The sequence below is a fragment of the Ambystoma mexicanum genome, chromosome 2q (assembly GCF_040938575.1).
Source record: "Ambystoma mexicanum isolate Mex_15411 chromosome 2q, UKY_AmexF1_1, whole genome shotgun sequence".
NCBI lineage: Eukaryota > Metazoa > Chordata > Amphibia > Caudata > Ambystomatidae > Ambystoma > Ambystoma mexicanum.
Window position 1 is genome coordinate 1175235525 of NC_090924.1, and position 1153433 is coordinate 1176388957.

General features: G+C 47.1%; 1 protein-coding gene and 2 pseudogenes across 3 annotated transcripts; all 3 read right to left on the reverse strand.

The window, feature by feature from the left end:
- Positions 1–34912: 34912 nt before the first annotated feature.
- LOC138568843 (sulfotransferase 2A1-like) lies at positions 34913–36225 on the reverse strand (annotated as a pseudogene).
- An 18222-nt stretch (positions 36226–54447) lies between these two features.
- CASD1 (CAS1 domain containing 1) lies at positions 54448–950272 on the reverse strand. Of its 3 annotated transcripts, none has more exons than XM_069648572.1 (18): positions 949053–950272; positions 841689–841785; positions 814277–814397; positions 762384–762428; positions 702287–702349; positions 666936–666980; positions 585631–585754; positions 539010–539224; positions 537217–537642; positions 531149–531238; positions 479902–480021; positions 399426–399582; positions 320388–320467; positions 270143–270244; positions 225972–226112; positions 161400–161477; positions 146460–146552; positions 54448–55310 (listed from the first exon to the last, which is right to left on the reverse strand). In XM_069648572.1, the coding sequence occupies exons 1-18, from the start codon at positions 949582–949584 to the stop codon at positions 55044–55046; spliced, it is 2796 nt and encodes a 931-aa protein (XP_069504673.1). In that variant the 5' UTR covers positions 949585–950272; the 3' UTR covers positions 54448–55043. The 3 variants fall into 3 exon arrangements, with proteins under 3 accessions (XP_069504673.1, XP_069504674.1, XP_069504675.1); XM_069648574.1 differs by lacking the exon at positions 54448–55310 and adding an exon at positions 118350–118430 and having other exon boundaries at positions 949053–949717; XM_069648573.1 differs by lacking the exon at positions 702287–702349 and having other exon boundaries at positions 54903–55310; positions 949053–949717.
- Positions 618707–619142, reverse strand: LOC138569071 (GTP-binding nuclear protein Ran pseudogene; annotated as a pseudogene).
- Positions 950273–1153433: the final 203161 nt, after the last annotated feature.

The following is a 1153433-nucleotide window of genomic DNA, read 5'->3' on the forward strand; positions in this document are numbered from 1 at the left end:
TGATGGTACCTCCCTTGCTTCTGTCCCAATGAAGCATCAAACTGCTCCTCTGGAAGTGGTAATCCAGGACACCCATAAAGAAACAATGTCATTTGATCTCATCACCGGTTTATAGTCATAATATCGACTCCAAAAATGTCGAAAGTCATAAAATTGAAGAAAAAAAAAAAAAACAAATTTCTTTTTTGATATGTTTTTTATTCGAAATGGGGGGTCCCCCCTAACCCCCCTTTTTTATTTTTACCTTTTATTTTTACATGCTGAACCCCAAAAAAATATATAAATTAAAAAATAAAGAATTCGATTTTTTTTTCAACTTTTTTTTCCGAATTTGATGTAATTCGACATTTTATTTCCGATATTACGACTGACCACCCTCATCACCACCCCACAGTTCGGTATTCTGGGCATTCCTTGGTTGAGACAACACAATCCATTGATCAATTGGTGGACTGGACAGGTTACTTTTGAGTCTGAGATATGCCAACATTACTGCCTAACGGAACCTGAGGCACTCTCCTCTCCTGCCAGTATTCTTGGGGCTATGGCCACTTCCCATATAGAAGCAGTAGTCCAAACTGTTATCACAACACACAGTGTGAGGGCTGTAATGGCTGGTCTCCCCACTGTGTATCATGATTTCCTAGCGGTTTTTGACAAGGTCACGGCAGAGGGTTTGCCACTGCATAGACCTTATGACTGCCCCATTGATCTAGTCCCTGATGCATTGATACCAAAGGGCATAATATATTACTTATCCCAATCAGAGGAACAAGCCCTAAAGGAATTCATCCAGCAAGCTTTACGATTAGGCCACATACGGCCCTCCTGTTCTCCGGCTGCTAGTCCCACCTATTTTGTGCCCAAAAAAGGAGACCTACGTCCTTGTGTGGATTACAGACGGTTGAATGCTATTACCATAAAGAACAGGTATCCCATTCCCCTCATCTCCACGCTACTAGACAGGTTGACACGCGCATCTATATTTACCAAATTAGACCTTCGGGGGGCGTACAACCTGGTCCGCATGCGTCATGGAGACGAGTGGAAAACGGCGTTCTGTACCCGACAAGGCCTGTTCGAGTATACTGTAATTCCTTTCGGCCTAGGCAACGTCCCTGCTACATTCCAACGCTTTATCAATGAAGTGTTCAGTGACATCCTTGACATATACGTAGTGGTCTATTTGGATCACATCCGGATATTCTCACCCTCCTTGGAGGAAGATATTGTCCATGTTAGAGAAGTATTGTCTCGCCTCAAGAAAAATGCCCTGTTAGCTAAACCTGAAAAATGTTTTTTCATACGAAGGAGGTGGACTTCCTGGGTTTCCATATAACGCCCGGAGGCCTGTCCATGAACCTGTCAAAGTTCCGTGCTATCACAGAGTGGCCTGCCCCGACCAACCTCAAACAGTTACAATCATTTCTCGGTTTTGCTAATTTTTACCGGCGTTTTATCGCTGGTTTCTCCTCCATTGTGTCCCCGCTAACCGCCATGACCAGTCCTCTTGTCGCGTTTTGTTGGACCTCGGAGCATCAAAAAGCCTTTGAAGCACTTAAATCCAGGTTCATCACCGCTCCTGTGCTTCAACACCCTGACACGGAACGCCTGTTTGTCTTGGAAGCAGATGCTTCTTCCTTTGCATTAGGTGCAGTGCTTTCTCAGCCTTGTCCGGCCACAGGACATCTACATCCTGTAGCTTATCACTCGTGGAAGTTCACATCGTCCGAATCCCACTACACGGTTACTGAAAAAGAATTACTGGCCATAAAAGTGTTACGCTCACCTAGCTCCCACAGGGGCGTTGGTCGGACCGGACAGCTGCGGTCTCCACCCACGTGATGCGTAGCGCAGCGATGACTGACTGGATCTGCCCTCCTAATCTTGTCTCCTTAACCCGTAGAAATATTCTCCTGCAAGTGGAGAGATGGATTTAGCCACTTGTGGATTCAAGTGAAGGCACCCCCACAGTCCTCCCCAACGAATCCCCTCCGAAATGCCCTCACAGCAATCTCACCTTATATTCTTGAAAGATGAGCTCTCCATCCTGCGTGGATTTGCAGGGGCGCGTCGATTCCAGTTACTTCACTGGTTTGAAGGCTCGGGAGAGTTCCGGAGAGTATTGACTCTGAGGTTCCTGGTGAGGACCAGTAAGTATTAAATTCATAGAGTTCAATATGTCCGATGTTCACTCTTGATCCCCCCTTCCTTTCTTGTCCTGCAGCTGGCTCATGAAAAGATGCTCTTGTGGCAGCTGGTGGCGCTCAGGTAAGAGTCTGTATTACCCGGCGCTGTCCGGTAAATGTTGCACGTGGAAAACGTGTTGTTTTGTCTCTCTTTACAGATGCGGCACGTGAAAATATGGAGAGTCACAAAAGGATTCCTCCGGTGGTAAATCAGGTAAGTCTATGGTGGTAAGAATTATATTTGTTGGTTCCCTCGGCTCACCTTGTGGTTTTCTTTTGTCTCCTAGGTGCCGAAGTTCGGCGAAGAAATGATGGAGGCAGCGCCGACCCAAAGGATGCTGTGAAGACTGGTGAGCATGGCGCGGCGCTGCAGCTGGAGGTGCGGCGCGTGCAGAAATGATGTTCTTTACAGGTCCGGAGACGAGATGGATCCAGAATCAGGTGTGGAATAGAAATAAGTTTGTTTTCTAACCTTGTCCATTTCTTTCCTCTTTGTTTTAGGAGCTCCGGATTCGAGGCGGGCGTGGCAGAAGACTGGATGCAGGCTGCAGGCACGGTGAGTATTACGCTGCTGGATGCAGAATAACGCGAAGCGTGTGTTGCTGGTCGGGCGTGGTTTAAATAGCCTCAAAAGTAGTCCCAGGTAAGAAGTCCCTAGAACCACACCCGAGTAAAAAATAGTCCCTGTAGAAAAATAGTCCCTTTCAGGCTTCATGTTGGATTGGAGTCATTTGCAGCATGGTCTGCCTGAGGTAAGTAATGACTATGAGCCTGGCGCCTTAGGTGCCAGGACTGATTCCTACTATGAGCCTGGCGCCTAAGGCGCCAGGACTGAACCCAGATAGCCCCTAGCAGGGGCTGCTGAGGTTTTACTAAATGTCTAGATGCCTGCTCCCGGGGCTGATGGGCTTGGTCCGGATGCCTGGGGGTAGGCATGACAGCACCCCCCACCCCCAAGGCCCCTCCTAAAGTTGTTCTTCCCCTGGGCCCTGGTTTGTCTGGGAAGTTCCGATGGATCTTTTCACCAACCGAGGTGCATGGACGTGGTCACTAGGTTCCCATGACCTTTCTTGTGGTCCGTAGCCCTTCCAATCGATTAAATAAAAAAGTTTTGATTTAACCATCTTGGAGTCCAGGATATTTTTTACCTCCAATTCATGTTCTCCATCTATCAAGATGGGGTTGGGTGGTTTGGTTAATCTTGTTCCTGGTTGAACTGGTTTTAAAAGTGAAACATGACAGACAGGATGAATGCGCATATTAGAGGGTAATTCCAATTTGACGGCTACCGGGTTGATAATGGACTTAATAGCGTAAGGTCCCTAATATCTAGGGTTAAAAGTCTGAGTTCCCTTCAGATGTATGTGTTTTGTAGCCAGCCAAACTTGATCCCCAATCTGGTATTGTGGAGTTTCACTTCTATGTTGATCAGCATTTTTCTTATATTTCTCTTTTGCTTGTTTCAAATGGTCTGTTGCCTCTTTAAAGGCGTGTGTAATAGTAGAATGCAAATGACTAACTGCAGGCATTTCTAAATGAGGCGAATCTAGTTCTGAGGTTCGAGGGTGATGTCCATATATGGTATAAAGGGGCTTTGTCCGGTTCCTGAATGTACAGAGTTATTGCATGCATACTCGGAAATCCATAAAATATCTTTCCAATTACTTTCGGTCTGGTGTAGCATGCAAAGTAGGTACTGTTCAAGGGTCTGGTTGGTCCTCTCTGTCTGACCATCGGTCTGGGGATGGTGACTGGTTGATAACCTCACGTCGATTTGCGCCAGTTGGCAACATTTCTTCCAAAAACGTGAAATGAATTGACCACCTCGGTCAGAGACCAATACGGAAGGAAATCTGTGTATTCCAACAATGTTTTCGAGGAACTCCTTGGCAAGAATTGAGGCAGAAGGTAATCCCTTTAGAGGAATAAAGTGGGCCATCATGGAAAAAAGATCCACAATAACTAGAATGGTGTTAAATACATTACATGGAGGTAGATCTGTAATAAAGTCTAATGATAAGGTGTGCCATAGTGTAGGTGGAATATCCAAAGGTTGTAAGAGGCCAGCTGGTTTTTTCTTCTGACTTTTGTTTTGGGTGCAAATGCCGCAAGACATTACAAATGACTTTACGTCTTTTCGCCAGGTGGGCCACCAGAATTGTCTCTTAATTTTAGCTTCAGCTTTTGCGATACCGGAGTGTCCTTCCATCAGGGTGTCATGATAATTGGAGATGACTAGTTCTTGTAGTTCCTTGTGAGGTAGAAATAGTCGCCCTTGATAATAAGGTAGGTCATTGATGGCTGAGTAGTCCGAGCCTTTCTTCACCCAGTCCTGCAGGGCTGTTGGATCGAAGAGTTGTTGGATCTTTACTTGAATATCCTCGAGTGTCTGTAGAGTGGTTATGCCAAGAATTCTTTGTTCTGCAATTATAGGTTCGCATATGCTTCTCCCATCCCTATTCGGGATAAGGCATCTGCCTTGCCATTTTTACAACCTGGTCGATAAGTGATCACGAAATCGAACTCGGCAAAGAACAATGCCCATCGAAGTTGACGCAACGATTGGGCCTTGGCTGTTTTTAAATACTGCAAGTTCCGGTGATCAGTGATTACCGTAATGGTATGCCTGGCACCAAGAAGATAATGCTGCCAAGCATTGAAGGCGGATTTGATGGCTAATAATTCTTTATCGGTAACCGCATAGTTTAACTCGTGTGCCGAGAACTTTCTGGACCAAAATGCTACTGGGTGAAGTTGACTGGTTTTAGGATCCTTCTGGGACAGGACAACTCCCATGGCTAAACTGGATGCATCAGTTTCAACTATGTATGGAAGTTCGGGGCGTGGATGCTTTAAGACAGGTGCAGACGTGAATTTCACTTTCAGCTCTTGGAAGGCCTTTTCAGCTTCTTCGGTCCACAAGAAGCGTTTGTTTTTTCGCAAATGTGCTGTGATAGGGTGTACAACATGTGAGAAATCCGGAATGAATCTGCGGTAGAAATTAACAAATCCGAGCATGCTTTGTACCCCTTTAACTGAACTGGGTGATGGCCACTTAAGGATTGCATTCACCTTTCGAGAGCCCATTCGGACTCCTTTTGGAGTCAGGATAAATCCAAGGAATTCAACGTAGCATGAAAAACGCATTTTTCCAATTTTGCATATAACTTGTGCTGGCGTAGTTTCTCAAGGACTGCACGAAAGTGCCTCACATGGTCTGATTCTGAAGAGGAGTACACTAGAATATCATCTATGTATACAAAAACACAGACGTCAATGAGTTCACGAAGGACATCGTTCATAAAATACTGGAAGGCTGCTGGTGCATTGCATAACCCGAAGGGCATCACCTGGTATTCAAATAACTGTAACGCTCACCTGATTCCCACGGAGGCGCTGATCCCGGCTGGGCTGCTATCGTTTCTTCAATTGAGAAGCGTATAGCTCGGACGACTTTCAGGACTGGGCTTCCTCTGATCGAATGTCTGACTTGCAGGGTATGTTTTCTGCAGGTGGAAGAAAAAGGGTTAATCACCGTTTGATGGGATTCCTTCTCCCACCAATCGCCAGTTTCTCCCACAGCCTAGCTTTCTACTTGTCTCGGCGAGCTCTCACCTTAGGCGTATAAATGCTGAGTTCTCCATCCTGCGTCTGGTGCAGGGGTGCGTGGATTCCAGTTACGTCACTGGATGAGTTCAGTGTTGAGGCTCAAGTCTTTTGCGGCCTTAGTTGTGGCACTGGTGCTGGGATGCCGAAGAGCGATGCCGCCGTTACTGCACGAGCGGATGCTTGTAAGTATACTGTAGTCTTTAGGCTTTAAAAGATGGGCACCTCAATAATGTTCCTTTTCCTTTGTTTCAGGCCTCGGGTTGCTGTGGGCGTAGTTTTCCGTTGCCGCTGCACGTGCCGATGCACGCAAGTATAATGTTCGTTGGCCGCTTTTAATGGCACCTCTAATAATGTCCTTTTTCTAGTTTTCAGGTGCCGGGATGCTGCGGGCTTTATATCCGTTGCCACTGCACGTGCCGATGCACGTAAGTATAATGATCGTTGGCCGCTTTTAATGGCACCTCTAATAATGTCCTTTTTCTAGTTTTCAGGTGCCGGGATGCTGCGGTTGATGCAGCCGCTTCTGCGCGTGCAAAAACTGGTAAGTTTAGATGAATGCGACTGCCTTCACCCGAACCCCTTTTTAATTATGTCCTTTGCCTTTCAGGTGCAGAGAAGCTGCCGAAGAGAAGGCCGCGGTTAGCTCCGTTACAATCATGGATGGATCAGGTAAGCGGGCGCGGCTGCGAGCGAGTTGCACTTTTCTAACCTTATGTTTATTCTTTGCAGGTTTTGCCGGTGACTGGATTCCGGGATCTGGTAAGTATTGTTCTGTGTCTTTCTTCATCCACAGGTTGCTGCGCGGAAGCCGAAGATGACTCTGGACCTGGAATGCAGGAGCCGACTCGGTGAGCGTCCTGCTGCTGCTGCAGAATAACGCGAAGCACGTGTTTTCCATCGGGCGTGGTTTAAATAGCAGAGAAGTGCTTCCAGTGTATGTTCTTCCACCGGTTCCACCCAGGTAAGAAAAGAGTTCCTGAATGGAGGGAATAGTTCCTCCCAGCCCTGATGGCTGGGGACTTCAACCAGACTGGATTGTTCTGGGTAAATATGCAGCTTGGTCTGCCTCAGGTAAGTCCACCCAAGCATTATTACACTGTTTATCAATATGAGCCCGGCGCCTATGGCGCCGGGACTGAAACCCTTCATGAGCCTGGCGCCAAAGGCGCCAGGACACGGTGCAAAGGGCCCCTGTAGGGGTCTGCTGGGTCCGGAGTAGTGGAAAACGGGTCTGCTTCCGAGGGCGCTGGGCCAGTCCTGGCTCCTCGGGAGTAGCGCCCATGACAATAACTCGTACTTAGTGGGAAAAGCAGTCTTCCATTCGTCGCCTTTCTTTACACGTACCAGATGATATGCCCTCGGAGATCTAATTTAGTGTAGATGCAAGCGTCCTTTACTTGGTCTAGTAATTCGGGGATCAGAGGCAATGGGTATCGGTTCTTAACCGTGATCTGATTTAATGCGCGGTAGTCTATGCGCGTTCTGAGGTCACCTTCCTTTTTAGGCACGAAGAACAAAGCTGAAGATGCAGGGGACTTGGATGGACGAATGAAGCCATTAGCAAGGTATTGGTCCAAGTATTGTCGTAGGTGAAGGTTTTCGGGTTCCGTAAGGGCATAGATCCTACTACATGGAGGTTGTGCACCGGGTATGAGATCAATTTGACAATCGTATGATCTGTGAGGTGGTAGGGTGTTTGCCTGTTCCTTTTGGAAAACATCCTGGGATTCATGATATTCCTGAGGTAACTGAACGACTGGAGTAGCGACTGTGGCCTGGTCTTGGTTGAAGGGTTTTTTCGGGTAACAAGTATGTGCACAATCCGGGAAGGTTATTCTCTTCTCTTGCCAATCAATGCAAGGATTATGTGTTTCCAACCAAGGTATCCCCAGTATTATTTGGAACTGCGGGGCTTTGATTAAATCAAACAATAGTCTCTCAATGCCCATCCTGACCCAATAGTGTCATCTCTGCGGGGGAATGAGTTACAGGCCCAGAGGCAATTTCAGTTCCATCGACTGTGGTGATGACATCCGAAGTGGTCTTTTTGCAGAGAGATAGATTCATCCTAGAAGCCAACTCGTGGTCCACATAGTTTACTATGGCCCCGCTATCCATGTATGCCCTCACTGCGTGCATACGTGATGGCTGCCTTGGATCTATAAGGACCATTGGTATGATGAAGTGTGAGGTCTGAGTATCCTTCTTCAAGCTCGGCAAGCGGACCTCTACGCTTGTCGGGCGTGGTCGTTATCCGAATCAGGCTCCGTTTGATTTTTATCAGCAACTCATACTACTCTTTTAGATGTTTTTATAGAGCAATTCCGTAGAAAATGTCCTGAGGCCCCACAGTACAGACAATTGCATCTGCCGTCTAATTTCTCTTTACTTTTGAGTTAAGGGTATCATGACCCCCCCCCGATCTGCATCGGTTCTGAAACATCTGTTGCTTTGAGGGTAACATTGGGTTTAACCAATACCCGATTCTCGAACTTAGCTCGATCAGCCCTTCTATTCTGAAGTCGTGGTCTAACTGGACCACTAAGTCTATATATTCTGCACAATCCTGAGGTGGGTTCACAACTTGGGCCAAAACGTCTGAGTTCACCCCGAAGTCCACGATGAAATAATGTAATTCGTTTTACCTCTGGTCATCCGGTTTCCACCACTAACCTATTAAAAGTGGCGATATAGGTTAGTAGATCCTGGTTACCTTGTCGTAATGATAAAAGTTCGTTATCCAGGGCCTGTCCCTGTGAATGTCTGGCAAATAGTCTTTCCATGCTCGATTGAAAACCTTGAAAATCCCGAAGAAGAGGGTCATCCTGGTTAACTAATGGAATTGACCAATCCGCTGCGCTGCCACCAAGATATGATAGTACAAAGGCTACTTTGGTTTGGTCGTTCGGAAAAGCTCCAGGTCTGCATAAAAAGTGCAAACGGCATTGGTTCATAAACACGCCAAACTTTTTTGGGTCTCCAGCAAAACGTTCGGGTGGAGCTAAAGGAATGCTCCCTGGTAGAACCACTTGCACAGGATTGCTTGATGAAACAGGAGTTGGATTCCCCCCGAATCCAGGTAATGGTGTTTGCCCAGCTTGGTTTTGCAGTAATTGGTCTAGCAAGATCATCAGTGCGCTCCTTTGACGCAATCAGTTCTCTCCTGAGGGCATTAGTCTCTTGGCGCGCGGAGTGCAATTCTGCCCTAAGTTACCCTAACCATTGGGCTAGTTGGTCGGTTTCTGAGGTTTCCAAAACGCCCGGTGGGGATTTGTAGATAGGACCCGGACAGCTGCGGTCTCCACCCACGTGATGCGTAGTGCAGCGATGACTGACTGGATCTGCCCTCCTAATCTTGTCTGCTTAACCCGTAGAAATATTCTCCTGCAAGTGGAGAGATGGATTTAGCCACTTGTGGATTCAAGTGATGGCACCCCCACAGTCCTCCCCAACTAATCACCTCCGAAATGCACTCACAGCAATCTCACCTTATATTCTTGAAAGATGAGCTCTCCATCCTGCGTGGATTTGCAGGGGTGCGTCGATTCCAGTTACTTCACTGGTTTGAAGGCTCGGGAGAGTTCCGGAGAGTATTGGCTCTGTGGTTCCTGGTGAGGACCAGTAAGTATTAAGTTCATAGAGTTCAATATGTCCGATGTTCACTCTTGTTCCCCCCTTCCTTTCTTGTCTTGCAGCAGGCTCGTGAAAAGATGCTCTTGTGGCAGCTGGTGGCGCTCAGGTAAGAGTCTGCATTACCCGGCGCTGTCCGGTAGATGTTGCACATGGAAAACGTGTTTTGTCTCTCTTTACAGATGCGGCACGTGAAAATATGGAGAGTCACAAAAGGATGCCTCCGGTGGTAAATCAGGTAAGTCTATGGTGGTAAGAATTATATTTGTTGGTTCCCTCGGCTCACCTTGTGGTTTTCTTTTGTCTCCTAGGTGCCGAAGTTCGGCGAAGAAATGATGGAAGCAGCGCCGACCCGAAGGATGCTGTGAATACTGGTGAGTATGGCGCGGCGATGCAGCGCGTGCAGAAATGATGTTCTTTACAGGTCCGGAGACGAGATGGATCTAGAATCAGGTGTGGAATAGAAATAAATTTGTTTTCTTTCTTTCCTCTTTGTTTTAGGAGCTCCGGATTCGAGGTGGGCGTGGCAGAAGACTGGATGCAGGCTGCAGGCACGGTGTGCGTTACGCTGCTGGATGCAGAATAACGCGAAGCGCGTGTTGCTGGTTGGGCGTGGTTTAAATAGCCTCAAAAGTAGTCCCAGCTAAGAAGTTGCTAGAACCACACCCGAGTAAAAAATAGTCCCTTTCAGGCTTCATGTTGGATTGGAGTCATTTGCAGCATGGTCTGCCTGAGGTAAGTAATGACTTAGGCGCCAGGACTGATTTCTACTATGAGCCTGGCGCCGAAGGCGCCAGGACTGAACCCAGATAGCCCCTAGCCCGGGCTGCTGAGGTTTTACTAAATGTCTATATGCCTGCTCCCGGGGCTGATGGGCTTGGTCCGGATGCCTTGGGGTAGGCATCATGACAAAAAGACGCACTACAGACATGGCAACACCATTTTATAGGGGCTAAACATCAGACCGTGGTGTATACAGATCATAAGAACCTACAAGATTTGGCCTCCCTTAAGTGCGTGAACAGCAGACAGGTACGCTGGCACCGATTTTTTGCAGCATCCAATTTTGTGGTGAAACATAGGCTGGGTACAACCCACGGCAAGGCGGATGCGCTTTCCCGTTCTCCGGGAGGGATTCCCTAACTTTGTTTCCTGACACACTACTAGGTAAGGGTCATTTTGTCTGTATCTGCACTCCATCCCCTCCCATGCTATCCACCATCCGGCAGTGGGTTTCACAACATCCACACGCATTGGCAGAATGGGATTTGGTACTTCAGGATCGATTACCGTTCATTCAAGGAAAACTGTTTCTTCCCACAAGTGATGTACGGAATCAGGCGCTTGCTTGGTCCCATGATGCCGCCATCAATGGACACCGTGGACAACGTCGCACCTTGGAACTATTGAAACATTGGTGCTGGTGGCCATCGATGAGGCGCGACGTGAAGAGCTATGTAAACACCTGTTCTATAAGTGCACAATGCAAATCACACCAGGGCCGTCCACTAGGTCTACACCAGCCTTTGTCTATTCCCCCCAAACCTTGGCATACGGTTTCCATGGATCTGGTCACAGATCTACCCCGCAGACAGGGTTATGACAGTATATGGGTAGTCGTTGATTCCTACACTAAGATTCCTACACTAAGATGGCCCATTTTATACGGGTATACCGTCAGCTCCTACACTGGCCCAGTTGTTCTTCAAGTCAGTCTTTTGTCTCTTCAGTCTGCCACAAGTCATAGTATCAGATCGCGGCTCGCAATTCAGATCCCGTTTTTGGCAAGCCCTCACTAAATTTCTTGGTATTGATGCCCGCTTCTCCTCAGCATACCACCCGGAAAGTGATGGGCAGACGGAGAGAGTGAATCAGGCCCTAGAACAATACTTACGTTGCCTAACCCTCCAGTATCAAGACACCTGGCTGAATCTACTCCATCTTGCTGAGTTTGCATATAACAATTCCCGGCATTCATCCACAGGCTTTCTCCCTTCTATTCACTGTACGGACAACATCCCCAAACCCTTCCTCTCCCAGATTTCGCTTCTTCTGCTACCCCTGCTGCTAATGCCTGCGCCCGCGACCTTGTCTTGGTTCATGCCCAGACCCCTGTCCAATTACGTGAAGCCCAGGTTACTATGAAGGCAAATGCGGACAGGAAACGGGTGGCAGCCACTGACTATCATGTGGGTGATCGCGTTTGGTTATCGACTCGCCATTTCTGGCTGCCGCAAATTGCTTCCTCGATTTGTTGGCCCTTACAGGGTTGCCAAAGTCCTGAACCCTGTGGCCTTGCAACTCTCGATTCCCTGTACATGGTGGATACACCCGGTTTTCCATACCTCCCCGCTCAAGCCTTACCTTGCCCCTACTTGTGTCATCACGCCCCCTTCCCCTGTCTCTGTGTCCTCTCCTGATGTTTTTGAGGTCAGTGCCATTTTGGGTTCCTGTATTAGCAGGGGTCGGCTGCAGTATCTTGTGGACTGGTTGGGTTACGGTCCTGAGGATCGTTCTTGGGTCCCTTCCCGGGATGTCCATGCCCCGGAACTGGTTGCACGTTTCGGTCGGGATCACCCTTCCAGCCCACGGGGTCGTGGGCCTTTAGGGGCGGGCTCTGTCACGTCTCCCAGTACACACCCTGCTAGGCATTCTACAGTTACACCAATCAGCCCGCACCTACCTGGCACAGCAGTCACCTTCCATCAGGGCGCTCGGAACTCACAAGCTCGCACACAGAAGCGGTGACATTCTGCCAGACCAAGGAGAGCACTGGTTGGCATTCCCAGAGTTTTCCAACCCTCCCTTCGTTGGCAACTGCCATGGAAACTCCAGCATGTTCTACGCCGCCGCCTGGGTACACGGAGATTCACGCGCCACGTGATATGACTTTTCATCTTGTATCACATGACTTTCTACACGCTTCCGTGATGCGTATCACGTGACTGCATCTAGCAGTTAAAGGCATCGGAAGCCACGGAAGCAGTGCTTCACAGCTGCTTCTCGTAAGGACTGTTTTGTTTATCATTGGATTACTGGGTACTACGACCACGGACTACTGCACGGATTGCTTCTTCTTCTCCCTGCATCCATCACCATTGCTTTGGACTTTTGTTGTTGTTTCTACTGGCTTTCGACCTCGGACCTGCTTACCGGGCTGCATATCGGATCATCCTTTGAATGAAACTTTTGGCTCTTGAAATCCACTGGCTTTTGATCTCGTTTTGTACACTGGACTGCTGCGAATTACTTCTTGTGCAATTCATCTTGGCCCAGGTGTTATTCTGTTACCCAAGCCTCATTGGATACCCGACTCACTGACTCTGCTGTTGATCCCCTGCTGTTCATCATCCCATTAAGGCTCTTGATTACATTACACTTAGTGGTCAGGGGGTCCTTCCGGCGTTCCTGGTTCCAGATTGACGGCTCACTATACCTGTGGCCTCAAAGATTGCACAGGCAGTGATTGGTTTTTCTGCCTGTGTGGTACTTGGGGACGGAGGTATTTATTAATCTGCACGACCATCAAGATCAGAACACTGCTAGAGGCTACAGCGACCCAGGCTCATCTCCTGCTCTACAGCAACAGCGCCGCTGCATACCCTCTCTGCTCAGCAGCAGCAACGTGAGTTGCTGTGCACTGCCACGGCTTGTGGGAGAGACTATATGGCAATAAGGCAGGGCAATAATACTATTTTTTAAAAAACAACACTCGGCTGCCCTGGTTGCAAGGTCTATTAAGCCCATCTGTCACTGCCTCGCCGTCAGCTGGAGAGTGGCTCACAGGCAGTTAGAGGTGGCCTGGGTAACTGGGGAGTGGAGGGCGTATCCAGATAGTATCCCCTAATACAGAATTCATGACTAGGGGATCAGCTGTTGCATGATTCAACAATCCAGTTAATATACGCTAGATAAATTAAAAAAGTATCCAAAATTCAAGATTAGTGGCAACAACTCATGTTTTCCCAAGGAAAATCATAATTGCCTCCTTTCATTTGCAATGAGCATTTCTAAATTGCTGAAAGTCGTACTTTAAGCATTTATCTCAGTGGCAACTGGTTGCTTAGAATGACAATTTAATGGGGGAGTCCCACATGTTGGGGGTTTGAAAGGACAGCGTTTGCCAGGATTGGCATTTTAGCTTGTAAAGTAGCAGCCCGTTTTATTGTAGTACTCCAATAATTGTTACATTGTATAATGGATAAACTGGATGGAAGTCCATTAGCATTGGTGAAAGGTACATTGGGGCAGTTGGGGTTTCAACCAGCATTAAGGCCAAACCAGATTGCCTCGTATCCTGGAAGCCCATTGCCGTAGCAAGTTTGCAGCTTGTCGTGTTGACAACCAACACTAAGGAGGCTGCCGTCATCTCAAAGGCCCTTCTAGTTTCCCTATACAACACCCCTCTCCCACACCTGCAGGGCAGAGAGGGGGAGGATGGCAAAGCAGACATACCAGTCGTTGTTGGATCCCGATTGCTTCATAAAGCATTAATATGATCACAAACTCATAAGTGATTACATTCGGTCTCTACTCCCACCTGTTTTGGATTTCAAAGGCACAGTACACTACAGACCAGGACTCTTGATACTGCGCCAGGATGCAGCGCACAATCAAAATACTTCTATTTTTATTTATTATTAATTCAATTTGAGAAGGCACCCAAACTGTCTCACACCCACCTTTACAAATACCCCGGGTCACAATGGACCATGAACCAGGCTGGTGTGTAATAATACAATATTTGTTTATTTTTAGATTTCAATGAAAATCACACAAATTTAATATGGAGCAGCAATCACCAGTGTGGTGATAATTACACTGTAAAATGAAAGAACACACTTAGTTTGACCTTCTAACATCAGATATATAATGCACAAGTGAATACAGGCAAGATAATTTTTTGGAGGTGTTTTCTGATACCACGACAGTTAGTATTTCCCCCTGCAACGCTCGCTCAAACCCCTGTTAACCGAATTGTGTGTGGGTAGAAAGGAGCAGCAAGGAGCCAGGGATACTAGGCAACAAACATAATGCAAATCCGACCTTCCTGTTAGGGAGAATTCTCTGTTAAGGCTCATTTCCCAAACCTAGTGAGTCCCCCAGCAGCTTTGCTGGATTTTTGGGGTTATTTTTTTCTCCTGCTAAGAGTGAGACTCTTTTTCTCCCACTCTTAGGCATGATTTGAGTATGTCCTTTGACTATGAATGTGTTTTATGGGCTATGGGGTCTTTTACTGCATAGGGCTTCATGTGTTTTTGGTATGTGTGTTACACAGCACCCTCAGTGCAGTAACACAGGGAGTGTCATAGTGACCCCCAAACATAGACTCCATAGCCTGGGACTGACTACTGTCTCCCAGGGCATGTAAAGTCACCATTGGCTTTACTAGTCTCAAATTGTGAACAGAACCAGTACAAACCATCATATTGTGGAAGTACTGGTAGGGGTAATTCGATTGCCCCTGGGTCTGTTTTCCAAGGGGGCACTGTCCAGTCCCCGCTTGTCGAGTTTCTGGCTGGTGGCAGTGGATGCCACGCGAAATATTCCACCGGAATATTTCCTATGGGATTTTCCCATTCATCTTAAACGCACCACTTTTTGGTGCAATGTTAAAGATACCGCTGGGTTATTTATTTAATATTTATTCCCCGGTTGGGTCTTGTTGCCAGGACTCGGTTTTAAAATGGCGTTTGTGTTCGCCTCTGAAACTTTAACCCAAGTCGAGCCCTTTGTTGCACTTTTTGGCGGGCTTCTCCACAGAAGCCCTCCATATGGTGCCACTCTGTCTGGGGTCTACAGGATATGTGGGAGGGATTAGGCACCCTGGACTGAGTTGCCTTGGCAACTCAAGTCGCACTCTTGTGTGATTGGCCCAGTGTTGAGCCGGCCGGCTCACCACTTAGAATATTTGAGTGACAGCTAGGCTGTTGAATGGGGATTTTTCTGCATAAAAGCAGGGCTTTGTAGACTGGAACTTCAGAAGTCGCCACAGGACCTGAAGAATCTAAAGAGGGGAGAAGCTGAGCCATCAACAACGACACCACCAGTGGAGCCCTGCTGTACGAACTTCACCACTTCCCCGACGACAGAGGAGATCTTCCAGGAGAGTCTTCTTCCCTTTCAGCTGGTGGGACCAACCAGTTCGCCTTTTTCGCCTTCCTGGAACGTCTCGTGGTCGAATCGCCCATGCCAAGCACCCCGGCGGCCGGAAAGCCATGCTTCACCACTACCGCAAAAAAAAGGGTCGTACCTTTTAATCGGGAAACTCTGCGGCTAGTTTCTTCCCTGGCAGTGCAACGACCTCCAGCTTTCTTCCTCGTCAAGATCTTCTCTTCCTCTGGTTGAAGGCACGACTTGCACTTGCTGCCAGGAACAACTGCCACCGCTGGAGCTTTCTCACCATTTCAGGTACTGTGTCCCACCTGGTCTCCCTTGCAACAGATTGTCCAAGGTGTCTCGTAAATCCTTGACTTTCTAACTGGGTTGACCTCAGACCTGCTAACTTTGCCATTCTGAAATGATCCAACCTCTTTTTTACTTTTCTGCAAAGACTTTAAGTGCATTCCCTCTGTGTGATCTTGGGCACATTCCGCCTTGCTCTCTCCAAGAGTAGGTCTGGCCTATGAACTTTTTGCTCTATAGTAGGCCAAGCCTTTCTTGACTTGCTGTGGTTTCTTAAAAGTGTTGGTACTGTCGTATTTTCCTACTCTGCCTTTTCTCTCCCTTTTTAAACAAATTATTGGAGTGCCATCTACAGTTACACGCTCACCTCTGTTTTGCTAAATAAGTTATTGGAGTGCCATCTACAGTTACACGCTCACCTCTGTTTTGCTAAATAAGTGGTGTCTTAACCTAGACTTGTCGAATAATTAACTAGGGAGGTGTATATACTTATAGTGACTGTGTTTGAACTTACTTGATATATTAGTGCCAGTTTATTTTCATAAGTGTGTTTTTAAATAAATAATTATATACTTTTATACCAAAGCTCTGGTCAGTGTTCTACTGTATCTTTAGCCTTATTGTGTATACTCTATATACTGCCTAACTCTTCTTGAGAGAAGTCTGACTGCTCAGCCACAGCTACCAGGTAAATCTAGGTGGTGCAGACTGCTACCAATTGGGCTTACTGCTTACTCCTGTAGTCTTAAACATTTTGCAGTGGTCCCTAAGGGAACTGCACAGATTTCTGCCTAACACTTCCCCCTCTGAATGGGAGGCAAAATTGGATTGAAAACCTTTGAAAATTGAGCAAAATAGCACTCGGAATTGCTAAATACTTATTTTACATGTACGGCTGAATGAATGAGGTAGAAAGGAGTATAGCAGTATCAGTGAGGCAAGAACACTAGCAAACTCCAAGGCAATGTACTAACAACAGAAAATCGACTTGGGAAGGAAAAACACAGTGCAGCCAAATCACATGTGGAGAAATTGCATTTCATCATTTTCACGGGTTTAAAATGACAAAATAGCTTGAAAAATGGGTTAAACAGACAAAATCGGAATACAGTTTTGATGCTAAGGGACAAATGCACATCGCAGGTATCATATAAAAGTTAAAGGGTATCTCTGAATGAATGGCAGGATGAGATTCTTAACGGGAAAGGAAAAATCGGTTTTCAAAGTAAAAGCAGTTGCACAGGGGAAATCGGTTTGGAAAGGAAATACGTTTTTACTGAGACTAGATTTTTGTGGCTAGAAAAGATGGACGCAGCCCGTGCAGTCTCAACCCCCTCAAGCCGGGTGCACCTTTATGGGGGAATTAATTAATTTATTCAAAATAGTACTTACACAAGGACTGAAATGAGTTGGAGAGAATGGCGCTAACACTTGGAGATCACTACAGATTTTCCTAAAAACAAGGTACACAGAGGGTTCTGACAGTTTAAGGATTTTTGCTAGTGCATTTATCGTATCTCTATAGGATTGGACATACTACAAGGTAACAAAGCAAGGGATGCAGTTTGTGGTTGCTGGGGAAGGGAAATACTCACAACAAGCACTTGAATGGAGTAGCTTGGACAGCGGACCGAGTTACTGAACAGCGAGGCAAGGTCTGGTCACTGCACACAGCGGCGGCCTCTCCTAGAAGGGGACGGATGGGCCTAGTCTGGTCACTGGACAGGGAGGTGGATTAGCTGGGCACGCAGGTAGCAGGGCAAAAATCGGTCTGGTTACAGGATACTCCCAAAAGGGGTACCACAGCTTTTCCACTTTCTCCCTGAATTATTGGGATTTTTGTGGGGTTTTTCTAAATCAGTGTTTCTGCTTGAATAGGGTCAGCAATCTCTGGCCTGGCAGTGGAATCTGGAATCTTGCAGAGTGAATCTGGAATGTCTGAATGCGCCACACCTGGAAAAGTTAGAAGAGAGTCCAGAGCTCCCAATGCTTCCCCCTTATATAAGGAGCATGACATCAGAGGATTTTACTATGGGGCTGACTCAAGCTAGACACACATCTTAACATCGGATAGGTCAGCCTATTTATGTCGCCTCCTTCCTGGAAGCAGATTGGACTGAAGGATGTGACTCCGTTTTACGATGGGTGTTTTTACAATGCGCTTTGCTCTACCAAAGGCACTTTTGCCAAAAGCAGTTATGGAACAAAACACTCATTTACAAATGTCATCATCAGGAAACCTATAAGGGCAGACTACACATCTCACAAGACACATGCTGATCCGAATTCCAAAACGGTACGATGTTGTTTAGTCATTCTGGTAATTTTTCGCCATTCCCACGGAAAATAGTTCACCTAAAATTCTACCATTTTATATATGTATACATAACGCTGGTCATGTTCTCAGTAATTTTCAAAGTTGTACCATGTATGTTTCCTAAGAATTCACATTTTCCTGGGGTTTGCGTCTCCAACATGCTAGAAAAACCTACAATGTCTTATTTTAATGGTGGAAAAATTACATTTAAATGGTCACAATTTCACATTAATATGTCTTTTGGTTACTGAAATAAAATGACAAACTGCATAGTCTCTGAAATCAACTGGGCTGGCTTTGTGTTCCAAATATGGGCATTCCTTTCCAGGCCACTGCCAAATGTCAGGCTCTGGTCAGTTTAGCCCAGTGTTGTCATGGATTCTCCTTTGAAGCCCTTCAGCTTGAGTTGAGGGGAGGTGTCACCAGGAATTCACACCTATGTTTCCTGGCAGTACTCTGTTTCATGCTGGAGCAGTGCTGCTTTGTCTGACGAGAGTGCAAGATGCTTCCCCTTGGCCCATTCATAGTTTCCAGGGGGCTCGTCCACATCGGGGAAGATTATCCTGTTCCCAGGAAAGGCATGGCCCTTTGAAGCCACGGCTGGCAAACCTGTTTTGCTGGCTTCACAGTAATTTTATTTTTCTTTCCCTTAACCAAAAAGCAAGTATTTTAGAAATAAATATCGGGTATATCTTTAAGGTTCTAGTGAAGGGTTTCTTTGTGTTATTTTGTTGCAAAAAGTAAAGTGGTTTCTGTACGGCTTGGAGTGAAGTTCTCTGCTCTTTCACAGATTTTGTCTGACACAACATGCCAATCAGTGAGGAATGCCCCCATTTGCTGGTGTACAACATGAATATGGGTGTACATGAATGTGTCTTACTGGAACCAAACTGGTTAATGTTGAAAAGATGAAAAGAGCATCAGTGCGCAGTCATTTTAAACGCAGACCATTTTCTTTTTCAGTGGGAAGTTTTGAGCTGGCAGCAGAGCAGCGCTGCCTTTTATTTTGCTTATATAGCGCGCCTAACCCAGGGGTAACTGGGCGCATTTCTTGGATACATAGTTACAGTATACATAATATGAAACAATATACAACAGGGTACAGTCCCAAGAAAGAAACATTTACAGTGAGTTATACAATTTACAATATAATTCAATTTACAGTACGGTGCACAGAATATACAGATGCACCAAGGGTCTGGTGTATGAGCAGAATTAATTCGGACAGGGGTCATAGATCTGATGTCATGTCGGTGGGTGGTAAAGGGTGGTTCAGAAGTGAGGCAGCATGGTCAGTTAGACTGGGAGAAGAGACGTTTTTATCGTCTTCCGAAATGAGAGGAAAACTGGGTCAGTTCTGAGTACTGCGGGTAGTTTGTTCCAAGTTTTGGCTGCGAGTACTGGAAAACTGGAACCCCCTGGTTTCGAAAGTTTAAATGTAGGCATGTTTAGGCAGTGAGCGTGGTTAGCTCCGATGGGTCTGAAAGATTATTTTCTGGAGAACTTGTTTATAGGGTACTTGGCGGCTGAGTTGTATTTTTTTATTTTTTTATTTTTGGGGGGCTGAGTTGTTGAGGCACTTGTGTGTGATCATCAGTGTTCTGAAGGTTATCCTGTCTTGAATACAGAGCCAACTGGCATTAAGGCGGGTTTGAGAGAAGCGATTAGAAAAAGGAATGTTGAGGGCTGCTTGCAGGGCATTGTTTTGCATTACTTGTAACTTGTGCATGTAACGCTCACCTGATTCCCGCAGAGGCGCCGGTCTTGACTGGGTGAATGCCGTATCTTCAAAGGTGATGTGTAACACACGGTTGGCTCTTTGGGCTGGACCTCTGTGCACTGTATGTCTGACTCGAAGAGTAAGATGTCTGCAGATAGAAAATATGGGATTAATGAACTGGGGTTATTAGGTGCCTCTCTCCTCTTCCCTTTCTCTTCTCCTGTAGAACCCCAAAGGTTAACGCCCTCACCTTAGGTAAGTGAACGCCGAGCTCTCCATCTGCCTCGGGGCAGGGTGCCGTAACCAGTTTCTTCACTGGATAAGGGTGCAGGCCTCTTGACCTCAGAGGACTGCTATCCGTCGTTAATAGCACGAACGGTAAGTTCTGGGCACTTCAAATGTCTTAAAAGTCTTTTGTAATGATATCCCTTTTTTTGCAGGGTTCCGGCGATGGCGGATTGATGAGAGTTGAGGATAGAACCCGCGTGAGGAATAGAAGCGCCTGGAAGCACGTAAGTAAGCGCTTGTAGCCTGCTTCACGATGCGCACTAACTGTCCCTTTTATCTTGCAGGTACAAGTTCGGACCTTTAGAGAAGCTGAAGGGTGCTGGAGTACCCACTGGATTCGGCTTGGAAGGCGTAATGGCACGTGAGTAATAAAGTTGCCCAATGTCTTTAAACGCACCTTCTATTGTCTTTCAGATGCGGGATGCAGCGCCGAAGGCCTCCGGAGCGTGTGAAGAGCTGGTAAGCTTTTGTCTTTCAGATACTGGAATGCAGTGCGAAGACCTCCGGAGCATGCGAAGAGTAGGTAAGCCTTTGTCTTTCAGATGCCGGAATGCAGCGCGAGGCGTTGGTGACAGCCGATGGACCAGGTAAGAGACGCGCTGCCACTGAAAACCGTAGTGCTAACCTGTTCTTTCCTTGTATTTACAGGTGCTGCTGAAGACTGGATCCAGGATGGTAAGCCTTTGTTCCCTTAGGCCCAGGATCAGAAGCAGAAGACACGCTGAGCGGTCTGCTGCAGAGAATGCAGAATAACGCAAAGCAAGATCCATCCATCGGGTGTGGTTTAAATAGCCTGCTGTAGTGCTTAGGTGTCTCCTTCCACAGCCACGCCTAGGTAAGAAAAGAGTTCCTGCTTTCTAGAAGAGTTCCAGTGTTCTGAACCTAGGGAGTGGCTCCTGCCCCACCCAACAGAAAAAGTAGTCCCAAACAGAAGCGGATCAGGGGCTCAACTGGCAGGTAAGTAAGCAGCATGGTCTGCTGCAGGTAAGTCCACCCAAGCATTATGAGCCCGGCGCTCCCAGCGCTGGGACTGGGCATCTTTATGAGCCTGGTGCCACTGGCGCCAGGACAGGGTCCAAAAGGTCCCAATTGGGACTGGCTGGCAATCAGACCCGGGGTTATGGGTCTGCTTCCAAGGGAGTCGGGCAAGTCCTGATCTTTTGGAAGCAGAGATCATGACAGTACCCCCCCTCAAGGCCCCTCCCAAACCGGGCTTCTCCGGGGGTTTGGGCTTGTTAGGAAATGTTCGATGAAATCTTTTGATTAGACGAGGCGCGTGGACATATTCTGCAGGTTCCCAGGATCTTTCTTGGGGACCGTAGCCTTTCCAGTCAATCAGGTAAAATAGTTTTGATTTGGAGATCTTGGAATCCAGGATGCTTTTGACTTCAAACTCGAGTTCTCCGTCAACTAGAATAGGTTTTGGAGATTTAGTTAGTCGGGTTTGAGGTTGCACGGGTTTTAATAGAGAGACGTGGAAGACCGGATGTATCTTCATGTGAGGGGGCAAGTCCAACTTGACCGCTACTGGATTTACTATGGCAGTGATGGAATAGGGACCAAGATATCTTTGGTTGAATGTGCGTGGTCCTTTTAGAGGTAGATATTTGGTGGATAACCAGACTTGATCTCCTACTTGATACTGGGGGGCTTCCTTCCGATGTTGGTCAGCGCCTTTCTTGTATTGTTCTTTAGCCCTTTGAAGGTGAGAAACGGCTTCCTTAAAGGCTTGGGTGATTGTAGAATGCAGGTGGTCTACTGCTGGTGTTCCAAGATCTTGGAGTGGATCCAACTCCGAGGTTCGAGGGTGACTACTGTATAAAAGAAAAAACAGGGTCTTCCCAGTTCCCGAGTGGACAGAGTTATTGTAGGCATATTCGGCTATCCAAAGGATATCTTTCCAAGTTTTTTCAGTTTGTTGTAGCATGCAGCGCAAATACTGTTCCAGAGTTTGATTGGTCCTCTTGGTTTGTCCGTCGGTTTGAGGGTGGTGGCTGGTCGAAAGTCTCACATCAATTTGAGCCGACCGACAGCAATTTTGCAAAAATGAGAAATAAATTGACTCCCTCGATCCGAAATTAGAACTGAAGGAAAACCATGCAGTCGGACGATGTTTTCGAGAAATTCTCGGGCCAGAGTTGCTGCTGTTGGTAAGCCTTTGAGTGGAATGAAATGTGCCATCTTGGAGAATAGGTCCACGATTACTAGGATCGTATTGTATCCGGAGCATGGAGGTAGATCGGTGATGAAGTCCATAGAAAGCGTATGCCAAGGGCGAGGTGGGATGTCAATAGGGCGTAAGAGGCCGGCTGGTTTTTCCTTTTGACTCTTGTTTTGGGCGCATACTCCACAGGGCATTATAAAGTCTCTGATATCTTTTTTCCAAGACGGCCACCAGAAGTAGCGCTTGATCTTTTCCGAGGTTTTGGCCATACCGGGATGTCCTTCCATTAAGGAATCGTGATAACAAGAGATTACCTTTTTCTGTAAATCTGTGCTGGGCAGGTATAACCGTTCTTGGAAATATAATAGGTTGTCCTTCACCGTAAAGTCCTTTCCCTGCAGATGCCAATTCTGTATGTCTGCTGGAGTTACCAGTAGCCTGGCTTTATCCTTAACTTCCTCTATGGATTGTGTGGCGATTACACCCAGAATTCTTTGTTCGGGAATGATAGGTACATGTTTAGGATTGATCAAATGTTCTTCCACTCCCATCCGAGAAAGGGCATCAACTTTACCGTTTTTTGTACCAGGTCGATAGGTGATTATGAAGTCAAACTCGGCAAAGAATAGTGCCCAACGGAGTTGCCTAGAGGGTTGAGCTTTTGCGGTTTTCAAATATTGCAGGTTTCGGTGATCTGTAATCACAGTAACGGTGTGTCGGGCCCCCAGAAGATAATGCCGCCAAGCCTTGAAGGCGGACTTGATAGCTAGAAGTTCCTTATCAGTAATAGTGTAATTGATTTCAGGAGGCGAGAATTTGCGGGACCAAAATGCCACGGGATGCAACTGATTGGTGACTGGGTCCTTTTGTGATAGAACTGCCCCCATGGCAAGGATCGAAGCATCAGTTTCAACGATGTAGGGGAGTTCTGGGCGAGGATGTTTTAAGATCGGTGCAGAGATAAATCTAGTCTTCAAATCCTTGAAAGCTTGTTCCGCCTCGGTAGACCATTCAAAACGTTTGTTTTTCTTTAACAAGGCGGTGATGGGCTGGACTATTCGAGAGAATTCAGGGATAAACCTGCGTTAAAAGTTAGCAAAGCCTAACATGCTTTGAACACCTTTTACAGAGGATGGCGATGGCCATTTGAGAATTGCATCGACCTTCTTTGAATCCATACGCACTCCGCTAGGTGATAATATGAATCCCAAGAATTCAACTTCAGTCACGTTGAAAACACATTTTTCCAACTTAGCGAAAAGTTTGTGTTGACGCAATCTCTCAAGGACCATTTTCACGTGTTTCCGATGTTCAGTTTCCCATGAAGAATAATCAAGGATGTCGTCAATGTAAACAACAACACACACATCTATGAGCTCTCTGAGGACATCGTTCATAAAATATTGAAAGGCGGCCGGGGCATTGCAAAGTCCGAAGGGCATGACCTGATATTCAAATAGCCCATACTTGGTGCGGAAGGCCGTCTTCCATTCATCGCCCTCTTTTACTCGTACCAAGTGGTAGGCTCCTCTAAGATCTAGCTTGGTATATATGCATGCTTTTCTGACTTGGTCCAGGAGTTCAGGGATCAAAGGTAACGGATATCTATTCTTAACGGTGATCTGGTTCGGGGCGCGATAATCTATACAAGTTCTAAGGTCCCCTTCTTTTTTTGGAACGAAGAACAAAGCTGAGGAAGCAGGGGACTTGGAAGGACGAATAAACCCATTCGCTAGGTATTGATCCAGGTATTGTCGGAGGTGAAGATTCTCAGGCTCGGTGAGGGCGTAAATTCTACTACAAGGAGGAGTAGATCCAGGTATCGGGTCTATCTGGCAGTCATAAGACCTATGAGGAGGAAGAGAGTTAGCCTGATCCTTCCGGAAAACATCTTGGAATTCAAGGTATTCAGGAGGTAGCTGGGGAACCTCCGAGGAAATTGCTGCCAGTGCAACAACAGGTCGAGGGTGACAAGTAGAGACACATTCTGGAAACGGAACCGTTCTTGCTCGCCAATCGATTTGAGGGTTGTGCTTTTCTAACCAAGGAATTCCTAGAATAATCTGGAACTGAGGGGCCTTGATCACATCGAACACGGTCTTCTTATGGTGTCCATCTTGACTTATTAGCGTCACTTCTTGGGTGGTATGCGTTACTGGTCCGGAGGCTATCTCCGTACCATCCACCGTAGTAATGACGTCCTTTACAGCCTTTGGACAAAGAGTCAGATTCATCCTCAAAACCATTTCATGATCCACATAATTGCCGATGGCACCGCTGTCGACGTAAGCTTCAATCGCATGTAATCGATCCGGATGTTCAGGGCTAATGAGGACCATAGGTATCACGAAACGCGAGGTCACGGAACTGGTTTTAACGCTCGGCAAGAGGACCTCTATTTTTGTTGGGCGAGGTCGTTTCCCTGCTCAGAATTTGTGACCCTGGTAACTGCAGCTCCTACTGCCTTCTTGGCTGGTTTCACCGGACAGTCTCGAAGAAAGTGCCCCGAGTTTCCGCAATAGAGGCATAATTGCAACTGTTTTCTCCTTTCCCGCTCCTTTTGTGTTAGTGGTCCTTTCAGGCCCCCTATTTGCATGGGTTCCCCAGAGTCTACTCCTTTGGTAGGAGTTGGTGATTTGGAAAATACTCGAGCATCAAACTTGGAACGATCGGCCTTCCTGTTCTGCAGTCTGTGGTCAATTTGAACGACTAAGTCGATATAGTCCGAACAGTCTTGCGGGGGATTCACTACTTGGGCTAACACATCTTTGAGCTCTCCACGTAGACCTCTATAAAACAGCGTAATCCTTTTGTCCTCAGGCCATCGAGTTTCCACAATCAGTCTGTTGAAAGACGCAATATAAGCCAAAAGGTCTTGATTACCCTGTCGCAATGAAAGGAGCTCATTGTCCAAGGCCTGCCCCTGTGAATGTCTTGCAAACAGTTTTTCCATACTGAGCTGAAAAGCTTGGAAATCATGGAGAACCGGATCATCATGATTAACTAGAGGGATCGACCAGTCTGCCGTATTGCCACTAAGGTACGAAAGCACGAAAGCTACCTTAGCTTGATCAGTTGGAAAGGCTGCTGGCCGGCATAAGAAGTGCAACCGGCACTGATTAAGAAATACTGCAAACCTCTTTGGGTCACCAGAGAATCGTTCGGGCGGAGCCAGAGGTACATTCCCAGGTAAGTTGATCTGCACTGGGTTCGTAGAGGATGTTGAAGGAAGATTTGCCCCTGATGCGGGTAACGGAGTTTGTCCGGCTTGTGACTGTAGCAATTGTCTAGCGAGATCGTCTGTTCGCTCCTTGGAAATAATCAGTTCCCTTCTTAGAGCATTCGTTTCCTGATGGGCTGCATGCACTTCTGCTCTTAGTTCCCCAAGTAACTGGGCTAGCTGGTCGGTATCCGAGGTTTCCATAGCGCCTGGGTGGGAGTTTTGCGTATGGCTTTGCGTTCTGTAACGCTCACCTGATTCCCGCAGAGGCGCCGGTCTTGACTGGGTGAATGCCGTATCTTCAAAGGTGATGTGTAACACACGGTTGGCTCTTTGGGCTGGACCTCTGTGCACTGTATGTCTGACTCGAAGAGTAAGATGTCTGCAGATAGAAAATATGGGATTAATGAACTGGGGTTATTAGGTGCCTCTCTCCTCTTCCCTTTCTCTTCTCCTGTAGAACCCCAAAGGTTAACGCCCTCACCTTAGGTAAGTGAACGCCGAGCTCTCCATCTGCCTCGGGGCAGGGTGCCGTAACCAGTTTCTTCACTGGATAAGGGTGCAGGCCTCTTGACCTCAGAGGACTGCTATCCGTCGTTAACAGCACGAACGGTAAGTTCTGGGCACTTCAAATGTCTTAAAAGTCTTTTGTAATGATATCCCTTTTTTTGCAGGGTTCCGGCGATGGCGGATGGCGGGCTGATGAGAGTTGAGGATAGAACCCGCGTGAGGAATAGAAGCGCCTGGAAGCACGTAAGTAAGCGCTTGTAGCCTGCTTCACGATGCGCACTAACTGTCCCTTTTATCTTGCAGGTACAAGTTCGGACCTTTAGAGAAGCTGAAGGGTGCTGGAGTACCCACTGGATTCGGCTTGGAAGGCGTAATGGCACGTGAGTAATAAAGTTGCCCAATGTCTTTAAACGCACCTTCTTTTGTCTTTCAGATGCGGGATGCAGCGCCGAAGGCCTCCGGAGCGTGTGAAGAGCTGGTAAGCTTTTGTCTTTCAGATACCGGAATGCAGTGCGAAGACCTCCGGAGCATGCGAAGAGTAGGTAAGCCTTTGTCTTTCAGATGCCGGAATGCAGCGCGAGGCGTTGGTGACAGTCGATGGACCAGGTAAGAGACGCGCTGCCACTGAAGACCGTAGTGCTAACCTGTTCTTTCTTTGTATTTACAGGTGCTGCTGAAGACTGGATCCAGGATGGTAAGCCTTTGTTCCCTTAGGCCCAGGATCAGAAGCATAAGACACGATGAGCGTTCTGCTGCAGAGAATGCAGAATAACGCAAAGCAAGATCCATCCATCGGGTGTGGTTTAAAAAGCCTCCTGTAGTGCTTAGGTGTCTCCTTCCACAGCCACGCCTAGGTAAGAAAAGAGTTCCTGCTTTCTAGAAGAGTTCCAGTGTTCTGAACCTAGGGAGTGGCTCCTGCCCCACCCAACAGAAAAGGTAGTCCCAAACAGAAGCGGATCAGGGGCTCAACTGGCAGGTAAGTAAGCAGCATGGTCTGCTGCAGGTAAGTCCACCCAAGCATTATGAGCCCGGCGCTCCCAGCGCTGGGACTGGGCATCTTTATGAGCCTGGTGCCACTGGCGCCAGGACAGGGTCCAAAAGGTCCCAATTGGGACTGGCTGGCAATCGGAACCGGGGTTATGGGTCTGCTTCCAAGGGAGTCGGGTAAGTCCTGATCTTTTGGAAGCAGAGATCATGACAGTGCATGTTTCTCTTACTGGTGCCTAAGTATAAAGTGTTGCAATAGTCCACCTTGGCCATTATAAGGGCTCTTGCTAGTGTGAGGCAGCTGTCTGTGTTTAGTTGGTGCACATAAGGAAAACACTGGCAGCCATTCTCAGGGTGTTCCAAGTTCCATCTCGCCCCATATGTGCTTGGTAAAAACAGTACAGCCATTATTTTGGTGACTGCAAAACACAGTTTTGGTGAAAGGCAATGGTGCTCAAAAGAGCCAGCTCAGCCATTCGGCTGGTAACTGCAGAAAATACAGTTTGTTGATGTAGGGGAGTTCTGCTGGGCTGATCAATCAACCCCACACACCCATCCTACCCACTCATTCACTGCTGAACTCTATCCTCTTTATCTGTAATCCTACCACACATGCTACCCCCTTCTCTCTAATCCCACCCTTAATAGCACCATCCATCTTACCCTCTTATCCTTCCACTCACTTTTTACACTCTCCTCCTTGCACCAAGGTGCCTATAAATGCAAAATGCAAACAGCATCAGTAAACAGCAAAACTATTGGCATTGCCAATACTTGTATTTACAAACATTAAGATACGGTTTGCTTGTTTTAGCATCTTTGGTTGTTTTCAACTTTACCGTGTGCTTGGTTGTCACAAACTGAGGTGGTAGGTGGCCCAAAACCCTTTCTGGCGAAAAGAGCATGTATGCTCACACACTAAGTGAGGAACCAGACCTACACACACTAGCCTAGGGAACAAACCTAAGCTTCATATTAACATTACTGCAACAGTAAATCTTTAAAATGACATTAAGATGTGAATAATTGCGTACAGTAAAGAGAACTTCTAAGCGCTGGATTTCTACATTTAACTATATATGGTCTTCTATAAATAAGGATATTACAACAATTCTACTACCAAGTCTTTGGATAAAAAGTGCTTCTGCTTTATTCTCAAATAGACCTGAATACATGCACAATCTGCTTAATGCTTTTTACCCATCGTTAAGAGCAATTTATCTCTAGTTTTACCTTTACAATACCTTGTGAATCAATTTCAAAAGTAGTTGAGTTTCCCCATCCAGGAGGCTTGGTCTGGCAACTCTGTCAAGATGTGGATCCCAGGCATGCTTGGCATAGAGACCCAAGCTACTCTTCACTGATGACGCCCAATGAGGCCGAACATGTCTGGTGATGCTTGTGGTCTTGTGCAGAAGGGATGTGACCTAGCAGTTCAGGTTGGACTTCCCCTTTTGCGGTGGGATCAAGCCGGATATGCATATGGTCTTTTCAATTCTGTAATGGCTTGTCAGGCTGATGAACTATGGTCTGGAGGGTTGGCAAGAGCTGTACCAGTGGTTATGATTGATTCAAACCTTTCCACCTTCATTTTTTGATTTTGCTATTATTTCCAATACTGGCAGGAAAAAAAAGACAAAAAGCAATAACCGCTTGCCTAATGCTAAACTGTTTATGACAAGAAAAGTGTTTCCCCATTTACCAAAGCATAGTCAGCTTTGGTGACAATTGCCTTTTCAGGAATATACTTTAAATTGTGAGTAGGCTAATGCAAAAGGAAACAAGCTACAGTGTAGTGACTACTGTGCTCTAAGTTGTGGGATGTTGTCTATGGGAAGGGAACGGTCCCGACAACGATACGGTGCAGCATTCTCCATTGGATTAGCAATAGAAAATGCATGAAAGAGCGAGGCATAAATTGCAAACTTTGCCTGCTTTGTGCCAGGAGACAATCCACGTTTAGTTATATTTGTTACTAACCGATGATCAGAAGATCTGCAATCTAGTGTCCTCTCGAGGTAGCATTTTTAAATGACATTAAATTGTAAAGAGGCATGTCATGGTTCTACATTCATGGAAAAAACAGGCACAAGGATCTCTTGGTTAACTTGGACACTAAAAGGTTTTGATGTTTAAGCACGTACAAATTAGGAATGGTGCAAGCAAAGGGCCTGGATCTTAACACAGAGTGCAATAGTCAAAGCCACGAGAAACCCTGTTTTCCATGAAATATTTGATATGTGTAAATACACAGCAGCGGAAAGCATGATGTTAAAATTCTAATCAGGATGTGGATTCCTCACCCGTGGGAAGAGCCTTCTGAAACTATTACAATGCTTTTTCATTAAAGAATTGGATAAAGAATATACAGAAAACCATGAATTGAGATGTGTACTTAGTACAGAAGAACAAGTTAACTACCACCTGGTAACGATCTTTCGACTGGATGTTCCTCCAACGTATTCCTCATCTTTGACATGTGTTGTCCAGCTCCGGCTGCTTCAGAAAACTTTTTCGTCAGAGGGCACCCTGCGTTGATGGCGTCTAGTCAATGTCAGTCGAAGGCCTCCGTCGAGGGTGACGTCATCAGAGGTTATATATAGCACTCACGGCGCCCGTTGGCCTCAGTTCTATTTTTCCTCTCCTCGTGCAGCATGACAGTACTCAGCCTTGGTGGAACGAAAGCTGTAATAGCATGGGAAATTCTACAGAGGGGTAGGTTGGGAGGGTGATTAAAACGCTCAAGGAACATCCAGTCGAAAGAATGTTAACAGTTGTCAAGTAACATATTCCTCATCTTTGACAGACTCCCAAAGCAGTATCCATGATTGGAGGAGGGAGTAGAATTTGTATGGGCGGAATAAAGTACTGCCTTACCAAAAGCGACAAACGTGTATTGAGGACCACGTTTCAGCATCACATATGTTCTTAAAAGGGACATCTCTGTGAAGGGGTGTCAATGTAGCCATGCCTCTGGTGGAATGAGCACATAAACCCTAAGGAAGGTCTTTGCCTGCCAGTCTGTAGCATTTAGATATGGCTAGAATGATCCATCTAGAAAAGGTCTGTTTGGTAAGAGCCTGTCCCAGTTTGTGTCCTGCATACCCTACAAAGAGCTGGTCGTCCACTCTCAACTTTGACATTCTGGCGATGTAAATGTTTAACGCTCTTCTAGGATCCAGCATATGGAGCCTCTCCTCTTCCTTACCAGGATGAGGTGGAGGATAGAAAGCCGTTAGTAGGATTTTCTGACTTAAATGTGGATAATGGTAAAGAGTGGCTTGGAATTAAGTGCCTGCAACTCGCTCACTATACGTGCTGATGTTATAGCAACCAATAGTATTGTCTTAAAGGTTAAAAACCTTAACGGACTTGTGTGCAAAGGTGCAAATGCGGCACACTTCAGACATTTTAAAACCAGGTTGAGGTCCCAAACCGGAACCTGAAAAGGAGATGGAGGGGATCAATTAGGATCATGTGTTTGACAAACCTTTGCAACCTACTGATTACATGAGGAACAACAGGGACTGGAGGAAATGCATACAGTAGTGGGAACTCCCAGTTCACCACGAACGCGTCTCGTAGAGCTCCTCTCGGAGGACATTCCTTTGAGCAGTACTGCAGTACTGCTCGCACTTCCGGTTGGCACCAGTCACGAACAGATCTACCTGAGGGGGTCCCCAAAGGGTGAAGATCTCTTGAAGGACTTCTGAGCTAGTTCCCACTTGTCAGAGACTTGCTCAGAACATCCGACGCCGTGTTCTCCTCTCCGGCCAGGTGAACCGTCGACAGGGAGATTCCTTTTAAAATAGCCCAGTAGCAGAGCTGCATTGCCTCTATGCACAGAGGTGTTGACCCTACACCACCTCTCTTGTTGAAATAGTGCATGGCCAATGTGTTGTCCGTCATTATCAGGACATTCTTTCCCCTTACGGAGGGCAGGAAAGTCATCATCGCTAGTCTGATTGCTCTCAACTACAAAAGATTGCTGTGTAGTTTGGAATCGGATGGAGACCAACGACCGCTGAGGCGCCCGTCACTACAGTTATCTCCGGCCATGGTTGCCAAAAGGGTTATCCCTTCAGAATATTCTCCTTGCAGGCCCACCACAAAAGTTCCTGTGAGACTCTGGTTGGAATCTGAAGGCGGTCAGACAACTTTCCTGAGAATTGTGACCATTGTGTTCTTAGAGCACATTGAAGGGATCTCATCCTCAGGTGGCCCTCCGGCCACAGAAAAATGCAGGATGCCATGAGGCTGAGCAACCTCAAAGATTCGAAGGACGGAAGACTCTGGGCACTAAATTTAGTTACCATCTGAAGAATGCCTCGAGCCCTCACCTCGGGTGGCAAGCTCTTCCCAAGGAAGTATCTAGCACAGCTCTGATGTATTGGAGCTTTTAGGAAGGTATCATATGGGACTTCTTGTAATTGAGGGAGAAGCCCAGTCTGGAAAGTGGTAGGTAACATTGAGATGATCCAGGACTTGCCGGGAGAACGCACCCTGATCAGCCAATCATCTAGGTAGGGGTAGACATGAATCACCCCCTCGCCCCCTCCTGAAACTTGCTGCCACCACTGCCATTAGTTTGTGAAAACCCTTGGGGCTGAGGTCACCCCAAATGGCAGGACTCGAAATTGAAAGTGCAAGGCGCCAACTGCAAACCTCAGGTATTTCCTGCGCTTGAGATGAATTGGCACATGAAAATAGGCATCCTGAAGGTCCAGTGACATCAACCAATCCTGGAGTTGGAGGGCCTGAAGGATCTGAGAAAGAGTGACCATCTTGAATTTGTCTTTCCTGAGGAACATTTTCAAGTATCTCAAGTCCAAGATGGGTCTCAGTCCTCTGTCCTTTTTGGGAATAAAAAAATATGGGGAATACCAACCCTTGTTCCTCTCCGCCACAGGCACCGGTTCTATAGCGCCTTTCTCTAGCAGGGTTAACATTTCCTGCACAAAGAGCAGATCAGTGTTTCCCTGGTGGATTGTCCTGGGGCTTCTTTAGAAAAGGAAGGCAGTAACCGTGGGCTATTGTTTCCAGAGCCCAAGCATTGGCAGTAATGTCACACCATTCTTCCAGATGCTGAGATAGCCTGTCCCCCACTGGAGTGTGACCTCAGAGTGGTTTTGAAGCAGCAGTTGCGGCGGCTGATGGTACAGAGGCTGCTGTGTGAGTTGGGTTGGCATCTCTAACTCGTCCACCACAAGGACATTTTCTTTGGCCTCTATAACTGGCCATTCCTCTCGCCCTTCCAAGAGAGGAGTAGTAGTGAAAAAGTTCACCCCTATAAAGTTGTCTGCTAGCACGAAAAGGGAGAGGTTGTGTAACAGCGGCGCTGAAAGTCTTGGCAGCCGCCTTCGAGGTCTGCAACTACTCAAGGCTCTTGTCAGTCTAGTTGGTAAAAAAATTAGACCCGTCCAAAGGCATGTTGAGAAGCCCAGCCTGCACAAGGTGCAAAACCCGACATTCGCAACCACACAAATCTGTGCATCACAGTGCTGATACCCATGGACCTGCTGATGCTATCTGCAGAGTGCAATCCAGATTGAAGGGACTCGCACATGGCTTCCTTGCCGTCCTCAACTATAGCTAGGAAGCCGTCCCTTTCCTCCCCTTCGGAATATGCTCTGCCGCCATAGAAATTCAATACCACAGAGTATACGAACATTTCGCAAGGGCACAAGTGGAGCTGGCAGATTTCAATGCCATGCTCCTGCAGTAATTACCTTTCGCGCCCATCCATCTACGCACTTATCATCCCTATCAGGAGGATGGTAGGGTACGCTGCCTGTTTTGAGGTAGCCGTAGCTGCCTGGACCACCAGACTCTCGGGAGTGGGGTGTTTGGATAGGTAGCCGGGGTCGCTACTGGAGGGGCAGTATTTCTTTGTGACACTTTTGTCAACTGCCAGATTGGTTTCTGGAGTTTCCCAATTCCTGGTCACTTTTTTTGGAAGCGCCACATCGAAAGACCAGACTGGTTCAGTGGCTGGACCCTTGTCCAGAATGTCCGTTAGATCATCCTGATCATAAGGTACTGGAGGTCTAGACCAACCCAAGTATTCAACAACCTTAGACATGAGTTGTCTGTATGAGGAGTCTGCATGCTCCCCGGGTTCTGGCCTACCGAAATCCAATTTAGGAGAGGTGTCAATACCACTAGCATTGGGCAAACTGTCAAAGATCTTGCATGCGACTCTCCTCACAAATAATGCACTCAGGCACATTTGGGGTGCCATACTGGAGTCCAAAAGGGGCATCTTCCTCATCCAAATGCCCTTCCTCCTCAAAGATGGAAGTCAGAGTCTTGAAAAAATGCTTTTTCAAGAGAGGAGTACATATCTTCTCTGGTTTAGAACCCAGCGGCTTCAACATTGTCAAATGAGTCAACTTGGTCTTAGCCAGTGCCTTTTTCGGAGGAACATTAGGCAGCAATGGCTGAGCCAGTAAAACTGGCACAGCCAGCGTAGGCAATGTTGGCCATGATGTCGACACTGGCATCGATTGTATCGTTGCCCTAATAGGGGTCGAGGACCCGATGGGTGTCATACGCACCAACAGCTTCAACGGCTTTGAGGACTTCGAAGGCGTCGACTACTTTGATCTCTCCCCACGTCTTGAGTGATCCTTCGATTTCTTCTTTGATCGAGGCCTTGAGCACTCTCTATGGGGATCACACCGTTCACCCGGGCTTGAGGGCGTGCACGTTTTCGGCCGAGGCCTCTCCTTCCCGGCTTCCACAGAAGGTTCGGTCAAAGCATGACCCTGTTTCTCAAATATTTTGAGAATTTCCACACAGAAAGCTTCCCATTCTGCAAGAGTCGACTTTTTAGACTGGCATGCCACTCTCTCGGGGGAACCGTTGGATGAAGACGTCGGTGAAGGCGACCGGTGGTGCCTTCTCCGCGACCCCTTTGAAGAAGACGATGAGTGGCAGGAGCCACTCCTAGACCTAGAATGCTTGGCTGCCCTCCTCCTAGGCGAGTCGTCTCGTGACTCATCGGTCAAAGGCCTAGCAGGTCTGGACTTCGGGGGTTTGGAAACTTTGCCTACCTGAAGCTTTCCGTTTCGTTCCCTCAAGGCCTTTCCGTCATGGACTGACACTTGGAACACAAAGTTGTATCGTGGCCCTCTCCGAGGTACCACAGCCAGATTCGATGCCGGCCGGTTATGGACATCTTCGATCTAGAGTCTTTACATTTTTTGAAACCAGACAGTGAAGTCGACAGTGTAGATGACAAAGACATATCGAGTTTGAGAAAAAACACTGAGATATACTTTTACAAGTACAGGGCGTGCCGAGTTTCTCACGAAGCAAACGCGTTTGTGGAAAAACAGAACTGAGGCCAACGGGAGCTGTGCGTGCTATATATAACCTCCAATGACGTCCCCCTCGACAGAGGCCTTTGAGGGACATTGACTCGATGCCATCACGCAGGGCGCACACTGCCAAAAAAGGTTTCCGAAGCAGCCTAAGCTGGACAACACATGTCAAAGATGAGGAATATGTTGGAGGACACAATCTGTTTGAAAATTAAGTTTTACGCAAGTACAGCTAAATGCCAGATTTGGTGTGTGATGAATGTTTACAATTCTTTATTTGGTAATTATACACATTTTGGGGTATTTCTACAAATGCAAAGAGAACTGCGATTGACCTGGTCTTTTAGGTCTGGGCACAAACTACATTTGTCTTCTGGCATGTAGAGGTGAACTTTAGGGATGCTCTGGCAGAATCTTTGATGGTCGAATTATCTGAAGAGCTGATAGTTGTCTTTCATGGGCACGCTGATAGCCACTATCAGGATAAACTAATAGGAAATGTGTGTTACACTCAATCGTGGACAGTTTCCATACCACGGGGTCCCTCCTCAATCATTCTTATCCCAGAGGAAGATCCAAACGAAACCCTTAATCTTTTCTTGGTAAACATGGTCAAAGTGCTCTGCCTGGCTCAAAGTCAAATAATTCTTCCAGTCACCTGAGACAACTTTGCGCAAGAAAAGGCTCTTGCACTGGTCAAAGTAATTTCCTAAAAGACCAAAGTTGGCCATTATGTTCTCCTTCATGTTTTTGAAGAGGGAATGTTTGGTCACCAAATCAATGGTTTCATCATCCAAATCCTGCCCTAGGAACTTACAAATCTTCACAACACCACCTCCTAAATTCTGCATGAGATCTTCACAGCAGAGCAACAGGAAGTTGCTTTGGCCATTTAATTCTATCCAACCCCTGGCATGATCAAACAAGGAGCCGGAAAGAAAATCGCCTTTCCGGAAGAGCTCAAGTAATTGCTCGAAGCTCTTTGGGTCTTTATGAAAGATGGTCATCTGAGCAAAGTAGTAGAGCGAGTCAAGGACATCGTTTGAGTTTCGTACTGTGTAAATAACCTCTGCTTTTGAGCGAAGCAGGGATCGGGGGAAGATGCTATTGGCCAAATGACTGGTCATGAATTGAGGTCTTTGGGAGCTGGTTTTTAGCCACTCTGCCTCGTCTGTGGTCTTGATCCAGGGAGAACGCTCCCAATTCGGGACAGTCTTGCTCCATGATGGGTCTTGCGTGAAACGGATTAGACTCAAGATTTCTGTTAACCAAGTTGAACCTGATTTTTGGGTATGTTACATTAAAGACCTCGTCATGCACTTGAAACTCATTTTCGGTAAAGTTGAGATCATTTACACTACTTGTCAAGCAATGAAACAGGATCCCTTTGTAGGTAAAGTAATCATAGCTATGGTACATCTCAGGGGATGAGTCTCTCTGCAGTGCCGGATATGTGTGAGCCCTTAGGACAATGGGAAACCGCTTATCGATTACACAATATCCACGGGACGTTAAGTGGATTCATGTCTACTCCGACATCAGTGACCCACTCTTACATTTTCTTGTAGACCAATTCTTGGTGGAACTTTTTTTGGTGCCTTTCACCACTTCAAGGTTGTCTTTGGAGAGTCACAAACAACCATAAATCCAGTCCTGCAGGACCAAGCCACTAATGACATTGAGGAGATGGATCAGATTCTCCTGTCGAGACAAGAGGTCCTTGTTAGATGAGAGCATTATTGGTAGACTCTGCCACAGTTACAGAAGGTGGTAGGCCAGAATTCCTGTTGGGCCACATCTACGCTATTAAGATCACATGAGATTGTTTCAATTTGTAAAGCACGTTCGCAATTGCTTCACAGAATTAGGGATCACATAAAGCATCTGTGTCCAGGGTTATTTAGGAGCAAAGCACCCAACAATCAATCATTTCCGAGTCCGCTTTATGAGGCATAAAGATGGCACTTCTTGTTCGGAAAGATTTCTCTTTTGGGCTTCTTTCCCTTCATATTCTATGGACCCCCAAACCTTTTGCGGTTTGTTTTTGAACTGTCCTCATAGTTTACAGTTAAGTGAAGCATTTAGCTTCACGTCACTGGCTTTTTGCACATTTATTATGGGGAAACTGACTAGTCCTTCAGACTTATGTTTCCCTTTTGTCTTTTTCCTTTTTACCTTCTGTGGTAACTTTTGAATATTATACACAGCATCTTACAATGGGATACTTTTGTGTCACCCTAGACTCTTACCTATGGGATTTTTGGTTACTTTTAAATGTGCCTAAAGACATGCTAGCAGCAACATATACCTTTTTACAATTTTTGTTATATTTGTAGTTGCCACAATCACGTTTGGCTACTAACAGTGGCTAGTGTACAGAGTCGGCCATGCCACGAGAATTTTTGCTTGTTCTTTTGCCATTTTGTTGTTTTGGCCTTTCATCCTGGCATGTCAGGGCAGGAAATCCCTAATATGGTCATGTATTTGCCCTAGAAATCTTCTGCTGTCACGGGTTAGTGCATTCCAGTTGTGTGTGGGCCCAGAAAGTGGGTTGGGACTCTGTGGTGCCAATCACAAACTAGTGCCAGTGAGTCTGGTGTGCATCCATGAAAGAAACCCACAGTGCTCCCTGACTGGACCACTGCTGGCTGAGTGAGTGGTGTAGACCATTGCTATTGGAGGGCTGCGTTTGATCACTCACCTGAATTTAGGATAAGAAGAGGAGTCCTGCAGCCAATAATTCTGTGTAGATGTGTAGCCGACTGAAGACCAGAGGACGACTTCTGAAAAGGCCTGGTGACCTTTCCCTGCAACTGTCCTGGTGAGGACCTGCTGGACTACCTGATCTCAGAAGGCCCACATCGGTGCTTTGTCCCTTGGACTGGTGGGACCAATCAGTCTCGATGTCTTCTCATGATCCTGCAGCCAGAACCTTTGGAATCGTCCCTGGACCACCCGGTGGAACGACTAGCTCTGAATTGTTCTATGCCAGAAGTGTTGCCGTTCTGCGCTTTCGTCTGGAACTTCGGTGGCCGCCAGCTCGTCCTACAAATCGCCTTCCTGCCAAGTTGCAGCTTCCCACTATCAAGGGATCCTGTCCTGGAAGTCAGCTGTTTGCGACTGAAGCGCCTCCTGCTGTCGTCCGTGTGCGGTAATGTTGCTGGAACTGCCCATCCCCCCTCTGGTTGAATGTCCTGAAGAGCCCTGCACCAGTGCCTGCTGCATTTATTCTTCAGAAAGGGTTGCACTCTGCTCCTGAACTCGACAGGAATCTTCCTTGCACCTGCAGCTGCTGGTTATCTTCTACTGGGATCCAACAGCGGGGAAAACTACCTTCAGCGACCCCCATTCCACCTGCCAAGTCACTTGGGAAAAGCAGAGTAGGGGCGGTGAGTAAACAATACTTACAGCTGCCCTCATTTTCCCAATTCTAAAAGAACTTTGATTTATTCCATTAATTCACTTTATAAACGTTTTGTTAAAAGGCGATAGTGATAGAAAAAGTATCTTACTAGAAATATCCTTGTGAAGTCTTTTGGAGCATTACCCATCACCACAAGAACTCTTCTTGCCTTTGACCCTCTTCTAAAGGACTTTTGGGCAGAAGGCCCCATTCAATTTAGCAGTTGGACTTATAAAGTCAAGGCTTCTATTCTTGTGCACTGGTTTTCTCATTGCATAACTACTTACTTTCCTTTCAGGTGTTCAGGTGAATTGTGTGCATTTCTATAACCAAAGGTGACTGTATATTTATTTTGTACTTAAGAGTGTTGTGTGATAAGTTAACATGCTGGATTCATTTTTTATAGTGTTCTTGGACCTATAATTAATATATTATTTTTGTACTACCTGTCTCAGTAGAATCATTGTGTATTTCACTGTGTGGACTCATTGTGGACCGCTGATCGATCTCACCTCTCCCGAGACTAATCCTTGACCACTCTTCACGCGTACTTTGATTGGGTTTGGCTAACCTCTCAGGGTTCCCCAGTTCACTATACCTAGGGCGGCCTTCTGATATCTGTCCACCAGAAATCCATTTGAACACTTCTTATTGTGTTCTGTGGCAAATAAAAATAGTTTTAGAAATGCAACACCCACTTGTCTGATAATCTGTTGTATTATGGGAGTTGAAAACTCGTACATAGGGGGCTGTTGGGGGGGCTCGAGTACTGAAAGCAATGGCTCAGTGCAAGGCAACCAGGAAGTTTTGGTCCTGAATATTTGAGAACCACCATTCCAACTTTTAAAGTTAGAACATTCACATTGTATTGGTTGTTAGCACAATCCCTGGTATGGATGGAAGGCCTTGAGAGCAAAGTAAATGGTTTAGAGCTCTAAGCCATGCAATTTCCACCTCTTCAAACTCAACCTTTGGAGAACCTGAAGGCTCCACGTGGTAGTTGCACAGCTGGTGGGACTGAGGTTCCATTGGACTATCAAATGCAGCTACATGCACCTCATGTGCAACCTGGCATAAGGAACAACATGAGGTGTGAAGATATTGTGGGAAGACGCTCAAAATGAAGAGGTGGTGCACTTGAAGTTTGCTGTTCCGAAGTTCAAATGGAGAGCTTGAATTCTGGGCTGTGGATTTAAAATTAATAGTTACTCACCGTAGTGACTAACGTACTTAGGCCATAGTCCCCTTTCCTCCATAATGCATGGGCGTCCCTCGATAGGGACGGGAGACAGAACCTTTTTCACCAGAAAAAAATATCTTCCCCATTAAATTTAGAGGCACACAAGGGTGCAGCCCTGGGAGCATGCACTCCACTGACTGCGCCCACCGGCGCCACCCCTCGGTCACCATTAACGCGTCGACAATATTTAACATTGCCTAATGACACCAGCATAATTAGGGGGGAGGGGGTGGTGGGACGTATGGAGGAAAGGGGATTATGGACTAAGAGTATGTCAGTCACTACGGTGAGTAACTATTAATTACTTTTACATCCTGTCCCTTTTCCTCCATACTGCATGGGCGATTACAACAATGTAACCCTAGGGGGGAGAGAAGACCCTCCTTAAGAAAACAGATTCCTTAGAACCGCCTGTCCGAAAGCTGCGTCTGACTTGGAGCTGACGTACAAACAGTGATGCTTACAGAAAGCCGAAGGGGTGGCCCAGGTGGCCGCCCTGCTGATGACCGACCACAGGACCTGCCGTTGGAATTCAATGGCCGTGGCTTTGGCCCTGACCACATGGGTGTGCATGTTAGCTGGAAGTGGCTTGTGCTGCCCCTCGTAGGCCTCCTTGATGGCCGAAACCATCCACGGTGCAATCAAGGCCTTGGATGCCTGATAACCGGAGCTCGACCCCCCGAGGGTGACAAACAGTGCATTCGACTTGCAAAGCCCTTGGTCCAGTCCAGATAGAATTTCAGAGCACGTCTAACATCAAGACAGTGCAAAACCCTCTGAGCCTTGTCCTTATGGTCGGCAAAAAACATAGGCAATACTATTTCCTCGTTTAGATGGAAAGTGGAGGGTACCTTAGGTAGGAACGCTGGGTGTGTCCTCAGGACTACCTTATACTTGTGAAAGGTAGTATAGGGCTCTGAAGCCACCAGAGCCTGACTCTCTCTGACTCTCCGAGGCAGAGGTGCAACCCGCTAACAGGGATGTTTTAATGGTGACCAGCCAGATGTCCGTGGATGCCATTGACTCGAACGGCTTGTGCGCCAAGGTGCCCAATACCACATTGAGGTCCCACACGGGATGTTTTTTTTGGATGGGTGCGTAGAGTCTGGAGAGGCCCGTCAAATGTCTCTTGACTATCGGGTTGGAAGAGGAGGAGAAGACCTTCTCCTCCGGATTTATGTACGCCCCTATAGCTGCCAAATATGTGCGGCATTTGTCCACCTGCACGCCTGAGTGAGCCAAGTGAGCAGAGAAGGTGAGTACATCATCCAACCTGCACTTTTCAGGGGAGCGCATGCTACATTTAAAGGGGACGTTTTTTTTCTGGTGAAAAAATTTCCGTCTCCCGTACCTAGCGAGGGACGCCCATGCAGTATGGAGGAAAGGGGACGGGACGTAAGAGTATGTGGTCTTGATTTGTGTCCCACATTTGACCCATGTACATTAGGGACTGATTAAAATCAGTGAGGACATGTTGAAGGTGAGTCATAAGCCAAAGAAAACACTACACTACACTAAACACTACACTATATGTTTTGTGCGGAGTACAAGACTCATTTGAGTCGAAGCATGAATGTGCCAAACATCTCGTATGGTTAAATGTGTATCCCATCTTGACGAGCGGTGCCAAAGCTTCCATCACCTTTGTGAACATGCAGGTTAATATGTAGCCCAAAGGCAGTACCTTGGATTGGTAATTTTCCTGACCATTGTTAACTGTAGAAGAACTAGTTACTCTTACCTTGTAACGTTCTTTCGATGGGATGTTCCTCCGACGTATTCCTTATCTTAGATATAAATCCTTCAGCTTTGCTGGCCTCGGAAAAATTTTTTTTTTTTTTTTTTCGCCAGAGGGCGCTGCGCGTCGATGATCGCCGAGTCGATGACCCTCGACGGCCTCCGTGCCGACGTCGACGTCATCCTGCCTATAAAGGCCGCGCGCAGCGTCCGTTGCTCAGTTCCGTTTTGTAGTCCCCAGTAATGTTTTTGGATTAGACTAATCACCTTGAAGGAGCATAGGCTGCAAACCCACAGGAAGTCATACTGCGGGGATGGATGGGAGGGTCGATAAGGAATACGTCGGAGGAACATCCCATCGAAAGAACGTTACAAGGTAAGAGTAACTAGTTCTTCGAAGGGATTGTGTCCTCCGACGTATTCCTTATCTTAGATAGACTCCCATAGCAGTGGTATTGTGACTGGAGGCGGGAGTAATAAAAGTTATGTTACCCTTCCAGAATGGACAGAGTGTAACACAGCCTTGCCGAATCTAGTTTCTTGACTAGAGGAGGAATCCAGGCTATAGAATTTGGTAAATGTATGTGCGGACGACCATGTGGCAGCCGCACATATATCTCGAATTGGCACCCCTCTTTGAAGGGCTGAGGATGTTGCGATACCCCTGGTAGAATGAGCCCTTAGATTTTGAGGAGGCTCCTTTCCTGCCAATTTGTAGCATTCCAGAATGGCTAAAATAATCCATCTGGAGATGGTTTGTTTTGTTATTGGAAGGCCCAACTTATGTCCTGCATAACCTACAAAGAGTTGGTCTGCTTGTCTGATCTTAGCCAATCTGCTGATATAGAAGCTCAAGGCTCGCTTAGGGTCCAGCCTGTGCAGTCTCTCTTCCTCCTTCCCCGGATGAGGAGGAGGGTAGAAAGAAGGTAATATAATCTTCTGAGTGATGTGAAACTCCGAGACTACCTTCGGGAGGAAGTTAGGCTTCACCTGAAGAACAACTTTGTCCTTGTAAAAGATTGTATGTGGAGGTTTACACGATAAGGCTTGCAACTCGCTAACCCTTCTAGCAGATGTCAATGCTATTAGCAAAACAGTTTTGAGGGTGAGAAGCTTCAATGAACAAGAGTGTAGTGGTTCAAAAGGGGCACCCTTTAGGAAGTTTAAAATTAGGTTTAAATCCCATAAGGGAACTTGAAAAGGTTTCGGGGGATAAACATTAGTTAATCCTTTTAGGTATTGTATTACCAATGGAATTTTGAAGTATGAAGGCTCCTCTGCAGTGCGCTTAAAGATTGATAGCGCTGCGAGATAGCCCTTAATTGTGCCAACCTGTAGGCCTGAATTAGCCAGGTAAAGTAAGAATGACAACACCATAGGTGTACCACAAGAAAAGGGTTCAATATTCTTTTCTCTGCACCAGCTGCAAAATTTGTTCCAACGGCAGCGGTATAGAGTTTTAGTTGCCGGCCTTCTGGCCGAAAGCAACACCTCCATAACATCATCCGGAAGGTCCCAATCCTTGTACCTCAACCTTTCAGACACCAAGCGTGAAGGTTGAGGGTCTTGATGGCTGGATGGAGAACCTGACCTTCCTTCTGCGAGAGAAGATCCTCTCTGTATGGCAGTCGAATTGGAGGGCAGATGGACATGTCTAGAAGGTCCGGGTACCACGTTCTCCTGGCCCAATCCGGGGCAATTAGGATCATGGTCTTCCGAAACCTTCTCAACCTCCTGATCATTTGAGGAATGACAGGGACCGGAGGGAACGCGTACAGAAGTGGGAACTCCCAGTCCACTACGAACGCATCTCCTAGAGCTCCTCTCGGGGGAAATTCCCTTGAACAAAATCTGTCGCACTTCCTGTTGATACTGGTGGCGAACAGATCCACTTGAGGGGTTCCCCAAAGGGCGAAGATCTCTTGAAGGACTTCCTGAGCTATCTCCCACTCGTGAGAGACTGTGCTCTGCCTGCTCAGAGCGTCCGCTGTCAAGTTCTTCTCTCCGGCTAGGTGAATTGCCGATAGAGAGATTCCTTCCTGAATTGCCCAAAACCAGAGCTGCATCGCCTCTCTGCACAGTGGTAGTGAGCCTACGCCTCCTCTTTTGTTGAGGTAGTGCATGGCCACTGTATTGTCCGTCATTATTAGGACGTTTCTTCCCCGTACAGACGGCAGAAAAGCCTTCAGCGCTAGTCTGATGGCTCTCAGCTCCAACAGGTTGATATGTAGTCTGGACTCCGATGGAGACCAACGACCGCTGATGGTCAAGTCGTTGGCGTGAGCTCCCCACCCCGTGAGTGAGGCATCCGTGACTACTGTTATCTCCGGCCATGGTTGCCAAAACATTTCTCCTTTCAGGATGTTCTCCCGACAGGCCCACCACTGAAGGTCTCGGGCTACTTTGACCGGGATCCGAAGGAGATCTGTCATCCTTCCTGAGAACTGTGACCACTGAGTTCTCAGTGCCCACTGGAGGGATCTCATTCTCAGGCGAGCCTCCGGCACGAGGAATATGCAGGATGCCATGAGGCCTAGCAACCTCAGAAAGTCGTAGGCTGGGAGATATTGGGCATTCTGAAATCTGATGACCATCTGCAGAATATCTCGAGCCCTCACCTCTGGTGGCAAGGCTTTTCCCAGGGAAGTGTCCAGGACTGCTCCAATGAATTGGAGTCTCTGTGATGGTATCATCTGTGACTTCTTTAAATTGAGGGAGAAGCCCAGCTTGTGAAGGAAGTGGCAAACATAATCTAGTTGTCTCTGAGCCTGTTCCGAAGATACAGCTCTGATCAACCAATCGTCTAGGTAAGGGTAGACATGAATCCCTTCCCTCCTTAGACTTGCAGCCACAACCGACATTAGCTTGGTAAAGACCCTCGGGGCGGAGGTTAGCCCAAATGGCAGAACTCGAAATTGATAATGAGAGCTGCCAATTGCGAACCTCAGGTATCTCCTGTGCCTGGGATGGATCGGCACATGGAAATAAGCGTCCTGGAGGTCTAGAGATACCAACCAGTCCTGAAGCTGGAGGGCCTGAAGGATCTGAGAGAGAGTCACCATCTTGAACTTGTCCTTTCGGAGGAATTTGTTCAATTCCCGTAAGTCTAAGATGGGTCTCAGTCCTCCGTCCTTCTTCGGTATTATGAAGTAGGGGGAGTACCAACCCTTGTTCCTTTCCGCTACAGGTACCAGTTCTATGGCACCTTTCTCTAGCAGGTCTAAAACCTCCTGCAAGAGGAGCGGATCTGGAAGCTTCAAAGGGTTGTTCCCCGGTGGATGACTCTGAGGGATATGTAGGAAGGGCAGGCAGTAACCTTGGGCTACTGTCTCCAGAGCCCAAGCATCTGACGTAATAGCCTGCCATTCCGTCAGATGGTGAGTTAACCTGCCCCCTACTGGTGTTCTGTGAGGGGAGACCTCAGAGTGGTTTTGAAGCGGCTGATGCAGTTGCCGAAGGTAAAGTGGCTCCTGCTCCTGCGGGTGCGGCTTTCTTTCCCCTACCCCGTCCACCACGGGTAAATCTTCCTTGGCCTCTTTGAGCCGGTCGTCCCCTGCCCCTTCCATATGAGGAATAGTAACGAAAGGACCGTCCTCTCCACGATGATCCCGAAGGACGAAAGGTATTCTGACGGATAGCAGCTCCCAATGACTTGGCTGCTGCCTTGGACGTTTGCAGTTTCTCCAAACTGTCATCCGCCTTCTTTCCAAAGAGGGTAGAACCGTCAAAGGGCATATTCAAAAGCCTGGTCTGCACGTCAGAGGCAAAACCAGACTTCCTCAACCACGCATGCCTGCGGATTGTGGTACTTGCCGCCATGGCCCTGCTGATACTGTCAGCAGAATCTAGGCCAGTTTGTAGGGTCTCGCACATCGCATCTTTACCATCCCTGATGATGTTTAAAAATGCGTCCCTTTCCTCTCCTTCTTGGAGGCAGTCAGCCGCTGATGAAGCGCACTCCCAAAGGGTGTGGCTGAACCTAGCGAGCGTACAGGTCGCGTTAATAGACTTTAACGCCATGCTACAGGCAGAAAAAACCTTCTTAGCCATGGCATCATATTTTTTGTCATCCCTATCCTGCGGAGCAGTGGGGTATGCAGATGTGCTGCCTGATGAGGTTGCAGCCTGTACAACCAAGCTCTCAGGAGTAGGGTGTTTTGACAAATATTCAGGGTCAGAACTAGCCACCCTGTATTTTGTTGACAGTTTTTTATTTACTGCCGGGATAATTTCTGGCGTTTCCCAGTTTGTCAAAATCCTTCTCTGTAGAGCAGAGTGAAATGGAACCACAGGATCCTCCTGTGGGCCCTTGTCCAGTATGTCAGTGAGATCATCCTGCTGAAAGGCAGGAGAAGGTGCAGACCAACCCATAAATTCTATGATTCTAGACATCAGAGCTCTATATGGAGTCTCCGCATGTTCTCCTGGGTCTGGTTTGATAAATTCTGCTTCAGGAGAAGTGTCCAAGCCACTAGCTTCCTGAAGTGCATCCTGAAGATTTTTTAATCTTCCTTCCTCAGAGGCGAAAGTCTCTGGCTCTGGTGATGTGGTCCTCTGTAAATCAATATCTTGGTCTGAATCCTCCCTTTCCTCAAAAATCGAGGTTAAAGGGGGATACATTGGTTTTTGGAATGGTATAAACCCCATTTCCAATGCAGAAGGAGCCATCATCACAGGCCTTGAAAACGTCGATGTCGTCGACACCGACGTGAAAGTACTCGAAGGCGCCGTGAAAAGCGTCGAGAAATGTGTACTAGGCCTCGAAGAACTCGAAAGGATCGGAGTCTTGCTCGAGAACGACGTCGACGTTCTCGGCGTCGAGTCGGAGGTCTTTTGTCTAACCGTTGGCTGTGGAGTAGCCGTGGTTCTTTCCTTCACCGGCGTCGATATCGGCGTCGACGTCGGCGTCGACTCGATCGACTGATGCGCCGATGAATCCTTCGACAACGGCGTCGATGGCGCCGACCTCTGTTTCGAAGGAGTTTTCGACGATGGCGTCGATGATGCTTTATCTCCCGATGGCTCGAGGCGCTTTCGGGTTGACTTTTCCGCCGGGTACTGCGACTCGCGGCGTTTAGATTTTTTGGGTTTTTTACCCGGGGTATCACCCTCAGCTGTCTTCGAGGGGGACGAGGCCGCTTTCTCGAAGACGCTTAGCATCTTTTTCCTGAATTCCTCCCACTCAGCTTGCGAGCTGCGTTTTGTGGGGCAATGAACTCTCTCAGGAGAACTCGACGAAGATGACGAAGGGGATCTCCTACGTCTCTTCTTCGAGTGTCTCGATGTCGACGAGTGGTGGGAGCCACTTCGTGATCTAGATCGAGAGTGTTTTTTATGGTGAGGAGACGAACGTCTCGACTCTACCGAAGAAGCTTTCGAGGAAGTTAAAGTTGACCTACCTCTCTCGAGCTTCCCCCTACGCTCCTTCAAGGCTTTCGCCGTCATGGAAAGGCATTCCTCACACTCCGAACTCTGGTGCGTGATTCCCAGACACCACAAACAGACCCTGTGAGGGTCCGTCAACGACATTTTCTTCCCGCAGTCTCGGCACTTTTTGAAACCGGACCGAGGGGTCGTCGGGTCGGAGGAGGATGCCATCGATATCGAGGTAAATAGTAGTTATTATATACGTTATCTTGACGAGAACTGAGCAACGGTGTTCCGAGGCACAACGAAGCGCGGAAAAACGGAACTGAGCAACGGACGCTGCGCGCGGCCTTTATAGGCAGGATGACGTCGACGTCGGCACGGAGGCCGTCGAGGGTCATCGACTCGGCGATCATCGACGCGCAGCGCCCTCTGGCGAAAAAAAAAAAAAAAAAATTTTTCCGAGGCCAGCAAAGCTGAAGGATTTATATCTAAGATAAGGAATACGTCGGAGGACACAATCCCTTCGAAAGGAGGATATTTAAAAATGTGCATTAAAACCTCCTGCAGTTATAGGGTGCATAGCTAACTACTCTAAATGAATGAGCCCTGAATCTGTGTGGGAGTGTCGATCGTAAACCTCTCCTTCAGAGGAAAGACATTTAAATAGGAAAGGTTGAAAACGGCTCTGTCTTTATCTGTAACAGCAATTCCCGTTCAACCCTATTAAACATGATAAGCAATTCCCTTTCATCCCTATTAAACATGATAAGGGGCAAGGGTAAAGTTCAAGGGGTAGGTACCCTGTACTATCAGAGGTTTTAGCCGATGACTTCCGAGATTTCTCAACACCGACTATAATTGCTTGAGCTGATGGGAGTTGCAAGGTAAAATATCTGTGCAGGTTGCCTACATCTTGTACAAATGTGCCTGCCCTGAAAAAGGAAACCATGTTAGAGAGGGTCATGCTGCAACACCATTGCTACCTTTGGCATTGTACGGCCAGCATATTGACACAGAACTGGTCTTCTTGCTATGCAGAGTGCAGTGGTTCTCTATTCTAAGCTGATCTATAGGCTCCAAAGGAACGTCTGGAGATACTCTGATGTATGCCTTCAGAGTGTGGTCGGTTCGCTAGACAAATTACTGTAAAGGCTAGTGTTAAAATATGGGGGCTATTCCTCGGGTATGCTCCTGCTTTTAGGTCTTGGAAGAACCTTAGTACAACTGCTGGTTATTAGGATTATGGATCAGCCGGACACAGTGAATTATAAACACACATTTATTTCTTCTTCCGTTACAGCAGCCCCAGACCTCTGCAGCCAAGTCTTAACTGACTTCCATTCCAAACATAAAAATCTCAAAAGAATCCAAGTGACATGGCTTGTGCTCCATTGTGGAATGCAACCAGGTTCACAATGCTACATCATGTGACCAGATATGTAATAACTATATACACTTCACATGGCTATGTACAGTTCCTACTCAATATGCATATATGGGATACATTACTCACCGTAAAAGTAATGGCTAAAGTCTTTTTACTCCCTCCATGAATGCCTTAATGACAGGTACTTTCCACCAGGACACCTTGCTTTAAGAAGGGGTGTTTGCGGATAGAGCCGCTACGTAAACCTTGGAGTTAAATACTAGCCTGGAGTAAGTGGCGCATGTAATGAAGAATGTGTGATGGAGTACATTTGATTGGGTTTACATTTTTTGACTAACACCACATTACAAATCTTTTCCATTTGTTAAAATAACAGTGTCTGGTGTTTGGTTTTAGTACCTCCTTGAGCATTTCCATGCTCCTTTGAGGTAGTTTTAAATGGCCAAATTCTATGACTTCAGGAGCTTAGCTACCAAATCCATAGACTGAGGGTGTGGGTGGAACGTTGTCCTTCTGTGCTGTGTGAGCATGTTGGAGGGGCATGGGAGTTTCATTGGATCACATATATTGCCAGTTTGCGCAGATGTGTAAACCAAGGTTGTCTCGCCCACAGAGGGCTAAGATTAGTTTCACTTGTTCCATGTGTATCTTGTTCACTAACCTGCTCAGTAGCGGTGTAGGGGGAAAAGCGTAGGCAAGTTTTCCCTGACCACTTCATCCACAGGGCGTTCCCCTTGGAACGGTGTTGGGGAAACCTGGATGCAAAGTCTGGGCATTGCATTTTTTCGCTTGTGGCGAACAAGTCTAAATGGGGGTAACCCCATAGGGAGAAGATATTTATTTAAGATGTTTCTGTCGAGCTGCCACTGGTGATCTTCGGGTAGAGGATCTCTGTTTAATAAGTCTGCCAGAGAATTGAGTTCCCTGGAACATGTTGCAACTTTAGGAACATGCCACGCTTGAGTGCCCACTTCCACATTTTTTGTGCTAGCCTGGACAGACTTGGAGAGTGTGTGCCGGTATAGGACGATTTTACCGTAAACAAATGGTCGCAATGACCAAAAGTTCTAAAAATGCTAGCACCAAAGGTCCGAACACCAAAAGTTCGAACCTTTGGTGGTATCATTGTAAAAAAAAAAAACGGGGCTATGGGGGTGTCCTCCGCATCGCCCTGCTCACTACACTTCATTGCCACCCCCGCAGCCTTCCATTAAAAAAAACAAAAAAAAAAAAAAGCAAAAGGACACTGGTACCGGTTCACGATCATGGAAGTGAAAGGGAACTGGCGCTGTAGGAACCCAGCGTGAAGATGAAAGTAAGTGGGGTTTGTTTGGGGTGGGGGTGGGGTGTGCTGAGGGTGTGGGTGGAGGGGTGTTATGGGTGTGTTGTGTGTGTGTGGGTGTGAGTATTTGTGTGTTCGCATGAGAAAGGTGCAAACTTTTGGTAGTTCGTACCTTTCTCATGCGAATGTTTCACCCACAGTAGTTTCACCCGCGGGCAAATCACTTCGATTCTGTGTGCCCCCCTGCTTGTTCATGTAAAACATGACAGTGGTGCTGTCCGTGAGGACTTGTACTGTCTGATCGGACAAGTGCACTTGGAAAGCTTGCAGGGGTTTGAGCACTGCTAGCAGCCCCAACAGGTTTATGTGGTTTTTGGGCTGCAGTCCGAGTCCACAGGCCATACGCTGAGTGGTGAAGGTAATGGGCTCCTCACCTGGTGAAAGATGCATCTGTTGCGACAATTGACTGCACTATAGAGTTGTGAAAAGTTTTTCCCTTCAATAGATTGTCCTTTGTCCACCAGCATAGAGCTTGAACTAGGGTTAGCGAAACAACCACTAGATCGTCCCACTGACCACTTGCCTGAGACAATTGTTTCGCTAACCACTCTTGCATTAGGTGCAGTAGTCCGTGCGGAACCAGGTAAATGGATGATGACATCCCGAGCAAGCGCATTGCTTTGCGTATGGTTATTTGGCGACAGGCTAGATACTGAGTTATTTGCAGTAGTATGTTTTGCACTCTTTCATTTGATGAAAAGACTAGACCCTCTTCTGTCTTTATGACAGCTCCTAAGAACTGTTTTGTCTTGTTTGGAACGAGACTTGATTTTTTCTCATTGATTTTAATCCCAATTGGAACAGAAAATTGATTGTTCTCTGGGTGTTTTGCTTGCAAATTTGGGGGGATTCTCCTGTTATCAGCCAGTCGTCCAGAAAAGGGTACACTGGGATTGATTCTCTCCGTAGATGCACTGTCACTATCGCTAGTACCTTGGTGAACACCCTTGGAGCGGAGGCTTTGCCGAAGGGTAACACCTTGAATTGGTAGTGTTGGCTCGCTCTTTTGAACCGCAAGAATTTTCTGTGTGCTGGGAAAATTGAAATATGGAAGTGTAATGATCACTACAAACCGTTTCCGGCAATACATCAGTCTTCAGGCATTGCAACACAGAAAGCGTAGAGTCTCCTACCTGGTAATAGATGAATGACCAAATCGTAGCTCCAATGGTGTTCCAGGTTTCACAAAAAAGGATGAAAAGATATATCCCAGTAGAACATAGGAATCCCCCTGGCATCTCCTTCGGAGCCCAGTTAAGTACTTGGCGACCGTGGGAAAACCAGGGAAACCCTCATGGGGGAGAAAACCCTATGAAGAGCTGCTGGGGAGCGTTGGTAAAGGCGAGGCAGACAGGAGGAAACCTCGGGTTCCGATTATAACGTTATGTGTTGGTTAAATGCTGGAGAGGTATAAGGGTGAAAACACAAGGTTCAATTGAAAGATGAGAAAACTACACAATGAGGAATGATGGTGAGATTAGGAAAACAGAATTACCATTCAAACATCTATACAGGGAGTTTAGTAGTTGAGGAACCCTGGGAACCGAGTCCGTTCAAGAACTATTCCTTTGTATGAAACGGGAAGTTCTGGAAGCAACATATAAAGAATTTAAGAATCAAAGAAGGTCGGATGGCAAGGGTCGGAGTGTATGAGTGTATGAGAAAGGAATCTACCTTCAAGGGGAGCACGAAATAAAGTCGATATTAGTCGTGTACTGTGGGGGCGTGGCTGAATGGTTACCAATACGATACCCTCGATCCGATCATATTCCGGATTCTAAGAATGAACAGATGCATTAATAGGAAGAAAACATGGTACGGATAGAAGGAAGGAGGAAACAATGAGATGTAAAGACTGAACTAGCTATACTCACTGAGCGTCCGTATACTCCTATGAGAGTAGCAACGCACCGGTATCCAGGACTTCCCGGCTGATATGCCGGAGAGAGATCGACTTCCGCATCCTGCGTGGCTCGAGGCAGGGAAACAACTAGACCGTTGCTAGGGCTGACGCGGCCATAAACCGGTGCGGCCATCTTGGAATAGGTAGAAGAGGAATGATTCGTCCTCACGAACATTACAGGAAGTTGGTACCTTTCATATCCAAGGATGCCATGTAGTCCCCCTGTTTCAGCAGAGGGATTACTTCCTGTAGCATTATGCAGAATATTTGTGGCTTGACATAGGTGTCTGCAGGTTGCAAGTCTAGGACAGGGCGCCTGGTGGTTTGCCGGGCTGTTTTCTATGGCACCCTTTAGTAGAGTGCTTTGACCTCTTCCACCAGGATTTATTGTTCTTCCTGTGAAGACTGTCTTTGTCTTGGCGGGTGCTTGGCTTGTGTTTGAATTAGCTCTATACAATACCCCTCCATCCCCTGCCACGGAGAGAAGTACCCACTTATCTGACGTGATTCCCTCCCATGCGTGGGCAAAGTGTGAAATACGACCTCCTACCCGAGTGGCATGGGACGGAACCTGTAGCGGGTGGTCATTGCTTCAGAGCGGATGAGCCCCCTCATGAGGAGGAGGATCTGTTCCTACTTCTAGACCTTCTTTGGCCTCTTCGAAAACCCTTTTGGGAGGACTGCCCTTGTGAAGAACCCCAGGATGAACTTTGCCCACCCTGGTTGTAGTTTGGTCCTCTAAACCGGCGTGAGTTTGAGCCTTCTCTCTGCCCAAAGGGTTTGTTAGTGATCTGTCCCAGGGTTTTGAGGGTATCATATTCCTCCTTTGTGCTTTTAAGTGCATCCTCAACTGCTTTGCCAAATAATGCGTTGGGCTCAATGGGCATGTTTAAGAGGGTAGCCTGGGTCTACAGTTTGAAACCAGACTGACAGAGCCATGTGTGGCGTTTGATCAGTGTGCTTTCCGCCACGATTCTCCCCGCATTGTCTGCTGCGGCCAGGTTATTTTTGAGGATACAGCTTGCTACCCGTTTCCCCTCAGCGATGGTGTGAGAGAGTTGTGTTTTTAGGGGCTCTGGGACTGAGTTTTTTTGTTGTGCGATCACGTCCCTCTTGTGGCAATTGTAGCTGGCCAATAGCGTGGTATTATTAGCCATCCTTGTTTGATAGGCAGCCGAGCAAGCTACATTCCTGCCCAGGGTGTAGATTTTCTTACTCTCCTTCTCAGGAGGGGCTTCGGCAGAGACCAGAGGGGTTCCCGCTCTCTTTCTTGTGGTGGTGACTACTAGAGAGTTGGGCTTTAGCTGGCCCCTAATGTAAAAGAAGTTTGAGGGGGCTGGTCTAAACATCTTTTCAATGCATGGGTTGACTGCCCGTGTCAGATTGGACGTAAGCAGAGAGGGCTGAATACGCCCCTGGACAGATTGAAGCAAGGGGATAAACTGTGCTGCAGATTTTTTATTCCCAAGGATGTCCTCCACAAAGTCTTTATCGACCTGGACTTCCTGGGTATCCAGCTTAAAGTGCTCTGCAGCCTTTAGGAGTAGTTCATTATATTGCAGTTGATTGTCTACTGGGGAGTCAGCCACTGGTGGGTCGGCTTCGTCTGGGGATTGGATGATGTATAAGTCATCATAATATTGGTCTAAGTCTCCTGTGTCACCTTGGTCCTCTGGGTTTGTTTAGGAGCCAGGATCTTGTGAGCCTTGAGTGTTATAACAATATGTGTCCGGACCCATGTCCTGATATGACGAGGTGGTAGCTTGCGTGGTGACCAGGCAGGCTTTTTTGGCTGTGGGCTGTATGTTTACTGCCCCACTCTGCGGGAGCCCCTGAAGGTTAAAGTTGTGGGGTGTTAGTCAAAGAAGCTTATAAAACTTGACATTCTCCTCATGACCCTGTCGATTTGTTCTGGGGTCAATTGAGAAGAGCTTGGCAACACAGAGGGAGCAGGAGTAGGTGGAGCAGGTGGAGGTTCTAGGACAGGTGTCTGCTTATGATGCCTAGCCCCTGAAAGAGTGCCCTCTGGGGTAGTGTAATTCCTACTTCGCGTGGCCTGTGACTTTTTAACCGGGGGCGTCGAAGATATGGAGTTTTTCGACGTTCTGGCCTTCAGTAGGATGTCGGGAACGTGTTTTAAAATTAATTCGCTTAATTTCGAGCTTTTTCCCTGAGGCCGTCGACAGGCCTTTTGATGCCCAGTCGCCGGAACTCGAGGGCTTCCCAGATTTAGTAATGGTGTCAGAAATTGACCTGTCATGTGGTGATCGCAACCGTAATGGCCCAGAGGACAGGGAATGTTCATACCATCCCCCTCGACACTATGTGTGGATTATCGGTCGATGACGTGGTCGACTTCCGGCCATCGGGGATGTGCTTGGTGTGGTGTGAACTGGTAGTGCTTGAGCAGCCAGGTGTCGCCCCCGTAGCAGAACCGCTGGCCTGCATGTTGGGGTCATGGGCTCGCACGCAGGAATCCGATGGTCGAGGCCCATTGGCAAACGTTTGTGGAGACGGGAGTCGCTGTCGTCGATGGATGGTCTTGTCCTTGAAGCCGTTGACAGAGATCTTGCGGTCAACAATTGTCAAAAGGTCAGAAAGAAATACCAAGATTAAACTTTTACTAAGTAATGGCGTCAGCAAAGAAGGAACTTGCGATATGCATTGGACTACGATGTCAGAGAAAAACAATCTGAGGGACCTCGATGTGTGAAGGACCATGGCTACAGTGGACGTCGCACTAGGGATAGTATTACTGGCATGCCCGGTCGACGTCCCTTTTCAAGTGTCGAAAACAAAAAATGTAATACTCTGCGACTATCACTAGATGTTGGCGTATGCATAGCATGTGATCTACGCAGATCCACAAGCCTCAGAAATAACATTTCATACTATAACACCAGTGTTAGGCCTGGAAGGTACCTCAGAGAACACACTAGATTCTCCTATACTGTGATGTAGTAAAGGATTCTGTGAATCCTTACCATATGGTTACTTACAGGGAATGGGTGATCTTACTGAGGTGACAGGGAAGATAGAGGTTTACTTATCTTTTTTCCTGAATACATCTAAAACCTTTCCTGAATACATCTACGTCCTTAGTCTGTGGCCACTGAAATAACTCTTTCGAATGACCTAACCACTTGAGAACAGATCTGAAAGAAAACGTGTCACACAACACAGTGGTGCCGTAAATTCTCAGGTCCCAAATACAAAAAGCAGCACAGCATCCTAACATCGTGGCACTTGGTTACACAAGGGAGAAAAAAAGATGACAAAAAGTGATTGTGATAAACTGGAAGCTGAATCGATGCTCCTTTCCAGTCCATGCAGAGAAATGAATAGGCAGTTCGTGCTTTGAGGATGCACAAGGCAACTCCTATGGTATACTACTGCACGTGACTTGGCAAAGTTATTTTGCATCATGCTCCAAGAACCATCTCCTTTTGTTGGACCAGACCGGCAATCATGGAGAAACAGGGACATGAAGTAGGAGCACATTAAAGTGTTTTAAAAAGTGTACCTTTGTTTCAGTTGCTAAAAAAATAGAACACAATAATTTGATCCTCGCTATGTCACCATATAAAAATGTGGATACCACTTTTCGTATTACACTGACAAAAACATCCTGTGTTTATCTTCCCAACACTTTGACCATGTGACTTGTGACCATTAATAACTACAATGACGTTAAAACAGGATTATAACACACAGAAGTCTTTTATTCATACTGCAGTTCACAAACATACATGCACACATACCTACATTTTCAACCTCGCGTTCTAGAACCTTAATCAATAAACAAGTTAAATAAACCTTAAATTACAATAATGCCCTAATTATCATAAAAATAGAAATATTACATTTATATGCCTTAACGGCTAGGAAAACACTTACGATTGCACACCCAGTCTGCATTCAGTATATGCCTCAAGATTTTCCCCAATGATATATACAGCTAAAATCTGTCCGTCTTTAAATATATTAGAAAATATCCCCCACCACAACGGTAAACTATTTGTAGATGAAATGTGTTGCCATCATACATACTTTGAAAGAAAACATTTGTAAACTGTAATATACTGTACCCAGTAGAAAACAAGAAGTCTTGTTGTCTTAAAAAGCTCTCACTGTTCATGAATTCCTTGAAGAAACATCTCCATCTGACATATTTACAAATATAGTATATACAAGTTCAATAGTCTTCATATGGCTGATCGCGTGTGATTTGTTGTAGAATACACTGTTTCGTTGCATGTGTTCTGTAAAGCTGCCTTGATAGTTTGGGCTGGTTTTCCTAAGATTTCAATTTTTCTTGAATTGATGACAACAGAAGCAGTAAAGACAAAAATCCAGCTATGCCAAGCAGTCTCTTAATAAGAGCAGAGGTTTCCTTTGGAACCACAATTTGTGCAAGATCATTGGTGATGTGAGAAATTTCATGTGCTGCACACACAAAAATGAAAGTACTGACGATAATGTTCAACATGGGATTTCCGGGAATCAGCACCAAGATCCCCTTTGTGTCCGCTGCTAGCCATATATGATATTGGCAAATAAACAACTGGAATAAAAAACATATGTTTATTAACCTGATACAACAATCATCAAAACAATATAAATAGTTATGTTCAAATGGATTTATAATAATTCAAGATAGTGTGGCTACATAATGTGCTAACATTTGATATTCCCTGAACATAACTCCCAATCCTATCTCTAATCACTTCTGACTAAGATGATCTGGAAAAGCAAGCAAAATAATAATGAATTAACCTTTGACAACATATCTATTTACATCAACAAGGTTTATAACTAGTAAACCTCTGTCATATCAACAAACCAGGGGAACATTTTAGAAGTTGCAAATATAAAGGCCTACTGGAAAATTCATGAAAGTACCTTTTTTCTTATTGGGTTCATTTTACCCGCTGTGGTAGATTGTGTATTTTAGTCAAGTCTCCCACCTTTCTTTAAATGTGCAAATATCCGACTCGAATACAGGTTTGAACAAAACAAGAAATAGTTTGATTTGGTTCAAGTCATTTCATTTAGGCCTCCCTAGAGATGGTTTGCAAGCATAATTGAGCAGAGATTCAACACATATGCAGCATGAACAGGCCTAATCCATTTCAATCCAACACTTCACCATGGTTTGAAAGGGGTTAAAGCTTCTTTGAACAATCGATATATTGAATTGAATCTATTGAGGAAACTATTGATTTGAACTGCGTCGATTCAGCTTGGCACAGGTTAGAGAAAGTTAAAGAAGACAACATTACTTTTGAGCAATGTTCTGTGATGACATGATGGGTTTTGCAGTGCAGTAAAAACTGTTGGTAATTCTGTTACCACCAACTTCTTTAATGGTAATGGAATTACTGCCAACTTTATTGCACCTGCAAATTCCATGTTTGGCGTTAGTCTAGGGGATGCTTGTGGTCAAGTGCTGGAGGTGTATCCACTTTAATGCCAAATAGTCGAGGAATTTCGACAAGCAGAATTACCACGATATTTCATTCAACATTCCCATGGGGCAATATGGACTCTGAAAATGGGGACGAACACAGCTTTTACCACTTAAAGATAACTGCCAGATCGTTTGCCGTAATGGTAAACGAGTTTGTCAGCATTTATGCCAGAAATACCACAAAACTGTAATGAGCCCCATTTCTGTTTTCTTTCAATGAAAACAAATGAAATCAAAAGTAAACCAAAATAAACCGTTTTCCAAAAAAGAAAATGATTTAACTACAAATTATTATGGATTATGAGAAATCAGGTATTAGATGAAGCACAAAGACTAGAGGGTTAATCTTTCAATTCTCAAAACATGTTGCGAGTACGTGAGCAGCTCTGCTTGTTGTTCTGTGCTCCTCTGGGCTTGTTTGATGCTGTTCTCAACAATGCAGATGTTTGCTTGTTGAGACCCTTGCCTCCTGTAATGCTATTCTTGTCACTGCAGAGCTGCGAGCAGAGTGTGGCGGTAGTATGAGCGTATTCAGCTAACAGTGCTGCTTGGCTATCAATGCCAATGCCACCTCTGCGAATGTGTAGGGAAATATTTTAGCTGGTAGCGGTTGTCGGTGTTTGGGAGATTGTGATCGACAACCGTGTTGTAGTAACAACAGTGTACACGTTTGTGCGTGTTTAGGAGTTCAGGGAGGTGCAGAATTCCTGGCTGTTTTCTCAGAAGGTTTTCACAGCATTGTGTCCGTTTAGGGCTTTTGTCACTGGGCAGGCTGGTTTGGAGCTAGCAATGAAACAGTGACATATGTCCCAAGAATCAGGAAGGTATTGAATCACTGAAAAACGAAGAACTGTTTTTATAGATAACTGCAAAATACCTGTTTCCAGAATAAAAAGATGTAATCTGAACTAAAAATATGTAAAGCTCTACTTGAGCCAACTTGGAGGTTTTCAATCACAAAACAATGGCTTAAATAACACTTACCTCTTTTTCCTTAAAATATCAAAATAAATTAAAAGGATAAAAAGCAGAACAAATTAAATACAAAATAAGACATTATATTTTCAGAAAACCGTTTAACAGATCAGCGGGGAAGATTAAATAAAATGCTACTTAATTTTAAATAAATGAACGGAAGGCAGAAAAGGCCTACTGTGATGAACATTCTGAAATTAAGTGCACTGAGTCAAAAACGAGCCACTGCCTGATGCAACGTAATGACTGAGCACTGGCTCAATGAACCAACCCCCAATTTCCCTTCTTTCATATCAAAATAAAGTAAACCAAAATAACACGTTTTTATTCAAATAAACAGATTCAACTACAAAAATGAAGTTAATGTTTTCAACTAGATGGAGATTTTGAGCAAGCATAGCTTTGGAATGCAGCACACGAGGCACGTAGGTCTGTCTCTCTGCTCTTCCTCCACGCAGCAAATAAGGGCCCTATTGCTTCATTTACTTAGCCAACAATACCTCAGAAGTCAGTATGGCTATAGTGTTTTATTCAAGCAGAGTTGAACCCTCGAGAGTGGCTCAAATCATCAAGCCATTTTGAGCTTCAGATCGAAATTGTTTGAATGGTTCAAGGCGATTCGAACACCCATTGTTTAGATAGGCCAGAGTCGGTACACTGATCCATACTGTGACATACGAAAATAACAACGAGAACAAGGTCTGGACCTCCTTGACCTCTCATGTTTCTGACTGTTAACCAATGAATCCAGATACATTAGCGACATCTCTCACATATCCAGGATGCGGCCCTGAAAGGGATGATTCCCCGTCCCCACAGGTGAGAAACAAATAGCATTTGTTCCCTATTTTATTGCATTCGTTTGGCGAGAACATGGCTGTAAAACAGAAGGCTGGGCGCGAAAGGAGGCAAGATGAAATCTGGAGGAGATCAAGTGCATGGGAGAATTTGAGAGTAGTGTGATAAGTGGGACACATGCCCTTAGAAGAGAAGGATCTTCAATTTCTTCTTAAAGTGAATGAGGGCTCTAGTCCTTTTAGGGGTTCTTGCTGCTCATCTTTTATGTTCTAGTCCTAAATGATGTTGTCTTTGCCACCACACATCTCTCTTTACTTTTCAGGTGACCCCCACCCTTTCCTAAACACCAGATTCTGTCCTTTTTCCTTTTCGAGGGTCCCAGAACTACCTGTCTCCTTCATGCGCCCTCTCCCTGCAGTCTCGTATGGGCAGCAATGGCCATTGGAATCACACTGAATCGTCTCTTCACATTTCCCCTCTTCCAGACACCTCTTACAGTACTTTGTGTCCTTCACACTTACCTGCACCTCCTATGCAGGTCCTTCTCCTGCTCATCTGTTGCCTCAGGTGCTGCCTTTAACCCCTATTGCTCCCTCCTGCCTGCGTGGAATTGATCCTCCACTATTCTTTTCCTATTCAGACTCTTGCATGCACCCAATGTAGTAGGTGCACTCTTTACACTTCACTTCCATTTAACTAGAAGTGGTGAAGAAGAATGTGGCAGATCGGATGACATTTGGTAGGCAGTTTTAGAGCCCAGAGGCATAGCAGGTGTGGATGGAGATTGTAAGTTCATGCATCGTTTCAACCCGTTTTTTAATGTGAGATTTCATTATACTAGAATACTGTTATCTCTTTCTACTAACAGCCTTTTATTTCAACTCCATTCATTTCTATTATGCGCTGTCGAAGTATGACTTTGACAATGCTCATTTATGTTTGTATTGTGTTATCTGACATGCAAGGACTAGAAATCCATTGCATCCAGTGCTGTGCTTGCAACACACAAAAACGGGTTATGGAGCACGATCTAGTACACAGCAGTTTGAGACAGTTACTCATAAAGCCACTAACGCTGTCCCTAAGCAGAAGCACACCCTATCCCTATCAGGGGGTTCTGTCCATATGGAGACGGTGACGCGCTGCCTATCTAGAAGAAAAGGGGGAGAAGAATGAACAGTATGCAACCAATTTGCCATCAAAGTTCATTTGCTAAAAACCCACATATATGGTAACCCATGACAAACAATGTCCCCGTCTCAATTTGCTCGTGAGATAAAAATTGCTGAGGGGAATTTCCTATTTATTTATTAACCAACAGAGCAATATGTTATCAGGGCATATGTGCTGGGTTCCTGTGGATATCTAAAATATCCTGCAACTATGCAGGGCTAGAGCAAGGTCCATAATGCTCCAAACAGGTATCATATCTTTACAAAGTATGTATCCTGTGAGTGGATATTGTGAGAAGAGAAAGCCAACCGATTTCGAGGACTATGGCAGCTGATGTCAGCAGGGATGCGGGTGGGCTCTACTGTGGTTGTGAAAGCTGTCGAGATAGATTGCGGTTCCTTATAAGTTAATTGGCGATCCCCAGAGAACCAATTTACACAGAACAAAAAGGTGTCTGGTGAAAACTTCACTAGACCTGAGGTCACCAAATTATGAAGAGAAAACTACCTAGTATCTTCATTCACTTTATCATAGGTAGTGTACTCATCACGGAGCAACAATAATTACCTTGTGCTAGTTTACAAAGTTGTGCAAAGTATCTTAATTAGAGTTTGTTTCTTCAAGTAAATAAGCAGAAGCCTCTAGCGCTGATGCATTTCGGGCCGAGTTTTTTCTTTAGGGCGAGTTCTACAATAGCAATATCAAATAAACACAAGTTTAGAAAGGAGCTGGCTATATCAACAGGATAGCTACATCATATTTGACGCATGGATATAAAAAAACAAAGCAATAAGACAAAATGAAAAAGAGAAAAAAGGAGGAGGAGCCTCGTAGTACCTGCGATCTTGCGAAGTCAAGAAGAAATGAGCATACACAGGGTAATTTCATAATCCATTTTTGTGCAAAGAGTGAGTGTATATGTAAAGCTAGTGTCATTCGCATGCGCATTACCTCTGTTCCATGGATTTGTGGAGGAGGAGAAACGTGAGAACCAGAAAAGTTATGTGCTGGTCCGGATGATAGGTCAGAGGCTTTTGCGTGTTGCCTGCAGGATGCGATGGCAACAATGATTAAGTATGAATGTCCGGTTTACAGCAGTTAGATTTTCGCTTGAAGTAAGGGATTAAGAAGCCTCAGAGTTTTGTGAGAAACCTGAAGGTGTCTCCCTGATCAGTCCCCAGGGATCTGTCCTCCAGGTGGCCAGGACATGTCCATCACTATTGGATCCAGTTCCTGGGTGTGGACCAGTGAGGGAGGATCACCTAGGTGGGTGGTCCTCAGGGGGGTGGAAGTGGGACACCGAGAGGTGAGACGCGGCAACCCCCTTCTTCTAACACCTTTTCCCCATCCTGCTATATAGGATACCCAAACTCTACTCCTGTCCCCTTTTCTGACACAACACTTTCGCACAGTACAAAAGACAGAGGACTAACACCAGAGCCATTTACCTGACATGTCCCAACACAAGGGTCAGGCAGAGACAGGCAATTGACCAGAACCATGCACACCCGATGGCCCTTTCCCTTCCCCACAGGGATAAAACATGGAGCATGCGAGCACAAGACGAGCAAGGCAGACTGCACGACAAGAGCTAAGTCAGCACGGCAGTTCAAGAGGAGGAGAAATATGGCACGAACCGAGAGGATGACAAGGAGAGAAGTGACCTTGCCCTTTCCAAACCAGGCCCTTGAAACCCCCACCGAAAGAATTGTAAGACCGCGAACAGCAGCACGTGTGTTGCAGCAGATGTCAACAGTACACAGAGCATGCCTACGCTGATAAGCAGGACAGAGGAAACGCCTGCTGCAGGGTACCGGCCGTGACTCACGATACATGGAAAGCCAAGCGGTTTATCACAGCCAGTGAGTCGAGGGGAGAACTGATAAGAAGCCAAACATTGTTGAATGAAAGACGCAATGTGGCAAATTAAGAAAAGTACAAATAAATGTAAAAACGAGAGGGTAAAACCAGCCACAGAGGAGTCCGGCACCAGGTGGGTGCTCACTCGAGAAACTCTGGGCGCACTCCCTAGACGAGAAGAACATAATGGCGGTCTTCAGTTACTCCCCCTCCCTTTTCAACTAGATAACATGTGAGATAAATAAGATCTGGCCCATTCTTAGCACAGGATCATGCCCTCTGCCTTCCCCTTTCTTTGCACTTAAGCGTAGACAAAACATCAGGGACAGACTGGTGCAAAACCTCTGCATGAGATCCAGCAGGCCAGTGACAATCATGGCCGGCAAACCCTGTGGGGTCCAGCAGGCCCCTAATAAGCCATACACCATATGGACAGTGTTCAGTGTGTGCCCAGAGTAACGCAGCACGAGCGTGGACATTGGGTGGAAAACACCATGACAGCAAAAACACTTCTCTAATTGCAATAGTGCAGGGGTAGTATACCTCATCACATGTCCCTGCAATCTTCGCTATGTAGAGATGACCAATCGAAAAGAGACTAATCAAGCACAAACCCTGTCTCAGAAATGCTAAACTTACAGCCCCCCGTGGTATCCCACTTTCAAGAAATGGACCATACCTCAGACGAGTTTCAATGGGCAGTTTTGGAAAAACTGCACCCTCCGGGCGGGGTACGGGGATGGAAGAAGGGAGCAACAATGGATTTTCCGGCTGAATATACGTCTAATGGCCTAAATGAAGCCATTCAGTGGCATGACCTAGCAGTCTTACAATGTTAGGCGAGTCCACAAATGGGTCGACTTTTTTGCATATTTCTTTCCTCCCCCTATGGAATCAATCAGAATCTATCAATTGTCTCTATGAGGTGCCGAAAAACCCTTAAATAACATGCATCCCCTCACCCCTACGCCCGCATAAGCTCCATATGCCCAGGACAGACATCGCACAAGGGCATTCAATGCGCACTTCTCCAGTCCAAGATGCCTGGCCCCAGAGAGGCAACTTCTGTAGTGATCTTGAGGCTCCGCACAAACCATGTAGACAAATGAGCCGCTGCGTGTTGAAAGCGCACAGCGATTTATTTTCAATGCGCTGCCGGCGGATCCACATCGAGTAGACGAGATTGCTTGCCACAGGTAAGATTATGCATCTTTTGCTGCCGGACATTCATACTTACACATTGTTGCCATCCCCTCCTGCAGGCAAAACGCAAAAGCCCTGGAACCGTCATCCAGGCCAGGACATGACTTTTCTGGTCCTCACGTTTCTCCTCCTCCACAAATCCACGGAACTGAGGTAATGCGCATGCGAATGACACTAAATTAGTCTAGTTCACTAACAGAATAACAATATTCAACACATGATGAATGCCAGTAAACGCCCAGTAAATGGGAGGTGTTTTTAAGAGGGACACAGTACATACCTGTTGGGAGCTGTTTTTTAGTGTCTGCAATTATGACATATTCCTTGCTGCAAAGCCTGTAATAATATTAACTGTTTGGTAGCCACTTAAAACCTATTCCCTTTGAAGATATAGCTGACTTGGCTTTATCTTTGTCCCCCTTCTCCCTAGGATACAGCCTAGTCCTAAAATATGGATGCTCTGTCGGTTTGCTTCCAAGGCGAGCATGTTGCCGCTCAGCTATCCTCCAGCTGCCATATCCACTAAAAGCTCACAGGATATGTACTTTGTAAAGATTTGATACATGTTTGGTAAACAGGTGTTTTGAGCATTATAGACATTGCTCTCGTCCTGCATAGTTGCAGGATATTTTAGCTGGCCACAGGAACCCGGCACATATGCCCCGGTAACATATTGCTCTGTTGGTTAATAAATAAATAGGAAATTCCCCTGAGCAATGTTCATCTCACAAGCGAATTGAGACAGGGAAAATGTTTCCATGTCATGGGTTATGACATTTGTGGGTTTTTAGAAAATTAACTTTGATGACAAATTGGTTGCGTACTGTTAAGTAGGGCCAGCCTTCTCCCCCTTTACTTTTAGATAGGTGCATCACTGTCTCCCTAGTGACAGAACCCCCTGATAGGGACAGAATGTGCTTCTGCTTAGCGAAAGCGTTAGTGGCTTTATGAGTAACTCTGGCTCAAACGGCTGTGTACTAGATACTCCATAACGCCTTTACATGCGTTATAAGATGATGGGATATAACGGAGGAATGAATTTGTTGTCCTACTAAAGATTTGAAATTCAGTCCCCGACTGTTGTTTTGTCCAGTTCTGTCCTGACACTTCACTAACCTACATTCTAGCTGAGCCTCAGTGACAAGTACTATGGCAACTAATATGATGTGAACCTTGCCTACTCCATTGCAATGTCACAGAAGGAATCAGAATGCTACTTGGATAGTTTGTAGGACTTTCAGTTCTATGTAGAGACTCCCAGCAGGGAATACGGTGGTCCTGCCATGTAATCATTACATAGATTCTCTTCAGCCACCACCAACCAAACTCAGGCTGTTCTTCTCGCTTCCAGGCTGCCACCCATGGGCCAGGAGCTTCGATGCTGACACCCCAGCAAGAGCCCAAACCCAGCACCCAAGGACTCTGGAGCAGTCAGACCCCTCCAGCAAGTTACAGCACAGGAGCCTTGAGAATGGTAGCATAGAGTGGGCCCATTCAACAGAGGGTGTTCTTGGGCTTGTATGTGCCCATCGTGGTAGGCTGCCTTGTTTATTAAACAAATCGGAGGATGCGCATACAGCGTGCAACATTATCCCTGCAATCTCCGAGTGAATTTAAGTTGATGGCTGCCATTTCATCATAAACTCTCCAGGAATATAAGGGCGGTAGAGACAAACTGATAAACCGTAGAAAATGAAAGTACCATGATATTCACAGTTACTGAGTACCAAGAAATATCAATGGATATAAAGGATTAAAATGCCCCAAACTGATCCTCGTCCCAAGTTCCTGTACAGATGCTTGCAAAGAAGAAATTATTTACCTCTTAGTAATGTTCTTTCTGATGAATGTTACCACCATGGATTCCTCATCTATGATAATCATATCCCAGCGCAGTTGCTTTTTTGGAAACTTTCCATCCACCAGGCTGTGCAGCGCGGCTCTGCGTCAACTCTGTCCAATGCCTCTATGTACCCTGCACGCCATACAGACCTTAGGGGCCAGTATAAATTGAGGCGCTGCGCACGTGATCTCCGTTCTACACATTTTTCTTTTCACTCGGATGGTGGGGGACCATAGAACCTATGGTTTATTAACTATCCGTGCTGAGGAGCAGGTAAAGAGGAATGCATGGGAGGAAAATTATCAGAAAGAACATCATTTGTTGTTCTAATAGAGTCTTTCCCCCCAGATTCTTCATCTATGATAGACTCCCAAAGCAGTAAGTAAATTTGGAAGATGGAGGAAGCAAGGGCACCACCTAAACCAGAATAGTGTGGAGAACGATCCTATCAAAATAGGCATCCTTGCCAGCAAGGGAATCCAAACAGTATTGCTTCGCAAACATCTGCAAAGATGCACCCCCATGTTGCAGCTTGGCAGAAGTACAGGACAGGGAATCCTCTGTGCAGGGCAGATGTGGCAGCCACTCCTCTGGGAGAACGGGCACAGAGACTTTCAGGCACATGCTTTCCAGCCAGATCGAAGCATTCCAATATGCAGATAATGATCCACCTTGACAGTGCCTGTTTGGTCACAACCCTGCCCGCATCAACCCAGCCCCAGCGAAACCCACAAAAACCTTGTCATAGTTCCTAGTCTCTCTCGTTTGAGAGACATAGAACCTAAGGGCCTGCACCCGTTCCAGCCAATGGAATCATTCCTCTGCCTTGGAAGGGTGAGGCAGAGGAAACAACACAGGAAGATTGATCTTCTGAGAGAGATGGACATTCAAGACCACTTTGGCAAAAAGGGGGCCGCACACTGAAAATCATCTTCTCTTTGAAAAAAACGAATAGGGAAGCAAAACACAACACCTGGAGCTCACTCACCCGTCTCGCAGAAGGAAAAACACCTTAAGGGTGAATAATCTAATAGAAGAGGAATGGAGGGGCTCAAACAAGCACCCAAATAAAAAAAAAAAGAACCACAAACTGGCAGGGAGAAAACTGGTTACACAAACCCCGCAAGAATGGCATAACAATGGGGATTGTGACAAATGAGTCCTGTTATCCGGGGACCTCGTAACATACCGAAATAGAGGCGAGGAAACTATTAACAGTGCCAATCTGCAGGCCCGCCTGAGCCCAAGCCTGCATAAAATCCAACACAGGGGGGAAAAAGGACAGGATTAAGGATCCAGGTCTCTCTCCCGGCACTAAGTCAAAAATGTATGCCACTTTCAGGCACAAGTCGACTTTGTAGCGGGGCCGCAGTCTGACTGGAGATCAAGGACTTTGTCCACAAGTCACACTCCTTTTATCTCAGTCACTCAGTAGCCAAGCAGGAAGGTTCAAGGCGGAGCGGAAGACCCGTCCCTCAGAATGGCAGAGCAGGTCGACTCTCCTCAGAAAGCGCTAGTGAGGGCAGATGAACATGTCCAGCAAATCCAGATACCATGTACTCCGGCCCAGTCTGTGGCGATCAGGATCATTGTGCTTCTGAACAGGCGCAATCTCCTGAGAACTAGCAGAATGACGGGGATCAGCGAGAACACAGGACTAGGAAACATTCTGGAGCAGAAAAACTCAAACTTCCTGTTGACACTGGAAGTGGTGATGTCCACTTGAGGAGTTCCCCAAAGGAAGAAGATCTCCTCCAGAACACCCTGACAGAGCTCCCACTCGTGGGAGGATGAAGTCTGTCTGTTTAAGGCATTTGCTGTGATATTCTCTTGTCTGGCCAGATGAGCCACCATCCGAGAGACACCGCTCTCCAGAGCCCAGAACCACAATCGCATTACTTCTCTGCACAGAGACAAGGACCCTACACCACCTTGCTTGTTGGGGTAATGCATGGCCACTGTGCTGTGCATCAGGATCAGCACACTCTTGCGTTTCACAGAGGAGAGGAAAGCGACCAGGGCCAGTCTGATGGCCCTCAACTCCAGCAAGTTGATGTATTCGAGATTCTGCGGGACACCACAAACCGCTCACCGTTAGGTCTGAAAGGTGAGCCCCCCAATCAGTCAGAGATGCATCCGTGACCACCGTCACAAGGCGCTAAGGTTGGTGAAAGGCGCCTTTATTTTTTTATTTTATTGTTTAAAGCGTGGACGTAGCTTGAGAGCAGAAGAGCGCTATACAGAGTGTGGGTAGCAAGCGTTTGGGCTGGCATTTCTTTTAACAGTAGTGCAGTACTGTGAAGACTGTGTGTCAGTAGGTGCGTCCATTGGATGTACCTTGCCTTTCAGCAGGTTGTCTTGCACAGCCCACTACGCAAGATCCTGAGCCACCTGGTCTGAGATCCGCAAAGGGTCTGATATATGGCCCTGAAACTACGACCATTGGCAATGGAGAAAACACTGAAGCAATCTCATGCGCAGCCTCACCTCTGCAACCTACTGGGGCACCATATAACCTATGGTTTATCAGCTATCCGTCCTGAGGGGCAGGTAAAGAGGGCAAGGATGAATCCATGGGAGGAAAATTTTCAGAAAGAACATCATTTGTTGTTCTAATAGATTCTTTCCCCCCAGATTCTGCATCTATAATAGACTCCCAAAGCAGTAACTAAATTTGGAAGATGGAGGAAGCAAGGACACCACCTAAACCAGAATACTCTGGAGAACGATCCTATCAAAACAGGCATCCTTGACAGCAAGGGAATACAAGCAGTATTGCTTCGCAAACATCTGCAAAGATGCCCCCCCCACGTTGCAGCTTGGCAGATGTACAGGGCAGGGAATCCTCTGTGCGGGGCAGATGTGGCAGCCACTCCTCTGGGAGATGCAGGAGGCCATGAGGCCCAGAAGGTGCAGGAAGGTAGAGTCCAAGACTTGTCACCGAGATTGGAGGACATTGACCATCCGAAAGATGTTCGTCACTCAATCCTCAGCCGGGAAGGACCTGCCCAGGTGAGTATTCAAGACCGCACTGATAAATCGGAAGGACTGACTCAGCAAAACCTAAGACTTTTTGAAGTTCAGGGAAAAGCCCAGGCTGTGCAATAGAGTGCACGTGTGAGTAGCTGCTCTGTTAGGGAGAATTCTCTTCTAAGGCTAATTTCCATTACCTATAGAGTCCCCCAGCAGCTTTGCTGGATTTGAAGGGTTTATTTTTTTCTTCTGCTAAGAGCGAGACCCTTTTTTCCCACTCTTAGACAGATTGCTAGTGTGTGTTTTGGGCTATCTTGTGTGCTTATGGTCTACGGGTTTTTTCTCACCCTCATTGGAATCATCTTTTTAACATGTGTGTTACACAGCACCCTCAGTGCAGTACCACAGGGATGTTGTAGCGACCACCAAACAGACTCCATACCCTGGGACTGACTACTGTCTCCCAGGGCATGTAAAGTCCCCATTGACTTTACTAGTCAATAATTATGAACTAAACCAGTACAACCCATCTTACTATAGAAGTACTGGAAAGGGTTAATAGTTTTTCCCTAGTGTTCATTTTCGAGGGGGTACCGCACAGTCCCTCGCTCCAAAGTTTCTGGCTGGTGGCAGTGGTTACTACCGTAAATATTTGACCGCAAATATTTTGCTTTGGGATTTTCCCATTGTTCAAGGCTACCACTTTTACTGACAGCCTCTAACATACGGCCGGTTTATTTTAATATTAACTTTACTCTGGTAGGTTTTTATTGCCAGAACTTTAATAATATTTCTTTCTTGTGTCTTTCTCTGAAATCCTAACCCAGGTCGGGGATCCTTTGTTCATCCTTTTGGCGGGCTTCTGCACAGAAGCCCTCCTTTCAGCGCCACGGAGTCTGGGGTAGACAGGATGTGTGGGAGGGGGAATAGGCACCCTGGGCAGGGTTACCTAGGCAACCCAAATCACACTCTGCCCCGATAGACTGGGGGATTATCCCGCCAGGATAGCCACCCCACTGTGTGAATGACAGCTAGAGTGTATGAATGGGGGTCTTGCTGCATAAAAGCAGGGTCCTGAGGACTGGAGGACAAGATGTCACCACTGGAACTAAGAAGCCGAAGAGGAGAGAAGCCAAAGAAATCTGCAATAACTGAACCACTGGTGAAGCCCTGCTGCAGATCCTCACCACTTTTCTCCAACAACTCGAGAAGATCTTTACCTGCAAGAGTCTTCTTCCCTTGAGCTGGTGGGGTCAACCAGTTCGCCAATCGCCTTCCAGGACCTGCCTTGGTCGAATCGCCAATGCCAAGCACTAGGAGACCGGATAGCCAGGCACCCATCCACCACAACCGCGATTTAAAGGAGCGTAGCTTTTATTCCGTTTTGGCAGCACCGCGGCTGGTTTCATCCCTGGGCAGTGCAGTAACTCGAACCTTCCTTCACGACGAGAGCCTCTCTTCCTCTGCTGGATCTCCCGAACTGCAGGAACTACCGCCACCGCAGGAGCCTCTTCCACTTTCAAAGTACATTGTTCCGCCAGGCCTCCCTTTTCGTTGGGTATTGCTAAAGGTGTTTTAAATCCTTTACTTACCTTCTGGGATGGCCGCCTTTTCGGCTAACATTATCTTTCTACGTCCTGCAACCGCCTTTTCAATCGTTTAACAAAGACTTGACTGCAGCTACTAGAACATTTTGAACCTAGGCACTTTGCCTTGTACCACTGACTCTGGCACAAGCCTCTTGACTCTGGCTAAATCTGTTACAACTGCCTTCTCTAGATTGTTTCTCTCCAAGAAATGTGTTGGTACACCTAAAACTCTTATAACCACCTTTCCTTCCCTTCCCTTCCCTAACCACCTTTCCTTCCCTTCCCTTCCCTTTTATTTATTGCTGAAGTGCCATTTTGCTTGGTTTTTACCAGAGTACTGTTGATGCTAAAGTGCTGCCTTGCTTAACTTGTTGACAATCCACTTGGGAAGTTTTGCTGGTGTGTTTTAGGAGTCCAAACATGTATAACTTGTTCTTTCCCTCCCTCTTAAGAAATTGTCAGAGTGCCATTTCTGCTTATTTATCACTGTGCCGTTTTGCTCAGTTTTCACTCTTGCTCAAACTTGTCTACAATTTAAATAGGGAGTTGTGTATACTTTTCCTGACTGTTTTAACTTACTTTAAGAATAGTGATTTGTGTGTGAACATCAGAGTGTGTAAAATAAATATATATATTCTTTTTGATACAAAGCGTTGGTCAGTGTTTCCTTGTCCCATAGTATTGTAGTCCTATTGTGTAAACACTGAATACTGCTCATCTCCCTCTTGAGATAAGTCTTGTGGAAACAGAAAAATTGATATGAGGCCGGGAAGCCCAAAGGAAACACACCAACACAGGTTACAAAGGACATACAAAGCGCTTTATTCAAAGTTACAATTACCAAAAGTCAATTGACATACGGATAGCTATTCGGCCCTCAGAGTAACAGGATGAACCATCAACGGTAGTTCGCCGTGTTGGTGTGAGAGAGCGTATATTGGGATACACAGGTTTTTATACTTTTTATCCAGCCTTGGTCAACCCCCTCACGGGTTAACCATTCTTTGGACCAGGCCTAGGGTTCGTTGCCAGGTCAATCCCATAATGTATGCAATTTGATCAGTTCCGCTGATACAGTTGTTCATTTACACATAGGTCAGGGATAGGACAAGGTCTCAGTTCGCGACCCCAACAAGTGGCCTGCGGGCATATTACTTATTCATGTGTGCGGAGGTCACAACGGCCAGAATCCCACTCGAAATGTCATTCGGCCTCCATTTTGTTGTTCAGGGTGACTTCCACACTGCAAGAGTACCTAAAATGGCGGCTTAATCCAAGATGGCGATTTGCACAATACATTAAGGTCAAGACCTTGCCACGGAATCTATGTACACAATGTTTGTAGACAACTTGGCGTAGGCCAACATACATTCAAACAATGCGATAGGAGGTACAATATTATTTCGATTTCCACAGTCTGACTGCTTAGCCACAGCTACCAACTAAATCTTTGTGGTACAGACTGATACCAAAGGGAATTTATTGCATATACCTGTAGTCTTAATCTTCTGTAGTGCTCCCTAAGGGAACTGCACAGGATTCTGCCTAACATGCTCCAACACTAGATCTGGGGAGAGAGCTCAGACAAGCCAGTCGCCCAGGTACGGAAAGACATGAATGTTCTCCCTCCTAAGGCGAGCCTCTACCACTGCCAGCTTGGTGTAGCTTGCCAAAAATCCTGACAGCCGAAGAAAGCCCAAACAACAGGACCTTGAACTGGTAATGGTGTTGACCTACCACGAACCTCAGGTACTTCCTGTGCTTTCGATCATCAGTAAGGACGTAGGCATCAAACTCGTTCGCATATCCGCCTCAGACTACGCCTTGCATCTGCAACGTCACTGCAGGGCGTTAACTGCCTCTCTCTCCTACCTCGTGTCCCAGCCTGCCACACGCTTTACCTATGCATTCATTATCGACCACTATCAAGTGTAGCATTGCTTCCTGAATGCCATTTGTTTGCTGTTCACTTATACTCCCCTATATGGTGCTACCCATTGCCTGCAAAGTCATTATAACACGTAGCTCTGCTTGCTGAATGCCATTTGTTTGTTGTTCACCTATGCTCCCCTATCTGGTGCTACCTATTGCCTTGCATAGTCATCATTACTGCCTGCGGTTCTGACCCACACACACACCATGCTACTTAAATACTCAAACAAGGACCTCACCCCTCCTACTCACTCTCTACACATTCTTGGCATCCACAACTCCCACCAAACCAACTTGCACGCAACCACCACCTTATTACACTACTCTTGCTCTCCCATCACACACACCATGTCCACTTGTACTACTACGCAACAGCCTGACTACTCCCACTCAGCCACCACATGCTTACTGTCATGCTCCAGCACAGCTAGCAGATGCAATAGACTCAGAGCCCAAACTCAACCTCTAGAGCGCAGCTGTTTTCCTACACCCACGGCAGGCAGAAATTCTTGATTAGGCTCCTGCTTCGTCCACAGGCTCACCATCCACATCAAACACCCTATCGTACCAAACCCTACTCACACTCATCTAAGTCAACCTCTCATTCCGAGTACACCCTCCATACCAGACCCAGCCACTTTCAACACAACCACAGAGACCAAAACCACTCCCACACCACATATAAAATGTGCCCTCCTAAATGTGCGCTCCCTCCCAGCCCATGCCTTAGAAATACACAATCTCCTATCCAATCACAACCTTGACCTACTAGCCATCACAGAAACCTGGCTGCATGAAGCTTCAGGCTCTGCCGACACCCTTGCGCTCCCACCAGGTTATACTATCCTTAGACAAGACAGACTAGCCCGCTTAGGAGCCGGAGTAGCCCTCATCTTCAAAGACACCCTCCCGCACAGACTTATCAGTCATCCATCGGATAGTAACTCAGACATTTTGTCTGCCAAGCTGGCACTGTCTCCTAATAGCACTATCAACATCCACATTATTTACTGCACCCCAGGTCTCCCTTCAGACTTTCAGGGACACTTTATACACCTACTCAGCAATAATATCAAAAGCTCCACCAAGACTCTACTACTTGGAGACCTAAACCTATGGTTCATTGATACCAAAGACAAAGCTTCTGCTTCCCTCGCCAAGGAACTCAATGACTTAGGTTTCTCACAAAAAGTCTTGAGCCCCACGCACTCCAAAGGCCGTACCCTGGACTGGGTTGCGGACCATAACTGCCTCACCACTATCACCTCCAATACGGCCATGCCATGGACTGATCATAGCTGTATTGAATTCTCCATACCAATCACCACAAGCTCTAAAACCCTCACCCCTGCCCCCTCAGCACAGGTCAGAAGCTCTAAGAAACTCACCAAGGATAACCTTCGCCCATACCTGAACATCCCCGCACTAGCCCCCCCTTCCTCCAACGATCCTAACACACTAGCAGACACTTACAAAGAAATTCTCACTAAAGCCATCAACTTTATGGCGCCACTTATGTAAAAACGAAAAAAAGTCCCTGCACACCAACTCCTGGTACACTGAAGAACTGAAGTTCCTTCGCTCCAGCAAAAGGGTTGCACTAAAAAATTGGCAAAATGACGCCAGCGACAATGCCAAAAACTGTTTTAATACGATCTCCAGCCAATACAAAGCAGCCATCACTAAAGCTAAAGCCGACTCCTTCAATTTTCGCATCTCAAATGCCAACTCACAATCGAAGGAAATCTTTTTTTTTTAATTTATTTTATTTGTATATGGTTTAAAGAAAAAAACTTTTACAAAGTTATACAGAAGAGAAATAAAACAATGAACAGAACTATACTTTAACATACTAGCTAAACCAAAATGTCAATACTAAAATAATCATTTAAATAGATTTCAAATAAAACCCAAACAAGATTTCCAGTACATTACATACATACAATAAAACAGATCAGAATACTGAACTTATTTCTGCCAAGTGCAAACATTCGATTATAACACTCTCCATCCATCAAGCTATAAAGCTTTGCTTAATGGGAGGAGTTTAAACAAGAGCACACTCTGACTTGAGGAACCGAACAACAGCCAATTCCAATAAGATTTTGCTATCAAATAGCATAAGTTTCCATAGCAAGTCAAGATCTACATTTGAAGCATCTGGAACAAATCGTTCGAAATAGTGTGCTCTAATTTGAGACACGGCAGAGCAATCAATCAACAGATGTTTCAACATCTCCTTGGCCTCTCCATCCCTGCAATATCTACATAGGAATGTAGGTGCCAAGGTCTTAGTTCGTGCTGAAATCATTTCTCCAGTTAAAAGCACATTAAAACGAAATCTTATAAATGAATTTCTCCAACCTCTCTGTGGGAAGGAATTTAAATAAGGCTCCGGTGAGCCCATACATTTATAGTGAGACACCATATGACCGTACAATTTATATTGGATTAATTTATAGATTGTGCTTTCCCAATCATAATTTTGGAGCAATAGCTCAACTCTTTTAGGGTTAAATAACAAAGTGCTCATCGATGCCCCTGCACAAGTCAATAATTTCTTACACATTTCCACTAGTTTTTTCATAAATACTGATTTAGAAGTACCTTGTATGAGCATACCGGACAGATCACAATACAAATGAATTCCAGTATTGCTTAAAAGGTTTCGAAATAATAACAGACATTTCCATTCAACAATGCTTTGTAAAAATTGCAAACCAAATTCATAACGTAAGGCCACTACGGGAATGCATTTCGGAAGACAGTCATTTTACGTAAAATATTCGCTTCCAATTTAGTCGGATCTATCTTGCCATTTATAAAAGGAAATTCCATACCATATGAAACTTTAGGGATGGTTTTTGATTTATAATATCTTAACAACGGATGGCAAGAAAAAACACCAAATTTGAGGTTGATTATGCTTAATAATACAAGCTTTAGCTTTCATCGTATAATGATTTTGCACTAAAGTGCCAGTTGGTGTATCACTTACAAAAAATCCTAAGTATATCATGGTATGTTTAATTCCAAGCTTAGTCTCAACTATAAACCAGTTCTTTTGAGGCTGCTTTTGATTTTGGGTAAAGCGCAAAACATTTGATTTTAAAGCATTAACCACTAAGCCATTTAAGGTCATATAGACTACAAAAGCGGTTAGCAGACGTTGAAGCCCCAAAGGAGCCCTGTCGAATAATAGGTAGTCATCTGCGTGGAAGCACCAACACTTTTTTTGACCCTCAAGGGAGGGTTGAACAAAAGCGGCATTCTGCAAGCATGTAACTATATGAGAAGTGTACAAATTGTACAGTGTGGGCGCAAAAATGCAACCCTGCCTTAATCCATTAAATGTTTTAATTGGAGAAGAAAGAAGGCCTTCGTTGTTTAATTGAATTTGAACACTCGAGGCTTCGTATAGATGTATCAATATCGCCAAGAGCTCTGGGGGCAGACTTAAGAAATCATGGGTTATGCCAATTCTGAAAAAACCAGGGCTGTCAGTTGATATGCCAAATAACTATCGACCCATTACTAATACAGCGTTTTTACTTAAGATTCTTGACCGTGTGGCCTACATACAAATTGCAGAGCACCTAAAGGCCCATCCTATCCTAAACGACCATCAGTCCGGATTTCAGGTTGGATACGGCACTGAAACTGCGCTACCCAAACTCAAATCCAAACTGATGGCCCGTATGGATAATAGGGAAGCATCTCTGCGTATGCTGCTTGATCTTTCCGCGTCTTTCGACCTGGTGGATCATGATATCATGGCCACCAGGTTGTGCGAAGTGGCCAACTTTTCACCATTTGCCTTTAAATGGGTCCTGTCATTTCTCTATAATCGAGACAGTAGAGTCTTCTGTGGCCATGCTGAATCTGAACCTATTTTAACATCTTGTGGCGTTCCACAGGGTGCCTGCACTTCTCCCTGTTTTTACAATACATTTACAGCTCCTCTATTTGCAATGCTCGATTATGAGAATATAATATTTACCAACTATGCGGATGACACGTAATGTGTCATTCCGCTCTCTGGTTGCCACAGTGAAGACGAACTGGCCGTTCATAGAGTTTTTACTTTAATTGAAACTTGGATGGTCCATAACAAGTTAGCACTGAACAAATCAAAAACCGAACAACTTGTCATAGGCTCACCACACACCATTAATAAAATGGGGCCACAGTATATGAACTTCCAGCTGGGAGAAGAATCTATTAAACCCCTAAAAAAAGTGAAAACCCTTGGAGTGACCTTTGATCAACATATGACCATGAAACAGCATGTCAGTAGTCTTGTATCGTCATGTGCATATTACATTAAACTGTTAGCACATTTAAGGCCTTTGATATCACAGGAGAATGCAGAGACTATTGCAAGAGCAATAGTAGGTTCAAAAATAGACTACTGCTCTAGCTTACTCATGGGTATCAATAAGTCCGACTGTAATAGGCTGCAGGTATGTCAAAATGGGGCTATTAGAGCCGTCATGAAACTCAAATATAGAGACCATGTTACGTTGGCAAGACGTGAGTTACATTGGCTGCCCGTGGCCTCTAGATTTCTATTTCGAACTCTGATTATCATACACAAGTGAAGATCTGGAAACATGCCTGGATATCTACAGATGTTATCCATAAGAAATAATGTGAGAACATTAAGGTCAATTAATCTGCACTTTCTATCTGAACCAAAATGTCACACTGTCAGAGTAGCCAATTCAGCCTTTGCTTTCAATGGTCCAAGGGCTTGGAATGCTCTTCCCTTAGAGATGAGATCCATTGACTCTCCAGAATCATTTAAGAAGAGATTAAAGACCTATCTTTTCAACTAAATGACCCTGAGACGCTTATAAAACATCTTCTTTGCAGTGGCATTGCCTCATGGACTCTCCTTTTTGTTATCTGTTATTATTGTCATATAGTGCCCTCACGCCTTCGGGTTCATGGCCGCGCTATACAAATGTATTAAAGTAAAGTAAACTAGTAGAGCCAATTTACTCCAAAGTCTTGCTCGGTCCACCAGATCAAAAGCTAAAGATAAGTCCATACTTGCTAAATACACAGGAGTAGCTCCCCTTTTCCAACCCATTTCCTGGAGGAGTGTTATGAGAAGGCCTCCCGCCAAGCAACCCATCTTTTTTCTAAAGCCAAATTGGGCTGATGAGTCTAACAGTGCAATTGGCCTGTAATTTAAAGGTAAAGCTCTATCCCCATTTTTGTAAATGGGAACGATGAAAGACATATTCCATGATTGCGGAATAGACTTTGTGCAACCTACGTCTTGAAAAAGAATAGAGCCTTAGACCAAGTATCCGGATCACCTTTCAGCAAAGCATTTGATAAATCATTTGAGCCCGCCGCCCTAGACGGACTGGACAAAACCATTCTCTACCGAATCTCAGCAATTGAGAAATTGCACTTCCACTGAACAGTGTAGAGAGAACTTGGAACTCGAAAATCTTGGCCTCTGCTTGCGTACAAGTCAGTAAAATGCCCCACCCAAACCTGTTCGTTAATAGGGTTAAGACCACCATCGACATTTTTTAATGATCTACACGAAGGATTTTCACTAGCCGAACTGTTGTATCATATTTGTGAACATGAGGTTTCATAACCTGAGTTTTGCGTGGGAACTTTGTGGATTTATCTAAGATTTTTAAGTAGTGTCTTACCTGCTTATGCGTAAGCGTCGCTTGTTTTTCTTCATACGTTGTTGCAGCATGATCTTTGCGAAAAAGGACATTACATGCTTGAACATTTCCAGAGTGCCATATGATCCTGTTCTGACCGTGGTTCAAAACCAGATCTCTGGACATAAAGACTGGATTAACAATTTGTCTATAAAAAATCAGGTCAAACTCAAGCATCCTATGGTCCCTCATCAGCGTTGTACATATACCAAAGTTTTCCACTAGATGACATATAGATATAATCTATTGCGGAGGACCTAACCCCCGATGACCAACTTACATATGTCCCTTCCTTCCGCAACTTCTGATGTAATGATCTCAGACCCCAAACTTTAAAAAACATATTCCACACCATTGCATCATATTTTTTATCCACCAGGCGAGATGACGGGTGGATGTTCGCACAAAACTACACCCCTACCATATTTGTCAGCACCACAAAAGGGCCCTCTACGTCCTCAATCAAAAGCTTCATATTTGTGTTTAGATCACCCATAACCAAAAATTAGACACCTGGATATTTAGCTAAACAATTCTCCATAATTATTTACATTTTTATGATAAGAACGTAAAGATCCCACCCTGAAGACCATTATATGTTCCATATCAGAAGATAAGACACACATACATTGCCATCGACTCTCAACAGAGCACCCAAAGCATATGGTGGTTCTGTATAGGCTTCGATCAAATGTATACCATAGCTCAGCTTAATGGCTATAAGCAGGCCTCCAGATGGCCGACCTTTTGGAACCTTGTTGGCTAAGAGATGGGACACCTTCAAATCCGTCAAAATGTGCTGCACTCATCATCCAAGTTTCCTGTATACATAGGAAATTTTTAGAGCTTAACTTACAGCACAAATCGAGGGATGAAGTTAAATACGAATTCCTTGTTAATTCCAGCATAATATTGATAAAATATTTTCTGAAACTAAAATTGCTGTTTTAGTGTTTGGAGCTTTGAGATCGAGTCTCGCAAACTTAGTGCTAACCATCTCCAACTCGTTTCCTGCTCTAGAAGACTCTTTTTGCCTTGTCTTTGATACGACCCCCCGGGATATAAAGGTCAAGAAAGATTGTTTTCAATGACACCTTCTTCTTGTTGCAAGCCATCCCCAAAAACTAGCAGATCAAAACCCCTTCTATTAAATTGGTCCAATTCGGCTAGCACCTTTTGAAACACCGACTGGGAGTGGAAGACAATCCTCACATGGTCGAAACAGTAAGGGTGAATACAATCTACCCTCTTAATATCAGCAAAGGCCAAATTTGCCAAAGATGTAATATCATTGATAAGAGTTAAAGGGATAGTCCAGTAAAAAAATGTATTTAATAGATAGGCAATATAAAAAAAATAATACTAGCACTATTTTTTTTTAAACTTCCTATGGAAAATTTTGAGCGATTCAAGCTCAAAATTTGCAAAATCAAGCACATGGGCGCATCCATTTTGTGAAATGGATGCCCGCCTGTGCTGGCTTTTGCGGCACTAATGAAGGAAAAGCCAGCCAGCTGTAGTAAACAAAAGCTACTGCTAGGTGGCTTTTCCTTCATTGGTGCCGGGACTCGGAGGACGCGGACCGGAGACCAGAGCAGGAAAGCTGCAGCTGAATCTCGGTAAGTGCTATTTATTTAAAAAAAAAAATAAGCACTAGCTGCGTTTTTTTTTCTAAGTTTTCCGGGCTGGAGGAGCCTAGAAAACTTAGAAATAAAACTGCAGCTTTAAAAACGTTGTATTTATGTTTGTGGTCACTTTAGAAGCGACCGCAAACATAAATACAACGTTGTGTTTGAAAACGCTGCGGTTTTTCTTTCCAAGTTTCTCAGGCTCCTCCGGCTCGGAGGAGCCTGAGAAACTCGGAAAGAAAAACCGCAGCATTTTCAAACACAACCGCGTTGTGTTTATGCCTGCCGTGGCTATCACTTTGGGTCTCCGGTGCTCCCCCAGGGGGGCACCGGAGACCCAAAGTGAAAGCCAAGGCGGGCAGAAACACAACACGGTTGTGTTTACATGCCGCAGTGTTTCTCTCTACAGCCGATTTCCCATTTGGGGCTCTTGGGCTCCCCACGGGGAGCCCGAGAGCCCCAAATGGGGAAGCAGATTTAGGCAGAAACACAACCGTGTTGTGTTTCTGCCTGCCTTGGCTTTCACTTTGGGTCTCAAGATTCGTCAGATCCACTCGTGGGGGACTTGCTGCTTGCTTCCCTTTTGGATCAGATCCAATTTCTATCAACGTACGTTTATGGGTCATTTCATCTGAAAGGGAGTTAGTAGGGATAGCGTAAACTCCACCATCACATATATATTTATCAACAGAGGTCACCGATACTTCCGGCTCCACAGACTGCAATTTCTCAGTTTCCTCTCTAATGAAATTTCTCCAAGTATGTTTGGCAAATTTTTTCCGTTGATTGTATACAGAAGCGGGCAAGCTTTTTTTTTTTAATAATATTTCTTATTTTTAGGACATTTTTCTTTTTTTGAGTTGAGGCGCCCTCATTTCCCCCAAAGACATTTTTTATCTGAGGTTGAGGCTCAGGTAAAATAAATTCCTGAGGAGGAATGGTCAGGGAGGCAGAGCTAATATCTTTAATCTCTACTTTATTATCAATATTCTTATCTAAAGGAAAGCCTAAAGTTATCAAGCTAGTTGCCAGCTTCGTTGGGAACGATTCCAGTAAATTGGAACTAATTTTGGATCGAGTTAATTGACGCTCTGTGAGAATTCTCAATTCCATGAGACCAGTTAAGTGAACTTTCAACTCTTGTAAAATTTGCGATAGTATCCCAACAATATCAGATTTCTGTCAAAAATGCTCTGGTTCATGGAGATTCAAGATCTCATGAAGGTGTTGGTCCGCGTGAGCGGTAAAAAAATCAGGTGGAGTATCCAAGAAAGAAACTGCCGGCAATACGGAAGCATCTTTCTTTGGTATATTACCAAAAAGACAAGAGCTGGAGGCTTCATCATGCTGCAATTGCGCATTACCTCCGATTGAAAGCATCGAAGAATGCGCCATTGCCTCGGCATCCAATAATGAGTCACTTGGTTCCGGGGGGGACAGAGGCAAAGGCATGTTCATTGCCATCTGAAGTGTATTTTTTACTGGAGTGAAAACCAAGGGGGTCGACGAAATGTTGTCGTACATTCTCACCCCCTGTACTTTTGAGCTTCTCGTTGCAGGTCCTGTCAGGCTAGTTCGGGTATAAACGTATTCAATGCTATTTCGTCTCCTAGACATGGTAGCACATATGTTAACTAATTAAACCAGAGGGAGAAACCCTTCAATCAGTTCAGCGCTTAGGTATAATTATAAACAGAGCGCATACCTCAATTAATTTAGCCCAGAGCAGAGGAAATTAGTAAGAACTCTTACTTGCTACCACTGTTCTTAGAATGAGCTATCAGCTAACGCAGATACAGAATTAAATCGTTGATTTTTAACTAGCCATACCAAGAACACTGGTTACAGCAAAAGCAACACAATCAATAAACCATCAGAAATACCTCAAATTCAAAAAGAAGAGGAAATCCCCATGCTTGAGCCCTGCAGCCCCCGCCAGCGCAACTTACGGAAGGCCCCCTGCCCTCTGCCACCAGCCCAACAGGCGTAACAGGCAGGCACTTCTGGCGGGCACTTCCGCTCGGGGAAATCTTCACCATCTTCAATGAGCTCATCTCTCCTTCCAACACCCCAGACGAGATCGTCAAAGACAAAGCCTGGTGTGCCAGTCTTCAATCTGCCATGTTAAATAAAAAATCAGGATCACTGCAAAGCCCTACCTCATCACCCAGAGCTCAAGCAAACAGACTCCACTCCCTCCTCAACTAATACCACCAAACCAGTCTTCTCCTTCAGTGATATCACTGACATAGAAGTGTCATCAAACTCCTCAAAAACCTAAAACCTTCTATGTGCAAATATGACATATGTCCACCTAAGCTCATCAAGAACTGTGCCGACCTTCTCGCTCCACTCCAGGCAGCCTTTATTAATGCCTCTTTTAGAACAGGCATCATCCCTGCAAGCCTAAAAGAGGCCTGGGTTCGCCCCCTTGTAAAAAAGCCTACTCTAGACCCTTTACAGCCAAATAACTACCAACCCATAACCACTGTGCCTTTCCTCCTTAAAATTTTGGATAAAGCAGCCTTAGCCAGATCCAACACTTCCTGGAAGCTCACTCTATCCTCGGAACCAGGCAATCCGGCTTCCGCAAAGGACACAGCACCGAAACAGCCTTGGTGGACCTAAAAAACCAGATCACCCAAATCATGGACAAGGGCAAGCCAGCCCTATTGTTATTCCTAGACCTCTCGGCCGCTTTCGATCTGGTGGACCACAAGACCCTCACTTCACACCTCATCCACTCAGCTAACTTCTCCAAAGAAGCAGCACTCTGGGTCACCTCCTTCTTGAAAGGTAGGGCGATGAAGGTATTTTCTAACATAGCCAACGCAGCCCCACCACCAACCACTGTGGAGTACCGTAGGGCTCTTGCACAGCACCCACACTTTACAACTTGTTCACGGAGCCCCTCTTCGACAAGTTTGACACATTTGGTATAGCATATACTAACTACGCTGACGATACTCAGGTACTCCTAATACTCTCCGGTTCTTACAACAAAGATGCCGAAGCACTACACCTAATTTACACCACCATCCAGGCCCGGATGGCATTCAACGGCCTCTGGCTCAATGGGGATGTTAGGCAGAAACCTGTGCAGTTCCCTTATGGACCACTGCAAAAAGTTTAGGACTACAGGAGTAAGCAGTAAACCCAATTGGTAGCAGTCTGCACCACCCAGATTTACCTGGTAGCTGTGGCTGAGCAGTCAGACTTCTCTCAGGAAGAGTTGGGCAGTATATAGAGTATACACAATAGGGCTAAAGATACAGTAGAACAAGCAAACACTGACCAGAGCTTTGGTATAAAAGTGTATAATGATTTATTTACAAACACACTTATGAAAATACACTGGCACTAATATATCAAGCAAGTTCAAACACAGTCACTATAAGTATATACACCTCCCTAGTTAATTATTCGACAAGTCTAAGTTAAGACACCACTTATTTAGCAAAACAGAGGTGAGCGTGTAACCGTAGATGGTACTCCAATAATTTGTTTAAAAAGGGAGAGAAAAGGCAGAGTAGGAAAATAACACAATACCAACACTTTTGAAACCACAGCAAGTCAATAAAGGCAGGGTCTACTGTAGAGCAAAAAGTTAATAGGCCAGGCCCACTCTTGGAGAGAGCAAGGCGGAATGTGCCCAAGATCACAGAGTGGAAATGCACTCAAAGTCTTTGCAGAAAAGCAAAAAGAGGTTGGATCAGTTCAGAAAGGCAAAGTTAGCAGGTCTGAGGTCAACCCAGTTAGAAAGTCAAGGATTTACGGGACACCTTGGACAATCTGTTGCAAGGGAGACCAGGCGGGACACAGTACCTGAAATGGTGCGAAAGCTCCAGCGGTGGTTGTGGTGGTACTGGCAGCGGGTGCAAGTCGTGGCTTCGACCAGGGGAAGAGATGATCTCGATGAGGAAGAAAGCTGGATGTCGTTGCACTGCCAGGGAAGAAACCAGCTGCAGAGTTCCCGATTAAAAGGTACGACCCTTTTATTTGCGGTAGTGGTGAAACGTGGCTATCCGGCCGCCGGGGTGCTTGGCACGGGCGATTCGACCACGAGACGTCCAGGAAGGCGAAAAAGGTGAACTGGTTGGTCCCACCAGCTCAACGGGAAGAAGACTCTCCTGGAAGAAGATCTCCTCTGTTGTCGGGGAAGTGGTGAGTTCGTACAGCAGGGCTCCACAGGTGGTGTCGTCGTTGTAGATGGCTCAGCTTCTCCCCTCGTCAGATTCTTTAGGTCCTGCGATTTCTGAAGTTCCAGTCCCTAAAGCCCTGCTTTTATGCAGCAATATCCCCATTCAACAGCCAAGCTGTCACTCAAACATGCTAAGTGGTGAGCCGGGCAGCTCACCACAGGGCCAATCACACAAGAGTGCGACTTGAGTTGCCAAGGCAACTCAGCCCAGGGTGCCTAATCCCCCTCCCACACATCATGTAGACCCCAGACAGAGTGGCACCATTTGGAGGGCTTCTGTGGAGAAGCCCGCCAAAAAGTGGAACAAAGGGCTCGACTTGGGTTAGAGTTTCAGAGGCGAACACAAACGCCATTTTAAAACCGAGTCCTGGCAAAAAGACCCAACCGGGGAATAAATATTAAATAAATAACCCGGCAGTATCTTTAACATTGCACCAAAAAGTGGTGCGTTTAAAATCAATGGGAAAATCCCATGGGAAATATTCCGGTGGAATATTTCGCGTGGTATCCACTGCCACCAGCCAGACGATTTCCCCCTTGGAAAACAGACCCAGGGGCAACCGAATTACCCCTACCAGTACTTCCACAATATGATGGTTTGAACTGGTTCTGTTCACAATTTTAGACTAGTAAAGCCAATGGTGACTTTACATGCCCTGGGAGACAGTAGTCAGTCCCAGGGTATGGAGTCTATGTTTGGGGGTCACTATGACACCCCTGTGTTACTGCACTGAAGGTGCTGTGTAACACACATACCAAAAACACATGAAGCCCTATGGAGTAAAAGACCCCATAGCCCATAAAACACATTCACAGTCAAAGGACATACTGAAATCATGCCGAAGAGTGGGAGAAAAAGAGTCTCACTCTTAGCAGGAGAAAAAAATAAACCCTAAAAATCCAGCAAAGCTGCTGGGGGACGCACTAGGTTTGGGAAATTAGCCATAACAGAGAATTCTCCCTAACAGGGGAGAAGACCGAAATCATCATATTAGGTCAAAAAAACCACACTAGCTAAACTCGACAAGCTGTATTCTAACTTCATCATTGATAACACAATCATCCCAGTCTCTACATCCGTGAAGACCTTAGGGGTATACATTGACTAACCCTATTCATGACCAGACAGGTCAGGACCATCACTTCGGTACCTGCACACACCACGAAGCTCATAAATGCCATAAAACCATACCTATCAAAGCCTAACTGCCTATCAATAGCCAGAGCAACTATTGGGGTCAAATTAGTCTATTGCAATGTCCTTCTAACAGGTACATCTGGAAAAAAACGAAACCGACTCCAAATCACACAGAACGCCGCGCTACAAGCAGCATTAAGCATCCCCAAAAGGGAGCATATCTCCCAGGCCAGAAAGGCAGCCCACTGGCTCCTGGTTAAAGAGCGCATCACTTTCAAAATCCTCACCCTCACTCACAAATGCCTCACTCGCACAGTGCCTTCATACCTGTCAGACACTATAGCTAAATCCACCTCAACACGACCTACTAGAACTCACTACACAAACCAATTTCACACCCCACGCATCAACAGGGCTAAAGCTGGTGAGCTAGGCTTGCCCCACATTGCCGCCAAATTATGGAACGCACTAACCAGATATCAGAGCAGAAAACACGCTCCTTGCCTTTAGAAAAAAAAAAAACCTTAAAACCTCTCTTCACCTAATCCATAATTTTCCATTCTCTCTCACATGCCTGTACTGTAATCTGCAACTGTCTAATCTTCTGTAACAAGTGCCACGATGCCCCCGGGCTGTTGCACGCTTTACAAATCTGAATAAATAAATATGGGTCCAGGAAAACCAACCAGTCGTGCAGATCGAGGGCTTGTAGAATCTGGGCTAGAGTCACCACCTTGAACTTGTCACTGCATAGGAACAAGTACAGAAGCTGCAGATCCAGGAAGAAGCCCGCCCTCCTTCGGCACCATAAAATAGGCGCAGTACTACCCCTGTCCTCGTTCTGAGCATGGAACTAACTCGATTGCTGTTTTCGACAGAAGCAGACCACCATCCTCCAGTAGAATGGGGTCTGGAAACGAAAGGGTGGGGATGTGGAAGAATGGAAGGCTATATCCCTGCTGGATGCCCTTTAAGGCCCAATAGTTGGATGTGGTATTCAGCCATTCCGGGCTGAACAAGCAAAGCCTCCACCCACCTTGGTGCCAAGGGGTGAAACAGGGAGCAGCGGCTGTTGCAACACCCCCCTTGCTGGGCACCCCTTCCTCTGCCTCTGGCCATTCCTTGTTCCCGGGGCAGACTGAACACGCCTCCTCTGGGCAAAGGCAAAAAATCCCCTGCCAAACGACGACGGCTGTGCGGAAGGCTATTTCACCTTTAGCTCCAAAGACTTGGCAGTTGCTTTGGAAGTCTGAACCTTCATCCTTAGATTCAAAAAAATTGTGGCCGTTAAACGGCATATCCAATAGCCTGGTCTGGCTGCCAGCCTCAAACCCTGACGTCCTGAGCCACGAGTAGCACCTGACCACTGTGCTAGTGGCCATGGCCTTTCCCACACAGTCTGCTGTATCCAATCCTGACTACTCCTTGCTGTCAGAGACAATGGACCGGAAGCTGTCCCTCGCATCTCCTGCTGGGACATACTCAGCCACATTGGCCACTGTCATCCAAAGGCTGAAGAACAACTTCGCCATGGCGCGAGAGACATTTACAGCAAAACAGCTTGAGGCAAACACCTTCTTGCCCCATTTTTAGAACCGCTTACTTTCCCTGAAGGTAGAAGTCTTCAGGCTAGCCATTGTGGCCTGAACCACCAAGCTCTCAGGCGAATCAAGTGATGAAAAAAAGACTGGGTTCAATAGAGTAGGACAGTGTTTCCTTGCAGATCCATGTCCACTTCCGAAACAGAGTCTGGTTTCTCCCACACCTCCAATACGGGTGCCTCCACTGCCACATTAAAGTACAGGTGCATTTCTTTCTTGGTGGTATCGTCCAGAATATCGCAATTTGTGCTGAACCTCAGACCTGGACAGAGCAGATGGCCCCAGAGTACTGCCCACAAGAGCCATCAAGCGCTGGACGGTGGAGTGAGGCCTTCCTGGGGTAGGAGCTTGCAAAAAGTCTATCTGCCGGGAGGTTTCAAGACCACTGGCTCCCCTGCAGGTCCTCAGCCAGGCCCAGCAGGTCCTCACCTTCCACGTGAACTTTTTCCGGGATATCCCTCACCTCCCCAGAACCTATAGGTTCAAGCCCAAAAGAGACCTATTGCCCTCCTCGTCATAGATGCCATACATCCTTGGCATGAAGGCGTCGCTTGGCAGTGGGATGTATTCTCGTGGAGCCACACTGTCCATCGAGGCCTCGGCTCCCGAAGGAGGGAGCTGTTGGCGCCGATAAGACACCTGTCTCACGCTGGTCAAGGGGCTGGTCAAGGCCTGAGCCGTAGTCATGCGGAAGCTTCCCACAGAGGGTACCTTGCAAATTGCAAAAGCAGTGGAACCCTGCAGCTCTGTAGCCAGAGCTAACGGCGCATTTGTCTGGCTACAGGCAAAGAGGACAGAGCCTTGGTGAAGATATCCAACATCTTCATGCAGACGCTCTCCCATTCCTCTGGCATTTAGGACTGGGTAGGAAAAGGAACCTGCACTGGGGACTCAAGGGATTCCCTGGAGCGGTGGCTCTTCGTCAAAGACTAACGTCGGTATGAGGACTCACTCAGGGAGCGGGACCTCGTCCAATGCTGCTGCTTTGTGTCCTTTTCCTTTCGCAGAGTTGTTTGCTCCTCAGAGTGTTGTTCCGCGCTGTGCGTCCTCGATCAAGACCGCAGAGCCTCACCCTTCACCTAAGAAACATACATAAATCTAGTGTGGACATCTCACGGCTTGAAGCCCGAGTCCTTGGACAGAGTAGGCATGGCGTATTAGAAAAAATAGGCAAGCTTGACAAGCGTGTTCTGATCAGCGGACAGAGTGCATGGGAAAAAAGAACTGAGGTCACAGCTCACACCGCCACTATATAGAGTGGCGCCGAGGTCCTATCTGGAGCAGGGTGCATATAGCCTTTGGACGGAGCAGATGCAGAGCCACTATATACACTGGCCCCAATGTCATATCTGGAGCGGGGTGCATAGAGGCTTCGACTGAGACACCGGTTTCTAGAGGCAGCTGCACTGGGATAGGGATATCATAAATGAGGAATGGGTGGGAGGAAAGAATCAATCAAAGTCCCATCAGCCATGCACTAAAAAAGTAGCTTAAGGCTTACCTTTGGTAGGTGCTGGAAGGATGTTTATCTTGGGGGATGTATCGGGACTCTGGCACCCTGCAGGCTCTCGGCCAACCCTAGCAAATCCCTACCTTCCTTGTAAAAATCCTCTCTCAGGGAAATGAATCCTCCCTGGATCCCAGTGGTTCAAATCCAAAGAGCACCTGGTCACCCTTGTAGATGTCGTACATCCTGGACCTAAAGGAGTTCATGGGTAGAGGAGCGTACTCATGAGGTGCCTCCGTGATCATGGCACTGAGAGACTGGGGCCCGTAGGCAAGGTCCAACAGCGCTGCAAGACTATGGCGAGCAATGCCTCCAGGCCAGAGCCCGTAGGCGTGCATGAGTGGTCCCCAAGGGGACCTTGCCTGTTGCAGAAGACGCAGTGGGGCCTGTCAGCACCGTGGCCAAAGTCATCTGTTCCTTGGCAGAGAGGACAACCATCTTTTGGCAAAAAGCCTCCCATTTCTCTTGGGTGTAAGATTGGCTAGAAATGGCATCCTTCTCTGGGGAACCCTTGGAGCAGTGGCTTCTATCTTGGAATTAGAAGAGTGTCGATGGAAGGACTCACTCGGCGAGCGTGACCTCTTACCATGATGCAACCTCTCCTGCGCCATGTGAACTAGACCGAGAGCACAGAGTCTCACCCTTCACCTTATGGATGAAAATTAAGAGTTTTGCTGCCCGTATCTGGAGGGCCGTTGGGTGCACGGACTCGCACAAACTGCAATCCTGGGTATCGTGCTCCTCGCCCAAGCAAAATAAACAGATCCAGTTCCGATCTGAGACTGGCATCTGGTCTCCGCAATCCACGCACGACTTGAAGTTAGATACCTTTGATGGAGCAGACATGGCCCATGAGAAAAAACGTGAAAAGTGTGTTCCGATTAGCGAAAAAGGGTGCAGAAAAAAGGAACTGAGATCATGAGGTGCGGCACCTCAATAAATACTGGCCCCGACATCATGTCTGGTGCGGGAAGCATAGAGGTGTTGGATGTAACAGATGCATAGCCCCCTAGTGGCCGAGAGATTTTGGAAGAGCAGCTATGCTATAATAATAATGAGGAATCCGTGGGAGGAAAGAATCCATTAGAAACTTCTCTCTTGCGACACAGCTCGGATCCGGAGGTCAGCAGATGTTCCAGACTTTGCCACACGTCCCAGTTGGTGCTGATTTCTTTATTTTGGCTTCTTCAGCACCCTTCTAAATAGCAAAACTTTGACCATGAGATTCTTATTTTTAAAGGAAATAATATTATTGTCCCGATCGTTCGGGCATGTGTTTTTCAGTATATGGTGATCGATCGTAAAAAACTTTCCTATGAATCTTACCTTGGTTTTCCTCACTTTTACACATGCAAAAACAAGGAGTCGGGCGTGGCCATCTTGTAATCTTATCCGTGGATTGATCGCCCTAAGTTCGAGTGCCCCTGCAGCACTAAATCATATCCTCCGCCCCTGAAGCTGACATCACTCGAGGCTTACACCCCTTTTCACAAAGCCAATGCATGTCTCCTGTCAATCTCCTCGAGGTGCAAACTATTGACGGGTCTCCATGGAAATGGCCGGACGCCTCTTTCCTCAATAAGTATAAACAGACCCCTTCTCATCAGATAACATCAAAGTTGCTTTTTCAATCGTTTCAGTTTTTCTTTTTTTTGATTGCCTGTGACTCATTTCTGCTCTGTTCAGCTACTGTCTTAGCACAAAGCCCATGCGAACAGATACTTGGACTAGCATTACTATTGATTTAAATTGTTACTTGCGTTTTATTTATTATTTTTTTATTGTTGAAATTTAATCAAATAATTGATTTTTACAACGTCTTCAGTTTTCTTTTGTGCCCAATTTTGTCTTTCTTTCTAATGGGAATTTATCTCTTTGGAAAACATGTAGTGTTGCTGGTGGTAAAAGAAAAGCAGTAGAAGAAAAGTCTTAGTTAATTTCGTTTCGTTTAAGCTCTAGTTTTTCCATTAGCTGTTGAAGGATCTTAAAGGTCGCTAGTTGCCATGATGTTCTATCTCTGCTGATCATCCTTGCCCACCATATATCTTCATCGATCGGTGATGATTGTCGAAGAAGATATTTCATGTAAGGAAGCTGTATCTCCGTCGTACCTGGGCAAGACAGTAATAGGTGGCAAATAGTCTCCTTGTCCTTATCACAGAATCTACAGATGTTAGTCAACAACAGACCTCTAATATGGCGTATTTCGTTGGAGTCAAGAAGATTCAATCTCGCTCTCATTATGAGATTTTGTGCTGATCGACTAGGGAATTTTTTAATGTAGTTCAGAAGCGAATTTAATTTCTTCCATGTCGGAGGCAAATGGGATGTGAGTTTGTTACTATTTGCTGCAGTTTGGGTATGGATCCAGTCCATCTTTTTTGATTATCCTTTTTGGGTTTCAGATCAGGTCATCTTGTGAGCACTCTATAGTTTTTAGTAGCACTAGATTTTCATTTTTCCATAGGTTAAGCATTTTGCATTTTGAAACTTGGATTTCATTAAGCACTAGACCGTGAAGAAAGGAACAGTTTGGAAGAACGCATTTCCTGTAGAGCATAATTGTATTACAGTCAACAGTGCCCTGGAGAGAGAGCAAACTCAGTTCTCGTCGGATCATTGCAACAGGAGTTGAGTTTGGCAAGCGAAAGGCTGTCCTCCAAAAATAAGCCTCCAATTTGGGCCAGAGTGCTTTGGGTAGGCAGGGCATGGCCTCAGAACCATAGGTCACAGTAGGAACCACCTTTAATTTGTACAAATTTGAGAGTGGGATGGTAGAAGATTTGCCAAATTTTCTGTCTATGGCTTTCCCTTTTGTAGCCAGACTTCGGATTTTTGCTAAAATAGCTTTTTGCATGGCCAGACCTTTTGTTGAGTTGTCTAAGGCCACGGCCAGGTATTTAAACCTCTCAACTTTCTCTATTGTGGTGTTGTCTAGTGACCAGTTGAATTTTTCCTGCTTCTTGGTCGGGTGTTCCATAACCATTATTTTTGTCTTCTCGATGTTAATTTCTAGGTTGTTTTCTATGGAGAATGTGTGTAGATTGGCGAGTTGGCGCTGTAGACCTATGGTGATCAGATGAAGTAGGATAAGATCATCTGCGTATAATAGTCTACTGATGTTCGTTTGCGCGAGTTTGGGTGGAAATTATCTAATAAATTCCTCTGTATATTAGTAGTCCCCCATATAAGCAAGAAAAAGGCCCGGGGCAAACGGGGACCCCTGTTTAACACCTCTTTTTGTCTCGATTTGGACAGATAAGGATCCTTGTTGGTTTAAACGCACATTGATATTGGTGTCTGTGTGTAGAGCTTTAATTGGGTTGATGATGACATCATTTGGACAGTCCCAGGCTACCAGTTTCTCCCAGAGTCCCCTACGATTGACTCTGTCGAAGGCCTGGGAAAAGTCTATAAATGCAGTGAATAGTCTAGGGCTACCCTCTTTCACCTTGCTTTTTAAGATGGTTAGCAGGAAGATGTTAATCGTGGTTCCTATTGTTTTTTTAAAGCCTGTTTGGAAGTTGTCATTACATGTCGCTGGAGAGGCCCAGATTTGGAATTTTTTCAACAGTAGTGATCCGAAGACTTTTCCTATTGGGTCCAATAAGGCAATTGGACGATAGTTTGTAGGGTCTTGTTTTTCTCCTTTTTTGTATATGGGAACTACTATTGCAGATAGCCATGAAGGAGGGACAGATTGGGAATCCGCACATCTAATAAAGACAGATCTTATGAATGTTGCCCATTGATCCGGGTAAGGATTTAAGTCAAAATTGGTGATACCGTCAAGGCCTGGTGCCCATGACTTTAATTTTTTCAAAGGATGGTTTGTATATCGTCTAGATCGTCCAATTTTGTCCATCGTTGGATCCGGTTTGGGCCTTTTGGGCCGTCCATGGTCGTCTGCAAAGAGGTACACTCAAATGGGTTGGCAGTAGGCAGTTGAAAGAGTGAGCTAAAATGTAATGGCCAAATTGCTTCGCTAATGCTTTTCGTGATTTCCAATCCGTTAGGTGAAGATGATTTGTTCAGCAGCGACCAAAATTCCCTGGCATTGTTGGAGCAAATTGTTTTCAATATGGCTTCCGCATCTTGTTGGTGTAGCTTCCATCTGTGCGATCTCACCCACGCTTCGTATTTTCTAGTGGCATCTTGGGTGGCTAGCTTTCCTTCTGCCATAGGAAGGCTTGCTGCGCTTCTTTTTGCTTTCCAGAAATCGCATTGTTTCTGAACCAAAAGTATGTCGTACGAGTAGATGGTCGTTCATAAGCTGTCGTTCTGTTTTCTCCTTGGCATTCTGTATGGCATCAACAGGGGACCGTAATCAACGGCGTTTATGGTGGATACATGTCCTGGTTTTTTGTAATGGTTCTTAAGATCTCTGATGCTGTGTGCTGTAAAACACAATCTGGTTCCCTGAGGGTTTTGCTCCAACCCGACTATCATCCTGTCATGATTGGAGTGGGGTGACTTCCAAGTAGTCAGCAGGATGTTGTTATCACTGGATACTGTGTGGAGGACATCGAAGGAGGTTGTTGAAGACAAAATGGGCTCAGAGACGAAGATGTAATCAATAGTTTTCCATTAAGCCAAGTTGGTAGGTGGTTGTTGTTTTTATATACCGTGTCAAGATTGTATAATTTTGAGTTCATCAGATTAAGCCAATTTTCACCACGTTGTTCAGCGGGCGATGTTTTCTTTGAATTTCTCTGATTACAGAGGGCGTTCAGGTCCCCACATATTAAGATGTGATAGGTATTGTGGATGGACCGTACTTCGTCAATCGTGTTCTCGATTAGTTCCAGGAATTTCTTTTGGTCAATTGCCACAGGGTTCCAATATACATTGTAATTGCTATGGATATAGGCTGTTGATGAACACCTTCTGGTAAAAGTTGCGACCAGGTTAGCAGAAGGCTAACAGAGTAGTTGGAGACGAGAATGCCAGATACTGAGAGGCCTTTGTCCATTCGGCATGCAGTAAGCAAACCCGAGGAGGGCCGACCTACAGGACCTTTTCAAGCCGGGGCCTGGAAAAGTTTGTATCCGTCGAGCGACGGGTTTTTGGTCAGCCAGGTTTCTTGGAGGCAAAGAAGGTCGTAGGAGCCCAAATTAACATCACTAAGCGAGGTTAGGTGCATATAGCTCCAGGTGTTCTAGGAACCTAACCTAAGCTTGAGAGGAGCGCTCTTTTGTACAGCCGTCGAGTCTACAAGAGGGCTCCTGTTCATGGGCTGCTATGTTGATAGCTGCGTTGCAAGTGCTTTAGGAAGCTACGCCCAAAAGCTGGAAGAGGTTGGGTTATTGGTATGGGGTGCTGAGGGGCCACCTTTCTCAGATTGAATAATTTTAGTAATCTTCCTGTTACTGTCTTGTTCTTTACGAAAGTTGATTTTAGCTTCAGTGTCCTCTTTGTTTGAATCTACGAGTCCTACCTTAGATGGTATTGAGGTGTCCTGAGATAGGAGTTGGTTCTTAATGAAAAGCTCACTTTTGGACTATGGCAAAGCTTTGTTGAGGATGATCGGTAGGACTTTCTATGTTTGTGAGGAGTTATGTTAGGGGCACGTTGGGTTTGTGATTGGCGACCGTTTTCACTTTTTTCGTTCCTTGTTTCGTGTAGGTTTGAGGCTTTTAGAGTTTTCGTGCTCAGAGGACTCCCTCTGTAGGCATAGGTGATATTCTAAACTTAGGAAATCTCTATCTCGGTCAATCAATGTATTTTTGACTCTTCTTGAAAGAATGTGAAGATAACGTATCGCCCTTCCATGGTAGTGACTTGATTCAACTATCCACAAATCATCTGAGTTAATTTGAGTAAGCTTTGGTATGAGATGAATCAGAACCAGGGTTCTTCCTCTGTTTAGTATGACTTCATCTCGGTTTTCTTTAGTTTGTTCCAGTTTGAGAATCCATTTCCTAGGTGGTTTCTCAAACTTTGTTGGTTTTTGGTATATGTTCATCTTAGATCTGTAGTGCCGAACTGCGTGAGTTTTGTTTTGTCTGGGAGAGTCCACCCGTCGATAGTTTCCTGATGTAGATTGGCGAGGGTGTCTGGGAGGGGAAAGTAAGCCCGAAGCGTTGAGGCGATCTGTCGATTAAAGCCTACGCTCTTCCGGCCGTGGTTTAAGTTTATTTGACCCATCCTTGGAACTCTGTTTTATAGGGAGGTTGTTGGTGTTTTTAGGCACTGTTTTAACTCTGGCTGGTATTGAGGCTTTGATTTTCTTCCTGCGCTCCTCTAAGGTCATAAAGGGCGATTGATTTCCTTCTTCCTCTAGCCTACTGATGACCGAGGGATCATTGGTATATGGTCCCAGTAGGGGGGATCTGCTTGAATCATCATAGAGCCGAGCGGATGAACCCATGGGGGCTACCACTTCTGAGTGTTCTGTGAGGTTCACCAGGTCTGTATTTGACAAAAAATCCTCTGTTATTGGTGAGTTCTTCGTTTTTTGTTTCGTAGGAGTGTCATGGGGGCTCAAGAGGTCACCGTCCTGTTGGGATAGTTGGGTTTGAGAAATGTGGTGTGACGTGGGTGACAAAGCTGGCTTGCATACAGAACAAATTGTTTTTTTGAAGAGGACTTTTGGTCTGGGAATTTCCAGATTCGGTAAAGGGTGAGTATGTTTAAGCTTTGCGGATTCGAAGACTGAGTAGGATCGGTCTGTCAGTTCTAGTGGCTCTTTATTTCGATTTTCTTCTTCGTCTACTACTAGAAGAATGTTGGTAGCAGACCCATCAGTATTTCGAGTAGGCAGCGGTTGGACTTTTTTGGAAGCCGGTTTGGTTATCACAGGGGAGATGGTTTTGTATGAATGACTGGAGGTCAGATAAATAAGTGGCGATGGAATGATGGCCGGGACTACCTTCACGTTTGTGGAATCGCGTTTCTCTAAATGATTCAAGGCAGTTTCTATTGCCTGGAGGCGTGAGGATATGGCGACCATATTTGCACGTGGCATATTGTTTTTCTTCCTCTTGGGCCATGATGTGGCCTTCTAAAAAAATAAGGTTTGTATGAATCATGGCCTGTAGAGTTGTTTTGTCCTTTAATGTGTCATACAGTGATTCGTATAGTTTAGTGAAGGGAGCCAGAGCTATCTTAAGTGTGTATGAAAGTAGGTCTGGCTTCTTTGAAGATGTTGAAGACTTTTGGTTTGGGCCATGCGTAGGAGTAGAAGGGATAGAAAAGCCTGATTTGTCAGAGCGGGAGTCATGGTCTTGGTACGATTTCCTCCCGTCTCTGGGATCCAGAGCGGATTAATTTTGGAGGACATTTTGCTGAGGTTGAGATTGTTGGTCAAGCTCAGTTTGGTGTGCTCTCATCTTTTTAGTACAAAGGTCTGAAGTTGGCTCCGTTTTATTCAGCAACTCATAGGGGCTTGGTGGTGAAGGCAGAGTAGTTTTGTGCGACCACTTGCTGCCGACTATGATCAGAACCCGAGCGGGCATCAAGCTCTATAATTTGTGTCTGCTCTTTGCTTGATATGGGTGGAGAAATTCTCGGTAGAGATGGTGAAGAGTTTGAGGGTAGAGGCTGACATAAGTTTTGGCCAAGAACAAAATCAAATCAGTAGATATGAAGCTTGAGTTTGCTTGATCAGATGCAATTTGTTCGTCCAGGATGTTGGTAGGCAGAATTGTGTTTTCTATGGAAGGAGAGCTAAATTCAGAGGAGACTGGCGTGATCTTTGGTGCCTCAGCGGTTCTTCTTTGCTTGTTTAATGATTGTAAATCGAGGACTGCATCAAGCAATTCTGCGTCCATGAGTTCTCTTAGTGAGCCAGTGCACCTGGACCTTTGTTGCTTTTTTTTGAAGAAATTTGCCAAGGTTGACATAGGAGAAAGTACAGACCCTAAAGTCTTGGCATACAAGGGTTTTCCTTTGTTTACAGGCTGGCTGTTTTGATCTTGCTAACTGTCTTTGTGTACTGAGGGTGTAGGCAGAATTTTGCTTGTCTGCTTTATGTCTGGAGCCCTTTCTCTTTTAGAGATGTATGTCCAGCGCTGGGCGAGGGAGTTTCCTTGGGTTTGGCGTTCCTTTGTTGTCCAATGCTTGCAGCTGCTGAGCACCAGGGGGGCGTAGCTCAGACTCTGCAGAAAGATTGCGTAACCTTTGTTCTGATGACATTTCGAGAGACGGGCCATCCATGTGTGCGCTATCCGGGCAGAGCGGCGGCTCCACAAGATCGTCCCGCTCCTGGAGCGAAGCCGGAGGCTGGGAGTCCCCGCACTGCGCGTGGGCAAGGACCCGAACCACGCGGAGATTTAAGGTAGCAGCATGGTCCAGAGTCTCCCGTGACCCCAGGCACACCCCCGGCACCAATCTCCTCTGCTCTCCTGCTGAACTCCGGCACGCCTCTGCGAGAGGGAGGGGGAGCTGGGAGTCCCACGATCCTGACGATGCTACTCGTCTTTTTCCGTGCCGCGCTCTTCGAGGGGCAGCTCAAACTCGACCCCACGGTCGTCGGAGCACACCCGCCCTACTGCAGACTCAGCGCCCCCCCCACGCCGGGGAAAGCCGGTAAGCGAGCAGGAGGGAGCCCAGCGAGCGGGGCCGCAGGGCTCCGTTTAGCATTTTCCTCATCATTTATTTGTTGTGAAGGTCATTTAGAGGCCTGTGGTATGTTTGCCAATGTACCTGGCGTTCTCGGGAGCACCATTGGATATTGGCCAAAGTCTTGATCCAAGAGAGTATATGGGCAGCTTGGAGCCTTTCTTTCCTGGTTTTTTCCCAAAAGTTTTGGGGGGTTTTGCAGCGCTTGACGTCATCTCAGCAGGGTCGAGAGTTTCAGTTTGAAGAAGTTTGTCTAAATGCGGGCAGGGGCGCAAACTTCGTAAGCGCCCGTTTTCATCTTCATGCGGAGACAGGGGGAGGCAGTCATCCCAGTCACGACAGAATGACTGCACGACTGCCACTCTCCGCGTCGCGGTCTGCTAGGGAGATGTAGGTGCGTCAGTAACTCCTCCTCCAGTAAGGAATGGACAGGGTGGACAGACTCAGCAGGGTAAGGTTCTCTGCACGACTGCCACTCTCCAACACTCCGTTATATTTAAAAATTTGTCGTACAATAATGGCAGCAATACAGCCCTACCAGTACGAGCCTGAGTATTCCGAGGAGGAAGTAATTGAAAGAGAAAGGTGTGGAAACAATGGGTAATCGAACGACAGTTGGGAGGATGATCCCCCGGAGCATGATCCTGGTCACATTGAAGACGTTTCCACCTGGTGTACCTGCAATCGCTGCAAGGCTATGCCAACCGAGGTGGAGAACTGCTGCTGCAAAGAAAATTCTGGATGCTTGGCCTACATATCAGAAGATGACACACCTCTGCTAAGCATTACCGAGCTGCATGACTTCAAGGAAGCCTGCCTCACAAGGTCCGTGTAGAGGATTACGATGGTGCTTATGCTCGAACTTCGCCCTCGCAATCCAAGTAACGAGTAAGTGTACTATAGGTGTGATTTCAATTTTGACTACTGAGACGAATAATATTTCATGTTTGTACCCTACATTGTTGTCACTTTGATCGATCACTGACGAATGAATTTAGTCTTCAAATTGGATATATTTCTCTTTCTTTTTGCAAAGCGCAGTGTTCATCACTTACGTTTGTTTCACTTTCAACTAAGAAACAATATTTCTCTGTGGCCCAAACCGTTATGGATTGAATGGGTGTTCACTCTTGCAATGTGTCTAGACTCCTAAGCCCAAGTTCATTTATCAATAAAGTGACATTTGTAAGGGCAACTATGTCATAGAATTCAGGATGCATTTTCAAGTAAGGCTGGAACACTTACAGTATGTATGTTTCTCTTCCACAGGTGGTACAGGCGAGTGGCCTACCGTTCATTTACACGGTGGCTTGATGGGAGGCTTGGATTCCGCTTTCGACAAGTAATACCTGCCTGTGTCGTTGGGGCCATTCGCCCAAAATTCCCCAGTGACAGCGGCGAAGTACACGGGATTTTCGCACACTGTGCTGCAACCTCAAGTATACTATTTGTAGTTTGTGTGTGGAATCAACATTACCAAACTAAATAAAATACAAATGAGCATATACAAATACTGGTTTAAATTTTTCAGTGAATCAAGAACACGCTCACTTGTTTCTGAGGGACATGAAATAATGGTTGATGCCTTTTTGTGCTCACATCGCCCGCAACAAGCCATCCCCCCTCCATTATACCCCACACCAGTACTGGGTGGGTGGGAACGACCAAGGTGCCAAACACCATGTACACTTCAAAATCTATCTTCTGCACAGTGACCATTGTTCTCATGGCCTCCCCAAACTCAGTTTCTCCAGATTCCCCTCTGCAAGACCCTGCCTTTGCAATCCAGATAAGTGTTTCTCCCTTCAGCAGTGTTCCAGGCCTTTTACGCTCGCCACATGCCCATCCACACCCCCCCCCCCCCCTCCAGTATCAATGTACCAGCATCACTGATGACATCATGAATAGGGTGCACATTGTAGCATTGCATAGGTGAGGGGCTGTGAGGTTTCCTCTTGTTTCCCCTTTGTATAGAGTTTGGTAGGTGTGCTTGGTGTGAGTGGGAGGTTTTCTACTTTTGGTTGGTGTGGCCTTAACTTTGTAATACAGACTACTGAGATTGGCCCAAGGCAAGGTGGAGTTTCTCAATAGGAGCTCTGATTGGCTAGAGAGGACAGCAAGACTACAATGAACTTTCTAAACTGACACTCTGCCTTTCATCGTCGTAGCCCCATCTGAGAGTATGTGTATTGTAGTTGCTCCTGCTGAAGCTTTGGGCCTTGTGGATCTAAACTGTCAGGTGCCTAGCAGTCGAGCAGCTACTCTTTGGGGGTTTCCAGGAGAGGTGTCGGGACTGTCAGAAGAAACACTCTGAAGATTGGAAATCCTGAAGTAACGTTTGAAGATCATACTAAGATAAGTGACTTGCTTTTGGTTTATAAGCGATTTTCATGAATCATTATTTTAAGAAAACTAAGACTTTGGTATTGACAATTTATCTGCATTGTTTCAAAGAGCGTGTATTTGCTCATTTGCTTCGGTTAAGTGTGCGCGAGGATTGTGTTTGTGTGCTCTGCAAGTGCGAGGCCTCGCGCTGTGATGTGTTATCTTCAACGCATGCGTACAGACTACTCTGCAGCGTGTACTCATTTGCGCATGCGTGAACTCTTCAGCGTGTGTGTGTAGACATTTAGCTACGTGTTTTCTTCAGCGCGTGTGCGCGGAAACTGTTGCTATGTGTTTTCTACTGCACGTGTGCGCGGTCTGCAAAAATTACGTGATTTCTTCAGCACGTCTGCGCGGTAATTGTTGCTACGTGTTTAATCTGCAAAAACTGCATATTTTCTTCAGCGCATGTATGCGGAAGCTGTTGCTATGTGTTTTCTACTGCGAGTGCGTCCGTTCTGCAAAAGCTACGTGTTTCCTTCAGCACGTGTGCGAGTTTGGTGTTCAAAGTATAGACGGATCCAATTCTAAAAGCTGAACATTAACTGGAACTATGTAAAGTTTAAAAAGCAAGAGTCAAGATTAAAAAGGAGTGCTGGAAATGTCAAGAAGTTACTGATAATTTCAAAAGACTCAAGAAAGAGGTAGAAAGAATTTCAGTATCCTGCTCTCAGTAAATTATTACAGTCTTCTCTGAGATGTTTTAGGAGAAGAACCAGGTACGATTTTTTATTCTTTAGTTAAGGATTGAACGCTCTTAACTTTGATAATAAGTGAGTAATGAGGGAATCTGTGTTTATGTATTTACTGCAGGTTAGGCATCAGCTAGTCTTGCTTGACGTCGCCAACATGGTGTTTTTTATGTTATCCCCTTCCCCCTCCCCCCCTAAGCAATACAATCTAGTTCTTAGTGTTACACTTCGGGGGGATTGTCGGGGGTTCAGTAGCTTCCGCGAACGCAGGAATACTCTCAGCCTGACAGGGGCCTACGGAAAAGTTGATACTATATGGAAAACAAGCTGATAATTGGCCGCCGTCTCTCCTTTGCTCTTGGCATAAGTGAGTCTGCTGGGCTCATCTCTGCGGTGTGAATGTCAGGGCAAGGGAGCACACATCTTTCTAACTAAAACAAACAACATGATCTGATAATGCAGAAATAAAAGGCACACAAAATCTAGCATGAATAGGTCTTTTCTGGTCGCATGAGCTAATATATTGGCATTCTGACCTTTACCCAGTGCCGACCCCAAAGGTTTGATTTGCCATCTGGCCCGCTTGGGTCCTCATAAGATAGACGTTTATTGTTCTTTGGGAAAATATATTGCCACACAGGATTAGGGCTGTGTTGGGGGTCCGTGAGTGATCGGGGCGTATGAGGGTAGGATGGGTATCACCATAAAAGGAACTGGGGGGTGGGAGATGGGGAGCGCCGGACTGTCGGGGTACCATTGTTTACATGGCCTCCCCAGACCCAGTGTCTCCAAGCTCCCCTCTTCAAGACCCCACCCCGGCAATCCACATACGTGTATCCCTTCTGCAGTGTTCCAGGCCTTTTCTGCTAGCCCAGACTCCCCTCTGTAAGACTGTGCAACAAACACGTCACACATTCACATGCACACCCTCTTTTCTAATCCTATATAAACACCTTGACATTCAACCGGAGAACATCTCTATGCTCAGTAAGGTATCTGTTCGTCATGCAACTTGTTCCCCGGATAGTTGCTCCCCTGCTTGCTGAATCGACTTGTTTGTTTGTCCAGGTAAGGGTGGTAGGTCACTGAATTTCCTTCTCTATATTCATCTACTGCCGATCTCAATTTGTTTTACTATTCTCACCAATTGTACCGGCCATTGTAATGTTAATTTAGCCCAATGACTTCACCATTGTCTAATGTTTCAAGTATTTTCATCTCGAAAACTACCACATTGGATCTTTGTCCATTGCAATAGAAGAACAAGTTACTTACCAACTGGTAACGTTCTTTCGATTGGATGTTCCTCCAACGTATTCCTCATCTTAGATGTATTCCATTCAGCTTTGCTGCTCTTCGGAAATGTTTTCGGCAGAGGGCGCCGTGCGTCGATGTCGTCGAGTCGATGTTCCCTCGAAGGCCTCCGTCGAGGGTGACGTCATCGGGTGTATAACTAGCATGCGCGGCGCCCGTTGGCTTGAAATGGGTGAGGAGATTCCCTCCTGAATTGCCCAATACCAGAGCTGCATTGCCTCTCTGCACAGAGGTAGTGACCCCACACTTCCTCTTTTGTTTAGATAATGCATGGCCACTGTGTTGTCCGTCATTATCAGGACATTCTTTCCCCCGACAGATGGCAGGAAGGCCTTCAGCGCTAGTCTGATTGCCTCAGCTCTAAAAGGTTGATGTGTAGTTTGGACTCCAATGGAGACTAACGACCGTTGATTGTCAAATCGTTGGCATGAGCTCCCCATCCCAAGAGTGAGGTGTCCGTCACTACTGCGATCTCCGGCCATGGTTGCCAAAAAGGTTTTCCTTTTAGGATGTTCTCTGTACAGGTCCACCATAGAAGATCTTGTCTGACCTTGTTCGGAATCTGAAGAAGATCCATCATTTGACCCGAGAACTGGGACCAATGAGTCTTTAAAGCCCATTGAAGGGATCTCATCCTCAAGCGTGCCTCTGGCACCAGGAAGATGCAGGATGCCATGAGGCCGAGCAACCTAAAAAAGTCATAAGCCTGGTTTTTTCTGTGTTTGAGTAAATCGCCACATGAAAATAAGCATCATGGAGGTCCAATGACACCAACCAGTCCTGAAGTTGAAGGGCCTGAAGGATCTGAGAAAGGGTAACCATCTTGAACTTGTCCTTCCTGAGGAACTTGTTCAAGTTTCTTAAGTCCAAGATGGGTCTCAGTCCTCTGTCCATTTTGGGGATCAAAAAATACGGGGAGTACCATCCCTTGTTCCTCTCCACTGCAGGTACTGGTTCTATAGCACCTTTCTCCAGCAGGGTTGAAACATCCTGCTGTAGGAGCGGGTTTGAAGACTTCAACGGGTGTCTCCCTGGTGGATTGCTTTGAGGTTGCTTTAGAAAGGGAAGGCAGTAGCCTTGGGCTATTATTTCTAGAGACCAAACATCTGAAGTAATGGCTCGCCATTCTTGCAGATGCTGTGACAGCCTGCCTCCTACAGGTGTTTTGTGATGCAAGTCCTCAAAGTGGTTTTGTGGCGGATGTTGCAGCCGCTGATGGCAGAGAGGCTGCAGCTGGAGTCGGCTTAGCACGTTTCCCTCGTCCACCGCGAGCAGCCTTTTTCTGGCCCCTTTGACTGGCCATTCCTCTCGCCTTTCCATTTGAGGGGATCGTCCCCTCCATGACTGTCCTTGCGCACGAAAAGGCTGAGGTTGCCTAATAGCAGCTCCTAAAGATTTGGCAGCTGCTTTTGAGGTCTGCAACCTCTCAAGGCTCTCGTCAGCCTTGTTGCCAAAAAGGTGAGACCCGTCAAAAGGCATGTTCAGAAGGCAGTTCTGTACGTCCGGTGCAAAACCCGACTTCCGTAACCACGCAAATCTGCTCATTACCGTGCTAGTACCCATGGACCTGCTTACACTATCCGCAGTGTCCAATCCAGATTGAAGGGATTCTTGCATGGCTTCCTTTCCATCTCTAACGTTGGCTAGGAAACCTTCCCTTTCTTCCCCTTCTGGTATGTGCTCCGCCGCCATTGCGATGCACTCCCACAGAGTGTATGAACATTTTGCCAAGGCACATGTGGAGTTGCCAGATTTTAATGCCATGCTCCCAGCTGAAAATACCTTCCGTGCCCAACCAACCACACGGTTATCGTCCCTGTCTGGAGGGATAGAAGGGTACGCAAGTTTGTTGGAAGCTGTGGCTGCCTGTATGACCAGACTCTCTGGAGTTGGATGTTTGACAGATAAGCGGGGTCGCTACTGGCCGGGCGGTATTTTGATGCGAGGGACTTATTTACTGGAGGAATAGAATCCAGAGCTTCCCCAATTCTTGGCCACCCAGTTTTGCAAGGCTACATGAAAGGGTAGTACTGGGTCTTCAGTGGGACCATGGTCCAATACGTCTGTTAAATCATCCTGGACGAATTGGGCTGGTGGGTCTAGCCCATCCCAAGTAATCTACCACTTTGTTCATTAACTGATGGTATGATGGACTGGCATGTTCTCCTGGATCTGGTCTACCAAAGTCATTCTCAGGAGATGTGTCAATGCCACTTGCATTGTGTAAAGACTCCACCAAATCCCTCATTCTGCTTTCCTCTGAGAACAAGCATTCTGGGACATCTGGGGTGCCATATTGAACCCAAAAAGTACATTTTCCTCATCAGATCTCGAGGTCAGGGATTTGAAAAACTCCTTCCTAGGAAGAGGCTTGAAAACCTTCTCTGGGAGAGGAGGAGGAAGAGGTGTAGTACCAGGCTCTGAGGAAATTACATGTTTTGTAACCTTCTCCTCCTCTTTTTCTGGCTTCCCTGGCTTGGCTGGAGCCTTTGGCGCCAAGGGTTTCGGCGTTGAGGTCAATTAAAGGCGTTGACGACATAGTGGTCGTCGACATGGTCTGCTTCGAGGCGGTCTTCAATGATTTTCCCTTCTAGGTGTGGGTGACCTCGAACGGTCGACTCGAGCGTTTTTCGCTCGGCGTCCTGGAAGGTTCCCTATCCTTCCTTTTACGATCACCCGGGTTCGAGGGCGCGCGAGTGTCAGAGCGATGACGCTCCCAGCCGGCTTCCTAAGAAGGCGCGGACCGAGGCTTCGCCTTCTCAAACACCTCCATCATTTTGACCCTGAATGCTTCCCACTCTTCGGAAGATGAATGTTTCGTGGGGCATTTCATCCTTTTCGGAGACTCGTCTAACGACGAGGTGGAGGGAGACCTGTGGTGTTGTTTATATGAATTTTTTTATGAAGACGATGAGCGATGAGATTCGCTTCGGGACCTAGATCGATGCCTTTTGCGTCGAGGAGATTTCTCCTCATGGGGTCTCGACTCGACGCTAGAGGCTTTTCGATCGGTTTTTCGACCTACCTTTAGCTTAGCTCTCCTTTCTCGCAAGGCCTTCCCCGTCATCGCCTGACACTTCGAACAGGCCTCCACATCGTGGCCTTCTCCGAGGCACCACAAACACTCACGGTGTGGGTCCGTGATCGACATTGTTGAGCCGCACGACTTGCACTTTTTGAATCCCGATCTCGGGGTCATGGTCGGCGTCGATGACGAGGACATATTTCTTCTTTGTATATAACTTCACAGAACTCGAGGTGCGCCGAATGTCCGAAGAAACGTATACTGCGGAAAAACGGAACTGAGGCCAATGGGTGCCGCGCATGCTACTTATACACCCGATGACATCACCCTCGACGGAGGCCTTCGAGGGACCATCGACTCGAAGACATCGACACACGGCGCCCTCTGCCGAAAAAATGTCCAAAGAGCAGCAAAGCTGTATGGAATACATCTAAGATGAGGAATACGTTGAAGGACACAATCCACTCGAATTTAATATTTTATGGGACATGTCTGTAAGCATGCTCCCTTTTGATGCATGAAAGCACATGCAACGGACGAGCAACACGTTACCAATAGCGGTATACCAATCATATCTGTAAGACAGTTACCGCCATGTTCATTCGACAAAGCTAAACAGGTTTCCCTTTTTTTTTTTAAACTAATATTGCATAGAAAGCTGTAATACAAACACATCAATCACTGGCATACAGTAATTTTTGGGAATTATTTATATAGAGGTCTAAAAGACAATTGAAGAATGCCGGCCTGTTTGGTACTCAGTTGCCCTTCTAAGAGCCATTCAAAAAGTCCGGGCATGGTCCTGCATACATTCCCGAAGGATATTGATTTAATAAGAGAATGGGTTAAATACTGTGGTTTTCGGGTGGACGAGACTTAAAGTAGAGCCCAGCCTGTCTTGACAGATGTGTTGGCCAATCCATTCCGCATCTGAAGTCGACACTTTACCCACGATATGTACGACCAATTCGCGTACACTAAGAATGGCCGACCCCAAATTCATCATAAATTGCTTGCACATGCAATTCCAATCAAATTTATGCACATGATGCCTCCGGTGAGTCCTGCGTGATGAAATAGCTGTGTTTGTTGTTATGTCAGACGATGGACTGCATAAATAAGTACTCTTAATGGTCTCTCTATCAAAATCTGATAGGGTACTGAAATGGTAGCTTTCAGTGTATATTTAATTAAAAAGTGTCTTACTAAGGTTTCCATTGCTATAGGACAGTATTGAATTTTTACTATACTAGATTTCACCATTGTGCCCCTTAAAGGTTGCATTGTGTTTTCATAATCGGTTGCTTGACTTGTTACTTTTTTGGCAAAGAGCATAGTGATGAATGCACAGACCCTCACAAGTGAAGAAACCACCGACATGTCCAGTGTCCCAATGGTGAGTCCTACTGGCATGCACAAAGTGATATTCTCGAGCGTTGGATCTGCCCACACATCTAATACAACTAAGTTTTTCCCTTGGCCCACTTTATGACAATGCTCGGAAAATGAAGTAACAAGATTCAGCATCAGTTTAATTTCCAGAGTCATCAAGTTTCGCTTGCCTATCAAGTAGTTTTATTATACTTGTCCTTTACGAAAATGTGTTATGCTTGCAATTTAAAATGAAATGAAAAGTAACACAAAGTGGCATTTATGTGTGTCCCTCTATATTTACAATTGTTTGAATCTCATTGTCACAGTTCCATTTAGCTGTTTTCACCCTTACTAAAACAAGTACTGTGTTACAGGTGGATGCTGGCACTTCAGCCACAATCACTTCATCATTTTCAACTGGTCCAGAGTATGAGGTATGCGTACTTCCTCCGTAATGCAGAATACATTACAAAAAGTTTGAGGGCAACATTACAATCAGTATGTTTGGCCCGGTGATCATTGATGAAGCACATGTGTCATATCTGAAGGTTATGAGGTGCAATGTGAAAGGTATATTATGACTGTTTACGAGGGTATGTCCATACGAATGTTCTCTTAGTGTTGCAAGAACAGACCGGTTCTTACTCATTTAATAATACTTTGTGTTTAAGTGCAAAGTGCGATGAAGGATTCTAATTTTCAGTACAATACACTTTTCCTTTTTTTTTTAATGACTATTCTGTTCAAGGAATGTACACAAGATGTTGAAGGAGGCACATGGACCAGAGGTAAACATAACCTAATATTGAATACTATTGGACATCACATTGCATGTGGAATACATTTTAATGTTGTCATTTTTCCGATTCAATTAAGTTGGCTCTGTTTGTAGATATGTACAGATGTTGGTTTGCGATTAAATGAAATGTGCTGGATCTACACCATATAAAAACACATTTTTTTTCAGCTTGCTGCTGCGGTGGAAAAAAGACAATGCCACGGTTCCCAAGAAAAAAAAAGAAAACAAGGGTAAAGAACAAACAATTTTGCTATGTAAAACTTTTTAAGCTGTTGATTATTTTATGTAATGTTTTTGTATATGAAGTGTTATCTGTTGTATGTGTGCTATACATGTTTCTCCACACATCTTTTAGAGGTCCAGAAGGAAACGAAGTATAAAGACACAGACAACCAATGAAACAAAAGATGTTGCTTGCCTACTACTATTTGGGACGCAGCGCGGTCCAGTCATTAAGAAGACTTGTGATGCTTATGCCCAATGGCTTGAAACTGAATGTAATGCGACCGGCGATCCGTGCAAAGTGTCCATGGACCATTGCTACCAAGTGAGAACTCAGCAAGATGAGACTGAATAACAATGAAGATGCATTACAATGCCTCGCAGACCACTTGACACAATCTACACCCTCCAAAAATGCTCCACCAAAGAAACTTCGATTAGATCGGTTTCTCCAATTTGCATGAAAATATCACAACCTGAAATAACAGAGGCGGAAGCTTCAACAGAACTGACCGAGGAGCTTGCTAAAGATCTCGACTTCAGTTTCCCAAGTTCTTTCGATATGTCAACCACAGCCGAATCAAAAACCACATTAAGGCCGAAGATTGGCTGATAAAGGTACCAAAATACATTGTATTTGACAGCTGCCTGCTAGAGATTGTACAGATGCTGTAATGAGTCCATGCATTTAGGGAGAACATATGCGGGCAGCCATTGGTGAATGTATCTCGTGTATTACAAGGCACAAACCTGAAAATCCAAGCCAGCTGTGTCCACCTCCATAGTACATTTTCATGGTCCGTTCAACCGATGCTGGGAAAAGTGCCAGCTGGAAATCTACGTTCAGCAGCTTTACTTTTCAGCGGGTCTACTTTCAGTAAAATTTCCTGTTTCTGTCAATTTGTGGGAGATGAGTTCCTTGCTAAAAACCCAGTACTTCAAATATCAAAGGGAATTCTTATTCCCTACCATTAGTGAAAACTGGAAAGTTGAACAGATGTCAATCGAAAGCACATTCTCTGGCAAACGTTTCTGGCTTGCTGGCAACGGACAGTGTGACAGCCCAGGAATTTCAGCAAATTACTGCACATTCCACTTTCAAGACATAGAAAGTAAAAGAAATTGTGAATTTGCAGATAGTGCAGGTGTCCGAATGTACATCTTCTGTGGCCATGGAGAAACGTGGTTTCATCAAATCCGTCGAATTTCTTCAAATCGAGGGGGATGCTGATAGCCACTGGCAGGCATGTTTTGATAGCCAAAGCTATGCGAGAGCAGTTTCCACACATTCGTCATCAATTCGGTGTATGGCACGTTGCCAAATCAGTCAATAAAAAAATTACAGCGGCTGGTAGAAAAAATTGTTCTGAAGAAATCTTAAAGTGATGTCAGTGTGATGCCGGAAATGCATCGGAGGGACAGGGCCTCCATATCCTTGCCCTTTACTGCCTTTTTATCGTGTGTTCTGTTGTATTTTCCGCGCAGGAGTTCTTGTGGGACTCCTGGCGGTGCAGCTCTCTCTCTTTTGGTTTGGTGAACAGACCCATAGGATACCCTTACGGCACCCATGGGTGGGGGTACAACCCTGTGCCCCTAGTGTATGTTTTGGGCACCTGTGGGTGGCCCGCAGAGCAGGGTATGGGCTGGTGGCAGCTCCATGCTGAATTTGACAGGTGCTCTGGGTGTCCTCCATTTTGGGATACCCAGGCCCTGCCATTGGAATCAGTTGATTCCTGGTAGGAAACAAGATGGCCCCTGTGGCCTCTTGCTTTCTATGACCCATTACCTTGTTTTCCCAAAGTCCTGGGAAGCCCTGACTCTGTCCCTTCCCCCTGACTGGCTGTTGGGTGTAAGTTCCATATATGGTGTTGTTGTGAAGTCCAGTTCAGACTGACAGGAGCCTTCCCAGTGACTGTATGATGTGGGTAAGCCCTGTGGGTGGGACCTGGGTGAATGGAGTGTGTGACCAATATGCACTTCTTGTTGTGGTTGTCTGGTTTCTGGTATGAGAGACAAATTCTGAGATAGCCCTGCCCGAAACTGGCCTGAATGCAGTGTGTAGTGTTGAATGGCTGGGTACTTGTCCCAATCCACATTCCTTGTTGTGAGTGTCTGAGAGGGAGGAGGATGGTTTGAATGCACTGTGTGCCTGATTGGCTGACTGACTGCATGAATGCCCTTCTGTATGATTGGCTGCTGAGTGTGACCCAACATTGTGGATGAGAGGCAGAATAGTATATCTGGGGACCTCTCACCACTGGAAATTGTTCAGAAGCTGTGTCTACACTTGAAGAGTAACTGGAACTGCTGATCCTCGACGCCCAGCTGGAAGAAGAAGACTTGCATTTGCTTCGACCGATCTGAAAGCCACCGAATCCGTCGAAGACTGATCCGAGAGAGGACCTGGTAAGGCGCCCTCTTCTCGTGCTCCGAGGGACCATCGAGCACCACTAAACTTCGCCAAAGCTCCCTGGAAGTCAGACCCTCGAAAGGCTGCCGCCCCGAGAAGGGACCGCTGAGGAGAACGAAGCAAAGCACCCGGACTTCGCCGCTGTCGAAGTCCATTGCCGTCGACCAGGGTTTGCAGGTTTGTGTAACCGCTGGAGGCCCATCGAAGTTGTGTTGCCCAGACGCGGGGACACCGTGCCGCCGATGACCGGAGCCGCCCGCTCCTTTGCCTAAGAACATACGAATCGAAGGACTCCCTTGTCCGCGCCGTCGACCACTTTATCCCGTCGGAGAAAGTCGAGGACGACCAACGCTCCGAGGAGAATCCGCCGGTGGGTTTCCCGCCACCTCACGACCACAAAGACTGACGACTCGACACCCTTGCTGGGCCACAGTTCTTTACACTCTTTGCGGTCCAGAACTATCATCACCGAGGTGCCCCGCACACCTCTTCCTTGCAGGACGCCAACGCTCCGCCGTCGACTAGAACCGCTCGGATTGAAGCTGCCGCCTCATCGACCCTGTTCACCGTCGGACGTTCGACGACCCGTGACTCCTGCTTTAAAGGGAGGGCACTCAAGAACGGTTGTCGATTCCCTGACGCGGAACGCCAAGTTCACCTTCCTCGACGCCTCTCGACGATCTGTGACTCCCGCATTAAAGGGGGTCACTCAAGAAGGATCTGTCGACGCCTCTTCGAAGAACTCTACTCAACCGGGTACATTGGGGGGTAAAAACATTATAGGAGGAAATAAGACTATTGAACAATATATGGACTGGGCTTGTGCTATATATCTTATTTTACAGGTTGCCCAGGTGGGGGGATCTCCACACAGAACTGTCTCTAGGTAACGGGGCCAGTATTCTGCCAATTGTGTCAACCATCTTGCTTTCCCTCCTCTCTCTATTGGATGGTTTCCTCTTTATTGATCTGTGTGACATTTTTACATGATAGTTGATGCACTTTAATGAGATCTAATATTGGTGGTACCACCTTAGAATTGTAGATATTTACCATTGTTGATTTTCCTGAGCACAAAGTGAGTTATTGTGATAGTGTACATAACCTTTGAATATTGATTATATAAAGACTGTGTTTTCAGTAATACAGTGTGTAGACTTTCCTTTGTGGGGGCGTGGGGACTACACTGTACTTAAGAACCAGCCTGCACCACCTCCCGAGAAGCTAGGCCTTGATTGCTCGTCCATTGCTACCATAATAGAGAATCTTGGCTGGGGTGCTCTGTCCTCTCGTCTACCATTTAGAGAGCGGAAGTACAGACACCCCCCTCCAGTCTTTACACTGGTGGCAGCGGTGGGATGCTTATGGTTTTAAGAATCAGTGTATAACCGTGCCACTTACAAAATATCTGCACTTTATTAAATTAAGGTTTGGTTGTGTACAAAATAACTGCATTACAAGCAATGGAGTCTAATGCAAATGGTAAATTGACTAGGATGAGCTTAGAGGCTCTCCAGAGTGCTTGTGAAGCCAGGGAGTTAGACTTTGTGGATAAGTCTAGGGCTGAGCTGATAGCTGCCCTGGTGGACTACCAGACTGATGGTGAAACTATTGATGGGGGAGGAGGGGTGCAACCAATGAGGACTCTGCCCCTGGGGGTTCTACTGAATCTGTTTCTGGGAATGCCACCATTCCTGCTGCCTCTGTTCTGAACCCCAGCAATTCCTTGGAGCTTGAGTTATTAAGAATATCACAAGCTGGAAATAGATGCTGAGTTTAAGAAGGAGGAGTTGGCTCAACAAGTGGAGCTCAAGAATAGGGATCTTGAAATCAAAAATAAGGACCTTGAACTCAAGAACCAGGACACTGAATGTCAGAGAATCCAGCTAGAGAAAGCTAGAGTGGAGACTTCAGCGAAACCCAGTGAGAGTGTCAGGTCCCCAGCAACTAAATTTATGAAAGATTTGATTGGTGTGTTTGTGGAGGGTTCTGATATCCTCCAATGGATTAAAGCGTTTGAAATGGCTTGTGCAATTCATGATGTTGACAAAAGAGATTGGGCTAAGTGTTTGTTAAGCAGAGTGCCTCAGACTGGGTATGACTGTATTCTGAAGCTGAGTGTGGAAGACAGGGGTCAGTATGAGTGTATGAAGTCTGTTTAATTGCCAAGTTTGGCAAGACACCTACCCAATACCTTAAAAGGTTCAGGGATTTTAAGAAAAAAGAGAGAATGTGTCTTGGGTTGACTGGGTGAGTGCTGCGCACATGAACATGATGGGGTGGATTGATGGTTACAAGGTGAAAACTTTTGTTGAATTGTCCCACCTGTTTTTTGAGCATTTTTCCGTTCACCGGAGCTGTTCACCGGAGCTGCGCCAGTATGTTACTGACCATAACATTTTGGATCCCTTTAAGCTGGCTAGGCTGGCTGACAAGTGGGTCTCCCACCGGGTGTCCCCTAAGGACTCCAGTGGGAAGGACAAGGACATGGAAAAGGGGGCCTCTCAGAAAGCTGAGGAGACCCAAAAATCTAGTGGGGAGAAGTCATCTGTGGGTGGGACTAAGAGTAGTGGTCCACCTGCTGCAAAGCAGGCTCCCGGTGGTTCCAGTACCATACCCCGCACTCCCTGCACTTGTTGGGATTGTGGGGCTCTGGATCACAAGAGGGGTGACTCCAAGTATAAAGGTAAGGCACTTGGAGTACAGGCTGTCAGCCTGACCTACCCTTACCCCATGTCTGAGGTGGAGGCCACTGTCCTCCCCTCCTCTACAGGGATCACATTTGGTGCTCCTGTAGAGATTTCCAAAGTGTCCCTTGGGGCCTGGGACCAGTACGCGGAAGTACTGGCGACTATCCCACAGAACACCCATAGATTTTTGAGAAGTGTCCTCCTGAATGGCCAGCCTTCTACTGGTTTGAGAGACACTGGGGCAAGCATGACAGTGGTGGACAGGACCCTGCTCAAGCCAGAGGACTATGTAGGTGCTCCTCCGAGAACCACCAGGTTAGCTGGTGGGCCTCCCAAATTATCGCCTGTAGCCTTAGTCACACCCGTAATTGGAGACAAGACGGCAAAGCTTCCTGTCCTGTTCAAGACAATGTCCCTGCTAACATTCTGTTAGGTAATGATCTAGTAGAGTTGGGATTGATCTCGGATGGTCTTCCCATGACTGCGGCTGCGGTCACTAGGTCACAGGTGACCCCGGGTCTGGCTGTGAGTGAGATGCCCGAGCCAAAGGCGCGGCCTAAGGCAAGACGAAGGAAGAACAAGAAGGCCAACTCTGTGGAGGGAGCTCCTTCTCTTTCTGCTGTTCCTACAGCACCCATTGGGATCCATGCTCCGGACGGGCTGGGTCCAGTGGTAAACCCCGTCTCAACTCCTGTGGGAGAAGAGCCAGAAGACTCTCCTGTGGGAGAGGTTCTCAACCCGGAGGATCATCCCGATCTTCAATGCTTGTTAGCTGAAGGGGGACCCTCCCGGGCAGACTTCAGTAAAGGACAGAGAGAGTGCCACTCTCTCGAGGGTCTGAGCGAACAGGCCCTGTCCCAGGCACAAGGGGAAGTGCCTAGGACATTCCGGATTTATTGGGAGGGTGAGCTCCTTGTTAGTGAGCCCACTAAGCCTGAACCTGGTGCCCTCAAGAGGTTGGTGGTACCCCAGGTTCTCAGGCCCTTCCTACTGCAGTTAGCGCATGAGGTGCCCTTGGCTGGTCATCTTGGTACCAAGAAGACTAAGCAGAGGCTCTCTGCCCATTTCTACTGGCCTCGGATGGGAGTAGAAGTGGAGTCCCACTGCAGGACCTGCCCGACTTGCAAGATGTCTGGCAAGACTGGAGGCAGTGTCATTGCCCCACTGCAGCCATTGCCAGTGGTTGGCACACCATTTGAGAGGGTGGGCATCGACATTGTCGGTCCCCTGGACCCTCCCACTTCATGTGGACATCGGTTCATCCTGGTTTTGGTAGATCATGCCACCAGGTACCCTGATGCTATAACCCTTCGGACTGCAACTGCCAAGGTGGTTACCAGGGCTCTCCTGGGCATTTTCACCCGTGTTGGATTCCCCAAGGAGGATGTCTCTGACCGAGGATCCAACTTCATGTCTAGTTACATGAAGACCATGTGGAAAGAGTGCGGAGTAACCTATAAATTCTCCACCTCTTACCACCCCCAGACCAATGGTCTGGTTGAGAGATTTAATAAAACTCTCAAGGGCATGATAGGTGCTTTGGAAGAGCCCCTAAGGAGGAAATAGGATCTCCTCCTGCCATGCCTGCTGTTTGCTTACAGAGAGGTACCTCAAGAGGGTGTTGGTTTCAGCCCCTTTGAGTTACTCTTTGGACATCCCGTGAGGGGGCCCCTTGCCTTGATCAGAGAAGGTTTGGAAGCCACCCCTCCAGGTCCCGCCAAGCAAGTGGGGGACTATGTGTTAGGCCTCAGACGGAGCATGACACAGATGATGGGTCAGGCAACAGCGAATCTCAAGGCCAGCCAGGAATTGAACAAATACTGGCATGACCTTAAAGCATCGCAAGTGGATTGGACTCCGGGACAGGAGGTCCTCGTGATGGAGCCTACCAAGCCTCGGGCATTGGCAGATAAATGGACTGGACCCTTCAGGATAATCTCCAAGATGGACAAGGTCAATTATCTAGTTGACATGGGAATCCCAGGGGTAGCCCCTCAGGTATTCCATGTTAATCGGCTCAAGCTTTTCCCCAGGCGAGCAGAAGTCTCATGTCTCTTGCTAGCTTCAGAGCAAGAAGAGGATGAGAGTGAGCCCCTTCCTGATTTGCTGTATAGCAACCCTCAGGATGGCTCAGTGGAGGGAGTGCATCTCTCTCCAGATTTGACAACAGAGCAGCAGAGGGCCTGCAGGACTTTGCTCCAGCAGTATGCCTCTCTGTTTTCGCTGACGCCAGGCCTTACACCGTGGTGTAAGCACGAGATTGATACTGGTGACAGTGTGCCTGTCAAAAGCAGGAGTATGTCAGAAACTGTTAAGAACCACATCCAGGCTGAGGTCGCCAAGATGTTGGATCTGGGCGTTATTGAACCCTCAACCAGTCCCTGGTCCAGTCCCGTGGTCCTTGTCCCCAAAGCAAGTTCCCAGCAGGTACCAAGGATTGGAGGTTCGGTGTGGACTACCGAGGAGTCAATGTCGTCACCAAAACTGACGCGCACCCATTGCCCAGGGCTGATGAGCTTGTGGACACCATAGGTGCTGCCAAATTTGTGAGCACCTTTGACCTCAGGCTATTGGCAAATAGCTCTGATGGACTATAACAAGGAAAAGACAGAGTTCTCAACACCAGAGGGACTCTACCGGTTTAGGGTCATGCCTTTTGGGTTGAAGAATGCCCCTGCCACCTTCCAGAAATTGGTCAATCATGCTCTCAGTGGGCTGGAAGCCTTTTGTGTGGCTTTTTTAGATGGCATTGCCGTCTACAGTTCCACTTGGGAAGAGCATTTGACACATCTGGGTAGGGTGTTTCAGGCCTTGAAAAGGGCTAACCTCACTATCAAGGCCACCAAGTGCCAGATAGCTCAGGGGAAAGTCACATATCTTGGTCATGAGGTAGGAGGGGGTCAAATCCAACCTCTCCCCAGTAAGGTACAGGATGTGCAGGACTGGGAGACTCCCACTACTCAAACCCAGGTGAGAGCCTTTTTGGGCCTCACTGGGTATTATCGCAATTTCATGGCGGACTCTGGAACCATAGCTACACCACTGACAGCTCTGACTTCCCCCAAAACAACCTAGGAAGGTTAATTGGACGGAGGACTGTCAGAGGGCCTTTGATGGCTTGAAAGAAAGTCTGTGTAGGGCACCTGTGTTGTGTGCGCCTGACTACAGCCAACCCTTTATCGTCCAGACGGATGCCTGCGACACCAGAATTGGAGTGGTCTTGTCCCAGTTAGATGACAAAGGGAGGGAACATCCTATCATCTTTATCAGTAGACAACTCAAGGGTAGAGAACTTAGGTGGGCTACTGTTGAGAAAGAGTGTTTCAGTATAGTTTGGAGCCTTAGGCGTTTTAGGGCCTACCTTACGGGGTCTACCTTCAAGGTCCAAACAGATCATAAGCCCCTGAAGTGGCTTATGCAGATGAAGGGTGACAACCCGAAACTGCTCAGGTGGTCCATTAGCCAGCAAGGGCTGGACTTCACCATAGAGCACAGACCAGGGAAGAGTCACGATAATGCAGATGGCCTTTCAGGAAGGTATGTTGACCGTCTGGACGAGGGTGTCTATCCCGTGGAAGATTAGGCACCCTCCACCTCAGTGTCTGGGGGGGGGGGGGTGGCGACTGATGCTGGAAATGCATCGGAGGCACAGGGCCTCCGTATCCTTGTCCTTTACTGCCTTTTTATCGTGTGTTCTGTCGTATTTTACACGCAGGAGTTCATGTGGGACTCCTGGCGGTGCAGCTCTCTCTCTTTTGGTTTGGTGAACAGACCCATGGGATACCATTACGGCACCCATGGGTGGGGGTACAACCCTGTTCCCCTAGTGTATGTTTTTCGGCACCTGTGGGTGGCCCGCAGAGCAGGGTATGGGCTGGTGGCAGCTCCATGCTGAATTTGACAGGTGCTCTGGGTGTCCTCCATTTTGGGATACCCAGGCCCTGCCATTGGAATCAGTTGATTCCTGAAAGGAAACAAGATGGCCCCTGTGGCCTCTTGCTTTCTATTACCTATTACCTTGTTTTCCCAAAGTCCTGGGAAGCCCCGACTCTGTCCCTTCCCCCTGACTGGCTGTTGGGTGGAAGTTTCATATATGGTGGTGTTGTGAAGTCCAGTCCAGACTGACTGGAGCCTTCCCAGTGACTGTATGTTGTGGGTACGCCCTGTGGGTGGGACCTGGGTGAATGGAGTGTGTGACCAATATGCACTTCTTGTTGTGGTTGTCTGGTTTCTGGTATGAGAGACAAAGACTGAGATAGCCCTGCCCGAAACTGGCCTGAATGCAGTGTGTAGTGTTGAATGGCTGGGTATTCCTTGTTGTGAGTGTCTGAGAGGGAAGAGGATGGCCTGAATGCACTGTGTGCCTGATTGGCTGACTGACTGCATGAATGCCCTTCTGTATGATTGGCTGCTGAGTGTGACCCAGCAGTGTGGATGAGAGATAGAATAGTATATCTGGGGACCTCTCACCACTGGAAATTGTTCAGAAACTGTGTCTACACTTGAAGACTAACTGGAACTGCTGGTCCTCGACGCCCAGCCGGAAGAAGACGACTTGCTGTTGCATTTTCTTTGACCGATCTGAAAGCTGCTGAATCCGTCAAAGACTGATCTGAGTGAGGACCTGGTAAGGCACCCTCTTCCCGTGCTCCGAGGGACCATCGAGCACCGCTAAACTTCGCCGAAGCTCCCTGGAAGTCAGACCCTCGAAAGGCTGCCGAGACGGGACCGCTGAGGAGAACAAAGCAAAGCACCCGGACTTCGCCGCTGCCGAAGTCCATTGCCGTTGACCAGGGTTCACAGGTTTGTGTAACCGCTGGAGGCCCGTCGATGTTGTGTTGCCCAGACGCGAGGACCGCTGGACGCCATGCCGCCGACGACCGGAGCCGCCCGCTCCTTTGCCTAAGAACATTTGAATCGAAGGACTCCCTTGTCCGTGCCGTCGACCACTTTATCCAGCCGGAGAAAGTCGAGGACAACCAACGCACCGAGGAGAATCCGCCTGTGGGTTTCCCGCCACCTCACGACCACAAAGACTTCCGACGACTCGACGCCCTTGCCTGGCCGCAGTTCTTTACACTGTTTGCGGTCCAGAACTATCGTCACCGAGGTTCCCCGCACGCCTCTTCCTTGCAGGACGCCAACGCTTCGTCGTCGACGAGCACCGCTCGGATCGAAGCTGCCGCCTCATCGACGCCGTTCTACCCTGTTCACCGTCGGATGTTCGACAACCCATGACTCCTGCTTTAAAGGGAGGGCACTCAAGTACGGTTGTCGATTCCCCGACGACGAACGCCAAGTTCACCTTCCTCGACACCTCATTGGGGGGGGTTAAAACATTATAGGAGGGAATAAGACTATTGAACAATATATGGACTGGGCTTGTGCTATATATCTTATTTTACAGGTTGCCCAGGTGGGGGGGGATCTCCACACAGAACTGTGTCTAGGTAACGGGGACACTATTCTGCCAATTGTGTCAACCATTTTGCTTTCCCTCCTCTCTCTATTGGATGGTTTCCTCTTTATTGATCTGTGTGACATTTTTACATGATAGTTGATGCACTTTAATGAGATCTAATATTGGTGGTACCACCTTAGAATTGTAGATATTTACCATTGTTGATTTTCCTGAGCACAAAGGGAGATATTTTGATAGTGTACATAACCTTTGAAATATTGATTATATAAAGACTGTTTGCAGTAATACAGTGTGTGGACATTCCTTTGTGGGGGCGTGGGGACTACACTGTACTTAAGATCCAGCCTGCATCACCTCCCGAGAAGCTAGGCCTTGATTGCTCGTCCATTGCTACCATAATAGAGAATCTTGGCTGGGGTCTTCTGTGCCTCTCCTCTACCATATAGAGAGTAGAAGTACAGACACCCCCCTCCAGTCTTTACAGTCAGTCTATCAGCAACCATCTTTGGTGGAGCTCCAGAATTTGTGATGGGTCTGTAGAAATTCTACTTGAGAAATGGCATTCATTGATGCACCATTGTTCCAACGTACACTCATGGACAGAAAACCAACATTTTCACAAATGTGCACATGGACCTTTATCTGAGGAGCAGACAAGAAAAAAAAGAAGTGGTTGGTGCCATGTTCGCCTCCACACAAAGTTTGAGAAGATTGTGTACGATAAAACGCTTTCCAGAGACATGAAGGGACTCACCGAATTTTGTCATACTGGAGATTTGGAGGAGTTCCACAATATGTGCCTAAAATACAGGCCCAAAAGGTTGCATTTCGGCATAGACGGTATGGAGGCGAGAACAAGACTAGCTGTACTTGCGCACAGCGAGAACTTTGGGAGGGAACAAGTGAAAACTGCAGGACATTTCGGGATGAATCGTTTCCTCAGGGCCTTCACAAAACGAAGCAAACAATGGGTGGTTAAGCATATATACCAGGATCTGGAATTTGAATTTGTGAAAGATTTGACATTGAATGTGTTGGCCATGCATACTCATGGAATCAATCGAGATTTTGTTCCTAGGAGACATAAAATGCCACAAAACATTTCAAATTAGCCCTGTCCATCTAAAGAGGAACTTGTAGAAAAGTTGACCTCCCTATATAAATAATTAGTAGCGGTCTTCACAATCTGCTCACAGTAACATTTTCAATATGTTCTCCAATGATTGTACATTGTACATCAACAATATAATGCTATTACACTAAATTTCAATGCTACAAAAAATATTAAAAATTATTTAATTAGGCAGATTAAATTTGGTGTATGTTTCATTAATGTATTTCATTCACCTTCATCGATATTTATGTTCCTCGAACGACAAGACACATGTCTCTGATTGCGATACGGGTTATATATTGAAAATGGAATTGCACCAGCACATCAGTGCTGCACTGGCCATTTCGGTTGCTGAAATAATGATGGGCAAATTGGATATTAGCCATCAGTCAATGGGACACTGAGACTTGGTGTCTGTCAAACCCTTAATTCTTGACCCAAACCACATACACATATGCAGTGCTTGGCACTGGCACCGAAAGCCTATGGTGGGTAAGATTTTCATAGTAATGATCAATCGACTGACCTGTGTCCACCCCTTAAATTCCATAACATTCTGCCTTAGCAGTTTTAAAAAAATGTTTAAACACCCCTGCGATTAGGACCCTTTTTACTCTCTCTGATACAATGTCAGTATTTTGATGTGTGAGTTTTTTGGGTTTCTCCATAGCTCTACAAAGCACACCATTGTGTCCAAAATATCACTTTCAACAAAAGTCTGAACATTTTGGCAATTAGTGCCTGCTGGGTTTCTACAGTGTGTGACTCAGTGTTTTGTTTTGCATGCGCCCCTCCTTGTATCCTTACCTTGTGTTTTTCACAGCCCCCTCCAACAACATTCCTCTTCTTCCCTCTGCCTACCAACTAGCTGGTGCTCTCTGTCTATCCTATCTTGTTTAACTGTTTCTCTATCGACTACCCTGCTCTCCTCACTAAATTTGGTAGGAAGAAGTTTACAAAGAACTGCTTGGTCTTTAACCCCGGTCTCCCTATCGCTGATACCTATACCTGTGCTACGTCCAGGCAAACCCTCGGCAACATACTCTTTGTCATTCCCTCGCCACACCTCTGGACTCTACATATGGTCTCTGTCATCTCTCCTTTCTCTTCTTCTCACATTAATGGTGGCACCTGGTGGAAGGCCATCTTGGCAAGGTCATCATGTATTTTTACTTACTGCCTCTTAATTCAGAAGTCTCCTAGTTAAAGTCTCCTCCTTGGAGAATTTAACATCCAACTGGATACTTTGTGTACTTCGTCCGGACACACAGAATACTGCTCTCCTGAACATCCCTTAGTACTTTCCAACCTTCATTCCTTCACTCAATGTATCTTCATTTCATTAGATCGCTACTCTGCCTTTGACATGGTGAACCCTACCATCCTTTTCAACCTTCTCCATGATAACCGGGTTATCACTGATCATGCCCTGGCTTGGCTGAATTCTTTCCTCTCCGATCGACCCTCCCTGTCCTCCTTCTACTCAATCTCTATCTGCTTTTTCTCCCCCTATGCCCTGCTGATCTGCTCACTGAAACTGTGTCGGCTGCCAGGATACCGTCTGACCCGGCTACCCTTTCATCTTGAGGCCAGTCCCCCAACCCGCCAGTTGCCCACCTGCACTGCTGCCCGGACAATACTTGCACTCAGAGACTGTTTCTGTATCCCTAGAGCGCCCTAACAGCAATTGAGACATGTTGTCTGCACTTTTTATTTATTGGTTTCCTTTATTGTTTGGGACTGTTTATCCTATGCACTCCACTGGCCCCATCAACCTTTCCCACAGCATTTTTACCCTTGCCCCCCCCCCTTCATTTAGCGCTTTTGCAATATCAATGTCACCTGGGCTAGTAAGATCTTTGTCTCAGTCTTGCCTCTGTCTCCCCTCCCTTGCCTCATCGCGCCTTGATGCACTTGTGCGTTATAAATGCTATATCATATCATCATATGATATCGTTGTCTGTTTTTTTACAGACACAAAAGGAATCCTAGGTTACACAAGGCTTTTAGTGTCTTGTAGTATCAGATGTACTTACCTTCAGTGTAACTGTGGTCAATAACTAATTTGAAGTCATGGTTTCTCCTGCTCTGTGAAAAGAAAAGCAACTGTCAATGATTATTACACCCAAAGGTGCAACTCTCCTCGAATGACAGTTAAACAGAATACAATTCATTGTTCTATACCAATTCATAGTTCTATACTGTGCCTATTATAGACTATGTGATTTCTTTGCTGAGCTTCACGGTACAAAGGATAGAGTCTAGCAAAGCAGATTTCGAAAACTGATCTGCCGCGAAGGGCACACCCTGCTGCAATAGTGGGAACCAATTCTTCATCGCCTCAGTCCCCTTCCTGACTTGCTACGGCCTTCCCAAGAAGATAAGCTTTTCGCTTGACTTTCGCGACTGCGTGACTTCGCGCACTAATGCAATGTTCAGCACAAGGCTACAGACTTCTCAGGTCCGTGTTTCAAATTTAGGCGAAAGAACAATAAAATTGGCCATCACTCATCCGCGCTTAACCTATGCACACAGACTGCCGATTGAGACAAGGCACAGTAGGATCATAACTACAACTATCCAGGTATGGGCAAGCAATGTGACATGTCTCACCTGAACCTAGACAGGGTTGCGTCAGGTGGGATAGATAGTGTGAATGTTCCATGTTACGCTCAGAACCTAAAGAGAACAAACTTCTTGTCAAAGAAGCAAAGGAATAGGTTCCAGGATTTCACAAGGTTAACTTTATTCCGAAATTAAATAATAATCAACAAAGGTAGATGCTGTTCGTGAACGCTGAGACTCCAGATCTAATGCTTTTGCCTATGGAAAGGCCACAACGTCGTGATTGACATCACATATAGGTTCATAACCCGCACTAGTGATGGTTGAGACAGTATTCAAGATCGCGCGGCATTGGTGGATGCCAACAATTAGTTTATTTTTCTTGTGTTTTTCGAATGCCATGTGCACCTGCTGTGCTCAGTGCTCCATGGAGTGAAGGTCACTTTGTGGGATGATGCTTGTGGTGAAAAGAAATGCATCAGCTCACACTGCGGCATCTTCTCCGGTATGTTTTAATATTGTGGCTTTAATTCTCAAAAACGAAACCTACCAAACATAAGCACAAGCTTCAATTGTTATGTGACCTTGGACCGAAGGGAGCAATCGCCCGGCTAGAAGGACAGAAGCTGTGGAATACCCGCAAAAATTATACCATTTACTATTATGAAAATTGGAACATTTAGTTTCTATTTATGCAAATCGTTGCTCAGAGCGGACACTGCGCATTACGCCAAGAGAATGGAACAACCAAACATAATGTAAATTGAACTTTACATACTATTTTAGCGATGGAAAAAAGGGGAAATTGTTCTTTTTGCATATTGGAGAATTTAGCGACGTGCAAAAATGGCATTTTGATGTAAAAAGTGAACAGAATATGTTCCGTATACCGCGCCATATTTGAAATACTGAGTGAGTAACTAGCGGTTTATTTATAAGTCTACTAATAATTGTTATTGGTGTTTTGGTTAAGTCGGGATGAGTAAGGTATGTGATTTTTGAACTGTATTCATTATTGACATTGTTAAGGGTTGTTCGTTGGAGCATATTGTGACGATTACTCAGACGAGACAAAAAGCACAACCTGTATATGCAGGCTAGTGATATCTAAACCACTTCGTCCCATGAAATATCAGGGTGTGCAATCAAGGTCACTTTATCCATACCTTTGGGAGCTATACCGACTTCTCAGCGCTAACTGGTACAGAATTACAACATAAATTGGAATAAAGAACGGATACTAAAATATATTGTTATTCTGTTATTTAGAGAGATATATTGTACCACTCTGCGAATGCCTTAGTTTCCAGCTGCCGTGGGATGGCTTTTTCAACCAGCAATGGCAGATATGCCTAACCGCATTATTCAGCATCACCATAATGTGGGATGATAGACAGGGACCTATATGCCCTTTGGCGGCACCAGCGACAAGGATCAACCTGTCATCGTTTACGGTGTAGCAAGAATCTGATGCGTCAAATCCACATCTTCTCCTGAAAGGAACACCATGTGCGTCATTTTAAACTTTTGCCACTCGAGCCTAAGGACACAGAAGTATTGGTGGTTCATCGCAATCAGTGGATCTCAATGTGGTTTTTGGAGCGTTCTTTGATAAATAAAAGCACTTGCAAAATTGCACATGAATGATGTTTTCTGTAAAGTTATTGGTAGCAAATTCGATTTGGGACACGCTGTGAGAGTGCGTTTATCTTCCGTGTTCTGTGTCAACCTACGTTATTATGTGGGTGATGACTGGGAGCGTTTGGCTATGCTGCCCACCAACGTCATGAAAATAGGTGGAGCATATTGTTTGGAATAGTGATGTCAGCTTCAGGGGCAGGCGATATGATTAAGTGCTGCAGGGGCACTTGAACGTACGGCGATCGATCCACGGATAAGATTAGCACAAGATGGCCGTGTCAGACTGCTTGTTTTTGCATGAACAAAGGTGATGAAAACCAGATGCATGGGAAAGCTTTTTATGATCGATCACTGTATGCTGAAAAACACATGCCCGAACGATCGGGACAATAATATTTTTGAGCCCACTATCCCTTTAAGGGTTTTAGGTCGAAAAAACGTGCAAGCTTTACACCGAGTTTACTGGTGGTCCTGAGGGAGACACTGGTTACACGTTGTGGGTGTCCTTGAAGGGAAACGTATGTTTGCAGGAAGGGCAAACGTAGAACGTAGTAAGAAAGACGACAAGACGGGAAGTTGAAAGGGAGAAGTGAATGGAGACATTCTCCAAGTAGGGATACAATATGTAATTCCACCCACTTTGCCTTCTCCCGAAGCCTTTTGGAATCTGTCAAGAAGGATCAGAAGTCTTGACTGCTGGAACTTCGACGAGCTATGCTGGATCTGTTGATAGAGTGTCAAAAGTAGCGATAGCGAAAAGTTGCTTTAGCAATAATAACTTATCCCAAATGACAAAGTCATTATAGCGAGGAACACTGATGGTGGAAAAAAACAATCTGAGGACCCTGACACATGAAGGACCATGGGCACAGTGCATGTCACAGTAGGGATAGTATTACAGACATGCCCTGTCGATGACATGCAATACTCTGCATCAACCACTAGATGTCGGCCTATGCAAAGCATGTGATTCTAGACCGATCCACAAGCCTCTGAAATTTATATATATGTTCTTGTTTTATTTGTACAAAAAAGAAATTTCTATTTCCACAACAAGACATTTTTTAGAGTAATATCACCCCATTCCTCAGTAACTCTCCTTTCAAGAACTATTCGTATATGCACCACCAGAAAAAAAAGATTGGAAGAGATATGAGGGTTGGAGAAGAACAAGTTACTTCTTACCTTGTAACGTTCTTTCGACGGGATGTTCCTCCGACGTATTCCTCATCTTAGATATCTCGTTCCAGCTCTGCTGGCCTCGGAAAATGATTTCTCTCTAGAGGGCGCTGCGCGTCGACATCCTCCTAGTCGATGTTCCTCGACAGCCGCCGTATCGACGTCGACGTCATCCTGCCTATAAAGGCCGCGCGCAGCGTCCGTTGCTCAGTTCCGTTTTGTAGCCCACAATAATACTTTCTGGACTAAACTAATCACCCTGAAGGAGCGTAAGCTGCAACAACAAGGGAAGTAGAACTGCGGGGATGGATGGGAGGGTCGATGAGGAATACGTCGGAGGAACATCCCGTCGAAAGAACGTTACAAGGTAAGAAGTAACTTGTTCTTCGAAGGGATTGTGTCCTCCGACGTATTCCTCATCTTAGATAGGCTCCCATAGCAGTATTCTATTATCGGAGGAGGGAGTACTGACTTCACGCTGTCTTCTATTGATGAATAGAATGCAGTACAGCCCTTCCAAACCTAGTCTCTTGACTGGAGGAGGAATCCAAATTGTAAAAATGTGTAAAGGTATGGACAGACGACCATGTAGCGGCAGCACAGATGTCTTTAACCGGCACGCCTCTTTTGAGGGCCGATGAAGCTGCAATACCTCTGGTCGAATGAGCCCTACGGTTTTGAGGGGGCTCTTTCCCTGCCAGTTTATAACATTCCAGAATGGCTAGAATGATCCATCTGGAAATGGTCTGCTTAGTTATTGGTAACCCCAGCTTGTGACCTGCGGAACCTACAAACAGCTGGTCTGACTGTCTTATCCTGGCTAGTCTACTGAGGTAAAAACTTAAAGCCCTCCTAGGGTCTAGCCTGTGTAACCTCTCTTCCTCTTTCCCCGGGTGAGAAGGAGGATAGAAAGATGGTAGGGTAATCTTCTGAGTGATATGGAATTCAGAAACCACCTTTGGGAGGAAATTAGGCTTCACTTGCAGGACAACTTTGTCTTTGTGAAATATTGTGTGAGGGGGTTTACAAGAAAGAGCTTGTAATTCGCTCACCCTTCTAGCAGATGTAAGTGCTATTAATAAAACAGTTTTAAGGGTAAGGAATCTTAACGAACAAGAATGGAGAGGTTCGAAAGGTGTGCCCATCAGGAAAGTTAGTACTAAGTTTAAATCCCATAGGGGAACTTGGAATGGTCTTGGGGGATAAACTTTGGTTAACCCCTTTAGAAACTGTATTACCAAGGGTAATTTGAAATAGGATGGTTCTTCCGCAGTACTCTTAAAGATGGATAGCGCTGCGAGATAGCCCTTAATGGTGTCAACTTGAAGGCCTGAATTTGCCAAATATAGTAGGAAGGACAAAACCATTGGAGTACCACATGAAAAAGGGTCGATATTCTGTTCTCTACACCAGCTGCAAAATCTGTTCCAACGGCAGCGGTATAAAGACTTTGTTGCTGGTCTCCTTGCCGAAAGCAACACCTCCATAACATCATCAGGGAGGTCCCAATCCTTGTACCTCAGCCTTTCAGAAGCCAAGCGTGAAGGTTGAGGGTTTTGATGTCTGGATGGAGAACCTGACCTCCCTTCTGTGAGAGTAGGTTCTCTCTGAGTGGAAGTCGAATTGGAGGGCAGATGGACAAGTCTAGAAGGTCCGGGTACCACGTTCTCCTGGCCCAATCCGGGGCAATTAGGATCATGGTTCTCCGGAATCTTCTCAACCTCCTGATCATTTGAGGAATGACAGGGACCGGTGGGAACGCGTACAGAAGCGGAAACCCCAGTCCACTATGAACGCGTCTCCCAGAGCTCCTCTCGGGGGAAATTCCCTTGAGCAGAACAGGTCGCATTTCCTGTTTAGGCTGGTGGCGAACAGATCTACCTGAGGGGTTCCCCAAAGGGCGAAGATCTCTTGAAGGACTTCCTGAGCTAGCTCCCACTCGTGGGAGACTGTGTTCTGCCTGCTCAGAGCGTCCGCTGTCAAGTTCTTCTCTCCGGCAAGGTGAACTGCCGATAGAGAGATTCCTTCTTGGATTGCCCAAAACCAGAGCTGCATCGCCTCTCTGCACAGGGTTAGTGATCCTACGCCTCCTCTTTTGTTGAGGTAATGCATGGCCACCGTGTTGTCCGTCATTATCAGGACGTTCTTCCCTTGTACAGCTGGCAGGAAAGCCTTCAACGCAAGTCTGATGGCTCTCAGCTCTAACAGGTTGATATGTAGTCTGGACTCCGATGGAGACCAATGACCGCTGATGGTCAAGTCGTTGGCGTGGGCTCCCCACCCCGTGAGTGAGGCATCCGTGACTACTGTTATCTCCGGCCAGGGTTGCCAAAACTGTTCTCCTTTCAGAATGTTCTCCTGACAGGCCCACCACTGAAGGTCTCGAGCCACCCTGCCGGGAACCTGAAGAAGATCTGTCATTCTCCCTGAGAATTGTGACCACTGAGTCCTCAGTGCCCACTGGAGGGATCTCATTCTCAGGCGAGCCTCTGGCACTAGGAAAATGCAGGATGCCATGAGGCCTAGCAACCTCAAAAAGTCAAAGGCTGGGAGACGTTGGGCATGTTGGAACTTGGTAACCATCTGTAGAATATCTTGAGCCCTCACCTCTGGCGGCAAGGCTTTTCCCAGGGAAGTGTCCAGGATCGCTCCTATGAACTGGAGTCTCTGCGATGGTATCATTTGTGACTTCTTTAAATTGAGGGAAAAGCCCAGTCTGTGAAGGAAGTGACACACGTGATTTAGCTGGATCTGAGCTTGTTCCGAAGAAACAGTCCTGATCAACCAATCGTCCAGGTAGGGGTAGACGTGAATCCCTTCCCTCCTTAGACTTGCAGCCACTACCGACATTAACTTGGTGAAGACCCTCGGGGCGGAGGTCAGCCCAAATGGCAGCACTCGAAATTGATAGTGAGAGTTGACAATTGCGAACCTCAGGTATTTCCTGTGTTTGAGATGGATAGGCACATGGAAATAAGCGTCCTGAAGGTCCAGAGATACCAACCAGTCCTGGAACTGAAGGGCCTGGAGGATCTGAGAAAGAGTAACCATCTTGAATTTGTCTTTTCTGAGGAATTTGTTCAATTCTCGCAAGTCCAAGATGGGTCTCAGTCCTCCGTCTTTCTTTGGAATGAGAAAGTAAGGGGAGTACCAGCCCTTGTTCCTCTCCGCTACAGGTACCGGTTCTATGCCACCTTTCTCTAGCAGGTCCAAAATTTCCTGCAAGAGGAGCGGATCTGGAGCTTTCTGAGAGCTGATCCCCGGTGGATGACTCTGAGGTATACGTAGGAAAGGCAGGCAGTAACCTTGGGCAACTGTTTCCAATGCCCAAGCATCTGACGTGATAGCCTGCCATACCGCCAGATGTTGAGTCAACCTGCCTCCTACAGGTGTCCTGCGAGGGAAGTCCTCAGAGTGGTTTTGGGGCGGCTGATGCAGATGCCGATGGTAAAGAGGCACCTGCTGTTGCTGCGGCTTTTGAATATCTACCCCGTCCACCTCGGGTAGTTCTTCTTTGTCCCCTTTGAGCCGGTCGTCCTCTACCTCTTCCGAAGGCGGAGTAGAAGCGAAAGGACTTGCCCCTCGCAGAGGTTCCTGTGGGAAGAAAGGGAGTCTGACGGATTGCAGCTCCTAGGGATTTTGCTGCTGCTTTTGAAGTTTACAGTTTCTCTAAACCGTCATCCGCCTTTTTCCCGAACAAAGAAGAGCCATCGAATGGCATGTTCAAGAGCCTGGCTTGCACATCTGGGGCAAAACCAGACTTTCTCAACCAAGCGAATCTCCTGGTTGATGTACTTGCCGCCATTGCTCTGCTAATACTGTCAGCCGAATCAATGTCCGTCTGGAGGGATTCGCACATAGCGTCTTTACCGTCCTGTATAATATTCAGGAACGCATCCCTTTCTTCTCCCTCCGGGATGCAGTCAGCCGCTGTAGAAGTACACTCCCAAAGTGTATGGCTGAACCTAGCAAGGGTGCAAGTAGCATTAACAGATTTTAACGCCATTCTACATGCCGAAAAAACTTTCTTTGCCATAGCATCATATTTTTTATCGTCCTGTCCTGTGGGACGGTAGGGTAAGCAGTCTTGACATCAGTAGAAGATGCTGCCTGTACCACCAGACTTTCTGGGGATGGGTGTTTTGACCAAAACTCCGGGTCTGTAGAAGATACCCTGTATTTTGTAGACAGTTTTTTATTTACTGCTGGTACGACATCTGGGGTTTCCCAGTTTGTCATGATCTTCCTCTGAAGAGCTTTATGAAAGGGCACTACAGGATCCTCCTGTGGGCCTTTGTCAAGAATATCCATGAGGTCATCTTGTTGGAAAGATTGTGAAGGTGCAGACCACCCCATGAACTCTGTGATCCTGGCCATTAAGGCTCTATAGGGGGTTTCAGCATGCTCCCCCGGGTCTGGCCTAGCAAACTCCACCTCAGGGGAAGTGTCTAACCCACTTGCCTCATGTAAGGAATCATGAAGATCCTTTAACCTGCGTTCTTCAGAGGAAAATTCCTCTCTAATTGGGGTTACAGGTCCCAGCAACTCAAATGTGTCTTCCTGTTCAGACAATTCACCCTCTTCCAAAATTGAGGACATAGTTCTCAATTGTTCTGAACTCATAAAGGGAGTAAATCCCATTTCCAAGGCAGAGGGTGCCGAACTTGTCATTATCGGCCTCGAAAACGTCGATGTCATCGACGCCGACGTCGAAGGCTTCGAGCGTGGCGTCGAAAACAAAGGCGGAGGCCTCGAAGACCTCGACAGAATTGGAATTCTACTCGACAATCTCGAAGCCATCGACGTCGAGGACCTGGGGATAGTCACTGGGTGTGTCGTAACCGTGACTTTTCTTGGCGTCGACGCCGGTGTCGAAGCTGGCGTCGAGTCGACAGACCCGTGTGTCGAAGGTCCCTTCGACAATGGCGTTGAAGACATCGACCTCGGCGTCGACGGAACCCTCGTCGACGGAACCTTCGAGGAAGGTTTGGAGGTCATAGTCTTACTCGAGGGTTCGAGACGCGCTCGAGAGGTTTCCTTCGCCGGGTACTGCGACTCGCGGCATTTTTGACCTTCGGGTCTTTCGACCAGAGCATCGCTCTCGGCAGTCTTCGAGGGGGTCGAGGCCGCTTTCTCGAAGACGCTCATCATATTTTTGCGGAATTCCTCCCATTCAGCCCGGGAACTATGTTTCGTGGGGCAAGGGATTCTTTTTGGCGAAACAGAGGAAGACGGAGAAGGGGATCTTCGACGTCTCCTCTTCGAGTGCTTCGATCTCGAGGAGTGATGAGACCCACTCCGAGACCTGGAGCGCGAACGTTGATGAGGAGACGAGTGTCTCGACTTCGTCGACGAAGAAGCTTTAAAAGTCTTACCTTTCTCCAGCTTCCCCCTACGCTCCTTCACTCCCAAACACCACAGACGAACTCTGTGAGGGTCAGTCAACGACATCTTTTTCCCACAATCTCGGCATTTTTTGAAGCCAGATCGAGGAGTTGTCGGTTCCGACGAGGAAGCCATCGAGTACGGATCGAATGACTCGAGGTAAATAGGATTAATCTGACTAAGAACTGAGCAACGGTATTCGGAGGCACTGAGTAAGCGCGGAAAAACGGAACTGAGCATCGGACGCTGCGCGCGGCCTTTATAGGCAGGATGACGTCGACGTCGATACGGCAGCTGTCGAGGGACATCGACTCGGAGGACGTCGACGCGCAGCGCCCTCTAGAGAGAAAAAATTTTCCGAGGCCAGCAGAGCTGGAAGGAGATATCTAAGATGAGGAATACGTCGGAGGACACAATCCCTTCGAAATACTTGATCTGGAGACCTTTTGAAAACAAAGCCGCTAAGTATCCTTTGACTGAGCTACCTGAAGGCCTGACAAGGCCAGTGACAGAAGGAAGTCCATCACTGCAATGGTGAGGCAAGAGATGGGGTCAATTGTGCATTCCCTGCAACTTGCCTCAAATCTTCTCCACCTGCAAGCATACAGAGGATCTTGTTGAAGGTCTGAGTGAAGCCAGTGGCACCTAGAGTACTTTCTCAGAGAGGTCCCAGTCATCATACCTCATCCACTAAAAAACCACGCATGTAGGTTGAGGGATTCTGGGCTCGGGTGGAGTACCCGACCTTTCGAATGAGATAGGAGATCCGGCCGACAAGGCAGCTGGTGGGGTCGGCGGGTGGCCAAGTCGAGAAGCTCCAAGTACTGCGTTATCACCCAGTCCGGGGCGATATAGATCAGGGTTGCTCAGAAACTCCTTAACATCTGAGAACCCATGGAATGACGGGAATCCGAGGGAAGGCAAAGTGGGGGTCGAAGACGCACTCCCCCAGGAATGCAAGTGACAGGAGTAGGTGCGGCAGTAAAGTCATTAATGAATACTTGAGCGGATCTGTTGGCTTTTAATGATTTAATCCAGTTGGTGCAAGATGTGGAGAAGTTGGCTGTAGAGGTGAGTTGGGAGCAGAGAGTTTGGTAGTCTACCAAGTCAAATGATGCAGAGAGTGCCAGCATCATCAGAAGGGCAGGTTTGCCAGTGTCCTTGATGGCGTTGAGCTGAATTTTCAGGTCTATAAGGTAGTTTCTGTTCCGTGCTTGGGCGAAAGACTGATTGGCGGGCACCCAAAATAATGTTCTCCTCAAGGTAATGTTGAACCCGAATGTAGGCTACGCGATACAGCATCTTCAGGAGGTAGGGTACCATTGTAATAGCACAATAGTTTGTAGGTACGGAGGGGTTGAAGGCAAGCTTCTTGAGCAGCGGCAGGACCCACGCTTCCTTTAGGGAGGTTGGCACTGAATTGGAGGCAAAGGAAGCATTAATGATGGCAGAGATTAATGGAATGTGTGTCTCGGCACAGTCTTTGATAATCGGGGCTATGCAGGTGTCACCTTTCCAACGAGAGGGTTTGAGACGGTTGATGGGACTGAGAAAGAAAGTTGAAAGGGGCGCAAATGTGGGTCGGTAAAGCACTGGGGGCTGTGGGTGGTAGTGGTTTTGCTAGCACGGCTTGTTGTTCGGAAAAGATTTTTTCTTTGCAGGAGTCAATTTTCCCAGTGAAGGCGTCTTGGATTTTGTTGCACCAGGTGCTGTCAGGTCTGGTAGGGGATGGGAGGGAGCCTTTAACTCCCGGAGGATTATGAATAGTTCCCGGGAGTTGGAGTTGGATTTGGCGTTACTGATCCTGGAGTTGTTGCTGCTAGATTTTTTCAGTGTCGATTTCCCTTCTATAGGCTTTGGCGAGGAAGGTGAAGCTTTGGATGTGGGTGTGGGTTTTTTACTCCATGATAGCTCGGAGGCACGCTTTTTGGCACAAGCTTCGAAGATCTCACGCGTTTATATTTAGTGTAGGTTTGGCTTTCTGTTGTTTGAGTGGGGCAAGGGTGTCAACTGCCTGGGCGATGGTGGTGTTGTAGATTTTGACCAGTGCTGCTGGGGCCGTCACAGAGGTTGTGGGGGTGAGAACGAGGGTATCAAGTAGAGGGTCGAGGTTGTTGTTGTTGAGATTTCTAGTGCAGTGGGCCAGGCCTTCTGATCTTGAAGTGTGAACCGGACTGGGGCGTTCATATGGGAGGTGGAGGGATGTCGAAGGCAATGGTGTGGTGGTCAGACTATGGGCAAGGAGAGTTGACAGGGTTGGTGAGGTTGCAATTGAGGTTTCTGATCCAGTCGAGGGTGCGGCCTTGATTGTGGGTGGGCTTGAGGGATTGCTGCATGAAGCCAGCTTGGTTGAGTGAAGTGGCTACGCTGGTGGCAAGGGTGTCCGAGTGATCATTGAGGCCTAGGTTGAGGTCCCCAAGAATTAAGATTTTTGAGTTGGGCTTAATGGAGGAGTTGATGCTTTGAAGTAGGTTGACCTCGAAGGAGAGGATGGGGCCAGGAGAGCGGTAGATGAGGAGGATGGTGATGGAATTGGTGGGGGACGTGGAGAGCTTGGCGAGTAGGGATTTGCAAATGGGGATTGAGTTCCAGTCGTGGCTCTGATGGCGAGGGTAGTTTTAAAAATGAGAGCAATGCCACCTCCTTTTTTGGGGGATCTATCGCATTTTAGGATGGCGTAGCCCTGAGGAATGGCGATGGAAGGGGCTGGGCCTGCAGCAGGGTTTAGCCAAGTTTCAGTTATAGCAAGTAGGTCAAGGTTGTTTGAGGTTATGAGGTCATGGATTTCAGAAGCGCGAGCTGGGACTCATCTGGCATTGCTCAAGGTGCAGTTGATGGGCTGGTGGACTTGCACATTTGCGTTGGACGGGTTGGCTTAGAAGCGTAATGTGGAAAACGTGTGGTTAGCTGGGTGAATAGACTCAGGAACCTATTCCTAGTGAGTATCAGTGGGGGCGTAGTGATGGCGGAACCGGGGGATGCAGGTTCATTGGGGCATTGTCAGCGTTTCTGCGTTGGACCGAGTGGCTGAGGAGGGTGCTGTGGAAAGCGGGGGTTGAGCCAGGTGCGTAGACTGAGGAACCTATTCCTAGTGAGTATTGTTGGGGGCATAGCAATGGCAGGACTGGAGGAGTCAGGTTGACTGAGGCATTGTCGGAGGGCGCCGAAGCATGTGCCGGTGGATCAGCGTGGTATGGGAAGGGTGGGTGTGGTCCAAGTGTAGCAGGCGTCCCTGGAAGCTGGCTGAACTTGCGTGGAAGGGGACGTGATGGCTCTAGAATTGCCAGATCAAGCTGTGGTTGTTGCAAGTCCACGGTGATGCGTTCTGTGGCTGGAATCGGGTGGGGGACGGGGGGTTGTGGGTACAGAATTCGGCTGGGAATGCGAAGCGAAGTACGTGGCTGTTGTGTTCTGCGGCAGCATTGCATGGCGCCTAACATCTGCGGCACTCAATACTGCGCCCTTGCCCTGTGCAGGCTTTTTCGGTGAGGGATTGGCAGGGTTTAAGGTGAAGCAGAGTCAGACGGCAATGCGTAGTACGTGGTGGACGTGGATCGAGCAGCGTGCTCTGCAGACCTGTACCACTCAACATCACACCCTTGGCCTGCGACCCCGACGTCATGCGTGGCGCATAGAGGCAACTGCACTGATCAATGCTTTTTTTTCAGCTTACGCCATAAAACGGTCACACAAAACAATCAAGATATTCAAAAATACACAATCGAGCTACCGTAGGACTAAAAACCATGTACAATGTATATGAATAAAATAAAATCATATAAAATGTTGTAAAATATCAGTACATAACAATTTGGCTTACACCCATGACCTAATTAGGGACAACCCACTAGAACCAAAAAATTGACTAGTAGAATGAGAATGCCGTGCACAACCATATTTGATACCCGATTTGATGTAGAATACAGACCCTGTATCAGAGATGATTATATCCCCAGTGACAAGGCCTGAGGGAATTTGCAGTAAACACTCACTGTGGGGTTGTGTAAAAGTCATAGAAAAGAAAGTGGATTGTGGCATCCTGTATGTAACTGTACCATTGTAGGCCCCATCGGCCCCTTACTGATGGTTACAAACATTTCTCCTGAGTGACACGGCCTGCTCGATGTAATGTGAAAAGGCAAAGACCACAAGATCGTCAACCGTGCTTTTGGGCAGTGGTAAGGCCTCATGTAGGTGTCTAATATTATATTGCAGCAAAGGAGGCCTATGGTCTATTTTCCTAAGAGCCAGATAACGGGCAGATAAACAAGAAATGCTCAGTTGATTCCCTGTCCGATGTACAGGCAGGGCAAGTTTCATGTGCAGCCGTATGCCATTTAAATAATAATGTATTGAGGGTCAACATGTGTTGGAAAGGAGCTAGTGCTTTGGCTAGCGCCTCCCTGCCCCGCTCAAGCGCTTTACAATTAGGCAAGACTTCTCTAAGCACTATGAAAGCTTTTTTCATGCAAAAATAATTACACACAGGCGTGGCCAGTCACTAAATATAGATAGTTAGTATTTAAAATATAAGGTGCAAATAAATTAGTTGAAAACACGTGCAAATGTTATTCTGTGTAGTTTTAAAATTAAATCTCAAAGCAGGCTCTCTGCCAAAAAGGATTGTGGCCGGCGCTAAAAATGGATCGCAGAGCTCATGCGGTGTTGCGTCACAGAGGCTAAGGCTTGCAGAGAGCACGAAGTGGCTGAGCAGCTGTTTCTGTCAATCAAAACCCCATGCAGACTAAGAATAGCAGAATGTATGTGCTCATGCACACAATGCAACAATATGTAAAAATAAGGGTTTTATGTAGAAATTACTGGACCAGATCAAATATAATTATGTTGAATGAAGTGTTGAGATTATGGCAGGAAGATGTGTTTATCCCTTCGATCTGCTGATCTCTTCCTTCTCACCGTCCTCCCTGCCCGCTCCTTTCAGCTCCTAGCCCCTCTACACTGGAACTCCCTACCTCTCTCCATCCGCTCCATCCCCACCTTTTCCTCCTTCCGTTCTTCCTTGAAATGTTTCCTTCTCCATTCCCCTCCCCGATACCCTTACCCCCCTCATCTCTCTCCCTCTTCCCTCACTTCTTCCCCTAGTTACCTCTCCCTACCCACTCCTTTTTTTCCCCCCTCTACCTTAGCTCTCCATCCTTACCTCTTCATCCTAACAACCTCTCTGTTCCCTCCTCCTTCTCTTCCTCACCCCCCCTCCTTCCCTTACTTACCCTCACAGGTTAATCGCCCTAACTACTGTTTTATTGGTTTGATTCATGTCTTGTAAATTGCTTCTACTGTTATACATTTCTATGTATCTTGTTGTTATAATGTTAAGCGCTTTGGATTAAAGCGCTATATAAGCACAATAAATACAATACAATGTAAGAATGTTTATAACATAGCAAATTATGCTAAACAAGAGTGGAAATGTATTCCTGCATATGCAGCATAATGTTATGTAGCTTGTCCCAAACGGAACCCAGCCATGCCAGAAGGAAAAACTGAGGCATCTCTTGTATGGCAAGAATGACAATTTTGGAGGAGCTCTGCCGGCATCCAGTAACCAAGTCAAGAGTATTTGTTAGGCAGAATCCTGTGCAGTTCCCTTGGGGAACACTGTAAAAAGATTAAGACTACATGAGTAAGCAGTAAACCCAATTGGTAGCAGTCTGTACCACCCAGATTTACCTGGTAGCTGTGGCTGTGTAGTCATACTTCTCTCAAGAAGAGTTAGGCAGCATACAGGGGATACACAATAGGGTTAAAACCACAGTATAACAAGCAAACACTGACCAGAGCTTTGTATCAAAAGTATATAATTATTTATTTAAACACACACTTTAGAAAATACACTAGCACTATCAAAGCAAGTTCAAAACACAATCAGAAAAGAATACACACCTCCCTTAAGAATTATTAGACAATTCTAAGTCAAAACACCACTTTATGTCAAAACAGGTGTGAGCGCGTAACTTAGATGGTACTCCAATAATTAAGTAAAAGGGAGAGAAAAAGGCAGGTCATGAAAATCAAACAGTTCCCAACACTTTTAAAGGAACAAAAGAAATTAGTGAAGGCAGAGTCTACTGTAGAGCCAAAGTTCATAGGCCAGGACTACTTTAAATGGAGCAAGGTGAAATGTGCCCAAGATCACACAGTTGCGAAATGCATTCAAGTCTTTGTAGAAATGTTCAAAAGAGGTTGGGGTGGTTCAAAAGATAAAGTTAGAAGGTCTAGGGGCCAACCCAGTTGGAAAGCCAAGGCCTTAAGGGTCACCTTGGGTAAACCGAAGAAAGGGAGGCCAGGTGTAACACAGTACCTTTAAAGTTGAGGAAGCTCCAGCGGTGGCAGTTGTTCCTGGCAGCGGGTGCAGTTTGTTTTGACCAGGGGAAGAGAGGATCTCATTGAGGAGGAAACTTGGAGTTGTTGCACTGCCCAGGGAAGAAACCAGCCGCGGAGATCGTCGGTTAAAAGGTGCACTCCTGGTATTCGCGGTCACAGTGGTGCAGCTTGGCTATCCGGCCGCCGGGGTGCTTGGCACGGGCGATTCGACCAAGAGACGTCCTGGAAGGCGAAATGTCGAACTGGTTGATCCCACCAGCTCAGAGGAAGACGACACTTTCAGCAGAAGATCTTCTCTTCTCGTCGGGAAAGTGGCGAGGTCGTTGCAGCAGGGCTCCACCAGTGGTGTCGTCGTTGCAGATGGCCCAGCTTCTCCCCTCTTCCGATTCTTAGTTCCTGACGCGATTTCTGAAGTTCCAGTCCCAAAAGCCCTGCTTTTATGCAGAAAAACCCCCATTCAACAGCCTAGCTGTCACTCAAACATGCTAAGTGGTGATCAGGGCGGCTCACCACTGGCCCAATCAGAACAGAGTGTGACTTGGGTTGCTAAGGTAACGCAGTCCAGGGTGCCAATTCCCCCACCCACACATCCTGTGGAACCCAGACAGAGTGGCACCAGTTGGAGGGCCAAAAAAGTGGAACAAAGGGCCCGACCTTGGTTGGAGTTAGAGACGGACACAAACGTCATTTTAGAAAAGAGTTCTGGCAAAAAGACCCAACCGGTGATTTAATATTAAATAAATAAACCAGCGGTATCTTTAACATTGCAACAAAAAGTGGTGCGTTTAAAATCAATGGGAAAATCCCATAGGAAATATTCCGGTGGAATATTTTGCGTGGTAACCACTGCCACCAGCCAGAAACTCGACAAGGGGGGACTGGACAGTGCCCCCTTGAAAACCGACCCGGGGGCAATCGAATTAACCCCTTCCAGTACTTCCGCAATATGATGATTTGTACTGGTTCTGTTCACAATTTTGGACTAGTAAAGTCAATGGTGACTTTACATACCCTGGGAGACAGTAGTCAGTCCCAGGGTATGGAGTCTATGTTTGGGGGTCACCATGACACCCCTGTGTTACTGCACTGAGGGTGCTGTGTCACACATACACAAAAAACAGATACCCTATGGAGTAAAAGACCCCATAGCCCATAAGCACACAAACAGTCAGAGACATACCTCAAATCATGCCTAAGAGTAGGAGGAAAAGAGTCTCACTCTTAGCAGGAGAAAAAAACAACCCCCAAAAATCACTAGGTTTGGGAAATTAGACTTATGAGAGAATTCTCCCTAACAGTACCTAAGCCCCAGGCTGAGCACCAGTCTTCAGGACCTGGGAGCCAACCACAGAAGACAGAATGCTGGTCGGAATTGGCAGAAGACCGGAAATGGCAGAGTCCTCTGCAATTTTCCCCAATCCTCATGATCTGTAAAGATTAAAGTGTGTTATCTCTTGCAAGATAGACTCATGACCTCAATTCCCTAGAGGGATGTATTTACTCTGGTTTAAGCGTGATCATGGGTCCCCTGTATTTAAGGGCCGCCTCTGTAAGTTGGGGTTTGCTTTCAGTGGTGGCGACCCAAAGTGTTACTTAGTTTCTTGCCCCTGTACTTTGCGAAGCCCAGGGCAGTCAGCCACACCCAATTATAGTGATCAGACCACTAAATCAAAAGACCCATGTATCCTGAGCGACTTTAGTAGAAGCCATTTTAAAAGAAATCCTTTCTGCTCACTGGAGCAGGGCGTGGCTCCAGAACGACAGGAGTGGCTCCAGAACGACAGGCATGGGGACTTCGTAACAGCGGGAAACTCAAGTGAACAACGGCCACGTGAGTATACTCTTACAAGTGATAACAATATGGGAACATGTATGTATGGTATTATGGTGAGGTGAAAGATATTATGGTGATGTACAAGGTCAATGGAATAGGACTTAGTGATGTATTATGGCATAGGACTTTTGGTGATGTAGTATTGGTGATGAAGTATAAAATAGGACTGTTGATGATAAAGATTGGATAGGATGGATTGGATTGGATTGCAGGTAATGTGTTACAGCGTAGATTGTATAAGAGATGGGTTATGTATTGAAATTGTCACGTATTTCTGTTTTTCTACTTTTTATAATGGAAAGGGAACCCCAGCATATAAAGGACCGAGATGAAAGGGATGCCCAGCTTTTAATGACTGGGAGGTAAAGGATCCTCAGCCATAACAGGATTGAGAAGGTAGTACAACACATTCTTCTGATGACGATAAAAGCAATAAGTTGTACTACGTAGTGGCTCGGTATAAGGAAAGGGCCTGGATGGCAGTCAATTATTTTTTGTATATTTTCTCTTGCTGTCTTTTGTGGTAAAAAAGGAAGGAAGGTGGATGAGAAGTGGTGTGTGTGTGTGTGTATGTGTGAAATCAAAGTGGAAATGTGTGAAATCAAAGTGGAAAGGAGGGGTAGTGGGTTGATCTGTATCTTTGTATAAAAAGCTGAAGCATGCATAGCAATAGGGTTTAAGTGAAACATTAGGACGCGCGCAACATTATGGAGGAAGAATCTCAAATAATATACATGCATAGGGTTCTGCGACTCTATTGTGACAGAATAAATAAACAATTGATGGTAGAAACAAAGGAAGGGGGGACGTCATGCTCCTGGCCAAAGCAGGGCTCCAATAACAGAAACATGCTAGAAAAAATGTCCATCTTTATAGCAGCAAAATATGAAGGCACCATGTCCCAAAAAAGAGAAGAGATTCTAGATCTCTGGTAATTAGTTGAGGATATGGAAGATCAGGAAGGCGAAAAAGAGATCCAATGTAAGAGGATATACTCCATAACGCCTAAACCTGCATTAGGGTAAACAAAAAAAAAGTCTATAAGCCTCCAAAGGTAGATAGTGTGTCAACAGGATGATCAGGATTAGCAACTAAGGGGGGGGGGGGGGGCTGTTGCACCTCCATATAACCGATCCACAAGCTCTAATATGTCCGTAGCATTGGTGTACCCAAAGGGTACACAAGTAGACATACAGCGAGTTAAGAGCATTGCAGGAAAGGTTGGTCAGGTTACAAACACCTGAAGAAGTATCACCAGAAATAAGGGTAGCAGTGCAGAAACCAGGGAATTGGAAGTGAGGGTATTTGTTTAGGTTTAACCTTGGGGCTATAAGAGATTTTTGGGCTGAAAAATATGATGGGCAGAGGGTATGGACGGCCCTGGGACAAGAAGTAGAACAAGCAAGGGAAAATGGAGGGGAAGATCAAGGTGGCAGAAACAATGAAGAGGCAGGGCAAGAAAAAGATCAAGGAGAGGAGGCAGTGAGAAACCCCTCCCTGCCACAAGAGGCAGTGGGGAGGGACAGACCAAGAAATAGATCAGATTTAATCATGGTAGTTCAAGATCAGAAGAATACTAAAGGGCTAGAAAAAAATAGATATGCAGATGCCTCGAATACATAAAGGAGTAGGGATAATGCAGTATGTGCCATGGCATCAAATGGACAAAAATAATTTTATTAAAGCTCTACCCCAGCTTATAGACGGAGCTAGTAAATGAATCTATGAATTTGAAAAACCAACAGCAGGTGTAGCCTTAGCAGTAGGAGACTTTAAGAGTTTACTGGTCACCATAGATGGGGACCAGGCTGTGGACATATGGGCAAGGGCTGGGGTAAGTCTTGCAGATAATGAAGATGATGGAGCATCCATTGATGAGGTAAGGGCAAGGGTATGGGATACCCTTGACTTACATTCTTTGATGCAGTGCACAATGGGTGATGAGGAGGACCCAGTTAGGTTTATTCTTAAGTTACAGGAAATGTGGAGAGTTCAGACAGTACCATTTTTCTATTTTATTGTAAAGAGAGGACTACCAAAAGAGGTCCAGAAGGCACTAGATAAAATTGTGGGTATTGAAGCCAAAGGGTGGGCAGAGATACAAAGTATAATAGTCCACAATTGTAAGCGAATCAAGGAGCAGGACAGGGAGACAGCCCAGAAGCGGCAAATTGAAGAGGCAAAACGACTGAAAAAGAAACTAAATAAGGTTGTCGTTCAAGCACCAGTGAAGGTACCGGCTCAGGGGGAAAGGACATGAGATACTCAATAAATTGGGAATGCCACAACTGCAGCACTATGGGGTGAAGGAGTTCAGGGACAATGGGGTGGATGGGGACAATACCCTGACCAACAATGGCAGTATGAAGGAGCATGGTTTATAGTGATTTTTTCGACAAGCAAAGTTTCTAAATACAACACAAAAGCATCGGAAAAAAAAGCTTTTAATGCATTTTTTTACATTCTTTTTTTAAAGGAGGTAGGGGGGTTCCCCCCAAACGCCCGATTTTCTTTTTAAAACAAACTTTTTTTTCTATACGAAACTAAAATAAAACCCAATTCATTCCAAATTCTTTTTTTCTAAACTTTGTATTCGAAACTTTTGTATGTAGAAACTATTTTTTCGAAAATATAACAGGATACCAAGGAGCACCAAGTATTGCATCTTGTCTTTTGAGAATCGAAAGGGGACATCGACATGGGAGTGCCTGTAACACTATCCCTACGTGACGTGGAGTGTAGTGTACTCAAGATCCCTCACGCGTTGAGGGCCCTCAGATTGTATTTTTCTGCCGTGAGGGAGCCGTATAACTATTGTGAGCGAGTACAGAAAAGAGAGAAAATGGTAATACGTCTATGTTCCTTCCATCCGAGTGGGGAGGAAGGGTAGGCACATGTGAATCTAAGCAGATACAACCATCAGAAATGCTTTTACGGTAAATAATGCATATCTTCTGATGTTTGTTAATCTGCTTAGAATCACATGCTGTGCATAGGCTAGCAAGCAGTACCCGGAGTTGGAGGTGGGTTGTGAGAAGGAACAGTAGTGAAAACATGTCTTAGTACTGCCTGTCCCACCTGAGAATTAGACCTAGAATGAGTGTCTAGGCAATAATGTTTTGTAAAGGTGTGTACAGAACTCCAGGGTGCCGCTTTGCAAATGGACTCAAGGGGAACATTTGCAATGAATGCTATGGAAGCCCCAGTGCCTCGAGTAGAATGTGCTCTAGGCTTGAAGGGCAAATCTCTCTTAGCAAGACTATAGCAGAGTGTGATGCATTTAACAATCCATCTACAGATAGTTGATTTGGGGACAGCGTCTCCTTCTCTACCTGCCGCCACTGAAACGAAAAACTAATTAGTCTTTCTTAGTGGTCGAGTTCTATCCATGTAGAACATGACAGCTCTGTGTACATCCAGTGTGTGCAGGGTTCTTTCTTCAAAGCTTAAAGGATTTTGAAAGAACATTGGTAGTTCTATAGACTAGTTCACATGGAACTTAGAAATAAACTGTTACAAAGGGATCTAGGACTAAGAGCGCTTGCAGTTCACTTACTCTCCTAATGGAGGTAATAGCTATTAAAAAAGCAGTCTTATAGGTGAGATCTTTAAGACTTGCTTTGTGCAAAGGCAACACAGAGAAGGGGGTCACCGACTGCTCTCCAACGATCAACCGAGCGACAATCTCACATACAAAATTAACTGGGAAAGAGACATGCAAGAGCCACTAACAGGAATGGAACCAAATAACGGCACATGCACACAGCACCTCCAGATGCACTACGATAAAGGAATCCGCTTACAAACTATGCTTCAGATGGTATATGTCCCCGAACCACCTTCATAAAATCACAAAGTCATACTCACCAAACTGCTGGAGGAACTGCGGTGAGAAGGGAGACCTATTCCATATGTGGTGGACATGCCCTAAAGCCGTGGCCTATTGGAAGGAAATACTAAGCCACATAAAGGACAATTCTGGGGTTGAACTGCCGAGATCTCGAAAACAATTCTCTTAGGAGTCGACATAGAAGGTAAATACGTAATGTCAGGAACGCCAGCCAGGCTTATTACTCACCTGTTATCAGCAGCAAGGATGACCCTTGCACAAAACTGGAAAAACAAAGAGGGCCCGACCTCAGCATGGTGGTAGATCAAGCTCTGGGGAGTAATGGCTATAGAGAAGATGTGTGCTCTCAGTACTGGAAAATATCTAAAATTCTTAACTATCTGGAAAACCCATTCCATGAACAGGTGTGGGACAAAGAAGCTCAATTCTTCAAACCCCGCCTACTCCAGAACACGCAGGTCATCTGAGACCTACCAGACGTAAAGACGCAGGGACTCAAACGTCAGGATAAGATCCTAAATCTACTGAACTCTATAACGTAAAATAGTGGTTAAAGCGAACTTCTACGAACTGTAGGAAATTAACACAAGTAAGACGCAGAACCCAAATAATAATTGATGGCAAATGTTATGTTGCATTTACCTGTATGCCTTCAATCCAAAAATAAACTTGGTTTAAAAAAAAAAAAAGACTTGCTTTGTGCATGGGCTGAAAAGGAGCCCCCATAAGCCTAGTCAACACCACGTTTAGGTCCCATCCGGGAGCCGGGTTAGAAACGGGAGAGTGAATTATTTTCACTCCCTCCATGAGAGCTTTAATAACTGTTATCTTCCACCATGAAACTTTCTGTTAGGGCGTAGTGTAGGCTGAAAGACCAGGCCTGAGTCAAGTAGATGAGTTAGGTACAAAACAATGTGTGTGGGAGAGCAGTTAATCAGGTTAATGCTCTTTGAGTTGCCCCAGATGACAAACTGTTTCCATTTACTGGAATAACAATATCTAGTGTTCAGTTTTCTTGCCTCCCTGAGAATGTCCATACATCTGAGGGAGCAGCAGGTGCCCAATCTCTATGACCTCAGGAGCCAGGCCGCTAAATTCAATGTCTGCGGGCATGGGTGAAGAGTCTCCCCTCTGTCTTGAGACAACATTTTGTACAGGCAAGGCAGTTTGACTGGAGGCGATAGGGACAGCTCCATCAGATGAGCGAACCAGGGTCGGCGGGCCCGCATGGGGGCCACTAGTATCTTCGTGACTGGTTCCTGGTGCATCTTGTGCACTATCTAGTGAGAAGGGGAGTCGGGGGGGATGGTGGGTGTGGGGTAGCGTAAACAAATTTCCCTTCCCATGTTATCCAGAGTCTGTTCCGCTTGGAACGGTTCTGGGGGTACCTGGAGGCGTAATGTTGGCATTCAGCATTCTCCAGAGTTGCGAACAAATCGGTCTCTTGGAAGCCCCATTCTGCGAAAACGTTGGAGACGATGTCTCTGTGTAATCACCTTTTGTACTCCATGGGCAACGGGAAATCTCTGCTGAGTACGCCTGCTAGAAGATGGAGTTCCCCTAGAACATGTTGTGATAACAGGAACATGTTGCGTTTGAGAGCCCACTTCCAAATGTTCTGGGACAGTTTGGACAGCCATGGAGAGTGAGTGCCCCCTTGTTTGTTCAGGTAGTACATGGCCGTGGTACTGTCTGTGAGGATCAGGACCATCTTCCCCTGCAGTTGTGCCTTGAACACTGCCAACAGTTCCAACCGGTTTATGTGGTTGGATGCTATGTCTGACGACCAAACTGTGTGTTGTCTGTTGGAGTAGGTGAGCTCTCGACCCTGTGACAGACGTGTCTGTAGTTAGAGTGGCTTCCACTGCGGGGGTGGTGAAGGATTTCCCCTTCAAGAGGTTATCCCTCGACCACCATTGCAGCGAAAGAACGAGGGCTGGTGAGACAACCACTAGATTGTCCCACTGTCCGCTGGACTGACACCACTGGCTGTTGAGCCACTCCTGCATTAGGCGCAAGGGCAAGCCCACGTGAGGTACCAAGTAGATATATGACGCCATCATTCCTAGCAGTTGGATAGCCTTGCGTACCGTCACATCTCGACTGGCTACATACTGAGGGATTTGAAACAACATGTTTTGAACCCTCTCATTGGAGGGGAAGACGAGGCCGTCCTTTGTTCGAATTAGAGCCCCTAGGAACTGTTTGACCTGACTGGGGTGTACGCTGGATTTTTTTCTCGTTGATATAGAATCCCAGACTGAATAAAATATCTATCGTCTTTTGGGTATTTGACAGACATGTTTTGTAAGAGTCCCCTGTTATGAGCCAGTCGTCGAGGTAAGGATAGACCGGGATGGATTGCCTGCGCAGATGTGCTGCTGCCATCGCTAGTACCTTTGTAAATACCCTTGGTGCAGATGTTATGCCGAAGGGTAGTGCCTTGAACTGATAATGCTTGTCTTGTATCATAAATCTGAGGTATTTTCTGTGCACTGGTAACATTGAAATATGAAAGCATGCATCTTTCATGTCCAGTGTTGCCATGTAATAACCCCTGAGATAGCAGGGGAATTACTTCCTGCAGAGTGACCATGCAGAAGTTTTGTGGCTTTACAAATTTGTTCGCTGGGCGTAGATCGAAAACAGGGCGCATGGTTAGATCCTTTTTGGATACAAGGATGTACACTGAATAAATACCTTCTTTTACCTGTGACGACTTCTATGGCTCCTTTTTCTTGTAGTGTCTCGACTTCCTGAAGGAAAATACGAAGATGGTCTGGTGTCAGTCTTGCTCGGTGAGGTCTGAATGTTGGGACCGGTTGAACTCTATAAAGTACCCGTGGGCCTCGGTCTTTAGCACCCACTGGTCTGTAGTTATCCCCTCCCATGCCTGAAGGAACGATGATAGCCGTCCCCCGACCGGGGAGGCATGAGAGGGGACCCGTATCTTCGGTAATTTTGAACCTGAGGCCGGGGAGCCTCTAAGGCATGGGTGCACAACATATGGCCCGCAGGCCAGTTGCGGCCCACCATGCCTTTTTGTCTGGCCCGCGAGGCACAAAGACTTTCCTAATGGAGGGCGGCCGATGCTGCTTAAGGGCCACACTCCATTAGGAAAGTCTACCGGGCCGGACAAAACACTGGCCCTCATTGGCTCAGGGCACACGCACCACGTGGCTCCTACTAGTCACGTAGTGCGTGTGTGCTGCACCAATGGAGGGCCAACACTACGGCTGGCGTGGCCAGTAAGGCTTCATGCCGGAAGGCATTTCAGCTTTGCCACGCCCATGCCAGCCGTAGTGCCGGAGACGTAGCCAGCGTTCCAGCTAGCCTGCCGTCCAGCACGTCCAGTAAGTGGTATGTTTGTGTGTCGGGTCTGTTCTGCTGTATGTTTGTGCTGTGTTCGAGATGCGGGTGGGGTGTTGGGTGTGCATGAATGTTTGTTTTTGTATGTTGGTGTTGTGTTCGATGCGATGCGGGGGTGGGAGGGGTGTAGGGTGTACATGAATGTTTGTTTCTGTATGTTTGTGTTGTGTATGTTGAGATGCAGGAGAGTCGGATGTGCATGAATGTTTATTTTTGTATGTTTGTGCAGTGTTTGAGATGCGGGGGTGGGAGGGTGTCGGGTGTGCATGAATATTTGTTTTTGTATGTTTGTGTTGAGTTTGTTGCGATGCAGGGGTGGGGCGGTGTCGGGTGTACATGAATGTTTGTTTTTGTATGTTTGTGTTGTGCATGTTGAGATGCGAGGGTGGGTGGGTGTCGAGTGTGCATGAATGTTTGTTTTTGTATGTTTGTGCAGTGTTTGAGATGCAGGGGTGGGGAATGTCGGGTGTGCATGAATGTTTGTTTTGGAGTGTAAGTGCGGTGTATGTTGAGATGCAGGGTCTGTATGGGTGCATGCATGCTAGTTTGCATGCTGAGTTGAGGGGTGGGGGGGTCGGGTCTATATGGGTGCATATTTGAGAGTTTGTGTGCTGAGTTGGGGGGGCGCGGGTTTTGGGTCTGTATGGGTGCATGTTTGGGAGTTTGTATGCTGAGTTGGGGGGTTGGGGGTTTTGGGTCTGTATGGGTGCATGTTTGAGAGTTTGTATGCTGAGTTGGGGGGTTCATGTCTGTATGGGTGCATGTTTGAGAGTTTTTATGCTGAGTTGGGGGTGTGGGGTTTGGGGCATCGTGTTTGGTTGGGGGTGGGAGCCATGGGGCATAGTGTTTGGTTGGGGGTGAGGCACATGGGGCATAGTGTTTGCTTGAGGGGTGGGGGCCATGGGGCATAGTGTTTGGTTGAGGGGTGGGAGCCATTGGGCATAGTGTTTGGTTGAGGGCGGGAGCTATGGGGCATAGTGTTTGCTTGAGGGGTGGGGGCCATGGGGCATATTGTTTGGTTGGGGGTGAGGGGCCATGGGGCATAATGTTTGGCTGGGGGTTGGAGCCATGGGGCATAGTGTTTGGTTGGGGATGAGGGACATGGGGCATAGTGTTTGGTTGGGGCTGGGAGCCATGGGGCATAGTGTTTGGTTGGGGGTGAGGGACATGGGGCATAGTGTTTGCTTGATGGGTGGGGGCCATGGGGCATAGTGTTTGGTTGGGGGTGGGGGCCATGGGGCATAGTGTTTGGTTGGGGGTGAGGGGGCTATGGGGCATAGTGTTTGGTTGGGGTCAGGGGGCTATGGGGCATAGTGTTTGGTTGGGGGTCAGGGGGCCATGGGGCATAGTGTTTGGTTGGGGGTGAGGGGACCATGGGGCATAGTGTTTGGTTGGGGGTGAGGGGACCATGGGGCATAGTGTTTGGTTGGGGGTGAGGGACATGGGGCATAGTGTTTGGTTGGGGGTGGGAGCCATGGGGCATAGTGTTGCACTCCAAGAATGAACCCAATATTAAAACTAAAACAGGCACAGTTAGGAGATGTACATTCTTTGCTTTTTGAGGAAACCTGACTCAACGAAGGCCATACTCCTCTTCGGCAATTCAAAGAGCAAACTATAGCAGTCCAAGATAATGGAATGTCCAATCAAGGGTCAATAAAATATAATTTATTTCTATTTAGTTATTGTATATCGTCTGTTTAATAAAATGATATATAACAATGGAAAATGTGTAGTACAAAATGTAAGTTTGAAATACAAATAAAAATCGTTAATCCTCAAAAACATTCTTTTTCCATGTGTTTAATACAATTTGGGGGTTGAAAAAACCTCCTGCCGCGTCCCGCCTACCACCCCGCCCACATTAGCCATCATGTAAGGTACTTTCGGCCCTCTGTCAACATCAGTTCTGCACCCCTGCTCTAAGGGGTAGAGTTCCGGCCCCTTCCTTTCCCACGATGCTGACCCCTTTGAGGATACGGGGTGGTGTATCCGCTGGTTCCCTGTGGAGAATTCCAATTGTTTCCCGAGGAGTATTGTTGTTGAGGGAAGCGTTGGCCACGAAAAAGCCCTCTGGACCCAGATCCTTGTCTTGTAGTGGGTCTCTGTGTAATTTGGTCTAATGTTTTAGGGTGTCATGCTCCTTTTTTGCGGTCGAAGGCCACGTCAAACGCTTTCCCAAACAGGGGTCTCAGGTAATATTATCCCCACCAAAAATATAACTGTATATATGGTCGTCGGGAAAGGCCATAGGTGATATTTTTTAGTGGGGATAATATTAGGGGTTTTTGTGAGCGGGATTTGCAGGGGGGTCCCAGGTCCTTTTAAAATAATGCAGGGGTTTCGGGGTGTCCCCCCGCAGGTTCCATGCCTTAATATCGCCGCAGAAATATGGCGATATTTTTGCATGCCAATATTTTTGCAAGGATATTAACACATGGAACACAAACAGGTTGGATTCTTCCACTGGTTTATTTAAAAGTGATGCTTGCGTCGCTGGCTTGAATCCAGAGTTCGGTAGCCACGCATGTCTCTTCAGGAGTGTGCCCTGAGCCAGGGATCGACCAGCCGTCTCGGCAGAATCCAAAGTGTTCTTAAGTATGCTTTGGTTCACTTGTCTGCCCACAGTGACAGTGGTCAGGAGACGAGTACATAGAGGTTCGGGAACCTCCTGTATGTCTTCTTGTAGTAAGGCCCACTGAGCATCGGCGTAGCTGGCCGACAAGGTATTATTGTTGGCAATACATGTTGAAAACGCTGCTGCGACCGTGACCCTCTTCCCAAGGGCGTAAAGTCTTTTTCTTCCTTATCAGGGGGTGCTTCGCCGGTTGACAAAGGGACCCCTGCCCTCTTTCTTGTAGTAGTCACCACCAGAGAGTCTGGGGTGGAGTGACCTCTGATATACATAGGGTCTGAGGGAGAAGGATGAAAGAGTTTTTCTATTATTGGGTTAACAACTCTAGTGAGAGCAGGTGTTGATAAGGAGGGAGCCAGACGTAGTTGCTCTCCCACTCCTCCTCCCCTTTCCTACATCGTCTGTGCACTTGCACGATCTGAACGTACCATGCCTTGAAGATCATCTATTTTTCCTGTCTCCCATCCTTGCACGTTTGCACCTCGATGCATTTGGAAACACTGCAGAATCGTTGTCAGACCTATTTGCTGCTATGTATACTGTTATTTGTATTATATGCACTCACTCTTCCTGTGCAGACTTGTATCATATTGAAATTCAAGGGCGCTGAATGACTGTTTTTCCCCTTGCCCCACCAGATCCCTGAGCGCTTTGTAACACTTGCCAGTGTATAGGCGCTTTACAAATAAACATTACCATACCATCTAAAACAGCATAATTAAAAAAATGATTATCCTTAATTGAATTAGTGTAAGACGATTATTTTTTCACGAGCACACCAAACAGCCTTTCAGCCAAAAATGTAATATCAATATTAACCCCCAGGGTAAAAGGAAGGCACCAATTTTTCCTTACACTTAAAATTAACAAGTCCAGTTTGAGACACTGCCTTAGTGTAAGATAACAACAGGCAAGAGTTTATTAAAAAATACAGGTTATCAAGGAAGGTGTATGGTACACCCTAAGCTCTTTTGGTTAAAATTCCAGAGACCAGAAGTTCCCAGGGCCCCAAAAACAAGAATCCTATTGTAAGCAGGGGATCCTCTTGAGTCACTGCTGTTTCTTCCACTAGATCTATGTTCAAGAGGCATGACTGGCAGGCTCAGTCCCTTTCGCTTGAATTCAAATTGAACCGTAGCTGTGCGTCATCTTCACAGATCAGATTTTTCAAAAGAGCACAAAAACATACATGTACCTACTTTTCATTATGTAACAAAAATATAAGTACCTCTCTCCTTAAAGTTATTTCAAGAACAACACTGTGCAGTAAGATCATGTAGTGCCATTGTTATAACATGTATAGCTTGTACTTACTTCCAAAGAAATTTTGCCAAACCAGGCAAAAAATGTACTGTACACAGAGCGTGCATATCCAGGAATATTTCGGATAAGGACAAAAGCTAAAATCTACAAAGGAAACAAAACATGTGTTCAGTAATTGTAAACTATTCAGGAACCCCTCATAGCATGTTAGAGAAATTACTATGAACTTAATCATACAGCACACATTATATGATCTAGTCTACAAATCAGAGTGTCCAGGAAGATGACAGGCAAATGGCTTTGTATGAAAACTATACATAAATGTGCACACTAATACTTTCTTGCCATACACACACCCAAATTGCATTGCATGCTCACATACCAGCATGTTTGTCAAATAATGTAGTCATTTCAAAACATTGCAAATCAAAGTGGTTTAAAACTTGACAGTTGTAATGCTGAATTTAGTAAAATGTACTTACTGTTTCCAATTTGGTCAACATTCAAGGCAATGAAAGGTTTTCAAAACAAAGTACACAAAACTAGCAAGTGTGCCACCACTGCTCAGCATAACCTCAACACATGCCTATAAACTTGTAGAAAAGCGTCCTTTTCGTGAGGATAGCTCAGGTGCAAAGCGTTCACCTTGGAAGCAAGAGGACGCGGTGCAATATAGGTTCAATCCCTGGGTCCGCACTTAGAAACCTTTGGGTATTAAGCACGTTATAAATGACCAATTATAATTATAACTTCCAACGGATTCCTGCCAACCCTTCCAATCAAGTCTGTCCATCAGCATGGCTGCTATTGATCGATGGGTCAAAAATTTTGAAACCAAGTCGAAAAGTCTCCTGAGATGCCGATGTTCAACTGGACCAGTAAGGAAGGGATCAGATGATGCACAAAATGGTATGCGACGTTAAGGATGTACTAACTAACTTCTTTCAAATTAGAAAATGCTATAAAAAAAAAGCAACCACCCAGAACAACTTCAACCGTTTCTCTGCTTTTTGCCTCTCCTCTGCCATCTTGTTTTATCTTCAGCAGTCGCTGAGGCAAGCTTGCTATTGCGTGCATTATCTTTGTGAAGAATCGTGGCGCAGAATTTAGACCAAATGGGATGACGTTGTATTGGAAAGGTTTCCCCCTAATTGAAAATCTGAGGTATTGTCGCTGATGACTGCAAATTGGTACATGCAGATAAGCGTCCTTCAGGTCCAGGGCACATAGCCATTCTGCCTCGCATAGAGATTCTCCAATCTGAGCCGTAGTCAGCATCTTAAATTTTTCTAGGGGTTCAAAGGTTGAGGAACGATGGGTTTATAGCGAAGATCCTGGAATAAAATCCATTGACCCTGCATTGCACAGGAACTGTTTCCACCGCTTGGGATTCCATCGAGCTCTGGACTTCCTTAAGAAGATATGTATGAGCGGGAGGGATGCTGGGAAAGGAAAAGATACAAGGAGACTCAAACTTTTGGAAACAAAAATGTGCAGAGAGACTCTGCTGCCTACATGAGATTCGTAGACCTGGAAAAGAATATCATGGTTTCTTTGGCTCTGAGGCTGATGCAGAGGAGGTGGGTGTCTAAAAACCTTGAGGGTTAGTTCTCTGATGCTTCCGTCTTTAGGTATTAGGCAATCTAACAGGCTGCTAAATTCTTCTTTTGGAAGCCTCTAAAATCCCAGATCTTGATGCGACTTCTTGTCTGGGTTGAGTTTGTGAAAACACCTTTGAAACCAGCATGGTAAGAATAGCTGACGATCTAGCGGTGTGTGTGCTGGTCTTTTTCTTGGTCAGTTCATCAGCTGACGAATGAAAGATCATCTCCTTCAAAAAGGAAGATCTAAAATCCTATCTTGTAAATTATTGGTGAATTTAGTGGCATTCATCCTGGCAGACCTTCGCATTTTCACCCCTATACACATGCCTCAACTGGCCGTGTCTATATGCACTAAAAGCGATTCTAGAAAATTTTGTGAGACCATCTTCACCTCAATTAGGCAGGATTTGAAAGCTGCTTGTCGGTCAACTGGAAGATCCTGGGTAAACTCAGAAATCTCCACCCAAAGCCATTGATTAGCAACTGCCATAAATGTATCTGCATTAGCTTGATGTAAATGTAATGATGAATTTAGGTAAATATCTCTCCCAAAAGCTTATCCTCTTTGTTGAGAATGACTAAAGATGTAGCCGCTTGACTCGATGAGCCAGCAGTAGCAGTTTTGGTATAAAGGGAAGCCGCAGCCTCTTCCAAACAATGTGGTTGTGGGTGTGAGGCCAGCAGAGGCCCTTCTGTGCCCAATTGTCTATACTGGTCATTCTATTTTCTATTTACCAAATGGTAAGAATGTGGCTTCAGACATCTTTTTTGACACTTTGAAAACATCCTTCTGTAAGGGAATGCCTGACCTGGAAGATGTTTGTAGAGCTAGAACCTCTGCTAAAACTCCTGCGTCTGGTTGCTCTTGTGGAGTGGAGTGCGTGTGTGAAAATTAGCTAAATAACATGGCGCTGGTGCATGGCCATTTTGGACATTCACCTCCATTACCGCAATGAAAGCCTATGTTTTCTTGGGCTCAGTAAGCAAACGTGAATTCTCAAAGGTTGCAAGGTCACATAATGATGTCAGATGAGCTAACTGTGGAGGAAAGTTGTTGTATTGTCTGCTGAAGGACGAGCTAAGAAGGGAGTGAGAGCTTTGCAGGTGCAGTGATAAGGGGTGCTGGGAACGGAGACGAGGGAGAGAAGCTGGGATTTTACACTTGTGGCTGGATTTTTCCACTCATTGCTTCCAAAGCTTGTTGTCTGCCCTTCGCCCAAGGGTAGTATGGTAACCATGAAGGGGCGGGGATTTTCCCAATAAAGAGTAAAGGTATTCCTCAGGGAAGACGGAGAGAATTGGACCCCGGGTGATGCAGTGTCGCTGAGAGGGAGGATGCTCCGCTCAAGACCCCTCTAGCACGAGTGATCTCTCTGCCTACCTGCTCTGGGACAAATCAGTGTTGAGGTTGGCCGAGATGAAGGTCTCTTCTGCAACCATACTAACGGTGAAGCTCTTTTTCTAGGTTCATGTATAATCGACTAGATGTTATGCTTTAGTTAGGTGTATGCGTATAATGTGTGTGAATAAAGGGCCTATTACGATACATTTACCTTCTTCTAAACCAGTAGTCTAAGTGTGATATATTGCCTCCCTGAGTCCAAGAACTTTTTTGGGTCCGTGCAGGAAAGGGCGGAAGTCTAAGGCCCCCGTGTGTGACCAAAAAAGCAAAACATGGAGGTATGGACGACCCTAAAAAATCTGCCAATCCCACCAGCCTATCATCAAAAAGCTTTGGCAGAGGAAGGGCAATCAGTTTCCTCCTTTTCGTCATTGTTGTCATGCTTCTTGTTCGGCAACTTTGAAGCAGATTGATATTGTGGATTCTGTCTCTTGGGCATCTCTTTAGGGATGTTGTCCGCACTGCCAGAAGGTCCAGCTTCAATATTTTGCGCGTTCCTGGCCACCACAAATGTTGGGAGTGGAGGCAATGGTGGAAGAGGTGGTTGACTAGTTAGCGGAGTCAGCAGTGGCAGGCCCTGTGGTTGTTGAAATTCTTGTGGAAGAACCTTTTTAAAAGTCCTTTTAGAACAGCTGCTATATGAGGTGACAACATCAACAAGCCTGACCTTCTTAGTTCCGGAAACTTCTCAAGACCTTCCACTTCTCCTCTTCCTTCGCTCTCCCTCTACTCTGCTAACCTAGCCCTCTGCTCCCTCCATCTCTCCTTACAGCTTTCTGACTGGCCGCCTTGTGTACCTCATAATCTCACGGGTCCTGGGCTCCCCCTCCAGTCCTCTCTTGCACTTGCCTCATGGCCTTACTCCCTCCCACCTTCACTGCACTTAGAATAACCCTAGAGAATGGCTCTCAATTCACTTACCCCAGTCTCCACCGACTGGGTGCACTAGGTCCTCCCCCGCCCTGTGACCCTCTAAGCACTTGCACAACCCAAATGCAATGTGCCTGATGATCGTCTGTCTGTTCTCCCTTGTCTTCCCCTTAATTGCACTGGTAAAAATACAGAATCGCTGTTAGGCCTATTAGCTGTGTCTCAATTGTTATTTGTATTAAAGCACTTACTTTTCCTGTACAGACTATTATCGTTTCAGAATTTCAAGTGTTCTGAGTGACTGTTTTTCCGCTTGTTCCCACCCTCCTTGAGCGCTTCAAACACTTTTATGTGTATAGGCGCTATATAAATAAAACATACAATAAAGTAGAGAAATCTCTATTAAAAACAAATCCTCGCATGCTGGTAAAGTTTGTACTGAAGAGCCGGGAGATCCTGATGACTGTGTCCTTGATGTGCTTGGAACCTAAGGGCCTTGTCTGGGATGCTGCATCCATGGCTCGGAATACCTGAGAGCACTAGATGTAGTTGGGTATGACAGGGAATGTCACCACTAGACAATTCTACCCTTGCCAGTGGCTCACTTGCCGTTTTCGTTTGTGAACATGATGTTCCCTCCACCAAACTATTCAAATGCAGTCTTTAACCCTCTGTAGCCCTTTCCAATGGGGAGGAGGTCACAGAAGATGGTTTCATGTCAGGAGATGCTGAGCAGACAGGAGCAGCTACGGGCATTGCCACCATTTTATGTACCTCAGACTGCAGTGGCAAACTTTTGAGTACGAAGGGGGGCAGTGTACGGCATGACACTCTTAAGAGGAGTTCTTACTGGACCCACAGTAACGTACCGGTTCTCTTTTGAACCTCAGAGCTAGCTCTGGTAGACTTGGAGCCCTCAGCTAAAGAGCTGCTAGTCTTGCGTAGATGCGCCCCCTCGGGCCAAGAATAGACAGAGCCAGCCGGCCCATCGGACGAACGTCCAGTAGTGGAGCTTTTACGCCCCTCGGTACTTGGCCTGGTAGGATCCATGGACCCCTCTGTGCGAGCACCGGTAGCTGCTTGAGCCTCAGGCTTTGTACCGGTATTAGAATCTTTCCGACCCCTCCCAGTCAGAGAACTCCAAGGGAAGAGGCGTCCCCCGCCCCCTTCTAAGGAATCATTGAAATAAAGGTTCACTTACCTTGTCACAGGTTTTTCGATGTGCACATTTTTTCAGGTGGTCCAGTGGCAACTTTGAGAGTATTTCTTGCCACCTTGCGAGCCGGTTGTTAAAGAGACCTTGGAGTCAACGCATCACACGTAAAACACAAATCTCACCTACGGTCGGGGCCCAAGCACTGTAAGAAGAGTGAATAGGCATCCGAGGTGGGAAAAGGAGTGCCACACAACGCACCCCTCCCGAAGCCAGAGGTACCCGACATGCGCCAGGAGTGCCAAAGGCTGTGGTAAAATAAAAGAAAAAAGTAAGTGGAAATCTCATGAAAGAAAAAAGGGAGTGTGCAGCAAAAATACGCTGATGCCGTGCAGACGTCTGTTCGTGTTGTGCAGAAAAAGGGACTGTGGTGTGGTGTTGTGGAGCGGGGAAGGGTGAGCGGTCATGGCTATTCTCGCACCTAAATTAAAATTTAAATGGGGGGGTGCATTCTTTTGTGGTGCAAAAGGCGCCGGTCCCGTCTAGTATGGAGGATGGGGGACGGAACTTAGGAATAAGAGGTTCTTCTCATGGATTCCTTTCTCCCACAGATTCCTCATCTATGACAGACTCCCATAGCAGTACATGAATCTCGAGGAGGGAGGAGGACCTAAAACAGAAATCTCGGAGGACTGCCGTACCTGGAACGGGCATCCAGACCCAAAGGGTAACTCAAGTAATGAGGCCCATGTTGCTGCCTGGCAATTGTTCAGAATGGGGACTCCCCTATCTGCAGGGCAGAGGTGGCTGCCACCTGTCCGGTAGAATTAGCAGAAACCCTCAGGAACATCTTTACTAGCCAGATCATAGCATTCAAAGATGGAGAGAATGATCCAGTATGACAGGGCCTGTTTGGCCACAACCTTGCTAGCACGTCCACAAGCATAACCAACAAAAAAGCTGGTAATCTGTGCCGACGTCCCTTCTCTGTGAAACATAGTAGCTGAGAGCTTGCCCCAGGTCCAATGGAACCGCACTTCTGCCTTGGAAGAATGGGGCAGAGGAAAAAACACAGGTAGATGAATATTCTGAGAGAGATGGAAATCCAATACCATTTTTGGAAAAAAAGGAGTGTCTCACTCTCAAACGTCACCTTCTCTTTGTAGAAAACCAAATAGGGAGTTTGAACAGAATGCCTGGAGATCCCTCACCCTTCTAGCAGGAAGTGATGACAACCAGGAAAAAAACAGTAAGGTTAAGCAACCTAATAGGACAATGATGAATGGGCTCAAACGGATCACCCATAAGGAATGTCAAAATGTAATTGAAATCCCACGCCGGAACCAGTGGCGCAACACAAACTTTGGGGACCCCCCCCGCCTGAAAGCCCTGCTGAGGAGAGTGCCCCCCCCGCTGGGCATGGGGCCTTCCACACAGTCAGTGGCCGGAACCATAAATTAGTGTGTAGGAAACTGGTTGCACAAACCCTGCCAGAACTTCCTAAAACTGTGGGGATTGTGAAGACGAGCCCTGTGCCAGGGACATCTTCAAAGAATTGCAGCGTGGTACTCTGACTGGGACACAGGCAGCAACAAAGCAAGAATAAGAAATAAGGGACAGGTTAAAGGGTCCAGATTCCTCTCCCAGCACCAATCTGAAAATGCATGCCACCTGCAGGCATGAATAGACTTGGATACAGGCCTCCGAGCTGAAGGGCATTGTCGACAAGTCACACTCCTTGTATCTCAGTCTCTCAGTAGCCAAGCACGGATGTTCAGGCTTTTGAGGTTCGGACAGAGCATTCGTCCTGACTGGGAGAGCAGATCCATTCTTCGTGGAAGGTGCTAGGGAGGGCAGATGGACATGTCCAGCAACTCTCTGTTCCACGTCCTCTGGCCCATTCAGGGGCAATCGCAATCAACGTGGACCCGAAACGACGTAGCCTCCTGAAAACCAGGACGACAGGGATTGGTGGGAACACAAAGGAGGTTTAGCGTCCATTCAACCGTCAGTGCGTCACCCACAGCTCCTGGTCGAAATTCCCTGGTACAAAAAAACGTGCACTTCCTGTTAACACTGGAAGTGAATAGATCGACTTGAGGAGTTCCTCAGCAGGAGAAAACTTCCTCTAAAGCTTCCAGACAGAGCTCCCTCTTGTCAGAGGCCAAAGTCTGTCTGCTCAAGGCATCCACTCTGCCATTCTACCTTGCGGCAAGATGGGGAGCCATCAGAGAGAGAGAGTTCTCCAGAGCAAAGAACCACAGTCACATTGCTTCTCTGCATAGAAGCAAGAAACACACATCACCTCTGTTGTTCAGGTAGTGGATGGTCACTGTGTGTTGTCAGTCAGGATTAGCACAGTTTTGCTCAGCACAGAGGAGAAGGAGGCAAACAGACCCAGCTGGATTGTTCTCAGCTCAAGCAAGTTGCTGTACCCTCAAGACTCTGAGGGAGACCACAGTCGGCTTCCCTCAGGATCTGACAAGTGTGCGCCTCAACGGGTAGGGGATACGTTGGTGACCACCGCCACCTGTGGCCAGTTGACGAAACAATGGACCTTTCAGTAGGTGGTATCTCAGGGTCCACCATGAAAGGTCTTGAGCAACTTGGCCTGACACCTGTAGCAGATTGGACATATGACCCTGAAATTGAGACCACTGCCAACAAAGGAGCCACTGAAGCGGCCTCATGAACAGCTGGGCTTCCGGAACCACCAGAATGCAGGAGAGAGGCTGAGACAGGAACTTATCCCTGTGATTGCAGGACATGGACCCTCAGACATTTGCCACTCGGTCCTCTGGCGGGAATGCCCTACCCAGGCAAGTGTCCAAGACCACCCCGATGAAATAGAGGGATTGGGACAGTGAAAGGCAGGACTTTTTGTACATCAGGGAAAAACCCAGGCTGTATGATAGGCTGCACGTGTGGAACAGATGTGCCGATGTCTGTCCGAGAAGTGAGCTCGGATAAACCAGTCCTCCAGGTAGAGAAATTGTCATGATGCCTACACCCGGGCATCCGGACCCAGCCCAGCAGCCTCGGGAGCAGGCATCCAGACATTTATTGAGACCCCAGCAGCCCCGGCTGGGGCCTATCTGGGTTCAGTCCTGGCGCCTATACTTACCTCCTGCAGACCATGCTGCAAATGAATCAAAGCCCACGTGAGGCCTGGATGGGACTATTTTATTCCAGGGACTATTTTGTACTCTGGTGTGGTTCTGGGGAACTTCTTACCTGGGACTAATTTGCAGGCTATTTAAACCACGCCCGAACAGCAGCCCATGCTTCGCGTTATTCTGCACTTCAGCAGCGTGACGCTCACCGTGCCTGCAGCATCCAGTCCTCTGTCACGCCCGCCTCGAACCTGGACACCATCCTAGAAGAAAGAGAAATAAGAGCAAGAACTTACCTTTTAATCTTCATCTGTTCCCGAATTCGTCGCACTTCAGAATTGGAAAAGACACGTCGGAAATAAAAGCATTGCATCGCTAGCAGGCGCACCGCGCCATACTTACCAGTCTGCATCTCCACGGTTCAGCGCTGCAGCCATCTTTTCATCACTGCAGCCGTGGAACCTGGAAGGGACAAAGAACAATGTGAGCTGGGTGCTAACAAAGACAATCAAAGCAACCATATTCTACTCACCAGAGTTACCGTTCCCCTAGGCTTCTTTCATCGGCGTTCCACCTCTTTAACGCCGCACCTGTGGGAGGAAAGAACACTTTTTAAAGACATTTATTTCGCTTTTACCGGACAACGCTGGGTAATACAGACTCTTACCCACGCGCAACCTGCAGCACTTCAGGTGAACTCTTCTCGGATTAAGCGGCAATACAAAAGGGATAAAAACGAGTGAATAACAGACAATTGAACTCTATAGACATTATACTTACTGCTCCTTGCCATTTACCACGGAGTCCAACACGTCTGGAACTCGCGCTCGGTGCAGGATGGAGAGCTCATCATTACAAACAATAAGGTGAGCCAACATAAGGGGAATATCGGGGTGCATAGAGGGAACGAATTAAACGAGTGTTTCCTTGCATCCACTGGGTGGCTAATTCCCCTCCTCCTGCTTTTAGGAAACTACTTTTACGAATCAAGCAGACAAAGCTAGGGAGGCCGGTCCAGTCAGCCGTCTCTGCACTACGAATAACGCTGGTGGAGACCTTAGCAGTCCAGTTCCGATCGACGCCCCCGTGGGAATCAGGTGAGCGTTACAGAAATACATGAATATCCTCCCTCCTAAGGTGACCAGCTTGCAACGCCAGCAGCTTGGTGAAAAGCCTGAGTGCAGAAGAAAAATCGCAGGACTCTGAACTGATAGTGATGTTGACCCACAATTAACCTCTTGTACTTCCTGTGCTCGAGATGAATGGGCAAGTGGGGGTAGGCATCGTGAAGGTTCAGTGACAGCAACCAGTCCTGCAGATCGAGGACTCAGAAGCTCTGGGCTAGAGTTACCATTATAAATTTGTCCTTTTACAGGTAGAAATTCAGAAGCCTTAAATCTACAAATGGTTCCAATCTCCCATCTTTCTTCGACACCAAAAAATAAGTTGAATACCACCCATTGCCTTGTTCTGAGCATGGCACCTGCTCCATCACGTTCTTATAGAGAAGCGGACGGACTTCCTCCAAGTGGATGGGGTCCAGAGGCAAGGTGGGGGAGAGAGCACATTGGTCCCGAGGGCACAAAAGAGAGGGAGGCAGTATCCTTGCTGAACAACCTGTTGGGCCAAGCATCGGACGTGGCACAAGCATTTTATGCAAAACAGGATAATTCTCCCTCCCAAAAGGGACTTGTGGCAGAATTCCTCACAGAGGGTTTACACCCTGGGAGGCTGAGGGGACAATGGTAGCTGCTGCTTGATCTCTAGTGGCACCTCTGCCCCTTCGCCAACACCTTGGGAGGACTGGAACCTCATTGTCGGCCGCGGCCCAAAACAGGTACTGCCCATCATAGCCAGTGGCCTTGCCTGAACATCCTGTACAAATCCGGATGTCCTCATCCATGAATGACCCTGCACCACCGTACTCGTTGCCACAGAGCAACCCACGCAGTCAGGAGTGTCTAGGCCGGACTGCAGTCTTCTCCCCATTGCCATAATACCCTGCACCCAGGTGACCCTCCCTTGCATGGTGAAATTGTTTCATTGAAAGATGTTTCAACGAAAAATTTTAATTGAAATATTTTTTCATCAGAAAAATCTTTCACTGAATTTTTATAAATCTAAAATATATGTATATATGTTTGGGTGGGGTAAAGGGTTACATTTGGAAAACGTGTTTTGGGGGACCCCCCAATAAAAAAGAAATATTCGGGAATGTTTGGGGTGTTTTAAAGTGCAGAAAACACAGCTTTGGGGGGGCCCCGAATAAAAAGAAAAGAATTCGGAAAATTTGGTGTACAGATTTCCTGTGAATAGTGTCATTAATCTACATTATGTGAAAAAGTTTTCAATGAAAAATTTTCGGTGAAACATCTTTCAAGGAAACATTTTTCACTGAAAAGACATGTAACCCCCTTGCATATCCACCCCCAGGGACGGGATCCAAAACCAATGGCCTTTCCCTGGCACACTGAGTAGAGCATGTTGGGGAAACAGAAGTGAGGGCGCCCTCCAGTTCCTCACACTAGTTGACTTTAGGACTTTTTAATTTCTAACCTGGAGAGAGCGAGACCTTTTTTCCCACTCATGTATTTTTTTCTGTGATTTGGGGTCTCTGTGTTTCTTTTGACTTTGGAGTCTGACAAACTCCATAGGCATCATCTTTGCATTGTGTCACACAGCACCTTCAGATTTCCCAAAGGTTTAAATACCTTCTCTTGGATAAACTGCTGTTTCCAAGAGCAGTGAAGTGAAATTGACTTGCCTTACATTGTTGTAACTTTCTAGAGCCAGCACACAATATCTTACAATAGGGAGCTGGAGGGGTTACTTAGTATCCCCTTTGTCTAGTTTCTCATGTAACATTTTTAGGTTACCCCTTTCTACAATGAATGGCTGGTGGCAGTGGTTTACTTTGTCCTACCATTGTGTGTTTTTACCACGGGCTGCAATTGCAGCTGTAGTAAGACACCCATGGGTGCCCATTTTGTTAAAAAGCACCAGTCTTCTTTTTTCACCATTTCCTGTTGGAAAGGTCCTTCCTGAGATTTACTCTGCGTGGCAAACCAGGTTTGGTCCCTTTGTTCGTCTTTTGTCTTTGGCAGGATTCACTGGTGAAGCCCACCTCTGGCTCCAGAGTGTCTGGCAGGGGCAGGAAGTGAGGGAGGTGCCCAAAACACACTGTGCTTAATCCCCTTGGTTACAGGAATGCACCCAAAGGTGATTGGCCGGCTGGCTGTCCTTGGAGGACAGCCACCCTGCTGTGTGATTGACAGCTAGGCTGCAAATGAATGGGAGAAACCTGCATAAAAGGCGAGGCTTTTGGCTTGGAAGGCAGAGTCGACCACTGGATGAAGGAATCCGAAAAAGAACTTGGAAGAGGCGCCTGCTGCAACTCCTGGACCGTTGGTTTTCCCGGTGAAGCCCTGCTGCGGTGCTGAAACTCCAAATTCGCCAAGACTAGAGAGGCCCAGCAAGGACGACTTCTCCCCTTGGGTTGGTGGGACCAATCAACCCCAAAGTGACGTCGTCAGGACATCCTCTCGGAGCTGTACTTCCATTGCTGCTGCAGGAACTGAGGAACCAGGGAGAGGAACACCAGACAGAGTGCATCAGTTAGTCAGACCCAAGCTTAAGGAAGATCCCCCGACTCCCTTGAAGCAGGACTGACCAAGCCTGAGCCACCTCAACAGAGTGCTGGACCTCAGATGCAAGGAAAGTCTAGAGTGGTATCCGAGAGACCACAGTGGTGCTATTTGCTATAGACGTGAGGAGCTGAAAGCGCAAAGTGCCACTGAATTGAAGTTTGCCCATTGCTGCCGACGACCTTCAAATTGTAGTGCAGGAGTCTCCAGACGTCGTCCTCCTTGTCTCCACGACTGAGGCCCAGGAACAACAGGATCTGCAGAGCTACACAGTAACAGAAGCTAGCTGGAACCCTTTCTTCTAACCAAAGGTATTTTAAAGTTAAGAGGACTTACCTCTTGTTGTGTAGCCTTACTTGTTCTTAGTTAAGACTTGTCTTGGTTGCCATTGCAGAGTTGTTTACAGCTTTGCCCCTCACAAGCCTCACAGCTTGTGGCCCTTCAAGTGAATCTTATTTCTACAAACTTTTCCAAGAACATTGTGCAAGATTTTTACTTACCTAGAAGAAGATCTTCAGTTCCCCTAGACTTTGCTCAACTAACATTGGCTTCCTGGCTCCCCGAGATACTCTTCTTACCTCTGACTTTGTGCTTTTGCCTTTCCCTCAGGAAAGGGTTAATTTACTTTGCACTGGAGGGTTAAAAAGTGCTTACCAGTTTATGAATTCCCCAATCTAACCTTTGCTCCAAACTCAGTATTGCTCCAAATGTACCAGTGATGCATCAATGTCCACAGTGTCCTAGCTATTTAAGTCACCTCAGGGTGTAAGAAGTGTCTGTGTGCCATCCCAAATGGGTATCATCTGATTTAGAGAAACAGAGTGTGTTTGAAATATATTTTAAGTGTTACATGTTTTGCTCCCTTCTGAAGCAGGCTCATATAACTGACTGTGAAATAAATTAATAATTATTTTATCAAGAAACCTTGAGTCTAAGAGTTTATTTGAATAATTCTAATTGTGGAACACTGTGTCACAAACTTACAGCTCACATTGACCCCTCTTGAGATAAGCCTTGCTGCGCAGCCACACTACCAACCTGTATAGAACAGACTTATACCAAAGGTTGGGTTCCCTATTGCAAGGAGGACAAGGCTGGTGCAGTCTCCCACAGAGTACTGCATACAATCTTGCCTAACAGTCATCCTCGGTGCCGAAGAGGAGGGCGGTCCTGGCATGGCTCTGGGAGTTCTAATCACTCTTGTGGTCCAGGCCCAAGCCCGTAGGCATGTGGGAGTGTTCCATTATGGGTTCCTCGCTGGTTTGGGGAAACACGGTGCGTCCCGTTGGATCCAGTAGCGCCGTTTTTGCAGAAGTCTTGTCGAAAATGTCAACCATCTTCAATCGGAAGGTCTCCCATCCCTCCTGTGTGGCGGGTTAGGTGGGAAACCGTACCTGTACGTCGCATACGGGGAGTCTCTGGAGAGAGGACTTCTTCCTCAAGGTTTAAGAAAAAGAATGATGAGAAGAACTGCCAGGGGAATGGATATCTCTTGCGTTGCTTCTTCTCGTCTTCCTTTGCGGGCAGCCTATCCAAACAGGCACTCAAAACTGCACGATCTCGACAGGGACCGCGTGCCTTCAACAGACACCTTGTGGAGGTAGGTGAAAAGTTTAGCAGCCCTTTCCCAGAGGGCCTTGGGTTGCATGGACTGACACAAACCACAATCGTTGACATTGTGACGCTCCCCTAAGCAATTAAAAAACAGATGCAATGGGTATCCGACACCGACATCTGCAATCCATGCAAGGTTTAAATTCCAAGGCCTTACCAGGGTTGGGCATTCTTTACTCTAATAAAGTAGCATGTCCCCGAAGTGTACAAGTGAGCAGTAAAAAGGAACTAAGGTCATGGGGTGCATGCCTTGATATATAAGGACCCCAACATCATGTCTAGCAGGGGGTGCATAGAGGCTTCAGGCGGAGGTGACAGAGCTGCGCTGCGCTCCCAGTGGGTAGGCTATCATAAATGAGGAATCCGTGGGAGGAAGGAATCCATTAGCATGCGTGGACATCAAGTCATTTCAATATGCATGAGTGACAAGCATTATATTGTTACAATGCAGGTAGAGTTGTATAACAGGAAACCAAGTGACCATAATCCTGCAAAAATAAAGTAGACTGCTCCTGGCTCTCAATTATCTGAAATGACGACCATGGCCTAACTTCTCCTTGTGGAGCTATACTCAATTCAAGTAATCTGATTATTACTACGTTGCCCACTGGCACTTATGTTGCTTCTCCTGCCTCTTTGCCTGTGGTGCAGCATTCCCTGTGCCCCATGGAGCAGCAGACAGGCAGGAGTTAGCACCAGCTATTTCTGAAGGGTCTTTGCGTCCTGAGGGCACGCATTCCAAACAATGGTTGTCTGCTAACCTTTGACAAGCTTGAGATGGTCTTTCTGTCCCTGCAGGATCACCACCTTTGGCAGATAGTGGGCACACTGGCTAATTGATTTTTCCCTCCATTTGATGTTTCCTCAGGCTCACACACTTCAATGAGTGGGGTGCCAGAGTGGATGGATGTCTTTTCTGGGCTGTGGCTGAAGGTTTAGCTGCTCCCCATACAGCATCTTTAGTTCACCTCATTGCCAAAATGTGCTATGTTGCAGGCAGAGATGACTTGTAAGCTGCAACTTTCATGTAATGCTGTTGGTATTCAGTACCAACATAGAAGGTACAGATGTACAGGTTACATGTACAGACCACAGATTACAGATACAGGTCTGTGGACTGACCTCAACGGCTGCTCTTAGAACCTTCCCTTTGAGAACCCAGTCCCGTTTGGTTCTCCGAGCTCTCATGATGCAGTAGAAGGGAATTTTAAGTTACAGATGTTACTTGCTACTCACCTTACAGATGTTTTTCACACATCATACCAATCACTGAGTTATACGGTCAACATCATGCAAGAGTTCTTTCTCTTTTGCCTCTTAGACAGGGGTAGGTGTGTATCTGCGGTTTCATTCTTTGGCGCTTTCACTCTGAATACAAGACTATCTTCTGCAAAACCTGCTTAGTAACTGTGTATTTTTCAGCCACATTAAAATGTACTTGTGCAGGTAAGTGCATTGTCAGGTGAATCATGACCAATGTTAGTAGTACTTTGAGTTTCATATTGTAAAACTAGACAAGTGTTTATTCAAAGAAGCAAGGAAGTGCATTATAAAGTAATCCACAGTTTAAGCAAAACACATTGGTAGTTACCTGCACCACAGAGACTGAAGGATGCATCTCATTACATTCATTTTTGTTTCTGCAGCTACTTGCCCATATAGAGTAGGTCTGAAACACAAATTAGCATACATTAGCCTATGAAACAAGTGCAATTAAATATGTTGCACATGTTTAAATCAAAGAACAACAAATCAGATTGGGTACTCCATAAATATACAAGAACAATGGTCTAGAATACCAAAATGATCAAAATAGCAAGTAAAATGTGGTACAGTACTTTGTTAGGACTAAAATTAACTTTGACATCCGTTTGGTTTGCAATACTTGGTAACGTCAGAACATTGAGAAAATTACAAGTTACTCACCGTAGTGACTAACATACTTGTTAGTCCCCTTTCCTTCTACTGCATAGGGGTCCCTTCCTAGGGACTGGAGACGGAACCTTTTTCACCAGAAAAACCTTCCCCTTTAAATTTAGAGGCGCGCAGGGGGTGCGCCCCCGGGAGAATGCGCTACCCTGACTCCGCCCACCGGGACCACTCCTCAGTCCCCATTGACGCGTCAACACTATTTAACATTGCCTAATGCCACCAGTATTATTAGGGGGGAGGATGGTGGGATGTATGGAGGAAAGGGGACTAAAAGTATGTTAGTCACTACGGTGAGTAACTTGTAATTACTCTTACGTCCCGCCCCCTTTCCTCCATACTGCATGGGCGATTACAACTGAATGTAGCCACAGGGTGGAGAGGAGACCCTCCTTAAGCAAACATGTTCCTTAGAACCGCCTGTCCGAAGGCCGCGTCCGACTTAGAGCCGGCGTCCACACAGTAATGCTTACAAAAAGCTTAGGACTTTCCACGGAACCTGCCTCTGGAATGCGATGGCCGTAGCCTTGTCTCTGACCGCGTGAGCGTGCATGTTGGCTGGCAGCAGCTTGTGCTGCCCCCCATAGGCCTCCTTGATGGCCGCAACCATCCCCTAGGCAATAGAAGCCTTGGATGCCTCATAACCGGGTCTGGAGCACCCAAAGGTGACAAACAGACTTGTGGAAGCCCTTGGTCCAATCCAGATAGAATTTCAGAGCGCGTCTGACATCCAGACAGTGCAGGACTCTCTGAGCCTCATCTTTGGGGTCAGCAAAGAATGTAGGTAAAACGATTTCCTCGTTCATATGGATGGCGGAGGGTACCTTAGGTAGGACCGCCGGGTGAGTCCACAGGACCACCTTATCCCTGTGGAAAGTGGTATAGGGTTTTGATGCCACCAGAGCCTGGATCTCGCTAACTCTGCAGATGTTTCTTGACTATCGGGTTGGAAGAGGAGAAGACATCCTCCTCTGAATTTCTGTAGGCCCCTATGGCTGCCAGATAGGTGCGACATGTGTCCACCTGTATGCGTGAGCTGCGCCGAGAAGGAGAGCACATTGTCCAGCGTGCATGTCAGGGGGTCGATTTCCTTCGAGACTGCCCAGTGACCGAACCTGCTGCATTTATTCTTATATTGGCTCCTGGTGGCCTTGCTCCTAGCGCCCTAGATGGTCTCCAGGTTAGCCCGTGATATGCTCAGGTGCTTGAGGGTGATCTGCTCAGGAACCACGCTGCGAGGGCTAACTTCTGAGGAGCGGGGTGGAGAACCCTGCCCCCTTGCTGGGACAGGTGGTGTGCTGGACCCAGCGGAAGGTGAATGGGTGGCCTGTCCGTGAGGCTGAGCAACTCGTAGAACCACGGTCTCGCCAGCCACCAATGAGCTATCAAGATGATGCTGAGGAGACAAGCTTCCTTTATCTTGCCGAGTACCCTGGGGATCAGGAGTGTGGGAGGAAAGGCATAGGCTGTTATGTCTTCCCATTGAATCTGCAAAGCGCCGCCCACGGCAACGGGGCCCCAGCCCTGCCAAGACATGAACTGATGGCACTTCCTGTTCTTCCAGGAGGAAAATAGATCCACCTGAGGATGGCCCCATGTGTTGAGGACCACTTGCAGCACCTTGTCGTTCCATTGTCCACTCCCACTCTGCTGAGCCTGTCTGCTTCCAAGTTGGCCTCCCCAGGAGGTAGATGGCCGTGAGGTAGATTATGTTTTCCGGGGCCCATTCCCACATGCGGACCACTAGGTTGCACAGAGGGGGGGGGCCTGGTACCCCCCTGCTTGTTGACATAGTACATGCTGGTGGAGTTGTCGGTCTGGATCAGGATGGTCCTGCCCCCAATGAGCGGAAGGAAGGCTCTGAGGGCTAGCTAGATGGCCCTGAGCTCCAACCAGTTGATATTTGACTCCTGCTCCTGCCGGGTCCAGACTCTGGACGCTGTGGCTGTCCAGAGTGGCTCCCCAGTCCTCTAAGGGGGGAGTCCGTAGTGATGGTGACCTGCGGGGGCAGCTGCCGGAAGAGCTTTCCCATCTGCAGGTTGCAGTCCCTGGACAACCACGTGAGGTCCGAGTGGAGAGAACCCGCAACCCCTTCAGGAGTTCCCTAAGGTTCCCGGGTATATTTTATGAAGACGGGCTGGTGTGTTGTGCCAGCCGAGTAAAATCATATACCATGCTTCTTGTAACCGAGATGCTTTTGCCAGCTAGGGGATCTTCCTCCACAACCTCTCCCATTCTTCCCCTCCGATCTCCCTCCCAAGGACCCGCTCCCATCTCCGCATATACGGCCACTGTTTCCTAGCATTTGCGTTGTCCAATATCCTATAGAGGTTCGATATTAGCCCCTTGATCCCATCGTTAGATAGGAGGAATTTTTCAAACTGGGTTGTTTCCCTGGTCGCTGCCACCCTGTTCCTGGGGTGTAACACCCAATGCCTTATTTGTGCATACCCAAGTCTTTCTTCTTTCTTCACTGTAAATTCACTTTTTCAGTCCTCAAAGGAGAGTATTCCCTCCCCTCAGAACATGTCCCCCAGATTCCTGCACCTCCCGTCTTGCCATTGCTTGAATGCCCCCTTTTCCAGCCCAGGTGTGTAGTCCCCATTGTTGAATATAGGTGTGAAAGACGACGGGAAGGTCGTTATCCCCTTGGTTCCCACCAGTTTATCCCAGTTGTCTACTACTAGTTAAGTTATGGTGTTCTCGTACAGGTGCTTTGGACTGTGTTGTTTCGGTAGCCATAGCACTTCTGCCAAATTCTGATGTGCTACCACTCTGTCCATCTTCACCCATTGCTTTTCTTGGGTGCCCTCCCCTCCTGAAGCCATACGCTAATTACCCATAGCTGCCTGGCCTCGTAGTACGCTGGAAGTTCCGTAGCACCAGCCCTCCCTCCCGTCTGGGTGCCATCAACAGGTGCCTACTGACCCTCACTCGCTTTCCCTCCCATAGGAACTCATTACTCAGGACCCTTAGTTCCCTGAAAAAACTTGTTGGTATCGCCTGGAATAGATGCAGCAGTCGTGGGAGCATAATCATTTTGACTGCGGCCAACCGTCCCAACCATGAGACCCTGAGGTTTCTCCACCTATGAAAATCCTGTTTGATATCCTTCAGTAGTGGCGGATAGTTGGCCGTGTACCAGCCCGCGAGGGTCGCCATGATCCTCACTCCCAGATACCGAATATCGAGTGCTTGCCTCAAGGTTTCGCGTTCCCTTGCACTTAGGGTTAGGTTTAAGATTTCGGATTTGCCGAAGTTAACCTTCAGGCCTGAAACCTCCCCGAACTCCTCCAGCAGAGCTCTACTTGCCCGGATAGAGTCAATTGGCGTTGTCAGGGTGAGCAGCATATCGTTGGCAAACGCTGCCACCTTCTGACGTTCCCCCCCTGAATGGGATGCCCCGTATCCCATCTGCCTCCCTTATAGCCTGAAGGAGGGGTTCCAAATAAATTGCATATGGCATTGGGGACAACAGGAAACCTTGTTTCGTGCCCCTTCTGAGCCTAAAGGGTCTCGACATCGCCCCATTCACCGCCACCCTCATTGACGTTGCTTGGTAATTGGCCTGAACCATTGTCAAGAATTCCCCCCCAAGGCCCATTTTCTGGATTACCCGGAACAAGCAGGACCACTCCACGCGGCCGGATGCTTTTTCTGCATCTAACGCTAGTGTCCATTTTCTGTGCCTTTTCCACCAGGTGGGCCACGCGCCGTATGTTGTCCGCTGTCTGCCTGCCTCTAATGAAAACTGCCTGGTACTGGTGGATCAAGTCCGGGAGATAGTTCTCAAGTCTGTATGCCAAGATCTTTGTGTAGATCTTGGCATCAACATTTACCAATGCAATGGGCCTGTAGGATGTTCTCTCCTCTGGGTCCTTGATGGCCTTAAGGATAAGGGTCAGCCTGGCCTCCTCCATGGATGAGGTTATCCTGCCTGTCGACCTGAAGAAACGCCAAGTGCGGGGTTAGTTCAGCTAGGCACGTTTTATAGAAGGCTGCGGTGTTGCCGTCCGGCAACGGAGCCTTATTAGACGGCAAATTTACTGATCACGCTCCTTACTCCGTCCTGCGTGATCTCCCGGTTAAGAGCCTCCCGTGCCTCCCTCCCAATTTTTTGCAGCTGTACTCTTTCTAAGAACTCCTCCTGTAGGTAGGCCTGAGGATTTTGTGATGCGTAAAGGGAATCATATTACTCAGCCAATGCTTCCTCGATGTCCCCCGACCGTGTAACCCGCTCTCCTATCCCTGTTTTCCGAGCTGTGATCAGGTTATTTGACCTCGCCCCCCTCAGTAGGCGCGCTAGTAGTGCATCCGCCTTATATGCCTTAGCGTAATATTTTTGGCGGTTGGTTAGCAGTGCCCCTTCAGCCTTTTTGGTTCGGAGGACTTCTAATTGCCCTAGTGCTCGCCTATACTTGCTCATGGCGCAGGGTTGTTCCCACCTTTTGTCTTGCTGCCTCTACCTCTGCCTCAAGCTGCGCCTCCAGCGCCTTCAGCTGCTTTACCTCTGTGCCGTTGATGCTATCAGTTCCCCCCTGAGCGTGGCCTTGAACCCATCCCATCTTATATCTTCTCTCGCGTCCCCCCTCTTGTTGTTCTCGAAGAAGCTCTTGATCTTCTCCTCCATTTCCCCTCTGATTACCGGGTCCCTAAGTAGAAACTTTGGGTATTTCCATCCCCACAGCCCTCTTTCCTTGCGCCCTAGATCTAAGTGGATGGATACCGTCTTATGGTCTGCAATCCCTATAGGGCCTGTTTTAACCTTGTGGATCCTGCCCACCAGACCCGCTGAAACCCAGATATAGTCGATTCTCGACTGTGACCCGTGGACTCCTGATAGGAATGTGTAGCCCTCCTCGTCCCCCTTCAGCTCCTGCCATGCGTCCCGTAATCCCGCCCTCCCGATCCTGTCCCTTAGTTCTGCTGACATCACTGCCCCCCTCCCCCAACCTGTCCTGCTCCCTATCCCAGGCTAGTATGAGGACCCCTATCAAGATTATGTGGCCCCATGCTTTCTCTTCTAGTACCCCCGGGACACGCCGCAGAAACTGCTCCTGGCCGGAGTTCGGGGCACACACCACTGCTATGGTGTAGAGGAGATCCTGGTGCATCCCCCTGACTATAATATACCTCCCCTCTTTGTCCAGTAGGGCTTCAGTGACTCTGAAGTCGACTGTGTTTTTAATTGCCAGGGTCACTCCCCCGTTTTGCTCTTTCCGGAGGCGTGTATGTTCTGGTCGAACCCCCGCAGTTTCAACCACCCCTGGTCCTTGTACAAGAGGTGCGTTTCCTGTAGTCCCAGCACGTCCGGCCCCTCTTTCCTCGTGAATGCTCCAGTTTCTTCCTCATAAGGGGGGGTATTGAGCCCCCTAACATTATGTGCTAGCCACTTGAATAGATATGAATCTGTTCTTGCCCCAAGCTTGCCGGTTACCTCCTTTCACTCTCTCCTTTATAAGTTGCCCCCGCATCCTCCCACCTTTCCTTGCCTGGCCTCCCCTCCCCCCAATCTCCCACTCTACCCCTCTCCCTCCTCCCTCTCTTCCCCTGGAAGAGCACACCCTTCCTGCTCTCTCTCCTCTCCTTCCTCGGGCATTCCCGCCCTTCCTGATTGCAAATGGTTGCTCCTCCCATGCTCCATTGTCCCCTGTTCTTGCTGCCTGGACAACGGCCTCCTTTTGTACGTACCTAGTGAAGGCTGCTAGTATGCCCCTCCGTCTCTCTGCTGGGCCTTTGACAATTCTCCCTACCCTATGTACGCGGTCCAATTCAATCCCATCTGGAGTCTTCTCCTCCAGGATCTCAACAAAGATTGTCTGTATTTCCGATTTCAGGTCCTTCTCCGAGACCGATTCCGGCAGCATTTTCACTCTTATGTTGATCCTTCGCGATCCATTTTCTCCATCTGAATTTCCAAATTCTGAGTGGCTACATCAAGTCTCTCAATGGCTTCACTTGGCCGCTGTTTCCTTGTCCACTTGTTGTAGGCCCTTTTATACTAGATCCGTCCTCTCCCCCAATTGTTCTATGTCCTGTCTGATCCCCCCTAGAGCCTCATTCACATCTGATCTCATGAGCTGAAATTGGTCCTAGAATGTTTTGGCTAAACTAGTCTGTAGTACGTGCATTTCGCCCAGGAAGTCCTGCTTCAACATCGGTGGCGATCCCTCCATGCCCCCAGGGGGTGTTGCATTCCAGGCTGCACTTGGTCCCTTCCCTAGTGTCTTGTGTGGGCCACATTGCGTGGAGGGCGCCTGGGGCGTCGCTCGGGACCTGGGCAGTCTTTCCCCCCCATTCCCTTTGGCCTTCGTGGTCATGGTTCTCCCGGCCTGCGTGCCTGGGTGGGCCCTTGTCGCGCCTCTGGGGCCTCTGAAGATACGTGCTAAGATCTTTCCTATATGGGTCTCCGCACCTTCCCTCAGTTCTCCCCCCTTTTCAGAGGGTTTGCGCCCTGCTGTATTCGTCCTTCTGCCGCTTGCTGCCTGGCGCCTCGCTTCGGTGTCTGGGTTATTCAAGCCAGGTCTTCTGGGCAGCCCCCTCCGGCTTGTTCTGTGCCTCCAACCAGCCCCGTCTTCCCCTCTAGTCGGGGCTGCCGCCTCCCCTCTCCTTAAGTTCCAGCTCGTAGAGTGCCCAGGTGCTGATTTTGTTGGTAGTTACTCACCCAGTTGGAGTGTGCGGGCTCAGGCTATGATTATGCGAGAGGGGACCCCATGTTCCGGGTCCAGCCTCCCTCCCTTCCCGCCCGCTCCTCGGGGGCCTCCCTCCAAAGCCCGTTGGAGCCACTACTGGCCTGCTTGTTTGTTCGTAGGGAGGCGGCTTCCCCAGCCCCTCGTGGGGATTACCCCCTCTCTGGTCAGGTGTTCTCCCACCTCCACGTGAGCTCCCGGGGGTCCCCCACTCACTGTCGTCCTCTGCCACTCCCCCCGGAGCCTCCAGCCCTGCTTCTTCTTTGCTCCCGGGGGGTGGGAGTTGACTCGCTCCTCCGTAAGTCTGGTGTGTGCTGGCGGGCCAGATCTCACCACTCCTCCTCACGACCAGAGCCGGCATGGTGCTCCGGGCGGGCTGGAGAACGCGGGGGGACACGCGTTGTTTGCTGTGTCACCCACTCCAACTCTCCACCTGCCGCCGTTGGGGAGGCTTCCTTTTTGTCCGTACTGGAGTGCAGGCTGTATGGTAGGACGCCAGCCCAGGTTCGGGAGAGAACCACCGGCCCGTCCACACCGTGCCGGCGGCCGCCCCCAAATCACTTCTGGGAAAATCAATCACAGACACTGCCTGGCCTTCTGTCCGTGCTCGTCTGCTCCAGAGGTGCGGGCCGATCTCTATCGCTGCTCCTGGGGTTTGGAGGGCCGTGCAGTTCGCTCCTCTCCCTGGCTGCCTCCCGCTCCTCGGGCTGCAGGGCTCCCTCCTCCCTGGGATAAGACGCTGTTTTCACACTGCGCCTTGTTCATTTTCCTCCTTCAGTTCTCTTCTCTAATATCCCCCCTCTCCTGCCTTCCTTAGTGATGTCATTTCACCCGGTTTCTCTCTCTGCCACCCCCCAGGCAGAACCCATTGTGCAGCTTTCCAAAGTACGCTCGGCCTTCTCAGATCTGCTGCCCTTCAGACCTTCCTCTGTTCTGCCGCTTTCCACGGACCACTCTGTTTTCTCAGCTCACTACTTCAGCAGCATTACAGTCTTCTTCTCTGCAATTCCTGGCTGCAGTCTGTGGTCTGTTATATGTGCCCATCAACCCACCTCAGCATTGTTGTGACTGCTATATGTTGGAGCATCCTTCTCTTCTCTACAGACACTCATTGTCTGCTGAATCCTGCATTGTCTTCTACTCTGAGCCGACAGCTGCACCTTGATATCTGGGAGGTTTTCTGCCAAAAATAAGCTTTTTCCCCACTAAGCTGCCCATGTGAGAGTTTGTTTTGCCTATCCTGTTATCCTTCAGGTGGGCATTGTTGCCTCTAACAGAAATAGGCCATTTCTCTTTGAAAGTTGTAAGACAGCCAAGGATAAGACCCAAGGCCCAAGGGAGACAGCACTGAAAGGGCACTTCAGACACCTCTACTAAGGAATCCGGTGAGCCGATGGCCAATGTTCATGAGACTCACATCCTGAGCAGACTCCTCTTCGGTCTGGCATTTGTGCCAAGACTGCAAAGTCAATATAATGTCTGAAGGTGAGACCAGGTAGGAGGTATGCAAGACATGCACAAGTTTTAAACTAGGCTAACAGAACCTGGATAAAACAACATTATGTACATCTTTAAATGCAATGCCCTACCAGGAAATCATGGTGTGAGATATTCAGAAGAATCTAATTGCTGTCATCATAGAATATACCAACTAGCAACGGGTTAATAAAACTTCAGGACATTTCTAAAACTGAACAAGCTTGTAGGTTTAAAACAGGTTTGCGGACCAACATCACCAGGAGAGGCAAAAATATAGCATTAAAAAATTGAAATCTGGTTGGGTTTATATCTAGTCATTCACAGTCCTGGAAAGAACTGAGGCTTAACATTTAATGAAACAAGAACGAACTCTGGGATGCTATATGGTTATCTAAATAAATCTACACAATCTTTTCTTACGCTTGTTTACACAGCAACTAAACACTCTTAACAGAATGTTCATCATCCCTTCCCGCTATATATATTGTTGATAACCACCTACCTATCATTTAAGATGGATTGAGTGATACAGTTGAAGAATACAGTTTAATTTACTTTTTTCCAATTAATGAAATATTGTAAAAATGAATGCCGCCATCATGAGGTTGTTCCTGGAAGCATGAGGCTGGATTAAACATCACCGACAATATTTCCTTATGAAGAGTTTTTGTAAGCCAAAGATTCCCCAGAAGACTAACCTCCCAAAAAAAAGTTATTTACTTCTTGTGATGTTCTTTCTGATGGATGTTTCTCCCAGGTATTCCTTATTTATGATATTCTATCGCAGCACAGCTGCTATTCAGAAACTTTTTCTGACACCAGAGGGCGCAGAGCGGCTCTGCCAAACGCCCCTAAACGCCTGCACGGGACATTACGTTGGGGAAAGTATATCTAGAGGCTCTATGCCCTATGACCTTAGTTCCACACTTTTCCCCTAACTCTCGGATGATTAGAGACAGCAGAACGAAAGGTGCACTAGCTATTCGCAAAGTGGGGCAGGTTGGGAGGGCGATCAGAAATCTGTGGGAGGAACATCCATCAGAAAGAACATTACTGAGTGTTTGGAAAAATCTCTCGGTTTGCAACTTTACGTCTTTAGTTCCTATGGACCCCCATTCTTTTTGCTCAGTTTTTAAACCTGTTTGGACAGTTTAAAGTGAAGTAAAGCCTTCAGCTTCACTTTGCTTCCCTTGGCTTTTGCTCTTTATTATGGGGAATCTGATCAGTTCTTCACACTATCAGTACTGAGAAACTATGTTTCCCATTTGAACTCTTGTACTTTTTAACATTGCACACAACACCTTACAGTGCAGTGCAATGGGGATACCTTTTTTTTTTTTTTTTTAATCACTCTCACTTTTTACACATGGGACTTTTGGTTACTTTTATATGTGCCTAAGAACAAACTGGTGGCAGCAAATAGCAAATACAGTTTTACCCTTTTGCAATATGTTTTGTGTGCACAGTCGCGTGGCTAGTGCCCTAAAATGGCTGTGCCATGAGATTTTCGCTTGCTTCTTTGGCCACATTGTTGTTTGGCATTCTTCCTGCTTTGCCAGGTCAGTAAACTACTTATAGGCCATGCACCTGCCCGGAAAAGCTGCTGCTTTTGCGAGCTAGTGATGCCTTTGTGTGTGTCCAGTCCTACTCCACATCTATGGCACCAGAAAGTGGAGGTGTGGGGCAAATGAGAAACCGGTAGTTGCCCCTGATTAGATAACTACTGGCTGTTTGAATGGTGCAAATCCTGATCATTGGTGGGCTTGGACTTTGGATAAGAAGAGGACCTCTGCAGCCATTTCTTCAGATAGTCGTTGGCGCCAAGAATCCCTTGAAGAAGAACATCCTGCTGAAGATACAAAGAGGACTCCTGAAGAAGCTATGCATCCCTTCCTGTGTCCAGCCGAATGATTACCTGATCGTCGAAGACCCTGAGCGGTGCTTTAGCACTTGGACTAGTGGGGCCAACTAGCCTTGATGCCTTTTCAAGGATCCTGCCCGCCTGAGCATCCAGTAGTGTCCGTGGACTGCCCGGTTGCCTGACCAGCTCTCTCATGGGCTACCTCCCCAGAAGCGTCACCGTTCCACATTCAAGACCGGACTTTCGTGGTCGCAAGCTGTGACACAAGTCTCCTTTCTCCCCGAATTTCAGCGTGCCAAGGGAATACTGTCCTGGAGCAGCTTCTGTGACAGCGACTGGGAGGATACCCATCGTCGCATGTATGCTTAGACCGTTGCTGGAACTCCCCTTTCTCCAAACTGTTTAGTGTTCTGAGGAGGTCTGCATCAATTTTTCTTGCATTTCTTCATCAACAAGTGTTGCATCTTGCAGCTGCACCAGACCATAAGAATCCTCAAACCAGCAACTCCTGGGCACCTCTCAACGGTTAAGTTAGAATATTTTCTTGTGATCTCGTTCCATCATTTACTGCATCTAATCTACCTACCTGCTTTGTTCAATAGGAGATTTGAACCTATGGTGAATGTATATATTTGTATCAGAGTATTGTGCGATAATAGTACATGTTAGATTCATTTTTCAGTGTGTTCAGAAGGCCTATAATAAATAACATGTTTTATACTTGCTATCTATATTGAGTTATTGTGTGCCGTATTGTATGGACCCATTGATGGCTCCTGACCCCTCTCACTCTCCCGAGAATAAGCCTAGGCTGCTCGCCATTGCTACCTTGACTGGGTTTTGGCTAACCTCTCAGAGTTCCCTGTTCATTATAACTATCGTGGCGTCCTAAAATCTGTCCACAAGGCAAGATTCTAGAAATCCATCTCAACACTGAGAGGTAATTAATTTGTTCTACTAATGGATTCCTTTCTCCAACGCATTCCTCATCTATGATAGGCTCCCATAGCAGTACATGGATCAGGAAGAGTGAAAGAGGACAACACCTAAATCAAAAAAACTCTGGAAGATCGCCCTGCCAGAGCGGTTGTCCTACCCTGAAAGGGAATCCAAGTAGTAATGTTTGGCAGAGAGGCCCACATAGCCGCTTGACAAACGTCCAAGGCATGGACCGCTGCATGGCATAGATGGCGCACAGATCCAGACCTCAATAACATATGAATGAAAGTGTGGGGAAAAGCTTGAATGGACATTTAAACAGACATACCGAGCCAAGAATGGTATACGCAGTTTTGGTTATAAAGAGAAACTGTAAAACACATAAGAAATCCTAGCAAGGGAAAGGTACCAGGTAACTGAAGCTACAAAAGAAGTCCTGGCAGGGGAGTATACCAGGCAATTAGCTAATCTACAAGAAATGTTGAAGAAAATCAGTGTTTGTTAGACAAAGAGGAAATCTGTGTTAAAGAAAGATTGCTATAGAACTTGTGGCCAAACAGGAGTATTGTGAAACAAGGAGAGAGAAAAGAACTGTTAGTATAGAGACATTCTATGTCAAGACAGGAGGCGAGAATGGGCATGTTTCTTACCTTTAACTCCATTTCTCCAGCATTGTTATCTTTCATAGATCCACGTGCTATGAACAATTCCCTGTCGTCAGGCTGGGAATCCTCGGTTAACCTTTACAATAGTAAATATAGAAAACTTTTCAGGCTTTTGTTTTGTATCCCATTTCCCTCCTTTTTGGTGTCCACCAATGGGACGTCGAGTATGTAGCTCCTCTCCTGCAGCCTCCCTTCAGATTCTACCCAGTACATTCTGGGTTTTGAGTATCTGAGGGAGGTTTTTTACCGTAGGGGATCGCCGGAGGGCGCATGTGAATCTATGAAAGATACCAATGCTGGAAAAATGGATTTACAGGTAAGAAACGTACCCCTTCTCCAGCATTGGATCTTTCATAGATTCACATGCTATGAACAGATTTCAAAGCAGTATGAACTTAGATGGTGGTAGGAAAAACGGCAAAAATAAGCCTACCTTATTTGAACAGATGCTGCAGGACTGCTTTTCCTGTGTTTGAATCAGCAGCGTGCCATCCCTCAAAGCAGTAATGCCTAGTAAAGGTGTGTGGCACTGCCCAGGTTGCTGCTTGACAAATGCCTTTGAGGTGGGAAGGCGTAGGTGAAGAGACAGGTCCACAGGAATGAGAACACGTTCCCCATCGACGCTTGCTCCTGCTGGCAAATTGTGCACATTTCGTGTTCTGCTTCGTTGCAAACTAATCGACTTTTGGACACCCCCATTGAGCAAGTATGTGTTGGAGCTGTTTGTCGCATAGCTCCCACTCGTGGCACTGGCTGGCTGCTCTGCTGAGGCGCTCTGCCACCTCCTTGTTTAGCGTTGGGAGGTGAAACGCTTGTAGCATTATCCCGTTGGCAATGGCCCAGTGCCAAATCTTTTGTTGCCCAGTATGGGGACTTGAAAACGGCATCCTATAGTGATGTTGTTCCTCTTTGTCCACCACTGAAGTTGGTGCTCGAGTTTTGGTGTGATTTGTAGTTTGTCGTCCCATGACCATGTGATCTGGGAGCATCTGCTGGCAAGGAACTCTTGTAGAGGACGCATGTTTAACCCGTAGTGTGGTATGAGGGGAATCCAGGAGGCCATGGTTCTCAGAAGCCGGATGCACGTTCTGACTGATAACCATTTTCCTGGTTTGAAAAGGAGTATTTGCGACTTGAGTGTTTGTATTCTGTCCTTGGAGGGGCGAACTAGGGCTTTGTATGTTGTGTAGTGAGCTCCCAGAAAAAACAGGCTTTTGGAAAGCAACAGAGAATTTTTCTTAAAGTTTATCTTGAATACTAGCTGCTGCAGAAAGAGCTTTGTTGCAGCAATGGATGCGTGTGCCCCCACCATTGCTTGTGCTCGCACTAGTCAATCGTCCTGATACGGATAGACATGATGGCCTCCTTTTCGAAGGGCTGCCGCTATTGGTGCAAGGCATTTTGTAAAGGTTTGCGGTGCTGACTAATCTGAATGGGAGCACTTTGAATTGATAGTGCTGGCCTGCTATCGCAAAATGTAGGTACTTTTGATGTGGAAATACGTCTTTTAGGTCTAAAGACGCAGGGAAATCATGTGCCTGTACTGCGCGTATGACTTGTTGTAGCATGACCATTTTGAAGCGTTGCTCCTTGATAAATATGTTTTGTTTGTGCAGACCTAGTATAGGGCACCACTTTGTCTGGCTTCTGCACCACAAATTAACGAGAATAAACCCATTTTCCTTTTTGCTGTTTTGGTATTTTTTGTATGGAGTTTTTTTGCGAACATTTGTTTTATTTCTTGTTTGAGCACCTTTAAATGCGGTGTGGAGGTTTTAAAGGTGGGATATTTGGTGGGTGCTTGTTGAATTCTAACAGGTGGCCGAATGTGACTACCTGTAATACCCATTTGTCCCTTGTTATTTGTCGCCACTGATGTAGATGGTGTGATTTTCCCCCTATCGGTGCTGTTTGGGTTACGCATTCAGGCCTGAGGCTTCGCTCTACCCCTCCGAGAGCCAGAGGATCCTCTCCGCTGCTGCTGCCCTCTGTATTCCGTTGGTATACCTGGGAGGATTTTGTTTGCCTGTGAATACTGCGAGGTTCTCCAATATTGTCTGGCTCCTCTGGCGTTTCCCGAGGAGGTTGACCTTCCCGCTGCTCCCAGAAACGTATGAAAAGTATGTTTGGTTTGAAGAATGGTGAGAGAGCGGACAGTGTCCGTGCCAGTTTTAATAGTCTTCAGTGCCTCATCGATTTTGGGGCCAAACAGACGCCCACCTTCGAATGGCATGTCTAAAACTTTGTGTTGCACATCCGGTCTAAAATCTGTGCAATGTAGCCACTCTGGTCTTCGCAGCACTAACCCGTGGTTGATCTGTTTAAAACCTGTTTTGGCTAGATCCACCACAATATTGGTATTATGGTTTGCGGCTTCCTCTCCTTTCTTTAAAATGGCAAGTGCTTCGGTGTGTTTTGGCTCCAGTAAGTGCTCTAGAATAGGCGCTAACCTGTGCCACATCTCACTGTCATACCTGGACATAATTACTAGTGCGTTGGCCGCTTTCACTGTAGGGGCACCCACCGTGAGCACCTTTTTGCCCAGTGCGTCAATTTTGCGGCTTTCGGCCTCTGGTGGTACCGTACACTTACGTGCTTGGGTGTGTGATTTCCTGCTTGCTGCTGCTGAGATGACAGATTACGGCAAAGGTTGTGATGCGAGACACTTACTGGTAGTGTCTAGCGCTTTGAACTTTACTCAGCCTACCTTTAAAAGCTGGATCAGTGAAAGGGTGTCTCATGGTACAGAGCCCCTCTTCCCACACATGGTCAAGAATTGGGATTGCCACTACTGATTTTCTTCTTTTGTTCACATGGTCGAACAAAAAACATTATTTTTTCTCCTCTGAGGGGATGAGGACGAGTTCTTGGCTTGCATTTGCGATTAGTGTGTGGAATGCGCCAATCTCATCGGGTGGCGATGGCTTCGGGGCCTTATCGTCCATATCCCACTGGACGTCCTGTTGAGGAGATCCAGTGGAAGTGGTGGAGGCTGTATCTTGTCTGTATTGGTGAGTTCCCCTTGCTCTCTGCAGCGTATCTGCACTGTGTAAACGTCTTTATCCCTTGATGTGCGCGGTTTCCTGGGGCTGCGATGGTATGGGGAGAGCAACCGCTTGTTGCGTTTCCGTTTCTTGTCCACTTTTCGCAGAGGTGATCCCGTTCTTTGAGTCTGTTGGCGCTGCAGTGTGGGTGTTACCCTTGGTGTCCCCGGATGCCCATGTGGCGCTGGAGGAGGCTGTTTGGGAACCTGTGGTGTAGTTGTGAGTCTGGTGTCTAGTTGACTAAGCAGGTTCTGAAGGGTGGACAGAACTTGAACGAAAGCAGTGACTGTGGATTGAGAAGCGGTTCTTGTGGCTGGGCTAGTGGAATATTCCTCAGCTGCCTGGAAGACGCGGTGAGCTCAGCGGTGGAGCAGTTTTTGAAGGCTTTTCCATTATTATGGAGTCGGAGTAGACTGGTGATGCTGCATGCTGTGCCTCAAACTCAGAATCCACTTGGTACTGTAGGATGTCTTCAGGCATGACCTGCGAGTATGTAATTGGAGAGACTGCAGTGATTGCCTAGAGCTGTATATGTTCTTTCTCTCCTGATTGGTGTTGTGGCACCTGGTGGGCTGGTTCCCCATTGTGAGCCTGGCCGCCCGATTCTCCTCCCTGTCTTGTTTGCTGCTGTGGCGAGGCATACTCCCCACTTTTAGCAAGATTCTTTTTCCATGTGCTGACCAGTATTTCTCTCTATCCGTGGTTGACTTGCTATTTTCCGAGCGCTTCTTGTCTGTGGACGAGCGGTCCGTGGATGAGTGTTTGCCCATCGAGGACTGTTACGCCGTGTCGAGAGTTGGCCTGTCGACGCGCGGTTGTCCGCCGTTGAGTGCTTTGTTGAAGAGTGTTTGCTCGTTGTTGAGTGGTGTTGTGATGAATGCTTTTCCGTCGTTAAGCGGTGATCTGATGAATGCTTTTCCGTCGTCGAGCTCAAGCCCCTTTGCAGGTGCCGTCGTCGACCATCTCTCTGTCTATAAACTCCTTTTCGACAGCTGTGCCGTCCGTGAGTGTGGAGTCGTTGATTGTACATTTGCAGCGGTGATAAATCCGAAGGTTGGGCCGTCGCTTCTGCTATTGATGACAGCGGTGCTTGGCTTTTTGCTGAGATTCGTTTAATTACCAATTAAGGTGTTTTTGATGGCCTTTCTTTCCGATTTAGCCAACTCTGCAATTTCTGCATTTGAACACTTTCTTTTCCAGCTCTTACCATGTACTAAAACAATCTCATTTTATAAAACTGACTTGCAAAGTACACAAATCACATTTCCAAACCTGACAATTTTTAAAACCAAAATATTACAGAAGGGCGTTACGCAAAATGGGAATGATTCTAGCTACATTCTCTCCATCAACAAGGGAAGTATGTAAGTACCAGCATACCAATCGATGTGATTTAATCTAGGTATGTCTTTTGTACTTTTAAGCTTTAGATACTTCCAAAACATTGGCTTGTGAAATTGTCATTCATAAACGTGCAGAAAAACCTTTGACTTTTATGCAAAAAGTTGTTTGTGTCAAACAAACAGACCTTAAAATATGCTTGCCCAATGCCTACACCATCTGGTCCGCTCTCCCCTGTCTACCACTCCTTCGACTCAAATGGCCTACATAAGAAGATCAAGTCATGAGCTAAACCATGCCACCAGCATGCAAGAAGGCAAACCTCGCTGAAGACAGCACAGTAATGCAAGATATATATGATTTGACCAGGATCACTGTATTGTCTGCTGGCAAAGCCAGGATACAGCATGAACACTTTGGTTCCACAGTCTTTTATTCACCTTTTGGACTAATAATTTATGCTCATCTTTGGGGGGGATTGCCTAAGTTTTAGAACGTCCCATCTGAACAAACCAATTTCTAGACCTTCACTATACGAATGACATGTTCGTTTTTATAGCAACCCCTATCTGATGCAGGAGCATTGCTGATAATAGCACCTCTTATGTTGCAAAACCAAGTACATATGCAGGTAGGTTTATAAACTTCAGACATAGGAAAGGTTCAGCCAGCCTTGCTAGAATGTGCTCTTCTAATCTTTCATATGAATACACATCTCTGCAATGCGTGCTTAACACACTGAGCTAACGTCTGAACCATTATGGCACTCAATTTATCAATATGGATTTCAACTTTGGCTATTGCACATGATCAACATAATTCCCACAAGAAGGAAAGAATGCTACAGAAGTTGTGCAGTACGGAACACACAAACTATGTATTCCACAGTGAACACAGAAAGCATTACATGATTAATTATTGATCAAGACAGAATGTACTTGTCAAAACAGACAGGGAATAGGTTTAGCGCCTCAGCAGCATGCCCTAAAATCTCATGGCGTGTGCTATTTAATTCAGGTGAACAATGGAATCTTACTTTAGATCAGGCAGCCTTGTGGGTCCCCCACCCCAAGGTGGGGGCCCTGGGAAAGTGCCCCTTTTGCCCTCCCATAAAGACGTCTCTGGGGGTGAGGGCCTACATTTAGCCAGCATACCAGGCGTCTTTTTCTGTCTTTTAGCCTTTTAGTGCTGAATGTTTTACACATTTTACACTGTTCTGCAGAGTGGTGAGGGTGAAAGCAATGAATGCATTGTTCATGCCTGTCCCCCTCAAAAAAGTTTTTAAAGGCACAGCTAGTGCAGGTTTTAGAGAGGGATTTCTTCCCTTCCATATTTTCTCCCCTTCTTACTTATCGGACAAAAGAATAATGTCCTTAAGTTTTGAAGAGATGAAGTTGAGAAATGAAGTTCTCTCAACAGAAACACACAAGGACTCCTTCCAGCATGACATGCAGTTAGAATCTGAAGGGAGGCTGTAGGGGAGGAGCTACAAACTCTATGTCCCATTGTTGGACACCAAAAGCACTTAAAGGAGGGAAATGGGATACAAAACAAACACCTGAAAAGTTTTCTATATTTACTCATGTAAATGTTCACCGAGGATTCCCAGCCTGACGACGGGAAATTGTTCATAGCATGTGAATCTATGAAACATCTAATGCTGGAGGATTATGCTTCAACTTCTTTAATCAACTCTTTAGCAGTTTCAACATTTCTAGTAGAAAAGAAAAACAAGTTGCATGTTCTTTATTTTAATTTTTTTTAAATAAAAAGAGGTAATGGCCTCCCGCAGCGACTGCATGTTAGCCCCATCCTCCAGCCGAACTGTGTTATTCGCCACAACCCTGAACCGAAACGCCATCGTGGGTTTTCCAGAATCGCAACCAATAGAGAGTCCTCGGACAAAGTCCTGTCCAAATATTGGGGACCGATAAACCAGTGAAAATGTTCCCTGCCCGTGAACAGATAGTCTATTCTGGAATATGAATCATGGATCCCCGAGTAATGCGAATACCCCATCCTCACCCCATGTGACTCCCGCCAGATTTCCACCAAGTCCAACCTCTCTATCACCCGATGTAACTCTGCCCGTGTCTGCACCTTCGTGGCACCTTCCCTCCCTAACTGTCCGATCTAGATCTGGGTCTAGAACGCAATGAAAGTCTCCCGAAATGTACTGCCTAGTTAGATAGCCCCCTGGCAATGCTATCACTGAAGGGAAGTAACTCCCCCATCATCCACATTGGGTGCATACAAACAGACTACACAGATTTCCTGCCCGTCCAGGTGCCCTATCATTGCAATTATCCTCCCCTCAGTATCCCCCATAGTCCATTCCACCTGTAGGGGAGTTACTGGGGCCCCCAAATCAACACTCCCCTTGCAAAAGTTGAGTAGGAGGAACCAAACACTGTGCCTCCACATTTGGTTTCCAATGCTTTCAAATTCCCCCCTCCCCCCGCAAGTGAGTCTCCTGCAATAACGCCACCTGTATGGCATGTCGCCGCAGATATTGCCCCACCCGTAACCTCTTACCTTTACTTTCACGTGCCTATTTGGCGCCAGCACAATTACAATTGTGTCTGCGCCCCTCCTCCATGCTTCTTTCACCTTACCTCACGGCATCCGTTCCCCAACCTAGCCCTCCTTTATGACCCGTAGCATTGCAGGGAACAGTGATGTAGTGTAGGTGCATTTCTCACAACCTGCGGCAGACAGAGTCAAATGATCTCCACTGCTTCTGGACCTCCTGTGTAAAGTCCGGAAAGATTGACATCTTGGCATCCAGAACATCGAAATGACCAGCCCTGCATGCTTCCTTCAGGACTGTGTCCCTGTCCCTAAAGTTCAGTAGCTTGGCTTTAGTCGACCTAGGTGCCCCCCCCCCAGCAGAGGTGGTCTGCCCGGTACCCAATGTGCTCTCTCTACTGTAAACAACGTTGAAAGACCTTTGATGCACAACGTGTCCACATATAGCTTTTCCACATATAGCTCCAGGCTTGGCCCCTCCTCTTGCTCCAGGACCCCTACCAGGTGAATATTATTATATTGAGATCTACCTTCAGAGTCCTCTGCTTTGGCTTCTAGCCCTCTCGTCACTCCGATCAGGCCCTGGCACCTGATTATTTAGTGTAGCTAGTTCATCCTCCAGGGTGCTCACCTGTTGCTTACTTTTCGGAGCTCCGATTTCACCAATGACACATCAATTCCCATCTCCTGTATCTTCCCCTCCAGGGATATCCTAGACTTCTGGATCTCCACCATTAGCCCCTCCAGGGTGACCCCTCCATTTGCATCCGTGCCTCCCCCATGGCCTCACCTTTTCCTCCTGCCGATTTACTCAACTTCCCTCTAGAGGCGGCATAGTGATCTATATGTTGAAGTCCCTTCACCATGGTTATTTCCGTTGCCGATTGTCGAGTGTCAATTAGTGTCAATTATGTAGCCGATGAGTAGCCCCCGGTATGCTCCTGTGTTTTGGGCTTGGGATTCCCAATCCCCTACAGGGTCTACCCCCTGTTGACTGGCTCCGCTTACAGTGGTTTGGTTTTTGAGTTAAAATATGCTTTGTTTCCTGTGAAACCTAGGGGCCTCACCCAGCCCAGGTTGGGCGGGATCCTGTGGGATGTTTTTATCCATGCATCCAAGCCCTACCACCAAAACTGTGCATTACTGGCATTGAAAACATCATAATGGCCAGAGCTCCCCAGAAAATGCACAGGAAAATCCCATTTCGCCTATATTGTGAGCTCAGAGAGGCAATGCTGATTGCCAAAAGCAAACCCATAACTGTTGGGAATTCCTTTTTCTTGAATGTCAAATATGGCAAAATCATGGGTACAGAATTACTTTACTGCAGAAACACACCAATGCCATGTCCTGAACATGGACAATATACTCCATGTAATATCACTTGCTGAAATGAATCAATCTAAAAAAAATCCCAAGGATGGATGCAGTAACCACAAAATCCTGAGGGTGGCGCTAGCGGTCTAAACTCTGACAGGAGAGCTGTCTTGCAAAACTGTCTAGTGCAAAGAAAGGGGTCTTATTTCATTAAAAGTTCAAAGGGGTTGCCTGTCCTGAGAACTCTTGACACTTCAGAACTCAACACAAGAAGCCAGGAAATCACAGGGTTCTGTTAATTAAATGCAAAGTGGCTCCCTGGCCTCCTGATCTCAGCTTCCCAGAGACCACACAATGGCCCCTCTCCTCTGAAAGGAATATGTTGATTTTTACTGTTTCCTGTCAACAAAGGCCTGCCTGCCCAGAGGACACATGTGACTGACCCACCCAAGTCTTGGAGGCGGACTCCAACACTCTGAGAACTGACTTGAAAGCAAAATATATATTTTACAAAAACACTGATAACTCTTTGTAATCAAATGACAGAAATGTATAACCTTGAGAGCCTTAATTTAGAAAATGTACCTTCAATTCAAGCCCAAACTCCAATTTGTGTGATGTTCTGGGGCAAAACCCCGCTAATTGTTAATATTACAGACACTGTGTTTAAGTTAGACAAATGAAAATTTACTGGAGTATGTATGGACAGGCCGTGTACATGTGTACAAATCTGGAGAAAAATCTGATGTTGCAAAACCACTAAAAAGGTGCAAATATTGCCATTTCTGAATGCAAGCCCCCAGGAAGAGCAAAGTTTGAACAGGGGATACCTCCTGTGATATGTGAGGGGTGCATGTAATTTTAAACAAATGTTTACCTGTGCAAATATGTCTTTTTATATTCAAATATAGATTGTGTGCAATTTGACAGGGGAGTGTCCTCTCTGCAAGCCATAAAATGACATCGCTCTGACTCACAGTTCCTTCCCCAATCAAGTGAGAAATGGAAATTTGACCAATGGCAAGTGGAGAGGGGTAGGGTCTAGTGATGCTGCACACACACCCACATTCTAAACAGATAAAAGCAGATAGTGCAAGCCAAATAGACATTCATTTTCCACTTGCAGCTGGAAGCTCTGCCAAAATTCCATACCTTACCTCCATCAAACCTTCAGAGAGCCAAACTAGAGACTTCAATCTATCCAGAACTAGAGACCCAGACCAGACCAGCAGAGCAGAGCTGATCCAGACCACTGTTGGCAGAACCAGAGAGCTGACCCAGATCACTGTGAAGTGCCGAGACCGAGACCGGAGTCAAGTCCAAAACCTGACCAGATCCGTGGCGAGGCATATTTCTAAATATATTGTGAGTACATAGTAGAACTGTGCAGAACCAACCTCTTAGTTAAAATAATATAATTCAATCTATTTAATCAAAGTAGAACTGCCTGCTAACTGTCACCTGTCATTTTCTAGTTGCTAGCTGTCACTTGTCTTTTTGAACTTTAAAATTTCAAATCTGAAAAACGACCTTCACAAAATCGCTCATATCTCCGCGACCGTTTGTCTTAGAGACTTGCAGTAACTTTCATCTGGAAGCTGAGATCCTAGGCTTTCATAGGACCTCAGAACGAGCCCTTGTAGTTCTTCTGTAATAGCGCCCGGCGCATTCGCAAATTTTGCCGCGATTTGAAAATTTCTCCACTTGCAAAAAGATAGCTGCTTTTGCTTTCCTCTGAAAAAAATCGTTTGCCTCATAATAACTATCCCTGCATCACTGCTAGAGTGAGCCTGAGCTAATATTAACTAGATACCACTCACCTGAACCTCTAGAGGGAATTAAAAGCATTTTAGCATATTTTTTTCTTCATTGCCAGCACATACAAAAGCATTTTGGGCCTGTGTTTTCAACTTCTGTAGTCTAAGTTGCTGGGTGAACTGAATTACATTTGAATTGCATTTCTGAGAATTGTGTGCCTTTCTTCCCTTTCCTTGCATTGCATAAAAGGAGGAGGGGATTGCCAGAGAAAAGTGATTACATTGTTTTGTTGAACGCATATTGAGTATTTTCTGTACTGCATTTTCATTCCACCTTGCATCCATTTGAAACCATAAAGTATTGTTGCTATCTTATCCATCCTATAACCACTCATCATTGATTATAAAGAAGTGTGCTAGTGCCAGACTATCCATGATTGATTACTGATCAGATTAAGTGTGATATTCAATTATTAATTTATTATAAAGCGTGATATATATATATATCTATTGTTTAAATTATCAAATAAATCTTTAACTTGCAAAACAGAACTACTTCTTGGCTCAGTGGGGTCAGGAGGATTCCAAGAGAGGGGTGTTATATAGGGGTAGTCATCCAGAACGCATGAACTGGACATAAAGATATATCAATAAGGGTTTTCATTCAGTATTCTAGACTAGGCGTTGACTTGGCTGTAGTGCTGAATTGAATCCTCTTACAAATTGGGGGCTCGTGCCGGACGTTTGGGTTAGATCTATCACTTGTGCAGATTAATACAGCGTGCCAGCTGACCAGATACACATATCCGGTCGGATCACCACGCTGTGTTACGCTGTAAAGCACTCCTCAAAGGAACGCTCTTAGGAAAAGGTCTGTTTTGCAAAAAAAATAATAAAATACAAACTTCTGTAAGTCAGGACAGAGACCAATCTCTAGAATGACGACCTTAGTAGACATGAAAATAGCCAGATAGCACCTCTTACATAAACTATTTGTGAGAGGTGAATGGACTGAACAGGGCCAGGATGCCTGGTTTCAGGCCATCACGCGACAGGTCACTGAAACAGGGTCAGACCTATGGAGAGATCAGGGTCCATTACATGTGGCCCTGAGTGAACTATATATGGCTCCTAAAGCCAAAGATGAACACAATAAGATTGCCAGGATAGCAGCATACCTGTACCTATATATGGGAGACATGCAGGATAAATGCACTGAAAGCCAAGATCTGGCAAATAGGCAACAGATGGCAGTAGAGAAGGTCCAATCTGACCTGGTCTCTTCTGAGCAGAGGCTGCAGGGGAGCCAGGAGTCAGAAAATGAGAGTAGACAGCACATCATTAAAATAAAGAGGGATATGGACATCCTGCAACAGGAAAAGGCTGACCAGGATACCAGATTTCTGGCCTTGCAGAAGGAGTACCAAGAAGGTTTGGACTCCCTACTGCAGAGCCAGAAAAAGCTGGAGCAACAGTTAGACTTCGATAGGGCATGTGCTGAGCAGGTAGTCACCCTGCAAAGCCACCTAGATAGGGAGAAGGCAGAGAGCAACAAACTAATTCTGAAAGACCTGGATATCCAGGCAGAGTTTGATCAGGAGCGCCAAAAAGCTGGTGCCTTTCAACGGCAGAGGGACGACCTGGCAGCACAGATGCAGGCTCTCAGTCAGGAAAGAGACACTTTAGGCCAGGAAGTCTGCCACTTAAAAAAGGAAATTGAAGAAAATCACCTGGCCCTCCAGGGGCTGGGTGACCTCCAAAAAGAAAACCAGAACTTGGTAGAGCACACCAGAAGGGTGGAAGATGCTCTAGCAAGAAAGGAGCAGGCCAATAGGGACACAGCTCAGGAGGTAACCCTCCTGCAGCAAAGACTGGCCCAGTGCTCCAGGACCAATCAGGAAACACAGAGAGAGAATGAGGCTCTCTGCCAGCGCAATGATAGACTCCAACAACAGGTTGCGATGCAGGAGAGACTGATAGTCTAGTAAGGCCTTAACTGAGGAACTGAAGGCGCAGGCTCTTGCATTGCAACAGGGAGCAGGGGCGGATAGAGATGAGGTTCGCTGGGAAAGAGAAACTCCTGAGCATAACCCCAGGAGCCCTAGTACCAGAGGCCTTTATCTCTCTCGGTCCCTGGACTCTGCCACCCCCATGTCCCCTGGCGCACATGAGCACAGGGCCACAGGGATGGCAGATTACTATCCAGCCAGAAGCATGGGGCTCATAGGCCAGTACCACCCAGGAATGGAGGGGCGGGCATCCGGGTAGGGGCACCCCAGCACAGTGCAATTTAATGGGGAACCCCAGGAGAGTAGGCCCATTAAGGGCATCCTAAAAACCTCTGCCCAGTTAGGTCAGTGGGGGGGGTACCCATCAAATCCTGGCAGCAAGGAGGAATCTGAAGACTCCTCTGAACTGCGCAGGACACAGGAGACCAGGACCCACATTCTGCCAGCCATTCCCAGGCTCGCAGAATCCGGGAAAACCTGGAAGAGCAGACAGGAACCTCTGGGAGCAGTGCCTCTGAGTCAGAGGATGAATGGACAAGGGTTACCCGAACCAAAAAGGCCAATAAGGCAAAAATGGCCTTGCTTAAGGACCCCTTAAAGCAGATTAAGGCGATCAGGAGCGTCATCACGCCTTACCATAAGAACGCTAAGTATTCTGTTTGGGAGCACTTAGAGTTGTTTGAGCAAATGATGGAGACTTTCCATTTGAAGGACAGCCAAAGCTGTATTCAATATGTAAAGTGGACCTTCTCCCCGGAATACTCCAGTTTCTTTGCGGGGCTGGAGGACCAAAATCATTTAAGATGGTCCACCTATAAGGCGGCCATCTTGAAACACTTTTCTGTTCACAGAAATCCTCAAGAGGCTTGCAAGGCAGCCTACAATTTGCAATGTGGGGAGGATCAGGCCCCACAAGAATTTGTGCAAGAACTGAAACGTGCTTTTGCGCAGACCACCAGAAGGGTGCGCACAGACAGTAGAGAATTCATTAATACATTTTTTCATGCCTTGCCCAAATACATAATGACCCAGCCCGTGAGGGATTTTCACGAGAAAAGATCTTTAGACTGGGTCATTGAACAGGCTACCCGGATCTATGAGGTGCAGAAACCGGTAGATAGCAAAAGTAATGCCCAGAAAAACCCCAAAGCCAACAGCACCCCTGCTGCTGCCAAGGTGGCAGAGGTAAAGGTCACCCCCGTTTTGGATTTGGAGATGGGGGGGCCTAAAAACCTACCTGCACCTAATAATGCTAGGCCCAGGAGGTCCTCGGGTCAGTCACAGACAGGGAGCCAAGGAGGCAGCCCCACAAATGGGGTCCCTCGCTCTCCTGATTATGTAAGTCCCCGTTACAAGGGAAATCGACCCATCCTGGGTTATGTGTGGACTCCTCCAGCCCAAGGGGGGGATCCAGCCAAGCACCTAACCCAGGGAACTTCCCTCCTAACTTCCCACAGGAGGGCAGAAATTCTCCAAACCCTGGGCAGAACTTTTTCCCCAGGTATCCACCCAATTTCCAGCCCCAAAATCCTCCACCCTTCTTTCCCCAATTCCCTGAGCCCAGACAACCTAATCCTGGAGAGGGGAGGCCAAGGGTGGAGGGGTACCCAAATCTTCCCAACCCGGGGTATTACCAGAGGAGGGACAGCTACCCTTCCCGGGATCAGCCCAGGGGGGAAAACAGGGCCCCGTATCAGCCTGAGCGGGTTTCCCAGTTAGAGCGCCAGGTTCAAAACATGGCGCGGGATCTGGGTCACATACTGAGGGCTCAGCAGAACCCTCAGATGGGCGTGCCGGCGCAGAACGCACCCAACTCTGGACCTGGTGCTCCAGAACAATGACGGGGGCAGCACCCCGATAACACACCGGTTCCCAGGGAGGAGGCACAAGGGGAAGGGGGGTGTAAAGCCTTGGAGGAAGCTTCCTTCCTCACTTGTAAACAGCCCCTGGAAACCCAGGAACCGGAAACAAAATCTCTTGCCCCGGAAAGTCTGCCTCCTAAGGAGCAGAGGGGGGTAGGAGAAACAAAAGACCCAAACAGACTCAGTTTGAGGAGGAGTTACAGATCTTCCAATTTGAGGGAGAGGGATCCTCCGAGGATCCTGGGAAAAGGATCTTCTCCTTCAGAGAGGGGGGGGGGAACTCCACCCAAAGAAAAATGGGTCCCTAGGGATGCAAATCCAGACTGGGGAGATGTGGAGACTGAGCTACCGCCGCCCACCATCTCATCCCAGAACCAACAGCAAGAAAATCCCCTGGTTCAAACCCATCCTGGTGACTGCCTCCAAAAAGGGGGGGGCGGCCCAGAACCGGAGCCAGGGGAACCCACAATGGCTCTGATCTCCAGTTGCCAACTTTTTCTTTCAGATTCCCAAGGCTCTCCACAGAATTCTGCCCAAATTTCTTCTCTTGCAATGTCCAAAACCAGATAATTAGCCCACCAGTTGTCCAAAAATGTACATTATCTGTGCCCCCTTGAGGAGAAGGAGGGAAGATACTATGCCCCGGTACAAGTACAGGGACAGGGTACAATTTTGGCACTGGTGGACACTGGATCTCAAGCTACCCTTCTGTCCAGAAGGGCCTTTGATGAACTGAATGCAGGAAGGGGAGGGAATTACCGAATTCCTCTCACCTCTCTTCCTGGACAACTCCAGAACTTTGACGGGAAGGAAATTCCCGTCGAGGGGACTGCAGACTTGGACATTAAGATCGGGCGACACAAGGTGAAACACCCGGTCATAGTAGTGACCCCAGAGGGCACCCCTTGTTTACTAGGGAATGGCCTCCTGAGAAGGTTGTCACCCCTAATAGATTGCGTAAACAAGGTCCTCTGGACTCAGACTAGCCGACCAATAAAATTAAACGGCACCTGCCACATGGTTGAACAAAAATCTGACCAAGTAGAATTTCACTTCCAGAACAACCAAATTCCAGACGTGACAGTAATAGCAGTAGGACAACAGACTGATGATGGGGGGTCCTCTCTATTTCTGAAAATCAACCTTCCTCCCAGTTTAAAGTGGTATTCCACGCTGGAAGGAAACACTCTGAAATTCTATACTAATCCACAATCAGAAACTCCCACTCCAATAGTCCAGAAAGATGTGAAATCAGCTCAAAGCCTGGCTGATATTCAGCAAATTGGAGAGCATCCCTGTTCAGTTAAATGATGGGAAGGACTATGTTCTCGCTCGAGTGTGTGTGAACAACGGTAAGAGCTTCATCAGCGAAGCCATGTTTCGCCAACTCCCAAAAGATCCAGCCATTCCCACCTTCAAACTGATAGACAAATGGGAAATGGACCTGGAAGCACCTAATTCCAAACATCTCCTGCCAAGCAGGTGTATGCTGAAAATCTCCATTGGCAACAAGAGCATAGTCCATAATTGTTGGGTCGTGCGAGACGTCACTGCCGCCTTTTACTTAGGCAGTGACATTCTCAATCGCTTTGCCATTAGTTTGGACCTAATAAACTTCAAAGCTTGGTCCCGATTAGCGGATAATCCCATGGGCTTTGATGATCCAGAAAAAGCATTTAGGTCAGCTCAATTGCTACCTTATGCAGTTGAAATTCAGATCTTTGAGGAAGTCACCATCCCAGAAAGGACCCGACAATTCTCCCTGGAAGTGAAAGTTAAAAGAGGACAATATTTGCAAAACCCTGATGCTTATATACATCTAAATGCTTCTCTCCAACAGCAAGGGTTGGGGGTAATCCCAACTCCATTAGTCAACATAGAACATGACACCATTCCAATAGAGGTGGATAACAGCGACTTAAAGAGTATTACTCTAGCCGCAGGCACCATTATTGGAATGGCGGTTGATGACCGACATTTTTCCATAGATTTAGGTAATGAACTGTTAGGGCCAATCCCCAAGGACTGCGTGGACAGTGACAGTGAGGACAATACAACACCAGACAGGATTTTTACCCGGCATGGGGGGGAACTTCCTGATGTACACTTCTTGCCCTTATGGTAAGGAAGATGTGACTTGTGACTTCCGGAGGGATGAGGTGATTTTCCAGGTCCATGAGGGCTGCCTTTCCCACCTGAAGCCTCCAGTCCAAATCAGCACTCTGACCAGGGACTTCTCCACCCAGCTGGAGGAGGCCGCGGAGATAGCCAAACCAGAAGTCTTTCCAGGCTTCAGGCAGATGGTGGAAGAGAGAGTCAACCTAGCTGACGCCTGTGTGACTCTGGAACAAAAGCAAAAGTTGAAACAAGTTTTCTTGGATTTCCAAGATCTCTTTCCGGTAGACTCATATGACTGTGGCCGCACCGACATCCACACAACAACAATCCCCACGGACCCTGGCATGACTCCTGTGTTTGTGAAGCAATATCGCTTGCCTCTCGCATCAATGGAGTCCCTTACTGAAATAATTAAGAACCTTGAGTCCAGGGGAATAATCCGTCCAGTCCACAGCACCTTCAATAATCCGGTGCTGGAAATATTGAAGCCAAACGGCCAGTGGAGACTCTGTGCTGACCTCAGGGAGCTCAACAAACGGGTCCATACTTCCCGATGGCCTCTGCCCTACATTGACCAAGGGCTGGCCCAGATCCAGGGGTCACAGGTATTCACAGCAATAGACCTGACCAATGGATACTGGACCGTGCCTGTCAGTAGGGAGGACCAATACAAGCTGGCTTTTACCTTTGGGGGCCAGCAGTATACATGGACCCGGACTCCCTTCGGATACCTCAACTCCGGCAATGAATTCAACATTTTTCTACACAAGGCCATGCCCGACTTGGGTGCAAGGGGTAACCTGGCTTATGTAGATGATGTCCTCATCAAAAGTTCATCTGTGGAGGAACACATAGCGGAGATCCGTTATGTTCTGACACAGTTGAGGGCCGCCGGAGCAAAACTTTCCTTTCAGAAAGCACAGTGGTGTAGAACCCGTGTTAATTTCTTGGGGCATGAGATTACTCCTCAGGGTCTCTGTCCCCAGGAAAAGAAAGTGGAAGCACTTCAGAAACTGAAAGACCCCACAACTCTGCGGGAACTAAGGAGCCTCCTTGGACTGACTAATTACAGCAGAAAGTTCATTGAGGGCTACGCAGAGATCACCAGACCCCTGATTCATCTCCTGAAAAGGGGGGTCAAGTGGGAATGGGGTCCAGAACAAGCCGAGGCAGTAAGACAACTCAAGAGAAGCCTCTCACAAGCGCCTTGCCTAGCTTACCCTGTCAGAAACAAGGAGTTCTTCCTGGAGACAGGGTTCTCTAATACGTGCTTGACGGCAGTATTATACCAAAAGCATGACAAGGTCAATAAAGTAATCTCCTATGCGAGCAAAACTTTATCCTCTGTGGAGGAAAAATTCAACGATTGTGAGAAGGCACTCCTGGCAATGGTGTGGGCATTGAAGAATTACCGCCCGTTTATCCAGGGGGAACACATCATAGTGGAGACTCCACACCAGCCTCTGCAATATCTCCAAAGTGACAGAATCCGGGCCGGAAATGTGAGTAATTCCCGAATTACTTCTTGGATTCTGTCAATGCAAGGCTTTCCTGTAGAGGTCAGATATGGCCAAAACAAGAAGAGTCCCCTCGCGCAAGGTCTGGCTGACTTGCACGATTGTGCCAGAGAAAACTGTCTCGAGGACGAAAGTCTAAAAATCAAGGACAACATGGAGGCATACCTTAATTCCCCACACAAAGTCTTTGAAGAGGACAAGTGTGAGGGAATGCCCACTGTCTATGTGGATGGATGCTCTTACCATGTTGACAACCACGGGGAGAAAGAACTGGTGGCCGGCGTAGGGAATGCATGGGTGAATGAGTCCCCAGAACTCTCCGCTGGATACAAAATTGGTCCCCGAAGTAGTCAGGTGGCAGAATTGATGGCTGTGCATCAGGCCATCCTCACTGCTGTCCAGCATCACCTCAACGAACTGGTCATAATCACAGATTCGGATTATGTACGGAACGGGTTCGTGGAGCACCTGGTCAATTGGAAAACCAGAGGCATGTTATGTGCTAACAACAAACCCTTGAAACATGGGAAGTTGATCCAAAACATTGATGATCTGGTCACCTCGAAAGGAATGACCATCTATTGGAAGAAGATCAAGGGTCATTCCAAAGTAGAGGGACCAGACAAAACTGGAAATGACTTAGCTGATCAGCTGGCCAAAACCGGGGCCATCCAAGGGGATCTAATTGAGATTGAGTCCCTGTTGGGGGAAATCCAGGTCACTGCTATCACTAGGTCCCAGACAAATGCTCACAACGACCTTCCAATTGCACAATGGAGTAAGGAGACCCCTGATGCTGATTTGATTACCGCTCAGAAGGGGGATCCAATAATTGGTAAATTTTACCAACACATTGAGGACCCTGAGAACTTTCCCCTGACGGATACCGATTACACTGGGAAAGAGGACCTAAGGGTGTTGATGAAATGTCCAAAAATGTTCCGAATCCAAGACGGTTTGTTGATAAGGAAATCCAAAGCTGGCCACGATCAGTGGGTGGTTCCTACCTCATTCCAAAGCCTGATGTTAAGTCACGCCAATGATGCGGCCACCGCCGGTCATAGGGGGTTTCACACAACACTGGAAATCTTAAGAGAGGTTGCATACTAGCCACACATGGGGCAGGACCTCGACCAATACTTGAAGGGGTGTCTTGTGTGTGCACAATTTCAGCCATCATCCCTCACGCACCGTGCACCTCTCCAAAAAAGGGGGATGACACTGCCATGGTCAGATTTACAAATCGACTTTGTAGGCCCTGTGATTCGCCCTGCTAGGGGGAATAAGTACATGTTGACTGTGACATGCTTGTTTACCAAGTGGGTGGAATGTCTCCCAGCCCCAAACTGCAAGGCAGAAACGGCAGCTGCCTTGATGATTAACCACATCTTTTCCCGTTTTGGTCTACCTCAAAGGATTGAGTCAGACAGGGGTAGCCACTTCACCAGTGAAGTAATGGCAAAGATGTGGGAGATACTGGGGGTCAAAAGGAAGTTGCATATTGCTTATAGACCAGCTTCTTCTGGGGCAGTAGAGAGATATAACCGGACAATTGTGAGCATATTAAAGAAGTTTGTGGCAGATTCTGGGCCAAGTTGGGATATCCGATTACCTCTGGTCCTAATGGCCATCAGATCTACCCCTTCATCTGCAACCAAAATGTCACCATTTGAGTTGATGACTGGGCGCAAGATGGTGCTTCCGCAGCATTTGCTCTACAGGACCCAAGAGCAGACACTGATAAATGCCTCCACTACTCATGAGTATGTGGAGAATTTAAGGAAACACCTTCAACATGCTTTTGCTTATGCTCAGCGGAATCTAGAAAGATCGGCTGATAGCATGAAGACCCATTATGACCTGAAAACTTCCAGGAAGGAATATCAGGTGGGAGACCGGGTCTATCTATACAACTTCCAAAGGAACCAGGCCAAGCAGCGCAAATTTTTGCCTACATGGAAGGGACCCTTTGAGATCATCGACAAGATCTCCCCTGTGGCCTACAAAATCCACATCCCCAAAGGTCCTTTGGCAGCGGGGGAAGACAAGTGGGTCCACATAAACCAGTTGAAATGTTGCCATCCCAGGCACGCTCTGCAACAACTGGAGGAATCCTCTGGAATCCTAGCGGGTACTGTCTCAGACTAATTCAGTTCCAATCATAAAACATACCACATCTAGTCTCTAAAATACTGTGATTTGCATGAAACTGTCTCTTAGTTATACTGTTTTTTTTTTTCTTCAAAATAAGAATGTAATGTTTCGTTATGATGAAATGCATATGCTGCCCCACTATCTCAACAGTGGTGGAAACACGTCTATGAGTAGGTATTGCCGCTCTTCCTTTGTCGTCCTAGGAGAAAGAAAACCTGGAGACGGGCCAAGGAGGACGATCCGGAGACCGGGAGCAGAGACGCAATGGGCCGGGGGTACCGCCCAATATTCCCATCAGGACCGGCGAGGAGAACCGATCGATCAGTACCGGATGGAGGAAAAGATGCTGAACTGTGCCATCTACCGGAAGAAGATGAGAACTACATCCCAGATCTTGCGGGTCCCACCAGTGAAGGATCAGATGGCCACCGCAAGAAGGGGGGCTTGTGGGATGTTTTTATCCATGCATCCAAGCCCTACCACCAAAACTGTGCATTACTGGCATTGAAAACATCATAATGGCCAGAGCTCCCCAGAAAATGCACAGGAAAATCCCATTTCGCCTATATTGTGAGCTCAGAGAGGCAATGCTGATTGCCAAAAGCAAACCCATAACTGTTGGGAATTCCTTTTTCTTGAATGTCAAATATGGCAAAATCATGGGTACAGAATTACTTTACTGCAGAAACACACCAATGCCATGTCCTGAACATGGACAATATACTCCATGTAATATCACTTGCTGAAATGAATCAATCTAAAAAAAATCCCAAGGATGGATGCAGTAACCACAAAATCCTGAGGGTGGCGCTAGCGGTCTAAACTCTGACAGGAGAGCTGTCTTGCAAAACTGTCTAGTGCAAAGAAAGGGGTCTTATTTCATTAAAAGTTCAAAGGGGTTGCCTGTCCTGAGAACTCTTGACACTTCAGAACTCAACACAAGAAGCCAGGAAATCACAGGGTTCTGTTAATTAAATGCAAAGTGGCTCCCTGGCCTCCTGATCTCAGCTTCCCAGAGACCACACAATGGCCCCTCTCCTCTGAAAGGAATATGTTGATTTTTACTGTTTCCTGTCAACAAAGGCCTGCCTGCCCAGAGGACACATGTGACTGACCCACCCAAGTCTTGGAGGCGGACTCCAACACTCTGAGAACTGACTTGAAAGCAAAATATATATTTTACAAAAACACTGATAACTCTTTGTAATCAAATGACAGAAATGTATAACCTTGAGAGCCTTAATTTAGAAAATGTACCTTCAATTCAAGCCCAAACTCCAATTTGTGTGATGTTCTGGGGCAAAACCCCGCTAATTGTTAATATTACAGACACTGTGTTTAAGTTAGACAAATGAAAATTTACTGGAGTATGTATGGACAGGCCGTGTACATGTGTACAAATCTGGAGAAAAATCTGATGTTGCAAAACCACTAAAAAGGTGCAAATATTGCCATTTCTGAATGCAAGCCCCCAGGAAGAGCAAAGTTTGAACAGGGGATACCTCCTGTGATATGTGAGGGGTGCATGTAATTTTAAACAAATGTTTACCTGTGCAAATATGTCTTTTTATATTCAAATATAGATTGTGTGCAATTTGACAGGGGAGTGTCCTCTCTGCAAGCCATAAAATGACATCGCTCTGACTCACAGTTCCTTCCCCAATCAAGTGAGAAATGGAAATTTGACCAATGGCAAGTGGAGAGGGGTAGGGTCTAGTGATGCTGCACACACACCCACATTCTAAACAGATAAAAGCAGATAGTGCAAGCCAAATAGACATTCATTTTCCACTTGCAGCTGGAAGCTCTGCCAAAATTCCATACCTTACCTCCATCAAACCTTCAGAGAGCCAAACTAGAGACTTCAATCTATCCAGAACTAGAGACCCAGACCAGACCAGCAGAGCAGAGCTGATCCAGACCACTGTTGGCAGAACCAGAGAGCTGACCCAGATCACTGTGAAGTGCCGAGACCGAGACCGGAGTCCAGTCCAAAACCTGACCAGATCCGTGGCGAGGCATATTTCTAAATATATTGTGAGTACATAGTAGAACTGTGCAGAACCAACCTCTTAGTTAAAATAATATAATTCAATCTATTTAATCAAAGTAGAACTGCCTGCTAACTGTCACCTGTCATTTTCTAGTTGCTAGCTGTCACTTGTCTTTTTGAACTTTAAAATTTCAAATCTGAAAAACGACCTTCACAAAATCGCTCATATCTCCGCGACCGTTTGTCTTAGAGACTTGCAGTAACTTTCATCTGGAAGCTGAGATCCTAGGCTTTCATAGGACCCCAAATCGATATTGATAGCCCTTGTAGTTCTTCTGTAATAGCGCCCAGCGCATTCGCGAATTTTGCCGCAATTTGAAAATTTCTCCACTTGCAAAAAGATAGCTGCTTTTGCTTTCCTCTGAAAAAAATCGTTTGCCTCATAAAAACTATCCCTGCATCACTACTAGAGTGAGCCTGAGCTAATATTAACTAGATACCACTCACCTGAACCTCTAGAGGGAATTAAAAGCATTTTAGCATATTTTTTTCTTCATTGCCAGCACATATAAAAGCATTTTGGGCCTGTGTTTTCAACTTCTGTAGTCTAAGTTGCTGGGTGAACTGAATTACATTTGAATTGCATTTCTGAGAATTGTGTGCCTTTCTTCCCTTTCCTTGCATTGCATAAAAGGAGGAGGGGATTGCCAGAGAAAAGTGATTACATTGTTTTGTTGAACACATATTGAGTATTTTTTGTACTGCATTTTCATTCCACCTTGCATCCATTTGAAACCATAAAGTATTGTTGCTATCTTATCCATCCTATAACCACTCATCATTGATTATAAAGAAGTGTGCTAGTGCCAGACTATCCATTATTGATTACTGATCAGATTAAGTGTGATATTCAATTATTAATTTATTATAAAGCGTGATATATATATCTATTGTTTAAATTATCAAATAAACCTTTAACTTGCAAAACAGAACTACTTCTTGGCTCAGTGGGGTCAAGAGGATTCCAAGAGAGGGGTGTTATATAGGGGTAGTCATCCAGAACGCATGAACTGGACATAAAGATATATCAATAAGGGTTTTCATTCAGTATTCTAGACTAGGCGTTGACTTGGCTGTAGTGCTGAATTGAATCCTCTTACAATCCCATAGATAACCGTCCTGAGATCACACCCATCTATAAAATGGTCCTCCGAAAACCCACAGCACTCTTTCTCTTCCCTCGCTCCTTTAATCCACACCTTTGCTCATACTCGTCCTGTCTCACCAGTGCCTGGTCCTGCTGAGCTCCTCTGTGGGTCCCTCGGGGCTCCGACCGAAGCTATGCATCTATCCCTACACCACACAGTGTCTCCACTCACCAGATGCCTCAAAAGACTGTTGTCTGCCTGGACTCCCGTCTCCTATATGTCACCTCCTGTTCTCGTCACTCCCTTATAGTCTGGAGGGTGTCCCCTGGTGCAGCCCTGTCCATAAATGCCAAGTTGTTCCCCTTTGGGTACTATCCCAGCTGCAGGGACTTTCACCAGAGTTAGAATGTCCAAGCTTGCAGCCCTCGTCCCTCTCTGCTCTGGGAACCTTCCTCACAGGGTTCTATTCCGTCTACGTGCTCAGGCTCCCATTACCGTCTTCCTCACGGTCGCCATCCTGGAGCGTACTCACATATCTTTTATTCATAGAGCTGATTTATAATCAACTTTTCAATATGTTATCATACATATAAAAATAAAATTATGATTCACAATATTTGACTTGTCTACACATAATAAGTAAAAATTAAGAACTTCATTTAAGTATTTAAACATTTAGCAACGAATTAATTATCTTCCATTGATCATCTGTTAGGAGAGAAGTATATACATCTTTATTTCACATTATTCCTAATTTAAACAGTAGAGTACAGTCTAATTAGATAGATCACTATCTTTCATTATTGCAGCCCATTTTGTTTCAGAAAATTCAAAATTGAGTAACCTAATGTTTTACTTTCTGCGTGAAACAGTCTTAACCATAATTCATCTTTGGTTAATGGTCTAATATTATTAAAATTATCTTTCAGATAATATATTCTAAAATCAAGCAATATCTTACATTCTACCATTAAAGGTTTCAATGATTTGTTTTTTGGAAACAGAATCGGCACACGTTCTTTTCTTCAGGTATGAGTTTCCAATGGCATCTTATTTCATTAGTATACCATAGATTTAATTGGAATCTCATAAACTCTGTTCTGTAAAATAAGCTTGGAGATTTTGTCAAGTAAGATGGAAGTTCGCCATATTTTTTCAGGGCGAATGGATTTGACTGAAAGTCTTTATATGACATTCACTGTTCCCTGGTCTTCATCCAATCAATCTGCCATATCTTCATTTTTGCTTTATCAGGATTGCTCATTAGGAGATTGTTCATTATATCAGCTTCTTGTAAGATTGTTTGTACAGAGTACCACCATTGACTGATACTTTTCTGTGACTATGTTTGCATATAATTCGCTAATATTGATAGCAAATATTTTGATTGTCTCATTATTAAGCATTTTCGATATAATGCACATTTCCTCCATTCATACATACCTGATGTGTATTCATCAACTATTGGAAGCACTTGTTTCTGGAGGTATCATGATCTCAATGTATGACCTTTCCCAGCCCATCCAAATTGTACTACTTCAGACTTTAGTGTATTTATGGTCCGACAGTTTTTTTGTGCATAGCAGTTTAAAGCATTTAGTAGTAACTCTAGTCCTCGCAGAGTTTTTGATATTAAGACCAAATCATCCGCGTAAAGTAGCCTCTTTATCAGAGTTTCACCAAGTTTCGTAGAATCTGAGATAACATCCTTAAGACTCTGCCCCACATCGGAGATGCAAAATTAAATATTAAATAAGGAAGGAGCAAAAGTACAACCTTGTTTCAATCCTTTTGTGGTGTTTATCGGGCTAGTCAGTAGGCCAGCTGTATATAAGCGACTTTGAACTGAGGTTCCATTATGCAGTTGATGTATATAATTTATGAGAAACTCAGGACATCGTGCATCAAGCAATTTCTTTATTAAAAGTTCTCTGGGTAGTCGAATGCCATGCTGAAGTCTATAAAGGAAATATATAACTGTTGTTTGTTTTGTGATTCATTAGCCTTTAAGATGTTAATAACTAGTATGTTCATATCAGTCCTTATTCCTGCTATAAATCCTGTTTGAAAGGGATCTCTCAATTTTTTTCTGAGTTAGCCAAAGGATGAACTCCTTCAGCAATAAACCTGAGAAGATGTTTCCTGGTGCGTCCAGTAAAGAAATTGGTCTGTAAGCTGCAGGGTCCGACCTATCACCTTTTTTAAATATAGGTATTATTATAGAGGTCCTCCATTTGGATGGCATCATTCCGATCTGGAGAATCCTGTTAAAGATCACAACGAGAATATCAGCCCATAACTCAGGATTTGATTTCAAGATCACATTGGATAAGCCGTCAGGCCCTGGTGCTTCGAGATAAGCTTAATCCACAAATAGATTCTACAATATCGCTCTATTTCCGAGTGAAGTTCCATTAATAGATGATTTAGGTTGGACAAACGGGAAGGAAAACGCGACTGATACAGACTCTCATAATACTGCACCCATCGTAATTCTGGAAATGCATTGATTTGCATGGCAGCTTGACTTTTATTTGAAGCTTTATTCAATAATTGCCATATTCCAGAAGAAGATTTGATGCATCATTTTTTCACCATCTTTCTGGGTAGGTATTTCCTTGCTCTTGTCCAATTCCTGTACTCACATTTTATGTGCCTTATTGTCATTTGATTAGCTACAGAGAATGTTTTTCTTAAGGTTTTAATTTCTCTTTTTAGCTGGTTCTTTCTAGCCTTTAGCTGTATATCAAATACATGAGTATGCTTGAATGTGACTATTGTCAGTCATCTTGGATTCACTGAAAGATTGCATAGCTGTTATGTAAATATCATTGTCATTCTTGTCCTCACAAGCTTGCTTTTTTAGCTTAGATTGCAGCTTTATTAATGTCTCTGTTGTCCAATTTATCCTAGATCTTCCAATATTTACCACGGTCATGCCTAGATTTTTGATTTCACACATATCACTGGATAAACGGGGCCAATACATGTTTGGCATAGCTGGTTGTGATCACTGTGAATGCTATAATTTATATCCAACCTATCACATTGAGCCATAAACCTGTAGTCACAGTAGATAAAGTCTATTGTGGCTTCTTGAGTTCCTCTCTGCCATATCGATTTTGTGGGAATATCTCCAGGGAGGGTCCCATTCAACATTACAAAGGATCTTTCTTTCATGATGTAATTCCATCTATTTTTAACAGTTTGTTCAGGGCCATTTTCAGTCTTCAAAAGATGAAGATTCAAGTCACCCATAATTAGGGTACATGTTACATTTGAGTCGAATGCAATAGCTTCTAATGCAACCTCAATTTGCTCATAAAAAGCATTTTCATCTAAACTTGCACGCCCCCAGTATATATTTACTAAGGCAATCACCAAATGTTCTTTGGTAATCCTCACCAGTTCAACATGGCTACTTAAAGATAACAATGCTTCTGATTTGAGGCCTCTGGATTTGTTACTGCCACTAGAAGTCCTGCCATCGGTCTCCTATGAATTGGAATTTTAGCAGGTATTATGTTTATATCGTGATCACCCCAGATTGGTAAGATAGTCAACCACGATTCTTGAATGACCACAATATCATTGTTTCTGAATTTAATAAGTGCTGATGGCCTCTAGTGTTCCATAACACCAAGCAGTATTTCTCATTCTCTCAGGATTGTTATGCGTGAGATGACCTACTATTTTGTGGGTCTTTTACCAAATTACTTATTTGATTGTAGTTCTTCCCCTCTGATCTTTGCTGTTCTCTTAAAAAGGGATTTTTGTACCATTTTGGTGACTGCCTTTTGTGTTTTTGGTATCCTCAAACAACGTAAAACCTAGACCATTCAAGGACTCCATTTCTTTTAGCAGTACATCCATAATCACTCTTGATTTAATAAAGATATGAGCTGCTGTTAGGTCCTTATCAAGAAATGTTACTCTATCAACATCTGTAGTTGTAATATTTCTTAAATTGGGGATTTTGTGAAAAATGTTCAATATGCATGTTCTGTTTAAATCATACTGTGGAAAAGGGCTACGCCTACAGCACATTATCAACTGATAGCTATTACTACTTTGTCCAATTTTGTTTGCTCGGGTTGATTGTAGAGCTTGTCTCTATGTTATTTAACTCAACCGCGTCTGTTGGTTTCCATTTCTTCTTTCATTCAGGGGAGTATTCAATTTTCCAACCACGTCTGATGAGTTCACTCTCTGCAGTCCTGGGCCCTTCAAGGTTGGATGGTATTTGATGTGTATGAAATCCTGTTTACATGCATGCTGATTATTAAAGGTTATTTGCACTTTAAACTGGTCTGGTTTCAGCATCTGCTCTTGACTTTGAGTAATATATAATGCCATAGACTTTTGGATTTCTTCTTGCATTTCTTCACCAGTGGAAAAAGTTTGAAGATTAACTCTGTCTCTTATGAGCAAATTCATGGTTTGCACTCTGTACAGTCGACATCTGTTGTCCAGTTGTATTCTTATGTTCCATCTTTTCCATCTCTATCTCCTGTTGTCTCTTCAGCTCTGATAGACTCATTGGAACAATTTCATCAATTTGATGCCTTTCAGGATATGTACGTATAGATTTTACAAAGGGCACTACGGGACTAGCCATCTTTATCGTGGGATCTTGATTAATGGCATTACCACCTGTTAGCATTTTTTTTAATCTCTTCATCTCTTCACGCATTACCTCAATAGTTGGAATTAGGTGAAGTTCCTTGTTCGTAGTCATTTGATGATTTGTAGTCATTAATCCAGTACCTTGACTATTTTTTGCAGAGACAGAGTTAGAAGTTAATACAGAAGCATTCATTGTTTCAGGCAATTTTTGATTCGATTGAAGATGGAATACATTACTCACTGTAATCTGGTGCTTGTACCTGCTTAGATTCACATGCTATGCATAGGCCGACATCTAGTGGAAGCAGCAGAGTATTACAGTTGTTTTCGAAATTCGAAAAGGGACTGTTGTATCCAAGCAGATATATGTAGAAGCTCATATAAGATCTATGCACCTTCTCTCAGGGGAGGAAGAGTGGGCACATGTGGATCTAAGCCGATACATGCACCAGAAATACAATTACGGTGAGTAATGTATTCCTTCTGATGCTTGTGTAATCTGCTTAGATCACATGCTATGCATAGATTAGCGTGCAGTGTTATGAGAAGGTGGTGGGTTGTGAGAAGGAGTAGCGGCAAATAGATGTTTTAGAACCGCTTGTCCCACTTGTGTATCTGTCTTGGAATGTGTGTCAATGCAGTAGTGCTGAGTGAAGGTGTGAACTGAGCTCCATGTAGCTGCTTTGCAAATGCTGTCTAAGGGGACGTTAACAATAAAAGCTAAAGGAGCCCCAGTGCCCCGTACGGAGTGGGCTCTTGGTGTAGAAGGCAGTGTCTTGTTAGATAATGAATAGCACAATTGTATACATTTGACTATCCATTTGGAGATGGCTCTTTTGGAAACGCGCTCCCCTTGTCTGCCTGTAGCCATGGAGACTATCAGTTGATCAGTCTTCCTAGGCGGTTTGGTTTCATCTACGTAGTAGATAACTAGCCTCCTCAGATCTAGTCTGTAGATTTTGACGTCAGCTGAGCTAGTTGGTTTCTGAAAGAAGGCCGGAAACTCGATTGAATTGTTTACGTGGAACTTGGAAATTCATTTAGGGGCGAACCTAGGGAGAATCCGTTAAACCAATTTGTCTTTATGGATGATAAAGAAAGGGTCCTGCACTGACAAGGCTTGGAGTTTGCGGACTCTTCTTATGGAAGTAATAGCCACTAAGAAGACAGTTTTATAGGTAATGAGTTTAAAGGTAGCTTGATGAAAAGGCTCGAAGGGAGGGCCCATGAGTTTTGCTAGCACTACATTGAGATCCCAGCCTGACGGGGGATTAGAGATTGGAGGGTGTAGTCCTCTCACTCCCTAGGCTGATAAAGCTGCTAGGTGGACTCTTGAAGTAAAGACCAACCCTGAATCCAACAAGTGGATCATGTATCTTAGAATGTGTGATGGAGTACATTCTATTGGGTTGATCAGTTTAGAATCGCACCAAATTACGAATCTCTGTTTGGTTTCCAGGCTTCCTTTAAGATATCCATACACCGCTGTGGAAGATTGAGGTGTCCGAACTCTATGACTTCAGGAGCCATGCTGCCAAGTTCAAAGAGTGAGGGTGAATCGTTGCCCCCCGTGTTGAGTCAACAGGTTGACCTGGTACGGGAGCTTGATGGGATCACACATCGCCAGCTTGCGCAGATGTGGATACCACAGTTGTCTCTCCCACATAGGAGCAACTAGGATGAGTGTCATCTGATCCCTGTGTATCTTGTTCACTATTCTGCTGATTAATGGTGTCGGGGGGGGTGGGGGAAGCGTAAGCAAATCTCCCTGACCATCTCATCCATATGGCATTCCCCTTGGAGTCTGGTTTGGGGAAACTGGGTGCGAAGTCTGGGCATTGCTTGTTTTCTCTTGTAGCGAACAAGTCTAGAGAGGGGTAGCCCCATAGAGAGAAGATGTGGTCTACCACGTCCGTGTGTATTTGGCACTCGTGTTCTTCTGGCAATGGATCTCTGCTGAGAGAGTCCGCTAGAGTGTCGAGTACCCCTGGAACATGTTGGGAGGACAGGGACATACCTCATCTGAGTGCCCACTTCCATATTTTCTGAGCCAGTTTGGAAGATTTGGAGAGTGTGTAACTCCATGTTTGTTGACATAAAACATTGCAGTGGTGCTGTCTGTTAGGACTTGTACCGACTGGTTTGTCAGGTAGTTTTCAAAGGCTTGTAGTGCCTTGAAAACTGCCAATAACGCCAGTAGACTGATGTGTTTCTGTGCAGTCACTTGTGACCACAGGCCGCGTGCTGTGTGGTGAAGGTAGTGGGCCCCCCACCCGGAAAGTGACGCGTCTGTTGTGACGCCCACTTGAGCTTCCGGTTCGTGGAAGGGTTTCCCCTGGAGTAGATTTTCCCTTGACCACCAGTGTAGGTTCTGAACCAGTGTAGGCGAAACAATCACTAGATCGTCCCAATGACCACCTGCCTGAGACCATTGTTTCACCAACCATTCCTGCATTGGTTGCATGCGCAGGCGTGCGTGGGGGACCAGGTAAATGCACAATGCCATCATACCTAGCAGACGCGTTGCTTTGCGTACGCTTATCCTGAGACCGCTTGATACTGGCGTATTTGCCGAAGCATGTTTTGTACTCTTTCCATGGATGGGAAAGCTAAGGGCCTCATTACACGGATGGCGGAGAACCATGGCGCTATTAGCGCCATGGTTCATGCCGGTAAAATACCGGCACCGCCTTGGCGGAAAGGGGAATTACCGCCCCATTCCAAGGTTGGCGGGGCGGTAATTCCCCCTTCCACCATTGCCCTTCCCCATTCCCATTTTTGCCCCATATGGCTCAATGGGGATGGGGAAGGCGCTAATTACGGTACCACAAATTGCGGTACCGTAATTAGCTCCCTGGGTCCCTTTGCGGGTTGGTTTTTAACGCCTGCAAAAAGCAGGCATTAAATCCCCCAACCCGCAAAGGGACCTCGTAGTAAGGCGGTAAGGATTTACCGGTACCAGTATTTTACCGGTACCGGTAAATCCTTACCGCCATCCGTGTAATGAGGCCCTAAGCCTGTTTTTGTATCTAATACAGCTCCAAGGAACTGTTTCGATCTGTTTGGTACCAGACTTGACTTTTTCTTGTTTATTGAGAGCCCAATTGGAAGAGAAGGTCTAATTGTTCTTTGAATGTTTAGCTTGCTAAATTGGTAGGTTTCTCCTGTGATCAGCCAGTCGTCCAGGTAAGGGTACACTGGGATTGACTCCCTGTGTAGTTGCACGGCCACCACCGCCAGTACCTTGGTGGAACACCCTTGGAGCCGAGACTATCCCGAAGGGCAGCAAGCACTTTGAACTGGTAGTGCTGGTCTGCTACTTTGAATCGCAAGAATCTTCTGTGCACTGGGAACATTGAAATATGAAAATAAGCATCTTTCATGTCCGATGTTGCCATGTAATCCCACCGTTTTAACAGAGCAATCACTTCTTGTAGCATTGTCATGCAAAATCTTTTTGTGTTTTGACAATCTTGTTTGTATGGCGCAGGTCTAATAACGGACACATGGTTAGATCTTTCTTTGGAAAAAGGAAGTACGTTGAATAAATACCCTGGTTTACCTCGTTGTACGGCACAACTTCGATGGCGTCTTTGAGCAGTAGAGCCTTGACCTCCTCTACCAGGATGAGTTGTTCCTCCTGTGATGGTTTCTTCTGGCGCTGGGGGGTGGTGGTTTGATGGTATTCCATGGAGTTTTATGGAGTAACCTCCGGTCACCGTCGACAACACCCACTTGTCTCATGTTATCCCCTCCCATGCGTGGGTGAAATGTGATATTCGTCCCCCGACTGGGGAGGCATGGGAGGGGACCTTTAGCGGGGCGTCATCATTGTTTGGAGGGTGTTCCTCCACCTCTGGTGGGGGAGCCTCTCCCTTTCCGTGACACCTGCGCTGACCCCTGGGGTAACCCTGGGACGCCTGTTGGCTATTGTTCCACGAAGAACTTTGGCTCTGACTGTATCCGGTGCCTCTTTGTGCGTTTTAGCCAGGAAAACTTGGCGGATGTCATGGTGCATGCCCCCAAAACCCTGAAACCCGCAAGCCCAGCCCAGATTCTGGCTTCCTTTGGGACTTCCCAGGCCCCAGCTAGGCTCACCTGGGCTCAATCCTGGCGCCGCTGGCACCAGGCTCATGGTAAGTGTTAAATACATGGTCCATTTATTTGGCTCTGAGATGCTGAGCCCATTCAGTACAGGGTGTGGCTTGGGACTACTTTACCAGAGAGACAGGATACGATGAAGGGGACTATTTTCCTGGAACTACTTGCAAGGCTATTTAAACCGCACCTTGCAAATTGAACACGCTTCGCGTTAATCTGCACTCCTGCAGCGTAACGCTCACCGTGTCAGTTCTTGGCACCTTTCTGCCATGTCAGTCTTCTATCCATCGGCATCTGTGAAAATATAGTGACGCACCTGACTCGGCCTCTACCAGGAACTCCAGCGAGCAGTTCATCATTCTGCATCGCGCCGCATCTCGACACCGTCAGTCGGACCTTCCATCTTCTTCTTGGAAAAGCGCCGCACCTGCCGAGCAGAAAAGACAAAGCAGGTTAGTCGCACACAACAAGAAGGCTAAAATAAAGCGAACTATTAGCGCATCTCGCACAGCGCTCTACTAACCGGCAAGAATCCTGCACATCATTGTCAGGAGAGTCATCCATCATCCGAAACCCGCTTTTGTGCCGCACCTGAAAGACAAGAAAACATACATTAGATATATTGCATGCAAGGACGTAAGGCAGCTATTTCAAGGGGTTATTGGAATAGAGACTTACCTGCTTACTCCGGTCCATCCATCCACTTCAGCAACCTCCATCGGATCAGTAAAGTAACTTGATCAGGAACTACAGAGGAACCGTTCCCCTGCCAGAGAGTGTGCAGGACGGAGAGCTCACCCATATAATAGGTAAGGTGAGCCAAGGAAAGAGAAGGATAACACGGAAGGAGTTGAAAACCAAAACCAGCTCCACACAGTTGGCTAATATCTTGTTTCAACTTGCAGACGAACATCTCCTGAGGCAAGACAGAAGGGAAGACGCAAGCAGGCCTTCATTAGGCAGAACACCAGTGCAGACATCATCCTTCGCACACGAGCACGCCCCCGTGGAGACCCGGTGAGCGTGACAGCGGACTTCAGAGCATCCTCAACTGCCTTTCCAAATTAAACATTAGTCTCAACATGCATGTTGAGTAGGGTAGCTTGTGTCTCTAGTTTAAATCCAGACTGTCTAAGTCAGGCGTGACTTTTCAGGATGGTGGCCACAGCAATAACGTGTCCAGCGTTATACGCTGCATCGAAGTTGTTCTTTAGCAGGACGCCTGCTGTTGCTCTGACTTCGGCAGCCACAAGGGAGAGCTTGGACTTAAGTGGTTCTGGCGCTGATTCTGCAAGGGCCGTAACTTCATCCCACTTGGTGCAGTCGTAGCTTGTTAGTAAGGGGGAGTTATTAGCAATCCGTTCTTGGTACGCCGCCGAAGACGCTATTTTCCTTCCCATAGTATAACGTTTTTTACTCTCCTTGTCTGGAGGAGCTTCGGAGGAGGCCAAGGGAGTACCCGCTCTCTTGCGGGTAGTGGTAACTACCAGAGAGTCTGGTTTAAGTTGGCCCCTTATATACAAAGGGTCGGAAGGCGCTGGTCGGAAAAGTTTTTCGATTCTGGGGTTTTCTGCCCTGGTCTGATTAGGCATCTCTAGAGAAGGTTGAATCTTTCTCTGTACCGACTTGAGTAAGGGGATAATATGAGTAACCGGTTTCTTATCCCCCAAGGTGTCTTCTGCGAAATCCTTATTTTGTTGGACTTCCTGTGTTCCAATCCCAAAATGATCAGCCGCCATCAGGAATATGTTGTTGAATAGGGGCTGGTTGCCCACCAGGGAATCGGCTATTGGAGGGTCTTGCGGGACTGGAGAGTCCATGGTAAAGACTACAGACTCTGTCATCCTGATCGTCCCCTGTATTGATGTCGTCAATCCCGACGTCCTCATAATAAGAGTTATCCTCGTCTATGTATTCATCAACTCCTGCATCTAGGCCGTAAAGGTCAGAGGAGAGGCGAGGTGTCTTGTGGACTGGTTCATTATGCAGTGGGCACAGGTGTTGTCTTCGAGCTTGACACCTGGGTAGTGGGAGGCGTGTTTGCCACACTTTGAAGAGCCTGGGGGTGCTCTTCAAAGAAATGTGTTAGAAAGGTCATGCGCCTCATAACCCTATCTATATCCTGGGCAGACCAGTCAGCTGAACTGGGGATAATCCCTAGGCAGGTAGAGGCAGGCATGGGGGCAGAGAGAGTAGGTAACCCACTATATAACTCCTCCTCCTCTTCTAAATAGATAGGATCAGGCTGATGTGTAGGATCAAGCTCATATGTAATGTCAGGTTCATGTAGGGTAGTTGGCTGTTCCCTAGACTTGTCCCTTTTATCCCCTGTGTTCCTGTCCTTATGAGAGGAACTGGATTTGTGTTTGTCCGTATGATCTTTGCTCTTGGAAGAAGACTTTCTAGAGCTAGGGACCGTAGTAGGGACCTCCGGGACATGTTTTTTGACAGAACGGTACAATCTCGCTTCTACCCGGGTGTAGGTCGAGTCTGCACTACGGGAACGGCTTGCCCGACGTCCTTCGACGTTCCGAGGCCGGGCGAGGGGGTTTTGAGCCCGGCTTCCTTTGTCTTAGCACGCTTGTCATGAGGACCGTGAATCTGAGGATTTGCCCTTCGCCGTCGACTCTCAGCATGTGACTACACCGACATCGCAGTGGGTTGGGTGCTTGCTGTGGGGGAGTGTGGTGCCCTTGCCGCCGGGTATCATCCCCATAACAGGGCCGCCGGCCTGTCTGCTAGTGTCAGGAGATGGCACTGCGGAATGCTGGGGTTCCCAGTCACCCTCGCCACTGGATGCCCCTAAGATGTCCATGGCGGCTTTGGCCTGCAGCGCGTTATGAGCCAAACGTTTCGTCCGTCTATCCTTGAGGGTCTTGGGTTGGAGCAGCTTACAGGCCCGACAATGAGCCTCGTCATGGTCCCGATGCAAGCAAAGGTTACACACCCTGTGCTTGTCGACCCATGTGTATTTTTTATTGTGCGACGGGGAGAATTTAAAAGAAGTACGCTCCATAATGGGGGCAGGCAGCTGGGCAACTCAGGGAAAGGGTGGGAAAATACATGATGTTATGACAACCCCCCACTCTCCATACTTCCGAGGCGAGGTGGTGCTGTCAAGATCTCCGTCCGACGGTTAGTCTTGTCCTTTTCTTGAAGTCTTCAGTCGATAAAGGACAGAAAGATATACTAATCTTAAATACTTTGTAAGTTCAATGGCGTAAGCCGAAAAATGCTCTCCGCTTACATGCAACCGATTACGATGGCGGAAAAAAACAATGTGAGGGACCTCGACGCGTGAGGGATCATGGGTACAGCGGACGTCACAATAGGGATAGTATTACTGGCATGCCCTGTCGACGTCCCTTTTCAAATTTCAAAAACAACAAGTGTAATACTATGCAGCTTCCACTAGATGTCGCCCTATGCATAGCATGTGATCTAAGCAGAATACACAAGCATCAGAAATGATGTTATAGATTTACATATCTCCTTTTGCAGTTCTTGTACAATGGGATTTTTTCCCTGTATTCCAATTGTCGTAGGCTGTTCAATATTTTGTTGGTTGCCGATATTCGGTGACACAATATCTTCTTTCCTGTTGGTCATGTCAGCTTCAGAACTACTTCCTTTAGATGTTAACTAATCAGTTGTTAAACTTTTATGTTTCGTTTTTAGAAAAATTGGAGCAATTGATAGTCAGTTTGAGTGGTTTCAGAAAGATTGGAGCTATCTTTAAGGGAACTTTTATCGGTTCCATTTGACTGCCCAATGGGAGTTTTATAGGTTCTTTTTTTCTTAGCAATTTCAAGATCTATTGTATGTTCTAGAGTTTTGTTTTCCTCCAGGTGTTTCATTTTCCTTTTTTTTCCCCCTCGATTCTTCAACTTGTCTTTTTTTCAGTTTTTGGATAAATAGTACCTCTTGATTTGCTCTTGCCACTTTTGGAATTTGCAATATCTTTATTATTGTCCTCATCAGTTTCAGACACTTTGGATGCTGGATTCAGTATTTGTTTCTTGGATTTTTCTTATTTTTTCTTTATCTCACCGTTAGACTTCTTGATTCCTTTTGGTGGTTCATCACTAGGTTCATTCGTGATTATTGGCTCTGATGCCGTCTCTCTAATAGCTTGAGACTTCTGTATCTCCTGACTCTCTACCAATTGAGCTAAACTGATAAATTCATCCATCATTGACTGAGATAGAGGAGTGTCTTCCAGTTCTTGGTTTTTCGGTGTTGTATGAGCACATTACAATTTTTCTTGATTTGCTCTTCTCGTAAAATACTTTCAATCTCTGAGATATTTTGATTTAAATTAGCGATTTCAACCCTGGATTCCTCCCCTCTCAATATTACGACTTCCAATTTTTTCGATTGGGTCTTGAATTGTTGTTGAATTTCCATCAAATATTCTTTTATTGAGTCGTTAACAGCTGTTTTCAGTGCCCAGTGCTGTATCATTGATTTCAAGGTCCTTGGTGATTTCCAGTAAACGTCCCGAGTGCTGTCGGACCTCAGAGCGGATGTCCCCAAAAGGTTTCACCAAAGAACTCAAGACAAAGTTAAGTGTTATCATCGTTGATGAATTTGAATGATCATTTTGGGGATTTCTTTTTTTTATACTTCCTCCCCACACTTCCACAACCTTCTTGCTCTTTTCCACCAGTTCTATCTTGATAGTCCTTGACCATTCTTCGTTCCTCAGATAGAGCTGATATAGCATTTAATTCAAATGATGAGTCTAGATTCGGTAAGGTAAGGTATCAGAGTTCACAAGAGCTTGGTCTGACAGATCTATTGCTTGTTCCTCCTGGACCATATTCCTTGCTGGGTCTAAAGTTAGTTTTAGCCTTTTCTCTGTCATTTTGAGGAAAATAATTTAAAATGGTGTTCTTTATTGTAGTCGCCGTTAGGGTATAGTCTCTGTGTGGTGGTGTATTTTGTTTCGGTGAGTCATTTTCCGGTGAGGAAGCCTCAATATCTTTCACAACAGAGGTAAGTAGCTCGGAACCTGTTGGCAACTGTTCATCATTAGGGAATATACTTTGTCCCCCCAAAAAACTGGACTTCTCCCCAAGAGACCGTGATTTGAATATAGTCCTATTGATTGGGGGCGGGTTATAATCCCCAGAGATTGGGTTCTCTGTCTCTGGGGCTCGTAAATCTATTCCTGCCAGTGTACTCTGTAAATTATAACTTTTCATTTTGCTTGCCATAGGCTCTATATTGTGCTCACTCTCAGTAGGTTCTGTAGGTCAGTTCCGGCTCAGTTCTCCTCGGTTAAGAGTAACACTTTCTACCAGCCAATATATACGACCTTAAATCCATAATAACAATTAGATAAACATAGTCTCTCATTGAGGTGGGTCAAAGGATGAATGCCCGCAGTCCCCGCCAAAACTTTCTACCAGCCAGCATACAACCTTTATTCTATAGTAGCAGTTGCATAAATAGTCTCGTTGAGACGGGTCAAAGGCTGAGTGCCCGCAGTCCCAGTCAAAACTTTCTACCAGCCAGTATACAACCTTGATTCTATAGTAGCAGTTGCATAAACATGGTTGCTCTTTGAGACGGGTCAAAGGCTGAGTGCCTGCAGACCCCGTCAGACTAGAGACACTTCCTTTTGGATGTAATACTCCTCGCCAAGCCAAGCTGACAACACTTGTTCTTCACACCTGTTTCATTTATATGTCCATATGAGTCCTTACCGTGACTTTCCACGCTGGTTTTCCGGGTTCCTATGCTCCAAGAGTCTTTTACGGTCCTTCTGCGTCCCGTCGTCTCAAAGGACCCAAAGACCTCAAGACTCTGCCTCCCACTCTGCGGCGGGAGGAGGACTCTGAAGGATTTTGCCAAAGGAATAGAGAGAGGTCTAGCAGCACACTGGCTCCACAGGGTGAGTAGCAGGTAACAGGAAATGCCTCAAGATTCTGCCTCCGACTCTGTGCAATATCTCTCTCCCGAGGTGCTGGGTGCCTGCCCTGCCTGTTCTCCCCGGTACCACTAGTCATTGCGTGTGCCTATGTCCGTGCAGTGCCGCCGTCTCCCTCCTGTGTGCCACACAGACCTCTCCTGGTCCCTGCGTCTCACCTGCTATGGTGCGGCGGGTTGCCGCACCCTCACAGCGTTGCTCCCAGCGCTCCGAAACTCAGGATTGCGCGCCGGCGGCCATTTTGGTATCTCCTCCATCTGTTTTGGCATGGCAACTGTTCCTGGAGCCCAAAAGCGATTCTCTCTTTCTGGTCGTTACTCTCCAGTCAGGGTGAGCTCCCTGTACGTTCAGGTACCTAGTGCAGTTCCCTGCCCTGCAAACGATGCAGAAGAACAAGTTACTTCTTACCTTGTAACGTTCTTTCGATGGGATGTTCCTCCGATGTATTCCTTATCTTTGATAGATCATCTCCCAGCTTGCTGGCCTCGGAATATTTTTTTCAGTAGAGGGCGCTGCGCGTTGACGTCCCATAAGCCGACGTCCCTCGATGGCCCCTGCATCAGCGCCGACGTCATCACGCGTATAAACAGACTCGCGCAGCATCCGTTGCTCAGTTCCGTTTTGACGTTAACAGTTGTTTTACATGAATTGGTTATTGACTTTGAAGGAGCATAAGCTGCAAACACAAGGGAAGAATTACTGCGGGGATGGATGGGAGGGGTGATAAGGAATACGTCGGAGGAACATCCCATCGAAAGAACGTTAGAAGGTAAGAAGTAACTTGTTCTTTGAAGGGATTGTGTCCTCCAACGTAGTCCTCATCTTTGATAGACTCCCATAGCAGTGGTATGTAATTGGAGGTGGGAGTAAAACGCCATGTTTCCTTTTATGAATTAACCGAATGTAATACGGCTTTGCCAAACCTAGTCTCTAATCCAGGTTGTAAAATCTTGTGAAAGTATGTGCGGCCGACCATATGGCAGCCGCACATATGTCTCGAACCGGAACCCCTCTCTGGAGGGCCGAGGAGGCTGCGATACCCCTGGTTGAATGAGCCCTAAGATTTTGAGGAGGCTCTTTCCCTGCTAGTTTGTAACATTCCAGGATGGGCAAAATAATACAGGAAATGGTTTGTTTTGTTATCAGTGGTCCTAATTTGTGCCCTGAGTAAGGAACAAGTTACTTACCTGTAACTGTTGTTCTCCAGCATGGGTCTGGCATGGATTCACATGGTCATGAATATTCCCCGTCGTCAGGCTGGGAATCCTCGGTAAAGAAAAAATCAGTATCATTTTCGTTTCTGATATGTCTTTCGTAGTAGTAACCAATCACTGATCTCTGCGTCATACTGACGACAGCCAATGACTGCCCTCTACCTAAGCCCCGCCTCTGGCAGCCATCTTCAGATTTGGTAGCACGTGAAGAGGCAGTATGACCAAGTGAAGAGCCGCAGCGGGGTAGGCGGGAGGGTTCGCATGTGAATCCATGCCAGACCCATGCTGGAGAACAACAGTTACAGGTAAGTAACTTGTTCCTTCTCCAGCATGGGGCCTGGCATGGATTCACATGCTCATGAATATAAGAATAAATAGCAGTACACACATGCACAACCACGGGGGGTGGCAAAAGGTTCAACATTAAGCAATACAAAAAACTCAACATTAAGCATCTCTTACCTCCTCACCAGGCTCACCTTAAGCGAACAGGTTGTGCAGCACTGCTTGGCCGACCCTGGACTCCTCCCTGGAATCCTGATCGACGCAGTAGAACCTCGTGAAGGTGTGCGTCGACCTCCACGTAGCAGCCCTGCAGATGTCCAGCAGGGGCACACCAGATAAGAACGCCGTAGTAGCAGCGATCGCTCTGGTCGAATGGGCTCTCGGACGGCCTGGCAGCAGTCGGTTAGCCAACCGGTGGCAGTGCATGATGCAGCCGGAGAGCCATCTGGAAATAGAAGACTTCGAGAGAGCCTTCCCTTGATTCACAGGTCCAAAGTTCACGAACAGCTGTGATGTCCTCCGGAAACTCTTTGTGCGGTCCACGTAGAACTTCAGCGCTCTAGCCACATCCAGCGAGTGGAAAGTCCTCTCGGCCGGCGACGAAGGAGACGGGAAGAAAACAGGTAACACCAAGGGCTCGTTAAGATGGAAGTCCTACGGCACCCTGGGCATAAAGGAGGGGTGCGTCCTAAGCACAACCCTCGAGGCATGGAAAGTCAAGTACGGTGCTTTGCAGGATAGGGCCTGGATCTCTCCCACTCGTCGTGCGGAGGTAATGGCCACCAGGAATGCAGTCTTCCACGACACAAACTTCAGCGGTGCGGAGTGCATCAGCTCGAATGGGGGCCCCATGAGCCTGGACAGCACCACGTTAAGTTCCCACGCCGGGGCCTTCACCGGCGGAAACGACCGGAACAGTCCTTTCATAAACTCTTACCAGTCGATGGGACCACAGGGACGTCCGTCCTGTGGTTCTGGTATATCTGGAGATCGCCGCCAGATGAATCTTAATGGAGGCATGGGTTAGCCCAGCCTTTGCCAGCGATAGTAGGTACGGCAACGGCAGCACTTGAGGGGCCGTAATCCGTAGGGGGTTGATCTTCTGTGCTCGGCACCAGATAGAGAACCTCTTCCACTTATGACCGTAGCATTTGAGAGTCAAGGATGCCCTGGCCTTTGCAAGAACCTCTCTCCAATCGGCCGGTAAATTGTAGCCTCCGAACTCTAGCGCTGCAGGAGCCAAGCCTGCAGGTTCAACGACACCAGGTCGTGGTGGAAGATGGCGCCTCCTTCTCTGGAGAGAAGGTCCGCGTCTGCCGACAACTTGATGGGAGGAGACGTTGACAAGCCCAAAAGGTCCGGGAACCAGATCTGCCTCGGCCACGCTGGTGCGACGAAGATCATCCTGCGCGGGACCTCTTGAGCTGGCCGATGAGTCGAAGCAGCAACGGCAACGGAGGGAACGCATCCAGGTATAGGCCATCCCAGGGGAACGAGAACGCATCGCCCATGCTTATCGGCTGGGGAAACCTGCTGGCGAACCTTTTGCACTTCGAGTTCGTCGCTGTTGCGAACAGGTCGATTTGGGGTTTGCCCCATCGTCAGAAGAGTTGATCCACCTGATCCTGGCGCAGTTCCCACTCGTGACACGCGCGCAGCTCCCTGCTGAGTGAGTCGGCAATGGTGTTGCTTTCTCCTGCCAGGTGGAAGGGAACCAGGAACATCCCCTGGGCGACCGCCCAGTGCCACAGATCCTGTGCCTCCTTGGATAGTGCTGGGGATCTGGTGCCTCCCTGCTTCCGTATGTAAAACATTGTTGTGGTGTTGTCCGTGAAGATCCGCACCACCTTGCCCTTGAGCGACGGGAGGAACGATTTGAGAGCCCAGAACACGGCTCGGAGTTCCAGGACGTTGATGTGCAGGAGCCTCTCCTCCGGGAGCCAGAGGCCTCTTGCGTGGAGATCTCCGGTGTGGGCGCCCCAACCTTCCAGGGAGGCGTCCGTCGTCACCGTCTCCTGGTACGCCGGCGTCTGAAAGTCCTTGCCCGCCATGAGGTGCGCACGAACGCCCCACTACTGAATCGCCCGCCGGAACACCTCGTTGAGGGGACCCTGTCTTCGAAGGTGCCCGTCGCCTGCATCCAACGGGCGTCGAGAAATTCTTGAAGAGGGCGCATCCGTAGTCTGCAGAGGCGCACCAGGTAGATGCAAGAGGACATCATCCCCAGGAGGGACTTGATGGACCTCACCCTGGCCATGTCCGTGGCTAGCAGGCACTGCACCTTGCCTAGAATGGTCTTCGTCCGTTCTTCCGACGGGGCCGGCAGGTGCCTCACTGTATCGAGCTTCGCTCCCAGAAACAGGGCCACCTGCGACGGCACCAGGTGGGACTTTGGGTAGTTTATGGCGAATCCCAGGTCTGTGAGTAGCTGGACGGTCCTCTCAGTGTGTTCGACGGCGAGTTCCCTCGTCCTTGAGCGGATGAGCCAGTCGTCCAGGTAGGGGTAGACGTGAATCCCCTGCAGGCGCAGCCGCGCTGCCACTGGTGCTCGGCACTTGGTAAAGACCCTGGGGGCTGACTTCAATCCAAACGGCAGTGCTTTGAATTGGTAGTGGCGTCCCTGGACGACGAACCTGAGGAACCTTTGGTGACTTTTGAGTATGGGAACGTGGAAGTATGCATCCTCCAGGTCCAACGACGATAGAAAGTCGCCTTCCTCCAGCTGTCCCAGTACGTGCTGGAGGGTGACCATCCTGAACTTTTGTGATCTGATGTATTTGTTCAAAAGACGAAGGTCCAGGATGGGGCGCCAGCCGCCCGTCTTCTTCCTAATGAGGAAGTACCTTGAGTACACCCCGGAACCCCGGAGCCTCTTCGAGACAAGCTCGATGGCGCCTTTCCTGAGCATCGCCCGTACTTCCAACAGCAGTTGCGGGACGTGATTTTCCTTCCTGGCCACAGGTGGAACGTGAGGGCACTTCTTCAGGAATTCGATAGAGTGTCCTCTTGCCAGGGTATCCAGCACCCAACGGTCGGTGGAGATGGACTACCACACGCCAGCGAAATTCGTCAGCCGGCCTCCCACCGGGGTGCTTCGGTGGGGGCCCGAGTCCACGGCCGGTTCAGTCCTGCTTGGAGGTGGTGGCCTTGCCACCCTGGCCACCTTGCCGACGGCGGCGAGGCGCTCCCAGCTTGCTGCGACCCCTGTAGGCCTCCTGAGACGAGGAGCGTGCCGCCTGGCGGTAGGACAACGAGCCACCGCTGGATCCCTTGGAGGCACCCTGTCTGCCTCCTGAGGTCCGAAAGGGCCGTCGTTGCTGAAGGGCTCCTAGGGCGCGGGCCGTCTCCGTTTTTATGGCTTGGAGGGATTCGTCCACCGCCTTCCTGAACAAGTTGCTGCCGTCGAACGGCATGTCCAATACCCTGGTCTGGACGTCCTGACGGAAGTCGGTCGCCCGGAGCCAACCCCGTTGTCGTAGGCAAACACTGTTGCCCAGCTGGCGGAACCCGGTATCGGCAATATCGGTTGCCACCGTTACAGCATGGTCCGACGCCACCTCGCCCTCTTGCAGTATTTCCAGGGCCTCGGACCTCTTGTCGTCCGGCAGGAAGTCCAATATGGGAGCCAGCTAAACCAGAGCTCCCTGTCGTAACGGGCCACGATCGCCAGGGCGTTAGCCGCTTTGATCGTCGTCGCCGCCGACAAAATGACCCGCCGCCCCATGGCGTCCAACTTATTTCCCTCACCGTCCGGCGGGGAATTCGACGTCGAGGCTCCTGACCCCGCTGCTTTCTTCTTCGCTGCCGCCGAGACGACCGAGTCTGGCGTTGGCTGGGCCCTGAGGCACAGGGGAGCGGTTTCGGGGACCCGGTACTTCTTCTCGTACCGGTCCCGTTTGGCTGGTGCCGTGGAGGGGTTTTTGAGAACCGACATGCCCTCCTCCCAGATGTCATCAATTAGAGGCACCGTGATGACAGTCTTCCTCTTGGCCTCCCGGCGCTGATAGAGGAAACCTTCCTTTTTCTGCTCCTCGGGGCAGAGCTGGAACAAATCGGACGCTCTGGCGATCATGGCGTATAATGAGCCAATCTCGTCGGGCGGCGAGGCCCGGGAGACACGTTCCGTCGTCGTCGCCCTCAGAACCCTTCGTCGAGCCCAACGCACCGTCATCTCCCGACTCGTGGGAGGATGAGGAGGGAACTGTAGGCCTTACGGGGCGAGCGGAGGAGAGGGTTGGGTCCTCCGTTCTGAGGACTTCCCGACCGGCCAGGTTGCGGGTCCTCCGGCCTGGGCCGTGGGAATCTCGTCCTTTTCTCAGAGCATAAGGACTGGATCGCAGACAAAATGGCCGCCGAGCCATCCTGAGGCCTAGGTTCCGGCTGCGCCGGAAGGGAAGGCTGCTCTTCCTCGCCATCGTCGTCTTCCACGGTTATTTCCCGAGGATCTTCCTTACGGGATCGAACCTTCTCGAATTGGACTTTGAGGTTCCTCACGGCCTCGGTCAGTTCCTCCTCCGAGGCTGACTCCGAGCTCGAGGAGGCTACCGTGCCCCCCTCGCTTCTTCCATCATGGCGGCCACGACGATGGGCTGAAAAGAGGATTCCCTCCTTGGCGGCAGGCAAACTCTAGTCCCGGAGGCAGTCTCCGCTGGCGGGGACTCTGCCGGCTTGGCCAGAGTCGCCGTGATCGCCTCGATAGAGGCCTTTGCCTGCTGGGTAGGTGCCTTCACCACCTTAGGTGCGTCCCGGGCCTTCTCCTTCGGAGGAGGGGCGACGCCTCGCTCCCCCTCTTCCGAGATCGGACGGGGCTTCTCCAGAAGCTTACCCGGGGTCTCGGACGTCCTCTTCCCAGAACCGGAGCACTGGCTCGTGGTTGACGGTGCCGGGGAAGGTGCGCCCTGCCTGGCAAACCGAAGAGCCCGAACTTTCGGCGCTCCCAGAGCCAGCGGACTCGCAGCGCTTGGCCTGATGTTGGTCCCCCGTCGCCGCGGCGCCCGCACAGGACTTAGAAGCCCGCTCTGACCCTTTCTTCTTCTCAGCTGTTGAGCCCTTCTCCAACCAGCTGGCGAGACGGGATCGACGGTCCCTCATGGTCCGCTCCGACAAGTTCTTGCAGAGCTGGCAGTCCTTCTCTACATGAGTCTTGTCCCCATGAAGACAGTTGAAGCATCGCGAATGTTCGTCTTCCTTAAACACATTCTGCAGCCCGCATCCAGGGCAGCTGCGAAACAGCTTGGGTCCGGGCGACGAACTCGCATCCTGGGCCATCTCGAAGTAGGCCGCAAATCTTCTGGAATCCTCCAAGAAGTTGATTCGATGAAATCTTCACCCTTTAGGGGCGTAGGAAAATCCTGCAACGGGTAGCCGTTAACGGGGGTAGAAACGGTGGAGCTTGAGGCTCGATTAACCGGGAAAAATGTGAAAATTCACCTGAGAAAGCGCAAAACACGCAGTAAAAGCTCGAGAGCAAAGCACGAGGACTCCCAACACTTGAACGTGCGGTAAAAATCTGAAGATGGCTGCCAGAGGCGGGGCTTAGGTAGAGGGCAGTCATTGGCTGTGGTCAGTATGAAGCAGAGATCAGTGATTGGTTACTACTACGAAAGACAGATCAGAAACGAAACTGATACTGATTTTTTCTTTACCGAGGATTCCCAGCCTGACGACGGGGAATATTCATGAGCTTGTGAATCCATGCCAGACCCCATGCTGGAGAACCTATGAACAGTTGGTCTGCTTGCCTAATCCTAGCAAGTCTGCTGATGTAAAAGCTTAAAGCCAGCTTTGGGTCCAGCCTATGTAGCCTTTCTTCCTCTTTCCCTGGATGGGGAGGCGGATAGAATGAAGGTAAGGTAATTTTCTGAGTGATGTGGAATTCAGAAAACACCTTCGGGAGGAAATTAGGCTTCACCTGTAGGACAACTTTGTCTTTATGAAAAATTATATGAGGGGGTTTACAAGATAGAGCTTGTAATTCGCTCACCCTTATAGCAGATGTTAAAGCCACTAATAAGACAGTTTTAAGGGTGAGAAATCTTAGCGAACAAGAGTGGAGTGGTTCGAAAGGAGTACCCATCAGGAAATTTAAGACTAAATTTAAGTCCTATAAAGGAACCTGGAAAGGTCTTGGAGGGTAGACATTAGTTAATCCCTTTAGAAATTGTATTACTAAGGGTAATTTGAAATACGAAGGCTCCTCTGCATTGCGCTTGAAGATCGATAGCGCTTGATAGTGCCAACTTTAAGGCCTGAATTTGCCAAGTAGAGTAGAAAGGATAACACTGTTGGTGTACCACATGAAAGGGGGTCGATATTCTCTTCTCTACACCAGCTGCAAAATTTGTTCCAACAGCAGCGGTATAAAGACTTTGTTGCTGGCCTTCTGGCCGACAGCAACACTTCCATGATGTCATCAGGGAGGTCCCAATCCTTGTATCTCAACCTTTCAGAAGCCAGGCGTGAAGGTTGAGGGTTCTGATGTCTGGATGGAGAACCTGACCTCCCTTCTGTGAGAGAAGATTCTCCTTGAGTGGAAGACGAATTGGAGGGCAGATGGACATGTCCAGAAGGTCCGGGTACCACGTTCTCCTGGCCCAGTCTGGGGCAATTAGGATCATGGTTCTCCGGAATCTTCTCAACCTCCTGATCATTTGAGGAATGACAGGGACTGGTGGAAACGCGTACAGGAGTGGAAACTCCCAGTCCACTACGAACGCGTCCCCTAAAGCTCCTCTCGGGGGGAAATTCCCTTGAACAAAACAGATCGCACTTTATGTTGGTACTGGTGGCAAACAGATCCACTTGAGGGGTTCCCCAAAGGGCGAAGATCGCCTGAAGGACTTCCTGAGCTAGTTCCCACTCGTGGGAGACTGTGCCCTGCCTGCTCAGAGCATCCGCCGTCAAGTTCTTCTCTCTGGCTAGGTGAACTGCCGATAGATTCCTTCTTGAATTGCCATGATTGGCTGAGAAAACGTCGACGCGGACGTTAAAGGCTTCGAAGCCATCGAAAAAGGCATTGAGAAAGGTGGTAGAGGCCTCGATGAACTCGAGAGTATAGGGATTCTACTCGAGGTTGTCGACGACATTCTCGTGCTCGAGGCTCTGGGTATGGCCACTGGCTGTGAGGTGGCCGTGGGTTTATCCTTTCTCAGCGTTGACGTCAAAGACGGAGTCGACTCGACTGACCTGTGCGTCAAAGAACCCTTCGATAACGGCGTTGATGACGCCGATCTATGTGTCGAAGGGATCTTCGACGACGGCGTTGAAGACGCAAGTTTGCCTTTACTGAGGGGTTTGTGACGCTCTCGAGTGGCTTCTTTCGCCGGGTGCTGCGACTCGCGGCTTTTTGATTTTTCGGGTCTTTCACCCCGGGTATCACCCTCAGCAGTCTTCGAGGGGGTCGAGGCTGCTTTCTCGAAGAAGCTTAGCATCTTTTTCCTGAATTCCTCCCACTCAGCCTGAGAGCTATGTTTTGTGGGGTAGAAGACCCTTTTTGGGGAAACGGAAGAAGACGAGGAAGGGGATCTTTGGCGTCTCTTTTTTGAATGCTTAGATCTCGAAGAGTGATGGGAACTGCTTTGAGATCTAGAACGAGAATGTCTTTTGTGATGGCGAGGAGATGAATGTCTTGACTTCGCCGAGGAATCTTTCGAAGAAGTTTTAACTGCCTTACCTCTCTCGAGCTTCCCCTTACGCTCCTTCAAGGCTTTTGCCGTCATGGACACGCAGTCCTCGCAATCCGAACAATGGTGCTCGATTCCCAGGCACCATAAACAGTGATTTTTATTTTCTTTCCACAGTCTCGACATTTTTTGAAGCCGGACCATGGAGTCGTCAGTTCGGGTGAGGAAGCCATCGAGTACGAGTCGGTATTCACGAGGAATAATGATATATTTGACTGAAGAACTGAGCAACGAGATTCCGAGGCCCCACGAAGCGCGGAAAAACAGAACTGAGCAACGGACGCTGCGCGAGTCTATTTATACGCATGACGACGTCGGCACCGATGCAGGGGCCGTCGAGGGACGTCGACGCGCAGCGCCCTCTACTGAAAATAAATTTCCGAGGCCAGCAAGCTGGGAGATCTATCAAAGATGAGGAATACGTTGGAGGACACAATCCCTTCGAAATAGAGAATTTATGTAGGATATTCCACGACCAGACATGGGAGCTCTGAAGACTCACAGCCTCATCAGTAGCCCGCTGGCCACTCCCCCCCCCATGAAGCCCATGTTGAGAAAGACTTTAGTATGTCCAAGAAGCTTTTCAACTACAACCAAAGACACAAAAGTGACAATCGCCCAATTGCTTTGGGTATATAATGACGTCAATTCCACACACTCAATATCTTGGGGGAGACATAATCTTTAGTTTGTGCAGTTTATTGAATATTTGCAACAGAGTACCCCTATTTAAGAATGGACTGTAGGCCGTAGAGGAAGCTTCCTCAATTCATACTCTTCTAGAACCATTGCTGGTGTACGCTGGTATTGGCCCATTAACCTCTGGTGCGAAAAAGGTTAGTTTAAGGTGGCCGTTGCATATTTTTGTCACACGCAGATACGGTGCAGGGTGCTAAAAGATCCACGTTGGCTAATGTAAGTCAAAGGCCTTTCCATTTCTGGCCTTCGAGCTGTCGTAGATTCCATGCTAAACTGGTCCAATTGAGCAGCCCATTTGAAAGGGTTAGTCTCGCACTGCACCTCAATACTGGTAGTCACTGATGGCCTCGGGATAGAAATTTGAGTTGCCACTGTTGGTTGCTCCACACTGATATTTTTCTGAAGTTCGTTCCTCAGGTTGTAAATTGGAGAATTGCAACCATTTATCCAAAGTACCAAGTGGCATTTTATTCTTAGGCAAAGTTGTATCAGGTATGGGTGCAGTAGTATTCCCAACCTCTCAAACTCTTACCGACAGTATAGCAGAGTTGGTAATCTCTGCCAAAGATCCAGCATCAGTGGGCGGCTTTGGCTGCTTTTTATTAACCGAAGACATTTTCAGATGGATTCCCTTTTCTCTTTATTCTTCTGCGATTCTTTTTTTGCAGTTTTCGTGCAATTTGCAGAGATTTCATGGGTATTGCCTCTTCCAGGCTCGCAAATTCCAGCTTAATTGTGATGCTGTTCTCTTCCACAGGGGCCAAGACCAAAGGGCTGTTGATGATGGTGCCAACAGGCAGCAGTGTATTTGCCATAGTAGTATCAATCTTAGTGTTAGACTTAACTGCATAGCCACTTTTCCTCCATGGTGGTTGCGCTAAATTGTGTCATATTATTGGAGCTATTTGAGAGTATAAAATCCACTATTCTTGCCAAAATGTTCTTTATTGCCTCTGTTCCTTTGCCAATGTTGAACGTAGGCCAAACAAATTGCATCCACCATGACCACAATGGAGTTAAGTGTAGGTGCATGTTCAGATTTGTGAGGAGATATATTACTTGATGTTACTCCCGATGTATCCATACGGAGTGATGCAGCGTCATCAGCTGCCATGTTTGCAAAATGGTCCAGATCGGGAGTGGCCGAAAGATTAATATTAGGAATTTTCAAAGGTAGCTCCACATTTGTCAGGGAACCCCCAGCAAATCTCTGCACAAGTTCTAACACATATTTAGCAACAAATTATGATTGTCAATGTTTGTGGCAATTGGTGTGCTTGCTAATGCTGGAGTGCTCCCAACCAAAGCCAGCTGCGCAGTTTGGAAAAAGATGGTAATTTATTCACATTCCAAAATGGCTTTTTTAAAAAAAAAAAAAAATAAAATATTTATTGGTTTACAGTTTTCTTAAAGTTTTACCAATCACATCTTGTCATAAAAAAGAAAAATCCATTTAAATTTATAGATGGACAAATTTGTCTAAAACGATTTCCAAAAATGTAGTTAATGCATATGACCAATTAGGTCTCTCCCCTGCATACAGAGCATCCTACTAAGCTTCAGCATCTAAACCAAACAAAGCCTTTAAGTGTTTACTTAAGTACAGAGTCCTCAAGGTTCTCAATTTTGGACAAAACAAAATCAGGTGCTTGAGCGACGACTCCTCTGCGTCACGCAGTCTAGATTTTGAGTGTCGGCTTAGACCATATCTATACAGAGTAGTATTGTTATGGCGAATGTTCAACTGAAATCTCAAAAATATTTGCCAGTGCTTTACACACAGAAACCTTGTCAAGTAGGCTGGAATTAGATTGTAAGCACCTAGAATGTTTGTATTGCTGTCTGGATCCCAGAAAGGCCTCTTTTTGTTTCTGTCTCTTGCCAGTCCTGGGTCCATACCATTTTATTTTTAACATAGCATGGATTATTGGGCAAGGTTTCCTTCGAAGTACCAAGATCAGTTAGCACTAAAGGCATATTTGAGACAAGGTCTGTAATGTCCAATCCGTATAGTTTCCAGATTCAGGTGTTAAAATGGCAAACTGAGAAGGACAAGAAGGATAGATTTTATTGAAGAGTTGTAGTGTGTTCCATTTAACTCTTACGTACAGCGAAAGAAGGCCATTCTCATGGCAAATGACAGCTACTGCGACTGCGTTTGGCAGCTGTAATACTGAAGGCCAAAATATTCCTTCCAGCTGGTCCCATATGTTTCGAGGAAGACTGAGAAATGCTTCTGTGCCATATGTCAAGGTTGGAAGAGCCTTCTGGTTATAGAAGCGCACAATCGGCATGAGTGAGAATTTCCCATATTTGTGCCCTATAAGTTTGGCTTGGGCCGATAATTGGTTGACTTTTCTTTTGAGATCGTCATGCCATGGGGCTTCATTTGCATTTGCGCTAATTGTTATACCCAAGTACTTAATTGAAAGTACTGGCTTCAGAAGATGACTATCCAGAAACCAGACAAGATTTTTACTATTTTTCCGAGTTCTTCTTTTCTCTAGGATCAGTACTTCTGATTTCTTTAGGATTAATGCGCAAACCGTTGATCCACATATTTCGGACAGTTGTCAGTTTTTGTTGGTGTCCTCGCATTGTTCTGTCCAAAACAAACAAATCATCGGCATAAAACATCCAACCAAACATTTGGTTGTTAATTTCAGGTGAACATGAGGGTGTCGGGTCCTTAATATGCCAAATGTCTGAGATGAAGAAGTTAAACAAGAATGTCGCGAGAGGACAACCTTGCTTCAGGCCAGTTGAAGTTTTTATAGATTTGGATATCCATCGAAGTTCTAGTGTACAAGGCTTTAGTAGCATTTATGAGCTCTGGTGGACATCCAGCTATTGTCATCCTTAGCCATAAACGTTCTCTATTAACCTTGTCAAAAGCACTTTCAAGATCGATGCAAGCCAAATAAATGGTAAGGTCCTCTCGCAGGGTTTTCAGCTTCAACAAATTCAACAGAAATAAATGTAAATTGCACCCAATGTTATTAATAAAGCCGGTTTGCCTGTTGTCCATGGCTGGAATTCTATTGGCCCATTCTGTGAGCCGCGAAGATCTTTCCCAGGACATCCAACAAAGCTATAGGCCTGTAGTTTGTGGGGTTTGTGCGATCTCTCTTTTTAAATATCGGTATAATTATTATTTTTTTCTAGGAGTTTGGCACGTAGCCCAGAGAGGCAATTCTTTGAAATAGCTTGTGGGCGAATAAGGACCATTCTTCAGGCGCTGTTTTTAGAATAGCGTTTGTCAACCCATCAGGGCCCAGGGATCTGGATTTTCATCAGGATCAAAGTCGAGATTCCATGAAGAGCTGGTGGTGAGGGAGGGTTGTACACATGATTCCAAAAGGACTTTGCTAGCAAGACGTTTAGCGGAAGAAATGTCACGAAGGGACAATGGTAATGCCTGTGCCTCCTTAATGTGGGCCTCACCTGTTTTGTTCTGCATGTTAAGAGGGAGGTTGCAGTGGGCAAGGTAATCTTCGCCTGCTAACCCCCACCTGATGTTTTGCTCGACTATGCAGCGTGTATGAACTAGGTAACACGGCTTTTGTGCTTCTTCGTTTTTTCTTCAGAGTGTCTGTTATCTTCATTCTTGGTAAAGCCAGACAGATTTTAGCAGTGTGTACAGTGTGACAATCTCAATAAGGCAGAAATCCAGATATAAATGTCAATCAACCTTTGTCAATTCCAAAAACACTGTATTTAAAAAACTGCTCAACAGTGTCCAAGCGGCGGACCACAGCACACCACTATGCCACACCACGGTGCTCAGCGCAGGTCTGCTCTTTTTTAAAGTGAACCACAGAGTTCCTGCTCACTGTCGCCACCCACATGGGTAGAGAGTGAAGAAACACTAGTCCCAGTCCAAGTCAACAGCAGACTACTCTACCACATCACTCCGCATGTATTTTTGGGCCTACAATAAATAGAGCATAGAAACATAGTGTATTTCACTGTGTGGACTCATTGTGGACTCTTGACCCCACTCACCTCTCCTGAGACTAAGCCTTGATCACTCTCCACGCTTACCTTGATTGGGTTTCCCTGTTCACTATAAATAGGGAGGCCTCCTAAAATCTGTCTGCCAGGCCAGATTTGAGAAATCCATCTTTACAATTGGTCATCTCCCCCTCAGGGATATGCTCAGCCGCATTTGCCACAGTGGTCCATAGGCCAAGAGAGAATTTCACCAAGGTGCAAGAATCGTTCAAGGTATGAAGGGCCAGGCTGCCCGACAAACACCTTGTCCCAGTCGCCCAGTCTCTTACTCCCCCTTAAGCGAGCAGAGTGCAAGGAAAAAAGGAACTAAGGTCACTGGGGGTGGTGCCTTAAAAATATAATGGCTGCGTTGTCATGGCAAGCACAAGGTATGTAGTGGCGTGAGGCGGCGCAGACGTGGAGCTACGCTGCACCCCTTGGCGGCGGAAAAGTTTCCAAAGATCAGCTGGGCTGCTAGATGGATATCAAAGTTGAGTCATCTGTGGGAGTAAAGAATTAATTAGAAAGTGAAATCTCTCAAATGAAATCCCAAAGGTTTGCCTGCCTGTCTGAAATGCAAATTGCTTTTAAGTGCTGTTTGCAGAATCACAAAATAAAATATTCTGTTGAGCACTTACTTAAAAATCCCCCACCCAAGTTCTGTCCTATAATATTAAATGCACAACATGTAATGATATTTTTCTAAGTCCAAAAAATGTCACCTAAAAATAAAATTAAAAGCTTCCTTCACTTCTTTCGGTCACTCCCTATAAATATCTTAAATGCACATGGCATAAAAGCCCTACTTAGAAATTAGAGTTAAATGCTCCAGTGCTTAAACAGCAACAGACACCAGTCCACACTACCCTCCACCCTCTCTGATAGATTCCCAGCGACTGTTGAAGAGCCCCGGCAGATCTCAAATAGCTAGGAGAATCTGCCTGCCTGTACTCGTTCCTCCTTATATCTCTTAGATTAGCAGATCCGAAATACGGTAAAAATGCGGGTGATTGGGAGGCTTCAGCCAAATAATTGCCTCAGGCTTACTCATGAGAGTTATAAATGTCAGGGGTTGCCCTGCAAGAGTAAAATATGGGAAACAATTCCAGAGAAGGAAGAGGACTTCAATATATTTACTGCTCTTCCCTCTTGCACCTTTCATTAATACAAGTGCTAATTATTACAAGTGTTAATCTAAACCGGTATCTATTTAAAACTACAAATGTACACAGCGTTTGAATGGTTACTGGAACTGGTTAATATATTTAAATACTTACCAAAAAGGATAGTACAGAAAAAAATAATAAAATATTAGAAATATTGCTGGAGAAGAGAGGCTCTCCTTTTCCCTCAGAAAGTATTTGACGTTTCTGCAAAGCCAGATATAGAAAAGCAAACAGCATCCCATGAAAGACAGCCTGCAAAAAAAAAGGATGCATTACTTACACGTACACAGGATAATGCTTGTTTTATCTTGTTTAGATTTGATATTATACTGGGCAGACTTGAAATAATTTCCCAACACAGTCATATGAAGTGCATGCTAGAACACAAGCAAAGTATAAATAAAGTTTCAATACAAGAGAACAAAAATAATCAAGGTAGACGGAAACTATGCACTAAAAAACAGATGTATTGCCTACTGTAAGTGTGTGGAAGGAGGAGATTGACACAGGTGGTATGATTATTGGCAGAGACTTTTATTAAACAATATAAGGGTTGCAGAAACAACTGACTCCAATAATAAGAGGGGTTTCCCTGCCTCAAAATAATATTCTAAGCAGTTTGTCAGGAAAGGAAAGCCAAAATAAACAGGTCCACCATCCTGCCCAATTTCCTATTTCCAGCCCTCACACTTAGAATTCAAACTAATGTGAAAAAGAGGATTGTCTTTGGTCTCAAAGTTCTGTTCCATTTGCAAGAACAAAGTTCAAAAATTGTGCAACAAATAATCTCAAAAAAGGAAGACAACCTTAGTGCCAGGTTTTTGTGCCCTCCGATTGTTAACAAGGGTTTTTTCCTCTTTCCTTCTCCTTGAGATCCACTCGCTGGGTACCACCCCTAGGGGGACTATCGGGTAGCGGCCTCACCTCCCTGGCCTCATGGGAAGGGGTTTCCCCCCAAAGAAGCAGTGACGACATTCTGGAATTCATCACCATACCAACATTTAATCAGTTTATTTGTTACCATATGGGATACATTACTCACTGTAATCGTATTTATGGTGCTTGTATTTTCTTAGATTTATTTACATGCTCTGCATAGTCCGACATCTAGTGGAAGTCGCAGAGTATTACAAGATTTGTTTTCGAAACTCAAAAACGGATGTCGACAGGGCGTGTTAGTAATGCTATCCCTAATGTGACATGTATTGTACCCATTGTCCTTCACGCGTTGGTGTCCCTCAGATTGATTGACTCTGACATGAGGTTGCATTAAGTATAGCATGAGTACAAATGTGATAAAGGAGAAACAGTAATAACCCAGAAAACATTGATGCGCCTGCTACTCCATAAGGGGAGGAAGGGTGGGCGCATGTGAATCCAAGCAGATGCAAGCACCAGAAATACGATTACGGTGAGTAATGTATCCCTTCTGGAGCTTTTGGATCTGCTTAGATCGCATGCTCTGCATAGATTACTGAGCAGTATCTGGCGAAGGCGGTGGGAAGTGAGAAGGTACTGCACCAATGAACAAGTTACTCTCTTACCTGGTAACGTTCTTTCGATGGGATGGTCCAACAACGTATTCCATATCTATCTATGACAGTAATCACCACAGCTGTGCTGCTTCGGAAAATCTTCGGCGTCTGCGTCGATATGCCGCCCTCGAGGACCTCCTCCGACGGCCGACGTCACTGGATGTTATAAGTAGGACGCACGACACCCGTAGCCTCAGTTGTACTTTTTTCCCCAGAACGTGTGGCACCAGTCTTCTGCCAGTCTGACACACAAAGCCTTGCGGAAACGTAAGCTGCAATCGCATAAGAAATTCTGTAGCAGGGAAGGCAGGGTGGGGGCGATATGGAATACGTCGTCGGACCATCCAATCGAAAGAATGTTACCATGTAAGAGAGTAACTTGTTCTTCGAGGGGATTGGGTCCTCCTACGTATTCCATATCTATGACAGACTCCCAAAGCAGTACCAATGCAAGGAGGTGGGAAAAGAATTTAGAAAACAGAAATCTAGAATGCCCAATCAAATTGTGGAGTAAAGGACCGCCTTGCCAAAGGCCAGATCCTGCCCCCGGATGGAATAGAGGTAGTAGTGACGTAGAAAAGTATGTACTGAAGCCCAGGTGGCTGCATCACAGATGGTACGAATAGGAACACCCCTCTGTAGGGCAGTAGAGGCAGCCATACCTATGGTAGAATGGGCCCGTAAGCCGACCGGTGGGTCCTTACCCACCAAGCGGTAACACTCAGATAGCCAAAATAATCCAGCGAGACAAAGTCTGTTTCGTCATAGCTTGTCCCAAACGCTTTCCAGCGTAACCAATGAAGAGTTGATCGTCCACTCTGACCCGGGACATGTGTGAAATATAAAAGCTTAAAACTCTCCTAGGATCAAGCCTATGGAGCCTCTCCTCTTCCTTACCAGGATGTGGAGGAGGATAAAATGCCGGAAGAACAACCTTCTAGCCAAAATGAAATTCCGACAGCACCTTCGGAAGAAAGGAAGGAGGAACTCTAAGGACAACCCTGTCCTTATGAAACACAGTGAAGGGTGGCTTAACTGAAAGTGCCTGTAACTCACTCACTCTGCGACCGGAAGTGACCGCAACCAAAAATAGAGTTTTAAGAGTTAACAGTCTCAAAGGGCATGAATGCAAAGGCTCAAACGGAGCACCCATCAGAAACTTGAGAACGAGGTTCAAATCCCAACCGGGCACCTGGAAAGGTGACGGACGGAACACATTAGTGAGCCCTTTCAGAAACTGAGAAATTAAAGGAATTTTAAAAAAGGGACACTCTTCAGATGAGCACTTAAATATGGACAGCGCCGCCAGGTAACCTTTAACGGTACCCACTTGCAAGCCCCTGTGGGCCAAAGAAAGCAAAAAAGACAGAACCATGGGAATGTCACATGCAAAAGGATCCACATTCTTAACCCTGCACCAGTCGCAGAACTTACGCCAACGGCAACGGTACAGGGACAGGGACTTTGTTGCTGGCCGTCTGGCCGAGAGCAACACCTCCACCATGCCTTCAGGGAGATCCCAATCCTTATACCTCAACCTTTCAGAAACCAAGCGTGAAGGCTTAGGGATCTGACCTCTGGATGGAGAACCTGATCCCCCCCCCTCCCATGAGAGCAGATCGTCTCAGTAGGGAAGACGACGTGGAGGGCAGATGGACAAGTCGAGAATGTCCGGGTACCACGTCCTCCGGGCCCACGCCGGAGCAATGAGGATCATCCGGGAACCAAACCTCCGTAACCTCCACAGTACTTGCGGGATGACGGGGACTGGAGGAAACGCATGCAGCAGTGGGAATGACCACTCCACCACAAACGCGTCTAAGGCTCCTTTTGGAGGAAATTCCCGCGAGCAGAACCTCTCGCAAATCCGGTTGACACTGGAGGCGAAGAGATCCACTTGAGGGGTCCCCCAAATGGCAAAGATCTCCAGGAGAATCTCCTGAGCCAACTCCCACTCGTGAGAGATCGCGCTCTGCCTGCTCAGAGCGTCCGCTGTCTCGTTTTCGTCTCCGGCCAGATGAACTGCCGAGATCGAAACTTCCTGCTGAATTGCCCAGAACCAGAGCTGCATCGCCTCCCTGCACAGATGAAGTGACCCTGGCCCCCCCCTTTTTTTGAGGTAGTGCATGGCCACCGTGTTGTACGTCAGGATCAGGACTTTCTTCCCTCGCGCAGTCGGCAGAAAAGCCTTCAGGGCTAGCCCGACGGCCCTCAGCTCCAACAGACTGATATGGAGTCTGGACTCCGACGGAGACCAACGACCGCTGACTGTCAACTCGATGGCATGAGCTCCCCATCCCGTGAGCGATGCGTCCGTCACAATCGTCACCTCCAGCCAGGGTAGCCAAAATGGAGCCCCCTTCATCAGATTGTCTTCGACAGCCCACCACAGGAGGTCCTGGGCGACCGAGGACGGCACCTGAATAGGGTCTGACATCCTGCCGGAGGACTGAGGCCACTGGAGCTTGAGTGCCCATTGCAAAGATCTCATGCGCAACCTGGCCTCTGGCACCAGAAGAATGCAGGATGCCATGAGGCCGAGCAATCTCAATAACTCGAACGCTGGAAGAATCTGGGCAAGCTGAAACTTGTGCACCATCTGCTGAATGTGATGAGCCCTCACCTGGGGAGGAAAACACTGCCCCAGGGACGTGTTGAGCACTGCTCCGATGTACTGGAGCCTCTGAGTTGGTGTCAAATGGGACTTCTTTAAGTTGAGGGAGAAGCCCAGCTTGTGGAGGGAGTGGCAGGTGATGGACAGATGATCCAGGCCTTGCTCGGGAGAGCGTGCCCTGATCAACCAATCATCCAGGTAGGGGTAGACGTGAATCCCCCTTGAGCTTGGTGAAGACCCTCGGGGCGGAGGTCAATCCGAACGGCAGGACCCGAAATTGAAAGTGTGAGTCGCCAACCGCGAACCTCAGGTACTTTTTGTGCTTTGGATGTATCGGCACATGAAAATAAGCGTCCTTGAGGTCGAGACACACCAACCAGTCCTGAAGTTGAAGGGCCTGGAGGACTTGAGAGAGAGTAACCATCTTGAACTTGTCCTTCCTGAGGAGTTGGTTCAAACCGCGCAAGTCCATGATAGGTCTCAAAACCCTGTCTTTCTTGGAAATCAAAAAATAAGGGGAATACCATCCCTTGTTCCTCTCCGCTACAGGCACCAGTTCTATGGTGCCTTTCTCCAGAAGGGATTGAATTTCCTGCGCAAGGAGCAGATCCAGACTCTTCAAAGAGATTCCCCGGTGGATTGTCTTGAGGCCTCTGCCGGAAAGGAAGACAGTAGCCATGGGTTATGATCTCCAGAACCCACATATCTGAAGTAATGGCGTGCCAGTCTGCAAGATGCTGCGCCAACCTTCCACCAACCGGCGAACCATGGGACATGGCCTCATGACTGAGCTGAAGCGGTTGCGGCTTTGCCTGAGGGCAAAGAGGCAACAGCCCGAGCGGCCTTGGCACCTTGAGTACCTTGTTTTCCACCTCTGGCACTCCTACGGTGGCCCCTTTGTCTGGCAGCTCCTCTCGCTTTTCCAAAGGATGAGTAATAACAAAAGGAGCCTCCCCTCCATTGCTGTCCCCTAGGGCAAAAAGGCAGAGGTTGGCGAACTGCAGCACCCAACGACTTCGCTGTAACTTTGGAGGTCTGCAACCTCTCAAGGCTCTCGTCAGCCTTGCTGCCAAAAAGATGTTCCCCGTCAAAGGGTATGTTGAGGAGTCGGGCCTGCACATCAGGAGCAAACCCCAGCTTCCGCAACCACGCAAACCTGCGTATCACGGTGCTCGCCGCCATGGACCGGCTGACGCAATCTCTCATGTCCAAACCCGACTGAACGGCCTCACACATGGCATCCTTGCCATCCTGAACCATGGCAAGGAAACCATCCCATTCGTCCCCTTTGGGAATATGTTCAGACGCTAAGGAAACGCAGTTCCACAGAGTGTGCGTGAAACATGACAAGGCACAAACGGAGTTGGCCGCCTGAAGCGCCATACCCCCTGAAGAAAACACTTTCTTCGCCCAGCCGTCAAAACGCTTGTCGTCCCCATCAGGAGGGATGGTAGGATACGACGCCTGCTTTGCCAGGGCCGTAGCCTCCTGCACCACCAAACTCTCCGGAGTGGAGTGCTTGGTCAAGTATCAGGGGTCGCTACTGGCTTGGCGGTATTTTCGCAGCAGAGAATTGCCCAATGCCGGGAGACTCTCCGGAGCAGTCCAAGCCGTCGCCATCCTCCTCTGTAGAGCCATATGGAACGGCAATACCGGGTCAGTTGGTGGACCTTGGTCGAGGATATCCGTAAGGTCATCCTGAAGAAAATCCCATGGGGGAGCAGACCATCCCAAGTACTTGGTGACCCTGGACATAAGGCGCCGGTACGAGGAGTCAGCATGAGTGCCAGGCTAAGGCCTACAAAACTCCACCTCCGGAGAGGTGTCCAGCCCACTGGCATCGTGCAGGGACTGCCGCAGGTCCTCAATTTGGCTATGGCCAGAGAATCTCATCCGGCACCGTATCCGGAACCTGCCATCATCAGAGCCCTCATCCACCTCTGAAATAAACTCAAGCTGGCGGTAAGAAGGCACAGAATGTGGAACAAAGCCATGCTTGACCTTTGCCAGAGCCTTTCTAGGTGGTTCCACGGAGCACCGGGGAACCCCCGTCGAAACAGCCTCGAAAGGCGCCGAGTGAAGCGCCGTCGACGCTGAACGCGGTGCCGACAGCATCGATGGCGTTGACACAGTCCTCGAGGCCGGAGCCCCAAGCATGTCCCTCGACAGCCTGGGCGCTGATGGCATCGATGACTTCTTCGGAGGCGGGGCCTCGAAGGAGTCCATCAACAACCTCAGCGCCACCGGCGTCGACGTCTTCATCGAAGACACCACAGGTGCACACGGTCTCGAGCGCGTCGAGGACCGGGACCTGGAAAGGGCATGACGAGAACGATTCCCCTTGTCCGAGCGGGACCTCTCCCGCGAATCGTGCCGATCACCCGAGCCCGAAGGCGTGCGAGCGGTGTCTCTCGACCGATCGCGACCGACCCCACTCGGAGGCGCGGACAGACCAGTGCCCTGCGATTCGAGAATCGCCAACATTTTCTTCCCGAAGGAAGCCCATTCCTCCGACGTTGCATGCTTGGTGGGGTAAGCGACCCGCCAACGGGCAGAGTCCTCGGATGAGGACGGGGAAGGTGACCGATGACGGCGCTTCCGGGAGTGCCTCGAAGAGGCAGAGGAGTGGCGGGACCGACTCCGGGACCGAGTGTCCTGACTGCAGGTGTCCGCCAACTCCCGTTCCTCCCCACTCTCCTCACCGGATTCCAAGTCAGGTGCAGTTGTCTGTGTGAGAGGTAGTCCTTCTTCTTGTGTGCAACAAGACAATAGCGAAGGGAAAAAGCCTGAACAGGCAGAAAAAACCCTTCGATGAGAAAGGTAGCCGAAGATGGTCCGGAGCAAGCAGCTGGAAGCGGAGTCCTTGGGGTAAGTAGCAGATGGGAGCAGGCGAAGCCGAAATCCAATGTAGAGGAGGAACCAGAGAAAAGGCAGCGCCACTGGAAGGGGAAACCAGCAAATGCCTCCTCTGGAAAAACAACAGAGAACGGAAGCGGCTGGGGAGAGAAACGCAGCCGGGAGAGAAGCAGCAAGAGGCGGGCGCGGAAAGGGAGCCGCAGCCAGCAAGGAAAGGCGGAAGTCAAAGAAAAGGAGTGGGCGGAGAAGGACAGCGGGGCAGAGGAAGGAGAGAATCGAAAGGGAGAGACGGCCCAGAGAGGAAGCGGACTGAAGACCAGAAAAGTGGCCCGAAAGGCCAAAGCAGGAAAACTAGCGTTAAGACCCAAAGTTGCGAGGAAGCACAGTAAGGAGGGTTGCAACGCGGCGATCACTGGGAGAGGAGGAAAGGAGTACTTCCCAGCAGGCGTCATGTTGGAAAACCTCTTGACCGTCAAGTGCGCTGGGAAAACAACATAGTGGCACATCCGCTCGACCTCCTACCACGTAGCCGCCAACGCGGATACAAACGCCAAACAGGGCACCGGATGACACCGAGACCCACTGGACTTCCGACGCAACGCAGAGAGTCGCCCCTCGAATCGTCCCTCGAAAGCCCCGCAGACCTCGACTTCCGTGGCTTGGACACCTTACCTACCGATAACTTCTTCTTGCGCTCCTGCAAGGCTTTGGATGTGAGCGACTGGCAGTCGACACAGTCATCCGTGTCATGGGCCTCCCCGAGACTCCAGAGGCAGGCGTTGTGCGAGTCCGTTACCGACATCTTGGAACCACAGTCCCCGCACTTCTTAAAGCCCGGACGCGGTGTGGAAGACGAGGTAGACATCTTCACGAAGGAAGACTTCACAATACAAACAGGTTCGAAGAACCGAGAAAGAACAGGAACTCCAAAGAGTCGAGGCGCGCCGAGATCTCCGAAGCGAACACGTTTGCGGAAAAAACAGAACTGAGGCTACGGGCGTCGTGCGTCCTTCTTATAACATCCAGTGATGTCAGCCGTCGGAGAAGGTCCTCGAGGGTGGCGTATCGACCACATTGACGCAGGATGCAGACGCCGAAAGTTTTTCTGAAGCAGCACAGCTGTGGTGATTATTGTCAAAGATAGATATGGAATACGTCGGAGGACCCAATCCCCTCGAAGAGATGTTTTATGGACCGCTTGTCCCACCTGTGAATCTGCTTTAGAGTGTGTCAATGCAATAATGCTTTGTGAACGTGTGGATGGAACTCCATGTAGCAGCTTTGCAAATGGTGTCTAGAGGGACGTTTGCAATTAAAGCTAATGTAGCTCCTGTACCTCTGGTAGATTGAGCCCTGGGGGTGAAAGTTAAGACTTTCTTGGATAGGGAATAGCAGCGCTGTATGCACTTGACTATCATTCTGGAGATGGCGTTCTTTGACATGTTATTATCTTCTCTACCAGGTGCTAGGGAAAAATAAAAGGTTGGTCTGTTTTCCTTAGAGGTTTAGTTTTGTTCACATGGTACAAGACCGCCCGGTGTACATCAAGTGTATGTAGACTTCTTTCTGCTGAGTTTGATGGATTTTGAAAGAAGGTAGGGAGTTCTATGGATTGATTTAAATGGCACTTTGAAATGCATTTAGGTGAGAACCTAGGATGAGTTCTGAGGACAACCTTGTTGTTGTGTATAATGAAAAAAGGGTCTTGTACGGACAAAGCCTGTAGCTCACCGACTCGTCTTATGGAATCGATCGCTACTAGAAATGCAGTCTTGTAAGTCAGAAGTTTGTGCATTGGCTCAAAGGGTGGACCCATGAGCTTGGAGACCACAACATTGAGATCGCAACCCCGGGGAGGGTTCGAAATTGGGGGGGGTACAGCCTCTTTACCACTTTCATGAATGCCTTTACGACAGGAACTTTCCACCAGGACACCTTGTTCTGTGAAGTGGTGTAAGCCAACAGATGCACTTTGATAGAATTAAATACTAGGCCGGAGTCTAGTAGGTAAAGCATGTAGTGTAGAATGTTAGCTGGAGAAAATTCACTTGGGTTTAGTGTTTGTGACGTGCACCATATCACAAGTCTCTTCCACTTATTGAAATAGTAGTGTCGGGTGTTGGGTTTTAGTGCCTCTTTTAGGATATCCATACACCTTTGTAGAAGATTTAAGCAGCCAAACTCTGACTTCAGGAGTCAAGCTGCCAGGTTCATTGACTGAGGGCACAGGTGGAGGGATGCTCCATAGTTTTGTGTTAGCATGTTGTACGGGCATGGGAGCTTGATTGGGTCAACGCCTTTCGCCGCCAGTTCTTCCGCGCGCGAAAGGAGAGTCTTTTTATGTGTGGTGTCCAAACCGACCTTTAGTTTTGGTTTAGGAGTTCTGTCGTGAGGCGAAAGCATACACGATGGCCCAGAGGAAAGTGAAGAACCTGGAACTCTCTCCTTGGACACTGCATGGACTACGATGCTCAACGGTACCGTCGAGAGTCGGCTGTGGAGTATGTTTTTAGTGTCGTTGTGCTTGTGTGTGCTCTCGCCTGCTTCTTTGGAGTCGGGGGACCGCACATGGGGTTCCGACGAACTCTGCTCGCCTTTGACGTCACTCATGACCACGATACTACCTTCGCTGGAGTCTTCCGTCACGTCGATGGAGGCCTCAGCCTGCATGGTGTGGCCGCCCAGTGTTTGGTCTGCCAATTCTTTAAGGTTTTCAGTCGAAAAAGTTTCCAGGATTTACAAACATTTTCGGGGTGCTCCCTTGAGAGACAGTAATGGCACACTCGGTGCATGTCTTTCTATGGGATTTTTCGGTGGCAGGTAGTGCAAAACTTAAAGAGCATTTTGCCCATTATTCTTTACAAGGGCAGATTGGTGAGAAAAAGGGGTACGGGATGACAGAATATGCATTCTGTGAAGAGGTCATTATGAAGAACCTCCCCCCCTCTCTCCCTACTGTAATGGGCTGAAGCCCGAAAAAGCCTGTGTAGGGCGTGTCTGGTCGTGGTATTACTGACACGCCCTGTCGACGTCCATTTGAGTTTCGAAAACAAATCTTGGAATACTCTGCGACTTCCACTAGATGTCGGACTATGCAGAGTATGTGATCTAAGCAGATCCACAAGCTCCAGAAAATAGTTTATATGATGGTGTCACTTGGGGGCGAAACAAGTCCGTACATTCACTTGAACTGTGTCCCGTGATTTCCTTTGAAGGCTCACATGGCACCAAATGAAATGCACAAGACTAAGTGCAATAGAAAAATATAAGTAATGTCATGCCGACAGGGTTGGACTGGAAACCAAAAGGGGCCATGGAAATGTTTTTCACAGTGGCCCCCAATTACACTGTGCTAGTGTATGTAGCAAACATGACTAAACCCACTTAATAGGGCTTCAGGGGTTTGTCCATCCAATAGAATAAGGTTAGAATGGTGAATTTTAACGCATGTATCACTATACAAAGATTAAAAAGCAGCCCCAACCATAACAGAAAATGGGTATATAAGATTTATTAAGAGGAAGGAATAAATTATAAGTTACTCACCGTAGTGACTAAGGTACGCTTAGTCCCCTTTCCTCCATACTGTATGGGTATGGAGACAGAACCTTTTCCGCAAGAAAAAAACCTTCCCCTTCAAATTTAGAGGCGCGCGGGGGGCTCGGCACATACGCTGCCCTGACTCCGCCCTCCGGCGCCACACCTCGGTCGCCATTGACGCGCCAGCAATAGATTTAACATTGCCTAATGACACTAGTATTATTAGGGGGAGGTTGGTGGGACGTATGGAGGAAAGGGGACTATGGACTAAGAGTATGTTAGTCACTACGGTGAGTAACTTATAATTACTCTTACGTCCCGTTCCCTTTTCTCCATACTGTATGGGTGATTACAACTGATTGTAGCCCCAGGGTGGAGAGGAGACGCTCCTTAAGCAAATAGGTTCCCGAGAACCACCAGTCCGAAAGCCGCATCAGATCTAGAGCCGGCATCCAAACAGTAATGCTTGCAAAAAGCAGAGGGAGAGGCCCAAGTGGCTGCCCTGCTTATGACTTGCCAAGGGAAATGGCGCTGGAATACGATGGCCGTTGCCTTGGCCCTGACTGCGTGGGAATGCATGTTGGCCGGGAGCGGCTTGTGCTGGCTCTCGTACGCTTCTTTGTTGGCAGAGACCATCCAGTGGGATATGGAAGCCTTCGAGGCCTGATAGCCTGGCCCCGAGCCGCAGAAGGGGACGAACAGGGAGTCCAACTTGCGGAAGCCCTTTGTCCTGTCCAAGGAGAATTTCAGGGCACGTCTGACATCCAGGAAGTGCAGGACTTTCTGCGCTTCATCCTTGGGATCGGGAAAGAACGTCAGAAGGACGATTTCCTTGTTCAAGTGAAATGCAGATGGAACCTTGCGCAGAAATGCTGGGTGCGTTCGCATGACTACCTTGTACCTGTGAATGGTGGTATATGGTTCTGAGTTGACCAGCGCCTGAATCTCGCTGACTCTGCGAGCCGAGGTAAGGCCGTCTTGATGGTGACCAGCCTAATGTCCACAGATGCCATTGGCTCAAATGATTTGTGCGCCAGGGCGCCCAAGACTATATTCAGGTCCCACACTGGGTGCGATCTCTTGATGGGCATGTAGAGCCTTGAGAGACCGATCAGGTGTTTCTTGACGATAGGGTTGGAGGAGGAAAAAATGCCCTCCTCCGAGTTCCTGTAGGCCCCAATGGCTGCAAGATATGTACGGCAGGTGTGGACCTGTACGCCTGAATGAGCCAGGTGTACTGAAAAGGAGAGCATGTCGTCCAGATTGCAGACCAGAAGGTCAATTCCCTTGGAGTCTGCCCGAGGCAGAACCTGGTCCATTTGCTCTTGTACTGGGCCCTGGTGGCTTTGCTCCTGGCGCCCTGTATGATCTCCCGATTGGCCTGTTAGAGGCCAAGGTGCCGAAGCGTTACCTGCTCAGGTACCACGCTGTGAGGGCTAGTTTCCCTGGCGCGGGGTGGATGACCCTGCCCCCCTGCTGTGCCAGAAGATGCGCTGGGCCCGTCGGGAGGTGTATCAGGAGCACCGCCGAGAGGCTGAGGAGCTCTGAAAACCATGGTCTGGCTGGCCACCATGGAGCAATCAGAATGATGCACAGCCGGTGCAACTCCTTAATCTTGCAAAGTACCCTGTTACCCTGTGGATCAGGGGAGTGGGCGGAAAGGCGTAGGCATTCATGTCGGTCCACTGGAGGTGAAATGCGTCGCCCAGAGAGCCGGGGCCCTGACCCTGCCAGGATGCAAACTGGGGGCACTTCTTGTTGTGCCAGGTGGCAAAGAGATCCACTTGGAGGAGACCCCACCTGTTGATCTCCTGAATAACTAGGTCGTTTAGCTGCCATTCGTAATTGTCCGCTCCCTGCCTGCTAAGCCTGTCTGCCTCCAGGTTGTATTCCCCGGGAGGTGGGCTGCCGAGAGGTAGATTTCGTTGTACAAAGCCCATTCCCACATGCTGATCGCCAGTCTGCACAGAGGATGGGATCTGGTGCCTCCCTGCTTGTTGACTTAGTACATGCTGGTCGAGTTGTCTGTCTGGATGAGGACATCCTTGCCCGTGAGAAGTGGTAGGAATGCTCTGAGCGCCAGCCAGATGGCGTTCAGCTCCAACCAATTGATGTGGTATTCCTGCTCCTGTCGAGTCCAGTTCGAATGGATTGGGTCCTCCAACGTATTCCATATCTTTGACAGACTCCCATAACTCCCAGAGTACCATAAAGATGGAGCAGGGGAAAGAATTTAGAGTACCCAATCAGACGGCAGAGTAAAGAACCGCCATACCGAAGGCCATATCTTGACCATGGATCATATCCAGGGAGTAATGTTTAACAAAAGTGTGGATAGAAGCCCATGTGGCTGCTTCACAAATATTCTTAATAGGAACTCCACGTTGGAGGGTGGTGGAAGTAGCCACGCCCCTAATGGAATGAGCTCGCAACCCTTCAGGTGGGTCCTTACCCGCCATCGGTAACACTCAGTAATGGTGAGCATAATCCACCTGGACAAGGTCTGTTTGGTAACAGCCTGGCCCAAACGGTATCCAGCATATCCCAGTTGAGTTGATCGTCTACTCTGACCCTGGACATCCTAGAAATATAAAAGCTCAGAGCTCTCCTAGGATCCAACCTATGGAGTCGCTCCTCTTCCTTACTAGGATGAGGAGCAGGAGGAGGATAGAAAGAAGGAAGAATCACTCATTTTCTGACTCAAATGAAATTCAGCCTCTAACTTAGGTAGAAAGGAAGGACGTACCCTCAGTACAACCCTGTCCTTGTGGAACAGAGTAAAGGGCAGCTTAGATGAAAGTGCCTGCAATTGACTCACTCTGCGAGCAGAAGTAACCGCAACCAAGAACACTGTCTTGAAGGACAACAATCTCAAAGGACAAGAGTGCAAAGGTTGAAACGGAGCACCCATGAGAAATTTCAAACCCAAGTTCAAACCCCAAACCGGCACCTGGAAAGGGGACGGTGGGAAGACATTTGTCAGTCCTTTAAGGAATTGAGAAATCAAAGGAATCTTATAAGAGCAATCTTCAGACGCGCGCTTAAATATAGACAGCGCCACCAGGTCATCTTTAATGGTACATACACGAAGGCCCCTGTGGGCCAAAGAAAGAATGAAAGAAAGACAAAACTATAGGAATGGAACACTGAAAAGGATCATCAACATTTTGTCCTCTGCACCAGTCACAAAACTTACGCCAACGGTACAGGGATTTTGTTGCTGGCCTTCTGGCCAAAAACAGCACCTCCATCACATCACATCATCCGTGAGGTCCCAATCTTTATATCTCAACCTTTCAGATACCAAGTGTGAAGGTTGAGTGTCCTGACCTCTGGATGGAGAACCTGACCACCCCCCCCCTCTCGCGAGAGCAGATACTCTCCGTGGAGGGCAGATGGACATTTCGAGAAGGTCCGGGTACCACACTCTCCAGGCCCAATCTGGAGCAATGAGGAACATGTGGGACCCGAACCTCTGTAACCTCCGTAACATTTGAGGAATGACAGGGACGGGAGGAAACGCGTACAGAAGTGGGATTGACCAATCTACTACGAACACGTCTCCCAAGGCTCCTCTCGGAGGATATTCCCTTGAGCAGAATCTCTCGCACATGCGGTTGGCACTGTTGGCGAAGAGATCCACTTGCAGGGTTCCCCAAAGGGCGAAGATCTCCTGAAGGACGTCCTGAGCCAACTCCCACTCGTGACAGACCGTGCCCTGCCTGCTCAGAGCGTCGCTGCCACATTTTAGTCTCTGGCCAGATTAACTGCCGAGATCGAAATTCCCTGCTGGATGGCCCAGAAACAGAGCTGCATTGGCTCTCTGCACAAAGGGAGTGACCCTACACCCCCCTTTTTTTGTTGAGGTAATACATGGCCACTGTGTTGTCCGTCATGATCAGGACACTCTTCCCCCGCATAGTCGGCAGAAAAGCCATCAGGGCTAGCCTGATGGTCCTCAGCTCCAACAGATTGATGTGGAGTCTGGACTCCGACAGAGACCAATGACTGCTGGCAGTCAAGTTGTTGGCATGAGCACCCCATTCTGTGAGGGAAGCATCCGTCACTACTGTCACCTCCGGCCACGGTTGCCAAAACGGTTCCCCCTTCATCAGGTTCCCTTCGTTGGCCCACCACAGAAGATCTTGGGAGACCGAGATTGGAATCTAAACGGGATCTGACATCTTGCCTGAGGCCTGCGACCACGGCATCTTGAGGACCCATTTGCAGGGATCTCATCCTCATCCTGGCCTCTGGCACCAGAAAAATGCAGGATGCCATGAGGCCAAGCAACCTTAAGACTTCGAAAGCCGGGAGACTCTGGGCATGTTGAAACTTGTCCACCATCTGCACAATGTGATGAGCCCTCACCTTGGGAGGCGAGCACTTCCCCAAGGACGTGTCCAACACAGCCCCTATGTACTGGAGCTGTTGGGAAGGTGTCAGATGTGACTTCTTGAAATTGAGGGAATAGCTTGTGGAGGGAGCGGCAGGTGAGACCGAGGTGAGCCAATGCTTGCTCGGGATAGCGCACACTGATAAGCCAGTCGTCCAGGTAGGGGTAGACATGAATCCCCCCCTAGCCTGAGATACGCTACCAGCATGAGCTTGGTGAAGACCCTCGGTCGGAGATCAATCCGAATGGCAGGACCCAAAACTGAAAGTGCGAGTCGCCAGCCGCAAACCTCAGGTACTTTCTGTGCTTAGGATGAATCGGCAGTTGAAGGGCCTGGAGGACTTGAGAAAGAGTAACCATCTTGAACTTGTCCTTCCTGAGAAGGTTGTTCAACCAACGCAAGTCCAGGATGGGTCTCAATCCTCCGTCTTTCATTGGGATAAAAAAAATAAGAGGAATACCATCCCTTGTTCCTCTCTGCTACAGGAACCAGTTCTATAGCACCTTTCTCCAGCAGGGTCAAGATTTCCGGCACAAAAAGCGGATCTGGAAGCTTCAAAGAGTTTCCCTGGTGGATTGTTGCGAGTCCCGCTTTAGGAAGGGAAGGCAGTAGCCGTGAGCTATTGTATCCAGAACCCACACATCCCAAGTAATGGCTTGCCACTCTTCGAGATGCTGAGATAGCCTGCCCCCAACCGGCGAACCATGGGACATGGCCTCATGACTGTTTTGGAGCAGCTGCGGCAGTGCCTGAAGGCAAAGAGGCAGCTGCTGTCATGATCTCGGCTTCCAAAAGGTCAGGGATTTCCCAACTCCCTTGGAAGCAGATCCATAACCCAGGTTCCGAGTGCCAACCAGTCCCAATTGGGACCTTTTGGACCCAGTCCTGGCGCCAGTGGCACCAGGCTCATAAATATGCCCAGTCCCAGCGCTGGAAGCGCCGGGCTCATAATGCTTGGGTGGACTTACCTGCAGCAGACCATGCTGCTTACTTGCCTGCCAGTTGAGCCTCTGATCCTCTTCTGTTTGGAACTACTTTTCCTGTTGGGTGGGGCAGGAGCCACTCCCTAGGTTCAGAACACTGGAACTCTTCTGGAAAGCAGGAACTCTTTTCTTACCTAGGCGTCGCTGTGGAAGGAGACACCTAAGCACTACAGGAGGCTATTTAAACCACACCCGATGGATGAATCTTGCTTTGCGTTATTCTGCATCCTCTGCAGCAGAACGCTCATTGTGTCTTCTGCATCTGATCCTGGGCCTAAGGAAAAAGGCTTACCATCCTGAATCCAATCTTCAGCAACACCTATAAAGACAAGAAAGAACAGGTTAGCATTACGGTCTTCAGTGACAGCGCTTCACTTACCTGGTCCATCGGCTGTCACCAACGCCTCGCGCTGCATTCCGGCATCTGAAAGACAAAGGCTTACCTACTCTTCGTGCGCTCCGGAGGTCTTCGCACTGCATTCCGGCATCTGAAAGACAAAAGCTTACCAACTCTTTGCACGCTCCGGAGGCCTTCGGCGCTGCATCCCGCATCTGAAAGACAAAACAAGGTGCGTTTAAAGACATTGGGGAACTTTAATACTCACGTGCCATTACTCCTTTCCACATCTAACCCAGTGGGTATTCCGGCACCCTGCAGCCGCTCCGAACTTGTACCTGCAAAATAAAAAGACTGTTAGAGCGCATCGTGAAGCAGGCAACAAGCGCTTACTTACGTGCTTCCAGGCGCTTCTATTCATCACACGGGCTCCATCTTCAACTCACCTCAGCCCGTCATCCGCCATCGCCGGAACCCTGCAAAACAAGAGACATCATTACTAAAGACTTTTAAAGACATTAGAATTACTCGAAACTTACCGTTCGTGCAGTAAACGACGGACAGCAGTCCTCTGAAGTCAAGAGGCCTGCTCCCCTTATCCAGTGAAGAAACTGGTTACAGCACCCTGCCCCGAGGCAGATGGAGAGCACGGCGTTCACTTACCTAAGGTGAGAGCGTTAACCTTGGGGTTCTACAGGAGAAGAGAAAGGGGAGAAGAAAGAGACATTCAATAACCCAGTTCATTAATCCCATATTTTCTATCTGCAGACATCTTACCCTTTGAGTCAGACATACAGTGCACAGAGGTCCAGCCCAAAGAGCCAGCCGTGTGTTACACATCACCTTTGAAGATACGGTATACGCCCAGTCAAGACCGGCGCCTCTACGGGAATCAGGTGAGCATTACAGCTGCCTGAGCGGCTTTGGCACCTCTATTTCCCCCGACCACCACGGGGGTACATTTTTGTTGGCCGCTTTGACTGGCGACCCCTCTTGTTCTACCAAAGGAGGAGTAGTAACGAAAAGAACCTCCCATACACTGCTGTCCCCCAGGACGAAAAGGCGGAGGTTGACGCACCGCTGCGCTTAAATATTTTACCGCAGCTTTCGAGGTCTGCAACCTCTCAAGGCTCTCTTCAGCCTTGTTGCCAAACAAATGTGTGCCATCAAAGGACATGTTCAGAAGACAGGCTTGCACATCTGGAGCAAAACCCGACTTCCGCAACCACGCAAATCTGCGTATAACGGTGCTCGCAGCCATGGCCCGGCTAACGCGGTCGGCCGCATCCAAACCTGACTGAAGGGATTTGCACATGGCATCCTTGCCATCTTGCACGAGAGCAAGGAAGCCATACTTTTCTTCCCCCTCCGGAATATGCTCAGCCGCTAAAGAAACAGTTCCGCAGAGTATGTGAGAACCTTGCTAAGGCACAAGTGGAGTTGGCGGATATTCAATGCCATGCTCCCTGCAGAAAATACCTTTGGAGTCCAACCGTCGAAGCGTTTGTCGTCCCTATCAGAAGGGATGGTAGGGTACGCCGCCTGCCTCCAGGGGGCCGTAGTCGCCTGAACCACCAAACTCTCAGGATAAGGTGAGTGGATAAATAACTGGGGTCGCTAACCGAAGGGCAGTACTTTTTTGTCAATGATTTATTAACAGCCAGAAGAGATTCCGGTGACTGTCAAGCAGCCGCCACCCTTTTCTGTGAAGAGAGATGAAAAGGTAACGCCGGGTCAGAGGACGGACCTTGGTCTAATATGTCCGTAAGATCATCTTGGACCTAATCTTCCGGAGGACTGGACCAGCCAAGATCCTAGCCATGAGTCGCCTGTATGACGACTCTGCATGAGCCCCAGTCTCAGGCCTGCCAAATTCCAATTCCGGAGGTGTTCAACCCACTGGCATCATGGAGAGTCTGCCTTAACTCCTCCAATTGACGGTCTCCAGAAAAGACATGAGCCACAGGTGCGAGTCGCGTTGAGGAACCGTGCTCGAAGGCGTGCGAGCCACAGTACGAGACCGTTCCCTGCCAGCTTCATTAGAATGCGCGACCGGAACCGTGCCCTGCGATTGGAAAATCACCAACATCTGCTCCTTAAAAGCAGCCCATTCCTCCGTAGTCGAGGACTTTGTCAGGCATGCCACTTTCCTCGAGGCACCATCCTCCAAGGAGGACGGGTAAGGCGACCGGTGACGGTGCTTCCTAGAGTGGAGGAAGATGAATGGCGGGAACCACTCCTGGACCGAGATCCCTCGACCTCCTCCCGACGCGGAGAGTCACCTCTCGAGTCGTCGGTGGAAACCCCCTTTGACGATTTAGATTTTCGGGACTTACTGGGTTTAGAACCCCTACCCACCTGAAGCTTCCGCTTACGCTCCCGCAAGGTCTTGGCAGTCAGCGCTGACATTTCAAACAGTCGTCGGTGTCGTGACTCTCACGCTTCACCACAAACAAATGCGATGCGGGTCCATGATGGACATCTTAGACTTGCAGTCCCAAGTCTTGAAGCCAGACCGCGGAGTCAGAGGGTTCGAAGAAGAAGACATCACTACGATGAAACAAACGAGGCGCGCCAGTTCTCGAAGCAAACACGTTTGCGGAAATAACGGAACTGAGGCTGTCCTATTTATAACATCCGGTGACGTCGCCCTCGACGGAGGCCTTCGAGGGACATCGACCAGACATCATCGACGCAGGACGCCCTCTGCCGAAAAAGTTTCCGAAGTGCACAGCTGTGGACATTACATGTCAAAGATGTGGAATACGCTGGAGGACACAATCCATTCGAAAAGGTACTTCTTGGTGAATGTGGAGTTAACCGGGGGTGTGGTGCATGGTCTCTGCCACAAGGTGGTGATGGGGTCAGCAACAGCTGCATTAAAGGGCATGGCCATTTCAGAGAAGGCCCTTCATCCAGGATATCCGTATGGTCATAGCCTGACAAAGGCTTGGCTGGAGCACACCAGCCCAGGGTATCTACCACCCTGTCCACCAGAGCCCGATATGCAACGTTAGCATGGCCATGAGGATGGGCCTGCTGCATTCTCCACGTCTGGGTATGTGTCTAGTCCACTCGCATCATGAAGTCCCTCAGCTAGGGCGTACAAATCTTGCTGGTAAGTAAAGAAATCTGTCCCTCCAGCACCTGCATAAGCAGGGTCGAAACCATTTGGTAGTCTTCCCCGCTGAAAATATTGGCCATGTTGCAGAGGAACTCAGTCTTCGATTTAGGCCCATATGGGCGGTTGACGATGTCAACTGTTTTGCGATCGACACTGAAAGGTGCTTCTGCACCGGATACGCACTAACGAGTTACGGCACCAAAGGCGGTCCAACTTTATGCAGTGCCGTGGCTTATGGCTCTACCAATGATATCATAAGGGTGGTCATTTTGGGGTCAGGGTTACCGGGCACAGCTGGAGCCACTGGGGCCTGCTGCATCAAGGGATCACCTGTGCCTGCAGCTGCTTTTGAACATATCAAGCATTTATTCCTTAAAAGCCTGCCACTCAGCCCTGGATGTAGGCCCTGCCAACGACTTACCAAAGTTGTCCGATGAGTTGGACCTGTATCTGTGCCAATGGCACCTCTTCTTCTTATGGGAGGAAGAGGAGTGACTGCGGGAGTGTGACTTCTCAGGAGCAGGCCCCCTGTCTTCAGGTTGTGACGACTGGATGGTCGACCGCACAACAGGTTTCGAAGGTCGGCCCACCGCGAGTGTCACTGCCCTTACCAGAGTGGCTTTGGGTTCATTTTTCTACATGAACCACAGCCCTATTGTGTCGTAACGGCAACAAGGTAACACACAAAAACATTGTGCAGGTCCGTAATGGACATCTTGGAGCTGTAGTCCCTGCAGGGTTTGAACCCAGATATCTTGGGAGCGGACATGATTGGAACTTGTGTTGAAAAATGAGATGATGAATTTGTCGAATTGTAATAACCATCTCATGAGAGAATGTTCCTTCTAGCAGTAAGCGGAGCATGAAGAAAAAAGGAACAGAATTACAGGGGCGTAGTGACGCATTTTATGTACGACGACCAACTTCACATCCGCAGACGACGACCGAGGATTTGAGGCAAAATGGATCAATGGCCCAGTGAAGGTGCCCTCCTTGGGCCCTCTTCCTTCCCTGTGAGGCACAAAACCTGGGTGTCATCTTCGACTCCACTCTCGCCTCCCCTCACATCAAGGCCTTGCAAGAAGGCCCACTACCAGCTGCACCTCCTCAGAGCTATTCTTTCTTTTCTCACTTTCTCCCAGAAGCTCACTGTGATGAAGCGCACGGTTCTCTGTCTAGTACGTGCATCTTTATTGCTGTTGGCCCTTATTATGCAGCATATGAGCCCAATGCAGCCCAGTATAGGGCTTCCTCCAACATGGCGGCAAACGTTCCAGTTACTGTTCTAGTGCATCAGTCTCTGAGCCATCGGCATGTCATGCCCCCTGCTACAGGAAGTGCTTTTTCTACCTTGGATCCCAACGCGTCTACGCGTTGCTACTTTCCTAGTCGCCCACGCTAAGTGTTCCTTGCTAACCTTGCTATCCTAAAACCGCTTCGCTACTGTTCCGGTATTGGTTCCCTTTGCTCTCATTCATCGCTTACCCATGTGATCCTCTCGCGCACTGGTCCACCCCCAGGAACTGGATCCAAAAGTGGTGTCAGTGTCCTGGCCACCTGGATGACAGATCCCCAGGGACTAGCAGGTGAGACACCTTCTGGTTTCTCACACAACCCAACCACTCAAAACAATTCAGAACGTGGCTCCAGGGCCTGATGCTCAGGGAGTAAAGTCTCCCAGGAGAGACAAGGTTGAAGAAGATTTTGAATACTCAGCAAAAGCATTTCATGACCGCATGTCAGGTCTTGCTGAATTCTTAGGAGTACTTGCACCGCACCATGCCAAGCTCAGGCAAATGGAAGGAGAAGCTTTGTTATTAGCCTCTCATCCTCAACCGCATTCTTTTGTGGTGGCCGCTGCATCTCTTTATTCAAAGCCATCAACAGGGTCTACTTCCTCTGCATCATTGGCAACAGCCTGTCTATCCAGAGAAGACAAGATTTTGGAATAATTTGGAAAAAGGTATAACTCAATACAGGACTGTACCTCAGACAAACTAATCCAGACGCATTGATTGCGGCGGAAAACCAGAGGTTAGGCGAGAAATAGGGTATTTTCTGCCTTATCTGCCAGTAGAACGGCAAGCAGCCTTTAAAGCAGGCTTATCAGAAGCAAAGGTTATCGCTCAGGATATGTACCAGCAGAGCCATGAGTGTGTTCTACGGACATGAGGAGGGTGGCATGGATGCACACCACAAAATGTACAGCTTATGTGCAAGACAGATGTTAGGTAAGAATTGATGCAGTCACACTGTGTGAGACTACACAACACTTGGTATTAGGCAACCCACCTTTTGGTATTGTGACTGAGCAGCCAGGCCTATCTGAAGGGGGGTAAATGTGAGCTGTAGAGCTGTAGCAATGAAATCCGTAAATATAAGTAGCTGAGTAACACTTTCACTCAAGGTTTCTGTTATAGTTATTTATTTAATTAAACATCACTTTTTAAATAAGCGTTCTTTAAAAAGGCAATTCATGTAACAATGTAAATATACTTTAAAAATACTTTTCAGAATCAAAACAAGTCAGTGGATAATCTTTGGATAAGCTTCTTACACAATACCTACTCCCTGAGTTGACTTCAATCACATGGACTGTAATGGCATTTATCTATCACACTAGTTATACTTTGCAGATTCTGAGGTTGCAGAAAGGAAAGGTTTAGGGAAGGAAAAAGGTTAAAACAGGTTCTCAGTATGTGTGTAGCAATAACAGTCTAAAACAAGTTACCACCTGTGAGGTACGAACAATATCAAAGTCAATGGGCTAGAAGAGTCTGCAGGGAGCCAGGACTGCCAAAGTCAACTTATTTAAAACAGTCTATGGAGCCGAGGCCCTTCTTAGAATCAAGATCTTGCACAAAGTTAGAGAGTTTGTTAGAAAATCACTTGTAGGGTAACCCTGTGAAAAGAGAGTTTAACTCAACTCTAAAAGTAAGTCACGTCAATTCCCAACTGAGAAAAACATAGCTAAAAGACAATGAGGTACGTACCCCAAATGTAAACAGTACCTCTGGTTTGAAGAAGAGTGGTCCAGCTGGATTTTGTCCTGTTACAGCGGTGCAGACCCAGTGTTCCTGAGCCTCAGTCATGGGGACAAGAGGGAGGACGTCTGGAGGGCTACTGCAGCGGTAGTTGGGAGGTCGTTGGCAGTTACTGGCTCTTTTCGGTTCAGCTGCACTTTGCGGTTTCAGCACTTAGTAAACAGCACCCCCATGGATCTCGGATACCAGTAGGGCTTCCATCACTCCTTGGGTCCTGCACTCTGGTGAGGGGACTCAAGATCAGGTCGTCCTACTTCTGGAGGGCGCTTAGGAGACTCCTGGAGCTTCTGGCCGTATTTCAGACATTGCACTCGACTACGGATTTCTCAACGCCTGCCATTCGTTTCTTGCAGCAGCAAAGAAATAAAGCCAGTCAGGGAAGACAGTCCAGTGGAGTTTGTCTCTGGGTTAGTTGGCTCCCCTAACCCAAGGGAAGAAGTCGTCCCTTCCAGACCTCCTTTGTCAAACTGAAAAAGGAGTTTCAGAACAGCAGCAGGGCAATTCAAAGGGTCAGGATAATGCAGCAAGCTTTGTTCACGGTTTCGTCGTCAGTATTTCTCCCAGTCCTGAACCAGCCAGCCAGCCAATCAGGACTGGTTTCATTCAGGCATTCCTAGAGACCAAGGACAGGGGTGTTTCAGGAACCTACGTCACATCCTGCCTTTCCGGACACACTGGAGCCAGAAGGGGCTTCAGGGCTGAAGCCCCTCAAAGGCAAAACAAACAAAGGGCTCAAACGGGGCTCAACGCACAAAGTAAAACCCAAGAAAGACCTTGCAAACAGAAAATCACGAAAAAAGAAGGCCAGGGCCATTTTGACGAAGCAGTCACCCATGGGTGTTGTACTGCAGCTGAGGATTGAGAAAAGCACAACGGTAGGAAAATGACACCACTGCCACCAGCCATTTGAAGTAGTGAGGGTAACATAACAAATGTTACATGAGAATGTAGGGAAAGGGATATTGTTTGTATGGCATCACCTTTTTCAAGACCTGTGGCTCAGATTTGTCATTTCAGCAGGTTTTTGACTCTTGCTGCCTTCTCGCCATTCCTACATCACCTCCTCTCTTGCAAATAGGATCGCCAGCTCTCCTCAGTGAGATAATTAAGTTGGTTCATGATCAGGCAGTGGAAATAGTGCCGCAGAAGAAGGGCCTGGGATACTACTCGAGAATGTCTGATATTCACAAGAGCCACCAGGCTGACATCGACTCGCCTGATCAGCCTCTCATGGGAGGTATCAGGAAGTGATTTTGTCACAGACAAAACCCTGCATAGGGCGTCCCTACCTGCAGGCAGGACTGGCCCTAGTCGGTCCATCGTCTAAATACACATCCAAATTCGCACACATGCGTTAAGAGGATCCATTCTTGAACTATTAGAGAGACAATGGAAACTACATACAAGCCAAATCATTATTAGTGTCACAATTAAAAACTATCCATCTACTTCCTCCTGATTAACCAGCATTCTATATGTTGGTGAAACACGTGTAGAGGACCAGGAAATTAAGGACTTTTTACCTAAATCTGTATAAAGATTCACTGTACTGGAAATATGTCTAAATAAATCAATAACTTTTTTTTTTTTGAAACAAGCGATTCTATCCAAGTCTGGGATAAACTACATTTTTCCGCGGTCATAGTTGCTCTTTTCTCCAAACCTTTCTCTAATAAACCAGTATTGGGCAGACAACACTTGGAGCAGCAGGTCAGCGACAACAAACACCTAATAACCAAAACCACAACATTCGCCAGAGCTTTGAATTATGTCTGCAAATGCAATAGCAACATTTCCTGGTCTGAGAGTAGTCCTAGATCTATCGTACCTAGACATTTTCCTACCCGTACAAAAGTTCAAGATGGTGATGCCAGCTCATGTAGCCGAAGTGTTGTGCACAGGAGATTGGATATGCACCCTGGAACTGAATGACATCTATCTATATGTCCTCATTTGGCAGCCACACAGGCAAATATTACAATTTATGGTGATGTGCCATCACTTGCAGTACAAAGTTATACCTTTTGGACCGAACGTGGCTCCACTTTTGTGCACAAAGATAATGAATGCCATTGCTGCTGTTCTCAGAATGGAGGGTCACCACATATATCCCTAGCTGGAGATTGGCTCATCCGGGCCAGTTTCCCACAGAATACAACATCCTCATAACACAGACTGATGCAAATACTTTTCGACCTAGGGATTTCAATCAACCTAAATAAGTCGGGGCTAGCACCGTCGCAGAATTTGGCGTTTCTAGGAATAAGGTGGGACACGGTTTCGGACAGGATCTTCCCAACCCAGGACAGGGTAAGGATATTGTTTCAGCAGTCAATCACTTTATCGTAAAACAATGAAAGTCAGCATGGCGGTACCAGCATACTATGGGTTTACTGGCTTCTTGTGTGCTCACAGTTCCACTGGTCAGACACTAGATGAGGGCACTTCAGTTGCACTTATCAAGTTCATGGGACAAGGAAACGGGGAGTCAGACAATTTCGATCTCCTCCTCTCTGCAACAAGACATCCTATGGTGGAAGCATTCCAATGTCATGAAAGTAGCTCAATTTAATCAAATCCCACATACAGTGATTATTACCACGGATTCCTCCATGAAAGGGTGGGGTGGAAACTTGGGCAATCTTACCATTCATGGCAAATGGAATCTTTCCACAAAATATACGGAGCTGTTAGCGATTGCAAGTGCATTAAAAGCGTTCCAGCGCATCATAAGCAACAATGCTGTCCTCATCCGGACATACAGTTTCACTGCAATGTACTACATAAACAAGCAGGTGGGGGAACGAGATCGCCACCTCTCTGCAGATTAGCAGTAGACACTTGGAACTGGGCAGTGAGCCTTGATGTTCGCCTCCAAGCCGTGCATCTTCCAGGGGATGAAAACACAGAAGCAGACCAGCTCTGCAGACTGGGATCCACATCCTACAAATTTGAACTAACCACATAGCACAGTAAAACACTGTGTGCCAATATCTATGTGCTTGTCCACAATGTGTCTTTGCTAACAAATATTGATATCAATGTCACAGATATTCTATTCGATGTGTGTTCACACCAATTGTTGAAACAGTTGTACCCCTGCTAGAAAATTGCCAAAACGTGTTTCGACTGCTGTGGTCTTCAAGGAATAATTTCCGAATTAACAACGGGTAGGGGAGCTGGATTGGTAATTAGCAATATAGTGGCTGTGAACCACTTTGATAAAGCTGCCTTTTAGACCTCCAAAGTGGAAAAACCTTTACAGTGAGATATGTTGTTTCAATGGCTAGTCTTCTATCTTTTGGTCAAATTCCCACTGCGAGATTGTCCATTATGTCTGTGTTATGTGTGTGTGTTTGTTTGTTTGTTTATTTAATATAGCGCAAAACCAAACCCGCAGGTAGCCGGGAGCAAACATTACAAGGATACTTGAGAACTTAGTTACAGTGACGCACACAAAATAGGCAGTAGGACAGTTCAACAACATTACAGTCTGAATATACTAATCCAGTTAATGCCAGGTGTCGGAAGCATAAAGAAATAGGCAGTAGGACAGTTCAACAATGTTACAGTCTGAATATACTTATACAGTTAATGCCAGTTGTCAGAAGCATAAAGAGCTAAGTAACAATCAACCACAGTTTTGTAGTCCCGGTAGTGTCCAGTGAAGTTCCTAGATACTAGCAGTGGTAGTCGGATGTCCCTATGGGGTGACAGGTTAACAATGGGCATAGTCCAGAGGTGTCACTCAGGACGAGTGGTTCTAGTAAAAGAGGGTGATCACATTAGCAGGGTAATTCATAGATTTCAGCGCAGAGGCAGAGCACGCGAGCAGCGCAGAGAGGGATCGTGCGCCAGCCGTGTGCGCTAAACAGCATTCTGGCGCACCGCGTATTCATGGAATTCCCAAGGCAAAAAGAGCCCTGGCGCAGAGAACATCCCACAGCGCCAGTTATGCCCCCAAGAACGCCCCTCGCGCAAGGAAAAGCCATCAAAATCCCCAATCCAGCGCAAAGGGCTGCGCTAACCCTGGACCAGCTGACAGGGCCGCTACACAGCAAACACTGGGGTGCACTGAAATCATCACATGCGGTAGGCCCTGTGCGAGCAGGGTACGTGTATTTGTGGTGTACGCGGGGACTATCACACGCGATAGACCATGGCCGAACGGGGCACGTGTATTACTAGGGATTGTGGGGAGTTTCACACGCGGTAGGCCCGGTGCGAACAGGCTACGTGTATTTGGGGGGTTCGCGGGGACTATCACACGCGATAAGCCTTGGCCGAACGGGGCACGTGTATTACTGGGATACACGGGAAGTTTCACACGCAATTGGCCCTGTGCGAGCGGGGTACGTGGATTTCGGGGGTGCGCGGGAAGACTTGCACGTGATTTCGCTGTCAGAGCGGGGTACGTGTATCCAGTGGTATGCGCGGGGAGTCCCACACGTGAATTAACAGTGTGGGTCCTCCCAGGTGTGCCCTTTTCCCCCTCCACGGCCCCTGCAGGCAGCCCACACCACAGGGGACTACCCTGCACCCCTGGTCATGGCCCGCAGGCAGCCCATCCACCATGGCCATGCCCCCCCAGCCAGGCCACGTGTCCGTCACACACACACAATGGGTGCCAGTGAATGTGAAAACCCACATCGTGACATGCATGAAACCAATGAGAGAATACCACACATTGAAGTACGGGAAAAAATGTATTGAACAAAAGATGTGGTGAAACAAATTCAAAGACCAAACAATGGACATAAGGAAAACAATGCAGAATGTCACATAATGATAAAAAAAGAAAATCAGAATCCAAAATATATGCAATCATGCAATATATATGCAATATATGCAATCAAAAATGTCTCCAAAGTCTCCCTCCAACAAAGCGAATCCAAACAGAAATGAAAAAGTAAAATCCATTGCTCCATGGAAAAATCAAAAAAGAAAATGCAGACAAATCCACACTCCAACTATTTACAAGGATGAAATCCTGGGTCAATGAGCTCAACTGTCCAAATGAAACCTACAAAAATACACTAACTATGAAGAACTATAGACAAAAATGTGGGGCATTGTCCAAGCGCCCCCCAAAAAAAATGAAAACAAAAATGAAACCTAACACTAACTAACTATTTACAATGGCAGTGGGCTAGTCCGACGGCTCACTTTTTGATGTCCTGGGACAGGGCATCATCGAACTCCCGCTCAATGTCCTGGAGGCGGTCCTCTTCCATGGCCCCGAGGGTTCGCAGGGACGATGACATGTTGACCTCCAACGCCCTGTGAATTGCCTCAAGGCACTCGGCCCGCCTCAGTGCCCTCCGCATGGAGTTCTCTGCCCTGACCATTGTGAGCCTCTTCCGCCCGCTGCCGCTCCGCATCTATGGCGTGGCCCAACCACTGCCACACGGAAGACACTTGCAATCCTGGGTCCTCCTGCCCTCTGGCCGAAGCCTGCCCCTCCGATGTTGAAGGCCCCGAGCCATCATTGCTCCCACCATGTTGCTGCTGCTGCTGTGCCTGTGCCTGCGCCCTGGCTCTTGCTGCCTGCACGTCCTCCTCCGGCTGGGGTGCAGTTGTTGTGGTGGCCACCCCTGCTGGACGTCCGACTCCCAACTGTGGCAGGGATGTGTCCTCCACCAGCCTGTCCGCTGGGTCGGAGGCAGCTTCACAGGGTACCCAGGTGATACATGGGTGGGAAGATAGCATGGAGGACGACTGGCGCTTAGGGGGTTCCGGTGATGGGGGGGGGTCGCAAGAAGGTCCAGCACACGGAGGAATCCAGCACTGGTGACCCGTCCCAGTAGGTCAACGCGGTCAGAGGCATCCGAGATGACGTTCACGAAAACACCGCAGGTCACCTCGCATGCCCCGTTGACGCAACGCTATCCCAGCCAGGACAGGCTCAACCCGGTCCGGATAGCCACGTCCGCAGGGAGAGGAAAGCCAGTTGTTGTGTGCCCATCCCCTCCCTGAAAACGGATCTGGACGTAGGCATCCCTGCTGGTGCCGGATGATGCAGTCACAGGATCAAGGACAGGATTACACACAGGCACCTCCGCGGAGGCCTGTGCTGCCTCCTGTCCTTGCCCCTGCACTGCACCACTGGCACCAGTGGAATCCCCACCTCCAGACCCCGTGTTTGTCCCTTCCACGGCCTCCTCCTCCAAACCCCCCACCAACCTGGATGACTCCATTTCATCTTCCTCCGTCGGACCCTGTGGGATCTCAGCTGCCCCTTCTGCTGCCGAGGAGTCCAACTCCCACCTCCGCCTCTTGGACCTACCCTCGGCAGCTGCGGCCTGGAACGCGGCACCGGACTCCTCACTCCCTGACGAGATGACAACCTGGAAGGGGAGCCAGGCCTTGCGTCTCCGGCTGGCGGTGCGATCCCTGCCGCCTTGCTCCACAGCACCCTCTCCGCCCTCTTCATCAGTTGACGCTGTAGACAGGGAGAGATAGGACACGGGCATTAGGGCACTGTACAATGGACTGATACACACATGACAGTTGCATAAGAATGGCAGTGTCAAACTTCAGACATGGCATCACAATCCCCAACACACATGTCATTTCAACTCGCACACATGAACAATTCCACAGCAATATTGCACCAGGCAGCACCATCCATACACATACAACAGCATGAGCAGCCAAAGGTAAGCCTGACATCACATGAAACACGGGGAGTGCACAAGACATGCACACACGCCACCACACTTACATGCATGTGTACATCTCCACCAACTGTCGCAGTGATGAGATCGCCATCCATGTCACATCTGGCATTCAGCCTTCTACATATCAGTGTCACATGCATCCATGTTGCATCACAGTTGCACACTTGTCAAATACACACACATGCACATGCATGCAGCTGGAACCAACATCCATGTGTGACACCACATCCATGCCAAAGTACATACACAGTAATTCAAACATGTGTTCTCCCACATCTGCATTTGGCCGGCATGCTTACCCACACATACACCATCCATGTGTCTCACACATGAGGACTTGCATGTGTCAGCCTCACGCCCCTGTACATACACATTCATACATGGCCCTACAAAAACACATGTGCAACCTGCACACTACTGGCACACCACGACACGCACAGCGTCCAATCAGTATGCATGTTCACTTACCGCTCTACTCCAGACGGGTCTGTCTCTCAAGGACCTGGACGTGGAGCGCTGGGCATATGTGTTCCAGGACCCTCATTTGGTGGTCGGACAGGTGGCCCCAGCGCCTCTTGGCATCCGCTGCCTTCAAGAGGCGCTGGGCCTTGTCGAGGGTCCTGTACCTGAAGTCCTCCCAGTGCTTCTTGACATGTTTGATGTTGCGGACTGCCACCCCCTCCTCGTTGATGGCAGTCACGATGTCCATCCAGATCCTGGTCCGTCGTTCATAGTCGGCGCACAAACTTCCAAAGAGGGCATCATACTGCCCCAGGACTTGCTCCACCAGGACACCAACTTCCCTGGCACTGAAGCTGGTGGCCCTCTGCCTCTCTGGCTGGGGGTTGCCAGTGGTGCCAGATGGTGGTGTGCCCGACATGGCAACCCCAGAGGCAGGTGTGGGTGGGCAACTGGGTCCTGGGGCTGGGCTGTGGAGCGATGGTATCCCAGTCAGGAGTCTTCAGTTCCAGCAGGGGTGGTTAAAGCAACTGCACCGCTGGCGGATGTGCAGGCAGCAAATAGCAGGGCACGTGGGCAGCAGGCAGGCAGCAGCAGATGGCAGGTGGGAGCGTGCACGGGGCTCTTGGGGGCAGTAATTCGGCCTTCTGGGCAGGAGCCTGGTCTTCCGTGTGTTGTCGCGTGGCCAGCTTGATACGGAGTGATTTGGCACGTGAATAAATTGCACGTCAGCGTGTAATTCGAGGAAAGGCCCTTAGCGCGTAAGCGCGTCTGTGATGTGACGCGCAAGGGCGTTTCCCTCAACACAGGTGCATGTTCATGGTACACGTGCAAAAAATGCACGTCCGAGTGTCGGCTCGTGTAATTGGAGGAAAGGGCCTTAGTGCGTACACGCGTAAGTGACGTACGTGTGGGGCGGTTGAAAAGGTACGTGTAGGACGCTATTTTCTTGTACGTGCTTTTCGTGGAGAGCGAGTGGGTGAATTTTGTACTTCTAGTCGGTTCAGATGCGATTACTTCACAACAGTTCAATTTCGTACTCCCTGTTACCTCTGACAGCGTTCAATTCTTATTTTGGCCTGTTTCCTCAAACAGCGTTCACTTCTTATTTTGTCCTGTTTCGGTGAGTCACGCGCGTATTTACCAACTGTGCTTGCCCCGTGTGTCGCGTACCCCTTCAGAGGTCAGTGTAGGCTGCGTGTATTACACGTACGCTTATTTTTGTGTTTCTGGGTGCCACAGCGTAGGGCGGGTTCATGTTTCCACGCACGTGGTCTACGAGGGGTTGTGTGCACGTTCATTTTTGTTTTCGGGGTGCCTGTGCATTGCGTGACCCGTCATCTTCCCCCATGAGTCACAGACAGCCTTGCTAGAGCACAAGGGTACGAATTCCATCTAGTACCCTACCCCGTTCACCCCCAATTGCCCAGGACAATTGTTTACTGCTACTCCCATACGCACAACAACATCAGTGCCATGGTTGGGAGGCGACCAAGCGGTAAGGGAGGTAAAGGTGGCTGACCTCCAAAAGGTGGGCGTGGTGGGCGCGGTAGGGGACGTGGCCAGGATTTGCATGGTGCACCTAGACCCCAGTGTGTGGAGGACCAATCAGGGACACCCATGCCCCCCACCATGGTTGTGGGAAACGTAGCTGACACCATCCCAGCTCAGCCCTTGTTGGACCAGCCCATTTTGGCACCTGTACCGGCACAGGATGACTCCCAGGCTGACTTCCAGGTCAGCAAGTCTAAGCCACGTGTGGCGGTGTAAGTTGCTGTCACCAGGCCACGGGGATCTGGGGCAGCAATGTCATCTGCTGCCCCAAGTAGGCAAGGTGGGGAGGCTGCAGGGGCAGCTCCAGCTCTATCCACCCCAGCTCCGAGTCTCCCAGCCGGGACAGTGTCGGTCCAGGCCCATCAAACGGACGTTGGCCCTGCCAACATCACCATGCAGCCAATGCCTGCACCAAGACCTATGGCCATTGTGCATTCGTACACTCCTAGTACCCAGTCTACCAGCGCTTCTGCCCCTACTGACCAGAGCGGCGTAAGCCACTCAGGATCCGCACCACCTTTGAAGAAGAAGAAGGGTGCTCTGGCAGTACAGGCTGAGACCCCAGACACGGCTACACACTCCGGCACATCAAGGAAGCCTAGCTTTAATGACGCCGAACTTGATGCACTTGTGGCCTATGTGTCAGCACATAGCCGCGAAATGGTGGTGGCTGCAGGGTGCAAGACCACACCTGGTCAACTTAAGGCACACTGGCAGACCATCGCAGACCTCATTAGTGCCCTTGGATTTGTGAGGTGCACAGCTGATGATTGCCACAAGCGGTGGAATGACCTGAAACGCAGAGCAAAGAAGAAGCTGGCCTCAAATCATGCCTCTACTCTGGTGACTGGCAGTTGGTCTCCACCAGAGGACAACCAACTCACTGAACATGAGTCTGCTGCTGGAACCTTCGTCACAGAGGAACAGATCCAAGGCGTGGGAGACCTACCAGATTACGACGCATTGTCCGGTGAGTGCCCATGCATGTGTGTGTAATCCATGTGTATGTTGTTTGGGTGACGGGTTCTGATTGAGTGCCTTGTGAGGGTGTGTACTCCCGAGTGGTATGGGTCACCCATGTGCTTCCTCCAAAACATTCACCGGCCTTGAATTTGGGAATGGCACTATCTCTTCTGCCCACAGTAGCCAATTAGTGCAACATTACTGCAGTTGCCCTTGAACTGTCATCTTGCGACAACATTGTTCAGATTTCTTCAGGGTTCATTCAGGCTGATTGTTTCAATTCTCCAATTTTTGCAACGCATTTATCAGCCCTAATGCCACATATGTGACCTGCTTCTGTCATTGATTAAACCCCTCATTGGCCCACATTTGTTACCTTGTCATGTCAATGATTAGACCATTCAGACAGATTGAGTATTGGCCTGCTCACATTAATTTTTGGTGCCTGTTTGAATGTGGTACATGATAGTTGTTTCCTGTCATGTTGAAGTGACCAACATCTGCCTGCCATCACTGTATTATTGTACACTGGATGTGTTGCAGTGTGTGGCACATGCGTATTTTGTCACACTATGTAGCATTTTTCATCTCATCATGTCCATCTCACATGGATGGGTGACAGTACTCATTCACTGACATATGGCTGTACTTGTCAAATGTACCATGGCTATGCTACATGCCATCTGTGTGCTGGCATTTGTCATGTATGTGAATTGGACACGCCACTCACAGTCTAATGTGTGATGCCAGTGCTACTCAGCATAAAGCGAATGTGTTGCTTTTCCATCTTGGTGCCTCCCCTTCCAACTCATTGACAGTGCATGCATACCAGGGTTATAATCATGTGGGATATGTGTAAATCATGTACTGGATCTCTGGCTTGTCAGGCCTATGTGTGTGCTATGGTGCTAATGCCTGTTTCCATTTTTTGTCTTTCATGTTTTTGCAGGTGATGACGCACTTGATGCTGTTGAGGTTAAGGAGATGGTGCAGACCCAGGAGGAATCTCAGGCACGACCGGGCACCAGTGGGGGACATGGTGTGGTGGTGGGTGAAAACCCAATCTTACTGCAGACAATACTGTCCAGGGGTGTCTCTGGGTGTACCTCCCCAGACCTCTATTCAGGTGCTGAATCGGATGATGAGAATTATGTGCCGTCGCAGGTGAGTGTTTCTGGCAGGGATTCTGTTCTGTCCAACCCACCTGCACCAGGGGTAGAACCCTCTATGGGAATGTCAGTGATGGTAAGTCCGCCTTTGGCGGTTACGGATGCAGGATCACACTCAACATCTGATCCTGTTTCTGGGCCATCAGATCAGAGGGGGAATGCAGTCCTGCAGCCTCAGGCAGTGCCAGCACAGCAAGGTTCAGATCGCCTTGCCCCGAACAGGTGTGGTGCCCGCCGACGCGGTGGCCGTACGCCACCAGGCAATACTGTATGGGAAAACTCCATTTACAGTATAGCAGCTCAACAGGGAGCATCGGTTGAAATGATGGCTCAGGCAATGGAGAAGGGTGGCCACTTCCATTCTCCCACCTGAAAGGCAGATGGAGCAACAACAGCAGGCAACAGACTCCATTTGCCAATCACACAAGGAAGGCATGTTGGCGTCCAACAGGGACCGACAGGCGGCACTGGAGACACTGCGCAAAGCCATACCTATAGAGTCACAGGGCCACAGGGAAGCCCTGTGGGTGAACTTGAGGCTTCCCGAAATTTAAAGTCAGAACAGCAGCTGCAGCAGCTCACACGTTTGCTCTCAGCTGAGCTGCGGGCAACTCGGGAGGAGATCCGGGCATGCGTGCAGAAATGCAGGCAACCCGTCAGGTGCTGCATGGGCATCTCCGTACTATAATCCTTCAGAACGAGACCTTCCACACCCGCAGGCTTGCTGCAATGGAGGACCATACCAGGGCTTTGCGTGGGCTGCCTCACATAGCACCACAACCTCCTGATACAGCAGCAGAGTGTGATGAGAGAGACAGCAGCACTCCTCCCACACTAGCGTAGCCGTGCAGGCCATGAGCCCATGGAGGTATTTTGTTTTCGCAAAATCCACGCAGGTGGCTGTTGGTGTGCACCCTGTCCTCGAACCTCCTGCCTGGCACCCACCTCCCTGGCCCGCACATGGCCTTTTTTGATTATTTTTTTATTTTATTTTTTTACAGTGTGTTGCCTTGTGTGGCTCCCGTGGGCATCCACTGTGTATTCCAGCTGGGCACATGCAGGCTTGTCCTGTGTTTGGGTTAGATGCTTGGGTTCCTGACACACACCCCTCCTGCTTCCCTTTCCATAGGCTTGCAAAGGGTGTGACCAAGTGACAGTGACTTACACAGTGACATTGGGCTCCCATGAGCTGTGTCAAAACTGTTTGTACATCCCTAGTGGGGATTGTTGTTGTATTGAACACTGCATGGTGTAAACCCCAAATCGACCTGTTCGCAACAGTGACGAACTCGAAGTGCAAGAGGTTCGCCAGCAGGTTTCCCCAGCCGAGAAGCATGGGCGATGCGTTCTCCTTCCCCTGGGACGGCCTATACCTGTATGCGTTCCCTCCGTTGCCGTTGCTGCTTCGACTCGGCCAGCTCAAGAGGTCCCGGTGCAGGATGATCCTCATCGCACCGGCGTGGCCGAGGCAGATCTGGTTCCCGGACCTTCTGGACTTGTCAACGTCCCCTCCCATCAAGCTGTCGGCGGACGCGGACCTTCTCTCCAGAGAAGGAGGCGCCATCTTCCACCACGACCCGGCATCGCTGAACCTGCAGGCTTGGCTCCTGCAGCGCTAGAGTTCGGAGGCTACGATATACCGGCCGATTGCAGAGAGGTTCTTGCAAAGGCCAGGGCGTCCTCGACTCTCAAATGCTACGGTCATAAGTGGAAGAGGTTCTCTATCTGGTGCCGAGCACAGAATATCAACCCCCTACAGATTACGGTCCCTCAAGTGCTGCCGTACCTGCTATCGCTGGCAAAGGCTGGGCTAGCCCATGCCTCCATTAAGATTCATCGGGCGGCGATCTCCAGATATACCAGAACCACAGGACGGATGTCCCTGTGGTCCCATCGACTGGTAAAAGAGTTTATGAAAGGACTGTTCCGGTCGTTCTCGCCGGTGAAGGCCCCGGCGTGGGAACTTAACGTGGTGCTGTTCAGGCTCATGGGGCCCCCATTCGAGCCGATGCACTCCGCACCAATGAAGTTTGTGTTGTGGAAGACTGCATTCCTGGTGGCCATTACCTCCGCACGACGAGTGGGAGAGATCCAGGCCCTATTCTGCAAAGCACCGTACTTGACTTTCCATGCCTCGAGGGTGGTGCTTAGGACGCACCCCTCCTTTATGCCCAATGTGCCGTCGGACTTCCACCTTAACGAGCCCTTGGTGTTAAATGTTTTCTTCCCCTCTCCTTCGTCGCCGGCCGAGAGGACTTTGCACTCGCTGGATGTGGCTAGAGCGCTGAAGTTCTACGTGGACCGCACGAAGAGTTTCCGGAGGACATCACAGCTGTTCGTGAACTTTGGATCTGTGAATCAAGGGAAGGCTCTCTCGAAGTCTTCTATTTCCAGATGGCTCTCCGGCTGCATCATGCACTGCCACCGGTTGGCTAACCGACCGCTGCCAGGCCGTCCGAGAGCCCATTCGACCAGAGGGATCGCTGCTACTACGGCGTTCTTATCTGGTGTGCCCCTGCTGGACATCTTCAGGGCTGCTACGTGGAGGTCGACGCACACCTTCACGAGGTTCTACTGCGTCGATCGGGATTCCAGGGAGGAGTCCAGGGTCGGCCAAGCAGTGCTGCGCAACCTGTTCGCTTAAGGTGAGCCTGGTGAGGAGGTAAGAGATGCTTAATGTTGAGTTTTTTGTATTGCTTAATGTTGAGCCACCCCCGGTGGTTGTGCATGTATGTACTGCTATTTATTCTTATATTCATGAGCATGTGAATCCATGCCAGACCCCATGCTGGAGAAGGAACAAGTTACTTACCTGTAACTGTTGTTCTCCAGCATGGGTCTGGCATGGATTCACATGCGAACCCTCCCGCCTACCCCTCTGCGGCTCTTCAGTTGGTCATACTGCCTCTTCACGTGCTACCAAATCTGAAGATGGCTGCCAGAGGCGGGGCTTAGGTAGAGGGCAGTCATTGGCTGTGGTCAGTATGACGCAGAGATCAGTGATTGGTTACTACTACGAAAGACAGATCAGAAACAAAACTGATACTGACAGAAGAGTTGATCCACCTGATCCTGGCGCAGTTCCCACTCGTGACACGCGCGCAGCTCCCTGCTGAGCGAGTCAGCGATGGTGTTGCTTTCTCCTGCCAGGTGGAAGGGAACCAGGAACATCCCCTGGGCGGCCGCCCAGTGCCACAGATCCTGTGCCTCCTTGGATAGGGCTGGGGATCTGGTGCCTCCCTGCTTCCATATGTAAAACATTGTCGTGGTGTTGTCCGTGAAGATCCGCACCACCTTGCCCTTGAGCGATGGGAGGAACGATTTGAGAGCCCAGAACACGGCTTGGAGTTCCAGGACGTTGATGTGCAGGAGCCTCTCATCCGGGAGCCAGAGGCCTCTTGCGTGGAGATCTCCGGTGTGGGCGCCCCAACCTTCCAGGGAGGCGTCCGTCGTCACCGTCTCCTGGTACGCCGGCGTCTGAAAGTCCTTGCCCGCCATGAGGTGCGCTCGAACGCCCCACCACTGAATCACCCGCCGGAACACCTCGTTGAGGGGGACCCTGTCTTCGAAGGTGCCCGTCGCCTGCATCCAACGGGCGTCGAGAAATTCTTGAAGAGGGCGCATCCGTAGTCTGCAGAGGAGCACCAGGCAGATGCAAGAGGACATCATCCCCAGGAGGGACTTGATGGACCTCACCCTGGCCACGTCCGTGGCTAGCAGGCGCTGCACCTTGCCTAGAATGGTCTTCATCCGTTCTTCCGACGGGGCCGCCAGGCGCCTCACTGTATCGAGCTTCGCTCCCAGAAACAGGGCCACCTGCGACGGCACCAGGTGGGACTTTGGGTAGTTTATGGCGAATCCCAGGTCTGTGAGTAGCTGGACGGTCCTCGCAGTGTGTTCGACGGCGAGTTCCCTCGTCCTTGAGCCGATGAGCCAGTCATCCAGGTAGGGGTAGACGTGAATCCCCTGCAGGCGCAGCCGCGCCGCCACTGGTGCTAGGCACTTGGTAAAGACCCTGGGGGCCGACTTCAATCCGAACGGCAGTGCTCTGAATTGGCAATGGCGTCCCTGGACGACGAACCTGAGGAACCTTCGGTGACTTTTGAGGATGGGAACGTGGAAGTATGCATTCTCCAGGTCCAACGACGATAGAAAGTCGCCTTCCTCCAGCTGTCCCAGTACGTGCTGGAGGGTGACCATCCTGAACTTTTGTGATCTGATGTATTTGTTCAAACGACGAAGGCCAGCCAGCCGCCCGTCTTCTTCCTGACGATGAAGTACCTTGAGTACACCCCGGAGCCCCGGAGCCTCTTCGGGACAAGCTCGATGGCGCCTTTCCTGAGCATCGCCCGTACTTCCAACAACAGTTGCGGGACGTGATTTTCCTTCCTGGCCACAGGTGGAACGTGAGGGCACTTCTTCAGGAATTCGATAGAGTGTCCTCTTGCCAGGGTATCCAGCACCCAACGGTCGGTGGAGATGGACTTCCACACGCCGACGAAATTCGTCAGCCGGCCTCCCACCGGGGTGCTTCGGTGGGGGCCTGAGACAACGGCCGGTTGAGCCCTGCTTGGAGGTGGTGGCCTTGCCGCCCTGGCCACCTTGCCGACGGCAGCGAGGCGCTCCCTGCTTGCCGTGACCCCTGTAGGCCTCCTGAGACGAGGAGCGTTCCGCCTGGCGGTAGGACGAGCCACCACTGGATCCCTTGGAGGCACCCTGTCTGCCTCCTGAGCTCCGAAAGGGCTGTTGTTGCTGAAGGGCTCCGAGGGCGCGGGCCGTCTCCGTGTCCGTTTTTATGGCTTGGAGGGATTCGTCCACCGCCTTCCCGAACAAGTTGCTGCCGTCGAACGGCATGTCCAACACCCTGGTCTGGACGTCCTGACGGAAGTCGGTCGCCCGGAGCCAACCCCGTCGTCGTAGGCAAACACCGTTGCCCAGCTGGCGGAACCCGGTATCGGCAATATTGGTTGCCACCGTGATGGCGTGGTCCGATGCCACCTCGCCCTCTTGCAGTATTTCCAGGGCCTCAGACCTCTTGTCGTCCGGCAGGAAGTCCAATATGGGGGCCAGCTTAAACCAGAGCTACCTGTCGTAACGGGCCACGATCGCCAGGGCGTTGGCGGCTTTGATCGTCGTCGCCGCCGACGAAATGACCCGCCGCCCCATGGCGTCCAACTTCTTTCCCTCGCCGTCCGGCGAGGAATTCGACGTCGAGGCTCCTGACCCCGCCGCTTTCTTCTTCGCCGCCGCCGAGACGACCGAGTCTGGCGTTGGCTGGGCCCTGAGGCACAGGGGAGCGGATTCGGGGACCCGGTACTTCTTCTCGTACCGGTCCCGTTTGGCTGGTGCCGTGGAGGGGTTTTTGAGAACCGACAGGCCCTCCTCCCAGATGTCATCGATTAGAGGCACCGCAATGACAGTCTTCCTCTTGGCCTCCCGGAGCTGATAGAGGAAACCTTCCTTTTTCTGCTCCTCCGGGCAGAGCTGGAACAATTCGGACGCCCTGGCGATCATGGCATGGAATGAGCCAATCTCGTGGGGCGGTGAGGCCCGGGAGACGGGAGACCCGTTCCGTCGTCGCCCTCAGAACCCGTCGTTGAGCCCAATGCACCGTCATCTCCCGACTCGTGGGAGGATGAGGAGGGAACTGTAGGCCTTACGGGGGGCGAGCGGAGGAGAGGGTTGGGTCCTTCGTCGTTTGTTCTGAGGACTTCCCGACGGGCCAGGTTGCGGGTCCTCCGGCCTGGGCCGTGGGAATCTCGTCCTTATCTCAGAGCATAAGGACTGGATCGCAGACAAAATGGCCGCTGAGCCATCCTGAGGCCTAGGTTCTGGCTGCGCCGGAAGGGAAGGCTGCTCTTCCTCGCCATCGTCGTCTTCCTCGGTTATCTACCGCGGATCTGCCTTACGGAATCGAACCTTCTCGAATTGGACTTAGAGGTTCCTCACGGCCTCGGTCAGTTCCTCTTCCGAGGCTGACTCCGAACTCGAGGAGGCTACCGTGCCCCCCCTCGCTTCTTCCATCATGGCGGCCACGACGATGGGCTGAAAAGAGGATTCCCTCCTTGGCGGCAGGGAAACTCTAGTCCCAGAGACAGTCTCCGCTGGCGGGGTCTCTGCCGGCTTGGCCAGAGTCGCCACGATCGCCTCGATAGAGGCCTTTGCCTGCTGGGTAGGGGCCTTCACCACCTTAGGTGCGTCCCGGGCCTTCTCCTTCGGGAGAGGGGCGACGCCTCGCTCCCCCTCTGCCGAGATCGGACGGGGCCTTCTCCCGAAGCTTACCCGGGGTCTCGGACTTCCTCTTCCCGGAACCGGAGCACTGGCTCGTGGTTGACGGTGCAGGGGAAGGTGCGCCCTGCCTGGCAACCGAAGAGACCTTTCAGCGCTCCCGGAGCCAGCGGACTCGCGACGCTTGGCCTGATGTTGGGCCCCCGTCGCCGGGGCGCCCGCACAGGACTTAGAAGCCCGCTCGGACCCTTTCTTCTTCTCACCCGTTGAGCCCTTCTCCAACCAGCTGGCGAGACGGGATCGACGGTCCCTCATGGTCCGCTCCGACAAGTTCTTGCAGAACTGGCAGTCCTTCTCTACATGAGTCTTGTCCCCATGAAGACAGTAGAGGCATCGCGAATGTTCGTCTTCCTTAAACACATTCTGCAGCCCGCATCCAGGGCAGCTGCGAAACAGCTTGGGTCCGGGCGACGAACTCGCATCTTGTGCCATCTCGAAGTAGGCCGCAAATCTTCTGGAATCCTCCAAGAAGTTGATTCGACGAAATCTTCACCCTTGAGGGGCGTAGGAAAATCCCACAACAGGTAGCCGTTAACGGGAGTAGAAACAGTGGAGCTTGAGGCTCGATTAACCGAAAAAATGTGAAAATTCACCTGAGAAAGCGCAAAACACGCAGTAAAAGCTCGATAGCTAAGCACGAGGACTCCCAACACTTGAACGTGCGGTAAAAATCTGAAGATGGCTGCCAGAGGCGGGGCTTAGGTAGAGGGCAGTCATTGGCTGTGGTCAGTATGACGCAGAGATCAGTGATTGGTTACTACTACGAAAGACAGATCAGAAACAAAACTGATACTAATTTTTTCTTTACCGAGGATTCCCAGCCTGACGACGGGGAATATTCATGAGCATGTGAATCCATGCCAGACCCCATGCTGGAGAATCACCAAGCAGCCATGTATCGCCATGCCGCCCAGCTTCTAGGTCCCGGTTTAGGGTTGACATTCTGTAAATGAAACTGTCATGGATGGACCCTGGATAGTTGGCTTTTACTGAGGTGATGATTCCCTTGGCATCACATACTACCTGCACGTTGATGGAATGCCAGTGCTTGCGGTTTCTATAGATGTGCTCAGTTGCCCTGGGTGGACGTAGAGCCACATGGGTGCAATCAAATGGCACCTAGCACTTTGGAGAAATGTGCCACCCCGTAAAAATCCTGGACGGCAGCCTGCCTTTCTGCAGTTGTTCTGGGCAGGTATATGTGCCTGCGGACTAATGGGCGTGCAGTCATGATGGCCAACACCTGGTGTAGGAAGCGCGACTCTGTGGCCTGTGACACCCCCCACCACCACTATGGCACTTGTCCGCTGAAATCAACCAGTGCAGTACATTGAGCACCTTTTCCAAGGGGCTCAGTGCTTGGGAGCACAGGGTGGGTGATGTGAGGTCATCCTCCCACTCACTCACCAGGTCGAGTATTATGTGAGGTGGAAACCTGTACCTCCCATATACCTGGTCATCAGGCAACCCAAAAATTCTGGCCCTGACTAGCCTCCTCCTCCTGCGGTGTCCCACGACCACTGCCGAGAGGAACGGTATATTTATCGTAGCATCTGAGCTTGTTTGTTTTTTGCGCACACTTTTATGCTGCGCGGGTCCGCGTACGCCTGCTTCCTGCTGGCGTATGTGTTGCCGGATTAGCGCGTCTTTTTTGGCGCACGCGTTTGCCCAGTTCGATTCCATGAATACGTGTTGCATGCGCACTTGTGGACGTTCGGTGCATTTGCCTCCTGTACTTCCCTCGTAACGCCCACATTTTCACGCGTTGTTCCCCATTCCGCGTGTTATGCCCCGTGTTCCGCCTACTTTTGTTGTGTGCGCCGCGCTATGTGCGCTTTCGCTGTGCGTGTAGCGCATGCCGTTTCATGACGTGTGGGCCCGCGTGTGCCACGCAGAATTGTGGCGCACATCCCAGATTTTACATGCGCACGGTCTTCCATGAATCGACGTGCGTGGATCTTGCACGCTTGCACTGCGATTTTCACACTTGCGCTGCGATTCGCACGCGTGCACAGATTTTCGGCGCACATTAATTCCATGAATCAGCCTATAGATGTCATTAGATCGTATCCATGAAAGAACCTTGCGCCTGAAACTTAGGTAAGGTTGGTCCTTTCTAAGTTCTAAGGGGAGTTTGTTCCAGGTTTGGGCAGCTATGACTGGAAAACTAGCGCCGCCAGCTGTACTCTTTCTGTATCTAGGCACCATCAAGGTATAAGCGTTAGTCATTCTTCTGGGGCGGTTTGAGATTCTCTTGTTGATTCTGTTTGCTAGATACGGAGGAGCTATATTGTTGAGGCATTTGGACGTGAGCAAGAGAGTTTTGAGGGTGATCCTGTCTTTAATATTTTGCCAGAGGATATTCCTTCTGGCGGTAGAGACATGGGCTCTGTTAGGAATGTTTAAGGCTACTCTAAGAGCGTTATTTTGGAGTGTTTGGAGTTTGTTAAGGATATACTTGTTCGATCACGCGTATAGGGCATTACAATAGTCCAATCTGGATATGATAAGTGCATTAGCTAAAGTAATACAGCTAGCCTCTGTAAGGAATGGTCTACATGCTCGGATCAGTTTACAAGTATAGGCTGTGGAGGAAGCTAGGGAGTTAATTTGTTTCTTAAAATTGAGTGCTGAGTCCAGATAGACCCCAAGGGTTTTGACTGCAGGCATCACTTTGATGACATTGTTGTCAATGTTAAACAAGTGTCATGATCTCTGCTTCCAAAAGGTCAGGGTTTTCCCAACTCCCTTGGAAGCCGATCCATAACCCAGGTTCCGAGTGCCAACCAGTCCCAATTGGGACCTTTTGGACCCAGTCCTGGCGCCAGTGGCACCAGGCTCATAAATATGCCCAGTCCCAGCGCTGGAAGCGCCGGGCTCATAATGCTTGGGTGGACTTACCTACAGCAGACCATGCTGCTTACTTGCCTGCCAGTTGAGCCTCTGATCCTCTTCTGTTTGGAACTACTTTTCCTGTTGGGTGGGGCAGGAGCCACTCCCTAGATTCAGAACACTGGAACTCTTCTGGAAAGCAGGAACTCTTTTCTTACCTAGGCGTGGCTGTGGAAGGAGACACCTAAGCACTACAGGAGGCTATTTAAACCACACCCGATGGATGAATCTTGCTTTGCGTTATTCTGCATCCTCTGCAGCAGAACGTTCATCGTGTCTTCTGCATCTGATCCTGGGCCTAAGGAAAAAGGCTTACCATCCTGAATCCAGTCTTCAGCAACACCTATAAAGACAAGAAAGAACAGGTTAGCATTACGGTCTTCGGTGACAGCTCTTCACTTACCTGGTCCATCGGCTGTCACCAACGCCTCGCGCTGCATTCCGGCATCTGAAAGACAAAGGCTTACCTACTCTTCGTGCGCTCCGGAGGTCTTCACACTGCATTCCGGCATCTGAAAGACAAAAGCTTACCAACTCTCAGCATGCTCCGGAGGCCTTCGGCGCTGCATCCCGCATCTGAAAGACAAAACAAGGTGCGTTAAAAGACATTGGGGAACTTTAATACTCACGTGGCATTACTCCTTTCCACATCTAACCCAGTGGGTATTCCGGCACCCTGCAGCCGCTCCGAACTTATACCTGCAAAATAAAAAGACAGTTAGAGCGCATCGTGAAGCAGGCATCAAGCACTTACTTACGTGCTTCCAGGCGCTTCTATTCATCACACGGGCTCCATCTTCAACTCACTTCAGCCCGTCATCCGCCATCGCCGGAACCCTGCAAAACAAGAAACATCATTACTAAAGACTTTAAAGACATTAGAATTACTCGAAACTTACCGTTCGTGCAGTAAACGACGGACAGCAGTCCTCTGAAGTCAAGAGGCCTGCTCCCCTTATCCAGTGAAGAAACTGGTTACAGCACCCTGCCCCGAGGCAGATGGAGAGCACGGCGTTCACTTACCTAAGGTGAGAGCGTTAACCTTTGGGGTTCTACAGGAGAAGAGAAAGGGAAGAAGAGAGAGACATTCAATAACCCAGTTCCTTAATCCCATATTTTCTATCTGCAGACATCTTACCCTTCAAGTCAGACATACAGTGCACAGAGGTCCAGCCCAAAGAGCCAGCCGTGTGTTACACATCACCTTTGGAGATACGGTATACGCCCAGTCAAGACCGGCGCCTCTACGGGAATCAGGTGAGCGTTACAACAAGGCATAGTTAGGGTCAAGTTTTTTAATCGCTGTCTCTGTGCCAAGGATCAGTATCTCCGTTTTGTCGTCATTCTGACAGAGGCCATGGGATGCCATCTATGCCTGAATGAGGAGATATATCTTATTTACCAAGGCTGAGTCTTCCAAGAAGTTACCTGAAAGGGGGATGAGGATCTGAGTGTCATCTGCACTGGTGGAGTAGAGTTTACAGTTTTTATATCTAGTAAAAATGTGTTCTAAGATTCTGTAAACTGTAAAAAGATAAGGGGAGTACAGGATGTGTTCTAAACAAACCATCTACCTGCATTATATGCTGTGTGTGTGAAAGACCTTTTCAAAATACATTAACATTTATAATTACAAAAATATTATTTTTTCCTTAGTGTGCAGGTTGATGGTTGTAAAGAGATGGGCATGTACATACGTCTCATAAGACATCACTGAAAACTATGATTTAAGCATTTTGGAGCGAGGTGAAACCCTGTTGGTTTATTTTGACTTTCTTCTGAGGCAATCTAATGCATGTTAACAAATGTATGTTGCATATTCAGAAAAAAAGGAAGCTGTAACATACGTATCGGTCTAATTTCCATCTAAACCACCATTCATAGACGTTTCCATTTAACTCAAACAGTTCAGATACTGGCCACAGTGAAAATATCTTCTCGAATGAACCCTAAAAAACAGAAAGTAAATAGCGTCATGATATGAAATCATTCTCGATTTATTCACATTTGAGAATTTACAAAAAATATCTAAAACATCACATACATGAACAAAGTTTAATTTCTAAAAGAATCTCCTGTATTTCCTGCCAACACCCATTCATCAGATAGAGGCCATTAAACATGTACCGATTTCACATTATGAAAACTCAATGCGCAGCTATAAGCTAATTGACTGAAAGTCATAATCAATGTTGAAAAGCACAACCCAATTAAAGAATTATAGAAAAAGTTGAAGTGTAAAACCATTGCATACTTTTTTAAACACATCATTAAAAAAAATGCTTGAAAAAACAGACCTGTAAGAATAGAGCCATAGAATCTCAGAAGTGCAGTAAGTTACATGCCAGGCGTATTTGACGACTAAACACCAGTCACAGTGGTCCTGCAGCTGTAATGGCCTCTCAGAAAAATTATCTGGCAGGATGGTTTACCCGAGACCAAGGCAGTTAACATCAGGAATAACCGACTGCACACCTGGCATAATGTGAAGATTTCTTCATGCTCCAAACCTTCTAGAGGAAGGCAAGGTGGCTAGATATAATGTAGTTTTCTGGCAAGACCAAGCCTTTGAAAGGTGGGTAAGACACAGTAGAGCTTTTCAAAGTGACATGTGACTTAACAATTCCTCAGCCCTGTCAGGCATTTCATAGGCATAGACTAAAACAAGGTGAAATAAACACTGGGCTTCATTACAAGTTTGGTGGTGTGAGAAAAAAGTGGAAGTAATTTTGTTACTGCGACTTTTCCCGCACCGCCAAATGATCATGTCAGTGGATTTACCACCGGCGGAATTAGTGTGTGGTAAATCCACAGATTTTCCGGGCTAAAGTGGTGGACTCACCGCCAGCTTGTTGCTGGAAGTAAATCCTCCACTTTACGGCCTAAAATCAGATTTAACGCACAGTAATTGAACAAGCAGTAAATCTTCCAAAAATCCCCCTGTATTCATATGGACTTTAAAAATGGGTTACTACCACTTGTAATCCGGTGGTAACTCCACTGGACCAAGTGGTGGCAATGGATTTTGGCAGTTTTTTGATGGATTTACTGCCAGAATACCGCCAAACTTGTAATGAGGTCCATTTACTTAAAGGGAAATCTTTGTCCACTTTTCTAACTCATGGAAGTTGACACAAGTGTGCCACACTTGAGCACACCCAATTTGGAAAGGTTTTGTCCCAGTAACAAGTCACTCTTTCTTAGGTGAGATCATTTAATGGGTGCTGACAAAGCTTCAAGATGAGCCCCGTGATCTCATACCATTCTAAGACCTAACACGTTTTTGTTTCAGCCCATTCCTAGTATCACAGAAGTCATGGTACAGGGGGTGGATGGTGATCAGAACATTGTGGATGGTGGATGTTGAGATTTTTACACAACCCTCTGGTGAGGTGAGTCTGCTCTGCAACACCCTCCCCATGGGTCAAGGCAAGAGGGACTCCCCCATAGTGGACAAGGACTTCCGTTCCTGTGACAAACTCCCTAAAACTGTGCACACCATGGCATACATGAGATGCTCTGCAATACCAGAGCCTGTTAAACACCAGAACTGGGATGAAGAAACACTTGATAGACATCATCATCACATAGAAAAATAACATATCCCTTTAAATCAATATATTCAATCGACTGGGTTGAGTACATTAAATATCGTGTACTCAACGAGACCGAGAGAGAGAAAGAGAAAGAGAAAGAGGAGAGAATCGTGCACACAGACAAGGGAAATGTAAATATGGCAGTGACCCCACAGGCGGATACACCATTGTCAACATCTAATGAGGAAAGGGTCAAACAAGATCCTCTAGAGACACCCATGTATCACTAAAGGGGTAACTATGACATCTTTAAATGCCAAGGACAGAAATAACAGTGACAACAGTCTAGAGGTTATACTCTTGTCTCTGGCTGGTCATTGTCTTTCTGGGGCCTTGACCCACTCACAAACCTGGTTAAATGAGGTCCCACTGGGCCAGACAATCAAGTTGGTTGAACTTTTTCTTAAGGCGGAAAGTCCATTTTTAAGCTGTAGTAGGATTCTACAACTTTTTCATCAAATCCCAACGTTAAAAAGAGTTTCTTCTGAGAACATTGATTACGTTGTGTTACCCGATCTTGATAGTTGCACTAACTGGGCAATAGTTAAGTTTGTATCCCCCATTATTGTGGAAATAATTAGCCTCCAATATCCATTGCTGGAAAAGTTGGGCTATGACAGAATTGTATTCACTTGAAATGTCTCCACCCTCCCCCCTGCCTGACTCTGCCACTGCTTTTGTTATTTCGTCCCGTCATTTTATTTTTGTGCGCCCTGCGGCTTTTGGGCATACAGCGCATTATAAAAATTAAAATAAATAAATAAATGTAGGAAAGTGTCTCAGAACTGTAATGAGATGTCTTCTAGTCTAATTAGAAATAAGGTTAGCCCTAAATTGGTGCAGACAAACAGTCAATCAACTGAGAGACCTAGCCTGTTGACTACTATTTCTTTTAGCAAGGATAGGAGGAAAACCAGGGATAAAGTTGAAAGTTGGGCTCTTTTCAACAGCGACGTAAAAATTCGAATCCTTTTACGCATATCATCTCATGGAATGCAAGGGGGCATGGATTGTTTTTTCAACAATGTGAAAGGCTTGACAATATTGCGTTCTTCAGATGTCTTCTTATTACAAGAGACATGGTTCCGTGAGGGGTTCTCTTTAGATGGTTATTCAGTAATCTGATGTGCCGCCTCTAGGGCTAGAAAGGGGCGTCCTAGTGGCGGCCTTTGCATAGGTGCTAAAGCGCATCTGAATATACGATAATTTAAGCACAGGCATGATTCAAATTATCTGTGCGGTATTGGAAGATTTCGCGCCTTCATATTCTAAGCTATTGATTATAAACCTGTATGATCGTCCAGATGGTAATGGCACTAATGGGATTCATATCACACACAACAGAATATCAGCCATCATGTTGAGCAATGATTGCTCCAGACAACTTTAAGAGCAAGAACCAGTATGATTCTGTTAACTCTTATGACCCTGACTGGAAAAACAGCCTGACCATGCAGGATGAAACTTTCCCTAGGAAGCGTATGGTGGTCAGCCTATCTAAAAGAGGACAGAGTAAAGAGAGGAAACTGACCCTAACTCTACAATGGATCATTAGTTCAAAGCGGCCCAGAGGAACGCTGGGCTAGAATTGAACACATGATACACCATAAAATGGTGTTAAAACTAAAAGTAAACAATTTACAAGGATGGAACAATTGAGATGTAGTAACATCCAACAGGGGATTTTCCAACTTTATTCACCCTCCATGGTGTGTACTGCACCCCTCCATCTATGGTTATGCCTCAAGGATTAATTATTCCTATGAGAACCTTTTTTAAAAAACAAAGTATCTAGCACCAACTCACAAACTACGTGCAAGTGTTCTTTAGGAGTTAATCCAAAGTGCCTTCTTCAATCTCATCTAGATCCAAGGCATTCTAAAAAGTAAATTACTCATGAACAGTGTCTTTTCTCTTGATGACATCTGTCAATTGTCAGGTCGACCGGTTTCGATGATATCTTGATATTATCATCTTCTTCAGGACCAATTTCTTATCTGTTCACATTTCATCTTCTATCCGCAAATAGTAGCGGGCCCACCAACCACCTAGGGGAAGAGAGGACCTATTTAGCAGCTGGGTTACAGGGACAAATTTTGTCTAAACATTCGAGCATGTATGCTCTATTTTTTGCTACACAAGTTTCTAGCTCTAGGCATTTAAGAACCCAAGTCCCCACACCCCTGGTGCGTGGTGCATGCATTGTGCCTATAATGGCACAGAAAACCCTGTGTCTCTCATTCCTATTTCCTTAGTGAGCAATCCGTACATCTCATTCCTATTTCCTTAGTGAGCAATCCGTACATGCAAAACCCTTTTCGCACCTTCTCCCCCAAACCATGACCTCATGTCGTGATCAGAGTTGTAAGAAAAGGGGTAAAAAGGGGGGCGTAAGTGCAGAGGACATGCTCATAATTGTATGGTGAATTCCAAACCACCATGCAGTGTTGGGTGGGGATTACCTCTGGGTGTGTTCATTCCGACTATGATGGTCTATTTTCTTCTTCAAAAACGTGGTCGGAATGAGTAAAATTCTAAAATTCTTTAGGTTTTTCTTTCTTACGACTCGATCTTGGCCACAATAGGCTGTAACGCAATGAAATAGACCAACCATGTTAAAATATATATATATATATATATATATATATATATATATATATATATATATAACACTTCTTAACTACGTGGCATACATGTTGGATTATAAATATATATATATACTGCTTGACTGCGGTCCGTACATCTTGCGAAGCTCAGTTGTAAAAAAGACACACGAATATCTTACAGAGCCACTGGTCTCGACTCAGGGCTCGACCGTGTTGTTTCTATGCATCTTAGTGTCCTGCTCGTCTTTCGAACGTCAGGGCACAGATATATGTCATCTTGCATGGACATATGCTCATTCGAAAAACACCAAAGTAAATCAAATTTCATTGCCATGGAGCAGATACACAACGGCCTAAATTGGGCATACAAGGACTTAACAGAAATGTAAAGCCTATAAGTGGCTGCGCCACTTTCTGGGATGTATCAGTGAAATGGCACTATAGATCGTAGAGTGCACTTCTATTTGTAAGGGAGAGTCCCCAACATGCCAGCATGGCGTCTACCAAAGTATGCGCGATCAAATTACGTTATCGTTAAACTGTATTTTCGTAACATGGGAGGAAACGATTTTCTTACCTAATGTGGCATCTGTGCAGCGCTCAAGGCAGCGAGGCTAATGGGATTCAAACATACCTTATGATTTTAACAAAGTGGTTGACAACACGAGCTGGTGTATTAATAGCTGGAGATTTTAATGCTAACTGTGGTAACACTCTGGCTTTTTCTGGCCAAAGCTACTTGGGTACTCCAAAGTACTGTTCATCAGTTTAACGTGCGTTTTCCATAGTTTATCAAAATAAGGTTTTCAGTCCTCATCACAGGCCAATTGCAATGGTTCCAGTTTTTAAAAAGAGAAATTAGTCTCTTGGTGAGATTTCACCAAATTGTTCTGTATTTATGATTGACTAATTGAACGTTTTGGGACTGATTTTCTATACTCTGGTCTGGTGGACAGGTGTATAGAAGGCCAACCTATATTGTGACAGGGACAACTCTGGGGAGCGGTAGCCAAACCAGTTCAGGTACCAGTGACAGGCAGTCTAGTCTAAGTTATTCAGAGGTGGTGAGATTGTAAAGGTGCCACAATGAGTTCACACAATGGGAATCACAGATTACACTTAGACAGGAAGTATACAAATACAGTTATTTATTGGCCAAACAGACTATAGAAAAATGACTACTGGCAAGTAGTTATCATAAAACACTAGCAAAATAGATTACATATATACATTCATTTAAAATAGGGCATAATATACTTCAAATTCCTGCAAAGGAAAGATAAGATTAAATTATTTACTTTAGGTCCACAGAGAAGGATCCCTAACTTAAATTGTCCAGCCCTAAGATGTCTGGGGCCTTTTGCCTAATAGTTCAGGTAAAATTCCACAGAAATGTTCGAGGTAGGAAAAAATGCAGGTATGGTCTCTGGGATCCACTGAAGGGTTCTAATTGTTAGAGTACAAGTTAAATTAGCTAACAGAAGTAGCATCAACTTTTCAGAAGCCTTGTGCAAGCAAGTAATGGCAAAGCCAATATTGTTATAATGTTTATTATAGCCCATAGACTTATAATGGGAGTTTAGGAGTAGGTAAGAATCACTGTAACTTACTCCCGGTACTCCGATTCTACTCCAGACTTGATAGGACAAAGGAAGAGGGTCCAACGTTGCTTTTCTCGCTGATAGTCGCAGTCTTCGAATCGCAGGGGTTGCAGGTTCTAGCTGCTCTCCGGTTAGTGTCTTTTACTGGTGTAAGGACTCTCGAATGAAGAATGCAGCAAAACTCGATGCAGGACACATCTCAGGACTGGACTCGGGTCAGGTAAGCGGTATCGGACAGTGGTCACAACAGCACGGCGACGCAAAGAGACTAGACTTTCCCTCCTATCTTGGGTCGCCTTGATGCTAGGATGCCGACATTTCGCAGAGATGAGTCTTGTAGGGCAAGCTGAAGATCCCCGAAGTGCCAGGTCAAAACTTGGAATGGTGACGCCGGCAGCACGGTAGTCCAAACTCGGAGCTGGTTAGTCACTGGATGGTCCCGGGACACTTCCAAAGGCTCTTCTTTGCAGGGTATCGAGCAGAAGTCAGGAATGGATGTTCCCTCCACTCCAGGGTCGCAGCTCCTTAACAGGACTGCTAAAGATCTTCAGCAAGACAGGGCTCCTCCAGTACAGCAGCAGATGTTGGTATCCAGGCCTCTGGTTTCTTTGCAGGTCTCACAGCTGGATAGAAGTCTTGGCTCCTTCAGGTTTCTCCAAGATCTATGAGGAATGGGTGCAGGGGTCCTCTTCTTATCCTAAAAGCCAGGTAAGAGCAGCTGCCCTCACTAGCCAATGATGGGACCAGCCCACACAAACGCCCCAGCAGTGGTCCAATCAGGACCACTGGCTGGAATATTCATGCATACCACTCAGACACACTGGGCCTCATCACAAGGTTGGCGCTCCGGTAAGAACGGCACCGGTAAGGCAATACCGGCATCCATTACCGGGCCGGTGTATCATGACCCTACATGCCGTTGCTACCGGCGTCGTCAAGGACCCGCTGTGGCCGTGCACCACCGTACCGGTATGCGGGCACGCGCGCAGATGGGGAGGCCTTAATACCGGCATGTCATAAAGAAGGGGACACCACGAGGTAACAAGTACATGCCAGCATCGAGATGCCGGTAAGAAGGGCCACCATGATGCCGGCAATACCGGCATAGCGGACCACCCGTAAACAGCAAACTGCTGTGTAACCAATGCCACAGGTGCACACAATCAGCACAGGTGGAGGCAATGGAGTCAGGGTCAGCACAAAAGGAGCACACCCACACCACACCCCCTTCCGAGGCAAAATGCTACCACTTGTACTTGCCATACTGGGCCTGGAGGACATGCCTGCACTGCTACTCCTTGAGCAGGCAGTACAACAGGAAACACAGAGGAGACGCAGGAGGAGAAGGAGGGCGAGACATGCCCAGCAAATCCCACCAGTGCAGGCAGTCGCTCCCCGCAGACAGCCAACAATCCCACGTATAAGGGTCAATCCATTTGACTTAACCCCAGCACATATCCACACCCTGTACCACCTGGACAGTGACACCATCACCAACATAGTGGAATTAATACAGGATGACTTGGTCAGCCTGATCAACATCCGCACAGCCATCCCCCCTTTGCTGAAGGTGGCATCTGTGCTCCACTTCCTGGCCACAGGCACTTACCAATACACAGTGGGCCAAATGCATGGCATGTACCAATCATGCTTCTCTGTTGTGTTAGACCAAGTGCTGGATGCACTACTGAAGCACGCAAGTGCCTACATATCCTTACCAAGGACACCACAGGAGGCAAATGCCACCAAAATAGCATTTCATGCACTGGCAGGCATGCCCAATGTAATTGGTGCCCTCAACTGTACCCATGTAGAGTTGGTAGTCCCACATGCCGTGGAAGCGGTGTACCGCAATCGGAAGCTATACCATTCCATCAATGTGCAGATGGTGTTTGATGCCAGCCAGATAATAACACATTGCTGTGCCAGATACCCAGGATCCACGCATGATGCCATGGTGCTGCGGAACTCCTCACTACCCCGCTACATGGAAGGAGACGTTGTACGAAGTGGCTGGCTGTTGGGTGAGTCTGCCCTCTGGGCCATGGGGGCAGATGGACTGGGGGGGGTACATGCATATGCAAGGGGAATGCCCTCTGGGCCATGGGGGCAGATGGATGGGGGGTACATGCATATGCAAGGGGAATGCACTCTGGTCCATGGGGGCAGATGGATTGGGGGGAATGGAAGTTTCTTAAGTCATCCGCCGACACACAGGCCTCACATTTGCATGCAAAATGCCCCTAGCCAAGACATACATTGGGTGGCCTGGTGGTTTAAAATCCTAGGACCCTAGGTCGTGTATGTCACACAAGGCTCCCTCTATGGATTGGCATGCACTGTAGAGGGCTGACAGTCATGTGGATGTGGCTGCCACATGGGGTCTTTTACTCCATAGGGCTTCATGTGTTTTTGGTGCAGTAACACAGGGGTGTCATAGTGACCCCCAAACAGACTCCATACCCTGGGACTGACTACTGTCTCCCAGGGCATGTAAAGTCACCATTGGCTTACCCTAGTCTTAAATTGTGAACAGAACCAGTACGAACCATCATATTGTGGAAGTACTGGTAGGGGTAATTCGATTGCCTCTGGGTCTGTTTTCCAAGGGGGCACTGTCCAGTCCCCCCCCTTGTCGAGTTTCTGGCTGGTGGCAGTGGATACCATGCAAAATATTCCACCGGAATATTTCCTTTGGGATTTTCACATTCATTTTAAACGCACCACTTTTTGGTGCAATGTTAAAGATATCATCTGGTTATTTAGTTAATATTTATTCCCCGGTTGGGTCTTTTTGCCAGGACTCGGTTTTAAAATGGCATTTGTGTTCACCTCTGAAACTCTAACCCAAGTCGAGCCCTTTGTTCCACTTTTTGGCGGGCTTCTCCACGGAAGCCCTCCAAATGGTGCCACTCTGTCTGGGGTCAACAGGATGTGTGGGAGGGGGATTAGGCACCCTGGACTGAGTTTCCTTGGCAACTCAAGTCACACTCTTGTGTGATTGGCCCAGTGGTGAGCCGCCCGGCTCACCACTTAGCATGTTCGAGTGACAGCTAGGCTGATGAATGGGGGTTTTGCTGCATAAAAGCAGGGCTTTGGGGCCTGGAACTTCAGAAGTCGCCACAGGACCTAAAGAATCCGAAGAGGGGAGAAGCTGAGCCATCTACGACAACGACACCACCGGTGGAGCCCTGCTGTACGAACTCACCACTTCCCCGACAACAGAGGAGATCTTCTTCCAGGAGAGTCGTCTTCCCTTTGAGCTGGTGGGACCAACCAGTTCGCCTTTTTCATCTTCCTGGATCGTCTCGTGGTCGAATCGCCTGTGCCAAGCACCCCGGCGGCCGGATATACACGCTTCACCACTACCGCGAATAAAAGGGTAGTACCTTTTAACCGGGAAACTCTGCGGCTGGTTTCTTTCTTGGCAGTGCAACGACCTCCAGCTTTCCTCCACGTCGAGATCATCTCTTCCCCTGGCCAGGAACAACTGCCCCCGCTGGAGCTTTCTCACCATTTCAGGTACTGTGTCCCGTCTGGTCTCCCTGCAACAGACTGTCCGAGGTGTCCCGTAAATCCTTGACTCTCTATTCTGGGGTGACCTTGGACCTGTTAACATTATCTTTCTGACTTGATCCAGCCTCTTTTTGTCTTTTCTGCAAAGACTTTGAGTGCATATCCACTGTGTGATCTTGGGCACATTCCGCCTTGCTCTCTCCAAGAGTGGGCCTGGCCTATAAACTTTTTGCTCTACAGTAGACGCGGCCTTTCTTGACTTGCTGTGGTTTCTTAAACGTGTTGGTACTGTGTTATTTTCCTATTCTGCTTTTTCTCTCCGTTTTTAAACAAATTATTGGAGTGCCATCTACGGTTACGCGCTCACCTCTGTTTTGCTAAATAAGTGGTGTCTTAACCTAGACTTGTCGAATAATTAACTAGGGAGGTGTATATACTTATAATGACTGTGTTTGAACCTGCTTGACATATTAGTGCCAGTGTATTTTTACAAGTGTGTTTTTAAATAATTATATACTTTTATACCAAAGCTCTGGTCAGTGTTTGCTTGTGCTACTGTATTTTTAGCCCTATTGTGCATACTCTATATACTGCCTAACTCTTCTTGAGAGAAGTCTGACTGTTCAGCCACAGCTAACAGGTAAATCTAGGTGGTGCAGACTGCTACCAATTGGGTTTACTGCTAACTCCTGTAGTCTTAAACATTTTGCAGTGGTCCCTAAGGGAACTGCACATGTTTCTGCCTAACAGGCTTCTACAGCTTTTTGTGTCGCACTCTTTAGTTAAGCCCTTTTTTTGCTTAACTCAGGGACGTAACCGTCCGTCCCTCTACCAGGCTTTACCTTCTTGGGATCGCTCGCTTCCCTTTCCCTGCCCGGCTCGGCAGTCACTTTGCTTCTCGCACGGAGTCCAGGGATTTCATTTCCCCGTTGCTACCAAGTCTCAGTCTCGTTTCATGGGCCCCAGGGCCAGCACAGCTGCTGTGTGGTCATGCCACTAGGCGAGGCAGTCTCTCTCCCGGCTCCGGTTCGGCCTTGACGCCCTTAACAATGCCATCCTTCTGGGGTCCCTCTCTTGTTCTGCTCTCGCTCCATGCTACCACTGGCTCCTCCAGGACGTTCTCAGGGCAGAGGCTCGACTTTCCGTAGGATTCTTCTTGCTCCATTCCAGCATCCTCATCTCTTTATTCTCGCCGCCATATTCCCACAGGGCATGTTGATCTGCAGAAGAGGATCCCAGCATTGCCTTCAGACAAATATCTGGGAGTGATCCACGACAATAATATCAGTCTTTCCCATATAGGCAGACAGTGTTCTTTGTAGGGAGTTCCTGGTAGGAATGGGAGTCCTTGACCACTAGAGGGGAGTCACTCCAAGTGAGATCCTACTTTGCTAGACCCCTATGAAAGGTCTTGCTTAACAGGCTCACCTCCCTAGCCTCCAAAGGGGTTGCTCCCACCTGGGAAGAAGGGACGAATTGCCCAGATTCATCACAGTGTGAACAGATCCCTTTTCCTTTGATGCAGGAGATGTAATCTTATACACTGCTAAAAATATTGTCATGCTCTTTCAATCGCTATATGTAGTCTCGGAACAGTGTCCATACATCTTTAGATCTAGATCTTATATATAGTAAATTGCAATAATCCCTTTCAAATTCATGTGTATTAACCATATCGGACATGACATCCAATCAGCTAGTTTGGTCTCTGTTCTTTGCATCCAATGTATAGCAATTGTGCACCTAGCCAGCAACAGAGCAAGTCTTCAAAATGTGGTGTCTAATCCTTGATCATCAATAGATAACTCTGGCAGGCAGCCAAATGGCATGAGTGGAACATCTGTCCCTACCATGCTCGGACAGAAATCTTTTTTATTACAGAGGACATTCATGTCTCACATATGACGTTAACAGGGGAAAGACCTAGTTGGATAGGCATAAGGTGTAAGGTATAGGTAATGCACATACATGTAATATATCAGAGATAACTTGGGGCAGAGTGAAATATTTTTAACCAACACACATATGGAGGATAACTGATCTTCATCTAACAGTATTCCTACCAAATATCCCCACCAAAAATAGCGCAATACATATGGCTGTCTCGCCATAAGCGATATTTTTGGTGAGGATATTTTATACCCTGCACATTTTAAAATCATGCAGGAGTTGCGGGGGTGTCCCCCGCAAGGTCCATGGGTCAATATTGCCGCAAAAATATGGCGATATTTTTGTATCGCAATATTTTTGCAGGGATATTAACACATGGAACCCATATAACATCTGAGAATCCTGAGTTCAAGGACTGTCTCTCCAAAGAATATTTCTTATAGCAATCCTGAACCAATTTCCATGCAGTAGTCTTATGTTTTACTTCTGTTTAATAAAAACCTTTAAACGTCTTATGGTGTCAGTAGTTGTGGTTTCCCTTGGCCATGTGATGGTTGATATCTATTCTTATAATAGGCCAGTGCCGGTTCACTTTGCACTTGCAATTGGAACACTGATCTTTATAAACAAAGGACAGCAAACAAAAAGACATTCAGAAAGAACCTGACAGGAATGTCTCTTGTTTAGGTTGCTCGAGCATTTAGTCTGTATCACTTCTTCTGGGGACCACAATGTCTCTCTGCCTTTCACCCTCTATCCCTCTCTCTTTCCTTATATGAACACACTTGCAACTTCCTGGTATACTCTCCTGCCAGGGATGTTCTCATGTGAGTCCAGGGATTTTCTCATGTGGGTTCTGTGCACACTCACAAACTTGTGTCTTATGTTTATTCTGTTCAGTCTTGGAGCTGCCTGGTGTGCTATTCTGGCAGGGCTTTTCTTATATGTGCACTGAGCACATTTACCAACGTGACAGTCTCTTATGTTTATTTCATTTTGCCTTTTTACAAGATATTCATTTACTCTTTCTTCCTCATGTATTTCATTTAGGATTATTCGGTTTTGACAGTGTTGCCTATACGCCCTGGTGTGTCCACTTACCTCAGGTGCGCTCACCAGCTCTTGTTGCCACATGTTGGTTTTTCTGCTACAAGCCTGCAGTGGCCCTACTGCGTTCCGGCTCGCTCTCTCTGTTTCTGCTGGTTTTCGGCTTCCATGTGTCTTGCGGCTCCTGCTCACCTATTCCCAGGCTTACGTGAAGTGGAGGTTTCTTCCTAGTACTGGCGAACGCCCAGAAGCCTTGCAATTGCTTCTGGTGTCCTCGATGTGTACTCTCCTCAGAAATCTACTTCCAGCTTCTGTGTCGGTGAGCTGGATGGCTCCACGGACACCCTTCTAGCCCTAACTTGTCTCAGACAACACAGAGAAAAGCAGCGTTCTTCAGCCAGCGTCCGCTTGTCAGCTGCTTGCCAGTTTAAATTTCCCTGCCTCAGGTTTGTTCCTCCAACCACTAGTGCGCAGCGTCTGCTCTTGACTTCCAGTGAGCCTCATTACTCGGATCATCTTTTTCGTACTAACATTCTTGGACTTATGGTAATGGTAGTCTGTTTCTGAAAAGTTATATTCAAAGTCTGGAAAAGTGTTCTCAGTGATTTTAAAAGGTAAGTCAATTCTTGATGACATATGTGGAGTTTGGTTGATACTGTAGATTTCACTGAATCCAATTTCACCTACTCAGAAATCGTCAAATTCTTTTTTATTTGAATTGGTTAGGTAAGTAGGTACATTTTAAAACATATATAGGGGTGGGGTACAGGGATAGGAAAAGGTAGGAGGGATTGAGGGGGGAGTCTCCCCCCGCATAATAAAGAAAAGAAAATCGAAAAAAAGAAATTCTAAGATTTGGCCTTTAGGTGAAGTGGATTCGGTGAAATCACGGACATTCGAGTTTCGTGGGTGAGGGGAGGTATGACAAAATGACTTTAAGGCATGGGGAACGGTGGGGTATCCTCAAAAGAAAAAGGGGGATACCATACCTCGTCCAATTATGCCATGACTGCCTCCCCCGCATTTGATCCTCCCACATATAGCCGCCCCCCTCAGGGTTAGGATCAGGAAGCGGCTGTAGTCCCCTGGCCACATGCGGAGAGGAGACCAACGAGAAAGAAATGACAATACCATTGGACTCATCCCACTCATCTTTCCCTGAATCCCTGAAATACGCTCTGGAATTTGGTGCAGGTTTTGGGTTTCTAAACCTGATGCATCTTGGGACATGCAGTGCCAAACAACTGGTTTCTGTGCGACCTGGTAGCTTCTGACTAGATTCTATCAGGGGGCTTGGGAATGGGCAGGGCTGGTCCTGTCCGTTCTACTCCCAGGTAGACCAGGGACTGGATGTAATGTTGGCACCAAATCTATCTAACAAACAGTTGTGCTGGCCCCTTCAACCATATTTCAGCAAGCCCACATTGATCTGGAGGAAATAGGAAACTTAACCAACGCTCTGTTAATGCAGCTTTCTTCCTATAATACAGTAGAATGTTTTTCCAGGTGTTCTTTTCCAGCTAAAGGAAAGTGTTGTGAGAAACCCGAGGGTATCCTACTCCCCTTGGATTCCCTTCTAAGGTGGCAAGGGAAAGGCCATCACCTTTGGATCCTGACCCTGGGGGTGGAGATGTGAGGGATGATCACCTGGGTGGAGGGTCCTTGGGGAGAGCATATCCACAGGAGAGACATGGCACCCCCCTTTTCCTTATGGGAAACAACCTCACACCCCCCTACCTTTATGGGCTGTTGCAAACCATCTCCCCACATTTTCCCTCATTCAATACACTATAGTACTGGATGAAGAAGAGGCAAGTAGGAGTCATTTCACCACTCTAGTACTGAGATGAGGAAGAGGTCTGCAGACTGCTGTAAAGGTCAGGCATGTCCTGAGTGCTCCACTAATTATAAACAGGCAAATGACATTATGGACTCACACCAGCAGCATGTCAAGTGGCTGCAGGTGTATAAGGAACAAGTTACTTACCTGTAACTGTTGTTCTCCAGCATGGGTCTGGCATGGATTTACATGCTCATGAATATTCCCCGTCGTCAGGCCGGGAAGCCTCGGTATAGAAAAAAATCAGTATCAGTTTCGTTTCTGATCTGTCTTTCTTAGTAGTAACCAATCACTGGTCTCTGGGTCATACTGCCCCCAGCCAATGACTGCCCTCTCCCTAAAACCCGCCTCCGGCAGCCATCCTCAGATTTTTACCGCACGTTCAAGTGTTGGGAGTCCTCGTGCTGTAGCTCTCGAGCTTTTGCTGCGTTTTTGCGCTTTTTCAGGCGATTTTTCTCATTTTTCGGTTAAATAGAGCCTCAAGCTCCACCGTTTCTACATCCGATCAACGGGGATCCGTTTCAGAGTTTTCTGCGCCCCTCAAGGGTGAAGATTTCGTCGAGTTACGCTTTTGGAGGATTCCAGAAGTTCCGAGGCCTACCCTGGACATGGGCCAGGAGAAAGGAAGCGACGACGAGAGCGACGGTGTCGCCGACAAGGCTCCTCAAGAGCCCTCGCGCCTTTCTTTTCCGACGCCGGAGGACACCTCGGCGGCCATTTTGTCAGCGATTCAGTCCTTATGCTCGGAGATAAAGACAAGGTTGCCCCTTCCCCCGACGGAGGTACCCGAGCCAGACCCGACGGGGGAACCGGAGCCAGGACCTTCGGAGAGTCCACCGCATAAGAGGAGGACGACGCATCCTACGCCACCTCTCCCACCTCTGCGGCCTGCTCTGCCTTCCCCCCGGTCTACTACCCATGGGGATGAGACAGGCACGGACACGGCTACGACAGGTACAGATGACGACGGAGGCGACGACGGGACGTGTCCCCTGTCGCCCCCTGCTCGGGCGTCCCCGCCCGACGAGATTGGATCCTTTCACGCCATGATTTCCAGGGCATTCAAGCTTTTTCAGCTCTGCCAAGAAGAAAAGAAGAAAGAAGGGTTCCTTTACCAACGGCCTCCCAATCCCAGAAAACACCCCACAACTACACAGGAATCACAAGAGACTTAAAGTAAGTAAACAACCCAGCAAGCACAGTACCTCCGCACAGAAGATTTTGCAGCATGAGGACTTCAGGATCTGCAGCCAAAAAACCCAGTCGGTGGATTCCTTGTCGTGGTGACTGAAAACAGGACCTTGGAAGGGACTTTGCAGCAGGGATCAACGGGGAAGGCTCTAGGCAAGGTTTTCTTCACGGCTGTGAATTTTGTGCCATTTACAGGAGCACAGAAGAACACAGAATATAGCTGGTCGGATTCTCATCGTTACAAAGGTCCAGCACTCTGGTGAGGGGACTTTTCAGACTTGATTTGTGTCCCTGCCGCTCCAGCAGGAGGACCATGACCGTTCAGCAAGATTCGGAATTCGGAAGACTGTGCACCGCACAATGGCTCAAGGACCCAGGGTATTGGGGTATTGCAGCCTTTGTCCAGTGGGTCTCACCAGGCTCTCAGTTGGGGTCGTCGTTTTCGGAGTGGCCAGGTCGTTTGGAAGGAAGGGCTACAGTAGCCTCAGGTTACACAGCAGACTCTCTGGTCGCTGGATATCGTCTCAGCTGCTGTTCCTTCATCATCCTCTTTGGTTTTTGTTCCAGTGGTCGACTTGTCTTAAGTTTCCAGGTTCGGAGTACTTAAAAGGAACTACAGCACAACTTCTGCATTCTCTCTCTGCATTTTACAACAAGGGGCGGTCTGGTTGTCCAATCAGGACAGCCAAGCCCCCCCCCACTGGGATTTGTCCCCATTCAGGCAAGGAGGAAGACAAAGGGCTGTGGAGTTTTGGACTCCTCCCTCGCTTCCTGCCTTCACAAACAGGCTGGAGCCTGGGTGGGGAGAACAGGGGACTCTTCCGAAGTTAAAAAAAAATCACACAAAGCAATTTCCCACCCTGGATGTCAGGGGAAATACGAAGGAAGGACAAGAAACACTAATATGGCGCAAAAACAAGACAGGGGCTATTTTGGTATAATGCCTTTACTGCAGCTGTGAACACATCCCACGGTAAAGGTGCACCGAATTAGTAAAAGGTATCCCTGCCACCAGCCATTTAAGGTAAGCTTGTCCCTATAACAGAATTGGAACAAGTTACTTACCTGTAACTGTTGTTCTCCAGCATGGGTCTGGCATGGATTCACATGCTCGTGAATATTCCCTGTCAGGGTGGGAATACTCGGTAAAGAAAAAAATCTGTTTCGTTTCTGAACTGTCTTTCTACTGATAACCAATCACTCGTCTCTGGGTCATACTGCCCCAAGCCAATGACTGCCCTCTACCTAAGCCCCTCCTCTGGCAGCCATCTTCAGATTTGGTAGCACGTAAAGTGGCAGTAGGACCAAGAGAAGAGCAGCAGAGGGGTTACAGGTAAGTAACTTGTTCCTTCTCCAGCATGGGGTCTGGCATGAATTCACATGCTCATGAATAAAAGAATACATAGCAGTACACACATGCACAACCACCGGAGGTGGCAAGGCTCAACATTAAGCATTTCAACAACTCAACATTAAGCATCTCTTACCTCCTCACCAGGCTCACCTTCAAGCGAACAGGTTGCGCAGCACTGCCTGGCCGACTCTGGACTCCTCCCTGGAATACCAGTCGACGCAATAGAATCTCGTGAAGGTATGCGTCGACCTCCACGTCGCAGCCGTGCAGATGTCCGTGCAGATGTCCGGCAGGGGCACACCAGATAGGAATGCCGTAGTCGCAGCGATCACTCTGGTTGAATGGGCTCTCGGACGGCCGTGCAACGTTCGGTTTGACAACCGGTGACAGTGCATGATGCAGCCGGAGAGCCATATGGAAATGGAAGCCTTCGAGAGGGCCTTCCCTCAGTTCACAGGGCCAAAGTTCACAAACAGCTGTGATGCCTTCTGAAAACTCTTTGTGCGGTCCACGTAGAACTTCAGCGCTCTAGCCACATTCAGCGAGTGCAAAGTCCTCTCAGCCAGCGACGAAGGCGATGGGAAGAAAATAGGTAACACCAAGGGCTCGTTGAGATGGAAGTCCAACAGCACCTTGGGCATGAAGGAGGGGTGCGTCCTCAGCACTACCCTCGTCTCGTGGAGTGTCAGATATGGAGGTTTACAGGAGAGGGCCTGGATCTCTCCCACTCGTCGTGCGGAGGTGATGGCCACAAGAAACGCCGTCTTCCACGATAGGAACTTCAACGGTGCCGAATGCAGTGGCTCGAATGGCGGGCCCATAAGGCTGGTCAGCACCACGTTGAGCTCCCACGCCGGGGCCGAAGCTTTCACCGGCGGGAACTAGCGGAACAGTCCTTTCATGATCTCCTTCACCAGGCGATGAGACCACAGGGATGACCGCCCCGGATGTTCTGGTGTAGCGGGAGATCGCCGCCAGATGGATCTTGGTGGAGGCGTGCACCAGCCCCGCCTTGGCCAGCGACAGCAAGTACGGCAGCACTTGAGGGGCTGTAATCCGCAGAGGGTTGATCTGTGCACGGCACCAGACAGAGAACCTCTTCCAATTGTGTCCATAGCACATAAGAGTTGAGGACATCCTGGCCTTTGCAAGCACCTCCTTGCAGTCCGCTGGGATATCGTACCCTCCGAACTCTAGTGCTGCAGGAGCCAGGCCTGCAGGTTCAGTGATCCCGGGTCGTGATGGAGGACTGGTGAGAAGATCTGCGTCTGCCGGCGGTTTGACTGGGGGGGACGCTGACATGTCCACAAGGTCCGGGAACCAGATCTGCCTCGGCCACACCGGTGCGGCGAGGATCATCCTGCTCCGGGACTGTCTGAGTTGACTGATGAATTGCAGCAGCAACGGCAACAGCGGGAACGCATACAGGAACAGGCCATTCCAGGTGAATGAGAATGCGTCGCCCAAGCTCCCCGGCTGGGGAAACCTGCTGGCAAAACTCTGGCACTTGGTGTTTGTCGCCTTCGCGAATAGATCGATCTGGGGATTGCTCCATAGTCGGAACAGTAGGTCCACTTGATCCTGCCGAAGCTCCCACTCGTGGCAAGAGCGCCGCTCCCTGCTGAGTGGGTCGGCGATGGTGTTCTTTATTCCTGTCAGATGGAAGGGTACCAGGAACATCCCGTAGGCAACGGCCCAGTGCCACAGATCCTGTGCTTCCTTGGATAGGGCTGGGGATCTGGTGCCCCCCTGCTTCCAGATGTAGAACATCGTGGTGGTGTTGTCGGTGAAAACCCTCACTACCTTGCCCTTGAGGGATGGGAGGATCGACCCGAGGGCCCAGAACACGGCTCGGAGCTCATGGACATTGATGTGTAGTGACCTCTCCTCCGGGAGCCAAAGGCCTCTTGCGTGGAGATCTCCTTCCTCCTTCCAGGGAGCCGTCCGTCCTCACAGTTTCCTGATGTGCCGGGATTCTGGAAGTCCATACCCGCTGCTATGCGCGCGGTTGCCCCACCACCGGATCGCTTGTCGGAAAGTCTCGTTGAGGGAGATCTTGTCTTCGAAGCTGCCCGCCGCTTGCATCCAATGGGCGTCGAGGAACTCCTGCAGTGGCCGCATTCGCAACCTGCACAGACGCACGAGGTAGAGGCACGATGACATCATGCCAAGCAGGGACTTCATGGACCTCACCCTGGTCACTTCCATGGTCAACAGCCGTTGTACCTTGCCCAGGATGGCTTTCGTCCTTTCCTCTGATGGTGAAGCCAACCGTGCCTATGTGTCGGGTCTGGCTCCCAGGAACAGGGCGTCCTGTGACGCTACAAAGGGGGACTTTGCAAAGGTGATCGAGAATCCCATTTCCGTAAGCAGGCGGACGGTCTTCGCTGTGTGATTGATGGTGAGATCTCTCGACTTTGCTCGGATGAGCCAATTGTTCAGATAGGGGTATACGCGGATCCCATGCAGGTGCAGCCGCACTGCCACTGGTGCCAGGCACTTGGTGAAGAACCTTGGCACTGACTTCAATCCGAAGGGCAGGGCCTTCAACTGGTAGTGCTGCCCTTGGACCACGAACCGTAGGAACTTTTGAGGTCATTTCCGTATGGGGATATGGAAGTAAGAGTCTTCCAAGTCCAGTGACGACAGGAAGTCGCCTTCCTCCAATTGTTCCAGCATGTGCTGAAGGGTGACCATCCGGAACTTCTGGGACTTGATGTATTTGTTGAGGCGGCGAAGCATGGGCCGCCAGCCACCGGTCTTCTTTCGGACAAGGAAGTACCACGAGTATACTCCGGAGCCCTGGAGCCTCTATGGGACGAGTTCTATCGTGCCCTTTTTTAGCATTGCTCGTACCTCCAGAAGAAGCTGTGGCACATGGTTTTCTTTCCTGGCCACAGGTGGGAAATGGGGACACTTTCTTTGGAACTCCAGGGAGTGCCCGCTGGCCAGGGCGTCCAGCACCCAACGGTCGGTGGATATGGACTCCCATAAGCTGATGAATTTCGCCAGCCGGCCTCCCACCGGGGTGCTCGGGTGGGTGCCCAATGACACGGCCGTTTCAGTCTTGTTTTGCCAAGGGCTTGCCACCTTGTCTTCCTTGGCGATGACGATGTCCTCCTGTCTTGTTGCGGCATCTCTAGGCTTCCTGCGACGAGGAGCGAGCTGCCTGGCGGTACGACAAAGCACCGCCGCAGAGTCCTTTGGAGGCACCGAGACTTGCCTCCAGAGGTCCGAAAGGACGGCCGCCGTTGATGGAGAACCCAGGGCCCGAGCCGTCTGAGTCCGCCTTGATGGCCTGCAGTGACTCGTCCACTGCCTTGTTGAACAGGTTGTTCCCGTCGAAGGGCATGTCCAGTACCCTGGTCTGCACGTCCTGACGGAAATCAGCGGCGCTGAGCCAACCGCGCTGGCGAAGACAAATGCTGTTGCCCATCTGGCGAAAGCCGGTGTTGGCAATGTCTGTGGCCACCATGATGGCGTGGTCCGACGCCACCTCACCTTCCTGCAGGATTTCAAGGGCTTCTGCCCTCTTGTGATCTGGGAGGAAGTCCAGGATGGGAGCGATCTTGAACCACTGCTCCCTGTCGTAGCGCGCCACGATTGCGAGGGCGTAGGCCGCCTTGAGGGTCGTCGCTGCCGACGAGATGACCCGTCGTCCCATGGCATCCAGCTTCTTCCCTTCGGCGTCCGGCGCCCCTGCCGATTTCTTCTTGGCTGCCGCGGAGACCACCAAATCCGGGGACGGCTGTGCCCTGAGGCACATCGGAGCGGAGTCTGGGACCCGGTACTTCTTCTCGTACCTGTCCCTCTTCGCAGGGGCCGTGGACGGGTTCTTCAGGAGGGACAGTCCTTCGTCCCAGATGTCGTCCAGAAGGGGGACCGAGAGGACGCTCTTCCTCTTAGCCTCCCGTCGTTGGTAGAGCAACCCTTCCTTCTTCTGCTCTTCGGGGCACAGTGGGAAAAGCTCCTATGCCCTGACGATCATGACGTGAAAGGAGCCAATTTCGTCGGGAGGGGAGGCCCGGGCAGGGGGGTGATGGGAGATACGCCCCGTCGTCACCACGGTCGTCGTCCGTCCCAGTCGTCGCCGTCCCAGTCTCATCCCTTGGAGGAGGGGATGGGAGTGAAGGCTGGAAGGGAGGTGGAGGATGGACTCTCCTCCGCTTGTTCGGTGGGCTCCCGGACGGTCCAGGTGCTGCTGGATCGTCCGCTGGTGCTAAGGGCAACCATGTCCTTATCTCCGTACACAGGATCTGCAAAGCCATCAAGATTGCTCCTGAATTATCTTGTGGCATCGGTTGCAGGAGCGAAGGCTGGGGAGTGGGTTCCTCTGCTTCCTCGACGGTCCGCGGTTCCTCGGCAGCCTCACCGTTGCTCTCTACATACACCTCGTCGGGATACCTCCAGTAGGTTCTGGCCTCCTCGAACTTCTTGTCCAGGATCTTTTTTACGCCAGCCAGCTCATCCTCGGAGGTGGTATCCGTGTCAGTTAGGGTTACCATGCCCCCTCCCTCTTTCTCATCCCGGGGTTTCACAGGGGGTCTTCTTGATAGGCTGGAAAGATGTTTCCCTCCTGGGTGGCAGGGAAACTCTAGGCCCGGAGGTCGTCTCCACTGGGGTAGCCTCGGCAGGCTTCGCCAGGGCCGCCACGACTCCTTCAATCGAGGCCTTCGCTGGGTGAATCAGGGCCTTCACAACCTTGGGCGCATCTGTGGCCTTCACCTTAGGGAGAGGGTCATCGCCTCGCCCCCCCTCGACTTGCTCCGCCGGGATCGACCGGGGCTTCTCCCGAAGCCTACCCGGGTTCTCAGACTTCCTATTCACCGAGCCAGAGCGTTGGCTTGTGGATGATGGCAACGAAGACGTCGCACCCTGCCTGGCAGCCGAGGAGCCAGAACCAACGGCGCTCCTGGTGCCCGCGGACTCACAGTGCTTAGCCTTTTGTTGGGCCCCCGTCGCCAGAGCGCCATCAAAGGTCTTAGAAGACCGCTCAGATTTCTTCCTCTTCTCACCTGCTGCTGGGCTCTTCCCCTCCAGTCAGTTGGTGAGTCGAGTACGAAGATCCTTCATTGTCCGGACGGACATGCTCTTACAGACTGCACAGTTCTTCTCCAGGTGCTATTTGTCGTTGTGAAGGCAGTAGAGGAACCGGGAGTGCTCATCTTCCTTGAAGACGTTCTGTAATCCACATCCTGGGCAGTTCCTGAACAGTTTGGATCCAGTAGGTGCCGAATCTCCCTTGTCCTGGGCCATGACCGAATTGGGGTAGGCCTCAAAGGTATTCCGGAATCCTCCAAGAAGTGTAATTCGACGAAAACCTGCCCTTGAGGGTGCAGAAAAATTCTGAAACGGGTCTCCGTTGATCGGAAGAAGAATCGGTGGGGCTTGAGGCTCGAATTTACCAAAAAATAAGAGTAAACTCTTAGAAAAAACGCAATACGCAGTAAAAGCTCAAGAGCTAAGCACGAGGACTCCCAACACTTGAACGTGCAGTAAAAATCTGAAGATGGCTGCCAGAGGAGGGGCTTAGGTAGAGGGCAGCCATTGGCTGGGGACAGTATGACCCAGACACCAGTGATTGGTCATTAGTAGAAAGACAGTTCAGAAACAAAACAAACTGATTTTTTCTTTACCGAGGATTCCCAGCCTGACGACAGGGAATATTCATGAGCATGTGAATCCATGCCATACTCCATGCTGGAGAAGTTAGTTTTAGTGTGCAAGGGGATACAATGCATCTACACAGCACTCCATATAAGGTGGGGTTTGCTGCTTTCACCAAATAAAATGTAAAAGGGATCCTAAGATCATTTCTTCCCTTGGGAACTGTAGTTCTCTCAAGGTTAGCCGGAGAAAGTTAAAAGGGGAGCCCCTAGGACAACCTAGCAACAACTAGCACTTGTTGTCAAAAAGTTGTCAAAGAGCATAACTTTAAAAATACACTATGGGGAGTCTAAAAAATGACACCCATGAAAAGAGTCAAAGATTCTGTGAGTGTGGAAAAAGGTTCCCACTCACAGAGGTATAAGGATAAATAATCCACTAGTAAAGCAACAAGTTCTGGGGTTGACACAGGTCAGGAAACTCCCTAAGACCTACTATCTGAATACCATAGCAGAACCTGACAAAGCGGTCAAGCAGTGCGCAAACCCGCTACCAAAACCTGCCATACCACACTCCAATCGAAAAATCCACTGCCATCAACACCTTCTTCATTGCCAAAATCAGCAAGATTCACCATCACACAGACGCCAGCTCTGCATCCACAGACCCACCTTGTGACCCTCCGCGCAAAATCTCCACACCCTGGACAACATTCAAGACACTCTCGACAGAGCACCTCGTAGAAACCCTGGCCACCCTCAAAGCCCCATCATATACATCCTCCCAGCATCCATCCTCAAGACACTCCCCGCAGAAGCTTGCCTTCCCTACCTGTAGATCATCAACAGCTCCCCAATTCAAGGTACCTTTTCCATGAACCCTAAAAACAGGACAAATCCTCCCTGTTAGGGAGAATTCTCTTATAAGGCTAATTTCCCAAACCTAGTGAGTCCCCCAACAGCTTTGCTGGATTTTTTGGGGTTTGGTTTTTTCTGCTGCTAAGAGTGAGACTCTTTTCCTCCCAATCTTAGGCATGATTTGAGGTATGTCTTTGACTTTCTATGTGCTTATGGGCTATGGGGTCTTTTACTCCATAGGGTATCATCTGTTTTTTTATGTGTGTTACACAGCACCCTCAGTGCAGTACCACAGGGGTGTCATAGTGACCCCCAAACATAGACTCCATACCCTGGGGCTGACTACTGTCTCCCAGGGCATGTAAAGTCACCATTGACTTTACTAGTCCAAAATTGTGAACAGAACCAGTACAAACCATCATATTGTGGTGGCAGTGGTTACCACGCAAAATATTCCACCGGAATATTTCCTATGGGATTTTCCCATTGATTTTAAACGCACCACTTTTTGGTGCAATGTTAAAGATACCGCCGGTTTATTTATTTAATATTAAATCAACGGTTTGGTCTTTTTGCCAGAACTCTAAAATGGCGTTTGTGTCCGTCTCTGTAACTCTAACCAAGGTCGAGTCCTTTGTTCCACTTTTTGGCGGCCTTCTCCACAGAAGCCCTCCAAATGGTGCCACTCTGTCTGGGTTCCACAGGATGTGTGGGGAGGGGAATTCACACCCTGGACTGCGTTGTCTTAGCAATTCAAGTCGCACTCTATTCTGATTCGCCCAGTGGTGAGCCGCCCAGCTCACCAATTAGCATGTGTGAGTGACAGATAGGCTGTTGAATGGGGGTATTGCTGCATAAAAGCAGGGCCTTTGGGACTGGAACTTCAGAAGTTGCCACAGGACCTAAGAATCCGAAGAGGGAAGAAGCTCAGCCATCTGCAACGACGACACCACCGGTGAAGCCCTGCTGCAACAAACTCACCACTTTCCCAACGACAAGAGAAGATCTTCTGCTGGACGAGTCTTCTTCCTTTGAGCTGGTGGGATCAACCAGTTTACCCCTTTCGCCTTCCAAAGACATCTCTTGGTCGAATCGTCAGTGCCAAGCACCCCGGCGGCCGGACAGCCAAGCTTCACCACTTTGACCGCGAATAAAAGGAACGCACCTTTTACCGACGACCTCCGCGGCTGGTTTCATCCCTGTGCAGTGCATCGACTCCACGTTTTCTCCTCGACGAGATCTTCTCTTCCCCTGGTCGGAACAACAAACTGCAAACACTGCCAGGAACAACTGCCACCGCTGGAGCTTCCTCTCTCTTTAAGGTACTGTGTTCTGCCTGGCCTCCCTTTCTTCGGTTTGCCCAAGGTGACCCTTAAATCTTTGGCTTTCCAACTGGGTTGGCCCAGACCTTCTAACTTTACCTTCTTGAATCACCCCAACCTCTTTTGAACATTCTGCAAAGACCTTTAGTGCATTTTAGACCGTGTGATCCTGGGCACATCTCGCTTTGCTCCATTTAAAGTGGGCCTGTCCTATGAACTTTGGCTCTACAGTGTATACTGCCTTTATTCCCTTGCTGAAAACTCCTAATAGGGTTGGGACCCGTTCTATTTCTATGCTCTGCCTTTTTCTCTCCCTTTAACTTAACTATTGGAGTGCCATCTAGGTTACACGCACACATCCGTTTTAACAAATCGTGGTGTTTTAGCTCTGACTTGTCTAATAGTTATCAAGGGAGCTGTGTATACTTTACCTGACTGTGTTTTAACTTGCTTTTGATTTAGAGTGCTAGTATATTGCCTAAAGTGTGTTTTAAATAAATAATTATATACTTTTTATACCAAGCTCTGGTCAGTGTTTGGTTGCTCTACTGTGTTTTAGCCATATTGTGTATACTCTATATACTGCCTTACTCTTCTTGATGACTGCTCAGCCACAGCTACCAGGTAAATCTGGGTGATGCAGACCGCTACCAATTGGGTTTACTGCTCACTCCTGTAGTCTTAATCTTTTTGCAGTGTTCCCCAAGGGAACTTCACAGGATTCTGCCTAACACTCCCTCTACTAAAGAAACCCCTCTGGATTCCGCCAACCTAGGTAACTATCACTCCATCACCGATCTTCCCCCCCTAGGTAAGATCATTGAGAAACTGGCAGCTGCAGAACTGCGGCAACACAGACACCAACAATCTCCTCCAAACCTACCAATCTGAATACAGATGCAGCACGGAGACAGCAACCATACACGTGGTCGACGAAGCCCTCAACCACCCTTGACCACGGCCACCCCTGCCCTCCACGTTTTACTTGACCTATCGGCCGCTTTGAACACAATAGACCACTGGGCGCTTACCGACACCCTACATCAGCACATGGGGATCAGCAACCTTGTCCTACTCTGGTTCAAGTCCTACCTCGCCAACTGCAAGCAGTTTGTTCAGATGGACTCGTCGAGATCGCCAGTGCTACCCATCACCTGTAGAGTCCCTCAGGGTTCCATCCACTCTCCAGTGATCTTCAATCTATACATGGAGCCGTTGGGAGCCCTCCTACACAACATCCATATACACCAATGTGCTGATGACACACAGCTGCACTTTAAGATCAACTTCATCAAGGTCATCTATATGTTCACAACCTCCTCTTGCTGATACAGTCTTGGATGTCCAGGGCATAATTGAAGCTTAACCCCTCCAAGGCTGAATTCCTACTCCTCACCAACAACACTGAACACCCAGACATAGAAACCTGCCCATCAACCATGAACTCTGAGGGCTTCAAGCCGAGCTCACCTCCTCCGCCAAGTCCCTTGGGCTCCACATCGACAAACACCTCTCCTTCAAGACACATGTAGCTAAGAATATCCAGACATCTTGGTATCAGCTCTCCCTCCTGTGAAAAGTCAAGCCCTTCCTCCCTCCAGACAGCTTTAGATCCACTGTTCAAGCACTGGTCCTATCCCACCACGATGGGGGCAATGCACTCCTTGAAGGCCTACCATCATCCTCCCTTGTGCCACTGAGAAGTGTCCTGCACGTGGTAGCATGTCTCATGAAGGGTCTCCAAGGATACGACTACATCACCACGGCCCTCACTGACCTTCACTGGCTCCCAGTGCACACAATCACCTTCAAGTCTTGCTGCAACATCTATAAAGCAGTCACCCTCAAGTCGCACAGCTACCTTGCGGAGAAACTCTGCATCTCCAGCGAACAGCACACCAGCAGAAGCCATGACACATAGAGACTTGATATCTGCTGCTGGAAAAAGGAAAGGACCAGCCTTCTCTGCCTATGCCCCAAGACTATGGAACCTCGGCCCTGTCGGCATCAGACTCGTACCTAGGCTCCTACAATTCAGAAAAGAACTAGGAGTCTCTCCTCCTCAACACCTAGGCCATCACGTCGCCCACGCGTCACTTGTCTCGCTAGAGGCCGCCCGCCCGCTCCTCCCCAGTACAGCTGTACCCCCTCCTCTATCCCCTCTGTATCCTACCCCCCACTGCATGTGTTCTGTTGTTACAGCCGAGAAGTGCTGTTATGCATGTGTAATGTTGTACACCTCTGTAAAGAGCTCCGTTGCTTCTCGAAGCTAGGTCGGCGTTTAATAGATACCATAATAATAAAATGAACCTAAGGCAACAGGTTGAGAGGAATATTAAGAACAATATAAGCGCAAGCAACAGAGTAAAAGATTAAAGTTATTGAATACCGAACTGAAAGAAGGCTTTTGGCAAAGTTATGACCAGATCAAAAGTTTGTGTGAAATACATATACTGCCTATTGAAAGCCTAGCATAACAAAACCTAACAAACTGTACGCAAAAACACATTGTGGCAAAGCCAAGAGGCTGGCAAGGAAAAATCAAGTGAGTTTGAACCATCACACCGGTGCAGATACTGAAGAACCTGTGTGGGGCTAAAGAGTCAAGGGTTCCTGGTTGGGTTCGGTAGACCGCGTCGTCCGACAACTGCACCTAGACCGGGGAAACCGCATTTGTGGAAGCCAAAGGGACTGCTGAAACGAAACAGGAGAAAGCAATCTGATTGAACTGTTAACCAGACCAGAAGGAGTATAACATTTATCTGGCACTGTCTTGATTTGTTGAACATTGAAAGATTGAGAATAAGTCAAAGTTAACTGTCTTGAACTTGGGGAAGGGAATCCAGACACTTGGTGGAATTGCTTTGATTTGTTTAGTTTTGTTTGTTTATTTATATGGTGCACCAAACCCTCAGGTAACTGAGCGCAAAGCTTACAAGTTTACTTTAAGCTTCAAGTTACAGATATTACAGATAGGGAAATACGTAGGTACAAAATAGAAATAAGAGCATACAGGTATTACAGCTGATGAGATGAGTGGGAAACAGAATAGGGTGTGGGAGATACCGGACAACAAGTACAGTAAAAGACATGGAAATGCATACATCAGTGAAAGGTACAATCAAATGTCAGTATGGCCGTAGGTAAGGAGAGAACTATATTTCATAATAGGTATTCGGCAGTAGAGTGCATCAGAAGTCATTTGTGAATGGCTCTCAACCAGTTTAAGGTGTGTCGTCTGATACTAAGGAAGGATTGATTTTCCCTTAAGGTAAGTGGGAGTGCATTCCATGTCTGGGCAGCCTTAACAGGGAAGCGACTTCCTCCAGATTATTTTTGTTTAAATCTAGGTATGACGAGGCAGAAGGTTGTTACTTCTGGTAGTGCAAAAGGTAGGTTTTCTGACTATTCTCTCAGCTAGGTATGACGGAGCGGCATTGTTGAGGTATTTGAAAGTGAGGGAGACTGTTTTAAGTAGGATTCTGTCATTGATGGATAGCCAGTGGTTTTGTCTCCTCAACTCCGAAATATGCTCTATATAAGGTATACTTAGTGCAGTTCTAAGCACATTGTGCTGTAAAGTTTGTATTTTATTCAAAATGTACTTAATTGCACCTATGTATAGAGCATTGCAGTAATCCAATTACTAGAGTATGAGGGCGTTAGCTAGGATAATGCGTTTTTTTGTTTTTTCGTTTAAAGGAAGTGTATGCAGGCCCCAATTAACTTAAAGCTGTAGGCTGTTGCTGAAGCATAGTATTGACTTGTTTGCTCAAGGTTCATGCAGAGTCAAGGTAAAAGCCTAAGGTTTTTACTGCTTTTACGACCTTAATTACGTTTCCATAAATATTAAAGGCAGTGTAGTTGGTGCTCAGTTTTTTCAGATTGGCGACATTTCCAAGTATCAGAAGCTTGGTTTTGTCGTCATTCAGGCATAGACCATGGACTGCCATCCATGCCTGAATGAGAAGGTAGATTTTAATTCACAAGGGCTTTGTCCTTATTGTAATCGCCCGAAAGGGGTATGAAGATCTGGGTGTCATCTACATAATTAGTGTAGTTGACACCCAGACTGTCCAATTTGTCAAACAGAGGCTTTGTGAAAATATTGTACATTGTTGGCGAGACCAAAGAGCCTTGTGGCACGCCGCAGGTTATTGGTATAGGGTCTGCAGAAGCTGACGGAGAGAAGACTCTCATGGTCCTAGTATTCAGAAAGGATTGGACCCAAGCTATTGCGTTTTTAGAGAAGTATGCCGTAGAGGCAAGGTGTTTGCATAAAGCGTCATGGTCCACCAAGTCAAAGGCGGTGGACAAGTCGAGAAGGAGTAACAATGCAGTTTTCCCTTTGTCCTTAAGTTAGTCAATTTGGGTTTTTAAGTCAATAAGGGCCATTTAAGTGCCATGTTGTGGCCTGAAGCCCGACTGTCGGACACCTAGGAGATGGTTGGTTTCAAGATACTTCTATATTTGAAGGCTACTTTATCGAGTATTTTAAGTAAAAAGGGCACAGTTGTAATCAGTCTGTAATTGTTAAGAATACTAGTGTCCAATGTTTTTTTTTTTTTTAGCAAGGGAAGACCCATGACTCTTTTAGGTTGCTTGGTACCATGTTAGATGAGAAGGTGGCATTAATTAGCTTAGATATGAATGGCGCAAGGTCCCTGGCTGCATCTTTGATTATCTGTGCCAGACAACTATCTCCCTGTCACCTCAATGGTTTCAAGGAAGAGATGATTTTTTGCAACTTCAAGAATAGACCCTTTAGAAAATCAAAATTGTTCTCGTGTATTAGTGGAATGATTTGGCAATCTAATTTGTATGTCTGAGTTAAGTAAGGTGGCTTTCTTAACAGCAATCCTGTTTTCAAGTAAGGCAATTTTATTCGTTGATGTGTTCTGAATGTTTGAACACCAAAGTTTGCCCTTTACAACATTGTCTGTAGGTGTAATAGGAGCTTCCATTTCTCTTAAAATTATTGTGTAGTGCCCATCTGATGTGAGGCAGCTTGTGATGTCACGTGGAATGTTGATGTGTGATGATGGAATGTTCTGAGTGAGAGTGCTGGTAGTGACAGTTACAGCCTGCCTGCGTGATGGGAGCTGGTGTTGTCCTAGCTAATGTCCTGTGTATTTCTTATATGGAGCTGTAATAAATCTACATGAAGTAATCTTAAAGGGCCTGGAGACAGCATCTTTTAAAAAAATCGCGAATAATTCCTTTGTACTAGAGCTTGCGTTGGAGATTCTTTCATTGTACGTTTCTTTTTTCGTACAGATTATTTCTTTTTTATAATTGGCAGCAGAGTTAGTTAGGTTAGTCTTATTTTCTTCAGATGGATGGTGGTGCCAAGTGGCCTCCAATTTTCTTTTTTCTGATCTTAGAATTTTTAGTTGTGGTGTGAACCAGGTGTTCAAATGGGCCCTAGGTTTGCTATTACGCATTTTGAGAGGCGCTATGATGTATAGCGCTTTGGTCATAGAACTATTGTAGGCCTTGACTAGGGTATCAGGATCGGTGGCACTCGATAGTGAGTTAAGAGAAGGGATGATAAGTGGTAGTAACTTATCCGCGGTAATATTTCTTTTATTCCTTGTTGAGATGGGTGGTGCTAAGGGCATATCATTGGACACACGAGTATTTATTGCTAAGGTGAATGCAATCAAGAGGTGATCTGTCCAGAGTTGAGGAGTTATGGAAGTGATAGAAGTTTCACAGTTCAGGTCAGCCACCCAGTCCAGGGTTCTACCTTTGGTGTGAGTTGGTTGTGTCACTCTTTGGGTGAATCCCTGTTCTAAAAGGTTGTTGAAGACTGCCTGGGCATATTTGTCGGTAAGATCATTAAAGCTGAGGTTGAAATTCCCCAACAGTAATATTTGTGAGGAGTCTTTGGTATTGTCCGATAGAATTAAAGAGATATCCTCCTCAAAGGAACCGATAGGTCCCAGAGGTCTGTATACTAGATGGATTGTTAACGTACGTGAATTGGCGATAGATACTTTAGCTGTGAGGATTTGACTATTGATGATGGGACCAATTTTATGGCCAGGTTAGATATGGAGATGAGGGCAATGCCTCCTCCTCTGGCGTTAGCTCTGTCAACTCTGAGGATTTGGTAGTTGTCAGGGACTGCCAGAGAGAGGGCCGGGCCTGCAGGTAAGTGCAACCACGACTCTGTAATCGCTAAGAAGTTGAGGTTGTCCATTGAGATCAGGTCTGCTATTTCAGTGGCATGTGCCACAAGGGATCTGGTATTTATCAGGGCTCCTAGCAAATTGGTGGAATTTTTAGGTTCCTGTATGTTAGCAGGTTTGGTCTGGCTTATTTTGGCCTTTGAGTGATTGTTGGTTTTAGGCTTCAAGGTATTAGAGATGAGAGCATTGTTAAATCTGTGGGACAAGTAAGCCTGGAGGGAATTTATTTTGGTGTCTTAAGGTAGATTAGATAGGCTGCTAGAGGGTGGCTCGTGGAGGCATGGTAGTCTAGCATGGAGTCTGTTATTTCTTAAGGAAAGTGAACAAGATAGCTTAGTAGGAGTTATAGTGGAAGTTATGAGGTCATGTGCTGGAGGCAGGCATGGCCTTAATTTAGTCACCTGCGTAGGATACATTTTGTTGGTCATAGACACAACTTGCTGGCCGGCCTGTTGTATGAGTGTCTGTGATTAAGGTCTGCTGAATGACTGCTAGTATGGCATACAGTGTTAATATCAGTTGGTCAGTCAGGTGATGCATATTTCAGGTAAGGTATAACAGTTGTGGACTGTAGAGAACCTTCTGTCAAGGAGTCCCCCCCCCTTCTCACCTGGGTCCGGTGTTTGCCGGTTTCTTCGATCGCTGCCTTCTTGCGAACGCTCCTGGTCTTCAACAGCGCAGCTCGAGTCTCGTCTGGTTCCAGGTTGCGTTTAGTTCCGGGAGCGCGAAGTCCAGGAAACGGAGTCTGGGAAAGGCTAGTAATGCTCGGAATCAGGAAGGGGGAAAGGGTCAGGAGCGGGTAATAACACTGGGAAAAAGGAAACAATACCGCGAGCTACGAACACACTTCTGAGGCTACTCTGCAATAGCATTGAGACCCGCGGAAGGCGTGGTCTATAAATAGATCACGCCGCGTTCAGCGCATGGAGCGAGCAAGGGCTTCAGCTCTGGACGGCCATGTTGGAAGTAGTACGGAATGTAAGCCCCGTTGAGACAAGGACCAGGAGGTCCAAAAGGGGAGTGATCTGAAGTTCATGACAGCATGCCTCCTCCGAAGGCCTTTCCCTCCAGGTTTGCCCGGGTGTATTAGGTGAAATCTTCTGAGCAACCGAGGAGCCTTGATATTTGAAACAGGTTCCCAGGTCCTTTCGCTAGGAGGATATCCTTTCCACTCCACTAGGTATTGAAGATGGCCCCGCTTATACCTGGAGTCACAAATCCGGGACACCTCATATTCCAGTTGGTTGTCAACCAGTAGAGGAGGTGGTCTACTGGATTTTCGAGGGGATTGGATGTAGGGCTTCAATAGAGATGTGTGAAAAACTGGATGAATTATTTTCTAGGAGTCAGGTAGCTTGATTCGATATGAGACAGGATTGATAATCTCCCTGATGGGAAATGGACCATAGTAGCGGGAGCCAGCTTGTTTGGTCGCAAGTGTTGGGGGAGTAGTTTTGATGACAACCACACTCGGTCACCGACCGTATAGGAAGGACCTGGTCTTCTCTTGGAATCCGCAAACCTCTTGGTCTGTAATCTGGCTTTCTCGAAGTGTTCTTTAGCCTCCCGGTGAATGTTGATAAGAGTTTCGATCCAGGAGTCAACAGTAGGTACTGGTGTAGGGTAAGGAAGAACCAAGGGTAAAACCGATGGATGGAACCCCTGACTACAATAAAAAGGGTTGGTCTGTAGCGCTGAGTGTTCGGAGTTGTTGTAAGCGAATTCCGCAACCGGTATCAGGAGAGACCGGTCATCCTGGACCTTGGTGGCGAAACATCAGAGATATTGTTCCAGGGTCTGATTTGCACATTCTGTGGCTCTGTTGGTTTGGGGGTGATAACCTGAAGAGCGGACACGTTGGATTCCTAGTACCCGACAGAGGTGTTTCCAGAATTGTGAAATGTATTGGGGACCCCGGTCAGATATGATCTTGGAAGGAAGCCCATGTAGTCGGAATATGTATTCCAGAAATATTCCAGCTAGCTCTCAAGAGGAGGGTAGTTTCATCAGTGGCGTAAAATGGGCCATATGGGTAAACAAATCTATGGTGACCATGATGGTAGTATATCCTCGGGAAGGTGGTAACTCCACTATGAAGTCTGTAGCGATGATTTCCCATGGTTTAGAGGGTAGAGTGGGCTGCAGAAGAAGACCCGCCGGTCTTTTGTTATGTTTATTTTGGGCACAGGTTATACAAGCCTGGATGTATTGCTGTACGTCAGACTTCATTTTAGGCCACCAGAACTGTCTCTGTATAAGACAGAGGGTGTTGGTGATACCTCGGTGCCTGGAATGGAGTGTGTCATGACAAAGGTTTATTATTTTTTGCTGTAACTTCCGTGTAGGAATGAGTAGTGCATTGTCCTTGAATAAGTAGCCTTCCTTGGCTCTTAATTTCCAGTGATTTCTTGTTGAAATGTCCTTCCATATTTCCGAGGATTGGGTTTGCGATCAGACTTCTAGGAGATCAACTGCATGGGCTACGAAGATCGTGCGAGAAAACATTTTAGGAAATGCCTCATCTTCAGTGGTCACGTAGTCAGGACGGCGAGACAAGGCGTCAGCGATCAGGTTCTGTGATCCAGGGACATGGGTAGTGTGGAACTGATACTGGGCAAAAAAGTAGGCCCAACGTGCCCTACGACTGTTCCTGCACTCCAGTGACTGTAAAATCTGAAGGTTTCGATGATCAGTACGGACTTGGACACGATGTCTGGCTCCCAGAAGTAGGTGTCGCCATTCAGTGAAGGCTTGGCGAATGGCTAAGAGTTCCTTTTCCAGGACGGAGTAGTGTGTTGCACTAGAAGTTAAGGTTCTTGAAAGATAAGCAACGGGGTGTTCCAAATCGTCCTCCATTTTCTGCTTCAACACTGCTCCTATTGCGTAATTAGAGGCATCCGTTTCCACTAAAAAGGGTCGACTTGTATCGGGTTGAGCCGAAATGGGAGCTTGTGTGAACTCGGTCTTCAAACGCTGGAATGCAGTTTCTTGTAATGTTGACCAGACAAATGGGGTGTCCTTCTTTAGCAGAGCCACTATAGGTTGTACAATCTCGGAAAAGGTGGCTATGAACTTTCGGTAGAAACTGGCTAGTCCTAGGAAGGATTGGATTTGTTTAACGGACGTGGGAGTAGGCCAGGCGAGAATGGCCTTTACTTTTTAAGGGTCCATGCCAATCCCCTCTGGACTAAGGATAAATCCCAGATAGTGCACAGAGGTAACGTGAAACAAACATTTTTCAGGCTTGGCTAAGAGGTGATGTTCCCGGAGTCTTTGTAGAACTGCCTTAACATGTCCTTCATGCTTCAGAGGGTCCTTGGAAAAAATCAATATGTCGTCCAGATAGACAATGACGAAGAGAAACAACATATCAGAGAATACCCTATCCATAAAACGTTGGAATACTGCTGGGGCATTGGCTAGTCCAAAGGGCATGACCAGGTACTCGTAGTGGCCAAAGGGTGTTCTAAAGGCGGTCTTCCACTCGTCTCCTTCCCGGATATGGATCAAATGGTAGGCACCCCTGAGATCCAATTTGGTGAATATTACGGCTCCTCTCACAGCTTCCAGGATATCCGAGATCAGTGGCAGTGGGTACCGATCCTTGAGGGTGCATTGATTTAAGCCTCTATAGTCGAGGCAAGGTCTGAGTTCCTTAGTATCCTTCTTGGGAATGAAGAACAACAAAGCACCCGCTGGAGATTTCGAGAGTCTTATGGTGCCGTTTTCAAGATTAGTGACTAGGTATTCCCGAAGGGCCTTTTTCTCGGGTTCGGAAAGAATGAACATTCTGCTGAAGGGAATTACAGCTGAGGGATCCGTATCTATGGCACAGTCTTCGGGCCTGTGAGGGGGTAAGGCTTGGAAAATGGCAGTAGAAAATACATCAGCATATCCCTGATAGGCCTCTGGAACTTGTATGATATTGGAAACTATGAGTGGTGTTTCTGGGTCTCTTGGTGGTTCTTTAGAAGTTACCGAGGAGCGGTCCAGGGATAGACAGTGGGACATACAGAACTCTGGGCCCAGGAATAATGATCCTGCTGTCCAATTGATATACGGATTGTGCTTTTGTAACCAGGGCATTCCCAAAACCATGGGGTAATGGGCTGACTTAATGATGTCGAATGTAATCCGCTCTTGATGATGGTTTATGGAAAGCTGGATCTCTTTAGTCTGCAGGCTTATGGGTCCTGAAGAGAGGGGTCTTCCGTCAATTGCTTCCACCAGCTGCATGGTGTTTCGTGTCTCGTATGGAATATGATGACTAACAACCCAGTCTTGATCAATGAAAATTCCCATAGCTCCGCAGTCCACCAAGGCCAGAATGGGATAGGTCTTGTCTTTGGAGGGCGACAGGAAGGCCTGTAATATCACCAAACTGTTTTATCCAGGAGAGTTCAAGGATGGAATTGATGTGGAGCAAAGATCTCTCTCCCGAATCTCTGCTCCATTTAAGATCGGGAGCTGGCATTTCCCGAACACCGAGGAGGTGCCAGAGGACATTCCCTGACCAAATGTTTGTCTGAAGCACAATACATACACAAACCCGTATGGATCCTTCTCAATCTTTCTTGAGGTGATATGGGTCCACGAAAGGCTCCAATTTGCATGGGTTCAGGTTCTGGGGCTGGACTTGGGTTTGCGTCCGTTCTGGCTGTGCTCTCAAGGGACGTCTTGGGTGGGTTTCCCTTGGATTTCTTCCTTTCAGCCTTCCTTTCCTGGATGCGAAAGTCTATTTGCAAGGCCAGGTCCATTAGTGCTTGGAATGAATTTGGTCTGGCCACCCTGGCCAGTTCATCCTTGATCTCATCGTTCAGGCCTCTCCTGAACAGGGTAAAATTAGCCTCAGAAGACCAGTCTGCTTCCTTAGCCAATTGTTTAAATCTGGTCACATAAGTGAGCATATCTTGGGAGCCCTGTTGAAAGTCCAGCAAGCGTTCTTGGGCAGTATAGACCTGCTCTGCATGATCAAACATGCCTTTAAGGGCCTGTATGAACCCATCATAGTCGTCTAGGAGGGCATTGCCGGAGTTAACAAGGGGTGTTGCCCAAGTTAAGGCGTTGCCGGAAAGGTGGGATATGATAAAACCCACCTTAGCCCAGGAGTCGAGAAATAATAGGGCTTAAAGGTAAAGTGGACCAGGCATGAATCAAGGAATCCGCGAAGTGTTCTTGCTGAACCATCATACTTGTCAACAATACCGCCCAACAGGACACCCTCCTTTGTAGCAGAATCCCGGGATAAGACCAATTGTTTGTGCGCAGCGTTTTCCGCCATAAGATTTTGAACCTCGGTTGATAATTCTTGTATGCGTCGCATTAAGTCCTGCATGGCGGCTTCCATCTCGTTTTTAGGTTCGATCGGGTGGCATCTCAAACTGTCAAGGAGTTCCCCCCTTCTCACCTGGGTCCGGTGTTTGCCGGTTTCTTCGATCGCTGCCTTCTTGCGAACGCTCCTGGTTTTCAACAGCGCTGCTCGAGTCTCGTCTGGTTCCAGGTTGCGTTTAGTTCCGGGAGCGCGGAGTCCAGGAATCTGGGACTCTGGGAAAGGCTAGTAATGCTCGGAATCGGGAAGGGGGAAAGGGTCAGGAGCGGGTAATAGCACTGGGACAAAGGAAACAATACCGCAAGCTACGAATACACGTCTGAGGCTACTCTACAATAGCATTGACACGCGCGGAAGGCGTGGTCTATAAATAGATCACGCCTCGTTCAGCGCATGGAGCGAGCAAGGACTTCAGCTCTGGACGGTCATGTTTGAAGGAGTATGGAATGTAAGCCCCTTTCAGACAAGGACCAGGAGGTCCAAAAGGGGCGTGATCTGAAGTTCATGACACCTTCCAAGAAATAGCAATTCTTCAATCAATATTGCAAGCGTGTCAGGAAGCACTAGCCAGTGGTATTACTGGCATTAAACATGCAAGTTAGAGCACCACAGATGATGTAGGGTTAAACATTGAAAGATTGAGAATAAATTAATAGTTACTCACCATAGTGACTAACTTACTCTTAGTCCATAGTCCCCTATCCTCCATACTGCATGGGCGTCCCTCGCTAGGGATGGGAGACAGAACCCTTTTCCACCAGAAAAAATCTTCTTACCCATTAAATGAAGAGTGGTGCGGGAGTGCGGCCCTAGGTGAATGCGCTCCCCTGACTCCGCCCACCAGCGCCACACCTCAGTCCCCATTGACGCGTCAACAATATTTAACATTGCCTAATGACACCAGCATTATTAGGGGGGGAGGATGGTGCGACGTATGAAGGAAAGGGGACTATGGACAAAGAGTACGTTTGTCACTACGGTAAGTAACTATTAATTACTCTTACATCCCGTCCCCTTTCCTCCATACTGCATGGGCGATTCCAACTGAATGTAGCCCTAGGGTGGAGAGGAGACCCTCCTTAAGAATACAGATTCCTTAGAACCGCCTGTCTGAAATCCGCGTCTGACTTACAGCCAGCGTCCAAACAGTAATCCTAACAGAAAGCTGAAGGGGTGGCCAAGGTGGCTGCCCTGCTGATGACCTGCCACTGGACCTGCTGTTGGAAGGCAATGGCTGTGGCCTTGGCCCTGACTGCATGGTCGTGCATGTTAGCTGGAAGTGGCTTGTGCTGCCCCTCGTAGGCCTCCCTGATGGCCGAAACCATCCACCGTGAAATCAAGGCCTTGGATGCCCGATACCCAGGCCTTGGCCCACCGAAGGTGACAAACAGTGCGTCCGACTTGCGGAAGCCCTCGGTCCTGTCCAGATAGAATTTCAGAGCGCATATGACATCCAGACAGTGCAAAACCCTCTGACCCTCATCCTTAGTGTTGGCAAAAAAAAGTGGGTAAAACTATTTCCTTGTTTAGAAGGAACGCAGAGGGTACCTTAGGTAGGAACGCTGGGGGTGTCCTCAGGACCACCTTATCCCTCTGAAAAGTTGTATAGGGCTCTTATGCCACCAGAGCCTGGAACTCGCTGACTCTGCGAGAACAGGTGAGACCCACTAACAGGGCAGTTTTAATGGTGACCATCCTAATGTCCGCGGACTCCATTGGCTTGTGCACTTGAAGATGAGCTGGACTCGTCGGAAGTTGCATGGGTGGTCTGTCTGCTGCTACCGTGATTGAAGCTGCATCTTTGATTCATTCTGGACTACGCTCAATAGTCATAAGTCTGCCCCTTTCTCCCAGCGTGCTTATTACCCTTAATAAGGCCGCACGCATTCGAGTGAGTGCATCTCGGCGAGTGCCGTTTCTGGTGCCGCCTGTCTACCTGGAGCAAATTATCTTCATCTCTGCATACTGCTGCTACCGTGATTGAAGCAGACTTTATACGATCATTTCTCTGATATTGGACCTTAAACTATCCGCTTTTCTTCTTTTAGAGCATAAGCTACGCCCCTTTCTCCCGGCGTGCTCATTACCCAGAGGCCGCATGCATTTGAGTGAGTGCCTCTCGGCGAGTGCTGTTTCGCGGTACAGCGGTGCCGGGTGCACTCACTCCTTAGGCCACCATACTAGTTTCTGGCTTTAATACCAATTGCCTTTCCAGATTTTGATCCTTGTCAATACCATTGATTGCTTGGGATGGCTGCATACACCCATATGACCAACATGCCGCTAAAAAAAATAATACAGCATATCTAACGACTTGGAAGTGTCTCATCGCCTGAACACAACTGAGGTCAACCCACATCACAATAGTAAGTACGCCCATAACTACGATCTTGGAATACCAGTTTCTGATACCCCACTCATTGGCCCGGTATTGATTTGGAGTTATACTCTGAGGCTGTGATGCCAGTATGCGCTCAGGAGTCCTGTATCCCTCTAATTCATAAAACTGATTCATCCTCAATTGCATCATTATATTCACAAGCAGTCCAAACGGGACTTTGAGCTAAATCCATCTGCCGCCCCAATTGTAATCCCTCAGCTGTCTCGGTCTGTAAATTTAACTCAAACGCAACTTAATGTTGATCCTTAGCAATCAACTCCCCCGAATTGCACCTCGGTAATGGAAACTCAGATGAACAATATGACAATAGGTCACTGGCCAATCTCTCATACTCCTCTATACTTTATCCAGAAACCGGTTCACAAACAGTAATTAACTCCTCTTTTTTTATCTGTATCTTCTGCAGCCTCATTTGCCAAACCAACGCTGCGTCTGCCCTTCGGCTTTACAAATCCATCTCATATGATGCATGAATCAGCACTATCTGATATAAATATAAGCATGCATAGTTTAACAAAATTATATTAAATTATGGAGAAAAGAAACTGAGGTTCATACTGTACGGTTGTCGTCATTATCCGCTAAAGTAGATTAGGTGGCTGCTGAATTAGTTTCCCGTAGACACTAGCACCATTCAAATGTGTCTGTTGCCACTAATACAGAAATTAAAAATGTCAATAATAAACCCCTCTCACCAGTGATCGAAATGAAGGAGGTTTCCACGCAGACTGTATATAATGGAAATTCAGATCAGGCTCATGTGACTTCAAATGACAATATTGCCAGAGACACACTTTTAGTACCTCACGAGATGCAGATCACGCCGAAAACTCCTTCATTATATATAGGAGAAACAGATGCCTCTCAGGTGCTTTTAACGTATTTCACCCAATTCCACGACAAAGAGCGAAAAAATGAAATATTATCGTACTGCCCAAAACGCCTAAAAAAACAATCAATCAACTACTAAAACATTGGCGCATTCAAAAAGCAAAAGTTTTATTAATTGTTTATCAATACCAGCAAAAACCTTGCCACCCTCAAGAGTAGTGCCAAACAATGTCGCTCACTGTGACTTAACAACACCCACTACGTTAATTAAATTACCTGAAAGGCCATTGTCTCAACATAAGTCTTCTCCCCTCAATCATCATGTTATGACTGCAAGTGGAATTGGATCGCATAGTCTTGACACCCATGTATCAATCAGCCCACTCCCAGATAGAAGAAGCAGAAGATAACAATGAATTTTTCCACGTATTCTAGATCATCTCTGCCTCAATTGGACCCCATCATTGAAAGTCTCCATTATCCTCGTGGTCCAGCAAACAATAGAACAATTCTGGCACATGGACTTGATGAAGATTGTGCAGGTTTCCTAACACTTGGCCAAAGGAGAAATATACTCCATCAAAAACCTAACCTGGTCGAGAAACAAATTGAACAAGATTCTGCCACTCGCCATCATCTTTTTCAACCTATTGAACTAATGACTGTTGGCAAGAGCACTGGAAGTCAACAAACTACAAAGACAAATGCAGGCTTATCTACGAGTTTACATGTATTTACAGTAACTATGTTGGATCGAACTAGGCGTGACCCAATCCAAAACCGCACCACACTTCTTGCTGCCTTTCAAACAATTGATAATTTGCACTACATACGGATCAAGTGATATTGAGGCAATCAGATTCACTAATAGCCTTGGTCAAATTGGTGAGAACAGGCACATTGTGGCCGATTTGTTATGGCACTCAAAAACAGACCTAAGGGAGGCTGATTTTGTACTTCAGAGGCAAATCATACAACACACCCCTAAAACTGAAGCCTCCACAAATCAAAGGCCAGCGAGGAAATTACATCTCAATAATACTCAAACATCTAGCCACACTCGATTATACCTCTAGGATCCAAAAATAAATTGTTTTTCAACCTCTAAAGATTAAATATGTAGAATCTCAAAGGACCTCGAACTGACAGGTGCACAACAAATCTAGCCCAGCCCCATACATGCCATCCAAATGGTCCTGGCTCACTAAAGCCACTTCCGCTAATCTAAAAATTGACCATCAATGCCAAACATCTAAGTCTAAACAGGTCCATGGCCATCTGGAACACACAAGGCATTTTACATTTACTTTGCCTGAATGTTAGTAATCTCTAATAGTTCTACTAGAATTGTGGATCACGTGTCAACCAATATGGCCTGGATATCAAATTGCATGGATTCTGGCTTCAAAGGGGATAAAGGAAGGCAAGCTTCCAGTCTGTGAACTGCATCAAAAATAGATACAGCCATTTTTCTTGCAACATGGGCCTTTCCTTACCCAGGGATTAGCTTACTAAGTTAATGCCATCCAATACCCATCACCCATTTTATCCCCATTCAGCAATTATCAACATATGCTGGAATCCAGTTGCTATATCTAATTCTCCATTTTCTAAAAATATAGTTGAAACTCTGGACCTTGTACTATTGGATGGTCACTCGGTTACCACTCTATTAGTGGGTGATTTAAATATTAGACGTATTTCAGATGACATGATATTGCTATCACAACGGGCAAAGACTTGGTCTGCGTTGATGGAGACGCGCAATTCTACTATCTTGAACGGTACTATTTCTGGGGATTTACCTCCTGCTCCTACATGGTCATGAGGGAATTCTAAAGCTTTTTTAGATTCTGCTTGTATCTTAACTAAAACCATAAATAGAATTCAGGAATTTAGAATTATATCCCTTCAGATCTAAACAACCATAACATCTTGGAAATACAATGGTTTCCCCATTCTGTGAATTCAGGCACATTCCAGGAAGGAAATGTGAAATTAAACCCTGGTAGAAACAGAATAAAATGGCATCCGACTAAGCTGCATCAATTTAATTTGATTTTATAAGAGCGCATGAACACAGCTGGCTCCTTTGCCAGACGAGAATATCCTGACATATTGATGGTTATTACAGAGACTTCAACTTCGTTTAACCAACCAATATTTAAGCATCGCCACCCTTTTAACTCAACTATCCAAGCTTTAAAGACTGCAAGACGTCAGGTGTTAAAATCATGCATTAACACCATTATCCCCAAAGCAGCCTCTAAAATCGGTCACACTATAGAAATTTAATTCAACAGCTCCAAAATAACCAAAGGCTATGGTGAAAAAATGCTAACTGCAATCATTAGCAAATCAACTGGCCAAATATGGGATCTTTTAAAAGACGACCCAGTGGCTGCAACTGAAACTATCACTCATTTCCATTGGTGAACAATCATGTGCAAATCACTTTACAGCTTTATTTGCAAGATCACCATTACCACTTACACCTATAGAAATTCCAACACTTGGCTCGACATGTTTAGATTATGATATAACCAACATAATGCTATGTATAAATAAGCTAAGCAGCTCGAGAGCTCCAGGCCCGGATGGTCTTTTTAACGTTACTTTGAAGAAACAGCCCTAACGAATGGGCAATAATATTAAAACCAATATTTACCAATACACGAGTCACAGGCCTCATCCCCACAATCATGGAAGCAGTCCATTATAATTCCTATTTTTAAAAAGGGTAATCGAACTGACCCAGAAAATTATCGGCCCATAGCCCTTCTGGACATTCCAGGAAGAATATATTTGCAAGGCTAAGTTTAAAAGAATTTTTAACATGGTTACAACAAGTTGACTTGCTATGCCACCACCAGTCAGGCTCGGTTAAGGGTATAGGAACTCCCTTGAATCTGATTTTATTATCTACAATCAAGTTTTTAATACAGGCCAACCAATTTGTTTAGCCTTCATTGATTTTAAACAGGCCTTTGATTCTGTCTCTCGTGAGCTGCTATGGCTAAAATTGATTCAAGCAGGCTGCCCAGCGCATCTTTTAAATCTAATATATCAGTTTTATTCAGACACATCTGTTAAAATAAAGTTAACAAAGGGTCTACTAACGACTTCAATGCCCACCTTCTCTGGTTTAAAACAAGGATGTATTTTAGCCTCAATTCCTTTTAATGTTTATATTCATGATATGAACCTAGTTTTAAATCAGACACATTCTTTTCTGCCTAAAATTGGAAACAGACATATATCCTGGCTTTTATATGTAGATGATTTACTTTTAACAGATCAAACCCTAGTTGGCCTCCAACGTACTTTATCTTCCCTGGGGAGTTATGCACAGGAAAAATGTCTAACTGGTAATATTAAAAAAATCAAACATCTTAATATTCTGGCCTACCTCGACTAAGTCAAAATGTAAATTCTGATGGGTACTTAGCAATAGCCAGCTTCTAATTGTTAACGAATATAAATATCTTGGCCAGAATGTCAATAATAGCACTGTAGATCTGTCATAACGTGATGAACTAAAAACGAAAATGTAGATGCTTGCATCTCAAGCCAGACTCATCCAAAAGAAATATGGCAGATTTTCACGTATCCCGATATTTACCTTTTTCAAGCAAAAAGTAGTTCCAGTCATTGCTTATGGAGCCCAATGTAAACAGCCGAAACATCACCCTAATTGGGAATATATAGAGGGTATTTACTGGAAAAAAATATTGTTTCCACCAAAGAGTGTTCCAATGGTGATCGTAGTTATGAGCTTGGACTAGTACACTAGCCACAACGGTAGCATGGCAAGCTTTAACCCTGTATCGAAAATGTTTTATTACTCCAACATCATCAAAAACTCCAATTCCAGTATTGGCTACCAGTTTGACCGGCTAAAAGTATTGCCCCTTCTATGACTGGGAATCCTATTGTAAGCAATATTTATCAAAAGCTGATATTTCGCTTGAAACCCTGGTTGACAATCCAGACAGAGCGAAGGCTAAGCTTTATGCCTCAGATTGGATAATGACTTGGGACAAATGTTTAACATACTCTAGTTTCAACATCAGTAACTTTACTCGAAAGCCCGTAAATACGATTCCAACATATCTCAAGAAGTTTCCTGATAGACATGCAGCTACCATCTTGAGACTGCGGCAAAATGTATGGCCGACTAAACTACAAGTTGCTAGGCGCTCCACAATCTTGAATGTTGATACTGCTTGTCGCTTTTGTAATAACAAAGATCAGGATGAAACTTTAAAACACTTAATTGTGTCTTGTCCGAAGTTAGGGCAGCAGAGGAAAACTATGTTTAAGCATTTTAATCAATATAAGAACTTAACAGAGGACACTTTATGGTTGAACATTTTTAATGCTGAATCTGTGTCTGTAAATATTGCTTTAGTCAAATTTCTATTGGCTTTTAAATTCATGATGAACCGTGCTCTTTATAATTTTACTATACTGGCTATATTGACTTGTCTCTTTTTATAAAAAAAATCCTATGTTTTCAATTTTTATCAGATGGCTTGGATTTTATGAATATTATCTGATTAAGATTTTACTGGAGGACCCTTAGAGGGTTCTTACATTCTTTTCTCAAAAATGGATTTGTGCATGTAAATGTTACTACAGTTGTCTTCCTGCTGACCTTTAACGACACAATCAGATGTTGAGTTGAATAACTGTACTATACTTACCAAGATATTGTTGCTGAACTTGAATCACATCGAAGAAAAATCTTTTACTTATTGTTACTGCATTACTTGTCCTAAAAGCCATACATTTGAAAAGTTGTAATTTACAACTGAAACAAATAAAAAAAAATAATATTGACGGTTCACACCCTGGCATTGTGTGTCATGACTTTGAATATATGTCATGTACTTTACTGGTGTCTAAGAATCTCCTATTCTCCCCCACCCCATAGCACTAGAATGTATACAGTTAACTACTAAGGGTAGACCTAAAATTCATCTTTAGGAGTGGGACGAGTTTACATCAGGCCTTTTTACTGTTTTTTTTTTACCTACATTGTGTATTACTGGGTGTATCCTAAATTGACAGAACTAATTTCTAGTGACTTTTGTCTGACTCTATAAATAAAGTGTGTGTTGCTTAGTATACCCATGTAGTGTGCTCTCTTGAGGTGTCTGTTGGCACTTATAGTACCTCACAACCAGCCTTACTTCCTCCCTTGTATGAAACTGGACTGCTCTGCCATACCTACCAAATAAAACAGTTTGGTCTACCTTCTACTTGGGACATTGTCTTATAAGGATAGACTGTTTCAGACCCTTCTCAGCAGGGGGCTGTGGAAAAATCCTCACCCAACAGTCCCCAAATGGAATGTTAGGTCTTGGGTCTGCATGACAGGCACCTATGGCTGTCAGGGACCCAGGACCTCAGGGGAATGGCGGTTGCTATGGTGCCTTGCGCAACATACCTCTGTCAGAACTGTGGTTCCAAAAGGCCTAAGCACATGGGACACAATGACATCAATGCATAAATGTACCATCACAACCGGGACGCGGGCCAGGACCAGTGTCTACCCACGCCAGAGCATTTCAAATAAATGAAGTGAAGCAGGACAGCCATCCTCAACGTCGGCTCTTCCGTGCGAGTAGCTTTTCCTCTTTTTGCTTTGTATTTTTCTTCTGGTTTTTCTCACCTGTGGTTTTCTGCACTCTGGGTTGCTGCTTGGGTTTTCCCTCACTGGATTGTTTGCCCTCTAGACTAAATTTCTTGGTTGTTATGTACTTCTTCCTATGTTTCCCGGGATTGCTGCTTGACTTCATTTGGACATTGTGCTTTGAAACTTTGTGTTGCTCCAAATCCCTAGAAATCGGATTTGGGACCACGCTGGTTTGCTTTGGTTTTCCTTCAAGTGGAGTTCTACTACATGGGTCCAAAACACCTTCAGCTATCCCTCCGCAAATACCTACCCTCTTGAGTGTTAGGGAGAATTATCTTATAAGGCTAATTTCCCAAACCTAGTGAGTCCCCCAGCAGCTTTGCTGGATTTTTGGGGTTTGTTTTTTTTTCCTGCTAAGAGTGAGACTCTTTTTCTCCCACTCTTAAGCATGATTTGAGGTATGTCTCTGACTTATTGTGTGCTTATGGGCTATGGGGTCTTTTTACTCCATAGGGTATCATCTGTTTTTATGTATGTGTTACACAGCACCCTCAGTGCAGTAACACAGGGGTGTCATAGTGACCCCCAAACATAGACTCCATACCCCGGGACTGACTACTGTCTCCCAGGGCATGTAAAGTCACCATTGGCTTTACTAGTCCAGAATTGTGAACAGAACCAGTACAAACCAACATATTGTGGAAGTGGAACTGGAAGGGGTTAATTCGATTGCCCCTGGGTCTGTTTCCAAGGGGGCACTGTCCATTCCCCCCTTCTCGAGTTTCTGGCTGGTGGCAGTGGTTACCACGCAAAATATTCCACCGGAATATTTCCTATGGGATTTTCCCATTGATTTTAAACGCACCACTTTTTGGTGCAATGTTAAAGATACCGCCGGTTTATTTATTTAATATAAAATCACCGGTTGGGTCTTTTCGCCAGAACTCTTTTCTAAAATGGCATGTGTGTCAGTCTCTGTAACTCCAACCAAGGTCGGGCCCTTTGTTCCACTTTTTGGCAGGCTTCTCCACAGAAGCCCTCCAACTGGTGCCACTCTGTCTGGCTTCCGCAGGATGTGTGGGTGGGGGAATTGGCATCCTGGTCTGCGTTGCCTTAGCAACCCAAGTCACACTCTGTTCTGATTGGCCCAGTGGTGAGCCGCCCAGCTCACCACTTAGCATGTATGAGTGACAGCTAGGCTGTTGAATGGGGAGTTTTCTGCAAAAAAGCAGGGCTTTTGGGACTGGAACTTCAGAAGTCGCCACAGGACCTAAGAAAACCAAAGAGGGGAGAAGCTGAGCCATCTGCAACGACGACACCACCGGTGGAGCCCTGCTGCAACAACCTCACCACTTTCCAGACGACAAGAGAAGATCTTCTGCTGAAAGAGTCTTCTTCCTCTGAGCTGGTGGGATCAACCAGTTCGCCATTTCGCCTTCCAGGGCGTCTCTTGGTCGAATCGCCAGCGCCAAGCACCCCGGCAGCGGGATAGCCAAGCTTCACCACTGTGGCCGCGAATAACAGGAACCAACCTTTTTACCGAACAAACTCTGTGGCTGGTCTCTTCCCTGGGCAGTGCAACGACTCCAGGTTTCCTCCTCGACGAGATCTTCTCTTCCCCTGGTCGAAACCACGAACTGCACCTGCTGCCAGGAACAACTGCCACCGCTGGAGCTTCCTCAACTTTAAAGGTACTGTGTTCCACCTGGCCTCCCTTTCTACGGTTTGCTAAAGGTGACCCTTAAATCCTTGGCATTCCAACAGGGTTGGCCCCCAGACCTTCTAACTTCACCTTCTGAATCAACCCAACCTCTTTTGAACATTTTTACAAAGACTTGAATGCATTTCTAAACTGTGTAATCTTGGGCACATTTCACCTTGCTCCATTTAAAGTGGGCCTGGCCTATGAACCTTGGCTCTACAGTAGACTCTGCCATCACTAACTTGTTTTGGTCTTAGAAAAGTGTTGGGAACTGTTTTATTTACATGACCTGCCTTTTTCTCTCCCTTTAACTTAATTATTGGAGTGCCATCTAAGTTACACGCTCGCATCTGTTTTTACAAATAGTGGTGTTTTGCTTAAGGGAGGTGTGTATACCTTTCTGATTGTGTTTGAACTTGCTTTGATTTATAGTACTAGTGTATTTCCTTAAGTGTGTGTTAAATAAATAATGATATACTTTTGACACCAAGCTCTGGTCAGTGTTTGCTTGCTCTACTGTGTTTTTAGCCTATTGTGTATCCTCTGTATGCTGCCCTACTCTTCTTGAGAGAAGTCTGACTCAGCCACAGCTACCAGGTAAATCTGGGTGGTACAGACTGCTACCAATTGGGTTTACTACTAACTCCGGTAGTCTTAATCTTCTTGCAGTGGTCCCCAAGGGAACTGCACAGGATTCTGCCGAACAATGAGCTCTTCGCTCCTCTACCTCTAACTCCCTCCAGGTCCATCGTTTTTCAAAGAACCAAGCTGGGGGGTAGATCACCATCTTCGGCTGGGGCCTCCCTCTGGAACAGCCTCTCTGCCACTCTAAAACTTGAGGAGAACCATCTCCGGTTCCGGAAGCACCCCCAAGACCTTCCTCTTTGCTTCTGCCTTCTCTCTCCCCTACTGACCGGCTCTCTATTGGCACTGTGTACCTGGCTACCCTCTTTCCCCTGGGCCCAGGTACCTGCTCACCCTGCCGCCCTTCTGCACTGCCTCCTGGCCACCCCTTGCACTGGTGGACTGTATGTGTACCCATACAGCCCCCGCCCCTTTTTTTCTTCTTTCTGCACTTATCAGACTTACCCAGTCTGCTGCCATAAACACAGCACTTGCCAGATGCACTACCACTGTTCATTGCCTCCATTTTCAATTTATTTCTATTTATTATTTATTTATCTGCTCTCCTCTGCACTTTCCACTCTCCCCCTTCCATGCACTTTTTCCCCCTTTTCCCTTTCCCATGCACTTGAGCGTTCTCAATGTCACTGGGCCTAGTAAGATCGTTGTTGTTTTGTGTTCTCCCCTGTTCCCCCTCCCTTGCCTTGTCGCGCTCTGAAACACTTGTGTGCGAGTGCAATACAAATAAAATATTTCATATCATACGTCCCATAGCTTCAGTCCTCGTTCCACCCGGGTAAAGGTCCATGCACACTGACTTTTTGTACCCGTTGGCTAGGAGCAGGTGGTTTTCCTGGCCTATGGACTGTCTTCCCCAGGGAAGAAGCTCTTTTGTTTTCATTAGTTTCAACTGTGCTGTTAATCCCCTCTACAGATAAGAATGGAAATGGGGGTCTGGAGGGAGGCGCTTGTTCCTTAAGGGGCCATAAACCTACTGATTTGCTGGGTTTTGTTTCATCACACCCCTCCCCACTTTTAGCTTGGGAATGGATCTCCCTCCTGCCTTTTTGCCCGAGCCCCTGACCTTCATGTTTACACTATATCACAAGGGTTGCACTCTCGGGAGAAAAGTCTTCCTGAAAAGAAGAGCTGCTGCCTCCATCTATACTCAAGAGGTAAAGGTTTCAGGACAGGAAACCAATGAAAGAAGTCTAAATCCAGGTAAGTACCTTTCAGAGTCCACTTTTAAGAGATCCCAAAGATCCCACCTAGGAATCAGTAGGACAATCCCAAGAGGCCTTCCATGGTTATAGGGAAAAGGTATGTAAAGTTCTTACTCTTGCCGGCAGCAGAAGTGGCAACCAGGCAAATGTGGAGTTTCAGAGATGCCAAAAAGGTGTTCCAGCTGAAGTTTCAAGAAGAAGCAGGCAAGGGAAGGCTGGTTGCAGTGTGAGCCCAAGGAACAGACTTTCCTATAGCGATCCCCAGTATTGGAGAGGCATCAAAACCCCCCTACACCTGAGCCCAGCAAACAGTTGACAACATGGCCAACTACAGGAGCAGGGTCAAATAACCTGGGGGCAGGTCCTCACACCGCTGGCTGCAACAAAATGGCCCAGGGTTGGTATGTAGCTTGGGGTCTTCAGATGGACGCAGATGTGGTGATCTCCACAAAGAAGGAACCTTGACAGATGATTCACAAGGTGAAGAAAAGAGCAGCACAAGGAGCACTCTGCAGGAAACAACAAGGATCAATGCTCAGCCCACAGGATAAAGAGGATCCATTCAGCCAGCAAGAAAACAGTATCAAGACGAAAACGAAAGCAAGAGGGGACCCAGAATGCCCTATGACAGAGCAGAGGCAGAGCAGTTGCCAGCCACTCAGACTTTCAGGCCAGGGAAGCAAGGGGAGGTCCCCACCAGATAGGCACTTGGGTCAGAAGGATGTTTTCAGGAATACAACAAATGCAAGTCAGGAAGGTACAAGGACTCCTAGCAAAACCAGGAAGGAATACTGGAAGTAGTAACGGAAGAGCCCACAAGTGATTTTGCTAGTCCAGGAAAGCAGGGATGCAAGGACAGAGCACCTGGGGAAAAGCCAGTTTGGCCACAACAGGACCGTTAGCAGCAGCCCATTCTCATCATCAGTCCTCTGGAGAGATTACAGTTTAAGGAAAATAAAGGGCATCCCAATCACACTCCAGGCAGCACACCAATCACACTCTAAGCAGCACACAACAGCATGGCTATTCAGGGATGGCCAGAAGAACCTCCAACCAAACAGGCGCATCCATACAGACTTGAGATGTCAAGGGAACTTTAAATCAATTTGCACTGGTACAAACCTAAACCGAGAGTGCTTTTGTAGGCTCAGAATGAGTCTACATCAGGAAAAATTACTTTTTCTTGTGCCTCGTGGTTCACACGAAGTCACAAAGAAAATGTCTGGGGTAAGTCTTCAGAAATACATTACTACAACAATGGCTGCCACATCGGTGGTGTTGGGCTACGAATATGGTAAAAATGATAACAGGTAGGATGAAGCCAAAACATACATACCAATGCCACCAGCCTACTTACAAACACACTTTCAGCATGATAAAATTGCCATGGGACTAAAATAAGGTGTTAAAAGTAGCACCCCATGTCCTGGTAGCTATATCATCTACTAAGGCCTGCACATCAGACAAAGTCCCTTTAGTCACTGAAATAAAGTTGGAAAAGCTTAGAAGCCAGCATACATTTTTGGGGGAGGGTAAAAAAGTAGGCAAAATAACCCCAGGAATGAATTCTGCCCCAACAGCATTTACTTACACATATGATTTAGCAAATAAAATAAAACAGCCATGTTGGCTACATTGGCAATATATTATCCATCAAAATATACTTCTATATTGGCAGGGGGAACAGTATTACAATATCAAATAAAATGTAAATACCAACCTGAGAATATGTAAGAAAGCATATGATTAACAGCAGAAAAGCAAGCTTCAGCAATAAGCCAAGATTCCATAAGCGGTTTCCTGTAGAATTAGAAAATAGGAGGACTTAAGTTTGCAGATAAAAAAAATTGTTGCATAAATCTAAAAAGCAAACAATCAATAGAGATGTGCTTAATCAATGGGTTAGTATGACCGAAGTAATGTTCCCAGTAAATCTTACATTACAGGATATGGTGGATGAAGGAATCTGTATTCAGAGTCTTGCTTTGCTCATGATGTAACCCTCTGTGTATTATCACCTCTTACCTATATGGCCATAAAACAAAATAACTGGAACCAAGACAGTTGTAATGATTCTAGTAGGTGACAATGTACTTTAAAAGTCTGGTTGCACTCCTTGGTGCAACCTTGGTTCACATGAAGCCTTTTTCTTCATGGAGAGTTTTAAGTGTGTTTTTCGGAACCTATCCTGGGTGACGGCATCTGAGAGGCCAAACAAAACGTGCAACCAATTTCACACTAAAGACTTTGACCAAACACGCAATGGTGCGGTGGATGAGCAGTGAGGCTTATCGTCAGGAGGTGGGCTTGGAATGGAGTACAGTTCAGAAAAGTCGTAAGAAACTGTGGTAAGGTACATATAAAAATATACTTTCTATCAAACACAAGCAAGCATTAAGTTCAACATAAAATTGGTAAGCAACTGGTATGACATATAGAAATACAATCCTGGTATGTTAACTCCAAAATTGAATACCTTCTGCTTTAACAGTTAATCACAGGCACCAACACCAAATAGCCTAAAGGGAGTGGGGGGTTTGGAAAGGTAAAGCGTAGTTTCAGATTAAAAGGCTAATATACTTTAGCACATTAGAACAAAATTTAGGAAGTCCATCGCTACTGCAACATAAGAGCATCTGCGAGGATGTAGTAGGCAGAGATTTCTAGTGATACAATGCAGGCAATTATGCTTCTGAAAGCAAGCTTGGCTAATCTAACTCGCCATCATAATGCTCCATGTTAAAAAGTAGTGTGCACATGAGCCTCTGTTGTGCTTGTACACCGACATTCCCCCACAGCTGCCTTGCAGTTCCAACATGCAGGTTCAAAGGTCACATGGGCCTTCCTGAAAAATGCTGCTGGAGCCCTAAATTTCAACAGCAAAGGGTTGTTTTTTTAACGGCAAGCACCCCCGATTTGTGTGCCCCTACAATTATGGTGGCAGTTTGTAATAATTACAAATAGTCCAGGTCTGTTTTTGACAAGGTGGATACTGGAATTACGCAACTATAAAGCTGCAAGCAAAGTATGTCATTTATTGTCAGCTTGGTGAGCAGTGACTTGTGACAAGGACTGGTATGCACGCTATTGTCTGGGCTGGTTTTACCCAAAGCAACCATTTTGATCCCACCCAGAAAACTCTCACTTTAGTCTTGTTACGTCACCAGGGGACAGGAACTCTTCCCTAAGGTTTTGGACAGGGGGGCTTAGTTGGATCCAGTGCTTCAGAGGCAGCCATGCCAGTGAATGAGCCATTCTAACAAGTGTGCTGATTACTGGAGACTCATGTAGGCAGGTAAAGGAGTCCAACCCCCACTACCCACCCCATTGCCTTCCCTTCTCTCCCTCCCCCTCTGCTCATTAGTCAGAATAGACTAGGAGAGTATTCACAGAGTAAAAAGGCTCAATAGGGTCCCCCAGCAGAAGAAGAAGAAGAAGAAGAAGAAAAGTGACTCCTCCATCTCAAACGTCTTTACCAGTTTGGGCAGCTTCAGCATTTGCCAAGCAGCAGCAAGGGAAAATCTAGTAATTTATTACCGCAACGTTCGTCTTCCTTACACATCTTCAAGTTTTTCTTGACACTGATGCTTCACTGGCTCAGCATCTGAAAGCCACCATATCTTTTCGGCACCCCCATGACTGGTTACCAGCTTCTTCGTGCCCCAAGCCGTCACAGTGCTAAAATGCCAAGTTGAGCCTGTTGAGTCGGCTCTCTGCTTCTCTGGATCCAATGCCGGCAGGTCTTCGAGTTCTGCTGACTCATCACCAACTGCCGTTTCCCAGCATCTTTTAGACATAAGCCGTCACGACTGCCCACCTGCACAGTCTTGTTGGATCCAGTCGAAAACGCTCCCCGACTTGTTCTCGGCTTGGCACTGAAAGATCCTAGACTCCTGATTCGACACCGAAAAGCCTGCAAAGCAAGAATAAAGCTACCAAAAGTGGTTCTTCCCTGTTGCCTGCTTTAAAGGACCTTACTGTCTTGTAAGAACCCATCTTCTGTAAATTTGACAATTGCTGCTGAACTCTTCGCTTGTGCCACCCCGGTCTTCAAACCCAGAGTGCCCCTTTACACACAAGGCTGCATTCTCTGCGTTTTGTTCCCTTTCAGAGTGCCAGAACACACTCCATCTGAAGAGTATGGCCTGCCATCGACCTATGCAACAATAAAGAGACAAGGAGGTATACCCGTCGGACTGTGCCTGTTTCGCATTTATGATTGGAATCAATTCAGGTTTAGTAGTAGTTTGGGGATGAGTAGGTGGTTTTATTAAATACTCTACCCTGTACTGCTGCGAGCAGTAGTCATTTTGTAACACCTACCTTTTTCAGAGTTCAGTTTGTTACAGGCAGGTTATCTTATTAAGGAGGTTTCTGTAGCAAGTCATTTTATAAAGGTCCCCATTAGTCCTGGAGCTATTGAGGGGATAGGCTATCAGTCTCCAGGCCATAGATGACCAAAGAGAGGACTCTTGAGCAAGAGCTACCACTTTTCGTCAGATAGGTTACCTGCATTTAAGTTAAGAGCTTTATGACCAATACTCGTGAAAGGGGCGCCTAAAGAGATAACGTATCTTGACTCCCGGAGTTGCAACACCAAAGACACCAGGGGACAGCAAATTGGTGGGGGCAGTGTGACTCACTATAGGTTTGGGCATAGGAGGTTCACTCGCTGCAGATTTGAGGCCTCCCACAAATTAGATCAAGTCTAGGTAGAGACTCCAGGACAAGGCAAAAACTGTTCAAGTTCAGTCCCAGCTGCCCCAGAAGAGCCCTCAGGAGCAGCAGACAAGAGTGGTAACAAGTACTAGAGCACAGTGGTCAGACGAAGTTCCAGCAGGCCATTTCTCGTGGAGAGAGTAGCAGCAGAGCACAGAGGATGCCAGAAAAGTTTCCAATGACAGGTGCAGGCCAAATGCAGACCAGGGATGACTCCGTCCTTGGCAAACCGATGGATGTGGAGCAGTACTTCACAGGTTGTACCTACCATATCAGATCTTCTCAGTTGATCTTAAGAATTTCGAAACGGGATGTTTGGTTTGGCCAATACTAGTGATAGCAGTTGTCCTCAGGCAGATCTCTGATGGCCCTTGAGCTTCAGATTTTTGGATCCTGTGGTCAACAATCTCAAATGTTACTTCCCTTTTTTTTTTTTACAGAAGAACAAATTACTTACCCCTGGTAATGTTCTTTCTACTGGATGTTCCTCCCACGGACTCCTCATCTTTGACATACCGATATTCTGCTTGCAGTCGGAATTTATTTTGACAGCAGAGGGCGCTGTGCAGTATTGAGTCAAATTTCACTCTGTGGCTTCAATTCCTGCGTTCGGACGCAACGTTGACAATGGTATAAATAGCACGCACAGCACCCGTTGCCTCAGTTCTAGTTTTTCCCCTCTTTCTGCACATCCGACTTGATGATTAAAACCCCCATGAGTGTTGAAAGATAAGTATATTAAAATTGCACCCATAATCCGAGGAGTAGGCTGGGATGTCCATGAGGAATCCATGGGAGGAACATCCAGTAGAAACAACATTACCTGGGGTAAGTAATTTGTTCTTCTATTGCATTGTGTTCTCTCACGGATTCCTCATCTTTGATAGACTCTGATACCGGTTTTATAGAAAGTGGGACCCGTGGATTGTTCTTACTGGTTAATATTATGTAAAACAGTTTTCCCAAACCTAGAGTCCTGACCCGACAAGGTGTCAAGACAGTAATGTTTTGAAAAGGTGTGTATCAAAGACCAAGTTGTAGTCTTACAAATGTCCTGCACTGGTACACATCTTTGCAGAGCCGAAGTGGTTGCCACTTCCCTGGTGTCACGTGCCCTTAGATCTACAGGGCCGCCCTTACAGAATGATCCAGTGTGACAAAGTTTCATTCATTATGGCATGACCTAGTCTGTGTTACCAATTCTGACAGTATTTTCTTTTGGTTTTTCTCCAAGGCCCCTCTGATGCAGTGAGACTGGACTACAGCTGAACAGCCGTGCCATGCAAGGTCACAGTGCAAGGTCACAGTGCTGTGAAATACGTGCACACCACGCCTCAGGCAGCCCAGCCGGCTCATGGCAACGCCTGAGAAATACATAACTGGCAAGACTAAAGACGGCTGAGGCAAGATCCCCAAGAACAGAGGCAGTTTCGTGGAAAGCAGAACCTATTGTCCGAAGCAATTTTCAACTCTTTCGACTCCTATCCCACCTTTTATGGACTTCCTAAATTTATGTCACTGGTGTCACTGTTGGAGATTGGGCTAGCTACTGCTTCTGTATATAAGGATGTGACCTGCCTTGGAGGGAAGAGCAGTCCTGCCAGGCGTTTGGCTTCTGCTTGCATTAATTACATGCTATACTTCTCTACTTCTGGTCTCCCATGTCTTCATTTGGTGTTGGGGTGCACTGGTACTGAGGGGAGCAGGACAGACCGGTAACATGATGCCAAAACCCAGGAGTTCGCCTTCCTCACGTGCGTGATTGAGGTATACAACAGGTACGTGAAAAAAGGGTTTTTCGTTGTACCTGTTGCACGCTTGACTAGGGGACGCTGGAGTCTTTGGGGACTCTAGGATTCATATAGAAGTACTGCCAGGGACAGTGTCTCAGAGTGCTACAGTTGTACATAATGGGAAGATCAACTGCAGGTTCGCAATCGGGTCAGAGCATTCTTAGGCACCTGTGATACAGTCAGAGTGCTGATCGTGGAGCAACGGTGTAGGGTCGATGCTGTAGGGTAGGAGTGTGGGGTCGGAAGACTGAGAACTTGCGGTAGGGTGGATACCACGGACAGGCCGAATATGGTGGACGCCGGTCCACTGACCAAGTGGGAGGAAGGGGCAGACAGGTCATATAAATCAGAGTCCAGGAAGTGCTGGAGAGGTAGAGAAGCATGGTGGACAATTGGGAGGTGGTCCCCCAGTCGGTATTTTTTTTATTTTTTGTTAAACTTTCTTTATTGGTATTTTCAACATAACAAATAATGAGGCCATGCGCTGACTTGAAACCCACTCCCTTCTCCCGCCGCCCCCCGCCGCTTGAATTAGCATAGTCTTTGGACTTAGTTTTCATGTGGTGCCGCCCTGGTGGCCGTGTCGTCGTGTAATACGCTGGTGGTTGGACTCCGTGACGGAGATGTTGGCAGCGAGTTTGATGTGTCGGTCGTTGACAACTGGAAAGCAATGTATGGCCCCCAAATGTCTGGGGGGCGTGAGTGTAACGGTAGAGTCTTTAAGAAGTCTGTCTCTACGTCCTGACAGTATGTGATGTCTTCAAGCAAGAGTTGAGAGCTCGGGGGGAGGGGAGGGTGGGGCCTGCCCCAGGTGCATGCAACTCTTCCTCGCGCAAGGATGAGTAATAGGTCTGTCAGTTTCCTGACCAAATCTGGCAGCGATTGAGTCAGGCCCAGCATCGCCGTTTTAGGGTCTCTATCGAGGTCCATTCCTATTATTGCCAAAGTTTTTTCGAAGATTGCGTTCCAGAAGGTGACTACAGGAGGACAGGACCATGCAAGGTGAAGAAAGTCTGCCTCCGGCGCTCCGCATCGAAGACATTCTGCAGCTATTGATTCCCTTTGTGTATGGACTCGCTTCGGGGTGTGGTACGTTTGGTGGAGGAAGTTGAAGTAAATCAGTTTGAATCTCAAGTTTATCGCAACCTTTTGTGTAAGGGATAGTACATAGGCCCATTCTTTGTCAGTAATTCTAGTATCCAAGGCTTTTTCCTAGTTTTTCTTTGTCTTCAGGCATGGCGGTTTTTGTTCGCCGAGGACGGCTTTGTAGACATTCGTCACTAAGTGACCTTCTCCCTGGGCTAGAATTGCGTTGTGTAGCAGCGGCCAATCAGTTGGTTGATGTGGAAAGGTCGGTTGATGTGGAAAGGTCGCACCTGCAGTGCGTGTCGCAGTCTTAGGTAGACGAAGGTATTCAGGGCGTTGTCATTTCCCTTTTCTTGTGCTTGATGCAGGATCAGGAAGGTTCCCTCCGGGAAGAGATCGTGCATGTCGTTCAGCTGGAGTTTTGCTGCCCATAGCAGAAATACTTTCTCAGACGTGACTGGAATTCCTGGAATGTGTTTGATTGGGAGGAGTGGGGAGAATCTAGTTGTGACATCATTTTTCTTAGCTATTTTTCTCCATATTGAGTAGGTGGTGGCGACGGGGTTCATCGAACGTTGGCCGGTTGAGAAGTGACTGAAAATTATAGCACGAAGGAGGTGGGGAGAGGAGAGTGCCCTCCCGATTTATACGTGGGGCCTTATAGACTGTGTTGTGTACCAGTGGCTCAAATATTGTGCTTGGGCGGCCCAGTAGTAACGTTCCAGGTCCGGGAGAGCCAAACCTCCTTGCCGTGTTAGCAGAGTCAATGTGGCGTATGCAACTCTCGCCACCTTACCAGCCCAGATGAGGTCAAGGACCATGCTTTTAATGCGTTGCAGTAGCCTCTGGGGGTGCAACATAGGGATATTCACAAATAGGTACAGTAGCTTTGGCAGAATAATCATTTTTACCAGTGATACTCTGCCTCAGAGGGTCAGCGGCAGGGACCTCCACCTGTCGATCCTGAGTAGGATGGCGGCGAGTGCGGCCTCGTAGTTATCGAGTACAATGTCTTCTTTCAGTCTGGACATGTGGATGCCGAGATATCTCACATTTGTGCGCTGCCATTGGAAGCCAAAGTCGTCTGTGAATTCAGTGGTCGCGGCGGTGAGTGGGAAGATGACGGATTTGGAGTTGTTGATTTTTAGTCCCGAGAAGTGTACGAATTGAATAACTGCACTCATCACGGGGTTCAGGTTCTCTTCGCCGTTCTGGAGGAACAGGGCAACGTTGTCTGCGTACAAGGAGCTGATCATCCTGTCGAGCCCGAATGAGAGGCCTCTGTGAAGGTGGTGTAGGCGCAGATCAGAAGCCAATGGTTTCATTACGAGAGCGAATAAAAGTGTGGAGAGGGGGTAGCCCTGTCTGGTCCCTCTCCGGAAGTGGATGTCTGCTGATCGTAGGCCTCCTACAATGATGTTGGATGTCGGCTTTTTGTAAAGTAGTGAAATCATGCGTATGAAGCATTTGCGCAGGCCCATCCTCTCGAGAATCGTAAAGAGAAAGGGCCATTCGAATGAGTCGGATGCCTTTTCGGCGTCCAGTAGCACAGCTACCGCTTGGCTCTCCGTGTCGAGTGCTTCCATTGCTCCAAACAGTCTTATCCCGTACGAGGTGTTCCTTCCAGGGATAAAGCCAGCTTGATCTGCCAGTACCATGGTGGGCATGAGGGGCAGCAGTCACTTTGTTAGAATTTTAGCATAGATTTTGTTGTCGAGGTTTATCAAAGATATGGGCCTGTAGGAGCCGCAGTGGGTTGGGTTATTGCCAGGTCGGTGCAAGAGTATAATGTTAGCCATGTACAGGATAGGCGGCAGTTGGGCACTGGTCAGAGCTTCCTCATACACTTGGAGGAGTAGCAGGGCGAGGAGCTCGGCGAAGAATTGATCAAATTCGCTGGTCAAGCCGTCTGGGCCAGGCGCCTTTGTGTGGGGTAGCTCCTTGATGGCCTTGAGGATCTCGGCGATGGTGATGGGAGCGTTCAGAAGTTCTCTGGGCTCCGAATCGACCCAGAAGAGCTCCACTGTGTTTAGGCATTGCGTTAGCTTGTCCGGGCTTACGGAGTAGCTGGAGTCATACAGGTCCTGATAGAAGCGGCGGAATGTTTCAACAATTTCAGCTGTGGAGTGGACAGTGTTGCCGGAGTGATCGTCCACTGCTTCAATTGACGTAGGTTTTCTGTCGGCTGCTAGGAGTCTCGCCAGGAGTCTCTGGCGTATTTTACAGTGACGGTCGAGAAATTTCACTTCCCTCTCAGCTGTATTCCTGAATGTCTCCAGCTCCTTTTTGATCTAAGCAAGACCTGCGGGTTGTTGTTCACCAGGAGGGTGCCTTCGAGGTCTTTGAGGCGAGTTTCACTAGTGTGCAGTTCTCTGTGTATCATTTTTAGAATTCCGCATTCTTTTGCCATACAGACTCTTCTGGTGAAGCACTTCATGGACTCCCACAGAGTCCCGGCCGAGGCCACCGAGCCTTGGTTGACGTCCAGGAAGGATGTTATTTCTGATCGGAGCTTGTCTGCGAAGACAGTGTCCTGTAGCGATCTGGGTTTAAATCTCCAACTTGGAGTAGTTCTGATTGTCTGTGCAGTGGAGCATTCCAGAGACACCATGGAGTGGTCCGATAATGAGCGTGGTTGGATGTTGCACTCTCCCCATTGCAGGCGGCTGTTTACGGACACCAAGAGTCTATTCTTGAGCTAGTTTTATGCACCCAAGAGTGGAATGTGAAGTCTCTGGTGTCGGGGTGTTTGTTTCTCCAGATGTCGACAAGGTGGTAGGCACTGCAGATCTCCCTAATGTGCATGCTTGCTTTGGAAGGGGTCGCTGATGATACATGCGATTTATCTTTAGAGGGATTCAGCGCTGTGTTGAGGTCACCGCCCCATATGATCGTGGAGAGTCCCACGGAGTTCAGTTGGGTCATTACCCATTCGAAGTTGCTGGGACTGTCGGTGTTTGGAACATATGAATTAACCAGGGTGATGTCCTTGCCATCGAACGTTCTGCGTATCAATAGCAATCTGCCCTCTGTGTCTCTCCGTTCTGAGATTAGTTTGAAATTAGTCGTTTTATTAATCAGAAAAGCCACCCCTCTAGCATACGACGAGAATGAGGCGAAGTAGCGGTGGCAGCCCCAGTCTTTTGCCCAGGGACGTTCGGTGGTCGGGATAGGCGAGTCTCCTGAATGAGGGCTATGTTGATCTTGTGTCGACGCAGGTATTGAGTCATCTTTCTCACTTTGGCCAGCTGGTTACCACCTTTGATATTCCACGTGGCTACGTTGAAGGTGCTTTTCTTTGGTTATTTTCCGCCGGCATGTATGGGTGATAAGCCATCAAGGGGTGGCTGTGGCGGTGGGAGTGTAGGGCGAGACGTGGCCTCTTCGTGGGCAGCGCATGCGAGTAGCCTCAACTTGGTATAACTTGTTAACTCACAACTGGTGTGGATCCCCCTCCCTTTCTTCACGAGCGACCCCCAACTTGCTCGTCATGTAGACCCAACTTAGAAACCGGTGGTCTGTTCAAGACCACCAGAAACTGGTGGTCTTGAACATTTCTGTGCTAGGGGCGCTAGGATCCACCTAAGTCGCACGGCCGTGGGGTGGATAGCCCCTTGTGGGGTGTACCGGTGGAACATTCATTTAGTTAATGCGACGTTCTGTTGCCTGCAGTTGCCTATGGTGGGTTCCGTTGGGCTCGTTCTCTCTGTGCGCGTGGTTGGTTATTCTCTGATGGGCCGCAGCCATTTTGATCCAAATATATGTGTGCTTCCTCTGAGGATTGAAAAAACTGGATCTTTCCCTGGTGTTGCACTCTTAGGCGAGCAGGAAACAGCATTGAATAAGGGATTTGATTGGATCGGAGTCTTTGTTTGATGCTGGTGAAGGACCTTCTTTGTGCTTGGACGGCTGGTGAAAAGTCGGGGTAGAAGTGCACTGTATTGCCGTCGTGGTGTAGCACGCCTTTCTCTCTGGCCATTCGCAGGATCGCATCTCTGTCCTTATAATTTAGAAGTTTCACGATGATTGGCCGAGGGGCCACACCGACGATGGGTTTTGATGCCAGTATTCTATGGGCCCTTTCGATGACAAATAGATGCGAGAGTGCTTCTGGACCGAAGAGGGACTTGCACATCTCCTCGACGTAGACCTCCATTTTGCCTTGGAGCTGTTTCTCCCTCACCCAGACTATCCTGATGTTACTCCTCCTAGAGCGCCCTTGAGGTCTTCATTCCGTGCATTGGCCGTTTTCATCTCGGCTTCAAGTGTCGCCACTCTAGTGGTGAGGGATGACATGCCGTCATCGAGGTTGGATATTCGTTGCTCCGCCCCCTCTAAGCGCTCACTGTGATTGTCTAGCCTGTGTTGGACCTGATCCAGCTTAGATGAGAGGTCGTCCAGTTTACTGTCCAGGCTACTGATTCCATTTTTTAATTCTAGGAGCAGAGCTCCGATATCGAGTGTGTGTGATTCGCACTCTTCTTGGCCGGATGACTGTGGTGGGGATTCTGCTTTGCAGTTATGTCTTGGTTGCTTGGACGCAGTGCCCCCTTCAAAGTTCAATTTGCGTTGCGACTTGTCTGATTTCCCCATTGTGTGCTTGCGTGCGCTGTACAGATGTTATTCTGTTGGATCGGTCAACTGATGGAACGAGGTGATGGCGCCGGGCGACAGTTCTAGGCGGCCACGATGTTTGGTCGAGGGGTGCGTGCCACTATGGGGTTGTCGGGGGGCAGAATTTCCAGTTGTGGCTGTGTGATGCACCTCTTGGGGTTTTGAGGAAGAGTCTCAATAGAAGCCTGTTGAATTAGGTTGGCATCAGGGCATCGGATTAGTGGCGTTGTGCCAAGTTGCATGGGCAGAGGTGTACTGTTGTATATTTGCTGGTTGATGGTGGCGCAGTAGCAGGGAGGCGGCCAGAGGGGCAGTGCCGGCTGCTGTTTGAGCTGGCGCCATCAGCCGCGGACTCCCTGCTGCAAATGCAGTGTCTCCTGTGGCACCCCAAGGGACCTAGTGTCTCTTGAGGTTCTGGATTCGCCGCGCCGCAAGCGCCATACCTGGGATTTCTGACGCTCTCTCGATGTCACTCGAGGGTTTCACTGGGCGCGGGTGTGGGGGCTCCGTCGATTCGACTCCCTCAAGCTGCGCAGGCTCTCCTTGAGTGGCCGCCGGAGCAGGGCGCAGCGCGCCCAGCAGTGACAGGCCGCAGAGGGGGCAGTTTCGCACCGCCAGGGGGGTCCTCCGGGGCGGTGCCGCACCACACCCGAGCAGGAGGCGGCAGCGGCGCGGGTTCGCTGGCCCAGACTCCCCTCGTGAGCCCCAGCCCGCCGCGGTGCCATAGGAGGTTGTGTCCGCGATTGCCGGCCAATCTCCACGCTCCTCTCTCTGCCAGGCAGTGCCCACCAGAGCCGGCTCACGCTGCAATTGTTCAGGGGCCATTCAGGGTTGCTCTCGTTGCTGTTCTTTGTCACGGCTGCTGACACCCCGCTGGAACGCTCGGATGCCGGTGGGCCCCTGGGTCTCCCTCTTCACCCGGACGTGTCTGTCGGGAGTTCGGCTGCGTGGGGCACCAGCGAATGCTGATTTTTAGCCTGATTGATGTGTAAGGCTGTTGTGGCAACGTATGCTGCAGGCTAGGTGCGTAATTCCACCGGAGAGGACAGGATTAGTCAGGATTTTGTTGGGCCGTGCGGGAGCTCACAGGGGAGCGGCCATCTTGCTTGGGTCACTAGCGCCCTCCCCCCAGTCGGTATGAAAGAACAGGGAGGTGGGGATCTTATGGTTCTGCTATGAGGCCCCTCTGATGCAGTGAGACTGGGTTACAGCTGAACAGCCATGCCATGCAAGGTTGCAGTGCTGTGGAATGCGTGCACACTACGCCTCAGGCAGCCCGGCTGGCTCCTGGCCCCTCCTGAGAAGGGTCTCCAACTGTAGAGACCTGATAGCACAACCAACTTATAGCCCAAATGGATGGGTTTATTTAGTGAACAATATTTTTCCGTTCCCTGAGAATCATACAGAGGTACATCTTCTTGTTGACACCCTCCTGAGAAGTACACAGCTGACGTGATTCAAGACTGCTGAAGGACAGATGTAGCTTTGTGAAAAGCAGAGCCCATTGTCCAAAGCAATTTCCAACTCTTTCTCCCCCAGCCCATTTTATATGGACTTCTTACTTTATGTCACTAGTGGAGATTGGGCTAGCCACTCCATCTGTATACAAGGATGTGACTCGCCATGGAAGGGAGAGCAGTCCTCCCAGGTGTTTGGCTCCTGCTTGTATTCATTACACTCCATACTTATTTTTCTCTACTTCTGGTCGCCTGTGTCTAGTTGGTGTTGGTGCACTGGTACTGAGGGGAGCAGATAGGACCGGTAATAGCCTGTGCCCAGTATAACCCCACAAAGAGTTGACCATCTGGCTGACATTTGCCGATCTGGAAATATAAAAACATAGAGCCCTTTTTGGGTCAAGTCTATGTAACCTCTCTTCCTCCTTGAAAGGGTGAGGAGGTGGCTAAAATGCTGGCCATGGAAAAATTACCTTACTGTAATGTTCTTTCTATGGATTCCTCTCCCGCAGATTCCTCATCTTTTTTTGATAAATTCTTTTTATTGGTTTACAACAAGGCGGGCATACCAGCCGTCCAACAAACAACCAAATACGGGATTGGCACATTCAGACAGGAGGTAGACCAGCCGGCAAGCCAGCAAAACATTACGCATGTAGAAGACCGTGGTGAGTGGGTCAGGTCACTATGGAATGGGTGGGCATGGGCCAGCTCGTTGGGAAGAGGTGGACATGTTCGAGGTTGGTTCCACAGGGGAGTGGGCGAGAGAAACAGTCAATAGAATCAGGGCAGGTGGTGAGACCCTCATAGTTATATAATGCCGGGCCATTTGCTCCATACTTTCAGGAATTTGCCAGGGCCACCCCTAGTGGCGTATATGTGTTTTTCCATGGACGCACACCTGTCCATCTCATTGGTCCATCTGTTAATGGTGGGCCTGTCGGGTGTCCCCCATATGGTGGCCACCAGTCTTTTAGTAAGGCCCAGTGCTATGGCTACAAAGTTTTTTCTCCCTTCGTGTGATCCGTTTCCCCTTGGATGCCCAGTAGTGCGGCCTCGGGTTCCAACGGGGCCGAGTTATCCAAGACCTTGTTGATTTCGTGCATGCATTCCCTCCAGAATTTATGAACAACATGACATTCCCAGAGCATATGGTAAAAAGTGCCAGGCACCCTACGGCACTTGGGGCAGTGGGCGTCCTCCCTCAGTCCCCACTTAGCGAGCGCTGCCCAGGAATGGTAGGCCTGGTGGAGTATTTTGTACTGTATTAAACTTAATTTGACATCGATGCCTATTTCGCGGGGGAACATCAGGGCCTCCACCCACTCCTCTGACTCCAGGGGACCCAGTAGGCTTCCCATTTCTCTTGCAGGCGGGTTAGCTCCTGAGCCCCAAATGCAGTAATCACCTGATAGTGTCGAAGTGGGTTTTGCTAGGATCCTTGCGTGTAGTACATTGACCTCGAGGGGTGAGCTTGCGAGGATGTCTGAGAGGGTGGGGAATTGTGTGCGTAGGGCGTGTGCCAGTTACGTGTGTCTGTATACATCACCGGGTGGTAGATCAAACTCCTCTTGCAATGACAGATTCCTCATCTTGATAGATATCCCTCCACAGCTCCGGTTCTCTGAAACTTTTCCACAGGGGCGTAGTGGACCTCGACTCGGCCGTCAACATCGGCTCCAGAAGTGACGTCAGGCGCCATACATATACCACGTCACTACGCCTGTTGCCTCAGTTTCTCCCTAATATTTCTGGCTCAAAACGCTGCATAGGAAAACGGAAGGAGGCTAACCAACCTTAAATTTGGCAACTATGGAACAGAACCCAAAGGTTAAAAATATCCCACTTAGAAAAACAACTTTTGCTTTTCTCCCGCAGATTCCTCATCTTGATCGACTCCCCAAGCAGTAAGCCAAAGGAGGAGAGCAGAAAGGATTACACAAGCAGGTTCTGCAGAACCGATCTGCCAAAACGTGCATCAGCTCCACATGCAACGTCCAGAGCATAATGCTTTGTGAAAGTATGTAAAGAGGACCACGTGCCAGCACAGCAAATGTCAGAACAGGGACGCCCCCTCTGAAGGGCTTTGAAAGCAGAGACTCCCCTGGTGGAATGGGCCCGATACCCGGTGGGACTTCTTTTCCCAACAACTGATAGCACTCAGATGCATAAAATGATCCAGCACAAGATGATTTGTTTGGTAATCGCAAGACCTTTGCGTGAAAGAGAATGGGTGACGAAAAACTGGTCCGTCTTCCTGAACTCCGCAGTGCGGGCAACATAAAAGCTGAGGACTCTTTTAGGATCGATATGGTGAAAACGCTCTTCTTCCTTAGAAGGTTGGGTGGAGGGTAGAACACTGGCAAGTCAATAGATGGCGAAAGATGAAATTCCGAAACAACCTTCGGAAGAAACCCTGGTCAGACTTTAAGAGAAACTTTCTCTCTGAAGAAACGCAAACAGATCCACCATAAGAAAGGTGAGAACCAGGTTAAGGTCCCAATCCGGAACAAAGGGAGTTGCAGGAATTTGTTGAGGCCTTTCAGGAATTGGGCCATGACCGGTATGGTAAAAAGGAACCTTGATCCGTGGACCTTTTAAAAATAGAAAGGGCCACTAAATACCCCTTGACTGCTGCAACCTGAAGGCCTGAAGAGGCTAGTGAGAGGGAACTCCATCACTGTTGTGGTAGGGCAAGAGATGGGGTCACCCTTGCATTCCCTGCACCATGCCTCAAATCTTCTCCACATGCACGCATTCAGAGATCTTGTAGAAACTCTGCGTGCAGCAAGCAACACCTCAAGAATTTCTCAGAGAGGTCCAAGTCGTCATACCTCATCCGCTCAACAGCCACGCGATGTTGGTTGAGGGAATCCAGGGTCGCTAGTAGCATCCGACCCTCTAACTGGGTGAGGAGATCGTCTGCTGAGGAAACCGGTGAGGTGGACAGATGCAAGAGGTTGGAGTACCACGTCGTCCTCGCCAAATCCGAGTTGATCAAAATCATGGTCACTCGAAACCTCCACGGAATGACAGGGATCGGAGAGAACATGTAATGGAGAGCTAAGGTCCAATCTACCAGAAAAGTAATTTCCTTTAATTGTACTGTCGGATCTACACATAGCAAATTAACAAGGGGGGTCCTGGGAGTCCCTCTGCCAGACATTAGTCCTGGTTACAAGAGACTTACCCAGAGTCTTTAGCTCACTATCTTTCACAGAGAAGAAATATCCCAAAAATATCAGTCTTTGTCCTGCCCTTGGGCAGTCGAGCACCGAAATGCGAGGCAATTCTCCTCTGAACAGTCTGGGGTTTCTGTTGGTACTCTTGTTCAGAGGAGAATTGCCTCGCATTTCGGTGCTGGACTGCCCCAGGGCAGGACAAAGACTGATATGTTTGGGATATTTCTTCTCTGTGAAAGATAGTGAGCTAAAGACTCTTGGTAAGTCTCTCGTAACCAGGACTAATGTCTGGCAGAGGGACTCCCAGGACCCCCCTTGTTAAATCTGCATATTTAAGTAACTTTGGGTCTCACCCTAAGTTACTAGGGGAATCCAGATGTGGACCCCTTGCTCACTATTCTTAGAGAGGCACAGATCCACCCTACTGATGAGGTCCAACCAGACCGAAACACGTGTCTGGGGTTTCTGTTGGTACTCTTGTTCAGAGGAGAATTGCCTCGCATTTCGGTGCTGGACTGCCCCAGGGCAGGACAAAGACTGATATGTTTGGGATATTTCTTTTCTGTGAAAGATAGTGAGCTAAAGACTCTGGGTAAGTCTCTCGTAACCAGGACTAATGTCTTGCAGAGGGACTCCCAGGACCCCCCTTGTTAAATCCGGATCTACACATAGTACTGTGCGCCAATTGCACCCATCCTGATCTGTTCCAATCAGGACTACGCTTTTGTCTGACACTACTAGTCCTTGCAATTCTAATGACAATATTGTCCCTGCCACCATCTCTGGGGGAACCATGGGTGGGAAAATAAAATCTGTGGGCCAACACTTTGTCGCAATTTGAACTAGCCTCACCGAGAATTGCCTCGCATTTCGGTGCTGGACTGCCCCAGGGCAGGACAAAGACTGATATGTTTGGGATATTTCTTTTTTGTGAAAGATAGTGAGCTAAAGACTCTGGGTAAGTCTCTCGTAACCAGGACTAATGTCTTGCAGAGGGACTCCCAGGACCCCCCCTTGTTAAATCCGGATCTACACATAGTACTGTGCGCCACTTGCACCCATCCTGATCTGTTCCAATCAGAACTACGCTTTTGTCTGACACTACTAGTGCTTGCAATTCTAATGACAATATTGTCCCTGCCACCATCTCTCGGGGCACCATGGGTGGGAAAATAAAATCTGTGGGCCAACATTTTGTCGCAATTTGAGGCACTGCTTTCATTAATACTTTGATACCATAGAATAATATGTCCAGGACCACAGGAATCCCACGGACTACTGAATACCATGCCATTGCATTGATTACTTCCATTGCTCGAGCTACACATATCCCTGGAGTGGAACACACTATATCTAAAATCTCCTTTCTTTTTTGGAATTTGTTTCCTTTATATTTTGCTGCTAAAAAGATGGACATTTTTTCTAGCATGTTTCTTTTATGGGAGTCCTGCTATGGCCAGGAGCAGGACACACCCCCGCCCCCAACTTTGTTTGTTTCTACTATCCATTGTTTGTGATACTTATTTATTCTGTAACAATACAGTGGCAGGACCCAGGTTTCTACCTCCATAATGCTTCACTTAGACCCTACTGCTATGCTGCGCACGCTGCAAGCTACTTGTTATACAAAAATACAGTTCAACCCACTTTTTCCCCCACCCCTATTATTCCACTTTGATATATCTCACAAACGCACACACAACCCCCGACCCCACCCTCCTCCTTTTCTAACCACAAAAGGCAGCAAGAGGAAATAACTCACCAAAACCCAGGCCTATTCCTTATACTGAGCCACTACTTTTTTCTGTATATCCTTTAAATACCACCTTCCCAGCTTTTTTTAATATGCTGAGGATCCCATTGCTTTTATCATCATAAAAGAATAATATAATGCGTGGTACTACCTTCTCAACCTATCATGGCTGAGGATCCCTTACTTCCCAGTCCTTATACGCTGAGGCTCCCTTTCCTCCCAGTCTTTTACACATTATGAAAAAGTAGAAAAACAGAAATACGCAACCATTTCAATACATAACCCACCTCCTATCCACTCCACTCCTTAACACATCACCTGAAACCTATCCAATCTATTCTTTAACACATCACAAAAAGTCCTATTCCATCTATTCCAGCGACCTCACCATACTATCATACATTCATACATACATATCCCCATGTTATCACTTGCAAGAGTATACTCACCATGTGCGTGTTTCACTCGAGTTTTCCTCTGTTACAAAGTCCCAATGTTGGCCTGTCTCCCTGGAGCCACACCCCGCTTTAGTGAGCAGAGAGGATTTCGATTCAAATTTCGCTTACTAAAACTGCTCACGATACACCCATTTTTTGCTTTAAGGGCGCGGTCGCTATAGATAGGCTTGGCTCTTTCATGGTGACTGGGCTGGGACTTCACAAAGTACGGGGCAAAAAACTGAGGTCTCGTCTGGTCGTCACCACTGTAAGGGTAGCCCAATTTACAGGGGTATCCCTAATTATAAGGGTAACCCTAATCACGCTCATAGCAGAATAAATGCACCTGTCATGATGCCTGCCCCCGGGTAGCTGGACCAAGCTCATCCGCCCTGGAAGCAGGCATCCGGACATTTGTTTAAACCTCAGAAGCCCCGGCTAGGGGCTATCTAGGTTCAGTCCTGGCGCCTTAGGCGCCAGGCTCATAGTAGAAATCAGTCCTGGCGCCTAAGGCGCCAGGCTCATAGTCATCACTTACCTCAGGCAGACCATGCTGCACATGCATCCAGGCCAACGTGAGACCTGGAAGGGAATATTTTTCCACAAGGACTACTTTTCACTCGGGTGTGGTTCTAGGGACTTTTTACCTGGGACTACTTTTGAAGCTATTTAAGCCACGCCCATCTACAACACACGCTTCGCGTTATTCTGCATTTAGCAGCGTAACGCTCACCGTGTCTGCAAACCTGCATCCAGCCTTCTGCCGCGCCCGCCTCGAACACGGAGCCCCTAGGAGAGAAAGGAAAATAGGAGAAGACGTTAGATTACAGACTTTAATCTGATTCCTCACCTGATTTCGGATCTTGCATCACTCCGAGCCTGAAGGGACATTCTTCCTGCACGTGTCGCATCCCAGCTGCAGCAACGCTCCATTTTCACCAGCCCACAGCATCTCCGACTCGGCGCTGCCTCCATCACTTTTTCGGTGATTTTCAACATCTGGGGAAAAAACAAGAAATAGCATGGTGAGTTTAAAGAGACTAAAAAGACAATCACTTATATTACAAGACTTACCTGATTATCACCAGAGGCTTTATCCTTCAATACGCCGCATCTAGGAAAAAAGGAAAAGACAGTGAGCTAATCTCACGCAACCTTACAGGATAGTTTGGGTGATACAGACTCTTACCTGAACGCTGCCAGCAACCTCCAAACAGAATTTGCTGCCGCAAATCAACAGGGAAGTGCAAAAGTGAACATTGGACATTTTGAACTCTTTAAACTTGGCAAACTCCGGACTCAATCGTCCAGAACTCTAGCACCTAAAACCAGTGAAGTAACTGGTTTCTACGCGCCCCTGCATGCCACGCAGGATGGAGAGCTCACCAATCAAAAACATAACGTGAGGACACTGACTGGGAATGTCGGAGGTGGCAAGTGGGGAGAACGGGAGCAGAGAGGGGGTCTGCATTCACACCCACGGGGCTAAACACCTTTCTCCATCCACAGGAGAATATTTCTACGAGTCAAGCTTACAAGACTAAGGGGGTCCGTCCAGACGGTCATATTTGCCCTACGCTTCACGCTGGTGAAGGTCGCAGCTGTCCGGGTTGGATCTACGCCCCTGTGGGAACCAGGGGAGCGTAATAGCACCTCTCTAGGGAAATAAGGCGAAGAGTCTATCTTGCAAGGACAACCAATTTATTCTGTATAGAAATGAGGATAGGAGCAAAGAACTTTGCTGCCTGAACGGTCTCTTCTGTCCCTCAGCCGTTCCTTTCTCCTGCAAACTGGAGCCAGGTAGGAGCTTTTATACTTATAACCTGCTCTGGTGGCAACTCTGGATATGGGCATGGCTTTATCCCAACTCGTCCTGCTGCCATACAACGGATGCTCCTGTCTTCATAGTCAGCGATTTCTGTTTAGGACATGCTACTTTACATATTTGCGGCCTATGCAAAAATACCCTGTAGCTTAATTTGGCTATTGATGACTATTTCATGTACAAAAACATTTTCTAGTCATTCTCTCCATTCATTCGCCTCATATTTATATCTGGTCCTGTAATTTCTTTTAAACCTGTTTTTCATAATTCTGTATGTTGTGTATGAGTATGTTAAAATCTCCTTTTAGCATGCGTGGGCTTTTGAAAGACAGCAGACAACTGCTGATTTACGACTGCTCTTCCAGAACTAGCCTCATTGACGCAATACTGCCTGAGCCCTGCGATCCATGTTTAGCGCAAGCCACATTCCTTTTCGCCGAGAGCCTGCGTCTATCGTGCTTTGATATTTTTTAAACCAAATAGGATTTTGCAAATGTATTCAGCTAATAGTTATTTGCACCTTATATTTAAATAATATCTGCCTTGTTTTAGTGCCTGCCCATGTCTGTGTATAAGATTATATTTGCATTAAAAAATATTCTCAGTGCCCCTCCTCCCCCTTATCTCTTGTAATGCCTAGAAGCAGTCAAAAGAAGTATTGCCTAATTCTAAAGCGCTTGGGGGTGAAGGAAGCTGCTAGCTCCTTCCCAACACTTGTGGGTGGCCAACAGGGCTACTCAGAAGGATTCTGGGGCTCCTCACAAGAAAGAGGGGGAAAAAGCATAAGAAAGGTGAGAAGGGTAATTCCAAAAATCCCCCACCAAAAAAGGGCCACAAAAATAACAAGGGTACATTCCCCCATAAAGAACTGTATTGGGGGGCTAGTGAGACCTCTGGACCTAAGCCAGAGGGTTTTTACCAGAGCCCCCCATTCCAGAAAACCTTTGGGAAATGTGCGGTTTGTGGGTCTGGTGACCATGTGAAAGAACATCCTAGATGTAACGGTAATCCTTTGGGGATCCCATCTGCCTCCTTAGCCGTCGCAAATGATGTGGATGTTCTAATGAAGAAGAACAAGTTACTTACCAACTGTAACGTTCTTTCAATTGGATGTTCCTCCAACGTATTCCTCATCTTAGACTTTCGTATCGTCAGCTTTGCTGCTTCGGAAAAATACATTCCACGGCAGAGTGCGCTGTGCTCGATGTCGTGGCGTTGACATCCCTCGAGGGCTGCCATAAAGTGTCGACGTCATCCATAGTATAAATGGCTCAAGCCACGCCCGTTGGCTTCAGTTCAGTTTTTGTTGATATCCTTAACTGATGAGTTCACAAGGCGCCCCCTAGCCCGTAAGCTCTCAAGGAACATTGAGTGTAAAATACGTCAACTGTACGGAGGGGTATGCTGGGAGGGTCAATGTGGAATACGCGGGATGAACATCCATTCGAAAGAATGTTACAGTTGGTAACTTGTTCTTTGAATGGATTGTGTCCTCCCATGTATTCCTCATCTTAGATAGACTCCCAAAGCAGTGAAAATTTGGAGGAGGGAGTACCAATTCAGTTTACTGATGGACCGTATGTAGAACAGCCTTAGCAAAAAGACCCCCTTGCGATGACAGAGACACCCCTGTGAAGAGCCGATGAAGTCGCCCTGCCCCTAGTAGAATGAGCTCTTAGCCCATCTGGGGGTTCTTTAACCGCTATTCTGTAACACTCTCCAATTGCTAGAATTATCGATCTGGATAAGGTCTGTTCGTTACCGCCAGGCCCACTTTGTGGCCGGTGTATCCAAAGAAAAGTTGGTCACTTTGCCTATATTTTGCTAGTCTAGAAATGTAAAAACTGAGAGCTATTTTTGGGTCCAGTCTGTGAAGCCTTTCTTCCTCCTTACTTGCGTTAGGGGGAGGCTAGAAAGATGGCAAAGTGATCTTCTGAGACAAGTGAAAGTCAGAGAATATTTTTGGTAGAAATGAAGGTTTGACTTTAAGTATAACTTTGTCTTTATGAAAGATGGTGTGAGGAGGCTTACAAGAGAGCCTGTAACTCACTCACCCTGCGGGCTGATGTAATAGCCACTAGTAGGATGGTCTTCAAAGCGAGAAGCCTTAGCGGACAAGAATGCAAAGGCTCGAAAGGAATGCATTTAAGAAATGTAAGTAGACCCTTTAAGAATTGAACAATTAGTGGAATTTTAAAATAAGATACCTCTTCTGAGCAGCGCTTAAAAATAGAAAGCGCAGTCAAGTATCCTTTTATTGTACCAATCTGGAGGCCTCGATTGTCCAAATGTAATAGGAAAGAAAGTACCATGGGTGTACCACATAGAAATGGATCCACATTGTTATCTTTGCACAAGTTACTGAACTTGTCCCAACAACACCGGTACACAGATTTTGTTGCTGGCCTTCTGGCCAAAAGCAAAATCTCCATTACATCGGCTGGGAGGTCCCAATCCTTATATCTTAGCCTCTCAGAAATCATGTCTGAAGGCTGAGTATCTTGACCTCTGGATGAAGATCCTCTCTTAGTAGAAGACTTGGAGGGCAGATGGACGTCCAGAAGGTCCGGGTACCACGTCCTTCTGGCCCAATCCGGGGCAATTAGGATCATGGTTTTCCTGAACTTTCTCAACCTCCTGATTATGTGAGGAATCACAGGGACTGGAGGAAACGCAAAAGGAGTGGGAATTCCCAGTCCACTACGAACGCGTCCCCTAGAGCTTCCCTCAGAGGATATTCCCTTGAGCAGTACAGTTCGCACTTCCTGTTGACACTGGTCACAAACAACCCACTTGTGGGGTTCCCCAAAGGGTGAAGATCTCTTGAAGGACTTCCTGAGCTAGTTCCCACTCATGGGATACTGTGCTCTGCCTACTCACAGCGTCCAGCGCTGTGTTCTGCTCTCCGGCTAGGTAAACTGCTGACAGAGAAATTCCTTCTTGTATTGCCCAGAACCAGAGCTGCATTGCCTCTCTGCACAGTGGTAGTGACCCTACGCCTCCTCTCTTGTTGAGGTAGTACATGGCCACTGTGTTGTCTGTCATTATCAGGACATTCTTTCCCCGTACCGAGGGCAGAAAGGCCTTCAGCGCTAGTCTGATTGCCCTCAGCTCCAAAAGGTTGATGTGTAGTTTGGACTCCGATGGAGACCAACGACCGCTGATTGTCAGATCGTTATTATGAGCTCCCCACCCTGTGAGTGAGGCGTCCGTCACCACTGTTATCTCCGGCCATAGTTGCCAAAAAGATTCTCCCTTGAGAATACTGTCCTTGTAAGCCCACAATATCAGATCTTGAGCCACTCTGGCCGGAACTTGCAAAAGATCTGACATATTCCCTGAAAACTGGGACCATTGAGCCCTGAGGGCCCATTGAAGGGATCTCATTCTCAATCGGGCCTCTGGCACCAGAAAAATGCAGGATGCCATGAGGCTGAGTAATCTCAGAAAAGCGTAGGCCGGCAGATGCTGGCCATTCTGGAATTTTGTTACCATCTGCAGAATGTAATGAGCTCTCACCTCGGGAGGCGAGGCTTTGCCCGAAGTAGTATCCAGGACTGCTCCGATGAATTGGAGTCTGTGGAATGCATCATATTTGACTTCTTGTAATTGAGGGAGAATCCCAGTCTGTGTAAGAAGTGGCAGTTCATGCTCAGATGTTCCTGGGCCTGTTCGGGTAAACGTGCCCCGATTAACCAATCATCCAGGCAGGGGTAGACATGAATCCTCCCCTCTCCCACTACACCATCAGCTTGGTGAAAACCCTTGGGACGGAGGCTAAACCGAATGGCAGAACTCGAAACTGACAGTGAGAACTGCCAATCACGATTCTAAGGTACTTTCTGTGCTTGGGATGGATCGGCACATGAAAGTAAGCATTCTGAAGGTCTAATGATACCAACCAGTCCTGGAGCTGGAGAGCCTGAAGGATCTGAGAAAGGGTTACCATCTTGAACTTGTCCTACCGGAGGAACTTGTTCAATTTTCTGAAGTCCAACATGGGTCTCAACCCTCCGTCCTTCTTTGGGATGAGGAAGTATGGGGACTACTAACCCTTGTTTCTCTTCGCTACAGATATGTGTTATATTGCACTTTTTTCTAGCAGGGTTAAAACTTCCTGCAACAGGAGCGGATCTGGAATTTTGACAGTTGTATCCCGGTGGATCGTCTTGAGGCCTTTTTTGAAAAGGAAGGCAGTAACCTTGAGCCACTGTTTCAAGTGCCCAAGCATCTGATGCAATGCCCCGCCATTCGTACAGATGCTGAGAGATCCTGCCTTCCACCGGGTTCTTGTGGGTCAAGGCCTCAGAGTGGTTTTGCGGCAGCTGCAGCAGCGGCTGAAGGCACAGATGCTGCTGCTGTAGCTGATCTAGCACCTTTTCCTCGTCCACCCCATGAACTCCACCACCCTATTCATAGGATTTCTATATGTAGAGTCTGCATGATCAGCAGGGTCAGGATTATCGAATTCCAACTCAGGAGAAGTGTCTATACCACTAGCAGTTTGTAAACCGTCAGAGTTCAGACATTTTGGACTGAGGGTCAATGAATTCTTCTGGGACATCTCTTTTACCATATTTTACCCCAAAAGGGGAAATCTCCTCTTCAGAGGATAGTTCCTCATAAATAGAGGCCATAGACTTATAAGTATTTTCTTGGCACAGGGGGAAAAATGTTACCCGTGGTTTGTGAAGGCATTGACCTTGGTTTCGCCAGAGGTGTCGATATTGGTGCCGGAATCAAAGTTGCCCTCGACAAAGGCGTTGATATTGTCGACCTTGCTTCGATAAAGTCGAAGGAGCCTTTGATGTAAATGCCGTCGAGGAAGGTGTCGATGCTACCTTTGACACTGGCGTCGAGTAAGTCTTCGACAGATCAAATGCATCGTGGAGACCTTCGACATAGACTTCAATGACGGTTTATCACCCAACACCATTTTGTCTGGTGTCGCCTTCAGTTTATGCACCGATAGGCCTGACTTGCTCTTCTTTTTTTTGCAAACTCTCTTTATTAAATTTTAGAACAGGTTAAGAACATTCTCCAAGCATGAATCCCCCCTTCCCTATCCCCTTACCCCCCCCCCCCACCTGAGGCGACAACCTCTTAATCTAGGTCCTGTTTCTTTCCGGGTTAAGACTACAAGCTCATTGCAGTTCTAAAAGTCTCAGGCGTTGTGGGCACCACATCACTCTAAAATCATCTTTGAGAAAAGACATCATCACCCACCAATCGGCGGAGAAGTTCTGTGCTTTATTGTCCATGGCATACATTGCCCATTCCAAAGCCACAAAGTCCCAGATCTTCCTAAACCAGTCCTGAATCTTGGGGGTATCCTGGGACTTCCACCTCTGGGCTATTAAGATCATAGCCGCCAGGGTTAGTATCAATCTTGCTTTTTCCCTCACCATGCAGTCTCCCTCTTTCATCGCCCCCTCTTAAGCCTAGCAGGATTTGTAATAGCTTTCTTTCATCTCCGGGGACAAAGGCCTGTTGCTGAGCCTCCTGAATCTCCCTCCAGAACGGTTTAATCTTTGGGCAATCCCACCAAATATGTTCAGCTGTACCCAGCTGCCCACAGCCCCTCCAGCACTCCTCTGAAGACCCTGGAAACATCCGATGGAGACGGGCCGGCGTGTAGTGCCAACCGACCAATATCTTAAACCAGGTTTCTTACAGTTGGGTAGCCCTAGCTAGTTTGGGTATTTTCCTCCACAACCTCTATCAATCTTCTTCGCTAATTTCCCTCCCCAGAACTCGTTCCCACTTCTGCATGTACCCCCACTGGCCTTCAGGTCTTCCACAGGTTAGAATCTTATAAATATTAGAAATCAGACCCTTCGCCCCATCATTAGATAAGAAAAAGCTTTCAAATTTCGTTGGCTCTCTAGTAGCCACTTTCCTGTTCACCGGGTGTAAGACCCAATGCCTTATTTGGGAATATCTTAATCGTTCCCCTTCCTTTATGGCAAATTCCCGTTTACACTCCTCAAAGGACATAAATTCCCCCCCACGGAACAAGTCACACAGCTGTTTACAACCTCCATCCTGCCAGTGCTGAAAGGCCCCTTTCTCCAATCCTGGTGTGAAATCCCAGTTATCAAAAATAGGTGTAAAAGGAGAAGGAAATGTGAATCCCACCATATTATCCCAAATATCCACCATAAGCCTGGTTATAGAGCTCTCATAAAGGTGCATAGGTCTGTGGGATTTAGGTAACCATAAAACTGCTGCCAGGTTGCGGTGCGTGACCCCCTATCCATCCTCATCCACAGCTTATCCTGGGCCCCTTCCTCACCCCTTAACCATTCCCTGATGACCCACAGCTGCACCACTTCATAGTACCGCTTAAAGTTTGGTAGTGCCAGCCCCCCCTCACGTCTAGGTGCTGTCAACAATCGAGAGCATACCATGGCCCTTTTACCTTCCCATAAAAAATCTCTAGTCAGCGTACCCAATAGTCTGAAAAAGCCGGGTGGTATCGGCTGCGGGATTGCTTGGAATAAATATAACAATCGCGGAAGTGTATCCATCTTGATCGCTGCAATTCGGACCAACCAGGACACCCTGAGACAGCTCCATCTTTTTAAATCTATTAATTTCTTTTAGAAGTGGAGGGAAATTGGCCATGTACCAACCCGCCAGATTAGCTGTGATTCTGACTCCCAAATAACGGACCCCCCCAGACCCCCCTGGGCTCCACTTAAAGGGAGTATCTATCTTCAGTCCATCTCGCTCCCCCCCCGAAGTGTTAAGTTCATGATTTCAGATTCATTCACGTTGTGAGACCTCCCCGAATCGTTCCAACAACGCTACACTAGCCTGAATTGAGTTACTCGGTTGGGTCAGGGCGAGTAACATATCATCCGCAAAAGCTGCTACTTTCTGTTGCTCACCATCGAAGGGTATGCCCTGTATTTCCTTGTCCTCCCTAATTCCTTGCATGAGAGGCTCCAAATAGATCGCGTAGAGCAGAGGCGAAAGAGGGCAGCCCTGCTTTGTGCCCCTCTGCAGTCCAAACGGCCGTGATACTGTCCCGTTCACTACTAATCTAATGGATGGGGTTTGGTAATTAGCTCTGACCATAGTTAAGAATTCCTCTCCGAAACCCATTTTCCACATGACTCGGAACAGAAATGGCCACTCCACGCGGTCAAAAGCTTTTTCAGCATCTAATGCCAAAAGGACCTCGGGAGTGTCCACTCTCTGCACCTTTTCTACTAGGTGCGCTACTCGCCTAATATTGTCCGCCGTTTGCCTACCCCTTACGAAGCCTGCCTGGTCTGGGTGTATCAGGGACGGGAGATGGATTTCCAATCTATTGGCTAAGACTTTTGTAAATATCTTGGCGTCAACATTTATTAGCGCAATAGGCCTATAGGATGTTATTTCCTCCGGGTCTTTGTTATGCTTGAGTATAAGATTTACCTTTGCTTCCTCCATAGGGGGGGGCGATTCTACCTGTCTGCCAAAATGTGTTACAGAGAGAAGTCAAATGTGGGGCCAGTTGTGTAACAAACATTTTATAAAAGGCGGCAGAATAGCCATCCGGTCCCAGAGCTTTATTAGCTGGGAGAGCTCTGATCACCCTTCGCACCTCTTCCTCCGTGATTTCTTGATTAAGGGCCTCACATGTCTCCATCCCCACAGTCTGCATCTGCACCTTTTCTAAAAACTGCTCCTGGAGACTGCCCTGCGGATTCTGTGATGCGTAAAAGGGAGTCAAAATAATCTGCCATTGCTTCCTGTAGCTCCCCCGCCCAAGTCACCCTTCCCCCCCCTGAACTCGTTTTCAATGCTGTGATCGCGTTCCTCATCCTTGTCCCCCTGAGTAGCCGGGCCAATAGTTCCCCCGCCTTGTTTGCCTTTGCATAACATTTCTGGCGCACAGCAAGTAAGGCTCCCTCTGCTTTTTTTAGTTCAGAGAAGTTCCAGCTGCCCCACTGCCCTTCTATATTCCCTCACATTCGACCTGGGTGGGGTCAGAGCTGCTTTCTCCCTAGCTACCTCTACCTCCGTCTCGAGCTGCGTTTCTAGTGCCCGCATTTGTTTAGTTCGTTGTGCTGCTGCTGCTATTAGTTCCCCCCTGAGGGTGGTCTTAAATGCATCCCATTTTACCTCTTCCCCTGTGTCCCCTTTCCTGTTTATAGCAAAAAAATCTGAATCTTCTCCTCCAATTGACTCCTGATCACCGGATCCCTCAGTAGAGAGCTAGGGTACTTCCATCCCCATACCCTCCTTTCCCTTCTACCCAATTTGAGAGTGACGGAAACAGTTATGATCCGCTATCCCCATTGGACCGATGCTTACCTCCTGGATCTGACCCACCAGCCCGGCAGATACCCAAATATAATCTATTCTAGACTGTGAACCATGGACTTCCGAGAAAAAGGTGTAACCGTCCTCTCCCCCCTTGAGCTCCCACCACGGTCCTTCAATCCCATGTTCAGAATCCTATCCTTCAATCCTGCTGACATTACCCCCCCTCCCCGTGTCAGAGCCTCCATCCTATCTCGCTCTCTGTCCCAGGCCAAATTAAGGTCTCCCATCAAGACTATCTGCCCCCAAGCATGGTCGTCCAATAGCCTCAGCACTCGTAAAAACTGCTCCTGCCCAGAGTTTGGTGCGTAGACCACTGCAATAGTGTATGGAATTTCCTGAAGCTTCCCATTTGCCACAATATACCCCCCCCTCTTTATCCCGTAGGACCTCACAAATTCTAAAATCAACCGTATTCTTAATAGCCAGGGCTACCCCCCTAGTTTTGCTATGGCTGGAGGCATGGATAATTAGGTCAAACCCCCACAATTTCAGCTGCCCCTGGTCCCTACGGAGAAGGTGCGTTTCTTATCTGGGCCTTCTTTTCTTGCAAATTGCTCCTGTTTTTTCCTCTTGAGGGTATTCAACCCCCTCACATTAGGAGTTAGCCACTTGAACAAACCAGGCTCATGGAGTGATCCTCATCTGGTGCCCTGACCTTCCGCCCTTTACTTTACATCTTGCCTCGTCGCCCCTGCCTCTTCGTCCCCAGTCACCCCTCCCCCCCCTCCTCCTCCCAACACCCCCCTGGAAGAAACAAAACCACCCACCACTCCTCCATTCCTATCCCAGGCTTCTCCACCCTTACTGCTCCCAAAATGGTTGCTCTCCACTGACCTCAAAGCTTCAGTTCCCCTTTTGAAAGGCCCACCACCCCATTTACCACCGTTGTACATCAGAGGCCGCCTTCAGTCCCCGTTGTTCCTTCTCTGGCTGTCTCTTGTTGAACAGATCCGCTCCCCTTTGCTCCTCTTCTCCTTTTCTCTCCGACTGTTATCCACTCCCAGGGTCTTGGCCTAGGTCGACTGGACATTCCCTGCGTGGTCAAGGCCGTGGGGGCCCCCTCCAGTTATATTTGAAGTATTTCAGCCCCTTCATGCACCGTGGTGATACGCTTCTGGCTTCCTTCCCACTCAAAGATCAGACCAAACGGGAAGGCCCATTCATATCGAATGTCCTTCTCCTTAAGTGCTGTTAGCACTGGGCCCATTTGTCGCCTCTTTACGAGCGTGCTGCTTGCCAAGTCTTGGTACAACTCAATCTGCTGGCCCTTGAACATAATTGGCTCACACTTTCTTGCCGCCCAGAGGACCTATTATTTCTGGGCATATCTGGTGAAGGCCGCCAGAACATCTCTAGGCCTAGGTGTTTGACCCTAAGGCAGTCTCCCCAACCTTTTGACGCGATCTAGTTCAACTTTATCCGGGTGCTCTTCTGCCAGAATACCAGCGAAAACTCCCTGAAGTACAGCTTTTAGGTCCTTATCCGGCACTGACTCCGGTACCATTTTAACCCTAATATTGATCCTTCGGGATCTATTTTCGATATCCTCCATCTGAATTTCAAGATTTTGAGTTTCTACATCCAGTTGGTCAATAGCTTCACTGTTGGCCGTAGTTTCCCTGTCCACTTCTTGAAGGCCTTTCTCCAAAAGGTCTGCTCTTTCACCTAGTTGACGCATTTCTTGTCTTATCCCCCCCAGGGCTTCATTTAAGTCGGAGCGCATAAGTTGAAAATGCTCCTGAAAAGTCTTTGCCAGATTTGTTTGCAGGGCCTGTAGCTCGCCCAAGAAGTCCTCTCTTGACATTGGGGTAGGCTCCACGGTGCCACTCTGTTGAGTGCCTTCTCCTGTCTCTGCTCGGTTGCCGCTTGCCCCGGCTTTCATATTTTGCACTGGCCACATAGCGTGGAGTGTGCCCGAGGGGTCCCCAGTGGCCTGAGTCTGCTTTCCCCCTTTCACTTTGGCTTTAGACATCATGGTTCGCCACTCGCCACCTCTTGACTCCCCTCCACACCTCACCGGGTGTTCACGCGAACGAGCAACTGCCCCTCAAGTCTCGTGACTGCTTCTCAGTGTTCTCCTTTCCCACTATCTCGGTCGGGTAGTTGCAGACAAATTGTACCTTCAACCTGCTCCGGTGAGCAAGTGGCCAGAACACCACAGCTAATATCTTGCTTCTTTTATCTTCTTTGTGATGCCCCATGAACCCCAATGCCCATTACCGGCAAAGAGTCCCGGGGGTCTGCCGCTCCCTCTGTCGTAATGGGGGGTGGGGGAACGGGGAGAGTTCTGCAACCGTGGTTACTGTCCACTTGTTCCTCTCAGCTGGACACTGCACCCTTTAATTTCTGGCAAGGGGGCCAAATCCACTCCCCGGCCGCGCCTCCATCTGCAAATCAACAGCACACGAGCCGCCAAGCGAGCTCTGCCCGGGGCTCACGCTGTAGCTCCTACGCAGATCCTCCTCGGTGGGCTTGCTGTTGGGGGGGGCAGACTCCTTCGCTCCCCGCCGCTCCTCCGTCCCGGGCCTCCTCAGGGGCCCGGACATACCCCTTCCACCCCAGACCCCACTGCCTACGAGCCCGCGGCTTCAGGGGACCCGGGGCCGACACTCAACACCAGCGCTGGGGGCGTAGAGCAGGCGGGGTTCCCACTGGACGATCGCTGGAGTGCAGGGACAACCGCTCCGCCAGGCGCCAAACAGGCGAACCAGGTATCACCTACCGCCGATGCCGCCAGCCGGGAGAGGCGCTCCCCCACCGCCCCGTCGCCAAGGGCCTCCAGAACCCACTCCTGGGTTCCGCCGCAGAAAGGCTGCCTCAGAGCCGCTCCTCCTCGCCGCCTCACAGCCGCTCGGATCGCGTGGCTGCGGGGGTCCCTTTCAGCTAACCAGGAGCCTGCTCGTGGGGTGGTGGGCACCTTGTGAAGGTCAGTCCCTGGAGAGCGCCGTCAGCACGTCTACACTGTGCTGGCGGCCATCTTGGAATCTCCTGTCTTGCTCTTCTTATGAGGTGTCGGGAGGTTTCTCTCGACAACACCCTCGACGATTTTTCACCAGAATGAGAGCGTCTAGTCTCTGACCTTCCTCTGACATGTCATGCATGGTCTTCACGCGATTTCTTCGAGGGGGTCTGGGCCGCGTCCTCGAAGATTTGCACCATCGAGGCTCTAAAAGCCTCCCATTTTCTAGGGGAATCATGTTTTTGATGGACAGCTGATAACCCCTGTATCAGAGGACAGCGAGGAAGAGGGAGATTGGTGAAGATTTTCTTGACCGACTCCTCGACCTAGATTTCTTTGATTTATGTCGGGACTTTTCCCTGGACTCCGCTGAGTCCTTATTTTTCTTCAAAGAGGCCTTCGAATATTCCTCCCCCACTGCCAATTTACCTCTTTGTTCCTTGAGAGCTTTGTTTGTCATAGCCCGACAGGAACCGCACCTGTCAACTCGTTGGTCCAGACCGAGGCACCATCTCGATAGGGGTCAGTTATAGACATTTTCTTCCTGCATTTCGGGCACTTTTTAAAGTCAGTTTTAGGGGTTGAAGGGTTAGATGAAGAAGACATCTCGAAAGACTGAAGCAACGTTTTCGTACACATGAAGTGTAAGCTTTCGTAAAAATAGAACTGAAGCCAATGGGCGCGGTCCGAGCCATTTATACTACGGATGACGTCGACATTCTACGGCAGCCCTCGAGGGACGTCGACGCCGCGACATCGAACACAGAGCCCTCTGGTGTGGAAACATTTTTTCCGAAGCGGCAAAGCTGACGATACGAATATCTAAGATGAGGAATACATGGGAGGACACAATCCACTCTAAAGGTGCTAGCTTTCACACTCACGCTGGAGAACCCACTGGTGTTCAAGCCAGAGTTTCTTTTCTATCCCTTGGACTCTCGGAACAACAGAGCATAGAGGTCTATAATTCCATTCCTGTTAATACTTAAGAGTAGTATAAAGACTCTGTGCTTTAAATGGTCAGGACACCCCTGCCATTGGAGACACTGGGGTCAGTATAATGTGGTAGATTAAAGTTTCTTTCAGCCGGAGTAGGTTGCTAAGGCCCCGAAAAGGCTTACCAAGTTAGCAGGAGGTCCAGTCCAAATTTGTCCCATACTTCCATCTATCATATAATGCAATGAGATGACTATAAGAAACACTGTATGTTAGACAAGGACTTAAAGGCCCTGGCTATAGTTTCCAGCTGTTGTAAATGGCGTCACGAGAACGCTGCATACCTGTTCGTCCGGTTGGGTTCCTTGGTGATGAGGCCAGGCTGTCAGATGATCCGAGGGGACGTGAACGATGGCGCGGGGAACCAGCCCAACACCAGCCCAAATGGAACCGGATTGGAGGTGAATCGGCTCCCAACGCCACGGGTTGGCTCACCCCTGATTTGCGTGGCGTCAGGACAGTGCAAGCACTGGCAGGGGGAGCCTCTGAGTAGAAGGTTCAAGGTCCACAGGAGGCAGTGTGATCTCGGCGGAAGCTGATGAAGATCAGGAGACCAGAAGCTGAACAGTACCTCCAGGAGCGAAGACTAGGCAGCAAGAGGAGCAGGCCAGACAACGAGATGAGAACGGGAACCAGAAGGAACAGTGGGAACTCAGAGCTGGATGGAATCGGGGAGGACTGAGCCGGACAGGCGGGAAAGGAGGACAAGGACCAGAACCAAGGTAGGCCAGCGGGAACTCAGAATCAGGGAGGAAGCAGGAGGAAGGGAGCGAGGCAGAACAGGTAGGAGGGCAGGGTGCCCCAGGCAGAACAAGGGCAGGAGAAGATAACGGGAAGGCAACACAAGGCAGCGTAGACACGATCCGAACAAACCGTGTTGAGACGCGGTTCAAAAAGGATCAGGGTTCCTTAAATAGGCCCACCAGCACCTGGGAGGCTTGCAACGCAAGCCGTGCCGTCTCCTAGGCATTGAATACCCCACAACGAGGCTTGAGCCGCATATCTCCCTGAATCGAGCATCCTGCGCACCGCGCATGCGCGCATGCGCGGAGAGCGGACGCCCGCGCATGCGCAAAGAAGTGCGCACAGGAGACACGGAAGCGCCCGAGACCCAGGACAACCCCAGACCCCGAAGCCGAAATCGGGGATACAATCTCCAAGACGGGGAGCACCGTAGCGGGTAAGGAGACCCCTGGACAGGCGGCGTGACACTATGCCCCCTCCCAGAAAGACCCGGGGCCCCAGGTTTCCAGGGAAAACGAAGAAAGAATTCACGGATAAGCCGGGGAGCGTGCACATTACAGTGCGGCTCCCAGGTGCGATCACAAGCAGGATAACCCTTCCAATCGATCAAGAACTGGAGTACACCCCGACGAATCCGTGAATCACAGATTTCCTGAACCTCAAACTCAGGAACCCCCTGTACCAGAACAGAGGAGGGTCGTGGACCAGAGCGCTTAAAGACATCCTTCACATAGGGCTTCAAAAGGGAGACATGAAATACAGGGTGTATTCTCCAAGTGAGGGGCAGCACTAATCGAAAAGCCACTGAAGACAAACGTTTGGCAATCCTGAAGGGCCCATAGAACCGGGGTGCCAACTTGGTGGGTAAATTACGAACAGGTAGGTTCTTGGAGGACAACCAGACCAGATCGCCCACCTGGAAATCGGGCTCCATGGTTCGGCCCCTATCAGCCTGCTCCTTCATGCGTTCCCGTGTCTCCGTAAGGGTTCTCCGGGCCAGGTCATGCTGTTTCTGAATATTGAAGACCAATTGATCCGCAGACGGAACAGAGCTGGGCACCAAAGGTGAGAAGGGAACCAGCTTGGGATGTTGTCCGGCTGAACAAAAAAAAGGACTCTTGCCGGTGGCAGCATGGGCCGCATTATTGTAGGAAACTTCCGCCAGATCCAGGTACCTTAGCCAGTTTGACTGAGTGGCATTGGTATAGCAACGTAAGTATTGCTCCAGGGTTTGATTTGTCCTTTCGGTCTGACCATTGGTGTGCGGGTGATAGCCTGAGCTCAAGGCTCTGTGGATACCTAGATGATTACACAACTGATGCCAGAAAGAAGAAAGAAATTGTGAACCACGATCAGAGATGATCTTCTCTGGGAGTCCATGTAACCGATAAATGTTGTGTAGAAATGCCAAAGCCATCTGGAAGGAAGTTGGGATCTTCATGAAAGGAATGAAGTGTGCGTATTTAGTGAAACAATCCACGACCACCATGACACAAGTGTGACCATCAGTGGGTGGAAGCTCAACAATGAAGTCAGTGGCGATAGTATGCCAAGGGTAGGGTGGTGTTTCAGTAGGCTTAAGTATCCCCAAAGGCTTTCTTCTGGGCGTCTTCGTCTGAGCACAGATTGGACAACTTTCCACATACGATCTTACTTCTTTGGCCCATCCAGGCCACCAGAATTGTCTGGAGATCAACTCCTGGGTAGCCTTGATACCTCGATGACCAGCTACTTGAGAATCGTGAAAACCATGTAGAATATCCAAGCGAAGGGCAGTCGTTGGTATGTATAACCGGTTCAGGAAGAACAAAAAACCGTCGCGTTCGCAGATCTGGGGTCTCTTCAGCAGATTGACACGTTCCGGATCCCTCAAGGTCTCTTGAATGATCTTCTGGAGATGCGGAGCTAAGGTCAGTAGAAAGTGTTTGGGAGATATCATAGGCGTGTTCAAACCGACTCCCACTTCTTCCTTTTCCAAGGATCGAGATAAGGCATCAGCCTTCTGGTTCTGGGAGCTAGGAATGTATGTGATATTGAAGTCATAGTGAGAGAAGAAGAAGGCCCATCGGGCTTGGCGAGCAGTGCGACACTGCAATGATCGTAGGAACTGCAAGTTGCGATGGTCAGTACCAACTTCTACAGGGAAACGACCACCAAGTAAGTGATGCCTCCACTCTTCGAACGCCGTCTTGATGGCCAAAAGTTCTTTTTCAATGACTGCGTATTTCAGCTCACTGGAGGTGAGTTTCCGTGAGTAATAGGCCACAGGGTGTTCGTCGCCGGACGTAGGATGCTTTTGCAGGAGGACCGCTCCAACAGCGAAGTCGGAGGCATCTGCTTCAATGACATATGGCATCTCATCGTTAGGATGACGCAAAACAGGAGCTGTACTAAACGCTGTCTTTAAGCACTCAAAAGCTGTTGATGCCTCTTGATCCCAAAGGAAAGGTATCTTAACACTGGTCAGACGTGTCAATGGGGCCGTGACCTGTGAAAACTGTGGGATAAAACTCCGATAAAAGTTGGCGAACCACAAAAACCGCTGAAGGGACTTCAAATCATGTGGTTGTTTCCAGTTCTGAATAGCCGTCACTTTGCCCGAATCCATGTGTATACCTGCATTGCTGATTACGTATCCCAGGAACTCCATGCTATTCCGATGAAACGAACACTTTTCGGCTTTGGCGTACAGGTGATTACGTGACAATCGCAGAAGTACTTCACGGACATGCGAGACATGTTCCTTCAGATTGTCCGAGAAGATTAGGATGTCGTCCAGATAAACCCAGACCGAGATTCCAACCAGGTCGCCAAAGACGTTGTCCATAAACCGTTGGAAGACGGCTGGGGCATTAAACAACCCGAAGGGCATTACCCTGTATTCGTAGTGCCCAAAGGGTGTCTTAAATGCTGTCTTCCACTCGTCGCCCCCTTTGATTCTAACCAGGTGGTAGGCAACCCGGAGATCCAACTTAGTGAAGATATTGGCAGAACGTAAGGACTCTATGATGTTCCGAATCAAAGGTAATGGGTACCTGTCCTTGAGAGTTATGTCATTCAATTGGCGGTAATCGATACAGGGCCGCAGGGTCCCCTCCTTCTTCTTGACAAAGAACAGCGGGAAACCGGCAGAAGATTTGGAAGGTACGATGTAACCCTTCTTAGAACAATCATCCAGATAATCCCGGAGTACCTGTTTTTCAGACTGAGTTAGAGAGTATAACTTCCCATGAGGAATCACAGCACCAGGAATCAGGTCTATGGAACAGTCAAATGTCCTGTGAGGAGGAAGAGGTATTTCTCCGGGCTCAGAAAACACCGTACAAAAGTCAGCATAAACATTCGGAATCAAGGACAGGGAACATAAAGCAGATGAGTCCCCTCCCGGGACTAGAGGGATCGAGGTTGTAGACTTCAAGGATGTGTTGTGGCAGCAACATTCACGGAGGCAAAAGGCAGAAACAAACTTCAAAGTGCGGAACTCCCAATTGATTGCAGGATTGTCGCAAAAGCCAAGGCAGTCCCAAAACCACTGGATACGAAGGTGACTTGATGACGTCGAGGGCTATCCTTTCTTCATGCCCCTTGATCTGTAATAGCATGCCGACTGTATGCAACCGGATGGGACCGGAAGCCAAAGGTGTACCATCGATGACCTCTACTGGTATAGCAGTTCTTCTGGTAAGTAAAGGCATACCAATGTTGATGGCGAATGCCTCATCAATATAATTTCCGGAGGCCCCGCAATCTAAAAGACCATGGACATTAACCGTTTTATCAAGCCACTTTAAAGTGATCTCAAGAATCATCAAGACGGCAGGCTGCATTGGGGGCAGTTGTAACCCAGGGCTGGAAAGGTCTGAAAGCAAGAAAGGACCTGTCGTAGCCTTTCCCTTAGACGACAGGTCTTCTAGTTTCCCCCTTTCTTGATAGGACGCAGAGGGCAGGTTCCCAGAAAATGACCAGCACCTCCGCAGTACAAACACAGTCGCTGACTTCTCCTGCGCTTCTTCTCCTCTTCCGATAAATGGCCCCTTACAGCTCCCAGTTGCATTGGTTCCTGGGTAGAATCCGAAGGTGCTGACATCCCAGTAGGTAGAGTTAGTGGTCTGGGGTTTCCCTTCTCAAACCGTTGTCTCTCTCCTTTTCTCTCGGCCAACCTCTGGTCAATTCTCAAAACTTAATCAATAAGTTTCTGTAGATCGTCAGGTTCAGGAATGTGTAACAATTCATCCTTGTATTCCTCTCTTAATCCCCGGCGAAACAAGGTCTTTTGTGTTACCTCTGGCCATAAGGAGTCAGTTGCTAATTGACGGAAACGGCTGATGTAAGAGATGATGTCAGTATTGGCTTGTTGTAGGTCCATCAATTGGTTCTGTGCTGCTGAAGCCAGATTGGGGGATTGAACACATCCAAGAATGCCTTCTCGAAGGCTACAAAATCATTCAGGATTGGGTTATTGGTAACGACCAAAGGAGTTGCCCAGGCCAGCGCGTTTCCAGACAAGTTGCCCAATATGTATCCGATCTTGGCCTTGTCATTGGTGAAATGAGTTGAACGGAAGAGAAAGTGTATGCGGCAATGATTACAGAATTCACCCACGCGGCGGGGATCTCCATCGAACTTGATAGGAGCAGTGTGAACCATGGGACCTTCAGGCTGTGGAATGGCACCAACATTCTGTGTCACCATTTGGCGCAAGGTTACATTCTCCTGACGGAGTGCCGCCATCTCAGCATGAAGCGCTTGAAGCTCATTACGAAGACCCGGATCTTCTTCCATCGCAGAGTCCGAGGTTTCAGAAGACAGGCGTCTCAATCTGTTGTAAATAGCGTCACGAGAACGCTGCGTACCTGTTCGTCCGGTTGGGTTCCTTGGTGATGAGGCCAGGCTGTCAGATGATCCGAGGGGACGTGAACGATGGCGCGGGAACCAGCCCAACACCAGCCCGAATGGAACCGTATTGGAGGTGAACCGGCTCCCAACGCCACAGGTTGGCTCACCCCTGATTTGCGTGGCGTCAGGACAGTGCAAGCACTGGCAGGGGGAGCCTCTGAGTAGAAGGTTCAAGGTCCACAGGAGGCAGTGTGATCTCGGCGGAAGCTGATGAAGATCAGGAGACCAGAAGCTGAACAGTACCTCCAGGAGCGAAGACTAGGCAGCAAGAGGAGCAGGCCGGACAACGAGATGAAAACGGGAACCAGAAGGAGCAGTGGGAACTCAGAGCCGGATGGAATCGGGGAGGACTGAGCCGGACAGGCGGGAAAGGAGGACAAGGACCAGAACCAAGGTAGGCCAGCGGGAACTCAGAATCAGGGAGGAAGCAGGAGGAAGGGAGCGAGGCAGAACAGGTAGGAGCGCAGGATGCCCTAGGCAGAACAAGGGCAGGAGAAGGTAACAGGATAACGGGAAGGCAACACAAGGCAGCGTAGACACGATCCGAACAAACCGTGTTGAGACGCGGTTGAAAAAGGATCAGGGCTCCTTAAATAGGCCCACCAGCACCTGGGATGCTTGCAATGCAAGCCGTGCCGTCTCCCAGGCATTGAATACTCCACAACGAGGCTTGAGCCGCATATCTCCCTGAATCGAGCATCCTGCGCACCGCGCATGCGCAAAGCAGTGCGCACAGGAGACCCGGAAGCGCCCGAGACCCAGGACAACCCCGGACCCCGAAGCCGAAAGCGGGGATACAATCTCCAAGACGGGGAGCGCCGTAGCGGGTAAGGAGACCCCTGGACAGGCGGCGTGACACCAGCACACCAAAGCCCCCTTTTAGGGAGCTGGCAAGAAAAGCAAGGGACACGACCTTGAGAGACCTTCCCACTGAGACCAAGGAGAATTCCAGAGTCTCCAAAAGAAAGAAGGGCCTCGAGCCCAAACCTTCCTCCAAGAAGAGTGTTCCTTAAACGAGAAACTGCAGGTCACTCCTATGACCCAACCACCAGCTGAGGCGGAGTTGGTAACAGAAGAATTAACCGAAGAACCATCTGCTGATGAGTCAGAGGTGGAGGAGATTCAATCCTGTCTAGAGGATCTGGATCCTAGAGAACATCCTGAGCTGTAGACTTTGCTTGGAGAAGGTGGACCCTCTATGACAGACCTTAGTAGGGGACATAGAGATGATATCTCTCGAAGTTCTATGTCAGTAGGCAGCTTCCCAGAGTGAAGGGCAAGAACCTGGGAAGCATAGGCTCTACTGGTGGATGGCCTCCTCTACAGTAAACCTATGGACTCTATTCCAGGGGACCTCAGAAAACTGATTTTATCCCAGGAATAGAGATTCACATTACTGCAATTAGCCCATGAGGTCCCTCTAGCAGGTCATTGGAGTTCAAAAAGGACCAAAGAGAGACTCTCATTGTACTTCTACTGGCCCAAGCTGGATGCAGAAGTAGAAAAACATTGTAGGAGTTGCCACACTTGCCAATTGTCTGGCAAAGGTGGTTCCAAATGTGGCACCCTTAGTGCCTCTACCAGTTGTAGGAGTTCCTTTTCAGAGGGTGGGGACTGACATAGTTGGTCCCCTAGAACCTCCCACTTCCTAAGGGAACCGGTATATACTAGTTGGAGTGGACCATGGCACCATTTTATTTTAATTTATTGGGTATTTATAATGCACCTATACAGCAAAAGGTGTTTCAAGGATCAACAACCAAGACAAGAGGCAGGGTGCGGGGTGCCAGGGATGAAGAGAAACAAACGGTCCTACTAGGCCTTGCATCATTCGTATCATGCAAGTGCAGAAACAAGAAGTGTGGGGGAGAGAAGATGGGGAAGTGCCGGTCAGGGCAGAAGGGCCCATGGGTTGTGCAAGTGTCAAGGGGGAGGCCAGGTGGACAAGGCCAGGGGAAAATAGAGAGTGCAGGGGAAGAAAGTCCACGTGCTAAGTGTGAAAGACTGGGATAGAAGTGTTCAATGCGTGCAGGCCGAGCCAGGCTCGTGCACGTAGAAGGAGACCGGAAGGGCAGGTGCAGGTTTGGGGATGTAGGGGCTGGTCAGAGGAAATGAAGTGCAGGGATAGACTGGTTGAGGAGGACCTGATGCCCTGTAAGAATCGGAAGGAACCAGGAACCAACGAAGCAACCAGTCAAAAGGCAGAAGGGAACATTAGCAGTGCAGAGGGAAGGAGGAAGAGAAAAGGAGGGTCTTGAGAAGGTTCTGCAAAGAAGATCCGGCTCAACCTGAGCAGGGCAGGGTGACCATTCACGAGGGAGGCTCCTGCGGAGGAGAGAGATCTATCCCCACTCTCTGCTTAGAGCAGCGTTTGATCTGCAGAGAGTTGAAGCTAGAGGACGGAAGGGTTCTAGCAGCGAGGTATTTAGGGAGAGAGAGTTGGATGTAGCAGGGTCCCAGGCCCCAGAAAGTCTTGTGGAGGATGCAGAGGGTCTTGAACTTGATGGTAGCAGCAACCGGGAGCCAGTGCAGAGATTAGAAGGCTAGAGAGATGCAGTCCCTGGGCTTGAGGCAAAGGAAAAATCTTGCAGTCCTATTCTGGATTAGTTGAAGGGGTAGAAGGGAGGATAAAGGAAGATTGAGGAAGAGGCTATTGCAATAGTACAGCCTAGATAGGACCAGAGCTCTGGAGACTGAGTTTCTGGGGGATGGCGAGGAAAGAGAAGGAGGTGCAGCTGATAGTGGGCATTCTTGGCAAGGTCCGCGATGTGAGGAGAGAAGGAGAGAGATAAGTCAAAGAGAACACAAAGGTTTTTTGCCTCACAAGAGGTTGAGGAGAGGTGACCCATAAAGAGCAGCCAGAGGAAAGGAGAAGCTGGGGTCCCGATTAGAAGTATCTCAGTCTTACTGGCATTAAGGCAGAGATCGACGGCAGCATACCATGCTTGAATAGCAGTCGGACAGGGATGAGAGAGGAAGAAGAGGAGGCAGTAGAAGGAAGCTTGAAGGAGAGCTACGTGTAGTCTGTAGAACACTGGAAGTGAGGAGAGAAGTGGGAGATCAAGTGGGACAGAGGGGCAAGGTAGATGTTGAAGAGCCACAGCAAGAGGAGAGCCTTGAGGGACACCGCAGGTGGAGAGTTTGATATGATAGGGGAGAGAAAAGGGCCGGTCAGAGAGAGTGAGTTCAACCAGTCAAGTGCCAGGCCTGTGATGCCAAGGGTGTCACAGAGCCGATTTGTCAGGGTGGCATGATTGACTGGGTTTAAAGCAGAGGAAAGATCCAGAAGGATAAGAGTGGATGGAGAGTTGGAATCGAGATTAGAGAGCAAGAGCTCACAGGTTTTCAGTAGAGCAGTTTCCATGCCTCTGGCTGCTCTGAAGCCAGACTGGTGGTCGTGGAGACAACCAACAGATTCTATGTGTTGGATCAGTTGGGAGATGGCCAGCTTCTCCAGGGAGTTTGCCCAGGTAGGGGGTAATGTAGATAGGGCAGTAGTCAGCAGAGGGCTTTTTGAGGAGAGGATGCACAAGGGAGTTCTTGAGGGGTAGAGGGAATGGACCCAGTGGCAAAGCAGTGATTACAGACATTAGCCAATGCTGGCGCCATGGAGGCAATGCTATCCTTGATAGTTCTGGAGGAGCAGCGGAGGACTTGTTTGGAGGAGACCTTTATAGAGAGGACTTGTCTAGAGACCGCATCCAGTGCATTGGGTGAAAAAGAGGGGAGAAGGAGGGAAGAGGAGATGGGGGGGTCAAGGGAAGACCGAGAGCTGGGGAGGGAGTGGAGGAGAGTGAGGACAGGATGTCCTGAGTTTTGGTTAAGAAGTGGGATGACAATGAAGTACAAAAGGTCAGGGAGGGCAGGGGAGAAATGGCGACTGCAGGGGGATTGGCGAGTTCCTTGCAGATTTTAAAAGGTGTGCCCATATTGTTAGTGACCCCAGATATGCAGGCTTGCTAATGGGCCCTCTTCTTCGAGCAGATGGAGTCTGCATTGCCTTTGGAGCAGGCGGCAGGCCAACCTGTCAGAGGAGTGACTGATGCCGCCACTTCCGCTCAGCAACTCTGCACGTGTGTTTCAGAGAGGCTAGGTCGTCATACCAGGTGTTGCGCTTGGAGGTATGCTTCATGCAGATCCTCATGACAAGGGCAAGGGTGTTCAGGGTGTTGGTGATAGAGAGGAAGATTAGCAAGGGCAGAGTAAGTGTGGGAATCCGTGGCCAGAGTGAGAGGGGGAATGAAAGTGGCGGCAAAAGCAGCAACTGACACTCGCTTTATCGGTCAAATGACGAAGGAGACTGGCAGTGCAGGCAGAGGCTTAGCCGGGGGACCCAAGAGATCCAGGTGAGAGGACAGGAGAGCACGGTCAGACCAGGAGAGAGGTGTAGTGAGAGGGTTGGAGATGTGGATGTCTGAGATGAGAGTATCCAAGGTATGTCTGGCTTAATTCGTCAGACCGGAGGGATGAATGGTGAGGGAAAGAAAGTCACAGAGGCTTTAGAAGTGTCCAGTGGCTGAATCAGGAGAGTAAAGGTAAATACTGAAGTCTCAGAGCAGGAGAAGCTTGGAGGTGGAGGCAAGAAGAGAAGAGGTCAAACTGCTCCGAAAGGAAGAGTGAGACCGGACCAGGGGTCCTGTAGATGGTGGCGAGAGTCAACGAGAGTGTTGGAATGACACCAACCCTGCAGACGAGGTATTCGAAGGAGGACTAGGTCTGAATGGAATGATAGTAGCAGGGAAAATCATTTCAGGGAAATCAATGCCACTCCACCTCCAGACCGGTTAGGCCTAGGCTTAGACAGGATCTTGTAGCCATCATGGAGAAGTGTGTCAAAGAAAGTGAGAGCTGGCAGTGAACCACATCTCAGTGGGTTAAGTTCAAAGTCTTCAAGAAGGAGACGGATATCAGAGGAGTGTTTAACAGCAGAGCGAGAGTTGAGGGTAGCTAAATGAAGCTGGTTGCCAACTGTGAAGGTCTTCCAAGGAGGGTTACAGGGATCTGGTACGCCGGTCGGTGGTGACGAAAGGGCCAGAGGGGTAGCAGACGGAGGAGTGGCAGAAGAAGGAAGGAAGATGATGAGAGACAGAAGGTGCCTAACAAGATGGAGGAGGTTGGACTGAGAGCTCTGGACCATGACAGGGCTGTTCTGATAGACATTATTGACGCACCTAGAGGATGAAATGCATGCAAGAGTACTTACATCTGGTGCCACCATTAATGAGCGATGAAGAGAAGGGGGAAGAGGACAGAGACCATGTGGGGAGACGCAGGTCAGGAAGGGAGCGACAGAGAGGATGTCTCGGATAGTCTGCCTGGAAGAGGCGTTGACGTAGGTATGAGCGATGGACAGGTCTGGGTTGGTGAACAGAAGAACGTTCTTGAACTTTTCCCTTCCAGGTTTCGAAAGAGAGGTAGGATAGGTGATAGAATAGCAGTTAGACTACATCGGGGAGATGGAGAGCACCATGGAGGGATATGGCAGAGAGATGGAGGGGGGAGAGAGAGAGAAGGATAAACTGCACAGAGCACGATGAACTCACCATGCGGCCTAGCAGCAAAAATAGGCACAGACAATCAGGTGCACACGTCACACGGGTCCCCGAACTGAATAATTGCAATGCTCCAGCAGCAGAAGAGGAGGGAGGATGGCTCAGGTGGGATTTTACCGCTCTCTGGAATACCAGAAAGTGCCTTAAATCCCCAGTCAGAAAGCTTTTCATGAGATTGCAATGTTCTGGCAGCTAGAAGCTACCAATCTGGACCCGCCCAGTCCTTCACTCAGAGCGCTCTTTTATTAACCCAAAAAGTCCTAGGTCAATTCTGACACGCTCACTCTGCCTTTGGCTCCCCACATCAGATGCAACCAGTCACAAGAACAGGTAGGCGGCCTCCCTGGCACCTTCCAAGGCAATCCCAGCCATCACAGCATGGCCATCCACAAACCTGACACTCATGGGGTAGAGATGAATAACTCTCCTGAAATTATCACACAGATAAGTCATATATCTGCACATCGGGTGGCAAGAGTGAGAAGGGATAAACTACCATCCAGACTTTAAACTGTCTTGTGTCTAATGATTCTGACAAGTCCGTAATTCCTCCTGAACAAACGATTGTTTCACTTCCTGACTTGCTTCCAGGGTTGGATTGGCCCCTTTGCCTTTCGGCCCGTGACCGGGCCAAAATCGTCCCTGGGGAGGGGGGTCGGTTTCTGGCCATGTCTGGGCCGGTTTTGAAAAAAATAATATATATTTGTGGAGAAAAAAAATATCTGCGACGGCATGATTCATCAATCATAAATTATGATGCATGCATCATTCACATGCTGCTGCAGCATGCAAAGTTAAAGGGCTGGAGCTGCTGCCGGGCCAGTGGCTGTCACTGTGCTGCCACTCCAGGGGGCACCATGCCCCCTGGACTTGTTGTGCTGTTGTATTAGTGATAAATATGTATTAGTGATAAACAACCAATTTTAGAGTACAATAAGCATCTATTTCGGACTATGTATTTTGCCTTTGGCAAAGTTGCAGTAATAGCATGTTTTTTTTCTGCCGTTGTCTATGTTACGATCATCACAAGACATTCCATCCCGGTGTCCTCGGTCACTTGACAAAATCCTTGTGCCTAAAAGCTTCTGTACAATGTACAAATATTTGATAATAGCACAAGTGGCCGTTGACTTCATTGTGCCACAATGAATGCTGTGTTGTAATGTGTCTATCTTTTCCATCTTACTGGCATGCTGTTCAGGATGTTTGTTTGCATGTATGAGGTAACGAGTGCTCAGAGTTTGGGATATCCTGTGAGTGCGCTGATTTCCCTATTTTGCCAACCTCTGAAGCCTGAAAGTAGATGCATGCAGGCTTGACATGTGGCCAACTTTGCACCAGACCTGCAGATGAACTTAACTGGTCTGCTGTTAAATCTCAGTTACCCGTTTAATGGTATTCACTACAGAATAATTGCTCATTTTACTATAGCCGATATGATAGCTTGTTAGGGAGAATTCTCTGTTAAGGCTAATTTCCCAAACCTAGTGAGTCCACCAGCAGCTTTGCTGGATTTTAGGGGTTTCATTTTTTCTCCTGCTAAGAGTGAGACTCTTTTTCTCCCACTCTTAGACATGATTTGAGATATCCTTTGACTTTGTAATGTGTTTTATGGGCTATGGGGTCTTTTACTCCATAGGGTTTCATGTGGTTTTTTGGTAAGTGTGTTACACAGCACCCTCAGTGCAGTAACACAGGGGTGTCATTGTGACCCCCAAACATAGACTCCATACCCTGGGACTGACTACTGTCTCCCAGGGCATGTAAAGTCCACATTGACTTTACTAGTCTTAAACTGGGAACAGAACCAGTACAAACCATCATATTGTGGAAGTACTGGTAGGGGTAATTAGATTGCCCCTCGGTCTGTTTTTCGAGGGGGCATTGTGCAGTCCCCCCTCGTCGAGTTTCTGGCTGGTGGCAGTGGTTACCACACAAAATATTCCACCGGAATATTTTCTATGGGATTTTCCCATTCATTTTAAATGCACCACTTTTTGGTGCAATGTTAAAGATACTGCCGGGTTATTTATTTAATATTTATTCCCCGGTTGGGTCTTTTTGCCGGAACTCGGTTTTAAAATGGCGTTTGTGTTTGCCTCTGTAACTCCAACCCAAGTCGAGCCCTTTGTTCCACTTTTTAGCTGGCTTCTCCACAGAAGCCTCCAAAAGTGGTGCCACTCTGTCTGGGTCTACAGGATGTGTGGGAGGGGGGTTTAGGCACCCTGGACTGAGTTGCCTCAGTAACTCAACTCGCACTCTTGTGTGATTGGCCCTGTGGTGAGCCGCCCGGCTCATCACTTAGCATGTTTGAGTGACAGCTAGGACTGATGAATGGGGGTTTTCTGCATAAAAGCAGGGCTTTGGGGACTGGAACTTCAGAAGTCGCCACGGGACCAAAGAATCCGAAGAGGGAGAAGCTGAGCCGACCTGCAATGACGACACCACCGGTGGAGCCCTGCTGAACCGCCTCACCACTTCTTCCAACGACAGAGGAGATCTTCATCCCGAAGAGTCTTCTTCCTTTGACTGGTGGGGATAACCAGTTTGCCCGCCTTTTTGCCTTCCCGGATCATCTCGTGGCCGCCTTGCCTGTGCCAAGCACCCCGGCAACTGGGATACTACGTTTTACCACTACCGGGAATAAAAGGGTAGTACCTTGTAACCAGAGAACTCTGCAGCTGTTTTTTTCCCTGGCAGTGCAACGACCTTCAGCTTTCCTCCACGTCGAGATCTTCTCTTCCTCTGGACGATGCCGCAACTTGCACCCGCTGCCAGGAACAACTGCCCCCGCTGGAGGATCCTCTCCACTTTCAAGGTACTGTGTCTGCCTGGCCTCCCTCGCAACGGTCTGTGTGGGATGTCTCTTAAATCCTCAATTTACCACTTGGGTTGGCCCTAGGCTGGCTAACTGAACTTTTCTGAGCTGAACTAATTCCTTTCTGAACTCTCTGCAAGACTTTTCAAGCCTCTTAAACTGTGTGATCTTGGGCACATTGGTGTTCTACTCTCTCTAAGAGGGAGCCTGGCCTCTGAACTTTTTGCTCACAAGTAGACTTTGACTTTCCTGCCTTGCTGGGTGCTTCTAAAGTATTAGTGTTGTGTGCTTTCCTAATCTCTGCCTTTTCCTCCTCCCTTTTTTTGATAACTTATTAGAGTGCCATCTTTAGTTAAGCACTCACCTCTGTCTGAAAATAAGTGGTGTTAACTAAGACTTGTCTAATAAGGAATAAGGTATATATATATATATATTAATAGTGACTGTGTTTTGAACTTGCTTACATAATAGTGCTGGAGTGTTTCTATAAGTGTGTCTTTAAATAAATAATTATATACTTTGATACCAAAGCTCTGGTCAGTGTTTGCTTGTGCTACTGTATTTTTGTACCTATCTTGTATACTCTATATACTGTCTAACTCTTCTTGAGAGAAGTCTGGCTGCTCAGCCACAGCTACCAGGTAAATCTGGGTGGTACAGACTGCTACCAATTGGGTTTACTGCCAACACCTGTAGTCTTAAGTCTTTTGCAGTGGCCCCTAAGGGAACTGCACAGGTTTCTGCCTAACATAGCTCAATGGGTGGAGCACTCGCTGCTGCGATGTGTGTATGATCTGCAGGTTCGAATCCCAGCAAGGCCATCTCAGCCTTTCATCCTTCGTAGGTCGATACATGAGTACTAACACAGGTTGGTTGATATTGTATGCTTACTATAAAAAAGAGCTTAAGTGCTACACAATAACATATCTTTAGGCCTTGGACGTCTGCTTGCATTCACATTAATTTGACAATATGGATCTATACATACAGATATTAATGATACATATGGTGATACATTCTTGTATGAAATGTATATCACATTAGCGAAATCATAACCATATTTCTCGCAGTGTACTTAGGCACAATGCTATTTGATGCCACTTCCTGTTTTGTCAAGGGGTGAAAGGTTGCGTTTCATCGCTTCCCGGGATACCACTTTGGGGTGGGGTCAAATGAAATTACTCCCGGTGATGTCATCAGAGGTCAAGAATCGTGAGGGGTGGGCCTCTTTTTTTGGGGTGTCCGGGCCTATTTCTTGTCCCAGTCCGACCCTGCTTGCTTCAACTGCTATGCAAATCTACTGGTTCCACCAAGAGCAAGAACAAAGAGCAAGAACAAAAGAATCTTAATCCTCAGTGCATCATGACCTGAATATGAGGCTTTGGCTCGGTGGTGAGCAGCCCGGTGGCCATCTTGGAGCGGTGTCAATTCTGGTGTCTTTGGCAGGTGTTAAGATCGTGGACCGGTGAAGGATCAGCTTCCAGTCCTTGCCCGGAACCAGGAAGAAAAGTGCTGCAGCTGCTGCAAAACCACCCAAGCTGCAGCCCAAGTGCTCACACAGTTAATGGAAACAAACCAGGTAATGGCTGAGTGAAAAAGGTCTGAGAATGCTTGTCGTAATCAATGGGGATTACAAAGGATTCAGAATTTGCACCCATGGTGGCGCTTTAACATTTTCTTGGGTGGATATTTCAGACGGCTTATCCGGTGAGATGGCTGCACCAGCTATGCTCTCATTATCCGGCGTGGCCTCGTCTTCATCATGAGCCAAAGCGGCCGGTCGCAGGCCCGCAAGGCCACCAAGATTTAACCGGCGAGCTCTACCGCAGGGAGCCACACAGACCACTCACACTTCTCACATATGCACCAGAGGATTGCACAGGTCCATTTGGGCTTAGCCACCTCAAGGAGACTATGGTGGTAGCCTCTGCATTAGACCCTCACCCCAGCGTTCCTACCCTAACCCCCAACTGTGGCCCACCCAGGGACCCTGCCACAACTCGCTATAAAGCAGGAAGCGGTGAGCCGAGTCGCCGAACCTAGCACACCTCTTTAAACAAGCCGGGCCGCTTGCCCAACAAAAAGCGACGTCCCTCCCACAAACAGTTGGCATGTGATCAGTGCCTTTGAAGGTCAATGCTGCAGCAGGCAACCCGAAATGCATCAGACCTGTGCCCCAGGCGCTCCTCGCCTCACACTGTCCTCATCTCCGGCAGCTCCTTAACGCTGGCAGGAACATCGCGAAAGTGGGACAAAGCTTGGCGACATCAGGCAGACTGAGCTTCACCCACTGTGATCTCGTCCAGCTGAGCGCCGAAAAACCGAACGCCGGCCCCACTGTACACAGCCTACGTCGCAAGCTGTGGGGATTATTTTGCCCCTGAATCCGACACTGGAAACGGGATGAATTTGAAAGATCTAGCTCATCTGCCTCAAAGCTCGAACACCCCTCAGCCATCTTGAAAATTACATATGGACTAGCTCACCTTGCTAACCAATGCCATCCAGTTAGGTTTTTGGGGGTAACCCCATTTTTGTGACATCATGAATTAACACAACTGGACGACAGGTACCTGGAGAGCGACAGCGCTTGGAAAAAGTTGCATTGTTCATGCTGGAATGCTTGTTAGTGAATTGTTAATTAAGACAGTGAACTTTGTCCTGTGGCTGGGTCTTCCATTCTTGGGGCAGGGGATTTCGAGGGCCCAGTTCCTCTTGCATGTAAACGGAGAGACCGATGATGGTTCCCTTGCCACTACTGCACTCCATTTGCTATGAATGGTGAGACTGTTCAAGGCTTCACCCCAGCCCAGCCTTACATAGAGGAGTCTGTCGTAATTATAACTGAATGTCAGGGCTGCCTGAATGAAGTTCCTCTCGTGACGTTTTTTTTCCCGCTTCTACCATAGCAGATCTTGGTGTAGAAAGGAAGGGATTGAGATCCTGTCCGATTGGTTTCCTTTTTCTTGGTCCCAAGCACTGGCTAAATGCATCTGAATTGCCCTCATCTTGAGTCTTGCCAGTAGAACGGTTAAAAAACATGATGCCAGTAGACCCAGAATATGCTGGTACCATCATGGTGATGTAGACGGTCTTATAAGAAAGGGATGTGCTGCTGTATCTTTGTATCTGTCTTGGGTTTGAAACTGCTAGTGTTCCATCGTATTTCCAGAAACACCAGGTTTTGTGAAGGAGCTATGTTAGGGAGAATTCTCATAAATTTGCTAATTCCCTTCTACCTCAGAGATCACCAGCGCTTTTGCTGGACTTTAGGACTTTTAATTTTCATCCTGGAGAAAGTGAGACCTTTTTCCCCACCCTCATGTATTTTTCTGTGATTTAAACACTGTTTCTTTTGGTTTTGGAGTCTGAAACTCCATAGGCATCATCTTTTCATACTGTGACACACAGCACCTTCAGTGCAGTGGCACAGGGAAGTCTTTCAGATTTCCCAAAGGCTTAAATACCTGCTGTTGGTTAAACTACTGTTTCCAAGAGCAGTGAGGTGAAATTGACTACTTACATTTGTAACTTTCTAGACCCAGCGCACACTATCTTACAATAGGATGTTGGAGGGGTTACTTTGTCTAGTTTTTCATGTAACATTTATATTTATGTTACCCTTTCTATAATTAATGGCTGGTGGCAGTGGTTTACTTTTTCCTACCATTGTGCGTTTCTACCGCTGGCTGCAATTGCAGCTGCAATAAAGCACCCATGGGTGCCCATTTTTTCATAATGGCCCCGGTCTACTTTTTGCGCCATTTCTTATTGGAAAGATCCTTCTTGAGATTTGTCTTTGGCGGGATTCACTGGTGAAGCCCAGCTCTGGCTCCAGCGTGTCTGGCAGGGCAGGAAGTGAAGGAGGTGCCCTAAACTCCCTGTACCTAATCCCCTTGGTTACAGGAATGCACCCAAAGGTGATTGGCTGGCTGGCTGTCCTTGGAGGACAGCCACCCTGCTCTGTGAGTGACAGCTAGGCTGTGAATGAGCGGGAGAAACCTGCATAAAAGGCAAGGTCTTTTAGACAGACGGCAGAGTCGACCACTGGACGAAGGAATCCTCAGAAGAACTTGGAAGAGACGCTTGCTTCAAACACTGGACCATTGGTGTGCTCTGTGAAGCCCTACTGCAGTGCTGAAACTCCGAATTCACCTCGACTAGAGAAGCCCTGCAAAGGACGACTTCTCTCCTTGGGTTGGTGGGACCAATCGACCCCAAGACAAACTCATCTGGAAATCCACTCGAAGCTGGCTGTACTTCCACTGCTGCTGCAGGAACCAAGTGCCAGGGAGAGGAACACCAGAATTGAGTGCATCGTTTTTAAGTCGGACCTGAGCTCCAGGAAGATCCTCCGGACTCCCATGAAGCAGGACTGACCAAGCCTGAGCCACCTCAACAGAGTGCTGGAACCCAGAAGCAAGGAAAGCCCATAAGGTATTCGAGAAACGCGGTGGTGGTGTTCGCGAGAAGATGAAACCGCGAAGTGCCGCTGATCTGAACTTTGCCCATTGCTGCTGTAGACCTTCAAATCGTAGTGGAGGAGTCCCCAGACGTCCTCCCTCTTGTCCCCACGACTGGGGCCCAGGAACAACCGGATCTGCCAGGACAAGAAGCCAGCTGGAACCAATTTCTTCAGACCAAAGGCACTGTAAACTAAGGGGTACTTACCTCTTGCTGTGCAACTTGCTAGCTCTCAGTGGAGACTTGCCTTTGTTACCTTTTGCAGAGTTGCTTGCAGCTTTGCCCATCACATGCCTCCCAGCTTGTGGCCCAACAGTGTTTTCTTTTTCAACAAAAACTCTAAAACATTGTGCAAGACATTTTAATTGCCTTCAAGAAGAACTTCAGCTTCCTAGACTTTGCTCAATTGCCATTGGCTGTCCTGGCTCCCCGATAGACTCTTCTATCCTCTGACTTTGTGCTTTGATCTGTCCCTCCAAAAAGTCACACATTCTTTACTTGTGTAGCTGGTAAAGTGTTAATATACATTGCATTGGGGGATTTAAAAGTGCTTACCTGTTTGAGAAACTTGTTAACCATTGTTTTCTCCCTTAACCTTTCCCTTTTTTACACAAAAATCCCTATTGCTCTAAATGTACCAGTGATATATCAATGTCCACAGTGCCCTAGTTATTTAAGTCATCTCAGGCTATAGGAAATGTCTGTGTGACATCCCAAATGGGTACCTGCTGATTTAATGGAACTGAGAGTGTGTATTTATTGAAGTGGATTTTTGTGTTACATATTTGCTCCCTTCTAAAGAAGGCTTATTCAAACTGTTAAATTAATAAATAATGGTTTAATCGAGAAACCTTGAGTGTAAGTGTTATTTGGATACTTGTCACTGTGAAAGTCTGTTACAGCCCTACAGCTCACATTGACCCCTCTTGAGATAAGCCTGGCTGCTCAGTCACTCTACCAACTTGTGTAGTACATGCTTATACTAAAGGTTGGGTTAACTATTGCCAAGAGGACAAGGCTGGGGCAGTATCCCACAGGGTACTGCATACAATCTTGCCTAACAAGCTAGCTCTGACTTTTTAGGATCGATAGAAAACCCTAGTTGGAAGAGTATTTGCATCAGTCTGTGGCATGAACATTTTGCATTCAGTAGAGACGTAGCCCGAATGAGCCAATCGTCAATATAGGGGTATATGTGGTGCCCCTCCATCCTGAGAACAGCGGCTATCAATCCAAATGGAAGCACTTTGTATTGAAGTAATGGCTGATCACCGTAAAGCGCAACATTTGTCTGTGTGGTTGCCAAATAAGGACATGTAGATATGCGTTCTTCAGCCCCAGGGAGCATAATCAATCTCCTGTGCAGAGCACCTCAGCGATGTGAGCTGGAGTTATAATTTTTTACCTTTCTACAGAAAGTAAAAGGTTGAGGTACGATAGATCTAGTACTACTCTCAGGCCAGCCTGGTTATTTTTGTGAATCGCAAATATTCTGGAGTAGTAGCCCAGACCCTCCTCCTTCTGCAGGACTTTCTCCACTGCCTGGTCTAGTAACAGGTTGACTATTTTTGAAAGGAGAGCTTGATACCTGATTTGAAGGGGGAGGAGATGAAGGATGTAGGGGAGAAAGAGGGAGTTGAAAATCCCCTGAAATAACAGATGATCCATGGGTCTTGAAACAGGTGACACCATGCTGAAACATGCCAGACTAGTCTGCCCTTGACAGGAACCAAACACTACCCTCATTGTTTCTTTGCACCTGAGGCTTTGGAAGAGGAGGGGATGCAAAGAACCCCTTGGTTGTGGTAGGCTGTTGCTTTCTTCTGTGCGTACTTGGGGAATGGTCAGGTTGCTTGGCTGTCCTGTCCTGGAAGCCTCTAAAGCCACCGAAAGAACGCAGTCTCTGCTCCGATCTCTGTTGAGGGCTTGAAAGTTGTTTAGATGCTGGTTTTGAGAAAATGACTATGGATGTAGCAGTCTGAGAGCTTGACTTTTTCTTTCAACTCTTCATCTGTTGAGTGTGCCCTCAAACTGGAGATCTATACACCTATCCTGCAAATCCGCTGTAGATTTAGTGCCATGCATTCATGCTGACCTCATGTCTATAGCGGCACACATGGCTCTGCTGGCTATGTCAATGTGGGAGACCGACGCCTCTAGAAGGTCTTGGGCAACAATTCTAGCCACTGATAGGCCTGCTTTAAACGCTGCCTGTCTGGAAGAAAATCTGCTATCTGCCTCCATCATTGATGATTCGCTGCAGCGAACAACGCGTCAGGATTTGCCTCCAAACCTGCATTCAAGTAGACTTTTTTTTTGTTTACAAAGGATTCCAAAATGTTGTCTCTTGGATGAACAGGCCAATGAGGATTTTATTGTATTACTTTTTTGAACATACACTTTCTCCATCTCATCACCCTCATCTTTATCAGCTTCTACACAATATCCTTTCTCGAAAACCCACTGATCCTTCTGCTTTTTCATCCCCTTCTTCTTCTGACTTCGCAAACTACTTTACATCTAAAGTAGCTAATCTTCGTCTTGCTTTCACTCTCTCTCCTTCTCTTTCTTCTTCTCTTCTTCCATTATCTTACTACTTCTCATTGTTTTCTCCCCTTAAGGACCTCAATACTTCTGCTGTCTTAACTTGTGCTCATCTTACGCTTTCTCCTTCTGACCCTAGTCCTTCTCTGATGCCCCTGCCCCCCCCAAGCATACCCCCATCTTCTTCCCCATCTTTCTCCTCTCATTAATTCCTCTGTTCTACAATCTTGCTTTCCTGTGGCTTTTAAGCATGCGCTTATTCACCCTATTCTAAAAAAAACATCTCGATACATATTCCCCAGATAACTTCTGTCGTATTTCGCTCCTACCTTTTCTATCTAAGCTGCATATACCCAGGTAACTTGTTACCCAACACTTCATTCTCTTCCTAGCTCCTTGCAGTCTGGTTTCCGCCTGTCGCGCTCCACTGAAATTGCACTTGTTCGTGTTTCTAATTCTTTACTCACTGCTCGTCACTCTTAGCTTTCTTATCGATCTATCAGCTGCGTTTGATACTGTGGACTACTCCCTTCTTATCTCTTCTCTTTCCACTTTGGGTTTTTTGGAGTATGCTCTCAAATGGTTCCGCTTTATCTTTTGCAACTGACCTACTCTGCCACATGGGCTAGACACTCTTCTTCCTTTCTCCCTCTTTGTTATGGTGTTCCTCAAGGCACAATCTTGGGGAACACCATTCTATAGTCTTGCATTCTACTGTGTAAAACTGTCCTTCAGCAACCCAGAACTGGATGTCTTCTCAATGACTTAATCTCAATAACTCAAAAACTGAGGTTCTGTTCTTCCCTTCTACTTATTCTCCCACTCCACCCCCTCTTTCCTTTTCAATCTCAACACGCAATTTGGGCCTCATCTTTGATCCTGCCCTCTCTTTTCCCCTCCATATTTCTTCTATTGCCCGTTAATGCTGTTATGCTTTGTTTAACATTTGTCGTGCTCATGCCCTTCTTTTCACGCCACTAAACATCTTCTCTTTTCCCTTGACTGTTCCTGTATTGACTACTGTTCACCTCTATTGCTTGTCTGACTGCCTGTCATCTCTTCCCTCTTCGTTCTATTTATAACTCCTGTTCGCCTTCTTTTTTCTTTACCCGCTCGGGCCTCTATTCCATCTTCCCTACTTTCAATCTCGCTACTTCCTTTTGAATCCCGTCTCTTGTATCACTTTCTTTCAATTGTCTTCAAATGCACCCAAGGCCTGGCCCCTCCCTACCTTTCCTCTTTACTCTCGTTCTATGTCCCCTCACGGCCCTTGCAATCTCAGAATCTATTTCTCTTGACTGTTCCTAAGCCCCCTTCTGCCTCGTCTGGATTTTGTTCTTTTTCTCTTTTGGCCCCCAAACACTGCAACGCTCTCTTTCACTTCGTTCCTCCACATCGCTTTCTATTTTCCAGACTAATCTCAAACTCCATCTTCTTTCGTCTTTAGCAACTTAAAAGTCTGTTTTTCTCTGCTGATGTAACCTCTACTTATTTTTATCAACTTGATTGTACTGGTCTTTTTTTAAAAAATGTTTTATTGTTCAGCGCCTTTGGCGAAAGGCACTTTATAAATGTAATAAATACAATACAATTACAAATGAGGTTGTTAGGTAGAATTTTAATTTCTTGTGCCAGTTCCTCTCAACCTGAGAGACCCCCAGCACTTTTGCTGGACTTCTGGGATTTTTTTGCTTTATTTTGCTGAGTGGGATTTTTTACCACTCGCTCATTATTTTTGCTCTGAGATGGGTACCTATTTTTCTGTTACTGGAATTATTTTTACTTTTAATTAAGTTATGCTTTCCTCCAGGTATTTCATTACAGGCATCTGTAATTGATTATTTCAGCACACAGCAGCCTATGTGCAGTGTTGCTGGGGAGCGCCTTAGGTTTCCCTTTTTATTTCTAATTACCTTTCCCTGAGAACTACTATTCTCAAGGATGGTAGGATACTTTTATCTTACTTATCTTTCTTGTTATGGTATCAGCACACACCACCTTATGTGGAGTGCACTGAGGGGCCACACTGCATCTTCTTTCCCACTGCTCCTATACCTTTTATAGTTACAGTAACAGACAAACATAAATGGCTGGTGGATAAGTTTTTCTACCAGTGTTGTGTTAGTTACTCGCAGGCTGTTTTCACAGCTAAAGTACAGCATCCATGGGTGACCATTTTCCCAAAATGGCCCCTCTCTTCCTTTTCATTTGTGTGTTCCTTCTTGGCCGTTCTACCAATACAGGTGGGGGTGGTGGGTCCGCAGTTTTGCCTTTGGCAGGATCCTTTAGTGACGATCACCAAAGCTCCAGTGTCTGCTGAGGGAGGAGGCCAAAACTTCTCTGGCCTTTGTCTGAGGGTATGCCTGGCTGGAACCAGTTTGAACTGGGCGGCTGGCTGCCCTGCAAGGACATCAACCCCAGGTGATTACCATGTTCATAAAACTGAATGAATGGGTTCCTGCATAAAAGGCAAGGCTTTTGGGACAGAAGGCTAAGTCGACCATAAAAGGCAAGGCTTTTGGGACAGAAGGCTAAGTCGACCACTGGAACTGAAGCTTTGAAGATTACTACCAGAGACGCCTGCAGCTTCTCCAGTAACCGCAGAAGCACTGCTGAAATGCCGCTGCTGTACCAACCCTGTTTTTGAATCGACAGGGAAGCTCGGCCAAGCACTTCCTCCTCTAGGCTGGTGAGAATAACCAACCTCAAGACACTCTTCAATTTGAACCATCCCCGGACGTCCTGCATTCTTCCCGGGCTGCAGAATCCCAATACCCGGGGCTACCTAGACGACCTTGAAGTGCATTGCATTGTTGTTGACGAATCTCGCTCGAATTTCAGTGGCATTCGTGTGGACCTCCAGACGCACGAATCCCCTCACCAGAGTGCAGGATGGAGAAAAGAAGAAGATTCCAAAAGGTGATTGTTAGATGCTAGTGCTGAGAAAAAGGTGCCAAAAGCATGAACCCATGCAAAAGTAAGGGATTCCTTGCTGCCGAGTCGCTCTCTCAACTACTGCTGCAGGAGCCCATCTAGGGTCCTCCCTTTCATCACCACGACCAAGGACTAGGAGACCGGATTTACAGCCGTGCACCCAGAAGGCTGCAACATGTTCTTCACACTCAAGGTATTGTGGGGCTCTTGGTAAACTTACCGTGAGCTATTTGTGTCGCTCCTTTGCTTTTGGAGCACTGTTTCTACTGTTTGGGTGTTCACCCATTTCCAGTTGCCCAGGCCCAACAGTCTGTGCCCCTACAGAAAGGCTTCTCCTAAGCTCCTGTACTTATTCAAAGAACAACTAACTTTGGGCATCAGTGGTTTCCTAACAGTAAATCTTCCAAGCCTCTTGAATTGGGCATTGCTTGTTTCCCTCCAAAATCTGAACTGAAGAATTCCTTTCTAGTTAGGGAAAAGACTACCTAAACTTTACAAGAGTGCCAAAGTGTTGCTTACATGCGTGCGCTTTACATTTTTTTACTTATAACCTAATAATGCAGAGTTAATTTAAATAAGTACTTTTACTGATCTGACTGAAGTCACTCCATGTGTGGATAAGAAAATGATATAACAATTTACTCACCTGCTTTATTTCTCCAATAAATCACTATTTTTGATATAGCTATAAGTGTGTGTTTCTTTGGGTCTGTGTATGTTCTGATTTCTTTGTAATGATTTACAGCTCACATTCCTAGGATAAGCCTGGCTACTCTGCCATTCTACCAACCTTGGATAGTGCAGGCCTACATTAGAAGGTGGGGCCCTAAAACCAGGGGAAAAGTCTTGTAGGGTCTGTTAAGTGACTTCAATTCAGCAACCCCACTAAGTCAGTGCCTCGTCTGGGACGCCCAAGGGAAGCCCTTATTTATGTATTTTTATGACAAGTTATACTCTGGATTATAAACCCTTATATAACACCCCTCTCTTTGAATCCCCCTGACCTCACTGAGCCAAGAAGTAGGTTTGTTTTGCAATTTAAAAGGTTTATTGGAAAAATTAAACAATATATCACACTTTTATAATAAATTAATATTTGATATAACACTTAAAAATATGACGGTGATCAACAATGGATAATATGACAATTGTATGCTTCTTTAATTACTTAGGAATTGGTATAGGAAGGAAAAGGTAACTGAGAATGCTGTTATGGTTTCAAAGAAAAACAATGATGGAAAGAATGCAGTACAGAAATAACTGATAGGGTTTCACAAGAGATAATATGTTCACTTTTCCCCTGGTGGCAATTCACTCCCCCCCTATGCAATATAAGGAAGTGAAGCACACGGTTTTCAGGAATACAATCACCATACAATACGAATTTCAGTTCCCCCCTAGCAAGTTTAGAGGAAAACAGGTATGATTTTAAAACACAGGCAAAATACTTTAAATGTAGTTTGCAAAGAAGTGAAAATATGCTAAAAATGATTTTAATTCCCTATAGGAGATTCAGGGTAGGTGCCAGCTACTTTGAATTAGTTCAGGTCGACCTAACAATGATTAATAAGGGATTATCAGGTTGAAAACGAATTTCAGCAATGCAAGCAAAAGACGGCTATCTTTGACAGGACCTAATTTTTCAATTCGCGGCAATTTTTCCGAATGCGTCGAGCGCGATTATGGAATACCTATAAGGAATAGAAAGTTCCTAGCCCACACGCTTCCAAAGATACGGACGATTTTGTGGAGATAGATTTTCAGAAATGAAATTAAAGTTTCAGAATGACAGATGACAGTTTTGCAGAATGGACACACGATTTCTTATGATGCAGTTCTAAATAGGTTAAAATAGTTTGAATTGGATTATTTTAAACTAAGAGATTGGTTTTACACAGTACTGGCTGAGTACTCACACTATAAATTTGAAATAGGCTGTCAAGGTCTGATCAGGTTTGGACTGGACTCCTGGTGGGTGGTTCTGAAGTCACAGCTCTCTGGGTCAGCTCTGCTCTGCACTTCACAGCGGTCTGGTCTGGGTCTCTCTGGTTCTGGTCTCTCTGGATACAGCACGGCTTTCTGGGTCTGCTATCGGTTCTGGCAAAAGTTCTTGGCAAAGAATCCAACAGCTCGCCCGGATTTAGAATAGTTTGATTGGATTGCTGGATTCTAAAGGCCTGCTGAGAAGAGTTCTCAGCTTGTGGGTTAGGCCTTTGCTTTAAGTTCTGTAGTCTATCTGGAGTCTAAGTTCTGGATGTTCCTTCTAGATGTTGTGTGGTCCGGCAAAATGCTCCGCAAGAAAATGGAAAATGAATCTCTTGCCTGTCCAAGCAGTCTCTTTTTATGTGTTCTGCAAGTGGGTGTGTGTATGGGCATAACTAAGCCTGCCCCTCACAACTTATCATTGGCCAAGCTCTCCTCTCTCCCTTGATTGGGGGTAGGAATGGAGTGTCATCAGGCATTAATTTTATGGCATACAGAAAGAACACTCCCCTTTGCATTTACTTAGAAAAATCAGTTTTACCCAAAACACATATTTCCCAGATACACAGTTTGTTGAAATTACATGTACACATTGCAGATGAATTAAGGTACATTCTTGCCCAACTCTGATCCCCCTCAGAGCCTGGGTTCAAAAATGGCAACATTTTGTGATTTTTAGTGACTTTCGCCATATTGGTTTTTCCTCAAAATGTACACAGACCTGCACCCCTTCCCTTAGCATATTACTGGAAATGACTATGTCTCTATCCTAAACACAGTGTCTGCAATATTAATAAATAGCGGGGTTCGGTCCCAGAACACCGCACAAAGTGGAGTTTGGTCTCAGATTGTGAGGGCATTTTCCATATTGAGGACCCCCAAATTGTACATTTCTGTGAGCTTAATACAAGATTGTATAAGCAATTTAACTTAAACATATATTTGCTGCAATATGAATCCACAATCCAGTCTGGCCCATCCCCATAAGCTTGGTGAGTCAGAAATCACAGGCCTCTCGTTCTTGGCAGGGCAGATGTTGCCAGCTACACCCTAATCTGCATTTCTATTCAATTGAAAGGGTCTATTGTGTTGGGTCCTGCAAGCTGCAGGGGAAACTCCTCCCTCTCAATCAACAGGGCCATGTGATATCCTGGGCTGTTGTGTGTGTCTTTGAGGTGTTAATGGTTCTCAGGAAAAGCAAGCCTTTTGAACTATGAATTACAAAAGACCCCCTTCTGTTCACTGCACAGTTCTGCAAGACAGCTCTCCTGTCAGGATTTATAGAGCGCCAGTGCCGGTCAGTGTCCAATGCCGGTACTGCACCTATTTTTGACAGCTGTCTTAAATTAATACATTTCAAAAAGAAAGGATTTTACTTCATAGTATATGATCCTTGCGTGACACGGCATTGATATGGATCTGTAGTAGAGTAAAGTAAAACACTCAACCATAGTTGGATTTTTGGTTGGTGATTTTGGGCCCATGATCTTAGCAATTTTTGACATTAATAAAAACGGATTTTGAACAGAACCATCTTTTTTTTTATTTTTTTTAAAATAATTTTATTATTTTGATCAAACAATACATTAAACAGCAAATAAGCATAAAACCTGAAACAACATAAACACTGCACTCCCCCCCCCGCCTCCCCCCATATGAGCCTGTTTATTCCTTGCTCTCGATATCTGTTCCATGTGTCAGGGTTTCACTGCTTTCAGATCCTGCTGGGGCCACTGCCGCTCCAAACATTTCGGCTATCAGCAGTTTCCATGCCATTAGAGAACCCGTTTCCTCTTCACCCCCAGCGCCACTGGCTTCTTGCCACACAATTGTTTCTGCCTCCGCCCATTTTTCCAGGTCTTTCCACCACACCTCCACTCGCGGCCCGTGACACTTCTTCCACCCCATGGCGATCCTGCGCTTCGCAAGCACGTATGCCAGGTCTTTTAATTTTTCAATATGTCTGTGCTTCCGCATTCTGGGATACCCCCCCCAACAGGCAGGCCCAGGCAGAGTCTATTGCTAGTGTGATCCCCTTTTCCGCTAACTTCAGAGCCACTTCCCCCCAATAGGGTTCAATTACCGGGCATGCCCAGAACATATGTATCATGTCTACATCCTCCTCGTCGCACTTAGGGCAAGCCTGGCGCCCAACATTTCTAAACCTTGATATTCTCCGAGGGGTCATGTAGGCCCTGTGCGTCATGTACAGCTGTAGTTGCTTAAACCTGGCATTTCTCGACACCTTCTTGTGATATCCCAAAGCCCGTTTCCACATCCCATCCTCCATCGGGGCTCCCATCTCTGTTTCCCATTCTGTTCTCAAGTGTCCCAGGTCCTTCCCGATACCAATCATCAGCATCTCGTACAACCTGGACACTTCATGTCCCCCCTCTGAAGTGTCGTATATCACCTCAACGGTGGTGTTCGGTTCCTCCGCCAACCTGGCTTCGGGCCACCTACTCAGGATCTCCTGTACTATCCTGTGGTAAGTTACATACTGACCACTGTGCAGTCCCGACATCATCCCAAGCTCCCCCAACTCCATGATAGCCCCTTCCTGCCAGATGTCTCCCAAGGTGACTAGTCCCACCGACTCCCAATAAGTCCTAATGATTACCCTCAATTGCCCATCTCCCTTCGTCAGTGCGACCAGCGGCACCTGCGGGACACAAGGGAAAGGGTCCCCCATCATTCGGCAGGCTCGGCGCCACATGCTCCATCCCAACCACAGCATCCTAGGGCGCCCCCTCACCTAAGAGCTAGCCACCCAAATTATTTCCCGCAAGTAAAAAGGAGCACAATCTCTCGCGAGCAATCTGTGTTCTGTGGTCTCCTCATCAGAGAGCCACCTAGCTACGTACTGCAGTTGTGCCGCTACATAATAAGCCTCGAAGTTGGGCAGTTTAATACCGCCTTTCTCATAAAAGTTCTGCAGCTTCCATAATGCAACTCTGTGTCGGGTGCCATGCCACAAAAAGTCTCTGCACAGGCTGTGTAGTTTAGCAAAAAACTTCCTAGGGATCATATAAGGGATATTGTTGAAATAATGTAAAAGTCGGGGCAGGACCACCATTTTAAGCATAGCCCCCCTGCCCATCATCGTAAGGGGCAACCTCTCCCAAAACCTCATACACTTCCCAATTTTTCCTATAGCAATTGCAGTGTTGCGCCTGTGTTCCTCCTCAACGGAGTGATATACATCTATCCCCAAATAGCGGAAGGAGCCCACCACCCACGGGATCTGCAACACAGATAGCCTCTCCACAGGCTTTCCCACGTACCTCCCCAGCGGGAATAGGCTAGATTTTTGGGGGTTCACTGCTATACCGGACAGTCTGGCGTACCGCTCCATCACCTCCAAAACATACTGAAGATTCTCTTCCGGATACATTAAATATAACAACAGATCATCCGCGTACAAGGAGATGAGATGCCTTTCCTTTCTTATCTCAATGCCAATCGGCTCATATTGTTGCCTGAGGTATATCGCTAGGGGCTCCAGGGCCAGGATGTATAACATCGGGGACCACGGGCATCCCTGTCTAGTGCCTTTGCCTATCTGCCATCTCTCAGACACCACTGCCCCCGTACGGACCCTAGCTAGCGGTTCGCTATATAGCATTCTAGCCCATTTAATGTAACCCGGCCCCATGCCATACCCCCGCAGGGCCGCCTGCAGCCACGGCCACTTAACGGAATCGAACGCCTTGACCGCGTCCAGCGTCACAATCGCCATTTCGCTATCTTGTCCACACCCCCATTCGACCACTCGGTGGAGTCGTCTATGGTTGTGAGTGATGTTTCTGCTCGGGACATAGCCTGTTTGGTCAGGGTGAATCAACTTCCCAATCACTCTCCGCATTCTATTAGCCAAAACCGCCGTAAGGATCTTACTGTCCTGATTTAACATCGACAGAGGCCTATAAGAGCTACAGCTATGTCCTGGTTTATTGGGTTTGGGGAGCGGTATAATAATCGCATGTCTAGCATGGGTGGAAGCACCTCTTCCTGACACATTTTATAGAATTCGCTAGGGAACCCATCTGCCCCCGGGGCTTTACAAGTAGGTAACTGCCTCACCGTCTCTTTCAGTTCCTCGAGAGTGATTGGTGCATCAAGTTCCTCCCTTTCCTCGTCACTTGCCTTGGGCAGGCCTATGTCCTCCAATACTTCCTCAATCTCATTTTGGTTGCTCTCCCCATCATCCACATATAAGGCAGTATAATATTTCGCAAATGCCCCGTTTACTCCCTCTTGAGTATCCACCGTCTCACCCTCCTCATCGGTTACAGTCCGAATCGGGGATCTGGGGGCTTCGCTCTTATATAACCACGCCAGGAGCCGGCCCGTTTTATCTCCTCCCGAATGTTGCCTTTCTATGTATTTTTTGTAGTTTAAATTACAGAGCCTGTCCCAGCATTCCGTACACTTCCGCTGTAGTCTAAATATTTCCTTCGTGTCTGCCTCATCTCCCTCCAGCTTCTTCTCTAGTTCAATCTCTGCCTCTTGTAGTTCTTGTAGTTCAGCCAGGACCCCACCTAGCAACCCCAGGCTCTGAGGGGGATCAGAGTTGGGCAAGAATGTACCTTAATTCATCTGCAATGTGTACATGTAATTTCAACAAACTGTATCTGGGAAATATGTGTTTTGGGTAAAATTGATTTTTCTAAGTAAATGCAAAGGGGAGTGTTCTTTCTAGCAACCCCTTTGACTTAGCAATGGCAACCCCTCGCATCACCACTTTGAAGGCCTCCCATAAAGTGCCCGCTGACTGCACGCTGCCAGTGTTCATTTCAAAATAAGCAATGATCTCCTCTCTCAGATCCTCCCTGAAAACATAGTCTTTGAGCGCCTCCGCACGGAGGCGCCATGTTGGTATTCGCGCCCTGGGGGGGGGGCAATACTGCCACCCGAGGACCAGGGGCGAGTGATCCGAGAGAACCCTAGCTTTATATTCTGCGTGGGTACTTCTCAGTAACCACGTCCGGGGTGGCAAAGATATAATCAAGTCTCGTGTATAGCTGATGCGGAGCCGAGTAGTGCGAATACTGTCTCCCCTCGGGGTGTTTCACTCTCCACACATCAGCCAAGCCAAAGTCTGTTAGCAATCCTTGCAACACCTTGGCCGCTGGGCTGAGCCTAGCCGCCCCCCCGTCCGACCTATCTATTTTTGGATTCAAGACACAATTGAAGTCCCCTCCCCACACCACCGCAGCCCCCGCCCCCGCACTCAGCTTAGTACACAACGTCTTAAGTATGCCGCCGTATTTTGGTTTGGGGCATAAGTATTCACTATACATACTTCTCTGTTTTCTAACAGCCCTTTGATTATGACTAACCTCCCTTCTGCAGTTTCTTCAATCATCTTAAATGGGACATGCGGCGCTATCCAGACAAGCACTCCCCTTGCATAGGCAGAATACGATGAGCCCACCGCTATTCCTTTCCATTTCGTCTTCACCACTTCCAACCTCTCCTTCGTCAGATGTGTCTCCTGCAACAAGGCGAGGTCTATCTTCTGTCGCCTCAAGTACAACATAACCTTATTGCGCTTCAGATAACTGTTGAGCCCTCTAATGTTCCAAGTTAATATTTTGAGATCACCCATGGTCTGCCGATTGCTCCCCATCCCCCCCTCCGGCCCTCCCCCTCACACCAAACAGATTCCCTATAATAGAACGTCCACCAGGCTCATATATATATTTTAAACACCCCAACACCCCAACCCAACTAACTGCCCAGCTCCATCCCTGGATCTCAGGCATTCCCGCGTTTGGCTCTCCCTTGACTACCCAATTGAGAACCCAGCAGGGCGTCACCTCACTAACAGTGACCTAACTAACCTCTAAATGGGGGTAGAGAGATCGGTCTCGGGAGACTCCTACCTTACATAGCACTCTCCATGCGCACGACTCATGCCTTCTACCAGCCGAAGTGTGCCAGCCGCCTAGCCACATCAATGACTATAATCAAGTCCCACAGATCTCAATCCAGCTAGCTCCATCCCTCTGCTCGTTCCGTCAAACTGCATCTTGCTTTTGAATATCTGGCTCCTGGGGGGAGCTCTGCATGTCTAGCCACCCCATGGCGTCTTCTGGAGTTTCAAAGAACAGCATCCTGCTTCCGTGGAACACCTTTAATTTAGCCGGGTAGAGCAGCATATATCTGTAGCCCGCCTCCCGCAATCTCCTCTTAACCGATCCGAAGTTCATGCGACTTCGCTGCACCGGCAGGGTGTAGTCCGGATAAGCAGTTATATTCGCCGCACCCCGTTGTATTGTTCCCCCCTTACGGAAGTGTTCAAGGATTCGTTCGGGATCTCGATAATTCAGAATCTTGGCAATCAATGGCCTGGGCGGGCTACCCGGAGGTGGCTTCCTGGTCAAAGCCCTGTGCGCCCTTTCCGCAGTGAATCCCTGTGATAGATTCCCCCCGGTGATTTCCTGCAGCAGCATATTTTCCACATACTCCGTCGGATTGTGGCCCTCGGCTCCTTCCGGCAGTCCGACAATACGAATGTTATTTCTCCGAGCGCGCCCTTCTGCCTCATCAGCTCTGCTCTCCAGATTGCCCAATCGTTGCACCACGGCATGTAGCTCCCTTTTGTGTGCAGCACAGTCTGCAGCGGTCGGGCCCATTTCCTTTTCCAGGGTCTCCGTGCGCTCCGCCAAAGTCCTGACATCTTGCCTGAGGAGGTTCACATCTTCCTGTACTGCCCCAACTTGCCGCTCCATCGCGGTTTTCAATTCCGACACAGCCAGTTGAAGCTTGGACTCCCAGGCCACTTTCAAGTCCGCAATTGCTTCCAGGACCTCCTGATTTGTGCTCACGGCGGTCATTCCACCTACTGGGGTCTTATCCTTGCTCTTGGCTCCTTCTGGGCCAGTCGGCGTTCTGGTGTATTCATCTAGCATAGGCTGCTTAGCTTTCGCTCTCGGGGGCTTGCTGGCCATTTCTTCCGTTAGCAACAGTATCGTTCAAGCTTGAAATTCCGGGGGCGATCCGCTCTGTGTGACCCAAGCGGATAGTGCGCCACTCCCCCGCCGACACTGTTTCTTGGTGATGTGCCTAAGCGTGTCTCCGCCTGCGGCCTATTGCCTGCACGGAGCTCGGCTCTCTTCTGCCCCTCGTTATAGACTTCGCAGGTCCCAGCTTCCGCTACCTTGTCTCACCCTTCTCGGGGCGAGTGACTTTCAGTGTCTGCAGTGCAGGTCATTTCTCGTGATTGGAGCCAATGTTATGCGGTATTACCTTGCCGCAACCCCCTCAGGTGGTGTATCTCGGGGGGTGGTGCGGCCCCCTATGCTGCAGCATTTACGTGGCCTGTCCTGCGGGCTCCTCTGCTCTTCCTTATTATCAGCAGGCCAACAGACCACCGCCCGACGTGTTGTAGGTGGGCTCCGTTATGGGGCTCCCACTCCGATGGAGTCAAACAGATGGCACAAAGGGCATCTCCCCTGCCTCTACCGTGAAGTAATTCCCAGCGTAGTGCGGGTGCGCACGAAAGTCGCGCGTGCCTCCGCGATGTTTTCCAGGACTCCTGGAGCTTAACTTCTCTCCGCTCGAGCTAGTTAGTGCGAGGCAACAACGTTGCAACCTCGCGTGGGTCTAAGCGCGGAACGCGTTTATACTGCCGAATCCCGCCTGCAACAATGTATCTTTGCCAGCGTGTGCGATCATCTTTGCACTCTTCATCCGCAGCGCCGGCGGATCAGCATGTCCGCGTCCCGCACTCGCCTCAAGCCGTCTCCGCATGGGGGACACTTCACGGTTGCCGATTGCTATATTCAATCTCGCATCCACCCAACAGATGCCGGTCAGCAGTATCTCCGCCCGCCTGCGCCTCTATCTTATGTACGACTGGCCTCGCACAGCCCACGGTGTCAGCATCCACATCAGCGCCGATCGGACGCCAAGCCTCCGCGGCGCCTACCGATTTCTTTGTTCCGATGGGCCGCCATTTTAAATCCCAATCCGGCGAGAAGCGGGCTGATGTTTTTGCTTTTATCTTCTGCGTGCCGGCTGCATTCGTCGCGATTCGTTCCACGTGTATGCGGTGGAACTTCACACGACTGCTCCTACTTTTCTAGCGCCGTGCGTCGCATTTCTTGCCCGTTTTCGTCTGCGGCATACAGGATCATCAGGAGCTCCTCCACAGACACGTCCTCTCACATGGCTCTGTAGCCACGCCCCCGAACAGAACCATCTTTCTTTGCACTGGTGGGTGGCAGGTCAGGGGACCATTTTGGTGTGCGCAAAACTGCACGGTTCTCCTGGATTCTGGCGCAAATGTGGGCTTTTCCGCCATCTTGGATTTTCTAAGCCCACAGCACTAAATGTTGCAGCATAATAGTTCAAACGTGGGTGAAGACACCAAACAAGCCCCCCCGCCCGACATCGCTTTGATTTCGAGTCGAGGGGGAGTCGGGTGCAAAGAAGTTTTGATCACGCGCTGGGATGTCCGCATCATCATCTTCCGATTCCGCAGATGACAAAGTTCAGCATCTTTTCCTCCATCAGGGTGGATCGATCGGTTCTCCTCGCCGGTCCTGATGGGAATATTGGGCAGTACCCCGGGCCCCTCGGATCTTTGCTCCCGGTCCCCAGGTAGTCTTCCGTGGTCAGTCTCCAGGTTTTCTTTCTCCTAGGATGACAAAGCAAAGCGGCAATACCTATTCATAGACATTTCTCCCCCTCTACATTTTATAAATCAATAGACATTTACATTCTTATTTAAAAAAAAAACAAGATATAATCAGAAGACATTTTCATTCAAGAATCATAATATTTTAGAGACTATATGTGGGATATTTTAGGGTTGGAACTGAATTACTCTGGAGCGGCCCCCTCTGGTATTGCAGAGGACTCCTCCAGTTGCTGCAGAGTGTGCCTGGGATGGCAACACTTTAACTGATTTATATGGACCCACTTGTCTTCCCCTTCTGCCAAACTACCTTTGGGGATGCAGATCTTGTAGGCAACTGGGGAGAACTTGTCTATAATTTCAAAAGGTCCCTTCCATGTAGGCAAATATTTTCGCTGTTTGGCCTGGTTTCTTTGGAAACTGTATAGATCGACCCGGTCTCCCACATTGTATTCTTTCCGGGTGGTCTTCAGGTCGTAATGGGTTTTCATGCTATCAGCTGATCTTTCTAGATTCCGCTGAGCATATGCAAAAGTGTGCTGAATGTGTTTCCTTAAATTCTCCACATACTCATGAGTTGTGGAGGCATTTATCAATGTCTGCTCTTGGGTCCTGTAGAGCAAATGCTGGAGAAGCACCATCTTGCATCCAGTCATCAACTCAAATGGTGACATTTTGGTTGCAGATGAAGGGGTAGATCTGATGGCCATTAGGACCAGAGGTAATCGGATATCCCAACTTGGCCCAGAATCTGCCACATACTTTTTTAAGATGCTCACTATGGTTCTGTTTTAACTCTCCACTGCACCAGAAGAGCTGGCCGGTAAGCAATATTTAGCTTCCTTTTAACCCCCAGTATCTCCCACATCTTAGTCATTACTTCGCTGGTAAAATGGCTACCCCTGTCTGACTCAATCCTTTGGGGTAGATCAAAACGCGAAAAGATGTAGTTGATCATCAGGGCAGCTGCTGTTTCTGCCTTGCAGTTTGGGGCCGGGAGACATTCCACCCACTTGGTAAACAAGCATTTGGCCGTCAACATGTACTTGTTTCCCCTAGAGGAGCGAATCACGGGGCCTATGAAGTCGATTAGCAAATCTGACCATGGCAGTGTCATCCCCCTCTTTTGGAGAGGCGCCCGGTGTGTGAGGGATGTTGGCTGAAATTGTGTACACACAAGACAGCCCTTCAAGTATTGGTCGAGGTCCTTCCCCATGTGTGGCCAGTATGCAACCTCTCAAGATCTCAAGTGTTGTATGAAACCCCCTATGACCGGCGGTGGCCGCATCATGGCCGTGACTTAACATTAGGCTTCGGAATGAGGTAGGGACCACCCACTGATCATTGCCATCTTGGGATTTCCTTACCAACAAACCGTCTCGGATTCGGAACATTTTTGGACATTTCATCAACACTCTAAGGTCCTCTTTCCCAATGTACTCGGTATCCGTCAGGGGAAAGTTCTCAGGGTCCTCAATGTGTTGGTAAAACTTACCAATTATTGTATCCCCTTTCAGAGCTGTAATTAAATCAGCATCTGGGGTCTCCTTACTCCATTGTGCAGTTGAAAGATCATTGCGAGCATTTGTCTGGGACCTAGTGATAGCAGTGACCTGGAGTTCCCCGAACAGGGACTCTATTTCTATTAGATCCCCTTGGATGGCCCCGGTTTTGGCCAGCTGATCAGCTAAGTCATTTCCAGTCTTGTCTGGTCCCTCTACTTTGGAATGACCCTTAATCTTTTTCCAGTAGTTGGTCATCCCGTTCGAGGTGACCAGATCATCAATGTTTTGAATTAACTTCCCATGTTTCAAGGGTTTGTTATTAGCACATAACATGCCTCTGGTTTTCCAATTAACCAGGTGCTCCACAAACCCGTTCCGTACATAATCTGAATCTGTGATTATGACCAGTTTGTGGAGTTGATGTTGGACAGCAGTGAGGATGGCTTGATACACAGCCATCAATTCTGCCACCTGACTACTTCGGGGACCAATTTTGTATCCAGCGGAGGGTTCTGGGGACTCGTTCACCCATGCATTCCCTACGCCAGCCACCAGTTCTTTTTCCCCGTTGTTGTCAACATGGTAAGAGCATCCATCCACATAGACAGTGGGCATTCCCTCACACTTGTCTTCTTCAAAGACTTTGTGTGGGGAATTAAGGTATGCCTCCATGCTGTCCTTGATTTATAGACTTTCGTCCTCGAGACAGTTTTCTCTGGCACAATCATGCAAGTCAGCCAGACCTTGCGCGAGGGGATTCTTCTTGTTTTGGCCATATCTGACCTCCACAGGAAAGCCTTGCATTGACAGAATCCAGGAAGTAATTCGGGAATTAATCACATTTCCGGCCCGGATTCTGTCACTTTGGAGGTATTGCAGAGGCTGGTGTGGAGTCTCCACTATGATGTGTTCCCCCTGGATGAACGGGCGGTAACTCTTCAATGCCCACACCGTTGCCAGGAGTGCCTTCTCACAATCGTTGAATTTTTCCTCCACAGAGGATAAAGTTTTGCTCGCATAGGAGATTACTTTATTGACCTTGTCATGCTTTTGGTATAATACTGCCGCCAAGCACGTATTAGAGAAACCTGTCTCCAGGAAAAACTCCTTGTTTCTGACAGGGTAAGCTAGGCAGGGCGCTTGTGAGAGGCTTCTTTTGAGCTGTCTTACTGCCTCGGATTGTTCTGGACTCCATTCCCACTTTACCCCCCCTTCAAGAGATGAATCAGGGGTCTGGTGATCTCTGCGCAGCCCTCAATGAACTTTGCTGTAATTAGTCAGTCCAAGGAAGCTCCTTAGTTCCCGCAGAGTTGTGGGGTCTTTCAGTTTATGAAGTGCTTCCACTTTCTTTTCTTGGGGACAGAGACCCTGAGGAGTAATCTCATGCCCCAAGAAATTAACACAGGTTCTACACCAATGTGCTTTCTGAAAGAAAAGTTTTGCTACGGTTGCCCTCAACTGTGTCAGAACATAACGGATCTCCGCTATATGTTCCTACACAGATGAACTTTTGATGACGACATCATCTACATAAGCCAGGTTACCCCTCGCACCCAGGTCGGGGATGGCCTTATGTAGGAAAATGTTGAATTCATTGCCGGAGTTGAGGTATCCGAAGGGAGTTCGGGTCCATGTGTACTGCTGGCCCCCAAAGGTAAAGGCCAGTTTGTATTGGTCCTCCCTACTTACAGGCACGGTCCAGTATCCATTGGTCAGGTCTATTGCAGTGAATACCTGTGACCCCTGAAACTGGGCCAGCCCTTGGTCAATGTAGGGCAGAGGCCATCGGGAAGTATGGACCCGTTTGTTGAGCTCCCTAAGGTCGGCGCAGAGTCTCCACTGGCCGTTTGGCTTCAATATTCCCAGCACCGCATTATTGAAGCTGCTGTGGACTGGACAGATTATTCCCCGGGACTCAAGGTTCTCAATTATTTCAGTAAGGGACTCCATGGAGGCGAGGGGCAAACGATATTGCTTCACAAACACGGGAGTCATGCCAGGGTCCGTGGGAATTGTTGTGTGGATGTCGGTGCAACCACAGTCATATGAGTCTACCGCAAAGAGATCTTGGAAATCTAAGAAAACTTGTTTCAACTTTTGCTTCTGTTCAAGAGTCACGCAGGCATCAGCTAGGTTGACTCTCTCTTCAACCATCTGCCTGAAGCCTGGAAAGACTTCTGGTTTTGCTATCTCAGCGGCCTCCTCCAGCTGGGTGGGGAAGTCCCTGGTCAGAGTGCTGATTTGGACTGGAGGCTTCAGGTGGGAAAGGCAGCCATCATGGACCTGGAAAATCACCTCATCCCTCCTGAAGTCACAAGCCACATCTTCCTTACCATAAGGGCAGGAAGTGTACACACCAGGAAGTTCCCCCCCATGCCGGGTAAAGATCCTGTCTGGTGTTGCATTGTCATCACTGTCACTGTCACTGTCAAAACAGTCCTTGGGGATTGGTCCTAACAGTTCATTTCCTAGATCAATGGAAAAATGTCGGTCATCAACCGCCATTCCAATAATGGTGCCTGCGGCTAGAGTAATACTCTTTAATTCGCTGTTATCCACCTCTATTGGAATGGTGTCATGTTCTATGTTGACTAATGGTGTTGGGTTTACCCCCAACCCTTGCTGTTGGAGAGAAGCATTTAGATGAATATAAGCATCAGGGTTTTTCAATTTTTGTCCTCTTAACTTTCACTTCCAGGGAGAATTGTCGGGTCCTTTCTGGGATGGTGACTTCCTCTTTAACCTGAATTTCAACTGCATAAGGTAGCAATTGAGCTGACCTAAATGCTTTTTCTGGATCATCAAAGCCCATGGGATTATCCGCTAATCGGGACCAAGCTTTGAAGGTTATTAGGTCCAAACTAATGGCAAAGCGATTGAGAATGTCACTGCCTAAGTAAAAGGCGGCAGTGACATCTTGCACAACCCAACAATTATGGACTATGCTCTTGTTGCCAATGGAGATTTTGAGCATACACCTGCTTGGCAGGAGATGTTTGGAATTGGGTGCTTCCAGGTCCATTACCCATTTGTCTATCAGTTTGAATGTGGGAATGGCTGGATCTTTTTGGAGTTGGTGGAACATGGCTTCGCTGATGAAGCTCTTACCATTGTTCACACATACTCAAGCGAGAACAGAGTCCTTCCCATCATTTAACTGAACAGGGATGAACAACTGCTCTCCAATCTGCTGAATATCAGCCAGGCTCTGAGCTGATTTCACATCTTTCTGGACTATAAGAGTGGGAGTTTCTGATTGTGGATTAGTAAAGAATTTCAGAGTGTTTCCTTCCAGTGTGGAAAACCACCTTAAACTGGAGGGAAGGTTGATTTTCAGAAATAGAGAGGACCCCCCATCACCAGTCTGTTGTCCTACTGCTATTACTGTCACATCTGGAATTTGGTTATTCTGGAAGTGAAATTCTACTTGGTCAGATTTTTGTTTAACCATGTGGCAGGTGCCGTTTAAGCTAACATAGTTGACACTCTGCCCGGCTAGTCTGGGTCCAGAGGACCCTGTTTACGCAATCTATTAGGGGTGACAACCTTCTCAGGAGGTCATTCTCTAGTAAACAAGGGGTGCCCTCTGGAGTCACTACTATGACCGGGTGTTTCACCTTGTGTCGCCCAATTTTGATGTCCAAATCTGCAGTCCCCTCGACGGGAATTTCCTTCCCGTCAAAGTTCTGGAGTTGTCCAGGAAGAGAGGTGAGAGGAATTCGGTAATTCTCCCCCCTTCCTGCATTTAGTTCATCAAAGGCCCTTTTGGACAGAAGGGTAGCTTGGGATCCAGTGTCCACCAGTGCCAAAATTGTACCCTGCCCCTGTACTAGTACCGGGGCATAGTATCTTCCCTCCTTCTCCTCAAGGGGGCACAGATAATGCACATTTGTGGACAACTGGTGGGCTAGTTTTCTGGTTTTGGACATTGAGAGAGAAGAGATTTGGCAAAATTCTGTGGAGAGTCTCGGGAATCTGAAAGAAAAAGTTGGCAACTGGATATGGTTTTGGGTTCCCCTGGTTCCGGTTCTGCCCCCCCCCCTTTTTTGTAGGCAGTCACCAGGATGGGTTTGGACTAGGGGTTTTTGGTATTGTTGGTTCTGGGATAGGATGATGGGCGGTGACAGATCGATCCCCACATCTACCCAGTCTATTGATTCGGTTTTAGGTTCCCCTGGTTCCGGTTCTGGGCCGCCCATCCCTTTTTGGAGGCTGTCACCAGGATGGGTTTGAACCAGGGGTTTTCGGTATTGTTGGTTCTGGGATAGAATGATGGGCGGCGACAGCTCAATCCCCACATCTACACAGTCTATTGATTCGGTTTTAGGTTCCCCTAGTTCCGGTTCTGGGCCCTCCCCCCCTTTTTGGAGGCAGTCACCAGGATGGGTTTGAACCAGGGGTTTTTGGTATTGTTGGTTCTGGGATAGAATGATGGGCGGCGACAGCTCAATCCCCACATCTACCCAGTCTGGGTTGGAATCGCTTGGGACCCATTTTTCCTTGGGAGGAGTTCTCCCATCTCTGAAGGAGAAGATCCTTTTCCCAGGATCCTCTGAGGATTCCTCTCCCTCAAATTGGAAGACCTGTACCTCCTCCACAAAATGGGTCTGTTTGGGTCCTTTGTTTCTCCTACCTCCTCTCTTGCTCCTTGGGTGGCAGACTTTTAGGGGTAGGAGATTTTGTTTACAGTTCCTGCGTTTCCCTTTACACCCCCCTTCCCCTTGTGCCTCCTCCCTGGGAACCGGTGGGTTGTCGGGGTACTGCCCCCGTCATTGTTCTGGAGCACCAGTCCCAGAGTTTGGGGCATTCTGCGGTGGCATGCTCATCAGAGGGTTTTGTTGAGCCCTCAGTATGTGACCCAGATCCCGTGCCATATTGTGAAACCCGCTCAGGCTGATACGGGGTTCTATTTTCTCCCCTGGGCTGATCCCGGAAAGGGTAGCTATCCCTTCTCTGGTAGTACCCCAGGTTGGGAAGATTTGGGTTCCCCTCCACCCTTGGCCTCCCCTCTCCCGGATTCGGTTGTCTGGGCTCAGGGAATTGGGGAAAGAAGGATGGATGATTTTGGGATTGGAAGTTGGGTGGATACCTGGGGAACAAGTTCTGCCCAGGATTTGGTGAATTTCTGCCCTCCTGGGGGAAGTGTTAAAGGAAGTTCCCTGGGCTGGGTACTTGGTTGAATCCCCCCCCTTGGGCTGGAGGAGTCCACACAACGCAGGAGTGGACTGTTTCCCTTATAGCGGGGACTTACATAGTCAGGGGAGCGAGGGACCCCATTTGTGGGACTACCTCCTTGACTCCCTGTCTGTGACTGGCCAGAGGGCCTTCTGGGCATAGAATTATTTGGTGCCGGCAGGTTTTTAGGTCCCCCCATCTCAGAATCTAAAACAGGGGCAACCTTTACCTCTGCCACCTTGGCAGCAGCAGGGGTGCTGTTTGTTTTGGGGTTTTTGGGCTGATTCTCTTTTTCCACCGGTTTCTGCACCTCATAGATGCGGGTGGCTTGCTCAATGACCCAGTCTCAAGATCTTTTCTTGTGAAAGTCTCTCACGAGCTGGGTCATTATGTATTTGGGTAAGGCATGGAAAAACTTATTAACAAATACTTTACTATCCGTGCGTACCCTTTTTGTAGTCTGCGCAAAAGCACGCTTTAACTCCTGCACAAATTCTTGTGGGGCCTGATCCTCCCCACATTGCAAATTGTAGGCTGCCTTGCGAGCCTCTTGGGGATTTCTGTGAACAGAAAAATGTTTCAAGATGGCCGCCCTGTAGGTGGACCATCTTGAATGATTTTGGTCCTCCAGCCCCGCAAAGAAACTGGAGTATTCCGAGGAGAATGTCCATTTCACATACTGAATGCAGCTACTGCTGTCCTTCAAATGGAAAGTCCCCATCATTTGCTCGTAAAGCTCCAAGTGTTCCCAAACGGAATACTTGGCGTTCTTGTGATAAGGGGTGATGACACTCCCTATTGCCTTGATCTGCTTTAAGGGGTCCATAATCAAGGCCTTTTTGCCTTATTGGCCTTTTTGGTTCGGGTAACCCTGGTCCACTCATCCTCTGACTCAGAGGCACTGCTCCCAGAGGTGCCCGTCTGATCTTCCAGGTTTTCCCGGACTCTGCGAGCCTGGGAATGGCTGGCAGAATGTGGGGACCTAGTCTCCTGTGTCCTGGGCCGCTCAGAGGAGTCTTCAGATCCCTCCTTGCTGCCAGGATTTGATGGGTAACCCCCCCGCCCACTGACCTAACTGGGCAGAGGTTTTTAGGATGCCTTTAGTGGGCCTACTTTCCTGGGGTTCCCCACTAAATTGCACTGTGCTTGGGTGCCCATACCCGGATGCCCACCCATCCATTCCTGGGAGGTACTGGCCTATGAACCCCATACTTTTGGCTGGATAGTAATCTGCCATCCCTGTGGCCCTGTGCTCATGTGCGCCAGGGGACATTGGGGTGGCAGAGTCCAAGGACTGGGAGAGATGAAGGCCTCTGGTACTAGGGCTCCTGAGGTTATGCTCAGGTGTTTCCCTTTCCCAGCGAACTTCATCTCGGTCAGCCCCTGCTCCCTGTTACAATGCAAGAGCCGTGCTTTCAGTTCCTCAGTTAAGGCCTTACTAGACTATCAGTCTCTCCTGCATGGCTACCTGTTGCTGGAGCCTATCATTGTGCTGACAGAGAGCCTCATTTTCTCTCTGCGCTTCCTGGTTGGTCCTGGAATACTGGGCCAGTCTTTGCTGCAGGAGGGTTACCTCCTGAGTCCCATCCCTACTGGCCTCTTCCTTTCTTGCCAGAGCATCTTCCACCCTCCTGGTGTGCTTTAACAAGTTCGGATGCTCTTTTTGGAGGTCACGCAGTCCCTGGAGGGCCAAGTGATTTTCTTCAATTTTTTCTTTTAATTGGCAGACTTCCTGGCCTAAGGTGTCCCTTTACTGACTAAGAGCCTGCATCTGTGCTGCCAGGTCGTCGCTCTGCCTTTGAAAGGCACCAGCTTTCTGGCGTTCTTGATCAAACTCGGCCTGGGTATCCAGGTCTTTCAAAATCAGTTTATTGCTCTCTGTCTTCTCCCTATCTAGGTGGCTTTGCAGGGTGACTACCTGCTCTGCGCATGCCCTATTGAAGTCCAGTTGTTGCTCCAGCTTTTTCTGGCTCTGCAGTAGGGCGTCCAAACATTCCTGGTACTCCTTCTGCAAGGCCAGAAATCTGTTATCCAGGTCAGACTTTTCCTGTTGCAGGATATCATATCCTTTATTTTAATAATATACTGCCTACTATCATTTTCTGAATCCTGGCTCCTCTGCAGCCTCTGCTCAGAAGAGACCAGGTCAGATTGGGCCTTCTCTAATGCCATCAGTTGCCTATTTCCCCGATCTTGGCCTTCAGCACATTTGTCCTGTATGGCTCCCATATATAAATATAAATATGCTGCTACCCTGGCAATCTTGTTGTGCTCATCCTTGGCCTACGGGGCCATATATAGTTCACTCAGGGCCACATGTAAGGGACCCTGATCTCTCCATATATCTGACCCTGTTTCAGTGATCTGGGGTGTGATTGCCTGCAACCAGACCACCTGGTCCTGATGAGCCCACTCACCTCTAACAAATAGCTTATGTAAGAGGTGTTCTCTGGCTATTTTGATATCTACCAAGGTCGTCATTCTGGAAATTGATTTCCTTCCTGACTTACAGAAGTTTGTATTTTATTTTGCAAAACAGACTGTTTCCTTAGAGCGTTCCTTTGAGGGGTGTTTTTACAGTGTAACACGGCGTGGCGATCGAACAGAATTTATATATCCTGTCAGTTAGCACACTGTATTAATCTGCACAAGTGATAGATCTAATCCAGAATCCCCGGCTCGAGCCCACAATCTGTTAAGTGACTTCAATTCAGCAATCCCACTAAGTCAGTGCCTCGTCTGGGACGCCCAAGGGAAGCCCTTATTTTTGTATTTTTATGACAAGTTATACTCTGGATGATAAACCCTTATATAATGCCCCTCTCTTTGAATCCCCCTGACCTCATTGAGCCAAGAAGTAGCTTTGTTTTGCAATTTAAAAGATTTATTGGAAAAATTAAACAATATATATATCACACTTTTATAATAAATTAATATTTGATATCACACTTAAGAATATGACAGTGATCTTAATTACTTAGGAATTGGTATAGGAAGGAAAAGGTAACAGAATGCTTTTATGGTTTCAAAGAAAAACAATGATGGAAAGAATGCAGTACAGAAATAACTGATAGGGTCAATATAAGGAAGTGAAGCACACGGTTTTCAGGAATACAATCACCATACAATGCAAATTTCAGTTCCCCCTTAGCAAGTTTAGAGGAAAACAGGTATGATTTTAAAACACAGGCAAAATACTTTAAATGTGGTTTGCAAAGAAGTGAAAATATGCTAAAAATGATTTTAATTCCCTATAGGAGATTCAGGGTAGGTGCCAGCTACTTTGAATTAGTTCAGGTCGAATTAACAATGATTAATAAGGGATTATCAGGTTGAAAACAAATTTCAGCAATGCAAGCAAAAGACGGCTTTCTTTGACATGAGCTAATTTTTTAATTCGCAGCAATTTTTCCGAATGCGTCGAGCGCGATTACGGAATAACTATAAGGAATATTTTAGGCTTGTTGGAAAGCTTAGAATCTTAAGCTTTAAAATGAAAGTTAAATCTCGTTCCTAGCCGACAAGGTTCCAAAGATACAGAGGATTTTGTGGAGATAGATTTTCACAAAATTAAAGTTTCAGAATGACAGATGACAGTTTTGCAGAATGGACACACGATTTCTTTTGATGCAGTTCTAAATAGGTTAAAATAGTTTGAATTAGATTATTTTAAACTAAGAGATTGGTTTTACACAGTACTGGCTGAGTACTCACACTATAAATTTGAAATAGGCCGTCAAGGTCTGATCAGGTTTGGACTGGACTCCTGGCGGGTGTTTCTGAAGTCACAGCTCTCTGGGTCAGCTCTGCTCAGCACTTCACAGCAGTCTGGTCTGGGTCTCTCTGGTTCTGGTCTCTCTGGATACAGCACGGCCTTCTGGGTCTGCTACCGGTTCTGGCAAAAGTTCTTGGCAAAGAATCCAACAGCTCGCCCGGATGTAGAATAGTTTGGTTGGATTGCTGGATTCTGAAGGCCTGCTGAGAAGAGTTCTCAGCTTCTGGGTTAGGCCTTTGCTTTAAGGTGTGTAGTCTATCTGGAGTCTAAGTTCTGGTCAGAGGACCATTTTGGTGTGCGCAAAACTGCACAGTTCTCCTGGATTCTGGCCATCTTGGATTTTCTAAGCCCACAGCACCAAATGTTGCAGCATAATAGTTCAAACGTGGGTCAAGACACCCAACAGGTCCAATCCCTATTGTACTTAGAAAAGCCTACCTAACAGATGCTTAAGCCATACTTTTTTTGCCAATGACAACACATCCTTTTTCAAGTGGATCGCAGAGTGCCTCGTCTGCCTCAGCAACAAGATCTCCAACAGGACCCCTGTTTCCTCCTGCTCCTGCTGTGGTGCAAGCACTCCCAAAAACTCAGCTAGCCCTGACATGCGGTCATGAAACTCCCTGGCTGATTAAGACGTGTCCTCTTCATCCTCATCATTTGTGTTCCTGTGTGGGGATTTTACTACCTGACCAGGAGGATCTGGAGGCACACCTTGAACTGTTTCAGGAACGGGTGCACTTGGCGCGAATGGTGCTGGAAGAGCCAGGACCGGTGGAGGCAGAGGCATAGGCGCCAAAGCCTGTGGATCCTGCAGAGGGACCAGTGGTTAAAACTGTGTCACCACCTCCTTAATTAAACCCTTCAATAGGTCAGTCATCTGTTAAGATTTCATCAGCAACATAAAACGGTCAGAAAATCTATCCTCCGATGCTGCTTGAGACGCTGGTTGTCTCTGCGACGCAGCTGAAGCTGCTGCAGCCGTTGGGGTATAGGTGGCTGTAGGCGTTGATATAAAAAAAGTGGGCATTGCTGCGTACCTGGCAGAGGCTGTTGGGATTTTTAAAAAGCCAGAAAGTCTTTCTGGCGCCTGTATTGTGTGGTAGGGCGAAGGCAGAGGCCTGTGCCCTGATGGCAAAGGGTAGGCTGTGTACCACGGTGAAGCCTCTAGCCTCGAATCACCATATGCCAATGAACGAGTGATCGGCTGTGAGGCCCACTATAAAAAATAAATCATCACCTTGTGTACGCCCTGGAGTATTCATCTGCTTGGAAGCCATATGTGGGAGAAGAAATGCTCTGAGTCGGTATGCTTGGAGCAGAGCACTGGCTAGAAGGCTTTGAACTACCTTTGGGATGTCCGCCGGTACTTGATATGAGCTCAGACGTGTGTCTAGCAGGCTTAGTGCACTCAGGCGTAGGGCTGGTATTAGAGCTTTGCAGCCCCTTGGGCTGATTTCTGGTAGAAAGATGCTTGGGCCCCTCTGAGACTTGCCTGCTAGAGTCTGATGATGCCTCGGTAAAGAGTACTGGTAGCCCTAGGGGCCACAGGCGTGCCTTTGTAACTAGAGACTCTGTGACCCCTCTCAGCCAAAGAACTTCCTGAGAAAGAGTCTCCAGGATGAGATGGTGTGTAGAATATGTGACTTACCTGCTTCTTGGATTTCCATCGAGTGAAGGCCTTGAGGTGCTCCAGCGGTGACTGTGAATCAATTTCCCTCCAACGCGCCAGCCGTTTCTTCAAGGAACGTGGAGTCAGGGTGTTGAAGGCTGCACTGGTGTTCAGCCCCCAGACACTCGAGGCAGAGCGAATGGGTGGGGTAGTGGGCGGGGTATTAAGCCAGGGAAGACCTCTCGCAAGAGAACACCTGGAAACCACACTTGAAGCCGACATACGCCAGGGGAGCAAGGCGCCGGAGGGCAGTGAATCGAACAAATAAGAAAAGGCATAAGGAGGGGGGGACATTGCACAGCAAATATGCTAGCACTAGGCACGGTAGGCCTCCGATCTCTTCCGGGGGGAAAAGAGGACTGAGGAGAGGCACCGGTGGGTGAGGCTGGTGGGTGTGGTTATGCCCATGGCCACACCCTTGTGTGCTAAAAAATTAAAGGGGTAGCATTTTTTGCAAGGCAAAATGGATCCGGTCTCGTCCCTGTACTGGGATGCCCATACAGCCCATACAGTATGGAGGAAAGGGGACAGACGTAGGAATAACTCCCCTTCCCAAATCTATGTGCATTTAGTTGTATGATGCCAGTAAAATATCTCTGCAAGTTAAGCTCTGGCCCCAGACATACAGGTTCAGCTTGGAGGGCACAAGTTGGACTACACGTAGGGCCAACTTAACCCCTCACCTATCGGAGATCGAAGTAACATTAAATTGGGTAATAACAGCACCACTTATAACAAAACGTAGAAAAGCAGGAGGAATCCATTACAAATCAGTTTGGAAAAACACTATTTATTTTTATTATCATAAATCGTGAGTTCTACTTCATTAGAACTTTTTTTTATTCTCCCAAGTATTCACAACCGCAATCATTTTTGCTAAAATATCAAGAGAAAGGAAATGTACTGTACCATTTGCTTGTTTCTGTATTATCTGGGGCCAAGCTGCTAGTGTGCCATAGATGACGACAAACCAGAAAGTGACTAGCGGTACAAAGTAATAGAATTGGTATGGCCGATCCATCACTATACACAGGACAACCACCAGGAAGTTGAGACGAAACACTACCTACAGGAAGCAAAAGAAATGTGAATCATCAATAATGCTAGTTTCTCAGAGTACTCCATGTAGTGACTGCTCAAAGAATGGCCAAAGTACAAACACACACTTATGGTGATACAAGAAGAAAAACATTATTTAAAAAAAGTTCAAAGCAACCTTCATAAAAGTATAATACAGACATTACAAATATATTAATAGTATACAAAAGGAATACATTAAATATAAATAAAGACAAAAGACATCTTATACAGAAACGCATGTGTCCTACAATATTAGTGCTCCTTCAATGTAGTGATACATAGCAAGGGCGACCTGTTTGTTTGGTAGTGCATATAAATATTATTTTGTGCCAAGAATGGTTTTAGAAGTAGCCCACCGTAATATTGTTACTAAATAATGTTCCCTCAATATTTTAAGGATGGGACAAAAGCAAAGAAAATGTATAAGATCTCTCAATATATTGCTGCTACAAATACAGGTTGAAGTTGTTAGGTTAGATTTTGATTTCTATGCCAAATCTCCCTCCACTGAGACCACCAGCACTTTTTGCTGGATTCGAGGAGTCTTTTTCCATGTTCCTGAGTGATTGGAAACCTTCCCCCACCCCCACTTACCCTTTCTTTTACTCTTTTCATGGATGCAATTTTAGCTGACTTTCCATAGTGTATTTTTGATTATACTCTTTCCTATAACTTTTTGGGCATCTACATTTATTTATTGCAGCACATAGCACTTTCTGTGCAGTGTTGCTGTGTTAACTCTTGGGCTTCCGTTATTATTTTGTCTCGACTTAACTTGTAGAATTACTATTCTCAAGGGTAGAGAGGGATGTTCATCCCCTTTACAATTAATATAGTGAAACCAGCACACTCCACCTTATGTGGAGTGCTGGGTAGATCCACAGTATCCCCTTTCTCACTGCTTCCGGTAACATTTCTGTTACTGTATCTAGCTAACTATTATGGCTGGTGGCACTGGACATACTTTAATGACGTTTGTGTTAATATTACACGCAGGCTGTCAAATCAGCCACAGTAATGCACAGAAAGGTCACAATTCTTCTAGAATGTTGGCTTCTTTACCTTTTTGTGCCATTTGTAGTATGCTTGTCCTTTCTTGGTCCTTCTTCCGCAGTCGTAGGTGGGGTAGGGCCTGGTTTAAGTTTTGTCTTAAGCAGGAACGCTGTGTGTAGACTGACAAGGCTCCATAGTGTCTGAAGGCAGGAAGTGACTGAGGAGTCCGAAACTCTGCAGGCCTTTGTCTCTTCAAGTATGGCCGAGCGAAACCCACTGAGGGGCTGGCTGTCCTGATTGGATAGTCACCCATACCTTTCTGTAAACTGCAGGGAGAGTTTGCAGAAGTTGTGTGTGGTTTCCTGTATAACTGTCTGATTCTGTAAGCTGAAGACAAGTTGAACACTGGAGCTGAATCCGAAGAGTAAAATGAAGGAATAACAGCTGCAGCTGATTGCAGCGACCAGCGATGCCTGCTGTGTAACCAGAGACCTAGGAGTCCCTAAGACGACTCTTAGCCAGAGATTGTTGGAACCCTTCAGTCTTGAGACGACCTGCAAAACGAACCATCCCATGATATGCAGTGACCTTCCTGGGCTGCAAACCACCAATACCCTGGGATATCGAACCTTTGTGCTGTGCAGCGTCCTCCGAAGTCGGATTCTCGCTGAAACATTAGTGGACTCCTGCTGGACCGCCAGAGAGACGATTCAACTCCCTGAAGTCCCCTCATCAGAGTGCAGGAACGAAATAGCGAGGAGAATCCAACCGGCGAGAACCATCCTTCACCCGGTACCTTGAAAAGGGCATAAAATCCACGGAGCCGCGAGATGCACTGAAGATCCTTTGTTGGGACCCTTTTGTGGTGACTGCTGCTGCAAGTTCCCATCCATTGTCCTTTCTTTCGTCATCACCACGACCAAGAATCCAGTAACCGGTTACTGTGCTACTGCATTGTGAAGGTGTCAGTGTGAAAGCTCTTCTTCACTGATGAGGTACTGAGTAGGCCTGCGTAATACTTACCTTTAAGGTTTTGTGTCAATCCTGTGAGGCTGATTGGTTAATTTGTGTTTTTGGGCGTTCGCCCAGGCAGGCCTAATGCTGGAACTAATTCAGGGAGACTTCTATGAAGTCCCATGAAGACATCTACTAACTCTAAAGTCTGTACTTACTTGCTCGACGAGATATCCTCTGGAACTCTGACTTAAGGATTCTTAAGTATATAGACTCTAATGAGAAAATAAAAAGTGTTGGAAACTACTTACTTGTAAAGGTATTAGTGTGTAACTTTGATTCCTGAAACAGAATAAGTTAGGTCTTTCTGACATTTGAGTAGTGTGTTGCCCCTCTGAAAAGTATAAGAAGTTATTCACGTATCTTTGAATTGTGTTGCACTATTCTAGAAAGTAACTGAGTTGGTATTTCTTTATTATTCCTGAAACTGAATAAGTGTAAATGACTGCCACTAGGGTTTACTCACCTTGAATAGCTGCTGCCATTCTAAAAAGTGTAACTTTATGTTTTGCTTACCCTGAACGGTTTACTGCCTTTCTAAAACAGTCTTACAGAGATCTCACTTATCCTACAGTTGCATTCTGCACTTCTGAAAAATATACAAAGTTCTTTACTTAGCTTAGAATTGTGTTCCACTCCTATGAAAAGTATCATTGGTATAACTGACGATTCCTGTAATAGAAATAGAGTAAGAGTTTATAACCAATAAGGTTTTACTCACCTTGAAGGGCTTAGTGCCATTCGAAATGTGTATTCTGAGTTCTTACTTATCAATGAGTAGCTTACTGCTCCTCTGAAAAGTATATAAGTTATTGCTTCTCTTTGAGTGTGTTCCACTATTCTAGAAAGTAATACTGTAACTGTATCCATTGCTGAGAGAAGAATAAGTTACATATGTTGCCAAGTGCTTACCTGTTTGGTAATGTAAGTGTAATATTCCTGAAACAGAAGAACTTATACAGTGGCCAGGTTAACTTGTAATAGTGTTTGTATAACTACAGTATTCCTGAATCTGAATAACACGCGATTCTAAATGTGTATCACTAAGTGAAATCTATATGATTTTTCTTGCATTACCACCCATCTCACCCCGAACCACACCCCTGTTTGTACTCTTTGCCTGCATTTCTATTGTGTGCTGAATTTGGCAGCCATTTGTACTTCCAAAATGGCAGACACCATGTGTTAATGTTAATATAATGTTATTTGACTTGATTGATGTTTTAAAAAAATGTTTACTGCAACTTTTAATTTATGTTACATATTTTTATTTATTTTATACTAGAAGTAAACAAGTTACTATTATAGTTCCGTTTTGCTCTAAAATGGCTCTAAGAATGCCAATGTAATGATTTGTGGGGGTTGGTCTAGTGTGCAGTATGTTAGTGATGTCACTGTGATGTTATTGGATCTGCAGTATGTCCTTTTTTGGGAAGATAGCCATTTTCTTTCACACAGGAACAACTTCAGTAAAAAGTGTTTGAATAGATTATTTTCTTTTGGCTTTACGCTGCCCATTTTCTCTCTTTTGCACGATAGGGTACAAGAACCTACTCTTGGTTTGTGCTTTTAACAATCTATCTTCCAGCTCTTATGTGACACTGAAATTACTAGCTAAAGAGAAACTGTGGATCCATGAGTTGAAGGTGCAACCTATCTTCTTGATAAACGGACATCTGAAGAACGACATCCCTTCAGCCCCTGCATGGCAGAAAGGAAAGTCGCAAGCATTTTTAGATGATATCTTCTCCACTGCAGCGTTACTTCTGGAGTTGGATTCTCTACATATGTTACGCTCACCTGGGTCTTTGTGGGGATTGCCTTGTATCGATTCTCTCCCCCAACTGCAGTGGTATCGAGGACCCGGGGTGCTGGTACTGGTCCTGAGAGAAGATGAGAGCCAGTGAGAATAGCGTGGTGGTGCTGTGATTCCCCTAGGCCCTTTTGTGCCAGAATGTAGTGTGCAAGAGTTTGCCCACGCAAACTCACCTGTTTTGATGTAATGATGGGCTATCCGTCCTGCTTTCCTTCTGCAGGCGCGCTGTGGATGAACCTAGTTGCGTCACTGGTCCTAGGTGTGGAGGTCCACACCGGCTGCGACCATTCCGTCTTGAAGGTAGGTTTATTACTAGGATTATTGTCCGTATCCTTTGTGTTAATTTTCCCCAATGATTATTGTCCGTAACAATAAATTGTCCTTTCTCTCCCTAGGTATGACGATGTCCCACGAGCGCGTGGTGATGAAAAAAGTCTATCTTGGAGGACCTACTAGTGGTAAGTAGACTGTTCCAGAAACTGCGCCAAGTTCGTGAGTTGCGCTGCTTACTGTATTATAGTCTATGCGACTTGCTCACCTTGTGTTTTCTATTCCCTTTGCAGGTGCAACTGGTCGGTATTAGCTGATGAGTGGTTTCCGAACTCCTGCAGGCTGCCAGAGATGAAGATCCACGTGGATGCTGCGCTGGAAGATGGCCTGGTTTTGATTGAAGTTCAGGACAGGTAAGAATGCTAGGCGGCACCCGCGGAGGACTCGAGAAGACTGGTAAGATGAGCACGGCTGCTGCAGAGTCGGAAGCAGTAGAAGTGCTTCAAGTGATGATGAGGCTGACTCCGGTAAGAAGCGCGCAGAGGCTGCAGATGGGAAGCAAATGGCAGTGCGTCTAGCGATGGTGTGGCTGATTCCATGTAAGATGCTGGAGGGTTCCGGAGACTGAAGATGCACGTGCTGAACCAGGTAAGAGTCTTCTGAACGGCGGTAAGCGTTATGCTGCTCTAGCAGACTAACCCAAAGCGCCAGCATGCAGGTGGGGCCGGCTTATACAGCCTGGCCCCAGCCACTCCCCTTAGGCCCCGCCTTGTGGCCCCACCTTGCCACTCCTCCTTAGGCCCCGCCTAGTGGCCCCACCTTGCCACTCCTCCTGTCTTCTGCACGTGCCTTCCCTGTATTGGTAGGGCCCCGCCCGGCCTAGAGGCACGTGCTTTCTGTATTCTGTGTGCAGAGCACACTTTGTAATGAGCTTGATGCCATAGGTGCCAAGACTGGGTCCATTGGGACCCTGCAGGTGGTGAAGTGCTTGGCCCTTGACCAATGTCCATGACAACAGATACTTTCAACTCTCAAAAGCGAATCATAAGACTTTGATATTGTCTTGGAAATCGCCCCAAGAGAGAAGAGCTCCTATCAACTTGTCGGCTTTAATCTTGAATAATAGCCATACAAGATTGCGAATTGACAATCAAAATGTGCAGAACGTAACACAAGAATTTCTCAACAGTACTCGAACCGGCCTGGAACGTCTTCACTACGATTCGCTTCTTGCCGCCTATACATCTGATCGGGCAAGATATTATCCAATTGCGACAAATAATCATGCATAGCATTGTGAACTAGAAGAAAAGAGAAAACAAAAACACAGAGACCTTAATCAAACTATGTCCTTGTGTCTAGAGGAATGAATGACTTAACAAAAACATCAAGCAAAAATATAGAAATTGGCTACTTATGTGGGATGCAGAATGTATGCCATTAGCCATGGAAAACCGCAATTCCCGTTTACTATGGTCACTCCTAAATGGCAATACCAACCAAGCGGCATTTGTAATTACTCAAGTATCTGAAAGAGCCTGGGTGTCTCACTTTAGCCAACTCTATGCAAATCATGTGAATTGTGAACCAAGAACAGAGACTATGGAGCAACAACAAAGTGACTCTGTGAAGCACCTAGAAACTGTTGATGATGCATGGGAACTCAAGTGGGACCGAGAGAGGATCCTTTTGCAAATTAGACATCTTAATACTTCCCGTGCCCCAAGCCCCGATGGCTTATCTAACCAACATCTGAAAGCCAACCCTGGGGCCTGGGCTGATTTTTGTCAGGACCTTTTCGAGGCGATTCTGGATTCTCCAATACAACATAGAGACAGATCCCTGCCCACAAACTATAGACCGATTGCATTGCTGGACCCTCTGGGGAAGCTATTTGCAGAAATGCTAATTCAACAGCTCACAAGGTGGATGCAAAATACCATCAGAGGAGACCCTCGACAAACAGGCTTCGTCAAGGGTGTTGGCACTAATATCAACTTAATAATTCTCAACATACTTACATTAGAGGCTATAAGGACAAAGACCAATCTACATATGGTCTTTTAGACCTGAAACAAGCCTTCTATTCTGTAGATCGAGACATCCTATGGCGAAAACTGCAGCTGTGGAATTGTCCAGGAGATCTCTTGGATGCTATTCGAGCCCTTTACACTAAAACCTCGGAACGGGTGCGACTCTCCACTAAGGGAGCTGTTACACGTAAAATCAATTTTGTGGCGAGACTTGAAACAGGTTTGTCCCTTGGCGGCAACCCTGTTTAATCTCTATATATCAGACATGGCTACTTCTCAACAAGGGGTCAGAGCAATCCCTCCAATATTGAAAGGCACAGAAGTCCCTTGGTTGATATACGGACGATCTGGTCCTGTTGGACAGAACCCAAATAGGAATTCAAAGACGTCTTGACCGACTGGACACATACATGGAAGTCAATAGGCTTGCGATAAATACAGCAAAAACACAAGTCATGATATTCACAGCGCTGCAAGGCCCTAGAAAGAAACCTCTCTTATTGTTCATACATTCAACCAAACTAATGCAGGTCTATTCCTATAAATACCTTGGGATTTGTCTGAATTCAAGCATCGGTGAACATGAATGGGAGACAATCCTAAGAGCCAAAACAGACTCTTTAGCGTGCCAAGGCCTGATCCTACACAGAAAATATGGCAAATACTCCGTACTTCCTTTGCAAACTTGCTATCGGCAAACTGTCGTACCCATCATATGCTATGGAGCAGAAGCCATATTAAATCAGTCATGTCACATCTGGGATCAGCTCGAAGGCAGGTTTTGGAGGAAAGTTCTTGCCTTGCCAGCCTCGTTTCCAGTACAAAGAATACACTAGGAAACAGGTTTACAAACTATACACTCAAAAGTGTTATCGAAATCACTAGATCTTTTTCAGAAAAAGAATAGATTATATTCTTCCTGCCATCGATATTCTGAGAGTGACACCAACCAGTTGTAACGCTTGGATTCTAAATAAATGGAAGAACAACTGCTGTGATTGGATTGAGTCCTTGGATGCCTCGATTAAAATATTGAAGCACAATCCTCTTGCGATCAAGAAGTTGATACCGAGGAAGGACTGGAACGAGACACAGCATTTGAAATGACTCTACAAACTGTCCATTAATTGTCTGACAGAGGCACGCTCACTAAACCAACTTCAAGCGTAACTCCAACGGTTTCCATCACTGAAAATGCGCGATTTATTCTTGCGCTTTAGACTCAACATTCTACCAACCAGAGAGGTGCTAGGACAAAGGAAACAATTAAGGGATATACCAACCACCTGCCGCTTCCGCAAAAACAACCTGCAGGTGGAAACTCTATACCATATAGTGATGGAGTGTGAAGCCCTGATGGGCATAAGAAGAACATATAGCGAATGGCTACCAGCGACATCTTCCCGGTTAACACCAGAGGAAACATGGAACTCTCTCATTTTGGGAGAAGAAAAAAATGTGATATTTGCTGTTCTACAATTTTGGATGGAAATTGCCTCTACTAAAGACTTCTAGAGACTATCCCATTTATATTTAGTTTCTCCAGGAGATGACAGCTTTGAAGCCATCCACGGAATAGTTTAGTAATCTTATTTTATAAGATCCTCCTGACCGATTTTTCCTTGCATTTAGTGATTACACGCCTTGCGTTGCTGTGTTGTTCATCTTTTCTTTGCTAAACAGATGACACATAATGAAAAGGTTTGCAACAAACTAACTCATTTAATAAAAAATTGTAATTATTAACACGTTTGGCTCAGCATTTACACGGTTCAGGCACTTAGATCACAGACTGTTGTGGGAATTTGCTGGGACACTATAAAGGTTGTTTGATAAACCTATAAAGCTAGAAATAAAATGTGGACCACCTGCTTCACGCATGTGATAAAGTATTGGGAGTTACTGGCAGCTTGTTGTGGGAACTTGATGTGTTTATCTGTGCAGCAGGAAATGGCATTTTGCATATTTGTACGTGATTATGCAATGAAAGACATTGGCAGTCCTTCTTACCTTTAGTCTTGCCCATTAGAGCCGCGGCCTCTTTAAGAAACTGTTTACAGGTCACATTGTTGCGATTCAAATACATCATCAAGACGATGGGCAGTGAGATTCCACGAACAGCAGAGTATTTAGTTTTCAGATAGTGTACATGGCACGGTATGACAGCATTTACTTTATCCCATGTGGTAAGGCTTTGTTCCCGTTGGCTTTTGGACCGTGTCACACTTGAACTGTGTACGACACTCAGCATTTTGTGGTGAAAGCTCTCCTCTATTATTCTGTTACTTCATTAGATTTTCACTGACAGGGTTTCCTACTTTACAATATACAACTACATCTTTACATTGTGATTGTTTGGGATATTATTTACGTGTACATAGCATCCTTGGTTCATTCTTTTAGTCTAGTAATCTGTTCACATGTTTCTCGTTCTGGGTTTGACGTGCATGCTGCCCAACTGTCATGGTTTGAGGCGCGTTTGCATGTTGTGTATTTTTATGGTTCCGTTTATTTGGCGGTTTAGACTTTTTTATAAATTCTTGTTTGATCGATATTAGAGTATAATTTTCAAACACACGTAAAAGAAACGTGCATTTCTACACTGCGAAATGCATGTGTGATGCGGCTATGAACATCTCTGCGCGTTCCCAGTGTTTCCAGCAGTAAGTCTCGTTGTGGGGATGTCACAGGATCGCGGGAGCGAGATCTCACGAGATCTCGTCCCAACGTGATCTCGCGGACCTGCGCTCTGTGAAATAGCTTTTGCGCGAGTAGCAGGCTGGCAGAGCGCCAGACAGCCGTGCTGAAGAGCGCTGCTCCTGTTAAGGTCCCTACGCACCCGAGGCCCTCACTGCTCACACAGCAAACTCCCAGGGCATAAGTCCAATGCCACAGGAGGCCTCATGGGGGCCCTGGAAGCAAACAGCGTGCAGTACAACTGCACACCCAGCCCCCAGTGAAATAACTGGAAGGCCCAGCCTGACATTGTGAGTACCTGCCCCTGACCAGGACGTGGACCAGTGAGCTCACTCTTGTTGTCATATATAATAAAGCCAGTTAGAACTGTCTAAGCACCCTGTCGTCCTTATAGGCCACAACGTAACTGGCGACGAGGATATCTGAGTACCCACGGATCCACCATGCAAGGCGCCAAACCACCCCCTGCGTTCCTCCCCTCACCGGGGAACCCGTCAATCCCGTGGATGCAGTGGGAGCCTCTGTTCTCCACGTATCTGGAGGCCGTAGGCGGCACAGGATATGCCCCCGCCAGGAAGAAGGCTATGGTGCTGAACGCAATGGGCGTCGAGGGACAGTGCATTTTTGCCAGTTTAACAGCCATACCAGTGGACGACGACAACGTCTACAAAGAGGCAACTCGTCGCATCGTAAAGCGGTTCACTAACAAAGAGAACGTGGTGCTACACAGGCTGAGATTCTACACCCGTAAGCAAGAAGGGAGCGAACCCGTGGACGACTACATCACCAGGATGAGGGAGCTGGCATCATTATGCGCCTTCGGCGATAACACAGAACAAGTCATCTGCGACATGCTGGTCGTTCACACAAATTCCAGGAAAGTGCAGGACAAGTTCATACAAGAAAAAGAAGTAACCCTCGACAAGGCCATCCAAATCGCCAGGGCCGAGGAAGAAACCTCCAGCAGGCGTAAAGGGGCGGGAAGTCATCTACCTGTACCCGAACTTATGGCGCAATGGAGAGGGCGCAGAGACAAGCAGTCCCGTGACAGCCCCAGAGACAAAGGCCCCAGGCAGAGGGATGGGCCAAAATGCTACAGATGCGCCAGCACTAAACACATGGCGAACGATCGTGACTGCCCCGCCAGGAATAAGGAGTGCTCCAAGTGCGGACGCATTGGTCACGTGGCCCCGGCATGCACGTGCCGGGAAAAAAAACGTCTCCCGAGTCGATGGCGACCGCGCTTCAAGCGACGATGACGAGCTACAGGACAGACCCATGGTCAACGCCCTCCATGCCAGGAGAGAGAAGCCCCACTGCACCATTAAAGTGGATGGCATGGAAACACGCGGCATGGCAGACTCAGGATCAGACCTCACTATCCTTCCCATCAACACGTACAAGGAGATGATGGGACAAGCAAAAGTAGAGATTAGAACAACCAGGCAAAAGCCGACGGTTTTTGGAGGTGCAACTGTCGACCTTCTGGGTTACATCAGAGCCCAAATTGAATTCAAAGGGAGGTCTACCACCACCAAGGTGTACTTCTCACCCAAAGGTCCAGCCGTGCTCGGGTGGGACGATCAACACAGACTCAGCATTAAACTAGACCCCAGCACTCCGGAACAGGTACTCATGGTCTCCTCAGGAGCAGCGCAAAATTTCAAGGAGATTTTCCCCAGCCTGTTTTCCGAGAAACCGAGGAAAGTGAGAGACTTTGTCCACAAGATTTGTTTGAAACCTAATGCCGTGTCCGTGAAACACAAACTTAGACCGGTGCCTGCCACGCCGAGACCTGCGTTAGATGCCCATCTCCGGAAGATGGTCGAAGAAGGGACCATTGAGACAGTGGAATCCTCAGAGTGGCTGAGTCCGGTGGCCTACGTCCTTACTGGAAGGTGAACGACGAAATCACTGCCATGAACGGTCTCATTCTGAGAGGCGAACAAGTGATCCCGCCCAGCGGAATTCACAAAGTAATACTGTGCAGAGCGCACTCAGGCCATCTGGGGTGCAACATGACCAGGCGTAGGATACGCGACGCCTACTGGTGGCCAGGCATGGATTAGGACATACGACAAATAGTTGAAAGGTGCCATGAGTGCACAAACAGCGACAAGCACCTGTCTGTGAGACAAGCCCCCATGCTGCCCACCGAAATCCCCAAAGGAGTGTGGCGCAAATTAGGGATGGACTTCATCGGGCCGCTGGACAGCATGCCCCCAGAACATAAATATGGAATAGTCACGGTCGACTACTTCTCTAAATGGGTCGAAATTGTGACGGACAATGGTGTCCAGTTGGTCTCTAGAGAAATGGAGAAATTCCTCAAACTCAACAATATTCAACAGCAAAGAGCAAGTCTCTACCACCCACAGGCCAATGGCCTAGTCGAGCGGGCGAACCGCTTCATCAAAGGGGCGCTGCAACTAGCGCATGCCTCAGGCCTAAACCCGTACAAGACTGTCAAGGAGGCCGTCGCAGCCCACCGCATCACTCCCAACGCCGTCACCGGCGTGTCACCATTCCATCCGCTAAGGGGGTGAAGGGCAGCATCCACACTGGTACCACCGTGGCTCCATCAAGTGATGGCTGACGAAGATGTGGACATGGAAGACAGTTTTTCGCATGCAGCGGAACAAAGAAGCCATGAAGGCTCACGGGGACACGCGTCGGGCTGCTTGCCACACAGCGGTCACCAGAGGCGACCTGGTCAAGATATGTCTCCCCCACAAAGACACTTCAACCGGCTCCAGATACAGCAATCCCATAGAAGTCGTTGCCAAAGGGTCAAACCACATCTGCACCAGCGACGGAAGGAAATGGACTCTAGAAAGGGTGGCCATGTACCACAGGAAAGAAGCTATTGAACCTCCACACTGGGAAACCAGAGAAGATCAAGGACAGCAAGAGTCATCCGAAAACCCTCGTCAGTCAGGAAGAGATGCCTCGGAGATACCCTACAGTGACGAGCTCTCGAACACCAACTCCCCAACCCTACTCAGGGAGCTACAGCGCAGGGCAAGACAAGGAGAACCTGAATCACCCACATCTCCCCAAGAGAACTCCCGCAACCGTGCCCCGCTTCTAGATCAAGGCAGATCACAGAGAAAGAAAAGGAAACCCAGCAAGTTTGCAGACTTCGTCATGGAATGACCATCCATCCTTTTTCCCAGCAAAGAAGGTGTGTGGGGACGTCACGTGAGCGCGGGAGCGAGGTCTCGCGAGATCTCGCCACAACGTGATCTCGGGGACCCGCTCTGCGCGAAATAACGGCGCGAGTAGCAGGCTGGCAGAGCGCCAGACAGCCATGCTGAAGAGCGCTGCTCCTGTTAAGGGGCCTACGCACCCGAGGCCTTCACTGCTCACACAGCAAACTTCCAGGGCATAAGTCCAATGCCACAGGAGGCCTCATGGGGGCCCTGGAAGCAAACAGCGTGCAGTACAACTGCACACCCTGCCCCCAGTGAAATAACTGGGAGGCCTAGCCTGACATTGCGAGTACCTGCCCCTGACCAGGACGTGGACCAGTGAGCTCATTCTTGTTGTCATATATAATAAAGCCAGTTAGAACTGTCCAAGCATCCTGTCGTCCTTAGAGGCCACAACACACGTGCCTAGAAGAAATCCACATAAAACTAGTTGGCCATCTAAAATAAAGTGCACTACACTCCTTTTACTTTATACATTCTTCTAGTCTTACAACAAATATAACGTGGACACTTTGTAATTCCTTTACTGTTTGGAGATGACCAACCATTTCGAAGCTTGCGTCTGATGGAGCTACGCACAATGGTTTACTAGTACCTACCACCCAGTTTAGAGTACGTTTGTGGGTGCACCACAAACCGCACAAGGTTCAAATGTGCAGAGAAATTGTGCGAAAGATATTTCCAAATAACCCTTGTTGACTGGATGCAATAAAGGTCTGACTATTGACTATAATGACGATAAAAGCCATAAATGTACTGCGTCCACCCTACCGGAAATCTAGAGGGCCAGCGTCCAGAGGACAGCAGCTCATTTACAGTGAAAGTTTAGAGTTGCAAGTCCACATTTCAACATGTTGGCATTGCGATTAACAGCACCATTTCCTTTCTTGCTGTCATGGTTCAAAACCAGTGGCATGGTATATTAGGGTTCTGGGGCATGCTTCTGCCCTAGATAAGTCGTATTGATGGCTCACTGGCAAAGCGCTCGCCTCTGACATGGGGCAAGCATGAGCTTTGCAAGTTCAGAGTCGATCAGCTCGCTTACCCTCCCGAACTTGATTACGTTGAGCGATAACAGCAGCTCATATTTACTTATGATATATATATATATATATATATATATATATATATATATATATATATATATATATATATATATATATATATATATGACATGGCCACGGTAGTGGCCATGTAGTTATGGTTAAGTTGGTGTTTCCATAGGAAGAGCACTTTTTGGGTGGTTTATAACTTCGCTCCCCCTGGACGAATCCTCACCAAACTTTGCATAAAAAGTATATGGCCCACTCTGAATTTTTTTTTGCAAAGTTTGGTGAGGATTCGTCCAGGGGGGGAAAAGTTATAGGGGGGTCCCAAAACTTTTTTTTTCTCCATAGACTGAATGGGAAAAAAACTTTGTGCAAGGCTACAGCCCGAACCGCTGGACGGATTTACACCAAATTTGCGGCAGGAGCGGCGGCCTGGTCCCGAAAGCGTGCTTTTGCAAATTTGGTGTAAATCCGTCCAGTAGTTTTTTAAAAGATGACCAAAATGTAAGGCAAAAAAATTAGTGATATCTGTGTTCGCTTCGCGGACGGACTTCCATGTTCGCTCCGCGGACAGCACCCAGATTGGCCCAGCAGCTTGCGTCATGTCCGCTTAGGCTGATAGGGCGGCGTGGTGCGTGATGCGCGTCGGATTTTCTGTCGCGCCCGCCATCTTGCATTTGCGGACGTCCGCATACAGCGCGGTGAAAGTTTGTTCAAAATGTGTATTTAGTAGTGTGTTGGTGTGTAGAAGTCTTTGGGGAAGATGGGCGAGTATGAGATAGGTTCAAAGTTGTATTTTACTTATGTGCTAGATGCTTTTGTTGTGTTCGATTTGTCTGCGGACAACACGGCTGTTTTGGAATGTTCGTAAATAAACAGAATGGATTCGGTGTCAACTTGAAAGTGTTCCAAGAACACTCGTGGGGTCTTGGAATGTTTGCAGGGGGTGTGTCCTGGAGACGTCTGTATTGTTCGTTGGCAAGGTGAAAATGTTTTAAGAACAATCGCGGTGTCCTGAAATGTTCGTACATAAAGAAAATGGGGGTGTCCTGGGGACGCTGTTTGTATTGTCCTCTGGCAAGTTGAATGTGTCCTAGGACCTTCCCCCTGTCCGCGGACATAAAAATGGTTGCAATGCTTGCATCTATGGGGGTGATATGCTGCGGTGGTTGTGGCCAGGGTATAGAATGTTGGGTGCATGGCCATTTGGCCATGCACCCAAGAGTGTATGCACTGGCCACAACCACCGCAGCATATCATACCCATAGTGGCTTTTAACTTTGGGTCAAAAACTAATTTATAAGGAACAATGTTATAAGCTTGTATGGGTGTGATATGGTGCGATGGTTATATTCATCTTGTTATACGTACTATTTGGTTTAGTAAAGGGAGTCCATGTTTTTCTTGTTCATTTCTGTAATAAAAGAAAATAGCATGTTAGTATTAGTATTTTATAATGACTTATTACATTGTACAATCCACATTTTCTTCTTTTTATTGACCCTCATATTTAGTAGATTACAAACCAGAGTACTGTGCAATTTGCAAAGTTTCTGTGTTTGTTGCTAAAATCATTGGGTCTGTGGGAGAAAAAAAATCCATGTTGGATTACAAAATAAAAACCTTTTTCTGTTATGCTACAGTTTATTTATTTGTTTGTTTTCCGTGTTTACTTGTTCTTTCTGCCTAATGCTTTATGCATTGGATTGTTTCAGCTTTTGTGAGCAGTAAGATATTAGGTATTTGTTTGGATATTGTAAAATTTTGGCCCAGTTAGATACCAGTAGGCATATTCTAACTGTTTATGTTTTGATATAATTTCGTGGTATTAATTTATCTGTTTGCATATTTGTAAATTTTGGGACAGTTAGATACCAATTGGCGTATTCTAACTGTATTTATTGCTCTATTTGAGTGGTATTAATTTATCTGATTAGTTGTTGTAGAATCTTTGGGCAGTTAGATAGGTTTTGAAATATTGTGACAGTTTATATTTTTTTACTACAAGTGTACTTAAGGTTTAAGTACAGTTCAGTTATCAAATTTTGGTTTTAAGAACATTAAATACGCGTTTGTAAGATTAGCTGGTAATCTCTGCTTTAGAGTAACGCTACTATCATTACATTCAAACCATCCACATTTTTTTTTTTATGTATGCAGTGTAGTGCCCTGAGTTGGTTGTGGCTCCTGCGTGGTAGATTATACCTATTGTTGTGAAGGTTTTCCTACCAAGTGATATTCGACCATGTGTGAATCCAGTCAGCTTGCAGTTGTTTTTCGTACCATCTGCATTGTAACGTAGAAGCATTAGTATTACGTATTTACTATGTGTTTGTATTAGTAATTTGGAGCGATTATCCGAATTGCAGGTAGAACATAATCTACCGTGGTTTGCATTTTGTACAAGTTGCTGAAATGTAACGGATTCACAATTAGGTATTGATATATAGACAAAGCGCTCATTGGGGATTTGTTCTTGTATCACATTGTTGCACAGAGTGCATGTATGTTTCCACATGTATGAAATCTGGAAGATTTCATTTATAGGTATGTTTTTGTTTTCCAGTACTAATAGTAAGTACATTAGAAATTCTTGTGGATCTTCCTGTGAGTTTATAGTGAATTTCACCATTCCAGCCCAGTAGTCCAATTGTTGTCTTATTCCAAAAACACTATACGTGTTGTCAGGATTGTTTGCTGCATTTCTGTGAAGTACTAACATTTGCAAACACAATGGGTCTGTACTGTGTAAGTACATGTTGTCAACAATTGGTGGTAATTGAAATAGAATATTCATTGCTACATTTGCGTAGCAACTTACACCAACTATATTTGAGAATTTAAATGGTCCAGGTAGTTCTGTATCTAACTGCTTTTTTTGGAGTTTGTCTTCTTTCTTTAAAGAAGTACCTGGTTTACTTTCCCTAATTGATTCTTTTTTGCTTGTGGTACTTGATGAAGTTTTAGTTTTTTAGTCTCTTTGGAGGATTTACAGTGACATCCTGTTGCATTTCTGTTTGATTTAGTTTTCTTTTAGAACATTTTCCTTTTTGTGGCACAGGATATGTTTGTAGATGGGGGGTTGTATAGTGAACGAAGTCTATTGTATTCTAAAATGCAAGGAATATCAGCGTTTTCTTTACTTGCATCAAAGTTTATTAGAAATAGGCCGTCAATTGTACGTAGGCGTGACAGTGCTACGTAGCTTATGCCTTCTTTAAAGACTGTTACCAATGTCTATCATTGCTTTGTCTAGAGTAAGACCTTGTGATTTATGAATGGTGACTGCATATGCAAGAGTTAGCGAAAATAGTTCTTTGCGTACATACATGTCTTTGAAGAGAAGGAATCGAGCTGTTGAGCGTCCTATTCTTTTTACTTCTGAAAGTTTGTCAAAGAGAATATTGACAAACTGAATTTTGTTGTCACGTGGGTATGTTTGAAAGCCAACAACTGTACCCAGTGCTCCATTAACTAGTCCTTGGTCCACGTCAACGTTACGTTTAAGCATTACTTTGCAATTTAAGGATAATTTTAATATCTTTTCCAAGCCTGCTGTGTTTGAGATTGATTTTTCTAAACTATTTAGTTTTGCTGTGGCTTGGTCACACATGGGTAGTGTCAGTCCATGTACATCTAGTTTGTCTGTGGCGCTAATTTCCATAATTGGTTGCATTTCTTTGCTTAACATTATTTCATTGAATTTGAAACAGCTTGCAAGAGTTGGCATTAAGGCCATACAATTGACATTTTTGTGGGCTAATTGTTCCATAACATCTGTAGCACATGCATTATCACCATAAAGTGCATGAATGTGCCAGGTTTTCAATATTGCTTCTGCTTCTCTAGAAAGTATACCAACTCTGATACTTTTTAAGATGTTGGCATAAGTGAGATCTGCAGATTGGCGCATGTTTTCTGTTAATTCTCTGTATTGGAAATGTTGCCAAAGGTTGACATTTCCAATGCTGCCAACAGTTTTACGGCAGAGTTTGTGTCCTATTGTTTTAAGAATAGGCTCACCTTTTACAGGTGTCAATTGAAGAAGATCTCCGAAAACAATGATGCGTTTTCCTGCAAAGAGCTCTTGAGTACTTCTTGTAATCTGAGGTGAATCAAAGCCAACATTAGGTTGGACACCATGCTCACTTCATCTATTAGTAGCATTTTCATTTGTTTCAATACTCTGCGTACTTCCATTGCAGCTTCTGCAGAAAGTTTGTAATAATCTAACTTGTTTTGGTGTTCTACTGGCAGGAGCAGTAATCGGTGTAAAGCGACACCACCTATTTTGTAGGCAGCTAAACCTGTGGGGGCAGTGACAACAGCTGACAGTTGGTTGTTTGTCAATTGTTGAAGGAACTTACTGATGATTTTGATTAGGAATGTTTTGCCAGAACCAGCTTCACCACTGACATAGAATAGTATAGGTTTGTAATTTTGGCAGGTGCATTCTTTGTTTTCATGTTGCACACCATGTGCAATTTCTTTTGTTATTTCTTGAAAAATGCTATGTTGCTCCTTGTTTAGGTTTGATTGTAGTGTAGTTAAGTCTTCTTTATCTTCATAGTGACACATGGTGTTTTCTACTTCTATCATAGCTAATTCTGCCTCATTTGTTATTAGTGGTTCTCCCAGTGTTTCTTGGCTTCCTGTGACAGAAGGTTGACTACTGTCAGGAGTGTCCTTATCTAGTTGGGCCTGGAGTTCCTCTTCGTGTTGCTGTTCATTGTGCAACATTGTTTTCGTGTTGCTGTTCATTGTGCAACATTGTTTTGTACTGTGCAAAGTTTACATCAGTTATACAGCTTTCATTGGCTTTGAAAGCGTCTTCATATGAGTCATAGGTATCTAGTATTTCTTCTTCTTTTCTCCATAGTTTGAAGAGTTGTAGCAGGGACATATAATATATTTCTTTATGTTGAGGAGTCTTTAATGACAATTTGATATGATTCATTAAATTTGGTTTGGTGAGTTTTACTAAGCTGCCATCACAGTTTGTCAATTTGTATTTACGGTTTTGCTCATCAGGTTTTATATTATTTTTGTATGTGTAGTTTTGGGCTATGTGGTATAGACACATGGTTTCCAAAGTGGTACTCCTGTTTGGGTAGTATGTGTACAATAAATTGTTTTTTAAAATGTCTTGGCTGTTGGGATCATGTTTGGCTATTGTTTCTATATCTTGGTATGATTTTAGAACTCTTTTTCTAGATTTAGCTGGACCAAGACTTAGCAATACTATATTTGCAGATTTACCATACAATGCAGTACCAGTTAATCGATCAGCTGCTTCGTAGGATCCACATTCTCTATGGGACAGCATTTTTATGCCCAAGCTGTATCATTTCTGAGACACTGTTTTACCTGATGACAGGTCATTCCAGAGGTCTTGGAGCTCTGTCTTTTCTGATTTGGTTAAGTATGCTGTGACATATCGTGCAACTGCAGTAGAATTGTCTGCAATGTACTGCACATCTATGTTTGCATTCCACAAGTGGGCAATGATTGCATTGTAATCATTGATATATTTTTCTTCTTCTTTTCTTTTTATGCAATATGTATTTTTAGGTGACTTACCTTTAACACTATGTCTAACTGAAGACATGAGGTTGTTCACTTGACCTGTATTTGTAACTGGTCTAGGGAAACCAAATCGGCATTTGGTGTAGTATTTCCCTTTGTTTTTGTATTTGCGACGACAATATTTGCCACATTTCTGTCTTTGGAATTGTAAGATTCTTGCATGAAGATCACTATTTGTGGATTCTGACGGAATTTCACAAGTGACATATTTTTCAATAAACTGTAAAACAGTGGCATCACTGTCTTGACCAAATTTAGGAGCATCTTTAATCCATAACATGTGGCGCTCCTCTGGCTTGGTATTCTTTTCTCCAAAAGAAGTGTTGCACGTCTCCAAGGGGAGGAACAGTTTTATTACAAATAAAATGTAGCATAGCAATGAAGCGATGGTGAAAATATCTAGAAACATTAACAGGATCCTGAGAACAAAGTTCTCCAGGTGTTAGTATATCAATGTTTGTTTTGTTTTCGTTTGATATGCTTAGGAAAGCATGTAAATCTTCCCATGCATATTCTGCGCAACTTAATGTAACAAACCAAGTGGGTGGGCCAAGGGTTCTGATCATACAACGTACATCTCCATGGCGTCGAAACCAGTACTCTTTAGTACCTCGCATATTTGCTAATAGATTTGTAAGATTTGCCTGTAAAACCTCATCTTTTTGTTGAACTTTTTGTAATAATTGTGTGGCTGTCATATTTTGAAAGTGTGATCCTGATTTTAATATGTGTGCAACTCTGTAACGTAAAGTTGCTAGTTCACTTTCAAAGAGTAGGTGGAATATGTATTCCACATTTTGTCAAAATCTGGGATCTTCAGAATACATTCGTAATGAGCGATATTCTGATGCTGATATTTGAACAGGTCTATCATCCTATCTTCCTCCTTTGCCAGTAGGAAAGAGTAGAGGAAAAGCACGTGCTTCTATACTTTTTTCCCATATGCTGATTGGTGATCCTTTTGTTTGACGCATTTGGTACATTTCCAGTGCATCTTCTATGGTGTCATTAGAGTGCAATGGGTGAATTGTATAATAGTCTAAAGTGTTTGCTATTGTAGCAGGATCTAGGAGCTCAAATTGACCAGTTTCTTGTGTCTCTTGAATTATTTCAGTTGTACCTTTCAAGTTTTTTTCGATATTAATTTGTTTGTAATAATCATTATTCTCTTTGAGATATTGCAGGGCTTCTCTAACTTTATGTAAATCTACCGGATGTTGCTAAATTTTTTTGTCTTTTGTAGGTACTCCATTTACCAAGATAATTAAAGATTGTTGCATTGGACGTTGCACTCCTAGAGTGTGCACATTTTCTTTTAGATCTAATGGTAAATACACTACTTTTCCACGAATACCTTTCACTAATTCAGAGGGAGGTAATTTTGCAGTTGGTTGAAGGCGTATTATTGCTTGAAATGGATGAACTGTTTGAATTATGATGCTCTCATATAAATTATGTTGTTGAAGGAGTTTTGGTAGTCGATGTAATTCCACGTTATTTGAGATAACACGTGAAGGAGTTTGGTTGTTGTCAAGTTTGGTAGTGCAGTAACTGCAAAGTATTATGGGGTCAGTTATTTCGTATTTGTTTTCTGCTATAAGGTAGAGAGCTAATTCAAACCATTTAGAATCTTCATTGTCTTCTATTTTGTATGAAAGGTCTATAGTTTTTGTGTTACTTTTATAACACGTTCTGCGGCAACATACACACACACATGGTTTGGTACTTCAGCTGAAGTGCTTTGAAATTTTAGTATTTATTTTTTGTATGTGTGTAGTGAAAGGTTGCCATGTGCAGATTTGTTACGAAGTTGGTTGACAGCTAATTCATCTTGTAAGTGGGTTTCATTTCCAAAATATTTTTTCTGTATATACTCGATTTCGTCTAGTAGGTCTTTTGGTGTACCATGTAGAAGAATGTTATTTAAATTGGCTAGTGCTAAAGCAGGACTTTTTGCACAATACAGTTTATAAACTAGATTTCTTATACTTGCATGATGTGTTGATATCCTTTTGATATCATGGAACGTTGTTTTGCAAGTAGCTCCTGATATGCAGGCCAACAAATGTCCTTGCAGTCCTGTGTGCTTGCGTACTGGACAAGCATCCATACTTTGCAGTATTTTAATTTTGATTTTGTCTTTGCTTTTCACATATTGTTTGAGGAATAGGCGTAAAAATTTGAACATTTTTTTGGGAATGTTATACATTGACGTGCATGGCCATGTGTAAATTAGATGTTCTGATTCAGTGGAATGGAGGGGTAAATGTAAGTTTTCAGGGCATATTTTTGTAAGGAGTACTTCTTGTTCCATTATGGTATTAACTTTTTCATAACCTCGACCACTGCTATGTATAGCAATTGTATTTGTTTGCTTTTGTTTGTACGCTTCTTCATTAAAGTATGGTTCTGTGCTTGTTGTGTGACTCCATTCACCTCCACAGATATTTAAGAAGTTATTTCTGTTCACATTTCGTTTATTGAGAAGTCTTTTTTGAAATTTAGTTATTAGTTTTGTTAGTGGTTTAATTCTGTTTAACACAACAATAAATAAGTTTCTTTTGAGAAGAATTGCACTGTCTATCAACGCTTCTAAGATTACTTTCCTACGATAGGTTTGAAGTGTTGAACCTGGTTTCTCTCCTGTTTTTATCAGATTTTGAAGGACTTGGCTAATATACTTTTCTTGGTATGCTTACTTTGTACTATATCAAGATTTATAGAAGACGTTTTATTTGTAGTGATAGTTGATTTTCTTTTTGGGTCGTTTTACTTTGTGATAGAGGAGGCAAAGTTTTTGCACTAGAAACTTCTTCTGTTTCACAACATGACTGTATTAGCTGTTGCGTTTCAACGTTTTTTACAAATTCTGCTATAGATGGGTGTTTATGTTGGAGACTTTTCTTTTCCTCTACTTCTGCGTCCCTTTCTACGGAGTTGCTTTTTGGTGGGCATTCTTTAGCGTCTGTTGAAAAAAATTCAGAAGGTATGGGTTGGGGTTTTCTGCAATGCATGTGTGTTGTGTGCATGATTGTTTGAGTAAGATGATAAAGATGTATGTAATGGTGTGTGATTGTGAATTGGGAAGTTGAACTACTAGGGATGGGTATTCTTCAATTAATGTGTTACTAAACTGGGGTTCAGATGACAGAAAAAAGTAAGACGGTGGTGTGGAGAAGAATAAATAATATAGGTAAAGCTATACAATTAAAACAGTTGTTTGTTCTACAACATCTACATTCTAGCGGCTGAGTTGGGTACTTTGTGTGCCGAAAAATAGGAATTTGAGGGCCATTCTGACAGGAGATCACTGTTTAAGACGGGGGATTTTTGGTCAGAATGGTGCAGAATCTCTATTTTTAGGCACAGAAACACCATGAATGCACCGTACAGAGCATGTGAGTTATAAATCAAATATTATGGTAACAATCTACTTACTTTTTTTCAAAAATGAGTAGTTTGCTTCTTAGTTGCTCTTTGTAAATCAAAATCGGCTGCTTCTATTCAGGAGAATGGGCTTCACTGCAATTGTAAAAGAAAGAAATTAGTAATTTGGTTGCTATATAGCACTGTTTTCATTTTAGACATAGATTTTTTTAAATTGAAATGCTCAGCGCCTTCCTGAAAACCATTAAAACTATATTATGACTAAGAGTAGGAAAGAAAATATCTTTACTATGGTTTGTGGAATTCATAATCTACCAACGTATACCACTATTCTTGTAACTAAGCTTTTCCACGTAATAGTGAGTCATTGTCATCATAGCTCTCAACCATGTGTGTCGCAAAGGCGGGTGAAATCACCTGATTTTGTTTTTGGCGGGTGAGACGCCCATTGGAATGCATGGGCGTGCAGGAGGCTTGGCGGGTGAGTCAGTCCTTTACAAGGCGGGTGACACCCGCCAAAAGCGTGTGAGTTGAGAGCTATGTGTCATAGCCTGCTTTTGCACCTAACAGTGAGTGAATGTCATAGTCTGCTTGTCCTATATAAATGTATGTAAGTACTTAAATAAACGAAAAAAATTAAAACCAATTATGTGTTTGTACAAATAATATTGTTTGAGATTTGATCATAGAGTGTGTATGTTATTTGGTGTGATTATATGTCGTGTAGATATTTTATTTCAAAAATGTTAGTTTAATAGTATTGGCGTGTGTGTGTGTATGAAGAAATTAAATGATATAAAGGTTTGTAAGTGACAGGTCATTTTAGGACAATGAAACAATGATCATCCATTCATTTTTCAGATTATAGAAGGTGAAAGTCGGTTAGAAAATGTGTTCATGTACTGTGTAGAATATATGCATACCTGTACTTTCTGTTCATGTATATGGATATGGACCAAACTGCAAGTAGAAATATTGGAGATTTGTATAGTATTTCTTGTAGATCGTGGTTGTCAATGGTATGAGACTTGTAATCCGAGAGATACACCGTACATTTGTAGTGCTGCTCTATGATGATTCAGTTACATGTAGAGTTATTGGATTTGATTGGTGGATGGTCATGTGATTGCTTAGCTACATCCAATGAGGGAATGGCACAAAGAGTGAAATCGAAATGGTAGAAGGGCTGAACATGTTACAATACGTTCGCAGACATGGTGGTAGTTCTAGGACACCGCGTATTACATCCGGGGAATTTGGGGAGGGGAGGTATGGAAATGAGATTGGATGAAGCAAGGGATTGGTCAGTAAAGTTTAGTGAGTGTGTTGTGCTAGGAGAGGTTTTCTCAGATATTGTTTTTGCAGAGAGAAGAACAGATAGCTATGGCTGAGTGTTTCAAAACACAGATTGTATGGATTTTGGGAGACTCGTGGATTCATTGGTTGAAGGTGCATGCAGAAAGCTGTGGAGTATCTATAGATATTGGATTCCCACATGTGGCAGTGCACTGGCATGGAGTGCGTGGAATGAAGTGGTTGGACTTGCTACCTCTCTGTGCAACTTTGAAGATAGAGGAACATCCAGACATAATTGTAATTCATTGTGGAGGGAACAGTTTAGGACATGTGTCTGGAATTTCTTTGCAATTTGCAATGAAAGAAGGACTTCAGAAGATAATGGACATGTTTCCAAACTCTAAAATAATTTTTTCACGGATTGTGCAGAGACAACTGTGGCTTCATTCTTTCTCATGTGGTCCACAAATGGAGAAAGCAAGGCGTAATGTTAATAAGGCTGTTTGTGCCTTCCTAAGAGATTTTGGCATGTCCTCTTTTAACAATGAAAATATTTTGTTTCGTAGTACATCATTTTTCGCAAAGATGGAGTCCATCTTACTTATGCTGGCAATCAGATTTTTCTGAGAAATGTACAAAATGCATTGCAACCTTTTTTAGAAATACAGCATTCGTTTTGAAGTATGTCTTACGTAGTTAAAATGTTTTACATTCAAATACCTCCCAAAGGCTCTTTTCAGAGCCACCACTTCCCGTTAGAGAAAAATGCATTGGTTTCAATAGGGTAGCAATGCAATTGTTTTTCTGTTCGCGGACCTTCCGCGGACTTTCACGAAATGGCTATGCTTTATCAATCTTCATTCTATTTTTTGGCTGTGAAGGCAGCTCTGAAAAGAGCCTTATTTTTTTTATTTTTGTTATTTTATATTTTTTTGTTCTTTTTTATACACGACGCACTAGGAGAGGAGGGAAAGGAGGGTAAAGGTAGGGGGACACCAACCAAAGGGATAAGAAAGGGCGAGCGAGAGAGGAAGATGTAGAGGGGGTTTTATTTGGGTAGTGAGCAGGTCTTCTGGTGCTCTGAGACGATCGTCTCAAAAGCACTACGAAGTCGCTCCCCCCTGCAGAGTACTGTGTCACAGTACACACATACAACTGTGACCCTCGAAAGGTAAGGGTCATCAGAATTCTGTGAGGCAGCTTGAGGAAGACGCTGTCCCACAGAGGTGTTCCTTGTGGTGACAGGATCAGGAACGGAGGATGAAGTAGAGGCAATCAACCTACTATGCTTCTCGCAAGGTACAACCTTGCGAATGGCCCCAGTGTGGAATGAGCGCAGGTGTCGCTTCATGGTAGTGGTCCCAAAGCTATACAAACCATGCTTCCCGCGACTGAGTACCATTTTGCACTCATTACAGGTGACATGGTTCGCATGAGACTTAGGACCGTTTCCATGAACGGTAAACAACCGCCACACCCAAGATTCACGCCGACGACGGGTAGTAAGGATTTCCTCTACCTCATTCTCGTCATCCTCTTCTTCCTCCTCTGTATCCTCACTCCTGTTCCCCTCTTCAGGCCCTTGGGGAAATGTTGGTGGTGGAGGGGGTGGGGGTGGTGCTGAGGCAGATGTAGAACCATGTGGTAATAGTCGAGCCATGTATGTCATAGGCTTGGAGATGGAAATCTCAAAATCTGCAAAGTATGCAGCAAAATGCAGTGTGCTCTGTGGAATAGTCAGAAACACAATGAGAATGCGCTCTAGGGTGTGGTCTTATATCGGGGCGCTTGTGCGCGGGTCGCGGACATGCGCGCCGTCCGCAAGACAGATCGAACATCAAAAAAGGTTAAAAAAGTCACAAAAACTATGTGGAAAGTTAGGATTAGTATGTGGGATTTGTGGTATGGTGATTTTTTAATGAGAAATATTGTGGATTACTTGGAAATGTACTTTTAAACTGGTCGGGGACACGAACAGTGTCCGCATTTAGAGCACGAGATGAGCGTGGATGCGGTCACATGATTGTTTTGTGATCATGTTCGCTAAGGTAGCGGTCGTCCGCAGGACACCCAATGTACGGACATTGTTTTGCGCATGCGTGTTGATGTTCTGCGGACAGTGTTCGGGTCCTGAACTAATTAATAGTGCGTCACATGTAAAACGAACAGTTACGGACAGCCGTTTGTTCTTAGCACAGTTTAATTTATTTGCTAACAATACAGACAGACATAGCGTTTCAAGCACACCTCCATTTTCGTTTATTTACGAACAATTCAGGACACCAAGAGTGTTCTTAGAACAGTTTCTGCTTGCTATCGAACACTACGAATAGGCATAGTGTTCTTAAGGACACCTCCATTTTAGTTTATTTACGAACATTTCAGGACACTACGAGTGTTCTTAGAACATTTTCAACTTGCATGAGAACATTACGGACAGATGTAGTGTCCTCAGGACAGTTACATTTTCGTTTCTTTACAAACATTTCCGAACAAACGCGGTGTCCGTGGACACCTAAATTGGTTTTATCACAAGGAACTGAAAGTAATTACAACACAATATAAGAAAAGTAACTTTATTTCATATATATATATATACAATTATCACTGGGAAGGTGGGGCAGAAACGGAAACAAAAACAGGAGAATTAGGGATTTCTAGAGAACTGGGATCAGGTGAAGAAGGGAAGGAAATCTCATCGAAACGCTTTGGTCCATAGACAGGGTTTGGGGTTAACTGCGTGGGATAGGGTGAGGGGGGACAAGTGCAGGTTGGACAATGGTGTGCTGTTGGGGGTTTCACATATTTTCCACAAAGTTTTTCAAATCCATAAAATTTTGCATAAGGTCGTCCATTTTGTGATTAATCTGCTGTAGAGTGATATCCTCTGATTGTTGTTGTGAGATGCTTGGAATTTTTGTATGGTCTGTAATAAAAAAAATGTATTTGTTAAATGTATACACAATAATATTTATTAATTGGTTTATATAGTAAAGTGTGTACCATTAGGTGGACTATTTTCTAACATTTCCTCTCATGGGAAATGCTCCTCTAGCCAGTCGAGAGTACTACACATTTCTGTGAGAAAACAAAAAAGTAATATGTTTTTTTTTTTCTAATATAGAAAGTTTATAAATATATGAGTAAAAAGAAGTGCACTTACTATGTCTGGTGAGATATGTAATCAGTAGTGTACACGTCTGGTCTTGCTGTTGGTTGTGGAGCGTCTGTGAGGTAATTATGGTGGAAGCCACTTTATCTTCTTTTGGTATATTCCATTTTAAAACATATTGTATTTACATGAATGGTTAGTGTGTTACATATATGGGTAACATTTTTTAAGTATTACTACATATACTTTGTATGTGTGCTGCTTTGTGAATTTGTTAAATGTTCCTATGTTATGATATAACTATTACACATACCTCCCCAGAGTTTTTAGGTGGTGGTACTGTTGTCCAAACATGTCTGCGGACCGTCAAATTCAGTAGAAAGGTTTCAGTATGTTCCATATTATATGTACATAAAGTCAAAGTTATTATTGTTAAGTTGTGCTACTAAAAAACTATGAAATTCAGTAACAAAACTTTGTTAAAGGGACATTATGGTTAAGTTGCGCTACTAAAAACCTATGAAATTCGGTAAAAAAACTTTGTTAAAGGGACGTTATGGTTCAAAGTAAAACCGAAAAACCCCTGAAATTCAGCAGTTATGGTAAGATAAGCAACCATAACTCGCGCCGCCACCGTGCACTGGTAACACTAACACCCAGGACATCAAAGATGACATCACAAATGCCATTGATGACATCACTGATGACATCACATGTGCATTTACCTTTCATGAAAAGTCTGTACAAGGGATTCTTAGTGTAATGTTAATAAAAAAAGTGTCAAAGATTATTGGAATAAATATCAAGTGCTAATCAGTGCATTAAGCTATGCATTGATATAAATAGCATTCTATTATTAACTTCAATCCAGTATACTAAGGTACTCAGGTAGAAACATAGGGATTGTGTGCAGCATACATGATGGAGGTGCAATATTCATAAGCTTGCCATTTTGAATATTGAAATGATAACTGCTTTCATATTAGAGTTTTGCGTACAGTGAAACTTGTGATAAGTAGGTAATAAAACCCACTTACTACATAATTGCATTATTATACACAAATCACAAAGAGACAACACCACATACAAATATGAATATATACAAGGGAATTGAAGTAGGAAAAAGAAACAGCAATAGTAGCAGAAAGTGTTCATAACCTAAATGATTACCTTTATGCAGAGAAATGATTGCTCTGTTTCAAAGCTGTTACTTACCCTATCTATATATATCACATGATGTGTCTGGACCCTAAGGAAAATAGTGTGAGTACAACATATAAAAATATGAGCATATACAGGGAAAGTACAGTAATAAAAAAAACATCAAAAGTACCAGAAAGTGCTGATAAATCTACTGATAATTTTAATGCACAAAAAGGATTGCTGTCTTTCAAGGTTGTGACTTCTCCTATGTATATGTTTCATATGATATGACTGGACCATAAGGGAATTATTCTAAGAACATACTTTAAGGATAGGTCTACGAATATAGTAATTTACAATTTTTAGTTCCTGACTGTCACTGAAGAAAATCATGTGGCCTAGATATGTCAGGAAAGGAAAAAAAGGGAGAGCCAGCCACATGATGTCATCAGTGATGTCATCAATGACATTTGTGATGTCATCCTTGAGGTCCTGGGTGTTAGTGTTAGCAGTGCACGGTGGCGGTGCGAGTTATGGTTGCTTATCTTACCATAACTGCCGATTTTCAGGGGTTTTTCGGTTTGCATAGGCCGACATCTAGTGGAAGCTGCGGAGTATTACAGTTTGTTTTTCGAAGTCGAAAAATGGGCGTCGACACAGGGAGTGCCAGTAATACTATCCCTAGTGTGACGTCCACTGTACCCATGATCCCTCACGCGTCTAGGATCCCCAGATTGTGTTTTTCCTGACATGAGGTAGCATGAGGAGTAGCGTGAGTACAGATAGTCCAAGCAGATAGACAGAAAGGTAAGACTACAAGCAACCATGCGCCTTCTCTCGGAGGGGAGGAAGGGTGGGTCGCATGTGAATCTAAGCAGATACAAGCATCAGAAATACGATTACGGTGAGTAATGTATCCCTTCTGAGGCTTGTGGAATCTGCTTAGATCACATGCTGTGCATAGATTAGCGAGCAGTACCAGAAGAAGGAGGTGGGATGTGAGAAGGGTCATGAGCAAACAGGTGTCTTAGAACCGCTTGTCCCACTTGTGTATCTGTCTTGGAATGAGTGTCAATGCAGTAATGCTGAGTAAAAAGTGTGAATAGAGCTCCAAGTAGCTGCTTTGCAAATGGTGTCGAGGGGAACATTTGCAATGAAAGCCAGAGTGGCCCCAATGCCTCTAGTAGAGTGGGCCCTTGGCGTAAAAGGCAGAGTCTTTCCAGAAAGAGAGTAACACAGCTGTATACAGTTGATAATCCACTTTGAGATAGCGCCCTTAGAGACGCGATCCCCCTCTCTGCCTGTAGCTACGGAGACAAACAGTTGATCTGTTTTCCTTAGCGGTCTGGTTTTATTCACATAGTATAAGACCGCCCTACGCACATCTAGGGTGTGTGGTTTCACCTCAGCTGAGCTTTGTGGGTTTTGGAAGAAAGCCGGAAGCTCGATGGACTGGTTTACATGGAACTTGGATATGAATTTTGGTGAGAACCTAGGGTGTGTGCGTAAAACCAGTTTGTCCTTGTGGATAGTAAAGAAAGGATCTTGCACTGACAGAGCCTGAATTTCACTGACCCTTCTTATGGAGGTAATGGCTACTAAGAAGGCCGTTTTATAAGTCAGGTGTTTGAGACTACTTTTATGGATGGGCTCGAAGGGGGGTCCCATGAGCTTAGATAGCACCACATTGAGGTCCCATCCTGGCGGTGGGTTCGAAATAGGAGGGTGAAGTCTCTTTACTCCTTCCATGAAGGCTTTAACCACTGGTACTTTCCACCACGAGACCTTGTTATGGGATGTGGTGTAAGCCGAGAGGGCTGCCAGGTGTACCTTCAGAGAGTTAAAAACCAACCCTGCATCCAGCAGGTGGAGCATGTATGTTACAACGTTGGAAGGGGTGCAATCAACTGGGTTGATTTGTTTATTCTGGCACCAGATAACGAATCTTTTCCACTTGTCAAAGTAACAGTGCCTTGTATTTGGTTTCCTGGACTCCTTCAGAATGTCCATACACCTCTGTGGTAATTTGAGATGTCCAAACTCTATGACTTCAGGAGCCATGCTGCTAGGTTCATAGAGTTGGGTTCCTGATGCACTGTTTGACCTTGTTGCTGGGATAGAAGGTTGTACCAGGCTGGGAGTCTGATGGGCTCGCACACCGCCATCCTGCGTAGGTGTGGAAACCATGGTTGTCTGGCCCACATGGGAGCAACTAGGATGAGCGTCATCGATTCCTTGTTCATCTTGTACACCACCTTCCTGATGATAGGAGTTGGTGGAAAAGCGTACGCAAACATCCCTGACCAGTTCATCCACAGGGCATTCCCCTGGGAGTCCGGTTGGGGGAACCTGGATGCGAATCCTGGACATTGTTTGTTTTCGCTTGTGGCGAATAGGTCTATAGTGGGGAAACCCCACTGAGAGAAGAGATCTTCTACTACGTCTCTGTGAAGGACCCATTCGTGTTCTTCTGGGAGGGATTCTCTGCTTAGAGCATCCGCTAGGGAATTGAGCTCCCCTGGAACATGTTGCGATGACAGGAAGATGTTCCGTCTGAGTGCCCATATCCATATTTTCTGGGCAAGCTTGGACAGATTTGGCGAACGAGTCCCTCCTTGTTTGTTCAGATAGAACATGGCTGTCGTGCTGTCCGTCCTGATCTGCACCGACAAGTTCAGTAGATGGGGCTCGAACGCCTGCAGCGCTCGGAATACTGCCAGAAGCTCTAGCAGATTGATGTGGTTCTTGGCTACTGAGTGAGACCAGAGACCCTGAGCTGTGTGGTGGAGATGGTGAGCTCCCCACCCCGTCAGGCATGCATCTGTAGTCACCACTGCCTGTACTTCGGGATCGTAAAAGGGTTTCCCCTTTGCGAGATTCTCTCTTGTCCACCAGTGTAGGTTCTTTACGAGTGTTGGCGAAACGACCACTAGATCGTCCCACTGACCACTTGCCTGAGACCACTGTTTCGCTAACCATTCCTGCATGGGACGCATGCGCAGACGCGCGTGTTGGACCAGGTAAATGCATGACGCCATCATGCCCAATAACCGCATAGCTTTGCGTACTGTTATCTGTTGACCTGACTGATAATGCGGAATTTGCAGAAGTATATTCCGAATTCTTTCTTCCGAAGGGAAGGTCAATCCTTTCTGAGTATCTAGGATAGCTCCTAGAAACTGTTTTGAGGTGCTTGGCACCAGACTTGACTTTTTCTCGTTGATGGAGAAGCCTAATTCGTGGAGGAGGTCGATAGTCCTCTGAATGTTTGACCTGCAGATTCCTGGGGTTTCCCCCGTTATGAGCCAGTCGTCCAGATAAGGGTACACTGGGATTGCCTCCCTGCGTAGGTGTGCAGCTGCCACCACCAGTACCTTGGTGAATACCCTTGGTGCTGAAGCTATCCCGAAGGGCAGTACCTTGAATTGGTAGTGGCGACTGTCCACCTTGAAGCGCAAGTATTTTCTGTGCGCCGGGAGCATGGAAATATGAAAATAGGCATCTTTCATATCCAAGGTTGCCATGTAATCCCCCTTTTTTAGGAGTGGGATTACCTCTTGTAGCGTGGTCATACGGAATTTTTGGGGCTTGACATACTTGTTGGCAGGCCGTAAGTCCAAAACTGGGCGCATTGTTAAATCTTTCTTTGGCACAAGGAAGTAAGTTGAATAGATACCCTTGTTTACCTGGTGTCCCGGGACGAGTTCTATCGCGTCCTTTTCTAGCAGAATGGCGATCTCCTCGAGGAGGATCTTCTGATGTTGCAAAGAGTGGACTTTTTGTCTTGGAGGATGGTTTAGGGGACGTTGCAGTAGTTCTATACAGTACCCATTGGATACTGTTGACAGCACCCATCTGTCGGATGTTATCCCTTCCCATGCCTGGGTGAAGCTGGATATTCGTCCCCCTACTGGGGTTGCATGGGAAGGGACCCTGAACTGAGCGTCACTGCTTTGGTGGAGGCGTGCCTCCTCCTCTACTGGGGCTGCCTCTGCCTCTACCACGTCCTCTTTTACTAGCCCTACCATACCCCTGGGTAGACTGTTGTGAGTTGGTGTTCCACTGTGTACCCTGGGTGTGGGAGTAGCTATTTCCTCTATTGGAATTGTGGCCGCGGGGGCGACGAAAATTGCCGTTCCCTCTTTGGTTAGGTGGTTTGGTAGTTAACTGGCCAAGGGATTTGAGGGTGTCGAATTCTTCCTTAGCGTTTTTTAGAGCGTCCTCGACTGCCTTCCCAAACAGGAGATCACTTTCCACTGGTTTGTCTAAGAGTGCAGCTTGTGTTTCTGCTTTGAATCCCGACTGCCTCAACCAAGCATGTCTTTTGATGACAGTCCCCTCTGCTATAAGTCTACCCGCATTGTCTGCGGCGTCCAGAGTTGCTTTTAAAGTGCAGCCTGAGACGTTTCTTCCTTCTGCACAAATGCGAGCTAGCTGGCTCTTAAGGGGTTCGGGAGCAGAATCTATTAGTGCTGCCACTTCTTCCCACTGATGACAGTTGTAGCTAGCCAACAGTGTGGTGGAATTCGCGATTCTGGCTTGGTAGGCTGCCGTGGAAGCTACTTTTCTGCCAAAACCATAAAGTTTTTTACTTTCCTTGTCGGGGGGAGCCTCAGAGGAAGATAATGGTGTACCAGCTCTTTTGCGGGTGTTGGTTACTACTAGAGAGTCTGGCTTAAGTTGACCTCTAATATATAGGGGGTCCGACTGGGCTGCTTTAAACAGCTTCTCCACCCTCGGGTTCACAGGTCTTGTCAGGTTTGGGTTGACAAGGGATGGTGCTATTCTGCGTTGAATAGATTTCAGGATGGGAATGGTCTGGGCTACTGGCTTCCTTTCCCCTATTAGTTCTTCCGCAAAGTCCCTTTCTTCCTGGACACCTTGTGTGTCTATGTGGAAGTGGTTAGCTGCCCGAAAGAGCAGTTCATTCAGGAGGGGCTGATTATCTATTGGGGAATCAGACACTGGGGCTTCCCTTTCGACTGGTGAGTCAATTCGGAAAATATCTGGGCTATTTTCTGGCTCATCCTCGTCTTCGTCTTCCCCGTAATAATCTGATCCTGCGAGATCTTCTGGCATGTCAATTTCCTGACCCTCTATAAGGGAAGAGTTGCCTTGGTCTGTAGGGAAGAGGTAAGAAAAGGGCTGGGCCTCGATGGGGTCTAAAGGCCTTAATGGTGTCTCGACCCGGGGTCTTTTATTTGGAGGGATAGGGTCCCTTGACCCTGAGGGGGAATCTTCCTGAGGGTTTAAAGCTAGGAGTTGTTCAGGGTGTCTTTCGAAGAAATTCGCCAAGGAAGACATCCTTGACATTACTCTGTCAATGTCGTCGCATGACCAGAGTTTGGAGCTTGGGGTGACCTTGCTGGGCCTTTCTATGGACTGGCCCTGAGAAGACTTGGATGGGGAAGTCAGTTCTTTTGTTGTGGGTTGTTTCCTTTGCTGTTTACCCCCTTCCCCGTGGGTGGAAGTGTGTTTACCCTTTCCCTTATCTTTCGACGCCTGGCGTCGAGGATCGGAGGTGGAATCCCTGTCTTTCGAAGTAGCCTTCGAAACTGGGCCCTCTTTACTCCCAAGTGATGTACCCTTTTCTTGGGGTGCAGGCTGGGGATGGAAGTCGTGTTCGTCTCCGGACGATTGATCTTCCGTGATGTTAATGGTCGAGGCACTATGTGCAAGTGTGGAGGCTTGCCTGACGTCGTGCGGCGACCTCGACCGGGACCGCCCAGAGGACGTTCTTTCGGACCGCTCCTTCTGTGCCTCTTTCCGAGGTTTCGACGACGTCGAATCTCGGGTGGATTTTTTGTGTTTAGCGTGTGTATGTGTAACGCTTTTGTCGCCGGGGGACTTCCCCATAGTCGCCGGGACGGACGACCTTCCGAGGCCGGGGACGTGCGTTCGGCTGTCTTTCGACGCCTTGGTGCCCTCGCCGTCCGAAATTTCGGCGTCGCTGCCGTCGCTGAAGGTACCCTCCGCCTCCATAGCTGCTAGCTTGGCGTGGTGGGTCCTTGAGAGTTTTGGCCTTAAACCTACTACAGGCCCTGCAACCCGCCTCGGGGTGGTCTCTGGGTAGGCAAAGATTGCACGTAGCGTGCTTATCTACCCAAGGGTATTTTTTGTTACACTTGGGGCAAAACTGAAAGGGCGTACCCTCCATACGCGCCTGTGGGCAGCGGGCAAGTGTGTGTAGGTAATAAGGTGTCTATATATATATATATATCTATATAGCCGAGTGTGGAAGTGTACCACCCCCCACTCTCCCTACTTGTAGGGCCGAGGCCAGCGGCCCAGGCCCGAGCCGAGGCGGAAGCCTCAAGGCCCAATCCGTCGGTATTCGACGTTGATCTCCTCCCCGGTTCGGCGTCGAGATGTTGATCGACGAAGGTTGACAAAACGGGGCAAATTATAATTATTTTTAGTGAAAATATGGCAAAGCCAGGGAACTCCGATGAAGTGCTTCCGATAAGAATGGCGGAAAAAAACAATCTGGGGATCCTAGACGCGTGAGGGATCATGGGTACAGTGGACGTCACACTAGGGATAGTATTACTGGCACGCCCTGTGTCGACGCCCATTTTTCGACTTCGAAAAACAAACTGTAATACTCCGCAGTTTCCACTAGATGTCGGCCTATGCACAGCATGTGATCTAAGCAGATTCCACAAGCCTCAGAAATATATATATGATACATTACTCACCGTAATCGTATTTCTGATGCTTGTATCTGCTTAGATTCACATGCTGTGCATAGGCCGACATCTAGTGGAAGCTGCGGAGTATTAGTTTGTTTTTTGAAACTCGAAAAGGGGCATCGAACTAGGGCGCGCCAGTAATACTTTCCCTAGTGTGACGTCCACTGTATGCATGATCCCTCACGCGTGTAGGACCCTCAGATTGAATTATTTCTGACATGAGGTAGCATGAGGAGTAGCGTGAACACAGAGTATCCAAGCAGATAAGATAGATAAGACTACAAGCATCCATGCGCCTTCTCTCAGAGGGGAGGAAGGGCGGGCGCATGTGAATCTAAGCAGATACAAGCATCAGAAATACAATTACGGGGAGTAATGTATCCCTTCTGAGGCTTGTGGAATCTGTTTAGATCACATGCTGTGCATAGATTAGCGAGCAGTGTTAGAAGGAGGTGGGAAGTGAGAAGGGTCATGAGCGAACAAATGTCTTAGAACTGCTTGTCCCACTTGAGTATCTGTCTTGGAATGAGTTTCAATGCAGTAGTGCTGAGTAAAAGTGTGAAGAGAGCTCCATGTAGCTGCTTTGCAAATGGTGTCAAGGGGTACATTTGCAATGAAAGCCAGAGTGGTCCCAGTACCTCTTGTAGAGTGGGCCCTTGGCGTAAAAGTCAGTGTCTTTTCTGAAAGGGAGTAACACAGTTGGATACATTTAACTATCCATTTAGAGATGGCACCTTTAGAGACACGATCTCCTTCTCTGCCTGTAGCTACGGAGACGAACAGTTGATCCGTCTTTCTTAGCAGTCTGGTCTTGTCTACTTAGTAGAGGACCGCTCTTCTCGCATCTAGTGTGTGTAGTTTCACCTCAGCAGAGCTTTTGGGTTCTTGGAAAAAAGCTGGTAGCTCAATGGACTGGTTAACATGGACTTTCGAAATAAACTTAGGTGAAAACCTAGGGTGAGTTTGTAGAACCAGTTTATCCTTCTGGACAGTAAAGAAAGGATCCTGCGCTGACAGAGTTTGAATTTCACTGACCCTTCTTATGGATGTAATGGCTAGTCTTATAAGTCAGGTGTTTGAGACTAGCTTTATGCATGGGTTCAAAGGGGGGTGGGGGGCCATGAGTTTAGCAAGCACCACATTAAGGTCCCACCCTGGTGGTGGGTTAGGAATTGGAGGGTGGGGTCTCTTTACCCCTTCCATAAAGGCTTTGACAACTATCACTTTCCACCATGACACCTTGTTATGGGAGATGGTGTAGGCTGACAGCGCCGCCAGGTGCACCTTGAGTGAATTAAATACCAATCCTGCGTCCAGAAGGTGGAGCATGTAGGTGACAATATTGGAAGGAGTGCAATCAATTGGGTTGATTTGTTTATTCTGGCACAAAATAACACATCTTTTCCATTTATCAAAATAACAGTGCCTTGTGTTAGGTGTCCTTGATTCTTTTAAGATATCCATACATCTCTGGGGTAAATTGAGATGGCCGAACTCTATGACTTCAGGAGCCATGCTGCCAAGTTCAACGAGTTCGGTTGAGGATACACCGTTTGTCCTTCGTGCTGGGAGAGAAGGTTGTACCAGCATGGGAGTCTGATGGGATTGCACACCGCCAGTCTGCGTAGGTGTGGGAACCATGGTTGTCTCGCCCACATAGGAGCAACTAGGATGAGTGTCATCGATTCCCTGTCTATCTTGTTGACCACCTTCCTCATCAGAGGGGTTGTTGGAAAAGCGTAGGCAAACCTCCCTGACCAATTCATCCATACAGCGTTCCCCTTGGAGCCTGGCTAGGGGAACCTGGATGCGAATTCTGGGCTCTGTCTGTTTTCACTTGTGGTGAATAGGTCTATAGTGGGGAAACCCCACTGAGAGAAGAGATCTTCTACGACTTCTTCGTGTAGACTCCATTCGTGTTCTTCTGGCAGGGGATCTCTGCTCAAATCGTCCGCTAGTGAATTCAGAGCCCCTGGAACATGTTGAGATGACAGGTAAATGTTCCGTCTGAGTGCCCATATCCAAATTTTCTGGGCAAGCCTGGACAGATTTGGCGAACGAGTGCCCCCTTCTTTGTTTATGTAAAACATTGCCGTTGTGCTGTCTGTTAGGATCTGCACTGACAGGTTGGATAGGTGGGGTTCGAACCCCCGAAGCGCTCTGAAGACTGCCAGAAGTTCTAACAGGTTGATGGGATTCTGAGCCACTGTGTGAGACCAGAGCCCATGAGCTGTGTGGTGCTCCCCACCCTGACAGGGACGCGTCTGTTGTGACTACGGCCTTTATTTTTGGATCGTAAAAGGGTTTCCCCTTTGAAAGATTCTCTTGTCCACCAGCAAAGACTCTGTACTAGTGTTGGCGAAACAACCACTAGATCGTGCCACTGACCACTTGCCTGAGACCACTGTTTCGCCAACCATTCCTGCATGGGTCGCCTGTGCAGGCGTGCGTGTAACCAGGTAAATGCATGATGCTATTATGCCTAGCAAACATCGCTTTGCGCCCCCTTATCTGGCGACCGGGCTAATATTGAGGAATTTGCAGTAACAGATTCCGAATTCTTTCCTCTGATGGAAAGGCCAACCCCTCTTTGGTGTCTAGGACAGCTCCTAGGAACTGTTTGGAGGTGCTTGGCACCAGGCTTGATTTTTTCTCGTTGATTGAGAAAACCAATTGGAAGAGGAGCCCAATTGGAAGAGGAGGTTGATTGTTCTTTGAATGTTGGATCTGCAAATTACGGGGGTTTCCCCTGTGATGAGCCAGTCGTCCAGGTAAGGGTACACTGGCATTGCCTCCCTGCGTAGGCACGCCGCAACCACCGCCAGTACCTTGGTGAATACCCTTGGAGCCGAGGCTATACCGAAGGGCAGCACCTTGAACTGGCAGTGCTGGCCGTCTACCTTGAAACGCAAGAATCTTCTGTGCGCTGGGAGCGTGGAAATATGAAAATAAGCATCTTTCATATCCAATGTTGCCATGTAATCTCTTTTTAGTAGAATGATTACTTCCATGTGTAGTCATGCAACATTTTTGTGGCTTGACATAATGCAGGCATACTGGGCGCATTGTTAGATCTTTTTTTGGCACAAGGAAGTAAGTTGAATAAATACCCTTGTTTACCTGGTTGCCTGGGACGAGTTCTATTGCGTCCTTTGCAAGAAGAATGACAATCTCCTCGAGGAGGATTCTTTAGTGCTCCAAGGAGTGTATCTTCTGTCTTGGGAGGATGGTCGCGGGGGCGTTCCAGTAGTTCTATACAGTATCTCGCGGACACTGTGGACAGCATCCATCTGTCCGACGTGATCCCTTCCCATGCGTGGGTTAAGATGGGCTAATGATGGAAATGCGCCCCCCTACTGGGGATGCATGAGAAGGGACACGGAGCGGAACGTCACTGTTGTTTATTGGGAGGCGTAGCCCCTCTACCTGGGTTGCCTCTCCCCCTGCCGCGGCCCCCCTTTTTGACCTCTGGCAAAACCCTGGGTAGCTTGTTGGTTGCCGCCCCACGAGGTTCCTTGGTTCTGGTAGTAATTGGACCCTCTCTGGAGTTTTGGCCACGAAAGCGACGAAAATTGTTATTTCCCCGCTGGTTTGTGGGCTTATTTGTTAATTGGCCAAGGGACTTTAAGGTGTGTCATTCGTCATTAGCCGCGCTTGGTGATGTCATCAATTATATTTGTGATGTCATCTTTGATGTCCTGGGTGTTAGTCTTAGCAGTGTACCGTGGTGGCGCGAGCTATGGTTGCTTAGCTTACCATAACTGGCGAATTTCAGGGGTTTTTCGATTTTACTCGTAACCATAACGTCCTTTTAACAACTTTTTTTACTAAATTTCATAGGTGTATAGTAACGCAACTTAACCATAATGTGAATTTCAAAGGTTTTTATTAGTGCAACTTAACTATAACATCCCTTCAACAAGGTTTTTTCAGTGAATTTTACAGGTTTTTACCAATGCATGCTATTTTCCTACAACTAATATCCTACTTGCCAAATATAACAATATGTGTCCAATTTACAAAGTGTCACCTTAAAGCTCTGCCATTTCCCACCTTCTAGAATAATTTTTAACACTTCTATACACTTTTTGCAACTATTTCAACTAGTTTTGCATCCGTAGACGTCTACGAACATCTGACTTCATTGCGGACCTTCCAGGCAGTGCCACATGACCATACGCTGGCGTGGGGCATGATGAAATGTCCAAGAACCCGTCCGCACTTCACAATAAGATCTGTGCTTCGCGGACAGTTCGGAACTGCATTTTCTACTGATCTAGGAACTTTCAACTTCAAAATTTCCCTTGCACAGCTCAAACACCTATTCCTACTCATTGTCCATTAACAATCCAGTACATACTTTTAGCAAAACTGCTATTCATCTTAAAATGGCATTAGCTACTGCCATCCCTCCTCCCCAAGAGCCACCACCACTGCTGTAATCAAGAAGCATGAGAAACACTGCCCCCTACCTTAGAAATAACACATACGCAACATTTTTCCCTGTCCACATGCCCCTTCATATTAGTGTTTGGTGCCTCTTCCCTCATTTCCCTCCCCACCTTTCGTTCTTAGCTCTTCTGCCAAAAAAAAGAAAAATACATCCAAAAACAACAAAATAAATATTCCTTTAGGAACCACCTTTCACAGTTCAAAAATAGAACTAAAAAAAAGTATAGACTCCATCTACTTTATATTTCTCAGTAAAGTACATAGACTCAATAAGATTTTCCAACATTTCCATTTGCATTTTGTGTTATGCTAATGGAAATATTGTGGTGTTCATCCCCTGTCGCAGGGACTGGAATGGTGGATACCGGCCCGGCAGCCCAATTTATCAGCCCAAGCGAATCGAGGGCGGATAACGAGGTTTCCACAAGGTTTCCAGACCATTATCCCCCCCATTCCAGCCCCTGTAATGGGGGATGAAGGCCATTAGCACCCTAAGTTCCCAAAGCGGGAACCCAGGCTGCTACAAAAAAGGATTTTTCTTCCTACACCGGGACAAGAAATATCCTTTTCCAAGATGGCCACCATGGAAAGGGAATGCAGGGTTCCATACAGGGCCCCTCTTCGCTTTCCATGGCAGCCTGCAGAAGGCGAAAAGAGAATCCTATGACCAGATTATCACATGCATATTTTTCTTCCCTTTCAAACCTATCCCAATTTCGAATAACTTTACCAAAAAGCCAGTCCCAGGTGGACATGACCACTTTAACCCCATGTCCGGTCCCTCATGGTCATGGCCAGTAGCCAGATGGTCCGGATCATGACCTTATTCCATGACCCGGACAATCTGGCCACTGCCAATGGCCACAGGCTGCACCTCAGTCACCAAAGGTAATATCACAACTTTTTCTACCTACATTATGACACTTGTCAAAAAATAAAACACGGGCACAATTGAAAAACCATGCTTTCAGGTCCTTGCCAATGCTCCTTACCCAAGTTTACTGGAAATCCACCCATGTTTTATTTTTTCAAAAGTGTCAAATATATGCACATACAATAGTCATATAACCTAGCCCCCACTTGACAAAATCCATTCAGACTTTACAAAAACATAATCTAGATCTATTATCAGTTTGCCAAATTAAGTGTAGATTCGTCAAATGGCACCTCATTTATAAGCCTTTACAATATTTTGGGACCCCTCCGTCTAATTCTGCCCCCTCTTGACAGAATCCCACCAAACATTGCAAACCCATTTGGAATCCGGTCAGGAATATAATTGCAAGTTGCATGTCATGCAGTTTCATTAAGTGGTGCCAAAGTTATAAGCCATCCAAGAACTGCTTTTCACCAACCCTGCAACGCTGATGTGTCCGCGAACTTCTCAGGACTGTTCGCGAACATCCGGACCGTTCACAGACTTTCGCAGTGTTTTTTTTTTACTTCTTGCATCCATATCCCATCCCTAATCACCCCTCACCTCCCCAGAGATTATTTGATAAGTTTGACAAGTGCAATGTTGTGTTTTTTAATATGTTTTTACCGCGATGTCCGCGGACACCGGCCTATGTCCGCGAATCCAAGATGACGGGCGCATCGAGAAAATGTGACGCACCTCAAGCTTCACTCCAACCAATCAGTGAACACGTTGATTGTCTGCAGACATGACGTAGCCCCACTAGCCAATCGGTGTCCTGTCCGTGGAGCGAACAGGGAAGTGTGTTCCGCGAGCGGACATGGATATCACAAAGTTTTGGGATCTACTTTTTAGTCGTTAAAAAAAAACTACTGGACGGATTTCCACCAAATTTACAAAAGCATGCTTTCGGGACAAAGCCGCCGCTTCTGTCGCAAATTTGATGAAAATCGGTCCAGCAGTTTGGGCTGTAGGTGAGAGCAAAGTTTTTTCTCCCGTCAGTCTATGGGAAAAAAAAGAAAATTTGTGTCGCCCCCCTAGACTAAATCTCACCAAACTTTACAAAAAAATTCAGAGTGGGCCATATACTTTTTTTTGCAAAGTTTGGGGAGGATTCGTCCAGGGGGAGTGAAGTTATAATCCACCCAAAAAGTGCTCTTCCTATGGGTTAGGCAACTTAACCATAACTACATGCCCGCTTCCCCGGGCCATGTAATATATATACAATACACCATTATGTTTAAAATACATCAGTGTTTCTTTGGACCATAGGTATGCTACAATTTCTTTGTAGCAAACTACAGCCCTCTCTCCCTCCTAAGAAAAGCCTGACTGCTCTGCCCACGTTACCAGCAGTGCAGGTGTATATTAAGAGTTAGAGTTTACTGTATTGCCAAAAGTAAAGTTTTATAAAGCTACTAGGTGGACTTGAGAATAATTGTCCAAATAGAAGTCAAATTTGCCTTAATTGTTGCATGTCCACTTCCTCAAGACTGATGGAATTGGAAGCCAATAAGCCCTCAAATTAAAAAACAATCCCAGTGCTTACATATATTCTCAAACCAGCTCAAAGTTATCCTTAGTGAAATGTAAATCAAATTTAGAGTAATGTTCTATTGAGGTCTTGCCCATCTCATTTGCATCACAATGATAGTTTTTCAATGCAAGAAAACTGGAGATTATTTTTATTTTATTGGTTATTTGAATAACTAGTAACATAGCAGTTCAATATCTAATTTAGTTGCTTTTGGTGAAGAAAACAAAAATTCAGAGAGACCCAGCAAGTCAAAGTCCTTTAAGTCATGTTACCATGGAAGTTTTGAGAAAACATTGGATACCATCATGTTCAGATTAACATAATGGATAATGTGTGCTCCTATTTTTCCACCGTATAACCCAGAATTGGAATGATTTCAGCCTTATTAAGTCAATGATGCAATCTACGCTAGCATTGAGGTGTATCAAATATGATGGTGCTCCCTTCACCACTCCAAAGAACTTTAATCAGGTTCACAAACACATGACCACAGACTACAGCATTGTAGGTGCCTCTTGCAATTGCCTTTGCATGGTTGATGGGTAAAATGTAATCTAAAGTAAGTTTGGCCAGGTTCCTAATATAGTTAAGAATAGCACGGTTGACCTTGGCAAATTTGTTAGTTGAGCAATTAGCATGATTTCCCCAGCCCATTATATTATTAAAAGTAATCCCTAAGTAGGGGAACTTGATTGACCCATTTCAGTCTACAGCAAGTATCCAGAAGTATGGGTAATCGACGAACATTAAGTTGGATTCAATGATGTGCAAAACAAGATTACGAGCATCCATGAATTTTCTCTCGGGTTACAAGTCAGTAAGAGAGCGTTGTCAGCATACGCCAATACACAGGTGTTTCTGCCATCAATTCTTGGTGTATACTTAGTTAATATGTTCAACTCTTTACGTATCAAGTTAAGTGTTTTTTGTTTGAAGGTTTATACTTTTTACAAATGCAACACATAATAGACTTGCCGACAACCCATGGCCAACTACCCCAACTCACAGACGAGATCAGTTCCAACTCGTACATTACCTCTGTACATTGCCACATACCCTTCGTCACATACAACTTCCTATTACAAGTTACAAAATGTTCTATTCTGGCTCAGGGTATGTCAACAACAAAAACCAACAAGTTCCCAACTAGACATTTTAATACAAATCATTTAAACCATTCTAATACTGAACCAAGGAATGGAATGTCACTGTACTGTACCCTTAACAGATATAGATAACATTGTTCATGGGGGCTTGTATCCGGGAAGGACATAAATTAATTCAGATTTAATCCCCAGTCCATATCCACATTTCCCATTTACTCTTGTTTCAATTGACGCTGCAGCACCCAATTCTTGGCTGCCACATTTGTCTTCACGTTTTGGAGCCACTGTGTCATCAATAGCACTTTCTGACACTTTCCACAAAATGATTTATCAAAATGGGAGTGTACAGATATTTGTGCTAGACTTCTTTCAGTGACTCACAATTACTTTAACGATATTGCAAGTGCAACTGGATGTTTCCGTTCGTCCTGTGGGAAAATGCAATAAATCCTAACAAGACTCACTTTGATGTAACGAGGAATCCGGAAGTACTCCAAACAGGAAAGATTATATCCCTTTGCTTATGTATTAAGTATTAAATGAGTACTTATAATGATGTATTCATCAATGTATGTCAAACATACAGACACCAACGTGATTCAATGAATCAGTTAAACACCACATCTTAGTTTCAAATCAATAAAGGTTTTTACTCCTTAATAAGAATAGAACTCTTTATACAACCATGCTATTTAAACACAACATTTCAACCAAAAAGTTGTTTCCAAAAGGATTAATTCACCAAAGGTGTTCCATGGAAATTATAACAAACAAATACAATTTCATCATTATACACAGAATTCTCATCGCATTTTCTAGACATACTTATTGTGCTCCTACAGCATTAGTAGCCTTGATAATGGCTCTAGACACCTGTGTAATTTTTCTTCAACTAAATAAAGTGTGAGGTGATGGCATTTCGTCCACGTTTTGGACAATCACCTGTCCTTTTTCAAGGGAACCCAAACTATAAACAAGTTTGAACACGGTCTCAAGTCTGTAACATGCAATACACTGTTATCCTTCACATAGCAATAATTCTTCCTAATCACAACTCCAACAGTTGTTTTGTGTAAGATCATCAGACTCCTCAACCGCCGTAGTAAGCCTATATAGACTCTAATCCCTGCCACCAAAGAGCAACGATTTTGAGTCCCATTATCTAAATGCCACTAGTATACTAATTCTATTTCCTTCAAAAGATGTCCTAATGCTCACCTACACCCATTGGTGTAATATGCTATCCTGTTCCAGCACATACCTGCTCAGATCACTTCCTGAAAATACAATAGAGACATACTTAGCTGCAGGCCTTGAGCTCATATGTTCCTCCATGGTGCCAAATAAAAATGAATATGACAAAGTGCCCACCAATAACAGCGTTAATCCTGAACGCTCAATTGAGCAAGGATGTGGTGCCAGACTGGTTCGCCAGCCTGATGCCCTGTCCTCTGCTCTCTGGATTTGTAGGCAAATTTACAATGCACATGGGATGATGCAAATGTAATACTAGGTAACAGGGCTTTAATCTAGGAAACTGAAAGACCAAGTGGTTTCCGATTACATTATCACAGGTCGATCTAGTGGGGATGAATAACAAACTCTGAAATGTGAGACAGCTCAACCTCTCCACCCTCCCACCCACCCTTTGGAACAAACTCAACAAACATACCTTAAAGACAGCTGAAAATGACCCTTTAACCATATTTTTACTCCCCCACACCATTACATTCTGACAGAAATGTATAATAACTGGACATTTCCATACCATATATGCCAAAAGTCAACATTACCATGTTGACATCTAGGGCATTTAAAAGATATCTTGATTGATTAAAAGCAATATCTTGGAAGTCATGTAGACCCTACGTGTGATATTGAAACAAATCAACTTGAACCTTGCATTGCATGACACCATTTTAACCTGTGTACATATGTTAAGGAGATTTATAATTTATATGCTTCATTCTCCTTTCCTAGCGAGACCCCCAGCACATATTTTTGGATTTATGGACCTTTTTCCTTCTATCCTGAATGAGGGAGCCTTTTTTCCATCCTAATTCATTCTCATTTGGTCTGACTTTTGGAACTCTGTTCTTTGTGTTTTACCCTTACTATGGAGCTGCTTTCCACCATATCTCTTAGAAGACATCTGTGTTTAACTTTTGTAGCACACAGCACCTCAAGTGCAGTGCTGCTGGGAACCCTTTGGGTACGCCTTTGAGATTCTTTCTTTATCCTTAGGACAGAGGGATACTTTGTAAGGTAGGGGAGGCATGGTATCACAAGCAGAAACTTACATAATAGGTACAATTTATAAAAGCTTTATTTAAATGGTTGGGATTGGAAAAACTCCTATTCTGCATTATAACTAAGATGGGAGTAGTCTCGCCCACCGAATAATAAAATAATGCAGTTCTAGTGGGGTCTGTCAAATCAAAATGGCCTATGTTACAGAAGGAAAAATCGGTGTTCTAATGATAATTTGGTTGAACCAGCTCTCCTCCCCACGTTAGGCCTCACAGAGTAAGGCGATCCTTGTAGGAAGGATGACACACATTGTTTCTGTTTTCAACACAATATATATAGTTCAAAAAGCCGTGGATCGAGGCTCGCATGGCCTTCCACGCTAGAGATTCTTACTCTTACTTCCAAAATAATGTGTTATCCAAAACGTTCCCAAAAGCTCCACCTCTGCCGGGGTAAGACCATTCACCAGACAGTTCTTTTAGATCCCCCTCTGTCGGGCTCAGATCTCCTACGATAAAGTTAAATACAAGTTGTAAGGGGGGCTACCTTCCCCAAGCTTATTGAGAGTGTCTAAGACTTTCAAATGTGCATGGCTTATTTGTCAGACCACTGCAGGACCATTTCAACTCAAGGTTCACTCTTCCCTTCTACAGTAATAAATCTTTCGAGTGGGTTACTTCCTTTCACCGGACCACTCTGTTACTTAGTATTGTTGATCTCCCAGGTGTTCTTTACATCAAAGTTCATTCACAGGTCTGCCTTTCTTCGCGCCACATCCATACACGTGTAGACTTCACTTGTGATATGATGTTGCTACTTCATTCACTTTAACACACACCAGTCTTTCAGGTTGCTTGACAACTCACCGGCTGTGTGAACTTCTTTCTTGTTTGGCGTCATCCGATTTTCGAGTCAAGGTTGGTATCACATTCTTGACCTTGCCTCCCCAACTCTGCCCTTCACCCAGAAGGGTCACTGGCGTCCTTGAAACACAATGCAATATTAACTCACTGGCCTTCGCCACACGTCTTTCACGGGCTGTCAGAGGCAACAACCTCCAATAGGGAAGCCTTGGGGTCTTTGGCCCACTGCTCTCGTCCCTTGGTCTTTTGCTCTGCTCCAGTAGGTGTGCCTTCATCACTGAAGTTCTGCTCGTTCTCGTGTTCCGCCTTGCTCAGAGTGTGACTTTGGTTTCTGCCTTTTATTTGCTTGTGAAGAGCTAATTGGGATGAGGTGTGTGCCCCTAGCCTAGGATTAAGTGTCTGACTTTGCCTGACCCGATTAGCGGGACATGGCCAGTACAATATATGCAAGTCAGTGTTATTCTCACTCATCCTCTTCCCAGTGTTTGTGTAAAAAGGGGGGCGAGAGTTGGGATCTCGCAGCATCCTAAAATATAGGATGGGTTTGATAAACAAAATAAGGGTGAACACTGCGTCTCACCATCGGCTATCTCCCCCCCACTCCCTGAAGACCCCTCCCCCAGGAGATCCTCCCGCACTGGTCCACCCCAGGGTCTGGATGCAAAGGCGATGGTTGTGCCCTGGACACCCAAGAGAAAGATCCCAGGGGATTGGCAGGTTAGACACCTTCTGGTTTCTCACAGTATACTTCCTAAAACGTTGTACTATGAAAGATTAGCACAAACCACATTATGTGGAGTGCTAAGGAGATACCTAGTATCCGCCTACTCTATGCCCCTGAGACTTTTTAGTCACATAGACAACCCTATAGTTACGGCTGGTGGCAGTGGATGTATTCTACCAACGATTGTGCTATTTCTTACCGCAGGCTGTATTCACAGGCTCAGTTGTGCACAATAGGGTCAGCTATGGTCTAACATGGTGGCTCCTTTCTTTTTTTGCCATGCCTATTGTGGTTGTTCTTGGTTAACCCTTCTGCTACCATTCTAGGAGCAGAAGGTTTGTGTGTGTGTTTTGCCTTTGGCTGGAACTCTTGGGTATCCCCACCTAGGCTCCAGTGTGTCTTGGCAGGCAGGAAGTGGGGGAGGAGTGATTCACTCCCCTGCCCTTTGTCTGCCAGGGTGCATGAATGGAACCAGTTCCCACTGGGGGGCTGGCTGTCCTGATTGGACAGCTCCCCGCCCTTTCTGTAATAGGCTGAGTGAGTTTTCAGAAGAGTGTGTGGGAAAACTGAATAAAAGCGGGGGTTACTGAGGTGAAAGGCAAGTCGACCACTAGAAAAGAAGAGCCATAGTTTAAAACGACCATAGATGCCTGCAGTCCCTTTCAATCACCATGAAGTGACCACTGCTGTTCTGACTGCTTTCTACTCAACAGAGGAGCTCCGAAGAGGACAACTCCTTCCATTTGGCTGGTGGGACAAACCAGCCCTGAGACAAACTAAAAATTGAGCCATTACCAGAGGTGCTGTGCCTTTCCAAAACTGCAGACCGGGAATACCAGGAGACCTCCGACACATTTGCAGTGCAACGTCTTTGCGAGGCTGAAACCGTCCAAGTCTTTGGTGAGTTCCAATTAGACTTCCAGTGGCGGAATCCAACTTATTCAAGTCCCCTCACCAAAATGCAGGACTCTAGAATCGAAGATGATCAACCGGGTGAATACCGTCCTTTGTTAGTGCTGAGAAAAAGGGGCCAAAACCGCAGACCGACCAAGGAGACTGAAAAAAATCCATGCCAAGGGTCCTCTCTCGAGACTGCTGCTGAGACATCCCATTCAGAATCCTTCCTTTAGCCACCAGACCAAGGAATCAGGAGACCAGGTCCATCTCTGCTTTACAGAGGGGAATCCAGCTACAAGCATTTCTTAAGGTACTTTGGGGTGAAATGTATAACTTACATTGAACCGAAGTGTCGCTCCAGCGTGAGTGAAGTGCGTGAAGGGGTGTGCAGAGTATCCACTCTACCTCCGACCCAAGCTTGCCAGCTTGTGTCCTTTTAGGGAGTCCTTTTGCAGGGTTCCACTTGTTTTGTTATATTGCTAAGTATCCTGAGCAATCTTTGCTGTTCTGATACTTCTTAAGACTTTGGATTCACTCCTACAATGACTTTTTCGTATAGTTAGGGATTGGACTTTAAAAATGTTAGTTTGTCTGAAAAGTGTCTCTAGAACATAAACAAACCCTTTTCCTTCCTAAAAGATTTGATCGTATGTGGTTGCTAACTAAACACAATTACTGTACATCTTTGAAGTAACACGAGTGCACAGTATTATACCGATAATACAGTAGAACTGTCATTAATGTCAAACTCTAACAATTGTACCGCAAGCAACTACCATTGAAGCAATGGCCTTTGAAAAGTATTATTTAGAATTCCTGGGAGGCGCTCGCGAGCTCGTAGCCAAGATGGGTGCTTTCTTCTGACCTCCCTGCGTAGTCTGCATTAGGCGACAAAGAAGGTGGAGCGTAGACCTCGATCCCTACACCCAGACTGTGCCACAGCCACGATAGGGCAGGCTTCCATTAGCAAATGCAGCCTTCTGGCACCTGGACCCTGGAAGCAGCCGGAGCTGGGCATACCCAGGGAAGGGAATTGTTTCTCACCTGCAACTCCTTTTCTCCAGCGTTGGTATCTTTCATGGATTCACATGCTGTGAATATTCCCCGTCAGGCTGGGAAACTTCAGTAACTTTAACTTAGCATTTTCCTATGGAAAACATCGACACTTCAGTGTCCTATCTTTTTGGGTGCTTTAGTCTACACTGTGGGAGGTTTTAACCCACGCATCTAAGCCCTACAACAGTACTGTGCATTGCTGGCAATAGAAACATCATAATGGCCACTGGAAAGCATGCTGCTCGCTCAAAACCATCCAAAAATGTGCAGTAAAAACTGGAAAAATAAGCTGGCACCCACTTTTGCCTATATTAGTGAGCACAGGAGGTCATTGCCTAAAACCACCATTGGGCTACACACACAGTAGCCTGAAACCACTTGGAAATAGCAATACTGATTGCCAAAAGCAACCCAGAGCGGTGTGGGAATTCATTTTCTTGATTGTCAAAATGTGCTGAAATCATGGCTCACAAATCACCAAAAAGATCCAACCTCCTTGTTGGGTGTTCCACATCATTATACTGCAAGAATCAACATAAGCACGATGTCAGCAAGAATTATATGCTATTAAGCTAAATCTAATTTTAAAGATATTGATGCAAGGACTGCTGTCAAAAATGGGTGTAGTACCGTTGCTCACCTCTACCAGAAAGCTGGCATTTTAAAACAATTCCTTGTAAAAACTGAACAACTGAACCCAAACTATGCCAAAGAAATACTGGCTATCAGAAGGCTAAGGGGTAGAGACAATGTAAAACTATATTCTGAAATGACTTGAAGGAAGGAATTGTTTAATGTATTTATTAAAAATGTGGGCTATATTGTAAGAAAAGACAAATTGTAACATTGGTGGCAGAGTTAAAAAGTGTTCCCACACTGGGATCAGACGGATTCCACACCTCCCCCCTGAACAAAAGAAGCTTACTTCTGCCCCAAGCCAAGAAATTGTCAAGTTGGTGTGAAAAGCAACTGGGGAGTGGCACCCTGGACTGGGGCTCTGCTGGCAGGAAAAAGACAATGGATTCTTTCAGCTGAATAGAATATGCTGATTTGGGTGTAACTGTCCACAACAACTGCTCTGGGAGAAACAGGCCATGTGACCATCTGACTCACCAAGCTTCTTGGGGGCAGACCAAACTAAGATGTGAATTGAATTACAGGCAAATGTATGTTTTATGAAATTGCAATTTACAAAGTTTATCAAGCTGACAGAAACGTCAAACTTGGAGATTCTTAAAATGACAAATTCACTTACAGTTCAAGACTAAGCTGGACGCCGTGTGATGTTCTGAGACCAAATTCCGTAATTATTAATATTGTATCTGCAGTGTTTATGCTATAAACATGAAAACTTACAGTAATATGCTCAGAGAGGGTGTGTATGTCTGTGTAAAATTGGGTACAGAATCAATCTTGGCAAATTCACCAAAAACAAAAATAAGTCGTCATTTCTGAACCCAAGCTCGTAGGAACATGGGGCTTGAACAGATACCTGCCTTAATTCATCTGTGAGGTGTACACGTATTCTCAACAACCTGTGTATCTGGGAAATATGTTTTTGGGAAAAATTGATTTTCTAAGTAAAAGAAAAGGGGGAGTTTCTTCACTAGATTGTAAAACACAGCATCACTCTGACTCATTCTGACATGCTAATCCTTTCTCCAGTGAGGGGACAGCAAGTCCTTTAACCTATCAAATCCTTAGGGGGTTGGCCATGTAGAATCTGCCTTCCCACCCACTTTGAAAACACATAAAAAGAGACTGCTTAGGACAGGCGAGGAAACACTCATTTTTCCTCTTCAACTGATTCCTGTGCAGCACTCTGCCGGACCAGATCCAGACAATATCCAGACTCCAGATAGATCCAGAGACCAGACTCTAGAACCAAGCTCTAAAACCCTGAAGAGAGGCCTAAACCAAAAGCGGAATCCTTTTCAGCAGGCCTTCAGGATATTTTGCAACCCGATTCTAACCCCTAGCCTTCCAAGGGGCATCTCAAAATCCAACAGCCTGGCTGAGCTGTTTTGCTGTTCTAGCTATGAACCCTATGCTAGAACCCAGATCCAGACCCAGAGAGAGCAGTGCTGTATCCAGACCCGTCAGACCCAGACCAGAAGCCGTGCTGTGAGCAGAACCAGATCCTGAGACCGTCCGGTGGCGAGTGAAGTCCAAACCTGATCAGATCGGTGACGAGGCCCATTTCCATTCCATTCCAAAACTAGGAGTGAGTATCTAGTCTAGAACTGTACAGAACCAATCTCTTAGTTTTTGTGTCCATCCTGTGATTTCAAATCTGTAAAAGCACCTTCTGTCATTTCTTAAATCTTGACTTTATTTCTGAAAATCTACCTTCACAAGAACGTCTGTATCTTTTGAACCGCATGTCCTAGAAGCAAATTTTAACTGTCATTTTAAATCGAAGTTCCTCAGCTTTCCAACAAACCTAAAACATTCCAATTCCTTATAGTTTTTCCGTAATTGCGATTTACGCACGCGGAAAAAGTGCAGTGAATTGCAATTTAGATCAAATTCATTATCTGCCAAAATAGCTGCTCCTTATTCTCAATTGCTGAATTTCGTTTTCAACCTGGTAATCACTCATGAATCGTTGCTAGTGTTGACCTGAACCAATCCGAAGGAACTATCACTCACCCTGAATCTCTTTTAGTAAATTAAAATCAATTTGGCAGATTTTCCCATCCATTGCAATCACTTTCTAAAGTGTTTTTGACCTGTGTTTTAAAATAATTCCTGTGTCTCTCTAAGCTTGCTGGAGGGAACTGGAATTGAACTGCAATCTTGAAACCTGTGTACCCTTCTTCCCATCTCTTCATACTGCACAGTGGGGGGAGTGAGTAGTCACGGGAAAAGGTGATTATTTATCTTCTGATTGAATTCATATCAAGTTTATTTCTGTGCTGCATTCTTTCCCATCTTGCATTTCCTTGAACCATAAAAGTATCCTTCCTCTTCCGACTCCTTTCAAATTAAAGAGATTGTGCTATTGTAATATTACCCTTTGTTGATCCCTGTTATATTCATAAGTGTGCTATCAAATATTATGTTATCCATAAAAGTGTGATATATATATATATTGTTTTGTTTAATTATTCAAATAAACCTTTTAACTTGCAAAACAAACCTACTTCTTGGCTCAGTGAGATCGGGGAGATCCATAGAGAGGGGCGTTATGTAAGGGTTCATCATCCAGATTTAAGAACTTTGACATCAAAATATATAAATAAGGGCTTCCATTGGGCATCCCAGACTAGGCATTGACTTAGTTGGAGTGCTGCATTGAAGTCACTTACAACATCAATAGGACGTTTGGTACAAGTAGCCCTGCCCTGCGGCTTCCCTTCAGATTTTAACCTCCAAAGTAGAGCGAACCCGAACTAGGTTTGCCTGTAGGATTGACCGGCGGGCACATGTGAATCCATGAAAGATACCAACGCTGGAGAAATGGAGTTACAGGTAAGAAACTACTCCCTTCTCCAGCATTGGATCTTTCATGGATTCACATGCTGTGAATAGATTACATAGCAGTATGACCAATGTGTGGCGGTGTATCACAGGCAAACCCACCAATAAGACTCTGACATGCATGAGAACACAAACCAGCAAATAATAGAGTAACATAGAAACCCCCAAAGCTGCAGGGCCTACCTTACTGAAACAGACGTTGGAGGACTGCCCGTACCACCTGCACATCTTCCACATGTTGATCTTCCACATGTTGATGTCTCAGACAGTAGTGCCTGGTGACGCCCAGGAGGCACCCTGGCAAATGTCTACAAGCAACACCAGACCAAAGCGCTGCCGATGACGCCGTGGACTGTGTAGAATGAGCCTTCGGAGTGCCCCTCAAAGGCTTGCCAGCTGTCGTGTGACAAAATGAAATTGTAGACGAGACCCAACGGGAAAACTGTTGCTCGGAAATAGTGCCCCTTGTTGGAGGGACCAAATGCCACAAACAGCTGCTTCAACTTACGGAAGTCTTGGGTACGGTTCAGATAACATTTCTGCGCCCTCTTAACATCCAGAGAATTAAGGGCTTTTTCTACCGGCGTGGACGCATTAGCAAAGAATGTGAGCAAGGCAATAGTAGCAAGCTTGTGAAATGCTGACGGCACTTTTGGGATAAAGTGCGGGTTAGTAGCCAGGATAACCTTGTCCTTCAGAAATCTCAGATAAGCGGGTCAATGACCAGTGCTTGCAATTCCAACACCCATCTGGCCGAGGTAATCGCCACTAGAAATGCCACCTTTCACGAGAGGAACTTCAAAGAAGCCGTCGACATGGGTTCAAACGGAGGTCTCATCAGAGCAGAGAGAACCACATTGAGGCTCCACACCGGTGCAAACCGATTCTCTGGGGGAAATTACCAAAACAACCCTTTCAGAAACTGTTTAACCAAACAATCACTAAACAGCTGAGCAGCATGGCGCCTTCTCGTGAACCTAGAAATTGCCGCCAAATGCACCTTGATGGATGATAATGCCAAGCCCCCTTGGGCAAGATGTAACAAGTAAGGGAGCACCTGGGCCGGAGAGACATCCAACGGCTGTATCTCTGGATGGTCCTCACACCAGGCACAGAATCTTGCCCATTTCCAATCATACGATACATTGATAGAAGGGACCCTTGCTGCTTCCAAGATCTGGCGACACTCTTGGGAGATACCTAGCTGACCGAACTCCGAGTGATCAGGAGCCACGTCGCCAGGCTGAGAGATGCCGGATCGTGGTGCCACACTCTGCCATCGTCCTGAGACAGGAGATCTTGATCCGCACTGAGACAAAACGGTTCTTCCACCGCTAGGTGAAGGAGATCCGAAAACCAAGAACGGTGCCACCAGGATCACCTTGCACCGATACTTCCTCACCCACTGGATGGTTCTCCGAATCAGTGGAAAGGGGGGGAACGCATAAGCAAAGAAGTCCGTCCACGGGAATGGGTCGCCCATTGACTCTGGATGAGCCCTTCTGCTGGCAAATTCCGGACACTGTTTGTTTTCCATTGTAGAATAAGTCTATCGGCAGAGTCCTCCACTATCGGAAGATTTCTTCCACCTGCTGCTTCTTCAACCGCCACTCGTGCAGCTGACTGGTGTCTCTGCTGAGCGAGTCTGCCTGAACATCCAGAACCCCTGGCAGATGCAAAGCTACAATATGGATCCCTTGAGTAAGAGCCCAATGCCAAACCTCCTGCGCCTCGCTTGACAGGACTCAGGAATGTGTGCACCCCTGTTTCCTCAAATAGAACACTGTGGTGGTATTGTCCGTCAACACCCTCACCACTGCTCCTCGGATGCGCGGGAGATACGACTTCAGGGCCCAGTGAACCGCTCTCAATTAGAGTACATTGATATACAATGCCATCTCCTCCCGAGACCATAGGCCTCGTACCTGCAACTTGTCAAGATGCGCCCCCACCCTGCCTGGGAAGCGTCTGCCATGATCATGAACTGAAACTCTGGTCCCAGCAGGGGCATACCCCACACAAGATTGCTTGCGCAAGTCCACCACTGAAGGGCTTCCACCAACACCTTGCCGACCACCAGCTTGTCTGACCATAACCCTCGATTTTGCAACCACCTGTCTGCGAGAAACTCCTGAACTGGTCTCATGAAGAGACGCCAATTGGGAAGGAGCGGGATACATGATGCTATGGCCCCCAACAGTGACATGTAGCTTCAGATCGCGACCAATGTACCCCTTCTCCACTCACCTGCTTTGGCTCGCAACTTCACCACCCTCTCGTCGGAGTGCTTCACCAGGTTGTCTTGGGTGAGAAACTGCGCCCCGAGAAACACCAATTCCCTGGATGGCGTCAAATAGGATTTTTCGAAGTTGACAGCAAATCCCAGCCATTGTAACAGGCCCATAGTCGCCATGGAGACTCCCTTGACCGCTCCAGCGACCAACCCCTTACCAACCAGTCGTCCAGATAGGGGTACACATGATGGCCCTCCCTGTGGAGGAAAGCAGCCACTGGAACCAGACATTTTGTAAATGTCCTGGGAGATGACCTCAGGGCAAACGGAAGGACACAGAACTGGTAATGATCCTTGCCAACTACAAAATGCATAACTTGCGGTGCTTCTGTCTCATCGGGATGTGAAAATAGGCGTCTTGCAGATCCAACGATGCTAGGAACTCACCCAGTTGCACTGAACGGATTACATCCTGAAGTGTGAGCATCTTGAACTCCAGACGCTGCATATAGTTGAGTGCCCGAAGATCTAGAATAGGCCTCCACTTGCCCTTTGGCTTTTTTACAAGGAAATACCGGGAGTACACCCCCTAGCCCCACTCCGCCACCGGAACAGGTTCCATCGCCCCTTTTTCTAGCCTGAGTACAACCTCCTGCCGTATGACTGGAAGATGAGGCTGCATCACATACTTCTGCCGAATAGGGACCAGAGGACGCCGAAACTCTGATTGGCCGAGACGTACCGTGTCCAGCACCCAGCGATCTGATGTTATAAGTTGCCACTCATCGACACGGGTCGCCACCCTGCCCCCCAGCAGACAGCCCACATGGCAGTCATTGTTGAGACTTTGACTGTCTCCCTTTAGCAGCCGAGGTTTGCAAACCTTTCTTGCGTTGAGCTTGAAAGCCTCTGCTCTTCTGCGCCAACTGGGTCGAGCGCCTATAGCTTTGTGACGAGTAGCCGGAACGCCCGTAACTTCAATCTCTGGAGGAGGCAATCCGGGCATTACCAGCAGCTCACCGAAACGCCTGAAATGAACGAAAAGGGCAGCCACTCTGCAAGGAACCGAAAGACTTTGCCGTCTCAGTATCCGCTTTCATCCCCTTCAGGGCTTCATCTATCTTCTCCCCAAACAAGTGTTCACCCTCACAGGGCATTTCAACGACTGTGTACTGGACCTCTGGGTGAAAATCTGTACACTTCAGCCAGGCCTGCCGTCGGAGACCCACACCATTATTGATCTGCTTAAACCCAGACTCTGCCAGGTACACTGCAATATTGATGCTGTGTTTAGAGGCCTCTTCCCCTTTTCTAACCAATAGCATTGCCTCCTTACGGTGTTGCTCCGGGAGATCGACAATCAGGGCCAGTTTGTGCCACGTTTCCCGGTCATATCTGGTCAACATGGCCAAGGAGTTTGCAGGCTGTACTGTAGTAGCCCCTACCGGCAATGCCTTATTCCCAAACGCATCCTGCTTCCTGGCTTCGCTGTCCGGGGGCATGACACTGTTGTGTTGGCTTCTGGCCTTATGGCTGGACGCCGCCAACACCACCACTGACGGGCGCGGGCTGCGACACGAGACATCTGGGGGTGGACTCAGGAGCCTCGAGTTTCTTTTCTAGATGGCCCTTGACTGCAGGCTCAGAAAACAGGTGGTGCATCGGGCGCAAGCCCTCCTGCCACACATGGTTGTGAATCAGAACCGAGAAGTCTGCCTTCCGACGCTTTCCCATATGGTCGAAAAGAAAGCAGTCCTTACGCTCCTCCTCAGGAACCAGACCAAACTCCTGACACGCCTTCACCATCATGGCGTGAAATGCCCAAATATCATCTGGCGGAAATGGTTGTGCCGGGCTACTGGGCAGTTCCACCTCAGTATCCGTGTCCCAAGCATCGTCCCTCATTAGCAACAAAGACACCGTTGACAGGGTATTACACAGAGCACTCTCCGGATCTGAATCAGGCAATTCGCCCTCTCCAGGATGAGTCCGTGGACGGTCCAAATCCACCAGCAATGGCAAAGGCAACCGTGCCTGAGGCGACTTCCTAGGGGCCTCACCAGGCAGACTTCCCACCACCGGAACTGATGGACTCGGAGGCGGTGGCAGCCTTGCATCCAGTTGCCCCAACAATGACTGGAGCATGTTGAGCACCTGCAAAGATAGCAGGGATTGAGAATTAACCAACGGGTAAAGGGGGCGGCCCCTACCCCGCTCGACGTAGACGGCCGTGCACTCTGCAGACCCAAAGCCGACGGATCAAAAAAGCGGCTCATATTCCTCCTCCATCCCAGAGGAAACAAAATACGCTGCCGGATCCTGCTGCATAATGTCCACCGGAAGCATAGGTTCAAAACCGGCCGACTGCCACGGCCCACCCATTGACAACAAACCTTCTGACTCCATCTGCGTCGATGACAACAGCGGACCACTGTCAGTCACAGTCGTGGACGGAGCCGACATCACTGTCGACGATGGAAAAACAGACTGCACCGCCCCCGTTGATGAAGGAACATCCACTGACGCTCTCGTCGTCGGAACCGCGGCCTCCACAGTCTTAGCCTTCACCGGTGACCCGGACTTTCTGGACGAAGAACCGGAACGGTGCTTCGAAGAATCACGGCTGGACGAGGACCTATGATGATGAGTGCTTCGAGGAAGACTCCTTCAGCTTCGCCTGTCCTTCGTCCTATACCTTTGACTTCTCGGGCCTACAACCCAACCCTTTGGACTTGTCAGGCCGATCTGACTTGGATAGCGAGGAACCACTCGCCCCCTTCGAATGATGCGACCTGGACGTAGAAGACTTGCTACCTCTCCCCACCTCCGACGCAGGCAACTCTGCCCACTGCTTCTTCGCAGGGGGTTCCGACGACACCACTCATTGATGCTCAGGGGCCTTCACCAAGGACTGGCTCCCCGGGCCTAGCCCACTTCCGAAGCCAGTTAAGTGCCCTCGTTTAACCAACAGATGAGCCGGCGGTTACGGTCTTTCAAAGTCTTCTGCGAAAACCCCTGGCATATCTCGCAGGCATCTGCTGAATGGTGGGGGTAAAGACAGTAGAGACAGTCTGTATGACCATTCCCTTCCACAAGGCCTAAAGAGAGATTTTTTTCTGGGCCACAGATGACATATTGGCCGGATACAAAATGCACGTGCAAAACACAGAGAAACACGAGGCGATCCCAACAGTTTGGAGACAGTTGAAATCTGAAGGGAAGCCGCTGGGCGGGGCTATTTATACCAGCCATCCTATTGGTGTAGCCTAAAGCACCCAAAAAGAACGTCGATAGGACAATGAAGTGTCAAAGTTTTCCATAGGAAAACGCCAAGTTAAAGTTACTGAGGTTTCCCAGCCGGACGACGGGGAATATTCACAGAATGTGAATCCATGAAAGATCCAATGCTGGATAAGGATGGCGCCCCCGCTGGGGGACAGATTTGTGGTGCCGGACGAAACTGAAAGTAGGAACCTTGGGCTATAGGCGGCTGGGCGCCCCTCTGGGTGAAAGAGAGCTTCCCACTCCCCCTGCATCCTGGCTAGCGGGCTCTGGGTGCCACCCTGCATTGTCCTGGCCCTCTTCCATACCTGTGATTTCTGCCAATAGCTGGGAGGGTTGCTCCCTTAACAGTACTCGTCCTGAGTTGAGGCACTTTTAGCCCCCCACGCAGGCGCAGCCCCCTGTGAACGACACTGCAGAGTGCACTATGGCTACCTGGAAAGAGCACAACGCTGACCTGGAGGCTGATGTAGGACATTGTGGAAACGGTTGAGACTGAGAGGTGGTACTCTGGAATACCAGTGGCTGTGCGCTCCTCTCTCGCCGAGTTGGCTGCCCCACATCCTGGCAGACCTGCTCCTCAGGTCAGCCCCATTCACCTGGACCGCCTCAATACCAGTGGATGTCACCAGTGGCAGGAAAGACTGCTCCTTCAACAGCATTGGACCCGTGGTGAGGATGCCCTGACCCCCTGATCCCCCCAGTCCCCCTCACTGGTGCAGACTCTGGTGGGCAATGCTGCAGAGCGGACCCCATTCCCTGGTAGGAGCACAGAGCTCTCCTGATCGTCAAACTGTGGGGCATTGAAGGTGGTACTGAATGGTGAAGGGTAATAAGCGTCAATCCTGCATGCCTTTCTCCCAAAAGGATGATCTAAGTGGAGGGGGAGAGAAGATGCTAGGCCGGTCGAGATGAGGCCTCCTTGAAGTCTGCTGAATGTGCCCCGGTGTCAGAGCTCAGTTTGGTGTTGGCTGATATGAGGTCCGGCTTTGTGTCCATTAACACTAAACTCGACGGAATGGCATACAATGTCGACCGCATGCAGGAGCATATCGAGAAGGACAGTGGTCAAATATCCAAAGCGGAGCACAGAGTGGGGGCCCTGGAGGATACCAGCGGGGTAGTGACACGGGCGATCCGCTCGTTGCAGTGGGAAAATCACCAAAATCAAGGAGAACGACGAGGATTTGGAGGCGAGATCACGTAGTAATAACATCCGGGTGGTGGGTGTCCCATAGTTAGGCCCGCAACAAAACATGGAAAAGTTAATCCAAGAAGTGCTGCAGGCACCCCCATTGCCATCACAATTCTTAATTGAGAGGGCGCACCGTGTTTCGCAGGTGGCACCAAGGCCAGGCCAGAGCCCCTGCCTGATAATAGCTTGCCTGCTAAATTACAGAGACCGCGATATGATCTTTCACAGAGCCCGTGAGCTTGGAGACTTGCAATATGACAACGGCCGGGTATCTTTTTACCCAGACTTCACCCCAACGGTGCCGAAGGGTCGTCTTCCTTTCCTTGTGCAGGGAAAGGTTGACCCTGGCGAATTGAGACCACTGTGTTCCCCATTGATCCAATGTGTTAATATGAGTAGTCTTTAGGGTGGGTTTTAGATATGCTTGCACATGTAAGGAATCAGTCCAGCTGCTGAACAATGATGTTGTTGCAAGGGCCACCCCCTGTGGGTACATGAGGCGGTTAGGCCTCTTGCGTAGTGGAGTCCGGCCCCCGGGTTGTGGCCCACGCTGGCTTGTATGTTGGGGACGGGGTGGGGGTGAAACAATTCACTACTAGTTGGGGGTGGGCAGCGTGGGTGGGGCAGGGTGCATTGGGTGGCATGTGGGAGTTTTGGGGGGCCAGAAGAGGGAGGGAATGTTGGGGGTTATCTTTACAAAATGACTCCCGTCTCTTGTGCTTATGTTTCTGTTGTGGTGAGCTGCAAGGGTACATGGTGGCAGGGCTGGTCAGTCCAGAACAATTAGGGGTCTATGGCTAGCTGTAAGATAATAAGCTGGAATGTGCGAGGGCTAAACAACCCGCATAACGTTTGGAAGGTGCTCCAGTATTGTAAAAGACATGGAGCTAATGTGGCCCTATTGCAGGAGACCCACTTAATCAGGAGTGAATGAGTGGATTGCTAAGTCCTGGGCTGTTTGTAGATACTACACCGCCTACTCTACATACTCCGCCAGGGCCATGATACTCATACACACATCACTTTGGTTCCGCACCATGGAAACTGTGATTGACCCAATGGGAATGGCTGATTGTTTCGGGGTGCTGGGCGCACACGCTGGTGACGTTTGTCAATATCTATGGCCCTAATGTAGACAACCCCTCCTTTTTTTGAGTCACTACTATCCAGGTGTCACAAATATCTGCATACCGACAGTGTGGGCGGGAGCCCCATTGACATCCTAGACCCAGCGAGAGGAATTCGCCCTTTATCTCGGGCAGTGGAGATGGTGCAGAGGTGCATGTCTGAGCTGGAGCTGGGAGATGTATGGAGGTTGCTCCGAACAGAGAGTAGGGAATATTCGGTCCACTCGTCATCCATAATACCTCCTTGCGCTTAGTCTACATGCTGGTGAGCTCACCCCTGGTACGCATGACAATCAGATTGTGTCCTTCTGAGAACACCGTCTGACCACTCGCCCGTTCTGTGGTTCCTGGATGCGGGTTGTTTGTAAGACTTGTAGGATTGCTCGTTGGGATCACAAGGGAGACAATTTTTGTACTTGCAATGTCTGTCTTTCCACGGGTATTTCCCGTTACAGGACGGACAAAATTTAAATGAAGTCCTCTCCATAGTAGAGATAAAGGGCGGCAGCCAGACCAAAAAGGGAAAGAGAGGAGAAAAGGAAATGCATTCTCAGAGAATCATACACCGGGGCCCCACTCTCCCTACTGTATAGGCCTGGCCTGAGGGCCGAAGCCACCTGGTCGACAGCGTTGACCGATGCACCAGTCGCCAAAAGTCGTAGACTTCTTCGGCAAAGGTGCCCACGAAGCAGCCGTCGAGATGTTAAGTCAAAGATTAGATGACCACCGGTCGGGGACAAAGGAATTATGAAATAGCAATATAACTCTTTCGTGCTGCGCATATGTACATTAAACAAACAGGTACTAGCTTAGAGGCACTCAATTACATTTAAACAGGTACTTGCTTAGTAAGTTGGGCGGAAAAAAACAATCTGAGGGACCTCGCAGCGAGAGGAATTTTGGGTACACTACACGTCACGTTAGGAATAGTGTTCCAAGCACGCCCATGTCGACGTGCCCTTTCGATCCTCGAAAGAAAGATGCAATACTCTACGTTTACCACTAGATGTTGGCCTATACGCGCAGCATGTGATTCTAAGCAGATTAACATGCATCAGAAATAAATAGTTACACTATAACTAAGTGTGTAAGTGTTACTAATACCTGTATTTATTGATTTCATTGTACAGCTCACATTACCCCTCTTAAGATAAGCCTGGCCACTCAGACACACAACCAACTTGTGTAGTACAAGCCTATATTAAAAGGTGGGTTACCTCATACCAAGAGATACGTCTTGTAAAGTCCCACATCAGTTGGAGTCTACAAATTCTTACCTAACACTTACTCCAGACTGACACTTCCAAAGTGGGTCTAGGCACCGTTCTCTCGCAGATCTATGATGGAATAGAACATCCCGTGTTGTAGATCAGCAGGAAGTTATTTCCCAGAGAGAAAAACTGTGCCACTATAGAACTGGAGCTACTAGCAATAAAATGGGTAGTAGTACACCTCCGGTATTAACTCACTGGAAGGAGGTTTACCTTAGTCACGGACCACCCAACCCTTACGTGGCTTAGTTTGAGGAACATTCACTGGTTTCTCAACCTACAACCCTTCTGTTGGTAAGGAACAGGGAAATGTGGATTTCCTGTCCAGATATCCTTTGGATGGTAGATAAACCAGTAGCATGAGGGGAAGGGTATGTGACTAATACCAGGATATCGTCCCTGCTTTCCTAGGGGGTTTCCCCTTCCCAAAAGGCCAGAGAGGTGAGGCTACTGCCAGATTGTCCCCCTCTGTGTGGTACTCAGCCGAAGGATCATATGGGAAGAGTTCGATCCAACACCCCCCCTCTCCTTCACTCCCACCTTCTCCATTCTTTCCCTGCTCTCCTATGTATTTCCGTAGTGCCACAGAAGTAAGTAACACCAAGACAAAGAGGAATAGGCAGGATTTAAAGAACTCAGTAAGAACAACCACTGGGACTAGGAAGAGGTGCGTAGCAATGAAGAACACTCTGCAGAGCCAACATGAGAAGCCTAGACACTACACCCAATATGAGCACAAGGATAAATAAAAGGGAAGCGGAGTAGCGGCAGAGTAGCAGTCTGAAGCAGAGACTGCCGGATATTCTACGTTCCAGTCTTTCTACTGTTGCTATCTTTTCAGGATCACCTGACCACCCTTTAAAAACTCCTTGCTCCCGCGGAGCGGCCGCGGAGTAGCGGCAGAGTAGCAGTCTGGAGCAGTCTATGGCAGCTATGGACGCTGGGGACTCTACTCTGCCGTCGCCGCATACCGCAGAGAAAATTGCGAATGATTTGCAGCAAAGGAGCAGCAAAGGAGCTCACGCTCGCGCACCCGGGCTGAAGTGGAGAGACTATATGTACAAAGCAGAAGAAATCATTTGCCACAGTCAAATTTGTCTAAACTGACAACCACTGAACAGCCGTGGAGCCTACGGAGCCCTTTCCGAAGAAATGAGCCCACTTTATTGACTCTAGAGACTAGCGGGGGCTCTTGCCCGAAAACAACGTGGGGTAAAGATATATCATTGGCAGAGTCATTTTCTCCAACACGGGGATCTCAGCCTACTGCCCAAAGCTCCAACATCAATGAGCTGGGAGAGATGGATACCCGGGCTGTATGCCAAATAAACGAAGAAATATCTAAAAACTTACAGGGCTGCTCCGTGGCTCTTCAGGAAACTCTGGTCGGCGATTCATGTGAAAATGGCCGCGTCTTCCCAACTGCGTGTGCTCCGCCGTCTGTCGGAGGACTGACGGCGTCGAGCTTGGCGCAGCTGATGGAGAAAGGTCTGGGAGATCGAACTCAAGGGCCCACGGGGCCTCTGGTGACGGACCCGGGGGTCGCGGCGAGGCTCTCTACGGAAGGATCGCAGGGACAAAAATCAGCAGAGGAAGAAACGGAGGAGAGCGAAACTAGACAAGCACCGGCGGAATCAGAGCCTTTCCAGGATTTCCACAGACCTGATACCCAAGTAAAAGACAGCTCAGTGGGTATGGCAAGAGTAACATCTCTGAAACCCCCATGTGAGACGACAATACCTGATTTGGAAGAATTGCCTATATCAAAAGAAAACGATCAGGTGGCAAATATAACCCACCCAAAAGACTGTCAACCGACAAAACTACCTGCAAGGCAATTAGAAAAAGGGCCGTTTTGTAAAAAATTGAAAATTACTCAAAAACTAAATAACAACTCGGTGGCTAAAATATACTCTGAAATTGTACAAACACTTCCAGGTCAGCTGCCAGAATGTAAAGGCTTTGACTTCAACAAAGCTGGAAAAAAGAGAAGAAAAAGACAAATAAGGCGAGTACTAGAATGTACAAACAGCAAAAACCGACAAGAAACAACCATATTCTCGCCTCAGAGCCTGACAGATTTTTTTGTGAATCCTAGAAAAAGGAAACTTGATAACACACGAGAAATAACCGATAGCGAAATGCTGGAAGTGGTGCACTGTGCAGAGGACTTACAGCCGGAAACATCACCTCTGGGACTGAATATTGGAGACCCAAATCTAGAAAGCCATAAAAACTTACTTGGTCGTGCCATAGATGAGCAAGAAAAACTCGTGCCCAGTCCTCTCCCTAGGAACGAACCTGCGGGGGGCGAGAATCAAGTAAAGACACCGGAAAAGGAGCCTGAAAGGGGCAGCACTAAATCGGCCAGTTCTGGGATAGAAAAAAATCCAATTATTAACAACAATGAAAAATGTACATCGATTAACACTATAGAAAGCGAGGACCCAGAAGATTGGCTCCCAACAGCGGAGGACGTTAACATATCAACACATGAGCCAGACGCATCTGAAACAGGCACGCCAATTAGGGATTTGGGGAGAAACCCTAGAGATGATTCCTTGGTAGCGAACACACCAGAAAAAAAATTGGACATGGTGACACTGATGGCCGCGGTGGCAGTTGCCATGGCCCCCTTCACCAAACTATATGAGGCTATAAATGACTCATTAAAAGACAACTGCGCTCTATTGGCTACAATGCACACTAAGTTTGTTTACCTGGAGGGGTATGTTACCGTCATGGAAACTGAAAATTTAAAGGTGGATGCATCAAGACCATCGCTGATAGGGATAGGAGAAAAGATAACAAATACTGAAATTGTATCCACTGAAAAGGGCTCCCAAACACGGGATAATGGGTCAACAAAAACCCAAGTGCCTACAAAATCAACAGAAGAAGCCGAGGTATTCATTATAGATGAACCTTCTCCTACTCAGCCGCTAATAAAGAGACCTAAGTCTACAAGTATACATCTTCATCCAAATGTAGTAAGGAATACTTTACTACCTTGCTTAGCGGACATAAATCAAAAACAATGCAAACTCCGGCTTCTAAAAAAAAACATCTACTCTAAAAAACCTCCCAAACAAGAGTATGGAATCTGCTACCAATAAAGACTTTTCCATTTTTTCAGAATGTAAGTCATCAGTTATATCAGCCGCCTACAACGAAAAACAACTTGTGTTTTGCTTACCAGTCCAGGAAATGAGCTTCAAAGATAGGAAGAAGACACAGACGGCGAAAATAAAAGCAAATACTGACGCAAACTGTTTAATTTCAACAAATATAGACACACCCAACACACCAACGGGTGTGAATGAAATGGACACCTCCAAAGCCTCCATAACATCAAAGTGCACAGAAGATCTCCTGATGGATGAAGTGCTTGACAACCTAAATAAACCCTGTGGATCACCGACCATAGAGAAGGGCCATCATAAATCAGAAGCTCAAATAGATGGAGGCCGAAAAGAAACAGGGGATAAAAGAATATTTTTATCACTAGAGGATCGCTGTAAAAAGATCTCCTGTTATGCAAACTGGGGCCCTATAAAGCAGGCAAAAATTGGACCAAATATTGTCAAGAAGAGTTCGCAAAACTCAGACTCAACAAAAGAACTAGAATTATTTTGGGACAGAAGGGGTGAAAAACAATTTCCCACTACACCTGAAAAAGAGGCAGTAAAACAAGACAGACCTGAGCACCGCTCATGGAAAGAAGACAGAAAAGTGAATAGACATGAAACAAAACAGAAAAGACATGAAAAAAAATACGAACGAAAGGCCCAAGGACGAGGGGCGACACCCAAAAAGTACTTTAGAGGCACTCCAGCCTTTAAAATTGAACAACTTGGAAACTGCCGTGACTATGTGATCTTGAACAGGAGAACTGTGATGGAATTACTACATAGTATCCCGAACTTAACTCCAGAGATCTGGAACTAGTTGAGCCCTTTCATGAAGGATGCCAAGCTATGGCCCATTTATTCATTTCCTCTACATCAGTTAAGCGGAGGCTGTGTGACCCCGTGAAGTACTTCTTAAAAATGGGATACAATATCATTGAATTGGGAGAAGAGAGAGGAGCAAAAGGAGTAGACTTAAACAACCCGAGCGAAAAAAAACAGTCCCAGAGGAAAGAAAAAGACCCACGAGGTGATTACAGAACCCGAAAAGGGAGGAGCCAAAAAATAAATCTTCCAATACACTACAAAAATGAAAACTCAGAATTTGGAGTCCAGGAAAGAATGAGGCATCTGTCTAGACGAGAACACGGCCAAGAAAGGACAACAAAGCCAGACACTATGGCTTCCACCTCAGGGCGCACGAACAAAGATCTAGACGCCGAAGTGACGAAATACGATAGAAAGCCAAAGGGGCCAGTATTGCAGATCAGAAGAACGTGCACACAGGAGACGAAAGCGGCTGCCAATGCCAAAGGAACAAAAGACAATCTAAACCCTCTACAAAACATGTGGGCCTGGCTCCCGAAAGCTTTGAGTTCTCAAAGCAAAAAATAGCAATTCATCTCTGGCAAAAATTTTGGAGACGACCTGAAAAGAGGCCAAAACATAAACCATGCAAAACTCTGCTCATGGAATACGCGAGGGTTTATGCACCTCACTGTACAGAACGACGTGAACTTTGCTACCTTCGACATTATATGTTTACAAGAGACATGGCTTAATACAAAGCCTATTCTGGATGGATTTGAAATTGCGTTTGCGACTGACAAAAAGGGACAAAAAGGACGACCTTCCTCTGGCCTGATAATTGCTGTAAGAGTAGGAAAAGAAATAAAATTGATTAAGATTCTGACTCAGTCTCTCTTGATGATCTCAGTGCAAGTCAAATGGAAATACTGGGATATACAAAAAATGAAACCAGTCTCAATAACAGCAATCATTATAAACTTGTACTGGAATCCTGAAGCCATCTCAAATAAGGATTTTCTGGACATGGTCGAACTAGAAATAGACAAAGCATACATCGACCATTTTGAAACACATCTATTAGTCTGTGGAGACCTGAATGCCGTATGCACTAATAACCAAATTAAAACCAAAGCCGAAGCTAGGGGAAAAGCATGGTCGCTACTGATGAAAGCTAAAGACCTGACAAATGTGAGCTCAACATTCCAGAACTCGGACCTGTTGCCAACTTGGGAAGGTCGAGGCTTGGTGGCAACAATAGACTATATCTACGCCTCGACAGCCTTACTGTCTATTATTTCATCTTTTGACGTCATCAAAACAAAGGCGAGCGATCACAACCTTTTGTCCTTAACTTGGCCAAACGTCTCCTATGAACAAACATTCTTGACCCCAAAGCTCGAAGTAAACACAAAAGGAAACCGACTTGCCTTGAGCTTGGACAATGTCATCTCTTTTTGACGAAAAATTACACCAAGATAGAGCAAAAGGCGCAAGCTGACAATTTACCAAACTATAGTACTTTATTGAATGTCTTCAAAAAACCGAGATTGCAAAATCGCATTAATACGAATAAGTCAATCCACACCTATGACAACCTTTTAGTTGAAAAAAGACGCCAACTTAGGAGGGTCAAGCGAAGACTAATAAAATACAGCTCAAACCATAATAAACAACTATGGATAAGCGAACAAAAAACCTATAAATCCTGGCTGAAAACCCATCGTCTTGCGATGTATCAAAAAGACTCTGAAGATATGCTGCGATGCATAACCACTAAGGACTCGAGAACTTTTTGGGCTTTAATCAACGCAACGGAACGGACAAACTCAGATGCTTTCATTAATGGCATTCCTGAAGCTAATGGACAGCGCATTTTGAAAACCTCTTTTTCAACCGAGAGGGCATGGAACCCACAAACTTCACAGACACCGAACCTTGGATTGAGCTTCATGATCCGGAGGACATTTTATTTATCTTAAAAAAACTGAAACTCCAGGGCACCTGGCCAGACGGCCTTACAAACAGACATTTAAAAGAACGCCCTGAGGCATGGGCCAATTTCATAAGCGAGGTATTCCAAAGATTGACAATTGCAAAGGTATTGCCGAAATCCTGGACAAATGCAGTGGTTGTACCCATTTATAAAAGAGGCTCAAGGGACGACCCAAAACATTTCCGGCCCATTGCTTTGCTGGACGTGATTGGGAAGGTGTATGGTTCGCTACTTTTATGACATTTCCTAAGATGGGCAAAGGAGGCACCCTGCGAAGATCCTCTTCAATTTGGCTTTAAATAAAACGTGGGAACCACAGTCAACATTCGAACGATTAACATCCTAAAAAACAAAAGCCAGACGAGAGGGACCAGAATTTATATGGCCTTCATTGACCTAAAACAAGCTTTTGATCAAGTTAATAGACAGAGACTATGGGAGAAGCTAAGATCATGGAAATGCCTTGAACAAATCTTACATCCAATCATGGCTTTACACACAGCCACAAAGATACAAGTGAGGCTTGATAATCAAGGTACACTTTCGGAGGAGATCCCAACCAACCAGGGGGTCAAGCAAGGATGCCCTTTGGCTCCTGCACTCTTCTTGAGTTTCATTGGAGACTACAAAGAAACAGAAGAAAAAATAAGATCTTTTCCCCCGCAAATTGGACAGATGAAAATTTCAAGAATCATGTACGTGGACGACATCTTAATTGCTGATCAAACCGCAATAGGGTTGCAGAGACAACTAAAACAACCTTGCGGAATATATAAATGCAAATGGTCTCGAAATAAATAAAGCAAAGACCAAAATCATGCTCCTTGGCAAAAGAAGAAATAAAGGTGACTCTTTCGCTTGGTCCCTGGAAGGCGAACAGATCGAAACAGTAAATTAATTTAAATATTTGGGCATTATTGTGGACAATTCATCTAAGGAGCTTGTAATGCAAAGACATCTGCTTCAGGAAAATAAAGAACTTAACATCGCAAGCAAAAGCGATTGACAGAAAATATGGCCGTTTTTCACTCATTCCAATTGTGGACTTCTACAGGGTAAAGGTTGTTCCTACACTAGTTTACGGAGGTGAAGCGATGCTTGGGATACCATAAAACATCTGGAACAAGATGGAAAGTCAATATTGGAGAGAAGTCTTGAAATTACCAAAATCAACGCCAATAGCCCTGATTAGACACGAAATGAGCCAGCTCTCACTGGTCTCTATAGTGGAAAGGAACAGAATGATGCTGCTCAGAAAATTACTGTTGGAAAATCGTCCAATGCTTGTGGGAGCAATAAACAAAGAAACAGAAGAAGGTGGTGTGGCCAGTCTGACCAAATGGTACAGAATCCAGGAAACAAAACTCGACCATATCCAATGCTCAAAAAAAGATCTAATGGATAATCGGACAAAAATCCAAAAAAAGCTAAACAAGATGGATTGGATATGTACTTTGGAAAAGGCAGCCTCATACAAACTAACCTCACATCTGCCATATACTGCTCACAAACTACACGAACTTCAACCATATGTGAAAAAGTATCCCAATAGAAAGCTGAGGAATATTTTTTAAGAGCCCGCCTCAATTTACTACCCACAAATGAAATCTTAGAGATAAGAGGCCTGGCCACTACAAACACGTGTAGATTTTGTAAAGATCTGAGCACAGTGGAAACAATTGAACATTTGTTGTTAAGATGCCCAGGAGTTGACTGTAACGCTCACCTGATTCCCACGGAGGCGCAGGTCTGGCTTCGAGTGCTGATGCTTCTTCAATGGTGAAACGCAGGACTCTGAAGATGGAGAGGAAGGGCCTTCTACTCTGGCTTCTCCGGCTCGCAGGAATACTCCCCTGTGCGTGAAAAGGGAGTATTACCTACTGACTGAGTTATGCTCAAGCCTCCCACTCTCTTCCAACCCTCCACGATACCTTTCCACGATTCCCCGTGAAGTCTCACCTTAGGGTCTGAAAGGACGAGCTCTCCATCCTGCTTCTGACGCAGGAGCGCTTGAACCCAGTTACTTCACTGGATTGAGGTTGGATGGGAGTTCAGGTAAGCTTGATTATACTGGTAAGGCGCTGTAAAAGTTCTGTTGCAAGTTCAAAAGTTCAAGCTTTAAATAATAATGTTCATTGTCTTTTTTCAGGTGATGAATGAAGATTCCTTTGGAGACTTCTTGCAACAAAGCGCTGATGTTGATGTCTTTTCCCCACAGGGGCCGGGGTTCGGAATGCCGGACATATGGCGCCGACCCGAAGTGAAACGTGCAGTTCCAGTAAAGATCTGGTAAGTCCTAGATGAGCGCTCATGTAATGTTTTTGCATTCGCTCAACTAATGTCTTTGTCTTTTTTCCCCATAGGGGCCGGGGTCCTGCTTGGAAGCAGCAAGACCCGAAATGAAATGGGAATGACCCAACAGGTAAGTCTTAGAAGGAAACTGAGCTTTTCCTATTCCCTTCCTACTCTCACCTCTTATTCTTGTCTTTTTCTCTAGGCTCTGGGAAGTGGCTGTGTATCCGGATGATCGCTGCTGAAGATGGAGGAACCCAGGAAAAGGTGAGTGAAATGCAGCGCTGCAGCGATCGTAACGAAATGCTTTTAAAAATGGTGTCTTCCCTTTCAGGATCGTCGGTGATGTCTTCGTGGTGCAGATTAGCTGGTAGGTCTCTTGTCTCCCTTTGCAGGTGACCCAGGATGCTGACAGGCGTGGCTGAAGTCCAGCTGCAGGAGCTGACACGGTGAGCGTCCAGCTGCGAGGAGCAGAACAACGCGAAGCGTGAGTTGCTGATCGGGTGTGGTTTAAATAGCTTTGGAAGAAGTTCCAAGTGTGTATCCTTACTCGACCACACCCGGGTGGAAAGTAGTCCCACAGGTAAAGTAGTTCCTATTCAGGCCTCAAGAGGGCCTGGATGTGGCAGCATGGTCTGCATCAGGTAAGTGCACAATAAGACACTTCAACACATGTCTAGCTTTATGAGCCTGGCGCTTAAGGCGCCAGGACAGAGGTCCAACATGAGCCTGGCGCCTACGGCGCCAGGACTGCGTCCAAAGGGCCCCAAGCTTGGGCCTGCTGGCACTCCCCTGGGGGAAATGATGCCTGCCTCTGGGGTTGCTGGGTCGGACCTGGCTCCTTGGAGGTAGGCATCATGACATTGACTCAATAAGAGGTCCTTACCTGAAAGAAATCTTAGCCGCGGCCCATACCTATGATCTAGAGACCTGGTGGCCGAGATTGATTGGAGGTGGTAGAACCACCTGGGTAACTGCCACGGCAAAAATTCTGGACATAATTCTGTCAACGGTCGAAAAAGGCATATAAGCGAAAATGAAAGAAAGAAAGAAAGAAAGAAAGAAAGAAAGAAAGAAAGAAAGAAAGAAAGAAAGAAAGAAAGAAAGAAAGAAAGAAATAAAAAGTTCACTTTTAAAAACCCTTTGGGTTATATAAAGTATAAATAAAAAAAAAAAAGGGAAGAAGGATTGTTAGGCAAATTTTGAATTCAGTACCCTCTGGGAACACTACAAAACTATGACTAAAGGTATAGGCAACACAACCTTTGGTATAAGCTTGTTCTACACAGTTCTGGTAGCATGTTGAGCAGCCAGGCTTATCTCAAGAAGGGAAATGTGAGCTGTAGTGGAGTTACACAAAGATTCACAGTTACAGGTATTCAAATAAACTCTTACACTCAAGGTTTCTTGCATAAACAATTAATAATTTATTTATCAGTCAGTTATAAAGCCTTCTTCAGAAGGGAGCAATAGAATATTAACACACAAATATAATTCAATACTGTACACTCTGAGTTTCTGGATCAGACAAGGCCCTTTTGGGATGGCCCACAGACACAACCTATACCCACAGGTGATTTCAGTAACAAGGGTGCTGGGGACATTAATACCTCACTGTTGGCATACAGAATACTCTTTAAAAAGTAAAAGGCAAAAGTTATTAGAACACAAGAAATACAAATAGTCATTAGCAGGGCAAATACTTTCAGATAGCTCTGAGAAGAGTCATTCAATTCAATAGGCTAAGCCAAAGTCAATGGGCCAAAGTCTTTGTATAGGATGCAGCACTTCAGGTATGTAAATGGAAAAGTCTTTGCACAAGTTCTTAGGAGTCTTTGAGAACAAGAAGAATCAAATCTAGGGCCACAGGCTGAATAGAATTGTGAGTTGCAGAAGTTACAAGCACTTCCACAGTAAGAGGCAAGTTCTCTTAGGATAGTTTTACAGTACCTTAGTAAAGAAGAAAAAGATGCAGCTGGAGACTTCTGTTCCTGTGTTCCTGTACAGCTCTGCAGATCTCACTGTTCCTTGGCCTCAGTCGTGGGGACAAGAGGGAGGACTTTGGGGGACTCCTGCACTGTACTGGCACTGTCAAAGCTGGCAACCGGCAAACTTTACTTTCAGTGACTGTTTCGCGTTTTATCTCCTTGCGGTACAGCAAATGTATATTATATGTATATGTGTTGTTCATATTTTGTAAAGGCCCTCTTACTTCTGTAACAGAGCCATACACAAATAAAAAAAAAAAAAAAAATAGCAATAAGCGCGGTTCCTGGCTGTCAAGCTGGACTTTCCTCACATCTGAGGTCCCGCACTCAACTGAGAGGGGGGGGTTAGGCTTGGTCGGTCCTGCTTCGTGGGAGTCCAAAGGATCTTCCAAAAGCTTTAAGCCAGATTACAAGCAATGCACACAATCTGGTGACCCTCTCCCTGGCTCTACGGTTTCCTGCAACCAGCTCTGAGATGGGTGTCCAGGTGGCTTACTTGGGAGTTGATTGGTCCTTCCAACTCAAAAGGGAGAAGTCAACCTTTGCAGGGCTTCTCTGTCGATGCGAACTTGGCGATTCGGACCTGCAGCAGGGCATCACCGGGCAAACCAACGGTCCAGGAGTTGCAGCAGCCGTCCTCCTTAAGCTCTTCTTTGGTTCCTTCGTCCAATGGCCGACTCTCCCTTGCAAGTCAAGAGACTCGCCTTTTATTCAGTTCTCTCCCATTCATTCCAATTTAGCTGCCACTCACCAAGCAGGGTGACTGTCCTTGCCGGACAGTCAGCCAGCCAATCATCACAGGAGACCAAGCACATGGCGTTTCAGGCACCTCCCTCGCTTCCTGCCTACCCCAGACACTCTGAAGCCCACCAAAGGCGAATGAACAAAGAGACCAAACCTGGCTTGTCACGCAGAGAAAAACTTGAGAAGGACCTTTCCACAAGGAAATGGCGAAAAAAGAAGACCAGGACCTGTTTTAACAAAGGAGGCTCAGGGGCCATCTTGAAAAACATGGCTCCCGCAATTTAATGTTACCGGAGCTGCAAACAGTTCGCGGTCGGGGTTAATTATAGTAGTTGATTGTAAAACCACTGTCACCAGCCATTCTGAGAGGAAAGGGTAACATTTGACTTTTACATGAGTATCTAGACATAGGGCATACTATGGAACCCTGTATTGTAAGATAAGGTGTGCTGGGTCTAGAAATGTACAGGACTAAGTGAAGTCAATTTCACTCCACTGTTCTGGAAAACAGTAGTTGATTCCAGAGAAGGTATTGAAACCTTGGGAAGGTGCTTTGTGACAATTGTAAAATATGATGCCTGGGAGTGTGGCCATCGATGTGGCTGCTCTTTTAACGGCCTCCGTGGGGAGCCCACTGCTATGTAAGAATTATGCTGTTCCTGCGATCCGAACGGGTCGGAAACACCAGCTAGTGCAACTGGAATGCTCCGAGCACAGCTGGCATAAAATGTATGGGCATTCTATACCCCAAGTGTCTGAAATTGTTGGTGAAAGTAACTGCCCACCGGCATCTGAGGATCCAAGATGGCGGACGGGTACTGCGGCCGAGAGGGGAGGAGCAGAGAGGACAGGGAGGACAAGTGATGACTGGTGGCCCCGGGTCCCAGCGGGACCGCGGAGCGATGAGCGCCATATGACAGAAGAAGACCTGGTGTCCTCCGGACGGTGGGCGCTGTGTTCTGGGAGGTGCTATCCCCATTAACGGCCCAACACAGCGCACACCGAGAGCGTGCTGCCCTGCTCCCGGCCTGCCCGCCCACCCTGCCTGGTGTCTATCGATCCCCGTCGCGCGCCTCACAAGGGCCTGCCTGCAGCGTTGGGGGACGTGTGCCTCCGGGCGGGATACCCCTGCCTGGAACCCGGGGCCTGCCTGCATCCTGGTGGCAGTGTGAGGCGGGCATCTAGGGGAGCCCCTGCCTGGAACCCAGCAGAGGGGTGGCTGCCCTCCCCCCCACTATAAAAGTCTGACCTAGCCTTGGTCCCACAAATTCCACCCGACCTTCAGGTGCCCCTATCACCAATTCCAGCCCACCCAGCAACCCATCACCCCCCCCCCCATCAAGGTGGCATCTATCCACCCCACAATGCTGGACAGGGGAGGCCTCCTCCTCCTACCCTCATCGCCTCTGGGAGAGAGCATAACCTCCAGGAGCCCCAGTGCATATGTGCATATGAGTGGAGGGTCCGCTGGGGGCTTGCAACATAACATGCAGGTGATCCGTGGGAGCGCCCTGACCCTGCTGGAGGGCATTATGGTGCAGGCATTCAGAGCCTGGCATAGGGATACCCCCACACCCCTACTGTGGAGGGAAGGCAAATAAGGAAGCCCAACGATCTACCCCGGGCCTTGCAGTCTCACAAGCCTCCTGAGGCACCCAACACCATTCCTGGGGCGCCCCAGCCCACTCAATGACCCCCCTGCCCTCCACTGAGGAAATTCCTGGACGCCTCACAACGCTGGGGGAGGAGGCCTTCCTCCTCCCACCTTATTCGCCTCTGGGAACCAAATATAACCTTCCGGAAACCCGGCACTCGTGAGAGGAGGGTCCCGGGGTCTCCTGCCTACCCACTGCTGCCTATAGTGTATAGGACACCTTTTCTTTACCCACAAAAGACTGGTGGGGCCATGCTCCTACTCCACTCCGGCTCATGGACTAACTGGCTTCCAGAGGTACCCAACACCATTCCTGGGGCGCCCCGGCACACCCAGCGACCCCTTGTCCCTCCACCAAGGAGATTCATGGTACTTCTTCTCTGCCCTTGAAAGACCTGTGGCCGCCCACCTGCTCATATGTTTCACTCCGGTTCATGGACTAACTAACTCTCCTCAAGTCAACAAGGAATACACCAATACCAACCAAGATCATTGCCCTGACCGGGTCTCCCCCCCCCACACTTTGCAGCGACAATGGACTACGCCCCTATCTGCAACCAACCAGCTCCTGGGGTGCCCTAGCCTGCTCCCTGACCCCCTCCCCCCCTTACTCTTTCCCTCCCCGGTGCCTCTGCATTCCTGTCCAGGAGACATCATGACCAAGCAACCTAAACCCAAAAAGAATACAGACATTGCCACAATGCTGCTGGCGGCAGACAAAGGGAAGAAACAGGACCCTCCCAACTCCACGCCACAGATGGACCAGGAGGGCAAAGAGACCCTCGCAACCAGAAGCGACCTACTGGACTTTATGGCCAACATTAAATCTGAATTTAGGTCCTGCATGGCCAAACTCTCTACAAAACTGGAGCACACTGACCAGACGGTGATGGAAGCAGAGCAAAGATTGGGGAAGGTTGAGGACCAAGCCCAAGACCATACCACGGCTATAGACGGAATCCAACACGCCATCAGAGCTCTACAAGATAGATGCGAAATCCTGGAATTCAAACAGGAGGACTTGGAAAATCGAGCCCGGCGTAATAACCTATGAATTTTAGGTATACCTGCCTCGGTTCCGGGTCAAAACCGCAATACGTGGGGGACCTCTTTCAGTCCCTTCTCCCACACTTAGATAAGGCCCAAACCTATTAGATCGCACTCACAGGTTACGACCACGCCGCGGGGTGAAGTCAGACTCTCCTTCCGATGTCATTACCAGGATACACTTTTTCACCACTAAAGAAGCCATCTCATCAATCTGTCGCAACCGGGACGAGCTAACCTTTCAGGGCTCCCCACTCCAAATCTACCAGGACTTCTCCCTCCTCACTCTGAAAAAAAGAAGGTCTCTCCGACCGTTGGCTTTCTTCCTTCAGGCCCAACAGGTCTGTTACAGATGGCTCTTTCCAACAGCGCTACAATTCACCTACAAGTGCACCCTAAGGAGAATCAGCCACCTCGAGGACGCCGCACAAATTATCCATCCACTCTTGCCCGGGACCACCTCCCAAGGTGCTTCTGAGACTACCACTGGTGGGGATCCTATGCCCCCGCCGAAAGAAAAGCGAAATACATGGACAAGGGTCCCAAGGGACAGGATGAAGAAATGACCAAATACTACAGGAAGGCGCATACGCAAGAGGCCGGGAAGCTGTCACTTCATATACAGATAGCCTGCAGCCCTCACTCAAACGGGGTCCGAATTGGCGTGACCCTATTTCTCCTTCAGACCCGGATCTCCTGACGCTGGCGCGGGATGCCATATACTGAAACGCTGCAGAAGAACAGTCTCAGGTCCATAGCAGTGCCCCCCCCCCACTGCTCCTCCCTCAATGTCAGGGGGCTGAATTCTCCCCCAAACGTAAATCTATCCTACAGAAGCTGCAGGATGAGGAAGCAGCAGTGGCCCTGCTCCAGGAAACCCACTTATTACCAGCGGACTTCGGGCACCTGCGCTCACAAGAATTCCCAAAGCAATTTATTGCCTCAGGTGGCAACAAGAAAGGGGGCACGGTAGTTCTCTTTAGGAAGGGGCTAAACCCCCACATCCTGGAAACAAAACTCGCCAAAATCAAGAAGAATAACACCGATATCGGACTACTAGACCCCCAGGGCACAATCAAATACTCGGAGCCGGAGAAACTATGGCTAGCGACCAATCATCTTAAGCAAGTGATGTCCGCACCACCACGAAACCTGCAGGAGCAGACTGAATACCTGCAGAAGGCCACCCTCCCCCAGCTGAAGCCCTCAACCCGAGACATTCTGGATGCGCCGATCTCAGGAGAAGAGGTAGAAGAGGCTATAAAAAACCTTAAATCCAGAGCTCCCGGACCAGACGGATATACCACCAAATTCTACAAAATCTTCAGACATCAACTATTACCGCCACTGGTGAATCTTTTTAATTCCTTTCGGAGCACAGGCACTATAACCCCCTCCATGCAAGAATCTATCACAGTCTCTTGCCTAAACCTGGGGGGGGGACCCAGCAAACCCAGCCTCTTACAGATCTATTGCATTGCTGAACATCGATGCCAATATCTATTCTTAGGTCCTGGCAACACTCCTCTCCCACATCCTGCCTGACATAATCCACCCGGACCAGACCGGATTCATCAAAAACAGAGCAACAAGCAATAATATACGCAGAACACTGGACCTGGCCACCCGGGACTCACAAGGCCTGGCACTCCTAGCCCTCGACGCCACCAAATCGTTCGATAAGGTCGACTGGACCTTCATGAACCTCAGCCTAGAGGCCTTTGGCTTCGGACCGGAGTTCTGAGCCATGGTCCTGGCGAATTACAAATCACCAAAGACCCTTCTGAGAATCAACGGCACCCTTTCCACTCCAATCCCCCTGACCAGCGGGACCAGGTAGGGCTGCCCGCTATCACCACTTCTATTTGCCTTGATCATGAAACCCTTTGCCCAAAGAATCAGATTAAATGACTCCATCAAGGGACTCCAGGTTGGCACTCCCAACACAAAGTGGCCTTATACACAGACAATGTCCTACTTACCATGTCACAGCCCTGCCTCTCACTGAAACACGCCCTGGCCGAGATAAAGGACTATGGAAGGGTCACTGGCTTCTCCATCAACTTCAACAAATCTGCAGCCCTTGGGATAGGCCTGACCCCGTCGGAAAAGGAAACCCTGACCCCGCTATGCCCCATTTAGTGGAAAGCCACGGCAATCCCCTACCTGGGGGTCCAAATCCCGGCGAAACCAAAGGACGTCTACTGTGTAAACTTTCCCCCTCTCTTTAAGGAATTTAAGGAATTGGCAGATGATTTCCTGGAAATTACAGGAAATCTCACTGATGGGCCGCATCACTGCCTGTAAAATGAACCTTCTTCCCAGATTCCTATATGCCTGCTCATCACTCCCAGTGCTTATCCCACTGCCGGCTCTTTGGGATCTCCTGAGGAACATTTTGCAGTTTATCTGGAGGGGGAAAAAACCCAGAATCCCCCTAAGAACGATGCTAGGGAATGCAAGATTGGGCGGCCTGGGAGTACACGACCTACAAGGATACCAGTTGGCAGCACAACTGGCGAACACCCAAGCATGGCGGATATCCTCTGACCGCCCGAGATGGGTGGAACTTGAACAATCCCACCTATCCCTCCCCCTATGCTTTCTCCCACACATTCCACCGCCTGTGCGGCAGACAGAGACTACTGCTCGCCACCAGGCACACTGTAGACACATGGGACAGAGCACTAAAGTGTCCCTAGAGTACTGAGCCCCTCATCGCCGGTATTCCATAACCCAACCTTTTTGCCTGGTATGAACCCCTGGAACTTTAAGAACTCGATCGCAGGGGGCTTGGAGTCGCTGGGGCAACTGTTCGTTTGGGGGGGTGGCGTGCACCTTCCTCCAATGCAAGGAAGCCTTTCAACTTTGCGAGACAGACAGGTTTTCCTACATCCATCTCTGCCATTGGTACTCCCACCCGCAAACTCATCTCGCAGCAGCTCGCCCTCCTACAGCGTTTGAATTAACCCTGATGGATCTCCCATGACCCGAGGTAAGATCTCTGCCCTATATAAACGTTTCCAGGGGGACTTCCTCGCCTCTAAAACTCGCGCTATTGCACAATGGGAGGCAGACCTAGGCCATCCCATAGAGGACCAGACCTGGGCAGACATATGGACTCGGGCCCACTCATCCTCAGCCTGCATTACCAACAGGGAATTTGCTTATAAAATATTGCTACGCTGGTACTAGTCCCCCCTGAGGCTCCACCAAATGAACCGTTCCCTGGACCCGGCATGCTGGAGACAATGCAGACACACGGGGTCCTTCCTCTACATGTGGTGGACGTGCCCACAAGCCCAACAATTTTGGAGACAGTGCCTGAATATCATTGAAGATATCACCCAAACAACGCTCCCCCTAGAGACTGAACCCATTCTGCTGGGTGCTCCGGTCCCTGGAATATACTCGAGGTCAGGAGCCAAAGCTAAGCTCCTGTCGAAATGCCTACTAGCAGGAAGAATAACAATTGCCCGCTCCTGGAAAGCTAGGGAAGGACCACTTTTACCCCTCTGGTGGACCAAAATATGGGATATCCTCATCGCAGAGAAGGTGACAGCGGCTAAGGCGGGGACTCTTCACCGCTTTCAAAACATTTGGGGCCCATTTCTGGATTACGACCAAAAATTCCCAGCCCTCACATAAAAGCCCCAGCAGGCCAAGCTGATCCTGTGCAGTGGGAGTACACTCAACGAGGGGAGCGAAGCATAAATAGTGAGGGGAGGGAGCCCCAACCTCCAGGACCGTAACCCGGACAGCCATTCATAGTGGAGGATGGGGGGGGGGGGGGGGGGGGGGGGAGGGGGAAATGTGATCAAAATGTGACTGGAATGTTGAAGTAATGCATAACTGTACTTGTTTCAAAATAAACATATTTTAAAAAAAAAGAAAAAAAAAAAGATGCTGCCTATGGAGTTGGTTAGACTCCATAACCAAAACGAAACAGTGTATAACATCACATAAAATACTTGAGAGAGTGGGAAAAAGGCACACACTATCTCCAGGTAAAAAAAAATCAAGTCCTCAAAATCCAGCAAAGTTGGAATTCGCACATTTTTGAGAATTCTCCCCAACAAGGACTGACCAGAGGGAGGGCTACTCCCAGGAGGAGCCAAGGGTCAGGAAGTCATCCGGTCTGGCGTGACGAGGAGACTGCTAACTGGGACCCCAGATACCTCTCCAGAGGCGTCTCGATCTGGTCTACAGTCTGCAGACCGGGTGAAGAGTTGGAAGGTAGGAGGTCAGGCAGAAGCAAGCCCTAAACCAGGCAGTCGTGGATAGAGCCTCCAGGTGCCCAGCCTTCTTTACTTTTGAGCTGCCGCAAAAGGAACCAACCCTGCGTGAGAGAACATGGGAAAGCATACAGAGCTGCTGGAGCAGTCCGGATCAAGAGAAAGGGAGCGGTCATGGAGAGAGCCTCCAGCCGTCCCACTGGCGCCATTGTGGAGCTATCACAGGGAGCGTAGAGCCCGTGTGAGATAGAGTACAGGAACCTGAACAGAGCTGATGAACGCTCTGTTCATAAAGAGGCCCAGCGTTGAAACCAAAGGTATTAGGTTGTTGGAGAAGATTGGAAAAGCACGGGCAACCTGAGAAGCAGGGTCTGGGACCCATATCCATGTGCAGAGATTGCCTTTAGTAAATTCAGTCATAGAAATACCTGGTAGAGTAGTGAGCCAGGTGTTCGAGTGAGGAAGCGAAGCACAATCCCGCTTCTTCGTCACAGTACCTGGAAGGGAAGCAAACCGGTCCACCAACAGGGGTCTGGGAACCGCATCTAAGACCAGAAGCCTGAGAAAGGTCATTGGAGGGAGACATTCTCCCAGCCGTTTTCGAACTTTACCAAAAGTCTGAGAAAGGCCAGTGGAAGGGAGACATCCCCCCCCCCCACCAGTTGAGAGCGCACTGTAACTTCAAAAGAACCTTACAATTTGGAAATTCGAACTTTGTTTACTAAAGGTACTTGCAACCTGGGGATAAGGAAACATTCCCTCAAGGATCATGTCTTAAGCGTTAGGGCAAGATAGAGTTTTTCTTTCAATTTTCATTCATAAATAGTCTTTACCAACCACCATGCCCCCACTGTGCACCCTTATAGTTTACAAAGCGGAAATACTGAGTTCCAAAACCTTTATCTGCATTAAGCAGATTCATCAGGAGCAGGTTGCTCGATAAGTTTGAAAGGAGGAAATTGAAAGACCTAGCATACATACTGGCAAAGCGGAGGATAGCTATGGGATGGAAAGCACTCAAAGGACCGGAGATGGGCCTGTGGTGGAGAGACCTCCAGAAGTGGTCAAAAGCTGAAACCGCAGTATGGCAAGAGGCGGCCTGTAGTGGCCAAGATGAACAAAGCGTATCCCTAGATTCCTGGAAGCAACTGATACAAGACTTGTTGGTACCAGTGCATGGCGTAGCCCGAGAGGTGGTAGTTTCCCCTGTGAAGTAATAGGTTTATATTAATGTACAGTGTGCGACAGACGGTTGAATATGATATGGTATAATGGGTGAAATAGGCAGGAGTTGGGTGGGGGGAGTTGGAGAGATTGGGTAGAGACTATTGATGCACATTGTTATGGATCATTTATTGATGTCTGTAAATTATTCTGCTTATAAACCAATAAAAAAAAAATTGTTTTTAAAAAGTTTGAAAGGAGGAAGAGCAATATGGAGGTAAAAGTAACATACAGTTGGTTAATTCATCTCTTTTATGGCAATCAAAACAAATCCAACTAATAAATCCACTTTGATGAAAAACAGTCAGATCAAGGTAGAACAGATGGGATGGTCACATTAAAGCCTCATAGAAGCTGATGGTAAAATACAGATTATATCAGGCACAAGCACTTCTTAATAACCTTTAGCCATTTCCAGCAGGGTCTCAAGGACTGGGGTAAACAATAGCAATAGCTCCATCTATAAATCGTGCATCATGGGAAAGTGGTCACGCTTACCTGGCATACCCTATAGAAACCAAAGTCTCCCTTCAGCCAAAAGAAAGAGAAATGCCCATAGCCAGTTTGGAAAAGGTACGCAGCAACCAAAACTCGAACGTGCATGTAGACAGGCAAAAACTGTTGAGACATAAAAAGAACAGAATCTCTTCATAATGTTGTAATGTAAGTCTTTATCACAAACAGCCCCTGTAACTCTAGTGGTTTCTTACATTCCATCTTGCATAGTGTCCAAAATGCATTAAGATAACCAAGTAAAATATACAAATGGTGCTATTTTATTGCCGCTCCCCTTCAAAGTGGGCTTTACTAAGTGGTGCGATGTGGTCACTTGAGTATTTGCAGAGCGTGGATTAAGTGACTGCTATTGCTAAAGCTCATCACAGCTCTGGGAATCTGGGTGCTGTTCAGAGGAACCTCCCACCAACATCCAATAGGAAGATTTATCAAGAAAAGAAACACATGAATAGTCAGTTAATCAGATGTCGATCTGGAGTTTTCAAGAGGACTGATTATATGCCATGAAACAAACTTGAGAAAAGTGAATGACTAAGGCGTGAAAACTAAAGACCTCTTATAAATCGTGGTTCAAAATTATTAAAACAGAGACGCTACAGAACGGGACACATTTCGGGTTAGACGGGTAAAGGAACCAAGGATCTGCGAGTATAGACCACAAGGATTGACGAGAGGAACACGGACATCGGTACATTGGGGAGATTATGCTACCTGTGCATAAGCCTTTTCACACTGAATGTTGATACTAACTTCTTAACTGCTGTATATCCCTTGGAGGATTTATGACATTTATGGGCATGGCCATAGCTGGTCATAAGCACTTTGGGGCGGCATGTGGAGAACACCTCTGGTGCAACATATGGAAGCCCCTGTATGTTCCCAGGGCCCTGTCTCAGCTTGGGACCTGACTTCCTAATGGACACATCTGGGTGTCTACTCTAGGTCAGTGATGGCCATTGATTTTAGAGGTGCAATGTCATAGGTCCCTGCATACCAATGATAACCTGGGTATTCCACTCCTACCCCAGACAGCCAAAGGAACATGCTGTGGATGCCACCCTTGCCTTTTCATTAGAATAGATGTTTGTGTTTATTTATATATAAAGCACACCGTCCGGCCCGGGGGCATCAGGGCGCAACTTGCGGCAAGCTATACATACATATCTTAAATACATACAAGTTGTATACATGAATGGTAATGTACATGAAAAGTAATCAGGCAGAAATATACATAAATTACTAAGCATAGCAGTTAACGAAGGTGGGGCATGGCGACCTAAAAGAAGTGCGAGCCTAGATCGCATAGAAAAGTTGAAGGGAGAGTAGTACAGATAGTAACACAGAGGTAGGTAGGTCAATGTATGTGCCGTGTTAGGAGATTGACAGCGCAGACGGCGGCAATCGGCTGACAGGCTGTGGCTAGTAGTACAGGTGAAGGGATACCTCAATTCTGATTGAAAAGCCAAGATTTGGTTTTCACCTTGAAGGTGTTAAATGAGTCTTCAGATCTGATGGTAACCGGGAGAGAGTTCCACAGCTTGGAGGCGAGGACAGGGAAACTTGTGCCACCTGCCTTTTGGAGTTTGAATCTTGGAATCGTTAGGCTGTGGATCTGTGCCGTTCTTTGCGGTTGGGCTGTGGAACGGAGGGAGAGCCTGTTGCAGAGGTAGTGAGGGGCCTTGTTGGTAAGGCATTTGTGCACGAGGGCAAGAGTTTTCAGTGCAATTCTCTGCTTGACCTGAAGTCAGTGCAGGTTGGTTCTGGAATCGGAGATGTGATGGTTTCTGGGGATGTTTAGAGCTGCCCTAGTGGCGTTGTTCTGGGTGATTTGCAGTTTGTTCCAATTCCCTTGGGTAGTCCCTATGTAGAGGGCACTACAATAGTCGATTTTAGACATAATAAGCGTTCTGGCTAGGGTGACGCTGTTCTTGGTAGTCAGAAATGGTCTACAAGCTGCAATAGGTTTACAAGTGTAGGCTGAGGCTGATCTGACTGCATCAGTTTGCCGAGACAAGGATAGAGTGGCGTCAAGGTAAAAGCCTAATGTTTTTGTGTCTTTGGAGACGTTGATGGTATTACCATCTATGGTAAATGATTGGTAAGAAGGAACTAGTTTGCTAAGACGCTGTGAGGAACCCAAGATGAGGAGCTCAGTCTTGTCGTCGTTGAGGCATAGTTTGTGTTGGGCCATCCATGCCTGGATGACCAGGTAAACGTCGTGCAAGGCCTTGGCGTCGGCTAAATAGTCACCAGTGATGGGAATGAGTATCTGGGTGTCGTCCGCATAGTTGGTGTACGAGACACCCAGATAATCAAGAACATCATAGAGTGGTTTAGTGAAAATATTATAGAGAGTGGGTGACACACAGGAGCCTTGGGGAATGCCGCAATGAATTGGGGCATGGTCAGCGGCTGTAGAGGATGAGAAGACACTCATGGACATGTTACTCAGAAAGGATTTGATCCATGCTGTAGCTGAGTCCGAGAAGTGGGCAGCAGACTGAAGGTGCTGGCATAAGATTTGGTGGTTGACCAAGTCAAAAGCAGCAGAGAGGTCAAGGAGAAGTAGCATTGCCAGTTTCCCATTGTCTTTTAAGATCTCGATTTGGGTTTTTAGATCTATCAAGGCTGTTTCAGTCCCATGTCTAGGGCGGAATCCAGATTGTCGTAGACCAAGGAGATTATTAGATTCCAAGCAGTCTTGGATCCGTAGATATGCTGCGCGGTCTAGGATCTTAAGCAAGAACGGGACGGTGGTTATGGGTCTGAAGTTAGTGGGAGTGCTTGGGTCTAAGGAAGGATATTTAAGCAATGGGATCACCCAGGCGTCCTTGAGGTTGTCGGTAACAGTGCCTGTTTTAAAAGAGGCATTAATGAAAGCCGTAATGAATGGGGCCAGGTCATGGGCAGATTCCTTAATGATGGGAGCAGGGCATGGATCGCCTTGACAGTTTGAAGGTTTGATTCTCTTGATGATGTCTTCTACATCAACAATAGTAAGTGGGGAAAAGGCAAAAGGTTTAACATTGGGAGAGTCTGAAGGGACGACCCTTACAGTGGTTTGTGGACGGTTATCCAGCTTCAGGCTGTCTTGTTTGTCTTTGATTTTAGATAGTAGGGTAGACATTTTATTCTGTAAGGCTGACTGGATGTTAGCACACCATTTACTGTCTTTAATGCAAGTGTCAGGGGGAGTGGCTGGGGATGCAAGTTCTTTTAAAATCTTAAAGAGTTCTTTTGTGTTCGAGTCCGCTTGCAAGATGCGGTTGTTAAAGGATTCCTTTTTAGCAGAGATAATGGCATCTTTGTAAGAGAGGGATGCAAGAATAAAACTGATAGCTTTTCCAGCGATTTTCGGCACAACGTTTGGCTTTACGGAGCACTTTTAGCTGAGGTGTGAACCAAGAGTTGAGATGTGCATGAGGTTTGGACTTCCTGAGTTTGATAGGGGCGATGCAATTTATAGCAGTGAGCATACTATGATTGTAGGAGTGAGCATACTATGATTGTAGGTGTCTGCTAAGGATGTAGGGTCGGTGCAGGAGAGTGTAGCAGCTTTGAGGGAAGGGAGAAGTAGTGGGAGAAGTTTCTCCTTTGTTATGTCCCTTTTATTTCTAGCGGAGGGGGCTGGAGATATCAAGGACGGGGCACGCGAGGCAGCATTTATTGAAGGTAATAATATGGTGGTCGGACTATAAACAGGGGGTATTGGAGAGGACCTATATATTGCAGTTGGAACCGGCTAGCCAGTCAAGGGTCCTGCCTTTGGTATGGGTAGGTTCTTGAATGTGCATGCTAAAGACGAAGTCAGTAAGAGCATTCTCCAGGTCAGATGCATTGGAGTCTTTAGAGTCGCCAAGTCCCAGATTAAGGTCACCTAGGATGACAATTTGCAAATTGGTTTTAGTTTTGTCGAGGAGAAGGGTGGAATTTTCATCAACAAAGGTTTGTGCATGACCCGGAGGTCTGTAGATAAGGTGGAGTGTGGCGGTTTGGTTAGATGTTAGTGGTAACTTGACAGAGTAGTTCAGCTGACTCGAGTTTGGGATTGGGCGCCACTCTTAGACCAAGAGAGTTTTTATGAATGAAGGCCACTCCACCGCCTCTAGATCTGGCAGTGATACGATCACATCGTGTGATGCCGTAGTCTGGCGGTAAGGCCAGAGATAGTGAGGGTCCAGATGCAGCATGTAGCCAGGTTTCAGAGATAGCAATAAAGTCAAGTTCTAGGGTTGTGATGATCTCAGCAATGTCTAGTGCGTAAGCTGGAAGAGATCTGGCGTTCATAAGGGCGCCCTTGATCTGTGGCTGTTTGGCTACTGTAGTAATGGATTTCAGCGTCGAGGTGGGTGAATGTGGGCGGGGTGGAGTGTGTATAGTGTGCTTGGGGTTATTGCTACGGGTGTGTAAAAGGCAGAATCTTGAGCCTAGTCTTTTGTTTCTGAGCGAGAGGGAACAAGGTTGGTTAGGGGTAGGTTTCCTAGCAAAGTGATCCAGCCAAAAGGCAGGGTCATTAAGGTATTGGTTGGAGTAGTTCCTCCTGTCGCAGTGTTCAGTGGAGGTGGTCGTGGGGCATCCCATAGTAGGGCTAGAACTGGACAGTGGCTGGATGTAGGGGCTATAATAGGCAACACTAACAGGCGGCTGATGGAGTTGCGAGGGGGGTAGGGAGAGCGCACGCGGGCAATGTGTGGGTATTAGCACCAAAAGTAGCAAGGCTATGGTGGCTACATGTAAGGCTATGCAAAAGTAGGCGATGTGGAGAGTCTTAAAGAGCATGATAGTAGTGTAAGACATCTGGGAATCCAAAATAGGGCCCACCGACCAGTGGCAGGGGGCAAGTTCCTGTAGATAAATTCTAGGTGGGTGGGGGTGGGCAGGCACACTATCACTATAAATAAACGGAGGCTCTGATGGAAGTTCTAAAGGTTAGCAGAATGTGGTAGTGAACACAGGTAATGGGCTGCCTAGATTCGAGATTAGCATGGCAGGCTGAAAAGCACTGTAAATGCAACAGTACACACAGGTAATGGGCTACCTAGATTTGATATTAGCATGGCAGGCTGAAAAGCACTAAAATGCAGCAGTACAGACAGGTAATGGGCAACCTAGATTCGAGGTTATCATGGCAAGCAGAGAAGCGCTAAAGTGCGGCAGTACACACAGGTGATGAGCCGTGAATTCACAAGCCGGAAGCGATATAGATAGGGCAGTATGAACAGTCAATGAATACCTAGGTACGAGAAAGATGCTCTGGGTTGGTTGGTGATACTCTGGGTTGGTTGGTGATGCACACCATGGGGCGATATATAACCAGAGGTCTCTTGTGGGAATCGTGTAACCAAAAGTCAGATGTCTAGGTGTTAGCGAGAGTCTTTATTTCTGTGCCAATTCCCTTTAACCTTAGAGACCCCCAGCTCTTTTGCTGGACTCAGATTTTTTATTTTAACTCCTGAGCGAGTGGGACTTTTTCCCCCCACTCCCGCATGTGTTTTTCTGACTAGGATCTTTGCATTCTTACTGGTAAACTCCACAGGCATCTGCTTTTTGCATGGTGACACACAGCACCTTCTGTGCAGTGCCACTGAGAAGTCCCATGGACTCCTAATGTTTCAATGCATTTTCTTGGGTGAACTATGGTTTCCAGGAATAGTAAGAGGACTTTTATCTTACTTACCTTTTCTTTTGTGTCTCCAGCACACACCACCTTAACGTGGAGAGCTGGGGGACGGGGGTTACATAGTAACTCCTTATCCCACTTCTCATGTAACTTTGTTACATTAACTTGAATGGATGGTGGCGGCGGTTTCTTTTTTACTACCTTTTGTGCCATGTATCTGCAGGCTGATTCCTCAGCAGCAGTAGAGCACCCAAGGGTGACCATTTTCCTCAAAATGGCCCTGTTCTTTTTTCGACATTTCTTGTTAGTTTCTTCTGGGCTTTTACTCAGTTGTTTGAATCAGGATTTAGTCCTTTTGTGCATTTTGCTTTTGGCTGGCTTCAGCCCTGAAGTCCGCCCTCAGGCTCCAATGTATCTGGAAAGTTAGGAAGTGAGGGAGGGCCCCGAAACTTCCCAGTCATTTGTCTCTAGGTGTGCCTGAGTGAAACCAGTTCTGATTGTCTGTCCGCGAGGACAACTACCTTGCTGGGTGATTGACAGCCTGAGGGCTGTGAATTAATGGGAACTTGTTTAAAGGGCAAGGCTTTTGGGACAGAGGCAGAGTCGACCACTGGATGACAACATCCAACGAAGAAGACGTGAAGACCCGCAAGGGACAACCTCCTCCCATGTGCTGGTGTGACCAACTTGGCTTCAGACAAGCATCATTTTGGCACAACCCCCGACTTGCTGTGACTTTCTAAGACTGCAGAGTCCCAATGCCTGGGGACCTCCTGACCATCATTGAGTGCATTGTCTTCCGAAGTGCGAATCTGGCCAAAACTTCGTGGGCATCCAGAAGACCCTACCGAAGTAGGACATCTTCATCCAGAGTCCTCTCACCAGAGTCCAGGACCGAGGATTCAAGTAACTTCCAACCAGAGTTTTTCGTTCTTTTTCCGGGCTGAGAAAAATGTGCCAAAAACACAAAAGCCTGCTGAATCAAGGAGAATCCATTGCTGCAGAGTCCCTATCTCTCGAGTGCTGCCGCAGTAGTCCACCAGACATCCTCCCTTTGGTCACCATGACCAAGAACCAGGAACGCTACACAAACAGAAAGGTGTAGAGGAGGTCCCAAACATAGCCTGCACTCCAGTCGCCCATTTGGAAGTACCACGAACGTTCACGCCGAGATATGTGACGTATGATGAGCAAATAAACCAGCAGAGAGCCGCATTAGGGCTCTGTCCAGTGCCTATCAGAAGAACAATACCTACTGAAGTACCAATAACAAGACAACCATGGACAGTAAGGTATCCATTGAGAAAACCCTACCAGCAAATGACACGAAATGAAGATTGCTTAAACACAGTCCCAGAAGAAACTCAAAAGGCCTTAATTGAAGACGAATGGTGACGTCACGAGGGCCCGGACAGACTCGCAAATGAAAGAAACGACAATGAAAAGATGACACAGAGACGAAACGTCATGAATAAGGACATCATGAACTTAGAAGGAGAGACAATGTTGAAATATGAAGAAACCTAAACTGTTAAGCAGGATGAAGCTATTCAACCAGCTAACACCTGTACATATGCTTGTAACCGCAAGAAGCTAAGAAAACAGTGCGGCTTGCTATGCTTCATAGAAGAATAGAGCGGCAAGCGCCACCTATATAGCTACATCAACAAAGCACACTATATAACTGCAAGTCCACTTTATACAAAAGCAGAATTAACTTGGGTTACTAGAGGTCAAACAGGACAGGATTCGTACTCCACCTAGAGCGAAAAGAGACGGCGGAATCGAAACTCAGCAAGAGCAGCTCCTCCCTGGGAAGTCGAGGCCAGATCAAGAGAGGGAGGCGGACAGTAGCTTCGGAGAATCGAAACTTAAGAACAGAGCAGCCAGCCCCGTGAAGGTCGAGATAAGGAGGCCCAGGCAGGTGGCAAGCCGAATAAAGAATTAAATGCACAAATAGAAGGAAAACCAAGCAGATTCACGGTGTGCTAGCACGTGACCAGCCAAGCAAGAAGAGGCACCTACGCCTGGCTATCTCCCAAACCGAAGATACCATAACTTTCCCTGACAAGAAGCTACAGTTTTGAGTTCGACCACAGCCAACTAATTGACACATAGCACTAAAGTTCTGATTGATGGAAGGGAGGCCGGGTGAATCTTGGGGCATCCTGCACCTGGTTGACAATTCTGCGTGCTACTAATTACAGTGGAGATTTATGCACGGGGTTGAAGCCAACCCAATCATAGTGGACCAAATAATCTAGGGTCCTATAGATAGGAGAACCAATGGGACGTCATATTTTTAGTGACGTCCACCGTAGTCATTTTTGAAGGAAGGGCTTAGACGCCCACCTAATGATGTTTATCCAATCCTCACACTCCGTTACCATATACAGATCTAGCACCTATATTTAAGTTACCTTTTCCAACCAATAGGATTGCATGACAAACTTCTGAGTGTTACACGTCAATGATGACAAATTTTGGGTATAAATGTTACTGTTTGCATGAAGTCGTTGGGAGTTGAAGCGAGACGGGCTATCGCATCACTGTTGATTTCCATGTTTCCCCGTTTTTTGTACTTGTCATTAAACGGACTCCCCTTTGCCGAACCATTGAGTTGTCCTTATTGATTGGTGCTGGAGTAAGGAATCCTACACCCCATCCACCTCAAGGTGCAGCTATCTCATTTTAAAGTACTACAGAGTAAGCTCTGACTCTATCGGCCGGTCAGGGGTTTCTCGCTCTCGTAGTGCAAAGGCATCCAGCTGGAACCAATTCTTCAATTCTCTGGTACTGTGGGGCTTGGGTACATCTACCTTTTTTTTGCAGTGTTTTTTAGCTTGGGGAGTACTATTTTAAACCCTTTTGAGTTGACCTCAACTCACCTTCACTGGCCTCCCACCTTGTGCTTCTTCAAGGTGGCTCCTATTGAGCTTTTGTGATTTTCTACTGAACTACTGACTATTTTAAAACATTGTTCCAAGAAGATTGCATCAAAACTTTGAACTGACCCATTGACTTTGGCTATTCTGACTCCCTAGAGGCCCCTTCTGAACCTATTGGCAGTGCTGGTCCCTTAGAGGTTTTAATTGTTGAACACTTATTGATGGGATACAAGACTGCCTACACAGCCCTCTGGGAGAATATGTTTTACTACTCACAAAGTATGTTCTGATCTGACTAACCTTTCCCGCCTTGAAACTCAATATTAGAATGGTGATCACAAATAAGTACTAATACTGACCTCAAATGACGTCGCTCAGTGTGCTGGAATATGTTAAGCATAAGAAAAGTGTACTCACCTACTTTATTGATCTTGTTGAACTGATCCTAACTTTTGATTAATGTTACTATTAGTTGCTGCTTTTTAAAGATTGTCTAATTATCCTCGTGTATATATAAATAAATATGTATACTATACCTTTACGTGTGTAAGTATTTAATTGAATAACTGTAATTACTAATTTCATTGTACAGCTCACATCACCCCTCTTAGGATAAGCCTAGCTGCTCAGTCACACGATCAACTTGTGTAGTACAGGCATACATTAAAAGGTGAGTTACCTAACTCCAAGAGATAAGAATTGTAAAGTCCCAGATCAGTTGGACTCTACAAATTCTTACCTAACACTGGGTTTGTTTGGCTCCCTGGAAGAAGTTGGGTCTCCCATCAGGGCAAGCAGAACTCTGACCTTAGACGGGAATGCAACCTCAGGTCAGTGGGTGGTCCATGTGCACCAGTGTCACTCCTGGAGCTCTAACTTTAATGAGTCAGTGATAGGTCAGTGTGTTCATGTTAAGCCAAATCTCCCTCACTTGTGAGACCCCTGGCACTTTGTGCTCGAATTGTGGATTTCTTTTCTATGTTTCTGGGTTAGTGGGAACCTTTTCCAACACTCACCCTTTCTCTTACTCTTGCTATGGGAGTCATTTTTGTGTGTCACCATACCTTATTTTTGGAGTCATACTTTCCTCAAACTTTTTGGGCACCTACATTTTACTTTTGCAGGACACAGCATCTCTTGTGCAGTGTTGATGTGAACCTAATTTTCTGTGTGAGAACGATTGTTACCAAGGGTAGAGGGAAACTTTGTATCCCTTCTACATTTTATATTGTGAGATCAGCATGCCCCACCTTATGTGGAGAACCAAGGGGTTATACTGTATGCCCTTCTCACTGCTTTTGTAACAGTTCTGTTACAGTGACAAGTATACCCGAATGGCAGTGGACATGTTCTACCAGCTTTTGCGTAATGTTTAACTGCAGGCTGTGTTCACAGCCGCGGTAATGCACAGAAGGGTCACCACTGACCCAAAATGGTGGCTGCATTATGGTGGCCGTTTTCCCTTTGACATATCTTGTGTGCTTGCTCGTTCTTGGTCCTTCTGCCGTGCTGGGTGGGAAGGTCCTGGTTTGACTTTTGTTTTTGTCTGGAATCCTTTGCGTAGCCGGCCAAGGCTCCAGAGTGTCTGTGAAGACAGGAAACGAGGGAGGGGTCTGACACACAGCAGTTTTGTCTTCTGGCATGCCTTCCTGGAACCAGTTCAAACTGGGAGGCTGGCTGACCTCAAAGGACAGCCACCCTCAAAGCTTGAATGTAGCATGAGTGCTGATGGGCTGGGTTCCTGGATAAATGTCTTGGATCCTGAGGCTGAATTAAAGTCGACAACTGGAGCTGAATCCGATGAGGAAGAAGAAGAGCAGACACCTGTAGCTACTTCCAGCAACCGGAATTGCCTGCTGAGTGATCGCTGCTGTGCTGACCCTTTCTTCCATGCGACAGAGGAGACTTGAAGAGGATGTCTTCTTCCCTTGGACTGGTGGGACCAATCAGTCTTAAGAAGACCTTATTTTTGAGCCATCCCACGATAAGCTGTGACGTCCCTGGGCTGCAAACCGCCAATACCCTGGGACCTCGAGCCTGAATGCAGTGCATCGTCTTCTGAAGAACAAAGCCTGCTAAAACTTTGGTGGACTCCTTCTGAACCTCCAGAAGCAAGATTACACTCCTTGAATTCCCCACACCAGAGTGTTGGGCCGAGAAGGTGAGGTGAATCGTTCGGACGAGAACAGTTCTTCATCTGGTATCTTGAAAAGGGTGCCAAAATTGCAGAACGGCGGGAAGCAACCAAGAATCCTTTGCTGAGAGCCTTTACATTCGACTACTGCTGCAAAATACCTTCCATTGTCCTTCGTTTCATCTGAAGACCAAGAATCTGGTGACAGGATCCTGTAGCTGCTGCATCATGAGGGCGTCCACCTGCATCATCAGCTTCACTGCTGAAGTACTGTGAGACTTGAGGTAATACTTACCTAGAGTAATTCTGTCGCTCCGGCGTGGCTAGGGTGATAATTTGTGTAGTTGAGAGTTCGCCCATCCACGGTCGCTCAGACCTAATGCTGGAACGCATTCAGGAAGCCTTCTACGAAGTCCCTGACCCCTTTTACCAACAAAAACTGTTACTTTGATACGGAAGAATTTCACAGGAATTCTTCACTTTTCTACAGCTTGTGCCTACCTTTTTGACATCCAATCCGACCCTGAAAGACTCAAACTAGATAGGGAAGGACTCAGAAAGCCTATGCTCTGTGAAAAGATTACCAAGTAACTTGCATTGTGTTGGTGTGGTTTCCGACAGATCTGAAACAAAGTTACTCACTTTTAAATTGTATACAGCCATTGTTAAAAGTATTACAAAGTTCGTACGTACCTTTAAATTGTGCCTACTATTCTATAACGTATTACAAGTATAAATGTATTATTCCGAAAACAGAATAATTTACAAGTGTTACAAAGTTACTACTCACCTTTGAATTGCATACTGCCATTTTAGAAAGTATTACAACGTTTACTACACAGTGGTTTTTACTTACCTGGAATTGCATACTGCCATTCTACAAAGTCTTTTACACTGCGATCACCTTAACAGAAGTATTGTTTTGGTTTTACATTGTATTTGCTAATTGTGATAGTACTTACATTTCTGAAGGTTGATCTTTATCTGTGTGTGTATAAGGACGTTATGGTCAAGTTGCGCTACTAAAAACCTATCTCCTTTACTGAAAAAAACATGCTAAAGGAAGGTTCTGGTTACAGTGCCCTACTAAAAACCTATCAAATTCAGTGAGAAAACGTTGGTAAAGGGGCATTATGCTTCAGTTGCCCTAAGAACAACCTAGCAAATGCAGTGCAGAAACTTTTGTTACAGGGGCATTACAGTTACTTTGCACTAAAAACAACGTATCCATACTATGGTTATAGGTAAAAACTAAAAAAAAACAGAAATTCGCCAGTTATGGTAAGCTAAACAACCATAACCCGCGGCACCACTGTGCACTGCTAAGACTAACACCCATGACATCAAAGATGACTTCACAAATGTCATTGATGACATCACATGTCTGGCTCCCTCTTTTTTTGTTCACCGACATATGTAGGGCAGGTGGTCTTCTTCACTGACAGTTAGGAACTAAACATTCAAAAGGTACTATGTTTGTAGACCTTACCCTTCTCATTTGTTCTTACACTACTTTCCTAAGGGTTTAGTCACAGCACGTGATACATATAGATAAGGGAAGAAGCAGGTCTGAAACACAGCAATCATTTGTGTGCATGAAGATAACCAGTAAGGTTATGAACACTTTCTGGTAATACTGCTGCTTTTTTGCCTACTTTACTTTCCCTGTATATGGGCTTATTTGTGTGCATTGTGGTCTCTTTATGTTTTGTGTGTAGTAGTACAAATATGTAGTACAAATATGTAGTAAGTGAGGCGCTATTAGGTACTTATTACATGTTTCACAGTACGTAAAACTCTAAAGCATTCATCATTACTATCCAACATGGCAAACATTTGAATATTTCACCTCTATGGTGCATGCTGCATACAATGCCTATGTTTCTTCATGAGTTGGTTCCTATACTAGAAAGAACTTTGTACTGAAATGGTGTTTATAGCGATGCATTGTGTAATGAATGTTGTATCTCATGATAGTTCTCCCAATGACCTCAGATAGTTTTCTGCCAACATTATATTGACAATCACTTGTGGAGGCTTTTCATGAAAAGTAAATGCACCAGTGATGTCATCCGTTATGTAATCAATGACATTTGTGATGTCATCTTTGATGTAATGGGTGTTAGTCTTTGCAGCGCACAGTGGTGGTGCGAGTTATGGTTGCTTAGCTTACCATAACTGGCAAATTTCTGGGGTTTTTCGTTTTTACTTGTAACCATAGTATAGATACGTTGTTGTTAGGCAAAAGTAACTAACGTCCCAATAACAAAAGTTTTTGCACTGAATTTGCTAGGTTGGTCTTAGGGCAAATGAAGCATAACGTCCCTTTACCAACATTTTCTCACTGAAGTTGATAGGTTTTTAGTAGGGCACTGTAACCAGAAACTTCCTTTAGCATAGTTTTTTCAGTAAAGGGGATAGATTTGTAGTAGCGCAACTTAACCAGAACGCCCCTTTAACAATGTTTTTGTTAGTGAATTTCATAGGTTTTTAGTAGAGAGCTGTAACCGGAACGTTGCTTTAGCATAGTGTTTTCAGTAAAGGCGATAGGTTTTTGGTACCGCAACTGAACCATAAAGTCCCGTTAATGTTTTGTCACGGATTCCTTGGCTGCCCTCATGACGAACTTGTTGAAAGCCCAAATTCCCCTGTGTATGTATCCATTTGTGCTACCCCTTCCCAATAGTGTCGGTGTATCTTAGAAATTAAAGGAGTACATGGTAAGTGTTGGTGAGTGTCTGAGTGTTTTTTGTGTTTTTTGTGTTAACATTGCATGGTGAGTCTGTGCTGCACATTACAGTCCGAGATGACTGCAGGTAAGCAATATGGAGGTTTCCTAGGGAGACTGCACCTGGTCAGAGTATGTGCGATCACAATGCAGGTATCCGTAGGACTCTAGTACTGGCCGCATGGCCGCATCTTCTAATGTACTTTTAATTAGTTGAGGGTAGCGCACGTCTGTCCGTTGCACAGCTATGCGCATGCATAGGGCATCCTCTGTGTGCTGGTAACACCGCCCCTGTTGCCAGCCCTACGGATTCATACGGTAGGCTACTGCATTTTAAGTTGTCTTGGCGTCTACGCGGGTTGCTGTGCAAACCTACCACGCCTGGCTTTATGAGGCCCACTGGAAAACAAGGAACAGCAACCTCCAGTGTACGGTGGGAGTGTTAAATGCCGAATTAATTCGATTGATGTGCTGCTTGCCTTTCCATGACCCATGAAACAGACACTCCGTCTCTGCACGGAGCACTGTGACGGAAAGTGTCAAGGGTTCGCCTGCGGGTCGTAGAGTTGCAGAAAACATTTAACTGCAGGTGTGACAGTTTGTAGGGAGTCTGCAAAATGGCAAAGCTGGTGTGGCTTGGTCACTCACATACTAGTGCATGTAAAGAGAAGTAAGCACACAGCAGATTCTTCGGAGCGCAAAGAATATCAGTGGTGGTTAGAAAAGTACTGTAGCCGCATGGGTCTCGCTGAATAATCATCTTCCTGCTCCACGTAATGAAGCTGCGTTACTCGTTGTTCTTGTTACGCTCACCTGGCTCCCACAGAGGCGTCTATCTGAACTGGACAGCTGCGGTCTCCACCAATGTGACACGTAGCGCCGAGATGACGGACTGGACTGGCCCACCTAGCTTCGTTTGCTTGGCCCGTAGATGGAGAAAGGGAATTAACCACTCGTGGAGTTGAGCGTAAATCCTCCCACCCCCGCTGTTCTCCCCACAGATCACCTTTGATGTTCCCTCTTATAGTCTCACCTGATGGTTTGAAAAGATGAGCTCTCCATCCTGCATTGAGCGCAGGGGCGCATTGATAACCAGTTGCTTCACTGGCTCGAAGGAATTGGTGAGTTCCAGAACAATATTGACTCCGAAGAGTTCACATGTCTGACTTTCACTCTTGTCTGAGTCCTTGCAGTTTGCAGCTTGACGCCAGCGAAGAGTTCCTCGTGGTAGCTGACGAAGTTCAGGTAAGGATTTGGCTTATCCTACACAGTTCAATAAAATAAGGCCAGAATGTAACCTGTTGCTTCCTCCCTTATTCAGGTGTGGAGAGAAAATATGAAGTTCAGGGAATAATGCCTGCGGTGGTAAAATTAGGTAAGTCTATTGAGGTGAGAAGAGTTCCCCTTGTTTGTCCCTTTGTCTCACCTTGTTGTCCTTTTGTTCCCCTTAGGGGCCGGGGTACTGCGAGGATGCAATGGAGACTGCGCTGACCTGTGAAGAGGAATAGTACCCCCAGCGGTAATCAGGTAAGTCTATGGGGGTAGTTACTATTGCCTCCGTTTATTCCCTTGGCTCACCGTTGCTGTTCTTGTGTTCCCCTTAGGTGCCAGAGTGCGGTGGGAACGTGCAGAAGGATGCAGTGGATCGTTAGGATGCTGCGAAGGCCGGTGAGTTCAGCGCGGCGCTGCAGCAGGCGAGGCGGCGCGCATAAAATGCTTCTTTCTTCCAGCTCGAAGGCGCTGTGAATCCGGAATTCAGGTAAGGATCAAAGTTTTTGCTCTTATTCTAACCTTTTCTCCTTCTGTTCCTCCCTTTTTCTAGGAGCTGCAGACTCGAGGCGGGCGTGGCAGAAGACTGGATGCAGGCTTGCAGACAGGGTGAGCGTTATGCTGCTGGATGCAGAATAACGCAAAGCGTGTGCTGCTCTTCGGGCGTGGTTTAAATAGCCTCCAAAGTAGTCCCAGGTAAGTATTCCTCCCCAGCCCCAACCGATAGGTAAAATAGTCCCTTCCAAGCCTCATTTGTCTTGGAGCTCTACAGCATGGTCTGCACCAGGTAAATTCTACTCAATGAGCCTGGCGCCTATGGCGCCAGGACTGACTCTCCATATGAGCCTGACGGCATAGCCTCTAGCAGGGGTTTTTGGGCTTGCTCAAAATAACTTGATGCCTGCTTCTGGGGTTGCTGGACCTGGTCTGGTTCCCCGGGGGTAGGCATCATGACAGTTCTAAGCATTCCTGTGTTTCAGAATGTATTCATCTCCGTGAATGTTGCTCCTACGGCTAATGCCGTACCATGAAGTGTTCGTACTGCATGTGACGTGAACTGAAATCGAAGCACAAGGGACCAGTGGGCAGGGTACTGCCCTTCCAACAATGCAGTAGGGTATTTTCATGTACATCATTCTCCACATCTGCTCCGGGCAACAACAGGGACACTCCTGTAGGGCAGCATATCTTTAAAAAATCCTTGCAGACCATATGCTGTGCTACAGACCCTTGCCTGACAAAGAGCATTGTATTGTGCATGTACTGCAAGGCGCTAATCTACAGAGGGAAGCTACTTGGAAGTGCTTGGGAAGGGTCGGTCTGGGAGCATGACTGCAGCCTATTTAAGTAAGGGCCACCCAACAGTTTCCTCTCTGTGCACGTCCCCTTATGTGATCACTGTAGGTGCTGCCCCTTCCGTACCAGCCCTTGCCTTCTGTTCCTTGTGTGTCGTGTGTTGCAAGACTAAAATAAATAGAAATCAACTGGAAAAGGAAAAAAGTTCAATAAAGAAAGCTCCTTTCAGAGTTGAACAATGGAATTGCTAATGAACGGATGCAGGACGCTGCGCACCATATCCGCTCCACAGAATGTGTGCTAAATAAAGGGAGGCGTGGCACTGTGGAAAACACTGTAATGGAATTGGGTAGAAAGGGCTTGCTGTAAAAAGTTTTTTCTTTTTACATGTTGCAGTGCATTTTAAAGAGTTTAAGTGCGCAATACCTACTACAAATATTCTTCCTGTACGTCCAAGAAGAGCAGCAAGGCATTTTGGATAGGGCGTGCAGAAATCGGAATGGCAGGACTAGTAAGATAAACGCTATTTGTGGCAAAAACTGTTTGTGCTGTGAAACGTCATATTCCCATTTTTAAAGTACGACATTGGCACATGTCGTAAAAAGGCACAAATACACTTGATTACAATGTACCGCGCTTTCTCCATTTCCAAACCAAATTAAAAATAACGCAGCGACATCTGTGTCTGCATAACGCGAGAACAAAATATTATGCAGTTCATAGGAAACAGACGCATGACCTGGGCAAGTGCCTCCACTGCAAACAGCACTGAAACTCGTGTAACATGTGAAATATTCCCTCCACAATGAAGAACAATAATATCGACATGATCGCGTGTCACCAAAGTCTCACAAAGACTAACCAAAATCAGTGACTTCATTGTAGGTACTCCATAGCAGTACAAATCCACATGATCAAATCCAAAATTAGCAGCCACTGCATACTTTTTTTCCTTTCAAATCAATCAATGTATTCGGAACTCCCCTAAAAACTGTACGCTGTGGCTCGTGAAACACAGCCATAACCGCACCTTCTGCATTTCTCTCGACAAGTACACCGTGTAACACAGTCTGTGCGTACAAACCACACCCAGAAACCTTATTGAGCAATCCTGTAGCCTCTACATGCCCATTTCTATGGCCGCCATCTGCAAAAGGATTGTATGCGACACCTGCAACCCTGCAACTATCGCAATGTCCGCTTACTTTTTGTGCTGTGCGCGCGCAGGAATGGGGGAATACATTTCAACCAGGTTAGGGGACTTCGTTAGTGGTGGGGGTGGCTCTGAAAAGAGCCTTTTTTTCCTTTTAAAGGTGCTTCCATAGAAACACCTTTTTTTACGGTTTTATAAGTATTATTGTATTTTGTAGTTCAGCTCACATTCTTACAATTGGGTCTTCAGTGCAGCCTGTAGATTGTAAAACAAAATATAATTTCCACTGGTCGACAAAGAAATGCCATTTGCATTGAAAAGGTGTGTATATCGAGAAGCAATGTTGTCATTCTCACTGGAGACCATCCCAGCAGCACTCAAGAAGTCACACATGCTTCTGTTGATAAGACCCCCATCCGACCTCTGGCTGATGACAACAATCATTGGAATAGTCCCATACTATTCTTGATGGTTCACATGAGAAAAGCACCTTGGCAGTGGGAAAAATGCGCTTTGCTACTTTCATCAACTTCTTCAGTTGACGGTATACACGGGAACGAGTATTGGAACCCAAATGCAACGCTCCATAGTGCACAATCACACCATGTACAGTCGCGTAAGTGGCCACTCGTCGACATTCTGCTAGCACAATGCTGAAACTGCGCACATCGCCACAGCACCACAAAGCCTCCTCTCCCTCAACTCGAAATTGCATAAAAGACTTTTCTCCATCTCTGCCTGCCACCCTCACTACACAGAGTAATGAAAAAAAATATTGCCACCCTTTCCTGTGACGCACACCCTGAGCACCTGATTGGACAATCCCGACAGTGCCATTTCCATTGGCCAGCATGGGGAGAAGCGTAGAATGTGGCACATTTGCTTCCCAAAGTACTGCGAGGGTCGCGCCCCAGTAAAGCACGTGCAGTCCTTCCCTTTCCACTATTTTGTGTCCATCACTACCTCAATGGGTACTGTTAAATAGTCACACACGCATCCACCAATGGCTTCCAAGTCGTTAGCATTTAACACTGTCACTTCTGTACAACACTTCATATGTACCGTTGCACATTAAGCCTGAAAGTGTTGTGTTATTGGAAAGCACGTCCAGTGTAAAGTTCCTTAAAAAAATACAAGAATTGTCCATCAACATTCATCCACATGAGCACCCATAACCACAAAGTGGAGGTGTGAACACTTTTCCTGCAGTATGTTTACAACTCTGTTATAAGTGCCTGTGTGCACGGTATCTGCCCATTACGTTCTTAAAAAGGTTACTGTTTTTTTCTTCTATCCACTACCGTCAAGTGGCACTTCAATTGTATACGCTTGCAATGTTTCCATTTACCCATATCACCCATTACAATATCGAAACAGGAACGCTCTTCTTTCCTTCCAAAAATACTACACATTCTTTTCCCCACTAACGCATCTCCTACATAAATCGTAAAAATATGGCACCAAAACCAGCACTGAATGTACATTACCAACCTAAAGCAACGCCCGAAAAGCTCACAGTCTCCACAGCCGTGGATCTCTCTTGGCTAGACTATTGGAACAGCCTTGTTCTAAATCTGCCTGCTTGTACTCTCTGCCCTCTGCAACTCATCCAGAAGAAGACTGCGCGCCTTGTGCTTGGCCTCAAGCCCAGGGATCCTATCTCTCCAGGACTGAAATGTCTGCATTGGCTCCCAGTGGCTGCGAAGAATAAGGTAAAAACCCTCTGCATTATGCAGAAGGCCTTCTGGGCCCTGGAGCCTCAATACCTGCAACTCTCACCTCCTAAGGAACAAGTTACTTACCTGTAACTGTTGTTCTCCGCCATGGGTCTGGCATGGATTCACATGCTCATGAATATTCCCCGTCGTCAGGCTGGGAATCCTCGGTAAAGAAAAAATCAGTATCAGTTTCATTTCTGATCTGTCTTTCGTAGTAGTAACCAATCACTGATCTCTGGGTCATACTGACCACAGCCAATGACTGCCCTCTACCCAAAGCCCCGCCTCTGGCAGCCATCTTCAGATTTGGTAGCACGTGAAGTGGCAGTATGACCAAGTGAAGAGCCGCAGAGGGGTAGGCGGGAGGGTTCGCATGTGAATCCATGCCAGACCCATGCCGGAGAACAACAGTTACAGGTAAGTAACTTGTTCCTTCTCCAGCATGGGGTCTGGCATGGATTCACACGCTCATGAATATAAGAATAAATAGCAGTACACACATGCACAACCACAGGGGGTGGCAAAAGGCTCAACATTAAGCAATACAAAAAACTCAACATTAAGCATCTCTTACCTCCTCACCAGGCTCACCTTAAGCGAACAGATTGCGCAGCACTGCTTGGCCGACCCTGGACTCCTCCCTGGAATCCCGATCGACGCAGTAGAATCGCGTGAAGGTGTGCGTCGACCTCCATGTAGCAGCCCTGCAGATGTCCAGCAGGGGCACACCAGATAAGAACACCATAGTAGCAGCGATCGCTCTGGTTGAATGTGCTCTCGGACGGCCTGGCAGCGGTCGGTTAGCCAACCGGTGACAGTGCATGATGCAGCCGGAGAGCCATCTGGAAATAGAAGACTTCGAGAGAGCCTTCCCTTGAGTCACAGGTCCAAAGTTCACGAACAGCTGTGATGTCCTCCGGAAACTCTTCGTGCGGTCCACGTAGAACTTCAGCGCTCTAGCCACATCCAGCGAGTGCAAAGTCCTCTCGGCCGGCGAGGAAGGAGACGGGAAGAAAACAGGTAACACCAAGGGCTCGTTAAGATGGAAGTCCAACTGCACCTGGGGCATAAAGGAGTGGTGCGTCCTAAGCACCACCCTCGAGGCATGGAAAGTCAAGTACGGCGCTTTGCAGGATAGGGCCTGGATCTCTCCCACTCGTCGTGCAGAGGTAATGGCCACCAGGAACGCAGTCTTCCATGACACAAACTTCATCGGTGCGGAGTGCATCGGCTCGAATGGGAGCCCCATGAGCCTGGTCAGCACCACGTTAAGCTCCCATGCCGGGGCCGGGGCCTTCACCGGCGGGAACGACCGGAACAGTCCTTTCATAAACTCTTTTACCAGTCGATGGGACCACAGGGACGTCCGTCCTGTGGTTCTGGTATATCTGAGGATCGCCGCCAGATGAATCTTAATGGAGGCATAGGCTAGCCCAGCCTTTGCCAGCGATAGCAGGTACGGCAGCACTTGAGGGGCTGTAATCCGTAGGGGGTTGATCTTCTGTGCTCTGCACCAGATAGAGAACCTCTTCCACTTATGACCGTAGCATTTGAGAGTCGAGGACGCCCTGGCCTTTGCAAGAACCTCTCTGCAATCGGCCGGTATATCGTAGCCTCCAAACTCTAGCGCTGCAGGAGCCAAGCCTGCAGATTCAGCGACGCCGGGTCGTGGTGGAAGATGGCGCCTCCTTCTCTTGAGAGAAGGTCCGCGTCTGCCGACAGCTTGATGGGAGGGGACGTTGACAAGTCCAGAAGGTCCCGGAACCAGATCTGCCTCGGCCACGCCGGTGCGACGAGGATCATCCTGCAACGGGACCTCTTGAGCTGGCTGATGAGTCGCAGCGGCAACGGAGGGAACGCATACAGGGATAGGCCGTCCCAGGGGAACGAGAACGCATCGCCCATGCTTCTCGGCTGGGGAAACCTGCTAGCGAACCTCTTGCACTTCGAGTTCGTCGCTGTTGCGAACAGGTCGATTTGGGGTTTGCCCCATCGTCGGAAGAGTTGATCCACCTGATCCTGGCGCAGTTCCCACTCGTGACATGCGCGCAGCTCCCTGCTGAGCGAGTCGGCAATGGTGTTTCTTTCTCCTGCCAGGTGGAAGGGAACTAGGAACATCCCCTGGGCGACCGCCCAATGCCACAGATCCTGTGCCTCCTTCGATGGGGCTGGGGATCTGGTGCCTCCCTGCTTCCGTATGTGAAACATTGTCGTGGTGTTGTCGGTGAAGATCCGCACCACCTTGCCCTTGAGCGACGGGAGGAACGATTTGAGAGCCCAGAACACGGCTCGGAGTTCCAGGACGTTGATGTGCAGGAGCCTCTCCTCCGGGAGCCAGAGGCCTCTTGCGTGGAGATCTCCGGTGTGGGCGCCCCAACCTTCCAGGGAGGCGTCTGTCGTCACCGTCTCCTGGTACGCTGGCATCTGAAAGTCCTTGCCCGCCGTGAGGTGCGCTCGAACGCCCCACCACTGGATCGCCCGCCGGAACACCTCGTTGAGGGGGACACTGTCTTCGAAGGTGCCAGTCGCCTGCATCCAACGGGCGTCGAGAAATTCTTGAAGAGGGCGCATCCGTAGTCTGCAGAGGCGCACCAGGTAGATGCACGAGGACATCATCCCCAGGAGGGACTTGATGGACCTCACCCTGGCCACGTCCGTGGCTAGCAGGCGCTGCACTTTGCCTAGAATGGTCTTCGTCCGTTCCTCCGACGGGGCCGCCAGGCGCCTCACTGAATCGAGCTTCGCTCCCAGAAACAGGGCCACCTGCGACGGCACCAGGTGGGACTTTGGGTAGTTTATGGCGAATCCCAGGTCTGTGAGTAGCTGGACGGTCCTCGCAGTGTGTTCGACGGCGAGTTCCCTCGTCCTTGAGCGGATGAGCCAGTCGTCCAGGTAGGGGTAGACGTGAATCCCCTGCAGGCCCAGCCGCGCCTCCACTGGTGCTAGGCACTTGGTAAAGACCCTGGGGGCCGACTTCAATCCGAACGGGAGTGCTCTGAATTGGTAGTGGCGTCCCTGGACGACGAACCTGAGGAACTTTCGGTGACCTTTGAGGATGGGAATGTGGAAGTATGCATCCTCCAGGTCCAACGACGATAGAAAGTCGCCTTCCTCCAGCTGTCCCAGTACGTGCTGGAGGGTGACCATCCTGAACTTTTGTGATCTCATATATTTGTTCAAACGACGAAGGTCCAGGATGGGGCGCCAGCCGCCCATCTTCTTCCTGACGAGGAAGTACCTTGAGTACACTCCGGAGCCCCGGAGCCTCTTCGGGACAAGCTCGATGGCGCCTTTCCTGAGCATCGCCCGTACTTCCAACAGCAGTTGCGGGACGTGATTTTCCTTCCTGGCCACAGGTGGAATGTGAGGGCACTTCTTCAGGAATTCGATAGAGTGTCCTCTTGCCAGGGTATCCAGCACCCAACGGTCGGTGGAGATGGACTTCCACACGCCGACAAAATTCGTCAGCCGGCCTCCCACCGGGGTGCTTCGGTGGGGGCCCGAGACCACGGCCGGTTCAGTCCTGCTTGGAGGTGGTGGCCTTGCTGCCCTGGCCACCTTGCCGACGGCGGCGAGGCGCTCCCTGCTTGCCGCGACCCCTGTAGGCCTCCTGAGACGAGGAGCGTGCCGCCTGGCGGTAGGACGACGAGCCACCGCTGGATCCCTTGGAGGCACCCTGTCTGCCTCCGGCGCTCCGAAAGAGCCTTTGCTGCTGAAGGGGTCCTAGGATGCGGGCCGTCTCCGTGTCCGTTTTTATGGCTTGGAGGGATTCGTCCACCGCCTTCCCGAACAAGTTGCTGCCGTCGAACAGCATTTCCAACACCCTGGTCTGGACGTCCTGACGGAAGTCGGTCGCCCGGAGCCAAACCCGTCGTCGTAGGCAAACACTGTTGCCCAGCTGGCGGAACCCGGTATCGGCAATAACGGTTGCCACCGTTATGGCGTGGTCCGACGCCACCTCGCCCTCTTGCAGTATTTCCAGGGCCTCGGACCTCTTGTCGTCCGGCAAGAAGTCCAATATGGGGTCAGTTTAAACCAGAGCTCCCTGTCATAACGGGCCACGATCGCCAGGGCGTTCGCCGCTTTGATCGTCGTCGCCGCCGACGAAATGACCCGCCGCCCCATGGCGTCCAACTTCTTTCCCTCGCCGTCCGGCGGGGAATTCGACGTCGAGGCTCCTGACCCCGCCGCTTTCTTCTTCGCCGCCGCCGAGACGACCGAATCTGGCGTTGGCTGGGCCCTGAGGCACAGGGGAACGGTTTCGGGGACCCGGTAACTTCTTCTCGTACCGGTCTCGTTTGGCTGATGCCGTGGAGGGGTTTTTGAGAACCCACAGGCCCTCCTCCCAGATGTCATCGATTAGGGGCACCGTGATGACCGTCTTCCTCTTGGCCTCCCGGAGTTGATAGAGGAAACCTTCCTTCTTCTGCTCCTCCGGGCAGAGCTGGAACAATTCGGACGCCCTGGCGATCATGGCGTGGAATGAGCCAATCTCGTCGGGCGGCGAGGCCCGTGCGACGGGAGACCCGTTCCGTCGTCGTCGCCCTCAGAACCCGTCGTCGAGCCTAACGCACCGTCATCTCCCGACTTGTGGGAGGATGAGGAGGGAACTGTAGGCCTCACGGGGGCGAGCGGAGGAGAGGGTTGGGTCCTCCGTCGTTTGTTCTGAGGACTTCCCGATGGGCCAGGTTGCGGGTCCGCCGGCCTGGGCCGTGGGAATCTCGTCCTTATCTCAGAGCATAAGGACTGGATGGCAGACAAAATGGCCGCCGAGCCATCCTGAGGCCTAGGATCCAGCTGCGTCGGAAGGGAAGGCCGCTCTTCCTCACCATCGTCGTCCTCCTCGGTTATCTCCCGAGGATCTTCCTGACGGGACCGAACCTTCTCAAATTGGACTTCAAGGTTCCTCACGGCCTCGGTCAGTTCCTCCTCCGAGGCTGACTCCAAGCTCGAGGAGGGCACCGTGCCCCCCCTCGCTTCTTCTATCATGGCGGCCACGACGATGGGCTGAAAAGAGGATTCCCTCCTTGGCGGCAGGGAAACTCTAGTCCCGGAGGCAGTCTCCTCTGGCGGTGTCTCTGCCGGCTTGGCCAGAGTCACCGCGACAGCCTCGATAGAGGCCTTCGCCTGCTGGGTAGGGGCCTTCACCACCTTAGGTGCGTCCCGGGCCTTCTCCTTCGGGGATCGGACGGGGCTTCTCCCGAAGCTTACCCGGGGTCTTGGACTTTCTCTTCCCCGAACCGGAGCGTTGGCTCGTGGTTGACGGTGCCGGGGAAGGTGCACCCTGCCTGGCGACCGAAGAGCCCGACCTTTCGGCGCTCCCAGAGCCAGCGGACTCGCAGCGCTTGGCCTGGTGTTGGGCCCCCGTCGCCGGGGCGCCCGCACAGGACTTAGAAGCCCGCTCGGACCCTTTCTTCTTCTTCTCACCCGTCGAGCCCTTCTCCAACCAGCTTTCGAGACGGGATCGACGGTCTCTCATGGTCCGCTCCGACAAGTTCTTGCAGAACTGGCAATCCTTCTCTACATGAGTCTTGTCCCCATGAAGACAGTAGAGGCATTGCAAATGTTTGTCTTCCTTAAACACATTCTGCAGCCCGCATCCAGGGCAGCTGCGAAACAGCTTGGGTCCGGGCGACAAACTCGCATCCTGGGCCATCTCGAAGTAGGCCGCGAATCTTCTGGAATCCTCCAAGAAGTTGATTCGACGAAATCTTCACCCTTGAGGGGCGTAGGAAAATCCCGCAACGGGAAGCCGTTAACGGGAGTAGAAACGGTGGAGCTTGAGGCTCGATTAACCGAAAATATTTGAAAATTCACCTGAAAAAGCGCGAAACACGCAGTAAAAGCTCGAGAGATAAGCACAAGGACTCCCAACACTTGAACGTGCGGTAAAAATCTGAAGATGGCTGCCAGAGGCAGGGCTTAGGTAGAGGGCAGTCATTGGCTGTGGTCAGTATGACGCAGAGATCAGTGATTGGTTACTACTACGAAAGACAGATCAGAAACGAAACTGATACTGATTTTTTCTTTACCGAGGATTCCCAGCCTGACGACGGGGAATATTCATGAGCATGTGAATCCATGCCAGACCCCGTGCTGGAGAAATATCTGTGCTCGAGCTCTTGCCGCATCCGCCTCCAACTCACTCAGGGTCTCTCGCTTCAGCAAGCAAGCAGTTGGTGATAGATGTCTTTCTTCGGCTGGGGCTTCTCTCTGCAACAGCCTCCCTGAAACTTGATGAGAACCATTGCCGGTTCCGGGAGCACCTTAAAACCTTTTGCTTTGAGTCTGCTTTTCCTCCTACTATCCCCTGCCGACTTACTGGCTGAAACTGATTCTGCACTGGTTACCTGGCACCCTCTGATCTCGGGCCCAGGCAACCTCCCCCCGCCAGTCGCACCCCTGCACTGCCTTTCTGGCAAACCCCGCTCTTGGGGACTGTTTCATTGTTTCTTCTTCCCATGTACTACACTTTCTACATCGTCCCTCCGCCCCCATGCACTTGGGCGATCCGAGGGGAGCCGAGCAGAGGGGGTGGTGGGAAGAAGTGTGAAACAGGTTAGGGGATTGGGTCTTTTTGGTCCCTCGGAAAAGATGGGTTTTTTTACGTGCTTAAAAAGAACCTTTATTGTTTTTGCTCTTCATCGGAGTTTCTCTTTTGTTTGTCTCCTTACATTGTTACAGGATTGTCTTCAACACTTTTTGCACAGTGTAAAACAAAACAGCATTGCCAATGTTGGTCTAAAAAATGCCATTTGCATGGAACTAGTGCAAATTCCGCTCATTAATGATGTCATAATAGGTGGAGAACATCCCAGCAGTGGACATAAATTGACACATGCTTCTGTTAATGAAACATCTTCCGACCTCTGGCTGGGGACAAATTACACTGGCATGGTCCAATGCTCCTCTCGGTGCTATGCATGAGAAAACCAATTTGGCCGTGGGAAAAATCTGCATCACTTCTTCCATCAACTTTTTAGGCGACGGAGCAAACGTCCACACGACATGTACCCCCCCAAATGTAGAGCTCCATAATGCAGTACAACATCAACAGTACTGACACAGGCCACCCATCTGCAAAGGTCAAGCATACTGCCGAAACTGCCCTCATAGACAGTCCGAAAGCCTCCACTCCTTCCAATGCAAAATTAGCAGCCATGCCTCTTTGCACGGCATACCTGTACAGCTCTTGAACAAAGGTATCACTCACTATTAGGACTCAACGTCTCTCCATCGCTGCCTGCCACCAGCACTACACAGACTGATGGGGAAAAATAGTACCGGCCCTTCCTGTGAGGCACACCCTCGACACTTGATTGGCCATTTCCCACAGTTCCATTTCCATGCCCACCATGCTTAAAAGGGCAGGATGTGACCCGTGCGCTTTCCAGCTACAGTGAGGGCCGCGCCCCAGTAAAGCAGGGACAGTCCTTCCCTTTCCACTCCAGCCATGCATCCAAGGCGCTAGGCCCTCACCACAGAAAACACACCATAGTATACCCTATGGTTAAATGCTCATGTAATGTGCAATGCACTCCCCATCTGCAATTGAGCCTGCCAGCTTTCACCCTGGCGACATATTTGCATGCATAGCTGCATAATGTTGCGTCGGGTGTGCTGAACGCTATGTAGGTGCCTGTCTACTTGTGTGCTGCTGGGCACTTCCTTTCATGCTGCAATATCTTAAAGCACTTCCTAAAGCAAAGGCCTTATAAGGGCCTAACCAGAGCAAACGCAAATGGTCACATGTGGCTCCCTATTGTGCAACAGGTACAATGATCTACACCATATGCTAATCTAAGCATAGCAGCCCACTTCTGCTGTTCTAGCAAGTCTACAATGTCCTCCACAACCATTGAGTAAAAGCCACCAACTTCAAATACATGCAGAGTTACAACTGCACGCCTGCACTGTGTTGTGGTGGCTGTGGTTAAGGGCTAGGCTGTTAGGTACATGGCCTACATCCTAATGCCTTTGGCCATGCACCCAACAGTCTAGGCCTTGGCCACACCCACCACAACATAACAGAGCCATGCAGGCGAACATTTCGCCAGGTTCCAGATTTCACAAAGGCAACATAGGCACTGGCACTTCTACCCAACCGCCTCCCCATAATACAGCGATGCATGAAACATGTTCCAGTTACCATAATCTATGATCTATTTCATGCTTGCACCTTTTGGGCGGCCACACACCGCTGAAATGTGGGGCCAGTGAGGGAAATGAGTGCTTGCTTCAGAACATAATTTTAATGCCACCTGTGCCTGAAGGGTAAACCCTAGTTTTTGCAACCGTTTCAAAAATGCATCTAGTGTATTTGAATATAAAAGTGATTGCTTAACACAGTCTATGTGTGTATTGATTAGAAAGAACGCCAAAGATAATGTGAAGTGGCACCAATAAAACAAATGAGGTTTTGGCTGTTTTGCATATTAAAGAACATTTTGGGAAGACAAGAATGACCGAAGCGCTTTATATCTGTGATATATGTCTGTGAGAGTTGTATGACTGAATCACTAAATACCTAAAGCATGCTAAGTTTCGTAAGTAATTCATTTAAAAAAAGATTTTAAACAAAAGTCACCCTAACAATAAAGCTTTTGTAAATATCAACCATGTATACAGGTTTGTCCATCAAAAACTTTAGCTGTCAGAGTGGAATGACTGCTAACTTCTTCTTTTTTTTTTTATTATTTGTATATAATCTTTGTTAGATTTTTACAAAGGGAGTTCTCATGATTACATATAGCTTATTTATGTCGTCCAAGGTTTGTCAAAATTGAAGGGATTTTCTCATTCGATGTCAAAGATATCAGAGGTGACTAATCTTTTCCATGCAGATGTTTAGAAGTTTTGCCGTCGGGATTAGCCATCTAGTTTGAGCTCCTGTTATTAGACGGTTCCACCACGTATCTTCGTCGTTGATGAAAGAGTTTATAAGCAAGGGACCAAAAAAGGCGTCCCTTTCCTGTGCGATCCCCGGGCAAACCATCAGGAGATGTCTTATAGATTCTGTAGTTTCAGGGTTTTTACAGAGGCGACAGTTTGTCGTTAGTAGCTAACTTCTCATAATTACTTGCAGTGTTGTGCATCAGCCAGACTCGGAGAAACAAATTTGGCTTTATATTTATAAAATTACAACCAGTAAGTTAAAAATAAACTGCAATAAAATGTCGCTCCTCTGACAATCTGCCTGGGCCTAGTAGGCCTTGTGTGAATACATCTATGCGCGAGAGGCCTTAATCGTTTTGATAACTAGAAGAATATCTTCAAAGACGAAGCTGGCAAACTTACCACTCTCTGCCAAAATGGACCCGTTTCGCACCGCAGGCAACAGTGTATCATCCCAATACCTGCTTCCAATATGAGAGCACCACGCCTCTTCAGATACGCCAGAGGCCTTATTAGCCAAGTCACCAGTCATAAATGTACGAAATAAATACCAAAATGTTGAGCTTTGCATTTTCAACAAAACCTGTATTATTTTCCAGTTACATTTATAACCACACACCCAGTTTTTATATCGAGTGCGCAGAACGGGGATACGTCTTCTTTTTGCGATCTCTAACAAGGAATTATGGGGTCGATTCATGGAATTAATGTGCGCCGAAAATTCCCGCGCATAGGTGCCAAAACGTGCGAATCGCAGGAAAAGTGCGAAAATCGCAGGAAAAGTGCGAAAATCGCAGGAAAACCAGCGCACAGCGATTCATGGAAGTCCGTGCGCGAGAAAAACATTGGATGTGCGCTAAAAATGTGCACCGCGCACGCCGGCGCACAGGTCATCCAACAGCGTGCGCCACGGCCACTGCGAAATCGCACATAGCGCGGCGCACATCACAAAAGTAGGCGGAACACGGGGCGTAACACTCGGAATGGGGAACAACGCGTGAAAATATGGGCGTCACGGGGAAAGTACAGGAGGCAAGTGCGCTGAATGCCCACACGCTCGCCTACAACCCGTATTCATGGAATCGAATAGGGCAAACCAGCGCACGGTCAAAGACGCGCACAGGGCCAAACAAGTACGCCACAAGAAAGCAGGCGGTAGCGCCCCTGCGACTGAAAAAAATGTGCGCCAAAATGTGCGCTAACAAAAAGCACCCATATACATCCATGATGAATGGCCCATACAGTGGCCCTCTAGGACAAATGAGGTGCAAAGGGGCACCGACAAACACGGACACCCGCTGTGTGAAAAATAGCATGTGCGCGTGTACCTGGGTGCGCGGGAAGTTCCACACGCGATTAGCCTGGGTACGTGTACTTCGTGGTGCGCGGGAAGTTCCACACGGGTTAGCCTGGGTACATGTACTACGGGGTGCGCGGGAAGTTCCACACGCGATCGGCCTGGGTAGGTGGGGGTGCGCGGGAAGTTCCACATGCGATTGGCCTGGGTAGGTGGGGGTGCGCGGGAAGTTCCACACGCGATTGGCCTGGGTACGTGTACTTCGGGGGGCGCGGGAAGTTACACACGCGATTGGCCTGGGTACGTGTATTCCGATGTGCGCGGAAGATTCACACGCAATTTCTGCAGGGTACGTGTATTTCGGTGGTGCCAGGGAATGCTACACGTGATTTGGCCATGTGGGTCCCCCCAGGTGTTCCCTCTACACCCTCCACGGCCCCTGCAGGCAGCCCACACCACAGGGGACTACCCTGCACCCCTGCTCATGTCCCACAGGCAACCAATCCACCATGGCCATGCCCACCAGCCAACCCACATGTCACCTTGCACTACTGATCACCAACACATGTCTCCCACCACCCCCACCCCCCCAGCCACCAGGGGCAGCCTCCACCAGGCCCCCACTCATGTCTCCCACCACCCCCACCCCCCAGCAGTGCAGGGGCAGCCTCCACCAGGCCCTCACTCATGTCTCCCACCACCCCACCCCCCAGCAGTGCAGGGGCAGCCTCCACCAGGCCCCCACTCATGTCTCCCACCACACCCACCCCACAGCAGTGCAGGGGCAGCCTCCACCAGGCCCCCACTCATGTTTCCCACCACCCCCACCCCCCAGCAGTGCAGGGGCAGCCTCCACCAGGCCCTCACTCATGTCTCCCACCACCCCACCCCCCAGCAGTGCAGGGGCAGCCTCCACCAGGTCCCCACTCATGTCTACCACCACCCCCACCTCCCAGCCACCAGGGGCACCCTCCACCAGGCCCCCACTCATGTCCAACTCATGTCTCCCACCACCCTCACCCCCCAGCCACCAGGGGCAGCCTCCACCAGGCCCCCACTCATGTCTACCACCACCCCCACCCCCCAGCCACCAGGGGCAGCCTCCACCAGGCCCCCACTCATGTCTACCACCACCCCCACCTCGCAGCAGTGCAGGGGCAGCCTCCACCAGGCCCCCACTCATGTCCCCTATTAACCTAACCCCCAGCAGTGCAGGGGCAGCCTCCACCAGGCCCCCACTCATGTCTACCACCACCCCCACCCCCCAGCCACCAGGGGCAGCCTCCACCAGGCCCCCACTCATGTCCCCTATTACCCCCACCCCCCAGCCACAAGGGGCAGCCTCCACCAGGCCCCCACTCATGTCTACCACCACCCCCACCCCCCAGCAGTGCAGGGGCAGCCTCCACCAGGCCCCCACTCATGTCTCCCACCACTCCCACCCCCCAGCCGTGCGATTTGCCTGGGTACGTGTACCTCGGGGTGCGTGGGAAGTTCCACACGTGATTAGCCTGGGTACGTGTACTTCGGGGTGCGCGTGAACTTCCACAAGCGATTTGCCTGGGTACGTGTACTACGGGGTGCGCGTGAACTTCCACACGCGATTAGCCTGGGTACATGTACTTCGGGGTGCGCGGGAAGTCCCACACGCGATTGGGCCTGTGAGAGTGGGGTACATGTATTCCAGGGGTGGGCAGGAATATTTACCCACGACTGTGCCTGTGAGAGCATGCTACGTGTATTCCTGGGGTGGGCAGGAAGATTCACACGTTCGCCTATGACGTGCCGAAAAATAAATGGTCCAATCCTGAGACACGTACGCCAGCATGAAGCAGGCGTACGTCGACCCGCGCAGCATAAAAGTGCGCGCAAACAACAAACAAGCTCATACGCCAGGATGAATATACCATTCCTAGCAGCAGTGGCCGTGGGTTACCAAAGGAGGAGGAGGAGGATAGTGAGGGCCTGAATTTTCACTCCCAAAACCAGCCTTTTTGGGATGCCTGATGACCAGGTGTATGGGAGGTACAGGTTTCCCCCACACATAATACTGGACCTGGTCAGTGAGTGGGAGGATGACCTCACATCACCCACCCTGTGCTCCCAAGCACTCAGCCCCCTGGAGAAGGTCCTCAATGTACTGCACTTCTTGGCCCCAGGATCATTTCAGCGGACAAGTGCCATAGTGGGTGGGGTGTCACAGGCCACGCAGTCGCGCTGCCTACACCAGGTCTTGAACATCTTCACTGCACGCCCATCAGTCCGTAGGCACATATACCTGCCCAGGACACCTGCAGAAAGGCAGGCTGCCACCCTCGATTTCTACGGTGTGGCACAATTCCCAAAAGTGCTAGGTGCCATTGACTGCACCCATGTGGCACTACGTCCCCCCAGGGCATCTGAGCACATCTATAGGAACCGCAAGCACTGGCATTCCATCAACGTGCAGGTAGTATGTAATGCTAAGGGAATCATCACCTCAGTATATGCCAACTATCCAGGGTCCACCAAGACAGCTTCATTTACCGAATGTCTTCCCTAAACCGGGACCTAGAAGCTGGGCGGCGTGGCGATACATGGCTGCTTGGGAGTATGAATGCCACTGCACATGCATGCATGTCAGATGCAGAGTTCTGTCACTACACCACTAATGATACCCATCACCTCCTCACCAGGGGACAGTGCCTACCCTCTGAGCACCCACATGATGACGCCAATTCGGAACACCATCACGCCTCCAGGGGTAAGATACAACACAGCCCATATTGCAACCCGGGGCATAGTGGAGCGCACATTCGGAGTGCTCAAGTCACGCTTTCGCTCCCTTGACCGTTCTGGCGGGCAGCTGTTATATGCGCCCCCAGTAGTGTGCAGGATCAAAGTGCAAGCATGTGTCCTGCACAATGTTGCAAGACGCCGGGGCCTGGCCGTGGACATGGTGGTGCCCCCACATCCCCAACAACATGCACGCCCGCTGCTCATGGGAGGGGAGAGGGCACGGGGTGAGGCAGCCCGTACGCAGCTGGTGGCTAATTACTTCACATAGAAATCACACCCCAGTGGAGTGCACACAGGCCTGGCACATACCGTCTGATAAGCAATGATGACTCGACCTGACAATTAAGACGAACAAAGGGACTGTCAACTGTCAGAACCATAGCAGCCTGAGATTGTTCATGTGGAAGTGTCACAATGTGTGCATCCCTACCTACACAAACACCACCAATGCAGTGTCATGAAAAGACACTTCCATGCTGCAGAAATGAATACCCACTTGCAAAATACTACATGAAAACAGTGCCATGTCACCCACCCCCTCCCCGGCACGGCCACACAACACACCATGGCATGTCATGTCATGCAAAGTGAGAGGAAAGAAATTATTCCCCACAACATGCCCCAAGTGTCAGCAGCTACAGTGTCTCTAATGGAAACATGTCCACACATGAAATGCTCACAGTAATGCAGGACCTACAACCCACATTACCAAATACTTACCAAGAATACCAATCACCTACACAACCTCCAACCTACCTTAAACATGACATTACAGACTTAAAAATTAGCTAGCCTCACCACCTGATGATGACAGCCCTCCGAACACTTGCAAGTATACAGTGTTGGCGCCATGCAAGAGTGTAGGTGCACTGCTTACAACATGGACTCCAGTTCCAAGGTGGACCGCATTGTGAAGACATGAGGAATGGACCTGCAAATATGGAGGATGAGATGGATGCAGAGGCACATTACAATACACCACGCAGTGTACAATACAACAATATGCACTATGAATGTATACACAGTATTGACTACAGACTGCCCACACAGCTCATGGGAGTCCAATGTCACCATGTACGTCAATGTCACTTGGGCACACCCTTTGCAAGCCCATGGAAACGGGAAGCAGGAGGGGTGTGTGTGACAAAAACCCAAGCATCTGAACCAAATCCATGACAAGCCTGCATGTGCCCAGCCACAATGCAGTGTATGCCCACGGGAGCCACACAAGGCAACACACTGTCCCAAAAAAAAAAAAAAAAGAAAAATCAAAAATGGCCATTAATGGGCCCGGGGGGGCCACCCAGGAGGTCCGAGGACAGGGTGCACACCAAAACCCACCTGTGTGGATCTTGCGAAAAAAAAACACCTCCATGGGATCATGGCCTACACGGCTACCCTATGGTGGGAGTATCACTGCTGTCGCTATCCTCTGCAGCTGCATCCAGAGGTGGTGGCACTATGGGAGGCAGCCCACGCAAAGCCCTAGTCTGTTCCTCCATGGCTGCAAGCATGCGGGTGTGGTAGGTCTCGTTCTGGAGGATTAGTGTGAGGAGGTTCCCATGCAACAACTCACGGGATGCCCGGACCTCCGCCCTAGTTGCCTGCATCTCAGCTGAGAGCGTACGGGTGAGACGCCCCAGCTGCTGTTCTGTCCTTCGGTTTGTTGAAGCCTCAAGCTCAACAAGAGTCGTCCTGAGGTGAAGGAGTTCCAGCCTCAGGGCTTCCCTGTGGCCCTGGGACTCATTGGAGATGGCTTCCTGCAGAGTCGCCAGTGCCGCCCGCCTGTCCCTGTCGGACGCCAACATGTTCCCCTGTGTGACTGGCAGATGGAGTCGGTTGCCTGCTGTAGTCGCTCCATCAGCCTTTCGGGGGGGGACAATGGAAGTGGCCACCCTATCCATGGCCTGAGCCATCATCTCTGATGATGCTGCCTGTTGGGTTGCCATACCGTAAATGGATTGCTCCCATGCGGTATTGCCAGGTGGCGTACGGCCACCACGTCGGCGGGCACCACACCTGTCTGGGGCAAGGCGAACTGCGCCTTGCTGTGCCGGCACTGCCTGAGGCTGCAGGACTGCATTCCCCCTCTGATCTGCTGGCCCAGGAACAGGATCAGATGTCGCGGAGTGTGACCCTGCATCCGTAACCACCAAAGGCGTACCTGCCAACACGGACATCCCCATTGAGGGTTCTAACCCTGGTGCAGGTGGGTCGGACAGAACAGAATCCCTCCGAGGAACACTCACCTGCGACGGCACGTAGGTCTCATCATCCGAATCAACACCCGAGTACAGCTCGGGGGAGGTGCAGCCAGAGACACCCCTTGAGAGCACGACCTGCAGCAGTTGTGGGTTCTCACCCACCACCACACCACGTCCCTCACTGGTGGTCGGTCGGCCCTCAGACCCCTCCTGGGTCTGCACCATCTCCACAACCCCAGCAGTATCAAGTGCTTCTTCCCCTGCAAAGACATGAAAGAAAACAAATGGAAACAGGCATTAGCACTATGGCACACAATTAGGGCTGAGAGGCTACAGAAACAGTACTTGATTGACACATGTCCCACATGACTAAAACACTTGCATGCACCGTCACTGCGTGTGATGGGGAGGCAGATGGCACACATTGATGACACCAAGATGAACACATTTGCTGCATGCTGCCTAGCAGTGGCATCACACATTGGCCAGTGATTGGCAGGTCAAATACACATGCCATCACACAGATGGCATGTACCCTAGTCATGAAGTGAAGAGGGAGAGGAGGTCACCAATTGTTCATTCAGTCCAGTTTGTTCATATAATTGATTATTTTCATTGTAATGGTTCAAATGTTTAACCTGCAGCTGCCAGTCAAAAATGGTCCTATAGCACAGGGACATGTCCAAACTAATCATGTCCACGAAACTGAGCCAGTCCTATGTACCATAGCCATGTCAGACATGTGACAATAGGACTGAGAAATCCCGAGTAAAAGTGGTGGTATGCAAACAATCTGCCTGAATAAACAGAGGTAAATAAGCAACAGTGTTGTGGCAAGATGACACTCCACGGGCAACTGGCGTGGTGTTGGGCTGGATGTCTAATGTTGGCCGAAGGGATGCTGCTATACCCAAATGCTGTTGCCAAGAATGTATAGGAAGAGGCACATGGGTGAGCCGAACCACTCAGGCACACACACCCTCCCCTGGCACCCAAACAGAAACCCTCCCACACACACCATGCACATGGATGACACACATGCATGTGCACTCACCGGACAATGCCTCGTAATCTGCCACTTCTCCCACGCCTTGGATCTGTTCCTCCGTGACGTAGGTCCCAGCAACCTGCTCAGGTGGAGTGAGTTCTATGTCGTCTGCTGGAGACCCACCTCAAGTCACTAGAGTTGCGGCATGACTTGAGGCCAGCTTATTCTTTGCCCTGCGCTTCAGGTCATTCCAGCGCTTGTAGCATTCATTAGCTGTGCGCCTCACGATTCCAAAATCACTTATGATGTCCGCAATGGTCTGCCAGTGTGCCTGACGTTGTGCAGGTGTGGTCTTGGATCCTGCAACAATCACCATTTCGCGGTCATGTGCGGACACATACTCTACAAGTGCATTCAGTTCGGCCTCATTGAAGCTGGGCTTCCTTGACGGGCCGGACTGTGTAGCCGTGTCTGGGGCATCAGCCTCTACTGGACGAGCACTCTTCCTCTTCCGCTTGGAAGGTGGTGGGGATCCGGAGTGTCCTGCGCCGCTCTGGACACTAGGGGCAGGAGCGTGGGATTGCACACTCAGCATGGGAGTTGGTGCAGGCATTATCTCAAGTGTGATGGTGTCAGGGGGAATGTCAGCATGATGGACTTGGACAGACGCTGTCCTGGATAGGTGTGTGAGAGGTGGGGTGGATGGAGCCGCAGCTGCCCCTGCAGCCTCCCCAGCCTGCCTACGCGGGGCAGCAGATGACCTAGCTGCCCCTGATCCACGTGGCCTGATGACACCAACGTTCACCGGCACACGTGGCCTAGACCTGCTGACCTGGAAGTCAGCCATGGAGTCACCCTGTGCCAGGTCTGGTTCCACAGTGGGCTGGTCCAACAAGGGCTGAGCATGGATGGTGTCAGCCACGGTAACCTCAACCAGGGGGGGGGGAGCATGGGTGTCCCTGACTGCTCCTCCACACATGGGGGGCTAGGGGCACCCTGCAAGTCATGGCCACGTCCCCTACCGGATCCACCACGGCCACCACTTGGGGCTCGGCCACCTTTGCCACCCTTACGGCTTGGTCGCCTCCCAGCCATGGCACTGATGTTTTTGTGCGTATGGAAGTCGATGTGAACTATTGTCCTGGGCAATTGGGGGTCAAAGGGGTTGGGTACCAGATGGTAATCGTACCCTAGTGCTCTAGCAAGGCTGTAGGTCACCCCTGGGGAAAGATGACGGGTCACGCAACGCACAGGCAACCCAAAAAAGCGAAGTGAGGTGCACGCAACCCCTCGTAGACCACGTGCGTGGAAAAATAAACCTGCACTACGCTGTGGCACCCAGGAACACAAGAATGAACGTATGCGTGTCACACGCAGCTAGAATGACCTCTGAAGGGGTACGCGACACACGGGTCAAGCACAGATGTTAAATACGTGCGCGACTCACCATCCGCCAGGAACAAAAGCGTGAAAAATATGGTGCGTGTGCGCGTTGGCAACACCCCCGCCAAAAGAAGAATTGTACGCTGTCTGAGGAGACAGGACAACAGTAATAGGGAACGCTGTTTGAGGAAACAGGCCCAGGAAAAAGAGGAAAAGAGAAAAAGCTGTCGGAGGTAACAGGGAGTACGAACTGGAAACGCCGTGAAGTAAATCGCGTGTGAACCAACAAGAAGTACAGATTTCACCGACTCGCTCTCCACGAAAAGCACGTACAAGGAAATGGCGTTCTACACATACCTTTTATACACACGTCACAAATGCGCATACGCAATGAGGCCATTTCCACCAATTACGCGCTTTGACACTCGAACGTGTATCTCTTCATTTTTACACGCGCCATTCTCTACGGCCATGCGCGTGACGTCAAAGCTGCGCATGGTGGCCTTTGGGCCAATGAAATCGCATATGCGAGCACACGTGGTAAAACTGCACGTCCGAGTGTCATCGCGTGTAATCGGAGGGAAGTGAGCGTACACGCGATTGGCCTGGGTACGTGTATTTCTGGGGTGTGCAGGAAGTTCCACACGCGATTGGTGGAAATCCACGTGTGCTCTGTCATCACGTGTAATGAGGGAAACACCTGCGCGCCTCACGTCACAGACGCGCTCACGCGCTAAGGGCCTTTGGTCCAATGAAATCGCATATGCGTGCTGACGGGCATACGCGCTAAGGGTCTTTCCTCGATTTACACGCAGACGTGCAGGATTTTCATGTGCCAAATCACTCCGTATCAAGCTGGCCACGCGTAAGCACACGGAAGACCACGCTCCTGCCCAAAAGGCCGAATTACTGCCCCCCAGAGCCCCGAGCAGCCTCCCACGAGCCATCTGCTGCTGCCTGCCTGCCTGCCTGCTGCCACCGTGCCCTGCCATTTGGTGCCTGCACATCAGCCATCTGCAGGGGTCCATTTGCTGTGTCCACCCCTGCTGGAACAGAAGACTCCCGACTGGGATACCATCGCTCCACAGCCCAGCCCCAGGACCCAGTTGCCCACCCACTCCTGCCTCTGGGGCTGCCATGTCGGGGACTGCAACATCTGGCACCACTGGCAACCCCCGGCCAGAGAGGCAGAGGGGCACCAGCTTCACTGCCGCCGAAGTTGGTGTCCTGGTGGAGCAAGTCCTGGAGCAGTATGATGCCCTCTTCGGAAGTAAGCGCGCCAACAAGGAAGGACGGACTCGGATCTGGACGGACATCGTGACTGCCATCAACGCGGAGGGGGTGGCAGTCCGCGACTACCAACATGTCAAGAAGCGGTGGGATGACTGCAGGTCCAGGACCCTCTTGAAGGCCCGGCGCCTCGTGGAGGGGGGCCGGGGCCGCATGAGTACCATCCAGATGAGAGTCCTGGAACGCGTAGGCCCAGCGCTCCACGCCCAGATCCTTGAGAGGCAGACCGGTCTGGAGTTGAGCGGTAAGTGGCCAAGCATTGCTGTGTGAGACAGGGCATGTCGCAGTGTGCTGGTTGTCTGATACTTGCCTGTATGTGTGACATAGACCATGTATGCATGTGTGTGTGCAGGGACGTCATGCATGTGAGACCAGTAATGTGTGAACCACACGGTTGGTGCATGTGTTCTAATGCAACATGGGTTGCCCTATGCAGAATGGCCACATGAAAGCATGCCAGTCTCTGTTCCTGGACATGGGTGAGGGATGGGTGCTGATGGCATGTACATGTATGCTGTCCATGTCTGTGTGTCTGACCTGTGTGTCTGTGACTTGTGAATGCCAGGGATGCATGACACATATCTGTCGCACTGTTCAGGTTCACTGATGCAGCCTAGTCATCCTTGTATCCACTGTGTCTGTGGTGTACAAGGCCAGATGGATGAAACTAGGGTGAAGTGTGTGCATGTGATAGGCATGGCACATGATGCATGTGAGTTCCAAAACAACAGTGTATGTTTCAAGAATCACTTGGACATGTATGCTAATGTCCATAGCATGCGCCATGCCTGTTACCGCATGTGTTTTACCTGCACTGAGCCATGTGTTGTGGGGGGACATGATGGAAGTGATCTTTGACAGTGCCACTCATCTGCTAGCGCTTCCTGTCTAGGGGACCATTGTACAGTACCCTGATGCTTGTGTTCTATGTCTCCCTCTACACAGCGCCACGTGAAGAAGAGGGCGGAGACGGCTCTGTGGACCAAAGCGGCGGGGATGCCCCCAGGGGCTTGCAATGGCGGAAGACGGGGTGGAGCCATCCAGGTTGGTGGTTTCCACAGAGGAGGAGGAGGAGGCCGCTACTGAGGCGCACATGGGGCCTGGTGGGGGCAACCCTGCTGGTGCAAGTGTTGCAGTCCAGGGGCAGGAGGCAGCACAGGTCGCCGTGGAGGGGCCTGTGCATGTCACTGGCCCCGACACTGTGACTGCACCACCATGCACCAGCAGGGATGCCCCATCCCAGGCCCGTCCGCAGGTAGGGGGGATGTCCATGTCATCTGACTCCCCTCCACCTGCGTACGAGGGGACCCCTGGCCGTATGGAGAAGGTCCTGATTGGTGTCGCGTTGCGCACAGGTGCAATTCGTGATGAGGTGCGTGCTTCCCGGGAGGAGCATGCACGTCATCACGGAGAGCACCGTGCCGACGTGGCCCAGTTGGGAACGGCCATGGTCGGGGGTTTCCTACATGTGTCGGCCAATCTGGCGACCCTCTCCTCCTCAGTGGAGACTATGCACCAGTCGTTCTCCATGCCGTCTTCCGGCCCAGATGCCACCAGGGCCCCCTGTGGACCTGCCCTGACCAATGCAGCCGGCTCGGTGGGGATCCCATCCCTGCCACAGTCGGGAGTCGGAGGTCCAGCAGGGGTGGACACACCAGCAACTGGACCCCAGCAGATGGAGGATGTGACGGCATCATCGGGCAGGGCACGTGCACGACGGCGTCGGTGGATACCATCAGCCTGGATGCCGTCGTGCTGGCACAGGCAGTTGTGTCGGAGGCAGCGGCAGGCTCGACGTGGGAGGCATCATGGCTCGGGGCCATCAACATCAGGGGTGCAGGCATCGGCCGGAGGGCAGGAGAACCATGGAATGGGAGTCGCTTCCATGTGGGAGCGGTTGGGCCAGAAGATAGGTCCGGAGCGGCAGCGGGCAGAGGACGAACGGCTCACAATGGTCAGGGCGGAGAACTCCATGCGGAGGGCGCTGAGGCGGGCTGAGTGCCTCGAGGGTCTTCGCAGGGAGTTGGAGCTGGACACTGCTTTATCCCTGCGAGACCTCGGGCCAGGGAACATGCCCGCCTCCAAGCCATTGAACAGGAGTTCGATGATGCCCTGGCCCATGACAACATCAAGTGAGCTGTTGGACTAGCCCGCTGCCCATGTAAATAGGTATGTAGTTAGTGTTAGGTTTCCTTTGTTTTTGCATTTTCTTTGGACCTTTTGGACAATGGGCCACATTTTTGTATATAGTTATTTTTTATTAGGTAGTGTTGTTAGATAGGTTTAATTTCTTTTGTTGGGATCATGGACCCTGGCTTGTTCACCTGTACATAGTTCACTGTTGGATTTTCTTTCCTTTTTACAATTTACCCATGGAGCAATGGCTTTCAATTATAATTTCCCATTGGATTTTCTTTTCTGGACTGTGACTTTGGACACCATTCCTTTGGATTCTGATTTTTGGTTTTGCATTTTTTCATGGACATGCTTCTTTTTACTTTTTTTACATTCCCATTTCTGTTAGTTTATTTTTGATTCAATTCATGTTTTCTTTAATACATATTTTTTGATCAAACTTCAATGTGTAGCATCATCTCATTGGTTTCATGCATATCATGATATGGGTTTTGAGATTCACTGACACCCATTGGGTGTATGTGAGGGACATGTGTTCGTTTCCAAACTTGCAATTGCAGTTCTATCATGTTATTGCCATTTCTGAGTGGGTGGATGCAATACTCGGGTGGGTGTTTTGCATTTGGAGGCTGACCATAGGGACCGGGGATCTAGATTGTGATGACATGTTGGCTGGGGAACATGAGTTGGACATGAGTGGGGGCCTGCTGGCAGGTGCCCCACAGTGATGGGGGTGGGGGGTGGGGGAGCAGGGGAACATCAGTTGGACATGAGTGGGGGCCTGCTGGCAGGTGCCCCACAGTGCTGGGGGGTGGGGGTGCAGGGGAACATGAGTTGGACATGAGTGGGGGCCTGGTGGAGGGTGCCCCTGGTGGCTGGGGGGTGGGGGTGGTGGGAGACATGAGTGGGGGCCTGGTGGAGGCTGCCCCTGCACTGCTGGGGCGTGGGGGTGGTGGGAGACATGAGTGGGGGCCTGGTGGAGGCTGCCCCTGCACTGCTGGGGGGTGGTGGGAGACATGAGTGGGGGCCTGGTGGAGGCTGCCCGTGGTGGCTGGGGTGTGGGGGTGGTGGTAGACATGAGTGGGGGCCTGGTGGAGGCTGCCCCTGCACTGCTGGGGGATGGTGGTGGTGGTAGACATGAGTGGGGGCCTGGTGGAGGCTGCCCCTGGTGGCTGGGGGTGGGGGTAATTGGGGACATGAGTGGGGGCCTGGTGGAGGCTGCCCCTGGTTGCTGGGGGTGGTGGTAGACATGAGTGGAGGCCTGGTGGAGGCTGCCCCTGCACTGCTGGGGGGTGGGGGTAGACATGAGTGGGGGCCTGGTGGAGGCTGCCCCTGCACTGCTAGGGGGTGGGAGTAGTGGTAGACATGAGTGGGGGCCTGGTGGAGGCTGCCCCTGCACTGCTAGGGGGTGGGGGTAGTGGTAGACATGATTGGGGGCCTGGTGGAGGGTGCCCCTGGTGGCTGGGGGGTGGGGGTGGTGGGAGACATGAGTGGGGGCCTGGTGGAGGCTGCCCCTGCACTGCTGGGGGGTGGGGGTGGTGGGAGACATGAGTGGGGGCCTGGTGGAGGCTGCCCCTGCACTGCTGGGGGGTGGGGGTGGTGGGAGACATGAGTGGGGGCCTGGTGGAGGCTGCCCCTGCACTGCTGGGGGGTGGTGGGAGACATGAGTGGGGGCCTGGTGGAGGCTGCCCGTGGTGGCTGGGGTGTGGGGTAATAGGGGACATGAGTGGGGGCCTGGTGGAGGCTGCCCCTGCACTGCTGGGGGATGGTGGTGGTGGTAGACATGAGTGGGGGCCTGGTGGAGGCTGCCCCTGGTGGCTGGGGGTGGGGGTAATAGGGGACATGAGTGGGGGCCTGGTGGAGGCTGCCCCTGGTTGCTGGAGGTGGTGGTAGACATGAGTGGAGGCCTGGTGGAGGATGCCCCTGCACTGCTGGGGGGTGGGGGTAGACATGAGTGGGGGCCTGGTGGAGGCTGCCCCTGCACTGCTGGGGGGTGGGGGTGGTGGGAGACATGAGTGGGGGCCTGGTGGAGGCTGCCCCTGCACTGCTGGGGGGTGGTGGGAGACATGAGTGGGGGCCTGGTGGAGGCTGCCCGTGGTGGCTGGGGTGTGGGGGTAATAGGGGACATGAGTGGGGGCCTGGTGGAGGCTGCCCCTGCACTGCTGGGGGATGGTGGTGGTGGTAGCATGAGTGGGGGCCTGGTGGAGGCTGCCCCTGGTGGCTGGGGGTGGGGGTAATAGGGGACATGAGTGGGGGCCTGGTGGAGGCTGCCCCTGGTTGCTGGAGGTGGTGGTAGACATGAGTGGAGGCCTGGTGGAGGCTGCCCCTGCACTGCTGGGGGGTGGGGGTAGACATGAGTGGGGGCCTGGTGGAGGCTGCCCCTGGTGGCTGGGGGGTGGTGGTGGTAGACATGAGTGGGGGCCTGGTGGAGGCTGCCCCTGCACTGCTAGGGGGTGGGGGTAGTGTTAGACATGATTGGGGGCCTGGTGGAGGCTGCCCCTGGTGGCTGGGGGGTGAGGGTGGTGGGAGACATGAGTTGGACATGAGTGGGGCCTGGTGGAGGCTGCCCCTGGTGGCTGGGGGGTGGAGGTGGTGGGAGACATGAGTGGGGGCCTGGTGGAGGCTGCCCCTGGTGGCTGGGGGGTGGGGTGGTGGTAGACATGAGTGGGGGCCTGGTGGAGGCTGCCCCTGGTGGCTGGGGGTGGGGGTGGTGGGAGACATGAGTGGGGGCCTGGTGGAGGCTGCCCCTGGTGGCTGGGGGTGGGGGTGGTGGGAGACATGAGTGTGGGCCTGGTGGAGGCTGCCCCTGGTTGCTGGGGGTGGTGGTAGACATGAGTGGAGGCCTGGTGGAGGCTGCCCCTGCACTGCTGGGGGGTGGGGGTAGACATGAGTGGGGGCCTGGTGGAGGCTGCCCCTGCACTACTGGGGGGTGGGGGTGGTGGGAGACATGAGTGGGGGCCTGGTGGAGGGTGCCCCTGACTGCTGGGGGGTGTGGGTGCTGGGAGACATGCATTCTTGATCAGTAGTGTAAGGTGACATGTGGGTTGGCTGGGGGGCATGCCCATGGTGGATGGGCTGCCTGCGGGACATGAGCAGGGGTACAGGGTAGTCCCCCGTGGTGTGGGCTGCCTGCAGGGGCCGTGGAGGTTGTAGAGCGAACACCTGGGAGGACCCACACAGCCAATTCACGTTTAGTACTCCCCAGAACCCCTGAAATACACGTATCCTGCTGAAATCGCGTGTGGAACTTCCTGCGCACCCCTGAAATACACGTACCCTGCTGAAATTGCGTGTGGAACTTCCCGCGCACCCCTGAAATACACGTACCCTGCTGAAATCGCGTGTGGAACTTCCCGTGCACCCCTGAAATACACGTACCCTGCTCGCACAGGGCCAATCGCGTGTGGAACTTCCCACACACCCCTGAAATACACGTACCCTGCTCGCACGGGGACAATCGCGTGTGGAACTTCCCGCGCACCGCTGAAATACACATACCCTGCTCGCACGGGGCCAATCGCGTGTGGAACTTCCCGCGCACCACTGAATTACACGTACCCTGCTGAAATCGCGTGTGGAACTTCCCGCGCACCCCTGGAATACACGTACCCTGCTGGAATCGCGTGTGATACTTCCCGCGCACCCCAGAAATACACGTACCCTGCTGAAATCGCGTGTGGATCTTCCCGCGCACCCCTGATATACATGTACCCTGCTGAAATCGCGTGTGGAACTTCCCGCGAACCCCTGAAATACACGTACCCTGCTCGCACGGGGCCAATCGCGTGTGGAAATTCCCGCGCACCCCTGAAATACACCTACCCTGCTGAAATCGCGTGTGGAACTTCACGCGCACCCCTGTAATACACGTACCCTGCTGGAATCGCATGTGATACTTCCCGTGCACCCCTGAAATACACGTACCTTGCTGAAATCGCGTGTGGAACTTCACGCGCACCCCTGTAATACACATGCCCTGCTGGAATCGCGTGTGATACTTCCCGTGCACCCCTGAAATACACGTACCCTGCTGGAATCGCGTGTGATACTTCCCGCTCACCCCTGAAATACACGTAGCCTGCTGATTTTGCGTGTGATACTTCCCGCGCACCCCTGATGCACGCATACACAGGACAATCGCGTGTGGAACTTCCCGCAAACCACTGAAATGCACGTTCTCCGCTTGGCGTTTGCTGTTTGCCAGCCCTGTGAACTGGTCCAGGGTTAGCGCAGCCCTTTGTGATTATTTGGGGATTTTGAAGGCTTTTCCTTGCGCGAGGGCGTTCTTGGGGGCGTAACTGGCGGTGCTGCAGGGTCGCTACGCCGCGGCTGGTTTTGGATGCGAAAATCCATGAATACGCTGTGCGCGGAAATCGATTTTAGCGCACGCGGCTGGCGCAGACATTCGCACGGGCACGCTGTGCGCCAGTCGCGTGCGCCACTTTTGTGCGAATTTCTATGAATTACCCTGTATACCTGTTAAGCTTATGAACGGGCTGCACACATTAATTTCTTTCTCTTATGTATGGCCAAATCAAAAAGAGATACTTGAGATTGAGTTGTGTTAGGCAACGTTTGCATGCAGTACCCTCTGGGACCACTACACACAACTACGACTACAGGTGTAAGCAAAACCAACCTTTGGTGTAAGTCTGGACCATACAGTTTTTGTTAACGAGCTGAGCAGCCAGGCTTATCTCAAGAGGGAATGTGAGCTTGTTAGGGTGTTACACAAAGGTCTACAATGACAAGTATTCAGATAGACACTTATACTCAAGGCTTCTTGATAAAAACACTTATTAATTTATTAAGCATTCACTAAATGAGACAACCAATATCACACAAAAGTATACTACAATACTGATTACTATGCTGTTGAGCTCCCTTGAAGTAGGAGCCAAACTTTGTTGAAGTAGGAGCAAAAAGGCATAAGTTAATAAAACTAATATTACAGTTACTATAAAACAGTGCAAACAGTTTTGAGTTCACCAGAGTGAATCTATACAATGAGACCATCCTAAAAGCTATTAACACATTAGCCCCTCTTAAATTACAGAACTCCAAACCATGTGCCCATATTAACAAATGATATACACCTCACCTAAAGACTCTTAGGAAAGAGAAACGTACTGCAGAAACCAACTGGAAAAACTCCCCATCCACACAAAATAAAGACACATTCACTGCGACTTCATTTAACTATAAGACTGCCATTGTCCAAGCCAAAAAAGATAGCTTCGGTGACCGTATAACCAAAGCATACCCAAGCACTAAGGAATTGTTCAACATTCTAAAAGAACTTGAGTTGCCTGCCCCTACACTTGATCCCTGTATTAAGGACATCCAACCAACATACAAAACACACTTTAAGACAAAATAACGTTGATACTCAACAAAATAAACTAAAAAAAAAACTCATCAATAACACCATTCCTCTGAACCTCCCACCCTCACCCTCAATCACACCGCCACAATTTAAATGTAAACCTCCATCTACCAAAGAAGTAGAGCTAATCATACTCCAGCTCAAACCACCCAACTGCAAAGGTGATGCCTGCCCACCTAAGCTAATCAAAGAGCTGCAACGGAATGTGCCCCCTTTATCACTGCATTTATCAATGCCTCATTTGCCTCCAGCACCATGCCCACCAGTTTGAAAGATGCATGGGTACTACCACTCCTAAAAAAGCCAACGCTGGACCCCAACAAACCATCCAACTATCGCCCGATTACTACTGTCCCTTTCCTGCTGAAAATACTGGACAGAGCAGCGTATCGCCAAATTCAGCAATATCTGGAAACAAATAACTTACTAGGTCTAAGACAATCAGGGTTCAGACCCAGACATGAGACAGAGACAACACTCATTGACCTAAAGAACTAGTTCCACGCTCTAAAAGACAAAGGTAAATCGGCCCTGCTATTACTGCTCGATCTATTTGCTGCAGTTGACCTGGTGAACCATTACATACTATGCAAGCATCTGTCATCTGCTGCACATTCTCTGACCAAGCTAACTCGAATCGTCCCTCAGCAATAGATCCATGAGGGTCTTTGCTCCATCAGCCTCAGCCCTACCCTCGCCAGTCTCCTCTGGTGTCCCACAAGGATCATGCGTGTCACCGACGCTCTACAAGCCTCTATTTGACATACTTGACCATCTGGGTGTCTCGTATACTAACAATGCGGACAACACCCAGATACTCATCCCCATCACTGGTGATTACGTTGCAGACAGCAAAACACTGAATGACATCTACAGCGTCATACAAATATGGATGGCCAAGCATGGTTTATGTTTAAACGATGAAACTACTCCTACTTGGCTCCCCATCCAAATTGTCTAAACTAGATTCTGCCTTTAAAACCTTCATTATCGATGGTAACACATTCAATGTAGCAAATGATGTAAAAACACTAGGTATTTATATTGACTCGTCACTATCTCTCACGAGACAAACCAACGCCCTAGCATCTACCACAGCTTACACATGCAAGCTCATTACAGCTTGTCGCCCATACCTATCTACAACCAACTGCATATCAGTAGCAAGAGCCTTAGTATTATCTAAGCTTGACTATTTAACGCACTCTACCTAGGAATGTCCCAACAGAACAATAAACAAAATGCAAGTCATGCAGAACAATGCAGTTAGATCTGCATGCAACACCCCAAGGAAACACCATATTTTGTCTACTAGACAGAACCTAAACTGGCTAAACATTAAGCAAAGAATCGAACTAAAAACACTTGCTCTAACACAGAAGTGCTTATACAACCAGGCACCCATATACCTTTGCCACACGTTCTCACGCCGCACTTCATTACGTCCTAGCAGAATAGCACAAACGCACTGCGTCATCATTCCACGTTTCAACCAACAACGGGCGGGCGGAGTTAGTTTCCCAGTCCTCGCTGCTAAAAACTGGAATGCGCTCCCCATCGCTATTAGAGTCAGGACTTCTTTCATGATCTTCCGGATTAAGGTTAAAACCTGGCTCTGGGACTAGGATCATAACTGAGAAGGGATATAACTTTTATAGTAAATACCCTCCCTGCTTGGATAGAACTGTATATTCACTGCTTCTGCTTTAGTGTTCTTATTGTATAATACTGTAAATGTAATTTGTTTAATACTGTAAATCTAACTGCCTATTGCTTGTACATATATTTCTGTAATTGTGAACCGATAACATGGAAGAGATGCGCTCAGTTGCCTCAGTGTCTTAATGTGCTATACAAATAAATAAACACAAATACCAGAGGAGTTCATTCAATGCAATAGGTAGGCCAAAGTCAGTAAGCTAGAGTCTTGTATAAGTAAAAACGGTTCTGGTATTTAAAACGGAAAACTCTTTGCCACGGTTCTTAGAAGTAGTTCACAAAAGAAAGGTTTGTATGTCAGGTCACAAGCTGACTAGGCCTGCAAGTTGCCAAAGTTCCACAAACTTTCACGGTGAGAGGTTCTCTCGGTCGGGTTTTCACAGTACCTTATATTGAAGAAAAAGATGCAGCTGAAGACGTCTGTTCCTGGCAGTTCCTGCATATCTCGCTGTTCCTGAGCCTCAGTCGTGGGGACAAGAGGGAGGACGTTGGGGACTCCTGCACTGCACGGGGACGGGTAAAAAAAGCTGGCAAATCCGCCGATGAGATAACTCGTCCCATCGCATCCAGCTTCTTTCCTTCGCTGTCCGACGGGGAAGTTGACGTTGAGGCCGTTGACCCCCCGCTTTCTTTTTGGCCGCCGCTGAGATGACCGAGTCAGGGGTCGGTTGCGCCCTAAGGCACAGGGGGGCGCGTTGGGGACCCAGTACTTCTTCTCGTACCGATCCATCTTAGCAGGCGTCGTAGACGGGTTCTTGAGAAGGGCGAGTCCCTCGTCCCAGATGTCATCCAGCCGAGGCACGGCGAGGACCGTCTTCCTCTTGGCCTCGCGCCGTTGGTAAAGGAACCCCTCCTTCTTCTCTTCGGGGCAGAGCTGGAAAAGCTTGGATGCCCTGGCAATCATAGCGTGGAAGGCGCCCAATCTCGTCGGGCGGGGAGACCAGAGTCAGAGGCGATGGGAGATCCGTCCCATCGTCACAGTCGTCGTCATCCGTGCCCGTCGTGGCCGTGTCTGTTCCCGTGTCATCCCCAGGGAGAGGGGACGGGGGCAAAGGTTGAGCAGGCCGAGAGGGCTGAAAAGGCGGGGCTGGATGGGTCCGTCTCCTCTTGCTTGGGGGGACTTCCCGACGGGCCTGGTTCTGGCTCCTCCGTTGGTGGTAGGGGCAATCTCGTCCTTATCTCTGTACATAAGGATTGTTTTGCCAACAAAATGGCTGCCGAGTTGTCCTGCGGCTGCGGCAGTGATGATTGACTTGGAACCTCGCGGGCGCCGCAGTCGCTCTAGTCGTCCTCTTCGTCGGGATCCTTCCCGTGGGACCAAGCCTCCTCAACGCCCTCGTCGAGGCCCTCCAAGACTTCAACCAGCTCCTCCTCGGAGGCTGTGTCCGTATCCACGATGGCCACCGCCCCCCCCCTTCTTTTTCTGCTGGGGTCTTCATGAGGGTCTTCTCGATGGGCCTGAAAGAGGCTTGCCTCTGCGGTGGCAGGGAAACTCTGGGCCCCGAGGTCGCCTCCACTGATGTAGCCTCCACAGGCTGCGTCAGGGCCGCCTCGACTTCCTCAATAGAGGCCTTAGCCGGGTGAGTCAAGGCCTTCACCACTTTCTGTGGCCGTCACCTTGGGGGGATGGTCACCGCCTCGCTCCCCCTCGGCTGGATCCTTCGAGCCCGACCGGGGCCTCTCCAGAAGCTTTGCCGGGTTCTCGGCTTTCCTCTTTCCCGAACCAGAGCGTTGGCTCCTGGTTGGTGGCTCTGGAGAGGATGCGCCCTGCCTGGCAGCCAAGGAGCCTGACCCTTCAGCGCTCCCGGTGCCCGCGGACTTGCAGTGCTTTGCCTTCTGTTGGGCCCCCGTCGCTGGGGCGCCCTCACAGGACTTAGAAGACCGCTCAGACTTCTTATTCTCACCTGACGGGCTCTTTCCTTCCAGCCAGATGGAGAGGCGAAGATGTCGATCCTTCATGGTCCGCTCCGACATGTTCCCGCAAAATGCACAGTCCTTCTCCATGTGCGTTTTGTCCTCATAAAGGCAGTAGAGGCATTTTGAATGCTCGTCGTCCTTGAACACATTCTGTAGCTGGCATCCAGGACAAACCCTGAACAGCTTTCCGGGCGTCGAGCTTCCTTTCTCCTGGTCCATGTCCGGGTAGGCCTCAGAAACTTCTGGACTCCTCCAAGAAGCGTAACTCGACGAAAACTTCATCCTTGAGGGGCGTAGAAAAATCCGAAACGGGTCCCCGTTGATCGGATGGAGAAACGGTGGAGCTTGAGGCTCTGTTTAACCGAAAAATGAGAAAAACTTTGAAAAAAGCGCGAAAACGCAGCAAAGCTCGAGAGCTAAAGCACGAGGACTCCCAACACTTGAATGTGCGGTAAAAATCTGAAGATGGCTGCCAGAGGCAGGGGTTAGGGAGAGGGCAGTCATTGGCTGGGGGCAGTATGACCTGGAAACCAGTGATTGGTTACTACTAAGAAAGACAGATCAGAAACGAAACTGATACTGAATTTTTTCTTTACCGAGGATTCCCAGCCTTACGACGGGGAATATACATGAGCATGTGAATCCATGCCAGACCCCATGCTGGCGAAGGAATCCTATCCTATGAGACACAAACTGACTGAAAAAACTGCAAGAGATGATGAACAATTTCTGAAAACAGAGTCTTGACAACTTCTTAAATCGAATCTTGAAATGAAAGCATGTTTAATTAAACTCTAATTCTGTTGTACAAATGTAAGTAAAAGGACACCGGCACATGCTGTATTTTCTGATTTTACTGTTTTTTTATTTGTTGCCATTGTAAGTCTTCTAAACTATGAATGTAAGGAAAAATAAAAAGGCACTAGAGAGGCATGAATGTATAACACAAATGTGGAACTGTCACTTTAAGGCAGCAGGCTGCAGCTAGTTCCCATAATGCATTAAACTGCTAATTGGCTTCAGTTTCTTTTCTTTTTTAACATCAAGACTAGTATAGGCGATATCAATCCCCCTCAATTATCAGTTGACGGATTGTGGATTACATATGGGAAGTGGAAAGGTTGTTTATTAACTCAAAGATATTCATACCAGATAACTAACATTATAATACAATAACTTGCCCTTCTCTACATTATGGGTTGTTCATTAATAAGGGAGATGGAGAAAACAATCCAAAACAGGACCAGCCACTGGTAAGCGCGCCCTAAGAAAAACATTTACTGTATCAGAATCTAAACAATCCACATTGAGTTGGCTTTAATGAGCCAGTCATCGAGGGTACGGAAAATCAAATATTTTGTGAACTTTCCTCAAGGGAAAGGTACCACTGGCATTCATTTTGTGAATGCTCTTGGGCCACTTTAGCTCAAATGGAAGTACTCTGCATTGGTAGTACTGGATGTCTAAGACAAGCCAAAGGACCTTTCTACGTTTGGCTGCAACTGGCATATAGAAGTGTGCGCCCTAAAGGTCTATTGCTCACATCCATTCACTCAGTGAGGAAAAATATGGTCGAACATTCTGAATATCTCCATCATTAGCCAATTGTATCCCTATTTAAAATTCTAGGTACAGTTCCAAATTATCTAAGGACTTCTTTTCAACTTCTGGATATGTTTCTACGGTGCCTGTTTGAAGGAGCACTTTTACATCCTTAACCAGTCTGTTGAGACTGCTTCTTAAGGACAATCACTGGAGAGCTGTGCAGGCTATTAATTCTGTACAATACTGAGCACACAATCATTTGTGAGGCTTTGCCTAGCTGGAAAATTACATTGAATAATGGCACTCACTAGCTGTGATGTCCCGGGGACTCATTGCATCTGTGGGGGCAGCCAGTGTTGCTGCTTCTGCTAATGCTTGCAATTTTTTTATTTGTTAACCTGAAACCTTTGGTGGTAATCGGTTTCTAGGCCGGATGAACAGGTTGTTTTCCAAATGTTGTGTTACCATGTACAATATAATAATTATCTGAAGAACAGATAACTGATTTGAAGTCTTTCTTCTTCAATGCCAAACATATTGATTTCAGTGCATCCGCTTTTGTCCCCAGACCAGCCACTTCCTCTTCTGTACCAGAGAAGGATTCCCTTAAAGTGGCTATAGCAGGATTCTGTATTGACATCACCATTTAAAACGTAGTCTTATCCAAGAGGATCTGCGTGAACATTGAGAAAATCATTCCACTATAAATTAGAAAACCTTTAAAACCATATTACTGTATTGGAGATTGGCATATGAAATAAGTTAGAATCACCTAATCAATCGAGTTAAGAACGGTCATATAAAGCAACTTTAACAAACGCATGATCTCGGACAGTCAGTAAATAGTGATAATGTATAACATTAAAATGCAGTGAAACCACTTACAGAACTTGCTCCAGAGATGTGGTAGATCAATATGACTAGCTGCATCCAGCCTTTCCATTCATCAGTCTGGTCTCTGTTCAGCATCTTAGTCTACACATGCAGTAAAAAAATCATAATTATGTAATCTGTCACAAGGACGCAGTGTAATAGCGACATAATATAGTGCATTTTATGGAGGGGTGAAATGGGAACCAGAAGAGGCCCTGGATATTCTTTTCAAAGTGGTGCCCTATTACGGCCCCATATTACACATTTTCAGCAAGCCCGAGCCTTACAATAGGCTACCACACAAAAGAGGACCAGGGTGCAATGTCCTACTGGGAAGTCTCCACAGTTCCCTATATATCAGCCCACCACTGATTATATGCCATTACGGATGTGACCAAAGGTTAATTGGATTCAAGGAAGAACATACCCACAAAGTTCTCGATTTTTAAGCACAAACCCATGTTCCTCAACATGCCTTTATCTATTTAATTCATGATTTGACAGCAAGTCCAGAAGGTAAGTGACCCTGGATGTGCATATACCATTCAACGCCCTGTATAAATTAGATCCACGACTCATTTTTTGCTCATCATTAACACAAATATTGATGGGTGCTAAATCCACACCCAATCTTGTTCTAACTGCTTAATATACATGTTTTTTCAGCAGCACACCAGCTTTGTCCCAAATAATTGTAGCAGGAGTACTTGTGAATGCCGAAGTGATCCCTTGCAGGTTAACACTCTGTATTGTTCAAACTACCAGGTTTAACATTACAGGTAAGCAGAGTGATGTGCCAAGAGATGTAGCAATAAAGGAAACCTACAACTAAGAAGGTATTCACGTAGTAGAACCTCTGGAGTGTGCTTTATCACTGATGCTGTGAAGCTCTTTCCAGAGAGGAGGGAGCCAAAGGAGAAGCATAATGGGAGGTGAAGTGTAGTGAGTGCCTTTGGGCTGGTGAAATCATGTTCGGGTAAAAAACAAAAATGCTTTTTTGAGGAGCAATGTTTTGAAGGAACTCTTAGTATTGAAGGTGTTGTGACATGTGCCTCAGGCGGAAAGGGCCCTTTCTTTACTGTGGCCTTCTTTTACTTTGCTTAACAAAACAAGTTTGGATGTACTGATCTGAAACAGATCAAAAGATTAGGCTACGGGACACATTTCTTTCCCCTTCATCCCACTGCAAATCCTAGAAAAGAGAAAACACAAACTTTAAGTTATGCTGAGGTAAGAGGACTTGATTTCACCTTATTTATTTGCCTCCAGTCTCCATTAACTACCCCTTTTCACTAACACCAGTGAAGGTGTGTTTAAACACTGTAGCTGAAACGTTTGTGACTGTGCCATTTCAAACAATAATATTTTCTTTATACCAGATAGTACAGATGTCTGTGTAATTGTAGTAGGTACAATTGTTAAAACGATTCTTGTATGTTTTCCGATTATGAGCATGGTACAATGACTCTTTTTGGGTGAAAGCCTTCACTATTCAAAAAAGCTTTTAGATGATGGATACAATAAACATATATTGCCAGCTGTTGTGTACACACGCACACAATATGCACGCAGACACCACACACACCATGCATCTTTTTTGCCACTAGTTTTCTTTTTCAACCATTTTCCACTTTTGTCTACAACACTAACGAAAGCTTTGCCAAAACCTAACGCTTATATATGTCTGAGACGTATTATAATTTCGCCAATTCGGTGTGATCCAAAAGACCAGTTTATCTGTCACAGACGTGTTTCATGGGTATAAAAACGCAATCCATCATGATGTTAAACAGTAACTACATTTGTCAGGTGTGTAAGGCCTCTTCAAAAGGAAAAGAGAGTGGGCACCACTAAGGTTAAAAAAATTCAAAATGTTCGAATGAATATGAAGTCAAAGTCGATTTTTAGAAATATATACATATATATATACATATATATATATATATATATATACAATTCAAAAGGAGCTGGCTGTGACAAGTCTGGAGACACCCGGACTTATAATTACAACACAAGCATAAGACCAAGTAAGAATACCGGGTCACACAACCGCTCGCCTATGGAGCCCAACATGGGCATGTAATTCTTTCTGGTTCAGGACAATATGCTCAGGTATCCATAATGTACCATACTTCTTTAAAAATAGAAATAGAAAAATGAGTCTGTTTGATTCATATCAGATCGATTTATCCATAGTAATTCAAATGTAAAGCTATCACTAATAATCCTTAGTGAGGAAGCAGTTGCCATAATTCATATGTAGTAGACTAAATAAGCCAATGCATTTCGGAACACTTTTCCTTCATCAGGGCAAGTCTAACTGTATGACTAATAATGCAAATATGTAACCAAATGTATTCACATCATGGCAGAAATGAAAACAAAACACGCATTAAAGAAAAAATACATTAATGGCAAGAATAATGAAAACAACATACCAATCAATAGATGTTTCGAGATGGGTAAACATAAAAAACAAAAAGAGAATGAGTAATTTGAAAGATGAATGGGTGAAACTAAATTATATCAGGCATGGTTTTACCTCTATTGTGTGGCCAAAGGTGAAAAATCTGAACGTCCAGCGTTCGCACCCACTCAGAAGTGGGTTGCAGATAAGGTGTTGCACGGAGGAATGGAGAAAATCCACTCGTGTTTCAAAGGTAAACAATCTGTGGATCACAAAAGATCCAGTTACATACCGTGCTTTCAACTGTATTCATATATTGTAAATGAGAAGCGTTGAAGTCAGGCACTCACCTCGCAGTACACGGAGCGGGCCGATCCTCCACCGTGCAGCTGCAGGGCAGTGACATGGACTGCCGTGTCAAGCCGTTACCTAGGAGACGGCTCTTTTATTAAGCACGTGACCGCCTCGTATCTGGGGGATACATGCGGTCACTAAAAGTGATGTAAATGCGGCCTAGGCTTATGCAAATCCACAAACAAGATATTTTTGGGACATCACCAATGGGTGCCCGTAATTGTAGTGACAAAATGAAAAATAAAATTACATTAAATAATAATAGAAAAAATACTGTCACTAGTCCTATATAGGACAGGACAGCATGTCGTGATAACATTAAACAGAGGTATTTTTATGCAGGCTCTGAAGACATAATAAACAGTAAGAGACATTATGGGAAGAACCCCTCTGGACCTAATGGGGTAGAGCTACTCAAACATTACTGAATCAGTGAGGTACAGCCTCAGTGCGACAGGTGTCGCCATAATGCGGCACCTTGGGTCCCAGACACTGTCCGGGACATGCACTCAGGCTGTTATTCGGGTACTTCAAACATAGTTAAACACAATGTGAACTGGCAAATAAACAGCAATACAATCTTATCTGATGCACAAGAGGAGACCCCATGAGGTGGGGTGATTCAATCATCGTAACAAAGGTGAAGTTCGACTTGAGAGAAATAGGTGTCACCATGGGGCGGCACCTTGGATCACAGACAGTGTTCAGGGCATGCAGCAAGATTGGTATCTAGATGTGCAGAACATCATACGCAGATAACTCTGGGCATCATGTGGAGTAACAAATGTAATAAAAAAAGTCATAAAAAATCTGCAATTAAATCCCAGGGCAAAGAGACCCCTGTGTTTGAAAACATGCTATAGCATACAACTTTGTCATGGGAAAAACAATAACATATTTCAAACATAGCAGTGATCATTAATTTCCTTGTTCAGACCACCTGGGACCAGACTGCAGAGTTTATCAATCCAAAATGTCTCTCTGCGATTGAGGCGCAGACCTAAATCTTCATGAGGGTTATTTCTTGTGAGAACTTCCAGAATCAGAAACTTAATTTGTGAAAGATTGTGATTGTTCAAGGCCCAGTGGCGAGCCATGGCCGAATTAGGGTTGGAATTGCGGATGCATGACCGATGTTCATTCCATCTGATTTTGGCTGCTCTGGTTGACTGGCCGACGTAATATTTTCCGCAAGGACATTTAATGCCATATATGGTGTTGGTACTGTCGCATGTGCCAAATGTCTTGAGGATGATTTTCTTACCTGTACGTGGATGGAAGATTACGTTGCCTTTAATGACTGAATTGCAATTAATACAATGTAGGCAGGGGAAATGTACCAGTACGTTGTGTGATAGTTTTCTTCAATGGAGGTCTTGTATGCACAAGTTCATCCCTGGGATTCCTACTCCTCTGATATGCAAACACCGGTAATCATTAAACAAATTTTGTACTCTGGTGTCGTTTTTGAAAATATTCCAATGTTTCTTAATTGTTTTTTTGATTTTGTTGCTCTGAATGGAGAACTTGGATACATACACTGGTGATTTTAGATCCTTTATTGGTTTCTTGGGGGCGGATAGTACATTTTCACGGTCCAGACTGTTAACCCTTCAACGCTTCTCATTTACAATATATGAATACATTTGAAGGCACGGTATGTAACTGGATCTTTTGTGATCCACAGATTGTTTACCTTTGAAACACGAGTGGATTTTCTCCATTCCTCCGTGCAACAAGTTATCTGCAACCCACTTCTGAGTGGGTGCGAACGCTGGACCTTCAGATTTTTCACCTTTGGCCACACAATAGAGGTAAAACCATGCCTGATATAACTTAGTTTCACCCATTCATCTTTCAAATTACTCATTCTCTTTTTTCTCTTTTTGTTTTGTATGTTTACCCATCTCGAAACATCTATTGATTGGTATGTTTTTTCATTATTCTTGCCATGAATGTATTTTTTCTTTAATGTGCGTTTTGTTTTAATTTCTGCCATGATGTGAATAAATTTGGTTACATATTTGCAATATTACTCATACAGTTAGACTTGCCCTGATGAAGGAAAAGTGTTCCAAAATGCATTGGCTTATTTAGTCTACTACATATGAATTGTGGCAACTGCTTCCTCACTAAGGATTATTAGTGATAGCTTTACATTTGAACTACTATGGATAAATCAATCTGATGTGAATCAAACAGACTCATTTTTCTATTTCTATTTTTAAAAAAGTATGGTACATTATGGATACCTGAGCATATTGTCCTGAACCAGAAAGAATTACATGCCCATGTTGGGCCCCATAGGCGAGTGGTTGTGTGACCCGGTATTCTTACTTGGTCTTATGCTTGTGGTGTAAGGCCTCTTCAACACATGCAGTCAGATTCTTCTGTTGACTCGCATAAGTATTTTTATTGGACGATCAAAGCAACCCATAACTTGAACTTTTCTGAACCGCTGGCAACTAAGGCAACTGTTTCAAAAGGCAGGATGGTCTGGATGTTGAAATCCTATTGGTCTAAACAGAGAAGGCACAGCCTCGCATCTCTCATCAAGGTCTTCCAATACTGTAAATCAAAGTTTACATCTGGTGAAATAGGGAAAAGTCGGGTTGAAGGGTGTCTACCATGCTTTGTTAATCGGTGAAGGTGATTTGGCCTTGTTCTTAAGTTGAACAGGATTTCTGAATCAATATTCTTTTGTTACCCATGGGCCTTTGGGCACGATGGACAGGGGGGGGGGGCGAGATCAAGCATCAGTAGTTACTGAGCTCCACCTGCTGTAGCCACTACTTGATGGAAAGTAGTACATATATAAAAGTAGTACAATCTATATGCAGCAGAGGTTGCATATTCGGATGTTCACAACTATCCCACCATTGAGTAAGTACCCTTTTAGTCGTAGCGGGTTTGAAACAAAAAGGCACATAAGCTACTACTGCGTCATGAAACTGATCTTCGAAGCCACGACAGGTTGATGTAAGTAAACGCTCAATTTGTCCATTTAGTTTAGCACATATTGGAAAACTGATGTTCGTCTAAGAACACTTGCAGTGCATGTACAGATTTCAGCAACAAGCAACTCATGATTTAACTGTCTTCGGTTTCATCCATACTAGTTTGATTTGATTGGCAAATTTAAAGCCCAATTAATGGTGGAGGGCCAGAGATACATTATATATACACTAGTAACATACTGTTAATTTGATGGAGCTATAAGACATTTCTTCTAAATCTTGCACACCTGCGAAAATAATTACAGTATATTAAACAATTGCTATGAACCTTTAGAATTTAGTAAAACAACAACGGAAATTACCTCCTTGGTGTTTTCAATGTAAAATACCCCCAGCACAAGGATATAGATAATTGGAATGAAGAAAGAGGAGTGTGTGTAAAACTTGTTCTCCTTCATAAATAAGTTTGCTCTATCACACAGATAGAAATAGGCCATAATCAGGCCCAGTTTGCAGAGGGACTGCAAAAGTACTTCCCATGTAGAGGCAGCAGGTGTGGCAGTGGCAGGCTTCTTCTCTTCGCCACTTTCTAGGTCAGTGCATGTCTTGTTCTTTCGATGGATATTGCGATGAATCACCATTTGTACTATGTATCCAATGAATGATGCAGCAAATAAACAAGTTGCTAGCTTCTGAATCATGGTGAGTGGGGCACGAGGCTGGCAGCAGGAACCATCAATAGGCTTCACTATGTTATTGCAGTATGCGTTCATCAGAATCATAGCACTCTGTCAAAAGGAAACCAAGGTGGTCAACTATACTGATAAACAGCAGGATTCCACTGAACAATAAAAGATGCACAATAGCTACACATTCAAAATGTACTAGAAAATATCAGGTCACAACGTGGTTGAACAGGTTAATGACACAACCTTCTTTGTTTTACTAACACAGACTCCAAAACAAACAATAGTTCAAACAGGAATTCATAAATACGTTATTTGTCCTCTTCAGGAGTATTGACTGCACCCCTCACATGTATTCTTAATTGTTTCATGTATGCAAATCAAGCATAATCTACATATGTCTGTGAAAGTGCGTTTGTATGTTCAGTGTTGGCCCCAGCTCAATAACAGTTGGTGGACTGAAATTTTGGCCTAGGGTCGGCATAGCAGTCTGCAGTGTACTGGCAATAGTGAAATTGGACAAACCCCACCCATTTTTCTTTGCAAAGGGTGGGGCCCTGCCCTGTGCTATTAGTATTTGCTATTTTGGGAGATTTCCAATTTTGCAATTGTTGGCTCCAGCCCCACAACAGTTGGTGGGCTGAAATTTTGGGCCGAGGTCGGCATACCAGTCTGGGGTGTACTGGTGATGATGAAATATGACAACCCCACCCATTGGCCTGGCACAGGACGGGATCCGGCCATGTGCTATCAGTATAGGCGAGTTTGAAACCTTTCCAAAAATAGGAAATGAGTAAACTATAAAATATGTACAAGGCTATAGCAGACCCCCACCTGCATGTCAGTTACAGATCCGTGCGGCCACCCATTCGCCCTGCACAGGGGTGGTGCGGGGTCTAGCCCTGTGCTATCAGTATAGGTGATTTCGGGAGATTGCCAATTTAGCGATGTTTCAAAAATAGGAAGGTATGACACTAAAACATACACAAGGCTATAGCAGACAGCCACTTGCATGTCAGCTACAGACCCCTGCAACGATGGGTGGTACCGCTAGTTGTGCTAACCTTATATGACCTAATGTGTTTAAATCATAGCCAGCAAGTCCAGAAGATCACATAGCTTTACAAATGCAATTGTTTTAATTCATTTTTTATATAACAGTCCTTACAGTTTGTCTTGAAATGGCAACTAGGTTACAATCGTGTCCATGCCGTGCTTTTTCTTTTGGAAGAAAACAGAATAAAGCAGCAGAACTTCAAAAGTGACATTAAGATTCAACGTTCACTGTCAGGTAAACTCAGGCTTATTTCTGTTCCCTTAACTGCTAGTTTCAGTTGTGTCATTCAAAATCGAAATGACGTTTCAGAAAAATAGGAATAAAATATACAGGTTTCACTAATTTGCCAGTCAAAAGACATTTGCAGAACACAATGCACAGGTTTCTTCAAAACAAAGTAAAGGGGACTTACTGCATCTCTGCTTGCCTCGGGAATATGCAGCCCATCCAAAGATTCTGCAATGGTTTCTTGTGATATAAGTTTGGAGATACTGAAAATCCTAATTTTGGATTTGGAATTCCTGGCGCTACTGTTCAAAATACTGACTGCTGCTTCATTGTAGGCATCAATCTTCTCATTAGTTATCATTTTTCTACTTTCACTCAAAAGATTTTCATTAACAGGATCTAATTAAAAAAGATACAAGTTTTATTCTACAGATTATCTTCCGACGGTCATACAATATCTACATGAAGACTTTCTGTTGCTGTGCAATGCTATTTTTCAATCATACTTCATTCAATACGAATTAAAAACACAGATTCTCTTGAACACTTCATGCCCGATCTGAAATCACAATTATTTTTATATAAAAACTGTATAACTGCTGGACCTAATTGGGCATACTTTTCGCCACTCTCAAACGTAGCTAGGTAGTCTATGTGTTAGGACAGTTTTTCGAAGGTCCAACTAAGGGCTTCATAAAATCATATCCGAGGCAGTACAATACTCCACTCTTAGTATAAGGCTGTATCACCTGAGAACATTTGGTAGCGTAGACAGAGCAGCCAGGCCTATCTCTGGATTGAGAGAGGGCTGTAGCTTGGTAAAAAGAAATTGTAGCATACATATGGTGCAAAGAAACGCTGAAACACTATGTATTGTAATAAATAAATGTTTATTTAAATACAAATACGCCAAGATAAATCCTGGGGAAGTAAGTACTATAACATATCATATACACAATTATATAAACCAACTCAATACTTGGGATACAACCCAAAGTATAACCTTATTTAGAATACAATCAGCTGTCAAGGTGCGTCAAACCTATAACACATTTAGAATGGCATTCAGCTATTCTTGGGGAATAAAACCAGTTAGTTACTTTCAGATTTCGGTAAAGGGTGCTAGACCCTGTCAGTCATGCAGTGACACTCAGTTACAGAAATCGCATAATAAACCAACCCAGTTACAAGTATACACCTTGTAACAGATATTATTTGGTAGTTCAGTTCAGAGCTAGTAATGTAACCCATATACTTTCTGGTGGGGCCTTAAACTACTCAATGATAAGTATAAACACTATTTTACAATGCACTAAGCCATTCAGGGAAAGCAAAACCCAATGTTACAAGTTTAGAAGAGCAGCAGCTGTTCAAGGTAAGTAAAAAACCATCTACTTTTAGGAGGGGCTACAAGCAACTTAAGACAAGTATTAACTTCAAGACCGTTTTAGATCTGTATAAAGCAGATCAAGGAAAGCAAAACCTCATTGTACACTTTAAGAATGACAAGTTATTCAAGGTAGGTAAACCCTATCAGAATGCTTTTACACTCATCCAGTTAAGAATAATAAAACAGGACCAATACAATGAATTTTCGAGTGCCTACTTAAATAGTAGAGGTTCACACCCACAATTGTTACAGTAAAATGACAGTTAAACATCTCCACTGTTTAACTAGTAGTGGCTTGCACCACCACTTGTTACAGTAAAATTACTTGCATACTTTTTAAAGGAGCATCCTGCTACTTGAAGGTATTTATACACGCTAAGATTGTTTGAGATCTGTATAATGCAGATCAGGGAAAGCAAAACCCAATACTACACTTTAAGAAAGACACAATGTATTTCAGGGTAGTGTGAAGGAATCTTGAAGAAGACAGACAAAAGATTCAAATTTCGTTTCAAAAGTTGTATTTAACTTAATACTCAGGATGGAGTAAGGCCTTACTTGTCCTATGCTAAGGGTAGCCTGTGTCAGGAAGTCCAAATCAAACGTCTGTGTCGAAAACCTATGATTGCCCTCACAAAACTGTATACAATGTGTAAGGATCTCAGCATCAAAATTAATAGTGTTCAAAAGAAAGTTCAGAGTTTCTTCCAGCTCTTGATCTATGATCAGCTTCCCCTTCCCCAAGCTCAAGGCAGTTCACAAAAGAGAAGGGTTTCATTCCCCATGAGTTAAAATCTTCCAGCTTTAAAAATAAAAGTTCCTTGGGACACTTCCCAGATCCTTTGATATCAATACTTTCCATCAGTTCACTTAGGCAGTTCCAATTCTTGAGTTTAAGTTCACACACAAGGTTGTTGCAAAACACAGGATTCTTTAAGTATACTTTCATTGGCTTTCTCATGCAGGGCATTCGGTCTAGGCGCACTTGTCGGACCACACGGTCCACCCATCACAGGTCACACTACCGATTACCCTTCCATCAACAAATTGCCACTGCTTCCCTTTGGCAGTGATGTTCAGTTGATTCCACAGTGTCACACTCTTCTGACACTGTACCGTGACTTGACTGGCCACCATGCACTTTATTACACTGTTCTGTATGCCTTTGGCTCCTGCCAACACAGGATTCCTCTTAACCTGCAACTCTTGGGACCCCTTTTTGCTTGGTTTCTCACTTCATACGATTCTTGTTAATGTCTTGACTTTGCCAATATTTGTTTCATACAATACATTCTGTGGCATCTGCTGCATGTACCACCTTTCTTTCATTCCATTCACAAGTACTCATAACTTGCTTTTTTTCAGTACAGCATTTAAATTGATTATAATGTATTTCAATACGGTCAGTATTCATTTTAGTATTCAAAAGTGATTTTAACCATTTTGAGTTCGTTCAATATTTCCAAAGGTGCGTGCGTCAAGCTCCCGGAGCTCCCCGTTATGAGCGTTCCCTGTTTTCACTCACTGGTTCCACACAGCATATCCATTCAGCTCCTGGCTGCTCCTTGCACTACTGTCTGGCTTCCTGTGTCTCTGTTCTTCCTTTGCGGAGACCAGAGAGCATACTGCTCACTCTCCTGGTGTTCTGAGGCCACTGGAGTGCTTCAGTGCCACACAGATGCCACTGTGTGCACCTGACAAGGAGGGTTTGCAGGACCTGCAGACCATCTTGTGGCAGGCCTCTGCCATGGCATATCTCTCTACTGCTCAACACGGCTCTCGGCTCCCATGTCTACAGTTCCCTCTCTCCCTCCAGCCCGTGTCTGCAGTCCGCTTCTGTGTTCCCCTTCTTGCTGTGCGGCCGGGCTTCGTATACTTCTTATACCTATTGGGATTGCTAAATGACCACAGGTGTGAGTCATTTAGTTCAATTGCTTGACCTTATTGAAACTGATTAGCTGGACATGCCTGGCTGTTCCAGCGGTACACCTCCATAGCCATCTTCTTTGTCTCAGTACCAAATTCGTATTTGGGGAGGTTGGAAAGAAAGTAAGTGTGCATAACTATGCTGTCTACTCCTCATCTTGGTACTTGACTAATGTGAGTCTGCATTACCAATATAAGGTGAATATGTGTTTATCTCACAAACTGAGGATGTGTCATCCTAGTTGGTCTCTTCCTTGTCCTGGTGTTTTTGGGGGACGTTTTGGAGGGAAGGAAAGGAAAAAGGCTGACAGTAGCCTACAAAGGCTTGCAGGACAGAAGGTTCATTTTGAAAAGGGAATGGGGGATACCATGTCTCACCCAAAGACGTCCTCTCCCCAAGTTCTCTCCACCCAGGTGACCCTCAGTCTCATATCCACCCCCAGGGTCGACATCCAAAAGAGGACTGTTCCCTGGCCACCGGAGAAGAGTATCCAGGGGGAAAAGATGTGAGGACGTCCTCAGGTTCCTCACAGTAGGTAAACCCTGCTGGTAAGCTTTTACACTCATTCAGTTAATAATAACAAAACGGTAGCAATACTTATTTTTCAGAAGGGGGAAACACCATTCAAAGTAAGTAAAATTACATACTTTGTATAGGAACAGAATGCAACTCAAAGGTCTGTATAAACATAGACACTTTGTAACTTATTCTATTAAAGAGATACCGTTCTCACACTAATATTTTTAGCAGTTAAATACTTTTACACTTGTTATACTTTTCAAGATAGAATCCTAACTGTATAAAGTCCTTCCATAGTCTATAGCACAGAGACAGATGAGGGAACCTAGTGGGTCTCGGAGTCAGCTGTAGGCAGGCCAGGATAGGGTTCAGCTGCAGGAAAGTCAGAGTTCCATACATCTTCTTAAACAAGTAAGTATTGTGAAGGCATCAGGAGTCAGACACAGAAAACAGGTTCAAGTTTCCTTTAACAGAATTGCATTAACGTAAATGTCAGGATGGAGTAAGGCCCAACTTGCCCTATGTCAAGGAGGGATTTCCCTACCTAAAGAAAACTAAGTATAGTCTGCGCAAGGAAGTCGAAATCAAAAGTCAGTCTGTGTCCAAAACCTGTACTTGCCCTCACTTGGCTTGTAATCAGCTTCCCCTTCCCCACGTTCAACACAGTTCACAAAGTATCGGGGTAGCCTTCCCCAAGAGTTCAAATCTTCCGGCTCTTCAAAAACACAGTTCCTTGTAACACTTCCCAACTCTCTTGCCATCAGTACTTTTCAGCGGTTCACCAAAATAGTTCTATTTCTTGACTCATCACTGGAGGAACTGTGATGAAACACCAGCTTCCTTACACTGACATTCGTTCTCTTTATCCAAAAAGGGGCTCTTGGTCTAGGTGCAGTTGTCAGACCACACGGTCCACACACTAAAAGTCACACAACCGATACCCTTTCTCATCTGCTTTTAATCAACAAATGTTCACTGCTTTCCCTTGAGAGTGAAGACTGTTCCTTTTATCAGGATTATACTTTACCGTGGCTAGTTTGGCCACCATTCACTTTGTTACCCTTTTTGCACTCTTCTGGCTCTTACCAACACAGGTTTCCTCTTAACCTGCAAATCCTGGAACACTTTGCTTGTGTCAATACTTGTTTCTCCTCTCATACCCTTCTTGGTATTCTATTGGCTTTGCCAACATTTGTATTCAACAAATTGACTTAATGGTATTTGCCACTTGTACCACCTTGCTTTAATTCACTCTTTTTTGGGATTTGATTGGCTTTTTAAACAGTTGTATTCCAACCAATTAATTCTGTGCAAACATGCTCATGACTCACTTTCCTCTATGTGGCATTCGGAAATGCTTCATTAAACTTGGAACGGTTCACTACTTGATTTGGTTCTGTACGACATTCAGAAATGCTTGTAATGTCTTTCAGTTCATTCGGTATTCAAAAATCATCTGTTCAGCATTGAAACTATTTTCAGTTTGTTCAATATTTAAAGGCACTTGTTTCAATATTGAAAAGTGCTTACAACAATTGCCAGTTGGTTCGATATTGAAGAAATGTGTTCTCTATGTTCCCAGAGTACTCACTGGCTTCATGCAGCAGTTCTTGTCGACTTTGATCTGTTCCCCGTTCAGCATTCACTGCGGTTGGAGAGAGCACCACTCGCTCTTCTGGAGGTTCACAGCGACCAAAGCGCTTCAGTGCCCCATATCTCCTGCTGCTTGCGCCCGAAACAGAGGGTGAGCAGCCCCTCCAGACCTTCTCTGGGCATGTCCCGGCATCCCTCGTCCCTGCTCGATACGGCTTCTAGTGCCTGTGTCTCCTCCTGTCTCTCTGGTCCACCACCCTCTCCACACCAGCCGACTACAAGCTTCAGCCTACTGTTTACCTCCACTTCTTGTGCACAGGCCACCTTTTTTATACCCATTGGGCTTGCTAAATGACCAGAGGTGCGGGTCATTTAGTTAAATTGCCTGACCATAGTTAAAGGGGCATGCCTGGCCGTTCCATCTGAACTCCTTCATAGCCCTCTTCTTCTTCTCAGTACCAGAGTAAAGAAGCGTTCATAACTTTTTGACATCTCCTCATTTTGATCTTTGGCAGGGACAGAATGTTCATTTTGAGGGAGAAAATGGGGGATACCATGTCTAACCCTCGGGTTCCTCTACCTCTCTCCCAAGGTCACCTTCCTCCAAGCAGTCCTCCCTCGCATATCCACCTCTAGGGTCAGCATCTGGTAGTGATGGTGTTAGGCAGAATCCTGTGCAGTGCCCTTAGGGAGCACTACACACAATTAAGACTACAGATGGCAATACATCTGGCGGAGTAGACATGCTTATCTCAAGAGTATATGAGCAGTAGCAGAGATTACACAAAGTGACCACAATTACTGTGACTCAAGCAAACACTGACTCAAGGTTTCAGGTAGAAAAATATAAGTGCATTTATTTTTAAACCATTCTTTATAAACACAACAATTCTATTAAACTTGAACACAAACCACACGTCAAATATACTACAACTAACCAATTCACTTTGTACAGTATGTCTCAAGGTAAGTACCCTGTGTTTGAATGAACCGGTGTTATGAACAAAACACGTTACCGTGAATACGACTGCGATCACTTTTTGACAGTTCGGTCTACTAAATAAACGCGTATCCATGACATGAAATGCTACCGAGGCAAAAACACACTTAGCACTTGTGATACCCAGAGGGAGTTGGAGGCAAAAATCACAGGCAATATTTTGCTTAGGCAGACAGAATCGAGAAACACTCAGAAAAGAGTTCAAAAGTCAAAGGGCCGGAGCCATGGTCAAGTGACACCGGGGGCCTGTTGCCGAAGATCACACAGTCAGATAGTTCACGATTCAACGTAGCCAAGAGTAGTTCGATATTGTCAATGTTCGGAAGCAAAAGTTATGAGAATGAGGGAAGACAAGGGCAAGCCTTGGAAATGAAGAAAAGGGGTTTACCCAGTTTCCTCAAGCAGAACACAGTACCTTATTCCAATGGTGTAGCTGGTGGCCCTGGCAGTTGTTCCTGTTGGTTTCCCGCAGACCCACGATTCCTGGAGCTTCGTTGTGAAGGAGGACGTCTGAAGGGGGTCTGCACCACACAGGGATGAAGCCGGCAGCAGCGACAACTAATAAAAGATGTGCTCCTTAAAAACAGGAGAGGCTCTTCAAATGGCTATCCGGACCACTACAGCCGTGTGCAGCAATTTCGACCAAGGAAGAGGATCCTCTGGCTGTGGAAGATGAGTTGGTTATCCCCACCAGGCTTAAGGGAAGACGACTCCGGACTGGATCGTCTCTTAGTCGTTGAAGGGTAGATAGCTCAGGACTGCAGCAGAGCTTCCCCGGGACGAGATAGTTGCAGCAGACGTCGTTCTCTCCGCTTCTCTTCGGTTCCTTGTAGTTCGTGGCGACTCACTGACTTCTAGCCCAAGAGACCTGCCTTTTATGCGCAAAACCCCCATTCACACAGCCTGGCTGTCAATCACCCAGCAGAGGGGTTGTCAAGCCTGGACAACCACCTCAGCCAATCATGGCAAAGTGCGACTTGGGTTTCCTAAGATAGCCTGTGCAGGGGGTGACTACACCCCTCCCTCACATTCAGCCCACCTAGACACCCAGGCGCCTGGTGGAGGGCTTCTGAGCAAAAGCCCGCCAAAAGACGGTGAACAAAGAAGGCAACCCTAGTTTGCAGCGCAAAGTAAAACGCAAGAAAGACTTGGCAAATTTATCATAAATATTCCACAGCTCTTCATCGGAGGCTTAATAGGGATAGAGCCTGAAATTTAAGCTGATGGGACAATGCCCAAAAAGTACTCTGAAGGCTTTGCAATTGCGGTTAAAGCTGGTCGGCTGTTTAGACAGACTGAAGAAATCAGCGCATTGAAGGCTCGAAACACGTGTTAGGCTGTTGCTTGTACTAAACCTTGGACTTTAAAGGCTGTTCTTTCATACAAATCACTTGGACTCCCGATTTTTATTTTGCTATACTTAGCGCAGTGAAACTGGGACTTGTTTGTGTTGCAATTGTACTTACCTCAGTGGAATTATACTGGCAGTATATCCACACTACCCAGATACCTGCAGCCTTGACACTCTTTGTCTAATTTATACTTACAAGCGCTGTGGATCGTGACTTTTTCTGCCAATTGGTTCTTTTCTCACATCTGATCATCTATGGGTCTTCCAAAATATGCTTCCCACCTGTGTGTATATACAAGGGCCTGTTTGTCAGCATGTCCCCCTGCATGAGTTTGTAAATCCTCGAGAACCCTCTGTTCTGAATGCACTCCTGGGCTGTTAGCTCAATAGCGCTTTGATTTCGGGGGGCAATTTCGTACAAAGGGATGCGTTATCCAGTGCCTCAGTTGTCTGTAGGAAAATCTTTCCAGTTCCGATAACTGGAAGACCCCCCCCCCCGCATTGGTGAAAGTAAGTGGGTGCTCCCCCTTATAGAGTTGAGTTAAAGTTCGAAGGCCTCCCATCCTCCATCGTCTGAATGCCCCTGGCTGCATAACAGAGGCAAAGACTGGGTAGTGAAAGATTGGGGAGCCGGGGTCCTTGGGGACCTTTTTCAATTTGAGGGCCCGATCCCATGCTTGCAGAGATACTCTAGTTGAGGTGAGGAGTGCTGGGTGTTTCTGTGCCGAGTGGAGGGGGCGGGGAGCATGGCCCCCAGAGAGGGAGATAGGCCAGCCTGTTCAATAGAAGCCCATTTGGGGAAGGAGGTGGGAGAGGAACACACGTGGAGGTGTGAAATCTGAGCAGCTAAGTAGTATTTGTGGAGGTCCGGGACCCCTAAACCTCCTCAACGAGAGGCCCCCAACAACACCCTCCTGGGGATTCTAGCCGTTTCCCCAGCCAGACAAAGCCTAAAATCATTTGTTGCAATCGGTCCAGATGCTTTTTAGGTACTTCCACTGGCATCGCCGTCCATATGTATAGTAAACGGGGGAGTAGGTTCATATTTACTGCTGTTATGCGGCCCAATAACGAGATCTCATGAGTAGCCCATATGGACAGGTCGTTCGCCAATCATCTAAAGAGCAGTGGGAAGTTAGTCCTGAACAGGTCCTTGGGAGAGGTGGGGGAGCCGCACGCCCAAGTGATCAATCATCTTTGGCTCCCATCTAATAGGACAGAGGGGGTGCATGGTATTCACCTCCTCGCTAGAGAGACCCACCCCTAACGCAACCGATTTGCCGTAGTTAATTTCAAAACCGGCTACGTGCTGAAGAATCTTCACTCCTCCAGAGCTTGTGGGAGAGAAGCTTGGATGTCGGTTAGAGTGAGCCGGACATCATCAGCATAAAGGGACACCTTGTGTTGGGTGTCCTCAATATTGAGCCCTTTGATGGCAGGGTTACGTCTGAGGCGCTGGGCCAGCGGCTCCATGATCAGGGCGAAGAGTAGAGGGGAAAGCGGGCAGCCCTGCCTTGTCCCACAGGTGAGGGAGACAGGGGTGGGGGGGAACGGGTTGAGTCCCTGGTTAACCCTTAGCGAAGTAGAGGGAGAGGCATAGTTGGCAATGATCATTGACCTGAATAGGGGGCCAAACCAGAAGGCCTCCAGGGCCCAATCATCTTCATCAAAAGACTTCATGGCATCGGGCGCCAGTGTTACTCTCAGCTGGCTCCCGCAGAGGCGTCGATCTGAACTGGACAGCTGCGGTCTCCACCAATGTGACGCGTAGGGCCGAGATGATGGACTGGACTGGCCCACCTAGCTTCGTTTGCTTGGCCCGTAGGAATATTCTTCTGCAAATGGAGAAAGGGAATTAACCACCCGTGGAGTTGAGTGTAAATCCCCCCCCACCCCTCTGCTGTTCTCCCCACAGATCACCTTTTCCCCTCTTATAGTCTCACCTGATGGTTTGAAAAGATGAGCTCTCCATCCTGCATTGAGTGCAGGGGCGCGTTGATAACCAGTTGCTTCACTGGCTCGAATGAATTGGTGAATTCCAGAACAATATTGACTCCGAGATTCCCGGCAAGACGCCGTAAGTATAAAGTTTGTAAGAGTTCAAATGCCTGACTTTCACTCTTGTCCGATTCCTTGCAGGTTGCAGCTTGATCCTAATGGAGAGTTCCTCGTGGCAACCGGTAGTATTCTGGTAAGGATTTGTTATTTCCAACACAGTTCGATAAAATAATGTCAATATGTAACCTGTTGCTTTCTCCCTTATCCAGGCGCTAAGAGAAAGTACGAAGTCTCGGGGGAATAATACCTCTGGCGGTGAAATCAGGTAAGTCAGGTAAGTCTATTGTGGTGAGGAGGGTTCCCCTTGTTAGTCCCTTTGTTTCACCTTGCTGTCCTTTTGTTTCCCCTTAGGGGCCGGGGTTCGGCGAAGATGCAGTGGAAGCTATGCCGGCCCGTAAAGAGGAATAGTACCCCCGGTGGTAAAATCAGTTAAGTCTATGGGGGGGGGGGGGAGAACGGAGTGCGGCGGGAACCTGCAGGAGGATACGGTGGAATGTGAAGACGCTGCGAAGGCTGGTGAGTTCAGCGCGGCGCTGCAGCAGGCGAGGCAACGAGCATTAATAGCTTCTTTCTGCCAGCTCGAAGGCGCGATGGATCGGGAATTCAGGTAAGGATCAAAGGTATTGCTCTTGTTCTAACCTTTCTCCCTTTTTCTAGGAGCTCCAAACTCGAGGCGGTGTGGCAGAAGGTTGGATGCAGACTTGCAGGCACGGTGAGCGTTACGCTGCTGGATGCAGAATAACGCCAAGCGTGTGCTGCTCTTTGGGCGTGGTTTAAATAGCCACCAAAGTAGTCCCAGGTAAGTATTCCTCCCCAGCCCCGCCCGAGTAAAAAAATAGTCCCTAAGTAAAGTAGTCCCTTTCAAGCCTCTTTTGGCTTGGAGCTCTTGCAGCATGGTCTGCATCGGGTAAGTTTGCAGCATGGTCTGCATCGGGTAAGTTTTAATCTATTAGCCTGGCAGCTGTGGCGCCAGGACTGACTCTCCATATGAGCCTGGCGCCATAGGTGCCAGGACTGGACCCAAATACCCCCTAGAAGGGGTTGTTGGGCTTGCTTGGGATAACTTGATGCCTGCTTCCGGGGTTGCTGGACTTGGTCTGGGTCCCCGGGGGTAGGCATCATGACAGCACTCCCCACCCCCCCCCCCCCCCAAGCCCCCTCCTAAAGTCGTTCGTCCCTGTGGTTTCAGTTTGTCTGGGAAATTTTGGTGGAATTTTTTCACCAATCGGGATGCATGAACATGGTCACTAGGTTCCCATGACCTTTCCTGTGGTCCGTAACCTTTCCAGTCGATTAAATAAAAGAGTTTTGACTTTATCAGCTTGGAGTCCAGGATGTTCTTAACTTCAAATTCGGGTTCTCCGTCTACAAGGATAGGGTCTGGTGGCTTGGTTAGTCTTGTCCCTGGTTGCACTGGCTTCAAAGGTGACACATGAAAGACGGGGTGAATTCGCATATTATCAGGTAAATCCAACTTGACAGCCACCGGGTTGATAATGGCCTTGATAGAGTAAGGTCCCAAATATCTGGGGTTAAAGGTCCGTGTTCCCTTTAGAGGTATATGTTTTGTGGCTAACCATACTTGGTCCCCTATCTGGTATTGTGGAGTATCACTTCTATGCCGATCAGCATCTTTTTTGTATTTTTCTTTCGCCTGTTTTAAATGTGTAGTTGCTTCCTTAAAGGCTTGTGTAATCGTAGCGTGCAGATGGACCACTGCGGGCATTTCTAAGTGTTGGGGTGAGTCAAGGTCTGAGGTTCGAGGGTGGTGCCCATATAAGGTATAAAAGGGGCTTTGTCCAGTTCCAGAGTGTACTGAATTATTGTATGCATATTCGGCGATCCAAAGAATGTCTTTCCAATTACTCTCAGTCTGATGTAACATACAACACAGGTATTGTTCGAGAGTCTGGTTGGTCCTCTCCGTTTGCCCATCGGTCTGGGGGTGGTGACTGGGTGGTGACTGGTTGATAACCTCACATCGATTTGCGCCAATTGACAGCATTTTTTCCAAAAATGTGAAATGAATTGACTGCTCCGGTCAGAGACCAATATGGACGGAAATCCGTGTATGCGAACAATGTTTGAGGAACTGTCATGATCACCACTTCCAGGAATGCAGGACCTGCCCAACATCCTTGGAAGCAGGCTCATAACCTTCATTCCGGGCACCAGCCGGCCCCTATTGGGACCTTTTGGACCTTGTCCTGGCGCCGGTGGCGCCAGGCTCATAAAGATCATCGGTCCCGGCACTGGAAGCGTCGGGCTCATAAGATGTGTAAAAGTGCTTGGGTGGACCTACCTACAGCAGACCATGCTGCATACTCACCAACAAGATGACGTCCACATCCTCTTCTGACAGGGACTACTTTCTTACCTGGGTGGGGCAGGCTCCACTCCTTGGATCAGGAACACTGGGACTCTTCTGGAAACTGGAACTCTTTCCTTACCTAGGCGAGGCAGTGGAAGAAGACGCCTAAGCACTCCTGCACACTATTTAAACCACGCCCGATTGATGCAACGTGCTTCGCGTTATTCTGCATCAGCAGCAGGACGCTCACCGAGTCAGCTCCAGTCTTCCACTGAAAACTCCAGCTCCAGTACCTGTGGGAACAAACTCTTATCTTCCTGGGATCCTGTCTTCAGCCGCACCTGCCAGCACAAAAAAAACAACAGGTCAGCAAAAGCCAACTTAAAGCCAAAAGCCAGCATTTTTACTAACCCGATCCATCGGCATCTTCCAATCCTCACGCCGTATTCCTTGGCAGTCCATCAATCCCTGTAAAGGCAAAGAACATTGATCAGTCATTTTGCATATTTTGATCTGCTTACCTGTGCGACGCACGCTCCGGATTCCAACAAGCACTGCATACCCGCACCTGCAAATAAAGAAAGACAGTAAGGAGCGCTTTAAAACCATCAGCCGCCATTCTACTTACGTGCCTTCACGCGTGCCATCTTCCTACTTACGCGCACTTTGGCGTCCATTAAACAATGCCTACCGCATCCAAAACCTGCAAGAGAAAAAGAGACATTAAAGAGTGCATTTAAAACCATCAGCAGCCATTCAACTTGCGTGCCTTCACACGCGCCATCCACCTACTTACGCGCTTGCACGTACTTTGGCGTCCATTAAACAATGCCTACCGCATCCAAAGCCTGTAAGAGAAAAGGACTTCATTAAAGGTGTTCAGATACATATAAGGAACCGATCGTGCAGTTAACGACGGCCTTGCGCTCAAAGTTGTCCTCTGCAAGTAAGAGGTTTACAATATCACCAGTGGAGTAACTGGTACCCGCGCCCCTGCACCAGTCGCAGGATGTAGAGCCCAGCATTCACCTACTTAAGGTGAGCACACCTATCCTTTGGGCCTCAAGGAAAGAGAGAGTGAGGAAGAGAAGTCCGTCCAACCACAGTTCATTAACCCCTTGTTCTTCTGCCTGCAGACACCTCACTCTTCAAGTCAGGCATACCGTGAGAAGAGGTCCAGCCCAGGGAACCAGCCGAGTCCTGCGCTTTACAATTGAAGACACGGTAACAACCCAGTCAAGATCTGCACCTCCGTGGGAATCAGGTGAGCGTTACAGAACGAGAAGCCACCGCAAATCTCCCACCCGGGCGCAATGGAAACCTCAGACACTGACCAACTAGCCCAGTTATTAGGGGAATTAAGAGCAGAAGTACAGGCAGCCCGTCAGGAAACAAATGCTCTGAGGAGAGAGTTAATTATATCCAAAGAGCGAACAGATGATCTCGCTAGACAGCTGTTACAAACGCAAGCGGGTCAAACACCCCTGCCTGCTTCGGGGGGGAAGTTATACTTCAGCAACCTCACCTAATCCGGTACAAATGAATCTACCCGGAAATGTGCCTTTGGCTCCGCCCGAACGCTTCTCAGGTGATCCAAAAAAGTTTGCAGTGTTCATCAATCAGTGCCGCTTGCACTTTCTGTGTAGACCAGCTGCTTTTCCAACGGACCAGACTAAGGTAGCTTTCGAGCTTTCATATCTTAGTGGCAGTGCTGCAGACTGGTCAATTTGTCTGGTAACACAGGATGACCCAATTCTCCGTAATTTCCAGGCCTTCCAGACCAGTATGGAGAGACTGTTTGCAAGGCACTCACAGGGGCAGGCCTTGGATAATGAACTCCTTTCATTACGACAGGGTAATCAGGATCTCCTGGCTTATATTGCGTCATTCAACAGACTAGTAGTTGAAACCAGATGGCCGGAGGATACGAGGATTACGCTTTTCTACAGAGGTTTGCGTGGAGAACTCAAAGATGTTCTAGCCCAGGTAGTGAATCCTCCACAAGACTGTTCTGAATATATTGACTTGGTGGTTCAACTGGACCACAGATTACAGAATAGGAAAGCAGATTGTTCCAGGTTCGAAGCTCGAGTTTTTTCAAGACCACAGAGTTCCACCAAAGGAGTTGATACCGTAGAACCTATGCAAATAAGGGTTGTAAAAGGACCATTAACCCAAAAGAAACGAGACAGAAGAAGACAACTGCAATTGTGCCTCTATTGCGGAAACTCAGGACATTTCCTTCGAGAATGCCCAGTGAAACCTTCAAAGAAGACAGTGGGTGCTTCCGATAAAGGTACCGAAAAGCCAGAGCCGGGAAACGACCTCGCCCGACAAGTGTAGAGGTCTGCTTGCCGAGCGTAAAAACCAGTTCTTTGACCTCGCATTTCATAGTGTCAATGGTCCTCTTAAGCCCAGAGCAACCGGATCGTTTGCATGCTATTAAAGCATACATTGACAGCGGAGCAATCAGTAATTATGTGGACCGCGAAATGGCATCCAGGATGAATTTGCCTCTTTGTCCCAAGGCAATTAAAGACGTTATTACCACAGTGGATGGCACGGAAATAGCTTCCGGACCAGTAACTCATACCACCTCGGAAGTGACGTTGTTAAGCCAAGATGGACATCGTGAGGATCGTGTTTGATGTGATCAAGGCCCCTCAGATTCAAGTTATCCTGGGAATTCCTTGGTTAGAGAAACACAATCCCCAAATTGATTGGCGAGCAAAGACAATTCGGTTTCCTGAGTGTGTCCCCACTTGTTATCCTCGGCTCGACATTAAGCTGGCAGCAACTACTTCCGAGGATCCCCAACTACCTCCAGACTACAGGGAATTCCAAGACGTCTTCCAGAAAGATCAAGCTAACTCTCTACCTTCTCACAGGTCTTACGACTGTCAAATAGATCTGATTCCCGGATCCATTCCTCCTTGCAGTAGAATTTATGCCCTTACTGAGCCAGAAAATCTTCACCTGAGACAGTATTTGGACCAGTATCTGGCTAACAGGTTCATCCGTCCTTCAAAGTTCCCAGCCTCTTCAGCTCTGTTCTTCCTCCCGAAAAAGGAAGGGGACCTTAGAACCTGTATAGATTACCGTGCCCTGAACCGGATCACCGTAAAGAACAGATATCCTCTGCCGTTGATCCCTGAACTCCTTGACCAAGTTAAAGGCGCCTGTATCTATACGAAGTTAGATCTCAGAGGAGCTTACCACTTGGTACGAATTAAAGAGGGCGATGAATGGAAGACGGCCTTTCGCACCAAGTATGGGCTGTTTGAATATCAAGTAATACCCTTTGGCTTATGCAACGCACCGGCCGCCTTTCAGTACTTCATGAATGACGTCTTTAGGGAACTTACAGACGTGTGTGTAGTTGTTTACATTGACGACATCCTTGTATACTCATCCTCTGAGGCAGACCATCGGAAACACGTCAGAGCAGTTCTTGAAAGGCTTCGCCAACATAAACTTTTTGCCAAGCTGGAAAAGTACGTTTTCCATGTTACCGAGGTCAAATTATTGGGATTTATTCTATCACCCACCGGAGTCCACATGGATTCAAGAAAAGTTGACGCAATCATCAAGTGGCCTTCACCAACTTCTGTAAAAGGAGTCCAAAGCATGTTGGGTTTCGCCAACTTCTACCGCAGATTTATTCCAGACTTTTCCCGAGTAGTCCAGCCCATTACAGCCCTTTCAAGAAAGAACAAACGTTTCGAGTGGTCTGCAGAAGCGGAGCAGGCTTTTCAGGAACTAAAAGCCAAGTTTACCTCCGCACCAGTTTTAAAACATCCCCGCCCGGAGCTTCCTTACATCGTTGAGACTGACGCCTCCAGTCTTGCAATGGGGGCAGTGCTATCGCAGAGAGATCCAGAAACTAACCAGTTACACCCCGTGGCGTTTTGGTCCCGCAAGTTCACGGCTCCCGAAATCAACTACACCATCACAGATAAAGAACTTTTGTCTATTAAGTCCGCCTTCAAGGCCTGGCGGCATTACCTTCTGGGAGCCAAACACACAGTCACAGATCACCGCAATTTACAGTATCTAAAGACCGCCAAAGCACAATCCTCGAGACAACTCCGCTGGCCACTTAAAGGAGAAAGCTTCACGGTGAATAAGAACCTACTGTACTTCCAAGGACGACTATATCTACCTTGTGCAGAGTTACAAAAACAGGTAATCTCTTGTTATCATGATTCCTTAATGGAAGGGCATCCCGGTATTGCCAAAACCTCCGAGAAAATCAAAAGACACTTCTGGTGGCCGTCTTGGAGGAAGGACATTAGAGACTTCGTAATTTCCTGTGGTGTGTGTGCCCAAAATAAGAGTCTGAAGGAAAGACCAGCAGGCCTCTTACATTCATTAGACATTCCACCATGTCCCTGGCATACCCTCTCCATGGATTTTATCACTGACTTACCTCCGTGCTCCGGATATATAACACAATTTTAGTAGTTGTGGATCTATTCTCCAAGATGGCTCACTTCATCCCACTGAAAGGTCTTCCATCAGCTTCAGTTCTGGCCCGAGAATTCCTCGAAAACATTGTTCGGTTGCACGGCTTCCCCTCAGTGTTGGTCTCTGATAGAGGAAGTCAGTTTATCTCCCACTTTTGGCGAAATTGCTGTCGACTAGCTCAAATTGACGTAAGGCTTTCAACCAGCCATCACCCCCTGACCGACGGACAGACCGAGAGGACTAACCAAACTCTGGAACAGTATTTACGCTGCATGCTGCAGCAGTCAGAAGGCACTTGGAAGGACATCCTTTGGATCGCCGAGTACGCTTATAATAATTCAATCCATTCTGGAACCGGAAAGACCCCTTTTTTCCTCATATGGAATCCATCCTCGAACCTCCAACCTTGATCCACCCCAGGATCTCGGAACGCCCGCCGTAGACCATCTACATTCTGCTATCACTCAAGCCTTTAAGGAAGCCACTACTCATCTTCAACGGGCTAAGGAGCAATACAAAAAAGGAGCAGACCAACATCGAAAAGAGGCCCCCCAATATCTAGGGGGAGACCAAGTCTGGTTGTCCACTAAACATTTACCATTAAAAGGACCACGGACCTTCAACCCGAAATACCTGGGACCCTATCCTATCACAGCCATAATAAATCCAGTGGCAGTTAAATTGGGCCTACCTTCCCACATGAAGATACATCCAGTTTTCCATGCATCCCTCCTAAAACCTATGCAACCTGAGACCCGACTGAACAGATCTCCAGAACCTATTCAAGTCAATGGAGAACTTGAATACAAAGTTAAAAATATCCTGGACTCCAAGATTTCCAACTCGAAGCTATACTATCTGATAGACTGGAAAGGTTACGGTCCCCAGGAAAGGTCTTGGGAACCTTCAGAACATGTCCACGCACCTCGGCTGATCAAAAGGTTTCATCGAACTTTCCCCAACAAACCAAAACCCCCGGAGAAGACAAGCTTGGGAGGGGGCCTTGAGGGGGGGTGCTGTCATGATCACTGTTTCCAAGAATGCAGGGCCTGCCCAACATCCTTGGAAGCAGGCTAATAACCTTCATTCCGGGCACCAGCCGGCCCCTATTGGGACCTTTTGGACCTTGTCATGGTGCCAGGCTCATAAAGATCATCGGTCCCGGCACTGGAAGCGTCGGGCTCATAAGATGTGTAAAAGTGCTTGGGTGGACCTACCTACATCAGACCATGCTGCATACTCACCAACAAGATGACGTCCACATCCTCTTCTGACAGGGACTACTTTCTTACCTGGGTGGGGCAGGCTCCACTCCTTGGATCAGGAACACTGGGACTCTTCTGGAAACTGGAACTCTTTCCTTACCTAGGCGAGGCAGTGGAAGAAGACGCCTAAGCACTCCTGCACACTATTTAAACCACGCCCGATTGATGCAACGTGCTTCGCGTTATTCTGCATCAGCAGCAGGACGCTCACCGAATCAGCTCCAGTCTTTCAATGAAAACTCCAGCTCCAGCACCTGTGGGAACAAACTCTTACCTTCCTGGGATCCTGTCTTCAGCCGCACCTGCCAGCACAAAAGAAACAACAGGTCAGCAAAAGCCAACTTAAAGCCAAAAGCCAGCATTTTTACTAACCCGATCCATCGGCATCTTCCAATCCTCACGCCGCATTCCTTGGCAGTCCATCGATCCCTGTAAAGGCAAAGAACATTTATCAGTCATTTTGCATATTTTGATCTGCTTACCTGTGCGACGCACGCTCCGGATTCCAACAAGCGCTGCATACCCGCACCTGCAAATAAAGAAAGATAGTAAGGAGCGCTTTTAAAACCATCAGCCGCCATTCTACTTACGTGCCTTCACGCGTGCCATCTTCCTACTTACGCGCTTGCACGAACTTTGGCGTCCATGAACCAACGCCTACCGCATCCAAAACCTGCAAGAGAAAAAGAGACATTAAAGAGTGCATTTAAAACCATCAGCAGCCATTCAATTTACGTGCCTTCACGCGCGCCATCCACCTACTTACGCGCTTGCACGTACTTTGGCGTCCATTAAACAACGCCTACCGCATCCAAAGCCTGTAAGAGAAAAGGACTTCATTAAAGGTGTTCAGATACATATAAGGAACTGATCGTGCAGTTAACGACGGCCTCGCGCTCAAAGTTGTCCTCTGCAAGTAAGAGGTTTACAATATCACCAGTGGAGTAACTGGTACCCGCGCCCCTGCACCAGTCGCAGGATGGAGAGCCCAGCATTCACCTACTAAAGGTGAGCACACCTATCCTTTGGGCCTCAAGGAAAGAGAGAGTGAGGAAGAGAAGTCCATCCAACCACCGTTCATTAACCCCTTGTTCTTCCGCCTGCAGACACCTCACTCTTCAAGTCAGGCATACCGTGAGAAGAGGTCCAGCCCAGGGAACCAGCCGAGTCCTGCGCTTTACAATTGAAGACACGGTAACAACCCAGTCAAGATCTGCGCCTCCGTGGGAATCAGGTGAGCGTTACAGGAACTCCTTGGCCAGGATTGAAGCTGAAGGTAATCCCTTTAAAAGGAATAAAGTGGGTCATCTTGGAAAAAAGATCCACAATAACTAGAATGGTGTTAAATCCATTGCATGGGGGTAGATCAGTAATAAAGTCTAACGATAAGGTGTGCCATGGTGTAGGCGGAATGTCTAAAGGTTGTAAGAGTCCAGCTGTTTTTTTCTTTTGACTTTTGTTCTGGGCGCAAATGCCACAAGACATCACAAATGATTTAATATCCTTTCGCCAGGTGGGCCACCAGAATTGTCTTTTAATTTTAGCTTCAGTTTTTGCAATACCTGGGTGCCCCTCCGTTATGGTATCATGATAACGGGAAATGACTAGCTCTTGTAGTTCCTTGTGTGACAGAACTAGCCGCCCTTGGTAATAAGGCAGATCATTGGTGACAGAGAAGTCCGGGCCTTTTTTTACCCAGTCCTGCAGGGCTGTAAGATCAAAGAGTTGCTGGATCTTTACCTGAATGTCCTCTAGTGTCTGTAGAGTAGTCATGCCAAGAATCCTTTGTTCGGAAATTATAGGTACTGGTTCTGGATTCACTTCTGCCTCTCCCATCCCTATTCGGGATAAGGCGTCTACTTTACCATTCTTACAACCTGGTCGATAGGTTATTACGAAATCGAACTCGGCAAAGAACAATGCCCATCGGAGTTGACGTGACGATTGGGCCTTGGCTGTCTTTAAATTCTGTAAGTTCCGGTGATCACAGTAATGGTGTGCCTGGCACCGAGAAGATCGTGCCGCCAAGCCTTGAAGGCGGATTTAATGGCTAATAACTCCTTGTCGGTAACCGCATATTTCAACTCGGGTGGTGAGAACTTTCTGGACCAAAATGCTACTTGACGAAGCTGGCCAGTTTCAGGGTCCTTTTGAGACAGGACAGCTCCCATGGCTAGACTGGATGCATCAGTTTCCACTATGTATGGAAGTTCAGGGCGCGGGGGCTTTAATATAGGTGCAGACCTTTCAGCTCTTGGAAGGCATTTTCAGCTTCTTCAGTCCACATAAAGCTTTTATTTTTTCGCAAGAGTGCTGTGATGGGATGTACAACATGTGAAAAATCCGGGATGAATCTGCGGTAGAAATTGGCAAAGCCGAGCATGCTTTGTACTCCTTTAACTGAACTTGGTGATGGCCACTTAAGGATTGCGTCCACCTTTCGTGAGTCCATTCGGACTCCCTTTGGGGTCAGGATAAACCCAAGGAGTTCAACTTCTGTGGCATGAAAAATACATTTTTCCAGTTTTGCAAATAGTTTGTGCTGGCGCAATTTCTCAAGGACTGCTCGGACATGCTTCACATGGTCAGATTCTGAAGAGGAGTATACTAGAATATCATCAATATATACGACAACACAAACGTCAATGAGTTCACGAAGGACATTGTTCATGAAGTATTGGAAGGCTGCTGGTGCATTGCACAACCCGAAAGGCATCACCTGGTTTTCGAATAACCCATACTTAATGGGGAAAGCAGTCTTCCATTCGTCACCTTCTTTTACACGTACCAGATGGTATGCCCCCCGGAGATCTAATTTAGCGTATATATCAGCGTGTTTCACTTGGTCTAGTAGTTCAGGAATCAGAGGCAATGGGTATCGGTGCTATGCACTTTCTGAGGTCACCTTCCTTTTTGGGCACGAAGAACAAAGCTGAAGATGCAGGGGACTTGGAGGGGCGAATAAAGCCATTGGCAAGGTACTGGTCTAAGTATTGTCATAGGTGAAGGTTCTCAGGTTCCATAAGGGCATAGATCCTGCTACAAGGGGGTTGTGCACCGGGTATGAGATCGATTTGACAATCGTACGATCTGTGAGGAGGTAAGGTGTTTGCCTGTTATTTTTGGAAGACATCCTGGAATTCTTGGTATTCTGGAGGTAGTTGCATGACTGCTGTGGTTACTGTGGCCAGGCCTGCGTTCTGATTTTTCTTTGGGTAACATGTTTGTGCACAATCTGGGAAGGTTATTCTCCTCTCTCGCCAATCAATACAAGGAGTATGTGTTTCCAACCAAGGTATCCCCCAGTATTATTTGGAACTGTGGGGCTTTGATTAGATCAAACACAATAGTCTCTTGATGCCCATCCTGACCCAATAGTGTCATCTCTGCAGTGGAATGAGTTACAGGCCCAGAGGCAATTTCAGTTCCATCGACTGTGGTGATGACATCTGAGGTGGTTTTTCGGCAGAGAGGTAGATTCATCCTGGAAGCCAATTCATAGTCCACATAGTTTCCTATGGCCCGCTATCAATGTATGCCCTTACTGCGTGCATATGCGATGGCTGCCCTGGATCTACGAGGACCATTGGTATGATGAAATGCGAGGTCTGAGTATTCTTCTTCAAGTTCGGCAAGCGGACCACTACGCTTGTCGGGCGTGGTCGTTTCCCGAGTCTGACTCCATATGGATTTTATCAGCAGCTCCTACCACCTTCTTGGGTGGTTTTACAGGGCAATCCCGTAGAAAATGCCCAGAAGTTCCACAATATAGACACAATTGCATTTGCCGTCTCCTTTCTCTTTCCTTCTGGGTTAAGGATCCTTTAACCCCTCCGATTTGCATGGGTTCTGAAGCATCTGCTCCTTTGGGGTTAGCATGGGCTTTGACCAACACCAGATTCTCAAACTTGGCTCGATCAGCCTTTCTGTTCTGAAGTCTGATCTAACTGGACCACTAAGTCTATATATTCAGCACAGTCTTGGTGGGTTCACAACATGAGCCAAGACATCCTTGAGTTCTCCTCGAAGCCCTCAATGAAATAACTTGATTCGTTTTACCTCAGGCCATCCAGTTTCCACTATCAACCTATTAAGGGTCGCGATGTAGGATAGAAGGTCCTGGTTACCCTGTCGTAGGGACAAAAGTTCGTTTTCCAGGGCCTGTCCTTGGGAGTGCCGGGCAAATAGTCTTTCCATGCTCGCTTGAAAGCCCTGAAATTCCCGAAGAATTGGGTCATCCTGAGTAACTAGTGGAATTGACCAATCAGCTGCACTGCCGCTGAGATGAACAAGTTACTTTCTTACCTGGTAACGTTCTTTCGATGGGATGGTCCGACGACGTATTCCATATCTATGACATGTAATCACCACAGCTGTGCTGCTTCGGAAACTTTTTTCGGCGTCTGTGTCCTGCGTCGATGACGTCGATGCGCCGTCGTCGAGGGCCTCCTCCGACGTCCGACGTCATCCGACGTCATCCGATGTGATAAGTAGGACGCACGACGCCCGTAGCCTCAGTTGTAGTTTTTTCCCCCAGAACGTGTGACACTAGTCAACTGCCAGTCAGGCACAAAGCCTTGCGGAACGTAAGCTGCAATCGCAAAAGAAATTCTGCAGCGGGGAAGGCAGGGCGGGAGCGATATGGAATACGTCGTCGGACCATCCCATCGAAAGAACGTTACCAGGTAAGAAAGTAACTTGTTCTTCGAGGGGATTGGGTCCTCCGACGTATTCCATATCTATGACAGACTCCCAAAGCAGTACCAGAGCAAGGAGGAGGGAAAGAATTTAGAATCAAGATTTAGAATAGCCAATCAAATAGCAGAGCAAAGGACCGCCTTGCCAAAGGCCAGATCCTGTGCTCGGATGGAATCGAGGGAATAGTGACGTACAAATGTATGTACTGAAGCCCAGGTGGCTGCATCACAGATGTTGCGAATAGGAACACCCCTCTGCAGGGCAGTAGACGCAGCCATACCCCTGGTAGAATGGGCCCGCAAGCCAGCCGGTGGGTCCTTACCCGCCAAGCGGTAGCACTCCGAGATGGCCAAAATAATCCAGCGAGACAAAGTCTGTTTCGTCACAGCTTGCCCCAAACACTTTCCAGCGTAACCAATAAAGAGTTGATCGTCCACTCTGACCCAGGACATGCGTGAAACATAAAAGCTTAAAGCCCTCCTAGGATCAAGCCTATGGAGCCTCTCCTCTTCCTTACCAGGATGCAGAGGAGGATAGAATGCCGGAAGAACAACCTTCTGGGCCAAATGAAATTCCGTCACTACCTTCGGAAGAAAAGAAGGACGAACTCGAAGGACAACCCTGTCCTTGTGAAATACAGTGAAGGGAGGCTCAACTGAAAGTGCCTGTAACTCACTCACTCTGCGAGCGGAAGTAACCGCAACTAAAAACACAGTTTTCAGAGTTAACAGCCTCAAAGGGCAAGAATGTAAAGGCTCAAACGGAGCACCCATAAGAAACTTAAGAACAAGGTTTAAATCCCAACCGGGCACCAGGAAAGGTGACGGAGGGAACACATTAGTGAGCCCTTTCAGAAACTGTGAAATCAAAGGGATTTTAAAGTAAGAACACTCTTCAGACGAGCGCTTAAAGATGGACAGCGCCGCCAGATAACCTTTAACGACACCCACTTGCAAGCCCCTGTGGGCCAAAGAAAGTAAAAAGGACAGAACCATGGGGATGTCACATGCAAAAGGATCCACATTCTGAACTCTGCACCAGTCGCAGAACTTACGCCAACGGCAACGGTACAGAGACTTTGTTGCTGGCCTTCGGGCCGAAAGCAACACCTCCATCACGTCCTCAGGGAGGTCCCAATCCTTATACCTCAACCTTTCAGAAGCCAAGCGTGAAGGTTGAGGGATCTGACCTCTGGATGGAGAACCTGACCCCCCTCCCGTGAGAGCAGATCGTCTCGGTATGGAAGACGACGTGGAGGGCAGATGGATAAGTCGAGAAGGTCCGGGTACCACGTCCTCCGAGCCCACGCCGGGGCAATGAGGATCATCCGGGAACCGAACTTCCGTAACCTTCGCAGCACTTGCGGGATGACGGGGACTGGAGGAAACGCGTACAGCAGCGGGAATGACCACTCCACCACAAACGCGTCTCCTAAGGCTCCTTTTGGAGGAAATTCCCGCGAGAAAAACCTCTCGCACTTCCGGTTGACACTGGAGGCGAAGAGATCCACTTGAGGGGTCCCCCAAAGGGCGAAGATCTCCAGGAGAATCTCCTGAGCCACCTCCCACTCGTGCGAGATTGCGCTCTGCCTGCTCAGAGCGTCCGCCGTCACGTTCTCGTCTCCGGCCAGATGAACTGCCGAGATCGAAACTTCCTGCTGGATGGCCCAGAACTCGAGCTGCATCGCCTCCCTGCACAGAGGAAGTGACCCTGCCCCCCCCTTTTTTGTTGAGGTAGTGCATGGCCACTGTATTGTCCGTCAGGATCAGGACACTCTTTCCTCGCACAGTTGGCAGAAAAGCCTTCAGGGCTAGCCTGATGGCCCTCAGCTCCAAAAGATTGATATGGAGTCTGGACTCCGACGGAGACCAACGACCGCTGACTGTCAGCCCGTTGGCATGAGCTCCCCATCCCGTGAGGGATGCATCCGTCACGATCGTCACCTCCGGCCAGGGAAGCCAAAATGGAGCCCCCCTCATCAAGTTGCCTTCGACGGCCCACCACAGAAGATCCCGGGCGACCGAGGGCGGCACCTGAACCGGGTCCGACATCCTGCCGGAGGACTGCGACCATTGCGTCTTGAGTGCCCACTGCAAAGATCTCATCCGCAGGCGAGCCTCCGGCACCAGAAGAATGCAGGATGCCATGAGGCCAAGCAACCTCAAGAACTCGAATGCAGGGAGCGTCTGGGCATGCTGAAACTTGTGCACCATCTGCTGAATGTGAAGAGCCCTCACCTGGGGAGGAAAACACTGCCCCAGGGAAGAGTCGAGCACTGCTCCGATGTACTGGAGCCGCTGTGTTGGCGTCAAATGGGACTTCTTTAAATTGAGGGAGAAGCCCAGCCTGTGAAGGGAGCGGCAGGTGACGGACAGATGATCCAGGACTTGCTCGGGAGAGCTCCCCCTGATCAACCAATCGTCCAGGTAGGGGTAGACGTGAATCCCCCCTTGCCTGAGATGCGCTGCCACCACCACCATGAGCTTGGTGAAAACCCTCGGGGCGGAGGTCAATCCGAACGGCAGGACCCGAAACTGAAAGTGCGAGTCGCCAACCGCGAACCTCAGGTACTTCTTGTGCTTGGGATGGATCGGCACATGGAAGTAAGCATCCTTGAGGTCGAGTGACACCAACCAGTCCTGAAGCTGAAGGGCCTGGAGGACTTGAGAGAGTAACCATCTTGAACTTGTCCTTCCTGAGGAGTTTGTTCAAACCGCGCAAGTCCATAAAGGGTCTCAATCCCCCGTCTTTCTTCGAAACCAAAAAATAAGGGGAATACCATCCCTTGTTCCTCTCCGCCACAGGCACCAGTTCTATGGCGCCTTTCTCCAGCAGGGCTTGAATTTCCTGCGCAAGGAGCGGATCCGGACACTGCAAAGAGGTTCCCCGGTGGATGGTCGCGAGGCCTGTGCCGAAAGGGAAGACAGTAGCCGTGGGTTATGATCTCCAGAACCCACACATCTGAAGTAATGGCTTGCCACTCTACAAGATGCTGCGCCAGCCTTCCCCCAACCGGCGAACCATGGGACATGGCCTCACGACTGAGTGGGAGCGGCTGCGGCGTTACCTGAGGGCAAAGAGGCAACTGCCTGAGCGGCCTTGGCACCACGGGTACCCTGTCGTCCACCTCTGATACCCCTGCGGTGGCCTCTTTGACTGCCAGCTCCTCTCGCTTTACTGAAGGATGAGTAATAGCGAAAGGAACCACCCCTCCACTGCTGTCCCCTAGGACGAAAAGGCGGAGGTTGGCGAACTGCAGCGCCCAACGACTTCGCTGCAGCTTTTGAGGTCTGCAACCTCTCAAGGCTCTCGTCAGCCTTGCTGCCAAAAAGGTGTTCACCGTCAAAGGGCATGTTGAGGAGCCGGAACTGCACATCAGGAGCAAATCCCGACTTCCGCAACCACGCAAACCTGCGTATCACGGTGCTCGCCGCCATGGACCTACTGACACATTCAGCTAAATCCAAACCCGACTGAACGGATTCACACATGGCATCCTTACCATCCTGGACCATAGCAAGGAAACCATCCCGTTCGTCCCCTTCGGGAATATGTTCAGTCGCCAACGCAACACAGTTCCACAGAGTGTGAGTGAAACGAAACGAGACAAGGCACAAATGGAGTTGGCCGCCTGAAGCGCCATACCACCAGAAGAAAACACTTTCATCGCCCAGCCATCAAAACGTTTCTCGTCCCTATCAGGAGGGATGGTAGGGTACGACGCCTGCTTTGCCGGGGCCGTGGCCGCCTGCACCACCAAACTCTCCGGAGTGGGGTGCCTGGTCAAGTAGCAGGGGTCGCTACTGGCTGGACGGTATTTTCGCGACAAGGATCTGCCCATCGCCGGGAGACTCTCAGGAGCAGTCCAAGCCGCCGCCACCCTTCTCTGTAAAGCCATATGGAATGGCAGTACCGGGTCAGTTGGGGGACCAACATCAAGGATGTCCGTCAGATCATCCTGCACAAACTCCCCTGGGGGAGCAGACCATCCCAAGTACTCAGAAACCCTAGCCATAAGGCGCCGGTACGAGGAATCGGCATGAGAGCCAGGCTCAGGCCTACCAAACTCCACCTCCGGAGAGGTGTCCAGTCCACTGGCATCATGCAGTGACTGTCTCAATTCGTCAAACTGACTATGGCCTGAGACAATTTCATCTGGAACCTGACTAGGAACCAGGCCATCAGAATCCTCATCCGCCTCTGAAATATAGTCCAGGTGGCGAAAAGAAGGCACCCGAGGGTGCTTGCTCTTAACCAGAGCCTTCCTAGGGGGTTCTCCCGTGCCACGGGGTACCTCCGACACGAAAGGCGTCGAGCGAATCGGCGCCAGCGTCGAGAGAACCGGCATCGGCGCCGAGAGGATCGGCGCCGAGGAAATCAGCGTCGACGTCAGACGCAGCGCCTCCAGCATCGGCGGCGTCGACACAGCCCTCGAGGCCGGAGCCCCGAGCGTGTCCCTCGACGACCTGAGCGTCGACGGCCTCGACGACGTCCTCGAAGCCGGAGCCTCGAGAAAGCCTGTCGACGCCCTCGAAGCCCCAGACGTCGATGTCTTCCTCGAAGACTTCACAGGTGCACACGGTCTCGAACGCGTTGAGGACCGGGACCTGGAATGGGTACGGCGAGAACGAGTCTCCTTGTCCGAACGGGACCTCTCCCGTGACTCGTGCCGACCACTCATGCGAGCGGTGTCTCTCGACCTCACACGACCGACCCCACTCGGGAGCGCGGACGGCGCAGTACCCTGCGACTCAAGAATCGCCAGCATTTTCTTCCCAAAGGAAGCCCATTCCTCCGGCGTCGCACGGCTGGAGGGGTAAGGGACGTGCCGGGCAGAGTCCTCCGAGGAGGACCTGGAAGACGACCGGTGTCGGCGCTTCCGAGAACGCCTCGAAGAGGCTGAGGAGTGGCGAGACCGACTCCTAGAAGGAGACCCACGAGACTTCCGACGATGACGCGGAGAGTCACCCCTCGAATCATCCGTCAAAAGCCCCGCAGACTTTGACTTCCTGGGCTTGGACACCCGACCTACCGACAACTTCTTCTTACGTTCGCGTAAGGCTTTGGACGTGAGCGACTGGCAGTCGATACAGTCATCCATGTCGGCGTCGTGCGAGTCCGTCACCGACATCTTGGACCCACACTCCCCGCACTTCTTGAAACCCGGACGCGGGGTCGAAGACGAAGTGGAAGACATCTTCACACGAAGGATTTGTCACAAAACGAACAGGTTCGAAGAACCGAGAAGAACAGAACTCCAAAGAGTTGAGGCGTGAACCGAGAATCACGAAGCAACACGTTCGCAGAAAAAACGGAACTGAGGCTACGGGCGTCGTGCGTCCTACTTATCACATCGGATGAAGTCGGAGGAGGCCCTCGACGACGGCGCATCAACGTCATCGACGCAGGACGCAGAAAAAAGTTTCCGAAGCAGCACAGCTGTGGTGATTACATGTCATAGATATGTAATACGTCGGAGGACCCAATCCCCTCGAAATGACAATACAAAGGCTACCTTGGCTTGATTGTTTGGGAAGGCTCCACGTCTGCATAAAAAGTGCAAGCGGCATCGGACCTTTTGGGATCTCCGGCAAAGCGTTCGGGTGGAGCTAATGGTATATTTCCTGGTAGGTTTATTTGCACAGCGTTACTCGATAGCACAGGAGCTGGATTTCCCCAGGAACCAGGTAGGGGTGCTTGCCCAGCCTGGCTTTGTAATAGTTGCCTAGCAAGGTCATCAGTTCGCTCTTTTGACAAAATCAGTTCTCTCCTAAGAGCATTGGTTTCTTGACGGGCGGAATGCACTTCAGCCCTCAGTTCCCCTAGTAATTGGGCCAATTGGTCAGTCTCTGAGGTATCCATAACGCCCGGGTGGGAATTTGTGGGTAGGCTTCGCGTTCTGTTACGCTCACCTGGCTCCCACAGAGGCGTCGATCGGAACTGGACAGCTGCAGTCTCCACCAATGTGACGCGTAGGGCCGAGATGATGGACTGGACTGGCCCACCTAGCTTTGTTTGCTTGGCCCATAGGAATATTCTTCTGCAAATGGAGAAAGGGAATTAACCACCCGTGGAGTTGAGCGTAAATCCCCCCCACCCCCGCTGTTCTCCCCACAGATCACCTTTGATGTCCCCTCTTATAGTCTCACCTTATGGTTTGCAAAGGTGAGCTCTCCATCCTGCATTGAGTGCAGGGGCACGTTGATAACCAGTTGCTTCACTGGCTCGAAGGAATTGGTGAGTTCCAGAACAATATTGACTCCGAAAAGTATGTAGTTCGTAAGAGTTCAAATGCCTGACTTTCACTCTTGTCCGATTCCTTGCAGATTGCAGCTTGACCCTAGTGAAGAGTTCCTCATGGCAACCGGTAATATTCTGGTAAGGATTTGTATTTCCAACACAGTTCAATAAATAATGTCAATATGTAACCTGTTGCTTTCTCCCTTATTCAGGCACTGAGAGAAAGTATGAATCTCGGGGAATAATACCTCCTGCGGTAAAATCAGGTAAGTCTAATGTGGTGAGGAGGGTTCCCCTTGATAGTCCCTTTGCTTCACCTTGCTGTCCTTTTGTTTCCCCTTAGGGGCCGGGGTTCGGCGAAGATGCAGTGGAAGCTGCGCCGACCCGTGAAAAGGAATAGTACCCCCAGTGGTAAAATCAGGTAAGTCTATGCGGGGGTTACTAATATTCCTCTGTGTATTCCCTTGGCTCACCTTGCTGTTCTTGACTACTCCTTAGGTGCCAGAATGCGGCGGGAACATGCAGGAGGTTGCGGTGGAATGTGAAGATGCTGCGAAGGCCGCAGAGTTCAGCGCGGCGCTGCAGCAGGCGAGGCGACGCGCATAAAATAACTTCTTTCTTCCAGCTCGAACGCGCGATAGATCGTGAATTTAGGTAAGGATCAAAAGTATTGCTCTTGTTCTAACCTTTTCTCCTTCTTTCTCCCTTTTTCTAGGAGCTCCAAACTCGAGGCGGGCATGGCAGAAGACTGGATGCAGACTTGCAGGCACAGTGAGCGTTACGCTGCTGGATGCAGATTAACACGAAGCGTGTGCTGCTCTTCGGGCGTGGTTTAAATAGCCTCCAAAGTAGTCCCAGGTAAGTATTCCTCCCCAGCCCCGCCTGAGTAAAAAATAGTCCCTAGGTTAAATAGTCCCTTCCAAGCCTCATTTGGCTTGGAGCTCTTGCAGCATGGTCTGCATCAGGTAAGCTTGCAGCATGGTCTGCATCAGGTAAGTTCTACTCTATGAGCCTTGCGCCTATGGCGCCAGGACTGACTCTCCATATGGGCCTGGCGCCATAGGCACCAGGACCGCACCCAAACAGCCCCTAGCAGGGGTTTTTGGGCTTGCCCAAAATAACTTGATGCCTGCTTCCGGGTTTGCTGGACCTGGTCTGGGTCCCCGGGGATAGGCATCACGACAGGCAGGCCTGCTAATTGCTGTTGAGCCGAGACAGCTTTTTCGATCAGGTTTAAGACCCAACGGATGTAATCCCATTTCCTTCCAGTCACAAATCCGGTTTGGTCTGTGTCTATAAGATCTGGAAAGATTGGTGGCAGGCGATTAGCTAGACATTCGAGTATTTGCTAGCATCTATATTCAAGAGGGAAATTGGTCTGTACGATGCACAATCCCTGGGGTCTTTGTTGGGTTTTAGGAGCAGTATGGTGGTGGAGGCCTGCATGGTAGGAGTGGTGGATTCTGTTTCCCTAAATGAATTAAAGAGGGTTTGTCAGTGGGCCCGAAGAAAACTTGGTGGAATAACCCTCCGGTATGGGGGCCCTAGATTTCAAGGCTTCTACCTCCCCCACCTCTATCGGGGCTTCAAGTGCAGCACTGTTCTCCGCTGAGAGCTTAGGCAGAGCAGCACCCTCCACATATTGCTTCTGTTCCTCAAGGGGGCGGGAGGGCCCGTGCATGGATTCCCTGAAATGAGTTTCTGCCAGCAGTCTCTTCTCCCCCTCCCCATAAAGCACTGAGCCCTGCAGGTCTCGTAACCCTATAATTGTGTTACGCCTTTTTGATTCAGCCAATTTCCTCATCAGGAGCCAATTAGCTTTACTTGGCATAATATCCCTTCTTATTTGCCAAGAGAGACTGTACCATCTCTTTAGCGTAGAGGGCTTCCAGTTTATTCCTTGCAATTTGCTGTGAACAGTGAAGTTTGGGGCCCACTCTTTTTTCCATTCCCCCTCCAAAACTTGAATTTCTTTTTCCATCTGGGCCCCAATAGCAGCTTACGTTTGTAGAATGCCACTGAATCGGCTATTAACTCCGGCTAACCACCGCCTTCATAGCGTCCCATGTGATAGCTGCCAATGTTTGCTCATTGGGATCCTCCTGAAAATAGTTCTGGATGGTTTTTGCTATTTTGTCTCTCAGGGCCATAATATTCAGAATTGAATCATACAGTCGCCATGGGGGTTTAGAGTCAGCTGGAGAGGGGCATTATCAGACAGAACTCTGGTACCTATGGCTACTTCATCTACATATGATAGAACCGGATGAGAAGCCAACATAAGGTCTGTACGTGATGATGTGTGGTGGACATGTGAAAAAAGGTGAAATTCTGTTCCTCCTGAGAGCAACACCCTCCAGGCATCTACCACTCATAGGGTCTTAAAGAAATGGAGGATACCTGTTGCTATCCTATAGTCCTTTGTGGAGGGGGGCGAGTCCATCACCTACACCATCTTCTGGGTTTTTACCATCACTGGGTTTTTTCCTCCATGTCTACAAGACCCTCTGTATTTAACCAGAGACCTACTTTGCTCTCTAAGATTTTGACTGATACCTAAGGTCAGTGAATAAACTAAACCTAACACTTATAATTCACCTCGCAAACTCCTGACTGCAGGGTTTAAACGCATTATAAAAAGAGCTCACCATAGGTTTTGAAATGTTCAGGAGCTACGAGCTATTTAGCTTCTGGTTATAGCTAAAGGGAGCCTGGTTAGATTGAAACCAACAGCTACCAGGACTCCCCAGGCAAGTAGTGTATTTTAAACCTTTGTTTGATATTAACTTTGCAGGTTTATGAATGTGTATAAAAAAGAATGAAGGACACACATAATGGACATTTAATGGATATTGGAGAATATATAATGCATCTTGCACACAATTTAGAATTGCTGCACACTATGTGCTAGCTGCTGGTTCCCAGTAGTAGCTCCTGCTTAACAGTTGATGCCCGATACCCAGGAGCTGCTTTTTGCTCCTGGTCAACACATCCTAATTCTGAGCCCTGCACTACATGTAGATTTTGTAAATTCCCCATGTATGTTTATCAGTGTCTTCTTCACAGTGGGTTTTCAATGACAAGTCTCCTTCCTTGCATGTGCATTTTGTAACTTCTTGTTGCTCAGCTTCAAGGCACTTCGTAGCACACCATATCTAGATCGTGTTTATATTTCATTGGCGATTTTGACATTTATCTTGCTGTGCGTGTGCAAATCTAAAATGTATTAACTTAAACACAAAGTACACATCCCATTCACATTAACTACACTGGATACATATCAAATTGCAACATCGCACCAACTTTGTTGCACCACCATGTGAGGGTGCAGAAGTGGCAGCCACCCAAGCTACTGTGCGAATGGAGGGTACGGAACAGAACAGCAGAGAGGGGTGAAAGCCAACGGATAAAATAATGCTGCCCTTGAGTGAATCATGTGAAATAAAACACATACGAACTCCATATCCCAGAAGGCCCCACCAAATACGGCATCAGTATAAAAGCCAGAATATGGGAAAGGAAAATAAGCAAGGGAGACGGGAAAACATGCTTCCATATTCAGGCAGACTCCCACAGTCAGTGACTAAAATCAAGGCTGACACATCGAGGGCTGAGCAGGGAGGAGGAGGGGAATTAGCATCAGGTGTGGGGAAACCGTTGCTGGATCACAACCGGCAGTAATTACTGGGAAGGAGGGGCACCTGCATTAAAAGCCTCACCAAACTGCTCAGAGGGGGTCTTGTTTTGCAGGAGTGGAAGGAGGGTGACGGAGAGGCCCCGGAGTGGAGCGATGCTGGTTCCGAGTACCAGTGGGCGTACTAGGGAGGAGAGAAAGAACCGCCGGAGAACGCCCTACCCGATCCAGGGGCCAGGTCAGCGACGCAGCGGAGGAAAACGTTTGACGGGAAAGGATCTGTAAGGAGTGTGAGGAGGAACACTGGGTGTTGTGTTTTATTTTCTTCGACTTCTGAGGCCGGGCAGGCCAGTGGGCTGAAACTCGGAAAAGCCTGCAGCCACAAGCCTGGTGAACTCCCTAAAGGGAATTCGGGACATTTACTTAAAACGGGCTGGTGAAGACCACGCTCGGTCCTGCTACGAACTGTAGGCCGTTTTATTTGAAGGAAGGAAGTCACATAATTTGTTTTGGTATACTACATCGTGAAACTGGTGAGCTGTGTAATAAACCTTTTTGTTGAACACTTTCTTGTCTCGGGCTCACTACTTAACAGTGGTGCCAGCGGTGGGATTCTGTGGCGACACGTCTACCCAACCGAACGGAGGCAGTCTTAAAAGCCTTGGCTGAAGGGCAACAGCAGTTGCAGCAACTGGTGCAGGTGCAAGGCCATCAGGCCCAAGTGGACAGACCAGCCCTACAACAGGCTCTCCAAGTGCAAACTGCCGCTCATGAGCAGGGCAGGGAGGCCTTGAGAATTTTTGGGGAGTTAGTAGAGGCACATCGCGCTCATCCAGCCATTCCACCTACCGTGCTACAAAAGTACCAGGCGGGGGACGACCCCCGTTTTTTCTTTGTGAATTTCGAACGAATAGCCCGGGCAGCACAATGGCCACAGTACAGATGGCCATTCTTCTGGGCCCCACTACTCACTGGAGTAATGCAAGGAGCTTATTAGGCGGCCAACCCCACCGGGGACACACTGTATGCAGACATCAAGAAGTCAGTACTGGAGAGGCTAGGGATGGACGAGGAATCCTATAGGCTCCAGTTTCGACAAACACGATTAAAACCCGGCGAAAGCCCAAGAAAGCCGTTTTTATCAAGTACAAGACTTAGCGGAGAAGTGGCTGAAACCCACTACAGCCACGATTGGGCAGATCAAAGAGAAGGTAATGATGGAGCAATTCATCGATGCCCTACCAGGACCCATCTAACAATGGGTAAGGCAACATCATCACCTGACCCTGTCGGAAGCCATAGATGTGGCCACAGCATACCAAAAAGCTGGGACACCTCGCACTTTTACGGCCCTGCCGGCAAGGTATCGCCCTGAAACTCCCTCCTTGCGCTGTAATCCCCGGGGAGGTACACAAGAGTCGCGGCACAGAACCGAGCTTAAGCCCAATAACGGAACCAGCATATTGAAAGGGCAGGCGCCCCAATGCTTTGAATGCGGGGAATGGGTGCACATTGCCAGGTTCTGTGCCAAGAGAAACAAAACAGAACCCATGGAGAATGGAACATTACAACCACACGGACAGCGGAAGAAACTGCCATACGTGATTGAAATAACAGTGGATGGCCATCCCCAACAAGCCATGATGGATAGCGGCGGCAGACAGACGGCCATCCAACCGCATGTGAGTGAGCCAGACCCAAGACAGGTGAGAACTATTGACATTAAATGTGTACATGGGGATATAAAAGGGTACCCTACTAGAAACGTTGTGATTGGGGTACAGGGTAAGGAAATACCGGTTAAAGTAGCCATCATTCCCACCATACCAGCTCCCGTCCTAATAGGGACAGATATTCCAGATTTTGATAAATGGTTACAAGAAGCCCCTTTTTCCCAAACGGAGATCAGAGGACGGGACATAAGAGAGAAGGCCTCCAGGACCCAGAAAAGGAAGGCTAAATTGAATGGAAAAAAAGAAATGGATATTGCACTTATAGACTGGCGAGTGGGGGACCAACTTCCCTCCTTCAGGACCGAAGCAGGTCTGGACGAAACACTAAAAAGGGCACGCGAGCAAGCCTTAGCAATAAGAGAAAACCCAGTTACCACGCCATATTTCAAGGCGAATCAGGGGCTATATTATAGGGTAACCCGAGGCCCAGACAACCGAGAGAAAGAACAATTGTTGGTTCCCCAGTCATATCGGAAGACACTGATTCAACTGGCTCATGACCACTCAACAGGGGGCCACTTAGCAGAAAACATGACGGGGAAAAGGGTACTACAAGACTTCTACTGGCCTGGGATCTATACAGACATAGCCAGATATTGCCAGGAGGGCGTCATTTCTCAGAAAACGAGCAAGCACATACCGGCCCGAGCACTGCTTCAACGAATGCCCCTGATCAAGGAACCCTTCCAGAGGATAGGAATGGACATTGTAGGGCCATCAGAACACTCCAGTCGAGGGTACCGGTTCCTCCTGGTGAAGTGGACTACGCCACCAGGTATCCCGAGGCTTTCCCTTTAAGAGGAACCTCAGCGAGGCAAGTGTGCGATGTCCTATTACCTTTCTTTGCTCGAGTAGGAATACCCATGGAAATAGTAACAAACCAAGGAAGTAATTTCATGTCGGTTGTGATGAAGGAGGTGTGCAAAACCCTACGAATAAATCACTTGAAAACCTCAGTGTACCACCCACAAACAGATGGGCTGGTGGAACGCTACAATAAAACAATTAAACAGATAAGACAAGCCACCAGTCCCACCGGATTGGGGTGGGAGAGGGTTTTGCCATGGCTATTAATGGTTCTGAGGCATACCGCGCAATCATCGACGGGATACTTACCTTTTGAGTTGTTGTTCGGTAGACAACCCAAGTCGGTGTTGAGATTGCTAAAGGACACCTGGGAACAACAAGAGGAAAAGTCCCTCACAGAATGTCAGTGACCTGAGGGAGCAACTGGGAAAGCTGAAAGACTATGCTCAAGAAAACCTGGGTAGGGCCCAAGAAAAACAAGAAAAATACTATGATCAAGGAAGTAGACCTAGATCCTTTAAGATAGGGGATAAAGTTCTGGTGCTACTGCCTACCCACACAAACAAAATGCTGGCTCAATGGCACGGGCCTTATCAGATAACCAAAATCCTGGGGCCGGTGAACTATGAGGTGGAACAACCTGAACGGAAAAACAAATATCAGAACTATATCAGAACTATCATATGAATCTACTCGTTGTGGAAAGAAGGAACCCGGAGTGTGCTATGTTCAGCACTATCGGATATGTCGGTCCCAGAACAAATGGTTCCGAACAGACCTAGTAGCCTATTAGTAGTTGTGCAAGTAGGGGAACAACTGAGTGAGACTCAAATAACTGAATTGTTTGATACCTTAAAAACGGTAGCTGGGACATTTTCAGGCATTCCTGGGCGAACACATATGGCTACCCATTCCATACCCATGGATGATGGGAAAATAGTACGCCGTACCGAATTCCAGAGTCAAAACGTGGTGAGATCGCCAAGGAGATAGAAAACATGCTGACCCTGGGAACCATTGTGCCTTCAAAAAGCGCCTGGTGTTCCCCAGTAGTCCTAGTACCAAAACCAGATGGTACCACCAGGTTCTGTATGGACTTCCGTCAGTTGAATGCCATCTACAGATATGAAGCATATCCAATGCCCAGGATCGACAAGCTCATAGAAAGACTGGGTTCCGCCGCCTTCCTGAGCACCCTGGATTTAACAATACGGTTTTGACAGATTCCCCTCGAGCCTGCCGATCAGAGAAAACAACCTTTGCAACACCCCAGGGCTTATTTCAATTCACGGTTTTACCCTTTGGGCTACATGGAGCCCCAGCCACATTTCAAGCCCTAATGGACAAAATATTACGACCACATGAACAATATGCAGCTGCCTATTTGGACGATATTGTAATTCACAGCAATACGTGGAACAAGCATTTGTCACATTTAATCAAAGTAATATAGGCATTAAAAGAAGCAGGTTTACACATTAACCCAAAAAAATCTAAACTGGTAGCCCAGACTACCAAATACCTGGGGTATGCCATAGGGGGGAGGGGGGTGTAATAACTCCACTATTGGACAAAATCCGAACCCTACAAAAGCTGTGAATTCCTGAAACCAGAAAAGAAATCCGAGCCTTTCTAGGATTTGTGGGGTACTATAGGAGGTTCCTGCCCCATTTCTCGACCATAGCGGGGCCCCTCACGGACGTATTGAAAACCAACCGTCCCCTGCAGATCACCTCAGAGGTAAAACAGGCTTTTCAAACATTGGTACGGATGATCTCAACTCAGCTTGTACTCCACTGCCCAGACTTTATAAAAGAATTCTACTTACAGGCGGACGCCTCGGGATGTGGGCTGGGAGCAGTCCTATCACAGGGGACGGAGGAAAACCTGTGCCCGATCGCCTTCATAAGTAGGAAACTCCTTCCGCATGAGATCCCGTACTCCACCCTGGAGAAGGAATGCCTGGCAATCAAGTGGGCGGTGGAGTCCCTAAGGTATTACCTACTGGGGAGGCGTTTTACCCTCTTTACTGATCATGCCCCTCTGAAGTGGTTGGCTACCCAGAAAGACTCCATCGAGTCTTAAGATGGTTTTTGACTCTACAACCATACAACTTCACAACTGTACACAAGCCTGGAAAGTATCAGTTGGTGGCTGATTACTTATCCCGAGCCATGGACATGCCCGAACGTCATGGCTCTTTAGAAGGGGTGGGGGGGGGGGAGTATGTGAGGGTGTAGAAGTGGCAGCCACCTGAGCTACTGTGCGAAGGGAGGGTACGGAACAGAACAGCAGAGAGGGGTGTAAACCAACGGATAAAATAATGCTGCCCTTGAGTGAATCATGTGAAATAAAACACATACGAACTCCACATCCCAGAAGGCCCCACCAAATACGGCATTAGTATAAAAGCTAGAATATGGGAAAGGAAAATGAGCAAGGGAGACGGGAAAACATGCTTCCATATTCAGGCAGTCCCCCACAATCAGTGACTAAAACCAAGGCTTACACATCGAGGGCTGAGCAGGGAGGAGGAGGGGAATTAGTATCAGGTGTAGGGGAAACCGTTGCTGGTAACACCCGGCAGTAATTACTGGGAAGGAGGGGCACCTGCGTTAAAAGCCTCACCAAACTGCTCAGAGGGAGTCTTGTTTTACAGGAGTGGAAGGAGGCTGACAGAGAGGCCCTGGAGTGGAGCGAGGCTGGTCCCGAGTACCAGTGGGCGTACTAGGGAGGAGAGAAAGAACCGCCAGAGAATGCCCTACCCGATCCAGGGGCCAGGTCAGCGACGCAGCAGAGGAAAACGTTTGACGGGAAAGGATCCGTAGGAGTGTGAGGAGGAACACTGGGTGTTGTGTTTTATTTTCTTCGACTTCTGAGGCCGGGCAGGCCAGTGGGCTGAAACTCGGAAAAGCCTGCAGCCACGAGCCTGGCGAACTCCCTAAAGGGAATTTGGGACATTTACTTAAAACGGGCTGGCGAAGACCACGCTCCGTCCCGCTACGAACTGTAAGCTGTTTTATTTGAAGGAAGGAAGTCACACAATTTGTTCTGGTATACTACAGCGTGAAACTGGTGAGCTGTGTAATAAACCTTTTTGTTGAACACTTTCTTGTCTCGGGCTCACTACGTAGCACACCAGTCACAATTATTATTCTCTTTCTTGACCCTTCGCCTCACACAGAACTCCTCTGCTCCCCCCTGACCACAGAATTCCTCTTGTTTCGCACATTTCCCCCATCCAAATACCATTCCACCACCCCACACTCTATCCCCACCCATTTCACCCCAATAAAGCCTTTTCCTTCCCCCACCGTAAACTAACTGATCAGACTAAAACATTGACAATCTCAGTCAGTCAACCAGTCTGGGCTGTCGTCCAGTTAACATTTTGCATGCACCACTACCCACTGGCTAGTGCTAATTGACTCTTGGCAAGTAAAAAATACAAGGCATAAATTAGTTTTCAAAAATTGATTAGCAGAATTTGCTAATTAAAGTGTTCCTAATTAGCAAACATTTGATTAGCAATTCTGTACTGTATTTTAAAAGTCACCAAACATCATTTGTAATCAAGACAAAAAATTTGCAAAAATACAGCATTTTTGAAGACAGGACTGGATGTAAAAAGGTAGGTGCATGAATGGACACAAATAGTTACGATAAGGCTTTAGAAAATGTTTTCGGTGCAAGGCTATGTTTAGCTGGGTGCAGTCAGCGTTGCACAGAGTGTTGCCCTTCATATTGTATCCTTGTCACAACATTTGCTGTGAAAGAAGTTCAGAAGTTTCATAAACGTTCCAGGAAAGTCATAACCTGAGTCTAAGTACGTAGTATGGTTTTGCAGCAGACAGGCTAATTGTCAACTTCAAGTAGACACGATGGCCCTTGCCGGTCATTGATGCCAACTGTTTTCAACACAGCGTTAATTACCACTTTCATGGGGAGGCAAGGGTTGGGCAGGGCCGCTACGGGTCCTCAAGCCTGAGTCCGGTAAGCACAAGCACAGCACTCCTAACAGGAACTACGGGTGGATGGAAATACCCCTTACTGAAAAAGGTTCTTCAGCACAGCCTGACCAAACTGAGCATCAGCTCTTGAGATCATGTCAAGACAATAATGCTTACAAAAAGCAGATGGGGATGCCCAAGTAGCTGACCTAGCGATGAACTCCCAGGGGACATATTTCTGAAAAGCAACCGCGGCTGCCTTGCCCCGCACCATGTGTGAATGAATACCCTTAGTAGGTTTCAGCCCTTGGACGGTGAAAGACTCAGTAATGCAGGCGGCGATCCACCGAGAAATAGTCGCCTTAGACGCCTGCTTACCCTGAGGGTTACCAAAAGTCACAAACAGTTGAGAAGAACTCCTAAGCTCGGAAGTTCTGTCCAGATAGAACTTAAGAGCCCTTCTGACATCGAGACAATGCAGAACCCCATCTACCTCTGAGGTAGGGTTCGGAAAAAAGACAGACCGGGGATCGACTGATTCAGATGGAATTCAGTTACCACCTTCGGCAGGAAAGCAGGATTCGTCCGTAGGACTACCTTATCCTTGTGAAAGACCAAAAAGGGATGCTCCACCGACAAGGCCTGGAGCTCACTCACCCGCCTCGCTGACAAAATGGCGACCAAAAAGGACACTTTCCAGGATAGGTACTTGAGGTCCACCGTGGCCATTGGTTCAAAAGGCTTATGGCACAACACCGTCAGGACTATATTTAGATCCCACGGCGTGTGCGGACTACGAATTGGAGGGTAGAGGCGTGTCAAGCCTGCAAAATGCCTCTTAACCACTGGATTACACAGAGAGAAAGAACATTGGTCCGTGGAAAGATAAGCGGATACCGCTGAAAGGTAAGTTCTGCATGACAGAACGTGAACACCCGAGTCTGCTAGAAAGGATTCCAAACACCAATGACAGAACCTGAGCCATTTACTTCTGTATTGGGATCTAGTCGAGGGTTTCCTGGCTGCCTGGATAATACGCATGTTATCCGCAAATAAGTTAAAATGTTCTAAAGACTTGAACTCGGGCACCATGCCGCCACGCTGAGCAATTGTGGTGAGGGGTGCCACATCTGCTGTTCCCCCTGATGAAGAAGATCTGGGGTCACTGGTAACCTGATCGGCGGATACACCGAAAGGTGTTGAAGTTCTGAGAACCAAAACCTGGCCGGCCACCACGGGGCAATGAGTAGAAGGGAACAGTTCACCAAGTTCTTCAGCTTCCAAATTGCTTGATGGACTAGAGGCAGAGGCGGGAAGGCGTTAGCTCTCATGTTGTGCCATGGATTCTGGAGAGCATCCCCCAGAGAGGAGGCTCCCAGCCCCCCTCTGGAGGCATACTGAGGAAGCTTCTTGTTTACCGCCGTACCGAAGAGGTCCACCTTCGGTGTGCCCCAACGCAAGAAAATCCATGAGAGGACCTCCGCCTTCAACTCCCACTCATAGCTGACCACTGTCCGCCGGCTGAGGACATCCGCTGTGACATTCAGCTGGCCCGTGATGTGCACTGCAAGCAGCCAAACACCATGAAGCACAGCCCACTCCCAAATCTGGATGGACAGGTCCACGAGAGGGGAAAACTTGGTTCCCCCTTGCTTGTTGATGTAATACATCGACACCGCATTGTCCGTGCGTATGCGAACCACCTTGTTGGCTATGATCGGTCTGAACGCCCTGAGCGCTAGGAATATCGCCAGAAGCTCTAAATGATTTATGTGGAGAAGCTTGTCCTGAGGTGACCAGAAATCCGAGACCTGAAGAGGATCTAATGTTGCACCCCACCCCAGGAGGGAGGAGTCCGTTGTGATCGTCACCGTAGGGGCGGAGTCCTGAAACCCTGCACTCACCGACAGGTTACTGAGAGATGACTACCATTCCAGGTCCGCTCTCATGGAAGCCGGAATCATTATCAACTAGGAATCCGGGTGTAATGCTCACCTGGTATCCACGGGGACGTCGCTCAGCCTGTTCTGACCTCTTACGACCTCGAACCCTTCCCTGGAGTCTACTCGACTGGAGACTGGGCCTGAAACACAGGATTGGTAGAGTTTAACTCCCTATTGTCTCTGTGTGCTTGAAGCCCTTCTTCCTCGGGGTCCAACCCTTCCCTTCGATCCACAACTCACCTTGTTTTCTTGGAAAGTATGCTCTCCGACCTGCTTTCAGTGCAGGGGTGCGCTGATTGATGCGGGCTCGTTGCTGCCTAGTTTCTTCACTGGCAAGAGTCCAACAGGTAAGTATAATGAGAATTTTGAACACTTCTCTAGCTTTGTTCCTTTCCTTCCTTAGATGATGGCCGGCGTCCGGGGATGGTGACGTGCTGCTGAGATGAGTAGCGCTGAAGGTGATTGAGAGCGCGATGCGACCCTTTCGTATTTTTATTGAACTGAGTTCTTTTTCTGTGTCTTTTAGGTGCCACAATGTTTTCAGCGTGGATGCCGGTTATGAAGAAGAAATGCGGTGAGTAAGCGCAGTATGCGGCGCCTCTGGATGTTTCCACGCTAACCTGGAGTGTCTTTTCCCTCTTGCAGATGGATGAGAAGTTCCGGAGACAGAGTTCCCCCAGCGCGGCTTGGATTCAGGTAAGAGTTTGAAGCTCGTACAGTCTTTAAAAATAAGCAAAGATTTGCTGAATGCTTGCTAATGCCTTTTTTCTGTTCTTTCCCCTTTTCCTTAGGAAGCGGCGTGCCGGGATGGGAGTGACACCGCCGAAGATGCCCGCAGAACAGAAGAAGCGATGAATGATGGGCAGAAGCGCCGCAAGGGAAGGCTGTTCCTAACAGTGTTCTTGCAGGAGCTGAGCGCAGAAGAAAGATGCAGGCCTACTGGAGACCGATCCAAACACGATGAGTGTCACGCTGCAGGTGCAGAAAACACAAAGCATGTTTCTCAGCCTGGGCATGGCTTAAATAGTCTCTGGGTATCCCAGGTGTCTCTGGGCTGAACCACACCCAAAAGACTAGACTGCACATGCAGTTCTGGGAACCGAAATATGTGGGGGCATCCATCTTGTTGTCCCCATCAATGCACTACAAGTCCAATCCCCAATGTTATTCTATGGGAGTGAGTGAGTCTGGTGCCACAAGCGCCAAGACTGACTCCAAGTGGGTCTTTGGAGGGATGGTGAGGCCCTTTAGGGCCATGTAGGTGATCATGGCCTGGCTCCAGCCTGACATCTTGGAGAGCTGGGGACATGAGGGGCAGGAATCATGACACCGGGTCCACAGCCTGACGCCAAGAACTCCGAAGAGCCATCTGGGTCCGCCTCATCTTGAGACGAGCAAGAGGAAGAGCCAACACGCTCAAGGCCATGAGGCCCAGAAGCCTCTGGAACCACCAGGCCGACATGCTCTCCGACTGCGCAAACATCTGACCCGTGGCAAACAAATCTGCCATCCTGTCCCCGGTCAAGTACACTCAGCTGTTGATCGTGTTCCAGCGAAAACCCAGGAAAATCAAGTCCTGCGAGACTGTCATGGAAGATTTCCGCCAGTTCACCGACAGCTCAAGATGGAACAGGAGCTGAAGGAGAGACTGGAGATTGCCCGCTGCTTTCAACGTACAAGGGCTGCCTAAGAGCCAGTCATCCAAATACGGATACACATGGATACCCTGCAGAAGAAGATAAGCCGCAATCACCGACATCATCTTCGTGAAGACACGTGGCACCGAGCTGAGGCCAAAAGGAAGCACTCGAAACTGAAAGTGCTCCTGTCACAAAGAGAAACGGATATATCTCCTGTGTGGATTCCAAATCAGAATATGCATGGATGCATCCTAAAGATCTACCACACTGAGCCAATCGCCCATCTGCAAGGAGGACCGTACCTGGCTGGGCGTGATCATCTTGAATTTCTCTTGGGGTAGGAAAAGACTGGGAAAGGTCTAGGATGGGCACCATAAACAGCCGGGAGTAGAAGCCCTCCCCTTGTTCCTTGAGGGGAACAGGTTCCACAGCTCTGAGGTCCAGAAGTTTCTGAACCTCGGCTTTGAGGGAGGGCAAACCCAACAGCTGAAAAGGAGGGTTGAAGGATGGGGTAGGGTGTAGGGGGTAAGCGGAAGCCCGCCCGAGCGACTGACAAGACCCATCTGTCTTCGGTGATGGGCTGCCACGCCTTCCAATGAGACGCAATGCGTCCTCCCACCGGGATCTCGTGCGAGCATGGAGAACCCTAATTTTGTAGGTTTTTCGGTGGCGTTGCCACCTGAGGAGGAGGCTGAGGAGAGGGAGAAAAACCAAGTCCGTTGTTGCCTACACCGGTTATTCCCCAAAGGGGTATCCACTCTGCGAGATTTCCGGTCAAGGAAGCCCCTAAAGCCAGAGGCGGGTCGGATTTGCGACAACGGTCTCTGGGTTTTGAAAGGGGTTTTAACAAGGACCGACAAGGACTTAGCTGTCTGAGTGCTATCCTTCCTCTTGGTGAGCTCTACATCTGTTGTAGAATGAAAGAATTCCTTACCACGAACGGAAGGTCCAACACTGTGTCTTGCACTTCTTTTGAGAATTTAGTGGCATGCAGCCACGCCTGCCGTGAGGTATCAACCCTCAGCATAAGGCCCCAAGCCGAGGTGTCTACGTGATGAGCCGCAGCCTCCAGGAGATCCTGGGCCAAGACCATGGCGTCAGATAATCCCGCCTTAAAGTCTTCCAGCTTCTCGACCGGGATGAACTCCGACAGACCTTTCCACATCCGCATATTAGCCCCCGCTAACACCAGTTCGGCATTGGCCAGCCTGAGCTGCAAGGCCGAGTTGGCGAAAAAATTTCTCCCAAGGGAGTCAAGGAGCTTATCCTCCTTTCCCAGAACCTGAGTAGCCGTTGTGGAAGAGGATGCTGCAAGTCTGGACTGCAAAGTGGCTGCAGCCACCACTGTGGAGGAGGGGGGCAGACAGACGACAGGGCCACCTCTTCCGAAGAATGTAGCCTGTATCGCGCGTCAATTTTCTTATTGACGAAAAGTCCAGAGTGTGGCTTTTCCCAGACCCTGCGGACCTCGGCCAGAACGTCCGTCTGCAAGAACAGGCCAGTACGCTCCAAAGGAGACAGGGTGAACGCCCCAGAAAGCACGCCCGCCTGCGGAGCTGGTGCCTCGGGCACCGGAACATCTAAGAAGGACATCATGTCCAGTACCCGGTCATGAAAAGCTCTAACAGAGCGGGGCAGGTCCTTGTTGTCCTGACCTCCTTGCGCGTCATCCGACAGGTCAGGATCATGCTGAGCCATGTCGGGTGCTGCCTTGTCCACGGGGGACAATGGGAGCAAAGGCGGAAGAGTCGGGGAAGGCACCGTAGGCAAGGGCGGCGCCGGCGGAACCACCGGAGGAACGGTTGGAGCCGGAGGCGCGGGCGGACATATCGGCCTAAAAAGCCCTTTGAAATATTCCCTTATGGGGTCGGTACGCATGAGCATTTGAAATTTACCGAAAAAGGCGTCCTCCGGGGACTGCTTTGGAACCTGAGGAGGATAATTCCAGGGACGTAACGGGGAAGGGTGCCACACCGGCCCCTCCACCGACGTATCCACATAAATCAAAGGTGCCGACCCCGCAGGCAACAAAACATTGTGCGGAAGGAGCATCCGGGCGTTCCATTCATAAACTGGCCAATAAAGATGTGTACAAGGAACTCTATGTTCACCCACGGAACCAGGCCCTACACCTGAGGCCGATGGCGTAGTTGTAGGGGTAGCACCCAAAATGGCCACCGCGGTCGTGGCGTGAACGGGCACCATTTTGTCATCGCCTGAGGGGAAATGCGGCACGTGAGGAAGTGAGCCAGGGGTCCCAGTCGATGGATCAGGTGTCTTAACTTTAGCCTTAACATAAGGAACCTCGGCAGAGCCGGTACTATGAGACCTTGAATGTTTCTGCGACATACCGACCGCCAAATTAGCCTTCCCAGGAAGGACCTCGGCACTGCCGGTAAAAGAAGAACTTTCCTTCTTTGCCCCCTCAACAGATCTGGTGTCGCCGCAAGAGCGTGAACGGTGAGAAACAGCCTTCACCGATAAGGCCTTGTCAGGCCTCTCAGAAATGTTGGTAGCTTTAGCCTCTGTACGAGGGACCTCGGACCCAGGTCCGGTAACAGCCTTATCCGCGTGGGCCTCGAACATCTGTCCGGTGACACCAATCCCGACCAAGGCCTCTGGCCGCACCCTGGTCTTACTCTTGAGGGAAGCCGATAGAGGGGCCTCAGAGCGAGCTCCGGTACCCCACGACTCAGTAGAACTGGGTCTACAAACAGCCCACACAGGAGGGGTCTCGGAGCGTGCTCCAGTATCCACAGACCACTTACGGTGACCCTCTGAGAAAACTCTGGTACAATTATTAGGCCCAACAGGAACCTCAGGGCAATCCCCGGTGACAGAGCGGTCAACGCTCCTCCCGGGAGGAACCTGGAAAGGTATCCCCCGGCCGGGGTGCTCTGAAAAGTAAAGAACTTACCGGGCGTTTCTTCTTTTCGTCGAGATGAATGCCTAAAAATACGAAAGGAGGAGTTCGCCGGAACAAGTGCCCGGACCAAAAGGGAGTCGCAGTAAAAAAGTCCCAACGGTGATCCGGACCCAAACACTCTAAACAAAGAGGATGGGGATCCGCCCTCGCGAAGCGTCAGTGACAGGATGAACAATCTGGAAAGTCTAGTTTGAACGACAGACAGACTAGTACACGATCGCTAGCGAGAGCCAGAGAGGAAAAAAGGGAAGAAAATCTTCCGAGGATGCAAGTGCGTCCAGTCCCGAACGAGCGGAGAAAAGGACTGATGGGCGATGCGTGGGGCGGAGCCAAGGTGGGCAGGGATACGGCCGCGTGCCGGGCCGCGCGCAAGAAAGAGAGGAAGGACACATTTTTGAAAACATTTTGGATGCTATTTACAAAGTGCTCCGGTCCCGTCCCACAGGACGGAGAGATGTCAAATAAGTATGGAGGAAAGGGGACGGGACGTAGGAGTATAATCTCCTCCACTTTCTGCCATTAGCCTCTTTGAGCTCGTAGTGAACAGATAAGAGGGTGGAGGGAGCACAGAGGGCAAGAGGATGAGTTGTGCTGTCATTGAAAAAGGTAATTTAAATAGCTAGCTGTGCTACACAAGTGTCGATTTAATTATCAAACCACCAGAATTGCATAGCAAATTGGTATGCGACACTGCTTATGTTATGCCTTGAAATTGTATGGTGTATATGTGGAGAGCTGAGGTTGCAAGTGACTTTTGATGCCTGGCTAGCAGCTTGTAACTTCAAACGTTTACCCTTGTGATTTCAAAAAGTCATGTTATTCCTTAAAAGAAAACAAGTAGTAAGTTCTGGCTTGCTAAGAGGATTCTTTTGAATCCAAAGATGAAGAAAAATGGATGGATACATGACATTACTTTGACTATCTACAGCTCTTTCTCACATTATTCCCAATTAAAGTCACTTTCTTTTGATTTTGGTTTTTAAATCACCCACTTCCTTTCCTCACAGTTTTCAAATTACCCTCTTCCGAATTGTTTTAACAACCAATTGGTTTTCTTTCTCGCCTTACATCATTTAATACGATTGATGGCCATCATTTTCTTTTCATCAATTCATCAAAAGCCAAAAGTGTATGCAATAAGGAAAGATTACAGTTCTAGCATAAAACAGTTTATTTAAATAAAAACATAGCATAAACACTATTTAAAAGTTAACGTATATTTCTGCTAGCATTGCACAGGATTTTAATAATACAATTTAAAGAAATAACTAAATCAACAAAAGCACTTTAAAGCAAGACATGCATCTGATTTATTGAAAAAAAAAATGATTTAAAACAAAATGCTCCTCATACCTTGTAAAACCCAGTAAACCTCAGTGGTCTCAGCTAGCTTTTCTAGGATTGGTGCAACTGCAGATACATTTGCTTTATATTGTGTCAGGGCTTCTGCGCTGCCATTGTGAATCTTGATAGACCACTAACAGATAGAAAATATAGAATGTTTTTAACAAAAAACAAATCCCCCATTCCATACACCACATCAACCTCCCTTAACCTCACTCCTATATCCCCTTCACATGTACATTCCAAAACACTGTCACTGACAACAGTCCAAACTCCACCAATACGACAAAACAAATATGCCTCAGAACTGACATCAATGAAATCAGGCTTAAAGAAGCAAGTGTGAACACAAATGTATTACTTAACTGTAAATTAAGTTCTCCAGTTTTTGTATCTTTTTAATACATACTATATTTTGTACAACTAATCACAGTTATGCTGATTATTAAGACATACGGTAGAGTAGCACATTTACTTCCTTTTGTTATTTTCACACCAGATCTGTGACGGTAGGCCCTAACACTAACCTTTACTCCCAAGGTCACTTGTACCACAAAAGCTTAGGTAGACTACATGATACCCTTAACAGAAGGGCAGCAGAGTTACACATGGGTTTATGCCAAATACAAATATAGGGTAATAATTTTACAGGCAAGTACCTACATTTCTTACACTGCACTGGATTACTCAGATACAGAGAGAAAAATTCTTACAGTGGGCATGGAGCAGTTTTGAAAGCCTCAGAGTCTCACAGTAGCACCCTTTAATGATCCATCCTCTTTGGCTACCAACATTACCCTCTCCGGTTTCAGTAGAAGACAAATCTATATTAAAGACTAAGCCCAAGAAATAATTGTACTGAATCTATGCACAGGAAAATGAGAAGATTTTTGACCAAAACTCTCATCACCAGCCTCAGCTCTGTTTAGATGGTGTGCCTGCTCAGCTGCTTTTATTCTGGCACAAAGCACCCACTTCCTCGTCCCCTTTCCCCGGGGCCTACCAGCAGGTTAAGGCCATTGCAGGAAGCAATCTAAGTACTGTATGGTTGGAGCAGTTCAAAATTTCGAATTAGTACATTTTAAATGATTGGAAAGTGTTCATCACCTAATTATTCTTTTCGTTTTTTGCAATCTTGTCTGCATCCCTAAATCTGCTTTGATAATGTCTTATTCTGATGGTTGTTTCAGAATATATTCGTCAAGGTATTGTTCTCAGTTCTTTTCCCTCACTTAACGATTGTTATTGTTCAATCATTATATTTAATTTTTTATTATTTCATTTATTTACTTTGTATTTTTGAATTCTGAAATGGACCGGTCTGTCCTGGTCAGATAGAAATATTCATCCATAGTGAATTCATTGGTTCATGGGCACTGTGATGGGTCAGAAGGAGGACACAGACTGTGGTTTATTAAAATAAAGTCAGAAAGGTCTATCTGTATGGCTATGGGGTGTTTCCTACCTAAAGAATAACTAAGGTGCTCTTCAGTCGTCTTTTTCTACATAACAGGTACAAAAAGAAGCTGTCTACCATCCAAATTAATACTATCTAAACCTATCACTATCGTAACAAAATAGAGGCAGAAGAATGACTCCTTTCTTATGCTCCATGCTTCCAGCACCTGCCTTCTGGGTATATGTTCTCTTCCCACGCAACTCTGTTCATCAGTTCAGATAATTCCTTTCTCACAATAGACTATTTGCATTCCAGTTTAGGCAGGTCTTTGCTTTGTTCAACTTATTTTGTTGCATATGCAAGGTGAACCTTTAATTCGTGATTTTCTCTTTCTTTTACTCAAGGTATTTACATTAATTAAGGTCGACCATAGGCTTCCTTCACTTTCATTCACCTCCTTTTTGAACGTTATTGTATTCACAGAGTTCACTTTTTTATTATATTTTTACTTGCATTCCCTCGAGGGAACAGTCTTGTTCTTTCCCCAAAATTATCGCAGGTCACATTTAACAATGATAATTCACTTGTATTCAACTCTACTTCAATCAGCGCTATTGGTCTTTTGTTGATTTCATCACCGTTCCAATATAGTAACTCTTTTTTTCTTATTTGTACTGAGACAAATTATTTGTTCTGTATTATACTCTTCATTATTCTTCCCATGCCTTAGGAAATTGTCATGGTTCTCTTATGGGTTTGGTGTCGGTTTGACTTTTTCGATGCTCTAGTGAGCAGGCTTCCTCAGCATCACTCTCCTGTGGTCCTTGTGCTTCTTCTGGTTTCCTCGATATCTCACCAGGAAGCTGCGTTGCTTGTAGCAGCTTCCCTCGGATTGTCTCGGTGTTGATGCATGAGCCAGCTGTCCACCCAGATTCTCACGCCACCACCAATTCTTCTCCTCCGACTGTTTCGGTGCACTAGCAAGCAGGCTTCCTCAGTATCACTCTCCTGCGGCCCTTGTGATTCTTCTGGTTTCCTCGATATCTCACCAGGAAGCTGCGTTGCTTGTAGCAGCTTCCCTCGGATTGTCTCGGTGTTGATGCATGAGCCAGCTGTCCACCCAGATTCTCACGCCACCACCAATTCTTCTCCTCTGAGGCTGTTGGGTACGCTGACCATTCAGCGTTCGTTGTCTTGCTTCTGCAGCAAGTTTGGAATACATGGATTCTGCATCCTGCGATGGCTCCCCTCTTCCCATGCTTACGTCAGCAGGGACCTTCCCCTGCGTCGAGACACACTGCTCTCTCCCTCTTCGTCCTAGTTGTCTGCATGAGTGTTCTCCTTTCAATCCACTCGTCTCAGTGGATTGGTTACTTTTCCTAAAAGAAATTTTTTATTTTCCTTGTGAAGAATAGCAACGGATCAGCCTCATCTTGTCAAGTATCAAGACTGGGTCAAAGATTTGGTAGTCCCATATATGCTATTATGTTTAATGGTAAAGGGAGTTCCTCACAGGGAGTTCCTCACAGGAACGGGAGTCCTTGTCCCCAAAGGGTGAGTCTCTCCTGGTGAGGTCGCACTTGCCTCGACCCCTAGGGAGGGTGCTGTGGAGCAGGCCCACCCTCCCTAGACTCGCATTGGGGGCTCCTCCCTTAGGGAGAAGGTGTGAATTCCCTTGCTTTGTCACAGCACCAAAAACAAAGTTTTAAAGTATTAACACTGACACATACTGGCGGCACCAGCACCATGACAACTATTTTAAGGTGAAAATGACAACATACATAAGGGTCACCAGCATTCTGATCATGATTTAGAGTGGCAATGCTGACATATATTGGCAGCACCATCATCAATCGTGATGCTCACATATAATGGTGGTACCAGCGTCATAATCAAGATTTAAAGTGACAATGGTATCATATAGAAGGGGCACCAGCATCAAGAGAATGTTCTTGGATGGTAATACGGACATATATTGGTTCACCAGTGTCATGAATGTTATTTAAAGGGCCCATGATGACATGTAGTGTGGCCTCCAGCATCAGAAAAGAGTTTTATGGTGTCAACAAGAACATACATTGGGGGACATCAGTATCCGAAAAGTGTTTTAAAGGGGCAATATTTGCATACTATGGGCACTAGCATCACAAATACCTTTTACATTTGCATTGATGATAGTGGACACACTAGCATCATGAAGGTATTTTACAATGGTAACAATGGCACACGAGGAGCAGCGGTATTATGAGCATGTGCTTTACAGTGGTAGTACTGGCAAATATTTTGGGAAGAGGCAGCATGAAAATGTAAATATACTGTAAAATACTATCATATACTGCTGGTGAACTGCATCCATTGGATTTCTTCATGGTTTATCCTATATAATTGATTGCAAATTGTATTGCGTTTTACCCAAGTTCGAACAAAACAATTTAATGTAAAATTGCACCATTTCAACCCATTATTTAAAAAACGGTTCTTCCCTGAGGACTCCCGCTCTGGGAATGTTATTCTTTCTTTCTTTGTATTAGCAGAGTTGACTTTTAGTAAAAACTTATTATATGTTTACTTTCATCCTCTCAAGGGAACAGTCTTGTTCTTTCCCCCAAATGATCACAGGTCACATTTAACAATGATAATGTGCTTGTATTCAAAACACCCCAAGGATGACTTTGGCTTTCATGTTATGCTGAGTCACGTGTACACATTTGTGGGAAATATGTATACCTCTCTAGGTTAAGATGGATTTCTAAAGTCAGCCCTGCCGGGAAGACTTTAAGAGGCCACCACAGTTATGGTGAACAGGGAAGAGACAGAGGTTAGCCGAAACCCAATAGAGGTAGTGTGGATGAGCAGTCAAGCCTTTGTCTCAGGAATAGTGTGAGTGGTCTAGGGCTACAGAGACTCCACAAACTCTCAATAATGCAAGTAGAAGGTCGGTATCTCGCAACGTTGCTAGAGGGTAAGGGCGAGTCCTTCACGGTGGCAACCCTATACGCGCCCAATCAGGCACAAGACCCCTTCATACAGAAATCCCTTACTCGTCTGGGGAAATTTGCTGGGGGGGGGGGGGCATCCTCCTAATGGGTGATTTTAATTTAGCTTGGGACCCTTCCAGAGATAGGAGCTCCTCGACGTGGCATAAACAGGGGGGGCCGTCTGGAGACTTGTTGAGGAAAATGCGCAATCTGGCCCTAGTGGACACGAGGCGCGAACTTTATGGCACGGCTGAGGGGTATACTTTCTATTCGCATGTGCATAGGTCTCATTCGCGGATAGATTATGTCTGGATCTCGAAACCACTGCTGGGAAGGGCGTTGGCAGTGGAGGTGGGCACGATCACCTTGCGGGACCATGCCCCTCTCACCCTGTTGTTGGCGGTGCCTAGGGGTCCTCCGGCCATTTGGAAGTGGAGATACCCGGTTTCCCTGTTTAGGGACCCTCTCCTGGTGAGGGAGATAGAGGACGAGGTGGGGGAGTACTCAATTCATAATAAATGGGAGGATTCAACTCCTCAGATTTGGTGGGACGCCTTTAAGGCCACAATCAGGGGCAGGATCATTGCTATCAAAGCTAGAAGGGAAAGGGAGCTAAGGCTTGAGGAACTACAGCTGGAAGCGCAGCTCAAGGAGGTTTTGCCTCGTATGAGCCTTAGAATGTCGGCTGCCACCAAAAAAAAGAGCATAGGGTGCTCCGCGGTCAGTTGAACCTCCTACAAACCAGAGCTGTCGAACGGAATCTTTGCCGCCAACGACAGAGGTTCTATGTTAGAGGTAACAAAGCATACCACTTACTGGCTAGAAAGCTGTGAAAGGAGTCCGGGGATAGGACCATACTAAAAACAAAGGGCGAGGGGGAGGCTTGCTCACGTCGCATTCAGATATAGAGGGTGCATTCACTAAATTCTACACCGCCCTTTATTGTCCGTTACCCCGAGACCACAGACCAGGAGGCATACCTTCGGGATATTGGCGTCCGACGGTTATCGCAAGTTGATAGAGACGTGCTGGAAGTCGAGATCATGCCAGATGAAGTGAGGAGGGTCATTAACAACCTTCCGTCGGGTAAAGCCCCCGGCCCTGACAGATATCTTTCTGAATTCTATAAGACCCACAAGGAGGTGTTGATTCCCATCCTCACTAAAGTATTTAATTGCATAGGATCCTCGGGGCAACTCCCCAGATCCATGAACGAAGCTAAAGTGATCTTGATACATAAACGAGGTAAGGATCCGACTGACTGCGCGTCCTATCGCCCCATAGCATTGATGAATGTCGAAGCCAAAATCCATGCTAAAGTCTTGGCCAATCGTCTAGAATCCATCCTCCCCAAACTAATTCAAGGTGATCAGTCGGGTTTTATAACGGGTAGACAAACCTCAGGTAATGTTAGACGTCTGACGCACCTGATTGAAAAGTCCCAGAAAAAGAATATTCCGGCCTTCCTTTTGGCAATCGACGCCGAGAAGGCTTTCGATCGGGTTGAGTGGGGGGTTTCTGTTTGCGGTCTTGGATCGAATGGGATTCGGATCTGGCTTTATTGCGCGGGTGAAGGCAAATTACCAAAGCCCTGTCATACGTTTAGCGTTAAATGGCCAGGTTTCAGCACCGATATGTGTGGGAAGGGGCACCAAACAGGGATGCCCGATGTCGCCGCTCCTTTATGCCCTCCACCTGGAACCGTTTTTGGAAACGGTTTGAGCGGCTGATGACATCCAAGGTATCCCTTCGGAGGCGAGACCCTTTACATCGCGGCTTTCGTCGATATGATCCTCTCATTAACTTCCCCGATCATATCTTTGCAGGCAGTGGCAAGAGAGCTGTACAGATTTGGTCAAGTGGCAGGCCTAAAAGTCAATGCCCACAAGTCTGAAGCTCTCCCCCTGACCCTGACGCCCTCTGAAATCCTGGACCTCAGGAAGGCGTACAAATACAGATGGGTGGAATCCTCGCTGAAGTATTTGGGGGTATACCTGACCAAGAATGTGGACTACCCTCCGCTCCTTCAGAAGGTGAAATCTAAGTTGGTGGACTGGGGCCCCCTTGAGATCTCGTGGTTGGGTACAGTCAACGCATTAAAGAGGTCAATCCTGCCCCTGTATCACTTCGTTGCCCTACCGATACATGTTCCTGCATGCTTTTTCAGGGCTCTGCAAAAAATAACCAACCGGTAAGCGCCTGAGGGTGGCGGCTCCCATTATGAAAGCTTTGCCTGACCGGGGGGAGGTTGGGGGGGTGTGGGTGAGCCGGATTTTCGAGTGTACTATTTAGCAGTGCATCTCAGGGTCATTAGGGACTGGCAGAGGAATGACAGGGGCAAGGTGTGGAGACCAATGGACAGGTGGGTACAGGCCTGGAAGGCGTTCTGTGGTTGCCGAAGCAAGATAGGCCATATAGAATGTACTGTAGTGCAATAACATCGGCGACTGGGGATGCATGGGACCAGGCTGTCCGTAGAGCCCGGATCACCACCTTCCCTTCCCTTTATTCGCCCCTGCATTGTAACCCGCAATTCACTCTGGCGGCCACTCCCGCGCCGAGCTTTGATCTATGGTTTTCTGGGGGATGTAGGATGCTCCGGGATTTGCTGGTGGAGGGGGAGGTGAAAAGCTCCGAGCAATGTAAGAAAGACTTTGGTGTGGGGGAGAAGCAGAGATTTTCATACCGGGTTCACGCTCTCTTACCCAATTTGAAAAGTATCTGGACACTGACTCGGGGGGCAGGGGGACAGGGTGGTGGTCTCGTCCATCTACAAACTCATAAAACGGGAAGAGGAATTACACTCCAAGTCTTGCATGAGTAAGTGGGAGAAAGATCTAGGGGCTGACATAGGGGAACAGGAGTGGCTTAGGCTGTGGTCCCAAATTCCGAAACTTACCAGGTCTATTCAAATCCGGGAGATTTGGCTGAAGCTTTTACTGAGATGGCACCGTACCCCGCTCAAGTTAAACAAGATGTACCCCACACTTTCAGCGTTTTGTTGGAGGGAGTGTGGCGAAGTGGGATCCTGGGCTCACATTTGGTGGGAATGCCCGAAACTTGATGTATTTTGGTCTTTATTCCGGCAGGCGATAACTCAGGTGTTGGGTCCTTTGCAGGATGGAGGTAGGGGGCGGGACTTATTGGGCCTCAATGGGATGCTTGCCACCCTGTCTACCAAAGCGGACGCAAACTATATGCGATAATGATGATGTCGGCTGCATTGGTCCTGGCCAGGAAGTGGATTTCCAAGGACCCTCCTCAGGAGCACGAGTGGGTTGCGAAATTGTGGGCACTGGTGGCAATGGAGTGTCTTACCTACGTGATCCAGGGCGCGCACATGCGGTTCTGCTCGGAATGGGCCACCCTGTTGTCCTTCTAAAAGGCGGGAGCCCGCCGGGCCTGGTGCCCCAAGGCGATGGAACTACTGAGCATAGTTCGCCCTCAGGACGAATCGGACCTCTCATTTTACTTGTACTATTTGTTGAACTTGATCGCTCAGTGAACCTGTAGAATCTTGGTGGGGAGGCGAGGGGCAGGGAAGAGGGAGGAAAGGGGTTGTTTTGTTTATTTTCTTCCTGTTACTGGTTTTTGTTGTATAAGTGACAAACGGTTAATAAAAACATATTGAAAAAAAATAATGCAAGTAGATAGCCATAGTACAAAAATACAGTAAGTCATTGGGCCTTTCGAAAAACACACTAAAAGATGAATATCACAGGTAATTATTCCAATCAAAAACAATATATCACATGTATTATAGTGTGGCGGTCGCTGCAACATTGTTAAAGTGAGAATCAAGTTCCATAGGAAATTCCAAAAATTGAATTGCTAATAGCCTTTGACTTGCATGACGGATTTGGCAAATACTTTATAAACAAAAGGCTCCCCCCACATACCTCCCACCCAAAGTTGCCTGGCCACTGCCCCCCTGCCATTTATCCTCTCCCCTGCAACCCCCTCAGATTGGATATTTTGGGAAAGATTAGTTAATAAATGAAAAGGTTTTTAAGAAAGCAAAAAGCACAGTTTTCGGCCTACTTCCATTAATTTCGCCACAGAGAATCAGGTAAAATGTCAGCGCAGCGCACAGCAAAAACCGTTGGATATAACTGAAACCGGCACAAAACAACTTGGGCACGATTTCCAGCAGGAGGCTGGAGTTATATATCATAGTTTCATCTACCATGGTGCATTGCAGCAGAGAGGCTTTTCTGAAATGAAAAAGCAGCAATTTCCCCCCAAAATTCTCTCTAATAAAATTTGACTTGCTGGATGGACAAATTAAATTTTCAAAACAGAAAGTCTCATTGCCCTTCCCCCGCCCCCCATGCTGCACATTCTGTTATTATTAAGAAAACGAAAAAACACTGTTTCACAGTTTTCAGCCCATTCATTTTCACACAAAGTGTTCTTTAAATATAGGTGCATTCTCCCTGCTGTGTTCTTTAAATTCAAGGTGCATTTTCCCACAAAGTGTTCTTTAGATCTAGGTGCATTTTCCTGGTGTGTTCTCTGAATTCAGGGTGAATTTTGCTACGAAGTGTTCTTTTATCTAGGTGCATTTTGCCTGCTGTGTTTGCATTGTAGGTGCATTTTCCCACAAAGTGCTATTTTAAATTTTAGAGCATTACACCTACAAGGTTTAAGCCCACCCATGACGCTCCAAGTTACTTGCTAGCAACCCCCTTCGCACTTCTAATTGATTAGGTTAGCCGTTGAAACACACGGTGGTTACATGCAAGTATCCCCGGATATCGCGCTTATTAGATTACTTGGTTAGCTTCTTGAGAACGTGGAAGACACATACTAGCTATGTCTATTAAATGTATTTGCCTATCGCACTCAAAGAATCCCATTACCCATGTCCTTTCTATGGTAGCATTCTACCTTTCTAGAAGATGCTCTCGGACAACCAGCCTATCGCCTTGGGAGATTTAGGGGTAGCCAGCCCACAGTGTCGTGCCTTGAAATACTGATGTATAGGCGCGTTATAAATGTCAAATCATATCAGTGCCAGAAAAATATCGGGGCACAGCGACATCGAAGATAAACTCCATCTTAAGTAGTTTAAGTTATGAATAAACGCACCACTTCTGTGGACATCTGCCACAGGCACAGCTCTTCATAAACGCACTCTAGAATGCAGCTACGACTATGACAAATTTGGTCTAGCGGGTCACACAAAATTAAGCACTAAAACCTCAGACTTGCCTCAACACCTCTGCCATTAGCATACATAGACAGCCTACACAAATTCGGTCTAGCTAAGTACACATTGAATCTCATGCACTAGTGCTCTGTCATGACCGCCCACAGCACCCGTCCACATATTTTGACCTCTTGGGCAGCTTACTGAACCCTAGATAGCCCTTCCAAGTCCTAATCTCGGCCAAATTCACACATTCATCTTAAAGTCCACTCTTAGAATGTTTTCCCATACCTGGACTTCGGTCCCCAAAGGCGTTCCAACCACAAAGCGCATTGAGGCCATACCAATGGGAAAATTGCGCCATATAAATGACTACAATACAGTACATAGAGAAAAAGTGCAGTCTTTGAACAGCCATAGCACAAAAACCGTTCAGCATATTTGGACCAGATAAGCAATAACTTGGGCACAAAACATTGACTTAAATCTCTTGACTGGTTTGGGGTAAATTCATCCAGTAGCCCCCCTGCTCCTCAAAACCTTTATATCGTCCTTGGTGTTTTTTACAGCAGAGAGGCCGAGTGACGCTAACAACTTCTGACTTGCTGGTTGGATTTGGATATTTTCCAAACAAACAGTTTGTCAAGAGTTCCACTAAGCTGGACATTGTGCGAACAAATTAGTTAGAAAATGAAAACATTATTTTAAAAAACATTAAGAAAACACTTTTTTCAGGCTACTTGCATTAATTTTCCATAAAGAAAACGTGCAGTGTTTGAATAGCCACAGCATGAAAGCCGCTTGGAAGAATTGGACCAAATAAACAATTTCAGCACAAAGCGTTGTCTGAATTTGCATGACTGGCTTGGGGTAAATCTATCCAGTAGTTTTTGAAATATTCGACAGAACGGGATGCCCCCTGTGCCTTAAAACCTCTATAATCAGTCTTGGTGCTTTGCAGCAGAGAGTCTGAGAGAGTCTAAGAACATGACTTTCTGGTTGGATTTGGATGACATTTTCTAAACCAAGGGGTTGTCAAGGCCCCACTCCCAAACTGGAGGTTTTGGGAGCAATGTGTCAAAAAACGAAAAAATAATTAAGAAAACATAGAAATGTAGTTTTTGGCCATCTCCCACTCGTTTTGCCATAAAGAATAAGTGCAGTTTTTGAACAGCCAGAGCACGCAGACCGCTAGGCAGATTTGGACCAAACTTTGGAATGAACTCCCCCATGACTTTACAGAGTCTAATAACATTCTGAACATCAGAAATAGACCCAAAACTCTTCTGTTTATGTAGTCAGTCCTAGTGGAACACGTATTCGTTTAAATGACAGAGCTTACATGGCCTGGCCGTAGGCGCTATATAAATACCAATAGAAATAAAATCACATCAGGCTGGCGGTTGGGAGTGGGAAAGAAGACAGCATGTGAAGTTGGGTATTTGAGCTTGTGTTGGGGAGCCAGTTATGGGTAGAACATTTTCAGTTTATCAGAGGGGAGACCATGTCAATCTCACGAGATTACAGCGGCAACGCAGCAAGACGCGCTCAGAAAAAATGTGCATCACACACAAAGTGATGAGTGATAGGGGGTAATGAGAGAGATTTAAGGAGGGAAAAAGCAAATGAGTGGAGCGAGGGGACAAGGACAAAATAAGGGGGAACATGTGGAGTGCCTGTGAGGAGGTGGAAGGTGTTAATTCTGAGCAATTTCTCTGTTATTGTGGGAAATGGCGAACTGCGAATAACACAGGAATTTCTGTTATTGGAAATGATTACTGTGAAATTATCAAGGAGGAGAAAAAAGGTTTAACATCTACAGTGCCTACATCGTCTGGGAAGGGGGGCAATGGGCGTTTGGTAACAAATTAATGGTACAACATGGCTAGTGGCCATGGCTAATAGGCTCAAAAGAAAGTTATTGATGTAGCACGTTGGGAGAAATCAGAGGCTGTCTCACTGTCTAGTCCCCGGGAATTTCTTGCTCAGGTGGCCAGGGCACGGCCATCGCCTTTGGATCTAGATCCTGGGGTGGACCAGTGCGGGAGGATCACCTGGCTGAGGGGTCCTTGTGGAGTGGGGGTGAGATGCTGTATCCCTCCCTTTTAAACACCTTCAACCCAACCTATTTTTTAGGATATTCCAATTTCCAAACCCCACCCCTTTTCCTGCACAAACACTGAGCCGAAGCAGAGGTCTGTGTGAAGAAAGACTAACACTCAAACATTACACCTGACATGTCCCATTAATACGGTCAGGCAGAGTCTTTCCCCACACGGATAAAAGGTGGAGCACTGGAACACACTCTGAGCAAGACAAAGAATGATGAGAAGGAGCAGTTCTTCCGGGGCAGCAGCAAAGCAGGTGGAGCAGGACAGCAGGCCGAGAAGCAGAATCAAGGAGTGGCAAGACTTTGGGCATCCCGGAGAGCGATCGTTACCTCCAAAGAATCTTCAAGGCTGCACAAGAGACCCAGACGAAAGAGAACCGTGAATTCGGCATTGTGTGCGAATGATACCAGCAGCCCTACTGGGTGTGCGACCGAGTTGGGGAGGGGAAGCAGCAGCTTTGGTATCAACCTTGTCTCCTAGATCAAAGACGCAATCACAGAAACCAGCACAGCCGGTGAGCTAAGGAAAGCCGTGAAAGGCCGGTCTGTGAGGAAGATAACATTTACAAGTGGCAACAGTGCATCACGAGACTGAAGGTTGCGCGTATACTGAGAAGATGCAAGTGAAAGTAAAATGTGATTAAGCCGCCAAAGTATTTGCTAAATTGTGAATCTAACAAGAGAGACATGGAGAGATAAAAGAGTGGTCCGGCATAGCGAAAGTGCCCAATCAAAGGTCTCTGTTTAAATGTACATAGTGGTGCAAGTGGAAAAGTGAAGAGCCGAGAAACCCATGAATTACAAATGTATCTGACATCTGTGGGAAAATGAATACGAAAAGTGAACTGTAATTAAAATGGTGATGCGGAGGCGTCTGTAAAACCCCTCACACATTCGAAAGTCTTCAATGAGAAAAGCGAACTGTGAGTAATTGTGATTTGGAGGGTCCATGCCGACCGAGGTAGACCCGTAGCGAACTGTGTGCAATTGTGATTTAGAGGGTTCGAGCCCGACCGAAGGAGATCTGTAATGAACTGTAAGTAATTGTGATTTGGAAGGTCTGAGCCTTACAGAGGGAGACCTGTAACGAACTCTGAGAAAGTGTAATTGGAAGGTACGAGCCTGACAGAGGGAGACCTATATGAACTATAAAGCCTGATTTTTGTGAACTATGAATCCTGGAGGAAAGGAACTTTTATTTTATTGTATGAACCCAAGGCATCCGGCGAATAAGAAACATTGTGCTTCATGGAAAAGCCTGGTCCGCTTCCTGAGCTGCATCCTTGTGTCTAAGGCCAGTGTGTGTTCTAGTGTTCCAAGACCCTGGTGTACCACCTTATCCCATGCTAAAAACGTGTGGAACAGAGTTTTGCTCAATTACCTTGACATATTGTTTTGAACACTGCTTTTTCTTTTACATATACATCTTTCCCTATACACATTTATTGTAGTAGAGTAAGGGCAGGCAATTGTTTGTTTTAGTATAGGCCATTTTGTTTTGACTGAGAAATGACTAAGACTGTATTTTTTAAAAAAAACTTCAATGGTCGAGTGTACTCCTATATTTACCTATAGGGCAGCCTAGGAGTTTTTCAAACCCTCTATTCCAGTTACAATAAAAGGTTTTTGGACTTGCCAATCTTGTGTCAGTGTCTACTTGTGATACCATACCTCCCTTACAAACGTACAGAGGCCATAGCTAGTGAGACCTCATGAAACTATCCAACATGTTCGGCCACGGCTAGTGGGCCCAAAAGAAAACTATTGGTATAACATGTACAGTGGCCACAGCATAAGGTCATGGCTAGTGGCCCTCAGGAAACTAAGGTATAGCAAAACCCTTGAAATTTAGTGAAAAATCATTTGTTAAGAGAGTATAGGTGATCACATTTAACGGAACAAAACACCTGAAATTCAGCACTCTCATTTCATTCAAGACCCCCTTGGAACAGAAAATGCATCACATGCACCTAACAGTGATAGGGGGTAATGGCCAGGTGAGAGCCTTGGAGGAAAAAAAGCAATTGAGAGGGCTGGGGGGTCATGAAAACATGGGGTGGGGGGGCCTTGGCGAGGGCCTGTGAGGACAGGGAAGAGTTTGTGATTTTCAAGTGTTATCAGTGGAATACCGGGTGAATCCTGCAGGAATGGGGAGAGAGTGAAATAAAAAAAGTAATTTCACACCTGCAGCAATCACATCTCCTAGGCAGGGGGCAATGGGTCTCTGTGCCAAAGACCGTGGCTGCTGGGCCCCAAAGAAACCTATTGGTGCAACATGTACAGTGGCCACGGCTGAAAGCCGAGGCCACAGGCCATGGCTAAAGGCTATGGCTAGTGGGCCACCAAAGAAATCTATTGGTGCAACATTTAGAGTGGCAATGGCTGAAGGCCATGGCTAGTGGGCCCCAAAGAAATATATTGGTGTAATATGTACAGTGGCCACGGATGAAGGCCATGGCTAGTCTCCTCCACATATGAGTCCCCCAACACTTTTTGCTGGACTTAGGGATTTTTGGTCGGTTCCCCTGAGTGAGTGGGAACCTTTACACAGTATCTCCCTTCTCACTGCTACTGTATTGTTTGGGTTATAGTGACAAGCTAATCTGACTGGCTGGCTGGTGGCAGCAATTTTATCCTACCTACTTTTGTGCACTGTTTACTTCCAGGCTGTACTCACAGCCACAGTAGTGCACAAAAGGGTGACCATTGACGCAAAATGGTGACAGTGTTCTTTTTTGCCATGTCTTGTTTGCTTGTCCCTTCCTGGTCCTCCTATTGTCGTGCTGGTTCGGGGAGGTCCTGGTTTGTCTTTTGTCTTCGCAGGAATCTTCTGTGAAGCCCGCCAACACTCCAGTGTCTCTGTGGGGGCAGGAAATGGGGGAGGATTCAAACTCTGCTGTTCTTTGTCTTCTGGTGTGCCTCCCTCGAGCCAGTTCCAACTGGGAGACTGGCTGTCCTGAAAGGATAGCCACCACCCAGAGTTTGAATGGTGCCTGGGTGCCGATTGCCTGGTTCCTGCATAAGAGGCATGGATATGGAGGTAGAAGACAAGCAGACCCCTGGAACAGAAGAATTGACGAGAAAGAAGGAGAGAGATGTCCGCAGCCACTTCCAGACGACTGAAGATGCCTTCTGTGTAATCGCTGCTGCTCGACCCCTTCTTCCAAGCGTCAGGAAAACTCGGAAGAGGACTCTTCCCTTTACACTGGTGGTACCAATCCATACTTGCCAACCCTACCGATTAAGCGGGAGGATACCGCTTTTTAAGCAGTTCTACTGCCTACCGATGTAGTGGCAACAAATACCGATTTTTGTAAAAAAAAAAAAATATATATATATTTTTTACAAAAATCGGTATTTGTTGCCACTAAATCGACAGGGTTGGCAAGTATGTCAGAGTGATAACATAGGCATGCAGGCCGGGGGTGCTGGCGTTCTTTTCTCTGGATCTCAAGTAGCCGGTGCTCTCTCCTACTCATGGCAGTGCTGACTTGATGAGCAGCAGAGTGAAGAAAAGGACCTTGGAACACGTGTGTCATGCTAGATGGCGTGCATTCAGCGCACTTTATTATTTCTTTTCCTTTTGATGTGCTTTCAACCTTCGGCACTCTATGTGCAATACATGTTATGCACATTTCAAGCGGACCCATGTGCTGATCGCGGTTACGTTTGTAGTTCCTATTAAGCCGGCATATGAAGGTACTCAATATAACTTTATGAAGTTGGGATAGATTGCATGCATATTTTGAACTACGAACTATCTATGTGAATTCAGGTGGATCTGGGGGGAATTACTGTGTTTAGGGTTGACTTTATGAAGGGAACAAAATTGCTATCAATTTATTTATTTATTGTTTGCTTGTTAGGCGCTCATATCAAGCAGATGGAGATCAAAAATGCAGATGTTTATGCGCCATTAGCCAAGTATGAGGTCGTTGATGGCTCCGTTGCTGTCCACAATAGAAGACTTTGGAACATGTGCAGCATTTAAAGATCATAGTCTAGCCAACATCTGCAATGAATGTTTAGGAATTTATTTGGTGACATGTCAGGCCTTTGGTGATTGGAGTTGATAAAAAGAGTTAAGGTACAGGTCATTTTTGCAGTTGTCACTACAGGATACATTGTAAACCACAATTGTAAACTACAATAAAAGAAAAAAATAAGGGTGCACAATTTTAAATGCATTATGGTGCAAATGTTGATAATGATGTTTGTGACTGCATGTGCAAGTACTCTAAATGAGTTCTCTTGAGTGTAATACTCATTTATGAATTAAGTCATAGAATGCAATATGCTATAGGTGTACATATGTGTTCAGTATTGCAGGATAATATCTTGGAAACTTTCTCGATGGCGGAGTCTGATCACCACTGTGGGTTAAACACTACGGGGGTGACTGATCATCGCCACGTTTGGTGCTTAATTGTGTGTCTGGATTGTTATAAGGAACATGCTTCTACAATATGGGAATGGATTGCGTGAACATTCTAGGTCTGCAAGTGGTTGATTAATAAACTTATTATCACATGCATCATGGCTGGCAATGATAAAATGAATTATAAAATAAGTTACACGTTGGTTAGGTAAAACCATTAACATAACAAGGGTTATGCGTGTGTTCAAGACAAAACGATTACTTACTAAATAAGTTACTAAACAAGTTACATGTTGGTTAGGGGCGAACATTAAAGTAACAAGGGTACGCGTGTGTGCAAGATAACATGATTGCGTATAAGATAAGTTAGACATTGGTTAGGTTAAACTATTGAAGTGGCAAAGGCTACTCAAGTGTGATTGGCAAAGGCCAAATTTGTTTAATTAAGGTTGGGAACTGAGCATTAAAGCGTTGGGTAAGTCTATGAGGAGCATTGTTATTCATTGTAAGCATGTGTTAGAGCAGTAAGGCCTATGGCAATTTTGTAAGCATGTCGTTCAACAACAAGGTGTGCAGTGTAAATACTGTACATTATTTATGGCATACTATTTTGACAAGATTGGGTATTGAAGTTTGAGAGTTGTTTTCTGGCACCATTAGTGCAGATTATTCTGCTCAGGAGTAAAAGTTAATTTTATTTATATTTTAGTATTTGTATAGCACGCTGCAACCCGTGGGCATAGAGGCGCTGAGAAGAATACATATGCAGGCTTGCTTGAGGGTTGTAAGACAGCGGCCCAGTACAGTTGAATAGAACAGTTACATCGAATACAGTAAGTTACAAGTCAGGTGCATTGGGCATGGACAGTCATAATCTGATACAGTAGGGGAGGCAGGTTAGGTAAAAAGCTTAGTCTTCAGGGCTTTACGGAAGGTTGTGTGAGATTCGATCATCCTGAGTTGGGCAGGGAGGGTGTTCCAGTGACTTGCCGCCAAGGTGGGGAAACTGGAGCCACCAGCTCTGACTCTTCGTGTATGAAGAACAGTGAGGTGATTGGCATACACAGACCTGGGCGGTCTGGCGGGTGTTTTTATGGAGATCCTGTGAGCTAAGTAGGTAGGTACGAGTCCATGGATGCATTTGTGTGCAATGGCCAGTGTTTTGAAAATGATCCTTTCTTTGACGAGCAACCAGTGGGCCTGCCTTCTCACCCCAGAGATGTGCTCTCTGCAATCTATACCCGTTGCAGCCCTCAAGGCATTGTTTTGGGCAACTTGAAGTTTTGCAAGGTTTCTTTGGGAGGTGCCGGCATAGAGTACCTTGCAGTAATCTAGCCTTGAACCTATAATGGCCCTAGCAATGGTGATGCAGTTGTCTTGTGATAAAAAAGGCCTCACTGCATTAATTAGTTTGGAGTGGTAAGCAGCTGAGGAAGCGATGGCATTAACCTGTCTGTCCATGGTCATACTAGGTTCCAGGTATACGCCTAGAGTCTTGATGGCTTGGGACACGGTAATGGGGATGTTGTCTATTGTGAATGCGCTGTATTGCGCATCGAGTTTACTGAGTGTGGTTGTGGATCCAATTAGCAAGAGTTCTGTTTTCTCGCTGTTTAGGCACAGACAGTTTTCAGCCATCCAGGACTGGATTGTGGAGTAGATGCGATTGAGAGTATTCGTGACTGTCTGGTAGTCACCAGTCAGAGGTATGAGCACCCGAGTGTCATCCGCGTAGTTGGTATATGCGATGCCCATGGCGTCAAGAAGTTGGAACAGTGGCCTCGTGAAGCGGTTGTAGAGAGTTGGTGATATGCAGGACCCTTGAGGGATACCGCATTTGATGGGGCTAGAAAACGGCACTAGAGGAGTCGGAGAATACCTTCATCCCTCTCTCTTTGAGGAAGGATGATATCCATTTGCAGGCTTTTGGGGAGAAGTTAGCAGTGGAGGACAGATGAAGACATAGGGTCTTGTGATATACCAGATCGAATGCGGGCGACAGGTCTAACAGGAGAAGGAAAGCAGGCCTGCCGGCATCTCTTATGTCAACGATTTGATTTTTGAGATCCAGTAGGGCAGTTTCTGTGCCGTGCCATGGTCTGAAGCCAGATTGGCGTAACCCTAGGAGCTGGTTATGTTCCAGGAATTTTTGAACTTGCAGGTAAGCTGCTTTATCAAGAATCCTTAGCAGGAAGGGGTAGTGATTGGTCTGTAGTTCCCTGGGACCATTGGGTCAAGGGAAGTTTTCTTTAGGAGAGGGCGGACCCAGGCCTCCTTCAGTGAATTAGGTACCTGAGCTGAGTGGAAGGATGAATTAATGAAAGCAGTGATGAGGGGAGCCAGGGAGTGGGCACATTCATTAATGATGTGTGCCGGGCAGGCATCCCCTTTGCAGTTAGAAGGCTTGATGGATTTGATAAGGTCTACAACTTCTGTTTCTGTCAGGTCAGAGAAGTCAAAGGTGGGTAATTCCTCGTCTGCACTGGGCGCGGGGAAGGGGGGCTGCGTTTCTAGGGTGGATAGTAAAGCTTTTTGGTGCGCTATAATTTTAGCGTGCAGCTTGTCAAGCTTGTCTAGCATAGCCGTTTGAATAGTGTTACACCAGGACTCATCCTTGATGATGGTTGAAGGAGGGGTGGTAGGAGTCTCAAGTTCCCTGAAGATTGCAAAGATCTCTTTGGTTCCGGATTTGGCATTGTTGATCCTGGTGTTGAAAGATACAGCTTTGGCCCGAGTGATGGCTGTTTTGTACTGTTTAAAGCAATTTTTGAAAGCTGTTTTAGATTTATCGTTTGGGTTTTTTCTCCAGGCTGCAAGCATGCGCCTTTTTGAGGATTGAATTCTATAAGATCTTGGGTGAACTAGGCGTTCGAGTGCTTGGATTTCTTCACTTTCTTAAGTGTGAGCAGTGCTATGGTGTCAACGGCACAGGTGATGACTTGCTTAAAGGTGTTAGCGAGGAGGTTAGGATCATTCGGGAAGGGATGTTGGAGGGCAGGAACTAGGAGGTGGGGGAGGAGGTTTTCAGTAGTGGGTTTGCGCGAGCTTCTAGAGAGGGCTGCCGGCAAAGCTGGGTTGTATCTGGTGGGCCCTGTGGTGGTGGCAATGTTGAACTTGATGCAGAAGTGATCTGACCAGGGGATGGAGAAGATATCGGGAATAAGGATGGAACAGTTGTGATGCGCTCCCTAGTCAAGCATCCGGCCTTTAGTGTGGGTAGGCTCAGTGATGGACTGGATAAACCCTAATGTGGACAGAGCTTTATGTAGAGTAGAGGCTTGGGCATCGCTCCTGTCGTTGAGGCCAAGATTAAGGTCACCTAGTAGCACTATCTGGGAGGTTTTTTTTGATGTTGTTGGACAGAGCATGTATGAGAGCCTCTTGGAACTCAGAGGAGGGGCCAGGAGGGCGGTACACTAGATGGAAGGCTATGGTGGAGCTGGGCGAGGTTTGGAGTTTGATTAGAAGATATTCAGCGTTGGACCCTAATTCACTTTGAAGGGTATAATATGAACCAGTCTTAAATGGAGCAGTGAGGTAGTCCATTCCTGGCACTGCAGGCGTGGGTTTGGAGCGTTAGTTGTAAGCACAAACATGGGAAGAAGGCAGTTTCCTTTTCTACCAACTTGCACTCTGAGTGTTCCTGCTCCACGTGTCTCATCTAACTGAAGTCCCAGGATGCTGCACTCTACTTCCAGAGTATTTTGTTAGATTTGTGAATTTGTCTCTTGGAAAAAGCTTCTGATGGTGACATTGCACATGCTGGGTGATGTTTTCCCCATTCTGGACAAGATGGTCGCCTTTTCTCCTGGTGCTGCTAGATCTCTAGAAAATTTTAAATTCTAAATCGACTAGGGGTGGGAAGACATATTCCCTTCTGGCTTCCATCCTTTTTTGCTGGTTGCTATCAGAAGATTATGGTGGAGAATAGTGAGTCAGTGTCCATTCACCCTACATTTGATGTTACCTTATGGTCAATCCTGTCACATATGTTATTCAATCTGTATATAGTCATTGTATGACTCAGTATGTGAACGTTGATTCCCACATTCTAGCATAAGAATTACACCCAGATCTAACCTACGGTGATGCAGAACAATCCAGTGGGCCAACCAAAGATTCAGCGACTTAGCAATATTTTGTTGCTCTGTTAGGGGAGTTTTTCGGATAGAAAATTCGATCCCCAGGTGAAATGCACAGTTTGTGGGGCTATTTTGGGCCTCGAAGAGGGCCCCACTTCATGGCCACAGACATTCTGAGGCACATGGAGAGAACACACCATTGAGTAGGGGAGCCTCAGTCACAAGAATTTAGGGGATTAGTAATTGGTCCTACCATGTGTCCTGAGATTTATTTTCTCAGGTGTGCTGAATCTGCCATGCTGTTGTCTCTGGGAGCTGTGGCTTCATGCAGCATGTGAGAGGAGAGGCTAAGGTGGCACATCTGCAGCAATTCCATGCTGCCATATGAAAGGCCCACCCAAAACACCCAGTGAGGCAGTGGCATCTATTCCTGATATGTTTCCCATTCCTGGTTTTAAGTCCAACTTTTATTTTCCCAGTTTTATTTACCTTAAACAATAAACAAAAAATATCCCCTAAGAATGTGTTACGTTTTCCTGATAGGAAAGTGGGTCCTTGAAAAATTGTTAAGGCTCATAACTTGTAGCGAAGCCACGCCTTGAAAAATTGCTAAGGTTCATCCTTTCCAGTGATGCCGCTTCTCCAAAAACATGTAAGGGTAGGGTCAGCCCATCTATTAAAGAAGCCCCTTGAAAAATTGTTAAGGGTCATCCCTTGTGGCAAAGACACTCGACGAAAAAAATGTTTAAGGGTGGCAACAAATACCGATTCAGGGGGTAATTCATAGATCTCAGCGCAGAGGCAGCGCACGCGAGCAGCGCAGAGAGCGTGCGCCAGCCTTGTGCGCTAAACAGCATTCTGGTGCACCGCATATTCACGGAATTTCCAAGCCATTTTGAGCGCTGTCGCAGAGAACATCCCGGAGCGCCAGTTACGCCCCCAAGAACGCCCCTTGCGCAAGGAAAAGACATTGAAATCACCAATGCAGCGCAAAGGGCCGTGCTAAACCTGCACCAGCTTACAGGGCCGGTACACTGTAATCGCATGAAAATACTACGCGTACCCAGCTCACGGCAGCCAAAAGCATGAAAATGTACTGGCGCACCCCTCGGAATATGCGTACCCCGCTCTCGCCAGGTAAATTGCGTAGAAAAAGCACGCCCCTGTGGCGTGGGCTGCCTGTGGGGTATGCGCCCAGGGTGGATGGCCTGCTTGCGGGGCATGGGGAGAGTGAGTGGGCTGCCTGTGGGGCATGCCCAGGGTGGATGGGGTGCCTGCGTGTATTTCGGAGGTGCGCGGGAAGTTTCACACGCGATAGGCCTTGGGTGAGCGGGGTATGTGTATTTAGGGGGTACGCGGGAAGTTTCACACGCGACAGGCCTTGGGCGAGCGGGGTACGTGTATTTCAGGGGTACGCAGGGAGTTTCACACGAGACAGGCCTTGGGCGAGCGGGGTACGTGTATTTCGTGGGTGCGCTGGAAGTTTTACACGCGATTTGGCATCGTGAGCCCTCCCGGGAGTGCCGTTTCCCCCCTCCCCATGCCCTGCAGGCAGCCCACACCACACCACAGGGGACTACTCTACAACCCTCACCATGCCCTGCAGGCAGCCCACATGGCACCATGCACTTGTGAGCGCACTTGTGAACCCCGACTCATGTCACCCACCATTGACGGGCTGCTGCCAGCAGGCCCCAACTCATGTCCTCCACCCACCAACCCACCATTGACGGGCACCTGCCAGCAGGCCCCGACTCATGTCCCCCCCACCCGACACATCATCACACTCCACACCCATGGCCCTTATGGCCACCCAGTTTCCACCCCATGCCTCCCCAGTCCAAACACCCAACCAAGCATTCCATCCACTCCACATTGAATTCCCTATGTCACGATAGAAAATAAATAACCAGCATGCCCATGAATACATGTCCTTCAGACCCACACAATGGCGACACGACTGTGAACACCACATTGTGACATGCACAAAACAAATGACAGAAGACCACAAAAGTAAAGTATAGAAAAAAAAGTGTATTGAAGAACAAACCAAATGAATAAAACAAACACACACACCAACAAAAAAAATATTCCAAGTCCGGAAGTCCAAAAAAGAAAAAAGAAAATGAATGCTGTAACCAATAAAATCCAAAGTAAAATGGCTCCAATGGGTCCGTCCATCAAACAAAAATCAGAGTTTAAAAAAAGCAAAGTATTCCACTATGGGTCCAAGAAAATGAAATCCAGGTCCAAAACTATTTACAAATGAACATCCAAGGTTCCATGAGCCCAACAATCCAAAGGAAACCTAACCTAAATCCTACCTAATTAACTATATACAAAAAGGCGGGGGCCCTTTTTCCATGCGCCCCAAAGGAAAAAAAAATAGAAAGGAAACTTACACCTACAGAACTATTGAAAAAGGTGACGGGCAAGTCCAACGGCTCACTTGTTGATGTCCCGGGCCAGGGCATCATCGAACTGCTCTTGAACGTCCTCGAGGCGGGCCTCTTCCCTGGCCCCGAAGTCTCGCAGGGATAAAGCTATGTCCACCTCCAACTCCCTGCGAATTTCCTCGAGGCACTCAGCCCGCCTCAACGCCCTGCGCATGGAGTTCTCTGCCGTGACCATAGTGAGCCGTGCCTCTTGCGGCGGCCCCTGCTCCGCATCTATTTGCCGGCCCAACCGCTGCCACACGGAAGACACTCCCAATCCAGGTTCCTCCCGCCCTCTGGCCGATGCCTGCCCCTGTGATGTTGATTGCTCCGAGCCATCATCGCTCCCACCTTGAGCCTGCTGCTGCGTGCATGTGCCCTGCCTGTCGATGCCTGCACGTCGTCCTCCTGCTGGGGTCCAGTTGTTGTGGTGGCCACCCCTGCTGGACCTCCTACTCCCGACTGTGGCAGGGATGTGTCCTCCACCAGCCTGGCCGCTGGGTCAGGGGCAGCTCCACAGGGTGACCAGGTGATACATGGCCAGGAAGATGGCACGGACGACGACTGGCGCATAGGGGGTTCAGTTCAGGAGGGGGGTCGGTAGAAGGTCCAGCTCACAGAGGAACCCAGAACTGGTGCCCGTCCTAGTAGGTTGACGCGGTCAACAAGGCATCCGGAAAAACTTGCATTGTCCACACAGGAACCCTGAACGTCTTCCGAATGCCACGTTGACGCAATGCCACCCCAGCCAGGACAGGCTCAACACGGTCCCGGATTGCCACGTCTGCAGGGAGAGGAAGGCCAGTTGTTCGCGCCTCCAAATCCTGAAAACGGTCTGGACGAAGGCATCCCTGCTGGTGCGGGATGATGCAGTCATAGGATCGCGGGACAGGATTACACACAGGCACCTACACGCGGCCGCCTGTACTGCCTCCTATCCCTGCCCCTGGACTGCACCACTAGCACCAGTGGAATCCCCCCATCCAGACCCTGTGTGTGGGCCTTCCACGGCCTCCTCCTCAACCAAACCCCCCCCCCCCCCCAACAACCTGGATGACTCTGTGCCATCTTCCTCCAAAGGCCCCTGTAGGGTCTCAGCTGCCCCTTCTTCTGCCGAGGAGTCCACCTCTTGGACTTACCCTCGGCAGCTACGGCCGCGGACGCGGCACCAGACGCCTCACTCCCCGACAAGATGACAACATGGGAGGGGAGCTGGGCCTTTGCGTCTCCGGCTGGCGGTGGGATCCCTGCCGCTGTGCTCCACAGCACCGTCTCCGCTCTCTTCATCAGTTGACACTGCAGACAGGGAGAGACAGAACACAGGCATCAGGGCACTGTACAATGGTCTGATACACACATGACAGTTGCACATGAGTGGCAGTGTCAAACTTCAACCATGGTATCACACTCCCCAACACACATCATTTGAACCCACACACATGCGCAAATTAACAGGAATTTTGCAGCAGGCAGCACCATCCATACACATACAACAGCATGAGCATCCGAAGGTTAGCCTGACATCACATGCAACACAGGGAGTGCCAAACATGCGCACACACCACCAGACATACATGCATATGTACATCTCCATCACCTGTCGCAGTGAAATCATCGGCATCCATGTCACATCTGCCAATCAGCCTCCTACATGTCGGTGTCACATGCATCTATGGTGTATCACAGTGGCACACATGTCAAATACACACACACGCGCATGTGCATTGTACACATACATGAAGTTGGAACCAGCATCCATGTGTCACACCACAACCATGCCACAGTACATACACAGAAATGTATACATGTGTGCACCTACACATGCATTTGGCCATCATGCATTTGAACACACACACCATTGATGTGCCTCACACATGACTGGACTCACACGCGGCAGGCTCATGTCCTTGTGCATACACATCCATACATGGGCCTTTCAAGACATATGTCCAACCTGCACACTCCTGGCACACCTCAACATGCACTGCATCCAATCAGTACACATCCTTACCGCTCGACTCCAGGCGGGTCTGCCTCTGAAGGACCTGGAGGTGGAGCGCAGGGTGTATGCATTCCAGGACCCTCATCTGGATGTTGGTAAGGCGGACCCGGCACCCCTCTGCATACTTTGCTTTCAAGAGGCGCCGGGCCTTGCTGAGGGTCCTGCACCTGCAGTCCTCCCAGCGGTTCCGGACGTGTTGCAAGTCGCGGGCTCCCACCCCTTCCACGTTGATGGCAGCCACGATGTCCTCCCAGATCCTCTTCCGTCCTTCATTGTCGGTGCGTGAACTTCCAAAAGGGCATCATAATTCACCAGGACTTGCTCCACCAGGATACCAACTTCTGCGACGCTGAATCTGGTAGCCCTCTGCCTCTCTGGCTGGGGGTTGCCAGTGGTCTCCGATGGTGTATCCCCCGACATGGCAACCCCCAAGGCAGGTGTGGGCGGGCAACTGAGTCCTGGTGCTGGGCTGTGGAGCGATGGAACTTCAGTTTGGAGTCTTCTGTTCCAGCAGGGGTGGTCACAGCAACTGGACCCCTGCAGATGGCTGACGTGCAGGCACCAAACAGCAGGGCACATGGTCAGCAGGCAGCAGCAGATGGCAGGTGGGAGTGTGCTCAGGGGGGGCTGGAAAATGGTCTTCTGGGCAGGAGAATGGTCTTCCGTGTGTTGTGGCGTGGCCAGCTTGATAGAAGTGTTTTGGCATGTGAAAAACCTGCACATCAGCGTGTAATTTCGAGGAAAGGCCCTTAGTGTGTAAGCGCGTTTGTGACGTAACGCGCACAGGCTTTTCCCTCCACACGGGTGCATGTTGATTGTACACGTGCAAAAAGTGCACGTATGGGTGTCACTGCGTGTAATTGGAGGAAAGGCCCTTGGCGCGTACCTGCGTAAGTGACGTTGCATGTGTGGGCTGGGTTAAAAGGTACGCGCAAGACGCCATTTTCTTGTACGTGCTGTTTGTGGAGAGCGAGCGGGTGATTCTTGTACTTCTTGTCGGTTCACACACGATTACTTCACAACGGTTCCAGTTCGTACTCCTTGTATACTCAGACAGCATTCAATTCTTCTTTTGGCAGGGGTGTTGCCAACGCGCGCACGCGTGTTTTTTTCAGGTTCTTTTTCCAGGCAGACGGTGAGTCGCGCACGTATTCTTCAACTGTGGTTGCCCCCGTGTGTCGCGTACCCATTCAGAGGTCATTGTAGCCTGCGTGCACCATGCGTACACTTATTTTGGTGTTTCTGGGTGCCACAGCGTAGTGCAGGTTCTTTATTCCACGCACGTGGGCTACCAGATGTCGCGTGCACGTTAAATTTTGTTTCGGGTGCCTGAGCATTGCGTGACCCGTCATCTTCCCCCTTGGGTCACAGACAGCCTTGCTAGAGCACTAGGGTACGTATTACATCTAGTACCCTGCCCCTTTCACCCCAATTGCCAAGGACAATTGTTTACTGCACCTCCCATTCGCACAAGAACATCTGTGCCATGGTTGGGAGGCGACCAAGTGGTAAGGGGGGCAAAGGTGGCCGACCTCCAACAGGTGGCCGCGGTAGGGGACGTGGCCCGGATGTGCAGGGTGGCCCAAGGGGCCAGTGTGTGGGGGACCAATAAGGGACACCTATGCCCCCCCCCCAATGGGTCGGGGAGATGCAGCTGACACCATCCCAGCTCAGGTCTTGTTAACCCGGCCCATATAGTCAACCGAGCCGGCACAGGATGACTCCCAGGCTGACTTCCGTGTCACCAAGTCAAAGCCAAGTATAGCGGTGAAAGTTGGTGTCACCAGGCCACATGGATCTGGGGCAGCAATGTCATCTGCTGTCCCAAGTAGCCAGGGTGAGGAGGCTGCAGGTGCAGCTGCAGCTCAATCCACCCTAGCTACGAGTCAGCCAGCCGAGACAGTGTTGGTCCAATTCCATCACACAGAGGTTGGTCCTGCCAACATCACCCAGCAGCTAATGCCTGCAGTGAGACCTTTGGTCATCGTGCCTTTGGCTAATTCCAGTGCCCAGTCCACCTGCGCTTCAGCCCCTACCAACCAGAGCGGCGTAAGCCACTCAGGGTCTGCACCAACTCCCAAGAGGAAGAAGAGTGCTCTTGCGGTACAGGCTGGGACCCCAGACACGGCTCCCCCCTCAAGGAAGCGTAGTTTCAATGATGTGGAACTAGATGCACTTGTGGGCTACGTGTCAGGCCATGGCCGCGAAATGCTGGTGACTGCAGAGTGCAAGACTACGACTGCTCAACGTAGGGCCCACTGGCAGTGCATCACGGACAAGATTAGTTCCCTTGGTTTTGTGAGGCGCACAGCTGATTGCTCTAAGCAGTGGAATGAACTCAAACGCAGAGCAAAGAATAAGCTGGCTTCCAATCGTGCCTCTACTCTGGTGACTGGCAGTGGGTCTCCACCAGAGGAGGAAGTACTCACAGAACATGAGTCTATCGCTGGAGGCTTCATCACAGAGGATCAGATCCAAGGCGTGGGAGACCTACCAGATCTTGAGGCAATGTCCGGTGAGTGGCCATGCAAACCATGTGTATGTTGTTTGGGTGATGCATTCTGATTGAGTGCCAGGTGAGGCTATGTAGTCCTGACTGCTATGGGTCACCCATGTGGTGCCTCCAAACCATCACCCGGCCTTGGGTTTGGGTTTTACAGTATCCCTTCTGACCGCATTTGATAATTTGTACCTAATTACTGCACTTGCCCTTCAACTGCCATCATGCCACAACATTGTTCATACTGTTTTCCTGTTCATTCAGCCTGATCGATGAAATCCTTTGCATGTTTACCACACATTTTTGTGCCGTTCTGCCCCAAATGTAACATACTTCAGACATAGATTACACCCCACAATGTCCCATATTTGTTTACTTATTATGGGAATGATTTCATCAATCAGGCTGATTGAGTAATGTGCACCTACACATGGCCTGCGCATAACCACAACTGGCTCCTGTTTGAATGTTCAACATGACAATTGTCTTCAGTCATGTCGAAGTTACCAACCATTGATGTATCCATGTGCCTGCCATCACTGCATTAGTGAACACTGGCTTTGCTGCAGCGTGTGGCACATGCGTGTTTTGTCACACTCTTTTGCATGTTCTATTTCATGATGTCCATTTCACATGGATGTGTAACAGTACTGATTTGCTACCATCTGGGTGTCCTTGTCAAATCTGCCATGGTTATGCTATGTGCCAGCTGTGTGCTGGCATTTGTCATGTATGTGGATTGTCCATGCCACTCACAGGCTCATGTGTGATGCCGGTGCTATGCAGCATGCAGCACATGTCTTGCTTTCCCATCTTGGAGTCCTCAGTGGCTGCTTTTAGGCTCCCCTTCCACTTCATTGCCAGTGCATGCATGTCAGAGTTATTGTCATGTGTGACATGTGTCATTTATTCAATGTGTACCTCGTGATGCCTATGTGTGTGGGCTATGCTGCTCATGCCTGTGTTCATTACTTTTATTTTATGTTTTTGCAGGTGATGAGGCACTAGATGCTGTTGAGGAGGAGATGACGCAGAGGCAGGAGTACTCACAGACACAACCAGGCACCAGATGAGGACATGGGGTGGTGGTGGGTGAAAATCCATTACTCCTACAGACAATCCTGTCCATGGGTGTCACTGGGTACACCTCCGCAGACCTCTACAGCTCAGGTGCCAAATCTAACATTGAGACAAATGTCCCGTCGCAGGTGAGTGTTTCTGGCAGGGATGCTGTTCTGTCAAACCCACCTGCACTGGGGGTAGACCCCGCTATGGGCCATTCAGTGTTGGAAAGTCCGCCTGTGGCGGTTACAGATGCAGGGTCACACTCCACTATATTTGCTCCTGTTCCTGGGCCAGCAGATCAAAGGAGGAATGCAGTCCTGAAGTCTCAGGTAGTGCCAGCACAGCAAGGTGCACATCACCTTGCCCCAAACAGGTGTGGTGCCCGCCAACGCGGTGGCCGTGCACCACCAGGCAATACTGTGTGGGAGAACTCCATATATACTATTGCAGCACAACAGGGGGCAACAGGGGGCATCATGTGAGATGATGGCTCAGGCCATAGATAGGGTGGCAACTTCCATTCCCCCCCTGAAATGCAGGTGGAGCTCCAGAAGCAGACAACAGACTCCATGTGCCGCTCACACAGGCAGAACATGTTGGCGTCCAACAGGGACCGACGGGCTGGACTGGAGACTCTGCGCACAGCCATATCTGTAAAGTCAAAGGCCCACAGGGATGCCCTGAGTTTAGAACACATGTCCCTCAGAGATACTCTAGGTGCACTTGAGGTGTTCCAATGTACAAGGTCAGAACAGCAGCTAGAGCAGCTGACACGCACACTCTCAGCTGAGCTCCAGGCAACCCATGAGGAGATCCGGGCATCACGCGAGGCCTTGCAGGCAGAAATGCTTTCTACCCGTGTGGTGCTGCATGGGGATCTCCGTACCATCAGCCTGCAGAACCAAACCTTTCAGACCCGCATTCTTGCTGCCATGGAGGAGCATGCCAGGGCTTTGCGTGATCTGCCTCCCATATCACGGCCACCTTGTAATGTACCACCAGAGGGTGATGACAGCGACGGCAGTTCTCCCACTGTAGGGTAGCCGTGCAGGCCATGAGCCCATGGAGGTTTTTTTTTCTCAACATCCACAAATGTGGGTGTTGGGGTGCACCCTGTACCTCCTCCCTCCTGGGTGGCCTCCACCCATCCCCGGTCGACACATGGCCATTTTTCTATTTATTTTTTCATTTGTAATTTATTTTAATTTTCATAGATTTTTTTTTGTTAAATTGTATTCTGAATTTTCTTTTATTATTTTATTTGGTTTACTTTACATTTGCTTTTGCTTTATTTAATTTGCTTTTACTTTTTTGTTCATAACCATTTTCTTTCAGATTGTGAATTCATGTTACAGTGTGTTGCTTTGTGTGGCTCCCGTAGGCATCCACTGTGTATTCCAGCTGGGCACATGCAGGCTTGTCCTGTCTTTGGGTTAGAAACTTGGGTTCCTGACACACACGACCCTCCTGCTTCCCCTTTCCATGGGCTTGCAAAGGGTGTGACAAAGTGAAAGTAACTTAACACAGAGGAATTGGGCTCCCATAAGTTGTGTGGGCAGCCTGTAGTCCAAACGTTGTATACATCCCTAGTGGGGATTGGTGTTCATTTCTCCACTGCATGGTGGATTTGTATATGTTTTTACATACAGGACTTTTTGCATATATACATGTTACTTCTTCATGTCTTGACGAGCCCGTCACCATTGCAGATGCAGTTCATGTTGTATGCAGTACACTGCCACATTTATCTACCAGCAACACACTGCAGTTGGAAGGGGTCGATGTGCTGCCTTTGTCAGGTTGTGACATTTGCACTACTTTCATTTTTTACTGTCATATGCTGCCACTGTTGCATCCTGTACTGATGTTTTGTCTTGCTGGTATTTGTTCATGTGTGCTGTTTTTTTTTCATTAGTGAGAGGAAATTGTCTCTGGCCTGTTTCCACTTGGGACTGCGCTCTTTGTGACACTTGTGTCATGTGTTGTGCATTCATTTGGTTGCTTTCACATTGCATGCCATGCCATGGTGTGTTGGGTAGCTGAGATGGGGTTAGGAAGGGGTTGGGTGACATGCCACTATTTGGATGTAGTATTTTGCAAGGGGGTAGTCCTTCATGCTGCATGAATGTGTGCCTTTTACTGACACAGCATTGGGTGTGTTTAAGTAGCTAGGGATGCACACAATGTAGCACTTCCAGGTAAACAGTCTCAGGGTGGTATGGTTGTGACAGTTGACTGTCCCTTTTGTCATCATCATAAATTGTCAGCTGTTATGTGCCAGGCCTGTGTGCACTCCAGAGGGGTGGGATTTTAGGTGAAGAAATTTGCCACAAGCTGGGTACGGGCTGCCTCACCACGTGCCATTTCACCTCCCATGCGCAGCAGGCGTGCATGTGGTTGGGGATGTGGGGGCACCACCATGTCCACCAACAAGCCCCACCAGGTTGCAACGTTGTGCAGGACACATGCTGCCACTATGATCCTGCACACTACTGGGGGCGCATATAACAGCTGTCCACCAGAGCGGTCAAGGGAGCGAAAGCGTGACTTCAGCACTCCGAATGTGCGCTCCACTATGCCCTGGGTTGCAATAATGGCTGTGTTGTATCTTACCTCGGGTGGTGTGGTGGGGTTCTGTATTGGCGTCATCATGTAGGTGCTCAGAGGGTAGGCACTGTCCCCTGGGGAGGTTATAATGGTTGTCATTTGTTGGGTTTCCCCATTTCTCAGTGTCTGACATGCATCCATGTGCAGAGGCATTTATACTCACCAATTAGCCATGTGCCGCCATGCCTCCCAGCTTCCAGGTCCCGGTTTAGGGGTGACATTAGGAATATGAAACTATCATGGCTGGACCCCGGATAGTTGGCATATACCGAGGTGACGATTCCCTTGGCATCACATACAACCTGCAAGTTGATGGAATGCCAGTGCTTGCAGTTTCGATAGATGTGCTCAGTGGCCTTGGGAGGACGGAGAGCCACATGGGTGCAATCAATGGCACCAAGCACTTTGGGGAAGTGTGCCACCCCGTAAAAGTCCTGGCCGACGGCCTGCCTTTCTGCAGGTGTTCTGGGCATGTATATGTGCCTGCGGACTGAGGGGCGTGCAGTCATGATCGCCAACACCTGGTGTAGGCAGCGTGACTGCGTGGCCTGTGAGACACCCCAACTATGGCACTTGTCCACTGAAATGACCCAGTAGCCAAGATGTACAGTACATTGAGCACCTTTTCCAAGGGGCTCAGTGCTTGGGAGCACAGGGTGGGTGATGTGAGGTCATCTTCCCACTCCCTGACCAGTTCTAGGATTATTAGTGGTGGAAACCTGTATCTCCCATACACCTGGTCATCAGGCATCCCAAAAAGGCTGGTCCTTGGTAAGAAAATGCAGGGCCTGGCTATCATCCTCCTCCTGCGGTGTCCCACGACCACAGCTGTGAGGAATGGTATATTCATCGTAGCATATGAGCTTGTTTGTTGTTTGCGTGCACTTTTATGCTGCGCGTAGACGCTTATGCCTGCTTCCTACTGGAGTACGTGTTTCCGGATTAGCGCGTCTTTTTTGGCGCACGTGTTTCCCTTGTTCGATTCCATGAATACGTGTTGTTGGTGCGCGTGGGCGTTGCGGTTTACCTCCCATACTTCCCCCCCTAATGCCCACATTTTCACACGTTGTTCCCCATTCCGCGTGTTACGCCCACTTTTCTTGTGTGCGCTATACATTGTGCGCGTCGTGCACGGTGTTTGGTGACGTGGGCACCCGCGTGCGCCACCCACGGATTTGGCGCACATCCCAGGATTTACACATGCAGTGCATTCCATGACTCGATGAACGCTTGCGTGCACAGCTTTGGCACGCGTTCGCTGCGTTTTTCAAGCTTGCGCTCCCCCTTTTCGGTGCACATTTATTCCATGAATTACCCTGTCAGTGGCAACAAATACCGATTTTTGTAAAAAATAAAATAAATATTTTATTATTAGCCAATACGTAGACATTGGGTCCGTGTGAGGCCAAGCTCTCCAACATTTTAATTCCCATATTACAAACCATTCACAAAGCAATCTATTTTGCTCAATATTCCATCTCTGTACACACCCCGGATGACAGCTGAAAGCACCCAAATTATAATTTTGCCAAACCAATCAAAATGAAAAGCTAGAATTGGCGTGTAAAAGTGGCATCCGTTTGGACAAGTATGAACCAGCTGCAACTTGTATGCCATGTTCCAAAGAAACCAAAGCCAGCGGTTGCACCAGCTTGGATAGCACCCACAGCAATGTTTCAGACTGCTATATAGTATCTCGAGGAGCCCCTTTTCCTAACAGAGGTCCAAAAGACAGACAGGAGTAGGAATGACTTGTCAAATAGTTAACATCTGCAGCTGCAGACCAGAGCAACATTTCAGCATGGTTAATCCGGCCAACACAGAGTCACCTTCACACTAACCAGCAGAGCAACACGTCCTTTCAAGTAGCATGTTCAATACACAGGGTAATGCACTAGTGTCTTTACAGTGCCACAGAACCATAAAATCAATTAAAACAAACAGAAAACAGTACTGGTGGTTCCACAAGAACTGCATCCTTAAAAGAAGTACTTACAGTGTGTAAAAGTTCACTTGCTTAGGTATTTGATATACAACTTTATTATGGTCTAAACGAAAAATGGAACGGGAATGACAGTAACAAACAGGGTTAATCACTGAAGTGATGTGACTGTAGCAGTCTTTAAATTAGATTTGAAACTTGAGGGGTAAAGTAATTGCAGTCCAAAACCGCTAAATACGCAGGTCCAAAATATGAAGGAATTAATTTTACTGCCACATTCACTCTGAAGCCCATTCATCTCCTTCAGCATCCCAAAGATTAAGCACATGTTCTGCTCAGCTAGATAATAAAGTGGCAAACACGTTGCACCATCGACATCAAAGGACAGTTGGCTATAAAACTAGAAATCTGTCGCTGGGCTCCAGCCGAACTCCCTCACAGATCGTCGTCTTCATCTGGCAGTGCAGTGGTTTGGGCAATCTGTAAATCTTGTTCATACTGTGCTGCCAATGCTGGGTCCATAACAACTTCAGGGGGTGCGAGGGCAGGCATTGATACAAACTCCAAGTTGGGATCACCAATTATCTTTCTTGCAAGCCACAGGAAGGGTTTTTCAAAGTTGTAGTTACTCTTGGCAGAAATATCGTAGTACTGGAGATTCTGATTCCAGTGAAAGACTGGATTTCGCCTTCACCTTCCTGTCTTTAATATCCACTTTGCTGCCACAGAGAACAATGGGGATGTTTTCACAGAGATCTCGATGCCAGTTGGGGACATTCTTATATGTGACTCTTGATGTGATTTCAAACATGATTCTTTTTGTTTCTGGCCTGGATTTAGCAGCCTGTTCAGCCATGGTGGCAGGGTGCGCAAGTATACAGAATCCGAGGAACGTTCTTCAGTGGGGATGTGTCCAAGCTGCTGCTTTTATAATGGTGTGTTCTTACTGGCAGCAGTTAGCAGACCAGTGCAACCTCCCCAGACTGTCAGAGGCGCCCGTGCGATCCGCTCCAGCACTTCTGGATATCAACAGCCACATGGTTCCTCAGCTCCCCGGTGCCAGTCATCTACATGCTGGGGCGAGCCGCTGAAGCAATGGCGAGCCACTCCTCTTAATGAGTTCTGGCAGGTGTGAGCTTGCGCCAGGAGCCGGGGGGGTAAACTGCACGTTTCAGCCCCGCCCTGCGCGAGTCTCGCCACTTCCACCCGCCTGCAAGTGCAATATGCTATTTCTTCAGCGTAGCTGCACAACGCAGCGCCCCTTTCTCCGGCACCTGCTACATACTTGCCAACCCTACCGATTTAGGCGGTAGGATACTGCTTTTTAAGCAGTCCTACCGCCTACCGATTTAGTGGCAACAAATACCGATTTTTTCAATATTTTTGATCACAGAATGTTGGCATGTATGCCAATCAGTTTTGAGACAGCCTACATTTTGAGCCATCCCACGATGAGTTGTGACCTTAATGAGCTGCAAACCGCCAATACAATGGGACCTGTAGCCACTCTGCAGTGCATCATCTTCCGAAGATCGAATCCTCACAAAACTTGGTGGACTTCTTCCAGAGCGCCAGAGGCAAGATTCCACTCATTGAAATCACCTCACCAGACTGCTGGACTGAGAAAGTGAGATGAATCGTCAAGACGGTAATCGTTTTCACTGTTGTTTTCCCGAAAGGCGCAAAATTCACAGAAGATAGGTAAGTTTGCAGCCTAATGAAGCTTACCTTTGGTGATTCTACAAATTTTGGATTTAAATTCACTCGTGTTCTGGCAGAGGTTGATCCCACTTTGTGTGGCTGCCACACAGAAAAAATTAATTGAGGTGGGATGATACTCTAATGCGCCAACCAGCATTCAAAAAAAGAAAAGGAAAGTCGAGCCAGTGCAAGACTCACAGTTATTATTGAATTGTGAGGTATTGTTTACGTTTTTGTGGTGACTCAAAGTTCAAATAACATTCTGACAAAGTTCTGTTTCCAAAAAGTAATAGGTTTTTTATTTCAGAGAGTATTCCATTCTACCGAAGATAAAGAAAATCATGGTTCCAAAACCGGATTTTGATTCTCTCTGGTGATAATCTCTCAGATAGTGGTTCCAAAAACTGATTTAAATTATCTCCGATTTCCAGTCTGGTATTAATCTCTCAACACGCATTTCCCCATTTTAAATCCAATGGTTCATCACAAGAGATTTCGTGGATAAATTGTCCCAAAGTGTCATGCCACGAGGCGGGTAAGTATTGCTGGGCACGGAACGCTCGATCCGTGCCCAGCAATGCCACTAGACCACGAGGGATCTGTTTTTGAAGTGGGGAGTGTGAGGGGGCTGATTACTATGTGAGCGGACCTCTCCCCCCCGGACCTCAAAGCATTGGGCAGTACGCTTTGCCCACCCTGGGGGGAGATGGGCACACTAATGCTCCCATCGGCCCCTAGGGAAGGGTCATAAAAATAAAAAATAAATTAACATGTTTTTGGTGGGGGTGAGGAGACACTAAACCACCATGGATGTTCCCACTAGGAAAGGAGGGTGACCCTCTCTCCCCCAGCCCAAATTAATGGGGGGCATCTTGTCTAGCCCTCCCTGGGGACAGATTTCTGTCCCTAGGAGGGTGTACATGAGATGCCTCCCCACCTATTTTTGGTGAGAGGGGGCACCAGAGAATTTTGCAATAGAAAGAGGGTGCCACCTCCCCTCAACCCACTGCGAGAAGATGGGTACAGTAATATGCCCATCTGCCACTAGGGACGGGGCAAAACAAAAATTACTAAAACAAAAACATGTTTTTGGTGGGTTTTGGGGGGCATCCTAAATCACCAGTAATGTGTGTAATAGAAAGGGGGCGGCCCTCTCCCCAACCCAAAATGGAGGACAGGGCACCTCATTTAGCCCTCCATGGGGGCAGACTGCTAGTGCAATCTGGCACTCTGCCCCTGGGTGAAAGTCAGTAGACCACCAGGGATGGCTGTTATCGGCACGTAATAGTTATGATTTGTTTTTGCTGGGCTGACCATAGGTAACAAATGTTTTTTGTTTCGTTTACAGCTTTTTCTACGCAAAAGGAGCTGCAACGTTATGCAAGTATATTTTTTATTATTCTATGGTTAGGGCCCATTGTCAGTGGGGCTGGTGGGACTGGGGCTAGATTATTGTTGGTTTGGGCGGGAGTGGGCAGTCTGGGGAGGTCTGTTGGTGGGCTGGGAAACAATTACAGGGTCAGATCACAAATGGCCCCCCCATGCCAGCGGAACATTGGTGTTTCCCTGGGAGCGGCTGTCTCCCATGTGGGTTGACTGTCGCAAGCCCAGGCTGCACCTTTGGCTGTGCTGCGTTACAGATTTCACCTCCGAGGAGTAATGGGGACCATGCCGGGGCTCCCTGGAACTGCCGCTGGACTTGACGGTCGACCCACATGGGATACAGGCGCCCAAGGCCCAGACCATTAACCCCCACTATCCTGGAACTCTGGCTGGCCTGTGTTACAGCTTTTCCCTTTGGGAAAGGACAGGGACCCTGCCGGGGCTCCCTGAAAACTGCCACTGGGCTTGTGGACGATCAACCCAAATGGGAGACAGCCGCCCAAGGCCCAGACCATTACCCCCCACTATCCTGGAACTCTGGCTGGCCTGCGTTACAGCTTCTCCCGCCGAGAAAGGTCGGGAACCCTGCCGGGGCCCCTTGGGACTGCAGCTGCACTTGGGAGATGGTCAACCCACAAGGGGGACAGCCGCCCAAGGCTAGGGACATCGCCCCCGACCATCCAGGAGCACTAGCTGGGCTGCGTTACAGAATATCCTTCAGGGGAGGGAAGGGGACCCTGCCAGGGCTTCCTGGAGCTGCCGCTGTGCTTGTGGTCAGTACAAACACATGGCAAACGGATGCCCAAGGCTGGGGACATCACCTCCAACTGTCCTGGAGTTCTGGCTGTGCTGCGTTACAGCCTTTCCCTTCAGGGAGGTATTGGCACACTGCCAAGGCTCCCTGGTGAGGAAATGCTGTAACACAGGCCAGCAGGAACTCCAAGACGGTTGGAGGTGATCTCTCTGGCCTTAGGCATCCGTCTCCCATGTGGGTCTACCGCCCCCAAGCACAACGGTAGTCCCAGGGAGCCCTAGTAGGGTCCCAAACTTTCCTGGAGGGAGAAGCTGTGATGCAGGCCGGCCAGCCAGAGCTCCAGGATAGTCTCCCATGTGGGTTGACCATCCCCAAGAAAAATATAAAGTGAAATAAGTATTTTCTAAAAATCAGGTAAGTACTCCTTCTCTATCTTAGTCCCAAGGTTACCCGTCAGGTAGGATCCTAGACTCAGGTTTGATGATAAAGGTCAGGCCAGAAGGAGTTGGGGGCCAAGGGGCTTTGCACCCAATGTTACCCTATGTAGGAAAGGGGGGAGAGGAACAGCTATGTTTACTTGCACGCCTGACTCAGATTCTTCCATGTGACACAGCAGGCCATCCAGAATTCGCTGTGGACACCATCTGCTGTCCTTTGTTCGGTTGAGAGAAGCCATGGGGCAGCGGGTGCGAGAGCTACTTCAAGTGGAGGTCGAAAACAATAGAAAAAGACCTCTGCAGGACAGACCCCATTGGGACACCTCACAGGACAGATGAAGACAGGTTTCAACGGCAGTCAGCACGATCAGGCAGTGACAGGCAAACCTTCAGCGACAAACAGAAAAGCGGTTCCAGTGCAGCCCCCTTGAAGATTAAGACATTGAAAATTCGGGAGCAGGCAATTTATAGCACAAGCCGAGGACCCACCAAGGTCCAAGGCTCAACTCGGAATGGTGACAGTGTTCGGGGAGAATTTCTATTTCTGTGCCAATTCCCTTTAACCTTAGAGACTGCCAGCTCTTCGGATTCAGGGCGTTTTACTCCTGAGTAACTGGGACCTTTTTCTCACTCACTTGTGTTTTCCTGACTATGATTTTCTATGTTCCTTACTGATTTATGGAATCTGGAAAAACTCCATAGGCATCTGCATTTGCACTGTAACACACAGCACCTTTTGTGCAGTGCCACTGTCATGTTCCTTGGACTTGACTCAATGTTTAACTACATTTTCGTGGGTGAACTACTGTTCCCAAGAATAGTAAGATGACCCCTGCCATACTTACCTTTACTTCATGGGACTAGCACACCACCCTGCGTGGAGTGCTGGGGGAATTGCCTAGTAATTCCTTCAACCCATTCCTCATGTAACATTTTGTTACACTAACTCACGTGAATGGCTGGTAGCAGTGGTTTCCTTTTTTACTACCTTGTGATATGTATCTGCAGGCTCATACCTCAGCTGCAGTGCTGCACACAAGGGTGACTATTTTCCCAAAAATGCCTCACCCCCCCCCCCCCCCCCGTCTTCTTTTTCCGCCATCTCTTGTTAGTTTCTTGTAGGCTTTTAATCTATTGTTTGCATGAGGTTTGAGCCCTTTGTGTAGTTTGCCTTTGGCGGGCTTCAGCCCTGAAGCCTGCCCAGGCTCCAGTGTTTCTGGAAAGGCAGGAAGTGAGGGCGGGTCCCGAAACTTCCCTGTCCTTTGTCTCAAGGTGTGCCTGAGTGAAACCAGTTCCTAGGACAGCCACCCTGCTGTGTGATTGACAGCCTAGGGCCGTGAATGAATGGAACTTGCATAAAAAGCAAGCTTTTTGGGACTAAGAGCAGAGTCGACCACTGGAGGACAGAATCCGAAGCAGAGGTCGAGAGAAGATGCCAGCAACACCATCTTGGACAGCAACACCATCTTGGACCGCAAAGTGCCTGGTGAAGCCCTGCAGCTGTGCTGACCCCGTTTTCGAATAGACACCACCATTTAAACAAATGGTTCACACCATTCCTAAAAAACTTAAGGCAACAAAAAAGAAATTGCGAGGCTGCATGGAAATTACTACCATCCGAAGCCAATAAATTAAAGCTTACCAAGCTTTTATCCCTCTATAAAAAAGAAATCTGCCTTGCTAAACGGGAATCCTATGACACCCGTATTTCCTAAGCTAACTCCAATATGAAAGAATTATTCACTATACTTAAAGAATTGGAGACTCCCATTGCAATACCAGACACATGCACCAAAGATAAAAAATGGTGTTTAGATATCCAACATGCACTTGCCAATAAAGTATCCACCTTACAAAATAAATTATCCCAAAAAAAGCATCTTTAAATGCCCCACCCCCTCCTAAAGCCTCCTCTAACCCCGCTGAAATCCAACCTTCCCGATTTATCTTCTCCAAAATATCTATCATCGAGGTGGAAAGAATTATTCTGTCTCTTAAACCATCCAACTGCCATGGTGATCTCGGCCCGGCACAGCTCATCAAGGATGTAGCTCGTGACCTATCACCCTTCATTTCCAAGCTTATCAACGCTTCCTTTGCCACCGGGCACCATTCCCACAAACCTCAAAGAGTTATGGGTACTCCCACTATTAAAAAAACCTACTCTAGATCCCCTGACTCCAACTAACTACAGGCCAATCACAACAGTTCCCTTTCTTCTAAAAATAGTAAAAGTGGCATACATGCAAATTCAAAAATACTTGGAATCACATCACCTGTTAGGAGCTAGATAGTCAGGCTTCCGTCCACAACATGGAACGGTGTAGTATCTTCACATGTGTAATAGCGTGCATCCGCACGAGAGTATGCTTGTGCAGGAGAATGAGAGTGACGAGATGGAACGTGGAGAAAGGACAGTTGGAGGAGAAGCGAAGCAGTGAAGACGCACATTCCGTGTCCCCTGTTTATTTATAATATTAGCATAAAATTAACCTTCTGGAAACTAATAATAAAATATATAAACCTTTCTAATTTGCCCCTCCTTACTTCAAACGGAGACCGCCTTCATCGATCTTATGACCGAAGTCGATGAACTTAGAGACAGTGGGAAATCAGCTCTGCTTCTTCTCCTTGACCTCTCAGCCACTTTTGATTTGGTGGATCACATGGTCCTATGTAGCCATCTTGACTCAGCAGCACATTTCTCCAAAGATGCCATAACCTGGATAAATTCTTTCTTAAGCAGCAGAACAATGAGGGTCTTCTCGCCATCAGCAGCGGCCGACCCTATACCTATCACCTGCGGCGGTGTGCCCCATGGGTCCTGCGTCTTGCCCACACTGTACAACATTTTCACCAAGCCCCTTTTTGATGATCTGGACCATCTCGGTATCACCTACACTAACTATGCAGATGATACTCAGATCCTCCTCCCACTTTCAGGGCATTATGAGAAGGATTTGGCCTTGGTGAATAGAGTGTACCTCATCATCCAGGCATGGATGGCAACGCGTGGTCTATGTCTGAATGATGATAAAACAGAATTTATCATCTTGGGTACCCACACTAACCTAAAGAAATTAGGTCCCGATTACTCCTCCTTTATAATTGATGGCAACCTCATCAAGGTAGCTCAGGAGGTAAAAACATTAGGATTTTATCTCGACTCCACCCTGTCCTTTTCTAAACAAGTTAACACACTAGCGTCTACCACAGCGTACATGTGTAAACTTATTAGAACTGGTAAGCCCTTTCTAACAGCAGCTGTATTATCCTGGCCAGAGCCCTCATTCTGTCCCGTCTAGATTATTGCAATGCCTTGTACATAGGCTCAAACAAATCCATCATTAGGAGAATCCACACCCTCCAAAATAATGCCCTTAGAGCGATTTTAGGTATTTTCAGAAGAGAGCACATCTCAGAGTAGGCGAGATAAAAATTGGCTCCTGACCAATGACAAAATCCTATTAAAAATGGTGTCACTCACTCACAAATCACTAAATAATGCCGCACCTATCTACCTCTCAGAGATTCCACAGACGGACATCCCTAAGACCAACCAGACTACCCAACCGGAATTGCTTGTCCATTCCCAGATTCAAACTATCCACGATTGGAAGGAAATAGTTTCCCTGTCAAAGCGGCCAAACTCTGCAATTCCTTGCCCCCTTCACTGAGAGAAGACCAGTCCTACCAGAATTTCAGATCTAATATTATCACATGGTTCAAATCTTCGACCAGTAAACCTGGGCGATTTAACCTCCACCCTGGGATGATCTATGCCTGTGTAACTGAAATGTAATTATTAATGCCTAGCTGTTATGCCTATCGTGTAACCATAACACGTGTAATGCTTTGTAATACCTGTATATCCTGTTTTGTAAATAATGTATTTCACTATATGTTTCACTGTAACTAAGCTTCGCATCATCTTGTCATCCCTGTCAGGAGGGACGGATGGATACGCCGATTGCCTGGTAGATATAGCCACCTGAACCATCAAGCTTTCAGGAGTGGGATGCTTGGTAAGATATTTTGGGTCACTGCTGGAAGGTCTGTACTTCCTTGCAAAGTTTTTATTAACTGCAGCCGCAGTTTCCGGGGTCTCCCAATTAGCAGAGACTTTTTGTAGTGACATGTGGAAAGGTAAAATCCGGTCTTTCTGAGGAACCTGGTCCAAGATGTCAGTCATATCCTCTTGTTTGAATGATGGAGTAGGTCTACTCCATCCCATAAATTAAATACCCTTCCCCATCAGTTTTCTGTATGATGAGTCAGCATGCTCAGAAGGGTCAGGCCTGCCAAACTAATTCTGTTGAGGTATCCCAGCCACCAGCTGAATGGAGATTATCATACAAATTGCTTAGTCTGGACTCGTCAGAAATAAGTTCCTCTGGCACATTGGGAGTGCCAAACTGTAGACCAAAAGGTGGTGACATGTCATCGGAGGGCTGGTCTTCCTCATGAATCGCTGACAGAGACTTAAAATAGTCTTTCTTTAGGCTTATAGACCTTGTCTTGTTCTGTCAACGGCTTCGACAATGTCGAAGTAGTTGTCGAAGACGGCTTTGGAAATGGTGCTGGTTTAGTCGGCATCGACTTAGATTCCGGTGTTGACGGTTCTGACTCCGACAGGGTCGGCAAAGACATCGAAGCCTGACGCCTTGTGCTTCTTCGACAGAACCATAGTTGGCCTCGGATCTCGACTCAAAGCGCTCTACGATTTCTCGCTGGATCAAGAACTTTCCCGATGTGATGCCGGCTTTAAACTCGGCTTGGAAGATTTAGGCTTCGACTTCCAATTGTCGTCCTTACTCGGAGCGACTGGAGCATGGCTGTTTTGCTTTTCCTTCGAGGGGATCGAGGCTGTATTCTCAAAGATTCGCATCATCTCACTACGAAATGCGTCCCACTTTGCAGGGGAATCTGAGTTCGTAGGACACCTGATTACCTCCGTGGAGGAATCACTAGAGGTCGAAGGTGACCTATGGTGTCTCTTCTTTGCCTTCTTAGAGGAAGAAGGCAAAAGAGTGGCACCTCGACTCATCAGTCTTTTTCTCCCTCTTGACGCTAACCTCCGAACTGCCAGTTTACCTGTATGCTCCCGGAGAGCCTTATCGGCCATCGCCTGACAGGGTCCACAGTCCGGAGGTATGGTGCCGGAGCCCAGTCACCATAGGCAGACGCGATGAGGGTCGATAATCGACATTTTTGACCCACAGTCCTGGAATGATTTGAAACCCGACTTGGGCATCGAAGCAGTTGAAGAAAACATTTTCTCACAAAAATCTATCACTGAAGCGCACTGTAATTCACACAGAAAAACTGAACTGAAGGCAACGGGTGCTGCATGCGCTATTTATACTGATGATGACGTTGACCGTCGTACGGAGGCCCTTGAGGGACATTGACTCGACGACACCGCATACAGCGCCCTCTGTTGAAAAATACACTCAGAAGCAGCAAAGCTGGAGAGATATTTATTATAGGACGAGGAATACATGGGAGGACAATCCATTTGCAATGAGAATTCTCCCCAACACTCGTCACCCCAGACTAAGGGACAGGAGGATTTAATCCACTCCTGGAAGAATCTCCTAATCCAGTCGGTCATACTTTCGGGAGAGACTATAAGCATTTGGGTGATTAGACCCTGACCTGTGTTCTATGGTGAAATCAAATCCTTGAATGCCGATTGACCATCTTAACAATTTTGGATTTTCCCCTTTCATCTGCATTAACCATCTCAAGGGTTGGTGGTCTGTCTGAGTAACAAAAGTAGAACCATACAAGTATGGCCTAAACTTCTTCAGAGACCACACAATGGCAAAACACTCCCGTTCAACAGTTTCCCACCTTGTCTCAGGGTGCTTCAGTTTCCTACTGATTAAGCAGATAGGGTGTTCCCTGCCTTTCTCATACAGTTGACTCAAAACTGCACATATCCCTGTGTTAGAAGCTTCTGTCTGTACAAAGAAGGATCGGTTCTAGTCAGGAACTCTCAAAACTGGAGCTCGACAAAGGGCTTTCTTCAGTCCTTCAAAAGCCTTAGTGCACTCCTCATTCCACCTGACCTTCTTGGGGAATTTCGATGAAGAGATCACATTCAAGGGAGAAGCTATGGTCCCATAGTTCTCAATGAGACCTAGAAAGGCTCCCACTAGGGTCTGAGCAGTAGGGGTGGCCAAGTCGTGTACAGCTTTTACCTTGCTAGGCAAGGGCCTCATTTCACCTCCTCCTACCTCATGTCCAAGGTAGACCACTTTACTCTGACCAATTTGACATTTACTAGCCTTTATGGTCAGATGGCCTGTCAAGAAAATGCAAAACATATCCTAGGTGGTGAATATGCCCTACCCAAATGGGGCCGAACACTGCAATGTCATCCAAGTATGCCATGCAGAAGTCCTCTAACCCATTCAGAACGTAATTCACCATCCTCTGAAATATAGCAGGTGCATTTTTTAGTCCAAAAGGCATAACCTGCTAGAGGCCCCCTGGGGTGGAAAATGCAGTCTTCTCCTTGGCATGGTCTGCCAGAGCTATTTACCAACAGCCTGAGGTCAGGTCAAATATACTGAGGAACTTGGCTGAACCAGGTTTGTCCACCAGCTCATCTGTCCTGGGTAAACGATGGGCGTCAGTCGTGTTGACTGCATTAAGAGCTCTATAGTCCACACAGAATCTCAACTCTTTGGTTCCTGCTTTGGGCACTAGTACAACTGGACTAGCCCATTGACTTGTAGTCCGAAGATCAATCTTCTTGAACTCTTCCTTTATGTGGGATCATACATGGTCTGACATCCTGTAACCCCGGTTTTTGACAGGGGGACTGTCACCATTGAGAATATCATGCTTGCCCCAAGGGATCAAGCCTGGTTTCAGTCAGAACAGGAAGGCAAACTGATTTAACAGAGCCTTGCACTCCTCCTGTTGTTGGAGAGTGAGATCTGAGAGTGCTTTACTCCTCATCTGAGGGTTGTCCCCTGAGATCAGGGAGAGGCTCACTCTCCTCCTCCTCTTGACCAGAGACTCGAAGCAAAGGTCCTAGTTCTGGTTTGGAAACATAGGCTTTCAGACGCTAGTGATAGACCCTACGGGCCTCCTTGGTATTGCCCAAGTCCACTAAATAATTGACCTTGCCAAGTTTGTCCACAACCTTGAAGGGTCCAATCCATTTGTCCTATAAGGCCCTCTGCCTTGTAGGTACCATAACCAAAACTAGCTGGTATGGAGTAAATACCACCATGTTGGTCTTCTGGTCATGCCAATGTTTGACCAATGTTTGACCAGAGCCTGACCTGCTTACGGGTTATCAGAAGCATCGATCATTACGAGTGCCATCCTCTTCCTGAGACCTAACAAACACTCAGTGACAATCACTGGCTGTAGGAAAGGAGCCCTGACCGGATGGCCATAGAGTAGTTCAAAGGGGCTGTACCCAACCCCTGCTTGAGAGACTTCTCTATAAGCAAAGAGAAGGCATGGCAGCAGAAGGTTCCACTTTCTTTTAAGGGGATCCTCTAAAACACCTATTATGCTCTTCATAGTTTTGTTAAATCTCTCCACCAACCCATTGGTTTGGGGTGGTAGGCTGTTTAGAACTTGTAGGTCACTCCAAGGTTTTTCCACCTGGTCTGCATGTAGTGAGACATCAAATTTGACCCCTGTCAAAGATGACCTCCTTAGGCAAACCTACCAGGTAAAGATAACAAGGAGGGCCTTAGCCACTTCCTGAGCAGTAACAGTTCTTGTAGGTATGGCTTCAGGATACCTGGTAGCATGGTCTACCACAACCAATATAAATCGGTTGCCTGAAGAAGTTGGACGGTCTTTGGGACCAACAATGTCAATCCCTACCCTCTCAAAAGGGACTCCCACCACTGGAAGGGGCACTAATGGTGCCACATTCTTGGACCCACTCTTGCCAGACATCTGACAAGTGTGGCAGCTCTTACAGAATTTGTCTACATCTGCCCCCATCTTGGGCCAGTAGAAATACAGAGATAGCCTCTCTTTGGTCCTCTTGAAACTCAAGTGGCCAGCCAGAGGAAACTCATGTGCTAACTGTAAGAACTTCTGTCTCACCACCTGGGGCACTACAAGTCTCCTGGGGTAAACTCAGTAGGTTCACTGTAGAGGAGGAACAATCAGGCACCACTAAAACCAAGTGAGAATTGAAAACGCCAGTGTATGTTTCTAAATTTTCTGTACAGAGTAACAAGATCAAAAACACCATCAAGAAACATTGGAACATCTTTAAAAATGACGTAAGGGTACAGAACTTATTTGATCAACCCCCAGTGTTTGCCATGCAGCGCAGCAGGAATCTGCGAGACAAACTGGTTCGTACAAGACCCCCTTTGAAAGAACTGATCACACAACGAACCAGAACATTCCCCTGCCTTCATTGTAGTAACTGTAATAAGGTAATTAAGGGGAACACTGTATACCATCCACGTACAGGCCAAAAGATTTTCCTCCGAACCTTTGGTACTTGCGACAGCATAAACATTGTTTATGGCATAAAGTGCCCATGCGGAAAATATTATGTAGGCCAGTCCAATAGAGCAGCAAAAATTTGCTGGAATGAGCACCGATCCTGCATCCGGAATGCAAATCCAAATCCAGCAGTGTCTCGTCACTGGATTGAAAAACGACATAACTTGACACAAATCAGGTTTTTGATCCTTGAAGTACTGACCAAAGTCAACCCACATGAAGATCTGGGCCTGCGGCTCAACAGGAGAGAAACATTTTGGATCGACAGGCTTGGGAGTTATGGTCCCAAACGGTCTCAATGAGGAGATTAATTATCACTGTTATATTTGAATGTATATGTATCTTTTGATCTGCTTTGTTTTTCTCTCATTTACCCATATATTCACCCTCTTGTATGTTTTTATGTTGTCTCTTTTACCTCCAGTTACATTACTATGATGGTTTCTTGTGTATACAAGTATTGTTGCCATATGAGTTAAGTAAAAGGTACCTAGGTCGCAGATCCCGAACATTCGGTCTGGGACCCAAGGTGACACCATGTGATGCCACCTCCCGCGACTTGGATACCTCTCGATTACTGATGCACCTACCTGACATTGAGACTCTACCTTACATTTAGTTTCCTTTCGTGATTGACTCTGACCGGCTTGCATTAGCCAGTTGAGTATTTCCTTTATGTTAATTTTTTTCCAGTTCCAGGATTACACTCATTTTATTTTCATGATCCGTCTACAGTACTTGGTAATTATTTTCCTTTGCAATCGGACTCTGAATTACTGCATTTGCAGTGATCAGTCCCCGTTGCACCGTAACGCGCCAAACACTGACGCGATACGAGTACGAGGCTTTAACAGCACCGCTACCATGGCAACGGCGTTACACAGCGTTGCGATTGACTGACTTGGCGTCGGCCGCAGCTCTGCAAGCAGCACAGACACGACAGGTATGCATTACGCAGCTCTTTTTTACTTTTGAGAATCCAGCACCGGAACGGTTTATTGATACATACTCCATGTCTATTCACAGAACGTTACACGCATTCCTGCCCTGTGTTAATCTGGCATTCTCCCGAACGCACTTTGTGACTACACGTACGGCATTAGTACTGATTCTTTACCTACGGGGTTGACACTCTTCAGGTAAACGGCATTTTTATTTGATTAGACACTGACCAACAGGCAAACTGTCCTTGATTTTTACTTCTCTTCTGTTCTCTTGTCCTTCGGTATTCCAATCCTCACCTGAATCTATCCATGTTTGGTATGTTACTGTGTTTATTATTATTTTTATTTTATTACATTGATTGTTTTCACTGATGTACACTGTATATGATTGGAATAACAGACTTGCCCTGACGAAGGAGAACATTCTCCGAAATACATTGGCGTAATAAGTCTGTTTAAACAAGAGATGTGCTAGCTGCTTCCTCACTAAGAAGCAATTAGTGATCTTGCTTTAAAAGAATTGTCTTTGATAAAATATTATCCTTTGAAACACAACAAGGACTCTTGACAATTTTTGAAATTTGCCATGTTCCATTTATATATTAAGTTCCAATAATTTTGAACATTTCAACAATTAATTTCATAACCTAGTTTGGGTACAATGGAGAGCGGCTGTGTGACTGGGTTTGCAATCTAGTCTCGTCCTCACTGTAGAGGAGGCCATCTTCCTAGTAAAGCCTATGCTTCCCTGGCTCTTGCCCATCCAGCTGGGAAGCTGTCTGCTGACTCAGACCTTCTAGAGAGGGACACTTTGACCTCTGCTGAAGTCTGTCCTAGATGGTTCACCTTCTGCAAGTAAAGTCTGCAGCTCATGATCGTCTTTAGGATCCAGATCTCCAACGCAGGGAAGGTTTTCCTCCAGCTCTGTGTTACCAGTAGCTGTCTCTACAGAGTCTGGTTGGTCTTCCGACACAGCCTCAGCTGGGGAAGGGCTCGCTGAGGTGACCTGGGACTGTCCTCTCTGTTTGTCCTTGTTCTGTGAACAGGTTTAGGTTTAAGACCTTTCTTTCTCCCAGAGACTTTAGCTTTCTCTTTTGTCTCTTTCCATTTCCTGGAAATAGAAGGGCGGCCTCCCTGTGGACTGGGGATATTGGAAATGTCCTCAACCTCCCACTGAGAGTCTCTCAAGGTTGCCTCTCTGGCCAATCTTGTTTGCTCCTGCTTCCATTTGCTGGGAGGCCCGGGGGTACTAGATACAACTCAGAGTTTTCAAATCATTCCCCAACAGGACTCTCCCAGGCACCACATTTGGTACAATGACAGGTATTCTGTATATTATTGCACTAGGTGAGAGCTGGCAGAATAGAAACCATTTGGTTAGGGCCTCCTGCAAGTTTAGTGGGACCTTTGGGGTGCCTTAGCCACATCCTTAGATTTGAAAACACGTTTATCAACCATTATAATACTTGCCCCAGTGTCTCTAATGGCAGCGGTCTCCTGACCATTTACAAGTACACTGTCGTTTATTCTTTTGTTTTATCTGGTATGGAGTTGTACACATCCAGATTCTGTTGTTCCCACAGAACCAGGGTCATTAATGAAACACTGGCGTGAACTGGGTATTCAGCCAGTAATTTAAAATTACCACTTGCCATATGAACTTCTCCCTCAGGGATGTTCTATAGAGGCAGTGTGGACCCCTGAAGTGTTACCCTTACATATGGGATGCCCTTTAACATGATCTACAGACCCACATACAAAACATTTCCCAAATGTTCTCCGGAATGGGGGTTTCAGTTGACCAGCCTCTGGTTTGGCACCAGAGGTTTCACTAGACATACGAGGTTTCCCATGGAACTTACCCTTGCTATGTTCGTGGCCCTCTTTTGGATGGTTGGAATAAGGATTCTCTTTTTCCTCTTTCTTGTGCTACTTCCCCTCTTGCTTCTTGTAAGTTGCCTCAGAGTCCTTTTGAGTGGCCCTGTTGGTGACCCACAAGTCAGCAGCCCGTGCTAACTTTTTGGGATCAATCTCATTTGAGTCGCCAAGTGCTGTCTCAGCTCAGGAGAGCCGGCATCAAAAATAGATTCTAACAAAAAAATGATTCCTCATTCCTTCAAAGGTGTTCACTCCTTAACTCAACCATCTAAGTTCTTTAAACACTCACATACCTATGTAGCCCAAGGGGTACCACCAGTCATTGAGGGTTCTAAACCTCTTAAAGTACTGGGAAGGAGTTTTCCCAAATCGGTCTATTAAGCTTCACTGATTCATAATCCTTTCTCTCAATGGCACCCAACTCGATTACATTATTACAGTCACTCAGGGGGCACCTAGACATGAGCCAAGGGATTAAATCATTCCCACCGATTCCTTGAAGACCATAGGAGTATTCAAACATACCCAGCCAATCCAACACATCAAGTTTAGGTTCATACATTCTCACTGCTTCTTTGGGCAGGCGAGGCTTCTTGGAACCATCAGACCTAGAGGACCCTGAAAGGGAAGCAGAATCAAGGGACATTCTTCTCATATCCATAATAAGTTGCATCTCCCTTTCTCTGAGTTTCATATCTTGATGCTTGGCTTCAGCTTGAGCACTGAGTCTCAGCAGGATAGCAAAGGGGCAACATGCTCGCCTTGTAAGCAAGACGACACTGAGCAACACAGGTTCGATCCCCGGGTCCACGCTTAGAAACCTCTGGGTATTAGGTGCGTTATAAATAACCTATCATATCATATAATTCAACTTTTTGAACTCCAACTCTAATCTCAGTCTTTGAAAAGAAACATATTCTGGGCTTAACTGTGGAGCTTGTGGGGTCCCAATGGAAATAGGCTGAGGCATAGGGGCAGGTTGTGGCAGACAGGCTCTCTGTTCCTAAGACTCTTCTACCTTCCTTGGCTCCTCTTGCAGATTGGAGCTTGACTCTAAACTGACATCTCCATCATCATTTTCCACATTACTTGGGTGAGAAGGTGTTGCACTCAAACGTTGGTGATTCAACAACTTCACATTTTTCCTTTTACAGTCAGACCCCTGATTTTGCACATATCTTTCAGTTGATCTGCTGTCAGAACAATCAGGTCTGCCTCATTGCAGTTATCCATATTTGGCATGTTACAATTGCTTCACTTATTGATGGAGATTAGCCTTGTGGCTGGTTTAGTTGGGCACAAGTACAGCAAATAGTCAATGTAAGCGCTCTAAGTCTATCCCACCGCCTGCCACCAGTGATAGGTAAGAATTGATGTAATAACCCTGGGGGAGACTACACAACCCTTGCCCTCTTGGTATTCGGTAACCCACCTATTGGTAAAGGTCTGTACTACACAAGGTGGTAGTGTAATTGAGCAGCCAGACTTATCTCAAGAGGGGTAAATGTGAGTTGTCGAGCTGTAGCATCGAAATTCATAAATATAAGTGTCCAAATAACTCTTACATTCAAGGTGTTCTAGTAAAATAATTATTTATGTAAAAGGCAGTTTTAAATAAGCATTGTTTAAAAAGGTCAATGTGCAACAATAAAAATACACTTCAGAATACTTTCTCAGAATCAAGGCAAAGCAAGTAGACACTCTTTAGAGATGCATTATACACACGTCCTACAGCCTGAGGTGACTTCACTAACTAGGACAGTATTGGCATTTATATATCACTTTTGTACTTTGTAAAATTTTGAGGTTGGTAGAAAGGAAAGGTTAAAGGAAGGAAAAAGGTTAAACAGGTTCTCACAGCATGTGAGCACTTTTAAATCTCCCAATCAAGTCTAGATAAAAACCTCTGCCAGCAATATTAGTTTAAAACAAATGTATCACCTATGAGGGACAGTAAGAATCAAAGTCAACAGACTAGAAGAGTCTGCAGGTAGCCAGGACAGCCAAGGTCAATTGGAGCACAGTTTACGGACCTGAGGCGCTTCTTAGATAGTGCACATTATTGCACAAAGTTAGAGAGTTTGTTGTAGAAAATGACTGTTGGGACACACGCTGTTAAACTTGCAAAAGTTAGAGCTGAAATCAACTCTAGAAAAGCAGCTACTGCAAGTCTCAACTGCGAAGAGCAGACTACAGACAAAGAGGTAAGTACCCCAAAGTCAGAACAGTACCTTCGGTTAGAAGAACAGGATCCAGCTGGCTTCTGTCTGGTTGCAGACATGCAGATCCTGTGTTACTGGACCTCAGTCATGGGGACAAGAGGGAGGACCCCTGGAGGACTCCTGCACAGCAATTTTGCACAGCAATTCAATGGTCGGTGGCAGCTACAGGCTTTCTGCAGATCAGCGGCATGCGGTTTCATCGCTCGGTAAACACCACTGTGGATCTTGGACCCCGGTTGGGCTTTCTTCACTCCTCGAGTCCAGCACTCCGGTGAGGTGACTCTAACTTGGGTCGTCCTGCTTTGGGAGGGTCCTCAGGAGACTCATGGAGCTTTTGGGCATCTTACAGACATTGCACACTACTATGGATTTCTCGACTCCTGTGACTCAGTTCCAGCAGCAGCAAATAAGTACAGCCAGTTGGGAAGGTCTTCCAGTAAAGTTCATCTCGGGGTTAGTTGGTCCCACTAACCCAAGAAAAGAAGCCATCCTTTCCGGAGCTTCTCTTGTTGAGCAGAAAAAGAAGTTTCAGCGCAGCAGCAGGGCTTCGCCGGGCAGTTCAACTGTCCAGGAGGATGCAGCAAGCTCTGTTCACAGATTCTTCATCAGGTTGTTCTTCCCAGTGGTCGACTGTCTTCAGTCCAAGAAGAAGCCTAGCTGTCACTCACACAGCAGGGAGGCTGTCCTGCAAGGACAGCCAACCAATCAGGACTGGGTGCATTCAGGTTGCCCTGGAGACTAAGGACAGGGGAGTTTCAGGCAGCTCCTTCACGTCCTTCCTTCAGTACTGAAGCCCACCAAAGGAAAAACGAACAAAGGGGTCAAACCTGGTTTGGCGCGCAGAGTAAAACCCAAGAAAGACGTCGCAAACAAGAAATGGTGAAAAAAAGACTGGGGCCATTTTGACACAATGGTCACACATGGGTGCTATACTGTAGCTGAGGATTCAGCCTGCGGTTGAAAAGCACAATGGTAGGAAAATTAAACCACTGCCACCAGCCATTTAAAGTAGCGAGGGTAACATAAGAATGTTTACATGAGTAAGTAGGAAAAGGGGCTACTAAGTAACCCCGAGCACTCCACATAAAATGGGGTGTGCTGGACGGTTACAGGTCATTTGGTCGAAAAAAAAAGGTCGACAGGACAAATGGTCGATGCAATTTGGTCGAAAGACAAATGGTCGCATTTTTTTTTTTGTATTTTCACTTTTTTTTTTTTTTTATTTGGGGGGTGTCACCCCCAACCCCCTTTTTTTGCTAAAAACCCCTTTTTTTCCTAAACGAAAACCTGAAAAATATATATAAAAATAAAAAAAATGCGACCATTTGTCTTTCGACCAAATTGCGTCGACCATTTGTCTGTCGACCAATTGTCTGTCGACCAAATGACTGGACAGCGTGCTGGACCTACAAAGAGTAAAGGTAAGTAAAGTCAATTTCATTTTACTAGTCTTGGGAACAGTAGTTCTCATAAGAAAAGGTATTTAAACCTTAAGGGAAATCTAAAGGATTTCTCTGCGACACAGCACTGAAAGTGCTGTGTTTCACCATACAAAAATTAGATGCCTATGGAGTTTGTCAGATTCCAAAAACAAAGGAAACGCATTATCCAAATCAGTTCAAAAATACATGAGAAGTTGAGAAAAAGGTTTCACTGACTCCAGGGTAAAAATGAAAAGTCCTAAAGTCCAGAAAAAGAGCTGGGAGTCTCTAAGGTTGAAGGGAATTAGTACAGAAATGAGAATTCTCCCCAACAAATCCTAACCAAAGCTTTTCATTCTTCATTGGTGCTGAGGAAAAGGCGCCAAAACCACAAAGAGATGCTGAATCAATGGAAATCCATTGCTGCCGAGTCAGTGTTGCCGCAAGAGCCCGCCAGGCTATTTAAGAACACTTTTCTAAGAAGAAGAGCATCAGAACTTTGACTTTGTCCCTTGACTTTGGCTGCCCTGGCTCCCTAAAGGGCTCTTTCTGAAACTATTGGCTCTGGCAGTGCTTGTTCCCTTACAAGTCTTAAATGTTGAACACCTGCATCCCTTTAGGAGAATCTAACTGTTATTATAACATATCAGTCTGTTCTGATTTAACCCTTACCTTTCCTTCCTGATAAATGCAATCTTGCAAGGGTTATACTATATAAATGTTATACTGACCTCAAATGACGTCACTCCGGGTCCTGGAACATGTGTAACATATGACTGATTTACTCACCTGCTTTATTGTTCAATATTTGAATCCTAACTTGAAATTAATGTTACAGCCAATTGCTGCTTTTTAAAGAATGCTTTAAATATCTTTGTGTATAAATAATGTATTATAACTTTAAGAGTGTAAGTGTTTGCTAGGATACCTGTATTTACTGGTTTCATTGCACAGCTCTACAGCTCACATTACCCCTCTTAAGATAAGCCTTGCTGCTCAGTCACACTACGAACTTGTCTAGTACAGGCCTATATTAAAAGGTGGGTCTAATACCAAGGAGATCATTCTTGTGTAGTCCTACACCAGTTGGACTGCACTAATACTTACCTATCAGACGGCACAGTAACCCAGGAGGGAGCTTGTCAGTCCACTGGCAGTCCAGGCACACTTTTGAACGCTGTGTGGGCAAGGAACCTCGAACAGGGGCCAAGAGCAGTTAGTCCTACTAGTCCACGGGTCGAAGCACAAAGGCTCTTTAGAGATCAGGCAGAGTTGCAGGACTTCACTGGGCCAATCACTGGAGTTGATGCTGGTCAACTGCAGGAGTCGTCCTCAGGTTGTCAGCAGGCTGCTCTACTTTGTGGGAATCTGGTCTCCAACGAGGATCTAAAGAATGGGTGTAGGAGTCACCTTTTATCCAGATTCCAGCTTGGAATCAAGTCCAAGCCCACCAGGATCTGTCACATTCAAACAGCATGGATGTCATTTGGGGGCCACTACGCACTATGCTGCTGTGCACACTGCAATGAGGGTATAGGCATCATTATATCACTTTAGGGCTTCAAATATTGTCTTTGAAATTAATGTTCAGTGTCTTCGCAGAGTTTGCTTTGCTTTTAACAGACACACAAAGTGTTGACAGTGTGCCCTTAGGTTTTAAAGACGAATACTTCTTTAGAATGGTACAGATCTCCCTTATTATTTGCTCATCTAAGCACTCTTGCCACTGTATGCCCATGGCCTTTATATCATCTCATCAATTCCTTCTTCCAATAGTCACTTTAAACCCTTGCTTTTACACTGTGTTGCTCTGGCAATGTTTATATTGTCATGTTATCAACGATCAATCCAAAATAAAGTGACTGTACTTATTTGATGTTGTTAAACTCTTGCTTTTAACTTTAATGTCTGTTCAGATGATTTTATTCTTTATTATTTCTGGTCCATACTCTCAATATTTACTGTTGTTTGTTTTGTTCTGCTTCACAAGTGCTGCCTATTCGTTTTTATAATTTTTCCTAGTTCACATCAGGAAAAAAAAAATCATTTGTATATCTGCATTAGTGTATAAGTGTTATTTTAAACGTGTGCAATAGATGACTTATTACTGCTTACAAAGTCCAGCAGGTGGTGCCAGTGCTCCATGTAACCTCCAAGAAACACGAGCCACAAAACAAAAGAATGCTCCCTGCGCCAATACAAGGAAAATAAATTCAATCTGCTTTTCCACTCAGCTGGGTAAATTATTATTTCTTCATTTAGATTTTCTTCAACGCTGTAAACGTATCAGGGCTCACTTTCATTTGCGTGCGTTACTTCGTTTGTCTCCGATGTGTTGCTATGACAACATTCCGATTTCACTCAGGCAAAACAAGTATGGCTGCACGTTTTCTACGTTATTAGGTCCTTTCTATTACATTTCCGGACTGCGCAATGCCTTTATTACTCTCATTATCTCGATTGCTGTGCCTCCCTAAGTTCCAAAAAATGCTTTCTTTGTACAGCGTTCCATTTTTAGCCTTTGCATATGCCCTATATTTGGTCACTCAAGCTTTAAAGTTCTGATTGTAAAATAAAATAAGTAATTGCGCTGCACAGGCTTAACGTCACCACAAATATTTCCTCCTCCTCCGCAGTCTTCACACATTTGTGTTATATTTCCACTCCGAAAATGTTCTTGCTTGACTTTCAACTCCATCCTCTGATAATGTACCTGTTTCTTTGACTTATTCGCCTTCTTCTGCTTCCATTTTTCGGTTTATCTTGTCTTTATGCTATTTGGCTCCTCACCAGTCATTTTCTTCCGGTCACCTCTCGATCGCTTATTCTTTCCTGTCTAACAGCATGAGTCATTCACTACCTCGTCGCCAAATGTATCTCTTATCATATCATTACAGTCACCATGTTCACATTAAATAATGCCAGGAGACAACCTTCATGTCTCAACTCCTTTTATTCCTCTCTTAACTGACTGTTCTTCACTCCTTTTCCTAGCATACCCAATCTAGTTCTATTCTCTCTTCATTCCACATTCTACATGCCACAACAGTGTCTACCATCAAATGAAAATAAGGCAGTCTTAGTGGCTTTGTCTCAAAATAAAAAGGCCTATGCTAAGAACAACCTAATGCCAATTCCTTAAAACTAATTACAGAAAGGGGCGTGGCTTGAGCAGCCATGGGGTAGGACGTGCATCCTATGCTGCTCCGTACGATCCGACAGATGATCCGCCGAAACTACCTTAAAAAACCTTTAAAAACGTTCTATTGGACCCGAGACCGGCAGCATATACGTGGGAATGTGTGCTCCAGACATTGCGTGAAGATCCAGCGAACTGCAAACTGAACCTAAAAGGATCTGTTCGGCGAAGCTGGCTGCTGCTGATACGTTTCCTAAAATGGCCGTCAGACAAAGGAAACAAAACTTGAGTGCCCGGGCAGCGGCCTGAAACTGATGGCCGCCGTGTACTGAGGAAGGAGGCTGGCGGGGGCACAGCGGGACCTCCACAGCGGCAAGCTGCGGGTTCGCGCTGAGCGAAGTTGGGCCGCGACACGGACCACAACAAAGGGGGGCCGACCCGGTGAACGAGCGCCAACACAAAGCGGGGCTCTGATGCGAGGACGGGCGCTCAGGGTGGATTACTCCTGCCGCATGCGCCGGGTGCCCGCACTGCATACGGTGTGCGGTACGGCTCTGGGCGGATTTTGTCTGGGGGAACAATACACGGCCCTGGCAGTAGATGCGCGCCCAAGCAGCTCGTAGCGGAGTGCTGTCCGCGTAGCGTTACAGAACTGAAGGGCCCTATTATGGAACATAAGGAGCGTGCGCCCGGCGCTGCTTGAGAAACATGGACTGCTGGGACAGACGGTAACAGGAGCGCGGCGGCTGCACACTTGAGCGCCCCTACGGCCCACATGAACGGAAAAGGACTCCTAGCAGCAAGGCCCACTTGAACACGCTCTAAACTGGCTTGGTAGAAGGATTATTGGGCTCCTTACAAAAAGGCACATTATGATGTGGGGGGCTGATGACATAATGGAGGTCACAAGGCGTAGTCGTCCTCTGAGAGGCCAGGGGGTGATGGGAAGATTATACCACGCGGAAGCACGACAGGGGAGACGAGCTCCAGAGACAGAAGGCATAGTCAATGTCGCACAGTCCACCCAGAGCCTGTCAGCATGGTGGCCACATACATGGAAAGTGTGGTCCCTGAGACACTGTGAGGCACTCAATACGTGGGAGGGCACAACCCACTCTGAACAAGGGCTACTCTGCGGTAATCACCCCACGGCTAGGAAGACGCAGTGGCGCAAAATCGACACAGGGAAGCAGGACTATCACACCGCGGTTCCGGCAACCTCGGGCGTAAGACACAGGCCTCAGAATGACGGCGGGAGGGGTCACAAGCAAAAGCAAGAATAAGCAAGCCACTATGGATACTTTTGTGGCTATCACAGAACTGAAAGACTCATGGGGGATAGCAATGTCAGACCTACGCTCTTCCTTGGAGGCTAAAATAGACACGGTAGGCATAGAGGTCACCCTACTGAGACAAGATGTCAGGGGACTGGCAGAACAGACAAGCAATCTGGAAAGTGCGGTGAAGACCAACACGGACACCAGCTTCAGCAACGCAAAGGAGATTCACATGCTCAAACAACAGGTAGCCAATCTGGAGTCTCGCGCGGAGGAAGCGGAAGGGAGAGTGAGAAGGAATAACATTTGCGTGGTGGGCCTGGCAGAGGGTGAGGAAGGACGGTGTTGAGAACTTACTTTTACAGGGAATTGGAGCCGAAAAACTACCGCAAGTATTCGCAGTGGAGCAAGCACACAGAGCCCTCATGAGGAAACCGTGACCAGGGGCCCCCTCTCTGTGCTATAATCGCCAAAATATTGAACTATAAAGACCGCAATAAGATGCTGGAGTACTTCCGAAAAAGTGGGACAATTGAAAGAGCTTCAAGCACCATCACGGCGTATCGGATTACACTATGCTGGTCCAAAGACAATGGTACAGCTACGTGGCCATCAAAAGGAGACTACGCGCGGCTGGGATAAAATATATGCTTCTGTACCCAGCTAAACTGAAAGTGGTGCACAAGAGTAAAATGTTCTTCTTTGACACTCCGGAAGATGCAACGACATGGCTGGATTTGCAGGGTTGCCCGGAAGGAGATACGGAGGAGGCCCGAGAGGAACACGATAAGTGACTGGGATATTGCATACACAATGGCATAGTGTAAAATGGGCACCCTAGGGGTGATTAGTCGAAAACTGAGATTAATGGGTGTGGCAAAATGATGCTGACATTTTGATAAGTTGCCGCCAATGCAACGTATTTGAAGGACTTGAATATAGTAGTGCGTATACATACGCAAATTGTGTAGCAATGTGTAGTCAACTTTAAGCTCAATAGGAGCAGCAGGGCGGCAGCACCCTACCCCCTGATTTATAGTTGTAGCAGTAGTAGTAGTAGTAGTAGTAGTAGTAGGTGTGCCACTAGGGCGACCTCGCCCTGCGGTGCTTCGAGTACAGGCGCGAGCCAGAAAGAGCTAGATGCGGGGGAGCCTGAGATCCAGGGATGGAGCTGGGCAACAGTTGTTGGGAAAGGGATGGGTGGTGGGTGGGAGCGAGAAGTTTGGGGTGTTTTTGGTTAAGGGGTGTTTTAAACGGGAAACATGTCTATACAGATTGGATTGGAATTTAGAGCCAGTCTGCCCCTGTGGGAGGTGGATAAGATCTCGTACAGGCCATGGGTGACCTCAAAATAGTTACATGGAATGTATGGGGGTTTAACAGCTACTTAAAATGAAACAAAGTTATGTTGTACCTGCGCAGGCACAAAATAGATGAACAAGTTACTTTCTCACCTGGTAACGTTCTTTCGATGGGATGGTCCGACGACGTATTCCATATCTATGACATGTAACCACCACAGCTGTGCTGCTTCGGAAACTTTTCGGCGTCTGCGTCCTGCGTCGATGAAGTCGACGCGTCGTCGTCGAGGACCTCCTCCGACGTCCGACGTCATCCGATGTGATAAGTAGGACGCACGACGCCCATAGCCTCAGTTGTAGTTTTTTCCCCCAGAACGTGTGACATAAGTCAACTGCCAGTCAGACACAAAGCCTTGCGGAACGTAAGCTGCAATCGCAAAAGAAATTCTGCAGCGGGGAAGGCAGGGCGGGAGCGATATGGAATACGTCGTCGGACCATCCCATCGAAAGAACGTTACCAGGTAAGAAAGTAACTTGTTCTTCGAGGGGATTGGGTCCTCCGACGTATTCCATATCTATGACAGACTCCCAAAGCAGTACCAAAGCAAGGAGGAGGGAAAGAATTTAGAATCAAAATTTAGAATAGCCAATCAAATAGCAGAGCAAAGGACCGCCTTGCCAAAGGCCAGATCCTGTGCTCGGATGGAATCGAGGGAATAGTGACGTACAAATGTATGTACTGAAGCCCAGGTGGCTGCATCACAGATGTTGCGAATAGGAACACCCCTCTGCAGGGCAGTAGACGCAGCCATACCCCTGGTAGAATGGGCCCGCAAGCCAGCCGGTGGATCCTTACCCGCCAAGCGGTAGCACTCCGAGATGGCCAAAATAATCCAGCGAGTCTGTTTCGTCACAGCTTGCCCCAAACGCTTTCCAGAGTAACCAATAAAGAGTTGATCATCCACTCTGACCCGGGACATGCGTGAAACATAAAAGCTTAAAGCTCTCCTAGGATCAAGCCTATGGAGCCTCTCCTCTTCCTTACCAGGATGCGGAGGAGGATAGAATGCCGGAAGAACAACCTTCTGGGCCAAATGAAATTCCGTCACTACCTTCGGAAGAAAAGAAGGACGAACTCGAAGGACAACCCTGTCCTTGTGAAATACAGTGAAGGGAGGCTTAACTGAAAGTGCCTGTAACTCACTCACACTCTGCGAGCGGAAGTAACTGCAACTAAAAACACAGTTTTCAGAGTTAACAGCCTCAAAGGGCAAGAATGTAAAGGCTCAAACGGAGCACCCATAAGAAACTTAAGAACAAGGTTTAAATCCCAACCGGGCACCAGGAAAGGTGACGGAGGGAACACATTAGTGAGCCCTTTCAGGAACTGTGAAATCAAAGGGATTTTAAAGTAAGAACACTCTTCAGACGAGCACTTAAAGATGGACAGCGCCGCCAGGTAACCCTTAACGGTACCCACTTGCAAGCCCATGTGGGCCAAAGAAAGTAAAAAGGACAGAACCATGGGGATGTCACATGCAAAAGGATCCACATTCTGAACTCTGCACCAGTCGCCGAACTTACGCCAACGGCAACGGTACAGAGACTTTGTTGCTGGCCTTCGGGCCGAAAGCAACACCTCCATCACGTCCTCAGGGAGGTCCCAATCCTTATACCTCAACCTTTCAGAAGCCAAGCGTGAAGGTTGAGGGATCTGACCTCTGGATGGAGAACCTGACCCCCCTCCCGTGAGAGCAGATCGTCTCGGTAGGGAAGACGACGTGGAGGGCAGATGGATAAGTCGAGAAGGTCCGGGTACCATGTCCTCTGAGCCCACGCCGGGGCAATGAGGATCATCCGGGAACCGAACTTCCGTAACCTCCGCAGCACTTGCGGGATGACGGGGACTGGAGGAAACGCGTACAGCAGCGGGAAGGACCACTCCACCACAAACGCGTCTCCTAAGGCTCCTTTTGGAGGAAATTCCCGCGAGCAAAACCTTTCGCACTTCCGGTTGACACTGGAGGCGAAGAGATCCACTTGAGGGGTCCCCCAAAGGGCGAAGATCTCCAGGAGAATCTCCTGAGCCAACTCCCACTCGTGAGAGATCGCGCTCTGCCTGCTCAGAGCATCCGCCGTCACGTTTTCGGCTCCGGCCAGATGAACTGCCGAGATCGAAACTTCCTGCTGGATGGCCCAGAACTCGAGCTGCATCGCCTCCCTGCACAGAGGAAGTGACCCTGCCCCCCCCTTTTTGTTGAGGTAGTGCATGGCCACTGTGTTGTCCGTCAGGATCAGGACATTCTTCCCTCGCACAGACGGCAGAAAAGCCTTCAGGGCTAGCCTGACGGCCCTCATCTCCAACAGATTGATATGGAGTCTGGACTCCGACGACCGCTGACTGTCAGCCCGTTGGCATGAGCTCCCCATCCCGTGAGGGATGCATCCGTCACGATCGTCACCTCCGGCCAGGGAAGCCAAAATGGAGCCCCCCTCATCAAGTTGCCTTCGACGGCCCACCACAGAAGGTCCCGGGCGACCGAGGACGGCACCTGAATCGAGTCCGACATCCTGCCGGAGGACTGCGACCATTGCGTCTTGAGTGCCCACTGCAAAGATCTCATCCGCAGGCGAGCCTCTGGCACCAGAAGAATGCAGGATGCCATGAGGCCGAGCAACCTCAAGAACTCGAACGCTGGGAGCGTCTGGGCATGCTGAAACTTGTGCACCATCTGCTGAATGTGAAGAGCCCTCACCTGGGGAGGAAAACACAGCCCCAGGGAAGTGTCGAGCACTGCTCCGATGTACTGGAGCCGCTGTGTTGGCGTCAAATGAGACTTCTTTAAATTGAGGGAGAAGCCCAGCCTGTGAAGGGAGCGACAGGTGACCGACAGATGATCCAGGACCTGCTCGGGAGAGCTCCCCCTGATCAACCAATCGTCCAGGTAGGGGTAGACGTGAATCCCCCCTTGATGGAGATGCGCTGCCACCACCACCATGAGCTTGGTGAAAACCCTCGGGGCGGAGGTCAATTCGAACGGCAGGACCCGAAACTGAAAGTGCGAGTCGCCAACCGCGAACCTCAGGTACTTCTTGTGCTTGGGATGGATCGGCACATGGAAGTAAGCATCCTTGAGGTCGAGTGACACCAACCAGTCCTGAAGCTGAAGGGCCTGGAGGACTTGAGAGAGAGTAACCATCTTGAACTTGTCCTTCCTGAGGAGTTTGTTCAAACCGCGCAAGTCCATGATGGGTCTCAATCCCCCGTCTTTCTTCAAAACCAAAAAATAAGGGAAAACCATCCCTTGTTCCTCTCCGCCACAGGCACCAGTTCTATGGCGCCTTTCTCCAGCAGGGCTTGAATTTCCTGCGCAAGGAGCGGATCCGGACTCTGCAAAGAGAGGTTCCCCGGTGGATTGTCGCGAGGCCTGTGCCGAAAGGGAAGACAGTAGCCGTGGGTTATGATCTCCAGAACCCACACATCTGAAGTAATGGTTTGCCACTCTACAAGATGCTGCGCCAGCCTTCCCCCAACCGGCGAACTATGGGACATGGCCTCACGACTGAGTGGGAGCGGCTGCGGCGTTACCTGAGGGCAAAGAGGCAACTGCCCGAGCGGCCTTGGCACCACGGGTACCCTGTCGTCCACCTCTGGTACCCCTGCGTTGGCCTCTTTGACTGCCAGCTCCTCTCGCTTTACTGAAGGATGAGTAATAGCGAAAGGAACCACCCCTCCACTGCTGTCCCCTAGGACGAAAAGGCGGAGATTGGCGAACTGCAGCGCCCAACGACTTCGCTGCAGCTTTTGAGGTCTGCAACCTCTCAAGGCTCTCGTCAGCCTTGCTGCCAAAAAGGTGTTCACCGTCAAAGGGCATGTTGAGGAGCCGGGACTGCACATCAGGAGCAAACCCCGACTTCCGCAACCACGCAAACCTGCGCATCACGGTGCTCGCCGCCATGGACCTACTGACGCATTCAGCTAAGTCCAAACCCGACTGAACGGACTCACACATGGCATCCTTACCATCCTGGACCATAGCAAGGAAACCATCCCGTTCGTCCCCTTCGGGAATATGTTCAGCCGCTAACGCAACACAGTTCCACAGAGTGTGCGTGAAACGCGACAAGGCACAAATGGAGTTGGCCGCCTGAAGCGCCATACCACCAGAAGAAAACACTTTCTTCGCCCAGCCATCAAAAAGTTTGTCGTCCCTATCAGGAGGGATGGTAGGGTACGACGCCTGCTTCGCTGGGGCCGTGGCCGCCTGCACCACCAAACTCTCCGGAGTGGGGTGCCTGGTCAAGTAGCAGGGGTCGCCACTGGCTGGACGGTATTTTCGCGACAAGGATCTGCCCACCGCCGGGAGACTCTCCGGAGCAGTCCAAGCCGCCGCCACCCTTCTCTGTAAAGCCATATAGAACGGCAGAACCGGGTCAGTTGGGGGACCAACATCAAGGATGTCTGTCAGATCATCCTGCACAAATTCCCCTGGGGGAGCAGACCATCCCAAGTACTCAGAAACCCTAGCCGTAAGGCGCCGGTACGAGGAATCAGCATGAGAGCCAGGCTCAGGCCTACAAAACTCCACCTCCGGAGAGGTGTCCAATCCACTGGCATCATGCAGTGACTGTCTCAACTCGTCAAACTGACTATGGCCCGAGACAATTTCATCCGGAACCTGACTAGGAACCAGGCCATCAGAATCCTCATCCGCCTCTGAAATATAGTCCAGGTGGCGAAAAGAAGGCACTCGAGAGTGCTTTCTCTTAACCATAGCCTTCCTAGGGGGTCCACCCGTGCCCTGCCCTGGGGTACCTCCGACACGAAAGGCGTCGATGGCGTCGAGCGAATCGGCGCCAGCGTCGAGAGAACCGGCATCGAGGAAATCGGCGTTGACGTCAGATGCAGCGCCTCCAGAATCGGCGGCGTCGACACAGCCCTCGAGGCCGGAACCCCGAGCGTGTCCCTCGACGACCTGAGCGTCGACGGCATCGACGACTTCCTCGGAGCCAGAGCCTCGAGAAAGCCTGTCGACGCCCTCAACGCCACAGACGTCGATGCCTTCTTCGAAGACCTCACAGGTGCACACGGTCTCGAACACGTCGAGGACCGGGACCTGGAACGGGTACGTCGAGAACGAGTCCCCTTGTCCGAACGGGACCTCTCCCGTGACTCGTGCCGACCACTCTTGCGAGCGGTGTCTCTCGAACTCACACGACCGACCCCACTCGGGGGCACGGACGGCTGAGTACCCTGCGACTCAAGAATCGCCAGCATCTTCTTCCCGAAGGAAGCCCATTCCTCCGGCGTCGCATGGCTGGAGGGGTAAGCGACGCGCCGGGCAGAGCCCTCCGAAGAGGACCTGGAAGACGACCGGTGTCTGCGCTTCCGAGAATGCCTCGAAGAGGCTGAGGAGTGGCGAGACCGACTCCTAGAAGGAGACCCACGAGACTTCCGATGATGACACGGAGAGTCACCCCTCGAATCATCCGTCGAAAGCCCCGCAGACTTCGACTTCCGGGGCTTGGACACCCGACCTACCGACAACTTCTTCTTACGTTCGCGTAAGGCTTTGGACGTGAGCGACTGGCAGTTGATACAGTCATCCGTGTCGTGGGCCTCCCCGAGGCACCAGAGGCAGGCGTCGTGCGAGTCCGTCACCGACATCTTGGACCCACACTCCCCACACTTCTTGAAACCCGGACGCAGGGTCGAAGACGAAGTAGACATCTTCAGAAGGATTTTCACAAACGAACAGGTTCGAAGAACCGAGAAGAACAGAACTCCAAAGAGTCGAGGCGTTTTAAACCGAGAAACACGAAGCAACACGTTCGCGGAAAAAACGGAACTGAGGCTATGGGCGTCGTGCGTCCTACTTATCACATTGGATGACGTCGGAGGAGGTCCTCGACGACGGCGCATCGACGTCATCGACGCAGGACGCAGACGCCGAAAAGTTTCCGAAGCAGCACAGCTGTGGTGATTACATGTCATAGATATGGAATACGTCGGAGGACCCAATCCCCTCGAAATTGCATTATTGCAAGAGACCCACCTTACACTGGAGAAGATGGATAAGATTGCTGGGAAATGGAAGGGAGTGTTGGTGGGCTCGGCGTACTCCGCTTATGCTAGGGGAGTGCTTATTTGGGTGGCGCCACATGTCCCTTTTCAGCGACTGCAAGTGACGAGGCAGATGGGAGGATGGTTGTGCTGAGGGGACTAGTGGAAAATAGGGAAATGAGCATAGTCAACACGTACGCCCCAAACCAGAACACAGCAGCGTACATTAGAACATTGTGTACCAACCTGAGCGCTTGCGTAGGAAGTGCAGTAATCTGGGGTGGAGACTTTAATTGTGTATTGAACCCGAGGGTAGACAGATCAGATGGAAAGACGGATAGACCTACCCCTGCCGCTAAAGCGTTACAGTTATTGCTGAAAGAGTTTGGCATGGAAGACGATTGGAGAATGATGCACCCCCCCAGGAGAGACAGTACTCACATTACTCTGCCCCACAGAAGTTATCCACGAGGCTGGACTATATCTTCACGTCACCCGAAATGGTAGCAGAGATTATACGAATAGATTATAAAGCTAGGGTCCTTTCGGGCCACTCGCCCCTGATTCTTGAATGGCAATACCACCCCCCCCCCGAGAGCGAGGATCCCGACATGGCACCTACGAGCGGAAGCGCTGAGAGACCCCTTTTTTAGGGAGGTCCTGAGGGAGGAGATTGTAAATTATTTTGAAATGAATACTGGGAGTGTGGACTCGGCGGGAACATTATGGGAGGCTTTCAAGGTTGTGGTGAGGGGGGAAGCTATAGCTAAATCTAGAGGGCTACAAGGTGGTATTTTGGCTGAATTACAGAGGCCGGAGGAAGGACTTGAAGGAGCTTTAGGGGGCGGAGAGGACACAGCAGAGAACCTGGAATTGACACTCAGGCTACAGCAAAAATTTACAGAATGTTGGGATAGATTGTGTAACTTTAACTATAAAAAAATACATAGAGAGACAGCATGCGGGAGGGGATAAACCGGGGAGGCTTTTGGCGTGGTTATATAAAAGAGAGACCCCCAGAGTTACAATCAGGACCATAGAGAGAGAAGACGGTAGTGTCGAAGATACCCAGGAGGGAGTTAACCAGGCGTTTGTGGATTATAAGGTACTATATGGTGACAATGGGGGAAGTATCAGCGTTGAGATGGGTGAAACGCTGGATGATATAGGGTTGCCCAAAATAAGTGTGGAAGAGAGAGAGAAGCTAGATGCCCCGATTACCCTGGAAGAATTAGGTGAGGTGGTGAAGCAGCTGCCCACTAGCAGAGCCCCTGGGGCAGATGGACTCCCAAGCGAGTTTTACAAGGCATATAGGATGAGGTTCTCCCCCCCCCCTGTTAGAGACGTTCAACGAAGCATTCGAGACGGGAAGCCTGCCAGAGTCGTTAAGAGAGGCTATTATAGTACCGCTCCCCAAACCTAATAAACCCGGATACAGTTGCAGCTCCTATAGGCCTTTATCAATGCTGAATCAAGACAGCAAGATATTGACTGCTGTCTTAGCAAATAGACTGAAGAGGGTTATTGGCAAATTAATACACCCTGATCAAACGGGCTACATCCCACACTGGAACATTACCAATAACCATAGAAGACTCCAGAGGACAATCGAGTGTGGCAGTGAGATAGATGATGAAATGGTGATTGTGTCTTTGGATGCAATTAAGGCCTTTGATTCTGTCAAATGGCCATGGCTGCTTGAGGCCTTAGAGAGGTAAGGGCTGGGGCCTGGATATGTAAGGTGGGCTAAAATATTATATAGCAAACCACTGGCTAGAGGAAAGACAGGTTCTGTGATATTGGGAAGGTGGCAACTCAGCAGAGGTACCAGACAGGGATGCCCGTGGTCTCCTATGCTCTACATACGGGCCCTGGAGCCCCTGGCAGTATACTTGAGGCAACAATATGACACTATAGGCATTGAGGTGAAAGGAGAACGACACCTAATATCCCTTTATGCAGACGACATGCTGCTGTACTTGCGATTCCCTGAAGAAAATCTCCAGCACATCTTAGAGGTTATGGAGAGATACGCTGTGTTGTCTGGAATAGCAGTAAACCCCCAGAAGTCCAGCATGTTCCCATTACGGGGGTATATGGGGATACCACTGGAGCGACTACCTGTATTGCAAGTGCTGTGGACGATTAGCACATTCCGCTACCTAGGAATAAATATTTACCATACCGTGGAAGATGAGCATAGATACAATACAGAAGTAGCATCAAAAGCATTGAGAAGTGCATGCAATTTTGGGCAAAACTACCCTTGGCAATGATGGGGAGGGGGGCAATGCTCAAGATGGTGGTCCTGCCAAGGCTCCTTCACTATTTTGGGAACATACCGTTACTTATTCCCCGGAGGTTCTTCAGCAAATTGAATAGTATGTGTAGGGACTTTTTATGGCACGGCACACGAAACAGAGTGGCGTTATGGAAGCTACAGAACTTCCATGACAATGGAGGGATAAAACTGCCCAACTATGAAGTGTACTATGTGGCGAGCCAGCTACAGTATGTAGCCAAATGGCTCTCTGATGAGGAGACCTCAGAACTTAGGCTGTTTGGCCGAGATTGTGCTCCCCTTTATTTTCAAAGAGATGATGTGGGTACCCAGGGCGGAAATGATAGGGCGCCCAAAGATGATGGTATTGGGGAGGAAAATGTGGAGCAGGGCATGCCAGATGATGGGAAACCTGACCCATGCTCTCCACAGTTACCCTTGGTTACAATAACGGGCACATATGTGCAGCTACGCAGGATACTCAGGTACCATTGGGAACCGGTTGGGGTGGCAACAATGGGAGACATTTGGCGGGAGGGCTCCGGCATCACCTTTGAAGGGCTGCGAGAAGAAACTGGGTTGCACGAGGGCCAGTACATTACATATCATAGAATGACACAGTGCATCAAGAGAGCATGGCCTGAAACTGTGTTGGAAGAGGAAGCAGACGCCACCATAGATACGATATATAACATTGCTGATGGTGGCCACGAGATTTCTAGACTATATGAAATGCTGATGCACAAAGTGGGGAAGGAGGTCACACAGTTGAGACTAGATTGGGAAACGGAAGTGGGGGCCTCAATGGAGGATGGGATGTGGGAACGGGTGCAGGGATAACATAAGAAAGTGTCCAGAAATGCTAGACTGAAACAGATTCAACTGTATATAAGGCACAGGGCATACATGACGCCTTGGAGGATACCGCAATTTGCAAACACAGGACGGCAAGCATGCCCTAAGTGTGATGAGGAGAACGCGGGCATGGTACACATGTTCTGGTCATGCCCGGTTATAGAACGCTTTTGGAGGGAAGTGAAAGGGAGTCTGGATAAAAAGGGGGTCAAGATCGTAGTGGATACGGTGTGGGCCTGTTTGCTGGGTGAGTTCCCAAGGTCACATAAGCTCAAACATGTGAGTAAATTAAGGGATCTGGTTGATGTGCTTGCTAAAAGGAGAATTGCCATGGGATGGAAGACGTGCCACATGCCAAATGTTAAGGTGTGGTGGAGAGATCTACAAAAATGGGCGGAAGCAGAAACCATGGCATGGCAAGACGCTAGTAGCAGGGTTGGGGGTGAAGAGAATGAGTCCCTGATGACCTGGAAACTATTGATCCTGCGGTTGATGAGACTGTACCACAGGTTGAGGAAACAATGTTCAAATCATTAGACTCGTATAGGGGGGTGGGTTGAGGGAAGTAGTGATTTGTAGTTGAGATGAACCTGTTGGAATATGTACTTTTTGTGTGGTTTGTATTGTTTGGTTGTGTTTATAAATCAATAAAATGTTTGTTTTTTTAAAATAAATTTAAAAAACTAATTACAGAAAGAGTGTGGGATAGGGTATCAAAATAAAATACACAATTCAAATAACAAGTCAGGATGTGATTGCCTTGAGGTCTCCCTTCCCCACGTTTTTTAGCACGGGACAAGTTGGGACTCTGGAGCACAGCACACGCTCGAGCTTTCCCAGCACAAACTAACAGTCCTGTATAAGCTATCAGGTTCTTCGAAGGTTAAGTCTCTTTATAATGAAAAGTCTCTTGCCTTCGAAACCGGATGCTCTCAACAAACAAACACAAAGTTCTTTTCAACGAACACTTTGGGTGATGGTTTCACCCCTGGGTCCACCTCTTCTGGATGCAGACACCTCACGAGTCATATTCAACCAATTAACCTAACAGTTCCTTTCTCAGCAAACTTTGGGTGATGACTTTCCATCCCTGCATCTCCCTCGGCCGGGCTCGGACCCCAAATGACAAGGGGGATAATTCACTTCCCCTGGTCTTGCATTCACAAATCTTCAATGTCCTTTTAAACAGTTCATCAGGCTTTGCTCTTGGTTGTCAGCGTCCCTCTGCCGTTTTCACTTTCGCCAATTATTACCAAACAGTTCACTATGGGACTTTAGACTTCACCCCTTCTCGTTAGCATCCCACCACCGGGTTCACTCTTGCCAACTTTACGAAACCCAGTTCTTTACTGATGTCACCATCTGGGCTTAATTTCCCTTCTTCACAATCATCCGTCGGTCAAAGACTTTCGACGGTACAGAGGATTGTACAAGACCCCTGTATGACCACTTTGACATCACTTCGCCTCTCCCCCAGGGACTTCTGGTTGTGGTAGATTCTACCTTCGGGTAATTGCCCAGAGTTTTCTGCGTGAGCACCCATGTGGTGCCGGACTCCCCTGTTGCAGGCTCCCCCCGCCCCATTTTCTCAATAGTTCCTTTTGTTTATTCAAAGTTCAATTAGTCGCTTGGTACTTTCGTTCAACACAGTTTGGTTTCTTTATCAGTTTCCCCTCGACTCACTGGTTGTGATGACCTGCTTTGCTTTCTTGTCTGTAGAGTCAAGACCTGTACCGTTGGGCCATGCGTCTCTCTCCAGCTTGGCCGTCAGAGGAGGAGGAGGAGATTGGGCACCGTTGACATTTGCTGCAACACACGCTGGTTATTGTTTGCAGTCTTACGATTCCTTCTCTTGAGGCTTCACGGGTCTCTGTCAATAAGGGCAAGGTCACTTCTCCCCTTGGTGTCCTATCTACTTGCGCCGTCTTTCACCTCCTCTTGAACTGCCATGCTGAGTTAGCTCTCACGTTGTGCGGTCGGCCTTGCTCGTAGGGTGCTGTCGTGCTCCACCTTTTATCCCTGTGGGGAAGGGAAAGTGCTGTCAGGTGTCAGGTGTGTGAGTGATTCTGGTCAATTGCCTGACATTGCCGGACACTTGTATTGGGACACGTCAGGTAAACCGTTCTGGTGTTAGTCTGTTGTCTTTCACGTTGTGCAAAAGTATGTGTGTGGAAAGGGGGAGGGAGGAGGGAATGTTTTGGAATATCCTATATGGTAGGATGAGGAAAAGGTGTAAAAAAAAAAGGGGATACTGCATCCCCAAGGATCCACTCCCTCACTGGTCCACCCCATAGGAACTGGATCCAATAGCGATGACCGCGTCCTGGCCACCTGGATTACAGATCCCTGGGGACAAGTTAGGGAGACACCTTTAGGTTTCTCAAACCAGCAACAGACTTTCTGGTACAAAGGGACCAGACAGTTCTAGCTACCGGCACAAAGGGATGTGGAGTGGGACCAGACAGTCCCAGCTACCGCCCCTTTCACACACACAAAAGTTCACTAGTCCATGAAAGCAGCAGCTTTCCCAGGGAAGTGCAATGCCATATACAGGATTTCCTGACTTGAGAATGCAGCATTAGGGCCAAACTACAATATGACCAAGAAACAATCGAAAAACATAGTCGCACTGCCATCTTCGGGTGAAAGCCACCAATAGTAGCAATTTGCAGTAAACACAAAAATGGACGAGTAAAATGTTACAAAAACAGTACAAATATCACTGCTGCCACACGCATGTTTTAGGCACTTATAAAAAGTTACCAAAAACCCATAAGGATACCAAGTATCCTAATTGCACTTCACTGGAAGGCAAGGTGTGCAATTGTAAAAAAAAAAAAAAAAACTAAAAAAATATTCTAAAAGGAGAAACACAGGTTCTCAGTACTGACAGTCTTCTGGACTGTTAGGCAAGATTGTATGCAGTACCCTTAGGGTGCACAACAACAACCCTGACCTCCTGGCAGTAGTAACCTAACCTTTGGTATAAGTCTGCACTATACAGGTTGGTAGTGTGGATGAATAACCAGGCTTATCTCAAGAGGGGTCAATGTGAGCTGTAGGGCAGTTAAACAGAGGTTCACAGTGACAAGCATTCAAGCAAACATTTACACACAGGGTTTCTTGATAAAAAATTATTAATGTATTTAATAGTCCGTTAAGATAAGCCTTCTTCAGAAGGGAGTACTGTAAAACACCACACAAATATACTTAAAAACTATACACTCTCTTAAGTTCAGAATCAGTAAATGCCCATTTGGGATGGCATACAGCAGAGACCTACACCCACAGGTGACTTCAATTGCTAGGGTGCTGTTGACATTAATGTATTACTGTCAGCATTCAGAATTAGTTAAGAGTAAGTCAAAAGGGAAAGATTATTAGCACAAACAAGATACCACACATTTTTTAAGCAGGCAAATACTTTCACAATAAGAGTAATTCAGTTAAAACAGGCTATGTCAATAGGCACAAGTCTATATGGGCTGAAGCACTTCCTTGAAGTAAGTAGTAAGTAGAAAAGTCTTTGCACAATGGTTCGGAAGTCTTTGAAGAAAAAGATGAATCAATGTAGGGCCACAAGCTGTTAGACTTGCGAGTAGTAGAAGATGCAAGCAACTCTACAGCAAGAGGTAAGTTCCTTTAGACTTTGTACAGTACCTTTAAAAATGAAGAAAAGATGCAGCAAATGACTCCTGTTCCTGTGCCTCTTTGCAGATCTCACTGTTCCTGAGCCTCAGTCGTGGGGACAAGAGGGAAGACGTCGGGGGACTCCTGTACTGCACTGGGATGGTCAAAACTTGCAACCGGCAAACTTCACTTTCAGTGGCTGTTCAGTGTTTCAGCTCCTCGTGTCTACCGCAATAGCAACACCGCGGTTCCTGGCTGTCGAGATGGACATTCCTTGCTTCTGGGGTCCCCGCACCCTGTTGAGAGGGCTCAGGCTCGGCCAGTCCTGCTGCCTGGGAATCCAGAGGATCTTCCTGGAGCTCTTGGCCAACTGAAAAGCAATGCTCACAAACTGGTGTTCCTCTCCCTGGCTCTACGGTTTCCAGCAGCAACTCTGTGGAAATTCAACCAGCTCTGAGATGGATTTCCAGGTGGCTTACTTTGGAGTGGATTGCTCCCACCAAATCAAGGGGAGAAGTCGTCCTTGCAGGGGCTTCAATGTCGATGCGAGTTTGGTGTTTCAAGACAGCAGCAGGGCTTCACATGGCAAACCAATGGTTCAGGAGTTGCAGCAGGCGTCCCCTCTTCAATTTCTTCTTCGGTGCCTTTGTCCAGTGGTCGACTCTGCCTTCCAAGCCAAAAGACTCGCCTTTTATACAGTTCTCTCCCTTTCATTCCACCCTAGCTGTCAGTCACCCATCAGGGTGGCTTTCCTTGCCAGACAGTCTGCTGGCCTTTCATCACAGAGTGCATTTGGGTCTCCTAGGAGACTAAGCACAGGGAGTTTCGGGCACCTCCCTCACTTTCTGCCTACCCCAGACACCCTGGAGCCAGAGGCGGGCTTCACTCGTGAATCCCGCCAAAGACAAAACAAACAAAGGGTTCAAACCTGGTTTGGCTCGCAGAGTAAATCTAAAGAAGGACCTTTCCCCAAAGAAATGGCGAAAAAAGAAGACGGGGGCCATTTTGACAAAAATGGCACCGTTGGGTGCTTTACTGCAGCTGCGAACGCAGCCAGCGGTAAATGCACAACACGCTAGTAAAAACAAAAGCGCTGCCATCAGCCATTCAGTGAGGAAAGGGTAACATAAAAATGTTACATGAGAAGTTAGACAAAAGGGTATACTACGTAACCCCTCCAGCACCCTTTTGTAGGATAGTGTGCTGGGGTCTAGAAAGTTACAAATGTGAGTAAAGTCAATTTCAGTTTACTGCTCTGGGAAACAGTAGTTTATCCCAGAGAAGGTATTTAAACCTTGAGGAAATCTAGGAGACTTCCCTGTGTCACTGCACTAAAGGTGCTGTGTGCCACAATGTAAAAGATAATGCCTATGGAGTTTGTCAGACTCCATAACCAAAAGAAACAGAGTTCAGAAATCACATTAAAAATATATGAGAGAGTGGGAAAAAGGGTCTCACTCTCTCCAGGTTAAGAAATCAAGTCCTCAAAATCCAGCAAAGTTGCTGGGGGTCTCTAAGGTAGAGGGAATAGGCACATTTCTGAGAATTCTCCCTAGCAGGGACTGGTCAGTGTCCCCTCAACAAAGAGCAAAATGCAAGTTAAGTAAAGCGGAGGGCTTTATATTGCTGTAAGAAGTTAGGATAGGTTAAAAAACAAAGCAAAAAGAAGTGTGTCCCAAAGAAATCCATGGATGGAAAGTAGAAAAAAAAAAAGAAAATCTTTCCCAACACGTTTCACTGAAAATGATTCCAGTCAGCATTAGCCTTCATGTACATGAAGGTCATAAAAATAGTGGTCAAATCATGTAAGTGAACAAAATTATTTTGGCAGCACGATATCAACCAGTTGTGCAACAAAAGGGGATTTTCGGCAATACATTGCTGTGGGAATTCCCAACAGTGGATAGAACTACAATTAACACAAGCTAGAAGAGCAATCTCCCCACCATGACAAATCGAGAACAATACATTGTTAGGCAAGATTGTATGTAGTAACCCTGTGGGAGACTACACCATCCTTGTCATCTTGGCAATAGATAACTCAACCTTTGGTATAGGCCTGTAGTACACAAGTTGGTAGAGTGACTGAGCAGCCAGGCTTATCTCAAGAGGGGTCAATGTGAGCTGTAGGGTTGTAACAAAGGTTCGCAGTGACAGGTATTCAAATAACACTTACACTCAAGGTTTCTTGATTAAAATAATTATTTATTAATTAATTTAACAGTCAGTTTTAAAATAAGCCTTCTTTAGAAGGGTGCAATATGCAACACTTACATATACTTCAAAAATACACTCTGCCAGTTCATGTTCAGTTCAGTAAGTAGATACCCTTTTGGGATGTGTCACACACACTTCCTACACCCTGAAGGGTCCTCAATTGCTAGGACACTGTGGACATTAATATATCACTTTTTACACTGAAAATGCACTACTGAAGTTATGGCAAAAAGGAAAAGGTTAGGGAAGGAAACAAAGGTTAACACGTTTCTCCAAACAGGTAAGTACTTCACAATCCCCCAATGAAATATAGGTTAACCCTTTCCCAGCTTTACAAGTAAAGTATGTATGACTTTTTGAGGGACAGTTAAACACAAATTCAGAGGGTAAGAAGAGTCTTCAGGGAGCCAGGACAGCCAATGTCAATTGGGCAAAGTCTAGGGGAGTTGAGGCACTTCTTGAAGATGGCACAAAAGTCTTGCAGAATGTTAAAGAGTTTTTGTAGGAAAAGAATCACTGTTGGGCCACATGTTGGCGGCTTGTGAGAAGCAACGCTGCAAGCAACTCTGCAAAGGGCAGCAAATGCAAGTCTCCAGTGAGAGCAAGCAAGCTGTACACAAGAGGCAAGTACCACCTAGTTACACTGTACCTTGAGTCTGAAGAAAAGGTTCCAGCTGGCTTCTGTTCCTGTTGTATTCCTGCAGGTCCTGTTGTTCCTGGACCTCAGTCGTGGAGACAAATTAACAGGTTACTCACCGTAGTGACCACCTTACTCCTAGTCCATAGTCCCCTTTCCTCCATACTTGTGGGACATCTCTCCGTCCTGTGGGACGGGACCGGAGCACTTTGTAAAAAGCATCCAAATTTTTCCAAAAATGTGTCCTTCCGCTTTTTCCTGCGTGGGGCCCGGCACACGGCCGTAACCCGCCCACCTTGGCTCTGCCCCGCGCATCGCCCCTCAGTCCTTTTCTTTGCCAGGTCAGAGACCCATTACCAATACAGAGGAACCTTATTAGAGGGGACGGCCTCCATATGGAGGAAAGGGGACTATGGACTAGGAGTAAGGTGGTCACTACGGTGAGTAACCTGTTAATACTCCTACGTCCCCTCCCCTTTCCTCCATACTTGTGGGAGATTCCCAAGCACTCCTTACAGGAACTACGGGTGGATGGAAATACCCCTTACTGAAAAAGGTTCTTCAGCACAGCCTGACCAAACTGAGCATCAGCTCTAGAACACATATCGAGGCAGTAATGCTTACAGAAAGCTGATGGAGAGGCCCAAGTAGCTGCCCTAGCGATGGACTCCCAGGGAACATCCTTCCGAAAAGCAACCGCAGCTGCCTTGCGCCGCACCAGGTGTGCATGAATACCTTTAGGAGGTTTCAGCTTTTGGACAGTGAAAGACTCTGTGATACAGGCGGCAATCCACCTAGAAATAGTTGCCTTAGACGCCCGTTTGCCTTGAGGGTTGCCGAAAGTCACAAAAAGTTGAGAAGAACTTCTAAGCTCGGAAGTCCTATCCAGGTAGAACTTGAGAGCTCTTCGGACATCAAGACAGTGTAGAACACTCTCTGCCTCAGAGGCGGGGTTCGGAAAAAAGGTCGGTAGGGAGATCGATTGATTCAAATGGAATTCGGTCACCACCTTTGGCAGAAAAGCCAGATTAGTTTGAAGGACTACCTTGTCCTTGTGAAAGACCAAGAAAGGATGCTCCACCGACAATGCCTGGAGCTCACACTCTCCTTGCCGATATGACGGCGATCAAAAAGGACACTTTCCAAGACAAGTACTTGAGGTCCACAGTAGCCATCGGCTCAAAGGGTTTATGGCACAGCGCCGTCAGGACAACATTCAGGTCCCATGGCGGGTGCAGATTACGAACTGGAGGGTAAAGGCGTGTTAAACCAGCAAAATGCCTCTTTACCACTGGGTTAGCCAGAGAGTACGAACACTGATCCGTGGAGAGATAAGCAGAGACCGCTGAAAGGTAAGTCCTGCATCACAGAACATGAACCCCTGACTCTGCTAGGGAGGACACGAAGGACAACACTGCGTCAACCGTGGCCCCCCTTGGATCCAATTTCTTCTCTAGACACCAATGACAGAACCTGAGCCATTTACTCTTGTACTGAGATCTGGTCGAAGGCTTTCTGGCTGCCTGGATAATACGCATGTTATCCGCAGACAAATTCAGATGCTCTAGAGACCTGAACTCAGGCACCAAGCCGCCAAGCTGAGCGATTGTGGGGAGGGGTGCCACAGCTGCTGCTCCCCCTGGTGGAGAAGATCGGGAGTTACCGGTAACCTGATCAGCGGATAAACCGACAGGTGTTGGAGTTCTGAGAACCAAAACCTGGCCGGCCACCACGGGGCTATCAGTAGAAGAGAACAGTTCACTGAGTTCTTCAACTTCCAAATTGCCCGGTGAACTAGAGGCAGAGGCGGGAAGGCGTAAGCTCTCATGTTGTGCCATGGAATCTCTTTAGCATCCCCCAGAGAGAAGGCTCCCAGCCCCCCTCTGGAGGCATACAGAGGAAGCTTCTTGTTCGTCGCCGTCGCAAAGCGGTCCACCTGCGGTGTGCCCCAGCGCGAGAAAATCCCTGAGAGGACCTCTGCCTTCAACTCCCACTCGTAGCTGACCACTGTCCGTCCGGCTGAGGGCCTCTGCCTTGACATTCAGCTGGCCCGGGATGTGCACTGCAAGCAGCCAGACACCATGAAGCACGGCCCACTCCCAAATCTGGATGGACAGGTCCACGAGGGGGGGAGACTTCGTTCCCCACTGCTTGATGATGTTATACATTGACACCACATTGTCCGTTCTTATGCAGACCACTCTGTTGACAATGACCGGTCTGAACGCCTTGAGCGCCAAGAAAATCGCCAGAAGCTCCAAATGGTTTATGTGCAGGAGCTTGTCCTGAGGCGACCAGAGGTCTGAGACATGAAGGAGATCCTACGTCGCACCCCACCCTAGGAGGGAGGAGTCCGTTGTGATCGTCACCATAGGGACCGGGTCCTGAAACCCCGCGCCCCCAGATAGATTGCTGAGAGATGACCACCAGTCCAGGTCTACTCTCATGGATTCCGGAATCATTATCCGCATGGAGTCTGGGTCCACTGCCTGATGCCATGAATTCCGAAGGGCCATCTGGGTCCGTCTCATTTTGAGATGAGCAAGAGGAAGAGCCAGCACACACAAGGCCATGAGGCCCAGAAGCCTCTGGAACCACCAGGCCAACATGCTCTCCGACTGCGCAAACATCTGACACGTGGCCAACAGATCCGCCATTCTGTCCCCGGTCAGGTATACTCTGCAGTCGATCGTGTTCCAACGAAAACCCAGAAAAATCAGTTACTGAGAGACCGTCATGGAGGATTTCCGCCAGTTCACCGACAGCCCAAGATGGAACAGGAGCTGAAGGAGAGACTGGAGGATGCCCGCTGCCGCCAGCGGACAAGGGCTGAGTAGAAGCCAATTGTCCAAATAAGGATACACATGGATAACCTGAAGACGAAGATAGGCCGCAATCACCGACATCACCTTCGTGAAGACACGCAGCGCCGAACTGAGGCCAAAAGGAAGCACCCAAAACTGGAAGTGCTCCTCTCCCAAAGAGAAACGGAGGTACCTCCTGTGTGGAGCCCAAATCAGGATATGCATGTACGCATCCTGAAGTTCCACCACGCTGAGCCAATCGCACGCCTGCAACGAGGAGCGAATCTGGCCGGGCGTGATCATCTTGAATTTCTCTTGGGGTAAGGAAAGATTGAACTGGGAAAGGTCTAGGATGGTGCGCAGGCCAGCCTGGTTGAGTTTGGGCACTGTAAACAGCCGGGAGTAGAAGCCCTCCCCTCGCTCCACAAGGGGAACGGGTTCCACAGCTCTGAGGAGCAGAAGTTTCTGAACCTCGGCCTTGAGGGAGGGTGAGCCGACAGCTGAAAAGGAGGTTTGAGGGGTGGGGTAGAAGGTAAAGGTAAGCGGAAGCCCGCCCGAGCGACTGACAAGACCCATCTGTCTTCTGTGATGGTCTGCCATGCCTCCCAATGAGTCGCGATGCGTCCTCCCACCGGGGTCTCGTGCAAGCACGGAAAACCTCATTTGGCAGGTTTATCGGTGGCGGTGCCACCTGAACCTGATGAGGAGGCTGAGGAGCGGGAGAAATACCACGTATGCTGTTATCTACGGCGGTTATTTCCCGCAGGAGTGTCCACTCTGCGCGATTTGCGGTCGAGGAAGCCCCTGAAACCAGAAGAAGGTCGACTCTGTGATAACGGTCTCTGAGGTTTGAAAGGAGCTTTAACCAGAACAGACAATGATTTAGCCGTCTGAGTGCTATCCTTGGTTTTGGTGAGCTCTACATCAGTAGAAGGATGAAAAAGCTCCTTACCATCGAATGGAAGGTCCAAAACCTTGTCTTGCACCTCCTTCGAAAACTTGGTGGCATGCAACCACGCTTGCCTCGAGGTATCAACCCAGAGCATCATGCCCTGAGCCGAGGTGTCTACATGATGAGCCACAGCCTCCAGGAGATCCTGGGCCAAGACCCTGGCATCGGAAAGGCCACCTCTGAAATCTTCCAACTTCTCGACCGGAATATGCTCCTCAAACTCCGACAGACCTTTCCACATCCGCATGTTAGCTCCCGCCAAAATCAATTCGGCATTGGCCTGCCTGAGCTGCAAAGCCGAAATTGGCAAAGCTTTTCCTCCCTAGGGAGTCCAGGAGCTTGTCCTCCTTTCCCAAGTCCTGAGTAGCCGTCGCGGAAAAGGATGCTGCAGGTCTGGACTGCAACGTGGCCGCAGCCACCACTGTGGAGGAGGGAGGTGGACAAGACGAAAGGCCACTTCCTCCGAAGAGTGCAGCCTGTACCTCGCGTCAATCTTTTTATTGACGAAAATTCCCGAGTGTGGCTTCTCCCAGACTCTTCGGACCTCAGCCAAAACATCCTTCTACAGGAAAAGGCCGGTACGCTCCATAGGAGACAGGGTGAACGCCCCAGAAAGCACGCCCTCGTGTGGAGCAGGTGCCTCGGGAACCGGGACATCTAAGAAATTCATCATGTCCAGCAGCCGGTCATGAAAAGCTCTAACAGAGCGGGGAAGATCCTCGTTGTCCTGCTCGCCTTGAGGGTCATCTGACAGGTCAGGATCCTGCTGAACCGTGTCAGGCACTGCCTTGTCCACTGGGGACAACGGTTGCAAAGGCGGAAGAGCAGGGGCAGGCACCACGGGCAAAGGAGGCGTCGGCGGAACCACCAGAGGAACGGGTGGAGCCGGAGGCGCTGGTGGACAAATTTCCTTAAAAAGCCCTTTGAAATACTCCCTCATGGGGTCGGTGCGCATAAGCGCTTGAAATTTACCGAAAAAAGCGTCCTCAGGAGATTGCTTCAGAACCTGAGGAGGCCTCTCATGAGGTGGGCAATTCCAGGGACGTAACGGAGAAGGGTGCCACACCGGGCCTTCCGCCGACGTAGCCACATAAATCAAAGGGGCCGCCCCTGCAGGCAACGAAACATTGTGCGGAAGAGGCACCCGGGTGTTCCAATCATAAACGGGCTGGTAAGGATACGCACAAGTGACCTTATGTTCACCCAAGGGACAGAACCCTACACCAGAGGCCGATGGCGTAGTTGTAGGGGTAGTACCCTAAATGGCCCCCGTGGCGGGAACGGCCACCATTTTGTCTTCATCTGAGGGGAACTGCGGCATGTGAGGAGGTGAGGCAGGGGTCCCCGTCGATGGATCAGGGGTCTTAATTTTAGCCTTAACATAAGGAACCTCGGCAGAGCCGGTACTATGAGGCCTGGAATGTTTCTGCGACATACCAACCACCAACTGAGCCTTCGAAGGAAGGACCTCGGCACTGCCGGTAAAAGAAGAACCTTGCTTCTTTGCCCCCTCAACAGATCTGGTATCACCACAAGAGCGGGAACGGTGAGAAACCGCTTTCACAGACAGGGCCCTGCCCGGCCCCTCAGAACTGCTGGTAGCCTTAGCCTCTGTACGAGGGACCTCGGGCCTAGGCCCGGTAATAGCCTTATCGCCAGGGGCCTCGAACATCCGTTCGGTAAACACGCCTGAAAATGAGATGGAGGAGCGCATCGGAACACCTCGTCCCACCGTTCCAACCGACGTTGAAGAGCCCGGACCGAAAGGGAGTCACAGTAAAAACAGGAGTCCCAGCGGTGTTCCGGACCCAAACACTCTAAACAAAGAGGATGGGGATCCGCCCTCGCGAAGCGACGATGACACGAAGAGCCGTCTGGAAAGTCCAATTTAAAAGACATAGACAGACTAAGACGAACGCTAGCGAGAGCCACAGAGGAAAACAGGGATGAAAATCTTCCGAAGATGCAAGTGCGTCCGGCCCCGATCGAGCGGAGAAAAGGACTGAGGGGGGGATGCGCGGGGCGGAGCCAAGGTGGGCGGGGTTACGGCTGCGTGCCGGGCCCCGCGCAGGAAAGAGATGAAGGACACATTTTTGGAAAAATGTGGATGCTTTTTACAAAGTGCTCCGGTCCCGTCTCACAGGACGGAGAGATGTCCCACAAGTATGGAGGAAAGGGGGCGGGACGTAGGAGTAAGAGAGGACATCTGGGGACTCATGCACTATGGTTTTAAGGTCGGCGGCAGCAAAGGGCACAATTCAGATCAGCGGCACTTTGCGGTTTCAGCTACTCGCAAATAGCACCACAGCGGTTCTTAGACACCTTGTGGACTTTCCTTGCTTCTGGGGTCCAGCACTCTGTTGCGGTCGCTCAGGCTTGGTTAGTCCTGCTTCGAGGGAGTCTTGGAGTCTTAAAGGCGATGCACTGGATTCTGGTATTCCGGACCCCTGGCACTCGGTTCCAGCAGCAGCGAAGTAGTACAGCCAGCAGGGAGAGGGGTTTTAGTCAAGTTCGTCTTGGAGTCATATGGTCCCACCAAGCCAAGGGAAGAAGTCGTCCTTTCTGGGCTTCTCTAGTCAATTCGAAATATGAAGCTTCAGCACTGCAGCAGGGCTTCACCGGGCAAACCAACGGTCCAGGAGGGTGCAGCTTCTCTTCCAGTTTCTTCTTCGGTTCCTTTGTCCAGTGGTCGACTGCCTTCCTTGCAAAAGACCTCGCCTTTAATGCAATTCTTTAGCAGCCTAGCTGTCAATCACACAGCAGTGTGGCTGTCCTCCAAGACAAAATCCAGAGACGTTTTGGGCTCCTCCCTCACTTCCTGCCTCAGCAGACACATTGCAGCATTGGCAGGCTTCACAAAGGGATGCCGCCAAAGGCAAAACTCCAAGAGGACCCACCCCCCACCTTGAATGGCAGAAGGAACACACAACTCCATTAAAAGTAAAAAGAATCATAGTAGCAGAAAAATAGAGTTCCCATCTCAGAGCAACACAAATGAATGAGTGGTAAAAAGTCTCACTCACTCAGGAGAGTAAAGTGAAAAATCCCAGGAGACTAGCAAGTGCTGGGGGTCTCAGCTTGAGGGGAATTGGCACAAGAAAGGCACATTCTCACCAATAGTAACACATTCATATTAATCTGAAGAGCCTTAATGAGAAGTGTTTGCAAGAGAATAACTGGAAATTGATAAAGAAATGTCTTCAAAATGCATCAATCTTTACAATTAAAAAACAATCCTGCACACATTTAAAATTAATTATTTGCAAAAAGGCATTATTGCTTCCAATACTTTTGAATTCCAAAGATGGCATGCCTGTTGTACACAGAGATATATTTAAGAATGCAACCTACAACTACACCTTCTACGAAAGATCAGACACATCCTTTCTCCTGATGACTTCCACACTGAAGCCCAAGAACTGATTCTATCCAAGCTGGACTACAGGAATGCTCTACAAACTGGCCTCCGCAATAGCACTCTTTCCCCTCAGCAAGCCATACAAAATGCAGCAGCCGAACTCCTCTTCCACCTACCCAAACATTCACACATAGCCCCGCTCTTGCACAGCCCCACTGGCTCCCCACATCCCTGAGTATTAGCTTCAAAGGACTCAGCATGGCTTGCAAAGCCATCCACGACAAAACTCCATCTAACCTTCATTACAAAGCCATCATCGACACATGTTCACGGTTCCAGACAAGCACGACAGCATTCTCGTACATATTCCACTCTGCAAACTAACATACACACAAAACAAAACATTTACCCAGTGGGCACCCAGGGCCTGGAACATACAACCGCTTCACATCTGCACTGCACCCTCGATTACCACTTTCAGAAAGAGCCTCAAGAAATACTGGTTTCCGCACACACAACTCTGGCCTTCCACCTCCCCTACTACCACTTGTCTATCCTAATGTTCCTAGTCAATCCTGAAAGTATTTGGTAACTTCAGTTTCACTTCCCACCTTTAAAACCTTGTAAGGCACTATGAGACATTCTGGATATGGCCAGCTCTGAACACAAATTCCAACAAAACAGTCAGTGTTCCTTTTTGTTTTACTGAGATATGAGCTCCAGAATCTATTACTAGTTTAAAGGTTTTCAACCAACAGCAATCACTAGTTCTTAGTTAAGACCCCTCATCATGGGAATAACTGATGCTCGATAGTCGGCCAAACTCGGTCCACAATTTGTTCATAAAACTCTGCAGTTAATTTGTAGCAACACTCAAAGGTTTAAAAAAAATAACAACAATACTTACTGTAGCAGCTCCCAACACAATTATGTGAGGTTTTGTAGCAGTACTCTAAACAAAAACAAAAAAAAGAAAGTGGCATTTGCAATCGTGGTAATAAAGAAGTCATAAAGGAAAATATTAAATGATTTGCTTGTTAGTATCAATCAATGGAATCAGCTATGTGAATATGTTTTATTTATAAATCATACAGTACCCTGGATATTGACTCTTATTTGCATCTTACCTGTATATTTTGAGAAATGCCCAAAACAATAACAGGTAAGAGCTTCGCAGCAGAGGGCCCATACATATATCCACAATAATAATTCCCCAAAAGCATTTAAATATACCAGAAACATTCTAGAAAATGAAAGACGTTCTGCACCGTAGTGACTTAACTTACTCCAGAGTCTCCTTTCCCCTTTCCTTCATACTTATCGAATATTAGGTCCACCAAAAAATGATGTCCCTTTTTTATTTTTACCAGAGGGCCAGCACATGTAAGGCTTTAGCCCACCCTTCCTGAGCCCTGCCTCGTGCCACGCTCTTCAGGCCCTTTTTCGATCACCAATGTCAGTAGACAATTTAGCAATTAAAGGATATGTTTTTGAGTGGACGGTGGGATGGGCATATGGAGGAAAGGGAACTCTGGACTAGAAGTAGGTTAGTCACTACAGTGATTAACTTTTTCTTACCCTTACGTCCCGCCCCTTTCCTCCATACTTATGGGAGATATACAAGCATTGGAAAACTATTACTGGCTTGATGGATACACGCTCCCCGTTTAAAAATGTTTGAGAACTGCCTGACCAGCATCAGCTCTAGAACTAAGATTGAGACTGCCTTCCTGTGGACCAGATGAGCATGAAGATGTATGGGTGCCGGTAGACCTTGAATTATATGAGCTTCCGTGATGAAACTATCCAACTTGAAATGGTAGCTTTAGAAGCCAGAAGTTCTTTCTTTCAATTTCTGAATGTCACAAATAGACTTGAAGAAGTCCTAAAGTCATTTGTCCTATCCAGGTAGAACTTAAGTGCTCCCCTCACATCCAAATTATGAAGGATCTTTACCACATCAGATAAAGGTTTAGGAAAGAATACTGGTAAGACAATGGTCTGGTTAATATGAAAATCTATTACCACTTTTGGCAAGAAAGGAGAATATGTGAGAAGAATTACCTTGTCTTTATGGAAGGATATCAGTTGTTCTTTGGCGCCTGCAATTTGTTATACCTTCTCACCGAGGTAATGGCGACTAGAAAAGCCATCCCCCAAGAAAGTAATTTAAGATCAATGGCGGCCATGAGCTCAAAGGTTTTGTGGCATTAAGCATTCAGAATTAGATTAAGATCCTATTTTGTATGAAAAGCCTTAATGGGCGGGTACAGATGGAGGAGCCGTCAAAATGGTGTTTTACCACTGGGTTAGTCAATGTGAAAGAACTAGAATCAGAACTCAAATATACTCCAATGACAGACCGGTAAGTCCAATAGGAATATAACTGAATTCCCTTGGCAGCTAAGTTCTATATGAAAGAAAGAACATTGTCTACAGACTATGAAAGAGGGACATTGTCCAGGCACCAGTGCCAGAAACAGAGCCATTTGCTCCTATATTAGGCCATTTGCAGTTCTCAGAAATATTTTTAAATGGGGAGCGTTTATCCATCCAGCCAGTAATAGTTTCCAGTGCTTGGATATCTCCCATAAGTATGGGGGGAAAAGGGCGGGACGTAAGAGTAATACAAAGTTAGTCACAGTAGTGACTGACATACTTCTAGTCCAGAGTTCCCTTTCCTCCACATAGGATATATTAGGCTTGTGTAGATGGTTTATGCGCCGCCTGTAAAATGCAAAGATTGCCCCCTGAGAAGTCTGGGTGAGCCAACAACATGATCTCAAGAAACAGGCCACCAAGCTCATCGATTGTGGGGGGGTGCCACACTTGTCCATTGTTCTCATGAAAGAGGTTCAGGATTTCGGGCTGAAAAATTGGCGGGCAGACAGAGACTTCCCAGGCCAGAGAACCAGAACTTGGCTGGCCACCATAAACACCACCAAACGATTCTTCGCTTCCTTCAGTTTCAGAAATGGGCAGCAGTGGAAAAACGAACTTCAACATGTCGCTCCAGGAGATTCTTAGAGTGTCAACCAGAGAGCCTAGACCCAGGTCTTCGCTGTGAGATGGACTACCGAACCAGTGACACTGTCCCAAGATCACAAAAGGTAATGGGAAGAGGGGGAGACCCGTGGAGGGTAGCGAGTATAATGGGTATAATGGGTACTATACTCATACTTTTATTTTTTTCGAATTTATTTCAACGCACAAAACCCTGAGGTATCTAGGCGCTAGTTACAGAAAGTGCATACATGTTACATGGTAGATAAGGATATACAAAAGCTACTCTTATTATGGGGAGCTACATCAGGTTGCATACAAAGACATAGAAGGTAGGGATATACAGACTGGAAAATCTGCACTTCTTATTATGGGGAGCTACATCAGATTGCATAAAAGGGGTTCCATGTGTTAATATCCCCGCAAAAATATTGCCATATTTTTTACGCCGCTATTAAGCCATGGAACCTGCGGGGGACACCCCCGCACACCCGGCTCCCAATAACCCTAAATATTATCCCCACTAAAAATATCGCCTATGGTCGTTCCCGACGACCATATATACAGCAATATTTTTGGTGGGGATAATATTACCGGATACCATAAAAGGGGCGTGGTAAGGGCATACATACAGCTTGGGGTCTTTTCCTCAAGTTAAGGTAGTGTACAGCGTACTGCATACAGCCATACAGCATACATCAGATATGTAGGTGTTGGTCTACATGTAGCAAATATGTGACAAAGATGAGAGACGAGGTACAGATAAGAGGGGCTTCTCCACTCATTACAGTAGGCTGCAGTTGGATATATATATATATATATATATATATATATATATATATATATATATATATATATATATATATATATATATATATATATATAAAAAAAAGAAATGAGAGCATGTGGCAGTTTGGTGGAGGGAATAGATGCAGGGAGAAGATTTGGTAAGAGTCCGGTCACTTTAGATAGTTTGTGAAGAAAAACAGAAATGTGCACGGGCTGGTCAAGGCACACTTCGTGGTGCAAATGTTGAATCCGACGTGAAGAGGGTTGCAGTACGGGTGAGGCTATGCAAGTTCGACATGAGGCAGGATTCGCAAAGTGATCAAATGCGCCTGACTGCTAACGATACAGATAGTATCCATATTGCAGCTTGGATAGTGTTGGATAGGTGGTGGAGAGCAGCTGATGGTAGTGTGGGTCAAACTCGGAGGAAACGTAATGAGGTAATGTGCGAAAGAAGAGGGTTTGACAGACAAACCGTGGGAAGCCTCTGGGTACTCGGGTAGGGTCGGTTACAGAGCGCAGGTAGCAGCTGGATAGAAAAGTCAGCCAGAGGCACTCGTTGCTGCGTAGAACAGGTACAGGGCTTTAGATAACCCCCGGGTTAGGCAATGAGCAACAAGTAGGGGGGTCAGCACATTAGCGACTCTTACCAGCAGTAGTTAGCTGGAAGTACTGCTGGGATCTCTGGCGAGGCAGGGTAAGCTTAGGCGGTCCACGGCCGGTACCGGCTGAGACAAAAATGAAAGGCCTTAACTTCGGCCTTGCCTTAAGGCCGGCTGTGCCTCCCGGTTGGGTCGCATCGTCAGTGATTATGCGGGCGCTGGCCAATTGGAATCCTCTGTGACTCAGGCAGTTTGGGAGCATGCTGCAGGCTCCGGAAAGGCAGCAGCCATCATTGCAGGGACTGCAGAATACAGTACAGCTAGGGGGTGGCAGCAGGGGCGCTTCTTGAAGGTGCCAGGGTGCCCGTCCCATGATGGAATGAGGGACCGGCAGAGACAGAAATGATACTCATCTCAGTAAGACGTGAAGTAACCAGGTGAGTGATATTCACTACTGGGCCAATCATACTCGTCCCAGTGAGAGACAAATTAATCAGAAGAGTGAGACTCATTACTGGGCATATCATACTTGTCCCAGTGGGAGTCCAAATATCTAGAAGGGTGAGAATCATCACTAGGATCACCATAATCATCCCAGTGAAACATGAAGTGCGGAACAAGTTACTTACCCGTAACTCCTGTTCTCCAGCATGGGTGTGGCATGGGATCCACATGCTCATGAATATTCCCTGTCGTCAGGCTGGGAATCCTCGGTAAAAAAAGAAAGCAGTTTGGCTTTAAAAAGTGCTTATCGCCTCAATAACCAATCACTGTCCTTTGGGTCATGCTGTCCCCAGCCAATGACAATCGTCTCCGTAGCCTCCACCCTTGGTGACCATCTTCAGATTAGGTAGAGCATGTAAAGTGGCAGCATGAACCAAGAAGAGCCACATAGGGAAAGGGAGGCAGGGAGGGTTCACATGTGAATCTATGCCAGACCCATGCTAGAAACAGGAGTTACAGGTAAGTAGCTTGTTCCTTCTCCAGCATGGGTCTGGCATAGATTCACATGCTCATGAATACGATTACACAGCAGTACATATACACAACCACGGGAGGTAGCAAGGCTCAACATAAGCAATAACTTACCACTGAATCACACTCTCCTCAACAGGTTGCGTAGCACCGCTTGGCCAACCCCAGACACCTCCCTGGAATCCCTGTTGACGCAGTAGAATCTTGTGCAGGTGTGGGTGGGCCTCCCCATAGCAGCCCTGCAAATCTCGAGCAGGGAAAAACACCAGAGAGAAACGCTGTTGTCGCTGCTATGGCTTTGGTGGAATGGCCTCTCAGCCAGCCTGGAAGCTGTCTGTTGGACTGACAATGACAGTGCATGATACAGCCGGAGTGCCACATGGAAATGGAAGCCTTAGACATGGCCTTCCCATGCCCGATTAGGCCAAAATCCACAGAGTCGAGACGTCTTCTGAAAATCCTTTGAGAGTGCCAAATAAAACTTCAAGGCACGAGCAATGCCCAGTGAATGCCACGCCCTTTCAGCAGGCGTAGAAGGGCTCTGAAAGAAGAAGGGCAGAACCAAAGGCTTGTTGAGATGAAATTTAGAAGGAACCTTCAGCATAAAGGTGGGGTGGGGCCTCAGTGTGATGCTGGAAATGCATTGGAGGGACAGGGCCTTTGTGTTCTGTATTGTTTTCTGCCCAGCATTCCATGTGGGACTGCAGCTCTTCCTGTTTTTGGTTTGGTGTACAGACCCATGGGATACCCTTATGGCACCCATGGGTGGGGGTACAACCCTGTGGCCCTGGTGTATGTTTTTGGGCACCTGTGTGTGTGGCCCACAGATCAGGGTATGGGCTGGTTGCATCTCCATGCTGAATTTGACAGGTGCTCGAGTATTCTCCATTTTAGGATACCCGGACCCTGCCATTGGAATCAGTTGATTTCTGATAGGAAACAAGATGGCCCTTGTGGCCTCTTGCTTTCTATTGCCGGTTACCTTGTTTTCCCAAAGTCCTGGGAAGCCCCGACTCTGTCCCTTCTCCCTGACTGGCTGTTGGGTGGAAGCTCCATTTATGGTGTTGTTGTGAAGTCCAGGCCAGACTGGCTGGAGCCTTCCCAGTGACTATGTTGTGGGTGCACCCTGTGGGTGGGACCTGGGTGAATGGAGTGTGTGACCAATATGCACTTCTTGTTGTGGATGTCTGGTATCTGGTGTTTGACACAATGACTGAGACAGCCCTGCCCGAAACTGGTATGAATGTAGTGTGTAGTGTTGAATGGCTGGGTACTTGTCCCAACACACATTCCTTGTTGTAAGTGTCTGAGAGGGAGGAGAATGGCCTAAATGCATGCACTGTATGCCTGATTGGCTGACTGACTGCTGAATGTCCTGAGTGATTGGTTGCATGAGTGTGACCCAGCAGAATGAATGAGAGATCAACTAGTATATCTGGGGGCCTCTCAGTGCTAGAAATCGTTCAGAAGCTGAAGTTGAAATTGACGCTTGATCTCGAAGCCGAGCCTGAAGAAGAAGGTTGACTGCTGTCTCCCTTTGCCGAAATCTGAAAGCCGCCGAGTCGTTGAGACTGATCCAAGAGAGGACCTGGTTAGGAGCCCTCTACATGTGCTCTGAGGGACCATCAAGCACTGCTAACCTTCGCCGAAGCTCCTTGGAAGTCAGACCCTCGACAGGATCGCGACCGGAGACGGTGACCGCCAAGGAGAACGAAGATAAGCTCCGCCGACCAGGGTTCGCAGGTTTGCATAACCGCTGGAGGCCCGTCGAAGCCGTGTTGCCCAGAAGAGCGGACCAATTGACGCTGTGCCATCTACGACCGGAGCCGCAACACTCCTTTGCCGAAGACTTTTGATTCACGGACGTGCTTGTCCGCACTGCCATTGTAGATTTACTGAGCACAAAGTGAGTTATTGTGATTGTGTGTATAACCTTGAACCTTAATTATATAAATACTGTGTTTTAAAACCTTAATTATATACAGACTGTGTTTTAACTAATACAGTGTGTGGCCATTCCTTTGTGGGGGCTTGGGGACTACACTGTACTTAAGAACCAGCCTGCATCACCACCTGAGAAGCTAGGCCTTGATTGCTCGACTACATTACCAATAATAGAGAATCTTGTCTGGGGTCCTCTGTGCCTCTCCTCTGCCATATAGAGAGCAGGAGTACAGACACCCCCTCCAGTCTTTACACTCAGCACCACCCTCGTAGCGTGGAAGGACAAGTAAGGCTGCTTGCAAGAGAGGGCCTGGATCTCCATCAACTGCATGGCTGAGGTAATGACCACTAGGAAAGCGGTCTTGCACGAGAGAAATGTCAGTGGGGCCTGATGCATCGGTTCAAATGGGGCCCGCATGAGCTTAGTCAAAACAATATTGAGCTCCCAAGCCGGAGCAGGAGCCTACACTGGTGGAAAACATAGCAGGTGTGGAATTGGAGGGAAGGCGTACAGGGAGAGCCTGTCCACGCATTCCCAAGGCTCCTCAGCTGAGGAAACCTGCTGGCGAACCTCTGACACTTGGAGTTGGCTACCGAACCACAGATCCACATTGAGGTGGATCTGTGGTTGACCCCCACTTGCGCGGAAGATGGGGAATGCTTGAGCCTGATGAAGTTCCCACTCGTGGAAGCACAGCAGCTCCCCGCTGAGAGAGTCCACAATGGTGTTCTTGGTGCCCGCCAGGTGAAAGGGGACAAGGAACATGTCCTGAAGTATGGCACAGGGACTGGCCTTCCAGGCAGTGCACGGGTGAGCGCGTCCTGCTCTGCTTCCGGATGTAAAACATGGTGTTGTTGTTGTCTGTGATGATCCCCACCACCTTCCCCGCAGTGCAGGTTGGAATGATTTGAGGGCCCAGAAGACTGCCTGGAGCTCCAGGACGTTTATGTGGAGGCCTTTTTCCTCCAGGCGCCAGAGGCCTCTGACGTGTGACAGTCTGGTGTGCCCTCCTCCCCCCACCATTCTTCCAGGCAGGCATCTGTCGTGTTTGTTGCCTGGTATGGTGGGTTTTGAAATGGAGCTGCCTGAGCGCGATTCGGGCACACTCCCCCACCCTTGAAGAGCTTAGCAAAACTCCTGGGTGAGGGTAATCTTGTCCGTCCAAGTGCCTGTGACCTGCAGCCACTGTGCGTCTAGAAACTCTTGAAAAGGCCTCACCTGGTGCCTGTAAAAGGGAACAAGGCGGATGCAGCGACTTGATGGCTCATACTGTTGTGGATTGCGCTAACAGGCGCAGCTGCGCAGCTCCTTCCTCAGGATGGTGATCTCCCTCTCCTCCAATGGGGTAGCCAGGCATGCAACCATGTTGCTTTACCCAGGAACGAAGCGCTCTGCAATGGCTCCAAGCAGGACTTCAGCTAATTGAGGTAGAATCCAAGCCAGATGGAGTATGGTCTCCGCTGTGTTGGTTTGCCAGTGCATGAGGGCAGGCAGGAGCGGATGACCTAATTGTCCAGATAAGGTTAGACGTGGATGCCCTTGAGGCATAGATGTGCTGCCACCAGGTTCAGGTCTGCTTGGGCGTCTGCGCTCTAGCTTGCAGGTGATGGCGACGCTGGCCTCCACTGCCGTAGGCCTGTGAGCGGCCTCTGTAGGCTTCCTTGGTCGTTAACCAGAAGGGCTGACAATGGGGGGTAGCATATCTCTTGGAGCACCCGCTGGACTTCCCTTTGTGAGAAATTAAAGGACGACATCCTCCTTTGCTGCAATGTCCCCAGGGAGCATGCGGTCTCCATATTCGTTTTCACTGCTTGGAGCGTCTCGTCTAACGCCTTGCCAAACAAATTGTCCCCATTAAAGGACATGTCCGGTTGGACTGTACATCCGCCCTAAAGTCATGGCTTTCAGCCAACATTGGTGCCGGATGGTCACCCCATTGCCCACCTGGCGGAAGCTGGAGTCTGTTATGTCCAGTGCCACCATGATTGCATAGTATGAGGTCACCTCGCCCTCCTTGAACGGAGCCAGGGCTTTGGCCTTCTCATCGTCCGGCAAGAAGTACAATATTGGCCTAAACTTACACCAGAGCTCCCTATCGTAGCGCAACAGGATGTCAAGGGCATTGGAGGCTTTGACGGTTGAAAGCACGGTATAAATGATGAATTGGCCCACCGCATCCAACTTCTTACCCTCCTGATACGGGGAACCATAGAAGACGACGATGGGTTGGAGGAGTGTTTCCTGGAAGAGTGGTTCCTGTGAGTGGTGACTCTTCGTCTGGAGACTCCTCGTGATTATTGAAAGGACTACTATACTTGTCAATACCGCAAGCATTTGGAAAGGGCTTGTCTCTCTTCTCCCAGAATTCCATAAACGTTTGTGGCTGTGAGCTTCCTCGTGGATACCACAAGCATTTGGTAGGACTTTGAAAGGACACTGTTACAGAATGTATTTGAACTCCCCTGTATATGTATACAGACTTATATAGACTTATAATTACTATATTTTACTTTTAGGAAATGGCTCCTCCCTCTTCTCCCAGAATTTCATAAAGGTTTGTGTCGGCACGCCTACTGCGCGCGCGATTCCTGGAAGAGTGGTTCCTGCGAGCGGTGACTGTTCAGCTGTGCAGCAGAGCAGCCCCTCGCAATTGCCACTGCCAAGGTACTTGAGATTTCGATAACTGTATCCACTCTGATAGTGCTTTCGTTTTTGCATTTTGGAAATGTCCCGAAAATGTGTTGTTTCACATCACATTGTGTTACAGAGTGCAATGTATACTCTGCTATCACATATGCCCAAAGAGGTAACTGATGAGGTGAAAGCAGTATCCATGCCCTTGACTCTCACTCCGCATTTCGAAATCGATCACGTTTGAAAACACCAAGAGCAATGAACAAATCCAAAGGAACGGTGTGCTCGAAATCGGTCGGGCGGATTTAAGTGCAAATGTGGTCCCTGACTGGAAACTTTGTAAAGACGCCAATCACCTTACAATCTGGCGAGAAAGAGAACAATGGTGAGTTTCTTGCTGCCTCTAACCCCAAGACAGGTATGCATGTTTCGGATGAAGAAATTTTGGCGTATAACTCCCAAAATTGTCAATCACTGATAAGACCACACAATTCAACATCTACAGGTGCAACAAATCATGAGAACCAGAGTGCGATACCAGTTCATTTACTTGTTGTACAACTTTTTGTTCATGCAAGAGAAAGCATGGATAGACTGAGATTTGTATTCACAGGCAGCGACCAGTACTGTTCTTCCTAAACGTTCCATTTCTAATCTGGCTGAAACAGCACTTAGGGTACAGTCAGAGGGTTCAGGGACAACTGATAATGGCAGATATATGCTGACACATGAAAAACTGTACAGAGTTAATGAACAATGTATTGAAGTAAAGAATGCAAATGACACACGCACAAAGTAACGTTCTTGTGCAGCAGGTTGTGCAAGACTCAGATGGTATCAGGTAATACTATCCCCATAAATAATGTCTCCATAGGCAACATTATTTGTCGGGACAATATATGGGTTAAATGGGAGCAGGGGTTGCTGGTGTGCCCCTGCTCCATTTAAAAAAATGTCAGGGTTGCAGGGGTGTCCCCCGCAGGTTCCATGTGATAATGTTGCCACAAAAAAACTGTGCCATTCTTGCATGCCGACATTTTTGTCACGGGTATTATCACATGGAACCACTCAGAGTCCATAAGGAAGAGAACATTGAATGTGACATCTTAAATCGAAATACAGGTCATGCAGGAGATTCGTATACGAGTAGTGGATATTTGCCCTATAGGGCTCCCACGACTGACGGGGGGAGTCTCCTCTATGACCATGGGAAGCAATGGAACACAGAACCATAACATTGTGGTACCTGAAACAAAAATGGATATTGTCAATGTGAATAGCATAGTTACAAATGCACCAAATGATACAAATTTGTCGGTGTAACCGATATTTATCCCGAGGCCCACAACGCAAGTGCTTAATTCAACAGTGTCTACAGAGGAGTCGTACATCAGACAAACCCCCAGACCCTCCTTTGGATTTAAAAATCCCAATATCCCGTCATATGAGATCACACTTGCGGCCATAAACACAGGTATTTTCAGCCTGACAAAAATGTATGAACACATAGCGGCAATGGGCGTTTTCCATGATAATTTTTATCAAATGTTTGCTGAGCTCAATCAAATAAATTTGAGAATGATTGAAAAAAATCGCTTCCGACACAGAATAGACGTGCCGACGGCTGCTCCTCTACCCCAGTATGGCTAAAGGCGGCTTCCGCCACCCCCAACGGCTACAGGCGGTGGGAGATTGCAGCAGAGGTCCCCCGCAGCACAGAGGAACAAGTGGGAAGGCAACTCAACTTCCCAAACGGGACACACCCGCACACCCGGCAGCGTGGGAGGCCAGGACAGCATCAGCGGCTCGGTGCGGCAGACCCTGCTTCCCACAATGAGAAGAGCAGAGGGGCTAGCACTCAGTGAGGAGTGAGGAGAGAGAGGAGAGAGGAGAGAGGAGAGAGGAGAGAGGAGAGAGGAGAGAGGAGAGAGGAGAGAGGAGAGAGGAGAGAGGAGAGAGGAGAGAGGAGAGAGGAGAGAGAAGAGAGAAGGAGAGAGAGAGAGAGAGAGAGAAGGAGAGAGAGAGAGAGAGAGAGAGAGAGAGAGAGAGAGCTCCACGCCACGGAACAAACCAGGAAGGGGCCCGGCAGAGAACTGGGGACTTGCTGCCTTCTGCCGCGGGCAGCAACCAGCCCAGAGAGGACATACACCTGCCGCGGGAGCGCAGAGAAGGAGCCGAGGAGCGACATCCTGAGGCTGCAGGGTTTGGGGGGGAAGCAGGACACCATTGCGGTTGGCCCCATTGAGCAGCGGAACAGAGAAGCAGAGCAGCGGCTTACCCCAGGACTGGAGGGGGTAGTCTCACAGTAGTTGGATCCGCGGACCCCACTGAGGCACAAGGACAAGCCGGCAGCCTATGCACCCCAGGCCAAGGACCAGGAGAAGCGCTGCCCCTCCGACGGCAGAGGAGAAACCACAGAGACAAGGGGGACCTGCAGCCCAGCCGAAGCAGCGGGAGAGAGCACCGGCATCATATGCCACGCTTGCCACCAGAGGGAATTTGCAGAGCGTAGGCCCTGCAGCCCCAAGCCCAGCTGGCACCGCGGCGGGGGCAGGCGTGCCGGCGATGAGAGAAGCGTCGACGGACTGGAAGTAAAACAAGGAGATGGGAGGCCCAACTAGGAGGGGCCCAGACCGCTGGAAGAAGGGATGCTCGGCCAAGGCAGAGAGCATACTGCGCAGGAGAGAGAAATGATGCGGGTACCCGAGAAGGTGGAGAAAAGGTCAATTGCCAGAAAACTCAGGCTTCAATGGTGGAGGGGGCACAGCCAAAATGCCCCATATCACCATGCAAGAACTTAGGGAAAACGAGGGCAAATTGAAGAAGGGGGCAAGGGGCAAGCAGGAACAACCCAGAAGGAGGAAGTGGGAAGAGGACCCCCCAGCAAGGACTAGTGGAAAGACAAATAGACACGGAACAGCACAAGTAGACCCGGGCCTGGCAGCACACAGACGCATAGGACAGCAAACCCAACCTTGAGCCCAAGAGGGGGGTGGCAGCAACCACGGCTGGCGCGGGAAAAGCGGCCATTCAAGGGTAGCCCCCCCAGCGAGGGAGGGAGACGTCACCCCTCCAACACAGCCGGGGAGAAAAGACAGGGAACGCCATATAGGGGATTTTTTCCCTACCAAGTCAGGCAAGAGGGAACACGCATACCCCCACGGACCGGAGGGCACATGAGAAAATACAGAGGACAAGGCAGGGGAGCCCCCTGGCATGAGGAAATAGCAGACGACAGGCCACGGAAGGTGAGAAAGACAACATCAAAGAGAAGAGGAAGAAGGGGAATGCCTAAGGGTGGAGAAGGAGGCTGCGAGGACAGAAAGTGTGCAGTAAGCCAGTGAAACTGGACCCTCGCTCGAATACCAGCCCAACACTCTCAAAGTTTGAGCTTGACCCCCGGTACTCGCCCTACAACTCCCAATGTCAACCAAGACGAAAGGCAGAACAGTGATGGGAGGCCCACCGGCAGGAGACACCCCGGGCACGCTCACAACCGTTTGGCCGGCGCTCGAACCAAGGGACCAGGTCAAAGGGGGAATGGACCGAGCAAGGGACCAGAGACACACAGAGGAGGAGGAAGGCAGTACCCCGATAACGAAACAGGACTTCAGAGGTGAGATGCTCTTACTCCAGACCACGCTGGCCAAGACCTTCCAAGAACAGTTTCAGCTGATGAGAACAGATCTCAACGCAGCCCTAGGGTAAATGAGACAGGAGGTGGGTCAACTAGGGGAACAAACTGATATCCTGGAAAGGGACCTACAGGAAGTGGAGAAGGAGACTACGGACAATAGTGAGGTGATTGAGTGCCTGAACAAAGCAACACAACCCCTGGAGTTACAACTCGAGGACTTCACGAATAGATCAAGGAGAGTTAACATAAGAAGAAAATGACTGCTGGAAACAAGACAGGACAAGCGCAAAAAATCTTTGCTGACCTCTTTGGGGGGGCAGGGGGAACCCTGAATCAGTGGAACTGGATCGGATCCATAGAGTAGGGCGGCTCAACAGGTGCCCCAATGCCAGACCGAGAGACGTCCTAGCAGCTTCCACGAGGTATGGACAAAAGGAGGCGGTTCTTAGGGTGGCCAGGCAGCAGGAACCGGTGATAAACAAGGGCCAAGAAATAGCATTACTCCAGGACCTGGCCAGCAGTACTCTGACTAAAAGAAGACTCATGAGCCCCATCTGAGAGAACTGGCCAAAAGAGACATCAAATACAGGTGGAACTTTCCATTTGGTCTGCTGTTTGTGTACAATGGAACCCAGAAACTGGTCACCTCCCCACAGGAAGCGGCAGACATATTCCACGTGGAATTGCAGGAGGGCCAGTCGAGAGATGAACCCCCTACGGCTGGAGAACAGATCTAGATCCCGTCCTTGGGAATGGTCCATAGCGGGGGAGCACCGCAGAAGGAGAACCACCTTCAGAGGGCTGGGCCTGAGAGGGGAAGGGGGAGATACAAGGAATAGCGAGGGATAGGGACGCTCCCGGAAAACCCACACAAAGGTATGGAAGGGGGTGGTGGACCTGAGGATGTCATACTGGGCAGGGGAACAGGGAGTATAAAACACAGTGGAACCAGAAAGGGTAGATGCACCTCAGGCAGAGGGGAAGGGGGCAGGGGGAAGGAAGGTTAGGCTCATTCCAAAGTTGGGGGGGAATGAGGAGGAAGAGGGGGAGGGATGATGGGGGGCAGGCAGTAGGAGGTCGGGGGAGGGGGAAAAGAGTGAGTACATAGGACAAAAGAGCAGAAAACGGAGTACACTTAGGACGGGAGAGGTGAGATGGGGGGGGGGGGGGGAGGGTCCCGATGAGAGAGAGGAACTAGGTTACAAGGGGAAATTGGAGGGCACAGAAGGGGACATAAGTTCAAATGCATGACACATACTGTGAGAGGGCTCAACACCCCTCTCAAAAGGAAAAAACTTGAAAGGTTCACGAAGGCAATGGAGCCAGAGGTGCTAGCCCTACAGGAAACCCACCTCCTGAAGCAAGACCAAGGGCGCCTGAAACAGAGGGTTTACGCAGGTGTTAATTGCATCGGGCTCCACTAAAGCAGGGGGGTGGCACTTGCATTTAAGAAAAACCTAGACTTCAGGGCACGGGAAATGATCAGGGATGCAGGGAGAGATACATAATAGTCAAGGGGGAACACGGGGAGAGGACTATACTATAGTATCAGCATATGCACCAAACACCGGCCAGGTACAAATCCTGGGGGACCTTCTTCGGAAGGTGGAGGAAGCTGCCAAGGGATACATAATCTTAATGGGGGAACTTAACCTGGCTTGGTAAGGAGGGCAGACAGAACCACAAGAGAGGGTCGAGGGGGAGCAGTGGCCTCCCTGCAGTTGAGAGACAAGTTTGAGAGACTGAGCTTGAGGGATGCCTGGAGGACGCTAGAAGGGGAGAGGGAGGGACATACCTTCCTATGGGGGTTACACAGTACCTGTAACGCTCACCTGGTATCCACAGGGACGTCACTCAGCCTGTTCTGACCTCTTACGACCTCGAACCCTTCCCTGGAGTCTACTCGACTGGAGACTGGGCCTGAAACACAGGATTGGTAGAGTGTAACTCCCTATTGTCTCTGGGTGCTTGAACCCCTTGTTCCCCGGGGTCCAACCCTTCCCTTTGATCCACAGCTCACCTTGTTTTCTTGGAAAGTGTGCTCTCATCCTGCTTTCAGCGCAGGGGCGGGTTGATTGATGCAGGCTTGTTGCTGCCTAGTTACTTCACTGGCAAGAGTCCGACAGGTAAGTATAATGAGTCTTTTGAACACTTCGTTCCTTTCCTTCCTTAGATGATGGCCGGCGTCCGGGGATGGCGACGTGCTGCTGAGATGAGTAGCGCTGAAGGTGAGTGAGAGCGCGATGCGCGATGCGACCCTTTCATATTTGTTGAGTTCTTTTTCTGTGTCTTTTAGGTGCCGCAACATCTTTGACTTGATCAAGCAATTCAGTGGCAGGGTTTTTTTTTACGGTAATCTGGTTCAGTGCGCGATAGTCAATGCACGTTCTCAAGTCCCCCTCCTTTTTCGGTACGAAGAATAGAGGGCTGGCTGCTGGAGACTTTGATGGGACGGAGGAACCCCTTGGCCAGGTATTGGTCAAGATAGGCCTTCAGGTGCTGGTTTTCTGGTTCTGTGAGTGCGTAAATTTGCCCACAAGGGATTTGTGCGCCAAGTATCAGGTTGATTTGGCAATCGTATGGTCTATGCGGTGGCAGAGTATTAGCCTGTTCTTTCTGAAAGACATCTTGAAAGTTCTGGTATTCACTTGGCAGGATCCCGATTGCCACAGTAGCAAGCGTGGAGGTTCTGGTATTCATTGGTTGTTTCTCTTGGCGATAACATGTGTGGGCACAAGTCTCGGGAAAGGCCAATTCTTTTGCTCGGCAATCGATTCGAGGATTGTGAGCTACCAACCATGGCATTCCCAAAATCAACCGGAACTGTGGTGCCTTAATGAGGTCAAAAACGATAGATTCTTGATGTCCATCCTGTCACAGAAGAGTTAAAGCTGCAGTGCATTGGGATACTGGACCAGAAGCTATTTCCGTGCCGTCAACAGTGGTAACAGTGTCGGTGGTTGATTTAGGGCGTAACGGAAGCCCCATCTTTGCCGCAAGATCCTGGTCGATGTAATTCCCAACGGCTCCACTGTCAATGTACGCTCTTACTGCGTCCATCCAAGATGGTTGTTGGTGATTGATCAAGACCAAAATGGGAGGTCTGTAGTTCACTTTCTTCGCTCGACAAGTGGACCCCTACACTTGCCGGGCTGGGGAGTTTTCCGATTCCTTGATGGTACCTTCCTTGTCCGTGGCCCCTACCGTCCTCCTCGGTGGCTTCACAGGGCACTCTAAGGAAATGACCTGACCTTCCACAGTATAGACATAACTGCTGCTGTCTCCTTTTATCCCTTTCCGCTTTAGTCAAGAGGGATCTGACCCCCCCCCCAGATTTGCATTGGTTCTCCTGAACCTTCCATTGTGCGGGCAATATTGTCCTTTGAACGCACATACATAGGGCGAGGGTCCGGTCTGGTTCGATCTGCTCTTCGGTCCTACAACCTATGATCCAGTTGAAGAGCAAGGTCAATGAATTCTGAGCAGTCTTTCGGGGGGTTCACTACTTGTGCGAGAACATCCTTGAGCTCCCCCCAAAACCCCTGATGAAATAACGTGGTTCTCTTCTCCACTGGCCATTCTACTTCAACTACGAGTCTATTGAACGTGGCTATGTATGTTAATAGGTCTTGATTCCCTTGGCATAGGGACAGAAGTTTGTGGTCTAATGCCTGCCCATGAGTACGACGGGCAAACAGTTTTTCCATCTCCTGCTGAAAGCCCCTGAAATCATGCAGCAAAGGATCGTCTTGGGCCACAAAGGGTACAGACCAGTCTGCTGCGCTACCACTCAGGTAGGATAGCACAAAAGCGACCTGTGATTGGTCATTCGGAAAGGCCCCTGGACTACAAAGGAAATGCAGGCGGCACTAGTTCATGAACGTTGCAAACCTCTTGGGATCCCCCGTAAATCGTTCGGGCGGGGCCAAGGGAACTGCCCCAGGAAGGGTTATCTGAACGGGATTGGCTGATGGTGCTGGCATCGAGGGCACGCTTCCCGGCAATGGTGCATGCCCTGCTTGTGACTGGAGAAGTTGCCGGCTTAAATCATCAGTGCGTTCTTTGGCTACTATCAGCTCTCTCCTCAGGGTGTTGGTCTCCTGCCTGGCTGCATGTACTTTGGAACATAGCTGCCCCAACATGTGGGCTAACTGGTCGGTTTCTGATGTTTCCATGATGCCCAGATGGATTTTGATGCAAGGCTTTGTGTTCTGTAACGCTCACCTGGTATCCACGGGGATGTCACTCAGCCTGTTCTGACATCTTACGACCTCAAACCCTTCCCTGGAGTCTACTTGACTGGAGACTGGGCCTGAAACACAGGATTGGTAGAGTGTAACTCCCTATTGTCTATGTGTGCTTGAACCCCTTCTTCCCCGGGGTCCAACCCTTCCCTTTGATCCACAGCTCACCTTGTTTTCTTGGAAAGTGTGCTCTCCGTCCTGCTTTCAGCGCAGGGGCGTGTTGATTGATGCAGGCTCGTTGTTGTCTAGTTACTTCACTGGCAAGAGTCTGACAGGTAAGTATAATGAGTCTTTTGAACAGTTCTCTAACTTCGTTCCTTTCCTTCCTTAGATGATGGCCGTGTCCGGGGATGGCGACGTGCTAATGAGATGAGTAGCGCTGAAGGTGAGTGAGAGCGTGATGCGACCCTTTCATATTTGTATTGAACCGAGTTCTTTTTCTGTGTCTTTTAGGTGCTGCAACGTTTTCAGCGTGGATGCCGGTTAAGAAGAAGAAATGCGGTGATTACGTGCGGTATGCAGCGCCTCTAGATGTTTCCATGCTAACCTGGAGTGTCTTTTCCCTCTTGCAGATGGATGAGAAGTTCCGGAGACAGAGTTCCCTGAGAGCGGCTGGGATTCAGGTAAGCATTTGAAGCTTGTACAGTCTTTAAAAATAAGCGAACATTTGCTGAATGCTTACTAATGCCTTTTTTCTGTTCTTTTCCCTTTTCCTTAGGAAGCGGCGTGCCGGGATGGGAATGACACCGCCGAAGATGCCTGCTGAACAGAAGAAGCGATGAACAATGGGCAGAAGCGCTGCAAGGTAAGGCTGTTCCTAACGGTGTTCTTGTAGGAGCTGAGCACAGAAGAAAATGCAGGCCTACTGGAGACCGATCCAAACACAGTGAGTGTCACGCTGCAGGTGCAGAGAACACAAAGTATGTTTCTCAGCCTGGGCGTGGCTTAAATAGTCTCTGGGTATCCCAGGTGTCTCTGGGCTGAACCACACCCAAAAGACTAGACTGCACATGCAGTTCTGTGAACCGAAATATGTAGGGGCATCCATCTTGTCCCCATCAATGCACTACAAGTCCAATCCCCAATGTTATCCTATGGGAGTTAGTCTGGTGCCACTAGCGCCAAGTCTGACTCCAAGTGGGTCTTTGGAGGGATGGAGAGGCCCTTGAGGGCCATGTAGGTGATAGTGGCCTGGCTCCAGCCTGACATCTTGGAGGGCTGGGGACATGAGGGGCAGGAATCATGACAGCACCCAATCCAGGATTGATTATATCTGGGTCACAGCACGCCTGGTGGTCCCCTGGGGATTGCGGACCACAAGGTGTTAACAATGAAGGTGAACATGCCAAAGTCAGTTATTTGGAAATGGAAGCTCCCGTTGGAGATACTGTGAGACCCAGTGAGGAGGGAGGAAATAGGGGATAAGACTAGGGTTTTTTTCGAGGAGAACAAAAGCTTGGAGACTAGCGCTAACACAATATGGGATGCTTTTAAGGCCACTATAAGAGGGGAATTCATTGCACACAAGGCCCAAAGGGAGAAACAGATTAGGGTACTGGAAGACCAACTCATAGGGGAGGTGGAGGAAGCACGTCAAAAGGTAGCCGACTCGCCAACAAGAAAATCACTGAGGGAATACAGGGCGGCGGTGGGACAACTGGAGCTATTGAGGACTAAAAAGGCAGAAAGCGCTATGCTAGTCATGAGGAAGAAATATTACGCCAAAGCAAACAAGGCTGATACCCTCCTAGCTAAGTTACTGAGAGAAACCCAGGGGCAAAATACCATAGTGGCGGTAAGGGACAAAGGGGGACAGCGACTCACCCGAACGGAGGAAATACAGGAACGTCTGGCCAGATACTATAAGCTCCTGTATACATCGCAGAACCCACAAACTCAGAAGCAGGAAGACTTCTTGGAGATCATACCACTACCCAGAGTCCCCATAGAGGAACAGGAACACCTAGGGTAGGAAGAAGTACACAGGGCGATTGTGGGTCTGCCCCGGAACAAGGCCCCGGCCCCTGACTGTTATACAGCTGCCTTTTATAAGATCTATGCCCATATATTAAGCCCTCACCTAGTGCAGTTGTTCAATACATTTAAAACCTCGGAATCCATTAGCGCAACAATGGAAGAAGCCAAAATCACACTCATCCAAAAAACCCATGAAGACCCCTTAGAGTTTTCCCCATATAGGACCATCACGCTTATTAACATAGACGCAAAAATAAACATAAAAATCCTGGTGAAAAGAATAGAAGCACTGCTTCCTACGCTGGTACACCCAGACCAGTCAGGTTTTGTGCTAGGTAGACAATATAAGGAGGTTGGCGCAGTAGGTGAAAAAAGCCCAAAAAACAGCCACTCCAGCGGTTCTATTAGCATTAGACGCAGAGAAAGCCTTCAGCCAGGTGGAGTGGATACTTTTATTTAAAGTGATGGAGAAAATGGGCATGAGGGCTGGGGAACGAGTTTCTTAAAATGGTTCAAGCAAACTACAGGAACCATAAGGTGCGCTTGGCAGTGAACGGCTCCATGTCTCGCTTAGTTGAACTGGGTAGAGGCACTAAGCAGAGGTGCCCACTTTCTCTCCTCCTCTATGCACTATATCTCGAACCCTTACTTAAGGCAATAAGGGAGGAGAAGAAGATACAGGGGATCCCCTTCAGAGGGGTGCAGCACAAAGCATCAGCATTTGCTGACAACATGCTAATATCCCTCACGAACCCCAAGGACTCAATAGAAGCATGTGGGAACCTATTGGCTAGATTCAGTGAAGTATCGGGCCTGAAAGTTAACCTGTGCAAATCTGAACTGATGAACTTAATGTTGGGGAAGGAGAGGGCCAGGAAGCTGAAAACAGCATCCTTATTCCAGTGGAGCCCGGCCGGGATCAAATACCTGGGGGTCAAAATCACCTTGTCCTTATTGGAGTGGTATGCAGCAAACTATCCACCCACACTAAGGGCAATCAGGCAGGATTACCAGGGATGGCAGAGTCAAAGGGTCTCATGGATGGGCAAGATGGCAGCGGTAAAAATGATCTTGCTACCAAGGTTGCTCTACCTCTTTCAGGCGATCCCCTTGCGAGTGCCCCCAGAGTTCTTCAGGGAATTAAGGAAAGAAACTAGGGAAATTGTTTGGGAGGGAATGAGAGCAAGGATAAGCCGTAAGCTCCTGATGACACCAAGATGGAGGGGAGTTTCGGTTTGGTGTTTTTGGTTTCCAGCAGCAATTCTGTGGAAAGTCAAACAGCTCCGAGAGAATGTCCAGGTGGCTTATTTTGTTTGGAGTTGATTGGTCCCACCAACTCAAGGGGAGTAGTCGTCCTTGTAGGGGCTTCTATGTCGATACGGATTTGGAGTTTCAGCACAGCAGCAGGGCTTCACCGGACAAACCAACGGTCCAGGAGTTGCAGCATAACGTCCTCTTCATGTTCTTCTTCAGTTGCTTCATCCAGTAGTCCACTCTGCCTTCCAAACCAAATGCCTCGCCTTTTATTCAGTTCTCTCCGATTCCTTACAATCTAGCTGTGAGTCACCCAGCAGGGAGGCTGTCCTTGCCGGACTGTCAGCCCGCCAATCATTACAGAGTCCATTTGGGCCTCCTAGGAGACTAAGCACAGGGAGTTTCAGGCACCTCCCTCACTTCCTGCCCAACCCAGACATCCTGGAGCCATAGGCGGGATTCACTCGTGAATCCCACCAAAGGCAAAGCGAACAAAGGGACACAGGGTTTGGCGCGCAGAGTAAATCTCAAGAAGGACCTTTCCACAAAGAAATAGCAAAAAAGGAAGACCGGCCATTTTGACAAAAATGGCGCCATTGGGTGCTTTACTGCAGCTGCGAATGCAGCCTGCGGTAAATGCACAACACGATAGTTAAACATAAACCACTGCCACCAGCCATTCATCGAGGAAAGGGTAACATAAAATTGTTACATGAGAAGCTAGACAAAGGGGATACTAAGTAACCCTTCCAGCACCCTATTGTAAGATAGTGTGTGCTGGGTCTAGAAATGTATAAATGTAGGTAAAGTCATTTTCACTTTAATGCTCTGAGAAACTGTAGTTTATCCCAGAGAAGGTATTTAAACCTTTGGGAAATATGGAAGACTTCCGTGTGTCACTGCACTGAAGGCGCTGTGTGACACAATGTAAAATATGATGCCTATGGAGTTGTCAGACTCCACAACCAAAAGAAACACAGTGTTCAAAAATCACATTAAAATACATGAGAGAGTAGGGAAAAGTGTCTCACTCTCTCCAGGTTAAAAAAATAAAGTCCTCAAAATCCTGCAAAGTTGCTGGGGGTCTCTAAGGTGGAGGGAATTAGCACATTTCTGAGAATTCTCTATAACAAGGAGTCAGAAGGACGCAACTACGATGTTGAGACAACTTGCATCCATCATTTTCCAACTATAGGTGAGGATGTTGCAAAACCGGATGAGATTTGCACACCTTGCGTTGAAGATGAACAGAGCGTGATTGAGATAGATTACAGCACCTCTTTGGTAAATGTACAGATATATGATATGTTCTATGAACGAAAGGTGGGGGGGGGGGGAGATGCAAACAAATGAAAAACAATAAATCAGCCAGCACTTTAAAAAACGAACCAACAATCTGAAAAATGCAAATTTATAAAAGCCTTAAATACGCCCCAACACAACAAGAGAATTAAAGAAACAAAAGACAAAACACAAAAGAGGAAAGAAACTGAATATAGGACAGAAAATGATGTAGAATCAGAGACAGTACACAATCGGTGTGCACTAACTGATAAAGAGCAAGATGGAAACATAAGCATTTTGCTGAATCTAACTACACACTCAGACACTGAAAAGCCTCGACTCAGAGTGTTCTCGGATTGGGATGGTCTCTGCAGAGAGCCTTGAACTGGTAATCCCCAACATTCAGCTCGAGGCTGGTCAGTTTCAGACCACGGCACAAAAAAGATCTAAATGTAGAATCAATGAAAGAACGCCTGAGGAAGATTAAACAACATAAATGAAAACGGTAGAAATACACCTGGTATCCGTGAAAAAGAAGTTAATAGACACAATTTACAAACTAGAGAGGATGGAAAACAGAGTGACAGAGATTTAAACAAATGAACACTTCATTATAAGAATGATTGATAGAGGACAGAGATCCATATCCAAATAGGTCCATTTTGTTAGAATTTTTTCACACCATCAAACTTCTCTGTGCAATGAGATCGCGAGACATAGAAACGATTACCATCATTAGAAACAAAGTTTAGACACAGCGATAATATATGTACCTTCACTGACTGACAGACAGCTTATATGGTCCGAAAGAGAAAACATAAGTGCATGGGTATTCGAGATTGAAATAAAGAAACAAACAACGAAAGAGAGGAACACAACCGGTAGACAAGTTGCAAGGGACAAACCGGAACATCCAGTATGTTTCAATGATACAATTGAACATTACTGATAAACTGCCAAGGTACTAAAGGCAGCTTACAATGAGAGATCTATTACAAAGAAGAAACACTCAGAGGCGGATGTTAGACCAGTTAAATGGTCGTAGCTGTCAAAATCAAGAGCCGAGACCAAACAAGTTGCATGAGTAGCATATGGGCCAAGGTAGAAACTCTAGTTTCAGAATTGCTATCTGGAATACTAGAGGTTTTTCGCACTTGATGCAACTGGTCAATTTGAATATATTGGATAATTATGACTTAATTCTACTTCAAGAGACCTGGATCAACAATGACCGGGTCTGGCCAAACCGCCAAATTTGCTGGGTACCAGCCATACAGCAGCCTAAAGGTAGACCCATGATGGGACTAATAGGTGCATTAAAAATGAACTCGCCAGGAAACCCAACAGTGGAAATATCCCTATCCTGGATTACAATCACTTAGCTACGAAACACAAAATTCATTGTACGCAATGGCAATTATGAATGCCTATTGGAATCCCGCAGATATTACAGATGATACATTTATGGGATTAGTTAATAGACAATTAGATGAAATTGAAACAGACAAGACTATTCATATGATACTAATAGCTGGAGATTTATATATCCACTGTGTGACGAATGGGTAAAAACGTTTCACAAAGCGAGCATAAAAATAACAGGAAAAGATGAAAGACCGGAACATGATAATGCTAATCGACTGTATTCAAGGGGATGTTCCACCTGGAACGACATGGAAGAGAGACCAAAAGACAGCCATCATTGACTGCTTTTGTGTCTAGACAAACACTAGAAAAAGTCATGAACTTTAACGTAGTTTCTACAATATATTAGTTACAACATACAGTATGGAAATACAGGAGGCTCCAAAATACTATAATCATGCATTAAATATAAATCAGGGACTCTATCGCATCAAATGGACAGTGGACAAAGTGGATAATTTCCATTAGGACAATATGTAGATGTGCTGCATCAATTGAAGACACTAGATAAGTGAAATCATTGTTCTGCAAACAGGATAACACCATTTGACCCTATTATAAAGAAAAAAAAGGAAAGGAGGAAATACATCAGAAATATCATGGCTAAGAATAGCAATGACTATAAACAATAATCTGCAATAATAAAAACAAGATATAGAAATTTCATTAAACAATAGCGGCTTCTTAAAATTCAAGATGAAAGTGAGTGTATGTTGAGTGCACTTGTCAGTAAGTCTAGAGCACAGATATGGTCCTTATTAAAGGACGGAGCGTAGAGTGACACAACCTTGCACGTAATAAATGCTATTGGTGAAGAGGGGTGGGTGAAGCTCTACAACAAAAACAGAAATACAAGAGATTCCAATTGCATACAAATTAAAAGAAAATCAACTAACGATTGAGATAAAAGAAAAAGAATCCATAATTAGAAGACTGAGCAATTCCAAGGCCCCAGGGCTGGATGGTATTTCGAATGCAACTCTTAAACTGCACCCAGAAAAGTGGTCAGTGATACTGCATCAGATATATCGAGAAGTACATAGAACAGGGCAGATATCCAACTCCTGGAAACAGTCATAATTTTTCCAGTTTTTAAGAAAGGTGATCTAATGAACCCCCAGAATGACAGACCTTCAGCTTTGATGGACGTGGCAGGTAAGATTTACGCCAAGATTATATTGTCTGACTTGAAAAAATGGCTGAAGGAGAGCAACTTGCTAGATGCGATTCAGGCAGACTTTATAGAAGGTGTGGGAACCGCTCCCAGCCTTCATACAGTAAAAGCCTTGAATAGAAATAGATAGAAAAACGCCCCTGCACATGGCATTTGTTGATTACAAACAAGCCTTCAATACGGTGTCGAGACCAAAGTTGTGGGATAAATGACAACTCGCAGGATGCCCGGTATATCTACTTAATGCAATTCAACAACTATATATGGGAACAGTTAAGCTTGATAGAGAAGGACTGTTAACTGAAGCAATAGAAACTAATATCGGATTGAAACAGGGATGTTTGTTAGCATCTATTTTCTTCAATTTCTATATTAGAAACATTAATAATTACCTTAATAGGGATAGATGCTTTCCACTGAGACTCAATCAAAAAGTAGTCAAGTATCTGTTATATGCGGACGATTTATTAATTGCAGACGTAACGCCAATTAGGTTAAGTAGAATGTTAGAGGCTTTGGAAATGCATGCAAAAGATAACCTTCAGATTATCTCTACTAAATCAAATATACTCATTATCGGTAAAAGGCAAAATTGCAAAAACAAATTGGGTAAGCGATGGCACATTGCCAGAGAGTCTGTCCGGATTGTTAAACAGTACACATATCTGGGAATAAATATTGACAGTCTGAGATGCCTTATAAAGAAGAACTTCAGACAAAGATGATTATGCTACAATCTCAAGTCAAGCTAATACAACAAAAATATGGAAAATTCTCGAGCAAAGCCATCATCACATACTATAGACGAAAAGTAATTCCGACCATTACATATGGACCCTCAGCAAGATGACCACTAAGTAGCCTCAATGTGTGTATCTGGAGGGTCTGTATTGGAAGATGATTCTGAAACTGCCTTAAAGTTTCCCGATGGCAGTAATACGTCATGAATTGGGTCTCACCTCACTTAAAGCGTTTGCAAATTGGAATTCGTTGAACAGTGCAAAATGGAGGAACGATAAAAAAAACACGATGATTGGTATCATTTCACAGGCTTTCACAGAAAATTGGGACAGACTTGATCAACAAATGGAAAACAAGGTGTAGAGAAATTATGGCAGAAATGGGAATTATTGAAAGACTATTCATAAATAATCCAGTGAAAGCTTAAAAAGTACTGGATGTATGATTGGATTAAAACAAGGAATGAATGTGAGAGATATAAAAGTTTCAAAAAAGGTTATTACCCCCTAAAAAAAACTGAATGAGATTCCCAAATATATGCAAAAACATCCGAACATCCAATACCGGACAGATATAATGAGATTTACATTTGATTTAATTACAACTAGAGCAGTGAAGGCTAGATGGGATGCAGACAAGGTGGCAAACAGTTGCAAATTTTGTAAAAATTACTTAGAACCAGAAACGTTGATGCATATCATGCTGAATGTAAAGAGCTTAGCAAATTAAGGCTAAATCCTTTATGAGATATTTTAAGTGACTTAATCAAGAAACTATGTGGGCTATAATGTGCAATGCACAACAGATATAATTGAACTTGCTGATTATCGGTTATCTGATAAAAATTGGAATTAATGAAATTACTCAAATCTACCGGTCTTAAGGCAATAGATAACTGTTGTCCAAATGAGTCATGTCTACATAATATTATAAGAACAATACATGAGCTATGGTTTATAGTTATGATAGAGGAGTAACAAAGTCAATAATATGTTTTTGAATTGTTTGAGATTTCAAGATATGAAAAATGTCATGACTGTTATAAGATGTGTACATTTTCTTTTACTGATTTTACTACATTGATTAATCCTTTTTTGTGTGTGTTCTTAACAAGATTATATTATGAAAGAATGAAATTAATTTTATATTTGTAAAGTTGTATAACAATTTAATAAAATTAAAATTAACATTACATTTTTAAAAAGGAGTGTTTCCTGCGGCGGCCAACACCACCAAATCCGGAGAAGGCTAGGACCTCAGGCGCCTGGGAGTCGAGTGCGGGACCCTATACTTCTTTTCCAGCCTGTCTCTCTTGGAGGGCGTGGTACTTCGTGTCTTCATCAGCGTCAAACCTTCCTCCCAGAAGACATCCAGCAACTAACAGACATGACTGTCTTCCTCGAAGGAATCACATTGCTGAATGAGAAACCCATCTTTTTTCTTCATCTCCGGCACCAGGCTGAACAGCTTGGCCACTCTGGAGATCATGGCATGGAATGAGCCAATCTCGTCCTATGGCGAAGACCTGGCAGGCTCGTCAGTGCCCAGAGGTCCTCTGTAAGTCGTAAAATAATCCTCATACTCGTCCGTATGGGTAGCCGCTGTGTCCGTACCAGTATCAGTACGTGGTGGCTCCTATGTGGCATTGTCGGCTGACGCTTTGGTCCGGAAGGGCCTTTCGCCTGATAGGGCTAGGCAGACTCTTTAGCCAAGGTGGACTCAGCCTGGACGAGCTCCTAGTTAGGGCCCTAGAAGGGCCGTGTGCGGCACCGGGGCAGCGGGCAGTCTTTGCTGGATTTCTGACAGCAAGGTATGAAAGGTGGTGAGGACAGCCAACGACATGTCTCTGGGTGCTGGCTGAGGAGCAAATGGAGCAAACCGCAAAGGGTAAGGACTGAACCTCCTGGGAGGGGCAAAAGGCTGTTCCGGCTCCTGGCGTGGAGAACCCTGGTGGAATATGGGCACCCGGCCCCCTTCATGGTCTGAGTAGTAGCCCTCAGGCACATGCTCATCCTCAGAGTTACTATAAATCTGAGACCACCTCCTTGGGGACCCCACAAGCACTGGGGGTAAACATCCTCACAGGTCTCAGAAGGAAGTCCGTCGGAGGAAGCAAATCCTCAGTCTGCTGTGATCCTTCGGGAATGAGGGGACGATGGGAACCTGTAAAGTTGACATTGTCTGGGGCTGAAGTGGTGACTGGAGCAGCAGCAGACGGAGGCCTCAGAGGCAGAGCCAACCTTGGTGTCGTAGTAGTTGCGACAGTAGAAACAATGGTCGTCCCCAGGGCCTCTCGATGATGAAGTAATGGTGGTCGTCGAAGAGGCGGTTGTAGATCATGTATTTGTCGACAGTGCTTTGGTTGTCGAAGGGGCCGTCGACGAGGAAGCAGTCTTGGAAGACGAAGTTGTCGACGAGTCTCCAGCAGGTCTCTCTCTGGAAGACATGTCCTTGGAAGAGGACTTATGTTGGGAGGTGGTCAGGGGCTTCCTCGCAGAAGGCACCCCACCAACCGACAGGCTCACCGTAGATAGCGATGGAGATGGGCAGTGGGTCCTTCCCAAACTAGATCCCGCAGCAACAGCGACATTCATGGGATTGGCTCTGTGGTGCTTTACCTTCCTTTGGATCCCCTGGGAAAGGGCATCCTCAAAGGACCTCAACCTCTTTTTCTCAGAGGGAGCACGCTAATGGTACGGGCCGGTCCTCGACGAGGCATGAATGCATCCAGGGGCCGTGTCAGAGGCCCTCTCCTCCTTCAGCCAAGCCATAAACCTGCAATAGCGATCTCGGTTGGTCTTTGCCGGGAACCCAGTGCAGATCTCACATCGGTCTTCATCGTGGTCTGGATGCAGACAATACAGACACGTGAGGTGCTGATCCTAGACAAACTTTCTTCAGGCCCCAGGATTTGCAGGCCCTGAAAAGACTTCTCTTGCCGGCCTCTGACATAGACGAGGTGAGACGTAGGCCCAAGCCTATGCCTCCCGAAACTCGGAGAGAAGATCAGACAATGGAACTCGATGTTTGCCGAAAACGGGCATTAGTTAAGTATTGGTGCGGTCACACTGTGTGAGACTACACAACACTTATCTGCTTGGTTCAGGGAACCCACTTTTTGGTATAGGTCTGTACTGCACAAGTTGGCAGTGTGACTGAGCAGCCAGGCCTATCTCAAGAGGGGTAGATGTGGGCTGTAGCAATGAAATCCGTAAATACAAGTAGCCAAGTAACACTTCAAGGTTTTAGTTATAAATAGTTATTTAATTAACATCAATTTCTTTAAATAAGCATTCTTTAAAAAAAGGCAATTCAAGTAACAATGTAAATATACTTTAAAAAATACTTTTCAGAATCAAAACAAGTTAGTGGATACTCTTTGGATATGCTTCTTACCCAATTCCAACACACTGAGGTGACTTCAATCAGAAGGACAGTAATGGCATTTATGTATCACACTAGTTATACTTTGCAGATTCTGAGGTTGCAGAAGGTTTAGGGAAGGAAAAATGTTAAACAGGTTCTCAGTATATGTGAGGACACCTAATTCTTCCAATGGTATCTAGGCCTTTCCCAGCAATAACAGTCTAAAGCAAGATACCACCTATGAGGGACAAACAATGTCAAAGTCAATGGGCTAGAAGGGTCTGCAGGGAGGAAGGACTGCCATAGTCAATTTGAAACAGTCTACGGATCTGAGGCACTTCTTAGAATCAAAGTTAGAGAATTTGTTAGAAAATCACTTGTAGGGTCACAAGATACCTCAGTGTTTTGTGCGCTATAGAAGTGTCAAATAAAATAAATAAAAAGAGCTGGTAAGCATGTGTAAAGGAGAGTTGGAATCAACTCTAAAGGTTAGCCACTGCAATTCCCAACTGACAAAGCACAGCTCTAAGACAATGAGGTAAGTACCCCAAGTCTAAATAGTACCTCTATTTTGAATAAGAGTAGGCCAGCTGGATTCTGTTCCGTTACAGTGGTGCAGACCCCATGTTCCTGAGCCTCAGTCATGGGGACAAGAGGAAGGACGTCTGGAGGGCTCTTGGTGCGGTAGTTCGGATGTCATCGGCAGCTACAGGATCTTTTCAATTTAGCAGTTGGGCTTCCTTCACTCCTTGGGTCCTGCACTCTGGTGAGGGGACTCAAGCCCTGGTCGTCCTGCTTCTGGAGGGTGCTTCAGAGACTCCTGGAGTTTCTGGGCCGATTTCAGACATTGCGCTCGACTATGGATTTCTTGACCCCTGGCACTCGGTTTTTGCAGCAGCAAAGAAATACAGCCAGTCAGGGAAGATGGTCCAGTGGAGTTAATCTCATGGTTACTTGGTCCCACTAACCCAAGGGAAGAAGTGGTTCCTTGTTAGGCAGAAACCTGTGCAGTTCCCTCTGGGACCACTGCAAAAGATTTAGGACTACAGGTGTTTGGCACTAAACCCACTTGGTAGCAGCCTGTACCACACAGATTCACTTGGTAGCTGTGGCTGAGCAGTCAGACTTCTCTCAAGAAGAGTTAGGCAGTGTACAGAGTATTCACAATAGGTCAAAAGAACACAATAGAAGAAGTAAACACTGACCAGGGCTTGGTGTAAAAGAGAGATAATTATTTATTTAAAACCACATCTAGAAAAACACACAGGCACTAATAGTAAGCAATTCAAAAACACGTTCACTAAAAGATATACACTCCCTTAGAAGAATATTAGACAAGTCTTAAGTAAAGCCCCACTTATTTTCAGACAGCAGTGAGCGCTTAACGTAGATGGCACTCTAATAATTCTTTTTTAAAAGGGAGAGAAAATCAGAGAATAGATTGAAACAGATCCCAACACTTTTTCACGAACACAATAGAGGAAGGCAAAGTAACACCGTGAGTTTAGAGTCAGTAGGCTGGATCCGCTTTAAGAGGATCAAAACGAAATGGGTCCAAGGTCACATGGTTGCAGTGCACAAAAGTCTTGTAACGGTTCAAAAAGGAGTTGGACCCAAGAAAGGGACCAGTTAGAGGGTCAAGGCGGCCAGCCCAGTCCAGAAGGTTAAGGGGTTATTATTACCTTGTAGCAATCTTTAGAAAGGGAGGCCTGGCGGACACGGTACCTTAAAGTGGTGAGAATACTCCAGCGGGGGCGGTTGTTCCTGGCAGCGGATGCAAGTCGGTGCTTCGTCCAGGGGAAGAGAGGATCTCGTCGGGGAGGAAGACAGGAGTCCGTTGCACTGCCAGGGAAGAAACCAGCCACGGAGTTTCTCAGGTAAAAAGAGCGGCCCTTTGATTCGCGGTCCAGTGGTAAGTGGCTATCCAGTTGCCGAGGTGCTTGGCACGGGCAATTCGACCACAAGCCGGTCTGGGGTGCGAAGAGAAGAAGGTAAACTGGTTGTGCCCACCAGTCAGGGGACGAAGCCTCTCCAGCCGGGAGATCTTCTCTGTCGTCGGGAAGTGGTGAGTCGGTTCCGCAGGGCTCCACCGGTGGTGTCGTGGTGGTAGTTCGGCTCAGCTTCTCCCTCGTCGGATTCTCAGGTCCTGTGGCGACTTCTGAAGTTCCAGCCCCCAAAGCCCTGCTTTTATGCAGCACACCCCCATTCACTCAGCCTAGCTGTCAATCAAACATGCTAAGTGGTGGGCCAATCACACAAGAGTGCGACTTGAGTTACCAAGGTAACTCAGTCCAGGGTGCCAAAACCCCCTCCAACACCCCCCGTGGTACCCAGACAGAGTGGCACCACTTTTGGAGGCTTCTGTGGAGAAGCCCGCCAAAAAGTGGAACAAAGGGCTCGACTTGGGTTGGAGTCACAGAAGAGAACACAAACACCATTTTAGAATCGAGTCCTGGCAAAAAATACCAACCGGCGAATTAATATTAATTAAATAAACCAAATAAACCGGCAGTATGTTCGAGGCTATGAGAATTAAATAATTAAAGTTGGTAGCCTCGAACAATGGGAAAATCCCATAGGGATATATTCGCGGTCGAATATAAAAAGTAGTATCCACTGCCACCAGCCAAAAATCGATCAGGGGGGACGGAGATGTGCCCCCTCGACTAACAGACCCCGGGGCAATCGAATTGCCCCGACCAGTACGTCCACAATATGATGGTTTATACTGGTTTCTGTTAATAATTTGGGACTAGAAAAGCCAATGGTGACTTTACATGCCCTGGGAGACAGTAGTCAGTCCCAGCGTATGGAGTCTATGGTGGGGTGTCTTGGCAGGAGAAAAAAACAAACTCCAGAAATCCAGCAAAGCTGCTGGGGGACTCACTAGGTTAGGAAATTCAGCCTAAAGAGAGAATTCTCCCTAACATCCATTCCCGAGCTTCTCTGTCGAATTTAAAAGAGTTACAGCACATCAGCAGGGCTTCACCGGGCAATTCAAAGGTGCAGGAGGAAGCAGCAAGCTACGTTCACGGTTTCTTCATCGGGTATTTCTCACAGTGGTCGACTCCACCTCTAGTGCCAAACCCTTGCTTTTAAACAAGTTTCTCCCATTCATGCACAGCTTAGGCTGTCAATCACACAGCAGGGTAGCCAGCCAGCCAATCAGGACTGGTTGCATTCAGTCACTCCTAGAGAAAAAGGACAGGGGAGTTTCTGGAACCTCCCTCATTTCCAGACACACTGGAGCCTGAGGCGGGCTTCAATCCTGCCTCAACACACATAGTAAAACCCAAGAAAGACCTCAACAACAGAAAATGGTGAAAAAAGAAGACTAGGGGCTATTTTGACGAAATCGTCACCCATGGGTGCTGTACTGCAGTTGAGGATTCAGCCTGCGGTAGAAAAGCGCAATGGTAGGAAAATTAAACCACTGCCTCCAGCCATTTAAAGTAGTGAGAGTAACCTGAAGGTGCTGTGTGTCACCATACACTAAGTAGATGCCTATGGAGTTTGTCAGACTCCAAAAACAGTGAAAACACATAATCCAAATCAGGTCAAAACACATGAGAGAGTGAAAGAATGGTTTCACTTAAAATTAAAAGTCCTAAAGTCCAGCAAAAGAGCTGGGGGTCTCTAAGGTTGAAGGGAATTAGCACAGAAATGAGAAGTCCCCTTAACAACAGGTCCCACTGCCGGTAGTCAACCGCAACAGTCGACGAGGAGAGGACTGAAAAAGAAAAATAGCAAAATAGCCAAAGTCTCGAGTAGAAACGCAAGAGAACTCCAAACACTGAAATGTGCTGTAAAAATCTGAAGATGGCCACCAGGGATGGAGCTTATGGAGACGATTGTCATTGGCTGGGGGCACTATGACCCAAAGGACAGTGATTGGTTATAGAGAAGATGAGCAGTTTCCATTTTACCGAGGATTCCCAGCCCAACAACTGGGAACATTCATGAGCATGTGAATCCATGCCAGACCCCATGCTGGAGAATAACAGAATTGAGAACTGTGACCATAAGTTAGTTATTTATCATTCTCAAGATATAAATTGGGCATCAGAGAAAGAGAAACATTCAAGTATATGTGAGAAATAAAGATTGAAAGTAACTCCAGGAAAAGGAGCATCTGTAAAGAGGATCTTGAAAAGCTAGAAGTTTGTGAAACCAGGGAGTTGGAAAAGTCCCCTAAGTGAGCTGAACAAACTGTTGAAGTTGATCACCAAGAACTATCTTAAGAACTTTTATTGAGAAGAACTTCCTGAGGAAGTAGTCCCAGGAAAAGGGAGTCTTCTGGACGAGTTGTTTGCATTAGTGGTAGGGTCAGAGTAGTTTAGTTTTTGGACGGAGGGCAGACTATTATTTAGACTTCACAACTGATGACGAGCAACCTAGTTAGTTTTTTTAGGATGGGAAACCCATAGCTCAGGGAAAGCGGGGCATTTTTCTTATTTTTTAATAAAATCTTGTTGCAGATTGAAAAATATAGTCTGTCTCCTTCTGACCCTCCACACTACTTTTAAATCAGTTACAATAAATTATTCTGGAAACTATTTTCGTTGCCTTTAGAAATTACAGAAAACAGTGGGGCTGGAGAGACCAACCTGACACTTTAATACTTTTGCATTTTTTGGGAAGTGTGGCTTAACAACAATTAATCAACTGGGAAGAGACTAGGGACGAACATTTTGAGATGATAAATACATATTTGAAGTCAGGCTCTATGTCTTGCAAGAGCTTTGGAATCGCTTTGGCCTTCCTCCTAAGAGGTACTGGTTATTTTAGAGCCACGCTGGTAGCAAACCGAGCACCCCATTATCTTCTGCTATTTCAAGTAAATGCAAGCAACATTTGATTTTTATTTGAACACAGAAGTGCAAAACCCTAGCAATTATGCATGGTGCACGTTATGGAACCTTTCACTCTGGTTAGAATTCTGCAAACCAATGTAAGCATGAGTCATAGGCAGTTTAGTGTCGGTTTAGGCAGTAAAGTCTCTGCTGACCAAACCAATAGTGACTTCTTGGATAAAGAGTCAGACTGCTTATGCCTACGTTCTGCCATCCTCGTAGAGGGCATATTCAACTGGAGCCCAAGAGCTGTACAGGTAGGTGCACTTGTAGAAAAAGGCATTAGGCAGTGTCGAATCACAGTCCAAAAGCTTGAGGATAGAAGTTGGCTTATGCACAGGTTCCATGTAAGCCTGCCGGGTAAGCACCGATATATCAGCACAAGCCATTGTGAGGCTGCCGAAACAAGCACTCGGGGCTGTACCTAGTGTAAGATCATAGTAGAGTCTTAGTTTGAATGCCAGTAACTGGAGGATTCAGATAAGCCCTATGGGACTGGTGAGGTATGAAAACTAGTCGCCTCACCCGGCAGCCCTCGAAAACAAAGGCAATTTTCTCACTTTCTTGATGGTGATGAAACTACTGAAGTCCGCTGGCGGAGTTCACCAGAATATCTCGTCCCATGGAAACTGAAGAAAAAAAGAACGCAAAGAAACTTTCACTGAGCATGCTGTTGCCCCAAAAATAGTCAGACAAAGGGCATATGGTTCTGATTCTGTGAAGATCTTAAGCATATGTGAACGCTGAACATAGAGGCAAGTGAGAAAAAGGCCAAAAGGGGAGTTTACAATCTAGGATAGTGCAATAAAGCTCTTAGAAGTTGCTTGATAATGCTCCCTTCAAGTCCAACATAGAAAAGGATTAGCAGGTGAAGCTAGAAGCATGCGTGAGGGAAGATCACATGGAGTGCGTACATGCGCATCATTGCTGGTACCCTCTCTTGTTTATAAACTAGAATGCGGTTCTACACCATGATCCAGTCCCATCCCTTTTCCTGGGATGCCATATCACGAGTATGGGAAAAAAGCTAGGAGTAATAGGCAAAGTATTGCCCTTGTGTGGCTATTTACATTGACTCTCTACAGCAATAAGGTATTAGTTCAAGCTTGTGTCCATTAATCGCAAAACCCTGTATGGGTTAAGTCCTGATGGTTAGAAAGCAAATTTCCAACAGCATTCCTGCTCAAGCTCTTAGGATCTCACATATGCAGATTTGGAAGGAAACCGTCAGAAAAAACAAAATATTCCTGGAACACACAGATCAGTGAATTAGAATACAATGACAATATGGGAGTTTCCGGAAAAAAAAAGAAAACCTGCCTATTTGATTATCTGCCTAGCATTGTTAACCTTGTATACTTGTTGTACAAGACAAGCACGTTGAGATGGCCAGGTCCATATTAGGTTGGAATAATAATGTCTTCATTCCTACATGCAGACTGTTTTAAGTGTGGATGTTCAAATCAAGTATCTTAGATTGTCACGACCGCTGGGCGCTGGCGGCTGTGGAAGAGGTGGAAGCTGGGCCGCCATTAAATTGTGCCGTCACGTCTTTTCCCTGACAGCACCAACCTTCTAGTCTTTTTCAACATGGCCGCCGCCTACGCGTATTTACATCCACACGCTAGGCGGCTCGCCGCGTTGCCACTTCGGATTTCCCTCTGTTGCTCACGCTCCTCTATAGTTTTCTCCTTGGCGGTGCTCTGCCCATGCTGTTCTGTTCTTCCATGCCCTTGCTCTCTTTCCCCTTGCTTACCTCCTCCTCTCAGCCTTTCCAGTTTTCCCTCCCCCGGTTGTGTTCACCGGTCGGTTCCTTTTCCTTGCTGTCATTCGCTCTGCTCCATTCTCTACGGAGCTTGCCCCTCTTTGTACACTCTCATACTCACCTTGCCTTGGATCGCCTGATTGTGCTTCACCGAGTTGCTCCTGTTTCGGTTTTTCTGCTTGCTCCAGTACTCCGGAGGGGTTTGTACGCCGTTTGGCTTTTCCCCTCACTCCGTTGTTAGTCCGTCGCGGAGAAGAAAATAAAATTACTCTTCATGTTCAGGTGAGGAGGAAAGGGAACGGGGGAACGAGTTGAGTTCTACTGATGAGGAAGACATTACCGATCTACCTGATAAAGGGGTGAGTCCGCCAGCCCAGTTTGATATAGATAATGCAGAGGCAGACTCAATATCTACATTAAATGCTGGATGGCAAGCCTAAGCCGTATTATATCAATATTTTGAATATTCTAAGTACCAAAAAGTGAATAGAATAGGATTCATCAAACAGGGTGTGGAAGTCAACACCCATGATCAAGGTTCTAACATGCAACATGGTTAACATGCACAACAGCTTTCTGCATGTACCAACCTCACTCCAGGCACTAAAGCGATGTTTCATAGAGTTGTTAACCTCTGGACACCAAAGAAAATCCTTCAAAAAGAAAGGGAAATGAAGACAAGAAGATTATCTTTTAAATGTAACTAATACAATCACATATATTACATTTTTTTGTCAAAACCTTGATGCGCAATATACAGATATATGGAGTATGACATTTTAGTATTCAGAGCAATACAGGGAGGTGTTTTGGGTGGGCTATGCGCATACAGGATTGCCAAATACTTAGTGTAATAAACATGCCCTGTGAACATTTTGAGCACCATGTGCTTGATAACATTAGGAAATGTCTACCCGTGCAGCAGTACAGAGACACGTTTTATGGAAAACATAATAAAAGCTGTTTTTAATGTAGTAATGGAGTGCAGAATGATACCAAGAGTTATGGCACCACGCAGAAATAATTCTGATTTTTAAGAAGGGGGACAGGGTTCAGGCAGCAAAAATACCACCCCATATCACTTCATGATGGGGTGGGGAACATTTTTTCCAGTTGTTCTCGAGCGATTACAGGACTGGGTAAACACAACTGGAATCTGCCATTTACAAGTTGGGTTTCGGAAAGGATGTAGCACAATTGAGCAGAGCTTTCGATTCCATCTAATTCAGGACAAATACACCGTCCTTAATAGACTAAGTCTTTTTGGACTTAAAGACCGCTTTTGATAGCGTCCCTAGAAACTCTCGGTGGCAAGATGTGAGCAACAGAGGCATCCCCCAAAACCTGCTAACCCCAATACAACAGCTGTAATCAGACAATAAAGCACCTGTACGCTGGGTCCTAGGGGGCGATTTGACAGACCCAATTACCACAGAGAGGCGTCAAGCAAGGCTGCGTGCTGGCCCCACTCCTCTTTAGCATCTATATTAATTGATATTGATATTTTATTTATATCGCACTCATACACAAGTGTTTCAGAGCGTGACAAGGCAAGGGAGGGGAACAGGGGAGAACAAAACAGCGATTTTACTAGGCCCAGTCACATTGAGAACGCGCAAGTGCATGGGAGAGGGGGAGGGGAAAAGTGCATGGAAGGGGGGAGAAGTGGAAAGTGCGAAGCAGTGGAGAAACAGATAAATAAATAATAGGCAACAAACAGTGGTAGTGCAGCCTGCAAATTGCAAGTGCTAGGTTTAAGGCAGCAAACAGGGTAGGTCTGATAAGTGCAGAAAAAAAGGGGGTGGGGGACTGTATGGGTACAGATACAGACCCCAGTGCAAGCGGTGGCCCGGAGGCAGTGTGGGAGGGTGGCAGGGTGAGCAGGTATCTGGGCCCAGAGGACAGAGGGTGGCCAGGTTCACTGTGCCAAGAGAGAACAGATCAGCAGGGAAGAGGGGGAGCAAAGGCAGAAGAAAAGAGGAAGGTCTTGAGGTGCTTCCGGAACTGGAGATGGTTCTCCTCAAGTTTTATAGTGGCATGGAGGCTGCTCCAGAGGGAGGCCCCAGCCGAAGACAGATCTACCCCAAGCTCGTTTCTTTGAAAAACGACTGACCCTGAGGGAGTTGGAGGTAGAGGAGCGAAGAGCTCGAGAGGGGAGGTATTTGCAGAGGGATAGCTGAAGGTATTTTGGACCCAGGCCCCAGAAAGCCTTGTGGACAATGCAGAGGGTTTTGAATTTAATCCTTGCATCCACTGGGAGCCAATGGAGAGATGTCAGAGCTGGAGAGATACTATCCCAGGGCTAGAGGCCAAGGACAAGTCTTGCAGTCCTGTTCTGGATTAGTTGCAGAGGGTGGAGAGTAGAGGCAGGTAGATTTAGAAAGAGGCTGTGTGCCCTGCAGAGTGAGTTGGGCCAGAGGGGAGGATGGACAGGGAGAGGGAGCCGCAGAGCTCACTAAAGAGTACAGAGGAGGAGCAAGGAGAGTCTAAATGTATATTGAGGTCACCGAGGAGGAGTTGAGTGGTAGATCCCAGGAGGGAGGAGGAGAGGTCTGCCCACTCAGAGAAATGCGGTGATTTGACCGGGAGGCCAGTAGATGGTAACCACAGTAAGAGAATGGGTAGGCGAGAGAGAAAGCCTACAGACAAGGCATTCAAAAGAGGAGTAGGTCTGAGCGGGAATGATAGAGGCAGGAATCCACTCAGGAAAGATCGGGGCTACCTCCCCCCCCACCGGACCGGGAGGATCTGGGTGCTGAGACGATCTTGTAGCCATCAGGGAGGAGAGTGTCAAAGCTCGTGACCGAGCTGGCCGTGAACCATGTCTCAATAAGACCAAGGACATCAAGGCCTAGTTCTTCAAGGAGGTGGCAGATGTCAGAGGAGTGTTTGACAGCAGAGCGAGAGTTGAGAGTGGCAATATGAAGAAGGTTGCCAGCCTTAAAAACCTTCCAGGGAGGGGTACAGATCAGAGGTACGCCCTGCGGAGGAGAAAGAGTCCTAGGAGGGGCAAAGGAGGAGGAGGATAGAGAGGGAAAGGTAGCCAAGGGGGGACAGGAGGGGACAGCAGGAGATGAGAGGAAATTTATGAGACGAGGGAAGCGCCTATCAAAGAGGAGGAGATTGGCCTGAGGGCCTTGGACCATGACAGTGCCATTTAGGTAGACATTAATGATAACTTTAGAGTCGTCGAAGGAAGCCATGAGAACTTCCCAGCGAGTGCCACCATTAATGGGAGAGGAGGAGATAGGGAAGAGCACAGAGACCATATGAGGAGTCCATAGATCTGGCGAAGGAACGACAAAGAGGATGCCGGTGAGGGTCTGTCTGGCGGAAGCATTGGAGTAGGTGTCGGCGATAGGAAGAGCAGGGTTAGAAGCCAAGATATCCTTTTTGAACTTCTTCCTACCGGGCTTAGTGAGAAGGGAAGTATAGTCAATGGAGAAGCAATTGGAAAAGATAGGAGAAACAGAAAGCGCCATTGGGGTGGAAGCGAGGAGAGGATGAAATACTGGGGGGGCTAAAGCAGGTAGGTGTGGGACAAAAGAGAGTGGTGAGGTGACTGGGCTGGCACGTTACAGAGAAGAAACAGTATACAAGCAAAATACAGAGAATTTCGCAATGGCAGCAAGATTTGACTTTTTAGCACAAAGCAAAAACAGCAAGATTTTACTTTTTAGAACAAAGCAAAAACAGTAAGATTTGACTTTTCAATCTTGGAATCGGATGTTAGCAAAGGGTTTTAGGAAGCACTGCGCATCAGGATGACAACATGGGAGTAACAAGCAGAAAGAACAGTGATAGTCAAAGGCGGTAGGAGTGAGTCCATAAGGAGGGAACTAACCCATAGTTCTGGAGGCGGCAAGGTTAAGGTAGTCCGGATGTCCTAGAGGAGTGAGTTGGCAGCATCATTGTGGTTAAGGTGCAGGGAGGACCCCAATTAGCGTTCTGGAAGCGGACAGGGAGCAGACAAAGGCCTTAGAAGTGGGCCTTGCTGAGAGGGCTGGCTGAAGCCTGCCGGACCCTGATTGGATGGAAGAAAACACATAGCAACCAATGGGAGTGCAGCACAGGGAGAGGTGGTTCAGCACAGCCTGCCTACACAACAAAGAAAACCATGGCGGCCATCTTGGAAGGGCCAAGAAAACAGTCAAATAAGCAGGCAATAGTGGGAAAAAACGTTTTCTTTCAAAATAGCAAGGCAGCTCCAGGTATTAAAAAACTCAAAAAAATGGCAGCACAATGAAAATGCCAAATAAAACAGTCCTTGCCAACAATTTTATGCAAATTTGGGTTTTTTCTTTTTCTTCTCTTTTTTTTCAGTTTCGATTTTGTAGGTTCAAGAATTCCCCTGGAGGTGTAGTAATGAACAGAAAGTGCACCTACCTGATGGAATGGTCAGCAGCCAGGCACAAACTCCACATGTGCAGGAAATCAACAGATGGCCAGGAGGGTGGAAACAGGACCTCACTCTCAGTGAGAAGCAGATGAAGAAAAAAAAAAAGGTAACTGAGGAGTTGGAGGCATTCAGCCTTGACCCATCTAGATTGGGCAGTGTTAGAGACAATTCTCATTTCTGTGTTAATTCCCTTCTACCTTAGAGACCCCCAGCTCTTTTGGTGGACTTTAGGACTTTTCAATTTTATCCTGCTGTAAGTGAGACCTTTTTCTCACTCACTCATGTATTTTTATCCGATTTGGACTCTGTTTCAGTTGGTTTTGGAGTCTGACACTCCATAGGCATCCCCTTTTGTATTGACTCACAGCACCCTCTGTGCAGTGCCACAGAGAAGTCCTTTGGATTTCTCTTAAGGTTTAAATACCTTCTCTTGGATAAACTACTGGTTCCAAGACCCGTAAAGTGAAATTGATCTTAATTACCTTTTTCTCTTTGTAGACCCAGCACACACCATCTTATATGGAGTGCTGGGGAATACTTAGTATACCCTTTTGTCTTTCTCCTGTAACATTTGTATGCTACCCTCACTACAATTAATGGTTGGTGGCAGTGGTTTATTTTTCCTACCATTGTGTGTTTTTACAGCAGACTGAATCCTCAGCTGCAGTATTGCACACATGGGTACCCATTTTGTCAAAATAGCCCCGGTCTTCTTTTTTCACCATTTCTTTCTTGGGAGGTCTTTCTTAGGTTTTACTCTGCACACCAAACCAGATTTGTTTGTCCGTTTTGTCATTGGCAGGATTCACTGGTGAAGCCTGCCTCTGACTCCAGCGTGTCTGGCAGGGCAGGTGTGAGGGAGGTTCCTGAAATTCCCTGTGCTTAGTCTCCTTGGTTACAGGAATACACCCAAAGGTGATTGGCTGGGTGACAGCTAGGCTGCGAATGATGGGAGAAACCTGCCTAAAAGGCAAGGTCTTTTGCAAGGATGGCAGAGTCAATCACTCGACGCAAATACCGAAAAAAGAAACTGGAAGAGAAGTTGCTGGAACTCCTGGACCATTGGTTTGCCCGGTGAAGCCCTGCTGCAGTGCTCAAGTGCCAATTTTCATATCGACTAGAGAAGCCTGGAACGGACAACTTGTTCCGTTGGTTTGGTGGGAGCAACTCACCCCAAGATGAGCTCGACTGGAACACCTCTCCCTGCTGCCAGTACTTCTTTGCTGCTGCTGGAACCGAGTGCCAGGGGACAGGAACACCAGGAACGAGTGTATCGCCTTTATGCTGGACCCGAGCTCCAGGAACATCCTAAGGACTCCTTGGAAGCAGGACAACCCAAGCCTGAGCCACCTCAACAGAGTGCTGGACCCCAGAAGCAAGAGGAAGCCTACAAGGTGTCCAAGAACCGCAGTGGTGCTATTTGCGAAGCTGAAACCGTGAAGTGCCGCTGCTCTGGAGTAAGCCCATTGCTGCTGCAGACCTTCAAACCGTAGGGTAGGAGCCCCCAGATGTCCTCCCTCTTGTCCCCATGACTGAGGCCCAAAACAACAGGAGCTGCAGGACTACAACAGGAACAGAAGCCAGCTGGACCCTTCTTCAAACCTAAGGTACTTTCTAACTGGGGTACTTACCTCATGTTGTGTGTAGCTTGCTTCCTCTCACTGGAGACTTGCATTTGTGCCCTTTGCAGAGTTGCGTGCATCTTTGCTTTTCACAAGCCACCCAGCTTGTGACCCACCAGTGATTCTTTTTCTACAAAACCTCTATATAACATTGTGCAAGACCTTTGTGCTAGCTTCAAGAAGTGCCTCCGCTCAGCTAGACTTTGTTCAATTGACATTGGCTGTCCTGGCTCCCTGCAGACTCTTCTGACCCTTCGACAGTGTTTATCTGAACCTCCAAAAAGTCTTGCATAAGTTACTTGTATAGCTGGGAAAGGGTTAGATCTTTTATCCCTCCCTGCTCATATGGTCTCTGTAATATCTCCGACGACATTCTGCATCTTGAATTGTGCCACAGAAAGCTCTGGCAAGTAATGTTTAATGGCCTGAGGAAGGCTTTGGGTATATTATATTGGATATTCGCAATATAGTGAAGCAGCCTCGGTAGCACCACCATTTTCAACAATGCAGTTCTTCCCATTACTGAAAGCGGCAGCTTCGAACAGAATTTCATGGAATTCTCTTTTATTCACCGCCTTGAACATGTTTTGTGCGTGTTCTGCTTTAGGGTCATGAAAAATATCTACTCCCAGGTATCTAAAGGTGTCCATTTCCCATCTGATCGGCAACTCAGGCAATGCACTTGTGTGTCTCCCACTGTACCCTGCCAGGGGGAATAGACATGACTTCTGTGCATTTATTGTAATCCCTGAAAGGTCTGCATAGCGCTCGAACACATCCAGTACATACTGTAGGTTGGTCTCTGGGTGTTGTAGGCAAAGAAGCATATCGTCGGCATACAGGGCGATCAAGTGTGTACAACCATGTATTTTGATGCCTGCCTCCGGATATTCTTTCAGTAAGTATACTGCTAGTGGCTCTAGGGCCAATATCAATAGCATAGGAGAACACGGAAGGGGCTTCTTAGTACCTTTGCTTGAACCCCATTGTTCCGATACTGTGGTGCCCATCTTGACTCTTGCCACTGGGTTGGTGTACAGCATCTAATATATGTAGGGCCAATGCCGAATCCTTTCAACACCTTAGCAGCCACGCCTTAACCGCATCAAGCGATTGAGAAGCGAGAGGGGTCTGTAAGATCCACAATCAGTGTCAGGTTTGTTGGGCTTCAGTAATGGGACAATGATCGACCGTAATGACAGCGGAAAAATGCCTTTATCTAGCGATTCATTCAGCATTGCCAACAGCGAGGGAGCAATGTCCGCCATTCTTTATAGAACTCGCAAGGTAATCCGTCCCCCCTGCGGCCTTCCCTGTTGGCAAACCACTAATCGCGTGTTCCAATAACTCTCTGGATATGGTGGCTTCAAGACTGTAACCGCTTCTGCATCTAGATTTGGAAGATCTACGAGTGCCAAGGCTTCATCTAACTCTATCTCTGGGGTGACTGAAGTTTCCTTATATAGCCATTTATAAAAATCTTAAAAACATTTGTTTATGTCCTGTTTCGTCTCACAAATCTCCCCCATTCCTTGCTGCAAAAGCACATATCATGCTCTGCTCAGTTTCGCTTCTATATAACCAGGCTAGCAGGCGTCCTGGTTTATCTCCTTCAGCGTGCGGCCTTTCCACATACTTCCTGTAACTCAACCTGCCTAATGTATCCCAGTGTTCTAGGCATTCCTGCTGCAAGACAACGGCCTCACGAGCCGTCCCGCTAGTCTAATCGTTCATGGCCTCTAGTTTGCTTTCTGCATTACGCATGTCCTTCTCTATTGTGGCCTGAACTCTGTTCGCCTTTGCAAATCCAATCCCTCGGATCGCCACCTTTAAGTGCCCGCTGACGCCACGCTTCCTGTATTATGTGCAAAGTACTGCTGCACCCCATCTTAAATGTTCCCGGAATGCCCCATCTGTAAGAGACTCACTTGTAAGTCTCCATGTCGGGATACATGCTCTTGGGGGAGAAACCCGCCATGTAACCACCACCGGGTCATGGTCGGGCAACACTTGTGCCTTGTAAAACACCTTTTTGAATTCACCCACAGTGTCTTCTTCCTGTAAAGATATAATCCAATCTAGTGTACAGATCTTGGGAGCAGTGTAGTGCGAATATCCACGGGTCTCCAATGCACAGTCTGCCATATATGAGAGTTTAAATGCCTGCAATAATGTATTCAGGGCATTGGCCGGGGGGACCAGGTGTGTGAACTTATCAGATCTGTCCAGTGTAGGGTTGAGCGTACAATTAAAGTCCCCACTCCATATCAGTGTGCCATCTCTGTACGGGCTTATCAATGGATAGAACGTGCGGAAGTAGGCTGCCTTCTCCTGGTTGGGTGCATATGTGTTAATGATTCAAAATTCTCTGTGTTCCACCCATTCTCGCAATACAAACATCCTACCCTCCTTATCGTGGGAAGTCTCCAGCACCCTCAAAGGTACCGAAGGTGCTAACCATAGTATTACGCCCCAATCTAAAGCCAAGTATGGCGAACCAAGCATTTTACCTCTCCACTTTTTAGTAAGAGCAATCTGCTTCTCTTTTGTGAGGTTAGTTTCTTGCAAGAGTGCAATGTCAAATTTTTGTCGCTTTAAATAAGTCATTATTCTTTTATGCCTAATATAATTGCTGAGGCCCCTGACATTCCAAGATACTATTGGAAGTTCCCCCATCTTACTGAAACATTCTGACATGTACAAGTAGTCTAATGGACCAGTCCAATTACACTTTGCAATCCTATAGGCTAACTCCCAACTATCTACCCAGCTCAATACCTTGTGCTCAGGCATTCCCACTTCTAGCCTTCGCTCCATGGTTTCGTCCCGGTGTGTGGGTGCAGTAAGCGGATCCATAACTGCTAGTATCCGAAAAACAAACAAATCCAATCTGAGGTGTAGGAGACTTCTAAGTTGTGCAGCTTTGCAATGGGCCCCACTTCTTGGCTCCTGTTAGCCACAACTAATTCCTGAGGTTTCCTTCTGGAGATCTAATCGCCCCCAAGTCTTAACATTACAGTCTGCTGCTGCGCTGTAGTTTCCATAACCTTCGCAGTGTGCCTATACATCCCTCCTCCCTCCGCCTTCCATCTCAGTTGGCAAATTCTGCTTGTCCATCCATCTCTGTTTGTCTTCTGGGTTTTTGAAGAAAATGACGCGACCTTTGGGAATTATTTTCAGTCTAGCCGGATACAGCAGCATATACTTGGTTTGCAGCTTGTAGTCTCTTTTTGACCGCTATATAGTTCATCCGTTGTTTCTGTACATGTAGGGTGTAGTCTGGGTATGCAGTTGTTGTAGTCGATGCTCGCTGAATCATGCCTCCTTTACGGAAATACTCGAGGAGCTTTTCCCTATCGCAGTAGTTATTTATATTAAAATATTTTATTAGCATTTATATAAAAACAGTCATGCGTAGTTCCAGTGTTTCACCTCTTGTCGCATATTTCCATACATGTATAGTTATATGTTACGAACAACAAGATAACACAGTAACAAACAAAAAACTTTCTTCACCTGTCAGACAATAAAATAGTTTTGAGCTTCCATGTTCATGTACAGTTATGCGGGGGTTCCATTAGGGGCAAATAATGTCATCTGCCAAGGAGTAGCACCCAGGCTAACGCCTTCCTTGTATTGCTTTCAAAGGATTCATGTATTAGTTGTCTTAGAAAGAGCTGGTGGCGTTCATGTGGGTTTATCGTCAGATGGGTGGAACATGTCCCAAACCAGTGTTTTCAAAGCTTCATAAGTATCGCTCACATGCACCTCCGATCCGGTCACCCCCTCCTTCCACACTCTGGTTTATGCCTCTACCCAGCTTTCAAATTCTTTATGCCAGCGTACATACTGCGGGCCCCCAGTTGATTTCCAAGCCATTGCAATGGATCTTTTGGCTAGTATGCACACCATGTCCATGAACTTGACCACATGCTTGAATTTGCTAGTTCTAGGGTATGCGCCTAGCAAGCATTCTTTCGGAGTCCAATCATGTCTTACAATCCCAGCCTTCCTACAGGCCTGTTCTATCCGTGCCCAGAACCGCTGTACATGTACACATCCCAGAACATGTGTATCAGCCCTGCTTACCCCATTCCGCACCAGGGACATAGTGGCCGTGTGTTGCTGCTGATTGTGGCTATTCTATGTGGTGTCATGTAAGTAAACAAGACATTCAGCTGGATCAGCATAAAATGTGAGTTCCTCGACACTGCCTTGGGATACATTAGTATCCTTTCCCATTCCCGTTCTGTTATGTCCACTCCTAGATGCTTCTCCCACCTCTTTCAGTGTCGTGCTTTTGGGGTTGGGACTGTCCGTCAATAGGCCATATAGTCTGGACAACGGCTTCCAGCCATCACTCAAGTTATGCATTAGGCTCATTAAGGGGTTCGGTGTCGGCTCCTCAGGCCATCTATCCCATTTCCGTCTTGCCACCTTTCGAGCTCTCTGGCATCACAGGAACTGCCCTCCAGGTAACCCTTCTTTCTCACATATGGATTCAAACTCTCTGAAGACACCTTCTACATACACATCGCCCAAGGTAAAGATACCCCACCTTTCCCAGTGCCTCGCCATTGCTAGATCCGTTCTAACTTTACAGACATCAGCACCTATCGGGGGTCTTGGGTGAGCTGGGGTGCACATGTTTAGCAATGTCATGGCTCTATACCACACCTTCCTCCCGAAAGTTACAATCATGGGGACGCTTCCCAAGCAGCTCACCGGCACCCACAATATTTCTTTCAGAAGGGCAGGAGCCACCAATCACTGCAGCAGTTCTGTTTCTGATGGAGCCTCATCCGACAGCCATTTGTGCTGCTAGATAGTACTTTTCTCGGTCAAGGCAGTTGTATCCCTCCCTCCATATAAGGCAAGCTTAGTGTGGCAAGTGACAGCTTATTCCGAGCCGCACCCCAAAGGAATTCTCGTAGTAGTACTTCTAATAAGCAGAAAAGGAGGCTTTGCTATAACAATTCCCATTATTAAAGTGGTATAGGAATCGTAGCAGAGTTATAATTTTAGTGATGGCCACCTTGCCCATCAACGATAGCGGCAACCTGGACCAGAACTTAATGGATTTCCTTAAGCCCTTCACCACTAACGTGTTACTCTTATGCATTCATGCTGGTGTATGTTGTATGTTCACTCCCAAATACATAAATGATCCCAGCTGCCATTGGAGTCCTACTTCTGGCAGTTCTTCCATGCCCCTTCCCCTCAGGCCCGCTAGCGGGAATATGCAAGATTTTTCTTTGCTGAAGCAAATCCCAGACACCTTCGTGTAATTATCTAGCACATCAAGTACCACTGGGACATTGTGGTGAGGGTCTCTCAGGTACAGCAGTAAATCCTCCGCGTATAGTGACACCAAGTGGCCAACTGCTCCCACCCAAATGCTGCTTCCAGAAATTGCTTTCGAAGATAAATTGCTATTGGCTCCAGCCCCAGCATGTATAAGATGGGTGATAACGGGCACCCCTACCTGGTGCCCCTTTGTATGTCCCAAACCGGTGAACCCACCCTCCCAGATTTAACCCTTGCCAGTGGCGTTGTGTATAGTACCTTTATCCATTTAATAAACTGCTCCCCAAACCCAAATTCGCTCAGTGCTGCTAGCAACCACTCCAAGTATAGCGAATCAAACGCTTATCGCATCTAGCAAGATCATTGCGTATTGCACCTGTGAGTGCGCCGTTTGCGCTATAACATGTTGTAATCGGTGCAGATTCATAGCCGTGTTTCGGCCTGGGCTGAAACCATTTTGGTCCCTATGTACTAGGTTTCCAATAACCTTGGCTAGCCGCTTAACTAATATAGTTGTCAGTATCTTGAAGTCATAATTTAACATTGCTAGTGGACGATACAAATCACATTCGTCAGTGGGTTTCCCTGGTTTGGGTATCGGGATCACTAGGGTTTCTTTCATACTTTTCGGTAACACCCCTTTTGCATATGCCTCCTTAAACACTTCAAGCAACACTGAGGTTAGAACCGATTCATATGTCTTTTAAAACTCCAGAGGGGGTCCGTCACTCCCAGGAGTCTTGCTTGTGGTTATCTTCAGATATGTCTTCAGCTGAGATCTTTCTCTGGTACCTCGCATTGTGTTTTACCCAGTAGAGGCAATCCTATTTCTTCCAGTGTGCCCAGAATATCTTCCTGGGATACCAAGTCTTCGTGGCTGAACATGCGGGAATAGAATTCCTTAAAGGTGTAATTGATAGTTTGTTGTGACTTGTCTACGACACCTTCACCTTCAAGTTCTGTGGTTAAGTATCTTGGGTGTTCCCTCATGCACAGCCACGACAACAGCCTGCCGGCCTGTCTCCTTCCGCATGCGCTCAGGCAATTTCTTACTGTGTGGTCAACCTTCAATAGCCTCCCCCCAGTCATCCTGGCAGCTATGTCTGGCTTCCGCTAGTCCCAATTCTTCCCCACAATTCTCCCAGTGCTCGAGCTTCCAGTTGCTTGATATCCTCCACTTCTCTAGCTCCACCCTCAGAGTGTTCCTGATGCCTCCAGCACTGGCAATAACCTCCCCTTGCACCACTACTTTCATTGCCGCCCACACTGTACTCCAATCCGTTATGCTACCCACATTCCTTTGAAAGTATTCCTCTAGTTTATTCTTGAGTTCTTCCCTGAAAGCTTGGTCTATCAGGGCATCTGTTGGCATGCGCCACATTGGTATGGGGGGCCTTGGACCCAGCATCATCCACTCCAGCAGTAACAGTGAGTGGTCTGAGACCGACCTGCCCAAATATTGCGCTGATTCCACTTGCGCCAGGTGGGTATTGGCTATAAATAGGTAGTCAATACTATTATACAGGCCATGGGGTGAAGAGAAGTAAGAGTACCCTCTGTCGCCCGGGTGTAATTCCCTCCACACGTCCACCAAATCTAGGATCCCAAGCAATACGTTCAATGCTTCCGAGGCTGCCCGGTTAATTGGTGGGCTAGACCTGTCCATGTCTAAATCCTTCACACAATTAAAGTCACCCCCCAGATGAAAAAGCATTCCCTGTACAGGGTTATCTTATCGCATAACATGTTGTGGTGTGCTGGGATCCCGTGGTGAGGGAGGTATGAGTTAACTATACATATTGCTATGTGCTCTATGTAGCCCCTTAGTATTAGGTACCTCCCATCTGAATCAGCCTCCATCCCCAGCAACGAAAGGGAACAGCATTTATCCACGTAAAGACACCACAAGCATATTTAGAGTAGTCCACTCCATATCCCTGCCCTCCCCAGTGTTCTTTCACTGTAGCCATAGCACTCTCAGATAGATGGGTTTCTTGCAGTAGCGCAATAGACACTTTTTTCTGTTAAGAAAGGATTCTACCCGGTTCCTGCACAAATAAGTGCCTATTCCCCTAATATTCCACGTTAGTACCTTAATATTAGCCGCCATGACAGTGCCAGGTTGTCTCTCTGTGCTTCCCCTCATCCCCTCTCTCCCCCAACAATATGTACACATCTAGCTCTTCCCTCCATCTTAGTGACCATAGCCCCTTTATGCTCTCCATCATTATAAATGTCCGCTCCATCTCTGTGAAGAACTAAAACATTCCAAACAACAAACCAAACTAAACAACTACGCCCAGCAGCTGCTCCTCCTTCCCAGCGCCCAGGCGCCCTTGCACCGCCTTGACCCACCCGGGCCGTTGTGAGCGAGCTGTATCGTGTCAGCAACTGGCCACCGACGCCAACCAATTCATGGGATAGACCCATGATCCCAGGTCAAGTGACCCGGTATCCCCCCGTCGAACTTGAATCTCTAACGTGATTGCAATGAATACCAATTCCCAGTCAGCTAAACCGTGGCAACCATTTTAGTGAATTTCTGTTTTACACCGATCCCCCCACTCTCTTCTGACAAACTGCCCCTCATGTGACAGCTTCTTTTCCTCCAGCCAAATTATTGTGTTCCAGCCACATTGTATCAGCTGCCGGTGTCTCAAGGTAAACAGCATGACCATTGTAGATCACTTTGATCCTGGACGGGTACATAAGCATGTATTTGGAGGTTCAATTGTCTGAGTCTGGCTTTGATTGGCAGAAAAGAGTTCCTTGCCCCTTGGACAGTAGGCATGCAATCCGGTTATATAGCTATTTTAGGTTTGTCCCGTCGTAACTACCCCCCTTCCCGCGAATATATTAGTATGATTTCCCTGTCTTGGAAGTTCAAAATTCTTGTGATCATCGGGCGATGGTGTGAACCTGGGGGCGGTCGTTTCTCTAAGGATCTGTGGGCTCGTTCCACCACAAAACCCTACGAGAGTTGGCCCATCCCACCTCCTGCAGCAGTAAGGTTTCCATGAATCCCATGGGGTTTTGCCCCTCCATCCCCTCTGGGATTCCCAGCAGGCGCACATTGTTCCGCCGGGCACGCCCTTCAGCGTCTTCTGAGCGTTCTTCCAGCACTGCGTTCCTCCGCTCTAGTTCCTTCAGCCTTATTCCCAGGTCCTTCGTGGTCCCCGTTGTTTCCTTTAGTTCAGTCTCCGTAGCCGATATTCTCTCCGCCAGGTTGCGTATATCCTGTCTCATCAACTGCATATCTACTTTGACCTCTTCTTGGTGTCTATGAATGACCGCAACGCTGCAATCGCTTCTAACACTAGGCTATCTTTATTTACAGCGTCCAGAGCAATCTGCTCATTCTGCCTCACTGTGTTGCCCTGTGTCGGTTCCCGGGGCTTGGTTGCATTAAAGGAATCCATGATCGTAGACTTTCTTTTCTCTTAGGTGGGGAAATGCCCTTCTTTGCTTGCGCAGACGTATGCTTTTGATTGTAGTCAGCTGTGCATCCTGTTCGTCTCAGCGTGATTGGTTTCCTTTATGTAAGTGAGATGTTCATGGGCTGTATCTGATGCCAGCTGGAGTCCACGTTGCCGCTCGTTAGATTGCCCTGGTAGCAGTTTGATGTTGTCCATGTGCGACTATTAGTGCTGCTTTCTCACTAGTTCTTGAATCTTCAGCACCGTCAAAGTGGAGTATTCAGTGTATGAGGCCAAAGCGACACTTATTTTCACTCAATGCCCCTTTTTGTGTTTTAGTACTGGAAGCTACTCCTGCCATCCTCCAGCGCGCTGACGTTGTGCTCCGAATATAGGATATGAGGGCCCACTTAACAAGCAGGCCCACCGTTCCACACCAGTTCGGGAGGACCCTGGTTCGCCTGTCCAGTTTGGGCACTTGTTCGCACCCCATCCAGATCATCCACCCTTCTCCTCCTTTACGTTTTAATTCAGCAGTTCGGTGCGGCAGTACACTACCTCCACTTGCAGCTCCAGTGGCCCTTCTAACCCCTGTTCCTGCAGGCAGCATGCCCGTCAAAATGCTTTGAGCACCCCCTGGTTGTTGCGTGCCATGTATGAACTCCGCTAATTGCACAGTACTACAAGTGTTATTGCTGCATTATGCCTTATGAAACTCTGCAAACACTCTTCCGGGCGGCACTTGTCCCCCAGTGCTGCAAAGCAGCATATTAATTCGTACTGCCTGGATGGTTGCATGACCACTGGCTGTAAATGCAAGCAGTGCCTTTTGCTTCATTGCTGGGCGACTCTCTCAGTGTAGCCTCTGGCTGCGTGCTACTTTATTTTACCCTGTACGCCACTTTCACATCAGACCATACATGCTCAAACTGTAGGCCGTTGCTGATGCGGCTGCGTCGTTGGGCGTTGTTATATCCACCTAATGCTAGTCAGGCATCCGCTATGTTGGACTCCCAGTCCCTCTTAGATGGGTTACTGTGGCACCAACTGAGTTTGTCACCATGCTACTGAGCGCGTTCTTGCACCCTAGTCGCCTCCCTGTGAGTCCTTTCTGATTTACACAGTGTCCATGCCTCTCTGCTTCAAAGTCTATAGGAGCGCTTCACTGATAAGAACAGGGAGACCCCTTAGGTATGCAGCTTACCTCACACGGCAGTGCCGCAGGCTCCAGCGCGGTGCAGAGATGTCAGCTCAGGGACACAGACAATGAGGCACAATCCTGTGATGCAATTCGCCATGCCTCCAGCGGTAGCCGTCGTCTCACCGGTAACTTTTGCAGTGAGCACATGGCCATTCACAGTAGCTCTCCAGGGATAGTGTGGCATTTCCCCCTCACTCCCACAATGCCCGTGGTTCACCAGGGTTAGTTTCAGCCAGTTCCGTAGTCCGGTGCTTGCGCACTTTAAAGAGTGGGGGGAACTTTGCCCGATATACCTCTCCCGGACAAGCAGGAATTTGGACACCCAGGTAGCGGATGACTTTTTCGCTCCATTGGATCGGACAGAGGGATTAAAAGGATTCTTGTTCTCCCGACTCAAGCCTATCCCTAGGGCAACGGATTTACCAAAGTTGATGGTGAAGCCCGCTACCTTCCCAAATCTGTTGATCTCAGCGAGGGCGGCCTTTAACGAGGAGCTAATATTCTTGATGGAAAGCAACACGTCATCAGCATATAGAGCTATTTTGTGCTGGGAGGTGCCGATCTGGAGGCCCTTGACCTCTGAGTCTCGCAGAATTATTTGGGCAAAGGGTGCAATGAACAAGGCAAACAGGAGTGGGGACAGGAGGCACCATTGCCTTGTTCCACAAGTCAAGGGGATAGGGCTTGATAGGGAGCCATTGAACCTAAAAAAGGTCTTTGGGGACTGGTAGTTGCCAGAACAAGCTTTTGATAAGTCGGCCCGAAGTGAAATGCTTCCAGGGTGAGGCGCATAAAGCCCCAGTCAACTCTATCAAACGCTTTAGTTGCGTCCAAGGCTAAGAGTGCTAGCTTCTGTGAGTCTTAGGTCGCAATATCAATTAGGTTTAGGGCTCTGCGAATGTTATCCCCTGTTGACCTATTTTTAATAAAGCCAGTTTGAGGATATTAATCAATATATATAAAATGATTTTACTGATGCTGAATATGGATAATATAAAAATTGATTAGGACTACATAAAGGGATTTAGTGGTGCATAAGGACATTTGTCAACATTTTCTGTAGTTCCATAGGAGAAGATGGAGATTTTATTTTTACATGAATGACTGATATTGATGTTTATAGCACACAATAAATGTCGAGAAATAACAGCTAAACAAAAGGTTGATGGGAAAAGGTGGTAAGGGTATGGGTATTTCATTTGTATTATTCTCAGGTAAAATGTTGGAATATTACTGTTAGTATACTTTTAAGTTAAAGGGGCTTATAGATGGCATTTGGATGCGGTGCTGGTGATGTAATGGTGAAATCTGGTAGACTAAATGTTGAATACATGGTGATTAGATGGATGATAGCTAATTTACTAGATAAAGTAGGGTCAAATACATAAGGTTGCTTGGGGCTAAGGAGACTACTTTCTTTATTTTTAGGAATACCAATGATTAAACATAGAATAACTTATTAGATTCGGATAGGGGTTAAAATTTAGGGAGAGGTGTCCAGGGATGGACAGTTTAAAATGTGTTACAATAGTTTAGTTTTTGCGTTGCTTTTTGTGTTTTGCATCTATTTCAGAACTTGTGGGTTGGCGTTCACATTTGAATATCACTTTTACCGAATAGAGTCTGTGGACAGCCACGGGTTGGATAAGGAATTAAAAATGGATGATGAACTACTTGTGGTCACGTGGAATGTAAATGGATTGAACAACATTCACGAAAGAACATAATGACATATTTAAATGATTTAAAATGTGATGTTTTCTTCATTCAGGAGACGCACCTTGTACATGGGGAACTTGAACATTTGTAAAAAGGTTGGATTGGCAGGGTGTATGGTTCGTCATTCAATATAGGATTGCGAGGGGTAGCGATATTGATTAGGAAGAATGCTCCAATCAAAGTCTTGAAAGAAGTGAATGATAGTGATGGAAGAATGATTACATTACTGGTTAATATTCTGGGTACAGAGGTGATTTTTTGCAATGTCTATGCTCCCTCAGTTGTTAATCGAAAATTTTCTAGAAAAGTTGTTCAATCTATAAAGAACCTGAGTTGTCGAAATATTATATTAGGTGGAGATTTTAACACAGTTTTGGATCAAGGTTTAGACAGAAGTATTTTGAGGTGAAGCAAACAGATGCACAATCTATATCTCTGAGGGACTTACTAGAAGAATACAACTTGAATGATGTCTGGAGGTCAGAGAACCCATTGAGCAGGGAATACAGTTTTTACTCTGGGGCGCATGCAGTCTATTCTAGGCTAGATATGCTGTTCACGAGTGAGAAAATGTCTGAAAGTTATGTGACAAGCGAAATTGGAAATATTCTGCCGACAGACCATGCGCACTTAATAATGCGCTTGAAGATGGACTCAGCTTTGAAAAAGCATTTTACTTGGCGGTTAAACACCAGATTGTTGGACAATAAGGAAATAATGGATACACTTTCGGCTGAATCAGAATTTTTTGTGAAATAAAATTGCAATAGGGAAGTTGTGGCGGATGTGGTGTGGGAGGCAGTTAAGTGTACGATGAGAGGTATTCTGATTGGCATGGCAAGTGGGCAGAGAAAGATATTTGAACGGAAGCAACACGATCTAGAAGCAAAAATTAAGGATATTTTTATGAAGTTGATGTTGGGCCAGGCATATAATGGTATGGTCCCAGAACTATTGAGGTTAAAAAAGGAATTAACAAATCTATTGACGGTACGTATGGAGAAGAGATATTTCAATCAAAAATGTACTTATTATGAGAAAGGGGAGAAATGGGATAGGTGGTTAGCCTTCATATTAAGGAAAAGAGAATCAGAGTGTGCAATCACTTCAGTCAGAGGTAATGATGGGAAGATCACTTTTAAACCAAAAAAAATAAAGGAGGCCTGATGAGGATTTTATTAATAATTTGGAAATCACAAAGGTTTCGGAGGATAATGTAAAACTTCTTGAGAGAGAGAGAATACACTGGATGAGGTCAGGACAGCAATTGCTAGATTGAATACCGGTAAGTCCCCTGACCCCGATGGTTTGCCGGTGGAATTTGACAAAGTTCTGCCCAATTCTGCCCTGACTCTATTGTTGAGCATGTTTACCACCTCTATCAAAAGGTTTGTTGCCAAGTACCACGAGGCATCCTATGATTTCAGTTCTGCTAAAGAAGGGTAAGGATGCAAATCTGGCATCAATCTATAGGCCAAAAAGTTTAATCAACGTGGATAATAAAATTCTGGCCAAAGTTTTGGCGATGAGATTGGAATCATTGATACCAAAGCTGATACACTGGGACCAATCAGGGTTTGTGAGGGAAAGGAAAACTTCAAGTAATTTCAGGAAGTTATTATACACTATATCAAAAGCAACAGATTGTCAGGAGGATGCGTCTGTCCTATCATTGGACGCCGAAAAAGCTTGACTGACTGCGGATGTCAATATGAATGGGCAGAGATCAGAACCTTTCAATTTAGAGAGGGGCATGAGACAAGGGTGCCCACTTTCGCCGTTACCATTTGTCATTGTGATTGAGCCTTTGGCCATAGCTCTGCGGTCAGATGCAGAAATACAGGGTGTAAAATGCTGGGGTCTACAGCAGAAAGTTTGGCTATATGCTGACGATCTGCTCCTGGTGCTGAGTAACCTTAAACAATCTCTTCCAAAATTGATGAATGTCTGGTCGGAATTCAACCGGTGTTCGGGGTACAAATTAAACTGGGCAAAATCCGAGGTCCTACCCCTAACACACATTTGCAATACACAGTTGGGATTTAAATGGTGTGCTAGTAAGTTCTTATATTTGGGGGTGTGGATAACGCCGGGAATTAAGGATTTTATTAAGGAGAATATGGTTTGTTCAACATTTAAATTAGACATTGAAAGGTGGAGGCACCTACACCTGTCTCTTTGGGGTAAGGTGAATGCACTGAAAATGGTTTCGGCCTCAAGGGTAAATTATGTTTTAGGCATGATACCTCTGGATATCGAGAAGAAATACTGGTTGGAACTAGATAGGATGATTTGGAGCTTCCGTTGGGACCAATAACCACCCTGTTTGAAGCTATGTAAATTACAATTACCATTGTAAAAAGGGGGTTTGGGTGTACCAAACTTCAGAGTATACCATTTGGCTTTTTCTTCGTAATTCCTTGCTTACTTTTTGGAACCTGTACCAGGTGACTGGGTTCTTGCTGAAAGCAGTTTCCCTGGACCACTCACTCCAAGAGCAATGCTGATGACGGTATCTAGAATAGGTGGCCTAAAAGATCCTATAACAAGGAGTATAAGGAACACATGGGAAAAACTGAATAGTTACCTTGGTATTGAGGCAATAAGGGAACCAGGGGCCTCAATCTGGATGAATCCGAAAATCAAAATAGAGGGAAAGGTAATTTTCTGGCATGAGTGGTTCCTTTGCGGTGTGCAATGGATTGGAGACCTGTACAAGGATGGGCGTTGGATGACAGAGAAGGAGATTCAATCTACTTTTAACATTTCAAATTTTAGTGGATCAGACTATCGGAAAACTAAGAAAGCTACTGGGGAGGGGTTTATAGTGATTCCATCCAATTAAAAGCATTGAATCACTAAACCATCTAAAACAAAGTATTGAAAAAAAAGCATTGAAAACCTATATTTAACATGCAAAAATGCATTTCCCTCAAAACCAATCCATTGATAAAAGACATGGACTGGTTTCAATGGAAATGCACTTTACATGTTAAAAGTAGCATTTCAATGCTTTTTTGTAACTTTAAAACATTACATGGAGCTGTCCAGTGCTGAATTTTCAGCACTGGCCAGCCCCTTGTAACGTTTTTATGTTTTTGTGTATATTGGGGGGGTTCCCCCCAGGTCCCACAGCCCCCACGCCACCCCCTGCCCCTAGCCCTTACCCTAGCCCATGCCCCAGCCCTAACCCTAATGTAACCCATAAACAAACCCAAACCCCAACCCCAACCCCAACCCCAACCCTAACCCTAAACCCTAGCCCCAACCCTAACCCTAATTTAACCCCTAGATTAACCCAAGCCCCAACCCTAACCCTATTTTAACCCCTAAACTAACCCTACCCCCAACCCAAACCCAAACCCTAACCCTGGCCCCAGCCCTGCCCCAATACTCACCATTACACGTCGATGGAACCATCACATTTCATTCAACGAAATGGCCATTCAATGGAATGGCATTTAGATGGTTTTTAAATCGTTGGAATGACCGGATACCTTGGGGAGGTTGAAGTAAAAGATGGATTGAATTTGGAAGTGTTCAGACGAACTCCAAAACCAGGAGAGGGTGGATTAGCTAGCTGTGTGTATGGATTGGTTGTGGCCGCATACAGAGGAAATGAGATTGATGAGTTTGAATGGTCTCGTATGTGTGAAAATGTCAAACTGTGCTCCTTGGGGTTAACAAGAGAGATCAAGACAAATTAAGATCTTAAACCGGGTGTTTTGGACACCAGAGAGATTGCAAAGGAAAGGCATGCGTGACGACTCAGATTGCTGGGCTTGTATACAGGAATCCGGAACGCTAGAACATATGTAATGGAATTGCACACGAGTGAGAGGATTTTGGTTGGAGTTTGATAATATCTGTGAGAAGGTTATAGGTGAAAGATAACAATTTGATTTCAAGACTCTAATATTGGGTAGTGATTTGATGTTGGAAGATCTGACAACTAGTCAGAAAAAATGGATTTTCAGAAGCGCTTTGGTGGGTAAAAAGACAATTCTGAGAGGATGGAACACGCCGGATTCTGTGGACATTGCAGTATGGCTTAAAGAAATGCATGATGTGGCAGAGATGGAAATAGTTCTTTACCGTAGAGAAAGAAAAATGGCATTGTTTGAAAAGATATGGGGTAAATTCCTTACATTATACTAACTGATTGCAAATGTGAACTGAGGAGGTTAATAAGAAATAGATTTGTTTTATTGTATTATTGCATTACAATATTAGATGTATATATTACCTGTTTATTATGTAGCATTTTGTATATATTTTAAACTAAAATAAAATGTTCACAAAAAAAAATAAAGCCAGTTTGGTCTGGGTTGATTATGTCAGGCAAGACGTTCACCAGACGGTTCGCCAAAACTTTAGAGAAAATATTAGCGTCTATGTTTAGAAGGGAAATGGGCCTGTAAGAGCTATTGTCCTTGGGATCTTTGCCTGGTTTGAGCAGCAGGATAGTGATGGATTCCTGCATGGAAGGGGTGACAGAGCCCAATTCACCAAATGTGTTGAAAAGAGTGACCAAGGGGGGAATCAGTTGGGGAGAACATTTTTATAGAATTTAGTCGACAATCCGTCAGGACCCGGGGCTCTAGGCTGGAGGGATTTAATAGCAGCGTCTATCTCCTCACATGAGATCGGGGCATCGAGGCTCTCACGGTCAGAGTCTTTAAGCTGGGGAAGCACTGCCTCCCGAAAGTACTGTTCCTCCTGGTCTCGCAGTGATGCAGTCATTACCTCGGACAGATGGGTCGCCGCCAGCTGAAGCTTTTTCTGCTTCGCATATTGGACCTTGCCTTGTCGGTCACAAAGCCATATGATCGTGTTTCTCCTCTTTATCTTGCCCAGCTTCTCCACCAGCAATTTATTCGCCTTGTAACTGGCGTAGTAGCTTTGCTTGGATTTAGCTAATAGATGTGCTGTGTTCTCCGCGTAGTGGGTTTACAGTTTTTTTCCGGGCAGCTTGCAAGGCCCGATGGGATTTTGAGGACCAGCCTTTGCGTTTGTGATTTGCTTCAGCTTTTTGGACCTCCTCCTCGAGGATTAGTCGAGCTTGCCGTTTGCGTCTGTCAAATGCCACCCCATGCGCTATTAATTCCCCTCGCACCACCGCCTTCATAGCATCAAAGTATCTTCATTTGGGTTCTCCTTGAAAAAGTTTGTGATTATTTTGGCGATTGCGTCTCTCAGGGGCATTTCATTGAGAATAGGATCATACAGATTCCATCAGCATTGCGGATCGGATCTGGGTCATTAATGGAGCATGATCAGAGCGTATCCTTGATCCTATGTTTACCTCATCAACAGAGGCCAAGATTTGAGGGGAGGCCACTAAGAGATTGATCCGGGAAAATGTCCTATGCACATGGGAGTAAAAGGAGAAATCCTTCTTGCCCGGGTGAAGCACTCTCCATGTGTCCACTACCTCTAGAGTCCGGAAGAAACGAAGGAGACTGATGACGAGTTTGAAGTCTTTGGGGGTCGGAGGATGTGATCTATCTTTTGCAGGATCAGGGACCCCATTAAAGACTCCACCAATACTAATTTGGCCTTCAGTAAATGGAAGGAACGTGTTGTCCAGTGCCTCATAGAAGGCGTCTTGTCTGTCGTTTGGGGCCTACATCGAGATGAGTGAATATAACTGTCCGTGCACGAGGCATTTAACCGCCACGTAGCGGCCCTCCGGGCATTGTCGGGTTTCCAGAATCTATGGATTCAGCCCCCTCCCGAAGAGGATCGCTGTGCCCTCTTATTTGGTGCCGCTAGAGGCCAGGAATGGAGCGGATAGTGCCTGGGGTTTTAATGGTTCGGCCTCCCATTGGAGGTCGATGTTAACCGTTTGGGAAGCCGCTTCTTAACCAAGTCTGAATTCCACTCCAAGGGGGTTCTGGTGGCATACATCTTGGAATCGGGCATGGGCTGTGTGAAGCCTGCAGCGTTGTTCTTGTAGCTCTCTGTTCCAGGGCCGTCTATTTTCTGTTAAGGCCACAGGGGGGTAGGCCTGCGGCACTATTCGTACGGCTCCATGTTCCAGGGGGCGACTGTTTTCTGCCAGGGCTGCAGATGGTCATTTTCCATTCCGGTTCTTCTGTAACGTTGTCAAGGACGATCGTCTCGGTTTAGGGGGAGAAATATCCACTTCACCACCATCTCGGTCAGTTGAGAGGTTCTTTGCAGTCCCGGGAGATTCAGGACGCAGAATCGCTGCGTCATCATCGAGGTGGCTGATCCTGCATAGGGTCCCGTTATGGGAAAATTGTAAGGCTGTTGGGAACAGCCATCGGTAGCAGACTTCATGTTCCTGGAGGAAGAGCGTAAGCGGCCGAAGGGCCCTTCTCTTTTGCATCATCAGGAGGGAGAGGACTTGCTAGATCTGGAGCGGGGAGCCTTGGAATGTCAGCTCATCCCGGGATCGCCCTATTGCTGAAATGGTTTCTTTGGTGGTGTAGAAGTGCACCCTTGTTATCACGACTGGGGGGTGGGGGGATGTCGGATTCCTCTCCCCGTCGAGGGCGCAGCCTGTGGGTGCGGTTCAGCATAAGCTGTGCTTTATTCAGGTGTGGTAGCGACGATTGGAAGGGGTCTCCCATGTATTCAGCCAGGTCTTTACCAAGACCGAGGAGGGGACCCCGCGTATTCGCAGGTTGTTACGTCGTGCCCCATTTTCGAGATCCTTCTGTTTGAATTTGAGGCTTTCGGTTCTATTCAGAAGTGCCTGGATCGAGCATTGTACTTCTCCAAGAGATGCAGAGTGATCTTGGGTCGAGTCCTCCACTTCACTCAGCCTCTGCTCTGCGTCCGTGACTCTTTGGTCCGTCCTCTCTATTTTGGTAGATGCATGATCTAAATTCTGCCTTGATGTCCGACATTAAAGCTTAAATGTCCTCTTTAGTTGCCAGCGCGGTTTTGTCTTCCAAGGTTTTTGGAGGGCTCAGATTTTTTTTCCCCTTGTCCACTGAAAGCAACATGGCAGAGGTGTTATTCCTGGCGGGTTTCTGATGCCTGGCCATCACTTTGGGTATTTGTCAGGGGTCCGTGTGTGATTTCCAGAGAGAAAAAGCTAAGAGAGGGGATCCAATTCTTATTGTTGATTTGGCAGACTGGGTGGCGGGGGGCCATTGGGTCCAGTGCAACACAATGTGGAGTCTCGTACCACTTGCGGCACGGTTTCGATCTCCAATCGAAGGGCCCGTGAGTGAGTTCAGTTTTTGAGTGAGTGGCAGGGCGACTTGATAGGATCCACGTCAAGCCAGGCTTCAGGAGGGTGGGCGGCCAGTGCGGTGGTAGAGGATTAGGGCCTTCAGGGACTCAGCGGGAGGATGTCTTTAGCCAGGTCCCCCGAATCCGGGAAGGAGCAGAGCTTTGGGCCGGGACACCCCAGGAGATAGATGCCAGCCCAAAAGTGGCCGGGGCTACGGCTGGTGGTGCCTAGCGGGGGGATAGGGGGATACGGCTCGAGCCAGGGGGTGGCTAAGCTCTTGTGGGGAGCGGCTGTGCTGGGGTTTCCAGGCAATCTGAGATGAGGCTGTGTGGGGTCTCCACGATGGCCAACCTTCCTCGTAGGGCTCGGGTGACCCTGGGGGACAGATGGATGTGGCACCAGGTTATGGGGGCAGGAGCCCGTCTTGTGAGGGGGTTTGCAGGCCAATGCCTGTCCCTCTTTGAAGTGTGTGGTGCTAGCTGCGTATGGCGGGAAGCTGCGTTGCAAACCGCTCTCTGGGTTGTGTGGTGGGTTGCTGCTTTGTATTTTCAGTTGTGGATGCGGGCCAATCAGAAGGCTGTGTCTCCTGCGCCACATGGGGTGCCCAGCAGGTCGAGTGGGGGCAGCGTGGGATGTTCAGAGAGCGCTGAGCCGCTGGGGCAAGGGTGCCAGACCCCGCTGCAGCCCGCTGGTTGAGGCCAGCAAGACATGTGTCGCCCTCCGCCAGCGCTTAGGTTTTTATTTCACCGTTTCCCACTGGGCCGTCTGCGAGGCTGGTCCTTCCTCCCGGCAGGGGCTGGGAGCCGCGGATCAGTGCAGCTGATTTATCCTTCGTCTCGACAGATGGTGCAGGCGAAGCCGAGGTGCCATCCGTCGTGTGATGTTGGTGGGGTGGGGGCTGAATAGCGGATAACCTTCACCAAATGGTGGGTCACTGCCGCCGGAGACTTTGCCAGTCTCCTCTTGGCGCTCTATATATAAATATAAATGCTCTGTGTTGAGTTAGTGGCTCAGTTTACCACCCGGAGCAGCCCCGGAATTCCGCCTTCAAGAGTCACCTTCTTAACGTCGCTAGAACGGTGGCAACATCGGTAAATTAGGAAAAGCTGTGGGCTTCGTACAGAGGCCATCAGAGGAGCTGCCACATCGCTGGTGCTCCAGGCCACGCCCCATACCATGAAGTTAACGGTTACCTTATGTTTGATCTTGTTGCTAATCGGATATTTAGTGGTATCTCACCCCTAATAAATATTCATTAGCATTTGTTGGTAACGTTACATATGTTCTTATCCCTTCATGTTATGTCCATACAATACTGTCATATTTCCAAACATATTAGATTTGTTATACAAAATATACCGAAATTGAATATTTCTTAGACATATAGTTTAGCAGCAATTACTCAGTTGTACCTATCTCATCGGGTAAAAACCCATATAGTCTTGTGTACTTAATAAGTGTGTTACACAGCACATACAGCAATCGAATATCATCCCTTGTTGTGAATGAACATAGTCTGTCAGATTCAAGTGGAACAGTAGATTGATGCACAAAAGTCAATTAATTTGGAAAATCACTAGTTTTCAAACAATGTGTATGGTCAAGATGACATCATTTCTCATACATAGGTAGCAATATAGAAACAATCAATCAAGGTTCATCCCTCTGGGATGCATGGAGTCTAGTTTGTCTATCCAGTACATTTTCCCTTTGTTGTAAGAGTTTCTGTAGGTTACCCTCACATCTTGGCAACTGGACTTGCGCCAAGATCTTGCTGTAAGATTATAAATTGTATCTGGGCCACTGAGTGTTTTAGCTCTTTAAAATGCTGGGCAACAGGTGACTTAGTGGATGTTTGGCGTCTATTGGATTTGTGCTCGCCCCATCTGGTTTGAGCTTTTCTTCCAGTGAGGCCAACATAGTATAGGCCACAAGGACACTTCATACCATAAATAACATACGGTATCACATGTAGAGGTGTGTCTCAAAGGAATCTTGTTAACCTTGTATGGATGGCACACGTAATGCCCCTTAATTATATTGTGGCAACAGTTGCAATTGTTGCACGGACTGGTACCTTTGTATGACTTTGTTTGAATTCTCTTATGGGTGAAATATGATTTAATAAGATGGTCCCATACGGACCTGCTTATTATAGGCAAACAAAGGTGATGTTGAGAATAGTTTTGCCAATTTGGGGTCTAGAGATACATTTTTCCAGTTCTTCTTCACAATTTTCCTAAATTTGACCACTGTGCTGTGAATAGGTGGTGACATAAACTAGATTGTCTTTGTTTTTAACGCTTGGTTGCAGTACATCCACTATTGAGGTGATTTTAATCTTGTTGGTGTATAGTTGTATCTGGGTTGTAGCCTCATCAAAAATTTATTTTTGAGGTCCTTTGGTTTTTTGTCAAATTCACTTTCCTCTAATACAATTCTCCTGTATCTCATTAGTTGGCTCAAGGGAATACTCTGTTTTTTTTCACATGGAAGGTAGATGCTAAGAGTAAACGGTCAGTGCTCTTCGTGAAGACAGTTGTTTCAAGTTTATTTTGTTTCAAATAGACTAATAAGTCTATGAATTCTAGGGATGTCCTACTCCACTTGTAAGTGAACTTAATTCTTGAAGCTAGAGTATTCATAAATTGAAAGAAATCCTCTAAATCATCTTCAGTTCCTGTCCAAACTCCAAATAGGTCGTCAATGTATCAGACCAGGCATTTAAGTTTTTTCATCCGTTGTGGGTTATGGATCACTTTTGTTTCCTTGAGGTAAGCCATATTTATATTGTCATACCTAGGGCCCTTTGCAGCCCCCATTGAGGTCCAGGAAATTTGTATGAAGTACCTATCTTCAAACATAAAAAAATGATTGTTCAATACAATGGTAAGTAACTTCATAACAAATAGTCGATCACATTTCACATTCTCTTCGGTATTCAGTAGGGTCCATTCAATTGCCTCTAGGCCAGCCTGATGAGTGATATTCGTGTACAAGCTTGTCACATCCATCGTGAATAATATGTCCGTTTCTTCATCAAAAAGTATTGTGTTGAGTTTCCTCAGAAAGTGGTTTGTGACTTTGATGTAGGTCGTAGCTTTCTGTGCCAATGGTTGAATAATTTGATCAATATACTGAGCCAAAGGTTCCAATAGGCTGTTTGTTTCCGCTATAATTGGGCGACCAGGTGGATCGTGTAAGGTTTTATGGATCTTGGGTAAGACATAAATCACTGCCATAATAGGATGTAAATTGGTGAGGAACGAATTATCTCATCTAACTCTGCCTCATCCAATGTCTTCTTAATGATGGCTTTTACCTGTTCGGTTGGATCAATAAATACCTCCAGGTACGTTTCCAAATCTGCTAGTTGTCTCTCCACCTCCATTTTATACTTGTCAGTGTCTAAAATCACCAAAGCTCCGCCATTATCAGCGAGCGTTATGATAAGTTCCAGATTTTGCCACAATTTGTCCAACACTTGTTTTTCTGTTATGGTCAAGTACGTCCGTTGTCTTCTATGAAAGTTGAGTTTCTTGAAGTCCTTTAGCACTGATTTTTGAAACGCATCAAGAATACAGTTTTGTACCAGGGGTGAAAATGTGCTCTTCGGTTTCATTTCCAGGTATTCTGGTTGACTTCTACTTTCAGATATCTCGATGGAATCATAGAACACTTTTAGCTTCATCTTACACATCAGTTTGAAAAAAAACAATTTTCTCCTTTAATAGGATACTACTATAGTGGGGCACAAAAGACAGTCCCTTTTGTAGTGTCGACTGTTCAAAATTACTCAACTTGTAACTCAAAATGTTAACAACTAAGTCTTCTTGTGAGGCACGTTCCCTTTTTTTGTGGATTTTTTCTTTTTGCTTTGTCGGACCTGACCCGGTCTAAAAAAAGAATAACTAGGTTGGTGTGTGTTCAGAGATACTTTGGATTTGACCAATCTCTTTGGGATCCTTAGTTTTTTTCCTGTACTTGCTCAGATATTTCTTCAGAGTTGTCCACCTCTGCTCTGGAGGCTTCTGATGATGATGGTGTCGTATTTGGGACTTGTTTGTTCTTATTAAATGGTCGTCTTCCTCCTTTTGTACTGTCGCTTTGGTAATAATATTCTTTCCATGAGTACACAATGTCCAACTTAAAGTCCTTATTTTCTTTGTTTCAATTTCAGTCTTGTAGTCATACAATTTATTGTTGATTTCCTCTAGTAACTGTGACAGTTCATCTTTAGTAATTAGAGATAACGACTTCTTGGTCATTTCAAAGTCTGTCTCCATGAAGGTAAGAGATTTTGATAATTCCTCAATCGTAAGAATAATTAAGTCCAGTGAACATTAATTTAGTATCAGCCTCCACCTTCTAATGAACTGAGGATTTTCTTTACAGAGGTTAGGCTCCAAATCTATGCTTAATCCCCTAGGCGATCCTTTGGGATCTATAGTTTTGTGACAGTGAAGTAGCATATAACCTCTGGCTTATTTCCCATCGTATTAACCTTTCAAGTTGGTACACACGTTCCTCAGGTTAGACAGTGGCGCCAAGTTCCTTTTCAGTAGTTTTAATAACCCTCAATATTCTATTGGCTTCCTCCTGGGAGAATGCCAATGTATCAGCTCTATTGGTTGTCAGTGACAGTGATTTTTTAAAATGACATGTTCTGATAATAGGATGTGTGGAGCAACCCCTAGAGTCGGTGTAGCAACGTGTTGAACTAAGACTATTAGGGTTGTAGAGGTGCACTCAATTTCCTTCAAAAAGTCACAATGTATTAATACATGTATACCAATATTTTAAATAAACTTACATATGCTCCTTGTTAGATCCGTGCAACCAGATCAGAAAAGTGCAAACAAACTTGGTGTCTCGATAACTACGAGGTACACACAAGGGCACACATACAACAAAACAGTTGTGCAAATATTCTTGAATACTCAAAGAAGACTGTTTCAAATTCGTAAAAACTAATTTAGTAAACAAAGGATTGTTTCTATTATCATCAAATTGCAAATTAGTTACGACATACAATAATTTATACAAATAGAATTTCTTTAACACTACTTGGTAGACATCATATAGCATTTCTTTCATGCATTAGCGAAGAGTGAAAAAAACATTCACATTCATATAATGTACACATTTCCAAATGAGCAAAATCTGCTCTGCTGAAAGACTTGGCGTTAACAGTGGATTAGTCTTTTCCCTTTACGCCCAGGTAGGTGCACCCACACATGTGAGGTACTGTTTTCGTCGGGACACCTGTGGAAAGGCGGAAAGGTATGCCATGTGTTGTTGGCGACGTGTTTCGGTGGGTTACCAGAGGGAAATGTGCGGAAATTGTGGTTTATTTTGCCAAATTTCGGACTTTGACAGGGATTGTGGGTAATAGATTTTAGGCCGATTTGTGCAAGTCAGACCTCTGTCGATTCCAACGGGTGTCCTCTTTTCAGAAATGTGTGGGGTTCTCAGTTTTCCTTGGTGGCGTGGACACCCTAGGCCCAAATCTGTAGGTTGTCCACATGAGCAAAATTCCTGAAAATCTGCTCTGCGAAAAGACTTGGGGTTACCAGCGTTCTAGGCTTTCCCTTTGCGCCCAGGTAGGTGCACACACACACACACGTGAGGTACCGTTTTCGTCGGGACACCTGTGGGAACGCGGGAAGGTAGGGTATGTGTTGTTGGTGCCGTGTTTTCGGTGGGTGACCAGAGTGAAATGTGCGGAGTTTGTGGGTTTTTTCACCAAATTTCGGACTTTGTCAGGGATTGTGGGTAATCCATTCTGGGCCGATTCGGGAAAGTTTGACCTCTGTTGATTCCCACGGGTGTCGTTATTTTGGGAAATGCATGGGGTTCCCTGATTTCTTTGGTGGCTTCCACACCTTAGGCCCAAATCTGTACGTTGTCCACATGAGCAAAATCACTGTCGATAGACTTGGCGTTACCTAGCCTTTTCCCTTTGCGCCCAGTTAGGTGCACCCACACGTGAGGTACCGTTTTTGTCGGGACACCTGTGGGAACGCGGCAAGGTAGGCCTTGCCTTGTTGGCAGTGTGTTTCGGTGGGTGTCCAGAGTGAAATATCCAGAAATTGAGGGTTTATTTTCTGTCATTTTCCCTGATTTCCGCCAAACTATGGAAATTTTCCCTGCATAGTTGTTGCCTGACCTGTTCAAATCACCCCTTCCTAAACTTTGAATTTTGTCTACTTATTAGAAGAACAAGTTACTCTTACCTGGTAACGTTCTTTCGATGGGATGGTCTGACGACGTATTCCATATCTATGACATGTAATCACCACAGCTGTGCTGCTTCGGAAAATCTTCAGAGTCTGCCTCCTGCGTCGATGACGTTGATACGCCGCCCTCGAGGACCACCTCCGACGGCCGACGTCACTGGATGTTATAAGTAGGACGCACGACGCCCGTAGCCTCAGTTGCAGTTTTTTCCCAGAACGTGTGGCACCAGTCTTCTGCCAGTCAGACACACAAAGCCTTGCGGAAACGTAAGCTGCAATCGCATAAGAAATTCTGTAGCGGGGAAGGCAGGGAGGGAGCATTATGGAATACGTCAGACCATCCCATCGAAAGAACGTTACCAGGTAAGAGAGTAACTTGTTCTTCAAGGGGATTGGGTCCTCCGACGTATTCCATATCTATGACAGACTCCCAAAGCAGTACCAATGCAAGGAGGTGGGAAAGAATTTAGAAAACAAAAATTTAGAATGCCCAATCAAATTGCGGAGTAAATGACCGCCTTGCCAAAGGCCAGAACCTGTCCACGGATGGAATCGAGGGAGCATGACGCCCGTAGCCTCAGTTGCAGTTTTTTCCCAGAATGTGTGGCACCAGTCTTCTGCCAGTCTGACACACAAAGCCTTGCGTAAATGCAAACTGCAATCGCATAAGAAATTCTGTAGCGGGGAACGCAGGGAGGGAGCGATATGGAATACGTCAGACCATCCCATCGAAAGAACGTTACCAGGTAAGAGAGTAACTTGTTCTTTGAGGAGATTGGGTCCTCCGACGTATTCCATATCTATGACAGACTCCCAAAGCAGTACCAATGCAAGGAGGTGGGAAAAGAATTTAGAAAACAAAAATTTAGAATGCCCAATCAAATTGCAGAGTAAAGGACTGCCTTGCCAAAGGCCAGAACCTGCCCACGGATGGAATCGAGGGAGTAGTGACGTACAAAAGTATGTACCGAAGCCCAGGTGGCTGCAACACAGATGTTACGAATAGGAACATCCCTCTCTGTAGGGCAGTAGAGGCAGCCATACCCCTGGTAGAATGGGCCCGCAGGCCGACCGGTGGGTCCTTACCCGCCAAGCGGTAACCCTCAGAGATAGCCAAAATAATCCAGCGAGACAAAGTCTGTTCCGTCACAGCTTGTCCCAAACGCTTTACAGCGTTACCAATGAAGAGTTGATCGTCCACTCTGACCCGGAACATGCGTGAAACATAAAAGCTTAACGCTTTCCTAGAATCAAGCCTATGGAGCCTCTCCTCTTCCTTATCAGAATGTGGAGGAGGATAAAATGCCGGAAGAACAACCTTCTGGCCTAAATGAAATTCCGACACCACCTTCGGAAGAAAGGAAGGACGAACTCGAAGGACAACCCTGTCCTTGTGAAACAAAGTGAAGGGTGGCTTAACTGAAAGTGCCTGTAACTCACTCACTCTGCGAGCTGAAGTGACCGCAACCAAAAATACAGTTTTAAGAATTAACAGTCTCAAAGGGCATGAAGGCAAAGGCTCAAACTGAGCACCCATCAGAAACTTGAGAACAAGGTTCAAATCCCAACCGGGCACCTGGAAAGGTGACGGAGGGAACACATTAGTGAGCCCTTTCAGAAACTGAGAAATTGAGAAATTAAAGGAATTTTAAAATAGGAACACTCTTCAGACGAGCGCTCAAATATGGACAGCACCGCCAAGTAACCTTTAGCTTTTAACGATACCCACCTGCAAGCCCCTGTGGGCCAAAGAGAGCAAAAAAGACAGAACCATGGGAACGTCACATGCAAAAGGATCCACATTCTTAACCCTGCACCAGTCGCAGAACTTACACCAATGGCAACGGTACAGGGACTTTGTTGCGGGCCGTCTGGCCAAGAGCAACACCTCCATCACCTCTTCAGGGAGGTCCCAATCCTTATACCTCAACCTTTCAGAAACCAAGCATGAAGGTTGAGGGATCTGACCTCTGGATGGAGAACCTGAACCCCCTCCCGTGAGAGTAGATCGTCTTGGTAGGAAAGACCACGTGGAGGGCAGATGGACAAGTCGAGAAGGTCCGGATACCACGTCCTCCGGGTACCACGTCCTCTGGGCCCACGCCGGAGCAATGAGGCTCATCCGGGAACCGAAACCTCTGCAGTACTTGCAGGATGACGGGGACTGGAGGAAACGCGTACAGCAGTGGGAATGACCACTCCACCACAAACGCTTCTCCTAAGGCTCGTTTTGGAGGGAATTCCCGCGAGAAGAACCTCTCGCACTTCCGGTTGACACTGGAGGCGAAGATATCTACTTGAGGGGTCCCCCAAAGGGCGAAGATATCCAGGAGAATCTGCTGAGCCAACTTCCACTCGTGAGAGATCGCACTCTGCCTGCTCAGAGCGTCCGCCGTCTCATTTTCGTCTCCGGCCAGATGAACTGCCGAAATCGAAACTTCCTGCTGGATTGCCCAGAACCAGAGCTGCATCGCCTCCCTGCACAGAGGAAGTGACCCTGACCCCCCCCCCCCTTTTTGTTGAGGTAGTGCATGGCCACTGGGTTGTCCGTCAGGATCAGGACATTCTTCCCTCGCGCAGTCAGCAGAAAAGCCATCAGGGCTAGCCTGACGGCCCACAGCTCCAACAGATTGATATGGAGTCTGGACTCCGACGGAGACCAACGACCGCTGACTGTTAACTCGTTGGCATGAGCTCCCCATCCCGCGAGGGATGCGTCCGTCACGATCGTCACCTCCGGCCAGGGTAGCCAAAATGGAGCCCCCCCTTCATCAGATTGTCTTCGAAGGCCCACCACAGAAGGTCCTGGGCGACCGAGGACCGCACCTGAACAGGGTCTGACAACCTGCCAGAGGACTGAGACCACTGGAGCTTGAGTGCCCATTGCAAAGATCTCATCCGCAACCTCGCCTCTGGCACCAGAAGAATGCAGGATGCTATGAGGCAGAGCAATCTCAATAACTTGAACGCTGGGAGACTCTGGGCAAGCTGAAACTTGTGTACCATCTGCTGAATGTGATGAGTCCTCACCTGGGGAGGAAAACACTGCCCCAGGGACCTGTCGAGCACAGCTCCGATGTACTGGAGCCTCTGAGTTGGAGTCAAATGGGACTTCTTGAAGTTGAGGGAGAAGCCCAGCTTGTGGAGGGAGTGGCATGTGACTGACAGATGATCCAGGACTTGCTCGGGAGAGAGCGCCCTGATCAACCAATCGTCCAGGTAGGGGTAGATGTGAATCCCCCCTTTCCTGAGATGCGCTGCCACCACCACCATGAGCTTGGTGAAAACCCTCGGGGCGGAGGTCAATCCGAACGGCAGGACCCGAAACTGAAAGAGCGAGTCGCCAACCACGAACCTCTGGTACTTCTTGTGCTTTGGATTTATCGGCACATGAAAATAAGCATCCTTGAGGTTGAGAGACACCAACCAGTCCTGAAGTTGAAGGGCCTGGAGGACTTGAGAGAGAGTAACCATCTTGAACTTGTCCTTCCTGAGTAGTTTGTTCAAACCACGCAAGTCCATGATGGGTCTCAAACCCCCGTCTTTCTTGGAAATCAAAAAATAAGGGGAATACCATCCCTTGTTCCTCTCCGCTACAGGCACCAGTTCTATGGCGCCTTTCTCCAGCAGGGATTGAATTTCCTGCGCAAGGAGCGGATCCGGACTCTTCAAAGAGAGATTCCCTAGTGGATTGTCTTGAGGCCTCTGCTGGAAAGGAAGACAGTAGCCGTGGGTTATGATCTCCAGAACCCACACATCTAAAGTAATGCTGCGCCACTCTGCAAGATGCTGCGCCAGCCTTCCCCCAACAGGCAAACAATGGGACATGGCCTCATGACTAAGCTGAAGCGGCTGCGGCGTTGCCTAAGGGCAAAGAGGCAACAGCCCGAGCGGCCTTGGCACGAGTACCTTGTTTTCCACCTCTGGCACTCCTACGGTGGCCCCTTTGACTGGCAGCTCCTCTTGCTTTACCAAAGGATGAGTAATAACAAAAGGAACCTCCCCTCCATTGCTGTCCCCTAGGATGAAAACTGCAGCGCCCAACGACTTCGGTGCAGCTTTGGAGGTCTGCAACTTCTCAAGGCTCTCGTCAGTCTTGCTGCCAAAAAGATGTTCCCCGTCAAAGGGCATGTTGAGGAGCCTGGCCTGCACATCAGGAGCAAACCCGGACTTCTGTAACCACGCAAACCTGCGTATCACGGTGCTCGCCGCCATGGACCGGCTGATGCAATCTGCCATGTACAAACCCGATAGAACAGCCTCACACATGGCCATCCTGAACCATAGCAAGGAAACCATCCTGTTCGTCCCTTTTGGGAATATGTGCAGCCGCTTAGGAAACACAGTTCCACAAAGTGTGCGTGAAACGTGACAAGGCACATATGGAGTTGGCCGCCTGAAGCGCCATATGCCCTGAAGAAAACACCTTCGCTCAGCCGTCAAAACACTTGTCGTCCCTATCAGGAGGGATGGTAGGATACGACGCCTGCTTTGCCTTGGCCGTAGCCGCCTGCACCACCAAACTCTCCAGAGTGGGGTGCTTGGTCAAGTAGCAGGGGTCGCTACTGGCTGGGCAGTATTTTCACAGCTAAGACTTGCCCACTGCCTAGGAGACTCTCCGGAGCAGTCCAAGCCGCCGCCCCCTCCTCTGTAGAGCCATATGGAACGGCAGTACCGTGTCAGTTGGTGGACCTTGGTCGAGGATATCCGTAAGGTCATCTTGAAGAAAATCCCCTGGGGGAGGAGACCATCCCAAGTACTCGGGTGACCCTAGAAATAAGGCGCCAGTATGAGGAGTTGGCATGAGTGCCAGGGTCAGGCCTACAAAACTCCACCTCTGGAGAAGTGTCCAGCCCACTGGCATTGTGCAGGGACTGCTGCAGGTCCTAAATCTGGCTATGGCCCGAGAGAATCGCGTCTCGCACCGTATCAGGAACCATGCCATCATCAGAGCCCTCATCCACCTCTGAAATAAACTCAAGATGGCGGTAAGAAGGCACAGAATGTGGAACAAAGCCATGCTTGACCATGGCCAGAGCCTTTCTAGGGGGTTCCACCGAGCCCCGGGGTACCCCGTCGAAACAGCCTCGAAAGGCGTCGAGTGAATCGGCGTCGACGCCGAACACGGCGCTGCCAGCATCGATGGCGTCGACACAGGCCTCGAGGTTGGAGCCCCGAGCGTGTCCCTCGACAGCCTGGGCGCCGATGGCGTCGATGACTTCTTCGGAGGCGGGGCCTCGAAAGAGTCAGTCGACGACCTCGGCACCACCGGCATCGACGTCTTCCTCGAAAACACCACAGGTGCACACGGTCTCGAGCGCATCGAGAACCGCGACCTGGATCGGGCACGACGAGAACGATTCCCCTTGTCCGAGCGGGACCTCTCCCGCGAATCGTGCCGACCACCCAAGCCCGAAGGCGTGCGAGCAGTGTCTCTCGACCGATCACGACTGACCCCACTCGGAGGCGCGGATGGACCAGTGCCCTGCGATTCGAGAACCGCTAACATTTTCTTCCCGAAGGAAGCCCATTCCTCTGGCGTCGCATGCTTGGTGGGATAAGCGACCCGCCGACGGGCGGTGTCCTCGGATGAGGACGGGGAAGGCGACCGATGACGGCGCTTCCAGGGGTGCCTCGAATCGTCCGTCGGAAGCCCCACAGACCTTGACTTCCGTAACTTGGACACCTTACGTACCGACAACTTCTTCTTGCGCTCCTGCAAGGCTTTGGACGTGAGCGACTGGCAGTCGATACAGTCATCCGTGTCATGGGCCTCCCCGAGGCACCAGAGGCAGGCGTTGTGCGAGTCCATCACCGACATCTTGGACCCACAGTCCCCGCACTTTTTAAAGCTCGGACGCAGGGTGGAAGACGCGGTAGACATCTTCACGAAGAATATACTTCACAATACGAACAGGTTCGAAGAACCGAGAAAGAACAGAAACTCCAAAGAGTCGAGGCGCGCCGAGATCTCCGAAGCGAACATGTTCGCGGAAAAAACGGAACTGAGGCTACGGGCATCGTGCGTCCTACTTATAACATCCAGTGACGTCGGCCATCGGAGGAGGTCCTCGAGGGCGGCGTATCGACGTCATTGACGCAGACGCTGAAGATTTTCCGAAGCAGCACAGCTGTGGTGATTACAAGTCATAGATATGGAATACATCGGAGGACCCAATCCCCTCGAAATGTATGCCTTTCTGGCTTTCCATTCAGATTTCCGACCCTTTTCTTCCTTTCCGCCCACGAATGTCCTATTGGACAAAAAAGGCTAAAATTGCCTATCTCACAAAACGGCTGATTAGCATATCTAAATATGTTCCTGAAAGCCTGGAAAATGGTGAATTCAGCACAGCAAACCATTTGTTCCTAGCTCTTACAAGGAAAACACCACAGGCTTCTTTGCACAATATTGTATTGGTTATTTTCTCTCACCGCCCCGACCACAAACGACCGCCTACATGTGGGAATAAAAGAGCCAAATTTGTCAGAGATATGCCATGTAGCAAAAAAGTTACAAGGGATTGAATGGCGACATACCAAAATCACCAAAAAAAACCTTGGTACTGCAGGAAATACCCATGGCAGTTAAGTGGTAAACGGGGACAAAGTCACCCAGTCAATGCAATCAGAGTCAAGTATCCTCAACGATGGAATTTGCGTAACTATATTGAGGGTAAACAAACAATTGATCCTCTACGTTCCATTGATCTTTGCGTCACTCTCCCACCCAAGGATTTTAGAGGTCACAGGCTCCCTAGACATGGAGTTTGATGTATCAAGTGCAATAGGACCTAAAATGTCCTGTAGGTCCTTAGAGAGGTCCACTTTTTTTTTTATCTAGACAACTCGTGCCACTTTACAAAGTCGGTTCGCGCCCGTGCTTGCATACGTCTTAGAGCTAGAAGTCTGGTCTTCTAGAGTGCTAGAATGGTTATTCAAGGGCACAAGTCCCTCTACCTTCAGAGCATTGACTTGTACTTTTACTTTGTCCTTAATAGGACAAAAGTTGGACAACGTGGTTTGTTTTGTACCGTGCCCACCACTAAGTAAGTGATTCGGTATGATAATTGAGTCAACTGGCACAAAGCATGACAGAGGGTGTGTAGCCTGTTCTATAGAGTCGTTACCTCTACCCGGTTGTTTGCTTTTACCTTTAAGGATTGTGTCAAATATGGACTTTTTAATGATTACCTCATGTTCTTGTAGATAGTTTTTACTTTCTTCGTTACGCTGATTTAAGTCTATGATTTCATCCTCATTAGAAATGTTAGAGGTTTTTGAAAAGGGAAAGATGACTGGAAATGTTACAACTTTTTTTTTTTTTTTGAGCGAGGTCATCTGTCTTATTTCAATTTGCTCTTCTTTTCTTGGCTCTGAGCGCTCTACATTTGCCCTTTCGGGAAAAAAAGGTCCCTGAATTCTAAGAATGAAGTAATGTATCCAGAGAAGAATTATAAGTGTGAGATGCAATCCAAGGTCTTATTCATTTGTTCAATTATTTCTGTTAGAGTTGAAGGACTATTTGGAGTGACAGGATCGTGGCCAGAAGGTTGTACATTGATTTGGTATGCCTTAGTCCTAAAGCTTAAATCACACCCCACTGAATAGGTTAGTGCTTTTAGATTTAAACCATGCTCTGAGATTTTTGCCAAGTTAGATTTAACAGTTTCCGATAGGTCTTGGATTATGCATTGCAGTGTATCATTGGATACCCAGATACTGGTCTCTCTTACCGAAGCTAGAGCTAATGAAGTGAAGTGAGAAGCCAAGGTTTGGCATGAATAAGAGAGGCAGTTATTGGTTTGGGCCATTTTAGAAATGAAGGCCACCTGTTGGAATTCAGTTCCTCTTTTAGGTGCAAATTTTGAATTGTCATCTCGTGAGTAAATAAAACCTTTGCGTTTATACATTTTAGAAAGTATTTCAGAAAGAGACACCATGATTTCACTGGTCTCATAGTGGGTTATCTCGTGCCCTTTGTCCAACAGGTTTAAAGTGAGTGTGTCAGATTAGGAAAAGAATACATATCTGGCGAGTTAGCATCTTGTGAAATCTCTATGCTGGGTATTGGTGAGAAAAGGCCAGATGCTCTTCGAAGATTAGATTGGAGACACTCTTTTTTAAGTGATTGTACCCCTTCATCAGTGGCATGTTTGGTTGTATATAGCTCTTGATGATGAACATTGACATATCGAGTGGGAGAGCTAGCAATAGGAGAAGTCGAGATGTTGTTAACTACTAGGGTAGAAGACAAGAGATCCCCCCCCCCCAACAACCAAGGCCATTGAATCTACGTTGGTATGAAGACAAATCTAGTCTATGGAGCGAAGTAACAACGCCCTGGGAGTGGGGGGACCTACTGATAGTCTAACCTGTTTGCCTATCTGTGCTATAACTGCTGGTGCCAACATAGAGACATCTGATACTAGATTGCTGCTGCCAAGGTCCGAAAATACATCGTCTGCCACAGCGAGCTCCAGTACCATTCTCACAACTGAATGACTTCACCCCTTTTACTTCCATATCACAGAACTCATGCAATTAATAGGATGGTAGATCTTTAGGTCTGTTTTAAAGGAAGAAGAGTGATGGATCATTGCGAGAACATCTTTACATGTCTCTTCATGACAGACCAAGTCTGAAGCAGGAGCACAGACACATTCGTCAAGCTCTGGAAGAGGATTAAATGGAGGAATAGGTTCTCCATGAATGCCACATGGGTCATTAACTGCTCCAGGTGTTTTCTGAGGCGTGTTCATGTTAGTGGTCAAAGAAACTGCAGACTCAGAGAGGCACCTGCCACTTCCGAGACCACCAACCATGAATAAGGATGCAGCTAAGACCACCTTTTGTATGTAGAACCACAGTGGCTTTTTTGATTTTTTTTCTCCCTTTTTTCCCTCTTTACCCCTACTTTCCTCTTTACGTGAGGTGAAGTGAGAGAAAAAACGTTAAATGGAACTATGATTTGAAAAGTCACTAAAAAGGACCGATAATTTTAATAGTGGTTTTCGTGCTTCGAAAGCCTTTCTATGTGAAGGAGTTGAAGAAAAGCATGTAAACCACAATTAAGTTTGTGTGCTTTATTAGAGGCACACAAAAACTGCTAACAAAGCACTCAATATGACCTTGAAATGAAATCACTATGAAGATAGATAAAATTCAAAAGGCATATGTGAACATTGAAACACCCATTTGCGATTTAGTAGGCTGATACACAAGTCTGTCACCATTAAAGCACTGGTGCGTCACTATTTATAGAACGTGTAATTCAAGCACCAATTCCATGTTGGAAACAAGGGAGACGCCGAACTCCATTCCTATCATGATGTGCTCAATGCCTCGTGCCCTTTCAAAACCAATGGAGCAAGTCGTGTTTCAAGCCTTAGTAAACACAAACCTTCTTAAGCAAAAGTTTAATTCGCATGAATAGTTTAAATCACGCAATATATGACATTAATGTAAATGAATCATGTGGCCATAGGTAGCGGCCAATGCAGGAGAGAGCATCGCCTTCGCAGAGTCAGCGGGAGCGCCCGTCTATCTTAGTGCTGCTAGACAAAAACGGTCAACAAATAGCAAGATAATGTATTCCACAGGACGTTTATGTGGGGAGCGCACCAGTACTACCTAATTTAGTTGGAATATGTAAACCTGCAAGTTGGTATGAAGCTCCGATCATATAACAAGTTGCAGTGAAACGGATTGAACATGTACGAGGGATTATGGGGGACACTATACCACAACTTGTACATATTGTAAGCAATAGTACCAGGGAATCCAAAGGAACGTCGTTAGCTAAGGTTCTATTATCAATGGGAAAAAACAAGGACTAAAAAGCACAGCATAACCAGCAGCTGCAGAGGCAGTTACACAGCTAATAGCGCACTTAGAATGCTGAATGCGCACGTGCCCCCAGTAAAGTAGTGTGTTGTAGAAAAAGGGGCGTGGCTTCAGATGTATTTCTAACATTTTTAAAGAAAATGCGTTGGAAAGCACTATATAATGGTGCAAATGTTAAAGTGGTATATACAATATAGTATGTACACGAATTGCCTTTTTAAAGAATGCTCATTTAAAACTTGTTGTTAAATACATAAAAACCTATTCATAACTGAAACCTTGAGTGCAAGTGTTACTTGGTTACTTGTATTGGCGAATTTCATTGCCACAGCTGTACAGCTCACATTTACCACTCTTCAGATAGGCCTGGACGCTAAGTCACACTACCTTGTAGTACAGACCTATACCAAAAGGTGGGTTACCCAATACCAAGCAGATAAGTGTTGTGTAGTCTCACAGAGCGTGACTGCAGCAATTCTTACCCAAGAGTGGGGAGGAAGAGATGTCTCTTGATTACCATTGAAAACGTCCCGAGAATCCGAATACTGCAGGGGAATAGTGCGTAAAGAAGATAACCATATAGAACCTTGCTGAGAGACCTGGCACTAAACACGTACCACATGGTTCTTTTTCTCGATGCAATGATGCATGCAATATTCGGATCCTAGAAACAAGGCCTCAGAAACACAAATGATATAAAGATTGTGGAGGCACAACCATGGAATTCTAAGAATCACAGGAAAACGGGCAGTCTTTATCAAGTCTAAAGAAAGGGATTCCACATGATGGAGTATGGCCATTTATAAAGAGAGAGTTTGTTCCACAACCAACCCCGAAATCAGGGTTTCTCCATCAACTGACAACATCAAATGACCCTAATGTCCCCGTTGGCCCGACTCATGTGGTTAAGTGGACTGCCATTGCCACGCACGAGTTACAGCTTTTGAAAATGGCCGCCCGTATTGTTGTGTTGCCGGTTGCCTAGTAACCTCCTCGAGTTGCCACGGCCCGTGATTGGCCCAATTCGCCCATATTCTCCAAGCGTCATCGCTGGATGGCGAGAGCCGGCCCTTCCTGATTAAGGCACGCCGAAATAAGGCACGGCGAAATAAGGCCAGAGCCTTTCTCCTGCATGCCCACTGCTGCATCAGAGCCGCGAGGAGAATCCCAACATCACACCCTCATACATGCTAAGGGTAAGCAACAACTTCACGCAAGTTCATCAGCCTATTCATTACCCATGATCTATGTCCACCTGCTTTGGAGCTCACAAGCAAATGCATATTGCTCTTTGTCCTACACAAAACTGAGGAACTTCTCCCCACCACCCGCCCAGAGTTACAAGAGTGCTAAACACTAGCCAATGGATACTACTGCTACAGACTGCTAACCGCTACGACATCCACAGTACCATTATATATTCAAAGCCCATTCTCCGACGCACGTATTAGCTTTGCATGTTACACACCATAGCACGACGGTGCATATTCACAGTAGCACAACAGACCCGTTTCGGCAAAGACAGTCTAGATATCTATGAATATCGCACCCCTGGGACACAACAACGTAATTGCATTTTTTTAACCTAGTAACAAACTTAACCGGCTGATCTATCCCTGCCCATATATCCACTTCTACCGCCAGCTGTAGTATTTTTTACATTTTCCCTGTGTAAAGGTATCCACCTTTACTCCTCCTGAACGCCACAGTATTCTAACATCCCCCTTTCAATCTAGATACCCGAATGACTGTGCATGACTGCCAGAAACCTGAAACAGCCTATTCTTAATTGCTGAGATTCATATGTACCGGTCTAGCCTGACTATTGAATACAGCCCATCTCTAAATTAAATACCTGTATGCACCATTATCCCCTGATTAAACAGCCTATTCTTAAATCAAATATTTGTATGTACTGCCAGAACTTTGAAACAGCCTATTCTTAAACCAGATAAACCAGATATTGTATGTACTGTTCTCTTCGGACTTTTGAATACAGCCTCTCTCTAAATTGATTACCTGTATCCACTGATTGCCAGACCTCTGAAACAGCCCATTCCTAATACAGATACCTCTGACTGTCATATACACTTGTATGATCTCTCCTGATCTCCAGAATATCGTAACAGCCTACTTTTAAAGTTAAACACTTGCATGCTGAACTGCCTACCCTATCTAGTTACCTGGATGCCTGCGCCACACCTTATGCCCAGGACATCGAAATAGCCAACTCCCTCACGCTTCTTACTCCTAGTTGTTAGCTCGTGCACCCGCTAGCACTACCTCGTACATTCATGGCACGCCTACAGCTTACTATTCTCACCTTGACTATCTACATCCATAACACCCATAACAAATCAGCAGCTTGCCAAAGGACAAAGATGCAGTACCCAACAGGTAAACCCAGACTCTCTACCACTCCTTACTCTGCCTCTACCTCAGTCCTTGTCAACTTAACACCCTCTCCCTCAAACCTCTTTCGTGGAAACTCCCTCCTAGGTTACCCCACTCGCACCAGCCTGCCACTAAGCACTCACATCAACACAGAAACCATCTCTACTGACAAACATCCCCCCTCTAGGCACTGCTCAACCCAACGTCATCAAACTAAAATGCGCACTCATTAACGCCAGATCCCTCACAGCACACACCCTTGAAATAGCAGACATCATACTAGCCAACAATCCGGCAGTCACTGAAACATGGCTACATCCTGCAGCGGGCCCATCCCTCATGCTCGCTGTTCCAGACAAATACACAATCACTAGAGCAGACAGGACAACCAGTAAGGGGGAGGAATTGCCATCATATCCAAAACCTGTCTTGGCGTAAGAGAATTCACGTCCCTGCCGTTCCCATCAGGAGAACTCATGTCCGTCAAATTGCCACTATCAGCCCAAAGTACATTACCGCCAGGCCAAGAAGACATCTCCAATCTACTCTCCCACCACACCAAACTTTCATCTAAAATCCTACTTCTATGAGAGCTAAACCTAGGTTACAAATACCCCCGAGACTCACAAGCCTTATCCGTAGAACAGTCCCTCCTCGATCTAGGCTTTGAACAACTCATCTTGGGTCCTACCCACTGCAAAAGCAGAACTCTCGACTCGGTGGCTCACCTAAACTGTTATATCAATATACGCTCAAACACTCCCTGCGCGTGGTCGGACCACCACGTCATCCACTTTGAACTAGAGCCCCCCCATCACACCCCGCCAGCAACTGTACAAGTACCCCAGGCTTCAACCAGAAGCCCTAGACCAGAAGCCCAGAAGCCCTAGTCCATCACCCTAGACGCTCCACCCTTTCATCCAGCATATACTCAACCTCTCTCCCACCACGAAACCAGACCCAGAATCCTTAGTTAACATGTTCAACAAACACCTATTGCTAGCATTAGACCAAATAGCCCCCTTCAAAACCAGAAAAGCGAAACAACCCAATCACCTAAACAAATGGTTCACCCCAGAACTTAAAGCCCTGAGGAAATCTAAAAGATCTGCCGAAGCTAACTGGATAAAAAAACGATTCCCTCAAAACAAGGCTCTCTTCAAGTCAGCCGCTGCCATTTACAAAAAAACTATTATCAAAACCAAAAGGGACACATTCAACAGTAAAATACAAAATGCCAATTCTAATGTGAAAGAACTCTTCAACATGCTTATGGAATTGGAATCGCCCATACCACCCCAAGACACTTGTGACAAAGATGCCTCCTGGTGCGCCAACTTCCAGAAGGCATTACTAGACAAAATAGCCCTACTCCAGACTAAAATAGAAATCAAAAGAACACTCCTAGCAACAAAAGGCAATACCAACGCCAGCCAAACCCATAAACTGTTTCCTAACAACACAAATATATTTGAATTCGCACCTGTCACCACAGCACAGGTAGAATCTATAATTGCTGGCCTCAAACAGTTGAAATGTCAAGGGGACATCTGTCCAGCTTCCCTCATTGAAGAAGGAGCCAAAGATTTCACACCTTTCATCACAACCCTGATCAACTCCTCCTTCGCCTCCTGCTCGGTACCCAAGAATCTTAAAGACGCCTGGGTCAAACCTCTCATCAAAAAGCCACTCTAGACCCTAGCATTCCCACCAACTATCGCCCCATCACCACCGTCCCTTTCATGCTAAAAATCCTTGATAAAGCAGCATACATTCAAATTCAGAACCACCTCGATACCCACAACCTCCTAGGCCTCTGTCAATCAGGCTTCAGACCTAGACACGGGACCGAGACAGCCCTTCTAGACCTGAAGATCCAAATGGACGAAGCCAAAGACAAAGGGCACCCCTCCCTCCTCATACTCCTTGATCTTTCTGTGGCCTTCGATTTGGTTGACCACAGCATTTTAACATCACACCTCACCACATCAGCATCCTTCTCTCCCAAAGCAGCCAAATGGATACAATCCTTCCTAGCTGAAAGATCCACAAGTGTCTTCTCAGACACAGCATTAGCAGACCCCACGCCCATCTCTTGTGGAGTGCCCCAAGGCTCATGCGTCTCTCCCACCCTATATAACATCTTTAGTAAGATGTTATTCAACCTCCTAGATGACATGAATGTCCCATACACCAACTATGCTGATGATACTCCGATCCTCATCACGCTCTCAGGCTCCTACGATAATGATGCAACCCGCCTAAACGAAATCTACAGCAAAATTCAAGACTGGATGGCCAAGCACGGGCTTCGTCTAAACGATGACAAAACTGAGCTCCTACTCATTGGCACCAAACAACGCCTCAACAAACTCAACCCACAATACAACTCCTTTAATATAGACAGGAATGTCAGCAACGTCTCAAATAACGCTCAAACTTTAGGGATCTACCTCAACTCCACCCTATCATCCTCAAGACAGGTTAATGCCACAGCCTCGTCTTCAGCCTACACCACTAAATTAATAACTGCACGTAGACCATTCTTATCCTCACAAAGCTGCATCATACTAGTGAGAGCTTTGATGCTCTCAAAACTGGACTACTGTAACTCCTATCTAGGTACTAGTAAGCAAAACATCCACAAACTCCAAATCCAGCAAAGTAAGGCTCTCAGAGCAGCCCTTAACATCCCACAAACAGACCACATATCCCAAGCCAGACAGACGACCAATTGGTTTCCCATAAAAGACAGAATCACCTTCAGAACTCTAATGATAACCCACACATGTCTCAATAACTCCGCCCCTAAATACCTAGCTGACAAATTCTGTGCTAAAACCACATCCAGACCCACCAAAGCCAACTATTCACACTGCCTTAACATTCCAAAATACAGACTGCAAAAATCAGGCAGAACCAGTTTTCCAATTCTAGATGCCAAAACGTGGAACTCTTTGCCCCCAGCGCTGAGAATCGAACACTCTTTCCTAGCCTTTCGTTTCAAAGTCAAAACCTGGCTCTTCTCCATGATCTCGCCTACCTAAGGAACCTTGCAAAAGGTCTACCACCGATTCTGACTGTTCTATACATGTAAATATTTGTATACTATTGTAATACGTGTTCTATCCCTACTGCAATTTTTGTATTCGCACTGCATTGTCCACGTTTGCCTGTATATTATATTGTTGCTCTCCTGTAACCTTCATTTATACTATGTATGTAACTAATTCTGCAAGTTAAGCGCCTAGCTACCTCAGGGTTCAGCGCGCTATAGGAGAAAATATAACAAACAAACAACACATTAAACTGCCATTGCTTCGATTTTCTTTTGTCTAGGTACACGGTAATAAAGAGCCCCATAAATCATCCATGAAAACGCCTGCTGCTCCGGAGTCAACTAATTCAGGAACAGATGTGAGAATGCCATCTTCCCACTCCAGAGTTACACTGATCACAAGTAAACAGGAAGAAGAAGACAGGGACACGTCATCCGTAGGTTGTAGGGTTCTTTCCAGGGAACCAGCTGCCTTTTCCTGAAGCACAGATCCCTCTATGGTTGGGAGGCAGAGTTTCACTGCTACCTACGAGGGGCTAATGGGCATTCTCTGACTATGTGGCCCGCTGAACTGCAGTAAATGCAGAGGACAAGTGCCCTGCAGCGTGTCCTTTCCTCCAGGAAAAGAGGCCCTCAGGCCTCAATTGCATAGGTTCAGGAACATTTGGTTTAGGTTTTACCACTCATGTGTGGAACTTGAGAAACAGGTCTTGAACGTCTTTTTCTGTCATTCTCTCTTGTAACCTGCATTCCAACTGTAGGGCCATTGTAAGTAGATCCAGAAAGTAGCAGGGCATGCTCGTCCTTCAGCTCGTCATTTAGTCCTCGCCGGAATAAGGTGAATTTGGCCTCTTCGGGCCATCTGGTTTCATCAGAGTTGTTTAAATCTCGTTAAGTAGCTGAGAAGGGAAGAGAATCCTTGTCGGCAGTCCAACAGCTTGTCCTGATCAGTGCAAGTAGTGAAGAAGTAAGTTCAGGGCAACCAAACATCCATTGAAGCTCAGCAACAAAAGCATCCAGCTGATCCAATAACGAACTTGAGGCTGTCACAAAATGAGTGGCCCAACTTTGGGAACAGCAGGTCAAATGAGACACAATCAAACTGACCTTTTATCGATCGTTAGAAGGGGGGCTATGTGAATTGGAGAGGCTTGAAAGTGAACTGAATCCGACAAGCATTCAGGAACATTTGCAATTGCTTTGGGTCCCCATCATATTTCACACAAGCAAGGGTCCCCCAAGGGGGATCCATAGGAAAAGCGTCACGGTCCATGACGATTTGGCGCAAGGCAGCGTTCTCCTGTCACAGCGCCTGCACCTCGGCAGTCAAGGAGCTGTTGCACTTGCTCCATAATGAGATCATAAGTGGCAAGGTCTTTTTTGCGCCTTATTCCGTCAACACCAGATCTCACCTTTGCCGTCTTGGTTTTCTTGGTTTGTTGTCCGCAGAAGCTCCCTTCACACGGAATCCTGACTGGATTGGTGGCCCCTGGGACAACAGCCAAGGGAGGAAAAGAAAAACCAAAGGGAAAAAAAAACTCTGATATCCGGCAGAGAAGTGTTAAGTCCAATGAAGTGGCTGGCAAGATTAGATGTAGTCGGAATCCTGCAACACTCAAAGAGCACAGGAGCATGAACCAGCTGGACTCGCAGGTCGGGAGCCCAGCAGCACTCCAATAACAACAGAAGCAAGAAAGGGGGAGGAGAAAGGACAGGCAGAATGGGGGGGGAGGCAGAACGAAGGAAGGAAGGCAAATGGACAAGGTCACAGCAAGGCAGGTAGCAAGTAAGGAAACAAACGCAATAAGGTGCAGCTTAACGGTTTATCTGTTGCCTGAAGTAGCGTTCGGCAAAGGCAAACCGGCAGCGGAAATAGCGCCATGCTAGTTGGCTAATATACTGTGGATTAGGACAGGGAAATTCGACTAACATACAAGTTCCACAAACAGCTAGCCCATTTTTACACACTTAGGCAGTGTGCGCCCAAAAGTCAAACTATATAAATCGGCATATCCTTGCTTTAGCAGAAACACAGGGCCAGTGAAAATATACACATTTTATTCAAAACACAGATCGCACGCTGTGGCCACCGGCTTCCAACTGCACAGTTGGAAGCCGGTGGCCACAGCGTGCGATCGGACTAATAGTGAACAAGAGCCAGATTGGGATTGGAAGATTATGAGAGAGAAGAAATTCACAATCTATCCTGAGAAATATTTGAAAGAAAAATATAATTTGGAAAATGGCGGAAAGAAGTGTCAACAAGTGCACATGATAAAGTATACTAGATCCTAATGGAACAATAATCTAAATATAAATTTGCTATGGGAATGCTTACAGTAAAACTGTTCTCTGCATGAACCATGCATAACCTTGCACACATCGTAAAGATTCTAACTGGCACGGAGACCAGAGTGCAACAATGAGGTCTGGGCTCAGGGAAGTCAATATTCTAGTAAAGATTAATGTAAAAAAATCTTGGTGATCTGAGAGCAATCGGGGCATCAACTCGAGCAAATGGTGTTCTGTCCGACCAATGTGAATGAAGGTAGAATAATGTAATCAGACAGGTGATATAGTCAATAGATCGAAAAAGGGGAGGCTGATGCAAGAAGAAAGAAAATGCAGGAGTAGGAGTCTTGTCGTATAAGCTGAAGATACTCCAGTTCAGAGGCTGCACCCCGCTCCATTGAGTGGATGCCATGGGACACTTCCAAAGACTCAGAAGGCACAGATCCTTGAGTAGGAGCAGAGACTGGTTGTTCCCACCAGTCCAAGGGTCGAAGCATCAACAAACGTCTTTTTGCAAACAGGGCAGAGGAGCAGGACTTCACAGGGACTTCTCTGCAGTTGGTGCTGGCCAGCTGCAGGGGTCATCAGCGGGATTGCCCTCCGGCGTAGAGGTCTTGGCTCCATCAATGAAATGCTGAATGACAATTGTAACAATACAGGAAATTCACTAAGAGAGACAGTCTCTTTGTAATTATGGACTGATCAGTTTTCCAATACGAATGAGCAAAAGACAAAGGGAGAAAAGCAGGTGGCTTTATTTATCTCCATAATGTTTAGCCAGGAGTCAAAGCAAAAAGAAAGGGTACCCTATAGAAGTCTATAGAAGGAAAGTAGCAAAAAGAAAATCTTCCCTAATATTCAACCAACCACATTGTTTTTGTGTGCTCAGTCGAGGACGTCCCTGAGGCCGTTTAGACAGATGAAGCACTGGCCCTTAGGTTTTCCAACTGAGCATAAGTCATAACCTAGACAGTAGTGAAAAACCAGCTGTCGATACTAGCCTGGGGAGTAAGGATGCATGGATTAGGGTGGGGTTAGTACTTTTAGTAGAGAGGTAGAGAGAGTGATTGAGAGTATGAGAGTAAGAGTGAAAGAGAGCGAGTATGAGAGCGAGACCGACCTAGCATCCTGACAAAGGGTTCTATAAAAATCCTTGAACCGTCTCTGCAGTGCTTTGAGCCACCAGTGACAAGATTTGAAAAGAACTCTTGTTGATTCAAGTAGATTTTGTTCTTTAAATACATTTGTCTATTTTTGGTTTACAAGAAACTTCATCAAAATGACTTCTTTAGTAAACCGAATATTAAAAGAATAGCATACAAATCGAACAGTAATAATAAAACAGCACTACACTACAAATACAATAAAAAAGCATACATAACAATAGAATAACCCTTCAAAGACAGTCTCTAGCCACATAAAATTCATAGCATAGATTAGAGCATCATTAGTGCCAGATATTAGTTTTCATGGCATTTCCGATGGGGTGGGCTTCATGTTTGCCTTAAAGGAGTTAAAAACAGATGCTTTAAGCATTCAATTTACAGACTACACACCCTTTATAATTGTTTGGTATAGTCGACATTATCTCAGGCCCCCCAAACCACTTTCCGGTTGACTACACTGGAATTTGAGGGGAAAACGCCCAAACAATCTATTAGAGATCCCAGAACAATGTCTCGGCGGCCCACTGAGTTATTGTAAATTACTCACCATAGTAGCCAACCTACTCGTAGTCCATAGTCCCCTTTCCTCCACATTGTATGGGCGTGCCTCACTAGGAACGGGAGACTGAACCTTTATCACCAGAAAAAGCATCTTTCCCTTTAAATTTTGATGCACGCGGGGGCGCGGCCCTGGGAACATGCGCTCCCCTGACTCGGCACACTGGCGCCACTCCTCGGTCCCCTTTGACGCGTCAACAATATTAACATTGCCTAATGACACCAGATCTGTTGGGGGGGGGAGGATATTGGGACATATGGAGCAAAGGGCACTATGCACTAGGAGTACGTTAGTCACTATGGTGAGTAGTTTATAATTACTCCTACATCTCGTCCCCTTTCCTCCATATTGTATGGGCGATTACAACTGAATGTAGCTCCTGGGTGCACGGCAGAGTTGCCCTTCTTAAGAAAACAAGTGTCTTAACACTGCCTGACCAAATGCTGCATCCGACCTGGTGCTGGAATCCAAGCAGTAGTGCTTGCAGAAGGCCGAGGGAGAAACCCATGTGGCTGCTTTGCTGATAACCTGCCACGGAATGTGTCTTTGGAAAGCTACTGCCGTGGCTTTGGCTCGGAAGGCGTGGGCATGCAGGTTTGCTGGTAATGGTTTGTGCTGCCCCTCATATACCTCCTTGATGGCCATAACCATCCACCTTGCGATGGAAGCCTTGGAGGCATGACAGCCTGGTTTTGACCCCCCAAAGATGACGAAGAGGGCGTCTGATTTGCAGAAGCTCTTGCTTCAATCCAGGTAGAATTTTAGAGCGTGTCTGGCATCTAAACAGTGCAGTACCCTCAGATCGTCATCTTTAGGGTCCGCGAAAAAGTTAACACTATCTCTAAATGAAAAGAGGAGACTTCCTTAGGTAAGAATGTGGGGTGTGTTCCGAGCACCACCTTGTCCTAATGAAATGTAGTATATGCATCTTAATGGTTACTAGCCTGATGTCTGCGGATGCCATCCGCTCAAATGGTTTATGGGCCACGGCGTCCAGGACCATATTGAGGTCCCACACCGGGTGCGGTTTCTTGATAGGTGGATATAGTCTAGTTAGGCCAGCTAGGTGCCTCTTAACCACCAGATTCGAAGATGAGAATACCTCCTCGTAAGAGTTCTTGAAAGTGCCAATGGCCATCAGATAAGTGAGGCATGTTTCTACTTGCACGCTTGAGTGTGCAAGGTGTGCCGAGAAGGAGAGCACGTCGTCCAACGTGCAAGTAAAAGGATCAATTTACTTTGATTCTGCCCAGTGACAGAACCTTGTCCACTTGCTTTTGTACTGTCTCCTGGTGGCGTTACTCCTAGGCCCCTGAATAATGGCCAGGTTAGCCTGCAACAGGTGCCGATGCTTCAGGGAGACCTATTTAGGAACCACGCTGCAAGGACTAACTTCTGTAGCGAGGGGTGGATGACTGTGCCCCCCTTCTGAGAGTGTCGGTGCGCTGGGCCCAGCGGGAGGTGTATGGGGGGCTTGGTCCGACAGGCTGAGCAGCTCTGAGAATCAGGGCTGTGCTAGCCACCATGGGGCTATCAGGATGATCCGAAGGTGCCTCGACTCCCTGATCCTGCAAATGACCTTGTGCACCAGGGGAATGGGGGAAAAAGTAAGTGGTCATGATGTTCCACTGGATCTGCATTGCATCGCCCAGAGAACCCCTGCCTTGCCCCTGCCAGGAGGCAAACTGGGGGCACCTACTGTTGGCACTGGTGGCGAAGAGGTCCATCTGCAGATGACCCCACCTGTTAAAGATCCCCTGAAGGACCTGCTCGTTCAACTGCCATTCAAAGTTGTCCGCGCACAGCCTGCTGAGCCTGTTCACCTCTAGATTGGACTCACCAGGCAGGTGCACTGCTGACAGGTGTATGTTGCTCACCAGAGCCCACTCCCAAATGTCGACCGCCAGTCTGCAGAGGGGAGGGGACTGGGTGCCACCCTGCTTGTGATGTAATACAGGCAGGTGGAGCTGTCTGATTGAATGGGAATCGCCCTGTCGGTGATGATAGGTAGAAAGGCTTTGAGAGCAAGCCAGAAAGCCATCATCTCGAGCCAATTGATGTGCGCCAGCTGCTCCCGCCGGGACCATACTCCATTGACGCTGCGACTGTCCAGGGTGTTCCCCAACCATCTAGGGACGAGTCTGTGGTAATGGTGACCTGAGGTGATGGTTGCTAGAAGGGACTGCCAATCTGCAGGTTGTTGTCTGTACCCCACCAGATCAGATCCTGGTGGAGCTGTTGTGGTTTGCTGATCTGCTCCGCCTACGAACCCATCTCCTGGTTCCAGGAGGCTGAGAAATGTAGCTGCAGCTGCCTCATTTTGAGCCTCGTATGTGGCACTGCAAGAAGACATGCAGCCCTAACTCCAAACCACCACGCTGAGGTCACTGATATGCTGAGAAAATGCCCTGTGGCCCTCTTGATGGCCATGATCTTGTCCTCTGAGGGGAAGATCCTCTCGAAGCTTGTGTCCCAGATAAGTCCCAGGAAAGTCAGGCTCTATGTGGGCACCAACTGTGACTTCTTGAGATTGATAAAGGTCGTATAGGGTATCCATTAGGCCGGTTGTCGTATGCTGGACTGCCTCCAGAGATCTTGCTCTCTAGATATGGGTAAATATGATGGCCTTGCGACCAGAGTAGGGCTGCCACTGCATTGATTAGCCTTGTAAAGACCCTGGGGGCCCAATTGGGTCCACAGGGCAGAACCCTGTATTGGAAGTGAAAACCCATGGTCCTGAACCTCAGGAAGGACCGATGGGGTTCCCAAATCGGGACGTGTAGGTAGGCATCCTTCAGATCTAGGGAGCACATCCAGTCTCCCACACACAATGTCTCCGCTATGAAGGCTGGTGTAAACATCTTGAACTTTTGTAGGGGAAAGGAAAGGTTCAAGGTGGAAAGGTCTAAAACTCTCAGGCCAGCCTGGTTCTCTTTGTGTATGGTGAAAATTTGTGAGTAGAAGACCATGCCCCGCTGAGAGGCTGGGACTTCCTCCACGGCCTGGCTCGTGACCAGCGAGCGTTTTTCACGCCAACAGAGTTGCTGTATCAATCTGTGTGAGCGTAGAGGAGGAAGTAGGAGAAGGAGGAATGGGGAGCCGCAAGACCATGGTTACTACGGAGAGGATCCATGGGTCCGTGAACCTTGTCCGACCCGCGGTGTGTGTGAAGGGCAAGCCTGCCCCCCCCCCCCCACCGGAGACTTGTGGATCCGGATTGACCAGTCATCATTTCTTCCTCTCTGAGGCTGCGGCTGAGGAGGGGGATAGGAAAAACCCTTTGTTAGCCGCCTTGTGCTGTTTGTGCCTGTGCTGGCTAGGGGATCTGCCCAGTTGCCTGGACTATCTCTCCTGAAAGCCTCTGAAGCCTCCAATGGACAGACCCTTGTTCGAGCGTGTGAAGGACAGGAGGGGGCAGGGGGGTGGGGGGGTCTGTACTTCCGCTCTCTATATGGTAGAGAGGCACAGAGGACCCCTGCCAAGATTCTCTATTATTGGTGAGTGGTCGAGCAATCAAGGCCTAGCTTCTCAGGAGGTAATGCGGGCTGGTCTGCACACTGTATTAATTAAAACAGTCTTTATATAATTAATATTCAAGGTTATGTACAATATCACGATAACTCACTTTGTACTCAGTTATCTATAATGGCAAATGTACAGTTCTACGTGGTACCACAATTACTATTAGACCTCTTTAAAGTGCATCAACTGTACGGTTAAATGTCACACAAATCAGTTTGTAAAGGAAACCAACAGTAGATATAAGAGCGAAGCAGTTGGTTAGAACAATTGGCAGAATCCCGGGCCCGATACCTAGATACAGTTCTGTGTGGAGATCCCCCCACACCTGGGCAACCTGTAGAAGAAAGATATATCACAAGCCCAGTCCATATATTGTTCACAAGAGACTTTCCAATAGTTCTGCAACCCCAAAGTACCTGGCGTTGTAGCGTTCCTCGTCGGGGAATCGACGGCCCTTCTTGAGTGCCCTCCCTTTAAGGCAGGAGTCATAAGTCATTGGCGGGGAAGTGGCAGCTTCTTTCCTAGCGGTGCTCGTTGACGAGGGAACGTAAACGTCCTGCAAAGAGGAGGCATGCGGGGCACCTCGATGTTGATAGTTCTGGACCGCAAAGAGTTTGAAGAACTGTGGCCCAGCAAGGGCGTCAAGTCGTTGGCATCTCTGTGGTCTTTGGGTGGCAGGAAACCCACCGGTGGATACTCCTCGGCGGGTCGACGGTCGGGCCTTCTCCAGCGGGATAAAGCGCCGGTGATGCGGACGAGAGCGTCCTTGGATTCAAATGTTCTTAGGCAAACGGGAGCATGGCGGCTCCAGTCGGCGACGGCGGTCGTCAACAGTGGCGGACAACAGTCCGGGTGCTTCTCCTTGGGATTCCGCGGCAGTCCCCGTCTCGGGCCGGCAGCCTGTTGTAGGTCTGTCTACCAGGGAGCTTTGGCAAAGATCAGCTGGTGCAAATTGGTCTTTCGTAGCTCGGGAAGAGGGTGCCTTAGCAGGTCCTCTCTGGGTATGTCCATGGAGACACAGCAGCGGAGAGCAACAGCAATTCTTCTCTTCCAGCAGGGCTTCAAGGTCAAGCGTCAGTTTCACTCCAGTTACTCTTTGTAGTTTGGACTTCAGCTCTGAACACTTCTGATCACGATTCCTAGCAGTGAGAAGTCCCCAGACATACTGTTGATCTCCCATTCATTCTGCTGGGTCACACTCGAGCATCCAATCCCTACGAAGGGCATTCAGCAGTCTGTCAGCCAATCAGGCGCACGGTGCATTCAAGCCATTCTTCTCCATCCAGACACTCGCAACACAGAATGTGGATTCGGACAAGTACCACGCCATTCAACACTACACACTGCATTCCAGTTTCGGGTAGGGCTTTCTCAGTCATTGTGTCAAACACCAGAAACCAGACATCCACAACAAGAAGTGCATATTCGTCACACACTCCATTCACCCAGGTCCCAACCACAGGTGTACCCACAACATACGGTTGTTGGGAAGTCTCCAGCCAGTCTGGGCGGCACTTCCCCACACTACCATATATGGAACTTCCACCCAACAGCCAATCAGGGAGAAGGGACAGAGTCAGGGCTTCCCGGGACTTCAGGAAGATCAAGGTAACAGGCGATGGAAGGCAAGAGGCCACAGCGGCCATTTTGTCTCCATCAGGAACCTACCAATTCCAATGACGGGGCCTGGGCATCCCAAAACGGAGGACGCTCAGGGAACCAGTCAATTCAGCACAGAGCTGCCACCAGCCCATACGCTGCTCTGTGGGCCACACACTGGTGCCCAAAAACATACACTAGGGGCACAGGGTTGTACCCCCTCCCATGGGTGCCATAAGGGTATCCCATGGGTCTGTTCACCAAAACCAAAAGAGAGCTGCACCGCCAGGAGTCCCACATGAACTCCTGCACGGAAAACAAGACAGAACACATGATAAAAGGCAGTAAAGGACAAGGATACAGAGGCCCTGTCCCTTCGATGCATTTCCAGCATCAAAGAGCGCTAGTGCATTTGGCTGTAGGTCTTAGGAGTGGACTTGGTGAGGATCGATAAAGATTTAGCTGTCTGCAAGCTGTTTTTCTTAACTAGTTCCTCATCCATTGTCGAATGGAACAGGTCCTCCCCCTCGAAAGGCAGGTCTATTATGCAATGCTGCACATCTGGGTTGAATTCTGTCACCCTTAGCCAAGCTATCCTTCTCACGTCGGTGGCGATGCAAATGGCCCGACCTGAAGTGTCAATGTAGGCCACCGTGGACTCCATTGTGTATTGTGCCACGATTTTAGCCTCAGCCAGCATGGCCTTGAAGCGGACCTGGCTGTGGGTAGGGAGCTGAGGGAGAAATCCCCGTGATCTCCTGCCATAGCTTCTGGTTGACAGCCACCAACATGGCATCTGCGTTGGCCTGGAGCAGGTGGAGAGTGGCGTTGGAATAGATTCTTGCCAAATGCCTCCAATATCTTTTCCTCCTTGCCCAGGAGTGCTGAGGCCGAAGTCGCCGAATAACATTGTGGTTTGTAGTACAGTGATGCTGCTATCACCAAAGAATGTGGTTGAGGGTGTGCAGACAATAAGAGGGGGTCCCCTTCCGTTTGCCGGTATTTAGCATGAAAGTGCCTATTGGTATGCTGGGTAGAGTATGGCTTGAGCCACCCTTATTTGGCAAGCGCTACTACATCCTTCTGAAGTCGGATTCCCGTTCTAGCAGAGGGCGTAGCATGAGAACCTCAGCCAGTACCCCAACCTCAGGTTGTTGCACCTGGGGCTGTGGGGTTTCTAGGTACTCACCCAGGCCCGCCAGCCATTCGTGAAAAGCCTTGGCTGACGGAGTGTCTGGGTCCTCCTCCTCGTCTGTGTCCACTGTTGTGTCCTGCGGGTCCGGTGAGCCGGAGGAGTGCTGGGCGCAGGCAGCTGTGGCATGCTGCGTATCAGTGCCAGAGGCTGCTGAGGTGGGAGAGCCAGGGCTGCCGGGACTGGTACTGGCAGGGGAGGTGTGGCCGTGGGTGCTTGCGGCTGTACAGGAGGGAGCATGTCCCTGAGGCTTGCTGTAGAGGGCAAAGTATACTTGCCCTGAGAAGTGGATGGATAGGATGTGGACCAAGTGACAGGGGTTGACCAATCCCACCTGGAAGCTCTTTCCGCTGCCTGGTCTCCAAAGGGAAAAGGCGTCGGGTGAGCCGCCATTTTGTCTAATCCAGCTCCCATTTTGTTTTGCTCCTTGGCACGTGCCAGAGTCGTGGAACTTGCTGAGCTGGGACCGGCTTCCACCAGTACGTTGATCGGTGGTGGTTGAGGCCTACCCTGCCCCTCAGGACGGGGCCTTGTAGGAGGAGCTCCCTCGGCAGTGGTGCTGGTAGCGCTGAATGCAGGCGCTTCCTCTGACATGTGTCCGGTGTTAGGGTGTTGTTAGACAAGAATTGATGTAGTAACACTGTGTGCGACAACACAAGACTTGTCCTCTTGGTATTAGGTAACCCACCTTTTAGTATAGGCCTGTACTACATAAGCGGCCAGGCTTAACTCAAGGGGGGTAAATGTGAGCTGTAGAGTTGTAGCAATGACATGTGTAAATACAAGTAGCCAAGTAACACTTACACTCAAGCTTTCAGTTATAAAAAGTATTTTAACATCAATTTTTAAATAAGTGTTCTTTAAAAAAGGCAAGATATGTAACAATCAAATATACTTTAAAATACTTTTCTAGGATCAGCCTAAGATTAGTAGATACTCTTTTTACATACTTCCTACACCCAGAGGCGACTTCATTCACAAGTACAGTAATGGCATTTATATATCACTGTACAGTGCCGATTCTGAGGTTGTGGAAAAGGAATGGCTAAAGGAAGGAAAAGGGTTAAACAGGTTCTCAGGGCATGTGAGTTTAATTAAAACTTCCAATGAAGTCTAGAGAAAACCTTTCCCAGCAATAACAGTCTAAAAACAAGTTATCCCCTCGGAGGGACAGAAAATATCAAAGTCAATGGACTAGAAGAGTCTGCAGGGAGCCAGGACAGCCAAGGTCAAATGGAGCACACTCTATGGAGCTGAGGCACTTTGTAGTTAATTAAATGTCTTGCACAAAGTAAATCATTGTAGGGTCAAAAGTCGTTACACTTGTTGAGAGCAGAGTTGAAATCAACTAACAAAAGTAGCTACTGCAAGTCTCAACTGAGAAGAGCAAAGCTAAAGACACTGAGGTAAGTACCCCATGCCTGAACAGTACCTCTGGTTTGAAGAAGAGTGGCCCAGCTGGCTTCTGTCCTGTTGCAGCGATGCAGATCCTGGGTTCCTGAGACTCAGTCGTGGGGACAAGAGGGAGACGTCTGGAGGACGCCTATGGCAACAATTTGGAGGTCAGCGGCAACTACAGGCTATTTTCCGATCAGCAGCACTTCGCAGTTTCAGCGCGCTGTAAACAGCACCACTGCAGATCTTAGATACCGGTTGGGCTTCCTTCACTCCTTGATTCCTACACTCTGGTGAGGGGACTCTAGCTCTGGTCGTCCTGCTTCTGGAGGGTCCTTAGGAGACTCCTAGTGCTTCAGGCCAGATTGCAGACGTGGCACTCCACTACAGATTTCTCAATCGCTGACACTCGGTTCCTGCAGCAGCAAAGCAGTACAGCCAGTCTGGGAAGATGGTCCAGAGGAGTTCCTCACAGAGTTAGTTGGTCCCACTAACCCAAGGGAAGAAGTCGTCCCTTCCGGACCTTCTCTTGTCGATCAGAAAAAGGACTTTCAGCACAGTAGCAGGGCTTCACCAGGCAATTTAAAGGTCCAGGAGGATGCAGCAAGCTTTGTTCACGGTTTCTTCGTCAGGTGTTCTTCCCAGTGGTCGACTCTGCCTCTAGTCCCAAAACCCTCGCCTTTTAAGCAGGTTTCTCTCATTTACGCACAGCCTAGCTGTCACTCAAACAGCAGGCTGTCTGTCCTGAAAGGACGTACAGCCAGCCAATCAGGACTTGGTGCATTCAGGCATTCCTAGAGACAAAGAACAGATGAGTTTCCGGCCCTTCCATACATACTGGAACCAGAGGCAGGTTTCAGGACTGACGCCTGCCAAAGGAAAAACAAACAAAGGGCTCAAACCTGGCTTGGCATGCAGAGTAAAACCCAAGAAAGATTGAAGGGAATTAGCACAGAAATTAGTATTCTTCCTAACAGGCGTAGCCCCTCGGGTAGTGACCCGTTACTAGAGCCTTGCAGCCCCTCCGCGGTAGCATCGGTAGGATCTTGCGACCCCTCGGCCTGATGGCCGGTAGATGGAGCAGCCTCAGTGTTGTTGCTGGTCTTAGGACCGGTTAGGTCTCCACACACTTGCAGGGTGCAGAGAACTCTGGAGCGTTGCCAGGGAATACAAAGAATTACTGCTGAAGACAAAACTCCCACTGCCTTGGGTTTTACTATTCAGAAAAGTATAAAGATAACAGTGTTGGTTTACTAAGTGATTCCCTAACTGGGTGTCACTGCATGACTGACAGGGTCTGCTACCCTTGATATACTGCAAGGTAATCTGAAAGGAACTTATGGTTTTACTCCCCATAAATAGGTGTGGCCTATACTAAATGTGTATGATAAGGTCTGACTTCCCTAGAATTACGGTTAGGTATTCTGAAGAGGGTTTATGCTTTGGTCTGTGTACCTTCAAGCATTGTGTTGCGTTTTGTTTTTATAATGGGTTTATGACTACCGCAAAGTACTTAACTTGGACTACTTGTATTTACAATAAACCTTTATTTTTGTATAATACTTCTGGTTGTGTTTCTATTGAATCCTTGGTATACTACAGGTTCTATGTACTTTCCTAGAGCCCTCTCTCCCTAATAAGATAAGCCTGGTTGCTCTGTCTGCGCCATTTAGAGGACCACATACATACCAACATATTGGATGAATAGTTCATGCCACAGCCTCTTATTTACTTCTTCCCTTTCCTAACAGGGACACTGTACTCCAGGGTTTGTTTTGAAGGGGAAAACACCATTTACAACACTGTGCCCATCCAGAAGGGGTGAGTGGCACACCATTTCTTTTTCTTCTTTTTATAGAAGATCAGTAAACCAGAGAGAGTATAGTCTCATGAGACATTTTTGTGCTGTTATTCTTTTGTATTGCACACCATCTAGAAACAATGTTTAAATCCTAACCTGGGATGTGGATGAAAACTATTATCTACAGTGACCAAAGATTTGGCGCACTACTCTCAGATAAGAGAAGGTGAGATAAGGGCGCACAGCTCTTGCATTCATACTTAAGTTTGTTTTATGATCATAAAAGTGGAGCCTCGTACTGTCTTAGTTGAATGGTTTTACCAAGCCATTAGTTGGACTTGAGAAAAACTGTCCTAAGACTGGGTTCAGTGTACTTCCCTACAGCTCACATCCTCCTCATAAGATAAGCCAGGCTGCTCTGCCATTTAACCAAGATCCTTTGGGTAGTAAAGACTTATACTAAGGGTTGGGGACCTGTATACCAAGGGACATTTCTATTGAGCCTTACCTCAAGTGGACTTTAGGAAAACTCCCCTAACAGTACATAATGCAACAACAGAATTCTTATGAAAGACGTGCAAGCCTTTGCAGTGTTGCTGCAGTTGGGGCACATTGTGAATTGGTGAAACCTGGAAATAATGCATGGCGCATGTAGAAAACAGGCTTTTGCTAAAGATCCTTTGCCAGCAGGGCAAAAGGGGTTTGGGTACAATTCACGTTGACAAAAAGACAAAAGGATTAAGAACTTACCACATGGATGGACACTGCTTCATCTTCATAAGGAATATCTTCATGCTGCCAACATTAGACAGAAAAACAATGAACACTTGGTAATGAAAACAGATTTGCTTTTAAAATCAATCAAATCAAAATCACAAATGCCAACCATCAATAGACGTAATAAAAAATGTATCAAATAAAAAAACAATGTAAATTGTGAAAAACAATTAACCATGCAGCCACCTTTAACACTTTGAAATCTTAGTTAAGAGATCCTCTCAGCTGTTATTCAGGCAGTAAGCCCTTCTCCGATATCACACAAACGGCTTACTGTCAGATGTCCCTCACTCAGCAAGTGTTAGCATTGTCCGAGCAGTCAATCAACTCTGCACTCACAGTCTGATTTCTCCCCTCGCAGGATTCTCAAACTTAGGTGGCCTCTCCACTGGGTACCTGATAAGCATTACTGCGTTTACTGTGTTCTGAAATTGTGGTAAACTAGGGCTTATCTCCCCTCGCAGGATTCTCAAACTTAGGTGGCCTCTCCACTGGGTACCTGATGCGCATTACTGTGTTCTGAAATTGGGGTAAACTAGGGCTCATCTCCCCTCGCAGGATTCTTAAACTTAGGTGGCCTCTCCACTGGGTACCTGATACGCATTACTGTGCTTACTGTGTTCTGAAATTGTGGTAAACTAGGGCTTGCCGCTCTCTTCCTGTCCGCTTGCTCTTGTCTCGTCTCCCCCCCCCATTCCCTCCTATTCCATGGTGCTCTCTATCTAGCCTATCTTTTCTAACTGCTTCTCCATTGACTATCCTGCTCTCCTCACTGAATCTGGTAGGAAAAGGTTTAAAAAGGACATCCTGGTCTCCAACCCAGGCCTCCCTATCGCTGACACCTACACTAGTGCCTCCTCCAAGGAAACTCACTGACATCCTCTTTTTCGTGCCTTCACCTGACCTATGGACCCTTCATATGGTCTTTGTGCTCTCTCCTTTCTCCTCTTCTCCCATTAATGGTGGCACTGTCTTGGTCCAAGGCCCTCGGGCCAACCTTCACCTCTTTGATAGACGCTTCCCGCACCTCATCAACTTCCTTTCCTCTCCTGCTGTCCCCCCTCCTCTGTCCTCGGCTACCTTGCCTCCACCCTCCCTCCCTGCCCCCTCTCGTGCTCCTTCACCTCCGCAGGGCGTACCTCTGATCCGTACCCCTCCCCGGAAGTCCTTCAAGGATGGCAACCTTCTCCACATTGCCACTCTTAACTCTCGTTCTCCCATCAAACATTCCTCTGATATCGGTCACCTTCTTGAGGAACTGGACCTTGACATACTCTGTCTCACTGAGACAAGGTTCACGGCCAGCTCCGTCACCAGCTTTGACACACTCCTACCTGACGGTTACAAGATCCTCTACGTGCCCAGGCCCAACCGTGCTGGGGGGGAGGGGGTGGCCCTTATCTTCCTTGAGTGGATTCCTGCCACTGTTACTCGTACGCAGACCTACTCCTCTTTTTTGAATGCCTTGTCTGCCGACTCTCTCTCTCTCTCTCTCTCTCTCTTTCTCTTTCTCCTAGCCATTCCCTTAACGTGGCTGCTATCTATCGGCCACCTGGTCAAATTTCCTCCTTCCTCTCCGAGTGGGCGGACTTCTCCTCCTCACTCCTGTCCTCAACAACTCAACTCCTCTTTCTTGGAGACTTCAACATCCACCTGGATGCCTCCTGTCCCCCCTCTGGACTCTTTCGCGACCTCTGCGACTCTCTCTCACTCTCTATTCTCCCGTCTGGGACGACTCATTCTCTTCTGACCTTCCCCTCTCTGTCCTTCTCCACTCCTCTCTCCTGGAGTGATCACTTTCTCCTATCCTTCCACCTCACCTTCCCTACCCCACAGGCAAAGCCACCCTCATCACGGCCACCCTCCATCTTGGTCATCCGACCCATGAAGGGCGTGTCAGATGAGGCTTTCGCTGCCACCTCCTCGCCCCCTCCTCCCCCTTCGGCTGACTCCCACCCTGACACAGCCCTCTCCACTCTCCACTATGCTATATCTGATACTATTGATATCCTTGCCCCCGTCATGAGAATCCGCCTGAAGCCCAAAGCCAAATGCAACTCCTGGTATGACTCGGATCTCGTCACCCTTAAACACAAGTGCAGGGTGGCAGAGAGGAAATGGCGTGCTTCATGTTCATCCTCTGACAAACTGGCCTGCCGCCTGCTCCAAAGGCAATACAGGCTCTCCGTTCTCACCAAGAAGAGAGCCCTTATCCAAGCCCGCATCTCTGCGGCATCTAACAATTCGGCCGAAATCTGCAAGCAGCTGGCCAACCCTGCTGCAGTCTCTACCTCTCCTGTCCCTCCCAGGCCCTCTGCACGGCACTCGCCTCACTTCATTTAAAAAACTCAGGACATCCTGTCCTCACTCTCCTCCTATCACCTCCCCCCCCTCTATTCCCTGCTCTTCCTCTAGCCCTTCTGCAGCCACCCCTCTCTCCTTCTCTGCCTTCCCCTTTTTTCTGCTGACGAGGTTGCGAGACAAGTCCAATCTATGAAAGTCTCGTCAAAACAGGTCCACCCCTGTTCCTCCAAAACTATCAAGGACCACATCGACTCTTTGGCTCCTGCCCTTGCTGACTTCTGCAATCACTCCTTCGCCTCTGGAGTCTTCCCATCCCCTCTCAAGCACTCGCTTGTGCACCCCCTTCTTAAGAAACCCTCTTCCGACACCTCCTGCCCGTCTAACTATCGCCCAATCTCTATCACTCCCTTCCTGGCAAGCTCCTGGAGAAACTGGCCATCTCCCAGCTTAATCTCCATGCTGAATCTGTTGGTAGTCTTCATGACCATCAGTCTGGCTTCAGAGCTGCCAGAAGCATGGAAACTGCTCTCCTGAACATCCGTGAGGACCTGCTCTAGACTCTCCGGAGCAGTCCAAGCCGCCGCCACCCTTCTCTGCAGAGCCATATGAAACGGCAGTACCGGGTCAGTGGGGGGACCAAGATCGAGGATGTCCGTTAGATCATCCTGAGCAAACTCCCCTGGGGGAGCCGACCATCCCAAGTACTCGGTGACCCGAGACATAAGGCGCCGGTACGAAGAATCGGCATGAGTGCCAGGCTGAGGCCTACAAAACTCCACCTCCGGAGAGGTGTCCAGTCCACTGGCATCATGCAGTGACTGCCTCAGGTCTTCAAATTGGCTATGGCCCGTGAGAAGCTCATCTGCACACTATCCGGAACCAAGCCCTCATCAAAGCCCTCATCAACCTCTGAAATGTACTCCAGGCGGTGAGAGGAAGGCACCTGGGGACCAAAGCTCTGCCTGACCTTAGCCAGAGCCTTTCTAAGGACTTCCCCCGTGCCAAGGGGCCCCTCCGACACCACCGCCTTCAAAAGTCGAGTGAATCGGCGTCGACGTCAGCCGCAGCGCCGCCAGCATCGACGGCGTCGACACAGGCCTCGAAGTCAGAGCTCCGAGCGTGTCCTTCGACGACCTAGGCGCTGACAGCGTCGACGACCCCCTCGGAGGCGGAGCCTCGAGAGAGGCCGTCGATGACCTTGGCGCCACAGGCGTCGACGTCTTCCTCGAAGACTGTACAGGATCACGCGGTCTCGAGTGCGACGACGACCGGGACCTGGAACGGGCCTGGCGAGAACGGTTACCCTTGTCCGAGCGGGACCTCTCCCGCGAACCGTGCCGACCACCCGAGCCCGAAGGCGTGCGAGCGGTGTCTCTCGACCGATCACAACCGACCCCACTCGGAGGTGCGGACGGACCGGTGCTCTGCGATTCGCGAATCGCTAACATCTTGTTCCCGAAGGAAGCCCATTCCTCCAGTGTCGCTTGCATGGTGGGATAAGCGACCCGCCGACGGGCTCGGAAGAGGACGGGGAAGGTGACCGATGCCGGCGCTTCCGGGAATGCCTCGAAGAGGCAGAAGAGTGGCGAGACCGACTCCTGGAAGGAGACCCACTGGACCATGGGTGCCTCGGGCACCAGAACATCTAAGAAACTCATGTCCAGTATCCGGTCATGAAAAGCTCTGATAGAGCGGGGAAGGTCCTAGTTGTTCTGATCGCCTTGAGGATCATCTGACAGGTCAGGATCCTGCTGAGCCGTGTCAGGCACTGCCTTGTCCACTGGGGACAATGGAGGCAAAGGCTTAAGAGCCGGGGGAAGCACCACGGGCAAGGGAGGCCCCGGCAGAACCACCAGAGGAACGGGTAGAGCTGAATGCGTAGGTGGACATATCTCCCTGAAAAGCCCTTTGAAATATTCCCTCATGGGGTCGGTGCGCATAAGCGCTTGAAATTTACCAAAAAAGGCGTCCTCCGGAGACTGTTTCAGAACCTGAGGAGGCCTCTCATGAGGTGGACAAATCCAAGGACGTAGCGGGGAAGGGTGCCACACCGGCCACTGCACCGACGTATCCACATAAATCAAAGGTGCCGCCCCCGCGGGCAACAAAACATTGTGCGGAAGAGGCATCCGGGCGTTCCAATCATAAACTGGCCGGCAAGGATGCGCACAAGGGACCTTAGGTTCACCCAAGGGACCAAGCCCTACACCATAGGCCGATGGCGTAGTTGTAGGGGTAGCACCTAAAATGGCCGCCGCAGTCGTGGCGGGAACGGGCGCCATTTTGTCCTCATCTGAGGGGAACTGCGGCACGTGAGGTATTGAGGCAGGGGTCCCCGTCGATGGATCAGGGGTCTTAATCTTAGCCTTAACATAAGGAACCTCGGCAGAGCCGGTACTATGAGGCCTGGAATGTTTTTGTGACGTACCAACCGCCAACTGAGCCTTCGAAGGAAGGACCTTGGCACTGCCGGTAAAAGAAGAACTTTGCTTCTTTGCCCCCTCAACAGGTCTGGTGTCACCGCAAGAGTGGGAACGGTGAGCAACAGCTTTCACTGACAAAGCCTTGACCGGCCTCTCAGAACTGTTGGTAGCTTTAGCCTCTGAACGTGGGACCTCGGACTCAGGCCCGGTAAAAGCCTTATCTGCGCGGGCCTCGAACATCTGTTCGGTAACAACAAGCCCAGCCAAGGCCTCGGGGCGAACCCCAGTCTTATCTTTGAGGGAAGCCGACAGAGGCCTCAGAGCGAGCTCTGGTACTCCACGACTCAGTAGAACTGGGTCTCCAGACAGCCCCCACAGGAGGGGCCTCGGAGCGTACTCCGGTATTCACAGGCCCCTTACGGAGACCCTCAGAGAAAGCTCTGGTAGAATGATTAGGCCCTCAGGGCACCTCAGGGCGAACCCCGGTGACAGAGTGATCAATGCCCCTCCCGGCCTGAGAGGAACCCGGAAAGGTATCCCCCGGCCGGGGTGCTCTGAAAAGTAAAGAAACACCTCCTCCCACCGATCTAACCGACGTTGAATTGCCCGGACCGAAAGGGAGTCACAGTAAAAACAGGAGTCCCAACGATGATCCTAACCCAAACACTCTAAACAAAGAGGATGGGGATCCGCCCTTGCGAAGCGACGGTGTCAGGATGAACAATCAGGAAAGTCTAGCTTGAACAACAGACAGACCAGTAAACGAACGCTAGCGAGAGCCAGAGAGGAAAAAGGGAAGAAAAACTTCCAAGGATGCAAGTGCGTCTGGCCCCGATCGGGCGGAGAAAAGGACTGATGGGCGATGTCTGGGGCGGAGCCAAGATGGGCGGGGTTATGGCCGCATGCCGGGCCCCGCGCAAGAAAGAGAGGAAGGATATATTTTTGGAAAAAATGTGGATGCTTTTTACAAAGTGCTCCGGTCCCGTCCCACAGCACGGAGAGATGTCCCCCAAGTATGGAGGAAAGGGGATGGGACGTAGGAGTATTACTGAAACTGCACTGAATCTGCAACTGGGCCACTCACCGATCTCGGTCCTTGGCCCAGCCACTCTCCCCTGCACTGCCTCCCTGGCAACTCCTGCACTGCGGGACTGTGTCTGTATCCCTACAGCTCCCCTTCCCAGCACTTACCTTGCACTTGCCACCAGCTGGCCCTTGTTATTTATCTTGTATGCTAATAACCCTGTACTGCACTTTTCCCTCTCCCTTTCCCCCTTGCACTTTTCCCTTCCTCTCTACCCTTGCACTTGCGCGATCTGAATGACACCTGGCCTAGTAGGATCGTTGTCTGTCTCCCCTTTGTTCCCCTCTGCCTCGTCGCGCCTTGAAAGCCTTTTGTATAGGCGCATTACAAATGCCATATCATATCAAATGGGGTAATATTCTAAAACTGAGTTTCTGGCAGATTAATTTCCTTATCATTGATAAACAAACTGACCATTTCTAAACAGAATTTAAGAGTTTATATTGTGAGGGAAACTGAACATGTAAGGTGCACCCAGAACTGCAAACCTTGCCTAAACAAACATTCTTGCTACGACTATCAACATCCATTGCAAAATGAATGTAATCATCATGAGATTAGTGGGCCACGCACCAGCACCTCCAATTCCTCTTTCAAATCCTACCACACAACATTTCCTTTCATTCTTTGTTTGACTTTTCTTCGTACAAATATATTCCCCCAAATGCACATGCTACCAAAACCTCAGTTTTTTGTCTGGCTTTGCCACACTTACGGACCTGGGCCGAGGTCAGTAGCAGCCCCCAACCGGCAACTGGAAGAGGAAAGAATAGTTAAGTAACGCAGCAGCGGCAATCACAATGAGTGTTGGGGAGATTTATAATTTTTATGCTTCATCCCCTTTCCTAGCGAGATCCCCTCCCCACCCCTTTCCTATTGAGAATACCCCAGCACTTCTTGCTGGACTTCTGGACCTTTTTCTTTACATCCTGAATGAGTGAAGCCTTTTCCCACTCATTCATTCTTATAGAATCTGTTTTTTGGAACTTTTTTCTCAGTGTTTTACCTGTCCCATGGAGTCTTCTTTCCTCCATATCTTTTTTAAGGCATCTGTATTTTTACTTTTGCAGCACCCAGCTCCTTATGGGCAGTGTTGCTGGGAACCCTTTGGGTTCTCCTTTGAGATTCTTTACTTATCCTTACTTTCTACTGTTCTTAAGGATAGAGAGATACTTTGTATCTCTCCTAAAACGTTATATTCTCAGAGACTTGCACAAACCACCTTATCGGGAGTGTCAAGGGGATACTTAGCATCCCCTTCCCTCTGCTCCTGTGACTTTGCAGTCACATAGACAACCTTCTAGTTATGGCTGGTGGCAGTGGACGTGTTCTAACAACTATTGTGTTATTTTCTACCACATATTGTGTTTACAGTCTTGGTTGTGCACAATAGGGCTACCTAAATTCTAACGTGGTGGCTCCTTTCTATTTTCTCAATTTCTAGCGTGGCTGTCCTTTGTTAGCCCTTCTTCTACAGTCCTGTGAGGGGGAGGTCTGTGGGTGTATTTTGCCATTGGCGGGAACGCCTGCGTGTCCCCGCCTACGCTCCAGAGTGTCTGGGCAGCCAAGAAGTGGGTGAGGAGTTATTCCCTCCTCTGCTGTTTGCCCGAGTGTCTGTAATGGAACCAGCTCCCCCAAGGTGGTCTGTCTATCCTGATTGGACAGCCACCTGCCCCTTATTGTAAACTGCTGTGAGAGATAGCAGAGGAGTGTGCGCTGAAACTTTATAAAAGGTGAGGTTCCAGAGGTTAAAGGTAAGTCGTCCACCGGAAAATGAAGCAACCGAAGATGACCAGAGAGGCCTGCAGACCCGTTGCACCATCGTAAAATGACCACTGTGTTCCGACTCTGTTTCCTGTATGACAGAGGAAACTCCAAAGAGGACGACACCTTCCATTTGACTGGGTGGAACAACCAGTCCCAAAACAAACTCCAATCCGAGCCATCTCTCGAGGTGCTGTGCCTCTCCACAGCAGCAGAACCCCAATACCAGGCGAGCTCTGACCCAACTGAAGTGCATCCTCTTTGAAAGGCTGTGTCCATCCAAGTCTTTGCTGAGCTCCAGGAAAACCTCCAGGGACACAAACCGACTCATCCAAGTCCCCTCAAAAGACTGCTGGACTGCAGGAATCTAAGAAGATTGACCGGGGGAATCATGTCCTTTTTGGTGCTGAAGAAAATGCGTCAAAACCACAGACTGACCTGAAGAGCTGAAGAAATCCGTGCCAGAGGTCCTGTCTCGAGACTGCTGCTGAGAGATTCTGTCCATTGCCCTTCCTTTTGTCATGAGACCAAGGAATCCAGAGGTCGGGGTCCAGGGCTGCCACATCAAGGAGAATCCAGAACCAAACATTTCTTCAAACTGAACGGTACAGTGGGGAGAAAAGTATTGCTTACCTTGGTCCTTGAAGTCGCTCCAATGCTCTGGAGTGCACCTTGTGGTGTCCAGGGTACCCCCCCTACCTCTGACCCAAAATGCTGCTTGTATCCCTTTAGCAAGTCCTGTAACAGGGTCTCCAACATTTAATATCCTGAATGAGTGAAGCCTTTTCCCACTCACTCAATCGTTAATCTTCCTGCATTTTAAAGACTATAGATTATAAAGTATCCACGGGAACTTTTCGTATTCTGCTGCTTTACGTGACTTTGAGCCTCTCGGAACTGCCTTTTAGCTGATGTTCCGTTTAGTACTTTAAAAGCCTTGCTGTGCGAAGAAGCTGCCCCTATAACCTAGAGATCGGCTAGTATTTGTCTAACCAAATGATTTCCTTGCAAAAAGACTATAGCTTATGTGGTTTTGCTAACTAAATGTGAATACCATATTTCCTTTGTATTACTCAAGTGTGGCTGGTGGCAGTGGACGTGTTCTACCAACTATTTTGTTATTTTCTACCAGAGACTGTTCACAGTCTCGGTTGTGCACTATAGGGCTACCTAAGTTCTAAGGTGGTGGCTCCTTTCTATTTTCTCCATTTCTAGCGTGGTTGTCCTTTGTTAGCCCTTCTTCTACAGTCCTGGGAGGGGAGGTCGGTGTCCAATGCTGTAAAAATTGCAACCGCAAGCAACTACAAACTATGCAGTGGCCTTTGAAAAGTGTCTACAATCATTTGTATGTGTTTTGTTTAATTGTACTAAGTATTTGAAAGCATATCTTGCGTAAGGTTTAAGATACTTACATTTAACTATTATTCTCCAGTATGGGTCTGGCATGGATTCACATGTTCATGTTATTCCCCGTCGTCATGTTGGGAATCCTCAGTAAAAGAAAAAACTGTTTCAATTTCACTTCAAAACGGTATTTCTCCTCTAAACCAATCACTGTCCTCTGGGTCATACTGCCCCCATCTAATGACTGTCCTCTCCCTAAGCTCCACCCCTGGTGGCCATCTTCAGATTTGGTAAGCATGTAAAGGGGCAGTATGAACCAAGAAGCTCCACAGAGGGTTTGGAGGGAGGGTTTGCATGTGAATCCATGCCAGACCCAAGCTGGAGAACAATAGTTACAGAGATGTAACTTAATCCTTCTCCAGCATGGGGTCTGGCATGGATGCAAATGCTCATGAATAACGATTATACAGCAGTACATAGACAAAACCATGGCATGTGGCAAGGCTCAACAGAAGCAGTAAACACTGACCTCTGGAACAGACTCACCTCAAACAAACAGGTTGCACAGAAACGTGGTCATTGCTGCGATGGCTCAGGTGGAGTGGGCTCTCGGCTGGCCTGGCAGCTGCCTGCCAGCCAGTTGATGACAGTGCATGATGCAGCCAGAGAGCCACCTGGAGATGGAAGCCTTCAATAAGGCCTTTCCTTGATTTACAGGTCCAAAGTTGACGAACAACTGTGAAGTCTTCCGAAAATTCTTCGTACATGCCACGTAGAACTTCAAGGCACGAGCAACGTCCAGTGAATGAAAGGCTCTTTTACGCTAGCGACGACGGATTTGGGAAGAAGACAGGTAACGCCAAAGGTTCGTTGAGGTTTTGTTTTGTTTATTAGTTGTATTGCGCACCAGACCCAAGGGTATACAGGCGCATTGCATAAGATCACTCAAAGCTTAGTTACACAAAAAATATACATACAATATGGTTGCACATAGTAAAATAAGTACATTTTCGAATATACAGAATATTTACAGATAGCATATTTACAAGTCAGAAATTCAAACTTTGGGCAGATAGTGGTACGTGTAGTCTATTGCAAAGCAGGTTAATCGGAGTGTATGCAGTGACCAGTGGCTGGCGAGGCCAGTTTGACAAGTTGTCATAGGTTCGCTTGAAGTCAGAGTTCTAGAGCCACTTAATTATATACTGTCGGAATTTGTGGTAAGATTGCTCTATTCTAAGGTGGGGGGTGCGAATTCCAGAGCTGGGCTGCCTTAACCTGCAAGCTGTTGCCTCCCAGTTAGCTTGAATCTGGGGATTAGGAGGCAGTTTGTATTGGAGAGTCTGGTTATTCTTGTCGCAGGTTTCATGACAATTCTGTTAAACAGATAAAGTGGGGCTGCCTTATTTATGCATTTGTGAGTGAGCGAGGCAACTTTTAGTTGGATTTTGTCTGATGTGGAAAACTAGTCGTTTGCTCTTCTTGTCTCAGAGATATGTTCTCTCCTTGCAATTCCCAAAGCTGCTCTAAGAGCTTTGTTTTGCAGGAATTGGATTTTCTTGGTTATTTGTTTGTTCGCCCCTATGTACATGGCGTTGCAATAGTCGAGCTTTGAGAGTATGAGTGCTCTGGCCAGGGTAATGCAGCTGTCATTAGAAAGGAAGGGTTTTGCTTGCTCTGATCAGTTTGCAGGTGTAGGCTGTGGTCGAGGCCATGGCGTTTACCTGTTTGTTGAGGGATAGAGTGGCGTCCAACTAGAACCCCAAAGTTTTTACTTCCTTGGCGACTGTGATGATGTTATTGTCGATATTGAAGGTTGAGTATTTAGGGCTCAGTTATTTGAGGGACGATGGGGTGCCCAGGATAATGATCTCAGTCTTGTCATCATTCAATCATAGTCCGTGTGTGGCCATCCATGCCTGGATGATGAGATAAACCTTGTGGAGGTGGAATTCTGACAGTACATTTGGCATAAAGGTGGGGTTTGTACGCAGTACCACCCCTGAAGCGTGGAAAGACAAGTAAGACAGCTTACAAGACCGGGCCTGAATCTCCCGACTCGCCTGGCCAAGCTGATAGCCACGAGGAAAGCAGTCTTCCACAAAAGACACTTCAGCGGGACCTTATGCATAGGTTCGAAGGGAGCTCGCATTAGCTTATTTAGCACCAAATTGAGCTCCCAAGATGGGACAGGAGCCTTCACCGGCAGGGAAATCCCTGAAGAGTCCCTTGAAGAACTCCTTGACGGGTCTGTGAGACTACAGTGAAGGTACGCCCGGAGAGCTGGTGTACCTGGATATGGCAGCGAAATGCACCTTCCACGTGGCGTGAGCCAGTCCCGCTTTGGCCAAGGAAAGCAAGTATGGTAAATGTTGTAGGGCTGTGACATGGAGAGGAGTAATCTTCTGAGTCTGGAACCATACAGAGAAGCGTTTCCATTTATGCCCGTAGCACTTCAACGTTGACGAGTCTCTGGCCCTAACCAGGATGTCCTTACATTCTGCGGATAAAGCATAAGCTCCAAACTATAGGGCTGTAGGAACCATGCCCTCAGGCTCAGAGACTGGGCCGTGAAGCAGAATCGCCCTACCCCCTTCTGTGGCGAGAAGGTCCAGGGACAGTGGCAGCCTGATGGACGGGGACACTGACAGACAGAGCAGGTTCGGATGCAAGATTTGCCTCGGCCACAATGGGGCTGTGAGTATTATCCTTCATTGGCACTGTCTGAGTGTGTTGATCACATGTAAGAGGAGTGGAAAAAGGAAAAGCGTACAGGAACCATCCATCCCACGGGAACAGGAACACCCCATGCACCACGGTTGAGGATACCTGCTGGTGAACCTCTGACACTTGGCGTTCGCCACCGTCACAAGAGCTCGATCTGGGGCTGTCCCTATTTGCCGAACAGAGGATCCCCCTGGTCCTGGTGAAGTTCCCATTCGTGGAAAGAACGCAGTTCCTTGCTGAGCGAGTCGGCGAAGGTGTTCTCGACTCCCGCTAGGTGAAATAGGACGAGGAACATTTCTTGATGAATGGCCCAGCGCCACAGGTCATGGACCTCCTTGGAAAGTGCTGGTTAGCGCCCTCCCCCCCTTGTTTCCGGATGTGGAACATGGTGGTTGTGTTGTGAATCTCCTCACCACCTTGCCCTTCAACAACAGCAGAAAAGACTTGAAGGCCCAGAATATGGCCTGAGGTTCCAGGACATTGATGTGGAGGTCCTTCTCTTCTGGTTGCCAGAGGCCTTTGGCGTGCAATTGTCTAGAAAGGGGTCATGGTGACCGAATCCTGGTAACGAGATGCAACCGTACACCGTGTTGAATTAGGCACGTAGGAACAGCGTGGCCAGAGATGGCATCAAGCAAGACTTTGGATAGTTTATGGAGAACCCAAACTCTGTCAGCAGATGTACAGTTTTCGATGTGTGCTCGCTTGCCAGAGCGTGTGAGCGGCAATGCACCAGCCAGTCATCCAGGTAGGGGTATACGTGGATGCCTTGTAGACGAAGATGTGCTGCCACCGGGGCCAGGCACTTCGAAAAAACCCTTGGGGCCGACTTCAGGACGAATGGCATTGCCTTGAACTGGTAGTACTGACCTTGAACTACGAATTGTAGGAACTTGCAGTGTTTCTTGTGAATGGGGATGTGGAAGTAGGCATCCTCCAGATCCAACAATGTCAAAAAATCTCCTTGCCCCAGTTGGCCAAACGCATGTTTCAACATGACCATCCATAACTTTTGGGACTTTAAGTACTTGTTGAGACGACGTAGATCCACGATCGGCTTCCAAACACCTGTTTTCTTTCAAAACAGAAAGTATCTGGAATTTACTGCAGAGCCCCAGAGATGCTGGTGGACGGGTTCTATTGACCAATGACACCAAAACACTAGGCATACCTTGACTCCCCACTATCTTTCACCAGACAAACCAATGCAGTTTCATCGGCCTCATTATATACCTGCAAGCTCATCACAGCCTGCCGACCCTTCCTCACACCAGTCAACTGTACTACTTTAGCCAGAACCCTGGTTATGTCCAAAATCGACTATTGCAATGCCCTCTATTTAGGTACCAACCAAAGCAATCTCAACAAACTGCAGATTGCCAAAAATAATGCCATAAGAACTGCTCTCAACATCCCCAAGAACTTTCACATCTCTGACACCAGGCAGAGTCTACATTGGTTGCCAGTAGCACACAGAGCCTCTCTTAAAACATTAGCCTTGACTCAAAAGTGTCCTGCCAATCAAGCACCCAATTACTTAGCATGCAGATTCGTACAACGCAGTTCTGATAGGCCGATTAGAACCGCGCAGGGTAACTGCCTCTCCATACCACGTTAAAGCTGCAAAAATCAGGCGGTCTCAGTTTCCTAGTCCTTGCTGCGAAACGCTGGAACTCACTTCCAAACCCTCTCAGAGCTGAACCATCCTTCCCTGCATTCAAGAGCAAGGCCAAAACCTGGTTGTGTACCCAAGACCAGCCCCGGCACCAACATGCTCACACCCTGCTTACCTGGTAGCTGGCTAACAATCTGTCTACTCACTATTGCTTTTATCAATGTATCTGTTTGTAAACTTCTGCCAGCGTCTTTTCCCTTTGTTATTATACTTCATTATGTTTGCCTTGCTGCTGTTAAGAGTTGAGAGTTGTCGTTCATGCTGCTATGTACCTTTGTACTACTGTTCACTTAATCTATGTTGTAACCCAAATTATGCGCCCGGATGCCCTTGGGCCAGGTGCGCTTTATAAAAAAAGAAATACAAATAGAACCTTAAGAGACCATCCAACTGATACCAAGGATAAACCCAGATTCTCCAAAGTTAAGAAGGGTCCAAAGCCAGGTTCCTGTAGAAGAGAAACAAGAGGTCACACCTGTGACCCACCATCAGCCGAGGTCGAGTTGGTGCCAGAAGATACCCCAGGAGAACCATCATCTGGTGCGTCAGAGGTAGAAGACATTCAACCCTGTCTGGAAAACCTGGATCCAAGAGACCATCTTGAGCTGCAGACTTTGCTTGCAGAAGGTGGACCTTTAAGGACAGATATCAGTAGGGGACAGAAAGTATCCCTCTCTAGAAGGACTGCGTCAGCAGGCGGCTTCCCAGAGTGAAGTGCAAGACCCTGGGAAGCATAGGCTGCACTGGGAGGATGGACTCCTCTATAAGGAGCCCATGGAATCTTTTCCAGGAGACATCAGGAGACTGGTGGTACCCCAAGAATTGAGATCCAAATTCCTACAGTTAACACATAAAGTCCCCCTGGCTGGTCACTTAAGTTTTAAGAGGACCAATGAGCGGATATCATTGTACTTCTACTTGCCCAAGATGGGTGCAGAGGTTGAGAAACATTGTAGGTGGTGCCACACTTGCCAGTTATCTGGTAAAAGTGGAGCCAGGAACTTGGCACCTTTAGTGCCTCTCCCAGTTGTGGGGGTTCTTTTTGAGAGGGTGCGGATTGACCTTGTTTGTTCCCTAGTCCCTCCAACTTCTTCAGGAAGCCAATATATATTGGCTGTAGTGCACCATGCCACTAGGTACCCTGAAGCTATTCCAATGAGGACTGTTACTGCTCAGGCAGTGGCTAAGGCCCTTCTTGATATTATTACCAGAGTAGGATTTCCTAAGGAGGCTGTATCTGACAAGGGGTCATGCCCCATTACACTATATGCAGGCCATGTGGAAAATATGTGGGGTGATCTACAAGTTCTCAACATCCTACCGCCTCAAACAAATGGGCTGGTAGAGAGGTTTAACATGACTATGAAGAGCATGATTGGAGCTTTGGAAGAACCACTTAGAAGAAAGTGGGGCCTTCTTCTGCCATGCCTTCTAATTGCCTATACAGAAGTTCTTGAAGCTGGAGTGGGCTTTAGTCCATTTGAGTTACTTTATGGTCATCCAGTCAGAGGCCCGTTGGCCCTCATTAAGGAGGGTCTGGAGAGTGCTCCAACCCTCAAGCCAGTAACGATTACCGACTATGCGCTAGGCCTCAGACAGAAGATGGCTCAGATGACAACAGAGGCTTCAGAGAATTTGAAAACTAGTCAAGCTCTGGTCAAGCAATGGCACAACCAGAAGGCTAACATGGCAGAGTTTACTCCAGACCAACAAGTTCTCATCACGGTTCCTTTAAGACAGAGGGTCTTACAGGACAAATGGACAGGACCCTTCAAAGTTGTATGAAAAATTGGAGAGGGCAACTAGTTGGTAGATTTGTGCAACCCCCAAGGAGGCCCCTGGGGTCTTTCATAGCAATCGTCTGAAGGCTTATGTTTCCAGACCAGAGACTGGAGCTTTGCTCTTAGCCTCCTATCAAGAAGGGGTGAGCAAGCCTCTCCCAGATCTTCTAAGGGGACACCCTTCAGATGGATCAGTAGAAGGGGTAAAACTCTCTACTAATATGACAATGCAGCAGAAAGAGGAGTGCAAAGCTCGGTTTACTCAGTTTGCCCCTCTGTTTGCCCGGCTTGGGGCCAACATGACATTTAAACTGGTGATAGTGTACCTGTTAAAAGCAGGGGTTAGAGAATATCAGATAATGTAAGAAACCACACTAACAAGGAGGTCAACAGGATGCTTGACCTTGGGAGTGATTCAACATTCCACAAGTCTATGGGCTAGCCCAGTTGTGTTAGTGCCAAAGGCAGGAAACAAGGAACTTAGATTCTGTGTGGACTATAGGGCATTAAATGCAGTTACCAAGACCGATGCCCATCCCTTGCCAAGGACAGAGGAACTGGTGGATAAGCTGGGCTCAGCAAAACTCCTCAGTACTTTTGACCTGGCAAGTGGTTATTGGCAGATTGCCATGCCAATGCCAAGGAGAAAACAGCATTTTACACCCGAAGGCTTGCACCAGTTTAAGGTCATACCTTTTGGATTAAAGAATGCACCTGCCTCATTCCATATGATGGTGAACCATGTTCTTAATTGGTTAGAGAACTTTTGCATGGCATACTTGGATGGCATTGCAGTGTTCAGCCCTACCTGGGAAGAACATCTCAACCACCTGGGACATGTGCTGCAGGCCCTTCAACAAGTCAAACTGACCATCAAGTGGTCTACCTTGGTCATGAGGTAGGAGGGGAGATCAAGCCGTTACCCAGAAATGTACAGTCTTTGCAAGACTGGGCTACTCCAACTACTCAAACCAAGTAAGAGCCTTAGGACTTACTTGTTACTACAGGATCTTCATTGAGAGCTATGTGACCATAGCTTCTACTCTGAATACTGTATTCCTCTTCCAAGTACCCTAAAAAGGTGAAGTGGAATGAGGATTGTGAAAAAGCCTTCCAAGGGCTGAAATTGCCCTCTGTAAAGCTCCAGTGCTGAGAGCTCCTAATTATACTATGGCATTCTTAGGCCAGATTGATGCCTCCAGCACAGGGATACGAGTATTCCTGAGTCCATGCGAAGAAAAGGCAGGGAGCACCCAATCTGCTTTATTAGTCGAAAACTAAAAGATAGGGAAACTAGGTGGCCCACAATTGAACGTGAATGTTTTTCTATTGTATGGGCCTTGAAGACATTCAGGCCATACCACTATGGAACTACTTTCAAGATTCAAACTGACTACCAACCCTTAAGGTGGTTGATGCAGATAAAGGAGAAAACTCAAAATTGCTCAGGTGGTCCATAACCCTACAAAGCTTTCACTTCAATATTGAGCACAGGTCAGGTACCAAACATAAGAATAGTGATGGTCTCTCCATAAAGTTTCACAGACTGGATCAAGAGATTCATCCAGGAGTGGATTAGATCCTCCTGTCCCTAGTCTGGGTGGGACGAGTGTTATGGAGATTTATCATTTTCATGTTTCATCCCCTCTCTTAGTGAGACCCCCAGCATTTCCTGCTCGACTTCTGGACCTTTTTGTTCATGTCCTGAATGCATTGAGCCTTTTTCCACTCATTCATTCTCATCGGCGCTGTCTTTTGAAACTTTGATCTCTGTGTTTTACCTGTCCTATGGAGTCTACTTTCCTCCATATCTCTTTTAAGCCAGGCTCGGGAGGATATCTTAGGGGCAACGTGCTCGGCTTGGAAGCAATACGACACGGAGCAACACAGATTTGATCCCCAGATCCGCGCTTAGAAACCTCTGGGTATTACGCGCGTTATAAATAACCTATTATATCATAATGTACAGAATATGTATTTTACATTTGCAACACCGAGCTCTTTATGGGCAGTGATGCTGGGTACCCTTTGGGTTCTCCTTTGAGATTCGTGGAGTGCCAAGGGGATACTTTGTATCCCCCTTCTCTCTGCTCCTGTGACTTTCAGTCACATAGACAATCTTCTAGTTATGGCTGGTGGCAGTGGATCTGTTCTACCAACTATTGTGTTATTTTTTAAAAGACAGTATTCACAGTCTTGGTTGTGCACAATAGAGCTACATAATTTCAAACGTGGGGGCTCCTTTCTTTTTTCGCCATTTGTAATGTGGTTGTCCTTCGTTAGCCCTTCTACTGTCCTGGGAGGGGGGAGGGGAGGTCTGTGTGTTTTGCCTTTGGCGGGAACCTTTGGGTGTCCCTGCCTAGGCTCCTGTGTATCTGGGCAGGCAGGAAGTGGGTGAGGAGTTATTCACTCCCCTGCACTTAGTCTGCCCAAATGCCTGAATGGAACCAGCTCTGATTGGACAGCCACGCGCCCCTTTCTGTAAACTGCTGTGAGAGAGCAGAGGAGTGTGTGCTAAAACTACAAAAAAGTAAGGTTCTTGAGGTGAAAGGCAAGTCGACCACTGTAAACTGAAGTAACCGAATAAGATGACAATAGACACCTGCAGACCCTTTGCAACATCGTAAAGCAGGCACTGCTGTGCTGACCCCGTTTTCTGTACGACATAATAACTTCAAAGAGAACAACTCCTTCCCTTTGACTGGTGGGAACAAGCGGTTCCTAGACTAACTCCAATCTGAGCCATCTCCCGAGGTGTTCTGCCTCTCCAGAGCCGCGGAAACCCCAATACCAGCAGACCCCCGACCCAATTAAAGTGCATTGTCTTTGAAAGGCTCAATCCGTCCAAGTCTTTGCTGAGCTCCAGGTTCACCGCCAGAGACACAATCCCACTCGTCCAAGTACCCCAACAGGGCGCTGCACTCCAGGAATCAAAGACGATTGACCAGGCGAATCGTGTCCTTTGTTGGTGCTGAAGAAAAGGTGCCTAAACTGCAGACTGACCCGAAGAGCTGAAGAAATCTGTGCCAGAGGTCCTGTCTCTAGACTGCTGCTGAGAGATCCCGTTCATTGTCCTGCCTTTCGTCATCAGACCAAGGAATCCGGAGGTCAGGTCCAGTGCTGCAACATCGAGGAGAATCCAACCACAAAAATGTCTTCAAACCTAAGGTACTGTGGGATAAAAAGGTATTGCTTATCTTGATCCGTGAAGTCGCTGCAACGCTCTGGAGTGCACATAGAGGTGTCCAGAATACACCCCTCTTACCTCCGTCCCAAGCTGCTGCTTGTGTCCCTTTAGCAAGTCCTGTAACGGGGTCTCCAACGTTGCTTTACTCTTCCTGCATCTTAAAGACTAGAGACTATAAAGTAGCCACAGGAACTTTTCGTATTCTACTGCTTTACAAGACTTTGAGCCTCTCCGAACTGCCTTTCAGCTAGGGTTGAGTATATGACTTTAAAAGCGATGCTGTGCGAAGAAACTGCCTCTATAACCTTAAGCTCTTCTAGTATTTATCTAGCAAACTGTTCTCCTTCTGAAAAGACTTTATCTTATGTGGTTTTGCTAACTAAATGTGATTACCGTATTTCCTTTGTCTTACGCTAGTGCGCAGTAGAACCGATAATACGGTACAACTGTCATTAGTGTCAAACGCTGTAACAAAGGTAACCACGAGCGTTGGAGGATGGGGAAGTGCGAGACAAAGAAACAGCAGAGAGTGCAGCCAAAGGGTGGCAAGTGCAGGTGCAGACCTGTAGGGTTACAGATACAGACCCCAAGTGCAGGGGGTGCCAAGAGGCAGTGCGTGTTGCAACTGGACAGGTAGGGAACTGGGCCCGAATTCAGAGGGTGGCCAGGTGACCAGTGCGTGGATCAGACAGGAGATCAGCAGGGGAAAGGAACGGAGAAGGCAGAAGTAAAGAGGAAGGTCTTGTGGTGCTCCCGGAACCGGAGATGGTTCTGCTCAAGTTTGAGGGGCAGTGAGGCTGTTCCAGAGGAAGGCCTCAGCCGAGGAAAGAGATCTGCCCCAAATCCTTTGCTTGGAGAAGCGACTGACCCTCAAAGAGTTGGAGGTGGAAGAGTGAGGGCTCGAGTAGGAAGATATTTAGGTAGAGAGAATTGGAGGTATTACAGTCCCAGGCCCCAAAAAGCCTTGTGTACAATGCGGAGGGTCTTGAACTTGATCCTTGCCCCCACTGGGAGCCAATGAAGAGATTTCAGTGCTGGAGAGATGCGTTCCCTGGACTTGAGGCCAGGACAAGTCTTGCAGTCCTGTTCTACATGAGTTGTAGAGGACAGAGTAGTGGCAGGTAGATTTAGAAAGAGGCTGTTGCAACAGTCCAGCCTAGAGAGGACCAGAGCTCTGGAGACCGTGAGCTTCTGGGGGAAAGTGAGGAAAGGAAGAGTACATCTGAGGAGGTGCAGCTGGTAGTTTAACTTCTTAGAGACGTCAGAGATGTGAGGAGAGAAGGGGAGTGTGGAGTCGAAAAGGACCTCGAGGTTCTTAGCCTCCCAGGTAGGAGCAGGAAGAAGGCCCAGGGTGGGCGGCCAGAGAGTGAGAGGAAAGGAGGGAGCTAGTGATCCGATGAGGAGGATCTCTGTCTTACTGGCATTAAGGCAGAGATCATTGGCGGAGCACCACTCCTGAATTGTGAACAGAATCTGGGATGAGAGAGGGAGAAGAGGTGGTTGAGGGGAGCCTGAAAGAGAGCAGAGTATCATCGCATAACACTGAAGGTTTGGAGCAGAGAGCAGCTATGCAGTGGGCGAGACGTGCCAGGTAGTGGTTGAACAGCCAGGGAGAAAGCTTAGACCCCTGGGGAACACCACAGGTAGAGAAAGAGACAGAAGAGAGGAGGGACCCAACTTGCACCAGAGAGGGTTGATCAGAGAGAAAAGTGGTCAGCCAGGCCGGGGCCTGATCAGTGATACCCAAGTTATCAGAGTCGGTTGAGCAGGATGGCATGGTTGACAGTATCAAGAGGAGAGATCGAGGAGGATAAGGACAGAAGGAAGGTTAGAGTTGAGGTTTGAGAGCAGGATAGTTTTATAACTGCAGTTGTAGTTGACCTTAGTTTAACAATTGTTATAGCTTACACAGGCTTGCGGAATTGGTCCGCATCAGTCATGTGAGTAGCTTTATGGATGCTCGTTATATTTTTTGGTTGTTATTCTACAGTGATAGGATGTCTAAATTAATGTGCATTTCCACCCTTCACAAGTAAATCTGTCTTCCTGTGCAACCTAAGATAATGAATATAAATTATACTATGGTTGAATTCTGTAAGCAGCAAGAGGGCATCCAATTAATAAACAATCAAATTGTTATATAAATAGCCCACCCTGATGAAGACATGGCATTAATTGTCCGTAAACTTTCAAACCGGCAGTGATAGCTGTTTTGATAATAATCAAGTTACCGATGGATGTAACAAGACCACGCTCTCACAACATAGATGGCATTTCAAAATGTTTCTTTTAATGAAGTTGACTTTACGTTAGATGAAATTTGCACAAATGTAAATATGGTATACATTACTTACCGTAAATGTATTTCTGATGCTTGTATCTGCTTAGATTCACATGCGGTGCATAGGCCGCCATCTAGTGATAGTCGCGGAGTAATGCAAGACTTGTTTTCGAACTTCGAAAAGGGACGTTGACTGGGCAAGTTTGTAATGCTATCCCTTGTCCGACTTGTACTGTTACTGTAACCATGGTCCTTCACTCATCGAGGTCCCTCAGACCATTTTGTTTCTGACATGTGGGAGCATGAAGTGTTTGCACGAGTACAGGAAAGTCAAGGTAGAAAAAAATGGAGGTGAAAGACTTGTATGCATTTTCAACTACAAGAGAGGAGGAATGGTGGGCGCATGTGAACCTAAGCAGATACAAGCATAAGAAGAACAAGTTACTTACCAACTGGTAACTTTTTTTCGACTGGATGTTCCTCCAACAAATTCCTCGTCTTTGATATCTCGTCCAGCTTCGGCTGCTTTCGGAAAATAAATTATCTCGGCAGAGGGCACCGTGCGTCAATGGTGTTGAGTCGAAGGCCAACCGTCAAGGGTGACATCATTGTCAGCCCGGGCAAGCAGTAGTTAGCCCTGCGAGAACGGAAGCTGCAATGACATCAAAAATTCTACGGTGGGGTAGGCGGGGAGGGCGATGAGGAATACGTCGGAGGACCATCCAGTCGAAAGAACGTTACCAGTTGGTAAGTAACTTGTTCTTCGAATGGATTGTGTCCTCCAACTTATTCCTCATCTATGACAGACTCCCAAAGCAGTATGCAGAATTTGGCAGAGGGCATAGAATTTGAAATTGTCAGCATCTTATAAGGCTGAATACTGTACCGCCTTACCAAAAACAACATCCTGAGAGCGGGAAGCATTTAAACAGAAATGCTTTGTGAATGTATGCAGCAATGACCAAGTTGCCGCATTACAGATAGATTTAATAGGTACGCCCCTTTGAAGGGCTGCAGAAGAGGCTATACCTCTGGTAGAATGAGCTCTCAAGCCTTCCGGCAGGTCCTTGCCTGCCAATTTGTAAAATTCTGAGGTGCCAAGAATAGTCCACCTTGATAAAGTCTGTTTTGAAACAGCTTGACCCAAGTTCCTTCCGGTGTAACCAATAAAGAGTTGGTTATCCACTCTGAGTTCGGAGAACCTAGAAACATAAAAGCTTAAAGCTCTTCTAGGGTCCAACCAATGGAGCCTTTCTTCCTCTTTACCGGGATGCAGAAGGGCGTAGAACGCTGGCAGAATAATTTTTGGATTTAGATGGAAATCAGATACAACCTTAGGTAGAAAGGAGGGTTTTACCCTTAACACAACCCTGTTTTTGTGGAATACAGTATAGTGTGGCCTAGAGGAAAGTGCCTGCAACTCGCTCACTCTACGTGCAGATGTCAATGCAATCAACAATATGGTTTTGAAGGTTATCAACCTCAATGGACATGTGTGCAAGGGTTCAAATGGGGCACACATTAAAAACTTTAGAACCAGATTATGATCCCAAACTGGGACCCGAAAAGAAGAAGGTGGGAACATGTTTGTGAGCCCTTTAAGAAATTTAATGACCAAGCAAATTTTAAAGTAGAAGCATTCTTCCGAAGAGCGCTGGTAGGTAACCTTTAATGGTCCCAACATTGAGACCTTTGTTTGCTAGCTCCTCTCTGAGGAAATCCCCTTGAGCAATACCTTTTCACACTTCCGGTCGACCCCGGTCGCAAACAGGTCTACTTGAGGATTTCCCCAAACGGCGAATATCTCTTAAAGAACTTCCTGAGCTAGTTCCCACTCATGGGACACTGCACTCTGTCTGCTCAGAGCATCCGCAATCGTGTTTTCCTCCCCGGCTGGGTGAACTGCTGATAAGGAGATCCTTTCTTGAATTGCCCAGTACCAGAGCTGCATTGCTTCTCTGCACAGTGGTAATGACCCTAGACCACCTCTTTTGTTGAGGTAATGCATGGCCACTATGTGGTCTGTCAATATCAGGACATTCTTTCCTCTGACTGAGGGCAGGAAGGCCTTCAGCGCTAGTCTGATTGCCCGAAGCTCCAAAAGGTTGATATGTAGTTTGGACTCTGAGACCAACGATCGCTGATTGTCAGATCGTTGGTATGTGTCCCCTATCCTGTAAGTGAGGTGTCCTTTACTACCCTTATCTCCAGCCATGGTTACCAAAAAGGTTCTGCCTTCAAAATGTTGTCCTCGCAGGCCCACCACAGGAGATCCTGAGCGACTCTGTTTGGAACCTGAAGGAGATCTGACATCCTGCCTGAGAATTGAGACCACTGAGTCCTGAGAGCCCACTGGAGAGATCTCATTCTCAGGCACGCTTCTGGCAGCCGAAAAACACAGGATTCCATGAGAAAATCAAAGGCCGGGAGACGCTGGGCTCTTGGAATTCGGTGACCATCTGCAGAATGTCTTGGGCCCTCACCTCAGGTAGCGAGGCTTTTCCCAGGGATGCATCCAGGACTGCTCCAACGAATTGGAGCTTTTGACATGGTATCATGTGGGACTTCTTGAAATTGAGTGAGAAGCCCAGTCTGTGAAGGGAGTGACAGGTGGAGCTGAGATGTTCCAGGGCCTGTTCAGGGGAACTGGCCCTGATCAGCCAATCGTCCAGGTAGGGGTAAACGTGAACCCCCCCTCTCCTGAGACTCTCTGCCACCACCTGGCAGTGAGCCTCAGGAGCCTTGGTAAAAACCCTTGGGGCGGAGGTCAGCCCAAACGGCAGAACTCCAAACTGATTATGAGACTCGCCAACGGCGAACCTCAGGTACGGTCTGTGCTGGTGATGGATGGGCAGATGAAATAAGCAATCTGAAGGTTCAATGATAAAATACAGTCCTGAAGCTGGAGGGCCTGAAGGATCTGCGCATTACTGTACTATCCGCCAGAGCCGGTCTTTGCATCAGGCAGCCCAGGCGGATGCCTGACGTCAGTCAGCCTCTAGGGGGTGCTGCACCAGCAGTCCACAGTGCTAGAATACACGTGTAAATAGTTTGTTTCCTAACATTATAAAAATGAATGTGCCTGTTCATTTTTATAATGTTAGGAAACAAACGTGTTACACATGTATTCTACCACTGGCACTGATGCAAGATGCAGCCTCGGCCCTCAGACAGGGCAGTGCTAGAATACACGTGTAACACGTTCATTTCCTAACATTATAAAAGTGAATGTGCCTGTTCATTTTTATAATGTTAGGAAACGAACGTGTTAAATGTGTATTCTACCACTGGCACTGCTGCAGGCTGTGGCCTCGGCCAGGGCAGCTTCTAGTCCATTTGGTGCCCATGGCGAAACACTAGGAATGCGCCCCCCCCGCACCCCATCTCATGCGCCACTCCCACCGCACCCTGCGCTCCACTCCCTCCGCACCCCGCGCACCACTCCCACCACTCCCGCCGCGCACCACTCCCACCTCACCCTGCGCGTCATTCCTAAACTACACCGTTAAGGAACTCCTACCCAAAGCCAAACAGTCTGTCACACAAGGAATGCATTGCCATTTGCAACGGTGGGACACTTTTTCACTGGTGCCCAAGACAATTTTATGCCCCAGTCCCACTTAGGCTGCAGATAATGAGGACTGGGCACACCAACCAAGAGACCATGAATATGGCACAGGATGCAGTATATACAACCAACAAAGAACACAAGATGCTGAAGGGGGTTTGTAGGCAACCTAAGCCAAAAGGGCAATGACAGAGAGACACTTGAACCCAATAAAGAATCACTTTAACATTCTTGGAATGGGAATCAAGGGTTATGCTTTGATACAGTAAAGTCTTGACTGTTGTAAGGATACATGGACCAGGATTATCTATTTATTCATGCAATGTTTGTCGGGTACCTGCATATTTATTTATTTATGCAATGTGTGTCGGATGCAGGTATCCGACAAACATTGCATGAATAAATAAATTATCCGTCTCCATGACCCGACAAACATTGCATGAATAGATAAATAAACCGGTTCGTAGCTTAATGAATATTTACTCAGCAACACTGGTCAAAACTATTATCCGCATAGTGAAGTAACTCATCAACAGTGCCACGGAAGTGGTTTAAAGTGTAATTTATATATAGTTTGGAAAAGAAGCAGCATGAAAGAAATAGCGCTTCTTTAAACTATTTTTTTGCCCATTTTCTGGGCTTGCAGGGACGCACCATGGGCCCAAATGGGTCGGGGCCCACGGTGCGTCCCTGCAAGGCACGCACACTCCCCACAGCACCTCCCCTCCCACAGCCCACTGCACCTCCCCTCCCATCTCAATGCCAGCACAAAACCATTTAGTGACTAATGGGCCACCATTAGCAGTTTCCTGCGGCATTGTGATGGAAGGGGCTGGTCTTAGCTGCAGGGGGACCTAAAGTGTTTTTATTGGTGTGCTTATGCCCCCACCCTAAGTGGCGCAAAAGTGGTCAGAGGGAGCCTCTGACTTCTGTAATGTCACGTAGTACTTTTGTACGACGTGACATTACAGTCGGAAGGGGCAGCGCCAGCACCTGACCTGCGGAATTATCCCCACGTCAATGAGCCGCCCCACAAACTAGGGAATTCCATCCCCTCCAAAGGCACCAGGGACCGGGGCAATTGCGTCCCCCGGGGCTATTGCGCCCCGGGCAGTTGCCCGCCTCGTCTGGACCAAGAAACAGGCCTGGCCTCGGCCCTCAGGCAGGGCAATTGGCAAATAAATTAGCAACATTTGTTGCTTTATTATCTTCCCCCGGCCACGGGGGGCGCCGGCGCTGCTGGAGCCAGCCACACCCATGGGCGCACGTGCCGTGTGCCCTCCTCTTGGCTATGGGCGCGCACAGACACTGAAGTGTGGATCGATTGGGGCTGGCTGGTGTTGTCGGCCCTGGCCATTACAGAAAAGAGGAGAGAGTGGGTCACTAAATCCTGAAGTTGTTCCCATCACAAGCACACACTGCCAAGCAGCATCAGAATCAGCAAATACAAACAGTTTCTGCAGCCTGCCCTCACTGATTGGCCTTGTTTCAGGAAACCCAGCAGTAACTACAGCCTGCTGAGGCAAGCACACTTCTTTCCTCCTGCTCCCGTCCTCGCAGGCGAGGCCTGTTGCTGCATAGGCGTTTTATTTATTTTAAAATGTTATTGCGGAGATGACTGGGCCATCCAAGAACAGCCTCTGGAGGCCACAAAGCTAGACACTTTTGTCAAGGCTCAAGTAGTCATGAAAAAGGAAGCTAGCACTGGTGGTGGACTCTCCTCAGGAGATCAAAAGGCTGGTTCTGGGCAGAGTGTCACCGTCAGCAGATCTTAGACAGTTGCACGTTCCAGCAGGGTTGGATTGGTCGGTCCGTTGGCTGGGCCAAAATCACTTTGAGGGTGAGGCCCTGGGGGCCGCTACCACGCTTGGGCCGGTTTGGGGGTTACTACGCCCCCCTGGTTCCCGCTCCTGAGCATATTGTTCGTCGTTCTCTCTTTCCTGGGCATGCAGTGCTGACTTTATTATAGTGCAAGAGTTTCATAGATTTCACTGTTCGCTCAGACTTGTCTTATACTCTTCTTTGTCATTGTGCTTCTTTTGTTTGGAATAGCAATCAAGCTAGTCTAACGAGATAAACAAACACCTACACGCGCCTTGTGAATGATGGTGTGAAGGATGGATGCAGGCGCTGGACCAAAAGCTGAGCGAAGTCTGCACAGCAGCTGGCTTGGGAAAGCGACTCAGCAACTACAGTAGAAACCGTCTCCGTGGACGGTTGGCCCGTCTTCCGTATAATGCAAATACCCAGACTTGTAGGATGCATGCTTCACTTTCTTTGTTCCATTGGGGGCGACATGCTGTAGCATCAATTCATGGCCTTTAAAATACCCTGCACGGTGCAGATTCCAATCGCCTTTAACACAAAGGCTGGGAGATGGCCATGACTAGCTAACGCCACATTAATCAAAGCCAGGTCTCTAAAGAATGGTTAAAGTGTTGGGGAATCACCTTCTCACACTTTCTGGCGTGCGACCAACCAGTGCGCAAAAGACGTTTCAGAGCGTGGGGCTCTTGATGCCACCCATTTCTGCATTTGTTACACCAGCAGCTCAACACACCCTGGGGAGGCAGCTCCTTCCGCATAGTCCATTTCTCTCCCAAGCTCGGGACAATGTTCTTTACGGTGAGGGTAGAGGGCAAAGCGCACTACACTTGGGGTACAATGGAGATGCTTCCACTGATACCCACAGTACTCCGAGTCCCTTGAAATGAAATGTGTCTATACACTGCACAATGTGCAAGGGCCACTGGTATTCAAGCAGCACGCGACTAGTAATTTGCAAAAAGTAAACTTAACGAGTCCCAAGAAAAGGTCATCTTCCACCCTTTAAGAATTTGATTGTTTTTGTTTTTATGTTGGGATGGTAGACATCGTTTTTCTTTGCGATCTTACAGTTTCATGGTGCTGTCGGGAGCCAAAATGAGTGACCACGAAGGAAACATTTAAGAATTTGGAGAGTTCACAAGCATGAAACAAACCCCAATACTCGAACTGCCATTTCTCTTCCGCGGTAATGCACTACAGTGTGTTTCAATGTAAAGTCCACATTGTAATGTCATAATTTTAGAACGCCACCTCTCCAACATTAACATTGGGAGCTATGTTGAATTCTACATGCATGTTAACTCTCTGCATATGTTTAAAGTAGACTTTACCACTCACATGGAGTAGTGATATTGTTTACGTGTGTCCCTAAATATATTTAACTTCGCGTGAAATATTTGATGCAATACATATTGCATAAATGCATGTATTTTAATTCTGAGATAGACGGGCTTGTAAAGCTATCAGTGGGTATGTTGCTGGTGCTTGTTCTTGGAGGTTTGAGTAACACTGTTCAAGACCAGTTCATCACCTTTTAAGAGTGGCTAAATGTTTGAGGTCATACGAATGACATTAGTGTAGATCTGAAATTGTCGATTCTCTGACCCGAGTCACAGCAGCAAACTGGTCGTTGTTACTAAAAATGAAGAGCAAAAGCAGACTAACATAGCCAGGCCTGTTCGGGTTTGACCCTCTTATTGCTGTTTTCTGAGGTTCATGAAATTCAGCAGATGCCAGCATTGACAATTTTGTTAACTCATAGTCCCAACTCCTGCTGCTTAGCCCATGACACATGCATGAGATCACAGGTTGGGGGAGGGAGGGGCGCCAACGATGCTTCCCGCCTGGGGGTGTAATCTGTTGTAAGATCGGCCCTGCAAGCCGCCATGGACTTGCTATTACAGTCAGCAGTGTCGAGACCTGTAGGGTGGGATTTGCACATGGCGTCCTTCCCATCCTTGACTCGATTTAAAAATCTGTTTCTTTCATCTCCTTCGGGGATATGATCAGCTGCCATGGCTACACATTCCCAAATAGTATGAATGAATCTTGCCAACGTGCACATAGGATTTGCTGACTTTAGGGCCATACTTCCCGCACAGAAAACTTTCTTGGACCAAGCTTGTACCACCAACTTTCAGGAGTGGGATGCTTTGTCAGGTAATGGGGGTCCCTACAGGACGGGCTATATTTGGATTTTAGTTTCTTATTCACTGCCGGAATTAATTCTGACATTTCCCAATTTGTATTAACTCTCCTTTGCAATGTCACATGAAAAGTAACAATAGGATCCTCCTGGGGTCCCTTATCTAGGATGTCAGTAAAATCATCTTGTTGGTAAGCAGTGAAAAAGTCAAAAACATGTCAAAAGACAATGTCGAAAAAAAAAATGTAGAATTTTTTTTTCCGAATATGTAATTTTTTATTTTACATCTTTTTTTTGCTTTTGCGTGTTTAAAAAAAAGGGTTTAAAAAAAGGGGGGGGGGTTTGGGGGTAACCCCCCCTTCATTTCGAACAGAACATTTTAAAAAAAAGGACATTCGAGAAAAAAAAATTCGGACTTTTTTTTCGACATTGTGTAATTCGACTTTATGACTATAACATATATTGGGGTGGGTCTTTTCCACCCCACACATTCCACCAGCCTAGACATTGTCTGTAAGACCCTTCAGCATGTTCAGTAGGGTCAGGTCTCCAAACTCTAATTCTGTGGGACGTATCTAGTCTGCTTGCATTTTGCAGGGATTCCTGTACATTGTTTAACCTCGATTCCTCGGAGATCAAGGGTTCAGGGACCCCAGGTGTTCCATACTAAAAACCGAAAGGTTATGAACCAATCCAGTGGTAACCCCAGAGTATTGCATCTGGTCTTTCGGGAACCGAAAGGGGACGTCGGCATAGGCGTGTCTGTAACACTATCCCTATCGTGACGTGTAGTGTACCCAAAATCCCTCACGCGCCGCGGTCCCTCAGATTTCATTATCTTTCCGCCATGAGGGAGCCCAAGGCTATTGTGAGTGAGTACATGAAGAGAGAAAGTAGTAAGACTTCTATGTTCCTTCCACCCAGAGCGGGGAGGTAGGGAGGGCGCATGTGAATTTAAGTGGATACAATCATCGGAAATGCTATTACGGTGAGTAATGCATCTCTTCTGATGCTTTTTAATCTGCTTAGAATCACATGCTGTGCATAAACTAGCAAGCAGTACCCAGAGTTGGAGGTGGGTTGTGAGAAGGAACAGTAGAGAAAATATGTCTTAGTACTGCTTGTCCCACCTGAGAATCAGACCTAGAATGAGTGTCTAGTCAATAGTGTTTTATAAAGGTGTGTAGAGAACTCCAGGTTACCACTTTCCAAATTACCTCTAGGGGAACATTTGCAATGAATGCTATGGAAGCCCCAGTGCCCAGAGTAGAGTGTGCTCTAGGTTTGAAGGGCAGTTCTCTCTTAGCAAGAGTAACACAGTGTGATGCATTTAACAATCCACCTTGAGATAGCTGATTTAGAGACAGGATCCCCTTCTCTACCAGCTGCCACTGAAATGAAAAATTGGTTTGTTTTCCTCAGTGGTTTCGTTCTTTCCAGGTAAAACATGACTGCCCTGCGCACATCTAGTGTGTGTAGGCTTTTTTCGGCCGTGCTACTGGGATTATGGAAAAAGTTAGGTAGTCCGATCAATTTGTTCACATGGAACTTCGAGATGAATTTAGGCGCAAATCTGGGATGAGTGCGCAGAACTACCTTATCCCTGTGGACTGTAACAAAAGGGTCTAGGACAGAAGGGGCCTGTAATTCACTAACCCTTCTAATAGAAGTGATAGCCACTAGGAAGGCTGTCTTGTAAGTAAGGTCTTTTAGACTTGCTTTATGCATTGGCTCAAAGGGAGATCCATGAGCCTGGTTAAAACCACATTTAGATCCCATCCAGGAGCTGGGTGAGAAATGGGGGATGAATCCTCTTAACCCCTTCCATAAAAGCTTCAATCATCGGTATTGTCCACCACGACACCTTCTGTTGTGACGTGGTGTAAGCTGAGAGAGCAGCAAGACGAACTTTTAGGGAATTAAAGACCAACCCTGTGTCTAACAAATGTGTGAGGTACAGCACAATGTGTGTGGGTGAGCAATCAATGAGATTGAGGCCCTTGGCGTTACACCAGATGACAAACCGTTTCCATTTGCTGGAATAGCAGTAGAGGGTGTTAGGTTTCCAAGCTTCCCTGAGAATGACCATGCATCTCTGAGGGAGCTGAAGGTGTCCAAAATATGACCTCAGGAGCCAGGCTGCTAAGTTCAGAATTTGTGGGCATGGGTGTAGGGTCTCCCCCCCTGTCCTGAGACAACATGTTGAACGGGCAAGGTAGTTTTACTGGTGGGGAGAGGGACATTTCCATTAGATGAGCGAACCAGGGTTGGCGGGCCCACATGGGGGCTACTAATATCATGGTGACTGGCTCCTGGTGCACCTATCTTGTTGAGAAGGGGAGTCGGGGGGTGGGGGGGAGCGTAAACACATTTCGCTGACCATGTTATCCAGAGACCGTTACCCTTGGAGCGGTTCTGGGGGTACCTGGAGGCGTAGTCTTAGCATTGGGCGTTCTCCTGAGTTGCAAACAGGTCGATCCCTGGGCAGCCCCATTCTGCGAAGCCATTGGACACTGTCTTCGTGCAGACGCCATTTGTATTCTATGGGCAGTGGGAAATCTCTGCGGAGCACCTCTGCCAGAAGATTGAGTTCCCCTGGAATGTGATGGGACAACAGAAACATCTTGTGTTTGAGTGCCCACATCCAAATGATTTGGGACAGCTTGTATAGCCCTGGAGAGTGTGTGCCCCCTTGTTTGTTCAGGTAATAAATACATGGCTGTGGTGCTGTCTGTCAGAACCAGCACTGTCTTCCCTTGTAGTTGCGCTTGAAAGGCTTTCAGTGCCTTGAACACCGCTAATCGCTATAGTAGATTTATGCGGTTGGATGCTACTTGTGAGGACCACACTCCATGCACTGCCTGCTGAAGCAGGTGGGCCCTCACCCCGTGAGAGAGGCGTCTGTCGTGAGAGTGGCTTCCACTGCAGGGGTGGTGAAGGTTTTCCCCTTCAAAAGGTTATCCCTTGACCACCACTGCAGAGAGAGAACGAGGGCTGGCGAGACAACTACCAGATCTTCCCATTGTCCGCTGGCCTGCCACCACTGGCTGTTGAGCCACTCTTGCATGGGATGCATGCGCAGTCGTGCGTTGGGAACCAAGTATATGCATGACGCCATCATACCTAGCAAGCGCGTGGCTTTGCGTACCGTCACGTCCCAACTGACTACATATTGAGAGATCTGAAAAAGCATGTTCTAAACCCTCTCGTTGGAGGGGAAGACGAGGCCGTCCTTCGTCCGGATTAGAGCCCTCAGAAATAGTTTTACTTGACTGGGGACTAGACTGGATATTTTCTCGTTGATGGAGAATCCCAGAATGAAAAGAAGGTCTACGGGCTTCTGGGTGTTCAAAAAGCATGTGTCGCAAGAGTCCCCTGTTATGAGCCAGTCGTCGAGGTAAGGCTAATCCGGGACGGACAGTCTGCGCATGTGTGCTGCTGCTACTGCCAGGACCTCTGTAAACACCCTTGGTGCTGAGGCGATGCCGAAGGGGAGCACTTTGAACTGGCAATGCCTGTCCTCTATCATGAACCTTAGATAATTCCTGTGCGCTGGCAACATTGAAATATGAAAGTTTGCATCTTTCATGTCCAATGTTGCCATGTGGTCCCCCTGTTTCAGCAGTGGGATCACTTCCTGTAGCGTTAACATACGAAACTTGTTTGCTGGGCACAGGTCTAGAACAAGGCGCATGGTGAGGTCCTTTTTGGGTAAACGGAAGTACACTGCATAAATACCCTTGTTTACCTGAAGAATAGGGACGGCTTCTATGGCGGCCTTTCCCAGCAGCGCTTCCACCTCTCGATTCAGGATCTGCAGATGGTCTGGTGAGAGCCGCTGTGAGCGTGGTGGCCTGAACTGTGGTGGTCAGGCGAATTCCATGCAGTACTCGTGGGCGACCGTCTTTATAACCCACTGGTCTGAAGTTATCCCCTCTTCCCATGCCGTGAGAAAAGATGTTAAACGCCCCCCGACGGGGTGACATGGAAGGGAACCTGGATCTGTTGGTAATTTCTGATCAGAGGCTACGGCTCCTCTGGGATTGGGTCCTCTACCTCTGCCTTTGCCGCGTCGCTGACCCCTAAGTGGGTAGTAGGTGGGGCTTCCTGATGTTTGTCCAGAGTTATAGTTTCCCGTGCTGTAGTTGTTCTGACTTGCATGGGACTGCCCTCGAAAGGACCAATGAGAACCACCTCCCCTTTGGAGGGAAGGTTTCTGAGTTATTTGTTGAAGGGACTGAATAGTCTCATGCTCTTTCTTGGCCATCTCCAGAGCATCATCGGCCGGTTTCCCGAAGAGATTGGTCTCTGATATGGGTTTGTTGATAAGAGCCGCCTGCGTTTCAGGCTTGAACCCTGAGTGGCGAAGCCAATCGTGCCTCTTGAGTAGAGTGGGCTGGGCCAGAGACCTGCCTGCTGTCTCAGCAGTGTCCAGAGTGTTCTTGATTATATTCTGATTTACCGGTCTGCCCTCGGCCACAATGGTGAGAAACCTGCACCTAGCGGTTTCAGGAACCTCCTGGAGACCTTCTTGTAGAAGGTTCCATTGTGCGTCTGCATAACTGGCCAGCAGCGTGGTGTTATTCGCTATGCGCGTGGTGTATGCAGCTGCCGAGCTATCAAGCTTACCTAAGGCGTACAACCTTTTGGATTCCTTATCCGGAGGTGCCACCCCCGTAGCAAGGGATCCCCCGGTTTACGGGTGGTAGTGACTTCCAAGGAGTCGGGGGTGGCGTGGCCTTTAATATGTTGAGGGTCCGAAGGAGCTGGCCGAAAAAGTTTTTCCACTCTTGGGTTCACTGCCCAGGTCCAAGCTGATGTGGCCAGGGAGGGGGCCAAATTTCTTTTAACAGAATTTAGAAGGGGAATGGCTTGCTTGAGGGGGGCTTCTCTTTGAGAATGTCCTCCACAAAGTCTTGTTCGGGTACCGCCTCCTGTGTAGTGATCAGAAAGTGATCTGCTGCCTTCTTTAAGATGGCATTGAAGACCATTTGGACGTCTAGAGGCGAGGTCTGGCGAGCCAGGGTGGATGGAGGCGAACCCTGGCATAAAATATCAGTGTCCTGATCTTGTGTGCGGTGCGTCCATGGCTCCGTTTCCACTTGCTGGGTTTCCTCCCAGTTGCCCATGGCATCCGTCTAGCCCTTAGGGTAGTGCTGCAGGAAAGAGGGGTCTTCCTCTTCGCTGTAGATGTCCTGGTAAGTGTCCATCTGGACCACATCTTCAAGGTGGACAGAAGCCGAGGGCTGAGAGTCAAGATTTTCTAGGAAATGTGAAGCTGATCTTAAAGGAGGGTCTTCACGAGATCTCTTAGGGGAAGGATGCTCAGAAAACGAGACAATCCTTTCAAGACAATCCATGCACCCTACACATTTCTCCCTTGTCCTCTTAGAGGAACCAGAAGGGCCTTAAGACGGAAAAATTTTGTTTTCCACCCTTGGCGTCGAAATTTGTCTCCAAGGGTGTTGTATAGGGATTCCTGACTGTCCTCGTAGGTTTCGCAAGTATTGGGGCACCATGGCGTGTCTTTAGACTTGTCCGCGGCACGCTCCATGCGTTTCGACGGTGTAGGTACTAGCCCAACTGCCGAAGTAATTCTCGCAATTCTGTCCTAAATCTCTGTCGAATCGTCGTGAGTTAATGGATTAGGCGGCTTATCGGTAGATTCACTGTCTACCGCAGTGTTAGAGGGTCTAGCGGTAGATTTTTAGCGGTAGACTAGGCTAGGAGGCCTAGTAGTAGGATTCGGGCCTACCGGGCCTTTAGGGACCGTAGGAGCATCGAATGACTGAGCTTCGGCGTGTAAACAAGATTTAGGGGTAGCTCCCTTGTTTTTAGAGTGCCCAGTCGCAAGATGCTGCTGCAGGGAAGGCTGCTGATCTACCAGATCAGAGGAATCCGCCGAAATTTTCGATGGCCCTGTTGGCGTTTTCACCTTTTTCTACTGAACCGTCGAAATAGGTGGTGGGGTTGTATACTTAATGTTTCGTGTTTTTTGTACGCCCCTGTCGCCGGGTGTTGTCCCTGTAGCGAGACTTGCGTCAGGCCTTGAGGGGTCGGGGACAAGCGTGGTGAACCTACAAGTGTCCGCCTCAAGGTCTATGAAATCCTATACAGATGTTTGGTCATCGGTGGTGCCCAGTCACTTTCGGCGGGTGTGACGGTGGAGGAAGAGGGTTCAGCCTGCAACATACCGTATGCGGCCCACTGCTTTACACAGTGCTCCTTAAGGGTCTTAGGCCAAAGGAGCTTACAAGCCGCACACCGCTTCTCGTTGTGATCTAAGGGGAGACAAGAATTACACGTTCTGTGCTCGTATTTCCACAGGTACCTGACCCTAAACTTAGAGCAGAACCTAAATGGTGTCCTTTCCATAGTGAAAGGTACAAACAAAGATGACCAGACCTAGGGGGGGAAAAAGAGGAAAGACATAATGAAAGATATGGCAACCCCAACCACACTTTCCCTACTGTGTAGGCCGGCCAGAGGGCCCGGCCATGTGGATGACTCATATACCGGATCTTAGGTGCTGAAATCCACCGCCGTCGAAACTTCCTGTAGTCTCCGTCGAGGTTGCTTGAATCACTGTCGAAGTGACTTAAGGTGGAATAACCGACAAAGTCGGAATAAAGATAAACAATGTCTCTTATGAAGAGCTCCAATATAGGACGACCAGTATCTGGGCGGAAAAAAACAATCTGAGGGACCTCGGCACGTGAGGGATTTTGGATACACTACACGTCACGATAGGGATAGTGTTACAGACAGGCCTATGCGGCGTCCCCTTTCGGTCCCCGAAAGAAAAGCTGCAATACTCCAGAGTTACCACTGGATGTCGGACCATATGCACAGCACGTGATTCTAAGCAGATTAACAAGCATCAGAAACACTTTTCCCGTAATCCTAGATGGAGTTGAGGACTTGTCCTAAGCTTTTGGAGTTGAGGACCTGCCATGGTCCGAAGAGTCTTTCGGCGCTGATGGCGTTGATGTCTTCTTCCTTGAGGAAGATTTCTCGACTTGAGGAATCCTTTGACAGCTCTCAAGGAGATTTTTTCTTGCCTTCCGGGCCCAAGGGGGCACAGGTTTTGCCCTCATCTTTTTTCTCGTCGAGTTTTTCGACCTGGGCATGGCTTTCATAAGTCTTCAAGGGGTTCAAGGCTGCATTCTCCAATACCTGAATCCATTTAACTCTGAACCTCTCCCAATCCGCTGGTGAGGCTGATTTCGTCGGGCATTTTACCCGTTCTGTGAAGGAACTCGACGGCGACCTACAGTGCCTTTTCTTCGAACGTCGCAAAGATGACGAGTGTTGAGAACCACTGCATGATCTCGATCTTTTTGTCCTTTTACGACAAGGAGAAATATTTGCTGACTGATCTGAAGACTCTTTTCGACGAACGTCTTCAAAGGGGAATTTGACTTACCGGCCGCTAAGTTTTCCTCCGCGCTCGTTCAAGGCTTTCGCCGTCATTGATAGGCAGGCCTTACAGTTGAAGGTAGCGTCAGAGTAACGAGGCACCAGAGACACACCCGATAGGGGATCTGTAAGGGACATCTTCACCCCACAACCCTGGCATTTCCCAAAACCCTGTTGTCGAAGACGCCGACGATGATGCCCTTTTTAAGACTTTACTCAGAGATTCTCGATAGGGAACCAAAGCGCGCTGTATCCAAAGCGATCGCTTTCGCAGAAACACACAACTGAAGCCAACGGTCGCTGCGAGCGCTTTATGACATCGAGACGGAGGCCTGTGAGGGACATCGAGTCGACACATCGACGCGCAGCACCCTCTGCTGGAAAAAAGAAAGAAAGAATTCTGAAGCAGCTGAAGTTGGATACAGTAATATATCACAAGATGAGGAATACGTGGGAGGACACAATCCATCTCTTGAAATCACATTTACTCTCAAAGTTTAAAAAATAGGGAGTACAATACTCCCACCTCAAAATCTTATCTGGAGCACTCTTGCTTGACCCACCTGGAAATCTGCTTTTGAGTGTGTATTTAAGCAGAGGTGTTGTGTAAATGTGTGAATGGAACGCCAGGGAGCTGCCTTACAAATTGCATCTAATGGAATTTTGCAAAGAAAGCTAGAGTCGCCCCTATACCTTGGGTAGAGTGGGCTCTTGGTGTGAAAGGTAAGGATGTCTTGGATACGGATTAACAAACTTAGATGCATACGACTACCTACTTTGAGCTTGTGACTTAGAACCAGCTGCAATGGAAACAAAGAGTAGATCTTTTTTCCGCAGTGGCTTCGTTTTGTCTAGGTAGTACAGACAGCTCTCCTTACATAGTATGGAGGCTTTTTATTTGGCAGAATTAGTTGTGTTTTAGAAAAAAGATGGAAGTTCAATGGATTGGTTACCATGGAACTTTTTATGATGAATTTAGTTGAACAACGAGGATGAATTAAGAGAACCACCTCGTCTTTGTGAATAGTAATGTAGGGGTCTTGAACGGAGAGGTTTTGTAGTTCACCGACCCTTCTTATTGATTTTATAGCTATAAGAAAAGCAGTCTTCTAGGGTAGATGTTTAAGACCAGCTTTGTGCATTAGTTCAAAAGGTGGGCCCGTGGGGTTTGTGAGCTCAACATTTAGGTCCTGATATGGCAGTTTTGACAAGTCCAACTAAGGGCTTCATAAAACCATACAACTTCGGCAATACAGAATCTCCAACTCTTATTATACGCCTGTACCACCTGAGATGGGGGTAGCATGAATAGAGCAGCCAGGCTTAAATTAGGAGGGAGAGAGGGCTGTAGGTCACTACAAAGAAACTGTAGAATACATATGGTTCAAAGAAACACTGATACACTAAGAATTGTAAAAATAATGGTTTATTTTAAATACATAAATACAAGTAGGCCAAGATAAATCTTGGGGAAGTAAGTACTATTCACATACATTTATAAACACATATATCAAAACCAACACAACACTTATGTTTACACACCCAAGTATAACCCTATTTAGAGAAGCATTAAGCAAGTCAAGGTGAGTCAAACCTAGTAATTATACGTTCAGAATAGCAGCTTGCTCTTTTTGTTGAATAAGACCTGGTTAGTTACTTTTAGATTACAATAAGTAATTCAAGGGTAATAGACCCTTTTGGCCAGGTCATACAGTGTTATTCAATCACAGAATCGCTTAATAAACCAACCCTGTTACAAGTATACATCTTGCAACATATATTACTTCGCAGAACTCAGTTCAGAGATCGTAGAGTAAATTTTCTGGAGTGGCCTTGGGCTACGCAATGATATGTATGAACACTCAATGACTATTTTATAAGGCACAAAAGCAATTCAATGAAAGCAAGACCCCATTATAGTTCAACAAAGACGCAATGTATTTCCAGGTAAAATAAAAATCAACCTATTGGTACATAGCTTTCCGCTACCCAACAGCTAGTTATACCCAATATACTTTCCAGTAGTGTATAATACAGTATCTAAGGTAAGTAAGAAAGTTATGGCTATTTTAGAAATGCTCTACAGAATTTCAGGGAAGCATAACCCAATTTCACACGTAAGTAAGGAATATATACTTTTCAAAATGGCATTCAGCAATTCACAGCCAAGTAAGAACTCATACTTTTTAGAAGGGCTACAAACAACTCAAAAACAAGTATTGACTTCAAGACTGTTTTAGAAATGCCCTAAAGCAGTCCAGGGAAAGCAAAACCCAACAATCTGTTATTCAAGGTAGGTAACCTTTACATTAATTCACTTTAGAAATGATAAAACAGTACCAAAACGTAATACTTTTTAGAGAAGGTAAGGCGGGAGAACACTGTTCAAAGCACGTCAAAATAACATACTTAGTAGAGGGCCAGAATGCAACTTAAATGTAAGTATTAACTTTTTTTTATTTTAATGATTTTTATTATTTAAATATTGAGTTTGATACAGATATCAACAAGTTACAGACTTTGAATAAATAAGAACCATAGAGAAATAACATAGTAAATGTTTCAGGTCACTTGTAATAGTATTTCTATATAGCTAAATCATTTGTTTAAATCATTTACGAATATAATATGAACTACAGTAGATATAAACCGCATTAATATAACAATTAGTATAAAATTAATAGTAGCACTAGTCTGCAAAGAGTGACTTATATGTAGTGAATATAGAGATTAGGGGGGAGACGTACAGGGAGACTGACAAGAGACGTATAAGGATCAGGAGGGTAGAGGATAGGGAGGGAGAATGGGAATATTGGATTATTTCAGCGAAATAAACTAATCATTTCAAACATTATTAAATTCTAGCATTTCAATAAGAGTATGGAAATATGGATAATGATGCAAATATAAGGGTGTAGATTCATGTACCATGAGCAGTTGCCTTAAAACAGTGAAGATACCTGGTGAAATAATACCATTTAGCATTATATTTAGGAATTGTGTTATGATTATTTGCCATGCACATTTCCAGTTTATGAGTGTTACAAATAGTACTCCACCAGATTTTGGTAGAAAGCAAACTAGAGTCTTTCCAGTTAGCAGTGATGCATTTTTTTTTATTTTAATGATTTTTATTGTTTAAATATTAAGTTTGATACAGATATCGGCAAGTTACAGACTTTGAATAAAACAAGAACCATGAAGAAATGACATAGTAAATGATTCTGGTCACTTGTAATAGTATTTCTATATAGCTAAATCATTTGTTAAAATCACTTACGAATATAATATGAACTATAGTAGATATGAACCGCATTAATATAACAAGTAGTATAAAATTAATAGTAGCACAAGTCTGCAAAGAGTGACTTATATGTAGTGAATATAGAGATTAGGGGGGAGACGTACAGGGAGACTGACAAGAGACGTATAAGGATCAGGAGGGTAGAGGATAGGGGGGGAGAATGGGAATATTGGATTATTTCAGCGAAATAAACTAATCATTTCAAACATTATTAAATTCTACCATTTCAATAAGAGTATGGAAATATGGATAATGATGCAAATATAAGGGTGTAGATTCATGTACCATGAGCAGTTGCATTAAAACAGTGAAGATACCTGGTGAAATAATACCATTTAGCATTATATTTAGGAATTGTGTTATGATTATTTGCCATGCACATTTCCAGTTTATGAGTGTTACAAATGGTATTCCACCAGATTTTGGTAGAAAGCAAACTAGAGTCTTTCCAGTTAGCAGTGATGCATTTTAAAGCTATACAGATGAATAAATCATAAAGTCTAGCAGAGTCAGATGGGAAATAAGTTGTAATGGCTATACTTCCTAAAAATATGTTAACACAGGAAAAAGGCACATCAACACAGAAGATACAGTTAAGAAGCTTCCAAATTTCCTGCCAAAATGTTACAATAAATGAACATTCAAAAAACATATGCATATACGTGGCGGGAGATATGCCACATGACCAACAATTTGCAATATAATTCGGATTAGACTTAGCCAATTTGGCCGGAGTAATGAATGCTCTATCCATGAAGAAATAATAGTGTTGTGAAATATTTGCTGATGCCGATATTTGTTTGATTTTAGCGAACAGACGATGACATATTTCATCTTCAAACATGAAGCCCAAATCAAGCTCCCATTTCAGACGTATAGGGCAAATCTTTAAAGTTGAGGTGAGCATATTGTATATTTTAGAGGCTTGAACTTCATTAACTATGGTAAGATGCATTAGTCTAAGAGCATCTGGAGTAAGAATTTTATTGGAAAATTGGGCAAGTGCATCAAGGCAGGAGTTAATTATGTTGTTATAAAATTGAAAGTCCTTCTTAGGAATGTTAAATGTGATAGAGAGTTGCTGGAAGGAAAGGATATTCGGGTCATCTATAATGTGTTGGATGAATCTGATACCTTTTAGAATCCATGTTTTGCGGTTGAGGATCTTATTATTAATCACTATGTTCTTATTATGCCATAATAGTGGGGAAAGATGCTTATTGGGGGTTAAAGTGTGGGGAAAAAGGAAGGTTTGTAGAGATGAGATTGAAGCTTTAATAGGGTCTAAAATCTTTTTAGACAAATGTTTAAATATGTATATATAGTCCGTGATGTCGTGTGGTAGAACTACTTGTTTTTCTAATGTACACCAGGTCGGGATATCAGCGGATATAGGATCCATGAACCATTGACGAGATTGTTTTATAAGAAATGCAGAGTGATATGACTTAAAGTCAGGGAATCTAACTCCTCCCATATAATAGGGGGTTTTCAGTTTCGTCAGAGCAATTCTTTTTCTTTTTCCTTTTCCCCAAAGAAAATTAAGTAGTATAGAGACATGAGTGGGGGCCTGGTAGAGACCCAGCAGCTGGCCCAATGCTCATGCTTGCCATCCCAGATAATTACACTATCTTGAGACATGACCGACCCAACTCTAGAGGAGGGGGCATTGCTATTATACACAAATGCAACCTCACCATGAGAAATGTAACCACTATAAATCTCCCCTCGTGTGAATCACTCTCTGTTAAAGAACCCCTTACCACAACCCAAACCCTCAACATACACTATCGTCCACCAGGCCCAATAGGTACCTTCGACGAAGATATCAATACTATATTATCTTGTAACCTTACAAGTTCCACATAAGTACTCACCTTGGAGACTTCAACCTGGGATACAATGACCCAGAAGACCAAAGTGTCTCTTCCATACTCAGTACCCTCTCCAACTTAGGATTCACCCAAAGATGTACGGAACCCACACACGCCAAAGGCAGAACACTTGATTGGGTGGCTGACTACAACTGTATAGCTAATATTACCGACATCTCACCATTAGCCTGGACTGACCACTACTTGGTATCGCTCACACACTCTACTAACCGACCCCCACCCTCACCCATCAGCAGAGCCCCACCGACTCTCACGAGAAATAAAAAGAGCATCACCATGGAAAGACTCATCCCAAACCTACTTCCCACACTAAACACACTCCCTGACAACCTGGACCCGTAGACCCTGGTCGACGAATATAATAAAATCATGTCCACCTCATTGGATTTAAATGCTCCCCTCAAACTCAGATCAAGCACGCCCAAAACACATCTGAACAAATGGTATACACCATTCCTCAAAAATCTAAGACAGCAAAAAAGAAATTGCGAAGACACTTGGAAAAAATACCCCTCCGCACCCAACAAACTTAAACTAACTAAACTAGCAACCCTCTACAAAAAAGAAATCTACCTTGCCAAACGATCTTCCTTTGACTCCCGCATATACCAAGCAAAATCTAACATGAAGGAACTATTCGTCATCCTGAAAGAAGTAAAACTCCTATTGCACCTCCTGATACCTGTATCAAAGATAAAAACTGGTGCTCAGAAATTCAAAAGGCCCTAGCTAACAAGATCACCACGCTACAAAATAAAATCTCTTGCAAAAAAGCTTCCCTGAATGACACTACCACCCCCAAATCATCCTGTCACTAAAACCCTCCAACTGTCAGGGCGATCTGTGCCCTGCACATTTTATCAAAGACGCTGCCCGGGACCTCTCCCCTTTCATCACAAAATTAATCAACGCCTCCTTCTCTACTGGCTCCATCCCTACGAACCTAAAACAATCTTGGGTGTTGGCATTACTAAAAAAAAAACCTACACTCGACCCAACCATACCCACAAACTATAGGCATATAACAACTGTGCCCTTTCTTCTAAAAATATTGGATAAGGTTGCATACGTGCAAATTCAGAAGTATCTAGAAGAAAACCACCTACTCGGAGCCAGGCAATCAGGCTTCTGCCCTCATCAACCTTAAAGCCCAGATTGGCCAGCTCAGAGATAATGGCCAAGCTGCCTTACTCCTCCTTCTAGACCTCTCCGCAGCATTCAACCTAGTGGACCACTCCGTCTTATGCACCCATTTACATACATAAGCCGACTTCTCTGCTGAGGCCATCACATGGATTTGTTCATTCCTCAACGGCAGATCTATGAGTGTCTTTTCACCCACAGCTGCAGCAGACCCCATTCCCATCACCTGTGGCGTACCACCGGGCTCCTGCGTCTCTCCCACCCTTTACAATATATTTACCAAGCCCCTTTTCGATAATTTGTATCATCTCGTTATCACCTACATCAACTACGCGGATGATACACAGATCCTACTCCCGCTTTCTGGAGATTATGGAAAGGATTTGGCCTTGGTGAATAGAGTGTACATCATCATCCAGGCATGGATGGCCACACATGGACTATGCCTGAATGATGATAAAACTGAACTTATAATTTTGGGCACTACCACCAGTTTGAAGAAACTGGGTTCTGACTACTGCTCCTTTATGATCGATGGCAACTGCATTAAGTTGGGACAAGAGGTCAAAACCTTAGGCTTTTACTTGGACTCCACCTTCTCCTTCCACAGACAGGTAAAATCCCTAGCCTCATCATCAGCCTACACCTGCAAATTGCTCCGTGCAGCAAAACACTTCCTGTCTGATTCAAGTTGCCTGACACTTGCCAGAGCCCTCATACTATCCCGTTTGGACTACTGCAACGTTCTCCATCTCGGGTCCATCAAAGCCATTACTAGCAAACTCCAAACCCTCCAGAATAACGCCCTCAGGGCGGCACTGGGCATCTCCAGAAGAGAGCATATTACAGCATTTAATCAACAGTGCAACTGGCTCTCTGTCAATGACAAAATTCTCCTAAAGACTGCCTCACTAACGCACAAATCACTCAACAATGCCGCCCCTATCTATCTTATCGACAGATTCCATAGACAGACCTCTCGAAGACCAACGAGAACATTATATAAAGACTGCCTCTCTGTCCCCAACTTTAAACGTTCCACCATAGGGGGTAATAGCTTCCCAGTCAAAGCAGCCAAACTGTGGAACTCCCTCCCACCACCCCTCAGAATGGACCTGCACTATCAGAACTTCCGAGCTAAGGTCATCTCATGGTTGAAAACGTAAGCCCCCTATCACAGCATGCCGACTAACCCATCAAACGCCTGTTTACTGTACCTATGATGCCCTCTTGTACTTCTGTATATATTTGTGATGTTATCACTTGTTGTATATTTTGTGTATATTTTGTTCTTTGTTGTAACCAAGTTTCGCAATCTCTTGTAAATGCTGCGCACTGTTACCCGAGGGTACAATTGCGCATTACAAATAATAAACAAACAGAGACCGTTCCCCTTGGAACGGTTCTGGGAGTACCTCGAGGCATAATCTTGGCATTGAGTGTTCTCCAGAGTTGCGAACAGGTCGATCTCTCGGAAGCCATTCTACGAAAATATTGGAGACTATGTCTTCGTGTAATTGCCATTCGTACTCCATGGATAGCGGGCAATCTCTGCCGAGTATGTCTGCCAGATGATTGAGTTCCCCGGGAACATGTTGTGACAACAAGCACAAGTGTTTGAGAGGCCATTTACAAATGCTCTGGGACAGTCTGGCCAGCCCTGGAGTGTGAGTGCCCTCTTGTTTGTTCAGATAGTACATGGCTGTGGTGCGGTCTGTCAGGATCAGGACCGTCTTTCCCTGCAGCTGTGTCTGAAAGGCTTTCAGAGATTTGAATATTGCTAACAACTCCAACAGCTTTATGTGGCTGGATGCTACTTCTGGGGACCAAACGCTGTGCGCCGTCTGCTGAAGCAGGTGAGCGCAAACTCCGTGAGAGATGCGTCTGTCGTAAGAGTGGCTTATACTGCAGGGGTGGTGAAGGACTTTCCTTTCAAGAGGTTTTTCCCTCGACCACTACTGCAGAGAGAGACCAAGGGCTGGCAAGACAACCACTAGATAGTCCCATTGCCTGCTGGCCTGACACCACTGGCTGTTGAGCCACTCTGGCATTGGACACATGCGCAACCACGCGTGAGGATCCAAATAAATGCAGGACGCCATCATTCCTAACGGTCACATGGCATTGCGTACCGTCACCTCCCAACTGGCTACATTTGGAGGGATTTGAAACAACATGTTTTGGACCCTCTCGTTGGAGGGGAAGACAAGGCCGTCCTTTATTCAAATTAGAGCCACTAGGAACTGCTTGACTTGACTGGGGACTAATCTGGATTTCTTCTCGTTGATGGAGAATCCCAGGCTGAATAAGAGGTCTATCGTCTTTTGAGTGTTTGACAGGCATGTTCCGTTAGAATCTCCTGTTATGAGCCAGTCGTCAAAGGAAGGATAAACTCAGATGGATAGCCTGCGCAGGTGTGCCACTGCCAGTACCTTTGTAAACACCCTCAGTGCTGAGGCAATGCCGAAGGGTAGTACTTTGAACTGATAGTGTTTGTCTTCTATCATGAATCTGAGGTATTTTCTGTGCGCTGGCAACATTGAAATATGAAAGTATGCATCTTTCATGTCCAATGTTGCCATGTAGTCTCCCTGTGTGAGCAGGGAAATGAGTTCCTGCAGAGTGACCATCCGAGACTTTTGAGGTTTGACAAATGTGTTCGCTGGGTGCAAATCTAGTACAGGGCGCATGGTGAGATCCTTTTTGGGTACAAGGAAGTACACTTAATAAATACCCTTGTTTACCTGTAGACGAGGAACGACTTATATGGCGCCCTTTTCCTGCAGAATCCCGAACTCTTGCAGCAGGATGCACAGGTGTTTCGGCGTCAGGTGTCTTGATCGTGGAGGTCTGACTTGGGGGGGTCCGGCAGAATTCTATGCAGTACCCGTGGGCTACGGTCTTTAGCACCCACTGGTCTGTTATCCCCTCTCATGCTTGAAGAAATTATGTTAGTCGGCCCTCGACCGGGGAGGCATGGGAGGGGACCCGGATCTGCTGGTCATTTCTGACCGGATGCTGGGGAGCCTCTATGGGTGAAATTTCCGGCCATTACTTTCCCACGTTGTTGACCTCTTGGGGTATACGGGGTGGCGTAGCTGGTACCCTGAGGGGAGGACCAGTTATTTCCAGCGCTATATTGGTTGTGAGGGGAGCAAGAATGGCCACGAAAGGAATGTCGAGAACCACCCCCTCTTCTTTGGGAAGGCCTCTGGGAGATTTGCTCTAGGGTCTTCAGGGTGTCGTGTTCCTTCTTAGCTGTTGCAAGTGCCTCATCAACAGCTTTCCCAAATAAGATGGTCTCCTCCACCGGCTTATTTATCAATGAAGCTTGAGTTTCTGGTTTGAAACCAGAGTTTCGTAACCAGGCATGCCTCTTTAGGAGGGCACCTTGTGCTAAGGTCGTGCCAGCTGTCTCTGCAGCATCCAAATAATTTTTGAGAATACTGTGTTTAACCTTTTTGCCCTCAGCTAAAATATAAAGCAGGGGAAGCCTGCAGCGGTTCAGGGACTTCTTGAAGGCCCTCTTGTAGCATATTCCACTGTGCGTATGAATAGCTAGCCAACAAAGTGGTGTGGTTAGCTATAAGAGTGGAAAATGCAGCAGCAGCTGTGGCTCTTTTCCCCAGTCCGTATAACCTTTTGCACTCCTTGTCAGGGGGCGCTTCCCCTGTGGACAGGGGGACCTCCGCCCTTTTCCTAGTAGTAGTTACCACCAGGGAATCTGGAGTAGCATGTCCCCTGATGTTGAGGGGATCAGAAGGGGAAGGGCGAAACAGTTTTTCGACTCTAGGATTGACAGCCCTTGTTAGGGCAGGTGTCAATAATGAAGGAGCCAAGCGTCTTTTGATTGAATTCAGCAATGTAATAGCTTGGCTGGCAGGTGGCTTTTCTTTTAAGATGTCCTCGACAAAATAAGCCTCTTGTACAGCTTCCTGGGTAGCAATCTGGAAATGTTCCGCTGCCCTCCTTAAGATAGCGTTGAACACCATCTGGTCGTCAACTCGAGGGGACAAAAGGGGAGAGGGGTTGGGAGTCCATGCACAGGGCATCAAGTTCCAGTGCTGGGGTAGATGATGCCCTTGGCTGAGGGTCGACTGGCTGGCCGTGGTCGTCTTCCCAACCCTCTGTGGGGTCAATGGGATCACCCACAGGGTCCCCAAAGGGATATTCATCTTGATTGAATTGTTCTATAGGGACCTCATCATCAGTGAGGTCATAAGACTAACTCCTGAAAGGAATGAAAGATCTTTTGAAATTTTGGCCTTTTGGGTGTGAATTTCTCTGAGAAATCCACAAATCTCTCTAACCTATTCATACACCCCTCAAACTTCTCCCTGGTCTATAATGAGGCGCCGCAGCAGTCTAGAGGTGGAAAAGGCTCTTCTAGTTGATCATCTTCTCTAGAACGTCGAGATTGTTCCCTTAACGTCAAAGAAAAAGACACAGGGCTCTCTGAAAAGTCTTTGAGATTCCAGTGGTTGAGGTGTGTCTTCGGACGTGTCTTTAGGCCCATCTTTCGGTTTCAATGAATCCTCAGGCCTATCTCTAGGTTTCGAGGAGTACTTAGTACGAGTCCTTCAACCGTTCTCCTTGATTTGCTGACAAAACAATTTTAGCAATGCTTTCTGTAATACTTGGTGTCACACGAAAGTGTTTAGACTGGGCGGTGGTTGTGCGGTCGTTTTCGGTGTAACCGGGGCCTTGTGTGCCGCCGACGCCTTTTTCTCATGAGTCTCAACGATCGCTTGAATATTGGTGGTAGCGCCCTTTGATTTACACTGCCCGGTTGCATGCCGCACCTGCGGTTGCGGGGAGGGCTGCCGATCATGACGATCGGCGGGCACTGCCGAACTATCCGGTGTGCCCGTTGGCGCGATGGAAAGATTTGATTGTTTTGTCGAAGACAGACCGGGGGTTGTGTCTACTGTGGGAAGAGTGTGCGTCCTTGTTGTCGGGGATGTACCGTCCACTTAGCACTCATGCCGTGCCTGGTGGGGCCGGGGACGGATGACAGGGAGCGAGAGCGCTGCGCTGTGCGGTCAATGGCCTCCGAATTGGAGCCCTGGTCGTCACTAAGCCCTTCGTCACACTCGGCGGCTGTAGCAGCGTGGGTGGAGGGACTACTGCGACATCCCATAGGCCACCCACCACTTGACACAGCGCTCCTTTAGGGCCTAGGGACGCAGGAGCTTCCAAGCCACACAGGCCGCCTCGTTGTGTTTAAGGGGAAGACACCTTGTACACTTAAGGTGTTTGTCTTTCCACAGGAAGTTTGCCTTGCATGAAGGACAAAATCTAAATGGAGTCCTGTCCATAGCGCAGGAATATCACAGTGACGACAAGACCAAGGGAACAAAGAGAGAGGAAATGGAAGGCATTTTGAAAAAGGAAATGTCCACCCTGACCGCACTCTCCCTACTGAGTAGGCCGCCAGAAGGCCCGGCCACGTGGTTGGCAGTGCCGACCGGATCAACTGCCATCGGAGGTCTGTAGAGCAGGCTTCTGCGTAGGTCAGGAAACAGCCGTGGAGGGAAGGGACGGTAAGAGAATATAAAACGACCAAAGGTCGATAAATATAACAATATAGCAATGTCTCTGGAAGAGCGTTGCATAAGGCGACCAGTACACATGGGTAGAAAAAAAGATCTGAGGGACCTCGACACGTGAAAGATTTTGGGTACTCTACATGTCACGTTAGGGATAGTGTTACAGGCACGCCCATATAGACGTCCCCTTTTGATTCTCAAAAGACAAGATGCAATACTCTGCGGTTACCACTAGATGTCGGACTATATGCACAGCATGTGATTCCAAGCGGATTAACAAGCATCAGAAAATGTCTTGGGGTAGGACCCTTTTCTGCTCAAAGATATATCAACCTCCTTTATAGTCCATATTTGAGCAGATAACCATGTCGAAGGCCACCAGTGACAGCATTTTAGTGTAGTCATGCTGCAAGTTCCTAGGCACAGCATCAACCAGTCTAGAAGTAGTGGCCATACATTACACCTTTGTTAGGAGCAAGACTCGATACCAGGATTGGTTTAATACATGCGATAGAGCAAGGTCCTACAAGATGAATAGACACTTGGAGGGGGGTCATAGGAAAAGAGTGCTGCGCCTCTTAGCTGCTGCTATCTCTCTTGTGGGGCTTCGCCAGATGCCTATTACGCTTCCAATTGAACCTGCTACCAACCAAGCAGACCAGATTGAAATGGAAAATGAAAGATACAGGTGATGCAATTTGCCAGCATTGCTCGAACTCTGTAGAGTCTTTAAAACATCTGATGTGCGATTGTCCGGCTTTAACAACTCTGAAGTGTACTTTTTGGTGGAGACATGTTGAGGCTCTTAGACTGCGAACCTGGGAAACACTTTGGGAGAATCTTCATTTGGAAAACTGCTCGAGATCTACGCTGCGTGATGCATATTCTTTATCAGAAAATTGAATTTGTATTGATATTGTATTTTGATATAAATTGGAGATGTTATTTAGAGTGTATGAACTATGTGAATTATGTGAATGTACATGTTATGTCAATATCGAAGAACTGTGTTAAGGCCCTTTAATTTAGGCCAAAAGACACTAATAAATAAAAACAAACATTGATTTACTCACCTACAGTATTGCTCAAGTCTTCAAGTGTGTTGATTAGTTAAAACAGTACTTACTTACCTGAATAGAACTTTGCCTTGTGTATATAAAATACATGTCTATTTTACTATAACTACAAGTGTGTGAGAGCTTCTTTGGGTTTATGTACCTCACATCCTCCTCCCATGATAAGTCTGGCTGCTCTGCCATTCTACCAAATCTTTGGGTAGTACGGACTTAAGACTAGGAGTTGGGGCCTGTATACTAAGGGATAGTTTTATAGAGTCTCACCTACTGGTAGACTTTGGGAAAACTCCCCCAACAATGCCCAATTGCTGCTTCATGGCGCATTGGCAAATAAGTACAGAACGTCTGTAAACACAATCTGGTGAGAAAACGGTAGAAACTAGATGGCCTCGGATGATTACACAGTATAAAGTATAAACTACAAACAAGGCTCCATTTTGCACCAGCACATAATGAGAAAAATAGGTATTGAGCAGGTGGTTAATGTTTGTATTAGTCCTGGCAAGGTTTAACAGAGCTTCGGGACCTTTCACCTCTTGACTTAACGCCACTTGAATCCAGAGGCAGCAGAGAACAAAGTAGTTTTACTTTATAATTTTAGTAATTTTTTTTTTAAAGCGGGTATATTTCATTGTCAGTTAGTTTTACTTTACACTAGTGATAGCACCCGGGAGGTGTGGCTACAGAGCCATGTGAGTGCACGTGATTCCGTGGACTCCCGCGGATCCTCAATGATCCTGGAAAACAGCTCGGACCATAGAAAAAGGCAGTGTACAATATTGCATACATAAGTGTATTTAGGGGCTAGGAATGGTATGATCTCAACTTCGAATTGAATTGATGCACGGACTAAGAGAAGCAAACTGGAGAAAGACAGAGGCGACTGACCAGCGAGGACACAAGATGGCGGCCACAATGTGACAAAGGACATCCCGGGGCAGCACCAGCACACAATACGGGAAGAGCAGACACAACAGAGGTCGGATTAGACCTCGGCTGGAGGGAAAGAAGCGATCAAGCGGCTGCGTATGGAGGACCTCAGAGTCCGTATAGAGGAGAGGAGCCAGAGAGCCCCTGCAGTGACTATAGTGAGAACAATCACTTCGGAACAGCACATTAAAGATGAACTGGAGTGCCCGATTGCACATGCGGAGCACCCCGTGCGAGTAACAGGGTAGCAACATAGGCAGAGTGACAGCCCTGGGACGTGCTTGAGGCAGAGTTGCCAAGATTCTTTTGGAAGTACGCTTGGGCACCGTCAACACACCAATTCAACTAGTAGACATTTGTTACATTGTGGCAACACGAGGAAGGTGCGCTTTGGAACAAAGGAAGCACTGGGGAAGGCACCATGCTCAGTCACATGTAAAGGGCGGACAGGCACGCAGCAATGCTTCCTCTCTTAAGGTACGTTGTTGCATGAAGCGGGAAGAACTGCTGGAGAGCTGCGGACAAGACTCCCACGAACAGCAAAGCTGATCAAGGAACATATGCAGCAGATTTCTGCACCTGCTGGCGACATGGAAGCAGAGCAGTACCGAAAGTGGGAGAATATACGAAACTGAAGAACGTCGCAGCAAAAGGAGCATGATCACGCGACGGACGGGGGGGGGGGGGGGGGGGGTGGAGGGGAGCGCTGCGAAAAGTCTCAACGGCAGTAAGTCTGAAAACAACCGCTCGTGCGTGACGAAGACATCTGCGGCACGCGGCGTCCAATATTGCGAACAAACAGGGCAGAAGCAACGCGACAGCCGTGCATAGAGCCAGCGGCCTTAAGAAGGGTATGACATCCTTGCCCAGGAAAGAGGAAATGGCCTGATACACTACAATCAGAGATAGCTGCAGTATTCCTAGTCCCGGACTGGTACAGTGAAGCAAGGAAAGGGACACAGCAACTCATAGGGGGAACGTGAAGGTCAACGGAAGGCCTAGTGACAATATAGAGAGGATTGAATCTGCATTGTGAATGACTGCGAACTATACCGGCGGTGTGTTCAGAGAGGAACACATTACAGCTAAAGTATAATGCAATACGCCACAGCAGCGCAGTGGCTCTGTAGGTGCACAGTGGTAGAGGCTTGGCACGACAGCCCCGCGGCACTCCAATACGAGGTGAGCACGAAAATAGGTGGTTCTCCGAGAAGGGTGAATGACTTAACAGGCAGAGTTTAGGGGTGCCCTCACACACGGGAGCCATGAGAGGGGTACAACACTGATGGAGACTGCCATTGGTCAGTAACAGTTACAAGGCGTAAATTAACAGCATGGAAATAGTAAGACGCAGATTGAGAACAGCTAGCACGCACGGAACGAGGGCACCATAGCACTAAGGCGGTCACCACACAAACCGACCCAACTGAGAAGCAAAAGGAGTGCAGCCCTGCTGGTACAGAAGCACAACCCAGTGGGTTGACACTGGCCATGACACTGAAGGAGACTGTTGCAGGAGGGATAAGACCACAGGGAATAAGAGTGCTGCAAGACACTAGTGGTACCACCCAGAGTTTCCCGGGTCTGTAGCGGACATGCACATGGGGGTCTCCTATAGCCTTATTGATTTTCGCTTAGCATGAGATGGAGCTTTTCCAAGTGATGTTCGTTTTTTGGGAGGCATTTTTCGGTCACTAAATGGCTACAGCACATTTGATAAAATATCCAAGAAAGATTGATTGTGTGCCCTCTTCTCGTGCAGTAACCTGTAACTTTGCCATTTACAAGATTTGACACTTTTCTGAATTGTGCCTCCTCCTAGTACCAACTGTAGTGAATCGGGGTGACTACAGTGTAAATATTTTTTTTAAATCAGGGCTACTGCGAAGCACATTATTTTTGGGCATTCAAACAGACTAAAATCTTGCCCCAGTCAAATGAGGAATCCATGCATACACAAACACACAAAGATTTTTGCATTGGCCCAGACAAATAAGGAATCCATGCAAAATTTGGTAGACGTGGGTTCAACAGTGTGGATTTGTATAGCAAGACAGACAGACAGACAGACAGACAGACAACCACCACCACCACCCCCACCCCCCCCTTTAGCAATAAGACTATATGTTTTTGTGCTAGTAAATGCCACATGACTTGCTACCTCTGAGCAGGACAACGATGGAGAAATGACAAAACAATATATGTATTCAGAATAGGCGCACATAACGTTTGGAATGAGAATCACTAACATGTTATTTTAGAAACTTACACACAAGGGGTTTATATGAGCAATTGAAGAGAAAATAAAATCATCAACAGAAAAGGATAACAAATATTTGAAAAAAAGCTGAACAGCATAAAGTCAAGTGCAGTATAGCTTGTTTAACTGTTATTTGCAGGTTATACAGAAAGAAATTAAACAGAATAAACAGCTTTTACCTTATTTCCATCTTCTTTAGTGCCAGGATTTATGAGCTTTACAAAGGAAAAGAACAATTGCCGAACTCTTGAATCTCCTATGAAGGTAATGCGTTTATCAGCTAGGCAGATTTTGGATTCACTATAAAAAGGGAAGAAAAAGTAGCAGTTGGATGAAGCAACACACAACAACAACTAATAGCACCGAGGCACAGCCAACCAGGTTCCGTGGATCGAAACCTATAATCTCAGCCCACCTTCCACTGAACTTGCTGGCTGCCTCCACTGTGCTGCAGCGCCACCTTCCTTCCTGCTCCTTCCCTGCCGTTTTTTTCCCTTTCCTGTTTTCCAACCCCCATTCCCTGCCCCACTTACCTGAGTGATACGGCGGCCCACCATCTCGCTGTTCCCGGCCACCATGGTAATGGAAGAGGGGATCCGTGCGATGCCCCGCCTTCCATTACCATGGCAGATATCTTAGCAAAGGATTTTCATTCATTGAACGAGATAGGATTATGAGGTGGAGTATTAGAAACGGAGTACAATTATTTTTAGAGTGTTCGATATGGGTCTTCTCACTAGCTTTTCTCCTGTGTTGCGGCTGTTGACTGATAATTGTCCTTTTATTGTCAACCCACCCTGCTGGCTATTACAATAGAGAATTTGCAGGCTGCATAGAGCATCGTGTGGACATGGTCAGCATCAGTGCTGAGCATTGTCACCTTGCATCTCATTTAATTTCATGAAAATGTATAAATAGTCCTGCCCTGGCAATCTTGGTCATCAGGTTTGTGAATAACAAAGCCAGCCCAGGATGCAGATACCCTGGCCAGTGCACCCTGTGCTTGATTGTTATGTTACTATGACTGGTTGACAGTTAAAATAAAGTTGGCAAAACACAACAAAATCAAACTGGGCTTAAAAATAAGTGCTGAAGCTCAGAAATAAGTGCCAGGGCTCACCCCCCCCCCCACAAATTAAGCACTGAACAGGTCTATGAGCTGTGAGTGTTCATCTGGGGTTTGTGGGAGTGGGGTGTGCGTATGCAATGTTAGCACTAACCTGCACATAGTTTTAATGCTGAATGGAGAAGAAATGTCTTGCTAGAACAAAGGCAGGTGCAGACACATTCAAAACGAAGCAAACAAGCCCTCCCTAAACCCCCACACATTCTAAAGGGGAGCAGTCAACCTGATTTCAGTCACTGAACAAGTGGTAATTTAGGATGCTGAATTCAGTGAGTGGAAAAGGGAATCAGGCTAGAATTGATAGATAGGAACTTGTACTGATGTATGAGTGAAAGAAGAGGTTAACATCCAATCATACCAGGGCCTTAATGTATACATTATGTATCTGATCAAACTATGTCACTTGCTCCTAGTGCCCACTGTACTGCCCCAAGTATGCCGCCTGCACTGCCACATGCTCCCAGTGCTGCTTGCACTCCCCAAAGTATGCCACTTGTTCAAATTGCCTCAAGTATGCCTAATGATCCCTGCGTTGATTGTACTGCCCTAAGTATGCCATTTGTATTGCCACATGCTCCCAGTGCCGACTGTATTGCCCCTAGTATGCAGCATGCATTGAATCCAACATGTAGCATCTTCATCCTAGCTTCCATCGCCCAAGACCGTAGCACAATCAAATCCCACATAGGCCGTGAACTTCCCAAATGCTTCTCTATTGATACTAACCAAACCCAAATGAAAAAAATCCAAAGATCTATTACAGCAAACCTAACCCAGCCACTGTCCACTCCCATCTAAATCAGCCAACATCAAGGTGGACTCATCCACGCCATGCCCTTACTTGCCAATGCCCTCGACTTCTCTGACCGGATTTCACTAACCAGCTTGATCTACTAGTGACAAACTTGGCTTCACCCCGCAGACGGCCCAGCACTCACGCTAACCATCCTAGAGGGCTTTACAAGCTAAATGAAAGACAGAATTTCTGCAAAAGGGGGAAGAATCGCCCCGATTGCTAAATCCTCCCTATCCTTCAGAGAACCCTCCCAACATCCTTTTTCTTCAGGTGAATTACTCTCCCTCAAACTCCCTCCCTAACACCAATGCCATCACCTGCCATATACTCTACAAACCGCCAGGCCTCCCTCCTCTCTTTTGACCAAGACATAGCCTTCCTCCTATCCAAAGACGCCAAGCCATCATCTATAATCATCATTCTATGCGATTTTAACGTAGGCCTCCATGACAAATCTGACCTGAATGCCACGATCACACAAAACACTATTGCTGCCCATGGCTTCACCCAGCACATAGACCAGGCCGTGCCTGACAAAGGCCGAATATTGGATTGGCTGGCTGACCAACATAACTGCCATTTCCCCTCGATATATGGCATTTATAACACGCCTATACACAAGTGTTTCAAGGCGCGACAAGGCAAGGGAGGGGGAACAGAGGGAGGACAGACAGCGATCCTACTAGGGCAGGTGTCATTCAGATCGCGCAAGTGCGTGGGACGGGGAAGGGACAGTGCAGTACATGGGAATAGATAATAACAATATGTAAAAGTAACGGCCAGCAAGTGGCAAGTGCAAGGTAAGTGCAGACATCAGGTAAGTGCTGGTAGGGGGACTGTAGGGATACAGAAACAGTCCCCAGTGCGGGGGTTGCCAGGCAGGCAGTGCAGGTGTGAGAGACGGGCGGGGGAGGGACTTGGGCCCGAGATCAGAGGGTGTCCAGGTAATCCAGTGCAGATCCGGTTCCAGCCAGGAGATCAGCAGGAGAGAGGAGGAGAGAAAGCAGAAGCAAAGAGGTGTTTCCGGAACCGGAGATGGTTCTCCTCAAGTTTCAGGGAGGCAGAGAGGCTGTTCCAACAGGAGGCCCCAGCCGAAGAAAGAGATCTACCACCAACTCGTTGCTTGGACAAGCGACTGACCCTGAGGGAGTTGGAGGCGGATGAGCAAGAGATATGCCAATGCTTATATATTCAATTGACGGCTAAATTCTTACAATAAATATGCCAGATATGTGTAGATTCTACTACAGTCCCTGGTTGCATGGTGTTGCTAAAATTACCCCATGTACTGTACTTTTCTTTCAGCACATAAACTGTGTAGAAAAATGTGTGTAACAGTACGATCATTTTCTAACCAACTTAGTGATGACTTGTGACTAAAGGATTAGCTGTAAGATTAACAAGCTCTTAGTTCACAAGAATGGTCCTTCCGGAACAAGGTATGCTGTTTTACAGTGAGGCGCCCTGGGTTTCTGGCAGTAACCTTCGCTTCAATCGTGGACGTCGTAGTTACATACGGTAAACAGTATGTCAGAATGCTCAATCCATGTCTCGGTAGGTTCTATGGGAGTAAAGTAACGCACTCGTTAATTACCGATATGCACTACTCTCCTTGTTGTAAAAACAGTCAGCTCGATGTACTACTGTAAGCTGCCTCAACCCATACTAACCCACGAGTAGAGTTCCAATGAGAGACAGGACACCTGCACTCACCTGTGTCTTATTTGAAAAACACGTCCTCGCGCACTCCCAATAAGTTGCATGCATGCATGCATCAGTGACTTCTATCCCTTACGGTATCAGAGTTAGTCCTTCTTTCCTTATGTTATCTCAACCGGAAGAGAAGTGTGTGGCTTACTCATGTTCACAAAACGCTAGTGCATTGGGTAACGTGTAGCATACTCCCTCGTTTTGCCGTCCATATTGGAACCGATGTATGTGTCCTAACTACGCCCTCTCAATAAGCCTATTCACTGAAATCGTTTTCCTACATAGAACGAGGAAGGTTTAGTTCACTCGTCCGAGCGTACCGGTACACAGTACCTCATAAAAAATGAATTACCGCCATTCATGCGCTAGTTTACACTAATCACATCCGTTGACAACCTATTATTTGTTTATGCTGTATGTACACTAACTATTTAGTGAGCTACACCATCGCTCAAACCAAACTTACCAGTGTATTCTTTTTTCTTCCTGCTCCTGTTTACTATAGGGGTGCCTATCTTGGGTTCTTCCAACTTCCACCATATGTCTCAAATGCAGCAAACCTCATACAATATTTATCAGTTGTAAAGATGGTAAACACGACTGAATAACGTTGGTTAACCTTCTTGTAAATGGAGTCACTATCCTCAAATTGTAGACCAATCGATCAATACATTCAGACCATTTTCTACACTTTTGCACAAATAAATTAACCTTTGTTCTTTGTGGTATAGCTGTCTTTTACTAATAGCACTGTCCCCTGCCGATGGTACTTGTGCCAAGATGGTGCACTCCAATGACTCCGGTGCGTGTTCCATTGTTAGAAAGTGGCCAACCATCGTGGCAGCCAGTACAACATTTCTTATGTAGCTCTTATGCTCTGACATTCTGATCTTGGCCTTCCTCTCCCTCTTACCAATGTATAACTTGTGGCAAGGACACCATATCACATAGACCACCATCTTTGTGTTACAGTTGCTAAACTGCTTCCACAGGCTTTTGAGACGTAGGTCGACCTCATTAGATCTCTTCGTAGAGGCACAACATACACTTGTGCCACACGGATAGTGTCCTATTGGTTTCGCTGCACCCCATGCTTCCGTAAGGGTGGGCTGCTCTCTTCTGATATATACTTCATTCTGTGTAACAAGGTCTCTAATATTTGCCCCTCGTTTGAATGCACAAAGTGGTCTATCTAGAGGGCACTCACCACCCTCTAAAATGTGCCAATTTCTCTTCACAATGGCATTCACTTTATTTGACCATCAATTAAATGTGCTGACAAACACGATCTTGTCATCTTTTTTAGCTTTGGGCTTGTACTCCAAAAGCACTTCCCGATTGTTATTTTTAGCTCTGTTATGGGCTTTCTTTATGGATGATTGAGGGTAACCCCTTGTGACCAGTTTCTGTCCCAATAAATGGGCCTCCTCTCAAAGCTACGTCTATCAGAGCTGTTAAGTTTCAACCGAAGGAACTGACCCACTGGAAGATTTTCTCTTGTGTGTTTATAACTAGTTCCTATCCGTGCTCTTGTGGTATGGTCGTACCTTCAATATTCTTTCACCAGGATCGTTCCAGATCGTGATATCCCAAAAATTAATCTCGGACGCACTGTCAACAGCGGTGAACTTCAGAAAAACATTCTGTTTGTTAATCCACTCTACAAAATCATAAAAACTGGCTACATCTCCATCCCATCTCACTAGGATATCATCGATGTACCGTCTCCATTACTGGAGATTAGGAATGAATGGATTAGATTCTTTATAAATCACCCCAACTTCAAAAGACTCAACAAAGAAATTGACTGCCGAAGGGGCCACAGAGGACTCCATTGCAGTTCCATGTACTTGGCGGAACAGTTCGTTGTTAAAACTGAAATAGTTTTCCATTAGGGATAGCTCAGCGCACCACAGAATGAAACTGTTTGGGGTAGTGCCACTTGTTCTTTTGGTTAGAAGTACTTCCTCAATTACTGCAAGTTTCATATCTTGTGGGATACACGCGTACAGAGACACTATTTCCAAGCTTGCCAGCAGTTGTTTTTTTATCATCGAATGGGTAATTTTTGATCAAATTAATTACCTCTGTCGTGTCCTGTAGATATGAATACATTTCTAAAACGAAAGGTTTTAGAAAGCGATCAGCGTATTTTGAAAGGGGTTCTAACACTGACCCTGTGCCCGAACTATTGGGCGCCATCGTGGATTGGTCAAAGATTTATGAATCTTCGGTAGTATGTAAAACTTATGAATACTTGGTTTTGATGGTGAAAGAAACTCACATTCTTGTTTACAAATCCATCCGCGCTCGAGCGCTTTTTGTACTTTCGTGTTTAAAAGAGTTGTAGGCGCGGGGTGGGATCTTCCATGATTTTCTCATAGTAGTTAGACTCTTCAATTTGGCGATCACATTCTGTAATATAAGCATCCCGATTAAGCATAACTATGGCCCCGCCTTTATCCGCTTTTCTTATCTATCAGTTCATTGGTTTAGAAACTTTTTAGTGCCGATTTTTCCAATTTGCTCAGGTTCTGGTATGTTCAAAAAGTATTAGAGTCCTCCAATTGTCTTAATTCAGAGAGAACCCGTTTTTCAAAAACTATGGCTTCTGATATATGACTGGCAAACGTGGGGCAGAAGGTAGACGGGTTTCTCAAACCACTGCTATTATCTTGTTCATTATACGAGTTTTCGTTAAAGAACTGTTTCAAATGAATTTTACGAAAAAAGTTGGTGGATCTCAGTCCTTATTTTGAACCGGTCATAGTTTGTTTTTGGAACAAACCTGAGGAAAGGAAGAATACCTCTGAGGCGGTGCAGCTGGTAGTGTGACTTCTTAGAGACGTCAGAGATGTGAGGAGAGAAGGAGAGTGTGGAGTCGAAAATGACCCTCAGGTTTTTAGCCTTGCAGGTGGGAGCAGGAAGGGGGCCAAGAGAGGCCGGCCAGGGAGCTACAGGAAAGCAGGGAGCGGGTGTGCCGATGAGGAGAATCTCAGTCTTACTGGCATTAAGACAGAGGTCATTGGCGGCAAACCACTCCTGGATAGCGGACAGACAGTCAGAAATGAGGGAAGGAGAAGAGGTTGCCGAGGGTAGCCTGAAAATGAGCTGGATGTCATCCGCATTGCACTGAAAGTTAGGGCAGAGAGCGGCAATGCGTTGGGCAAGGAGTGCCAGGTATTGGTTGAACAGCCAGGGAGAGAGGATAGAGCCCTGGGGAACCCCACAGGTAGAGAAAAAGATAGCGGAGAGTAAGGACCCAAGTTGGACATGCGAGGGTCGGTCAGAGAGGAAAGAAGACATGACCTTATGGTCTGACCTTGCCCCTGGTCAGACCATAATGTCATATTTACCTTACCCAGTCAATCGCTCCCTAAAGTTGCACCTCACCTGGCACCAGCAACCTTTGCCATAAACACCCGTAACATCAATAGCACCAACATGCTCCCATTACTAGGACCTATTACAGAATAAAACCATTGGCCTGGCAACCCACCCACCCCAGGAGATCTGTACAACAACACTATCCTTCAAGCCCTAGACAAAATTGCCCCACTCAAGCTCTGCAAACCAAAACCCAAAGCTCACGTTAATTCATGGTTTACTCCTAACCTTAAAGACCTAATAACAAACAAACGTACTGCTGAATCCCACTGGAAAGATGCACCTACTACCACCAATAGAGAACTCTTCCTTACATCAGCTAAAAAATACTAACAGGCCATTCTCTAGGCAAAGAGTCTCACCTACAACAAGATAATTGCCAACGCTAAATCGGGGCCAAAAAAACGCTTTACAATCCTAAGGGAATTGGAGACTCCTACAAGCCCGCCGAATTGTGTCACAAAGACGAATCCTGGTGCACTAACATTCAGAATGCACTTCTGGACAAAGCTTATATATTACAAGGAATTGTACGATTGGACCGAAAACAAAAACGCATTACGAATTCCCCTCGCGGGACACGGTAAGCACGCCTGGGAAAACCAGGTGTGCTTACCGGGTCCCGCGAGGGGAAGAGGGAGCAAACAACGGGCCATCTTGTAATGGCCCGTTGTTTGCTCCCTCTCCCATTCCCATTCAGCCCTATAGGGGCTGAAATGGGAATGCGGAAGGACCGTGTCCGGGTCCTTGGAGGGATGAATTACCGGGCCCTCCGAACTTGGAATGGCCCGGTAGGTCCTCATTCCGAGGACCCGGACCCTGACGCGATTTTGGCGGCAGCAATGCCGCCAATAGCAGCATGGTTACCGCCGAACACGTAATGAGGGCTAAAAAGTCTGAAAAATTCTACCACCAAAGGTTCGAACACCAAAAGTTCGAACCTTTGGTGGTAGCATTGTAGGTAAGTATAAAAAAAACAAAAAATAAACAGGGGCTGCGGGGGTGTCCCCTTCAACACCCCACTCACTATCAGGGGTTGCGGGGGAAACCCCTGCAGCTCCCGAAAAAAATCACGGAAGTGAAAGGGAACTGGCGCCACAGGGACACTGCGCAATACAATGACAGGTAAGAGAGGTGTGGGAATGTTGGGGGTGTGGGTGGGGTGTGTGTCTATGTAGGGGTTTTGACCGTGTGTTTGCATGGGAAAAGTACAAACCTTTTGTGGTTCATACATTTCACATGCAAACATTTCGGCTGTGCCAAAATCAGCCACGGTCGGATCACGTAGATCCTATTACAAACCAAAATAGCCAACAAAAAAGGCAAACTAGCCACCCCAGACTCTCCCAATAAGTTTCATACCGATTTCCCACCTTGCCTTCCTTTTAAATGCTGAAGTCACTAAAATTGTATCCAGCCTGAAACCCTCCAGGTGTCAGGGCGACACCTGCCCCCGCACCTGTCATTAAAGAATGTGCTGCTGATCTAGCCCCATTCATCACCTCCCTCATACAACAGTATAAAAAACTCCTAACTCATAATAATGCCCTTCGGGCAGTACTAAACATCCGTAGGAGAGAACATATCTCGGAAACAAGACGTAAATCGCACTGGTTACCTATCCAAGACAGAATTAGATTCAAAATTCTGTCAACCACACACAAATGCCTTATTAATACGGTCCCCAGATACCTGTCAAACCTCTTAACCCCCACTCAAACCATGAAATGCACACGCACCTCCACAGCCTTTCTGCTCACAGCTCCCAAATTCAAAAGATCTAGGGGCTGGCGGACGCAGCTTCCCAGTTATAGCTGCCTAAGAACGGAACACTCTCTGCCTTGCCATCAGAACTGACCCATTACACAAGAGTTGGCTCCTCACGTTCAAACGCTAATACCCCCCAATCCCACAAAACTCCTGCTGCTTCCTATAAATAACTGCTAGACCTATAAATATTGTACACTGTATATCTTACATGATATTATATAATAAGTTTTTGTTTGTCATTATCTATGCATCTGTACTCATGCCTGTACATTTCTGGCCAGTGCCCAGATACATACCGGTTAGGCACGCTTTACAAGAGTCAAATAAATAAAGGTGTATGGTGTTTGACTTCACCACACTGACTGCCATATCCATTGTGGTGTGTTTGAATAGGAAAAGTGACAGAGGCCTAATAGGGCCAGCCCAATGATACACTTGGGGATGAGTGTTAATTATGGTTTACCAAACTTCGGCTTGGAGTAACTATTCCGCTGAATTCGGGCTGAAAAAAAGCTGTTCAGCTGCGGTTGAATAGTTTCTCGTTATTCGGCTCCATCCGAATACTTTGCCTTCTCCATTGAATGCAACGTAGCAACTGAGAGATGCAAATCTGGAGTGCAGAATAGCAAAGGGAATGGCATTAAACATCTTTTGATAGCATTCCTTATTAAATATAATACTATGGGGATATGACTGTTTATTGGAGATGAGTTTTGAGGATGAGTGAGAGGTGAGCACATGCTTTGTTCCGATCGGAAATGAATATGGAGAAACCTGACGAATTAACAACAGTTGGTGTAGACCAGTAGGGCTGATGTAATAGGTTGGGCAGATTGGCTTGCTGTCAATGAAGAGGCCCATCAGAGAAACTGGCTATTGGTAAATATATATTATTCCCGAAGGGGCTAGTCTTGCAGAGGGAGAATAGAAAGATATGTAGAAAGGACTCAGTTTGGGACATTATCCAAAAGTTACGCTCTGCTGGCGCTATTGGTAGGAGGAGAAGATGTTTGGAAATCAGAAGACTTCCCAGGGTCAATGGGAGGGCGACGAGGCAGTTATAAGTCATACAACACATAACTCTTGGTAGAACTTGCTTATTGGGAAATCTCGCAAAACACATTAATGGTCGCTCTTCCGAGCCTACAGGACGTTGTGACATTAAAGGGAATGAAGGCAGCACCAGGGGATGAGAGAAGCACTGTGGGAGTAGGAATACAGAATAAATGGCAGCACAGAAGGAACAATTCAATAAATGAAAACCGGGACAACAACAGTACACAGGAGCATTGCACAACATTTGAACAAAGGAATGACAGCATAAAGGGGTGGGAAAGAGCAAAGGGGGGTGAAAGGGTGGGCGGGAGAGAAGGTCGACACAGTCGACGCGAGGACAAGGTCGGCAGGCGAGGGGGGTAACAGGGCAAATCGGAGAGAGAATGTAAGAATGAGAGCACAGGGGAAGGAATGACACTGCAAGGAGCGAAGAAATGAGAGCACAGGGAAAAGTGGGAGAATAATGCAAGGTCACGGGAGGAGAAGGGTGACAGCTCAAAGGGAGGAGTGAAGCAAAAGGGGAGGAGGGACAGTACAAAGGGAGAGTAGGGACAGCGCAAGGTTCAAGAAAATAATTCTAACAGAAAACAAAATTACAGGACAGTGAAGGTAGAATACAAAAATTAAAAATAAAAAGCACAATGTAATACTGATAAAAGGACTAAATATTCAAGGAGTGGGAAGGTAGAAAAGAAGTAAAACTCAAGTAAGAAACAGGAGGTAAAAGTGAAAAAAGCAGAAAAGACCCAAGTGAGATTGAGTAAGGTGTAGGAAAGTGAACACTGTAAAACAGGAGTAAAATGAATAAAGAAAAGTGTCAAAAAAAGCAAAGTAGTAAAACAGATTGAAGGATAAGGTGGAAAAGGAGTAAAATGGGATTAAGTACAACAACAAAAATAGAAAAAGGAGTGAAGACGCAAGTTAGATTGAGTAAAATGTGGGAAAGTGAAAATAGAATAAAGGATTAAGCACAAATTTAAACCGCTTTAAGGAGTAAAGTAGTAAGGTTGAATGAGTGCAAAAGTGGAAAATAGTACAGCTCCAGTAATAATCCTGAGTCTAATGTGAAAAAAGGAGTAAAGAAATTGTCAGAATGATCAAGGTGTGGGAAAGTTATAATAAAGCAGGAGTAAAAAGCACAAAGTAAAAGTGTTAAAAGGAGTAAACAAATAAAACAGAGTAAGACAATAGAAAAGGAGTACAGCTGTAGTAAGAGTATTACTGAAAAAAGGTGTAAAGAGGTAAATTGGATTGAGTAAGGGGAGGGAAATTAAAATCAGTAAAGCAGGATTAAGAAGCACAAATAAAAAGTTACAAAGTAATCAAAAAGGTAACAAATTGAAGGAGTGGGAAGATAGAAAAGGAGTAATGCTGTAGTATGAAGTATGAAATAAAAACTAATAAAAGTAGTACTTAATACATAAGCCGGCTTGAATAAGGTGTGGGAAAGTGAAACCAAAGTAAAACAGGAGTAAAAATCACAAATGTACGTGTTAAAATGAATAAACAAGAAATAAAGATTAAAGGAGTAAGCAGGTGGATAAGGAGTAAAGCTGGAGTCAGAAATCCAAAGTAAAATTGAAAAAGGAGTAAACAAGAGGTGAATTGAAGTAAGAAGTATGAAAAAAGGAGTAAAATAACGAAGACATGCCAGATTGTGGGAACATGAAAAAAGAGTAAAACAGTAGTAAAACAGATGTAAAACAGCAACAAGTCAAAGTGTTAAAAGGATTGAAGATGTGAGACAGATTGATGGAGTGAGAAGGTGGAAAAGGAGTAAAGCTGGAGTAAGAAGTATGAAGTAAAAGTTAAAAAAGGAGTAATGAAGACATAAGTCTAATTGAGAAAGGTTTGGTAGTGTGAAAACAGTAAAGCAGGCGCAAGAATAAGAGTAAAAGTGATGAGCAGTAAAAAAGTAAGACAGATTGAAGGAGCGAGAATGTGGAAAAGGAGTAAAGCGGGACACTGGACAAAACCCAACAATGCTCAGCAACATGGGAAACAGCAACCTTTTAAAAATAATATGAACTCACTCAGCAAATAGGATATCAATCAGGAGCTTTATGTTAAAAACCATCAGCTGCATTTAAAATTTCATTTGCTGAAACAAAAGTACATAAGGATTCAATCCTGCTCTGTAGAAAAGAAGGAAATTTCGCCGCCGCGCTTAAAAATGAAACCCCTGCTGCTGTCTAAAGTTTAATCATCACGTACATCCTTTGACAAACTGGCCTGCCACCTGCTCCAAAAGGCAATACCTTCTCTCTATTCGCTCTAAGAAGAGAGCCCAAGTCCAAACCTGCCTCTCTGGGGCCACCAACAACACGGCTGAACTTTTCAAAATCTGCAAGGAACTTGCTGATCCTACTGCAGTCTCCTCCTCTCTTCTGCTCTCCCAGGCCCTCTGCACCACATTGGCCTCCGACTTCACCACCAAAACCCAGTACATCCTGTTCTCACTCTCCTCTACTCCCCCATCCCCTCATGCCTCCTTTGGCCCCCCTTTCCTCATCCCCCCATGCTCTCCTCTTTCTCTCCCATTGCACCGGATGAGGTCTCTAAAGTGGTCCGCTCTATGAATGTCTCCTCCAAACAAACGCCCTCCTGCTCTTACAGAACTATCAAGGACAACATCTCCCTCGCCCCTGCCTTGGCCGATTTCTGTGACCACTCCTTTGCCACGGGCTCTTCCCCTCAAGTACTCCCTAGTGCATCCTCTCCTAAAAAAGCAGTCTGCTGGCCTTTCCTGCCCGGCTAACTATTGCCCCATCTCCATCACCCCTTTCCTGGGCAAACCCCTGCAGAAGTTGCTAATCTCCCAACTGATCCACCACACTGAATATGTTAGCTGTGAAGAGAGGGTCCCAAGAATGCCCCTCCTGATCCCCAGATTCAGGACAGGACAAAGAGTCAAACGCTTGCAGCCACCCATCTTATCTCGGACGAATACCGAGTGCACCAATGATTGACAAATACACAGAAAGGTATCCTCTCAGCCAGCCATACAGACCAAAGTCGGTACATGTCTTCACAGGTAGAGGGGAAGAAACTAAGATCGCGGATGGAAATACCTTGAACAGTCTCGATTCAGCACCAAGAAACCAAAATGCTGACGTTATTAGTGACACCACGACGTAGCAGCATTAGTTATAAAGCACACTCGCAGTCCTACACCCCATTACACAGACACACACTTGCATACATAAAGAACATGCTTACACAATATCCAGAGGACAGATACATACACATACTGTCAAAGCTTTTATTATTTTTTATCATTAACCAAATGCAGTAACACAGTAGCGCAGAAACGCTAGGCAAACAAGAGATTCTGAGCAAGCTTGCAGATGCTGAACGCAAATAATCCTATGAGACTACAGGAGTATATTTGGAGCCCGATAGGACCATGTGCGACTAACTTATAGGTTAACTAGCATAACAAGAGCATGTAGAAATCATAAAATTAAATTTAAGGAAAATTACAGAAGGCCTCAAGCCACAGAGTGAGACGAGAAGAGCTGATTCAGGCTGCACAGAGTGCAAAGCAGGCTCACAGCCAATGTCAGATACACAGTCGCATTCCAATCCTCAGACAACAAGGGGACCAGCTGCAGAGAAAGGGAATAAATCCTCATAAATGCAGACCCAAGAGCTCGATTTTGTGGTCCCTAAGCACATGATGCAGCCGAACAAAACAATGGGCACTCACCCGTGGTGGCAAAACAGAGCCAGTCCCAGCAAAGCTAGACGAAAGAAGCAACAAGTGTTGCAATGTCTGAACGCACTCTCATAGGCAGAGGTGGAACGCTAAAAGTTACAATACAGACACATAACCGGTCACATCATCTTGAAGAGACGCACAGAGGGCTGACACACGAATCGATTCCCAGGCCTGGGGAGATCAGCTCTAACCAATCACAGCATAGAAAATCAGGGGTGGATGGCACAGGGCACAAACCAATGGCAAGCCCATTACTCTGCCAAAATTGAATAGATAGTTTCTTGGGGATGGGACATGCCAGCCACCTGACATGCAAAGGCCAGTAGAATAACCTCTATAGGGTACCCTCATAGGTAATAGTACTCTCGATACCCAATCCTCTGTGATGATAGGTTTTTCGGGGAAGGTCCCAGGTGACGACGTAATACTTGTACAAAAATGGAGCGCACACCACGGAGAGCTGAGAAGTACTAAAGAATGATGATATTCTTGTATGATCTTGGTTGGTTTTTGCAATAAACTGCAGTTCTGGCTGAGTCCTCCGTTTATTCTGGGGGAAGGGAGTTGGGCCCTTGAGAGTCAGGCAGATCCCCAGCCATCCTTTGGAATACCTGGGAAAACTACCTAAACAAGTTGGTAGCAGAGGTGATGGTTAGCTATGCTAGCCTGCCACAAAGCCGACTCTCTCGCTGCAGAACCTGAAAGGATGCAGGACCCCACGCATGTTGAGAAGAAGGGGAGAGTGTGCCCCACGGAAAGGCTGTCAGGAGCCAGACTGGGAAATATCCTGCCCGAAGTCTGTGAGGTGTCCAGCAGACCAGGAAGGGGAAGTGGCAGCTTTGAGGGACACGGCAGCCAAGCAGCATCAGCAGCAGACCACGGAGTGCAAGTATTGACCCAGCCATACTGCAACTGGGGTGTGAGGGAGGGCAGACTATTGAAACACTCAAATTGAAGTCAGGCAACAGCAATGCATCAAGGGAAGTGCAGGGATGACATGTCCCTACAGCACCTGTGGAAGACCTTTCACCTTATAAAGACAATATTTGCAAATATATCATAGAATGGACTAAACCATGGCCACCTTACGGAAGTTTCTCCAAAGATGTGCAGCAATCATTATTGACACACATACAGGGTACCTATAAAGGGGAAGAAGCTAACAAATTGCATGGCAATATGTTTCAGGATGGCGGGGGGGTGCAGCGAGGTGTCAGTGGATGCTGAGCCAACAGGAGGAGCAGGGGCCAGCTACCCCAGCCTCCGCTCCCCCACCCGCTCCTGCAAGCGAGAACTCTGAGGACACAGACGATGAGCAAGGGATGTGCCCATTACAAGAGCTGACAGTAGCAGAGGGGTATTCAAACTAGGCATATAAACCACCACCATATACGAGATAAAAGGGACAGAACGGTACAGGGCAGCCGACCAATGAGAGAGGAGCGAGCAGCGAGGCGTAGCAGGGCTCAAAGGAGGGGTTGGGGGCACAGCCACAAACGAGTGGGACTGATCCTCCTGAAGCTTGAGGGAAAGACGAATAGAGAGGCCGAGGGAGCAATGAAAAAAATAGAATGCCTTAAGGAGAGCAGTGAAGAAACAGATTGGGCTGAGATAATGGAGGGAACGGAAAGAAGGGAGAGAGAAGAGAGACTAGAAAGGGAGCACAAAGAGAGGAAGAGAAGGAGCCAGAGCAACAGGAGAGGAGGAGAAAAGAGGAGGAAGAGATCGAGAAACGAAGGGAAGCAGAAGAGAAGGAAAAACTAAAGTTGATAGACGGGGAACAGAGGAAGTGGCAGGTAGAGCAACTAGCACGAAAGCGAAAATAAAAGGAGGAGGAGAGCGTGCTTAAAAAAATAAAAGCAGATGGGCACTATGCACAGGAGACAGCATGGGCATGGGGGGGAGGAGGTATGCGCACAGAACCAGATAGTACAACCCTGCCAAATAGAGCCACGACCAGAGTTGGAAGATGACGAAGGGAGAAGTGGGGACGAGAAAAGAGGGCGACCAAAATACAGGGGCCCGGGGGCAGCGCAGAAATAAGTTTGACATGGTGACATGGGAAGAGGATAGAAATAGGGCAATGATGAAGGACAACTGGCACAGTCAGACACCACAAACCAGAGCAGCATCACACAACTCTGACAGCGTACACCTATATGTTGAGACTTGGAGACCTCCCAGGATGAAGGAAGGGGGAGACAGCTATAGCAAGTTTTAGAGAGAAGATCACGGGGGATCTGACAACTGTGCTTCAATACCCATAAGAGCACCAATAGATGTGTACACCAACAAGCAGATCAGACTGACCAGAGGAGCGAGTGGGGAGGTAGCGTTCACACAAACTCCCCTACTGGAGAAAGGAGGCGGGCAACCTCAATATATACCATGGAAGCATATTAACAAGGAAAATGTGAGATTTAGGTTACCTTCGTTAACCACGGGTGGGGGGAAATGGCTATACGAGATGGAAAGGATGACAGTGTGACAGAGACCAGCAATAGGGGAAGTAAAAGGACTATTTGTGGCAATCCTCGGGGAAGCAACTGATGTTTTACGGAAGAGGGCAATGTTTCCCGAAGTGACCACTCAGGACATGCGCACGATGGCCCGCTGTTCACAAATTGCAGAGCTGCCGCTTGGCGAGCCTTAAGGACACAATAACCCGACACGTCAGACATTGGTGCAATTATGTGCCGCAAGATGGGGCCAGGCGAAGACCCTTTACACTATATTCAGGCGATCAAAGAGCTTTGGTGCCGTGAAACGCGAGAACCGTAGGGCAAAACAGTAGCAGTATTTTATGATAATGATGTGTTATTAATATAGTGCCTTAATCCAAAGCGCTTTACAGAGCACATATTTACATACAATATCACCCAACCGAAATTGGTACTCATTTATCAACCTCGGAAGGATGAAAGGCTGAGTTGGCCTTGCCGGGATTTGAACCTGCGACTTGCAGATCACGCTCAGATCGCAGCAGCAGGCGCTCAACCCGCTGAGCTATCTTACCGACTATTTTAGCTCATATTATGCCAGGGACTGCCAGAACCAGTTAAGAAACGGCTGAAGAAGTTAGTAGGCATGAAGGCAAAACCTTGGCCACAAATACAGCTCACGATAGTATACTACTGTAGGCTATTGCTGGTGAACTTTCGGAAGAAGGCAGAGGAAAGAAAGCTAGTGGAAGCGAAATTAGTACTGCAGAAACAATCACAGTATGCATTGGAAGGGGCGGTACTGACAAGTTCATGCGCATAGGGGACACAGGATTCATGGGGCGAAAGAGAGGGGCAAGAGAGAGGGCCCATCCAGAGGACGTGGGTATGGGCCAAAGATACTTCGCAACCAAGGAGTTTGAGGATATGGGCCGCAGGTGCAGGAGAGCCCAGGGGCCTATGCAGGGGCTTTCCAAGGGGAAGGGAGGGAGCCAACACAGTGCTCGTCATGCGGGCCGATGGGGCACATTTCGAGATTGTACAGAAACAGGGGGATGCAGCAGAATTGTGGCACATAGTACCAGCAAGCATATCAGGGGGACCAAGACGACTATTACACGCAGGACCAACCACAGCAAGGACAGACACAGAGTGCACATCTGCAGCCACACCAGCACATGATGTCAGTCCAGAAAAACCAAACACCCCTTGAGGGTCCGGAAATGAATGATAATTGGTTGGCCGAAGACCAACTGCCTCACTTACAGTGTTAAGAATATATATTCATTAGTTATTATGTAGCTATTAGTTCAACTAGAGTGAAGCCATTTTAAGATGACCAGAATCGCCATTTTGTTTTCTCTCTCTCTGCTCTCTCTAACGTTGCCACTTTGCCTCATGTAAAACTGCTTTGTTGTAGATATTATTTCGCTTCAATGGTCCAAGGCTAAGAAACATGTTGAAACATTACACAGGAGTGCCAGACAGAAATGCCCGATTCCCTCCCTCACATATCCTTGAAGACAGGGAGCAAGGCATTTAATCAGTACACGAATGCCAGCGAGTCTCCTGAAAGAATAGCAATGTACGAAACTAGCATTTAAAGAGTTGAATTATGCTCTTCTTTACGGCCCCCCTTTCTGAGCCCAGTGAGGCCCCGGAGAGCGGGCTGACCTCTAGAGCGAGAATCGAAACTAAGAGAAAGTGAGGTCTGGTATGTGCCAGTCTCCTACGCGCAGCTTGCCCATGAAAAACAGAAACGCTCTGTTGTTGCAAATAAAGAATGGTGTCTGTAAAATTGAAGATTGCAAACCGTTACTAAATATGGTGGTCTAAGGTGTCATATTTGTCACACTGGTCAATCATCGCCTCTAAATCAAAGGGAAATGAATTGGGGGCGGCATCAAATGTGTCATTGCTGATTGTAAGGTGCTCGGTTTGTATATATGTAACTGATGTACGTTTCATTTTTGCTTGCGTCCCCAGAGGTCTGCTAGACACACGTCGCGGGGCGTGGGACCATTTTGCCAACTGGGACTTCTCTGTATTGCAATAAACCCTAGATTTTGGGAACGGTACCTCGTGTCTGGCGTATCTATTCAAGTGTGGTGACTGTGCCTGGTTTCCACATCCGAGGGTCCCTCAGGGGCCCCTTCAATGACACAGATACCACAGATGGAAGCTCCCATATCACAGTATCAATCACCCTAGACACAAGGCAGCATGCAGTAGGTGCCACAGATGCAGAGCAGCATGCAGAAACAAGAAGGCACATTGTCACACATGGACTCCATGGCAATGGCCCACGTTAGAAACCTGGGGTGAGTCAGCATGGTGGGGAACAATCAATTTTCTGGCAATGGGATGTCCTTATACCCTCAATAGGATAGCCCACAGAGGGACTTGATGTGTTCCATCCTGTCGATCACACCCAAACCTGCGGAGGAACCTTGCATAGGGGTGGCGATAGGTGACTAAACGTTTTCCTTTCTTGTAGACACAAGGACGACTAGGTACTGGATTCGAGAGGGAACATTTAGGTTGTCAGGCGATGCCATGAATACTCAAGAATTCTCAGGGACTTGGGAAGTGGTTCAATATATTCCTTTCTATAGAGGAACATGATTTATCCTTGCCTTTACTTTACTCTCGACAGACACCTGTAACTATACTGAGATGAGACATTATGAGCAGACTAAACATGACAATTTCATTCATAGACAAAGGGATAGTGGGCTCTGCACTAGGGATACATGTTCTCATCGTAAGAGAGATCATTCAAGCCTATTGTGGACGGAAGGTACAGTGGGGGGCGGTGCCAGTAGACAAGGAGCTTTTCCAGTACGGGACTGAGATTGCAATTGCACGACTCCCAGGAATTCAAGGGAACGTGTAGCGCATATATGTTCAGACCAGAGATAGATTGGGTGAGGCAGAGGGGACAATAATATCAATAGAGATCGAGGCAGTAATTGTAAGGGACGAGTGGATAGCGGTAGATGGGATGGACGACACAGGACGACCATGGTGAGCAGTGATCACTGCAGCTGAAGGGTACAAGCTAACCATAGTGACAGACGAAGAACTATTCAGAGACTAACAATCAGAGCACGAGATGGTGTTTGAGAGGAGTGTGACATACTGGAGATACACTACAGAGAGGTACTACAAAGAATGGCAATGGCACTGGAAGCACCACCATCCTTCTCTGCGAGGATTTGGTCAAGGTGCCCAGCATTCTATGGACCACAAGTCCCTATGATGTGGGGCTTCTGAAAGGAGTGGGTGGAGTGAAGATAAAGCTGAAACCATCAGCAATTTTACCCACAGTCAAACAGTACCCACTATCAAAAGAGGTGGCCGAGGGCATTCATGAGACGATTGCAGCACTAGTGGAGAGAAGCATTCTAATGCCATCAGAATCACTATGTAACACTGCTGTATACCCAGTTAAGAAAACGAAAGAGGGTCATGGCATTTTATCCAGGACTTGGGCCTCCTTAATCACATTGTAGAAGCAAGGTGTCCTCTGGTTCCAAATCCAGTGACAATTTTGTGCAGCATTCCAGCGGAAGCTGCCGGTTTCACGGGCATAGACTTGAAAAAGGCCTTCTTCTCTATACCACTACACCAATACCCACAAGTGGAAACATACAAGACTTCCACAAGGGTATTGCGAGTCACCCTCCATATTCAATAGGGTCCTCCAGATGGACGTAGGCAATGTACAGATGGAGAGCACGGTCATACAGTACGTAGATGACATTTTGATCTGCAGCACAATGTAGTGCATATGCGGACAGTGCTAGCTGACAAGGGATACAAGGTGGACAAAGCAAAACTACTGTACTGTCGGAAAGAAGTACTATACATTGTACAGATCTCACAAAATGGCTGACAATACGGAGGACAGCAAAACCCACAACACTGAGAGAAATGCAGCAATTTCTGGAGCTATGCAATTACTGCAGAGCATGGGTTTTTGATTACAGCACTTACACCAGGCCTTTACTGGGAGGTCTGAAGGAAGCACAAAACGGGCACAATACAATAAAATGGACAACAGAAATGACTGAGGCATTTGATGTGCTGAAAGAAGCATATGCACAGCTCCAGTGTCAGGGATCCCAGAATACAAAAAGGATTTTTTCCTATTCTCACACACCAATGGGATGGTAATGAAAGCAGAATTGACACAGAAGACACGTTTTGTTTTGTTTTATTTGTATTTATATAGCGCACAACAGCCCGTGGACATCGAGGAACTTGTTACAGGACAATGCTTAGTTAAAGTTTGAGGCACAAGCCCGAAGCCTACTACAGTGGGAAGCTTGAACCCACTAATGAGAGGACACTATCCTTGCAAATAAACTTCGGCTGCTGCCACATTAGCAGTGGACAAATCAGCAGGTGTTACCATGGGGTGCAGCACCACTCTATGTGGTGCATGCCCTCTTTGCGATACTGGAGAAACCAAAGAGCACACTGACAACACAAAGAGCATCAGGGTACAAGGTATTACTATCAAACCCATCACTCAAGGTGGCAAGGTGCAGAGTGGTCAACCCAGCAATTATTCTCGCAGGCATTTTACAGGAAGGTGAATATGCACATGACTGTACAGAAAAAAAGGAATTCAGTGACACCCTTAAGGTACAAGAGGATGACCTTTAGGGGGGAGACGTGCTTTACTTTGACGGTTCTTCCACAATTGATCAGATGGATTGGGGCAGACATACAGGAACTGCAGTGGTGAGGTTCGGTGAAAATGGAACAAGTGAGGTAGTGGTCAGTGCGCGATTGCCATCATTATTCAGCACAGGCAGCAGAAATTGTGTCCTTAATATTAGCTTTGGAACACAGTAGAGGAAAAGAGGTGAAAGTGTACTCCCATTTCGTGTACATGACATCAACAGTACACTCAGGACTGTCACGATGGATGAGGAGGGGCTTCAGGAGGCAAGAGGGGTCACCAGTGCAGCATGCAATTTTAATGGGCAGATTAATTGAAGTTATACAGTATCCCGCGCAGATAGCCATAGTGAAATGCCAGGCACACACAGGAGGGGAAGACCCTATCTCAAGGGGAAACAAAGCAGCAGACTCTAGCCCCTAGAAATGGAGGCCGCGTCACCTGCCCGTAACTATGCAAGGACAATGGTACTATAGGAAGGGTACAATGTATTACCATAAACACAGATAATAGAATTACAGGGAGCTACTCCCAGGCAGGAGAAAGACTTGGAGACTAGCAGGGAATTTACAGTCTATCCAACAGACGCCCTATGGCGGAAGAATAACACCTGGAAAGTAGTCATGCTACTAGCAATATTGCATACTGCACTGACACAGTTGCATTTACCCAACACACACAGGGAAGGAAGTCATTGCCGCCAATATTGGAGAAACATGGTTCTCTCCTAACTTGGCAAAACACGTGGCTGAATTTGTGAGTAACTGCATGAAATTTTAACAGTTTACTTCAGGGCATACATTGAGAGTTGTGAGAGGAGCCATACCTCGCCCAGCTGGTCCATTTCAACATCTCCAGGTTGACTATTTTGACATAATCCAAGTTTGCCAAGGATACAGCTACATGATAGTGGTTGTGTGCCCATTCTCTCGTTAATTGAGGCAGGCCCCTGTTGCCATCCTGATGCCCTAAGGGCAATGATATTCCTGGCCCGCTCTCCGCCAATGAGATGTTCAAGCACATTACAACGTTGCAAGGCATTCAACAAATTCTTCTGTGCTTATCACCCACAAACAAACAGAATGTGTGAACGCCTCAATGGCTTCGTCGGCGTGAATAGCCAAAACCAAAAAGAGCACAAATAAGAACTGGCTCTATTGTTTGCCTCTGGCACTTTTCGCATTGCGCAATAAGCCCAGGTCCAACCACCATTTAACGCTACATGAGGTGGTGACAGGACGGCGCATGCAACTCCTCCTGGCTCCTCCCACTAGGGCGTTAAAAGATGCTGAGAGTAGTGCAGCTGTGTTAGGCCAGGAAATGTTTGATTACATTCCTTCCTTAATTGCTAGTGCCTCTTATCTCTAGACAGATATGACACCAGGAAGGCCCTGAAGACAGCAGAGAAAGCAACAGCAGCAACAAACCAAAGGCTTCTCTGGCAGAACGACATGTTCATCCGGTGACACGGTCCTTTTAAGAACTTTTGTCAGGGGGTGGTATGCACCCAGATTCACTGGTCCCTGTATTGTTTTGGTTGACGGAACGGTTAAACTAGAGGGAAAGACCGCCTGGAACCACCTCTCGGATATCAAGCCCTACACAGCTGAATCCTCACCTGGCAACGAGATGGACAGGGCCAACGATCCGCAGCAAGAGGAGCAACAAGACAATTTGTGGGATAAATTGACCCACTCAACAGCATTGCCTCACATCACTAAACTGCAGTTGCACAAGAAACAGCAATCTGGCTGCGCTGGCTCCTGTAAGCACCAGGAATTCAAAACTGCATTTAGGTAGCAACAAAAAAGAAATGGCCGCACCAGCCTGCCTAGTACACTTCAGGCAAGATGGAACAAGGGGACACACTGAAAAAGTATGCCAGTGTGTTCTGAGACATATATATGGAATCAAGTGGAAAGGCAGCACTGCTTTTCTGCAAAAGCCAAAAATTCCCCTTCAAAATTAAACCTTTTTCACCCTTTCAAAATGCAGTGGTATGCTATTTCCATCTGTGCATTCTGAAACCACTGTGATGGAAACGGCCCTGCCAGGCCCAGGATAAGTAATTGTGCCTCAGAAAAAACAGGCATAATTCCTGAATGACAGCTCCTGCCAAAGTAGATAGTTTATTTCTTGGCAAAATGTATCCAGGCGCAGCAGTTCAAAAGGGACTCTTTACTCTCTGAGCAAGGTCAAGGATAAATGTATCTATACTTTAGACAAGACTCCTGCTATAATGAAAATGACTACAGCTGCAAAGACAGTGGCAATCTGAGGAGCTGCAAACCAAATTAAAAAAAGAAATGCTAGCAGCTTTTAACACATGTGGAAAAACAGTCCGTGCTGCCTGAAGAGAAAACAAATGGCCCATTTAAAACTAAATTGTTAATGAAAGCCTGTTTACTTAGCAATATAAAGGGTTTATGTTAGTGGTGATAATACACACATAGGCTATCTTCTGTCACTGGTTTGTTTAATTTAAGACCCAAAGTAAGAAATTAAACAGTTTAAAACACATGGGATGGATTTGCAAACTCTCAGAAAAACCTGTTATTCCAGTTGCCAGCCATGAAACTTCTCCAAGGAAGGGAGATACACCATAAATCCAGGACACGTAGGTGCGAAGTGACAGCTTGAAAAAACTTTGAATGGGACAGGACAATGAAAGTTTACACGCTTGTTAGCCATTCGTCTGTGCTCCAAGCTGGGACAATAGCAGGCCTGGGACACTCACCTGTCAAGTGTGAAGGGGCAATAAAACCTTCAATTAAGACTCCAGGTCAGGGTTCAGAAATCCGTTTGAACAAATTGGTGTACAGCGGTGGGATAGGACTGAAGGTATCAAGTGCTGCACAAAAGTGAAGGCATTTCAAGTAATTCCTACCAGGACGCATAGTGAATTGTTGTAGTATAACTTTTTAAAGGCCATAGTCTTTGGAAGTATGCAAACAAGTACCTTGTTAACTTTCAAAATCCGACACATTAAGAAAGATGTGTGCTGAGAGAGGTGTCTCCTCTCAAGGCACAAAAGTAGAAATGATCCAGAGAATCATGAACTGGCAAGAAGCTCAGCTTCGAGCTATAGCTTCTGAAGACAGTGCAGAAGGAGGTGGGGCTGCTCTCACTGGTAGAACTGAAGGTTCTGCTGCTGCACTGATCCACAGCAACCATGAGGACATGGAGGATGTAATGTCAAATGTTTCCTCTGCCAGTGCGGATGGGGAGGCCATACTTGAATTCAAGAAGCGAGAGCTGCTGTTTAGGCAGAAGGAGCTTGAGTTCAATATGGCCAAACTAAAGATAGAGCAGGCAGAAAAACAAAAAGACAGGGATCACCAGTTTGAACAGGCCAAGCTTCAAGTTGCCAATGGATCCAAGGGTCCTGGACATGGGTCTGGGGCCTCCTCTCATCCAAGGTTTCCAAAAGATCTGCTCAGTGTGTATGAGGAAAAGAATTACATTATGGACTGGCTGAATACATTTGAGTATGCATGTGAAGTTCAACAAGTTGACAATGCTGAAAAAATTGCCTGGTTACTTAGCAGACTGCCCCATTCTGGCTGCAGTGCCATTATGGAAATGTCAAAAGCCAAGAGAGCAGATTTTGCAATGTTGAAGCAGACTCATCTTAAAGTTTAGAAAGACTCCTGCCCAATACTTAAAAAGATTCAGAGAGTACAAGAAAAAAGAAGGTGGTACTTGGGTATTTTATGTAACTGAATCCTTAAAAAACTTGACTGGCTGGGTTGAAGGTTACAAGGTTTCTACCTTTGAAGGCATGATAAATCTTCTCATGCTCGAACACATTTTTGCATCTTCTTCCCCTGAGCTTAAGCAGCATTTGGCAGATTCAAAGGAGATAGATCCAAAGAAGCTATCCATTGCAGCAGATTTGTGGGTGTCACATAGAGTGTCCCATAAGGACAAGACTCATCCTGGTAAGCAGGAGGATGGGAAAAAGTCCAAAGATAAAGAGGGTGGGGAAACTGATAAATCTTCCTCCCATAAAGGCCACAAAAAGAAAAATAAGGGTAAGACCCAAGAGAACTCACAGGGTAGTGGGGGTCAGCCTCCAAAACAGAACTCTGGTTATAGTAAGCCTCCCTATGTAAACAGACCCAATGGATCGTGTTTTGCTTGTGGAGCAACTGACCACGTGAAGGGGATCCCAGATGTAAGGTCAAAACCTCGGGGGTCCACTCTGCTAATCTGGCCGCCACCTCCTACGAGGAAGAAGAGATTACCGGAGCATCCATCTCCTCAGACTCCTTCCCCAGTGGGATAGAAGCTGAGGTAGTTTTAGTTTCCCTGGGTTCGTGGGAGCCTAAAGTCTCAGAGGCTTATGCTAGGATTCCAGATATTTCATTTCCACAGCTATTACGAAATAGCGACTCCATCCTGCACTCTCAAACTGCCTCTGCCCTCAAGTGGAGGTCCTTCCTGAATAGTGGGAACTTGTTCTTCATCGCCTTATGCACCTTCCTCAGCTGCTAGAGACCCTTGAAGAGACTCTATTTTGTCCATTGGCACAAACGCGTGCATGTACTATTGAGCATAAGGCTCCTCTCTTCGTAGGGCTTGGACTGCCTCTTAGTTAGGTGTATTCTTGATGTTGAACTGGGTCTAAAGATTACTTGCACTGCCCGTTTTCTTCCCCATCTAGGTGGGCTACATATTTCATGCTTTTTAATCCATTAGACCCCTCTGGTCTTGTATATATATATTGTATTGATTGTGATGTACTGGTTTACTCTAATGTTACAGTGATTCTTTGCTATGGTATGAGTTACAAAGGCCTTGTAATAAATGTGTCTATATTTTTAATACAACACCTTTCTGGAGTAATTTGTAAGTGTCCTTTGCTTTGTGTGCTCATTGAGGTCTTTCAGTCACCCTCACCCCTCTTGAGACTTAGTCCTGACCGCCGCCATCACTACTCCGATTGGTCTGGCTTGTCCAGAGGTTACCCTGTTCCAAGAAACTAGGTTGGCCTTCTGAACCTCTGCCCCTCCAGGTCAGAGTTCAGAAATCCGTCTTAACAAGCCCCTAGCTAAAACATACCAGTATTTTTTTCATTATAGCCAGCGAGTCCCTACCGAACCCAACTTGTTGAGCAACTTGGGCAGTTTCACTCCAGAAATCCTCAGGCTACAATCAGATACAGAATAGCTAGACATTGATCTTCCTGAACTGTAGTTTATACATTATATATGAAATGTTATACTTTTTTCCCCTTAAATTTCTTTTTTTTAAAACACAGTATAATATTGATGGTGTATGGTAAATATGTCCCAATGCTCCAATCCCAACGTTGTCAACATCATCACACAGATGATCCCAAATGAGGACAAAACCCTTTTGTGGTTGTTGTATCCTTGAGAGCGGTTGTTGATGATGTTATAAATCTATGTATGATATAGCTTCGGTAACAGGAATCTTTTCCTTGCAGGTTTTAACACACCAAAATATTGATATCTTTTGGATAAACATGCACATCCTTGCTGCACAGGTTTTCTGTTACTATGCCTAGCAATTTGGTGAAGACTAAAGGAATCACACATCCAGGCGAAAAATATACAGTTGAACTAAAATGAAGATCACCCCACTAGAAAGAAAATTCACTTTCGATTGCCTTCAAAAGTTGGAGTTCAATGCACGTCTAGAAGTTCCAATGCAACAATTCGGTGGTTAAAAACAAGTCAGAAACATTGTGTGATGGAAGGAAAGCATGTACGTCGTTTGAAGCTCTATCCCTTTTACTCGTGCTAAACAGTTTATGTGACTGGTACATCATGAGCATTAAGGAGGCCTGTAGTGTGTGCCCCCTCTCTTGGCAGAGGTAGGCTGGGCAGAACTGAGGCAGTTGTCAGTCAGGAGACCCTTGGATAGAAGCCTTCCTCACAGCTGTGAGGGTCAGGAAGTTGTGCACACCATTCGAGACTACTCTGTCATGGGACGATGGCTACAATGGCCTCCGTTGGTCTCTGCCGTGTGCACAACTAAGAAGGGCCTGACCCTTCATTTTCTGCTCTGAAAATCCGAAATAGAAGAGGCTTAGTAAAACGACCCAACACTCCTAACACGTTTGTCTTGCTAAAATGCAAAAATGTGGAAGATTTCAGAAGTGTACAGATCACACGTTAAGCACTCAGCTCACATTTGGAGCATCTAGCAGTTCATAAATTCAAATCACGACAGCCTTCAATCCATCAGATGTGGAAAACTTGAGTAGCAATAAACTGAGCAATAATAATACGAATTACTACAGCGGCCAGAACCCTTCTGGCTTTCCGCTCTCTCTCTCCATCTCTCACACCCAAATGTGAATCTATGATCCCATTTCCTTCCTTTTCTAATTAACGCCTCTATCCAACAGACGTCATACCTCATTTAGTTTAGTTTCGACTCGTATGACTTCTTCTGTAGAAGTTCCTTTTCTCTGAACCCAGTCCATGGCTTTGGTGCGCTTTGACGCTCAGCCCATACAGTTTCTAGTGCAAGAGCATGAAAAATGTCCCACCTGTGAGAGCAGAGTATTTATGTTTAAAAAAATCATTAACGGGCAGCTGCACCAGGCCACCAGCAAACCTACAGTGGCTGAGGACAAAAGTCTGACCAGGCAATATCAATAAACCCCCTATGATGAAACCAAAGACTTAGCTGCTCGGCTCAGCTTCCCTTAGTGAAATTTAAAAGCCTCATAAAGGGGAGGGCAGGTGTAAGATGGATCGAATGAGCTAAAGCAAAGCATAATATCGATTAGCCTCCTGGGCTCAGAGGAAGGGGTGGAGGTGTGAACAGCCCAATGGGTTGGTGTTACACATGCACACGCACACGCAGGTCATACCTGCGTGCCTGCTGTTGTAACATGGATTCTCATGCACTTACCTGCTTTTATATTTGTGCATCATACAACTGTGAGGTTGCCACACATTCCCTCCAAGGAATCTGCCGCTGGAGATCAGCTGATCACATGCATCATGCCCTAATCAAAATAAAAAAAGCAATTCTGGATTAACTGCCCAATTTACACAGACATAATACATGGTATTCATTCAAATGCTGGTTATTTCACTTCAGATCCTGTGCAAAATATGAACAGAAAATGCGGCAAAAGGAATGTCCCATTCCGGATAAAACACGCAAGCAACCTCTCTCAGGCAAAGAGTGGCAATGTCTGGAAATTGTAACATACTTTATACAAGTAAGACAAAAATGAAAAATAATGTTCTGCCCCATGGGTGGGTTCAGCGATTGAGCACCAAGAATTTCTCTGCAGTGTTAAGCTGCAGAACTAACCCTTCAAAACATCTTCTTGAACATGCATAACTATTCCTAGCATTATGATTTTGTACCCGATTATCTAACAGCTCCACCATAAACACGACTTGTCCCTCAGGGCACTTTCCACACCAAAAAAATGCTCACCACTTAGAGGTGATGTGAAGAGCCTGTCAACGTATGAAATTATGTGAATCTGCAAGCAATCTGTATCTTTTTTTGACTCAGCCATACCCTTTACAGGTTTCCCATCAACGTCACAATATACACGAAAAGTGTTCCTTTTTCAAATTTCATAAAACAAAACTGGTATCCTTTATGCCAGTTATTGATGTTGGCTTACTTGTGTTAAGCGTCTAGGCCACTGCACATCTCCAGTAGGTGTTCAAAACTACAATGCACATTTTCTTTAAGTCACTTTCTTTTGCTTGCACATACCCAGGCCATATATCATCTGTTGTATTCCATTCTCCTTAAAATGGTGAATTCTATGTAATCTTTAAGGATATCTGCAGTCGTATTCCTACCTATCTAGCATCATTGTCTTCTCTACAGTCAAAACTCTCTATTCCCCAAATATTGCTTACTAGCCACCAAATATGTGAGCTCCTCAAGTGAGGACAAACCAACTTAAATATGCCTGTTCTGTGAGAAGGTGTCCACTCTGGTAATGCACAGGAGAAATAGCCATTGCATAACTGTCTGTTGTCACCAAGGACAGTCCAGCACCGGAATGTTATTCAATTCTCCTCTCAGAGTATCAAAAGCAACTTGAAACACATGTTTCAAACTTCGTGGGTGCCATCAGTGAGGTGAAGCCGTCTCTCTAGGTCCAGAGACAAAGACGCCCACGTCTGGATAATTCTGAATAATTTGGGATGAAACCCAGTCTTTCTAAATTAGCCAAAAAGATGACAACCCCTGTACTCAAGACGAACATGGCACAAACAGCCTGTTATGCCCTTGCGGGGAATTGACATCTGGGAAGGGTCTGGCAGCCCTGGCTTTTCTGATTTTTATTAATTAATACAATGATGCAGGTAATTCCATCTCTGAAAGGGTAATCTGCTAAGCAGATTCCCTTTGCATAAACTCCATGACAATAGATTAGTGTGCACTTTGCAGTGCCTGATCTATCAGAGGTACAGAGCAGGTTCAGAGGACACAGATGCGATAATGACCGCTGCACTGAGAGCAAAGTCTGCAAGGACTGCATTTGAGATATGCAACCCTGTTCAAAAACTGCATACTCTGATGATTCTGTCCCAATAGTACAGTAAACTGTAAATATAAGCCATACCCAAGGTAGGGTATGGTGGCCCGCATCTCTCAGTTATCCCAGGCCCACTAGCAGGAATGTAGCCTTCAGGGATTGCCTCTCTTTGCTCCTTTGTAAGGGCATGTAACTCAATTTCCCCAGGAACAGCCATTCCACAGGAAGCTGTCCTGGGAACAGGAATCAAGGGGGCACACCCATTCACAAAGGGCTAAGTTTCACACCAGGGTGCTGCATTTATAAGGGTCTTTGATTCTATTGTGAAAGGTTGAAGTGGGCAGGAATACCAGTGAGACATCTGTACAGTTTGGGGAATATTCTGTCCATCTTGTTTTCTCTGTCTCCCCCTCCCTTTCCTGTCCCTACCACTTACTGCAGCACAAAGCACCTTGGGTGAGATGTCAGAAGGGAAAAGTCCACTCATTTCAAGAACAAGGATTGTGGGCGTTTGCTTTTAAACAAAGGGGTTCCAAGGCAGATGTGAGCTCTGTCCCCCAACCATGCCCAGGGACCATTGGGGAGGACCTCTGCTGTTGGACCAAGAGCGCATCTCTGCCATCCACCCTGTTGCATGGGACCACTAAATGTGTGTGCCAGCCTCCCCCGTGTTTGGGAGTCCGACAAAAAGGACTACCTTGGCCCTTGAGTGGGACTCGCAGCTTCTGAAAGCCCAAACAGCCAAGATCCCTGTACTTTTGACACTGACCCACTGTGAGCCATGATTTGAGCATGTTTGATGCAGAGTGAACCTCTAGGACCCTTCGGAATTGCCTTTGGCATTCATCACTCTCGGAACTGCCATTTGCTGTTCAACTCCATTCGCCACTGCACCAGCTTAAGCGTATTGTTGCCTTTGCATGAACCAACAAATTACTGCTGCCGTGAATGACCCGAAGCACCAGCTTCTTAATCGCCGCTCCTGTAAGTCGATCAACTGGAGTCTGGTGTCCCCCGAGCGGTGACTTTAGAGCTGTCTTGATTTTCTATTTATATAGGAGTGAGCAGAATCCATGTGTCTCGAACCTGGGCAACGGGGCTGTGATTAATGGCTCCTAATCATCAGTCGTCATTCATACCTAAAGCAAACAAAGCACTATGCTAGCGCTGTTGAATCTTTGTGCTTACCCCACTGTGCCTTTAGCATGACTAAACACAAAGAGCAAGGACATTATATAGAGAGCCAGTCTCACTTTGTACGAGATGACAGCTCAGACTTTTGCATAAATAAATGACACTTGATATGAGAATATATAATGCAGTTTAATGTAACTGTGATCCAATGGAGTCATCACTGATCTCTTGACGGTAACCTCCTCTCATGTGGCCAGGTATTACCCTCACCTAGGCTCTGCAGAGGTGTTGGGGCACGGTTGCAGCCCACCCGGGGGTGAAGTCGCTCGGGTCCGACTTCGCCCTCTGCGCTTATGTGGTGACTGGTGGTAATAGCTGCTCGGGACTGTTCCTGCAGGGAGAATAGGGGGCGCGAGTATGCCAGCTTGTGTGCCTGATCCCCTTCCAGACCCCTTCTCCCAAACCGTGGTACCCGTGGGATGCCCTGTCCCTGGAAAGCTTACCTGGTGAATCGTTTTGGCGAGCACCCCGTCCTGCTGCTTTTGGCAGGGGCGCTTGTATGATCTGGACCGAGTTCCTTCACTGGTCCCTTGCACGTGGTAGTCCAGTCCTGCTGCGATTTAGCCACTATACTTCAGGTAAGTGTTCCTGTTTGCCTTTGTCTTTCATTGTCTGTTTTTGTTGTATTGTAAAGTTTGTTGCCTTGTATTGCTGTCCGTTGCACTTTTGATGTTTGCTCTTTTGCTTTCTTCCCTTGCAGGTGATGTTGCCAGCCCGGCAGAAACTGCGTAGCTCGAGGCAGCAGCCGGATGGAATGAGGAACGAAGCTGCAGCAGTACAGTAGCTGGTAAGTTGTTAACTAGGGGGCAAGCAGGGTTCAAATGCGGCGCGGCCCTAGGACGGATGTTCTAACCTTGTCTTTCTTCTTCTTCACAGGGTCTGAGTTCGTGGATGCAGAGTGCGGTGCTGCGGTGGCTTCGGGATCAAGATCATTGGATGTCAGGAGACGAGTCTGCAGATGAAGCGATGAAGCACCAGTTTCCTGGAGGTGAGTATGCAGGAGAACGCCTGGTTTCAAAGGTAAGTAAACTGGTCCAAGCGGCAGTGAGTGTCACGTTGCACACGAGTGCACAGTAACGCGAAGCACCGGCCTTAACGATGGAGCAGCTTATATAGCTGAGCTTCTGAAGCCACATCTACCAGGTTCAGCCTGCCTGTCACACCCTGCCACACCCAATGAGTCAGCACATGAAGACCAGGCCTAGGGAGCCACACCCGATGAGTCAGCACATGAGGATGTTCTATGGAATAAAGGCTTTCAGCTCCTGGAAAGTTATTGTAAAATATTAGCACTCCTGCACTGAATAAAGTAAAAGCACTCCTGCACTGAAATAAAGTGTTCCTGCTCACATCTCTATATGAGCCTTGCATCAAAGGCGCCAGGACTGAGTCCAGCCAGGGCCCCTGTGTTTATGGGTCCCAAAGGGACATAAGTGAGTCAAGTGACCGATTGCCCCCATCACTAGATGGTGTGGTTTTTGTGTTCTGGGGCCTGTGACCATAACACCAGGGGACGGCAACCGCTACCTGATTCTTACCCTGGGGCAGCAACACAAGGAAGGAAACGGCCCCCGGGGAGATGATAGGACTCCATCTGGAGAGACATGGTATTCCCCATCTTTCCTTGAGAAGAACCTACCCAAGTCTGAAACCCTGACAGTTAATTGCTATGGTTCCACCCCCTTTCCCATGAAGGGCAGGGAAACCCCTTTGGTCAGACCTGTGGAACAACCTTCCCATTCTGGTGAAATTACCTTTTTCAATTCCACTTATCGACCCATCCAAAAGGACTTGCCATCAAAACCTTATTGCTCATCTAAATTCCCCTAGTCAATCATTGGACTTCTATTCCCAGAGTTCATCAAGTACTGAGACGAGGGAGAAGAGAGATTGAGCATGTGGAATAGAAAAGACTCTGAACCTAATAAGCCTTCTAGTGTTCCCAGACACACACCTGTGCCTGGGAAATGTAAGTAGCCTAAACTGAGAACGAGAGAGAGCTGCTGTGGCGACTGGCAAAACGTTAAATCTCCCTGTACGGAGCAGCGATACACAGCGCCAGAACTGGTGTGGTGGAGCCAGGCGTCGCGTCACCAGAGGAAGAAGAAACTGCTACGCTGTGAAAAAGCTGCGAGAGCGTCAGGAGCCGGTAAAGACCTTCTGGGCGTTAGCAGAAGGTGAAGAGCAGTCGTTCAGTAACCGTAGCAGAGAGGACAGCGGGTGAGCTGGGTTAAAGCCACAAAGGTCTGCCGAGCGAAGAAAAGCAGACCGCGAGAGAGAGGTGGAAGAGATCCCTTTACCGGCCAGCCGCAGGAGAAGAAACGAACACAGACATAGGCTGGCGAGTACTTCTGGGAGCAACGGGGACACTGGGGCATATCGGCGTGTAGGCCGGATTAAACCAATTAAATTTTAATAAAAGGATAAGCAGCATTGTGGAAATATTGAGAAAAGGGTATCTGAATTAGAAATAAACACTTTTCTAATGTGTAAATGCACACAGAGCCGATACGAAATAAGCAGAACGAGGATAATATATCCGAAGAATACATTATCAAATCTCAAATATAATCAAATTTTTTTGGAGCGGGCGGAGGACCCAAATAAAGAGAAGTCCTGAAAGGGGAATATACCAGGTAATCACAAGTGTGTGGACATTAGAAGTCCTGGCACGAGAATCTACCAGACAGTATTAGGTGTGTATGAAACAAACGTCCTGGTAGGGAAGTGTACCAGGCAAATGGGAAAAGGACTGTGTGAAATAAAAAAGTGTTCAGAAAGAAGCCAGCATTTTGAAACCAACAAAGGTCGGTGTGCAAGTATTACACTTGGTACAAGAAATTCCAAGGAATTGTTTGGAGGGAAAATGCAATTGTAAAGTTAACCAGTTGCTGTGCAAGTGTTGTGCTTGGACAAGAGGCGCCCAAAGAACCGTTTTTGAGGGAAAACAAGATTGTGAAACCAGACAGTTTTTTGTGCAAGTATTACTCTGCCAAGAGACAGTTGTATTTGAAAACCCCCCAAGGAGTAAAAGAAGAATCCAGGGCAAGGGAAATACCCTCTGGAGTACAGATCTTCAGCCTTGAATAAACATTTTAGGCCCGATTCATGGAACGTTTTCCTATGGGATTGTGTCATTATAAAACACTTCCATGAATCAGGCCCAAATTCTTTTTGAGGTAGGTTTCCTTTATGAACAATTTTCCAAACCACAGAAGGTTAAAGACAATGTCCCCCTTTTCACCTTGGGGTTTAGTTTTAATGTGAGGTTCAGAATAGAAGTTTGGACACTGGACAGTTTTTGTTTAGATGCACCGACACAGAGAGATGCTTAGTTTTGGTTTTAGGTAGGGAAAATCCTGTTAGTGCAGAGACAGAGAGGTCTTTTCCCAACCCCATTTTAATAACAATCTTTAACCCAAACTATGACTGCTTTGTGTGAACTCTCATTTGTGACTCCTCGCTTATTAGGAAAGCTGCTGAAACAGCCATTATAACATAACAAGCCATCAATCCTAACAATAACATTTTATATAAGCTATAGTCCCGTGGGGTGAATACAACGAAAAGAAAATTTGGTTCAAATGCATGCAAAACACAGAATTTTCCTGCACTCCACGACCAGTCTAAATACAGCTTGAGCAAGCGCAATTTACTCACACTCAAAGAAAAACAGCTCCAACAAATAATGGCTTCCTCTCTATGGGCTCCGATATCCTGCCATTTTATCCTCAGCTCTCTTGACGTTAATGTGACTTGCCCGGTCCACATGCAACTGCTGACCTTTTATGCGTCACCCAGGCTCTTGGTCTGGCCCGTTTATATTAAACAGGTAAAAAAGATGGAGGCTAGAGATAAAAAATGTCAATCTTGGTTAACATGTAAATCGGGCTTGTAGGAATCCTAGACAGAGTGGGGACTTTCGGAGATGGGAATTTCTTAACGTATACTTTTTAACTCCAATGTCTGCGATCTCAGAAAAGCAGTTAAAAGTAGAATGTGCCGAATATAGCTTTCTGCTCTGCTCATGAAACCACTTATTTCACTTCCTCCATCTGTCTAGAAGGTGAAAATAGAATTCGTAAAGGTTGGAGACTGGTCCCTTCACATTTTCAACTTTTTCATGTAGCAGTTAGGAATTTAGCATTTTCACTAGGCTCTTCAGGAAACGGCTTTCTTTGCTAAGGTCTATGCCCTTTGCTTTGCTGATCAACCATGTGTCCCTTAAGTCCATCTTTTCTACTTGCAGAACTATAATGACTTAAACGTGGAACAATTACATTATAATGTCTAATGCTTATAATGTGCTATTCTTATAAAATAGTCCGTTACACGTTATAGATCACCAGGCATACATATGTAACATGCATATCCATCTGTGGTTTGTTCCAGGTGTCTCAAACCCTGGATTAAGTAAGCCTAATGGTGTCATTGTGTGAGTTCATAAGGGCAGGCATTATATCAGAGCCTACGCATTGAATCGACACCTGCACATTCAGGTACCAACTCACCACTTCTAACTTCGACCGCCGAACAAAACCTGTGACCATCCGATCGGCACAGCTTGAGCAGACAGCTTCGAGACCACAGCTACCTTCCGTTCGACCCAACCCAACACCAGCTGGTCGATTGACCATCGCAACTGCTGCATCCTCTAACCGAAAAGAACCAGCTAACGACACCAATAAGTCAGGTTCAACACAAGACGTTTGCAAAGAAATTATTGATTGCTGGCCCCCCACAACCCCCCCCTCCATCTTTGGGTCCTAGAGAGTGGATAGGTCATTTTAATTCCTTTTGCAACCTCAAGAAATATCCCTTTTGAACATTGTGGTCTTTGATTGCCTTTTATCCCCCTGTCTCATTAGCCAGAGTGCTGCATCTTTTCTATCTCTGCATATGACATATATTACTCGCCGTAATCGTATTTCTGGTACATGCATCTGCTAAGATTCCCATGCTGTGCGTATAGTCTGGCATCTAGTGGTAATCTGGAGTATTACATCTTTTTTTTAAAAGATAGAAAAGATCCGTTGATCTGGCCGTGTCTGTAACACTTTCCCTACTGTGACGTGTAGTGTACCCATGATCCCTCACGCGTCAAGGTCCCCTGCATTGTTTTTTTCCGCCATATTGGTTGGTAGCATTAATGAGGAGCTCATGTTAACCTCAAGAAATATCCTTTTTGAACATTGTGGTCTTTAATTGCCTTTTATCCCCCGGTCTCATTAGCCAGAGTGCTGCATCTTTTCTGTCTCTGCATATTCTGTGTTCCATCTACAAGAGTGGGTTTTTAATGTTTTCTAATTATTTATTATTGTATATGGCACGTTTGATTAAAGTATGTATTTGTTTGGATTGCAAATGAACCACATTCATACCCCTCTTCAGAATATAGCCTTCCCTAAGCCCATGTTACCATAAAAGACGAAGGAGGTGTCTCTTAACTGCGGCCGTTTCACCTTTATGATTGTGTTGGCTCTTGGTATGTAGTGTGAGGGCTGAGTGGGCGCTTTAGCCTCTACCCATCCTTGTACTGGTACTGAGCAGAAGTCAATTCATCACAGCCCACACAATTTCGATACATTTTGAAAGAGTATGGTTTTCACCCTACGTGACTAAGGGTAGTCCAGTCATGGGCCCCTTAGCCTCTGTGCATAGTAAAAGACAGTCTCACCTCATGGATGACACCCAGCAAGGCATAACATGTATCTGTGGTTCTATGTTCTTTTACCAAAGTGAATTAGAACATGGTAATTTACTCTGACTAAAGTACTTCAAATTACTGCATTTTTGTATTCCTTTTCTTTTTTTTTAAGCAGGGGATACCTCTTATACCCTTGTTCTCTAAAACTACTACCCCCACCCTCAAAGCCTCCCACCCACCTATACACCTAACCCTTCAAATACATATATATTACTATCTGTATCTGGCCCTACTAGAAAACAGAACAAATTAGCAATAGCCTCTATCCTTGGGTTTTGCTGGGCCCACCTACTGGGATCTCTTTCCAACAGATGTTAAAAGTTATTCAATTTCTCACAAGAGTCTTCCAGCCACTCTGCAGGCTTTGAACGACCGGTCTTAAATTTTCATACAGTTCCACCACGTTCCCTCTTTGCATGGAAAGAAGGGTCTCTTTAATGCAATGCCACCATTTCTGACTTGGTGTTAGAAAATGTTCCTTTCTTTGGTTTGGTCAAGTGAACCCTTCTGGTCCCATCTGTTCCCAGTCTTGCTCTATATATGCTTTATACTTCCAGCACTCCCCAAAACCCTTTGCTCCTCAATTAGGCCTGGTTTAGTGTGGCCTCGGTTGGGCATTTGTCCGTTTGGGCTTTCCTGGCTCCCACAACCGGTTTCGGCTTCACCAGCCTTGGATAACAATGTTCGTCTTTCCAGGGCTCTCCAAAGCCCTTTAGCCCTCTGGCCGGCATGGTTGGGTATCTGCCCATTCAGGTTTTCCTGGCTCCTGTAACCTTTTAGGCTTTCCTAACCTTGTACACAGCTGTTGGCCCCTCTCAGCGGTGTTACCTCTATGGGAGCATCTGCTTCCCTTGCTCTGCGCCCTGCTGCTGATGAACCGGTGATGCAGAGATCAGGGATTCGATCTCTCCACTGCAGTCTGGTCTCAGCATCCGTTAACGTGCCCTGGGCCCACCATGGCTTACGTGTGCTAACGCCACCAGGCAAGACTGTCTTCACTGTCCTAGTCTCTCTCGACTTCAGCTTCATTACTGACAAGGACACCAGCCTTCCTGCATCTTACTAGCGATCAGCTCGCTTCTAACGCTACCACTGGCTCCACGGTTTAGCGTGGCTCCGTCCCTCCAGGGTGGGTGCCCACCCGTCAGAGGCTCACCTCTGCGTAGGATTCTCTCTCCTGTATTCCAAGTAAGTCATCAAAAACAATGGGAGGGTCATTGCTCTTTGACTGTGGAGTTCAGGCGAGATCCAGCATTACCTGAAGCCCAAGAGATTCCCAAGTAGGCAGACGATGTACTATGGACAGGGAGTTCCTTACAGGAATGGGAGTCATTTTCTCCAAGAGAGGACTTACTCCGAGTGAGGTCACACTTTCCCAGACCCCTAGAGAGGGTCTGGCTTAACAGGCTCACCGCTCTAGCCTCAAAGGGGGTGCTTCCCCTCTGGAATAGTCCAGATTTGTTACAGCAGGTTTGGATCCTTCGCCACTGGCGTGAGCCAAACTGTATTTAAACTACATTTGCCAGCAATTCTTGAGCTATACTATTCTACCCACAACGGTGAGGGTTTCAGAAAGAATGGGTAAATTTATACATCACAGCGCGGCAACAACCCTAAAAGAATCAATCTTGATTTGTTATAAGTATGGTTTGTTATTAAATCAGACTTTTTTCAGTCATCGAAGCAGAGCAGCTCTCAACTGCCCCCTTACCCCTCTTAATGTTGCAGCTTTTCCCAGGTTTTGGGGAGTTGTCTCTGCACTGAATTTGTTGTGACGGACTGAGCTTACTCCGATTCCAGTATTTTGTGCTCAGCTACTGTGCCTACTAGCAATGCGCCCATGCCTTCCTTGCACAGAAATGTATTCAAGTGTAGTAGAGATTGATTTAGGTTTAGTTTCCAGTTTTCTTGCCCTTTTGCAGCAGCAGGGGGGGGGGTGGAGACGTGCAGGTAAGTGCAGCCAGCTGGTGGCTCAGTGCAGTTAATAGAAAGTGCAGGCAACGGGTGGCTCTTAAGCGCAGAGAGAGGGGGACTGTAGGGTTACAGATACAGACCACAAGTGCTAGGGGAGCCAAGAGGCAGTGCAAGGTGCAACTGGACCTGGGGGGCCTGGGCCCAAGTTCAGAGGGTGGCCAGGTGACCAGTGCATGGATCAGATGGGTTACCAGCATGGGGGAGTAAGAGAGAAAGCGGAAGCGAAGAGGAAGGTCTTGAGTTGCTTCCGGAACCAGAGGTTCTACTTAAGTTTGAGAGAGGCATGGAGGCTGTTCCAGAGGGAGGCCCCAGCCAAAGAAAGAGATCTGTCCCCAACTTTCTGCTTGGAAAAGCAAATGACCATCAGAGAGTTGGAGGTGGATGAGTGAAGAGCTCGAGAAGGGAGATGTTTAGGAAGAGTGTTGGAGGAAGTGCGGCCCCAGGCCACACAAAGACTTGTGGGCGATGCAGAGGGTCTTGAACTTGACCCTTGCCGCCAATGGGAGCCAGTGAAGAGATTTCAGTGCTGGAGAAATATGATCCCTGTGCTTGAGGCCAAGGACAAGTCTTGCAGTCCTGTTCTGGATAGGTTGTAGAGAACGGAGAGTAGAGACAGGATGATTTAGAAAGAGGCTGTTGCAGTAGTCCATCCTAGAGAGGACCAGAGCTCTGGAGACAGTGAGCTTCTGGGGGAAAGAGGAAAGAAAGAATACCTCTAAGGAGGTGCTGCGGATAGCTGGACTTCTTGGAGATGTCAGAGATGTGAGGAGAGAAGGAGAAGGTGGAGTCAAAGATGACCCGAAGGTTCTTAGCCTCACAGGTAGGAGTAGGAAGAGGGCCCAGAGTGGAACGGCCAGAGAGAGAGGAAAGGAGGGAGCTGGTGTTACGATGAGGAGGATCTCAGTCTTACCGGCATTAAGGCAGAGATCATTAGCAGCACACCACTACTGGATTGCGGACAGACAGTGGAATAAGAGAAGGAGTAGAGGCGGCCGAAGGGAGCCTGAAAGAGAACTGGGTTTCATCTGCATAGCACTGAAAGTTGGAGCACAGAGCAGCGATGCAGTGGGCAAGAGGTGACAGGTATTGGTTGAACAGCCAGGGAGAAAGGTTAGACGTCTGGGGTACACCACAGGTAGAGAGATAGAAGAGAGGAAGGACCCCAGCTGGGCTTGGGAGAACAATCAGTGACAAAGGAGGTCGGCCAGGGTCTGCCCAGGTTATCACGAAGGCGATTGAGCAGGATGTTAGTTAATGGCAGGATATTAGTTAACGGTTTGAAATAGGTGGTGATTAAGGTTTGTACAGTTATTAAAGCAGACCGATTCAATCACCACAACACTAATTCATAGAGTTCAAATCGATTACATGTAATGTGAGAATCCAAACGCTTGTAGGAGAATCCCTCAATTTTGTGTGTGCATTTGAAATCGCAGAACAAAGCACAATACCTTGCCCAATATAGCAACAATTGTGACAACGCACCTGCAAGTTTGCAATTCAATTAATTCTACTACTTTTTCCATTGTACAATAATTTTCTAAAATTACAAAGCATTGTGGGAGCCCTTCTACTAAGAACGAACATGGGTCAAAGACTGATATGCAAATGGGTATTTCTCCTCTGTGAAGGATGCAGTGAGCTAAAACATGGTTGTAGACTCTCCAAAGTGGAAGAAATTTCATTGAACAGGGTATTTGACCCATGCTCGTTCTCAGTAGATTGACTCTCACACTCCTTTTCAATTTTGTAAAACTTGGGGTTTCACCCTAAATGACCAAGGGTAATCCAGATGTGGACGCCTTGCTCGCTGTACCTTAGACCTCACTAAGGAGGCCCAACAAGGCTGAAACACGTGTCTGGGGATGCTGATGGTACTATTGTTCAGAGAATTGCCTAGCATTTCAGTGCTGGACTGCCCATGCGGGTTTGACAAAGACTGATATGTAAATTGATATTTCTCCTCCGTCAAGGATGCAGTTAGCCAAAATGTGGTTGTAGACCCCCCTGAGTGGAAGACATTCTATTGAACAGGGTATTTGACCCATGTTCGTTCTCAGTAGAGGGGGCTCCCACACTCCTTGGTGTTAACAAGTCCTTCAAATTACTAAAGATGCAGAGAAGAAAAGACACCCTTTACGAACAGTAGAGCTGAAGGTATAAATGTACACTCTGGCGGCTCGTCCATAATGGGTGAGGGGGTGTCGACCTACCAGGTCTTGGCTCCCTCTCAGCCATTATGGAGGAGCCAGCCCAGTAAAATATGAGCACTTCCTCAGTTGTTTTTTTCAGCTGAGGTAGTGCTCTTGTGCAAGTGAAACTATTTCCCTTTTTTCCACAACCGCGCAAGCTCAATGAGCCATGCAAGGCTCCCACACCTCCTCGCACATACAGAAAGAGCAGGCTGGAGTGGGGAATCTCCGGACCCAAGCTCTGGCTCCTTGCACGCATGTGCAGGGACAAGGAAACTTCCCGATTCCTGCTCAAGCTTGCAGGGGGCTGGGAGCACAGGAACCTCCGGACCTGCGGCAGAAGGTACCTTTGTTTATGTTACTTTTTGAAAATTTAAATTATGTGTATGGATGCGTGCATATTTGTGTTAGGTGAATGTATGATGATGGATTCTAGTGCAAGTGCTTTATGTGTGTATGCTGTGTAAATGCGTGCGTTTGTATGTTTATTATTTAAATATGATCAATGGATGCTTGTTTTATGAGCGAGTGCATGATGGGTGCTAGTGACTGTGAATGAGACAGCAAGGGCTTGCTGTATGTTGTGTAAATGTGGGTTTGTGCTGGTCCGAGATGATTTTGGAGAGTGGGGGTAGGATGTTTGTACAACAAAAGCATTTCACAAATGCCTTTGTTGCACAAACCCCATCCACACTGGCCAAAATCAGCTCTCTGTCTAAGGTTCTGTAGGGCCCAGGGGAAAGAGATGCTATTATTTCACTGGGCATCTATCATAGATGTCCAGTAAAGAAATATCATACCTGCCCCTCTGGCCCGTCCAGCGCCTTGCATACACACAATCACTTTGAGAGTGTGTGTGTGTGTGGGGCGCTGTGAGGCCCAGGGATGTCGTGTATATATATTTGTGTAGCGCTGTGAAGCCCAGGTATGTCGTGTATATATATATATATATATGTGTGTGTGTGTGTGTGTGTGGTGCTGTGAGGCCCAGGGATGGTGTGTGTGGTGCTGTGAGGCCCAGGGATATGGTGTGTATGTGTATGTGTGAGGCCCAGGGATGTCGTGTGTGTGTGTGTGGCGCTGTGAGGCCCAGGGATGTCGTGTGTGTGTGTGTGTGGCGCTGTGAGGATAGGCATGGTATTTGTTTACTTGACATCTATGATAGATGTCTAGTAACAAATATATATACCCCTTCGGCATAGTATTTTTTTTACTGGACATCTAGGATAGAGGTCTAGTCAAAAATATCATACCTGCCCCCTTGGCCTCCCAGAGCCTTGCATACACACATAATCACTTTGATTGTGTGTGTGTGTGTGCTTGGCGTCGTCAGGCCCAGTGGACAGGCATGGTATTTTTCTACTAGACATCTATGCTAGATGTCCAGTGAAAAAATAAAACATCCACGCCCCCTCGTCCCCCAGTGCCTGGCATACACACATAACCACATTGATTGTGTGCATGTGTGAGGAGCTTGGGACCCAGAGGACAGGTGTGTTATTTTTTACTGGGCATCTAGGATAGATGGGCAGTAAAAAAAAATAAAAATACATACCTTACCCCAGTGCCTCGCAATCACACAATCACATTAATCATTATTGTGATTATGTCTGACAGCAAGGATCCGGCACACCATGGAGCAGGCATGGCATTATTTCTACAGTGCATGGATGATAAAGCAAGCATGATAAGTTATTATGTAGCAAGACTTGCATTTTAATGCAGTCCGTCTAGCCATTTCTTATTGTGGTATGACATTTTGTATTGGACATCTTTGGTAAAGAAAGCATAATGTGTCATTACGAAGCAAGACTGGCATTTTTTAATTCTACCAGTCTAAGACATTCGCCATTTTGTATTGGGCATCTCTGATAAAGCAAGCAGGATCAGTGGTATTATTCTTACTGTGGCATGACATTTTGTATTAAGCACCTTTGGTAAAACAATCATTAGTGTTATTATGTAGCTAGACTGGCATTTCAGTGCAGCCAGTCATTTCATATTGTGGTTTGGCATTTTGTATTGGGCATCTTTGATAAAGCAAGAATGGTAAGTGTTATTAAGTAGCTCTACTGGAATTTTAGTACAGCCAGTTTGGGCATGTTTTCATACTTTGGCATGCATTTTTAAATGGTAAAGCCAACTGGATTATGTTCTTATGTGGGGATACAGCCATATATTTGGCAGAACAAACATTTACATGTTTCCTTATGGTATCATTACTGGCATTATGCATAAAGCAAACATCAGTATGCGCTTATATGGGAATAGTCAGGTACAATGTTGCAGTCAGCATGGAAATGTATGGGCACAGCCAGTGTGAAAATGTTTTATACAGGCACATATTGTGGGAAAATGCTCCTGTGCACGGTGCACTGTTGGTGACTTGCATCTATTGGATTTATTTCTCATGAGTTACCCTACAAAACCAATTGCAAACTGTTTGTCTTTTTACCCAATTTTCCTTAAAAAAAAGTGTGCACCCACCTGGTACTTGATATTAGAAAGGGATCCAATACACCTGGCTCCAGTCTACAAGCAAAGATTGGAAAAAAGTAAGCACTCCGTCCCCATGTTCCACATTGTTGATGCTGTTAAGTGTGTAGGACTAATACATTTTCTATCATGATTTTTACCAGCTTATACTCTGCAAATACTACTTTTTAAAGATTGATTTCGAACCGATGGAGTTAGGATTCCATCTTTTCACGGACACCAAGGCAACGTTTCTACCAAGGTAGACACATGCCTGTCACATTCTTGTACATCTGCACCAGCTGTAACCTTGAGTCCATAACTCTTTCCAGTACTTTTTGATCTATAGGTCTCACAGATGAGTGCTGGTCCTTGATCTCTCACTAGACACTTGTGCTCACGGTCAGCACAAGGTGATTTTTACGTCTCGAAACTTTGTCTAGAAGAATTCCCCCCACATTGATTTGGGTAAGGTTCCCTTTCTGGACAGATATATTTAGTAGTCTTGCCAAATATCTTTTTGAAGTAATTGTTTAGGTATCCTGACAACTTAAGATAGTCAATTAAGAATCACACAGGAAGCTTTATGTTATTTAATATTTAGTATTCTTTGTTTTGTCTGCTTCCCTGCAGGGATTATCACATCTTACTTTGCCCCGAGGAAGGCGTTTCTCTGACATCAACGGCCTTACAGGTGGCCCGCCGAAACGTAATTTTCATCTCTTTCTGTTGGAATCCTTTATTTTTTTCCAACAACACTTCTTGGAGACCATTCTTTTCAACATGAATAAATGTGAAAAGTCTACGTAGGCAGACCTGTCTAAGTGAATTTACACTTTTGTACAAATGTATTTATTTATTTTTCCATTTGATTTGTGTTTCATTCATTGTTCTATTTTGGCAAATTTGTTAATTCATACTTTTGCTTATATGTACTGAACATTTCATCTATGTTTCATTCAATAGTTTAAATTTTGGTGCTCCAATTTTTACATGCACCTTGCTTTCATTGTAACTGTATGTCAATTTTTTATTATTGGTTTAACAAGAGCTTGGCTATGCTGGTCAGGACTAACATGGCGACATATTTCTTCTGACGAATAAGTAAAAAGAAGTATTTCTTTCTGATGAATTTCACTTTTGGTCGCGTCCCCTTGGGTAGTGGTTAAGCCAAGTGAAAACCACATGTAAAATGTTTAAGGCAAAAAAGAAGAGTCCCAGTTTTGAGACTGCGCCCAATTTTTAAAGCATAGTTTATTAGTTAAATGCCCTTTACAATGACACGTGTTTCGGGCCTTTAAGGACCTTTTTCAAATCAGGGCTTTGTATGTAACCAAACAACATTATATAGATGTTTTTCAAACAACATAAAACAAATATGTTCATTCACATGATTTACAAAAGACACAGTGATATAATGAGAAAATTGGTTGGTGGTAAAACATTTGTTAGATAATTATTTATAATTCAAAGAAGACAAAAAGCTAGACAAAAATGTGGTAGGGGTAAGGAAGGATGTTTGAGGGTCAAGAGATAAATAAAACACATGTTCATTAGTTGCTGCTAGATATATTGGCACATTATTAATTGCAAATGTATCAAATTGTTATTGTTTTACCTTATTTTCCCTTAATAGGTTAAGTAAATGGTAGTCACTCTTCCAGTCACGGGTTCAATCCCTTTAATCCCTTTATGTGAAGTAAAGCACTTTTCCTTTTTATGGCCATTTTTATTTGTTATTAGACACGTGAAAAGGAGATTTAGAGGAAATACAGGAACCTAGCTCCGAAAAGGGGTTGGAGGGTGGCGCCACAGTGCCCTGTCTCGTCCAGTGCGTGAAATAAATATGGAGTAGTAAGTAGGAGCCCCATATAATTAGAGGGCTCAGGAACAAGTATTGGTTATTATTTTGACTTGTTACTTTAGCTTGTTATTTTGAGTGTTCTTGTGGAGGGAGGGGCAATTATGATGTGAACGAGACAGTGGATATTCCTCTAGAAAGAAGGGGGATAGGTTATACGTTTCTTGTTCAGTTTAAAAACGGTACCGTGTTTTTTTGTATGTAATTGTGCAGTGTAAATTGACATGTGCAGTGTATATTGACATTAGAGATAGAAGTTACAAAACGTCATTGATTCTTCTGAAAAGAAGGCCCCAGGTATAGCAGAGGGAGAAAAGGTTCATAAGAGTATTGGGGGAACAGACAACAAAAGACAAAGGTTCTTGGCCATGTGGACCCCACCATCTCCTCTCTATAGTGAGGCAAATTAAAAAGTATCATAACCAATGGGTAACAGAAACAAAGGGAGGGGGGGGGGGGGGGGGGGACTGTCGCATGTTTGGCCGGAAGATGGGTCTTTTGATAAGGGAACATTAGAGCACCTATCACATACCTAACAGCAAAGTACAAAGGGAAACCGCTCCAAAATAGAAGGGAGGTGTTAGATTTGTGGCGGATGTTCAAAGAAACCCCTGACACAAATAAGAGGGAGAAGGGCACAGAAATATCAGCAATGGTGGGAGCAGACTGGGGAGAGAAACAAGTGGAAGGGGGAGGAGGAAACCAAGATAATATATCCGTTACCTACAAGGCCGGCAGAGGGGTATACAAATCCAACGTATGTAGCTTGGGGAAGCCCGCCAACTACGCCAAGCACAGCCCTACCCCCACCTTATGACCCATTGGTCAATACCCTGGCCCACCATGTAAGTACCCAAGATCTTGAGGTAGCATTAACTTCTACCCGTACAGAATTGGCTCGATTACAAGATTTGTGCGAAGCAGCACGAGGATCAGAGGGAGGGCCCCAATCCCCAAGGGGCACCCCTTCCATACCAGAAGATGAATGGAAATCGGGAAACTTACTTTTCAGGATTGACAGTGCGCCTATTCGGGCAGTACGAGTAGAAAGGGAAGAATGATAGTTTGGGGTAGGACACTGTAGCTTTGTTGAGGGAAGAGGAATATTGGAGTGACGTTGATGAATCAGAAGAAGGTGCTGTATGAGGGATACAGCAGGTGCAGTGGGCCACCCCTAGAGTGGAAGAGGCCTGGGAGGGAAGGCTCTGAAACAGGATGGCTCTAGCAAAAAAGAAAGGAACAGGGGTGAATGCGTGAAAAGGTGAGATCAAAAATACAAATGTCTCATCAGGGGTGTGGCTTGACGGTCATGTAGAAAGTTGCATCCGAAGTTGCTCCTGCCGATCCTACATTGATCCTGGAATCCGTGATGACTACACCGAGTGCAGATGCCGACAGAAACATCAATGGCATTATGAAGATATAGAGCGCAACATGGTACTAATTCTTAGCTCGTGAAGCCCACCGCCTCGGAGATCGAGCTGGGAGAAGGAGCTAGCCCAAAAAGTGCGTGCAGGCAAGATGGCCTCTTCCCAATAACAAAGGACTGGGTGAGCCAGTCGGTGGGAGGAACGTACCAGCTGCTGGATGGAAGGATGCTGGCGTGACTGCCTGCTGCAACACAAAGGACTTCAATGCCCGACAGGCGCGGCTGCCACCCCCGGCCTGCCCTGACGGGTGGTAGACATGATGTGGGGGCAAAGCAAAAAGGGCTGGCTGCCCCGTCGGGCGCCCTGCCTGAAGCGTAAGTGGGGGAGGAAGTGTCGGGCTGCAGCGTGCCTCGAATGTGAGCACTGAGTGCGAGGCGGGCTGGCAGTGGACTAGACAGCACCGGGCAGTTGTGGAGACGCAACCCAGGGTGACCGTGTCACAGAACAGCCGCAAGGCCAAGGAGGGGTCGGCGTAGTCCAGGAGGCTCCGGCATGGATAGAGGAAATTAGGCCCGGAATCGTACTGCCAAAAGGGAGCAAAACAAGTAAGCCGCGGCTGGAAATTAAGCCTCACGCGAGAACAGAGCGCTACATAGACAAAGACGCAGCTTCCAGTGCAGTCCGCCCTGAAAAGCGCGACTTGTGCTCATAACACACTACAGCCTCCAGTGTGGTCCGCCCTGCCGTGAGGAGTGCCATCTGCACTATTGGGAATATGCAGTCAGGAAGATTCTGATAGCTACGTGGGAATGGAATAATGCAACACAAGTGAACAGCTTCCATTGCGGTCCAGCTGCGCTGAGAGGACCAATATTACATAAGGGACTGCATGCTCCACTGTGGTCCGCCCCGTACAACTAAGAGCGGCCTGTGCACCGGCAGGAAGAAAAAGCTGCTCCCACTGTGCAGGAAGAAGATTGTAGGGGCCCCAGAAATGCGAGATCTCGAGTGTGACATGTGCGCATGAAACAAACTTGCAATTCTAAAGGACAAAGTAATGGGCATTGGCAGCTCCCTTTCGCAGAAAGGATTACACCGCCCTGCAAGCTCACCTCTCAAGACGAGGCAGATGAAGGCACCCAACACGGTAGAGGGACACAATTGCAAGCAAAAGTGAGTCGAGATGTTCCAGTCTCTAAACTGACGCCGTATTTGAGGATGTGACTGCAGGCATATGGACGTCAAAAAAAGACTGAATAAACGCATTATGGGCTGTTCGGTTGGACACACGTAATGGCACCGCAGTAAGGAATACACAGCACGGGGGCTGCTGCGCAAGGCCATCGAAGAGCTGGCACAGAGCGGGTGGAGGAGAGCACCAAGCTGGACAAGGAGCAAGCGAAGTGGCACAGTATTGACCGGACAAGGGAAGCAAGGCATCCAGGGCGGGCGGCCCCCTCGCGAAGAGTGCAGACCAGAGCAGTATACTAGGAATTTGCCCGGCTAACACACCGGACACTCGACAAATGCGTGTGGTATGCTCCCAAACATCTACAAAATATATGTGGTGGTAGCCTCCCCAGAAGAGTTGCAAAACGAAAGGTGCGCCTCCGCGGAAGCGTGAGCATGAATGGGTGGGAGGACTGGAGCCCCCCCATGATGAGGCCGTGACGTGACACTGCTTGCAACACTGTCACAAGACAAAAGCAGAAACATTGTCATAGCATCACCCTTGAGAATAACGCGCTGCCTGTTGCATAGCATGGTGCACCCGGATTCTGGCAGAGATAATCCACCAGGGGAGAAGTATGGTGGATGCTTGGCCCAGGAGCGCCAAGAAACTGCAAGCAAAGGGTGCAGGCATTGAGATGGGCACTGAAGCAGAGCCACACACCTAGAGCACAACAAAAAGGAGCCCTGGAGGAAGGGGACAAATGAATAACATGAATATGGTGCAATATAGGAGAGGTATTAACTAAGGCCCAACAACAAACGCACAAATGTCTCTCATCCATAAGGGAGCTGCGCGGCTCCACTATGTCCCATGGGCACAAATGGACAAAAACAACCTCCTCAAATCCCTCCCCCCACTTACAACGGGCACGTGAAACTGGATCTATGCCTTTGAGAAAAACACTGCAGGGGTGCCCCTTGCCATAGGAGATATTAAAAGCATCTTGGTGCCTGTAGTGGGTGATCAAGCAGACTCTGTGTGGGTGAAAGCAGGTTTCCCCGGATTGACTATAAGTAATGACACTAACAAAGGGGCATCATTTAATAATGTCTGAGCACAAGTGTGGGATTCACTGCGGATAACCTTCCCCGATACTCCCGATTTACATTCCATAATGCAATGCACTATGGGGGATGAGGAAGATGCTGGACAGTTCATTCTTTGGGTCCAAGAGATGTGGCGCGCAGAGACGGGCACCGAGTAGGACCAGTCTACCTCCCTATTTTACTTCATCCTTAAGCGAGGCCTCTGAAAGGAAAGACAGAAGGCCCTTGACAAGATAGCAGGGATAGAAGCCAAGGGTTGGCTCAAAATTCAGAACATTATAGTACACCACTGAAGGAGGATCAAAGAAAGGGAAAAGGAAACAATCCAGAGGAGATTAGCTGAAGAAGCGAAACTAGTGCAGACAAATCTGCTGAAGGTCGCGGCAGTAATAGCAGCACTACCCTCAGAGCAGCTGGGAGAGGAGGGGGTGTCTCTGCAGCTACACAGGCAAGAATGGCAGAGGTATGGACGGATAACTGGCAAGAGCGTGTGGAGGAGAGCAACAATATATGGCACCCCAGTGGCATGGAAGACCTGCAAGAGGATGAGGTGGGTTCTTGGGGAAAGGGGGCGATACAGAGCACAAGGGGAGGACCCAATGGCAATGCTGGACCTGCGGGAAGTGGGGGAATTTTTTGCGGGAACGCCGCAGCAGACAGGGAGGAAACTATCCATACAACCAGTCCTACTATAAACCACCTCAATATGGGCACCCCCATCCAGGAAGCCTGCATGGGCTCCCACAAGGAGCCTGTGAAGGACCCCCGCAATATGCACAGCAATCCCTTCCACCACCTGGCTACAACACACTCCACCACGCTCCCCATACAATGCAAACGCAGCAAAGCCACCCCAATCAGAAAGCTCAACGGCACAACAACTAACGGTGCACCAGCACCCTACCAGGGGGCATGTGTTATCAGTGAAAATATTTTCTCTTGTCTGGGGACAAGATACTCATTCCGCCTAGGACAGCCCACAGAGAGCACTTGCATGTCCAGTCCTATCCACTACCTTGCATCCAGAAAAGGAACCACTTGAGGGCAGAGATAGGGACCAAACAGTTCATCTTTATGGTGGACTCGGGGCGGAGAAGTCATGCATATGTGAAGGTGATTTTCCGTTATCGTGCCAAACTCTCGATACGCAAGGGTTCTCTGGTGCTGTGGTCACAGTTCCTTACACATATGATTTGGACTTCAGGATAGGGGGGAAAACAGTGCGAGAACCCCTACTATTCTATGAAAGTTCCCCTGCCAATTTACTGAGACGGGATTTGCTCAGCAAGCTCAACATGATGAGCTCAAGCTCAACATGATGAGCTCAACAAACTAGCCCTCTTTTTACTGAAAGAGGGCTAGTTTGTTTCACCCCAGGCAAGTGCTCCCTCAGAGCAATGCTCTTGATACACACCATGACCAATGAAATAAAGGTCAGGGGAGTACCAGTAAATCCTGACACGTTCGTGTACAGGATCAGGGTCTTGGCTAAAGCAGTGCCCGAGTTCACAGGGAAAGAATGGAGAGTGCCCTCTGATTTCCTGATCCGCCCAGTAGCTGCCCCCGAGCTGGTTGCTGGCAGAATACTGTCCCTAGATCTGGAAGGAGTGCAAGTGTCTGCAAAAAGAATAGTGGCAATAGGGATGGACATGCATGGATGTGAATGGTGCACAGTGTTGTGCATTGACCCAAATATACCATTGTGTGAGCTGACGAAGAACTGTTCACTGACAACAACGACAGGGAAATTATCTTAGAGATAAGCATCCCTTGCGAAGTGATAGTACAGTACAGAAAAGTACTGAGCCCCTCATGGCGGTCACCAGCGCACCACCTTCTTTCTATGACACAGACATGAAACAAGTGCCCCCTCACCTGTGGACAACCAACCCCCATGATGTGGGCTTATTGAGAGGAGGGACCCCTGTAAAAATAACTCTAAAGCCAGGGGCGATATTACCCAGGGTCAAGCAATACCCTGAAGAGAAGCAGAGGAAGGGATCCAAGAAACATTACATGCACTGCTCGAGCAAGGGATACTTGTCCCCTCAAACTCCCCATGCAGTACGGCAGTGTACCCCATTAAAAAAGCGACAGGGGGGTTGTGGCATATGATACAGGACTTTCGCCCACTTAACTATATTGTCCAAAAAGAGTTTCCTCTTGTCCCGAATCCAGCTTCCATTTTGCGTAGCATTAACAAGCCATTCACTTTACTGCTGTCAATCTAAAGAACGCCTTCTTCTCAGTGCTCCTCGACCCAGGCTCATAGTATCTCACAGCATTAACACTGGGTGGGAGGAGATATGAACACCGTCGTTTGCCCCAGGGGTACTGTGAGAGCCCCAGCATATTCAACAGGATATTGCACAAAGATCTCGGCAATATTCAAGTTCCGAGCACCATCATTCAATACTTAGACAATCTCTTAGTCTGCAGAGAGTGAAGAAAGTTGTCGGAGAGATTCTATTGTCCTCCTCCAGTTACTCGCCCAAAAAGGGTACAAGGTATATAAGAAGAAATTGCAATACTGTCTGACTGAGGTCCTGTACTTGGGCCAATTTATTTTGAAAGATGGCAAGAGACTAAAACCCAAGAGGGCGGCATCAGTACGCGCCTCAGCCAGAACACACACTGTTAAAGACATGCAGAAGTTCCTCGGAATCTGCAATTACTGTAGGGCATGGATACTAGATTATGCCGCCTACACAAGGCCCCTTCTGCAAGGTCTAAAAGAAGCACATAAAGACAAAAACACAGTGTGTACAGCAGAAATGCAAACAGCATTCAACAACCTAAGAGCGTTGATTTCTCCGGCCCCAGTCCTAGCCACACCTGATTATGAGCGAAAATTGTATCTTTTCTCGCACTCAAATGGCACATTAATGATGGCAATATTGACATAAAAGAGCTCCATGGGTCACAAACCACTAGCATATTACAGTGGCACGCTTGATTCAGTTATGCAGGGTCACTTCGCTTGCGAACAAGCACTCACAGCGGCCGCCTTTGCTATCGAAAAAAGCTCAACAATTGTTATAGGCTATAACTGTCACCCTGTACGCGCGGAACACTCCCTGTTCGGCATACTTGAAAGATCAAAATCCATCCTCACCACACAGAGCATCAGCCTATGAGTTCATTCTTTCAAGCCCCAATATTCATGTATTAAGATGTAAATCAGAAAACCCAGCCACGTTCCTCACAGAGACATGCACTGTCCAAGAAATACAAGAGCATGATTGTGCCACATATGAGGGAGAAGGAGATGACATTCCTAAAGAAAGGGAAAATGCACTACAGGAGGGAGGAGTGTTCTTCATGGATGGGTCAACATCACTTTGCCAAGAAACAGGTGAAAAACATGTTGGAGCAGCAGTAGTGAGAATGGAGGATGGGGAATATGACACTAGTTAAGAAACGCCTGCCGATGCACTACTCCGCCCAGGCAGCAGAGCTGGTAGCACTAATTGAGGCTCTCCATGCAGCAAAAGGACGTGCAGTGACAATATATTCAGACTCAGCATACGTAACCACCATGGTACATGCTGGGCTATCCAGATGGAGAAGGAGGGGATTCAGGAGAGCAGATCGGTCCCCAATACAACATGCAGAGTTACTGAATAAATTAATTGAAGCACTTGCAGAACCATCTGTAGTAACCACAGTGAAATGCCAGGCCCATACACATAATATAGACGAAATATCTGTGGGAAATGCGGCCGCAGACACAGCAGCAAAATAAGCAGCATATCTCCCCATACCAATGAGCGCAGAATGCATATTAGTAAGCTAACCAGAAGAGCCAAAAGCAGACGGTTACAATGCATTACCTATTGCACAAATCACAGTTACAGAAGGGAGCGCCACAAAAAGAGCAAGAATTATGGGCCAAACGAGAGTGCACACAATCACCCAGTGATTTGCTATGGAGACAGAACACCACAGGAAAGGTTGTCATGCCCGTAGAACTATTGTATGTTGCAGTCGAGCAATTACATTTCCCAGCCCATACTTCAAAACCGCACATAGCAGACACTCTCCAGGAAGATCTCCAGGAATATCTCAATAAAATGGTGGTCGATCGCACAACGTGCCAAGTGTTTAACTCCGGGATGACCCTAAGAACACTGAGCGGTACACTGTCCAGCCCTGTAGGTCATTTACATGAGCTGCACCTGGATTACGCAGGCCTGGGAGAAGGATGTAACAGAGCCAGATATTTGATTGTGGTGGTGTGTCCCTTTTCGCAATGGTTGTAGGCAGGGCCCTGTGCCCAACCAGACACAAAGTGTGCAGCAGAGTTCCTCGTCAGAGAGGTATTCCCACGATGGGCGATATGCAACGTCATGCGATCTGATAACGGAACTCACTTTGTCAACGATCTGTTTAAAGAAGTGCCATCACTGCTAGGAATAAAACACAAAATGTGTTAAATTTACCATTCACAAGCAGACGGGAAAATAAACGGCGTCCTTAAGAGTAGGTTATCAAAACTGGGTCACTCTCTAAAAAATAACTGGGTATACTGTCTGCCTTTGTCCCTCTTCCAGCTGCACACCCAGCCTAGCAAGGACCACCATGAAATAGTGACTGGTCGACGCATGCATACGCCATTGTCACCATTAAGAAGGGTGTCTGATGCACATCGAACAGCAACTGTATTAGGAGAATAAGTCAGAGTACCTTTTGCAGCTCACAAAAGGCAGTGAGATGCATCCTTAACAAATTACATCACCATTCACTACAGACAATGAAATGGACACGACAACAGCAGCACAAGACAGCCCAACACATCCTTTGATGCCAGGAGAGTTAGTGTATGTACGAAGCTTTGTGCGAAAATGGAACTCTCCAAGGTTCCAAGGACCATGTGAGGTAATCTACTGTACCCCCCTAGCTGTAAAAGTAAAGGGATTACAGTAGTGGATCCACCTCTCAGACATCAGAAAAATCACACGATAGTATAGCTGCAGTACCTTGAAGGATTACTGGGGATAAGAGATAGTGAAACACTATGTAAATAATAAGAGTGATACACATAGTCTGAAATGTACATTAATTTGTAAAGAATGAAGTGCTCTCTCTCTCTCTCTCTCTCTCTCTCTCTCTCTATCACTCTCTTTCTCCCTCTCATCCAGTCTGCAACCTTATTAATGCCCACCCAGTTTTATGCTTTTGCATAGGTGCAAAAATGCTGGAGTTGACACCGCTTAATGTTAATGTCCAGTTAGATAGCAGTAGGAATAAGTTAAGTGCAACCTGAGCGTATACTTAGGACCGTGGTCTTCATTTCATTGCAATATTTTTCACAGTAGCTGTTTAATTTGGGGGATTTATTGGGGTGCTACTTTTATCTGGGGAGCCCATATAAAAGAAGTGGGGGAGGGGGAGATGGAGTGGCAGCAGCAATGTCTTTAGATCTAACGAGTCTGCATAAGAATGTGACCAGAGTGGCCCAGAAATTGTATTTTTTATGGACAACAGAACTGAAAGCACATTGATTGCATTAAATGTCACGCTACCACCCCTGCCATGTTTACAGTTTCACAAGCTACCTCACAACCTAACATGTCTACCTCAAGGCTTAATGAAATGTATGAGGTGTTCCCCACTACAACTCCCAATATGATATTAAGTTCCTCCCCAACAATGGTATACCGGCAAGCAAAGCAAATACAGACACTGATGTGAACATAAATGCTGGTATTTTTCCAATGTACCGTCAGTAACCCATGAATGTACAGAGATCGCTATGCACCACTGTGTAGAAGGTCGATAGGGAAACGCCAATCTCTCTTGCCTAACAGTAGAAGGAAAAGGCAAACACACCAGTATAAGTATGATGCCTATCATGGTTTGGGATTAGACAAAGTAGAGGACCTTTCGTCATCCTGGGCAGTCTAACAAGCGGTATTCGGATATGAGTGCCTCAGGAAGATGAACGACCAATAGCAATTGTTATGTGTGTTCTTTAATACCGCGTGCGTCTGGGATGCAAGGTTTTAGTGCCTCAAGAAGCCCCCTTAGTAGAGGCACAATGTCTCATCCACTTCACACTATGTAGGATAAAGAACACCTTTCAGACACACACATTAAAAATGAAACGCCTTCCGCCAGATGAGAAGACTAGCAAAAAGGGATCTAAACGCACAAAATGCTTTAAAGGAACCATTCCTGGCTATAGACGGAACAACCTTCGCAGAAAACAAATGGCAAGATTCAACATTCATGTGCAAAGCTGAAGGACTGTGTGACCTGTCAGATGAAAGACTAGAATGGATAGAAAAGACATGCGCGCCAATGTGGACAGAGCATATCACAAAACTGACATGGGTCATCGCTCTTGAAAAAACAATCATGGTCCAGCAAGAAGAGAATTACAAACTTTGTTTCTATGGGGAAGGAAAAGTGTCCATGGGTTTTAAACACACCTAACAGAACCCTCATCATCACTGGTCTTCGAAAAAGCACTGCTGCATTAATGGACTGTTACAGGGTGTGCGGCAAACAGGCATACTTGCACCTCCCATCATCATGGAGGGGCTACTGTGCTTTAGCAACGCTGCATTCCGCGCTGCTTGTAATACCTGAAGAACACATAAAAGGGGGAGTGGTGCCAACAGGGCAGTAAGTGGTACCTTGGCCAACAGAAGCATCACCCCCCATCTTTCACATACTATCTATCCAAAGATGAGCAACGAGAGCATCTGTTCTGAAGGAAGCGTGCCTCGAACTACCTGTCTCAAGAATCAATCTTAACTCCTGTTGCACAGATCGCCAGCGAACAAACATTTCAACTCAGCAGAGACATTTTTTTCATCGCTCGTGACCAGCAAGCACGAGCAAACGCCAAGTGGTTTCAGATTGTGCGGTGGGAGCTGATCCAGTTGGCGAATGACACTGCGGAAGGATTTAACATCATCAAAGTGGAACTAAGAGCACTTCGACTCATGACAATGCAAAATTGTTCTGTCCTCGATCTCCTCACGCCATGGAGGGCGGGGGTTTGCAAAAAGATCAGGAGTTAATGCTGCACATTTGTACCTTCTTAAGATGCTGAAAATGGGACATTATCAGTGCATGAACTTGATGTAAAAATGAGAAAAGGAGGAGGAGTGCAAGAAAAGGACTGGTTCAGTATGGCGTTCAGCTGGGTACCTTCATGGCTTGGAACAATCATGAAGACGTTGATATCAATAATCGTGTTCTTCCTGCTGATCTTCTGTGTGTGCCAGTTAGGGCTCTGATACTATGCAAAAGCGGTTCCTAGTAGTGCGATGTTGAGGGTGACTATTGGTTTTAGAAATATTAATAACAAGGTGCCTCATGAGACTAAGGAAGGACAGATACAAACTTGGGAGAGTGATGAGCCCAAATATCGTATGGTGGCAATATACCACACTGGGGATGAGGTAGACAATTACCATCAAACCACTATCAAACAGCCCCAGGATCTTGAAAATTACAAGGAGGTGTGGGTTGACCTAGATGGAGATGGGGGATGTATTTACATGATATGTACTCCTGAAGAATATGCACAACGTGGGGAGAGCTTAAGAAGTGTGTGTAGAGCATGGATGCCCACAAAAGGGACTCCCGCATGGGACGAAGCAGTAATAAGGGCTGAGGAATGCAGACGCACTGGGGGGGGGCATTTGTTACTTTAGGAGTAACAAAAGGGGGGAATGTTGGGAAGGAGATTGTCCTAACCAACCCTCCTTGTTCCAATCGGGGCAAATAAACTACGTGTGGGCCAAGTGGGGAGACACCACTACCCCCGCGACACTCATCTGCACAAGATAACATCAGCCATTACACGAATAACATAACATATGTCCCTGCCTCGAGACACCATTTTGTATCAGATCGGATGCCATCTTTTTACTAGGCCCAAAAGTCATCCGTCAGCCAAACTCAGCTCTCCCATCCCAAGAACCTCACACAGAGAGCCCAAGGCATCACCACCCCCCGTAAGTTCTGCGGAAGCCTTGTTCCCACGCAAGTCCAGCCATTTTTTGTTGCGAATGTTTAGTATCCTTTCCACAGAATGTGCTCTCCGTAGAGCGCGAGACCAAAGCCGGCCCCAGTACAAGTGCCCACCCATCTCCAGTAAACTGCCCGTGTCCGCTCAACCTCCACCCTACAAGGCCAAGGCCCACCAGTCCCAACCCCCACTCTGTTTCATGTTGATACCTATCTGACCCCCCTCACACTGACCATTCCAGAACACCCACCATAGACTTAATCCCGTGCAGCAGTATATTCTCCCCAAAGCAACACAAGGATGTTCGTATCATGAGGCACCAGGGACAGTAAACAGTAAATCAAACCTCCAGGGGGAGACACCTGGGAGTGGGACCCCAGCATCAATGAAGCCCTGAATGTAGAGGTCAGAATGCCAATATATTAGTCAATGTTCTCCAAGTATCCCCATTCATGCAACAATTTTATGTTTGCCATTATTTTTGTATTATCAGTTCCTGTTATTTAGCTTAGACAGTTAGCCACGTATCACATTCGTCCTGACCTTCACTGCTGAGATGAGCCCAGCGGACCCGCATGCCAACCGATCAACTGGGAAGCAGCGGCCAGTTGGAACCTGGCATCCACTATTAGAGCAGGCTGTGCCATACGGCCCCTCCAATCCGCACTGTGATTTCTTACTGCATATGACGAGGCCATTCATGACGCAATTATTTCTTATAATGTGGCAGAGCGCTCTCGGGCAGCAGAGTTCTTTGCTGGCATACTTTATATTATATAAAGTTTGTTATCCTTGCAACTTATCTCTTGGTCTCATTCCCTGACGGGGTGTGTTATCTTATTTTGCATTTTCTTGAGACATGTGCAAGTGTGGTGTCTTCATTACAAATTCGGAAATTACATAACTGCGGGTCATTTATGCCAGAACGTGTGTAAAATCCCCAGTAGTAACTACTTTTGTGAATCAGGCTTGTGGCGTTTTGTGAATTTCTCTTCATTTGTACATTTGTAAATTCGTACTCCCTCGCACCAACCGTCCCACCCCCCAGGAGTTAGTGGCATATATCCTGGAAAAAGCCTTGCGAGTCAGAGCCACTTTTGCACATCTTTAACTTGCCTTGTGATTTATTCTACCTTCATCATCTCTTCTTATTGTAAAATGGGTTCCGCCGGTGTGTTTTTTTATTTATTTTTTATTTTTTTCCTTTTTTTTTACTCATTTCAAATAATCAAAAAATACATCACCAAAAGTTCAATAGAGTATAAAAACATAACACTCTACATTAAATAGGTAAGGAAATAAAAGTAATCCGAAGCATGTATAAATACTGAAACATCAGACATTTCAAAACCAATTACTAACCTTTCTTAAAATAAAATACCTAAACACAGTCTTACATTTAGAAAATTCCAACAAAGAACAACACAAAAGACATACAGACATCTCACAGACTCACACAAAACAGAACAAACAAGACTGACGAAGAATCCTCAATTAAAGCACATATACATGATCAGTAGTCGGATCCAACAGGAACTACTCATCAGATACACAGTCACCATATAAATCCATAAACGGCTTCCAAAGAGCTTGATACTTACTTTCCTTGCCTCACAAACAAGATCGCTTCCGTGCCATTCTAAAGCTCAACATTCTATTCAATTACTTGTTAAAATGGTAATCCATTGTAGTTATCAAGCTCCTTAACTGAACCTTAGTTTAAAGCAAGGGGAAATCTTCCTTGTTTCAATTCACTTTCTAGCTGCCAAATATTTTTTGTAATATTAGGTTATTTAATAAGATGCATGGGAAAATATACCCCATCTAGATTATAAGGTCACAGAACTTTGAGGTAACTGCAATAGATTTTTGATTTTGGGACATACGGTAGCATTTTAGCGCAATTTATTTGGCTACAACACTGCTACAGCGAGCAGAAAGAGTGTGTGGAGGAGCATACTATTTGGTTGGCATAGCAACAGACAATGCTACTGAAAGCATTGGTTGCTTCAGAATGTTATTTTGGGTGTCCTTCCAATCGCCATCCTTTCTCCTTGTACTTCGTCCTAGTCCTTTGCCATATTCTCTCTCCTTTGAACTGGTCCTTCTCGTTCAGCCTATTCAATCTGCTGCCTCATTTTTGTATGGTTTAAATATACTCCATCCATTTACTAGTTAATAGGTCATTCTCCAAACTCCTACATCATAGCCCTTGCCCTTCCCCCTAGACAGTCAGCCTAGACAAATTGTCACTTAGTGAGACTGACGCTTAGTCAGACTTTGTCACAGTCTTTCTCTCGCATCTAAATTTTCTTCTTTTCCCACTCAGCACATGCCATTTTGTATGTCTTTCTTTTTCTCCCTCTCAGTTGTTCCTTTTATCTTAATTGCTCTCTTTTCCTTTTTCTCACTGGGGTGCGTGGTCCGATTTCACTTGGGACTTGCGCAAGAGATGGCGAACGAAGAATTAAAGTCTGCATGGAGCGTTTGCAACAGAGCTGGGCGTTCAAAGCAAACAATGAGATTTTCTCTGAGAATTTTGCTCCATTATGCTGAAACAACCATCTCTTAAGCCTGCAGGTATATATGTATTTAATATTTCTACATTTGACAGCTAAGCGTCGGGATTAAAGGCTTTTGGTTATGTATGGAACTTCAGCTTTTGTATGTGAAACATGCAGAAAAGAACTGAGTACAGCTGCTGCTTCAGTAGCTTTGGAGGTAATGTTAAGGCATGTGTGGAGCACAAATACTTCTCAATCAGAAATGGGCCTATGGCCTTCAAACAATAGGATTTTCCTAACATAAGTTATAACTAATATATATACATCAAAGTTGATGACGTCTTTGAAAGGTTACCACTGGTGAGATGGTTCTGGGACTTGGTACAACACAATAGTGTCATCGTTTTGCAGTTATCAAACCGCACATTCCATCCAACACATGGTCTTATATCATGTCTGTGTTCCATTTCAGAGTGGTACAGTCCTACTTTTTAGTTCAAGAGAAAAGAGATTGTAGGAGGTTACAATGTTCTGCTGGACATAGTATACGGTCTTGGGTAATTGGGCATGAAGGCATGTTCCACCTTTATTCATGATGCAATGCTGTATGGTACAAAGATCAAAAGCAAAAGCAAGATTCGTAGCATGTGCATGCTGCTGGCCTCATACTCGGTTGCCAAATTAAAATGTTAGCAGTTTTAAGCAGAGCCTTAGAATCCTAGGAATATTAGTCCAGTGATGACAGGCCCTTCAGCTTGCATGCTCCTTGAGCTAGGCCTGTACTTTATGAGGCCAACACAATTCATACATGTAAATGGAAAATGCAATAAACAACTGCAAAAGCCAAAACTACTGGATTTGCCAATGCGTGTTTCCGCATGGTAGGGGATATTCTATTCCGTATTATCTATGGGCACACCATCAAGCACTTCGAAACTTGGTCTTGTACCAACGCTGATGCAATCTTACAATAGTTTACAAATAGAAAATAAGTCTAAAAAAGGTTGGCAAAAAATTATCAAAATGCAATTGCCAATGTTTTGCAAGCAAATATTGTAAGTCCATTTAAATAAAATGCATTGAAAGTGGTAATTGTGGTTTAAAATCTTGTGGTAACATGCCTACATACCAGCACTGCTGTATTAAGCGCCAGCAGTTCACAACATGTCTCTTGGTTAGACAATTCAGAATATAAATCCTAAATGTTCAGAAGAGGTGTAATTAAATATTCTTGCAGCAGCTGAAATTCTGCTCTTTGCTGCCTCAAGTGAATGCCTCATGTGGCTGCCTTGCGATGTCACAATAAAAACCTTACTATGGTCTTACAGTTGGCCTGAACTGTATCACAACACCCTCCCCCAGAGGAGGAGAACGAAATAGAGAGAGAAAGACAAGGTCAAGAGATTTCTCACCAGAGTGGGTAGGCTAGTCATGGGGCAACTGGATGGAATGGAGGGATCCAAGCACAGTTGATACTTATGCCCAGATCCAGCTGCCAGAAGGAACATTTGATGATGCTAGGTGTAGGGCCACCCTTGAGAGGAAAATTACGATACTTCGGCCTGATAACCCATAAGAAGGAGAATTCCTGGACAAAAAATCCTCTTCACCGGCCTCCCCTTGGCACGCTGCTCCTACACTTCCCTCAGCTCACTTGGCATAGCCTGCTTCGGCCCCTATGGGACCACCAAGTCATCTCAGATAATTTTTGGGGATCCTGCTTCCTTTTTTTTGTATGTGTGCAAAAAGTGGTTTTAAACAAACCTTAAACAAAATGACTTGCATACAACACATTCATGAATATGTCTCGTCAGTAAAACCACACGTTACATATTACAAGTCTAAATAACAAAATCAACAATGAGCGTTTTTTTAATGTTCAATAAGACCAATGTCTTTCACAAAGTGCAACAATCAGAGCTACTGAAGAGGTATTAAAAAATAACAATCCCAAAGGTCCTCTTTCAAGATAAAACTAGTGGAATGTGCAAAATGGCAGAAATACAAAAATTCTTAAATTTCTACACTCAAGGATCACATGTTTTCATGCCTCAATTTCTAACGAATAGAACAACAGGCCGGCACCCAGGGGGCATTTTCTTTCCCCCCACACCTCCTCCATCATCGGATCATTCCTCGTTCTCAGCAAATTCAGGCAAAACCACAAGTACTCTACCAACAGGAGGCGGGAAGCGTTGCAAGTAGGGTGAAAACACCCCCAATTTGTGTGGACCAGGTCTAGGTGCTTTGCACCAGTCCTAAGAACATAACTTTTTTTTCAATGCACAGGGGATCAGATAAACCCTCCGTCAAGTTTAGGCTCCACTTGGACAAGGCCTTTACACACACCATGACGAAAGGGTTCTCATCACACGACGTCCCATTCCCAAAGATTTCAAACAAGGATTGGGCAAGAGGGGTCCGAAATTTACCACATAGTAGCATACACTTCCACAAGATATTCATATTTAAGGAACCTAAACCCAATTCAAATCGCAAGGCGACCATTGGCACACACTTGGAAAGAGATAAGGCTATTTTCCACAGTAGTCCTTCTTAATAGTAACATCGAACTGGAATAATGACGATACATCTCTAAACCACATACGAGTGCTGGGATGACTTTTACTAAATAATATTTCCTCACAAAAGGTAACTGCACATTTTCCCACCTTCCTCAGAAAATGCCTCATCTGAAAACCAAATGCTCTGGCTTCATCCTTGATCATATCGACCAAGGCTTGACAATTCCCAGACGGGTCAAAAGTTAAAATCCCTGCTTTCAGATCTTCTACAGATTTCAGTTAATTCCCTACTAGGTTCCACCCAAGATTCTTCCATTTGCTTCTTCCTATAAACGACAAAACCTTAGTTTTCCTTTCATTAATCACTCAATTTAACCCTGCATCTACTGCCAAGGCATCACTTAACCTTTGTAATCCCACTCATGAGTGGTCAAGGAGGATAATGTTGTCTGCAATGTGACAAATCTAGCAAGCTCGTCACTATTTCCCCAGGGGAAAGCTCCCCTCATGTGGCCAGGGAAAGGCAGAAGCTACCTGACTCTGACCCTGTGGGAGGACCACATGGGGGAGGACCACCTTCAGGGAGGCGAAGTTAGCCCACTTGGTCAGAACAGGTTTTTACCTGCACTCCTTGGTAACACCCATTTACCATTTACATTTCCCCCATTCTTGTATGGCACATTGTGGTGTGGATAATTAATCTCCACTATTTACTAAACACTGACCTTATGTACATCGATCCCCTTTAATAACACTGAAACAACAAGTGCTGGGATTTATGTACAGCCGCCCCTTTTAAAACACTGAGATGAGGAAGAGGGAAAGGCCAATTAAGATCACTAGGAGCTGGAAGCCAACGCCACATTCTAGTTGTTGGAAGATATTAACAGGTGCCAGGACATCCAAATATGGAACACCTGACCAGAAAGAGAGAGTCAGACCTCCTGACACTGGTTGGGACACGGGAGGAAAGCGAGCTGCAGACCGGAATGAAGAAGCTGGCGAGGACAGCGTCCAAGGAAGTCATACGGGAGAGTGTTCACTGTGCTGCGATCCTGAACAGCAGGAGCTGCGGAGTGAAGGACAGGGCCAGACGAGAACCAAGAGGCCGACGAGACATGCTCCCAGGCAGTAGACGGACCTCGGAGGAAACGGTGAGATGTGAAGGACACCAAAGCTGCCAGAGAAGACTGGTAAGCCCAGAGAAGGAGATTGGGATACCGGGGTGCTTTAGGGCGGATGTTGCGTGCGGTTAATAAAGAGCAAAAACACACACAAGGGAGCTGGGACATTTAACACAGTTGGAGAAGGGTTGGTGGTCCGACATATGACAAATATAATTACCTGGATACAGAAACTAGTGAATGCTAATGAAGAGTGTAAATTAGATGTGTACTCAAATATTGAGGACTCAGAAAGCCCTTGCATGAGAGTAAACCAGGCATACAGGGAGTCTAGGAGCCACACCCAAGTAGCGAAATAAAACCCTGGCGGGAGAGCAAACCATGTGAGCTTTAGAGCCCTTCGGGTAACACCCATGCAGTGGATGGGATGCAGAATAAATGGCAAAGTATTTCTGTTTCATTATCAATTGTCCAAAACAGGAAGTTGCAACAGACATCAATGGATGTCGTACAAGCGCTCAAACATTTATTATGAAACACACATTTTTATACAAAAAATGTGTCATACGCTACATCATACTATGTGGCAAATAAGAAAAACCGAAGAGCGATTGGGATACGTAAAGGAGAACATCTAAGTATACTTTCTGTAAAGGGGTTGGATTGTGATTGGATATCTGTCAGGTGGACAACCTGTGCCCTCCTCCAGTGCAAGTCATCTTCAACTTTATTTTTTTTTTTTTAATAATTCTGTTTATTTCGTTTTAGTAACACAACAACAAAACAGGCATGAGACAAAGGCATACAATCGATCATGATAGTAAGGCAGTTTTTCAAAGAGGCAGAGGGAACCCAGTGGGCCGAGGGCCATCAGACATTCGTTGGGTATGGCAGGTAACCAATGTTAACAATAGTGCATTTCTATTCCCCTCGGTACATTTCAGTTAGCGTCTAGCCATTTACCCCATATTTTCTGGAATTTGCGGGGGCACCCCCGTGCGTTATAAATCCGGCGTTCCAGGGCCGCACATCTGTCCAACTCATTGCACCATCGGTTCACAGATAGGGGGTCGGCAGAGCCCCAGCTAGCCGCAATCAGTCTTTTGACTGTCCCAAATGCCAATGCCAGAAATATTCTATCATGTATTGAGAGGTCCACTTCACCTCGGATTCCCAGCAGCATCATTTTGGGGTCCCTGGGTATCGGTGTCGCCAGGGTGGCAGAAATCGTGTTGGTACAGCTCTCCCAGAAGACCTGTAAGACTCGGCAGTCCCATAACATATGGTAGAAGGTGGCCGGTTCTGTTTTGCACCTGAGGCACGTCCCATCTTCCAGTCCACCCCATCTGACCATGGCAGTGCGTGAATAGTATGTGCGGTGGAGGATCCTCAGTTGTATATGCCTGAGTTTAGAATCAATACCTATTTCTCTAGGGGACATTAGTGCCTCTGCCCAGTCCTCTGGTTCCATGTGACCTATATCCCTTTCCCATTTTTCTTTGAGCCCATCTAGCTGCGCCGCTCCGAAGGAGTTAAGGGCTTGATAGAGCGTGGAGGTGACCTTGGAGGCAATGCGTTGCGGAAGGATGTTGGTTTCAATGGGGGTACAGGGGGGTATGGTCGTCGTGTCAGGGAATTGGGTGCGGATGGCGTGGGTCATTTGCGCATGTCGAAACCGGTCCATAGGTGCGAGGTCGAAGCGCTCTTGCATGGCCTCAAAGTCAAGGAGATGGCCTTCCTGTACCACATGTGCTAGTGTATGTATCCCTTTCGCGCACCAGTGATCGAAGGGGCCCATCTTCACTATTTCTGGGAGGAGTGCGTTGTGCCATAGGGGTTGGGATAGTGTTGGTTTACTTTTCCAGCCTATCAGTTTGTGCGCGTCCCGCCAGGCCCGGCAAATGTGACGTGTCATTTTGGGTAAGGACGGGGGTTGGTCGTGGGTGGCGTAGAGGGTCTGTAGTGGGGTTAGTGGGGTCATGGTCTCCATTTCTAGGCGGATGTGGGGGAGTGTGGGGTCAGCATGTATCCAGTCGTTTACCACCCCGATCTGGGCTGCAAGGTAATAGGTGCGAGTGCATGGTAGACCAATGCCTCCCTCCCACACTGATCGCTGCAGCGTCTCCAGGGCGATCCTGGATTGTTTCCCTCCCCACAGCAGTGTGCGAAGGCGTCTGTCAATGAGTGCGAAGGTGTCCCGGGGGATGTGGGGGGCGTTTTGGAGTACATACAGCAATCTGGGGTGGGTCAGCATTTTGAACAGTGCCGCTCTGCCCAATAGCGATAGTGGGAGTGATTGCCAGTGGGAGGTGTCTCTATTGAATCGGTCGATTATTGGTTGTAGATTGAGTTTTAGGAACCCACCTAGTGACGGGTCGAGTCTTATGCCCAGGTATTTGAGTTCTCTAATGGAGATATGATATGGGCAGGTTTCCGGGATCGCAGACTCGCCACCCTGGATCGGGAAGTAAATGGTTTTGGTTTCGTTCACCTTGAGGCCTGCGAAGCGCTGGTATTCCCTGAGGATACGGGAGACAATCGGGCAGGAAGTGCGTGGGTTACTTAGGTATATGAGGAGGTCGTCCGCATAAAGGGATAGTCGGTCCTCCCCCCCCCCGGCCAGGCGAACCCTGTCCAAGTAGTGTTGGTCCTAAGCTCGATTGCGAGAGGTTCTATGGCCAATAGAAAGAGCAGCGGGGAGAGGGGGCACCCCTGTCTCGTACCCCGACCCAGAGGAAATGATTGAGAAGACCTGCCGTTCACCCTTACCGTGGCCTCTGGGTGTGCATACAGGAGTTTGACCCACGATATGAACGTTTGTCCCAGGTTCATTCGAGACATGACTGCCCACAAGGCTTCCCAGCCCACGGAATCAAATGCTTTTTCGAAGTCCACTGCCAGGAGGGCCAATGGGGCTGGTATTTCTTTGGCTCTACTCAACGCCAATTGAACTCTGCGCAGGTTCATGCGGGTGGATTTGTTGGGCATGAATCCGCATTGGTCGGGGTGAATCAGGGTCTCAATAACCCGCAGCAGTCTATTGGCCAGTGTTCTTGCAAGGACCTTGGCTTCGCCGTTAATCAAGGATATTGGACGATAGGAGGCACATTCCTCCGGGGGTTTCCCGGGCTTATGTATGACGACTATGCATGCCTTCCTGAGGTCCGGGGGGAGTGCCCCTAGCTCCATGCTGCGTAGAAACATGCGGTGCATGTGGGCTGGCAGTGAACCGCCGAGGCATTTCCATGTTTCTGTAGGGAACCCGTTGGGGCCCGGGGTCTTCCCAGGTTGGAGCTGTGCGAGTGCCTCTTGTACCTCAGTTACAGTGATTTCGGCGTTCAGGAGGTCTGTTTGGCGCTGGGAGAGCTTCGGGATCTCGAGCCGGTCGAGGTAGGATGTGGGTTCGGGAGGCAGGTGTTCGGCCGGTGGGGTATAGAGTTTCTCATAATAGGCGGCAAATGTTGCAACAATGTCCGAGTCGTCTGTGAGAAGTGTTCCGTCTGGAGATTCAATCGCCCACACATGTCCCCTGGTCTGGTCGCGCCGTTCCAGCCAGGCCAGTGTCTTATTTGCCTTGTCTCCTCGTTCGTAAATTTGGCTCCGGACTAACTGATGGGCTGTCCGTGCATTGTCTAGCGCCAGGTTGCTAAGGGCCACTTGTGCGGTGATCAAATCCTCCTTAGCTTCTTGGGTGGAGTGTTCCAGGGTTTGTTGTTCGCACTCCAGGATGCGCTCTTCTGCCTCTTTGATCTTTCGGGTTCGTCTTCGTTGGTAGGCTGAAACTTCCGAGATAACTTCCCCGCGGAGGACCGTCTTATATGCCTCCCAGAGCGAGATCGGGCAATCCACTGATCCTTCGTTGATTTCGAAGTATTCTGTTGTCTTCTTCTCCAGTTCCTCCGCTATTTCGGGGAGACGTAGGTGGTATGTGTTCAGGCGCCAATTACGGTCCGGACCACGGCAAGAGTTCTTCATAGACAGTAGGAGCGGAGAGTGGTCGGAAATACCTCTGGCGAGGAAGTCAGCGTCAAGAAGCCTGTGACTTACATTGCGGGGGATGAAGGCATAGTCGATTCGGGAGAATGACTTGTGGACACCTGAGAAGAAGGAGAACCCAGCCTCATTTTTGTGGAGCGCGCGCCATGCATCTGTCATACCCAGAGCTTCGGCGAACATGGCGAGTGATGTGGGGGCGAGACAGGAACCTGACCTCCTGTGAGATCTGTCGATCGTAGTGTTCATCACTTCATTAAAGTCCCCGCCAATCACCCATACGTCGGCCACATCTTCAAGCAGCCGGCTCGGTAGCTCGGAGAGTAGCTCTTTCGTCTGTGAGGGGGGGGCGTAGACTGCAGCGAGGCCCCATTTCTCGCCCCAAATATCGGCCAGTATCATGACATACCGGCCCCGGGGGTCGATCTTGACCTTCCTGACCTGCAGGGGGACTCGCTTGTGAACCAGGATCATCGTGCCCCTAGCTCCTGTTGTGAATCCAGCCTGGTAGGTGTGAGAGTAGTTGGATTTTTTGAAGAAGTTTGCGCTCGTGCCTAGCAAGTGTGTTTCATTTAGTAGGGCAATATCAGGTGAGTAGCGGTTAAGGTACTGGAGCACCAGTCTTCGCTTTATGCTGGAGCCGAGGCCGTTGACATTCCAGGAGAGCACAGTCACCTTGTTGGAGTTCATTCTCTCTGCGTGGGGTGCTTATCTGGATATCTGGGAGGATCAATGGTAGTCCTGTACGCTTGAGATTTGTGCAACGCTATGCTTTCGGGGGGGATGCCCGAAGGTCTTCTCGTGTTGGTATATCTCCTGCCTGGATGATGATCGTTTCTGTGATCTTGCCCATAGCCAATACCTGGCTCCCTTGCCAGTGCTTCTATGTGTCGTATCCTCTTATTTCTTGTTTTGTTTTCTTTACGAACTTTGAACTCCCCCCCCACCCTGTACTTCCCCCCCCCAACTGGGAGCACCTGTCGCCCAAACATTAAACTTATAACTTTATAAACTTCTTCGGGATAACCCGGGTGTGGTAACGCACGCTCAGCCTTAGGGGGCGGCGGCCGCTAAGTGAGCATTTCCACTCCACTAATCTGCAGTTTGGGCCCTACAGTACAGGGTATTCATCCTTTTCCCGCCGGGGTCCTTGACGCGTCGTCGTCTGCTTCAGACGGGGAGCGAGGGGGCGAGGGTCTCCCAGGTCTGGGTCGCTGCGTGGGTGGGCCCGATGGCCCACGTCTCCCGTTGGGTTCCGTGAGGACGTGAGTTTCAAGCCAGTCCCATGCATCTTTGGGGTTGTAAAACAAGTGTGTAGCGCCCTCATACTGGACTTTTAGTAATGCCGGGAAGAAGAGGGCATATTTGATGGATAGTGACTGGAGCTTCCTCTTAACGGAGTCGAAAGACTGACGGGCTTTTTGAACTTCTTTCGTGTAGTCAGGATAAAAGCCAACCTTGTAGCCGTTGTATGTGATCGGGCCCATGGCCCTTGCCATTTGTAGGATCGCATCTCGGTCGCGGTAATTCAGTAGGCGTGCGATCATTGTTCTGGGTGGGGCGCCCGGGATAGGCCGGCCGGTGGGGACTCTGTGTGCTCTTTCCACAGAGAAGAATTTGGATAGCTTCTTCGGGGCAAAGATATGAGTGAGCCAATCTTCCAGGAAGAGTTCTGCACTGGGGCCTTCCTCTTTCTCCGGTATACCGAGGATCCTGAGATTATTGCGTCGCGCCCTCCCCTCACTGTCTTCGGCGCGGTTTTCCAGTTGGGTCACCTTTTGGGCAATTGCAGTGAGCTGTTGTTCCATGCGGCAGATCGCATCTTCATTGCTGGACACCCTCTGTTCTGCTTCACCCACTCTGGTCGACAAGTTGCGGAGGTCTTGGCGTATAAGGGACACCTCCGAGGATAAGCCGCCCATTTTAAGTTCCAAGGACGTCCTCGAGTCCCCAATCGCTTTCATAAGGTCTGACAAAGAGATAGGAGGGTCGCTGAGTTCTCCAGGGTTATTTTCTTCTTCTAGGGGTTGAGGCTCGCGCTGGGGAGGGGCCCCCACAGTGTAGAGAACCATCTTGCTCTGTAGCGTTTGCCTCCTGGTTTTCTCCTTTCCCATGTTGTGATAGGGTTCCGTGTAGTAGGGGGGGTCTAGGTGTTCCCCCTCGGGGCGGGCGATTGCGTATCGGTTGCGCGGGATGCGCACCGTGAATTGCGGCCAAGGTCACGCTTGGGGTGTTCGTAGTGTCGTCGCTCGGCCGCACCAGGCGGCGTGGTGTTGGCACTTGTCTACCTCGGGTGTATCGAGTGGCCAAAGTGCGTAGGGCTGTGCCCTTGTTCTACCACGAGTGCTGTGCTTCGGGGTGTGAGGTAGGCCGTTCGGGGTGGTCCCAAGAGAAAGGCAGGGCAGTTCTACAGTTCACGTGTTTTGGGGTCCACCTCGGACACGCAGGTAGTAGCAGCGCTCTGGGTCTGGTGCTGGTCTGTGGCACACCTGTGTTCTGTGGGCTCTGCAGCAGACTGTTGCAAAAGAGGGGGGTCGCTGGGGAAGAAACAAGCAGAGCGTCCGCCCCCCCACTCCCCTGTACCTTCTTGTGGGTGCCTCTGGTTGCAGCGTGGTTGTAGCGTATCTTCCTCAACAGGGGAGCGCAGCACACGGCTTCCGCTGTCGCTCGACCCCGGGTCGCGTAGTCTTGCTGATGGGGGGGGGGGGGAAGTGAGGCAGCGCCCAGGCCACGCAGCCTCTCCGGATGTGTCACCCCCGTAGTGTGTAGACCACTATTGTCCTGGGGAGGTGGGGGGGGCCGCCCAATGGTTCCCGGAGAGCTCCGTGGGGTCGCGTTCCGAGCGACGATCTCGCCTGGGGGTCAGCGAGCTCAGCGCCTCCGGGGGGGGAGGGGCGGTCTTCTTCTTCCGCCCGCGCTGCGATGGTCGCCTGCCGTCCGCCGGCAGTCCGCGGGCTGGTTCTGGCGTCCCCGGTTCCGATTTCTCACCGGAGTGCGGCGTCAGCAACCCTGGTGGGGCCGCCACCGCTGGCAGGCGGTTGGGGCAAGGTTAGTCCGCGTGAAGTGGGAAATTTGCAGGATTTTAGCAGCGGCCGCCGGGAGCCGTTGGATTTAGCAGCGCATACGTCGCCCGCGCATGCGCCCCCTCCATCTTCAACTTTATTAAGTACACAGTATATTATATTAACAGCTTCATCATGCGAGTCCACGATCTCAGCTAATTCTTTGCTGCGACACAGCTTCAACCTTTCTTCTCCATGGGTCTGTACTAAATTCTTGACACCGATGTCCAGCTTCTATACAAATTGCGACTCCGCTTGCAGTCTATTCACTACTTCTAGCCAGCTTCTAAGATTTCTTAATCTATTTTCATTGCTGCATCTGTACAGTTATTGAACGGCTTACATTTTCTGTAGTGCTCTTCATATGTGCACTCTCCTTTTCGCATATGAAAGCTTACTTGATTCTTTACTTTGTAAGTGGTTTCTATACGGTCCATATGTTTTCTTCTTCAATCAGTCTTCTCGGGGTGTCATGTTCGAATCTCGTGGCTTCACCAGCTCCTCTTTCTTTCATTGTTTCTCTCTCATAATCCTTCGGGGAGTTCCTCTCTCAGATTGTCATCTCTTCGGGGATGCATCAGAAATGGTTTCCTCAGTGGATACCTTTTCTCGTATATTTGCAATGGTATGGTTAAAACTGTGGGTGTCAGGCACGGCACAATTTCAGGCCTCCACCATACAGGTAGTAGGAGGGAGGGACTTCCTGCAAAGGCATTCAGCCGCTCCTCTACACATGAATTGGAGAAACGAGGCAAACACCCCCAGAAAGTGCTGAGAAAACAGCGGATGAAACCCCCCTTTTTGAATTGTGCACCAAAAGGGAAGAACCACACCCTAAACCCCTTTCTGAAAAGGACATCAGGGGTCCAGAATAAGAACTGTAAAGTGTTGTATAAACAGAGAAATCTCAAGGGAAGAGCAATCCCCTTTGGGATTGTGGAATATATGAGAAGTGACAATTTGAATAACCAGAAAGACTCTAAGGGAAGTCTGGTCTCTAGTTTTTATTTCTGCCCCTTAGAGACTTTATATTTGGAACTTTGAAAGGAAGCTGCAGGTGTTCAGCCACAAGACATTCCCCATTTCACGTTACATTAAGTTTAGTGTGCGAGGGTCAGTTTAGGATTTTAGACATATGACAGAGAACTCCTTTTGCTTAAGAAATCCTGCCACAGATGTCCCTTCGTTTTGATGAGGCAGGGAAACGCCTCAGAGTCAGAGATAGGTAGGATTTCCTCAACCCCTCTTTTTCTTTTGATTATAAAAGTCTTTGATAAACACCGAAAATGTCACTGTCAGAGTCTTACTCATGATCCCTCACAGCATATAAGATCACTAGAACCTTACATCCAAATATCTGCAGGGAAATCATTGAGGCCTCCTGCAGAGATTCTCCCAAATCTGCCATTTAGGAGGTTAAACAGTAGGGGTACCAAAATGCACCAGCCGTAAACCTCTCTTGGTTTTTATTGGTTTTGTGGGGATCTCCCTACATGTTTAACCAGACCCTGATAGTGGTATATTTATACAAGCAGATTTGGATACTCCGAAGCACTGGAGGGATATTTATCAGTTGCAGCTTCCACCACAAATATTTGATATTAATAGTATTGAACGCAAGAGACAAGTCAATGCTAGCTGCATGTAGCACTGACTATCTCTTCTGTACTACGCAATGCTGCAACAAATCCAAGAGTGCTCCAGGCAACGTCGTCCCAACATCTCGTTTATAGCCCACCTGATAAGGTTTGAGGATTTCATTACTCTCTACCCACGTGTAAGATCCCTTAGGATCTGTGTCTCAAAGATCTTCTGGTTCGCATCTAAAAGCGTGATAGGATAATAATACTGAGGTCTGACTTGTCCCCCTTTTTTAAAAATAGTGACAATGTCCCCAGAGCGCCAGGTACTTGGGAAATCTTGCTCACTTACAATGTTCTCAAACAGGTGGAACAAGTTATTCGCCCAGAGAACTAGATAGTTTATAAAAGATTCTGTTCCACAGACGACCAGTCACTGGTGCACGCAAGTTCTTACTTTCTTTTCTTCATTTACTGTAACATTTGTAAAGCACCCTGTGATGAATCAGCAAGAATTCCCACATAATACCTGTCCTGTGACCCTTCTCATGTGGCCAGGGAAAGGCAGACACTTTCTGATCCCGACCCTGGGGGTGGTGTTCTGCGGGAGGATCACATGAGTGGGGGAAGCAGGTACAGAGGAATTGGACACCCCCTTGTTCAACTTTCCCCGAAAACCCAATCTTCTAATGGCTTATTGCAAAACCGAAGTTGTGAGAAAAACGAACTTTGTCGTCATTAAGGACTTCAAGTCCCATAATTCCGTAACTACTGGTACGAGGAAGAGGGCTACGGAGGAACAATACTGCAGGAGTGGTCAATTCATCAATCTAAATGACCCACACCTGAGGGGGACTGGGAGGCTTAAAAAGCCCCCTCAGGTGCAGGCATTAGAAGATGAAGGAAGAAGTTGTCAGAGCGAGCAGGAAGAGCAGTGCAGACCGTGTATGCAGCCGAGGTCAGGTCTGAAGGAGAGAGAAGATGCCGGGACCACTGTGGAGACAAAGACAGTGGCTGGTCTGAAAAGGGTCTATGCTTCCAGCTATCACAATTGCAGAGGTCGTGCAGAGGGAAGCGTGCAAAGGGGACGCTTGCCCTTTGAATACAAATAAATAAGACAAACACGAGTGACCACAGTTCAAGGGTGTTTATTGAACTTTCACAAGGGTGAGACAAACGCCTATCTAAACCTAAATATACATATGGGAGCAAGCTACAACCACCAAATAATCAAGAATGCTGTCCTAGTGGAGTCTTGTCAAATTCAACAATACTAAAAAACCTATTGCTAATCCTTACTACTAATGTACAAATAGTGTGGGGTGAAGTTCATCAAAAAGAAAGAAGTGTTCACAAAATGATAAGTCAGGATGATTGGGCCGTTGGCCTCCCTTCCCCACATTTTCAGCACGGGGTAAGGGGTTTCACTTTGGCAAAGCACACACACTCGCTTCTGTGGCAAGAGGATACAGTTCTATTTTCACAGTTCAGGACCTCCTGTGTCCAAGTCTCTTTGCTTCTTGCAAGTCTCTTGACTCAGAGGGCCTAGTGCACCTAACAGGTAAACCTTCCTTTTCTTTTTACCAGTATTCAATTTGGGCGTCCGCCCTCAGCCGGGCTCAGATCCTTTTCAAAACAAAAAGTTCAACATTGGATCCCCATCTTTCCGGGCTCATATCCCTTTCGAACTCTGTTCAGATGATTCTTTCTCGGGTGACTCACGCTTCACCCAGGATCCCCCTCAGCCGGGCCCATATCCCTTTGTTATGGTCAATTAGTCTCCCTCAGCCGGGCTCAGACCAATTGCATTTTACTTTAAACTATCGAAGACTTTCGAATGTGCACAGGATTTAGCGAGAACCGTTGCATGACCCCTTCGATCTCAGTATTCCTTTTTTTCACAGTCAGCATCAGTTGGATACCTAACTTAGACCTTCAATCGAGCGCCCACGTGGTGCCAAATCATTCTTTATGGTATCTTGGGTTGCCTCCCAAAGTTTAATCACAAGTTCAATTACTTCTTTTGGTTTCCAATTATATCAGCTTTGCTCTTTGCAAACGCCTCACACACTGTTCCCTTTGTACAATGTTGCTGCTTGCAACCTTGGTAAAAAACACAGGCTGGTTTGGCATCAGTCTCTCTGACTCACCAGCTGGGCTGTCTTTTCTGACGCCGCTTTGTTGTAGGCGCCAAGGACAGTAGCACGGTGGCAATCGCTCCTCCCCGCCTTCGTTTTCGACACGGGAGAACCCCGGGCACCTCCGACACACTGCAAGTTTGATCAGCCTTAGTTCCTGGTCTTCTGTTTCTTACTTTCCAAGGCTCACGAAAATAACGGTCTTTAGAGGTCACGGGTACTTCCTTACTTCCAACTCTCTCTGGTCTCGCCGTCTTTCTCCATGTACTAAACTGCCATCTTGGAACTGCTGTTTCCTTGCGTGTTTTGCCTCGCTCAGAGTGTGCTTTCGTGCTCCGCCTTTTATCTGTGTGGGGAAGTGTGATGAAATCAGGTGTGTGTAATAATCTGCAATTGCCTGGCCTTGCCGGTTCATGGTGTTGGGACATGTCAGGTATACGGTTCTGGTGTTAGTCTGTTGTCGCTCGCGGTGAACTGTCCCTGAGAAAGTGTTTGTGTCGGAAAAGGGGTGGGAGGTTGAATTCCTAGGTATCCTACCTGGTAGGATGAGGAAAGAATGTTATTGGGAGGGGGATACCTCGTCTCACCCTCTGGTGTCCCACTTCCACTCCCCTCATCCAGGTGATCCTCCCACACTGGTCCACCCCCAGGAATTCGATCCAAAAGCGATGGCCGTGTCCTGGCCACCTAGATGACAGATCCCCAGGGACTAGCAGGTGAGACGCCTTCCGGTTTCTCACACTGGCATGCACTAGAGAGACTCAGGAGCAAAGGAAGATCCAGTAACGAGTGGCACAGGCGAAGGCGGGCCAGAAGAAGCGGCTCGCCAGGTCGCGAGAAGCCACTCCAGCAGAAGACCTGTGAATGTCAAGAGGAGCGGAAGCGTGCGACTTACCCGGTAAGTTCTCAAGTTGAAAGTGACTCCGGAGCATTCGGAGACTGCTTGTGTGTTCAAGGTGGGCGATTCACTTGCGTATGAGTGGAAGACCTGTTAGTAGTAATTTTGAATACCGAACAATCAAAAAGCAACAAAGGTTGTATTTATTGAAACCAAGTGAATGTAAATTTAAGCATGTGAGTTTATGGAAAATCCAACAACCCGCTGGGCCACCTTGCCAAAAGCTAATGTGAACGAACATTACTCAAGCCTAGAGAAGCCAAAACCTAAGCAATACAAGCCCAACATATATTGCCAGAACAAAAGGGGAGTAATGGAAGACCGAAAGGTTCTGAAATTTTCTATTGATAATTTGTGAAACATAACAGCTGATATAGACACACATTGCCAAAGCCAACAAAGGAACAGAGTAGGACTCTATCCTTGCCTGTATTTGGTTAGTTGGGAAATGGCTGCCCTTCTAGAAAAGGTAATTCAGAGGGGCATAATTTGCAGAGGATTATTAAAGAGCACCAAAGTGACGTTTGTTTTTTCCAGAGAAGTTGCGAAAGGTTTAATGCTGCAAATAATGAACATTGTGAAGTTATTACAAAGCTGTTCTACGTTGAAGTTTACCAATGAAGCATGTTCTGTTTTGTGAAACGCTGTTCGTGAAGGGGCGTATACCCGGATGGCAAACCCTTGAAGTTGGCCTGGCATGGGAGCAGACCAGGTGGCAGTTGATATAGTGCTGAACTGTGGTTCTAACAAAGACAATGTATGCTGTTGGTGGTGCTGAAGCAAGAACGGTATAAACCTGCTGAACAGGAGTTACATTTCTTCAGAAATACTCAGTTGTGGCAAATCATCCTGAAAAAGACAATCAGCGTTGCTTATGTGAAGAAGATAATTCTGAGGTGCATTCTTGCTTCAAGAAGAGAAAGAACATTCTATTTTCTTTGGTATATAAATTGAAGTATTGGATCTTTCTGTTGTCAAGTCGACGTTATAAAGAACAGTGTTGGAACTTTGTTACAAACCAGGATGTTCTTATTTTCTTTTGAACTATGGAGCAGAATCCTGCTTGAATCTGGGGAAGAGGAATTCACCCAGATCAAAAGGAAGAAACTGTGGTCATATTATGAACTCAACTGTTATATTATGTTGAATTGAACTGCCATGTAATTCCTTTTTGTTTTATAGAACGTCTAAGTGTGAGTGACAGATATCCTTTGTTAGAGTGCCTCCTTTAGCTTATTTTAGGCAAGGAAATCCTTGTCAGGGTAGGATAGTGAGGCGTTAATCAACATTTTTATTTAATAAAATGGTGAATGTTGAAAACCTTTTACAAAGTTGTCCACCTCACATTTCTGATCCCTCAAAGCCTTTAACCCAGAGGCATCTAGGCACTGGTTACAGTGGAACATATTATGGTGTACAATAAAAGAAGTCAATGTAAGTAGAAAACAGAGACAGTTGAAAAGCCAAGTTTGAAGTTGTTTTCTGAAGGCCCAGTATGAAGGTTCTGAGCGAAGGGAGCATTCCAGAGTAAGGGGGAGGGGGTTAATGGGGAAACTAGTGCCACCTTCTCTGTAGAGTTTGACTCTAGAGACAAAGAGTATGTGGCTGTTGGTTGAGCATGTGGGTCCAACATGTACTACCTTTTAGAGCTGTTGTGTAAGGTAAGGAGGTGTAGAGTTGGAAAGGCAAGGGATAGGATCTTATTTCGAGAGAAGCACAGAGCACAGAGAATTCTTCTGGATGGCTTGCAGTTTGTGAAGGTTCCATTCTCTGGTGCCAGCAATGAGAGCATTGCAATAGTCAGGTTTGGACCCAATGATGGTTTGTGCAATGGCGAGACCGTTTTTGGTCGAGAAAAATGGTTTGCACACATTTAAGAGTGTTATGGTGTGCGCAGGTGAGAAGGCAATGGCAGTTACATGTTGCATCATGGTGAGGGAGGCGATGAGGTAGGCACCCAGTGTTTTTACAACTGGGGATACTGGAATTGTGAGGCTTTCTATTGAGAAACAATGGTAGGCAGGATCATGTTTGTTAAGCAAAGTTTGAGCAGCAACGATTAAGATCTCAGTTGTATCGTCATTTAGGCAGAGTAAGTGGGTTGCCATCCAGGCTTGGATATTCTATAGATAGCATTAAGGTTGGTAGTGTCCTGTCTGTAGATACTGGCGAGGGGGGGATGAGGATTTGTCGATCTGCATAGTTTGCGTAGGGGATACCTAGCGAGTCAAGATTATCGAAGAGGCGTCTTGTGTAAATGTTAGAGTGTGGGGGAAAACACAGGATCCTTGTGGTACTATGCAGGCGACACTGGTTTGGGGGGCAGCAGAGTTGCCAGCGTAGCCTTGGGAGGATCCATCTGCCAGAAAGAAAGCATTCCATTTTGATGCTTCAGAGGAGAAGTTAGCAGCAGAAGAGAGATGGGGGTATATAGTTTGATGGTCAACGAGTCTCTGTAGTCAAGCTGGTTTTTCCGGTCCAGTAAGGCAGATTCCATTTCAGGGACGGAATCGGGAGTGGCGAAGACTGAGGACGTGGTGTTGTGTAGGACTGAATGTGGAGGTAGGCAGCTCGGTCGATGATTTTTAGTAGGAAGGGTACAGTGGTGATAGGGCAGTAGTTGGTCTGAGTAGATGGATCAAGTGAAGATTTGTTGAGAAAAGGTGAGATCCAGGCTTCTTTAATGATCCTATAGGTCTTCTTGATCAAAAGACATTTTGCAAGACGCTCTAGGCCAATATACAGGTACCCCATCAGCTGCGAGTCTATTTAACTTGAAGTGTTTCTCCCAAGTTTCTTCTGGAATAGGATTGGTCTGTGCCTCTATTTGCAGGTTCTCTTGGCTGTTCAGCAACTTCCAATTGTTGTTCCTCGATTTCGAGATCACTGTTCCCAGTATATGCTCCCCATTTAACTGATATTGGGCACCTTTCACCAGTTTCACTTTATTCTTCTTATACAATTGTCTACACCTTTTAATTTATTACTGTTATTTCTGTTATTTCAATTCAGAATCACTTGATCTCTTAATGTGTTTTATGTAGATTTTCTTCTTTATAGCTGTTGGCTTTAGCGTGAGCATTTATACTGTGCTTGGAGAGGATTCACAATACAATTGGACACAAAAATTGGGAAAAACAGGGTCCTCATTAAAAACTCCCTCGAGAAAAGCTAACTGGGAGGTAACCTATGGCTCTAGGGTGCCAACATACCCGATTCTTTGGACTTTTCCCCTTGACATTTCCTGGCATAACGTTCACCACTCCAGCTACCCCAAGCTTCTTTAGTGGCACTTCACATCCAGTGATTACTATTTAATCCATAAACAAAATCATTTGTTTGTTCTCCCTCTCTAAGGTAAAGGTCCCTTCCAAATCACCTTCCACAATTAACTTCAACCGTACCAAATCCCAATCATTCAAGGTACTTAACAATTGGTTTCCTCTCCTGATCGGCTGGAGTTGGTCATTAGTAATTTCAGAGGCACTGTAGTACTCCATCTCCTTATCCCAAATACAATTAGCATTTAGGTCCCCAACCACTAGTATACTAGCCATGCTGAACATTTCTATAAGTTACTTAGCACCTGCTCCAGCTGCTCAAGAAAGGAATCCAATTGCATTTCAATATCATTCTAATAGATATTTACAGTTAGAGCAGCAAATCCTGCAGCTACATCACTAAAATGGAACGCCAAAATCCCTTTGATGGTTTCCATCAAAATCTGACCTTTACAAACTTCCCGATTCCTAATAGCCGTTAGTAAACCACCTGACGGTCTTCCACATGTTAATTTAACAGCATTTTGAGTCAGACAAGTAAACCCATTGAGCACAAATGGCGACTGCAAAGATCTCTTGGAGGCAAATATTATCCTCTCCATCAACTTGGAGCCCAACTGTCCATTCTGCAAGAGATATTTGTTCCCACAAGAGTTCCAGGAGGTAACCTTTCCTTCCTCTGGCTTATTGAAATACTGGTCAAATGAACCCTTCACAGGTGCCCCTCTTATTGAGCCATTCAGGCAGCCAGGCCCATTAAACTGGATTTGCCGGAATCAGGTACAAAAATATGTCTGGATTTAGAGGAATCTGCATCCCTTAGGATCCTCATCTGCAAGACAGCGTCCACACTACGCCTATTGGTTTTTCAAGACATAGTTGATTCCCTTTACTGCGTTGTTTCAAGGGCCATATATTAAATCCCCATGTCCTCAAATCGTCTGACATCCAAGGTGATATTACGCACTATACCAGACAGAATAACAAGTTACTTACCAACTGGTAACGTTCTTTCGACTGGATGTTCCTCCAAAGTATTCCACATCTTTAACATGTAATGTCCACAGCTGTGTACTTCAGAAACATTTTTGGCAGAGGGCGCCCTGCGTCGCTGGCGTCAGGTCGATGTCCCTCGAAGGCCTCGGTTGAGGGCGACGTCACCGGATGTTATAAATAGGACGCACGGCGCCCATAGCCTCAGTTTATGTTTTTTCCTCCATAACGTGTGACCCAATGCTTGCTTGACTGCACACAGCCTTGCGGGAACGTAAACTGCAATAGCAAAGGAAATTCTCCAGAATGGCAGGCTGGGAGGGCGATGTGGAATACGTTGGAGGAACATCCAGTCGAAAGAACGTTACCAGTTGGTAAGTAACTTGTTCTTCGAATGGATTGGGTCCTCCAACATATTCCACATCTTTGACAGACTCCCAAAGAAGTACCAGAAAATGGAGGAGGGAAAAGAATTTAGAGTACCCAATCAGATAGCAGAATAAAGAGCCACCTTACCAAAGGTCATATCTTGACCATGGAGCGTATCCAGGGAGTAATGTTTAACAAAGTTGTGGATAGAATCCCATGTGGCTGCATCACAAATATTCCTAATAGGAACCCCCTGCTGCAGGGCTGTGGAAGTAGCCACACCCCTAGTGTGGGGTGTAAACTTGCAACCCTTCAGGAGTGTCCTTTCCCGCCAATCGGTAACATTCAGTAATGGTGAGGATAATCCACCTGGACCAGGTCTGTTTGGTAACAGCCTGGCCCAATCAGTGTCCAGCATACCCCACAAAGAGTTCATAGTCCGCTCTGGACATCCTAGAAATATAAAAGCTCAGAGCTCTCCTAGGGTCCAACCTATGGAGACACTCCTCTTCCTTACCAGGATGAGGAGGAGGATATAGAGAAGGAAGAATCACTTTCTGGCTTAAATGAAATTCAGACACTACCTTAGGGAGAAAGGAAGGACGTACCCTCAGTACAACCCTATCCTTGTTGAACACAGTAAAGGGCGGCTTAGATGAAAGTGCCTGCAATTCACTCATTCTGCGAGCGGAAGTAACCGCAACCAAGAACACAGTCTTGATAATAGTCTCAAAGGACAAGAGTGCAAAGGTTCAAATAGAGCACCCATCAGGAATTTCAAGACCAAATTCAGATTGCAAACCGGCACCTGGAATGGGGACGGCGGGAACACATTAGTGAGCCCTTTAAGAAATTGGGAAATCAAAAGGAATCTTAAAGTAAGAACATTCTTCAGACGAGCGCTTGAAGATAGACAGCGCCGCCAGGTAACCCTTAAATGGTACCTACTTGAAGGCCCCCGTTGGCCAAAGAAAGCAAGAAAGATAGAACCACGAGAATGGAACACTGAAAAGGATCAACATTTTGTCCTCTGCAGCAGTCGCAAAACTTATGCCAACGGCAACGGTACAGGGATTTGGTTGCCGGCCGTCTGGCCGAAAGGAACACCTCCATCACGTCATCCGGGAGGTCCCAATCCTTACACCTCAATCTTTCAGATACCAAGCGTGAAGGTGGAGAGTCTTGACCTCTGGATGGAGAAGCCAAGGGTGAAATTCCCTGGACTGCCCAGAACCAGAGCTGCATTGCCTCTCTGCACAACGGGAGTGACCCTACCCCCCCCCTTTTTGTCGAGGTTATGCATGGCCACTGTGTTGTCCGTCATGATCAGGACACTCTTCCCCCGCACAGACGGCAGAAAAGCCTTCAGGGCCAGCCTCATAGCCCTCAGCTCTAACAGGCTGATGTGGAGTTTGGACTCCCACAGAGACCAACGACCGCTGGCGGTCAAATCGTCGGCATGATGGCCCCATCCTCTGAGGGAATCGTCCGTCACTACAGTCACCTGCAGCCACGGTTGCCAAAACGGCTCCCCCTTCATCAGGTTCCCCTCGTTGGCCCACCACAGAAGATCCTGGGAGACCGAGAGTGGAATCTGAATGGGGTCCAACATCTTGCCTGAGAATTGAGACCACTGCATCTTGAGGACCAATTGCAGGGATGTCATCCTCAGCCTGGCCTTTGGCACCAGAAAAATGCAGGATGCCACGATGCAGAGCAACCTTAAGAATTCCAAAGCCGGGAGACGCTGGGCATGTTGAAACTTGTCCACCATCTGCACAATGTGATGAGCCTTCACCTTGGGAGGCGAGCACTTCCCCAAGGACGTGTCCAACACAGCCCTAATGTACTGAAGCTGTTGGGAAGGTGTCAGATGTGAATTCTTGAAATTGAGGGAGAAGCCCAGCTTGTCGAGGGAGCGGCAGGTGAGACCGAGATGATCAGTTGCTTGCTCGGGAGAATGCGCACGGGTAAGCCTGTCATCCAGGTAGGGGTAGACATGAATCCCCCCTCGCCAGAGATACACTGCCACCACCACCATGAGCTTGGTGAAGACCCTCAGGCGGAGGTCAATCCAAATGGCAGGACCCGAAACTCAAAGTGCGAGCTGGCAGCCGCAAATCTCTGGTACTTTCTGTGCTTTGGATGAATTGGCATATGAAAGTGAGCATCCTGTAGGTCCAGAGACACCAACCAATCCTTGAGACGAAGGGCCTAGAGGACTTGAGAAAGAGTGACCATCTTAAACTTGTCCTTCCCGAGAAGTTTGTTCAACCAACGCAAGTCCAAGATGGGTCTCAATCCCCCGTCCTTCTTTGGAATCAAAAAATATGGGGAATACCATCCCTTGTTCCTCTCCGCTACAGGCACCAGTTCTATAGCGCCTTTCTCCAGCAGGGTCAGGATTTCCTGCACAAGGAGCGGATCTTGAAGCTTCAAAGAGATTCCCCAGTGAATTGTCTTGAGGCCGCTTTAGGAAGGGAGGGCAGTAGCCATGGGCTATTGTATCCAGAGCCCACGCATCTGAAGTAATAGCTTGCCATTCTTCGAGATGTTGAGACAGTCTGCCCTCAAACCGTGAACCATGGAACATGGCCTCACTATTGTTTTGGAGTGGCTGCGGCTGCGCTTGAAGGCAAAGAGGCAGCTGTCTGAGCAGCTTTGGCACCCCTATTTCCCCCGACCACCACGGGTACTTTTTCGTTGGCCCCTTTGACAGGCGACTCCTCTCGTCCTACGAAAAGAGGAGTAGTAACGAAAGGAACCTCCCCTCCACTGTTGCCCCCTAGGACAAAAAGGTGGAGGTTGATGCACAGCTGCGCTCAAAGATTTTGCCGCAGCTTTGGAGCTCTGCAACCTCTCAATGCTCTGGTCAGCCTTGCTGCCAAACAAATGCACGCCATCAAAGAGCATGTTCCAAAGACGGGCTTGCACATCCGGAGCAAAACCCAACTTCCGCAACCACGCAAACTTGCATGTAACGGTGCTCGCAACCATGGACCGGCTAACACGGTCAGCCTTTTCCAAACCCGACTGAAGGGATTCACACATGGCATCCTTGCCATCCTGCACGAGTGCAAGGAACCCATCCCTTTTTTCCCCTTCGGAATATACTCAGCCGGTGGAGAAACACAATTCCACAGAGCGTGTGAAAATCTTGCTAAGGCACAAGTGGAGTTGGCCGACTTCAGCGCCATACTCCCTGCAGAAAACACCTTGCGTGCCCAACCATCGAAGCATTAGTCGTCCCTATCAGGAGGGATGGTAAGGTACGCTGCCTGTCTTGAGGTGGCCGTAGCCGTCTGAACCACCAAACTCTCGGGAGTGGGGTGAGAGGAAAGGTAGCTGGGTTCGCTACCGGGGGTGGTACTTTTTAGTCAACTATTTGATAACTGCCGGAAGAGATTCCGGTGTCTGCCAAGCAGCTGCCACCCTTTTCTGCAATGTCAAATGAAAAGGCAACACCGGGTCAGAGGGCGGACCTTGATCCAAAATATCTGTTGAGTCATCCTGAACAAAAGCTTCTGGAGGACTAGACCAACCAAGATACACAGTGACCCTAACCATCAGTCTCCTGTAGGACGACTCAGCATGAGCCCCAGGCTCAAGTCTGCCAAAGTCCACCTCAGGAGAAGTGTCCAAGCCACTTGCATCATGAAGAGATTGCCGTAGCTCTTCCAACTGACTGTCCCCGGAAAAGACAGGAGCCACATCAGGCTCAACAGGGTCCAATTCTAAATCTGACCTCTCCTCATCCTCATAGATGTCATCCAGAATGATGAAAAAACTCCTGCCTCGGGACAGAAGAGGGTCTGGAATCCTTAACAGGCCTCACCGACTTGGAAGTAGCCTTCCTTGGAGGATCCGCAGTACCAGGGACCTCTATTGGCGAATTCTGGGCAAAAAACCCAAAGGCGTCGAGGGCGCTGACGGCTTCGATAACAGCGCCAACCGTGCCGAGGGCTGGTGCCAAGGCAAAGCTTTGACATCCATATCCGATGAACACGGCGTCGACAGACTCAATGCCGACTTCAAGCCCTTGTCAGATTTCTGCGGTCTCGCCAGGGACGAGAACCGAGACCTGGAAGCACGTCACATGCAATCAGCCTGAACCTTGTCCGAACGGGACCTCGAAGGTTCCCAATGAGAATCGTGCCCGAGGACCCACGCCCGAAGGTGCACGAGCCACAGACCGAGACCGCTCCTTGCCGGCTTCATTGCGAAGGCGCGGATGGAACTGCGCCCTGGGATTAGAAAATAACCATCATCTGCTCCCTGAAGGCTGCCCATTCCTCCGGAGTCGAGGACTTAGTAGGACAAGCCATTTTTCTTGCAGCGCCATCCGAGGAGGAGCCCGGGGAAGGCGACTGATGATGGCGCTTCCTGGAATGCCGAAACGAGGAAGACGAATAGCGGGAACCCCTCCAGGACCGAGATCCTCGGGACTCCTTCCGACGCGGAGAGTCACCCCTCGAATCGTCAGTGGACATCTCCTTAGCAGTTTTACGAGACTTACTTGGTTTAGAACCCCTAACTACCTGAAGCTTCCCCTTCCGCTCCTGCAAGGTCTTAGCAGTCAGTGACTGGCAATTGGAACAAATGCGATCAGGGTCCGTAATCGACATTTTACATTTGCAGTCCCGGCAAGTCTTAAAGCCAGACCGCGGAGTCGGAGGGGTCGAAGAAGATGACATATTCACGAGGAATACACTAGGTGCGCTGAGACTCCGAAGCAAACACATTTGCGGAAAAAACAGAACTGAGGCTATGGGCGCCGTGCGTATTATTTATAACATCCAGTGACGTCGCCCTCGACAGAGGTCTTTGAGGGACATCGACCCGACGCCAGCGATGCAGGATGCCCTCTGCCGAAAATGTTTCCGAAGTACACAGCTGCGGACATTAAATGTCAAAGATGTGGAATACGTTGGAGGACACAATCCATTTGAAGTACTACTTCAATGATGTCGCAGCAAATAGGACCCAAGAAAATAACACAATCAATTTCTTTTGAGGATATCTTTTGTAGAGTCTTAATTCCTCTAAAAAGACTTGGTACAACCTATCTGTTCAATATTAGGTTGTCCTCCGCATGAAACCTTGCTTCAATTACAAGGCTCATTGTGTCCTCAGAGACCATACGTCCCCTTACTCCAGGAATGATACACAATTAATAGTTAGATCTGTTGCATCTATACTTGAAGATCCGACCTACAGCTGTTGCGCAGGGGGGGCATGGACACAACGTCTGCAAGGGGATTTCATCTATTTTTAGCTTGGTATGTGTGCGACTCACTTTCTACCAATACAGGCCACTCAGAAACCACAAGATCTTCAACATTCCCCAACATCACCAACTCCTGCTGTTCTACATCAAATTCTAGAGGTGTAGGGGTCTCTCTTTTTCCTCTTGTTTTGTGCAAAGATTGGAGATTTTAAGACCTTGGGTCCGGTTACCAAACTCGCTTGCAATGACTGGACACATTGTTTCATAGAACTTCTACGTGGTTTCTTTTGCCCTTTCTGTTTTTTAGGCTTTTTACTTTATTTCGTTTTTGCCGTTATGTCCTCTGCCCCATCCTGCAATTTGCCTCTGCACTATACCCCATGACGCTCTCTGCCTGCACTTCTCTCCCGTACTAGATGGCTCTAGTCAGGCACAGCCATATCCAATATTGCGGCCTCCACACATTTCACTGATGGGGAGTCATACAGTATATCAGCCTCTGCTCTATTAATGTTGCAAAGCCGAGCAAATTCACATCATGGAACTTAAAAGTGAGGAATCAGGGGTGATGGTGATACAGGCCGGATCCTGCTACTCAATGCTGGTGCTGCCATAATCTCCATAAAATTCCATATCACGGAAGCCGGTTACACACTCAACTTTAAATGTACTCCAACTAACTGCAAACCATTATTATCTTTCTCACTTGTTCTTCCCCCCTCCCTTTTTAGTCCTGTGGTTCCTTGAAACACCATTTTTTATATAGACGCCTTACAAATATCCAATAAATAAATTAAAATAAAGATTTGTTCTGTGGATGTGACAAATTTAGATGTTTTAACCCTAGGTTTTATTAACTTAGTTTTAACCAACAGCAACAGGCTATAAACACATCGGAATAGTATTAAGAGTATCCCTTTCCGATGAAAAGTACCATGTCGCATCCCATGGAGTCTGTTTCTTGTCTCTACCCAGGGGATCCTACTGCAGTACAACAAACCCCCCGGGATTGGGATCAGAAAGTTTTGCCCTCCCCTGGCCCCCAGGGAGGAGACTATAGGCAGAATTTTGGTGAGGCAACCGTAGGATTCCCCACACAACTAACAGCTTTTTCTCATTTAACAAATAGCAAGTCAGTTAGGAGCTTGTTACAGTTACCGGCAAGGCTTGCGCAGTGTATCTGAATGCTGTGCTTCAATCACCGGCTTCATAGACAGCAGGTTGCACTGCTTTCCTGAGTTCCTAACCCTTCTCAAGCACGGGTGTCTTCGGTCCGGTCACTGGACTTGGGAGTTCCTTTTCCTCCAGAGACCCTTGGCTTGCCTTCTGCTTCTGGCCTTAATCTCCTGCACTTCCACAGATTTGCAAACACAGCAAAAAGGCTCAGATGGAGAAAACTCAGACCCTCCTGCACATCTTCCATTGCGCAGTGTATGCATTTAAGAGTTCGGGAGAACAGGACTCACTGAGAGCTTGCAGGTGAAATCTGCTCCTCGCTCTGGCGTCCCTTCTGTTCTTCCAATTTCTTGTGATTTGTCAGCCTTGTGCTTCACCTCTGCTATTGCTGCTACAGTTAGCCTTCCAGCTCTCGCTCCAGCTTCTTCTATTCTTCCTTTCATGATGGGGCCTTTTATGCCTCACAGGTTCAATGATAGGATTCAGGTGTAGGCCATTAGCCTTAATTTCCTGACTACTGCAACGGCTAATAGGCTTGATTGCCTACTACATCTACTTGCCTCTTCAGCCCTCTTCTTCATCTAGGGTTCTGGGACAGAAATTCGGTTTTTCAACTTCTACAGTTTTTATAAGGATAGATTTAATTCCCTTAAGGCTTTTAACAGAGGGGCTATGAGATTTAGTTATCATAGCGCAAGATGGTTCAGTGAAGATCCTTTACACATTGTACCCTTAGGACTGAGGAAGGCATTTAGTTTGGGATACCAAAAAGGATCTTTCTTTTGGTATAGTGTGTTCTGATTTTATAACCTTGGGGTTCACAACCTGAGATCTCATATAAGGCTTAGAGACATTAAAATGGCAATAAGCCATAACCTCTTTGGGTACAGTGGTAAGAATGTTGCTGTCAGAGGAAAAATATTGGGTCATCCCACGTACTCTCCTCACCATCCTGGGCCCAGTCTCCTCCGCAGTACACCACCCCCAGGGTTGGGAACAGGAAGTGTCTGCCTTGCACAGGCCACCTGGGAGGAGACTTTATGCAGAGTTTCAGTGAGGTATCTACAGGATTCTTCACAATCCCCTGGTAAATTTTATCTGTCCACAATGTTAGAGACTTTATACAGCTTTGGTGGATTGCCTGGTATACTCCCTTGTGTGAGAAACCCGACAGTATTCTTCCACCCACTCCCTCTAGAGCTTACATTCAAGTGGCCTGGGAAGGTCCATCGCTTTTTTTATCCCGACCCCAGAGGTGGACAAGCGAGGGAGGAGTACCTACGTGGAGGGTCACAGGGGATTGGGAGGACAATACCCTAGGTCAAATCATGGTATTCCCCCAGTCCAGAAAACACCCCAACCTACTCTCCCTCAGCCTTTGTGGGGTGTTTATACTCTCACCCCATCTACCCCTCCACATTTCCAACAAATACTGAGACGAGGAGGAGGCAACTAAGGTAATTACATAGCATTACATTTTTTCCATGGCGTTTTTGAAACTTAATAAGCTGAAGCTTCGGGAAGGGAACCCCAAGGAAATAAAGACACTGAAGGCTATGTTATGTTATTTGGCATTTATATAGCACTCTATATTTCATTGGTATGACCTCAAAGCGCTGGTGGGTTGAACGCCCTCTGGGATTGCAGTCCAGGTCAGTAGAGGGAGTAGAGCGGGTTGGTGACGTACAGTGCGTGGATGCACCAGTTATGTGTGCAGCTGATGCAATCGCCTGATGGTAGCTGCATCCTACCGTTCGGTGTGGTGGTGGAGATATCAGTTGTATGTGTGCAGTCTGGTGGGTGGACACCCAAACTGGGTTCTGGCAGCGTTAGGCCTGTAGGACTATTATGTGAGCAGCTAGGCCGGTTTGTTGTGGGATATAGCTGCGTTTTATTAGAGTGAGTAGGTGTTTATGGGGTAGTGTTCGTATGTGAGCAGCTAGGCCGGTTTGTCATGGGATATAGCTGCGTTTTATTAGAGTGATGAGGTGTTTATGGGGTAGTGTTCGTATGTGAGCAGCTAGGCAGGTTTGTCATGGGATATAGCTGAGTTTTATTAGAGTGATGAGGTGTTTATGGGGTAGTGTTCGTATGTGAGAAGCTATGCCGAATTTATCGAGGAGTATAGATGTACTCTAAATGTGTGATGGTGTAGAGTAGAGAGTAAGCATAGTGATATGATATGGTGTGATAAGATAGTTGATCCACAGAGCGCATATGCTTTGTGGATGGGCACACAAGGGGGACAGAGAGACAGAGGGTTGAGCTTACAGTGACAGGACGGAGGGTAGAGGGATACGTAGGGACATGAAGGGTAAAATGGAGGCAGGGCACACAGCGATACACAGGTACAGTGGTACATACATCAACGTCATGGGGGCTGGAAAGGTACATAGCGACACGGGTACAGTGGGGTACACAGTGACATCAGGGATTAGAGGGGTGGGTAATACTGAGGGATATATAGCAGTAACACAGGGCTATACAGCAGCAGCACGGGGATATATAGCTGCATCACGGGAGCAGGGGGCAAGGGTACACAGTGACACACGGGCATAGGGAGACAGGGGGCTGGGCTTACAGTGATAGGACAGGGGTAGAGGGATACATAGCGACATCATGGGGAACAGAGAAGTAGGGTACACAGTGATACACAGGCACAGTGGGATACACAGTGACATCACGGGTACTAGAGGGGAGGGCAATACAGGGGGATACATTGCAACATCACCGGAGGAGATGGGCGGGGTGCACAGCGAGTCACTGGCACGGTGGGGCATACAGGGACATCACAGAGACTAGAGGGGAGGGCAATACAGAGGGATACATTTCGACCTCACGGGGCAGCTGTCATGGGTACACAGCGACACACACGGGTCGCACAGGGACCTCACAGGACTAAACGAGTTGTCAAACAGGGAAATGGGAGGAGTTTTGATCCAAGGAGATCATTATTCTGGATTCAGGGATACAGTTGTCTATACGTGAATAAATGGTCGTATTCGATTGATGATATGGTCGGGAGTCCAATGTATATTTAGTCAATGGGTTGTTGGAAATTCAGTCGCTTCTAAGGTTGAGGTTGGTGTTATGGAAACAGCCATGTTTTTAGTACTTTGAGGAATGTCATATAGTCTTGGGTGTGTCAAATATGTGGAGGAAGCAAGTTCCACAGAGTCGGGCCGATCCTGACAGTTAGTGGGAGGGATCACTAAGAGGATGGCATTGCTTGATTTTAGGGTGCTGGTGGGAGATAAGGTTTTAGCTCTTCTTGCAGGTATAATGGTCCGGTCTTGTGCACCGCACGGTGAGTGATGCAGACGGTGTTGAAGGATGCCCTTCGTCCGACTGGGAGCCAGTGGAGGGTTCGGAGGGCAGGAGAGGTGTGTTCTCTGGGACCCAGGGCGAAGAGCAGTTTAGCACCAGTGTTTTGCATTCTTTGGAGTTTATTGAGGTGGTATGCTGGCACTCCTAGGTATAAGGAGTTGGCATAGTCCAGTCTTGACATTACAATGGCCATAACAGCGGCAAGTCTTTTCGGGAAGGAGAGGTAGGGAAAAATGTGCCCGAGGAGTTTGAGATGATAGTGACAACATTTGGACACATAGTTGATCTGTCAGGAGAGGGTTAGAGCAGCAACCATAGTGCAGCCTAGGTTTTTTTTACTGTGTTGGAGGGGATGGGGGAGGGTTTGGCCTAGGGAAGAAGGCCAAGGGAGAGGATGAGGTAGAAGTTCTGTGTTGCTGCACACCAGGATTTCGGTTTTTGTGGGGTTTAAGAGTGGGTGGTTCATTGTCATCCATCGGTCAATATCTAGGAGACAGGCTTCAAGGTTGGGCTGGGGGTTGACATCAGAATTGTGGCATTTAAGGATGATTTGGGTATCGCCAGCCTAGTTGTAGCACGAGATGTTGTGCGGGCGGATGATTCCAGGGAGGGTGGACATATAGAGGTTCAATAGAAGAGCAGATAGACATGCGCCTTGCAGTACCCCAGTATTAACCGAGCGAGCAGCAGAGACAAAAGGGGAGAGCAGGGTTATTGGTTTCCTGTTGCCGAGGAAGGAAGCGATCCACTTGAGAGCGGTGCCACGGATTCCAAGGAAGTGGAGACGGTCAAGGAGGATTGAGTGGTTAATCGTGTCAAAGGCTGCAGAGAGGTCGAAAAGAATTAATGCTGCGCATCCTGCAGAGCCTGCAGTGACCTTAAGATCATCCCAGATCGAGGTTAGAGTGGTATCTGTACCATGTCGAGGTCTGAAGCCTGATTGTGCTGGGTCGAGGAGGTTGTTGGATTCAACAAGGGCTGGGAGTATGCTGTCCGGTCGATGAGTTTTGCAATGAATTTGGTGTTTGAGATGGGTCTGTAGTTTTTGGGGTCGAGGGATGGCTTTTTAAGAAGAGGCTTGATGTGCGATTTTGAAGGCATAGGGGAAGGAGCCACAGCATAGAGAGTCATTAAGTATGGTTCACGCGTGTTCTCCTGCGCAGGTGGACTAGAATAGTTCTTTCAGGACAGAGGCAGGGGAGGGGTCAAGGGGCAAGCCGGACGGTTTGCTGTCAGATAGTAGGTCAAGAAACTCGTTGCTGGAGATGGGGATGCAAGAGGGCCGGATTGGGGCTCAGCGGAATATTTTACTAATTTACAATGGCCAAGATGCTCCTAGAAGCTCACACACTCACAAGGGTGCCTGGACGAAAACTACAAGGGCCCTGTGGAGAAGGTCTTACGAACAGCCATATTGATTGAACTAATTTGTGTGACATTCATTGACCAAACAGCACCTGGTGGGAAGGCCACCTGAAACCAACTTTGGCTTCTCACTTCTTGTTGAACCACTCTTTTTCCTTTTTAAGAGACTTTCCCATCACATTTTAGGACAGAGTGAGGGCAAGCATGGGTTTACACACAGGCAGACTTTAATTTTGGACTATTAGACAATGACAGCCATTAGAAACATCAGTTAAGAGAATTACCCCTTTAGAGTTAGGGCCAGTCAGGCATTACACCAACCCAAGAACCTTAGTAAATAAAGGTTTTCAAACTAACCCTTTTCATTCTGTGTCTCTCAATAGCATGCCTGTCTCACACATGCCAGGAATCCTTCTCTGGGGTCTTGCAGATCCCCTGGTACACATCCCTGCCAGGTATCTTCCCCCAAATGTCAACTGCCTGGTGTTTTCCTTTTACCAGGACCCTTTATTGATTTCTCTGTCCTTTTCGCTATGCCACAGCTGCATCAACTTTGTTATATGTGGAGCAAGGAGGCTCAGGGAGACAGCAAGAGAGGAAAGACTCCAGGAGTTGGTTTGCCATGCTGTGTTCACAGCAGGAAGAGAAGAGGACCCTTCCTGGTGACCGCGGGAACCGAGAAGCAGCACCAACACCGCTCAAACAAGGAGAAGGGCTCAGGAGCAAAGTAGGAGAACTGTCGAGAACTAGGCCTCCTCCTCCCCTCCATTTAGGGAAGTTGACTCTATATTAGAATTGTAGTGAACATCATCTACATAGTAAAGGAGCTTTAATGGTAATGCCACAGACACATAGTGAGAAGTGTTTGAGTTAACATTTATTAATTCTTGTAAACATTCAACATAGCAAAACACTAAGCAGCTTGATCATAATATACATGCAAACATGCTTACATAATGTAGTGCTGAATAGTCCAGTACACTCATACCTATGCAACCATATAGGTATAATGAGTAGACCGTGGAATAAATCCACTCCAGACAGTGTCTCGCTTGGAGGCCAAGAAAAACACTTTGTGGCATTGAGGCCTTGAGGCAAGGGCATTCATGGCATGTTACATAAATCCTCTTGGTGCCCAACAAATCTGCCTGAAGCGGACACTGATCATTCGGCAGAGAGCTTAGTGGTGCTACAAACCATATTGTTCACCATTATCCTAACGAGAAAAGGAGGTACTTCCAACCCAGAGAGCCAGAAGCAGGGGGATTCGTCTACCAGTGACAGCATTTATGGCAAGTGGGAATTTTAAGTGAGAAATAGTATAAATAGGCTGCTGGCCCATGTACCAGCGTAGTTGCCGATGCTATGCCAGGGGTTACAGGGAGTGGGCTCTGACACCCACCTTAAAGTCAGGTTTGATTTAGGCTTGTAAATGCATTGGGTTTTACCGTGACTGAATAATGTGCAATTCTGGTCCTGTGGCTTTGAGCTTTGCATTGAATTGTTTCAATTATTTAGATGCACAAGGTTGCTTTATTGAATTAAGCTTTTGGTTTGATTTGGCGGTAGTAGAAATAGGTTTGAGTACCTTTTACCATATTGCTTCATTGAACTGAGCATACTGGTTGGTTTTTAGAAGTGTTCTACCTTTCCTTGGAAAGGGCATTTTGTATTCAAAATTTGAATTGAGCCCCATGTTGGGAGAATTGATGTCAAGGTGATTTAGTTAAAGAGCAGTGATTATAAGAACTTTGAAAATGACAAACAAATGTGTTTGAACCTTATGTTGATTTAACGAGAAGAAGTGAGGAACTGTCATAAATCAAATTCTTATTTTATACACAACGTCGGTTGTGCATGACTGATAATACTGGTACAGTAAATATTGTGAATAGCTTATCAAAAGCACTGCATTATTTGTTTCTTTTTGCCTCTCTCCGAAGTCTTTCTATCTGTCTATACCTGTGTGTGCATTAGAATGTGTCGAAGAATTGACATGGAATGGTTTCAGAACCCGGGAGTACAAGGTCAGGTGTTGAGGGTGTATATTGCTGTGACTGTGAGAGTGAAATGGAAACACCTTTGAGGCCAACGAATCACAAATCTAATAATTGTAGCAAGAGCACAGATCAGCTCTGGACTGACCTGGGGAGACGTCCTTCTAGTCAGTCCACTGGCAGATAGCTCCTTCCGTTCGCATTGGGACGACACTAGACCCCTATCTGAACTGAGCTGAGAGAGGGGACAGAGTCCTTATCCAGCCGGGAGGTCGTTAGACACGACATGCAACAACTTAACCCCGGCCCTCCTTGTAGTGGTAGCCAGTGCATTTCAATCACGTATCACCTTCAAATACCGATGCATCATCCAAGTCCCAAGCTACCTCGCTGACAAGCTCAGCATCTGTGGACACCTATGATCCACCAGAATTAAGGGCATATGCAGATTTGAACTCAGACAATACATGAAGGAAAGCAGCAGATGACAAGCCTTTTCCATCTATGCCACCAGATTTTGGAACCTTCTCCCAGTCAACATAAGACTCGCCCATTCACTTCTACATTTCAGGTAGGAGCTCAAGGAATGGTTTCACCCAAACACCTGGCACCCCCCTCCCACACACACACAAACATTTAACCACCTATACTGAAATTGGCGATCTGCACCCCCGCAATCTGGCTGCTTGTTGGTCCCTTACTTCCAAAAACGGTCTGCCCTCCTCTGCCCCTATAAGCTCCCCGCTCCCTTGTATCTTTGCTTCCCTCACAGTGAACTTCTTCCCCCATGACTTTTAAAGGTGCTCCGTTATTTCACAACGCTAGGTCCGCACTCAGTAAATACCCTAATAACGATAATAAAATAAAAATCAAAAGGGTACATATTGCACCCACAAAACAATTTTTCCTTCACAAAACAAAATGTGCTAGTTATTGTACTTCAGAAGACAGGAGATGTGGGTCAGCTATCAAACACTGAACAATATATATATATATATATATATATATATATATATATATATATATATGTATATATATATTTTTTTTTTAATGTGTTACAGTTTTATATAAAACTTTACACAAGCAAAATACAATTAATCATAATTTTTCTCGGTTTAACATTCAATATATAATACTTAAACATAATCATAAAATCGCATTCTGATTAAAAAGATCAATAAAAAAGGAGAAAAAAGGGAACAATAGACAGTTAATAGTTCAAGTTTGAGATGATGAAATGATAAGGAATGTAGTAGGCATAGTGGATGGACATTGTAAAACCAAAAGGCAATAATGAAACAACTTAGAGGATCATCATTGTAATAACTTGAACACTACCTACCTGGTGGCAGTCTCCCCAATTAGTTGCCCAATGAGTGTTATTTCATTTGTAATGAGTAAACATTGGCCATCGCTTATTTACAGAGTTATTATTGATTATCAATTATTATTTCTTCGACCAAGTGTTAGCTCCGAATTCATGATTTTGTCAGCGTCATTCCAGACTCTGAAGAGTGACATTTGCAGCTTAGCACTAAGAGTGTTGACACACTGGCACCAAAAGTCCTTTTCTGTGATCTGATCAATATTGTGCACATGTATCCCATAGTTACTTGTATAACTAGTGGTCAGAGCAGCACGCGAGTATATGTCTAGCTATTTCTGGTATAGATCGTTGGTTGCACAGCCTACAATATCTGTCCACTTTAGTCGTCAGAGTAGGAAGGCAATTAATTTGTAATGGCAAAATAAATCACCTAAGATGTTCCGAAGGACAAAAGGTTCAGATATTTTTGTGCTTTTTTATGGGTAAATAAAACATAAGACAAACTGATAGCTTTTTAGACTAGCTAAGCGTGCATAGTTCTTCTGCCAATCCCAGAGTTTTAGTCATTTGTACATATGGTATTTTATATACTCAAAATCATCACCCCAAAGAGGTGTCCAGATCATTGACTCGAACAGGCTATCCATTTCAGTTACTAGCCTAGATTGCATACCTCTCATCAAGGCCTCCTTTGGGGATTTAAGTAGGGCAGTATTAGGGCAACTCCGGATTTTAAGATATAATTCTGCCCTTTTCCCCAGGACAATCGCTTTCATCGACGGGATTCCCAATTCTAGCCTCAGGATAGCCATGGGGGTGCATTGCGGAAGGCTCAGCAGCTTCCTCCAGAAATTCCCTTCTATGATCTGTAGCTACTCAAGGTTCATCTGTGATTTCAGACCATATGTTATCATGGGTACAAGACATTGCATATATAGATGTCTCGCTCCCCAGATGGAATAACCGCTCTGATTTTGTGTAAACTTGTAAATCATAGCAGTTAGTTGTGCTGCTTTTATCTTACGATGCTGAATACATTGCTCGTAATTGCCCTTGCTTTCAAAATCCACTCCCAGGTATTTATAAGAGTGCGAGTACCTGATTTCTACTGTTTCCAGAAGCATACGTGGACGAGCAACCCTCCCAGCAGTGAACAGTAGGAGTTCGGTTTTATTGTGATTTATGACCAGTTCATTTACTTCAGCATATTTCCAAAGTTGTGTTGCTGACCTTAATAGGCCGCTAAATGTGTGGTCAAGAAGCACAATATCGTCTGCATATGCCATGATAACGAACTTTGAGGTGCCAACACTAGGTGGACAATTGTGGATGCCCAATATGAATTCTGGGATCCAAGACAAAGAGGTTGTAGAGCAGGGGGGGCAGTTGTACATCCCTGCTTTACACCTCAATTTTGTCTAATCAGATTGGTCCTAATCCCTTTATTGTCAAGTTTAAGTTGGACAGAAGTGTTAGTGTGGAGGAGTTTCAGGTGATATATTAATCCCTTGGGGCACTTCATAATGCGCAATTGTGCCATCATTTTCCCCTGTTTACTAGATCAAAAGCAGATCTGAAATCAATGTATGATGCATATAATGGAGGGCTATTAGGTTTCAGGAAATTACTCCTTAGGAAGTCCATTATTATCAGATTATGGGACGTAGAGTATCCAAGTTCTGAAACCACTCTGGAAACAGTCCAGAATCCTGGCACTGTCTGCCCATGCTTGGAGTTCTTTTAGTAAAAAGGAGGCAGACATTTTCCCTGTACAGTCAAGCATGGAAAGCAAGCAATAATTTCCCGGGTCTGATTTAGTTCCCTTTTTATGGACAGGAAATAATATGGCTGTTTGCCATGTTGCTGGAATTATGCCATCTCGTAATACTTTATCAATTAAGATCTTTATTAGGCTTGCCCAGAATTTGGAGTTGCCTTTCATAGCCATGTTAGACAGCCCGTTAGGCCCCGGGGCCGTAGAGGATTTCAGTTTACTGATAACTAGAAGTTCATCATAAGAGACTGCGAACGGTCGAATGGGCCGAACTCCCTTCGTACTTTTCCCCCTTCTGATCTTCCAGAAACTTAGTCCACTCGGTTGCACCAATTGAGTTAATCAGGGGTTTCTTCTGGTTTCCCCGGGCTTCCCCAGGAGGGCCCATATTTTGCGGGTGTTTTTGGTGCATGAGTGTGGACCGTTTTCTGCCATCGTTCCAGCTTTTTCTCCCTCTTCCATATTTTAATCCATTGTCTAGATTTGTTTTTAAGTCCCTGATATTACTATGGTTCACAATCAAAGAGCAATGTTTCGCCCTTATTGCACAAATTCCCCTTCTCAGCTTGCGCTTAGCATCTCTAATTTCTTTATGGTAAATCTCATCCTTAGTCTGATCCTTTACGACTAAAGGGACACGGGTAGTAGCATTTTTACCCACAAACCTAGTGATCCACCCTTCAATTTCTTCAAGTGTCATTGGATTAAATATCTCTGCATTACTCTCGTCCTAATCACTAGTTGCAATCAGAGCCTTACTGATATTCCTGTCTGACCATTGTTTCTGGTTAGCTGCCTGGTTCACCTGCACTTATAATCCTAGGGAAATTATTGATTGGGACTAGGTTCATAATCAATGGTTCATGGTCGCTATGGGGATTTGTAGATATTCTCAAATCTCTGATCCTAGTGGCGACAGTACCACGAATGAATATATAATCAAGTGTACTCCAGGTAGAGCCATTGCTCCAGGTGCTCTTACCCGGCCTGTCGCCTGAGGTCCGGCCATTGATAATCTCAAATTCCCTCCAATCAAAGAAGCTCTGCCAACAATCACCCACCATATCATCAATGTTATGTTCCATAATACAGTGAGGGAAATGTAACGGGTTATTGGCCGTACCACTACGTCCTTTGATATGACAATTGAAGTCCCCTGCCACAATAACAGAATGGTTGTTTGTGTCCTGCAGCCATTCTCCTAAAAGGTCGTTCAGCGATAGCTGTATCAGTTCTCTATACCTGGCCCCCGGGGGTTATAGATGTTCACCAATAACAGATTATCATCTTCCACCTCCCCCGGAACCTTAATCTCCACAGCACTCACAAAGTCTTCAGAGGTGGTTATAAGCTTCCTACTAACCAGTGAGTTAACTGGTTAGTGGGAAGCTTATTAGGCCCCTCTTTTGTGGCCTAATAACAGCAGTTATTAGGCCACAAAAGGGGCGGCCATGCGTCCCCTTATTTGCAGGCGAGTGGTAGAGGGTAAACCCATCGATTGCAATGGGTGAAGTTAGCCAGGTCTCCTGAAGTAATATGAAGGTATGATTGATGATGACAGGCAACAATCCTTCGTTGGTTAGTAAGTGCTTGAAGCCCCAAGTGTTCCACGATATTAACGAACAATCTCAGGGCTTCTGCACCAGCAGCGGGAGTGAATCAGCCAACCATTTAGGGTTTCCTGGATGTCACTCATTTGTACCTTCTTCCCTCCAAGTAGCATAGGTTTGCTATTGTTTTTAGGTTGATTGGCGACTCCCTTCGGTAGGTTGCTGTCGTCTGCTTCTTGATCCACGTCCACTCCTAAGTCAACTTGCAGGAGGCTGTTTTTATAGTCCCGTATCAATTGCGCTGTAGCCAGGACTCTGCAGTGTAATGCTGTTATGTTGGGATTTCGACTTCTAAGCGGCTCAACAAATAAAAAATCTTCAGATAGGATCACTCGCATTTGTGGTATGAGATGTAGCTTTTTTTATAGGACCTCTGATCTTGTTAGCCATTTATTCCTCTTCTTTTGGTTCATTTTTTTTTTAATAATGCATATTGCACTTTCTTGAGCCTTGGTCTTCCTCTGTGGTATGGGCCGGTCTAGTTCTGATGACGCAACCACCTGGGCCCTTGGTGAATTTCTTCTACAGGAGGTGGAGTACTTGTCACCCTAGATGTCTTCATGCGTAGTATTAAGTGTTGAGTCTGTATCATTGCTGCTCATTACTGACGTCTCATTCCGTTTTTCAGATAGGATCCAGCTGGTCAAGGTCACAGGGCCATTTGCCTGGCGTTTCTTTGTTTTGTGGGCTGTTTTCCTTGCTTTTTTTGATTTAGTTGGAAGAGGGGCAGCAGTGGCATGTGGGATTATTTCAGCATTCCCTACCTTAGCTGCTGCTCTTTTTGCTTTACATCTGTTTTTTTTAAAGGAGTATTACTGAGTTTATTTCTGGGTCCAGGTTAATCTCTTCCTGCGCAATAATCTCCTCTTGCTCTTTAACAGGTACTGGTTCAGAATGATCACCGGGGATATAGGTGGTCCTAGGATCCGGGAGTCCTATCTGTAGCACAGTATTTACATGGATTCTTCCACATAATTTCAGCAATATTTTCAGGGCAAACTGCATAGAGGCCATAGAAAGCTGTAGTTTTGCGATTGCTCCTATGTTAGAACATTGTGTCTCATTTGACCTAAGTTCTTCAATTGGCCTTGAATCTTCAATGTCAATTAGCAGATTAGGAGACTCAGATAGTCGCCCAGTAGTTAGTGCCAATGGTCCATTGTTGGTGGGGGTCAAATGATAATCTCCCGGATTGGTTGTGAAAGAACTGTTGATGGGATCTGATGGCATAGTATTTCAGTGATTTACTGCTTTCAGTACCTGTGACTCCACCACCATCTGGTCTTTGTTACCATTTCACTCCTCTCTCACTGATGCCGCCATTGTTCTTTGGATAGAGAGACATAAATCTAATAAAGAGTTATTGTCAATATCCTCATAATTCGTGGTTTCCAATGGGGCGTTGTTATTTTGATTGGGCAATGTGGTATCAATTGGGTGAACACTTCCTTCAATCACGGGAGTGATTTTTTGAAAAAGGGCAGGTATTTTTGTCCCCTTCTCCACTTGTCCTTTTTAATTGATTGCCTCCTTATTCGCTTTTGGTGATGCGTTGTCCCGTGCATTTTTACTCTTCCTAAGGTTGTAGCTGGACTTGCTGATTTTACCCTTTTGTGGCATAGTCGCCCACAATTTAGGGATTCTGCAATATCATCAACCACACTGATAAGTAGATAGTAGTTCGTGCCGTATTATGGTGTAGTGATTTTCTAATTGCAGCCGTGACAAATCATAATGTTATTTGTTAAGGTTGAAGGCAGCCCGCATTGGGATCAAAGAGGTCTAGCCTCGGCAGTCTCCCTTGCAATTGCCACAACACTCCAACTGTTGTAACTGTTTAGGTCCCATTCGAATCCTAACAGTACCAACGTGGGGGCTGTTTTGTGCGGTTCTTAATTGCTGCCTCCACACGTCATGGGTAAAACGTAGGACTTAAATGCTGCGTTCCCACCGTACCCAGATGCCCCCCGCTTTAATGTTTTACAGTCACAATGCAATAATGGAAACAATTTGAGTAAGTGACTAGTAAATTGACGCACTTCTGTGGAGTACCTGAGGTAACGCTATGCCCGTAGCTACAGCGGCGATGTCCTCACCAAGTCCTCCGCAGTACTCGCTACTGGGACTACCGGACCACGGGAACACGAGAACACACTCTCTCGCACTCGCTCCGCTGCTCGCTCCAATGGCAATGTTATGAGCGTTTTGGTGACTGGTAGCTCCTACTCCACAGCAGAATAGGCAAGGTAGACAGACTCCAGCAGGGTTTCAGCCGGGTTTCAACACAAGAACACACTCTCTCGCACTCATACAATATTTATTGTACAACTGTGTCTATGTTGAAGAGTGTGATTTTGTGTGGACCACTGTGGTGAAATGATCAGCAAGGTCTGAGCTGGACCTATGGGTTGTGCGGTTTACATGTGATGCCGATAGCGTGGGGGGAGCATGAAGGAACCACTCAATGGTTGGCAGAAGCATGACGTGTGAAGGCACAGTACAAGGATTGGTAGCAGGATGGCTGAGCGCAGGGATACTCAAGGCTATGGGACTAGGTTGGGCTTCGTTGGAATCATGTTATTATGTAAATAAATACCTAAAATAAAATGTCCATACATCAAGCATTATGTGTCATATTTCATCACATCGGAAAAATACTACAATGGCGACAAGTGACAGGATCCATTAGCTCCTCAGTGCATAAACAAATAGTACTGATAAGTAGGAAGAAGAACATGCAAAGAGTTCAAGCACCCCTGCCATTTCTGGCCAGTCCAGGAGAGATTCAGATTCTGTGGTTGATGTGTTTGCTGCTGTTTCAGACATATTTAGATGCTTGGGGAGGTGTTGTTAATGGAAAAGGCCATGTGGCCGAATGCACAGGATTTGCAAAGCCAAAAGGGCATTCAGTGGACTCTAGGAAGCACTCCAACAAATCGAGACATCGCTTTGAGAGTGAAGGAAGCACTGGTCTGCACAAATAAGTTCTGCACTAGGATTCAAGGGGCACATAAATCAGCAGATTACTTTGTGGTCAGTCTATAACGCTAAAAAATGAATTAAAGAACATGCTACTGATTCTCATACAGAGTGAAACGATTAATGTAAAAGTTATCCAAGCTTAAATCCCCGATCTACAAAAAGCGATTACCATTGGACAGGCTGCAGAGAAAACCCTAAGTGGGCACAATGCATTAATACATAAAGCACAAAAACCTCCCTAAAAGCAGAGTCTGGTGTCAGAAGAACAGAACCGGAAAGTCGATTGTGAGACAAGAGAATAAAGGCACACCTAACGATTCACCAACAGAGTAAACTTGGCAAATAATAACAAATGTCTGGAGCGGAACAGAATATGCGTTGTGTGTGGTCGTTTCAAGTGTTAAGACTACACAGCCGAATCAAGTGACAGCATTGGCTCAAAGAGAAGAAAACCAGTGGGTGCATGAACAAACAGGTGAGGTGCTACTAGCCTTCGAACATGAAATGCCAAGAAAGTCTTAATCACACTGTGTGGTGCGCGTGTTAACAAATGCAGTCAAAGCGTTGGCTGATTCTATCTTATTGTCAACCCCAATCCAACAGGAAATGGAGAAAAGGAAAGTATGAACAGAGTGGCCTTTCAAACCAGAGTGTTTGGAGGTACATGAACAGAAATGCAAGGATAGAAAAGTGACACCAAAGAGTTGTGACTGGGAAGGTGAATCTGTATGTGTACAATCAAGGCCCAGTTTTACTGGGCTGGCACATGCACCGTCAACTCAAGGTAAAGATTGGTTCCTGCAGCAATAAGCAGGGAATTAAACTTGCAACTCACACCTGGTAAGACACAAAAATGAGTTGGTGTTCAGATCCGTCAAGATGTGTACACACAGACACACACACAAGCTAGGTCTGCATCAAGAAGCTGCATCACTCAAAAGAGTATGTCCAGTTCCATCCATAGCATTAAGGACATACTGGAGATCCTGGACAAAGTGGGCACATGCATACTCCTCCTAATCTACCTCTCTGCCTTCTTCACATTCTCGACATGTGCATGTTCTTTGATGGAACAGTCTTCTGGTTATTCACCTATTCCCTCTCCAACAGAGACAAGCTCATCAAGCTGAGCCATAATGTATCCCAACGCTGCCCAGTAATCCACAAGGTTCCAGTGGGCTCTATTCTGCCTCCAGCCATCTTCAACCCCTAGAATTATTTATTAGTGTCTTATGGCCTAAATTAATGGGCCTTAACACAGTTCTTCAATATTAACATAACATGTACATTCACATAGTTCATACACTCTAAATAAAATCTCAAATTTGTATCAAAATACTCGCCTTTTATGCAGGTTTCTGCCATTCATGTACAGCCTATGCTGACAATCACACAGCAGGTTGTCTGTCCTGAACGGACAGCTAGCCAACCAGGACTGGTTGCATTCAGGCATTCCTAGAGACAAAGGACAGGGGAGATTTGGGAACCCCCCCCCCCCCACATCCTGCCTTTCCAGACACACTGGAGCCAGAGGTAGGTTTCAGGGCTGAAGCCTGCCAAAGGTAAAAACAAACAATGGGCTGAAACCTGGCTCAACGCACAGAGTAAAACCCAAGAAAGACCTCACAAACAGAAAATGGCAAAAAAAGAAGACCGGGGCCATTTTGACAAAATGGCCACCCATGGGTGCTATACTGTACCCGAGGGTTCAGCCTGCGGTAGAAAAGCACAATGGCAGGAAAATTAAACCACTGCCACCAGCCATTTAAAGTAGTGAAGGTATATAGAAAATGTTACATGAGAAGGTAGGATGAGGAGCTATTAAGTAGCCCCCAGCACTCCACATAAGATGGGGTTGGTTTGGGCAATTACTTACCTTAAGTCTTGTGGGAATCCTGTGAAGCTAAGGGGGTGATTCGGGTGGTTGGGAGTTTGCCCATACACTTGCCCAGGCCTAATGCAGGAACACATATAGAGAGCCTTCTGCGAAGTCCCTGAACACTTTGAACTAACTCTGAAGCTAATTGTGTGAAGAGATATCCGCTGGAACCCTCGACTTTCCTGCAACTGAACCTATCCTGACCTGCCTACAGCTGGCTCCTAGACCACTAAGGTCTCTCTTCTGCCTCTGAGAAAACGCGTACAATATAAACTAGAGAAGGACTTTAAAAGACAAGACTTTTTACTGGAAAATTACAGCAAGTGTGAAAAGTACTTACTTGCTAAAGAGGTTAGCGTGGTAACTGTATCTCTGTAAATGATTAAGTTACAAAGTGTCATTAAGTTAATACTTAACTTTAAATTGCATACTGGCCCCTCTATAAAGGATGTTATTTTGACTTGCTGTGAACAGTGTTCTCCCCTCTTACCTCCTCTAAAAAGTATTACGTTTTGGTACCGTTTTATCATTTCTAAAGTGAATAAGTGTAAAGGTTTACCAATAGGGTTTACCTACCTTGAATAACAGATTGTTGGGTTTTGCTTTTCCTGAACTGCTTTAGGGCATTTCTAAAAAACAGTCTTGAAGTTAATACTTTTTTGAGTTGCTTGTAGCCCTTCTAAAAAGTACAAGTTCTTACTTACCTGTGAATTGCTGAATGCCATTCTGAAAAGTCTATGTTCCTTACTTACGTGTGTAATTGGGTTATGCTTTCCCTGAACTGCTGTAGAGCATTTCAAAAATAGTCATAACATTGTTACTTACCTTAGAAACTGTATTACACACTTCTGGAAAGTATACTGGGTATAACTAACTATTATGTAGCGGAAAGCTATGTACCAACAGGTTGATTTCTTACCTGGAAATACATTATGTCTTTGTTAAACTATAATGGGGTCTTGCTTTCTCTGAATTTCTTTAGTGCCTTATAAAATAGTTATTGAGTGTTCATACCTATCATTGTGTAGCCTAAGCCCCCTCCAGAAATGAGTTACTCTACGATCTCTGAACTGAGTTCTACGAAATAATATATGTTGCAAGATGTATACTTGTAACAGGGTTGGGTTATTAAGTGATTCTGTGATTGAATAACACTGTATGACCCGTCCAAAAGGGTCTACCACCCTTGAATTACTTATTGTAATCTAAAAGTAACTAACCAGGTCTTTTTCAACAAGAAGAGCAAGCTGCTATTCTGAATGTATAATTACTAGGCTTGACTCACCTTGGCTTGTTTATTGCTTCTCTAAATAGGGTTATAATGGGGTGTGTAAACCATAAGTACTGTGTTCGTTTTTATATACTTGTTTATTGCCATTCTGAAAAATATATGTTCCTTACTTACGTGTGTAGTTGGGTTACGCTTTCCCTGAACTGCTGTAGAGCATTTCTAAAATAGTCATAACGTTGTTACTTACCTTAGAAACTGTATTATACACTTCTGGAAAGTATACCGGGTATAACTAGCTATTACGTAGCGGAAAGCTATGTACCAACACGTTGATTTCTTACCTGGAAATACATTGTTTCTTTGTTAAACTATAATGGGGTCTTGCTTTCTCTGAACTGCTTTAGTGCCTTATAAAATAGTTATTGAGTGTTCATACCTATCATTGCGTAGCCTAAAGCCCCTCCAGAAATGAGTTACTCTACGATCTCTGAACTGAGTTCTATGAAGTAATATATATTGCAAGATGAATATTCGTAACAGGGGTGGTTTTATTAAGTGATTCTGTGATTGAATAACACTGTATGGCCTGGCCAAAAGGGACTACCACCCTTGAATTACTTATTGTAATCTAAAAGTAACTAACCAGGTATTTTTCAACAAGAAGAGCAAGCTGCTATTCTGAATGTATAATTACTAGGCTTGACTCACCTTGACTTGCTTATTGCTTCTCTAAATAGGGTTATACTTGGGTGTGTAAACCATAAGTACTGTGTTCGTTTTTATATACTTGTTTATTGCCATTCTGAAAAATATATGTTCCTTACTTACGTGTGTAGTTGGGTTACGCTTTCCCTGAACTGCTGTAGAGCATTTCTAAAATAGTCATAACGTTGTTACTTACCTTAGAAACTGTATTATACACTTCTGGAAAGTATACCGGGTATAACTAGCTATTACGTAGCGGAAAGCTATGTACCAACACGTTGATTTCTTACCTGGAAATACATTGTTTCTTTGTTAAACTATAATGGGGTCTTGCTTTCTCTGAACTGCTTTAGTGCCTTATAAAATAGTTATTGAGTGTTCATACCTATCATTGCGTAGCCTAAAGCCCCTCCAGAAATGAGTTACTCTACGATCTCTGAACTGAGTTCTATGAAGTAATATATATTGCAAAATGAATATTCGTAACAGGGTTGGTTTTATTAAGTGATTCTGTGATTGAATAACACTGTATGGCCTGGCCAAAAGGGACTACCACCCTTGAATTACTTATTGTAATCTAAAAGTAACTAACCAGGTATTTTTCAACAAGAAGAGCAAGCTGCTATTCTGAATGTATAATTACTAGGCTTGACTCACCTTGACTTGCTTATTGCTTCTCTAAATAGGGTTATACTTGGGTGTGTAAACCATAAGTATTGTGTTGGTCTTTATATACTTGTTTATAACGTATGTGAATAGTACTTACTTCCCCAAGATTTATCTTGGCCTACTTGTATTTATGTATTTAAAATAAACCATTATTTTTACAATTCTTAGTGTATCAGTGTTTCTTTGAATCATATGTAGGCTAGAGTTTCTTTGTACTGACCTACAGCCCTCTCTCCCTCCTAAAATAAGCCTGGCTGCTCTATTCTTGCTACCCCCATCTCAGGTGGTACAGGCATATAATAAGAGTTGGAGATTCTGTATTGCCTAAATTGTATGGTTTTATGAAGCCCTTAGTTGGACATTATCAAAACGGCCATATCAGGACCTAAATGTTGAGCTCACAAAACCCATTGGACCACCTTTTGAACTAATGCATAAAGCTAGTCTTAAACATCTACCATAGAAGACTGCTTTTCTTATAGCTATAACATCAATAAGAAGGGTCAGTGAACTACAAACCCTCTCCGTTCAAGACCCCTACATTACCTTTCACAAAGACAAGGTGTTTCTCTTAATTCATCCTTGTTGTTCAACTAAATTCATCATAAAAAGTTCCATGGTAACCAATCCATTGAACATCCAGCTTTTTTCTAAAACGCAACTAATTCTGCCAAATAAAAAGCCTCCATACTATGTAAGGCGCGCTGTCATGTACTACCTAGACAAAACGAAGCCACTGCGGAAAAAGATCTACTCTTTGTTTCCATTGCAGCTGGTTCTAAGTCGCAAGCTCAAAATAGATAGTCATATGCATCTAAGTTTTTTTAATCAGTATCCAAGACATCCTTACCTTTCACACCAAGAGCTCACTCTACTCAAGGTACAGGGGCTACTCTAGCTTTCATTGCAAAATTCCATTAGATGCAATTTGCAAGGCAGCTACCTGTAGTTCCATTCACACAACATCACTGCTTAAATACACACTCAAAATGTCCAGGTGGGTCAAGCAGCAGTGCTCCAGATAAGATTTTGAGGTGTGAGTATTTTACTGCCTATTTTTTAAATTTTGAGAGTAAATGCGATTTCAAGAGAGCAAAAATTATTTTCGAATGGATTGTGTCCTCCCACGTATTCCTCATCTTATGATATTTCAATATCCAACTTCAGCTGCTTCAGAATAATTTTTGTCCAGCAGAGGGCGCTGCGCATCTATGTGCGTCGACTCGCTGTCCCTCAGAGGCCTCCGTCTCGATGTCAAAACGCTCGCAGCGACCGTTGGCTTCAGTTCCGTGTTTCAGCGAAAGCTATCGTTTTGGATACAGTGCGCTTCGGTTCCCTATCGGGAATCTTTGAGTAAAGTCTTAAAAAAGGCATCATAGTCAGCATTTTCGACTGCAACAACAGGGTTTGTGAAGTGCCAGGGTTGTGGGGTGAAGCTGTCCCTTACGGATCCCCCATCGGATTCGTCTCTGATGCCTTGGTTCCTCTCACGCTACCTTCAACTGTAAGGCCTTTCCATCAATGGCGCCGAAAGCCCTGAAAGAACGAAGAGGAAAACTTAGCGGCTGATAGGTCAAATTCCCCTTCGACGATCCCCGTCGAAAAGAGTCTTCAGACGAGTCGTCAAATATTTCTCCTTGTCGTAAAAGGACAAAAAGATCGAGCTCATGCAGTGGTTCTCACCACTCGTCATCTTTGCGACGTTCAAAGAAAAGGCACTGTAGGTCGCTGTCGAGTGTCCGACAAAATCAGCCTCACCAGCTGATTGGGAGAGGTACAGAGCTAAATGGATGCAAGTATTGGAGAATGCAGCCTTGACCCCCTTGAAGACTTATGAAAGCTATGCACAGGTCGAAAAACTCGATGAGAAAAAAGATGAGGGCAAAACCTGTGCCCCCTTGGGCCCAGAAGGCAAGGAAAAATCTCCTTGAGAGCTGTCAAAGGATCCCACAAGTCGAGACAAATCTTCCTCGAGGAAGAAGTCACCAACACCATCAGCGCCGAAAGACTCCTCGTCGCACCATGGCAGGTGCTCAACTCCAAAAGCTTTGGACAAGTCCTCAACTCCATCGAGGATTACAGGAAAAGTGTTTCTGATGTTTGTTAATCCGATTAGAATCACATGCTGTGCATATGGTCTGACATCCAGTGGTAACCCCTGAGTATTGCATCTTGTCTTTCGGGGACCGAAAGGGGACGTCAGCATAGGCGTGTCTGTATCACTATGCCTATCGAGACGTGTAGTGTACCCAAAATCCCTCACGCTCCAATGTCCCTCAGATTGTTTTTTTCTGCCCAGATATTGGTCGCCATATAGCGGAGCTCTTCATAAGAGACATTGTTTATCATTATTTCGACTTTGTCGGTTATTCCTCCTTAAAGTCACTTTGACAGCGATTCAAGCAACCTCGACAGACTACGGGAAGTTTCGACGGCAGTGGATTTCGGCGCCTAAGCCATCCAAGTGGCCGGGCCCTCTGGCCGGCCTACACAGTAGGGAAGAGTGGGGTCGGGGTGGCCATATCTTTCATTATGTCTTTCCTCTTTCCGCCCTAGGTCTGGTCATCTTTGTTTATTCCTTTCACTATCGAAAGGACACCATTTAGGTTCTGCCCTAAGTGTAGGGTCAGGTACCCATGGAAAGATGAGCACAGAACGTGTAATTCTTGTCTCCCCTTAGATCACGACGAGAAGCGGTGTGTGGCTTGTAAGCTCCTTCGGACTAAGACCCTTAAGGAGCGCTGTGTAAAGCGGTGGGCCGCGTATGGTATGTCGCGGGCTGAACCCCCCTTCGCTCAAACCCGCCAAAAGTGATGGGGGCACCACCGATGACCAAACATCTGTATCAGATGTCATAGACCTTGAGGCAGACACTTCTAGGTCTGCCATGCCCACCCCCTCAAGGCCTGATGCAAGTCTCGCTTCAGGGACAACACCCGGTGACAGGGGCGTACAAAAACCACAAAACATTAAGCACACAACTCCACCACCTATTTTCGACAGTTCCGTCGAAAAAGGTGAAACCGCCAACAGGTCCGTCGAAAATTTCGGTGGATTCCTCTGATCGGGTAGATCAGCAGCCTACCCTTGCGACTGGGCACTCCAAAAACAAGTGAGCTACCCCTAAATTGGCATTACACGCCGAAACGGGGTCATTCGATTCTCAGACAGTCCCTAAAGGCCCGTTAGGCCCAAAACCTACTACTAGGCCTCCTAGCCTTTCCCCAGGCGACAAATCTACCGCTAGGCCCTCTAACACCGCGGTAGACAGCAAATCTACCGATAAGCCTAACCCATTTACTCACGCCGATTCGGCGGAGATTGAGGACAGTATTGCGAGAATTACTTCAACAGTTGGGCTGGTACATACACCGTCAAAGCGCATGGAGCGTGCCGCGGACAAGTCTAAAGACATGCCATGGTGCCCCAATACTCGCAAAGACCTACGAGGACAGCTGGGATTCCCTATCCAACACCCTTGGAGACAAATTGTGATGCCAAAGGGTGGAAAACGACGTTTTTCCACCTTTAGGCCCTTCTGGTTCCTCTAAGTGGACAAGGGAGAAATTCGAAGGGTGCATGGATCGTCTTGAAAGGATTGTCTCGCTTTCTGAGCATGCTTCCCCTAAGAGATCTCGTGAAAACCCTCCTTTAGGATCAGCTTCACATTTCCAAGAAAATGTTGACTCTCGGCCCTCGGCTTCTGTCCACCATGAAGATGTGGTCCAGATGGACACTTACCAGGACATCTACAGCGAAGAGGAAGACCCCTCCTTCCTGCACAACTACCCTGAGGACCAGGCGGATGCCATGGACAACTGGGAGGAAACCTAGGAAGTGGAAATGAAGCTATGGACGCTCCCCACACAAGATCAGGACACTGATGTTTTATGCCTGGATTCTCTCCATCCACCCCGGCTCTCCAGGCCTCGCCTATAGACAACCAAATGGCCTTCAATGCCATCTTAAAGAAGGCAGCAGATCACTTTCAGATCACTACTCAGGAGGCGGTAATCGAACAAGACTTTGCGGAGGACATTCTCAAAGAGAAATCCCCTCAAGCCAAGCCATTCCCCTTCTAAATTCCGTTAAAAGAAGATTGGCCCCCTCCCTGGTCACGGCAGCTCAGACCCGAGCAGTGAACACAAGAGTGGAAAACCTTTGGCCAGCTCCTTCGGACCCTCAATATATTTAAGGCCACGCTACCCCCAACTCCTTGGTAGTCACTGCTAGGGAGAATTCTCATTCTATGGCTAATTTCCCTCACCTAGCGAGTCCCCCAGCAGCTTTGCTGGATTTCTGGAGTTTATTTTTTCCACTGGGTAAGAGAGAGCTTTTCCCCCACTCTTACCTTTGTTTTGCCATGTGTATTTCATCTGTTTTTGTGATTGTGGACTCTGGAGTTCACCACTTCAGTAGCCCCACTCTTTTGTGTGTTACACAGCACCTTCAGTGCAGTGACACAGGGTTGTCTTTTAGACTTCCCACTGACTCCATTTCTGGGGCTGACTACTGTCCACCAGAAAAGGGTAAAGTTGTAATTAACTTTACATAGTCATTTAAGCACAGATCCAGTACACCCCATCTTACATTGAGTATTCGAAAGGGTTAATTCTTAGCCCTTTTTATCTGTACCTCTTGGAGCATTGTTTCGCTCCCTTAACATTAAGACTTGGCTGGTGGCAATGGTACCTACCCTAATTTTCCTACCGCGATTATATTACATAACGTGGTATTGTTTTAAGCTATTTTAGTAGACTCAAACTTTAAACCCGCTGGCCCAAATACTTTTTATTTCAGCTCCGGTTGGGTTTAAATCGGCATTTCTTTTTGTTAACATCCTTCTTGGGTCTTTCTTTGCGCAGCAAACCAGGTTTGCCTCCTTTGTTCGCCAACCTTTGGCGGGCTTCTGACCAGAAGCCCTCCTTTGGCGTCTGGATGTCTAGATGGGCTGAATGTGAGGGAGGGGTGTAGTCACCCCTGCCAGGGTCTCCTTGGAGGCCCAAGTTGCACTTTGTGTTGATTGGCCGGGCTGGACAACCCCCCTACTGAGTGATTGCCAGCCAGGCTGTGTGAATGGGGGATTTTGGCATAAAAGGCAGGACTCTTGGGCTAGAAGGCAGAGTCGCCTCTGGAACTACAAGGAACCGAAGAGAAGCGGAGAAGAGGACGGCTGCTGCAACTCGAGTCCCGGTGAAGCCCTGCTGCGGTCCTGAGCTATCTACCCTTCAAGAGAAGATCCAGTCCGGAGTCTTCTTCCTTTGAGCCTGGTGGGATCAACCAGCTCGTCTATTCTTCAGTCAGAGAATCCTGCTCGCTGTGCTGTAGTGGTCCGGATAGCCATCAGAAGAGCCCTCTCCTGATTTAAAGGAGTGCACCTTTTGTTCATCGTTATCTTTTACGCTGCTGCTGGCCTCATCCCTGGGTAGTGCAGATCGCTCCAGATGTCGTCCTTGTCTCCACGACTGAAGCGGCAGGAACCGTAAGTCTGCAGGAACTACCAGGAACAACTGTCGTGGCGCCAGCTTTTCTCCAACGGAATAAGGTACTGTGCACACTTGGTCATTCTCTCAGTCTGACCAGCCGGAATCGGGGTGAACCCTTTTCCTCCACGAAGATTTGTTATTTCTTCCCTCCTTCTTATAACTTTTCCTTCCATTTGACAATCTTTACGAACTCTTGGCATCTCGAATCTCGAACTGTTCAACGTGTGATCCTCGGCAACTGAGCATCTGCTCCATTGACACTGGCGCAGGCTTATTGACTTTAATCTGTATCTTTGAATAAGTCCTCGAGTCTCCTTGCCTTGAAAAAGTATTGCCTATGATTTTTATCCACGTTTCCCTTGTTTGAAATTCTAAAGTACAAAGTGTGTTTTAACTTCGTGAGCATTTCTATCTGCGGTTACGCATTAGTATCGCAACTCCGGTCTGTCAAATCCTAATGTACTTACCTTGAATTTGCTGGAACAAATGGAATTGGTGGTGTGTAGTGTATTTTACGTGTGTTTTCGAATTTAATGAAGTGAAGTGTTTTCAAACAGATGGTTTAAAAATAAATGTACTTATATTTTTTACCTGAAACCTTGAGTCAGCGTTTGCATGAGTCACAGTAATTGTGGTCCTTTGTGTAATCTCTACTACTGCTCATTTACTCTTGAGATAAGTCTGGCTGCTCCACTACTGCTACCACTTTAACAGTGTAGTACAGGCTTGTACCAAAGGTGAATTTGTATTACCACTTGTAGCCTTAATTGTGTGTAGTGGTCCCTATGGGCACTGCACAGGATTCTGCCCAACAGTCACTACCACCCGGAAACGGGCAGGGGTACTCCTTGCTACGGGGGAGGCACCTCCGGATAAAGAATCCAAAAGGTTGTAGGCCCTAGGTAAGCGTGTTACCTCGGCAGCTGCATACACCATGTGCATAGCGAATAACACCACACTGCTGGCCAGTTATGCAGACGCACATTGGAACCTTGTACAAGAAGGTCTCCAGGAGGTTCCTGAACCCGCCAGGCTTCTCACCATCGTGGTCGAGGGCAGTCAGGTAAATCAGAATATAATCAAGAACACTCTGGACACTGCCGAGACAGCAGGCAGGTTTCTGGCCCAGGGCACTCTACTTAAGCAGCATGCCTGGCTCCACAACTCGGGGTTCAAGCCTGAAACACAGGCCGCTCTCATCAACAAACCCATAGAAGAGACCAATCTCTTTGGGAAAGCGATCGGCGATGCCCTGGAGATCGCCAAGAAAGAGCATGAGACTATTAAGTCCTTGCAACAAATAACTCGGAAACCTTCTCGTTAGTCCTTTCGAGGGCCGTCCCGTGCAAGTCAGAACAACTACAGCACGGGAAACTATAACTCTAGACAAACATCTGGAAGCCCCGCCTACTACTTACCTAGGGGACAACGGCGCGGCAGAGGTAGAGGCCCCAATCACAAAGGAGCCACAGCCTCTAGTCAGTAATGACCAACAGACCCAGGTCCCTGCCCAATTCACCCCGGTCTGGGGGTGTTTAACATATTTCCTCACGGCATGGGAGGGGATAACTTCAGACCAGTGGGTTATAAAGACGGTCGCCCACGTGTACTGCGTGGAATTTGCCCGACTACCTCAGTTCTACCGCCACGCTCGCGGCACCTCTCACCGGACCATCTGCAGATCCTGAATCGAGAGGTGGAAGCGCTGCTGGGAAAGGACGCCATAGAAGCAGTCCCTATTCTTCAGGTAAACAAGGGTATTTTTTGGGTACAACGAAGTACACTGAATAAGGACCTCACCATGCGCCCTGTTCTAGACCCGCGCCCAGCGAACAAGTTTATAAAACCTCAAACGTTTCGTATGGTAAGGCTATAGGAGGTGATCCCACTGCTGAAACAGGGGGACCACATAGCAACATTGGACATGACCGATGAATACTTTCATATTTCAATGTTGCCAGCGCACAGGAAATATCTAAGGTTCATCATAGAGGACAGGCATTACCAATTCAAAGTGCTCCCCTTCGGCATCGCCTCGGCGCCAAGGGTGTTTACAAAGGTCCTGGCAGTAGTGGCAGCACACCTGCGCAGACTGTCCGTCCCGGTTTACCCTTACTCGACGACTGGCTCATAACAGGGGACTCTTACGACACATGCTTTTTGAACACCCAGAAGACCGCAGACCTTCAGTTCAGTCCCCAGTCAAGTAAAACAATTTCTGGGGGCTCTAATCCGGACGAAGGACGGCCTCGTCTTCCCCTCCAACAAGACGGTTCACAACATGCTTTTTCAGATCCCTCAGCCAGTCGAGAGGTAACAGTACGCAAAGCCATGTGCTTGCTAGGTATGATGGCGTCATGCATATACCTGGTGCGTGACTGCGCATGCGTCCCATGCAAGAGTGGCTCAACAGCCAGTGGTGTCAGGCCAGCGGACAATGGGAAGATCTGGTAGTTGTCTCGCCAGCCCTTGTTCTCTCTCTGCAGTGGTGGTCGAGGGAAAACCTCTTGAAGGGGAAAACCTTCACCACCCCTGCAGTGGAAGCCACTCTCACGACAGATGCATATCTCACGGGGTGGGGGGCCCACCTGCTTCAGCAGACAGCGCATGGAGTGTGGTCCCCACAAATAGCATCCAACCACATAAATCTACTAGAGCTATTAGGTGTGTCCAAGGCACTGTAAGCCTTTCAAACGCAAGGGAAGACGGTGCTGGTTCTGACAGACAGCACTACAGCCATGTATTACCTGAACAAACAAGGGGGCACACACTCTCCAGGGCTATCCAAGCTGTCCCAAATCATTTGGATGTGGGCACTCAAACACAAGATGTTTCTGTTCTCACAACACGTTCCAGGGGAACTCAACCTTCTGGCAGATGTGCTCAGCAGAGATTTTCCACTGCCCATAGAATGCAATGCGAATGGTGTCTGCACGAAGACATTGTGTCTAACGTCTTCGCAGAATGGGGCTTCCCAGAGATCGACCTGTTCGCAACTGAGGAGAACGCCCAATGCCAAGACTACGCCTCCAGGTACCCCCAGAACCCGCCCCCCCCCCCCCGACTCACCTTCTCAACAAGATAGTGCACAAGATGCAACAGGAACCAGTCACTGTGATATTGGTAGCCCCCATGTGGGCCCGCCAACCCTGGTTCGCTCATCTAATGAAATGCTCCTCTCCCCACCAGTAAAACTACCCTGCCCGTACAACATGTCTCAGGAAAGGGGGGAGACCCTACACCCATGCCCACAAACTCTGAATTGAGCAGCCTGGCTCCTGAGGTCATAGAGTTTGGACACATACAGCTCACTCAGAGGTGCATGGACATACTCAGAGAAGCTAGGAAACACAACACCCGCTATTGCTATTCCAGCAAATGGAAACGGTTTGCCATCTGGTGTAATACCAAGCAAGGGCATCAATCCCATTGATTGCTCACCCACACACATTGTGCTGTACCTAACCCATTTGTTAGATACAGGGTTGGTCTTCAATTCCCTAAAAGTTCATCTTGCTGCGCTCTCAGCTTACACCACGTCACAACAGATGGTGTCATGGTGGAAAATACCAGTGATTAAAGCTTTTATGGAAGGGGTTAAGAGGATTCATCCCCCCATTTCTCACCCAGCTCCTGGATGGGATCTAAATGTGGTTTTAAACCGGCTCATGGGATCTCCCTTTGAGCCAATGCATAAAGCAAGTCTAAAAGACCTTACTTACAAGACGGCCTTCCTAGCGGCTATTATTTCTATTAGAAGGGTTAGCGAACTACAGGCCTTTTCTGTCCTAGACCCTTTTGTTACAGTCCACAGGGATAGGTAGTTCTGTGCACTCATCCCAGATTTGCACCTAAATTCATCTTGAAGTTCCATGTGAACCAATCGATCGAACTACCTACCTTCTTCCAGAATCCCACTAGCATGGCCGAAAGAAGCCTACACACACTAGTTGTGCACAGGGCAGTCATGTTTCACCTGAAAAGAACGAAACCACTGAGGAAAACAAATCAATTTTTCATTTCAGTGGCAGCTGGTAGAGATGGGGATCCTGTCTCTAAATCAGCTATCTCAAGGTGGATTGTTTAATGCATCACACTGTGTTACGCTCTTGCTAAGAGAGAACTGCCCTTCAAGCCTAGAGCACACTCTACTCGGGGCACTGGGGCTTCCATAGCATTCATTGCAAATGATCCCCTCGAGTCCATTTGCAAAGCGGCAACCTGGAGTTCTCTACACACCTTTACAAAACACTATTGCCTAGACACTCATTGTAGGTCTGATTCTCAGGTGGGACAAGCAGTACTAAGACATCTTTTCTCAACTGTTCTTTCTCACAACCCACCTCCAACTCCGGGTACTGCTCACTAGTCTATGCACAGCATGTTATTCCAAGCAGATTAACAAACATCAGAAGACATGCATGACTCACCGTAATAGCATTTCTGATGATTGTATCTGCTTAGATTCACATGCGCCCTCCCCATCTCCTCGCTCGGGGTGGAAGGAACATAGACGTCTTACTACTTTCTCTCTTCATGTACTCACTCACAATAGCCTTGGGCACTTCTCCCCTCCCCCCTGCACTTTCCCCCTTCCCCTGCACTTATGCGTTCTCAATGTCACTGGGCCTAGTAAGATCACATACTCTTTCACAAGGGGACTTGGACTATGCCTACAGGGTAGGAAAAATGGACAACACTAAGCCAAGACAGATTTTAATGGTATTTAATAGAATCACCGCAAAATTGAAAATATTGAAAGCAGCAAGAGAAAAAGGTCAAGTGGTCTATGAGAAATCGGAATTGGCTATATTTCCTGATTATCCCAAGGACCTGGTGGAGAAGAGAAAGCTTTTTCAGGACGTTAAAAAACTGGCAAAGGAAAAGGAGATAAAAGCATTTCTGGTCATACCCGCAATATTTAAAATATATTTCCCAACGGGTCTTAAATCAACTGAAGACCCAGAAGAGGCTAGGAGGTGGATCTTGGGGATTAAGTTAAAGTTTTTAAAACCAGATATTGTAAACTGCTACCAGAGGCAAACTTGGAAGTGCACTCTTGTGTTTTTCTTTATTGAAGGTTTCCCTGTGTTTTAATCCGCTAAGGCTAATGGTTTTGGTCTTGTGGCGCCCCTTCATGGTAACTTAATAGGATAGGTAGACATACATTCACATTGTTAAATGGTTACTCCTTCGTAATTCCACCTCATTCTAGGTACTATTTAATAATTGCCATGCAATTCTTGCAAATCAGACATAGGATTCCAGTAGGGACTCAGTTAACTTGCCTGGGATTATCATATTGATCTATTAGTGATGGGTTAGGTTATAGATGGATTGAAACCGTACTCGGCGGGGTAATTCCGAGGTTTATAACTGGATGGGTTTGCTGCAAAGCATGCGATATATTGTGACATGCATTGACTTTGAGGCTTCCAAACATCCGTGACTTTGAGGCTGTCAATCATCCGTAATATAGGAGCAGTGGACTTCATGAAGGATAATTCTTGCAGTGCGTACATAAGGTCCACTTATTGTGAACATAACTCAAGAGTTTGTTTATAGCATGGTGGGGAAACCTGCCGAGTGAGGAAATTGCCCAAAATGTCGCCCTCACAATTGCGACGGCCAAAATGCCCGACTTTTATTTTTTTAAACACCCCCTTTAGACCACATACATATGTGGGGGAGGTATGGGATATTATATTAATATGGGGCGGCTGCGGGGGGGGGGGGGGTCTCCCTCCGCATATCTATGTGGTGTAAAGGGGGTTTAATGAAGGAAACAAAAAGTTTGCCTTTTTGGCTGTCGCAACTGTGTGGTCGCAGTGATCACATAGATCCGCTGAGTGAGGGTATTCGGTACGCTTTAGAGGCGTGAGACTGCTTTTTAATTGACAGATGACTATTTAGAATTTCTGGGATTTTGCAGGATCCGGTTGACTTTGGATCAGTTTTAGGGTCTTGGAGACTTTTCTTGGAGGCCTGGGAATTTTCTGGGGTAGTTTATGGTTAGGGATATGAACAGATAGGTGTGATTTGCTGTCATGGTATGTTTCAAGCATTAAATTAATATAAGAAGCGGTTCTTTGTACAGGGTAGGTTCTTGGCTTTTATTGCACTGGGAAATGTTGCTATACGATTTCTCAAATAGTAATACTCTTCTGTTTCACTTTCGCACAGTTGCAGGGAAGTCCGGGAACAAATTTGAGGATGATTATGTGGATTTGATTAAATAAATTTGCGGATAAAGGCTGACGCAGGCTCGTTAGGGAGAGGGTGAACACAGTTACTAATTTGTACTTGTACTCATTCTCGGTGCAGCTCCGTTTTGTTGCATGTTATTTTTTAGGTTAGGTTATCACAGGATTATTTTCCTATTTGTTTAGCATATAGTTTTATTTTGTTCCTTTTTTTGTTTTTGCTTTCCTCATTCTAATTCAGAACTCACTCTTGGTTCATCCAGAGTTCATACTTTGAGTATGGCAAGTTCAAGCAGTCAGATTATGTATTCAGCCCAGATAATATCTTGGAACTTGAATGGCTTGAAGAAGATTATAAAAAAGGAAAAAAGTAATGTCACATTTAAGGCACATGAAGGCTGATCTAATTCCTTTGCAGGAGACACATTTTACAGAAGATGAGGCCGCTTAGTTTGAGAGGGGATGGGGGGGGGGGGGACAGATGCTTCATTCAACTCATACTTAAAGTTCAAGGGGTGTCTCCATTCTGATTAGGAAAAATGTTCAGGGCAGTGTGATTGATTTTAAGGCAGATAAGTCGGGTCGATGGTTGATAGTCAAACTCCAGATTCAGGAAATGGAATTTCCTTTTTGTAATATCTATGTGCCTAATATTAACAGTGAAAACTTTTTTAATGACTTGGGCTGCTGCCTGTTGGATATTGGTGGAAAGAATTTGTTGGTGGGTGGCGACTTTAACCTGGTGGTTGACTCACTTTTAGATAGAAGCAGTCAGATGGTAAGGGATGGTAGGAAAAAAGACAAGAGGCGCATTTCAGATGTTGAGAGATTTTGGTTTATCAGATGTGTGGCGTCTAGAACACCCCCCAGGGAGGGAGTATACTTTCCATTCGGCTGCCCATGATATCTATTCCCGTATTGATAATGTGCTTACATCAGGTGTATGGACTCAAAATACCCAGGCCTGTGAATTAGAGGGCATCATTATCTCTGATCATGCTCCCGTTAAATTGGAACTTTCCCTGAGTTACTCATCGAACAAGGCAAAAATGTTGAGGTTAAATACGATGATTCTGAGAGATGATGAGTTAAAGAAAATCCTTGTGGATGAGGCAGAGGAATACGTTAGGACTAATTTAAATGGAGAGGTGGGGATTGGAACAATATGGGAAGCATTTAAGAGTGTGATGCGTGGAATGGCCATGAAAGTGTCTGGGATAAGGAGGAGAAAGAAGGATAAAGAGGTGAAGCAGCTTAATGTCTCAATAAAGGCTTTGGAAAAAGACATAATGAGATCCCCCAATATGGAAAAGTCCAGGAAGCTAATAAGATTAAAATATGATTTAAACAAGATTCTCAGTGAAAAGGGGGAAATTGCTCCATTCAGATCAAGATGCAGGTATTATGAAGGGGGGGAGAAGTGTGGGAGACTTCTAGCTTACAGGTTGAGGGTAAGGAGAACCAGAGATCCAAATGAGATAAACAAAGTATTCAGGCAATTGTACAGTGAAACTACATTGAGGGACAAGGGGCTTATGGATATGTTCTTTGAAACATTAAAGATCAGTCAAATGACAGAGGCGTAGAGAGAGTTCCTGGACTCATTAGTATCTTTAGATGAAGTCAAAAAAGCTGTTTGGAGTCTGAATTTGGGGAAATGTCCAAAGCCGGATGGATTATCATCGGAATTCTATCGAGCAATGCCAGACGTTGTTTTAAATCTAATGAAAGACATGTTTATTAATAGTAAAATCGAGGTTTTTTTACCGCCCTCGTTTTGTCATGCAACAATATCCCTTTCACATAAACCGGATCGTTCAGAACTAGACCCTGGAAACGATAGGCCTATCAGCTTAATACATTCAGATAGCCAAGTATTATCTAAGATCTTGGCTAACAGGCCAGAGAAGATTTTACTGAGGTTGATACATCAGAACCAGGCTGGCTTCATTAAAGGCAAAGTTTCAGCTACGAACATGCAGAGGGTACTACTCACCCTGGAGACGTGTCAGAAATTGAATCTAGAATCAGTGGCCTTGTCTCCTGATGATGAAAAAGCATTTGATAGAGTGAGGTGGGACTTTTTATTGTACACGATGGAGAGAATGAATTTTAGATGGGAATTTCTGAGCAGGATCAGGGTTTTATACAGTGGTCCTACTGGTCAAATATCTGAGAAGTTTTGGCTGCAGCAGGGAAACACGTCAGGGATGTCCCCCATCCCCTTTACTATTCGTGATCTCTTTGGAACCTCTGGCTGAAGCAATAAGATTGAATGCTAATATTGTGGTAGTCAACTAAAATGTAGTTTGTCAAAAACTCTTGCTATATGCTGATGACCTGTTAGTGGTAGTACAGGAGCTTGCAGCATCAATCAGGGAGCGGATGAAAAAGTGAGGACTTTGGTCTACTATCAAACTATAAGATCAACTGATCCAAATCAGAGGCTTTGCCCTGTACAAACTCTACGAATAATATCCCAATTTAGAATTTTGGTTTCAGATGGTGTCCATCAAGGATGAAATACCTGGGTATTTGGATCACCAAGAACATGAAGGAAATGATGAGTATTAACATGGACATGAATATACAAAGGGTTCAATCTGAAATTGATGGTTGGGTTGCACTCAACCTGTCAATAGGTGGCAAAGTCAATGCCATAAAGATGATGTTGACACCCAAAATTGCCAATGTCTTAAGTATGATCCACCTTCCAATGAGGAAATCTGCATGGTAGATGTTGAACAGCCAACTTCAGTCTTTCCTATGGAATAATAAGATTCCAGGACTTATTACAGCTACAATCTGATAGAGGGGGCTTGAACATCCTCAACTTTGAGAGATATCACCAAGCGTTCACATGCCGACATATCATGCCTTTAATATCAGAGGAAGAGTACGAGTGGGCTACAGCAGAGACTTATTGGGAAGGGCCTTTGGGAGCTTGGGCTATCCTCTCCACAACCACCAAAGATCGGGTAGCCAGCTCTGAAGGAATGGAGTTCCTAAGATCCACCTGGAGGGTTTATGAGGTAACAACAAAACTGAATCCTGGAAGGTCAGACACGTCTTCAATTTGGTTAAATCCAGTGATTAAAATAGACAATAAAGTCTTATTTAGGTGTGGCTGGTTCACTGCCAGTATCAAGAGAATTGGAGATTTATTCGATGGGCCGAGATGGAAATCTTTTCGAGAACGAATATAAATTAATTGATGGCTCCTATGGCGATTACAGGAAGTTGAAGAAAGCGGTGAACTTGCCTACTTTGGAAAGATCCAAATTGTTGTCCAACCTTAACCTTTTAACTGCCCTGGGTCCCCCCCTCCCCCTCCCTAGTGCCAAGGCCTCATTTGGTGATTTTGGTATTTCCCCATTCAATGCCTTCTAACATTTTCTGGTTAATTAACCCCTTAAGTGCCAAGGACCAACAGGGAGGTAATCCCAATGACGAGATAGCTCGCCCTTGGCACTTGGGGTTAAGGAAATAAGCAACAGTATCATATGGCCTCTAAAATGTATAATCTCTTGAATGGGTTCTCTGCAGTGAACACGAAGAGCTTAGCTTCCTGGTCAGCGGGTCTAAATGAAGAAATGACTGAAGGAAGATGGACAGATTTTTGCAGCAACATAAAAAGGATGTCCCTGAACATAGGGGAAAGGGCAAGTCAGGTAAAGATCCTCAACCAAGTATTCTGGACCCCAGTTTGCCTGTTTAAGCAAGGCCTAATTGACTCAGATAACTGTTGGAGATAAGGATCGTGGTACGATGGAGCACTTGTTCTCGGAGTGTCTTAAGGTGAAAGACTTCTGGAGCGGTATTGCCGAAGTGTTGAACAGTGTGTAAAGGAAAGACTTGGACTACAACTTTGAGACACTGATTTTAGGAGAAACCACTCTATTAGAGGATTTGAACCAACATCAAAAACCTTCGACTTTCAGAGGGGCCTCTGTGGCAAAAAGATAAATTTTGCGGGACTGGAAATCAATAAACAGTCTGAAATGTAACAGTTGGTTGGAAGAAATGGATCACATTTGCAATGTTGAAAGAGTGGTTTTCTAAATGCAGAGGAAGGATTCGTTATTTCATAAAATTGAAGGGTCATGCAGAGGAAGGATTCGTTATTTCATAAAATTGAAGGGTCATTCCTGAGTTTCCCAAAGGGGGTTATTGATTCAAAGCTTTCTTGTCTTTGGGGGTGGGAGTTATGAAATTAATTTTGTTTAATGTTGTCCTTATTGGTTCTTTGGCATGAACATTTTTGAATAAATTGGTTCCCAAAAATAAAAAAAAATTAAAATAAAAAAGATAGTCTTTCTATTCTCCTTTGTTCCCCTCCCTTGCCTCGTTGCGCTCTGAAACACTTCTGTATGAGTGCGATACAATAAAATATCATTATCAATACTCACTTCACGGTTATAGATCTGAAGAATGCCTTCTTCTCTATACCACTCTACCCAGACTCACAAGATTTTACTTAATTTCTATATAGAAAAACAAAGTGGAAACATACTAGACTTCGACAAGGGTACTGCGAAAGCCCTTCCATATTTTAATAGGGTCCCCCAAATGGACTTCGGCAATGTACAATTGGATAGTGCCGTTATACAGTACGCAGACATTTTGATCTGCAGCAAAACAGAAATGCAGTGCAGAAATGACTCCGTACGCATGCGGACTGTGCTAGCAGAAAACGGGTACAGGGTAGAGAAGGCAAAATTGCAGTACTGCCAGAAATAAGTATTATACATTGGACAGTTGAGGGGCGAAACGTGACACAAACGAAAGGGCAGAGGCAATCCGCAAGACACCAAAACCCAGAACAATAAGGCAGATGCAACAGTTTCTTGGTCTCTGCATTTATTGCAGAGAATGGGTATTCGACTACAGCACACATACAATGCCTTTGTTAAGCGCACTAAAAGAAGCAAAAAGAGGGGAGGGCAGATAACAGTGGACAGAAGAAACGACCAGGACTTTTGAAGAGCTGAAGACAGCAATATGCACAGCTACACTGTTAGTGATCCCAGACTATCAGGGCCAGTTTTATTTGTTCTCACACTCCAATGGAGTAGTGATGACCACAGTACTGACACAGAAAACCACCATGCGTCACAAACCATAAGTTTACTGTAGCGAAAAAAATAGACACAGTGATGAGAGGACACTACTCAAGTGAGAAGGCACTGGCTGCTGCCGCCTTTCCAGTGTAGAAATCAGCAAGTACTACCATGTAATGCAGCACAACTCTTCTTGTGGAGCATGCTCTCTTTGCAATACTAGAACGACCCAAAAGCTCACTGACTACACAAAGGGCTTCAGGGTATGAAGTGATTCTATCAAAACCAGCAATAAAATGAGTGAGATGGGGACTCGTGAACCCGGCGACGTTTGGCACCAAACCTATAGAGGAGGGAGACTAGGTACACGACTGTACCACACAGATAGAAAGCTGTGATGACATCCCGAGAGTAAGAGAGAACCCACTTGAGGGGGGAGAAGTACTTTACATTGATGGTTCATCTGCAATAGAACAGACCACAGGGGAAAGACATACTGGGATGGCAGTAGTAAGACTAAAGGAGGATGGGACAAGCAAGGTGGTGGTAGGCGCAGGTTTACCGTCACATTTCTCAGCACAAGCTGCAGAGCCAGTGGCTCTCATACTGGCATCAGAACAGAGCAAAAACCAGGAAGTAACAGTGTATTCCGATTCAGCCTACGTGACGTCTACAGTCCACTCTGGACTGTAACGCTGGCTGTGGAGGGGCTTACGGCGTGCTGACTGCTCGCTGGTGCAGCACGCGCTCTTATTGGGTAGACTAGTAGAGGCGCTCTGTTTCGCAATAGGAATAGCAGTCGCAAAGTGCCAGGCCCAAACCAGGGGGGGGGGGATCCTGTCTCCAAGGGCAACGAGGCAGCAGACGCAGAAGCAAAGCATGCAGCATATTTTGGGGACATCCTAGATATGGATACCCCACCCAGACTGCGTAATTATGTACAAACAATGGTATTCTGGGAAGGGAACAATGCATTACCAGTGGCACAAATAATGGAATTGCAAGGTAATGTGCCAAAAGGAGGTAAAGAGGATGTTCTATATCACCTTAAGACGCCCTGTGGTGGCAGGAAAGCATGGGTAAGGTAGTGATACCATTATCATCGTTACACACAGCACTGACACCTACACCATCGTACCCATATGGGGAAGGATGTACTTGCTGCTCACATTGGAGAGGACTGGTTTTCTCCCAACCTGGCAGAACATGTGGCAGAATTTATGACCAACTGCATTGTCTGCAAAGGTTTTACAGCAGGCCATACATTGAGGGTAGTGAGAGGAGCCATACCTCACCCACTGGGTCCATTCCAACAACTTCATGTCAACTATGTTGACATGCTCCAAGAATGCCAGTACTACCGCTACATGGTAGTGGTTGTGTGCATTTTCTCGATGAATCGAGGCAGGTCCCTGTTCCCATCCCGATGCCCTTAGAGCAGAAGAGTTCCTTGTTAGAGAGATTTTTCCAAGATGGGGCGTGTGTGAGGTCCTGCGGTCTGACAACGGCCCTCACTTCGCCAATGAGATGTTCCAACACATAGCAACGTTGCTAGGAATCCAACACAAATTCTCCTGTGTGTACCCACAGACGAATGGGGTATGCAAACGCCTCACTGGGCTGCTCAAGGAAACCATCACCAAAATAAAAATAACCCTGAATGAAAGTTGGCTCCACTGTTTGCCCTTTGCTTTATTCGCATTGCACAACAAACCATGTCCGACGATCACTTAACCCCACATGAGGTGGTAACTTGGCGGCGCATGCAACTTCCCTTGGCTCCTCCCACTAGGGCTTTGAAAGATGCAGTAACAATGTCTAATGTACTATGACAAGAAATGTACGATTACACTGCTGCCTTGATGGCTAGTGCCTCTTGTATTTCTCGTCCACTGCAGGCACAACAGGAGAGGCCCAAAGGGAACGAAGAAGGCAACGATACAGAAACCAACAAAGATCGGCTCAAGCCACCACAACTCTACCTGGGTGATACAATGCTCTTACAGAACTTTACCCGATTTAAGCCCAGATTCACAAGACCATACACAGTTGAGGAAGTGACTGATCGAGCCGTAAAATTAAGAGGCAAAAAGGCATGGAATTTTCTTGGGGACGTCAAGCCCTGTCGAGCAGTGGCCTTTCCTAGCAACGACAGCGAAGGGCCAACAGCCTGCCCAAAGAAGACTAAAAAGATCAGCAAATAGTATTACAGCCTAGTAGATGCCACCCAATGATTACTCGCTCCCGAGTGAGAGAGATAGGAAAATGACTTCTTTCACATCCAGAATAAGAATACACTGTTCTTTTATTATTTTTCTTTCTTTACACTGAAGCATTCATCGTGAAAGTAGCGACTGATTTTTCTATTGTTCCATGCCTCCCCAAGACCCTCACCCCACGACCTTTCGCAGCCAATTTGTCCATTTTGCAAGAAGGCCTCAACGAGTAAGGAGACCCCTCTCCCAATTTATTCTTCTGTGTTAGACATATCCACGACTTTGCTAAGGAAGTCCCACAGTAATTGAGACACTACGTGACCCTAGAATACCCATTGCGTGGGAACAACTATTCCTTATCGCACTTGCGCAATATTACGACTGCAGAGCTTAAAACTAATATGGGTTAACAACATAACACATTTTTTGCGCATTTCAGGAAGGTCGTCATCGTTAGAGCTACACAAGGTTCCGAAGTGGAGTAAGCTATGGGTGCCGTTATTAAAAAGTGTGATGATTATGATCTGTGTTCTTTTCTCACTCTCCATCTTTACCCTCATTTTTTGGGAGAATGTCATTTGTTGTAGAAAACCACACTGTGACCCCTACTAACGTAACCGCAATTCCGGTAGGTACGGCTACCATGTCAGGTCAGGCGATAAGTACTGCCAAAGTAACAACAGCGAGGTAGGCGTAGTGCTGATATAGGAGGGGTTGATTCCCATCTAACCGATACTCCTCAGGGATCTAATAACATATGATAAAAGCACATGACTAGAGTAGGCAAACAAACCACTGGAGAGAGCTGATATGTCTGCTCCCTCATCCTCTACACCAGGAGTGCCTCCAGAACGTTTGTAGCAACTGGAATTCCAGCAGCAAGAGCACAGTGCCTTATGTGCCTATCGATGTGTACCACCCGAGGAAGATTCCAAGGGAAGACAGTAAGCTTAAGGTGGATGTCTAAGACAACTTTCCCCTATGTAGACATCTATTTAAAAACACAAGACATGATAGACAGTTACTGGAAAAGAGACACGGCTATACAATACATAACTGAAGGCCTGCAAAAAGGAGACGAAAACAATAACATTAAAGGAATTGCCCTGTCCTAAGAAAGGACCAACAGAATTAGGGCGAGAACCAGGATGCTGGGAAAGACCACAAATGCTTGTGTAAGGTCAGGTTGGACTAAATGTGCCACGGTCGGAGAACAGGCAAAGGTGGGAGTTGGGCATGGGGCGCACTGCAGTTATCGGGACAAGACGTTTCCTTGCAGCCACACCTTCACTCACCAGCTGACCCCTTTTGACACGATTGATCCCTGCAACTGAGGATCCCCGTTGGTGTGAGGAAAAGAGATTTACATTCCTGGTAAAGCACTGGCACATAATACTGCAGAAAATTAGGTGAGACAGTTACAGAATGATATTTAATGCTTTGATATTATGAAAATTAAATGTATTTCCTGTGGGAACATATTAATGAACCATAGAGAAATACAATGGAATATGTAATGCTGTGTTAACTGTGGAAAGCATACTGTTAATGAGCCATAGGGAAATGTACTTAGAAATGTAATTATGTGTTTTTGTGGAACCTTACTGCTAAAAGATGAACCATAGGAAAATACACTATGTGTACTCCGTTGAAACCATGGGATGGAGGACGTAGACTGCATTTAAAGTGGGACATTATCAAAGCAGTAATTGTGATCACAAAAGAAAAGGGAAAAAAAGTAAATCGATAAAGAGATGGGATTAAAATGTTGCAAGAGTCAACATGAATTAGAAAAACATGTGTCTGCTCCATTTGAAGGAACGCCAGGGTGGGAGCTAATGATTTAAAAAGGCTTGGGGGTAGTGTATTTGCAAAAATGCCATGAATACGCTGCCAACAGCCCTGATTTGCACATTCTCAGTGCATGGCTCTTTTGATCTAGGTAAAAGAGGATATTTTAGGAAAGTGTTACCTGTAAGGGTGACAAGGCCATTAGACCGCTGCAATGTGAAGTATATAAGCAATGGGAAGATATTACAAGGAAAATATCTAGGAGAGAAGCATAGAATAAAAAATGTAAACCACAATCTGAAAGAGATAAAGCGTGTGCATTTGATAATGAGAATAACATTTAGGATTACGAAGAGGGAAACCGTGAAGATTTAATAAGAATGAAGGGTGTGTATGTAGCAAAGGCTTACCCCTCAACCCTGATACCCAAATCAAAAATGATCTTAAAGGATGAGACAGATCCATTATTAGAATATTTAATTGTAAAAAGGCCTCCTCCACCCCCCTACTGGGTACCTGGTGATGAGGTAATCTCTCCACCACGTGCCCGCAGGGTTATAGCCCAAGACACAGAAAACGCAGAATAGGTAGGGTTAGCACGGATAAAAAATGGGCTACTAGGAGTGTAACGGGCTAAAGTGTACATGCCCCAGGACAAGGAACGAGATACACTTGTATTTGCAATAGTACAAAGGCTGGGCAAACACACGTAGGAGCTGCATAAAAGGTTAAACGTTAAGGAGGAAGTGTATTTGCATGTTTAAAGAATCCACGGAAATTAATCTGGTTTTCTTAACAGCTTTTAGAAAAAAAGAAATTAGAATAGGAGTAAAATAATATCTATGCCAAATAATGAGGGCATAGAGAAGGACTTAAGGAGTATAAACTTGAAAAAGGTTTATATGGCTCATAAATGCCCCATCAAAGTCTATGGTAACTCAAGCATTTCCAATGAGAGAGTGCTTGGGTTTGATACTGCAATAGGGTCAAAATGTTTATATGGATCATAAATGCCCCATCAAAGTCTATGGTAACTCAAGCATTTCCAATGAGAGAGTGCTTGGGTTTGATACTGAGAACTCGACGCACCAGGTTCATGTCCCTTGGAAACATATGGAATTACTCTTTTACCAAAGATTATCCAGATATTAGACAAAATCCACAACAGTGGTATACCCAAACAGACCGGGTACTTAAAACAGGTCCACTCACATAGGGCGATATAAATCAGTTGTTTTCATGTATTCTGCCAGCAGATATACGGCGCCAATGCAGAATGCAGGACAGTTTATATCCTGTCATAAAGTGGGATGAGCTGACAGAGGCAGCGAATGAAAGGGAGAAGTTGGGGAATTGTCCAAAGAAATTATAGCTCTTCCAGCACTGCTAATAACACATATCCAGCAAGTGGTTCCCCGCAAGCAAATGAATTGGAATAAAAGGACTGCTTGCAGACAGGAATAAGGGGAGTTGAAAAATATTTTGCACGAAAAGAATAAGCTTTTACCTCATTTAGTGGAATAGACATGGCTATGTCGGAGGGACAGAAAGCATTTTGTTCACATTTTGTAGAGGGAGTGTTGCCTCATTTTAAAAAATGATATAAACACGTATGAGTCTACATGGCCGACTCAAGTTGCTGCCCAGATTTTGACTATGGCTAGGTATTATGCCAATCACCATGCCAAAGATAAAGGGGAGAAGGAAAAGAAAGTGAAGGAATTAAAAAGCAGAGCACTAATGCAACAGCATAAGTATTTTCACCCTAGGCAAGGCTAGCAATATTCAGCTAGGACATCATTATGAAACTTACTATAGCACAATAGACTACACAGCATAAGGCCAGTCCAAAGGCCAATATCTAATCCTGTACAGTTCAATATAGGTCCTACATCGTGCATGGCTCAGCTTGTTGTCACTGATCAAATGTGCTTTAAATCTGTTGGGAATGGATTTGCTGAAAACATTTGCATGCAACTTACCCCATTTCCATTGCCATGGAATGCTGCTCCGCAAGAGAGTCTTGATGTTTAAAAACTCTGCTTTTTGTAATTCACCTGCTTTTAGGCAAAACCGATTTATGTTGTTGGTGCATGAAAAGCAAGGCTGTGCGGTATATGTACTAACTCAACAGCAAGGGGGAAAAACGGACAGTGTGCATATTTTTCTACTACATTGGACCCAATGGCAAAAGTACAAATTGTTTAAGAGGTGTAGTGGCTGCAGCCCCTTCTATGAAACAGGCCGATGCCATAATATTAAGACACCAAGTTACATTGTTTGTGCCACACACAATTGATATTTTATTTGAATGAAACGAAAATACAGCACCTGACAAATATCAGGTTAGCAAGATATGAACTGACGTTATTGGCTCCACACATTAGCATGTAGCGTTGCGATACTCTAAATCCTGCAACCTTGCTACCACTCCCATAAGATTAAAAGTAATGCTTTTGTTGACCAAATTGCAAAGGCAACCATGCAGTCCCTTGTATTACACATGTATATTACACGCATGATGCAGCCAGAAAGAATTATATGTTGATAAATATTCTTGAGATAGAGCGAGAGGCCGCTGAGCAAGAGCTTCAGGAAAGGAAACTGACTGAGAAATATGTAGATGGTTATTGGCTAAGAAATGTAAGATGAGACAAACAATGGAAATTACCACATATGTATTTATCTTTAATGTTGTTCGATGCTCGGGCCCATCTTATGTAGGTGAAGAAGGAATGTGTAAGGTTGTTCACTACAAGTGGGGATTAACACTAAAACTTAAGATCAGCCATGGTTGCGTATTGTAGAACTGTTTAGTATATGTGTCCTGTAACATTGGTGAGAGGAAGCCCAACAAAAATAGAAATATGAGAAAAAAAAGGCATTATTTTGCTTCCTGAATTTCTTTTGAAACATTACAGCCAGAGTTTATTGAAGTTGCCTCCCTGTCAAAGAGAAATATGTTAGTAATAGTATGTTAGCGATAGTATGTATGTTTAGCAAATAACCAGAAGCATTCGCCAGATAAAACAGTACTGCAGTGAGCATTTTTAAAAGATACAAGGAGGAGTATTCACCCCGATTTGGCGTGCCTTGTACTGTATGGAGCAACAGCAATGTATAAATGTTAAATGCTGCCATTCATGTTTTGGGTGTTCTCTTTATGAGGTAGTCATGGATCGCCCAGCTACCAAAACATGCATTTTATCTGCTGTTAATCAACTACTGTAAGAGTTAGCTAAACACCTGTCTATTCCCTGCAAACAGGTTCTAAAATTCCATTGGAAGGGGCAGGACGGTATTTGTCAGCATCGGGACTGCAGCCCAATTGAAAAAGGGCATTGCAGGCACTGTTCACCACTCAGATGGCAGTGAAAATATTGTGGCTGCTAGTTTTGCATCCACGCTTTTATACTTAAAGGCAAGCTTCATCCTTCTTCTACCCACACCATTGCTTGATCTGTCCGGTACAAAAAAATGTACCCCTTCTGCTGAGACATTGGACATTTGCATCATTGCCATTCGTCAAAAGACAATTTTGGATCAACAGAGGAATCACAATATCCAGGAAGCTGGAAGCGCATCTGCAAATGGAGAAACGGAATTCCTTCCTTTAAGGAACAGCTACTAAATGGGCAAGGCCACCATTGAGACTAGTGGTGGAATTTTGCTTTGCCGTTTCACTTTGCTCCATAATAAGCTATGCCAAAACCACATGTATGGCTATTTCATCCCAGAGCGGATTTGTGCAAAGAAGAAAAATCAACAAAAATGGCATGCCAACGGTTGTGCCTATAGTACTGGTAAATCTAAATGTTTTTAGATTAGGTGAGTAGGTTATTACTGGAATGTTATGTAGCACTATCCTTGTTTAGTATAGTAATTCATGTCTCCAATGCTTTCCTGTCACGGATCACAGGCAACTTTAGAATCCACTACAAATGTTTAATTATGCAAGAGCATATGGTAAAGGAAAATGCTGGTTATAGGCATTTGGAGAAGTATCTACAAAAATATATATATATATATATATATATATATATATATATTTCCGTTTAGAATAGCAAAGAAAACACTATTCCCTCGAGCTGCACTCCTCACCATGCAGTTCCAAACAAGATGTTCCAAATTACCTCATTACGAAGCACGAGTTGAAAAAGAAACTGCACCGGTTGTGTGCATTTAAACAGCCTTTATTAATTCATAGCAGTTTCTTTAAAAAGGAAAATTTCCCAGTAATGTCATTAGCCAGACGGCAGCCTCGATTGTCAACCTTGCATTCAAATTGTAGGCTTTGTAAAATTCTGTGACATAGATTCTCCAAACCAGGAAAGCTGCAAACATGCTCTAGAAATCCTGAGCTTGCAATAAAATAGAATGCCTGTGTATGGCTTCAGCTGCCCACTTGTGCTTACAAAGCAAACTTAGTATATTATATAACCAAGGAACATCTGCAAGAGAGTACGTTGACGCCCTGGCTGAAGATTTAGCCCAGGGTCAAAGACTTTTGTAAGACTTCACTAATTGTAAAATGTATAAATGCTCGCCTTTATTTTCTGAACACAGGCAGGAATACAAATAAGTATTTTCCCACACCTGTCTCACAAGGTGTTGCATAACAAAGGGCCTATGAAGGTAAAGCAAGCAGGTGGGAACGGGCGGGTGGAGTTTGAGTAGCCAGCAAGGACAGATGGGTTTTGTCATCTTGCTATTCTGTGAGACTTTGCTCTCCTTCATGTCCCCTTAATTTCCTGCAGAAACAAGGCACTCTGAGTAAGATACAAGAAACCAAAGGTCACTTGTCACAGGCTTGTTGTTGTCCAAAACCTTGTACCATTTACCTTTATAAAGGAAGAGGTCTCCCATGCTTTCTTTGATTTGTTTGTGCCTTCCTACAAAACAAGAAGAATTTGTTGGATCCTGTTGGGACTGCAGTCCATTTCAAAGCCCTCAGAGGTTAAGACGCGTTTCCAAGGCTGAGGAAAATGTCCCTCACGCATCCCCAGGGAACATTGGGGGTGATAGCTGTTTGGAACAAGGTCTGCCACTCTACCAGCTGCACTGGAACCAGACTCCTGACTGGAGGTGAAGAACTTGTGTAGGTGCCAGCCAAGCTTCCTGGGCTGGGTTTGAAAAGTAACAAATGCTCATCTTAACCTAGAGCCCCTGGTGGGGGACTCAGAACATCTTAAGAAGGAAAAGCAGCTGGACTACTGTATCTGTCACTGTTGGGTGTCTTGGCCCATGTTCAAGTTATTATGCTGCAACAATTGGTGCTGTGGGTTTAGGAAATCCAAGAGGGCGGAAAAGCTCACATTTGCGCCAGAATCCTGGAGAACCGTGCAGTTTTGCGCACAGCAAAATGGTCCCCTGACCTGCCACCCACCAGTGCGAGCGCGAGGGACCAGGAGTGCCATGAGTGAAATGTGTGCCAAAGGAAAAAGAGCAGTGCCGGTGGCTAAAATAAAAAGAGCGCGTTGAAATCACCTTTGTTTCTCTGAAATGCAAGCTAAAAATGCCTATTTTAAACATTGCAAGATAGTCAAAAATCTCAATAAACACCAGCAGACATTTGGCAGAATGTAGTCTTGTGTGCATACAAAATCTGGAAAGAGAAAGAGCCCAAAACAATGTTTATAACAAAACTGGCTGAGCTGTGGATGTCAGCAGCTGAAATGAAATTGGACTGAAAGACACTAAAATCTGAATGTTTAAAATAAATGAGTGACCTACTGTTGAGTGTCACATAGTTTGCAACTGTTGAAATGTCATAGTTTTCAACTTAGAATCAGCATTCTAGCTGCATGTGTAAAAATTGTCAGTTTGATTTGAATGTAGAAAACTGGGTACCAAAGTGACATTTAGCTGACGCCGGCTTAAAGAGATTGAATTCTGCTTGACAACCACCCCCGACAGGAGTTGAAACTTGATCAGCAGCTATGTTCCAAGGCCTGGCTGCATTCTGCTGCCCCTGCCAAATGGAGATGACACCTCTCTGATTGAATTAGGGGAGGAGCACCTGGGGACTACAGGAAACTAAACAAAGCACTGTCCTTGGCCCAGGCAAATGTTAAATTAGGGGGGGTCGTAGCACCTGGGGACTACAGGAAACTAAACAAAGCACTGTCCTTGGCCCAGGCAAATGTTAAATTAGGGGGGGTCGTAAATGGCTTCCTCTTGGAAGGAATCGGGGAGGGGCACTGCATCTGAGAGCCAGCTGAGCTTGGGGGAAGTGGATAAACCAGAAATTCCACCATGTGCTTTGGAAAACCACACCCCTTTGGGGCCAGAGCATAATTTTAAAAAGATGGATAATTCATAGTGCAGAATATCATCATTCTTGTGCTTTTTCTGTGCACATTTTAAGAGGTGTTAGGACCCTGTGGTATGTTCTTGGGGATAGTAGCGGAAAAAAGGTTGTTACTCCAAATGTATGCATGTTAAAAATCTGACACTTTATCATCTGAAACCCATATCCCTGGTGCAGGTCGTTATCTCGATGAAAAGGGCAGAATTCTGTCATAAGTGGACACGACATTTTACAAAGACAGGGATCGGATAGTTTGGTGCTACAGAAAATGTGAACTGGACGTATAATATTAGAAAAATGGTACATAGATAAATATGTATTTGGATCAGAAATAGATTTGTGTGCAATTTGACAAGGGGAGGATCCTCTGACCATAAACCTACCTCATCACTCTGACTCACAACCCAGTTCCCCCAATCAAGGGAGAGAGGAGGAACTGGCCAATGATAAGTTGAGAGGGTTGGGCATAGAAGATGGACCGACCCTCCCACTTTCTAAACACATAAAAGGAGACTGTGCAGGACAGGTAGGGACATTCACTTTCCACTTCAAGCTGATTTCTTGCAGAGCGTTTTGCCAGAAGACACCAGATCCAGCACATAGACTTCAAATCCAGACAGAGACCAGAACTTTGAATTCAGACTTCAGAATTTGTCAGCAGGCCTCAAAATCTTTTGCAAATTGATTCACCCCAGACTTTCAAGGGGCACATCAGAGTAAAACAGCCGGGCTGAGCTGTTTGATTCTGGCCAAACCCTGTGCCAGAAACACCCAGAAAGCAGAGCTATACCCTGAACCAGTGACCAGACCTTTGTGAAGCGCCGAGTGCCAGACCAGACCAGCAGAGCAGAGCTGACCCAGACCGCTGTAACCAGAGAACCGGTACTAAAGACCCTCCGTGGCGAGAGAACCGCAGCCAATCCTGACCCGACCCGTGACGAAGTCGCATTTCTGTCCAACATATAGTGTGAGTACCCAGCCAGAACTGTGCTAAACCAATCGCTTAGTTTAAAATAATCTAATTCAAACTATTTTAACCTATCTAGAACTACACCATAGCATTGTGTGTCCTTCTGTGACTTTAAAGCTGCAAAACTGTCATCTGTCATTCTGAAACTTTAAATTCATTTCTGAAAATCTACCTCCACAAAATTGTCCGTATCTCTTGAACCGTTTGTGATAAAAGTGAGATTTAACTTTTATGAAGCTGAGATTCTAAGCTTTCCAACAAGCTCTAAGCCGACTTGCTACTCCTTATACTTCCTCTGTAATTGCGCTCGACGCACGCGACTAAATTGCTGCGATTTGACATTTTGCTTCATTTCAGCCATGTGCAAAAATATTTGTCCTTGCTTTCCTTTGCTGAAATTCGTTTGCAACCTGACAATCATTCATAGAGCATTGCTAAAGTGATCCTGAACTAATTTAAAGTAGCTATCACTCACTCTGAACCTCTAGAGGGAATAAAAATCATTTTAGCATATTTTTCCCATTCTTTGCATACCACCTTTAAAGTACTTTGCCTGTGTTTAAAATCATCCCCGTTTCTCTAAGCTTGCTAGGGGGGGGAAATGAATTCGGATTGTACTGTGATTGGTTTCCTGAAGACTGTGTGTGTTACTTCCACCTCCTTACATTGCATAGAGGGGGGTGAATTGCCAAAAGGGGAAAAGTGATTATATTATGTGTTGCTGAAATCATATCAAGTTTATTCCTGTGTTGCTTCTTTTCCACCTTGCATTTCCTTGTACCATATAAAGCATTCTCAGCTACCTTATCCTCTATACTACTCCTACGTAATTACCCAGTGTGCTAGTATCACATCATCCATTGTTGATCACTCACTGTCATATGTCTAAGGGTGATATCAATTATTAATTTATTATAAAAGTGCGATATATTTGGTTTAATTCTCAAATAAACCTTTTAAATTCGCAAAACAAACTTACTTCTTGGCTCAGTGGGGGTCAGGGAGATTCTAAGAGAGGGGTGTTATATAAGGGTTGTCATCCAGAGTACACAAACTGGACATAAAAAAATATATAAATAAGGGCTTCCCTTGAGCAATCCCAGACAAGGCACTGACTTAGTGGGACTGCTTGTTTGGAGTCATTTAACATCACTTCGAACAGTCCTCAAACCAATCCCACCGTGTTTGGTGCCTTTCAGCCACACAGGACTTGCAGTGCTGCCTCTTATCGAACTTCGAACCACGGTTCGATGCTGCATAGCACCAGCAGCGCCCATTGACGAGTGGCTCAAATAACAGCTCACAAGCTGCAGAAACCTTCAAACCACTACGCCTTCAAGCAACGTCTCAAACCACCAAGACCTTTACGTCAACCCGACCAGAACATCAACTCGAACTGCTGGAAACATTGTGTCACACGCTGACTCGACCCAGTGGTACCCACCATCACGAACCAGCTCCATTGGTATTGTTTATTTGTAAAGTGTCTATACACAAAGCAACTCTTTCAAAGTGCTCAAGGGGGGAGGCAACAAGGGGAAAAAACAACAGTTAATCAGAGCCCTCGAATTTCTGAACGATACAAGTCTCCACTATGTGGAGTAAGCTCATGGAACAAGTGCATGTAATACCATCAACAGTGTAGATAACAGCAAAAAGGTCTGGCGACCATTCTGCAATTTTTCCAAGTGCACTGAGGCGCCACCATGCAGAGAGGGGAGACAAAGGAAAGACATATAGACGATATTTGAGGCATGATACTTTCGGATTGTGCAAGTGCGCAGACCGGTGCAGGTGAGAGGGTCATGTAAGGTTGCAGAAGGTTGGAGGTAGAAGGACTTGTCAAACGCACCCTGGCAGACTCCTTCGAGTTGCACCGATTCACTGCCTGGAACAATGCAACCCACCCCACAACACAGTTTGGCCTGCAAGAATACCACCAAGAAGCCCATTTCAAAACAGTCGAACCACCCAGTACAGAATGTGATACTACTGAGAGGACCATAGCAACAAGCCACTCTATTGCACCTTTTTTCAAAAGACCTATGCTTTTTCAAATAACGCTGCTGCAATTTCTTGCCTATCTACCCTTGCTTCAGTACACAAAAAGCTATCACATATGTGTTCTGCATTCTCTACACAAATGTGTGTTTTTGTTAGTGTTATACTGAATGAGGTATATTTCTTAACTGTGCCCGTTTCACCTTTATGATTGGGATTACAGTTGGTGTGTAGTAGTGAGGATTAAACTGGTGGTTTAGCCACTACTCATCCCTGTACTCCAGCAGAGCAGTAGTCACTTTGTCACATGACCTGCCCCCTATTGCCACCCACACCACTTCAGGGGTAGCAGGATATCTGGACTTCTGACAGAGACAGGGCCAGGGCCTTTTAACTTTCGGTTGAAATGGACCTCAGGAGACCCGAGCTGTTGCACTCCGGTTGCCAATGTTATCACAAAGCAACAAGATTGCTTTAATTCAGTACACTAAATGGGTGCTTTGCCGCATGCACACTACAAGCTGTCCATTTACTCCCAATGCATCGTATGCCCACACGTCTACCCCCTGTAAGAACTGACTACATTGCACTGTTACAGGAACACCTATGCACTTAATTTGCCGGTGCGAACAAGGACATTATATACGCACAGTGGTACGCCTAAATGCACACACTTCCAAGACCGCCACACTCTACGCTCAGCCAATGGTGCAATGCTAAAGAAACAATGCACTAAATTGTTTGTGTAGGCACACACACATATTTGAACTGTGGCTACATAACACAAGTGAGTGATGTGTGTGTGTGTGTGTGTGTATAATGGAGGCTGGGATCAGGTCAGTTTTATTAATAAGGGAGTGCCCCATCAGGTCAGGTATCTTATTCATTCTGGTACAGGTGTCAGCTGTGCAGCTAGAGGGGCTGGGGTCGCGACCGCTCACTCACCTGCATAGTGCCGGGCGAGGCCGTGGCCGGCGGCTAGCAGCAGTGCCGCGAGCAAGGCCAGCAGCTTGGCATTCCTGACGCTGAAGTGGTAATTGATTTCTCGCTTGCCCAGGTTGTAGGCCAGGGCCGCCATCTTGGCTCCTCCATGACAACACTGTGCGATGGAGCGGGCGGGCGCAGAGGGGCAGCACTGGCTCTGCAGCAGCCGGGAGGAGGAGCCTTCGTCCGGGGAAGGAGGAGGCTGCTGCGAGGCCTGCTGCCTGCCCAGGGCCTCTCCGGCGGCGGAGCGCCCCGCCTCCTCTTCCTCGGAAGACGACAACAGCAGCGCGACCTCCTCGGCATCTCGTTTCCCCCGCGGCTTCTTTTTCTTCTTGGCCGCCTTATTCTCATCGTCCGACCGCGGGGCCGGGGCGTCCTTTTCCCCCACGCTCTCTCGGCGGTAGCGAGCCGCCAGGGTTGAGGAGGGTGCTGCCAGGTCCGCTGGCCTCGCCGCCGCGTGAATGTCCTGCTCGCCGGCGCCTCCCTGTGACATTTAGCCGCGGGGGCGGCTGCGGTGGCAACGAGTTGGGTGCAGCCCGTGCTCCCTCCGTGCGGATCAGGATTCTCCCTCAGGGCCAGCAGACCCCTCCGGTGTGCGATCGGCCAGTGCCCAGCGAGTGAGCGCCACCTTGCCCCGCAGGCTATAACCCCCGATGCCCCTTTTCTTGGGGACCAGTCTGACACCCTGCGGAAGTCCTGTCACAATCTGAGACCCCTGCTGTTTGTTATTGTGGGCATCCAGCCAGGTCAATCAATCACTGTTCTTTGAGAAGAAGCTTTTGTTCCTGCTGCGGGGGTCCACCTTTTTTTTCGGAGGGCTTCCTGGGTTAGACCTTCGTCTCCGGTGCTTGTTCCCCAGGTGCTGTGTGGGAGCCCCGCAGAAGTTTCAGCCGCTGGAGGTGCCCACCTTCCTTCTCTGTAGGCGTGACACCTTTTCTCCTCTGCTACGCTGCTAGGTGAGACTTTTAGGCGCTGGATGTATTCGACACACCGCGTAATTCTGCGCTGGTGCCTCGCTACAGTGTGTCCCCGGAACTCGGGTTTGCACAGGTGAACTCGAGGAAAAGTTTAAAGCCGCAGGTTCAGCTTCTGCCCGTTTAATGTTGGTAGAAGTCGCAACTTTAATCTTTGTGCCAAGTGGGTTTCGCGTTGTTGCTGCAGTCAGCTTTTGCAAGGTTCACGCTCGGGTGCATAGAGCGAGTAGAGCAAGGTGGCAGCTGTGACGTGGAAGGAAGAGAGTATGGGTTGGGGAGGGCAGGGCAGTTGAGAAGAATCATGACAACCTCCCGAGCAAGTTGTGCCGGTATATGTTTGTCGCACGCTCAATAGAATGCTCCAAGCATACCTTAGGCAGAGGGTTCTTAACCTGTTTGTAGATGGAACGCAGACTAGTCATTATAACGTGGTGTCATCTTTTTCACAAATGCACACCCGGTACTCTTCGAGCCGGCGTGGACTGGGAACCAAAAGTGGCCCTGGAAATAATTCTCAAAGTGCCCCCATGTTGCACATTTTCAGCAAGCCCAACCCTTTTCCTATGGAAAAATTTGGAAATGCCACACTAGAAGCTCAGGCTGCAGAGGCCTATCGGGAAATCTCCAGAGTTCCCTAAAGGCCAGTCCGACCTGCCTTCAAGCAAGGAAAGGGAACGTCGTGCACCAGTGAAATCTCTTCTCTGTGGTAAGCAGTGTAACTGCTATCCCTATGGGTCACATACATCATACAGTATATACATAAAACAGTTATGCGGAAGCTAGTATTTTGTTGCCAACAAAAAGGCAATAGCTTTTTATTAAGCCTACTACTAATAAAACAAAATGAGTATTATGGGTATTTCCCAACAAACATGTGTGCAGTGTTATCTTCTGTATTTTTGGACACTTGGGCCAGGAACTGGAAGTTGCCCTTTCTTTGCTCACAGGGTGCCTTCCTCCTCCTCCTCCTCCCACCCCCCCCCCCACCCCCCCAGCGTGGCCTCCCAAGTCTGTGTACGCTGTCTAGTAAGCACTCCTGTGCCTGTTGGCAGATTCATTCCAGGCCCATGCAGCTGTTGTATGCTATCCTGCCTCCCATGGTAGCTTGTGGAAGGCAGTGTTCGGCAATCTTCGGAGTCACGCCCACTTGATGGCTACAGCCATACATGCAGCCGAAATGAAAAGCTAATGTCATAGCCCACCCTCCTACATTTCTGTTCCTGGGATTGGCCAGTGATCTGCGTAGCTCCACCTCTGTCCTCGAGTGCCCGTGTCCATCATTTAAGCAGTTCTCATATTTTCTTCTTTTGTAGCGGCCGCAGTGTTGCCATGTCCGCTTATTATATTATAAGTGACTTTGGGCTTGTTTTTGCCCAAAGTCGCTTATAATATTAGCAGGTTGCTTGTCGCGGTTTTTGTCCGCGTTTTTCCTTAATTGTGTGCTTATTGTTCCGCTTGTTTAACAGTCTGTCTGTTCCGCTTGTTTACCAGTCTGTCTGACTTGGCCCCATTTACAAAAAAGAAAAATGAATATGAAAGGCGAACATGCCGTAAGCAGTTATGCACACGCTGTGAGGCTCGGGCTGATTGCCTTCCTGATGTGAAGCCCCATGCAGCGTCCTGGACGGGGCTGTCTGCAGCCCCTTAACGACCTGCAAGTACTCCTTTCTTTTGCTCTTTCAATACGAGAGACCCTTTGAAGATGCATTACCTAGCCAAGAGGTAAACACGGGGTACTTACAGCAACATGTAGTTTAGTCATGATGGAAACAAGCATAGTCAATGACAATAGTTTAGGGTTTTGTGTAGGCATGGGAAAGGCCCTTGGTTGGCACTGCTGTCTTTAGTTGTATGAACGGCACCAGGTGCAAAATGGTGCAAGTACCAGGGCATCTAATGGCAGTGCCTGGCAAATGCCCGATAAGTTTGCAAAAGCCAAAAACTGTTAACATGACTTCACTGAAGGACACACACAGTGCTTTTAACTTGATTGGCTGAACGCAGACCAGGTTAAGACATTTCTATTACACCAGTAGCATTTACAGCTCAAATTAATTCAGCATTGAGTGCAAAGTTTAATGTTAAGGCTTGATTAAAGAGAGCTCAAAGAGTTCCCATGAGAAGGTGTTTTGGGCAGGGAGGGGCAAGAACAGGGTTGGGGATTAGCATGGCAATGAACAGTCAATGGGTGGGCTAGTGATTTACTAGAGGAGTAAGTCATGAGGGAGCCAATGACCAGAGGGGTGATGGACTATATGAACCAAGGACCAGATGAAAGCAATCAACCAGGTTTCCCAATACCAGAAGGACGACAGTGGGGGGGGGCCATGTCACGCTTGTCGCCATGAGCTAGTCCTGGATTTTCCCTTTGCATACTGGTCCTTGTAGGCCCATACTTATAATGGGAAGAAATAAAATACCAGTCCTAGCATTTAATAGGAAATGCCTGGACTGGCTCAGTGTCATGAAGTACATGGGGCTACTTGGCAGGTACCTGCAATGGAGCCAAGGACCAGAGGTGAGCGACGAATCAAGGACCAGAGCAGCCAAGGATCCAAAAAGCCAATAATGTTGCTTTTATAAGTCGCACACATACAAAAAATTAAAATAGACATCAATTGTTAGAAAATAACAATTTTAATAAATGCTTTTTGTTAACATATGTTTGAGCTCTCTGTATGTATTCTTTGCGTTATAGTTATTTTTCAACTTATGAGACCTTTCCACCTTATTTTAGAGGTGCGCTTGTTTTTGCAGCTTATTTGGTTGGGAGTCAGCTTGTTTTGGGCTTGTTTTAAAGGAACATTCAGCTTATTTTTTCCTTCTGACCTGGCAACACTGAGCGGCCGTGGAGAGAGGAAGGGGAGACTGGGAAAGAGGGGGTTTGAAGAAATTAAGTCGCATGGAGTAGAACCGAGCTCTACACTGCGGGGCTGTGGTGGGAATACAGGAGCTCGAGGCACACACGGGACTGAGCAGGAACAAAGGAGGGACCCTTCTGCACCGACACAACGAAAGCACAGTATTTGAAAGGCTACCAAAGATTCCAAAAGCCCTGTACTGTGGTTTAATTGCTGGGATCAAAAAATAATAAAAATCACATAAATGAAAAACATTTTGACTTTTCTGTTTCATGACACCAACGTAACATTGTTTACTCCCCCATGTACGTAGACACATTAACACGGAAGAATGCCATATTAAGAGAGGGCTAATCACCATATTGCTGAAACGAAGCACCTGAATGTTTTATGGAAATGCTTAACTCAAGGTGGTCTGTTTTGGGGGCTTCGTGCATGGAGAACATTGTGTGATGAATGTCAACTTAACTATTTCATAACTTGTGTGTTTTATCACTGTTCTATAGCCAAAACATTAATGTAAAGAAATATTATACCAAGCAAAAGGAGTGTTTAGCGAACAATGGTTTCACACCTGTCTGCATCAGGCGTGCCTGTAAATACGTGAACACAAGGTAGGCTGCAGTCTTGTGGCAGGATGGATGCCATACTCCCACTTGTCATGAATCCTCCTTGCATGTTAATTCCACTCTCTTTATCACGGAAAATGGTCATCATGGTTTCCACAGTTATGTTGCCTGTTTGAAAACCATTATAACGCACTTCAGCAGGGCAGTTTCTAATCCATTTGGTGCCCAGAGCGAAACACTAGGAATACACCCCCCCACATCCCAGCCCCACCGCACCCCGCGTCCCAGCCCCACCGCACCCCGCGCGCCAGCCCCACCGCACCCCGCGCGCCAGCCCCACTGCATGGCACCTCATCCCACTCCCAAACTACACCATTAAGGGACTCCTACCCAAAGTCAAACAGTCCGTTACACAAGGAATGAATTGCCATTTGCAACAGTGGGCCACTTTTTCATTGGTGCCCAAGACAATTGTATGCTCTAGTCCCACTTAGGCTGCAGATAATGAGGACTGGGCACACCAAGAGAACATGAATATGGCACAGGATGCAGTATATGCAACTGTCAAAGAACACAAGATGCTGAAGGGGGTTTGGAGGCAACCTAAGCCAAAAGGGCAATGACAAGGAGACACCCGAACACAATAAACAATCACTTTAAAATTCTTTCAATGGGAATCAAGTTTATGCTGTGATACAGTAAAGTCTGACTGTTGACTTGTTATAAGGAGACATGGAACCGGATTATTTATTTATTCATGCAATGTTTGTCGGGTACCTATTTATTTATGCAATGTTTGTCGGATACAGGTATCCGACAAACATTGCATAAATAAATAATCTGTGTCCATGTACCCGACAAACATTGCATAAATAAATAAATTAACCGGGTCATGGCTTAAAGAATATTTACTCAGCAACACTGATCAAAACTATTATCAGCATAATGAAGTAACTCATCACCAGTGCCATGGAAGTGGTTTAAAGTGGAATTGATATCAAGTTTGGAAAAGAAGCAGCATGAAAGAAATAGCGCTGCTTTAAACTATTATTTTGGGAGAGGCAAAGCTGCCTACAGTGCAGGCCCACGCCCCGCACTACCTCCCCTCCCAACACAATGTCAGCACAAAACCATTCAGTGACTAATGGCCCACCATTAGCAGTTTCCTGCCTGCATTGTGATGGGAGGAGCTGGTTTTAGCTGCAGGGGGACCTGAAGTGTTTTAATTGTTGTGCTTATGCCCCCACCCCAAGTGGCGAAAAAGTGGTCAGAGGAAGCCTCTGACTTCTGTAATGTTACGTAGTACTTGTGACATTACAGTCGGAAGGGGCAGCGCCAGTACCTGACCCACAGAACTTTCCCCACGGCAATGCGCCGCCCCACAAACTGGGGAATTTTATCCCCTCCAGAGGCTCCAGTGTAGCGGGGTAATTGCGAACCCCCCTGGCGGTTGCGCCCCGGGCAGCTGCCCGCCTCGCCCGTGCCAAGAAACGGGCCTGCACCTCAGGGTTAAGAATTTCTCCCAGTGCATGGATTAGCATTCTTTTTTATTTATTTTTCCATTTGTGCTTTGGTTTCCAACAAACCTTGCACACGAACATGAATATTTAAAAGTCTCCTATGCACAATTAGACAAACAATACAGGCCATAAATATAAACCATCTCCCCAGATAATACAAAATCATACACAAATATAAACTAGTCAAGTCATACAGCATTCTTGTTGCAGCTCAATTAAGCCTACACATTTCACAATATCAGAACAATGAAGTATCGGTTAAGTATAAAAGCAAAATTCTATAACTTTTTTCCCAAACCTTTTATTCAAACAAGGATGTGAGACATACATAGACAGTAAAATATGGCTGAATGCATAATGCACAACATTCCCGGGTCCAACAAGCCATACCACCACCGAGGCGCTAATGCGAAAATGCATAACCCTGTTAAAATGAAAAAAGTACCACACCAAGGACATCACATCAGGGAATAGTTTGAAAGTAGAGACGGTTTAAAAGTTAGGGAGGGAAAATTCTGGTAATAGTCAACAAATGGGAGCCAGAAATCTAGATACCAAGGCAGCGCATTGTTTTACACATGCTGCAACTTTTTCGTCAACCAAGATGTCCCATACCTCCATCCACCATTGTGCCAATAATGGCCCCATAGGAGCCTTCCACGATCGTGCTATTTATATTTTAGTTGCTAAAAATTGGTGTGTCGCCGATTGTGCTCTGCAACCCGATTTAGGGTACACATCTTCCACTGAGCGACATGATAGGCCAACTAGTGGAGCCAGGGGTAAGTCCACTGCAGTTCTCTCCTTAATGTGAGACAGTACAGCAACCCAAAAAGTGTGGATCACACAGGGCCGTCACGAGGGTGGTGCAGGGGGGGCAAACTGCCCCGGGCCTCGCACTTGCGGGGGGCCTCGCGGCCCCCTCTCCTAAGTGGAAGGTAGCACAGTCTCCCGTGTCCTTTATTCACATGGGGGGGCTCTGCTGTCTGCCCCTGCAATTATTTTGCTGTTTGTTGCGAAGCCGTTTGGCTCCGCAACAAACAGCAAAATAATGGGAGACAGCAGGGCTCAGAAGTGGGCTCTGCTGCCTCCCGTCATTCTGCTGAAAACGTGGACATGTTGAATGACAAGAGAGGACTCCTCTCCTGTCAGTCAGTGTGTTCACGTTGCTCAGGATGACCACACTGACTGACAGGAGAGGAGTTCTCTCTTGGTAATCAGTGTGTTCATGTTGTCAGCGTGATCACGCTGACTGACAGGAGAGGAGTTCTCTCTTTTTAATCAGTGTGTTCATGTTGTCAGCGTGATCACGCTGACTGACAGGAGAGGAGTTCTCTCTTGTCAGTGTGTTCATGTTGTCAGTGTGATCACGCTGATGGGAGAGGAGTTCTCTCTTGTTAGTCAGTGTGTTCACGTTGCTCAGCATGACCACGCTGACTGACAGGAGAAACTGTTAGCATTGCCAGTGCTCTTTTTGCTTTACCCTCGATGCACAGGACTATGCAACAAGGTTAAAGCAAACATACTACTTGGCTAAATTGGCCCACATTGAATGTAGGAGAACAAGAGGAAAAGGGTCACATGGAAGAGCACTATAATTATTTAAGTACTCATATCAAAGGATAGAGGTCCGAAAAGAAGGGGTTCAGTCAGGTACACAGTTATCACTACATATTTTAATATTATTCCAAAACATTATAAAAGCACACATTATACATTCACAAAAATATCAACATTTAAAAATCATTCAATTTAATCATAGTACAAAATATTTATATAAAAAACATTGATAAAAAAGTGTTTTGAGGTAGTAATTCCCTAGACCAATACTGATGGAAATCATGTAAGTAAATCTCAATAATAGTTAATTTCATTCAATAATAGAGATACTATTGCAAAAAGTACTAAAGGCAAGTAAAGAGCCCAAGTGCTAAGTGCCCATTGAATGTAGGTCAATTTAGCCAGTATTAACACTTATGGTACACAGTCAGCCTGGATATACTTTCTGTGGCATGGCATTTTTACTAGCTCGGAGTCCATACATGGTAATAATGGCATATATTGATGCAGCCTGCATCGACATAATTAGAACAACCAGCATGAATATATTTTTTCATTCTAGCATATTTCGTGTGGAAAGGCGGCATGAAATGTATTGGCAAATGTTCCTATGCACAATTTGTGATTTGCAAATATTGGGAATTTCCATGTGCTTCCATACAAAACCAATTGCAAACTGTATGGATTTCTACCCAATTTTGAAAAGAAAGTGCTGTAAAATGCATACTTTTAACCCAATGTTTGAAACATTTTCTTGGGAGTGAGAACCCCCCTCAAGCAACCCTTGTTTGGTTTGGGCTCCCTCACTGTGCTCTGTTGATTCTGCCTAATTGGCACAAACATTTAAGCCTCTTAAATTCAGAAATGTACCAGCCTTCACTGTACATCATTTGTCACTGTGTATGATGTGTGTTTTAATGTGCACACAGTGGCAGGGTGCTCCTTTATTAAATAATATGGCATTTATAACGTGCCTGTACACAAGTTTTTCTAGGCGCGACAAGGCAATGAGGGAGAAACAAAAGAGTAGGACAAAACACAGATCTTACTAGGCCTTGTGTCATTCAGATCGCGCAAGAGCAGGGAAGGGGCGAGGGGAGAAGTGCCTAGGGTGGGGTAGGATGCAGAAGTGCAGTAACAAAGGAGAAACAAGAGTGCAGCCAACGGGTGGCAAGTGTGGGTACTCATAAGTGCAGCCAATGGGTGGAGAATAAGAGCTAGAGCGGGGACTGTAGGTTTACAGATACAGAACACAAGTGCAGGGGAGCCAAGAGGCAGTGTGGGATTGCAACAAGACAGGCAGTGACCTGGGCCTGAATTCAGAGCTTGACCAAGTGACCAGTGCATGGATCAGGCAGGTGATCAGCAAGGGAGAGGAAGAGAGAAGGCAGAAGCAAAGAGACCGGTTTTCAGGTGCTTCCGGAACCGGATATGGTTCTCCTCAAGTTTCAGCGAGGCAGGGAGGCTGTTTCCAGAGGGAGGCCCCAGCCGAAGAAAGATCTGCCCTCAACTCTTTGCTTGGAAAAGTGACTGACCATCAGAGAATTGGAGGTGGCGCAGTGGAGAGCTCATGCCATCTTATATATATTTATTCATATGATAAAAAAGTTAGTCTGGCATGAACCTTTCTTCAGTAGAGAAATCTAACTTTGCTGTAGTTGATTTGGAGTTGTATTAATAAACCATATTTGGGATCCTGCTCACAAACTCAAGGGTAGATTTCTCGAGTCTCCTGTTTGTGGATGTGCCACCGCTGGCCGAGTGCAGAAAATTGTAAGGGGGCCTCACCGAATGTTTTGCCCCGGGCCTCACCACATCTTCTGACAGACTTGGGATCACATGACAGGACCACCACATATGAAAGTAGCTTCCCGAGGCCGCACCCCCTCCAGCAAGCCGAATTCAAAGCAGCATTCATTTTATGTAAAGTTAGCAGAGGCCGGTACCATCTGTAGCAAAGTTTATGCATACATTCTCTATTGGTTACACATCTAGAGGAGGCGTGGTTTCTAGCCCAGATCTCTTCCCATAAATATTTGACAGGAGGTCCCACATCCGCTTTCCAAATGGCAATGTAGGAGGATCTGACGGTTAGTAAGTTGCCTCACAAAAGTTTATAAAAGCATGAGATTCTACCCCCATCTATGCCATACTGTTGGGTACATTCCAATACTCTCACCTTCGCGGGTCACCTGGCTCCTCACAGTTGTGAAATCCAGTGCCTAATATGACCATATCTAAATCGTTCGCCTTCGGTTAGTGAGAATTGAGCCTTACATTCGGACACGAGAGAGGAGAGCCCTCCTGGTACAGCTGATGCAAGCTATGCAGACCCCCATTATGCCAATTTGAAAAACTATTCCCTAAGAATCCTGGGGAGAATTCTGCATTACCAAAGACTGGAGAGCACGGTCTGAAACCCGATTCACCCACTTCTTCATAAAAGCCACGTGCCAGTAATACAGCAAGATTTTTGTCGAGCTCAAGTGTGTGTCAGATCGGGGAGTTTAGTATTGTCGATAAAGGGTAAGAAAGATAACCGGCAGGAGGAGTTGGCTTTCTCAAGAGCTACCCATCTGGGAGGGGACCTCCAAGCCAAAATGTGGGTAACCCAAGCAGCCACATAATACCTGAGGAGGTCCAGAGCCGCCATTGCTCCCCTCCGGGCATCGCTTAAAACCTCAGCTTTTGGAACCCTAGGCTTTTTGCCCACCCAGATAAATTGTAGGACGCTACGCTGCAGCATACGTACTTCAAGGTTGGGTATCTTAACTAGCAAGGCTTGACAAAGATACAAGAATCTGGGTAAAAGATTCATTTTTACTGCAGCGATTCGTCCCATCCGTGATATTTCCTGCTTCCTCCAACGTTTAAGATCTTCGGCAAGATCCTTAAGCAACCCTGGGAAGTTGACCCAATATACATCCTGCGGGGAAACAGGAATCCTCACCCCCAGGTACTCAATAGTGTCAGATGCCCACGGAATTCGACAGGTGGATCTCGCAGCGGCAATGACTTGCTTGGGCAATTGCACACTTATGGCAAGGATTTCTAGTAATTGACAGAGAAACCAGTTCAAATCATCATAATTCAGACATGACAGCCTGAAGGGAGGTTGGTATATTAGTTAACATGAGCAGGCCATCATCGGCATAAAGAGGCATTTTGTGTTGCACCCAAGCTACCTCAGTCCCTGTGATCTCCGAGTTGTCTCTGATCCTTTGCGCAAATGGCTCCATTACAAGAGCAAAAATCAAAGGAGACAGTGGACAACCCTGCTTAGTTCCATGAGCGATATGGACAGGGGCAATTAACCCTTATTCGAGTAAAAAGGTCAATGGCAGTTAGCCAACGGGACAAATCCAAAAGCAAGCGGAACCTCACAAAGGTAGGGCCAGTGCACTCTGTCGAATGCTTTAGTAGCATCCAGTGTGAGTACTCCCAGGGCAAGACTATCCCCTCCTGGCTAGGTCAAGGATATCCAAGACTCATCTGATGTTGTCTTGTGTGCTTTGCTTTGGAATAAACCCAGCCTGATCCGGATTTATCAGTTGGGGTAGAACCGTCCCCAACCGCGAGGCCAACACCTTAGAGTACAACTTGGCATCCAGGTTCAAAGAAATTGGCCTGTACGGGTGACAATCCTGTGTGGGATTCCCCAGCTTAAGTATTAAAATTGTAGTTGACTCCATCAAAGGAGTAACCCTCCCTAAATTCCGGGAACAAGTTGAATAAGTTAGTCAAAGGTTTGAGTAGTTGTGGTTGAAAAATCGTATAAACGATGCTGAGAAACCATCCGGACTAGGGGTCCTGTGTTTAAGAGAAACTATTGCTATTGCCACCTCTTCCGTGCTTACAGGAGTGTCTAAGGTCTCCTGACCAGTTGTCACGACTCGCTCCCTTCGCTCCCGTTCCCGCCACTTGGGGGCATGTTTTGGGGCTCATTCCTTGCTGGACATTTCCTCCGAACCTAATGCCACAGTGCTGTAATGAATTGGGAGCGCAAAATCCCTATTTTCCAAACTACTTCCCTTCCGGATCCGTTCCAGGTCTTTGGCAGCCAGCATGCTTCTTTAACCAAATGACTGTGTTTCCCAGAATGCCTGGCCCACTGCTCCACCTCCACCCTTGCAGGACTAGGTTGGGTGGAGGATAAGCAACACCTGTGGCTGCAGGTGCAGCAGTCAGCACACCTGAGGCGTGTGCTCGTTTAGCAGCTTTAAAAGCCTCAGTCTCACTTCAGTCCAGCGCTGGTCATCGTTTGCAGTGTTCCTGTTTCTGACTAGTCCCTGGTTCCTTGCCTTTGCACCTACTTCCTTGTTCCTGTTTTCTTGTTTCCTCCGCCCTGAATCTCTGATTCATGCTCTAATTGATTTCTGCTCCCTTGTTTCCCTTTTTTCCTTCCTCTGTTTACAGGCAGCATTTCTCAGTGCTTTCCCTATTCAAATGCAGCCCAGTTGGTATTTCTTTGACTCTGTCCTTTGCTGCTGTTAACCCGTATGCCTTAGCCTTCCTCTTGATTAGCTTCCTGTCTTTTCCTTGGAAGGATAGGGAGAAGTTTGCATTGGTTATTTAGCTTTTCCCTGCTCCTGATCCTTACTTCTATTGGGATCCATTCCAGGTTTTCCTTAGCACTTCTGCATTTATTTTCCCATTTGATTTTAGGTGTGGTGTGCGGTTGTTAGCTAGCTCCTGTGTGAATGCTTATGTTTTCCTCACTATTTGTTATCACTATTTCAACTTAGGTATTTAGTTTTCTGCAGCGGATCACTCTCGGCTGCCTTCCAGCCTTCACCCTTGCCCTGTCGGGCTCCCCACATAACAGCGGATCACGCTCTGCTGCATTCCAGCCTCCGCCTTTGTCCTCTGGGCTCCCTGCCCTGCAGCCTGCCTCGCTCCCTGGCAACCTACAGCCCGTGCCCTCTGGACCTTCCTACTTCTCCCATTGCTGTTCTAGCCTCTCGGGGTCCCAGTTCATCAACAGGATTCATGGGCTAGCTGACATTCAAGAGGTTTATTCTCGTCCTTGTGAGTACAGTTCTTTAGTTCCCTTATTTGTTACCATCAGAGTGTTAGTTCACAGATCCTGTCATTGCTTGCCCTCCACGTGGGTTTAGCGCTGTCAGTACCTGTAACAGCAATTGGGGGTAAGGCGCTTGCCGACTTTCCTCGCGGTCAGGTGCTTACCCCACATCCCTTTTCACATATTGGGTTTAATATCACACTCTGTTTGCACTCCTGGCTTCTAGCATACATGAGTCGTTGTTCCTATGTGCACATTTCCCTTGCCATATTCGCTGCCTTAGTATTCGCCTGACTAATCCTGACAGAATGACCAGCCCAAAATTCCCATTGAATATGGCAAGTTTAAGAAAGAAAGGCAGCAAGGCCTCTAACAAGTTTGTACAGAAAGCTTCCCCTACATTTACCTGTGACAATCAAATCACTAGTCTTGGTTTAAATGAACTCCTTGTCACGAATGGGCATTTACGAGCAGAGTATTTTTCCCATAGGATGGCTCATCCTACATTGCCTGATCCTAGTTCGATCTTTTGTTCTGATCCCGATTCTATGTCAGCGCAAGCCTTAACCGTAGAAAACAACACACTGTCAGACTTATTATACAAGAGTACCTCGGTTGTTGAACCCCATGATTCCAGTTGTGCTTCACCTCAGATAGAACAGTTTCATGGTACAAACATAAAGAATGGAGGGGTTCCTTGCATAACTTCTGTTTTCTACCCTCAGTCCCAATACTTCTTTGCACAAGTACATACGGTAGTCCCTAATGTCAAGAGGTCTAAGGTCAATAGTTTGCTTAAGGGTAACACAGGCCAAGTTAGTATGAGAAAGTATAAATCTCAGAACCTGATAGCAGTAGAGGACAGTGCACAATCGGTGCACATCCAGATTGCTAGTACAGGATCCAGCCCTGATGCTACTATGCCTCCTCCTGTGCCTACTGATAGTGATGTACAGTTAATGCAGGGCATGATAAGAGCCAAGCTTGAGGAGTTAACACAAGAATTCATTTCTTTACAAGAGGAGAATAAGATCTTGCACGCATTCCTGAATACACCTCAGACTTTATCCATTGATGTTGATGAAGTGAACACAGTTCAGCCCCTGAGTGCAGAGACTTTGGTAAATCATGATAATTGCCAATATGTTAGATCTATTGGAAGTGAAGGTCTTTCTTCTAGCACAGCGTTCAACCTGGGCACAGTTTCTAACAATTGTTCTGCTGATTATCAGGGATTGCAGTTAGCTGAAGATTTACAAGCCACTCCTTTACCTAAAGTTTCCTGTGTAGCAGTCTGTCATAATTCTGAGCTAGCACACATACAAGCTTCTGATCTCCAAACACAATACACAAAGGTGGCATACACAGATTCAGTCACTACACTAGGCTTAGGTCCTGCTCTTGATACAGCTGCTGAGACTGAAGTAGAGTTTAAAGCTGATGTGGAAGACGATCTTACCTCTGGGTTCACTCTTCCTTCTGCCAATTCTGATCAATACAAACAGTCAGAGACTGTACAGATTGCATGTTCTGATGAACTCATTCTACAGTATACAGAACCAAAAGACCAGCAGGCGAATCCTGAACAGTTGATTGTTAATCTGCCTCTTTCAGAAGCTAAGACAGAGGAATGGACAATTGACGAAATCCTGATTAACAGAGACTTTACTATGGTGATTCCACTGGTTGATTTTGACTTCCACAAAGAAAGAGACTCTGTGTCACCCACTAAAGAAAAGGAAGAAAAGGACCGCAAGGGTACAGTTCAGTCCTTGGTTACGGGAGCCAAGGAGTCTAATGCCCTAAAGGTGCCCTCCATTCCTGAGACACCAATGTGTCTATCAACTTCTGAGACTTCTGTGTGTCCTCCTACAACCATTGACTCTTCTATGATCCGATCCACAGCCCTGCAGCCATCTTTGGTACATGTGTCTTCAACCAATGAACCACTGCCATGTCTGCCATTTCATCAAGAGCCTCCACCATGCACGGGGTTAGTCCCAAAGACCCTGACATGTTTGGATTCAGCTACCGAGATGGCTCCAACTTGCATGCCTTCCGCTTCAAAGTTTCCTCTGGCCTGCCTGTCTACAGTGACTCATCCAGAAGATCATCCTTCAGCCAGAGAGCCTCCGGTAGTCCATCATATGTGCATGTCTTCAGTTCCAGAGTCTATTGCTTGTTTGCCTTCAGTTCATGAGACACCGGTATCCTGCTTAGCTTCGCTTCCAACATCAGAGGTATACCTGTCTACACCATCAGATCCTGCTGTATTTTCTACTGCTCCAGACAGTCCTCCTGAATCCCAAACATTTACTGTCGATGAACGTCTAGCCTGCCTTTCTCTTGCTTCAGGAGGAGCACCAGAATGTCTGCCTTTTTCACAAGACGATTCTTCCAACTGCTTCATTTTAGCATCAGTGCCTCCTAAAGATGCAGCATCAGAGTTTGAGACTTTTGCCAGCTCCCACTTCAGAGTCATCAAGCTGGACCAAGTGGTGAGTCAGAACCACTCACTCGGGTGTGCACAAGGGGTGGTGCAGACCGGCGTATTACCTACAGGACTTGTGCAACAGAATTCCGCCAAGAAGCACCAGTCGGGTGCTAGTAGCCAAAGGAAGGGAATGACTGCTGCAGTTCAAGATGTGTCTGTTATTGCTCCTTTTGCGAGTCTGCCTGAAATACCAAGTACTGCGTCTATCACTCCCATCAGGATGCCAAACATCCCTGCTGTGGTATCCCAAGTGAAACAAGGTGACTACACGACTGTCACCAGGAGTACCAGCCTCGTACAACCCATGGGACTTCCAGGCATCCAAGGCGTAGAATATGTGCAGTCAAACCTTAATCATTTTCAACCACAAGCCTTTTCCCAGATGGATGACAGAAAAAGATCTGAACCTCTACCTCAGCCGCCACCTTCTCTAATGGCTGAACATGAACATTTCCTGAAGCCAGCAACTTCCTCACCTCCCGCATGTCCGCTCTCGGCGGAAAGGCTAACAGAACTTCTACCATCGTCTAAGGCAAGTTGCACCAGCCTGCCTCCCTCCTCAAAGACTTACAAGGGTCCACTCCCAGTGACTGAGCTTCCTGGACCTTCCAACTCTGCTCCAGGTCCTGCAAGTTCTTCATGCCTTTCTTCAAACCATGAGTCTCTTCCTCACCAGAAGCCATCGATTCCATCAGTATCACCTCCAAAGACAAAGCACTCCTATCATGGAAGATCATCTGCCTTTGCCCACAAGCCACCATTTCCATCAGTGCCACCTCCAAAGAAAAGGCACTCCCATCATGGAAAGAAGAAGTCTCGTGCGGGTGGCGGGCACCCGAAGAGGGCCGTAGGAGGGGGTATACTGTCACGACTCGCTCCCTTCGCTCCCGTTCCCGCCACTTGGGGGCATGTTTTGGGGCTCATTCCTTGCTGGACATTTCCTCCGAACCTAATGCCACAGTGCTGTAATGAATTGGGAGCGCAAAATCCCTATTTTCCAAACTACTTCCCTTCCGGATCCGTTCCAGGTCTTTGGCAGCCAGCATGCTTCTTTAACCAAATGACTGTGTTTCCCAGAATGCCTGGCCCACTGCTCCACCTCCACCCTTGCAGGACTAGGTTGGGTGGAGGATAAGCAACACCTGTGGCTGCAGGTGCAGCAGTCAGCACACCTGAGGCGTGTGCTCGTTTAGCAGCTTTAAAAGCCTCAGTCTCACTTCAGTCCAGCGCTGGTCATCGTTTGCAGTGTTCCTGTTTCTGACTAGTCCCTGGTTCCTTGCCTTTGCACCTACTTCCTTGTTCCTGTTTTCTTGTTTCCTCCGCCCTGAATCTCTGATTCATGCTCTAATTGATTTCTGCTCCCTTGTTTCCCTTTTTTCCTTCCTCTGTTTACAGGCAGCATTTCTCAGTGCTTTCCCTATTCAAATGCAGCCCAGTTGGTATTTCTTTGACTCTGTCCTTTGCTGCTGTTAACCCGTATGCCTTAGCCTTCCTCTTGATTAGCTTCCTGTCTTTTCCTTGGAAGGATAGGGAGAAGTTTGCATTGGTTATTTAGCTTTTCCCTGCTCCTGATCCTTACTTCTATTGGGATCCATTCCAGGTTTTCCTTAGCACTTCTGCATTTATTTTCCCATTTGATTTTAGGTGTGGTGTGCGGTTGTTAGCTAGCTCCTGTGTGAATGCTTATGTTTTCCTCACTATTTGTTATCACTATTTCAACTTAGGTATTTAGTTTTCTGCAGCGGATCACTCTCGGCTGCCTTCCAGCCTTCACCCTTGCCCTGTCGGGCTCCCCACATAACAGCGGATCACGCTCTGCTGCATTCCAGCCTCCGCCTTTGTCCTCTGGGCTCCCTGCCCTGCAGCCTGCCTCGCTCCCTGGCAACCTACAGCCCGTGCCCTCTGGACCTTCCTACTTCTCCCATTGCTGTTCTAGCCTCTCGGGGTCCCAGTTCATCAACAGGATTCATGGGCTAGCTGACATTCAAGAGGTTTATTCTCGTCCTTGTGAGTACAGTTCTTTAGTTCCCTTATTTGTTACCATCAGAGTGTTAGTTCACAGATCCTGTCATTGCTTGCCCTCCACGTGGGTTTAGCGCTGTCAGTACCTGTAACAGCAATTGGGGGTAAGGCGCTTGCCGACTTTCCTCGCGGTCAGGTGCTTACCCCACATCCCTTTTCACATATTGGGTTTAATATCACACTCTGTTTGCACTCCTGGCTTCTAGCATACATGAGTCGTTGTTCCTATGTGCACATTTCCCTTGCCATATTCGCTGCCTTAGTATTCGCCTGACTAATCCTGACACCAGTAGACGAGAGCCTGATTTTGTAGTCTGGCATAAGTCGCAGAGATGGGGGGGGGGCGGGCCTGCTGCAGATTCTGTGGGTAAATATCATTCAGAAACCTTCCTTTTCGCCGATTCCCTGTACTGAATATTTATGTCTGAGTCTACCAGCACTGCTGTAGTATTTGTTGTATGTATGGCCTTCAATTTATGAACCAGAAATGTATTCACCATATTACCCATGGCATAATAAGATTGCTTAGCACGAATAATCGATTTGGCCGTATGTCCTGCTAAGTGTGCTTCTAGTTTATTTCGCGCTACCCGTAGGCCCTTCCTGGCCATGGCAGAATTGAAATGCTCATGAAGCATTTCTGAAGCGCGCATCTCCCCCTAAAGTGCCTACCTTAGGGTTCTATTCGTATAAGTGCAAGCAGTCGTGTGAGCAATCAGTTCCCATCTAATCACTGCCTTCATAGGGTCGCATACCGTGGCAGTCGGAACGGTATCAGTGCTATTTTCCCTAAAGAAATCAGTTATTGCCTTAGTTATGGAGTCCTCTGAACACCAAATCTGAGAGGGCCGGGTCGTGCAGCTTCCATGGGGGCCTGCTAACAGGGGACAACCTATCAACTGAAAGTGTACACTCAACTGCTGCATGATCTGAGAGTACATGGGTAGCAATGAGTACCTCTGATACAAACGGAATCAGAAGGAACAAGTTACTTACCTGTAACTATTGTTCTCCAGAATGGGTCTGGCATGGATTCACATGCTCATGAATATTCCCTGTCGTCAGGCCGGGAATCAAAAAGAAAAAACAGTTTCACTTTCACTTGCAAACTGTCTTTCTCCGATAAACCAATCACTGAGCTCTGGGTCATACTGCCCCCAGCCAATGACTGCCCTTCTCCCTAAGCCCCTCCTCTGGCAGCCATCTTCAGATTTAATAGCCCATAAAGTGGCAGTATGACCAAGAAGAGCCACAGAGGGGCAGGAGGGAGGGTTTGCATGTGAATCCATGCCAGACCCATGCTGGAGAACAATAGTTGCAGGTAAGCAACTTGTTCCTTCTACAGCATGGGGTCTGGCATGGATTCACATGCTCATGAATAAAGAATACATAGCAGTACAACATTACACAACCACAGGAGGTGGCAAGGCTCAACAGAAGCAAATACTCTTCCCTCCGGAACAGGCTCACCTTCAAGCGAACAGGTTGCGTAGCACTGCTTGGCCAACCCTGGACTCCTCTCTGGAATCCCTGTGGACGCAGTAGAATCTTGTAAAGGTGTGCGTGGACCTCCACGCAGCAGCCGTGCAGATGTCCAGCAGGGGCACACCAGACAGGAACGCCGTCGTCGCAGCGATCGCTCTGGTAGAATGGGCTCTCGGACGGCCGGGCAGCGGTTGGTTTGACAACCAGGGACAGTGTGTGATGCAGCCGGACAGACACCTGGAGATGGAAGCCTTGGACAAGGCCTTCCCATGGTTCACATACCAAAGTTCATGAATGGTTGAGATGTCTTCCGGAAACACTTTGTGCGTGCCACATAGAACTTCAGCGCACAAGCCACATCCAGCCAGTGCAAAGTCCTTTTAGCCGGCGACAAAGGTTTTGGAAAAAAACACAGGCAACACCAAAGGCTTGTTGAGGTGGAATTCCGACAGAACCTTTGGCATGAAGGAGGGGTGCATCCGCAGCACCACCGTTGTGTTGTGAAAAGTCAGCTAAGGCTGTTCGCAGGAAAGGGCCTGGATCTCACCTACCCTCCTGGCAGAGGTGATGGCCACGAGAAAAGCTGTCTTCCACGAAAGGAACTTGAGGGGCCTGATGCATATGCTTGAAGGGAGCCCCCATGATCCTCGTCAGCACCACGTTGAGTTCACACACCGGGTTAGGGGCCTTCTCCGGTGGTAATGATCGAAACAGTCATTTGAGGAACTCCTTGACTAGACGGTGGGACCAAAGAGAAGACCGTCCTGGAGACCTGGTGTAGTGGGAGATAGCCGCCAGAAGCACCTTGATAGAGGCGTGCGTCTGCCCTGCCTTGACCAAGTACAAGTACGGAAGAATCTGCGGAGCTGAGATATTCAGAGGGTTGATCTTCTGCGTCCGGCACCACGTTGCAAAATGTTTGCACTTGTGCCCTAGGCAATGAAGAGTCGATGATGCTCTGGCTCTGGTAAGGACCTCCCCTGCAGTCCGCCGACAGCTCATACACTCCAAACCCTAAGGCTGCAGGAGCCAAGCCTTCAGGTTCAGCGATCCTGTGTCGTGATGTAGGATTGCGCTTCCTTCTCTGGCGAGCAGATCCAAACCACCAGCAGCTTGACCGGGGGTAACACTGACAGGCTGAGAAGATCCGGGTACCAAATCTGACTCAGCCACGCCGGGGTGATGAGGATCATCTTGCATCGCCACCGTTTGAGTTGATTGATGACTCGCAGCAGGAGAGGCAACGGGGAAGGGGAATTCCGGCAGAACAGGCCTTCCCACAGAAAGGAAAACGCGTCCCCCATGCTCCTCGGCTGGTGGAACCTTCTGGCGAATCTCTGGCATTTGGAATTCATTGCTGTCGCAAACAGATCGATCTGGGGTCTGCCTCATTTGAGGAAGAGGTTGTTCACTTGATCATGTCGAAGTTCCCACTCGTGGCATGAGCGCAGCTCCCTGCTGAGGGAGTCGGTGATGGTGTTCTTGACTCCAGCCAGGTGAAAAGGAATGAGGAACATCTCTTGGCTGACGGCCCAGTGCCACAAGTCCTGCGCCTCTCTGGAGAGCGCCGGGTATCTGGTACCTCCTTGCTTCCTGATGTAGAACATCGTGGTGGTATTGTGCGTGAAGACCCTCACCACCTTGCCCTTGAGTGACAGAAGGAACGACTAGAGGACCCAGAACACTGCCCGCAGCTCCAGGACATTGATGTGGAGAGCCCTCTCCTATGGTAGCCACAGGCCTCTGGCGTGGAGACGTCCGGTGTGGGCTCCCCAGCCCTCCAGGGACGCGTCTGTGGTGACTGTCTCTTGGTATGGGGGCTCTGGAAATCCGTGCCCCGGCAATGCTGGAGCGCACGCCCCACCACCTTATCGCTCGACGGAACTCCTCGTCGAGAACAATCTTGTCTGCAAAGCTTCCAGACACCTGGATCCACCAAGCGTCCAGGAATTCCTGAAGGGGTCCTATCCGCAACCTGCAGAGCCGGATCAGGTTAACGGCGCTGGTAGAGCTGCCAGCGCCGTTAACCCTCTATCGCCTCATTACGAGGTCTGCTTGTGAGTCCCTCTAAGGACGTCTGGTAAAACCAGGCGTCCTTAGTGGGACCCGCTATCAGACCAGGATGCTTATAAAAGGCCCGTCATTAACAGGCCCATGGTTAGCATACTCCCTATTCCCATTGAGCCCTATGGGGGCTCAAATGGGAATGGGGATGTACCGGGTCCGGGTTCCTGGAATGGGGGAATACCGGGCCCTCCAAGGTCGGAATGGCCCGGTATTTCCCCATTCCAGGAACCCGGATCCGGTACCCGGTATGGTGGTAGCCATGCCGCAAAAAGCGACATGGCTACCTCCATACTCGTAATGAGGCCCATGTGTTAATCCACTTAATCATATGAGATTGAAATACACCAGTTAAGGTCTAGGGGAGTTCTAACAAAACAGATAGGTCTTCACGGCCTTCTGGAATGCCGGAAAGGTTTTAATCTCACAGATTTCTCTGGGTAGTTTATTCCATGCTCTTGGACCGTAGACGCCGAATCTGCGGTCCCCTTTGCTCATATACCTGGTGTGGTGTATCTGAAGCAGATTTTGATCTGCTGAGCGCAGTTGTCGGGTAGGAACATGTCTCCTGATTTTATCTGATAGATATCTTATTCCTGTCTTGTTAACACACCTATAAACCAAGCAGAGTACCTTAAACTCAATTATCCCCTTTACTGCCAACCAATGTAGGGCTCTTCTTAAGTTAGAGGTTGGAGCTGATTTTTTACCTATACGCCAGCCTAACCGCTGCATTTTGGGCCACCTGCAGTCTTCGCAACTGATAGGCTGGTATACCCGGCAGCAATACATTTCCATAGTCTAACCTCGAGTTGACTAGAGTGCCAATGACTACCGCTCTGTCCTCATTCGCAATGAATGGTAGGATATGTTTCAATAGGCGTAGTGAGTGGAAAGCTGCTTGTACCTTCGCACTAACTTGAGCTCCACTTCCCATGTTATCCTCCCAGACACAGCCTACATTTTTTATTTTCTTGGAGAAATTCAGCTGTGTCCCCAGGAAACATAGGGAGTGTAAATGCTCCCTCTGCAGATTGTGCTTTGAAGCGAATAGAGTCACTTCTGTTTTGCTGACATTCAGCAGTAGCTGGATCGCACACATCCAAGCCTGTATTTCTTGTAGGCACCGGTCAACTATTTCGTACGTCTCCTCTAGATTCTGTATCCTCAAGAACACCTGCGTATGAGTGAAACTGTATGCCGTGCTTCCTCAGAATGTCCATGAGTAGTTTAACATATAAATTAAAAAGCAGTGGGGAGAGGGATGTCATGAACCATCAGACATGCCCCTTCTGGACCTCTTGGTCCTTGACGCGTCGGGGCTTACACTCTGTACTACTTCCAACATGGCCATACACACAGAACACTGCCTACCAGTCTTTACGTCTGAGGCAGCATGTTCTATAAAATGGCCATGCCCCCGCGGCCCGCGCGTCTCAACGCTACTGTTGCTGTGGCTAGACGTGTGCTCCGAAGTTCGCCTTGCGGAATTCTGTAGTTTCCTGATTCCTGGACCCTCCGCTTTCCCTTCTATCCTCCCTCCTCCTATTTATTTAGCCTTCTTCCCGGATTCCGTGCACCCGCCTCCGAGTGCACTTCTCCTTTCCTGGTCTTCCTGGAGTTTCCTCATTTTTTCCCGGACGTTAAAGCTGAACGAACACTGGAAGCCGAAGACGGCAGAGCAGGCTTGTACAAGACCCGATCCGTACGGAAGAAAACTCCTCTGGATTCCATCAAGCAGCGAAAGCAGGTGAGAAAGGGGGAAACCTGTGACAAGGGACGATCCCCGCGGGACTCCACAGCTTTGTAATCCTGAATCTAACAAGAAATCTCCAAATCCTACTCTTTGTTCTCTTCTAGAGAGAAAAGATTCAAACCATTGAAGAGCTTGTTTCCCTACTCCACCCACTTCTCTCAGACGTTTCAGCAGGGTCCCAGGGACAACCGTATCAAAGACGGCGGACAGGTCCAACATGACCAACAGGGACACGCCCCCCTGATCCGCCGTCTCCAATAGATAGTCCAGACCGTCAGCAACGCCATCTCCATCCCAAAACCTGGTCGGAAGCCGGATTGCAGTGGATTGCAGATTCTCCTGATCCAGATGTTCCTGCAGCTGAGCTGTCACAATGTTTTCCAGAATTTTCGATGGCCATGACAATCCTGCCATTGGCCTGTAATTCTGGAAATTCTTAGGGTCTAAATTAGTTTTTTTAGCAGTGGCGTGACCACAGATTTCTTCAGAATTATCGGTACTACCCCTGATGTAAGAGATTTGTTAACAAATTTTGTGATAAATGGGTTAATATCTGGAGCTATTAGTTTAGCTACTGAAGATAGAATAACGAAGAGTACATCATTAGTAGCCTTCAACGCAGAGAGCAAGGTGCAGACCCTTTCCTCAGATACTTTCGTAAACATAAATAGCTTCTGATCCGCCCCAGTGTCTTCATCATGAGATATGCATTCTGGGCTAATCTCCTCTGTTACTTCCAGATCCTCCTGGGGATGTAATGGTTTAATTTCCATAATCTTTCCTTGTATTAGCTCTATTTTATTTATAAAGTAATTATTAAAAGCATCCGCCTGTGCTTGTGACGATTCAGGTGCTGCTGACGCACACCCAGGATTTGCTTACTGGGAAATAGCAGCGTACAATTCCCGTGGCCTGTTCATGACTTTGTCAATTTTCCCTGTTATAAATTTAGCTTTGGCATCAAAAATGGCTTTTCCATATTCTCTTCAGGCGCTCTTGACCTGTTCTAAAATGCCCTCTGTACGATGTCTTCTCCATTTTTTTTTTCTAAAGATCTCACCTGTACCCTTTTCTTGGCCAAATCTGGCGAAAACCAGGGGTTACATGGCTTTGTTTTGTTGGAGAGGGGCCTGTACATTACATAGCATAGCCATGATTTACATGCCTTTACTGAAGAACTCCTCACATGGAAGAGCCTCTTCAATCTGTGCCAAAGCATGTTTCAGAGTTTCCCCTGAGATTTTCAATAAATCTTTCAGCTTGCGGAACTCCCCCATCCAATTTTCCATGTGCACTTCCAGAGTTTTCTTATACATTCTCAGTTCAAATACTATGGCATAGTGGTCTGTCCATGATATTGCGATTGTCTCAACATAACAAATTATCTTCCCTCGATATAGCAGGACATCAAGACAATGGTCCTGGCAATGTGAGGGGGATGATGCTAGAAGTTCCAAAGCATGGGCTTCCAGGGTCTCCTTTAATTCTCTCCCATCCCCAGATGTCACCTCCTCAGCCCATATATTGAAGTCCCCCAAACATAACAGCTTGTCATGCTTATTCCTCGTGTCTGCCAGAAATAATTCTAATTTATCCAGGAAAGCCTGTGCTGGGCCAGGAGGTCGATAACCAAAGAGAATGTTTATAGTTTTATTTGGAGAACACTGAATACAAGCATGCCCCATCTGACTTGAAGGTCCGCACAGTGGCAGTCTTCAGTGTCAACAGCCATTGCACCTTGCCCAGCATGGCCACTATCCTCTCTTCCAAGGGGGCGGTCAGGCAGGAGACCAAGTTGAGCCTGGCCCCCAGAAATAGCACGTTCTGCGATAGTATCAAGCAGGATTTTGGATAGTTGACGGAGAACCCCAGATCTGTCAGCAGTTGGACGGTCCTCTCCGTGTGTTGAACTGCTACTTCCCTGGACTTGGCGCGGATGAGTCAGTCATCAAGGTACGTGTACACATGTATCCCTTGTAGGCGCAGATGGGCCGCCACTGGTGCCATGCACTTTTTTTTTTAACACCCTTGGTGCCGAATTCAGTCTGAAGGGAAGGGCCTTGAACTGGTAGTGCCTTCCCTGTACTACGAAGCACAGGACCTTCCGATGCTTCTCGTGAATGGGGATGTGGAAGTATGCATCCTCCAGATCCAGCGACGACAAGAAGTCCTCTTCCTCCAGTTGGCCAAGCACATGCTGCAACATGACCATCATTAATTTTTGGGACTTGAGGTATTTGTTAAGGCGCCGCAAGTCTAGAATGGGCCTCCGGCCCCCAGTCTTCTTCATCAAGAAGTATCTGCAGTAGACTGCGGAGCCCGCAGTCACATCGGAACCAGCTCTATAGCCCCCTTTTTAATATGGCCCGTACTTCCCGCAGGAGCGGAGGGATGTGCTGCTCCTGCCGGGCCACCAGTGGTATCCGCGGACACTTCTGCTGGAACTCTAGAGAGTGTCCGTGGGTGGGAGCGTCCAGCACCCATCGGTCGGTGGAGATCTTTTCCCACTCGCTGGACCAGGTCAGCCCCTTTTGCCTTCGAGAGGGCGGCCGCCACCAGCTCGATCCTCAAGGATGACTTAGTCTGGACCACCTGGGCCTTCAGGGGCAGGTCAGACACCTTTCCTTGCGCCTTGGTCTTCTCCGGCTTTTCCCGCAGCTTCCCTGGGTTAACCGATTTCCTCTTCGAGGAGGAGCTTGAGCGATGACTGGCGATGGAGGCAGATGGCGAAGATGAACGTGCGCTGCGTATCGTGGGACCCACTTGTGCGGAAACCCAGACGGAAACAAACTTGCGGTACTTGGCCTTGTCTTGTGCCCCCGCGGATCGAGCACCCTCAAAGGACTTAGAAGCCAGCTCGTTGGACCGGCCGGTCCTGGGTAAGGCATGCCCCTGCTTGCCGCAAAGGGTAGAGGCCTTGGCTTTAAGCCATGCCACCAACCTACTGTGACTGTCCTTGATGGTTCGCTTGGAGAACCCAAGGCAGATTTCACAATATGCTTCGCTGTGGTCCGGATGGAGACAGTAGAGGCACTGAGAGTGTTTGTCCTCCACAAACAAGTTTCTCAATCCGCAGCTGGAGCAGAGCTTGAAGAGGGAGCCTCCCTCTTTCTTCTCCTCCGACATGGTCCGGAGTACGATGTAGGCCCAATGGCGTTTTGGAATCTTCCATGAAACTCTTTCATGAAATTCTTGCCCTTAAGGGGCGTTGAAAGACGCTGACAAACGGATCCCTGCTTGCCGGTCAAAGGAACGAAAGAACACACAGGCTCTATTTGACAAAAATAGAAACTTTTTATCGAAAAAGCGCAAAAACGTAGAAAAGCTCTCTGAGCACAACACGAGGACTCCCAACACTTGAACGTGCGGTAAAAATGTGAAGATGGCTGCCAGTGGAGGGGCTTAGGGAGAGGGCAGTCATTGGCTGGGGACAGTCTGACCCAGAGCTCAGTGTTTGGTGTATAGAAGAAAGACAGTTTGTAAGTGCAAGTCAAACAGTTTATTCTTTTACCGAGGATTCCCGGCCTGACACGAGCATGTGAATCCATGCCAGACCCCATGCTGGAGAAAGGGAGATATGAGCCAGAGATTGATCCTTGAGAAAGTCCTATATGCGTGTAAAATGTTCTCCCTTGTGCAATAGCCTCCACAAGTAAACCAGATTCATTTCCCTCAGAACTTTAATTAAAGACTGGGCCAGTTTAAAGTCTGTAGCAGAGGGTGGGTGTGATTAATCATGGGGTCAGGTACTACATTATAATCCCCCTACCCCCACCACCAAGATCACTTGTCCATCTGCAAAAGCAGTCCTTTCCGACAGAAAGTCCACCAGGAATCCACCCTGCTTCTCACTGGCGGAATAAAGAGATATGACAGTAAACAGATGACCGCCTAACAAGCCCTTGACCCCTATAAACCGACCCCCCGGGTCATTCTTCTCTCCTAACTCAACAAAGATCCCTGTTCCACCTTTATTAGTACTGAAATAGGCAAGATATTGTTTAGCAAAGTGTCTATTGCGCAGTCTACGAAAATCAGTGTGACAGAGGTGCGTCTCCTGTAACAAGTCTATGGAACATTCCTGGTCCCTCAATCTATGCAACAGAGATTTAAGGGGGAGTTTTTTTCCTCCTTGCTCCGCACTCTCCTTTTGATCCCCCTTCCATGCACTTCTCCCTCTCCCCCTCTACCATGCACTTGCTCGTTCTCAATGTCACTGGGCCTAGTAAGATTGTTGTTTTTGTTTCTCCTCTGTTCCCCTTCCCTTGCCTTGTCGCGCGATAGAAATAAAATATCAATTTCAATTTCAACCAGAACCTATAGAGATAAGTAAAAAAAAAAAAAGCATCCAGAACTACTTCACCTGCGTGGGGCCAATCACCTTCATTTTACTCCCGAATGGCCCCCAGGGTTTCAGCTCTTGACCACAATCCCCTCTGTGGCTTAGGGACCCAACCTCATGAGGGCCAGATGGCCATGATGACAGTAAATCCTAAGCATCCTGATGTGATGTTATTGACCAATGTTTCCCCTCCAAAGTGAAGAACAGAGCAGTGGAGAAGCCCCATCTGAAATGAATACCATCCTCCCTGAGCCACAAAGTAAGTGGACAAAGCATCCTGCGCCTCTGGATTGTGAAAGTCGCCAGATCCTGGGATATCTGAAGGTCGGCACCCCGAAAAGTGAAGGCTGGTCTGCACGTGCTGCTTCCATGATGCGCTGCTTAAACGTGAGGAAATTGACTCTACTGAGAACATCAGGCGGCTGGCTTGATCCATCCCAGAGAGACCCTCAAAGACTATGGGTATGGTTCAGTTCCACCTTGGCATCCTCAGACAGTCAGAGAGTAGACCGGAAGAGGGTGCAGACCTAATTCAGCAAATCTGAGTCACTTACAGATCTATGTATGCTGCGTAGCCTGACATTGTTACGTCGTGAATGATTGTCGATGTCCTCCTGCTTGTGTTCCAGGGCCTCACACCTCGGAAGGCATTGGGAAGCAAAAGAGTCCTCAATGTCCTTAATACACTGTTCTGCCTCCGTCACGCGTTTGTCAATTGTCACAACTTTAGAAGAGAGCTCGGCAACACTGTTTTGGAGTGCCCGCTTCGGTTCCCTCAGCAGGTTAGCCAGATCCGATTTGGTAGCTGGTAGAGCCATGTCCTCTCCCCTCTCCTGGGGACACTGCACCAGCAGGACTGCGTTGTCAATCTTCTTAGGTCCTTCGCAGGCATGTACCAAGCAGGCAATATCACCATCTGTAGGGGTATTTCCCCTCTTTGCCATCACAGCCTCCAGGTAACAAATCCAGGGACCGCAGGTAGCCCCAGCACCAATAAAGAAAGATCAGGCAGTATGTGATCTGTGCACAGGGACTGAGGGCTCTTAACTACAATGCTCGTGAAGAGAGATAAGGCAGCATGTAATCCATGCACAGGGACTCCAACAGATACCACTATCACCCATGTAGTAAGAGTCACCGCACACCCAGGCACCACACACCTAGGACCAACCAAAGCCCTCAAGGAGATGCTCCGTATGCATCAAGCAATGAGTCAGGCATCTGGCAAGTTCTCGCGGGAAGCCTCCAACTGCCAGAGCACTCACCAGCTGGGCAGAAAGCATGTAATTCAAGGCAGCTCCCAAAGGAAGAGCGGAGAAAGATGCAGAGAAAAAACAACAGGTACCCCAAAGGAAAAGCTCGGGTCAGACAGCTTAGTGCAAGTTACAGTCCCAGACCCACGCATCTCTACCCTGGAGAAGAGGGTCAGCTGCTCAGTTTATGGCGAGCAAGGGTTGCAGGCGCCATGTTGGAGTTGGTGCGGTCCCCGCTCCGCTGATTCCAAGATTCCCAACCCTGTCCAGCGAGGGCTGTGGGTGCCGAAACTCGGTCCCTCCATGCCTCGAGGCTTCACCTAGCCAGAGTGAGGATTTCTAGGCTCTGGCGACACTTATGACGGCGCCATAAACACTGAAGGCCCGGCGATGTCCGGAGACTGTTAAGGAGGCATCCGTGTGTGGGCTTCCTAAGCCACACCCCCCTCGATAACTTTTAAACATGTTTCACAATGGATATTTAAGAAGCAAATGGTTGTAAATTTGTACCAGTACGCCTCTTTTTTTATTTTGGATAGAATCTTCTTATTGGTTCACGGTCTGCTACAGAAATAGAGAATTTCACCTTTGGCTCTTACCCACCTTTAAAGACAGCAAAGATCAAAAAAAAAAAAAACCTCTCCAAACATCAACCATGCCACCCAACGTTGCTAATCCATACAGTGACTAAACCAGTTTCACATTTTAGAAAGAAATCAACACAGAAATTCTCACCACATTAAACAACTATTCCAAGGTCAAAAAGAACTGAATATGAGGTAGAAGGGATTAAGGAAAAAGAGTTATGAAGGAAAAAAAAGGCAAGGCACTTAAACCTTTCCTGGAAGAAGAGGAACAACAAAAAGAACAGGAACATAAACATATCCGTACAGCCATACCCCCCACTTGCTCAAGTTAGTGTCTGTACTACACTTCATAGCCACGGGCACATACCAACACACTGTGGGTGAACTGCATGGGATATTGCAACCCTGTTTTTCGCGTGTCCTGTTTCAGGTTGGAGACCACATCATCCTACTCAGTACTGCTGACCAGGTCAATGCCACTAAAATTGCCTTCCATGCCCTTGCAGGCATGACTGGATCTCTCTTCTGCCTTTGACATGGTCAACCATGCCATCGTGCTCAACTGTCTCCGTGATCACTGATCAGGCCCTGGCTTGGCTGACCTCTCTCCTCTCCAATCGACACTCCCAGGTCTAACTAGGATCCTTGCTCTCCTCTATCTCTACCTGTGGTGTTCCCCAGGGGTCTAACCTCTCTCCCTGGCTGTTCAATTAATACCTGGCACTTCTTGCCCACCGCATTGCTGCTCTCTGCCCGAACTTTCAGTGCTGTGTGGATGACACTCATTTCAGGCTCCCTTCTGCCACCTCTTCTCCCTTTCTCATCTGACTGTCTGTCCGCTATCCAGGTGTGGTGCGTCGCCAACGACATCTGCCTTAATGCCAGTAAAACGGAGATTCTCCTCATCGGCACACCTGCTCCCTCCTTTACTGTCGCTCTCTGGCCAGCCTCTCTTGGCCCTCTTTCTGCACCCACCTGTGAGGCTAAAAACCTCAGGGTCATCTTCGACTCCCCACTCTGCTTCTCTCCTGACATCTCTAAGAAGTCACACTACCAGCTGCACCTCCTCAGAGGTATTCTTCCTTTCCTCTTCTTCCTCCAGAAGTTCACTGTCTCTAGAGCTCTGGTTCTCTCTAGGCTGCACTACTGCCTCTTTCTTAATCTGCCTGCTTCTACTCTGCGCCCTCTGTAACTCATCCAGAACAGGACTGCAAGACTTGTCTTTGGCCTCAAGCCCAGGGATCGTATCTCTCCAGGACTGAAATCTCTGCAATGGCTCCCAGTGGCTGCGAGGATTAAGTTGAAAACCCTCTGCATTGTCCACAAGGCATTCTGAGGCTTGGGGCCTCAATACCTTCAACTCTCTCTTCCTAAATATCTTCCTTGTCGAGCTCTTCGCTCACCCGCCTCGAACTCCCTCAGGGTCAGTCGCTTCTCCAAGCAACGAGTTTGTGGTAAATCTCTTTCTTCGGCTGGGGCCTCCCTCTGGAACAGCCTCCCTGAAACTTGAGGAGAACGATCTCCGGTTCCGGAAGGACCGCAAGACCTTCCTCTTTGATTCTTTTCTCCCCCTTTCCCCTGCTGAACTCCTGACTGAAACTGCATTGGTCACCTGGCTACCCTCTGATCTCGGGCCCAGGTACCCTCCCCCGCCAGTTGCACACCTGCACTGCCTCCCAGGCAACAGCTGCACTTGGGAGGCTGTTTCTGTATCCCTACAGTCCCCTACAAGCTCTTGACACTTGATGTCTGCACTTACTCCTGCACTTGCCACAAGCTGGCTGCACTTTTACCTTTTTTTTAAATGTAATTTATTTTTTACTGTTGATCCTATGTATTGCACAGCCACCTCCTCCCCCGCACTTTTCCCTTTCCCCCTCCCCTGCACTTGCGCGATCTCAATGTCACCTGGCCTAGTAAGACCATTGTCTTTGTTTTCCCTTTGTTTCCCCTCCCTTGCCTCATCGCGCCTTGAAACACTTGTGTATAGGCGCGTTATGAATCCCATATTATATCATAGGTGTATTGGACGGAACACATGTGGAGCTGGTGGCCAGGCATGCTGTGGAGGCAGTCTACCGGAACAGAAAACTATCACTCACTGAACATGCAGATGGTGTGTGATGCCCGCCACCTCATCACCCACTGCTGTGCCAGATGTCCTGGTTCAACCCATGACTCCACGGTGCTGCGCAACTCCACGCTGCCTGGGTACATGGCACATCACAGTGGACTGTGTAACTGGATGCTGGGTGAATGTAACTACAAGGGCATGTGCACTGTTGAATTATGGGCACGTATAACACCGATCAGCAGTGTATGCATTCCTTTATTTGTTGTTCAAATATTCTGCGCTCATGCAATTAGCAAAACACCCTGAAAGCGCACAGAGGGCAGACAGGGTGGGTAAAGGGGAAGGTAGACCATGAATTAGAGCAAGGAACAATAATTGCTACAATAGTACAACAAGTAATGATAAAAAAGGTAAGGGGAGACAAACCTACTATTGCTAGTGAGTGCATTGAACGTGCAAGTGTAGAGGGGGAAATCAAGGTGCAACACAGTTATAGCATGCGTGAGTGCAAGGGCTTGACAGGTGTGTCTCAATTGAAGAAAATGATCCAGTGCATGCGCAACAACATCCATTCCGTACACCAATACGAAAATCACTACATGTACCAGAATGCACCCAACCAAAGTGACAAAAAGAAGCACAAACACAGTCAAGAAAACCCACACCACCTGATGCAAAGACAGAGAATAGATATGCTCCCACCCACATACCACCATTGGCCTGCACGCCAATTACCCAGGTCCCCTGCCTGTTAGAAGTGCACAATCACATATGCTTCGGATTGGAATTTTAAATGATTCACAGTACATATCTATGATTTAGTGCCACGGACATAATAGTATTATTGCATTGTAACACAATAACAACACATACATCAGTTCCCTTTGTGTGAGTTGTACTGAAAGGGTCAGAGGTCATGTTGGCTGCTGCAAAATGGGCCAATTCATGGTCTCCTGTCATGTGAGCCTAGGATGGAAATAGAGTTCAGCTTGGAGTCCTAGAACAACGATAGTGAGAGCCTGCACTCCCATATATTCCCACAGACAAGGATACTTTGCAAGGCCAATTTCTAAAACAATCTTCATGGCAGAAGCCATGGTTGATGAGAGATGCTGGGCTAATTGGGTGGGGAGGTAATGTCCAGTCCACCTCCTGGCACCTGGGTTTGAGTTTACGTGCTGATAAGTGAACCGAATGTTCCAGACATGGCACAAGCGTGCCAACCAATTGTAGAGGGCCATATAGTGAAGGGCCTTATAGTTTGAAGACCAATGATAAACTGTGTACTTTACAAGTTTTAAGAGGTAGGCATAAGTTTTCCACCTGAGAGTGGGCAGCAAATCCCAATCCTAGTCCCTATGCAATGTATACTTAGTTGTTCCCCTTAAACCTATCACAGCCTTTGATAGTTTTCCTATTATTTGCCATGCAGTATGACATCACGTCTGACGTATTCTTTGCATATAAGGATGTTTTTATGAGAAAATCGTCAAGAGCCTGAGCGAACGTCCGTTGATGTCCGTTGTAACCTCCCTGTTTTGGATAATTGTTAATAAAACAGTACCTTTGCCATCTTCCCGAGTTGGTTCCATTATTTGGACTCAGAATTATTCTGCAACCCCATCCATTGCATGCACGTTACTAAAGAGCCATATGCTCACGTGGTAGCGGTGCGGATGGTTGAAAAAGATCCAAACTAGTTTGTCTACAGAGTTTCGGACGATCCGTCATCGTCCGCCATTAGCCGGAAGATCACAGGGTTTCCTGTGGGGAGCGGCGGATAGAATTAAATTTGCAATAGGTGTGTTTGGGCCATGATATCTTGCACCCCCACTATCAAAAGGTATCCGGCGTCCAGGGAGGGGTTAGATTGTGCATCTACATTGATTGGGAACAGATTAAACATAAAACAGGATGACCACTTGTGTCAGTGTGAGTTTACCCCAGGGAGGTAGGGGATGCGAATTACCATAGGTGTGTTCAGGCCATGATATCTTGCACCCCCCAAATCAAAAGGTATGGGGGTGTTCCGGGAGGGGGTAGATGGTGCCTCTATATTGGTTGGGACCAGATTAAACATAAAACAGGATGACCACTTGCGTCAGTGTGAGTTAACCCCAGCGAGGTAGGAAATGCGAATTACCATAGGTGCATTCAGGCCATGATATCTTGCACCCCCCACAATCAAAAGGTATGGGGGTGTTCTGGGAGGGGCACGGGGACGCCTCTACATTGGTTAGGACCAGAGTAAACATAAAACAGGATGACCACTTGCGCTAGTGTGAATTACTCCAAGAGAAATAGGGGATGCGAATTACCATAGGTGTGTTCAGGCCATGATATCTTGCACCCCCATCAATCAAAAGGTATGGGGGTGTTCTGGGAGGTGGTAGATGGTGCCTCTACGTTGGTTGGGACCAGATTAAACATACAGCAGGATGACCATGTGCGCTACTGTGAGTTAACCCCAGGGAGGTAGGGGATTCGAATTACCATGGTTGTGTTCAGGCCATGATATCTTGCACCCCCCACAATCAAAAGGCATGGGGGTCTCCAGGGAAGGGTTAGATGGTGCATCTACAATGGGACCAGATTAAACATAAAACAGGATGACCACGTGCGCTAGTGTGAGTTAACCCCAGGGAGGTAGGGGATGCGAATTACCATAGGTGCATTCAGGCCATGACATCTTGCACCCCCCACAATCAAACAGTATGGGGGTGTCCAGGGAGGGGCTAGGTGATGCCTCTACATTGGTTAGGACCAGAGTAAACATAAAACAGGATGACCACTTGCACTAGTGTGAGTTAACCCCAGGGAGGTAGGCGATGCGAATTACCATAGGTGTGTTCAGGCCATGATATCTTGCACCACCCACAATCAAAAGGCATGAGAGTCTCCAGGGAGGGGTTAGATGGTGCATCTACATTGGTTGGGACCAGATTAAACATAAAACAGGATGACCATGTGCGCTAGTGTGAGTTAACCACAGGGAGGTAGGGGATGTGAATTACCATAGGTGCATTCAGGCCATGATATCTTGCACCCCCCACAGAAAATGTATGGGGGTGTTCCGGGATGGGTTAGATGGTGCATCTACATTGGTTAGGACCAGAGTAAACACAAAACAGGATGACCACTTGTGTCAGTGTAAATTAACCACAGGAAGGCCGGGGATGCAAATTACCAAAGGTATGCTCAGACCATGATATCTTGCACCCCCACAATCAAAAGACATGGGGCTGTCCAGGGAGAGGTTAGATGGTGCATCTACATTCGTTGGGACCAGATGAAACATAAAACAGGATGACCACTTGCGTTAGTGTGAGTTAACCCCAGCGAGGTAGGGGATGTGAATTACCATAGGTGCATTCAGGCCATGATATCTTGCACCCCCCACAGTGAAAAGGTATGGGGGTGTTCCGGGAGGGGTTAGATGGTACATCTACATTGGTTAGGACCAGAGTAAACACAAAACAGGATGGCCACTTGCACTAGTGTGAATAGCCCCAAGAGAAATAGGGGATGCAAATTACCACAGGTGCATTCAGGCCATGATATCTTGCACCCCCCACAATCAAAAGGCATGGGGGTCTCCAGGGAGGGGTTAGATGGTGCATCTACATTGATTGGGACCAGATTAAACATACAGCCGGATGACCACGTGCGCTAGTGTGAGTTAACCCCAGGGAGGTAGGGGATGCGAACTACCATAGGTGCATTCAGGCCATGACATCTTGCACCCCCCCACAATCAAAAGGTATGGGGGTGTCCAGGGAGGGGTTAGATGGTGCATCTACATTGATTGGGACCAGATTAAACATAAAACAGGATGACCACTTGCACTAGTGTGACTAGCCCCAAGAGAAATAGGGGATGCAAATTACCACAGGTGCATTCAGGCCATGATATCTTGCACCCCCCACAATCAAAAGGTATGGGGGTGTTCCGGGAGGGGCTAGGGGGACGCCTCTATATTGGTTAGGACCAGAGTAAACATAAAACAGGATGACCACTTGCGCTAGTGTGAATTACCCCAAGAGAAATAGGGGATGCAAAAACCATAGGTGCATTCAGGCCATGATATCTTGCACCCCCCACAATCAAAAGGTATGGGGGTGTTCCGGGAGGGGGTAGATGGTGCCTCTACATTTGTTGGGACCAGATTAAACATAAAACAGGATGACCACTTGCGCTAGTGTGAATAGCCCCAAGAGAAATAGGGGATGCAAATTACCATAGGTGCATTCAGGCCATGATATCTTGCACCCCCCACAAAAGGCATGGTGGTCTCCAGGGAGGGGTTAGATGGTGCATCTACATTGGTTGGGACCAGATTAAACATAAAACAGGATGACCACTTGCGTCAGTGTGAGTTAACCCCAGGGAGGTAGGGGATGCATACTACCATAGGTGCATTCAGGCCATGCTATCTTGCACCCCCCACAATCGAAAGGTATGGGGTGTTCCGGGAGGGGTTAGAGGACGCCTCTACATTGGTTAGGACCAGAGTAAACATAAACCAGGATGACCACTTGCGCTAGTGTGAATAGCCCCAAGAGAAATAGGGGGTGCAAATTACCATAGGTGCATTCAGACCATGATATCTTGCACCCCCCACAATCAAAAGGCATAGGGGTCTCCAGGGAGGGGCTAGGAGACGCCTCTATATTGGTTAGGACCAGATTAATCATACAGCAGGATGACCACGTGCGCTAGTGTGAGTTAACCCCAGGGAGGTAGGGGATGCGAATTACCATAGGTGTGTTCAGGCCATGATATCTTGCACCCCCCACAATCAAAAGGCATGGGGGTCTCCAGGAAGGGGTTAGATGGTGCATCTACATTGATTGGGACCAGAGTAAACATAAAACAGGATGACCACTTGCACTAGTGTGAATAGCCCCAAGAGAAATAGGGGGTGCAAATTACCATAGGTGCATTCAGGCCATGATATCTTGCACCCCCCACAATCAAAAGGCATGGGGGTCTCCAGGGAGGGGTTAAATGGTGCATCTACATTGATTGGGACCAGATTAAACATAAAACAGGATGACCACATGCGCTAGTGTGAGTTTACCCCAGGGAAGTAGGGGATGCGAACTACCATAGGTGTGTTCAGGCCATGACATCTTGCACCCCCCACAATCAAAAGGTATGGGGGTGTCCAGGGAGGGGCTAGGTGATGCCTCTACATTGATTGGGACCAGATTAAACATACATCCGGATGACCCCGTGCGCTAGTGTGAGTTAACCCCAGGGAGGTAGGGGATGCGAACTACCATAGGTGCATTCAGGCCATGACATCTTGCACCCCCCACAATCAAAAGGTATGGGGGTGTTCCGGGAGGGGCTAGGGGGATGCCTCTATATTGGTTAGGACCAGAGTAAACATAAAACAGGATGACCACTTGCGCTAGTGTAAATTACTCCAAGAGAAATAGGGGATGCAAATTACCATAGGTGCATTCAGGCCATGATATCTTGCACCCCCCACAATCAAAAGGTATGGGGGTGTTCCGGGAGGGGGTAGATGGTGCCTCTACATTTGTTGGGACCAGACTAAACATAAAACAGGATGACCACTTGCGCTAGTGTGAATAGCCCCAAGAGAAATAGGGGATGCAAATTACCATAGGTGCATTCAGGCCATGATATCTTGCACCCCCCACAATCAAAAGGCATGGTGGTCTCCAGGGAGGGGTTAGATGGTGCATCTACATTGGTTGGGACCAGATTAAACATAAAACAGGATGACCACTTGCGCTAGTGTGAATTACCCCAAGAGAAATAGGGGATGTAAATTACCATAGGTGCATTCAGGCCATGATATCTTGCACCCCCCACAATCAAAAGGTATGGGGGTGTTCCGGGAGGGGGTAGATGGTGCCTCTACATTTGTTGGGACCAGATTAAATATAAAACAGGATGACCACTTGCGCTAGTGTGAATAGCCCCAAGAGAAATAGGGGATGCAAATTACCATAGGTGCATTCAGGCCATGATATCTTGCACCCCCCACAATCAAAAGGCATGGTGGTCTCCAGGGAGGGGTTAGATGGTGCATCTACATTGGTTGGGACCAGATTAAACATAAAACAGGATGACCACTTGCGTCAGTGTGAGTTAACCCCAGGGAGGTAGGGGATGCAAACTACCATAGGTGCATTCAGGCCATGATATCTTGCACCCCCCACAATCGAAAGGTATGGGGGTGTTCCGGGAGGGGTTAGAGGACGCCTCTACATTGGTTAGGACCAGAGTAAACATAAACCAGGATGACCACTTGCGCTAGTGTGAATTACTCCAAGAGAATTAGGGGATGTGAATTACCATAGGTGCATTCAGGCCATGATATCTTGCACCCCCCACAATCAAAAGGCATAGGGGTCTCCAGGGAGGGGCTAGGAGACGCATCTATATTGGTTAGGACCAGATTAATCATACAGCAGGATGACCACGTGCGCTAGTGCGAGTTAACCCCAGGGAGGTAGGGGATGCGAACTACCATAGGTGTGTTCAGGCCATGACATCTTGCACCCCCCACAATCAAAAGGTATGGGGGTGTCCAGGGAGGGGCTAGGTGATGCCTCTACATTGATTGGGACCAGATTAAACATACAGCCGGATGACCCTGTGCGCTAGTGTGAGTTAACCCCAGGGAGGTAGGGGATGCGAACTACCATAGGTGCATTCAGGCCATGACATCTTGCACCCCCCACAATCAAAAGGTATGGGGGTGTCCAGGGAGGGGTTAGATGGTGCATCTACATTGATTGGGACCAGATTAAACATAAAACAGGATGACCACTTGCACTAGTGTGAATAGCCCCAAGAGAAATAGGGGATGCAAATTACCATAGGTGCATTCAGGCACTGATATCTTGCACCCCCCACAATCAAAAGGTATGGGGGTGTTCCGGGAGGGGCTAGGGGGATGCCTCTATATTGGTTAGGACCAGAGTAAACATAAAACAGGATGACCACTTGCGCTAGTGTGAATTACCCCAAGAGAAATAGGGGATGCAAATTACCATAGGTGCATTCAGGCCATGATATCTTGCACCCCCCACAATCAAAAGGTATGGGGGTGTCCAGGGAAGGGTTAGATGGTGCATCTACATTGATTGGGACCAAATTAAACATAAAACAGGATGACCACTTGCACTAGTGTGAATAGCCCCAAGAGAAATAGGGGATGCAAATTACCATAGGTGCATTCAGGCACTGATATCTTGCACCCCCCACAATCAAAAGGTATGGGGGTGTTCCGGGAGGGGCTAGGGGGATGCCTCTATATTGGTTAGGACCAGAGTAAACATAAAACAGGATGACCACTTGCGCTAGTGTGAATTACCCCAAGAGAAATAGGGGATGCAAATTACCATAGGTGCATTCAGGCCATGATATCTTGCACCCCCCACAATCAAAAGGTATGGGGGTGTTCCGGGAGGGGGTAGATGGTGCCTCTAATTTTGTTGGGACCAGATTAAACATAAAACAGGATGACCACTTGCGCTAGTGTGAATAGCCCCAAGAGAAATAGGGGATGCAAATTACCATAGGTGCATTCAGGCCATGATATCTTGCACCCCCCACAATCAAAATGCATGGTGGTCTCCAGGGAGGGGTTAGATGGTGCATCTACATTGGTTGGGACCAGATTAAACATAAAACAGGATGACCACTTGCGCTAGTGTGAATTACCCCAAGAGAAATAGGGGATCCAAATTACCATAGGTGCATTCAGGCCATGATATCTTGCATCCCCCACAATCAAAAGGTATGGGGGTGTTCCGGGAGGGGGTAGATGGTGCCTCTACATTTGTTGGGACCAGATTAAATATAAAACAGGATGACCACTTGCGCTAGTGTGAATAGTCCCAAGAGAAATAGGGGATGCAAATTACCATAGGTGCATTCAGGCCATGATATCTTGCACCCCCCACAATCAAAAGGCATGGTGGTCTCCAGGGAGGGGTTAGATGGTGCATCTACATTGGTTGGGACCAGATTAAACATAAAACAGGATGACCACTTGCGTCAGTGTGAGTTAACCCCAGGGAGGTAGGCGATGCAAACTACCATAGGTGCATTCAGGCCATGATATCTTGCACCCCCCACAATCGAAAGGTATGGGGGTGTTCCGGGAGGGGTTAGAGGACGCCTCTACATTGGTTTGGACCAGTGTAAACATAAACCAGGATGACCACTTGCGCTAGTGTGAATTACTCCAAGAGAAATAGGGGATGTGAATTACCATAGGTGCATTCAGGCCATGATATCTTGCACCCCCACAATCAAAAGGGATAGGGGTCTCCAGGGAGGGGCTAGGAGACGCATCTATATTGGTTGGGACCAGATTAATCATACAGCAGGATGACCACGTGCGCTAGTGCGAGTTAACCCCAGGGAGGTAGGGGATGCAAACTACTATAGGTGTGTTCAGGCCATGACATCTTGCACCCCCCACAATCAAAAGGTATGGGGGTGTCCAGGGAGGGGCTAGGTGATGCCTCTACATTGATTGGGACCAGATTAAACATACAGCCGGATGACCCCGTGCGCTAGTGTGAGTTAACCCCAGGGAGGTAGGGGATGCGAACTACCATAGGTGCATTCAGGCCATGACATCTTGCACCCCCCACAATCAAAAGGTATGGGGGTGTCCAGAGAGGGGTTAGATGGTGCATCTACATTGATTGGGACCAGATTAAACATAAAACAGGATGACCACTTGCACTAGTGTGACTAGCCCCAAGAGAAATAGGGGATGCAAATTACCATAGGTGCATTCAGGCCATGATATCTTGCACCCCCACAATCAAAAGGTATGGGGGTGTTCCGGGAGGGGCTAGGGGGATTCCTTTATATTGGTTAGGACCAGAGTAAACATAAAACAGGATGACCACTTCCGCTAGTGTGAATTACCCCAAGAGAAATAGGGGATGCAAATTACCATAGGTGCATTCAGGTCATGATATCTTGCATCCCCCCACAATCAAAAGGTATGGGGGTGTTCCGGGAGGGGGTAGATGGTGCCTCTACATTTGTTGGGACCAGATTAAACATAAAACAGGATGACCACTTGCGCTAGTGTGAATAGCCCCAAGAGAAATAGGGGATGCAAATTACCATAGGTGCATTCAGGCCATGATATCTTGCACCCCCCACAATCAAAAGGCATGGTGGTCTCCAGGGAGGGGTTAGATGGTGCATCTACATTGGTTGGGACCAGATTAAACATAAAACAGGATGACCACTTGCGTCAGTGTGAGTTAACCCCAGGGAGGTAGGGGATGCAAACTACCATAGGTGCATTCAGGCCATGAAATCTTGCACCCCCCACAATCGAAAGGTATGGGTGTGTTCTGGGAGCGGTTAGGGGACGCCTCTACATTGGTTAGGACCAGAGTAAACATAAACCAGGATGACCACTTGCGCTAGTGTCAATAGCCCCAAGAGAAATAGGGGATGCAAATTACCATAGGTGCATTCAGGCCATGATATCTTGCACCCCCCACAATCAAAAGGCATAGGGGTCTCCAGGGAGGGGCTAGGGGACGCCTCTATATTGGTTAGGACCAGATTAAACATACAGCAGGATGACCACGTGCGCTAGTGTGAGTTAACCCCAGGGAGGTAGGGGATACGAACTACCATAGGTGTGTTCAGGCCATGATATCTTGCACCCCCCACAATCGAAAGGTATGGGGGTGTTCCGGGAGGGGGTAGATGGTGCCTCTACATTGGTTGGGACCAGATTAAACATACAGCAGGATGACCACTTGCGTCAGTGTGAGTTAACCCCATGGAGGTAGGGGATGCGAATTACCATAGGTGTGTTCAGGCCATGACATCTTGCACCCCCCACAATCAAAAGGTATGGGGGTGTCCAGGGCGAGGTTAGATGGTGCCTCTACTTCGTTTGGGACCAGATTAAACATAAAACAGGATGACCACTTTTGTTAGTGTGAGCTAACCCCAGGGAGGCAGGGGATGCAAAATGACCATAAGTGCATTCAGGCCATGATATCTTGCACCCCCACAATCAAAAGGTATGGAGGTATTCAGGGAAGGGCTAGGTGGTGCCTCTACATCATTTGGGACCAGAGTAAACATAAAACAGGATGTGTGTTACAGGTTTTGTGAATTACCATAGTTGCGTTCAGGCCATGATATCATGCACCCCAACAATGAAAAGGTATGGGGGTGTCAAGAGAGGAGGTAGGTGGTGCCGATACATTGGTAGGGACCAGATTAAACGTTAAACAGGATGACGACTTGTGTCATTGTGAGTTAACCCCAGGGAGACAGGGGATGCAAATTACCATAATACATGTAGGGGGGCTGATGGTGTCTCTCCCAGCATATATATGAGGTGAAAATGGGGTTGAAATAAAAAAGTCAACATTTTGGGGGTCATAGTAATTAGGGCACAGTAATCACATAGATCCGTCTTGGAAGCAGACACAGAATTGATAGTTGTAGCTGTAAGGGGAAGGGGATCTTTCGGTTGGAAATGTCCCATTGTAGTGTGTGATGGCTGAATGCATGCCGAAGAACAGCACTGCTGAGGAAAAAAGGAAAGGAATTACAAAGGCTCTCACTAGTCTGCATTTCATCCCCATACAAACAGCCCAAACTTTAGGTAGGGGGCTTGAGCCTCATTAGCCCAATGGTGTTGTATCCATGACATAGCGCAGCCCATACCAGTCACTTGCAGCAGTGTGTGATAATGTGCAGTTTACCAAGCCGGGGGTGAACAGGGAGCTTAACACCAATTACGTAAAATACTGTTGACTTCCCTTCCCAATAACACATGCTGAAGGGAGACCCTACCGTGCACCCCCCTGCATTATGACAGTTGTGTGACTGAGCCCAACCTCCCCCTTTATCCTTAAGAGAGGCTCCTGCAGTGATTCCTCGTGCTTTGATGTTGGAATCAAATATAGAAAGGTTAATTATGCCATAAGAAATGTTTAAGCGCCCCATCTGCTGTAACAGTACAAACTTTCTTATTATTATACCATTTAAAATAATAACATGTGCGCCCTATCTGCTGTCACAGTACAACCTTTCTTATTTTGGCTGTAGTGTGATGTTGGAATAAAATATAGAAAGGTTAATTATGCCATAAAACATGTTTAAGTGCCCCATCTACTGTAACAGTACAACCTTTCTTATAATTATACCATTTAAAATAATAACATGTGCGCAAATGTACAACTGAGCGAATGCTGGGCTCCCAGACTTTGCACAGTATTAAAAAAACAACAACAACATGGGAAGCCGTATATTATACCATACTGTATGATATTCGGCTTCCCATGAGAGAGCGAAGGCCCAGAAACAACGCCCACCTGGTAGCTCTGGCCAATCCCTCAATAGAGATGTTGGAGGGCGGGCTGTAGGCGGGCTATGACATTAGCTTTTCATTTCGGGCTGCATGTATGGCTGTAGCCATCAAGTGGGCGTGACTCCGAAGATTGCCGAACACTGCCTCTCACAATCTATCATGGCCCGCAGGATAGCATACAACACCGCCACACCTGAGTGCATGTTAACGATCCCTGTGTGGCATAATTGCATTCCTTTTTCCGACGGGTGGGTTCCGTCCTTGTGGAATGGGTCCGGGTCATAAAAATCTATGCTCCTGTGCCTGATGAAATTAATTCCCGAATTTAGGCAGACTTTTTCTATGCTTCGGTTTAGCTTTCTCCTAGCTACATCAATGGCTCTGTTTGATGTCCCTTTCCGTATTTTTCTGGGCAGTATTTCAGACATGAATATTTCCCTGTACTTCCAATTTCTTGCTATCCCTGTAAGGGATGTACATATGTCCTGTGTTGTTTCCCTATATCTACTAGGTAGTTGCCCCCCAGGTGTATTATGAGGTATTCTGGGGGGGTCCCTGAAACCCACTAGTTCTGCTAGCCTTTCATGTATGTCCTCCCTTTTCATGCCCCCGGTGCCCCACCAGGACGTGATGGTGTTTTTAAATAATAGTTTGTCTCTGGTTTCCTTGGTTCAACTTCCTGTCCTACCCACAAAGGAATGTTCCACAATTCAAGCCGATTTGTAGGGGGCTCTCATCTGTTGAGATATATTTGTTAAATTAGTTCTGGTTTTACATATCTTTTTAAAACACTCTGATAGCCAGCCCCCTATTTCTTGACCCCTTGGGGTCTTATACCCCTACCCCATGCCGATGTGGCTGCTCCGTTTCTGAAAGAGTGAGTTCCATATTTTGTACTGTCCCAGCCAGCCATGGTGATGGCTTTTTTCAGGATGGCCTGAAACAGAAAACAACTCGGCCTTGCTGTCACTACTTATCAAGAACTGGCCTCCTAGCTGGGGGCGGTTTGTAAGAAAATCATTTGGGAAGCATATCAGACTGCTAACCCTGTCTTCTATGCAGTACAGATTGCTCAACCTACCTTTCCCAGTTATTTTTCTTATTTCTGATGTGATTCAGCCCTGCCACATGGGCACATCTATCATAGCCAACCCATTGTTGGCCCTTGTATTAGAGGCTATCGGCTCGCTGACTCTTGGGGCACCAAAGTAGGCCAGCGCAGAAGCGGCCCTCCATAACTTGGTCTCATATATGTAAGAACATATTTCTCCCAGTTAATATATATATATATATATATATATATATATATATATATATATATATATATATATATATATATATATATATATATATATATTCAGGGGCCGCCTTCTGTCCTTGGCTGGCCCCTCTAGTTTGACTTGCACCTTGAAATCTATCTTTGGGTTGGATCCTTTCCCCCTGCTATTCTTACAATAAGTGCATCCTAGTCCATTTCATTCTAGCTATAAGCCTATGCCACAAATTTGTTGACTTATCCCTTGTTTAGGTTTTCTGTGTTTGTGACACTTGTAATTTCTTTTATTATGGCCAGGCACTTGCTGTATTGTTTGGCTGTCTTTTCTGCCAAAGCCTTGCTCACCAGCTCCATCAAGACCATTGTGGGGGCCTCTCGGTGCCTGACAGGGAGCGGGCCTCGGTAGGCACCTTGCTCTGAGGTGCGTTGTCGCCTGCTGATTTCTTCTCCTGGCCTCAGCCGTTTGTCGTGTACTAGGCGGTTTTTATGAGTTTCCTGTCGGAACCTCCCAGACCTCTTTTGACACTCTGTCATCCTCTGGTCTGGTCGGAGGTACCAGACTGTATACCACTGTAAGCGAGAGAAAGCGCCAGCAACATTATTCCCTGCTCCTACAATGTGTTTTTCCCTTATCTCTATGTTGTTGTGCAGGGAAATTGTGATCCTAGTCCTTGGCACTCTCAAAACCCATTGGCATGATGTTGTTCGGTCATTGATGATGTTGACCACCACCATATTATCCGACCATACTACCATCTGTGTTGCTTTTATCTGTGACCCATAGCTTTAAGGCACTCCATATGGGGAACCTTTCCAGAAGTGTTACTTTCCTGGTCAATCCATGCATGTGCCATGCCTTTGACCAAGGGCCCGCAGCCCAACTTTCCCCCGAATTCCACCGAAACCTTTGCTGCCGGCGACATCAGTGAATAACACTCTTCTCCTTTCCGTATTTAATGGCATCTGCCATATGACTGCCCCATTGAAATTATTCCACGTGGTTGTCTTTCCTGGCCTCTTCTCCCAGTCTTATGTATAGGTGCAGTTTTTTTTAAACCTCTGGTTTTCAGCTCTACGCTTCTGGGAAAAAAAAACATTGCAGTATTACCCTTGCTGCAAAATTGATGGCCTGCTAATGATTGTAATTCTCTCACTGTTCCTTTTTGTTTCTTTGTTTTAATGCCCTGATATCTTCAGTAGGCTTTCTATTTGTTCTTTGGGGATTCTGCATTCCCGTAATAGCGCATCTATCTCAATACCTAATAAGAATATTGTGGTCGTCGGGCCTGCTTTTTATTTGTGGGCTACAGGAATGCCACATGATCCTGTGAATTTGATACATTTCTCTGGTGCCTACTTGCAGGTGTCTGAAGCCCTGTACCCTATGACTACGAAATCATTCCGGTAATGGACCATGGATGCCTCTGGCATGTGCTTTTGGAAAGCCCATTGGAGAAAACAGCAACATTTCTCAATAAATGCTCATGAGATGGCGCACCACATGGGCAAGCATTTGTCTACGTTTATTTTGTCTTCAAATTGAAAGCATGGCCACGGTGCACTGGTAAGAGCCTGAAAGCGGCTTCAATGTCCACCTTGGCTAGGAGTGCGCCTTCCACTGCTTTTTTGGACAATCTAATTGCTTATCTGAAACTGGTGTAAGAACTGGACAGAGCAGTGTCAGGACGCCATTTACTGACCTGCCTGTGGGGAATGATAAATGCTGTTTGAGGTGATATTTCCCTTGCTCTTTCTTGGGTACCAGTCCCAATGGAGAGCAGAAGAATTTGCTGAAAGGTGGCGCATCCCATGAACCACTTATCCTCCCCAAATCTAATTCTGGATTTTTTCTCTTACTCCTTCAGAATTTTCTCTGGCTGATTTGAGGTTCTGTGGGATGACCCTTGAGCTTTTTCATTTGAAGGGGATGGTGAAACCATTTGCTGGCTTGCCTGTATGGGTATGTGTCCAGCCAGCCCCCCCGCCCCTCCCGTACCGTTATGGGAGGGTGGCCCATGTATGAATGGTTTCTATGGGTCCTCATGCTTAAGATTTTTTGGGGGGGTTTCTTGTGCATTTGGAAATGCTGTGTTTCTCCCCCCACCCCCACTCCCCTGCATCTGCTGCATTGGTGCTTATATCTCATTGTGAGGAATTCGACCATCCGCACAGGGAGTGTGCGCTCACCTCAGCTTTGGAGTGTGCGCTCACATGAGCTTTTTTGAAATTTTGTAAGAAATGGAATGATGGGAGATCACCCTCAGAAAATGTTTCGGGCTCATCCAGACACATTCTCCTAAGCTCAGGGACACAGCCTACAGGCACAGTCCTCCCTGTCACATTTAGCTCGAATGTGACAGCCACAGGTACATCAAAGCATCTCATGAAGGGGGAAGGCAACATATTTCTACTGCCATGGCCAACCCGGTTAAATATCAATGGCTTCATGGATGCACCCTGTTCTATTGTCAAAGTTCTGTGTGGTGGAAACACATGAGAGTGAAACATCAAAGTGGCCTGGTCACAGAACTAACACAAGGGACAGGAAACTAACACTGATTTGATGTGCAATTTGTCAACCTGAAGCTAGCTCCCACCCCTCTGTATGAAGGACAGTGAATGTCATGTCTCGGACAACTTTTTACAGTAGGGAACCCCTGCAGGGAACCACCTTTAAGAGGGAAGAAGTATGTGTTTTTTTATTTATATTTATTTTCACTTTCAGCAATTAAGAACATAGTACATACAAATAAATAACAACTTACAACAAAGTGTATCTTATAAGAAACTTCAATCAAAGAAAAACAATCACATGACTATTAAGATCTATTAACCCCAACACAATTCAATATAGTCCACAAAATAATTGCAATTAATGACCCCACATTCACAACCATAAAAGACCACATGGAACAAAACACAAACACCCACCCCCCACAGCATATTACTTAGACTAGATACAATCTTAATACATTTCATTGAATTAATGAGTATTCACCCATAAAGATCAATGAAATTTCCCATTATTCAACATAGCATATTTATTTGTGCAACTTACAAAACAGTCTTTTCAAGCAGAAAGAAACTGCACATCAAAAATCCAGTCCTCCACTAAAGGGCTCTTCCTCGTCTTCCAGACTTTCAATATCTGTTTAGTAGCTACCAACAAAACTTTAGTAATCCAACACGTTACCCAATCGATTTTATAATTGCTAATTAATTGTAAAATAATTGTAGATGGGTTCCTTGGATAAGTGGTGTCCCAAACCCAATCAATCCTTTCAACCACATCACTCCAAAAGTTCTTAACTCTCTCACAGCTCCACAACATGTAAATCATAGTACCTCTTTCCTTCCCACAACCCCAACAACTATCACAATAAATTATACCCAAAGCACACATACGAGCTGGAGTCCAATAGATTCTTTCCCAAAATCCTCTGATGGATGTAGTGTAGTTGCAAATCCACTTTAGCCCTAATTGAGACTCTCCAGACCCTTTCCCATTCAACTGGTGTCAATTCTCTACCCTGTTCCTTTGTCCATGCTACAAAATGTCAAATACTTTGTGATCCACAGGCCAATAGATTGAGAACCTCAGGGTCCTGCAATAGCGGAGCTTCCATCATTCAAATCCTTTCCGATATCAAATCCCCCAACTCTCTATACCTCCTTAATTCTGTTTTGTAACCCACATCTTTCCACCAGCCTTTCCAAGGAGACTATTCCACCCCCCCCCCCAAATATCACCAACCTTCAAAATACCCCTACCAATCCAACTACTCCAATTCAAAGGTCTATTATTAATCTGCAGACCCGGGTTGTGCCAAGGGGAGGCCTCATTGTAGATGAATAACCCTTGGTCATTTCCCACTATTAGTGATGTCAATGCCTCTTTTGTCGCCCAAATTGATTTCAATGACCTCAATTTCCCAGGCAACTTCCCAAACGAATACAAACAACTGTCGTATGGCAAGATTTTTTGCTTCTCAATCTGTACCCACCAAGGCGCCTGGTTTAGATTACCATCGGAATAGCTGGAAAACTATTTCAAAAGGAAACCATTACAATAATTCTTAAGGATCGATTATCCAAAACCCCCATCCTTGACACTGCAAATCATAATATAACGTGGAATGTTGGCTCTTTTCCCTTCTACCCAAAGAAAATCATTCCTGAAATAATCTATCCAACCGCTGCATGCCTTCCTTGTGAAAAGTAAGGGCAATGATTGGATAACATACAGGACCTTTGGCAATAAAATCATTTTTATTTCATTAACTTTAGCCCTAACGGTCAACGTGACCATCTCCTAATATCTCTTTGAAGAACTCTATAACCCTATATACATTATAAATGACTCATTTACTTATATCACAAATAATGAGTATACCTAAGTATTTTACACTCTCATTCTTCCATTTGCAATCCCAGCCTAATAGTTGTTCCTGCACTGGTAAGCTTCTTACAGGAAACACCTCAGTCTTCCCCCCCAAATTAATCCGGTAACCTGACAATCTACCTACTTCAAAAATACTCTTCAACAAAACACCCCCCTCAGCAGGATTACGCAATACAACTACAACATTGTCTGCATAAGCCAACACTTTAACTTCTCCGTCCCCCACAAACAGACCTCTAATCCCCCTACGCTTTCGAACATACACCAGTAAAGGCTTCAACACCAAATTAAACAGGGGGAACAAAGGACAACCTTGCCGTGTGCCCCAAACAACTGCAACGATTCAGAGAAACCACCATTCAGCCATACCTTAGCCGTTATCTCAGTCTGCAAAGACTGAACCGCCCTGAGAAACAAAGGCCGAAACCCCAATTTTGACAATGTGTAATTTAAGAATCTCCAGTTCACCCTATGAAATGCTTTTTCAGCATCTAAAAAATAAGTAAAACATCTCTGATCTCAGACTCTGGCAAATCCAGTACATCCAACAACGTTCTGATATTGTCATACCCATATCGATACTTTATAAATCCTTTCTGAGATCGTTCAATCAATTCACTCACATATTTATTAAGTCGATCAGTCAGAATTCTAGTGAAAATCTTCATATCAACATTAAGCAATGAAATAGGTCTATAATTGCAGCATTTAGTTGCATCTTTCCCTGGCTTTGGAATCACCGTAATTATAGCCTCCCTCATTGTTGCACACAACCTCCCTTCCTTTAGGATACAATTTTACAAATCACACAAAATGCAGAAGTATGTGTTTTGATGGAGAAAAAAACTGTTCTCGCCACAAACTTCAAGGGAGACCTGCGCTTTGATCAGTAGTCGCAGAGAGCTCAATTAATCAGAGAGACACTTTCATCCACAACAGACAGGAAGATGGGTGGGACTTAGTAGTACATGTTGTCACCCCTTAACTTTCCTTCTGCAAAGCACTCTGGTTATGACCTTATTATAGCAGAAGATTGTTGGTGGGGACCCAGGATTGGTTCATTAAGGTAGGCTTAGTCTGCACCAATCACTGGTGTCGATTTGGCTTTAAAAGAGGGTTGAGTCTCTCTTTTGGCAGATCATCTAGCGACTTTGAAAGGAGTAAGAAGGACTAATTTGAACCCTGACTGAAGGTACAGTCTGCCTTATGTAAGTGATTTCAATCTGGCACTCCACCTAAATCAATGTCAAGCGTGTAATGCACACCTGAATCCTTATTTATTTTGTGTCTAAAAGTTATTTTATTCTGAACGATATACCACTCATATCACGCCGCTCTCTTGGAACCCGCCCCCCCCCCCGGATACACTGATCCAGGAATCAGGCTGGTTTGCAAAGTTAAAATATTTATTTATGCATTCACAATATATAATCGCACTATGTTTAATGGGTATACAATCATCACCAATGGGGTGATGTAATTAATACTAAGCAATCTCTTTAGGCACAAGGTGTAATAGTGAGCAAAATAATTCAGCACAGAAACAATACTTTTGTGGGTGTTCACATCAAATGGCAGTATGGTTACTATTTCCCCCTGCAGACCCCCCCCCAAACCCACCAACAAGCAATGTAAAAAGATGGGAGGAGAGAGAACAGGTTTCAGGAATGCATAATTCAAACAAAATGCCAATCCCAATTTCCTCCCAGCAACACAAGAGAGAAACGGAAATGATTGGCAAACTGTCAAAATGGTTTTTAAAGTTACCTCAGAATGTATTGGGTAAAACGCTAAATATGGACTAAATTGCTGAAATTGTTTAAATTCTTAGTGGAGGTTGTTTTTCTGAGATGGGCGCAAGAATGGGAAAACAGGGATGCGCTTTCAAAAGACAAACATGATTTCTTTACACTAGGGGATGACTATGAAGAAGCAAATACCACACGGAAGCACAGCCACTAGATCAGGGCGCCACTGAATCGGGGCGACTGCCTGCCGAGGAGCTTGCCTTCTTCAGATGAAATATATGAGCGCAAAGATATTTAACAATACTAGTACAGAAGGAGATAGTAGGGATAAGATAGAGAGTTCAGGAAATTCAAAAAGATTTCTAACAATGCAGGTTCTGAAGACAAGATGGGATGGATTTAGATGGGGATTACTATGGACAGTACATAGGCTAGTGACAGTCCTATACTATGGATACTCACTATATAGGTTTGAACCGAACCGTCAAGAATTCTGGTCCGTCAAGATCAGGGATTCTGCTCAGAAATTCTGCTGGGCACATCGGACGGGACAGCAAGGCGCTCTGGTCTGCACGGCACAGCACGACTGGACTGGGTCTGCAATGGCTCTCTGGTCACAGCACGGCACAACTGGATTGGGTCTTTTGATTCTGGTAATAATTTTATAGCAGGAAAGCAGTTACAGCATAGCCCGGCTGTTTCTTTTGTTCCCTTTTTAGTTTTGGGGGATTCTGGTTTCTGGAATTTTGAGGCCTAGCTGAGAATGGTTCAGCTATAGAGTGGGCCTTTCTGCTTGCCAAGTTTCTGGAGTCTGGAGCAAGGAAGATGGATGTCCTCTCGCAGGGTGCTTCGCCAGGATTAGGATAGTGGGTGAATCTGTGTGTCTTTTCTAAGTCCTCAGCTGTCTCTATTTATGCTTATCATAAGGGGTGTGTCTGCTGGCTTATCCTAAGTGCACCCCCTAGCCAGGCTATTGGCTAGAGTCTCCTCTCTCCCTTGATTGGAGGAGAAAACAGGGTGTCGCCATGATGATGTGGGTTTATTAGTCAGAGAATCTTCCCCTTGCATTTTGAACGTAAAATCTACTTTTAGTACAATACATATTTACAAATGTGCAACCTCTCTAACAATAACATAAATAGATCACATATTTTGTGGAGCAGATACTCTTCCAATCCCCGTTGTTGTAGGATCTTGTGTCTGCTTTTGACAGAATTCTGCCCTTTTTGTCCGGAACACAATATCTAGTTTATCCGAAAATATGTACAAATGTGCACATTGAACATGGGTGTTAGGGAGAATTCACATTCTATGGCTAATTTCCCTTACCTATAGAGTCCCCCAGCAGTTTTGCTGGATTTGAAGGGTTTGTTTTTTTCTCCTGCTAAGAGTGAGACTCTTTTTCCCACTCTTGGGCATTTTGCACTATGTGTGTTCTAGGCTATTTTTGTGTTTAATGTCTATGGGATTTTCACAACCCCATAGGAACCATCTTTATTAACATGTGTTAAACAGCACCCTCCGTGCAGTGACACAGGGGTGTCGTAGCGACCCCCAAACATAGACTCCATACCCTGGGACTGACTACTGTCTCTCAGGGCATGTAAAGTACCCATTGACTTTACTAGTTAATCTTTCTGAACAAAACCAGTACAACCCATCTTACTATGGAGGTACTGGAAGGGGTTAATCATTTTTCCCCTATGTTCATTTTCGAGAGGGTACCGTACAGTTCCTCTCTCTAAAGTTTCTGGCTGGTGGCAGTGGTTACTACCGTAAATATTCAACCGCAAATATTTCCCTTTGGGACTTTCCTATTGTTCGAGGCTACCACATTTTCTGACAGCCTCTACCATACCGCCAGTTTATTTTTATATTAACTTTACTCCAGTAGGTTTTATTTGCCAGAACTTTAATATAAATTCTTTCTCGTGTCTTTCTCTAAACTCCTAACCCAGGTCGTGGATCCTTTGTTCGTCCTTTTGGCGGGCTTCTGCCAAGAAGCCCTCCTTTCGGCGCCACTGAGTCTGGGATGGGTCCATTGTGTGGGAGGGGGGAGTAGGACCCCTGGACAGGGTTGCCTCAGCAACCCATGTCGCACTCTATCCTGATAGGCTGGAGGGTCTCCGGCCAAGGATGACCACCCCACGGTTTGAGTGACAGCTAGGCTGTATGAATGGGGCTCTTTTTGCATAAAAGCAGGGCCCTGAGGACTGGAAGAGCAAGACGTCACCAATGGAGCTAAGAAGATGAAGAGGAGAGAAGCCAAAAACATCTGCAATGACTGAACCACCGGTGAAGCCCTGCTGCAGCGTCTCACCACTTTTCTCCACATGACGAGAGAAGATCTTCATCTGCAAGTGCCTTCTTCCCTTGAGCCGGTGGGGCCAACCTGTTTGCTAAGCGCCTTCCTGGACCTGCCCTGGTCGAATCGCCAGTACCCTGTACTCGGAGACCGGATAGCCAGGCACCCGTCCACCCGGACCGCGATTTTAAAGGAGCGTACCTTTTTAATTCTTCGGGCATCACCGCAGCTGGTTTCATCCCTGGGTAGTGCAGTAACACAAACCTTCCTCCACGACGAGAGCCTATCTTCCTCTGCTGGATCCCCCGAACTGCAGGAGCTACCAGGAACAACCGCCACCGCAGGAGCCACTTCTTCATTTTAGAGGTACATTGTACCCTTTCTGCGTGGTAGTGCTAAAGGTGTTTTAAGTCCTTTACCTACCTGTTGGGTTGGCCGTCCCTCTCTTTTAACATTGTCTTTTTATCATCTGCATCCGCCTTTTCAAAATCGTTAACCAAAGACTTGACTGCAGCTTCAAGAACATTTTTCTCCTGGGCCCTTGCCCTGTACCACTGACTCTGGCACAGGCCTTTGACTCTGGCTAAATTTGTTAGAACTGCCTTCTCATCTAGAACTGTGTTGGTGCACCTCCTTCTTATAACCACCCTTTTCTTCCCCTTTTTAAAACATGTTAAGTGCTCGGTTTTCATTTAAGTATTCTTTATACTAAAGTACTGCCTTGCCTAAACTTGTTCACAAACTTATGGGAAGTGTTGTTAGGGTGTGTAAGAAGATATTTCTGTATAACTTGTGCTTTCCCTCCCTTGTGAGAAATTGCTAGAGTATCCCTTGGGTGTGGTTTTCACTGTGCTGTTTTGCTCAGTTTTCACTCTGGTTCACTTGGTCTACAATTTAACTAGGGAGTGTGTATATTTTTCTTTGACTTATTTTAACTTGCTTGATGACTGTGATAAATGTGTTTTACTAGAAGTGTATAAAATAATTATATTTATACTTTTTAATACAAAGCTTTGGTCAGTGTTTCCTTGTCCCATAGCACTGTAGGCCTATTGTGTAAACCCTTAATACTGATCATCTCCCCTTGAGATAAGTCTGACTGCTCAGCCACAGCTATTAAATAAATCTTTGTGGTACAGACTGATACCAAAGGGGATTTATTGCTCTCACCTGTAGTCCTAATCTTCTGTAGTGCTCCCTAAGGGAACTGCACAGGATTATGCCTAACAATGGACATAAGGGTATAACATTTCATATTTCTGGCACAAATACATTTGGTGTAAAACCACCTTTTCCGCCATTTCCTTCTAGAACATGTCACACGGTTTTGCTGCCTCTTAAAATGTACAATCAGAATTAAGATACACAAATATGTGATTTTTGTAATTAAAACAATTTTCAGTGGTAAGTATTTTAACAAAATGTTTCTTTTGGAATGTCCAGCCCCAAATGGCTGTTTGTCTCCGCCTCCTTCTCGCTATCTGCAGTTAGAAGCATCTCCTCCCATTTCCTCCAGAGACCCAAGCCATTTACGACCATTCCCACTTGGCTTGCCTTTGACTGGAGGAAGTCCTGTAACGCTCACCTGATTCCCGTAGAGGCGCCGGTCTTGACTGGGCGTATACCGTATCTTCAAAGGTGATGTGTAACACACGGCTGACTCTTTGGGCTGGACCTCTGTGCACTGTATGTCTGACTCGAAGGGTAAGATGTCTGCAGATAGAAAATATGGGAATAAGGAACTGGGTTATTGAATGTCTCTCTCTTCTTCCCTTTCTCTTCTCCTGTAGAACCCCAAAGGTTAACGCTCTCACCTTAGGTAAGTGAACGCCGTGCTCTCCATCTGCCTCGGGGCAGGGTGCTGTAACCAGTTTCTTCACTGGATAAGGGGAGCAGGCCTCTTGACTTCAGAGGACTGCTGTCCGTCGTTTACTGCACGAACGGTAAGTTTTGAGTAATTCTAATGTCTTTAAAGTCTTTAGTAATGATGTTTCTTGTTTTGCAGGGTTCCGGCGATGGCGGATGATGGACTGAAGTGAGTTGAAGATGGAGCCCGTGTGATGAATAGAAGCGCCTGGAAGCACGTAAGTAAGCGCTTGTTGCCTGCTTCACGATGCGCTCTAACTGTCTTTTTATTTTGCAGGTACAAGTTCGAAGCGGCTGCAGGGTGCCGGAATACCCACTGGGTTAGATGTGGAAAGGAGTAATGGCACGTGAGTATTAAAGTTCCCCAATGTCTTTAAACGCACCTTGTTTTGTCTTTCAGATGCGGGATGCAGCGCCGAAGGCCTCCGGAGCGTGCGAAGAGTTGGTAAGCTTTTGTCTTTCAGATGCCAGAATGCAGTGTGAAGACCTCCGGAGCGCACGAAGAGTAGGTAAGCCTTTGTCTTTCAGATGCCGGAATGCAGCGCGAGGCGTTGGTGACAGCCGATGGACCAGGTAAGTGAAGAGCTGTCACTGAAGACCGTAATGCTAACTTGTTCTTTCTTGTCTTTATAGGTGTTGCTGAAGACTGGATTCAGGATGGTAAGCCTTTTTCCTTAGGCCCAGGATCAGATGCAGAAGACACGATGAGCATTCTGCTGCAGAGGATGCAGAATAACGCAAAGCAAGATTCATCCATCGGGTGTGGTTTAAATAGCCTCCTGTAGTGCTTAGGTGTCTCCTTCCACAGCCACGCCTAGGTAAGAAAAGAGTTCCTGCTTTCCAGAAGAGTTCCAGTGTTCTGAATCTAGGGAGTGGCTCCTGCCCCAACCAACAGGAAAAGTAGTTCCAAACAGAAGAGGATCAGAGGCTCAACTGGCAGGCAAGTAAGCAGCATGGTCTGCTGCAGGTAAGTCCACCCAAGCATTATGAGCCCGGCGCTTCCAGCGCTGGGACTGGGCATATTTATGAGCCTGGTGCCACTGGCGCCAGGACTGGGTCCAAAAGGTCCCAATTGGGACTGGTTGGCACTCGGAACCTGGGTTATGGATCTGCTTCCAAGGGAGTTGGGAAAACCCTGACCTTTTGGAAGCAGAGATCATGACAGTCCATTGTCGTCTTCCCCTGGCAGACCAAATTCTCCTCCCCTAATCTAATCATCACAGAGGTGTGATATCCTGGTGGAGAGAGCAGAAGAGGAGGTGCCTGGCCCCTGTGGGGGAAGTTGTTCTACTGGTTTGGCTTGGAGTCAGGCTTAATTTAAATGTCATTTTGTTGCAATTTTTTCTTGGTTTAAAATAAACTTTCTAATTTCCAAACAAGCAACTACAACACTTATTTCAGATTCAAAACCACGAGATTTAAATAGTTGCAACCTAGGTTACTCTATCACTTAGTTTTCAGACATTAGATTTCAGTTGCACAAGTTTAATTCTTATGATTCAAGCTACTGACTGCTGTAATTCAGGCGGCCGCTGGTACTGTGCCCAGATTTTGACAGATTTCATAGGCAGGCACATTTTTGCTGTGAATATTTTGATGACAAATTCAGCTTTTCAGGACATTGTCTGTTGATAATGATATCTTGAATGAAGTAACGTGTAGCACTCAGCAAGAATATTGGATATTTGATTGCATTTTGTATCGGCATTCTGCAGTTTCCGCAACCAAGAAAAAGATTTACAAACAAGATTCTGGATTTCTTTCAGCAAAACACTGCTTTTCATGCAGTCTCCATGTTTACTTGTTAGGCAGCCCAGTGACATGTTTCAGCAGTGCGGTCTCCGTTCCACCACTGACAACATGCATGGTAGATTTGGCAGCCATCTTTTCGTGTTGTAAAGCGCGATTTCCATAGGTTTTGGCGCGCACCAGGGTTTTGCGGTCATTTTGATAATTCTGGCACCATCAGCACACAGTGATGCCGCAGGGCAGAGCATAACTGGGTTAATACATCCCACACTTACAGCTTGTGCCAGTGAAGGAAGGCCAGGATTTCCAAAAGGGGAAGCAAGATCCCTCCCCTAAACATCTCCCCGGCAACAGAGGGAGATACCAGAATCAGAGGACCCGTCCAGCAGCTCCAGAACTGGTACCCAGGCAGCACACCGCATGCCCTGCTAGATTCTGCCAGCAAGCTTATCAGGCGTGAAGTGCCAAAGAGTTTCTGAACAAAGGACAAGGCTGTTGCCTGCACACGCTCCTCATCTTTGGGCCGTCCACCTTAAAGGACGACACAAGCACCGCGAAGAAGCTAGGAGGAGTCCACAACAAGCATCAACCAGCGTCCATCTTTTAAGGACATTTTCGAGGCAGTCGAGCCCTCGAACTGCGACCGACTGCACCACTGACTGTTGTCACGCTGCAGTCACTAAAGCTGTCCCAGATGCCTCAAGCAGTGTTCCAGAACTTCCAACCAGCATAGAGACACTGATTTCTTGACCCTGAGCTGCCGTGTAGGCCAGAATGCAGCCGTCCGTCCAGCCTCGCTTGCCGAACTGCCTGCCGCCTGATACCAGCAGCTGTCTCCCATGTTGAACTCTGTTGCAGGGACTGCGAAGCGTCCTAGAACCGACTCGACACTGTCGAGCATCAAGATCATCTCAAGCACCAGGTACATTGTGGTTCTATCCCCGTAGTCCTTCTCTGAAGGCCCCTAGTGACATATACGACCCCTTGGTGCTGAAATCAAATAACCTTGAACAGTTAAGACTGACTGTTTACCGACTAACCTTCTGTCTGTATCCAGAGTGTGTCTGTGCCCATCCGGGACAAGTCTGGGCTCTAGGCCATAGTTGATGGAGGTACGGATTTCCCTTATGTCCATATCTCCTATTCTCATAACATACTCCCTGCCCTAGCACCTGCTAAATTGTCCTGGCCCCTTGGCTTTCTCCTTCAACTTGCCACCGCCATTCCTGTCCTTCAGAAAACAACCAGCCCTTACTCCTCATTAACGGCTGTTCTTGTTAATGCCCGTACTGCGGTTGCTCACCTGGATGACATTAGATACATTTTAGAAACCCATGCACCTATGCATCAGAGAAACTTGGTTTAATGCGCTTCGGGCCCCGTTATTCAACTTCTCCCTGCTAATTATGATATATTTCAGTTAGATTGCTCACCCCCCAAAACTGGTGCTGGTGTTGCCTTTATAGTTGAGAAAACACACAGCTGCCTGTTAGTACAATTTGCTCATAATCTCCCAGGCAAGGCACTTTTTATTAACTTGCAGGTTTCTCTGGAATATTTGGTTTACTTTCTTATTTTGTGCCGCCCTCCGGGATGTGTCACCAATCAATTTGTGGATGACTTTGCGCAAGCTGTACTAGCTAGCTCTCACTTAATCAAAGATAGTTGTGCTGGAAGATTTTAATGTTCACCTTCAGCAGGCTTTTTTTGGTAGCTAAAGAACTGTCCACCCCTGCTCAGGCCCCCTCTGATGACTCGCGCTCAAGCCCACTGTGACCATATTGCCTTTTTTTTCCCAAGAGAAAATTCCCACTATACAATTTTTGTGACCGTCACCACAACCTTGGTCACTGATGCTCTATCGAAACTGGAATCTGCTTTGCTTCCCCTGCTGATCTTATCTCTTCACATTCTTCAAGATCTCTATAAATTTGGTTCCTCTGCTTACTGAGGCACTTGAATATTCATGTGCCACTGGATTCATTGCTCACTCCCTCAAACATGCTTGTGGTTTCTCCGTTGCTTAAGAAACCCCACCTCGATCCAGCAGTCGGCGAAAATTATCGCCCGATTTCTCTTCACGCCATGACGAAGTTGCTGGAATCCATTATTACTCCTCAGGTTTCTGCCTATTTCGAGGCAACCAATATTCTCCATCCCTTCCAGACTGGCTTCCGGATGGTCACGTAAGCGGTAATGATTGCAATCCATGACAACATTGTGCTGTCACAGGACCGTGGAGAGACGAGCATCCTTATTTTGCTCGATTTCTGCGGCCTTTGACACCATTGACCACCAGAGACTTACAGTGCCTTTCAGATGCTGGAGTTTCGGCGATTCCATTGAAGTGGTTTTCGTCCTTTCTTTCTGATCGCACTCAGGTGGTGTCTCTTCCCCCCCCCCTTCGCTTTACCTGCCCTGCTGTTTGATTGTGGATTTCCACAAGGTTCATCAGTCTCCCCATTGCTTTTTAATGTATACATGGTGGCGCTAGCCAAGCTTATTTCTAGCTTTGGTGTGCTTTTTATATATGCGTATGACACCCAGATTTTCTTCCATCTTAATGCCCTCAAGGAAAGTCCCCCTGAACTTGCGAGAGTGCCTCTCAGGGATGGGTTTGTGAATGACAGAAAACTGGCTTAAGTTAAATGGGGAGAAGACTGAGGTATTGACGGTTGGCCAGGCTCCCAATAGTCCCTGCTGGACCCCTGACTACTGGCCAACATGTCTTGGACCCTGCCCAAAACCTTCTAATGTAGTTAAGAGCCTTGGTATTAAGGTCATGGCCTCTGGCTCCAGAGAAGCGCAAATCTTTTCGGTTTGCCAGAGTGGTTTTGCTTAACAGAAAGTTCTGAAGAAGGTGCTTCCTTTTCTACCTAATGAAGCTAGGACCAAAATTGTAACTGCCTCTATTATGGTTGCAATTGATTATTGCAATGGAATATACTTTGGCCAGCCAGAGGCGCTACTTCAATGCATCCAGATCCTTCGGAAGGCGGCAGCTAGGCTTGCGTTCTGCGCTTCTAGATTTTCCCGTTCATATGACCTTCTCCAGCGCCTCCACTAGCAGCCCTTAAGAACTCGGGTGAAATTTAAGATCTTATGCACGGTCCACTGTGCTATTCACTCTGTTGGAGCTGAAATCCTCCAAGCCAAGTTCTCTCTTTATCAACCAAAGAGATCCCTGTGCTCTTTTAACCAGTTTCTGCTGTCTGTCCCCCTCTTTTGACGTGCTCGTGTGGAAGGCAGAGCCTTTTCTGTATTGGCCCCGTCTTTGTGGAATGCCCTTCCCTTCATATCAGGAGCACCCATGTTTTATCTATCTTTCGTAAACAGATTAAAACACTGCTGTTTTAAATGTGGGTTGCCCGCCCCCCCACTGATTTCCCCCCCCACTCCACTCTTTCCTCAGCGCCTTGATGACCCCAGGTCTTTGTTGCGCTTTATAAATTCCTATACATACATCTCTTTCCTTCGTGAAACTGGCCTTTGTGTTTCTTTACAGCGTGGGCTGTATTTTGTAGTGTGCTAGAACTGTCAGTTGTAATTATAATAACGTAGATATTTTTATATAACCATGAATAGACAGCCCATTTTATGATTGGGTAATAATTGTATTTTTGCTGTGTTGTAACTAACCAACGATCCACGACCTCGCAGAGATAAGCCTGCTGTACCGTCCACGTTACCAGATTGGACAAGGAGGTTTATAATTTACTTGCTTTTCCAATATGTTCGGATCCTTTCTGGCGTACTAGAGGTGTGGGTGGCTGATTGATGGTTTAGAAACCGATATTCATGCCTGGACCACTGGTGCCTCGGAAGTTAATTCATCACACTCATGCTTGAGATTCTTTGGGGTGTTTCTTGTGCATTTGGAAATTATGTGTTCCCACCCCCAGCCCCTCCCCATCTTCTGCATTGATGCTTATATGTACATTCCTTCCCCCAGGAGCAGAAACCCTTGTCATATTTCCAACATATGGTGTTATTATATGGTGTCCATGGGTGTATGTATTTTTGGTGCATTCGTGCTATGGGTATGTGAGCAACCGCCCCCACCCCCGCGCTGTTTCTTCTGGAAGGGCGATACTCCATTATTTTGGTGCTGGAAATTATTGTTGCCTCTGCTTGTGGATGGCTGTGGGTTTCTTCTTGCTTGTTGCCCCGTATGTGTGGTGTTTGGTACTTGTATATGTACAAATTAGCCTCAACCTCATCCCAGCCTAGTTTTGGGTATTTCTAATTAACACAGGCTTCCCCACCCCCGCCCTAGGGTGTAACTTATTTCTTGGATTTTGTCTAGGTATGCCATAAGTGGAAATGTCCGGAAATGTTTCCATTATTGTGGTTGGCAATATGTTAAAAGACCATGGCCAATTTTAAAAGTTTTGCTCCACCTGCTTTCTCTTATTTGTACTTTTGCCCTTCTTTTTATCCGCTGTTACTACTTCGTAGCCTCTCTGCTTGATTTCTTAAAGCGTAAACATTTTCAATGAACTTTTCTCCACATTTTTTCTTTTACTTTCAGATCTATGTGCCAAACATAAATCATTCTAAATTTTCTTTGCATTTTATGTTCTGCTGTGGGTCTGCCAAACTTCATGACGTACGCCCAATTGTTTGCTGGGTCTGCCATGGTGTTTGCGTTGCTATTTATGTCCATAGCTGTTTTTGCCAGTGTGTTCGTCGTCACACCATTGGTTGGGGGGGGGGGTGTGTGTGTGTGTGTGTGTGTGTGGTGTGTGGTGTGTGGTGTGTGGTGCTTACCACAGTGTGTGTTGCTGCCATTGTTGGTGTGCTCTTGATAAGAGCTCCACCCCCAATGCTGCTTAATTGTATGTTGTCGGCTATAGTGGCTGTGCTCTGTATGATCCCTCCACTCTCTGTTTAGTTATCCTTTGCATTATCAGTAGGGCCTTGTGCACTAGCAGTAGGACTTTATGCGCTACTAGTAGAACCTTGTGTACTTTAGTAGGGGTGGCCACATCTCCCTAGGCTCTCAGGTGGTCCCTATCTAAAACATTATTGCCATCAGTAACCATGCCTGACTTTTTTTGTTGTCCACCCCCTTAGCTAAACTTACATCTGCCATCATTTTTACATTTTACTTAGTACTTCTACATCTGGTAGTGATTTGTGTTCAAAAAGCATTCTTTTAAACATTTTTCCCATTTCCCTTGCACTATTACCTATTTATTCTTCTTTTTCTCTGTGTTTCTTTCCCTGGATATCTTGGTTGATTTGATTTTTGATTTTTAAATTTCTATGCACCAAACAGACTGAACTGCGTTTGAGCGAAGGTGTTCACTATATAACAGACATAAAGTGTTTGCATATTTGTGACGGTGTGGAGCATGCCTCGCAGACTCACATACATCAGGATGTTTGGATGGGCATAAACCAGGAAGTCCTGCCTGTATGGACTTCGAATGCCTTTTTTGCTGTGCTTTTTGGTTGCCTAGGAGACGGGGGCTCGAGAGGAGGAACGGGAAAATGACAGTTGCATCTGGGCTTATTGAGCGGAGCTGAAGGTGAACAGCTGAGCGGCCGTCGAAGAACTGTCCGTGTATCTGTGAAGGATTTGGTTTGATTTCTGCCGACGAGCTGCTGACAGAGGTGCGGCGAGAGAAGAAGAAGCCTGAACGTATTTGCTAGCGATCGTTATCGCACAGACCAGCCGCTGTTATAAAGGTCTGTCACTGGGGTTTCTGAAGCATGAACGTTCAATGAAAGCCTTAAGGTAACGCAAAGCCGCCAAAGTTATGAGGTGATTGTTCACGTTTGTTATCGGCTGAAAATGCTGTTCGAGGACGGCTGCTAACAAGCTATCTGCCGAAGGCCTGTTTGACGAGTGTAATGAGGGACGTGTGGTGAGTCCCAGGCGACCGTTGTTGCCGTGAACATTTATCGAACGTAGCGCCGTAGCGCTATTTGATGAACGCAGCGCCGTTGCGCTTGTTTACCTAACTCGGCGCCGTTGCGCTTATGTTACTTGGAATTGTTTAAGGAAAAAGGCGAGTGTTCACGCCACAAGGGGGCATTGATGAAAGCACCGTTGTGCTACGAACTTTCCAGGGTAACGCTGGGTAGGCTACAATACCGGAATGCTGCAGAGTTAACAAATGCGGGGAGAGAGTACCGTCTGTCCTGGACACTGATTCGAAGCTGGCCTTGAGATAGAGAAACAACGTTGTTGAATAACCAAACAAATTAAAATAGAGTATGTTAAGTACCACCCTACATTGAAGAAAAGAGCCTGAACAATATATATACATATTTATGTTAAAGAGAAAACAGATAGTGTTGTGATCCTTCAGCCTAACCTGGCAACCAGCTATCACACAGAACTGTTTAAGGAACAGGATGTTGTAGGAACAAAAGAGCAAAGAAAGAAGCAAAGATTAAAGTTATATGAAGATACAAGAGTAAAACAGACAAAAGCAGAAATAGACAGAGTAGGAGTGACCACCATAGAGTTGGATAAGTAAATATACAGACAGAGACTCTCAATACAGAAAAGATCCTAAAGAACTATAATAACTCTTACCTGTACTTACCTTCAAGTCATATCCTGGAGCAGAGGCTGGAGAACCTGAGAAAAGACATATCCTTTTTCCAACAACCTAAAAGAGAAAGTTTTTAAGTTAATAAAGGAGTGGGTTCTCGTTGTATTCCATACCAGAAAAAACGTTTGCTCAGAGTATTTATTCTTTAGTTTCACCCAGCTTGTTACAATATTCCAAATGAAATGAAATTATATCCAGTGAATTTATTTAAATAGAAAGGTTTTTAATCTCTTCCTAAAGAGTTCCATGGAGGGAAAGGCGCGAATATCCCAGGGTAGCTAGTTCCACATTTTAAGGCCAAACACAGCAAACCTCTTGTCTACCTTATATACCTGTTTAGTCCGAGGTATACACATCAAGAGTTTGTCGCCTGATGGTAGGTCTCTTGTGGGGTGATGGGTGCACACTTTGGCTGCAAGATACTCGGGTGCAAGACCATTGATGCACCTGAACATCAAGCATGCCACCCTAAATTTAATGCGGTCTTCCACCATCAACCAGTGCAGTGATCTAGGAAGGGCAGAGACATGGTCCCTCATCCCTAAATGCCCACTGAGCCTAACTGCTACATTCTCGGCCTTCTGTAATGTACTAATCCGATTACTTGGTAGCCATGCTAGCAGACGATTACAGTAGTCTAAATGTGTGATTGTTAAGGCACCTACCACTATTGCCAGATCTTCCTTTGGCACAAATGGGGGCACATTTCTCAACACACGCAGTGAGTAGTGAACTGCCTTCACCTTGGCGCCCACTTGTGCTTCCCCACCCAAATTCTCTTGCCAAAGACACCCAAGATTTTTAACTTAAGAGTAGTACAGTTCTTCCCCTAATATCCAAGAGGGGAAATGGGGGGGGGGGAGCGCAGTTGTCTCTCCTGAGTCATTTTCCCTTGAGGTCCAAACAAAATAAGTTCGGTTTTTGATGCATTCAACTGCAATTGATTACTTGCCATCCACCTCTTACTTTCTCTCATGCATTGATCAATCTTTTCAAATGCGGCTTCAAAGTTATCAATCTTGGTATAAATTTGGGTATCGTCTGTTTAGGAGTGGAAACGCAGTCCATGTCTCCTCAAAATATTGAATACCGGACGCATATAGATAAAAAATCATGGGGGGAAAGTGATGATCCTAGTGGGACCCCACATTTCAGCTAAATTATCTCTGAGGGAAAGCCTCCCAAAGCAACCTGTTGCGCTCTATCCTTTAAAAAGGATCTGAAGCACTGTGTCACCTGTTCAGATGCTCTCCCAACTTTACTTATATGTTGGAGTGCAATCCAGTGGACCACCGTGCTGTTGTCTTTGTTCCTATCTTCTCTTGGCTTCTTGGTAGCTGGGCCCATGTCGTCTTCCATGTCGTTGCTGTTTATATCCTCTAATGATTCACCCCCAGCCTCTTTCTGATATATGCCCATCTACATTCTTTCTCAGCAGCTGCAGCCCATTCTATTAATTTGGCATTTTGTTTTGCTTTTGGTCCTGTCTAGGGACTTTCCATGGTGCTGTCAAAAATGAAGAAAATGGTGCAAACTAGGGCGAGTGGTTCCTTCCTTTGTTCGTTCTCCTGTTGCTCTGATTTTTGCCTTGCTTTGCTTTAAAGACATTCCTTTATTCACTCCTGCTGACTGCTTTCCTTCCAAAGTTTAACAGCTCTCTTGTCTTGCAGGTGCCTTTGCTGCTGTGTGCCTGGGCTTGTGCTTCCCCTTCCTTGGCTGCGGTCCGTTGCAATGGGGATGCTCTGTCTGCCTGCACAGACTCAATACTTTTGCCCGGAACTTGATTTAAGTTATCACGCCGGCATGCAGATGGCCCTGACGTCCTTCTTCCCTACAGAGCTCACCAGAACCTTGAAGAGCTGCTGGGAGCCAGCTGGTTGGTTTTGATATGACTTCTGATGTCAGCAATGCAAAGGGCGACCGCGTGGGTTTGGGATAGGGGGCACTTTCATGAAAAAACCTGTGTCACTAGGTTGTAGGTTTGCCACTTACCGCCTGTACATTGTGGCGCGTAGTAAAATGCTTCTCCGCCACATGCCGCTCTCGAGCCGGCTCCCGCTCTGGAGCCGCCTCAAGTCCCACGCCGTGCTCGCCGCTGTGCCGACACTGTTGTTCCTGATAGACACATCGATTTGCTGCTTCTCTGTGCAAAGAGATGTGGCACTGGCACAATGGAGATTATAAAGCAGTGAAATAATTGCTTTTAGCATATCGCAGCAAAACCACTGCTACTGGCCTTCTGGATCGCTTGTGATCCCCAGTGTGGAATTAACATGCCACAACCTGCTCCTTCTCGAGCTCCTGCCCCAAACGGGGTGTGAGTACTTCAGAATCAGGTCGCTGCATAATCACTTGTGAGCAAACAAACTGCCTAATGATATGCTCTTGACCCCGAACTGGGTGAAAAGCCTCGAAGCAAACTTGCAAGAAGATGAGAAGCTGGGTCTGCAAGCGCAGAGTCCAGATACTCAGGTTGGTGTTCCTTCGGCAGCAGCCCTGCCTATATAGGACAAATATGCCCTGAGGCCATGTCATGTCTATGGATCATGGCTACCCAAGAAGCCACTTGGCACCTATATGTGTGGTTTCCTGCCTCCTCTCTCACCTTCTTGTATTGTTCTCTTCCACTTTGAAGAGGAGGAGAGACACTAGTGTTTCTGGTGCCCGCTGCCAGTTAATACCTTTTTGTTGGTGGCCCCCCCACCAGGTTTTTCTTGCCAGGTTTGGGGGGGAAGGGGAAGGTTTGGCCGCTTTATGGCCGCCTTCCCCCTCCACACTACCCTCCTTTGTACCCCTGTGGGGCAGCTCTCTAAGCTTAAGGGCCTATGCCCTTTAGCTTCATGAGTGTGCCCCCTCATTCAGCGGCCTTGGTCAAGTCTTTAAGTGTAAACAAAGTTTATTAGAACGCTTAGCTGCCTTTAAGTTTCTACTTTGTTCAGGACCAGATATTGTCCCAAATAAAAGCAAGAAACTTTTCGAAGTTTTGTAAACAATGTACCAGTTTCCTGTAACGGCTACGAGAACACTGTAAACCATTTAATTCACACTTAAAACAGTTTACAGTGGTTCACCGAGCCAAAACTGATATGCAAGTAGACTTCTATAGCAACACAGTTGGAACTTTCATGCGTACCTAGGAGGATTACAACTCCACCATGGCAATAGTTAAATTGTTTTGTAGTAGGCACCAGCCCTCCAGATAAGGTGCGTAGCCTTTTTACGCACAGAAATCTTGTCAATACGGCCCCTTTTAATTCTTATGTGTACCACTTAACACTATGTATGGCAGTACCACCATAAATCATGGAGCTAACTGGTAACAGCCTGGCCAGTAGCAGGTTGAAACTTGAGCTTTACTTTAGCAATCCACGCAGTTCCTTGAAAGAAGCAACTGGGATGAGTCCTGGTCTGTTTATTTTTTTAACACTCTCCTCTGTTAATGATTACTCATTCTGAGTAATGTAAAAGGGGATTTCTGTCTTGTTCACTTTATTCAACTGCCTGCTTTTTGTAGGTTACAGTGTTATTAAAGCATCTTGAATCATGAACATGCTTTTCACTTTGCTTTAGTACACAGGTATTGTGTAAAATGGAAATTGTCTTAAACAAGGGCTGCGTGTCTGCTTCATTTTCCTCAGCCTTAATCGGCTTAAATGGAGGCAGCGCAGTTGCAGCAGCATCAGTGTTTCATACTTTTTCTTTTCATCACAGAAGAACATCAATTTCATTCAATAACTTGGGGGTTCTTTTATTTATTTAGATATTTATAAAGTGAGCCTCCAGCAAGCGGTTGGTTGGCTTTTGTGAGAAGGAAACCCTTTTTTGGTGCTCTATATGAAGATTTTTTTTTTCTTAAAATGTTTTTGCATGCATGAAAGGGCACTATAGATAGTTTGTTTCTAAGAGAGCAACATATAGCTAGGCATGTGGTCTGAACTTTTACTTTTTGACCACCCACTGCAATCAGGTATAATGGATACAGGTAGATGCAGTGCTGTATATATTTTCAGTGGTATAGATTGTACCAGTACTTCTCAACAGGACTGCTATATATATGTAGGCAAAGGAGCCTAATTTATCAGCACAGCTGCTATACGCATGTCATGGCACAATGCCAAATATGCACAGCAGGGCTGATGCAGCATGCCCACATTTTTTAGCTGAACGGCTATGTTTTGGGTCAGTACCTGAATTTCTTAACAGAGCTGCTGTTAAGAAAGCACAAACATGTGTTGCCATTTTCTGGAGCGAGCTAAAGTACTGAGCAAGAACGGTGTCTGAGCTCTTCCCACCAACCTCCGACAATGTGAGAAGATGGCATTGCTGTCCTATACTTCAATCCCTTCTGCTCGGTCTTGTGCTTTTCAGAATTTCTGCTTTTCCCAGATTACTGAGTCCCACTGCCAAACATCTAGCACATTTCAAAGTCTCATTATGAATCTCCTGAATAATGTAGGATAGTCCAAACGGACACAGAGCTTTTGAAAAGCCATTTATGTCAGGCAAGCATCACGTCAAACTGTCAGTGCACTAACCCTATGTTCCTTTCAATGTCAACAGTCAGTTGAGAAAGGCGGCTCAGTGGGTCAATAACCCTGCTGCAGATATTGTGTAACCTTGTTGTTCAAATCCTGTTGATAGGTGAGCTAATGAATCTGCATCAGAGATATGCATTTAAGATGCAAGTAACGTTCAATTGTAACCGAGTTGACTTAATGTTCGACTTATCAAAAGGACTACTAAATGTTCGGTGATTTAGAGCACACACATTTCATCCGGGATGCTGTACTTGCAATGGCTCAGAACACACAACTCTTCAGGGCTGCTATACATGTGATGGTTCAGAGCACACAGCTCTTCAGGGCTGCTATACTTGTAATGGCTCAGAACGCACAAATCACCAGGGCTGCTATACCTCTGATGGCTCAGAACACACAGCTCTTCAGGGCCACTATGCTTGAAATGGTGCCAAACACACACCTCATCAGGGCTGCTATACTTGTAATGGGTCAGAAGATGCACATCCCTTGAGGATTGCTATATGTGTAATGGCTCAGAACACACCTCATCAGGGCTGCTATATTTGTAATGTCTCAGAATACACACCTCATTGGGGCTGCAATACATGTAATGGCTCGGAAGTAGAAAACACACATCCCATGTGGACCAATATACTTGTAATTGCTCAGAACAGACACATTTCATTTGGGCTGCTATTCTTGGAAGGGCTCAGAAGAGGCACATCCCATGAGGACTGTTATACTTGTAATGGCTCAGAATATACACCTCATTGGGGCTTCTATACTTTAAATGGCTCAGAAGAAACACGTGCCACGAGGACTGTTATAGTTGTAATCGCTCAGAACAGACACATCTCATGTGGGCTGCTATACCAGTAATGGCTCAGAACACACAGCTCATATGCGCTCTTATACTTGTAATGGCATACACTGTTGATAAAGCATCTGTATTCAAGAAAGTGCTGCGTCTGGTCAGACAAACCTCTAACTCTATAATTCCAAGCCTAATAGCCAAAGAAGGTTTGCACACATCTAAAAAGGAGTACCCAATGGTAAAGCTGCACTACAATTTTAAATAGAAAAGGCATTTTCAGCTTTTTGAAAGACAAACAGGAGAGGAGAGCAACTCTGAACCTAAGCAATACAGGAGAACAAAGGTGTGGCGGGCTAGGGGAAGTCAAAGGGACAGAGAACATACCAGACAATCCAAACAGGAATTCGAGCAACAGGAAGAGGGAGCAATGAGCTGCATGATAGGGCAACAAAGTGAGAAGGGAAACAGAGTTAACAATAGGAGTGAGGGATGGAAGCAGAGCAAAAGAGACATTTAGAGACGGTAAAACAAAACATAAATCAACAGCAGATGGGGAGGGATGGAAATAGAAAAGCAAGACTAGAGAAGGGAAAACCAATAGCATAAGAGACAGTGCAAGACAGATAATCAAAAGGAGTAGCAACCACAACCGAGAAATTGAAAGAAAAGATATAGCCAGAGTAGACGAGGAGTTATATCAGCCGATACAGCGAGATATAGGAGGGAAACAGAAAAAAATAGAATGCAGAGATGGATAAGGCAGAGTAACAGAAACAGACCGCAAAAGGTGGCATAGCAACATTTAAGGGTGAGAGGCAGAGTGTCAAAAAGTGAGAGACATGGTAAACAGAGTAGCAAAGGGAAGGAGAGATGGAGCAAAAACATGGATTGGCTGTCAAGCAGGTAGTGCCAGGCAGCACCAGTAGGCCCGAGAGGCAGAGAAGTGCTGCTGGTAGAGTGAGGGACTTGATTCATGAATCACCTGATGTAACTCATGGCATCTGTAGTAGCTCTTAACAGAGTTTGTGCCCAAGTATCATGAAGATGAAGCTGGGTCGTATGCATCTGCAAGGTTCTTGTGTGGGGAAAATGTTTTCCATAGGTGCAATACATTATTTAGAACCACTTTGAAATACAGCTGTTCTGTCAATGTTTTCGAACAGTTTTCATTTTACGCACAAATTGGATAGTTGTCAGACACCTTGTACTCTTGCGAAGGAGGAAACTCCTTTTTACTCTCTTGAAATTTGGATTTACTCTTTAATTCTAACGATTGGGAGTAAAATACTCTCACTCCAAAATCGTATCTGGAGCACTGGTAGGTGCTGTACAAACATTCCTACTCTCCACCAATGCTGAAATCTCAATGGGATCTAGTTTTTCATTCAAAATGTAACATTTTTGCAGGTGACCCGTTGTAACAGGATTGAGTGACATTGTGATACAATCATATTTAAAAATACTGTGGCCATGTCGGGATGGAGTTCGGAATATACGTCTATAGAGGCGAGGCAATCGGCGAACACGAGTAAGGACACTTCAACTTTAAAATGCTCTAAAAAGGTAAGGCGCAAGATGTGGCAAGCGTCTGCGGAAGGGTCCTATCTAGAGCAGGCATCCAGATATCTGTTCTACGAAAGACTCTGGGGATGGTGCCCAGCACACTTATGGACTCTCAAGTACAGTGCCAAGGACAGTGTCTAGCTACTTCCCAAGCGCAACTTGGTTCTTTAACAGTCTCCAAATCGACATTTGTAATTTACTCCAAAGGTAGGTTGTTGAGATGTAGCCCCAACATGCCCTCAATCCAGCTTTCAGGACTGAAAGCTATAGTGTGCAGGCCATATGTGTGAGAAGGCTGTTGTTGGCATGTCATCTGGGTAGTCTTTTGCCTGGCGTTCTGCAACCCATTGCTCCTGATTGCTGCTGATCTCAATTTGACGCACTCTTCATCTTTTAATAGGCATCTAGCTTATGATTGTTCGCTGTGGCCTTCAGGGATTTCTTGGTATTTTGTCCTCAATGTTTCTGCCTTTCCCATGGGTGGGTGTTGCTTTTTGGACGCCCGTCATACTGCAGCCTAGTTTCGTGTCTTTAACTGTCCTGATGGCCGTCTTGTGACAAGGTGCAAGTCCCATATGGCTGCTTGGGCTTTGTGGCAGGGTCACAGTGTCCTTCTGCTTGCACCACAGGGTTCCAGCTTCCTCAAATGCCTTCTCTAGTGCTTTGCAATGCAGGTCCTATACTGGATACCTTGTTGATGGTCGGCAAGCCACTCTGCTGTCCCACACTCATGTTTTTACGTTTCCAGCTGCTGGTAAAATCCCAAGAGGGCACCCTTTTCCACACAGGACCCCACATTGCACAAGTACTGCTTTTGTTTCTTCTTTCACTGTCCGAGGTTTGTGTTTGGACATGTCACTCACAAGGGTTCCACCTTGCATAAAAGGACCCTGTGTTTTTGTTGATTGATTTATAGAGCGCTTTACACCAAGGTGCTGTACAGTAGAACAACATTATACATAATAACATCAACAATGTAACAGATGAAGCAAAATGATATCATGAATCATTCGATAAAACAGTGACAAGAGCAATTGACTGAATGGGAGAGGGAATAAGGAGTGGGATTAGGCAGGTGGAGGCCTTTCGTACTACGGTTATTCCTCTATTACCCTCTCTAGAGATGACCATGCCACTTTGCAACTTTGTAGCTAACATAAGATCCGCACTCGATACCACTTTAGAAATACTAGCCCCTTTGAAACCCTCTAACAAAAATAAGGTTAAAAATGCTCCCTATACCCCATTCTCAGTTGAAATTACTGAGGCCCGCTCTAAAAAACGCAAAATGGAACGACAATGGCACAAACAACCATCTGAGTCCAGTTTGTACGCCTATAAGCAGGCGCTTTTTCAGTATAAATCCCTTATTCGTTCAACAAAAGAATCGCATCTTAACTCTAGGATCTCTAAAGCCAAATCTAGCTCCAAAGAGCTTTTCGTCATTCTCCAGGAGCTTAAAGGCTGTACTACCATTTCACTGCCCACGGCAGACAGTACCTGGTGTCAAAACATCCACAACAGCTTCACCAAAAAAACTCTTACTCATCAAAACAATATTAATTCTCAGGTCAAACTATTGACTAATACCCCCTCCATTTTAGATAACATGGCTTCGCCTAATGACTCATGTCTTCACCTTTAAACCCGTTTCTACAGCGGAAGTTATTGACATCGTCGTAAAACTTAAACCCACATCCTGTAGGGGAGATGCCTTTCCGGCCTCCTTATTTAAAGATCATATCCACACCCTTGCCCCATGGGTCACTACCTTTGTCAACAGATCCTTCAGTGAATCATACGTCCCCGAAAACATAAAGGAAGCATGGGTTACTCCTTTGCTTAAGAAGGAAAATCTGGATCCTGCAGAGGCAGGAAACTATCGCCCAATTACTAATGTTCCCTTTTTGCTGAAAATCATAGATAAGATCGCTTATTGTCAATACCAAACTTTTGTCGAGGAACATGATATTCTGGCCCCTCAACAATCTGGGTTTCGCCCCAATCATGGGACTGAGACTGCACTGCTAGATTTGAAATCCTACATTGCTGGCCTTATTGACAAAGGACATACTGCCCTGTTATTATTATTAGACCTATCCGCCGCATTCGATTTAGTCGATCATCAACTACTGGCGGATAGACTAATCACAATCGGCAAATGTTCCCCTGAAGCCTCTGCCTGGTTCAAATCATTTTTGGGACCACGGAACATGAGAGTTACTAAGGATAATGCTCACTCCATGGCCTCCCTACTACTATGTGGTGTTCCACAGGGCTCATGTCTCTCGCCTCTTCTCTTTAACATCTACTCTCGTCTTCTCTGTGCCCTCCTGTCAGCTCTAGGAATTTACTTTGCCAACTATGCTGACGACACGCAGGTGGTTATTAAACTCACTGGTGAGTATCAAAAAGATGTTGAGCACATCAACTCAATTTTCACTGAAATCCAGAAGTGGATGGCCTTAAACTCACTAGCCCTCAACAATGCGAAAACAGAGTTGTTGATTTTAGGCACCCAGAAAAATTTGAAGAAACTAGACACAAACTACGACAACTTTCTGATTGGACAACATACAATTCCTGTATCTAAGTCAGTAAAGACCTTAGGAGTTTACTTTGACCCGCAGTTATCTTTTACCCGTCAGGCTAATTATCTCAAATCCTCGTGTCACTATTACATCCAGCTCCTATGGCAGATCCGTCCTTATCTGTCGAAAGAGAACCTTGCTCTGATTGCAGCCGCCATTGTAAACTGCAAGCTCGATTACTGCAACAGCCTTATGATCGGTACCTCCCAGGCCAACATCAAAACCTTGCAGATCATACAAAACAACGCAGCACGCGCTGTAATGGGCCTTAAGCGCAATATGCACGTCTCTGGCGCCAGGCGTAGCCTTCACTGGCTCCCTGTGAAACAGCGCTTACACCACAAAGGCCTTACTACTGTGTTTAAATGCCTTCATGGCCAAGCTCCATCCTATCTCGCTACCAGGATCAAAAAGAAACCTGTCACCCGTCTCTTGCGCTCAAGTAGCAATATTGTCTTGGTTCAGCCCCCATCTATCCTAAAAAGATTTGGGGGTATTAGCTTTAATTCCTGGGCTCCAGCTCTCTGGAATGCTCTCCCTAAATACCTCTCTAATAGTGAGTCTCTGCCTATCTTCAAAAAGAAATTGAAGACCTTCCTGTTCGATAAAGGCTAGGTCCTTTTCTGCCTTCTTAGCGTAGACCTCTCGGCATCTGAACTTAATTTCCGTTATCTCCTCCCCCTTCTGCTGGCCTCACGAGGCTTCGTTATCACCAAGTCTTCATGTCTTTTTTTTTTAGTCCTTTGTCTGTCCATTGTTTCTTTGTTGTTTCTGTCCCTTTCCTTCTTTTGTGAGCGCCCTGAGGCCTATGGGTTGGTGGCGCTATACAAGAATATAGATAGATAGATAGATAGGAGGGCGTGGTGGAGAGTTAGAGGGAAATTGAAGAGAGAGAGAGGAGGGTAGGAGAGGGGAGAGGAAAATCAAGGCGAAGAAAGAGGGGGGGGAGCAGAGAGGGGGAGGTTTCAGGGAGGAGAATGGAGAAGGAGGGATTTCAGGGAAGTGCGGAAAGAGGGGAAGGACGTAGAGGAGCGGATAGTGAGAGGGAGTGAGTTCCAGTGTAGGGGTGCAAGGAGTTGGAAGGAGCGGAAACGGGAGGAAGCACAGGGGGATGGAGGTACGGTGAGAAGGAAGTGGTCAGCAGAGCGAAGGGATCGGGAAGGGGAGTAGAAGGAGAGAAGGGAGGAGAGATAAGGAGGAGCAAGACCATGGAGGGATTTAAAGACAAAGCAGAGAAAGTAAAATTTTAGCTGTGCGTGAAATGGTAGCCAGCCAAGGTAAGAGAGTGAGGTAGAGATGGAGTCACGGGAGATGAGGAGACAAAGGGTGCGAACAGCAGAGTGGTAGATGGATTTAAGGGGGCAAGATGAGATGATGGTAGTCCAAAGAGAAGAGGAGAGAGGAGCTATAGAAGAGGCGAGAAAAGATGAGAGAGGAGATTAGGAGTTTGGTAGCGTGGAAAGTGAGAGAGAGATGGATTTTGCGAATATTGTAGAGGTGGTATCGACAAGTGCGAGAGGTGAGTGAAATGTGCTGGGAGAAGGAAAGAGAGGAGTCAAAGAGAACGCCTAAGTTACGAGCTTGGGAAGAGGTGGGGAGAGGAAAAGGAATGAAAGGGGGAGGAGACGGAGGGGGAAGAGAGTTGGAGGGGAAGAAAAGGACTTCAGTTTTATCAGTGTTAAGAGAGAGAAAGCGGGACAACATCCAGTTCTTAATGGCAGTCAGGCAGGAAGAGAGTTTTAGGTGAAGGTCAGTTGAGAAGGAGGAGAAAGAGTTGGGTGTCGTCGGCATAGAAATGGTGAGAGATGCCAAACGAGGAGATAACGGGGGAAATGAGGGAAGTGTAAAGAGAGAATAGGAAAGGACCAAGTGCGGGACCTTGGGGAACACCGTATTCCAGAGGAAAGGAAAGAGAGGTCCGGCCACGCCATGATACAGCAAAGGAACAGGAAGAGAGATAAGAGGATAGCCATTTGAGAACAGGACCTTGAACCCAAAGGAGGAAAGAGTGTGGAGAAGGAGAGGATGATCAACAGTGTCAAAGGCTGCCGAGAGATCAAGGAGAATAAGACTAGAGAATTGTTTGGCATGGCAAGCAGATAGGAGGGAATTAAGGATAGAAGGGAGAGCTGTTTCTGTGGGACGGAAGCCAGATTGGAATGGAGGAAGGAGAGAGGAAGTATTGACAAAGGATGAAAGCTGAGTATAGGCAAGGCGCTCAAGAAGCTTGGAGAGGAATGGTCAAAGAGAGATAGGTCGATAGTTAGCAGTGAGAAGTGGATCAGCCAAGGGTTTCTTCAGAATAGGAATAATCTTAGCATGCTTGAACGCAGAGGGAAATGTTGATGAGGAGAGGCAGATGTTGAAGAAAGAGATAAGGTAGGGGATAAGAAGAGTGTAGATCTTAGGGATAAGAAGGGAAGGGAGAGGGTCAGATGGGGCAGATGTGGGGTGAGCTTTGGATAGAAAGGAGGAAACCTCGTAAGGGGAAACGGGTGAGAAGATAGACATGAAGGATGAGGAAGGAGAGGGGGGAGGAGGAGAAGGGAAATCAGAGAGGGAGTTGATTTTTTGCCGAAGGGTGAGGATTTTGGAGGAGAAAAAGTTAGCAAAGTCAGAAGGAGAAAGTGTGGAATAGGTTTGATTAGAAAGTGAGGGAGTTTTGAGCCAGAGTCTTTCTAGGCGTCGGAGAAGGTGCCGCATAGAGCGGAGATGAGGAGTAAGCCAAGGTTGAGAGGGCTTACGGGTTGGACGGAAAAGAGAGGGGGGTAAAGTTGATCAAGGGCAGAATAGATAGAGGAGGAAAGGGAGGATAAAGCATCATTCGCAGAGAGTAAGGCGAAGTCTTGGAGAGATGCAAGAGAAGAAGAGCAAGTATCAAAAAAGAGGGTAGTGTCGAAGTTACGAAAGTCACGTCGAGTGTAGATTGGAGGGGAGAGAGGGGAAAGGGAGAATGAGAGTAAGGCATGATCAGAAAGATAAATGGAAAGAGAGGAGACAGGAGAAGAGGGATAGGAAGAATTAAAGATGAGGTCAAGGGTGGAGCCAGAGGAGCGAGTTGGGGGGAGGAAGGGGGGAGAGGAGGTAGGAGTCAAGGATGGAGAAGAGGAGAGAAGATTGAGGAGGAGAAGGAAGATGAATGTTAGTCACCTAGTACAGATAGGGGAGAGGGGGAGGGAGAGATGAGTGAGAGGAGGTAATCAAGGTCTTCATAGAAGGAAGAAAGAGGGCCAGGGGGACGATAGATGATCAGGAAGGAAATAGGGTGGGGAGAGGAGAAAGATTTGTAAAGGAATTCAAAGGAAGAGAAAGAAGGGAGAGTTGGAGTGGAGGAGGAGGAGATGTATTTGGGATGGTAGAGGAGTCCAACGCCTCCACCGCGGCCAGAGGGGTGGGGGGTGTGAAAGGAGGAGGTTAAGGAAGCAGGGACAGAGGTGTTATGAGGGGGAATCCAGGTTTCAGTTAGGCAGAGGAAGTGAAGGTTAAGGCGAAGGAACAAGTCAAGAACAGCTGTAGTTTTATTACAGATGGATCTGGCGTTCCAGAGGGCCATGTTCATGAGGGTGGAGTGACTGGCGGAAGGGGGGATATAGAAGATTAGGGTGGTGAGAGAAAGTAGGAGAGTGACTGGAGGAATGGGTACGAGGATAGTGGAGAGGAGTGGGCATTAGTAGGAAAAAGTAGAGTAGGAGGGAAAGGAGAAGGTGGAAGGATGGAGAGAGGGTGGGGAGGGGGTACTGGAAAGGAGTTTTGGGAGATCGCATAACAGAGGGGGAGGGTCACCATGGGTGGGATTATTACAATAACAATAAGGAGGTTCAAGAGAACCGGGTACTTAAGGAGGGAGGTGAGAAATAGCGAGCAGTAGCTGTTGTAACAGATCCTGGGAGGGAAGGGTCACGGGCTGTGGTTTCGGGATGGACTGGAGGCACCAGGAAGAAGAGGTGAGGGTTGTTGGATTATGTCTCTGTTATTGATGGTTCCTCCTTGCACAGAGTAAGATGGTTGGCCTGGGGACTCTGGCGGCCTATATGACCTTTACTAGCTGGGAGGAGTGTGGGTAATCCTTGGAGTGGTTGAAGAGTTTGATGGCCTTGAATGAGATTTCCCTGTACTCGGATAAGTCTCAGGATTTCCTCTTCTAGTTCCATTATAAAAATGAGAACCAGTACCACATGAAGCCCACTCACCCTGCTGTTTGGCTTCCTCCTCTATGGGAAAAGGTGCAATATACAGGTAAGGGAACTTGGTGATTCCTACCTTGTACCACTTATGGGTAGCTCCCGGCTCTGGCAAGCCAGATTTCCCAGGCCATCACACTTGGGACAGTATCAGGTCTACGACTTCATTAAAGGTGGCAATTCTGCTCTAATTGTCTCAGGAGGAGTGGCTGTAAGTAGTGTTTAAGAATGTTGTGCGTGCAATGGTGAGCGTGTGATTAAATGAGCATGTGAACAGACTACACGGCTTCAGTTCGATGGTTGAGTGTTTATTTCCACGTTAGTATTGGGTGTTACTGTGGTTTTCTCTACAATAGAACTTCTTCAACACCCCTGTACACCTGCAGAGCAATAGTAATTTAATCACAGCGGTGCAAGTAGTGGCAAAACCGCCTAGTCATCCTTACGCTATTAGTAAACCAGCAGTGATCCCAATTATAAAGGTGAAATGGGCACATCCTGAAAGGTATACCTCCTGAGTAGTAGGGCAGGCTGAGGCAGGTTATATCCACCAAAGGGGTATGAGCTACAGTAGAAATCCAAATAACAGTCTGAAATAAAAGGAATGTCCAAGGATTTATGAAAATATAGACCTTTAATCAAACAATAAAATACAAACAAACGAATCCGAAACTATTAGGAAAGTCCACCTCTGTAAAATAACAAGTGCAGACTTCAGCAAAAAGGGAACTCTGGGGAGAGGACCCAGGTTGTTCATATAACATTATGCCAAAGGATATGACTAGACTAGAAGAACAAGGTAGAGAAGTCTTGATCATCCCAGAAGTGCAATGTTGAAAGCATCTTTTCAGGTGGTATGTTCTTATCTTCAGGGCTCAACAGCATTGAGACATTTTTTTCAGTGTCGAACAGGGGTGCTGGGTGCTTTTGGTGCCAATCCTTTGGGTCCAACTAGGCAGTGTTTGGAAGTAGCGATGTCTTGGGGGTCGAAACTGCCTCCCACCCGGCGTCTGTTGGGTCAGCAGCACTGGAAGACCTAGCTACCCCTGGTGCGCAGAAACACTTACCTTAGCTAGTGCGCAGGCTCTGCTGGCTCAACACTGCGTTGCAGCACTGCAGCTGCGTCGGCTGGGGGCTCGAAGAAGCTGCTGGCCAGGCAACCTTCTTGAGTTGGTGACTCTAGAAGACTAGACCTGTCTCGAATGTAGAAACAGCACAGCTTCTGTGTTGAGCGAACTCGGAGATGCAGTGGCGGTTGAATGTCGAGGTCAAGGCTGACTCGGGTGGTTCAGGAGCTCCAGGACAAGGTTGGGCGTTCTGTTCTGCAATCCCACTGTAGCTCTAGAAGCTTTGTCTGGCACCAGGTAATCCTTCACCTACAATCCCATACCAATCTGCTTTTTTCTTTTCCCTCCCAGGCCATGTATGCCCAGGGAAAAGCTTTAAAGATGGGCTTAGCCCAGCGCAGTTTCTCCTCACGGGCTTGCCACTTGGCAGACTTGGCAGTGTTGGAAAAGCTGTGTTAGAGTCTTTTTTTTGGTCCACTTTAAGGAATCCCCTTGGTAAATTGGGGGATTGTGTCCCATTTTAGACCATGGTGGTCTAGTGGATTGTCTCTTCCCTGGGTTTTATGCTCTTTGGTGCTGTGTAGCTACAGCTGGCTGTCTCCTCCGTCGCTCCACAGCGGAGATCGGGTTTTTGCAGCATTGGCGCTCCATGCATGTGGGAAACTTTTCTTAGGTTCACCTGCTTCTCTTCTCGCTTTGGGCCCATATCTGCAATGGGTAAAGAACACTGGCGTGTATATGTACTCCGAGCAAGGCTGGAGACATGGGTTTGAACAGATAAATGTTGACGGCAAGGAAGGAGGAGGTATCAGTCATTTGTATCTCGTCTGCTGAGTTCTTCCCTGTTAGGGGAGTTTTCCTAAAGGCCACCTGAGGTAAGTCTTTATAAAAACGATCCCAATGTTTTTTAGATCCCCAGCTCTTAGTATCAGTCTGTACTACTCATGGAACCTTGGTAGAGTGGCAGAGCAGTCGGGCTTATCATAACAGGAAGATGTGAGCGGTAGGTAAGTACACTGAACCCAGTTAGTAATGCAATTCAAAGAAACGCACAAGGTATATTAAAATATATATTATATGTACACGAGACGTTTTAAAATACTTTTCACACTAAACCAAAACACATAAGATTCATTGTACTTTTCAAAGGCCACTGCTTAGTTGCTCGCTGTTACAATTTATATCGCGTTTGATAATGACAGTTCTACGGTATTATCGGTACTAGCGCGCACTCGTGTAAGACCGAAGAAATAATGGTAATTATGTTCAGTTGGCAAAACCACATAAGATGAAGTTTATTTGGAAGGAAAACAGTTGGTTAGTCAAACAGTAGCGGAGCTTAAGGTACTAGATGCAGTTTCTTCGCACACTAAGGCTTTTAAGGTCCAATTCGCAACCCTAGTTAATGGGCAGTACGGAGAGGATCAAAGTCTTGTGAAGCAGCAGAACAGCAAAAGTTCCTGTGGATACTTTCTAGTCTCTAATATTCTTAAAGATGCTGGAAGATTAAAACCACTCCACAAGGGACACAAGCAGCAGCTTGGGTCAGAGGTAAGAGGGAGGCACCCTCTGTGTGCACTCCAATGCTCTAGACTTCTTGGATTAAGGTAAGCAATACCTTTTCTCCACACAGTACCTTAGTTTAGAAGAAATGTTTGTGGCTGGATTTTCCTCGATGTGGCAGCACTGGAACCAACCCCTGGATTCCTTAGTCTGGTGGTGAAAGGCCGGACAATGGACGGGATCTCTCGGTAGCGGTCTCGAGGGAGAACCTGTGGCACGGATTTCTTCAGCTTCTCAGGTCAGTCTGTGGTTTTGGTGCCTTTTCTGCAGCACCAACAAAGGACACGATTTGGCCTGCCAATCTTCGATTCCTGGCACCCAGCACTCTGGTGAGCAGCCTTGGATGAGTCATATTGTGTCTCTGGAGGTTCAACTGGAGCTCAGCAAAGACAATTTCAGGCTTTCTAAGACTATGCACTTCAATTGGGTCGGAGCTCTCTTGGTATTCACTGTCCGCAGATCTGGAGAGGCACAGCACCTCGGGAGATGGCTCAGATTAGAGTTTGCCTTCGTACTGGTTGGTCCCACCAGTCAAAGGTAAGGAGCCGTCCTCTTCAGAGTTCCACTGTCGCATAGAAAACGGAGTCAGGACAGCAGTGGTCACTTTACAGTTTTGCAGGGTCTGCAGGCGTCTCTGGTAGTTGTCATCTTCGGTTACTTCAGTTTTCTGTGGTCGACTTGCCTTTCACCTCAGGAACCTCACCTTTTCAGTTTCAGCACACACTCCTCTATCTCTCTCGGCAGTTTACAGAAAGGGGTGGGTGGTTGTCCAATCATGACAGCTAGAACCCCAGTCGGAGCTGGTTCCATTCAGGCACTCGGGCAGACAAAGAGCAGGGGAGTGAATACCACCTCCCTGAACTTCTTGCCTGGCCAGACACACAGGAGCCTAGGCGGGAACACCCAAGGCAAAACGATCACACAGACCACCTCCCAGAATGGGAGCAGAAGGGCTAACAAAGAAAAATCATGCTAGAGATGGTGAAAAAAGAAAGGAGCCACCGAGTTAGTACTTAAGTGATTCTATTTTACACAACCGAGACTGTGAACACAGTCTACGTTAAGAAATAACACAATAGTTGGCAGAACACGTCCCCTGCCACCAGCCATAACTATAAGATTGTCTATGTGACTAAAATGTCTCAGAGGCAGAGAGAAGGGTGATACTTGGTATCTTCTTGGCACTCCACATCTCTCAGAATATAAAGTTTTAGGAGAGATACAAAGTCTATCTCTATCCTTGAACAGTAGTAAGTAAGGATAAAGAAAGAATCTCTAAGGAGAACCCACAGTGTGCCTAGCACCACTGCCCATCAGGAGCTGTGTGCTGCAAAAGTAAAATGCAGATGCCTTAAAAAAGATATGGAGGAAAGTAGACTCCATAGGACAGGTAAAACACCGAGAACAGAGTTCCAAAACATAGAGCCCATAAGGATGAATGAGTGGGAAAAGCCTCCACTATTTCAGGATCAAAGGAAAAAGGTCCAGAAGTCCAGCAAAAAGTACTGGGGGTCTCGCTAGGAGTGGGGAAGAAGCATAAACGTGATGAATCTCCCTAACACCCCTCACCCCCCCATCTCTAGGGTTGGATCTTGATCCCTCCCTGACCTCCGACAGCCCATGACAAGAGGTTCTTCCCCTGCTGACAAGGTCCAGGACTTGGCCTTGTCCCACACATCCACCCTTTTCTTTGACCGTTTCCCAGTTCATAATTCCTAGCGGACTGCTCCACCCCACCCACGAAAAGCACTTTCAGCTCCTTGAAATTCCCTGAGACAGTGGTCGAACAAGGAGACCTCTGTTTCCAGTAGAACATCTTCAGGGGGCCTGAGCATCAAAATTATAGGCATCCTGTATTTTTTTGACCAAATACCCCCCAAATACTTGCACAGTTATCGCGGCTTTTGGGTGGAGATCCATGTACCTACGGAGGAAAGATTATCTGGATGGGTCTTCCAGGGCTTAGCTGGTCCAAGGTGACTATTGGTCCATCCTGCCGCTGTCTTGCTTTCTGAGTCCAGCAGGGTCTTAGCTGGGAGTCCTTGTGCTCTGATAAGGAGATGGAACCTGTGGTCCATTTCTCCAGTGGCACAAGCAGTGAATGCTTCTGTGTCTGGCTCTCCCGTAAATAGGTTGGCAAGATATTCTGCATCTGGTTCGGCATCATCCCATCGAGTGTTCTCAAGGGGTGTGGTCTAGATGTTAGTTTTGTTGTAATTGGGCAGTTCACTTATTTGGAAAGCCCACCACCTGCATCCAACCATGTTAACAAAAGGATTATTTCCATGTGATGTCCTTCACTGTTGCTATGCTAAACTACATCCCTGACAAATCCCTGACAGAGGAAAAGCGGTTTGATACAATCGCTGCACATGGTCTACATGGGTTTTATCTCAATGGACAGAGAAAGGAAATGGTCCTTACAGAAAAGTGGATGATTGGAAGTGAGATCTAGCCATAGGCAGTTCTGAGAACTAACCCAGCATTGTAGTTTTCTATTTTCCCCTTCGATCTCCTGTCAGAGCAAGCCATCACTGACTCTCATGTGAAATCTTAAGCACCACCAGTCGGCAGAAAAACAGCAACTGGAGGGCCAGTGCTTCTCAAGTAGGGAGTTAGGCTTAGCATGCAGTATCCTATTCCCCTGCTTGATATCCCCGATTCTCCTTAGTATCAATATTGAAAGATGATTTGGACCACGTAATGCTTGGAATTGGATGTCTTGTCACCCTTGCTAAATAGGATTATGTAGTGCTTGAATATAGCTCCTTTACCTTCTCCATTTTATTTGGCTTCTTTAGGGATGAATTTGCTTCTTTGGGGCTGGACCTTTCTGGGACACGGGTTCTCAGCAGGTTATGTAACAAGAAGGCATTGGACTAGAGAGTGGCCTGTGAAGCCACCTGAGAAACCTCCCAAGAAGAGGAAACTTTACAGAATAGGTGATCCCTAAGGGGAAATTGTCTTTCCCTGCATGCAAGCATGCCCTCTCCCTGACACCGAGGTTTATAAATGTGAATACGTTATTCAATATTAAGAGTCATAAATGTATTTGTGATCTGGGTGACGTGATCCACACAAAATTGTACCTTTTTGCAGAGTGAGATACCAGTCTTTCTCCATGAAATTGATGGCCTCTTGTTGAGTTTACCCAAAGGCCTCCCTCTTGTGCTGAAAGTGATTCTGCAGAGCGACATGCAAGCACATTACATAGTATGCATGAGCATGTCCAGTTCCAAAATTCCAAGTAGTAGATATAGCTGTTTTGTGTGTCGCCCATTAAAAGCTAACCTTTTGAGCGAAGCTTGACTTTCTGTGATTTTAGTGCAAAATAATTATGCTAAACTGAAAACCACATTTGCAGCACAGACTAGAGAAACAAAACATGGGCTGGGAGAAGAATCTTCTTAAGTAAAAAAAAAAAACAGAACATTGTTTGCACCAGAGCAATGTTGCAAATGGTTGTCACGGTTATACTCTCTAGTTTTATTAAAACGGAATGGAGTTGTTACAGGAGACGTACCAGGGTATCCCACTTGGCATGGAGGGAGTTTACAGGCGGTGTTGGGCTATATATTTAAGAATGAATTTCTTTTAAGTATATGTAAGCAAATGAATGGTGTTCAAACTCCATGGAGTGACGATAGTATGTTGCAGTGTATGCTTGAGTCTCAAACATTTGGAAACGTACTCAATTTAGCCTTAAGCACAGAAAGAAGTAGAATTTCCTGAAATAAGAGTACAATTAGTCGATTCAATAAAAATATTGGGCCTTATTATGGGTCTGGTGTTAGCACCGGCAGGGTTGCCGCCGGACCTGTAATATTTTACTAGCTCCTGACTTCCCGGTGCCCCTGGCTCATTACGATTCTGGTGGCCTGGGAAGTCGGGCGCCAACAAATTGTAAGTACCCATTCCCATATAATCCTATGGGAGTGGAGACACGGAAGCGCTGGCACCGTTGGCAATGGTTTTGGTGCTTCCGTGACTAGTCTGCCTACCATGGCCGCTGCGCCCTGCAGGGTCAGACCTGTTGGGCACAGCAGCCATGGCAGGCAGACTCCGAGTTTGCCGATCTGGAAACAAAGGTGCCGGTGAGCTTTCCGGCACCCTTGTTTCCGGACTGGAAAACTTAGAATGAGGCCCATTGTCAATATTGTAAACACCGCCAAATATGAGTGGAAATAGAATACGTTTCCCATAGATAACTTTGAAAATTTCCGTTCAGAAACCTTAAATGATACATAGGAAAGGATAAATCTGTGGCGGTACAGTACAAACGCAAACATCCGTGTACGATCCTATTTTAGCAGATAAGATATGAGATTTGCAATTAGGCCCATACAAAAATCAAATTTGGATGGAGAAGTAGAAAGGAAATACCTTTGTAGAGTAAAACAAAGCTCTAAAAACTGGCCCAAGAGGCAATTGGCTAATCTTTTACAAAATTGATGCTGAAGTCATGAGTGTTTAAAAACCAAAGAGGATGTGACTTTTTGGAGGATAGTTAATTCCTTAAATAATGGTCATGTCGAATCCCATATTAATGCGGTTTCAGAGGCAAACGGGGTTTTACATTTTGAGACCCTTTAAGTTGGAGGAAATGTTAGCCCCTTGATTCATTGAGAATTGGAGGAGATGCACGATAATTTGGGGGATCTTATTATTATTGATGAGGAGGAGGTTCTTAATATTATTCTTAAAGCCAGTAATTCATGAGCATCGCCCCCAACAATTTACTCAATAGATTATTTAAGGGGCATCCGCCTGGGCAGCAATATTGACTTTTTTTAAATTAAAGATATTAAACAATGGGGATGCTATCCTTCCTCTTGGAAAACCTCATATATAATTCCAATATTCAAGAGGGGATTGAGATCTGACCTAAAGAACTACTGCTAAGTCGCAATTTTTAGATGCTGATAGTGAAACCTTTATGGTCATAATCCTTGAACATCTGCAAGTATGGGCAGTTTCGGAAAAACCATCACACCAACCTTAACAGGTGTTTGTTAAAATGTTGTCAAGAACTGTCCTTGAGCAAAATATGTGGCAGAGGTGCATATTGGCCCCCTGCCTTTTAAACCTTTGTGTCTGATGTTGGGGAAGGCATAGAGCAGGCTGCCTTTATTCCACCTAAACTGGGACATTTTGGACTAATATGGCTTGCTTATGCAGATGATTTTATACTTGTAGACTGTACTTTGGTTGGCGTGCAACGATTTTTACGTTTATGCATAGAGTTAATTTTGTAAAGATTAATGAAAATGAAATCAACCTTTTTACATTGTCAGCTAATAAAAGGAAAATCAGCAGTCAATGGACTGAATGGCGCTCCCTGGAAAAAGTAGGAAACTTGATTTATTTGGGGTTCCCTGTTATTGGCAACACCAGTAAAAGTTATATTACAATATAGTTTGGGCACATGGTAGAGAATCCTATTACCCAAATGAAACCTATTAAGAACATATTGAGAAAAAGTATTTCAAATATTCATTCACACTGTTTGTCAAGTATTATGTATGCAGGGTTATACTCAAGCTAACATATGGAATGGAAATGCATCAGGATTTGATATGCTGAGTAAATTGGAGAGCATAATATGGCACAAGGTATTGGGCATTCCAAGTGCCGTACCTTCTGTTGTCTGGTGCATGTCCAATGATCTCTGCTTCAATGTCAGCAAAACGGAGATCCTTCCCATTGGGACCCCTGCCCCGACTTCTTCTCTTCACTCTGGCCTTCCTCCATGGGCTCTCCCCCTGCTCCCTCTTCTGAAGCCAGAAACATTGCAGTCCTCTTCAACTCCTCTCTCCCTCCATCTCAGGACATTGCCAAGAAGTCCCACTTTCGGCTCTTTCTTCTCAAGGGAATTCTACCCTTTCTCACCTTCCCCCAGAAGCTCAATGTTACCCGAGCCCTGGTTCTCTCGGTTTGACTATTGCAATAGCCTCCTCCTGAATCTTCCTTCTTCCACTCTGTGACCTCTGGCTAATCCAGAATAGGGCAGTGAGGCTTATCCTTGGCCTCAAGCCCAGGGACTGCACCTCTCTCCTGCCTGCCCTAAAAAGTCTTCACTGTCTCCCGGTTGCTTCACTGATTAATTTCAAATCCCTCTGTATCATCCACAAGGCTGTCTGGGGCCTGGGACCGGGGACCACACTATCTGCAACATGCTATTATTAAATATTCCCCCTCTAGACCCCTGTGCTCCGTTGGCACCAACTCTTTGTGTGTAAAGCGTTTCGATAAAAAGAGGACAGGTGGTCATTGCTTTCCTCAGCTGGCTCCCTTCTTTGGAACAGCCTCCCCCTCCTTCTTCATCTTGAGCAAGACTTTCTAGTTCTGGAAGCTCCTCAAGACTTTTCTCCCTCTCCTCTGCTATCTCACCATTGCTTGTTTGTCGTGCAGGGCCCTTATGCATCCTCTGAGCCCTGTCCTCCCATACCGAATCGCCCCAAACTTCGGTCTATCCTCAGCACTTGCCTCGGTTCACCCTCCTCCCTGGATTCTCGCACTTGCCTTATATTTCACTTCCCCTGTTGCTCTCAATTGAGCACCACAGCACCTACCCCATTCCCCATCCATTCTGCACTTGCACTTTCTGAACTCTCACAAGGCATAGTAGGGTTGCCCCCCCAACCTATTTAATATTTATCTATGTATTTAATTTGTAATAATTGTTTCACATCCCCTTGGAGAAATTGGATTGTTTGGGTCAAGCTCACTTAAGTCTAAAAGAATGTGGAAAATGCTAGATTTTTATAATAAGCTTTTAATTCCTTGTACACATTATTTGTAAGAAAATTTAAACCATGTTATTGTAATGAGATCAGAAAGGGTGTTGAATGATTTTTACAGAGCAATGTGACAGCATTTTATCAGACATTGGCATGACTAAGAGTTGAGAAGGCGCTTAACACGTTTATTGGTGTAACACAGTGGACACATATCACAGCTTTACAAATTTAGAGCCTTTCAACTATGAGCATAAGGTTTTCACATGCCCAAAGACCTGCTACTACTTTATGCGGTTCTTATGAAATTTATATTTGACAAAGGAAATCCTTCTGAGGCGCAAAGAAATTAGCTTGGAGGATGTAAAGTGCTGATTTTGAGTAAATATTAGAGAAACGGAAACCCTATAACACTTGCTCATTTTCTGTACTAAATTGTCATCAAATCGGGCACTATATTTTAAACATTATATAGATTGTTGAAAGACTCTTGAAAGTGATTCATTTTGGATGAAGGCCTATTTCGCTTGGCTTGGCTTGGCAGTGGTTGGGTTTTAAAATGAGCAATTGGGAGTGATTAATATTTATATTTTTTATGAAGGTTTATAACATTGTTATCATTAATTAATTGTTTTATTTGGATATTTCTCATGTTAAGGAATTTGTGCTTATTTGTAAACATGATAATGATTTTACTGAAATATGTTAAGGTTTAACAAGAAGTTTTAAGCAATAAACAAAAACACTGTGTAACAAGAATGAGGGGGCTGGGGCAATGAACATTGAGGTGTGGGTCGAGTGAGTTGTACTATTCCAAGAGAAATACCAAGGGCTTAAGCCAAGGGATGGGGCGAGGAATAGTGGATCATTGCTGGGATCCATTTTATACTCTGATTGCTTTTTTTGTTTTGGTGTCTTTTGGAAAGAGAAGACGGAGAAAAGCGCCTTGCATTGAAATAGTCAAAACTGCACAGGCATGCAATCTTGTGTTTACCCCTGTCGAATTTCTTATGCTCCAGACATCGGAGTTGGCAACGGGAGAAACAGACATAACAGGAAAGTGTGATTCAGGTCACCGGTCGCACTGTGCTTCACTTGCCTATTGGCTTGCCACATTAGGAAGACTAATCCCACCAGAGTGGGCGTTGGGGGTGGGAAGATTAGTGGAATGCATCCCTGAACTGCCAATCCCCCTTCCCTGTTTGTCTTTGGAGGTGGGGCAAGGCATAGCAGGGATCCTGTACTCCTTCCACTGCCAGTAGAGAGAATCATGTCATCCTTACTCCTGTCTTGCCACACCTGACTTTCTGTGCCCTCTACATTTGCCATTGGTAGAGATGCTGTGGATCCATGCCAGAGGGAGCAGTGACTGTGTTGCAGGTCTCTTCAGCTTCAACCACGTTGTATGTCCCTCTGTTGAGCATTAGACTGGAATACATGGATAATGCTGAGCAAAATTGTAAAACAGTGTCTTCAGAACATGAACTAATGTATAATTATTTAATTAGTTCTAGATGTTATTAAACTATGTACATTTGCCCCTGAAGAAGTGAATTCTCACGAAATGTGATGGGCTACACATAAATCTTCAAAATATGATGGAGTGTCTAACCTACAAATTCTTTGGATATGCACTGAACTTGATAGATTCATTGAATGTTGCTTTATTGAATGTGATGTTATATATACAAAATAAGTTAAACATAATACATTGTTTGAAATTATTAGGACTCATTTTTTGAGCCATTTATAGTGTGCAGAGGACGGGAGTTCCCATACTTGGGAACTTTATTTGTGTTACATGGATAATGATGCCAGTACATTTCAGGTAGTGTGAGGAAATGGGCATTTGATCTATCTGGGCAAATGATGAGTACATGACAAATGTCTAGCTAGATAGACTAGGTTTGCAGCAGGAGAAAGACACGTGTTCCTGGTAATGGTTTTGAGTTACATGATCTCTGAATACGCAACTTTCTCTAACCCCCCCTACCCAGGTTCAAAACAATTGCAATCTGGGGATGTGGCCAAGATGGCCAACGGAGCGGATGCCTTAATAGCAGCTCCCACAGCCATAACCTGAGGGCCCATCAAATCGAACAGTCTCTGCGGAGAATGCACCAAAGAAGGGGGCACTTTATGGCAAAGCTTTGACGATACAATGTGGTTCATGAGAAGACCGGATGGAAACTAGTGGACAGCCTGGCCCCAAGATGGCGGATGGCTTGTCTACGGAGGAATGGCTGAGGGTAGCATGTTGATGCATTGGAGAGGCTCCAGTGACAAATTAGGACACAATAGATTGGTGGCCTCGATCACTGCACCCTTGTGACCCCAGAAGGTCTTTCATGTGAGCAAACCTGGAGGGTCCTGAATCGGGAGGTAAATGACACATCATGGGGTGCTTCACCTGAGGGGCAATTGGAGGTGAGGGGGGCGCTGGATTAGCAGCTACAGATGGTAGATGAGAAGGAGCGTAGAGAAAGCAGTTGGCATGGTGAAGAAGGGACGCAAGACTGCCTGCCCGCCCATTGCAGCCCAGTGCAAATTTTGAGCCTGAGACAATGGAAGGGGGCGAGCGGCCTTGGATGGGACTGGTCCCCTATTGTGGCAGGCACCCCAGCCTTGATTCAGAGGTGACACCTGAGCCCCTCATCGTACTGGCCACAACAGGGGGTGGCTGGCTCCAAGATTACAGCGGCAGAAGGGCCCAGACAGTTAAGGACTGTAGGTAACCAGAAGAGGAGGGGTGATCATCGGTCAGTGGTCACCCAGGATTGTGTCCTGGTCTTAAGGGAGTGAGCCTTGTGACTGAGGATGTTTCCCTGTCCAAATCAAATGAACACATAAAATCCTCCTCAATGAAAACCTCCACAACGGCACCCCTACTGACAAGGGTGATGAGTCCAAGAGGGCCTTTGTAGGAGGGGAAATGAGCTTGCTCCCCCTGACGGAAGGCATGATTGCCTCCATGATCCAGGATCTTAAGGATGTTACATCTGTTCTTCTCAAATCCGAGGTCTTAGCAATCAAGACCGAACTGACCGAAGCAATCTCTGAAAATAAGGATATTGCTGAACTGGGGGAAAGGATTTGCTGCAACGAGGTGATCGAAAAGCTGCAGAACAGATCAGTGCACGCTGGACGAGAGATCCAGGCCCTAACTGAGAGCTGCACAGCTCTACATGATAGATGTGAAGATCTGGAAAACTTATCACAAGGGACAATCTAAGGATAAAATACATGAAAGGAGCTGAGGAGAACAATATCAGAGGTTTTATCACCAATCTCTTTCAATTCATTCTCGAGGACACCTCAGTTCTGGCAAAAGTTGACAGTTCACAAGGTTTAGTGAAACCCACCAGGCCTAGAGATAGTCTAGCAAAGCTTCACAGTCAATGAGAATATCCTTAAGGAAATGAGAAAATGATGACCCATTGACTTTAAGGGCAGTAAGAGCCAAATCTTTTAAGACTTCACTTAACTCACCCTGGTGAAATGAAGGAGAATAAAACCCATCATGGAAGCGTTGATTAAGAAGGACATGCAATATCATTGAACATATCCCTTTGTCCTGCAATTTAAATGGGAAGACAAGGTTTTCACGATCTTCATTGTTGAGCAAGGGGGGGGGTCCCTCGTAGGACTTGAGCTGACACCAGATATAGATACTGAGGAAGGGGATGCTAGCACCAGCCACAGGATGGGAGGGGTGGGAGGGTCATGGGGGAGCCTCTTAAAGGACAGCAATGTTGAATTACGCTTAAGGTGAGACTTTGCACATAAAAGCGGGGTGAAGTAAAATAATGGAGGGGCGACAATATGGTAGAATTACACAAGTCTACAGCCTCGTTTTAGGGTGCTTTTAACCTTGTTTATACCAAAGTAGGGAAGTTCCATCACTATAGTTAACACTGAGCACTACTTTGTTTTTAATTTTAGATAGACCTACCAACACTTTGTCACAGAAGAAGGCCTACACCTAATCAAGCCGAAACATCAGTGCCCCCCCTTTCTTCTGACCCCACTGGGTCCCACTTGAACTTGGACCACATGAACTTGCTACATTTACATGCAGACGTCGACCAGTTCCTTGGTCATCCTTCCAAACGCCAGGCCTTGATAGACCCCATCCTTAGGTCTGTGCTCCACAATCGGTGGACCAAAATATTTTGATTTTCTGGCACTCGATACCCAACCAAAAAATTAAAGCAAATCTGTATCCAGTTCACTTGGTTACAATGATTACTCGGGTACTCCCATGGAAAACATATCAGGTGTCTTAAATGTATCAACTTGTTTTATGTGCACATCTCTCCGCACAGAATGTTTTATTGATTTTGTATAATAGGCTTCACTCTAAATTTTAGTTGGGATGGTTATGCTTTGCTAATAATATCCAATGAATTTGCAATCATGTTGTTCTGACTAATATGAAGTAATATCTGTCAGGTCATATTTGTGTGGGTATCAGATTATACATTGAACCTAGAAAAGAATGTTCTTGTTGTCAAATGTATGCGTTATTCACAATGTGGTCTCTTTGACTGTCTGAGTACACCACCAAAACAACTCTTTTGTTTTACCTAAAGCACATTAATACTGCACTCTTAGCCAAATAAAAAAGGCAGGAGTGGTTAACTATCAGTGGTTGTATGGCTCTTTGCCTAGTGATACAAACTTGTTAATTGTCTTGTTGGGTATCTATTGAAGGTTTTGAATGATTACTGCAAGAATTTATTGCACCCAAAATGTGTTGAGGACAGGACATACCCCCCTTATACAGTATCTCTTTAGCCCTGCCCGATCCTGGGCTGTCCCTCCTGTTACTATCGATTCAAATGAGAGGCATGCTCTGGTTTGGGAAGTCTGTCTCTAAAATGTTTTAGTTATTGATGGTGGAGCAGCTGTGGGGAGCTGGAGATTTATTGGGTGCGACCAAGCAGCAATAGCTGATAAAGCTTTGAGGGAGTTACAGGGCGGGGGAACACAATTTTTATAAGCAGTTTAATAAGGGTTCGTGACAATCTCTAGTGCAAGGAAGAAGTGTAGAGCACAAATGTTTTCAATAGGTGGGAGACAGACTGTTCAGTGGAGTGTTAATTGTGGAAGTTCACAGCCACACACTAGCTGGGGTAGACGGAAGAATGGGGAAGCAATGATTGGATCGCCTGGGAAATCTCAGATTATGGCTCAAATAGGTAATATAGTAAAATTACCATCGGGCAACATGCAGGCCTCACCACCCGAACAAAAAAGTTCAGCTGATAAGGGAACGGAGGGAGCCGAGATTGTGGTTTTAGAGGAGATCCATCTTGTACATCGAGATCAATTCAGGCTGAAAAACAAACAATTCACTATGCCAGAACACTGAATTGCTACAAACAAGAGGGCCGGGTTGGCCTTCTTGATGGACAGGAAGCTGAACTTTATGCTAATGGACATGGTTAGGGATAAAGAAGGAAGGTACGTCATGGTGAAAAGTACAATAGGCAATCGTATTCTCACGATAGCTTCAGTTTACACCCCTATCACGGGTTAAGACCAAGTCAATGCCTTTCGGCAGGTTTAGGAGTAATTCAGGTAAGGGGAATGCTTCATTGCCAGTGACTGGAACTCAGTTATGGAGGGGAGTTGGGACAGATCAGCCCAATGGAAATTCTCGCAAGCCATTGAAATTTCAAAGAACCTCAAGGGGTGCTGGAAGAGATGGCCTTGGGTGAGGGACTTAACACAATATTCTTCTGTGCATAATTCCTACTTGCCTATCGACTATGTCTTTATGCTGGTGACATTCCTGCAAAACATCCTAATGATAGATCTACGAGTCAACACTATTTCGGATCACTCTGTGATTACCATTCTCACATACTTGGAGGGTAAACCAAAAACCCACTCTCTGCAAATTGAATGAGAATATGCTAAAAGATGGGATGGTGAGGGGCAACCTAAAGGAGGCCATTGCAGGCTATATCTGCTTAATCTAGCATCAAACACATTGGTGGGAAACCACTGGGATGCGATAAAAGCAGTGGCAAAAGGCAGTGTGAACGCCTCTTCGGGGACCCTAAACAAAATCAGGAAACTGGAAGGTAAATTAATTGCCGATAAAGAAGCTACAGCATCCAACACAGAGACTGGCTGAACAAGTCAGCAGAGGCCTTGCAGTCATCCACAAGACCTTGTGACCCTGCACCAGACTGACGTCGACGACATTGGTTCCTTCAAAGTCCTCTCCTGCCACTTCCTGCTCTCCTCATCAGACACAGTCACCTTCCATCTCATCTACAGACCCAACACCACCTTCATCGGAGACTCACCATCCTGGTCACCACGATGTCCCTCACCCACGCCAACAACATCTTCCTAAGCGACTCAACCTCCCAGGCAACAAGGCCACCAAACCGAAGAAGAACGCTCCCCTCTCTCATCAGCCTTCTCGACACCCTCAGCCTCATACAGCACACAAAAGACCCAACAAACGAGAAATATAACATCCTGGACCCAATCATCACTGCACTGTCTTCCCTCCATTGCAGCTCTCCTTTCCCGCTTGATTGGTCTGACCATCTAGTTGTGCCTTTCCACTTCCTGCACATCACCCCAGTCAAGCGCCTCCAGAAGAAAACCATCAGACGTACCATCAGGTCCTTCAAGAACTTCCTGGGGGAAGCCCTCACAACCTTGCATGGACGAACACCCCCAACCAAATTGTGACTCTCTACCAGAACCCCTCAACGCCACCCTCTCTGCCTCCATCTACCGACACGTGCCTCTGAAACAACTCACCTGCAAGTCTAAACCGTCAGCACCATGGTACACGCAAGAACTAAACCTTAGCAAAAGTCATCCGGAACCTAAAGTAAACCTGGTGCTGCCCCAGGACTGCATCCGACCTGGTGCTACTCAAGGTTCTCAGACAATTCTGCCGACAACTAATCAACACAGCCAAGGCCTCTGTGAGGGGTCAGAAATGCCAGGTGGACAACATTTGTAAAGGTTTTTCACAAGTAGCAATTTAATTAACTGTGTGACAAACGCCACGCTCTCCCTAATTTAAGGAGGATTTCCCTGCCTATCAAAATGAAACTACAGGAAAACACTTTAACAAAAGAAATCTGTCCCTCACACGTATACATACATTAAACTCATAAAGGTAGAATATGGCAATTCAGGTTTAACAGAAATAACAGTTATGCTAAACATGAACTTGGTAACTATGTATCATTGTAAACTGGGTCAGACCGCCTTCCCCCGGTTCGAAGCAGGATTTCCAATCAAAATTCTAAATAAGAAAGTTCCTTTTTAGTAGCCAAGTTCTGTTCATAAAGTCCTTCTTACTCAAAATGTCTTTACTTGACATTTGACAAAGTTTCCACACAACTAAAAGAAAAGTCTGTATCTCCAAACTGATAGTCAACATCACTGCTCCTTCCTGGAAAACAAACGCTTCCACAATTCTTCATGATTCACAACAATGTTTTTGTCAGGAGAATTTCTACGACAGTTCATCGGACATAGTGAACACGCCACTGTCTTTCCTGCACAACCTTCAACCACAATGGAGTAATTCAATGTCTTTTTCCTGGTCCACTAACCTGGCAGGACTACCACTAACAATCTCTTTCCTGGTATACTCCCCCGTCAGGATAAATGCTCCTAACACTGATATATGTACCTTGTGCTGAGGCTTGCTGCACAAAAAGTCTTTGATTTTCAACAACTTTGAGATTCACAACTTCTGTGAGGGCATAATACCCATTGGTGCTGTTTGTTCCACTGATTTATTTGCCACATGCAATGCAGGTTCCTGTCGTCCTCCTTGATACCTCTTACAAGGAGGGCTTCTCTCCTGCCGATTATGATTTCCAAATGTCACATCAAGCAACTGCTAAAAATGTCTCTTTAATACACTCTTTCTTTGGCTTAGGCAATGCTTGTTCGTGTAGTGCTTAACTATTGCCTTTTCCTCACTCTGGGAGTAATGGTTAAAATCTTTCTGCAATATTGTTCTCTTGTTACTTTGCCAACGCGGGTTCTATGCTTTCTGAAGTATTGCCCCTCTTTACTTTGGCAATGTGGGTTTTTATCTTGCTTCAATATTGTCTCCACATTCTCTTGGCAATAATATTTGTAACCTTTCTTCTTTGGTCTTCCTTCAAAGTGAGTATAACTGCAATAAGAATTTCTTGCATCAATTCAGGATTCAAAACATTTGTGAGAGGTCAGCGTTCGACTACGGAGTGTTCCGGGGTTACCTAATACAGGCCAACTCACTGGTCTCCCTACACGCGTCTTTTAAAATTACATCTTCTTTGATTCCTGAACGTCGGATGGCTTTGGTTGTGTTCCCGCGTCACTCGGAAAGGAGCCTGTCCTGCTCCTCCTGCACTCCGGTGCTCGCCAGCCACCGAGACCAGGCACGAAATAAGGAGAGCTTCTCTATCCCATGGGACAGCCTGTCAAACTATGCAACCCGCTTAGCAACCTCTGCACTTAAGGTTTTCAACTCTGAAGGCCCTCTCAGAATTGACATCCGCTTCAAAGACAGCATCGGCTCCAGCGTCTTCGTTTCACTACTTCTGCTGCTGCAACTGCAGCGGTCAACTCCTGCTACTGCTCCACCTTCTTGTCCTAATGGCCTGCACCTAAAAGAGGCTTTAAATATTCAAATGTTACGCTCGGGTGTGGGTCATTACATACAAAACATACTGCAGTTTTGTGCCTCTGAGCCCCTCTTCCTTGTCTTACTTAAGGCATTATGGGACTTGAAGTCCCCAATATTCCAGGTTCCTTTTTGTATCACCAAATACAGCCTTCAACTTTATTTGAATCACTCTGTTTATTTAATATAGGATGGGTTAAGGACAGTCTTGGAGCTGGGAGGGAGGAGCTGCTTTACCACACTTGCATGATGTTGACAACATTTAAAACCCATCCTGCAGTGAGTGCTGTGGTGAAAGATGGGTTAAGGACAGTCTTGGAGTTGTCTTTTCGCAACATTTAAAAACCCATCCTGCAGCGAATGACGCAGCAAAGGACGGGGTAAGGACAGTCTTGCAGTCCTGCGGGACTGTGAACGGTGTAACCGAGTGGGTGCGAAGCGGAGCAGTGGCACACCAGTGAGAAATTGTGGTAACCCCCGACCCCTCTATCATTGCTTCCTAAAAACAATGGCTAGCTAGTGTGAGTCCTGTGAGTTTTGTAAGGCACTGGGTGGTGGTACGCTGATGTGTCATTTCTTGTTCCTGATTCTTTAACAGACCTAATTAGCTGTTTCCTTCTGTCTTCCGCTGCCCGCTGTGCTGCGTTGGGTTGCTATTGATTAGAACTTCTCCCTAGTGGCCTTGAACACTGCTGAGGGTGCCAGCCGGCTGGTGGACGATAAGAAGGGTCTTGGCCCAGTGTTGGCACATCCCGTGCGTGCCTCTCCTCCTGACCCCCGCACAGTGGACTAATTTGGATTGAATAACTTCCTGGCTTGCATGGATCATGGGCTGTGAGCATTGCTTTCCTGTGATTCTGGAGGATCAATGTACTTTGTTCACCTGTGGAGGAAGTGGCTTTGTTGGCTCTGTTATCAGCATGACATTTCATGCAGGCACCAACACTCCTCTAGATCGTGGGAGCTACATTAGCAGTCCATTATTTTATTGAGGGTGGGGAGTTGGGCTATGGCAGCCCCATGAGCCAGTCAGGCGTTCCTCCAGATTCTTTCTTATTGTGTAACAGTACCTTGTTTTGCTTTTCACACGATATATGTTTTTATTTTTTACAAGTTAACCTTTCTCTTATTGATTCTTACTCCAATTTTCTACCTGCATATTTTGCACTTCTTGCATTTTTATTCTCTTTTTTTGCACTTGAAATTAAGAAAATAAATGTTTTAGCCATTAGCTTTGTGGTCATTATTTGTTTTTAAATTGTTACCACAAATTCCCAGCCCCCTTTACATAATCAATGGCATGGCTAAAGAAGAGGCATTTTATCTGCACACTTTGCACTTTTTGCACTGCTTTGCACTATTGGTATGTTCCGCACTTTGGCATTTTTTTTGTATTTTTGCACAGTTCGCCTGAGTAAGAACCTGCAAAATATGTTCTTAAAATGTCCAAGCGCAAGGCTACAGACCTACCAGAGGCCATAAACAAAACCAAAAAGAGCAAATCATGTATTTTTGGCCCAAAAGCAAAGGGGGTTCAGACCTCCCACCAAACCTCTTTGAACGACTATTTAGAAATGATGGGAAAGATTGAGGAGAGCATTATCAATACTGAAAGGGCAATTGAGGTTGCATTCTAGCAACCAGGTGTATTGGTTGGTACTTCACCACCCCTACCACGTTCAAATACAAGCTCCACTTCTATAGTGGGTCTCATTAAGTTAAGTAATTGGGTGGGGGCGGGATACCTATTATTTCTGGTAGACACACTGGTGATTCGGTAATGACTCGATACAGTTCATTAGAAGGGGGTACAGGAGGGGGCAAACTGTCCCACCTATCATTTGAACAGGGTGAGAATTCTGTGAACTCAGCATACAGTGACTTTTGAATCCTGGAGAAGGTTTTGGACAAGAAGTTGCGTCCCATTCTTACTGGTATCGCATCTTTTAGGGAACCCACTAGCGTTTCCCACACTATTTTGGACGACATAATTAGAGGCCTGAAAAAGGATGTTTTGGAACTTAAACGAACTGTATCCAAAAACTGTGTGGCACCCATAACGCGTATGGCTGCTAGTTATCCAAACCCGTGCCTCCCAGTATCCCAGAATGAAACTCTGAGGAGTACGCAAACCGCCATAGTAGTATCTAGGCAGACTCATCAGACCAGGCATAGAAGTGGCATGACTGTCACACACATCCCTAAAGTTCCCAAAATCACTTCCCTATGAAACAAAGGCACACAGTGATGGTATGACATTATCCCCCAGTACAATTGTAATGTATCTTCTGCCTGCAGATGCACCGCTTGTGGGAGTCATCACAGGTGTCCCGTGTTTAATGGAAGGGGTGGTAGAAACCACAGTCTCCCTAATAAACAAAACCTCCCAATGGATTAACACCCGTTTACCTGGGATGAAGATCAATCCAAGGGGCATCTTGATGGCTAGAAGGGCTTCTTGGGTAGGTAACTCCTCCAAAACTTGGACAGGTGAATTGTGTAACAGTCACATTAGTGGCCCCGACCATGCTGGACTATTTGACTACAGCACTTAATCCAAAATAGAATATGATGGGTCCTAATAGTAATACAAGCACTTTTCTCCCCCTAGCCACCTTTTACCCGGCGCTTTGTGATCCCTTAACTTCTCAGCAGGTGGAATGGATGACGACAAAGGGGAAGGGTGGGTTAATAACACCCACATTTGCGGGTCTGAGAGGTTCATGGATGGGGAAGAAGGCAATTATTACCTCAAACCGCTTTGACACCTTACAAGGAATTGAGCAATTGGATTGACTACGGCCCTTTGGGGAGGGCAGTTTAACCTACTGGGGGCTGGCGGATCAAATGCTGAGCCTTTTGATGCCTGACGAGGTTGTCTTTCTGACCATTGACAATACGGCACACCAACCTGAAGATGTTATTACGCTTCTCAGTTGGAATATAGCAGGGACGGCATCTGAACTATTAATGTGGTATATAGTCTCTTATATGATGACCTACGACCTTATTTTCTTGCAGGAGATGTGGGCAACAGCACCTGTCTGTTTGGACGGATATGATTCATTCTCAAACCCTGCACGAAAAAATAAAAGGGGTTGCCATTTTGGGGGGGACAATTTTGATAAAATCTAGTTTGAATTGTCAAACTGTAGTGCTGAAACAGACTACCTCCACCCACCAATACCTAGAGGCGACACCTGAGCGGGGCTACACCCTACAGAAACCAACCCACTGGGGGCTTTAAAAAACCTGCTTAATCTACAATCGTAAACCTGGTGGCAGAACACACAGTAATTGTCTTGGGAGGTGATTTTAATGCAAAATTGGGCAATGGGACACCTATCGGTCTGATAGACCAGGGTGAAGACTTTGCCTATGGTATTGCACACTCACAAAAGTCAGACAATTGGATGTGCTCGAGAGGGCTAGAATGAAATATGTGGTTTATGGAATGGGGACTGCACACCTTAAATGGACGCCTAAAGTCAGGGTATGACGTCCTTTCATCGCGGGATCTTTTTTTGCAGGGTTTTTTTTACCGCAGATTTTGTTTCGAAAAAACTCATTGAACTTTTGGGGGGGGGGTTAAAAAAATTATATAAATTGGGTGTGGGTGTATGGGAATATAAATAAATTAAAGGGGATTGAGAGTTTAGGGAGTAACCCCCAAAAATAAAAAAAATAAAAATTTGAGTTTTTTTCAAAAACAAATCCACGAACAAACATCCCGCGATGAAATGACATGGAACCAAAGTCAGATGTTCTGGGTAAGATCACTTTCGCAAGTGCACAGGTCACATCGACATTCGATTATTTTTGCATCCACGCTCAACATTGGCACCTGATTGTGAATTTTGCATTTCTTGAGGAAATAGTCAGCAACCCCCTCCCCTTGAGGTTGGTCCTGAGACAGGGCCGTCTTTCCTCCTCTAATGTAGTCCACCCTCAATTGGACTTATGCGAAATCAACCTACAATGTAAGCGCAGTATAAAATGGGCAAAATGTGACCCAACTGTTGCCCATCATATCGTGATGCGTATGTCTTTAGATCTCATCACACGTATCCTTGGGCACGACGCAGAACCTCTTCAAACCATACACGATGCAGAAAATGTGTGGAGTTCTATGACAGACTTTTTTCATTGTGACTTTAAAACAAGTAAAACCAAACCTACTCGTTGGTTCGATGAGAAATGCAGGACTGCACAAATCATATTGAAGGGAACACTAACAAGAACAGCACAAGGCAACATACAAAAGGTCAGTAGAGACTAGGAAAAATGCACTGGAGGAAGAAGCATAGGAACAACTAGTCTTGGCAGTTGCCAATAGGGACTCCAGGACATTTGGGGATTTTTCTCGCATTTGGACCGCCATATAAGTGGGTGATGTCACACAAGGAAAACCATGTGGGTGCCAGAACCTGGTCAGATAATTTTACGTACCTTGTTAAGGGGCAGGTAGCTTGGTATGAGGGTGGTGACCAGACCTCCACTATTAGATTCACCTTGAAGGAGGTAGAAACAGCAGTTAAACAACAATCGCAAAACTGCCCACCTAGCCTAGATGTGGTGCCTGCACACTTATTTAAGGTGGAATTGGACCCGTGGGTTCCACTCTTGAAAACATGCTTTAATTCCTTTCTACAAACTGGAGTATTTCCACATTTGTGGAAATCCGCAATTATCTGCCCCATATTTAAAAAGGGTGACCCTGAAAATCCTTTAGCATACAGTCCCAGCTCCCTTTTAGACACCTCTTTCAAGTTTTTTGGACGTGTAATTTTGCAACGTCTTGAGGACTGAATTTACCAAAAAACAAATCCTCTCCGAAACCCAAAAAGGCTTCCGCCCTGGACTGGGTACCTGAGACCAAGCTCTTAATCCATAATTAGTCAGGCGTCCTCTATTTTTGTAAAGGGCAAACCAATCTACCCAGCCTTTATGGACCTAAGCACAGTCTTTGATAGAGTGGATAGGGCATCACTTTTGCAGGTGCTTGGCTCCATGGGCTGCCTGGCTGAGTTCATAAAAACAATGCAAATGATACATGAGGATAATAGAGTATGTGTACGATTTGGGCAACTATTTTGAGGTAGCTTCAGGTGTACATCAGGGGTGCATTGTAGCCCAGTATTATTTGCTTTGTATATCAATGGGCTATACAGGTCTTTGGAGGTCTCAAAGGCTGATTACCCAAGTGTGGACACCAAACCCCTCCGCGTATTCGCATTCGCATACGCATATGATATGGTATTAATGGCCTCCACTCTGAAAGCATTACAGAAACTTATAGATGTTTAAACTACTTTTATGTCTGACCTAAAGTTAACAAATGGCCTGCTTTCCAAGGGTGCGCAAAAATATTAAAATGCGTAACATGTTTAGCAATGGTGCTATTATCCCACAAGTAGTCAAATTTGATTATCTCAGCATTTGTTTTACTGAGGCTTGGCGGGGGCAGTCTCACATTCAGAAGCAGTGCACTAAAATGAGACAGTCACTGGGTGGCATTTCTCAATTCATCAATATGTGTCAAAGTCGGCCAATTCACCTCATTCTTGAAGTCTATAAAGCACAAACCAAAGCTGCTACTAATGAAGATTGCCCATGCGCTAAGCGCAGGAAGTCTTGATTCTATTAAAGACACAGAGGCGAGCTTTATTCACTGGTCAACAGCATTTCAAAACTTCACTTTTAATCCTGTTGTTTTTTTTCTTCAACAGTTAAAGAATTCCCAACTGGCTTGAAAAGATAAAGATAAACAAAACATGATGAGCTCTGAAAGTGAGCCTAAACCACATTTCCCAAGGGTCTCTGCGACTCAGTAGTCCCTAGCCTCAGTTCTGTCCTCCAATGAGGGCTCCTTGGTAAGTTTAAGTCCCTGAGTCTCTAGGTGCCTTCCTCTTCTTTTTTTTTCTTCTCTCGCTGCTTAACTCCTGCAATCGTCTAACTGTTCAAACTTTTAACAACTTGGACTTGCTCCGCTACTCTGGATGGCATGGCCCTCTATTCGATGCGTTGCTAGAAATCAATCCTGATTTTTTTTCTGTTCTTCTCCTACGGTTAAAGAGAAATCAGGATTGTTAGGGTTGGGAATTTGTCTCCAACTTTAAATCAAAATAATGCAATACAACATTATTTACACAACTGAATTCCGTACGGAGGCATAATGCTCGCCTCTGTGTCTTTAATAGAATCAAGACTTCCTGCAAGCATTATGCTCATTCAAAGCTTTGCATCACCGCTGCCGCAATGTTAGCTACTGGCTTGAAATAGAAAGTCCTGAATACCGAGTCACTGGACTAATCTGCAGCCTTCATGATCTCCTGCAGCGGAACTCCAGCTGCAAAGCTCTTGAAGCCATAGGTCCTCTGGTCCAGTGGGCTCCAAAGACAGAAATGTCTATTCCCGCCAATTCCATAATCTCCTTCACCCATCTTGCTATGGTAGCTGGGGTCACTGCCTTAAGTGGCTTCCTATGCACTATATGTAGCTGGGTCACCCCTTGTGGTCTTATCGCAGAGGTAAATGCCTCGTATTGCTTTATGCATTGCGCTACGCAGGGGCTACTGTTATCCGGAAAATATGGGTATGTAATGACTCTGGAGTTGGTTTTAGTACGCTGCGCTATGTTGAACGCCACTCCCTCCGGATGGAATATCTTTCTGTCTATCTCAAGAGCTCTCACATCTGAAATCCGTCTACAAGATAATAAACAGAGTAAAGTAGTTAACTTCCCAGACAGTTGCTTCCCCGATAAGAGTTAGTTTCTTGGCCACTGTTCAAACAAGTGCAATACTTTAGCAACGTCCCACAGGACTGAGTACCTAGGCAACGGAGGCTTGCTCACTTTAATACCTTTCAGAAGTCTAACCACTGCTGGGTGCTCTCCTGCTGGTACTCCGTCTACCGGCTCATGTCCAGCCGAAATGGCTGATCTGTAAACTGCCACTGTTCTGAAGGCTTTCACTCCTGAGCTAAGGGACGCTAGGAACTGTATGGTCTGAGTTATAGGAGCTGAAATGGGAGAAACACTCCTTCCCCTGCACCATATCTCCCAGGCCTGCCAAGCGGAATTATAGCTCCTGACTGTAGAGGGGGCCCATGATACTCTGATGAGCTCTGTAGCTTCCTCAGAAAGTCCCAGCAAGCACCACCTTCGCTTGAAATTCTGCAGGCCAGGAGAGTTAGAGTCTGATCCTGAATCAGAGGGTGCGGGGCTCCCGCTGGATCTACAAGGAGATCCCCTCGGTGAGAGATCCTCTGAGGGAAATCCATGGAAAGTTCCATCAGAATCGGAAACTAGGCTTGAGACCTCCATTCCGGAGTTACTATGACTAGTTGGCCTGGTCTCTGCGTACCGTACCTTCGTTAGCGCCCTGGTCAACATTGCGAAGGGGGAAAAAGCATAGTGGATGTGGAGCCCCCAATCTTGTAGGAATGCATCTGTCCCTATCGCTCCTGGATCCAGCTTCCAGCTGAAGTAGTTTGTCAGGTGTGTATTTAGTCTGGAGGTGAACAGACCTGTATGAAACGGCCCCCTCCTGCACTGTAATTTGTCTGAGACTGATTCGTGTAGTCTCCAGTCTATCAGATAGCGGGAGTTCCAGTCGGCCACTGTATTCTTCACTCCCGGAAGATATTATGCTTTGACCTATATGTTCCTGTCCAGGCAGAAGTGCCAGAAGTCTTTGGCAATTTCCACAAGCATCTTGGACCTCATTCCTCCCAGTTTGTTGATATATCTCACTGCAGATATATTGTCCATGCGTAGTAGGATGCAACATTGGGCCTTGTCCTTGGAGAAGGCTCTGACTGCGAATGACCCCGCGAGAAGTTCTAAACAGTTGATGTGCAAATCTATCTCCTTTTGGGACCATTTTCCTCCTGTCTCTGTGTCCCCATCTGGCTCCCCAGCCCGACCTGCTGGCGTCTGATTCTACTATGAGCTCTGCCGTTCCATGCCTCCATGTTGTGAAGCCACCAGCGGAGCTCTGTTCTGTTGTCCTCGTCTAAAGGAAACTGATGATGATATCTCCATTCCTTTTGCAGGTGCCTGATTTTGAGCCTCTGGAGAGCTCGATAGTGTAAAAGCCCGGGAAAGATCGCTTGGATCGAGGGTGCAAGCAGACCCACTATCCTGGCCAGATTCCGAAGCAAAATAACCTGTCTTCTGCAGGGCTGTCTTAAGATCCTTCTTGATGGATCTTATCTTGACGGATGGTAGCGCTAGAGTGGCTTTCCTCGTATCTATGGTAAAACCTAGGAACTCCATCTTCCTGCATGGAGTGAGTCCAGATTTCTCCTTGCTGATCAGGAAGCCAAGACTGGAGATGAAAGTGGTTGCCCATTGTACTTCCCTCTGCAGTCTCGCTTTGTCCTCTGCCATGAGCAGGATGTCGTCTAAATATATGATCATCCTTATTCCTTGCTCTCTCATCGTGGTAGCCAGGGGCCTCATTAACTGGGTGAAGGCTCAAGGCGCCGAGGTTAGCCCGAAAGGCAGCGTCTTGAACTGCCATAATTCTCCCTTCCACTCGAATCGAAGGAAATGACGGTGGAGAGGAGCTATGGGTATCATCAGGTATGCATTCTTTAGGTCTAACCGTGCTAGCCAATTGTCCCTTCTGAGGAGATCCACCAAAAGATGGATTCCCTCCATCTTGAAGTGTCTGTAAACTAACCAGCTGTTCAGTTCTTTAAGATTGACAGCTCTGACCTTGCCCTTGCGGTGAACCAAAAACATGTTGCTCAAGAATCCCTCTGAGCGAGGCTGCACTCTCTCTATGCCCTGTTTTTGCACCAGCGCTTCTAATTCTGTATCTAAGAGCGCCATCTCTTCCTTTGAGGAATGCATGCACTGTGGGGGTTGTAACTAAATTGGCTTTCCAAAATCTAGTTGAAACCCCTGCGCTGTCTGAAGCACCCATGCATCTGCTGATAATTCGCGCCAATTGTTCATAGAAAGCAATGTCCTCCCTCCTACTGGGGATATATCGCTACACGCTCCCTCACCTGTGGGATTATTCTGATGCCTTAAGTATCCTCTGCCTCGGCGGCCTCTGAAACCTCTTCCTCTGCTCGGGAAGAATGCGTCCTGCTGGCGTGATTCTAGTATTGGGCTCTGGGCCCTTGGGGTCTCCTGTTGGAATTGAAGCGGCCGGTCGAGTAGCCCCTGAAATGGCCAGCCCCTGCAAAAACTCGAGTAGGGAACACCTTCCTAATCGATGCTTGCGCCTTATTCATCTCTTTGACAAATGTGTCGCCAAAGAGTAGGCCTTGCGCCCCTTCACCTGCCTCATATGAGGCTAGGTCATATAGTTTGTTGTCTATTTTCAAAAGCATAGACCTACGTCTCTCGGCCGAAATGGCTGTATTTGCGTTACCAAGAAGGCACATGGCTCGCAGGGCCCACCGTGCTAGAATGAAAGGGTCAACTGGCTCTCCCGTTTCCTTTGCTCTCTCGGCGAGGTGCATCATTTTAGCTATGGGGCCTGTTAGTTCCAGGATTTTATCCTGGCAGGACCGCCATGCGCGGTCCATCCCTCTTCTGATGTCTTTGCCGGCCTTAGTGACAAAAGTCAACATCTTAGGGTCGAGCTCTGGGGTCTCTGCCACCTTTCCCGTAAGCTCTGTCTGGGACATTCCGCCCTAAGCCGGAACCTGATCTCCTTTTTCAACGGTTTCCTGATCTTTTGAGCCATACATAGTGCTACCCTCGGGGATGGGGTCCAGTCCATGGGCCTGGGGTGCCTAATGGCATCTGGCTCAAACATGTCTGACATGTCTTCTTCCTCAGGGGTACTCTCCACCAAGCTGGCTTTCTTTTCTGTAGGTCTGTCTTTCTCCTGCGCTCCTGAACTGCCTCTTGACAGACTTCTTTCATCATCCTCTTGCTCTTCCTGATCCTCCGAGGATGAAGGTATGTCCTCTATGTTTTTCACCCCTCGGATAGGGGGTATGAGGCAGGGCACTGCTGATTTAGCAAGGAAAGCGTCCTTAAAGGCATCAGCTGCCTCCTGGGACTTTTCTCTCTTCCCCATATCTGAGCCTGGGGGGGGTTGAAGAGTGCTTCCTCTACCGGGCTGCTTTACACACCATATGCGGTTCCTGCCGAGGCTTGGTGGTGGAGGTCCCCCCTCGGGATCTTCTAGCCTGCCAGCTCTAGTGCCCAAAATATTCTCCAGGACCTGTAGCCTGTCCTGTATAGGCTGAACTCCCTGAGCTACAGCTCTGACTAGGGAGTCTCCCAAAACTCTTTTAAAGCTTTGGGAGAGGTCTATTTCTTCCTCTTGTAGCTCCTGCTCTTGGTCACAATACTCCTCCCAGTATTCCTCCCCTCAGTCACAGGCCATGTTTTTAATCACTGTGAGGGGCTGTGATCATGCACTATATAGGTCCTGTAATTGACATGTCTGCTTCAGTGGCAGTAGTGCTTTCTTTCTTTTCTCTATGTATTTATTCTTCTTATTTTTTTTAATGCGTAATTTGCCTCTGCAAATCAAAATACTGCTCTTCCGACGTGAATCAGAGATCTGGGAGCTCTGGACTGTGTTTGCAACCGTTACGTTCGAGGAAAGAACTTTGGAGGAAGAAAGGACAGCCGCGCATGCGCGGAGTGCTCGTAATGAGTCTTCGCTGCTCGTAATGCGTACGGCACCGGAGCGCTACGCAGCAGCCCACACAAAACCTCTCAGAGGGATAATGGCTTCCCTGAAGTGAGCTCGGTCACTCACGGGCCCGTCTTTCCCTCCTTAAATCGTTAGGGCGACGAAAGGTAAACAGAATATTACGTTTGCGGGCAAAACAAAACGCTTTGAAGAAAATATGTGTACGCGCACTAAAGTTTCATGCTACGCTATTATCACCCGATGTTGTACAAGTATATAATTTCCCCGTACCAATCAAACTGCATTTACATGAGATTAAATATGCGCCTGCCAATAGAATGAGAAAGGGGGTACTTAGCTGTCGAGATCAGCAAAAAAAGAAGAGGAAGGCACCTAGAGACTCAGGGACTTATACTTACCAAGGAGCCCTCATTGGAGGACAGAACTGAGGCTATGGACTACTGAGCCGCATAGACTCTTGGGAAATGTGGTTTAGGCTCACTTTCAGAGCTCATCATGTTTTGTTTATCTTTATTTTTTCAAGCCAGTTGGGCATTTTTTAACTGTGGTAAAAAAATTAAAAAAAACACCACAGGATTAAAAGTGAAGTTTTTAAATTCTGTTGAGCAGGGAATAAAGAAGAATAAGCATAATGCTCGCCTCCGGTCTTGTCATAGAATCATGTTGCAGCTCTGTGGGGCCACAAAACTATAATGAGCATCGAGGTAATGAAAAATAATTTCTTGAGGAAACTGTTGGGCCTGCCTTGCTCTGCCCCGAATTTTGCAGTACAAACAGGACTGTGCATTAGGTAAAATCCAAGAGCTTTTCTCCCTCATAGTATAATTAAAGGCCTACAGTCTGGGTCCTTTTGGAGCAGGATTCCATGGCTGCATTTTATTTCAAAGTGTGTATTATTGTTGAACGTCCAGAGTTTGCATCGCCCTGTTGCTATTTTAACATTGGCTGACTGTAACAAGTATAAGATGATGTTGCGTGCATTAATTGTGAACAATCTGGAAACATCTGGGCTCCTAGTGATCTCAAACAGGAAACATGTATCAATCACACAGCCAGATGCAATACAGCCTGACCTGTTGTACAGCAATAAGAATGCAGACCGTTGGGCACTGACCAGAGCCCGCTTTAACCTTTTGTGACTTAGAGACAACACAAAGAACTGGCCAGGAGTCGAGTAGTACATGGCCTGCCCTGGTTATGGCGCAGAAAAAGAAGAGCTGTTGCACTTTGTTATTCTGCCCATTTTATTATAGCATCAAAAATAAGACCATTCTCCCGTTGTTGAGGGAAGCCAATTTTAATCAATGCTGACCTGCCTTGACTTTTTTTATCATCTGCCAGATCAACTGCCGTGGCATGGGTTGCTTGGAATTTTTAAGGAAAGCGTGGAACAGAAGGAAATATATTTTGAAGGATCAATTTTAACCTGTATGTTTTATTCATTGCTGTTACTTAACTGGACCATTTTTATTCTCCATATTTTAATGTCTAAATTGTGATGAATTGTACATGTGTTGTAATGCTTTTTTGTTTTGGTTTATGGATTTTTATCCAAATAAACCTCAAATGATGATGAATACACCTTTAGCGAAGGAGTTTAGACTGATTGATGGTTGGTTCAGACTTAAGGGAGAATCATATTCATCAGATCACAACAGTTTTCACTGCCAACAAGGAGGGTAGTTTTGGGAAGGGAAGCCTTATTCTGACAAAAAGCTATTAAATATTCTAGCATCATGGAAATCTCCCCCTCTGAAAAAGATAAATTCTGCATCCCTCTTTTTCCTCCCAGGGGATCTTCCCGACTAATACCACCCCCAGAGTTAGGATCAGGTAGCAGCAGCAGCCTTCCCTTAGGCACCTGGGAGAAAACTAGCCAGGGTTTCAGTGAGGACTGCAGAATTCATTACTCCTTCTACTAGCAGAACACCATAGCAGAAGCCGACAACAAAAGCAGAGCCCTCTTCAAAGTGGCCAAGCACTGCGTCAACTGACTACCCAGCCCTGTCATAACACACTCCATTGAAAAATCCAGCGCCATCAACGCCTTAATCGACAAAATCAGCAGGATTTGTCAGCACATAGACAATAGCGCTGTATCCGGAGACCCACCTTGCATCCCACCTCAGAAATCTCCACACTCTGGACACCATTCATGACATTCTCAACAGAGGACATGGTATAAACCCTGGCCACCCTCAGAGCCACATTGTATACACACGACATCCTCACAGCATCCATCCTCAAAACCCTCCCCGCAGAAGCTCTCCTTCCCTACCTGGAGAGAATCAACAGCTCCCTAAGTCAAGGCACGTTCCCATCGACATTTTAGATGGGACAAATCCTCATTCTACTAAAGAAACCCACTCTGGATCCCGAAATCCTAGGTAACTATCGCCCCATCACACAATTTCCCTTCCTAGGTAGGATCATCGAGAAAGCGGTAAACGCACAACTGCAGCAACACATCGACGCCAACAATCTCCTCGAAACATACCAAGTTTTGTTCAGACCCAGATGCAGCACGGAGACAGCAACCATACAGGTGGTCGATGATGTCCTCATCATCCTTGACAACGGCCACTACTGCCTCCTGGTTCTACTCTAGCTCTCGGCCACTTTCAACACAGTAGGCCACCAGGCGCTTAGGGACACCCTACATCAGCGCATGGGAATCAGCAACCTTGTCCTACGTTGGTTCAAATCCTAGCTCACCAACCGTCAGCAGTTTGTTCAGATGGACTCCTGTAAATCACCAATGCTATCCCTCAACTGTCTCTCCCCAATGATAAACATGGAGCAGGTGGGAGCCCTCCTAGCTACACAAAATACCCACATCCACCAATACACTAACGACACGCAACCATACTCAAGATCGACTCCATCAAGGACATCCATAGGCTCATAACCTGCTTCTTGCTGTTCCAGTCTTGGATGCTCAGTGCATACATGAAGCTCAACCCCACCAAGACCGAAGTCCTACTCCTCACCAATACCACTGGACACCCAGACATACAGACCTGGTTATCGACCATGAACTCTGAAGGCTTCACACCCAAGCTAACCTCCTGTGCCAAGTCCTTCTGGTTCCACATCGACAAACACCTCTCCTCCAAGACACACATAGCTAAGAAAACTCTGACAGCTTGCTATCGGCTCTCCTTCCTGCGGAATGTCAAGCCCTTCCCCCCCTCTGGACAGCTTTAGATCCACTGTTCAAGCACTGGTCTTATCCAACCTGGTTGAGGGCAATCCACTCCTTGAAGATTTTCCGTCGTCCTCCCATGTGCCCCTGAGAAGTGTCGTACATGCAGCTTCACGCCTCATCAAGGGACTACGCAGATACGAGCACATCACCCCGGCCCTCATCGACCTTCACTGGCTCCCACTGCACGCATGAATCCCCTTCAAGTGTTGCTGCATCATCTATAAGGGAGTCGTTCCGCTATCACCTGGAGAAACTCAGAATCTCCAGTGGACATTGCACCACCAGAAGCCAGGACACGTGCAGACTTAAAATCCGCTGCTGCAAAAAGTAAAGGACCAGAAAACTAGCCTTCTCTGCCTGTGCCCCAAGACTATGGAACTTCCTCCCTATCAGCATCAAAATCCTCTTCTGAAAATAACTCAAGATGCACTTCTTCAAGGAGTCTCTCCTCTTCAACACCCAGGTCATCATATCACCAACAGCGCCAACTGACTTCTTAGGCCCGCCTCGCTCCCCCCGCAACCCGATGCAGCTGTACCCCTCCTCTGTATCCTACCCCCTGATGTATATCTCTTCTGTTGTTACCTCTGGAAAGCACTCCATTATGTATCTGTATTGTTGTATACCTCTGTACAGTACTGTGTTGCTTCTCAAAGCTAGGTCCGCACTCAATAAGTTCCCTAATAATCATAATACTTTTAGAAGCTCTGGAAATACAGCATAGGGTGTTCCAAACTAGGGTCAACCATTGGAAGGTAATTTTGAAAAGGGGGGAACTGAACACGCTTAAAATTAACTAAACTGAAAAGCTGCTCCTTCAATCAAAGCAGCTTCTTTATGAAAAAGGAGAGTAGGCTGACAGGCTTCTTGCGAATAGGTTGAATTGGGAAAACCACTCCTTTATTCAAAGGATTATAGTTAGCAAGGTCAGGAAGAACGTCAGGAAGTGCTAGATGCTATTAAAGGGTTGATAACAGGGAAAAGAGCCAGGGCCCAAATGAGCTATTGACGCCCTTCTACAAGTTAATGGCTTCCACTCTCCTAATCCTATGTTAGATCTCTTTAATTTGCTTAGATAGGAGGGAAATGCTCTGCCACACTCTAGGACAGAAGCTTAAATTGTCCTTATGCCGAAGCCAAAGAAGGACCCTACTAGCTGTTCTTCATATAGGCCTATTTCCTTACTCAACCAAGAATCAAATATCTACATCTAATTTAACTGATTAGAAATATTCATGCAATCATTGATTGACCCTGATCAGGCTGTATTTATAACTAATAGGTCAACAGGGGATAATATTAGCAAAATAAATCTTCACATTGACCGGGTGACTAAGGGAAAGGATCTTCTGCTTACACTAGACACTGAAAAAGCCTTCGACCGAGTGGGCTGGTCCTTCTTTCAGAATGTACAGGATAAAGTAGGGCTAGGACCAGGGATGAGCAGTATGATCACGGCGAACTATGGTTTTCCGAAGGCTCAAATCTGCGTAAATAGGCAGGTTCCATTTGCACACAACACAAAAGGAACCAAGTAAGAATAATACCCAGATGCATGTCGTTCATCAATAGGGCCCTGGCACAATCGTCCCTTGGCAGCCTGCAGGCCCTGCCAAAAGTGCAGTCCGGTGGTGGGGGCACAAAACCCTGCTGTGCGTACCTACAAAATGCCCGGGCACCTCACAGGGAAATGGGGGGTCTCGTTGCCATCGATATGTCCGCTGCTTCTTACTTATGTATTTGCACTACAGGGAGTCTTTGCTAATTGCTTTTTCCCCACTTCTGGGCCCTTCACACTATGCACCGTGTAACTCAATGAAGGCGGTGCAACCTCCGACCCTGAAAGAGGAAGACGAGCTCCGTGACCAAACTCGATCGTCCACCTACGCCCACTCTTCACACGAAGGGGACCATGGTGCGCACGCAAGGTACCTGCTGACTGTAATATCCCAGGCTCTAATCGCCCAGTGCCTGTCTTCCAGTGCGGCTTCTGCAGCCTCATAGAGCATTCCAAAAACACTAGCTGCCTTCAATTGTCATTCCAGTAGTGATGCCGGCAATCAACCGTTCTGCTTTGACTCCTAGTACTGTAAGGCTCGATTTAGTGGCTGGGTGCCTTCCCAGGTCAGTTGCTGCATGTCTTTTATATAAAGTACCTTGCCACTCGGTAATCCGATGCAAGTAGAATCTACTTCTTGCCTCCTTCGCATCCGTGCCACAACGCTATTCGCTTAGATGGTCAGCCTTGCCTGTGCTCTCAGGTGGCGTCCAGGACTCAGGCGCCATTTCAGGAAAGTCACTGAGCAGCTCACTGGGGCGTATGCTGTCAGCGCTGAGGATTCGACCTCACCAGCACCTGGACTTGCACAAGGGGGGATCTGCGCTGCTATTCGGGTACACTGCTATCCCTCCAATGACCGCAAGTGCCCCTCGATCGCTCCGCTGCTTCTGATCTCTGCTTCAACGTAGTAGAGTGCTGTGTGCTAGCCACCATTTTATCTTCGTTTGTCCTGTGTGCCGGTCCAGATCTCAGTCGATTTTCTACCGTCTTAGTAGCTGTAAATAAACTCAGCACAATCCAGTTTTTGGCAGCAGAGTTTGCCAAGCAGTTGCCTCAGTAAGGGGGAGAAGTAAGAAGTTATTTAAGCGCCGTGTTCAGGATCCTTGCAGGAGAAACGCCAGAGCTCAGCACAAACACAGCCTTACAGCATGAGCTCCAGGCCACGCCCCCCACAGACTCAGTCATTCCATTCTTGGAGACTGCAGATATTTTGTCTCACGTGCCTGCAGTTGCTCCTTTTATTAGCTCTGGCCATGACACAGTCAAGGCCCATCTTAAACGGGCAATACAATTGGAAGGGTCACACACCACACTCCTCCTTTTTCATAACAAACGTTATGGTAACATGAACTGATTCCCCCCATTACAGAACAGAAGTGATAGAATAGACAAACGGTGGAATGAACCAATGACACATACATAGGGGCTCTGGTAATTGCAGACATATAACACATATCAAATACTCTACATATATTCAGTGAGTGACAGGGTTGGCGAACCTCTGGTGGTATATTGGCAGTTCTACCCCATCGTACGAGACCATTTATTAATCTGGGGTACCAAATAGAGCATGCCTACAAAACATAGGGGCATAGCTTTGCATCCATTTTAACTGGGGCCACTTTAGGCATATATAACTTCCATGCAGGCTCACAGCATTAAAACCCATGTTTACTGAGTCCTCTTTGAGCACTTGCAGGACTGCAGGAGACCAGTTCACTTCACATCACTCTCCGTTCGGGATGGTCACTACCACATGTCAAGGTTGATGTTACAGTGCAAAGGCTGGCAAAGCCACACCTGGGATCACCAGGGACCACATCGGCTTAGTCCCTTGATGTTGGGGCAGGCATCGAGACACGGATAGCAGGGTGTCTAGGCTGCATCACATGATGTTGACAGGGCATGGGGTAACACCATGTTACCAGACCTTAACCTGTGGTAGTGACCATCCCGAACACACACTGATGTGAAGTGAACTGGACTCCTGCAGTCCTGCAAGTGCTCAAAGAGGATTCAGTAAACATGAGTTTTAATGCTGTGAGCCTACATGGAAGTTATTGGGAGGATAGCTCAGCGCCAAGGTGCTCGCCTGGGAAACAAGACGACACGGAGCAACACATGTTCGATCCCCGGGACCGCGCTTAGAATCCTCTGGGTATTGAGTGTGTTATAAATAACCAATCATATCATACCCCCTCTTCTTGGCCACGCTCCCCCAGGCAGGAGTGACTCTTTACTGTAGTGGCACAGGAGGGTGCTCAAGCACTCCGACAGAGCTGATACCCTCTCTTGCTCGTTACACTGTTTCGTGGTGGCAGGTGTCAGGCAGCCAGATGTTGGTTTGCCGGACACAGGTGACAAGGTGTCTGGCCCACTTCTTATACTGCTCTGGGCAGCTCCTTCTTTCCTTTTCCCCCAACCAGTTTGGCAGGACGTCTGGGCCACTTCTTCTCCTCCCTGAGGTAGAAGTCACTGCTATTGATGGGGCAGCAGTCCTGGCCAATCCTATCTTACTTCCTTTCTGGCAGGATAAATGGGCAGTTGATGTCCCAGTTCAGGGGCTTGCACAACCCGAACCCGAGGCCACATCGGCCTGGTCCATAGATGGTAGGGCAGGCAGTGCGACACCATTGGCAGAGGTTTAGGGCCACTCCATTCACTTCCCTCGCCCAAGCAGGGGTGCTCTGTTTTCTCTTAGCTCTTTCCATGGAGCTTGTATGCCATACTTTCCATTCCCCTTTTGTCTTTCTCATTCTTTTCATCAGCTCTGCTCCCAGAACACACAGCATGGTATCAGCTCTCCTTTCTAAGGAAATGTCCTCCTCACTGTAGGCGATCGTGCCAGTTCCAGCATGTCAGTGCACTCGTCACACCATCAGAGGAGGTGGTACCCATAATATGATGATATGGAAACATGACCCATGTGCAGGGATGATGTATAGAGTAAGCGCCTTTTCAACGCAGATGGTCTTTTGAATGATAAATGTCACTTAATATTTTTCAAACCCTGCTCTTTCGAGCCAAACGGAACTTTGCACTGTTTGTGTTTCTTTTATGATGTCCGATTTGGGGCATAGTCTGTGTTGCTTCACTTGTCGCCATTGCCACTTGACAGTCAGCTGTGAACATGTCATGTGTTCTCTACACAACACTGTGAACAAAATGTGTGCACCTTGTTCTTCCTTTTTTCCCACATTTCACATTCAGCGCATGAACCCCCTGGGATGTTCAGAGGGCTGTTTTTCTTTATTTGCCTGCACCCACAAGGAGTGGTTCATTGTTCTCACCACCAGAGGCCCAGGATCGTACAAGGCCTGTTTGTAATTTTGGTATTCATAGCGCTGGCATGGAGCGCTTCACTTTTCACCGCCAGTTGGGCCTGGGATCTTTACTAAGCAGCAGGGCCCTTATTCTTTGATCACCAACACCAGAACACTCTTCCGATGCTCACTCTTGCAGCCCGGGCTCACTCTGTTGGATGTGCACGCCCGACTTCTAAACCTCGACGCACACGTGGCCCGCAATTTTCAGAGGGCCATCTGTAATTATCTTTCATGCTCCGACGTGGAGCTGCTGCAGTGCTTCACTGCTGGGCGGCCCGGGACTATCCATGGAGCATCGGGGCTTCTCTCTCCTTACCCGCAGCTCTGATGTTCGAGCATGGAAATATTCAGAGTGCGGCAGGAGTGTTTCTTGTGTGATGCTGCCACTCGAATCCTGCTTGAACTCTGATTCCAGTGTTTTTTTGCTGTCTATTGGAAGGGAGGAACATACTCCTTAAAACACCCTGCCAGATGCAGAGCGTCGCGGAGTGTGGCAGGAGTGTTTCTTGTGTTCCTTGTGGGACCCGTGGGGCCCGTGAGGCTCCAGTAACCTGCAGATGATGGACAAAAGGTCTGGTATCCCCTTGACACATGCACAGATGAAACGGACCCTCAGCTGCAGCGCTGCGCCTCCTACTCAGCAGGCTGTGGGAAGAGATGCCGTGAGGTAGAATCTCCCTCCACACGTCCCAGTAAGTGACTGGAGCTATGAAGTAAGTGAAGGGGGTGAATCGGGCGGGACTGCTGCTTTGAATTTAGCTACTACGAATATAAACAGCACTGCCTTACTGACTTTAATGTCAGATAGTGCTAATTTAGAGCCTCTCCAAAATGGAGCGCGTGCGTGTACCGCTTGGGAAACTGAGCCATATTCAATATTGCCAGCCGTCCAGGTGTTGCCGGCAGCTAAAATTGAAACAACACCTACAGGCTGCAAGGGTGTACTCGACCCCGCAAGAAAAGATGCTAGCGATCAAACGAGTATTCCCATTGAACAGCAAAATGTAACCTCTATGGACAACAGTGATACGGAAAAAACTGGGCGTTCAGGTATGTCGCCCGTAGCAGGTGAAACAATTTTCAACAGGGCGCGAGATTGAAACACACTATTTATAGTTCCGCAGCTGAAGCTCTTAGCCTGGAGAGTGGTGGAAAAGTGTAGCAAAGCAAACTCTGAAAAGATGGTGGCTCAAAGAAAGTCTACTATGCACAATGATAAAGGAATGGGAAAATGTTGTGGGCCTTTAGGGATTTCTGATGACCCACACCACGCCCCGAAAACATGTTCAATTGCCCACGGTTTAAATCAACAGAGAAAAGACAAGGCATAGCTACTGGGTTAAGCATTGAAGAGAGTGAAAGGAAGCGCCCCCAATTCAGCACGATCCTCCCCGCAATGAGAGACAATAAGGGACTCTCCCGTAGTGGGAATAAGACCAAGACAGAGTGCGGGTGAGCGTAAGTGGGAGTTTATCCAAGGATAAGGCATGCAAAGAACTCTGCAACCTACGAGAGCGCTCTGCCTGACAATAGCAAAGACAGGCGTATTTCTAATACAAAAAACGTCATCAACACCTAAACACTATAGGGGGCACAAGTCAATTGGGATTGGGTGGTGTCGACTAACTATAAGTGTTGCTGGCGCGGGGTTGGTCTTGGCGGGACGACGTCACTGGTCAGCCTCGTGGGTTGGGTTGGGCCTGGCAGGCCGGCTTGAGGTCATCCATGCGGTGTTGATGTGCTGGGGCAGCCTGTGACAATAACGAATACCTTTCCTGTCTCATTTGCCCTAGGCCATGCACACTACAGTTATTCAGAAAATGACATTTACGTTCATTAATAAATCGCTTCACTAGCTTATCTTATAAAATAAACACAACACATGAGGAATGCACCTCGTGAGAGGTCTGGTGGTTGTTGGTTGGGGTGAGATTTACCTGAGTCTTATTGACCGGTATTTTAGGTCACGGGACGGGGCTCTGGGACCTGGGCCGAGTGATACATGTCTGTCTGCTGCGTTAGAAGTTATTATATAGATGGGTCTCTGTGTCTTGTCCCAATGATGGGGGTCGTCCTTACACGGGGTCAGGATTCTTGGGGGGGGTTCGTGGGGATTTATGAGAGGGTGCTGGTAGATCAGTGGGTTCATCCGTGGGTTTATTACCGTGCTGTAAATAACACAGGTGGCGGGCTGTGGCCTTGGTTGCGGCGCCGGGGCCTCTGACTCTCTGAAGTAACGCCAGCTTGGTTGGGGGAGGTGAGGGAGCGCAGCACAAGTCTTAGCTTTTTTATCTGGCAGGCTTGGTGGGGTGGGAGAGGGAATGACCTTGCATATACTCACAAAGGTATTTTCCTCGTGCGTTGCTGATCAGTGAATGCAGAAGTTTTATACTGTTCTGCCTCATTTTAACGTTATTCAGACACACATATATATATATATATATATTTCATTTTCGTTACACATTTCTTTAATACAGTCGGTTCCAGTACCTTTTCATTACCTAACATTATGTTCACTACATTGTGTGCGTATTGTATGTACATTAGACGTTATACGAGGGATATCTAGGTTATGGCCTACAGAGATTGATGCTCGCCGCTTTGGGTGATTCAAAACATATATGAGTTCAAGTTTCTACATACTATTGAAAAACACTTTTACAAATAGAGGTTACACGTTTGGTCAACATCTTTCTCCGTGGTTATAGCAGCATTAGTCCAGACCTGGAGGGATATCATATAACGTTACATTTTTATGGTTCGTTCACATTTTAAACAGAGGTAGTTCATTAACACCAATACTTGAACTATTTTCTACCTTCTTCAGATAGTGATGCTTCAGCTTTTTTCCCCGTTGCCCCGGCCTTGCGGTCTGGGTCATACGGGGTGCAATATCACATTGTTACTAATATAATGTTGCCGTGTTGGCATCTCGGGTTTAGCTCATCTCCGACTTTCTCATGGGAACGCGCTCGCAGCGGACCTGCCAGGGCTGCTGAGGCGGCAGAGATGCATGAAAGGCCCTCCAAAGGTGGGGGCCTCGTTACAGTGTGCTGAACTCACACCATGTTTGCTGTGCACGATGGCGTCTAGGCCTAACTTAAGTTTCGGTAAATGCAAAGACAGGGTGCGTGTGGGCAATGTCGTCGGCGGGTGAACCCCCCTCCACCTGGGCCCGGGTGGCATGAGGGTGCTCCCACCGAGCCATGGTCCTCACCTGGGGAGGGAGCTGTAGGTGAGGAGGGCCTCGTGGCCATTCCTCCCCTACATTTCCCCCCTTTCGTTACTTAAAGTAACGAATTTCTTTAGCTCTTCTAATCTTCTACATTCTTGTTCTTCTAACACTGCACCATCCCATGCAGGGGTTCCTTTTATAGGCATCCATGCTCTGCACACCCCCCTTAAGCTCTCACCTCTCCTAGCATACTCGTCTGGTGTACATGTCAAATATATACAGTCGCCGGTCTCTTCCAGATCTACCCAGACCTCCTCATACCATTCCAGTTCTACGTCTCGTGGTTCTTTAATCGTGGTGTGCCATAGCTTATCTACTATGTACTTGTCACGGCACATAGGCACTAACTGGTACCTGGGGGTGTTGTCTGTTCCTGTCTGCACATGTACTTCTTGTGTTGCTTTAATTGTACCACCGGAGTTGCCCATTGTCACCATCATCATTGCACCGTTAGGGACTGCATTAGCACAACATCGGAGGCCCACCTGGCACAGGCAGAACATCACAAGGATGATCACCACTATTGGTATCAGGAACTTCATTGTCACTCCAAGCCATGAGGGAACCCAGGAGAAGATATTGTCGAACCACGAGCTATCCTCAGCTCCACCTTCCATTTTCATCTTCTCGCCCAGGTTATGTACTGCTTCAATAACGTGGGACAGGGACCCATTTTCTGCGTCTTCAGAAGGTACGAACGTGCAGCATGCACTTCCTATTTTTCGGCAAACACCTCCATCGATTGCTGTTAACAGGTCTAGGACATACCTGTTTTGCATGGTCATTAATCGCAGAGCTCGTAGTTCCACCTTTATTATGTTGAACCCTTCTTCAGTGTCATTGGCCAACTGGATCAGTTCCCACCGTGTGATCTGGAGCCATTTTGCATTTGCTCTTGCTTGGACACTTGATACTAGTGAAGCAAAGAATGTTTCCACGGAGCTGAACAGGCGATACTTGTCTGGGATCTGTGCCAATAAATCAGATGATGCTTGTGATATGTAGTTCGAGGCTCGCTTGTTCCTTGAGAGCTCTTCTCCTTTCCCTCCGGAGGACAGGACATAAAGGTGCGCTTGTGTAGTTGGAGACGCTGCATTCTGGTTCAAGCCTTCGTTCATCGTGTTACTTCTGTCAATATGGCTTTCAGGAATCACCATTAGTGTTGAATGCAAAGTGGCCATTGAGCAGCTACCACTCCATGATTGGGGAAGGTGCAGGTACGCCTTGTTCCCGCATACCCAGTAGGTGTCCATTAGTGCTGCTGTTCCTTTTTTCATATCTGGGATGGTGAGAGTTTTGTTACAGTTCTTGTTCGTTCCTATTGCCATTTTTCCTTCTCCCTTGAAACATAGTTTGTTTTGTATTTCACTTTGTAGCTTAAAGGGTTTTTCCATCGCTGTTACCCATGTTAATTTAGGGATGTGTTCTTTCCATATTGGCAAGCACGTTCTTTCCATCCACCGCAACTTTTCCGGTTGAACACCCTTCAGTGCTTCTGCCTTGCACAGCACTTCTTCGTCTTTCCATTTGCTTTCGGAAAACAGTGTCCCTTGTATTGCAAAGAAAGGTTCTTTAAGGCAGATCACTCCAGACGCTTGCGAATAGCACGTTTTGTTGTTCTGTACCATTCTGAAAGAGACATCGTGTGCTTGGAAAGTGTTCTTTATTCTACACAGCGTGAGATGAAGGAGACATTGGGCATCCACAATGGGCAATTCTCGTGGCAACAATACTTTAGGTGTGCCTGATGCATGGGGGATAAGTGAGCAGACATAACAGCTCTCATTGGTTGTTTGTTTAGCTGTTGTGCTCATATCTGCATACCATTTATTTGCTTGGTGAGGGTGTCGTGGGTCTTCCATTTTGTCTAACCCTAGCCCATAATACTCATCATACCCTTTTCCACCAGTCTCTCTTCTCCGCCTACTTTTCTCCCTTCTTCTGTACCTTCTCGTTATAGGAGGTGAAGAACCAGGCCCCCCTTCCTCCCTCCCACCCCCCTTTTCTAATTCTTCATATAGGGACGTGTGTTCTGTCATCATAATCACTTTTCCATCCTCATTAATAAACAAGAGATCGTTGTTTGAAATTGGGGCGGGAGGGATCGTGTGGTTGTTGTATGTTCCAGGTTGGGACATTGTGTCATTATCTACATTTTTGGTTCTCCATTGTGAGAGGACAGCAGTGGGTGGTGTAGTATAGTATCCCCACACAAAGTGTGATCCATCCCAGATCAAGAAATCACCTTCTTTGATACCTACAGTCGGAATTGTTTTCGTTCCAGGAGCAAGGGTGGTGTTGTTCCCCCCTCCCCCCTCGTTCATCTCGGTAGAGATGAACGCTATAATCCAGTGTAACACCAGACAAAACATTGAGATGAAGAACACGATAGCACACATTGATAAACCACATTCAAATGAATATGTTAATCTAGCCACTAACATTTCTCTAAATCTAACATATCTATTAGTTGCAGGCTGCCCATTCGATGCCATGATAAATCCTGTTTGAGACACAAAAGTTCATTAAATACAAACATGTAAGCATTTCCACATTGTAACGTTTCGGTGATAAAATATAGGGTTGGGTGAGGAAGGGGGTTTTGTTGACAGACAAGGTAGCTTTCAGTCAATATTATTCGTAACTTACTATATATATATATAAATAATAAAAAAAAACATGACATTTTTAAAAACAACAATAATAAAAAACATCTTAAATAGTACAGGAAGGAAAAAAAAGAACCCCACGCAAAACTTTCAAAAATTGTAAAAAGAAAATTTACATATACATGTGTACATGTTTTAGTCCAGGACATTTGTTGCGCGCTAATTGTGTTCACTGTTCATCTCATGAAGCACACAAAATTCAAATCATTCATTCCGCACAACTTCATCGTCCGCTGTTGCCTGTGCCTCATCCTGCACCTCACTCTCCGCAGCGCTGTAAGCTTTACGTACATCTGTCAAATGCACCCAATATCGCAGGCCCTTAACCTTTACTGCTGTAGGCGTGCAAAACACTACCTCATAGGGGCCATGGAAGCGTGGTGCGTTCCACCTCCGCACAAAACTTCTAACATATATAAGGTCCCCAGGCATTAGCTGTAGTGGTTTTTCAGGCAAACCGTTTGGTTCAGTCGCGTTCCCCTCCTCTCTTGTCGAGGGGGGGGCTAGTTGCTTTGAAATTACGCGCGCTGCCCGTGTCAATTTTCGCAGGTATTCTGTGAACTCCTCCCCCAATATGGCTGCGCTTCTGTGTGCATCAGAACGCTCACGGAGAGGCGAATGCGCTGTGTGCATTCTTCTTCCCGTGACGATCTCGTGCGGGGACAAATGGTGATCCTTACTTGGCTGGTTTCGTAGCTCAAACAAGGCCAAAGGCAGGCAGTACATCCAAGTCTTTTTAAGGGAAAAACAAAGTTTTGATAATCTGCTTTTTAACAGGCCGTTTATCTTTTCTACGACGCCATTACTTTGAGGATGATAAATCGAACATAATTTGTGCTTTATTCCCAATAATGTAGTCACTTCTTTAAAGAGTTCATTAACAAAATGCGTCCCGTTATCTGAGCGAATAACGTCGCAAATTCCCCAGCGCGGAAACACTTCCCGCACTAGGAACTTCGCGGCGCCCTTCGCGTCAGGGCGGGCACAAGGGCCTGCCTCCACCCACCTCGAAAATGGACATACAACCACAATCATGTATCGAGCCCCGTTACACCTTTCTCCCATGTCTACATAATCAATGTGGAGCTCTCTGAATGGGCCACTTGGTTTTGGTATCGTACCCCTTAGTGTACGCAATGTCATACCTGAGTTGTAAATTTGACATGTCGTGCATTCTAGAGCTAACCTTGTGACGTGTTCCTGGAGGCAAGGTGTAAACCAATCTTCTTGTATCTCTGCCATTATGTGTTTCTTTGTGTTGTGTGCAGGAAAGTGTAGTTGTTGAAATGCTATTTCTAACAGCGTGATTGGCATTACCACTTTTCCTGAACTCTCTTGTCGCCACAATAAATCAGTCGGTGATTTGCTGCATCCTCTCTTAGTCCACAGCAATTTTTCCTCTGCACTAGCTCCCTCTTGCAGCTCTATTATCTCCTGTGTGGACATCATGTTGTATCCTGTGGGGACTTCTTGGCTTGCTGTGTGGTGCAACATGTACTCTCCTATTTCACCTTTTTGTAGATATGAAGCTGCTTTGGCAGCGGCGTCTGCTGCCGCGTTCCCCAAAGATACAAAATCTGTATTGGTGGTATGAGCTTGACATTTTACGATGGCCACTGCCGTGGGGTCTTGCAGGGCCTCAATCAGTTCTTTCAATAATTCTGCATGCTGGACTGGCGTTCCGTCTGCTCGTCGGAACCCTCTCCGCCCCCACCGGGCCAACCCGCCGTGAACTGTTGTTGTCATGTATGCTGAGTCTGTATATATGGTCACTGCGCACCCCTTGGCGGCATGCAATGCTTCTATTAGCGCTATTAGTTCTGCTGCTTGCGCTGAATAGTGTGATGGGAGGCGGTGTTGTACTAGTATCTCATATTCATCTTCCTCTAATCGTACCACTGCCATACCCACATGCTTTTCTCCTGTCTCCATGTCTATTGATGCTGACCCGTCCACAAAATACACCTCACCCTCGGTCAGGGCATTTTCAAAAATCACTTGATCCTTACTTTCGTCACCTGTGTACGTGGCGCAGTTGTGGTTTTGCATGTCCTCTATGGTGCATGCCTCTGTGATGAATGTGGCTGGGTTCACTGTTTTACATCTTACTATATGGATGTTAGCGCTGGACAGTATTATCTCATATGCTGTGGCGCGTTGTGTTGTCAATGTGCTCTTTGTTCGCTCTAATATTGCAAAAAGTGAGTGTTCCACGAACAGTGTCACCGGGCAGCCCATTACTATCGTGGCACTTTTTTCAATTGCGAACGCGGCTGCAGCTAGGGATTGCTCGCACGCGAAATGACCTTGCATTACTGCGTCTAGGGTGCCGCTGTAGTAAGCTAGTGGTTTGTGCCCTAAGGATGTTTTCTGTGTCAGTACTGCTGTCATCAATGTTCCTTTGCAGTGTGAAAATAAGAAGAACTCGCGCCCATAATCTGGGTTTGCTAGTACTGGAGCGCTTGATATCAGCTCTTTTAGTGAGTTAAATGCTGTGTTCGTCACCTCTGTCCATTCTATGTGTTTGTGTTCTTGTTGTGCTTCTTTCAGTGCCTGTAGCAGGGGCCTTGTGTACGCCGCATAGTCCAATATCCATGCTCGGCAATAGTTACACATACCCAGAAATTTCTGCATCTCTTTTACTGTTTTGGGCTCCCCAATTGTTCTAATCGCCTGTGCCCTGTCTGGTATAATTCGCTTGCCATCCTTTGATATCAACTGACCCAAGTATAGGACCTCCGTCAGACAGTATTGTAACTTCCCCTTGTCCACCTTGTACCCCTTATTTGCCAATAATGTCAAGAGTGTTATCGAGTCCTGTCTGCATTCTTCCTCAGCCTGTGCACAAACCAATAAATCATCAACGTACTGAATCACTGTGCTTTCTACAGACAAATTCCCCAGATCTTCATGTAGTACCCTGTTAAATATGCTTGGGCTCTCGCAATATCCTTGTGGTAGTCTGCAGTGTTCGAACCTCCTTCCTCCCAATGTAAATGCTGTCAAGTACCTGCTCTCTTCTGCCAAGGGAATCGAAAAGAATGCATTTTTTAAGTCAATTACTGTGAAGTGTGATGCTATTTTTGGAATGTTGCACAGTATTGTCGCCGGGTTCGGGACTAAAGGGAACTCCTTCATTACCACATCGTTCAATGGGCGTAAATCTTGTATCATCCTCCATGAACCCCCCTTCGCTTTTTTGATTGGGTAAATGCATGTGTTGCATGGGGAGTTTGAGGGCACTATTATACCCTGTGCTAGCAGTGCTTCTATTGTCTCTCTGATCCCTTCTTCTGCTTCTCGCGACAGTGGATATTGTTTCACCCGGGGTAGTATTGCTCCTTGTTTTACTTTTATCACCACAGGCTGAACTTCATGTAGCAACCCTACATCGTGGGGGCCATTAGTCCATAAGTTAGCGGGTACTGAACTCATGTCTTCATCAAAAAATGTATGCGGTGCTCCTACTACCGCCATTAGTTCAACTTTAGTTTGTCTGGCTGTAACTACGATGTCGCAGGGCATTGCCAGTTCCATCACTACTTCACCATCTCCCTCAGTGTCAGAAAATAGCTCCTCGTCCGAGAGCTCTCTCAGGGGGATATTTGCATTTGTACACAATACTGTCCGCCACTCACACCCTTCCATGTCAATACCAATCACGCATATTCTGTTTGCTGATACATGTATTGCATGCAAATCCAATGATAGTACTTCCCCAAGAGCAGTGTCAGGGCTTGCTATGGGACGAAAAAGGAATTCTGCTGGTATTCTCCACTCCACCCTTTTTAGTTCTGGTACTATGAGAGCCAATGTTCTCATGCCTTCAACAAACATCTCCTCATTTCTTGGTACCCCTCTGATCTCTTTTATTGTTGTGTGGCCGTGTATTACTGCTAATATACGGAGGGGGCATATGCCTGGCGTTGAACATACGATGCCGCTCCCTGTGAATGATATGGTCATGTTTAGTTTGCTCAAGAGATCTCTCCCCAGTAAGTTGATGGGAGAGTTTTCATAGTACAGTAAGGGTGCTTTCACTGTTTTACCCCCCACTGTCACATCCAATACCTCTGTGTAAGGAACTTCAATTACAGCCCCAGAGAACCCCTGCGTCTCTAACGTTCTATTAGATAACGGGAACCGGCCCTCTCTAATGCATGATTTCTCCGCTCCCGAATCCACCATGAATATGAATTGCTTGTCTCCTATCTGCGCTCCTATCAATGGTTCCTCTGATGCATTGTGGGTCGTAGACAGTACTGGACACGCAAGTGCTCTCTGTGGGCTGTCCTATGCGGGGTGTCTCATTGCCCCCCCTTGATCGAAAATATTCCCCGAAACTACTGACACTCCACTGTAAGGTGCGGGGGCTGGTGCCCCATTAGCTCCTGTGGCGAAAGTATTACCAGGCGTGTAGTGCACATTGTCATTATTCTGTGGGCTGGTTTGTGTTCGGTATTGATGTCCGTGTAGTTGTGCGTTACTCCTTTGTACTACATTGTCTGGTTGCTGGTATTGTCCCATGGGGAGGCCGTAGGGGCTTCCTGGATGGGGGTGTCCGTACTGTTCTATCTCTTGGAAACCGTTGTTTTGTCTGCTCCTACATTCCCTTGAGTAATGCCCCCATCTCCCACAATTCCAACAGCTCCCCTGTGGACCTCTGGGACCCTGCCACCCATTTCCTCCCATTCCTCCATACCCTTGTCCTCCTCTTCGCCCCCTGTACCCACCTCTTCCTCCTCTTGGGGCCCACTCTTGCCACGTTGGACCTCCGTTCTGCTCCTGCTCTGTCCACTGTCGTTGCCCTTGTCCTGCCCAATTCGCTGCTATTCTTCCTTGTATTGCTATTTGCCCCTCCTCTCCTTCCTCTCCCTCCCGTATGAGTGGGAGTCCCGCTACCGCTGCTGCGACCTTCACCAATTTTGATTGCACCAACTTCGCCTCGTCCGCCAACCTTTTCTGTGCTACTTCCCTCTCTCTTTCTTTGATCCTTTTACAATGGTGTACTATTATGCTTTGGATCTCCGGCCAGCCTTTTGCCTCAACACCTGCTATTTTATCTAGTGCCTTTTGCACTTCCTTTGGGAGCCCTCTTTTAATGATGAAGTAAAATAGAGACGTGGATTGGTGCCAGGGCGTACCCGTTTCCGCTCTCCACATCTCCTGCACCCGGAGAATGTAATCCATAGCGTCCTCCCCATCATTCATGGTACATTGCATTACTGACTGCAGATCAGGGGTATCTGGGAAAGTTTCCCGCAGTGCGTCCCACACCCTTGCTCGCACGGTGTTAAAAGAAGCCCCATCATGGCGATCACACTCCAAAGTTACAGCTGGAAAACCCGCTTTAGCCCACACTCTGTCTGCCTGATCCCCTACTGAGGACACTAGTAGGCTTTTCACATCGCCTACTGCCAGCGGTATACCCGCGGTATGTTTTTCAAATGCATATATCCACTTGCTTGCCCCTCCTGACAGCTGTGGTAGTAATTTCATTAAGTTAGCCTTGTCCATCTGAGCCCACGGTATATAGTTCGGCCTCCCACCTCCCCTGTGGAGTAATGGTAGTTGTAATTTCCCTTTTGCCGTTGCAGCTTCCTTTTCCTTAGTCACTGCTGACTCTAATGACGCCATCTTCCCCACCCTATTTCTTAGTCGTCCTATCCATTCATCCTCTATAGTCCCCAGTGAACATGCCCCATCTAGCTCCTCGCCTTCTCCTCCTACTGCCATGCTCAATCTATCACTCTCATCCCCCCCTCCTCTGACATCACATAACAAATCCTCTCTGATCCCTCTCTCTCTCGAGACATCACCAATGCTTCCTTCTGCTGTCCCTACTTCTATTATCCTGGTCGGTTCTTCCTCAATTCTGAACAGTATTTCCCCCTTTTTCCATCCTTCCTCAATTTGTCTACTTTCGCTCGACGCTCTAGACGTGCGTCCAGATTGTGTGGGGGCGCACGCTGTGCGTTCACATATGTCTTTTATTCTTGAGAGCTCATCTCGTGCCACTGTAAGCCTCGACTCTAAGTCACTCGTTAACTTCTCTATGTCCACTCTCTGTGTGCCTCCCTGGGTGTGCTCTCTAGTGTTTTCGTATGGTGGGGGTGCAGTTGGTCTTTGTGGCGTGCTGGTTGAAGGGGGAGGCACATAAATCGGGTCGCTATATCCTGTTGCAGGGGCTGGTTTAGGTAATATTGGGTACAACATAACCACTTCCGCAGGCTGTTCTGTACTTAACTGTTCCTTTTCCTCTCGCGGGATCATTAGTGGATTGTCTGTGGTGGAGGGTAAATCAATATTTGGAGCTGGAGCTTTGGGTGGGGGTACTTCCTCAAACAATCTCCAAAGATCTAATATCTCCTTCCTGTTCTGCCATTTTTTTCCCTTATACTTAAGGCGAATACATGTACATACCATATCAAGAACGCTTTTGTCAAAAGACCCTCCTTCTGGCCAAATCTGGGGCAACCCCTCCCCTTTCAATTCTGTTAACCATTGATCATGATATTTATTTATGCGTTCAGCATATCCCGGCAAGCTCTTGCAAATGTGTGACAAGGGAGTTTCAGCCCCCATCCTTTAAATCGCTAGCGCTACCTTGTTCGCTTTCGTTACCTTTTATTAGCTGTAAATATGCGTATGTATTCCTTTATGGCACAGACAAGAGCGGACCTCTCAAAATTATCACCCACCGTTATTCACTGCACAAATCTCTTCTCACTCACCATATCTCATCTCCTTCCCATTCCCAGGCACTCTTATGTGATCTCACTTGTAATTGATCAAGTACTGGTTATGGCCACACTCTCTGACACCACCTCGCGGCCACCCGTTCGTCTCTCACACTCGTACGGTGCGCGCACCCTTCACAATGCTTTCCACTCACACTCTTTGTCTTTCTCCTCCCTTTCCTCCCTAACCAGCTGTCCCTGTTTTCCTGCTAAGGTTACTGTGTTCACGTCTGTACGTGCCACTACTGAGTCCCCGCTTTTTAAGATGTTCTAACTTCTTTATACCCTTCTCATTTTCGCCCCCTACCCCGTGGAAATGGAAAAACAAGAAATAGAGAGAGAGAGCACAATCACTAAAAAATATTCCCGGTGTCTCCTTTTGCTAGACACCAATAACTTATTTCTCACTTCTTCATATATTCCCAGTACTAGTCTAGATAGCACTATGCGGCGCCGCCTTCCACCCCCTCTCGGAGCTAGGTTTCCGTCACTTCTACCACGTCACTTATTTCTTACTCCTAATGGCCATATGCAAAAGAAAGAATAAAGAAAATTTCAAGACCCGTCTGTAGTAGACCCCCGATATTCTTCTCCTCTACCTGTCCCCGTTCTGTTATTCCCAATTCCCTTTCTTTTCCCCTTGACGATCACTCGCACTCGGTACTCACGTGCCCGTCTTGAACCGATACTCTCCGAAACTGGGTCCGTCCAGGCGGCGTCACCGGTAACTCAACGGTCAGCCCCTGGCTCCGGCGAGCGGCACTCAAAGGGGATTTTTTTCCAATCGGGATCCCGTACCCTTTCTCATTGAGTGCGCACTTCTTATTGTGCCGGTCGCCGTTGGCGGGCGGCCTCCCGGAGACGGCTCACCGTGCGTATCCCTTCTCGACCGGAGATTCTCGTGCCACAAGGGGGTCGTTTAAGAAGGAGTTAGGAAAAATAGTTTGGAGATATCACGCTATCGGGGTCACCACTGAAAGGAAGCGCCCCCAATTCAGCACGATCCTCCCCGCAATGAGAGACAATAAGGGACTCTCCCGTAGTGGGAATAAGACCAAGACAGAGTGCGGGTGAGCGTAAGTGGGAGTTTATCCAAGGATAAGGCATGCAAAGAACTCTGCAACCTACGAGAGCGCTCTGCCTGACAATAGCAAAGACAGGCGTATTTCTAATACAAAAAACGTCATCAACACCTAAACACTATAGGGGGCACAAGTCAATTGGGATTGGGTGGTGTCGACTAACTATAAGTGTTGCTGGCGCGGGGTTGGTCTTGGCGGGACGACGTCACTGGTCAGCCTCGTGGGTTGGGTTGGGCCTGGCAGGCCGGCTTGAGGTCATCCATGCGGTGTTGATGTGCTGGGGCAGCCTGTGACAATAACGAATACCTTTCCTGTCTCATTTGCCCTAGGCCATGCACACTACAGTTATTCAGAAAATGACATTTACGTTCATTAATAAATCGCTTCACTAGCTTATCTTATAAAATAAACACAACACATGAGGAATGCACCTCGTGAGAGGTCTGGTGGTTGTTGGTTGGGGTGAGATTTACCTGAGTCTTATTGACCGGTATTTTAGGTCACGGGACGGGGCTCTGGGACCTGGGCCGAGTGATACATGTCTGTCTGCTGCGTTAGAAGTTATTATATAGATGGGTCTCTGTGTCTTGTCCCAATGATGGGGGTCGTCCTTACACGGGGTCAGGATTCTTGGGGGGGGTTCGTGGGGATTTATGAGAGGGTGCTGGTAGATCAGTGGGTTCATCCGTGGGTTTATTACCGTGCTGTAAATAACACAGGTGGCGGGCTGTGGCCTTGGTTGCGGCGCCGGGGCCTCTGACTCTCTGAAGTAACGCCAGCTTGGTTGGGGGAGGTGAGGGAGCGCAGCACAAGTCTTAGCTTTTTTATCTGGCAGGCTTGGTGGGGTGGGAGAGGGAATGACCTTGCATATACTCACAAAGGTATTTTCCTCGTGCGTTGCTGATCAGTGAATGCAGAAGTTTTATACTGTTCTGCCTCATTTTAACGTTATTCAGACACACATATATATATATATATATATATTTCATTTTCGTTACACATTTCTTTAATACAGTCGGTTCCAGTACCTTTTCATTACCTAACATTATGTTCACTACATTGTGTGCGTATTGTATGTACATTAGACGTTATACGAGGGATATCTAGGTTATGGCCTACAGAGATTGATGCTCGCCGCTTTGGGTGATTCAAAACATATATGAGTTCAAGTTTCTACATACTATTGAAAAACACTTTTACAAATAGAGGTTACACGTTTGGTCAACATCTTTCTCCGTGGTTATAGCAGCATTAGTCCAGACCTGGAGGGATATCATATAACGTTACATTTTTATGGTTCGTTCACATTTTAAACAGAGGTAGTTCATTAACACCAATACTTGAACTATTTTCTACCTTCTTCAGATAGTGATGCTTCAGCTTTTTTCCCCGTTGCCCCGGCCTTGCGGTCTGGGTCATACGGGGTGCAATATCACATTGTTACTAATATAATGTTGCCGTGTTGGCATCTCGGGTTTAGCTCATCTCCGACTTTCTCATGGGAACGCGCTCGCAGCGGACCTGCCAGGGCTGCTGAGGCGGCAGAGATGCATGAAAGGCCCTCCAAAGGTGGGGGCCTCGTTACAGTGTGCTGAACTCACACCATGTTTGCTGTGCACGATGGCGTCTAGGCCTAACTTAAGTTTCGGTAAATGCAAAGACAGGGTGCGTGTGGGCAATGTCGTCGGCGGGTGAACCCCCCTCCACCTGGGCCCGGGTGGCATGAGGGTGCTCCCACCGAGCCATGGTCCTCACCTGGGGAGGGAGCTGTAGGTGAGGAGGGCCTCGTGGCCATTCCTCCCCTACAAGAGCCTCAAAGAAACGTCAACTAGTCCCCTGAACAGTAACTTGGCCGCCACACCAACGAGTGAACTGCTCAATTTACCACACATAGAGAAGACAGAGGCAATGAGAGATATAGTGCTACTCAATGCCAAGATGCCCTCGTCATCATCTAATGTGATAGCAATGAGAAATAAAGAACTGCAGAGAATGGCCAGACATGAGGGCGTGGACTCTCCCGTGAAAATTTCAGCCCACCCCTTTGCCTGGATGAATGAGAACGGAGAAGACGTGAGAGTGGCGGATAGAGCAACTACGCCAAAGTACACGAAACCTGGGGGGGAAACGCTGAAGATTCGAATATAGTTCAGAAAACGAGTTCTGCTATTCACAGAAAAGACTAAAAAGCTCAAATTTGCAAGAAACTACAGAACCCTACAAGACAGCAGATTGCAATTTGGAGAAATCTCGACTGACTGTCCAATCAGTGGAGAACCCACGGCAAATTGTTCAATCAGTAACCGAGGATTCATCCTCTTCTTCAGAAAATGAGAGAGAGGCCCTTTGTGTTCAATCCAAAGCGACAGAAGCATAAAGCTATGACCTGGAGTGAGAAAAAAGGACACACTTCTATAGCTGCGATAATTGAAAAGGTGACAAATGAATTAAGACTCAACTTGAGGTCAGCCACATCAATCGCAGTGGCTCCACTGACAAAGCTCTTTGAGCAATTAAATAAGAATTACCGAGATCAAAACACTTTGATAGCTGTGTTAAATACAAAAATCAGCAAGCTGGAAATGAATTTGGTCGAAATTGCGGGCCAAAATAGTACAATATGGAGTAATAATGATCTCTCTATGGCAGTGCTGAGAGAAGCATTGAAAAGTAATGGAGAACATAAGAAATTATTGGCTGAGGTTGCTCGTGAAGCACTTTCAATCCTGAAAAAAGAACAGGAGGGGAGAGAATTCACAGATAAAATCACTGCTGAAGCAGGGCCCACCAATTTATATAATCGCCAGATGCCTCCAGACCATAATGTGCCGTGGACTGGCAGATCGTCAGGTGCGAGAACCCCGGAAAAAGAGAATGAGACGAACAAAAGTAAAGAAAAGAAATTGAGTGTAAATTATTAGGATAAAAGCTCAGGATTGGTGGCTACGAGAAAACCTATAGAGCCATCTCTGATGTAGTTGCTCTGGAGTTTCGGCAAAGAGGGGTTTAGTGGGTGCACTACCCATAGCCAAAGGGGCCCTCATTCAGTCAAGCTCACAGGATAAAGAAATTCTGTCCCTCCAAGACCCGATGTCAGACCCTTCTACATCAGGCTAATGCGGCGGGTTGCATGACAGACTTGAGTAAATCCACGGACAGTACAGCAATACCGACAGCAATACTGATACAAAAAGAGACAGAGTGGTTTGATATATTTGACAAGGCACCCATACCAAACAAAGTCCATACATCCACTAAGAAGAAAGACAATTTAGTGAAACAGGGGAAATGCAAAAAAAACCCCTAAAAACATGCCGACTCAAAAGAACAAAAATGCAAGGAATGAGTCTAATTTTTTCAGGAATATCAAATCCCTGAATGTCACGATCAATAATGCAGAGAAAAATATAGACCCAAATTTAAAAAATACAGCTGACCAAAAAAAGGGCAATAAAACACAGGTGATCGCAGAGGAGAAAGAAAATAAAGAAATACCAAACTCTAATACAGTAGTAAGCGATGCGGATAGCAGTGTTGTGGATTTGATGAACATCTCTATATATAGCACCTCTGCCGATGAGTCCGAAGAGGAGGGTAATCCGGACGTGGTGGAAAAGCCATGATTCGTTACTCCAGCAAATATGCCCAAAAACTCTAACGACGCAGGAAAGAACACTGAATCGAAGAAGAAATCTGCACCTGCTACAGCGGACTCAAACCAAAAAAGAGTGGTACAGAGGAGTTGCTAGGTCTGGAAAAGACTGGGGGCTAAGCTGAAGTCGGACCTGTCGGGATTGGGGGCTAGCTAGTCTTTTGGCTGTAGCTCCTGTGATTCTATCCGGGCTACAACCAAAAGATCAGGGGCTATAGCCCCCTTAGCCCCCCCCCAGCAACGCTCCTGAGTGGTAGTAATGTCACCTTCACCGAAGAAAAATCCTGAAGTCAATATAAGTGAAAAGAAACTACACAGAAACTACACTATTGAAGAAAAGCTAAAAAGAAGCCTAAACAACCACTCTATTGAACAACTGGAGAAAGCGAGTAAAAATAGCTTCCGATGGTAAAGGGAAGATCTTAATGGACAAGAAAGTGTTAGCAAGTAACGACCAACAAAATGGAACTTCAAGAGATTCTGATAAATACCATCCTGATCAACCTCATAACACACAGGAGAGGCAATCGGAAAGGAAGACCTATAGACTCCTTATAGAACTAGGCTGGAACCAAGAAAAAATAATCCAACATTAAACGGAAGCCTCGTGATGCAGCTGTTTCAATTCATTCTGGTATTGAGAGCCATAAATACGACAGAAATCAAGCGAGTGGAATTGTTGGAAGAAAATTATCATGAGAGCGCATTGTTACACATCAAGTCTATAAAGATAGTACATCTTGTAATGATGTGTGAACGACAGCTTTTGGAAGCTGGCTTTCAGATCTATGAAGTAGATAACCTATTGAAAGATTCAGGAATTCCTGTGGATACGATGCAACCCAAAAAGAAAGTGGAATCGAGGGTCCATAAAGAGAACAAGAGAATGCAAGCAGCCCAAGAAAGATTAGATAACTGCCGCATAGATGAAAATGTGGAGGAGCAGGAGTCCATGGCGGATGCCACACCATTATATGTGGAGGTGAAAAGGAAAAAAATAAAAATTATGGTTAAGAACCACAAACAAAACTCAAATGAAGAACATGGTCCTGAAGATAGGAGCCCTAGACATAAAGATGAAGAAGCCTGGTTATGGCTTGCAAAATCTTTAAATGAGCCCAAGAGAAGTTAACGCTGAGAATCTGCCAAACACACAATATTTGCCTCATGGAACACCAGATGCTTCTTCCATTTAGTGTCAAATACCAGAAAAGAGTTAAAGTCCTTTGATATTATATGTCTACAAGAGACATGGATGGCTAAATGTCTGCATCGATGGATTCGAAATAGCCATGAATCCTTCAATTCAACAGAAGAAAGGAAAGCCGATGTCGGGCCAACTCATTTTGGTGAACCAGAATAGTCGGTTTGCGATTAAATCGTCACATAACCACTTACCTTTTATAAAGAGTGCGATTCTAGAGACGTCTATGAATAAGAAAGAGGCTCCAAAAATAGTACATATTATTAATGTTTACTGGAACCATCAGGCGGTCAATATGCAAAAGTTCATAGATGACATAATGGACCATATTGACACAATATTGATTGAAAATACACAACCATACATAGTAGTGGTGATTTGAACATACAACTAATTGAGCTAACATCCCATTTAATCAAGAACACCTGTGGTTCACGACGGATGGAGAATCTAAAAAAAAAGTTGTCTAGAAGAAATGCAAGTTCGGAATATGAACATGTTGAATGGAAACATCAGTAGCGATATGCCAGCTGCAGAAACTTGGGAGAGAGGAAACCAAAAGTCTATTTTGGATTACTTCTTCATATCAGAAGTAATGGCCGAAGAAATAACGGAGCTAAAGGTGATAAAGACCAGTCGAAGTGACCACAATTTGGCAACCATAATATGGAAACAAGGTATTTTTCTCCACAAAGATCGATGGAGACAGGATGTAAGCCTCAAACCTGTGCGTAACCGTCTTCGGCTAAATAACAATCACATAACTCTTTTAGCCAACGAAATTAGAACCAAGGCTGGAGAGCCCGAGAAAGATGTGGTTGAATACCAACACTTCATGGAAGTATATAACATCCAGTCCTAGAACCTAAAAAAAACAATATACAGGAAGCACGAATTTGATCCAGAAATTGTAAGGAAAAAAAAGAATACTGGAAAGAATTAAGAAAGATTAATACTGCAATGGATACAAACAGGAACACGCAGAAAAGGAAACTAAGAACTACGTACAAAAACTGCTTAACATCTTTATGAAGAGTTTATGGAACAAAACGATGCTGAAGAAATATTCAAGTCCCTTGCGCAAAGAAATTTAAGAGGCTTCTGGTCCTTATTAAATTAATTGGAAAACCCACAGAAGGTTGCCCTAATGATTATGGTTACTGAATCACAATGGACCTTACATTATAGTATGTTGTTTGCCAAACAAAAAGATGCTGAGAGCCCGCAGCTTAACACTGAACAACAGTGGGTTATTAAAATGGACCAAGTCGACATCAAAAATTGCATTCAAAGGTTGAGCTCCTTTAGAGGTCCTGATGGACTACCCAACCAAATGCTAAAAAGCAACCAGGAGGAGTGAACCGAGTTTTGTGTAGTATTATTTAAAAAGATACTACAAGAACAAAGAATACCAGCCTCCTGAAAATTGGCGATAATTGACAGATTTTTTAAAAAGGCTGCAGAATGTAACCTTCAAATTATCGGCCAATAGTGCTTTTGGATGTGCTAAGCAAAATATTCGCAACACTTCTCCTAGCGCAATTATAGTCATGGATCAAAGCCAATGGCTCTTTTGTTGTTAGACAAGCAGGCTTCGTCAAAAGGAGTTGGGTGTGGATTGAACCTTTTCATCCTCAACCTCTTAAAAATGGATGCAATTAGAACTGGTCAAAAAATATACCTGGCGTTTATAGATCACGCCCACTCTTTTTCTGGTGTTGACCATGAATTACTATGGTCAAAATTAAAGGACTGTGGTTGCCCTCATAGTTTGATACTTGCAATAAAAGAACTCTATTCGGATACGAAAGTTCAGATACGATTGGATAGGGCCGGCCATCTCTCTAACCCAATAGGGACAGCGAGAGGTATCAAACAAGAGTGTCCGTTAGGAGCCATATTGTTTAACTTTTACATCTCAGAGGTGGGAAAAGCATTGGACGGAGTAAAAGCCATCCCTCCTAAAATAAATGGAACTCATATTAGTTGGATACTCTATGCGGACGACATCGTCCTACTTGACTTGACCCTGATTGGGCTACAAAGAAAGCTGAATGCCCTAAAGAAATACACAGATGAAATAAATGTAGCCAAATCTGAAATCCTGGTAATGAAAAATCTAAGAGGAGCTCAGAGTAAAAAGGAAACGTACAGATGGGCAATGGGAAATGACTTGTTGAAACAAGTAAAGTGTACACAATATCTGGGCATGCACATCAACGCTAGCATAAATGACGAGCCCATGACTAAAATAATTGCCAGCAAATGTAAGCAATTAACAGCCCAAGGAGCAATTATCCAGAAGAAGTATGGCAAATTCTCCTACAAACCGGTTATCAATTTTTACAAGAGCAAGGCATTTCCAGAGTTAGTATATGGGGCAGAAAGTATGTTTGGTTGCGCATCTTCTGGAAAAGAATCTTACAGCTCTCACAAGGATTTCCAATAGCATGCATGCTTTATGAAATGAGTTTATAGTCAATAAATGCAAGAATCATGTGGAACTCGCTAGCGCTATATAGTAAGTCTACAGAGGTGGATCTACTGCCCCAATTAGAAATATTAACTGACCGGGGGAATCAAAAAAAGGAACCCTTACTACAGAGGTGGAAATTAAAATGCAAGGATATCCTAAAACAACTGAACACAGAAGAAATGACACTTGCAAGAAATCCAAATTCTGTAAAAAAAAAAAAAAAAAAAAAGCTATTTCAACAGGACTGGATTGAGACAAAAGAGAAGAGACAAAATCACAGATGTATGGTTAATAGTCCTAAAGAAGCAAAAAGTCTAAATAGCTTACCGAAATATATGCAACTTTTTCCGTGTAAGCGTCTAAGAAGTGTCTTTCTAAAATTCTATTTGAATCTACTCCCGATAAAAGAAATCCAAAGGATGAGACAAGAAGTTGGGCTCAATGATCTAAAGTGTAGATTTTGTAATTCTGAAGACAAAACTCTGAATTTATCGCAAGAGTTGGGAAAGGCCTCAACCTATAGCAGCGATGAGTGGTGGACTAGTATGTATAGCAGCGAATGTAAAAATGTAACAATAGCTCTATCATTGTACCTTGAACAGCTACATAAGCGACTGCTTGAGTTTAATTAACAAACTCGGAGGAGAATAGAGGGAAAAAAAAGGGCGATATGAAATAATACGAAACAATGTGTAATAATGTCTAAAATTAATATTATGTTGTTTCTTTTTAAAAGTTTGTAATAAACTAATTAAAAAAAATAATAATATTCACTGCTTGCAGAGCTCAGGATCTGCAGGGGGCCCATTTGCATTTTTATTCCATTGCACCCATATGAGGCGCTTTCTCTTTTCACCTCTGGCGGCCCGGGATTTGCAGAAGGCCCTCTCCTTCATGCTCCAACATGAAGCATATTAGAATTCATTCCCCAGCTGTCCCCAGATCTGCAGGGGGCACTTTTCAAGCTCCGACATGGAGCGCCTTTGCTTTCACCACAGGCGGCCTGGGATCACTGTGGAACCATATTTTTTTACTTCTACAGTGCTGACATGGAGCTGCTGCATTCATTCACTGCTGGCGGCTCGGGTATGTGTCAGGGCTGCCGGCATAGCAGTACCGGTAATCACAGGCAGCCTTTTTATATTTTCTTGCAGCTCCCGACATTTAGCAATTCCATTTCTTCCCAGCCCGGCCCAAGAACGCTTTTGGAGGTGCGCTTCCAGCCGCACTGCTAGCTCCGATGACAGGAACACATAGACATGGGCCCTCCGGAACTGGAGGGCTAGGGGCATAAGCTGTGAGGTGGGCTGTGTCGTGGGCCCGGCCGTGGGCAGCACCTTTCAGGTGCTGGCCCAATTACCATGCAGATGTTGGGGGTGGGCCACTGGGTCCCAGCACAAAAGGCACCCAAACTTCTGGGCGCCCAAAACGGCAAGGTGAACGGGGCAGGTGACAACAGTTAGTCCCTGCCCCTGACACCCCACATCAAAGGCCCCCCCTCTCATCCGGACGGATGCGGAGCCAAGTGGCCTTTGATGCATCAAAGGGGACTACCGTGCCCTCAGGCCAGTTTTGGCCTATAAATAGGGTGGACAAGGTAGCCCCCGGACATCTGTTCCTCTGTCCTGGTAGCGACTGGAGCTGCAGAACAGTGATTAAAAAAAACTCCCTCCCGCTAAATAGTGGTAATATTGACGTATAATCAGGGATCAAATAGGATAGGCACTAATGGCAAAATAGAAAAACCCTCTAGATAGAACAGGCACCAAATTAAAAGACCTATGGTCACAGGAACAGGCAAACTAAAGAAGTTATCATAGAACTCAATAAATCTAAATAAGTATCTAAATCACAAGGGCAGGTTACCAAACTTGGGGAATTTTGATGAACGAAGCATAGGAATGACCCACCAAGGGAGAAAAGGCATCAGATAACTTAAAAGGCAAACGCCTCATGAAGCAAATCAAGTAAATAACCAAAAAACAAAGGACAGGCTGCCAAACTTGAAGTAGGTTGATGAAAGGCAGAGCTCAAGAATCCACCACTGAGGATAAGAACTAATAACACCTCACATGGGACCAAATCCCAAGTGGATCAATGAGCATAAGGAATGCCCACACATGCCTCAGAACGAGGAATAAAGGCGCACGACAGGGGAGAAAGGCAAAATGCCTCTCCAGGGCTCATGGGAAGGGCAATCCCAAAAACTCGAATCAATTTTGCGGCAAGCTGAAGCTCGAGAACCCACCTCTGTGGAAAAAAATGTATAGTGCCTCACAAGGGGCCATATTCCAAGTGGATCAGAGAGCAAAAGAAATGCCTACATAAAGTGGGAAAAGGCAAAACGCCTCCCACAAGGGGTGCAAGGAAAGGACAATCCCCAAAACTGAAAGCCTGTTGAAGGCAAGCAAAAGCATCAGAACCCACCTCTAAGGATAAAAAAGTAATAACGCCTCTCAAGGAGCCATATCACAAGTGGGTCATAAGAGCTAAAGGAATGCTGACAAATGTGTCAAAGCGAAGTAAATGGCGCACAACAGTGGGGATGGGCAAATACCTCTCCAGGGGGCAGGGAGAGGACAATCACCCAAAACTGAAAGTCTGTTAAATGCAAGCCAAAGCTCGAGAACCCACCTCGGAGGATAAAAATTAATAGCGCCTTACAAGCGGCCATATCCCAAGTGGATCAGAGAGCAAAAAGAATGACTACATTCAGTGGGGTAACGCAAAACACCTCCCATAAAGGGGTGCAAGGAAAAGACAATCCCCAAAAACTCAAAGCCGGTTGGAGTCCAAGCCTAAGCTCCAGAATCCACATCTGAGGATACAATATTAATATCGTCTCTCAAGGGGCCACATCACAAGTGGGTCAGAAGAGTTAAAGGAAGGTATACATATGCCTCAAAAACACCACAAAACTGAAAGCCTGAGGAAGGCAAGCCAAAGCTCCAGAAATGACCTCTGAGGATAGAATGAATAGCACCTTTCAAGGGGCCATATCACAAGTGGGTCAGAAGAGCCAAAGGAAGATCTACATATGCCTCAAAACACCCCAAAACTGAAATCCTGTTGAAGATAAGCCAAAGCCCCAGAACCTACCTCTGAGGATAAAATGAATAGCGCTTCTCAAGGGTCCATATCACAAGTGGGTCAGAAGAGCTAAAGGGAGGTCCACATATCCACCAAAGCATGGAATAAGGCGCACAACAGTGGGGGAAAAGCATTTGCCTCTCCAGGTCGCATGGGTAGGACAAAGACAAAAAAGCAATCTACCCTATAGCAAAGAAAGACTGTTTATTGCAAATAAACTTTGGAAAACGGGAATGCCATTGGCGAAGTAAAGGAGACATCTTTTGGAAGAAGAATGCAGCATGAAGATCAATTTTAAAGACAAAGGAGATAAATCGGACATAGCTCACATGCTGGGTCCTCAGAACGTCACAAGCTTTCTGTATGAAGGGCGGCAGGGATCAGCCTCGAGTTGTCCCTTCGTGGGAGTAGGGTCCCCGCTCACCTGATCCCCTGTTCCCCAAAATATTTGTGTTATGTTTTTTCATTATGTTTTATTATGGTTGGTTGGTTTTCTTTCGTACCATAGCTCATGTACAATAAAGCTTCTGGCCAAAGTTTTTCCACCTTACTGTTTGGTTGGCCTCTTCTTATGGCACTGTCATTACTGTCACCTGTCACACACTGCATGGTTCCCCCCACACTAAAACACTTCCAGGCTTATAACATTCACTGCCGGCCCAGTATCTCAGTGGGGGCTCTGGCAGCACAGCACGATTCAGGATGGCGCTGCTGCCTGCAGGGACACTCGCCTTCTGACCGCCCCGCCACAGGCGAGCCTCCAGGATGCCACCCTGAAGCACAACTTGCCCTCCTGACGCAATACTAGACATCCAGGATGACAACAGAATCACCATACCTAGTAGGAGAACTCATAAAACTGCTAAAACTGCTAAAACCACTGCTACGAAATATCACCAAATATGCCTACATCACGAACATACAAACAGATACATCAATGGACTAGGCCAATCGAGCCCACCCAACCACACCAAGGTATACAGATCCTGCAACAACTTGAAGATGCTGGCCAGCCATGTCCAAGACCACCAACAAAGCATGGGGTTGACCTAACTACTTATCTCAATGGCAGCACTAACAAGTCCCATAAACAAACCCTGATCTCAAAACACTGAGGCCAGGGTTGACAGATGACACATAAAGGAAAACAGATAACCAGACAACTCATAATCTTGGACAGCATCTTTCCCTTTCGCTTTATGTTCACTGGAGGGCCAGCACCACATCTTCATCTAAACAGAACCACCTGTCCCTTAAAATATGAGTATGCCAAATACTTCAACCTACAATGCACTACTACCCCTCTTAACTCTACGGGGAACGTCATCTTCCCTGCTCTCCGTAGTGCACAACTCAAAACCAGCTCATTAATACCGCTGACAGAGGCGCTACCTCCCAGCACTTATTAACTAAAACAAAGGGGCTACTTCCCTAACCTTAGTGGTGCATACCACACCAAACCAAACCAAACCAAAGCACTGCTTTCGGTGGCGTTACCTACCTCCCATCACTTATTAACTAATACGGAGCGGCGACCTCCCTAACCTTAGTGGTGCATACCACACCAAACCAAAGCACTGCTTTCCGAGGCGCTACCTCCCAGCACTTATTAACTAATATGGAGGCGCGACCTCCCTAGCCTTAGTGGTGCATACCACACCTTACCAAAACACTGCTATCAGAGGTGCTACCTCCCTAACCTTAGTGGTGCATACTACACCTTACCAAAACACTGCTATCAGAAGCGGTACATTTCAGCACTTATTCACTAAAACGGAGGTGCTACCTCCCTAACCTTAGCAGTGCTCATAGCCTACTAAAACACACTAACGTAAGTTGTTCTCAACTTCACACTGAACCGGAGTACCTACTCCCTTCACAGGCACACACCTTACTTAACATGGAATGCCTTACACACATGACGGCATAACACTTTAATGCGTCTCTCACACCTGTCACATTAGGCCTTCCATTCATTCCCATACTTCTTAAACTCTGTGGATATTACATGAGACATTTCTTCAACTTTTAGAGTTTGAAACAATGGCATCGTCTCCAGCACAGTCCATTGGCCTGTCTGTGGCCTATTTGCACTCTAAATGCCTAAAAGTCCATGTTGTTCTATAATAACAACCTAAATCCTAGAAATCCTCAAACGGTTAATGTAGCCCACTTATATCCCATAACCAAACCAATCTCACGTAATTAAGCTAATAAATTCCTAAAAGTCAATGTTGTCATTTAATAACTGTTAGGAAAGATTTCGTAATTGTGGGTAATTTTCCTTCCATGTGGCAACCCCTAAACTTTTTGCTGCTGTTTTCACCATGATCTAGACTTTGCCAGAGAAGTGCAGCCTTCTGCCGCACTCCTCTGGGCTTTCGCTCCATTCTTACGGGGAAACTGACATGCCCTTAAGAGTCAGTACCGGGAAACGCTGTTTTCCGTAGTTTCTTTATCATGTTTCAGCTTTCGTGCAACATGACACAAGAGGGCACTGTAAGCTAAGTTACTGCTCTCTTGGGTCTCTAGTTTTCTACAGGCCCTAAATACTCTGCTTGGATTGTAAATGATCGGTGCAAGTGAATCACGGACGGGAATGGTGGCAGCGATCGTTTCTTGTGTTTTTGAGCTCCTTTTGGCGTTTTAAGCGTGTTTCTCACGCTTAGCCCAAAATGGTGGCCTGGCTCCCAAAATGGCCAGGCCATGAGGCTCTTTGTCCTGTCCGCTGACCGTCTTGCCCCCTTAACCTTCCCCATGTAGAGCCGACTCGGGGCCTTCCTTATTTGGGCATGTACTTTCCTGCGAAACACAGATGCTTTCGTGGGCTTCTACAGGCCTTGTGTGTGCCTCCAGGATGTGGGCTGGGATGTCTGGTCCCAATCCACATCCTGGGTGCCAGAGAGTCTAGTGTGGTATGAATGCCTGGGACCACCATGGTCCGTGATAGGTCCACGTATGGTGTGAGTGTTTGATGAGTGAATCTCCCATTGGGTCCCCTCCGTTTTGGAGTGAAGGGAACCGTGGATAAGAGGGGGCTGGAAACGCCACTACCATGTCAATCTCCTGAGTTCTCACGAACAAAGGGATACAGGAGCCAAGTATCCTGCAACCACGAGGCTGAACCAAGGAATCGCTGGTGACCCGCTGAAGGACTGCTCCTCTGCACTGCTGTCGCCTTGTGAAACCCTTTCTACCTCTGATCGAACCAGAAGGCCTGTACTGGTACTTCGACCCTTGGAATAGTGGGAACAACTATTCTCTGCATCTTCACCATCTCCTGCACGTAAGCCTTCGAAAGTGTCTCTGGGCCATCCAGCAGACTGACCAGCCTACCCAGGAGTCTTGCTCTGTAACCGCCGCCAGGCTGTGTTGTATTTCGAGTCCTTGTCACTCTCACATGATTCGTACACTTGGCATTCCCAGGTCTGAAGTGAGTAGTGTACATTTGGCTGAGATACACACGGCCGCTCCGTTGCCCTGCTGTGGTAACAAACTGTACAGGTTCACTGCGTTTGGGACGCCCTCAACTCAACTCTGCTGCTGCAGAATCTACATGACGACGAGACGTCCCCTGCTCCCCTGAACCTGCCAGCACTGAAACTGACGCGGAGAAGCCTGGGTCTACTTGCATCGGGGACCGGTGAGTAGCATAGCTAGGAACTGGTCGCCCTCTTGCAGGAGCCCATAGCTTTTCCCTGCTGTGTCAAATAGCACGCCTTTCCGTACTCACGCTCTGCTTCTGCCCACGGTGGAGGCTGCGCTTGAGTCGCGGAGCTCTGTTCATCTTCATTTGTTCACCGAATTGAACTGCCTGATTCCCTCAAAGAGACTCCCCTTTTTGCCCGTTGGCACCAGCGTGTGCAGGTACTTTTGAGCACAAGGCTCCACTTCGTAGGGCTTGGACTTCCTTTTAGTTAGGCGCCTCTGAAGGCGGACTGGGTCTAATTATTATTTCGCATTGCCTGTTTTCCTCCTCTTCTTGGTGGACTACACATTTCGTGCGTCTAACTCTTTAGACTCGTTTGTATTTGTATATATATTGTATTGGTTTGGTATGTGTTGGTTTACTAGAGTTTTATTGTGATTTCTTGCTACGGTCATTGTTGCAAAAGCCTTGCAATAAATGTGTATATATTTTTAATATAACACCTGTTTGGAGTAATTTGTAACTGTCCATGCTTTGTGTGCTCATTGCGGTATTTCAGTCACCCTCACCCCTCTTGAGACCTAGTCTTGACCGCCGCGATCGCTACCCTGATTGGTCTGGCTTGTCCAGAGGTTACCCTGTTCCAAGTAATTAGGTTGGCGTTCTGAACCTCTGCGCCTCCAGGACAGAGTTCTGAAATCCGTCTTAACAGTAACCTAACACCCATAAATCCTCAAAAGGTTAATCTAGCCCACTCACACAAATGAGCATGTCATACGTACCCCTGCCAAACCATTTCACGCACTTATTTGACACCCACAGCATTAACCATATTATTATCCTTTTCAATGTAGTCTGATTACCTAGAATTCCTCAAAATAGTTAACGTTAGTTTCGAATGTAACTTCATACTTTAAAACGTTTGCAGCTAAATCATATCTTCATCCTGTCACACCAGTAAAAAGTAAAGTATTGTTCTCTGCAACATCAGCAACAACATTTTCCTCTAAAAATGCTTTTAAAATGGGAAAGGATACGGACAGATGGGTGTTCCTTCCGTGACGCATACAACAAAATTCTTTCAAGACATTACCATGTCATGGGATACTAGTCTCTCTTCTGTGACGGCTCAGCTCCTCCTTCATGCCGCTCACACTGACGCACCTCTTGCCTTTCCTTATAAACGCTTTTCTCCTTAATCACTGGCTGCTTCTGTGCGCCTCATTAACGGAGGCAGAGCGGCTTCACAATCCAACGCTCAGGTCTCATGCGATCGCTTCCGGACCCCATCACGTGACATCATCACGTTGCGCCCAGAAAGAGATGTCCTTTACTTGAACACCGCAATTGTTCTATTCACATAAACTCTGTGAGTAACACTCCAGTTGTCCTTTCCGCTTCTGGAACAACAAATGTAAAATTCCATTGCTTAAGTCACCTTCCCGGAACACTAATGGTATAGCGTTCCATTCCTTCGCTAACTCCCTCAGCACCCGAACTGAAGTCATCAGTGTCAGCATGCAGCGATGGACAGAGGAACTCCAGAGCCGGCTGAAGGGCCAACGGTCAGTTCACGGACCCTTCCACTGAACACCCCCGGGCTGCTCATTTCACTCTCGCGCACTCATGCCATGAACACTCCCGGGCTGCATATTCAATCTAGTCCTTTTTCATTGTACTTGCAAACAACTAGAAGTGCCTTATAGCCCCAGACACAGCACTCCCTTAGAAAACGGGCTGCTGGTCCTGCTGGACCGTCCAAATAAGTCCAGGAGCACTTTCCTTACATGGATCACTTCCACTTCTTATGCCCCAAGATCCAGCAGTCCAGGGGCACCCTTCTCACAAAGATCCCTTCCACTTCTTATGCCCCAAGACCCAGTGCTCCCAAGGCTATGGGCTGCTGATCCAATTCTGCGATGGTCCTCCTCCTCCCTTGTCCGCCCTGGGTGATGGGTTTTCTTACTTGGGGGCGGTGATGTCCATTTCTTTCCTTCGTCCTGATGATTCCTGCACCCCCCGCAGCAGTTCTCTACAGTCACCTTCCTTTCCTGCTTTCCTTGCAACAGGGTTCTTCTTTCCAGAGATCCTCGTCGCCAATGTAATATAAAGAATGCTCCAGGATGCTTCAAGTTGCTTCTTAATAAGTTTACTTCCAGTTCTTAAGTTACAAGTTACATGACACTGAGACATCAGGTATAAGACAGATATCACCGGCACCCATCACCCAGGGAGGGAGGGACCAACTGAACTCCTACAGAACACTCAACACAGCATTCTCACACTCATACATCAACATTCCACTTGACACTTGCATGACATCACTAAGCACATGACCAGCTGCAGCAGACTCAGACAAGCACATCATAACAAAAAGCAAATTGAATTATACAGTTAATCTCAGCAGAGAGGGGTTGATGAGTCAAAGAAGCCAAGGTCTTATCAAACTGGAGTGAACTGACATTGGAGACAAATCATGTGAAAGAACAAACTCCTGTTCAGACGACATAAACAAAACAAAAGACGTCAGAGGTTCATTAGAAAATAGTATTTTAATAAACAAAAATCTCGATTTCATGGTCTCCAGTCATGTGGAAGAATGAAGTTGGACGAACAAGGTGGTCACACATACGCATGAGGGCAGAGTGTGCCCACACTCCTTACATTTCTCAGAGCACACTATAAACTCAAGGCCGAGCTTCAAAGCACTAATTGACATTAGACCACTGAGGGGATGATTGATTGATATGCTAATTGGTGGGCAGCTAGTGTTAAGACAAGCTCACCTGCACCTGGATGTTCAGTCTGCATGCTGCTAGACGTAGGTGGAAAAGTACTGACGGAGGTTAAGGAGCCAACCAATTGTAGAGGACCGCGACATTAAGGGTCCTATAGTTTGTGTAGCCAATGGGACGTTGTACATTTAGTGACGTTCATAGTGGCCATTTTGAGAGGAGGGCTTAGTTGCCCCACCTGATGTTAAGTAGAAAATCACTTTCTTTCATTATCTTAGACTAATATGGAACGTATAGACTAATATGGAATTTATACTTAGATTACTGTGCATAGGTTTTTGTGTTTGCCACGCAGGATGACGTTGGTAAGTGACGCAGGTTAATATCACTGATGACAAATTTTCTGAATATAACCTCCGTTTTTTGTAAGATTTGTTGAGTAAGAGGATTGAGCGAGTGTGTTGATGTTCATTGTACTCCCTGTTTTAGACCACTGAAAATAAAACAGTCTTCCTTTTGCCAAACTACCTGAGTCGTTTTAATTATTGATGTATGAATTCAAATCTGCATCCTCATCCATCTCCAGGGTACTGCTACTCATCTTAAAGGGCTGGGGATATCCAGTTCACTCCGTTCATGAGCGAGCTGTGGAGCCTGGTGCAGTGGACTCGAGAATCTGGACACTGGCAAAGCTTTTGCTCGCCCCAGCGACGAGGATCAACTACCAAAGAAACTATGGTACATTCCGGGCACTCACATCGTCAACAGGGAGAGGCAAGGTTGTGAATTCATTTGAACAAATCTAGAAATTTGTATTGTGGGCAAGAGATCAAGGCAAGTCTAAATCATGGGCCTTGGACCAATTAGTGGCAGTGGCGTTCTGTACGATACTGGAAGGGGTTGTGGACCAGACAGAGGACTTTCCCATCATGGCAGCATTGAAAGGTTGGGCCAGGTCTGCACAACAGCCAAGTGATCACAGGGCCCCCATAGACTTTGGTACATTGAGATTGTTATTGGAGAGCCTCCAGGGGGTTTGCATCACCACTTTCGAAACACTGCTGTTCTCCACAGCCTTCGCATCTGCATTTGTTGCTGCTCTAAGGGTTAGTGAGCTTTGTGCCAAATCCAAATGGGACAACAGCCAGAGGGCCCTCCTGTGGGGCGAGGTAGGTGTCAGCGGCACCCATGTCAGCATCACCGTCAGGCGGTCCAACGTGGAACAGCAGGGGAAGGGTAAAATGCTGCATTCGGCTCCCTTAGGAGATCATAGGTACTGCCCCATAATGCTGTTACCTTGGTTCGTACAAGTCAGACCCAAAGGTCTGGGCTACTTCTTTACACATGCAAACAGATCGGCCCTCTCTCTCTTCCAATTCCGGAAAGTACTCACTGCATCCCTCTCTGCAGCAGGCCTGGAAGTAGGGGACTTTGCACCACACTCATTTAGAATAGGTGCCACCACAACAGCCTTCAAAGATGGACTACCTGCACAGGGCATACAACAAATTGGTTGTTGGGCTTCTGACAGCTGCAAACCTTATGTACGCCTCAGCCATGCAAGCATGCCCGTCCACCATGAACATTGGGCAGGGCTAAATTGGTACCGGGGCATGGCAAATTAGATTAGTATTGGCACTGCAGCATTTGTAATTACCTTAGAGAAGATTTTGGTGTGAAAAATATAGATTTTGTGAAAATGTAGATTACGCCATGAATATTTGGTTCGCGCTGTCATTGTGAAAAATGCACCATATTATGCATAAATAAATGATTGGTTTTCTTTGACGGAGTTGTCCCCATCTCCATTTTCCCTCCGAGAGCACCAGTGTCTGAGTAATTGGACACTCTTACATAGTTAGAGGGGCATGCCATGCTGGGTGTGGATGCCTGGGTCTCAAGGTTGGCATGAACACCAGGCATGAAGTGGAACTCATTGTTGGGGATGGTCCACAAGAGGCTAACATGGGACCCAGCACCCCATCTACTGGTAATCCACCTGGGTTGTTATGATCTCACGGAACTGGGCAGGGGGCTTCTAATGCATACGATGAAGATAACATTAATAACAGTGGCCCACATTATGGCTAACATGGAAAGTATATAGTCAGAGATCATACCAAGGGTTGCTTGGAAGGGAAACAGGTTGCACGCATCGGTGGAAGCCTCAAGGCAGCAGCTAAATGTGACATTAGAGAAATACACCAGGAGCCACGATCCTGGTTCATCAGGCATGCTTTTATAAATCTACTGGGGCCAGGTAATTACCTGCCAGACGGCATACATCGTTCAGAATCAGGCAACACATTGTTTCTTCTCAACAACGTGGGGCTTTGATGAGCTTTGGTTGTTATTAGTTGTGGGAACAGGGCACGTGGGGCTCTCAGTCAACGATTGTTTCCAAGAGCCTTGGCAGAGTTATAGGTTGTTCTCTCCATAAGAAGCAGCCACTTCAACAAAAAAAGAGGGGATTCACCCACATACTTTGGGGCTGAGCCATGAAGGCTGGCCTCAGGATGAATGTGAGTAACGGCACACGATCAGCAGAAGAGTGTGCAGTCAAAAGCACTGACTGAAAATCTGGCAGACCTTGCCACAACATTTATTTACCCCAGAAGTAATCAATTCGGAAGTGACCTGTGCTTCTGGAACAAATTTGCCCAGAAGTGAACCTTTCACCTGGAAGTAATACATTAAGTGTCAGTGCTGATGATCAGCAATGATTTAAATCTGAATCATTAATGCTGATTGTCTATTGATCACTTGCAACACCTGCAAACTAAATCTAAGTAAGTTAATAAAACCTGCAGCCTTTTTATCCCATCACCTGTTGTCATGTTTCTCTATTATTGCCATGAGGGGTTTGGGGACAGATAGTCTGGGTTGTCACTGCTATAATGCACGCCCAAGGAAATCCTGTTTTACTGGCTACTCGTTAGATGTTACAAATGGGAACATTCCTTTAATCCATTAAGGTGCTGATTACTTTGACCTTGTTTCTTTTTAGATAATTGTTAGTTGGCTATGATTAAGTCTAATAGAATTGAGCTCATGGACACACCCCATATTTTGCCAATATCCTAATCTGAGTCTTAAACTAGTACAGAACAAAATAGAGATGCATTTATATTGAGCACGTCAAAGAACTGCTATGTTAAAATGTGTCTCTTACGCAGCTTGTTGGATTTTTGTGTGGATCGGTGGAAATATTTGCTCTGCACTATCAATTGGAAAATTCGCTTCTCGGAGTGCTTAAGACCGGGAGCTCATCAGAAATCAAATTGACAACACCAGACACACATCAGTGAACATACAAGCTTTCACTGTAATATAACAATTGAAGCAGTTCGAATTCTACCTCCATGTAAAAGTATTCTCACTCATTTGCAATGCATCCTGCGATAAGGTGACATGGTGCGTGCGGGGGGAGAGGCTATGAGACCGAGGGCTTTTGGTAGTCCGGGTTACCCACCCTCTCCATTGTGCAAACCCTGGAGGTTATTAATGTGGGATTTCTCAGCGCTCCCCTAGCCTTACCACAGTTGGTAGGTAGTAGGGATCAGGTAAGGGTTGGCCTCCTAAAGATGTTATTTTATATTAATGGGATTTATACCGCACAGTGACCACTTGCATGGTCTCCAGGTGCTAGTCTGGGTCTGAAGTGTGGATGTTGGGTTAGGTTAGTGGTGACAGAGGTAAAATGTAACACTGATTTGTTCTGTGTTAATGCCCCGATTACTTAGTGGTATTCTTCATTACTCCTAGTCCTGATCTTCCTCGTCACAGTACTTACCTCTGTGGCCCTAGTCTCCACTCCAGGAACCCCTTTTCTGTTTATTTTTCCTTGGAGGTATAATACCTTCCACTTACCCACAATCCAGCAGTTACTAATTTCCTAAACCGGATCATGGGACCTTCCCCACCCAGGTGATTGACACCTAAGCCCCAAAGAGGCAAAAAGGGAGACTCCACAGAAACAACCAATAAAGACAGATCTTAGAAGGACCAGGAGTGATAGGAGGCAAGACTGTATAGGAAGGCCCCCCCACCAGAGAATCCCCAACCAGAACTCTGAATGTGCCCCCAAGAGCTCAACAAGCTGCCTACTGGGAGCCCAGAGAGGACACCACCAGCTCCTGTACAAACCCTTCCAGGAACACAGAAGGGCAACCACAAAGAAGAGGAGGTGTAGCTGATCCCCAAAATCACTCAAGAGTCACACACAGCGGCACCCAAAAGCTCACAAGGTGAACAGGCATCTTGCAAGGTGGATAGTAACTGCCACCCAAGCAGAAAAACAGTGCTCCAGTGGGCCCCCACATGGAAGATAACAGGTCCCAAACCTGAGACGGCCCAGTAGAGGGCAAGGCCACCTCGGGTCCAATCAAGTGCCCGACACTGAAGAACTGGAAGAGAAGGAAACCAGTCTCGACGTGCAAAGGGGAACCCGTAGAAGACAGGGGCCCTGCACCACCCAAACCCCGACACTAGGCAGAGGAACAGGGGAATTGGAGGAAGGCCCACAGTAAACATCAGGGTTATTCCAGACCCATGGCAGCCATCCCCCAGGCACCAACTGCCCAGAACTCTGAGCCAACCGACCGGAACTTTGCAGTGGAGGGTGTGGCAAAGAAAGCCAAAAGCAGGGGACCCAGGCCAGCAACAGATGTCTGAGAAAGCCCAGGCAGGTAGAACCCTCTCCAGGAGTGGTGGGTGAGGGGGACCACCACCAAAAGTGACCCCCCTGAAAGTCTCCACCACTCAGACATGGACCACCTCCAGAGAAACCAGATGATCCTCCGCCCAGGCCCCCAGATTCACAGCCAAGAAGACATCCTGGGACGGTGACCACGCACCCCCTAATGGTACACAAAAACCCAGGCAGCGTTACGTCCGTCCCGACCAAGATGGCCCCACCAGAGATTGACCCATAGAGGGGCAAGGTATTACAGAATGGGAGAAAAGGTCCAACCAATCGAAAGAACTGAGAAGAGCTCCACCAACACCACAAGACAGGACAGGCAGAAACCCCAGACTGGATCTCACCCGAGACTTCCAATAACTACAACAAGGATGGGCAGCATGGGGCATGCCAACGCCAAACCCTTTCCGATAGTCTTGTAGAGCAACCACCATCCCAGATCCAGCCAGAAGGCCAGGGCTACAGGGACACGGGCCATGTAGGGCTGAGAAGCCGGGACCCAGGAAACCAGGAGTTGCAAGACTAGGAGCCTTCAGTGGAGACAAGTCCATGGACCAAGGATCACTAAAGAGTCCATGTGACCCCCAAAGACCAGTAACTGTCCTGCAAAGAGCCACACACACCCTAGAAAAAAGTCCAGATCATTTTTGAGATGCCACACCCCCTCACGAGGCAAGCCCCCCTGGCCAGTACAGAACTGGGGCCCACAAAGAGTGAGAGAAGGAGACAACTGGGACTATCCCCAAGGCACCAGGAGCCCCCAGTCTAGCAGAGCCAGTCAAGCAGAAGGCAACAGTCCCAACCCTTCCCCGGAGAGCCTCATTGAAGTGAGGCAAGGACATAAATGGAAGTCCTGCAAGTGAAGGCGAGCCACCATATCTGCAAACCCCCCTGGAGCCAGCATCAACCCAAAGGGAGAACCAGAAATTGAAACAACCATCCACCGCTTTCACCCCAGCAACACAGAGACACAGCTGCTGAGAGGGGCGCACATCCACAAGGCAGTAGGCATCCCAGAGCCCCAGGGACACCAACCAGTCTCTCAACCGAATTAGAGGACTGCTCTTCAGAAGCATGCCCATCCGGAAACGCTCCCTGCTGCAAAGGTTGGGCAGGGCTTCGAAGTCAAGGAGTAGTCCACAGTATCATGAGGGTGTGGGGACCAGAAACATCTGGAAGGAGAACCCCAGATCCCATCAGTTCGAGGCACCCTCTCGACCGCCCACTCATGCAGCGACTCCACAAAACCATCTCCCATTGGTGAACCACACGTCACGGAAGAGGAGATAAGAGCAAAGCTTAAGTGCAGAGGAGGGACTAACGAATACCTCATCTGGAGAGACCATAGAGTACCAAAGCACCATCGGTCCCGCAAACGGAAGAAGAGCCAGAGTCTACCACCCCAAGGCCCGCCGGGAAGACAGGACATCAGTCATTGCCCCCAGGCTCCACGGCACTCAGTGGGAGTGCAGCCATGTGACTATGAGCCTATCTGCAAGGGCTGCCACTCGAAAACCCTGCATGCACAGACTTCCCAGTCATCCCCAAAAAGCATCTGTCCAGCAATGGAATGGACGACCAAGCCCTATCACCAAGGAAGCATCATGTACACCAAGTGCCAAAGCAGGCGTACAGTCAGCTTTGGCCATGACCGTGCAGTGTGCTGGGCGTGCGACCCAGCACAAGGCAAGGTGGGTGACACCTGCCAAAGCATGCAAGTGGAGAGACAGCCTGGCCTTGACGAGTGCAAATTGACATGTCCGAGATGAGAGAAACCCCCAGTCAAGAGCACATGTGCATCGTCTGACCACAGGGCAGTTGACCCCCCACCCCCTCTTTCTGGACCACAGCCACAGAAAACCCATGCAACCCTAAGTCTGGGAAGTCCAGACACCACCTCCTCACCATCCAGGTACTTCCCCTGCATCTACGAGGGAGACCCAGGAAGGGGAGAAAAAGGGAACTCACTTGTACGAAGAACAACTGTAAGAAACACTGTCCCCCAGCATGCATCACCACTGACCACTCTGGAATAGACCCCAGCAACTTCCCCATGCAGTTTCACCCCCTCATGCCTCCACATCAGCAACAGGAGACAGGGGCACGGAAGCCCTGAGAAACTGAAAAATAACTGCAACACAGCGGACCGTACGGGACACACCACCTGTTAACCAAACCAAGCAGGCAGTGACACCAAGCTACAGCACAGAGCACACTGGACCAACCCATACCCCGGCGCTGCCCCACTTACAAGGAGCCATAGCCACACCGGCCATACGCGCTCTCAGACCTGGCCAACCAGACCCGTAAAACAGGTAATAGAGGCCACCTATATATTACTGAAACATGGCTGAATGATGCATCCGTTGCCAAGTTCCACCAGTTAGTTCCTTCAGAGTGCTTGATTTGCACTATTAATCGCCCCCAAAAAGAGGCAGCAGTGGCATTGCAGTTATCTATAGATCTAACTTGAAGATTTCCCATATGGAACCTTTAGAGTGGGAAACTACCTCTCAGGTAGACCTCCTTAACATATGGCTTTCCCCTAACTCCTCCTGTAAAGTCATCTTATTTTATCGACCCCCCTGGTCCTGCAAAGACCTTTCTCACCAATATAGATCTCTATCCCTCCCACACGGGAATTAAACATCAGCAGTTGGCATGTATTGGAGATGAACATTTTTGGATCGAGAACCCCCCCTCATTGGACTCATCTGGTCTTTGGGACATCTTAAACAGTCATGATTTAACACCTCGGAATACACTGCCTACTAATGTTCATGGCTATTGCCTAGACCCTATTCTTGTTCGTGGATCTGGAGTTACTCTGACCTCTATTTGTCCGGTTTCCTGTACCGATAATTTTGTCTGATTTTTCTCTTGCATGACCTCTACCTTAGCTGTTTCCACTCATAGGAAGATAACTCGAGTCACCCGAAAGAGGAAGGACATTGAGGCTATTCCTAACACTGTACTTTTGAGTGCTCTAGTAAACAAGTGACTGAGAGGAACTATTCAGACAAGGAAGCAGGGTTTTGGACTGTATTTGTAATGAACACGCACCTCACTCTCCGAAAAAAGAAAAATAAGCTTCCAATCCTTGGTACTCCCCACACTGAGCCTCCCTCAAGAAAAAATACCACCAGCTGGAGAAGTTATGGAGAAAGCAGAGATGTCTTTCATCCACATTGAAAGTCAACCTGCGGTTGAAAGAGCATAACATTGCTATTGTTGATGCTAAATCAACATTTCTACAAAATAAAATCCAGACATTTTACAATAAGCCAAGAGAACTATTCACTACCATTAATAATGTCTTTCATCCCAGCTGCAGCTCGTCCTCCCTGCTGTTCTCTTCCAAGCTAATGTTTTCAATTTCTCCTTCATTAATAAAATCGAAAAATTCTAAATAGATTTGACCTCAATTTGGCACAGGCTCAAGTTACTTCACTCCTCTCGATCACTCACCCTCCTCTCTTGCACACTCTCACAACCCCACAGTTTGACTTCAAACCCGTGTCTCTGGATACTGTTATGCGATTATTAAATAATTTGACAACTACTAATTATAACTGCTTTGTCTTCCCAGCCTGTGCTGCGAAGCATCATGTGGCCGATCTGGCACCTTACTTGACCAAGTTTATACATCTTCCATTGTCACTAAATTTACTATAATATCTCCCCTCTTAAAAAAATCCAATCTTGACCCTAGTGTCCTTCATAATTATCATCCGGTTGCTGGCCTCCCATGGCCAGGAAAGATACTGGAGAAAATTGCGACCATACAGATCCAGGATCATGTTGAGACTCACACCCTCTTGGACATATTTAAATCCAGATTCCGTCTGAAGCACAGGATCAAAACAACACTACTGCCATTTTGGGATGATCACCCTGACTGGTCAGACAGGAGGGAGCTCTGCCTCCTGGCGATGCTGCATCTCTCTGCAGTCTTTTACACGGTCTTTTACCACAGCATATTGCCCTCTCGATTATACTCAGTTGGTGGAGTCTCAGAAAAAGCCATGCCATGGTTTAATTCATTTCTGTCTAATCGATCCCAACAAGTTAAATGCGACGAGTACATGTCAGATTCCCTTCAATTCAAATGTGGCATCGCCCAAGGCTCTGCACTTCACCTCTTTTCTTTAATTCTTTAACCTTGAAAACCTTGTCAGATATTTTCAGGAAGTTCAACTTAACTTTCCTCTGATATGCTGATGATACTCGGCTTTTCATAAAGCACTTTGAGGACTAATTTCAGAAAATAGATCTTTGCCTGACTAAAGCCAACCTTTGGATGTTCCACTATCATTTGCAATTGAATACCAACAAAACAGAAAGGGCCTTGCTTGGCCCTAACAATTTGTTTAAAGGTACTTCTGAACTCCCTCCACCTCCATTTACTATTTGTATGAGCCTTGAATATGCTGCTAAAATCAAGAATTAGGGCTGCATGTGCCAAGCAAACCTTGGCAATGAAAACGAAGTTGGTGCCAAAGTGCAGTCAGTCTTTCATTCGCTTCGACTCCTGCATCTAGCTCTCCCCTTTATACCACCAAAAGATCATGCTATGGTTGTGAGTGCATTTGTTAACTGAAGCCTGGATTATGGTTACAGCTTACTTGCATGATGTCTGGAGAAACAGGTGTCCAGGCTTCAGAGAGCACAGAACACTGCAGTTAGGCTCTTTTTCAAAGTCCCTAAAATAACATCTATTTTAAACTTATGCAGGTCCTGACACTGGCTTCTGGTGCAGGAGAGAATTCGTTTTAAGATTCTGTGTTTGGTTTTGAAATGTTTGCACATCCTTGCACACCCCTACCTCGCCGACAAATCGAATTGGTACTAGCCAAGTCGATCTCTTCGATCATCCATCAAGTTGTTGATGGTACCTCCATCACGCTGTTCCTTCAGGGACAACCAAAGGTTTGCGGTATATGGCCCCAAGTTATGGAAGTCTCTGTCACGTTTCTACCCACCGGCCACCCAGCACTGCTTCACGTACACATTTAGAGACTCTGTTTATGGCATAATTGTGAAATTAAAACCTGAAAACTGCCCCTGCATTCTTTACTTGTTTTATCACTGCAGTTTTGGACCAATCTAATTTTATGTCGCATTTCGAGTTTTGGGTTAAACCAGCAAATGCATTGTGATATATATGTGCTCTCAAAGAGGCAGAGGGCTGGCGGTGTCATACAAAGTACCTTTGCTTGCAGCAAGCTACTAAGAGCTGGAGAGGCCCTAGTTGGATTCACCTGTTCCCAGCTACTGCAGGCTAGGCTGCTGAGAGCTAGAGAGTCCTTCATTACAGCCACTGCTGTAGGCTACTGAACCCGGGGCTGGGCTTGATTGCTGCCTGGAACTGCCATCAGCTCCACCCTGTTGGGCTGTGGGCTTAGAGCACGTTTATTAGCTCACTTTGAACGGAAGTAGTTGTTCAGTCAACTACCTCCACTGGGAGTTCGTTCTTCTGTGACCAGTTTTTTAACCTTTTCGGAGTATCCTTATTTTGGCTTGTGAATCCTAATTGTTGTTGCTGCCTTGCAGTACCTTTTCCAGATTGCTGTTGCAGCCTGCTTGTTATTGATCCTTTCCTTGAAATCCTGATTTTGACTTCAGAACCCTGCCTGCCTGCCTTAGTCTATGTTACAACCCCTGTCCTGTTTTGCTTTTAAGGAGATCCAGTGCTTTACAATTATCTTTGCTGCCTTTCTGACTTTCTGCTAACACCGTTTTCTGCAAGCATTTCCGCATCAATGATTTGTCCTCTTTTTGCCTAAGCTGTTTTCTCTCTTTCTCTCTGCCGTCTCAGTCTCTTGCTTTTCTGTCCTTTGATACTGTTCTTCAATGCGACCCATTTGCTGAGTTAGTAGCTTCCTCCAGTATTTAGCTTTCCTGTTTGTTCCTTGCTTGCCTAATAACTAGACTTCAGTGCATAGTTCTAGTGCCTGTTCTGACTGCTATGAGTTTCCTGAACCCCTCGTATTCGCTGTGTTGGCAATGACCTGTCTTGTCTAAACCCATTGCTTTGTGTGTCCTGATATTCGAGTCTCTGCTTTGTACTTTGTTTCTTTATGTTGCCTGTATCTCGTTATTTCTTTCAGCGCTGATTTCTGCCTGTATTACATCTTGGTTGCTCTGTATCTGTTGACAGTGTGACCCATGGTTGCTCTCTGTTCAGATCAGATCATAAGGGAAAGACTTCTGTTGCCTTTGTCTAGTCCGTTGGAGTCTTACCTGCCTCAGTATATGGTCTCCAGTTTCACCCCTACACTGATTACAACAGTCTCTTCAGCACGCTTAAATCAGGACGCTGTTGGTGACAAATGTTAAGAGTAATCTGCTGGTACCGATCCCAAGGGCGTTCCCTAATCCCTGGAGACCCCTTATCATATTCCAGTACACCCTTTCTTCTGATCAATCCATGTTGTCCAATATATTTGCTTGCCTTTGCTTTCTCTGTGTCTCTTTGCTTACAGCCAGCTTCTACCCTGTAGTTCCTGTGAATACCTGTTACAACTCAGATCTGCTTGGTATGTACCCTGTTTATGTTATATGCTAGCATTACCTTGTGTATCTCCCCTAATCTACAGTGCATACTCTGAGGTATAACATTTGCCATGTGCCCGTCGGCCAGACTCCTGACACTCTCTACCCTTGCACTTATGCACAGAATTTGTCTGTTTTCGCAAATCACTTAAAATAATTCTGTTTCAATAAAATTGGCAATGGCCCGGTTATATAGAGCTGCAATCTCCTGAGAGCCTACCTTGGAGACAATGTGATTGAAGTACCATCTGTGCCCAGATGCAGTTCATTCTGGCAGGTTTGCCAGTGCTATACAAATTCAAAATCAAATCACCGGAGGCGGTAGACGCGCTAACCCGAAAACCAGTTGCCATCCCCATAGCCATGCAAGAGACCCACATCTGAGGAGCCTCCAGCCCAGCCACGTACCTGCCTGCACCAGGCCCGATGACCCGTGGCTCTCCCCTGCGATGCCCTCAATCTGTTCCCTTTACCAGACAGGGCGACATAGAGGGCTTTACTGGGACAATCGCCTATCTCTCAACTGGATTCCAAGACCTGCAGGAAGTCCAGGAGCACGCCCCTCCTGGACAAAACTGCCGCCCTGCCGTAGGAACCGTCCAGAGGACCTGCAACAGAGCGCTCCGGTGCCCCTCACCCGAAAGTCAACGATTCCTGGCTAGAGGACAGGACATTTTTTAACTGCTGGATTGTGGTAAGTGGGAGGTATAATACCTTTAAGGAAAAAGAAATAGAAAAGGGGTCCCAGGAGTGAAGACAAGACCTCCGAGATATGTACTGGGATGATGAAGAGGGACATAGAGGTAATGCTTACAGTTTGGAAGTAGTTTGGTACTGTGTGCAGGTCTGTTTTGAGGGCACAGAGGCATCTGTGCCCAGATGGGAGCCTCCTGCCCATGTCTGGGCGGTTCAATGTAAGTTGGTAGTAGAGGTCTGATGTTTTATGTCTCAATTGGTGTAATGTGCAAACGATATAGTGTGGTAAGGGGCAAAATACGACGTAACAATTAAACTAGGTCAAACAGTTAATTGCTAATCTAATCATTCCAAGATTTGTGGTGTAAAGTTCAACTTTTAATTGACACTGCTACTGAAAAACCAAAATTGATATACATTTGCTATTGATCCTTTCCTTGAAATCCTGCTTTTGACTTCAGAACCCTGCCTGCCTGCCTTAGTCTATGTTACAACCCCTGTCCTGTTTTGCTTTTAAGGACATCCAGTGCTTTACAATTATCTTTGCTGCCTTTCTGAAGGCCAGTGAAGTAACTTGGTCCGTTCTACACGCCCCTGCAACGAAAAGCAGGATGGATAGCTCAACATCACAAAACTACAGGTGAGCTTCTAAGGGAAAGCACTTGCCCACCGTATTCTGGCACGAAAGGGCTGGGGGAAGTCACAATATCCCCACTCCATTCTCATTGCCTCTCCTCTTCACGCAGGGGCAGCACCCAACTCCCGAGCCGCAGGTCCAACCACTATCTGAAGGGGAAGGTGATTTCGAGGAGCCAAGCCAAGGGAGGGCTCCAAGCGTGCTCCAACTCACCCCTGAAGAAACCAGGTGAGCGTTACATGCAGTTAGGGCTTCTATAGTTTGTGTAGTCAATGGGACGTTGTACATTTAGTGACATTCATAGTGGCCGTTTTGGAGGGAGGGCTTAGTTGCTCCACCTGATGTTAGCTATCCCATTACCTTTCTCCGTTACTCCATACAGATATAGTACCTATGCTTAGTTATTCACTTAGACCCAATCCCACCTCCCGATAAGTTTCTGAAGTTTGCCTCGTAGGATGATGTTGGTAATGATGCGGGTCAACACGTCGGCTATGACCAATTATGGGTATAGGAACCCATCTTTTTTATGAAGTATTTGAGAGCCAGAGTATCGAGCGATTGCTGATGTTCATTGTACTCCCTGTTTTAAGACTTGCATTAAAACAGACAAACTTTGCCAAACTATTTGTGTCGTCTTGTTTATTGATGTATGAGTAGAATCTGCATTCCCACCCATCTCCAGGGTATTGCTACTCATCTTAAAGATAAAGGACTGGAAGCCTTCAGTTCAAGAGGTTTTTGTCATGATCCCCAAAACCTCAGTTGGCGGTATCAGTGGCATCTGGTCTTGGAGGGTGGCTGAGTGGCGCAGTAACAGATTGCTGCAGTATTTCCCGGCAGTTGCCCTTTCCAAAATGGCCACCGGGATGGGTCATCCAGTAGGATCCAACATGGCCCTATAGTGGGCCTACAACACAGAGTCCTTGGTGGTCTACTGGTGCTGGGTGGGGCCAGAGCTATATAAAGCCCAGTTATACAAAGGTAGCGGGCGCCCCTCTCTCGCAAGAACAGACATGATAACCTGTTCAGTGGTTATTAACCACTTGAGAGTTCGCAGCCACTGCTTTTACTCACTGTGCCTTTCACAGATGGGAAATATCCATTTGCATATCAGTCTTTGTCCTGCCCAGGGGCAGTCCAGCACCGAAATACAATGGCAACTCCAATCTGAACGAGAGTACCACCAGCAACCCCATACACGTGTTTCACCCTTGTTGGGGATCATCAGTGAGGTGAAGCTGATGCCTCTCTAAGCACAGTGAGAGGGAGACCACGTCTGGTTGCCCCCAGGAGACCTAGGGTTACCAATCCCAGGTTCCTTAAAAAATAGTTATACAAAGGTAGCGGGCGCCCCTCTCTCGCAAGAACAGACATGATAACCTGTTCGGTGGTTATTAACCACTTGAGAGTTCGCAGCCACTGCTTTTACTCACTGTGCCTTTCACAGATGGGAAATATCCATTTGCATATCAGTCTTTGTCCTGCCTAGGGGCAGTCCAGCACCGAAATACAATGGCAACTCCAATCTGAACGAGAGTACCACCAGCAACCCCATACACGTGTTTCACCCTTGTTGGGGATCATCAGTGAGGTGAAGCTGATGCCTCTCTAAGCACAGTGAGAGGGAGACCACGTCTGGTTGCCCCCAGGAGACCTAGGGTTACCAATCCCAGGTTCCTTAAAAAATAGTTATACAAAGGTAGCGGGCGCCCCTCTCTCGCAAGAACAGACATGATAACCTGTTCAGTGGTTATTAACCACTTGAGAGTTCGCAGCCACTGCTTTTACTCACTGTGCCTTTCACAGATGGGAAATATCCATTTGCATATCAGTCTTTGTCCTGCCCAGGGGCAGTCCAGCACCGAAATACAATGGCAACTCCAATCTGAACGAGAGTACCACCAGCAACCCCATACACGTGTTTCACCCTTGTTGGGGATCATCAGTGAGGTGAAGCTGATGCCTCTCTAAGCACAGTGAGAGGGAGACCACGTCTGGTTGCCCCCAGGAGACCTAGGGTTACCAATCCCAGGTTCCTTAAAAAATAGTTATACAAAGGTAGCGGGCGCCCCTCTCTCGCAAGAACAGACATGATAACCTGTTCAGTGGTTATTAACCACTTGAGAGTTCGCAGCCACTGCTTTTACTCACTGTGCCTTTCACAGATGGGAAATATCCATTTGCATATCAGTCTTTGTCCTGCCCAGGGGCAGTCCAGCACTGAAATACAATGGCAACTCCAATCTGAACGAGAGTACCACCAGCAACCCCATACACGTGTTTCACCCTTGTTGGGGATCATCAGTGGTCTCCCTCTCACTGTGCTTAGAGAGGCATCAGCTTCACCTCACTGATGATCCCCAACAAGGGTGAAACACGTGTATGGGGTTGCTGGTGGTACTCTCGTTCAGATTGGAGTTGCCATTGTATTTCGGTGCTGGACTGCCCCTGGGCAGGACAAAGACTGATATGCAAATGGATATTTCCCATCTGTGAAAGGCACAGTGAGTAAAAGCAGTGGCTGCGAACTCTCAAGTGGTTAATAACCACTGAACAGGTTATCATGTCTGTTCTTGCGAGAGAGGGGCGCCCGCTACCTTTGTAAAACTATTTTTTAAGGAACCTGGGATTGGTAACCCTAGGTTTCCTGGGGGCAACCAGACGTGGTCTCCCTCTCACTGTGCTTAGAGAGGCATCAGCTTCACCTCACTGATGATCCCCAACAAGGGTGAAACACGTGTATGGGGTTGCTGGTGGTACTCTCGTTCAGATTGGAGTTGCCATTGTATTTCGGTGCTGGACTGCCCCTGGGCAGGACAAAGACTGATATGCAAATGGATATTTCCCATCTGTGAAAGGCACAGTGAGTAAAAGCAGTGGCTGCAAACTCTCAAGTGGTTAATAACCACTGAACAGGTTATCATGTCTGTTCTTGCGAGAGAGGGGCGCCCGCTACCTTTGTAAAACTATTTTTTAAGGAACCTGGGATTGGTAACCCTAGGTTTCCTGGGGGCAACCAGACGTGGTCTCCCTCTCACTGTGCTTAGAGAGGCATCAGCTTCACCTCACTGATGATCCCCAACAAGGGTGAAACACGTGTATTGGGTTGCTGGTGGTACTCTCGTTCAGATTGGAGTTGCCATTGTATTTCGGTGCTGGACTGCCCCTGGGCAGGACAAAGACTGATATGCAAATGGATATTTCCCATCTGTGAAAGGCACAGTGAGTAAAAGCAGTGGCTGCGAACTCTCAAGTGGTTAATAACCACTGAACAGGTTATCATGTCTGTTCTTGCGAGAGAGGGGCGCCCGCTACCTTTGTAAAACTATTTTTTAAGGAACCTGGGATTGGTAACCCTAGGTTTCCTGGGGGCAACCAGACGTGGTCTCCCTCTCACTGTGCTTAGAGAGGCATCAGCTTCACCTCACTGATGATCCCCAACAAGGGTGAAACACGTGTATGGGGTTGCTGGTGGTACTCTCGTTCAGATTGGAGTTGCCATTGTATTTCGGTGCTGGACTGCCCCTGGGCAGGACAAAGACTGATATGCAAATGGATATTTCCCATCTGTGAAAGGCACAGTGAGTAAAAGCAGTGGCTGCGAACTCTCAAGTGGTTAATAACCACTGAACAGGTTATCATGTCTGTTCTTGCGAGAGAGGGGCGCCCGCTACCTTTGTAAAACTATATAAAGCCCACCCTGGGCCACACCCAACGCTTAGCGTTTTCTCCGGCTGGGAAGCAGTGTGACGTTTGCCTGTCATGATCCATCTGAAACAGACCTGGCGTTTTCCTGTAAGAATCCAGCAGCTTCAGACTTACCTGATACTCACCGTGAGTCCCCGGGAACAGCTCTGTCTCACGGGATCCAGCAGCTGATGTCGCTTGTCGGCTCCGCCTGCACCACATAATTCTGTTGGTCTGCACTCCAGTACAACTGCAGCTCCTGCGAAGACAAAGAACACGGGGGTAAGCCAGAGACAATCAACACCTGGGTTAAGTTCAGGATTGGTCACAATGTCTGACTCATGGTCTGATGCAGGCATATCCATAGAAGCAGAGTACATATCGGACTTGGTCAATTCAGTATAGGATGTAAGCGTAAGTAAAGGACCGACATCAAGGGCAGGAACTAAACAATCTTTTGACACAGCAGGATCTTCACTCAGAAGGTTACTCTTAGTTTGTGATGTAATGGCAGTTTCAGCTTTTTGGCCAACAGGAGGAGTGAATTCTTCACTAGCTCTACAACAGTCTGAATTACTTTGGCTGGTAAGTGAATGAGCCGTGTTAAGCTTTATCTGGTCTGCATATGCCAAGTTCAGGTCTTCCATCTGCTCTGTACAGGTCTGTATCTGTTTCTTTGTTTCCATCCCAGGCCTTATTGTGTCGATATTTAAAGGCAGAATGTCGGGTGTTTGGCAGAGTGTCACATGGTCTGGTAAATTGTGGCCCTTTGCAAGATTCTTATGCAAGTAGACAAATTCACCATAGAGATCTTCAGTTTGTCTTTTAAGGCACAAGAGCTGTTTCTGTAACCGGTATGTTCCTGTAATTATTTCCAGACCTACAATGTCAAACTCAGGTGTAGCAGAAGAGCAAGGTGTTAAAATGTGAAGACTGACTTTTGTGTTATCATTGTTAGTAGTCCTTGGGGAAGCGTTAAGAAATCCTATGGTCTGTAGTGGTCTTTTGTAAACAGAACCAGCTGCACTAACCTCAGGACACTGAATGGCTTGTCCTGTTAAATTAGTGTCATTAGCAGTCTGGGGTGGTTGAGTAGCTAGCCACGCTGATCTAGAGAAAATAATTTTGGCAACACGGATCCCATTAATGTATTCCTGTGGAATGCCTTCTGAGGGATGAGAAGTGCCGGGAAAAGGAGCATCAAGTAGATTCAAATGGGGAGTAGTGTGCTCAGAGAGGCACAGTGGAACGCAGGCTCTGGGAGGTAAGTTGTCGGGGGAAATTCTACCGGGGCCGGCTGGGCCGTCCTCGGACCTCCGGGCAGGGAGGCCCCAACTCCTCCCGTACATCCCAAAAGAGATAGAGTATGAGACACACGCAAGAAGCAAGGTGATTCTGCTGTTTATTAAACAAACAGCAGGGATGGCCAAGGATCGTACGCGTCCGTCCTGAAACTCTCTCAACATCGTGGGGCTCGCAGGCCCTTTTTACCTTAGCGTGACGCGCTACTTGCGTCACCTTAGCAAAATTAACAAAAAACCTATCGCCACTCTGGATTGGTTCCCCGAGTGGTAGGGTTAGTATATCATACGTATAGAAGACTTGGTTATTGGTCAAGGGTCAGTCAGGTGGTATACTTGGGTTGTCCCTTCAGTTTGATACATAAAAATTGTTACATGAAGACCCCTGAGGATTGGTCAATGTGAATGGCGTCAGTGATTTAGGCGGAGGAAAACCAGAAGAAGCCAAAAGAAAACCAAGGCAAAAGAACAAACAATAGAGTCCAACATTTTAAATATCTCTGCCAAAATTCTAACTAAATCACAAATGGATACACTGAACTTGGGCCTATCATTTATTCCTACATCCAGTACTAACAACTTTGAAGAAGAAGTGAACTTATTTAAACTTATACGTAAAATGGAACTCAAAGTATTCTTTGATTCACTTCCTGAACCGACTGGGCAACACAAGAAACATGAGTATCTTGAATTAAAAAATAAAAGTTCTTTTCATCCACAATTAAATCATCCAGTCATCAATCTCTTCAAGCTTAAAACCTCAAAAGAACTAAAACGACTCAAATACAATACTCCTAAAAAAATCAACATTAGGAAACATCAACTTAAATTGATAAAAGAATTGGCAGAAGACTCATCTATCACACTGAAACCAGCCGATAAAGGCGGTGCCTTAGTACTGATGGATACCAACTTTTACAACTCTGGATGTCTGAATTTATTGAATGACCAAGGCACATATTTGGTATTGGACTCTGACCCTATCCTGGCCATTAAAGACACTATTAAGAAAGCAGTAGAGAAAGCATCAGAAATGGATTGGATTTCTGACCACACTTGTGACTTTCTCATTAAAAAATTTCCAGTGACCCCGGTATTTTACGCTCTTCCAAAAATCCATAAAGACAAGACTAAGCCACCATTCAGACCTATTGTTGCGGGGACTGAAAGTGTGTTTCACCCCCTAGCTACTTATTTGGATCAAGCACTCCAACCATTGGTCCAACGGACATCCACTTACTTGAAAGACACTGCTCATTTTCTGAGAGTCATCAATGAAGTACAAATTGACAATTCCACATCTATCCTATTTACACTGGATGTTAACAGCCTGTACACCTCTATCCCGCACCAACAAGGGATAGAAGCGCTGGAATGGTTTCTTTTGAAACATAGAAACACCAAGATACACAAAGTATTTGCTATGGAACTTATTCACATCATTTTATTCAACAACTACTTTAGGTTCAATGATAAATTCTATCTACAGACAGCAGGCACATCGATGGGGTCACCAGTGGCCCCATCTTACGCAAATATTTTCATGTTCCATTTCGAAGAGACCTATGTATTGAACACAGAACCGTGGAAAACCAAGATAGCTCTGTGGAAAAGGTTTATAGATGACATCTTTGGTATCTGGCTAGGCACCAAAGATGAACTCAACCAGTTCTTCCAATATTTAAACAATTGCCATGAAAGAATTACCTTCACCCTAGAGATGGGTACACCCAACATTCATTTCCTGGACATCAATATTGGAATCATTGGTAACAATCTACAAACCAGCATTTACAGGAAACCCACGGATTGTAACAGTACACTACGATTTGAAAGTTTCCACCCAACCCACTTGAAGGACAACTTACCCTTTAGTCAAATGTTACGTCTAAAAAGGATTACATCTGACACTACTAAACTACAAGGAGAATATGAGGAGATGAAACAAAGGTTCATCAATAGAGGCTTCCCTGATGCCACTGTTGATAAAGCTATCAGACGTACCGCGACTCTTTCAAGATCCAACCTACCAGACTCATCCATACACTGAAATTTTCCAGTCAGAGTTATCAGATCAAGAGAATAATCACCAAGAATTGGGACCTCATTAAAGCAGACCCTAATCTTAACAAATTATTCCCAGAACCGCCAATGCTGGCGTATAAGAGAGGAAAGAACTTGAGGGACAGTTTGGTTAAAGCTGAAAAGAGAACATTATCAGTACAAATGACTTTGAAAAAACAAAAACCTGGAACTTACCCATGTTTACACTGTCAGCATTGCCCTAATATAATTAAAGGTGAATACATCCGACACCCCAACAATGGCAAAAAAATATTCCTATCAGATCATGCTACTTGTGACAGCAAAAATGTCATCTATGCCTTAAGATGTCCCTGTGGGAAATACTATGTAGGCAAAACAATTAGGAAAGCGAAAGAACGCTGGACTGAACATAAGTCGAATATTAGAACACAGAACGACAAATCACCAGTCTTTAGACACTTTAAGGAGAACGGTCATAACATCTCACAACTCAGATGGGTTATTTTAGAAACAGTACAATCTCTACCAAGAGGAGGAGATTTTGCTAAGAAGTTAGCACAAAGAGAACTGTACTGGATCCACAAATTGGACTCAGTTAATCCCAAAGGACTTAACGAAGATTTCTACCTAGGGCCTTTCCTTTGAAACGCCTCTCTTTTAACGCTACATCCTTTTCCCTTCATTACTGAGATCTGCTCTACCACACCGATAGCCTTTAAGTCTAAACACAGGCACCAACTTTCCCCCCCAGAGGTACTAGAATTCAGTTTTGGGTTCACATCTGGGCTAATCACATTTAACCTCAACAGATTGTGCACTCATCTGACATGAGGCAGAGTACAGCGTACCTTGTTTACCAGATTGATACTATGTATTTACTTGACTTCTATGGATGACTTTTCTCCTATGCTCACATTTACCAATGCATATGTTTTCTATGTATAACATGTCATATCTGGCTACAAATGACTAATATATCTATGCAGTTTTGTATTTGCACCTCCTTTGTATTAGCTCTAACAATATTCGGGTTAATCATTGCTCCAATGACATTAGTTTTTTTAATTAAATCTCTTGTTAGACTCTTGTTAGACTCCCTTCATATGTATTTTCCCGTATGTACAGACTTTTTGAGAATATTAAACGAATCAGACTAATTTCTTTAAATGACACTCCTTGTTAGACTCCCTTCATACGCATTTTCCTGCATACATAGACCTTCGTGCCACATTAAGTGACTCAGGAAAGCTTTTCACATTCAGCTTTTTACATTCAGCCGTATTTACCTCTTGGCCACTTTTTGCTACCAGACCCGTCTCTTTAAACAGACGTGTACATGGTGTTTACATTGGCGACGTCATGTGCGCTTCAGCGTAATGACGTCACAACAATGACGTATATATTAACCGCCATGTTTTTTGGAGGTCTCTAGCGACTGCTGTATCTCGCCGCTCTTACCTGTTTTTCCTGCCTTACAATGACTACAGTAAGTTACTTATTCTGGGACAGAGCCATACTACTATAACTCTATTTTTCAATTTTGAACCTAGATGGATACTCTTGACACTTTAGACCTTTTTGGTCGTTCTATTTGTAACGAGTGGCGCCTCCATCTTTTAGGTACCGCGCACAGACTGAAAATACTGTTTTCCTTTGACACCAACACGACCCCCCAGCCTCTGAGGGATTCAGATACAAGCGATTCTTGTTTGGCTAGTAAGTTAACAGACTTTCTTCTACATCTATCCATTTTCACTTGATTCCAAAGCACAGTGCTCATTCAGCATCTTTTGCCTCTTTGGTTATACTATAGGGGACCCAGACAGCTACACCTGGTTGGGATGACACACTTGTGTAACAACATGACCTAGTCCATCCTTTAATGTAACATACGGTATGTTTTTTACCCTTTATACACCTAGTGGTATTTGCAATAGTCCATTTTTACTCACACTTGATTTACAATTGTTTGATAGAATGAAGACTCTGCTAAAACGATATTAACTCTAGTTCCTTGTTGCTTTTTAAACATGATTGTAGACTCTTCTAATTAGTGAACTGCCTTTTGCTTTAAGAACCCATATGGTTGATTGGATAATTCGCTGTCTCTAAACATTCGGTCTATGTTATTATCATGTAAACTGACATTATTATTATTTTGTATATACTTCTCTAGAGTTACTGTGATTGACACAACGAATAACTACAGCCCCTGATGAAGAGAACATTATCTCGAAACGCGTTGGGCATTTGCTCTTTGAAAAATAAATCCTGATTGGATAACCAACTCTTCTTTGAACTGATGAATATGTTTCGATACTAAACCGATATCTTGAATTACTATGTTGTTTCATTTAACTTTAAATTGATTTACTCCATTTACTCTGATTCCCCTCTTGGGAATAAACCTTTACTCAGCTTGCTTAAGCGATAAATAGAGTGCAGGGGACGGGAGTTCCCTAATAGGGTTCTTTTTTGGTCTTTGTGTCAGTGATAAGGGTCCCATGTTCTGATTGGTTCACCCGCGAGCCCCCCAGTCTGGGACCATCGCTGTTCCCAGCTCGCGGTGCACCTGTCATTTGCAACAATGTTTCATTATGGGTGTGTGCAGACAATGTGAGGACTTATTCATGAGCAGGAAGGCCGACTACTCCCACCGTCGCAGATGTCTGTTGAGTCGCTTAATTGTATCTGCCTGTGTCTTGAGACGGAGGACCCAGACGCCTTCTTCCTCCTGGGCTTGGCACCCTATCAAGTTCGGCTCGGTCACGTGAGGTAGGGACCGTGGTTGAGGCAGAATTCTGCACAATTAATATTATATTTTTTACTGTGTGCCGGGTTTATCTTGCAGGTGCGACCTTGGCGTCGGCTTGCGGTATGCAAGTTTGCAACGTTGTGCCCTTGACTGTCTGCTTTCGCTGGGCTCATTCTGCAGGGTCAGCAACCGAACCCTTGCTCATTCAATGTTCATGAAAGCTTTTGCTTGCGGCCTACTTGGGCCTGGTGCATAGGAGAAACCATTTAATGTAGGGTGCTGTAGGTTATGGTGTCGTGTTGTTCTATCTTCAGTATCGTGTCTTCGTTATATTCCTCATTATGGTACATGGTTTTAGAAGAAGCGTGAGCAAGCCTTTTTAGATAAGTTCATTATGCGTCTTGCGTTTCTGCATTTGAAAAGCCTATGTTGAAAATAATAAAGATGCACGTCCGTGAGTATGTCCGTCGCCTACGTCATAGCACTGAGCATGTTCTTTGTGTGAATTGATGTGGGAGTGTCCAGTGTGTATGTTGCAGGACTGTGCAGACCGTTAGCTAGGTCGTCGTGGCATCTCTAACGATGTGTTGATTTGGTGCTAGATGGTTTAGTCGAGTTCATCCATGCCGCAGGTGTCGGCATGTGCAGGGCAGGCTGGTGGGCATGCGGGTGGGCATGCGAGTGGGCACATTCGTATGTTCTTGTACCAGGGTATTTGGTCATCTGGGAGATGGGCAAACTCCTCTCGTGGCGGGTGCTTGGGCCGTGATCCTCTAGGCCATTGTTGAGAGGGGATTGGTGGGAGCCTTTTGGTCGCTTTTCCCACTTCAGTTCCCCCCTCTGGTCGACTTGTCGACCACAAACATATCCTTTTCCTTATCTCCTCTTACTCTCCATATTTTAGTCACTCCACCCAAATGTCCATAGTGGTTGACATGGTCTTCAAATGACCAGTACATATATACACAGGTTCCTCCAGGTGTGCAATATACCCATTTCCCTATGTAGCTCCTCGGGTTTCTTGGGTTCTCGAGCTTCACAGATGGTGGGTCCAGGTGATTAGAGATGATCTGGTTGCGCAACCTCTCTCTCTCTTTTATTATGGTTCCTGCGTGTTGGCCATCACCTGCTGGTATCAAGGGGTGCATACCGACCATTTCGATCATCTCATCTGTGGTGCGTTCCTTCTGGGCCTTCCAAAACCTTATTAAGATAAGTGCAGCTCCAGCCAAAATAATGCATCCAACTATGATCTTCAGTCCATCCGACAGCCAAGATGGCATCCATGACCATAGCGTCGAAAACCAGCTTTCGTCCTTTTTTACACCTTTACGTTCGTCCATCATTTTGGAGTGCACCTGGGCCAATTGTGATACTGCTTCCGTGAGTGTACCATTGTCAGCATCGTTAGCAGGAATGAATGTACAGCATGATTGTCCTATCTTTGCGCAAACTCCTCCTTCCATTGCTGTGAGGAGGTCCAGTACATATCTGTTCTGTAGTGCAACCATTCTTACTGCTCGCAATTCCTCTTTTATTGCGTTGAATCCATTTACTGTAGAGTTAATTGTCATCATTAGTTCCCACCTAGTTATCTGGAGCCATTTTGCGTTTGCGTAGGCCTGCAGTCCAGGATGTATTATTGAGGAGAAGAACATAGCTGCTCTGCTGAATAGTCTATGTTCCGGCGGAATTGAGGTGAGTGCTGTTTCCGACCTTCCCCACAGGTTTCCTGTCAGAGGTTCTCCTTGTCTTTTCCTTCTGTTGAGGACAGTGTAGTTGCCGTTGCGTCGGTTCTCTGGCCCTTTCCGAGGCTGTGCAGATCTCTTCTTCCTTTTGTTCCCTTCATCCATCTTGGGGAAATTCGCCATGTTCACATGTTTCTGGGGCACCACTAGTGATGGTACATTAACGTGTACTATAGTGCATACACCATTCCACAAAGGGGGCAGTGTGTGGTACGCCTTGTCTCCACAGGCCCAGTAATGGTCCATTACTACTGCTGTTCCTGCTCCCCCCTCAGGTAGCTCTGTCACACTTGCACAGTTGGTGTTGTATCCTACATCTACTTCTCCTTTGTGCTGGTAGCATATCTTAGGTGCAATCATCGGCAGTATCGTTATTGGGTCCTCATCCTTCTCTATCCACGTTAGCATGGGTACGTACTTGACCCAAGTCATTCCTACGCAGACCTACTCCTCTTTTGAATGTCTTGTCTGCCGACTCTCTCTCTCTCCTAGCCATTCCCTTACCGTGGCTACTATCTATCGGCCACCTGGTCAAATTTCCTCCTTCCTCTCTGAGTGGGCTGACCTCTCCTCCTCACTCCTGTCCTCAACCACCCAACTCCTCTTTCTCGGTGACTTTAACATCCACCTCGATGCCTCCTGTCCCCCTACTGGTCTCTTTCGCGAACTCTGCAACTCTCTCTCACTCTCTATTCTCCCGTCTGGGCCTACTCACTCTGCAGGGCACACTCTTGATGCTCTGATCTCTTCTGACCTTCCCCTCTCCCTCCCTCTCTCCACTCCTCTCTCCTGGAGTGATCACTTTCTCCTATCCTCCCACCTCTCCCTCCCTACCCCACAGGCAAAGCCACCCTCTTCACTGCCACCCACCTTCTCGGTCATCCGGCCCATGAAGCGCGTGTCAGTTGAGGCTTTCGCTGCTACCTTCTCGCCTCCTCCTCCCCCCCCGGCTGACTCCCACCCTGACACAGCCCTCTCCATGCTCTATTCCTCTATATCTGATACTCTCGATATCCTTGCCCCGTCATGAGAATCCGCCTGAAGCCCAAAGCCAAATGTAACTCCTGGTATGACTCGGATCTCGTCACCCTAAAACGCAAGTGCAGGGTGGCAGAGAGGAAATGGCCTGCCGCCTGCTCCAAAGGCAATACCGGCTCTCCGTTCTCACCAAGAAGAGAGCCCTTATCCAAGCCCGCATCTCTGAGGCATCTAACAACTCGGCCGAACTCTTTAAAATCTGCAAGGAGCTGGCCAACCCTGCTGCAGTCTCTACCTCTCCTGTCCCCTCCCAGGCCCTCTGCACTGCACTGGCCTCGCACTTCATCTCAAAAACTCAGGACATCCTGTCCTCGCTCTCCTCCGCTCTCCTCCCTCCCTCTCTTCCCGGCTCTTCCTCTTGCTCTCTTGAAGCAGCCCCTCCGCCCTCCTTCTCTGCTTTTCCACCTTTTTCTGCTGATGAGGTTTCCAGACAAGTCCGATCTATGAAAGCCTCATCTAAACAGGTTCACCCCTGTTCCTCCAAAACCATCAAGGACCACATCGACTCCCTGGCTCCTGCCCTGGCTGACTTTTGCAACCACTCATTCGCCTCTGGAGTCTTCCCATCCCCCCTCAAGCACTCCCTTGTGCACCCCCTCCTCAAGAAACCCTCTTCCGACTCCTCCTGCCCGGCCAACTATCGCCCAATCTCCATTACTCCCTTCCTGGGCAAACTCCTGGAGAAACTGGCCATCTCCCAGCTTAACCTCCATGCTGAATCTGTTGGTAATCTTCATGACCATCAATCCGGCTTCAGAGCGGCCAGAAGCACGGAAACTGCTCTCCTGAACATCCGTGAGGACCTGCTCCTTAACCTCGATTCCAACACTCCCTGTGTTCTCATTCTGCTCGATCTCTCCTCTGCCTTTGACATTGTCAACCATGCCATCCTGCTCAACCGTCTCCGTGATAACCTGGGTATCACTGGTCAGGCTCTGGCATGGCTGACCTCTTTCCTTTCCGGTCGACCCTCCCAGGTCCAAATGGTCTCCTTCCTCTCTGACATCTTTTTCTCCACCTGTGGTGTCCCCCAGGGATCCAACCTCTCTCCCTGGCTTTTCAACCAGTATCTGGCACTCCTTGCCCACCGCATCGCCGCTCTCTGCCCCCACTTCCAGTGCTATGCGGAAGATACCCAGCTCATTTTCAGGCTACCCTCGGCCTCCTCCTCTCCTTCCCTCATCTCCGACTGTCTGTCTGCTATCCAGGAATGGTGTGCTGCCAATGACCTCTGCCTTAACGCCAGTAAGACTGAGATTCTACTCATCGGCACACCCACTCCCTCCTTCCCTGCAGCTCTCTGGCCGGCCTCCCTTGGCCCCCTTCCCGCCCCTACCTGCAAGGCTAAAAACCTCGGGGTCATCTTCGACGCCACACTCTCCTTCTCTCCTCATATATCTGACGTCTCTAAGAAGTCACACTACCAGCTGCACCTCCTCAGAGGTATTCTTCCCTTCCTCTCCTTCCCCCAGAAGCTCACTGTCTCCCGAGCCCTGGTTCTCTCAAGGCTGGACTACTGTAACAGCCTCTATCTTAATCTGCCTGCCTCCACTCTCCGCCCTCTGCAACTTATCCAGAACAGAACTGCGAGACTTGTCCTTGGCCTCAAGCCCAGGGACCCTATCTCTCCAGGACTGAAATCTCTTCACTGGCTCCCAGTGGATGCGAGGATTAAGTTCAAAACCCTCTGCATTGTCCACAAGGCCTTCTGGGGCCTGGGGCCTAATACCTTCAACTCTCTCTTCCTAAATATCTTCCTTCACGAGCCCTTCGCTCATCCGTCTCCAACTCCCTCATGGTCAGCCGCTTCTCAAAGCAACGAGCTGGGGGTAGATCTCTCTCCGCAGCAGGGGCCTCCCTCTGGAACAGCCTTCCTGCCTCCCTGAAACTTGAGGAGAACCATCTCCGGTTCCGGAAGTACCTCAAAACCTTCCTCTTCGCTTCTGCCTTCTCACTCCCTCTCCCCTGCTAAACCTGCTTAACTCCCCACTGAATTCTGCACTTAACCTGCATCTGGGCCACTCTCAGCGACCTCGGTCCAGGGCCCAGCCACTCTCCACTTGCACTGCCTCCCTGGCTCCCCCTGCACTGTGGGACTGTCACTGTATCCCTACAGCCCCCCTTCCCAGCACTTCTCAGCACTTGCTCTGCACTTACCTCGCACTTGCCACCAGCTGGCCCTTTTTATTTATTATTTATTATTTTATTACGCTACTTCCTTGTACTGCACTTCCCCCCCACCTCCTCCCCCTGCACTTTCTCCTTTTCCCCTTACCTCTGCACTTGCGCGATCTGAATGACACCTGGCCTAGTAAGATCGTTTGTCTGTCTTCCCCCTGTTTCCCTCCCTCCCTGCCTCGTCGCGCCTTGAAACACTTGTGTATAGGCGCGTTACAAATACCATATCATATCATATCATATCAAGTCATCCAACATCTGGTGTTGTGCTCTGCAATAGTTGTAGTATCTTCTCTCGTTACCATGTTGCTGCCAACCACTCCTATGTCCCATTTGTCACCCAGGTACACCTTTCCTGTTATTATTATCAGTGGTCTTTCCCAACATCCTTGTTTACCAGCAGCTTCAGTGGCGTACCAATCACATGGTAGGTACTGTAATGTAACTTTCTTCGTTTCTCCTTTCTCAGGGCCGCTTGTTATGTATCTAAATGCTTCGGCATGTAGGCTGGTCTTGTGGTAGCTCAAATAACTCTTAAGGAAGTTATTTTCGTACGGGTATGTGTCACGTGATTTCCATACCAGGTGTACCGTGTTCCCTTGAAATCTCCCTTTTGTTTGGAACAGTGCCAGGTATATTATACATCGTGCTGTTTTTTCATCTATTTCCGTGGCAACAAAAGTTCGGGATGCACTCATGGCGTATGGGATCAATGATCAGACGTAGCAGCCTTCTTCTGTTGTTTGTTTACCTATTTTGGTCATGTGTTGGTACCACATGTTAGAGACGTGTGCTGAATTTTTTATGTAGTTGTCAATATCTTTATTCTCTGAGTATGTGCTGCGTTTAACTCTATTACCCTTGTGTGGAATTTCGCTAGTACCACCTGACGTAACACCTGTTGCAGCTGGGGGTGGGGGTAAGTTAGGTTTGGGAACAGCAAAAATATTGATAGCATAGTTGTACCGCCATACAGAGGCAGCCACAAACCCGGTGATCATCAAAATCCCTATCATCTTTATTACAGAGGCTAGTTTCACCGGCATTTTGCTCTTACCTTGCTGCAGTCCGGCAGCTAATTCTTGCGACGTTAAAGTTGCCCGCCTGAAAATTCTCAATATGCTTGTTATTAGTGTTAGTTGTTGTTTTCAAGCTCTCCCTATCAAGTAGTCGTTCAGTGCCCAGGCGAAGAGCTGTTCCCACGCCAATCTAAGCGATCTATCTCTTAGGACAGGCAAGTATGGCTGGATGTGGGGCATTGATTGCTCTATGGCCAAGAGGAGAGCTGTGTAGTAGACACGTACCCTCCTTCTTTTCAGGTGCTTTGGCCTTTTTATGTAATAGACAAATTGGTGCGATAATTCTTCAGCGTAGTTATTGTCCGAGGGTATCATCTACTCCTTCTGGGCAGTGAACTTTGTTAGTTATCTGCTTTCTTAATAGTACAGTAATACGCCGTACCTGCATGTGCGAGAGAAAAAAGAGAGAACATTCACGTGTTTACATGTGTATGTGCAAAACAATGTCCTTCAATTGGGTTATTATTGCAGTGGGTAGGGGGTCAATGGGCAGAGGGATTGGTGTTCAGGTTCAACTGGTAGAGGTTTCTTTACTCTTGGAACGTGTGACCATGGGGTGTGCGGTGGTTGTCTTTGGGGAATCAGGGGGGTGGCAGGGTATGGGGACACTTTGGCCGTTAGTTGCGGTAGAAGTCCCTTCCTCCGTTGGCGATGCTGTTGCTGCTCTTCCAATGGCCCTGTCGGTGACGCTAGGGCGGGTCTGGAGTTTGCAGATCTTTACGTCGTGCAGGTGATTCCTGGCACGTTTGTCTTGTAGCTTTACAGCTCTCGTTGATACCTCCTCTACCAGGTGGGGGCCAGTGAAGCGTGGGCTGTTCGACTTTCTGCATCTGGGCCACTCTCAGCGACCTCGGTCCAGTAGAAATTGCGAAGAAATTGCGAAGTAGTACGTGGTCGCCTTTGGCAATTTTGCACAGTTTTCCCTTTTCCAATTCTTCATCCGCGTCTTCTTGTTGATCACTCTTAGACCCGCCCCGCGTGCGCTCGAGCTGTTGAGACACAAACACCACACTAGTAATCAAAGAAGACACATATTGGTACATTTCATCGCCAAGGACATTTGCAGTGCTCTCATGGTCGGTAAATGCTCTTGATGTTGGCGTCAGAGGAAGGCGCATTTGGCGTCCGGTCACCACCTCGCGAGGAGTGAGGTGGTGGTCGGAGCCTGGTCTGTTCCTTAACTCAAATAGGGCTAGCGGAAGGCAATACAGCCAACTCTTCTTTGTTGTTTGCTGTATTTTTGCAATTGTCTCTTTTAATAGGCCATTCAGGCGTTCACATATACCGTTGGACTGCGGGTGATATGCACATGCAAATTTATGCTTGATGTTCAATAAGGACGTGATATGCTGGAACATTTCATTGGCGAAATGCGGCCTATTGTCTGACCGCAATATTTCGCACACTCCCTACCTGGGAAAGACCTCCCTTACTAGGAATTTAGCTGCTCGGAATGCATCTGGGTGTGAGCAGGGTCCTGCCTCGATCCACCTAGAGAATGGGCACACGACTACAATCATATACCTATTTCCTTGACATACGTTGATCATATCAACATAGTCAATATGGATGTGTCGGAAGGGTCCCTCTGGCCGGGGTATGGTACCTTTTATCACCTTCAGCGTGTGACCGGCCGTGAACTGTTGACATGTGAGACAATTGCTGACAAAATTTGACACATGGGAATTTAACTCGGGGCAGAACCAATCTTCCCTAATTCGTGCTGCGATTACTTCCTTGCCTGTGTGGGCTGGGTGGTGTAGTTGGCTCAGGGCGATGTTCAATAGTGCCAGTGGCATTACCATTTTTCCAGTGCTACCCTGGCGCCATAGTGCGTCAGTTGGTGACATTGTACATCCTCTTTTTACCCATATTTCTTTTTCTGCCATGGGTGCAGCCGCTTGTAGCTCCATTATCTGTGTGGCTGGGAGATGGGTGTGCCCTTCTCTTACTAATAGCTCCTTAGCTATTCCCCTCCCTCTCCCTCTCTCTGACTCTGGGGGGTTCCATACCTCGCCAAAATATGCAGCATACTTCGCGTGTGCGTCTGCTGCTGCATTCACTTTTGAAATATGATCTTCTCCATTAGTGTGTGCGGTGCATTTTACCAAGGCTAATTCTTGGGGGTCATTTATTACTTCAATTAGTTCAGCTAATAAGAGGGCATGTTGCACTGGGGTGCCGTCAGCTCTCCTAAACCCTCTTCTCCTCCACTTGGACAACCCGGAATGGACAGTAGATGTGACATATGCACTGTCGGAATATATGGTCACTCGCTTGTCAAAACGTTCCTTCAATGCCAAGGTCAGTGCGACCAATTCCGCTGCTTGGGCGGAGTAATGCTGTGGTAATTGTACGCACTTTATCGCCACACACCGGCGCCTCTGTCATTTTCACCACTGCAGCCCCAGTTCTCCTAATCCCGTCACTTTGGTCAATCTTTGATGACCCATCAACGAACAAGAGATCACCTCCCTCTAGTGCATTCTCTTCAACCCTTCTGGTGCATGAATACATTTCAGTAATCTTTGTACAATCGTGTGCATAGTCTCCTTCCTCAATTACCTCTGCTATAAACCTTGCAGGGTTGACTGTGCTACATCTAACAATCGATAATTCAGCTTTAGATAATATAATCTCATAACCTGACGCCCTTTGCGTTGTTAATGTGGACTTAGGCTTGTTCAATATTGCAAATAGCGCATGTTCCACAAACAGTGTGGTTGGGCACCCCCTGGTGATTGCTGATGCTTTCTCTACCGCAAAGGCAGCTGCGGCGAGACCTTGTTCGCAAGGGAAATGACCTAGCATCACAGGATCTAAGTGACCGCTGTAAAACGCTACTGGTTTGTAGCCCATGCTTGTTTTTTGAGCCAACACTGCTTTCATCACTGTTGAGTCGCAATGTGAAAATATGAAAAATTGTCGTTCATAATCTGGGGTGGCCAGTACTGGAGCGGTTGATATTGCATCTTTCAGTTCACCGAAAGCCTCTTTCATTTCCATTGTCCACCCCAACTTTTTCTCCCCTTTGTTAGCTTCTTTTAATCCCTCAAGTAGAGGTCCTATGTATGAGCTATAATCAAACACCCATGCTCTGCAGTAGTTGCACAGGCCAAGGAACTGCTGTAGTTCTCTCACTGTTTGTGGCAATGGTGTTTTTAAAATTGCCTGTGCTCTTTGTGGTGCAATCTGTCTCCCATATTGGGATATGAGCTGTCTAATGTAAAGTACTTGTTCCTGGCAGTATTGTAGCTTTTCCTTGTCTACCTTGTAACCTTTTTCAGCTAGTATTGTCAGCATCTTTAATGAGTCCTCTCTGCATCTTTTTTCGTTTGTGCTACAAATTATTATGTCATCAACATATTGCAACACTGTGCTTTCCACTTCAATGTTACCCAAGTCCATCTGTATTACTCTGTTAAAAATTGAGGGTGACTCGCAGTACCCTTGTGGTAATCTGGTGTGTTTCCACTTTGCGTTTCTGTAAGTGAAGCTTGTCAGATCTTGTGAGTCTGGGTGCAGTGGTATTGAGAAAAAGGCATTTTTAAGGTCGATCACTGTGAACCGTGACGCCTCTGCCGGAATGCCACACAATATTGTGGCCGGGTTTGCTGCTATTGGGTATTCTGCTTCCACTATATTGTTCAAGGGCCTGAGGTCCTGTATGAAGCGCCAAGATCCACCTTTAGCCTTGCGTACTGGGTATACAGCTGTGTTGCATGGGGATTCTGATGGGACCAATATGCCATTATTTATAAGGGCCGTTATTGTTTCACATATGCCCTCATCTGCCTCTTTTGATAGTGGGTACTGTTTGACTCTGGGGAGTGTTGCACCTTTTTTCAGTTTTATTCTTACCCCCCTATGCTTTTTATGCACCCCACGTCATAGGGGCTAGTAGTCCATAATGATGTGGGTACTTTTCCCATATCCTCCTCAAAAAAGGGAACTGGGGTGGACGTGGGTGCCTCAAGTGCCATTGCAATTTTCTGTGCCACCTGTTTGTACGTCACCCTTAGCCATATTTCCACACTCATCATAAATACCATTTCACCTTCTTCCTTTTCTCCTGAGAAGAGCTCCTCATCTAACACCTGGGTAAGTCTACATCCTTCTGCTAGTGCTATCACTGCCCTCCACGCTCTTCCTTCTTTGTCTTGGGCATGCACTGCAATGTAATCAGCGGTTGCTATGATGCTCTCTATGTCCACCGAAATCACCTTTCCTTCTGGTTCGTTAGCTGGCGTTTCTGGTCTAAACAAGTAGGCTGCTGGCCTCCTCCAGATCTTTCCCTCTATCCCTGGCATCCATGCAAATGCCATGTCAGTCCCGTACTGGAACAGTTCACCATCTACTGGCTCGGCCCTAATCACTGTCTGTCCACAGTATGCCTGCATAATCTACTACCTGTGTAAGGGTTGTGTCCCAGCACTGTCACCCTACCCAGTTGTGCTTGCTGTAGTTGGGTGTTGGTCGAGGTTATGTTATGGTCTTGAACTTGTGTAGGTGGCTGTACTTGCTGTGTTAGGGGTTGTTGTGAAATCGCTACCTGCTGTTGAGGCGGTAGGTATGTCCGTGGCTGTTGTTGTGTTACTAGTTGTTGCCGTCCATTTGCCTGTTGTAATGTCTGCTGTTGCTGGATGCCCTGCTGTTCTTGCGGGAGCTCTTGTTGTCCCTGTTCATTCCACAACGGTGTGTCTGGTCTCACTCTACACATACGCGACATGTGGCCCACCAATCCACAAATCCAACACACCGGTGGTTCCCTGTTCTGCCATGGAAAGCTTCCTGTGTTGTCCTGATATGTTGGATACCCGGTGGGGTGGGAATTCCTAAGGCCCCCCACCTGTTGTTGTGTGTTAAATCCGTAACCTCTCCCTCTCATTACTCCTCCCCTTCCCCAGCTCCTGGCGTCGTGTATCCTCCTCCCATGTTAGTCGTGTATGGCTGGGGTGGCGGCATCTGCTGTGTTACAGTCTGCGATGATTGTATTTGGGAGGGGTCTTGTGCAGCCACTACCTGTGTGGGGCTTTGAGGTATTGTGGAAGGTGTAGTTATTAGTGCGCCTTCCATCGTGTATTTAGTGAGTTTCTTCTGTACTAGTTTAGCCTCCTCCGTTTTCCCATCCTCTTCCTTTTTTTTCATTTTTTCTTGCCATGTCCTGCAATGATGCACTATAGTCAGTTGTATTTCTGGCCATGCTTTTGCTTCCATCCCCACCACTTTCTTCAATTGTTTCTGGACTGCTTCTGGGAGCCCCTGTACTAGTATATGATAGAATATTGCTGGTGTTTTGTCCCATTGTTCTCTCATTTCCATACGCCACTTCTCTTGAATTTCCTGGATATAATCAACAGGATCTTCGTTCTCACGCATCTTGCGCGAGGTAATAGCTCCTATGTCTGATGTGTCTGGATACTGTACCCTCAGTGCCTGCCATAATGCATGTCTGCAGTTTGCGAATGGTGCCCCATCGTGAGATGTGTTTGTTATTGTTACCCCGGGGAAGCCTGCTCTCTTCCAGATGTCATCCGCAGCATCACCTAATATTGAGATGAGGAGGCCCTTTACATCTCCCACTGCCAACTTCTGTCCTGCGGTGTGTTTTTCCATTTCATATATCCATTTACCCGCACCTCCACTTAATGATGGGAGTCTACATTTTATATTTTCCTTGTCTGCGTGCTTCCAAGGAACATATTGTGGTCTAACCCCTCCCCTCTCTAGAAGAGGCATTAAGTTGTGTCCCGTTTTACTCCCTGGGTTCCACAAAATCGAGTCCTCACACCCCTCTTCTCCATCCGTATCTTCTATATCGCCAACTTCGTCCATATTTCTCCTGCTTTCCACCGTTCCTCCTCCACCACTTCCCCTTCTTTCATCATTTCCTTTATTTTTTGTTGGCGCGTGTATTCTTTCTCCCTGTACAGCATAGCGGAGGGAGGTCTCTAAGCCTTCCTGCATAGGGTGTCAGTTCTCTTGTGAAGGGCGCTAGTTTATATGGGCATGTTGTACGTAATGAGCGTGGGGTGGTGGAGCATGCATGACGGGACGGTGACGGCGTGGCTTCACGGTTCTGCCCCTCCGTCATTCCATGCTCCCCCTCCTCACTGCTCTGCAGTTCTTCCTTTCTCCTGCAGATCCATGGTGAGTCTTTATTTGTTCGGGTGGTGTATAGTTTGTCTAGGCTTTCCTTTTCACTGTTTCTTCCTTCCTTCCCCAATTCTCCCTCTTCCTCACTACAAAAGTCAGTCATAAATGGCAACCCCCAAACTGTCTTTTCCCCCCAATCGTTACTGTTTTTAAGTCTATTAGGTCCGTTCCTCCCTCTTCTCCTTTACTACTCGCTCCTCTTTGTGTTGATGTTGTTGCTACTTCTGCTCCTCTGTATACCTCCCTCCTTACTTCACTCTCCCCCCTCCTATCTTCTCTTTCCCCTTCCTCTCTCCCCGCTATTCCCCTACCAATTTCCTCTTTTCTTTTTTAATTCTTCCATTACTTCACAACTCATTTTTTCTAATATCTTTTCATCTTCTTTCTTCCTTTCCCATCTCTCCCTCTCCCTTTCTATTATACTTTCTATCATCCTCCCTTCTTCGTATTCCTTGTCGTTTCTGACAGTAATCTCTTCTTCCATATCGCCATTTCTTTTTCTTTCTCCTCTTCCTCTTTTTTCCTTTCACGCAGTACTGCTCTCGATACCCTTTCTGCCGCTGCCTTTAGCCTTTCGGCTTCTCTCCTTTGCTCCTCCGTTCGTTCTCTCATTTTCCCCAACTCATTCTTACCTTCTTTCCTTTCCCCTGCTCTCTCTCTTTCCCCCCTCTCGAGCTGTGTAATCAGTGCATTCTGTTCATCCCTTAATTCTGCTAATCGTTCCTCCAAAGTCTCTTCCTTTTTCCTTAACGGCTCTTCCCCCTTTATTTTCCCCTATTCCCCTTCCATCTCACTCTCCCTGGCATTATCCTCGTCCATTTTCCTCACCACCTCCTTCTCTTCTCCCGTTAATGAACCGCGTAATTTTAATAATATCTGTGCAGCTACCCACTCGTCATTTCCTATGTCCGTAGTCTGCTCTACTTCGGTCCTCCCCTCCCCCGCTATCATCTTCCCATGAGCTGACCCCGTTTTACTAGTCCGCTCCCCTCCCGTGTGGCCACCTGTAGCTGTATATGGAGGCGGGCTGTATGCCGGGTTCGAGTACCCCTCAGCCGCCCTTAATGGTTCTCTTGCTATTTCTCCTAGTTCTCTTAAAGGGTACAACCCCCCTCCCTCTGTTTTCACTACCTACCTTCGCTAGAGGTATTTCGTCGCTCTGTTCCTTTTTTATTTCGTTTTCGGTTGAGTCGTCACTCTTTTCTCCTCCCTCTTGTCCTATCCCCGTGTTCAGTGTTCCTTCACTTCCCTTCTCCCCGCTCTCTCTCTCCTCCTTAATCTCCTTCTCTCCCGTTGTTTCCCCTATAATGAACATTCCGTTTGGTCCTGGTCGGGACCCCTGGAACATCCTCCACAAGTTGAACACCTCCACGTGGTGCGTTAACTTCTTCCCCTTGTATGTATTGTGCAGATAGTTTAATAGTGAGTGTTGGGTATATGGATCGAAGCTACCATTAGGCGGCCATGGTGTCGTCATTTTGTTGTCTGTCCCCTGTGTCCATTCTATGCTGTACTTGATCAACTTCTCTCTATGGGGTGATAGTGTTTTACATATGTGTTGCAGCGGGGTTGTGAGGGTGTTCCCCCACCCCCCCGATCCTGTCCCGTATGACATAGTAGCGCTCCACTTGTTACCCTTCCCCTATTTGGTAGAGGTTATCTCACTAGTAGTTTACAATATACAACCTTGCACCTTTACCTGGCCCCGTAAGTTTGGGGACTTGCGATAGTCCGCTAAGGAAAAATTTGTAAAATATAGTATTTACATTTGTATATTCTTTCTTTAGTTTCTTCCTTTATACAACGCCCTTACGGCCCCCTGCGGCCGGAGCGCACGCAGCCCCCTGCGGCTGCGTGCCCCTTGTGACGATCTTATACCGCCGTCCTATTTTCACTTGCTCCTCCTCCCTCCTCTGCACTTGCCGTGGCCGGCGTTCTCTGTGCGCAGCCACGTACCTCCTTTCGCCTTCCCCCGATCAACTCATTACCGTTTACCTCCGTTTCCACGCCCTTAACACAGCTCTCCTTCCCACCACTCAAAAATGAAAGATGCCTGGTTCTCGAGATGTCCTTATGTAAGCCCTGCTGGTGACGTGACCGATCTCTTCAAACTATTGGTAAGTTCTTCATATATTCTTTAAGTCCAAAATACACTCGCAATCTACCCCTGTTAACCCCACAGCTGTCTTCCTGTCACTCCTGGAACAAGGTAATCAATAATATAATCGGACTGCGCACACTGCGTCACCTCGCGTGTGATACGCCCCTCGACAGGAGGGCTTAACCAGCCAATTATCTTCCGTATTAGGCAACTATCTAGCTACCGCCTACAGGGAAACGTCATCTATCTATCGAGTTTCCTGCTCGAACAATAGGGATCCTCATCTACTCATTGATCAATAATTGCCAAATCGTAGGAAACCACACACACACACCCTTACACGTGGTCGCGACCCAGGCCAATCAGTTTCTACGAGCGGCCGCACGTGATGTTTTCGTGCTCGGCCCCCTTTTCTCCCGTAACGTAGCGGACTGCTCTCGCACTCGTCCGGCTACCATTCATTTAATTGCCAACACTAAATTATCAAACCTTCGCCGCGCACCTGTGCAACACCTCCCGCCTCCCGTATTCAATTCCTCTCCCCTCCCTCACAATATCACATTGCTTGTTGGGCGTGGCATACTCACCAAGTTCTCTTAATGCGGGGCCGCTCGACTGCGTGCACCCCTCCAGGCGGCTCGCCACCTCCCCTCGTCTGGACTACGTCTGGACACTCGCCAACCGCGGGCGGGATACTTCTCAACCGGCTCCCGAGGGCCACTATCCGGATTGCGCTGTCCGCTCTTCTCGCAGTTCCGCGATGGTCCTGTAGTCCTCAAAAGAGGGCAGCGGCAGAGGGGGCCGCGCCGCCGGGCCTCCTCGCAACGGGAGTACTTAGAAAAATAAAAATAAAAGCAGACCTTAAACAGATCTCAGCAGTGCCTCCAACTTGTCGGGGGGAAATTCTCCCGGGGCCGGCTGGGCCGTCCTCGAACCTCTGGGCAGGGAGGCCCCAACTCCTCCCGTATATCCCAAAAGAGATAGAGTATGAGACACACGCAAGAAGCAAGGTGATTCTCCTGTTTATTAAACAAACAGCAGGGATGGCCAAGGATCGTACGCGTCCGTCCTGACACTCTCTCAACATCGTGGGGCTCGCAGGCCCTTTTTACCTTAGCGTGACGCGCTACTTGCGTCACCTTAGCAAAATTAACAAAAAACCTATCGCCACTCTGGATTGGTTCCCCGAGTGGTAGGGTTAGTATATCATACGTATAGAAGACTTGGTTATTGGTCAAGGGTCAGTCAGGTGGTATACTTGGGTTGTCCCTTCAGTTTGATACATAAAAATTGTTACATGAAGACCCCTGAGGATTGGTCAATGTGAATGGCGTCAGTGATAAGGGTCCCATGTTCTGATTGGTTCACCCGCGAGCCCCCCAGTCTGGGACCATCGCTGTTCCCAGCTCGCGGTGCACCTGTCATTTGCAACAATGTTTCATTATGGGTGTGTGCAGACAATGTGAGGACTTATTCATGAGCAGGAAGGCCGACTACTCCCACCGTCGCAGATGTCTGTTGAGTCGCTTAATTGTATCTGCCTGTGTCTTGAGACGGAGGACCCAGACGCCTTCTTCCTCCTGGGCTTGGCACCCTATCAAGTTCGGCTCGGTCACGTGAGGTAGGGACCGTGGTTGAGGCAGAATTCTGCACAATTAATATTATATTTTTCACTGTGTGCCGGGTTTATCTTGCAGGTGCGACCTTGGCGTCGGCTTGCGGTATGCAAGTTTGCAACGTTGTGCTCTTGACTGTCTGCTTTCGCTGGGCTCATTCTGCAGGGTCAGCAACCGAACCCTTGCTCATTCAATGTTCATGAAAGCTTTTGCTTGCGGCCTACTTGGGCCTGGTGCATAGGAGAAACCATTTAATGTAGGGCGCTGTAGGTTATGTTGTTGTGTTGTTCTATCTTCAGTATCGTGTCTTCGTTATATTCCTCATTATGGTACATGGCTTTAGAAGAAGCGTGAGCAAGCCTTTTTAGATAAGTTCATTATGCGTCTTGCGTTTCTGCATTTGAAAAGCGTATGTTGAAAATAATAAAGATGCACATCCGTGAGTATGTCCGTCGCCTATGTCATAGCACTGAGCATGTTCTTCGTGTGAATTGATGTGGGAGTGTCCAGTGTGTATGTTGCAGGACTGTGCAGACCGTTAGCTAGGTCGTCGTGGCATCTCTAACGATGTGTTGATTTGGTGCTAGATGGTTTAGTCGAGTTCATCCATGCCGCAGGTGTCGGCATGTGCAGGGCAGGCTGGTGGGCATGCGGGTGGGCATGCGAGTGGGCACATTTGTATGTTCTTGTACCAGGGTATTTGGTCGTCTGGGAGATGGGCAAACTCCTCTTGCGGCGGGTGCTTGGGCCGTGATCCTCTAGGCCATTGTTGAGAGGGGATTGGTGGGAGCCTTTTGGTCGCTTTTCCCACTTCAAAGTGCATCATTGGCATGATGGTCTGAATTGTTGTGTGCATTGGCAGCACTAAAGATATTATGGGGATTTACCATGGGCTGTGCTAGTAATGTTTGTAAAAAGTGGTTCTCATCTTGCAGTTCATCTGTAGATAGTATCTCAGGTTCATAATCACATATGCCATTGTAATCTAACATTGTTGGATCACTGAGCCACTGTGTATAATAAGCAACACGCAAAAAGTAATTCTCTTGAATATATGTCTCTCTAAGACTAGCAGTTCTCTTAGTAAATGTGCGTGAACCTGCAGTTTTACGCATGGGTTTCTTTTTCAGGTATATAGATACCTTAGGCTTAAGTGTGCCTACCCTTACTGGGAAAGCAGAATAATGTGGCTCTTGCATTCTGTCAGAGGGGCTTACAGGTACGGACGTGGCCACAATGCCAAATGGAGAAAAGTATACAAGAAGCAGGATACAAGAAGTCCTGCAGACAAGAAATGATAGGCATCAGAAGCAGTGAAAAGAAAGGGGCAAGGTGTACAAGTAAAACAAACATGTTAGGGTCCCTCTTGGGGTGTACGCAGAATGGGGCAAGAGTTTCTCACAGAACCAGGGAAACTCCAGCTTTCTGAGAAGGTTACTATTACAGGGCCCCACACTGATTGCTCATGGAAAAAAGCAACAGCAGTGGGTGTCTGTGTCTGCACCCTAAGGCAAGAACAAGGTAACAGTACTCACAAGACTGAAGCCTGTACGGGTCCAGAACTGAACAATGACTGCCTCCTGAAACAGGAACCAGCACACTGTTAACAATGAAACAAGGTACAATACTGAAATGCGACAAAGGAAAGGGGCAGATATTGCCTGCTGGAAACCCAGCAGCCAAACTCTGAACAAAAGAATTACACAAGGCACAAGTTTCAGGACAGAGAACCGGAAGGAAGAAGACAACTAGAATCTAAGTGCAGGGGTAAGGAGACTGGAGACTGGAAACTGGACTGGAATAACAAGAGTAGGGCTGCAGCGAGAAAACAAGGAAACTGTAGCTCTGAAGTGGGATAACAAGGGCAGGACGGAAAACTGATAACAAGGAAACTGTAGCTCTTAAGTGGGATAACAAGAGGACTGAAGACTCAAGGAAGCTAAAGACACGAAACACAGGCAATGGGCACAGCACAAGGCACTGCAGGCAGGGAACAAGATAATTGGTGATAGAGAGCAAGGGGTTGAGACAGGGAACACAGGACTGCAAGCAGGGGAGCAGGGCTGCAGTATGGGAAGCAGTGAGGTGCAGGGAAAAAGCAAGGGATGTGAAGGCAGAGTAGCAGGGCTGCAAGGCAGGGAGCACAGGGCTCTGGAACAGGAGCAGGCTCTGTAAACAACAGAACACAGCATAAATCCAGGGACCAAGGCAACAAAGGGCTTGAAGCAAGATCAGTGCAAGAGACCTGTGCGCCTGCGGCCGGCCAGCTGCTTAAATACTGACCTGTCCTGTGCTGAAGCAGGCTAATTAGCAGCACCTGGAGCAGCTCACCTGAAGGCAATTGGCTTCCTCCCTCTCCGGTCCTGGGAAAGTGAACCACATTGATCTCTAAGGCTTCTGGGGATTGTAGTTCTAAGACTGCTGCATAGGAATAGCCAGGGAATGGGAACTGCCACAAGGTGCATTATGGGACATGTAGTTTGTGAAATTAAATAAGGAAGTTCCAAAGTCTTGCAAACGGAAAGTAAAGACAACAACATGCATAGGTATTGTCCATGGAGGATAATGAAGATGATGAAGTCCCAATGGGTGCCAATTGGTGCACCAGTTGCACGGTTGTGACAACATCATAAAGTGGTATTATTCACAGCTTTGATGTTTCAATCCACAAGGTGCAGCATTCAGACCTGCGTACCTCGACTTCCGGGAGTGCCCGTTCTCCATCGTGGCTACCACTTACCTGCACAACCTCACACCTTGTGATACCAACGTCTCGTGCACAGTACACTAGTAATACTTGCCCATTTTCAGAGGATAACAGACCCTATCTGAAACAAAGAATGACTTGTATATTCATGCTTACAGGATACGCTGCCCGACGACATGTAACACGTTTGTTATGTCCACGCTACCGAGCCGACAAAATCTGAGGTTCGGACCCTCTGCGGCAAAGACCTCACAGGACAAAGCCGCAGTGTTGAGCAATGCAGGTTCGCAGGATACACTGCCCAACGACCCGTAACACATTTGTTACCTCCACGCTCTCGAGCCTATAAAATCTGAGGTTCGGACCCTCTGCGGCAAAGCCCTCACCGGACAAGGCCGCAGTGTTGAGCAAGGCAGGTTCGCAGGATACGCTGCCCGATGACACATAACAAGTTTTTTACCTCCATGCACCAAGCCTATAAAATTTGAGGTTCGGACCCTCTGCGGCAAAGCTCTTGCAGGACAAGGCTGCGGTGCTGAGCAACGCAATTGTTTGGCGACAAAGGTGTCTGCACATTCTTGTCTGCGGCCACCAGCTAAGGAGTTGGGGAGTTAGCTTGCATTGTGCTTCTTAGCTCTTCTCCTGAGCCTTTCCCTTCTGCGTCCCCTACAACCTTTGCCTCTGCCCCGGCCCCTGCCCTTGCTGTGTGCGCCCCTTCCCTTTCACTCCATACCTGCCCTGTCCCCTCCGACCCCTCCTTGAGTTCCCCTCTCGCACCTTCCAGTCTGTCCCCCCCTTTTTCCTGGACATCTCCCTGCGTGGTCCCTCGCATTCCCTTTACGCGTGAGCATCGACACCAATTCCATCTTGGCTTCCACGCGCTGCATGTCCCTTACATGCGTGGCCCCTCGCATCCTTGATTGTGTTGCCTCCGCGCCACTTCCATCCCTGTCTGTTTTGATTTGTGCGTCCTCTCCTTTTATTATGCCTCGCATTCCCTTACACGTGCACGTCGTGCCACTTCCATCATTGGCTTCACATGCGCAGCACGTTCCTGACATGCGTGGTCCCTCGCATTCCTGTCTGTTTGCTCTGTGCGTTCCCGTGAGCTCGTGTGCATCTGCCCCACTCCGTCCCTGGCGCACCCTCATTTTTGCGTGGCCCCTTGCATTCCTCGATCACGTTTGCCACTGTGTTCTTTCTGTTCCCTGCCTGCCCTTGCTACGCATCCTATGCCAGCATTGTTTCTTGCATTCCCATGATCGTGTGTGTTGCATCGCCTACTCCATCCTCAGCACTTTGCACCTGCGCGTCCTAGCCCGCGTTGTCCCATGCGATCCTTGATTGTGTTGGTTCCTTGCACCCCACATCCTTGGTTGCTTGCACCGTGCGTTGTTTGCCCGTGCATTCCCTTGCAATCTCTCGATCATGTGTGCCTCACGCCCTTTTTCCTTTGCAGCTTGCCAATACCCACGCGCCCCCCCTGAGCGTCCTTGCTCCCTTGCTGTCCCTTCCCTCGCCCTCCCGCTGCCACCTCTCTGTCTTCGGTGTTGTGCTCTGTGTCTGCTGTGCTCTCCCCCCTCTATGGTCTCTGTCTTACTATATTGCTCCATGTCTCTGCCGCTCTCTTCCATCTTCTAGGTCGCTCGTCAACTATCCTCTTTTACTGTTTTTTCTGTGTACTGCTCTGTGTTCTGCCTTGTAATTTTCCCTCTTCTAGGTCCTCTTCCATCGTCTGTTCTATTGGTGCTGTGAATTCTCTTTTTTTACTGCTGCGCTCTTCCTTCCTCTAGGTTCTCTTTCTTTGACTGCTCTGGATTCTTGTTACCCTGCTAACCTGGTTGTTGTTCATCATACTGCCCTGTGTTCTTTGGTGCTCTCTCCCGAGCCCTCTTTCAGTTTAGTTATCTATTTACCACTTGTTCTTATCTCATTCCATCTCTTCTGCTTACACTCCCCCCTGTGTTCTCCCCTAGTGTCTCCCACCGCTTCTGTTCTTCTCTCACTCCCCACCCACGCCCTTCTCATCTCTCCTCTTCCCTCTCCTCTGCATCATCTATGGGGCTCTCTGTTTCTCCTATCTTCTACAACTGATTTTCTTTTGACTATACTACCCTTCTCACTAAGTCTGGTAGGAAGAAGTTCAAAAAGGATATCCTGGTCTCCAACCCAGGCCTCCCTATCGCTTATACCTACACAAGCGCTTCCTCCAGACAGACCCTCACCGACATCCTCTTTGACGTTCCTTCGTCAGAGCTAAGGACTCTTCATATGGTCTCTGTGCTATCTCCTTTCTCTTCCTCTCCCATTAATGGTGGCACCAGGTGGGAGGCCCTCCTGGCTTCCTTCCGCTCCTCTAAGGTCATCATTAATGTTTACCTGAATGGCACCTTCTTGGTCCAGGGCCCTTAGGCCAACCTCTTACTCTTTGATAGATGCTTCCCACGCCTTATCAATTTCCTTTCCTCTCCCACTGTCCTTTCTCTCCCTTCTTCGGCTTCCTTGCCTCCCCCCTCTGCCACTTCTCTGGCGCCCTCTTCCTCCTTGGCTACCTTCCCCTCTACTCCTACCTCCTCTGCCCACCCTCGTGCTGCTCCTACACTTCCACAGAGAGTACCTCCGATTTGTACCCCTCCCCGGAAGTCTTTCAAGGATGGCAACCTTCACCACCTCGCCACGCTTAATTCTCGCTCAGCTATCAAACACTCCTCTGACATCTACCGTCTCCTGGAAGAACTCGACCTTGATGTCCTTGGTCTCACCGAGACATGGTTCACGGCCAGCTCTGTCACAAGTTTTGACACTCTCCTCTCTGATGGCTACAAAATCCTCTATGTGCCCAGATCCAACCGTTCTGGTGGGGGTGAAGCCTTGATCTTCCCGGAGTGTATTCCTGCCGCTATCATTCCTACGCAGGCCTACTCCTCCTTCGAAGGACTGGTCTGTAGGCTTTCTCTCTCTCGCGTCCACTCTCTTAGAGTGGCTACTATCTACCGGCCACCTGGTCAGATCATCTCCTTCCTCTCTGAGTGGGCGGACCTCTCTTCCTCCCTCCTGGCTTCGACCACTCAACTCCTCCTGTGGGATGTTCTGACCCACTGGTCTCTGCCCTGCAACATCACTGTGTGCTGATGGCACCAGAACCAGCAAAATAGCTGCAAAAAGCCCTATGTGCGCTAAGCTTATGAAAATTGCGCTGTGAAACCAGAAAGTTGGCTGCCAATCTACATTGGCTGTGTCAGTGGTGGAACAGGAGACCACACTGCTGAAACCTGTCATTGGGCTGCCCACAGACTACAAATGGAAACTTCATGAAAGGCAGTGCTTTATTGCAAGGAAACCCAAAGGTGCTCTGAAATCCCTTTTTCCTTGGCTGCTGAAATTGCAAAAATAAGGGTTCAAAAACATCAGAAAATGTCCACCATCCTTTCTGGGTGTTACCCATCTCTTCATTTAAAGAATTAACAGAAGCACACAATGTCAGGAGAAGCAGAATCCATCATAAGAATATCCACATTAAAAAGTGTACTTGTCTGTGAAAATCTGTAAAATATGGGCGCAGTACCGTCGGCCGCCTGTAGGAAAGCTGTCAGTTAATTACATTTGAAGCTTAACTGGTGCAGTTAGAATCACATGGTTGAAATTAAGTGACTTGCCATCAAAAGCAATATAGGTTGCAACTATTTAATCTATGTGCTTTAAAAAGACTGGAATTAGAGATTTGTTTGCCTGTTTTAAAAATTGTAACTTTAATTTCAACAAAGAACAATGTAACAATTTACTTTAAAGTAACCTGATTCAGCAAAACTTCAAAGAAGCTTCCCCCACTGGGAAACACACCACCCTTCTGCTTCCCACCAAAAGGACAGGAGCTCACATTCAGGTGTTAATTGAGAGGGGAGGGCCACTGCCTGGCTCCTGGGAATGAGATAAAGGGCTTCCTGGATTGAAAAGAATATGCAGATGCAAGTGTCAACAGAAACTCCTGCTGGAGGAAAGAGGCAGGGATTGCTCTTCAGCCACCCGAAACTTTGGGGGCAGGGACAGACAGTTTGTTTATTCAGAAAGCACAGAAAACTATGTCTTGAAAAGGACTAACACAGAACTGTGCGAAATTGTAAAAATTGTAAAATTACAGTATTGTTAATTTGAAAATTCTGGTCACGTTTTAAAAGTACTCAGAACTCTGTGCTATGTTCAGGGACCTAACTGCAAAAATTGTGGGTTTGTAGCAATTGTGTTGATGCCAGAAGTATGAAACTTCATAGGACTATGCCCAGATATCATGCGCACATATGCATAAAATTGTGGACAAATTAGACAATTGTGTCCCGGACAAAAGTGCGTAGAATTGCCAAATCCAGACCCAAGCTCTCACAGTGACGGGGATTGGAAAAATACTTGCTCCACAAAATATGTGATATAAATATGCCATTGATATTAAGTTGGTAAAATTATAAATGTGTCTTGTATGAAAAGTAGATTTCTTGTGCAAGAACAAATCAGAGGTTTCTCCTGGATCATAAAACAGAGCGTCATGATGACACTCTGGTTACTTCTCCTATCAAGGGAGAGGGAAGACTTTAACCCATAGGATTCCTAGAGGGTGTGCTTAGTATAATTCAGCCGACCCACCCCTTTGGCAAATACATAAATAGGGACAGTTTAGGACCTAGAGATACACAGATTCACCCATCAACTGATTTACTGGCGAAGCGCTCTGCAGGAGAACCCAGATCCAAGACTTCAGAACTCTGAAAGCCGAAGGCCCAATTCCAAAGCTGAACCTTTCTCAGCTTGGCCTTTAAACCTTGAAACTTGATTTTAACCCCAGACTTCCAAGGGGCACACCAAAAATTGAACAGCCTGGCTGTGCTGTTTCTGCTTCTTGCCAAGAACTCTTGCCAGAATCCAGAGATCCAAACCAGTAGAGCAGAGCTGTAACCTGATAGCTGTAACCCAGAACCAACCCGTCAGATCCAGTTCAGAGGCCGTGCAGAGACCAGAGTGCCGTGCTGAGTGCAGAACCGGGTGCCTGAATCCTGTCCGGTGGGCTAGCAGATTCCAGTCCCAAAACCTTTGACCAGATTTTTGACGGGCCTATTCCAAAAACATAGTTGTGAGTATCTAGCATAGAATTGTCCATAGCCAATCTCTTAGCTTTAAGTAATCCAATCCAAAATCATTTTAGCATATCCATACTGCATTGTAGAATCTCTTTTGTCTTTTCTGAATCTTTCCCTCATCCATACAGTCCTTTGTTAATTGTAGCGATAATATCATCTTTGCGCTAATATAATTGCTGCACAAAGACAAGTGTCTTGGCGGGCAAAAGTCAGAGCAGAGGCTCCGCTGTTCTAGTGGCTTTCCCGTTGGGTATCTTGCATCTTCACAGCCTCCCTTAGTGTAACGAAAATCCTTGTTTGTAATTCAAAAGCGCATCTTTCATTTGAAAATCTTGACTCTTTTTGAGAAAAATCGACCTCTACTAAAACCTTTATAGCTTCTGAATCGTACATGAAACAAAATTTAAGAGTCAAATTGAAGCTAACATCCTCAGCTTTCAAAGGAACCTAAAACCGCATTCCAAACTCCTTGTAGTTTTTCTATAATCGTATTTCTCTTGCGCTGAAAAGTTTGTCGCAAATCTGCATTTGGCTCAATTTCAACACGTATAAAACAGCTATTCTTTGCATCTGACCTCACAATTCAGTTTCCAATCTGCTAGTTAGCCAATCACCATTGCTAGTGTTTACCTGGAACTATTCAAAGCGGCTCCCAATAGGTTTGAATCAAATTTAGAGAATTAAATCCATTTTTCGGTGAATTTTCCCATTCATTGCAAGCCACATTCGAAAGCATTTGACCTGTTTAAAAAAAATCCTGTTTCTCTCTATGCTTGCTGGGGGGAATTGGGACTGAAACTGTATTGGTTGAGATTGTATATTACTGAAACCTGTTTTCTCTCCTTCCATCTCTATATTGCATATTAGAGGGATTGAGTAGTATCAGGGGGAAAGAGTAACATTGCATTTGATTGAACCCATATCAAGTATTATTCTGTGCTGCATTTTCTTTTCTATCCATATCAAGTATTTTTCTATGCTGCATCATTTTCTTATCCATACTCCTACTGATTAAAGAGAGTGTTGATTGTAACATCACCCAATGGTGATCATTGTATAAATTCATAAAAATAAATCTTTTAACTTTGTAAAACAACCTGCTTCCTGGTTCAGTGAGACCAGAGGGAGTCGAAGAGAGGGGTGTGATATAAGGGTACATCATTCAGAAATAAAAGAACTTATAGACAAAAATATATAATTAAGGGTTTCAATTGTGCATCCCACGCTAGGCATTGACTTAGATGTAGTGCTGGGTTGAAATCACTTACAAGATTGGGGGCTCGTGTCCGAGATTTCTGAATTAGACATACCACTTGTGACAGTCTAATACAGTGTGCTAACTAGTGGAGTACATACTCCCTGCTGCACTACCACGCTGTGTTACACTGTGAAAAGCACCCCTCAATAAAAACACTCTAAGGAAATGGTCTGTTTTGCAAAAATAAAATAAACTTCTGTAAGTCAGGAAGGAAATCAATATTTCCAGAATGGCGACTTTGGTAGAGATGAATATGGCTAAAGAACACCTATTGCATAAATTATTTGTAAGGGGTGAATGGACAGAGCAGGATCAGAATGTGTGGTTGCAGGCAATCACAGAACAGATCACTGCAACAGGGTTAGACATATGGCAAGACCACGGTCCATTACATATGGCCCTGAGTGAACTATAAATGGCCCCTAAGGCAAAGGAAGAGCAAAACAAGATTGCAAAAATAGCGGCATACCTATACCTATATATTGGAGCAATACAGGACAAATATGCTGAGAGCCAAGATCTGGCAAACAGGCAACTGCAGGCATTAGAAAAGGCCCAAACTGACCTGGACTCTTCTGAGCAGAGGCTGCAGAGGAGCCCGGAGTCAGAAAATGAAAGTAGGCAGTACCTAACCAAATTAAAAGAGGACATGGGTATCCTGCAGCAGGAAAAGGCAGACCAGGATACCAGAATGCGGGCCCTGCAGAAGGAGTACCAGGAAAGTTTGGACTCCCCACTGCAGAGCCAGAAAAAGCTGGAACAATAAATACATTTCAACAGGGCATGCGCAGAGCAGGTAGTCACCCTGCAAAGCCACTTAGACAGAGAGAAGGAAGAGCTAGGACAGTGGGGGCGGGGGGTACCCATCAAATCCTGTGAGCAAGGAGGAATCAGAAGACTCCTCTGAGCGCCCCAGGACACAGGAGACTAGGTCCCCGCATTCTGCCAGCCATTCCCAGGCTTTCAGAACCCGGGAGAGCCTAGAAGACCAGACAGGCACCTCTGGGAGCAGTGCCTCTGAGTCAGAGGAGGAGTGGACCAGGGTTACCCGAACCAAGAAGGACAATAAGGCAAAAAGGGCCTTGCTTAAGGACCCCTTAAAACAGATCAAAGCGATAAGGAGTGTCATTACGCCTTATCATAAGAACACTAAATATTCTGTTTGGGAGCACTTAGAACTCTTTGAGCCGATGAGGGAAGCTTTCCATTTGAAGGACAGCCAAAGCTGTATTCAATATGTGAAATGGACCTTCTCACCAGAATACTCCAGCTTCTTTGCGGGGCTGGAGGACCAAAATCATTCTAGATGCCCCACCTATAGGGCAGCCATCTGAAGCATTTTTCCGTGCACTGAAATCCTAAGGAGGCTCGCAAGGCCGCCTACAACTTGCAATGTGGGGAGGATCAGGTCCCACAAGAATTTGTGCAGGAATGAAAGCGTGCCTTTGCGCAGACCACCAGAAGGGTGCACACGGACAGCAAAGAATTTGTGAATGCTTTTTCCACGCTCTCCCCAAGTACATCATGATCCAGCTAGTGAGAGATTTTCATGAGAAAAGATCACTAGACTGGGTCATTGAACAGGCCACACGAATTTATGAGGTGCAAAAGCCCATATTTTTTATTTTTTTTATTATTTTATTTACTTGTATACAATGAAGAGAAAAATGATTACAAGAAGTAAATGAAGTACGGTTTTACATTTTTTTTACATTTGAATACGTGTGGTCCTCCGAACAGTTTCAAAGGATTGTCAATTGTGAGTCTTGTTCGGTAGGCTGCTTAGATCAGCCATGACTACTACGCATAGGCACAAAAAGTCCGGCATCAACATTCCTCGTAAGGTGAAGATAATGTGTCGTGAGGCAAAATGGGACCCATCCAAAGGGAGAAGTCAAATTGCCCCATTAGGTTTGTAGTAGCATATAGTTTCAGGGTGTATTTTTGACACTGGGAGCTAAGTGGAGGCTTGTTGCAGTTATTTTTGTGAAAGCTGCTTCAATTATTTTACATGTAGCTACTGCCCAGCGAGCTTTTTCCCCAGAAATAAGGCGACACCACCATGTGTCTTCTTCTACCAACACTGCATTTACCCAGAGAGGTGCCAGAATTGCTGAGCATTCTGAATTGAGAGTGGGACAATTTAGTAAAAGATGACGGACTGTTTCTTTTGAATCCTCGTTTAGACACAGTCTGCATGTTGTGACACTGGCCTGGCTTCTTATTCCCAGAATCTCTCTAGTGTGGGGCAGGTTCAGACATGCTCTTAAAAAGAGACTCTGTAGCTTTTTATCCGGAAATTTTGTGCAGTAGGCCAGGGGAGATTTTAGCTTCTTGTGGATTGGCGGCAGGTGATTCAGAAGTTTAATCGCCAAGGTTTGGTCGTCAGTGGATATCCAGTCTAGGTATTTCAGTTTTTGGGTCACTTTTTGTGGCATGTAAATTAAGTCCTCATTGGTGCACGCCACCTCTTCCAGTTTCTTTACTGGAATTGATCAATTGATCCACATCTGAATCCTGTCACATTTTGTTGTCGTGAGCTCTTTGCCAATCGTGTTAAAAATTGGCAGACATCTTGGATGAGAGTCTTTCTGCACATAACCAGTGAGGGGAGACTGACAGTAGCACCCAACGATAATAGGCCCAGCTCTCTTCTAACAGCAGTGATCGGGATCGAGTTGGGTAGGCCAAGAATCAGTTCCCAGATGTAGCCCTCCAGTTTTGGCCAGACTGAGCTCGGCATGTTGATAGTGGCGTCCATGCCATATGTAAGGGCAGGAACTATTTTTCCTTTATAGACATTGATTGCTGGAATCAGTGAGAATTTGCCATACTTACGTTCAATCAGTCTCATTTGTGAGGTCAAGTTTTTGGCTTTGTCCCAAAGAATTGACTGCATTTGGGTCTCCTGTGTAGATCCATCAAGAATAACTAGACTGTTAGTGCTCCGTGCTTTATTTTGGCCTTGATCATACTGAGTATACAAATATTCACTGCCGTCCCACCATTTTTCTTGAAACCCAGCTGAAAAGGATCCTCAAATGGGGCCGATTTGGCCCAGCGATGGAAGTGTTGGAGAAGAAGACTGGCAAACAGTTTATCCATGATGTCCAGGAGGGCTATTGGTCGATAGTTTGCTGGGTCTTCTCTACTACCTTTTTTGAAGATTGGAATCACAGGGGCTTTTGTCCATGACGCTGGGATCTGTCTGCTGGTTTTGCAGTGGCTGAACAGAAGGCTAATAAAGTCTGTCCATTCTGTGATGTATTTTTTTAGATCAGTGTTCGTGAGGCCATCGGGTCCTGGTGCTCTAGAGGTTTTAGCTTTCGAATAGCCGCAGTAATGTCTTCTTTTTCAGAAAGATCCACCCAGGGAGCCGAGTTTAGAACGAGACCAGGGGTCATGTTAGTTGTTGGCGAAGCAAAAAGCTGAGTGAAGAATGCAACCCAGGCTGGTTCAGATACTGAGTTGATCATATTTGTCCTTATGTTTCCTTGTGAAATGTTGATTAAGGCCCAAAAGTCAGCTGATTTCTTAGTCGATAGTGTTTTCATCATGGATTCTGCATCATTTTGGTACAGAGCTGCCCTGCGTAGTCTAATCCAAGATTTGTAGCTTTTGAATTCTTTTGTCCATAATTCCCACCGCTGATTGTCATTAGCCATTCTTGCGTAGCGTTTCAGTTTTCTCAAAGCCTTTTTTTCAGCTATTATTTTGTCATATGTATGATTGTATGTCAAGGGCAGAGGCTTTCCCTCTTTCTGCTTGGATTTGTACTTAATCAGAAGCAGGATGTAGTTAGGTCTCTGTGATGTCTCCAAAAATGTTGTTGAGTCCCCCGCAGTAGCGAATTGAAGACTTATAGCTCTGACACTGGCAGCCGTGCGGTCGGAGTCGAGTTTGCTGGGGATTGGTCTCTACCAAGTCTGTGTAGCTTCTGGTTTCTCTAGAGGCAGACGACCATCCGAGAGTGAGCATGTTATGATCGCTCGGGGCTGTTTTGATCACCTCGAAGCTTTCAATTTCTGAGCACATGGCGTTCGAGATGAAGATATAGTCCAAGGTGGCTACCGAAGATCCTAGTTCCCAAGTTGGAATTTGCGCTAGCCACTCTTTAATCCATGCTGCGTTGTGTAGTTTTCTTGAGGCCATCAGGTTCATCCAGGCTTGGCCCCTTGCTTCCGTCAGCGTTGTAGCGCCTGATCGTGGAGATGCTTCTTTAGGGTGGGGACATTTGGCGTTGAGATCTCTGCATAGTATAATGTGCGCGGTGTTCCATTCCACTACAATGGAGTCGATAGTATCGGCCATAGATTGGCAGAAGGCAGTAATTGACGTTCTTTGTGGGTTCCAATAAGTAGTGACAGCTGCGAGGGGTGTCGCAGTCCGTTGCCCTGTTCTTTCCGAGAGGTGGGTCCATTCAATGAGTATTGCCAGAATCCCGTAGGTTCTGGTGATGGTTTTGACGATTTTCAGGTTTTGGCCTGTCCTCACGGCGATGAGTAGGCCAGCAGAAGGCCGGCCTAACAGTCCTCTGACCGCCGGGGAGACCTCAAGTTCAAATCCTTCCATGGGCGTTTTTTCTAGAAGCCATGTCTCTTGAATGCAGAGAATGCCGAAGCGGCCAAGATCTTCACTGTTGGGGTCAGTGAGGTGTGTGTGGCCTCTGGTATTCCATGAGGCTAACGTCAACACCTGTGGATGGTCTGCAGGGATCTGTTGCAGTTAAGTCTTTTTCGTTGCAGAGAGTACCCTCTTATCCTTTCTCTTCTTTGATATCCACGATAGCTCACCAATGAGGAATGGGCCGGGCTGTGCCTACTTCTGTCTTGTGCATCTTGGGTTAAGAACCCCTCTGATGTGTCAGCCGAGTGTTTCCGATGAGATTTCTCTGCGGACCTCCCCCGCGCTTCCCTCAGGTCTGATCTTCGAGATGTGTTACGTTCTTCGCCACACGGTTAATTTTCCCTTTCAGATGTCACCCCGAAGTGGGCCTTCGATTCTGCTCTTCGGGTAGTGTGGTGATCTGCTATGTTGGGTTCTGGCCTTCTTTTGGTAGCCCCCGGAACTTCCTGAATTCCCTTTATTTACGAGAAGTCTGGGTTTTTTAAATTCAGATAGCAGAAATCCGGCTAATTTTAATTCTTTCCCTGCATCTCGATTCAAAGATTGAATTGCAGCTGCTTTGATGTGAAGGTAGGCTTTTGCCTTATTGTTTCTATGATATGGCTCTATTAGTTTGAAATCTTCCGTTTTCAGGTCTTTTAGGCTTGAAGTGGCCGCTGTGATTTTCAGCACTGTTCTGCGGTTTAAAACCATATATTTATCTCTGCTTGAGATCTGCTCTATTTTGAACAGGCGCGTAGATTTGTAAGTAGTTGAGTTTTTCCTACTGCCATGTGTGGCTTCGGCACCTGTGACGCGAGGCTTCCTTGAGGAGGTTCATTTGGGGCGCCTGTGTGGCGTGCCTGTGGTGTTGTTATTGTGGCCGAGGGAAGGGATTCGTCCTGACTTGAGTGTTGTGACGGCGAGCCGTCTCTGGCACTGGGGACTGAAGCCTTCTTAGTAGGGTTGTTATTCTTTTGAGTTTCTTTGTGGCCTCTGTCAGCCTTATGGGAAAGTCTGAGGTTTGCGGAGAGCTCTTGTTCCATATGGTGAGAGACGTTGGTTAGGATACTGGAATCCAGGAAATCACTGGCTGATTTAGGTGATTGGGTTAGGTCAATTGATGAAACAGCCGTGAATTGGGCTGGATCCTCAGTAGATGACTCTTTAATCGGCCTAGCTTCCGTCATGGCCGTAGCCTGTTCTGCGTGTTTGTGAGGTTGAATCGATGGTTCTATTTGCTCCTTCTCCACCAGTTTGAGGGCTTTTTTATCTTGCCCCTGGCTTTGGCCGGCGTTCTGAGTGGACACAGAGTTGGGCTGTTTTCTACTCACTGTCGTAGCTATTTTTGATTTATTCAGCAATATCGAGGCGATTTCATCATTTTCTTTCATCAGCTGCGTCTGAGTTGATTTTGATTCCTGCCGCCCCATTGGGACGTCTTTATGGCTTGTGGCCACCGTAGCATTTTCTCACTCAGATTCGGATATGGCTCTTTTCCTTTGGGAAATGTCGTATTTCAAATCTATAGCCGTTATGAAGCCTTCTAGAAAGGTCAGTTTTGATTGTATGATCGCCAATGTGGCTGTGTTATCTCTCGATGCGTCGCCCAGGGTTTCATAAAGCTTACAGAATGGGGCCAGTGCTATGGTTATTGTCGACATGATCGTAGTCATTTCTCTCTTGTTATCCGGTGAGTCTTTTTGCTTGAGCGATTGAGAGTCATTTGGCCTTCCATTTGTAGGGGGTGTTTCTCTGCAGTCTATTATTAGAGTGCTCGTGACTGAGTGCCGACGTCTGACTGTAGGCCCACCAGCTTCCGGTAGTGTAAGTGGTCTTGGAGAGGAATTCCATGGACCGCTGCCCGAGCACCGTTGAAACAGTGGAGCTGTTGAGTGCTCTTGTGTGGACGTCCGAGCATTTGCGGTTGATAGGTGAGCTTTAGTCCAGGGTTGTGGACTCATTTCTCTTTGTACTGAGTATGGTTTCGGCTGAAGTAGGTCTAATATATCTGACAGTCCATGCTGAGGAGGCCGAGTTTCTATTATTGGCATTTCCCTTGTGTTGTCCAGAGGGCTTGATTCAGGGAGGTTAGGTTTCCCTGCCCGTGCCTCTGTAAGTAAGCTTTGTGTCTTTTGGTGAGGGCGAGCTGAATTGGAATAGGCTTGGCCTAGCAGCGCCTCTGTATGTTGGGTTTGTTTTGGCTGAACTGGTCCTAGCAGAGGCAGTTTAGCGAGCGTCGTTGTAGCTGTGGTGGATCCCTGAGTTGGAGGACCTGTTTGGACTTCTCTCAGTGCTGAGGCTTCGGATTGCGTGCAGGGCAGTGTAGTTGTAGTATCTCCGTCCGTGGGAGGTGTGAAAGTCGATTCTCTCAGCATCACGTTGTGATGCTCTACTTGAGGAGATAATGTTTTTCTGCATTTGGCTATCAGAGGGGTCTCGTCCAGTGTCTAAAATTTCTGCGTCCGAGAGTTCGGACTGATTGGATAGTTTTCGCTTTCCCTGGGTCCTGAAGAAATTTAGGAGGCCGTTAGAAAGGAGCGGAGTTGGTAGAGGACGTTTTCCGGACCCCCGTTTTTTGGAGGGGGCCAGGATTTTGATCGACTTGGTTTCTTTTGCGTTGATTTCTTCCTTTCTTTTATGTGTCACCGGATTCTCAGCGATTCCTTGTGCCAGAGGCAGTTTTGATTTGGGCTTGCCTCTTGTATTGTATTCTTTTATTGTTTGTCAAGGAGTTCAAGTTTGGGTTTGGAATGTTCGAGGCCCTAGATTGTTGTTCGACATCTGACTCTGAATTAGAAATGAAAGTGACACTGTGATTATGCGGACCCACATCTGAATCGAGACCCACAGACTCTTCTAGGGCTTGAGCCGACATCTTCTTTACTGTTTCAACAGGATGATGCAGTGTAGACTTATGAAGTGCCTCACTGGGCATGGGTGGAGCACTCGATGGAGTTAGTGTTTTCAGTGAGTCAGTTTGTTCAGGCGCTTCGCCCTGCGGCGGTGGGTGGATTGTGGCCACGGTGGTCAGTTGAAGAGTACTTTCTTTGTGTCCTTGGTGATGGTCCTGGGAAATGGGTTCACTGAGGCACTTCCCATCGCCATCTGACACGGCCTCTGGGGTGATGTCCAGAGGCAAGGATGAAGCAGAGGCTGTTTGCGGGCACACAGTCACTCCCGTGAGAGCCATGGGTGGCTCATGAGGCTCCTGTGGCGGTGCTTGTGTAATTCCGCCCGCCTTTGCCACCTCCCTCAGGCCCGCCGCAAGGGATCCTCCGATCCACTCATTGGCTAGGCCACTCACCGAAACGGTAATGGGGCGGGTAGCGTTGTGGAGAGGAGGCAGCCGTGCTATCTCTGCTGCTGTGATGACTCCTCCCCCTTTAGCCGCCGGGGGGCGTATCGAAGCCGGCGATGAAGGTATTAAAGTCGGATGGAGCGGAGGAGTTTGCAAGCCGCCTTGAGTCGGTAAGTGTTCTTTATTGTTATTTTTATTTTTGTCCCCGCTTAGGCCAGATGGGGGTGTAAGCGGTGTTTGAACCGGGCTGCTAATTGGGGGTGGGGGCAAGGACGAGGGGAAGGGAAAGGGGGAGCGGGGAATGGGGGGGCAGGAGCCCAAGGTTGCAGCCAGGTGAAAAGTATCAGGAGAATCAGATAAAGGTTCAAGTGAACTCCCCGCCCTAAGCGTGGGGGTGAAGTTGTTTAAATTTACAGCTTGACACGAAGCCACAAAGTTTTTTTTCATATGGCTCCTCAGACATCGTTGATCCGGTTCTTCCTCCATTTACAGTTAGTGGGGATATATAAATGCGGGAAAGCCGCAGTACAGCAATACAAGAGGTGCATGCGAAGCCGGAGCAGGGGCCGGAGCAGGGGCTCAGACACATGTTAGGAGTTTAGCAAAGCTGCAGGGACTCATAGATTATAATCAAAATTAAGTTGCTGCCTACCTCGCCTCAGGAACGGTAACAGCAGCGCCGATATGCCGAGCTGCCCGGGTACCCCCGCCTCCCGCTGCGGACTGTTGCAGACTGTTGCTCTGCACGATACTCCGCGCGCGCTCCGCGCGCGCTCCGCGCTGAAGGAGAGTTTTTAAAGGCAGTAGGTCTTGTTGTCCTTAAAGTGGCACTCCACGAAGAAAGCAGAAGCAGAGCGGGGAAACAGGAAGCACGTCCTCACAGACTGTTGCAGACTGTTACTCTGCACGTTACTCCCATACAAAACAAGAATAATGGAAAAAGCCCCAACCAACCAACACCCCTGCTGCTGCTAAGGTGGCAGAGCTGAAGGTTGCCCTCATTTTAGATTTGGAGATGGGGGGGGGGCTAAAAACCTGCCTGCACAGCAGAATAATCCTAAGCCCAGAAGGCCCTCGGGCCAGTCACAAACATGGAGGCAAGGAGGTAGTCCCACCAATGGGATCCCTTACTCCTCTGACTATATTAGTCCCTGCTACAAGGGGAACAGACCCATCCTGGGTTATGTGTGGACTCCTCCAGCCCAAAGGGGGCGGGATCCAACCAAACCGCAGCTAACCCAGGAAACTTCCCTCCTCCCTTCCCACAGGAGGGCAGAAATTCCCCAAATCCTGGGCAGAACTTCTTCCCCAGGTTCCCGCAAAACTTTCAACCCCAAAACAATCCATCCTTCTTTCCCCAATTTCCTGAGCCCAGACAACCAAATCCAGGAGAGGGGAGGCCAAGGGTGGAGGGGTTCCCACATTTTCCAAACCCAGGGTTTTTTCAGAGAAGGGATAGCTATCCTTCCCGGGATCAGCCCAGGGGAGACAACAGAGCCCTGTATCAGCCTGAACGGGTGTCACAGCTAGAGCGCCAGGTCCAAAACATGGCACAGGATCTGGGTCACATGCTGAGGGCTCAACAGAACCCTCAGATAAGCATGCCGGCGCAGAATGCCTCAAACTCCGGACCTAGTGCTCCAGAACAATGACAGGGGCAGAACCCCGACAACCCACCGGTTCCCAGGGAGGAGGCACAAGGGGAAGGGGGGTGTAAGGCCTTGGAGGAAGCTTCCTTCCCCACTTGTAAAAAGCCCCTGGAAACCCAGGAACCGGAACCAAAATCTCCTGCCCCTGAAAGTCTGCCACCCAAGGAGCAGAGGGAGGGTAGGAGAAACAGAGAACCCAAACAGACCCATTTTGAGGAGGAGGTACAAATCTTCCAATTTGACGGAGAGGGATCCTCAGAGGATCCTGGGAAAAGGATCTTCTCCTTCAGAGATGGGGGAACTCCTCCCAAAGAAAAATGGGTCCCAAAGGATTCAGATCCGGACTGGGTAGATGTGGGGTCTGAGATAGCGCCGCCCGTCATCCAACCCCAGAACCAACACCATCCTGGTGACTGCCTCCAAAAGGGGGGGGTGGCCCAGAACCGGAACCAAGGGAACCCAAAACTTCTCCCATATCTAGTTGTCACCTTTTCTTTTCAGATTCCCTAGATTCCAAACAGAGTGCTGCCCAAATCTCTTCTCTATCAGTGTCCAAAACTAAAAAACTAACCCACCAGTTGTCCAATAATGTACATTATATGTGCCCCCTTGAGGAGAAGGAGGGGAAATTCTATGCCCCGGTCCAAATAGAGAGGCAGGGTACAATTTTGGCACTGGTGGACACTGGATCCCAAGCTACCCTTCTGTCAAAAAGCGCCTTTGATAAAATGAATTCAGGAAGGGGGGAGAATTACCAAATTCCTCTCACCCTTCTTCCTGGACAACTTCAGAACTTCTACGGGAAGGAAATTCCCATTGAGGGGACTGCGGATTTGGATATTAAAATTGGGCGACACAAGATGAAGCACCCGGTTATATTTGTGACTCCAGAGGGCACCCCTTGTTGACTAGGGAATGAACTGCTGCAAAGGTTGTCACCCCTAGTAGATTGTGTAAACAAGGTCCTCTGGACCCAGACTAGCCAACCCATAAAATTAAAATAGAGTGTTAGTTTAAATAGCACCTGTCACATGGTTGAACAAAAATCTGACCAAGTAGAATTTCACTTCCAGAACAACCAAATCCCAGACGTGACAGTAATAGCAGCAGGGATGTCATTTAGAGGTCGCCAGAGGTCGCAACTGTGACCCCTGAGGTCTCCCTTGCGACCTCAGTGGTCTCGCTTGCGACCTCTATAAAAAAAAATAGTGTTTTTATTTGTTTATTTTTTGGGTAATGCATGCTCCTGGTCTGTGGCTCTTTACTTCTGGGGTGGCTGGCTTTCTTGTTCAGGCCCCTTAAAAAAAAAGAAGAAATATAAGAACAGGTGTGCCACAAGTCTAACACTTTCAGCACTGACCCTAAATAAGAAATAATAGGAATACCAAATAATGGTTCTTTCTGGCTGGAATTCTATACAATAATTGCTAGGCTCATTAAATGTTTATTTCAGGCACACTTCAGGGGGTGAGTCACTGATTTAGTCTGTTCTTAAACGCCTCACTCAGTCTTTCATCCTTCTGAGGTCGATAAATAAGTACCAACACAGGTTGGGTGATATTGGGTGTATATTTTGTCTATATAAAGCGCTTAAGCGTAAGTGCTATATAATAACACATCATTATCATTTGGTCATGGACGTCTGCTTGCATACACAGTAATTTGGTAATATGGGCCTACACACACTGATCTTAATGATACATATGGCGATCCATTCTTGTATGAAATGTACATCACATAGTGATATCGTAACTATATTTTTCCTAGTGTACAATGCTATGTGATGCCACTTCCTGTTTTGTCAACTGGTGAAATGTCGTGTTCCATCGCTACCCGCGATATCACTTCGGGGTGGGGTCAAATTACATCACTTCCTGTGATGTCATCAGGGGTCAAGAGTCATGTGATGTCACTTCCGCTACCCCTGGCATTTTGGTGAAATGACGTCCCTGAATAGCAGTAGGACAACCAACTGGTGATGGGGGGTCCTCTCTACTTCTGAAAATCAACCTTCCTTCCCGTTTAAGGTGGCATTCCACTGGAAGGAAACACTCTGAAATTCTTTACCAATCCACAATCAGACATTCCCACTCCTATAGTCCAGAAAGATGAGAAATCAGCTCAGAGCCTGGCTGTATTCAGCAAATTGGAGAGCAGTTGTTCATTCCTGTTCAGTTAAATGAAGGGAAGGACTCTGTTCTCGCCCGAGTGTGTGTGAATAACGGTAAGAGCTTCATCAGCAAAGCCATGTTCCACCAACTCCCAAAAGATCCAGCCATTCCCACATTTAAACTGATAGACAAATGGGAAATGGATCTAGAAACACCCAATTCCAAACATCTCCTTCCAAGCAGGTGTATGCTCAAAATCTCCATAGGCAACAAGAGCATAGTCCATAATTGTTGGGTCATGCGAGACGTCACTGCCGCCTTTTACTTAGGCGGTGACATTCTCAATCGCTTTGACATTAGTTTGGACCTAATAAACTTCAAAGCTTGGTCCCGATTAGCGGATAATCCCATGGGCTTTGATGATCCAGAGAAAGCATTTAGGTCTGCTCAATTGCTGCCTTATGCAGTTGAAATTCAGATTCGAGAGGAAGTCACCATCCCAGAAAGGACCCGACAATTCTCCCTGGAAGTGAAAGTGAAAAGAGGACAGAAACTGAAAAACCTTGACGCCTATATTCATCTAAATGCTTCTCTCCAACAGCAAGGGTTGGGGGTAAACCCAACACCTCTAGTCAATATAGAACGAGATACCATTCCAATAGAGGTGGATAACAGCGACTTAAAGAGTGTCACTCTAGCCGCAGGCACCATTATTGGAATGACGGTTGATGACCGATATTTTTCCATAAATTTAGGCAATGAACTGTTAGGACCAATCCCCAAGGACTGTTTTGACAGTGATAGTGATGACAACACAACACCAGACAGGATCTTTACCCGGCATGGGGGGAACTTCCTGGTGTACACTTCCTGCCCTTATGGTAAGGAAGATGTGACTTGTGACTTCAGGAGGGATGAGGTGATTTTCCAGGTCCGTGAGGACTGCCTTCCCCACCTGAAGCCACCAGTACAAATCAGCACTCTGACCAGGGACTTCTCCACCCAGCTGAGGAGGCTGCGGAGATAGCAAAACCAGAAGTCTTTCCAGGCTTCAGGCAGATGGGTGAAGACAGAGTCAACCTAGCTGATGCCTGTGAGACTCTGGAGCAGAAGAAAAAATTGTAACAAGTTTTCTTGGATTTTCAAGATCTCTTTGCGGTGGACTCATATGACTGTGGTCGTACCAACATCCACACAACAACAATTCCCACAGACCCTTGCATGACTCCAGTGTTTGCGAAGCAATATCGCTTGCCTCTCGCATCAATGGAGTCCCTTACTGAAATAATTAAGAACCTTGAGTCCCGTGGGATAATCGGTCCAGTCCACAGCACCTTCAATAATCCGGTGCTGGGGATATTGAAGCCAAACGGCCAGTGGAGACTCTGTGCCGACCTTAGGGAGCTCAACAAACAGGTCCATACTTCCTGATGGCCTCTTCCCTACATTGACCAAGGGCTGGCCCAGATCCAGGGGTCACAGGTATTCACTGCAATAGACCTGACCAATGGACACTGGACTGTACCTGTCAGTAGGGAGGACCAATACGAGCTGGCCTTCACCTTCGGGGGCAGCAGTATACATGGACCCAGACTCCCTTCGGATACATCAACTCCGGCAATGAATTCAATATTTTTCTACATAAGGCCATGCCCGAACTGAGTGAAAGAGGTAACCTGGCCATGTAGATGATGTTCTCATCAAAAGCTCAAATGTGGAGGAACACATAGCGGAAACACAGTTGAGGGCTGCCGGAGCAAAACTTTCCTTTCAAAGGGCACAGTGGTGTAGAACCCGTGTCAACTTCTTGGGGCATGAGATTACTCCTCAGTGTCTCTGTCCCCAGGAAATGAAAATGGAAGCACTCCAGAAATTGAAAGACCCCACAACTGTGCAGGAACTAAGGAGCCTCCTTGGACTGACTAATTACAGCAGAAAGTTCATTGAGGACTACGCAGAGATCACAAGACCCCTGATCCATCTTTTGAAGGGGGTGTCAAGTGGAAGTGGGGTCCAAAAGAAGCCGAGGCAGAAAGACAACTCAAAAGAAGCCTCTCACAAGTGCCTTGCCTTGCTTAACCTGTCAAAAACAAGGAGTTCTTCTTGGAGACAGGGTTCTCTTTTTTTTTTATAACTTTATTTTCTGGGTTTCATAAACATACAAAAAAGTAAACAAAACAAACAAAACAAGGGAACTAACTGTGTACCCAGAGAGCGCCCCACCTCCCCCCACCCATGGCTACCAACCCAGTCCACGCAAGGTATACAATAGTACAATACCAGGGGAGTTCGGATTGATCACATTAACACAAAGGCCCCGTAGGTTGACCCAGGACTGAACACCTAAGGCGGCGACATGGGAGAGGATGTACCAGTAGAAGTAGCAATTAAGTAGTTCACATAGGAGCCCCATATATCAGGTGGTCTTGCATGCAGTGGCAATGTCCAAATGTACAATGTCTCA

Bases quoted from the DNA above. Each gene is read 5' to 3' on its own strand.
- CASD1 (XM_069648572.1), bottom strand. From the start codon at position 949,584: ATGTCACAGGGAGGCGCCGGCGAGCAGGACATTCACGCGGCGGCGAGG. The intron at 762,429-814,276 runs GTAAAAGCTGTT...TAATGTTGGCAG, and splicing joins CTAAAGAAGATGGAAATAAG to CATGAAGATATTCCTTATGA. The intron at 161,478-225,971 runs GTAAGTATTTAA...TTTGTGTTTCAG, and splicing joins TTTCTGTACTATCCTTTTTG to ACCTACTCTATATGGGCAAG.